Source organism: Schistocerca serialis, chromosome 4 (genome assembly GCF_023864345.2).
Source record: "Schistocerca serialis cubense isolate TAMUIC-IGC-003099 chromosome 4, iqSchSeri2.2, whole genome shotgun sequence".
Lineage (NCBI taxonomy): Eukaryota > Metazoa > Arthropoda > Insecta > Orthoptera > Acrididae > Schistocerca > Schistocerca serialis.
This window is the reverse complement of record NC_064641.1, coordinates 241,811,555-242,964,987: the sequence shown is the minus strand read 5'-3', so window position 1 is coordinate 242,964,987 and position 1,153,433 is coordinate 241,811,555. Positions and strand designations below refer to the sequence as shown.

Below are 1,153,433 nucleotides of genomic sequence, written 5' to 3'. Positions count from 1 at the left end.
GGTGCTGGGGTGGGTGGCCTGCTGTGGGGTTGTGAACCACTGAGGGCTACGGCGGGAGGAAGCCTCTCCATCGTTTCTAGGTCCCCGGTTTAGTACCCATTACACACACACATATTCTGTATTTTAAGCGTGAATGAACCGGAGCTTAAGGCGATCATGTCAACGCCATACTTCACCTTCTTGTTCTTAGAAATCTTAAGGCGTAGCTGTCTTTCATGATTACAAAATGTCATCTGCACTGAAGCAACACGTCCCTTTTTCTTTATTTTTGTCATCAGTCATCTGACTGGTTTGATGCGGGCCTCCATGAATTTCTCTCCTGTGACAACATTTTCATTTCAGGGTACAAATTTCAACCTACGTCCTCAATTATTTGCTGGAGGTATTCCAATCTCTGTCTTCCCCTATTGTTTTCAATCTCTACAGCCCCCTCTACTGTCATGAGAGTTATTCCCTGACGTCGTAACAGATTTCCTCCCATCCTGTCCCTTCTTCTTGTCAGCGTTTTCCATACATTCGTTTCCTCGCTGATTCTCCGGAAAACTTCCTCGTTCCTTACCTTACCAGTCCACCTAATTTTCAACATTCATCTGTTGCACAACACCTCAAGTACTTCAATTCTCTTCTGTTCCAGTTTTCCCACATAGATAAATTATTCGCAGATGGAAAAAGAAGTACGGTCAATAGTCTGCGCTTTCAAAAAAATTGATATTTTCCTTTATGGCGCCAAGTTCCACGCGATAACATAAAGTGCTAATACCTTAGTCATGCCCGTAATCGAGGCTGCTGGAAAAAACAGCACAGCAGCTGAAATGGTGGTCCTAACTTTGAGCAATTGAAAACACCGCGTTCGCTATAGGCCCACTGCACAGCACTCAAACTTCCATAATATGTCTCCCATGTCTGTTGGCTAGGGTAACGATTTTAATTGACAATAAACCACGTGCTTCTCAATCGATGACAGTATGCGCCAGGCACCGCAGTCGTTCCTAATTCCTCCCGACGAAGTTGCCTAGGTCACATTACATTTACTGGCCCAGAATCGCCACTGAGATTGAGTATACGGTCCACAAGTATCAGGCATTGGCACAAAGTGGCTTTGTCCCAACGTTTTTCTTTGCGGCCCAAACCTAAACGCCAATGGAAACACATAGATTTCGCTGGACAGTTCAAGGTAGGCCTGTTGATATCTTTAAAAATATCGAGAATTCGATACATCACTATTTTAAGAAATATCGAAGTCAGCCCAGCAGATATAACAAAAAAGTGTCGATACACCGATATTCTGAAGGTGGCAGGGGTAAAATATAGGGAGCGAAAGGCTATTTCCAATTTGTATAGAAACTAAATAGCAGTTATAAGAATTGAGGGGCATGAAAGGGAAGCAGTGGTTGGGAAGGGAGTGAGACAGGGTAGTAGCCTCTCCCCGATGTTATTCAGTCTGTATATTGAGCAAGCAGTAAAGGAAACAAAAGAAAAATTCGGAGTAGGTATTAAAATCCATGGAGAAGAAATAAAAACTTTGAGGTTGAAGATTAGATACTCATGAGGAGGTGTTGAATAGGATAGGGGAGAAGAGAATTTTGTGGCACAACTTGACTAGAAGAAGGGATCGGTTGGTAGGACATGTTCTGAGGCATCAAGGGATCACCAATTTAGTATTGGAGGGCAGCGTGGAGGGTAAAAATCGTAGATGGAGACCAAGAGATAAATACACCAAGCAGATACAGAAGGATGTAGGTTGCAATAGGTACTGGGAGATGAAGAAGCTTGCACAGGATAGAGTAGCATGGAGAGCTGCATCAAACCAGTCTCAGGACTGAAGACCATAACAACAACAAATACCGATATATTGATGCAAAAATATCGATGTACAAGCCTATAAAAATATCGGCCGTACATGGTGAATATACAGCCGAGTTTATAGCCGTATATTTAAGTATTGATTTTTTCATAGATATTCTGTCATCAACCAACTAACAGCGTGCTTATCTCCCTTAAAGCAAGAATTGAAAGGAAAACAATGAGTGTTCCCACTTGGCGATAACTACTTTGCTAAAAATGGTAACTGCATGTAGGTGGTACAGTGAAAGGTGTCCTATGGGTCCGTCCTTGGGTTTCATCACATATCGGATCTGTTCGAAACACCATGTCGGCTTGCAGAATGAGATTTTCACTCTGCAGCGGAGTGTGCGCTGATATGAAACTTCCTGGCAGATTAAAACTGTGTGCCGGACCGAGACTCGAACTCGGGACCTTTGTCTTTCGCGGGCAAGTGCTCTACCAACTTAGCTACCCAAGCACGACTCACGTCCCGTCCTCACAGCTTTACTTCTGTCAGTACCTCGTCTCCTACCTTCCAAACTTTACAGAAGCTATCCTGCGAACCTTGCAGAACTAGCACTCCTCACCATGTCGGCTTCCCTTTTTTTTTTCATTTCTGTAAGCGCCAGTGAGCAAGCAGCTGTAGTGTGAAAGTTGCATGGCGAAGATAAACTTTGCAGTTTCAGTTGTTAGCTCCGATTGCGTCAGAGTTTCCCCTAAAACGTCTGTGCCCACCGCAAAGACAAACCTTGTCATTTAGATTTTCGTTCATCATTTTGAAGATTGCAAATGTGAAGAAACAGCAAACTAGTTGCGTCAAAAATCCTTTTCAGCGTAACTGGTGTGCCATTCTTCACATTGGACATCTTGATATTCCAGTGACACCGTCACACCCCAGTGCAATCGGAATTTTTCTTTGTGCCACCTATAATTACTTCACACATTCAAAGAGAAAGACTGGACGTGATGAAAGCTCAAATGGTAGTGAGACTCCTTCACACAGTGAAAGTACAATTACGCTCTGTTACAATTTCAAAAGAACAGTTTCAAATATCTACCGAAAATTGAGAATAAAATATAAAAGAAAAATATCGAAACTCTATATTTCCATTTCGATATCGATATATCAGTAAAACTGAAATGGTACAGTACTTACCGCTCCATAAGCAGCAGGTTTCGTAGCTCGCTCACACAGGGAATACAAACTGAGGCGGCTTCGCTGTCAATTTATTTCACGACGCGGCCGGCCGCGGGTGCACCGGAACCTCATGTGAACGGATAGAGAGTGTGTTAGGCTTCATTATACATATTTATATATGTCGGCCATCATGTTTTATCTATACTTGAATGCAAATCATGCACGTGAACATTCCTAATCCTCCTCCCACCTTTCCTTAAAGCGTGGCCAAATACTAGTTGGGAAACAGCAAAAGTAAATCTTTTGTAGAGTAGTGCCAACCTTACTCCTGGGTAGGGGATCAGAGATACAGCACAGGCAGGTCGAAGTCAAAGACGTTCCAGTACCGTAAGATTTGGAGTGGAGAGGCTGGTCACGGCCAAGTGGCTCGACCATCTCTTCCACCGGGGCCCAGGAAGACCTCCGGGTGCCCGCCATATTCTAGGAGTTCTACAGAAGACGGGTAAGCGAGCAGACATGCCATCAGTGCGTCTGTCTCGATGTCCACAGGAATAAAGGTTTTTGAATATTTCAACTAATAATTTTTATTTCCAGCTTCAGGTTATGTAGGGAAATGAGTGTACATAATGATTACTTTCTCGTTTATTTCGGAAATTTTGTGTGGAAACAGAGTTGGCTCCTATCTTCGTACAAAGGCACATGGTGTCGTAAGCTACAAATTCTGATCAGTAGTTCCAATGTATGAATTCTATTGCGCAAATCGAGTGCAACGAAGTATATTCAAACGCGAGTGATTTATTTTGGTGGAAAAATTGAACTGTAAAATATGTTTCTTTGTGTGAAGGGGTCCTAGAACACGTGGTCTGCCCCATGGTAGTAATAGTGAACGTGGTTGGCCATTGGTTAGCCAAATTATAACATCGAATGGTCACATCGTAATTCGCCGCCACACGGCATAGTTAAATTACTTGTCGTTTCCACTCCCTTTGTAGTTAGATGTACTGTAGTTCCACGTGGTCGACCGTTCGTTCCGGTGGCCACGAGTTTCAAATAGCGACAAAACAGATATCACTCTGCTAAACTCCTTCGACCCCTGTGTCAATGTGTCTGATCCCCAGATTGTCCGTTATCCTCCTCTCATATAGCCGATGTTCTATGTAAAGTAATGGTAGGATTTGGTGGTACACATTTGGCCAAAGGCAGTTCCGTCTTGCCCCTAAAACAAAATTTGAGTGCAGATTAGCGTACAAGATAGCCAAGCTATACGTTGTAAAAACGTAATCTCTTCAAAGTGGAATTATTTCTGTAATTGCTGTAAAGTCGAATGATTATGTTTAAAATAAATAGGTTATGAATGATGATCAATCTTTAACATACCCTGAAATCACAATGAAGTCAATTTAAGAGAATTCATTTATAGAAGGAAAAGAGTTTTAAAAACAACAAAAAGGTATAAAACGCAGGGACCCACACATCAGCATGTGAGGCCTTCAGCCCCTTCCTCAGTAACGTGCAAAATAGGACACGCTCTGTTTTCTAGGTAACGCTCTCATGTACCCCTCTTCCAGTTATCCGTTGCGCCATTTCCATTCAGGGCTAGTTGCATTGACTACCTCTTTTATTAATGTCGATGTCAGGTGTCGGTTTCCACCGGTTGTGGCCCAGTATAGAAACAAGAAAATCAACAAAAATCACGAGGGCTGCTTAAAGCAGAAATACGAGCGTTGCCAGACGGTTTCATGAAAGCACAGGCAAAAGCATAGTTTTCTCTCCTCCACGATAAAACAGTTATCTTCCATCTGGGGTCCTCTGCTAGGTTTATTGTAAAATGTTTGTTGGATTCCCACAAAGCAGACGGTAGTCTTTTATCTGGCGTCCCTTTGCCACGATTCCCACAAAGCAGACGGTAACCTTTCAAAACATATCTACGACACGTATAAACTTTTTTAGGAATGTATAAAAACAGCCCGAGTTCAAGGGTCACGTAGCTTTCAGTTGTTGGCGCATTCTCAGATTTTCCACACGTGGCCCGGTCGAATGAATAAATACGATCCGGGCTTTTAGCGAACATGCTCGCCACCGAAAACAAAGAAAGTGAGTTACAGTACGCTTGTTCGCCCACTGCTTGAATACTGCTCAGCAGTGTGGGATCTGTACCAGATAGGGTTGATAGAAGAGATAGAGAAGATCCAACGGAGAGCAGCGCGCTTCGTTACAGGATCATTTAGTAATCGCGAAAGCGTTACGGAGATGATAGATAAACTCCAGTGGAAGACTCTGCAGGAGAGACGCTCAGTAGCTCGGTACGGGATTTTGTTGAAATTTCGAGAACATACCTTCACCGAGGAGTCAAGCTGTATATTGCTCCCTTCTACGTATATCTCGCGAAGAGACCATGAGGATAAAATCAGAGAGATTAGAGCCCACACAGAGGCACACCGACAATCCTTCTTTCCACGAACTTTACGAGACCGGAATAGAAGGAAGAACCGATAAAAGTACTCAAGGTACCCTCCGCCACACACCGTCAGGTGGCTTGCGGAGTATGGATGTAGATGTAGATGTAGACAGTGCACCACTGACACAGGCATCAGCTAATGCCCGTGCAATTCTCATCTGTCTTCCAGAATTGCTGCAGAGGGATTGGATTCACGAACCTGACCACTGCCCCTGTCGTCTGGCACCACACTCAGAGGCAGAGGAGGTGGTCAGGACATTCAAGCCGCAGATCAGGTTAAAAAAAATGGCTCTGAGCACTATGGGTCTTAACAGCTGAGGTCATCAGTCCCCTAGAACTTACAACTACTTAAACCTAACTAACCTAAGGACATCACACACATCCATGCCCGAGGCAGGATTCGAACCTGCGACCGTAGCAGTCGCGCGGTTCCAGACTGAAGCGCCCAGCCAACGGTATTAACTCTGCCGAAATCTTATACGGGTGCAGACCACGGACCTTCTTCGATCTGTTGCATCCGTCACTGCGAGCTCAGAAACCACGCGCAAAAGCGCGTTATCGCTCAGGCTCTCACGTCTGGCTCATCTCTTTCGCTAGACCCCAAGAGTGGACCCACTGTGTCGTTGTCGCTCATAGGCGGCGGAGATTGTTCGATGTCGCAACCATTGAGTAACAGGTGGTACGGCATCGTAATCTACTACGGCCGTGACACCTTAAAAGGCGCCCACTGTTTATTAACTATTGATAACATCAAGATATAACGAATAGGTTACTCAGCGGCAAGAAATTTTGCCATATAACTTCAACTTTCCGTAGGCCTGAGCTTCCTATCGGAAAAACAGTGTTTGTCATTCTCTAACTTTCTCTAAATGCCGTCTGAAGTCACATAACCATTAACTGAATTTAGCCCTGTGTTTTATCATCCAGAAGCAAAGCAATGAAATCTTACTAAAGGACTTTAGGACAACCAATCTGTGTTGGCGTGACGCCTAGTCAGTATTTGCGTTGTGAACCGACTGAAGGGGAAGTTATCTTGTACTGCCGCCACGTGGGACAATCGATACGGATGAAGTCTGCGAGATACGGTGATCTACACTACTGGCCATTAAAATTGCTACACCAAGAAGATATACAAATGATAAACGGGTATTCATTGGACAAATTATATTATACTATAACTGACATGTGATTACATTTTCACGCAGATTGGGTGCATAGATCCTGAGAAATCGGTACCCAGAACAACCACCTCTAGTCGTAATAACGGCCTTGATACGCCTGTGCATTGAGTCAAACAGAGCTTGGATGGCGTGTACAGGTACAGCAGCCCTTGCAGCTTCAACACGATACCACTGTTCATCAAGTGTAGTGACTGGCGTATTGTGACGAGCCTGTTGCTCGGACACCATTGACCAGACGTTTTCAATTGGTGAGAGATCTGGAGAATGTGCTGGCCAGGGCAGCAGTCGAACATTTTCTGTATCCAAAAAGGCCCGTACAGGCCTGCTGAAATGTAGAGTTTCTCAGGGACTGAATGAAGGATAGAGCCACGGGTCGTAACATATCTCAAATGTAACGTCCACTGTTCAAAGTGCCGTCATTGCGAACAAGAGGTGACCGAGACGTGTAACCAATGGCACCCCATACCATCACGCCGGGTGATACGCCAGTATGGCGATGACGAATACACGCTTCCAATGTGCGTTCACCGCGATGTCGCCAAACACGGATGCGAGGATCATGATGCTGTAAACAGAACCTGGATTCATCCGAAAAAATGACGTTTTGCCATTCGTGCACCCTGTCGTTGAGTACACCGTCGCAGGCGCTCCTGTCTGTGATGCAGCGTCAAGGGTAACCGCAGCCATGGTCTCCGAGCTGATAGTCCATGCTGCTGCAAATGTCGTCGAACTGTTCGTGCAGATGGTTGTCTTGCAAACGTCCCCATCTGTTGACTCAGGGATCGAGACGTGGCTGCACGATGCGTTACAGCCAAGCGGATAAGATGCCTGTCATCTCGACTGCTAGTGATACGAGGCCGTTGGGATCCAGCACGGCGTTCCGTATTATCCTCCTGAACCCACCAATTCCTTATTCTGCTAACAGTCATTGGATCTCGACCAAAGCGAGCAGCAGTGTCGCGATATGATAAACCGCAATCGCGATAGGCTACAATCCGACCTTTATCAAAGTCGGAAACGTGATGGTACGCATTTCTCCTCCTTACACGAGGCATCACAACAACGTTTCACCAGGCAACGGCGGTCAACTGCTGTTTGTGTACGAGAAATCGGTTGGAAACTTTCCTCATATCAGCACGTTGTAGGTGTCGCCATCGGCGCCAACCTTGTGTGAGTGCTCTGAAAAGCTAATCATTTGCATGTCACAGCACCTTCTTCCTGTCGGTTAAATTTCGCGTCCGTAACACGTCATCTTCGTGGTGTAGCAGTTTTACTGGCCAGTAGTACAAGCTGAGTGGTCGTTGCATAATACACTAACCTGCTGTTAGTACTCTGAATGGAGCTAATAGTTACGTGCCATGTCAGATCTGTTTCATCGACTCTTCTCTTGGTTTTCTTGTTGTGTACAATTGGAAATCTATGTCTAGCATACGACGAGCTCGGCTTATGATTCCGGCTCTTAGTGTGGTGGAGGTTCGAGTCCTCCCTTGGGAATGGGTGTGTATGTTTGTCCTTAGGATAATTTATATTAAGTAGTGTGTAAGCTTAGGGACTGATGACCTTAGCAGTTAAGTCTCATGAGATTTCACACACATTTGAACATTTTTTCTTTGTGTGGTGCTCTGGCAACTGTCTAATACGGTCCACCTACAGGGCTGGCGGTTATGTTGACAATGTTCGGAGGTTCAACGGCTCACAATCGTGAGTCCGAACTTTTAAGTGTGCAATCAAGTGTATTAGTAAACCACAATTATGGACCGATTTCCAAATGTATCCATTCTCTTCTTCCTGCCTCCTTTTGCTTTTCTTATTGTAAGTCTTGTAGTCGTATTAGAGTTGTTAGAGAAGAACCAAGCTAATTGAAATAGCGTTAATCCATTGCATGTATGTCTGCATATGTAGTAGAATGTAAGGTGTCCGATCCGATTAAAGAGATGTCACAAACACCTAAATCGATCCAGAAAATACCTGCCGAATCAATGACAAGGATAAAATGAATGAAAGGGCAGTTGAGAGGGAAAACTGCAATGAGTTTTGCTTTGAGGAGGTCTGTTTCAAATAATTATGTAGCGTGAATAATGTGTTATAGACAGTGTAACGATGTACAGTATATGAGTAAATGTGCATCATTTTTAGAAACGTTTTGAGTATTTTTTTTTCTCCGTGTAAGGAATTCATAAGGAGGCCCAACTGCGAGATACTCCAAACAACATAACAGCAAAGACAAATCCCGGCCACATTGGATGCAAACCGTCGTAAATATTTTCCTTCATCCGCCGTTATTGAAAGAACGGTCGTCTGGAAGAAACAAATATTGGAAGAGTCAAACACGTACCCTCGAAACCAGCGAAGGTGATAAAACGATTTCGGGTCTGCTGTTCAGCTTTGATTGCTCATGCATGAATGCACTATGTTCACCCAGTGGAACGCCTGAGAGATTCGAGTATTCCATGAATACAATAGCAATAAATAAATACGATCTGCGGATCTGCGTTGGGTGTCGCATAAACACCGTGTTTTCTTCCTCTCTGCCGGGCGCAGACAGACGACGGCAATATCTCTGGCGTCCGCTTTACGTCACAGGCTTGCGTAAGCGGCGTGTTAGCCGTAGTTTCATCCAATACGACACACGGCGATTGAGTAACGGGCGGGGCGATCTGGATTTCCGGAAAGCTCTGTTATTTGTCTTATATCCGGAAGGACCATTTATTGGAGGTACGTCTTCCTCCGTTTAATGAAGAAGAAGGCGTTTCAAATACGTCGTAGTCTCAAAGTTTACAAATTCTGGCTGTATGCGAGGTCGCTCAGTCTTTTTGAAACCATAATTGTTCCACATCCACATCCACCCAGCTCACCATGGTCCGTCCATCTGGAACTTTCCCATGACGTCTCAAGTTGAAATGATGCCGAAATAGACGCTGGGTAGCAATAACAGAGTCGTTATTCTTGAAATAACTTTCAATTCTTGAAATAACTTTCAACAGCAAAGGCACGATGCTGTGCGCACCACCGCTCCATATCACTGTCGCACTCGAAATGGCAGCTCATTACTATACGAATGCGGCACGAGATGGCGCGCATTCCTGCAGTACGTCTTTGTACTACGCAAGTCAAATTACGCTATGAACGCTAACGCACCCTATATAACGTAATAATTAAGTACGTTTTACGCACAGTGAAATAAAGGTGAGCTAAAAGTAATTCAAAGATGACTGGGTGGTTGCCCCTGATGAAATGTCTTCCAATATGAAATTATTGTCTCTGTATTGAATAACTACCGACAACTGGCTGTTGATATAGTAAAACGTAACATTCTGCATGTAACGGAAGATTAGTACGTAGTAGGTGAGATAGAGAACAAGGATCGGGATTAATTTAAGGAAAACACTTGAAAAGGTGGCCCACCTTTTTGCGTTCTTCATCATTCCCAAACATATTTTTATTTAATAAGACAATCATGAGTCAACTGACAATTACCCAGATTCTTACGAATGATTTTTCAGTCAAATTTACAATTCATAAGGATATTTGCATTAAACATAAAATTATAAATAGTATTCAAAAAACATCAACTCGCAACACAATGGTGGCCCGACTTCAAACAATTAATAAAATAAACCTACGGCGTCACTGTCTCCCTTCAACTACACTCCTGGAAATGGAAAAAAGAACACATTGACACCGGTGTGTCAGACCCACCATACTTGCTCCGGACACTGCGAGAGGGCTGTACAAGCAATGATCACAGGCACGGCACAGCGGACACACCAGGAACCGCGGTGTTGGCCGTCGAATGGCGCTAGCTGCGCAGCATTTGTGCACCGCCGCCGTCAGTGTCAGCCAGTTTGCCGTGGCATACGGAGCTCCATCGCAGTCTTTAACACTGGTAGCATGCCGCGACAGCGTGGACGTGAACCGTATGTGCAGTTGACGGACTTTGAGCGAGGGCGTATAGTGGGCATGCCGGAGGCCGGGTGGACGTACAGCCGAATTGCTCAACACTTGGGGCGTGAGGTCTCCACAGTACATCGATGTTGTCGCCAGTGGTCGGCGGAAGGTGCACGTGCCCGTCGACCTGGGACCGGACCGCAGCGACGCACGGATGCACGCCAAGACCGTAGGATCCTACGCAGTGCCGTAGGGGACCGCACCGCCACTTCCCAGCAAATTAGGGACACTGTTGCTCCTGGGATATCGGCGAGGACCATTCGCAACCGTCTCCATGAAGCTGGGCTACGGTCCCGCACACCGTTAGGCCGTCTTCCGCTCACGCCCCAACATCGTGCAGCCCGCCTCCAGTGGTGTCGCGACAGGCGTGAATGGAGGGACGAATGGAGATGTGTCGTCTTCAGCGATGAGAGTCGCTTCTGCCTTGGTGCCAATGATGGTCGTATGCGTGTTTGGCGCCGTGCAGGTGAGTGCCACAATCAGGACTGCATACGACCGAGGCACACAGGGCCAACACCCGGCATCATGGTGTGGGGAGCGATCTCCTACACTGGCCGTACACCACTGGTGATCGTCGAGGGGACACTGAATAGTGCACGGTACATCCAAACCGTCATCGAACCCATCGTTCTACCATTCCTAGACCGGCAAGGGAACTTGCTGTTCCAACAGGACAATGCACGTCCGCATGTATCCCGTGCCACCCAACGTGCTCTAGAAGGTGTAAGTCAACTACCCTGGCCAGCAAGATCTCCGGATCTGTTCCCCATTGAGCATGTTTGGGACTGGATGAAGCGTCGTCTCACGCGGTCTGCACGTCCAGCACGAACGCTGGTCCAACTGAGGCGCCAGGTGGAAATGGCATGGCAAGCCGTTCCACAGGACTACATCCAGCATCTCTACGATCCTCTCCATGGGAGAATAGCAGCCTGCATTGCTGCGAAAGGTGGATATACACTGTACTAGTGCCGACATTGTGCATGCTCTGTTGCCTGTGTCTATGTGCCTGTGGTTCTGTCAGTGTGATCATGTGATGTATCTGACCCCAGGAATGTGTCAATAAAGTTTCCCCTTCCTGGGACAATGAATTCACGGTGTTCTTATTTCAATTTCCAGGAGTGTAGATCACAACTGTGGGCTAATCTTACAGCAGGACTTGAATATAAGATCAACAAACATCAAATAAACAACATTAAAATGCATACATCTCGACTGGTTATTCTGCTCTCATATAGAGAAGATACGTCCAAGTCGCCCAAAGGCTTCCCACACATAAAACAGAAGCAACAGTAATTCTCCACTGACTGACCACAGGCCTGTTCCAAATAAATCATGTTAAGTACTTAAACTACCGGGCTTATAAAGCACAATTAAAATGATAAAGACAGTTAAACCATTAACTTTAAATCAAGAAACTCAGTGCTCACCCCGCAGTAGCACTCCACCAAAAGAATAACAACAAACTACACAACTTGAACGGGAGATCTGCAGAATCGTGTGTGACCTGCCAACACTTAGGCCTCTTACGATGACGGGGAAGCCGCCGAAGCAGAAGGAGAACACGTCCGTCCCCCGCGGCAGCAGATCGGCAACACGTCAGCCGCTGCCGATACATGGCTGTCAACATATACCAGACAACAAATAGCAAAATCTTCAGTATGGGAGCGGCCCGCTCATAACATTCCAAGTTAACCTTGCCAGCAACAACAAGAAACAGTGTACAAGGCTATTTTAAAGAATAACAACATAATAATTCAAACGAGATTTTAAAAATCGAGGTATACCTTTACTCAGGCCTCTCAGTGGCCAGTAGACACTGTAACTGAGATACGCACCTAATTGCAGATGGCCAGTTAAACTGTACACCTATACACCAAAGGGCTCCTCAGCACGGAGTAAAAGAACGTAGAAATGCGAGCACGCACATACACATGACCCAAACGTGTGTATCTTTAGGCTCAGCGCACACAACTTTAATTACGGGCCAAAACCAATAAGTTGCCCCAGGAAGGGCCATCATGTCTACAATAAACAGAAATTACAATCATTAATATCAAATACTAAATAATAACAAATCGTCATTGCAAGTACAAGATTAACATTGAAAAACAGTAGCCTGGCGCATACAGTAACCTCCAGATTGCGAAACACAGCTACAAATGGATCACCGAAAGGCATAAAGAAACTGTATTCCTGGCCAGCACTCACGGGACAGAATCAGCAATCTTTAAGTACAATACTTACTAAACAATCTCCAGAGATAATTTCAAACAAACTCCAAACAGGCCAATAGCTTCAGGACTCCAGCTAGGCACCAGATGATACTGCCCTGCTGATCGTGGCTACTAACAAGTAGTTGAGTACATGTCAACGTATTTAGCACACCACAGCTGACTGATGCACTTCACCCGCCAGGGCAGCCGAGAGCGCTAACGCGCTGCTTCCTGGACTCGGGTAGGCGCTCAGGCCCCGGATCGAATCCGCCGGCGGATTAACGACGAGGGCAGGTCTGCCGGCCAGCCTGGATGTGGTTTTTAGGCGGTTTTCCACATCCCGCTAGGTGAATACCGGGCAGTTACACTGCTCACAGACATCTGAAGACATTCGCACTATTTCATGGTTTACACTAGACACAGACAGCTGGGGTCCACTACTTACGTCCTGGGGGGTTCGGGGTGGCGGCAGGAAGGGCACCCGGCCACCCTCTCTAACTAACATCGCCAAGTCCGTAATAAGAAGGCCCTAAGAAAGAAAGAAGAGAAAAGTTGACTGATGCACTTCGTTATCAGGTTGCACGCGAAGAGGGCCGCTCCTTGCCCGATACACACGCCGGTAGCAACGGTCAACGCTGCAGGGAAACGCGGGCCCCCATAGCCCAACGTCGGAGTTACGAGCTACCAAATGACGCCATGTTCTGTGGTAACCAGACAGAGCAGGGACGACGGACAAACGAGGGAAAAGCAATTCGTCATATCTCACAAGCAAGCCGAAATGCTGGCCAAATAATGACATCTGACGGTCGATATCGTCCAACAAGTGGCGAATTGGCAGTGTCAAATCCATTTGTATCAAAATTATTTTTGCACTGTAACCTGGAGAAGAATTCCTTTCCTTGTAGTAAACTGTTTTTAAAGGCACAATTGCAGGATGGGCTCTGATATATAGCAAAATGTATACATAAGTTCAGAATATAAATAAAGAATTACTTAAAATATTAATTAGTATAAGCGGTTGTATCGATTGTGGCGCGAAACCGTTGAAACGTTAGGACAATTACGCAGATCAGTCGCCTTCCCGAGAAGACAGTACCTTTATTGAAGCGACCCAAATCGGACGCATTTCTGCCATCGCTGCCGATAATTACTTGGTACACCACCATTTTTCTATTTTAGGCGTACTCATTCTCATGAGGCGAACTCACAGTTACACACAGCAACAGATTTAATGTAAGTGCCTATGTAATTTAATTTAGTATAATATTTTTTGAATACAATAATATTATTTACTCTTGCGTTTCATTTATGTTGCAAGCTATTGTTCCAATTAAACGACGTCTTGGCATGACTAAAGGTTCCTGTTACAAATAGTATCAGTGGTCCAGTACGAACCCAACTTCGGAATTATTCAGTCTCAGAACTCCGATAAAGAAATATTTTCAGAAAAATCACTCACGGACAAACTAGCAATGAACGGACCTTACGCAAAAAGCCATTGTCAAGCGTCCAAAGTTTGTGTATACTGGTCAAAAAAATGGTTCAAATGGCTCTGAGCACTATGCGACTTAACTTCTGAGGTCATCAGTCGCCTAGAACTTAGAACTAATTAAACCTAACCAACCTAAGGACAGCACACACATCCATGCCCGAGGCAGGATTCGAACCTGCGACCGTAGCGGGCGCTCGGCTCCAGACTGCAGCGCCCAGAACCGCACGGCCACTCCGGCCTGCTATACTGGTCACATACTATTATAATTACCTATTATTATTTGTATGTTCTCTGATATGCTCAAACCAGACAGGAAAAGCCACCATAAATCAAATGTTCCATTTCCATCATTCAGCCACAGGATAAATTAAACACTTGTATACAGATGGCAACACATGGAGCTTATGAAATAGCCTTTTAGAATATTTAATATTCCTCACACCAATGCACTGAACCACAATTGGCTGGTTAGTTTTCAAATCTTGAAATATTCTTGTTGCATGTTAGTCTTCCATATAAATATAGGATGTTGGTATTAGTAATGGTAGAAACACGAGCCGTTAAATTTCAAGCAATACCCTACCATTGTTCACAAAATAGTCTTCTCCTGGATAGCTGTGAAACAGAAATTTTCTTTTTCGTCTTCTTGTACTATTCTTACCCTTTCCCGTAAATAAATCGATAGTGCCACGTTTGCGTGGCAAGTGATATCTGTCTTCAGGTGGGCAACAAGTATTCTTCTGACGATTTAAAATGTCTTCCTGTACAAACTCCTTGCCAAATAAAGGGAAGGAAATAAGAAATAATAATTGTATTAACATTAATTTAATCATAGCTAACACTTGGTTCAAGAATCATGAAAGAAGGCTGTAAACATGGAAGAAGCCTGGAGATTCTAGAAGGTATCAGATAGATTATATAATTGTAAGACAGAGATTCAGGAACCAGGTTTTAAATTGTAAAGTATTTCCAGGGGTAGGTGTGGACACTGACCACAATCAGTTGGTTATGAACTGTAGATTAAAATGGAAGAAACTGCAAAGAGGTGGGAATTTGAGGAGATGGGACCTGGATAAACTGAAAGAACCAGAGGTTGTAGAGAGTTTCAGGGAGAGCATTAGGGAATGATTGACAAGAATGGGGGAAAGAAATAAAGTAAAAGGAGAATGGGTAGCTTTGAGAGACGAAATAGTGAAGGTAGCAGAGGATCAAGTACGTAAAAAGACGAGGGCTAGTAGAAATCCTTAGGTAACATAAGAGATATTGAATTTAATTGATGAAAGGAGAAAATATAAAAATTAAGTAAAAGAAGCGGGAAAAAGGAATACAAACGTCTCAAAAATGAGATCGACACAAAGAGCAAAATGGCTAAGCAGAGATGGCTAGAGGACAAATGAATCTGTACATCGAGCAAGCAGTAAAGGAAACAAAAGAAAAATTCGGAGTAGGAATTAAAATCCATTAAGAAGAAATAAAAACTTTGAGGTTCGCTGATGACATTGTAATTCTGTCAGAGACAGCAAAGGACCAGGAAGAGCAGCTGAACGGAATGGACAATGTCTTGAAAGGAGGAAATAAGATGAACATCAACAAAAGCAAAACGAGACTAAGGGAATGTAGTCGCATTAAATTGGGTGATGCTGCCGGAATTTGATTAGGATATGAGACGCTTAAAGTAGTAAATGAGTTTTGCTATTTGGGGAGCAAAATAACTGATGATGGTCGAAGTAGAGAGGATATAAAGTGCAGACTGGCAATGGCAGGGAAAGCGTTTCTGAAGAAGAGAAATTTGTTAATATCGAGTATAGATTTAAGTGTTAGGAAGTCGTTTCTGAAAGTATTTGTATGGGGTGTAGCCATGTGTGGAAGTGAAACATGGACGATAAATAGTTTAGACAAGAAGAGAATAGAAGCTTTCGAAATGTGGTGCTACAGAAGAATGCTGAAGATTAGATGGGTAGATCACATAACTATTGAGGAGGTATTGAATAGAATGGGAGAGAAGAGAAATTTGTGGCACAACTTGACTAGAACAAGGGATCGGTTGGTAGGGCATATTCTGAGGCGTCAATTGATCTCCAATTTAGTATTGGAGGACAGCGTGGAGGGTAAAAATCGTAGAGGGAGACCAAGAGATGAATACACTAAACAGATTCAGAAGGTTGTAGGTTTCAGTAGGTACTGGGAGGTGAAGAAGCTTGCACAGGATAGAGAAGCATGGAGAGCTGCATGAAACCAGTCTCTTGACTGAAGACCACAGCAACAACAACAGGATAGTTCAAAAATGGCTCTGAGCACTATGGGACTTAACAGCGATGGTCATCAGTCCCCTAGAACTTAGAACTACTTAAACCTAACAAACCTAAGGACAGCACAAAACACCCAGCCATCACGAAGCAGAGAAAATCCCTGACCCCGCCGGGATTCGAACCCGGGAACCCGGGCGTGGGAAGCGAGAACGCTACCGCACGACCACGAGATGCGGGCAACAACAGGATAGTTCTGTAAGTTTTGCTGGTTCTCCATGTTCTAGTGATACATTGTTATGTGCAAAATAGTGTCTCAGATAAACTGATTCACATCTGCACCATAATTTTCATTATGTTACCATACATGTCAGCGTACTCTCTTTGTGCTCCTATATTTGCATCTACGTATTCCATATATGCACAGTGTTCTTCAAGTGTTACATGACGATGATAGATAATATAAACAGCTGTGTGACCTAAAATCCAAATGGCGGCATTTTGCTTCCTGCGGCGATATCGTATTTTTTCTTGTCTGGTTAACTGCATGATTTCGACGTGGTGCGGAACCGTGCGGTCAATCGCCAGTACAACAGGTGCCGTACAACAGGTGAACCTTTGTATTAAGGTGTCCACGTGACCGCATATCGTACAGCTGGGTGTGGGGCTCATGTGGATATTGTGGAGTTCCTCAGGCTCATGTGGATTATGTGGAGTTCCTCATTGATTGGATACGATGTAGGTAGAACTCGTGATAATAATACAGAGCTATGGATATTTCGCCATGTAATATTCCACTTCGCTTGCGGATGTCTTTGAATGACTTTGTTTTCTCTACCATCGTGTTTGTGAGAAAACTACAGTTTTTCGCATTGGTATGAGATGGTTGGATGTTGTCAGCTTGTCGTATGTAACTGAACTCGCAGTAGCGGAGTCCAATGTAGCCTAGGTAGTACATTCTACTCTCTATAGGTATTCTGACTCTGTACTCTTTGCAGGAGATCTAATTTCCTGTCATAATAAATGCATGCTGTATCTCTGATCTTGTGCAGCATGTCTGTCCAGTTTTTTTCGCTATCAAGTCCGGTACTGTACCCCAGTAGACTCCGAGAATTTTGTGTTGTGCCCTCGTTGCACGCCAATCGAGATGGGCAGCGTCACCAATGCCTCCTCCTACAAGGAGCACGTCGCCTTTCTCTTGTCTAGTTTCGCACCGGTGACCGTGTTGAAGTCGTTGACGAGATTTTCCACTACCGTCAAATTTGCTGGGAATCGTACTGCTAAGCTGACGTCGTCAGCATATGCAATACAAGCCACTTTCTTCGTTCTGATGTGGATTCCAAGTGATCGCCGGGTTATGCGTACAAGTAAGGGTTCTACCGCTCACAACGCCATTGATAGGGAGCAGCTTTGCCTGATAGATCTCCTAATGACAATTTTGTTCGATAGGTGGCCATTAATCAAGATAAGCGCTGCATTAGTTTGACGAAACGTTGGCCTAAGCCCATCTTCATCAGTACCTTAATCAGATAATCATGGTTTATGCGGTCATATGTTTTTTTCAAAGTCTAATAATAGTAACGCGCCGGGGTCTTTATTGTCCGCCAGATAACAGATGATATCCCGTAGATCGCAGGCAGCTGATATTACACTGCGTCCAGTTACCGCACCATATTGGTGTTTTTCTAGTATTTTGTGTAACACTGGTTTGCATTCGATGTTACACAGTCCGTGTTATGATTTTAACGTCTGACCTAAGTAAGGTAATAGCTCGTATTTTAGGTATCTTTTCTCTGTTTCCTTTTTTTTTAGGTAAAGGCAGAATGAAATGAAGCCTTCTTTGAGTTCCTCTGGTACAGATTCAAGCTGGCACAATTCATTATCAAGTTGAATTAATGTTGGGACGAAGATATTTCATTAATGTTGATAAAATTCCTCGCCGTGGCCGTCGGGTCCAGCAGATTTTCGTTTCGTGGCGCTGAACATCGCCTGTTTTACATCGTCTTCACAGAATGGAGCCTCAGACGTATCATTGTCGTCACGAGACAATACAGAAACTATTTCAGTGAGTACTTCGGTTCAAAGCGCGTCACTGATCTCCTGCCTGTCGTAAAGTTCTCTGTAGTAGTTATAGGCTTTCGCTATCACTTTGTGTTGTGACTACAGTCTCCGCCCCCATCAATAAGCTGTTCAATTAGCTACGCTTTCTGCCGCCGTAATGTTCGTAAAGAGTTGTTACAGTGAGGCTGTTCCTTCTAAACCGATGCCCTTTGCCTGGGATCGCGTTATCGTGCCTTCCGTTTGATTGTGATTCAGGTTCGTGATTTTCGCCTTGTACATCTTGACACGGTGGTAAGTGTCAGCTGTGATTTCGGTGACGTGCTGTAGTTCACGGAGACATGAGAAATTAGATTCTATTGTTTGTTTGACGCAATAGGACTTCTGGTAAGCGTAACTTTTTACTGTTGATCTAAGTTTCGGTTCTGTGCTGCCAACAATCAGTAACCGTTCTGTACTGGGTTTTGGAGCGCTTTATTTGCTCCCTTGCCCGTTGGATGTCTGCGTCCAGCTGCTTGCCTTGCAACAGGCTGCCATTCATTCTCAAGTAGCCTCTCTCGTGAAACACTTCTGGGCGTTGGAGGTTTATGTTGCATTGATGGGCACTGTGGTCAGAAAAGCCGACTGGAGCAATATCGCTGTTCACTACGTTATGGCTGACAGTGGAAGAGACGTATATGCTGTCTATCCGGATGGCTGAATTGCAGGCTATGTGTGTGAATGTGACGCTATTTCTCTCTATCTTTTCCGAGGTTCGAATGGTTCAAATGGCGCTGAGCACTATGGGACTTACCATCTGAGGTCGTCTGTCCCCTAGATATAGAACTACTTAAACCTAACTAACCTAAGGACATCACACACATATATGCCCGAGGCAGGATTCGAACCTGCGTCCGTAGCAGCAGCGCGGTTCCGGACTGAAGCGCCTAGAACCGCTCGGCCACAACGGCCTGCTTTTCCCAAGTGTCAAGCAGTTTCGGTCTAGAGATGAGGTGGTCGAGTTCTGTGCATTTATTTACGTTCGGTGTTTGGTCTTTTTCTGAGATAACGAAGTTAAAATCTTCTCCTACGGTACATTTTGAGGCATATTCATTAATTAAAAGAGGCATATCATTTTTATAAAAATTAGAACGTTCCTTTCGGCGGTTACTGCCGGATGGTGCGTATAAGTTGACAATCTGAATTTCACTGATTCGACAAGATATGCCCCGCCCATTTGTCAGCCTATGAGGGTACTGGTGTGTAGTATCTGTAAGTGGTTGTTCTTTGGAGGGCGACAATGCCCAGTGGCGCAGAGAGTCGCAGGCAGAGGCAGTTGTGGAGAGGCTGTGGAAGGTGTAGGCTGCGTGAGCCAAAGGCGGTTGCGTAGCGAAGGATTTATCTCTATGTTTAATAGTAGTGGCACACAGTTTGAATAATAGTTTGTTTATGTTTGTGCAGTGTGATAAAGGAAATAAATTAAATTTTACCAGTTCTTAATGCGTCTCCATCAGTTAGTACCACACCATTGCATTTAACAATGAATGAAGTCTCGATATACACGGTCAACTAAAACAAGAGGAATGTAACATAATAATAATAATTAGTTAACCCATATAATCTCCAAGGAGACAGAAGCTTATAAGCCGTATTATCTTCGACTGTCGAATACCATCTCGTAGTAGGATTGCCGTACTTGTGTGGTCCTCTTTGCTGACGTTCTTTATGGCTACAAATCCAGATATGTTCGGTTCTACGCAGTGTTCTTGTAAGAGCCCGACGTCTACATTATTGGTGTATAGGAAGGCTGTGTGCTCTCTGAATTTTACATCACTTTGAATTCTGTTAATGTTAATCGTTGTTATCTTGCACGTGAAAGTATCAGTCATTGAGAAGGAGATATACCCGAACCACTAAATGCCGTTATGCCAATACGCACACATTCATACACACATCCCAGTATAAAACTACGGTTGGCCCTCATTTTTGTCCGGTTCATCATCCATCCACCAATGACCACCCGGTGGTATGTTTCGATTCTCGTTGGAATCCACGGGTTCTAAGGTGGCAGTTGCAAAAGTTTTTGTTGTTTCAGGTTGGCTGTTTTCGAGTTTCGCAGCCACTTGTTCGGCTATCAGCCTTAATTGTTGTGCTGTCCGAAAGATCCCCCCTGGGTAAGAAGGAAAGGTACATTATTTAACAAGCTTCACCTGACTATGATCCACTCAGAAGGTCTTCCGAATGGCTGTCTCCTTGACTATGAAATTAACCTGCTTCAAACCCTTGGTAGCAGAACACAGGTCTAATTACCAACACCAGCACCATTCTGCGCTCGCCCCTTGAAGTTTCTAACAGAAGCCTTATCTCCCACCTTAACCGAAAAGTGTCGTGTACCACGGTTATAGCGCCTTTCCTGGACGCTCTCTCCTTTCAAAATGATTCAGATGGCTCCAAGCACTGTGGGATTTAACATCTGAGGTCATCAGTCCCCTAGACTTAAAACTACTTAAACCTAACTAACCTAAGGACACCAAACACATCCATGTCCGAGGCAGGATTCGAACCTGTGACCATAGCAGCAGCGCGGTTCCGGACTGAAGGGCCTAGAACAGCTTGGCCACAGCGTCTGGCGCTCTCTCCTCTACTTCGCAAATTCTTATGGGGAGCACCAAGTTGCGCTAAATCGGGAACAAATGTACGAAAATAATTAGCCATTCCTATAAACCTGGCCACATCCTTTTTACTCATAGGTGGAGAAGATTTCTTCAGGGACGTTGTTGATTCCTGGTCGATCCTAATGCCATCATCTGGCGCCTGACGAGGCTCATCTTTGTCGACTTCACTGATAACCCAGCAGAACGAAGTGTGGACAACACCTGACCAAGGTGAGAACGGTGATCCTCAAACGAACAGCTATAGACAGTCACATCATCACGGTAGTTACAAACACACACACACTGCAGACTCTGATGGCACTCTATTAAACTGGTACAGAGTCCAGCCCGTGTAAAAGGTAGTGACATGCTTAGATTCTTCGGTCAAGGAAATCTGGTGACAGGCTTGCTTCAAGTCGAGTACAGTACACTAGGTAGCTCCAGAATAAAAACAATTATGAAGATCAGGCAAGGGGAAAACTGTATTCCTGGCCACCTCACACCGACCAAAAGTAACCATCTTTGAGTACAGTACTTATTAAATAGTCTCCAAAGGTAATATCAAACAAATGCCAAAGGACACCTATAGCATCAGGACTCCAGGTAGGCACCAGATAATAGTGTCCTGCAGCTCATGGCATATTTAGCTCAGCACAACTGACTGATGCACTTCGTAACCTACTAACGCTGCAGAAAAACGCGGGCCACCATAGCCCAACGGTCGACGGTGTTAACTCGATGCAATCTCCAGCACCCCAAGTATTCAGGCGCATCCGTCCAGCTCCGTGTGTCCGAAACACCACTCGCCACCACACAGCCCCAGAGGGAACACATAACCAGTAAAGGTGATACGACGAGGGCCGACGTGCGCGCCCTCACGGAAGCCGCCAGGGCTCAGTAGCTTTTCCTACTAGAGTAACGGCTCACGACGACAATCTGGCATCCAATAAATATATCAGAGATGTGACAGTGTCGGGGGGTTATGAAGTGGAAAAAAATGGCTCTGAGCACTATGGGACTTAACATCTATGGTCATCAGTCCCCTAGAACTTAGAACTACTTAAACCTAACTAACCTAAGGACATCACACAACACCCAGCCATCACGAGGCAGAGAAAATCCCTGACCCCGCCGGGAATCGAACCCGGGAACCCGGGCGTGGGAAGCGAGAACGCTACCGCACGACCACGAGATGCGGGCTTATGAAGTGGAACAAACGCAGGAATATTAATGGGGCATACCGGGTACCATAATTTATCTACAAAGGAGAGAGCTTATGAACATTTGTACGGCCTATACTAGAGTCTACTAGTGTAAGAGTCCTAACACGGAAGGTCGCAGACTTGTGTGACATCCAGTAGAATGTAACGCAATATGCTAAGAAAGTCAAAGTTGACGTCCATCCTGATAAAATTAAAGGCATTCTTCGTACAGTTCCTCGTATCTAATGAAACGAAAATTTGTACATATGTATCTGCACACGTTTACGTGTTAATTTAAGGATGAAGGTAACTTCCGCATGATTTATCACAGCCAAGTAACATAGTCCGATGAAACCTGGACAGTAAATAGAAAGAACTGTTTCTGGGTGCATTACGTGTTCCCATTCCTCGCAATATCAGGGTGCGTCCAGAAGAGTCGAACATGATCATTTTCCTAGTCCAGGTATTACGATGTGGAGAGGCGAAACTGCTGCATGGGCGTACTGACCCTGAAATCATTGCCGGGGGTACAGGTAGGCAGTCGAGTGAAGTACTGTCTTGAGCAGCTAGTTCGGCAGCCCACATACAGTGGAAATATCTTAGACATTGTAGTTACAAACAGGCCGGAGCCTACCGACAGCGTCAGTACAGACACGGGGATTAGTGAGCATGATGTCGCTATAGCATCTATGGTTACGAAAGTTAATAAATCAGTTAAGAAGGCTATGAAAGTGTTCCTGCTAGAAAGAGCAGATAAACAGTTGTTAGTATCTCACTTAGACAGTGAACTGACATCACTTAATTCCAGTAAGATAGACGCAGAGGAATTATGGGCAAACTTTAAGGAATCGGGTCTGGAGAATTATGTGCCTAGTAACTGGACTGAGGACGAGAAAGATCCACCATGGTTTAATAACGAGATTCGGAAAATGATGAGGGAGCAGAGGCTGTTGCACTCTCGATTCAAAATAGAACGGGCAAATGACAATAAGCAAAGGTTAGCAGAGATTCGTGCGTCTGTGAAAAGATCTATGCAAGAAGCTTGCAACAATTACCACCGTCATGCCTTAGTAAAAGACCAGGCGGAGAACCAGAGAAAATTGTGATGCTATGTAAAATCGCTAAGTGGGTGTAAATCTTCCATCCAGTCACTTGTTGATCAGTCTAGGCAGGTGAAGATAGCAAAACGAAAGTCGAGGTTTTAACTTTCACATTTAAGGAATGGAGAATAATATAAATATACCGTCGTTTGGAACTTCAGAAATTTTCCCAGCGTATTTCTTCTTCTAATAACTTTCAGGTGTGAAGCCGGATCCCGTCGACATTCTGCCACTATATTTCGGTCCAGAGGCGTCCGGCCATCTTCAGGTGATCAGACAACTATTAAAGAGCCCAGGTGCATGCACAGTATTTATGCTTTATTCTTGACTACGTAACGCCAGAAAACCGTGGGGCCGGCCGTTGTGGCCGAGCCGTTCTAGGCGCTTCAGTCTGGAACCACGCGACCACTACGGTCGCAGGTTCGAATCCTGCCTTGGGCATGGATGTGTGTCATGTCCTTAGGTTAGTTAGGTTTAACTAATTCTAAATTCTAGGTGACTGATGACCTCAGATTTTAAGTCCCATAGTACTCAGAGCCATTGAACCAAAACCGTGGCACTGTGTTTCCTCCTCAAAGTACTCCATAAAAAAGATTAGCTACAACAGGGGACAAAAGTGGTCCCCATGGCGAAGCCGTATGTTTATTCAAAGAATTCGTTATTAAATAAGAATCAGGTTTAGACAAGAACTGGAAAAATTGTTTTGTGACTAAAACTCATTACACGAGAACATTAGGTTCATGACAGAATAAGAAAGATGGGACTTCACCCTGTCTAGACGTGCTAGTACGCCATTGGGGCACTCTGTGTACAGAAAACCCATGCACCCACATCTCTATCTCCAGGCCTCTAATTGCCATCAGCATGCACAAACCGCCGGTGTTATTAGTAGTTTAATGCATAGGGCGAACGTAATGTCGGACGACGAAAATCTCCACGCAGAATTAGAACACTTAGAGAAGGTTTTTAAGGAGAATATGTAGTTCACGTCAATAAGGAAGGTCCTGCACAGCTATAATAACAAGAAGCAACGCGCTGAGGGCACTGTTGATGACTATAAATCAACTGCATTCCTTCCATTTGGCGGGTATGTGTCTTCTCAAATAGGCAGAGTGCTTAGGAAAAATAAAATCACGGTTATCTTCCGTCCACCAGCGAAGAGCTTGGCCCTGATTGGATCCGTTAAAGACGACTTACAAATGAAAAAAACGGGCTTTTACAAAATTCCCTGTGAATGGGGTGCTGCAAGTATAGGTCAGACAACACGAACTGCCCAGGAGTGTTGTACACAACACGTACATCCGTCTTCGGTCATTGTTAAAATAAGCAGTAGTAGAACATTGTATTTCCGCGGGACACTCAATGGAATACAATAAAACAAAAATTTCAGCCCCAGTTTCTAATTTTTGGGATTCAGTAATTAACGAATCTGTCGAAGTACGTCTTGCCGATAATGTTATAAATCGTGACAACGGCTTTCAACTGGATAAAAAGTGGAATCCTATAATTAAAATTATTCAGTCAGAGCGGAATCGACGGGGGTCATATAATGCTCAGTGACTAGTTCATCTTTCGGTGGGGCTGGGTCGGTTGTCTGCATTCTCTCTTTCACTTATCGAAAGTCCACCTACCTCGATATGCTTTTTTCAAACGTCTCTTCACTCTGTAGTAGCAGATACGTGTTAGGCAGTGTAAAGCAGCGTTGATGAAACCTCTACCTAATACCTAATACACACAGGAGCCGCGTAACTCGAGTTGAAAGTCAGTTCCTGAAAGTTCATTTTTAAAAAATCGGGCTTTCGGAGGATGCAGTCTACTTGCAGAAAGCATTTAAAATTACACTGAATCTGCTTTTTATACATACAGAAACACATGAAATGGCTTTCAAGTCAGTATTTAATATGGTAATGTTCTATCATTCAAAGTTCACTGTCTGTACAACATAGTTTCACCCGAAAAGCAGCCAGAATTTTCGCAAGTTCGACCCAACTAATTTTCACGTTCTACCAGGTACCGACCCACAACTATTCGTGAGTTAAACATTCGGTCGTTTCAGTGGTCTTCTTCGAAAGAAGTGCTCGCCAAAGTATTCCGTACAGAGCACGAAAACACGCAACGCGAAATTATTACTACGACCAGGAAGTTCGCGCGCTCATAACTCTCAAACTATTTAATTTAGAAACACCAAACTTGAATTAAAATGTTCATAACTCTAGTCGCTTCAGTCACGAGATATTCGAACTGCAATTAACTTACTATTTCCTCATTTTCCAAAGTAATTTTATGGAGCTATCTAACATGGTGTTATCTGTAGGCTGGTTAGGAAGCGACTCTCTCGTTCTGCTCACTGCCCACTCCACTATATTCGCGGGGGAACAGCTTAATACTGATTGGATGTCGATCTAAACGACCAATAATTCTCGCGGCAAAACTTACCTTATCCAATCAATAAACTGATAGTAATTAACGTCATTAAAACTTCAGTTTCTAGTATATTGTTTAACCAAAATAAGCGAAGTACGAATTATTCTCCAAACTGATAAATAAACTTATTCCGTCTCTAACTTTCATTCTGGTTACTTTTATACAAAATCAAGCACACACCGACATACGTCACCTGAATCGTGGCTGCACCATAACCTTCCCACGGTCTATTTGTACAAGGTTTTACGAAAAATGACATATTAAGTTTTAACGTAAGTTCCACATAAACTCTCTCAATCATTCTCACGCACTTACCCAACAAAATATAATCAAATAATAATTTTGACTGATTTTTGTATTACATAATGTACAGTGACTCAAGTTTTAAAAAGAAAATTCTAATTAATTCATTTTTATGCACTGGTAACTTTGTAATGGCTTCAGATGATAATGCAAGTCAATCTGTCTTTGTTACTAAACTGGTTTTAAAAAACAAACATTGGTTTTAGGACTTTTAGGTAATTTTCTTTATCTCTGGCATTATAATAAATAAAAATCTGAAATTTTGACAGAATCATTCCATTAATAACAAAAGGCTGTGTACCAAACGTGAACAAAATCGGATAATAATTAATATGGATTATGTAGATTCGTACAGGGTATGAATCTTCGTATTCACTGATTGTTACGTTATGCAGTATTCAAGGCAGGCAGCGTCAGCTGCGCTGTGAGCAAAGCGACAAAAAAACATAGCCATCGGGTGCAGCCACCGTATCAAACGGTTGCGTGCCTTACTGCAACGAATGTCATCCCGTAATAACTTGCTACGTCACAATCTGCCACTTCCACCACCGAGAGCAGCACGAATCCCGGCTGTCCTACGAGAAAAAAATACCGTCGTTTGATCATGGACGACATAGTAATAAGCACCCCTGGCGTAGGGAAACAACTGAAAGAGTTGTAAACAAATAAGTCATCAGGTCCAGACGGAACCCCAATTCGGATTTTCAAAGAGTACTTACACCATTGTCCCCTTAAATGCACGCATTTATCGCGAGTCTCTCACCCAGCGCGAAGTCCCAAGCGACTGGAAAAAATCGCATGTGACTCCTGCACATACTCGTAAGAATGGCAAAAGAACGAATCCATACAATTACAGAATAATATCCCTAACATTGGTTTGCTGCAGAATCCTTCAACGTATTCTCAGTTCGAATAAAATAAGTATTCTTGCGATCGAGAATGTAATGGCCACCAATCAGCAAGGTCTTAGAAATTTTCGCTCGTGCGAACCCCAAATTGCCCTTTTCTCACGTAATACATTGTGAACTACGGATGAAGGGCAGCAGACAGACTATCTTTCAAAATTTCTGGAAAGCGTCTGGTATGGTATCCCAGTGCAGGCATATGGAATAGGTTCACAGATATGTGAGTGGTGAGTGGAATAGGACCTAGTATGATGTCCTCGACGACAAGTATTCATCAGAGACAAGAGTATAGTCTGGAGCGTCACAGGGAAGTGTGATAGGACAGTTATTATTCTCTATATACGTACACTACTAGCCATTAAAATTGCTGCACCACGAAGATGACGTGCAACAGAAGCGAAATTTAGCCGACAGGAAGAAGATGCTGTGACATGCAAATGATTAGCTTTCCAGAGCATTCACACAAGGTTGGCGACGGTGGCGAAACCTACAACGTACTGACATGAGGAAAGTATCCAACCGATTTCTCATACACAAACAGCAGTTGACCGGCGTTGCCTGGTGAAACTTGGTTGTGATGCCGCGTGTAAGGAGGAGAAATGCGTACCATCACGTTTCCGACTTTGATATAGGTCGGATTGTAGCCTATCGCGATTGCGGTTTATCGTATCGCGACATTGCTGCACGCTTTGGTCGAGATCCAATGACTGTTGGCAGAGTATGGAATTGGTGGGTTCAGGAGGGTAATAAGGAACTCCGAGCTGGATGCCAACGGCCTCGTATCACTAGCAGTCGAGATGACAGGCATCTTATCCGCATAGCTGTAACGGATCGTGCAGCCACGTCTCGATCCCTGAGTCAACAGATGGAGACGTTTGCAAGGCAACAACCATCTGCACGATCAGTTCGATGACGTTTGCAGCAGCATGGACTATCAGGTCGGAGACCATGGCTGCGATTACCCTTGACGCTGCATCACAGACAGAAACGCCTGCGATGGTGTACTCAACGACGAACCTGGGTGCACGAATGGCAAAAAGTAATTTTTTCGGATGAATCCAGGTTCTGTTTACAGCATCATGATGGTCGCATCCGTGTTTTGCGACATCGCGATGAACGCACATTGGAAGCGTGTATTCGTCATCGCCATACTGGCGTATCACCCGGCGTGATGGTATGGGGTGCCATTAGTTACACGTCTCGGTGACCTCTTGTTCACATTGACGGGACTTTGAACAGTGGACGTAACATTTCAGATGTGTTACGATCCGTGGCTCTACCCTTCATTCGATCCCTGCGAAACCCTACATTTCAGCAGGATAATGCACGACCGCTCGTTGCAGGTCCTGTACAGGCCTTTCTGGATACAGAAAATGTTCGACTGCTGCCCTGGCCAGCACATTCTCCTGATCTTTCACCAACTGGAAACGTCTGGTCAATGGTGGCCGAGCAACTGGCTCGTCACAATACGCCAGTCACTATTCTTGATGAACAGTGGTATCGTGTTGAAGCTGCATGGGTAGCTGTACCTGTACACGCCATCCAAGCTCTGTTTGACACAATGCCCAGGCATATCAAGGCAGTTATTACGGCCAGAGGTGGTTATTCTGGGTACTGATTTCTCAGGATCTATGCACCCACATCGCGTGAAAATGTAATCACATGTCAGTTCTAGTATAATACACTCCTGGAAATTGAAATAAGAACACCGTGAATTCATTGTCCCAGGAAGGGGAAACTTTATTGACACATTCCTGGGGTCAGATAGATCACATGATCACACTGACAGAACCACAGGCACATAGACACAGGCAACAGAGCATGCACAATGTCGGCACTAATACAGTGTATACCCACCTTTCGCAGCAATGCAGGCTGCTATTCTTCCATGGAGACGATCGTAGAGATGCTGGATGTAGTCCTGTGGAACGGCTTGCCATGCCATTTCCACCTGGCGCCTCAGTTGGACCAGCGTTCGTGCTGGACGTGCAGACCGCGTGAGACGACGCTTCATCCAGTCCCAAACATGCTCAATGGGGGACAGATCCGGAGATCTTGATGGCCAGGGTAGTTGACTTACACCTTCTAGAGCACGTTGGGTGGCACGGGATACATGCGGACGTGCATTGTCCTGTTGGAACAGCAAGTTCCCTTGCCGGTCTAGGAATGGTAGAACAATGGGTTTGATGACGGTTTGGATGTACCGTGCACTATTCAGTGTCCCCTCGACGATCACCAGTGGTGTACGGCCAGTGTAGGAGATCGGTCCCCACACCATGATGCCGGGTGTTGGCCCTGTGTGCCTCGGTCGTATGCAGTCCTGATTGTGGCGCTCACCTGCACGGCGCCAAACACGCATACGACCATCATTGGCACCAAGGCAGAAGCGACTCTCATCGCTGAAGACGACACGTCTCCATTCGTCCCTCCATTCACGCCTGTCGCGACACCACTGGAGGCGGGCTGCACGATGTTGGGGCGTGAGCGGAAGACGGCCTAACGGTGTGCGGGACCGTAGCCCAGCTTCATGGAGACGGTTGCGAATGGTCCTCGCCGATACCCCAGGAGCAACAGCGTCCCTAATTTGCTGGGAAGTGGCGGTGTGGTCCCCTACGGCACTGCGTAGGATCCTACGGTCTTGGCGTGCATCCGTGCGTCGCTGCGGTCCGGTCCCAGGTCGACGGGCACGTGCACCTTCCGCCGACCACTGGCGACAACATCGATGTACTGCGGAGACCTCACGCCCCACGTGTTGAACAATTCGGCGGTACGTCCACCCGGCCTCCCGCATGCCCACTATACGCCCTCGCTCAAAGTCCGTCAACTGCACATACGGTTCACGTCCACGCTGTCGCGGCATGCTACCAGTGTTAAAGACTGCGATGGAGCTCCGTATGCCACGGCAAACTGGCTGACACTGACGGCGGCGGTGCACAAATGCTGCGCAGCTAGCGCCATTCGACGGCCAACACCGCGGTTCCTGGCGTGTCCGCTGTGCCGTGCGTGTGATCATTGCTTGTACAGCCCTCTCGCAGTGTCCGGAGCAAGTATGGTGGGTCTGACACATCGGTGTCAATGTGTTCTTTTTTCCATTTCCAGGAGTGTATATTTGTCCAATGAATACCCGTTTATCATCTGCATTTCTTCTTGGTCTAGCAATTTTAATGGCCAGTAGTGTACGAAAGACGTTGACACAGGTGTGTTGGTTCGAGACGGAATGATACAGAAACTCAATCTACAAACATCGTCAGCGATTGGTCAATAAACTGATAATCTAAAGAAATTCCACAAAAAGAACTAACAAGCACCGCTTCTCTGTCCTAAGCCCTTGTTGAATGCAGATACGTGGATACGAATAAATTGAAAAAGGTAAAACTTTGACTTAAAGAAAGAAATTTGTTTTCCCCTTGCCACGATGTACTCAAATGTAGCTCATGCGTTCCACTCTGCTTATATTCTGGCGCAGAGGATAGCTTTTGTAGTGCCTGAGAATTCTAAATCCAGTACCAGTATCTGTAATCAGCTCTAAAGTGAGCCCGCATCTCGTGGTCGTGCGGTAGCGTCCTTGCTTCCCACGCCCGGGTTCCCGGGTTCGATTCTCGGCTGGGTCAGAGATTTTCTCTGCCTCGTGATGGCTGGGTGTTGTGTGCTGTCCGTAGGTTAGTTAGGTTTAAGTAGTTCTAAGTTCTAGGGGACTTATGGCCACAGCAGTTGAGTCCCATAGTGCTCAGAGCCATTTGAACCATTTTGAGCTCTAAAGTGAAGACACCTCTTTTCTCTCCCTGACGCCTTGGGAGGAATAACTCTACTGTTTCCGCCCTAAGACGAAGTGCTTTTCCCTACTCCTGTACTAAATATAGCTGGTTCTGCCAGGTCCATAATCTCGGTAGCCAGTTGCAGTATACATTCTGAATTCAGATAAACGAAAACTGTAGAACAATTGCAATAAGTTCCATACTCCTAACGAAACTACTGTTGTTAGTCAATCTTAATCAGTTCTCTCTTAGCGAGGGACAGAACACAGACATTCTCTCCCACTGTCTGTGTGCCTTCGCTTCCTGTTCAGTGGAAACGGCTGCATTTACGGAATCGCTAGTTCTCATCCCTGCTGCCAAGATAGTTATTATGAACTAATCAGGGGATTCCTTACAAAATTTATATATCTACAACTGTGACGTCTTTCGGCCTGCATTTACCGTCTTCCATGTTGAGTGTGTCGTATTTTTCTCCTGCAGCTGCAAACCTTATCTTTTCTGAAGGGTATTTTTCAGTGCCTTGCTTTCGAAGGTTTACAAGGTGCTGTGCACAGTTCTTCGGCACACGTGATTTGCAGTTATTTGGCGAATGCTTGGTGTATGTGCGTCCGTCGGAAAGACAGCGCTCTGTTCCCGGCCTTTAGTTGCCTGACTCCCGTCGTTCAGCAGAAACATTTTTATTGTCTGTGCGCTGTGCTATCCTTTAGTGCTCTTGTTCGTTCTCATGGACGACTGGCCATCCGAAACTGTCCTGTAACATATCTAGTAGTTCTCTCTACATGTTCTTCAAGTTTAATCAAGGTATGTTGGCCACACTAAAACACCCTCTTTGCATTGGTAAGACGTGCCCCAGCGTCTAATTGTAATAAGTAAATGTACACGAGAGTTCGCTGTTCGGGATGAGAAGATCTTTCACACCTCTCAATTTTTCTGAAATCCACTAACATTGCGTCTTCAGAATGTCCCTGCGCTGCAGCAGAAGCACTCAGTCTTGCTCTCGTAGAGAAGTGGCGACTGTAGTGCTGCAGTGGTGATATCTGAAGGAAATCCTTAGTAACTTGGTTTGTGTTAAGGAGGAAGCACTTTAACTTTTTAAGGAAATGCATGTAGTGTTTGCTAGGATTTTAATCACATCACCGTTCACTGTACACTTAATACGTTGCACACGTTATTTGCAGTGAGTACCATAATGCAACCGTGGGCAAATGACACTTTCATTACTTACAACACACATAATGGAATGTGCTATAGACTGACTTTCGACTAAGCAACCATAAAAAATATTTTTAAAGCTAAATTTCGACAAATGACAGTCTACTGTGGCCCTCTCTCAGTCTGACAACCAGTTACTCATTGCTTTTCTTTGACTTTTGCGTTATATAAATTATTTTCTCATCAACTTGGCAGAAACAAATTATATAGAACCACTTCAACAATTGTTAAGTATTCAATTTCTATAATTACAATTTTTGTATTATTTTAAAATATATTAACAACTGCATACCAATAAAATTGTAATAATAAGAAGTCTTTGCCATTAGATTAAGAAACATTTGATCCACCTTACATTTCAAGGTGGTGAATTACTCTGTACTGTTAATCAAATAAATAACAAAATATTGATATAAATACTACCAGCCCTGGCCTTCGAGTTCCTGCCAACATGAGGAAGCTTCTACGTCACTCGTTTAGGCCATTTATTTATTATTTATTTTCTGTCATTTACAAATGACCTGCCACCTTTTCACTAAGACAGGTCGTACTTTCACAAGACGAAATTGTACATACACAGAATATGAAATTTACTTGTTATTTCTTATTTTTAATAAGGATTAATAAATTGCAGATTCATTAATTACAGGCTTAAAGGTAATTAAGGAACGAAAATCTTACAATTAACGATTAAGGAATAGAAGGTAGGAATTTATGAAGGAAGAGACGAGGTTATAACACATTATAACTTTAAGACATATTATAAATTTGGAAAAAAATTATAAAGTAAACAAGATTCTGGTGTTTAATCAGCACAAAATATGGGAAATCAGAGCTCGTACGGAAAGACATAGGTGATCGTTCTTTCTACACGCAATACGAGATTGGAATAATAGAGAATTGTGAAGGTAGTTCGATGAATCCACTGCCAGGCACTTAAACATGACTTGCCGAGTATCCATGTAGATGTAGATGTAGATGGATAAATAAAAGATAATAAACATTTAAGAAATTGAGATAATTTTGCCGAAATATGAACCATAACCACATTTTTAGGAAGAATAAAAACAGAGGATAGTAAAGATGATGGTGTGTGTGACGGTGAGTGTCTTGGAATTATCGATTAAGCCGCCGACCGCCAATCACCGCTCTTCATCTAAATATAATATGTACTCTAGATTTCCTACTAACTAAACCTTACCACAAATAATCGCCTTTGCAATATATTGTCAGTATTTTGTTTTTCTGCTTGGATACAGAGTTGTTGCGATTAATATTTTTTAGGCTGTTGTGTTATTTATATAAGGTATTTGTTCATTTTCACTTACGGTAGTGTCGGGATCAGTATCTCACCTAATTCCATGTCGGATTCAGTGCCGTTTTCACACTGTGTATTCCTTCCTGTGTTTGCATATAGGATCGTTGTTTGTCTCAGACATACTCTCTATAGGCCGCTTTGGGTATGTCGCCAGTGAGTGTGTCATGGTGCAATGTCTTCGTCTCTGAGCATTGTGTGTATGGTGTCTTGAATATTGTTGATGTTTAAGTGTAATGCGTATCTGACGTTGGTATGTGGTCCGCAGAGAAACGGGATGCGTTCTGGAGAGCCTTCTTCCCTACATGTGTATGTTGGTGTCTGCTTCAGACTCACGCTGTTTAAGTGCGTGGGATAAGGACCATTTCGTGTTAAGAAGTGGACCATATCGCGGCCGTGATCGAGATGTCTGAGTTTTAGTCCCTCCATTACATCTAGAAGGAACTGGTGTAGCATGCCGCCCTTATCACTTGTGTCCCACTCACCTTGCCAGGTATCTGTCCTCCAGGTTTTTAAATGGTATTTCGTGTCTTTCGAACATGGTCGTGCCTTCCCGCCTTAAGCCAGTACATAGTCGCTCTATGTTTTGTCGTAAGACTAAGTAAGTCACTCTCTGTCCTCGTCTGATGAGGGTCCGGTTTCTTGAAAGACTGAACCTGTGAGCCAAAGTGCTGGCGGCGAAATTAAGTACTGACTCGAAGAGAACACAATGGCATGTTCGTGTAACTGACGAAGGGAATTTAAATTCTTCTGAATTTAATGTTCCTGATTTGTTTGTGACAATGCGCATGTGTTCATGGAAATTTTGCTTTTCGTCTATGTGTAGGCCAAGATAGCGTGTGGTGACTGCTCGTTTAGTATTTGTATCCGCTACTTTAACACAAGGCTTTCTCTGGAGAGACACTTTCAGTAAAGTGTAAGTTCTTTTGCTATCACCTATCTTGAGTTTGTTGTTGTGACACCACTGTGTTATTGTTTTGAGTGTTCCATGTACTCTTTCTTCTAGCTAGGACCTACGACCACAAGGTTGTCAGCGTATGCGGAAACTCTCTCTGTCGTTACTGTTCCCTCCAGTGGTTGCAGGAGGGCTTGAATAGTGATGTCACAGAAAATGGGGCCGCAGATCGACCCTTGCGGGCAGCCTTTTGTAATTCTTTTGAATATTTTCCAGCCGTCCATCTGCCATTCGACCATTCTGTTCTTGCAGTGGTCCAGCAGACTTGTATAGTGTTTCAGGTACTTCCCGTTGTCTGAGTCTTTTGAACATTGCGGGCCACCAGCGATTATCAAAGTCACCCGCAATGTCGATCGTAACTGACACTGCATACTTACACCTAGAGTTAGAAAATTGTAACACCTGGGTGATGGCATCATAAATCGACTTTGCCCCCTGAAGCGAATTGGTGTTGACTTAGGCCATGGAGAGCTCTGTGCCTCTGCAAGTGCCTGCACAGGAGCTTTCCCTAGGCCTTGGCAAATGTATTTATAGTACGGATAGGCCAATATGACTTGGGATCTGGTGGATCACTGTCACCTACTTTCCTTATTACGACTGGCTTGAAGACCTTCCAGACCGTAGGCACTAGACCCAGCCACAGAGCGTCGTTTAGCAGAGTTGTAAGAAATGGGGTGATCTGTGGTATTGTCTGCTTTGATACTTCTAAATGAATTCCGTCTGGTCCAGGTGCTATCTTGCTTTTGAACTCTGCGATCACTATTGCCACCTTTTCTTGGCAAAAGGATAGATGATTGTGGTAGTATTGTATGGTGCGTTCAGCTGCGAGGTGCCGGGGTTAGCAGTCCATTTAACACTAAATTCTTCTAGAATCTTCATAAGGAAATGATGCTCTAAGCCCCCCCCCCCCCACATTTCTAACTCCGACTTTTGCTGTTGCACATGGATTAAGAAGAAACGCGAACTGAGTGCAATCGACCCTGCAAGTGAAGTAGAAAAGAGTTTGGCTCCTGCAATAACTTAATTTGATAGAAATTAATTTGATAAAGGAAAGTTTCATTAACGTAGTGAGAAATGAAAGGGCTGCTCTATCGATCTACAGAATAAAAGTTGTGTCCAAAATAGCAATTTGATTTATTGTGACAAAACTCAGTATAATAAACAAGACACATGAAACTTTTTTTTTTTGCTCATCAGTCTACTGACTGGTTTGATGCGGCCCACCACGAGTTCCTTTCCTGTGCTAACCTCATCATCTCAGAGTAGCACTTGCAACCTATGTCCTCAATTATTTGCTTGACTTATTCCAATCTCTGTCTTCCTCTACAGTTTTTGCCCTCTACAGCTCCCTCTAGTACCATGGAAGTTATTCCCTCATGTCTTAACAGATGTCGTATCATCCTGTCCCTTCTCCTTATCAGTGTTTTCCACATATTCCTTTCCTCTCCGATTCTGCATAGAACCTCCTCATTCCTTACCTTATCAGTACACCTAATTTTCAACATTCGTCTATAGCACCACATCTCAAATGTTTCGATTCTCTTCTGTTCCGGTTTTCCCACAGTCCATGTTTCACTACCATACAATGCTGTACTCCAGACGTACATCCTCAGAAATTTCTTCCTCAAATTATGGCCGGTATTTGATATTAGTAGACTTCTCTTGGCCAGAAATGCCTTTTTTGCATAGCGAGTCTGCTTTTGATGTCCTCCTTGCTCCGTCCGTCATTGGTTATTTTACTGCCTAGGTAGCCGAATTCCTTAACTTCATTGACTTCGTGACCATCAATCCTGATATTATGTTTCTCGCTGTTCTCATTTCTACTACTTCTCATTACTTTCGTCTTTCTCCGATTTACTCTCAAACCATACTGTGTACTCATTAGACTGTTCATTCCGTTCAGCAGATCATTTAATTCTTCTTCACTTTCACTCAGGATAGCAATGTCATCAGCGAATCGTATCATTGATATCCTTTCCCCTTGCATTTTAATTCCACTCCTGAACCTTTCTTTTATTTCCATCATTGCTTCCTCGGTGTACGAATTGAAGAGTAGAGGCGAGAGGCTACCGCCTTGTCTTACACCCTTCTTAATACGAGCACTCCGATCTTGATCGTCCACTCTTATTATTCCCTCTTGGTTGTTGTACATATTGTATATGACCCGTCTCTCCCTATGGCTTACCCCTACTTTTTTCAGAATCTCGAACAGCTTGCACCATTTTATATTGTGGAACGCTTTTTCCAGGTCGACAAATGCTATGAAAGTGTCTTGATTTTGCTTTAGCCTTGCTTCCATTGTTAGCCGTAACGTCAGAATTGCCTCTCTCGTCCCTTTACTTTTCCTAAAGCCAAACTGATCGTCACCTAGCGCATTCTCAATTTTCTTTTCCATTCTTCTGTATATTATTCTTGTAAGCAGCTTCGATGCATGAGCTGTTAAGCATATTGTTCGATAATTCTCGCACTTGTCAGCTCTTGCCGTCTTCGGAATTGTGTGGATGATGCTTTTCCGAAAGTCAGATGGTATGTCGCCAGACTCATATATTCTACACACCAACGTGAATAGTCGTTTTGTTGCCACTTCCCCCAATGATTTTAGAAATTCTGATGGAATGTTATCTATCCCTTCTGCCTTATTTGACCGTAAGTCCTCCAAAGCTCTTTTAAATTCCGATTCTAATACTGGATCCCCTATCTCTTCTAAATCGACTCCTGTTTCTTCTTCTATCACACCAGACAAATCTTCACCCTCATAGAGGCTTTCAATGTATTCTTTCCACCTATCTGCTCTCTCCTCTGCATTTAACAGTGGAATTCCCGTTGCACTCTTAATGTTACCACCGTTGCTTTTAATGTCACCAAAGGCTGTTTTGACTTTCCTGTATGCTGAGACTGTCCTTCCGACAGTCATATCTTTTTCGATGTCTTCACATTTTTCCTGCAGCCATTTCGTCTTAGCTTCTCTGCACTTCCTATTTATTTCATTCCTCAGCGACTTGTATTTTTGTATTCCTGATTTTCCCGGAACATGTTTGTACTTCCTCCTTTCATCAATCAACTGAAGTATTTCTTCTGTTACCCATGGTTTCTTCGCAGCTACCTTCTTTGTACCTATGTTTTCCTTCCCAACTTCTGTGATGACCCTCTTTAGAGATGTCCATTCCTCTTTAACTGTATTGCCTACTGCGCTATTCCTTGTTGCTGTATCTATAGCGTTAGAGAACTTCAAACGTATCTCGTCAGTCTTTAGTACTTCTGTATCCAACTTCATTGCGTATTGATTCTTCCTGACCAATGTCTTGAACTTCAGCCTACTCTTCATCACTACTATATTGTGACCTGAGTCTATATCTGCTCCTGGGTACGCCTTACAGTCCAGTATCTGATTTCGGAATCTCTGTCTGACCATGATGTAATCTAATTGAAATCTTGCCGTATCTCCCGGCCTTTTCCAAGTATACCACCTCCTCTTGTGATTCTTGAACAGGGTATTCGCTATTACTAGCTGAAACTTGTTACGGAACTCAATTAGTCTTTCTCCTCTTTCATTCCTTGTCCCAGGCCCATATTCTCCTGTAACCTTTTCTTCTACTCCTTCCCTTACAACTGCATTCGAGTCGCCCATGACTATTAGATTTTCGTCCCCCTTTACATACTGCATTACCCATTCAATATCCTCATACACTTTCTCTATCTGTTCATCTTCAGCTTGCGACGTCGGCATGTATACCTGAACTATCGTTGTCGGTGTTGGTCTGCTGTCGATTCTGATTAGAGCAACCTGGTCACTGAACTGTTCACAGTAACACACCCTCTGCCCTACCTTCCTATTCATAACGAATCCTACACCTATTATACCATTTTCTGCTGCTGTTGATATTACCCGATACTCATCTGACCATAAATCCTTGTCTTCCTTCCACTTCACTTCACTGATGCCTACTATATCTAGATTGAGTCTTTGCATTTCCCTTTTCAGATTTTCTAGTTTCCTACCACGTTCAAGCTTCTGACATTCCATGCCCCGACTCGTCAAATTGGATATTCAGATAAATACTGTGAGCCGGCTGGGGTGGCCGAGCGGTTCTAGGCGCTACACTCTGGAACCGCACGACCGCTACGGTCGCAGGTTCGAATCCTGCCTCAGGCATGGATGTGTGTGATGTCCTTAGGTTAGTTAGGTTTAAGTAGTTCTAAGTTCTCGGGGACTGATGACCTCAGAAGTTAAGTCCCATAGTGCTTAGAGCCATTTGAACCAAATACTGTGAAGGTGAAGTTGTCCACAAAGTAGCTTGTGACATTTATGACTAAGTGGTATGTGGAGCCAATTCCTTGCAACTCAAATCTTAAGAAAAACACCCAACCAACCCAACATTAACTGTTGCTACAGTAGTGAGAACTCAGACAATGAACACCCAAGACTGAACCACGTTAGAAGAAATGGGATCAGGCGCACTCTGCTGAGCTCTATCACATAGGAAAATTCCCTAAACTGCCGGTGCTGTGGACATACATTACCAAGCTGTCTTCTTAACTGCAAGGACATGATCTGACGTACCGGAGGCGATGGCTGGTTGCTTCGACGTCCCATCGTGGTGAAGATAACGTCGCGAGTATAGCCCAAAACAAATTATCCTGGTCTGGTTTTTCCGGACAAAGGACTTCCTAGCAACACAAATCCGCCTCTGTGGGAGACGAAGAAGGCTCGCCACACAATCACTAACGGTACAGTGATTAATTTTAAGAAGTGAAGTCACACAGTTACCCATACAGTCAACTTTAGCCAAAACTGCTCAAGATGGACAACATAGGCCCCTTGTACGCAGAACGCTCAATTGTCAACTGTACTCGGAAAGTTACGTTGAAGTCGAAACTTCAGCAATTTCGTCAAATAGTTACAGTTAATGAAAGTATATTAGACAGCCAACGGAAGGCAAGCTGTCCAGAGCAGCGAGAGCTCAGTCTAGTAACCTACTCTGACCGAAAAGCGAGAGTCGACTCTACCGAGAGCACCTGTACAAGCAGAACACAGAACACTACCGTCCCCACCGCAGTGGCTGGGGTTAATCCTGTCAATCAGCGACTCGAAAACCGGTGGACAATTCCACTCTATAGCCGGAGCACTACTATTCCACCAATGGAGATACTTGCCGCTAATTTCTACGCCGATTTTGCTACGTCACGGAACTATCCCCTGGGCAAGCCAATCACAGTTACGATTTTGCATAAAACGAGGGACTTTGCCCTCCAAGACTTCCTGGGAACACATCTCATTCTCACGCCTCGCTGGTAACCCATCAGAAAGTGTTTTCACTAAGTTTCTGCGGAGTAACGTAATCTCTAACCCCAGCCGCTCCTTCAGGCCCGCGTGGGCGAGTCGGCCCCACTCTTATGACAATGTCGGCGTCTGGACAGCTTCCACTCGACTCCCTCACACCCATTGGCATAAACCTTTCAAGATCAGCAGAACCCGCCTGTCATCGGACCACCCGTGTGACGAGAGATGCTGCGTGGGAAATCTGCATGTGAAGGAATAGCAACTTTTCACCGCATGCAATTAGAGAGGAAAATATTAATATCTTCTGAGTTCTCAATACTAGCCTTGTAATGACCATACTCGGCTATACTTCCCCAAATCGAATTACTCAGAGTAAGATACAAACATGAGAGGGTGCAAGTCACTGTGTGCATCGTAAAGGCATGCCACCTCTCACAGTTACTCTCGCAGTGTTGCTTATTGGTGTGCATCAGTGTTGACGTTGTCATCAGGAGGAACTTGTGCAGCAGGAATTGTGCTGTTTGTTTCCACTCCTTTGTCATCAAGCCGTCATTCTGTCTTAGAGTTCCCAGAACAAGTGGGCTCTTTATTTTTTCAATAGCTATTTTGTATGCCCCCCCATATGTTTATCTGTGTTTGCGATGCCACATGACAGTCACAGTGTGGTTTACGTGTTTTAAACAATTCGTTTTTGTATTGGTCTTTTACGAGTCCAACCTCGCAAATTCTGTGTTACTGTATCTCTGGAGGCTTCGGTCAGCCAACAGCCAATAGAAAGCATCTGATGTGGGTGACTCCGTGAAATCAGGCTACATAACCAAGGTGCCACACTGTAACTGCTATGTCATTCTGACGCCATATTGCTCCTCTTTGCACAGTATTGCACAATCTTGTGAAGGTACCTATAAAATAAATATTATAACAGATCATGTGAAAGGTACTTTCATCCTTAATTTTTGTACACCTGTGAATGTATGTTTCACAAGCCACTGTACAATGCATGGCAGAGGGTACTTCATGCATCAGTATTCTGTTCTGTTCAGTTCAGGTGCTTTACAAGAGTTAAATGTATGTCTAAATGGATTGCTTAGTGTCCATCTTGACTGTTTCAGGTTTTTGAAATGGCCGATTCTGGTTCACCGAGAAGGAGCATTCCATAACACAGACTGGCCTGTCACAACATGATGGATACATGTGCAGTCTGTCAGTGAAACAAATGTTTTTTTTTCAAAATATTTGAATAACGTTTTTTTATCCTTGATGAAACAAAAGTTTAAGTATTTCCAAGAACAGTATTGCCAACATAAAACAATTATTATTTTTAATTCAATGTGTGTACACATTTTTCACTGATGTATAATAAATGTACCAGGTGCTACCTGTTGGCAGTTGTCTTGTGGGCTATATGAATAATGTGGATCCTACCAGATCACTACTTTCTCCTATGATGTGACACGGAACTTTTGTTGACAGGGATATTATGCCGATTTTTGCATCATTCTGTGTACACTATGTACACAAGCTGATTTCTCTCATCTTTTAGTCATGATACCTACTGTAGTGGCGACTTTCACCACCGAATGTATCAGGATGACGAAACATAGTGGGAAGTGGTAGAAGGCACCATATTAAGACTTGTCTGAGCTTTTCAAGTAATTTGTTTCCAACTACAGTGTCCTCATACACCTCAGTCTGCGTCACAGGGCCCCGCAATGCTGAGGATGCACACCAGCAGCCAGTGCAATGCAATGCTGTGTTAAACTGGCCTCGTACGCCAGTGGAGTTGCATCGTCATCAGGACGCCGGCAGTTGACTCGGCGGTCTGCGTCCCTGCCAACTCAGTGCTGGTCGGTGTGAGCTGCAGGTGGCCAAATGCGTCTTCCTCGCCAGTGTGGCTGAGATCACGGCGACAACGAGCGCTCGAGATCCGACGTCGGAATCTGTGACCCTCACCTCGGGATGCCTCTGGCGTGTGTTGGAAGCCAGGACGACTGCCCGTGGTAGCAAACTGAAGAGTGGCCCGCCACTGGCTGGCTGGCTACAGACCCTGCGTTGGCTTCCGAGGGTCAAACCAGCGACCAGCCGTGGACTGGAATGCTGGCGCCCCATCTGCTGCTGTGTGTAGCTGGTGGTGTGACACGCCCTGCTATCCAGGAGAGCTGCCACACTTGAATGACTCTTGTTAGAAAATGGCACCTATTTATACTTGGCTGTGTGCCCCTGTTTTGCTAACGCTGCTCCGAGTCATGTACTCACCACACCTAGGTTGCGCCAGTGGGCCCCTTCTGCCTGTAGCTAGCGCCATGCAAACCGCTGTGTTTACGCGTTTCAGTGGTTCGATGGCCCTGTGGCCTCCATTCTACATCGCAACCGTTGGTATGTGTAACTCACTGCAATTGGGACTGCACCTGGCTGTAACTTGTGCTCAGAATATTGCACAAAACTAACTTTCCCTATTCTAAACGGTCGTGTCGCTACACTACGTCAGGTAAACGATGTTGGCAACTGAATTTCCACACTGTCTTCTTCAAATTCAGATTATTTCATCTGACCCAAAAGGGTTTCGGTAAAACCATATCATTCTTCTTCCATGGACTCCAATGGAAATTCATCGAGAAAATCTATCACACATCCATATGGGCTATACCTACCAGTTGTGATTTTATCAGCACCTCTCTGAATTACTTCTATGTGTATTGTAACGGCTACTTGAAACCGAATCGAAACGTGGAAACAAGACTCTATCATTGGTCGCAATATCGCCTTGTATGTCATTTCCTTTGCAGATGTTCTGCACTTGCCTTGAACCCTACAAACACATCTAATTATTCTTTTCATGTAATACTCAATTAACGTGATCATTACATTTTGTATTCACTGTCAGTAGAAAAGTGAAGTCTGTAGTGCAAGCCAATAACCACGATCTTGACATGACTGAGGGTTAAGCGCAGCTGTTCTTCACATTTTGGTCCCTGGAAAAGTCTCCAGGGACTCATTTGATAGCAGAATGAGTGGATGTGGAGCCTCCTTGAAAGATTTGGGACGAGAAAATGACGGTGCCCCTATCCAGGATTGAATTCAGAACCGCCACGGTTTCAGTCTAGTGCCGCAATCACTGTTTTTATCTCGGCAGACGTCGCAAGACACCCCTTCAAGTTCTTTATAGAATACTTCATTCACTTACACACTGTGTTATTGTACCGACAGGCAATAAAGAACGAATGACCTCACATCGTTTTCGTCTTACACCTAAATATCCGATATGATAGACTCAAGATATATATCATTGAACTTGTAATAGGAAACTAGTGGGTTCTTTCTCCTTATTATGGGCATTATACTGTATTTATCGAGCAGATACAAGGTTCCATTATATGTACACACCACTACAGACTTAGTTGTAATTAACAAGAGTCTTCGATTTATGTCAGTGCATTTTCATCTAATTAGGGGAAGGACAGATTTATCAATTACAGCAAAGGATCCCAGATCGGGAAAGTCGAAAGTTACAAGGGAAATTTACCTATGGCCCACTTACGATGACAGAACTGCAAGTGGCTGCGTGTCAGTGACATTTTTATATATCTGTATAACTTTCGCAAGATGTTACATTCAATGATGAATCCTGCGGATGGCAGGTGAGTGCTGTTTGTTCATCCTCCCGTTAGAAAAAAAAGTCATCACAAACAAAATTCGTATCCGGCCCCGAAAAACAGACATACGAATTCACCATTAGTTTGAAGAAAACCACTAGTTGTAAATGATATTTAAAAGCATCATGTGTACCCAAGAGACATTTATTTTGCACTCTCGCAGCAATTTCCTATTTTGTAATTCAGCAGGAAACTAAAGTAAATAACGTACTGCCTCTGGAAGACAGATTTCTGAGAAGATGGCAGTTACTATCTGTAGCCTTCCTCCAACGTTGTCTCTAGTGATTTCTTTCATAGAAGATCGTTTGCTCATTTCGACTAGTGATATCAGTGAATGTTTGCTCTGGACAACGATTCACTTTGTCCACATTCTCATAAGAGGTGAAGTCACGATTTTTGCTGGAGGCAGACAGTTCCCAGGTTCATGTAGGGAGGCGTGTATGTGTTACCCGGGACGCAGGAGAAGAATCATGTGTCTGACGAGTTAATAACTTGCAGTCATCTTCAGTTTTCTCGTCGTCATATGTGGCTACATACATGCAGTATTTGTGAATACTCGATGTTTAGCTGGGATGACTATATCTATTTTCCATTTATCCCTTCACTACATAATTTCAAGTTGTTTTCCTGGATTATGTTGAAGCTAATTCATATTTCTTCGTGGTTATGTTAATTTCTTTGTTTTTCCGGTCTGTCTGGAGTGTTATTAGTATTGTGAATCAAGAAGACAGTTCTGTCTCATGGTTTGGTAGAATTTGTTGTGCTGCTGTCTCTTTAAATCTTATGCTGTATGTAAGACGGCATTAAGTACGGCTTCGCGATACATGCGCTATTTCATGTGGGTCAAAGGGTCCTTATTTATAAAACAGAGTAAATGTAAACGTATTTCTGAAAATGTTATTCCCCATGTTATCAGCTAGAATAAAAGGGGACCTGGACGTCATGAGGCCCAAGGATATAGATTTTTTTGACTTTAAATTATTATGCGGTTCTTCGTGATTCTAAAACTATGTACTTGATGTGTAATACCTCATCATTTTCGTGTTTAAATGCCTTTCTAAGGCTGATGCGGAGCGTGAATGCATAGCTGTCGAACTACTGTCAAACACAATACCTTTCCTACAGTGACTGGTTATGTAATTTTGGAGCTGTTATTTCCAAAGCAACTCGTCTGTGCAATATCCTTGAAGATCATACCGACTGTACCATGATTAGGAATTTATTGCGGTCGATCTTTCTGTCGGTACAAGTGGAATAAGTGAGTTTAAACATGTTGTTGTGACTGCGTATTTGAACTATTTTACGTTGTAAATTGATTGAAACGAAGGAGTGTAATTGCAGACGTAAATTTCATGGTAATCAACACTAGCTTGTTTTGGAAATCGTAAAGCCGCAGTGAAGTGATGTCAGGCCTAAAGTTCGCAAATTAGTGCTTCAAAACGCAAGTTGAAAATCTTACTGAAAATGAACAACGTGATGGTGTTTTAAATAGTGAAAATAAAAGTTACTTTTAGCTAATACTTGCAAGCTTCAGAACTGCTTTTGTCTGTTGCTAAATGCAAATTCTGTAATAGTGAAAAATTCTTTACGTTTAATAAGGACATATGTAAGAGAAGAAGCCCTTCCAACAAAATTGTAGCATAATGCTAAGTGTGTAAAGTAACGAAATGTACATTACATATCCTGTAAGATTCACAAAGTATAGTGAAGAGATTATTCGCCTTGTTTATGCCATGAGGTGTATTGGGAAGGGACGAAAAGTAGCCCATGTATCCTGTGCTATGATGTATCTCACACCGTCCCCAACCCCAATCTCCTCCTCCACTCTCCTCCCCTCTACAGACTATCACAGCCCAGTCTCTTAGAGACTGTTAAAATGAAGCAGCCAGTCACAATGTAGCTTCCAAATTTCGTAAGTTTGACATAAATTACGTAAAAATGGTGTCATATTAAAAATGTTTCCCAATACTGCAGTATTTCAGTGTTGAAAAAATGCGTAAGCTTCACTTTAATTGTGTAAAAATGACACAATGTTCAAAGATCTTTGCCAGTACTGCAGTATTTCTATTTCGAAAAATACTCAGTCCTCACTTGAATGGGCGTCATGTTCAAGAAAGGCATGGCCAAAGCTGCAGTACATCCCAAAATTGCGCAAGCTTCATTTGCTTTGCGTAAAAATGGCGTCATATTGAGAGACATTTGTCAATACGACAATATTTCCTGCCACATCCCTTTACACTAACAACCCTAATGCCCATGGCCATAACACTTTTGAACACTACCTTTCCCAATGCTCAATGGATTCCAAACCAAGAACCTTCCTAGTCTCCATGACTAACTATATTCTCAACCACAATTACTTCTCCTTTGAAAGGATTACCTACAAATAAATCTGGGGTATGCCTATGGGCACCAGCATGGTACCATCCGATGCCAATCTATTTATGTACCATCTAGACAAATCCTTCCTAAACACCCAGAATCGTACGTCCCTCACCTGGCTCATATTCACTGAGAGCTGGATCGAGGATGAGGACACCCTATCCACACTCTACCAGAACACCAACAGCTTCTCGCTGATTTGCTTCACCTGGTCCATACCAGATGCTGACCTCCACCTGAAAGATGGATACATCGGTTTCTCACTCCACATCACACTTACCAACTACCAGTGATACCTCCACCCATTCCATAGCAAGAAGTCCCTTCCATACACCCTAGCCACCTGTGGCCATCACATCTGCAGTGATGAGCACTCTCTATCGAAATACACTCCTGGAAATTGAAATAAGAACACTGTGAATTCATTGTCCCAGGAAGGGGAAACTTTATTGACACATTCCTGGGGTCAGATACATCACATGATCACACTGACAGAACCACAGGCACATAGACACAGGCAACAGAGCATGCACAATGTCGGCACTAGTACAGTGTATATCCACCTTTCGCAGCAATGCAGGCTGCTATTCTCCCATGGAGACGATCGTAGAGATGCTGGATGTAGTCCTGTGGAACGGCTTGCCATGCCATTTCCACCTGGCGCCTCAGTTGGACCAGCGTTCGTGCTGGACGTGCAGACTGCGTGAGACGACGCTTCATTCAGTCCCAAACATGCTCAATGGGGGACAGATTCGGAGATCTTGCTGGCCAGGGTAGTTGACTTACACCTTCTAGAGCACATTGGGTGGCACGGGATACATGCGGATGTGCATTGTCCTGTTGGAACAGAAAGTTCCCTTGCCGGTCTAGGAATGGTAGAACGATGGGTTCGATGATGGTTTGGATGTACCGTGCACTATTCAGTGTCCCCTCGACGATCACCAGTGGTGTACGGCCAGTGTAGGAGATCGTTCCCCACACCATGATGCCGGGTGTTGGCCCTGTGTGCCTCGGTCGTATGCAGTCCTGATTGTGGCGCTCACCTGCACGGCGCCAAACACGCATACGACCATCATTGGCACCGAGGCAGAAGCGACTCTCATCGCTGAAGACGACACGTCTCCATTCGTCCCTCCATTCACGCCTGTCGCGACACCACTGGAGGCGGGCTGCACGATGTTGGGGCGTGAGCGGAAGACGGCCTAACGGTGTGCGGGACCGTAGCCCAGCTTCATGGAGACGGTTGCGAATGGTCCTCGCCGATACCCCAGGAGCAACAGTGTCCCTAATTTGCTGGGAAGTGGCAGTGCGGTCCCCTACGGCACTGCGTAGGATCCTACGGTCTTGGCGTGCATCCGTGCGTCGCTGCGGTCCGGTCCCAGGACGACGGGCACGTGCACCTTCCGCCGACCACTGGCGACAACATCGATGTACTGTGGAGACCTCACGCCCCACGTGTTGAGCAATTCGGCGGTACGTCCACCCGGCCTCCCGCATGCCCACTATACGCCCTCGCTCAAAGTCCGTCAACTGCACATACGGTTCACGTCCACGCTGTCGCGGCATGCTACCAGTGTTAAAGACTGCGATGGAGCTCCGTATGCCACGGCAAACTGGCTGACACTGACGGCGGCGGTGCGCAAATGCTGTGCAGCTAGCGCCATTCGACGCCCAACACTGCGGTTCCTGGTGTGTCCGCTGTGCCGTGCGTGTGATCATTGCTTGTACAGCCCTCTCGCAGTGTCCGGAGCAAGTATGGTGGGTCTGACACACCGGTGTCAATGTGTTCTTTTTTCCATTTCCAGGAGTGTATATTGAGAGTCTCACTGAGGCCTTCACAGACTGCAATTCTCCTCCCAACCTTATAAAAAAACAAGCCTTTCATGCCTTATCCTTCCAGTCTCCTACAACCTGCTGAATTCTCACCAACTGGCCGCAAAGGATCATTACCCCCATAACTCAGTATCGCACAGGACTGGAGCAACTGAATTACATTCTCTGCCAGGGTTTCGACTACCACTTGTAGACCCCTGAAATGAGAAATGTTCTGCTCACTATCTGTCCAACCCCTCCCACATTGGTATTCTTCTGTCCACTGAACCTATACAATATTCTTGACCATACCTACACAACTCCTGCTCCCAAACCGTTACCTCATCGCTCATATCGCTGTGATATACCTAGATGGAAGACCTGTCCCATACATCCTCCCACCACAACGTACTCCAGTCTGGTCACAAACATCACCTATTCCATCAAAGGCAGGACTACTCGTGAAACCAGTCATGTCATCTACAAGCTAAACTGCAATCACTGTGCTGCATTCTATGTGGGCATGACATTCAACAAGCTGCCTGTCTGCACGAATGGCCACCGACAAATTGGGGCCAAGAAGCAAGTGGACCACCCTGTTGCTGAGCACACTGTCCAAAACGACATCCTTCATTTCACTGACTGCTTCACAGCCTGTGCCATATAGCTCCTTCCTACCAACACCAGCTTTTCTGAATTGCACAGGTGGGAACTCTCCCTAAAGTATATCCTGTGTTTCCGTAACCTTACTGGCCTCAAACTTCGTTAATCATTGTTCTCACTCATGCACCCCCTTCCCTGTTCCCATCCCAGTACTACACATCCCTCATTCCACCAACACAGACAACCTTTATTATACTTCTTTTCTGCTATCCCCCTCTCCCCAATCTCTCCTCTGACTGTCTAACCTCCCAATTGCACCTAGTTGTCCTACCCTCTCTCCACCTCGTTCTTGCGTGCTCCCTAGTAGCACTTCTTTGTCCCCCACCCCTATCTTGCTATCCCTCCCCCTCCCCACACCAACCTCCTTCTTACCCCCACCCAGTTGGCAAACTCATCATGCACTAATGCTAACTCACAGTGAGGCTTCAGCTGCCAGAGGCTGCAGTCATGTATGTGTGGGTTTCTTTTGCATGTGTGAGTGTGTGTGCCTGTTTCGACAAAGGCCTTGTTCACCGAAAGCTTACACTCTGACAGTCTTTTTGTTGTGCCTGTTTGCGACTCAGCATCTCCGCTATATGGTGAGTAGCAACTTTCTCTTTCATAATACTGTCACTTTTAAAAAATGGTTGTCTTGCACGGTGATCTTTAAAAATATAATGTCTCTCTTACAAAGAAATTCAAGATTTTTTTTATGAGAGTTTTGTTTCATTTTGTTTTACGATCTAATCCCGGTCGAGTCACACATTTCTGTATCCATATGATTACTGACGTGAGGGGGGTAACTTTCCTAGAAACAGGATTCAGACACCATGTTGTTAAAGATGTTAACAGAGTAGAACAACGTTAGAATGTGCTCAAGAATGCTGTGAAGAAAATTGTTCCTGGAGGCTTATTAAGACCATGAGTCGTCATAAAGTGTTTAAAGAAAAAGTGGACGAAGGAAATTAATATTGTATAAACCCGTTTTACTCCCGGAAACTTCAAAATCACACCTCTATTTGAGAAGTTTCCCAGGCCTATTTAAATTCTGATAACAATATTCTTTGATAACTGAAAACAGTTAAACACTCAGAAGCTAATTTGGTAAATACGGACAGAGTATACTGCAATTTTGCTTGCCAGTAACAGTTAAATCCAGATAAATTTGCATATAAACATGAAGGACTGGAAATATGACTTACGTGGCATGTAAACAAAGATCGCGTACTTTGACAGCTGTTAGATTCAAAGTTCCCTCTAATGGGCTAACTTGAAACAATGCAAGTAAGCTACTTCTTTGTAATTAGTCGGTGTAAATAACTTTATGGTGGATGCTTCAACTTACACGTCTCGCCATATTTCACAGTACAACAAATTATCCTGCCAAAACGACTATATATACACGTCGAAACACACCCTTCCAAAAGACACACACAGCGCATGAAACAACTAGTACAAATACACTGAACGGCAAAACAAATAAATGACGGCAATAACTACTGTTAATGGTGGGGTCAACAATCAATGAAGGTCAACAGTCTTTACAATATAAAACTGTACTTTTATTTACGGAGAGAAACTTCAAGAGATAGTCTGGTACAAAGCAAAAAGAAATTACACTGGTTACAATTGTGAATTTCTCGAAGAGAGATATGGTTTTGAGTCTTATCTGTTCTGGTTTGGCGTGATGTGGCGACGGCGGTAGAAGCAGTTTGAAGTTGCTGATATGAATCCTATAAGTTCATCCGGTAGTGTCCTTGGCATTAATTTATCCTCTTTCCTTATATCTTATGTCGACTGGCGGTGGTAATAAGTTGCGTAGCATCCATTTGCCGTAACCCGGAACAAAGAAACTGTTTATGCAGCGCTTGAGGGTCAGCTGCAACTTTCACACACGATAGTTTGGAACAGTCCACACGCCTTATTTAAATTAACATTCCATTTGCAATAATTTGCCAATTGCGAAGTTAAAAAGTCCATCTGCTGTTAATATTCACGGTTCATGATAACACTGTTTCCACGAAAACAGTCATTTACGTAGCACCACAGTTCACAGTTTACACATTGGCAGTTAATCTTTCAGCATACGTCATATTTCGTTGGCATTAAAAACAAGGAATATTTTATGTAATGCAGTTCACTTCTAAACCGACGACTATACTGTCTGTTTACGATTGCATTGTCACTGCCACAAGCCTCATTCTGCAAAAACCAACAACGCTCGCGTAACACAAAGTCAATTTAGAATGTCCAGAATAAAGTCAAATTTCAAACCGTGGCTAACACACGGAGGTCTGGTATTAACATCGAGTTAATCGCACACCATTACTACACACAACACTTGCTTTCGTACCGCCAAGCTCACGCACTATCCGCGACTGTCTGTCACATTCTGTTCGTCCTGACAACTATCGATATCTCTCTCACTCCACAGTTCTTTCAACACTTCTGCCTGTTGCATTCCGTTTCAGACAACACATTTAAGTAAACTATTTGAAAGACCATCAGAAAAAATCTATGACTGTACACAAGTAACTCATATAGAAAAGAGCACAGTAAACATGATCACACTTCATGTTCTACACTATATAACCAAATGAAAAATATTCTACGTCATCAGAAATATATCTATGAAGTACAAGGTAGTAACAAAAAGGAAAAAAAATGGCATCACAATGCACATAAAACTAAGGTTAGTTTCTTTCATCAGAATATTAAAGGCATAGGTAATAAGAGTAGATGACTTTTTTGTGTATTTGGGTGAAAGACATCCTGTGTCTATCTGAGCATCGCAGCCAAACAGAATGCTTAAGGAAGTACAGAAAAATAAAAGTTAGCTTATTTTCTCAGAATGTTAATTGATTAAGAAGGTAGAAAAGTTTCTTGTCTGTTTGGGAACTGCAGAAATCTCTGGAAAGGTAAACATCTTGTTCCTATGTGAATACAACATAACAATAGGGTTTACGAAGTTCAATAGTAAAGATCACATTATAGCGTATTCCACTTGTAGAACTAATATCGAGAGAGGAGGAGTTATGACATATAGTAAGGGAGAACACAAATTCAGGAACATTGAAACAAGCAGACATAGTAGTGTTCAGCATACACAAGTGTGTGCTTGTGAATTGTTGTTGTTGTGGTCATCAGTCCGAAGACTGGTTGGAAGCAACTCTCCATGCCACCCTACCCTCCGCAAGCTTTTCAATCTCCGAATAATTAGTGCAACATACTTCCTTTTGAACCTGGTTACTGTGTTCATCTCTTGGTCTTCCATTGTAATTTTTAGCCCCCACACTCCGAGCTCCAATACTAACGAAGATAGGTCCTTTCTCTATGAAGATAATGATCGACAAAATAGAATAAATAAAGCTCGAATCGTTTGTTCAGTGAACAATCCCACTCTAACTTTTCCAAAAACGGCCTCATTACACATAAATAATAAATTTAATACAGGAAATATGGTTTGAAATAAGATATGTCATCTGATCTTAAGAAAAACTAAACGTCATTAAGTAATCAATTCTCAGGTTATTATTATGTAGGTGATAGTACAAATAACTTACATGTTGTCTCTAAAACGCTCGGACAGAGCAAGATGAGTGATTAAGGACGTGACAAATGAAAAATAACTTTGACAAAGCACGATAGCGTGCATATACCTAACATCTCAGGCTTCTAAATTAAAGAAACACATTGGTATTCAAAGCCTTTACATTTACGTGTCGCACATAAAATAAATGGAATTAAGCTTCTGATTTGAGAAGAAGCGCTACATCACCCTATTGATTACTAGAAGTTTCTGATATCAACAGCACTCACTTCGGGCATTCAGTAGCATCTTATTTGGGGATTAGATTTAAATATTTTAGTATGATGGGATTTGGAAGGAATTACCTGTACAAGGACTAATATTCTTAGTTTTGCCTCCCCATTTGGGCGATGAAACCTAGCAAACCATGTTTAATAACCGGATCAAGGTCTTAAAATCCCATCTTCTGTCCCTTGCCAAATTAACTTGAACTGACTGGAATAACGACATAATAAATGAACATAGATGAACGTTTGGAAGTCGCACTACTTTTTACAAACTGTCTTTCGATGATTTTGCTTCATATGTGGTATTCAACATATTGATCAACAGATAAAAACTGAATGTGATTATGTCTTTAGTGTGTGATAAAAATGACTGATTTACAGCTTCAATAACAACATTCTCTAAAGAAAATATTAATGAAATTTCATTTTGTTGTTTCTTAGTTCGGGGCACACAGAGAGAGGTTCGGGGAGTATAGAGGGACCAGCCAGCGATGGAAAAGGACGTTCGTCGTCGGCCCCATAACTCAGGACGAATTGGTAGGAACACGGACGTCGCGACTGGTGGAACAGCTGACGGTTCCAGACATCAGTTCGGATTTGTAGGTCTTCTCAGCGAGTCGTTAGCAGCTCACGAACAGTAAACATGATACATTAAGAAGGCAGTATCAGAGTTACATAATAACAAAACCCTCGTGGAGTTTTCTGAAATAAATTCTTTGTTAAAATGGATGTAACACTTAAAATAATTGCTTATTTACAAATAATTTATGTTATGCACGCGTAATTGGGAACTTTGTCCAACTTTTATTTTTGGTTGGTAAGCTTGCTTATGGGCAAGAACCCAGTGTAATACCTAAAAAGTTAAACTGTCTTTCTCAGCTCGATAGATACTGTCCGCTTTCCTGGTATTAGTTTATTTATATATACACGCTCTGCAAGCTCTGAGTAAGCGTCTCTGTAGGGCGTTTTATCATGTTTTCTCACTGTTGTCAGTTGAAAACTTTAAAACTCTTAATAATTGCACACACAGAGTTACACGGGACGACAATGAGGTATACCGAACGGAACGTTATTGCGCAGCGACATAGTAGTCGCTGGGCCGTAACTGCAGTAAAAATCCCCTCACGTAAGTTTCGGAAATGCCGGTGCTCCACAAGTCGTACTGAATTTTCACCAGGCATGGATTAACTTCACGACAACACGACACTTACAGTGTGACTGAGATAAGTGTACTTACGATGTGGGCCATATTGTATTTTTAAAGATTTTTGTCAACCAGTTTGACTCTCTGAAATTACTCGCATGACCGTCCTACTTCATGATCTTATGTAAGCATGAGCATTTATTTAGCAACTTTAAGTTCACCTAAGCATTTATTTCGCACTTAGTTTTACTTAGAAGCATTCAACTTGCACTCATTTCCACATGTGTATTTACTTACTACTTGCCTTTACATGGAAGCGAACATTGTCACTTTTTGCCTGACGGAACGTAAATTTTTGTTTACAATAGGTTTCAGTACCATTAGTGACTTTCACAAAATTCATTACGCGCATGTCTTTTCCTAATTCTTATCACCATGGCCGTGTCGCAATACATATTGAATACATTTGCCTGATACAAACGAAATTACTCTTTTTTTCTCGATTAATCACATATATCGATGTTGATGACCTCTTTGTCTCGCCTAGGAGCCAAAACTCCAAGAATGTCCCCAACGTAAAAGGAACCTGAAAAAAAGCACCGCATATATACAGGAAAAGCAACTAAAGGCAAAAGAAAAAGCTGCCAGACATAACCCCTGTTAAACGTACATCAGATAATTCATGGCGCATTATTGAACACAGTACCACGACATTATAAAATAAAAGGAAAAGAGATAATCATTGGTAACTACGTAGATTGGAAACCATCAGCCTTAGATTATGCTAAATAGAGAACCGTAATCATAGGTACAACTACAAATAGTGCAGGTTTGTTCATTCTCTTCACACTAAAATGATGTGATTAAGCAGGAATATAGGACAACCAACCAGTTACAACAAATGGTGGTTTTCAAATAACCGTAACTACCGTATATCGATAATTTTTACTTTTTGAACCGTCTGTCTACAACTGAATGAAACACAATTTTCGTTCCATGCGCGTTTCCCCTTTATTCTTTGTAAGTTGTCATTAGTGGCCTGGAATATGTACATATTTTTACTATTTAGTTTACATTTTGGGGCAATGTACCTATAGGTTATAAACAGTTCTGCTGTCTGGTTTTTGCAATGATGCAGCAATATTTTAAATTTTACTTACAGTTTACGTAGACGATTTTCTGCATCTTATGTTTCTGTTCCATTTCTGGTGCCATTCCTCTTCTTGTAACAGAGACTTGGGTTTTTTTCCACATTTCACAGCACTAGGAGCTGAACACTTGTTTTGATGCAGTGGTTTGGTTTGTGTTGGTGACTGTCGGATGTTCTTGCAAAGATCGAATGTTACTGCCAACTTTCGAGGGTAATTTTTGAAGTATCTGTGATCTATTTGTGTATGCATGTGTGTGTGTGTGTTTGTGTGATGTGTGTGTATGTGTGTGTGTGTGTGTGTGTGTGTGTGTGTGTGTGTGTGTGTGTGTGCGTGTGTGTGTGTTTTAGTGTGAAATAATATTTATTTTGGTGAGCTTTTTTTTTGAGGTTGCTTGTGTGAGAGGAACGATTTTTTATCTTATCATTTCATTTATTAAGTGTAGTAGGGAGACTGTATTGATGTGTGTTTGCTCATTTATCACGCGTTTGTTTTCAGCGATGGCTTTCTGAATGTGGAAGCTTTCTTGCATTTGTATAAGGTTTTCGTCATCAGAGTCTATTCTCATTATTTCCATTTCTTGTTCCATGTTTGTAGGATGGTGGTTATGGTGTTTTAAAGGTTCTGCAAATGTGGAATTGTTTGTTTTGTAATTCCAACACATATGTTCATTGTACCATGTTTTAAAATTCCTGCATGTCATGCCTACGTATACTGAATCACAACTTTGACATTCAAGTTTGTATATTCCTCATCCCTGGAATTTACACCTCTTGGTAGTTAGTTCAGTTAGGTGTGATTAGAGGGTTTGCCCAGTCTTACATGATATGTGGAAGCCCTGTCTCTGTAGTATGTTGGCAACTCTGTGTGTTAAATTATGTATGTAAATCATAGTGTACCATCTGTTTCTATTCTGTGTGATGTTTTCAATGTGTGTGTTGGTTGAGTATGTTTGTAAGTTGGCAGCTTGTGAGTTATCTTGTATTCTGAAAGTGTTGTATTTGTTTTGTATTTGTGTTTTTATTTTTTGATTTAGAGTGTGTACTATATGTGTGTCATACCCATTGTTCCTAGCTATTTATATGGTTGTACTCATTTCTGTTTCATAGTTTCTCTTGTTGAGTGTGATCTTGTTTAACCTACGTAACACATGTATTAGTGCTGGAAGCTTCTTGTTGTGGGGATGATTAGATGTGGAATGTATTATTGTGTCTGTGGCTATTGGTTTTCTAAAGATGTTAACTGTATGTTTTTCATTTTCGTTTTTTATTGTTACGTCAAGGAAATTTACTTGACTTTCTTTTTTCTTTTTCAAGTGTAAATCTTATGTACTGGTGCACTTTGTTGATTTCTGAGTGGAGTTCAGCTATTTTTTTCATTTGGCTCATCTACCTGACGAATAATGTCATCCACGCATCTGTAGCAACATCTGATTTTAAAACTTTCATTAGTGGTTATTGTTTGAAATATCTGATTCTCTTGATGGATGAAAATGTTTGCTAATGTTCCTGATATTGGGGAACCCATGGACAGTCCATCACTTTCTAGGTAATATTCATTCTCAAAGTGAAAGTAGTTTTGTTTGATCGTCAGTCAGAGCATATTTGTTATTTCTTTTATTACTTATGTGGTGAGGATGCTGTAGGATGTCAGATTTTGTTCTATGATTGATATTGTTTCTGTGATAGTGATGAAGGTTGTAACATCCACAAGATAAATTTTAGCTACAGTGCGACGAGAGGAAAGTATGCCTCTTAAGAGTTATAAACATTATCCATCTGACATATAGAAAAACAGTGAAATAAAACAAAACGATGACAAATAGTAATTATTTATATAACATTTAATAATGTATTTGGACATATCGATATGTATCATACAAAGACAATGATAATTGTAAATTCCTTTTGTGATCTGCGTTTGTCTTCCTTTGTTTTTACCTTTTTTGGGTTGGCTTTTGTAGGTTGCGGACATAAGACGCATATTAAACTGAGGTCTGTTAAGAAATTGTAATTATTTGTTAATTATTACTTGAGAATAGAGTTCATTATTATTACAAATATTAGTGAATAATTATTTGTAACATTAATTCCTCTCTCAATAAGTATTATCTGTGTTAATTATTTCTTTCCGCTGCAAGGAGCGCAGCCATTGATGATAGCGATTCGTATCGCATTTGTATCAGTGCATCTTACGAAAGTATCAAAGGTTTGCTTGATGAAAATTAGTCTAAATAGTGCACAACATAAAAGTAAAATTTAATCTGCATTAATTCAGTTACTTACCCTGTTAAAAGGAAATTTGCTCTAAAAATAGAAAGTCTCTGTCAATTGTCTGCCGCTGAGGCGTAGCGCCGTATAACGGTCCTGCCTAGGAGGGGGTTAAGTGGGTGATTTGTCACAGAGCTGAATAGTGACAGATGGTGACGCGAGACTGGACACACATGTAGTTTATGTATCAGCCGATAGAGGACAATATTGGCTAGAGGGACTGTGATTTTAGTTTCGATTGTGCCCACTAGAGTGCACTAAAGTAATAGAATGTTTTTCATAAACTGTTGTAGTATTTTCATAAAGTGTTATTATTTCTTTTTGTGTATGTAAAATGTTATAAATATGTTTAGCAGTATGAATGACGCGTGAGTGTGGTTTAAAGTTAATATGAAGATAATTCTTTAATGAGTTATGTAGTAGGATTTAGTGTGGAAACATTTCGAAAAAGTATGGATATGGACAAAGGGGATTTTTGTAGAATAGTTTTGTAAAGTAAGTTTATGGTAAAGGGAAAGTTAATTCAGGTATAAATAACAATAGTAAATAACTTTATGCATAAGCAAAACTTCAGCATAGTAGATAATTACGTCGATAAAAAGTGCAGTCGATAGGTTTACTATTTTGCGATTGGTTATGGATGAAAAGCGTGGACTGACGAGGGAGAATGTTGTTTTGCGATTGGCTGTTGAGTAAACTGACCAATAGTAAAGCAGTATTCTTCTCGCACCTTTCTCTGTTGGTAGAGAAGACTTAGAGCATTCTAGAGAGGAATCGAAGCCTAGCCATGAAACAGATCGGAGGTGTGTGGTAGTAGTTCCGATGGAAATGATAAGTTGCCGGATCTAGCAGTGTTTCATACATCAAAAGTGTTGGTGACGGCATAATTATTCCGATGTGTGTGGAGAAATTTCGGAATTTTTAAGTGAATTTTGTGACGAGAAAAGACATATAGTCCGTGTGGCGTATTGAGCAGGTCGGTGGCTAAAAACTGTGACTGCATTTGGTACCGACAGACTTAATATATGGCGAGCATTATCAATCAAAAACAATCAGTATTTTTGTAGCTATTACGTTTTCGGGACATGCAACACCATAAACTTGCTAACGTGAGTGAAAGGGATTATCAGTGACTGTGTTAAGACTAGCACGGGCTTGGCAGTGATACTTGTTCACCTAAGTTTCAGAATATATTAATTGTGGACAAAATTTCCAATCTTTCATTTGTGTGAAAACTTTATCCCGAAACGTAGATTAGTGACTTAAATTGCAGCCTGGTTCACGTTGAAGTACAGTAGGTTTCACTCGGCTTTCCTACTGATGATCTGCTGAGACATTGTTCACAGGTAGGTGCAGGTTCGTCGTAAAGGGACGGAAACAACCGCGCCGCCGCACCGCCATCCTAACAATTATCTCAGTGGCAAATTCAAATTATACAACTCTGCAGACATAAATGCCGAAGATAATAAAAATGTGTAAAAATAAATGTGCACGGTGGTCCCGAACTCACTTTAATGAAAATAATTTGAACCAGATTGGATCTTTAAAAACTGTGCTCATAGCACGATCCATATAACAAACTTTTTCTTGCTGATGTATGGATCAAAAATTAATTACGCATGAGTTGCGAAGAATATTGTTTCAGGTAACATACGTCAGTGTTGTTTGCGGCTCATATTCGGTGGTTTTAATGATCGTTTTGCTGAAGATAACTGTTTCCATCATAATCAATAGTTGTATAGAATCTGTTGTATGAACGTACACAACTTACAGACAGCACTTTAACACAACATTAACTTGGATTTCTTTAGCAGCTTGATCGAATGTTTAGCCAGGAGGAAATATTATTTGGTAATTACTCACTGTAATGGAATAACATTATCATTTTCATTTACAAATTAGTTAAATACCAAACCACCGAATAACACAGCGAACGCCACAAGGTATACCGATTTTCTGTGTTGAATGACATTAGTGATGCTGTATGTTTTGGACGTGTTCTGTTAGATTTCCTGTGTTTATCATTGTTCTGTTTTTTCTGTGATTTATCGTTACGTAATTAACTTTTGGAGATGTTTGGCTATGTAATATTATAACATTAATGTGCCATGAAACACGCTAATGTTACCCTCTGAGTGGTTTTCGAAGTTAAAACGTGCATTTGACTAATGGAAAAAGAGTATCGGACTTTGATTTCGAATTTTGTGAAGTTAGCAGAAAAACCAAAGAGGCTTTATCCTTGGGAGTTAAAAAAGTGATAAAATCAAAAATGAATGAAAAATGAATGGTTGTCAGCCTAATTAGGCACATCAATTTGGAAATATATTATTAGAAAATTGGATATTAGTTATTGAAGTAACTATTGTTGAGATTTCACTTTCGATAGCAAACAGGATACAAACTGAAACAGTGCTATGTAGCAAGAGTTACCAACAACACACCCCAGTAAATTATGCGAAACAAAATTGCACTGAGCTCATACTAATGACAGCAACACTCAAGAGCATTACTTAATCAAATACTGAAACATCACTCCATGAAGTGCAAAACTAATTTCGGATATTAGGGACTTCTATCTCGGCAGACATAAATAACATAAATAAAATTGAATAACATCTTAAATACACTGTTTAAGCTCCACTACATATAGCAGTTTTCTCAGTAACAGAAACAGTTCAAGTTTTTCTTAATAGGCAGAGAATATGATGAGGATCCATGAAATGACAAGTTTAACTGGTCAAGGATAATTGATTACAGCAATAGTAAAAACTAACTGTAAAAACTAATCATTCACTTAAATTATTTTGAGAGGTAATGAAATACAACACTGATCTTAATTAACTTCAAAAGAACCATTCATGATGGCTACCAAAACTACACTATCTTTGAAAATGTGCATAACTTCACTTCTAACATCACTACTGTAAATCTGTTCATTAAAGATTTATATGTTGTGAAGCTATTGCTACTCTTTTTAATTTAGACAAAAAAATTACTTTTAAATACATGAATGCAGGAATTGTTCATTTAAATCAGAATATTCGGTTTTAGTAGCACGTAGGTGAGGATCCTGCATAGGCTCGTGATAAGGATTGAAGTTATGGTTTCGAACACGAATTGACGTTTTATGCGATTATTATTGAAACAACACACAAATTAACAGGTCCACACCCATGTACATTACTTAACTGAATGTATGAAGTCTATGAAGCAGTGGCGAAGATCGGTGGCAGGCGAAATGGCGGCTAAGTGTACTCATGGCTCTTGATGTGCGAATGCTCTATAAAATCTCTTCTTGGCGTTGGATTTTCAACACATAGATTATTCCGTGATTATCAAATAATAGCCAGATCTACATCTGAGGTAGCTCCCTTCTAATGCAGCTTCCAAATGTCTCTCTTAGCACCATCTAGACATGCTAAGGCTAGCCACACACTGTGTGCCGCTCACACAAACGAGCCGCTCAGTTCTCCCGCCAAACCCACCTTTTACATCACACCATGCCACTTTCGTTATGGAGGGACTTCACTACATCGTTTACATGTTACAAATACAAGTACCCTAAGCATGCACCAGTTTTTGACGAACATACTTTTTCATAAACATATTTATACTACAATAATTTAAAATTTTAATAGTTTATTTGGCTCTTTTCGTGTATACATTACAAAACTCTAATTTTTTTGCCATACATCAAGGATTTCAAACAACACAGAATGTGCACTTCATAAACAGAAGATACACAGTTACTTAAAGAAACCTACTCCTAATCGATATAACTGTTACAGTATGTTTGGGCTTTCCTGAAGTTAATAATGGTTTGCGATCTTTATGTATCTTTGGTTGGCTGCAGAGTGTTGGTGCTTGTGGGGTTTTCTGTGTTATGAAGTATTTCTGTTTGTCTTTGAGTGTGTGTTCAACGTTTTTTGAAGTATGTTACAGGTTTGCCTGGAATCGTGTAGCTGGATCTGACTTCAGTTTCTGTATGGTGTTGGTATTTATGTATTCCTTGGTTTTTGTGATGTAGTGCGCTTTCTCGATAAGTACTGTTATATTTCCGTTGTCTGCTTTTGTTATTAGTACGTTGCTATTTATTAACTTTTTTTTTACTGCTGTTGTGGTGGCTGCTTCTGTTTTGTTGTTCTTACTGTGTGTCAGCTGTGTCTGTATATTATGCCTTTTATTTCTTTTTTTTACTTGTTCTCTTGTCAGTGTCATGTTTATTTAACAATAACTTTTTGTTCTTCTTGACATATTTGGCAGTCCTCCTGATTATGCTGCAAGTATTCAATCAAGCCATTCCTTATTTGTGTCTTAGCCTGAAGTTTAGATTTAATTTGTAAGTCCAGTTAATTACACAGAATCTGAAACTTACAGACATGTATTAGTAGTCTCAGAACAGAAAAGTTTTCCACCATAACAACACTTTATAACATCATGAACAACAGTAAAATACTATTTAATTAATTCCATATACACTTTTTAATGTTACCCCTTACTAATCATTTCTGTAGACATAAGGTTTCAAATCTAGAGTTTTACAAACACCTAATGGCTTCTTTGACTTAGGGTACATAAGGTAATATGCGTCAATGTGCGGAGTTCCTTGCTCTTCAAAGGGACCATTATAAATATATCTGAACTTAGAAATTTCTTGGTTTATTTCACTTGATTTTTCGTGAGTTTTTGCGAGAAAACAAATCCCAAATTTTGAAGTTGGTCACTTTAAGGCCATTATCCTGCCTTTTAGATCTGGCCTCCGCTTTTTGTTTCATTCTTTTTCCTACTATATCTTTTTACTCCCTCAGATCTAGTTCTATACAGTGTGGAAATTATTATGTTTCTACAATTATAATTTTGCTCTTATGATTTAGTAGAACTTCCTTGGGTGTAAATCCTGTAGTTTCGTGGTGGAGGATATTCATTATAATTTCAAAGTCTGCAGTAAAACTGCCCTATGCGTTTTGATTGTGGTGGCAGTAAGTTTGACACAATCAATCTAGTTCATGCATGTAGAGCTCCACTGGATTGTTTGCAAGATGGTATGCTGAAATATATTTCATTTGAATGTCATTCTGTTCCGTCCCTACCTCCCACTTTTTTAAATGAATTGGGGTCGATGATCTGATAGGGAAATGGCAGCAAGTGAGGGGAAGAAAACCAATGTGCACTCCGTGTGCATACCGGGGGGGAGTCATTCCAGATGTGGAAAGGGTCCTTCCGGATGCCATGAAGGGTACAGGGTGCACCCATCTGCAGGTGGTCGCTCATGTCGGCACCAATGACGTGTGTCGCTATGGATCGGAGGAAATCCTCTCTGGCTTCCGGCGGCTATCTGATTTGGTGAAGACTGCCAGTCTCGCTAGCGGGATGAAGGCAGAGCTCACCATATGCAGCATCGTCGACAGGACTGACTGCGGACCTTTGGTACAGAGCCGAGTGGAGGGTCTGAATCAGAGGCTGAGACGGTTCTGCGACCGTGTGGGATGCAGATTCCTCGACTTGCGCCATAGGGTGGTGGGGTTTCGGGTTCCGCTGGATAGGTCAGGAGTCCACTACACGCAACAAGCGGCTACACGGGTAGCAGGGGTTGTGTGGCGTGGGCTGGGCGGTTTTTTAGGTTAGATGGCCTTGGGCAAGTACAGAAAGGGCAACAGCCTCAACGGGTGCGGGGCAAAGTCAGGACATGCGGGGACCAAGCAGCAATCGGAATTGTAATTGTCAACTGTCGAAGCTGCGTTGGTAAAGTACCAGAACTTCAAGCGCTGATAGAAAGCACCGAAGCTGAAATCGTTATAGGTACAGAAAGATGGCTTAAGCCAGTGATAAATTCTTCCGAAATTTTTACAAAGGTACAGACGGTGTTTAGAAAGGATAGATTGCATGCAACCGGTGGTGGAGTGTTCGTCACTGTTAGTAGTAGTTTATCCTGTAGTGAAGTAGAAGTGGATAGTTCCTGTGAATTATTATGGGTGGAGGCTACACTAAACAACCGAGCTAGGTTAATAATTGGCTCCTTTTACCGACCTCCCGACTCAGCAGCATTAGTGGCAGAACAACTGAGAGAAAATTTGGAATACATTTCACATAAATTTTCTCAGCATGTTATAGTCTTAGGTGGAGATTTCAATTTACCGGATATAGACTGGGACAATCAGATGTTTAGGACGGGTGGTAGGGACAGAGCATCGAGTGACATTATACTGAGCGCACTATCCGAAAATTACCTCTAGCAATTAAACAGAGAACCGACTCGTGGAGATAACATCTTGGACCTACTGATAACAAACAGACCCGAACTTTTCGACTCTTTAAGTGCAGAACAGGGAATCAGTGATCATAAGGCCGTTGCAGCATCCCTGAATATGGAAGTTAATAGGAATATAAAAAAAGGGAGGAAGGTTTATCTGTTTAGCAAGAGTAATAGAAGGCAGATTTCAGACTACCTAACAGATCAAAACGAAAATTTCTGTTCCGACACTGACAATGTTGAGTGTTTATGGAAAAAGTTCAAGGCAATCATAAAATGCGTTTTAGACAGGTACGTGCCGAGTAAAACTGTGAGGGACGGGAAAAACCCACCGTGGTACAACAACAAAGTTAGGAAACTACTGCGAAAGCAAAGAGAGCTTCACTCCAAGTTTAAACGCAGCCAAAACCTCTCAGACAAACAGAAGCTAAACGATGTCAAAGTTAGCGTAAGGAGGGCTATGCGTGAAGCGTTCAGTGAATTCGAAGGTAAAATTCTACGTACCGACTTGACAGAAAATCCTAGGAAGTTCTGGTCTTACGTTAAATCAGTAAGTGGCTCGAAACAGCATATCCAGACACTCCGGGATGATGATGGCATTGAAACAGAGGATGACACGCGTAAAGCTTAAATACTAAACACCTTTTTCCAAAGCTGTTTCACAGAGGAAGACCGCACTGCAATTCCTTCTCTAAATCCTCGCACAAACGAAAAATGGCTGACATCGAAATAAGTGTCCAAGGAATAGAAAAGCAACTGGAATCACTCAATAGAGGAAAGTCCACTGCACCTGACGGGATACCAATTCGATTCTACACAGAGTACGCGAAAGAACTTGCCCCCCTTCTAACAGCCGTGTACCGCAAGTCTCTAGAGGAACGGAGGGTTCCAAATGATTGGAAAAGAGCACAGGTAGTCCCAGTCTTCAAGAAGGGTCGTCGAGCAGATGCGCAAAACTATTGACCTATATCTCTGACGTCGATCTGTTGTAGAATTTTAGAACATGTCTCTTGCTCGAGTATCACGTCGTTTCTGGAAAAACAGAATCTACTATGTAGGAATCAACATGGATTCCGGAAACAGCGATCGTGTGAGACCCAACTCGCTTTATTTGTTCATGAGACCCAGAAAATATTAGATACAGGCTCCCAGGTAGATGCTATGTTTCTTGACTTCCGGAAGGCGTTCGATACGGTTCCGCACTGTCGCCTGATAAACAAAGTAAGAGCCTACGGAATATCAGACCAGCTGTGTGGCTGGATTGAAGAGTTTTTAGCAAACAGAACACAGCATGTTGTTATCAATGGAGAGACGTCTACAGACGTTAAAGTAACCTCTGGCGTGCCACAGGGGAGTGTTATGGGACCATTGCTTTTCACAATATATATAAATGACTTAGTAGATAGTGTCGGAAGTTCCATGCGGCTTTTCGCGGATGATGCTGTAGTATACAGAGAAGTTGCAGCATTAGAAAATTGTAGCGAAATGCAGGAAGATCTGCAGCGGATAGGCACTTGGTGCAGGGAGTGGCAACTGTCCCTTAACATAGACAAATGTAATGTATTGCGAATACATAGAAAGAAGGATCATTTATTGTATGATTATATGATAGCGGAACAAACACTGGTAGCAGTTACTTCTGTAAAATATCTGGGAGTATGCGTGCGGAACGATTTGAAGTGGAATGATCATATAAAATTAATTGTTGGTAAGGCGGGTACCAGGTTGAGATTCATTGGGAGAGTGCTTAGAAAATGTAGTCCATCAACAAAGGAGGTGGCTTACAAAACTCTCGTTCGACCTATACTTGAGTATTGCTCATCAGTGTGGGATCCGTACCAGATCGGTTTGACGGAGGAGATAGAGAAGATCCAAAGACGAGCGGCGCGTTTCGTCACAGGGTTATTTGGTAACCGTGATAGCGTTACGGAGATGTTTAATAAACTCAAGTGGCAGACTCTGCAAGAGAGGCGCTCTGCATCGCGGTGTAGATTGCTCGCCAGGTTTCGAGAGGGTGCGTTTCTGGATGAGGTATCGAATATATTGCTTCCCCCTACTTATACCTCCCGAGGAGATCACGAATGTAAAATTAGAGAGATTAGAGCGCGCACGGAGGCTTTCAGACAGTCGTTCTTCCCGCGAACCATACGCGACTGGAACAGGAAAGGGAGGTAATGACAGTGGCACGTAAAATGCACTCCGCCACACACCTTTGGGTGGCTTGCGGAGTATAAATGTAGATGTAGATGGTTTCCCTATCACATTGAAATATTCAGTCATTCTATCAAATAATGCTTTCACAGTAGTTTTCCTAATGCGAAAAAATTTGATAAACTTCGAAAATACTTCTAATACCACTAAAATGTAGGTACAATTTCCAGAAGTTTTTGGGAGAGGCCTGTAAAAATCCACTGTCAATAAGTTAAGAGTATCTTCCAGTACATTGTTTTGCATGTCACCTTGGTAACATGGCATATATCAAATGTCTTAATTCGATCTGTTACTCTCTTTGTTGCACTGATATTTATTGTTAGTAAGTCAGAAACTTTTTCGATACACATTTCCGGACCACAGTGTCCTAAGGCGAAGTGAAAATAGTCAATTACTTCAGTCTTACATTGCGATGACCAACAAACTTCCCACTCCTCTTTACTCACATCTTTGGTATTATTAAAATTTACTGTAATTGACTTCCAGACTTCGTCTTCATTTTGGTAGTACTGGATATTTCTGAATATCTGTTTCATTTCTGTTTCCCCTGTACCTCTTTAATGAGCCTCATATGGAAAGTGCTATCTTCGTTATTTTCCTTTGGCACACTGTCTATCCCTTTAGGTAGTGTTGACTGAGCATCTGCTACATGATTGTTCCTCCCTTTAAAGTAAAAAATTTCGTGGTCAAACTGCTGGAGGTACAGTGCCCAACGGCTTAATCTGCTGGTAAATAAGTGATAGTCTTTAAGAAACGTCAACCCTCTGCGATCAGTATGTGTAATTGTTTATGCCCCCACAAATTATTTCAGAACCTTTTGAAACCCCATAGGATGGCTATAGTTTCCTTTTCTGAAATGATGTGATTTCATTCGTACTTAGTCAGGGTTCTACTAGCAAAAGCTTTTGCTCTATGTTTTGATTCTACTGTGTCTATGCTTTCTTGGAAAATTTCTACGCTGATTCCGTATGCACTGATATCAGTACTCACATGAAATGGTTCACTCAAAACAGGGTGATGCAAGATACTGCCGGCCGGAGTGGCCGCGCGGTTAAAGGCGATTCAGTCTGGAACCGCACGACCGCTACGGTTGCAGGTTCGAATCCTGTCTCGGGCATGGATGTGTGTGATGTCCTTAGGTTAGTTAGGTTTAAGTAGTTCTAAGTTGTAGGGGACTTATGACCACAGCAGTTGAGTCCCATAGTGCTCAGAGCCATTTTTTGCAAGATACTGTTCCTTATTGATTCATTTTTAAAATTTTCGAAATCTTGTTGGCTTTCCTCTGTCCAGTTGACTGCTCTATTTTTCATAAGTAACCCATTTAAATGATTGTTAAATTCTTGCCCCTTCGCGAATTTGTGGGAAAATCTACAGAGACCAAGATATGATTTTAATTTCTGTCAGTTCTTAGGTGGTGGCCATTTTACAATGGCATTTAACTTCTCTGGCTCCTTTCCAATCCCAGAAGTGGTAATAACATGTCCCAAGAATTTTATTTCCCCTTTTTACGAATTCATATTTCTACAGTTTTAGTGTCATCCCTCCTGCTTGAAGAGTGGAAAATGTTTTGTCTAATAATTCGCAGTGTTCTTTCCAATTTTCCAGTGGCGATCAACAAGTCGTCCACGTATGTGGTCAATCTTGCACTTAGTTTCCTTCCTAACACGGAATCTAAAGCCCTGATAAAGACTGAGACGGAAGTATTAAGACCAAACGGAACAACTTTGTACTGATAACATTTTCCCACAAATAGAAATGAGGTGCACTTTCGAGGCTCTTTATGTAACGGAATATGCCAATACTCCACTGTGAGATCTAAGCTAGTCAAATACCGCTCATTGCGGAACTTTTGCAACAGTTCATTTAAATTATCTGCATGATTTACTTCTTTTTTTTTACAATCTTGTTTAGTGTCATTGCATCGACTACTAATCGAATGCCTCCATCTTTCTTGTTTGCAATAATGAGAGGGCTATTATACTCACTATTGCTCCTTTCAATAATTCCCCATTCAATCATTTTATCGACTTCTTTCTGCATGGCTTCTCTCTTAGCTAGAGGTACTGGATAATGTCCCACGAAAAAAGGTTGATGTTCTATTGCTTTAATATGGCATTCAAAGTTTCTTTACTAGTCCCGATTTCTCTGAAAACACATCCTGATTATTAGTCACAATGTTGAACAGATTGGCTTCCTGTTTTGACGTAAGTTACTGTATCTCTTTAACAAGTTTCTACCTTTGGGCCATCAATCATTACTTTCTTTACTTGGTATATTTCATATAAATTCGACAAACCATCATTCCCAGGGTGTAACTCTAATAGCAGTGAATCAACTTTGGTCTCCTGTGAAATTTCGTTCTCCTCCAATCGAACTTCCAAAATACCAGATTTATTATTAATTTTGATTGTCCTGCTACCGCAGTCAACGAATAATTCTTCCTTACGTAACCAATCGATATCTAAAATCATGTTAGTATTCAATTCAGGCACGACCAGAAGACGAGTTCAGATTTTCGCCCATTAATTTCAAATTCCACCAACACTTGTCTTCGAATAGGCTTGGTGTATTTGCCAGTTGCCCTAAAATTTTCACACCATTTACTGAAATCGTAACTAACCCAGGTATATTGGAAATGTGTTCAAAGAAAGATTGTGAAATTGCACTAATTTTGGATCCAGTGTCTAAAAGTACTTGCAATTTAATACTGTAGATTTCGACTGAGACGGTTGTTTGTTTGATCGTCCTATTTTCTGAATTTTCTTGTTCCTGCCGTAACAAATCTTGTTCCACCATCAGATCGCTCCAAGATACGTTATTTACTGGCAAATCACATGTCTGTGGGCTTCTTCTGTTTTCTGATTGCTACGCCTTTCACGACTCTAATCAAATCTTGCCCTGGTGTCGTATCGTCTGGTGGCTCTTTCTTTTTCGGTTCCGTATTTACTGCCGAATTTTGTTTGGATACCACTTCATTTTGCTTTTCAAATACATCTCCTGTTATATTTTTTTCCCTTTCCTTCATTTCTATATATTCCCCACCCGAACTATCATTTGTTTCATATTCACTGTCTGATTCTAACATGAACACTACTCTTAGACAACGAGGAAGCGCCTCTTTCGATCTTCCGTCAGTTTTCATATCGACTCTTTCCTAAAATTTCTATTTCATTTTCTGCCACAGGGTGTTCTTTGTCCAAACTATCTTCAAATATCATTTCTGATGACGTCAACTTTAACTTCATATTCAGTATAATCGTCATGGATTTCAATGGTTCGTCTATACTCATCTGAATCTACACTCCTGGAAATGGAAAAAAGAACACATTGACACCGGTGTGTGAGACCCACCATACTTGCTCCGGACACTGCGAGAGGGCTGTACAAGCAATGATCACACGCACGGCACAGCGGACACACCAGGAACCGCGGTGTTGGCCGTCGAATGGCGCTAGCTGCGCAGCATTTGTACACCGCCGCCGTCAGTGTCAGCCAGTTTGCCGTGGCATACGGAGCTCCATCGAAGTCTTTAACACTGGTAGCATGCCGCGACAGCGTGGACGTGAACCGTATGTGCAGTTGACGGACTTTGAGTGAGGGCGTATAGTGGGCATGCGGGAGGCCGGGTGGACGTACCGCCGAATTGCTCAACACGTGGGGCGTGAGGTCTCCACAGTACATCGATGTTGTCGCCAGTGGTCGGCGGAAGGTGCACGTGCCCGTCGACCTGGGACCGGACCGCAGCGACGCACGGATGCCCGCCAAGACCGTAGGATCCTACGCAGTGCCGTAGGGGACCGCACCGCCACTTCCTAGCAAATTAGGGACACTGTTGCTCCTGGGGTATCGGCGAGGACCATTCGCAACCGTCTCCATGAAGCTGGGCTACGGTCCCGCAGGCCGTCTTCCGCTCACGCCCCAACATCGTGCAGCCCGCCTCCAGTGGTGTCGCGACAGGCGTGAATGGAGGGACGAATGGAGACGTGTCGTCTTCAGCAATGAGAGTCGCTTCTGCCTCGGTGCCAATGATGGTCGTATGCGTGTTTGGCGCCGTGCAGGTGAGCGCCACAATCAGGACTGCATACGACCGAGGCACACAGGGCCAACACCCGGCATCATAGTGTGGGGAGCGATCTCCTACACTGGCCGTACACCACTGGTGATCGTCGAGGGGACATTGAATAGTGCACGGTACATCCAAACCGTCATCGAACCCATCGTTCTACCATTCCTAGACCGGCAAGGGAACTTGCTTTTCCAACAGGACAATGCACGTCCGCATGTATCCCGTGCCACCCAACGTGCTCTAGAAGGTGTAAGTCAACTACCCTGGCCAGCAAGATCTCCGGATCTGTCCCCCATTGAGCATGTTTGGGACTGGATGAAGCGTCGTCTCACGCGGTCTGCATGTCCAGCACGAACGCTGGTCCAACTGAGGCGCCAGGTGGAAATGGCATGGCAAGCCGTTCCACAGGACTACATCCAGCATATCTACGATCGTCTCCATGGGAGAATAGCAGCCTGCATTGCTGCGAAATGTGGATATACACTGTACTAGTGCCGACATTGTGCATGCTCTGTTGCCTGTGTCTATGTGCCTGTGGTTCTGTCAGTGTGATCATGTGATGTATCTGACCCCAGGAATGTGTCAATAAAGTTTCCCCTTCCTGGGACAATGAATTCACGGTGTTCTTATTTCAATTTCCAGGAGTGTATGTTCTGTTGACCATCAACAACAGCTAATTGTATGAGTCTTTCGTCAGCCAGGATCGCCTCTTCCGCAATATCGAGGATACCTCCAGATTCCTACTTATACCGACCATTTTTTTGTTTCTAGTATCGGTTCCTTTAACATTGGCAGCTCGCGTGTTTTATGTGGCACCTTCCTCTCCCTCACCAACCATCTGAAATCGCTGCTCACTCACCTTGCATGGCGGCTAACTACTCTCATATCCTTTTCATTTTTGGAAAAGGCGCTCTTTTCGACGTTTCCACTTTTGTTTCTCCCATTTATTAATTCCTTGATCATATAAATATTGTTTTACACTGTAAAACAAATCATGACGCTACTCTGCGATCCCTGAAGACTCCTTTTCGCACAAATTGTCTGTCTTTGTTGGTTGTCGATGCTTTGGTTCTTACTTAACAACATGTCCGATTACTTTCTCATTTTAGTGATATTTCTCACCGAAACAGGTCGACTGATTCCCTTGTGATGTCATCTCTCCCTACTGCCACTGTGCTGCTACTGCAGCTTTTCGCTCTGCCAAGTTCATTGCATGCGGTTGTTCAGTTTGCATGCTTGCCCCTGTAGCACAGCCTGTCGCCAGTGACTCACTCACGGCCGCATCTGTTGTTCTGTATGCACAGTCCTGTAGCACTGCCCTGGCACTTACTCATGTCTTAAATTCCTTTTGTTTTGGCCACTGTGATTTCTTTAGTTTGGGCTGGCAATATTCGTCCACGCAAGTCTGGCCTGTAAAACATGCAGGCTTTAGTTTTCCGCACCATTTTGGTTTTCATAGTTTTGCGGTACAAATCCTCTATCGCGAGATGACATGTTGCTGTGACCTCTGCCTCTACTTCTATGCCTCATATTCACGCGGTAACATTCATTCTCATTCTGTTCATTATTCTTGTGATTATCGTGATTCCGGTTGTTATTATTTTGAAGATAATCACGGTTCCCCCTCCAGTGTCCTCCTCTTCGACCCTTTCGAAAAATGACAACAAGCTTTTGTGGTTACTCCCCACATAACGTTTTGAATTCTCTGGGAGCTTTTTCCATAGCTCGCCCACTATTACGGATTCCGTTCATCTGTTTCTCATGTGTGTCAGTTTCCAATACCATATTTCACAAAACTCTTATATTGAGTTTCTGTCTCTGTTGTTGTGGTATCGATAGCAACGATGCCACAGCGTAAATACAAGCTCTAAATTTGGCACTACGACAGACACCGACGACAGCGCACTCTAGCTTGAGCGAGAGAGATCTACAAGCTCCATTCGTGATTCTGCCATTTGATGAAGAGCAGACGGCCAGGACACTTCGCTTCAGCTTTGCACCTCAGGGCAAAGTTATGTATTAATCTTGTTGATGAAGTAAAGGTTATTTTAATTCACACTGCTGTACTGAGAGATTTTCAACTTTTTCTGCTCCTACCCACGCGCCGCCTTCCAGGAGGGATACAGAAGTTGGCGACGAGGACTCCCCTTTCCCTTCCTACCATTTCCTTTTAAGCTCGGTACCGCTTTAGCTTTTTTGTGATACTCCCATGTGATTGAGTGATTGTATCTGCATGCTCCCACCTTTCGCTATGTAAGACTTTCATTTGTGTAAACCATGGCTTCGCCACAGGAACAGGCTCCGCGGTCCGATCTTGTACGTTTCCAGGTTCAGCAAATGACGCAGCTGCTTGCTGCCATAAATGGACTGGTCACACTACAGACTGCAGCTACTTCGGCGCCTCCTACGCCACCGCCTGTACCGACGCCGTCGCCGACGGCGCCGCCATTTCGTGCCTTCAATCCGGTCACTGAACGCTGGCCGAAATACATCGTCCAGCTCCAGGCACACTTTGCAGCATACAACATACCAGGTACAGGGCGGCTTGCATTTTTCATTGCCAACACGGGTGTTGTGTTATACCGTGTGCTCGTCAAGTTGTTTCCCACCACCCGCCCAGAAACTAAAACTTACGACGAAGTGACTGACGCTTTGAACTCCCACTTCTGTGACAGTTTAAATGTGATAGCTGCACGCTACAATTTCTTTCGCCTCCGGCGTGGCCCTTCTCAGTCGAAAAAATATTGGTTGGCGGACCTTCAGGGACTAACATCTGATTGTGACTTTAATTGCTCATGTGGACGCTCATATGCGGATATAATGATTAGAGACGGTATTGCGCAGAATGTGGCAGATCACCATATCCGCGAGTATATACTCAAATTTAAAATCCCCGTCTTTGCAGGAAGTAGTGGACTTGCTAGACGGACAAGATGCATTAGACATGGCTACTTCTGCGTTCGACGTGACCCCGTGTGTGTGTACTGTTAGGGCGGCACAACACGTGCCCTCCCGACCTCCAGCCCAGCCAGCCTGGCCCCAGCCACGCCGCGAGTCTCGCGCCCACGTAAACATGGTTAAAACTAGGCACCCTCTAAGAAACTGATATGTCCGAACTGTTTTCGTGCTCACCCCCGGGACAGATGCCCATCCCGTCAAGCACAGTGCTATTTTCGTAATAAGAAAGGATACGTGCAAGCTGTATGCGGTAAGAGAAACACTACTTCACAACTTCTCCTGTTCGCGTGACTCACGTGGGCGTCGCGGCATCGGCAACCGCCATGATCATGATTAACATCAGCCTATGGACGTTAATGCCACTTATTCAAAGCCTTCTGCTTCACGTGCTTCAACTGCTCGTCGTGTGCATCAAGTTTTGCCAGACACTTCCTCTCGCATTCAGCGCCATGCGAGGAAACTTTTTGTGACTTTGCACATTTGTGGACATTCTCTTCGCATGCAGTTGGACATTGGTGCGTCAGTTTCTTTACTGAACAAATCTACGTATGACTTGATTGGTTCGCCCCCGCTTCGTCGTTCGCATTCCACACTGACTGCATTTACTGGACAGGAAATCTCAGTGCTCAGCGTGTGCTAGCCACGTATGGTGCAACGACCTGTACAGTGTCTTTCCATGTGCTCCACTCTAGTGATGCTACGAACATTTTCGGAATGGACGCATTTGAACTTTTTGGCCTCGCAATTCAGAGCAATGTACTTTGAATCAGCGCTAGTGACCATAAAGGCAGTGTTGCCGCACTATGCAATGATTTTGCTGAACTCTTTTCTGATGATCTTGGTTGCGCCACAGACTTTTCAGCGCATGTAGTAGTCAAAGACAATGCCATGCCTATTTTCCGGCGCACACGCCCGGCACCTCACGCACTGCGCGGCGCCATAGTCGCTGAACTTAAGCATTTGCAAGACGGTGGTGTCTTTGAACCTGTTTCTGCTTCGCCATGGGCTTCACCTATAGTGTGTCTGAAGAAACCAAACGGTCGCCTCCATATTTGTGCTGACTTAAAGACTACCGTAAATCCCCAGACAGTGGTAGCTATATTTCCCTTACCGTGTCCTGAAGACATTTTTGATAAGCTTGGTGCGGGAAAATTCTTTTCCACAATTGACTTGCGGGACGCATACTTTGATTCCGCTCGACAAACAGTCGCAGCGCTATTTTGTGATGAACACCCTCCTTGGATTGTTCAAGTTTTGCAGCATTCCGTTCGATTGTGCTAAGGCTCCTGCTATTTTTCAGTCTTACTTGCAGCAGTTGTGTGCCACTGTACAGTCTTAGACAGTAAAACTGACCGCCGGCCGGCCGCCACAGAGACTAAGTCCAAGTCATTCACTTAAGGTGGCCAATAAAACTGACCGCCCCTGACAACTCTTAAGTCCGGCCATCTGCACAATCTGGCAACACTGGAAGATGCCGAAGTGTTAGGAGGAAGTGTTTTCTACTTCTGAGACGTTGTCAGTGTGAGCCCGTGATCTAGTAGTAATCTTCCTGCATTCCAAACTTATAGTCGCCTGTTCGCGTCCAACAGATTTTTTTTTTATTTTTTTACCACATTTCGGCCTAAAGTTATGAGTCTGACCGAACATCGAAGATAATTCGCTTAACATTCTACCCACCAGCAATAACAAGTGTTCCAGAAACAATTCCGCAGGATAGCTCGAGGCTGCGCCGCGATCATAACAGCTTACGCTCGAGCGTTTCCTCGCGCTGCAGCGGCTACCGGCCATCGGCCAGACGCCACCCGCCGTCTGAAATGCGGCGCCGTCCAGGTGAACGCGGCGCGACGCTGTCAGTGTGTGTCTCAACTGTCATTTTCTAATTTGAAGTTCTAGTTATCGTCTTACAGTTAAGCATTGGATTTTGCATGCTTGAAAATCATGAACTACAGTTAAGCATTGTAAAATTGAGTCGCAAGTGGAAAAATGTGTAACATCTGCAACACAACGTTTCTTTTTGGTATAACAGAGGGGTGGATGCAGAGGAGGCAGCTAGAAAGATTTGAATTGTGTGTGGAGTGAGTGCTTTTGGGAAAAATACGCCAAAAAAAGATAATCCTGTTTCAACAAAGATCGTTCTGGCATGAATGATTTTCCACATTGAGGAAGTCTCGACTACTGATATATGTGATAGATTACCATTGTACCATCATGCGACATTTTCATTCAACAGGCAAAGTTCAGAAGTCTGTTGTAGGAGTACTGCATGCTCCAATTCGAAACAACAAAAATCAACGGAGTGACTATTATTGAACTTCATCAGGTCGCTCATTGAGCATTCGTATGCAGTACTGTTGCTGGTGACGCGTTATGATGCCTTTATCCTAAGAAGAAATGAAAGGCTGAGCCCCACCAAAAGACATAAACTCCAGCAAAGAGTAGTTTTAACATGATATTTTACATCTGATAGTCCCAAAAGTGTGTTTTGGGCTACGAATTGTGCCCAAAGGCGTGTGCGCATCACAGCTGGAATTTCTTGGCAACAACTGAGACAATTTTCGGCCGCAGTGTAAGAAAATCGAGCATCACAACTGCGTCACCTGTTCTACTGCATGATAACGCACTGTGTTAATTTGAGAAACAAAACTATCCAGGAGATTGATAGGAAAGTCGTGTCTCAGGCACTTGCATTGATAGAGAAGTCCTCTCCCCAGCACTTGTCCCTCTCGTCATATATTCGTAAAATTTTACCTTTCCCACTCTTGATCCATCAACCGTCAACGCAATACATTTCTAGACGAAAATACTCCAGTTTTTTGTAGGTTAATTTATAGGGAATTGATTTGTGAAGACGATGTCTGGTAATATAATCATAAACGGTTCTAGTGTTGGCTTGTGCTGGTGGAAGTCTTATACAGATCCAATCGCCATAGTACTTTCGGACGTAATCTCGGCTGGCGTGCTACATTAACAGGAGCGTTCCTATCCCCGGGATCTAACGAAAGGAACAGAAGTTTCGTTATGCCTGTCTTAGTGGCATGTATTAGTTTAAAAGCATGTCTTTAATTCTAAGTCCTTTTTTCCTCTGCAAAGTCGCCGTGTCGAAGGATATTTTGATGATATTTTGTTTCCACACATACCAAGAGGCTACAGCTAATATTTTATGTGCAGTGACCTGCAGTATCGGTAAGACTGCTCCGACATAATATATTTTTCTAAGTATGTATGTATTTATAACCTGAACTTTGTGCAGTCGGTCTAACGATCGCGCGTCATGGTCCTTAAACAAGGATCTGATGACATTAAGTTTCCGCTCCCAATTGTTCGTGCCCATGCGCTTGGGATTCGCCCTTAACTACAATCCGAGTTGGAGTCTCTCTTCAGTTACATCTAACCAGTGCGCACCTATTGCACTATTGTAAGAACCCAGATGCAGTATTTTGGATTTAAAATTTTGTAAATTTGGGGTAAGAACTTATGAGACCAAGCCCCCCGCCCATTATTTCACTCGCTCGCAGCCACACTGTATTCCCCCGAGGGTTCGGACGATGACGTGCGCCTAGCACTGAAAATTTTCGATGACCCCTGGAGACCCAAATAATTATACAGGAATTTTCAGGAGGAATAGTAAATATTGTAGGAGGTGGTAGTATAGACAAATTGCTAAAATAATGACATATAACATGTGTCCAATATTTATTGAACATACATATAGCTGGGTTCAATGCATTTTCGTTTCGTATGTTGGCCCTTACAGCACCCAGTTGTCTACAAGTCCTTGAAAATGAGCTTCCAGCGTTATTGGAAGAGGTTCATTTGGCTACAAGAATGCGTATGTTCCTTCAGCATGACGGGGCTCCTGCACATTCTAGTTGTCAGGTGACACATTATCCAAACCTAACATTTCCCGGAAGATGGATCATTAGATATGGGCACTTTTCTTGGCCTTCAAGGTCCACGGACCTTACCTCTTTCGATTTTAGCCTGCGGGGATGGTTAAAGGCGAAGTCTACAAAGATAAAGTAAACCCAAGAGCCGATTTTATCGTTCCGATTATGAATAGTGCTGCCCTCGTAAAAGAACATTAGTTTCACACTCACGGGTTCTTTTGGCTATCGTAATACTCATATGGGAATTACCAAAGTGTAATTGCTAGAACGCTCAACTACCTTAATAACACCTCATTCTGGATTGAATACGACTCGTAAAGCGACGTTAATTTGACGTTTTCATTCATCTCCTGACGTCTTACTGAATGAAGTCTGAAGTGCACGCACAGTTGTGTTGCCTGCCGCAAGGATTCTGTGAAGTGTTGTGGTAGCTGGCAGTCATTGGTGAATACAGACATGTGCAAATATCGTCACTGATCTAGGGGAACTCGTCTTTGTTGCATATTTTCAATGCCGTAATTAGCACAATAACATAAGACTTGTTCTGCTGAAGAACTTGATGCCCACAAGTCCTTAAATAAGAATCTCCTAGCGGGAGTAATGCATGAAAGGAAACAGACTATTGGACAAAAGAATGGAAAGCTCCCTGCTTTTTGCGTTTCCGACAGCACCTACGATAAGAAGCTGGTGTCATATTATGCTTCAGAACCCTAAAATGTTTTTTACTTCATACTAAAACAAAAGTTGTGATATGAGAAGAGGAAATGACTTACATGCTTCACAGTAACTTTACTTTTTCGTGTTTATTTTCTCACTTCATACCAAAACAAGGGTGTTAATATGAGAAGAGGAAATGAAATATACGCTTCCAAGACATAATATTTCCTTGTGTGTTACTACTGCATACATGAAAGCCCTGCAGTTAATTTTTGTGTGTTGGAAATTTTGATATCACCTCACATTCCTTTGTGAGAAGGTTCCTATTTTCTTGGGTTTCAAATAGAGTGGACATTCCGTCACTGGCTAATATTCTGATGACTAATGACATGATACCCGTTGCAATTGCTCCATGGCACCTGTGAGTAGTGTGTCACTTTTGTTGCTAAAGAACACGCAGGCAGTGATATCCGCTCACTGCAATCAGAGCCAAGGTGATTTCTTTCTGTTTATGGCGAAGCGTCTGCTGCAGTGTCCACGCTCAGCCAACATAAACAAATCGGGGCGGCATTGGGCACTGCTAATCGCTGCACTTGTCGCGAGCCTCGACAATAAGAGCACACTGTCTGCTAACGATACTATGGAGTTAATACATCTTACTTAACGTAATATGCAGGACGTGGGTTGGGTAAAAATTCAGTTTGTAACTTCCCATCGCATTAAAATACTTTAGTCATATTTGGTGCAATATTTATTGTTGGTTGTCTCTCTAATGTTAATAGTATTGATTCAGATTGTACGTGAACACGAAAATAAACACACACACACACACAGTCATTGATCCGAGTGAGGGTGACAACTGCTGTGTGTTGAACAACACATGCACCAGTCAGTTCCTCAGTTGGTGTCGAGTGGATGAGATTTTTCATTGCATTGCAAGAATTGTAAGGAGCAGACTGAAAGTAAATGGACTTGTTGTATGCTAAGGAGCTGCGACAAAGCAAAGCTTGACCGATTATCAGATAATTGTCCACATGGGTTTTGTGGACGAGTATACGTTTAGTAACCAACCCACCCACGATCATTACGTAAGATTTGTCGAGAGCGTAGGGGGAATTGATTTCATTAAGTCGACAGTGTAGCGTGATGGTTTACTTCCCACCATACGTTTTCTGTATTCGTCCAAAGGTCGCTTGCATTTGTAGGTCCACATGGCAATGACCTTGTTACCTCTGCCCACATATTCTCTATCTGGTTGATCTTCGGTGATCGTGGAACAAACGGCAACAGCTTTATCCTCTCTTGGCTCTGAAACCAATCTCGCACTGCTCTGCTATGATGGATGGGGCTCTGCTCCTGTAAATAAACTGTTACTCGTTAGTTCATATATTTATATTTAAATAACGTATTTGTAATAAGCACATTGGATTATTATTTTGCACAGTGTTTAAGAATTCAGGCCCTGTCATAGATAGGTGATCTGGATTCAACAGTCCGATTAAGAATGTGGTTTACCCAGTCTATCATATGATGAGAGTCGTAGTCGGATATCCACATTAAGACTGACTGGGTGAATCCGATTAGAACGATCTGGTATCGAAATGAAATTACAGAAATCGGATAATTTGAACGTCTGTGTTGCAACAATGCTGCGCACATAAATTCCTATGATGGTGTAACAGGTAGCAACTGTCTAAGGAAAAGTGAGAAATATGTCTACTAGCAGCAATGCAATGTAATTATAAGCCATATTTATGTGATGGAAATACTGAATCGAACAATACACATCTATTTCAGTGGTGGGAAGATACACCACATCGGATTTGGTGGTTACATAATGACAATAATAATAATAATAATAATAAAAGTCCCGTGTGGCCGATAGGGGAAACCCTCCACCATATGGGTGGTACCGAGGAAATCAAATACTTGAGGTGAACCAAATACTAACACAATCCTGAACGCCTACTCACTCCGTTGAATCCAAAATCCAGACAGGTCTGAGTAAAAATCACCGCTACTCTGGTCACCGTCTGTTAGTTCAATGAGCTTGGCTGAAAATATTTGCTTCCAGAGGCTTCAACACCCTCTGGTCCTGTCCGGTCCTGGTATCACCCAGGCCAAACCAATGAAACACAAGAAAACATGAACTATGCAAGCAAAGGTAACTTTACACCAGGTGGTACACAACCTGACTACCGATAGGTGGCAGTTGGATTTTCGGACTCTGGGGAGTCTAGGTTAGCACGGCAGAGAATATCGAAGATCTCTGGGAAATTTCCCTACAAGCAGAAAACATTCATTTGAAAACTAAAAATCGATATATTGATCCAAAAAAGAAACCTAAATAATCTCACAACAGAAATCGACCGACAAAAAATTCTCATCCTTGCTCTTCTAAGAACCACGACTAATTTAAAATGAAACATTGCATTACGGAAACCATTGCCTCTTCAAGAGCAAAATACAACAAAATGTAGCGAAAGCTGTACCAATCTTCGGCATTGCATTTCTCGAACACAGATCTATCATCAAATCTGTTGAAGAAATCACACCCATCAACAATCGACTTACGACTATGCTCATTCAGAGCCCCAGTAAAAAACATACACTCATCAATGCACATGCCCCCACCAACATCGATAATAAGAAAAACACCGAAAATGTCGAAAAATTCTGGAACACACTCGAAAATACTATGAGCAAAATTCACCAAGATGACGTGAAAATACTAATGGGAGACTTCAAATCTCTATTTGGGACAGAAAAAACCTGTAGAAAAATCATTGGTACAAATTCAACACACCGAAACGCTTAGACCAACGGCATACGATTGACACATTTGCCAACAATTCAACCACAAAAGGACGTCTTCCCACTTTAGGGAAAATACCAGCTGCGAGGTAACATGCTTGGCTACCAGGTGCAAGCTGCTTTCGTTCGCCTTTCGAGACTCACTGACAGCCAGATTTTTAATTCAGGCAGATACAAACGCATAAGGGAATCATTAGACAACGCTCGAGCTAGTCTCAGTAACCCTTAGTGTCAGAGCGAAAACCTTACGGTACTGCCAAATTCATAATGACACTTTTGTTTTCTGCAGACATATTTATTGTTGTTGTGAATAAATAATATTATCTATGGAATGCCACATTTTAGTAATACTTGCGAATGATACAAAAAATGAAGTAAATACAGACCATTTCGAAGTCAAAAGTGGGTAATATCCTACTAATTCGTGTTAAAATAGGCTCAATCTTCTTACAGACACTTAATGCTTTTTTAAGATAGACTGCCCTCGTGATTCTGTAGTAAGCTGAATTTAATTAGTATTAGTAGAGTGAATATTTTAATTGCATTTTCCATTAGTTTAATAAACGCAACAATAATCATCAAACAGAAATATATCAGTAGCAGAATTTTCTTTCACCATATCTAAAACGATCTGACAATGCTAAAGTTTTTTACAAATTCTACGCCAGTAGAAACCTGCTGGTTCTAACGATATTATTATACCAGAGTAGTTTTAAGAGTATTTTCGTCTAGAAATGAATTGCCTTGACGGTTGACTGATCAAGAGCGGGAAAGGTAAAATTTTACGAATATATGACAAGAGGGACAAGTGCTTGAGAGAGGACTTCTCTATCGATACAAGTGCCTGAGACGACTTTCCTATCAATCTCCTGGATAGTTTTGTTTCTCAAATTAACACAGTGCGTTATCATACAGTAGCACAGGTACTCCTACACCAGACTTCTGAACTTTGCCTGTTGAATGAAAATGTCGCATGATGGTAAAATGGTAAACTATCACATATATCAGTAGTCGAGACTTCCTCAATGTGGAAAATCATTTATGCCAGAACGATCTTTGTTGAAACAAGATTATCTTTTTCTGGCGTATTTTTCCCAAAGGCACTCACTCCACACACAATTCAAATCTTTCTAGCTGCCTCCTCTGCATCCACCCCTCTGTTATACCAAAAGGAAACGTTGTATTGCAGATGACACATTTTTCCACTTGCGACTCAGTTTTACAATGCTTAACTGTAGTTCATGATTTTCAAGCATGCAAAATTCAATGCTTAACTGTAAGATGATAACTAGAACTTCAAATTCGAAAATGGTAGTTGATACACACACTGACAGCGTCGCGCCGCGTTCATCTGGGCTGCGTCGGATTTCAGGCGGCGGGTGGCGTCTGGCCGATGGCCGGTAGCCGCTGCAGCGTGAAGAAACGCTCGAGCGTAAGCTGTTATGATCGCGACGAAGCCACGAGCTGTCCTACTGAATTGTTTCTGGAACACTTGTTATTGCTGTTGGGTAGAATTTTAAGCGAATTATCTTCGATGTTCGGTCAGACTCTTAACTTTAGACCGAAATGTGGTTAAAAAAAAAAAAAAAAAAAAAAAAAAAAAAAAAACTGTTGGACGCGAACAGGCGACTATCAGTTTGGAATGCAGGACGATTACTACTACACCACGGCTCACACACTTCGACAACGTCTCAGATGTAGACAACACTTCCTCCTATCACTTCGGCATCTTCCAGTGTGCAGATGGCCGGACTTCAGAGTTGTCAGGGGCGGTCAGTTTTGTTGGCCACCTTAAGTGAATGACTTGTACTAAGTCTCTGTGGCGGCCGGCCGGCGGTCAGTTTTACTGTCTAAGACTGTACCTGGTTGTTCCAATTATCTGGACGATATAGTTGTATGAGGTCGCACCCCTGAGGAACATTTGCAGAATTTTTCGTGCCTTATTTACTGTACTTTTGCAGGCAGAACTAAAGTGTACAGACAAGTTCAAATTTTTTCATACTGAAATTCAGTATTTAGGAGCATCAATTTGCTCCCCGCCAGCGCTTCATTGCGTGGCCGACACCTACTGCGCCTTGGTAGCGTGTTCATATTGATTTCGCAGGTTCCTTCTGGGACACCCGCTGGTTGATAGTCATTGACGCATTCAGCAACTTTCCTTTTGTTGTACCTATGTCTTCTACTACATGTACCAGCACTATTCGGGCTTTGACATCTATTTTTTGTATAGAGGGCCTTCCTGAAGTTATTGTCTCCGACAGTGGCCCCCAATTCGGGTCCTCAGTTTGCAGCGTTCTGTGCTGCTAATGGCATTCGCCAACGGACCTCAGCCCCGTTCCACCACCAGTTGAACGATGAGGCTGATCGCTTTGTGCGTACATTTAAGTCGTAGATGAGCAAGTCGCGTGCCACACACTCTCGCGAGTGTGCGCTCTGGACTTTACTTGCGTCTTATCGCTCTCAGCTGCTCGGCTCCCGTTCCCCAGCGGAATTGCTACATGGCCGCGCCCATCGGTCGCTCCTGCAGCTATTGCACCCGCCACCGCGCGCTCCCGCTGCTTCGCCTCGTTCTGGCTTGGCACCGCATGATTTCGTGTTATATCGCGTTTTCTCTGGCAGGCAGCGCTGGGAGCAGGGGCGAATTCTTCGCCAGATTGGCCGCACCTTATTTGTCATTTCTGGTCCCTCCGGCACTGTCAAGCGACACCGGAATCAGATCCGTTTATGCCGTCCTCGGTTTTCTGCCGCTGGTTGTTTTCCTGCAGAATTGAAGGCTACGCGGCTTCCACCGCCTCAGACCACAACTCCACCGATGGGGCTTCCACCGCTCGCGCCTCCGCCGCGGGCGCGATTCCGCCGTCGCCGCTGCTGGTCCGGTCACCTGCACCAGACAGGCGCCTCTCGCCACCACCGCCGCCGCAACCGATAGACGCTGAGGCTGCTGTCACGCCGCCGCCGCCACCGCCACCGCCGCCGTCGCCCATGGAGATCGTTTCTCCGCCGCCGCCTCCTCCGCCACCTCCTCCGAGTTCACCCAGTGGCGGAGCGCGGGATGGGCAGGTGTTCCACGGGATACAAAAGTTGTCATATAACCTGGCCATGACAAATTCCTGCCATAGGCAGTCCTGTTTTTGCTCAGACCAGTAATCCTCTATGAATTTCCGCTTAAATTCGCCAAATGACATTTGTTCCATACCCAAATTTAAACTCCATCTTTTGGCATCGCCAGCTAATGCGCTAATGACCACATTGATATTTTATGGTCCATTATGTAATCAGGAAAATTCCTTTTACAGTTTTTAAAATATGTGACTAGTGCCATCCATTATGCCTTTTTGCCAGATCAAATTGTTCTTCGTCGTCTAGCTATTTGCTACACGTAATTCTGTCAGCGACATAATTAGATTTTTCTGTTATTTTCTGTTCAAGGTAGCTCACTTTGCTTCGAATTTGGGAAGTGTTCTGTTCACACTTTTCGCATGTTGTCACTTGTTTACTCATTTGTCTCAATTGAGAAATTTCCATTTGACATTTGTTTACTGTTTTGGTTTTGAGGCAGAAAACATCTTCATCAACTTTTGTTACAACCAGAGGTTCTACAATGTCTTAAATCCTCATTATTTCGGTATCGAACCTATCGTTGCTGTCATTAATCTGTCCCTGCATAGTGGCGACATTGTTATTGATAGTATCTGTTCCAGTTTTTAAGTCCTTGATAGCATTACTCACAACATCTACTTTTGAGTCCATCTTTTCGAACTGATAACTGATTTTAACACCTTGCTTTTGAATTACATCTGCCTGTGTTTTAAGCTGATTGTTAATATTATTACCTTGTGCTGCAATCTGTGCAAACAACATCTTTAATAAATCGTTTGTGCTCAGTGGGTTTTTGCTATCTTATTCTAAGGTGTCCTCGTACTCAGATTCTACTTCTCTCGTTTCGCTCGGCTCACTTTCGACTTTCGATGAGTTGAGCATATCCGTCGACTCGTTAACAAAGCCACTGCCTTCATTCGTGTCATCCTTCATACTTTGTTTTATTTGCAATGGGCTCATCATCTGAATTTGATAGTTGACATTCATGTGGTACTCAACGTAAGCCTGTTCCCATCCCATGACGTCATCTGTGCTCTCGTCTAGTGAAATACTGCCACCTAGTACACTAAGTACTTTTTCGTTTCGCTCGTACTGACCTACTGCCGTCTTAGTATCCATTTCAATTTTGTTAACACTTTATATTTTATCTTTTAAACAAATGTAAAGTTTCCTATTAATTATTTTGGCCAATATATTGAAAATTCGCGCCGCTGGACATTCAATGCTTGGCTTGCAATTATTTTACGTTCAATATTTGTTACAATCTGTATTTTACTTAGTAAAACTGATGGATGCCTTGTCACACAGCACTAAATGTAGCATTAATGCGCTGTGAAACTCGTTAATGTTTCTGAGAGGTTTTCGAAGTTCGACCATGCGAGTGTCTAATGCAAACAAGGTATCAGATTATAAATTCGAATTTTGTGAAGTTGACAGGAAAACCAAATGGGCTTTAACCTTCAGAGTTAACAGAAACGGTAAAAGCATAAATGAACGAAGAAAATGATGATTATCAGCTGAATTAATTTGGAGGTATATTTTTGAGAAAATTGGATATTAGTTATTGAAATTACTTTCGTTGAGATTTTCCTTTCAATAGCAAACAGGATACAAACTGACACAGTGCTCTCTATACTGTGTGCAGAAGCAGTTACCAACAGCACACACTGCAGTTCATTTATAGGAAGCTAAATTGAAGTGAGTTCATGCTAATGATAGCCACACTCTAGAGTATTTCTTAATCAGATACTGAAACATCACTCCATGAAGTGCAGAACTAATTTCGGATGTTAGGGTCATCTATCTCGGCTGACATAAATAACATAAATAAAATTGAATAACATCTTAAATACACTGTTTAAGCTCCACTACATATAGCAGTTTTCTTAGTAACAGTAACAGTTCAAGTTTTTATTAATAGGCAGAAAATATGATGGGGATCCATAAACTGCCAAGTTTAACTGGTCAGGGATCATTGATTACTGCAATAGTAAAAACTAACTGTAATAACTAATCATTCACTTAAATTACTTTGAAAGGTAATGAAATACAACACTGATCTTAATTAACTTCAAAAGATTCACTCATGATGGCTACCAAAACTACACTATCTTTGAAAATGTGCATAACTTCACTACTGCACTACTGTAAATCTGTTCATTAAAGATTTACGTGTACTTTTACTTTAATCACCTGTGAAGAAGGTATTCTTGGCAATAATATTTACACAAATTTGCACTGTAATCCTACAAAGCTACATTTTATAATACACTATGGATACTTCAAGAAGCCTATCCAACTTCAATTTTGTGATTTTAACTTTTAAGTAATTAAGGTTTTCACTTTCCTATTAATTGATCTGTGAATTTTTGTACGGAAACTTTCTTTCTTAATAATTTCACTTGAAGTAGTTCATTAGTAAAGAACCCAAATGTTACTCTTAATTTAACTTTTGCTACTCCGTTTACTTTAGACAAAAACACTTTTAAACACATGAATGCAAGAATTGTTCATTTAAATCAGGATACTCTGTTTTAGTAGGATTGAAGTCATGGTTTCGAGCACGAACTGACGTTTTATGCGATTATTATTGAAATAACACACAAATTAACTGGTCCATGCCCATTATACATTAGTTACCTGAATGTATGAAGTCTGTGAAGCAGGCCGAAGATTGGTGGCAGGCGAAATGGCGGCTAACTGTACTCATAGCTCTTGATGTGTGAATGCTCTATAAAATCTCTTCTTGGCGTTGGATTTTCAACCTATTAGAGCCATTAGATTATTCCATGAATTCCAAATAATAGCCAGATCCACATTCGAGACAAATCCCTCCCAATGCAGCTTCCAATTGCCTCTCTTAGCACCATTGAGGTGTACCACGGTAAGGATAGCCACACACTGTGTGCCGCTCACACAAACGAGCCGCTCAGTTCTCCCGCCAAACCCACCTTTTACATCACACCATGCCACTTTCGTTATGGAGGGACTTCACTACATCGTTTACATGTTACAAATACAAGTACCCTAAGCATGCACCAGCTTTTGACGAACATACTTTTTCATAAACATATTTATACTACAATAATTTAAAAATTTAATACATTATTTTGCTCTTTTCGTATATACATTACAAAACTCTAATTTTTTTGCCATTCATCAAGGAGTTCAAACAACACAGAATGTACGATCTTAAAGTGAAGATACAGTTACTTAAAAGTAACCAACTCCTAATCGATATAAGTGTTACAGTATGTTGGGGCTTTTCTGAAGTTAATAATGGCTCACCTTCTCTATGTATCTTTGGTTGGCTGCAGAATGTTGGCGCTTGTGAGTTTTTGTGTTATGAAGTATTTCTCTTTGTGAATGAGTGTGTTCAATGTTTTTCGATAGTCGTTTCAGGTTTGCCTTATTGTATGTCAGCTGTGTTTATTTTATTACTCCTTTTATTTTTTTTCTTACTAGTTCTCTTGTCAGTATTATGTTTATTTCACAATTATTTTATTGTTCTTCACTTGTAAGGATGTGTTCGTTTTCTACAATGGTATTTTCTGTGTGTTGGTTGTTTGCTTTGCTGTTCATACAATGTTTCAATCCTTTTTCCAAGAGCATTTTCCTATTTTGTGTATTTTGGTCTCTCTTAGATTAACTAAAGGTGGTTTGGATATGAGAATAAAGGTGATTCGCATATGGTACGAAAATTTTGTTCCATTCAGTTGTAGTCAGACGGTCCAAAAGTAAAAATTATCAATATACTGTAATATTACATGCAACTGAGGAGAATACGACTGCAAAAGTTGAACCTTAACCACGGTTTTGAAAGATTTAAACACATCTTCTTCAGCAGGACAAACCTACATACAATGCGATAACTCATAATGGAAACGCCATGGACCAGCATTTCGAGTCTAGCTGAAGCTACTCTCTGCAACGTGAGTAGCAATATCACAAGCAACATGGTGTATATCAAAACAGTACAAGTAGTACTTACAGACTTCAAATTAGCAAATCACTCAGTAAAAGCTGTCTCCACATGCCATCAGCAACAGTCCATATGTCTTTATGTAAAAATTAAAGCCCCTAGAATCAACGGCTTGTCATACTGGTAGAACCAACCACTTAAAGTAACAGACCATATTAGTAGCTACATGCCGACTGAGGAAGAGTGGAGATCGTGCATACCAGGAAAACAATTCCTGAGGTGCATGGCTGATAAACGTGTACATTTGGCGGTCTAAACAGCCAATAAGCGTAAGCACACTGAAATTACAAAGACAAGTACACCATCAAATCAACACGTATAGAATAAGATATTAAAAAAATACATAACATACATTAACATAGGACCCTTATAGGACTTCAATACATTAACATACAGATATATAGATGACTAAGCTAAGTACGTTATTACAAGTGTAATGACAGCAACAAAACTAATATCACCTACAGTACAGCAAAACTTGTAAGTAGGCTGTTTATGTGTTTGTATGTTGGCAGCGCAATGTAGTGGTTTACATTAATAACTCTGACAGCACTGTGTGCACTCTGTAAGAGACTCTGTGGCTGGTCGGACTAGCAGTTGGAAGTTAAGTCAGTGGTCATGGAAGTTGGAGGTGAATTACCAGCAGTGATGGAAGTTGGAGGTGAACAGCCAGCAGTGATGGATGTTAGGAGTGAGTAGTCAGCAGTAATAGAGGTTAGAGGTTAATAATTAGCAGTGTTGGAGGTTTGCAGTATAGCACGAGAGGACGGTCTGAATGTATATCCGTCATTGACATTTGTTACTGGTGATTATATAATTTTTTTGAACTCATTGTCCCTTGATTAAGGTAAAATTTAGTAAATACATTGTTTGCCCTGCAACAAAATCTTTTCTTTGCTAACCACATGCCTATTAGTAGTTAGAGCCTACAGTAGTTACAATCTTTTAACTAGCTGGCAGTATTGGTGCTTTTGGCATTACTGTAGTTTGGGTAATGAAGATTTTTGTGAGGTACACTTACCTTACTTATGAAATGCATAGGTTATTGATAGCATTTCCTCTAATACAGGGCCATTCTTTTGTATTAATTATTTGAAGTGAGGTTATCATTTTTGAGCAGTCAGATTGCGTTGCACTAGGATATTGTTGGTCAGTGTTGAGATGATAAAGAATAAGTAAAGAGGAAGGAGGTTCAGTACGTTAAGTTTCACTCAGCAGTCTCAGAATTAAGTAACATAGAAGTTTCACCTTCCCAGTTATTTCAGTCTAAGTAAAATTTTTTAGAAGTTTCAAACTGCTAGTGCATAAGCACATTATTAAACATAATGGCATAAAGAGCAAAAATTCGTAGATTTATAGGTCACTGAATAGTGGCAAACTTAAAAAAAGTGGGATGGCATCAGTATCCAAGTACAAATTAAACTGACAAACGAAATTAAATGCAAAAAAAGTTCTATAATAAAATTGTGTGGGAATGAATCACTCGCCAAGGCTACCGCCAGTCGTTTTTTCTTTTTTTTTTATATGGCTTAGAAACCTTCGAAAAATTGTCTGCAGGCAAGCTGCAGCTGGTCACTTGGTAAATTCCCATCATTGCCCTCAAGGTCTTTATAGATCTCTAATTCTTCCCAAAGGTCCATCTTGCTCCCATTGTGTTGGGATGGGTTGTTTGGGGGAAGAGACCAAACAGCAAGGTCATTAGTCGCATCGGATTAGGGAAGGATGGGGATGGAAGTTGGCCGTGCGCCTAAAGGAACCATCCTGGCATTTGTCTGGAGCGATTTGTGAAAATCACGGAAAACGTAAATCATGATGGCTCGACGCAGGATTGAACCGTCGTCCTCCTGAAAGCGAGTCCAGTGTGCTAACTACCGCGCCACCTCACTCGGTGGCTCCCATTGATTTCTCTATGAAGAATAACTGTGTCTTCCAAAATTTTTTGGAGTGTGTTTGGCAATGAGTAGATGTTCAGCAGATGTAGAGTTATGTATGTTAGCTCCTTTCTTTCCTAACAAATGTTCGACGGTAAAATGTATATTCAAACTTACGGTTTGGCTAGGCAGACTCCACTTGCTAGTATTGTATTCTGTAGTAAGCATTTATGCCTTTTTGTAAGCATCCAGTCGTAATCTGAAAATGCTAGGAGATATAATCAGTGTTTCCCATTGCTGAAAGATGAAAGAATTACGTTGCTGGCCAATATGTTTTGATTTCCTGCCGTCATTATTCAGTGACGCTCAGCCGTTAAAACTTAATATAATTCATATTCTAAAATAATGTTGGAATTAAGATAATCAGACTCCGATACTGAAGAAAGTAGGTCCTTTTGGCTGTCGAGGGAATAATTAACGGTAGAGCACAAAACAAAGTTAGTAAGTTACAGTACGCTCGTTCGCCCACTGCTTGAATATTGCTCAGCAGTGTGGGATCTGTACCAGATAGGGTTGATAGAAGAGATAGAGAAGATCCAACGGAGAGCAGCGCGCTTCGTTACAGGATCATTTAGTAATCGCGAAAGCGTTACGGAGATGATAGATAAACTCCAGTGGAAGACTCTGCAGGAGAGACGCTCAGTAGCTCGGTACGGGATTTTGTTGAAGTTTCGAGAACATACCTTCACCGAGGAGTCAAGCAGTATATTGCTCCCTCCTACGTATATCTCGCGAAGAGACCATGAGGATAAAATCAGAGAGATTAGAGCCCACACAGAGGCATACCGACAATCCTTCTTTCCACGAACAATACGAGAATGGAATAGAAGGGAGAACCGATAGAGGTACTCAAGGTACCCTCCGCCACACACCGTCAGGTGGCTTGCGGAGTATGGATGTAGATGTAGATGTAGATGTAGAATAGTTTTGTTAATGAACAGTCCGTCTCCAACCATTCGAAAACCGGCCTCTGTAAACAGAAACAAGATATTTAATAGAGGAAACATGATTTGAAGTCAGGTGTATCAGGTATATTCTACTCGGATACTGATGGTATCCACTTTTCTTATGTTTGCCACTATTCAGTGACCTATAAATTTTTGCTCTTTGTCATTATGTTTAATAGCGTTCTTATGCACAGGCAGTTTTACTTTCCATACGGTGATGTATTGGAGATGATATAAATTTCATTATGCTCGTAACAACGAACTTATGCTTAGACATCACTATTTCCGTACGATAATGTATTTACAGTCCTATAAGGGTCTTAACTTACGCCGATATATGTTATGTACTAGTCTTTTTGAACACCTTATTCTATATTCGTTGATATACATGGTGTATTTCTGTTAGTAATTTCAATGTGCTTACGCTTATTGGCTGTTTATACCGTCAAGCGTACACGTTTATCGGCGCATGCACCTCAGAAACTATTTTCCTGGTATTCACGCTCTCCACTTGGCTTCACTTGGGATGTAGCGACTAACATGGTCCGTTATTTTAAGTGATTAGGTTTACAGGTGTGACAAGCCGTTGATTCTACGGTCTTTAATTTTTACATATGGACATACACGGACATTTCCTGATAAATGTCATGTGGAGACAGCTTTTACTCAGTGAATTGCTAATTTGAAGTTTGTGAGTACAACTTATCCTGTATTGATATACATCACATTGTTTGTGATATTTCTATACTTTTTGTAGAGAGTAGCTTCTGCTAGACACTAATATTGGTCCATGGCATTTTCATTATAAGTTATCGCACTGTAGGTGCACAGGTTTGTTCTTCTGAAGAAGATGCTTTTAAATCCGTCGTAGCTGTGGTCATGGTCGGTTGAAGACCACCTTTTTTGCTACTGTTTCGCTGTCCTTTATTTCTGCTGTGTTGTAACCGTTGCTGTACTGCAGCCATGCTCAAAATATTCATATGGTTTATATTTTCTTTTGTTTTAATGGTCCCATCGTACATAACAAATTGTTTTGCAACAGTTCTTTTTCTGTGATCAGACGGTATAGTCCATTGTGTGCATTACAAAATGTTGCATTACGCACTGAATATAGCATACTGCACTAGGAATGTTTATCACTCTTTGACCTACATTATCATTTACACTTGTTTCTAGTGTACAACATTCAGTATTCTCTAGTTGTCAGTGTGACAAAGAATTATGTTGAGGTTTAGAACAAAGTCTATGTTTACACTTATTTACACACACACACACACACACACACACACACACACATATATATATATATATATATATATATATATATATATATATATATATATATATATACATAAAATTAATGAAGAAAAATAAAGTTATCATTGCCTTAGTATCACATATCAACTGGTATAAAAATTTTGACCATAGAAATGTGCAGAGGGTAAGGATTAAATCCTATTTACTTACTAACTACAAAACCAATACTCATCAGACTACAATGCAAAGACAGATGTATAGAAATCTTATACAGTGAATGAAATGTGATCTATTTTCTTGTCTTGATCACACAGATACTTTACTCCAAGAAACGGTTCCCACATTCCTACCTAAAGTAGCTCGTTTATTACATAAAAAACAACATAAATACTTAAATACATAGAAAATCAAAAACTGGTAACGAAAGTTAAAATTATATCCACGATCTTACTGCAATTGCATATAGCTATGTTTCTGATTATATAAGTCTTTTATTTTGTTAAAGTTTAATCTTTCGTTTCACCCAATCGCTCGTCCCCCAAAGGGTGGAGTAATTTGCATGGCAGAATATCTAGTGGGGCTCTACATCCATACGATACTGATAAGCTTTATTTATTCCTGGTTTGTCATTAAAAAACTGGTACATACTTGAACAATAATTTGGCTAGTTCAGCATGCTGTTCTTCATTCAGACATTCAGATTCCATAGTTATTCTGTAAATAGTAAACGAGTCACTATACATATCACCAGAGTAGTATGATATACGAACATGGGCGGACAAAGACAGGTAGTGAGTTGAAACCATTAAGTCTTTTCGTTTTTATTTTCACCCTTAGCAAAACTTTCCATAGGGAGCCTTAGTTTTCAGTAAATCTAAGGCAATATTTTCGTGTCATTTGTCAGATAGCACTTCCCATTAGGGAAGAATATTTTTGCCTTTCCCCCGCCCTCCCCCCTCGCAAAAAGTCCATCCCCAAAATACAGATCACAGACAAAACTTTTAACAAGACACTTGCAAGATATGGCACTGCTTCTAAAATCTACCTTAATTTGTGCCAGTGTCTTTCAGAAATTGCACAATTATGTACCAGTAGGTTGGGTACTTTAGACGTCTCTAGTATCCTCTTAAGATATTACATATTACTACATTAACCACTGCATCAGTTTTGATTACTAGTTTAGTAGGAACACTACACTAGTAGGAATTCCGTCAAGCTCTAATAGCTCCTGAACAATCTCTTCATCCCGTTCTTTACACAACTGAAAGTCACAGCAGAGGTTATCCCTCACGACAGTGCCGTCACTGTAATGTAACCTGTGTATTCTTTGGTTTGAGATACTGCTACATTACCATCCTGCAACCAGCACTAGGTGTGTGATGTGGTCGCAATTAGTTTATCTTGACTGTTTGAAGTGGACAGATATTTTAGCATCATCTAGATGATATGTACCACATGATTCTGTTGTTCTTGTTGGCATTTTGAAGATGGTACATGGTTTAATGTTTTGTATATGGCCTGGTCAGACTTATTTATGTTAGGTGGTGGAGGCTTGCTGCTGTGAAGGTTCCACTAATTCCTGAATTGAATTTAATGTGGACTATTTTGGGTCATATTATACCTCGAAATATTATTTCTTTGCCACCTACAAATATGTACCGAATTCTCTATATTTTGTTGTCTCCGGTGACTCACAGATCTGCCCTGAGGCACTGTACCATTTTCATGGCACCATTTTGTCTATGAATGTTGGCATGTCCACTGGAATGAGCAGATCTCATGCCACCGTTGCCAGCATTACTCTTAGAATCTTCCTGTATCAGGTCTTCAGAATTTACTATTGATAAGAAATTTGCTAGATTGGTTTCTGGGACATGAATTAACTATTCACTAATACTGAACGGTAATTTTGCTTAGAACATTCTCAGGACTATCCTATGTGCAACTGGTTCATTTCAGTATCGCGTTTTGTTTATGTCTTCTTGAAATACTTTCTCAAGCTACCTCGCTTGCTGTTGTATTGTTCAAGATAAAAAAATACATTTCGTAGTCGTTCCAGGACGCAAAGTGACCAATGTTTTCCCAAGAATGCATGTTCAGATTGTTCTTAGGTCGTACATTATTAAACAGTTTCTGTCTCTGCTGTGGTAAATTGAATTTTTTGGTGACCTGTCCAGGTTCTTGGCAAGTCTCCTTTAAATGCCTTAATAAATGAGATGGAATGTGTGGTTTTCCTCTCTGGAAAGTAAACCTGAAATTGGGTCCAGGTTTTCTTCCATTAACTTTCAAGAGAATATATATGCCGCCCCCAAAGTGTTTCCCAGTGTTTCCCATCGCTAAAAGAAGAAGAAATGATTACGTTACTAACCTATATGTTTTGGTTGTACAACGCCACTATTCAGTAGCTCTCAACCATGAAAATTTAATATAATTCTTACTGTAAAGCAATGTAGGAATTAAGATAATCAGATTCCGATACTGACGAAGGTAGGTCCTTTCTCTGTCAAGGGCATCATTAACGAAAGAGCACAAACAAAGCTCGAATCCTTTCGTCAATCAATAATCCGGCTCAAACCCTACGAAAACTGGCCTCTGTAAACACAAATAAAACATTTAATACAGGAAACATGATTTGAAATCAGGTATATCATCTGATCTTAATAAATAAAACGCCGTTAAGTAAGAGACAATACGAATAACTTACCTGTTGCCTCTGCAACGATCGGACAGAGGAAGATGAGTGAGTAAAGAAGTGAGAAATGAAAAATAATTTTGCTAAAACAAGATAACGCGTATAAATGTAGTCTCTTAGGCCTCTAAGCTAAAACTATACATTAGTATTCGAAGTTTTTACACTTATGCATTCTTGATGTAAAAAAAAAAGTATAAAATAAAAAAGAACCTATGGATTGTGTTAGCTTGTGATCTTAAAAAGAATTGCTATACCCTCAAATCCTAAATTATCACTTCAGGTATCAGAACGCGTCGTATCACAAGTCTAGTTGTGCCACAAATTCTTTTCTCCACAGTTCTGTTCAGTATCTCCTCATTAGTTACATGATCTACCATTCTATTATTTAGCATTCTGCTGTAACATCCCATGTCCAAAGCTTCTTTCTATTCTCGTCTGAACTGTTTATCATTAACATTTCACTCCCGCACAAGTGTACTCCCCTGACAAATACCTACAGAAAAGATATATTACATATATATTCAATATCAACGAATTTCTCTTCTTCAGATACTCTTTTTCCTTGCCAGCGCAAGTCTACATTTTATATCCTCTATGCTTCAGCATTAATGAGTTATTTTCCAGCCCAAATGGCGAAACTCATCTACTACTTTCATTGTCTCGTTTCCTAATCTAACTTCCCAGCATCGACTCACTTAACTTGTCAACATTTCATTAGACTTATTTTGCTTTTGTTGATGTTCATCTTACACCCTCCTTTTAAGATGATGTCCATTCCGTTCAACTACTTTTCCAAGTCCTTTGCCGTTTCTGACTAAATTACAATGTCATCGACAAATGTCAAGGTTTTTGGCACTTCTGAACTTCAATTCCTTTTACAAATTTTTGTTTTGTTTACTTCACTGCTTAGTCAATGAATAATATGAATAACATAGTTATAGGCTACAACTCTGCCTCAATTCTTTCTTAATCACTGCTTCCATTTCATGCCTGTCGAGTCTTATAACTTCTGTCTGATTTCGCTTGTGAATTAATAGTGAAAAACAGTACATTTTAATTTTAACTCAATATAGATCACCACTGGGAGCATTTTTTACTCTTAATGAGGCATATGAATTCCTACTATGTTGTCTGTCAGACAGTGATTTCAATGCACATTTCCTAAAGACACTGGTAGGAAAAATGATTTGGAAACATTTTTGGATTATACAATTTGATCTCAATAACTAATTTTCGAACACAGGAGGATAAAGACTTTAGGGCTCTAAATGACACCTTTATTTTGATGAAGCTCAAAGCAAGAAAATGGCTGTATAGCTAGTAAGAAAATCTCTCTCTGAACATGATGTGCAGTTATTTATGCTAAATAATGTACCTACTTTCGGTATAGATACTCTTCAGTGGAAACACATTAGAATAAACAATGACCCCAAGTCAAATATTTTTAAGAACAGCTCACAAGAGAACTGGAATAACGTTTATAATGAACGGAATTTTGATATAAATTTTAATCTGTACAATAATAAATTCAAATCACTATTTAAAAATAAGTTATGTTTAAGTTTATCAGAAATTACATTAAACAGCCATGTTTAAAAATCATGCATCACTGAAGGGATAAAAGTATATTGTGAAAGGGAAGAATGAGATAGCAGAAAATATAATCTGTTGGCATGAACAGTAAAGACCTTGCAGTAGTTGTACACTAGAAAAACTAATCAAAATTAACCCTAAAAATAATTAAATAATCAAAAAACGTGCACATTACATCATAAATCAGAAAATCCGACAATAGACGTAAGTCTAAAGGGCATGTAGTAAAACGAGAGACAGGATAACAGGGCATATAACGTGATAATACTATTGATGTAGATAGAAGGGCTACAAATGATTCGTCACAGGTAGCAGACACATAAAATAATCCTTTCGTAAATGCAGTAGAAAGCATAGGGACAAACAGTTCAAGTGGAATATCAAAGGAGTATTTTGAAAAGGAGGTAACATACAATCAAATCCAATGAAATTCTTAGCAACTATCCTTCTAAAATTAAGACTTACGTATTCTCCTAAAATAAAACCTCAACTAGATTTGTTGTTGTTTCCAACAGAGCACTGAAGACTTGTTCACACATAACAAATACTGTCTTTTTTGAAACATATAATGCAGACTTGCTCAGATAAGAATGCCATCTATACATTCACTCACCAAATTTTAGAAACACTATAAAGGAAATAGCACTAGCTAGTATTTTCTGTGATCTATCTCAGGCATTTGTCTGCGTCACTTACAACATTCCAAAGACAAAAGGAGGTTTCAATACATCAACGAATACTTGAATTCTTCACGAATCACTGAGAATTAAGTGACAAATGGTACATTTTACTGTGCTATAATTATATATTAAAGGTTCCTTCTCGTTCCATTCGCTGGTGGAGCGCTGGAAGAACGACTGTTTAGAAGCCTCTGTGAGAGTTTTTGTATAATTTTATCTGCGCTGTATCTGCGGGACAGACACTTAGTAGGTTGACAGATTTTGTTCTGAATGACGCTTCTCGGAGTTTTCTAATCTGGTTCTAGTGTGATCTGTTGCTTTTTTCTTTATGTGTCTGACAGTTAAGGTCTTCCAACATATGTTACAGTCTCGCCAAACAACCATGCATTTAAGTAAGTATCGTGAGAGCGTGTTGCACCAATCAGTTCTGTAATCAGAATGTTCTTTCCCAGTAACTGACTAATGAATCGTGGCATACAGTTTTCTTTGTCTACAGCTCAGTCATACCACTGCATATCAATAAGCACTGCTATTTCCACATATCAGCACAACGAGGCTGACAATATCTGTAAGGTTCAGAACTTAGGAATTCTGTACATTAAGAAATTGTGATACAACCGAAGACTACATTGTACCACTGTGGTTGTTGGGTTATAGCTTCACTTGTTAGAATATGCTGTACTATTCCTATCTTTAACATGACATTATCTTTGCCTGTTTCCTTATACTGCTTGACCTATTGTCGAATGTTAGATTGTTATTGACCTTCGATGTGAGTAAGCCATGTGGTGACAACTGTTGTTTACAGTAATTATATCGCTGACAATTTAGTTGAGTATGTTGGCCTGCAACAGCAAATTGTAGTCGTTAATGTAATGGTGTAACACTCTTGCAGTGTACATCATATATGTAACCTAACACTAACTTATCAAATAGAACAATCTCTAACGTGTCGTATTTCCTCGTTTAAGCTGAGCTTGAAAATAGTCTGTGACCGAAACTAGTAGCATTGTGCAAAAAAAGACTGCCAAAGGAATTCACCATGTATTTCAAAGAAGTGGACTCCCTGCAACCAGCAGCCGGGGAACTACCGTCCCATATGTAGACTGCAGTTGACCCCACTACACAAATGGAGGCATTTCGAGTATTGCTCTAACTGAGAAGCTTGGACTGCTGATAAATGGCACTGCATTTTCAGCGATGAATCATGTTTCTCCACTGCCCTGGATAGCCATGATCACCAAATATGGCGGCGACCTGGTGAGAAGTTCCACTCTTCCAATGTTTTGGACAGGCACGTATAGTGGATTTCTTATACTGTGATGGTGAGTCTAACTCCTCCAGTATTACTGCATTTGCCTGCGATGCTACTTCTGGTGTCATGTTGTGCAGAGCCATTGGGTTTGACTTCAGGTCGCAGATGGTGGCGACCGAAGGAACTCTCACGACAGAACGGTACGTCACGAACATCCATCGACCTCAGGCGGAAGTATCGCTGTGCCGTTTTCCAGCAGTAGAATCTCGGTCTAACAATTGGAACATTTCTATACGAAGTTTCTGTGCGATGTTGAGGCAGTCCCTGGCAAGCAACATACGCAGACCTGTTCTCGACAGTACGAGTGTGGCATCATCTAGGATGACCGTCTCGGTGCTAGTGTCCAGGATATAAAAGATTAAATACAACGGTTGTGCGCTAGCTTGCCTTAGGAGAGAATACGTCGATTTTATGACACGCTTCCCAACCGAATCAGAGCAAGCATCCAGACCAGAGAGTGTACAACATCATACTGATAAGTGGGTTCATACTGCCAAGTTCTTTGTAAATTCGACGCGACTCTATAATCACTCAGATAACGTCACATACGTTTTCCGTCTCTGGATATTTAACTGTTTTTGTCAGATAGTGTAGATTTGTACGGTAGATCGCTTTGACCTTTTTGCAATTGTGATATTATTGTCTTGGAAACGCATTAGACCATTATGTTTACGTTATCGTGTTTAAAAATAATTTTATGAAACACGTCTTCTCTGTGACTGTAGAATACATGGCCTACACAGCTGATGAATGTCTCTCCGGTTTTCAGACGAATGTCAGCTTAAAATACCTATTTCTTCTCTGTCACTATGAAGCTACTATTAATTTCTAACAATATTTTCCAGTCCCTACTATTAATCTCACCATTATTGTTCCCAAGATAAGTATCACTACAGCTATTATCGATATTCTTATTAAACTTACTTCCCTAATAATTCACTTATTAACATCGCCATTTCTCTTAGAAGTAAACACGTAAACTTATTTCGCAAACGGATCAACTTGGAAACTAGTCAACAGACATTGTGTACCGGATTTCTTGGGTACTGACTGGTTTGCCAGTGTCCCCGGTGTCGCAATGGATACTATGATTCACAGCAGCCTCAGTGGCACATATTCCTGGAAAACAGCCGTACCAATACGATGAACAGCTAGGACGTTGCTTCAGGGGTTACCGACGTAACATTCATTCTCGCCAACTGCACGGAGGCTTAAATGGCAGTGAAGGTAGCCTATTGTTAAGTGACTGAATCTCTTCCTGGCCTTTCTGGATACAAAGTCACAAGCAAAAATATCGTTTTTCTGCCTTTCATTTCGTATGGATACTAGCAGAATACACGGCGTTGTTCAAATTCTCTTAGTCCATCTTCTCCTTGCTCCATCTCTGTCAATCTCCTCCTTCCCCATCACCTTCTCCCCACGCTCTCTGTCTACTACAGCCCCTCTGTGTTCATCTCCTCCTATATCTCTTTTTGTTCATCTACTACTCTCCCCTCTATGACTGTCCCCTCCCTTCCCTCTCTCCGTCCATCTTATCCCTCTGTCCATTTCCTCCTGCTCCCTCTAAATCCATCTCGTCCTACCCTTCTACCCTTACCCCTCCCAAGTCAATCTTCTACTCCCACCTCTTTCTGTCCATCTCCACTTTCTCTGTACAGTTCCTCCATCAATGTCCAACACCTCCTCATCCCTTTTTCTGTCCATTTCCTTTTTCCCCTCTGTTGTCCATCTCCTCCTCTTTTATGCCTGTGTCCATCTCCTCCTTCCTTCTCTGTCTATCTCTTTCTCCCACATCCAAATTCTCTCTCAATGTTATCACCTGTACCTAAATATGATGTGGCTAGTTCTTACCCCCACAGCGCTTCTTTCCAAATAGTAATATGTGTGAAAAGATTGATTAAAATCTATCCAGGGACTCAGGAGAAGCTTTCTACCCCAAGTTTTACCCTTATACACATATGTCACCTAATTCTACACGTATTTAACATATTTCACACTTATTTCTACACATATTTTAATCGTATCTCTAGCGAATTTTGCACTGCAGTTTCGTTTCCGCGGAACTCAGTATTCATAACGTCATATCTTCTGAGCTTTGTGTTGCACGATGATGTGTTTTTGCTGGAACGATAAGTCTTACACATAAATGTTGCCTGCAAAGTGTGTTGTGAATATAGCTAGTAAAAGAGAAGTAATCAAGTAAAAGTTAATGGCTGATTGGTCTCGCCCGATGCTATACTTTTAGAGCACGAATGATGAAAGTGTAGTGAGCGATAAACTTTTTTCCTTGTATCGTTATATGGGGCGTGTGTGCAAGAGAAAGGTATGAAATTATGTGTAAATTTTGTTGCAAGTCACCAAGTGCGCACACTCTCAGATACTGCATGAATAAAGTCTGACTATTTCCGGATCGTGTGCTACGCTTCTTTTTCACCCCCAACACCACCCGTTTGAGAGATTGGTATCTCCAGACAGTAAGCGATCTGTGTACTGGGTTTGGTTGAAATCGATCCAGTTGTTTAGGAGGAGATGTGGAACATACACATACATATGTTCTAGCAGTTTTATGATGTGTGGTTACTGCATATGATTACTTTATGCACTGACGATGACAATCGAGACTCGAAACGGAAAGTTCTAACGTTTGTAACAACGGCAAAACGGCGACAGCTTTGACTTCCTGTTTGTAGACGACCAGGTAACAATGCCACTATAGTAAATCCTGTTTGAACTGAATAAAGTAATGGAATAACACAATCCGGAAACTTCAATGCAGGAAACAGAATCCATTGTAGTTTGCAGCCCATCTCGTGTACACTGCAATTTGGTTACCAATGGCAAATCCATTAAACAAGAAAGAAAATCTACTTTACTTCCTTTCATACCCACTTTTTGAAGATCTTGGTACAGGCAAAAACATTGAAAAATTTGACAGAATGTGTGGTACAATAAGTAGAACGCTAAGAAACGAAATAAGAAGGAAACACTGTTGAAGTTGTATAAGAGTGTGCCGGCACTAGCAGATTTACGCGGGGCCGAAGTTGGGGTCCTCACTAGCAAGGACTAGTAGCGTCCAAGTCAGTGAAGTTCCATTTAATAGATACTAAGTTGAGGTGAAGAAAAAAAGCAGATACTTAGTTGAAGAGAAGAGAGAGAGAGAGAGAGAGAGAGAGAGAGAGAGAGAGATGATGCCATACTGCTGGTACTCATAACCGACACCTTAAATGGCAAAATAGTTCATCAAAATTTGAAATATTAAACAGAATGGATGAGCGATGATCCTTTGCCAAAATCGATCTACAGGGAAACTGCATGTCTAGAGGATTTCGCTGAAATGGCGGACCATAGAAAAGATGGAAGATCATTTTCGAAGTCACAAACATGATGATAATGAAGCTGTAGGGTAGGGTCTTACAGTACCGGCCATCGGTAGTTCGCGTGTCTAGTAGTAGGTGGCAGCACATACAAGGGGTGAGCTGAAAACGCAGTGATCCAACTTATGATACGTCGGGCTTTCCGTCCAGCGTTCAGTTCTTTGTTAATTGTTAGCCTTTAAAGTTGGCTGTGTGAGAAGAGCGCTCAAGGAGTTAGTTTCAACATTGCGGTGCATGTTTATGAGGTAACTGTATTTATTTTTACATTTATTTTTACATTTATTTTAACTTTATTGCTTAAGGATATTGTAGCTATAAAACTTTAAAGACATCGTGTATTAAACAATACGCAACCGGCATCGTTTTTATTGCGTGATTGTAGTACAGTTCCGGCCAGTCAGAACATTTGGGGAAGAACAATAATATCTCTTTCTCTCCACACTTCAGAGTTAAATGGCTGAGAATAAGGGCACGATGAAAGGAAAATGGATTGAAGAGAATATGAGGATGGCAATAAACGCGGTAATATAGGGGTAAATGTCAGCCAGGCAGGCAGCTGAGACTTTTCATGTCCCGAGGAGCACTTTACATGATCGAATATAAGGCAATGAGCAGAGAAAAGGAAGTAAGAAAGAGACTTGAAGTCAGCTCAAGTGCGCAGTGGAGGAACGTCAGATGCATCTAACAGAGGCAAACACGTTAATAGTTCAAATACTGTTGCAGCAAATTGGAAGCGTCAAAATGAGCTGAAATTTAGTGGCGACACTCTAACTACGGACGAGGACACGATATATGTAATATGCTGTGAATTGATCGAAGGAAAAATGGGTCCAATGCACTAAAGTAAAGAATGAGCACATGTTAGTTGCGTGGACAAAAAGGTACATTGTGTTCTTTTCTGATCATTGCAATAAGCAAACTGTGGTTTCTTAATTAGTGAATTTTTTCATATCATAATGTGTTTAATGGTTTTCTTCACTTGTGTGATGCTACTTATCAATAAAGCCTGAAAATCTTCCTATACAGCCGGCCGAAGTGGCCGTGCGGTTAAAGGCGCTGCAGTCTGGAACCGCAAGACCAATACGGTCGCAGGTTCGAATCCTGCCTCGGGCATTGATGTTCGTGATGTCCTTAGGTTAGTTAGGTTTAACTAGTTCTAAGTTCTAGGGGACTAATGACCTCAGCAGTTGAGTCCCATAGTGCTCAGAGCCATTTGAACCATTTTCTTCCTATACAGACACTGGCCGATACTCGAAGACAATTTTTGTACTGACTGAAAAGCCATCTATTTGTATCCAGAATGAGATTTTCACTCTGCAGCGGAGTGTGCGCTGATATGAAACTTCCTGGCAGATTAAAACTGTGTGCCCGACCGAGACTCGAACTCGGGACCTTTGCCTTTCGCGGGCAAGTGCTCTACCATCTGAGCTACCGAAGTTTAATCTATTTGTACTTCTACGTCTAAGGCGCTGCAGTAATGGACTGTGCGGCTGGTCTCGGCGGAGGTTCGAGTCCTCCCTCGGGCATGGGTGTGTTTGTGTTTGTCCTTACGATAATTTAGGTTACGTAGTGTGTAAGCTTAGGGACTGATGACCTTAGCAGTTAAGTCCCATAAGATTTCACACACATTTGAACAATTTTTCTGTACTTCTACTAGACCTGTCACTTTTGTAAAATTTCAGGGAAATCGATCATGTTCATCGATAAGGCATTAGTTTAGATACCAGATTGATGTATTAAATACCTAAATTTTTAAATATTTCACATTTTACAATTATAAAGTTTCAGGTGGCCGGTAATGTAGGACTCTCCCCTCTATGAATAAAGCACAGCTGGGCAGTGAATCACTGCCCAACGGCTCTGTGTTTCTTTGATATTCTTCTGCCGTGCCGAAAGGTCCCAATCGTTTGCTCGCGTAAGACTCTGCGTTATTTTTGTCATACTGAGTGCAGTGTCAAGTGTCTTATGCACTCAAAATATAGTATCTTTCTCGCGTCTCTTTTCCTAATCTCCAGATCCACTTGTCTTGCCCTTAAAATAGCCAGAGCAGCGCGTCGGTCGCAGTATCAAAGAAAATGACTTGACATCAGCTGACACACATCGTTTCACTGTGGATAGTGAAACTAGCTACGTCATTTCATGCACTGTAAGCTAAATGAGAGACAACAGTTTGCATTAAAAGTAAGTCTGTCTGCGACATCTATAATTTTGTGCAGAATCTTTGTATCATCTCTCTCCGCCAAGTACGATGATCCACGGAAGGAGGTAGATAGCCTACGACCTGCTTCTCCGATAAATAGTTCAATGTTGCTCATCATTTTGGAATCTATGCCAGACGAGTTTAATAGAGAAAGCAAAGAAGATACAAAGAACAACTGTGTTTGTTACAGAGTCATTTAGTAAGTGCCAATAGAGACCCATACAAATTGGGTTTCGGACGCGGCAAAAGAATCGTTGTGCATCACGGTTGCTATTAAAATTCCGAGAACGCAATTTCCTAAGCAATATATTATTTCCTCCCACGCGTATCTCAGGAAAAGAGCATGAAGATAAACAGAGGGATCCGAGGTGATACAGAAGCTTATCGGCAATCAAACTTCCCGTGGACCATTGGCTACTGGAACAGGAAAGGTGGGAAGTGCACAAAGTAACCTCCACCACACACCAAAAGGTGGCTTCAAGAGTATAAATGTAGATGTAGAATTACCCTAAAGAAATTTTCTATCTATTCAGCTAAACGCCTTCACATACACTGACTGAAAAAAAGACTGCAGCACGCAGAAATCATGGTTGGATGGCAATGTAAGTGTGTACACGCAGACACCTTCGTCAGTTATGTACAATATCAGAGAAGCAATTACCTGCGACGCGTACAATGGCTATCAAAGTGCATTAGCGTTGTTCGTGTTCCGTATTGTTGACAGGTTTGGAAGGGTATATACGGAGGCGGAAACAGCGTTGGATATTCAGCGATCACTGAAAGGACATGAAGGTACCGTATACCCGTATGAGACTGTCTTATCGGCCCCTAAAAGAGTTTGAATGGGGCTTCACTGTGGATCTCCATTTGGCGGGCTGGTCGAATGGCGCAACATCCAGATTCGCAGGCATTCAGAAGCGACAGGGGCCCGATGTTGGTGTGCTTGGGAATGTGAGGGCAAGCACACTAAAGGTTCTGGTCGACGAGGTGTGACCACCGCAAGGAAGGATCACCGTTATTGTGCACCAAGCATATCGTAACACCCTTCACGTAATCATCTGCTTTTCCGAGAATAAGTAAAGGGCTGTCCGTTTTGCGTAAACCCGCGCGGTTAGTCGGACATTAGCAACAGCCGGACTAGAGAATTATCGTCCCACGGGTAGCTACAGCTACCAACAAAGCACAAACGGCTCCATTTGCAGTGGTGCTGTGACAGGGAAGTATGGAATGCTGATATATGGCGCAGCACCGTGTTCAGCGATGAATTGCGGTTCCACACCATCCCAGATGACCATAATCGCCCAGGACGGCGGCGACTAAGAGATATGATTCATTCTTCCAATGTTTCGGAGAATAACATCGGCGTCATTGTACGCGGAGCCATCAGGAATGGTTTCAAGTTGTGGCTGGTTGTGATTAAGGAACTCTGACGGGAAAACGGTACATCATGGATATCCTGCATCATCATTTGTTACCTCTTATGCGGCGGTATAGTCGTATCGTTGTGCCATTTTTCAGTAGTAAAATATTTGTCTACGCATGACACGTGCCTCTATGAACTGTCTGTCTCTTGATACCCCTGTGGTCAGCAATGTACGAAGATCTGTCCCCAATAGAACATGTGTGGGACCAGCTCTACATCTACATGGTCACTCTGCAATTCACACTTAAGTGCGTGGCAGAGGGGTCATCGAACCATTTTCATATTACTCCTCTACCATTTCACTCTCGAATGCCGCGTGGCAAAAAGGAACACCTAAATCTTTCCGTTCGTGCTCTGATTTCTCTTATTTTATTATGATGATCATTTCTCTCCACGTAGGTGGGTGTCAAAAAAATATTTTCGCATTCGGAAGAGAAAGTTAGTGATTGAAATTTCGTAAATAGATCTCGCCGCAAAGAAAACCGCCTTTGTTTCAGTGACTGCCACCCCAACTCGCGCATCATATCAGTGACACACTCACCCTTCTTGCGCAATAACACGAAACGAGCTGCCCTTCTTTGCACTTTTTCGATGTCCTCCGTCAATCCTACCTGGTAAGGATCCCACACCGCGCAGCAATATTCCAGCAGAGAACGGACAAGTGTAATGTGGGCTGTCTCTTTAGTGGGTTTATCGCATCTTCTAAGTGTTCTGCCAACAAAGCGCAGTCTTTGTTTCGCCTTCCCCACAATATTATCTATGTGGTCTTCCCAGTTTAAGTTGCTCGTAATTGTAATTCCTAGGTATTTAGCCAAGTTGACAGCCCTTAAATTTGTGCGATTTATCGTATACCCAAAATTTATCGGATTCCACCCATGTGGATGACCTCGCACTTTTCTTTGTTTAGTGCTAATGCCACTTTTCGCAGAATACAAAAATTCTCCCTAGATGATTATGTAATTGGAATTGATCGTCTGATGACTTTACTAGACGGTAAATTATAGCGTCATCTGCAAACAATCTATCACCTAGATCATTTATATAAATCAGGAACAGCAGAGGACCTATGACACTACCTTGCGGAACGCCAGATATCACTTCTGTTCTACTCGATGATTTGCCGTCTATCACTACGAACTATGACCTCTCTGAGAGGAAATCACGAATCCAGTCACACAACTGAGACGATACTCCATATGCACGCAATTTGATTAACATCGCTTGTGAGGAACGGTATCAAAAGCCTTCTGGAAATCTAGGAATATGTAATCGATCTGAGATCCCTTGCCGACAGCTCTCATTACTTCATAAGAAGCGTTGCACAAGAGCGATATTTTCAATGCTTGTTGGTTATGTATCAGTAAGTCATTTTCTTCAACGTGATTCATAATGTTCGAGTATGGTATATGCTCCAAAATCCTACTGCAAATTGAGGTCAGTGATATGGGTCTGTAATTCAGTGGTTTACTCCTATTTCCTTTGTTGAATATTAGTGTGACCTGTGCTACTTTCCAGTCTTTAGGAACAGACCTTTCGTCAAGTGAGAGGTTGTATATGATTGTCAAGAAACGCGCTATTCTGTCTGCATACTCCGAAAGAAACCTGATTGGTATACCATCTGGACCGGGAGACTTGCCTTTCTTAAGTAATTTGAGTTGTTTCGCAACACCTAAGATATCTACATTTGTCACTCATGCAAACAGCTGTTCTGGTTTCGAATTCTGGAATATTTACTTCGACTTCTTTCATGAAGGCATTGCGGAAAACTGTATTTAGTAACTCCGCTATAGTGGCACCATCATCGGTAACATTTCCATCGCTTTCGCGCAGTGACTTTATTGACTGTTTTTTGCCACTGGTGAACTTTACGTACGACCATAATCTCTTTGGGTTTTCTACCATATTTTGAGACAATATTTAATTGCGGAAATTATTAAAAGCATCTCGCAGTGACGTCCGCACTAATTTTCGAGCTTCCGTCAAACTTAGCCAGTCTCGGGGATTTTGCGTTCTTCTGAATTTGGCCTGCTTTTTTCGTTGCTTCTGCAACAGTGTTCTGACTTGTTTTGTGTACCATAATGGATCAGTCCCGTCTCTTATTATCTTATGCAGTATGAACCTATGTATTGCTGTCGATACTGTATCTTTGAATTTGAGCCATATCTGGTCAACACTTACATAATTGGCTTGGAAGGAATGGAGACTCTCTCTTAGGAAGGCATCAAGCGAATTTTTACCTGCTGTTATAAATAGATATATTTTGCGTTTATTTTTAGTGGTTTTGGTTGATATGCTTTTGAGCCTCGCTACAATGACCTTTTGTTCACTAATCCATGTGTCCGTCATGACGCTCCCTATTAGATCAGGATTATTTGTGGCTAAGAGGTCAAGTGTGTTTTCGCAACCATTTACAATTCATGTGGGCTCATGAACTAATTGTTCAAAGTAATTCTCAGAGAAAGCATTTAGTACAATTTCGGAAGATATTTTCTGTGTACCACCGGCTTTGAGCATGTATTTTCGCCAACAAATCGAGGGTAGATTGAAGTCTCCACCAATTATAACTGTATGAGTGGGGTACTTATTTGTAATGAGACTTAAGTTTTCTTTGAAACGTTCGCTTATTGTATCATCTGAGTCGGAGAGTCAGTAGAAGGAGCCAATTATTATTTTCTTGTGGCTTTTGAGTATAACCTCTACCCATAGTAATTCGCAGGAACTATCTATTTCAACTTCACTACAGGATAAACTACTACCAACAGGCACACACACCACTACCTACTCCACTTAATCTATCCTTTCTGAATACGGTTTGCGCCTCTGTAAAAATTTCGGCAGAATTTATCTCCGGCTTTAGCCAGCTTTCTGTTCCTATAACGATTTCAGCTTCAGTGCTTTCTATCAGCGCTTGAAGCTCTCGTACTTTTCGAACACAGCTACAACAACTTACAACTACAATACCGACTGTTGCTTGGTCGATTCTCGTCGTTTCTTTGCCCTGCAACGTTTAAGACTGGAGCTCTTTTTGATGTTTTTCCCAAAACCGCCCAGTCCACGCCACACACTCCCTGCTACCCGTGTAGCTGCCTCCTGTGTGTAGTGGACACCTGACCTATTTAGCGGAACCCGAAACCCACCATCCTATGGCGCAAGTCGAGGAATCTGCAGCCTACTCGGTCGCAGAACCGTCTGAGCCTCTGATTCAGACCCTCCACTGGGCTCTGTACCAGAGGTCGGCAATCGGTCCTGTCGACGATGCTGCAGATGGTGAGCTCTGCCTTCATCTCGCTAGCAAGACTGGCAGTCTTCACCAACTCAGATAGCCGCCAGAAACCAGAGAGAATCCGCGTCTCAGTGCTAGTATCAGAATGTCAGGGACCAGATACGACAGTTCTGTCACCCTGCCTCAGAAGAGGATGCAATGGCTTCGTGACACCCTTTCCCACCGACTCAGTGCATGCATCCTTGCCAGAATTGGTTTAGCATCAGATTGATAAGGCACTCATATTTCCATGTCCTTTGTAGATATGACTTGATATTGTAATCACTGAAATAAAGTCCTACACCTTCTCAAGTCGTGGTATTTCATTCCGCTTCCTCGTCCCCTTCTAGGTTCATCACCTTTTAGCTAAGTTTCATTATTACACACTCTGATTTTCTTGGGCATATTCTTTATAACATTACGTTTATGTGCAAAACTGCCCTAGCTAAAACAATTCTGCTCGTCTAAGGAAGTGTTTCACTTATTATCTGTACGCTTCCTACAGAATATTCCGATGTACATCTTAGATGCTGCACCTACTATACTTATACCTCTATCATTTTCGCATTCATTTTGATTTCCTTTCCGTAATCCTCCATTCATCTGGGATTTTCCTCTGCAAGTAGTTACAGAAACGTAGCACCCTAAGTTTCAGTAAAATGTCACCATATTTTGCAAGCTCTGAATTAATGTCACTTCCTTCTGTTCGGTTTTTTTGATTTGAAAAGGACTTCATCGAGTAAAGTGAATTTCCTGCGTAAGCTTCTTGAGAATCTCGCTATCTTTGGCTACAGGTTGTTTCTGAAGGCTTTCAAAAGACCACAGATTTTTGTTAGTGCCTTTTGTTATTGTATCTTTGGCTGCTACATATTTTTAATAGAAAAACTCTGAAGGATATTAATTATGATGGTGCAACTAGTCTCATTATGATTTTTGTGTTTCTGTTTCTGCCTCCATACCAAATTATGTTTGCTCTTGTACTGGAAATATTATCTAAAACTTCTTTTTAATTTCTTGAAGAAGTGTCCACACTGCCACTGGGAGATCGATACACACGCTAAATGAATAATTTATTGTTGTTATCAAGCTCTGTTAATTCAATACCTGATATTTCAAATTACAAGTATTACTGTCACTAAATTGTTCCATTTCTTATTTAAAACAAAAATTCTTACGAAAAACTCATTTGTGCGCTAATAATGAATGACATAGTGTGTGCCTATGCATTACTTCCAACCTGCCACAGTACGATATTTATACAAATAAACACTGCAATATAACTGGTTTTTCAAGATAGTGTAAGACTCGTAAATACCAAGGGGAAAATATGCATACTTATGTCTTTCCACAACATATCGCTATAAACAATTACAGTGGGTCAATATTATAACAAAATGCAACTATTTTCTGCAATACATTAACTAGTACGAAAATATATTCCTTGTCGTACTTTCTGTAAGCATACTGACGAAGATGTTATCCCTAAATTACTAGTAACAATTTAGAAGATTCTCGAAAGAAGCATTTGTAATGACAATTAACCTGTAACCAACGGGATTCAACTTGCAAAGAACACACGGACATTGACTACTGGCAAAAATAGTTCGCACTTACCTGATGAAAACCATCTCGTTTCGATTCCCACGACTATTTGTCACTCTAACGCATGCCACCTCTGATGTCGCGCACCGACAATGCCTCGTGCACAGAGTGCTAAAATCTCTTTGAGAAGAGTAACTTCTCTGTACTATGAACAAAATTGTGCCGTTTAACCAGGAAAGTAGCATTGCAGGAAGCCGGTACTTGATAATGCTGGTAATGTGTCATCTACCGAACATGCATGACAAGAAGCAGATGCTATATGAAGGTGACCTTACAAACGCTCTAAAATTATTTTTATTGCATGACTCTTGTATGTTTTTCAACACATTTGCAAGCTACTGGGTTTACCCACGCACTCTTATTAATAAAAAGTATGTTATTTGAATACCACGTGTACTCGATTCAATAAAATCATCAAGTGTTAAGTGTTGAACGTCACCACTAATCCCTCTCTGTCTCCTGCTTTTCACATTTCGTTAGAGCTGCGACAACGCCCTGTCTACGAGATTGTCACTGAAGACGCACAAATCAATCAATGTGGTAGTCACGTTCAGGGCCTGATGCTGCTGAGAGGAGAGGGCTGTATATAAGATTACTGAACCTTTTCTTTTACCTTTTCCTCAAAGGCGGTATATATGACAATTCATTTGAAAATGCATGTATTCCTTGCAAGTGATGATTGCCTCTTGTAGCTACCATTCTGCTGGGTAATTTATCTAGGAAACATACGTTTAAGGAAGGTTGAGCGATAATTATACCCCACATCTAATAATCCAACCTAGTATGGTCTCAGACTTACCAGCAAATCCCTCAATGTGGTTTATAAGGTTGGTGGTAACACTCTATAGCAACGAACCTTTTGTTCAGCAGAAATGCTGTAACATAATCCTTACTAAGTAGAAGAGTTTTTCCATATCAATTAATCTAGTGCTGAACTTCTTACCAGTAGAATCAATCAACATGCTAGTATTACATGAACTCAAATCGGACAACACTCTTTTCACAATAACACTATTGCCAACTGACATTAGTAGCCAACATACATTTCACCTAAGATAAGAGAAATTCGGACTCGTACAAATAGACGTTTTCCTCTCTAGCTCCGTTTTTTGTGAGTGGCACAAGGTACCATGAGGAGTGTGTGTGTGTGTGTGTGTGTGTGTGTGTGTGTGTGTGTGTGTGTTCTAAAAGAATTTAGGAACAGACCTCAGAATTTAGTGATCATCTTATAAGCAATAAGCGACCTAGAGTTCTAACATACATTTGAAAAAACGCGATGACTCTATGCGCAAGGATATGTCCAATATTTTTTTTTTTTGGAAATATACGCATGTAAGCACTAGACTGGCAGTAAAATAGACTTCTATGGAAGAGTTGTAATGTAGTCATCACAATAATTATAGCCGTCATCTATTAATCCAGACTGATAAGTGTCGCTGACTGACGAGCAAATACCATATTCTTTTCGAAAGAAGCACAAAAGTACTAAACATGCCATGTATACAGTAAATAATTGTAGATTCGATGATTAATTGTGGGCATTTGCTTATAACACCATACAAAGATTAGCACTGCATGGTAGATCCGTAACACATTTGGAAGGCTTAGTCTCTGAAAGCCGTAGTTGCAAGCGCATAATAAAACACGTTTCCCAGTCCTGGTTTCATAGGAAATATATGACGTCAGTAACGTGGCTAACGACTTCATCACATTAACACTGAATTCCACCATTAAGTCATCTACAAAGCAACTGTCAGTATCACTGATTGTGTAACCGATTTCCATTTTAAAATAATTAAAAATATAGCCACACTGTGCATAGTTTTATAACCCGTAATTGGTCCTGATTGTCTTTTTTTTTAAAGTAGAGTGCTGCGATATGTTATTTAATCCTACGATACCAAATATTATTGTGCTCCACAATTTCTAAACATCCACGTAAACTGTGTTCTAATTTTTGAGATGATAACAGGAAAAGTCGTCAACATATAAGCCCATATAACATACTATTAGACAAAACTGCAGAACGATATTAGGACTGCAAATACAACAATTATGATGGGGAATGGTCTAAGTCTGCATGACACAGTGCCTCCTTCATGTGTCAGGGAGGCATAATTTGATATATATATATATTTGCGAGAAAGGGAGTCAGGCCTCTTTTTCGCATTACAAGTATTACTGTCACGAAATTGTTCCATTTCTTTAGATTAGTAAAAAATTTACGGGGAGGTGATGCGTTTGAAGGCCATTGGTAACCGCAAATAACGAACACGAGTGTTAATTCTACAGCCTGAATCCGACCCAAGTAACTTGGCGTAGGAAACGGTTCGATAAATAGATAGCCACAGTCTTCTGTCGTCAACAAATATTCTGTAGAAACAGCATTCTTCTAATTCATATGCATATCGTACTGATTTCCTTACGACCAATGAATAGACAGTCATCCATAGTATTTCATCAAGAGACTATTCATAAAACGACTGCCAGTACCACTGCTTGCGTAAAGAATTTCCACATTAAATAATCAAAACTACAGATATACAGTACATAGTTTTATAATCCCTTACGGGACCTGATTGTCTTTCCGAAGTAAAATATTAAGGTATGTTATTGCATCCTGCCATTACCAAATATTGCATTAAAACAACAGTCTTCTACGACATGCACACATACAACTAAAAATACAAGCTCATGTATTCTAATTTTAGAAGTCATAACCAGAAAAAGACTTCATGATCACGGGATCAACAACATATACTTTCCGTCAGACAGACTGCAGAATAACTTTACGATAACTTTAATACATGACGGTCTAGGTGCGCTACAGTGTGGAACCGCGTGACCGCTACGGTCGCAGGTTCCAATCCTGCCTCGGGCATGGATGTGTGTGATGTCCTTAGGTTAGTTAGGTTTAAATAGTTCTAAGTTCTAGGAGACTGATAACGTCAGAAGTGAAGTCCCATAATGCTCAGAGCCATTTGAATCATTAAAACGGTCTAGGTCTGCTTGACACAAGCCACCTTTATCTACCAGGTAGATGTAACTTGTTCTATATCTTTGGTAGCAAGACAGTAGGACCACTGGCTACGTATAGCTGTTTTTTGCGTTCTCAGATTTACTGGAATAAGAATTTTCACATGGTTAACACTAGCAAAAGAACGTCATGGAAGCTGTTGTATCCCATACTAATTTCGAAATGTCATTTACTTACGACGAAAAGACTGTCATCCAGATGGAAAACATAGTACTGCCAAGATGCAGTCTACAGTGTAACTGTTAGCATCGCTGTTTGGTAGTCCATGCAATCGATTTCCAGGTTAAATAATTAAAACTATAGACTTACAGAGCATAGTTAACCATTCATCGGCCCCAATTACGTGGAATGTATGCAAATCCACAGGAGTAAACAATATTTAATTTACTTCTCTGGAAGATGCTGGTTTAGATCCCACGCCAGTCTACGTTAGTACCCGTAAATGTGTAACACAAATACTGAAATGTGGTACAGCAAAGGAATATGATCGGAATGTCCACCAACATCAAATACCTTTTTTATCGATGCTGATTAATCATACGAGTAGCAAAGACCTTCGGGTATAGCTCATGATGAAAACTCTTATAGTCACGTGATCTTCTGATTATACCTTCTAAATGTAACTGGACTTGCAGTCATTTCTGTGTACCACAACATGGAGATCTGAGGGCCTTGGAGTAGTACTGTGGGTCCAACAAAGACAAGTAATGTGCAGGTGCTTTGTTTGAAGGAAGGAAGGAAGATTGGGCTTAACGTCTCGTAGACACGGAGGTCATTAGAGACGGAGCGCTAGCTCGAATTGTGTTAACGATGGAGATAGAAATCGCTCGTGCCCTTTCAAAGGAACCATCCCGGCATTTGCCTGAATCGATTTAGAGAAATGACGGAAGATCAAAATCTAGATAGCAGGATGCAGGTTTGAATCGTCTTCCATCCGAAGGCAAGTCCAGTGTGCCAACCACAGTGCCAAGTCGCTGGGTGCTTTGTTTGTATACATAGTGCTACTCTGTACACAAAAAACGCATACTTAGCAGTGTGCATTTATTACTCACGTATCAGTCTCGATATCTACAAAAAATGTGAGATGCCAATCTCAGACCAGACAACCATACGGGAGGATGTGACAATGTTACCCAAGTATGGAGGGTTATCATAATGAATGGATGACTTTGATACCTTTTGAAGTACAACTAAGATGAGTATTTTGATAAAATAATACGCAAAATCTAGACTTAGGTGCCCAGTCCAGTGTTTATCCGCCCTGTGCACTAGTAAGTGTCTCTGTATACATTATTTCATATGAGCACAACAACAGCACGATTTTGCGTAATCGATATACACACTAAATAATTAAAATTTTGGACTGACACATAATATTTTCCTTTAGACCCCCACAGGTCAAAGTTTAGTTGATGATTTTTTTTTTTTTTTGTCTACTGACTGGTTTGATGCGGCCCGCCACGAATTCCTTTCCTGTGCTAATCTCTTCATCTCAGAGTAGCACTTGCAACCTACGTCCTCAATTATTTGCTTGACGTATTCCAATCTCTGTCTTCCTCTACAGTTTTTGCCCTCTACAGCTCCCTCTAGTACCATGGAAGTCGTTCCCTCATGTCTTAGCAGATGTCCTATCATCCTGTCCCTTCTCCTTATCAGTGTTTTCCACATATTCCTTTCCTCTCCGATTCTGCGTAGAACCTCCTCATTTCTTACCTTATCAGTACACCTAATTTTCAACATCCGTCTATAGCACCACATCTCTAATGCTTCGATTCTCTTCTGTTCCAGTTTTCCCACAGTCCATGTTTCACTACCATACAATGCTGTACTCCAGACGTACATCCTCAGAAATTTCTTCCTCAAATTAAGGCCGGTATTTGATATTAGTAGACTTCTCTTGGCCAGAAATGCCTTTTTTGCCATAGCGAGTCTGCTTTTGATGTCCCACTTGCTCCGTCCGTCATTGGTTATTTTACTGCCTAGGTAGCAGAATTCCTTAACTTCATTTACTTCGTGACCATCAATCCTGATGTTAAGTTTCTCGCTGTTCTCATTTCTACTACTCCTCATTACCTTCGTCTTTCTCCGATTTACTCTCAAACTATACTGTGTACTCATTAGACTGTTCATTCCGTTCAGCAGATCATTTAATTCTTCTTCACTTTCACTCAGGATAGCAATGTCATTAGCGAATCGTATCATGATATCCTTTCACCTTGTATTTTAATTCCACTCCTGAACCTTTCTTTTATTTCCATCATTGCTTCCTCGATGTACAGATTGAAGAGGAGGGGCGAAAGGCTACAGCCTTGTCTTACACCCTTCTTAATACGAGCACTTCGTTCTTGATCGTCCACTCTTATTATTCCCTGTTGGTTGTTGTACACATTGTATATGACGCGTCCCTCCCTATAGCTTACCCCAACTTTTTTCAGAATCTCGAACGGCTTGCACCATTTTATATTGTGGAACGCTTTTTCCTGGTCGACAAATCCTATGAAAGTGTCTTGATTTTTCCTTAGCCTTGCTTCCATTATTAGCCGTAACGTCAGAATTGCCTCTCTCGTCCCTTTACTTTTCCTAAAGCCAAACTGATCGTCACGTAGCGCATTCTCAATTTTCTTTTCCATTCTTCTGTATACTATTCTTGTAAGCAGCTTCGATGCATGAGATGTTAAGCTGATTGTGCGATAATTCTCGCACTTGTCAGCTCTTGCCGTATTCGGAATTGTGTGGATTATGCTTTTCCGAAAGTCAGATGGTATATCGCCAGACTCATATATTCTACACACCAAAGTGAATAGTCGCTTTGTTGCCAATTCCCCCAATGATTTTAGAAATTCTGATGTAATGTTATCCATCCCTTCTGCCTTATTTGACCGTAAGTCCTCCAAAGCTCTTTTAAATTCCGATTCTAATACTGGATCCCCTATCTCTTCTAAATCGACTCCTGTTTCTTCTTCCATCGCACCAGACAAATCTTCACCCTCATAGAGGCTTTCAATATATTCTTTCCACCTATCTGCTCTCTCCTCTGCATTTAACGGTGGAATTCCCGTTCCACTCTTAATCTTACCACCGTTGCTTTTAATGTCACCAAAGGTTGTTTTGAGTTTCCTGTATGCGGAGTCTGTCCTTCGGACAATCATATCTTTTTCGATGTCTGCACATTTTTCCTGCAGCCATTTCGTCTTAGCTTCCCTGCGGTTCCTATTTATTTCATTCCTCAGCGGCTTGTATTTCTGTATTCCTGATTCTCCCGGAACATGTTTGTACTTCCTCCTTTCATCAATCAATTGAAGTGTTTCTTCTGTTACCCATGGTTTCTTCGCATCTACCTTCTTTGTACCTACGTTTTCCTTCCCAACTTCTGTGATGGCCCTTTTTAGAGATGTCCATTCCTCTTTAACTGTACTGCCTACTGCGCTATTCCTTATTGCTGTATCTATAGCGTTAGAGAACTTCAAACGTATCTCGTCATTCTTTAGTACTTCCGTATCCCACTTCTTTTCGTATTGATTCTTCCTGACTAATGTCTTGAACTTCAGCCTACTCTTCATCACTACGGTATTGTGATCTGAGTCTATATCTGCTCCTGGGTACGCCTTACAGTCCAGTATCTGATTTCGGAATCTCTGTCTGACCATGATGTAATCCAATTGAAATCTTCCCGTATCTCCCGGCCTTTTCCAAGTATATCTGCTCCTCTTGTGATTCTTGCACAGGGTATTCGCTATTACTAGCTGAAACTTGTTACAGAACTCAATTAGTCTTTCTCCTCTTTCATTCCTTGTCTCAAGCCCATATTCTCCTGTAATCTTTTCTTCTACTCCTTCCCCCACAACTGCGTTCCAGTCGCCCATGACTATTAGATTTTCGTCTCCCTTTACATACTGCATTACCCTTTCAATATCGTCATACACTTTCTCTATCTATTCATCTTCAGCTTGCGACGTCAGCATGTATACCTGAACTATCGTTGTCGGTGTTGGTCTGCTGTCGATTCTGATTGGAACAACCCGGTCACTGAACTGTTCACAGTAACACACCCTCTGCCCTACCTTCCTATTCATAACGAATCCTACACCTGTTATACCATTTTCTGCTGCTGTTGATATTACCCGATACTCATCTGTCCAGAAATCCTTGTCTTCCTTCCACTTCACTTCACTGACCCCTACTATATCTAGATTGAGCCTTTGCATTTCCCTTTTCAGATTTTCTAGTTTCCCTACCACGTTCAAGCTTCTGACATTCCACGCCCCGACTCGTAGAATGTTATCCTTTCGTTGATTATTCAATCTTTTTCTCATGGTAGCCTCCACCTTGGCAGTCCCCTCCCGGAGATCCGAATGGGGGACTATTCGGGAATCTTTTGCCAATGGAGAGATCATCATGACACTTCTTTAATTACAGGTCACATGTCCTGTGGCTACACGTTACGTGTCTTTACTGCAGTGGTTTCCATTGCCTTCTGCATCCTCATGTCGTTGATCATTGCTGATTCTTCCGCCTTCAGGGGCAATTTCCCACCCCTAGGACAAGAGAGTGCCCTGAAACTCTATCCGCCCCTCCGCCCTCTTTGACAAGGCCGTTGGCAGACTGAAGCTGACTTTGTATGCCGGAAGTCTTCGGCCGCCATTGCTGATTATTTATCAAAATTTAGGCAGTGGCGGGAATTGAACCTGGGACCGAAGACGTTCTGATTATGAATCAAAGACGCTACCCCTACACCAAGGGTTATCAGCAACAAAACACATATTGGTAAAGACTCAAGTTATTAGTACTTTCGGTCATACCCTCTGAGCGTGGTTGTATTCACAAACTATTTTGTGTGTGTACACTGTGATGTGAATACCTCATGGCGAGGGGTATGTTGGATGTGATCTTTTTTTCTGTTTGCGTGGTGTTACTCAACACTCTAAAACACATACTAATTGAGGATAGTCACTCCAATGTCAACCAAGTCCACTTACAACAAGAATGTAATTTATTATTTTAAGAAAATAATAAGATGTGGCTATAAAATGTTACACATTAAAACCTTAGGATGGTGACAGGAGCTCACAGGCTGGCTGATGGAGCTATCAAGTGACCCTGATCAATCAGCATATTACCTTCCACACCGTTTCGGAGACATATTAGCATTATCTGTAGTGACTGCAGTCTTCGACCACCTCTCTCCGAGATACATTCACTCTACTCCAAAACACTCAATTGCATATGGGTCGCAAGCAGTAAACAGCCCACTACCGATACTGTCAGGGAAAACAATTGAAATAATGGTTAACTGTAGGATAAATCGTTTAAAAAATTAGACAGACACCGAGCAATAGTAGTAGATGAAACGCCTATTGCACACAGAGCCCCTTTTATCTTCTACCAGAAATATTTTATCGATTCATCTATAATATCGTCAGTATGTGATCCACGTATATCACTTTTCGGTTATGGAAAAATACCAGTTTAAATTGAATCCAAATATTTTTACGATTCCAGATCTGTGTACGTAAATTGAAACTTACATGTATTGGGAGAGAACACCACAACATTCAGAATAAAGTAACATTACCATTTCCTCACGCACACGGAACTAGGGCGAGTATGACAATAACGTCATGTCACCACGTCCGTCTACAACGCAACGTCTTTTCACTTGTCATACCCTCTCTCACACCTAGTCGTTACTGCCCATCGCTGCTGATTATTCCTATTGTATAACGCTTTTTCATTTCTAGGTGTATGTATGACATCATATCTCTGCCTCTATCCGTCTGTAGAAATAACAAACTTCTTATACCTTTTTTTCTAAGATGTCTGGAAGCTCCCTCTTAACGTTTAGCAAAGAACCCACAGACAGTTTGGGAACATATAGTGCTGTGTCACTAATAGTTCTCTTCCTTGGTACAAATTCGTATCTTTCTAGGAAGGTATCCAAGATATCACAAAAGTTTCGACTGGTTCATAGGGATAAATGCAGATATCCAGTATGAATATATCACATCCAGATTTACCGTTTGTTGACATTTTCAGCATTTATCCTAATTTTTTCCATTTTTCATTTATCCAGTATTCTTCAATGTACTGAATGTAAATGTGCAACTGCATACGTGCTCTTACTGGTTAAACTACCAGGTGTCAATTGCTTTTTCTGCTATCAAACTGCGATACAGAGTCTCAACTCAGCGAGAACATCTACCCACTATAGTTCTTCCTAATGTCAACACACATAACAAGTGCCAAACCCAACACTAAGACACGCACATGTGCATGGATTGCTGTGGAGGTTATGGGTTGGCGTTATGCTGTTGTAAAGACACGTTGCTAAGTTACACTAGTTTGTTTGTTGGCTTCCCACAGGGGCCCTCCACTCCCTCCACTCCATTGAGATTAAGATGCTGCAGGTGCCATCAGGGGCATGTGGAGGTGGCAGGGGACGATGGCAGAAGCATCATGGCGAGGGTTTGGAGTAGTATTCTAACCCTGAATGTAGTGCAAGCTGGACGCACCAGAATATTTCCAGATATAATGCAGGTGGATCGATATCTGGACACTACCTGTATCATACATCAGTGGATCTAATTCTGGATGCTAAACCAGATTATGCATGACTGCATCCAAAGTGAGTATTATTCCAGAATTTTTTGTGCATGTGGATGCCACCCCAAACATTATCAGAGAATCTGTTCAGATGGATCAACCCTAAACAATATCCTGGACTTTGCACAAGTCGATTGTCCATTAAACAGTAATCCTGCATGCAGCACATTGTGGATCCATATCAAACAATATTCCACTCTTAAAATGGACAGATCCACCTTCCACGAACTACTCTGAACCCACCGCAGAACACCATAGCACCTGCCCTGGTGGAACTGGGGGACTGGGGACAGGGTGGCATCAGTGACGATAGCATCCTGTGGTGGATTGAAAGTAATGTCTTGTTTCCAAATGTAGCATGTGCTGGATCCACCCAAATGATATTTCTAGATGCTGTGTGGGTGACCCATGACACTACATAGGATGGATCCACTTCCATATACTAATCCAGACCAGACATCGGTATATGGATTACCTCCACAGCTATCCACATACATGTGTGAAATTTTACAGTGGCTTTAGCACTTATTGTCGTGTTGACATTTAGAAGAACTATAGTTTGTAGCTGTCCTGGCTGGAATGAGACTCTGTATTATAGTTAGACTGCAAAAACTAGGAACCCACAACTGGTAATGTAAGCATAACATAGCATATACATTGAACATTTGCACATAGAACATGAAAATTATCGAAAAATAGAATAAGCAGAACAATGTGGAAAATGGTTTGAATATGTTAAACTCCAGGTATGAATTGTTCATGAGTGATATCTGTATTTATACATACATATGTACAGGAAAGCCTATTGAATGGCTGCCTCTGTCTGGATGCGCCAAGAACTTCTGTACAGATCTCGTGAAGGTGAAGCACTGGTAACTACTGTGACACGTTTGGTCCTTTCTTGATTTGAGGAGAGACATCAAAATTGCCTCTAGCAGTGACTTATAAAATTTTCCTGTCTGCCACATCGAATTAAAACATTAGAGAAGAATTTCGACTGAGGCTAATGCAAGTACTGGATCTGGTCGTGATTGGACGTTTTTGGGGAAACAGCAGCTGTAGGGCAGAACTGTAGGATCCGATGTCCCACTCGCTCATCTCCACTTTCGCAGAATACTGGCAGAATGCTGTATCCCTGTTGGCACTGTCTCCAGGCATTGTTTGCAGTCATCCCTAAACCAACATCGCTGCTATTATTAAATGAATGCACGTACCAGAAACCTTCTTGATGGTTTACCATACGTTTGTAGAACATGCGAAGCGGTTGAGAGTCCAGGATCTCGTGACATTACGTTTTCTTACTCTCTTTGATAATGCATCGAGCTTTGCCTATCAGGATACACATGGCTGCGCGATTTCCTGTTGTTGAACGGAAATTACATCATCACAGAACTCTCGCTGATCTGGACTGCTGAACTGCATGCATCAGTCCACCATGGTACAGGCTGCTTTCTAAGATCATCCCATTTTAGGAGGGATATGCCAGTGGCATGGTGGATGACACTTGCGATGTGGTCCATTCATTCATGCACGCTGTCCCAGCTTTCTCAGCCAGCTGGCCAGACGGCGTTTACTTTGGTCTGCTGATTTTCGATGGCTTTCTTTCAAGGATTGCTGCATATAGTGAATACGGAGTAGAAAATGGACACTGGAACGTAGGTCATCTGTTTCTTCCCACTGAGCAGAGGGTATGAGCGCAGGGAAGCAGAAAGAGGGTTCTACAGCTGAGGACGTCTTAGCAGCAGCAGGAAAATGAATGGTACTGTCCTTGTTGAGGATGCAAAGATCCTGAGATATTATAAGTCTCTCTCAAACTCGAACCCTAAGATAAGTAGAGCGTGAGACACATAATACAATACATATACTGAAGTGTGCCTGTAGGAGAAATGGTCGGGAGAGTTAGTCCTTGAGAAGTGCGAGAGCCTCAGAATCTATCGCTTCCTGTGGTGGTAAATACAAAGGGCATACAGAACTTACCACGGGTAGAGCAGAGGGGTGGTAAAGGTTATCGACAAACACAGCTAACCCTTTCTTGGCCCTTTCCCCAGTCAGGTTATCCTTGCAATGAATGGTAAAGCCCTGCAACTCAAGGGGGTCAGTAGATTTAATATGTTTCTTGTAGACAGAAGGACAGGGAACATTTCTGTGCTAGTAGTTGTCATTCCTTCACATGCTTCCTGAACCCACTCATGTTAAACTGTAGTGTGGCGGCCATTTAACGGTGAAGTATTCCACTCACTTCGTCTCTCCACCTTACAGTAAATCCTGCAGCAGATGGAGGCTTAGTTGGAGGGCTATATAGTTGCTTGAGGGGGCTACGGCTTCCATTGTCTCCAAAGCGAATCATTAGAACCGTCTAAATGAGGTCTACATGTCTCGAAGGTTTATAGCCTGTTTCATTCTGTAGATGATGCTTCCCATTTGGTTTGACTGCCAGAGGAGGCTTCGTAGCATTGGAAGAGGGAGCACTGACCTGTTTGCTGGAGTCTGCTCCTGAGGTGTCAGGAGTTCTATAATGTCGGCAGTTGTGGCCTTTTCTGATGTTCTGTGAAGAGCTCTGCACACGATCGTTTTTACGTAATGGTTTGAAGAGGCATAATGTTGCACGGGAGTACTGACCTCGAAATTTTTTAACACAGTACACTCAGTGGTGAACCTTTTTCAATACTGTTCTCCTTCCCCATGTACGTCTTTTCAAAAGCTCAGCCAGCCCTGACTACATTTTAATGTATGACAACGTTGATCGCATCGAATTGCACAAATGGGGGAGCTCTTAGACTGAGAGGATATTCGACGAATGAACTGGCCTAGCCTTTCTCCCAATCCAATGGACCACGAGTGAGAAGGATTGGGGAGATGAACTGCAGCACATACATGTGCACCAGCGACCATCCAGAAGTTCCCAGCTGTTCTAGTGGAAAAACGGAACGACCTACCGCAGTAACTCTGTATCAACCATGTGGCCGGCATGGGAGCACGTTGCTGATCATGCACTGCCCTCCTTGGTTATCACACACCCTGTTAAGAACAATGTCCCAACCTTTTTCATGTCAAGTGTCTTGGTGAATTCAGTATAATTATAGGCTTTGTATAAAAACGGCATTCCTGTTCTTGTCATTGTGTATTTCTTTCGCTTACCTTCTATACTACACAGTAGTATACCATACTACAGCAGTTCTTCCAAAGTGTGGTCCAAGTTTTATTGAGTTACGTTTCTTGGGAGTGACACATCATGAGAAAGTTACTTTCGTCCTTACGTTTTGCATACCAGTGTAGCTGCCACTGCTTAGACGCCACCTCTGCTAACTGCTGCAGGCTGCGTGTAGACCTGATGCTGCAGTGTGTCGAACTGGTGCCTTCCAGACGGGCCCCAACAATTGGTTGACTGCTGCGGATTCCAGGCCACCTCACCGGGAGTCCACCATTGGGTCGGACCACGTGCTTTGTCGCCGCCTACCTTCTGTGGACACACACTACTTCCGCTGCTCATCGCCGCTGCAATCCACCCTGGGGTCGCTGATTCAACTCTGCGTGCTCCCTGCACTGAGCCACGCCCCTCGCCACAAACTGGACCGGCTGCAGCAGACGACAACGTTGCGGCTAACTCTGCATTGCCCCACCTGCCCTATCGCTGACGCTGTGTGTCTGCCTCACCACGGCTTACTAGCCATTGTAATTTGTCCGAAAAGCCTGCTTGCCGTGTCCAGTGCCTTCTCCGCACCCCATAGCCGACGTGCGAACCTGGCAACTAATTGTGCCAACACAACTGCAGTATCTGATGCAATAAATAATGTAATGTTTCTCTAACTCTACTGTCTAATGGACGGGGTACCTGAGTTAACCGCGATCCCCCTTCCCACTACAAAAGTCTCCAATTTCTGTAAACTTCTTCTAGATTGTAACTATTTCTTCCCTTTTACCTTTGGACTGAAGTAGAGCAGCTTCAATAAATAGTGTTCTTCCAAGTAGGGAGCCGATGAACTCGAAGTAGGAAATACAAGATGAGCAAATATGTTTTCGATGCAAAGCCATATTTTTTTAAACACTCAGTACTTTATGCTGTCCGGAACCTAAGTCCACATATCATCTGGAAATGCCATTTTAATGAACTTCATATACTATGTACAATATTCGCAGCAGTTATTTTGGAAAGTAATTAGAGATTCATAAACCACTAATTGTTTGAACAGAAACAATGATCATTCAAATCAGAGGCATTTTGGAAGTTTTGTTTAGCTCCCCACTGACAAAAAAAATAAAATAAAAATAAAACTGCGGTCTAAATTTACAGCAATCATATTTATTATATAGTTGACTTTTACATTTATAATAAATACCCGTTTATAATTTTAATTGTTGCGTGTTATATACACAGAATGTAGACATTTCAGTTGATGCATCAGGCGATGTGATAGGTGGCAAGAAACGATTACAATAACAACAATATTTACACAAATTTTACAATATATTATAGATTTTGGACATTTATAGTTTTTACTTTTTGGAGAGAGAAATTGACCCGTAAGAGATACGCCGATTCTTTGAAGCTGAAAACCTGTGCTTCCTGAAATTTTGAAAACTAGGAAGCGACCTTGAAACTGCGCAGTCTAAAAGTCAAATATGTTTTTGCACGTTGCAGCTCCAAAGAATCCAGCTGAATTCTGGTAACAAGTAAAATATTTCTTCCTCTCTTCTTTTATAATGACTAAGAGCTTGAAAACGCATATTCATTCCGTCTGAGTACTCATCCCTTAAGCGCTATGACAATATACGCAGAGGCGACCAACGATGTTACTATTTCTCTTTTCACAGAAAGTTTATCTCACTATATACAGAAATGTTGTGACATTCACAGACTGAAGTGATAATTCCGGTTGTGCAGGCTATAACAACACGGAACACCGCCGGCAAGCTGAGAAGACTCACAACAGTTCACACAATCCAAACGGGAGTTAGATACACGATAAGACGTCTTGGGCCAATACGACGAGTTTCAGTTACTTTTCATAGGCTCATGCCTGATCTGGAATATTATTTATCTTGGACTGTAAAGAAAACTACCGAATTTCAGGAGCTTTTTTGTTGCATTTCTAAATGATGTCTCCACGGCGTATATTGGACTCGGCTTTTATCCAACAGTCGTTTTCTAGCTTCTGCAGTTTAAATTCAATATTGTGGCGAATTTTGTAAAGCTTCTAAACAGATGTGAAACTTTGGAGTACACAAACACGAATGAAGCCACATTATCCAATAGAATACACAATTGTAACATCACAATTACATAAATATTTGTCATTAATTATCCACAAAAATATTTCTTATTTGAAAAAACACATATATGCTGCAAGGGCTAACTACGATTACACACACTGTACAGAAGGTGAGACAGGTTGTTCTGTTTTTCACATATCACTGTAAAATTTTTGTTTTACACTCTACTTATTTAAGATTCACAATTCCTTGGTATAGTTGGTCAGTTTGTTTCTTCTTATTGGTCTGAAAAAAAAAGAAAATAGATAAATAAATTAGTCGTAAAAATGACAATGTGGTTGAATTTTTTGGTATTTTATAGTTTGTAAATGGGTGGTTATACATCTGTATCTTCGAAATTTTACAGAAGGAAATTTTAGACAGGCTATTCCAGACACAGTTACAAAATTTGGAGAGTTCTGCACAGTTTTGAAGACTGTTTGGTGTTGTGTATATAGTAGTATTAACTGAAAAATAATACAAATGACCAGGGTAACGGATGGGAGCAAACAGCTTTTCTTGTAATGACTTACTACATAGCGATGGAAGAAGAGTTAAGTGAAAACAGTTATTGAAATATAGGACGGCAATTGAGTATGAGTCACATCTTTCAATAAAAATCAAGCGATGATTAAGGTGGCAACCGCTGCTCCTTATTGAAACAACTGTATATTTACATATCAAAGCACAGGACTGTGATTATTCCACTGCAGTCTATTTAGAGTTTCGATGTTAATACCCGCACTGTATTACGACCGTTTTCACCACAACAGCAGCAATATTTAGATTATAACTTGGTTTAAGCTCACACGGAATCACATTACACTAAATTGATTACAAGTGTCAAAAACCTTGAATTATAGGAAAAAACAATTTTATTAAAACCTTGAATTATAGGAAAAAACAATTTTAGATTCGCGGAATAAAATATTACTATAGATTGGGTGTTCCAAGACTTTTTGTCACTGTGAACCACTTGACACTCTTCAGAAATTGAGGCGTACCACTACAGCGTGTTTATGTTTAACAGACCCTGGAGGTGGGAGAGGACAGGTGCAGGGATGAGAAACGATACGGGGGGAAAATTTTCACCATCTTCCTCAGTGCTAACAACGCACATATGGATTTTGCGTCATGCTGATCAGCTACTAAGCACGACAGAAATGTGACACATATAAGCAATTAGGTTTCGTGGAAGCACTTTTTACATTGTCGTTCATGTTCACAAGTGGCACTTACTTGTGGGAAATAATATGAAATTAAGCTTAGGAGGTTCTAACACAATATTCAACGTATAAGGGGCGATACATTTTAAAAAAATTATTAATTTTTTACATCATAAATAATATAAAGCAGCTGTCTAAGAACGTGAAGTATAGTAAATTAGAGTACGAAAAGAAAAATAATTCAGAATATAATATGACTTCAACATCAGTAATCAATTAATTTTCAAATTTAGATTCTGATGTAAGAACATCTACATGTTTTACTTCGCAGCATGTTTTACTTCGCAGCATGTTGCCGTTTGTAGTCAGAGCTTCATGGTCTGGCTCGATTGAGCTCAACTAAAATCCAGATTCTTCTTCAACGCTAAGTCTCTTTCTGTGTTTATTTTTAAATTACAACACATGTAAAAATTAATAAATGGTAACAAAAATCGGATTGCTTGTTTGAAAAGAGAATGAAATTCTGTTTTTGTTCCCATACAGAAAGAAACCAGAGTTTTCTTTTTAAAAGCATCTTCCATTGAACTGTCGCGAGTTATATCGATGGGAGTTTCTTTCGTGATGCTTCTTCCGGTACTTTTCCTGAAAATGAATTTCTTATCCAGCCATACAGTTTTTGTGTAGTCTTTGGGAAAGAGCTCTTCAAAACTTTCTTGAAGGACCCCTAAATGTAAAACAATGTCTCGAACTATATTTTTCGTGGGAACTAGTTCAATGTCTTACAAAAATTATGCAATAGTATGGAACGGAAAAAGATATTGTTCAGTACTTGTGAACTAAAAAGAGTCAACTTCCATTTGAAAGAAGATACTTTGTTACCTGCTAAGAATGGTGTTGTGCCTCGTACTTGTAGGCCCTTATTCAAAATTTGAAGTCTGTGAAGAATATCAGCTAATTAGGCGAATCACAGTAACCACTAAGCAGACAAAGAATTCTGCATGTCTTTATTCTTGTCACTGAGAAACATAAGAAAACGTAAAAACTTCGTACCTCAGTTTAAAGATTCGATTTAAAATCTTGCCATGAGAGAGTTATTTTACTTCAGTATGAAGCAAACTTTTAAATCTCCCATAGCTTCACACAACAGCGTGACTGACAGTGAGTTTAGAGCTCTTGCTTTGATGAAGATTATAACCTCTACAGCCTCTGCCAAAACAAAATGAGGAGTTTATAGCATTTTCTTAGAAGCCAATGTATTATAGAGTCTTAGAAGCCAATGCTTCTCCGTGTATTATAGAGTTTATGTGCTACTTTCTTCACTTTTGCTTCCAGCCCTATTAAGTACCACGAATTTCATTTGCCGCCGTCTGTAAAAATAGCAACACATTTCTATCAATAAATACCTACACTTAACAAATAAAGGCCGATCATACTGAAAATGTTTTCTTTTGACTAAAGTGGTCTCCAAAGAAAAAAAAACTCTTGTCTCATATCTTCATGACATCAAAATGTACAAGAACTAGTAGCTGCGTCATATTTGTGATTCTATACTCTCGTCTGTTTGAAGAGCGAAATAAATGCCCTTTTGCAGCTATAATAGCAACGTTTCTGCAATATTTGAAGACTGTCCTCAGTTCACCTTTTTACCGTGTTGTTGCATAACGGAGCTTTATTTCTTTATGGCCCTTTTTCCACCAAATCTGCTTACACCATTTCTCTAGCCGCTGGCGGTAAGAGAAACTCACAAATCTGTGAGTATTCCTTCCTTTGCAATTCCAAAACCAGTCACGTGTAACGTTGTTATCAAGTCAGTATCGGTGTTATAAAAATTTGCCAAGCATTGGGACTCATTTTTACCAATCGGAGATTTTCTTTGAAAAAAGTCAATAGGTTTACCAACTAACTCAAAGACAGAGAACCTTGACGATATTTCAAGAAAGAAGGCTTCATGCTTTGATCTGAAAGTGTTCTAAAGAAACTAACGCATTTGGGGATTGGGCTACCACTGATTTCTGTACTGGCCTTTACTGTAAGTCCAAAGCGTAAGTAGTTTTCGTCATACTGGCGGTTAGATGTTGGTTCAGGTTCTTTAAGTACTTCCTTGAAGGTAAGACGAACTTTCTGGGTTAAAAATAGCTTTATAGTTAACATAAAACACACTCACGAGTAAATCACGCAATAAAGTTAAACTACACATCAGAATCATAGTAGTCAAGAATGAGATGGCTGTAAAACGCATACTTCCAAAAGCAATGTTTCTTCGTATGATACCATTTGAGGCAACGGCGAACAGAGCGGCAGTAGCAACAACAAACCGTTCAGTGTGCAATGGCTGCAGCGGAAACATCGATTCGGCGCAAAAGATGGGGGCAGTTTCAAACCAACACAAAAATATTCGAATAACCACCGACAAGACCCGAATATATCGCCAAAGAAAAAAAAATGAAGGCTGGGATGGGAAGGGTATAATCCGACACACCTGCGTCCTGTATATAATCAAAAGCAAATATTCTGCGGTAAATCCATTTCAACATTATACAAACGTTAGTTTTATCGATCATTTTTTTCACTTTCATTTTACTTTAAAAGTAAAGTAACAAGGTATAATAATTTTACTTGTATCAGCATGTGTTTTGTTTACTTGCACGCGTGCCATCTGAAACGTCCTCACGTATCACCTTTGGTATGCGTGCCACCATCTGGGAGCCCCTGCTATAGATAATAATATTTGACTTAGAGGAGAAGTAAAGTTTCTCAGCTAGGAATCGAAACTGAAGTAAAATTAAAAAGAAGAAAATACATACAGACATAATCAACAAGGAAAATTATCATTTATCATTACGATGGGAAACGCAGGTTATGATTATTAGTCTAGCAGACACATACACAAAATTCCTCTGAAGTTACGAAAGAATTAAAATAATACATCATTGCAGGAAAGTATTTCTTTACTTTGTAATATGGAGGAGTCTCTGTTAACGCCATGAGACTGGCAAGAAAAAATGAGTGTGATACGCGAGTACAAGAACTCAGCAAGTGAATTACCTAAGGGTCTGTCACCTCCATTCTCCATTTTCATGCTCCTGTTAAGCCGAACAACTCAGCGGAGGGTTGGGTAACCAAACCAAGCGGGAAACAATCGGTGAACAGAGAGCATTTCGATTGCAACACGACTTGGGCGTGGAAAACTTTCCTTTCCACAGTAGCAAAAGAAATGACCGTTATATTCTTGGGCTTAGTGAGACTCACAGGAGCAGAAGTGGCCATTTCATGACCCAAGGAAGGAACGATGTGTACATTCCATGGACCAGTGACCAAAGCAGAAACGGTGCTGCAATAGTTGTTCCCCGAAAACTGAAAAGCTGTGTTATCGGCTATGAGCCCGTTGATGACAGGATAATGTCTATTAAATTGAAAGTTTCTCCTATTAACAAAATATCCTTCGGATCCCCTACAATCGCAGCATCGGATGAGGAGATAGACGAGTTCTAAGAACAACTGGAACAAGTCCTTAGTAAGATCCGTAATAAGCAACAGGTGACGGTTCAAGGAGACTTCAATCCTGAAATTGGAGATACAACCAAGACACCCACTTACAGTCTGTGATTGTATCTTATGATCTCGGCGAGATAAATGAACCAGGCAGGTACTTACTAGATTTCTGCGTAACGTCGTGACTGTCTGCAACATTATGTTACGATGTCACCCAAGACGACTGTGGACTTGGATGTCACCCGGGGATTGTATAAGAAACGAGACTGATATCATCCTAGTGCGAAGACTTTAATCTTAGACAGCAAGATCTTTCCTGGAGCTGACGGTGAAACTGATCACAATCTGTTGTCCATGAAAATGCGGATTAAGGTGAAATCCACCTAGAATAGCGCAGAAAGACAGCTAAGTCTAATAAACAAGGAAGCTCTTCGAGAATCTGGTGAGCTTGCAAGACCAGAACACAACATCAGTCTTGAGAAGGAAGCACCATAATCACAAACATGGGATCGAATGATGGACGTCGTTTCTTCGTCTCTTCAATATCAGAACGACCATTAAGTACTAAACATCCTCGGATATCGTAGTCCGCACTGCATTTAATTAAAGAGAGAACCAATCCGAAGAAAACTCGTATCTGCGCTATCCGGGATCAAGACATAAATAAGAGTCTGTGGAAAGAAATACAACTGCTCCAACTACAGAAATATTGCTTTTATATCCCACGCTACCAATATTTTGTTCTGCATCTTGAACCAGCGTTTAAAGCCGTACTGTAGAAAGGACAGGTTAAACTTCATTAACGGTTTCTGTGATGAGTTAGGTCATCATCATAATCAAAACCAAGTGTATGAGCTCTTCAAGAAACTCAACAGCATCACCGGTGAATTTAATCCTCGTGTGTCGGTGGTAGACGATGAGACTAGCAATCCTATCGTAGACAAGGAAGACACTGTTGCAAGGTGCAAACAATACTGTGTAAATATGGTTCTCGGCTGAGACGTCGGATGGTACTGTGTAAAGTTATAATCGGAAATTAAAAACAATACGGACAGTCAAGCAGAATTTACATTATAACTTAGTCTTACACAGAGAGATAGAGAAAGCCATTCATCATCTGAAGAACTATATGTCTCCTAGTCTAGACAGTATGTATGGGAAGATCATCAGAGAAATGGGGCAGGAAGGTGCTGACGTGTTGGGTTCATTGTGTACAAGAATATGGGAAACTGGGTGGTGGCCGTAAGATTGGTCGAAGTCTCTCTTCATCCCTCTACATAAGGTAGGGTCAATCTGGAACTGCTCCAACCACCGAACTATTACTTTCATTTCCCATGCCAGCAATATTTTGCTCTACATCTTGAACCAGCGTTTAAAGCCGTATATTCAGCCTCGCATATCGACAGAGCAAGCAGGTTTCCTTGAAGGAAAAGAAGTCGTGAACAGATTCTCAAGATACAACAAATAATCGAGAAATCGTGAGAGTTCTGTGTTCCTGTTTTCTTCTGCTTCCTTGACTACAGGAAAGCCTTTAACTGTGTTGCCAGGAAAAAGTTGTGGCAGGCGCTAACAGATTTCGGTGTCTCACCATACTTGGCAGCACTGATCAGAAATCTATACAATAATCACCTCTCGGCTTGTTTCATATCTTTAGTATATCAAAAGTTGTCAGGCAGGGTTGTGTTATGTCCCCTCAACTACGCAACTTCTATGCAGAACAATCACCAGAAATGCTCTTAATGGCTGGACTAAAAACATCTCAACTATTGGTAGAACTAGTAATAACCTCCGCTTTCCCTATGATATTGCGCTTTTAGCCAGAATAGAAGGTGAAATGGTTGAGCACCTAACAAAGAAAAAGGGCACTATCATGTGGATTAGACATCTGTCTAGGCAAGTCCTAACTCAGATTGATAAAAGGAAACTGAAGTTGTATATTCTTTCATCTATCTTGGGTCAACCATCGGGGACATGGGAAGGTGTGAAGATACAATGAGAAGACTCATCGCTCTAGGGGCACCAAGATCTGACAGGACAGAGCGATGGCGAACATCGCAAAGATCCGGCTTGTTGAATCACTTGTGTTTTCCGTTGTCTTTTACATTTGAGAAACATGGACCTAAAGGCCAGAGACAAGCAGTGTATTGATGCATTTGAGCTCTGATGCAGGCGCAGGATACTGTGCATAAAATGAACCGAAAGAACAAAAAATGTGTCAATTATTGAGGTACTTGATATCTCCGGGCGCCCTTTTTCTCCTTTCAACCAAAACATTCTCCAGTTCTTTGGCAATTTTGTGAGAAAAGATGCAGAAAATCTAAAGGAAATAATCGTGGAAGTAAAGATCGAGGGAAAGAGACTGAGGGGAACACCAGCGAGCAGGTGGACACATCAAATAATCTACGGTCTACCTCTTCAGCAGACTCTAAAAGTAGCTGGTAACCATCGAGAATGGAGACGTTTGGTTTGGTTCATGTGGTCACAACGTTCAACAGTGAGCATAAGATCTTGTGGTGATGACATAGTTATACATTCTCTGTTTCTCATTTGTTTTGTCACATAGCACCTATTGATATCGAAAATAACATGAGTATGTGTAGATGGTATGCATTAATATATCTAATTATTGGGATAGCAGTCAGAAAACGGTTGTAACTGAAGTCACACTAAAAATCGCATACTATACTGCAGACTAGCATTGTAATTGGGCGCTTTATAGTATTGTCACCTAATGGAGAAAATTAAGACTTTACAAGAAAGTAGAAAATAAAACAGGAACGACAAGAATCGAAGATGAGTTACGATGGTAGTGACGGACGATTGTGTTCGTTTCTGCACTGTGAGCACTGCTGACTTTTACCCAGGGAGCAGCTTGCTCCATCCCAGAAACAACTGCTTAAAAGTTAGGGGAAAAGGGCGAAAATTAAATTAGAAAATAAACCAACTTTACTCATTCATTTTATTCTCTTATAACCGAATCGTGATATTTATTTTCAAGTAAACAAATTTTATATGATAGTAACATTAGTTTCTAATAAAAAAACATTATTATTTGGGGTAGAGAGTGCGATTTCATACATTTTGAGCAACTAGATATGTTAGCAAATGGGTAATTGTATCGATAATATCAAATTAAATACGGTATAAGCTTATAAAGCAACAACTGTCAGGGTTGAAAATTTTTAGTGTGGCATGCTAACAGTAAGCAACGTAAATACTGCGTTGCAATGTGCCTTCAATCTATATAGGTCGACAAGCACAAGTAAGGTCGACACTAAAATATATATTAAAAATTCTTATCAAAAAATTGATCTGTAAATACATTAATTTCAGACGGTTTTCTAGTAGATACTGCAAAATAGGGAATGAATCATTAACTCCACAGACACAGGTGTTCGTGCCGTCATAAAGGTTTTGCACATTCCAACAATCGATTAACACCAATGAACGAAATAACTCTGCACTGGATATTTATGAGAGAAGCTAATATCCAAATCTGATTGCCGGGGACAATTGAGATATCCAGAATACTCAGAGTGCACAGTTAGAACAGAAGGAGACTGTATCACACAAGAACACGTGACAATTTTCAACACGATGCTGCTTAAAATGCAGTGAAATGCATAGGTGAATTCATGACAGTGTATCATGCACATTCGTGTAAGATATTGTGACAGAGGAATGAGGCTTTGATGATTCTAAAGAAAATTTACTTCCTTGTATGAAATTGGTTTATCCCAAATTCAATATTCTCTAGCGCATCATTCACACCAGCACAGAATTTTCAATGGAACTTGAGCTGAGGATGGACCTTCGTTGAAGATAAATCATTTTCCTTTCTTGTAGGAATTGACAAGATGGTACGAGCTAACGATTCATCAGAAGTGATCTATTTGTAGCTGATTGATGAGGAAGGTACTTCGAGATGGTGAGACAGAAATTTCCTCCAATTCTCTTTAAAATATGAAATGTTTGTAGCACTGTTGATTACGCTTCGCGAACATCCCCCAGCACGTCTGAGTAATGGAGCCGCCAACAGCCAGTAAAAGCATCGCTGTCTTCCGTTTGAATTAATGAGTCTATTGTCGTTTATTCATTAGAAACGAGTCTCCTAAGATTGTAATTGGTTTTTGAAATAAAGGTTTGTTTTGTACCTGTTAAGGAAACTAATGTTTACTGATCCACCAAAAATTGATTCTAGAAATCTGTTTCACGTGCTTAAGAAAGCTGTGCGTGAGAGGACAGACAATGAATACAGCTAATGAGTCCGTGTAGCGATGTAGGACGAGACGAAACGACTCCGTTTCAAATGTAACCGTATGCTCTGTTTTGTTCACTGTGTATAAGAAAAGCGAAAGATAGTTTTTTTACACCATGGGTAAGTTTCATTCAATGTGTCTCGCGCTTTTAAAGAGATGTGTACACTAACGACACCATTGCTTACCAAGAGTGCGGAAAAGCGTAAATATGGGACAAAGACGCCGTATGTTGTAACATAAGCCTGTAAAAATTCAAGAAGGGTGAAGTGAGTCAGTTGTGAAAACTGACGATGATTCTGCTACATACCGAATTTGTAGATACATTCATTTTTAGGGTCTCTTTGGCGGGTTGGGTCAGCTTCAAACTATGCATTCTCGCATAGCAAGTTCGTGAAATCAAGAAATTTGAAACTGAGTTTCAACATTAGCAGAATTTAAAAATTAGATTTGTGGTCTCCATGAACACACATATTATTTATTCTTAGGATCATTAAAACCGAGTTATGCCTCATGAAATTTCATTCAACAGTTTTATAGTTTGCTGTTAGAGTTATTATGTGCATTGAACTTAATATACAGACAAGTAATTAACTTCCATCAGAATACGTTGCATTGTAGCCAATGTTGACGGTGACAGGGAATCTATTTATTTGGACATATACTACGCACAGAGCAACCTCGTACAGACTACAGACTGATTACTGTCGGGGGCGCTCAGTACTTACTATTTTCACCACAAACCCCTTCTTCTTTATTTCAAACCATTTCTGGCAATGTACGAGTATTTCATAATTGTCTTAAGTCTTGCAGTAATTTTCCGTTAACACCTCTCACCTGTAATTGTGTACCTCCCCATCACTAACAACGAATAATACAAAGCGCATGTCCTATATGTCGATGGTCCGACAACTACTTTGCCAATTATCCTTAAGGTATATGTTCAGGTCAGGAAAAGAACTGCTTCTGGGAAGGACACTTTTAGTTTGAAAGCACGCTGTGGCACACTGTTTTAATCTATAAGAAATTTTATACAGTGCGTTCAAATGAATGACACATTCAAAGCGAAAAATAATCCTTAAGCTGCATGTAGCTTATCCTTCTCTCTGTACCTTCAGTCATAAAGAATAGTGACAAGGTTCCCGTTGGGTCACAATGGCAGGAGTGGCTGATTGATATTGTGAGGTTATTGATATGATTTTGCTAGCCCACACTACAAGCCGGCCTGAGTGGCCGTGCGGTTCTAGGCGCTACAGTCCGGAACCGCGCCACCGCGCCACCGCTACGGTCGCAGGTTCGAAACCTGCCTCCGGCATGGATGTGTGTGATGTCCTCAGGTTAGTTAGGTTTAAGTAGTTCTAAGTTCTAGGCGACTGATGACCTCAGAAGTTAAGTCGCATAATGCTCAGAGCCATTTGAACCAACCCACACTACAGAGAGAAGCGTAATGTTACTGATTAGATCACATACCAATATAATTTTCGCGAGTTTTGATTCTTTTAGAGCTAGTGCATCAGATTGTTAAATATCGAGTTGGCCTTGTTTAATCCTACAGTTAATTTTGGAACTAAGAAATAATAAACTTAATTGTTAATGCATCGACAAGACTAAGTTTTGGTATTTTTCTACATATACTATTCCCTTCTTCAATTTTGCCCACTGTAACTATTTGCTTGAATGTCCTGGTACCATTTAGAATGGAAATTTTATTTAAAAACTTATAAACTCTTTACATTATGATCATCAACAAGAATCCTTTATTAACCGTCTGTCCTCAGAGGCCCTTCGGTGGTGTTTGATATCTTCCCTGTTAGCACCAATACATTTTATTTTAATGAAATTATATTACTTTTCCTAATTTGTCAAGTTAGACATAATTTTGTGTAAAACTATAAAATTTTACCTGCAGCTTCGTGTTAAACTGTTGATGCACATTTTCTCCCGACACGGACCTCGCAGGCCCGTGCAGTTAGAAGCAATTTTTCAACAACTAGATGTCTACCTGTCCAGCGTCTGTTACGCCATTTGCCATTTTTGACTCGCACTGTTGTTCTTTCAGTGTCCAACGATCCTCTTTCCGATAAGCACGTGTCTACTTTGGTGTATTATTTCATAACAGTTGTTGTTGTGCAAACTGAAAATATAACGTAGAAAATGACTATCAGAGGAGGAGGTAAGGGAATTGTTGGAGCAGTCTTCTGATTCTGGAAACCCATCTACTGAATGTGAATCTTCTAGTGACAATGGTACTGAGGTACAGGTCGATGACAACTCAGAATTAGACGAAGATGATGGTCATGAAGAATCCCTTTACGGAGATGAGAAGAACGTTTTAGACCAAATTCTGTTGAGTGTTACTGTTTTCTCTTAACGGGAATGAAATATGGGCCACAGCTCCTCAAGTGGGAATTCCTAATAGGAGGAGTACAACGGGATGTATTGAAAGACGACCAGGGACCTACAAGATATTCGATCAGGGACTGTGATAATGAAGCAACTTGTTTTATATTGTTCTTTAGGGTAACACTCATTGTAAAAGTGTGTATGTGGACCATCAAGGAAAGTCAAATACTTTATGACGGGCTGGGTGGATATAGTTATATATAAAATGAGAAATTTTCTTGGTCTTCTGATCCTGACTGGCGCTTACTAGCCAAGCAATAAAGATATCAGTCTGCTTTGGAATGATGAGACTGGCCGACCACTGTTCAATGAAATTATGTCTCGCAGCAGCTTCCATGATATTCTGAGGACGTTGCGCTTTGATATTGCAGCAGCCCAGCCCGGCGTAAACAGAGTTCAAGTGACAAACTGGAACCAACCAGGGAAGTTTTTGAGATGTGGGACACTACCCTTAACGATGCCTACATTCCGGGATGGTGTGTGGCAGTGAATGAGCAGTTGGCCACACTTAGAGGTCGCCGACCATTTCGACAATACATCCCATCACAACCTAGTAGACGCGGAATAAAGTTCTGAGCAGTTTGTGACAACGGAACAACCTGCTGCTGGAAGAGTAAAGTGAATTTGGGGAAGTAGGAAGAAACTTGGGGAGAACGTTGTGAACTTCGAAAGTCTGGGCGTAGTATCAACTGTGATAATTTTCTTACATATCTTGAATTTTGATTTAGCTCATTATTTGTTGCTAGAAGATCTGACACTAGATTGTACTATCGGAAAAAACAAAGTTGAGATACCTGCCTATTTTATTACATCTAAAGGATGTGAAGTAAACTCTACACTATTTGGTTTTCAACCAGATGTGATGACAGACTCTTATCTTCCTAAGAAAAACTTGTTACCGTCCTTAGCTCTCTTCATATCCAACCAACGGTGTTATCATCACGAGTAAAGGAAACCGAAGATATTATGAGATTCAAAGCCAGAAAGGGTGGCGTTAACTCCATGGACCGGAAGAAGTGACGCTACAGTTTGAAGAGAAAAACAAGGCGTTGGCCGTTGGTGGTTTTCTTCAATATGATCGATAAGTTTAATGAATGCATATATAATTTGGATGATACTGGTTACCAATAAAAAAAGAGACCTCTGACTTCCATAACCAATTTGGGAAAGCAGCTAGCAGGGGTATAGAAGTTAATGAGTTCATTAATAGCACCGAATGAAGGAAGCGCAGTGAAACCACCAGCTAAGAAAAGGAGAAGATGTGCTTATTGTGTAGAGAAGAATAATAGAAAAAGTCAAGTTACCTGTTATAAATGCGCCAAACGTGTATGCTCAAAACAGTTTGTTATTGTCTGTTGCCCTGAGCACATTTTCAGTAAGAATAAAAGATACCAGCAAAAGTATAAAAAATGTGTTTAAAATGTAAACTTTAAATATACATACTCATTTTAACTTCAAATATACAAATTATTTGGGCCTAAAGAGTCATTCACCTCATAGGTAATCACAATAGTGTCAATTTATGTTACTTTAAACAACACGGGCCTGAGAAGCCAAACTGATAGGCAACACTATGTGGGTTTCCTGGTAAGCAGAGGGTTAAAGACCATATTTTCCAAAATAAATTTTGATTTTAGTCAGGCACAGGAAAAGATTATTCCAGTTCGTTGAATACATCGTCGAATATTTTCAAAATTCTGCCTCTGAAGCAGTTGATAAGTCACAGGGAATTACGAACTTTGTGGCTTTGTCACTGATATTAATCTGTAATATTTGTTGCCTCTACTCCTCATTCCTGTGTTACAAAATGTTCACCACATGACAAGAAAAGTGAAGCACTCAGAAGACATGGTCAGATATGCATGCATACCATTGGTGCGTATGCAGTTCTGTAAGACAGGTAGAGCGGCCACCAGAGTTCAAGAGTGTTGTTCGTGTTTAGTGTTGTTACCCATCCTGGTAACGTATATAAGGAACTTGAAGTTGTCGGACAGTCGTGAGAGACAGCATTATCGCCATGTGACTGTTTGGAAGGTGCCTAACCGTGGGCCTCCATTAAATCAACTCGTCTAATTGTGCAACATCCAGATTGGTAGGACATTCGGCTGAGGCAGTGGTCCAGTGTTGCACTGCATGTGAACGTGAGAGCAGTCATATTCGACATCATGTTTCCGGCTGAGCGTATATGACGTCCAGAAGGGACAATTGCAGTATTGTGCACCAAGCACATCGAAACTCCTTGTAACGTAGCAAATTACTGTGGGATAACATTCATTGCAGTAAGATACGCAGACTTGGAGCCAGTGGCTGAAAGGAGGCTGCAGAATTTTGTCTTAGCGATGATTCATAGCACTGTTTTTCACTATTAGAGTTACGCGGCCTCAGCAGGGTAGGTATTAGGTGGCATTTTTCTTCAACGCTGCTTTTTCGCTGCCTAGTAAGTACCTAAGATTGGAGAGTGAAGGGACGTCGAGCGGAAGCCGTACTGAGGTAGGTGGACATTTTAATAACAGCAGTACGAAAGACAAACCGACCCCGCCCCGCCGCAACCTCCACATGTGTGTTTTCCACATGAGGTGAGTAACGGGCGCTGTGCAATGTTCTGTGTCGTCCTGCACGACTGGTCAGGAACTAGCAGCAGGTGGACTAGGGAATGACCATCCTATGCTTAGGCTGTCATTAACACCACATGCTGCATTTTGCGTTGTACCATGACCAGGGAGTACGGACTACTGATGAATGACATCGCACCGTGTTCAGCAATGTACTGCGGTTCTACACTGTCCTGGATGGCCATCGTTGGCGACTACAATGGCGACCTCTGGAGAGGCACAACGGTGTTACTTCCGGCATCATGTTGGGGGCAGCCACCCGGTAAGACTTCAGATCGTTGCTGGTAGTGTCTGAGGTAACTCTGATTGCACAACAATACATAAAGCACACCTACATCAGCAGATGTTACCTTTCATGCTACAATAACGTGGTGCCATATTATGAAAGGGTAATACTTGTCCACAAACGTCTCTATGAACTGTCTGCCTGGTGATGAAGTACCCCAGTGGCCCGCACAATCCCCAGAAGGATCTCTGATAGGACATGTGTGGGACCAGCTCAGACGTCAACACCTCGCGCTGCCTGTATCCAACATATCAAGGATTATGTTGAGGTTGAACCTCATTCTTGTGTCCGAGTTGCTGACAAATAAATTTTTTCTTCTTCTTAACCAGACGTGTTTTGCTGAAGTTAAGCACCATTAGTACCAGTGTTTTTTTTTCACTTTCTTTCAATTAAATAACCGGAAAGTTTCTCTTTACTACGAGTATTTGTACCTATAGCTGTTTTCATATTTTAAGAAAAGTATTCAGCAATTTGGGGAACAGAAGATGAAATTTTCAACGCCATATCACTCATTACCAAGTAAGCTCAACAAAAAATTCTGAAACACTAGAGCAGAGCACCATAAAATTGTTCAAAAGACAAAGTACAACAGAATCTCTCGTTTACATTATGTAATACTCAAATTTATACAAGTAAATGTAAACAGCGTGTCAGCTGCTACCCATTTTATATCAAGCAAGAAAAGCTAAACTGGCTGGCTGAATCAGGAAATTAAATGTGTAGATCCCATGAAACAGGAACTCAATGTAGAACTACTCAAAATTCATACAGAACTAGAAAGTTGCATGAAAATCTCTGAAATATTTGATGAAATCATGAATACTGTCAAACAAACTACAGAAACACTAATAAAATTACAATGGGAAAAAGCAACAAGAAGAAGTAAACAAACTTTTGAAACAAAGTATTACCATAAATGTAGGAACAGAAGGCAGACAAACCACACATTCTACTGTATAAACGTTTGGTCGACCTTACTGGCACATAACTCACTATCGAAGAAACAAATCTGCTAAATAAAGCACCTAAATACGAAGTTCTCAGAAACATTACACACAAAACAATGGAGAATTTTATCACAGAAAGTGAATACATAATAAAACTACAAGAAAATAACCTGAAGTTCTTTGAGGATGCAGGAGAGTCAGTTGCAGAGTAAATTAGATGCATTATGAGGGAAAAAGAAACACTAACATTTGGTCAGGAACGAAAAAGATAAGGAGAAAAAAACATTCAGAAGAGTAATGAATAAACTTAGAAACAGTAAGGGTCTCATCACAAAAGCAGACAAAGGCAACACTATGGTCATAACGTAGCTGGAGGAATACAAAAACAAAACTGTAACATTTCTAGAAAACGACGATAAAGTAAAAATAACAAGTGATCCAACAGAAAGATACGAAAGAAATAAGAAGCAGCTTCTAAAAAATATCTGACACATACTGACAAAACAGAAAATGAATCGCTGAAACAAAAGAACTCCATGGTACCCACTCTAAACAGACCCCCAAAAACCCACGGGCACGAAAAATCGATACAACCAGTTGTAATTTCAGAAGAGGATGCTTAAAACACATACATACTTGCAGGAATATTAAGTATACACAAACAACAGAAGCAAGTAACACCTCAACATTCCCACAATAGCAACATTTACATCACTCAACGTCACATCCAGTTACACCGATATTCCCATAATAGGAACCATCAACATCATGAAATAACGATCAGAAGACTAGAAAGACTTTTGAATATATCACCTAAAAGAAATAATGAACACTCACAAAAAGGTGAACTCCCCTTGGGGTTACCACTCAGTGGATTTCTCGCTAACATCTTCCTTACAACATTGGGAACAAAGTATTTGAAAGCATAGTAAGCAACAACAACATAGTATAGTATCTTGACGTCACTATCAAGATGATATCAAAAGCCTTATAGATGATACACCCAGCTGCATCGAACAACTCTACAATGACGTAAACACAGACCATCCGACAGTAAAATTCAACTAGGGAAGAAAAACGAAAAGTTAAACTAACTTGACCTCGCAATCCACAGACACAACAACCAACCTCAATTTTCCTGATCAAGAAGGTCACCACCACCAGCACAGCCATGCACGAAAACTCAGGCCACTGAATTTTTACGTATTCCGAATAGGAAAAGACGTATCGGAGGTACAACGTAATTTGGGTGGACGTGATATCACTGCACAAATTATAACTGCTGATGTAAGTTACTTGTCCATAATAAAGTGAAAGATTGAGTACCAATAGCAGTTTTGTAATCGGCAGACGTCAAAATCGTCAAACACAGTAGTCGCTGAGAAGAGGGTGGTTGTAATTAAAATTTAGCTACTTGAACAGGTGTGGACGGAAAACAATTTACTGTATGGATACCCAACATGATAGGAAAGATGTTCAGACTGTACGCTGCAGGATTTGCATTGTTTATTAATGTCATGACTTGCCTTAGGCGCCGTTAGTAGTCCGGAGGCGTAGTGTTGAAACATAAGCGTCACTGTGAATTATAGATGCTGACGGTCCACATGGGTCTGGACAGGTTGAGCGGGCCTTTACTCGTAAAGCTATTTTATCAGAATAATAGCAATATCGATATTAGATTAATACGGAAACGTCCACTTTCCACACGAAGTTGTAGAATATGATTCGGAGATTCGAATTAACTGGCTATTTGGGAATTATTCTTGGGGAAGGCTGAAGGCCAATTGCGCGACCAATTGTTGATGATACTGTTGCCATGGCTGACAAGGGAACCTCCCCATCGCACCCTCCTCAGATTTAGTTATAAGTTGGCACGATGGATAGGCCTTGAAAAACTGAACACAGATCAATCGATAAAACAGGAAGAAGTTGTATGGAACAATGAAAAAAATAAGCAAAATATACAAACTGAGTAGTCCATGAGTAAGATAGGCAACATCAAGGAGAATATTAGCTCAGGAGCGCCGTGGTCTCGTGGTTAGCGTGAGCAGCTCCGGAACGAGAAGTCCGGTTCAAATCTTCCCTCGAGTGAAAAGTTTATTTTTTTATTTTCAGACAATTATCAAAGTTCAGGCACTCACACATAATCAACTTCGCTCTCCAAAATTCCAGGACATGTTAAAATTAGCTTGGACATATGCAGGATTTGGCGATTTACACACGGAAAAATTTGAAAACGTTAAAAACATACGTTTTTACAGAGCACAGGGATAACTGTGCGACTGTGAAACTGTTGCATTCATTTGTTGCAGTTTATGTGACAATCTCTTATGTTTTCATCACTTTTTTGGGAGTGATTATCACATCCACAAGAAAGCCTAAATCGGGCAAGGTAGAAGAATCTGTTTACCCATTCGCCAAGTGTACAGGTTAGGTGGGCCGACAACGTATTCCTGCCATGTGACGCACATGCCATCACCAGTGTCGTATAGAATATATCAGACCTGTTTTCCTGTGGACGAATCGGTTGACCTATGACCTTGCGATCAAATGTTTTCGGTTTTCATTGGAGAGGCGCGTCCTTACGTCTACTAATCGCACGGTTTTGCGGTGCGGTCGCAAAACACAGACACTCAACTTATTACAGTGAACAGAGACGTCAATGAACGAACGGACAGATCATAACTTTGCGAAAATAAAGAAAGTAAACTTTTCACTCGACGGCAGACTTGAACCAAGGACCTCTCGTTCCGCAGCTGCTCACGCTAACCACGGGACCACGGCGCTGCTGAGCTCACAGTCTCCTTGATGTTGCCTATGTTGCACATGGACTACACAGTTTGTATATTTTGCTAATTTTTTTCATAGTTCCACACAACTTATTCCTGTTTTCTCGATTGATCTGTGTACAGTTTTTCAAGGCCTATCCACTGTCCCAACTTATAACTAAATCTGAAGTGGGTGCGATGGGGAGGTTCCCTTGTGAGGATGATGGGCGCTATGTGCGATCTACAAGCAGTGCAGGAGATGTATCAGGACAACTAAACGTTCCATGGCTCACCATTCGAAAAGTGTTGCGAAAATTATGAAATGGTGTCTCTAATGCGGTTCCATGACGTTGCCAACTCAGATGGTCGTCACAGAGAGCAACGTTTTTAACTTGGGGTTCTAACCATGGTATCTAATTAACAAATGTGACCCTCTTATGTGGAACTTAAAATGTGTTTGTTTCAATGGTCTATTCGATTCTTTCTCGCCTGAATGTCTCTACAAATGTTTCCACGAAGTTTCAGTGTCCTAAGATCACTCGTTTTTCATGGTGGCCATCTCACGTAACGAAAGTTTAATTATAACCACCCTATCCATCACTAGCTGCCACCACTATGAAACCAGAATTCGAAACCTATACTTTCGAACATGAAGCATCACTATTTCCTTTTTCGTGAAACCACGAGTAGTCGCTACGTACCTGTTGTCGTAATGTACGCGACGTAGAGCTCATCTGGTAAGACAGTCCGCGCCACAATCGCACCATCTGAAACAGAAGAAACCCACAAAATTTGTTTCTGCAACAGCCAATATACATTTATGCGACAATGTTGCCTTATATAATTGCCAGAGTCAGTCGACATAAAAGTTTACTGGGTGTGGTACCACGTCATATTGTATAAAACTACTGCTGGAGAAAACCAACGTTTTGGCCACGGTTGCAGCGGCCTTCTTCTGGCACTACTGGTGCGTTCTAGATATGCAGTGTCCCTTATGTTTTGTTATTGCTGTTCACTGCGCATGCCATTACGTCATAATTTTAAAAACGTAGTTCATTTCATTGGTCACTTAAGAAAGAAGGAGAGGGAACTTTATTTTAATAGGTTACTGCGGTGGAGGGAGAGCGTAACCTCTTTTGTCTAATGGCTCTTGTATTATGTGCCATGCTTGATGGTCACCAGCAAATGAGGAGTTGGCTCCTGTTTACCAGGAGCTGGATGTCGGCATCGCAGTGGCAGTTTCTCGCCGGTAGTGCTCGCGCCTCCTGTTGACAGTGCGATCTGTTTGGTGGGCTCTGATTGCTGGCAGCCAAAATGGGGTCAGCCTCTCCATTCATGTTCTTAGGGTGTTTAAGTATTTCGATGGCCCCTCTGATTTTGCGTTTCGCCATAACCGACAGCTAGGCCAACACATAGGCTTCGCTGAATTATATTTCTTTTCCGCAGTCTTGCTGATGTTCTGCCACTGCAGAATTTTTGTGTTGCCCTAGACGAATATGTTCCCCAATGCGCATTGCTATTGGCCTGCCAGTCTCGCCGATGTATGGCGTCCGTGAATTTCTAAGGGACCAAACTGCTGAGTTCATCGGTCCCTAGTGTTAACACTACTTAAGCTAACTTAAACTAAGAACAACACACACAGCCATGCCCGAGGGAGAAGGAACCTCCGGCGGGAGGGCCCGTGCAATGCGTGACACGGTGCCTGTAACTGCGCGGCCACCCCGCGCGGCTCCACATTCGCATTCCACCTTGCACACGCCTGCAGTGTGCAATGCATCCACATTCTCCTTAGTGGAGCCTAGCACGTCCTGGGTTCTGCGACCACTAAAGAAGACAGGCTGCACCCCAACCCGACGAGGGCGTTTGCCTATTCGGTCCGTAACATTTTTCACATAAGGTAAGCGCACTGCTGCCTGCAGCTTGTCTATTTCTTGAATGAGATTTTCACTCTGCAGCGGAGTGTGCGCTGATATGAAACTTCCTGGCAGATTAAAACTGTGTGCCCGACCGAGACTCGAACTCGGGACCTTTGCCTTTCGTGGGCAAGCGCTCTACCAACTGAGCTACCGAAGCACGACTCACGCCCGGTACTCACAGCTTTACTTCTGCCAGTACCTCGTCTCTTACCTTCCAAACTTTACAGAAGCTCTCCTGCCAACCTTGCAGAACTAGCACTCCTGAAAGAAAGGATATTGCGGAGACATGGCTTAGCCACAGCCTGGGGGATGTTTCTAGAATGAGATTTTCACTCTGCAGCGGAGTGAGCGCTGATATGAAACTTCCTGGCAGATTAAAACTGTGTGCCCGACCGAGACTCGAACTCGGGACCTTTGCCTTCCGCGGGCAAGCGCTCTACCAACTGAGCTACCGAAGAACGACTCACGCCCGATACTCACAGCTTTACTTCTGCCAGTACCTCGTCTCCTACCTTCCAAACTTTACAGAAGCTCTCCTGCGAACCTTGCAGAACTAGCACTCCTGAAAGAAAGGATATTGCGGAGACATGGCTTAGCCACAGCCTGGGGGATGTTTCCAGAATGAGATTTTCACTCTGTAGCGGAGTGTGCGCTGATATGAAACTTCCTGACAGATTAAAACTGTGTGCCCGACCGAGACTCGAACTCGGGACCTTTGCCTTTCGCGGGCAAGCGCTCTACCAACTGAGCTACCGAAGCACGACTCACGCCCGGTACTCACAGCTTTACTTCTGCCAGTACCTCGTCTCCTACCTTCCAAACTTTACAGAAGCTCTCCTGCGAACCTTGCAGAACTAGCACTCCTGAAAGAAAGGATATTGCGGAGACATGGCTTAGCCACAGCCTGGGGGATGTTTCCAGAATGAGATTTTCACTCTGCAGCAGAGTGTGCGCTGATATGAAACTTCCTGGCAGCTCAGTTGGTAGAGCGCTTGCCCGCGAAAGGCAAAAGTCCCGAGTTCGAGTCTCGGTCGGGCACACAGTTTTAATCTGCCAGGAAGTTTCATGTCTATTTCTTGTTTGCAGAATAAAACTTCTTGCATAACTTGTTTACTTGTATTCGTCGACAAGGCTGTGTGGATCGAATTACGGCTATAGCCATTGGCTAGAAACGTTGTGCGTAACCTTTAAAGCTCAGATGTTATGTTTTGAGCATCACTTAGGCGCTGCGCACGGATTGCCAAAGAACGGATGACTAAGCTTTTCTGCGCTGCGTGGTGATAAGATTGAGCATGCAGATACCAATCTGTATGTGTAGGCTGCACGGGCAACACTTTCGCAATTACGGACGGCTATACTGGCGTCATGGCTCAGTGTTTCTGCGGGAGACTTCCAAATGGCTTCTTGAGTCCGTGCCACGCCGAGTTGTTGCACTAAGCAAGGCAAAACGAGGTCCGACGCAATATTAGGAGGAATCACCTCAGTGTATATTGTGCTGTTCAAAATTGTATGTTGAAACAAATGTTTCTGCTAAGGGAAGGTACACATTTCACATTTTATTTTCATATTTGTTTGTATTAATTATCAGGTATAAAATGTTCATTATACTATATAATTCTTCAGAGAAAAGTAAAACTATGTCCTCGTAAAGTTTATAAATAGTCTGAAGTGAATTGGTATATATACAAATTTGTTTACTGTTTCTTGTTAAAGAAACATAACATAACATAACACATGCATAACATCTTCTCAGATGCTAAACTTCCAAGTGGATTCGACCTATCACGCAAGACCTGGACTACTCTCAACAGAATCCGTACCAGCCATGGCCGATGCAGGGATGCTCTCTTTAAGTGGAAGAAGCTGGCTGATCCAGCCTGTGACAGCGGGGCTCCATACCAGACTGTCCACCACATTGTCAGTGAATGCAGGATTCGAGCCTATCACGGCGCCAAAGAGGACTTCCTGCTAGCAACTCCAGATGCAGTGCGCTGGATTGAAGAACTGGATATTCAGTTTTAAAGACAAACGTAAGTTTCTTGTGTGTCAATATGTACATATGTATATGTAATTTAATTTCATGATATGTCTGTATTTGCCATACGCTAAATAAATGTTTACTGTTTCAAAAAAGTCAAATAACACTGCATACGTCGAAATGATGGGTTGGTCCTTCTAGATAAACTATAATCCCCGGTTCTTCTATTGTATTGCAGTGGTTTAAATGTTGGACATTTCGTGACAGTTTTTCTTTTGTTTTAGGTCGCCTTCACGGTGTTCCAGTTTTAATGATAAATAGTGTAAGTAGGCGTACCGGACTCAGGAATCAAAATTGGCTCTGAGCACTATGCGACTTAACTTCTATCAGTCGCCTAGAGCTTAGAACTAATTAAACCTAACTAACCTAAGGACGTCACACACATCCATGCCCGAGGCAGGATTCGAACCTGCGACCGTAGCGGTCGCTCGGCTCCAGACTGTAGCGCCTAGAACCGCACGGCCACTCCGGCCGGCGACTCAGGAATCAACTGACCTTATGTTCTATCTTATTGTTCTATCTCCTCCTTAAACCTGGTCGGTGCAGGACGACGAGAAACTGTTTAGAGTGCCGGAATCGTTTTCTCCCTGCACAAAATTTCAGTTGGCCGCATTTCGGAGGTATATCTTTTTCTGTGTTTGATAAACCAGTCGTTTGGTATGTCTGTTTTGCACACATAACGAGAGCTCGACGGCCACCCACGAAAAAAGTGACAGATACGGGGCTCTGATCAATGACGTCGGCGGACGCAGTCCCGGAGCTAAATTGCCCCGCCATTTGGCCACGGACGCGGGCCTTGGGTCGCTGATTCATGGCTAATCCTATAAATAAGCCCTGAAAGGGAATCAGCGCGCAGATCTGGAGAAGGTCGTGGCCGGCACGAGACGGGCGGAAGGTATTTTTCGTTTCCCTAGATACATAACTTCTTCGAAATAACTTGTCTGTGATGGTTATGTGTCGTAGCATTCAGGGTTGCTCTAGTTCTCATTTCAGTTATAAACAAAGGCCACCATCAGTCATAAGCGCCTTCTTTATTAATAAAAAACGAAATGAAGTGCTACTGAGCAGGCGAAAAGCGTCAGCATACTCCGTAGTTTAAAAGAAAACACAATCTCTTTTGAAACAACTCTTAGTAGAATGTCGTAAAGTGAGAGTTGGTTATAATTACCGTCGCCACCTACAGGATCATCCTCACCTCAAGCATTAGGTCTTACCTTGTTTTGCGTGTCACTGTACTCGCCCGTAAGACGTGCGTACTAACACGACTGCATTTGGGACGTGGAGACAGGCTGGCCTCGGGTCGAATCGGCCCGGCGGTTCAAAGACGAGGTGTCGATGAGCCGGCCAACATAGATACTGTTTTGAGACAGTTTCCCATATTCTTTCTAGTCGTCAGTCTTCTGATTGGTTTTATGCGGCCCGCCACGAATTTCTCTCATGTGTCACCGCTTCATCTCAGAGTAACACTTGCAACTTACGTCTCCAATTATTTGTTGGATGTATTCCAATCTCTGTCTTTCTCTACAGTTTTTGTCCTCTACAGTTCTCTCTAGTACCATAGAAGTCATTCTCTGATGTCTTAGCAGATGTCCTACCATCCTGTCCCTTCTTCTTGTCAGTGTTTTCCACATATTTCTTTCCTCTCCGATTCTGGGCAGAACCTTTCCATTCCTTACCTTATCAGTCCACCTAATTTTCAACATTGGCCTGTAGCACCTGATCTCAAATGCTTCGATTCTCTTCTGTTCCGGTTTTCCCACAGATCATGTTCACTTGCTCCGTCCGTCATCGGTTTTTCTGCTGCCTAGGTAGCGGAATTCCTCAACTTCATCTTCTTCGTTCCCATCAATCCTGATGTTAAGTTTCTCGCTGTGCTCATTTCCGCTAGTTCTCATTACTTTCGTCTTTCTTCGATTTACTCTCAGTCCATAATCTGCCATCATTAGACTGTTCATTCCATTCAGAATTCTGTAATTCATCTTCACTGAGGATAGTAATGTCATCAGCTAATCGTATCATTGTTATCCATTCACCTTGAATTTTAATCCCCCTCCGAAACCTTTGTTTCATTTCCATCACTGTTTCTTCACTGTACAATTTGAACAGTAGGGGTGAAAGACTGCATCCCTGTCTTACACCCTTCTTAATCTGAGCACTTTATACTTAGTCTTCTGCTATTATTATTCCCTCCTGGCTCTTGTACACATTGTATATTATCCGTCTCTTCCTGTAGCTTCCCCTATTTTCCTCAGAATTATGAACACCTTGCACCATTTTAAATTGTCGAAAGCTTTTTCCAGATCGACTAATACTGTAAACGTGTCTTGATTTTTCTTTAGCTTTACTTCCATTGTCGACTGCAACGCCAGAATTGCCTCTCCAGTGCCTTTACTGTTCCTAAAGCCACACTGATCCTTATCTATCTTCAATTTTCTTTTCCATTCTTCTGTGCATTATTCTTGTCAGCAACTTGGATGCATGAGGTGTTAAGCTGATTGTGCCTTAGTTCTCGCACTTCTCAGCTCTTGCAGTCTTTGGGATTGTGTAGATAATATTTTTCCGAAAGTCAGATGTTATGTCGCCTGATTCATACAACCTACACACCAAACTGAATAGCTGTTTTTTCGCCACGTACCCCAATTATTTTAGAAATTCTGATGGAATGTTATGTATCCCCTCTGCCTTATTTCATCTCAAGTCCTCCAAAGGTCTTTGAAATTCTGATTCTAATACTGGATCCCCCATCTCTTCTAAATCGACTCCCGTTCCTTCTTCTGTCACATCACACAAACCTCCCCCTCATTGAGGCCATCAATGTACTGTTTCCACCTACTATCTGCTCTCTCCTCTGCATTTAACAGTACAATTCCCGTTGCACTCTTAATGTTACCACCCATGTTTTTAATTTCAAGGCCGGCCGAAGTGGCCGTGCGGTTAAAGGCGCTGCAGTCTGGAACCGCAAGACCGCTACGGTCGCAGGTTCGAATCCTGCCTCGGGCATGGATGTTTGTGATGTCCTTAGGTTAGTTAGGTTTAACTAGTTCTAAGTTCTAGGGGACTAATAACCTCAGCAGTTGAGTCCCATAGTGCTCAGAGCCATTTGAACCATTTTTTTTTTAATTTCAATGAAGGCTGTTTTGACATTTTTGTATGCAGAATCAGTTCTTCCGACAATTATTTCTTTTTCGATTTATTCACATTTTTCATGAAGCCATTAATCTTAGCTTCCCTGTTCTTCCTTTTTATTTCATTCCTTAGTGACTTGTATTTCTATATTCTTGAATTTCCCTGTACATTTTTGTACTTCCCTCATTCATCGATCAACTGAAGTATTTCTTCTGTTGCCCATGGTTTATTCACAGCTACCTTCTTTGTACCTATGTTTTCCTTTCCAACTTCTGTCTGTGATTTCCCTTTTTAGAGATGTCCATTCCTCTTCAAATGTTCTGCCTACTGAGCTATTCCTTATTGCTGTATCTATAGCCTCAGAGAACTTGAATCGTATCTCGTCATTCCTCAGTAGTACTGTATCCCACTTCTTTGGGCATTGATTCTTCCTGACTAACCTCTTAAACTACAGCCTCCTACGAGGAAAGAACGGGGATAGTTGCCGTGTCTCGCCTGAGATGCACGCTACAGAAAAGTTTAGACCACTTTCTCACTCTTACATACAGAATTTACTCTAGACGCAGATGATTGCATGCACTTCTTCTGTCTTGGGGGTGAATACGAGACTGAATGGCATAGCTATATAATCTCTTTAAATGCTTATTCAGCATCGGAGTCGACAGCCTGTTACGGCACCCATCGTTTCTTCGGTCTTCCTTGACTTCTTCTGACAGTTCACCAATGCTTCGAATCTAGGCAGGTAATATTTCGCTCCTCATTCTTTCGAAATGTTTATCCAGAGGCGTTATGTCTGGCGAACGAGGAAGCCACAACACATCTCCTCCGCGTCTAATCCAACGATTTGGGAATGATCTCTGCAACTCACTTCTAGCCATCAGCGAAAAATGTGATGAACACCCATCATGCCGATACCACATTCTGTTCCTTGTTCCTAAAGGTATTTCTTCCAATAACAGACCTAATGTTTCTTGCAGGAATGTGGTGTACTTCCTACCATTAAGATTTCATTCGATGGAATAATTCTGTCCTCCAGAATCCCACACCACACATTCCCCGACCACGGTTTATGGTGTGCAACTTGCTGCGGCCAACATGGATTTTCAGTTGGCCAATAACGCATGTTATGCAAATTAACATTTCCATGGTTCGTCATGTAGCCACATCAGTAAAGCAAATCAAATTAATAAATGTGTCATCGCTCTGAATCTGAAGTTGAGCCAATCGGCAGAATTCAATGCGACGCATACAATCCGTACCAGTTAATTCTTGGTGGAGACTGATATGGTAAGCACGATATTTATGGCGATGCAGAACACGAACAACACTACTCTGCCTCAAGCCAGATCCCCTTGCGATTCGACGCGAACTAACACAAGGATCTCGAACTGCAGTGGCAAGAGTACCAACTTCCGTCTCCTCGTTAGTGACTTTCCTTTGCCAGATATGTTTCCGGGGCGTGAAAGATCCAGTTGTTCTCAATTTATCGTACACATATTTAAATGGACGACGTGTACGGTCAGTTGGTTGAGGATATCTTCCAGCGTATAAGCCTCTAGCTCTCACTGAATTTCGTTGGCATTCTCCTTAAATGAGAAGCATATTGACTTGTTCTTTGAAGGAATACACCATTCACATTCGCTTGATTCGACGATATTAGTCTTATCGTTCCTATTAGTGTTGTACTGCGAAACCGTCGAATTTTATTTACATGTCAATGGCACGGTAGATGGATACGCAGTATTCGGGAAATATTTACTATTTGCACGATATAAGAGAGAGAATTGTCAGAGCATGTGCTTCGATAAGTGGCGAAGTGATAAAGAATATCACTCAAGCCATGATAAGAAGATTGCGGCACTGCATAGATACCAATGGTCATCACTTAGAAAACCTTCTGTAAATGGATGTTCATGCCACATTCTTGACCTTCGTTGACCTTCAAAGACCTTACTGTTACACATCATGGGATTCGTCTCGATAGCCGCTAGCAGAAAGTAAGTACCAAACTATAGCGTACAATTTAAAAAAAAAAAAAGTTGACCATATCTCTGACGCGACCCCACTTATCGACCGATGACCGTTGCTGTCTGGTCCCTTAAACCCACAAACCACAAACCAACAAACCGACCCCACTTATCAACAAAACACCAACGTCATAGACCGAGCGAAGTCGTCAAATGGTACTCTTCACAAATCTAATCTGACAAATGTGTGCTCCTTTTAGGTCATCTTCATTCCCGCCAGCAATGTGGCGTCGTCTGTAAATAAAAGGTAATTCAAGTGGTAATTTCTATTAATCTTAATTCCCTTGTTAAAAATCTCCTTCCATTTATGGATTGTGTCATCTAAATTAATGTTGAAAAGGGTGGGTGAAATGCTGCAACCTTCTCTAACGCCTTTGTCCGATATCTTGAATTTGCCAAAATACAATTACACATATTAATTCCAGAAACGGAGCTTCATTATTTAGGCATCTGTGATGTATTAAATTCATTTAAAAACACAGTTACTTCAAATCAAATATAAATTTTTCAAAGAATGCCGTTCATTTCATCGCCAAGGAGTTGGCCGCACGACGACTGTGATTTAACGACAGGCACTAAAAAATAGTTATTGTGCACATGTGGATCCAACCGGGAGGAGGGGGCATTTAGGGTCATGATTCCAATCGCAAAACAAATCCCTGAACATATTTGACTCGAAATTTTTAAGATTTTACGTGCATGAAGTCCCAGATTTCCCTGCTAACTTTGGGAGAGGAAAGTAGCATGAAAATGTTAAGCAATTTTTCAAACTACAAGCCATGTTTACAATAGCATACTTCATAGTCTTCAGACTTATTTCCATAGTCGTACTATTAAGTGAAGTAGTGATTGAGATGAGTGCACATTCCATTTTATATTGTGTAAATTATGACGTTGTCAGACTTGTGATAATTTCGTGCTATTACGGTTCTTAAAATAATTAAATGACTGGTGTTTTTGAAGTATTCTGATTCTCAGGACTGTAATATCTCGAACGTTTTTTAAAATGATGTTAAAGGGCGGATGTTACATTGTATTGCTATGTATATTAAGACATTCTATACTGTTCATATTTTATTGTTATTATTGTTGAATCTTACGCATATATAACACGTTAAAAGTGTGGGCGACTGCAAGTACTATTTGCAGTGAGGGTGGTTGGGGGGGCGGGGGTGGGGGGGGGGGGTGGGAAGAGGGTAGCAGAGAATTAAAATCTATTAGCTCTCTCGGAACCAAACCCGGACCTTGATCCATGAACGCTAATATGATGTGTCATAAAGAGCCTTAACTCATGTATCGATCGAAATTTTTATGCAACGTAAGATTTTTTAAAATGGAATGATGAACATTTTTAACGGCATTCGAAGGTGCTTGAGAAGATGGGTTCATTGATACAATGCTTCTTGATTCTGAGGCTGAAACTGTTCTCAAAATTTCATATGTGCCTTGCAGTTGATGGTAAACAATGCGAACACATGCTTAAGTGTAAAATTACGTTTCGTTAAGAAGAGTGGGTATTTTGTGGGAGACATGACGTCAGCCTTTCTGAATAAAATATTTAGTTTATTTGAAGTGTATTCCGTCTAATTACAATTTCGATTAGTATATATAGACTCATCTGTCCGACAGCAGGTGTTTTACTCTTAATAGGTATGCAGACGTCTTCATGCAAAGAGACGTCAGGTATTATTATTACTATTATTTTTAAGCCTCAGAAAGTTAATAAACTAGTTTCCTTTTTCTGTGAATAGGACCATTTATCACTATGAAATATAAACGAACCACGTCTCTATTTTGGCTGTGACAAGTTATCATCGACAGGGAGAGTTTAAAATGAAAACTGCCTGACGAAACTGTAGCTGCTACCGCCAAAATCTGGAAACGTAGACACATTTGAAACAGTTTTTCTAAGGTCCATGTGATGCGGCAGAAGCTAGTATATGCCGTAGATCCATATAGAAAAACTGCAACTGACCCTGTATCTATGTCGAACAGGAAATGAGATTTTAATTAAGTAGCATAGAAATGTCTTGCTGCATATAACGACGGAGTTCTGCTGGGTGGCGTTTACACCGCGATAAACAACTCTAGCCGCATTTCTTTCCAATTTCAGCATATACCTAGGGTTGTTTGGCGAAAGTTTCAGCCTCAAAATTAATAAGCGTTATATCATTGTACTCGCCTTTTCAAGCGCTTTCGGAGGCCATTAAAAGAAATGTATCATTCCACTTAAAAATCGTACTTGGTTGAATATCTCGCTCGATACAAGAGTTAGGCGTCTTTATTATAGACAAAAGTATTATCGAGTACCCCTTAGCGTATTACTATTTGCAGGAAATCTCATTTTGATCTCTGGAACCGTTCACGAAAGAAAAAGGGTGTTACGTTTTACGTGACTCATCCTGTACACCATGTATGAAGATGGCAGTAAATTTCCGAAACCAGTAATAACAGCGTTGTAGTAACTAGGCGATTATAGTGTAATGAATAATGCATATGTGACTGATTTACAAAATTATCCGTATTAAAAGGGATGTTTACTAGTGACACCATGATGTACAATTAATTGATACATTTTAAACCGGTTTATGACGTTCAGAGGGCAAACTTGAATGTATATGTGATGACGAAGCTGTCAGTCGATTAATCATATATTATTACGGAACAAATTGCCGAAAGCTTTAATGTGACCGTTGTAGTTATTAGGCGGTCCTGACATAATAAATTATATATAAACATTTATAAGGTCTCTTATTTCCATTTAAAATGTATCAATTATTCAGAAAATGTGTCACTTCTATTTGCATTTGGAAAGCTACAGAATGTGGAGCAGCTGATAACGAGGTGGTAAACAACCGCATTTTCTTGGGTAAGCAAGTCATGAAGCCGTGCCTCAAAATACTGACAAAGTTGTACAACGTCTCATTAGTAAACTGGGTAACATATAGGTGGAGGGGATTGTAAGAATGAAAGACATTCGAAAAAAGTAGATACCTTTACAAAGCTGCCTTCGAAACAGATGCAGTTGGTTCTTATAACCGTTAATTTTGTCACGTACATTATGAGCCAGGTGATTCTTTCCTTGCATTATCATATAGTGTTCAAAAGAATTAGAGCAGCACGTGTATCTACGTCCGATAGGTTACATCCGTTTTGATGCAGGCGATGCCTGTGGTCTTATTGCATGGCTTGCAAGCTTCGCTTTCAATTTAGGCAACGATTAAAATCATTTGCCATCTGTTGGCAATGTTATGCATTACAGTGTCAGGCCTCGGAAGAAAATGAGTACCGGTGTCCAATTGATTTTTACTGAGGTGCGCCGACGTCGGTTGTCACTTGTGGACGCTGTATCCATCCAAGCACAGGCAAAGCGACATCTTAATCCAATGCAACCTGCACGGGTGATTCGTTTAACCAAAAAAAGGATGGACCTTCGGTTGTGCTCCTAGATGCAAATGCCTCTCCATGCGTCACTTGAAGGTTGTAAACGCTCTACAGGTAGACACGTCAGTACACATGGCGGGTTAGACACAAACCCCACGTAAATACCGATATCTGGCCATTGTGCATTGCGGCGTCGTACGACTATCGCCAGCCCAATGCAAGAGGACGTCAGAAGGGTATTGGAGCTACTGTGTCCGAACATACTATAATGAACAGGTTACAGGAACGATATTACGACCCACATGTCCTGTTCGAATACAACGCCTGACACGACAACACCTTGCAGATCGCCTTCGGTTCTGCTTTTCCAGTGTCAACGGGCAACTTCGTCACTGGCAAAACGTGCTATTCGCAGACGAGTCCAGATAACTTCTGACGGAAGGTGATGGCCGTATCCGTGTACGGTGACCCATGGTTAGCGGTACCTGCCAAATTTTTTCTACAGATTTAAGAGGTTCTGTGATGTCACGGGAAGGCTTCAGTGTTGACACCATATGGACCGTATGGAACTTATCGATGTTCATGGTCACCGTAATGACAGGCAGTACATCAAACTGGTCCTGTTGGACCATGTGGTGACCGCTGGCTGCTGCATAGGGTGGTGTCCCTGAATTCCTTGTAATTCTAGGACTCATCTGGCGGGCGTCAGTAGGGATGGCTTGCGTAGTTACGATAATGAAGTAGTCGAATGGCCGGCGGTGGGTTCCGACCTGAATAACATTGCGCTTGTGTGGGACATGCTTCACAGGCGTGTTCGTGGTCGTAGTCCTCGGTCACAGACTCTACAAGAATTGTAACGGGCTCACATTGAAGAATGTGGACCTCCGCGTTCTTACTGGAGCATGCCACTTAGTCAGGCACAGAGGGCGTACATGTTATTGAAGCTCTCAAAGTCCAATGAAAAGCATCCAGGACGATGGGATGAATGATTGTTTCCACTTTGTTTTCGACACCCGTCAGACATTTCAGTTCTTTTTATGAAACAATCACGGATGTAATGGTGTATTATTGTGTACTGAATTTGTAAAATGTAAAGGAATTAAAATCCATGGAGAAGAAATAAAAACTCTGAGGTTCGCCGATGACATTGTAATTCGGTCAGAGACAGCAAAGGACCTGGAAGAGCAGCTGAACGGAATGAACAGTGTCTTGAAAGGAGGATATAAGATGAACGTCAACAGAAGCAAAACGAGGATAATGGAATGTAGTCGAATTAAGTCGGGTGATGTTGAGGGTATTAGATTAGGATATGAGATACTTAAAGTAGTAAAGGAGTTTTGCTATTTGGGGAGCAAAATAACTGACGATGGTCGAAGTAGAGAGGATATAAAATGTCGACTGGCAATGGCAAGGAAAGCGTTTCTGAAGAAGAGAAATTTGTTAACATCGAGTATAGATTTAAGTGTCAGGAAGCCGTTTCTGAAAGTATTTGTATGGAGTATAGCCATGTATGGAAGTGAAACGTGGACGATAAATAGTTTAGACAAGAAGAGAATAGAAGCTATCGAAATGTGGTGCTACAGAAGAAGGCTGCTGATTAGATGGGTAGATCTCATAACCAATGAGGAGGTATTGAATAGAATTGAGGAGAAGAGGAGTTTGTGGCACAACTTGACAAGAAGAAGGGACCGGTTGGTAGGACATGTTCTGAGATATCAAGGGATCACAAATTTAGTACTGGAGGGCAGCGTGGATGTTAAAAATCGTAGAGGGAGACCAAGAGATGATTGCACTAAACAGATTCACAGGGATGTAGGTTGCAGTAGGTACTGGGAGAAGAAGCACAGGATAGAGTAGTATGGAGAATTGCGTCAAACCAGTCTCTGGACTGAAGACCACAACAACAACAACAACAATAAAGGTGTAGTTGGGTAACGTAGCCAGTCCTCAATTATTGCTCAATGGAGTGTGGCAGATGATCAGAGTCATGTTTTTACAATGAATTGAACATCCTCAGCTGCTTACAGGCGTTGACATACGTCAACGGCGACAGGTGAAAATGTATGCCCCGACCGGTACTCGTACCCGGGATCTCCTGCTTACATGGCAGACGCTCCATCCATCTGATCCACCGAGTACGCAAAGGATGGCACGACTGTAGGGATTTATCTCTGGCACGCCTCCAGAGAAACCCACATTCTCAACGTATTGTCCCGCACTACATTCGTAGTGCCCCCGCCCATTATACTCATTACTCGCGGCGCGTTGTCGATTCCCGTAAGAGTTCGGGCACTGTTTGTGCATTCGCACAGAAGAAGATGATGGTCAAGTGGCCGGTGAGCCTTAACTATATATTTACTAAGGTGGTATCTGTTCTTTCGAACATGTCCGAAAGAACAGACACCATCTTAGTAAATATAGAGTCATGTTTCCTAATTCTTTTGAGCAGCGAATGTCAGTTACACGACTAGTTGTATCAGTGACAGAGACGTTGTGCGCACGTGACGGAACGAGGCCAGAACACGGTGCAATAGGACCACGTGGGAGTACTTTAACTTGCCCAGCGGGCGAGCTACGAGATCTCTCGGGTGCCGGTATCTGGTGGGCCCAGGTTAGTGAAATATTCACGGCACTGCGGAGAGCATTTGAGGTGTAATACGTGAGGCGGTACTCACAGCTGCGGCCGGACGCTGCGGCAGCGGACTGCGCTGTGGTCAGGCGGCGGCCGGCGTGGGGGCGACGGGGACGGCGGGGTCAGCGGGGGCGGGCCGGGGTCACCTCGAGTCGGAGCCCTCGTTGTTGGGGTCGCTGTCGTCCCCAGCGGCGCCCGCCACGGCGCCGGCACCTCTGCCGGACACCTGCCGGCCGCGGCTGCCCGAAGACCCCGACCTGGCCGCACAACAACAACACACTGCCACTGCCCGGTGTTCGGTATCGATATCCGTACCTGAAATAATTGTATCGATACTTCGACTATTCCGGGACAAAAGCGTCGATAGCGACAGTATCGCAAAATACTAACTGCACTTTAAAGTGGTTTTCCTTTTTTCTTTTTCTTTTTTTTTTTTAAAAGTGCTATCAAGATATTAGCAGTAAATTTTCAGAGTGTTCGGAATAAAGTTCCTGAATTTACTGCACTCCAGGAAGCGTGTCGTGCGCAATTTACTCTCGGGACTGAGACCTGGCTCAACCCTGAGATAGGAAGTTCTGAAATATTTAGTGAGGGTTGGAACGTGTATCGGAAAGACAGATTAGACACCGTAGGAGATGGTGTCTTCATTGCAGTTGACAAAAATATTGTGTCTACTGAGGTCGAAGTAGTGTGTGATTGTGAAGTTATCTGGACACGTTTAACAGGGCTAGGGGAAATAAAGTTAATTGTTGGGTGTTATTACTGGCCACTAGGTTCCACCGTGACAGTTCTAGAATCATTCAAAGGGACTGTATACTCTGTATCGCAGAAGTACCTGGATCATGCTATATTAGTCGGAGGCGACTTCAACCTACCTAGTATAGACTGGGATGTCTATGGATTCATTATAGGTGGTACAGACAAGCCGTCGTGTGAATTACTTTTGAACACATTATCCGAAAACTGTCTTGAGCAGCTGAATCGACAGCCATCACATGATGGAAATATTTTAGATCTGGTAGCCACGAACAGACCAGACCTCATCGACGGTGTGAGTGTTGAGACAGGGATTAGTGATCATGATGTCGTTACGACTATGGTTACGAAAGTTAAAAAGTCGGTGAAGATGGCTAGGAGAGTATTGTTACTAGAAAGAGCAGATAAGCAGTTGTCAGCATCCCACTTAGTAAATGAATCGACTTCATTTACTTCCGGTACGATGGACGTGGAAGAATTATGGGCAAATTTTAAACACATTGTAAATCACGCATTGGACAAGTATGTGCCGGGAAAGTGGGTTACGGACGGAAAAGACGCACTGTGGTTTAACAGCGCAATTCAGAGAATGCTCAGGAAGCAAAGACAGTGGCACTCGCGGTACAAGAAAGATCGGGAGAATGAGGACAGGCAAAAATTAGTAGAGATTTGTGCTGCTGTAAAAAGAGCGATGCGCGAAGCATAGAACCACTACCACCGTCATACCTTAGCAAAAGATCTTGCTGCAAACCCAAGGAAATTTTGGTCTTACGTAAAATCAGTAAGCAGGTCGAAGGCTTCCATCCAGTCACTCACTGATCAGTCTGGCCTGGCAACGCAAGACAGCAAAACGAAATCAGAAATTTTAAATTTAGCATTTGACAAATCTTACACGCAGGAGGATCGTACAAACATACCGCCGTTTGAGACTCGTACAGATTCCCGTGTGGAGGACATAGTAATAGACATCCCTGGGGTTGTGAAGCAGCTGAATGGGTTGAAAATAAATAAATCGCCAGGTCCTGTTGGGATTCCAATTCGGTTTTACAAAGAGTACTCTATTGCATTGGCTCCATACTTAGCTTGCATTTATCGCGAATCTCTTGCCCAACGTAAAGTCCCGAGCGACTGGAAAAAAGCACAGGTGACGCCTATATATAAGAAGGGTAGAAGGACGGATCCTCAAAATTACAGACCAATATCCTTAACATCGTTTGTTGCAGGATTCTCGAGCATATTCTCAGCTAGAATATAATGAATTTCCTTGAGACAGATTCGTTGCTGTCCATGCATCAGCACGGCTTTAGAAAGCATCGCTCCTGCGAAACGCAACTCGCCCTTTGTTCACATGATATCTTGCGAACCATGGATGAAGGGAAGGGTATGCCATATTCTTTGACTTCCGGAAAGTATTTGAATCGGTGCCCCACTGCAGACTCCTAACTAAGGTACGAGTTTATATGGGATTGGTTCCCAAATATGTGGCTCGAAGACTTCTCAAATAATAGAACCCAGTACGTTGTCCTCGATGGTGAGTGTTCATCAGAGGTGAGGGTATCATCTGGAGTGCCCCAGGGAAGTGTGGTAGGTCCGCTGTTGTTTTCTATCTACATAAATGATCTTTTGGATGCGGTGGATAGCAATGTGCGGCTGTTTGCTGATGATGCTGTGGTGTACGGGAAGGTGTCGTCGATGAGTGACTGTAGAAGGATACAAGATGATTTGGACAGGATTTGTGATTGGTGTAAAGAATGGCAGCTAACTCTAAATACAGATAAATGTAAATTAATGCAGATGAATAGGAAAAAGAATCCCGTAATGTTTGAATACTCCATTAGTAGTGTATCGCTTGACACAGTCACGTCGATTAAATATTTTGGCGTAACATTGCAGAGCGATATGAAGTCGGACAAGCATGTAATGGCAGTTTTGGGGAAGGCGGATAGTCTTCTTCGGTTCATTAGTAGAATTTTGGGAAGATGTGGTTCATCTTTCAAGGAGACCACTTATAAAACAGTAATACGACCTATTCTTGAGTACTGCTCGAGCGTTTGGGATCCCTATCAGGTCGGATTGAGTAAGGACATAGAAGCAATTCAGAGTCGGGCTGCTAGATTTGTTACTGGTAGGTTTGATCATCACGCGAGTGTTACGGAAATGCTTCAGGAACTCGGGTGGGAGTCTCTGGAGGAACGGAGGCATTCTTTTCGTGAATCGCTGCTGAGGAAATTTAGAGAACCAGCATTTCAGGCTGACTGCAGTACAATTTTACTGCCGCCAACTTATATTTCGCGGAGAGACCACAAAGATAAGATAAGAGAGATTAGGGCTCGTACAGAGGCATATAGGCAGTCATTTTTCCCTCGTTCTGTTTGGGAGTGGAACAGGGAGAGAAGATGCTAGTTGTGGTACGAGGTACCCTCCACCACGCACCGTATGGTGGATTGCGGAGTATGTATGTAGATGTAGATGTACCAAAGAACGATTTCCATCGAATACAGGCGAAATAAGCGAAATGTTGAAATAGTTCTATGATTTGATGAACGAATTTCACTATCGTAAACCGGGGTGACTTTTTGCCGCGCAGGTGACTTCGTGCCACCCGCACTTTCTTTCGAACCAGTGCATCCTAGTAGTTCGAGATGTCCCCATCATAAGAGTTGAAGTGCCTAAAACTTTGCTGGCTGGTGCTGTCATCTGCAGATGTATTCATTTATTACGTCCTACTTCGGATGGTCCCAGCAAACCGTCTGCAGCAGTCTGTGTATTCTGCGTTATGAGCCTGTTAATCGAGATCTTTCTATTGTGGATCACCAAAGAAAGAATATCAGCAAACTCTGGTTAGTATATAGTTTTTGCTACATTACTCATTAGTCTGATGCGACAACGTATTCATAAATTCTCTCACTGATGGTTTTGGCACGTGAGTGAGATTTGTTAAAATCTGGAAGATACAGGGATGACTTTGCACCACGTTTTCATTGAGGCTTTATGTGACTTTTCAATAACGTACGGTACAGGTATTCATAACATTAATTGGCTGTTGCAGAATATGCCACGGACATACAGAAACGTCGTAAATTATTGTTCCTACGCCAACTACACTGATGGAGAAGGCGCTTCAAGAAATTAATGAGAAGAAAATCTCAATTCGTTTAGCAGCTACCAAAAATGGCATTCGCCGAAACACCCTCATGAACAAATTTTATGGGAAACGTCATGCACTAGTGGGTCGAAAACTGTACTTGAAAAAGAAGAGCATATGTTTGTCGCACATGCTGTGACAATTTGTTATTATGGTTTCCAATTTTCGTTACTAGATTTGCAGTCCACTGCAAAGGCGTATCTCGAGCGATATGTTCGCATAGTGTCATCCTTCTTCTGTATTCCTGACTTTGAAAAAATATAGGACCAGTAAATCTGTAAACTACTGCAGAACTTGTAATAACATATTAAATACTCAATAAAACAAATTTATTTTAGAGTTTTTTTCCTCTTATTGTCACAAAGTTACCTTTTAGGTGGTTGGCTTTGGGCCGCTCACTGTTTATCATTTAAAAATCCAAGAACATGACTATGACACAAAGACCCCACCCCCGGCAATGACGTGACTTTGTGCCACGTTTCTGACAATATTTTGATAGAAATGTGTACTACAGAAAACCAGCACCAAGTTTATTTTGTGAGACATACGTTAAAGTTATATACACCTTCAGAATTTACGAAAACATTTTCTCTAGTAAGCAGTTTCTTGCAGAAAATCTTCAAAAGTGGCTCAAAGTCACCCCAGTTTATGGTATAAATCGTATATTAACATCGGCAGTAAGAGAGAAATGTTGGGGTAACCAAAAACAAAAGTTTACGCAAAGACATAAATTTCATCCCCCCTGCAGGTCCGGGGGTTAGAATAGGCCCGAGGTCTTCCTGCCTGTCGGAAGAGGCGACTAAAAGGAGTCCATCCCCCTCAAGGGGGTAGTTAGCGCCTGCGTCCGGAGATGGACGGTCCCACGACCTATATTTGTGGTCTTTTTGGTTTTTCACTTCTCGTTTCTTCCTTCTTTGGTTGGTTCCTTTCTTTGTTCTTCTCCATCTCACTGTCTTCCTTACTCTTTCCCTTGCGTTCTTCTCCTTGCGTTCTTCTCCTTGCGTTCTTCTCCTTGCCTTCTTCTCCTTCCCTTCTCTGGTCTCCGCTTCGGCGTTTCAGTCAGTCTGTCCTCTCTCTCTTCTTTTCCTCTTCTTCCTTCCTCCCTGTGCGCGCCTGAAGGCCGTCCCACGCGTTCGCACGCGTAGCCGGTGATGGGGTAACGCGTAATTCCCCGCCCTGGGTAGACATGTAAGGCACGCACGTACCCCCTGGTAAAGGCCAGGCCCGGGGAGGGGTGATTGCCTGAGTTGATACCTTCTGACCATGCCGATTGGTCCCTCCGTCTGTTTCTCGGGAGGTGTGACCTGAGGTGTAAACATTCACCTAAGGCGGGAGTGCCCTCTGAGAGGGTCCCCATAAGGAAGGAGCGCGCCATCGGAGACGCTGGCAATTATGGGGGATTCTTCCGCAATGGATTTCTCTTCTTCTCTCTTGACTTCTGCCCACAAACGGAAACATGACCAGCCTCCAGTGACAAAAGTACTACCGCCTACCCCACAGTTCCTAGTCATTTCTCGATCCGAGGAGGGAAAGGATTTTTCCTCTGTCAACCCTTTCGTTATCCAGAAGGGCGTAGATGCCATAGCCGGTACTGTTAAGTCTTGTACGAGGTTGCGTAATGGTGCCTTGTTACTAGAAACTGAGAGCGCCTTTCAGGCACAGAAACTGCTTCGAGCCACACTCCTGTACACATTCCCTGTCCGGGTGGAGGCTCACCGAACTTTGAATTCGTCTCTTGGTGTGGCCTATACTAGATCCCTCGACGGATTGACTGACGAGGAGATTCAGTCTTTCCTCGCTGAGCAGGGCGTGACGACTGTCCATAGGGTCATGAAAAAGGTCAACAATGACCTTGTACCGACCCGGACACTTTTATGACCTTTGATAGTGTTAAGCTGCCATCGCGCATCAAAGCTACGAGGTTATTTCAGTTCGCCCCTATGTCCCGACACCTACGCGCTGCTACCAGTGTCAGCGTTTCAATCACACTCGACAGTCTTGTTCCAATGCGGCTAAATGTGTCACTTGTGGCAGGGATGCCCATGAGGGTGACTGTCCACCTCCGTCTCCTCGTTGTGTGAACTGCCAGGGTGACCATGCAGCATCCTCCCGCGACTGTCCCGTCTATAAGGAAGAACGCTGTATCCAAGAAATTCGGGTCAAAGAGAAAGTGTCCACCTCGGCTGCTCGCAAGCTATTGGCTAGTAGGATGCCCACGCTGCTCCCAGCGGGGAAATACAGTACTGTCCTCGCCTCTCCTCGGACTACCAGGGAGGTGGCAACCCAGATATGCGATCTGATCTTCAGCACCACGGTCGTCCGTTCGGCCAGTGCTAAGATCGCGCGGTCGACGTCTCCTCTTCCTCCCATCACCCCACAGACACCAGCCCCTTCATCAGCTTCTGCTAAGACGAAGACCCAGAAGTCAGATGCACGGGCCTTCAAGAAGGAACCGTCCCGTGCAGACTTCCTACGTACCTCGACCTCCCAGCCATCGACCGGTACTTCCACCAAACGACCTTCCAAGAAGGCTCATAGGAAGCACAGTTCTCCTTCTCCGCCACGGCGCATTTCTTCTCCTGCGCCACCCAGCGGTTGCCGCCCCAGGCCGTCATCCGTTTCGCCTGGCCGCACCACTGGTAGCCGAACATCTGGCCGTTCACCGGCGGATGAAGCTCCCCCTCCCGGCCATCTTACCAAGATGGCCGATGAACCTATAGAACCAATGGACGATGACTGTCCGCCTACTGATAGCGGCGGCAGTGCTCGCTCGAAGCCAGGCCCTCAGTGGCCTTCGAGGTGACCCCTTCTTTCATCTTCCTTTTCTTCTTACGATGGCACTTATTCACTGGAATATTCGCAACATTCGCTCCAACCGAGAGGACTTGAAGTTGCTGCTCCGCTTGCACCGTCCGCTCGTCGTAGCCCTCCAGGAAACGAAGCTACGCCCATGCGATCAAATTGCCTTGGCACACTACACCTCTGTGCGTTTTGACCTACCCCCTGTGGTAGGTATCCCGGCTCATGGAGGGGTTATGTTGCTGGTCCGGGATGATATTTACTACGATCCCATCACGTTGCACACCGGCCTGCAGGCAGTTGCCATCCGAATTACTCTCCCCACTTTTACATTTTCCATTTGTACCGTTTACACTCCATCGTCGTCTGCCGTTACCAGGGCAGACATGATTCAACTTATTGCTCAGCTACCTGCACCATTTTTGTTAACTGGAGACTTCAATGCCCATCATCCCCTTTGGGGCTCTCCAGCATCTTGCCCGAGGGGCTCCCTGTTAGCAGACCTTTTCAACCAGCTCAAACTTGTCTGCCTCAATACTGGCGCCCCTACTTTTCTTTCGGACACATCTCACACCTATTCCCATTTAGACCTCTCTATATGCACTACCCAACTTGCACGCCGGTTTGAGTGGTATGCATTTTCTGATACATATTCGAGCGACCACTTCCCGTGTGTAATCCATCTCCTGCAGCATACCCCCTCTCCGTGCTCATCTAGTTGGACCATCTCCAAAGCAGACTGGGGGCTCTCCTCTTCCAGGGCGACCTTTCAGGATCAAACCTTCACAAGCTGCGATCGTCAGGTCGCACACCTCACGGAAGTCATTGTCACTGCTGCTGAATATTCCATCCTTCACCCTACTTCTTCTCCACGTCGCGTACCGGTCCCCGGGAGGACCGCAGCATGTAGAGACGCTTTACGTGCTCGTCGACGTGCTTTACGCACCTTTAAACGCCACCCTACAGTGGAGAATTGTATCAATTATAAACGATTACGTGCACAGTGTCGTCGTATTATTAAAGAAAGCAAGAAAGCCAGCTGGGCTGCTTTCACAAGCACCTTCAACAGTTTTACTCCTTCTTCTGTTGTGTGGGGTAGCCTGCGCCGGCTATCTGGCACTAAGGTCCACTAACCAGTTTCTGGCTTGACGGTCGCGAATGACATCCTTGTGGCCCCTGAGGATGTCTCCATTGCTTTTGGCCGCTTTTTCGCAGAGGTTTCGAGCTCCGCTCATTACCACCCTGCCTTCCTCCCCCGCAAACAGGCAGAGAAGGCTAGGCCACCTAACTCCCGCTCCTCGAATCGTGAAAGTTATAATGCCCCATTCACCATGCGGGAACTCGAAAACGCACTTGGCCGGTCACGGTCCTCCGCTCCAGGGCCTGATTCTGTTCATATTCAGATGCTGAAGAACCTTTCTCCTGCGGGTAAAGGTTTTCTTCTTCGTACTTACAATCGCATCTGGATTGAGGGACATGTTCCCGCATGCTGGCGCGAGTCTATTGTTGTCCCGATCCCTAAGCCGGGGAAGGACAAGCACTTGCCTTCCAGCTATCGACCCATCTCGCTTACCAGCTGTGTCTGTAAAGTGATGGAGCGAATGGTTCACTCTCGTTTGGTCTGGCTGCTCGAGTCTCGACGCCTACTTACCAATGTACAATGTGGATTTCGTAGGCGCCGCTCTGCTGTTGACCATCTGGTTACCTTGTCGACCTTCATTATGAATAACTTCTTGCGGAAGCGCCCGACCGCGGCTGTGTTCTTTGATTTGGAGAAGGCTTACGACACCTGTTGGAGGGCGGGCATTCTCCGCACCATGCATACATGGGGCCTTCGCGGTCGCCTCCCTCTTTTTATTCGTTCCTTTTTAATGGATCGACAGTTCAGGGTACGTGTGGGTTCTGTCCTGTCAGACACCTTTCGCCAGGAGAATGGGGTACCACAGGGCTCAGTTTGCAGCGTCGCTCTCTTCGCCATAGCGATCAATTCAATAATGGATTGCCTCCCAGCTGATGTATCAGGCTCACTTTTCGTGGACGATTTTACCATCTATTGCAGCGCGCAGCGTACATGTTTCCTGGAGCGCTGTCTTCAGCGTTCTCTTGACCCTCTTTACTCTTGGAGTGTCGCCAATGGCTTCCGTTTTTCTGCCGAGAAGACGGTCTGTATTAACTTGTGGCGCTACAAAGAGTTTCTCCCACCGTCCTTACGACTCGGTCCCGTTGCTCTCCCATTCGTGGAGACAACAAAATTTTTAGGTCTTACATTTGACAGGAAACTTAGCTGGTCTCCACATGTATCATATTTGGCTGCCCGTTGTACCCGTTCTCTAAATGTCCTCCGTGTTCTCAATGGTATGTCGTGGGGAGCGGATCGAACCGTCCTACTTCGTCTATATCGGTCGATCGTCCGCTCCAAGCTGGATTATGGGAGCTTCGTATACTCCTCTGCACGGCCATCCATCACGCCGCCTCAACTCCATACAACATCGGGGTTTACGACTTGCGATCGGAGCGTTTTATACTAGTCCCGTCGAGAGTCTTCATGCTGACGCTGGTGAATTGCCACTCACCTACCGGCGCGATATACGAGGTGTGGCTAGAAAAAAACCGGACTAGTACTGGTGAAACAATAAAACGAATGCAATAATGCTGAAAGTCGCGTGGCCTGTCACGTGACTCTCACTCCGCCTACTGCTCGAGTTTCATCTGCCTCCTGCACTCAGTCTGCCCGTGGCGTCTGTTTTAAGTAGTTGACGTTTTGTCTGTGCGTCGGAAAATGTTGAGTGTACAGAAAGAACAGCGTGTTAACATCAAATTTTGTTTCAAACTAGGAAAATCTGCAAGTGAAACGTTTGTAATGTTACAACAAGTGTACGGCGATGATTGTTTATCGCGAACACAAGTGTTTGAGTGGTTTAAACGATTTAAAGATAGCCGCGAAGACACCAGTGATGACACTCGCACTGGCAGACCATTGTCAGCAAAAACTGATGCAAACATGGAAAAAATCGGTAAACTTGTTCGACAAGATCGCCGTTTAACAATCAGAGCAGTGTCTGAGTTAACAGGAGTTGACAAGGAAAGTGTTAGGCAGATTCTTCATGAAAGTTTCAACATGAACAAAGTGTGTTCAAAAAAGGTTCCAAAGTGTCTCACAATTGAACAGAAGGAACACCGAAGAACGATTTGTTCTGACATCCTGGAAAACACTGAAAGTGATCCCACCTTCTTACAAAATGTTATTACTTGCGATGAATCGTGGTTTTTTACTTATGATCCCGAAACTAAACGCCAATCGATGCATTGGAAAACTCCTGTTTCTCCACGAATCTCAAAATCGAAATTCAAGGCAATGATGATTGTTTTTTTTTTTTGACATCAAAGGGATTGTGCACATTGATTGGGTACCAGAGGGACAAACAGTGAATCAGCATTACTACATTAGCGTCCTGGCTACCCTACGTGAGCGAGTACGGAGAAAACGGAACGATTTGTGGAGAAAAAAGTCATGGATCCTTCACAAAGACAATGCCCCAGCTCACAGTGCGTTGTCAGTGAAGACGTTTTTGGCAAAACGCAACATTCCCATCTTAGATCATCCACCCTACTCACCTGATTTGGCCCCCTGTGACTTTTTTCTTTTCCCTAAAGTCAAGTCAGCTTTGAAAGGAACTAGATTTGAGACTGTTGAAGCAGTAAAAGAAAAAGCGACGGAAGTAATGTATGGACTTACCGAAAATGATCTGCAGCATTGCTATGAACAGTGGAAAATTCGTATGGAGCGGTGTAGAGACCGAGGAGGAGACTACATTGAAGGAGATAACATGAAATTGTAAATAATTGTAAATAAATGTTTTTTCCAGCATCAGTCCGGTTTTTTTCTAGCCGCACCTCGTACTGCTATGTCGGTATGCCTGTCGGCTACTGTCAATGCCCGACCACCCGTCTTATCGTTCCTGTTTTGACGACTCTCTCGACCGTCAATACGGGTTGTATGTCTCTGCCCTGCTACCCCCTGGAGTTCGCTTTCGTCGCCTCCTTCAACACCTTAATTTTTCACTCCCTGCAACCTTTAGCGTGGGCGAGAGCCACACGCCACCTTGGCTCCAGGATCAGGTTCGCGTTCACCTTGACCTCAGCTCGCTCCCAAAGGAGGTTACCCCCGGTTCGGTCTACCACTCCCGTTTTGTCGAACTTCGTTCGAAGTTCATTAATATGACCTTCATTTATACAGATGGCTCTAAGACCAATGACGGGGTCGGGTGTTCTTTTACTGTCGGGGCACAAAGTTTCAAATACCGGCTCCATGGCCATTGTTCGGTCTTCACAGCTGAGCTCTTTGCCCTCTACCAGGCTGTTCTTTACATCTGCCGCCACCGACATTCTGCTTATGTCATCTGCTCCGATTCCCTGAGCGCCATCCAGAGCCTCAGTGATCCGTACCCACTTCACCCTTTCGTGCACCGGATCCAAAGCTCTCTTCAGCAGCTGGTGGACGTCGGTTCTCCGGTTAGCTTTATGTGGGTTCCTGGCCATGTCGGTATCCCTGGGAACGAAGCTGCAGATGCCGCGGCCAAGGCTGCGGTCCTCCAGCCTAGGACAGCTTCTTGTTGTGTCCCTTCGTGAGATTGGAGCAGGGTCATTTGTCGGCGCATTTTATCTCTGTGGCATGCCGATTGGGCTGCACTTAGAGACAACAAGCTTCGGGCCTTGAAACCTCTTCCCGCGGCTTCGACGTCCTCCTCACGCCCTTCTCGGCGGGAGGAAGTAGTTTTGGCCCGGTTACGAATTGGACACTGCCGGTTCAGCCATCGCCATCTGCTGACGGCTGCGCCGGCGCCGTTCTGCCCATGTGGGCAATTGCTGACGGGCCGCCACATTTTAACGTCCTGTCCGGATTTTAACACACAGCGTCTTGATCTTGGCCTGCCATGTACTCTCGATGCCATTTTAGCGGATGACCCACGAGCAGCTGCTCGCGTTCTTCGTTTTATCAACTTAACAACCCTCTCGAAGGACATTTGATTATGCTGTTTCTTTTTTTAATCCTATGCCTGTCAGTCTGTCTTTTATCGTGTTTTCCGTTTCGTTGCTGTTTTAAACTTGTGACTCGCGGTGCATTCCTAACGTAGTCTGGGCGCTAATGACCGTTGAAGTTGTGCGCCCTAAAACCAACAAAAAAAAAAAAAAACATTAATTTCATGCAACAACAGTGTAACGCAATCCAAGTCAGGTTTCTGGTTCATGCAACCAGCGGATTAAGAAGTTTAGATAAAGGTCTCCGAGCGAAGCCCTTATAATCATAAGAAAACATTTTAAACATGAAAAAAGCCGTACAGGAGTTTGAGCTGGGAAATATGAATTCGACAGTCATCTCCTGTTGCAATATCCTTCAAAAGAACAGTGATACACACCTAAGAATTCGATAAAATCCGAAAACAATCGTAAGAGCTCCCCAACAGCATCTCCCCCGAGTTGGTAACGAAGACAAAATTCCTTGGGTAAACCCCCATCCCCTAACTTTATTAAGTAGTCCTCACGTATTATAGTGTTTAGCTTCCGGCTACTTGTATGAGTTTCCTGCCCAAATGACATTTCTCCGGAATCTCTTCAGAAGACGTCCAATTAGGTAGCTATACGTTAATAGACTATAGTTAGATACGGGTACATTCTGCCGAAAAGCGAACATAAGCCCGTTGGAGTGTCCGTATGTGCCCCTTGCTTGTCAGTATTGTGGGCATACATCAGTCATTTCGATATATTGCCCTAACAGGTATAGACTAGGTTGTGGTACGTGATTAGTGGAGCACAAGGTTCCGATTGACTCTCTCCTTGAATGAGGGTTTCGGATAATAGAGAGTGTTGCGTCTCATTCCTAATGCACAACAAAACTGTTTAAAAGTTCTGGAAGTGAACCTGGTAGCATTATCCGATAGCACAATCTGCCGTGGACCAAAGATACAATACGAGCGATGTATAAGTAGGATCGTCCTTATATCGAATTCCATACCCGTCCAAATAAACTTATGAATCTGCCCATAGATGATTCACAGTATGCAAATGGCACAGGTACAGGGTGTCCAGAAAAGGACTCCCTGATTTCAAAATTAAATATCTCGAAAACAAAGATCGATAGAGGAATGCAGTAAACGGTATGTTTATTGTGAAAGCTGTAAGAAGTTTATACAGCAGTTTGAAATAATAGTTACAAAAGCTGCTAACAGATGGCGCTGTAATCACTATCATACGTAATGCCTAGTATAGTGATTCGAAGCCCAGAGCGATCAGTTCCACTATTGAAACGTGAAAGGAGGTTAGCGTACCGAAGGAAGAGATTAAAACCATGTACTCCATTGAACAACTCGTTTTTCTGGTGCTAGAGTACCACAGGTTAGAAGAGAGTCCTACGGCAACAGGGCGAAGTTTTCAAGCATGATTTAATGTTCCAAAAGGACCCGATGCGAAAACCATTCGTACGTTCTTCGCAAAATTTCAACGAACAGGCAGCGTAACTGATGATCTAGTGGGGCATGTTGGCCGCAAGCAAACCGCAGTTACGCCTGAAAATATCGTCACAGTTTCTGGAATTATTCAGCGAAATCCAATGTCATCCGTCCGTAGAATTGCATCTGAGACTGGTTTGAAGTGTTCCAGCACGCAGAAAATACTGAGAAAGAGCCTACACACGTTTCCATTCAAAATTCAAACGCACCAGGCCATACCCGTACGAGCTGTGCAACAAAGGGTTGCCTTTGGTAATCAGATGCTCACAATGATTGATAGTGAAGGATTTGATGTTGGCTGCATCTGGTTTACAGATGAAGCACGCTTCCACCTGAATGGATGCGTGAATAAGCAGAACTGGCGATTTTGGGGTTTCGAAAAGCCATTTGGTGTGAAGCGAAACCCCTGTATTCTCCTAAAGTTACTGTGTGGGCTGCAGTATGCAGCACAGGCATTATTGGCCCTTTCTTCATTCGAGAAACGGTCACTGGTGCACGTTACGTTGCAGTTTTGGAACAATTGGTCGCCACACAGCAAGCGTTAGAGGATCGACCAGGTACTGAATGGTTTATGCAAGATGGAGCCAGACCACATCGGACCGAACAAGTGTTTCGCTTTCTTGAGGAATACTTCGGGAATCGAGTTATTGCTTAGGAATTTTCCGAAATTTACTGGTGCAGGCATGGATTGGCCGCCATATACGCCGGATTTGACTCCTTGTGACTTTTTTTTGTGGGGCACAGTGAAAGACATGGTCTACCCGAAGCATCCTGCCACGCTGGACGAGCTTGAATCTGCGATCTCTGTGGCATGTGAATCCATTTCGGTTGAGACACTACGAAATGTGATGGCGAATTTCATTCTTCGTTTGCCTCTGTAGTGCCAATGGTGAACATTTTGGAAACATTGTGATGTGATTGTTTGCAAAGATTGTTTTCATACGATTATTTCACTTATGTATGCTGATATGAGCTGTACAGCGTACAGAGCCATCTGTTAGCAGCTTTTGTACCTATTATTTCAAACTGCTGTATAAACTTCTTACAGCTTTCACAATAAACATACCGTTTACTGCAGTCCTCTATCGATCTTTGTTTTCGAGATATTTAAATTTGAAATCAGCGAGCCCTTTTCTGGACACCCTGTATAAGCTTGACGGGAACTTCGACCTTAGGGCAATGAAAATCCCTGACTCTACAATAATTATCCTCTTCACCTCTCGCCAACTTGTCTCACTGTCTAGATTTTCAATCTCCTCCTGACAGCTAGTGCTCCACTTAAACTGCGCCGAAATCTTCCCTAAAATAGGATCAATTATCTGAGAATTCAGGAGCACTCCCCCATTTTTCTTATTCAAACTCCACCAAAATCACACTGAAACAATACATTGTCGGTACTCTTACAAGCTGAATTTCAAACTGGAATGCTGATGCAGTAGACAATCTCGCTGTCCTACGAGGCGTATTCGGATTTTGCGCGAAATGGAAACCACTGCGAAAGTCCTATGTAGCTTTGCATAGATGTGTTGCGCCGTGTCTTTAGTGTGCCTATCGATCGCTTTACGTCGCTCTTTTCAGTGCAGAGTGCAAAGTGATCACGTAGAAATTCCGAAAACAACGGTGTCTCCCGTCAAGTATATGGGTCTGGTGAGAGATTTCACCTATAGCTATGAAACCCACATAACACAAATTTCATGCGTTTCTTTCTTCAAGAGTGATGTTGGGGCGTATGGGCGCTCAACATCGAGGTCATCAGCTCTCTTCAAGAGAATTCTCAGCCGCATTCTGCCGGGGCAATGGAGACGCTCCTGCAGCGTTTTCGATGGGAAGTGTTTGATGACCCAAAATAAAGCTCTTAATTGGTTCCCTCCGATATCCATCTCTGATCACATGAACGGCTGACTACAAACACCACATATTGGTAAATACAACGAAAGGCACACCGCCATAGACAATTGGCGGAAAGCACAGGCGGCTGCTTTCTGTGACTGGGATACTAGAAAGTTCGTACATCGCTACGACGAATGTCTAAGCAGGAGTGGCTACTTTTTAGAGAGGTAGCTGGAAGTTGTGGCTAACTATTCCGAATAAAAAAATTTTTATTTTCATTGTGGTTTCCATTTCGCAACCGATCAGACCTTACCTTCCGAATACATGCACCAGTACGTCTAAGGTGCACCGAGACACATCTCAAGGTCTCATTATCAGTTTCGAGCTGGGCTGGCCCACGCTCCAAGTAAAAATGAAACTTATAAAACGAAAATGGACTATCGGAAGTTACTTTATAAATAGCCCTTGTATTTGGACAACTGGTTCAATCGTCTTTTTCAGCTCCTACGAGCTGTCTTACTGTTATGCGTACTCACTCCTAGGGCTCCAACTACACTGCGAAGTACAACTGATGTCACGCCGCGGTTGACACCCGAGTTCGACACCCGGTGCCGGCTATGCCGTTATAATGATGATAGGATGCTCATTTGTTTCTCAGGGACTGCAACGTCGTTCCACGAAATGCACATTTCGTTAGCGTTTTCCAGCTCAGACTGTTCACATATACTAAGAGATCTTGATAAATAGTATGCTGAATCCCGAGCCTAGCTTAAATGTCCCGATATCCAGAGAAATCCATAGACTCCTGCGGAAACGTGACATCCACTGTATTTCGCTCTCGTCAGCGAAGATGAAAGATCTGCTCTGTAATAATAAAGACTTTCTAGGTCTCCGAAAGTTGGGTGTGTGCCTCATTCTATTTGAATGTGGCAGGTGTTACGTGGTCCAGACTGCTGGAGCCGTCGAGAGGAACTGTCAGGGACAACAGCGACACATCTGATTAAAACATTCTAAGAAATAAGCTGTTGCCGAGCAGTCCCTCGACTGTAATCATGAAATAAAATACAACAAGACTAATAGCATCGCAGTGTTATTAAGGAGTCTATCGAAATAATAATCTCACAAAACCTAATAAATTGGGACGTAGAATTGAATTTACTCAAGGCTTGGGGTACGGCTCTCAATTTATTAACATCTCGCAAACAATCACTTCCTCCACAGTTGGGTAATGATCAGAGAATGGACACTAAACGTGACTGAGGGAGCGCTGCGCTCTCCGAGAGTCGAACTCAGGCATAAATAGCGGCGCGAGACTAACATTAGTTTACAGTACGATTAGTGTCCAAGCCTCAACGACGTATAACAACACACCTGGCAATACCTGAAGAAGCTGACTACGTTGGCAGTAGAAATGTGCAGAAAAGTGAAATCAACAATTCACATGAATCCCAGAAAGCATATCATTCCGCCGATTTTTTAAACTTTTCTCTTTATGTGTTTAGGCTAACTTATTAGAGCCTAGTATAGTTGAACACAATTTTAGAATGAATAACTACGGGATGCGCTGCTGTGAAACCGACCTTCTCAAAGCTGAATGTTAGCCAGTGTAGCCAGCGCCTGGAGATACACAGGCATGGAGATTTGTGAACACCGGAGATTTGCGGGCACAACCAATTAACGGTGCGCTGGCAGAAACACAAATTCCAGTACTTACTTTACTTCCGAAGCAAGGGGAGAACATGGTGGTATTCAGCGTGAAAAACGCAACGTGATTCAAATAATAGTCGGTGTTTCCTAGTCTACAAACATGCAAAAAATGTTGTTCGGCCTCAGAATATGCCTGAAATAGCAGTATATGCTTCCATTCATGACTTCGTACTACATATTTAAATCAACATAAAAATCTGCTTTCTCATGCTGAATTTTTTTAAATAGAAAATACAATTAAAATTTTTAGGTAGTTTAATTTTTTGCAATAATAATTACCGTTAACATTTTGAAAAGTGGTTTGCAAATGTCTCTCTGTGGCATTTCATTCATTTTAAATATTAAAACACATTTTTATCTTATCAAATTAGGTAACAGAATATTCCACATTGCAGTTGTGGAATACTGCTTCCATTTAGAACAGTATGTCGTATTTATATAGTCAATCAGTGTCACTAAATTATCACAAATTTTGATGGAATGTAGACACCTCACTGTAAGAATGCTTATTTAGGCACTGATCAAATTCAAAATCCCTATTCATTCAAGAATTTTGCCTGCATTCATTTATTTTTGTTCAATGGATCTTCATGCCATACGAAACAACAAGCACAAAACAAAAAAAGCGTCTTTACATTTTTTCCATTAACTAAATACATTACTACATCGGAGATATAACTGTATTTCAGGTTTTCATGACGTGATTGATGATATTAAAACAGTGAGCATCATCAAATGACGTTCTTCTCATTAGAAATTTTAGTTACTCCCAACCTTCTCCAACTGTAATTTCCTCTCTAATCAACACATTTTCTTTCTCTATAGCTTCCCATAACGTCTTTAATAATTTTTCTTAGGCCGCGGTATATGTTATGTTGTGACCCACACCATTACCCCGCCGCGTAGGCCTCCCCTCCATGGCAGCAGTGTCCGGCGTAGCATACATTAAGGTGAGGTCAGCAGCAGCGTGAGCTTAGTGGTTGTCCAAAGAGACCTTCCACGGTGGCCAGGCTTCATTGACACACCCTACTGGTCGCCAATTAGATGCAATGACGATATCATTCAACTTGGAGAACTAGCGGGCGAAAGGGGTGTCATGTGTTTACTACTAGAAATGATTATTTACTACTAGAAATGATTACGAGTTATGGACCCAGTGGTGCGTCTGTACAGATTAAATACGTTAAAACAGTAGGTTAAGGTATACAGCGTGACTGAACTACCCCCACCAATGTAGTTTTATGCAACCTCCAATATGGGAGTTTCAAAAATCACGAACGAGGTTTTCATATTCTCTCGCTCGCTAGGCGCAAACTATTAATGCCAGAGACATAATGAACTGACATTTTTCATTTTGTTTTGGGATACGTTTTACTTGAGGCCAGTTTTCGACTCATTCAAGAAAAAGTTATAAAAGTAGCCTCATCCCATACACACTTATGTGCATTACGAGCTGTGGATGGTAAAGCCCAGAAATAGCAATCCCATCACAAGTCTTAACTGCAATGGGCCAGTGCCCCATTCAGGAACTCAAAAGCGTACTTAAGAGAAAATGGGTTAATTAAGTTCGGAAATCTGCAACTAATGCGCTAGAAGAAGGAAAACTTGATGAATCGAAGAGTTTTCCAAAGAGTTAAAGTGATATTAAACAGATACAATAAAGATCAGACTTAATTTATGGAAGACCATAATGCTAGAAACGGAAATATACCAACTCCAAAAATAGTAGGTGCATTTGGAGAAAATTTGTTAATGAAAATGGCAAATACCATTATTAATTTAAAAATTATCAATAATTTCTTTAGAAAAGGAAACATACACAAATTTCCGTGGTCAGCAAGAGGATATTGATCTGTTATAGATTATATAATAATAAATGATGGATTGAGTTTATCGAGGAGTGGATATTGGATGAGATAACCAACCTCTAATTCGTGTCTATAATTCATATCTATGCAAAACGGAGAAAACCGAAGAAAACAATTAAGGATCAAAACGAAGAACAATTTCTTAAAGTTCATCCTTTAGAGGACTGTAGCATAAGAGATCTCTGCAAAGGCGGATGACAAAGGAGACTTGGAAGAAGAATGCAAAAACTTAAAAACAGCCATGTTTAAGATAGGTAAGAGTTTCTGGAGAAGAAAAGAAAATGCAGGAAACGTAGAGGAGTAACGGTTTGGACGCCAGAGATAGAAAAAGCAATTAATGAAAAACAATAAGCTTTCAAGATCTACTTAAAAAATCCCACTAATGAGAAATGTAATGAATATAAAGAGAAGAGAAATAATGCGAGGTATATAACTCGAAAATGGCACGTAGAATCATGGGGACTATTATTAGCAATATCTGCATGGCAGACAAACTGCCGTTCATAAAGTGATGAAATTACTCATCAGACAAGAAAATGATCGTATACGAGTTAATAATATAGTAGAGAAATTGTGGTATGATGGACATTACCTGAACTAAATGACCAAAAGGTCTGGACAATACTGATATGAGGGAACACTGAGCTCCAAAAGCTACAAAAATAGGGAAGCCACTGGTTTAGATGAAATTAATATGGAACTGCCCAAATATGGAGGGCTATGCCTGCTTTTCAGACTTCTTCACAAATTTAATCAATATTTGAGAAATAAGAAGACAACAAAAGATTGGCTTAGAGCCAAAGCAATATCTCTCTTTAAAAAATGCGATAAAATAAATGTAGTACCTTTACAGCCTCCTGGATTCAGCCTATAAATTATATGCCAAAATCCTGATTTCAAAACTTAAAGGTATCATGGAGAAGTTAATATCTGAAGAACAATCAGGTTTTAGAAAATGGCGATCAACTATAGACGATGTTTTTAGACTGCGACAAGTTATAGAATAGAGATGACATTTCAGTAAGGAAACCCATCTCGCTTTTTTGGATTTTGAGAAAGCTTTCGATAATGTTAGTAGAGAAAGCCTATGAAATATCATGACTGAACGAGGTCACTCTGATTACAGAGAATTTAGATGACCTTCAGATGGGAGTCTATAAGATGCAGCAGATAGCCTCAAATTACAACCCAACATTTTAGTTAGATAAAACGGAAGTACAATGACATTTCATGGCAGGCAATTAGTAAGATCTAAATTACTTTTGAATAATAAAATCTTGGAGCAAGTGAAACCTTTTAAACCTCCAAGATTTGTAAGTGCCCGACTACATCGGTAGCTTAATAAGGTAAGTCAATGAAGACAAAAATTGGTCGAATGTGGGAAATAATTCGCGCAATCACAAATTATGTTACAGTGGTAGGGGGCAGTGCCATGAACAACATACTATAAATCCATACCAGTGGGAGCTGAGTGTGGGAATAGGGGTGCGTTTGTAGGTAACTTCTGTACGTTTTTCTTGAATAACAATAAAACTATGGCCTTTAGTGAAAACATATCCCAGTCTTTCATTACATTTCCTACAGTAAGATCCTGTGCGTTTTTTTTCCGTAGGACTAATACACTCCTGGAAATTGAAATAAGAACACCGTGAATTCATTGTCCCAGGAAGGGGAAACTTTATTGACACATTCCTGGGGTCAGATAAATCACATGATCACACTGACAGAACCACAGGCACATAGACACAGGCAACAGAGCATGCACAATGTCGGCACTAGTACAGTGTATATCCACCTTTCGCAGCAATGCAGGCTGCTATTCTCCCATGGAGACGATCGTAGAGATGCTGGATGTAGTCCTGTGGAACGGCTTGCCATGCCATTTCCACCTGGCGCCTCAGTTGGACCAGCGTTCGTGCTGGACGTGCAGACCGCGTGAGACGACGCTTCATCAAGTCCCAAACATGCTCAATGGGGGACAGATCCGGAGATCTTGCTGGCCAGGGTAGTTGACTTACACCTTCTAGAGCACGTTGGGTGGCACGGGATACATGCGGACGTGCATTGTCCTGTTGGAACAGCAAGTTCCCTTGCCGGTCTAGGAATGGTAGAACGATGGGTTCGATGACGGTTTGGATGTACCGTGCACAGTTCAGTGTCCCCTCGACGATCACCAGTGGTGTACGGCCAGTGTAGGAGATCGCTCCCCACACCATGATGCCGGGTGTTGGCCCTGTGTGCCTCGGTCGTATGCAGTCCTGATTGTGGCGCTCACCTGCACGGCGCCAAACACGCATACGACCATCATTGGCACCAAGGCAGAAGCGACTCTCATCGCTGAAGACGACACGTCTCCATTCGTCCCTCCATTCACGCCTGTCGCGACACCACTGGAGGCGGGCTGCACGATGTTGGGGCGTGAGCGGAAGACGGCCTAACGGTGTGCGGGACCGTAGCCCAGCTTCATGGAGACGGTTGCGAATGGTCCTCGCCTATACCCCAGGAGCAACAGTGTCCCTAATTTGCTGGGAAGTGGCGGTGCGGTCCCCTACGGTACTGCGTAGGATCCTACGGTCTTGGTGTGCATCCGTGCGTCGCTGCGGTCCGGTCCCAGGTCGACGGGCACGTGCACCTTCCGCCGACCACTGGCGACAACATCGATGTACTGTGGAGACCTCACGCCCCACGTGTTGAGCAATTCGGCGGTACGTACACCCGGCCTCCCGCATGCCCACTATACGCCCTCGCTCAAAGTCCGTCAACTGCACATACGGTTCACGTCCACGCTGTCGCGGCATGCTACCAGTGTTAAATACTGCGATGGAGCTCCGTATGCCACGGCAAACTGGCTGACACTGACGGCGGCGGTGCACAAATGCTGCGCAGCTAGCGCCATTCGACGGCCAACACCGCGGTTCCTGGTGTGTCCGCTGTGCCGTGCGTGTGATCATTGCTTGTACAGCCCTCTCGCAGTGTCCGGAGCAAGTATGGTGGGTCTGACACACCGGTGTCAATGTGTTCTTTTTTCCATTTCCAGGAGTGTAGTTTGCGCTTAGCGAGTGAGGCAATTTGAAAATCTCGTGCCTGGTTTCTGAAGGCTAGATATAACAGTGCGGGTTTCATAAAATGGAATCGACAGGAGTAGGTAAATCACCCTGTGTGTTAGTTACAATAAGTAAGTGTTCTTTTATATGGACTAATTTTGTGTAGCTGGTACAGAACTCTTATACTGCCGCCGTCTCTGGAACCCAACCTTATCCGTGGTAGAAACTATGGAGTGAACATTTTACTACTTTGGTATTCTGTGTGCACATTAACTGCGTGTTAACAAAATAATGAAAAAGCTTAATCGGTTGACATCTTGACTTCTTAAAATCGTGTTTCCAAATGAAAATACAGACATAACTATCGATGGTGCCTTGAATACAGAGTGTTCGAAAATTCCTGCTACAGATTTCTAGGACTTGTAGAGAGGAGTGGGCACATAACATTTTGACCAGGAACCCGTGCTCGGGAATCACCGTTTCCGTGCTACAAGCGTTTGAACATATATTTGCTAGGTAGGTATGCAGCAAGGTAGTCATGGTGGGAGGTGCTTACGTTGGAACTATCCTACGTCTATGACGTGGTTCGATCCTCATTTATGTGTCTTCGAGTGCTTGAGCAACATGGTTGAGTACATGTTTGCAAAATACACCGACAAGATCCTTCTGAATGGTGAGCTACACGATAGTGAAAGACCTGCTCGTTGTCTTTATCAATATCTTTCTCCATAACATCCGACTTCATCGCATACCCTTTCCGCCACAAATGCGTAACGGCTTCGAGAAAGGTTACCTTCACCGTCAGCAGACGTGACTGCGGTACTCCAAGGAGAAGCCCCACATCCGAAATGGAAGAGGCTGCACTGCATCGCGTTGAAGACAAACCGTAAACGAGTGCAACACCCCTTTCTTTGGCTATAAGTGAGTGGAATTGTAAAATGAATAATATACTAGTTCATGCCTAATTAATTGCTTGCACAAGTGGTCGCGTTACCAACACGTTTTCAAATGGTTGTAGCGAGGAAACTGTACGTTTCCGAACATGGGTTCCAATTCAAAATACGGGGTAATCCAAAAGTCAATATAGATTTGAAAACTTAATAAACCACGGAATAATGTAGATAGATAGGTTAAAAATTGACACACATACTTGGAATGACATGGGGTTTTATTAGAAAAAAAAAAAAGAAACAGAGTTCACAAAATGTCCGACAGATGGCGTAGGACAGAAAAACTGCTACCGTGACGGGTGAGAGGTATGTTACAGAATCGCATCACCCCAGCCTGGCTGATAAACACCTGCTGGAACGTACGATGTTTATGCAGGAGGGCGCTCCACCCCATATTGCTAGACGCGTGAAAGATCTCCTGCGCGCGTCGTTTGCTGATGATCGTGTGCTCAGCTGCCACTTTCGTCATGCTTGGCCTCCCAGGTCCCCAGACCTCAGTCCGTGCGATTATTGGCTTTGGGGTTACCTGAAGTCGTAGGTGTATCGTGATCGACCGACATCTCCAGGGATGCTGAAAGACAGCATCCGATGCCAATGCCTCACCACAACTTCGGACACGCTTTACAGTGCTGTTCACAACATTATTCCTCAACTACCGCTATTGTTGACGAATGATGGTGGACATATTGAGCATTTCCTGTAAAGAACATCACCTTTGCTTTGTCTTAGTATGTTACGCTGATTATTGCTATTCTTATCAGATGAAGCGCCATCTGTCGGACATTTTTTGAACGTTTGTATTTTTTTTGTTCTAATAAAACGCCATGTCATTCCAAGCATGTGTGTCAATTTGTACCTCTCTATCTACATTGTTCCGTGATTGATTCAGTTTTCAAATTTATACTGACTTTTTGATCACCCGGTACTATCCGCTCACTCTCCTGCACAACACCTAGAAGATTGTAATGGGAATTGCCTAACACCTTGTGTATTGAAGGACTGACAGTACAGCATTTTTAATAAATACTGAAAGAGTGAAGGCCCCATATGTACTGGCCGTGTCAGGAAAGACAAGGGCTCGGTGACTTGAAAGCGGAGATTTCCGGACACCGTGAGCTCGAGGAAGGCCTACCTTCGTCCCTAGGGATGGGTATCCAAATTGCCCGGCAAAGGTGGTGTCCGCAAATCTTCGTGTCCCCATTTCTCAGTCACTCTCCTGCACCCGGTACACTCGCCTCGGCTGCTGGTGTTGCTCGTAGCAGCCTGTACAGCCCACACACACACACACACACGCACACACACCAAACCAGTGGCCCACCTGTGTCGCCTCTCGATGCGCGCTCCGGACCGCCGCAGACCTATGGTGGAGCCGTCGGAGCCCCGCCGCGCCGCCCACGCACCGCCGGGGCTCGCAGCGCGCCGCCCCCAGCCGCCGCGGCCGCCGGCGCAGCGGCAGAGGATGCGCGTGAAGGCGAACCTGTCGGACAAGCACCACCTGCTCCAGCAGACGCCACAACTGAAATTCTCCCCACCCTTCCTCCTCCATCATTACCGACCCCTTCGGCTGGGACACTGCCCGCAGCCATGAAGGTGGTGAATACAGATAATATTGAAAAAAAAAAAAACAACATGGATGAATATCTGTCAGAACCCAAAACTTATCAACCAATTTGTCTTCTAAATTCACTGTCTATGGTCGAGGAACGACTCCTTTACGATCGGCTTCAAGCGCCCACAGTGCTCAGGTACTTTAGCCAACATCAGTTCCGATGTATTTATTTAATTAAACCGATCACATTACGGCCTTAAGGTCCTCTCTTACATCTCACCATTGTTTCACACATACAGTATTTTATTCATCACACTTACCTAAGAAACAACAATAATTACAATAAGAAAACAGCAGCAAAGTAAATTGAGCATCTACGAACTTACAGCATGCTGCATGTGAACAGTAGATTCGCAATTTTTTTTTTTAAATTTCGTCATGATACCTACACTACTGGCAATTAAAATTGCTACACCAAGAAGAAATGCAGATGTTAAACGGGTATTCATTGGACAAATATATTATACAAGAACTGAATGTGGTTACATTTTCAATCCTCAGAAATCAGTACACAAAACAACCACCTCTGGCCGTAATAACGGCCTTGATACGCCTGCGCATTGAGTCAAACAGACCTTGGATGGCGTGTACAGGTACAGCTGCCTATTCAGCTTCAACACGATACCACAGTTCATCAGGAGTAGTGACTGGCATATTGTGACGAGCCAGTTGCTCGGCCACCGTTGACCAGACGTTATCAATTGGTGAGAGATCTGGAGAATGTGCTGCCCAGGGCAGCAGTTGAACATTTTCTGTATCCAGAAAGGCCCGTACAGGACCTGCACATGCGGTAGTGCATTATCCTGCTGAAATGTAGGGTTAAGCAGGGATCGAATGAAGAGTAGAGCCACGGTTCGTAACACATCTGAAATGTAACGTCCACTGTTTCAAAGTGCCGTCAATGCGAAAAAGAGGTATTCGAGACGTGTAACGAATGGCACCCCAGACCATCACGCCGGGTGATACGCCAGCATTGCGATGACGAATATACGCTTCCAATGGGCGTTCACCGCGATGTCGCCAAACACGGATGCGAGCATCATGATGCTGTGAACAGAACCTGGATTCATCCGAAAAAATGACGTTTTGCCATTCGTGCACCCTGTCGTTGAGTACACCATCGCAGGCGCTCCTGTCTGTGATGCAGCGTCAAGGGTAACCGCAGCCATGGTCTCCGAGCTGATAGTCCATGCTGCTGCAAACGTCGTCGAACTGTTCGTGCAGATGGTTGTTGTCTTGCAAACGTCCCCATATGTTGACTCAGGGATCGAGACGTGGCTGCACGATCCGTTACAGCCATGCGGATAAGATGTCTGTCATCTCGACTGCTAGTGATATGAGGCCGTTGGGATCCAGCACGGCGTTCTGTATTACCCTCCTCAACCCACCGATTCCATATTCTGTTATCAGTCGTTGTATCTCGATCAATGCGAGCAGCAATGTCGCAATACGATAACCCACAATCGCTAGAGGCTTCAATCCTACCTTTATCAAAGTCGGAAACGTGATGGTACGCATTTCTCCACCTTACACGAGGCATCACAACAACGTTTCACCAGGAAACGCCGGTCAACTGCTGTTTGTGTATGAGAAACCGTTTGGAAACTTTCCTCATGTCAGTACGTTGTAGGTGTCGCCACCGGCGCCAACCTTGTGTGAATGCTCTGAAAAGCTAACCATTTGCATATCACAGCATCTTTTTCCTGTCTGTTGAATTTCGCGTCTGTAGCACGTCATCTTCCTGGTGTAGCAATTTTAATGGGCAGTAGTGTAGTTTCGGACACCTATGTGTCCATTTTCAAACCATCCGTGTCGTAAGCATCACCTTCCTCTTACGATAAGAGTCGTTTGAAAATGGACACAGGTATTCGAAACTAGATACCATCAAGAGTAAAAAAAAGCTGTCACTAATAATACTAAGAAAAACAATAATAATACGAGGGGCGTTGCATAAGTAATTCTACAGTTTTCTTTCTCGCCCGATTTTGGTTAGAATATGTTGAACTTGTTATAGGACATCGTGCAATAGTCTCCCTTCAACCCCTATAGTTTCATGAAGTTCCTACAGGTAGCGGCGCTATACGTAGCTTTCAAAATGACGTCTGTAACAGAAGTGCATTCCAAGCAGAGAGCTGAGTTTCTCTTGAGTGCCCCTTGTAATAATAATAATGATAGTAATAATAATAATGATAGTTGAAGATGTAACAACAACTTATAGATATTTTCCGATATAGCGTATTTCCCAAGGACTACCACCTTAACGTTGGTGGAGAGGTTTGTATCAGTGATCCACTGATTTACACTGGCAGGAGCTATACTCCCGGTAGGGTCATCCATGCAAGACAGGTCAGTTGGTGAGATTACAAACAAAGAGTAGTCCCCCCAGGGGGGCTCCCGTCTTGCGATTATGTGGGTGGCAACCACATGGGGCCTTAGCTGTGTCTGACATTGCTTCCACTTACTTGTGAAAACAGAAGAAACCTTTCTTTCCTATCGGCCTCCCTTGGCCAACATACTCTTTCGTCCCCAATGGTATTAGGTTTCGAGGCCTGGGGGTGTATTTCATTTCTCTTTTCTATTTTCCAACAATCAAAGCTTTGCAAAGGACCCCAGAGTCTGCTCAGGCTGCCAGTTCCTGTTTGCAGGAACAAAACTGTGGGAAAGGTCCACTGAAATTTGGGAAATCAATCAGACCTAAGGATTTCAATGCAGCTCTGCCAACAAACCCTACTCCCACATCCTAGAAGGCACGAGTCGCGAGACCCCTAGACAATTTATGACACACAACAGATACAGGCTACAAAGATGGGAGGAGATGAAAGGCGAACTTATTTCCGGCGCCTTTAAATAACCGGAACATATCGGCTAAAGGAGATAAACCAGAAAGAAAATCCTGGTCTTCCTAGAAGGGAGTTGAGCAGATGGCTGGTAACCAACTCTCAGAAGACACAGACTACTTCCATTACCCAAAGGATCCTTGCAAACAAGAAGGTCTCTAAGGTAAATGACAAGGCTATGGAAAAGCACAAACGAAAATGGATAAATGGACACATCAAAGTAGCAATCTGGAATGCGAGAGGAATTTTCCAAAAGGAGGTAGAACTAGTAAATATACTAAGCGACATGAATATCGATGCTGTAGCACTCACAGAAACTAAAAAGAACTTAAGAGGAAATAAATATGTAGGGGTTTACATTATGTTCTGTAGTGGTGTTGAACAACATAAAAGAGGAAGCAAAGGTGTAGCACTAATCCTGCATAAAAAATGGGAAAAAACATTCAAGATTGTACATACATAAGTGAAAGAATACTTACAGTCATGTTGAAACTGATAAGGGGTAACGCAAACTTTATCAGTGTATACGCATCTGAAGAAGGGAAAAAAGACGAGTCTGAAAGCTTATACGAAGAACTGCAGAAGACTCTGAGTAAATACAGTGCTACTGGTCAGATTAATATGATGGATGATTTCAATGCAGAATAGGAAATATCCCAGTAACAAACGTTATAAGTCAGTTTGGAGAACCCATGTGTAATGAAAATGGAAAATTACTAAGAGATTTTGCCACTTAAAACAATTTAAAAATCACAAACTCACTTTTTAAGAAAAAGAATGTACACAAGTATACGTGGGCCAGCAGAGGTCTTAGATCAATAATAGACTACATCTTAGTAAATGATAAGCTAGCGGACCAAGTAAGGGATACGAGAGTTTATAGAAAACAAGAAATAGGATCAGATCATTTCTTACTAATCTCAAGAACAGATCATTTTACAAAATGGAAGAAAATAACCAAACAAATAACAAACCAACAAGATCATAGCGTTTATAAGGTATACTTGCTTGAAGAGGACAGTATCAGACACCTGTACCAAAGGAGATTTAATGAAGAACTAGCAAACTTAAAAACTAAAGACGATATAGAAGAAGAATGGCAAACTCTGAAGAATACTGTATGCGGAGTAGCAGGAGAAGCTCTCGGTAAAAAGAGAAGAATACGGAAAAGAAAAGGCCTAAAAATTTTGAATGAGGATATAATGAAAGCTGTCAAAGAAAAACAGGATGCATACATAAAATACTTAAGCAACCCCACTATTGAGAACAAACAATACTATATGGAGAAAAGAAATAAAGCTGAATGCGTAGCAAGGAAAGCACATCAGGATCACTGGAATAGGTTTATTTTTAATATCGAACATGATATCCACGGAAGACAACAAATGGCATACAAGGCTTTAAAAACCTTAAACACAACAGAAAGAGAGAAGATACAAATAAATAGTACTGAAGTAGAACAGTGGGTAAATCATTACAGAGAATTGTGGTATGATCATACAGCACAAGAAACTGAAATTGAATAACTAGACGAGAAAGGATTAGATGAAAGACAGTCTGACGAATAAACATCTGCACTAACATCACTTAAGAACAGAAAAGCAACAGGAATAGACAGCATTAATGCTGAATTATTAAAATATGGAGCAATTGTGCTACACCAACGACTGCTACATCTCTTAAACGAATGTTAGAAGAAGAGTATTCCCAAAGATTGGAAAACAGCTATAGTGATATCTATTTTTAAAAGAGGGGAGATAAAAATTTATGCTGTAATTACTGACGAATAAGTTTACTGGACTCAGCATACAAGGTGTATGCTAAGATTTTAAATACAAGACTTACAAATAGCAGAAGCAGTACTGCATGAGGAATTAATTGGTTTTAGGAAAGGACGCTCCGCAATAGATGCAGTTTTTATTCGATAGCAAATAATACAAAAACGGAGAGAGTATAATAAAGAAACACATATTGCTTTTATTGACTTTAAAAAAGCTCTTGACAACGTCAAAAGACAGAAACTTTGGGAAATAATTATGAATAGCGGCTATACAAAGCACCTAGTAAATGCGATAAAAAGTTTATATCAAGACACAAATACCGATAGAATAACTAAACAGATACCAAATAAGAAAAGGGTACGACAAGGCTGCTGCATTTGTCTAACTTTGTTCAACATCTGTATTAATGAAATAACACATACACGGAATTCAGAATTTCAGAAATGCATCTTCCTAGATAGAAACATTCTTTTAAATAATTTGCTATATGCTGATGATGAAGTGATCCTAGCAGATAAAGATGACCTTCAGAAAGGAATCTACTTGCTAAAACAAATAAGTCCAAAATTTAACATGGAAATTTCAAAAGAAAGAACTAAGGCAATGGGCTTCGTGGTGAAAGAACCAATCAGAACCAAAATAGTGACAGATCAGAAGATTTTAGGGCAAGTAAACCATTTCAATTACCTCGGACGTGAAATGACATATGGCTACAGCAGAGTTATTGAAATTAAGCTTAGTAAATCCAGCCGGATATGTGGAACAATTAACAGAAACTTAAAAAACAAAACCAGGAAAAACAGTCAAATTAAATCCTACAAAACTGTTGCAGATCCCACACCGCTCTATAGAAGTGAGACCTGGGTGATTACCAAGAAGTAAGAAATCTGGATTCAGGCACAACAAATTAAATTCCTTAGAGGTGCTAAAGGTTGCACAAGAGAAGACAGGCTAAGATATCAAGATATTAGAGGAGAACTGCAAATCTTTAGCCTGAATGATAAAATTCGAGATAACAGAAGAAAATGGAACGAACATCTACAAAGAATGGAGAGTGAGAGACTTCCCTTAAAGGCAAGAAATTATAAGTGCCTTGGGAGAAGAGAGACGGAGGAAGACCCCGACTGTAATGGGTACCGTAACAAGAAATTCCTGCCTAATACCTGAAGAGAAGATGAAGATGAAGCGTCGGTTTCGTTCTTCATCAACAAACCTAATCTGACATTATTAAGGATTTGATTTTTCAATGGATGATGGCGTAAGGACAGAGAAATTAAGGATCGAGGTAAAGTCAACACTTATCAATAAATAGCTGACAAACCCGGCATTGCCCGGGTATTCGTTTTGCCAAATTTCCTGTTAGAAATAAAAACAAAAAAATTAACTATGTTTATAGTGAAGTATCGAAACAAGTCCATTTTCATCTATTCCTTGAAACACCTTTGAAATTATGAAGCAGCAATACAAAAAAATACGAATAATGTACAAATGTAGAAGTACAGCATCCAGATTAAGAAATATGACCCTGGACAGTTACTGTACGCTGCTTCACGGCGTTTCCACCCAAAGCCGTTTGCACTTCGCAGTTAAAAGCTCTCAAAAGCGCTACAGGATGTCAGGGATTTCCTTAACCTGAGTCGCCAGTAGTAGTGTTTTATTAGTAAAGAGTAAATGTATTAACACTCCATGCATGATGTGGCATTTTACCATGTTTTCCAGTGTTGATGACACATCTCCTAATCTGTCAATACAATTTTTTAGATACATTCAGCGGCGTATGTGGATACTATCTGCAATATTTATTGAGAATGGGGTTGGTAGCAAAGGGGCCATAAATTTAAAAGTCATACATGATGTGGCAGTTTTTCACGCATCTCATTGTTTATGAAGTACCTGTGAACTATGTGTGGTATCTTAACGCACTTTTGTAGGTGCATTTAGCGACGTATGTGGATACTACCTTAGAAGTTTACTCAGAATACAGTTAGTAGCACAGAAGTAACTCATTTAAAGCGTCGTGTATGAGGCGGGTGTTTACCACGCATGTCATTATTTATGACGTCGTATCTCCTGATCTGTGATATACAGGTGGTTCTTACCTCCTCCTCTCCCCCCCCCCCCCCCCTTAGCGATTCTTGCCTGGCACTATAGGCTCTTCAGTCCCGACGTACACCTATGTGCACATCAGGTATTTGTAGTGCCATCCTGCCAAGTGTCGTTTTACCGAATTGACACCTGATGTGCACGACTGTGAACATCATGCGGTCTCTGTTTTTGCAACTAGGTCGCGCGCAAGTCAGTTTTGGCTGGTTTTCTCGCATCCTGAAACTTCCGATCTTAAGGATAGCGTCATCTGTGACACGCGAGAAAGGTAAATTTAGTTTCAATATTAGTTTTTTTTTAATTGAATTGCTGTTTTGAGCATGTCCTGCTCCAAACAAGACATCAAGGAAGTGATGTGTGCATTCAGTTAAAAAGATAATTTCGTAGTTTTACAAACATCGACTGTTGAATTTGAAGTACACATTTGTGTACATCAGGTCTTAGCTCACAGGATGTAGTGGTACTAACGCTAAGACTGATCTCACTGCCAACTCGTAATTTAAAACGTAATCTAAATTAAAATCTTAAAGTTTAGCTACTAATGCGGTAGAGTAGGGGGAAAGTGGTTGTGGGTATTACGGGTAGCATGATGGACATGTAATCTATAGGTCCTGGGTACTAGTCTCAGTAAAAGCTCTAAAATTTTTAATTTTGTTATTAGGTTCACTTTCATTTCTTTATCAATTACTTCAACAGTTACCTTCACTTTATTTAATTTTCACTTCTCAGCTCTGACAGACGATGAAATTATGAAACTACTTGAGACGAGCGACTTGAGTACCTTGGCAGATGAAGACGAGGATTCTGTTGATGAACTTCCAACTCCAACTGAACGTATTGGTGTGCCACTATGAATTCATGGATTATGTAGAAAAGGTGTTGTCAAAGAGAAGGGATGCCAAAACAAAAGTGGATGTCTTTCATTAACTTCAGAATTCACTTGGCCCACCACTTGATGAAGTCTTCAAAAGTTGTAGACTCACTGGAACTATCGAAAGAAATTTCTCCGAGTGTAACACAGGAGAATGTCAGCAGTTCTGATGAAGATGAGGGGCATCAAACCACACAAAACAAAGATGAATTGTGCCAAAGCCAACTAGAGAAACAAATGTGGCAGGGTCCTGAATATATTGAGAGTATTTCTGCCTCAAGGTGTCGGCTACCAGGGTGCAAGTCACGTTGTCGCATAATGTGTGAAAAGTGCAAAGTTTATCTGTGCATATTAAAAAACAATTGTTTTGCTAAATTCCATAAACATGAGAAGTAATGTGTTCATAAAATGTAATGTGAACATAAAAAGGAGAAGTAATGTGAACATTTTTCATTTTAAATAAAAATATGAAAATACTACGAGATCGGCATTTTTTTCTCTGTTAAGAACCAATATACACATATGTGTACATTCAATTATACAAACATTATTTAAAATAAAATTTCAAAATTAGCTTTCTGTGCTACTTTGAGATCAACACCACCAAAAAAGTGACTGAAATATCTTTTCCATTCTTTGTTTATGTTCGGGACTGAAGAAAATAGGTTTCGGGACTGAAGTGAATAGGTACAAAGTTTGCTTGAAATCGCTCTAGTGGTTTGGGAGGAAACGTGCAAAACATACACACCATTTTTGATGGTATGTATGGATTTCTCCTTCGGAGAATTGCTCCATTGACGGCGCACGCACCTGAAGTCTCTGGAGAAGAGCGCGTATATGCAGGGGTTGATGGCGGAGTTGCAGTAGCCGAGCCAGAAGAGCACGGAGAAGACCGGCGCCGGGATGCACTCGGCGTCGGTGCAGAAGGCGCGCACCACGTACATCGTGAAGAACGGCAGCCAGCACACGATGAAGCCGCCCACGATGATCCCCAGCGTCTTCGCTGCCTTCGTCTCCATGCGGAACCGCTTCACCTGCAACGACAGACGATATCACGTTTATAGACTAAAGTCTACACTAGGTTACGTTCCGTGTGGGCCCCAATTTGGGGTAATACTTGGAATATCTTGGAAATCTGTCGATATGTATATATATGTCATTCACAGAGAATGCGTAATTGAAAGCTTATGTTAGACCCAAAAAGTATCAGAAACGTTAACGGTAGAACCTGTAACGGTCGCTCATTCTAAGCTAACTTTATGCATACGAAGTCAGCAACCAAATAGTGCTCTGTGTCCTTTCCTAACATGGCTTAATTGCTTTACTTTTATGGACTATTAAAACTGTAACTGATGTGCATACGAAAAGGTCATATGTACTGTGACTGGCGTGTATACTCTCATTATTTAATTTCGATGTTTTTTTTATCTCGATGCAAATAATTTCCTTCAGAAACTGATATTCACGTACGGCGTCATAAATGCATCCAGGCTCTCTCAGTTGTGTCTTTACGACGTTAGCGACGTCACAGATGGAAAGTAATCAGACAAGAACCAGTTCTTGTGAATGGCCATTACTCAAGTGTCTTGTTTCGCAAAGTAACACCAGTGATTCGGTTATTTAGTATGTTGTTGATTACTTTAAGGATCTTTATGTGTTGCAGCACTTGAGATACATCATAAAGAAAAGCCTCGCTCCATACCGTGTCTTTCACATCATGGAACAGTCTTCGTTACGAACAGCCCGAGACCGGAGGAGAAATCCAGAGTGGATGGAGCTGATGAGTGAAGCGTCGGCAGGTGTAGTATTGCGAAGTGCTCATTTCAGGGGGACTAGGCTTCTAAGCCAGACGGTGGGCAGCATCAAGAGAATGAGGAGATTATTCACTCTCAAAGACGTAGCACAATCGCAAGCGCACAGGTAAACCCACAACATCCAAAGTGAAAAACCGGCTGGTGTGTGCATTCACTGTCGGCCATTAACATTGTAGCAGGGGATGAATGAACCACACTTCTACAGCTCACTCTCTAGTCAATTCTCGCCAAAAACCACAACAAGCGACCAATCGTAGCCACTGACATTATTTTGTTCCTTTCGAGTAGAACAACTCGCGTATTAGGTAGCAGTCGTATCCCCATAAGGAGAACAGTTACATAAGATTAAACTGGAATAATGATGCATGTAACATGGTTATTTCGAAGTTCCTATAAAACCTCTTTGCAGATCCAGTACGGATACGAAGGGCGGTCAAAACAGTCTAAAATGCTTGTAAGGGTGTTATAGGGTACACTGTACTGAGAAGAAACTATTAAGAAAAAATTCGGTAAGTTACGTCGCTTCCGAGTTAATTAGTATTGAAGTTAGCCAATCAGGCCGTAGAGAGAGCAAATTCAACCGGGGTGCCAGAGAAGGTATATCCAAACGTGTCCTTCGTTTGGTGTCCTAAAACCGAACAAGTGAGCGATACACAAACTGGACATGAGACGCTAGTAAGGATCGAACCCGAGCCAAAGGCTGAAATGTCCTACAGTGCTATCATCGCTATCACAGCAACTGACACTAATTATATCTGGCAGGCCGCTTGAACCTGTGAGCGCAACGGCGAGACGGGATAATTAACTCCGAAACGGCGCAACGTATAAAAATTTTTTCTCGAGAGTTATTTCTCAGCACAAGCTACTCTTACATGCTTTTAGACTGTTTCTAACTACCCTACACGTTCACCACTAGTACCTTACTGCAGCCTTGGACATCTAGAAAGGTTATTGATTGCTTACGACATTTCCCAACATTGTAGGAAGGGTTTGATGAAGCTCCAATGACATAATGGTTTAGTGTCCCTGATGTCGATTGACGTCGATCCTGCTGAACGCTCTCATATCACTTTAAGAAGGCTGTGTCCATGTTGAATCCTGATCAGACTGTAGGAGCTCTAGGTCAGATTTTAGTGGCATGAATAAGGACAGATCGTTAAAATTTATGATTTGTCATTCTTTTTATGCTATTTCTAGTCAACCTATCGGAACTACGCTACTACGCCACTATATATGAATTAGTAATACATTTGCTCTTCAGAGGAATGTTTGATGTATTGTGAAAGTTGTATAGGAAATTCTACAGGTTCGAGTGAAGTCATAACTACATTTAATGAAGAATTGTCGACCAGTATCTTTTCGACAGGGTCTAGTACAGTGGCAATCAGTTCGAGTCACAGGGAGGTCTGTCAACTGAACAGACTTGTTATCTAGACAGTAATATGACGGAATCAATAAATCAAAAGTTATTATCATTGGGAATCTTTTTTGATTTGGCTAAGGCTTTTTACTGCTTTAACCAAAATTTCCTGTGGAAAATTTTAAATACTATGGACAGTAGACTCAGTAGGTTCATAATTTTTGTGTCTGCTTGACGTCATAGACGTCGTATCAGATATAGTGTTCCGGAATGTCCTACTTTGGGTAGTCTATTATTTTTTATCAGGTAATGAAATATTTAGTGCTTTTTGTAAATACTAGTATGGTAATAAAAGGATGTACAGGTCCTCTTACTGAAAAAGGCAGCTAATGAAATATTTTGAAACAGCAAACAGAGAAATTAAATTTTTACAAGCCTCTGAATTGGCCATGATCTACAATTCAGTTATGGAGGGGTTGGGTGTACAGTTTGTTAGTGTCTGCCCCCCTCCCCTTTCACCACTCCATAATTAATTTATACTGTATAAAATCGAAATGTGCGCTCACCATAATTGGTACAATAATTGACTTATCTCTAATATTGTGGATTCAAGTCACTATGGCTATACGAACATGTAAACTGGAGGGGGGAAATGCGATATCTGCCTGTAGTTTCAACCTAAATTCAGGAACAATTAGTATTTCTGTTCTTTTTTTCTTCGTGGTGCTTTTTTCCTGCTGTGTAGCCCTTCCTCAACTTTGTTTTTTGCCAGGTGCACCGTGTCAGATGTATTACTGGCAGCGGGTGTGGTTAGCCTCTTCCTGGCTAGGATGATTGCTACATCATGTCATGCCGCAGACCATCCGCGTGGGCTAGCATTCAGGAACACTACTGAAGAGGTCCTGTGAAACAAAGCTTGTGCAAATGGTTCAAATGGCTCTAAGCACTATGGGACTTAACACCTGAAGTCACCAGTTCCCTAGACATAGAACTAATTAAACCTAACTAATCTAAGGACGTCACATACATCCATGCCCAAGGTAGGATTCGAACCTGCGACCGTAGCAGCAGCGCGGTTCCGGACTGAAGCATCTAGAACCGCTCGGCCACAGCAACCGGCACAAAGCTTGTAATTTTACAGAATTTACGAATTGCAGTGCCTGTGTTGTTAAGAAGAAACATTGGGTCGATCTTCTTAACAACTCTGACACTGTACTACCGTATTTATCCATCGATACGAGGCAGCGTCTTTCAATAAAAAATGTCTTCCCCTGTACGGGAATTACATTATGTGTGTACCACTATAGGTAGAGTCGCAAAACGCCGGCATACGCAAGTTTGGGTTTGGCCGGGAGTCGTGCGAGGACAGTCAAAGCGGTTAAGGCCACCACTCGCACAAACCAGGAGATCCGGGTTCGACTCCCAGTCCGGCACAAATTTCCGTTTCCGTCTTTCCCTTATGCAGCTGATGGTTATTCCTTTTCGCAACGGTGAATACATTTCATGTATTATTCAATTTATTGCCATTTTACGTAGATAATGTGTTTTCCGAAAGTGAGCTTGGAATTTGATATTAATGTATGTAAAATGTTGTTATTTAGGGGAGAGGAGGAGGAGGAGGAGGAGGAGGAAGAGGAGGAGGAGGAGGAGGAGGAGGAGGAGGGAGATTGGACGAAGCGATACTCCTCCCCTCCTTCCCCCCCCCCCCCCCCTCCGCCCCCCCACTTGTATCCGTTACTTTGCTCTGCATTTCTGATAGAAAGCCACAAGCACTAAAAACAGAAATACTCTATCTGTGGGATAGGAAAATGTTCGCAAGTGTAATTGATAAATCCATGTTCCAACACTAAAGGAGCGGCTTAACTCAGCTATTAATTCAGCTATTAATAAAGATACGTTAAAATGAAGGTAAATGTTACTCATCATAATGCCATTGACTAATGAGTTACTGAATCATATCTGGGCTCCAGCGGAAGCGACTAACATTGGTCAACTTTTGTACAACCATCGCGTACTGTCCCCTCTGTAACTTACAGGGATATATTTTCAGAATACAGAACCGTATCACAAGATTTGTATTTGCTGTTACATCCAGAACATCCTGCAAATACCGCTTCAAAGAACTTAGTGCTTTGATAGTTGCTTCCCACTTTAAATTCGGAATGGTTTTCTTTCCAGTCGTCAGTATTTGCCTTCTACAAAAAAATAGCGCAGTATGTGAATTTATGACCAGAATGGAAACCAAGCTTTACAAATACTTCAAGAAGATAACGTTGGTGTTGAAAAGAGTCCACTACATGGGCACAAATGTAATTTAATAACCTTCCAGAACATGTTAAATGTCTTGCAAGTAACGTAGCAGAGTTTACCATTAATACTGTTACTATGATAGAATCATATTTAAAACGTTAAGTCGTTTAATTTATTGCTCATAAATAAAATATAAATTTTGGATTTATTTCCGTACCCCATGGTCCGCGGAATACGACTACTGTAACATAAAACACTGAATTATCTCACTACATGAAATTCTGTATAATCTTCAGAATCAAGAACAGCTGCCAATATGAGTAACTTAGAAGCGGATATCGTCGATAGAGAAAAGCGTCTTAAATCAACTAAAAATGAAAGTTCTTTGGTCCAGATTGTATACCAATTAGATTCCTTTCAGAGTATCCTGATATACCAGCTCTGTACGTTATAATCATGTACAATCGCTCTCTCGGCGAAAGATCTGTACCTAAACAATGACAAGTTTAACAGGTCACACCACAAATGAAGGAAAAGGAGTAGAAGCAATCGCATGAATTATAGACCCATATCGCTGACGTTGATTTGCAGCAGTATTTTGAAATATATGCCTGCCGCTGTGGCCGAGCGGTTCTAGGCGCTTCAGTCTGCAACCGCGCGACTGCTACGGTCGCAGATCATGAATGTGTGTGATGTCCTTAGGTTAGTTAGGTTTAAGTAGTTCTAAGTTCTAGGGGACTGATGACCTCAGATGTTAAGTCCCATAGTGCTCAGAGCCATTTGAACCACTTTTTTTAAACACATGCTGTGTTCGAACGTTATGAATTACCTCGAGGAAAACGATCTACTGTCGCAGAAAATAACCTTCTTGTAAAACACAACTAGTTCTTTGCTCTCATGAAGTAATGAGTGCTATCGACAGGACATCTTAAATTTATCCCACAATTTAGATTTCTACAAGGCTTTTGATACCGTTCTTCCTAAACTGCTTCCAATCAAATTTTATGCGTATGGTGTATCGTCTCAGTTGCGCAACTGGCTTCGTGATATCATGTAGGAAAGATAATAGTCCGTACTAACAGACGAAAAGTCATCGAGTAAAACAGAAATCACATCAGCGTTGTAATAGACGAAAAGTCATCGAATAAAACAGAAGTGATACCTGTTGTTCCCCAAGGAAGTATTCTAGGCCCTCCGCTGTTCCTAATCTTTATAAAGGATGTAGGACATATTCTGAGCAGTCATCTTAATTTGTTTGCAGCCGATAGTGTCATTTATCGTCTAATAAAATCATCAGAAGATGAAACCCAATTGCGAAATGATTTAGACAGCATACAGTAGGCTGCGAAAAATGGCAATTGATCCCACATACAGGAAAGTGTGACATCATTCACATGAGCACTAAAAATAATCCGCTAAATTTCAGTTAAATGATAAATCGTACAAGCCTACAGGTTGTCAATTCAATTAAACACCTAGAATTATAATTACGAACAACTTAAATTGGAACTATCGCATAGACATTATTGTGAGGCAGGCAAACCAAAGACTGAGTTTTATTGTCATAATACTTAGGTTTAACAGTTCTGCTACCCCTGCTCAGCAGTATGGGATCCTTGCCATATTGGATAGGCTGATGACACCGAAAAAGTTCGAAGAAGGGCACCCTATTTTATATTATCACGAAATAGAGAAAAACTGTCATGGATATGATAGGCAAACTGTGGTGTCAATTTTTAAAACAAAGGCGCTTTTCCTTCCTGTGAGAGCTTTTCATGAAATTTCAATCTCCAACGTTCTTCTCTGAAAGCGCAAAATATTTAGTTGACATTCACTTACATAGGGAGAAATGATTTTTGTAATACAATAAGATAAATCAGAGTTCACACGGAAAAATTTAGTTGTCCGTTTTTCCCGTGCGCTGACAGAGAGTGGTACGGTAGAGAAATAGTTTGAAAGTAGTTCGATGAGCCCTCAGTCAGGCACTTAAGTGTTAATTGCAGAGTAGACATGTAGATGTAGATTATCGTATACTGTCTCTGCTCCATGACACATATTGCTACAACGTTAAAACGGTGAACGGTGAACCTTCAGGCCTGAAGATGGCAAGTAAGAAACGTTGCTGGAAAACAACACACTGAGTCGGCTGTCAACCCGAGAAGATTTTATCATCGAGATTCGCCGAGAAAGCCGGCATTCTCATACGATCACGTTATTCGTCATAGCTATGCCTGCTCGCTCACACATTACACTACAAGTCCGCCACATACTTGCATATTACCTCATCCTGTGATGCCCACATCAGCTCATGAGCCTTATTGAAACTCACATATTTATTAAGAGAGGTGAATAAAATAAGCGAATAGCGACATTGGCCGGGAGGCCCCTATTCGGGGAAGTTCGGCCGCCAAGTCTTATTTAATTCGACGACACATTAGTCGACTTGCGCGCAGGTGAGGAGGATGAAATGATGGTGACAACACAACACACAGTCCCGGAGCTGAGAAAATCTCCAACCCGGTCGAGAATCGAACCCGGGTCCACTTGCATGAGAGGCGAGCACGTTACCACCCAGCTAAGCCAGTGGACATTATGAGGGGTGTTTCTAACACACTAGCTACTCTCATTTGAAGTGTCTATCTATGTTACTGGTGCATTCACTGCGGTGTTCTTCTTCGTAAGTACAAGAATTCCTATGGCACAGATGTATCCTCACAAAATTCTCTGAAGTGCAAGCGTGTTTCTCAAATGACTGAAAGCAAAGAGCAATACGATTACGTACAATTGCCGCAGTAGCTTGTTGAATAACGAGGGAAGAACTGATGGAAAGTGTCTTTCGTTCCGAAACTGTACCAAAATGAAGGAAAAAAAACCTCATAACCAATTCTTAGAAAAACGATATCCGCCATTTGATACTGGTAACTAGGGGCAGCGGAGAGGAAGAATTCGCAGGACCTGTTTACAATAAGTGTGCCACATTATAAAGGAAGCAAACGCAGCATGTATGGAAAGCCAAAACGATTGTTCTTGGCTAGAGGAACCCATCAATGCCATAGAACGATTCTCAGTCATAAAAAACAGATAAAAAATAAGGAATTGCAAATGAACATAGTTTCACTGCTTATTCTATGGAACCACGTAGAACCCTGGGAGGCCGGCCGCGGTGGCCATGCGGTTCTAGGCGCCTCATCCCGGAACCACGCGACTGCTACGGTCGCAGGTTCGAATCCTGCCTCGGGCATGGATGTGTGTGATGTCCTTAGGTTAGTTAGGTTTCACTAGTTCTAAGTTCTAGGGGACTGATGACCTCAGATGTTAAGTCCCATAGTGCTCAGAGCCATTTAGAACCCTGGGAGCATTTAAACTGCACAAATTACAGTGTACAGAAAAATTAATTTTCATATACTAGTCCTTTATTTTCATTACACTACAACACATGTTACCATGGAAGTGAAAAACTCACAGTATATATCAGCTCGTCTGAAATCTCAAAGTAGAAAGGAAATAGATGTGATGCTACTGGAACAAATGATAGTGCTTTACGTGATTAGGCAGTCAATAGTCACTTTAAAAAAATGTTTTCAGGAAAACAAGTAGCTCTTGCGTGGTAGTCATTCGAGTAGAACAAAGTGATTTGAGTCTAGATGCACATACGGTTACCAAACCTCTTATGCTAGGAAAAGTCGTCACTTCCAGGAGTCTCTTGTAACCATTTTGATGTTTTTTTAAATGAACATATATGGAAAAAGGAAAATGTGTATCACACCGGAGCCTGAACTCTTAGTTTCCTTCGTTTGGTGAGAATTTGCCTTCACCATTGCTTTTCTTTTTTCACTTGCTTCGTTTTCTACTTTATTTTTATTCTTGTTATCTCTATCACAGTCTTCTTCGTTGTTTGCGATATTGCTCATTTTTATTTGTTTGTTTCTGATGGTGTTTCTGAGAATTAATCTTATTGCGTAGCTCATCGAATCAGTTAGTATAAGCAAGGGACGCATGTCATCTTTCCACGGTTTAAACATATTTCATCTCTCTTCGTAAATTGATTGTTGTTACTTGAATTTAATTCAACTGTTATTGTATATGTTTTGTTTAAAAAAGGGTCTCTCCAAAGCATGCAATTTCGATAACTTGGTGCAAATAAAATAGCTTCTCTTTTTGCTGTTTCTGCCACACAGAAACTATTCTTGTATCGTTTTGTAACTTAAGGTTTTACTTAAATGTCCATGACACACGTTTAGTGGGATGGCAACTCTGCCTGCTAAAGCAGGTAATCTCTGGATATGCGAACTGACACAATTTAACAGAACAAATGAACACGTTAGCCAATCCGTGACAGTTCGTTTTCGCGTTATTTAGAAATAGACATTCTATCAGTCTTGATACTATAGAATCAAGATTAATATTATGACGGGATTAGTGACAACATTTACTTGTGATCCAAAATTAATTTCACCTCTGGCAAAGAAGATTGCAGTATCGTCGGCGGAGTGACAGGATCTGAATAGCAAGTGAGAAAAGACCGTGAAATATAAGCACTTACGAATAAAAGAAAACAAGCAAAACCGAGAAAATAAACTGACATTTTTCAATGTTGGAGACCACTGCTAAGTTTGAGATATGTTGCGGTTTATGTATCAGAATTAAATTCGCGTCAGTGTTAGCAACAAATGAGTACATTACAAGGACGTTGTCACACCTAAAATGGCTCTGAGCACTATGGGACTTAACATCTATGGTCATCAGTCCCCTAGAACTTAGAACTACTGAAACCTAACTAACCTACGGACATCACACAACACCCAGCCATCACGAGGCAGAGAAAATCCCTGACCCCGCCGGGAATCGAACCCGGGAACCCGGGCGTGGGAAGCGAGAACGCTACCGCACGACCACGAGATGCGGGCAAGTGTCACACCTAAAACCTCCACGACTGTGTACACGATATAACCTGCCCTGTTTCTTTTAGACGTAAAAAATGGGACGAAAACGATATCCTGTTAGATGATATACGCAGATACTCTGGTCTGTATGCCCCATCAAAAGACTTTTATAAAGTTTACCATCTTCTAGCATACTACATTGGCCTTTAATGACCCTAAAGTTGAGCTGTCATACACGCCAGTCATTATTATCGTTGTAGTGTGATCTGCAAAATCCTAGTTTCACAGAAGAAGTCTTTACAATGTAGCATCTGCATTAATTTACATGTGATGGAAGGCGTCATTAGCTACAAATCAAAATGAATATTCTGTAGAAACGTTTTTCTGTAACTTACTTTTTGATAAGAGAATTTCTTTGGAATACACCACTTATCTGTCTTCGTTTATGATGTTCATATACAAATATATCGATTTCAGAGTTACATAACAACAGACCTAGACGTTAGGCGTCCATATAAACATGGACGTCTGGCAGAAATGAGTAACTGCGAGATAGATTGCGTAACGTAAATATGATCATAAATGAAGGCACCTTTGTACAACATTCGAGGTATATAGTTTTAGTAAATGCATCTTCACATCCAAGAGGACTATCTCGAAAGATGGATGACAGGAAAACTACTTCCTTGCTTGTTAGACACGGGAGCAGCATTACAGAAGTACTTCACGTTTCCCCTTCGGGCGAGGTCTGTACAGGATAATACAGGCTATAAGTGGGCTATTACGAGTATTTAAAGTGGTCGTGAAGAGTCCCAGCACGCTTTGCAAGGTAAAGGTGAAAGGAGAAAGACTGCCCCATTAAACAGGGATTATGCAAATCGGGTAAATTGCCTTCGGGGTACTCTTCCTTTATCACTTTATACTGCCGGCTAGCAGGGACACCTAATCCCAGAAGAAAGCTTTGGCAATTTAAGGACTTCATCCGTCTTCAACATTGAAGTGCTTGAGTAGGATGTGAGAGAAATTTTCGCGCTGACGAAGCTATCTTTCTTGCTCAGGTAACGAATTAACCTCTCAAAAAGTGAGTCAAAGATGAAAGAGATCAAGGCGTTTTATTCGCTCCTGTAACAGGAACGGCATCGAAGGAGTTGGTGCAGCGAGAAGCTGGACTGCGGAGGTCACACAGTCAAAACCCAATTTGGTTTTTCTATTTGAATTCTATCAGTTACTGCAAACAGGCGAAGTTAGTGATAAAATAAGGAACCGTTACGAAATAAAATGTTAATAATGTGTACTAATTAAGGACTTACAAGTTATATATTGTTATTATAGTCAGTGCCAAACAACCATTACTTTCATCATAACACTGGAGATGGCATTGCATATCTACATCTACATCTACATGATTACTCTGCAATTCACATTTAAGTGCTTGGCATCGAACCACAATCATACTATCTCTCTACCATTCCACTCCCGAATAGCGCGCGGGAAAAACGAACACCTAAACCTTTCTGTTCGAGCTCTGATTTCTCTTATTTTATTTTGATGATCATTCCTACCTATGTAGGTTGGGCTCAACAAAATATTTTCGCTTTCGGAAGAGAAAGTTGGTGACTGAAATTTCGTAACTAGATCTCACCGTGACGAAAAACGTCTTTGCTTTAATGACTTCCATCCCAATCATATCTGCCACACTCTCTCCCCTGTTATGTGATAATACAAAACGAGCTGCCCTTTTTTGCACCCTTTCGATGTCCTCCGTTAATCCCACCTGGTAAGGATCCCACACCGCGCAGCAATATTCTAACAGAGGACGAACGAGTGTAGTGTAAGCTGTCTCTTTCGTGGACTTGTTGCATCTTCTAAGTGTCCTGCCAATGAAACGCAACCTTTGGCTTGCCTTCCCCACAATATTATCTATGTGATCTTTCCAACTGAAGTTGTTCGTAATTTTAACACCCAGGTACTTAGTTGAATTGGCAGCCATGAGAATTGTACTATTTATCGAGTAATCGAATTCCAACGGATTTCTTTTGGACTCATGTGGATCACCTCACACTTTTCGTTATTTAGCGTCAACTATCACCTGCCACACCATACAGCAATCTTTTCTAAATCGCTTTGCAACTGATACTGGTCTTCGGGTGACCTTACTAGACGGTAAATTACAGCATCATCTGCGAACAACCTAAGAGAACTGCTCAGATTGTCACCCAGGTCATTTATATAGATCAGGAACAGCAGAGGTCCCAGGACGCTTCCCTGGGAAACACCTGATATCACTTCAGTTTTACTCAATGGTTTGCCGTCTATTACCACGAACGGCGACCTTCCTGACAGGAAATCATGAATCCACTCGCACAACTGAGACGATACCCCATAGGCCCGCAACTTGATTAGAAGTCGCTTGTGAGGAACAGTGTCAAAAGCTTTCCGAAAATCTAGAAATATGGAATCAACTTGAGATCCCCTGTCGATAGCGGCCATTACTTCGTGCGAATAAAGAGCTACCTGCGTTGCACAAGAACGATGTTTTCTGAAACCATGCTGATTACGTATCAATAGATCGTTCTCTTCGAGGTGATTCATAATGTTCGAATACAGTATATGCTCCAAAACCCTACTGCAAACCGACGTCAATTATATAGGTCTGTAGTTCGATGGATTGCTCCTACTACCCTTCTTAAACACTGGTGCGACCTGCGCAATTTTCCAATCTGTAGGTACAGATCTATCGGTGAGCAAGCGGTTGTATATGATTGCTAAGTAGGGTGCTATTGCATAAGCGTAATCTGAAAGGAACCTAATCGGTATACAATCTGGACCTGAAGACTTGCCCGTATCAAGCGATTTGAGTTGCTTCGCAACCCCTAAGGTATCTACTTCTAAGAAACTCATGCTAGCAGCTGTTCGTGTTTCAAATTCTGGAATATTCCATTCGTCTTCCCTGGTGAAGGAATTTCAGAAAACTGCTTTGAATAACTCCGCTTTAGAGGCACAGACGTCGGTAACAGTTCCATCGGCACTGCGCAGCGAAGGTATTGACTGCGTGTTGCCGTTTGTGTACTTTACATACGACCAGAATTTCTTCAGATTTTCTACCAAATTTCGAGACAATATTTCGTTGTGGAACCAATTAAAGGCATCTCACATTGAAGTCCATCCCAAATTTCGCGCGTCTGTAAATTTTAGCCAATCTTCGGGATTTCGCGTTCTTCTGAACTTCGCATGCTTTTTCCGTTGTCTATGCATATGTGGTTGGTTGTATTACAAAATTACACTGACACCTCAACACTCTCATTTCTAGTGAAGTATCAATGAAGGAAGGTCTAGATGGCACTGTGTTAATAGTTCTGAGATAATTACTAACATATAATATTCTCGTACAAAATTTTCATTTTCACGACTTTGTTATCTTTGGAAAACCGGTAACTCTGACTTCTGATAAAACTGAATTGCGACAGAATCGAGCCGTGGCGCCATTGAATTAGTAGGCTGTTCTGTCCGGCGTTCCTAGCTCAGGTGTAGTGTCGACTATCCCTCTTGTGGCTACATTGCCAACATCTATGAGGAAGTGTTGGCGTCTTTGCTTGCTGAGAAATGTACGGGGTTCGCTGCCCCGAGAAGGATGCACAAAGTTTGGGGATTGGTGCAGAGCGAACACACCGGAGTGAGCATCGACTGTAAGCAGCAGGCCGACCTTCCGTCGGTTGGCTCTGAGCACTATAGGACTTAACATCTGAGGTCATCAGTCCCCTAGAACTTAGAACTACTTAAACCTAACTAACCTAAAGACAGCACACACATCGATGCCCGAGGCTGGATTCGAACCTGCGACCGTAGCGGTCTCGCAGTTCCAGACTGCAGCGCCTAGAACCGCACGGCCACACCTGCCGGCACCGTCGGTTGGTTAGTAACATTCGTGTCGGACGACCGCTGGTGGCCTGGCTGCCCTCTTCTACCTGGCTTTCATCGGCGACGCACCGTGGATCAATGGAACTGCTTGCTGATAGAGGGGAGTAACATTTTGTAATCCTCGTGGTGATTTGTTTCATTGTCTACCTGCCCTCCTTATTATTTTCTGGTTTGTACCCGACCCTCAGAGATTTACTCGGTCGGACCTTTGGTCACAGATATAAGCAGTAGTGTTGTACTAAGACACTAGTTGTCGTTTGAAAATTTGTTCCGCTATTATATGACCTTTCCCTTCTGATTTCCCGATCACTAATGTTCTAATTAATCAGCTCCTGGTCGTAAACACAGCCGGAAAAACTGTACTAAGGCACAGATTGCCGTTAAACAAAAGAGGGACCTTGTGGTTAGATTTAGTTGTTAACCGGTACAATTCTTTGATTGTAATTTCATTTCTCATTCATTAGTTACAATCTGAACTACCTGTTGTACTAAGCTGTTAGTTTCCGTGTTTGAAAGACCCGGTCAAAAAATGGTTCAAATGGCTCTGAGCAATATGGGACTTAACTTCTGAGGTCATCAGTCCCCTAGAACTTAGAACTACTTAAACCTAACTAACCTAAGGACGTCACACACATCCATGCCAGAGGCAGGATTCGAAACTGCGACCGTAGCGATCGAACGGTTCCAAGGACCCGGTCATTATTGGTGTATTTTAGCTGGTTCTTGTGCATCCGTCGAGTGAGTTCTCTTTTAATAAGTGTTCATAAATGATATTTTAAAGACGGTCCTTCAGAGCGGTCTTAATAACTGGCAATAAGTTTAACCTTGAAAATATTAACAGCCAACTGTCATCTGGGCTTTAGTCAATTGTCAGAAAGGACGGGTTGGGATCTAGTCGCACGTCGGTTGCCGATTGAAATCAAGAGGTTGGTTGCTTTGAAGTAAGCCTTATCATTGTCATATTGTTTGCTAATCTGTGTAACCACTAAGCACTGATGCGCGTCTTATCCCCGAAACGTTCGACATACAGCTTTCAAATTAAAAGTTAAATCATTTGTTTTGAGTAATTGAATCGCTCTTGTCATCAGTGGTGCTTATATAGTTTTCATGTGTTGCAGAAGGGCATTTTATAAGACAGACTGTGTCTAGAGCGGTAGTAACCACCGCTGTTTCACCCGATAAAGGGTGGGTTGCAGGTCCGGCCGCATTGTAATCACTGCCATATTTTGCAATACAGCACTTCCCATTTCTTTTGCAAAGATTAAAAGCTTATTCAGCTTAAGGTTTAATGTCAAAAGAATTTTGCAAATTTGTTCATTTTGTTAAGGAAAATTTTATGGTTAAATGCTTCGATTATCTCTAAAACACAGTTTATATATTGTTAAATAAACAGGTTGTGTGAAGAGAAAGTTATATTGATGGTTCATCCCTTCCACGTTTTCCTTAATTCCAGTAAGTACCACGTATCAAGAATGAATAAAAGCAGCAAACGTATGTAGAAAGTGTACAGCAATGTGTAGTCACTATTTCAGGGATATTATGTATAAGTTACATGAATATCACTTTGAGAGAGTTAACCGACAGAAGTATGAAAGCAAACTCCCGTACGCTTCATTAATGTCAGTGGGCTGTTACGTTATGCGTTGTATTGTTATCGATATGTCTCAAGGTACTGGAAAGCCGATGCTTGGAAACACTTCCTTTCTTCATCCAGCTCGATAATGAGTGATTTCTCGTAATACACAAGCTCTTGCATGATTATGATGTGTTATTTGTTAGATGATCATTATATTTGACTAGTGTGTCTTACATGCATCATCTTTTCGGTATTGCACTTGAGAACGATTTAAAGCTTCAAAGAGGACGAACGCACGGATATTAAAATGGGATCTTAACATAAAAGATTTCTTGGTGTGGTGTTGGATCATTTTGTAATATACGTTTTCCTGTATAAAACGTACGTTTCGACGGAGGTTGCAGTGGCCTCTCGTGGGAAACGTTTTGTTAACTGACGGAAGTATACGGTCTTACAAATAAAGCAATATTTGGCAGATAAGGTAGAGCTAATCAGATATCTAAATCAAAAAATGTTTTGCATCACCCCGGTTGCGAGAACTCCTGAAGACAGACGTTGACTGTGGATATTGTATCACAGACACAGTCCGTTTGACTGTTCAGAGATGTCACCCAAAGGTGTAAACAACCTATGCATGAGCAGCGCCTATTAGACGGAGGGGGTCCGACAGCCGATCAGTTCCAGTCATTCCACCAGCAAGGAGATACGCGGCTCGTGTTTTCTGTTGTTCGACCATGCCTAGACGGTCAATACCACGGTTCGATCGCTTCCGCATTGTTATTTTGTTCCAGGATGAGCTTTCAACAAGGGAAGTGTCAAGCGTCTCGGAGTGAACCAAAACGATGTTGTTCGGACTTGGAGGAGATACAAAGAGACAGGAACTGTCGATGACGTGCCTCGCTCAGGCCTTCCAAGGGCTACTAATGTTGTGGATGACCGCTGCCTACAGCGGAGGAACCCTGACAGCAATGCCACCATGTTGAATAATGCTTTCCGTGCAGCCACAGGACGTCGTGTTACGACCAACTGTGCGCAATAGGTACATGATGCGCAACTTCACTCCCGACGTCCATGGCGAGATCCATCTTTGCAACCACGACACCACGCAGTGCGATACAGATGGGCCCAACAACGTGCCGAATGGACCGCTCAGGATTGGCATCAAGTTCTCTTCACCGATGAGTGTCGAATATGCCTGCAACCAGACAATCGTCTGTGAAGTTTTGGAAGCAACCCGATCAGACTGAACGCGTTAGACACACTGTCCAGCGAATGCAGCAAGGTGGAGGTTCCCTGCCATTTTCGGGTGGCATTATGTGGGGCCGACGTACACCGCTGGTGGTCATGGAAGGCGCTGTAACGGCTGTAGGATACGTGAATGCCATCCGCCGACCGATAGTGCAACCATGTCGGCAGCATATTGGCGAGGCATTCGTCTTCATGGCTGACAATTCACGCCCCCATCGTACACATCTTGTGAATGACTTCCTTCAGGATAACGACATCGCTCGACTAGAGTGGCCAGCATGTTCTCCAGACATTAACACTATCGAATATGCCGGGGTATTATGGACGACAAGACCCACCAAGCACTCTGAGGGATCTACGCCGAATCGTCATAGAGGAGTGGGACAATCTGGACCAAACGTGCCTTGGTGAACTTGTGGACAGTACGCCACGACGAATACAGTCACGCATCAATGCAAGAGGACGTGCTACTGGGTGGGTATCAGAGGTACCGGTGTGTACAGCAATCTGGACCACTACTTCTGGAGGTTCACTGTACGGTAAAACATCATGCAACGTGTGGTTTTCATGAGTAATAAGAAGGGCGGAAATGATGTTAATGTTGATCTCTATTCCAATTCTCTGTACAGGTTCCGGAACTCAAGGAACGGAGGTGATGCAGAACTTATTTTGATGTGTGTATTACCTGCGGAAAGTCTTCATGGTTGTAGTACTATTAGATGAATAAATTTACGTCCTGAGTGGTTTTGATGTAAAACCAAGAGCGCATGTAAACTGCAAAATGTGTCACAATGATGTGAGAAGCGGTCTGGGCATTAGGTAATTTGTGGGTTCCTGTATCATCTAGCCTCTATCGTACTGAAATAATCTGACGAGAGGCTGATCAGACATGTCGTCGAATCCTGACATGACTTACTCGCCACTACGTAGGTATTGTAATTTAGGATTCACAAGCTGCTTGAGCTGCTGATACACACCTAAAAATAGGGAAACTGGTGCTTATTGGCTTTTCGCCTGCAGCTAAGAGATGGATAGCTCTGGATATCGCTGGCTGTTATTACGGCGCGAGTAGCGAGCATGGTCGGACAATTCCGACCTTCTTGACGCCGCAGTCATTGAGGACGATTGTCACTTCAGGGCTTTGTTAAAACCAGAAGTTAAAGTCATTTATCTTTTTTTCAGAACTCTTTTTTAATTTCTGGAAAATACTTGGAATCACATCGTTCTAATCATAAACTGAACTCCAAAAAATCAGTTTCGCCACACAGATGACGGTTACGATTAGGAATGTTAAACTCGTCATCCTATGGATATATAATGTAACGCTAACTGATCCCACCTACAAAAAACTCGTGAAGGTTATGTTATGTAGGCAATGCTTGCATAACTTTTAGATGAACGTAACAGTGCAGATGTGTGGTTAGAAACAATTGAAGCACTTTACACTATGTGTTCAAGAATATCCTGACGCCTATTATTGGGCATTAATTTTGGCTGTGTCCACCCTTCGCCGTTATAGCAGCTTCACATCTTCTGCGGACATTTTCACTGAGGTATCTGAATGTCTGCAGAGAAGTGGCAACCCATTCTTCCTCAGGAACCGAAACCAGAGAAGACATCACTAGGATACAGAGCGCTGTCGCCGTTCTAACCGAGCCCAAAGGTATTCGATTGGGTCCAGGCCAGGACTTAGAGCAGGCCCGTCCATATCAGGGATTTTATTGTCCAAAAATCATTGCCTTACATGTGCTACTTTATGTAGGGGTGCATTGGCATGTGAATACAAACCATGGTCTCAGAACTGTTCCTCTACTGGACTTAGTACATAATTCTGTAAAATTTGTTCTTATCCTTCGAAATTTAGAGTTTTCTTAATCACAATGAGGACATAACACTGTAACCACGAAAAAGACCCTCAGATCGTAACACCATCTCCTCCGTACGTTTTTTCCTGTACATGATGGCTGTTAACATTTTCCATGCATTCGCCAAACCCAAACCCTCCCATCGGGTTGGCACAAGCTATAGCGTCATTCAGTCACCAACAGTCGGCTTGGGCAGCTTTAGATGGGTTTAAATGTCCGTGATTGATTTGATGCTCCAGTGAACCTCGTTCGAAGTCACCGATCTCCCGTGACCGATCCACTCTGTTTCTCTACTGACAATATAACACGCACTGCTTCCTTTTATTGTGGTGCGTCCGCCTCTCGTAATATTTAGTAGTCAATTCAACATTACATAGTTGTATCTGGATACCTTTGATCAGATACTGTAGACTGCAAAATGACTGGCTGCGTAGAAACTAGAGATATTTGTGTTCCTGAAGAATCTGAGGTTCGTAGTGACATATTTTATGAAAAATATTACCACCAAAAGATATCTTGCACGTACACTGCAGTCTAATCTTGAAAATGACATGCAGGCTAAAAGAAGGTTTCAGAATGAACCAACATAGTCTGACACAGCTACGCTGGTAACCTATTTGGATGGTTCATTGTTATGTATGATATTTGTTTGTCTTCAAGAATCGACTGCAAACTTTGTCCACGTGTCAAAAGATCGACGTTCGGTGCAGAAAGTCTACTGGTAGACACACGAAAGTCTGGCAAAATGGGAAAGAATAATTTTATGTTTTTCATACGTCAGTCTTTTCTTACATTTCGCAAAAACAATTGCTTCTTTTCCTAAGCTTTAGGTCAGATCATTAAGTTTCTGAATCATTATCATCCGCATTTCGATTTCGTACTGAAAAAACTGCACAGATGCTCCAGACTTCATGTGGTACGACGAATGAACTTCAACGCTAGACTGACAAATCTCCATCGGTGGAATGCATTTTACTGAAATTATTACGATCAGAGTCCAACAGTTTCCGGTCTACCACAGTGGGAATATTCTTAAGTTAGAATGATATTACACTATCCTTTCTTTCGTTTCGAAATCTGGTTGAATATGCGAAGCATTACTCAAAATATACCAATAATAATCGGGACTCATTCCTAACCAGGGTCTAATTTTCTGTAAAATTGTCCGAGTCGTTCTGCAATTCATAGGACTTTCCAATGTCGTCCATAATTTATGTTAATGTTGTAAAAAAATGTTTGGAACACTGTATAAGTATTTCTAAATTTTCAATAGTTAGAAGAAATGTTGGAAATTTGGTGTTTATGTACTCCATATTAGTTTAGAAATAATGTTACACGTAAAATGTAAGTTGCATATTCCTCCTCGAATATTTAGTTATCTATCTATCACTTACAATTAGAGAATCACCACTCGCATTGCAAAATAAAGGTTAGCTCTTACAACAGAGCGACGCACCACGTAGCAGGAGAATTTAGAGCTTGTTCGCCGTACAGTTTGAATAGTGTAACCCATGCGAAATATATTGCGTAGTTCTCTCTTAATGTCTTTGCATTGATATCAGTAACTAAAAATTTCTGAAGCTGACTTACAGTGGGGAAAATATCAGCACAGCTTTCGACATGACACTTCTTATCATTTCCTTATGAAGAGCGTCGTTCACCGAGATATGAAAACCTTGGACTCAGTCAATTTCTATGCTATGTGGACGGCAGTTGAGTGGTCGGGCATCGGCTCATCAAAGCGACCAGTGTTTTGTGCTGTCGATGTTAAGTCACATCGCTACCGTAAACAGGGCGAGAACGGGCGCTATACTCTGCAAGAATAAATGTAAAACAATGACCAAATTTAATGAAATCTCAGAATGCATTTATACGTAAATTAGAAGTACAAGTTTTACGCCTAGGAATCGGCAGGTATATGTTCTCTGGTGTCTCAGCAGATATCTGTTATTTCGTTTCAGTAATATGTAGGCGGACTCAACTCATCAGATCTTGCACCAGACACACAGCGTAACGAAAAACACTACTTTGTTTCTCGATAGCAAAAAGTATGTTTCAATGAAATTTTATATACCCAATCGATCGAGCAGTGAAAATTTTTACCAAAATATATGATGGATTGATAGATATTAGTAAACATTGGCCTAGCTATATATTAGACTTCATAATAGATGTCAACAGATGCAGAAAATCACGAAGAATAGCCAATAACCCAACAGCTGATGAGCAACAACACTACATAATGACAACATTACGTGCGCATGCGCACAAGACGGCCCAGGAAGACCTCAGGAACTCTGGTGAACCAGAACATTGTTACCACTGCCCATCGCGAGAGACAATGCATTCTGATGTCTCTGCAGGCACCCGATGTTTTAAGGTAAATGTGTAAGCGGAGCAGAAATGAATGGTAAATCATTCTAGCGACTGGGCCGCAAATGGGGAAATTCACTGACAGGCCTATAAGCGACATTCACAGGTCGTCATGACCCATTTGGGAAGGAACATCTCAGGAACGACGGAGTCAGTTGGCCGTTCGCGTGCTACAGTCGTGAGCATCTACGGAAAGTGGCTGAAGGACGGTCATATCACAAAAAGGTAAAAATCAGTTGGAATTCCACGTCAGTAATGAACTTGTGGACCGGAGGCTTACCCTCTCTGTAAACCAAGAGAGACGGCCATTTCTGGCAGGTCTGACGACACGGTACATTGCTGGTACAGTCAGAAAACTTGCGGAGCACTCCGTTCATCATACCTTTCTGGACATGGGGCTCCGCCGCCGACTACTACCTGATCCCTTTCCAATGACCTTATCAATTACGATTGCAGTGGGCACACAAGAACTGAAACTGGACCATGGATCAATGGAAACTCGTGGTATGGTCGACTGAATCACGTTCGTGACCGGATACGCGAACGTATGCTCGTAATAAGCACAGCGCCACGGAAGCACGTCGGTGTTGCAGTATTATGTTATGAGGAAGATTTACTTAGGTCTCCGTGGGGCCTGTGGAGGTAATCGAAGACTCTATGACAACTGTGGACTACTTGAACATCAGTGCCCACCATAAACCGTGATTGACGACTTCCCCGACGGCGATGGCATCTACCAGCGGGATAAAAGCCCGTGATACGAGGCCAGAATTGTGCCATAGCTGTTTGAGGCGCATATCACTGAACTAATGTTGAAGTCTTGGCCACCATAGTTGCCGATCCGAATGAGATTGAACATATCTGGGACTCTATCGGGCACCAGGCCTGTGCACACAAACTACCAGTTTATGGGGCTTGCTGGCATGTACGGAGACATTTGATGCCACCTACCTCCGGAAACCTACCGAGGACATGTCGAATCAATGTGGTTCAGAATCGCTGGTGTTCTGTGATCTAGAGGTGGACCAACTCAGTGTTAAGTAGTTGGTGATAATGATTTTTATCACTGGCGTAAACAGATCTTTTGGACTCAGACATTATTACCGATTTCATTTGAAACTCATGGAGATGATGCCGTGTAGGCTAAGTACTAATATACACCCATACAAACATGATCGTAGAATAGCGCTATGTTCCAGTTCTGATATGCACATTTGGTAGACTGCACAACTGGACTCTGAAACTAGGATCAATAGTTCTCCTTCATATAGCTCCTCACTTGTGCTCGTAAACAGATCTTGTTAAAGGTATTGCAGGGCCATATTTCGGCATGCCACACTCTTGAACGTTAATTTGGGTTCCATCTCTCCATGCTACAGTTCCTCAATTGTCTCCACCAGGCTGAGTGCAGTCCTTCCATCAAGTCTTTGGCAGGAAGGGGGGATCCATCCGGCGTTATCCATTTGGCAGCCTCTACGACTGCTCACCTACACACTTAACATCGACTATTACCTATTCCTTCCCACAAATATTTCGACCAGCGAGTGCAGAACAAGAGGCCTACAACACATACTCGGGCAGTCCGAGTGTCAGACTTCACACTCTGACAACTAGCTATACTGCCTAAAATGTCTGTGCTATATCCGCGAGTCACCAGATACCGGATCACACTTCACAGAACAGGCGAGGAACGATTACGACGGAAGGCGGGAAGACCGCCTACGGTCGGGACTCAAACGCCGGAGTCGAGCGAAGAGGCAGACGAACGGCGGACCTGACACAACAAGAGCAAGGCGATAGCAATCTAGGTGACAACCCTTAGGCCTTGTCCTACGTAAGCGACAGAAGCGACCGACAGCGCGCGACAGCTTCAGACGACGAAACACCACCGCAGGTATGGTTACAGGAGGGTCCTACATGGGCGACATCCTTGGCGCTGCCTGTTATCTGCTACAACTAACGACGTTTGAACTCAAACGTGTTTGAATCTTGTCGCTGCAGCACGCGCGGCAGTGGGAGCGATAGCAATGTGTCTTCTCGGCAAAGCAGTGGAGCGGACGAAACGGCAGCTATTAGTTACCATCCGAATAAAAAAAAAAAAACCTACTCAGTGAAAAAATTTGATTCTTCTCTATGTTATAGCTTGATATCTTTGCTTTATAAAGGCCTGAATTTATTTCCGTTATTCGTTATAGTTACTGTGCTGCACGAAACGGAGTACATGGCTGCACGAAATTTTTAAGAATTTCCAGAGGTAAAATCACATTGCATAGACTTTCCGTATAGTTCATCTAAAGCCGCACATTACTGCATATGAAATGTAATTAATATATCTAAATTGTATTTAAAATTGAGACCGGAATGATATCTCTTTTCATTCTTGAGATTTTGGTTGTTATTTCCGCGGAGGAGTCGCTCGCGGTGCGTCCGAATCCTTTCCTGCGCTTCGTCGTAAAAATCGTCGTATCTCATAAACAGTTTAAGACATAGAAAGAACGTTTTTTTGGAAATAACAGCACGCAGAAAGGACCATTTTTTTATCGTATGATTAACACTCGATACGTTTTTGTAAACGCGTGGGCAGAGCGGAAACAAGACTCCCTACAAATAACAACATGAGTTTTTGTCCGAATTTTCGTAGTCAAACAAAGAGAAAGAAACAGGCAAACTGGGTATCAAAGTGACCAACGAGACGCCTAGTTTTGCATGAGAAAATTTAACTGCTTCAAAGTAATCAGGGAAATTAAATAAAACTTAATTAATCAGTTGGGGAACTATAGAAGTATTTTACGAAAAGCTGCTGCCAAGTTACGTAAATGAAGTGTCAAAAAGTTCTTCTGTTCAAGGCGTAGCTATTTTGCACGTAATGAGATGCACTGGTGCGGTATTTAAATGTCAAAAATTCTTCCTTCGAATCAAGAACCAAAGTTAGGATTTTCGAGAACAGAAGACGTTAGGAAGGCAAATCATGTGTCAGTAAGATCATGTTTTCTGAATAAAACTTGAAAATAAAAGTTAAAAGGAATCGGTCAAATATTTTGCGAAATGATTTGTGTAAAAGAAATAAATAGACCACAGAAGCATTCTATGTATCTTTGAACGGTCTTCGAAATTATGAACAGAAAATGAGGTGCATCAAACTCTTCCCTAATATTTTATATTTCATACTATTAGAAAAATTATTTCATAAAAATGTTTGACTTTCTTTTTAAAAATTTTGTATCCTTTGCTTTTACAGACTATTCAGATTAATTGAAACGCTTGGCCTTATCCCTGGTTGGTGATCAGTTTCGCGTTGCTACATCAAAAATCTGGAAAATTTCCTGGTCGTTCATTGTAATTTATTAGTAATGTGTGTGATATACTGGGATAGGATCAAGTACTTTGGTAAGACCTTAAAATATACTTAGCGATGCAGTGTAAACAGTATACATAAAACTTAGTATACAGAATTGTAGCTCAGCCAGTTTTTAATAATAAGCATTTGGGGTGAGAACCCAGGACTCTCCTACATCCGTATTCAGTAACCGAGAACGCTACCGCTACACCAATCTCACTCTCGTTTTCGAGGGTTGATCCTTGTGTTCAGAGAAGTCAGTCATTCTTCCGCATTTATCAGCTGTTAAAAGTTCTTGATCATGTAAAAAAACATTCGTGTTTAATTTATTGATGAGACAATCGAATACTCCTCTACTCATTCACATGTATTCGAAGAATTGTCTGGTATCTTCGTAGTTGATGATATAAATTATGAAATTTTCGATGAAGATTCTCCCTTTGTAAATTCCATGCATCACATTCCGTTTCTCTTTATTTTTCTAAGCAAAGGTAATTTTGTAGCCTTACTCTCCAGCTATAGTATTCTACTTTTTAGGGGCGACATTTTATAGAAACAGCTGGTCGGCTCTAAGCAGCTATCTTGTAGCGCGAGATGGTCGTTTGCAAGCACGACACCCAAGCTTTCCGCGCGATGCTGCTGCTTATTGCTGGAGTGTCGCGCATCCAGACGTCGCTCACTGTCGGTCGCTTCTGATGCTTACGGCAGACACGGCCTGAGTGCTGGAGACTTTCGACACATTGCCCTCAACAGATCAAGTAGGGGCCACAATCCAAATTAAGGCCAGAGAGGGAAACCGATATCAAGCGAGGTCGTCGACGAATAGTCAGTAGTACGGTGGGGATAATAACGAACGCTATCGTATATTTTTGATGGCCTTGAGCTTTCTAATAGCTAATGACAAGATAAATTGAAACATTACTTTCTCATACTAACGTATTAGGGTAACTGAATTACTAGCGTTAAGAACCTCGGTAACAGGTAATTTCCCAGAGCTGTTTTGTATACTTACTTTACTTTACTTTTCCGTGTCCAGATAAAATTTTATTTTTCCAATAGTTAGCCACCGCTACGGCTTTGTCGTTGGCTTGTAGCAGGTCACTAAAACTGCAAGGCTCCGGCAATAGTCGGCACATGAGCAGATGTGCCTCGTCTTGTACCTCTCCGCATCCGCAAAGAACGTCGTCATCGTTAGTCAGCAGTCCCCACCTGCACAGATCAGTTTTGCATCTGGGTACACCAGCCCTCAGCCTATTTAGTGTTCTCCACACTGTACAAGGAAGTTTGTTTCTAGGTGCCATTTGCTCTTTTGGTATTATCTGCAGTGCGGTTTGTTCATTCTCCCATTTACGGACTCTATTATCTTCCTGTGAACCGTCAAGGATCTTGTTTCTTGCAATAAAGCTGTTTCTAGACTTAAGCCTCCGAGCCTGAGTAACGTGCCCCTTTCAGTGGGTGTCGAGAATCTGTTTCTTTCTTTGTTCTCTCAGCGTCTGCTGCCACCTACCTTCTGATCTTGGATGGGGCAATTCCAGCAAGTAGGCACAAATTACCCGTTGGTGTGGGTCTGAGACAGCCTGTAACAATTCGCATTGTCTCATTTACACTTACATCAACCTGTTTAGCATGTACAGATGCCTCCCATACTGGCCTGCATACTATTAACACTACATTAGCGTCAGTTCTATAGTAGCACGATATAACAGCTTTTTCCGTAACCCTTATGACGTGAAGATTATAATTACATCATGAGCAGCGGGCCAACAGATTTAGAGAAGTCACATTTCATACGCCCGATTAGATGTATGCGATTCACTTGCATGAATGTCACATAAATTTCTCAGTATGCTAACAAGCGACGAATCAACGTCTTCTTTCTTAAACTGTTATTGCAGGTTGTTGATTCAAAAGCTTCCTCACACACAACTTGGTGACTGATAGTTTCAAAATGCCTCTAAACACTATGGGACTTAACATCTGAGGTCATCAATCCCCTAGACTTAGAACTACTTAAAACTAATTAACCTAAGGACATCACGCACATCCATGCCCGAGACACGATTCGAACCTGCAACCGTAGCAGCAGCGCGGTTACGGACTGAAGCGCCTAGAACAGCTCTGCCACAGCGGCCGGCTATATAGTTTCACATATAAACGTCCATTGTGGATATCGACGCCTAAAGCAACCTTATTTATTTCTTTTATTGAAATACAATAGTGTTCCTATATGATAATCGTAGGGAATACCTCGTCCATTACGGACCGAGTATAATGACCTGTTACACCTACTTCTTTTATCATAGGCAGTTCTCCTGCAACCATTCATATCACATACCCACATCGTCTAATTGTGCTGTTTTGCATTGTTTCACACACTACATTCGAAACCAGTTTCCAGTACCCCGTCCTTAAACCCGTTCTGTCAGTTAATACCACCATAGCACTTTCTACCATTTTCATACTCATTACATTTCTTTAGGACATTACACCAACAGTAAGTTTAGCAGTCAAATTCACGGCCAGTTACCAAACGCAGTCATATTTCTTGTTCTTCGCCAATGGAAGTAAAAGGCGCTTCCATGCTGCTCCTGTAACTGTGTTTGCAACTTAACGAATTTTGACCCCGCGAGTCATTTTCGCATGCTTTACTTTCTGAGAATTCATGGATATTACTGCACAGGTACATACGAACACCGACAATTGTAAGTGCACGTGTGGAGTGATTTAGGAAATGGAGAGGAGGAGGCAAGTAACTAACTGGGCAACTTTAGCTGCTCAGATAGTGATGGTGAAAAGTCTTTAACTGTTGTATTCATCAAATGCACTTGGCGCCAAATATGTTAATGTGGCAGGTAGAGCACTTCTTATCATCGACTACTCACTGGTATGAGGTGACTTGCAGCTATACAGAATCGTCACAGGCTGACAGAGGGCTAAGCAACATCTATGTCAAAATCAAGATGGCATCACCGATAAGCAACAGTTTATAATGATTTATTAATAGAAGTGTTACAATACTTAACTGGAGTACGAGGATCGTGCGTTGCAATACAGATCAATGTTCAAAAAATGATGTAGCCCTAAATCCAGTGAATGATGACGAACGTCACTTGTACAGTATCCAGCAGGGTTCTCCTTCGCGTTGACTAGGTACACGCTGAGACACTCTCAGTGACTTGTAACTGTACTAACTTCAGGAGACTAACTATCTGCTAAGTCGAGCCATGTGTCTGCTTATACACACATTTGGTGATTAGATATCCACTTGGGAACTATTACCGTGACATACGGCGGAAATGTAACATAGCATTTGTCCATTTTGCGCTCTGTGCGAGTGTAACCTTAACTAGATTGAGCCTGAGTCATAAATAGCATGGCCGTGTCTCTTATCTTCTTGAGGACACAGTATCAACTCTATGTCAATTCCTCAAAAAAATAGGACATACACTACCGGTCAAATCCATGACAACTGTGTATTTCTGGTTAAAACAGGGATTTCGTTTTTAATATTATGTCATATCCCTTTTCTGATAACAGAACAAGTATAAACATGCAAAGATTAAAGCTTCTGTAGTGTATTTATCTGGTTGCTCGCATAGCGGGCCGCTCCTGAACATCCAAGCAACAACTGACGTGCCTTTACCTATGACGCTTCCATTCGAATAGATCTTATTCTTACATTTGTCTGTATGGCAAGCATTATTTTACAGTACACTGTGAGCATCTAGCAGTGTGTTCGTGTAGCTGACCAGGCTCAAACAATACTACCTGCCAAAGGGACGCATCACGAGACTGGAATCGAAAAACACGCTGTAGTCGTAGCTTTGACAAGGAAGGCTATTGAAGTGGAAGAATAGCAACAAAAGCTGGCGTAGCCCAGTCCACAGTGGTGTACACATTGCAGCGATCAAACACAATGGCGCCAACGCAAGTGATTCGCGATCTGAAAGACGTCAAGTAACATTATACAGAGTAAACGTCAGAGGACTCGTTATGCACCAGAAATTCGGGAGGAGGTAATCAGTATGCGAGCAGCTTCAATGTCTGTCTCAAAAGTGCAATGCCGTGAGCAAGGGTTAAAAGGGTCCATAGCAGACAGAAAAGATCTTATTATAGAAACAAAAATAAGGTGAAAAGATTGCAATGGGCACAGCAACATAAAAACTGCAGCGCGGAAGGGTGGCACAATTCGACGAATCTAAGTTTTGAGCTTTTGAAAGCCAACACCGAATGTTCGTTTGTCGACTTCATGGAGAACGTACGAAGATTCAGCGTGTGACACCAGTGGTGAAGAATTGTGGAAGGTCGGTCATGGAGTGGAGATGTTTTTCTGGTGACAAAGTCTGTGATCTAGTGAGAATTAATGGAACAGTAAAGAAGAAAAGATATCACAGGACACTGATCAATAACGCTGTCCCATCTGGCAACAGATTTATTGGTTGTGGGTTTGTCCTACAGCAGGGCAATGATCCCAAAAATGCTTCTAAGCCAGCCGGGGTGGCCAAGCCGTTCTAAGCGCTACAATCTGGAACCGCGCGACCACTACGGTCGCAGGTTCGAATCCTGCCTCGGGCATGGATGTGTGTGATGTCCTTAGGTTAGTTAGGTTTAAGTAGTTCTAAGTTCTGGGGGAGTGATGACCTCAGAAGTTGAGTCCCATAGTGCTCAGAGCCATTTGAACCATTTTTGCTTCTAAATTTTGCAGAGGGCATGTCAACAGAAAAGAGAGATGTGGGGAATAGAAGAATATGATTTAGCCAAGTCATTCAACCGTCTTAATTCTCATTGAACTCTTACGGGAGGTTAGAAAACTGTCATCCAATATCGAAGATCTATGGAACAATTTGCAGACTTGTTGCATTCAACCTTTGCAAAAACACTACAAAATTTTATCTCCAGAACGCCAATCGTTTGTGCAGCTCTTCTGAAGGCAAGTGATGGATACTATGAAGAGGCTAAAATCTACACGATATTCTACTGCACTTAATGACAAACATAAATAATTTTTTTTTTTTTTTTTGGTTCAAATGGCTCTGAGCACTATGGGACGTAATTGCTGTGGCCATCAGTCCACTAGAACTTAGAACTACTTAAACCTAACTAACCTAAGGACATCACACACATCCATGCCCGAGGCAGGGTTCGAACCTGCGACCGTAGCGGTCACGCGGTTCCAGACTGAATCGCCTAGAACCGCACGGCCACACCGGCCTGCTTTTTGTTGGTCTATTTAGTTTTTACGACGTTTTTGTATGTTGAAATAAAGTACACAGATTTTTCATGTGTGACCGGTAGTTTACGTACAGGGTGTCTCTCCTAAATGTCGCCAGGCGCATTTTTCTCCGGTGTTTCAGCAGATATTTGCAATGTACAGCAAATATCTGACGAGCCCAAACAGATACTGCTCAATACTTCTTTCATGCGCCTCTCAGAGTTGACAGAAGGAGTTGGTTCGTTTCCCTTTACAAATATACAGGGTGTTACAAAAAGGTACGGCCAAACTTTCAGGAAGCATTCCTCACACACAAATAAAGAAAAGATGTTATGTGGACATGTGTCCGGAAACGCTTAATTTCCATGTTAGAGCTCATTTTAGTTTCGTCAGTATGTTCTCCCACCTACGATCAATGGAGCACGTTATCATGATTTCAGACGGGATACTCTACTGTGCTGCTAGAACATGTGCCTTTACAAGTACGACACAACATGTGGTTCATGCACGATGGAGCTCCTGCACATTTGAATCGAAGTGTTCGTACGCATCTCAACAACAGATTCGGTGACCGATGGATTGGTAGAGGCGGACCAATTCCATGGCCTCCACGCTCTCCTGACCTCAACCCTCTTGACTTTCATTTATGGGGGCATTTGAAAGCTCTTGTCTACGCAACCCCGGTACCAAATGTAGAGAGTCTTCGTGCTCGTATTGTGGACGGCTGTGATACCATACGCCATTCTCCAGGGCTGCATCAGCGCATCAGGGATTCCATGCGATGGAGGGTGGATGCATGGCTCCTCGCTAACGGACGATATTTTGTACATTTCCTGTAACAAAGTGTTTGAAGTCACGCTGGTACGTTCTGCTGCTGTGTGTTTCGATTCCATGATTAATGTAATTTGAAGAGAAGTAATAAAATGAGCTCTAACATGGAAAGTAAGCGTTTCCGGACACATGTCCACATAACATATTTTCTTTGTGTGTGAGGAATGTTTCCTGAAAGTTTGGCCGTACCTTTTTGTAACACCCTGTATATATGAATAGCGAGTACTGCAGCAGCGACAGTAACGCCCTGGCTCGCTCTGACTGCTACCGGCATGCAGCCAACACTGCTCAGTGGCCGCTCGCTGGAGTACCCGCTATTCTTTCTGTTTTAGTTCAGGCTGTTCGTTAATACGTATCTATAAAAGCTGAATATTGAACTAGACTAATTTAAGACCGTTCTATAGAATGGACACGTAAAATCATCTTGTTTGCAACCGGAAACAAACCGACGCTCAATCATCGACAATTAACATCTCATGAAAGGCGTGTTGAGCAGTATTTGTTTCTGCTTGCTCCAGCTACACGTAGCGAAAGTCTGCAGAAACACCAGAAAAAATTCACCTTAAGACACTTAGGAGAGAGAGAGAAAGACACAAACTGTATACTGGATAAAGCGAGTAGAGATGACACATTTTTCAAAAACATTGCCTAAACCCTGTAAAAGCATAAATGCTTACCAAATGTTTGGCACATATTTCTCGTCTTTGACAAAAAGATCGTTTCTGTAAACAAGTCAATGAAACTAGAATTTTAAACAGTATCTAAAAAGACAGTATTTTGACATTCACCTCCTAGGGTAGGTCAGATGACGCACCGTGGTAGGCGAGATGTCACATGATTGTACTTTCCAAATGGTTCGTTTAATAATAAAGACAACTCTAGCACACTGGTTCACAACTGGTTAAAGAAGCTTTCATTACAAATTGAGGCCAATGGAAGCAATGACGGAGTGAGAATAACACTTATCTGTTATAAACGCATTTGTTCCCCGATACAAACGTAGAAACTGAATGAAATTATTTATAAATTGGTATCGAAACAAACAAAGAAGTTACAAGACAGCAAGTATTAGTATACTTTCCTTATAAGTCCAAGCCCCGCGGGGTAGCCACGCCTTGCCACGGTGCGCGCGGCTCACCCCGTCGGAGGATCGAGTCCTTCCTCGGGCATCGGCATGTGTGTTGTCCTTAGCGTAAGTTAGTTTAAGTTAGATGAAGTAGTACGTAAGCTTAGGGACTGATGACCTCAGCAGTTTGGTCCTATAAGACCTTTCCAAAATTATAAGTGTAATTTTTGATACTTTTCATTTCTCCCACGAAGGGCATACATGCTGTAAACTGAACGGTCTTCATGCAGCCATCGTTTGCACACTACGCATTGTAGGCAATCAGCTTTTGATCGAGTTTCATAGTAAAGTTCCAGACATACTACGCATCCAACGTCATTGAATTCCTCTGACTCGTCATCAGAGTGAAAAGCCATCATCTGATGATGACTCTAATTACAATCTTCTCAATGCCTTTTTGGAAGCTCCTGCACGTTTCTCTGATAACCTAGATTAACTTCTCTGGCGGTCATGACGGATATTTTCAGCAGACTGTTATTTTTTTCCTTCTTTCATTTTCTATATGGCAAATGAGCTGGATCCGTTAAGTTACAGCACTTTGCTTTCTTTTTGAATCAGATGGAGTAGGCCGCTTAGTCGACAGAGCCTTTGTTGGAGTTAATTGTACAAGCCGGTTGGCATTATGTGCAATGAAAGAAAATAAGGATTTATTTACTAAATAGTCACTGGCAGAAGTTGATTTGACCGTACCTTGCTGAAGAAAATGGGATAATGAAAATGAGATGAGGAACACACATAAGGAGAAGGTATTGAAGTTTTTTACCTTGTTGACGAGAAGTGGAAACAGAAAAATGAGATGACGAAAGAGCGGCTGGACAAGAATGATCATAACATATTAACAGAATAAAAATGCACTTCAGTCGCCAGTAATTAATTATTTATTGTTTCGAAGTCTAAGGCTTCATCTTCAGCTGCCATCAAACAATTACAAAAAGATAAATGTGTGGCCGTATGGCCAGTCAGTCACAAGGAGTCACACCCACAACAATGAAACGCAGTGGAGAAAAGGACCAGCAACCTCGGCGGCCGCTTCGACAGCACGACACGGAAGTATCTGTTCCACTCATTACGTACAGTTACTTTATTTCCTATATTGTAGTTGTTCCATTTTTTGTCGAGCTGTGTTACCTGGCAGTGTGGTGGTTCCCTGGACATTACAAAAGGCGGGCCGTCGTTCTCTACAGAGTGTGAGATCACTACGGACGGCAGTGTTACTCTGCAACGTCCGCTCATGCTGGCCATAATGTTTCTGCGTGCATTACGCATTCCCACATCTTGCCGTATGACAATACGTCCAGCATTATTGAATATGATCGTTTCAATAGCCCAAGTGTCATGGTGAGTGGAGTCATAATGTTACATGGCTGTACCGACTTCAGCATCTTTGAACATGGTACACGCACGAGTCAACGTTATTGTGAAACTATACTGCCTCCCATGTCCGTCTTTCCAGGGTACACACCAGTGTATATTCAGGCATTCGGTAAAAATACGGAAACACCCCGAGAAACTCATTTTCGAACATAAACGTAGATCCAGAATGAGATTTTCACTCTGCAGCGGAGTGTGCGCTGATACGAAACTTCCTGGCAGATTAAAACTGTGTGTCAGACAGAGACTCGAGACCTTTGCCTTTCGCGGGCAAGTGCTCTACTAAATGAGCTACCCAAGCACGACTCAGGCCCTGTCCTCACACCTTTATGTCCGGCACACAGTTTTAATCTGCCAGGAAGTTTCATATCAGTGCACACTCCGCTGCAGAGTGAAAATCTCATTTGGAAACATCCTCTAGGCTGTGGCTAAGCCATGTCTCCGCAATATCCTTTCTTCCAGGAGTGCTAGTTCTGCTAGGTATGCAGGAGAGCTTCTGCGAAGTTTGGAAGGTAGGAGTCGAGGTACTGGCGGAGTTAAAGCTGTGATAACGGGGCGTGAGTCGTGCATGGATAACTCAGTTGCTAGAGCACTTGCCCGCGAAAGGCAAAGGTTCCGAGTTCGAGTCTCGGTCCGGCACACAGTTTTAATCTGCCAGGAAGTTTCATAAACGTAGATGCCAGCCTAGTCTGCAGGATACCCTGTAGTAATTGACCACGAACTGCACCTGTGCAAGGTTCTCAGTCGTGGTTAGAATAGTTCAAATGGTTCAAATGATTCAGAGCACTATGGGACTTCTGTGGTCATCAGTCCCCTAGAACTTAGAACTACTTAAACCTAACTAACGTAAGGACATCACACACATCCATACCCGAGGCAGGATTCGAACCTGCGACCGTAGCGCCTAGAGCCGCTAGGCCACTCCGGCCGGCGGTTAGAATAGTGTTCTGTGTAATTGTGAGCGGGCTATGTCGGAACGTGGACAAATTGTTGGTTGACGTATGGTGGGTGCCTCTGTGACCAAGGGAGCCAAAGTATTTGAATGACGCTTCAAGAGACGCCCTATTGGAAGTTCATACAGGGAAAGCGGAGAAACGTCACCAGCTAAGTCACGCCGGCCGCGGTGGTCTAGCGGTTAAGGTGCTCAGTCCGGAACCGCGCGACTGCTATGGTCGCAGGTTCGAATCCTGCCTCGGGCATGGATGTGTGTGATGTCCTTAGGTTAGTTAGGTTTAAGTAGTCCTAAGTTCTAGGGACTGATGACCACGGATGTTAAGTCCCATAGTGCTCAGAGCCATTTGAACCATAGCTAGCTAAGTCACAACGCGGCCGAATTGATCGTGACGGACCGTCACGAGGAAAAATATGGGAACGACAGTGACTGCAGAACTGAATGACGCACCCGCGAGCCTTCTCACCGCCAAGTTTACACGAAGATAGGCCCACGAGCACGTAACTGCAGGACGAGCTGGAATTCGAAAAGCAACGTCAGTGATGTAAATGCCCGTCATAGAAAATGTGCTGCCGAAGCAACAAATCTTGGAGTATGAAGAAACGGAAGAAAATAATTTAGTCGGATGAAGCTCGTCTCACACTATTTCCATCTTGTGACCGAGTTTACGTCCCATAGGTGAAACTTAGCGGGGGTTCGCTGACGATTTCGGCGACCATATCGCGATATTGCACGGATCCCAAGGTTACTGCACAAGACTGCATTGTTGTCAAGGCTTATGTGACCATTTTGGCATATCAGGCCCGTCTCATGATACACTGTTTGTTTCCCAATAACGATGCTATGTTCCAAGACGACAGTGCCCCAGTTCAGGACTGATTTTGTGGGCACGAGGATGAATTCTCCTAACTCCACTGGCCACCACACTCCCTAGATCTCAATATTTCTGAATCTATCTGGTCCGCTTTGGTGACGAGGCTGCGTGAGAACTGTCCACCTCTCTCGTCGTACACTGACTTGCCACCATTTTGCTGGAATAATGGTACATGATTCCCTGGAAAACCGTACAGGACACGTATTTCGATTGAAAGCTGTATCCGCGATGGTAATGTGTTGTGTTTTCGGTGTTCGCCAATTTTTATCCAACCCCCGTGTGTGTGTGTGTGTGTGTGTGTGTGTGTGTGTGTGTGTGTGTGTCAGAGAGATCTGGAAAAGAATCTTGAATTTGGTTCCAATATTAAGTGTAAAAGTCCTCAATTAGTCATACGTAAATCTTCTATATGCAGCCGTGCGTAAATTTTAATCGCATGTGTGTTGGTGCTATATATATGATTGCTCGTTCCGCATCACGCTATCGTGTGCATTAGCTGTACGGCACGCTAATAACTAACGCCTGCGTCGCCCATCGCATCAGGTGGTTATTAATACGAACTGTCAGCACGAGTGCACACTGCTATGGTGAACGAGTGGGCTTGCGAAGGACGGGGACACGCCGGCGGCGTCTACGCCGGACAGCGCGCCGCCAGACGGTTTAAAAATACGTCTTTGACGGCTCGGCCGTGCAGGCAGCGTGGCGCGGTCGCGCGTGCGTGTGTCCACGTGACGCTGTGTGTGCATGAGTGCGCAGGCGCGCCGCTGTTTGGATCTCTGACGCGGAATAACGAGCAGCGCTCCCTGCCGTGATAAGTCGGCATCTCCAGCTGCCAGCGTTCAGGGCTGCCACCCGCCCGTGGGCCAGCAGAGAAGTCCGCCTCATTGGGACGCTTTAAACTACCAGGGTCCTCAAAGCTCTACACAGGCTCCACCTTTGATCACTGTATACACGTACGGGAGACGCAGTCAGATAGTATCTGACAAGGGTAGGCCACGACGTTTGGAACGCGGGTTTACTTCAAACTTCGTACACTCGTAGTACTCCATTAGGAGAACAAAATGTGTAAGCAGTAGCGCGTACTTCTCATGCGTTATTGAGAAAATCGCAAGATAATTTCGGTCGTCAAATATATACCTGTGCGTGGCCGTTTTTGCCATGAAGCGGCGGCAGCCGAGTGCGCCGGCACGGTAGCTCAGCGAGAGGTTTCTTTGTCTTTCTTACATCGGAGAATGGGAGTTTTGTGTTAAGATTTCTGCACACTTAGTGCTATGACCCAACAGGGGACATGAAAAAAGGGTTGGGAGGGGTTTGGGCCTCGACGCACTGGCACTGCCGTGAAGAGACCCCACTGCTAGTGCGACGTGTAGCACGCCCTGACCTTCCTATGAAAAAATTAAAGAACAATGGTAACGTGCTTGTCTCCCATGCAGCGGGCCCGGGTTCGATTCCCGACCGGGTTGCAGAATTACAAAAAAGAAAAAAAAAAGTGGTGTAATGGTTACCATTTCTGCCTAGCAAGCAAGAAGGCCCTGGTTCGAGTACCAGCGGGAGCACAAATTTTAATTCATTTCGTCTGGTTCGATCATTATCATAGATAATAAAAAGAGACTTAAATGTCTCAGGGAAACATTTAATTATAAGACATAAAAGATTGTAAAAACAAAACCAATCGTTTGCTCTTGACCACAATTTCTCGTCTACTAATTGTCATAAGATACTCATAACCATTGCACAATTACTCACCACGTGTCGCCAGGGATCCTCATATACATTCACGTTATTTCACGCCTATAGATTGATACCTTGATTATTTAACAAATATAAAATTTCATGAGGTTAAAAAAAAAGCGTGTTTGGTCAGAGGGCCGCGTGCTCTCTGTAATTAAAAAAAAAAAACTGAGTCAAAGACTCCACGATCAACTTAAACGGATGTCTTGTGACGTCCGCCCAGACCAAACGCAACGAATAATATCGAACAAAATGAATTTAAAAAAAAAAGTGCGTAGCGTTCAAGCCCCGTAATTGCTGGATCGCTGGATCGAGTCCCGTTCGTCACTTTTTTTATTATTTCCAACACAGTCATTTCCTTTACTATTTATATTACAATTGATATAATGGGAAAAATACGTCTAATCGGATGAACTTTTATTAAATTTACAATGCTATTTGACAGTCAACAAATTTTTATTATCACAAATAATATAATATTAATAATTATCGACTAGTAAACGATCAAACGCATAAAGTTATACTGAAAATGTATGCTTGTCCGCGTCTTCAAAATTGTTCGTATTTAATCGAAAAAGAACGAGAAATTGCTTCTCGTGAAGACGCTATTAAAATACACTCGATACTGCATCATCAATTAACAGCGCCGATATTTGAGGAAATGCTGCGTTATGCATGGTTTGCTTCCAAATTACCGGCTGAAAGAGAGGTTTTTGAAAATGTTAGTGAGGTTTGTTTTTCCACGGAAAACCTCAAAAGACATTACGTATGCGGAAATAGCATTTATTCAATGCAGCTGGTGCCGTTTAACTTTATGTTTTCCATGTTTTTACAAAAAATACCATCCTGCCATTGTACTCGTAACGTCGAAAGCGAAGATTAATTGTACATCTTTCGAAAGCCGTCTGTGCCGGTCAAAACTTGGAGGTAACAAGTAGTTTCAGGATCCTTTCAGGTATAAGGGATTTCTCAAATCACGGACAAGCATACATTTTCAGTATCACTTTATGCGTTTGGTCGTTTACTAGTCGATAGTTATGAATATTATATTATTTGTGATAAAAAATTTGTAGCTTGCCGAATAACATTGTAAATTTAATAAAAGTTCATCCGATTACACATATTTTTTCCCATTACATCAATTGCAATATAAATAGTAAAGAAAATGACTGTGTTAAAAATAAAAAAAAACCGAGGAACGGGACTGGATCCAGCGGCTTGAATGCTACCCACTTTTTTTTCTTTCTTCGGTATAGTTCGTTGTGTTTGGTCTGGGCGGACTTCACAAGACATCCGTTCAAGATGATAGTTGATTACTTGACTCAGTTTTTTGTTACAGAGAGCACACAGCCCTCTGACCGAATACGCTGAGCTACCGTGCCGGCCCCATTCGGCTGCCGCGGCTTCCTGGTATACGCGGCCACGCACAGGTATATATATCGGACGACCGAAATAATCTTCCGATATTTTCAGTAACGCTTCAGAAGTACGTGCTACTGCTTACACATTTTGTTCTCCTAATAGAGTACTACGACTGTACGAAGTTTGAAGTAAATCTGCGTTCCAAAGGTCGTGGCCTCCCCTTGCGAGAGTCAACCACAGCTTCCAGAAAGATGTAAATCATCAAACATGTACCGACTTTTCGTATGCCTCTGACAGTGAGTTTGATTCTGTAATTGGTCTACATCTGTCTCTCTGCCCAGACGGCGTTTTTCTCAGTTTTACTTTATAGAACAGGCGGCATCTCAGTAGTGCATTAAGACGCTAGATGATGTAAATGTCTCTCTCCCTGACGAACAGTGTGGTGGCCAAAGTCATGGGATAGCGGATAGCGATAAGCACATATGAAGATGGTGGTAGTATCGCGTACAGAAGGTATAAAAAGGGCACTGCATTGGTGGAGCTGTAATTTGTACTCAAGTGATTCATGTGAAAAGGTTTCCGACGTGATTCTGACCGCTCGATAGGAATTAAGTGACTTTGAGGAGTTGGATATTGCTTTTCGGAAACCGTTGGGGAATTCAGTATTCCGAGATCCACAGTGTCAAGAGTGTGCCGAGAATACCATATTTCAGGCGTTACCTCTCGCCACGCCCAACACAGTAGCTAACGACCCTCACTTAACGACCGACAGCAGTGGCGTTTGTAGAATTGTCAGTGCTAACAGACAAGTAACGATGCGTGAAATCAATGAGAGATGTTTGACGAATGTATCCGTTAGGACAGCGCGGTGAAATGTGTCGTTAATGGGCTATAGCAGCAGACGATTGACGCAAGTGCGTCTGCCAACAGCACGACATCGCCTGCAGCTCCTCTCCGGGGCTCGTGACCAACTTGGTTGGACCCTAGACGATTGGAAAACAATGGCCTGGTCGTATGAATCCAAATTTCAGTTGGTAAGAGTTAATAGTAGGGTTCGAGTGTCACACCCCTTGAAGCAATGGACCCAAGTTGTCAACAAGGTAGTGTGCAAGCTGATGGTGGCTCCATAATGGTGTGAGCTGCATTCACATGGAATGAACTAGGTCCTCTGGTCCATCTGAACCTATCATTGACTGGAAATGGTGATGTTCGGCTGCCTGAAAACCTTCCGCAGCCATTCATGGACTTCACGTGCCTAAACGACGGTGGAATTTTTATGGACGCCAATGCGCCATCTCATCGGGCCACTGTCGTTCGCGATTGGTTCGAAGAATATTCTGGACAATTCCAGCGAAAGATCCGGCCACTCATCGCTCTACATGTAACCTATCGAACATTTATGGGATATAATCGAGAGGTCAGTTCGTGTACAAAATCCTGCACTGGGACCCTTGCTGAGTTCATGCAAAGTCGAGTTACTGCACTATCCAGCAAAAAGGAGGTCTAACACGACATTAGGAGCTATCCTATGACTTTCGACACCACAGTCTTCTAGTACATAAGACAGATAAGAGATTTAAACCGCAAGGGACGCTGAAAATTTTAAAGGGAACCGAAACCCGCTGTCGCATTTCTTAGCCATCGGTGTAAGAAGTATCGACGGAAGATACCGTGGACATACGTTTAGCAGCTGTGTCACAAGTGGCAGTAACTACGAGATGCGACCGCCGGCCACACAAGACGGACGCCTGTCGAAGTACGAATGTGGCAACATAAAGTGGGTCCTAGTTATATAACAAACCTTCTGAAGGAAAAACAGTCGAATAAATAGAAACTGAAATTAGTACGAGATGGGAGAGGGGGAAACGTTTTCGATTATACTGAGAGAATAACGACGTGTAATTTATATTTCTTCCTTACAGGTGACAGGAAAGCTGACGATGTGAACACCAACAGATCGCATTTAGATAGTACCAATGTCAGGAGAGAGGAGCACTTCTATCAATGTCAACCAAATAGACCACCCTTAGGCCAGAGTTCATTGATGAAACTTCTTGGCGGTATAAGGCGCTGCAGTCATGGACTGTGCGGCTGGTCACGGCGGAGTTTTGAGTCCTCCCTCGAGCGTGGGTGTGTGTGTTTGTCCCTAGGATAATTTAGGTTAAGTAGTGTGTAAGCTTAGGGACTGATGACCTTAGCAGTTAAGTCCCATAAGATTTCACACACATTTTTTTTTTTTTTTTGAAACTTCTTGCACCGCTGGCGAACCGAAAACTGCAGGATCGAAATCAGCTTTTCTGACATCGTAGGAGACCAGACTGCAGTACTGACCACATCAAGCAGGAAGCTGGGATCAGTCGAGCATCAATAATGAGAATTGGTAATCTTAGGATGTGCCTGTATTACACCACCGTACCGAGGACGAAGCATCGTCGGTTTCAGTTTGCGAAATGGATGACAAGTAAGCTGGTCGAAATCCGTCGTTCCTCCTAACGCTCCAAGCGCAGCGGTGCTTGTGGCTGAGGGGTTAGGGGCGTGGAGGGACACGAAGGAGGCAGTGGGGTGACGCTAGAGTAAGTCAGTCGCCTTGTTAGTCGCCAAGCAGTTTGCTGACAATACCCTTTGTGGCAGTTTAGATTTACGTTCTGGATATCGAATATCATGGCGTCCACACAACTGTCTAAAAACGGGAAGGTGGAGAATACACATCTTCTAATGCCGAATGGAAACAGCTTAACCTTTCGTATCGTTTTCAGGCCATTCACACAGTTAGTATGTCATCGCACTATTAGGGACTGGAGAACACTTATTGAGACGTCATTACAACACTCGCCTCAAAGACGAAATGACGCATTTGTCTTCTGACGAACAGTGAATGTTGGCTGAACAGAAGATGACCATTAGGGAAAATACTAAGGGTAAGCAGAGAGGTGACAAAATCTTGCATGGTCGACATCACCTATTACTTGATTCCATAAAGTGTGTTCATGCAACGGAAGAATCATTTGGTAACATATTCCGGACAATATTGATGCTATCAAATTAAGATTAATCTTATGGAAAAATCAGCTGAAAATTCGTCACATTGTACATTTCCTGGAACTCAAGGCAGTCACTTGTGGACCAGACATGACTGATTATGTTTCAGTACCTGGAACATTTCACGATCAGTCTACAAAGATATTCTAACACAATGCACGACTGAAGACGGTTTTCGATGTATTTATCAGAACAATCTCGCATTTGGCTGCTGTTGTACCTCATTGCTTCCAACTTCAGCTTTCCGACGTGAAGAGTAGCATCCAGCTCAACAACCCGCCTGTCCATTCCAGGAATTTACAAGACCTTTATATTAAGTTACTGCGAGAGGAATATTCTCATCTGCACAGACAAGCCGCTAATGTTATTGCAGTCTTTGGTTAAACACATGTACGTGAGCGTTTTCTTCTCTGTTATGAAACTAAGAAAGTCCCACGAGTGTTCATGCTTAACACATTTTAATACATCTAACTCCATGTGTTTGACTGTATCACGAACCAGATATATTTTATATGTTCTGCTAGCAGAAACATACATATTACATACATACACTACTGGCCATTAAAATTCCTACATCACGAAGATACGTGCTACAGACGCGAATTTTAACCGACAGGAAGAAGATGCTGTGATATGCAAATGATTAGCTTTTCAGAGCATTCACACAAGGTTCGCACCGGTGGAGACACCTACAACGTGCTGACATGAGGAAAGTTTCCAATCGATTTCTCATACACAAACAGCAGTTGACCGGCGTTGCCTGGTGAAACGTTGTTGAGATGCCTCGTGTAAGGAGGAGGAATGCGTACCATCACGTTCCCGACTTTGATAAAGGTCGGATTGTAGCCTATCGCGATTGTGTTTAACGTATCGCGACATTGCTGCTCGCGTTGGTCGAGATCCAATGACTGTTGGCAGAATATGGAATCGGTGGGTTCAGGAGGTTAATACGGATCGCCGTGCTGGATCCCAACGGCCTCGTATCACTAGCAGTCGAGATTTCAGGCATCTTATCCGCATGGCTGTAACGGATCGTGCAGCCACTTCTCGATCCCTGAGTCAACAGATGAGGGCGTTTGCAAGACAACAACCATCTGCACGAGCAGTTCGACGACGTTTGCAGGAGTATGGACTATGAGCTCGGAGACCATGGTTGCGGTTACCCTTGACGTTGCATCACAGACAGGAGCGCCTGCGATGGTGTACTCGACGACGAACCTGGGTACACGAATGGCAAAACGTCAAGAATTTCGCATGAATCCAGGTTCTGTTTACAGCATCATGATGGTCGCATCCGTGTTTGGCGACATCGCGGTGAACGCACATTGGAAGCGTGTATTCGTCATCGCCATACTGGCGTATCACCCGGCGTGATGGTATGGGGTGCCACTGGTTACACATCTCGCATTGACGGCACATTGAACAGTGGACGTTACATTTCAGATGTGTTACAACCCGTGACTCTACCCTTCATTCGATCCCTGCGAAACCCTACATTTCTGCAGGATAATGCACGACCGCATGTTGCAGGTCCTGTACGGGCCTTTCTGGACACAGAAAATGTTCGGCTTCTGCCCTGGCCAGCACATTCTCCAGATCTCTCATCAATTGAAAATGTCTGGTCAATGGTGATCGAGCAACTGGATCGTCACAATACGTCAGTCAGTACTCTTGTTGAACTGTGGTATCGTGTTGTAGCTGCATGGGCAGCTGTACCTGTACACGCCATCCAAGCTCTGACTCAATGCGCAGGCGTATCAAGGCCGTTATTACGGCCAGTCATGGTTGTTCTGGGTACTGATTTCTCAGGATCTATGGACTCAAGTTGAGTGAAAATATATTCACATGTCAGTTCTAGTACAATATATTTGTCCAATGAATACCCGTTTCATCTGCATTTCTTTTTGGTGTAGCAGTTTTAATGGCCAGTAGTGTAGATACGACCATATTACTTTCGGCCAAAATTTGACCAATTCTAATGCACTTTCTGCTCCTTCATGAAGTTCATCTGCTGTGCAGCAGGCTGGACACAGTTGTCATTGAAGCATAAGATGAACAATCTGTTTTTTTCCACAATCAAACTGAATATTATTTTGATCAGTGTAGCCCCGTCTTGCCAAATTAACATTTGATGTGGCAACTCCAGATCTCTGTCTATTCAGGGACTTCCAAGTCCTCCATTTCTCAGGTTTGGTTCCTAAAATTCTGTTCCATGCGGGGGAAAGTTAGGCCGTAGTCCTGCATAGTTGCAACCTAGCTTTATCAGCAGTGATTCCAAGTGTCATCGAGATTCTTAGGGGACTCCGCCGAGACTTCAGTCGTTGCTGATGCTGTTCGTGCCCATACAAAAGAAGTGTTCTCTCCTGCTCCATATACTTTCTTGCCTCATTCACGACTATTTCTGTTCGATGCTATTCCTGCGATGTGCTAAAGCCATTCGAGTGGAGTGGACCTTAAGCAAACTGTTATGGTTCTGCGGCTAACACTGAATCCTATCTCCACATGTTTGGTATGTGCTCAGTTACACAAACAGGCCATGCATACTCTGTCTCAAAATAGGATAAAGCCATTGCAGAGGGTCGTAGAGTTTCAAGTTGACTACCCCACTGTGATCCGGCCAGTTTTAATGGAACTAATGCTTCTTGAAAGTAAGAGACCTATCAAGTGTCACTTCTAGACATTTTGGGGTTTTATAATGTTCCAGTTCGTACTATCATTCGTTTGCGACTAGCTTCCTTGTTTCTAAAATCTAAATGCATCTAAATTTATAAACATCACGACTTAATGTTAAATGCTTTCATGTAAAGCTGTTTGCATTTGTGCTCACCATATTAGCACTGTACTGTGTACTGTATAATGTACTAATTTAGCTCAATCATGAAAGTTATTGCTTTGGCGAAAAAGAAAAAAATTTGAATATAAACGCAAGTGATAACATCCTACTTATAAAAGTATGCTGCGATACTCGACTCTTAGAAGTTTCCCATGTGTGCTACCTTAGGCATATAGCCGTCTAATTCACACAACTACTGGGAAGATCTCAGTGATGGGGGAATCCGGACACTGAGCAAATTCGGCTGCTCTCGCGGAGCGTGAGCAACTCCAGGAACGGGCCTGATTCATCGTGTGCCAGCTGGAAAGACAGAGTCCACCTAAGACGTGATTCTTGAACAGCAATCTGGTCGCCGGTGGTAGCAAACGTACACCAAAGAGCCTGTAAGAAATACCTGTTATGACATGGTACTGCTATACACGTGCAAACCGGCAGAAAGATCTCCAGCCAAGGACGTCACTGCATGCCATTTTGAAATGCAAATCTACAAACGTTTCTGATGTACAGCATTCACTAATGTCTACTATACTGTAATGCACATTGTTTGATCACTAAGGTTGGCAGATGGCGGAGACGAAACTTCAGCAGCCCAGCATCTTGTGACTAAACGCAACTGACGTTAACCTCACGCTATTACTTCTCCTGTTCTGGAGCTCTATAGTGACAGCAAACATAAGAGATGGAGTAAAGAGACCAATGAGATTTTAAAGAAGAAACCAGTATATGATAATAAAGTCACTGAACCTACAACATTAAGGTTGAGAGTTAGAAGTAACAACTGAACTCATCAAAAAACTCTTATATTTCTCAAAGACAAATAAAATGAAAATATGCTTGATCAGGCGGCCAGGGTGGCCGAGCGGTTCTAGGCGTTACAGTCTGGAACCGCGTGACCGCTTCGGTCGCAGGCTCGAATCCTGCCTCGGGCATGGATGTGTGTGATGTCCTTAGGTTGGTTAGGTTTAAGTAGTTCTAAGTTCTAGGGAACTGATGACCTCAGAAGTTAGGTCCTATAGTGCCAATAACCATTTGAACCATTTTTTTAAATGTTTGATCACTATAAGTAAACCTTTACAATTAACCGAATTTTAGTTAATTCCAGAACGGTAAGCAGTTAAAAATAATGATTTTGTATATCCCACAGTAAGCACACAAATCTCTGTTATCTTATTATCCATTATCACTGCTTCAGATATACGAAAATGGCAGCATAATGTTGTATACTTTTCGACGAATACCGATTCCCTAAATTCATTCAACAAGGTTTGCAAGAAATTCATCTTTGTCCAAGGATCCACACTAAAGTTCACCGAGCATTTCTGTTATGATTTCAATGTGTACTAAATCATCATAGTACGCTGGTACCAAGCTCCCCTGAATTCATTCAATGTGTGTGGACGTGTCTGCTTCTACTTCTACACGATTGCTCTGCAATTTACACTTGAATGTTTGGCAGAAGAGTCACGACCACGTTAAGACTATTTCTTGACCTTTTCACTCTCGAGTAGCACGTGGGAAAAAGGAATACCTAAATCTTTCCGTGCGACGTTCTGATTTCGCTTATTTTGTTACGAAGGTCATTTCTCCCTGTGTTGGGCTATGTAATCACGAAAATGTATAGTAGTTAAGAGCAGAAAGTAGATGTACATCTACATACATTCTCCGCAAGCTGTCGTACAGTGCGTGCACTCGCAAATAGACGGAGTGAAAAACGACTGTCTATCTGTCTCTGCACGAGACCTAATCCTCTTACATTCGTGAGAAATGTACAGTCTTAGACATAAAAACTGACCGTCGGCCGGCCGCCACAGCGACTAAGTCCGAGTCGTTCACTTAAGGTGGTCAATAAAACTGACCGCCCCTGACACCTCAAAGTCCGGCCTTCTGCACAATCTGGAAACACTGTAATATGCGGAAGTGTTAGGAGGAAGTGTTGTCTACTTCCGAGATATTCCCGAGTTGTGTGAGCACGTGGTCTAGCGGGAGTGCGGCTCTCGCAGCCGAGCGAAGCAGACGTGCGGTGTGTGCTCTCCGCTGTCAGAGAGAGCCCGCGCGCCTTGTTTACTTTCTTCGGCCGACACTAACGTGACGCCGTAGCGCTACAAGACCATGGCAAACCAATACAGAAGATCAACCTTGAAATTCACATTTCGGAACGACTTTACCCGACCAAAGACGCTCGAAGTCGAACGCTTTCTAAAAGAGGAAGCCAAGATCCCGGCTGCCGACATTGTCGACATTCACTTTTCGATCGTCAGTAGCACGGTCTATGTAAAGCTCATAAACGAAACTACATGCGACAAGGTGCTTCGTGAGATGAAACAAGAACTCCGCTTCTGCCACGCAGATGGCAATGTTGGCAACGTCGAGGTCGGCCATGCCGCAATGGAACTGCGGACTATCCGCATATTCGAACTTCCATTTGAACTCCCGGCGGCAGAAGTTGTAGCGGCGCTCCGCCCCTACGGTACGGTACACGAACACGTGGCTGAAAAATGGACCCAGTTTAAGACGTATCCAGTACTCAATGGAGTACGCCAAGTGCGCATAGATCTCCAACGACACGTGCCATCCTATCTACAGATAGGAGGATGCCGGGCCATAGTTATTTATGACGGCCAGCCGAAGACGTGTGACGGATGCGGCAAAGAAGGACACCTTCGTTCCGAGTGCCTCCAGCGTCGGATCACACAACTCCCACCGAAGGACGTTGCACCACCAGCGGCGAAGACTATTCTACCCGTGACTTACGCGGCGGCGCTCACGACGTTCTCCACACAACAGACACGGCCGACCGCTTCAGCGGTACAAGAATCACTTTCCACGGACAAAAACCTGGATGATCCGCCGACCTGGCCAGTGGTGGAAAATAGTACTACGACTCTGGAGCTACCGACTGCGACAGACATTGACGCCGGCAAGATGGCAATTGATTCCCTTATTGTACCGACCGAAGCGTTTGTTCCGGCGGAGCGTGAGTCAGTGCCGTCTTCTGACAACGAAGACCATGTACGGAAACAGCGATCAGAAACGCCGAAAGCGCCGTCGTCGGACCGTGTCGGAACAGAGTGGTTCGCATTCGCCCGGGGAAGAACAACTGACCACTCAAGAAGCCAGCCGCGAAGCTGAGGCTGTTTCCACTGACTCCAACCTTGCAGAACAGACAGAAAAACATGCAGCTTTCGAACATCAGCCCATTGACAGACACAGTGAGCAGCGGGAAGGTACCAGTGCAGGCAGCGAAGTCGCCCGGTCCCTTCCTACCAAACATTTCAGGCTATGGAACATGAACAGACATCCGCGCCCGCTTCGTGGGCCGAGGACGTCGAGACACAAGATCCCGACCCGCGGCCAGCTGAGGCGTCGCCGGACCATGCAGCATAAGCAGCACAAGGAGGACCGCGTTTGGCGGGGGGTGACATCACTTCCGATGTTCGCTTCTCTCCAACTTCAACATGGATAACCTCGCCCAAACAACGCGTTGCCCGGCTTACCGCCTGGCGACAATGAATATCAACATGATCAGTTCTCCTGTCAAGATCCAACTTTTGAAAGAAACCATACGAGCCATGGGAGTTGACTTTGCTTTCCTACAAAAAGTGAAAACGACTACACTCCCGCACTTTTACGGTTATGCCACACATGTGACGCCCGGTAGCCCTGCAGACACCTGAGTGGCAATATTAGTGCGAGAAGGTATTGAAGTTACCGACGTCACGTTTCTTCCCTCCGCGCGAGGAATAGCATTTACGGCACTCAACACCCGATTCATTAATGTTTACGCGCCGTCGGGTACCACAAGACATCACGACCGCGCCAGATTCTACTCAACAGATGTCGCTCCCCTTTTCCTTGGACGATACGACCACAGCGTCTTCGCCGGCGATTTTAATTGCGTACTTCACCCCAAGGACCAAATCCCACATTACATGCCTTGTCCGGAACTGGGTGCGATGATCCAAGAACTTCACTTGTGCGACACGTGGGAAAAAGTCCACGGTAACCGCTCTGGCCACATTCATCTTACCAGTCATTCGGCCAGCGGACTTGACCGCATATATGTGTCACAAGATCTCACACAAGGTGTGGTGGACGCCGAATTATGGCCTGAAACCTATTCCGATCACAGTGCCTATATCTGCACTATACACCTACGCCCCCAACAAGTCTGGCGCAGCAATGGCTTTTGGAAGCTCAACATAACTCATCTCCAGGACCTGGATTGCCGTCGGCAAGTTGCAGCAACGTGGACTGACTGTGAACGCCGCCACCCACGATACACCTCGACCCTGGAGTGGTGGCTCCTCTGTGCCAAACCAGCAATCCGTAGGACACTTATGCGATATGGCAAGGACGTGACTGCGTGGCATCGACAGACCCTCGATTTTTACTACGCGGCACTCAGGGACCTCGACGCCTTACCCCATTCCCCGGAGAGACAACATGACCAAAGCAGAATCAAGGCTCACATACTATCATTGACGAAGTGTCGACTAGAAGGTGCAGTAGTCCGCTCGCGACGGCACGACCGAACGGTTGCAGAGGAACCCACTATGTACCTCGTTGTGGCGGATAAGCGCCGACAACGCCAACATTTAATCACACAACTCAGGACACACGAAGGTCGCTTATGTACGACCCAAGCAACCATAGTAAAGGCGGTGGAGGATCATTTTCGTCATCTTTACAAGGAAAGAACCGTCAATGACGAGGCCACTACTGAAGTGTTACAGCAGGTAACACGTACTATCGACGAGGCTACCGTGAATGCACTAACAGAGGAAATCTCACTCGAAGAAGTCGAAGAAGCCGTGGACAAAGGTGCGGCCAATAAATCTCCTGGACCTGATGGATTGCCCATCGAATTCTACATCAACAAGTCGGCGGCGTTGGACATTGGGCGTGGTCTCGGACCGGAAGCCCTCGCTCCCCTCCCACCAGTTTCTGATCTGCGATATTTGGGAATCACGTTCAAGAAAGATGTACGTAAAACAGCTGCAGCAAACTACCGACGGTTATTCCAGATCATACGCGCAATGGTGCGACAGAACCTGATCCGCGACTTGAATCAGCTACAACGTGTTGAATACCAGAACCTCTACGTAGCATCAAAACTCCACCACGTGGCACAGGTCCTCCCACTACCGCTGCAGATTGGTCGCAGGTTTCAGACGGCCTTCAGTTACTACGTTTCCGCAGATCATATCTTTAAACTACGATACGACACTCTTACCCTCCCAGTGCACAAAGGAGGGCTGGGATTGGTCAACGTCAGGGCGAGAGCAGCTGCCCTTTACATGAGCAACATGAGGAAACGATTGAACAGTCAATATACCTCTCTCACGGGTCGTTTACTACAGGTTCTGATGCCAGCCTCTAACGTCCCGCCGGTGTCGGTTGCGCACGTCGCACCACAGCTCTCCCATGTGTCGACCTTCATTCTTGATTACAGCTATGTCAGCTCGAACCTCTCCGCCACACGTCCACCAAAGGCGAAAGATTTTTATACCAACCTTCTGCGGGCTGTTCGCCATAACGTGGTGGAAAACAAGTACCCTACGGTTCACTGGCCAAGAGTGTGGAAAACGATACACCACCACTTTCTGTCATCCACGGTGCGTTCGAAGTGGTATCAGATCGCCAACAAAAAATATGCCACACACCAGCGACTTCACACTATTGGACTGGCAGACTCCCCTTATTGCCCAGATTGTCACCTTTTGGACACCGATGAACATCGTTTTACTTGCACATCATCGTCCGGAGTTTGGAGACTAACACAGAAGATATTGGCTTGTTACCTCCGGGTCACACCTGATATGATTGACCCGCAGACCCTATTCTGTCCCGATGAAACTTACTTTCCGGCTGCAAAATATCATGCGCTTACGTGGTTCAAAGGACTTACCGTCGCCTACATCTTTAGCGACGGAGAGAAAGAGCAGCTTGATTACTGGTGGTTCCTACAAAATGCTCACAATGCCCTCGAAAGCACACCGAAATACCGTACGCTCTTCGCAAATTATTTACGCAGCGTTTTCGTTAACCCCCCCACTCAGCTGGGGAGTGCCAGGCTGTGGTTAATGTGCTGTGCCGCATCACACTAACGGCCCAACGTTCTGCCTTGTCAGCCATGACCAAAGGAAGAGACAAGCTGCTGCAAGGATACTGTTTTCCTTGAGGCACTAGCGAAGCAGAATGCCTCCGTTGCAGATGCCCTTCAAAGGCGCTATTGGAGATTTCAGATAACGATGGCGAGGCTCCAAGTGGAACGGTTACATTATTGAAGAACCTTTTAGTTAGAATTACATCAGTGGTTTATATTTTTATTTTTTGATTACTCTTTTATGCCACCTTTGTTGTTGTAACACTTACTTGTAACACTTAGTTACTAGAATTCTCATTTGTACACGCTCCCTAAATGTAATCATATGACAAGTGGCGGTGGAAAAAAAAAAAAAAAAGCGGTAATCGTCGTGAATTCTGAACTTATAGTCGCGTGTTCGCGTCCAACTGTATTATTATTATTTTTTTACCACATTTCGGTCTAAGGTTATGAGTCTGATTGAACATCGAAGATAATTCGCTTAACATTCTGCCCACCAGCAATAACAAGTGTTCCAGAAACAAATCTGTAGGACAGCTCGTGGCTGCGTCGCGATCACAACAGCTCACGCTCGAGCGTTTCCTCGCGCTGCAGCGGCTACTGGCCACCGGCCAGACGCCACCCGCCGCCTGAAATCCGGCGCCGCCCATGTGAACGCGGCCAAACGCTGTCAGTGTATGTATCAATTGTCATTTTCGAATTTGAAGTTCTAGTTATCATATATCAAGATATTCTTGTTTCAACAAAGATCGTTCTGGCGTGAATGATTTTCCATATCAAGGAAGTCTCGACTACTGGTATATGTGGCCCGCATCTCGTGGTCGTGCGGTAGCGTTCTCGCTTCCCCCGCCCGGGTTCCCGGGTTCGATTCCCGGCGGGGTCAGGGATTTTCTCTGCCTCGTGATGGCTGGGTGTTGTGTGCTGTCCTTAGGTTAGTTAGGTTTAAGTAGTTCTAAGTTCTAGGGGACTTATGACCACAGCAGTTGAGTCCCATAGTGCTCAGAGCCATTTCAACCATTATTTTGATATATGTGATAGATTACCATTTTACCATCATGCAACATTTGCATTCAACAGGCAAAGTTCAGAAGTCTCGTGTAGGAGTACTGCATGCACTAATTCGAAACAACAAAAATCAACGGAGTGACTATTGAAAAATGGTTCAAATGGCTCTGAGCACTATGGGACTTAACATCTATGGTCATCAGTCCCCTAGAACTTAGAACTACTTAAACCTAACTAACCTAAGGACATCACACAACACCCAGTCATCACGAGGCAGGGAAAATCCCTGACCCCGCCGGGAATCGAACCCCGGGAGTGATTATTATTGAACGTCATCAGGTCGCTCATTGAGCATTCCTATGCAGTACTGTTACTGGTGACGTGTTATGATGCCCTTATCGTTAACTTCCTTAGAAGAAATGATAGGCTGAGCCCCACCAAAAGACGTAAACTCGAGCAAAGAGTAGTGTGAACATAATATTTTACATCTGATAGCTCCAAAAGTGTGTTTTGGGCTACGAATTCTGCCCCACGGGGTGTGTGCAACACAGCTGGAATTTGTTGCCAACAACAGAGACACCTTTCGGTCGCAGGGTAAGAAAATCGAGCAACAAAACTACATCACCTGTGCTACTGTATGATAACGCACTCTGTTGATTTGAGAAACAAAACTATCCAGGAGATTGATAGGAAAGTCGTCTCTCAGGCGCCTGTATTGATAGGGAAGTCCTCTCTCAGGCACTTGTCCCTCTCGTCACATATTCGTAAAAATTACCTTTGCCGCTCTTGATCGGTCAACCGTCAAGGCAATTCATTTATAGACGAAAATACTCTTAAAACTACTCTGGTTTAAGACAACGTTAGAACCGGTAGATTTCTGCTGGCGTAGAATTTGTAAACAACTTTAGCATTGTCAGATCGCTTTAGATATCGTGAAAGAAAATTCTGCTGCTGATTAATTTCTCTTTGATGATTACTGTTGCGTTTAGTAAACTAGTGGAAACTGCAATTAAAATATTCACTGTACTAATACAAATTAAATTCAGCTTACTACGGAAACATCACGACGGCAGCCTATCTTAATGAATTAAAATTGAGCCCATTTTAACACGAATTAGGAGGATATTACCGACTTTTGACTTCGAAACGATCTGTTTTTACTTCATTTCCTGTATCATTCGCAAGTATTATGAAAATGTAGTATTTCATGGATTAAATTATGTACTCACAACAAAAAGTATGTCGGCAGAAAACAAACGTGGCATTATGAAATTGGCAGTACCGTAAGGTTTTCGCTCTGACACTAAGGGTTACTGTAAGTAGCAAGACGAATTTTGCTCGAGCGTTGTCTTACGATTCTCTTATTGAGTTTGTATCTGCCTGCTTGCAGCTCTGCTACAAAAGAGTTAAAAATCTTGTTTTTAAGCGAGTCAGGAAAGGCGAACGAAAGCAGCTTGCAACTGGTAGCTAAGCATGTATGTTACCTAGGAACTGGTTTTTTCCTAAAGTGGGAAGACATCCTTTTGTGGTTGAATTGTTGGCAAATGTTAGTCACACGTATGCCGTTGATCTAATCGTTTCGGTGTGTTGAATTTGTATCATTGATTTTTCTACAGGTTTTTTCTGTCCCAAATAGAGAGCTGAAGTCTCTTATTAGTATTTTCACGTCATCTTGGTGAATTTTGCTAATAGTATTTTCGAGCGTGTTCCAGAATTTTCGGACATTTTCGATGTTTTCCTTATTTTCGATGTTGGTGTGGGCATGTGCATTGATGAGTGTATATTTTTTACTGGGGCTCTGGATGAGCATAGTCATAAGTCGATTGTTGATGGGCGTGTCGTCGCTCTTCTCTTGACTGCCCATTTTCCCATACTCAAATCTAACACCATCCGACTGCGTGTACTCCGTACGCCATTTACACATACGAGAAAAATATGGTCTACTAAGCATCGGGCGACGGCGGCGTATCCATCGCCTCATTCGTGCACGGAGATACCGGGTCCTCATCTTCGTCCGACGAAACATATATGGCTTCCGCCTCCTCGTCCATGTCCGAATTGTCCGACGCCATCTCCTGTTTCACATTCAAACAATGAAGAATATGACAATCGGCGTGAACAACGCGAAGACGGGATATTAATGCTTCGTCTCCAATATTGAACTCATTAGACACGAATATTACAAGTCCACGATGTGTTATAGTTAGACCAGCTTTATTCTTCACATTTACAGTCACTGGCCTACCTTCCACAATACGTTTCAAAATGGCGGCAAACGGACGCCATCGCAACCAGTCAAACTCCTCAAAAAGAATAACATTATGTATGCGCGAATCATACCCGCCAAATCCGAATTCGGAACAATATGGCATATACACGTGTTGCTTACGGGAAATAACTTTCTCCACTAACGTAGACTTGCCAATATTGGTATCGCCATACAAATACAATTGCTTCTTTCTTACCGCCTTGGACCGAAAGGCCGCATTATACCATTGGACAACGCGGCCCGCCCAGCCATTATACTTCAAGTGGCACTCAGTAAATCCGCGAACCACGCACTTCTTTGCCTGAAAGGATTCAAAGTACTTTTCTATAAATCGTACTCGCGACCAATTATTAACTAAAAAAGGGTCTGTATAATCAATGGCATGTGTACGTTCGGCCCACCTACGCAACCGAACATTAAATGAGAGAGCGGATTCGTTAACATTACAAATAGGGTCAGAATCCGATTTAGTAATATATGCCAATGCCGTCTTCCTACTACGACACTTTTGCACAGTTCATGTTTGTTTGTGTTTCATTGGTTTGGCCAGGGTGAAGCCTTTGGAAGCAAATATTTTCAGCCGAGCCCATTGATCTAAGAGACGGTGACGAGAGTAGCGGTGATTTTCACTCAGACGTGTCTGGATTTTGGGTTCAGAGGATTGAGAAGCCGTTCAGGATTGTGTTAGTATTTGGTTCACCTCTAGTATTTGATTTCCTCGGTACCGCCCATATGGGGAAGGGTTTCCCCTATCGGCCACACGGGATTTTTATTAGTATTATTGTATTATGTCATCAGCAAATCCGATATGGTGTATCTTCCCACCACTGAAATAGATGTGAATTGTTCGATTCAGTATTTCCATCACATAAATATGGATTATAATTACGTTACATTGCTCCTAGTGGACATATTTCTCACTTTTTCTTAGACAGTTGCTACCTGTTACTGCATCATAGGAACTTACGTGTGCAGCATTGTTGCAATACAGACGTTCAAATTATCCGATTTCTGTAATTTAATTTCGATACCAGATCGTTATAATTGGATTCAGCCAGTCAGTCTTAATGTGGATATCCGACTACGACTCTCATCATATGATAGACTTGCTAAATCACATTCTTAATCGGACTGTTGAATCTAGGTCACTTATCTATGACAGGGCCTGAATTTTTAACATTGTGGAAAATAATAATCCAATGTGCTTATTACAAATACGTTATTTAAATATAAATATAGGAACTAACGAGGTAACAGTTTATTTACAAGAGCAGAGCCCCATCCATCATAGCAGAGCAGTGCGATATTGGTTTCAGGGCCAAGAGAGGATAAAGCTGTTGCCGTTTGTTCCACCATCACCGAACATCAACCAGATAGAGAATATGTGGGCAGAGGTAACAAGGTCATTGCCATGTGGACCTACAAATGCAAGCGACCTTAGGAGGAATATAGAAAACGTATGGTGGGAAGCAAACCATCACGCTACACTGTCGACGACTTAATGAAATCAATGCCCCTACGCCTTCGAGAAATCTTACGTAATCATCGTAGGTGGGTTGGTTACTAAAAGTATACTCGTCCACAAAACCCATGTGGACAATTATCTGATATCGGTCAAGCTTTGCTTTGTCGCAGCTCCTTAGCATACAACAAGTCCATTTACTTTCAGTCTCCTCCTTACAATTCTTGCAATGCAATGAAAAATCTCATCCACTCGACGCCAACTGAGGAGCTGACTGGTGCATGTGTTGTTCAACATACAGCAGTTGTCACCATCACTGGAATCAACGACTGTGTGAGTGTGTGTGTGTGTTTTCGTGTTCACACACAATTTGAATGAATACTATTAACATTAGAGATCCAACCAACAATAAATATTGCATCACATATGGCTGTAAAGTATTTGAATGCGATGGGAAGTTACAAACTGAATTTTTACCCAACCCACGTCCTGCATATTACGTTAAGTAAGATGTATTAACTCCATAGTATGGTTAGCAGAGACACTGCGCTCTTGTTGTCGAGGCTCGCGACAAGTGCAGCGATTAGCGCTGCCCACTGCCGCCGCGATTAGTTTATGTTGGCTGAGGGTGGACACTGCAGCAGACGCTTCGCCATAAACAGAAGAAATCACCTTGGCTCTGACTGCAGTGAGCGGATATCACTGCCTGCGTGTTCTTATAGTAACCAACGCGAAACTCTATTCACAGGTGCCATGGAGCAATTGCAACGGGTATCATGTCATTAGTCATCAGAATATTAACCAGTGATGAAATAGCCACTCTATTTGAATCCCAAGAAAATAGGAACCTTCTCACAAAGGAATGGGAGGCGATATCAAAATTTTTCCAACATACAAAAATTAACTGCAGGGCTTTCATGTACGCAGTAGTAGCATACAAGGAAATATTATGTCTTGGAAGCGTATATTAACGCCCTTGTTTTAGTATGAAGTGAGAAAATAAACACGAAAAACTAAAGTTCCTGAGAAGCATATAAGTCATTTCCTCTTCTCATATCATATCTTTTGTTTTAGTATGAAGTAAAAAAATAAACAGTTTAGGGTTGTGAAGCATAATATGACACCAGATTCTTACCGTAGGCGCTATCGGAAACGCAAAAAGCAGGGAGCTGTCCATTGTTTTGTCCAACAGTCTGTTTCCTTTCATGCATTACTCCCGCTAGGAGATTCTTATTTAAGGACTTGTGGGCATCAAGTTCTTCAGTAGAAAAGCCTTATGTTATTGTGCTAATTGCGGTGTGGAAAAAATGCAACAAAGACGAGTTCTCCTAGAGCAGTGCGGATATTTGCATATGTCTGTATTCAGCAATGACTGCCAGCTGATACAACACTTCACAGAATCATTGCGGCAGGCAACACAACTGTGCGTGCACTTCAGACTTCATTCAGTAAGACGTCAGGAGATGGATGGAAACGTCAAATTAACGTCGCTTTCCGAGTCGTATTCAATCCAGAATGCGGTCTTATTAAGGGAGTTGAGCGTACCAGCAATTACACTTTTATAATTCCCATATGAGTATTCCGATAGCCAAAAGAACCCGTTAGTGTGAAACCATCGGAAACTGCATTAATTTCAAACTCCAAGAACTTGAGACAATACATGGACTCTTCTCTTCACTGGGTGACCTTTTACTGTTATTTAGTATTCTCTCTGTCCTACGCGTAATGCAATAGGAACTTCAGAGGCGCTTTCCGCTATTCTTGAGAAACATCAGCAACTTGCAATCACTGCGAGTCACAACTGCGTGATGATAATGGTTCAGGTTGTCAGTAGTTGTGGTGGTGTTATGCTGTCAAACTGCTTACAGTAACGTTAATGGTGGCGCACATAATTTATCGCTGACTACCTACTTAAGTAAAGACAGTGTTGTGGCGTCGTCGCTTGTCTGTATTTCGCCTTATCTTGAGTAATCCGATTTAACGATCTTAGTACTCCATTCGCGGGCTGCTAATGATACAGTATGACTACAGAGATCATCGTGCGAGTATTACATTAATTCTGCAATGAATTGCTTAACAAATATTACCCTCAGCTATGCAGCTGGAATAACTCATTACACAGGTACTCTATGTTGCACTTGGTTAAGTGAGCACTTCGCTGCAATCCTGCTTCTACTGATCGTAAATTCTGGTTCAAATGGCTCTGAGCTCTATGGCACTTAACTTCTGACGTCATCTGTCTGCTAGGACTTAGAACTACTTAAACCTAATTAACCTAAGGACATCAGACACATCCATGCCCGAGACCTTATCTATTTGGATTTTTGCCTGCGGGGATGGTTAAACACGAAGTCTACAAAGAAAAAGTAAACCCAAGAGCGATTTGATCGTTCGGATTATGAATAGTGCAGCCCACATAAAAGAACGCAAAGACGACCTGAGAAGAGCTACACGTGGTGTTATTAAGAGAAGTCAAATGTGCACTGAAGTTGGTGAGGGAATTTTTGAAAATCAACTTTGAACGTCCTCATTTGCCTTTGCTTTGAGTTTGTTAAGGTTACGTACTAACAGTTGTATCTAACAGTTGTATCTCTGTATTCAATAAAAAGTGGACGCATTTATATGGAATTTTTTTGTGCAATTCGTCTGTACTACTACTTGCTAAAATATCTACTATTCCTCCTTAAACACCCTCTATATGGACATATGTGTGGTGTCTGTTCTTTCGGACATGTCTGAAGGAAAAACACTACGAATCTGGGTTCGAACCTGGTCAGGCACAAATTTTCATCTGACGCCGTTGTTCTGTTTTAATGCCCATGACAGCATGTACATCTGTCCTTCAATCTTTAATTAATTAACGCGGCTCTCTATTTCAAGTCGTAGTGTCTTTTCTTTCGGAAATGTCCTAAGAAACTCACACACACACACACACACACACACACACACACACACACACACATTTTTGTCTTAAGTGCTATTCTGAAAACGTTTGGCAACTCAGTGATAGTGCCGGACTGGAGTTGCATCAACCTACTCATTTCACTAGATATAGTTGTAATTTTCTGAACAATTCCTGTTTAATAAGTAACAGCGACAGTGTCTCTCATCGTTTACTTTGACGGAAACCTGCTTCTTTCTGCCCTAGCCTTTACTATAGCAATGAGTGATTGCTCACATTCTTGATACCTCACTGGACGTGCTACTGCAACTGTAGCCAAAGACTCAACTCACGCTGGAAAAGTGTGTTTCAAGTCAGATGGTTTTGCTCCTACCCTACAGTCATTGAAAACGGTCACAACGAAATTAAGTATAGGTATCTTATGAGACCCTTGAGTGCATACTGGGGTGCTGTGAAGAAGAAAAAAGTAGTTTTTGACAATTGTCAGATGACAGGTGGAATTTGACAGATTCCACGAACAATTGGGAGAGCAAACTTAATGTCATCGGAACCTTGTTGAAGGACCATGACATGCGATCGTTAGACCGACTGCAGAAAGTTCAGTTTATAAATACATACATACTTAGCAAAGTATATCATGTCGCAGCAGTCTTACCGATACCGCAGGTCACTGCACATAAATTATTAGCGGTAGCTTCTTGGTACGTGTGGAAACAAAATATCTTCAAAGTATCCTTCCACACGGTGACTTTCCAGAGGCAAAACGGAGGACTTGGAATTAAAGACGTGCTTTTAAACTAATACATGGCACTAAGAGAGGCGTCACGAAACTTCTGTTCCTCTCGTTAGATCCTGGGGATAGGAACGCTCCTGTTAATGTAGCACGCCAACCTAGATTACGTCCGAAAGTACTACAGCGATTGGAGATGTATAAGACTTCCCCCAGCACAAATAAACACTAGAACCATCTATGATTATATTACCAGACATCGTCTTCACAAACCAATTCCGCTAAATTAACCTACAAAAAACTGGAGGAACGTCTGGAAAAATATCAACAATAAAATTATACCAACTAGAGTCAGTGCCGTATGGTGCGACGTTGTAAACGAAACCATACCCACAGCGGAACGATTATGGAAAATCAAATTGAGACCATCTCCATACTGCGACAAATGTCGGCTTGTAGAAACTGTAGCGCACACCTTCTTATGCGAAAATTGAATCATAATTTGGATCTGGACTAGGAAGAAATTAGCATTATCAACAAAACCGCAGAAAGTCATACACCGATAACTGAAGCTTTACAACCCGACTGGAAATGTTACCCATCCGCAAAGAATAACAGTTGTTCGTGGCTTCTGGGACAGTTTGTGTTTTACGTCGTAACAAGAAAAACTTAGAAGAGTACATGTTCTATACTGCAGAAGAACATTTTAAGCTGAAGAAGAATAACAAATATAAGGAATGGTTTAAAATTTTTTATCTATTGCTGTATGTGGGCTACAAAGAGTTGGACAGTTTCATTGATTAGAACCAGAATACTATTCTTTCACTTTTTTTATTCCTGGAATATTCTTTTACGTTGGCTCTAAAATCAGAACTGTTCTAATTTGGCAAAACCCCTCCGGCTCCGAAATTTCTTTCGGAGCAGGAAATTTCTTTCATTTGTTGAAAAATATATGGCTCCCTTACAGACCTCATGTGCATCCAGTGCACAATAACTTAAATTGTGCATATACTTCTGAATGAATATTTGTTATGTATTTTCCCGTCGTCCTTTTCACTGTTATAAGTTATGTTCTACAAGGAACGCACGCCATTGGAGGCGGAAATGTGTAATTTATTTTACCTTAATTACTACTTCAATTTTGTTCTACAATTTAAAGGAATATACGGGTGCAAACATACATGGAAATAATGCAGCTGCTCAGTGACAGGTATGGGGGCGACATTGTGGCCAGCCCTCGGATCTTCGATCCCTGCCCTCTTTGCCTCCGCCTACCTGGTGCTGAAAGTCTTCTCAGACTTAAAAAAGAATAATAGTGCAGTGATCAGCACGTCTGTCTAGTAAGCAGAAGGTCTAAGTTCGAAGCCCACTCGGTCACAAATTTTCATCTGCCGTCGTTGCTGTATCTCAACGCGCTGTGACAGTGTGGACGTCAGTCCTCCGATATTTAAGACGCAATTGTTTTTTGAGGCAATAGAGGTGATTTGCAAACATTTGTCTTGCCATCAATGTAACGGGACTTCAACGGCATCGAACCCTTAGTCATTGCTTTGTGGCGGCGCTAACCCATGTCATATACATGGGAATTAGACTGTAGTTCATATTTAGTCAAATAACGAATGGTCCGTATACAAGTATGCCGGCCGGGGTGGCTGAACGGTTCTAGGCGCTACAGTCTGGAATCGCGTGACCGCTACGGTCAAAGGTTCGAATCCTGGCTCGGGCATGGATGTGTCTGATGTCCTTAGGTTAATTAGGTTTAAGTAGTTCTAAGTCCTAGCAGACAGATGACGTCAGAAGTTAAGTGCCATAGAGCTCAGAGCCATTTGAACCAGAATTTACGATCAGTAGAAGCAGGATTGCAGCGAAGTGCTCACTTAACCAAGTGCAACATAGAGTACCTGTGTAATGAGTCATTCCAGCTGCATAGCTGAGGGTAATATTTGTTAAGCAATTCATTGCAGAATTAATGTAATACTCGCAGGATGATCTCTGTAGTCATACTGTATCATTAGCAGCCCGCGAATGGAGTACTAAGATCGTTAAATCGGATTACTCAAGATAAGGCGAAATACAGACAAGCGACGACGCCACAACACTGTCTTTACTTAAGTAGGTAGTCAGCGATAAATTATGTGCGCCACCATTAACGTTACTGTAAGCAGTTTGACAGCATAACACCACCACAACTACTGACAACCTGAACCATTATCATCACGCAGTTGTGACTCGCAGTGATTGCAAGTTGCTGATGTTTCTCAAGAATAGCGGAAAGCGCCTCTGAAGTTCCTATTGCATTACGCCTAGGACGGAGAGAATACTAAATAACAGTAAAAGGTCACCCAGCGAAGAGAAGAGTCCACGTATTGTCTCAAGTTCTTGGAGTTTGAAATTAATGTAGTTTCCGATGGTTTCACACTAACGGGTTCTTTTGGCTATCGGAATACTCATATGGGAATTATAAAAGTGTAATTGCTGGTACGCTCAACTCCCTTAATAAGACCGCATTCTGGATTGAATACGACTCGGAAAGCGACGTTAATTTGACGTTTCCATCCATCTCCTGACGTCTTACTGAATGAAGTCTGAAGTGCACGCACAGTTGTGTTGCCTGCCGCAATGATTCTGTGAAGTGTTGTATCAGCTGGCAGTTATTGCTGAATACAGACATATGCAAATATCCGCACTGCTCTAGGAGAACTCGTCTTTGTTGCATTTTTTCCACACCGCAATTAGCACAATAACATAAGGCTTGTTCTTCTGAAGTACTTGATGCCCACAAGTCCTTAAATAAGAATCTCCTAGCGGGAGTAATGCATGAAAGGAAACAGACTGTTGGACAAAACAATGGACAGCTCCCTGCTTTTTTCGTTTCCGATAGCGCCTAGGATAAGAATCTGGTGTCATATTATGCTTCACAACCCTAAACTGTTTATTTTTTTACTTCATACTAAAACAAAAGTTATGATATTAGAAGAGGAAATGACTTATATGCTTCTCAGCAACTTTAGTTTTTCGTGTTTATTTTCTCGCTTCATACTAAAACAAGGGCGTTAATATACGCTTCCAAGACATAATATTTCCTTGTGTGCTACTACTGCGTACATGAAAGCCCTGCAGTTAATTTTTGTATGTTGGAAAAATTTTGATATCGCCTCACATTTCTTTGTGCGATTGTTCCCATTTTCTTGGGATTCAAATAGAGTGGCTATTTCATCACTGGTTAATATTCTGATGGCTAATGACATGATACCCGTTGCAATTGCTCCATGGTACCTGTGAATAGAGTTTCGCGTTCGTTACTATAAGAACACGCAGGCAGTGATATCCGCTCACTGCAGTCAGAGCCAAGGTGATTTCTTCTGTTTATGGCGAAGCGTCTGCTGCATTGTCCACCCTCAGCCAACATAAACTAATCGCGGCGGCAGTGGGCACCGCTAATCGCTGCACTTGTCGCGAGCCTCGACAACAAGAGCGCAGTGTCTCTGCTAACGATACTATGGAGTTAATACATCGTACTTAACGTAATATGCAGGACGTAGGTTCGGTAAAAATTCAGTTTGTAACTTCCCATCGCATTCAAATACTTTACAGCCATATTTGATACAATATTTATTGTTGGTTGTCTCTCTAATGTTAATAGTATTGATTCAAATTGTGTGTGAACACGAAAACACACACACACACACACTCACACAGTCGTTGATTCCAGTGATGGTGACAACTGCTGTTTGTTGAACAACACATGCACCAGTCAGCTCCTCAGTTGGCGTCGAGTGGATGAGATTTTTAATTGCATTGCAAGAATTGTAAGGAGGAGACTGAAAGTAAATGGACTTGTTGTATAGTAAGGATCTGCGACAAAGCAAAGCTTGACCGATATCAGATAATTGTCCACATGGGTTTTGTGGACGAGTATACTTTTAGTGACCAATCCACCTACGATCATTACGTAAGATTTCTCGAAGGTGTAGGGGCATTGATTTCATTAAGTCGTCGGCAGTGTAGCGTGATGGTTTGCTTCCCACCATACGTTTTCTACATTCCTCCAAAGGTCGCTTGCATTTGTAAGTCCACATGGCAATGACCTTGTTACCTCTGCCCACATATTCTCTATCTGGTTGATGTTCGGTGATCGTGGAACAAACGGCAACAGCTTTATCCTCTCTTGGCCCTGAAACCAATATCGCACTGCTCTGCTATGATGGATGGGGCTCTGCTCTTGTAAACAAATTGTTACCTCGTTAGTTCATATACTTAAATAACGTATTTGTAATAAGCACATTGGATTATTATTTTCCACAGTGTTAAAAATTCAGGCCCTGTCATAGATAAGTGACCTAGATTCAACAGTCCGATTAAGAATGTGATTTAGCAAGTCTCTCATATGATGAGAGTCGTAGTCGGATATCCACATTAAGACTGACTGGCTGAATCCAATTATAACGATCTGGTATCGAAATGAAATTACAGAAATCGGATAATTTGAACGTCTGTATTGCAAAAATGCTGCACACATAAGTTCCTATGATGCAGTAACAGGTAGCAACTGTGTAAGAAAAAGTGAGAAATATGTCCACTAGGAGCAATGTAACGTAATTATAATCCATATTTATGTGATGGAAATACTGAATCGAACAATTCACATCTATTTCAGTGGTGGGAAGATACACCATATCGGATTTGCTGATGACATAATACAATAATACTAATAAAAATCCCGCGTGGCCGATAGGGGAAACCCTTCCCCATATGGGCGGTACCGAGGAAATCAAATACTAGAGGTGAACCAAATACTAACACAATCCTGAACGGCTTCTCAATCCTCTGAACCCAAAATCCAGACACGTCTGAGTGAAAATCACCGCTACTCTCGTCACCGTCTCTTAGATCAATGGGCTCGGCTGAAAATATTTGCTTCCAAAGGCTTCACCCTGGCCAAACCAATGAAACACAAAGAAACATGAACTGTGCAAGCAAAGTCAACCTTACCCCCGGTTAGCACGGCAGATAATATCGAAGATAATTTCCCTACAAGCAGAAAACATGCATTTGAAAACTAAACATCAATACATTGATCCAAACACGAAAACTAAATAATCTCACAAAAGAAATCGACGCCAAACATTTCTCATCCTTGCTCTTCAAGAACCATGACTAATTGGCAATGAAACCTTCCATTACGGAAACCATTGCATCTTCAAGAGCAAAATACAACAAAAGGTAGCGAAAGGCGTACCAATCTTCGGCATCGCGTTTCTCGAACACAGATCAACTCTGTCAAAGAAATCACGCCCATCAACGATCGACTTATGACTATGCTCATCCAGAGCCCCAGTAAAAAATATACACTCATCAATGCACATGCCCCCACCAACATCGAAAATAAGAAAAACATCGAAAATGTCCAAAAATTCTGGAACACACTCGAAAATACTATTAGCAAAATCCACCAAGATGACGTGAGAATACTAATGGGAGACTTCAGCTCTCTATTAGGGACAGAAAAAAACTGTAGAAAAATCATTGGTACAAATTCAACATACCGAAACGATTAGATCAACGGCATACGTCTGACTGACATTTGCCAACAGTTCAACCACAAAAGGATGTCTTCCCACTTTAGGAAAAAACCAGGTCCTAGGTAACAAACATGCTTAGCTACCAGGTGCAAGCTGCTTCCGTTCGCCTTTCCTGACTCGCTGAAAGCCATATTTTTAACTCTTTTGTAGCAGAGCTGCAAGCAGGCAGATACAAACTCAATAAGGGAATCGTAAGACAACGCTCGAGCAAAATTCGTCTTGCTACCTACAGTAACCCTTAGTGTCAGAGCGAAAACCTTACGGTACTGCCAATTTCATAATGCCACTTTTGTTTTCTGCCGACATACTTTTTGTTGTTGTGAATACATAATTTTATCCATGAAATGCTACATTTTCATAATGCTTGCGAATGATACAGGAAATGAAGTAAAAACAGATCTTTTCGAAGTCAAAAGTCGGTAATATCCTCCTAATTCGTGTTAAAATGGGCTCAATCGTCTTACAGACACTAAATGCTTCATTAAGATAGAATGCCGTCGTGATGTTTCTGTAGTAAGCTGAATTTAATTTATATTCGTACAGTGAATATTTTAATTGCAGTTTCCACTAGTGTACTAAACGCAACAGTAATCATCAAAGAAAAATTAATCAGCAGCAGAATTTTATTCACGATATCTAAAGCGATCTGACAATGCTAAAGTTGTTTACAAATTCTACGCCAGCAGAAACCTACTGGTTCTAACGATGTCTTAAAGCAGAGTAGTTTTAAGAGTATTTTCGTCTATAAATGAATTGCCTTGACGGTTGATCGATCAAGAGCGGCAAAGGTAATTTTTACGAATATATGACGAGAGGGACACGTGCCTGAGAGAGGACTTCCCTATCAATACAGGCGCCTGAGAGACGACTTTCCTATCAATCTCCTGGATAGTTTTGTTTCTCAAATCAACAGAGTGCGTTATCATACAGAAGCTCAGGTGATGTAGTTTTGTTGCTCGATTTTCTTACACTGCGACCGAAAGGTGTCTCTGTCGTTGGCAACAAATTCCAGCTATGTTGCACACACCCCTTTGGGCAGAATTCGTAGCCCAGAACACACTTTTGGAGCTATCAGATGTAAAATATTATATTCACACTACTCTTTGCTCGAGTTCACGTCTTTTGGTGGGCCTCAGCCTATCATTTCTTCTTAGGAAGTTAACGATAAAGGCATCATAACACGTCACCAGTAACAGTACTGCATAGGAATGCTCAATGAGCGACCTGATGACGTTCAATAATAGTCACTCCGTTGATTTTTGCTGTCTTGAATTAGAGCATGCAGTACTCCTACACCAGACTTCTGAACTTTGCCTGTTGAATGCAAATGTTGCATGACGGTAAAATGGTAATCTATCACATATATCAGTAGTCGAGACTTCCTTAACGTGGAAAATCATTCATGCCAGAACGATCTTCGTTGAAACAAGAATATCTTTTTCTGGCGTATTTTATCCAAAAGAACTCGGTCCACACACATTTCAGATCTTTCTAGCTGCCTCCTCTGCATTCACCTCTCTGTCATACCAAAAGTAAACGTTGTGTTGCAGATGTTGCACCTTTTTCCACTTGCGACTCAATTTTACGTTGTTTAACTGTAGTTCATGATTTTCAAGTATGCAAAATCTAATGCTTAACTGCAAGATGATAACTAGAACTTCAAATTCGAAAATGACAATTGATACATACACTGACAGCGTTTGGCCACGTTCACATGGGCGGCGCCGGATTTCAGGCGGCGGGTGGCGTCTGGCCGGTGGCCGGTAGCCGCTGCACTGCGAGGAAACCCTCCAGCGTGAGCTGTTGTGATCGCGACGCAGCCACGAGCTGTCCTGCGGAATTGTTTCTGGAATACGTGTTATTGCTGGTGGGCAGAATGTTAAGCGAATTATCTTCGATGTTCAATCAGACTCATAACCTTAGACCGAAATGTGGTAAAAAAATAATAATAATACAGTTGGACGCGAACACGCGACTGTAAGTCCAGAATTCATGACGATTACCGCTAGACCACGGGCTCACACAACTCGGGAACATCTCGGAAGTAGATAAAACTTCCTCCTAACACTTCCGCATAATACAGTGTTGCCAGATTGTGCGGATGGCCGGACTTTGAGGTGTCAGGGGCGGTCAGTTTTATTGACCACCTTACGTGAACGACTTGGACTTAGTCGCTGTGGCGGCCGGCCGGCGGTCAGTTATTATGTCTAAGACTGTACGTTGATGGCACTGTAGTCGGCTTCAAATGCCACTTCTCTAAATATCCTCAACAATTTTTTGCGAAAAGAACATAGCCTTCCCTAGAGTGATTTCCATTTGAGTTCAGGAACCGTCTCTGTGATACCTGCGTGTTGATCAAATCTACTGGTAACAAATCTAACGACACGTCTCTGAGTTGCACTGATGACTGTCTTTAGTCCGATCTGATGGGTATCCTAAACACCATAGCAGTACTGAAGAGTAGGTCGCATTTGCGTTCTATACACGGTCCCCTTTATAGATGGGCTACACCTTAGAATCCTCGCAATAAAGGAAGTCAACTATTCTACTTCCTGCTACCGTCCTTAGGCGCTCGTTCAGTTTCATATCACATTGAAACATTGTGCCTTGATAAGTGCGTGATGAAATTTCGTGGGAAGATACAGTCTCAACGCAAAACTTCTTTGTTTTAATGTCTGCGACCCCAACTGGCTGATCACATCCTTGTCAGAATTTCCCCTATTTCCCGATTACACTAGACCACCTGCCATTGTCTGTACTTTTTCAATGTCCTCTGTCAACAGCATCTGGTAAGTGTTCCATATCGGGCAGCAGCGCTGAAGAACACAGAGGACTAGCGCAATACAAACAGTCTAGTAGATTTGTTGCGGCCTCCAAGTGCTCTACCAATAAAATTTAGTCTGTGGTTGGCCTTCAGCACGACATTTTCCAAACGATGGTTTCAGTATGAGATGTTTGTAATTACGCTCGCTTGGTATTCCACTGGATCTGCAACCTTTAAATCTGTATTACTTATTTGTAGACCAAATTTAAAAGACTTTTCTTAGTGCTTATATAGAGGACATTAGACATTTTTAATATTTAGGGTCAATTGCCTCTTTTCACGCCATGTAGATATATTGTCTATATCATATTGGAATAGGTTTTGATCTTCGGAAGATTTTACTGGACGGCAAACGATAACAACATCTGTAAATAATTTAAGAGTGCTACTCAGATAGAGTCGGAAATCGATTATACAGGGTGGTAAGAAACAGCCTGAAAAGCTTATAGGCCTGTCGTAGTGTAGGTAGTCCTGAGAAGTAATTGTCAAGAAAATCTTTGCTCAATTTTCGAGTTAGTTAGCATTGAAGTTAGTCAACCAGGCTATTGCTTGAGAAAATCTAGATACAATAAGTGTCACTTGCTCTCATACCATTGATGGAAATTTGGAAACTTGTGGTAAGTCCTTTGGGGCCAAACCGCTGAGTTCAACGGTCCCTACGCCTACACACTACTTAAACTAACTTACGCTAAGGACAACACACAAAGGTGGCCGTTGTGGCCGAGAGGTTCTAGGCGCTTCAGTCTGGAACCGCGCTGCTGCTACAGTCGCAGGTTCGAATCCTGCCTCGGGCATGGATATGTGTGATGTCCTCAGGTTAGTTAGGTTTAAGTAGTTCTAAGTTATAGGGGACTCATTACCTCAGATGTTAAGTCCCATAGTGCTCAGAGCCATTTGAACCATTTGACAACGCACACACCCATGCCCGAGGGATGACTCGAACCTCCGACTGGGAAACCCGCGCTGACCGTGACAAGGCGCCCCTAGACCGCGCGGCTACCCCGCGTCGCATACCGTAGATGATAGCGCACGGGACTGCTCAAGCTTTGGATTCTTACTACACTGCTATGTCTGATTTATGTTTAGTTCTCCTGTTTTGATTAAGGGGGAAAAAACGAAGAACATGTTTGACGCAGTCTTCTCTCATGGGTCGGACCGTTGTCACCGAGCGGTTCTAGGCGCTTTAGTCCGGAACCGCGTTGCTGCTACGGTCTCAAGTTCGTATCCTGCGTCGGGCATGGATGTGTGTGATGTCCTTAGGTTAGTTAGGTTTAAGTAGTTCCAAGTCTAGGGGACTGATGACCCCAGATGTTAAGTCCTATAGTGCTTAGAGTCATTTGAAGAATTTTTTGAATTTTCGTGCGCAACAGGCTGACTGCCTAACTTCAATGTTAATTAACTCGGAATCGGTGCAACGTATCGATTTTTTTCTTAACAACTATTTCTCTGTACGACCTACCTTGCAACATCCTTACAAGCTATTCAGACTGTTTCTGATCCTTCTGTGTAGTTTAGGACTGACGAAACATCAGTGAAACATCTTTGGGGGATGCCAGATAAGACTTACGTTTCACTCGACGACTACACATTAATTTATAATGTCGTCTTTCTGACAGAAAATCAGTAATTCAATCGTACGAATATGACGATATTTCAGAGACACGAAACATTATTAAAACCCGCTTGCTGGAAGTGGTGTCGAAAGCATTCTAGAAATGTAGTACTATGGAATCAAATAAATATCCCACGTGGACAGTACTTGACACTAATACTTGTTAAGGACTCCAAACGCTTGAAAGGTACTCTTGAATGATCGCATTATTATTTTTAGGATACTTCTTTACAGATGACATATTACAGTGTTTCCGTTTCTTTATGTAAAACGCTGGACTGCTAAGTGCATATCTGCTTCCGCTAGTCCTGCACCGTCCCCGAGTTTCCCGACTCGACGGCGGCGATAAAAACTGTGGAGTGTGGCGCGTTATTCTCGTGCTGAACAGTCGGGCGGGCAGGTGTATAATTCCCGTGTTCAGCCGTCGGCGGCTGCGGCTGCGGGCGAGGCATTTGGCGCGCCAGTCACAATAGTGGCGGCGGTGAATGGGAGCAGTTTGCGGGCCATTCTGCCGTGATGAGCTTGTTGGCGCACGCCGCTTAATGACGCGCCAGCCAGACAAAAGTGCCGCTGGCGGCATTGTGCGGCCCTGCCGAGGAACTGGCCCACAACAACAGCTGCCCGCCTGCCGCCCGCACTCGTATTGCGCCGGCTCGCTCTGCCGCTGCTGCTGCTTGCTCCACCTTCTGCCTCGCAACGGACTCGACTCCAGGTGCAGTTGCTCTTCCGAGGTTTCCTTGCGACATTTGGCTGTTTTAACCATTAACTCCCATATTGCTGATTTCAGCATTTGGCTTTGTAACAGGAATTTTGTAATTGTACTTATGTTGACAGAAGAACTGTAAAACCACTGTAGGCTGAAACTTCCTAACAGATTATAACTGTGTGCTGGACCGAGACTTGAACTCGGGACCTTTGCCTTTGGCGAGCAAGTGTTCTAGAGTTTAGGTGTGTTGCATATCTATCGTGCGTTACCTCACCACATTCGCTTACTTTACGTATGCGACCAGTGTCTTACTAGAGTCCAATAAAAATCGAAAGTGGTGAACCTTTTAGAAACTAAGTGGGGATGTACACTACTCGCCATTAAAATTGCTACACCACGAGGATGACGTGCTATAGACGCGAAATTTAACCGACAGGAAGATGATGCTGTGGTATGCAAAAGATTAGCTTTTCAGAACATTCACACAATGTTGGTACGGTGGAGACACCTACAACGTACTGACATGAGGAAAGTTTCCAACCGATTTCTCATACACAAACAGCGGTTGACCGGTGTTGCCTGCTGAAACGTTGTTGTGATGCCTCGTGTAAGGAGGAGAAATGGCTACCATCACGTTTCCGACTTTGATAAAGGTCGGATTGTAGCCCATCGCGATTGCGGTTTATCGTATCGCGACATTACTGCTCGCGTTGGTCGAGATCCAATGACTGTTAGCAGAATATGGAATCGGTGGGTTCAGGAGGGTAATACGGAACGCCGTGCTGGATCCCAACGGCGCCGTATCACTAGCTGCCGAGATGACAGCATCTTATCCGCATGGCTGTAACGGATCGTGCAGCCTCGTCTCGATCCCTGAGTCAACAGATGGGGACGTTTGCAAGACAACAACCATCTGCACCAACAGTTCGACGACGTTTGCAGCAGCATGGACTATCAGCTTGGAGACTATGGCTGCGGTTACCCTTGACGCTGCATCACAGACAGGAGCGCCTGCGATGGTGTACTCAACGACGGACCTGGCTGCACGAATGGCAAAACGTCATTTTTTTCGGATGAATCCAGATTCTGTTTACAGCATCATAATGATGGCATCCGTGTTTGGCGACATCGCGGTGAACGCACATTGGAAGCGTGTATTCGTCATCGCAGTACTGGCGTATCACCCGGCGTGATGGTATGGGGTGCCATTGGTTACACGTCTAGGTCACCTCTTGTGCGCATTGACGGCACATTGAACAGTGGACGTTACATTTCATATGTGTTACGAGCCGCGACTCTACCCTTCATTCGATCCCTGCGAAACCCTACATTTCAGCTGGATAATGCACGACAGCATGTTGCAGGTCCTGTACGGGCCTTTCTGGATACAGAAAATGTTTGACTGCTGCCCTGGCCAGCACATTCTCCAGAACTCTCACCAATTGAAAACGTCTGGTCAAGTGTGACCGAGCAACTGGCTCGTCACAATACACCAGTCACTACTCTTGTTGAACTGTGGTATAGTGTTGAAGCTGCATGGGCAGCTGTACTTGTACACCCCATCCAAGCTCTGTTTGACTCAATGCCCAGGCGTATCAAGGCCGTTATTACGGCGAGACGTGGTTGTTCTGGGTAGTGATTTCTCAGGATCTATGCACCCAAATTACGTGAAAATGTAATCACATGTCAGTTCTAGTATAATATGTTTGTCCAATGAATACCCGTTTATCATCTGCATTTCTTCTTGGTGTTGCAATTTTCATGGCCAGTAGTGTATAAAGGGCCAGGTAACTCATGGAATATTTTAGTGTTACATAGTTATTCTCCTGCCTGTTACTTGAAAATAGACAGTTTACAATGTTTTTGTTTAGGAAACTGTTTTTTGTAGCATATCGGCATCCGGTGACGCCTATACAAACACCGTCAGAACAGGTCTTGAGGTCCAAACGGTACTAACCGGCCTCCGTGTCATCCTCAGCCCTTAGGCGTCACCGGATGCAGATACGGGGGTGCGTGTGCTCGTAATTCAGGTTTTATTCGGAAATTGTCTATTTTTAACGTGAAACAGAGAGATCTTGCAGTAAAAATAAAAGAAACATTATAGATATATGAAACAGCGCTACAAAAAGCAATTTCCTAAACAAAAACGTAAAATGAAAAAACTGCAAAACAAAAACATATCAAACATCGCTTCAGTACTTCGTCGAACTTATATAAAAACAATTTCCCGTTATTCATAAGCATCTGTGGCGTTTATCAATAATAACAGGAAACTCTTGCCTTAAATCATGATGAAGAACATTATATTGAGTTAAAAACAACAGCAGTTATCATATTTAAGTGTTATTTTTGTGCATGTAAATTGTACTTTCATCAGAAGTAACTGATTTGGTTACGTAAGAACGCAGAAGTTACACGATCAACTTATTTTTTGTACTTATAAAATGCCATTTACATTCTGTAAGGATATAAAACACACAATGGACTAACACCGAATGATATGCGGTTCTCGTTATGTGAAAAAGAAAGAAAGATTAGTCGTCTTCTCCCAGTTTCTCTCTTACACATTAATTTATGTTTCCTTCCCTACCAATACTACAGGTAACCCCACTATTTACTATGTCATTTATGAAGCGTATCAAAACCACTGAACTGTAGTTTTGGTACAGCACAACTATAGGGCATCCGCATGCAACTAAAGCTAGGCCTACGCTGCAGGCTTTGTCGCCAGTTACGGCAGTGGTGTCACGCTCCTGTCTCGAAATCTGCCAGAAAACACACAGAGATTTTGGTTGTTTGTATAAAGTTCACCACCGCAGACGCACATCAATACCTCCAATGTGCGGTAGCAATGGTAATGTTACCTATGACGCCGCCGCTAAAGCAGAGGTACTAAACACAGTTTTCGAAATTCTTTCTCCAAAGAAGAGGCAGTAAATACTCCTGCATTCAAGTCGAAACCAGCTGCCAACTTAAGTTATTTAAAAATAGGTGTCATCGGTGTAGAGATTCAACGTAAGTCACTTAATAATGGCAAATTTTTCGGTAACGATTGCACACCAATATCTTTTTCGAAGTATGGTAATCTAGTAGCTCATTATTTAACAGTTTGGATTCCGGACAAATGCAGCAAGACTCGAGACAATAATGACCCTACAGCTTCTGCTAGAAGATAGGTTAAGGAAGGAAAGATAAATCTACATTTATAGCGTTTGTAGACTTAGAGTAAGCTTTTGACTGGAATACTCTCTCTGAAATTCTGAAGGTAGCAGGGGTAAAATACAGAGAGCCGAAGGCATTTACAACTTCTACAGCAGCTATAAGACCCGACGGCCATGAAAGGGAAGCAGTGGTTCAGAAGGGAGTGAGACAGAGTTGTAGCCCGTCCCTTATGTTATTCATTCTGTACATTGAGAAAGCAGTAAAGGAAACCAAAGAAAACTTTGCATTAGTCCAGGGAGAAGAAAAACTATGGGGTTTGATGATGACATCGTAATTATGTCAGAGACAACAAAGGACTTGGAAGAGCAGTTGAATGGAATGGTCAGTTTCTTGGAAGGACGGTATAAGATGAATATCAACAAAAGAAAAACAAGGATACAAAATGCAGCGGAATTAAATGACGTTTTACTGATGAAATTAGATTAAGAAACGAAATACTTAAGGTAGTAGGTGAGATTTGCTATTTAGGCAGCTAAATAACTGATGATGCCCAAAGTAAAAATGATATTAAATGTGGAATGACAATGGCAAGAAAATCATTTTTGAAGAAGAGAAATTTGCTGACATCGAGTATAGATTCAAGTGTCAGGACGTCTTTTCTGAAAGTATTTGTATGGATAGTAGCCGTGCATGGAAGTGAAAGATGAACAATAAACATTTTAGACAAGAAGAGAAGAGAGGCTTTTGAAATGTGGTGCTACACAGGAAAGGTGAAGATTGGATGGATAGATTACGTAACTGAGGAGGAGGTAATGAATAGAACTGATGAGAATAAACAGTTGTGGCACTGCCTGATACGAAGAGGGTATCGGTTGATAGGACACATTCTGAGACGTCAGTTGATCACCAGTTCAGTACTGGAGGAAAGTGTGGGAGGTAAAAATCATAGAAGGAGCCAAGAGATGAATACAGTATGCAGATTCAAAATGGTTCAAATGGCTCTTAGCACTGTGCGAATTAACTTCTGAGATCATTAGTCTGCTAGAACTAATTAAACCTAACTTACCTAAGGACATCACACTCATCCATGCCCGATGCAGGATTCGAACCTGCGACCGTAGTGGTCGCTCGGCTCCAGACTGTAGCGCCTAGAACCGCACGGCCACTCCGGCCGGCTTATGCAGATTAAAATGAACGTAGGTTGCAGTAGTTATCTGGAGATGAGGAGGCTTGTACAGCATAGAGCAGCATGGAGAGCTGCATCAAACAGGTCTTCGAACTGAAGATCACAACAACAAGAAGTCGTTATAGAAACAGTCGTAAGTGTAGTACTCAGCATTTTAACCTACTGAGAACTAACATTGTGAATTGTAAGGAATCTCAGAATAACTATCAACCATGATGAAACAACTAACTCCTTCATTTAAATGCAATTCAGGAGCTGTATAGCGCCCACAAATAATGTGGCGAAGCACTTTACAATACTGATGTAACATGTGATCTCAGTACTGAATACATCGTCAAAGATGTTATACTGGTAGGAGAAGACACAACACAGAACCAAAGTGCGAGCTGTAATTTTAGGTTTCACGCACTCATGCAGGCAAAATAGAACGGAGTTGTCATTATGTCACAAACTTGTAGCCAAAGTCTGTCATCTTATAGAGTCCAGAACAGCAGGTTCACTGCATTTACACCACCAGGTTTCACCGCAGTGATACCTGCCTGAGATGTCACTTCGACTTGAACGTACCCAGTTTCGACCAGCGTGGATATCAATCGGCTACTGTGATCCTATAGAAAGTAGCTACTAGTGCATTGATTGTGTAGTTGTTTTACCAGAAATGACAGCTTGCGTCGTTAGCGGAGGTACTAATCGATCCGATTGTCAATCTAAAACTAAAAGGAATTACATTTTTTTCGTAAGTGAAGAAGTTCAAGCAATATTTTATTTTATTGCGCTGTTATCTTTTCTTCTTTCCTGTTTTGCATTGCCTTCCAAACTGCAAACACTCCGACACCGAGCCACACTCTATCCGGTCTCGTCACCGCACAACACACGGCTACGTGACTGTCATAATTGTTGGTGCAGCATCTCATGCCTCAAAGTCCTGCCGCCGATAATTATTCATTGTTCACATTTCCTCCATCTTTGAAAAAGATTCTGGCTAGAACAGCCGGAAACAGCGGTCACCTGCGTGTGGGTTTTGTGTGTATGATTCCATGAATGTCATTTTATGCTTTGCTTGCTTTGTGAAAAAGGTCGAAAACTATTATGAACTCTCTTCTCCTCGTGCCTGTCTGCTGCTCGACGTGTGAATAGAAATCTAGCCGCTTCAAAGTACAGTCATTCCCTCCATTATTTTGTTGTAAATAGTCCACTGCATTTCAACATGAATAATTATATACATAATTACAATACTAGAAGAAGAAATGACATTCATTATGTCGCATTTCGGTTATCTGGAAGTACAAACAGGGATTCACAGTGCTGCAACAAAGAGTTTTGATCGCTTACCCACCGATCTAGTAAAATTTAAAACTAACCTGAAAACGTTTCTCTTTAACGAGTACTCCTACTCCGCAGAAGACTACTACGAATAGTACCAATCGCTTAGTAATAGCGGAAGGTAGTAAAGAGTCTGAATCAGATCGTATTAATGATAAACGAAGATGTGATCTGCGGAAAGCTCTTGTTGTTGTTGTGGTCTACAGTCCTGAGACTGGTTTGATGCAGCTCTCCATGCTACTCTATCCTGTGCAAGCTTTTTCATCTCCCAGTACCTACTGCAACCTACATCCTTCTGAATCTGCTTAGTGTATTCATCTCTTGGTCTCCCTCTACGATTTTTACCCTCCACGCTGCCTCCAATACTAAATTGGTGATCCCTTGATGCCTCAGAACATGTCCTACCAACCGATCCCTTCTTCTGGTCAAGTTGTGCCACAAACTTCTCTTCTCCCCAATCCTTTTCAATACTTCCTCATTAGTTATGTGATCTACCCATCTAATCTTCAGCATTCTTCTGTAGCACCACATTTCGAAAGCTTCTATTCTCTTCTTGTCCAAACTATTTATCGTCCATGTTTCACTTCCATACATGGCTACACTCCATACGAATACTTTCAGAAATGACTTCCTGACACTTAAATCAATACTGGATGTTAACAAATTTCTCTTCTTCAGAAACGCTTTCCTTGCCATTGCCAGCCTACATTTTATATCCTCTCTACTTCGACCATCATCAGTTATTTTGCTCCCGAAGTAGCAAAACTCCTTTACTACTTTAAGTGCCTCATTTCCTAATCTAATTCCCTCAGCATCACCCGACTTAATTAGACTACATTCCATTATCCTCGTTTTGCTTTTGTTGATGTTCATCTTATATCCTCCTTTCAAGACACTGTCCATTCCATTCAACTGCTCTTCCAAGTCCTTTGCTGTCTCTGACAGAATTACAATGTCATCGGCGAACCTCAAAGTTTTTATTTCTTCTCCCTGAATTTTAATACCTACTCCGAATTTTTCTTTTGGTTCCATTACTGCTTGCTCAATATACACATTGAACAACATCGGGGAGAGGCTACAACCCTGTCTTACTCCCTTCCCAATCACTGCTTCCCTTTCATGTCCCTCGACTCTTATAACTGCCATCTGGTTTCTGTACAAATTGTAAATAGCCTTTCGCTCCCTGTATTTTACCCCTGCCACCTTTAGAATTTGAAAGAGAGTATTCCAGTCAACATTGTCAAAAGCTTTCTCTAAGTCTACAAATGCTAGAAACGTAGGTTTGCCTTTCCTTAATCTTTCTTCTAAGATAAGTCGTAAGGTCAGTATTGCCTCACGTGTTCCAGTGTTTCTACGGAATCCAAACTGATCTTCCCCGAGGTTGGCTTCTACTGGTTTTTCCATTCGTCTGTAAAGAATTCGTGTTAGTATTTTGCAGCTGTGACTTATTAAGCTGATAGTTCGGTAATTTTCACATCTGTCAACACCTGCTTTCTTTGGGATTGGAATTATTATATTCTTCTTGAAGTCTGAGGGTATTTCGCCTGTTTCATATATCTTGCTCACCAGATGGTAGAGTTTTGTCAGGACTGGCTCTCCCACGGCCGTCAGTAGTTCCAATGGAATATTGTCTACTCCGGGGGCCTTGTTTCGACTCAGGTCTTTCAGTGCTCTGTGAAACTCTTCACGCAGTATCATATCTCCCATTTCATCTTCATCTACATCCTCTTCCATTTCCATAATATTGTCCTCAAGTACATCGCCCTTGTATAGACCCTCTATATACTCCTTCCACCTTTCTGCTTTCCCTTCTTTGCTTAGAACTGGGTATCCATCTGAGCTCTTTATATTCATACAAGTGGTTCTCTTTTCTCCAAAGGTCTCTTTAATTTTCCTGTAGGCGGTATCTATCTTACCCCTAGTGAGATAGGCCTCTACATCCTTACATTTGTCCTCTAGCCATCCCTGCTTAGCCATTTTGCACTTCCTGTCGATCTCATTTTTGAGACGTTTGTACTCCTTTTTGCCTGTTTCACTTACTGCATTTTTATATTTTCTCCTTTCATCAATTAAATTCAATATTTCTTCTGTTACCCAAGGATTTCTACTAGCCCTCGTCTTTTTACCTACTTGATCCTCTGCTGCCTTCACTACTTCATCCCTCAAAGCTACCCATTCTTCTTCTACTGTATTTATTTCCCCCATTCTTGTCAATTGCTCCCTTATGCTCTCCCTGAATCTCTGTACAATCTCTGGTTCTTTCAGTTTATCCAGGTCCCATCTCCTTAAATTCCCACCTTTTTGCAGTTTCTTCAGTTTTAATCTACAGGTCATAACCAATAGATTGTGGTCAGAGTCCACATCTGCCCCTGGAAATGTCTTACAATTTAAAACCTGGTTCCTAAATCTTTGTCTTATCATTATATAATCTATCTGATACTTTTAGTATCTCCAGGGCTCTTCCATGTATACAACCTTCTTTCATGATTCTTAAACCAAGTGTTAGTTATGATTATGTTGTGCTCTGTGCAAAATTCTACCAGGCGGCTTCCTCTTTCATTTCTGTCCCCCAATCCATATTCACCTACTATGTTTCCTTCTCTCCCTTTTCCTACACTCGAATTCTAGTCACCCATGACTATTAAATTTTCGTCTCCCTTCACAATCTGAATAATTTCTTTTATTTCATCATACATTTCTTCAATTTCTTCGTCATCTGCAGAGCTAGTTGGCATATAAACTTGTACTACTGTAGTAGGTGTGGGCTTCGTATCTATCTTGGCCACAATAATGCGTTCACTATGCTGTTTGTAGTAGCTTACCCGCATTCCTATTTTCCTATTCATTATTAAACCTACTCCTGCATTACCCCTATTTGATTTTGTGTTTATAACCCTGTAGTCACCTGACCAGAAGTCTTGTTCCTCTTGCCACCGAACTTCACTAATTCCCACTATATCTAACTTCAACCTATCCATTTCCCTTTTTAAATTTTCTAACCTACCTGCCCGATTAAGGGATCTGACATTCCACGCTCCGATCCGTAGAACGCCAGTTTTCTTTCTCCTGATAACGACATCCTCTTGAGTAGTCCCCGCCCGGAGATCCGAATGGGGGACTATTTTACCTCCGGAATATTTTACCCAAGAGGACGCCATCATCATGTAATCATACAGTAGAGCTGCATGCCCTCGGGAAAAATTACGGCTGTAGTTTCCCCTTGCTTTCAGCCGTTCGCAGTACCAGCACAGCAAGGCTGTTTTGGTTATTGTTACAAGGCCAGATCAGTCAATCATCCAGACTGTTGCCCTTGCAACTACTGAAAAGGCTGCTGCCCCTCTTCAGGAACCACACGTTTGTCTGGCCTCTTAACAGATACCCCTCCGTTGTGGTTGCACCTACGGTACGGCTATCTGTATCGCTGAGGCACGCAAGCCTCCCCACCAACGGCAAGGTCCATGGTTCATGGGGGGGGGGGGGGGGGGCGGAAAGCTCTTACCGACTATATAAATGTTTTGGAAGAGAAACATGAGAATCAATTGTTATGAATTTGAAGTTGATGCTGTGTTTCATAAACCATTTAATCTTCCCTTGCACAAAATGACCAGCTGATTCAAAAAAACTACTTGTAAACTACTTGCTGTAGTGGAAAATAATGAGCCATCAAAAGTCCTTACGCCAGCCCAATACTTGTGTGGCGTTTATGCCGCATCGCTGCCCACATTTATTACATTTTGTTGCTATGCTTTAACGCACAGTATATTACGATTTTGCAAAGAAATGGTTCAAATGGCTCTGAGCACTATGGGAATTAACATCTATGGTCATCAGTCGCCTAGAACGTAGAACTACTTAAACGTAACTAACCTAAGAACATCACACAACATCCAGTCATCACGAGGCAGAGAAAATCCCTGACCCCGCCAGGAATCGAACCCGGGAACCCGGGCGCGGGAAGCGAGAACGCTACCGCACGACCAACGATTTTGCAACTGGGGGGGCTAGCGAGTAGGTATGAGCACAAAGCAGACTCTTCGAAAGACGCGCCAGGTGGCCACATAGCGTGAGAGCGGCCGGGCGAACAAAAATCGAATCATACTGGACCATTGAGAGACAGTGGGGAGTCACCTACCACTTTTGGCGCCAAGAAGCGATTCTTTTATTATTTATATTTACGGTTTAAGTGTTAATATATTGCTCCAACCATGCTCACGATGTTATTTCCACTGAGAAATTGTTAATAATAATTTCCCCATCACTCAATTCGTCTCTAATGATAATTACAAATTTTAGTTACTGTCAGTGCTTATTGATGGAAAGGAGGGAACAATCAGAAGCACGTCCCGAGAGGACAGGCGCAATACTGCTAAGATAGCTCAATAATAGTCCAAGATCGGGTTCCGAGAAGGTAATTCATGATGATAGATTCGAATTACTGACTAACTTATGTCTGTTTTTAATTCAAAAAACAAGAAAATGACCGGCATGGTAATACAAAAATTGATTATAATGTAAAAGACTCATTCACCTCATTACGATTTATGGTGCGGATGATACATGGAACATGAAACTCACTAGCTAAATAACTAACTGTTGGTATATCACAAAGGCTGGTATAGGTTTATATACTTTGAAAACCTCAAAATGAAATGAAAAAGTAAAATCAAGCAGATGATCGAAGTGCACGTACATTCAAAATGTGATGTGTTTGGTTATTCCTGAAAAAATGACTGAGCAATTGGCGAGGAACATTCCGGGAGAAGAAACAAGTAGGCTACTGTTGGAAACGTAGACCTACATGTTACACAGATTAGGCTATCATTACTATAAATGTTTTACATACATATTGAAGCAAAATATTAATTTTCGGGGTCCAAGCGTTTGAGTTCATTCCATTAATCATATTTATAGCACTGCACAATGCTGGAACATATTTAAAAATTATACCTCTTTTTATCATGTAAATTGTTATTATTAGCCGCACAACGAATGACGCATCATAGGTAAGTCTTCAGAGTCGGAAGACATGTACTCTACATTGAGACCAATGCAGTGACAATCTATTCTGCACTGAAATATAACTCTGTGCAGGTTTTATTTATTTATTTATTTTTTCATTCGGTAATCGTTCTATTCGTCGACATGAACAAGATACGATTCCATGTTTTTCTTCTTTCCTCATTACACACATTTAGGCGCTAGCAAAGAACACTTAGATACATTTTTTACAAACATTATAAACGTTGTGCACACGAACTGAAAGCTGAAAATATGACGAACAAGAAGCAGTACCAATTAGCAAACAAGCATTGGTTTTGGAGATACAGCTTCCCTTACTATCGATACAAATACTGTAAAAGTGGAATTAAATCGATTGCAACAACATCTTTTTCACATCATATCCTTCTCCTGGATGATATTTTTACTCTGCAGCGGAGTGTGCGCTGCTAGGAAGTTTCATGTTCTTCTCTTCTTGGTTATTCGAAATATATCAACAAAATAACAACTTATATTAACGAGTCCAAAAGCGCCGTCCTATTAGAGTAAATACACTTTCAAGAACAGAAAAACGATCAAAATTGCCTTCCTGACTCTTATTGATGTAAGCACTGTAATTTTTAGAATTCAAAATAGACGTGGACGTGGCAGAAATAATTACCAAAAAACAATCGTAAACAGTAGTCTGCTAATGTCTTTGGCTATTTAATCTGACGGCAGGCCCCGCCCACTCTGGCTTCAAAACAACGTGCAGCGTAAGTCTATAGCATCATGGCTCTGAGCACTATGGGACTTAACATCTATGGTCATCAGTCCCCTAGAACTTACAACTACTTAAACCTAACTAACCTAAGGACATCACACAACACCCAGTCATCACGAGGCAGAGAAAATCCCTGACCCCGCCGGGAATCGAACCCGGGAACCCGGGCGTGGGAAGCGAGAACGCTACCGCACGACCACGAGCTGCGGACTATAGCATCATCTCTCGTCTTTTGTTACCTCTGTGTCTACACCAATTGATATGGAGAGCGTTAATAACGTTGAATCATTGACAAAATAAAGAGGAAACATTAGAGCTAACCATGTTTCGTATGACACATGGTCATAGTAGAATACAAAATTACATAAAATGAATTGTTAATGAAAAATGAACACACCGTCTAAACCATCAACTAACAACATTATGTAAACAGCTTACAAAGCTTGATGGGATCTTACATCGTAATACATATACATATTTTTCATTGACTCTTGGCATTAAAATTTTATAACCGTCAACCTCAATAAGTATTAAAGGAAAAGTGCTTAAAGATGGACAAGAACCCAATAAACGAAATCAGGAAAATAACTATGGAGAATTGTCAAATGGCGACAATGCAAAAGACTTACACGCTTACAGTTCTACAAGTTGTGGGCATGAACACTTGTTTCATTAGCGATTAATTAATTTTACTGTTTTTAATGTGTGTACAATTCTATGCACTAATATGTCTGCAAATTTTTATTACATAGAATTGTTGAATCCAGAGAAATTTATAAGAGAGAAAAAACCTGATGGAGACTGAAAATTATCACACCACGACCACCGCTGGATCTAAAACATGGTATAATTTTTTTTCGATCAATGGCTCTGAGCGCTATGGGACTTTACTTCTGAGGTCATCAGTCCCCTAGAACTTAGAACTACATAAACCTAACTAACCTAAGGACATCACACACATCCATGCCCGAGGCAGGATTCGAACCTTCGACCGTAGCGGTCGCGCGGTTCCAGACTGTAGCGCCTAGAACCGCTCGGCCACCCCGCCCGGCTTTTTTCGATCATTACAGTAGCAAATTATCGATGAAAATTTAGTGACAGAAATTTCCGCTTTAACAATCAGGAACTGTGGAATAAAAAGGTGCGGAATTTATTTAATTATAATAGTAGATGTTAATGGAAATAATGTCTGTAACAACAGAACACTCAGAATTCATGTTTCACTGTTCTACCTAGTGCTCCGAAATTGATTCATTCAGTGCGATCGGCTGTCCTACACCTTGGCTAATAATTACTACAAAGACTTCTTACATTTATCTCAAAGACGAATTCTACCTAAAGAAGTAATCACTTCAACAGTAAACCTATTTTGTAACTTGAAACTTATTAATATGGATCTACGTTGCAAAACTGAGGTTATGGACTCGTGAAGTCGAAATCGGACAAGGAGATGTTACTGTACAAATTCTGAAACATACAATTACAGGCATTCTATCCAAGTTATAATCTATTGCAGTTGTGTACACTCATTGTCTCCGAACATAGAAACAATAGAGATCATCGCTGCAGAACAAAAATCCGTTGCTCAAAAAATGGAAAACAGTACAGAAAACTGCTGCAGAAGAAAACCACTTAACATTCACAAATACATCAAAGCATCATAGTGTATCGTATTCTGTGGACTACATCGCAAGAAAGTTGGAAAAACTCGTAGACGGACAGAAATGACCAACTGGTTGGCACAAAAAACAGTCAGGATCGCACGAAAGCAATACACGATAAATTCTCGCTTGAGAAAGGTCACAGAGCTAACAAATTTCTAAAGCGCACCAAGGCGAAGTCCGCCTGCGCAGATGAGTGGTCAGCGTGGCTGCCTACCTTGATGGGGTCCCAGGTTCGTTTGGCGGTCCTGCCAAGGACTTTTCCTTGATGGGACGATTGTTACTGGTGCACTCGGCATCGTGAGACCACACGAGGAGCTACTCGACCGATTACTAGCAGTTCCAAAAGCCCATCCAAATTGCCAGTCATGGCAAGAACATGGAAGTTTACTTTGTTTACTACCATACCCAAACCCAACAAAACCGTACAGCAGTCGGAATCTCGCTTAGAAATTATTTAAAGGTCACTGAAGCATATGTTACCAAGGTGTTGACCAAGCTACTGAATAAAATTCAGATCACGTGTGACGATGGTCGTGGAAAAGAAACGCATACCATGTGTGAGATGGTAAATATAGGTATGGAAATGGTACACCACAAAATATCAGAACTGAATAATAATTTGAAACAGCTAGATACAGGGGCATCTGTTATGGTCGAAGACAGCGTAAACGGTAAAAATAATTAGAATAACAATGATCATCAAAATGACGCTCACTTTTGTACTAATGCCAGAACGCATGAAGTTGGCTGCATCTTGGAGGCATTTTTCTTTCTTTTTTCCACTTCTCATTCCACACTCCAAGGGGCAGAGCGGGATGTTTACGATACAGCCCATTAAACAGTCGTAGTTCTTTTCAGTCAAGTGGCCCAGCAGGCTGTGACTGGAGCGCAGAGAATCTCAACTGGGAATATTTGGAAGGGGACATGCAGTTCGAGCATTCACCTGCTAACCAAGGGAAACCTCCCAAAAACCTTGATTAGAACAGAGGGATTGTCGCTATTTTTGGGACAATGTTATCATTTGTCCCAAGAAAAATGAAATCTGCTGCGACATTTGCAGCACGAAAAACTGTAAATACCAAATGGCACTGCTGGCTGGCATATCTCCTGGGATGATTTCAGCCGCTTGTCGGACAGGGTGTCCTTCCTCCGTGCAGAATGGTCCCTTCCCTTGCGGAGAGTTGTGTCATATGTGTGTTTGTAGTGAGTGTGATGGATGTGTTCATAGTATGGTGCTTTATTCGATATATATAATAATGGGTGAAGAGGGTGGACGAAACCGGCTGAAGGCAGGCAGCCTACTCCTCTCAAATGGCACCAAGAGGGCCGCCCAACTTAAAGAGCCCATTTGACAGACGAACAGTCAACAGTGTCACATGTCCTCACATCACTAGACACGTCTGATAGATTTAAAGTTTAATGCAGTACTTTGATGGAACGACTGGAATCAATAACTTTAGGCTGTCGTCGCATCTCCCTTTACCGTTAAAAATACTGGCAGTGAAAAATTTCATCCTCCAGGGTCCGAACCGGCTTACCTACGAGTCGGGTGCTTCGCACTGACGTACTTTAGCGATTTCAGCTATGCATTTCTCTCAAAAACACTGGTCGAAGGCAGATTACAAAATGAAGTATTCAGTCCAGCGATGTATAATAGCAAGGTAGAATGAGATTTTCATTCTGCAGCGTAGTGTGCGCTGATATGAAACTTCCTGGCAGATTAAAACTGTGTGCCGGACCGAGACTCGAACTCGGGACCTTTGCCTTTCGCGGGCAAGTGCTCTACCAACCTTCTTTTTTTTAAGAAAACAAATAAAAACCTCTTGTGTATGAAAATAAAAGACGACATTCTTCATAAAATAACACAATATCCTTTGAAAATGTAAAACATAAAGGGTAGCTATATTTCCGCAACGGCCTTCTTTTTTTATTCTTTTTTATTTTTATTTTTTTTGTTAACATAGATGAGTATACAGTCTCACCATCAGCAGCATTTTTTTTTAAAACTTAGAAGAGGAGGAGAAAAGAGAAGTGAAATAAAATAGGAATACTTTCCGCGCCATGCTCCACTTTGGCGCGCCATGAGAACAAAATGCATTCTATCATTGACCATTGAAGGGGGACGCGGGATCGTCCAGTCTTGGCTGGCACGGTTCGTTGAGATTCCAGCTTTGAGGCGGGTTGGTGCAAATACTCTGTAAATAGTTCGCGAAAGTGGCCCGATAGTGTCGATGCCGGCGAAGGGTGTGGTGATGTACTTGGAGGCGTGTCCAAAAGTCCGCCGGATCGACGATGTCGTCCCGGAAGAGGTAGTTGACAGCCACGCCACTGATCCATGTGATGGCGTGCCACTTAGCCGATGGAAAGTAGGTAGTGTCGGGATATATCATCATGGTGGGAGAAACGTGATGTGGTGGTACTCGGAGGTAGAAAGCCACAATCTCCTGTACGGGGGTCCAGACAGCTGCTGCTGGCCCACACTCAAAACGATGTAAATCTGTATCTTCGGCATTGCACTTGAGGCACAGGGGTGAGTCCACCAGTGCGATGCGATGCAATTTCTGTCTTGTGGTATACTTGCCGTTGACGAGAAGGTACCACATAGAGGTGATGTCAGTGGTGTGATATGGTTGGTGGATCGTTTTCCAAACTGTAGGCCAAGAAATCTGGGGGTGACGTGATTCGACGGGGTTGCGGGGTGGAGACTTTCGGAGAAGGCGGCAGATGTCGCGGGTGGTCGTCTTCCTGGTCCTGGGGAGCTCGGTGCTTATGCAGCTGTACTCCAAAAAGAAACGGCTGATATGTGACTTCGGAGGTGGGACGTGTGCCAAAGACGTCGGAGGGCGTCTCGAAACAGGTGCGAGCTCGGTGGTCAACATTCCAGTAAAACTAGCATTTTGGCTTTTCCATAACCGGAGCATAGTATTGGCGTAAAGTGCCGTAGTCCTGGCTCTCACATTAACCAGATCGAGGCCACCATCCCGCTTCGGTAAGGTGAGAGCTTCATACTGGACTTTGAAGATGTGTCCAGAAGAAATGAAATAGCCGAAAACCGCCTGTAATCTGGCCGCCATTGTCGCAGTGATGGGCAGAATCTGCGCTATATGGGGTATCCGGGCTGCCAGATGGGTATTGACGAAGGTGACTCTCTGGCACATATTCAGCGGGCGTAGTATGTGATTTTGCATGTTGGCCCGGATGCGTTGTAGCAGCGCCCGAAAATTAATCGCCGAGGTGCGGCGATACCCAAGCACGACTCACGCCCCGTCCTCACAGCTTTACTTCTGCCAGTACCTCGTCTCCTACCTTCCAAACTTTACAGAAGCTCTCCTGCGAACCTTGCAGAACTAGCACTCCTGAAAGAAAGGAATTGCGGAGACATGGCTTAGCCACAGCCTGGGGGATGTTTCCAGTATGAGATATCTGCGAACCTTGCAGAACTAGCACTGCTGAAGAATGGAACTGCGGAGACATGGCTTAGCCACAGCCTGGGGGATGTTTTCAGAATGAGATTTTCACTCTGCAGCAGAGTGTGCGCTGATATGAAACTTCCTGGCAGATTAAAACTGTGTGCCGGACCGAGACTCGAACTCGGGACCTTTGCCTTTGGCGGAATTAAAGGTGTGAGGACGGGGCGTGAGTCGTGCTTGGGTAGCTCAGTTGGTAGAGCACTTGCCCGAGAAAGGCAAAGGTACCGAGTTCGAGTCTCGGCCCAGCACACAGTTTTAATCTGCCAGGAAGTTTCAATAGCAAGGTAGCTTGCATATAAGATAAAATATTGAGACCAGTAGATGTCACCGACGTGAGTACTAAAAATCTTTAGAGGAACTCCCAATATACACCAGGGAAAAGTTATTAGACATCCCTGTTCACGACGTGGACGATCTGACATCCCTCTTCACGACGAGGACGAATTTTTCTCCACAATCATTACTATTGACCTCGTGGAAGAGGAGAAGCAACCTGCTGAAAACAGTACTCTTGTATCACACAACACTTCCCACCAATCCAAGAGAAAGCAAAACATTCGCGTGAAAAGTCACGCCGTAGCCAAGGAGCACAGATATAGCACAACACGCATGGTGAGTGGCATGGTAATTCAAACAGCTGTGAACACTATACAGGAAAGTCTAACAATGAATGATGGAAATAGCGAAAGAATGATCGATACTAGCCAGATCATAAAAATCGAATCCACCATCAAAACAGTGGCCAAGATGAGTCCTCATATAGCGGCAGGGCGGAAAACTTTCCTCGGGCATAGAAAAGAGATGAAACGTGAGTATTTTATGACGTGTTTTCGCTACACTACAATGAAGACGTAAATGTGTGAGACTAACTACAAAGTAATCATGACAAATGTCCGCTGTTAGAACAACGTAAGAAGCGATCCACAATAATAACTGAAATAGAATCAGTAACTATTGCAAATTCTGGGGTTGAGATGACACTCATCCGTATTGCTTTGTTCAGAAACGTTTCTGAATGTAAAAATGTATGAAGCCTGTCTTTTAGCTCTTGCAGAACTCTGGGTGCCATGGAATAGAAAGAAAGGCTGTTAAGCTGCTGGCCCGACTAGAGGTAAAGTTTAAGGAAGAGGCAGAGCGTTACAGATTGCTTGCCGCAAACAACCTTGAGGTAAATGCTGGATTTCAAATTTCTAGACGAGAAAAGCTCACAGGTTTTTCTGTAGGCAAATATATTTTACGTTGAGGAGGCCGTAGCATAGGTGTACATTTTTTGGTTGTAGCTGAAAGCCCCAGCAAACTCTGTCTACAGCTACGAATAAGAATGGTGAGGGCCAAACTGTGACACCAAGATCTAAGCACTTCTAACACGAATAGTACCAATCGTTTAATAATAGCAGTAGGTAGTAAAGAGTCTGAATCAGATCGTACTAATGATAAACGAAGATGTGATCTGCGGAAAGCTCTTACCGATTATATAAATGTTTCTGAAGAGAAACATGAGAGATCAGTTGTTATGAATTTGAAGTTGATGCTGTGCTTCATAAACCGTTTAATCTTCCCTTGCACAAAATGACCAGCCGACTCAAAAGAAACTACTTGTAAACTACTTGCTGTAGTGGAAAATAATGAGCCATGAAAAGTCCTTCCGCTAACCCAATACTTGTGTGGCGTTTATGCCGTATAGCTGCACACATTTATTAGATTTTGTTGCTATGCTTTAATGCACAGTATATTACGATTTTGCAACGGGGGGCTAGCGAGTAGGCACGGGCACATAGCAGACTCTTCAAAAGACGCGCCAGATGGCCACGTAGCGTGAGACCGGCCGGGCGAACAAAAATCGAATCGTACTGGACCACTGAGAGACAGTGGGGAGTCACCTACCACTTTGGCGCGAAGAAGCGAATCTTTTATAATTTATATTTACTGTTTCAGTGTTAATATGTAGCTCCAACCATGCTCATGATGTTATTTCCACTGAGAACTTGTTGATAATAATTTCATCATCATTCAATTCGTCTGGAAATGATAATTACAAATTTTAGTTACTGTCAGTGCGTATTGATGGAAAGGAGGGGACGATCACAAGCACGTCGCGAGAGGACAGGCGCCATACTGCTAAGATAACTCACTAAGGTAGGGTTCCGAGAAGGTAATTCATGATCTCAATCGAAGACGGACCAGTTTGGTGAAAAATTGCCTTTTCGAGGTGGCAACACGCGAACTAGTGTATGAAGTGCAACTCCGTATAAGGACGGAAATAATTGTTGAAGTTGCCTCGGAAAACATATTTGAGCGATCTCATGTTGATTCTAAGATCGTGGAAGCATATGTGTGACTTTTGCGTTGTTCGGGAACTAATGATTAATGACCGGGAATAATGTTAAGAATATTGACTATAGACTGGATCTAGCAATCGTTTTACTAATCTTGCGATTACTGAAATAAAACGAAATTAACTGTCATCCTAACATTGTACGATTCTTATTATTCTTAGCATTTGAAGCTAGCCATTTGTCACATTATTAGGCACTGTGTATGGCACAAGTGCTAGAGCACGCGACCAACGGTGAAGAAACAAAACGGGACTACGGCTACGCGACATCTTTAGAAGATGTGCTAGGCAAAGTGACCTCCGACATTTCTTTAAGAAATCCACCGTTTTTCTTAACCCCGGCACATTTTTAAGGCGGGATGTTCTGTTTACTGTAACCCCTGTGTAATTTTGGGTGTAATATCTGTGTTTAATGTGAGACTACGTTTTACCATCGACTCGAATATTCATTACACTTGCAATGACAAAGCCAGGTAAAAAAATACGATTACTGCTCGAGGCCAGAGGGGTAAACGAAACGATCATACCCGAAAAACCTAGAAGAGTATTTACAGAAATTTCATGGCATAAAGTTCTCCAGCAGTATCAACCTAAACTTGTAACTGGAAAATTCCATCCAAAAGGAATCCCAGAAGGTTCATGTTTGCCGATCGTAGCTATTAATTTAAAGTGTTATCCTTTTGTTTATCTGTCAACTGTAACATACTTACTGCAGCTCTATATAAAGTCCTTGGAACTTCACTCCTGGAAATGTTGATTTGTTGATTGCCTTTGCCACCTGACAATAACGTACATTGTCGATCCAAAACATTATGACCACTACCCATTGCGAGGAGGCATATGAAATAACTGATACAAAGATGAATAAGCACTAAAAGGAAAGAAGATAAAAAACCATTCACTGTGGCGAAAATTATGTGATTTATATTTTTTAGTTTATGTCCACAGACAGCCCTTGTCTTGGAAGTGAATACTGAGTCTGACTATGTATTAAAACGAAGTATTTATTAAAGAAAGACAAGAGAACTAAAAACTGTTTAAGGAAAAGCACGTAGGAGCGTTGTAAGGCAGTCACCGGCAACCTCATTAACTGACCCTTACAACTGCCGACAAGGTAAGCTTTTAGTTTCCATGCTTTTAATTTACCTCCGGTTTCTTTCTTCATTCATATAAAAGATATAGTCTTGTGAAATCGAATAAAACATTCTGTAATATGTATAGCTATTCAAATAATATGTAAAAGGACACTTTGCTCCATCTATTCCTGATGTGTCGACAGAAGTGCCGACACAGTGTGGTTTGAGGAGACCGAAATGCACGCTATAAGCTCACGCAGGATGGCGTGAGGTCTGAAACAGGATACGTAATGAATACTATAAAGAAAAGTACGTAGCTTCTGGAATACTTAACTTTAATCCATCATTTGTATACATCGTTCTTGATGAGACATGCTTCATACGATAACTATCACTTGCTATGGCGCCTTGCTAGGTCGTAGCCATTGACTTAGCTGAAGGCTGTTCCAACTATCTTCTCTGCAAATAAACGAGGCTTCGTCAGTGTTGCATCGCTAGCTAAGTCGTCCGTACAACTGGGGCGAGTGCTAGTCCGTCTCTCGAGACCTGCCGTGTGGTGGCGCTCGGTCTGCGATCACTGACAGTGGCGACACGTGGGTCCGACATGTACTAATGGACCGCGGCCGATTTAAAGCTACCACCTAGCAAGTGTGGTGGCTGGCGGTGAGACCACTATTCCCGTAAATTTTCATTACGTAAATGCCATCCTTACAGGAACATTTTTTGTATGAGACGTTTTGTTTAATGCTTAGCAACAACGGCAGATTTTTTCTGACCATATATATTTTAAGCTGTTCTTCATTAGCACTTTTTCAAAAAGTCAACTTCTTGACAGTTTTCAAACACAGTGTAAAATGGTTTTGTGTGTTGAACTGAAGCTTCTTTCATAAACGCCACTCTTGTAGCGCAAGCCCACATATCACGTGATTATAATAGTCAGATCTGACAGTCTTTTAAATACGCTTGACGAAAATTTTGCTATTAGTTGATTTGAAAAAGGCAATTCTTGTACTTTATTTTTATATCAGTACTTCGAGTATTGCCTTAACATAACTTCAAAGAAATTGTAATTCACATAAGACATTATCTGAAACGCACTTGCTCGAAAATTTGAGAAAAACACATATCATGCAACTGTTTTAAGAACTATAAAAGAATCATACTTACACAGCTTTGACAACCACATGGTGTACAGGATATTCAACTAAAGTGTTCACTGCCCATAGTACAATATGTATCTCTCTTCGCACTACGATCGTGACAACAGATCCGCCAACTGTGGCGATGGGGAATATAAATGGGAGACTGCCATTCCTTTCGGTCGTTTCTACTGACGTTCGGTACATGTAACTTTTCCTTTTCTTCTTAATTCTTATTGGAAGGTCTTTCCTTTCTGTCTGAATTTACTCAAGTATGGTTGCCGGTTCTACCTGTGGTCTCGGAAATAACGTCGGAATAATGTTGTCAATAGGTACGGTCATCGTGTGGAAGGTCTTTTGCTTTCTGCTTGGGGTCAGGTAGCAAGGCTATCCGCGAGGGCTATCTCTCACGCCGGCAACTGAAAAATACCCTGTGTGTTAAACATAGCTCCCAATTTTGTAGAGTTTCTCGCCATTTTCGACGCCTATTTACATGTTATTTCATTCTCCGATTTAGAAATACAATAGAATAACAGTAAGTTGTTCTTAGACGGGAAGTCGTGACACCCATTAAATCCTCCTCCTGCCCTCGTCCTCTCCTTTCCATTGTATTCGCAACGTATTTGGACCTCCAAATCAGTTGAAGAAATTACCTGAGTCGCCATCTGATAATTGCAACATATTCTTTTTAAAGAGCATGAGCTGTTCTTTTTTCTTGCTAGTTTTGGTATATGCGTTAGATCGTGCTGGAGAAAAAGTAAACGAAAGTATGGAAGGAGGACAGGGGAAGAGGTCCCTATAATTAGGCTTCGCTAACCAGTAAACTCATCATAATTACTGAATACGGTACTAAAGAACATTTAACAATTTACTACTGCTTCTATGTGAAAGTACAAACAGGCGTAAAACTGTCACGCTATTTATGAAGTTAGATACGATCTTGCAAGATACGCTGGAAAACGTCGTACGAACTGAGTTTCAACAATAATACAGTTAAGTTGCCTATGTCGGCTACAGAGGAATTAAACGAAATGAAAAAAAGGGGTTCCAATGATGAAATGCACCAGCATTGACGTAGGTATCCTCCGTGTTTAATTCCATTAAAATACTGCAATCAATGAACAAAACATTGCGAGTCCAGCACGATACATCTGAACAGCAGTAGTAGTATAATATATTTCATTGACCTCTTCATTACGACAGGAATTTCCCCTTCGATATTTTCGATGTCCCTTATTACGGTGGCTCATTGCTATTATCACTTTCTCTTTAGCTGTTTCAAAGAGCTAATTTCACTAACCGATGTGGGGCACTCCCAGTTCAAAGTGAAAATGGCGTGTGTAGGCGACGATGTATTGGTGCAACGCTGATATAATTCTTGGAACGAAATATGAATGCTTTGAACTGCTAATGACAGAAAGCCGGGACTGCTAGTGGTGGAACGGTGGTGAAAATGCAAAAGGCGCTCCATAATGTCAGACAATTGAGTGTGTTAGCTGCTTTTACTGCCAGAATGTTACTTTTCTCGCCACACCATCGATGACGGCCACATTTCAACGGGTATTCGAGGAACCCAAGCGTGAGTAATATTCTGTATCAGTAATTTCACGGTCGCTGAACACTCTGGCTAACGCAAGATGAATACTATTTGTCTGAAGATTAATGTACGTAAGGTAACTGAATACAATAGTATCTTAGTTGATATAATCGAAAAGAACGCAGATTAATAGTGAAATATAAATGATGACAGTGATTATTTTTTCTTACGATGGTAGAAGTTTGGAAGAGATAATTGAAATACTCGTTCTCAGTAGAATTAATATTGTGGGACCACACATATTGATCAGAAAAATTTATTATTTATCCCGTGATTTGTAATTTAAAGAAATTTAGGTAATAGAAGTCCAGGGAGTAGTTTAATAAAAGATTTACTTAGTTCATATATACAATAATTAAACTGATTAACCGTTTTATATAACACTCATTCAGAATGAGGGCATTTTTGGTTAATTTTCATCTCAGTAACACTTTAGTTTCTTCATACAATCCATGCTGTAATTTGAAAAAGATTTCGACAGCTGAATTTCAGTTTTCTTGGTAGAGAATTCCAGTACTTGTAGTGTAAAGGTAAGGTATAGGAAAGATACACTGCATAGGAGTAAAGATACAGAAAATATTTTAGATGAGAAGAAAGCTGCTTGTAATAAATTGTTATCTACGAAAAACGCTCAAGGCAGATTAAACTGTAAGAACAAAAGGAGAAAGATAGAGAAAGAAGTAACATAGGCAATTATTTCATCTAGTGTTATTAAAGAAAACAGACACAATTGTGCAAATTGTAGACGAATAAGTGTTATTAATACAATAAGCCGATTGTACACAAAGTAATAAAGCGTAAAACAGAAGCACAAATAACAGAGTCGGAGAAGCAAAATGGGTTTTCTAGCGGAGCATCTCATGTACAGATGCCATTTTACTCTTAAACACCTCACTGAAAAGAGACTATAAAGGGGAGTGGCGGTTCATAACATTCGTTGATTTACAGCAGGATTGTGAAACAGTCCCACTAAGTAAGCTGTGGATAGCAATGCAAAATTTTGGTATCAATGATAACTGTGTCCAGGCAATAAGAAATATATGAGGGTTTCAACAGTGTAGTTAAATTAGGTAACAAAATTTCTCAACAATTCTCCGTAAGTAAGTGTCTAAGACAAAGGTGTTCATTAAAACGGACTGTATTTGAAAAATACTTAGAAGAATTTTTGCAAAATTGGACTAGAAAGTGTCGCGGAATGGGAATCAACGTAGGATAAGAAATACTATATACTTTACTCTTCACCAGGTCCTTATAGCGGGAGACAACGACGACTCCATCTACATGTTCAGGAAACTGCGCGAAGAACAATTGAAATAGGACCTGACAATAAACACAAAAAAGAGAGTACAGGATAGTGTGTGAAGGTGACCAACATTATTTGGATGTAGAATTCTGCAGGATTAAAATGGCAGTACACTCAAATACTCGGGAGTCACATTTACAACAAACAAGACGTTGTAGAACTGGGCATGTAAAAGAGTACTTAGCCAACTGAAACCCTTGTAATATTACAAAGAGAACAAAGGTCTCGCTATACAAGTCGGAGAACATCATAACATATGGCACTGAAATGTGGGAGCCAAAGAAAAAGGCCAAAAATAAGTTCCTGTATCTTGAGATCTACCCCTATGAACCATGGACCTTGCCGTTGGTGGGGAGGCTTGCGTGCTTCAACGATACAGATAGCCGTACCGTAGGTGCAACCACAACGGAGGGGTATCTATTGAGAGGCCAGACAAACGTGTGGTTCCTGAAGAGGGGCTGCACCTTTTCAGTAGTTGCAGGGGCAACAGTCTGGATGATTGACTGACCTGGCCTTGTAACACTAACCAAAACGGCCTTGCTGTGCTGGTACTGCGAACGGCTGAAAGCAAGGGGAAACTACAGCTGTAATTTTCCCGAGGGCATGCAGCTTTACTGTATGATTAATTGATGATGGCGTCCTCTTGGGTAAAATATTCCGTAGGTAAAATAGTCCCCAATTCGACGGGGACTACTCAAGAGGACGTCGTTATCAGGAGAAAGAAAACTGGCGATCTGTGGATCGGAGCGTGGAATGTCAGATCCCTTAATCGGGCAGGTAGGCTAGAAAATTTAAAAAGGGAAATGAATAGGTTGAAGTTACATATAGTGGGAATTAGTGAAGTTCGGTGGCAGGAGGAACAAGACTTTTGGTCAGGTGGATACAGGGTTATAAATACAAAACAAATAGGGGTAATGCAGGAGTAGGTTTAATAATGAATAGAAAAAATAGGAGTGCTGGTAAGCTACTACAAACAGCATAGTGAACGCGTCATTAAGGCCAAGATAGACAAGAAACCCACGCCTACTACAGTAGTACAAGTTTATATGCCAATTTCCTCTGCAGATGATGAAGACATTGATTAAATGTATGATGAGGTAAAAGAAATTATTCAGGTAGTGAAGGAAGCCGAAAATTTAATAGTCATAGGTGACTGGAATTTGACAGTAGGGAAAGGAAGAGAAGGAAACGTAGTAGGTGAATATGGATTAGGGCTAAGAAATGAAAGAGGAAGCCGCCTGGTAGAATTTTGCACAGAGCATAACTTAATCATAGCTAACACTTGGTTCAAGAATCATGAAAGAAGGTTGTATGCATGGAAGAACCCTGGAGATACTAAAAGGTTTCAGATAGATTATATAATGGTAAGACAGAGCTTTAGGAACCAGATTTTAAATTGTAAGACATTTCCAGGGACAGATGTGAACTCTGTCCACGGTCTATTGTTTATGAACTGTAGGTTAAAACTGAAGAAACTGCAAAAAGGTGGGATTTTAAGGAGATGCGACCTGGATAAACTGAAGAACCAGAGGTTGTGCAGAGTTTCAGGGAGAGCGTAAGGGAACAATTGACAGGAATGGGGGAAAGAAATACAGTAGAAGAAGAATGGATAGCTTTGAGGGATGAAATAGTGAAGGTAGCAGAAGATCAAGTACGTAAAGAGACGAGGGCTAGTAGAAATCCTTGGGTAACAGAAGAGATACTGAATTTAATTGATGAAAGGCGAAAGAACAAAAATGCAGTAAATGAAGCAGGCAAAAAGGAATACAAACGTCTCAAAAATGACATCGACAGGAAGTGCAAAATAGCTAAGCAGGGATGGCTAAAGGACAAATGTAAGGATGTAGAGGCTTGTCTCACTAGGGGTAAGATAGATACTGCCTACAGGAAAATTAAAGAGACCTTTGGAGAGAAGAGAACCACTTGTATGAATATCAAGAGCTCAGGTGGAAACCCAGTTCTAAGCAAAGAGGGGAAAGCAGAAAGGTGGAAGGAGTATATGGAGGGTCTTTACAAGGGCGATGTACTTGAGGACAATATAATGAAATTGGAAGAGGATGTAGATGTAGATGAAGATGAAATGGGAGATATGATACTGCGTGAAGAGTTTGACAGAGCACTGAAAGATCTGAGTCGAAATAAGGCCCTGGGAATAGACGACATTCCATCAGAACTACTGACGGCCTTGGGAGAGCCAGTCCTGACAAAACTCTACCATCTGGTGAGCAAGATGTATGAGACAGGCGAAATTCCCTCAGACTTCAAGAAGGATATAATAATTCCAATCCCAAAGAAAGCAGGTGTTGACAGATGTGAAAATTACCGAACTATCAGTTTAATAAGTCTCAGCTGCAAAATACTAACGAGAATTCTTTACAGACGAATGGAAAAACTGGTAAGCCGATCTCGGGGAAGATCAGTTTGGATTCCGCAGAAATGTTGGAACACGTGAGGCAATACTGATCCTACGACTTATCTTAGAAAGTCGATTAAGGAAAGGCAAACCTACGTTTCTAGTATTTGTAGACTTAGAGAAAGCTTTTGACAATGTTGACTAGAATACTCTCTTTCAAATTCTGAAGGTGGCAGTGGTAAAATACAGGGTGTGAAAGGCTATTTACAATTTGTATAGAAAGCAGATGGCAGTTATAAGAGTCGAGGGACATGAAAGGGAAGCAGTGGTTGGGAAGGGAGTGAGACAGGGTTGTAGCCTCTCTCTGATGCTATTCGATCTGTATATTGAGCAAGCAGTGAAGGAAACAAAAGAAAAGTTCGGAGTAGGCATTAATATCCATGAAGAAGAAATAAAAACTTTGAGGTTCGCCGATGACACTGTAATTCTGTCAGAGACAGCAAAGGACTTGGAAGAGCAGTTGAACGGTATGGACAGTGTCTTGAAAGGAGGGTATAAGATGAACATCAACAAAAGCAAAACGAGGATAATGGAATGTAGTCGAATTAAGTCGGGTGATGCTGAGGGAATTAGATTAGGAAAAGAGACACTTAAAGTAGTGAAGGAGTTTTGCTATTTGGGGAGCAAAATAACTGATGATGGTCGACGTAGAGAGGATATAAAATGTAGACTGGCTATAGCAAGGAAAGCGTTTCTGAAGAAGAGAAATTTGTTAACATCGAGTATTGTTTTATGTGTCAGGAAGTCGTCTCTGAAAGTATTTGTATGGAATGCAGCCATGTATGGATGTGAAACATGGACGATAAATACACTCCTGGAAATGGAAAAACGTACACATTGACACCGGTCTGTCAGACCCACCATACTTGCTCCGGACACTGCGAGAGGGCTGTACAAGCAATGATCACACGCACGGCACAGCGGACACACCAAGAACCACGGTGTTGGCCGTCGAATGGCGCTAGCTGCGCAGCATTTGTGCACCGCCGCCGTCAGTGTCAGCCAGTTTGCCGTGGCATACGGAGCTCCATCGCAGTCTTTAACACTGGTAGCATGCCGCGACAGCGTGGACGTGAACCGTATGTGCAGTTGACGGACTTTGAGCGAGGGCGTATAGTGGGCATGCGGGATCCTACGCTGTGCCGTAGGGGACCGCACCGCCACTTCCCAGCAAATTAGGGACACTGTTGCTCCTGGGGTATCGGCGAGGACCATTCGCAACCGTCTCCATGAAGCTGGGCTACGGTCCCGTACACCGTTAGGCCGTCTTCCGCTCACGCCCCAACATCGTGCAGCCCGCCTCCAGTGGTGTCGCGACAGGCGTGAATGGAGGGACGAATGGAGACGTGTCGTCTTCAGCGATGAGAGTCGCTTCTGCCTTGGTGCCAATGATGGTCGTATGCGTGTTTGGCGCCGTGCAGATGAGCGTCACAATCAGGACTGCATACGACCGAGGCACACAGGGCCAACACCCGGCATCGTGGTGTGGAGAGCGATCTCCTACACAGGCCGTACACCACTGGTGATCGTCGAGGGGACACTGAATAGTGCACGGTACATCCAAACCGTCATCGATCCCATCGTTCTACCATTCCTAGACCGGCAAGGGAACTTGCTGTTCCAACAGGACAATGCACGTCCGCATGTATCCCGTGCCACCCAACGTGCTCTAGAAGGTGTAAGTCAACTACCCTGGCCAGCAAGATCTCCGGATCTGTCCCCCATTGAGCATGTTTGGGACTGGATGAAGCGTCGTCTCACGCGGTCTGCACGTCCAGCACGATCGCTGGTCCAACTGAGGCGCCAGGTGGAAATGGCATGGCAAGCCGTTCCACAGGACTACATCCAGCATCTCTACGATGGTCTCCATGGGAGAATAGCAGCCTGCATTGCTGCGAAAGGTAGATATACACTGTACTAGTGCCGACATTGTGCATGCTCTGTTGCCTGTGGTTCTGTCAGTGTGATCATGTGATGTATCTGACCCCAGGAATGTGTCAATAAAGTTTCCCCTTCCTGGGACAATGAATTCACGGTGTTCTTATTTCAATTTCCAGGAGTGTAGTTTAGACAAGAAGGGAATAGAAGCTTTCGAAATGTGGTGCCACAGAAGGATGCTGAAGATTAGATGGGTAGATCACATAACTAATGAGGAGGTGTTTAATAGAATTGGGTAGAAGATGAGTTTGTGGCACAACTTGACTAGAGGAAGGGATCGGTTGGTAGGACATGTTCTGAGGCATCAAGGGATCACAAATTAAGTATTGGAGGGCAGCGTGGAGGTTAAAAATCGTAGAGGGAGACCAAGAGACGAATGCACTAAACAGATTCACAAGGATGTAGGTTGCAGTAGGTACTGGGAGAAGAAGAAGCTTGCACAGGATAAAGTAGCATGGAGAGCTTCATCAAACCAGTCTCAGGACTGAAGACCACAACAACAATATCCTGAGATGGATTTTTTGACGAAGAAGTCGTCGCATTTCCAGACTAGAAGACATCATAAATGATAAATTTGGGAAATTATAGGAGAAAAAGGCACTGTTCTCTTTGTCATAGATAGCAAAATATGATTGGTATTGACAACTATAACTAACAGATAGTGACCGACGGCCAAAAATAATCTATGATATGGCATCAGTTGAGCGAAGAGAACGTGGACACCACCAAGAAGATGGATGTTAAATAAGCGATGAAAGCAAGGGAACCTTCAGAAAGAAGACTGGACTGACGTTGGGAAATTCAGAAGCAGAAGACAACGACCGTCTTAAGAAAGCGTTATCAATGTGTAATACCTTTTTTGATCTTTCGATTACTATAGATTTAAAAGCAACTTTCCTGAAAATGAGATTTTTTACAAATCAAATACAGCGATTGTTGTGTCTTTTCACGTGTTGTGATGACGACTGGAATCAAAATAACACTGCAGTCTCCTAGTCATTCCTTTTCGGTTCTATGAAACTATAAATATGCCAATTGCGTGTATTTTAACAGAGTACTTTATATTACATTGACCCTACGGTGATTGCGTGTTGCAGATTTATTGTCATTTTTATTTGCCCTCCTTTCTTTTTCTGTATTTTGTTGATAGTGATAGTTTTGTAAATATGATTATTCTTTGTTCACTCATTAATTATATATCTAATCACTGCTAACATATGCACCACATTAGTAGGCAAAGAACTTACTAGGATGAACCGATAACCACGAAATGACAAAGTAATTTTATAATTAAATTTTCCTCGAGTCTCATCTTCATCTACGATAATGAATGAAAATTTGTGCCACAGCCAAGACTCGAACGTGGGTCTACTTGCTTATTAGGCAGAAATGATAGCCATTACACCAACGGAGCTAACATAGCTGCAGGGACTACCTAACTCCAGTGCCCTCCACCAACACACACTACATTCACATCTTCAGTTTATTTTCCCCTTCATAGATCGTCACTGTTTTCGAGGCTCTCTGCCACTGCAATAGCACCCCAGCATTTGACATGATGGAGAAATCATGTACCTCAGTTGTAGGTGACCTATAGATCTCATAATTAAATATTCCTCGAGATATTTGAGTTTCATCTTTAGCTACGATAATGATGGAAGCTGAAGAAATGAATTAAAATTTGTGCTACGAACGGGACTGCTGGTCATCATCTCAATTATTGGCAAAAGCCTTTCTTGAAGCTAGTTACAAACAGGTCCGTTTTCATAACAGAGTTGCTATCCAGAGGATATTGATCATAATAAACAATTGCAGTGATTAGGACAAAGTCGTCACTCATATGCACAGAATTCAACGAACTTTTTATGCGGTGTTGAGCCCTGGGACTGAATATAACGATCAGATGGACGTCTGTGTTCTTGTTGGATGCTTGCCGGAAGATATTTAGTTGTATTTATTGGCACCAAAGAGAGATGGTGGACATAGAGCAAAGATCTATGACCATGTTTCGACGTTTTCTCTCTTTAAATTAGTTTCAGTCGATGGAAACATGATCACAGGTCTGTATCAAATATTTCAGACACTGACATGCAAGTGGTTCATGGTGTGGGTTCCTGTTGTCATGTCCTAGTTCATGAACCACGGGCAACGTATGAGTGGCCAAGTAAGTGGTCCTGACAGTCGGGATACCAGTTACTTTGGAATAAAGCTGGGCATCTCGGACATATTCTGAGTCTTGGTCACCTTTGTGCTCAGACGGCAAAGACTACAAAATCCACCGGCCAGTCCCTCAACCGTTAGGGGTAAAACTCAATGGAACCCGGGGCAAGTAAGGCTAGCAACCTGCTTCCTGGGTACGTTAAATATGATGCTGGCAACAATCAGAGCAAAATGCCTCGGACCTTTGGAGGTTCAAAATGGCTCTGAGCACTATGGGACTTAACATCTATGGTCATCAGTCCCCTAGAACTTAGAACGACATAAACCTAATTAACCTAAGGACATCACACAACACCCAGTCATCACGAGGCAGAGAAAATCGCTGACCCCGCCGGGAACCCGGGCGCGTGAAGTCAGAACGCTACTGCACGACCACGAGCTGCCCTTTGGAGGTGACGGAGTCCCACCTCTAATTGACAAACCAGGGACTCCTAAGATACGACTCGGCAAACGAATGGTAACGAGATGGGGAGCTATTAATATTAATATTAATGGGGGCTACTCTGGGAAGAAGGTAGAGCCGGAAGAGGCTGCAAGTAAGATGGGGTTGGACGTTTTAGCTGTTAATGACATTCGGGTAAGGGGTGAGAAAGAAGAGGAAGTGGGAGAATATTAGGTCTACCTGTCAGGAGTCAAAGCAGGAATAGCACAATGAGGTGTAGGGCTTTACATCAGGAAAGAAATGGAACCCAGCGTATGTTGCAGTAAGGTATGTAAACGAACGACTGATGTGGAGAGATTTGACAGTGTCTAGCAAGAAAATTAGGATTGTGTCCGTATATTCGCATTGTGAAGGGACAGATCAAGATAAGATGGATAGTTTCTACGGCGCACTCAGTGATGTAGTTGTTAGAGTAAAGGGCAGTGTTCTGCTCATGGTTGATTTTAATGCCAGGATTGGAAATCAAAAACAAGGGTATGAAAAGGTTATGGGTAAATTTGGAGAAGATGTGGAGGCCAATCGGAACTGGAAACAACTCTTGGATATCTTTGCCAGTATGGGCTTAGTAATCACAAACTCCTTTTTTAAACATAAGAACATTCACCGGTATACTTCGGAAGGCAGGGGAACCAGATCTTTCATTGACTATATAACAACAGATCAGGAATTCAGGAAGGCTGTGAGGGACACACGTGTATTCAGGGTATTCTTTGATGACACTGATCACTATTTAATCTGCAGTAAAATTGGTATTGAGAGGCCGAAAGTGCAGGAGGTCAGGTCCATATGTAGGAAGGTAAGAGTGGAGAAGCTTCAGGATAGGGAAATCAGGCACAAGTACATAACAGAGATCTCAGAAAGGTACCAGTTACTTGAAAGTAGTCAATTACAGTTATTGGAAAAGGAATGGACAAGGTACAGGGACACAGTACTAGAAGTGGCTAAAGAATGTCTTGGAACAGTAGTGTGTAAAGGTAGGATGAAGCAAACAGCTTGGTGGAATGACACAGTCAAGGCAGCCTGTAAAAGGAAAAAGAAGGCGTATCAAAAATGGCTACATACTAGAACTCAGGTAGACAGAGAAAGTTATATTGAAGAAAGAAACAAAGCCAAACAGATAATTGCAGCATCCAAGAAGAAATCTTGGGAAGACTTTGGAAACAGTTTGGAGACTTTGGCTTAAGCTGCTGGCTGGCTCTGAGCACTATGGGATTTAACTTCTGAGGTCATCAGTCCCCTAAAACTTAGAACTACTTAAACCTAACTAACCTAAGGGCATCACACACATCCATGCCCAAGGCAGGATTCGAACCTGCAACCGTAGTAGTCGCTCGGTTCCAGACTGTAGCGCCTAGAACCGCTCGGCCACTCCGGCCGGCCAAGCTGCTGGAAAACCATTCTGGAGTGTAATTAGCAGTCTTCGAAAGGGAGGTAAGAAGAAAATGACAAGTATTTTGGATAGGTCACGAAAACTGCTGGTGAATCCTGTTGATGCCTTGGGCAGATGGAGGGAATATTGTGAAGAGTTGCTCAATGTAGGTGAAAGTACGACCAGTAATGTTTCAGATTTCGATGTACAATGGGATAGGAAAGATGATGGAAATACGATCACATTTGAGGAAGTGGAGAAAATGGTCAACAAAAAATGGTTCAAATGGCTCTGAGCACTATGGGACTCAACTGCTGAGGTCATTAGTCCCCTAGAACTTAGAACTAGTTAAACCTAACTAACCTAAGGACATCACAAACATCCATGCCCGAGGCAGGATTCGAACCTGCGACCGTAGCGGTCTTGCGGTTCCAGACTGCAGCGCCTTTAACCGCACGGCCACTTCGGCCGGCAAAATGGTCAACAGATTGCAGTGCAATAAAGCGGCTGGGGTGGTTGAAATTAAATCGGAACTCATCAAATACAGTGGAATGTCAGGTCTTAAATGGCTACACAGGATAATTGAAATGGCGTGACAGTCGGGACGGGTTCCATCAGACTGGACGAAAGCAGTAATCACACCAATCTTTAAACATGGAAACAGGAAAGATTGTAACAACTACAGAGGTATCTCTTTAATCAGCGTTGTGAGTAAAATCTTCTAAGGTACTGTTGAAACGAAAGTGCGAGTATTAGTAGAGGACAAATTGGATGAAAATCAGTGTGGGTTTCGGCCTCTTAGAGGTTGTCAGGACCAGATCTTTAGCTTACGGCAAATAATGGAGAAGTGTTACGAGTGGAACAGGGAATTGTATCTGTGCTTTATAGATCTAGAAAAGGCATATGACCGGGTTCCTAGGAGGAAGTTATTGTCTGTTCTACGAGATTATGGAATAGGAGGCAAACTTTTGCAGGCTATTAATGGTCTTTAGAAAGCTAGTCAGGCAGCAGTTGGAGTTGACGGTAAATTGAGTTCATGGTTCAGAGTAGTTTCAGGGGTAAGACAAGGCTACAACCTATCTCCACTGTTGTTCATATTATTTATAGATCATATGTTGAAAACAATAGACTGGCTGGGTGAGATTTAGATATGTGAACACAAAATAAGCAGTCTCGCATATGCGGATGACTTAGTTGTGATGGCAGATTCGATTGAAAGTTTGCAAAGTAATATTTCAGTGCTAGATCAGGAATGTAAGGACTATGGTATGAAGATTAGCATCTCCAAAACTAAAGTAATATCAATGGTAAAGAGATATAAACTGATTGAGTGCCAAATAGGAGGAACAAAGTTAGAACAGGTGGACAGTTTCAAGTACTTAGGGTGCATATTCTCACAGGATGGCAACACAGTGAAAGAACTGGAAGCAAGGTGTAGCAAAGCTAATGCAGTGAGCGCTCTGCTACGATCTACTCTCTTCTGCAAGAAGAAAGTCACTACCAAGACTAAGTTATCTGTGCACCGTTCAATCTCTCGACCAACGAAAGCTGGGTGGATTTAGGTTACCTTATCAATAAGGTTGAGGTTACGGATATGAAAGTAGCTAGGATTATTGCAGGTACTAGCAGATGGGAACAATGGCAGGAGGGTGTCCACAATGAGGAAATCAAAGAAAAACTGTAGCAGTCAGGGCGAACAGGCTTACATGGTGGGGTCATGTTACACGCATGGAAGAAGCGAGGTTACCCAAAAGACTCATGGGTTCAACAGTGGAGGGTAGGAGGAGTCGGGGTAGACCAAGGAGGAGATACCTGGATTCGGTTAAGAATGATTTTGAAGCAATAGGCTTAACACCAGAAGAGGCATCAATGTTAGCACTGAATAGGGGATCATGGAGGAATTTTATAAGGGGGACTATGCTCCAGAATGAACGCTGAAAGGCATAATCAGTCTTAAATGATGATGATGATGACTGACATGCAAGGGTATGCTAGAAAGAAAATAATTCTACATTTTTATTCTTCATGAATAATTTTCTGTTTCTCAGCACACACACTCTGGTGACGAACACGTTTCACACAATAGAGACCAGTCTGTTGATACCGTCATTATAAAATGTTTGATTTTGTTGATGGAGCCACAATCTCACCTCTGCTTCACCCTTCATCTCTATCGATGTGATATCCTCAAAGGTGTTCTGTAAGTCTTGGAAATAGGTTACAATTGACCGGTGCCAAGTCGGAACGGTATGGAGGATGATGTACGACAATGAACCCATGGCGTCAGATTGCTGCAGATGTCGCTGAGCTTGTCTATGGCATGGTGGCACTCTCATGTTGAAGGAGAGGATGCTCCATGCGTGCACGAACGTTTTCTGCGGACAGAAACTGAAACTCGATTACAACGCGCTGTTTCTCTCGCTCTCACATTATTGTGTTACACACCTCCGTTTTGCACGCTACAATTCGGAGCCCTCTAGCGGCACAAGGCAGCAAATACGAGGGCATGAAGAATAAAGACACAGAATGTTAATAATGTGCTTTAAAAAAAAGCCTTAGGTACTTTCACATTAAAAATTCGGAGGCATGCCCTCTTGTCTTTAGGCTGTGATGACAAATTGAAATGGATAGTTCCTGTATTACTATGATAATGAGAGAAACCACGAAGCAGTCACTTATTAAGATCGTGATTGTAAGATGGGAATGGCCTTCTGAAAGCCACGACCTGAACCATATCGAGCAAAATAGTATGATAAAATGAGGCATCAACTGGTTCCACATGAATCTCACAAGAATTCGGTTACAATGAATCATATTTAAGTAATAACGGAACAAACACCAGCTTATTAGAGACTTTTCGCTGAGGACTATACGCTATGATCATTATACACGAAGTTTCTGCAGGTTGTTTCTACATGTTATCAGTTACGTGAATGTAGGGGAAGGAAATACTCGCACGTGTTTGTTTACTGGCTTCGTATGCCTGTGTGGATAAATTTAGTATTGTAGTGTAAATACGGCTACACTTAACTCTTGTAAATGCTCAGATCACTGAGAAATTATGTTATTTCTGGAACTCAGATGACATGTTCCACTTCAAATCAGTAATTGGCTACATGATTTTATGGATATGCTATCAACAAAATTAACTTGTTTGACCAAATTTGCCAACCTTTGGACTCATGTAATTGACATAGTGCCAAACACACATCATACCACATCAACGGTGGGGTTCACCGGATATCAGGCGTCGTTGTAACCACATTTTGTGAAATCAAAACAGAATAAAATAAATAAGCATCTGTAACAAAATAATTATTATTACCAAAAACAGCAGTTACTTTCCAGCAGTTATTGGGTATTCCTGCAGTCAACGAGGATAATTTTCTTATACCATCTTCCGCTTCTTAGAGAGCAAGCTTTGTTCTCGGAAACAGAATCCCGTGGCCGCCACACCTTAATGAAGAAATTGCGAGCGCTTATTGTTATGAGAATCTCATTTATTTCATCAGCTGCCACTTCTCGTGCAGCTGAGGCTCTTAATGCGACAGGCCAGCATCGTTTGAAGTGTTCAGTACTTCTGTCGGTACTGCAAATGTAATAACACAACCTTAGAACATCTTTCTTTCAAAATTCATTACTCTTAAAGACAAACAATGAAGAATCCTGCGTCCATCTAACCATTTTTTGTGACATTAGAAAGCAAGCGATCTCTTTATTTACACTGAATGTTCAACAAGTGACGAAGGTTGAATGAAATAACAGGGTGATTGTAAGTATTGTCGTTTTTCTAAATTAGATTCAAACAGATAAGTTGTTAACAACTTTTTATTTTTAATCAATGACGTAATCAACCTCGTTATATCGCTACCAGCAACCTTTCGCCATCTAGTATGAAAATTTTCGATGCTGTATCGATAAAAATGAATTAGTTTTTAAGCAAAAATCTGGAGATGGCATTTTGGACATAATCCATATTTCCAGTTTATTTTACACTTAGAAAATGTTGTACTGATGGGAATAAACGGAAATCTGATGGCGCAATATTGGACGAGTGTGGATGAGCCTATACCTCCCACCACAGTTCATTAGTTTTTTCCAGGGTTCGTCTTTTGCGAGTGCGAGCTTGCATTATCGTATTGTAGAATAACGCCTTTTCTGTTGACAATCGCCGGGCATTTTCCAATTAAAGATTGATTTATTCGACTCAGTTATTCACAGTAAGTGTCTGAATTCACAGTTTGTTCAGATTTCAGCACTTCAAATGGCCACCCTGCGAATATGGCACCAAAAACACAAAAGCGCGTATTTTGGGTGTAAACCTGGTTTAGCTATACTTCGTGGGGATTTATTTGGAGAGATCCACTGCCTCTTGCGTTTTTGTTTGTCGTAGAGGACCCATTTCTCGTTTCCTGTGGTCAAGCGATCGAGGAACGCTTTTGTATTTTGCTGATGATACAATAAGTTGCATGTCTTGGATCGGTTGGTTCTGTTTGTCTTTACTAATCTGCTGTAAATGTCCTTGTATGATCAATAAAGATTGCTTAACAGTTTTTGACAGTTTCTCGGTTGCCTGACACGGATCTGCTTCCACTCCCGCCATTAAAACGTCGTTGTCTGAAGTTGTTGGGCCTTCTTGATCGATACGGAAAGATCAAAATTACCGGATCTGAACTAAGAAAACCACCTTTGGCCTTTATATACGTATAATGCATCTAGATAAAGATCGCACATGTTTTTGGTAACGACTGTTGGGTTACTACCGGCCACGCGGGATTAGCCGAGCGGTCAGTGGCGCTGCAGTCATGGACTGTGCGGCTGGTCCCGGCGGAGGTTCGAGTCCTCCCTCGGGCATGGGTGTGTGTGTTTGTCCTTAGGATAATTTAGGTTAAGTAGTGTGTAAGCGTAGGGACTGATGACCTTCGCAGTTAAGTCCCATACGATTTCACACACAGTTTTTGGTTACTACCGTTGAGAAACTCGAAAAGCGTACGATACCGGAAATGTACGTCTTTTGGAATTTCGCTGGCCATTTCATCATAAATTTAAAAAAGAAAATTTAAATATTTGCTAACAAACAAGTAACTCTAACCTTAAAATGTCTTTCACACCACTTTGAAGTTCGCAGTGGGCTAATAAGTGACAAAAAACAGATATCGACATGAGCAGAAACAACATTACTTTTCGGTTCTCGCATTACTAACATGTAGGTAACTACTCGTTTGCAGATAACCGCAGGTGTAAAAGGTGATGTTTTGCTCTTGAAGCTTTGTTTTTTTTGTCTAGTTACCTAACTGTAAAACCACTGCAAAATTTGGCAATGATTGAAAGAGCCGGGAGCTGACGTACATTTATAAATTATAGTGTATAGTGACAGGTTACCAATGTTCAGGCCATGGCCGAAAACTTAGCGAGAAGGATGACGGAGAATCTAGCGATGCCCTCTTCTGAATCAACGAGGTGATTGGTGGAAATAGACTGGTTACGATTTAACTATTAAAATGCTGCACCAGTTACGTTGTTTTGTGCGCAGCCAGACGTGTGTCGAGAATTTATTCCCACTTTCAAGTGCTGTGGGAGCTCGCGTTAATACTGTTTGTGACGTCTGCGTGTCTATTGCTGCGCTTCTCTTCCGCCACAGTAGTCTTTCTTGGGGTTTATTGCCATCGGAAAATTGGAAAACAGAAATCTTGCAATTGACAGATGCTAATGTTAGAAAATAGCATTTTTTATGTATCTGTTTGCAGCTATTGTGCATCCTTCATTAGGCAGAAAATCACATACAGACAAGGCATCAATCACAATTGCTACAAATATATTGCGAGACTAGTGTCTCATTATTGGTTTGAATACAGTCAAAGACGTTTTATTTTACTGGATTCCATCTGTGTTGGTACTAAATTGTCACTTACAACTGCTGTCACAAAAGACAATGACTATTCAAATTAACAATATTATTTCACATTCCATTTTTAAACTATTTTATTGCAAATATCGGGAAATTTGTACGTATGATTTAACATATTTGCGAATGTTAATGTAATTACAGGCGTTCACGATCAGTATGTCATTATTTGCTACGTGTCTCGGCTTCACGCTCTGAACCCCATTTCATCTGGGCCTTTCGCGTGAAACCATAGAATCTATTGCAAGAGAGAGACTCCAAGTGGTACACTGGGGTGCTCCTGTGGATGTTGTGCACTGCAGGAGGCGCTTACGGCATCCAAAGCAATAGTCGTCGGGGAGTGTCTGCTACGGGATTGTAGGATTTTTGTATCTTCAGATTTTTGGTACATAGTTTACTTGCATAGATAGCAGTTACTGTAACGTGAAGTTGAGTTTCGACAGGAAACTAATGGGCCCGTATGCACTATTATTATTAATTTTGTATTTGAATGTAAATTTGTTTAATTATAGGCCATTTTTCTGTTTGCTATTTAGGGTTGTAGTTTGTTGGCATTATGTGGTACGGAAGTTTAGAGACGTCACCATGACACAAACGTCCGTCTCGTAGCAGAAGAAATTCCGAGTGATTTGGAGTCAGAGACATTTGAGGCCGAAAGGGACCTGGGGATGCTCCTGTGACTGTTCACCATCAGGCAAGTATATAAGGAACTTCAGCTTATTTCCAAGGTCCTGAAGTGTACATTAAATGCAGTTCATAATATTGTTGATGACGACAGTGAAGAAGAGCTTGCCATGATAAACTCACAAATACCGTTTTTACAAAGTACAAAGTAGCAACTGTACATGACTTCTCTTAAGAGGTCGGACCAGATGTTGATGTACGCTGCGAATCTCCTATGGAGGTTTCTGAGCTTGTTTCCGCAGGAAATTATAAGAGGTTCATAAGTTTATGTCCCGTGGTTCCAACGTGAAACCACTTCCGTATAACAAACGGTTGTTTACTTTTTGACGCTTTCTTGCTTTACTCGTTGCTTCCGATGACAAGAATCACATTAAAAGGAGTCGGTAGACGCTAATTCGTCAGAACTCTCATGTGCAACCACACCATGGACAATAAACTTGTATAATTTAAAATATAAATTAGCCAAGAGGGAATATTTCTTAACTAGTAACATGATAATCATGGATTCGTATTGTGATTTTATATCATTAACTGACAATGTGTAACATTCAAGGGTGCAGGTAATCTGTCTGAAAACTATATACAAAGTCCTAGCTGTTACCCGTTTGTTAAGATGAGTGACGGTGACTAAGTATGCTGTTAGATACGAATCACATTCAAGTGCAGCCACACTAAAAGCCCACTTTCTACTTGTAAAGACACGACGTCTCTCTGGTTCTCGCACAGCATTTAAATAACGCCGTTATTGTGAGGCTTCAAGCGTCTCAGACGCTATATAAGACGAGTGTGACTAAGCGTTTAAAATGGGTCAGATTTGTGACTGTGCGAATGTCTCTCTAGCTCTTCTGGCAGCATAAAGTTCTGCATTTGAGTTCGTTGAGTTCGAGTAACTTTCGGAGCTCTCTTAGAACGATGCAATGAATCAGATTTGCTTTTGTGAGACACATAAAATAAACATAAATAATATTTTTCTTAAGGCTTTCCTGACGTTATGGTTGTACTTACGGTTCTAGGGCTTACTGTCGGATTTTGTACTGAAATGCAGGAGGATCTGCAACGAATTGACGCATGGTGCAGGAAATGGCAATTGAATCTCAATGTACGAAAGTGTAATGTGCTGGTAATACATAGAACGAAAGATCCTTTATTATTTAGCTGCAATATAGCAGGTCAGCAACTGGAAGCAGTTAATTCCATAAATTATCTGGGAGTAGGCATTAGGAGTGAATTAAAATGGAATGATCATATAAAATTAAACGTCGGTAAAGCAGATGCCAGACTGAGATTCATTGGAAAAATCTTAAGGAAATGCAAATCGAAAACAAAGGAAGTAGGTTACAGTACACTTGTTCGCCCACTGCTTGAATACTGCTCACCGGTGTGGGATCCGTACCAGATAGGGTTGATAGAAGAAATAGAGAAGATCCAACGGAGAGCAGCGCGCTTCGTTACAGGATCATTTAGTAATCGCGAAAGCGTTACAGTGATGTTAGATAAACTGCAGTGGAAAACTCTGCAAGAGAGACGCTCAGTAGCTCAGTACGGGCTTTTGTTGAAGTATCGAGAACATACCTTCACCGAGGAATCAAGCAGTATATTGCTCCCTCCAACGTATGTCTCGCGAAGAGACCATGAGGATGAAATCAGAGAGATTAGAGCCCACACAGAGGCATACCGACAATCTTTCTTTCCACGAACAATACGAGACTGGAATAGAAGGGAGAACCGATAGAGGTACTCAAAGTACCGTCCGCCACACACCGTCAGGTGGCTTGCGAAGTATGGATGTAGATGTAGATGTAGATGCATATGTTGCTGTATCTCCACCTCCGTCATGCGGTGTAGCAGTTGTGTTTAAAATATCAGAAACCGCTCATCTAATGTAAACATTAGATTCACAGTCCCACGGAATAATCTATAGACACTCAAAGTCACTAACTTCAGGCCAGCGTCGTGTGAATCCCACTCACTTGTACCATATTCAAAAATATTATTACTACTCAAAACATAATACAACTTTTTAAAGAAGCTTATGTCCTTCCTCAGGATTCATGCTATCTCCACATCAAATTCCATCACAATCGGTTAAGCGGTTTAAGCGTGAAAACGTAACAGAGCTACATTCGCATTTAAAATATTAGTATGGATATTGTTGATGGAAATAAATTTCACCGTACTTCTGCTAAATCAAAGTTTCATTAAAACATCATTTACTACTTTCACCGCTGGTGATTTTTTGTTTGAATTGACAACAATGCTTGTAGCACCTGCGAAAAGGAAAATTCTGTATGCTGATTAACATAAGTGGTGTAAAATTAACAAAAAGCATGAACGGTGACGGGCAAGAGGTCGAACACCGTGGGTCTCCAAATGTAAATCGTTACATAAATGCTATGAAAGCCGCAGGACATGGACTGGGACTGCGGATAGGTGGCACTGGGTGGCAGTGAGAATCGGCTGGGAAGCGTCCAAAGATATTCCATGCATTTGCGATAAACACCGTGTCCGGGTGGCGTAGTGGTTAACGCATCTATCTAGAAAGCAGGAAGCAGGTTCGGGTCGCGGCCCGGTACACATTTTCACTCGTCGCCGCAGACTCCGCATAATGCAAGTGGTAATATTAGTTTCTTCCCTTTCCTTTTCTTTCTCCCCCCCCCCCCCCTTCACAATCATCAGTCACACAAGATGTAATTTATTCCCCTTCAGACCATTCAAACGATGTGTCGTCCTTTTTTCTATTACACGAACAGCCTGGATTAACTTTATGCATTCTGTTTCTTGAACAAGAACTTAACCAGCCACGTGCTGACTATATATTCCATAATATAAGGGGCGATCAAAAACTTTCCATCCAGAATCGGTATGCCAGTCAAACAAAACCACACTGAGTACTGAGACAATCATCCCAAAGACGCAGCAGGTTGAACATACTACACTACTGGCCATTAAAATTGCTACAACAAGAAGAAATGCAGATGATAAACGGGTATTCATTGGACAAAGATATTACACTACAACTGACATGTAATTACATTTTCACGCAATTTGGGTGCATAGATCCTGAGAAATCAGTACCCACAGTAACCACCCCTGGCCGTAAAAAACGGCCTTGATACGCCTGGGAATTGAGTCAAACAGAGCTTGGATGGCGTGTACAGGTACAGCTGCCCATCCAGTTTCAACACGATACCACAGTTCATCAAGAGTAGTGACTGGCGTATTGTGACGAGCCAGTTGCTCGGCCACCATTGACCAGACGTTTTCAGTTGGTGAGAAATTTGGAAAATGTGCTGGTCAGGGCAGCAGTCGAACATTTTCTGTATCCAGAAAGGCCCGTACAAGACCTGCAACATGCGGTAGTGCATTATCCAGCTGAAATGTAGGGTATTGCAGGGATCCAATGAAGGGTAGAGCCACGGATCGTAACACATCTGAAATGTAACGTCCAGTGTTCAATGTGCCGTCAATGCGAAAAAGAGGTGACCGAGACGTGCAACCAATGGCACGTCATACCATCACGCCGGGTGATACGCCAGTATGGCGATGACGAATGCACGCTTCCAATGTGCGTTCACGGCAATGTCGCCAAACACGGATGCGAACATCATGATGCTGTAAACAGAACCTGCATTCATCCGAAATAATGACGTTTTGCCATTCGTGCACCCAGGTTCGTCGTTGAGTACACCTGTCTGTGATGCAGCGTCAAGGGTAACCGCAGCCATGGTCTCCGAGCTGATAGTCCATGCAGCTGCAAACGTCTTCGAACTGTTCATGCAGATGGTTGTTGTCTTGCAAACGTCCCCATCTGTTGACTCAGGGATCGAGACGTGGCTGCACGATCCGTTACAGCCATGCGGATAAGATGCTTGTCATCTCGACTGTTAGTGATACGGCATTCCGTATTACCCTCCTGAACCCACCGATTCCATATTCTGCTAACAGTCATTGGATTTCGACCAATACGATAAACCGCAATCGCGAAAGGCTACAATCCGACCTTTATCAAAGTCGGAAACATGATGGTACGCATATCTCCTCCTTACACGAGGCACCAGGGTACGCCGGTCAAGTGCTGTTTGTGTTTGAGAAATCGGTTGGAAACTTTTCTCGTGTAAGCACGTTGTAGATGTCACCAGCGGCGCCAACCTTATGTGAATGCTGTGAAAAGTTAATCTTTTGCGTATCACAGCATCTTCTTCCTGTCGGTTAATTTTCGCGTCTGTAGCAATCATCTTCGTGGTGTAGCAATTTTAATGACCAGTAGTGTAGTTTGGTAAAACACCGAGTTCTGCTGAGTGAATAAGTTCTTTACCGCCTGCTGCATATCCTTTGTCCGGCAAGAATCTTCGACCATTCAAGGCCGTTTTTAAGGGACCGAGAGCAAGATTGTAGGGCTGATGCTTGATTGTTTCCAACCTGGGTTGGCGCAACTTAAGAAAAGTATTAATTCCACATTAATCCCTTGCCTACGCGTCGGTGGCTATATACCGACATCATAATCGCGCTGAGATGCATATGCGCTGCACCAACACCCTCAAACAGAAACTTTTCGGTAGCTCCATATAACTTAACTTCTCTAATAGAATATTACGACTTATAAAACAACTACTTATGATAAGTCACAGAAGATATTTCGTTGAAATATTTTACTAAGTGCTCAACAGCCCAAATGTACAAGTAGCTGTGTTAGTGGAGTGGCCTTCTGAAGTCCAAGAAATGCTGTCGTCTTCTACAGCGTCTTTCCCTGTCTCTCTTTTAATGGTGTTGGATGACACAGAAAGTTACAGAGAGCCCATTACTTGCCCTCGGTTGGCAGACGCAGATTTCAAGCAGCTATGTTGACCTTCGTGCACAATATGGGGATCATTCCATGTGGTGGTCTGACGTAGTCGACCAGAAGCTTGCCAAAGAGTATGCCTGCCCCGACGTTCCCATGCAATACAACATCGGGACTTCGTCATATCTGAATGACCCATAAATCTGGTTATTGCACGATTCGACCCACCAAATGGAGACCCACAGTGAGACACCTTTCAAACTCCACGAGATGCTGATAAAGCTATCTCATACGATTACACAGCATCTCCGTGTCCTTCACAGTGATCATTCACCATCTGACTGCATTCAGCCCCTTACATGCCTTACCAAAGCTGCTAAGAACACTAAACAAGAACAACACTAATGCAGTCAATAAAAATCTTCTGGGTTTGAGGCCACATTGCCATCTGCAAAATTCCGACGTTTCGGCGACTGTTGCAGGGCGCCTTCCTCAGGGTGTATTGGTATTGCTATTGTATAGCAATAAACCCTGAAGAAGGCGCCTTGCAACAGTCACCGTAGCGTCGGAATTTTACGGATGACAATGTGGCCTCAAACCCAGAAGTCTTTTATTGGCTGTGACAACGGCCGCGGGAGCCTGCGTTTACAACACTAACGCACTCTGGTGGTCGTTTTACTTGTTGCAGAGAATCACAAAATCTGAATGATTAGTTATTTACATATTCGTCGATGGTACGTGCGTGTACGAAGTTACGAGGGCGTGCTGAAAAGTGATGCCTCCGAAATTTTATTCTGCTCTCAAAACCGTTTGAGGTATAACATCTCACTCGCATTACTCGATAGACTTCCCCGCTCCGCTGACCCAAGTTGCAAATCTCTACGTTTAAAAGGGCTCAAAACTGTAGCGTGTAACATGGCGGTGTGTAACGTAGCTATTTCGGTGCGTGAATAACAACGTGTGTAATCAAGTTTCGAATTCGAACAGGTTGTCCACGCATGAAGCACCCCTCCTTCAGCATGACAATGCTGGACAACACATGAGTGCTGCGACGTATGTAAACACTCAATGCCTTGGGTTCATTGTCATCGGTCATCCTCCATAAGGTCCCAACTAGGCCCCATCCGGTTTTCGTATGTTTACAAAACTCCGAGAAGTTCACTTTGATGATGATGAGGCGGTGGAACCAAAGGTAAGATTGTGAGTCCGTCAAAAAATCGAACATTCTACAGTAACGGTATCAAGATATTGGTATCACGTTGCAGAAATGTTGTCGTTGCCAAGGTATACGTTGAGAAATCAATATACAGATATGAAGACTAACGATGTACAATATTAATAACGTTTGTTCTGGGGTTTTTACATATAAAATTCCGAGACAATACCTTTTAGCACGCCTTCGTACTTCGACATATGGCCGTCTCATATGGGTAACCATATGAAACTAGTTTCTCATCAGACCGTGACTCTCAGGTGCTGCATTCTTTTTTCACATGGAGTGTACTACACTACTGGCCATTAAAATTGCTACACCAACAAGAAATGCAGATGATAAACGGGTATTCATTGGACAAAGATATTGTACTAGAACTGACATGTGATTACATTTTCACGCAATTTGGGTCCATAGATCCTGAGAAATCAGTACCCAGAACAACCACCTCTGGCCGTAATAACGGCCTTGATACGCCTGGTTATTGAGTCACACAGAGCTTGGATGGCGTGTACAGGTACAGCAGCCCATGCAGCTTCAACACGATACCACAGTTCTTCAAGAGTAGTGACTGGCGTATTGCGACGAGAAGTTGCTCGGCCACCATTGACCGGACGTTTTCAATTGGTGAGATATCTGGAGAACGTGCTGGCCAGGGCAGCAGTCGAACATTTTCTGTAATCTGAAAAGCCCGTACAGGACCTGCAACATGCTGTCGTGCATTATCCAGCTGAAATGTAGGGTTTCGCAGGGATCGAATGAAGGGTAGAGCCACGGGTCGTAACACATCTGAAATGTAACGCCCACTGTTCAACGTGCCGTCAATGCGAACAAGAGGTGATTGAGACGTGTAACCAATGGCACCCCATACCATCACGCCGGGTGGTACGCCAGTATGGCGATGACGAATACACGTTTCCAATGTGTGTTCACCGCGATGTCGCCAAACATGGATGCGACCATCATGATGCTGCAAACAGAACCTGGATTCATCCGAAATTCTTGACGTTTTGCAATTCGTGCACCCAGGTTCGTCGTTGAGTACACCATCGCAGGCGCCCCTGTCTGTGATGCAGCGTCAAGGGTAACCGCAGCCATGGTCTTCGAGCTGATAGTCCATTCTGCTGCAAACGTCGTCGAGCTGTTCGTGCAGATGGTTGTTGTCTTGCTAACGTCCCCATCTGTTGACTCAGGGATCGAGACGTGGCTGCACGATCCGTTACAGCCATGCGAATAAGATGCCTGTCATCTCGACAGCTAGTGATACGAGGCCGTTGGGATCCAGCACGGCGTTCCGTAATACCCTTCTGAACCCACCGATTCCATATGCTGCTAACAGTCATTGGATCTCGACCAACGCGAGCAGCAATGTCACGATACGATAAACCGCAATCGCGATAGGCTACAATCCGACCTTTATCAAAGTCGGAAACATGATGGTACGCATTTCTCCTCCTTACAGGAGGCATCACAACAACGTTTCACCAGGCAACACCGGTCAACTGCTGTGTGAGTATGAGAAATCGGTTGGAAACTTTCCTTATGTCAGCACGTTGTAGGTGTCACTAGAGGTGCCAACCTTGTGTGAATGCTCTGAAAAGCTGATCATTTGGATATCACAGCACCTTCTTCCTTTCGGTTAAATTTCGCTTCTGTAGCACGTCATCTTCGTGGTGTAGCAATTTTAATGGCCAATGGTGTACTTTTGTACACCTGATGTTAAGCAATTACTTCTTTGTAGATGGACAGTAACTCCTATTTAGTGTTGTCCTTGGTTACGTTCGGTGTTAAGGTCTTTCCCATACATTCCGACTTTGGTGGATCTTTTTATGCCACCACATACAGCTGATTTTTTCATACATTGAGAACATAAGAAGTCAGTGTTAAGTAGAGAGTCGTTTAGACAGAGTGCTGCGCGGCAATCAATGAATGATAAACCTTAAATTAATTCTGGATAGGTTATAACACTGACATAATTACCTTTCAGAAGGTACAACAACTATTATTATTCTTTTGTAGCCAACATTCTAAAGTATAAAATATGAACCGCTGAACCGTCAATTAATTATGCCACCCCCAGGCAATAATAGATCGGCATAGATGCGTAGCATGTAACACAGTAAATCACATGACACACGTCCAGCTGCCTGGCGAATACACTTGGTAAACAGATGTGCAGTCGTGGGTCAGGCAGCCGTCTGTAGTGGTTTCTGCGGTAGTGGCTTCTGCGGTGCGACAAGCGGAGCCTGCAAACAGGTCATGCCTGCCTGTAAACATCGCTTTGACACAGTGCCACTAGCTCCCACCACACGCCACTGCTTTAATACAGGGTGTACAGCATACGCGATCCCATTTACTGTCTCGCTTTAATAGTCAGTCACGAGACTATGTCAACGGTTCTTTGAAATATCTAAGGAAGCATATATATTGATAGAAAGTGTTGCACGAGGATAGTAAAGTTCACAGATTTCATAGTTTCATCGTATAAAAATTTTTTACTATTGTTTTCTGGTGAATGAAGATTTTACTGTGCAGCCTGTCTATACGCACATGTACAAGGCTACGGAACGCCGGTTACAGTGCAGTAAACTCGTCCACGGTAATGTTTACTGTGAAACCTATGAGGTACCTGGAATAGTTATGGAACCGCATCGGTTCTGAGAACTGCGAGGCTATTTGGAGAGGCAGACAGAAGTGCAGTCTTCGCAGCGAAGTCTTATTTACCTTTCGAAAAACAATATTCACGGTTTCCAGACGACAGCTATATCGGAAATTCACCTGGGGGGGAGGGAGGGGGGGGGCGTAGCACGGCAGCGGATTGAAGGGAGCCTCCTTTTCACGGAAATTTGTGAGACAATGGATGGAAAGAGTAAAAAGGCGAAGATTATGTCACGGTACTGTAGCACGTGTGGAACACGGGTGGATGACGTCTACCTGGTGTTGACGACACGGATTTGTTGGGGTTTGGAGACTGTGGCCACATGAAAAAGTATGTTACAAGGCGTGGTGGTTGACATATGGCTCCCATGGCAGCACATTTTTCTAATGAAGGTATATTGGAAAACGCTTCGTGTGTGTGGTAGCGTCTCTGAAATGAGGAGGAGGTCATAGTTTTGAACGTAAAGCTAGACAAACAGTAAAGCTCAATATAAATTGCAATCGCTCTGAGACTGTTCACGCGCTGTGGCCTCCGAAACGGGAATCTAAATAAACAGACCAACACAGGCAAGGAGCAGAGGGCATACTGTGTGTGCTGTGAGGTCGGGATGTTTGCGGTGTCACTTCAGTTTGTTACATGACAAACAAACACAAATAGGAGCACAGCATCGTCTTCTTTTCCGTAGTTTCGTACTGTACTTAGTTTTCTACCATTCGAGTGGATATCGTAGAGCGGGAATCAACAAAGCCGGCCGCGTTCACATTTTTTCGGGAAGGCCTGTGGAACGGAGTCCTGTAAGACGATGCAGTAACAAAACAGGCCCACTCAACTGACAGTCTATCATACCACACTACACTTTTACAGATCAGCGTTCTTGAGAGGTGTCTCAGCAAAAGCATGTGACTATTCGTCGGACCACCGATGTGAGTTAGGAGTGTTGTACCATCACAAGGGCTACAGGCTTCATCAGTAAACAGAAGGAAGGAACATCACACTAGCAGTATCGAGTTTCTTTCCTATGCCATACACACATTCAATTACATGGGGAGGCCGCCAATTGTGAAATTCAGATTCGATTCATACTGCGCATAATAAAAGCTCATGGCCAGAGGTGTAATGTGGCAAATCACCAAGATGCAAATCTCAGCCGTTATCGAGAAAATCGACAGTTAAAAGAAACCGTTCCGGTGAAATACTCTCTACGATTATTGGTTTTCTACAGCGTCGTGGCGCAGCGGTAAGCGCTCGGGTTCGTAATCCGAAGGTCGCTGGATTGAATCTCGTGCCATGCAATTTTTTTATTATTAGTTTTTTTTGTAATTCAAATATATATATATATATATATATATATATATATATATATATATATATATATATAAACTATTAATGAATTGCTTATGCATGTTGGTGAAGGCGGATCGCTCTCCAATTGTACCGCCTCCATTTTTCCGTTTGTTTAACAGGGTGTACCAAAGCTGTCCCGTCCGCACTGATTTTCGACGATGTTATAAGTTGCGCTAGGGACCGCATCTACCTTCTTTCGAAGCTAGGAGGCAACTACGCTGTTATGCGGCGGCTCGTTTCGGCCCATTCAACATCTGTCCTTCAAGTGTAACGAGCCAGTAACGGAGTTTATATTTCATACCTGCCACAGCGAATTTGTGTTCGTGGGGTCTCTATTCTAATTCGAACGTTTGACTTACGCTATACGTATTCGTTTCCGAATATCGTTTCTACGTCTTCTGTTAACCATACGTGGTTAACATTATGAAGACAATTAATGACATTTGTGAAATACAACTTTGATTGTGGAAAACATAATGATGTTCGAAGTCGCCAGTTTTTCCACGACAAACGACTTTCAACAACTTATTATATGCATAATTGTTGGAACTGATTGCCGGGAATTATATATATATATATATATATATATATATATATATATATATATATATATATATATATTTGAATTACAAAAAACAAAAACTAAAAAAAAAGAAAAGTTGCGTGGTGTGAGATTCGATCTGCCGACCTTCGGATTACAAACCCGAGCGCTTACCGCTGCGCCACGACGCTGTGAAGAGTCATCAATCGTAGAGAGTAATTAATCATAGAGAGTATTTCACAGCAACGGTTTCTTTTAACTGTCGATTTTCTCGTCAACGGCTGAGAAGTGCATCTTGCTGCTTTGCCACATTACACGTCTGGGCATGAGCTTTTATTATGTGCAGTATGAATCGAATCTGAATTTCACAATTGGTGGCCTTCCCTTGTTAGAGGAAAACGACTACATGCCTTTGCACGAGTGCTAATTTCTCCTTGTATCATGACCGCTGCTTGAGAAACACGGAGGTGGCAGTGTGGTGGTTCCACAGTTTTCTTCTAATAGACGGACTCTTAAATTTACCAAACATGTTTTAGCGAGAGCTAGCTCCTCTAACTTCTTAGGATTCCCATTCAAATTCTCCGAGGACTACATCTACTTGGCACGGCAGATCTTTAACGAGTCATCACGAAGAAAGACACTCCGTGAAATAGAGAGAAGAAAAACTATTCTCTAGGCAAACAATAATTTATTAACTAACGAAATCTATACTGTGGTCAATGAAGATGACCATGTTAGGTCAAATTTTTTTATTTGAATTCTACGCAACAAAAACATCAGTTTTAATGCCTTATAATACTCCTTTATAGCACAGAAACATCTTAGTTTGCCATATTTGATATTAGGATACAGGAAAAAATCGCACACAGACGAATTTAAGAAACTATTTTGGAGCACAACTCATATATATCTGCCTTCACAGAGTTTTACATAGGACTCATGATCGAATCCGCTTGAGTACACTGTGTCAATTGCTGATAATATTGCGTAATAATACACATTGATTTTTTTTGCCATTTTCCAATATTCAGTCAATATGATTTTACTTTCTGCAACTCCCTTTTCTGATTGCAGAAATGTTATGGAGATGTAATGGTGGACGCATGCTTTGTCAGTGGAGTAGACTTAAACATTTTCAGCGATCATTTTACATCGGTACTCTAATATTCTTTGTTCGGAGTCAATGCATGCGTGCCAGTTCGAACATCCAGTTTCTTCTTATACATTCAGGATATTACATCTACATCCACGTGATTACTCTGCTATTCACAATAAAGTGCCTGCCAGAGGGTTCAATGAACCACCTTCAAACTGTCTCTCTATCGATCCACTCTCGAACGGGGCGCGGGAAAAAGGAGCACTTAAAGATTTCCGTGCGAGCCCTAATCTCTCTTATTTTATCGTGATGATCATTTCTATCTATGTAGGTGGGTGCCAACAGAATGTTTTCGCAATCGGAGGAGAAAACTGCTGATTGAAATTTCATGACAAGATTCCGTCGCAACAAAAAACGCCTTTGTTTTAATGATTCCCATTCCAATTCACGTATCATGTCTATGGCACCATTTCCCCTATTTCGTGATAATACAAAACGAGTTGCCCTTCTTTGAACTTCTTCGATGTCATCCGTCGGTCCCACTTGATGCGGATCCCACACGGCACAGCAATACACCAGAATAAGGCGGACAAGCGTGCTGTAAGCAGTCTCCTTAATAGACCTGTTGCACCTTCTAAGTGTTCTGCCAATGAATCGCAGTCTTTGGTGTGCTCTACCCACAACAATATCTATCAGATCGTTGCAATTTAGGTTATTTGTAAATGTAATCCCAAAGTATTTAGTTGAATTTACAGCCTTCAGATTTGTGTGACTTAACGTGTAATCAAAATTTAACTGATTTCTTTTAGTACTCATGTGAATAGCTTCACACTTTTCCTTATTCAGGGTCCATTGCCTCTTTTCGCACCATACAGATATCGTATCTAAATGATTTTGCAATTCGGTTTGGTCATCTGATCACTTTACAAGACGGTAAATGACAGCATCGTCTGCAAATAATCTAAGAGGGCTACCAGAACTGTCTCCTATGTCGTTAATATACACTCCTGGAAATTGAAATAAGAACACCGTGAATTCATTGTCCCAGGAAGGGGAAACTTTATTGACACATTCCTGGGGTCAGATACATCACATGATCACACTGACAGAACCACAGGCACATAGACACAGGCAACAGAGCATGCACAATGTCGGCACTAGTACAGTGTATATCCACCTTTCGCAGCAATGCAGGCTGCTATTCTCCCATGGAGACCATCGTAGAGATGCTGGATGTAGTCCTGTGGAACGGCTTGCCATGCCATTTCCACCTGGCGCCTCAGTTGGACCAGCGTTCGTGCTGGACGTGCAGACCGCGTGAGACGACGCTTCATCCAGTCCCAAACATGCTCAATGGGGGACAGATCCGGAGATCTTGCTGGCCAGGGTACTTGACTTACACCTTCTAGAGCACGCTGGGTGGCACGGGATACATGCGGACGTGCATTGTCCTGTTGGAACAGCAAGTTCCCTTGCCGGTCTAGGAATGGTAGAACGATGGGTTCGATGACGGTTTGGATGTACCGTGCACTATTCAGTGTCCCCTCGACGATCACCAGTGGTGTACGGCCAGTGTAGGAGATCGCTCTCCACACCATGATGCCGGGTGTTGGCCCTGTGTGCCTCGGTCGTATGCAGTCCTGATTGTGGCGCTCACCTGCACGGCGCCAAACACGCATACGACCATCATTGGCACCAAGGCAGAAGCGACTCTCATCGCTGAAGACGACATGTCTCCATTCGTCCCTCCATTCACGCCTGTCGCGACACCACTGGAGGCGGGCTGCACGATGTTGGGGCGTGAGCGGAAGACGGCCTAACGGTGTGCGGGACCGTAGCCCAGCTTCATGGAGACGGTTGCGAATGGTCCTCGCCGATACCCCAGGAACAACAGTGTCCCTAATTTGCTGGGAAGTGGCGGTGCGGTCCCCTACGGCACTGCGTAGGATCCTACGGTCTTGGCGTGCATCCGTGCGTCGCTGCGGTCCGGTCCCAGGTCGACGGGCACGTGCACCTTCCGCCGACCACTGGCGACAACATCGATGTACTGTGGAGACCTCACGCCCCACGTGTTGAGCAATTCGGCGGTACGTCCACCCGGCCTCCCGCATGCCCACTATACGCCCTCGCTCAAAGTCCGTCAACTGCACATACGGTTCACGTCCACGCTGTCGCGGCATGCTACCAGTGTTAAAGACTGCGATGGAGCTCCGTATGCCACGGCAAACTGGCTGACACTGACGGCGGCGGTGCACAAATGCTGCGCAGCTAGCGCCATTCGACGGCCAACACCGCGGTTCCTGGTGTGTCCGCTGTGCCATGCGTGTGATCATTGCTTGTACAGCCCTCTCGCAGTGTCCGGAGCAAGTATGGTGGGTCTGACACACCGGTGTCAATGTGTTCTTTTTTCCATTTCCAGGAGTGTAGATCAGAAAACAATAGAGGGCTTATAACACTTCCTTGGGGAACGCCGGATATTACTTCTCCTTTTCTCAATGACTTTCCGTCAATTACTACGAACTGTGACCTTTCTGACAGGAAATCACGAATCCAGTCGTACAACTGAGGTGATATTCCATAGGCACGCAGTTTGGTTAGACGACGCTTGAGAGGAACGGTGTCGAAAGCCTTCTGGAAATCTAAAAATATGGAATCAATTTGACATGCCTGTCGATAACACTCATTACTTCATGAGCATAAAGAACAAGTTGTGTTTCACAGGAGAATATTTTCTGTATCCGTGCTGACTATGTGTCAATACATCGTTTTCTTCGAGGTAATTCATAATGTTCGAATACCGTATACGTTCCAAACCCACACTGCACGTCGACGTTAGTGAATAGGCCTGTAATTCATTGGATTACTCCTATTTCCCTTTTCGGGTATTTGTGTGACTTGAGCATTTTTCCAGTTTTTAGGTGCGGATCTTTCTGTGAGCGAGCGTTTGTATATAATTGCTAAATATGGGGCTATTGTATCAGCATATTCTGAAAGGAACCTGGCTGGTATACAATCTGGACCGTAAGCTTTACCTTTATTACGTGATTTAAGCTGCTTTGCTACACCGAGGATTTGTACTTCTATCTGGCTCATCATGGCAGCTACTCTTGATTAGAATTCAGGACTATTTACTTCGTCTTCTTTGGTGAAGTACCTTTGGGTAACCCTGTTTAATAAATATGCTTCTGTGGCACTGTCTTCAGTGACTTCACCGTTGTTATCGCGCAGTGAAGGTATTGATTGCGTCTTGCCACTGGTTTGCTTTACGTATGACCAGAAGCTCTTCGGTTTTTCTGCTAGGTTCAGAGACAGAGTTTCGTTGTGGATATTATTATAAGAATCTCGCATTGAAGTACGTACTGTCTTTGGAATTTCTGCAAAACTTTGCCAATCTTGGGTATTTTGCGTTCTATTAAATTTGGCATGGATTTTTCGTTGCTTCTGCGACTGCGATCTGACCGTTTTGTGTACAATGGGGGATCAGTACCATCACTTAATAATTTATGAGGTATATATCTTTGAACTGCCGTTGATACTGTCTCTTCTAAATCATTCCACATCTTTTCTACGCTTGCATGATCAGAGCGGAAGGAGTGGAGACTGTCGCTTAAAAAGGGGTCAAGAGCATTTTTATCATTTTTTTTATATGGTGTACTTTGCGTTTCTTTTTAATGGGTGAAGGTGTTACTCAGCCTAACAGCAACTGCCTTGTGGTCGCTAATCCCTGTAACCGTCATGATACTCTCTATTTGTATAGGTTTATTTGTAGCTTAGAGGTGAAGTATGCTTTCGCAACCATTGTTCAAAATAATTTTCTGGAAATTGGATGATGTTTTAGGCTTGCCGCCGTGTTTAAAAGTATAATTTTTCCACCATATCGAGGGTACATTGAAGTCACCACCGACTATAATTGTGTGATTGGGGTACCTGTTTGTAATGAGACTCAAGCTTTCTTTGAATTGTTCACCAACCATACCTTCTGAGTCGGATGGTCGATAAAACATCCAATTAATAGTTTAGTTCGATTGTCAAGTATAACCTCTACCCATACTATTTCGAAGGAACTATCCACTTCACTTTCACTACAAGGTAAACTACTTCTGTCACCAATACATAGTGCTCCACCAAATGTATTTAATCCGTCCTTTCTAATCACTGTTAAATCGTTTGAAAGTATTTCGGCTGAACGTATTTCAAGCTTCAGCCAGCTTTCCATACCTATGACTATTTGAGCTTCAGTGCGTTCTATTAGGATATGAGCTCTGGTTTCTTCCCAGTAAATCTACGACAATTCACAGCTACAATACCGATCGTTCTCACAATTACCTTACTGCGTTCTACCTGCCCCCTCTTAGACGGACGCCCTTTTGTGGTTTCCCGAGACGCTCTACGCTAAAAACCGCCCAGTCCATTCCACACAGTCCCCGCTTCCCGTGTAGACGCCTCCTGTGTATAGTGGACTCCAGACCTATTATGCGCAACCTGGAAACCCACCACCCGATGGCACAAGTCAAGGAATCTGCCGTCAAAGAACCGCATGAGCCTTTGATTCAGACCCTCCACTCGTTTCTGGACCAAAGGACCACAGTCGGTTCTATCGACTATTCTGCAGATGTTGAGCTCTACCTTAATCTCGCAAGCAAAAGTGGCAGTCTTTACCATTTCCGCTAGTCGCCCAACACCAGACATGGGCCACCACCTGCAGTTAGCTGCACCCTGTACTCATCATGGCATCCAGAAGCACCCTTTCCACACCCAAAATGACTCCCCCCAGTATGCACACGGTGCATACTGGCTTCCTTCCCCTCCTTCGCAGCCATCGTCCTAAGGAACCCCATTACGCGCCTAACACTGGATCTCCCAACTACCGGCAAACTCACCCTCTGTGAATGCCCAGATCTTGCTGGCCGAGAAGATTCCTCTGGAACAGGGTGGATGAATGCATCCGGCTCAAGAGACTTCCTCAGCCACAAATAACGTCCGAAATCTGTTCGTCAAAGTAACTGGGGAGGCCCTACAATTGGCCCCTCGGAAAGTCTTTCGCTGCCTGCCAGCCTTTCGAATGTCCTCCCACTCGACCATGTGTGAGGGGCCAACCTCAGTGAAGGCAGCGGTCACAGCAGTGCACCGATCGGGGGACGCATCCCTGGCGTCCATCTCCCTACAGTCATGTCTCTTGACAGCAGCCTCAAGCTGGGTGATGGAAGCCAACACTGCCTGGAGCTGTGATCGAGTGGCTGCCAACTCAGCTCGCATCTGCTCACAGTAATCACAGTTCCTATCCATTACTGAAGTCACTCCTGTTTGAAGCTCACAGTAACAAATAAACGAAAGATGTACTCAGCTTATTAACAGCGGGAACTTGAGGTGCTCTGTCGCTGAGGGTCGATACAAGGGTCGATGGTCCCGGCGGAGGTTCGAGTCCTCCCTCGAGCATGTGTGTTTGTCCTTAGAATAATTTAGGTTAAGTAGTGTGTAAGCTTAGGGACTGGTGACCTTAGTAGTTAAGTCCCATAAGATTTCCCACACATCTGAACATTTGAACAAGGGTCGATAACAATGGTGGCACTGTATGCTACCCTGTTATTAAAGTAAATGGTTGTGCCTAGTAACCACTGAAATGCGCAGGAAATTACAAAAATAAACTAGGAACTACATAGATAACTGAAAATAAGTCGCTCCTAGTTGAAGCTCATAATAAGATACTACAAACGAACGGTGTACTCGCGTTATGTTTCATTTTGTATGATGTATCTACCAAATCAACGATATTATGACTTTTGTATCAGAATGCTAAGAATTTTATGCTACATTTATTCCGAAGAAATCTGAAGCAGTCTTCTGTAGCCTTCTTTCCTATGTTGTCGTGTGACCACGTTTAATTTCATACATTTATTAAAAAAATGGTTCAGATGGCTCTGAGCACTATCGGACTTAACATCTGAGGTCGTCAGTCCCCTAGACTTTGAGGTACTTGAACCTAACTTACATAAGGACAGCACACAGATCCATTCCCGAGGCAGGATTCGAACCTGCAACCGTAACAGCAGCGCGGTTCCGGACTGAAGAACCTAGAACTGCTCGGCCACAACGGCCGGCCCGTTCATTTATTGAATAATAAACAGTCTAGTGTGCTGGTGGAAGTCATCTCAAGCCAGTTTATATTCTTTCTCTTTTAAATGCTCCTAATGCCACTTATCTTTAATTTTACACATGTGTGGTACTGATTGCTTGCCCGCCCGGACAGCGACGCACGTTTACACGCCACTTCCAGGATGCGGAGAGCCCCGGGTCGAATCCACCTGGCGGATTAACGACGAGAGTCGGTGTGCCGGTCTGGCTGCATGTGACATTTAGGCTGTTTTTCACAACCGCCTAGGAGAATAGCACCACCTGAGTTACACGATTCGGTAACGTTTGAAAACGTTCTCATACTTTTCATGCGATAACAGTAGATGCAGACAGATGGGGTACACAAATCCGTCCCTGAAGGGAACCGGTGGGGGGGGAAGTAAGTGTGAGGGGGCAGGAGTGACAGCGAGGCTACCTGGCCACCTTCTACCACAAACATTGTGAAATTCATATGACATTCCGATTCCATGAAGACAAGGAATATGCCAGGAAAAAGAAATAAGAAGTGTTCTACTGATTACTTACGGGAAACGTCAAATAAACTGTGCGTTGTATTTGTTTGCAAGTCGGAACACGACCGTTACGAGAATCCCACCAACAGTCGTTCCTCTTTACGAAAGATCCTACTGTGTTACAGAAATTTGCTAGACTTCCCACACAGAACGACTGCAGCAGATAGCCATGTTAAAGCGGGTAGCGGAGTTTACTGTCGAGATTGTTGAATTGTCTAAGCCGTAATGAGGTGTTCTATGGTAAATGACGAAGAAACTGGGGCAAGGTAGAAAGAAATAAACGGAAAAGAACTGAGTTACAATTAAATGAATACCCCTAGCTGCATAAAGGCGTTGATATAAGTCAACGGGGACAGTTGAAAATGTGTGCCCCAACTGGAACTCGCACCCGTGATCTACTGCTTACATGGCAGACTCTCTATCCATCTGAGCCACCTAGGACGTTCGATTCACCCGGATCGATTGTTTCCCTCTGGCGTTGCTTATCTTTACCTCGTTGGCCGGTGGTGGTGCTGGTGGGCTGGCGGGCAGACAGGATTTTGGCTTCGGAACGGCCGGTACGTGTCGCTGCTCAGAGAGTGAAACTTGTGTTTGCGTGGAGTTAGCTGGATTTGACCGGTGTATGTGGCTCGGAGTTATTGCAAGTTCTTGAGGCGTGACTGGGCCGTAGTCTTCTACACAGGACGCTGAGCAATGTGTTATTCATTTTGGCTAGTGGAGTTGAACTATGTACCATGCAGTTGTCTATTGAAGAAGTAGACATTCAAGCTTTCTAGATTGGCGCTCGGGCCTACCCGTATTATCACTAGCTTCTACCTTTTCTTATGAGTGTCAATATTGTATCGAAACTGCGACGTACTGGTGTAATAATATTATGCTTTGTCTTATCGTTGCCTTTTTAAAACTAGTCTGTTACTGCTGGGGCAATTTTACATATTTTGAAATTTGAGGTCTACAGTTAATTCTTTTAACCATTTTTAATTTGCCTTTGTCTTGATGTGATCTATTTTTGCATAATTTTATCTTACTATATTCTGGGGCTGTTAACATTGTTTCCTTTGGCTGTGGCTGTGTGTTTGTGCTTTTCTGTTGCAGCACTGCAGCGGGCACCTAGTCCGCGTCTAAATCGATGTCCGGAGTGCGGCGCCTTGGCCGACCAGTACCAGAGGGAACGGGAGGTTCTTTTGGCCGGGGGAAGATGGCAACTGGTAGGGTGGCCACTGAGTTCGGGTTGCAGTGAGTGGGCATCTTGCATTAAGTCAATTTTTCTCTGCATTGAAACGCCAAGGCGTCTGTTTTGTTTGCTATACTGCTTATACATTTACCGTCAAAACCATAAAGGAAGGAGACTAGTGTTCTGAATTGTACCTTACGTGCAGCGGGAGTTGAATTTATGTACATATTAAAGAGATATATTTGATGGGAAACGGAAATTGGAAATTATGTGAATTGTCTTATTGCGCTTGCCCAAGTGACCTATTTAAAAGAAACTTATTTCACCTTTATTATTCAAGTGCCTTTGTTAAATGAAACTGATTTTACCTTTTATTATTGAAGTGCTTACAGTAAGTATAGAAGTTATAAGAAGTTCTTGTTTGCAAGTAATTCAATCAGAAAGGTTTTGTGTAATGTATTTTTCTGACTTGTGTATCCGGTTCAAAAGAAACTTATTTCACCTTTATTACTCAAGTGCCCTTTTTAAATGAAACTGACTTTACCTTTTATTATTGACGTGCTTACAGTTAGTATAGAAGTTATAAGAAGTTCTTGTTTGCACCATTCAATTAGAAAGGTATTGTGTAATGTATTTTTCTGACTTGTGAATAAGAGACACTTGTAGAAAATTTTTGGTAAATACGTGACCTTTGAGTTAAACTGTTGATGAGTAATAAATTAGTTATATCTTGCAAGTCCTCTGTACTTGTTATTATTTCAATTGTCACCGGTTTGCACGTAAACGCCTAGTTGCAACTGTCTTTCGAAAAATCACGCTTAGACACTTACACTTTTAGAGTGGAAAAGTTACATCTGAGTACCAGCATAGAAAAACTTACATTTGGAAAACATACACACAGAAAATTTACGCTAATTGTTAGTCTTTGTAAGAAAATGAAATATGTCAAAAGATATGAAAAGAAACGACATATATGTATTACTCGTACACTTTTTCCAATTTAGCCACTACTTTGTCTGTAATGGCTCTGATCTCAGTACGGGTTAAATCACACAAAAAGTGGGTAGGTTAGAGCACCGTCGACATGGAGGTCATTGGAGATGCGGAATCAGCGGCACGGACAGGAAATTGGCCACGCAGCTCAGCGCAGTGGATTTAGAGAAAATGTAAATCAGCATTGGCGGAACGCTCTGAAAGTCTGCGCCATCCCAAACACAGTCGACGTTTTAATCACTGTCCCACTTCGCTGCGTTAGTGGCACTTAGGCATTAAACACACCTGAAGTACTTATGCCGACCAGTATTCGTCTTCCAAAGCATTCTTCCCTGTTGGGTGATTAAACGGTTCGTCAGTAAGGTGCGTGGTTTTTCACAACTGATAATAAACCGCAGTTTTGCCTCAAGACACACGTAAAACTAAGAGAATTTTAGGAAAGTGTGTTTCCTCTGTAAGTGAGAGCGCTTATAGAACACTATATTTTGTTCATCGTAAGAATAAACCCGATGCAAACATTGCTTTATATATTTTTTCCGCATTTGCTGGAATCTCACTGGATTTCGTTTCATGTGGAGTGGAAGCCATGCTGTCTCGTGTATAATCATTTACAGTGATAAGTTTTATGCTGCTCCTTATGCGCACGTCGACTGAGCGAGAATACGGGACAGCAGCTTTACCGACACCTTTAACTTGGGCCAGCCAGCTGGTCCAGCTAAGCAGTACCGACGCAGCTCGCTCGCAGAGGCGACAGTGGTCACACGGGCTCGGCGATCGTTCTTCCTTGCGACGCCTATGTTCAGCTTCTAGTGTATGTGCATAACAGCTTTGCGTTCAGTACTGTTGTCTGTAACGTACTTCAGCACCTTACGTTACTTTCTGTGACGACAAACCCCGCCTTGTATGGTTATCTACATCTACATTTATACTCCGCAAGCCACCCAACGGTGTGTGGCAGAGGGCACTTTACGTCCCACTGTCATTACCTCCCTTTCCTGTTCCAGTCGCGTATGGTTCGCGGGAAGAACGAGTGTCTGAAAGACTCCGTGCGCGCTCGAATCTCTCTAATTTTACATTAGTGATCTCCTCAGGAGGTATAAGTGGGGGGAAGCAATATATTCGATACCTCATCCACAAACGCACCCTCTCGCAACCTGGACTGCAAGCTACACCGCGATGCAGAGCGCTTCTCTTGCAGAGTCTGCCACTTGAGTTTGCTAAACATCTCCGTAACGATATCACGCTTACCAAATAACCCTGTGACGAAACGCACCGCTCTTCTTTGGATCTTCTCTATCTCCTCCGTCAACCCGACTAGGTACGGATCCCACACTGATGAGCAATACTCAACGAGTGTTTTGTAAGCCACCTCCTTTGTTGATGGACTACAGTTTCTAAGTACTCTCCCAATGAATCTCAACCTGGCACAGGCCTTACCAACAATTAATTTTATATTATCATTCCACTTCAAATCGTTCCGTAGGCATAATCCCAGATATTTTACAGAAGTAACTGCTACCAGTGTTTGTTCCGCTATCATATAATCATACAATAAAGGATCCTTCTTTCTATGCATTCGCAATACATTACATTTGTCTATGTTAAGGGGCAGTTGCCACTCCCTTCACCAAGTGCCTATCGGCTGCAGATCTTCCTGCATTTCGCTGCAATTTTCTAATGCTGCAACTTCTCTGTATACTACAGCATCATCCGCGAAAAGTCGCATGGAATTTCCGACACTATCTACTAGGTCATTTATATATATTGTGAAAAGCAATGGTCCCATAACACTCCCCTGTGGCACGCCAGAGGTTACTTTAACGTCTGCAGACGTCTCTCCATTGAGAACAACATGCTGTGTTCTGTTTGCTAAACACTCTTCAATTCAGCCACACAGCTGGTCTGATATTCCGTAGGCTCTTTGTTTATCAGGCGACAGCGCGGAACTATATCGAAAGCCTTCCGGAAGTCAAGGAAAATGACATCTACCTGGGAGTCTCTATCTAATATTTTCTGGGTCTCATGAACAAATAAAGCGAGTTGTCCAGAAATGACATGATATGCGAGCAAAAAACAGGTTCTAAAATTCTGCAACAGATCGATGTCAGAGATATAGGCCTATAGTTTTGCGCATCTGCTCGACGTCCCTTCTTGAAAACTGGAACTACCTGTGCTCTTTTCCAATCATTTGGAACCTACCGTTCCTCTAGAGACTTGCGGTACACGGCTGTTAGAAGGGTGGGCAAGTTATTTCGCGTACTCTGTGTAGAATCGAAGTGGTATCCGTTCAGGTCCAGTGGACTTTCCTCGAATGATTTCAGTTGCTTTTCTATTCCTTGGACACTTTTTTCGATGTCAGCCTTTGTTCGTTCATGCGAGGATTTAGAGAAGGAACTGCAGTGCGGTCTTCCTCTGTGAAACAGCTTTGGAAAAAGGTATTTAGTATTTCAGTTTTACGCGTGTCATCCTCTGTTTCAATGCCATTATCATCCCAGAGTGTCTGGATATGTTGTTTCGATCCACATACTGATTTACCGTAAGACCAGAACTTCCTAGGATTTTCTGTCAAGTCGGTACATGGAATTTTACTTTCGAATTCACTGAAAGCTTCACGCATAGCCCTCCTTACGATAACTTTGACATCGATTAGCTTCTGTTTGTGTGAGAGGTTTTGGCTGCGTTTAAATTTGCGGTGAAGCTCTAAGCTCAGTGGGGTATATGATTGGTGATTTCGTCAGTCCCGCGGGACAGCATCAACAATAACGTGTTGCCCTGCAGCTATATTCAGATGCAGCTCCCTTACCAGGTCCTTCAGGATCTACATTGGACAAACGGCGGTAGTTATCAGCCACTCGCCAGCTGTTGTTCGGCGCGCCTCTATAATACACCGGGCAGAAGAGCAGATGGAGTCGTCGGAACAGGAATCCTCCACCTTCTCCGCCACGACAAACAAGCGACAAAGTGAAGTTAATCTGGATTTAAGGAATGTGTACCGGACACCAATCACCAATCACAACTCATCTGAAAATATTTCAAATGTAGCTGATCTCCCTTTAACAACTACTTCTTGTCTCATTCCTAACAACCATACAGTTCTTAACGCTCCTCCTGTGGGATCTGTACCTACGCAACTGTCCCTCAACTTTTACAAATGTACAGATAGTGGGCGGTACGTTGTTTGGATGGAAATTTTGGAGAAAAATTTAGGCCGTTTGCACCCTATGGCTCTCGGAAAACTCTTGCATCTCTCCGTGCCAGAAATGAAAAATGCTTTAGTAAATGTCTCTTCAGCAGGAAAAATCGAATTTAAAGAGAAGAGTAATTTCTAAGTTACCAGTGCGGTATTTCAGTCGAAAAATATAGAAGCTTACTCTCCTTTTCTTGCTGTCCACAGATTGGAAGTAATCAGAAAAGAAGGCATAAACCTGTTACAGGCGTTCGGAGGCCTGTGAAGCGATATGGTAAGGACCAAAGTGTCAACCTACCGACCTCCTGGCTAACCTTTGATCCTCAATCACCACCGGAAGCTGTGTCTATCGATGGCACAAGACGTCCTGTAAATATTTGTGTGCCAACTGTCAGGCAGTGCTTTAATTCCTTCGTATTGGGAACGTCAGTAAACAATTCCAATCCCAGATGAGATGTGCGAAATGTAGTGGGCCGTATTTTGTCGAATCCTGTGCCTCTCTTATCACTATTTGCGCTCACTGCTAGTGACAACCCGGATCGGTCCTGGACTGAATACCACATACTGCGACTAGCTCAAGAATTAGCTACCTTCAACAATATTGACTTCACGGATGCGCTGTCTCTCGCTCGTATGCCAACCTATGCATCAGTCACCCGGTGTCAACAACATTTCTTTCCAGTACCGATCATTGCTGCTCCAACAAACTTAAGCGCTCCGGACTTTCAAAACTCACAACTCTTCCCACCGCTGCCCGCCGCGAACATGCAGAGTCAACAACGCGGAAGTGGGGACGGAACGGAACGTGTGAATGTGTCCCGGGAGACTACCATCATTTATCGACCTCGCCAGCGGCAGGCGGAAGAAAACAAACATAATAACAAATGTTGATGGTGTTGAGTCAGCAACCAGCCACAAATTTATTTTAACTTCCTTTATTGAAAAGGTACCGTTACCGGTTTCGAATCATTACGATTCACCGTCAGACGGCTTTCATGCTTTCATTACATGTGCTGCGTTTTTTACTGATTAATTATCGTGAAATGTAGGTTTGGAGTACTTGTTTTCATAGTTTTCGTGCAGCAGACAACGTTTGTAGTTTTCACCACATTCACATCATTGTACACATAAACTTGCATAATTGAGCGCTTCAGATTTCTCAGAATGGTTCAAATGTCTCTAAGCATTGTGGGACTTAACATCTGAGGTCATCAGTCCTCTAGACTTAGAACTACTAAAAGCTAACTAACCTAAGGACATCACACACATCCATGCCCAAGGCAGGATTGGAACCTGCGACCGTAGTATCTGCGCTAGTCCAGACTAAAGCGCCTAGAACCATTCGGCCACAGCGGACGCCTCAGATTTCTCACCGAATGCATTCGATATGTACGTAGCGTATCTATTAAAACATGTGGTGCATGTAAGAACTCTGTTCTGTGACTAAGAAGAAGTGCTCAGTGATACAAATTTAGGTGTGCACTGCCTTGCTAGAGGAATTTATAGGTACACTTGCTCCTCCCATGGCCCCATTCTTGAATCATCCGTCTTCAGTTGAAGATGGTCGGCAACATGTTCTCTTCCGTACTTTCTCCAAAGAAGAACTCAACGAAGCTATTAAATCATCGAGTGACAGTTGTCCTGGTATCGATTTTATTCATCATTCTGTGCTTCCGAATCTGCCGCCGGAAGCGAAATATTTGCTCTTATACATTTTTAATCGGTATTGGTTGCGAAGGACCTCTTAGAACTTGGAAGACGGAAGTAATAATTCCATTGCTGAAAAGTGGTAAAGAACCCAATGTAGCGTCTAATTATCGACGGATTCCTTTGTCGTCATGCGTTGCCAAAAAGATGGAACGAATGGATAAAAGGAGATTGGAATGGTGGCTTGACAATCGTAATTTGATGCCTCGGAGACAATACGGCTTCAGGAAAGGCAAAGGGGCTATAGACAGTCTGTATCTGATTGCTATGGATATTACGATCGCCTTTCAAATGAAACGAACAGTGGTCGCTGCCTTTCTGGACGTTAAGGTAGCGTATGTTCACGTTCATATACCAATTTTCTTGGACAAACTGGCAGGGTTTGGAATTCCTCCACGGATGATTTATGGCATCAGTACCCCGATCGCTCAAAGAACCATCTACACTACTGGCCATTAAAATTGCTACACGAAGAAGAAATGCAGACGATAAATGGGTATTCATTGGACAAATATATTATACTAAAACTGACACGAGATTACATTTACACGCAATTTGGGTGCATAGATCCTGAGAAATCAGTACCCAGAACAACCACCTCTGACCGTAATAACGGCCTTGATATGCCTGGGCATTGAGTTAAGCAGAGCTTGGATGGCGTGTACAGGTACAGCTGCCCACGAAGCTTCAACATGAGACCACGTTTTGCCATTCGTGCACCCAGGTTCGTCGTTGAGTACACCATCGCAGGTGCTCCTGTCTGTGATGCAGCGTCAAGGGTAACCGCAGCCACGGTCTCCGAGCTGATAGTCCATGCTGCTGCAAACGTCACCGAACTGTTCGTGCAGATGGTTGTTGTCTTGCAAACGTCCCCATCTGTTGACGCAGGGATCGAGACGTGTCTGCACGATCCGTTACAGCCATGCGGACAAGATGGCTGTCATCTCGGCAGCTAGTGATACGAGGCCGTTGGGATCCAGCACGGCGTTCCGTAATACCCTCCAGAACCCACCGATTCCATATTCTGCTAACAGTCATTGGATCTCGACCAACGCGAGGAGCAATGTCACGATACGATAAACCACAATCGCGATAGGCTACAATCCAACCTTTATCAAAGTCGGAAACGTGATGGTACGCATTTCTCCTCCTTACACGAGGCATCACAACACCGTTTCAGCAGGCAAGGCCGGTCTAGTGCTGTTTGTGTACGAGAAATCGGTTGGAAACTTTCCTCATGTCAGCACGTTGTAGGTATCGCCATCGGCGCCAACCTTGTGTGAATGCTCTGAAAAGCTAATCATTTTCATATCACAGCATCTTCTTGCTGTCGGTTAAAGTTCATGTCTGTAGCACGTCATCTTCGTGGTGTAGCTATTTTAATGGCCAGTAGTGTATGTCCGTTACAAAGGAAATATGATCGCACGTTTATCGTCTCCCAGGGCTTTCCTCAGGATGCAATTTGAAGCCACCTCCTGTATACCCTGTATATATAAGACTTCGAACGTATAATCACTCTCCCCACAAAAAAATTGCAGTATGCAGACGATGTCTGCTCTGCCGCTTCGTATCTTCAGGCCAAAACGGGATTCCTCGCAGTGATTGCTTTCTTTGATGAGTGGCAATTTACTAATAGGCAAGAGATTTCGGCTGAGAAAGCAGTAATTGTCACCTTTTACAAGTCAACATCGGCTCGCAATGATGGTCACACTACGTGTGGAAAATAAACACAAGCTCGATATTTAGGGGTGATTTGTGTCTCTCAGTTAATCTGGGCTCCTCAGGCCCGATCTGTGTTACCAAGTGTAAAGAAGGCTTAAATGTAATTCGATTACTCTCTCGTGCGTGGTGGGGAGCGCACTACAGTACTTTACTCACCATATTCCGGGGGATTATTCGACTTCAGATAGACCATGGCTGTTAACTGTACCATGATGCGCCAAAGATTCATCTCACCAAACTAGATAATCTTCAATAAAGAGCCATTCGTAAGTGTCTTAAACCACCCGATCGACGCTCACTGACGCTTTTCTAGCGGAAGCAGAGGAGATGCCCTTGAGCATTAGACACCAAATGTTATCGGATAAATTCTACATTCAAGGCAAAGCAGGGACTGCATTTACCGACTATGGACTGCCTCCTACAGAAGGAATAAACCTCTGGCCGTTAGTATCAACTTTGACACTTGGTCACCTCTCATAGATTCTACGCGATGTTCATCGCATTTTCCTCTTTTTCTCTACGATCTTCACACTCATGTTTCAGTCTACTATCTCAATATAAACTTTTTCGAAAGTGCGAATATCAATAGTGGATTCAGTCATCTCATTGCAGCTGAATGGCATACGCCGATAGATCCAAAATTCCACAGAAAGAGTATACTGGGCGTGCATTTCTCTACCCTCAGATTCAGATCCGGAAAAACGTTCAAACTGCCCCCAAGCGCTTCTATATTTACGGTGGAGACAGTGGCACTTCTGGAAGCTCGTAAGTCTGTCTCTTCCACTTCCATCCCCAAGATATTGTGTCCGACTCTCAAATCGTCCTTCAAAGTATTCAACGACGGAGATGGAACAAAACAACTAACCGCTATATCTTGGATTTGTTTTCGGAATATATTCTCAGCACACGTATGGGGCGGACAATCCATTTGCTGTTGGTACCTCCCCATGCAGGTATCTTATATAGTGGGGAAGTTGATGCATTAGCCGAGCAAGCGATATTTTTAGGGGCTGTACTGTATCTGAAATTACTTACCTGACGTCAAAAGTCACGCAAACCCACAATGGCAAGAGATATGGAACGTTTCCCAGCAAACGTTAGGCTGTTATTACGCAGTGCTTCAACCTCGGATTCCTTCATAGCCGTGGTTCATGAGGACATATTTGGACCAATCCACGATTTCTACTTTCGCACGACTTTAATCGCGTCTCTTTTCCTCAACATCTACACGGATCAACGTCTACGCTTCGCTAGTATGTGAGTGTGATCCTGAGCAAGAAGCTGATCTCAACCACATCTTGTTTATGTGTCCCAAATTCGGCTGCGAACGGCTGGACTTTCTGAAGACCTTGCTGCGTATGGGTTACGATCTTCCTCAATCAGCTATTTCTCTTTTATTTACCAAAGACATTCGCCGTTATAAAGTAACTGTTAAGTTCCTTAAGAGCACTGGGCACAATGTATAGGTTTCAGTGCCGTAAATATTCTATTTTTCTGTCTTGCTTCTGTAGATGTTTCAGAAATTGTGTGAACTGTATCTCAACAATATTGTAACACTATCTGTTAATTTAACTGTTGCAAAAATATAGTGGACATATCTGTGACGGTTTGAGCTTTCTCTTCTTGTAAATACGCCTTTCCGTATTCTTTTATTCAATTCCATGTTCACTTTAACCACATGTCACCCCCTTAGGGGTTCAACGTGCAAAAAGACGACAATACGTGGTGCTTTTTTTCTCTCTTTTTCCCTCTTTTTTTTTTTTTTTTTTTTTTTTTTTTTACTGAGAAGTCAGATACCACTGTTCATAGATGTAGCTTTAAAAATTCTTTACTATTTCTTTAGTAATGATATATTTTCAAGAAAAACTTTCACCCATTGTTTCACTCCCAAAGGGTTGAATTTCCAAAAATGCTGAAACACGTATTTTTGGCCGTAAAACTAAATACCAACTTTCGTACATCTAGCTTCAATATAAATATATGTTATACATGTAAATGTATAAAAGGCAGTGTCCTGACTGACTGACTGACCGACTCATCAACGCCCAGCCCAAACTGCTAAGACAGAAACTTGAAATTTGGAAAAGATGTGGATCTTATACTGCAGGCGACGACTTTTCAAAATTCAGACGCTAATGTGGTGAAATAGGGGATGGTGGGTTTTTGTAAAATGTCGCTATTAAGGTAATTATTTTACCAAAACGAAATATTTCCTTAAAAATTTTCGTCCTCTATTGCACTCCTTCATGGGCTGAATTTTCAGAAATACATAAAATTTATTTCTAACGGGGAAGTCAAATATCAGTTGTTTCAGGTGTAGCCTTAAAAATCCTTAGTATTTCTTTAGTACCTATTTCTTTTCAAAACAACACTCTTCCACTATTTTACCCTTCATTAGTTGAATTTCCAAATAAGTTGAAACACGTATTTTTTATTTTCTGACTGAGGCACCAAATACCAGTTTTCAAAAAGCCTTTCATCCCATATTTCATCCCCTTAGGAGTGGAATTTCGGACAATCCCTTCTTAGGCGATGCGTACAGTATCAGATCCACATCAGCCGCGCGGGATTAGCCGAGCGGTCTCGGCGGAGGTTCGAGTCCTCCATCGGGCATGGGCGTGTGTGTGTGTGTGTGTGTGTCCTTAGGATAATTTAGGTTAAGTAGTGTGTAAGCTTAGGGACTGATGACCTTAGCAGTTAAGTCCCATAAGATTTAACACGCATTTGAACATAGAAGATCCACACCCTCTCCAAACCTCTAGTTTCTATCCTTAGCGATTTGGGCTGGGCGATGATGAGTCAGTGAATCAGTCTGATCCTGTTTCACCCCATTAGTGGCAGTGAAACACGTAATGTTTCTTGTCGAGCCGTGAACCCAAAGACGAATTTTCAAAGACTTAGTTTTGAAAATCCTTACGCAATGAAATATTTTCGTGAAATATTTCACCCCCATTAGGGGTTGAATTTCCAAAAACAGTGACATCCGTATGTTTTATTTCTAACAGAGCAAAAAAATACAAATTTTCGTAAATTTAGTTTCAAAAATGCTTGCACAATGAAATATGTTCATAAAAATTTTAATCTCCCGTTTCATCCTCAAAGGGGCTGAATTTCCAAAAACAGTAAAACACGTACTTTTTGATAGATTTAGCTTTAAAAATGTTTTGGTAATAAAATATTTTCACGAAAAGTGTCATCCCGTATTTCATTCCCTTACGGTTTCAATTTTTAAAAACACTGAAGCACGTGTTTTTTTTTTTATTTTTTTATCCGTAACCGAGGAGTCAAATATGAGTATTCATAGATATAGCTTTAAAAATACTTTAGTGCTTCTTTAATAATGATACATTTTTAAAAAAAACTTTCGCCCACTAATTCGCTCCCTTAGGATTACATTTCCAAAAATGCTGAAAGACGTATTTCTTCATTTCTGACCGAGGGACCAAATACCAATTTACGTAGGTCTAGCGTCAAAATTTCTTTAATAGTGACATTTTTTTAAAAAAAGAAAGAGCCTTTATCACCTAAATCATCCTCTTACGATTGGAATTTCAAAAATCCCTTCTTAATCGATGTTTTAACAGCATAAGACCCATAACTTCTCCAAATTTCAAGTTTCTATTCTTAGCGCTTTGTGCTGGACGTTTATTCAGGACACTGCGTTTTATATATAGAGATTGAGGCTACTGAACGTATTATTTGTTGCAGTCGCCTGGTAATCTCTGAACTCCTTCCATACCCAAATCCGAGAAATACATTTTAGTTCTGGAGCTACGCTGATAATGAGTTGATCAAGAACAGAATTCACTAACCATCCAAGTGCCACATTTTCTCCACTTATTTCAATACGTGCCGTTCTGTATCCCGTCATTGCTCAGCAGTGACGCGTGACGGGAATTTTGTGCATTAGGTGCAGTACGTCTGACATCTTAAATGCCTTGGTATTCCTCGAGACAGATCCCTTAACTTGGCTCCAGATCAACTGTGTTCTGTTGAGTTCACACTGCAATGGTACAGTAATTTCGCATGCAATACTTTATTAGAAACTAGAGGACGTGTATTTTTCATTAACATGATTATTAGTTATGTGTTAATTGGCATATACTTATCGAATTTTATATTTATAAGATTTAGATATTCCATACTGAACAAAAAAAAAGGAAGACCAAGGGGACATTTGTATCATCGAACCATGAACTATACCAAACTGTATTTTTACGTCGCTATCTATTCAGCTATACATCCGACTTTCATAGCCCCCTTCATTCAGTAAATATACTTATTCAGAAAACCTCAGAGTTGATTCATTCTGTAAAGATGTGAAAAACATTCAGATCAATCCGTTTCTCGTCACTTTTTAACGGTGTTCCACGCGAGTGTTTGACTACGGAGGAGGAAGCAGAGTCAGCACTTTCCAAAGTACGGCAATCAGAGCACAACTGCATAGGAATTGCGATTGTAGATGATTTTTGAAGTAAAAACTACATAGCTACAGTATGATTAATAAAAACCTTGATGGCTGGTAGCACATTAGATTGTCTTAAGGTTTGATTTATTGCAACATCGTAATAAGACGTCTAAGTCGTAAGTAGGACCTATTTCCAAAAGCTTAACAACACGTACGTGTGCTACGGCTGATCTTCAATCAGCGTGCTTGTATTTCCTTACATCATGTTTACTATCATGATGAACAAAGTATAATGCTGTACATTCTTGAGTACTGCTTGAGTATTTGGGAAACTCATCAGTTGCGAGTGGAACAGGAAATGAAATAACTAACGGAAATAGTCATACGGTAGCTTACGGTGTATATTTGCACATGTAGGTATATGGGAGGGAGGTCGTGTGCGTCACATATCTGTGAATAGTGTATCGTTCTGTGTATTATCGTATATTCTGTGTAGTATTCCCTGAAGCGGAATTTGGGAACCGGCCCAGCATTTGCCTAAACGAATGTGAGAGACCGCCTAAAACACCACCCTGAGGCTGGTCATTTTAACAGCCCGTTATTAATAATCCGATTCGCGAATTCCGTCAATGTCTGGCACGCCTCCTTGCCCAGCAAGTTACAGCGCTGTGCGTTACTTTGTATGAGCATGTACAACGAACGTCCTTCCAGTACCTTAGCAAGGGCAATAATACTGTAATTTACTTTTGAATTGTCTCTTAGCATCAGGAGATCCGTTACGTAAGAAAAGCCACACTACAATGTTCACAGTCCAAAACAGATTATGTGAGTCTGTGAATACTGTTGCAAATTTCAAACTATTCTGTGTACTCAGGACCTACAGCCTCACTTTCAAATACGCATCCTACACTCGCGAAATCGACATGAAAGTAAAATGCGGTTTTTCCAATTTAACTGTTAATCCATAAAACTTTTCTGTACTTTCTTGCTAGTATGTTAATTGATGTTACACACTGTACTATTGTTTGATATATGGCAACCATAATGAATACAACGCAACAGCTCGCTTTCTCGTGTTTGAATAATGGTGTGCTTTCAGACATCATGGAGTGTTACGGAAGGTCTCAGTTAGTGAAAGCAAGAAGAGTAAAGCACACAGGACCAATGTGGTTCGTCTTACGAGGGGCGAACTATTGTGCCGTGCAGGCACATTTAGATATCGATAATCCCCGCTCGTTATTAGCCTCTCTAGCCGCAACAGCTTCTCTGGCGGTTTGTCGACTGCAGATGGCCAGGATTTAAGCGTTTTCGCGGCCAGGAATCGCTCTCGAAGTAGCGGGCGGTTGAGCCGTGTGTTTGACAGCGACTGGAGTAAACGCTGCGGCGTCGTGGCCACCAGTATCCTTGGACCGCTGCTAAAAGTTATGTTTTTGGTCACTGCGGATTTGGTGGCAGTGAGTGTCGGCTGGGGACGTGAAGACTGCTCGTTGAAACAGCTATCTCTGCCCGGTTTCTTCTCGGAATCTGAATTTGCAAGAAGTCTGAGTCCGCTGTGGTGTCGCATTGAATTCCTGTCTGCCAGGTTCAAGAATCTGGTGCAGGGGCCTCTGGTGAGTAGCGTCCGTTGGCTCCTGATTCTTAGCAAACTCGTTATAACACCTAGTTCATGGCACCTTGATGGAGCGGTTTTCAACTTATGCTCCGATCTGCAAGAAATTATGGTGAGTCTCAGTGTACCGTGGGTATGATTATGTTGTGTCGTGCAGTGTCTATTCTAACTCCTCATCCTAGTTGTCCATCGTGACACGTAAACATCTCATTCACAAATACCTCAAATGTTCTCATACGTTTCTGTTGCCGTATGTGACTAAACTAGTGGTGCTCGAGCCGTTAGACTAAGCTCGCCCTCGCCTATAATTAAAATTTGTTGTTCATTTTGGAATCAGTGCTTCATACGCAACGTTCACCTTTTTTAAGTGTCTTCACAGTGTCTAATTGTGTTGTAAATGCAGTTGTCAATAAGTGATTTGTATGTTACAGGATAGCTTGGTGTACATGTTGTTCATGTTGTGGGTCCAGCTATTGAGGCTTGGGTACTGTAAACGTGTTGACTGTGAGTGTCAGTCTCTCTAATGGCCATCCTCTCTCAAGTGAAGAAAAAGAAATTGCTCGGCTCTGTAGCTCCCACTTGTATCATATTTTGAATTTAATGTTTCAGGTTATTCTGCTTTCTTCGAACCAGTGGTTTTCCTTCTAATCACCTGCAAACAGTTATGTGATAGTGGATGGGTGATGTTAATGACCTGTGATCAAATTTCAATATGTTATTGAAATTTGTAATGTGGAATATGCGGGTTAATTTTATAGACTTGTGACCAGATTAGACCTCCGTGCTAAGTGTCAATTTTTTTTAACTTAAAATTGTTCTCAAAAAAAAATATTTTTTTTAACTTCATTCAGTGATTTCTCAAAGTTGTGTAATGTATACCAACAGTTGTGTTGCTGGAAATAAATTTAATTTATTCCGGAAGGGTAGCGGCTCATATTGTCTTAAAAATCATGTTTCGTGTTTGAATACATTCGTTTGTGTTTTTAACAAATATGTTAGTAAAGCTGGACCCAGTATCTTTCCACTCAGCACCAGCTCCCTACCACATTTCATTAATAAAACAGCTGTGATGAAATGTAAAGAACATCAGTGACTCAAGTGACTAATACGACCGAGCAAATCAGCTGTCGCTAAGTACTGCCTCGAGTATAACGATAAGCACTGTCTGGAATATAACCATGAAATGACATATAAAGAAGCCGTTGTCCTGGTGACAAGGCAACGTAACTGATCGGTCTACCGAAATAATTACGTCGGAAAAACAAATAAACAATGATGGAAGTATCAATTTAAACAAAGCTCGGGGTCCGAAATTCATTTTATTAAGACCTTGCCGGCCGTCTCTTTCATCAAAGCTTGAAAACTCTGAATGAGTATGCGCTTCAGGGAGAAACAGCGCGGGCTGTGGAAAACAAATAAACGCCAAAGGGGGCATCGTGGCAGCGTGCGCCAGGAGTGAGCTGTAAATAGTAGCGCAACATCAACAATACTTCACACACTGTACTCACAGGCAGTAGCTACGCATAATAGTACACTACACAGCACCTGAAGAAGACGACAGCGTCGGTTGTCGGAATATTGATCACAAACGGGAATCAGTAACTCGATTATACAAGCGAAAGCAAAATATAAATTATCCCTAGAAAACCTGAGATATCACTCCTCATCGCTGCGTTTGATAATTCATAAAAAAAGACCTAGTGTAAGCCCCTGAATAATACTTGTACGAATATTCTCTCCGCACTAGCACAGGCGTCGTATGCAGAGTTGAAGCAGACCTGATCAAGTCTATTGGTACGCTATGGTATGCTACATCATAAGGCCCAGGGATGATTCTTTCACCCCGCACTTTTAAAACTGTATTCTCATTTGAGTGCCTATATTCTTATTTGAGTGTATACAGAAACTACGGCCACGAGCAAATATGAGCAAATATCCTTATGGCGACGACGCCGTATAGCGCGGACTCCACGAGAAGTTACCTAAAGCTTAGAAAAGACATCTTGAAACATGTTTGATTGACGATGCCCTAAATCTGTTCAATAGTAACTGACGTGAAGTGTCCTGTTTCAGGATTGTTCTCAGTTTTACCTGATTAGTGATCGATTGGTTGCTACATAGTCATACTAAAGGTATTGTCACTTAAGGAACATTGTAAACAAGCGGACGGTTGTACATGATTGGACAGTACATGTCTTGATAGTTTACAGGTCAAAGGTGCCAGGCAAACCAAAGATTCCATTTCATACCGTGTAAACATCCTCCATGCGACATTACCACAACCACCTACAGTAACAGTGATTTTTGTGTCCTGCCGTTAGCTTGTATATTTACCGCAACTCCTCCATGCGACATTACCACAACCACCTACAGTAACAGTGATTTTTGTGTCCTGCCGTTAGCTTGTATATTTACCGCAACTCTTGTGAACTTTCTGCTAACTTTTAAAGTAGTTCATGGGCACAGGCCATCTGTCCTATGTACCCTGTAATGTTCACTAAGAAGAGGTATGGCTCTGAAGCGGTACCTCCTGGATCCCGCAGTAAGAAGGTGATCTGGATGTTAAGTTGATCACTGGTTCTTGTTGACCAACATATAATTCCCAAGTACACTCCTGGAAATGGAAAAAAGAACACATTGACACCGGTGTGTCAGGCCCACCATACTTGCTCCAGACACTGCGAGAGGTCTGTACAAGCAATGATCACACTCACGGCACAGCGGACACACCGCGGTGTTGGCCGTCGAATGGCGCTAGCTGCGCAGCATTTGTGCGCCGCCGCCGTCAGTGTCAGCCAGTTTGCCGTGGCATACGGAGCTCCATCGCAGTCTTTAACACTGGTAGCATGCCGCGACAGCGTGGACGTGAACTGTATGTGCAGTTGACGGACTTTGAGCGAGGGCGTATAGTGGGTATGTGGGAGGCCGGGTGGACGTACCGCCGAATTGCTTAACACGTGGGGCTTGAGGTCTCCACAGTACATCGATGTTGTCGCCAGTGGTCGGCGGAAGGTGCACGTGCCCGTCGACCTGGGACCGGACCGCAGCAACGCACGGATGCACGCCAAGACCGTAGGATCCTACGCAGTGCCGTAGGGGACCGCACCGCCACTTCCCAGCAAATTAGGGACACTGTTGCTCCTGGGGTATCGGCGAGGACCATTCGCAACCGTCTCCATGAAGCTGGGCTACGGTCCCGCACACCGTTAGGCCGTCTTCCGCTCATGCCCCAACATTGTGCAGCCCGCCTCCAGTGGTGTCGCGACAGGCGTGAATGGAGGGACGAATGGAGACGTGTCGTCTTCAGCGATGAGAGTCGCTTCTGCCTTGGTGCCAATGATGGTCGTATGCGTGTTTGGCGCCGTGCAGGTGAGCGCCACAATCAGGACTGCATACGACCGAGGCACACAGGGCCAACACCCGGCATCATGGTGTGGGGAGCGATCTCCTACACTGGCCGTACACCACTGGTGATCGTCGAGGGGACACTGAATAGTGCACGGTACATCCAAACCGTCATCGAGCCCATCGTTCTACCATTCCTAGACCGGCAAGGGAACTTGCTGTTCCAACAGGACAATGCACGTCCGCATGTATCCCGTGCCACCCAATGTGCACTAGAAGGTGTACGTCAACTACCCTGGCCAGCAAGATCTCCGGATCTGTCCCCCATTGAGCATGTTTGGGACTGGATGAAGCGTCGTCTCACGCGGTATGCACGTCCAGCACGAACGCTGGTCCAACTGAGGCGCCAGGTGGAAATGGCATGGCAAGCCGTTCCACAGGACTACATCCAGCATCTCTACGATCGTCTCCATGGGAGAATAACAGCCTGCATTGCTGCGAAAGGTGGATATATACTGTACTAGTGCCGACATTGTGCATGCTCTGTTGCCTGTGTCTATGTGCCTGTGGTTCTGTCAGTGTGATCATGTGATGTATCTGACCCCAGGAATGTGTCAATAAAGTTTCCCCTTCCTGGGACAATGAATTCACGGTGTTCTTATTTCAATTTCCAGGAGTGTATATTACTGAAATATTCCTTCTTCATCAATGGGTACAATCGACGACGTTACATAGGAAACCCTATCATAATGATATCTATGTCTACAGCACAGCTCACCCGTCTTCTTGAGATAGCGTCTTTGAGTAGAAATCAAAGCGCCTAACAAACTCAGTTCGAATACAGACACTGCTCAATTTTGAATAATTTAATGGCGCCCGAAGAAGAAAACAACCGAATTCTACCAACAGTCTTGTCAAAGAGGGTGTAGGGGTGGACTGTGCTTCAGAGCACCCTCTATCTGTTGCGGTGGGAAACTGCCCCTGAGAGGTAGAAGCATCAGCAATGATATTCGGACTGAAGATGAAGAACACAATGGAAACCTCTGCCCTAAAGACACATGTGCACCTACAGCACATGTGGTCAGTAATTTTAAAAGTGTCATGATCACCTCGCCTTTGGGAAAAGATTCCTCATTAGTCCCCCATTCGGATCTCCGGTAAGGTACTGCTGGGAGGGAGACGCCCTGAAAAGAAAACAACTGAATAACCAGAAAGAGTAACATACTGAGAGTCGGAATATGTAATGTCAGAAGTCTGAATATGGCAGAGAAAGAAAAGCCGAAAAGGGAAACGCAAAATATCAGACTAGATATAATGCGTGTCAATGAAGCGAAATGCAAATAAGATAATGATTTCTGGTCGGGCAACTAGAGAGTAATAAAAGTAGCAGCATAAAATGATAAATCTACATCTACATCTACATTTATACTCCGCAAGCCACCCAACGGTGTGTGGCGGAGGGTAATTTACGTGCCACTGCATTACCTCCCTTTCCTGTTCCAGTTGCGTATGGGTCGCGGGAAGAGCGACTGCCGGAAAGCCTCCATGCGGGCTCGAATCTCTCCGGGTTAGGAACCGTTATGAATGAAAAGGTAGGACAGAGCGTGAGTTCCATTTCAGTGATAGTTTTGTTCTCATTATAATCGACTCCAAATAGCTCAGCTATACTTTCAGACGTCACAAGCTGACGATGAAGAAATAAAGAAAGAATGTGAGTAACCTGAGTGGGCATTTCAGTAAGTAAAGAGACATGAAAATCTAATAAAAATGCAGGACTCGAACGCAGTAGAAGTGGAAGTAAAAGGAGAAAAAGTTACAGAAAAATAGGGATACAGTGGTAAGAACGAGAGAGAGTTGAAAGAGTAATTGATTTCTGAATCGATTTCAGCTAGTAATACTGAATACACTGTTCAAATTTCACAAAAGGAGGCGATGTACTTGAAAAAGGCATAAAAGAATGGGAAGATTCCAATTGGATTACCTCACGGCCAGATAGAGATCCCGATATCAGATACTGGATTGTAAGGACTACTCCGGAACAGGTGCAGACTCTGATTGCAATGTTGTAACGATGGAAACTTAAGTTTAAGAAAATCGTCCCACCGAATAAACGTAGAAAGAAGTAGGATATTAAAATACTGAGGATTCATGAGATGCATTTGAAGTTATGTAAGACTGTAGATGATAACGAACAGCACAGCTAATAGCTCAGTTGAAGAGGAATACAAATCTCTAAAAATGGTAATAGCAAATGTCGGGCAGACAAACATAGGAACTGCGAAGAACGACTGGGGAAAAGGAGAAACGTTTCTGTTGATCGCCGAAAGAACAAAGTACAGAACTGTTCAATTAAAGACAGGAATACAGCATTATAAGTCACTTAGCAATGAAAGAAATAGAAACTGCAGGGATGCCAAGGCGAGAGGAGTGCAACAAAAAAGGGAATAAATCGGAATGATTGACGAAAGGACTGATACAGTATCCAGTCCACATTCTGCACTCATTAGACAATTCATTCTATTCAGAAGATTATGTAATTCTTCTTCACTTTCACTCAGGAAAGCAATGTCATCATCGAATCGTATCACTGATACCATTTTACCTTGAATTTTAATTCCACTCCTGAACCTTTCTTTCATTTACATCATTGCTTCTTCGATGAACAGATTCAACAGTGAAGCGAAAGATTACACTCCTTTAATCCCAGCGATTCGATTTAGGTTGTCCACTGTTATTATTCCCTCTTGGCTCCTGTACGTACTGTATACTAGCCGTCTCTCCGTACAGCTTACCTCTATTTTTCTCAGAACTGGAGTATCTTGCACCATTTTACACTGTTAAACACTGTTTCCAGGTCGATAAATCTTAGGAATGTGTTTTGCTTTTTCTTTAGTCTGGCTTGTATTATCAAGCTCAACGTCAGAATTGGCTGTCTGGCGCCTTTACCTTTTCTAAAGCCAAACCGATCGTAATCTAGCACGTTCAAAATTTTCTTTTCCATTCATCTGTATAGTATTCTTGTCAGCAACTTGAATGCACGAACTGTTAAGCCGATTGTGTGATAATCCTCGCACTTGTCAGCTCCTGCATCCTTCGGAATTGCGTGGATGATATTTTTCCGAAATTCAGATGGTATGGCGTAAACTCATACATTCTACATACCAGCTGAGTAGTTGTTTTGTTTGCTACATACCCCAAATGATTTTAGAAATTCGGATGGGGTGTTATCCGTCCCTTCTGCCTTATTTGATCGTAAGTCCTCCAAAGCCCTTTTAAATTATCATTCTAATATTGGATACCCTATCTCTTCTAAATCGATTCCTGTTTCTTCTTTTATCACATCAGACAAATCTTCCATCTCATAGAGGTCATCAATGTATCAATGTACTTTTTCCACCTATCCTCCTTTGCATGTAACAGTGGAATTCCCGTTGCACTTTGAATGCTACCACCTTTGCTTTTAATGTTACGGAAGATTGTTTTCACTTTCATATATGCTGACTCCCCCCCCCATGAACCATGGACCTTGCCGTTGGTTGGGAGGCTTGCGTGCCCCAGCGATACAGATGGCCGTACCGTAGGTGCAACCACAATGGAGGGGTATCTGTTGAGAGGCCAGACAAACATGTGGTTCCTGAAGAGGGGCAGCAGCGTTTTCAGTAGTTGCAAGGGCAACAGTCTGGATGATTGGCTGATCTGGCATTGTAACATTAACCAAAACGGCCTTGCTGTGCTGGTACTGCGAACGGCTGAAAGCAAGGGGAAACTACAGCCGTAATTTTTCCCGAGGACATGCAGCTTTACTGTATGATTAAATGATGATGGCGTCCTCTTGGGTAAAATATTCCGGAGGTAAAATAGTCCCCCATTCGGATCTCCGGGCGGGGACTACTCAGGAGGACGTCGTTATCAGGAGAAAGAAAACTGGCGTTCTACGCATCGGAGCGTGGAATGTCAGATCCCTTAATCGGGCAGGTAGGTTAGAAAATTTAAAAAGGGAAATGGATAGGTTAAAGTTAGATATAGTGGGAATTAGTGAAGTTCGGTGGCAGGAGGAACAAGACTTTTGGTCAGGTGATTACAGGGTTATAAATACAAAATCAAATAGGGGTAATGCAGGAGTAGGTTTAATAATGAATAAAAAAAATAGGAGTGCGGGTTAGCTACTACAAACAGCATAGTGAACGCATTATTGTGGCCAAGATAGACACAAAGCCCATGCCTATTACAGTAGTACAATTTATATGCCAACTAGCTCTGCAGATGATGAAGAAGTAGATGAAATGTATGACAAGATAAAAGAAATTATTCAGATAGTGAAGGGAGACGAAAATGTAATAGTCATGGGTGACTGGAATTCGTCAGTAGGAAAAGGGAGAGAAGGAAACATAGTAGGTGAATATGGATTGGGGGGAAGGAATGAAAGAGGAAGCCGCCTTGTAGAATTTCGCACAGAGCATAACTTAATCATAGCTAACACTTAGTTCAAGAATCATAAAAGAAGGTTGTATACCTGGAAGAATCCTGGAGATACTAAAAGGTATCAGATAGATTATATAATGGTAAGACAGAGATTTAGGAACCAGGTTTTAAATTGTAAGACATTTCCTGGGGCAGATGTGGATTCTGACCACAATCTGTTGGTTATGAACTGCAGATTGAAACTGAAGAAACTGCAAAAAGGTGGGAATTTAAGGAGATGGGACCTGGATAAACTGAAAGAACCAGAGGTTGTACAGAGTTTCAGGGACAGCATAAGGGAACAATTGACAGGAATGGGGGAAAGAAATACAGTAGAAGAAGAATGGGTAGCTCTAAGGGATGAAGTAGTGAAGGCAGCAGACGATCAAGTAGGTAAAAAGACGAGGGCAAATAGAAATCCTTGGGTAACAGAAGAAATATTTAATTTAATTGATGAAAGGAGAAAATATAAAAATGCAGTAAATGAAGCAGGCAAAAAGGAATACAAACGTCTCAAAAATGACATCGACAGGAAGTGCAAAATAGCTAAGCAGGGATGGCTAAAGGACAAATGTAAGGATGTAGAGGCTTGTCTCACTAGGGGTAAGATAGATACTGCCTACAGGAAAATTAAAGAGACCTTTGGAGAGAAGAGAACCACTTGTATGAATATCAAGAGCTCAGATGGCAACCCAGTTCTAAGCAAAGAAGGGAAGGCAGAAAGGTGGAAGGAGTATATAGAGGGTTTATACAAGGGCGATGTACTTGAGGACAATATTATGGAAATGGAAGAGGATGTAGATGAAGACGAAATGGGAGAGAAGATACTGCGTGAAGAGTTTGACAGAGCACTGAAAGACCTGAGTCGAAATAAGGCCCCGGGAGTAGACAACATTCCATTAGAACTTCTGATGGCCTCGGGAGAGCCAGTCATGACAATACCATCTGGTGAGCACGATGTATGAGACAGGCGAAATACCCTCAGACTTCAAGAAGAATATAATAATTCCAATCCCAAAGAAAGCAGGTGTTGACAGATGTGAAAATTACCGAACTATCAGTTTAATAAGTCACAGCTGCAAAATACTAACGCGAATTCTTTACAGACGAATGGAAAAACTGGTAGAAGCCGACCTCGGGGAAGATCAGTTTGGATTCCGTCGAAATGTTGGAACACGTGAGGCAATACTGACCTTACGACTTATCTTAGAAGAAAGATTAAGAAAAGGCAAACCTACGTTTCTAGCATTTGTAAACTTAGAGAAAGCTTTTGACAATGTTAACTGGAATACTCTCTTTCAAATTCTGAAGGTGGCAGGGGTAAAATACAGGGAGCGAAAGGCTATTTACAATTTGTACAGGAACCAGATGGCAGATATAAGAGTCGAGGGGCATGAAAGGGAAGCAGTGGTTGGGAAAGGAGTGAGACAGGGTTGTAGCCTCTCCCCGATGTCATTCAGTCTGTATATTGAGCAAGCAGTAAAGGAAACAAAAGAAAAATTCGGAGCAGGTATTAAAATTCATGGAAAAGAAGTAAAAACTTTGAGGTTCGCCGATGACATTGTAATTCTGTCAGAGACAGCAAAGGACTTGGAAGAGCAGTTGAACGGAATGGACAGTGTCTTGAAAGGAGGATATAAGATGAACATCAACAAAAGCAAAACGAGGATAATGGAATGTAGTCAAATTAAGTCGGTTGATGCTGAGGGAATTAGATTAGGAAATGAGACACTTAAAGTAGTAAAGGAGTTTTGCTATTTAGGGAGTAAAATAACTGATGATGGTCGAAGTAGAGAGGATATAAAATGTAGACTGGCAATGGCAAGGAAAGCGTTTCTCAAGAAGAGAAATTTGTTAACATCGAGTATAGATTTAAGTGTCAGGAAGTCGTTTCTGAAAGTATTTGTATGGAGTGTAGCCATGTATGGAAGTGAAACATGGACGATAACTAGTAGGGACAAGAAGAGAATAGAAGCTTTCGAAATGTGGTGCTACAGAAGAATGCTGAAGATAAGGTGGGTAGATCACGTAACTAATGAGGAGGTACTGAATAGGATTGGGGAGAAGAGAAGTTTGTGGCACAACGTGACTAGAAGAAGGGATCGGTTGGTAGGACATGTTTTGAGGCATCAAGGGATCACAAATTTAGCATTGGAGGGCACCGTGGAGGGTAAAAATCGTAGAGGGAGACCAAGAGATGAATACACTAAGCAGATTCAGAAGGATGTAAGTTGCAGTAGGTACTGGGAGATGAAGAAGCTTGCACAGGATAGAGTAGCATGGAGAGCTGCATCAAACCAGTCTCAGGGCTGAAGACCACAACAACAACAACATATGCTGACTCAGTCCTTCCGAGAATCTTTTTTTTTCGATTTCTTCACATTTTTCATGCAGCCATATAGTTTAAGATTCCCTGCACTTCCTTTTTATTTTATTCCTCAGCGACTTGTGTTCCTGTGTTCCAGAATTTCCCTGCCCGGCTTTGTAGTTCATTCTTTCAACGATCAACTGAAGTATTTCTTCTGTTACTCAAGGCTTCTTCGCTTTTACGTTTTTTGTATCTACGTTTTTCTTGCCAACTTCTGTGATTGCCCTTTCTAGAGATGTCCATTCCTCTTCAACAGTACTGCGTATTGAATTATTCTTTATTGCTGTATCTATTGCCTTAGAGAACTTCAAGCGTGTCTCGTCATCCCTTAGTACTTCTGTATCCCTTTTCTTTGCGTATTGAATCTTCCTGTCTAATCTCTTGAACTTCAGCCAACTCTTTATCACTATTACATTGTGATCTGAGTCTATGTCTGCTCCTGGGTACACCTTACAACCCAGTATCTGATTTCGGAATCCCTGTGTGACTATGATGTAATCCAATTGTAATCTTCCCGTATCACCCGGTCTCTTCCAAGTACAGCTCACCCTCTTGTGATTCTTGAACAGAGTAATCTCTGTTACTAGCTGCAATTTATTACAGAACTCAATTAGTCTTTCACCTCTCTCATTTCTTGTCCCAATTCCATGTCCTCCTACAACCTTTTCTTTCACTCCTTCCCCTACAACTGCATTGCAGTCCCCCATGATTATTAGATTTTCTTCTCACTTTACGTATTGTATTACCCTTTTAATATCCTCATATACTTTATCTCTTCATCTTCGGCCTACGACGTCGGCATGTGTACCTGAACTACCGTTATCGTTGTTGGATTGCTATAGATTCTGACAAGAGCAAGGCTATCAGTAAATTGTTCACTGTAACACTCTCTTTGCCCTACCTTTCTATTCATAACAAATTCTACTCCCGTTATATCATTTTCCGCTACTGCTGATATTACCCCAAACTCATCTGTCCAAAAGTCCTTTTACTCTTTCTATTTTACTTCACTGACTGCTACTACATTTTCTCGCTTCCCTACCATATTCAAGCTTCTGACAACCCATGTCCCGACTTGTAGAACGTTATCCTCTCGCTGATTATTCAATCCTTTTCTCATGGTCACCTCCCCTTTGGCAGTCCCATCCCGGACATCTAAATGGGGGACTATTCCGAAATCGTTTGCCAATGGGGAAAACATCATGACACTTTTCCAATTACAGGCCACAGGTCCTGTGGGTATACATTATGTGTCTTTGATGTTGTGGTTTCCAGTGTCTTCGGTACCCTCATGCCGTTCATCATTGCTGATCCTTCCACCTGTAGGGGCACTTTCCCACCCCAAGGACAAGTGAGTGCCCTGAACTTCTGTCCTACTCCGCCCTCTTTGACAGGGCCGTTGGCAGTTTGAGAGTGAGTTCTTATGCCGGAAGTTTTCGGCCGCCAGTGCTGATTATTAATCAAAATTTGAGCGGTGGCGGGTTATGAACCCGGGACCGAAAGCGTTTTGATAATTAATCAAAGACACCCCTAGCCCATGTGTGCACTCGCTACCGATACAGCAAAAAACCAGTGACAGACGGAGCAAAGAAGACGTCAGAAGCAAGCACTGGCGAAAAGCGGATTCTTGACCAAGAGAAGTTTACTAGTATCAAACATAATCCTTAATTTGAGGAAGAAATTTCTGAGATTGTACTTGTGCAGCGGCATTATATTGCAGTGAAACATGGGCCATGGGAAAACCAGAACTGAACAGAATTGAAGTGTTTGAGATGTGGTGTCGCAAAAATGTTGAAAATCAGTTAGACTGACAAGTTAATAAATAAGGAGGTTCTGCACAGAGTCGGACAAGAAACTAATATGTGGAAAACACTGACAAGAAGAAGGGTCACGATGATGGTATATCAGTTAACATACCAGGGAATAACTTCAATAGTACTAGAGGGACCTGTAGAGGACAAAACCCGTAGAGGAAGACAGAGACTGGAATATATCCAGAAAACAACTGAGGACGTATTCTTTGATGAAGAGGTTGGCACAGGAGAGGAATTCGTGGCGGGCCGCATCAAACCAGTCCTGTAATCCTGACCCTACTTCTTCTCAAGGTTCCGACATATTTATTTTCTCTCCAATTCCGTGGGAAACATCATTTCTTACTTTAATACTCCAATTATTTTTCAACATCATTCTATATCACTGTATTTCAGACTCTTCGATTCTCTTCTTTTTCAGTTTTCCATCAGTCCATATTTCATTAGCATACATTGCTATGCTCCAAATGTACGTCTTAGATTTTTCTTCCTCAATTTTAGGCCTGTATTTGACAGTAGTAGACTTCTTTTCTGCAGGAACGCCTTACTTGCCCGCGCTAATATGCTATTTTATGCCTTCCTTGCTCCATCATGTATTATATTGCTTCAAAGGAATTACTTAACTTCGTCAAGTGCGTGGTCACGAGTTTTGATGTTAAGTTTATCGTTGGCCTCATTTCTGCTGCTTCTCATTACTTTCGCCTTTCTCCAGTTTATCCTCAGTCCATATGTTATGCTCGTTGTACAGTTCGTTTCATTTAACGGGTTCTGCAGTTCCTTAAGTTCTTCATTTGTGTGGCCATATCGTCCGTGGATTCTTTGTAATTATTGTAGGTGCACTTGCAATTCATCTTCACTTTCTCTTAGTTTAGCAATGTCATCAGCAGATCTTTCCTTTAAACAACATTTTTACGTCTATATGTTACATTTGGTGCCCAAACATAAGTTATTCAACACTGTGTGATATTAAAAATTGCAAATTACTTTCGGAATCCCGAAATGTTGTACGTCATAACCTCCATGCGTTAAGTGCCATCTGGTGGATATCTTTGTTTAACGCTTTCGTGAGTACATTCCGATCAGTTTGCGCTTGTATTTCACGGCTTTAAGACCGACGACGACCTGTGTTAGAATGTTTGACTGACTCATTTTTGCTATTTGTTGGTTCATAATCCCCCCCTCCGATGGACTTTGCCGTCGGTAAGGTGGCTTGCGTGCCTTAGTGATAGAGAGAGCCGTACCGTAGGCTCAACCACAACGGAGAGTATCTGTTGGGATTCCAGAGAAGCGTGCAGCTCCTGAAGAAGGGCAGCAGGCATTTCAGTAGGTGGAGGGACAACAGTCTGGATGATTGACTTACCTGATCCCGTAACATCAACCAAAACCGTCTTGCTATGCTAGTATTGCGAACGGCTGAAAGCAAGGGGAAACTGTAGCCCTAATTTTTCCCGATGGCATGGAGCTCTACTATATGGGGAAATGATGATGGAATCCTCTTGGGTATTAATATTCCGGAGGTAAAATAGCCCCCATTCGGATATCCAGGCAGGTACAACTCAGAAGGATGTCGATATCAGGAGAAACAAAACTCGAGTTCTACGGATCGGTGTGCGGAATGTTAGAGACTTTACTCCTACAGGTAGCATAGAAACTTTAAAAAGAAAAATAGATGGGCTGGAGTTAGATACAGCGGTAATATGTGAAGTTCGGTGACAGGAGCAGGAATTCTGGCCGGCTGAAAACAGAGCTATAAATACAAAATCAAACTGGGATAATGCGGGAGTCGGTTTAATAAAGAAAAAGAAAATAGGAACGCCGGTAAGCTATTATGAACAGCACAGTGAACTCATTCTTGTAGTCAAAATAGACACAAAGCCTACACCTGAGACAGAAGTAAAAATTTATGTGTTAACTAGCTCCGCAGATGTAAAGACTGAAGAAGTGTTTTAAAAGATGAAATAAATTATTTTGACAGTTAAGGGAGACGAAAATTTAATTGTGATTGGACCTGCAATTCGATAGCAAGAAAAGGAAGAGAAAAATACTGGGTGAATATGGAGTGGGGGAAGGAATAGAAAAGAAATCCGCCTGGTAGAATTTAGCAGAGAGCATAATTTAATCATCGCAAACACTTGGTTTAAGAATCATTAAAGAATGTTGTTAACGTGGAAGAGACCTGGAGACACCGGAAAGTACAATAATGATTATACGACGGTAAGACAGAGATTTCGGAACCAGAGTTTAAATTGTAAGACTTTTCAGGGGCAGATGTGGACTCTGACCACAATGTACTGGTTACGAACTGTAGATTAAAATTGCAAAAAGGTAGACACTTGAGATGAGACCTGGATAATTTGAAAGAGCCAGAGGTTGTTGACAGTTTCAGTGTGAGCATTAGGCAACGGCTGACTAGAACAAGTGAAAGGAACACAGTAGAAGAATAATGGGTAGCTTTAAGAGATGAAATAATGAAGCTGGCATGGGATCAACTAGGTAAAAAGACCAGGTCTAGTAGAAATCCTTGGATGATACAGGAGACATTGAATTTAACTGATGAAAAGAGAAAATTAAAAAATGCAGGAAATAAAGCAGATGAAAGGAATAGAAACGCGTAAATAATGCGACTGACAGGAAGTGCCAAGTGACTATGCAGGAATGACTAGGCGCTTCAGTCTGGAACCGTTCGCTACTGTCGCAGGTTCGAATCCTGCCTTGGACATGGATGTTGTGATGTCCTTAGGTTAGTTAGATTTAAGTAGTTCTATGTTCTATGGGACTGATGACCTCAGGTGTTAAGTCCCATAGCGCTCAGCGCCATTTGAACCGTTTTTGAATGGCTAGACGACAAATTTAAGGATTTAGAAGCATATTTCACTGGGGGAATGATAGATACCGCCTACAGGAAAATAAAAGAGGCCTTTGGAGGAAATAGCAGCAGCTGTGTGAATATCAACGGCTCAGATAGAAAACCAGATCTGACGAAAGAAGGTGCAAAATGGTTCAAATGGCTCTGAGCACTATGGGACTCAACTGCTGTGGTCATCAGTCCCCTAGAACTTAGAACTACTTAAACCTAACTAAACTAAGAACATCACACACACCCATGCCCGAGGCAGGATTCGAACCTGCGACCGAAGCAGCAGCGCGGCTACGGACTGGAGCGCCTAGAACCGCACGGCCACTGCGGCCGGCACGAAAGAAGGGAAAGCTGATAGGCAGAAGGAGTATATACAGAGTCTGTATGAAGGAGATGAACCTGAGAGTAATACTGTAGAAAGGGCTAAGGACGTAGCGAGGATGAGGTGGGAGATATGATACTTCGTGAAGAATCTGAAAGAGCACTGAAGAGGCTAATTCAAAAGACAGCCCTGGGAATAGAAGACATTCCGTCAGAACTACTGACAGACTTCGGAGCACCAGGCGTGACATAATTGTTCCATCTTGTGTGAAAGATGTATGAGACAGGTAAAATACCCTCAAACTTCAAGAAGAATGTAATAATTGCAATTCCAAAGAAGGTGCTGACAGGTGTGTAAATTACCAAATCACTATTAAACTAAGTCATCGTTGCCGACGGCCTTGCCGCCGTGATAACACCGGTTCCCTTCAGATTACCGAAGTTTTCGGGCTGGGCTAGCACTTGGGTAGGTGACCACCCGGTCTGCCGAGCGCTGTTTGGCAAGTGGGCTGCACTCAGCCCCTGTGAGGCAAACTGAGGAGCTACCTGACTGAGAAGTAGCGGCTCCGGTCTCGTAAACTGACATACGGAGGAGAGCGGTGTGCTGAGCACATGCCCCTCCATATCCGCATCCAGTGACGCCTGTGATCTGAGTGAGTATGACACGGCGGCCGGTCGGTACCGTTGGGCCTTCAAAGGCCTGTTCGGACGGAGAGAAGTCGTGGTAGCAAAATACTGACACCAATTCCTTACAGAATAATGGGAAAACTGGTAGAAGCCGATCTCGGGGAAGCTCAGTTTGGATATTGGAGAAATGTAGGAACACGTGAAGCGATACTAAACCTACGACTTACTTTAGAGGTTAGGTTAAGGAAAGGTAAACCTACATTTGTAGTACTTGTAGACTTAGAGAAAGCTTTTGACAATGTTGAGTGGAATACTCTCTTTGAAAGTCGGAAGATAGGAGAGGTAAAATACAGGGAGTGAAATGCTATTTACAACTTGTACAAAAACCAGGTGACAGTTACAAGAGTCGAGAGACATGAAGGGGAAGCCTTGGTTCAGAATTGACTGCTCTCATGTGCGCCCGTATTACTTTAGATCCTTTGTAAATGGCCTAACGCCGCCACACATAATGTGCAACAAAGTCAATGTAAACTACGGTCACGGCAAATGTTTTATTATAGTGCAACTAAACGACCGTGACATATGAAAGATCATCTATGTAACGTATCACTGAAATCCCCGAAATCCTTTGGCCCTGAATTTTAAACTCATTCCTGAAATAATCTCTTATGTCCGTCGTCATGTGTTCTATATACAGATTGAACAGTTATAACAGTCATAACGGAGGAAGGGGGCGAAGTCTGAATCCCTAACTGACATCCTTTTTAATACGAATGCTTTGTTTCAGTCTCCTGTTTTTATTTTTCTGTTCTTGTTTCTTGTAGATTGTTAACCATCTTTCCATGTAGCGTATACATATTTTTCCTAACATCAAACATGTTGCAATGTTTCCCATTGTTGAACATTTTACATGGTAGACAAATCCTGTGAAGGAGCTTCGTTTTTCTTAATTCTTGCTTCTGTTATCAAAGGCATCTGCAGCTCGTGTGCCTTTATCTTTCGTAAAGCAAAACTGTTTGCGATCTAAAGGATCCTCAGTCTTCTTCTCCATTACTCTTGTCAGCAATTCGGACGCATAAACATTAAAGCTCATTGTGAAATAATTCTGGCATTTATATGGCTTGCTATCTCCGGGGTTTTGTGGATATTTTTTCCCCAAAACTCTGCTGGTATGTCTCCATAAACGCCCCATGACCGCTTAATTTCGTCGCTGGGGCGACTACACCAGATTCGCGAACTTGGTCGGCGCGCACCTTTGACCTACGCAGGCGGGGGGGTACTCGTTTTGACGATGAAAGGGGTTAAAAATACTGCACCGCCTTCCGCGGCAGGTTTCAAGCCTTTCTTGGCGGAGTGGCCACTCGACAAAGGGGCCCCGGCCGTGAAAGGCCTCTGCCTGCACCCTAAGTGGGCCCGGATACTGATACGCCGGGCTAGCAGCGCTCCCTCTCTCTCTCTCTCTCTCTCCCTGTCCTTTTCTTCCCCCCTCTCTCCCTCACTGTATCTCTCTGTGGGCCTCTCTCACCGTAGAACCTCAACGTCCGGGATACGTGTCACGCCGAGCTAAGCGAAATTACCACACCAGGCAAGAGGGGTAAGCCATTTAGCAGCTCAGGTTTGAAGAGCGGTGATAATGAAATGGAAAATCTTGTCGTTGTTCCAGGGATAGGGGAGGATCCCGCAAGTCTTCTGTTGAAAGACTGTATGGAAGGTGCATTTGGGCAGTTCACAGTTAATACAAACTATCGTCAGTCTTCCAATCGCCGTTTTTATTATATCAAACTGATAGGTTTCGGATAGTGTCGAACAACTTTAGATCTGATGAAAATGTAACAACAAATGACTCCTGGGTTCTAAACCCGTTTTTGCCATATAATAGATCAGGAACATCTTTCCCTCTAATTACAATACTATCGTTATATGTCATACTATTTCTCGTAATTACAGAGTAAAAAGTCTTGACGGAACACTATCAGTTTCACTGCGATACACGACAGCCAAAATGTAGGCAGTCGCTTTACATTGAAATGTACATGTGCTTGCCACAATCCTACGATCTTCAAAAAATGTCGAACCACTGGTAGGAGAGAAACGGGATTACCTTAACGGCAGATCGCACAGCCATTTGGCGGTATTGCAATGACTGCGAAACGAGTTATGACAACATGGACCGAGGTCAACAGTGGGGCGAGAATAGTGAGCACAGCTCCTTCCACGCCGATTATACAACGACAAGATTATACGATTGCTCGACAGGCTCTGACAACCACTAAAATCCGAGCAGAGGTGAGAGATAGTGTCCCAGATTATTGGAATTTGTGATCAGATATCCAGTTCCCATCCATCTTGTATTGCTGACACTGAAGAGACCAGAGAATTGCGTGCTGTAGAGCCAGAATCAACTGGAACATAGAAAGGTACACGGATGTGACAGGTCATGGGATAGTGATATGAACATACACAGAAGGCGGTAGTGTCGCGTACGCAAAGTATAAAAGGGCAGTGCATTGGTGGAGGTACCATTTCTACCCAGGTGATTCATGCGAAGAGGCTTCCGACGTTATTGTTGTTGCACGACGGGAATTAACAGACTTTGAACGCAGAATGGTAGTTGAAGCTAGAAGCATGGGACATTCGTTTTCGGAAATCGTTAGGGAATTCAGTATTCCGAGATCCACGGTGTCAAGAGTTTGCGAAGAGCACACATTACCTCTCGGAACGGACAATGCAGTGGCCGATTGCCTTCACTTAATGACTGAGAGCAGTAGCTTTTGTGTACAGCTGCAAGTGCTAACAGACAAGCAACACTGAGTGAAACAACAGCAGAAATCAATTTGGAACATTCGACGAACATATCCATTAGGATAGTGCGACAAAATTTGGCATTAATGGGCTATGGCAGCATCGACTGAAGCTCCTTTCCGGGATTGTGACCATATTGGCTGGACCCTAGGCTGGAAAATCATGCCCTGGTCAGATGACTCCCTATGTCAGTTGGTAAGAGCTGATGGTAGGGTTCAAATGTGGTGCAGAGCCTACCAAGCCATGGACCTAGGTTGTCAACAAAGCGCTGTACAAGGTGGTGGTGGCTCCATACGGTGTGAGCTGCGTTTAAAAAGAATGTAATGCGTCCTTTGGTCCAACTGAACCGATCCTTGACTGGAAATGATTATGTTCAACTACCTGCAGATCATTTGCAGCTGTTCACGGACATCACGTTCTCAAACAACGATGGAATATAATAGATAACATTGTCTCTGAGCCACAGTTGTTCGCGATTGGTTTGAAGTACATTCTGGATAATTCGAGCCAATGATTTTGCCACCCAAACCGTTGGACACGAGTCCCATCGACCAAAATCCTGCCCAGGCAACATATGCGCAACAGAGACAACATGGCTCAGTATTTCTGCAGGGCACATCCAATGACTTTTTAGAGTCCACGGCACATCGAGCTTCAGCACTACACCAGGCTAAAGGAGATCCGACAGGATATTATAAGGTATCCCGTGGCTTTTGTCACTTCAGTTTATTCTCTGGTGTTAGCGTCAAGTCCTGTTTCTGTTTGTGGCGGTCAGTTCCTTGCCAACGTGTCCGTACACGACATGGTGAGAGACCACAGGCGGTAACGACTCTTGAGACCCAGACCCCTCCAGCTTCTTGAGTGATGTAATTGGGAACTACTGTATATGACAACAGGACTGTTATGATAATTGTTGAAGGTAGGCTAAATGGTCACCACTACGTGGAAAGAATAATAAACACGATTAACACACCCTTCAAGAGGAAGGCCCAAATAGTTTCTTCTAGCATGATAACGCAAGATCTCACATTGCATTTCAGATTAAAAACGCTCTGAGTATTGTACGAACCCTAGAGCAGTGCTGGTATGCGATGGAAGGAAATATGCTTTCATACCAACCTCTAACCAGTAATCTTGATGAAGTGATACAGCATTTCTTTCAGGCATTTCTTAAGGTGACACTTGGAGGCAATTTGCTTTCACGCGACACCGAATAAAGGTGTGTATTACTGCCCGTGGGAATCAGATTTCATACTGATGTTGATAATCAGTCAGAATGGAATACCATTTTAATCAATTAATGCCTGTTACGTGAAGAATATCTAAACAGAGTCTGATATATGTCGGACGTTTCCTTCTTCAGTTCTTTCCATTTCCATCAGCGTAATGTGCAGAATGCCCCCTTGTATACTCTTGCTCATAAATTAAGGATAATGCTGATACATAGTGAAACAAAGCTCTGGTGGGCGGTTTGCGGGTTTAAATCACCTCGGTGTATACCATGCGGTGTATTTGACCTGCGGTCGTCAAGTGTGGAGACGTTTTAAGACGTGCTTGTGGAGACTGTGTGCTGAAAATGGCTCAAACAACACATATTGATGCCGTTATGAGGGGTAGAACACTAGGGTGAATGGAGGCTGGTCAAACACAGCAGGTCGTAGCACGGGCCCTCCGTGTGCCACAAAGTGTGATCTCAAGATTATGGCAACGATACCAGCAGACAGGAAACGTGTCCAGGCGCTACAGTACGGGAGGTCCACAATGTACAATACCACAAGAAGATCGATATCTCACCATCAGTTCCCGCAGACGGCCACGGAGTACTACAGGTAGCCTTGCTCAGGACCTTACAGCACCCACTGGAACAGTTGTCTCTAGACACACAGTCTACAGATGACTGAACGAACATGGTTTATTCGCCCGGAGACCTGGAAGGTGCATTCCACTGACCCTGGTCGCAGGAGATCCCGTAAAGCCTGGTGTCAAGAACACAGTACATGGTCATTGGAAGAGTAGTCCCAGGTTATGTTCACGGACGGGTCCAAGTATAGTCTGAACAGTGATTCTCTTCGGGTTTTCATTTGACGTGAACCAGGAACCAGATAGCAACCCCTTAATGTCCTTGAAAGGGACCTGTATGGAGGTCGTGGTTTGGTGATGTGGGATAGGATTTTGATTGGTGCACGAACACCCCTGCATGTCTTTGACAGAGGAACTGTAACATGTCAGGGGTATCGGGACGTCATTTTGCATCAGTATGTCCGCCTTTCCAGGGGTGCAGTGGGTCCCACCTTCCTCCTGATGGATGATAACGCACGGTCCCACCTAGCTGCCATCGTGGAGGAGTACCTGGAAACAGAAGATATCAGGGGAACGGAGTAGCCTGCCTGTTCCCCAGATCTAAACCCATCGGCAGCGTCTGGAATGCTCTCGGACGACGTATCGCTGCACGTCTTCAAACCCGTACGACACTTCAGGGGCTCCGACAGGCACTGGTGCAAGAATGGGAGGCTACACCCCAGCAGCTGCTCGACCACCTGATCCAGAGTATGCCAACCCATTGTGCGGCTTGTGTACGTGTGCATTGTGATCATATCCCATATTGTTGTCGGGGTAATTGCGCAGCAAAAAGTGGCATTTTGTTGCACATGTGTTTTGGGACGGTTTCCTCAAATTATCGACAATACTGCGGACTTACAGATCTTTGTCGTGTGTGTTCCCTATGTGCCTATGCTATTAGCGGCAGTTTTGTGTAGCGCCACATTGTGTGGTACCACATTCTGCAATTATCCTGAATTTATGAGCACGAGTGTAGCTTCTGCCACTGAAGTTGGATGGGAATGTTCGCGACGTCTTCGTTGGATCTTTTTTATTTGAACTATGAATCCTGCTTCTCAATGGTACAAGAATGATGAGCAGCTCTGACGTGGAATGGGGGTTTTGTATGCCACCTCACCCACAGATGGATTATATTTCTTGATGAATATTCTGTGAAGATTTTGATAACTGGAATAGATATATTATTTTTCTTTACCTTCTATTGCTTCCTTTTACTCTGTACGTATATCTTTGGCGGTATAAAATAGTTTTTTTGGTTTGTTCTACACTGCTGAATGTGCCTATGTTTCGTTTTATTTAAGTTATTACATTACCAGGGTGGCTTTCTCCCCAATAGATCTGTACAGAACAAATTTTGAATCTAAAGACCATGCAAAAATACAAAGCAGTCAGTAACAGCCCAATAATTTACACATTTGTTGACTTTAAAAAGGCATACGACTCAGTTAACCGACAAGCACTTTCAGATATCCTTGAAGAACAAGCGTTAGATCCAAAAATACTTAACCTCATCAAAGAAACGTGGACCGATACTATCTCCAAGGTAAAATTCGTGGGTGAATTATCCGAGACCTTTCGATCAGAACTGGCGTCCTAAAATTTGATGGTCTTTCACCTCTCCTATTCAGTATTGTGTTGGACAAGGTCATCAGCGAATGGGAAAGGAATTGAAGAATAAAAACTGTTGGGAACTTATACAGTTGAGGGAGTCAGGGATGACACAAGAATTTAATGGTTAGCTTTTGTTGACCACTTAGCCTTACTAGCGGATGATGAGATAACAGAAATTGAACAGGTAGAAACCCTTGAAGAAAGTGTAAAGAAAGTTGATCTGCAAATACCTTTCCTAAAGTCTGAGTTCACCGCCACAAAAACTGACACGCAAAACGTGTCTACAAAATACGATCATGTCAATAGAGTCCCTTGTTTTAAATAGGTGAAGTACTTGAACTTACGCGGCGAGAGAAAATTGCACAAAGCATTCGCCTCCAAAAACTAGAGGCTATGGAAGAACCTACACGGGGTACAATAAAAAATGCTTGTCCAAATACCCTAAAATTAGGCACTGTAGTACAGTATTAAAACCTGAAGTCCTGTTTGCCAGTGAAACCCTGACAATTCATATAAAAGATGACCTAGAAATCTTATTAATGAAGAATGTAAAATCATCAGAAAGATACCAGGGCCAAAGAAAACAAAAGAGGGCTATAGACTATAATCTCGACAAACAACTGAGAAACTGTCCAACCTTGCAGCAGACATTAGAAAAAGGCGATTAAAATTTTATGGGAACGTCTCTAGACTTCCCAAACAAGACTTACCCACAAAATTCTCAAATACATAGAAGAACTTAAAACTATACCCTGGATACAAAAGGTCAGAAAGGACGTACCAGAAGCTCAGATTAATTATTCAGATATTTTGGACAGAAAGGTATTTAAGCAGAAAGTTGACAGATGGAAAGTTAAGTCAGAGAACGAAGCTCCGAAGAAAGCAGAAACAAAATGGACAGAGGAAAGGAAAAGAGCCCATGGACAAAAAATGAAAGCATGTGGAAAAAAAGAAAAAAATCAAGAAGCTTTGGATGGTCCAACAGGGTCTAATTCCAACAGGGTCTAATCGCACATAATAATAATAAATTGCTACATGAGTCTCTTAGTAATTGAATATACAAAACTTCAAATTATGTTTGATCTTCTTTGCTTTTGTTGAATGCACAGTGTGACACCAAATGTAATATGCAGAACTGTTGTATAAACTGTGAGGCGACAACAATATCGGCCGGCCAGGGTGGCCGAGCGGTTCTAGGCGCTACAGTCTGGAACCGCGTGACCGCTACGGTCGCAGGTTGGAATCCTGCCTCGGGCATGGATGTGTGTGATGTCCTTAGGTTAGTTAGGTTTAAGTAGTTCTAAGTTCTAGGGGACTGATGACCTCAGCAGTTAAGTGCCATAGTGCTCAAGCCATTTGAACCATTTTTTTTTTAAGTGACAACAATATCGATCGCTGCAATTGACAAGCGACAGTCAGTGGGTGTGCAGTGGCATAACATGTACGCGCGTGTGTTGTGCTATTGCCGAGTGGGATAAAAACACAGGCAGCTATATTTTTTTCTGTTTTTGAACCGGTTTGAACTAAAATTGGATGTGAACATTACGAAAATATTGCTAGCTTCGCGGAGTGTTATGAATGGCAGCGGCAGTACACATGTGGACGAGCAGTGATTGTTGTTATTTGAACCAAACTGTCTGGATCTGAGTTGAACAAACTAATGTAGTTTAAAATTTCTTATTTTATTTGTAACTTAATTAACGGTCCAGCGGGGAACTGCTGACCTCATAATTTAAGTCCCATAGTACTCAGAGCCATTGTAACGGTCTAGTGTGTTAAAACATGAGTTAAGGTGAATGTTGCACCGTTTTGAAACTGTGTACGCATCGTTGATAACAGAATCACGAGTGGAAGAAAACTTCAAGAGGAGATTAGATAGGACTCATAGGCTTTTACCCAATAAAGTAACGTTCGTGGCTGCCGTCACATCACCTTTTGGAGCACATATTCATAGTTTTGTTGTTAGTTGCAAAGCTAAAAAATGTGAAAAAAAGACTTAGTTGTGGTGACGCATTGACCTGCAGCTTTAACCACCGAGGTGAACGTTAGGTTGGTAGGTGACAGATAGGTTGTAAGTAGGTGAATCCACCGAATGTAAAATGTAAACAAACTTCTTAAATAAACTTGTTTATGGTGACAGACTGATCTCTAGGTCTGCCCGCGGTCTAGGTTAAGTTGGAAGGTGAGAGATTGGTTGTCATCTTGCGAAGCCAACGAATGTGATATTTAAAAAATCTGACTGTGGTGACAGAGTGATCAGCGCCTTAGCCTGTTCAAAAAAACTTAGCCAAAAACTTAACGTAACAGTTGCTAAACGGTTTACGGTGTATGTAGCATGTTTTCTAAGTCACTGGTCAAAGCCGACATTCCTGTATATCCGAAACAGCAACAATTACGTTCGACCAATATGCTATCAAAGGAACGCAATGGAGCATGATATTACTATCTGGAGAATCATGTACCAAACAAGAGGGCACATCTGCTCCAATTTCACAACTGATGGAGCCACTTTAATTACGCCGCTACCGTGACGAGCTGCCGTAGACGTCAGATCGCACCGATTACGACCAGGTAAACTACGACACAAAGCTGTTGCTAAGTCAAGACTTTAAAATACGAGTATTCCGACAGTTACAGTTACAGTTTTTCTTTTCGTCTATAATGTATCTTTAGCCATCACTGCTTTCCCATAAATAAATGTAATTTCTGTGAAGAGTGTTTGCAATCAGTGTTGATGTTATATGCGTCGTAGTTATTCCTGTGTCATTACCGTTTGATAATTCTATCTCTCTTTTTTAATTTATTTTGTTTGTTATTGCATGTATTTTTACGTACCTTTTGCGAAGGCTCATGTTTTTATATAGGCCTATGTGTGCAGTGTTTCCAATAGACGTTTTGTTGTAATACATCGCAATTTGCGTAAGCTGTGGCGTCCGCCATTATATTCCGAGCGCCGACCAATCATAGCAGTGCTATTCGTTCGCTATTGGTGCAAGACATACAGTCGGTGGGAACTTTAAATCTGGCAGCCGTCCAACAACAAGAACTGTGCTTACATTCAGAGAACATCATACTGCTGCATACTCATGACGAGGCGCGAGTTTAATTGGCTTTCGCAGGTATACCCGAGTAAAATTACGGGCTGTTCCGCCACTATCTATGAAATAAATGACGCTATTTTTGGTCTTCTTTTGGGGTACATTAAAAATTTCTGAAATGGTTTCTTTCATAAACTTCGGAAGTAGTTCTTTAAGTCTATATCAGCAAGGTCTAGTTCATCACGATCTTTCGTGTCATATTATTATATAAATGCACGGTCAAATCTACGCAGAGAAGATCTCTTAAAACTGTTTCCTTCCAATGAATCACAGTTGTCATTTGCGTTCAAGATTAGTTTTATGTCGTCGTTCAAATTTAATTGATGCGTACGGGACTCCGAGATATTTAACAGAAATGACTGCTTCCATTGAGTGTCTGGCAATCGCGTAATGGAACGATAATGGACATTTCACCTTACATTTGTTTGTGTTGAGGGTCCACTCCGAATCCTTGCATCAGATGCCTTTCACCTGCAGTCTTCCCACATTTCAGTGCAATTTCTTAACTCTTTGGCCTTATACACAATATAATCATGTGCAAATATCATTGTGGAGCTTTCTAAATTCTTGAAACAGTCATTTGACGTACGCCCGAAGAGCCTTTTACGCCTGAATATTCCACTGTGTTATGAATGACTATGATAAACATCTAGAATGTAGTATATTCTTCCTTCCAGCGTGCCTACCGCGCAATTTATTTCATGAAAATTAAGTCGCCGTTGTTCCAATACTCTGCTGACCAGCTTGTAGATGTTCCTGTCTATGGTAGTTGTTTCTTTTTAGCTCATACGAGAACTCAAATATTTGATTCCTGCAGGTCATTTATTAGCTATAGAAAATAGAGTAGCGGATTCCTCATAAGGTTCACATCATCACCTTCAGTCCTGTATGGCGATGAACAGTCCACGATAAATGATTTTATGACGGAATGGTTTTTAACTGTATTCTTTAAAATTTTGTACATGGCTGGAGCAATAACTTGTTTAGGTTGTCAACATTTCTTTCTGAAGAAGAAGTTCATATGGTAGAGAAGTTTTAATAAACCTCCCATTTTGCAGCTGATTGGCAGTTTATTATTTCTACAAGGAGATTAACTGTAAAAGACAGCTATTGTGAAAAAAAAGATTTACTCACTTCATTGCCCAACACACATGAAAATCACACAAACAAAATTTCATGAGCAGCAACGCTATCTATGGTAAATCTAGAACCTGCCAACGTTTGCACGCGTAACGAAACTATTACCAACTGCTGAACACAGGGTGACTTAACCAGGGTATGGGAGCAGCTACGGGTGCAATGTGCACCGCGTACTTGTGAGAGGCAAAAAATAAGAAAAGGGAAATGTAAAAGGACGAACAAGAAAAAGGAGAAGAAGAAGGAATAAAGAATAATGAAAAGGACTAGGCGACACTAAAATGAGAAGGAGGCTGAGATGTATGAGAGGGAATCAAGAGAAGGCTCTAATTAAAATGTGTTGAACAACAGTTCTATGTCCTACCTTTTTCCTTGTGGAGACACTGTTGTTTCTTCTTTCCAGATATCAGATTGAATCACTCTAGTTACGCAGAATGATCCAACAGAACTTCAGTTTTATTTTGCACTTGTGTTTTTGTTAAGCTTTGAAGTGATTGGAAAAGAAAGACTGAAAACGGAATTCAGCTATTGTCGCAAGTAATACGACCTTGGATAGTGTTCTGTGCCTTGTCTTGAATCGTATACGAAAAAGAAATAATGAAGCGTACAACTTTTACTCCAATGTAGACTGATGTTTTACTCAATAAATGAATAAACACCATAAGTGCCGATGCAGCCTAACTCTTCATCGGGCGCACCGATTTTCGTGACACGAAAGGGCGCGCGGCGTGCTTTATGCACATGCAAAGAACAGCTGTCTTCATCCGACCGACGTAAACATATACGAGCCAAATCATAATTTAACCTTAGTTTAATTAAGCAACGATAAAATAAATCTATATTATATGAGCCAAATCACTCTTTAATTACACAATAATAAAATAAACTTCCTTCTGTTGCGGCGTACAAGCGTTACCACACAGTTCAGGTGCATCAGATCCCCACCAAAAATGTATTTCATCACTAATAATCTCGTAGGAAGCTGCTTCATCAGGGGACTGTGCTGTCAGCTCGCAGTCTGGGTCATTTTCTAGCACTGATCGTAAATTTTTTCTCGCCTGGCTCGCTGTTTATTTAATTGCTGCTCATTTGGACGTATAACAACACAGCTTATTACTGTGTTAGCTGAAGCTCTAATGAAGAAACAGAAGTGGGAACTACAATGGAACGGTACGAAACAATGTTATTTGTGGTTGATGCGCCGTCTACATAGGCGTCCCCGCTCGAGGGCTAAACTAAAAAACGGGCAGTGTTGGCAAAAGGCGAAGGATACCAATGTTAGCCCTGGGCGCCAGTACGCGCGACATAACGTTCGTAGTGCTGCATGAGTACAAGCCTTTGTTACGAACCACGCGGGGTAGCCGCGCGATCTGTCCGTCTTGTCACGGTCCGTGCGGTTCCCCCCGTCGGAGGTTCTAGTCCTCCCTCGGGCATGGGTGTGTGTGTGTTGTCCTTAGCGTAAGTCAGTAAGTCAGTTTAAGTTAGATTAAGTAGTGTGTAAGCTTAGGGACCGATGACCTCACAAGTTTGGTCCCATAAGATCTTATCACAAAATCCCAAAATTTTTGGTCCCAAGCGGGTGGCTACCTTGTATCTTTGCGCCTGCTGAACCGTGCGCTTAATTTGTTTGAAGCAGCCACCTCAGTTGTTTTGCACTGACTTCCTTATTCGGTCAGAGACTACTGACTTATTGCATTATTGCCCTTACTGGCATGACGTGTGTTTATACGATCGTTTTCAGACTCGATAGCTGTAGGTTAGAAATTCTACTTATGAGGAGCCTTTCGCCGAGCTGTTGAAATGCACTTCCCCTATCACATGAGGGCGCCTCAGCAGCTGAACTTCCACCACTATCATTGTATTCTCTCTCTCTTGGTACGGCCCAAGGTATTTTGTGCGCCCTATGAGTACGGGACAAGATATTTCGTGCATACTGTACCGTAATTACATCATACCGTGAAACTCACGTAAAGCATCCACAATGCTGGTTGCCTTCAGCTTGGCAATGTTACATTTCAAACTCTATGGAAGATTTAAACTGTATGCCGGAATGGGATTCAATCTGTAACCTTTGCCTTTCACTGGCAAATGCTATACGATCTGAGCTATGCAGGCACGACTCCCGACTGGTTCTAACAGCTTTAATTTCCCCAGAGTATCTCTCTAAACTTATCAAACTTCTCATAAGTTCTCCTAGGTACCTTTCGGGATTAGCATTCTTGGAAGAAAGAATGTTACGGAAAAATGGCTTAGAAACAGCCTAGGCGATTATTTACGGAACACATTTAGAATTACAGCAGAGCTTTTGAGGATAGCTAGGTCGTTGAAGCAATTGCCCGTGTACGGCGTAAGTTCCGTGTTCGAGTCTGGGTGCAGCAGACAGTTTTAATCTGCCAGAAAGTTTCAAATCATCGCATACTCTTCGACGGAGAGAAAACTCATTCTGTAAATGTTATACTTCCAGTGCTAATTCAGTACGAACAGCTATGCGAGTAGCATTACACTAGTTCCTGACTCATCAACAGGTGAGGCGGAGAACAGCTGGAGCTAACAGCCGCCTACCTGGGACTTGATGTTGCGCTTGCCCATGCGCGAGATGAGCTTGGGCCGGCCGCTGCCGCCCCCAGTTCCACAGGAAGCGCCGCCCCCGGAGGCTGCAGCACCGCCGCCGTTGTCTTCGTACGTGGGCGACGGAGACTTGTCTCCGCCGCCGCCGCCACCGCCGCCTCCACCGCCTCCACTGCCCCCCGCGGACTCTCCGCCCCCACCAGACACAGTTCCTGGACCCAGCATCGCCGTGCCGCTCCCGCTGTCGCTGCTGCTGCGCCGCCGAATCCTCCTGGAGCCACAGAAACACAAGGCGTATCCTAAGGTGCAAATCCCATCTCTGATTGTGTTACACAACTGTAAACAGTGACGACAAAGGTTACACCAGTTAATGCCCACAATAATTTTGTTTTGCGTTTATACCGCTTTCGACGTTTGAGTCAATATCAGGACCCTTGTACGACAAGATACTGTGTTCGCAAACACACATGTGAACACTAATTTGACAAACTAAGTAAACATTTAACTCTACGGAAGTTAAAAGGGGTACCGTAACATCTCTTGACCGATCGCTACGTCAGAGTACTGAAAGGGTCTCTCGCGTAAGAGATCGCCTGCTCTTCTAAACTGTAGTCAAGATTTTTGTGTCTTATTGATGAAAAACAAAGCAAGAGGCACAGATTCGAATTGGAAATGGATCACACCTCTCACGTTTTAGTAGATGCGAACCACGTCGCTTCCTGTCGAATGGAATTTGGAGTCATCTCAGCTTTTGATTAATATTATGTATTGTGAAATCATGTTTGTAAGCGTCCAGCTTTCTGAGCCGTACAGTACTATGGGGCAGATAATAGTGTTGTATATCTTCATCTTTGTGGTGATTGACAAAGCTTTACTTTTGAGTGGGTTGACTTGTGAGTACAGATATCTTGACCCTGAGGCGATTCTTTTATTTATATGCATTGTTATGATATTTTTACTGTTGAAACGTGATCCAAGGTATTTAAACTGGAGAACTTTTCTGAATTCGGAATGTTGGTCAATTTCAAAGTAAGGATTTGGGTTTATGACTCGACCTATTTCCATATATTCAGTTTTCTCTTGGTTAATCAAAAGCCCGATTTTGCTGGCACTGTGCCTGAGAGATCAGTTCATGTCTTTCAATTCTTCTTCAGTTCTTCTTCAGTTTCTTCTTCAGTTTCACTCAGCAACACTATATCATCTGCATAAGCCAGGAGTTTTACTTCACTGTGTTCGAATCGGAGACCATTGTATAGATGAATGAAAGAAAAAACTGAATGTTTTTGAAAGAAAAGGAATGAGAAAAATCTGGGGGCCTGTGTTGGAGAATGGCGTATGGAGAATTCGAAAGAACAATGAAATTTATCAGTTAATGAAGCAACCCACTATCATCCAGAAATTAAAAAGTAGGAGACTACAATGGTCTGGACATGGGGCCAAAATCTAAAACAACAGAATCACCAAGAAAGCATTTGAAGGAACTCTCCACGCAACAAGACCATTGGGTCGACCTCGTACAAGGTGGAAAGATGACATAGAGAAGGACATCGCAGCATTAGGAATTTCCGCAGGGTGGAGAGTCTGCGAGAGATAGAAGGCGGTGGAAGCAGATAGTTGATGCAGCGCGTGGTCTACAGGGCCTGTGATCGCTGAGAAGAGAGAGAATGAAATCATCTGTGTTTTGAAAGCAACATATGAAGACTTTCCTACTGGCTTGCTAGGCCAAACGCAAGAAAGGATTTTCTGTTGGGGGATGATAATGGTTTTTATAGATATAGAAAAGGCATATGACTCAGTTAACAGGGAAAGACTCTGGGAAGAAATGAAGAAGATAGATATAGAAGATGGATACATTAATGTAACAAAGACATTGTACAGAGGACACAAATGTAGAATTATAACACCATTGCGGAACTCTGAGTACTTCGAAATAAGACAAAGAATTAAACATGGAAGTATTCTATCTCCTGCACTTTTTACTGTTGTGATGGAGGGAATGAATAGGCAGTTAAAGATATAGTAAAAGAAAAAGACAAAAAGATGATTTTAGCAGATGATATGGTGATACAGGGTGATAAAGAGGTAGATGTACAGTTACAACTTGATGCGTGGAAGGAAATAATGAAATGGTATGGATTAAAAAGAAATAAAGATAAGAGTGAAGTAATGGTATTTGGGAGAGACAAAGGGATCAACGGAAATGTTACTTTGAATGGAGAACCCCTCAAAGTGGTAGACAGTTTCACTTATTTAGGTAGTGAAATATCTAGTGATGGAAGAATAACCAACGAAATTAATAGGAGCGAGGAAGGAAATTTCTGCCAAACAATATAACACCTGATTTGCAATAAGGAAGTTTCAGAAAGAGCAAAACTCCTTATGTATAAGAGTTATTACTTCCGTACTGTCAGCTATGGAGGAGAAACAAGGACAATGACAGAATGGGACTGGAGCAGACTGCAAGCAGGGGAAATGAAATTTCTCAGAGCATTTAAGGGGAAAACAAAGATGGACAGAGTAAGGAATGTAGATATTAGAAATAACAAGAAAGCATGTGAGAAGAAATTGAAAAAAGAGATTAAGATCGTGCGGGCATGTTAAGAGGATGCGTGGGCAGAGACTCCCCAAAATTATGGAAGAACTAAAGATGGATGGAAAAAGACCTAGAGGGCGCCCATGAACACGGTGGAAAACGGGAATGAGAATATCTGTGGAAAGGAGAGGTGTGACCTGGCAGCGAGTGGGGGAAGAAAAGTGGTGGGAGGACCGAACCAAATGGAGAGGACTCGTCAGCACCCAGACCCGGCAGAGCGGCATTCGGATATAGATAGATAGATTGGGAAATCATTTTATTAGAATACGGTAGTGCAGCGCAATGTTTCTGTGGGAGTGGGGTTTGTCTGTGGGTTGTGCAAGTGCAGACCCTTAACAAAATGCTGTTTAATATTATGATAACATGAACCATTCAATTAGCAGGGCACACGTATAATAAAAAACAAACCAGAACCTCGTGCTTGGATTTTCAAATGACTTAACATCTCACACAATAACGAGAATTTTGGGAAAATAAGCTTTTGCCCCACAATATTAATAAAGCCTTTAGGATAGCTCACTGAATTCATAATCAGACAATCGTAACCTAATATACATATATCATCGGATATAAATACATTGCCCCACTGAAATTAATGTAACAAAAGGGGCACCTACAACAACACACATTAATCAAAAAGATAGGAAAAGGTCACCCAGTACGACCAACACTTCAAGCAAACACGGACAGACAAGATAGACGACATCCACAACATGTAGTGACCCAATAAACAAATGTGCATCAATTATCAAAGCACATTGAATCACTAAAATCTTATCACTACGATAGATTTCTTGAGGTAATGCACTGCTCTACAGTATTCAGGTACCAAATGCCTTAAATGTGTTTCATCAAAATACATTGCATTACACGGTCCTCAAATTGCAGGTGCAGTGGTGCCAACTCCATGCTTTATCAGATTAAAACATCGGCAATACACATACGCCCCCACAGGCTCAAATGACAGTGGAACAGAATGGCACGAGCCACTGTTATGCTCAGCGTTCCACTCATTTTAACATAAATTTTTCTTGCGCGAGCGCTTCCTGGCTCCAAGCTGCCGTATTCTCTGCACGTACAGAGCCAGTACAGAGGCAGACACCGACTGCTGCTCCAACCAAACGATGCCTCATGTTAACGGCAGGTCACTCACGATGTTGATTGTCTGCAACCTCACTGTCTCGCTGATTCCACACTGCCTGCTACGATGCCAGGTGTCGCTGTTGAGGCTCCTGCGGGATATTTTCAATTTTGCTTGTGGACTGCATCTCCACTGCTCCACTGCGACTGCCTCATCTGATGGTGACAGCAGCCCCACGTCCTCTGCCTACCCATAATGGCAGCAGCGACTTTGGTCAGCCATACTTGTACTATGAAAGGTCCACCGTGACGCCATGCCTCCCCCCCCCTCCCCCTCTGCCGCACGAATCACTTTTCTGCCGCAGCCTATGGGCTGACTCACAGATCCTGTTGATGAAGTCGGTTCTGTCCTGCTCTTTAGACTGACCACAACTGAACTGCACCACAACAGCTAACCACAGCGTGGCGTTCTGTCCACTGAAATCGCCTGTAAGTGCAGCCCAAGTGGCGGCAGAGACAGAAGAACCACGCTGTCACCGCCATTAGGCAGGGAGGGGAAAACAACTGTGCTGTGAATTACAAATTCGCAGCACACTATTTGTTGCTGCAAAAAATTGTACGACGTGTTTGATATTAGAGTTCTTACCGAGTAGTTCTGTGTTGATCGGTGTGCTCCTTGTGTGTCGCGTTTTCAATACCAGTTCTAAATATTCTGGAGAGAAGTAGTGTGGTAATTCCGACACGTTAGCGCGTCACTAGGCACCTCCAACTTCGGCGGTGGATCCTCCCGTTGAGGCGACCGCCGTTCGTCGGGCCGACGTCGTACGCACGGTTGACGCTTGGTCGTTCAAACAGTATCGCACTTTTTCCGCCTTCCGCCTCACCACGCTACGTAATCAAGTCTCGTACGCCGGCCCTTGGCGTCCGTTACAGAACTGACCTTTAAGAACAGCAGCTGCTTCCCTGCAACGAGTCTGCAACACAGATGCACATGCCGGTGCTCACAGCGCGCCAACTTGCACGCATTTGAACTACGTATCCTTAACGCCCCCGCAAACAATCAAACGTGTCTGACAACATCGCTCTTATCCAGCTACAGCTTTTCCAACGAAGCCCGTACACGTTCAAACACTGTTTGTTAATTTAACCTCAATTGAAACAGACGCCATTCTTATTCGAGTGTATTTTGGGAATTAAGAGTAGCGAGAACGGCCATAAATGCAGACACAGCAGTCCTAGCATCGACTTTGGCTCTGTGTTTAAAGAACAAGAAGAAAAAGAGCAAGACTCGGGCTTAAGACAAGAGATTTACCCATGAAAGTATGCTAAAGGAAATATTACTCTCAGAACCCGATGATTACATCTACTTCCTGCGTGTGGACAGTGAAGCATTTAACAACTTGTTTAGCTATACTTCACTCTAACGTTGAGAAAGAAGACACAAATATGCGAAAATTTATTCTGTTCTACTTGGTCCTCTAATCACAGTTTATTACAACACCGTAATGTGGGCCCATATAGCCCACATCGACCTTGGCAGTACCGGAGAACTTCGATTTCTTTTATTTCATTCCCCTCCACTGCATGCGTAAAATATTGTTCTTGTTCGTAACCTCTTCATGCGTAATGTATGGCTGCGAAAGATGTGGTACCTCTACCATTTTGGTAACTGTGACTGCTGTTTTGTTTTTATACTAGACTGTTGTTTTCATAGTAGCGGAAACTCACGACACAGTGAGACAAAGCATAATAAAATAATTTTTCACTAAACATATGCGATGAAACGTCGACACAAACAATGTCCGCCATCTTGTCAAACGATCCACGATTGACAAACACGTCAAACTGCACCGTACACGGTCAAATATTCCAAGCACAGCTAAGTATGACAACATGTTTGATAGAATGAGATTTTCACTCTGCAGCGGAGTGTGCGCTGATATGAAACTTCCTGGCAGATTAAAACTGTATGCCCGACCGAGACTCGAACTCGGGACCTTTGCCTTTCCCGGGCAAGTGCTCTACCAACCTTCTTTCTTTTTTTTCCAGAATGGTGTAACAATAACAAACATAAACTGCTTCTAGCATTTTTTCTTTAAATATATAAGATGATGACTTTATAAAATAAAATTTTTCAGGGAAGCGTAAATAAGTGGACTTTTTTTTTTACATAATAGTGAAAAAAAATATCCTGCTTCTGTCAGTACAAAACAAAAACTGTCTACGCTCCTCTTTTAGGCGCGTACGTCGGTAATCCCGTCATACCTCGCGTTGGTGTCGGGTACGTTTACACGTGTGTTTGTGGATCCTCTCCACTGTCCTGGTCCTTTCTAGTTCTGATACTTACAGACAATAATTACATTCTCCTACCCGGGACACCCCAACTGGGTGGGGGATCAAGCAAGGCACTCCATAAAAAATTTGCGTAATATGTTCCATATCTCAGATGTTTCATAAGCTGTGAGTGATGTTCCTGTAGTAAGGCCCAAAAGTCAAGCACATTGTTACTGCCGTCTCGGAAAAAGATAACGCACAGTCAAACCCCGAATCCAAGTCACTGCGTTTGTCTTCGTTCAGGGATAATATGTCCTATCTGGGAGAAGTAGTGTGCGTGGTTCTATTGTTTGCGGCCCCACTCGAAGGAGGAAGGCGATCATTTTTTTGACCAAACACCATACGTCCGCCGCAGGACCACATATCAGGCGATGCTCCTCAGTGTCTATAACATTGCACTGCGGACACAGAGGCTCGTTCGTCATATGAATTGTATGCAACCTGGAACGTGTCACGTATTTCCCATTTACCACCTGATACCACAGTGCGCGCGTTCCCGTATCAAGGTGTGGGTGGTGCACTGTACGCCATACCACTGACCACGTAACTGTTGGTTGGCGGCGCTCTACGGCATTATTCGGCCATCGTCGAGTCAAGATGTGATATATATCACGTGCCGTTGCCGTCCTGGTAGTCGGTAGTTCCATATGTACATAACTGTGTTCCACAAAGAAGGTTCGCATATGGGCAAGCGATGGTGAGATGTGAGCCACCGCTACCGGAGCCGAACGAGAAGGTGGAGCGAGTTCGTCTATCAAGGTGCCCGTCAGACTTGTCTGATGTCGTGTCCACATCTTTGTCATTGTGGTTACATAAATAGCCACAGCTCGGTCGCGTACGTGGACTAGTCCAAGACCTCCACGACTACGAGGAAGGGTGAGGGTATCGTATCCTACCTTAAAAAGCAGACCTGTGCTCACAAAATATCCTAGTGCCGCCAGGATTCGGCGGGCTAACGCCACCGGCATAGGAAGAACTTGCGCCAGGTGGGGGATGCGAGAGGCTAGATAAGTGTTGGCAAAGGTGACCCGTTGTATCATATCCAGTGTCCTTAACTTGTGACTTCGAACACTCGCACGAATTGTTTGCAGATGTCTGTAACTCAGTGCCGCCGTGCGTCGAATGTCTGTAGTGAAGATAATTCCTAGGCATTTCATCTTGTTGGTCGGCTGTAATGGTGCTACACTTCCTGTCGGGAGTCCTCTCCCGATGTTCATTGCTCTCGACTTTGCCATGTTCAGGCGACTTCCCGTAGCCATACAATACAAATTAATCCAATGCAAGGCCGCTCTTGCCTCGTCGCCTGACCGTGCTAAAAACACTAGGTCATCTGCGTATGTTCGGCATATAAACTTGTGCCTTCCTGGCAGATTAAAACTGTGTGCCCGACCGAGACTCGAACTCGGGACCTTTGCCTTTCGCAGGCAAGTACTCTACCAAATTTTTTTTTTAATTCAACAAACGGAGAGTACATATATATATATATATATATATATATATATATATATATATATATATATATATATATATATACAAAGCAACAGTTCTTCAAGGCACCAGTTAAACACATACAAATGAGTGGTACGTAAACAAATGATTAGAATAACATTAAATACAACAAAATATAACACATCCTGTTTTCTTTGTTTTTTTTAATAATTTGTATTAAAACAAACTAAAAGTACATATATATTCACTGTGCAAGAGTTCTTCAAGGTACCATTTAAACATATACAAATGACTGCTAGTTAAACAAAAAAATATTAAAAAGAAAAATATTAAATACAACAAAATATAACATATTCTGCATGAGAACGTGGATAAGGGTGTTGCATCATGTGACAGGTAGGCATGGTACACCCCAACTTTGAGGGGGGTCAAGGAAGACGCTGCGGAGATAACCGGCAAAAGTTTGTCGGTAAGATGGTTTTCGGGTGAGGGTGCTATGCGCGGTCACAACTTTGTACCAGAACTCAAGGACTGTATGCGGACCACTCTGAAAGAGGTATTCTAAAGCCTGTCCTCGAAACCAGATGAAAGCATGGTGTTTAGCAAGAGGGTAGTGAAATGTCTGGGGCAACAACAGGAAATCCGGGGTTACCGTCGTTGGCGGGGCACGGAGGTAAAAGCCCACGATTCGTTGGATGAGGAGCCATACGTTTTGTTTCAAGGGGCACGTAAGACGGTGCTCGTCGGTGTCTTCGAGCTGACAGTCAGGGCAGAGTGGGGAGGTGGCCAGTCCTATGCGATAAAGTCGACTATTAGTCGGGAATTTTCCATAGACTAAAATATACCAGAGTGCAGACACAGACGACGGTAAAAAGGGTGCATGCACACACCCCCAAACCGTGCGCCAGTGAATGTCAGGATGCTGTAGCACCATGGGGTCGCAAGGGTTGGACAGCATAAACAAACGATAATAATCTTTTGTACGGGGAGGACGGGTGACTGGAAGATCGGCCGGAACGTAGCTGAGTTCTATGAAACAATTGGCGACGTGGAACAATAATGTAGAAATAGGTGCCACATTGATCGGTGGATCGAGAGAAGCTGGTCGGAGGGTATCTAAGAGACTGCGTGTTAAGGACGGGACCGGCCCCTGCCAGTGTCGCAACAGAGTGTGGACAAAGAGTGCAGAACATCGTGCCCGCCCGAGGCCACCTTTTGCAGGAGGCAGTGTTAGAGTGTTGTAGCGGACTTTGAAAAGTGCCCCTGCTGACACGAAATATCCAAAGGCTGATTGGATGCCGCGGCCAAGGAGTAACGGCATTGGGAGGATCTGGGCGACGTGTACCAGTTTAGGGGCGACATACATGTTGACATAGGACACACGTTGGAGTTGGTTTAAGTTACGGTGCACTTGACCGCGGACATGGTGCCGAATCGACTGCAAAAGCCGCCGGTAAGCCAGGGCCACTGTGCGGTGTGTGGAGCTCGTAAATTCGATACCCAATTAACGAAGGGTGGCACTGACTGGGAGTGGGGTCGGCACCATAGCCGGGAGGCCGCGCCCAATGTGCATCATAGTCGATTTACGGACATTAAGAATGCTACCAGAAAGACGTCCATACTGGTGGATCCATTGGATGGCGTCATTGAGGTCCGTGGAGGAGCAGGTGAGAAAGAGGAGATCGTCCGCATAAGCCCTACAGAGAAAGGTGTAGTCACGCAAAGTGAGGTCCTGCAGTCTAGAGGTAAGTCCAGTGATGAGGGGCTCAAGTGCAATGGCATATAGTAGAGTAGACATAGGGCATCCTTGACGCACAGAGCGGCGTATAGGAATCGGTCCTACAAGCCTCCCATTGACTTGTACCATCGAGACCGCGGGAAGTAGTAACCGGCGAATGTCATCGACAAAAAATAATGGGAGGTGATGGAGGGAGTGCATCGAGCTCACGGAGGACGGCGTAGTGAAAATTTGTGGTGTCTCGATGCCATGCTGCTGCTTCCTTGCTACATTGTGTGAAGGCCTTTCTGATTGCAGGTTTGGCACATTTGAGCCACCAATGGAACGTGGATGTGTACTGCTTAAGGCGTCTTTCGCAAGACGCCCATGTAGTGGCAATACATTGTCGGCTGTGTGGATCATTAAGGAGGGAGGTATTAAGCTTCCAGTAATCTCTGCTGCGCCACACTGACTGAGGTGGCAGAGCCAGGGAGCAAATGACGGCGCAGTGGTCCGAAAATGCAAGGGGCCATCGTTTAGCTTGGGCGACTTCATTGCCAAGGTGGGCAGAGACATAAAACCGGTCCAGTCTGCTCGCAGAATGTGCTGTATAATGGGTAAAACCGGGGATATTGCCATGAATTTTCTCCCAAACGTCCGCTAGATGAAAATCTTCGATTAAGGTGAGCAGCGCCGGGCATGGCGAATAACCAGGCATTTGGTCCTGCGGATGGAGGACACAGTTGAAATCGCCTCCCATGATAAGGCGATCATAGCGTCCAGAAAACGGGGCGCCACGTCATGTCCGAAGAAAGTGGACCGCTGCCGACGGTTCGTGGAGCCAGACGGAGCGTAGATATTGATGACGCGCGTGTCGAAGATGGTAACAGCCATGCCTCTTCCACAGGGAAGGATTGTCGTGTCCTTGAGTGGGATTCCTTCGCGTATGTAGAAAGCCGCTCCACGCCCTGATTGATCACATGTGGACGTGTGTGAGTCGTAGCCGTAGACTGGTGGTAGTGTGGCAACGCGTATTTCCTGAAGAAGGGCGACATCGACGTCAGAGGCCCGAAGCATGTCACATAGGAGTTGCAGCTTGGGTGCAGTGCCGATCATGTTGATGTTCAGTGTGGCAAACCGGTACGTTTGTTTCAGTGGTGGTGGACGCGCATCTGCCATCACCAAAGGAAGTAATAGGAGGGCACCGACAGGAAGTCCCGTCCCATCAGCTGCAGCGCCTCGCTTTTGATGTTAACAGGCAGCCTTGTCCGGCGGAGGCAACTCATCCGGAGGAGGGGGGCGTATCTTCGTCAATGTCGTCGGCCCATGCTTCTGTGCCGTGGGTCTGTCCAATGTCCATGGGAATTGCGTCGTGGTGAGAGAGATCTGGAGTTGTCGGCGGGGAGACAGGTGTCTCAACCGGCGCACCGATCGTTACATTGTGCGTGGCGACCACCATAGTGGTCCCGTCCTGCGAAACGTCTTGTTCATCGTGAAAGTTGTCCGCCGACCTCTGTGTGGAAATGTCGGCTGGTTGGGTGTCGTCTTCGTCGTCGCGGGTGGCGACGCTTTGAGAGCCCGTGGGTGAACGGCGACGGCGTTTGCGCCTACGTGGCGAGCGTTGTTTGCGCACGTGTTCCTCAGTGTCGGACGACGGCAAGGAGGAGCGTCGACCTGGTTCGAAGGCGTCGGTGGGTACAATGAAATTGTCAAACAGGTGTTATGAAGAAGTACTGTTCTCCTCAGCGTCCGGTGCGGGAGCCTGTTCGGCGGCAAGGTTGTCAGGTGGGACGTCCGCACCGTACATAGGTGACTGGGACGGTGGGACGTGCCGATCGGAAGGACCGGGCGACGGACTGGACGAAACTGTAGACGTGGCAAGAGCCGCTGCGTAAGTGACCGGTAGGGCGGTCATCGTGGGTGTGACGGAGGCTTCCGACAATGGGAGCTGCGCGACACGTCGTTGAATGCATTCAGACCGTAGGTGACCTTTCCTGCAACCGGAACAGGTCCGAGGTTGGCCGTCGTACATTATAATGGCACGGAAGCCTCCGATACGGAGATAGGAAGGCACGTGTTTCTGCAACTCGATGAGGACCTGTCGAACACCGTTTAAAACGGAATAGGTTTGAAATTGTACCCATCGTTCGGCAACATGTTCCAGAACGTTGCCATAGGGACGGAGCGCCTCGATGACGACGTCTGCAGGTAGTTCGAACGGCAGTTCGAAGATCCTTATCGTCTGTGTGCCGAGACCCGCGTGATCGACGGTAACGGGCCCGACGTTGCCATCGGAATGACAGAAGCGCAGTCCACGTTTTGCCTCTTGAAGCACCTTGTCGCACGCCGCATCGTTGATCATTTTGACGTAGACGGTACTGCTAACTATGGACAAGTGGATACCAATTAGATCCGTTGGTGGTATTTTAACTTCATCGCGAATAAATCGTTCTACCTCCAGGACCTTGGGTCGGACGAAGTCGGAACAAGAGTTGAAACGTAATGTCTTCTTCCGATAGTTGTGCGCCATGGTGGTCTAGAAGGGAAAACGGCACTTACAGCGGCCGAAGTAAACACAAACACGCCGTGCGCGCCTCGCCCGCAGCGCTCTGGCGCGTGACCGCCTCGCAGCACTGCCGGCGGCAGACTGTAAATTCAGGCAGTGGCGGGGATCGAACCCGGGACCGAAGGCGTTTTGATTATGAATGAAAGACGCTACCCCTAGACCACTGGTGTGATTTGACTGAGCTACCGAAGCAGGACTCACGCCCGGCCCTCACAGCCTTACTTCTGCCAGTATCTCGTCTCCTACCTGCCAAACTTTACAGAAGCTCTCCTGCAGGAGAGCTTCTGTAAAGTTTGGAAGGTAGGAGACAAGGTACTGGCAGAAGTGAAGCTGTGAGGACGGGGCGTGAGTCGTGCTTGGCTAGCTCAGATGGTAGAGCACTTGCCCGCGAAAGGCAAAGGTCCCGAGTTCGAGTCTCGGTCGGGCACACAGTTTTAATCTGCCAGGAAGTAACATGTTTGACAGTTTACGGGGGCCTTTACTTAGGCCACGGACCGAGCTCCACACTTTACTTCGCTGCGTGCTCCGTAGCTATCACGTTCTGGTTTTTCGTGATATGACTGTCTTGGATCTACTACTGGACTTCGTTTGGATTACTCTCTTTGGATCATTGTTGATGCTTGTACTTACGGAGTCAATAGAAAAGTATTCAGTTTGTTTCACTGTGTAGTAGTCTCTACAAGTAACCACAGCAGCAGATTTCATGAACCTCAAAGTGTTCTGGAGGTGTTACAATTTTCCAGTAAATGTATATACATGCTGTTTGCATTTGTTGTCTCGAGTCATTTTTTAAAATCGTTCTATGGTGAATTAATTACAGTATATGTTGTATTGTATTGAGCTGGAGAAATATAAACGACGGAGACGCTTCGTCCCCGCCGTAGCCTTCAGTGGTTCACAACGCCACAACAGGCTACAGCAGTCTGCTCACCCTACCGCCGCCCCACACCGAATCTAGGGTTATTGTGCGGTTACGCCCCCAGTGGAACCCCCGGGAACGACTTACACCAGACCAGTGTAACCCCAAATGCTTGCGTGGTAGAGTAATTATGGTGTACGGTTATGTGCAGACAGTGTTTTCCCAGGAATCGCCGGCACAGTGTAACTGAGGCAGAATAAGGCGAACGAGCCCACACTCGCCGTGGCATATGGAAAACCGCCTTAAAAACCATCCACAGACTTGGCGGCACACCGGACCCCGACACTAATCCGCCGGGCGGATTCGTGCCTGGAACTGGCACGCCTTCCCGCTCGGAAAGCAGTGCGTTAGACCGCGCGGCTAAACGGGCGGGCCACTATATATATTAGTAAGACCTTGACAATCCCGTTTATCATTCAGTCAAGACAGTGTGTTAGGCGTCAAGAGCCATCTTCAAGGCTCGTGCTATAGGCCTTTCACTCGCTAGCCCTAGTAGGAGCCTAGAGAATATGTTCACTCCAACCACACTCTGACACGGCCATCGGCCAAGAAAAATTATGGTACCACATTGAATTTATGAAGTGTAGTTAGGTGTTTATTTTGTTTCTTAATGTTATGTGGAGATGCATTATCGTATAATATTTTCATTTTACAGAGCTGTAGAGAATGACTGAAAAATCGAAACCGGAATAGATAATAAATAAAAATTGTGTTCATTGACTGATGTAAGCTTTATGGCAAAAGTTAATGAGTTCACGGACGCTATTGGTCAACAACACAGCGAATATTAACGTTTTATATTCATTAGACACGTCATAGGTCCACGTTGAATCACACTGGGTGTGCGTCTGTATAAACTGACCCCCACACTGGCATCTGAAAGAAAAGAGTGCAATAATAATCGCATCGGATAAAATCCCTCCCGCTGCATCGCCGGCGGATTTATATTACGTGACGCAGTGCTTTTTCCCGTCGCGCCGCCAGTTCGATGGATGCCCGATTTTCAACACCTCGCCACAGAATAGCGTCTAACTGTGCGCAGAATAGCATAATATCCTAGATAACAACATAAATACATTACTATATAAATATTTGCTATCGATGTAAGTGAAAGACTACTTTTTCACTTAAAAATTTATTTGGCTGCAATAAAGTTTATTGATAAACGGAATGTCGCCAATGTTGCACTTCGACAGTAACATGGGACATATGAGCGTTCCGTCTCTTCGAGTTATTGTCTTCTTAATTATGCATTTTTTCCTCGTTAAACGACATTTTAATTCTTTACTCAACCAATCCTTCTCATCTTCAAAAGTCTTCCACATCCTCGTATTTCAGAGGCTTCTAATCGCTTCAGTTCTACTTCCTGTTTCTTCCACGTTCCCCATTCTAACTTTATCCATAATTCACGAATTTTTGAATGTTCTCAAAGATTGCTTTATGGACATTATCAGCGGATTTTTTTTCCACAGAAAGCTCATATGCTATGTTGCATACTAGCCTTCGTTTCATCTTCACTCTTTATGTACTCTACTTTTGATGTAGCAATATTCATTAATCTCCGAAATAAGCTTAAATTTAGCTGTCCAGAATGTCCACCTGACGCATACGCCAATACCTTCGTTTCCTTTGCGTTTAAGTGCATCAGTTAGCACTCGTTCCAGTTCATTAAGCGTACGACTCAATTCCTATTCACTGTGAACAGCATCGCAGTGATTCTCCGTCAGTGATAGGCAAACTTGTTCCACAAAATATCGGGAGGACTGCCGGATATTTGTAACTCCCTGCCACAATATTGCGACGCAGAGTCTTCTGGCCAGTTCAGGTGATACTGGCGAAAACGCACTAAGCTCTGGTATTTAAGGCCCCGCCGGCACATGCGTGGTGGATTCACTTAGTGTTGCGCGTACGCTACTTGAGCGCGTTCGATCCTGCTGCGCCGCGCGCCAGTATCACCTGAAGATGGCCAGAAGACTCTGGACCGAAATATTGTGGCAGGAAGTTACAAACATCCGGCAGTCCTCCCGAAATTTTGTGGAACAATATATAATCCGGGAAAGTCTTAAATCCCACATCAAGCATCTCTACAGGGAGCAACTGATGCAGTGTATTCGAAGATTCGATAGGTTACGGGAAAAAAGAGCATGACTACTGATCTCTCTGACATTTTTATTAAGTTGCAGAGACAAGAATATTATCCCAAAGTTTGCAAAAATTGTGCAATTTATGAATAGCGCCGCTGCAGGTAACATCAAACGTAAAGCAAGTATGGCATTAGTCAGAGAAAGGATTCGTTTCAGTAGGCGTGAACTGGATTCCGTATCGAAGGACATGTACTTTCTTCATTTAGAATAGGCAGCAAGACTGTGTACGTTGTTTGGGACTGGGTGGATGGTGTGACATGGGCCTAAGCAAACTGGAGTCACGACAAGGCTGCGTAGAGGCAAATGGCCAAGTTCGATCGACTTTCGACACAGATGCTGGACGAAGTCCCTACTCGACGATCCGTTATTAATTTGGCGTGGAAATCTATATATGACTCGACTACTTCTGTGTTAGCAAGAGGTCTCAATTTTGCGCCTACAACTGTTTCACTCCCACTACTGGACTTCGTGAGTTCCATCGAAGAAGCTGTGCACCGTCTTGCTACAGATGAAGCTGAGGAAGTGCACCGGGAGACTTGTTGTGTGTTGACAAGAGCTACACCGCCGACGAGCAACATCTCGCCTATGGAGAGGACAGCCCTCCGGAACTTGCGAGCAGACCCGGATACAGTGGTACTTAAACAGGACAAAGGTAATGCTACTGCTTTAATGCTACGGGAGGACTATATTAATGAGATAATTTTTTATTAAGTGACTCAACATATCGCAAAATGGGAAAGGATCCTACTACCCAAGTGGCTCAAATGGCTCTAAGCACTATGGGACTTAACATCCGAGGTCATCCTAGACTTAGAACTACGTAATAACTAACCTAAGGACATCACACACATCCATGGCCAAGGCAGGATTCGAACCGGCGACAGTAGCAGCCGCGTGGCTCCGGACTGAAGCGCCTAGAACCACTCGGCCACAGCAGACGTCCTACCCGAGTGGTGCAGAAAACAGCAGAACTTCTGACTAATAGTTGCTTACCGAAGGAGATAATTAAGAAACTGAAACCAAGTTCAGTTCCATCTAGGCTGTATGGATTGCCGAAGATCCACAAGGATAACGTGCCATTACGTCCATTTGTGAGTAATACTGGAGCAGCCACCTACGACTTAGCAAAGTATTTGTCGTCTTTGCTCAAACCTATGGTAGGAAAGTGTCCACATCACATAAAGAATTATAGTGATTTCATCAGCAGACTTAAGTTACTGCATCTGCAAAGTTACGACTTGTTGGTCAGTTTTGATGTAGTTTCACATTCTACAAAAGTACCTCTTGTGGACTCACTACATCTCATTGGCAATAGGTTGGAGCTGAAATTACAGCGCTGTTTGAACACACCCTCTCCTCTACATATTTTTTATTTAGCAACAAGTTTTATGAGCAATCAGACGGTCTCGCCGTGGGGAGTTCTTTGTCTCCCCTGGTGGCCAATCCTTTATGGAAGATTTTGAGCAGCGAGCACTCGCCACAGTCACTTTTAAACCAACAGTATTTTGGCAATATGTTGATGATATCTTTATAGTTTGGCTTCGTGGTTGGGGTCGTTTGCGAAAGTTCCTACAACGTCTGAACTCTATACACGAAAACATAAAATTTACTATGGTGTTGGAGAAGGAGGGTTGCCTGCCGTTTTTACACGTCCTGGTGCGACTTAAGAGCAATTGCACACTTGGTCATTCAGTATATAGAAAGCCCACTCACACAGACCTTTACTTGCAAGCAGCTAGTTGTCACCATCCGGCACAAACGATGGGTGTTTTGAAGACATTGATTCACCGAGACCACGCCATCTCAGACTGTATTTGGTATTCGTTCCAGCAAGTGGAGAGAGTGCTGCAGACCTGTAAACTACGGAGCTAAGAAGAGGAAGAGGCCTTTAAAACGACTGTCGGTTTACCATATACTGATAATATTTCAGCGCAAATAGGAAGAATACTAAGAAAATAAAAAGTGAAAGCAACCTTTCGACCTCCTGCAAAAATAACATCGCCGTTGGGATCTGTCAAAGACGACCTAGAGATGGCAAGGCAGGTGTTTACAGGATTCCGTGCAATTGCGGGAAATCTTATATAGGGCAAATAACATGTACTGTGCAGGATCGCATTGTAGAACATCAGCGGCCTACCCGCCTTCTTCAGCCATGGAAGTCTGTCATCGCTGAACACTGTATTTCCACTGGTCGTGTCATGAATTACAGTGAGACGAAAATTGTGGCCCATATGTCTAACTTTTGGAGTTCTATTATTAATGAATCCGTGGAAAAACGACCGTCTGACAGTGAGTCTCTTATTTATCGAGACGCCGCTTTTCAATTGAATTCAGCATGCATTCCAATCGTTGAAAAATTTGTGTCCTCCGCAACCGGCGTAGTTCTGTGATGGAACTGCGACAAGATAATCGAATTGATATCGATGCGGAGAGTTTTCACCACGGAGGGAGCGCGGAGCAGGAGAATGGAACGTGCTCAAGTAGCGCACGCGTAACGCCAAGTGAATCCACCACGCACGTGCCGGCCGGGCCTTAATACCAGAGCTCAGTGCGTTTTCGAAAGTATCACCTAAAGATGGCCAGAAGACTCTGCGCCGAAATATTGTGGCAAGAAGTTACAAACATCCTGCAGTCCTACCGAAATTTTGTAGAATGATATGTACGCCGCGAAAGTTTTCAGTCTCAAGTAGGCAAACTTGTTAGGGAGAGAAATTAGTTGATGGTAAAACCATTAAATTGTTGCGCCACGTCATATATCACTTCAAACTTCTTCAAAGCTCGACGTTTCAGTCCCGTGATGGGATAATCTTTAGGATTGGACTGGTGTGCCTGGTTTGTTGAACACTGTCGAAAGACAGTGTCGTATTCACCTACAAAATAATACTTCCTTGCTGTTTACGGGAGAAGTGGAGTTACTGGGTGAAAATCTCCAGACTGCTTATAGTGGTCCATCGTCTTGGGCAAATACTGAAAGGTGGTATGGATACAGAGGGGTAACACAAAATATTATTGTGTTGTGCAGGCTGTTGTTGTATCGGCAAAACCCTTCGGAATAATGCTATGTATTTTCAGCCAAGACAAGCCAACGGGCTCCTTCCAACCTGCAACAATCATGCCTAATTGCCTCCATACTGCAGTGTTCTATTCAGTGATGAATGGGTGTGGCAAAGTATATATAATGGAAACTAGGAGAACTGCAAAAGAACCTACTGAAGAACGCCTCACATTGTAAGACAAGATGCACTATCAGCGGTAACAAAGGGTCAAGAAGAATGCGACCAGGTAATGAATGTTAAGAATATACAAGTGCTAACCACAGAAAATAGCATTTATAGAAACAAAGGCCGGTAAGCAATTCACATATAAAAGAATGAATGCAGTTTGAATAGAGACTTTTATAGGATTCCAACTTTGTAGCCACTTACTGTCAAGGAAGGAAACATCCAGCCACGGCGAGGGAGGAACATAATTACCAGTAAATCACCGAGTTAGTACAACAGCCATAATATTTAGGCTCCCCTCCCCCTCTTTCCACAAATTTTCTTTCAGTATTTAGTCATGATGGTGACTCATCATTGGCAGCCTGGAAACGTTTAGCCAGAAATTCCACTTCTACCGGAAAAGCGAACGAGAACAGCTTTTAACAAGGGAATACTGTCTTTCACAGTGTTCTGTCATTCAGAGACACCTGAGGAATCCTGAAGAAGATCCCAGTGCAAAGATCGGAACGTAGAGCATAGAAGAAGCTTGAAGACGAATTTGACACTAAGTAATGACCCAGAAGCTTTTACCATAGATACAGAAAAACTTGCAGACTTAGAGAGGAATTCGTTCTTTTCCAAAGAGACTGGGAAAATAATTTGAATAAATACCTTAGTATTTCACATTATCTCACACAGCTATGAGCCGTGATGCATTCCAAATCAGGACTGCTTCCTTATATCGACAGGAGCCATTCACGACGAATGTCTCTGACCACTTCTGGATTACCGAAGGATGCCTTCCCACCAGTAGGCAAGTTGGTGGAGCAGAGAGGAAATACGTGGACGTGTGCGCCATACTCGACGAGTCTTGTCGAAAGAACTGTGTGTAGCTCACGAATCCGCTGCTGGCGCGGACATCCGCGTGGGCTGGACAACTCGTGAATTTGGCAGTCTGGCTTAGGGTGTGTGTTGTTGACGCTGGGACGCCAGCTATCAGCCTCTAAGCCATTTAGAGGAAGCAAACTTGTCTTGGGAATACTTCTCTCCTTAGGAGTATGGAATTTCATGGTGCGCGCCCAATTCAAACCACGGATAGCAATTTTGAACTCGTTAAACAGATGTTGTAACATAGGGCGTACTGATTTTCTTTTTAGTTTGCAAGTAATTTTCCTGTGACTGCGTTGACCGGCTCCAGATAGAATAATGGAACTAGTCGATTTCCCGCCAAGGAAACGACAACGGCATAGAGCCCTCGTAGCAGATATGCTACGTAACATTTGTGTGGCAGGAGAGAAGCGCAAGACGGGTGCAGATACCAAAGCAAATGAGCAAGAATTTACTATTGGCAAACGAGTGTTGGTAAAACCCACCGTTTGTCCAATAAACAAAAGACGCTATGCCACAAATTCTTCCCTGCCTATGACGGACCTGTACGGATTAGGCGATTAGCACACGCGGGAAGTCACTTGGCTTACATCACGTAAGCCATATCAAAAACTTTGTGGAGTAAAAACAAGGGACGGTAAACCAGTAAATGGAGAATGGGATATCCATTGTATAAATTATTTATAAGTTTAGAGATTAAGTAGATGTAGTAATCTGGTATGAAATGTTTAGAATTAAGCTGTGGTAGAAAGAGCAATAGTTAAATTGATAACGAGCAAGTACAAAACCATTTAGTGATTCCATATTACCTGTGCCTGGAAAAGACAGAACAATCCCATTGAGTTTATTTAATAAAAGCTATCTCTCTTTAAATATGTTCATAGTGATATGAGTGCGTAATAAAATGGTTACCTGTACAAATGTGATGTCAGTTTTCGGAACGACAAACTGTGAAGAAATATTTAACTTGCGTGAGTACAGGATGTCACCAGTGAGTAATTCGATAGGCATTATTTATGGAGACAAATGTGTATGCCTCCCGTGTTATTTAGAAGTGTTGATGTTAATTTAATTTGGCGGCCTGCTCAGCGTGAAGTACCTAAGAGCGCACCGTGAAAATGTAGAGTTAAATTCTTAATTGTGTTTATTGAGACGAGAAATTAATAATGGTGGCCTGATCTGCGTGATGGCGTATGAACCCACTAGAATCTAAAAGTTTGTGGGAACTTGACATCAAAATGTTTAGTTACTTGATCACGTAAGATTAAATACAGATTGCTAACAAGACAACTATAGGCACAAGAAGCTCCGAAAATTGTCGCTTGGGAGAATGTACTAATAATAATATATTGAGTAGTAATCACAATATCACGCAAAAGATTCATCTGTCTGCAGGTACCAAACAAAGACAGAGTTAAGGGCGATTGCAAGAAGAAAGATCTGATTACCAACAAAGAAAATATGACTAACCGTAATCTATACGCCGTGGCGTATTCTGTTCTTATGTTGACAGGGAAACCCACACAACTTTCACAACCAGGGATCCACGGCGCGGAAGATTGCTTCTGAGATCATAGAAAAAAAGGGAGGTTAGTAGAATAAGAGTAGAGTAGACACGCTGGCCAGTGTATTTTGTTTTCTTTGTGTTAGTTGTTTGTTTAATTTTAACGAGTAGCGTAGACAGATATTTGCCGTATGTCATGGACCTTGGTGTTGGAGTACACTGTATATCCGAATGAAACTATTTCTCCCACATAAAACAGGTCCGGTGGAAAGGACAGCTACATAAAGTACCATGTACTTTTAAATTAAAACTAGATTAATAATGTAAATAAGAACATCTGCCTTGAAAGTCACTGTCGTCCATTCTCATTAGACAGTCAGTGTGATGTACGATGATTATGTATGTGTTAAAATCCGTACACAGGTATCGATGATTTAGACTGTGTGCGTTAGTGGGTGCAGGTATTCAGATGACCGGTACTAATATGACGAGCTGTTCGAGGTAACACTGGACGAGAGGAGCCAGCTGCTGGGGTGGCCGAACTGCTGGTGTGGACGCAGACGATGAAACGGTTCCTGGGCGAGCGCAATTCAGACGAAAGGATACGGGACAGCGGACACATGCCTTCGCATTCCCCGGCATCAACTGGGCCCGCGCAGCTGGCTAATGATCTACAGAGTGGTGGCATGTTCAACAAGGCTTCGACAGCAGATGAAATGGCAGATAAACTGATAGGTTCACAGTCGCTTCAGGCAGGCCTTACAAAGATGAGGTTTGTGTACTGCAAAAGAACCATTATCGCTACCTTGTAGCACCATCAAAGCTTAAAGAGTGACTCTTACGTCACCAACCCAATAGTTTCGTTTCTTCTGACACCATCCAACGGGAAACGAGGCAACTACAAAAGCTCGCGTTTCCAAGAAAAACCTAAACCAATCCTAACAGTAAAATTAACTTACAACGACCTATGTTTCTTACCTAATTTCAATCGTTTACAAGAGACAGAAGAACACGAAGCAAGAAGATTAGGAACACTAAAATTAATGGATGAAGCTGAAATACATGAAGAGTGAAATAGGGACAGCTGCACATACTCTTACAAGGGAACTTCCCCATCGCACCCCCTCTCAGATTTAGTTATACGTTGGCACAGTGGATAGGCTATGAAAAACTGAACACGGATCAATCGAGAAAACAGGAAGAAGTTGTGTGGAACTATGAAAAAAATAAGCAAAATATACAAACTGAGTAGTGAATGTGCAAGATAGGCAACATCAAGGAAAGTGTGAGCTCAGGAGCGCCGTGGTCCCGTGGTCAGCGAGAGCAGCTGCGGACCGAAAGGTCCTTGGTTTAAGTCTTCCTTCGAGTGAAAAGCTTACTTTTTTTATTTTCGCAAAGTTATGATCAATCCGATCGTTCATTGACGTCTCTGTTCACTGTTATAAGTTTAGTGTCTGTGTTTTGCGACCGCACCGCAAAACCGTGCGATTAGTAGACGAAAGGTCGTGCCTCTCCAATGGGAACCGAAAACATTTGATCGCAAGGTCAAAGGTCAAGCGATTGCCCCACAGGAAAACACATCTGACATATTCTATACGACACCGGTGACGGCATGTGCGTCACAGGAGTATGTTGTCGTCCCACCTAACTTGTACATTTGGCGAATGGGTAAAAAGATTCTTCTACCTTGCCCGATTTAGGTTTTCTTGTGGATGTGATAATCACTCCCAAAACAGTGATGAAAACATAACAGTTCGTCACATAAACTGCAACAAATGAATGCAACTGTTTCACAGTCGGCGCAGTTACCTCGCATCGGACGGACGGACGGACAGATAATAATTTTCTGAAAATAAGAAATTAAACTTTTCACTCGAGGGAAGATTTTAACCAAGTACCTCTCGTAACGCAGCTGCTCACGCTAACCACGAGACCGCGGCGCTCCTGAGTTCACACTCTCCTTGATGTTGCGTATCTTGCGCATGGACTACTCAGTTTGTATATTTTGCTTATTTTTTTCATAGTTCCATACAACTTCTTCCTGTTTTCATGGCTTATCCACTGTGCCAACTTATAACTAAATCTGAGGGGGGTGCGATGGGGAGGTTCCCTTGTTAGTCAACGCAGAAGAAATATACTTTTCCTAATATCCACTGCCAGCACCACATAAAATCTTTGTACTTTCCTATTAAACAATTATTTGTCTCAGCGATGAAAACCAGATGAGAGAGCCCATCAATGCAACACTCTACCTCGCTGCACACCTTGTGAACAGATATGCCATACACCGACGTCACTGTACCTCGGCGACCAGTTCCCATCGACGAGAAAGCTGAGGGCCCATAGATCTTATTGCAAACGCACTAGAGTTAATTCACACCTGAGACGCGCGTCAGTTCACACCACATACCACCACACAAAGATTACAGTGTACTCCTGTAAATAAACTATCATCATTAGTGTCAGTGAAGTGTCAATCAGTGAACAGTGTTAGGATCATGCAACCAGTAGTGCCACATCTGATAGACTCTTGTCAACACCCGCAAACAAAATTCATGGCGGCTTTCTGAAACATTTTTTGTAAACTATATCAATTTAAAATGTATTATACTAATCTTGTTTCTGCATGTTTCTTGTAAGCGAACACACTGAATATTTGTGCATTGCCCTTTGTTACTCTAACATTGAAAGGTCGCTCCGAAAACAAACATTTGTAATTTTCTTTTAAACGCAGATCGTCAAAGTAAACAATATCGTTACAACCATGCCTCTATTGAATATACAGGATGTACAATAAAAGAGAGCACTGGACTTACACACACCGTTTCTAAATTATGTGAAGCTAAGTGACTCATTCACCAGGGACAGAAACACTTCCAGACACAATTACACAAGAGAATTGTTATTTGTAATGAATATTAATTTGTTGAAATGATAAAATGACAAAGTCCTCTTCTAATATAAGAAATTTTAATTTTAATATGCATCAAATATGTTTTTAATATGTTGTATTACTACAAATTCAGTTAGGGAAGGATGAAAGATTGCATGAAAGGAGTTTAAATTAAATAGAGTGACTACCGTTTGTCATAATTAACTAGATAAATTATATTGTTACTTTACATTTTTGTTTGGCTGAAATGCGTTATTTTGCACCTGAACATTGTAACAGTCGTGCTACAAACCAAAATTAATTCAGACTATAAGGCACCGACGAACAAAGAACTAAATAATGATGAATGGATAAAGGCATATTGATGTTTATCAGTCCCTCTACTCTCGATAGATTTGATAAATTAATAGGGGGATAAAAAAATTTTTACTGCATCAGACGACACTGTAAGAGTCATCTGATATTATTACAAAATTGCTGGGAACGGGAAGGAGCTGTAAGGTGGCGTTACTTTACAGCTTACAAACCGCGTTTACATCCAATACAACAGTAAGCCCATTCAATGGTAGAATAGGCATGATAAATATGTATATTGTCTGCATGTTGGGTGACTGGGGAACAAACAGAGCTGTGAAATTCGTGGTAGAACGGAAGGACACAGGATACATTCCTTCGGACAATGGGACGCCACAGCCACTTCTGGCGCTAGCCCCCGGGACCCGCCTGTGAACTGGACCACCTGCTAAACGGTAACACGTTGCCTACATGCAGGCGTGAGAAAACGACCTGGTCAGGCAGAAACACGTGGCAGCAGGTATTCGCGTACTTTCCTACGAACAGAGAAAGAACTTCCAGATACTTCGATTTGGATTCTAAACTGCGAATGGTCGGCATTCAGAAACGAGTGCATTCCGGTAAGATGATTTGCCACCCAAATTGAAGACGGAGAAAAGACTTTGAGCAGCGAAAAGACGAGAGAAGTAAACAGGGAGTCGTTGCGGGGTCGTGGAGCAGGGTCTTGGAGGTCCACGGCTGTAATTTTGGTGAAGCACAATTTTGTTACTGCCTCGATGAGGCCGAGAAGTTCTGCGGTTATAGCTTCTGATCATTCCGGTGATCTTGCTTATGCACCGAAGTGTAGGTAAGTGAATTTACATTGGTGAATCACGTGTTGCACTCCGTTCTGCACTGAGGTTTCACACAGCTCATTGGGACAGTAGTTCCTTCCTGCTGTTTAGCCAGACAGTTTAAGCGTCAGTATTAATACAGGGAGAACCTGAGATTTGTAATCTTTATTTATTTCCTTTAAATTGTTTTCATGATGAATAAATGTGTTAAAACCACGGCATTTGTCCTTTAATAGATAGTATTTTCTTGTACCAATTAATCTTGTCCCTTGTGTACATTTTATAACCTATTCGTTAAGAGGGAGACTGGATTTTGTCGGCTTATCCTGACATTCTATCGTATCCACAGGATAAGATTAGGAAACAGGTAGGTTATCACATAACAATTTACATAATTAATGAGAATAACGTTCTCCTACTGGGGGACGTATAAGTGTGAGGGCGACTTCAGTAGCGTTAAAATATGCATTACGCAAATTATCATATGTACGTACTCATGGCAAGTCTCCGCCATCAATAGTCAGTAGAAAAAGTGGAGGTACGTTAGACTAGGTTTAATGCAGTTTGTAATTTTCGTTTGATAGTTATGAAATTAAGAAAGAGGAATTCATACAGCTTTAGATATGTCTGCGTCGTGGAAAAAGTATTGGAAAATGACCTAGAATGTATTGCTCTATAATATGTGAGAACAATGGCTAAATTTCGAAAAGGAAAGAGGAATTCATACAGGTACAGATATGTCTCCACCACACAAAAAGTAGTGAAAAATGACTTAGAAGTTATTGCTCCAGAGTCTGTGAGGGTAAAATTGTTTTTAAATTAAATGAAAATAACGTTCGTCTTACTCATCAGTGTGATGCTACAAGGAATTCCACATTCGTCATGTTGATACTGGGGTGGGGTGTATCAAAGAGGAATCTGTTTTTTGGAAAGTATCAAAGATCTACCTTGTGTTCAACGTTCCTGTTGATGCATTAGGAAAAAAAGGAGACAGTGATTCTCTTTTGTGTATCTCTTACTTTTGTATTAGTGTCAGTGTCATTTCTTACCCAACACTGGTTGACTTTATGGTTTAAAAAAGTGGAAAAATAAATAAATAAATTTCAGAAGTTCACTCTGACAAATGTTTCATGCCATAAATAACCTAGAAATACCCCTACAGAAAAATCAGAGTTATGCATACGTAACTCTGTCTCATTTTTAAGATCTCAACCTTATAGCTTTTGTGCACATAACAAAACATTTGTATCATACTTTGGACCATCGCTATCATATTTAAGAATTTCAGTCCAAAAAATAATAAGCAGTTTTTGTTTTTGTAGTTTAGATTTGTAGCTTTGAAACATAAAATACAATGTCACTTTGAAGCAGCCTATGCTCTCTAAAATTAAAAAAAAAATTTCACAGGTACTCTTTTTTCTTTCAAAAATGGAGACAAATTTTGTGATTTTGTATCATATTTAGGCCACTTCAATCTAAGAGAATTATTCATCCGTACGATAATCAAACAAGTGTTGTATACCTTAAGTCACTTGAGAGGCACTTATTATTTTGGAAGAAGCAGCCGCTTGCTGAAGCAAACCATGCGACATTGAATGAAGATGATTCCTCGTAATTGTTTCGTAGCCATTGCTAGCAGCTCCTAGTTACCCTACAATCGCTGATATAGTTGGAAACAGCCGAACCCATTACAGGACCTCCACAAAGGAGACAGGGTAACTGAAAAAAATAACGTCACTTGGATGCCTAAAACATCAATCATGTGGAAAACGTCACACGTTTGTAAATGAGGTCCTCATTGCAGTGGATGAAGAGAATGAAGTTTATTCGTTGTTTCTAGATTGTAGAAAGGTTTTCGACACCTTCTGAAACAAATAAGTTCTGGAGAGAGGTATCTCAAGAGGTTTTGCGATGACACTGAAAATTTCCTGTCCGGCATTCGTTGTATTGCGATAAGTGAAGTTGTTGAGGATACGACAAAAGACTGAGAGACATTAATAGGAACACTCATGTCATATAAACATTTGAGTGTGACAGCAACGCCACGAGTCGTCTAGCACAATGACAACTGGGTAGAAACGTGAACATCATTGCGGACCATCTACATCCCTTCGTGTTTGATGTCTTCCCCTACGGTGATATCATCTTTCAGCTGTATTACTGGCCGTATCACGAGGCCAGAAGAGCGCTACAGAGATGTCTTCTTCAACGGATATTAATTATTTGAAACGTATAGAACACGTCAGGCGTGGTATCGGCCGCCAGATCAGTCCCGCAAACAGACAGGCCTTCATTTACTCGAGCCGAGTGAACTGTGCATCAACATTTGTTGCCACACACCCTTGTAAACATACCAAGGACTTGTCGAACACGTGCCAAGCAGAACTTTTACTCTGTTCGGTTCAATGGTAAACCAACAACCTACTAAGTAAGCCACATAGAACTACACTAATGGCCATTAAAATTGCTACACCATGAAGAAATGCAGATGATAAATGGGTATTCATTGGACAAATTTATTATACTAGAACTGACATGTGATTACATTTACACGCAGTTTGGGTGCGTATATCCTGAGAAATCAGTACCCAGAATAACCACCTCTCCCCGTAATAACGGCCTTGATACGCCTGGGCATTGAGTCAAACAGAGCTTGGATGGCGTGTACAGGTACAGCTGCCCATGCAGCTTCAACACGATACCACAGTTCATCAAGAGTAGTGACTGGCGTATTGTGACGAGCCAGTTGCTCGGCCACCATTGACCAGACGTTTTCAATTGGTGAGAGATCTAGAGAATGTGCTGGCCATGGCAGCAGTCGAACATTTTCTGTATCCAGAAAGACCCGTACAGAACCTGCAACATGCGGTCGTGCATTATCCTGCTGAAATGTAGGGTTTCGCAGGGATCGAATGAAGGGTAGAGCCGCGAGTAGTAACACATCATAAATGTAACGTCCACTATTCAAAGTGCCGTCAATGCGAACAAGAGGTGACCGAGACGTGTAACCAATGGCACCCCATACCATCACACCGGGTGATACGCCAGTATGGCGATGACGAATACACGCTTCCCATGTTCGTTCACCGCGATGTCGCCAAACACGGATGCGACCATCATGATGCTGTAAACAGAACCTAGATTCATCCGAAAAAATGACGTTTTGCCATTCGTGCACCCAGGTTCGTCTTTGGGTACACCACCGCAGGTGCAGGCGCTGATAGCCCATGCTGCTGCAAACGTCGTCGAACTGTTCGTGCAGATGGTTGTTGTCTCACAAACGTGCCCATCTGTTGACTCAGGGATCGAGACGTGGCCGCACGATCCGTTACAGCCACGCGGATAAGATGCCTGTCATCTCGACTGCTAGTGATACGAGGGCGTTGGGATCCAGCACGGCGTTCCGTATTACCCTCCTGAACCCACCGATTCCATATTCTCCTAACAGTCATTGGATTTCGACCAACGCGGGCAGCAACGTCGCGATACGATAAACCGCAATCGCGATAGGCTACATTCCGACCTTTATCAAAGTGGTAAACGTGATGGTATGCATTTCACCTCCATACACGAGGTATCACAACAACGTTTCACCAGGCAACGCCGGTCAACTGCTGTTTGTGTATGAGGAATCGGTTGGAAACTTTCCCCATGTCAGCACGTTGTAGATGGCGCCACCGGCGCCAGCCTTGTGTGAATTCTCTGGAAAGCTAATCATCTGCATATCACAGCATCTTCTTCCTGTCGGTTAAATTTCGGGTCTGTAGCACGTCATCTTCGTTGTGTAGCAATTTTAATAGCCAGTAGTGTATATTTACTCCATCAAAGAGTTTTTCTTGCCGAGAAATGTTTATTTTTGTCGCAGATGCTGCATGAAAATGAGGCTTAATAATCTGCATTTACATCTTTTGGACCGAAAGAAGGTAGAAAATATGGTTATTGTGAATGAATCACATGACTTTAATGTTCTTTTTTTATTAAATATTGGCCCCTCTGTTCGAGGTTACTGTGAAGTTACCTGTCAGCAAGATAGTGCCCGACAACATGTTGCTGATGGCCTGTTCCATACGTTACCCTGATATCTCACCCAGCAAAACCTCTAGTCGTGAGTTTACGACGAGACCGACACACCACCACACGCTATCCATTACGATTCATGGACCCTGGTATGAAGCTGAAGCGGCAGGGAACGACGTACCTGTATGTGTTATCTAATCTCAGTACTGTATGACTCTACTTGTAGGTGATGTGAGCGTATGAAGACTGCGCAAAGCTGCCACCTATGACAGCAATAATGACTTTCAGTGGGTCAGCCATCGAGTCGAAATGTCCTTCAATTGGAAATCTTGGTATGTCGTTCTACGCTACTTCAACCTTTTAAGTGTCTTTGGTAAAATTGTATCTATATATAGCATTGGAAGTATCTTATATAAATCTTTTCTCTTGATTCGTTAGTACGAATATTTACAACCCCATAACTCATAATAGACTTTGAAATTAACAATACACGTACCAGTCACATAAATGAGACCACATCCAGTGTTCAGCGTCACCGAGCAATAACCACTCACGGAAGGTAGGTGGCAGCAGTAGCTGTGGCGGATATATAAAGCGTGTCGGTGAGGGGGAGGGGGGGGGGACATGAGCGATCGCGGAAAGCAGTGCAGTGGTTGTCCTAATGCTGAAACGGAGCGATTTATCTGACGTCCAAAAGGGCATGATCATTGGCTTTCGGGACGTACCTGGAAGGAATTCTGAAACGGCAAAGTCTGGGACTGTCCACGGCAAAATGGCACTATACGAAGTCAGCACCGAGGCCGCTGTGATGCACCACGGGTCATGGATAACAGGGGTGAACGACGGCTGTGAAGATGTATACGGGCGAACAGACGCGCAACTGTTGAACAACTGTCTTGTGACAGCCAGAGCGAGAGCACCAGCAGCAGCGAGTACTGTTTGTATAAAGCGTTTATTTTGCATTTTGTTTACGACCTTCCACTAAGGAAGGGATTCTATTTGTGTTTATCTGCTCTGCATAGTAACTAACAGTTCTTGATAAAACTTTACGTAGTTTTCGTGTTAGATTTCTTAGTGTTTTCTTGATCATTTAGAACAGAAAGCGCCCTAAAACCGTCTTTTGTTTGTTTCGCGGCCGTTAGCCACTAGTCACTTGAATCAGCAGTTGTCTTGTGACAGCCAGAGCGAGAGCACCAGCAGCAGCGAGTACTGTTTGTATAAAGCGTTTTTGTACTTATTTGTTGCGCTTAGCTTTTAAATAGTTTTTCTGGGAAAACCTAGCGTAGTTTTCGCGTCTCGTATTTCAGTGAGTGTTTCTTGATTATCAGAGTAGCTCATCAGAAGATTATCTTGGGAATTTGTCACCGTATAGAGTAGGGTAAACATAGTCATGTGTAGGGACTGTGGTTGTTGTGAGCGGACGCAAGGAGAATTGGCCACTCTTCGGGGGCAGGTGGAGGCTTTGTCTGTTAGGCTCATCGAGCTCGAGGCGCAGGCGTCGGCTCGTAGTGGCATTGGGGCAACTGTGGTGAGACCTATGCCTACTTCGGTGGCCTTGGAATCACATGGAACCCCTGATGTCGCTGCGTCTTCCGGCAGTGAGCATCTTACCGGTCAGCCATCACTCCAGGGTGAATGGCGGACAGTGGTGGGCTCGCGCGTGCCTGGCCGAAAGGCGAAGGTGGGATCTGGCCGCGTGGCAGCTGCCTTACCCCTTTCCAACAGGTACGGGGTGCTTCCTAGTGGTGATGACATCGTTTCCGAGCCACCACAGGATGCCTCGCCTGTTGGGCCAGTGGCCGATTCTCCGGCAAGGTCCCGACAGTCACAGAGGGCGGGCCTATTAGTTATAGGGAGCTCCAACGTTAGGCGGGTTATGGAGCCCCTCAGGAAAATAGCGGGTAGGTCGGGGAAGAATGCCAGTGTGCACTCGGTGTGCTTGCCGGGGGGTCTCGTCCGTAATGTGGAGGAGGCCCTTCCGGCAGCTATTGAACGCACTGGGTGTGACCGGCTGCAGATAGTAGCACATGTCGGAACGAATGACGCCTGCCGCTTGGGTTCTGAGGCCATCCTTGGTTCCTTCCGGCGGCTGGCTGATTTGGTGAAGACAACCAGCATCGCACGCGGAGTGCAAGCTGAGCTTAATATCTGCAGCATAGTGCCCAGAGTCGATCGCGGTCCTCTGGTTTGGAGCCGTGTGGAGGGTCTAAACCAGAGGCTCAGACGACTCTGCGACTATAATGGTTGCAAATTCATCGACCTCCGTTATTGGGTGGAGAACTGTAGGGCCCCCCTAGACAGGTCAGGCGTGCACTACACACCGGAAGCAGCTACTAGGGTAGCAGAGTACGTGTGGCGTGCACACGGGGGTTTTTTAGGTTAGAGGGACCCCCCCTTGGGCGAAACGATAAAATACCTGACGGCTTACCAGAGAGGACATTATCATCGTTGATAAAGAACGTCCGTCCTCAGAGACCAAAAACAGGAAAAGTTAACGTAATATTGGTAAACTGCAGGAGTATCCAGGGCAAGGTTCCTGAATTAGTATCTCTTATTGAAGGAAATAGTGCGCATATAGTATTAGGAACGGAAAGTTGGTTAAAACCGGAAGTGAACAGTAACGAAATCCTAGACACAGAATGGAATATATACCGCAAGGATAGGATAAACGCCAATGGTGGAGGAGTATTTATAGCAGTAAAGAATTCAATAATATCCAGTGAAGTTATTAGCGAATGCGAATGTGAAATAATCTGGGTTAAGTTAAGTATCAAAGGTGGGTCAGATATGATAGTCGGATGCTTCTATAGACCACCTGCATCAGCAACCGTAGTAGTTGAGCGCCTCAGAGAGAACCTGCAGAACGTCGTGAAGAAGTTTCGTGATCATACTATTGTAATAGGGGGAGACTTCAATCTACCAGGTATAGAATGGGATAGTCACACAATCAGAACTGGAGCCAGGGACAGAGACTCTTGTGACATTATCCTGACTGCCTTGTCCGAGAATTACTTCGAGCAGATAGTTAGAGAACCAACTCGTGAAGCTAACATTTTAGACCTCATAGCAACAAATAGACCGGAACTTTTCGATTCCGTGAATGTAGAAGAGGGTATCAGTGATCATAAGTCAGTAGTTGCATCAATGACTACAAGTGTAATAAGAAATGCCAAGAAAGGAAGGAAAATATATTTGCTTAACAAGAGTGATAGGGCACAAATCGCAGAATATCTGAGTGACCACCATCAAACGTTCATTTCTGAGGAAGAGGATGTGGAACAAAAATGGAAAAAATTCAGAAACATCGTCCAGTACGCCTTAGATAAGTTCGTACCGACTAAGGTCCAAAGCGAGGGGAAAGATCCACCGTGGTATAACAATCATGTACGAAAGGTACCACGGAAACAAAGAAAGCTTCATCATAAGTTTAAGAGTAGTCGAATCATAGCTGATAAGGAAAAGCTGAACGAAGCGAAAAAGAGCGTAAAGAGAGCAATGAGAGAAGCATTCAACGAATTCGAACATAAAACATTGGCAAACAATCTAAACAAGAACCCTAAAAAGTTTTGGTCATATGTAAAATCGGTAAGCGGATCTAAATCCCCTATTCAGTCACTCGTTGACCACGATGGCACCGAAACAGAGGACGACCGAAGAAAGGCAGAAATACTGAATTCAGTGTTCCGAAACTGTTTCACTGCGGAAAATCGTAACACGGTCCCTGACTTCAGCCGTCGCACGGACGCCAAAATGGAAAATATTGAAATAAACGATATCGGAATTGAAAAACAACTGCTATCACTTAGTAGCGGAAAAGCATCCGGACCAGACGAGATACCCTTAAGATTCTACAGTGATTATGCTAAAGAACTTGCCCCCTTTCTATCAGCAATTTATCGTAGATCGCTGGAAGAACGTAAAGTACCTAGCGACTGGAAGAAAGCGCAGGTCGTTCCCATTTTCAAGAAGGGTCATAAATCAGATGCGAATAATTATAGGCCTATTTCGCTTACGTCAATCTGTTGTAGAATAATGGAACATGTTTTGTGTTCTCGTATTATGACGTTCTTAGATAATACAAATCTCCTTCATCATAACCAACATGGATTCCGCAAACAAAGATAATGTGAAACTCAGCTCGCCCTATTTTCCCAAGAAATTCACAGTGCCGTAGACACTGGCGAGCAGATTGATGCCGTATTCCTGGACTTCAGGAAGGCATTTGATACGGTTCCGCACTTACGTTTAGTGAAAAAAAATACGAGCTTACGGAATATCGGACCAGGTTTGTGATTGGATTCAGGATTTCCTAGAAGAAAGAACACAACATGTCATTCTTAACGGTTCAAAATCTGCAGATGTAGAGGTAATTTCGGGAGTACCGCAGGGAAGCGTGATAGGACCTTTATTGTTTACAATATACATAAATGACTTAGTTGACAACATCGGTAGCTCCGTGAGGCTATTTGCAGATGACACGGTTGTCTACAAGAAAGTAGCAACATCAGAAGACTCGTACGTACTCCAAGAGGACCTGCAGAGGATTAATGCATGGTGCGACAGCTGGCAGCTTTCCCTAAACGTAGATAAATGTAATATAATGCGCATACATAGGGGCAGAAATCCATTCCAGTACGATTATGCCATAGGTGGTAAATCATTGGAAGTGGTAACGACCGTAAAATACTTAGGAGTTACTATCCGGAGCGATCTGAAGTGGAATGATCACATAAAACAAATAGTGGGAAAAGCAGGCGCCAGGTTGAGATTCATAGGAAGAATTCTAAGAAAATGTGACTCATCGACGAAAGAAGTAGCTTACAAAACGCTTGTTCGTCCGATTCTTGAGTATTGCTCATCAGTATGGGACCCTTACCAGGTTGGATTAATAGAAGAGATAGACATGATCCAGCGAAAAGCAGCGCGATTCGTCATGGGGACATTTAGTCAGCGCGAGAGCGTTACGGAGATGCTGAACAAGCTCCAGTGGCGGACACTTCAAGAAAGGCGTTACGCAATACGGAGAGGTTTATTATCGAAATTACGAGAGAGCACATTCCGGGAAGAGATGGGCAACATATTACTACCGCCCACATATATCTCGCGTAATGATCACAACGAAAAGATCCGAGAAATTAGAGCAAATACGGAGACTTACAAGCAGTCGTTCTTCCCACGCACAATTCGTGAATGGAACAGGGAAGGGGGGATCAGATAGTAGTACAATAAGTACCCTCCGCCACACACCGTAAGGTGGCTCGCGGAGTATAGATGTAGATAGATGTAGATGAACAGATGAAATAAGGAGCTACCAACAGTGTCTCCTCAACGACCCTCCAGGGAACATAGTTACTGATGAGCCTCCGCAATAGGCGCCTGGTTCATGCACACAATATTGTTATAGGATGTCAAATCAAACACCTTTCAGTCGTCTAGTTTCCAAACTTATTTTATTCGGCTAGCAGTTTCGGTTATTTACTATTCAATCTTCAGGCCCCAGAACCAACTACACGTCGGCCAGCGGCCTGAAGATCGCGCAGTAAATCGCCGAAACTGGTAGCCGAATAAAATAAGCTTTGAAACTAGACTGCTGAAAGGTATTTGATGTGACATCCTGTATCGAACAGCCGAGTCCTGCAACCATCTCTGAAAAGATGGACATACAGAGACAATATAGTTTCAACTTTAAGCGGTGTCCATTGTCGTTCATGGCCTTTCGACAAAGAATTGACACAAAAGTTTCGTTTGCCTGGGACCAGAATAGCGACTATTGCGGCCGCGCTCTGCGGACGCCCTTTGGAGCTTCAGGCACGGTGCTACTCTGCTTGGATGTCGCACAATTTGTATTGAGACTGTGTTGGTAAAGTCTTTTAGTTCACTTGTTTTCGCCTGCTGTGAACTACTGAAAAGGCCACCATGTTTCCCAAGAAGCTGACTCTAAGATTTGGATTTGACAAAGTAACTCATAATGTTCCGCCAAGTTCACTGGTGATCCACACACGGATTGTTGATGTTATTGGAATTACTTCGGATCAGACGAACACTGTTTGTTACGACTTGGAGCAATATCGTTTTTTGTGAAACTTCTTTCCCCGTTGGTGCTAGAAGAGATTCTACAGAAATTTGAGGGCAAGCTGAAATCCAGCCATCGCGACAATTCGGTGAGTACAGCGTCTATTTCAAATGCTGATGTTAATTATAAACAAATTATAGTATTTAATTTGTCCCCTGAGAGAGGAAACTGCTGCTTAAAAGACGTATTATATAAGTACTGAGACATCACGCCAAATCGTAGTGAAAGATTGTAGCGCCAGCATAGATTGCAATGCCTTAATAGTGTTCGGTATGTCGATATGGGCCGGCCGGAGTGGCCGAGCGGTTCTAGGCGCTACAGTCTGGACCCACGCGACCTCTACGGTCGCGGGTTCGAATCCTGCCTCGGGCATGGATGTCTGTGATGTCCTTAGTTAGGATTAAGTAGTTCTAAGTTCTAGGGGACTGATGACCTCAGAAGTTAAGTCCCATAGTGCTCAGAGCCATTTTCTGTCGATATGCGTGTCAAACAAAATATTCCAACTCAAGTTTCGGTTTGTGGTTACAAGGCGCACGTTATTTACAAAGGATAGACATTGACTTGCCACATACCTAATGAAAGTGGGTATCATTGGAAAAACTGTACAATAAAGGTGCTTGTAGTGCAGAAAAATTTGCAACAGCATTAACAAAAATGGTTCAAATGGCTTGAGCACTATGGCACTTAACTGCTGAGGTCATCAGTCCCCTAGAACTTAGAACTACTTAAACCTAACTAACCTAAGGACATCACACACATCCATGCCCGAGGCAGGATTCGAACCTGCGACCGGAGTGGTCACGCGGTTCCGGACTGAATCGCCTAGAACCGCTCGGCCACACTGGCCGGCTAGGATTAACACTGGCTGATCTTGTGACCGAAAATCAGATGACGGTTGGTGAAGGTTCCAGCACTACGCCGCGCGGGATTAGCCGAGCGGTCTAGGCACTGCAGTCATGTACTATGTGGCTTCTCCCGGCGGAGGTTCGAGTCCTCTCTCGGGCAAGGGTGTGTGTGTTTGTTCTTAGGATAATTTAGGCTAAGTAGTGTCTAAGCTTAGAGACTAATGACTTTAGCAGTTAAGTCCCATAAGATTTCACACACATTTGAACATTTTTCCAGCGTTACAGGAAATGTACAGAGACCACAAAATACTCTTAAAGTATTTCCACCTTTACTTAGGAGAGACACTGTAGACAATGCGGTTGCGAAAAGTAGTACCGTCACTAACAAGAGACGTCGAACTTATGACGGCAGTAGTACAGATGAAATCAACCTGTCGCTGAATGCTGTTGTTAACACCCAGGAGACAAAACTATAATATCAGACAATGTTGTTAGCATAGATTCAAATTCTGAGTTAAGTGTATCAGTGGACAAATTGAGTAGGCTACCGTCAACCGAACAGGTAGGAGTGACGTCACAACCTCATTCTGCAGTCCAGTACCTGACAGTAGCGGGCAATGCGCGTGCCCGTTTGAAGCCACAACCCTGCGCTGCAGTAAGGGCGTGTCGGGAAATGCAAACAGACTCACCCGCGGATGCTGCTGTAAGCAAACATGACGAGGTATCGAGCGATTGTCAACAACAGGCGACGTCACTGCCCAACCCACCAACCCCCCCCCCCAGCCAACAAGCGGAGTTTTACAGCGATAACAAACAAACAGCAAACGAGTGTGACTGCAGAAGTGACCGGACATGGGAAGAGCAGACATTAGGTGAAGGCCAGTGTCACTGCAATATGCAAGGAAAGTAAAAAAGAACGGTTCAAATGCAAACCCGTCAGATTCCCAGGAAGGATCCCACATGAAATGATGACTAAAAAAAAAAAATCACTCTCTAGTGTTACAGTCATATACGATTACCACGTTGAACATTAACAGGATACAGTCCGATGTAAAAATAGCTGCTCTGAAACATTTTCTATATAAGTCAGGACCGACGTTGCTCTACTACAGAAAGTGGTGTCCCCGCAACTAAATATTTCCAGTTATGTTGGTTCTCACAATATATCCATTGAATGAAGCGTTGGGACGCTCATTTTAGATAGAGAAGGCATACCCGCACATAACGTTGATAAATTAGAATCGGGGCGAAGTACTGGAATAAATATGGCAGTAGTTGCTATTGTCAGTTTACATGCACCTTCTGGTAGCACTAAAAGAGGTGCAAAAGCTACATTCTTTAAAGAAAGCGTAATTTATTTACTGAGAAAAAACCCTCTACAACATATAATAGGGAAATATTTTAACTGTATATTGAACCGAAAGGATAAAATTCTCATCTTCAGTTACTCAACTGACTTGAGAGGCCTTGTTGCCGACTTAAAACTAAGAGATGTGTGGGAAATAAAATATCCAACAAATGTGAACTTCACTCATTTTGGGCCGGCCGGTGTGGCCGTGCGGTTCTAGGCGCTTCAGTCTGGAACCGCGTGACCGCTACGGTCGCAGGTTCGAATCCTGCCTCGGGCATAGATGTGTGTGATGTCCTTGGGTTAGTAAGGTTTAAGTAGTTCTAAGTTCTGGGGGACTGATGACCACAGATGTTAAGTCCCTTAGTGCTCGACAGATGTTAAGTCCCATAGTGCTCAGAGCCATTTGAACCATTTTTTTCACTCATGTTGTTGCGAACTCCTGTAGTAGGATTGACAGTATTTACGTATCGGAAAACTTAGCAGGCAAAGTGTTGAAAACAGAAACTGTTCCTGTTGGTTTTTCCGGTCACAGTGCGTTGTTAACCGGCGTAAATTTAACATCACAACTTACCGAAGTGTAAGAAGCCATTGAAATCTAACTATCTAACTAACTGCCCTTTCAAATCTATAAATGATATTGGACACTAACAGGAGACACATTCGGATTATGAGAAGAAGATTTAGAAGATGACCTAAACAGAGCTTGGGAAATGTGTCTCCGTTCGCTGAACAACTTTCCATGTGTGCTAGAATGGTGGACCCGGCTGGCGGGACCGATGTTTAATATTCTTTAGTATAGATAAGGCCAGAAAAAGGAAATAGACTGTAGAATTCTATTGTAGTGTGCTAATGGACTTCTATGATCAGACAGATGTAGTTCCTACAAGAATAAAAGACATCAAGAAAATAAAAGCAAAGATAATAAGTTTGAAACGTAAGGAACTGGAGGGACTTAAGATTAAATCCAAAGCAAAGTCGGTCATTGAAGATGAGACTGCTGTCTAGTACCAGCCCGTCAGACACAACAAGCATAGAAGAATTTTAATGGATGAACTTCAACTCGATGATGGTACCATAATCACGATCCAAAAGGGAATAATTAAAGAGATATCCATGTACTATGGAAGCATGTATGCACTGGGAAAAACAAACGAAGATGAAAATGATGAGCTCTTTGGCACACATCTTCCACGAATATCGCGAGATGACGATGAGAACATTTATTCGGACATCACGAAGCAGGATATATTGGAAATCTTGCGCAGCTCGTCCGCTAGGAAATCTGCAGGACCTGACGGACTGCCGTTTGAATTGTAGAAATGATTCTGGTCCCTAATAGGAGACAAATTCGGATTATAAAATTATAGCACGAGCAATTCATAATCGCTTTATACCATGCACCGCTGACATAATAGGCCAGCAGTAGACCTATGTTTTTAGAAGAATGATTTTAGAAACTACAGCTTTCAGCCGCGGTATCATTGTGCTAACACAGACAAGTAACATAAAATGTGGACTGGTTTTCATAGTCTTTCATAAGCATGTGATCAAATTAACCACAAATACCTGATAGAGACAATGTGCCGCATAGACTTCTGCCAAAACTATCGACATCATCGAGAACATAGAAATAGATGTAACTGCGCAAATATCTATTAACTATCAACTGACAAAATAAACTGAAATAAAAGAGGCTTTACCCAAGGAAGCCCCTTATCAATTCTTCTGTTCATTTTATCGCTGTAACCTTTCCTGAGACAGCTACAGCATAGAGTGGCAGGCATTGCCTTTCGAGGAATAAAGACCGTGGTAGGTCCTATGTGGACGATGCAGGCGTAATCATCAAAGACCACGCTGATGTGTTACAACTAGAGATGACACATGAAAAATATTGTTCAGCATCAGGTTTGAGGGTAAATGAAAACAAAATTAAATTTCTGAGTTTGCTAACTTGCTCATTTTGCTAGTGAACCATGTTACTGAACACGAGACTCTAGGAATAGCATTGACAATTTCTCTTTTAAAAATGATTGCAATAAATTGTCAGGAGGAGGCAAGAAAAATCAAGGGAGCTTTGACTGAAATTTGTCAACGTAGCATAGACCATTTCCAAAGAGTACTGCTTGTCAACACGTATATTTTGTCCAAGGTTTACTACGTAGCACAGGTTCTCCCCACCCCATCATTGTTGGCGAAAACGATCATGTCAACCTTAGCAATGTTCTTATGGAGAGGGAAACTGTTTCGAGTGCCTGTTAAGACGGCAATGTTGGATCCAAGCAATGGAGGAATGGGACTAACTGACATCTAGTCTAAGGCGATGGCGTTGTATGTCAAACTAACATTGAGCATAAAGTGTAACAATCCAGGATACATTATAGTAAAACTATAAGAGTTTGTCAGGCGGAGAAGTGCACAATCGCCGCCCAATAAACGAAAAACAAGTTTTATACTAAAAAATATTACGGAGTTTTATGCTGAACGAAGCTACCTCAGCAAAAAGCTTGTAAAGTCTAAAAACATTACAGCAAAGACGAACTTAGCAGAAAGAATGAACCACGAAAGGAAAACTAACATAGAAACTAAATATGCTGGAATAGCGTAGATTGAAGTCTGGAAAAACATCAGCAGTGATGTTCTTTCATCTGACGTGCGAACAGCTTGTTACGAGATAGTCAATAACATCATCAGCAGTAATTAGCGTCTCTTTGCCATCGGTTTAAATGACACTAACCCCTTGCAGTAAATGCAACGTTCTCGATACTGTGTCTCATCGGTAAACGTGTCGAGTTCAAATTTTCAACTGGAGGTGGATCAAGGAGAAAGTGGCTCAAATAACAAGAACTTCAGCAAACAATGTACCGACTAACGTTTTCTAGAGGCCAGAAGAAAGAAGAAAAATAACACAGTGTTTTGGTTAATGGGGAACTACATTTTTGACAGTATTGGGAATGATGGACGTTTTGAATGCAAAGTGCATATCGAAACTGAATTCGAAAAAGCATTTTCGTATCCGAACCACAATAAGAAATATGGTAACATATTCCAAATCGTCTTCAAGAGAATGAGTATAGATTAGGGACACGTGGATTCCTCGTTAGAAGGGGTTGAGTTGGGCCACGAAGATCTAGCAGTGCCGCAGACATGCCCGACTACTTCTGCGGCGGATTCCCGGCCCCAAGCTCCCTGACAAGTTACACGCGACAAGTAAATCAATAGTATAGCAGATACAAGAATATGACGGCTGACGTCTTGTATCTGTTACAAAAGAAGATCTTGAACTCCCTAAGGATACTGTTAGAGGATTGAAACTCGCAAAATTGTTAAGTCAGTAAAGGACTTCAGGATTCTGCTGTTTGGTACTGATCTTCTATCCACATAATTTACCCTGGAGGAGACTTAGGGGCATACATCAAGGATATATGATTGAGTCTCGGAATTGATGAAGAGGAACCTTAGGCTGCAGAAAAATGTACTGTGGATTCTGAACGCCCAATAGTTGAAGGTGACAGTGAAGATGCCTCTCGAATGGAGGACGTTGCTAAATTTGTGCTACTGTTAAAGAATTAGTATCGTTCCTCATTCTATGAACGCTGCAACTAATGACTGCAATAGCTGTCACCTTATTTATGTCATTTCATTGTGAGCTAGTCATTTCCGTTACTGTTTTAGTGGAATAATAATTTAAAAAATGCTGACTGGTGTTTCATCAGCGACGAAGGCTGGAATTAGCACGTCAGTGCTGCAACTGGAATTCCACGGAGTGGCGAAAGGTGGCCTCTTTAGATGAATCACGTTTCATGCTCCATCGGTCGTGAAACTTCTGAAAGCAAACAGCCTGAACACTCGTCGGAAGGGTCCAGGCCAGAAAAGGGAGCCCTATGATTTGGGGAATGTTCCAGTAGCATTTTCTGGATGTTCTCGTCTTTCTGCAAGACACGCTGGATCAACACAAGTATGCTTCTGTTCCTAGGGACCATGTCCCCCCCTACATGCAGTTTGTTTCTCCTCGGCACGAAGGCATCTACCAGCAGGATAATGCAACGTGTCACACAGCTCGCAGTTTACGTGCGTGGCTCGAAGTGTGTCAGGGTGAGTTTACCGTACTCCATTAACCACCAAACTCCCCGGAATTAAATTCAGTCGTGACTTTGTGGGACCATCTCGATCGGGCAGCTCCTCAAACGTGAAACCTAGCCCTTCCGGCCACTGCACTGGGGTTGACATGGCTCCATATGCCTGTCGCTACCTTTCAGAATCTCACTGACTTCCTTCCTGCACGCCCCGAAGCGGTCCGTGCTCCAAGATGTGGTTATTCAGGTTTTTTACAGGTGGTCAAATTAATATGACTGTATGGAGTAAATCGAGATTTGTACGTTACTATTTCCAAAGAGTGCATACTGACACGTATTTCATTGTCATATTTTTTAAGAAATTCACTTTAAGGACTCTATGACAGCGTTCAGTCGTAGTGCCCGCCAAGTGATGGCATGCCAGTCTCGCGGCAACACACCACCAAATGTTTTCTGTGAGTTGCAGATTTGGAGAACGTGCTGGTCAAGGCAGTAGCCAAACAGTCTCTGTAGGGAAGCAGTCCAGCATAGCATGGGCAACATGCGATCTTTTTTTATCTTGTTGAACGATACATCGCGGAAACCTGATACACACTATATGTGTAACGCCTGCTGTCCACACCACTGTCTATGCAATTCAGAGGTGGTCGCCATATGCTGGACTTTCATGATGATAAGAAATTCAATATGGCCACGATCGTTCTCCTCGGACCTTTCGTACACAAGCATGTCCACCGTAAAGCCATAAGCAAATCGGGCCTCGTCTGACAAGTCGCCGTGCTGTCGTTCGTGTGTTCAGTGTGTTCTTTGGTGGTGCCGCATCTAGGGAACTGGCATCAATGATGCCATGCTGAGCCCGTCTTACTCCAGATGCCGTGAAGCTGTTCGTGTAAATATTTGTCTCCTTGTAAGGATGACACTTTCCTGCCTCAAGGTATGTGACGTGGCAGCAAGGGCACTCACAGCCGAGTGAGCGGTATACCTAAATTCTTGGGCGTTAGTGTTTTGTAACCAATGAGATACTGCATGACGTATGATCCTCCCGCACACGTCGATCCTAGATTAGCTTTACAATAGTAAGATACCAACCAATGTGAGCGGAAGTATCACAAAATTGTAAAGGGCAGTCTTGATAGGCTGTAATCATGCCGCTGTCGAATTCAGGTATGTTGATAGACCTTTTTCATTATCACACAAGGCTTCTAATCAACAACCAACAGTCGAATGCGGTTTCAGAATGAGAAATATGCTGTATAATATATCTTTACGTACATAATGCGGGCTACTCCTATCCACTTTGTGTAGTGACGGTGAGATGTTAATCATTTTCATATGGAAGAAGGTAGTACGCTTCGTGCCATCTTCGTGGTCTTGCACTTGCGACCATGTTCGTATTGATACAGCCCCCCAAAGTCTTTAGAAATGGTCTGAATCGTCTGGGTGTGTCAGCAGCGTCGGGCGGTATCATTGGCGCCCTTTACGCCCCCGTTTTCTGTCGATTCTGAGCCTGCGGTGTGTGTGAAATCTTTTTCTCGGTTAACCATAAGAAAACCGCGTGATGTCAAACCTGGGTGTCACCATTCTGACCTCCATCACAGAGACGTCTAAAGAATGCGTGAAATGTAGGTAAGAGGGAATGTGAAACGTCCACGATGGCATTGAGCAGATTTGTAATGAATTCTTACGACAACGTGACATCTTTAACCAGCCTTACAGTTCACTTCAGCTTCCCAGCTGTGGTCTTTCTTCGCATTTGTCGACGTATTGCTGTTTGAAGCATTTTCGAACTAGACAGCGACGTCGCAGGCGCCACACCATTGCACAATTACAGAGGAAAGTTACCTTTGAGGCAAATTTCAAACCTGTACATCATAATGGGACTCAATTACGGAGTTTCGAGAAAGTGGTTCTGCAGTGGTGTTTTACAATGTAGTTTCTGAAGCAGGAGTTGTACTGAAAGAGGCCCCTTACTTAGATAAGTGAAAAATAATTGAAATGAATTCTGTACGTTTATAATAAGTAAAGTAAGTAACAGAATTTTTTAACCATGTGACGTACAAAGGTTTACCAGGGAAAGATGTAAATTTCTGATTGACAGAACGTAATAATAATATTAAAAAGGAAGAGGATTTCCAATGTTCTACAAAATTATATTTATTTGGTCATGAGCCGCCTTTCGGGTTCTTAGGATGTCGGCTGAAGATGAGCTAACAAGCCGAAAGCCGGTTCGTGACCAAATAAATATTATTTTGCATAACATTTCCTTTTCAATATTATTTAATTTCACTGAAAAAGTACTGTACCATGTGTCGTCAAATCCAAAATTGGAGATTGATACTCACCATGATGGTATCATTTGCTGTCAATACTGTGCCACCAAAACCTGTTACCTTATCTTTTCTTTTTGTTTTTCTGTACATCAATCAATATGCCTGTAACAACAGTCCCATGACTCTCACTCATTTCTTCACTGTCACACACTATTGCAGCGGAAGATAGGCTTTCATATTCAAATACAAACACTGAGAGACCCCAGAAAACATATTCCTGTTGATGATGGTCACTGAGTGCGAAGCTCTCAGATACTGCGAACAATTCGGAGAAAGTGGCGTGCTTCAGTGAAAGCTTAGCATAAAGGATGCATTGGTCCTACGCACTCCGCGACTTGGTATCCTTTGCATGAGGCTACGCAGCCGAGTGAGAAAGCCACATTTGCGGCTGTGCCTTTTAACAGAAGTAGTCTCGCTCACCTTCTGCTACTTTGGCCAATGTATTCGAAGTTTTTTTGGCCGTCCGGTCGCCCGCAGATAAGTGAACACCAAGTGCATAGGCCACTAGCCTGCAGACAAGTACATGTTTTTGTTGAAGGTGGAAAAATCCCCAGATCAGCACAGTTATGAAAACCAGTGGGTAGTTGCAGAGGTAGAGGAAGACATCATAACACTTGCATACAAACTTTTGCAATCGGTCTTCAGTGCATAGATAAAAATTGCGACCAGACAACGTGACAGCTTGTGGAGTTTGCTGGAGGAAACATGATCCCAAATGTGCTACTTAGCATTGGATGGACTGTCTACCTCTTCAGTTCGAAAACTGTTGTAATGCATCTGTCCACAGGGGACTATCCTTTGCAAGCCTCTTCATTTTGCAGCGCTGTTATTTGGAGCTTACTGTGGAAACTGGCAGCTCAGAAACTGTTTTCATGAGCTTTCATTTGAAGAAGCCGTAAGCAGCCAGTGGCCGCAACATTACTGGTATGCCTGCTGCCGCAACAGAGCTGTTTATTCATTACGAGGCGAGCCAGGCGGGGCGCTGTAATCCTGAAGACGCAGCAGATAGGTTGGGCGGTTTCTAAGCCATCGAGAAATGGACCTGTGATTTTGTACATGTCTGGGCGTAGCACATTGGAACATAAAATGACCTAATAACCAGTATAAATACCCGTCAGTTCCATCATTTCCACAGTACTTACTACGACGAGAGTACTATGCAAGGTGCTGGAAAGATTTGGGTCAATAAGCAGTCACCATCAGTTTGAGAAACGGACACCATCCGAGCATACCCTAGAACTAGGTCCTTCTCCTTGGACTTAGCACCTTTACAATGGAGATCAGGCATTAGGCTCACTTCAGCAACAGACAGGTTCCTGCCTTCGGAGAGGGGAGCTGGGAGGGGGCAGCAGATGCAGACTGGAGTGGTACAGCGTCTTGCCCTTCTACGCAGATGCGGACATCCTGGCGCCACGTACCTCTTTTCACAGGAGTGAATGCCATCCCCAGAGGCTTTCAACCCCTGCGAGAATTCCAGCATGCCGCTGGTGCTTACCACAAGCAACCACACTTTGCCTGACAGAGGTAACTGTTGCTGAGTGGGCTTTTAAGTGTCACCGTTCCTGGGTGCCGACGTCACTGCTGGTCTTCTGGCTGATAACTGGCCACATCAGTTCTCCACGGGTCGTCCGCATCAACGGCTAAAGGAGGCTTGGCCGCCAGATCACAGCATTATGAGTGTAGCAGCATGAATCTCAATGAAGTGTTCGACTTTCTGATACTGTTTCCTTGAGCTATTAATGACCTGGACCAACGCCACGACCTACCATCTGCTCTTCATCCTCGGCCACTACAGCATGTGGCAGAAGAATCAATCTACAAACAGCGCGCTGTCACAACCACAGCTCGCAGTCTTATTGCAGAGTGGGGTGAGTTAACGAACTGTTTGTTTCTACTACCGTGTGCAGAGGATATTGGATCAAGGCGAACTGTTGTCGAAATTTAAAGGTCACAGCAGTGGAGTCGTTAGAGTCGGTTGATGTACCACAATTTTGTAACTATCTGTAAGAGGTTTCCAATGTAACTTCCTGGGCTCAGTGCACCATGTCCTGAGCCAGTGGCATTAGTGTGTCACTGATTGGGCCATATGGCTAGGCAGGGCACTGAGACAAGATGGCCCATGATGAGACAAAGGATTTAAGTTAATGTAATTATGGCAATGTGAGCTGTGACTGATACCGTGCTATACTTAACTGTGCACTAGTGATAATGAGTGAGTCTGGTACACAGAGTAATTCCCAGCAGAAGTCGTTGTAGTCTTCAAATGATACTGTAGCGCAGTCGTGAGTGGATAATACGGAATCACGTGCACAACTTGCGTGGTAAAGATAAACAGTTAGCATTAATCGAACAGCGTAGTCCTCAGATAGACCCAGCCATTAACAATTTAATCAGTATCTTCCCAGGCAAGTCTACTGAGGATGTAATGTCTTTCTTGGATGACCTGAAATCGTCGCTGGAGATTGGAGTTTGGTCAGATGATCAGTTATTGCAACTAGCAACATTAGGGTTGTTAGGGGAGGCGAAAACGTTTGTCAGGTGTATGAAGGGGTTGAGAAACATGCAGATATTTAATCATTTGAAATGGGCCGCCCGATACGATGTAAGAAACCAAATACGGCGAGATTTTTCCACGAACAGTTAAGTGGCTTAAGAAAGAAGTACAGTATAACAGTAGGAAGTTTTGTGGGTAGAATACAGAAAAATAATGTGCAAATGTACGAGATGAGACACTTTTCTGAGGGGTTCTTCACCTGAAGAATTCAGACAGGTATCCTGAAAGATTTGTACGCTCCTGTTAGTTTTTCTATAAAGACAGAAAAGATCGACATCTAGCGACAAGGGTTCATAATAAGCAGCGGATGTTTTCCACCAACGTAAGACGCTTCAGGTCTGGACCGTTGGGGTATGTTCAGAGGCAGTGGTGGCTGTCTCAGAGGGGTAAATCTGATGTGGCTGGACACGAACCATGAGACTGTAAAAGTAGTGGTAAAAATAGACAAGTGTGAAGCAGACTGGCACTGAACGCCAAAGGGTAGCCCAGGTCCATCGGCGGCATTCCCATTAAATTTTGATATTGCAGATCTGTACACAGAGGTGGAATGTGGTATAGAGGAAAATGAAGGAGACATAAAGTGCAAGCTCTTTTTCATGTAGCGGCACATATGTCAGTTTGGTCTGCGTGAAAAAGTAATCACGGATCAAAAGGACACGTTTCATGTCAAATTTGGTGAAACAACTATGTTGTTTGCTAAGGGTTTGGAAATTAAGAAACAGTTTGCTGCATCCACAAACTAATGATAAACCAGAGCAAGAGTGCGTCGTTCTATTGGTAGGAAACTGAGGTACCAAGTGAACTCTGGTCGCAGTGATTGGTATTTGTATTTGTCAATTCGTCATTTGTTATAGCAGGATGGAACTCGAGGTTTCCACTAGTATTGGGCCATCCCCTTACGAGGTGATGTATGGGAGGAAGAGGCCTTTGCCGTTTGATACGGTCAGACTCGACATTAGAAAGAATGGTAAGTCAGTTCGAAATTCTACCAAGAGAAATTTCGCAAGAAGTATGGAGACGAGTGGAAGGAGCAAACACCAAGGCCCCAGAACGCCAAGAGATACTAGGAGAATTGACATAGAAATTATTGCAATACAGGATAGGACAATGGGTGATTGGGTGATGCTCTGAAGCCCGTATACCCCAAAGGGTAAAACGAGAAAAGTTTATTACGAGGTAACAGGTGCTGCACCAAGTAACGGAGAAAATATCATCAGCTAATGTCAAGCTTCAGGTGCTATCTAGATTGTTAATGTTGGATGCCTACAACGATTTCAAGGCCTTCCAGACATCCACCACATAGAAGAAAATGAAATGATGTGAGGAAAATGGTGCTATGTGGCTGTCGGAAGGCAGCATTTTGTTGTAAAATGTGTAGGGAATAAGTTCTTCTGTGTGCCACAGTTGTTATAGTTTCATGTCGAGGTTTTATTATCAACGCGCTTTAGAAAGTTATGTCAGGCGACAAAAGACCCTTCCGAAACAGGAAGAGAGAGTAATTGCAGCTCCCTGTTCCCAGTTTACCGTGTGTCAGGAATGAGGATGAAGGGAATCCTAGTCGTAGCAGTGATTCACCTCTTCATCGAGAGTGGATCACAAATCGTTTACGGGTACAAAGAGGGGTAGTGGTAAGCAAAAGCTCCTTGTGTGTGCGAATACTGCAAAACAGATAGCAATTATTGATATGTTTTCTATTATTTAAGATGCTGTAAAATAGAAATGAAAAGGTGTGGGGCCCATAAGTGATTTTTGAGAGGTGATTAACAACACAAGGTGAGGTGCCTTTGGAATGTGACCTTCGAGAGGCAGTGAGCTGTTGTATATTATGTTAAATGATTTCAAAAGAAACTAATTTACTATTAATTAGTGGAAACGGAATGTAATATCTCTATTACTCGTAAATGAAGAATTCGGAACAGATATTGAGCATAGATGAAGTAGGAGCCACAGGGCTAAAGCTGTAGCGTATATTCGCTGCCTCTGAAACTTGTGATAGAAGCTGCCTAGTAATTACAAAGAAAACCCTAAATACTGTTTATTGTTGTCCAAGGATGCTGAGTATTTTTGCAGAGCCGTCTAGGGTAGAGAGCTCGGGAAGGAGGGGTCCCCCGAAAGAGGGAGGCGTTATGTGTAATCACTATTTTTTGGGCTTCACTATGATAAATGGCAGCCACGGTAATTGAAAACATCGTAAGCACCATGTGGGTGCCAAGGCGTCGAAGTGACTAATGCAGCAATAGTGCTGTTTACACAACGCGAGGCGAGCCAGATCGAGCACTGGAATCACAATGATGCAGAGGAAAGATTGGGCTCTTGAAAAACAAACCAGGTGGTCTCTTCATTTCTGCCCAGGGATATGTTATTCTATAAATCCTAGAAGCAGTACATCGGCACAACAAAAGAGCTTCTTACCAGTTCAAATTCGTGTCAATTCTAGGAAAGGTCTTCGCAGTCTGCCAGCATCAACTACGAGAGAACTACACCACAGTGGTGTGGGCCAGCAAGTTCCACTACGAGTTTGAGTCTTCTGGCAGTGTGTCTTCCTCCCTGGGCTCCGCGCCTTTCTACCAGTGACCCAAATCCAGCCACACTTCAGCAGCCAGACTTCTGTACTGGCAGTAGCAGATAGTGACTGTGGTGGCACATCCGATCGCCCTCCTAACACTGGGGCGGATGTCCTGGTCCCACACGCCTTTGCTCGCAGGGGGGAGTTTCATTCTTACAGGATATTATCCCCTGCAAGAATTACAGCAGGGTTCCGCGGCTGTGGCACCAACCACGCCATCCTGTGTCTAACTGGGGTGAACGCCACTGGCCACTGAACACGCTCCTGGGCGTCAGCATTCCTTGGTGCCGCTGTCAAAGGCGGCCTTCTGCTGAACAGCTGGACACAGAAAGCACCCCACAGGCCGTTCATGTCAGACGCTAAAGGTGGCGTGGCCGCCGCTTTGCAGACCTACGAGTGTAGCAGCATGAACCTCAATGAAGTGTTTGACTTTCTGATTTTGTTTTCATGAGTTACCGAACGCCCTGCACCCTCACCACGACCCTCCGCAGCACATAAGGTCACTACATTTTCTATACACCGACGGCAAAATTCTTGAACTTTGTAGTCAAGCCTCAGACTTCCTAGGCAACTTTTTCAATCACCTTCATACACTGCTACGAATTAGCGATTCCTTGATCCCACAAAATGTGTCCTGTCAACCATACTCTACTTACACTCAAGTGTTTCTGTAAATTTCTTTGTTCCTGAATTTTATTCACTAGCTATTCAAAGGTTATGTTAACAACACATTTCAACTTCAGAATTCTCCTGCCAGCACCACTGCTTCCTTTCTCATTTTGTCTGAGCAGGTTATTATCCACCTTTCATCCACACCTAAATTTGTATTCGATGTTAGAATATCTCTCGTTGTTATTGCCAGTGTACATTTTACGTCCTCTCCACTTTGACTATAGTACACTACTGGCCATTAAAATTGCTACACCACGAAGATGACGTGCTACACACGCGAAATTTAACCGACAGGAAGAAGATGCTGTGATATGCAAATGATTAGCTTTTTCGACCATTCACACAAGGTTGGCGCCGGTGGTGACACCTACAACGTGCTGACATGATGAAAGTTTCCAACCGATTACTCATACACAAACAGCAGTTGACCAGCGTTGCCTGCTGAAACGTTGTTGTGATGCCTCGTCTAAGGAGGAGATCGGACTGTAGCCTAACGCGATTGCGGTTTATCGTAATCGCGACATTGCTGCTCGAGTTCGTCGAAATCCAATGACTGTTAGCGGAATATGGAATCGGTGGGTTCAGGAGGGTAATAAGGAACGCCGAGCTGGATCCCAACGGCCTCGTATCACTAGCAGTCGAAATGACAGGCATCTTATCCGCATGGTTGTAACGGTTCGTGCAACCACGTCTCGATCCCCGAGTAAACAGATGGGGACGTTTGCAAGACAACAACCATCTGCACCAACAGTTCGACGACGTTTGCAGCAGCATGGACTATCAGCTCGGAGACCGTGGCTGCGGTTACCATTCACGCTGCATCACAGACAGGAGAGCCTCCGATGGTGTACTCAACGACGAACCTGGGTGCACGAATTGCAAAACGCCATTTTTTCGGATGAATCCAGGTTCTGTTTATAGCATCATGATGGTAGCATCTGTGTTTGATGACATCGCGGTGAACGCACATTGGAAGCGTGTATTCGTCATCGCCATACTGGCGTATCACCCGGCGTGATGGTATGGGGTGCCATAAGTTAGAATTCTCGGTCACCTCTTGTTCGCATTGACGACACTCTAAACAGTGGACGCTACATTTCAGATGTGCTACGACCCGTGGCCCTACCCTTCATTCGATCCCTGCGAAACTCTACATTTCAGCAGGATAATCCACGACCGCATGTTGCAGGTTCTGTACGGGCCTTTCTGGATACAGAAATTGTTCGACTGCTGCTATGGCCAGCACATCCTCCAGATCTCTCACCAATTGAAAACGTTTGGTCAACGGTGGCCGAGCAACTGGCTCGTCACAATAGGCCAGTCACTACTCTTGATGAACTGTGGTATCGTGTTGAAGCTGCATGGGCAGTTGAACCTGTACACGATATCCAGGCTCTGTTTGACCCAATGCCCAGGCGCATCAATACCGTTAGTACGGCCAGATGTGGTTGTTCTGGGTAGTGATTTCTCAGGATCTATGCACACAAATTGCGTGAAAATATAATCACATGTCAGTCCTAGTATAATATATTTGTCCAATGAATACCCGTTTATCATGTGCATTTCTTCTTGGTGTAGCAATTTTCATGGCCAGTAGTGCATGTTAGTTTGGTGCTCACAGAAGAACTCATTTGATACTTTTAGAGTTTAGTGTTAATTCTAATACCTTCAGCACCAACTGATTTAAACGGACTAAATTTCATAGCTACGTTTTTACTTTTGTCAATGAAATAATCAACTCATTTCAAGACCACTGTACATTCCCTTGAACTGCTGTTCCAAGTCTTTTGCTGTGTGAAATAATTGCAATTTCACTGGAAAAATCACAACGTTTTAATTACTTCTCACGACTTAAATTATGGTCTTTCCGAATTTCTCCTCTACTTCGAAGACTGTTCAGTTGAAATAATTGAATAGCAATGGCGATAGTCTACAACCCCGTCTCGGCCACTCGTCAACTGCTCCCACCTTTCCATGCCCTACGACTCTTAAATCTGCAGTCTGGTTTCTGAAAAAGTTGTGAATAACCTTTCATTCCGAATGTTTTATTACTGTTACCGTCAGAATGTCAAAGAGAGTATTGCTGTTACGTTGCGGTATAGACTCCATATTTGGCATGGGGCCGTAGTGATATGACAACAAGACTTCTGAGTGCGCGGTGCACACAGACAGCTTTGTGTGCATTATATTTAGTTTTTGGCTAGCGCTTGTAGCTGAGAGAGGCAGAAGACTACATACACGCTGCTGTTGCGGCGGAAGGCGGCGAGGCGCGCCCCGGTGACCCTGAGGTGCTGCTGCTGTTGCTGCTGGCCACTGGAGGCGGCGTACAGCCGCGCCATGGAGCCGGGCGGCGACGCGGAGAAGGACGACGACTTGATGGTGCTGGCCGTGCTGCTGTTGTTGCCCGGGGAGCCGGGGGGCGGCGGGGACCCGCATGGGGACGCTGGCTGGGGGCAGGCCACCCCCACACCGCCGCCGGCGCCGCCCCCGCCGCAGATGGCGTCGCTGCTCGGGTAGCTGCAGGCGTGCGTGCGTCAACCACAGGACAAGCTAATGCGAGGCCGCGGATCGGGCGGTTGGGGCTCGGGTAACAGGACATGCTGAAGAGCGTGTATGCGCTACTACATTTTGTAGAGGGGGGAGGGGGGTGGGGGAGGGCTGTGATGGTGGCTGCTAGAAAGAAGCAGAGGAGGCGTCATTCCTGCAAGCGTAATCATTCCTTCTAATGGAGACACATTAGTTTGTCTTGTAGAACAGTGGGATGTCACAGACACATTGCAACTTTATGATGTTTTATCCTCTTTCCAGGCTCACAAACACTTAAGTTACAACTATTTATTACAGGAAAATACCTATCATGCAGTTGGTTGGAATTCTCAATGTGTTCAACTCACATTGTCAGCCCAACAACGATGTAATATACAGGGTGAGTCACCTAACGTTACCGCTGGATATATTTCGTAAACCACATCAAATACTGACAAACCCATTCCACAGACCGAACGTGAGGAGAGGGGCTAGTGTAATTATTTAATACAAACCATATAAAAATGCACGGAAGTATGTTTTTTAACACAAACCTACGTTTTTTTTCAAAATGGAACCACGTTAGTTTTGCTAGCACATCTGAACATATAAACAAATACGTAATCAGTGCCGTTTGTTGCATTGTAAAATGTTAATTACATCCGGAGATATTGTAACCTAAAGTTGACGCGTGAGTACCACTCCTCCGCTGTTCGATCGTGTGTATCGGAGAGAACTGCAACATACATCGCGTTTCTACAGAATGATCTGCCAACGTTGCTCGAAAATGTCCCACTGGAAACGCGTCGACGTATGTGGTATCAGCATGATGGTGTACCTGCACATTCCGCAATTAAAACTAGGCTGACCCTTGACAGGATGTTCGACGGGCGTTTCGTAGGACGTGGAGGACGCGTAAATTGGCCAGCCCGTTCTCCTGATCTTACACCTCTGGACTTCTTTCTGTGGGGTACGTTAAAGGAGAATGTGTACCGTGATGTGCCTACAACCCCAGAGGATATGAAACAATGCATTGTGGCAGCCTGCGGCGACATTACACCAGATGTACTGCGGCGTGTACGACATTCATTACGACAGAGATTGCAATTGTGTGCAGCAAATGATGTCCACCACATTGAACATCTATTGTCCTGACATGTCGGGACACACTCTATTCCACTCCGTAATTGAAAACGGAAACCACGTGTGTACGTGTATCTCACCCCTCATGGTAATGTACACGTGCGTCTGTGAAAAAGACCAGTAAAAAGGTGTTAGCATGTGGACGTAATGTGCTGTTCCAGTCTCTTCTGTACCTATGGTCCATCACCGTTCCCTTTGGATCCCTACGTAATTCGGTGCTCTCCGATGCACACGATCGAACAGTGGTGGAGTGGTACTCAAGCGTCAACTTTAGGTTACAGTATCTCCGGATGTAATTACATTTTACAGTGCAACAAACGGCACTGATTACATATTTGTTTATACGTTCAGATGTGCTAACAAAACTAACGGGGTTCCATTTAAAAAAACATAGGTTTGTGTTAAAAAACATACTTCCGTGCATTTTTGTATGGTTTGTATTAAACAATTACACTAGCCCCTCTCCTCACGTTCGGTCTGTGGAATCGGTTCGTCAGTATTTCATGTGGTTTACGAAATATATCCAGCGGTAACGTTAGGTGACTCACCCTGTATAATAAGCCGTGAAACCGCAATATTACGTTTTGCATGCCTAAGACTGTAATGTAGAATCTGTCATGGTGTCGGTGTGGTTGGAAAATGCATACTCATGTATTGGTCTGAAGTTTAGGAAACGGGGAAGAGAAAAGACAAGCAGTTACTAACCATAGTCTTGTATCAAGACATCACTTGTGTCACTAAAGATACTGACGTTGTCGAGTCAAAATGTTTGCGGACCATGCCAACTCAAGATAGGTGGCACATCTCGCGACTCACCTGGTCTCTCCACATAGACGTCACAACGTCTTTATAAGCAGCAGCCAGATGTTTCGCTGACACGTCGTTCACCCAGTGAGGATTGCTTACGTCATCGTCGTGATGCGCTTCCAGAACCGAGGTGCTCTGTACTGGATCGAACCACGGGTTGCTACACTTGCTATTGATTGCTCTGCTGATAGTGGATTTGCGAGGAGGTGCGCACTTACTGGCATCATTGTTCTAAGAAATTAAGTGCTGCAGTTGTAGGTTAGAAGGCCTCAGGGAGCCACAGAAAGGGCGTCTGTCTAGAAGGGGGCAGACAAAACGCAGTAAGTTAGTCATAGAAACGATCGGTATTGTAGTTGTAAATTGTCATAGACGTGTTAGGAAAGAACCAGAGCTCCAAGCACTAATAAAAAGCACTGAAGCTCAAATAGTTTTAGTTACAGAAAGCTGACTAAAGCCGGAAATAACTTCAGCAGAAAATTTTCTGACGATCTAGCAGTGTTCAGAAACCATAGACTAAATACAATTGGTGGTGGAGTATTAATTGCTGTCGGAAGCAGTGTGCCTTGTACTGAAATTGAAGTAGGTAGTTCCTGTGGCATATTGTAGGCAGAGGTTACACTTGACAATCAGACTGGACTATTAATTGGGTCGTTTTACCGACCCCCCGATTCAGAAGATATTGTTGCTGAACATTTCTAAGGAGACTTGAGTCTCAATTCAAATACGTACTCCACTCATACCATTATTGTCGGTGGTGACTTTAATCTACCCTCGATATGCTGGAAAAAATATACGATTAAAGCAGGCGGCAGGCATAAAACGTCATCCGAAATTGTACTGAATGCTTTATCAGAAAATTATTTTGAACAAATAGCTCATGAGCCCACTCGAAGCGTAAATGGCTGCGAAAGCATACTTGACCTCTTAGCAACAAACAATCGTGGACAAATAGTGAGCATCGTGACGAATACAGGGTTTAGCGACCACAAGGCAGTTGCTGTTAGGCTGGTTGCCGTAACACCCTCACCCATTAACAAGGAAACGCAAAGTATATATATTTAAAAAAGCTGACAAAATGTTCTTAACGACTTTTTAAGAAACGGTCATCGCTCCTTCGGATCTCATCATCTAAACGTAGAAGAGATGTGGAATGATTTCAAAGAGACCGCATCGACGTCAGTTGAGAGATATATATAACATAAATTAATAAGTGACAGTACTGACCCCTATGCTATACAAAATGGGTCAGATAGCTGCAGAAGCAGCGAAAAAGGCATGCCAAATACAAACAGCGCAAAATCCCCAAGACTAGCAAAGTTTTACAGAAGCTCGTAACATGCGAGATGCTTTCAATAATTTCCACAACGAAAGCCTGTCTCGAAATCTGGCAGCAAACCCAAAGAGATTCTGGTCGTACATAAAGCACACCAGTGGTAAGACGCAATCAGTAACTTCAAAGCGCCATAACAACAGTGAAGTCACTGATGACAGTGCCACTAAAGCAAAGATATTAAACACCATTTTCCAAAACTCCTTTACCAAATAAGACGAAGTAAATATTCCTGAATTCCAATTAAGAACAACTGCCAATATGAGAAACATAGAAACAGATATCCTCGGAGTCGCAAAAGAGCTTAAATCACTTAGTAAAAGCAAGGCTTCCGGTCCAGATTGTATTCAAGTCAGGTTCCTTTCAGAGTGTGCTGATACAATAGCTTCATACACTACTGGCCATTAAAATTGCTACACCAAGAAGAAATGCAGATGATAAACGGGTATTCATTGGACAAATATATTATACTAGAACTGACATGTGATTACATTTTCATGCAGTTTGGGTGCATAGATCCTGAGAAATCAGTACCCAGAACAACCACCTCTGGCCGTAATAACGCCCTTGATACGCCTGGGCACTGAGTCAGCCAGAGCTTGGATGGCGTGTACAGGTACAGTTGCTCATTCAGCTTCAACACGATACCACAGTTCATGGAGAGTAGTGACTGGCGTATTGTGACGAGCCAGTTGCTCGGCCACCATTGACCAGACGTTTTCATTTGGTGAAGATCTGAAGAATGTGCTGACCGGGACAGCAGTCGAACGTTTTCTGTATCAAGAAAGGCCCGTACAGGACTTGCAATATGCGGTCGTGCATTATCCTGCTGAAATGTAGGCTTTCACAGGGATCGAATGAAGGGTGGAGCCAGGGGTCGTAACACATCTGAAATGTAACGTCCAGTGTTCAAAGTGCCGTCAATGCGAACAAGAGGTGACCGAGACGTGTAACCAATGGCACACCATACCATTACACCGAGTGATACGCCAGTATGACGATGACGAATACACGCTTCCAATGTGCGTTCACCGCGATGGCGCCAAACACGGATGCGACCATCATGATGCTGTAAACAGAACCTGGATTCATCCGAAAAAATGACGTTTTGCCATTCCAGGTTCGTCGTTGAGTACACCATCGCAGGCGCTCCTGTCTGTGATGCGGCGTCAAGGGTAACCGCAGCCATGGTCTCCGAGCTGATAGTCCATGCTGCTGCAAACGTCGTCGAACTGTTGGTGCAGATGGTTGTTGTCTTGCAAACGTCCACATCTGTTGACTCAGGGATCAAGACGTGGCTGTACGATCCGTAACAGCCATGCGGATAAGATGCCTGTCATCTCGATTGCTAGTGATACGAGGTCGTTAGGATACAGCACGGCGTTCGGTATTACTCTACTGAACCCATCGATTGCATATTCTGCTAACGGTCATTGGATCTCGACCAACGCAAGTAGCAATGTCGCGATACGATAAATCGCAATCGCGATAGGCTACAATCCGACGTTTATCAAAGTCGGAAACGTGATGGTACGCATTTCTCCGCCTTACACGAGGCATCACAACAATATTTCAGCAGGCAACGCCGGTCAACTGCTGTTTGTGTATGAGAAATCGGTTGGAAACTTTCCTCATGTCAGCGCGTTGTAGGTGTCGCCACCGGCGCCAACCTTGTGTGAACGGTCGAAAAAGCTAATCATTTGCATATCACAGCATCTTCTTCCTGTCGGTTAAATTTCGCGTCTGTTGCAGGTCATCTTCGTGGTGTAGCAATTTTAATGGCCAGTTGTGTATGTTAATGATGTGTCCAGCTGCAGATACCTCCTATACGCTGATGACCTTCAGTTATATCTCAGTTCAAGCCCAGAAAACATGCACACAGCCATCGATCATGTAAATGCTGACTTACTTGCTTTATCAGAATGGTCGCAGAACATAGGTCTGATACTGAACCCTTCCAAAACGCAAGCAATCTTAGTCGCCCACAAAAGACTTATTACAACATAGCACAGAGAATCTCTTCCATGCTTGATTATAAATGGCACCGAAACAAACTTTTCTCCTTCTGCAGAGAACTTGGGGATAATCCTGGACAACCACTTAGATTGGATTGAACACACTACTGCAGTCTGCAAGAAAGTTTCTGCATCCCTTCATTGTCTACAGAAATATAAAAATTTCCATTAGAGTTTAAGAAGATGCTCGTAGAATCTCTAACACTCCCTATTCTCGACTATGGGGATGCTATTGTCCAAGGACTTTCGTACGCAAACTCTCGCATGTTTGAACTGGCGATGAATGCTTGCGTCCGATATATTTGTGACGTTCATATCACTCCAGCCTATGAACAATTATCGTGGCTACGTGCTGATAAACGTAGGGACTACCAAAATTTATGGTTACTCCATCGTCTTCTCAATCATAAGAGTCCCTCTTACTTATCCTCAGCCATACATTACTATCTAAACAGTACAGCAGAAATATTCGATCTCAACAAAGTAAGATCCTCTCAGTACCAACACACAACACCGTCATGTTTCCTAAATCATTTTCTGTATCCGGAACCCGACTTTGGAACAATCTTCCTTGAAATATCAGAGAAATTAAATCACGTCCAGGCTTCAAAAAGCAGCTAATGGCTCACCTTCTCTCGCAATAGCTATCTCTCCCACATACTGGTCTCCAGCCCACACTCTTCAATCCCCCCTCCCCCTTCAACATTTCCCTTCTCCTCGCTTACAGAGTTACTTACTTAAATCAAGTCCTCTCCTAACAGCCACTATTACTGTTATTCAAATTTTCTTATTCTTCATCCTTTCTTTTTCTGACAATACTAAACATCATTTAAGTTGTTCTAGACTATATATTATTTTTAATGTACGTTGTTTTATTATTACTGTTATTATTGCCATTTATCCTTACGTTCATTATTGTGAACTATAATAATAACAATAATAATAATAATAATAATAATAATTATTATTATTATTATTATTATTAGCTTATTATCATCTCTAAGATTGTTTATCATTTTCATTAATGTTTTGCTAATATATCTGTATGTGTTGTTCCTGGTCAGATGTAATCTGGTCAGGCTAAATAAGCAAATAAATAAATAATATTTGTGTAGCTTCTTTCAAACAGTGTTTTATTGTAAATGTCCGAATTATTTGCGAAAAGTCTGAAGTTACAAGTAATATTGTCTCCTAGAGACATTGTTGTCATCAGTGAAAGTGGGGAAAGATTACCGGACCTTTTGAATGAAATAAACACTCTAATGAGCACATAATGTAAAGTGAATGTAAACCAAGAAAAGGCCAGAGTATTGAGGAACAGAAACAACGAGATCAGCAATGAACTTGACGTCGGTATGCGGTGACGTTGTAGACGAAGTAAAAGGGCTTTACATGACGAATGAAGTAAGGAGGGTGCAGAAGTCTACTAGAATCAAATATGGGGCTTCATTTGAGGAAGAAATTTCTAGAAGTTTATGAGAACGTACATCTGGAGCACTGCGTTCTGTGGAAATGAACTGGAAAACAGGAGAACATGACATTCTAAATGTTCGAGTTGTATTTTACAGGTATGTTTAGAACTCAGAAGAGAGATAAGAAATCACAGGATCGGCGCTGAAAGGAATATATTCGAAGATGAGAAGAGGAAAGTACGGGATGACAGGATGCAAGGCAACGGTGAATAAATTCCATGATACTTGAGGGAGTTATAGGAGGATAGAAACTGTGGGGGAAGACAGAGAGTGGAAAACAACTGACGACTGGTCGAGGACGTTTGATATACGTGCTGCTCTAAGAAGAAGGGTTTCGCACAGGAAAGCAAATCACTGCGTTGAAAAACAGGAAATGAATATACTTCGTAGCGTTAGCAAGATGTTTGCTCCACTGACGTATGATGTAGCATTTAACAAAATTAGTTACACTTGGAAAATACTGGAATCACTCAATAGGTCTAAAAGAATATGTGAACAATAGTGATTCAGACACTATGCGAGATTTATTTTGTCTTACTTTAACCATGTACGCCCTGCCATACCGTTCTAACGCCCGCACCGCAACATTGGAGATGTAACTCTTTTTCAGCGGCTGCTATGACATTCTTAGAGTGTACATTCTATGAGTACTGTTAAATTACAGGATGCTGTAGTATTTACTGCTTTCTTTTTAGCAATTTGAGTCTTTAATTTTACAATTCTTGCTCTTAAAATTACTCGCTATGCACTGACGAACATCGTGAAAGCAGGCAATAGACGACAAAAGTTGCAACTTAGAAGTACTCTTTATAGCCCTATTCGTATGCATATTGAAGCTATTAGAGACTTACATTATCCACGAATAATGAGTCTTTTACTATGCGTGATCACATAAAGAGCCATTCGCTGCGTGCCTCGGTTCACGTAAACGCCAATCGTAAACTTGAGTGAAACAAAATGTGTTAGCAAATTACATCAACGAAGTAATCTTCATGCCATGTAATTCCATCGTATAAACGTCTCATTCAGCGACGCTTATGAAGTTCATTCCATGTACGCTTCTCTGAATATAAATCTGATTATGAAAATGCCTTTGAGGATCAAAAACTCGAAATTTGCTGGTGATTTCAATAACAGTTTTCGAGATACTATCAAAATATTTCTATCCAACGCAGAGCCTTTGGCAGAGTCTGTGAATTTCAAAATCTACATCTACATCTACATCTACATCGATACTCTGCAAGCCACCTGACGATGTGTGGCGGAGGGTACCCTGAGTACCTCTATCGGTTCTCCCTTCTATTCGTCTCGTATTGTTCGTGGAAAGAAGGATTGTCGGTATGCTTCTGTGTGGGCTCTAATCTCTCTGATTTTATCCTCATGGTCTCTTCGCGAGATATACGTAGGAGGGAGCAATATACTGCTTGACTCTTCGGTGAAGGTATGTTCTCGAAACTTTAACAAAAGCCCGTAACGAGCTACTGAGCGTCTCTCCTGCAGAGTCTTCCACTGGAGTTAATCTATCATCTCCGTAACGCTTTCGCGATTACTAAATGATCCTGTAACGAAGCGCGCTGCTCTCCGTTGGATCTTCTCTATCTCTTCTATCAACCCTGTCTGGTACGGATCCCACACTACTGAACAGTATTCAAGCAGTGGGCGAACAAGCGTACTGTAACCTACTTCCTTTGTTTTCGGATTGCATTTCCTTAGGATTGTTCCAATGAATCTCAGTCTGGCATCTGCTTTACCGACGATCAACTTTATATGATCATTCCATTTTAAATCACTCATAATGCGTACTCCCAGATAATTTATGGAATTAACTGCTTCCAGTTGCTGACCTGCTATTTTGTAGCTAAATGATAAGGGATCTATCTTTCTATGTATTCGCAGCACATTACACTTGTCTACATTGAGATTCAATTGCCATTCCCTGCACTATGCGTCAATTCGCTGCAGATCCTCCTGCATTTCAGTACAATTTCCCATTGTTGCAACCTCTCGATACACCACAGCATCATCTGCAAAAAGCCTCAGTGAACTTCCGATGTCATCCAGCAATCAAGCAACGTCTTGCAGTGATCGTTTATTCCACACGATTAGGGTCTCGTGAACTATATTTTAGTACGCTCTTCTCTTTAGTGAATTAACTCATAAGCTAACGACATATCGGACGAGAATATAAATCTCCTGAAAGAGCCAGCTAACATTTTCAGTCAAGACTGAAACCTATCGCTAACATATTTTCACTCTGGAACCAGATTGGAGTTTCCTATATTCGTTTTGGTACTCCGCCATTTTTAAGGTGTGAAAAAAATGAACAAAATATCTACAAATTTTTTTGCGAATATGGTAAAGTGTTATACCACACAGACATGTTAAAACGAATATCAGTCCTGACGAACTGTGGGTAAATATAGCAAGTGTTGACATGTGACACACTTATCAGAGGGCCATGTAAGTAGCTGGATGCAACTGCGTTTCAACAATCACAGAATCATCAGCACTGACAGTGAAGATGTGGCCACAGCCTTGGGCTCATGCTGAACGCATTTTGTTCGTGAAACGTGCGACAGTAAAATTTATTCCATTATTTTTTAATGTAGACAAACAGCAGTGTCGAGTTAACATCGCTTTGAAGTAAATTATCGTGAAATTCACGACTTCTCAGAAGTGTACAAACTACATATAACTGATGGTGAGACATGTTTCTGTGTGTATGACGTACAAACTATTGCCGATTCGCTCCAACAGAACTTTCTTGAAGAGGCATGACCCGAAAAAGCTTATCAGGTTCGATCGACTTTGACAGCGTCATTTCTTGCTACGATATCGTTCAATGAATATGGAATACTTGACAGATCTATGCCATCTGCGCGAAGGTCTCGGAGAAAAATTACGTCTTGTTTGTGGCAAAACAGCAATAAAGCATCCGGTCACACATCACTGCCTGTTTGTGAATATTTGACAAATCCGATGTTATATTGGGGCCTCAGCTTCCGAATACGCAAACGACGGCCCTTTTCGATTTTTTCTTGCTCTGTACTACGAAATAGTAAACAAAATACAGAAGACAGTGTTTCACCAGTACCTAATAAGGAAGGAACGCAGAGTAGAATATCCATCTAGAATAAGATCGTTACAGACAGAGCATAAGCTTACATTGAGTAGACAGAGGGAAGGAAATCGGCCGTATCCTTTTCTAAGGAGCCATTCCAGCACCTATCTTAAGCAATACAGGAATGTAAAAAAAAGTGTCTGAACAGTCTGACCGGAATTTGAACAGCGGTCCTCTTAAATGCTACCACCGAAGAGAAACGTTGAAGGAGCTATGCGCTATGCCAAAAACCGTCTTCAAGAAATCCTTAAAGAATCGGGAAAAGAGTTGACACAAACGTACAGTGTTCTGAGGAGTACTTGGAAGGAACAAAAGCAGTACAAAATAAAATACAACAAACAGTTATTGGCTGCCGTAGGAGGAAATTACCTTGTTTAATAAAATGTATCGACGAATAAAGAAACTGCTTGACAACGTGAAAATTTTTCACTTTACGGGAAACTTCATTGCAGAATTAAAAGGTTCCCGCAATCATTGACGGGAACTGTGCTTTCATTTAAACTGGCAACATTGATGAACAAGCATCTGAATGATGTGAATTAGTGTGCAGTTACAGCCGCCTAAGTAACTGTCACTGCAGTGCAGACTATGTTTGTGCACCAACAAAAAAATGGTTCAAATGGCTCTGAGCACTATGGGACTTAGGTCATCAGTCCCCTAGAACTTAGAACTACTTAAACCTAACTAACCTAAGGACGTCACACAACACCCAATCATCACGAGGCAGAGAATGTGCGCCAACAGATTTTTGAAATAACATCTCCCTAATAGCGTGTGAATATCAGATTGTTTGCATGGCTACGTTAATATCCATTCGAGGATCTGCATATTTTGATGGAGGACTGTGTTCGAGTGTCTTACACGGTTTCGTAAGAGACATGAAAGTACTGGGCGCTTCCACTGCAGGAGTAATCAAGACGTCCTTTGCTGTATCATCCGAACAGGAATGCGAAAAACGAATGACAACTTTGTCCCTCAATTTGGATTAGCAGGTGTAACATGAGTACTGAATTTTATATGCTGTTTCCAAAAATGCATCAAGTTTTGCTCATTCAAGGTTCCAAAAATTCTTTCCCACGAATAGCAATAAGCTTGGGGTGTCGATGGTCAGCGCTCTGCTTTCATTGGGAGATACAGATGCCATCGTTCTGAATACCGTCGTGACTGATATTGGAATATAGTGAAACACCAGGGAAATAAGCCATGAGTCAAATTAAAGATAATAGCACCTCATATGGAACCGCAATTTAGCATCGACGAAGGCAAACGGAATGATGAAAGAGGTCGTTTTCGATTACACAGCTGCAGTTCTCTGCAGATGACCAGACTGCGATAACTAACTTTATCTGGGTGTCGATTAACACATACAGAAGAGAGCACACAGTGAGCAGGGAAAAACACCTTTGCAAACAGCCGATGATGCGTAGAAATTATCTCGCCAAGAAAAATGTTGCTATAACGAAACACTTCGGTTTATAAACTTCCATGTTTTACTTGAGATGAAATTCGCACTGGAGGGATACGTTGAGAGAAAGAAGAAAATTCGCAGGGGTAGAAAAAGACAGTTTGTCATTAAACGTCTATAAGTGATCTGAAGAACTGTTTAAATCATGGCACACATAAGGAAGGGAACGTAGTACGCAAGAACGTAGAAGGAATCACTGTTCAAAATAATGCACACACTACACATATTTACTTCCAGCAATTGTTTAAGTGTACCCTACCCAACAGTCCCATATTTCTCTCAAGTATTAGAACGATATCCTGTAAATTGGTATTCAGTAATAAGTCCGTGACGGATTTTCTATTAGTTTGTAAGCTGAAAGCGAACTGTACTGTATGTTTTCGCCTGAAACAGGTCCTCTGCTGTGAATATGTGTTTTTCAGACATTACTTCTACTATAAGAAATGCAAATTTTCGCGGCGTGAAACTTCAACAAAATCTTTTGTGGTTTCTTGCCTCACCATTTCGCAGTGTATCCTGTCTTCTAAAACGCATGTGCTCCAGAACGTTGCGGACATACTACGAATTGACGCAGCAAGAAACTGAAGAAGGTTTTATTACAATGTTCTACTTGCCTTCTGTAAAATAGTAAAGAAACAAAAGCTCTTAGGGTTGACATCTCAGCTCAGTTTACTTCTGTGTGTAGTCTTGTCGGAGTTTTGCTTCAACATCTTACGTCTACAACGCAAATACATTAGTTTACAACTACTGGACTGAAGATTAAAGTTCGTGCAAAGTAGCAGTTACTTCTGTAAAATATCTGGGAGTATGCGTGCGGAACGATTTGAAGTGGAATGATCATATAAAATTAATTGTTGGTAAGGCGGGTACCAGGTTGAGATTCATTGGGAGAGTGCTTAGAAAATGAAGTCCGTCAACAAAGGAGGTGGCTTACAAAACGCTCGTTCGACCTATACTTGAGTATTGCTCATCAGTGTGGGATCCGTACCAGATCGGTCTGACGGAGGAGATAGAGAAGATCCAAAGAAGAGCGGCGCGTTTCGTCACAGGGTTATTTGGTAACCGTGATAGCGTTACGGAGATGTTTAATAAACTCAAGTGGCAGACTCTGCAAGAGAGGCGCTCTGCATCGCGGTGTAGCTTGCTCGCCAGGTTTCGAGAGGGTGCGTTTCTGGATGAGGTATCGAATATATTGCTTCCCCCTACTTATACCTCCCGAGGAGATCACGAATGTAAAATTAGAGAGATTAGAGCGCGCACGGAGGCTTCCAGACAGTCGCTCTTCCCGCGAACCATACGCGACTGGAACAGGAAAGGGAGGTAATAACAGTGGCACGTAAAGTGCCCTCCGCCACACACCGTTGGGTGGCTTGCGGAGTATAAATGTGGATGTAGATGTAGATGTAGATTCCGCCGGATCATCGAGTCGTTTTACGTGCACTGTCTCCCCCGTGCTTCACGCTGCTGATTGAGGATCAGTTCGAAGCGGGACTCATCATTAAATATAATTCTACTCCAGTCAACGGGATTCTAAGCTAAAACGGTGGAATACCAACATAACTGTCGCCCACCATACAGTCCGACAACCAGGAGTGACGGTCTAGGGTGACATCACATTTCATAGCAGAACCCATCTGGTTGCCATGCGTGACAGCCTTAGTGCGCAGTGGTACGTCTACGTTGTTCTACGTCCACTTTTGATGGCCGTCATGGAAAATAATCCTGGGCTTAAATTTCACCAACAAAATTCCCGCCCGAACATGGCGAAAGCTTCTACTGTTTGTCTTCGTGTTTGCCAAATCGTATCATGGCCAGTAACATCGTCAGATCTCTCTCCAGTTGAGAAAAATCGGAGCATTATGGTAGGGCACTCGAGCCAGCTCGGATTTTCACAATCTACATGGCAATTCTGTAGAATTCGGCACGATATCAGTCAGGAGGCCATACAACACCTCTGTCAAAGCAAACCCGAATAACCGCTTGCGTAAGGGCCAGAGTCGGATCACGGCGTTACAGACTTGCTCAGTTTGTGAATCTCTTTCTCTTGAATACATCATCCAATTTATCTGAATGTGTAATCACTTTTTGTCTATACATATACATCACATCTACCGATTCCCGTCCCATTGGGATAATTCCTTCCTGGTGCGACTTCTTTTTGCCTTAGAATGTATTTATCAATCATTCGAGGCCAACAAAATTACGGTTGTGTCAATTATAAAACGCAATTTTACGTGTCGCAAGCTTCCATATTTCGTTAGCTTCGTAACTTAAGGCGTTTCGGCTTAACCAATCATCAGACACATCTTCAAGAGACAGAATATGTCATAAATAATTTGATAGTACGACCGAAGGTGGGCTAATGCAATAATACATTATAAGGTTGTACATTCGACTTGCTGAAGAGATGCTGTGTGTCAATGTCCGTTTAATATTATTAGGATGAAGGCTTAAGCTAATAAATGTATACTTGTACAGTTAATACAAATGGAAATGAGCGTATGGCATTAGTGACCGGGATTTTCTACACGGGAAGTTCAGCCGCCAGTCGCCACATTGGGCGACTTGCTCGTCGACAATGAGGATGAGATGATGATGAGGACAGCACAACACCCAGTCCCTACTGGAGAGAAAATGTCCCACCCCAGCCACGAATCGAACCCGGGCCCCTGTGCGTGGCAATCCAACGCACTGACGGTTTTTTTTTTTTTTTTTTTAAATCTCATTTTGTTCTATATTACTCGTTGACTTTGGTCGAGGCGGAAGTCCGATGACATTCGTTCAGGTTGTTCGTTGATCCGTTCACTCAGTTTTTTATTACAAAGGGTAGCTAAACCCTGTGACTGAACACGCTGAGCTACCGTGCCGGCGGCCGTTCAGCTATTGGGCGGACTATAACTTGTAAAAGAACAGAGCGATAAAGGGTAAATAGATTATTTCAGTTATGCTTCCGGCCTCATGCAGCGCTTTCACATTATTTGTTGACAAAATACGAAACAATTAATCTCCACTTTCCTCAGTCCCCAAGTTCAGAAGATCTCTGGGAGCTATTCCTCATCAGACAGGTGAATGATTTTCACATTTGTTCACAAAACGCTTTACGCTCTCCATCGCTTCATTGTGCCCATAAATACAACAGAAAGTAGGATGTCTAGGATGGCCATTTCCTTGCATTCAGCACTTCAGACTGATCTTTCTTCTGGGGAATACTGAAGACTAAGCAGCAGGCCGTCTGAATACCCGAGGCCAGAGGAAATAAAAATCTCGCGTGCGCCCGGCTTTTCCATCGGCCAGTGTGGAGTTCGCGTGCCACAGGGCCATTTCGCATCGAGGGCAGTTAGCGCAAGTGACTGGGGGCGGACCGCAGCGGGCATTCAAGCGTGACCGCGGGCCCGCCAGAGCACCGACTTCGGCGGCACGAATCGCCGCTTCTGCACGTTCAGAGCTTTCTTTTATTATATCCCGCGTCCCTGACCTCTAGCAGGAGCCAGCGCAAATCCTGTGCAAGAGATCTGTCAGGAACACGCCAGGAGCACGAAAATCAAAGGGCGGGTAACTGTGTTACACTGTCGTCAGTCAGGTTTTATCATCATCTCAATCAGTTCAGATTAACTTCCAATGCTTACCGATAACTCTAGAGCCAATTGTCGGCTGGCGATGCGCCAGTTCGCAGAAATTATCGCATCCGCGCGATTCAGGATGTCGGAAGCAGGTCCCGAACGTGGCCGATCTTGGACCTCAGTTTCTGTTCTTCCTGACATTTTAGCTTCCTTTACTCGTTGCCCTATAGCACTGCTATCAACTGACTTTCGCACCTATTGAAAAACTGCCTGCCGTAAAACACCAGCAAGGGGAATCAAATGATTTTACCTTGAAACTTCCTGGCAGATTAAAACTGTGTGCCGGACCAAGACTCGAACTTGGGACCTTTGCCTTTCGTGGGCTTTCTCGGTTCGGTAAACAGTTTTAATCTGCCAGGAAGTTTAATATCAGCGCACACTCCGCTGCAAAGTGAAAATCTCATTCTGGAAACATCCCCTAGGCTGTGGCTAAGCCATGTCTCCGCAATATCCTTTCTTTCAGGAGTGCTAGTTCTGCAAGGTTCGCAGGAGAGCTTCTGTTAAGTCTGGAAGGTAGGAGACGACGTACTGGCAGAAGTAAAGATGTGAGGACGAGGCGTGAGTCGTGCTTGGGTAGTTCAGTTGGTAGAGCACCTCTCAGCCGTCCGCAGCTCGCGGTCGTGCGGTAGCGTTCTCGCTTCCCGCGCCCGGGTTCCCGGGTTCGATTCCCGGCGGGGTCAGGGATTTTCTCTGCCTCGTGATGACTGGGTGTTGTGTGATGTCCTTAGGTTAGTTAGGTTTAAGTAGTTCTAAGTTCTAGGGGACTCATGACCACAGATGTTAAGTCCCATAGTGCTCAGAGCCGTTTGAACCAGTCACTTCTCAGCGAAAGGCAAAGGTCCCGAGTTCGAGTCTCGGTCCGGCACACAGTTTTCATCTGCCAGGAAGTTTCATATCAGCGCACACTCTACTGCAGAGTGAAAATCTCATTCTGGAGGCATTTAACCTGACCTGTCACAACCTGTTCCTTGTACCTTCAGTTGTTGCACGTATTTTCACTTTTATAACACTACGCAGCAGTGATTTGGTACTGGGTGAAAATAACACGATTTTTCAATCATAAATGTTGTACGACGTCTGGATTTAAAGTTATAACTGAAAGTGATATGATATTAAAAGCCTGTACATTGGCTAACACGTGGCTGCATCAACGAGTCGTGTCTGACGTACGATTGTGTGAATGTGTATTCATGTGTGTGTATTCTCAAGATTACTCTGCTTTATGTGACTGTGGAAAGATAAGTGTGTAGTAGTAAAAAGAAACAGGCAGACTTGGACAAGATGCAACTACTTCACGACGATTTCTATATTGTCTGCGAACAAAAGCATACAGGGAGGTTTAAAAATGTTTTATAAAATTTGTTCCCGTGCATTTTTTCCTGATCGTCCAACAATTTGATTCGGAGTTGACTAGAGAATAGTTCGTGCTAGTGTGGTTCTGCGTTTTATCAATCAACAGTCGCAGCAATATGCATTTAACTGATTTCCTATAAGACGACTCGGTAAATCGGTCTATCGTTATTCAGAAAACGAAAGGTGAATATGTGCAGCTGTGTGAATTGTCTGGACTGCTTTTCTATATTTGTGGCTGGTATAAGACGTCCGACTAGCGCAAGAACATGACCAGAAAGTTAAGTATAGGTTACAAACATTACTTCGGATTTGAAATCGGAGATTAAACAAAATCTTGGGCTCCTCATCTCTGTTGCACCGTCTGTTATTCTGGCCAAAACCAGTGGTTAAACGGTAAGGGAAATCGAATGACTTTTGCTGTTCCCATGATTTGCCAGGAGGAGAAAGACCACCACTCGGCTTGCTATTTCTGCTTGACCATCATATCCGGGTACAACAAGAAGAACAAGTCAAAAATCGTGTATCTGGATTGTGAGTCTGCTCTACTGCCTGTAGCACATAGTACAGATTATCCAGTACTAATTCTTCCTTCAACCGATGCAATGAACGACGTATAAAGTGATGCTGAAAGTACTGGTAGTGACTCTGGAGCTATGGAATACATGAATAATCCCGACAATGACATTATAAAGGCACAGTTGATAAGCCAAGCCGAACAGGACGACCTAGTTCGCGAATTGTCCCTGTCGAAAGAAAAGCCTGAGCTGTTGGGTTCCAGACTGAAGGACTGGAACTTACTAAAGAGAGGTGCTACAGTTACGAATTTTCGAGATCACGACATGAAATTCGCAGCGTACTATGCTGTTGAACGTGATGCTTGCTACTGTCATGACGTGACAGGACTCATTAAGGAACTACATAACAAATACTCAGCAGAAAAGTGGACATTTTTGTTGACTCTACGTCAAGCAGTCTCAGAGCTTCACTGCTACACAATAGGAACCAGGAATCATCAATTCCTATTGCTCGTGCCGTGGGAATGAAGGAAACCTACGAAACAATGAACACTTTCTTGATCCTCATTATGTGCTCTAAGCATAATTTGAATGTTTGCGGGGGATTTGATGGTTGCACCCTTCCGTTAGGAAAACAGACTGGGTATACAAAGCACATGTGATTTCTTTGCCTGTGGAATAGTCGCGATGACAAGAATCACTACATAGTGAAAAACTGGACACCCAGAAATTCAGCTGCAGACAGACAGCCAGTTCAACATGTACATCTTGCGGAACGTAATGAGATTTAGCTACCTCCATATCAAACTGGGTCTTACGAAACAGTTTGTTGTAGAGACAGTTAAAACAAATTGTGATCTTCAGTACCTAAAAGGCAAGTTTGGATGGATGAAAACTGACGGAAAACTGAAATCAGGAGTCTTCGTTGGACCAGAAACACGAAAATTGATTCAAGGTCCACAATTCAGATTTGAGCTCACGGAACGAGAGCAAGCAGCTTGGGACGCATTTTCGCTTGTCGAGCACAACTTTCTTTGGAACCACAGAGCAGACAACTATGCAGAAACTGTGGACAATTGCTAACAGCCTTCCAGAGCCTCAGTTGCCGAATGTCACTAAAGATGCATTTCTTGCATTCGCATCTCAGCTTGGTGAAAGATTCCACGAGGAGATGTTCACCATGCAAGCAAGATGTCATGCCGCTTCAGTACCAACATGATGGGGGATTACTGTCGGTTTTTGCAGAGAACAGCAGAAGCTCTACACACTTTTAAACCAAGACTTTGTGAGCCTTAGTGTAACTAAGGGTCCCTGACATTGGCAATTCAATTTAGTTAATAGCATTATTCTTGATAACGTTTATACGCGCATAACCTTTTTTCCTGACGTGCCAGAGCATATCCGACTGCAGCTCTGTATTCAGCGCATATGAATTACTATGAGGAACATATTTTCAGCCAAGCAGCAGTGAAAAAAATTATTTTATTGCGTAATGTAATTTATTGTTTTACAATTTTTATGGTTTTATTCTTCCATTGTTTTTTTAAAGATACTATTTAATCACACTTCATACAGTTCTATGTCCTCTACATACCCAACTTGCATAATTTTGCGATTTTGATGTCTTTCACAATTTATCCATCCATCCTTCTAGGTGCTGAGATTTTTTGTAAAATTTTATTTTATACTTTCAAAGTTCCACATTTTTGTTATCTTAAGGTACTAATTAATTTTCGTTACCTTATTCCAACTTTTATAATCTACTGCTTTATCCCTTCTTACACTTTTACACTTCCATTCTGGTATTTTGACAGAAGAACGTATAAATGTTGTTTTTACTATATTAGCCCATCTCTTGTTAAACACATAGTAACGTCGCCACTATCACTCCTTCCCCCTCCTTTGCCACTCTACCTCCCTCCCCCTCCCTTGCCTTCTTTTCCTGCTCTCAATCTCCCACGCTCCACTTTATAATTTTATTATTTTATGCCATGTACATTTTACATCTTCACTGTCTAGGACTATTAGTATTTTAGTGAGAAGTTTTAGATAATTATACTTTCTATATTTTTAGAAAGACGTTTTTTGTTGAACTCATGACATCCCCAACACCCCGTCCCTGTTTCCTTTATCCTCCCTCAATCAGCTCCATTCCATTAACCCTTACCCCCTCCTCCCCTCCCCCTACCTATTTAAAACACTGACCGCAAATGCAAAACACAGTAGTCTGATATGTGGCTCTGAGTAGAAAAAACGGGTTGTTGATGCAAATACTTACGTAAATTCTACATTTAAGTACAATTTTATCTACTTCTTTCAGAATATTTGATTGTATGTATTTAGTTTTACTTTGTTTTAGATCTGAAGATGGTCCTGAGTGATCTCAATATTTAATCTAATTTAAATGAGCAACTCAGATGGAACAATAAATGAGATTTATTTTGACTGTCAACTGTTGTTTCTCGCGCGATGAATATTTCGGCTAGAGGGAAAATTTCAATTACTGCACATTCCTTGTAAAGAGTGTCTTACATTATTTTGATGGTTCACTACTGCTGGGTCATCTGTCGAAATTATTCAAAACATTGCACACTTGCAAAATAAGCATCGCATTTCAAGCACCTGAAAGGATCTTTTCCTACACTTCTTAATTACTGTAAAAAAACTGGGGAATTATTTATTGAACGAGGCTTTAACATGTTGGTGTTTTACCCGATGTGTTCAACTTTAGTTTTCTACCGACAGAATAGTTATGTACTACCTACAAAACTCGAACATTTTAACTAGGGATAGAAATATTGACGAAATTACTTTCAAGCAGCTTTGGAATGTCTTATTGATTCATTAGGGGTCTGTGCAGACCAGATAAGACAATTTTTTTTTTCTAGCAATGTCAGTATTTGGTTAACTAAGGAGCCGCATTTGCACAATAATTCCACTATATAAGTCTTACTTTCGGAGTGAAAAATATCTTGTGATTTGATGAGACTGCATGCAGAGATGGATTTTAATACAATTTCGTATTTAAAACTGTAGCGATTATAATCAACCATGTTTAAAGGAGCATCGAACGTGCTAATTTTCTGGATGGGGGATGACACAGATCGTTAATGTGAAATGTTTTAAATGAAGGGCAAAAAAGCGATATCAATGAGAATTAAAATAATATAATTTGAAGGTTGGGGCAGTTATGCAAGTAAAAATTTTTTTTCTTATTGGGGGATAAAAGGTCGTTAAATGCAAAGATACATATGACTATACGGACACTGACAGCAGACATGGTAAATGCTTCAGGGGTGGAGCAAGACATTATACATTAGGTTTCCTGGCACTCATTACTTTTAGGTAGTGGAGGAGATTTAACATTGAATCCAAGGCATAGGGAAATCCAAATCAGAGTACTTACACGAAAACAAGTCCTTCCGACCTTCTTCCTCTAAAGGCAGAATAAAAATTACAAAGATTAGTTACGCCAAAAGCATTAGTGCTTTTCAGATATAATAACAAAAATAAAATTATATGGACACGTTACTGCTATAAAATGCTGCAGTTACTCTATTAATGCTACATTAGAATAACAATCGTCGTCATGAATATTGAAGCTCTTATTTTCAAGTGTTTTCGAGATATAAATAAAAGCCATAGTACGAGAGGCAAATTGTATGAAGTGCAGGTAAAACATCATTTCAACACAACAGATTTTTCAGATTCCTTATATTAAAGAGGATTTATAGGTCACAATTCACGTAACAGAAATTCCACTATCAGATAACACAAATTATTTATAGTTACAAATCTAGTCAACATATAATCAATTTTTATTTAACATAATGGAAATTTCAATTTACCTAAATCAGCGACAGTAAAAAAAATCAGCCGATGAAAGATGAAAACTTAAAAATACATCAGGATATAAATTACATTACTTAAACACTAACTGTGTTATAACTAAAAGCAATGTTCTAGAAAAATTATCTGTGCCAGAATGAATAAAACTAAAAGATTGCGCTGCAGAATTTGGAATTGACACATACATTATTTCACAACAAAATGCATCTCAAAACTAAGTATCAAAAAGATTATAGACATTAAAAATTGAGTGGTTGTTTTATCTTTATGAGAATACAAAGCGTGCAAGCGAGTTAAGCCAAAGCGAGGTAGCCATAACTGGAAGTCATTTTGCGGTACAGAATAAAAACGGCTGAACGCTTCAATCATCTGCATTTTATTTTGAGGTTCCATTCGTCTTGTATACCCATTTGAATCCCATCGACAAACTATAAGCAGAATACTCCAATACCTTCAGTACTTATTACAATGTTTGTAATGCTTTTTAGATCATTCCGTTTCATGTGTCCTTCGCTATAAAACTAACACATATTCCGTCGGTCTCTCTCTCTCTCTCTCTCTCTCTCTGTCTTTCTCCTATGATGCTTAATTCCCATATTTCTCATTTTTTATGGCTGGTAACGCTGTGTTTCTACCTTCACATGTTCACGTATTTTTCAGTATCACACTGTAGCATCACCATCGAAATGTATCTAACTTCTTGGTTTCTGTGTTTTCCACTGGGCTAGTTTTACTTTCAGGCAGTGAATTGTCTATAAATGGCTTTCTTGAACCACTACCTATGTTCCAGCTTAGTAAATTTCTTCGCTAGAGGAGAGTTGTTCTCACCCGTGACAAACAGCTTTATACGACTGAACTGCTCCTTACATTTTCCTTTCCCCTTGTAACGTCACACTGATAATTGTTAGCTTTTTCTGCGTGTAATTCTTCATTCGTTTCCTATTTACTTTATTTGTAGTTGCCGCATTTTTCACTATACACCCTCTCAATTCAACTTAGTAGCCCACAATGTTTCCTTATCCTCTGTGGAAAAAAGCTGTATAATACGGATGTAGAAGCATTTTGACTCGTACACCATAGCCTTTGGCAATTCTTCGACTCAATTTGTTCTTATTAAATATAAAATATAAGCAGTAATAGTGATAAACTGGAAGTTTCGGTTTCGTGTAGTTTCAATGTTAAAATGATATAAGCTTCTAGATTTTTCACTATTTCCTTTCCCAGATTCCGCGTGAAAGTATTACATAAAGAGTAATTCAGTTTCCTTATCTTGGAGATGTTATACAGACCTAATAAAATGTGAACATTTTCTCTTGATCTCTTTTTCAGAAATGTCGGGAGTAGGCAGAATAAAATTTTGCAGCTGACGTTAGCTGTCCTAAATCCAGTTGCCGTAATCACTTGTAGCTGAAACCTATTTGTTGTGACTCAAGGCGAAAATAGTGAAATAATGGTGCAAAGGAAATGATAATAAACTTTTTTTGAAGTTAGCAGTGCTCTAATTTTCAGGCTACCAGCATGTTTAGAATGACGTGCAGTGACAACTAACGTATCTGCTGCTAATTACAGCTTTGTAAATAGACGTCTAGTGTCATATACGTCTGACCATGAACGAACGAATAACAGACCACGTTCCACGGCCGATCAACAGCAGCTCTGTTGAGTCTATTAAATGAGTGAGTATGATATCCTAGCCAAAATTACGATGTTATTGTTCACTGAAGCTTTCCACTGCCAGCTTAGCTTGTCCATGTGTAAAGTAGGCGCAATGTGGTGGCATTGGAAGGAAAAGATTACCACAGAGAGAGATGGAAGCAGAATTCATTTCAGTGCTAGCTCGCGCATTCCCTCGGGAGTCATAACTTTGGCTGTCTCCGCCTCCATGAATAACTCCCGCAGTCTGTCTCGGAGACTCTCTGCCATAAAAAACGTGGGCAATGACAGAGCGTCGTCCTGGTACGCTGCACGTACTAAGCGAGTCCTCAGCTTTAGTGTGTGTACACATACACACATACACTAAATATGGTTGACATCGTTCAAGTGTGGGATCGATCTAGAGTAATATGAAATATAGAGGCAAAAAGCTTCAACAGCCAAGGTCGCTAATTATAATACTATTTTTCGTCACTGGTTTCGGCAAATCTAAGTAGCTATCATCGGATCTGTAAAGCATAAATATTGCAAATTACACTCATATTCATGTCAGATGCATTAAGGTGCATATTTTTTATTTTTTTTAGTTTTTAATTTTTTTAAATCAAACTTCTTATGTAATTATAAAAGAACATATGTTATATCAGCACCAATACCTATTGCTCATACAGTCACAATAATTATAAGGCACGTATAATGTGAAAAATATATAGCCGCTGAACAAGCTTACAGAAGACCACTCGAAGTCTAGGTGAGTGAAACAATGCAAAAAGTACATTCATAACATGCAGGTAACAAAGGGGAACCACTAAAGTATTGCATTCTTAAAATAAACACGTTCCTCATCATTACGAAGTGTCGTATTCATGATCTATGGAACAAGTACTAATCTAATCTAATCTAGACTAATATAAAAAACAAATCACAATATTTTTTACAAACTTTTTTAAAAATAAATAAAAGGAATTTTGTGAATTCAATGTACTCTGATATTATGTCAAACTAACACACTGGAATGCTGTACATATTATCGGTGTACTTCAGATTACTGACAGCCTTCCTTGTGCTAATAACTGTATACAGTTCACACCTAGACCTCGAGCTACCTTGATCTTTTATGGTTTTTGTAATATTTATATATACTTTAATCACAAATATTTTGATATTATACTTACATCAGTAAGTTGCAAATGTGAACCTATCCACTCAGTGTACAAGAAAACAGATAACACAAATTCGAACAACGACAGAGAGATCTCCTTCTACAAGTTACCTACAAAATTTTCTCAGTGTTATTATTCCAGAGAACACAAGATAGTTAGAGCACAATTGGTGGATACCAGGCGGGCTTCCGCCTCGGTCGTACATGCATAGAGCAAATCTTCAACCTGAAAACAATTCTAAAATACAAGGCTATCAAGAGCATATTCAACATCGTAGAAGAACGTGGACTCTACCTAAAAACGCTACGGCTAATCAAACAGAGATTGGCTGGCACAACATCCAGATTTAAATTAGTGGGCAGAATCTCTGAATCCCTCATGATCAAAACTGGAGTAGGCCAGGGCGACGGATTATCCCCAATGTTGTTCAACGTAGTCCTGGACCGAGTAATGACGGAATGAGAAAAAGAACTGAAAATCCCAGGATACTTGCAACCAATACGTCTAGAACGATCCCAAGACAAAACAGAAATCTCAAGCATAGCTTTTGCAGACGACCTGGCCACACTCTCAGGTAAAGAAGCAACAGCAGCCAAGCAAATAGAAATACTGAAAGAATGGGCAGAAAAAGTTGGCATGCAAATCCCCTACCAGAAGTCTGAATTATTATGCTCAAAATTAAACATTCAAAAAGTAGACACATAATACGGCAAAGACAAACAGAGTTACATATTTCAAACGTCTCTTTGAAATCTTCGAAGCTGCAGGAGGAGAAAAGATCTCTCAGAAGACTCGTCTACAAAACGGCATATATAACAAGAAATCCATATCCATTCAAACAAAGATAGGGGATAATCAAGCCTGTAATATTTTATGCAAGTGGGACACTTACACTCCATACGAAAAGCGACATGGAAAGTATACTGAAGGAAGAATGCAACCTCACGAGACAGCTTATAGAAGAGGGATACAGATTATACTTTAGGAAAACCACACAGAAGGTGTCAAATCCATCAGAAAAAGAAGGTTTAAGTTTCCAGAATGGGATTTTCACTCTGCAGCAGAGTGTGCGCTGATATGAAACTTCCTGGCAGATTAAAACTGTGTGCCGGACCGAGACTCGAACTCGGGACCTTTGCCTTTCGCGGGCAAGTGCTCTACCAACTGAGCTACACTGTGGGATGTTTCCATTTTGTAAACATCCCCCAGGCTGGGGCTAAGCCATGTCTCCGCAATATCCTTTCTTTCAGGAGTGCTAGTTCTGCAAGGTTCGCAGGAGAGCTTCTGTAAAGTTTGGAAGGTAGGAGACGAGGTACTGGAAGAAGTAAAGCTCTGAGGACGGGGTGTGAGTCGTGCTTGGGTAACTCAGTTGGTAGAGCACTTGCCCGCGAAAGGCAAAGGTCCAGAGTTCGAGTCTCGGTCCGGCACACAGTTTTAATCTGCTAGGAAGTTTCAAGGCTAAAGTTCTATGGGCACATCAACAGGTTACTATCAACAACAGTCACCAACAGAATTATGACATACATACAAGGCATCAAATCAACAATGCCATGGATCACACAAGTGAAACTTGACCTAGAAAAAGCACAAATCAATCAAATAGAAATTCAAGACTGAAACATGTACATGGAATATTGCGTCAGTGAATGAAGTCCCAAAGAAACCTGGACGAAGAGCACTGAGGTCAGAAAGAAAATCCAAGGAGGAAAAATGAAAGAATCGTGGAAGTTCGGAAAGAATGCTCAACTGAGGAAGAATTCTTTGCGTGATCCTACAGAGTCTCGATGCAAATAATAATAATAAAAAAATGTATATAGGCCGACTGCATTCTTTTGTCGATTCCTTGGACGTAACTTCTTCCTTATGCTTTATAATTTACGACCGTATTTCTATACGTTTACTACTACAGAGCCACCTGCTGGTAGTTCGTAATACCGTTGCTTTCACTTGGGATCTTCAGTCTCCTTTCATATGTCGTGTGAACATGAGCCAGTGCAGACGGTGCAATATGTATGTTATTTTATGTAGATCTTGTTTTGTTACTGACATGTCAGTCAATCACTCTCTGTAGGTTCCTTGAGTGACTTGTCACGACTTGACGCGATATATTGTACATATGACAGAGATGTATTGAGATTTATGTTGTGTACATCAATTTTTTGCCTGTCTTGGTTATGAGTCTAATTCGCGGTATATATACATCACAGATGCGATGATAGCAACATAGATATACCGAAACCAGTCATCAAAAATAACGTTACCAGAATGAAAAATGCTCTTATCGTAGCACAAAAAAGGCAAGTATGTCCCGGGAAGCGTTAGGGTAGCATTTCGACTTAACTGGCACCTTCAGAGGCATTTCAATAAAAATTATTGACATATACGCGTTTTTTTACTTGTTAATATTGAAAGGGTACAGTACCGCCGGCACTGAAAATAGGTACAACATACTTCATTATTTTTGTCAGAACAACACATTTTTTTGTAAAATAACTCAATTTCAATTAATACAGCGAAGCCGGATACCAGAGTGGGAAAGAATGACAATTTATTTATTTAATTGATCACATGTGCACTCCCAGAAAATAAATCCCTACATCCAGTTTGGTGAGATCTGTGAAATGAATGAATGTATGGTCTGCTAACCGCAGATAGTGAATGTGAATTTATGATCCTCTTTGAGACGATCCTTTGGCCACTTTTGGTGGGACCAAAGAGATGAAATTTACCTGAGCTTTGAGTGCCTGAAATGTGGCTGACCAATACGGTAGCATGGTCTTCCCCCACCTCGACAGAGGTGCGAGATGACCTGAGGAACGGCCATGTTTCGGCACTCTGCCGCTGGATCTTGTGCTGTTAAGACCTGTTTCAGTTGTGCTCCATAAAGACAAAAGAGTAGAGACATGGTATGCATGTGGAATATTTAAGAGTAGTTTAAAATAATAATTTCTCTATTTCAGGAACTTTTGTGGGGCGAATTAAATGTCAGGGAGGTAATATTAATGGGACTGTAGTAATCTACGGAAGTGACCAACGGTCACAATGAAACCACTTGTAGCAATAAGTTGAAATACTTCCGTGTGCTTAAGTTAAGCTGAATTACTAGCGTGTGTACAATAAGTTGTAATATTTAAGAAATAGCGTGTGTACCACAAGTTGAAATATTTAAGAAATGGCGTGTGCAGGACTTGAAATTAGAGACGAGTACTTCCACGTGGTGAGTACTGTGTGAGTCTCAATCTGTGTATGAGACAAAGGATAAAGAGAAGTACTCGTCCATGGTATCAGTTGAGGACTCGCGTGTGTGATGAATATGTTCTTAATATTACTTTGCGTGATATGATTCCGTGTGACGCTAGATTCAAACTCTGAGAGAGAAGCAAGGTGAGTCGGCCGTCTATCCAGCAACGCCACTTGGCTTGCATTGCACAGGAAGACGTGCATATATCTCCAAAGTTCATTGTAGGAAAGTAGAATTACAAATTGGGGCAGTGTCGTGTGAAACTGGGATAAATACTAATTGAAGTGGGAAAGCTGAAAGTGATAGTGTTGTGACTATTTAGTGTATTGTATTCCATGTTGTAGTGTGATGTATGTCACGTAATTTGGGTATGTGTGGTTTGCATGGGAGAGTAGCAAGGTAGTTTCAAAAGATTAGTGGGTTATGCTTGTTCCTTCTGTACAGCTCAATCTGGAGGAAAGTTTCGTGATGATGATCGAGAGAGTCGAAGTGTGAGATATAACAAAAGATCCACCATCCTATCCAGAAAGTGCACTGTAGCGTTAAATAATTTCGAGACCATAAGGTAGAGAATCACCAATGTAAAGCCATGCCCACTGGGCGGAATTTCTCATGTGTTATTGTTGTAGGTTGTAGAATTTGTGTGTTAGGTTATAGAATTTATCGGAATAAATAAGGTAGTGAAAAGAAAAAGATTGGTGGACTTTTCCTTCGAATTGCATGTTGTCATGATGTCCCGAATTTATAATGTGTGCGCCATTCATATTCAGTGCGGTGGCCACGTGTTGATAAAAGCCGTTAAATAAAAGACAAAAAAAGAAAATGTGGTATTGCCAGTGCGTAGTGAACAGTCAGAGTTCTGTAAATCACTGATGGTCAGATGTGCGTTTCCGTTGCGTATTATTCATACAGGAGGATAACTTGTAACTTAAGTTTGAGTACGAGAGTTCATGTTACTCGATAAATAAGAATGAATCCACTCGCTTGGCAGACCACTCATCTTGCAGGCTTGAGTGCTTGATGCCACAGTATGAGCAAGGCATGTGGGTGCCTCTGAATATTACTAACCAAGTCACACAATACAATGTCTCGTGTCAAGTAAAGTAACAAGTCGTGTAATATGACACATGCCATCACTGCGCTATGGAAGTAGGGTTAACTCGCAAAACAGCGCGAATATATCAATAGGTTTTGATTTAAATGCCTTTGAGGCTGTGAGGTAAGTCGAAAAGCTAGTTCCCTTTTTTTTGCATGCCTCACTCTGCCCAGGATCTATTCGCCTTTTTTGTGCGACCATAGAAGAGTTTTTTATTCTAGTTCCCATCTTTTACTCTACCATAATTTTTGAATTAGATCGCCATACCTTGGCACCCAATGAAGATTGTTATTTTTACGAACAACGTTGTCTACATCTTGGCAATGGGTAACGCCTTCGCAAAACAACATGACAACCGTTAATCAGCTGTATTGTGCACCTTCTCACAAAAATGGAACCGATTCGCCTAAATGTGAAACACAGAAGTTGCGTGCGTACAAAAACTAAGAAAAACGTGATTTTTTCACTTAAAAACTGAATGAAGCTAGATTTTTGGAAGATAGTTTTCAATTTTATCGTAAGAATGCACTTTATATTTATTTGATTCACTTTAAACCATTTCCATGCATTCACTTCAGGTAGGAACGAATTTTACGTGCTACATTTAGCTCTATTTTAAACCATCAGAGATAGACAACTGATAAAATTATTGGATAAAAGAATGCGTTTTGGCTTGATGCATTTATCTACCTTTGTGAAAAATTTGGAAAGATTCATACAAGTGTAAAGCATACAAGTGGCGGCCTTGGAAAACCTCGCAGAAAAACGTGTCTTTTACACGTAAAAGCCGAAAGAAGCAAAGGTTTGGAAACGGTTGAAACTTACTGTAGGAAGAAGGTCCGATACATCGGTGAATCAAATCTGAACCATCAGTCTCGCACCAGGCCGGAGTTATTTAAGAGTGACTGTTTTTGCAAGTGAAACCCGAACGGTGCGCGTACAAATTTTTTCCTTATCTGAGAATTAAAATCTTTTACAAAAGAAATTAATCGTTTCTCACAGTTTGCGTTGGAGTTAAATCCGGCTTCTAGTTCAAACGTTGCTTAATAAACTGTAAAAGCAAGACAGATGTTCAAATGTTTATACACACAGACGCTGGTCTGGGCTAAACCAAAATCATTTCACCCCATGTTTCTAGCTGAAACAGAAACCGCCCTACAACCCCACCCCCTCCCCCCCAAACCACGATTCCTCGCAAAGCCTTTTCATATATAATTAGCTGTCTTGGCTGTTGAAGTTTTACTTCTATATTTTAAAATAAACTACCATCCCATGTGTTACTGGTACTTACTGTTGCAGAATTAAAGTAGAAATAGTACCCGCTCCCCTGTTGTTAGCAAAGTTTCCGGGAGGCTTTCGTCGGGTTTGCAAGTCAAATGCTGGAACTGGAAATCCACTCCAGAATATTCCCCAGTGGGACTGCTTGCGCCCCACTACCGGCTCGCCTGGTTTTCGGCTGAAAAGTTTCTCACTTCCCATTGCGTCATTATTGGAACAGCTAGGACAGGGAACCGAAAGTCATCATCGTCTCATCATCTGACCATCTTCATTTCCAGGGATTAGGATAACTGACTGTTCCGTCTTCTAGGATTCATGTTGAGTCCTTCTCATTTTGAGGTTACCAGGTTTTCTTCTATTTCTCGGCCGGTATCCCGACAGTTTTTCATCAGTCTTTCTTCTGGTATTCCGCTCACAAGCTCTTTCCACCCGTTTTTAGATTTCTCTGCTTCCTTTGCTTGTCCGCCTCGGAACCATAGCAATACATCCAGCACTCTTACAAGCTGATTGGGTGGTTAAAAAAGTCATTGGGATTGGTCTGGCACAGCGGTAACATTTTCGCTGTTGCTTCGGTTCGGCAGACTTTTTGAATTTTTGTAGGCAGGTTTCCTACGAGATGGTGAAAACTGATCCAGGACTGATTTCCACTTTTCCCATTAACGCTTCGATGGTGATACGCTGTTCATTCGACCACCAGGGCCTTCGTTTGCGATTCCCGGCTCTTCTTGAGAAGACGGTCTGCCACATCGTTCATCGTCATTCAGACTTACCTGACATCATTGCTAGCGTCTGTTCCACCTAACCACTCTATCGTATGTTGGTACTTTTTTGCCACACATCTACTAACTCAGCATCGCTTGTTGTAGCGTTGATCTCACTTACCTTTGATTAACTATCAGCTGATTAAGAAAGGTATTTTGTCCTAAAATTCATGCTAGACATGTTATACACGTTGTACCTTTTCACATGGCAGCTAACAAAATGAGTAATCTTACGTTTTCTTTAGCAGTTGCCTCTGAGTGTACGATGTCACAGGGACAAAAGCAGGAAGATCAGGAAGATGTGAGTATGTAATTTCTGATTTCTCTTTATTTTATTCGCTATCGTTCTTTTTGTTTCACATGGTTTGTTAGCATTTGTGCTAACAAGGGAAATTTAATATGATGCCATTATCTGTTTTACATGATGAACAATCGGAAAATTTTAACTTCGGATCGGTCTATGACGCATTTTCGGACAGCTCAAATGATGACACATTTCCCACCGTTAGCAACGGTAGCCCGATTCATAGAGAATTACGAATTATTATAATAGTGTCAAAATGATGCGGTTTAATATTTTTAGTTCTACTTTACTTCTACTTTTACTTTTACTTTTTCGTAGATATATATTTCAGCCGTCAATGAATTCTTTTACGTAGGGACACAAAAAAAGTATTATACTCCAACAGTACTAATAAAAACGAGAAAAAAGTCGTGTAAACATATGTCCCGAAGCAAATATTTGTTGAGATATGGATGACACTGTCCTATGATACCCATCCACGTACTTACGCTATAAGAGGTGTTCAATGTGGCTACCACTTATTCTTGTACATCCAAAAGCCCTCATTCCGTAACAAACACGATTCCTTGGGAACTTACTTGGGGATCCTCTGATTGGATGATCCCCACGCTCCTGTAAAGTGTGCGCGTCGTCGCTGCGTATGGAACACAAGATCTACGTATTTCCCATGGTCAGAAGTCTAAAGACGTAAAAGTCAGGTGAAAATCGAGGTCATCCTTAGGATCTCCTAAATCACCACTAATTCAACATCTGACTCCCGTCGTACGATAATAGAGTGCTGCCCTGTCGACAACAAACCACGTTCGTTGTCTTTCTGATAGGTTCTCCAAAAGTGCACAAAATTTGTCGTGGAGAAATTGGTGATAAACAGCATTTGTTAATTTGTCCAGTACAGTACAAGGTGATTCTAATTAAATTCAAACTTTCAAAACGCTATAGAAATAACACCACTAGTCAGAATGACGTCAAATTTCAACGGAATATTATCGGAGGAGGGGGAAATCGTATGGCAGAAGAAAAAAAATTGTGTGAAAATTGATCAATAGATGGCGCTGTATGTGTCCGAATACGTAAATAAAAATACCTATCATTCGCACGACCCAATGGTGTTAGTATAAACACGCCAAGTACACGGCTTTTCCTTCTTTAGCGTCTGCGACGTTCGCCGTGACTGTCTCAATGCAGTATCACGCTCTGCTTGTAAAGCTGTACTGCAAGAATGATGACTGTCCACCCGTCGCTCTGCAGAAGTTCCGGACACTGAAGGGTTTGAAAAAAGGTATTGATCCAATGACTACTGTGGGTCTGGAGAAAATTATTCAGAAATTCGAAAAGACGGATTCTTTTGGTGTGCAATCTGTTAGAGGGAGAAAACGAACTGATTCGACGTCAGAGGAAGCAGTGGCTACAGTAATGCAGAAGGAGACGAGTAGCGCTGTGCAAACATGTAGTGCACGTAGAATTGCTCGAACATTGGACATACCCGTGAGCCCGGGGCCTAAAATCCTACGAAACATCCTTCTTTGTATCCACTCAAAATTACCCATGTGCACGAGTTGCTTCCTGTTGATTTGCCAGCAAGAGAGACCTTCGCTTTAGAATTTCTCGCTCACATGGAAGTGGGCGATTATTGGCCCGGTCGGAGTGGCCGAGCGGTTCTAGGCGCTACAGTCTGGAACCGATCGACCGCTACGGTCGCAGGTACGAATCCTACCTCCGGCATAGATGTATGTGATGTCCTTAAGTTAGTTAGGTTTATTTATTTCTAAGTTCTAGGCGACTGATGACCTCAGAAGTTAAGTCGCATACTGCTCAGAGCCAATTATTGGCCGTGGAAGATTTAGTGGAAGCCCACTTCCATCTGACAGGATATGTCAATACACAGAATTGTCGAATATGGGCAACGGAACATCCACACGCAAATCAACCAGCACCACTTCATCCTGAAAAGGTCACTGTGTGGTGCAGGTTTGCGGCATCAATTATCACAGGGCCGTATTTTTTCGAAGAGACAGGTGCTTCCAGTCCTGTTACCTGTACCGTCACTGGTAAGCGCTATGAGTGTCTTTTGCGCAACCACGTCATTCCAGCTCTCCAACAGCGTGGATGTGTGGACGGAATCATTTTTATGCAAGATGGCACACCCCTGCACACTGCAAATCCAGTTAAGCAGCTGTTGAAAAGCCATTTCGGAAATTCTAGAATTAACAGCCGCCATTTCGCTACAGCCTGGCCGTCCCGATTACCTGATCTAAATCCGTGTGACTTCCGGCTGTGGGGGCTATCTGAAAGATGTTGTGTTCAGTATTTCGATTACAAACCTAGCTGCATTGAAGGCACGCATTGCTCAATACATTCTGAACGTGACCCCGGAAGCACTTCGATCACCTGTGGTACATGCTGTTTCTCGATTTAAACTTGTTGCAGAAAACGGTGGACAGTATATAGAACATGTTTTGCGCCAGTCACACGGAAATTAATAATCCGATTTGACTTTCATTGATGCTTTTTATGCGGTTTTTGGACTCAGGACAATTAAAAACCGATGTGATTGACACTTTTTATGCGGTTTTTGGCCTCAGGACAATTAAAAACCGATTTTTTCCACCGATGCGGTATGATCTAGCATGGTGGCTGGTTTACGTAACTAACAATATCACATCTATACACCCATGCACACCGAGTAGTACAGTTTGTTTAACGTCAAACGTACATCTTAGGCATTGTTGTATTATTCATTTGCAGTCGACCACTATTAAATTATGACTTATTGCTATATATTTTTCTTCTGCCATACGTTTTCCCCCTTCTCCGATAATATTCTGTTGCAATTTTCCATCATTCTGAGCAGTGGTGTTATTTCTACAACGGTTTGAAAGTTTAAATTTAATTATATGTCCCATTAAAGTAATACTCAGTCTTGAGTGTTGGGACATCTAGATCTCTTGTCTGTCTAGCATTAGAACGTACGGAGATGCTTTCGGAACTTGGGAGAAAAATACGGGATGGATACCCAGAAGATTTTGAGATGGCAAATGGGGTGGCGTGTGTTTGTCTGTGTCACAGAGCGTCTGTTTCATGAATATCAGATCAAATCATCTTCTCCATTCGAAAAATGTCTGAAGTAGCTGTGTTTTCTTATACGTCATTGCTTTCAAATATTACTAACCACCTAAGCAATTCAGCTGAGTTGTACATAATTTGTACGTAGTGGGACGTATATGCCCCAAAATACTTCAGAGAACGTGGGTGGTACATCAAAGCCAACTGGTACATCAAAGCCATCGTCAAATGTTTTGTTGTAAACTTGTGTGTGATATTTCAAGTTTTTCACTATCAGGAGAATAAATGCATTTTAGTACTCATTTGTTAAATTTTTTCCTTAATTGTCATTCCTATAAAATCATTTTACAATTAAAAATTTCTATCTGAAATTCTTATGTTCAAATGAAAATATTGATAGATAGGCTGGTGGGACACATCTGACGCAGTTCATCGACTTCTGAAATAGGTCAGCTTAAAATTTTTTTGGTAGTACGAGCGTATTACTTGTCACAAAGGGTGACAGTTTTTGACTTTTTATTTTTCAAGTACATGAAAAATAAATTTTAATCACGAAAGAGTTAATACCAAAGCGAACTTGATAGCTTACATACATGATCGCTGGAAGATTTATGTCTGCTCACATGCGTTTCCTGTGCTAAGTTATTATCCCATTCTGGGTGAAAGCCACATCATCCGCAAATAAAATGTAGACTATGAAATGAGGACCTTCAGAGCTGCATCACAGAAACTGCTGACAGAATTGTAACTTCGGTCTTGCGGCGTTATAGCCTGCACATGTTCTAAGTGATGAGGATAAAGTAACTGCCGCTTCATAATTAAGCAGGAAAGAGCCTGTTTTATGCCTGCAGAAGCTAACCCCGTTTCTTTCTTGATAGTCTTCTACTCGTCGTAACACTCTTTTTCTATATTTGGCATGAGACATGGATAAGATCGGCCAGCGAACCAGTACCTTTTTTCCTATGGAATACGTCGTTGAAAATGTCGTTTGCGTACTTGATCGGTGCCGGTCGATTAACGCCGTTGAATAAATCATAGCAGACTGCTTGTATAAGTTCTTTGACTTCCATGGCGAATGTCGTTTTGAATACAGTTGTTTTGGGTTTTATGCAGCGTCAGTGTAAAACACTAACGCAACTAAATTGCCAATGTTTCGACCTACTTGCTGCGGTCCTCTTGAGTTAACTGGCCAGAAGAGAACCGCAGCAAGTCTGTCGAATCGCCGGCACTTTAGTTGTTTCAGTGTTTTACAATGACGCGATCTAACACCGTAAATAATTCTATTGAAAATAACAATGCTATTTCTGTCATTTTCCACATGGAATGAGAGGGCACCCTGTTCAAGTTTTTCACACTTCAAGGGTATAACTTTTCCTTTTCCAACGCCAACAAGACTTCAGACACCGGCCACTTCTGCTTCTCTCATAACGCTCACGATCGGCAGGCAGTCCGTCTCCAGGCGCTCCTCCATCGGAGACAGTACGGAACGTGCGATGTAAGCGCTGCGTGGCTCTACCTACAACAGGCGTGTCCGTCGATCTAACAGCCTGAGTTGGCTCGCTACGGCCGGCTCACGGCGACTATTAGTGGCAAAAGTGAGAGTGAAAGGGAAGTGAGGGAATAGAGGGGAGGCAGGCGAGCTTTGCAACAAGTCTAATTCTACGGCCGATATTATCACGTTACACGGAGATGGATCGCTTCATTGTGCCTCGTTAATGCGCTTCCTGGCAAATTAATTTTCTAAAACTGTTGTGCTAATGATAAACGACAAATAAATCAAATTTACATCTAACTTAATATTTTGGTCAAGCGAAAACATGTGGCAGCTAAACACGAAACATGACATTCCCTACAACTGGTACACCATCTCTATGAATCCCGTTTCGGGACGAAATTTAAATTGATATAAAGCAGTATTTAATGACTATTTGTTAAACATAAAGATATAGGACGTCCTTGAATATTACTTATTTTGCTTATCATTGAAACCTAAATATCAGGTACCACTTTTTGGGCACTGCTTAATTTGAAGACAAACTTTGAAAAGGAACTCTGTCAGCGAGCTCCTGTGTCTGGATTTCGTCCTCTTCATTGCGTAAGAAAGCTGCATGCAGACTTATGTAGATTCAAACATCGACATGATCGTAGTTGCAGACTTGTGAAGTTATGAACGTTTATGTTGCGGGACTATTTTTTTATGAAATTTATGATGCAACTACCTGTCATACTTTAGGTTTTGTAAGTAGGCTGTTTATGTTTTCTCTATGTAAGTAGGCTGTTTATGTTTTCTTATTGGCAACGTTACGTAGCGCTCAATATGAAAATCACTGGCTGTGCTGTGTGCAGTCTGTCGCTAGTTTGCATTGTTGTCTGCCATTGTAGTGTTGGGCAGCGGCAGCTGGATGTGAACAGCGCGTAGCGTTGCGCAGTTGGAGGTGAGCCGCCAGCAGTGGTGGATGTGGGGAGAGAGATGGCGGAGTTTTGTAATTTTTCATAAACTGATATATTTATATATGATGATATTAAGGTAAATACATTGTTTGTTCTCTATTAATATCTTTCATTTGCTAACTATCCCTATCAGTAGTTAGTGCCTTCAGTAGTTTGAATCTTTTATTTAGCTGGGAGTAGTGGCGCTTGCTGTATTGCAGTAGTGGGAGCAGCGAAGATTTTTGTGAGGTAAGTGATTTGTGAAAGGTATAGTTTAATGTTAGTCAGGGCCATTCTTTTGTAGGGAATTTTGAAAGTCAGATTGCGTTGCGCTAACAAAATATTGTGTGTCAGGTTAAGCACAGTCGTGTATAAATGTTTAAAGGGGACGTTTCAGTTTATTAGCTCAGTTTCCACATTGTCAACGTCAGCTGAAAAGGAAAGTGAAATGACACTAAAATGTTCACTTAACTTTTCAGATTCCTTGAAACGAATCTCAACTTCGTGGAGGAACTCAATGAGTATACTAGCATTTTGATTTTGTTCAAAATTCCGCTCAATTCCCGTGTTTATAGATGATAGCATGGAGAAATGAGCAGTGTACCCATTTCCTTGCTGAACATTCTGCAAAGAGAATATCATTTTAAAGCTCTGAATGCTCACACATCTTTGAGATTATCATTCTTTTTCCTTGCAGTGCAAAATTCAGAACATTCATATGGTTGGTAATGTCACAGAGGAGTGCCACTTTTGCTATCCATCTTTCGATTTTCAGTTCTGCATCAGGGTTACCACTCGCTTACCACTCATGTCCATTAATACATCTGTTTCATTCCGAAGTTGAAGAGCTCTATCAAGGAATTTGTCTTGACTCATTCAGTATATTCCACTGTGATTGCTCACATCACACTAACTGATTTCCAATTCTTCCAAAAACGCTCTGAACTGGCGATGTTTGAGAGCATGGTAGTGGATGAAATATATTGTACTCATCGCTTCCCTCATATTACACTCTTAGCACATAAATTCTATTGGTGGAGAAGAATGTATTGCAAAAATCTCCCGTAGACCGCGTAACAATTTTACCGTCTCTTGAAGAACTGCTACGAAACCGATATTTCGGCCAACCACAGCACCTGCGCCGTCTGTAGCCACAGAAGCGAGATACTTCAATTGCTGGCCCATATTGTCAACACTCCCTAGCCTTCTTCGGAACAAATTCGTGGATAGACTAGCACTCCGCAAATGTCATTCGGCAAATGAGAAGAATCAGACACCTTATCTGAAACTTTAGTGGATATTTCTTGAATTCTGCTTCGAGCGTTTGAACGAGGGGGACTAACCGCCTGAAACTCTTTAGATCTCTCAGAAGATACAAACTCAGCTGCAGAAAGTATACATGTCTCTATAAACTCGCTCTTTGCCTTGCAGGCGTCCATAACATTTTGCGTGTAAAGTATTGTAATGCAGTTCTAAATTGAATTTTTTCATGCGTTCAGTGCTTTGAAGCACTCTGACAATCTCAAGCAGCATCGCACACCACAAATATTTAAGTATTCTTCGTTGACGTGTGGTAAATTGATGTTAGCGTATCTGACCTTCGGTTTCATGTTTCCTCCAACCATCATGCTACTCTGATAGAATTGAAGAGAGCCACTCTCCACTTTAGGCACTGAGCAGTAGATATTTAAGGCTACTCCAAACCTGACTATGGTCATAACTCCGAAGGCAGTACATTGTTTGCACTTCTTCTGCGCTACCTAATGACGTCTGACCGATCCACACAACGCGAACGGTCTCTACCTATGCTGCGAGCCAGCGTAGGCGCTCTTGCTCGCCGAACTACCTCCTGAACAGGCCTGGTCTGCAGTACAGCCAACAAACAGAAGCACGCATGTTGACAAGGCAGCCTCCAGCAGGAGCCGAGGCGCTTATCCCCCCCACAAACAACGTGCTTAACGACGACAACGACACTGCAGTCGTGGCACTGTCCTCCATCCTTGATCCACCTGCTCAAAAAATGCCGTTAGCATATTCTTCCGCCGGTGCCTATTTAAGACGCTTCTCGACTGCAAGCAGTCACGAGAAGCTCACTCTCCGGACTAACATCGGCAGCGCGTAGCGCCACATTAGTCGGAGCTCACGGCAGCCGCGCCTCACCGAATCGCCAGCCGTCACCCTCGGAGTCTTCACCTCCTGGGACGCTGGCCTCCCTCGGAGTCGGTTCCTCAATGGCCATCCATGAAAGGTACACAACAGTGTCTGCACCGATCTGCCAGCCATCACCCTTGCAATCTTCGGCTCGTCTGATGCTGTCCTGCCCTAGATTCGGTGTCCCCTGAACTGGTATTCTTCCATGTGAACCTTTAACTGTCTACGTCACGACGGACTATTGTCACGAACTACGTCAAGAAATCGTCATGACCCAGGAACGACAAACTCTTGATATCACCACATTCGTACCAGATCAGGAGGAACCATTTCAGTTGTATCTATCAGATTGTAAGTTACATGGAACCTCCTTCTTCGTATGCAATGTTACTTACATTTCATTCGCATGCTACTCGGAAATTCATCATTTATTGTGCGTACAGCCTACCACTCAAATATTATCTTTTTCATTTATGACGTCCTTTAGGCTACTGCCATAACACGAACAAACTTAGTATTTGTAAAACAACACAGTGCCAGTGTCAATAAATCCTGTGTTCTCCTATGATATACGTTTTATTAAAAGTGACATAGAATGTTTTTTTTTTCGAAGTACTAAGGTTGAATCTGATGATGGCTGTAGCCGAAACGATGTTGTAAATAAAGAAATGTATGAGAAATCACGAAGGCTTTATTCACAAAATACACACAATGACCGCAGACTCAGTCACAATAGATTCGGAATGTAAACTTTTAAATTGAAATCCCAACTAACTGGCTCGAATTTGACGCAAACCTACATGCTGTTAACGAGTTACATGCTGTTCACAAGTTAGAGAGTCGGTAAGGTTTCTCATTGGGCATGTGGTTATGAATATTTGTTGAACGTCTTTATTGGCCCACATATTCCTACAAGGACTTCATGGCGGTGAGGATTTCCGGGACTGCTTATGGATAACCCACTTGTGTAATGTTGGAGAACGTCGTACATGCGTGACGGGGAACAGTCACAAGTTGCTGTTGATGTAACACAACATGTAAGACACTAATGTGGTCCGAGGTGGATAGGTTGAACAGGGCCTGTATTTTGACCTCTACTGATCATCTGACGTCAGCCCTCTGAGTTTGTCTGTTCAGGGTAATTTGATAAGTGAAGTGCATAGCCATCCCGTCGAAATGTTTGAAGAACTGGAGCAGCGAACTAAACAGTCTTGTCAAGATTTGTGAGGTAACACGGGGTTGTATAAAAAAATTGCAACTCACAGTAGAGACGACTGTAGTTTTGAATTTAAGTGAGAGGGCAACAGTCGAAACACCTCCCTTAAGAGGTATAAGTGTAGAATGCTTTGTAACATGTAACGTGTGGAAGTAGTATCGTGTTTCTTGTTAAGGTACGTGATACGCAAAATATACTTCCAATTAGATAGGGACCAAATCTAAAAGTTGCACGTTTCATATCCATTTGTACTACTAACCGTTTTGAGTTCACGTGTCCACACTACAATACCTGACCTGCAGCTCAGGACAAAATAAGTACTAATGTTTTGTTCTTGCCACGTGTAGTTGGAGGTGCTAACCAACCTAGAAACGTGCGACTTGTAATAACTGTAATTATTAGTCTGTAGACGACATAAATACTGATGTAATGTCGTTCAGTGCACCGTTCACCAGTCACCAGTATCAATATCTGCACCTGTAGCGGTTACAACCTGTCTATTCGCAATTATTTTGTAAATGGACAGTTTGTGAACCCATGTTTACCAGGCTGTTTCTGTCTTAATCATGACTTACATTATGGATTTTATAAAATCTGTCAATTGACTATGTATGTAATGATAGAAGAAAGAAATGAAGTTATACTAATGTGCATATCTTGCAAGCAGTGACGTTAGCTTCCCGTCGCGTTGTCAACTTAGATCTTGTATGTAGAGTTCAAATGTTTTGGTCTAAGTACAATTTTTTTTGTCCGCAGCTCGTGGTCTTGCGGTAGCGTTCTCGCTTTCCGCGATTCCCGGCGGGGTCAGGGACTTTCCCTGCCTCGAGATGACTGGATGTTGTTGTGTCGTCTTCATCCTCATCAATCATCCCCATTACGGACGGAGGAAGGCAATGCCAAAACCACCTCCGCAAGGACCTTGCCTAGTCGGCGGTGCGGGTCTCCCGCATCGCCCCCTATGCTCCTCGGAGTATGGGACCTCATCATCATCGTCATCATCATCATCATCATCATCACAATATTTTTAGACAAAGAGAAGGTTACACTCCATGCATAAAACCTTGATATCTTCCTGTTTTATCGTTAGATACATAGTTACTGCGCAGATTTTACTGAATCTATAGTGAAAATTTTTCGGAACGCAGGATTTCTCGGCGAATTTCATTGATCATCAGAGTCGTGGAGTCGTGTCGTTGCAACGTTTCGACAAGTTTCCTACTCGTCATTTTCAGGTGACATAATTCTTGCTGTTTCCTCTTCTTCGCCTTTTTTATCTACAAAAAAGAGCGATGGTGATCACATTCTGAACTGATTACTTTCGCAAGAAAATAAAGAAATATTTTTTTTTACTCACAAAATTTCCACTGACAATAAGGTATATATTCCCAAATAGCATCACTATTAATAGAGTAAATACAAACACAACCAATACGAAATGAGCAATGAAAACCAACAGAAAGACCCTTCTCGGTAGAATTAAAATTTATTTATATTATTTATGGTTTGGTATAAACACTTGGGCATGTAGAAGTAAACAGTTATATGTTTCTGGACATATGTTTACGACACTTTTATTCCCAGTTTTGACTAGTTCTGCCTCCTGTAAGAGTTTGGAACTGGCAAGACATACACCGAAGCGCCAAAGAAACTGGTATAGGCATGCGTATTCAAATATAGGGATATGAAAAGAGGCGGAATACGGGGCTGCTGTCGGCAACGCCTATATAAGACAACAAGTGTCAGGCGCAATTGCTAGATCGGTTACTGCTGCTACAGTGGCCGGTTATCAACATTTAAGTGAGTTTGAACGTGGTGTTGTTGTCGGCGCATGAGCGATGGGACACAGCATCTCCGAGGTAGCAGTGAAGTGGGGATTTTCCCGCACCACCATTTCACTAGTGTACTGTGAATACCAGGAATCCGGTAAAACATCAAATCTCTGACATCGCTGCGGCCTGCAAGAACGGGACCAACGACGACGGAATAGAATCGTTCAATGTGACAGAAGTGCCTTTGGTGCAGAGTTCAGTGCGGGGCCATCAACAAGTGTCAGCGTGCGAACCAATTAACGAAACATAATCGATACGGGCTTTCGGAGGCGAAGGCCCACTCGTGTACCCTTGATGACTGCATGATACAAAGCTTTACGCCTCACCTGGGCCCGTCAACACCGACATTGGACTGTTGATGACTGTAAATATGTTGCCTGGTCGGACCAGTCTCGTTTCAAGTTTATCGAGCGGACAGACGTTTACGGGTATGGAGACAGCCTCATGAATCCATGGACCCTGCATGTCAGCACAGGACTGTTCAAGCTGATGGAGGCTCTGTAATGGTGCGGGGCGTGTGCAGTTGGAGACTGCCTCATAAACCCATGGACAATGCATGTCAGCAGAGGACTGTTCAAGCTGATGAAGGCTCTGTAATGGCGTGGGCGTGTACAGTTGGAGTGACGTGGGACCCCTGATACGTCTAGATACGACACTGACAGGTGACACGTACTTAAGCATCCTGTCTGATCACCTCCATCCTTTCATGTCCATTGTGCAATTAGACGGCAATTCCAGCAGGACAATGCGACACCCCACACGTCCAGAATTGCTACAGATTGGCTCCAGAAACACTCTTCTGCGTTTAAACACTTCCGCTGGCCAGCGAACGCCCCAGACATGAACATTATTTAGCATAACTGGGATGCCCAGCGATGTGCTGTTCATAAGAGATTTCCGCCCCCTCGTACTCTTACGGATTTATGGACAGCCTGCAGGATTCAAGTGTCAGTTCCCTCCAGCACTACTTCAGAAATTAGTCGAATCCATGATACGTCGTGTTGCGGTACTTCCGCGTGCTCGCGGGGTCCCTATAGGATATTAGGCAGGTCTACTAGTTTCTTTGGCTCTTCAGTATATAAGAGGCACGTCCACAAGATGGTTTTGTTGAATAATTTCAGCACCGTTTCGACGTTTTTCATACTCGTCATCTCCAGCGACTTGCGAATGATGAGCAGGAAAGACAATGAAACGGTTCATCAGGGCGAATTTGTAAACGACATTATAGACCACAAAAGAATAGAATTTTCACCCGGGAGAGAATTATACATCCCCACTTTTTGTAAAGAGACACAAAGTCGTTTAACTCGCTTAGGTGAATTAGACATTAATATCAGGTGTTAGTCGTATTCGTACAACGAACATCTAGTCAACTGTCGACGACTAGCTTCTGTTGTCTACACCACTGTTTCGGAGCTGTAGTTGGTATTGTATCGTTTCAACAAAGTGTAGTCCATTATTGTCGCAAACGGTCAAACATTAACGTATTGTTTAGTAATATATTCTATATATTGTTCAAGGTATGTTGACTATCGATTTAGGCTACAGTTTAAAGAAGGCAAATTCAGTCCAATAACAAATAAGTAATGCTATGTACCCAACTGTGATTCGGACAAAACAAGTTACAAAACAAACTCATGCTTCAATGTTTAATCGTTTAAACTCTAAGGCATGGGAAATACCTTACAATATGGGATGTTTAGCAACAGTAACTGCCATTATCTGGGTGTTTCAGCCTAAGATTCGCCTGCGAAAAGCTAGGCCCCTAGTTGGAATACCGATCTGGCACATAGTTTTAATCCGGCCGAACGCGTCAGCGTAAGAGTAAGCTATCTGAACAAAAATATCCAGACACCTCTGCTAATGCGGAATGGACCAGCAGGTGTCACTAGAGGCAGACCGGCCAACGCAAATGAAGGCAAAGACTACTGTGTTGTCAGATTTGATCGGTAAGGAGAGCTCATTGGCTTTGAACGACGACTATCATTTGGATCTCAACTACATAACACATCCATCAGGGACACTTCTGGCCTTTTAAGGCTGCCTGAATAGACTATTGGTTATGTCACTGCAAAGTGGAAAAGCTAAGAGATTCTACAGGTAAACGAAGACCTGCAAAAGATAGCATGAAATCAGTTAGTGGAATCACTAGTGAAAGGAGTAGGATGGAACGATCAAGCAACTCGTCGTGAGTCACATATTCCTGTAGTCAGTGCTAAGCCGTGCTTGAGGTGGCGTAAAGAGCGACGGCAATGGGAAATTGATGGTGAAAGCGAGTGATTCGGAGTGGCGAGTCACGCGGCATCCTGTATCAGTAAGATGGAAGGGTTTGACTTAGCGAAAGCCTGTAGAACGGTACCAGCACTGAAGTACGGATGTGATGGTGTTACGCTACAGGCGTATCTAAGGCAGTTAAGGTGTACACCCCCTACTGAACATAGGAAAAGGCTAGATGCGGAAGAACACGAACACATTTTACAACACTCTTTAATGCGTGAAGCACAGGAACAGTTTGCAGACGATGACTCCTTAAATCAATATAATAATGCACCTTATCACAGAGCATTATCTGTGAGGCAATGCTCTCCGAAAGATAACATTCCAGAAATGGACTGGCGTTCCCATAGTCCCAATCCGAACCCAATGGAACACCTTAGAAGGAAGGCTTTGCTCCAGATCCCAACCTCCTACATCACTAACTTCCCTGGCTTCGGCTCTTGAGGAAGACACGTCGCTGAAATGCAATGGGATGCAATATATATAGGACAGACGCAGCGTTACATCTCACAGCGCCGCAGTGAACACATTAGGCATGTACGCTTGGGTCAGACCAACATAGTGGCCGAACATAGTATTGACGGGAAGCACACCTTCGATTTCGAGGACACAAAGAAAATATGCAGTACAAACGGATTTTGGGACTCAATAATCAAAGAGTCCATAGAAATACAGTTACACGACAACCTAATCAACCGCGACAGTGGCTAACATCTCAGCACAGCCTGGGAGCCTGTAATCAGGAAAATCAGAGAAGAACGTTCCGTTCCACCAAGGGCCGCGGACGGAGCAGACAGAGACAGCCGGGACTCGAACCCCGCGCACGCGATCCCCCCACCACCGGCCGATCCAGGCGCATCGGGCGATACCGCGGGCGTGTGATTGGCCGGCCGCGGGAAGCGGAGAGCAGTCCAACAGAGATATAAGCCCACAACCGACGATATCCCGACAAAGCCAAACACCCTGGCTGGAATTCTAGAGTAACCTCCAGAGCAGGCGCCAAGCTGCAACAACTAGCGCGCACCCACCACTTCGAAACATGGGGTTCAGTCGAGCCCACACATTTTCCCAAAAACGGAAGCAGGCCCGATGTGTTAGACATAGCTCTCACTAGGAGGATCGCAGGATTTGTGGCCGCAAGGACAATCAACAGAATGTCCTCCGACCACAACCCAGTGATTCTAGAGGTCGATGTGGGAGAATGGGTAGCACTCCCACGGTACCAGACGTCTTACAAACGTACAGACTGGGAGCGATACCAGGAAACCGTCGCCTCTGATATCGCTCGCGCTCCGCCACCTACTGCCGAAACAGTAGAACAAGCGCTACAAGACTTAACAGGCACCATTTTGCAGGCAGCGGAAGAGGCCACCCCTCCATAAAGGGATGGCCCTCCACCGCAAATACAGCTCCCGGAACACTTGATAGCTCAAATGAGACATAAGAACAGAGTGGCAAAAGAGTGGAAGATCACCAAAAATCAGGCCACCAGGAGGCTGCTCAATCGTCTACAGAGAGAACTGAAGGCAGCGCTCAATGAGCACAGAAACCAGCAATGGCAAAACCGCCTCACGGCTCCCAAAGTAGACGATTATACACTATGGCAAGCAACCAAACAGTTTACAAAAAGACGCGCTAGGATGCCGCCACTGCACGGCGAGCGGGGACTGGTCTACAGCCATGCTGGGAAGGCCAACGCCCTCGCCGACTCCTTTGAGAAGCAGTTTCAAACGGCAGAACCCCAGGATGAAGAGCACGAAGATTTAGTCAGATGTCAACTGACTGTCTTCCTCAATGCTGAGGAGGACCCAGAGGACGAACCCATACTTTTTGCCCCCGAGGACGTGGCAATAGTAATCAAGTCCCTCCCTACAAAAAAGGCGCCAGGACACGATAGTGTCATAAACCAGTTAGTCAAAAAACTTCCACCCACAGCGATCACACATCTCGCGAACGTCCTCAACGAGATTACTCGTTCCCGCGAGTTCCCAGCTTGCTGGAAACATGCGGAAGTGGTCGCGATACACAAACCAGGGAAAGACCCTCTATTCTCGCAGCACTACAGGCCGATTAGCCTCTTGCCAACTCTCAGCAAGATCTATGAGCGCCTCCTGCTAAGACCCATACAAGAACACATTGCCAGAGAGCAAATTCTGCCAGATTTCCAATTTGATTTCCGGCAGAACCATTCTGCCCCACAACAGGTCATGAGAATGGTTGCAGCAGTCACAGAGGGCTTCAACCACAGAGGCTACTGCGGGATAGTGCTACTAGACGTAGCCAAAGCCTTCGATTCAGTATGGCATAGAGGGCTACTCTACAAGTTGTACACACAAGGGTTTCCCGGGAGCATAGTTCAGCTGATCAAGAGCTATCTCATGGACTTTCTCCGTCAAAGTAGAAACTGCCACCTCCACCAGAAGGCGTATTCGTGCTGGGCTGCCACAGGAATCGGTCCGGGGGCCAGTATTGTACAGTCTGTACACTGCGGACACCCCAACGGCCCCCCTGGTGCGCACTGCGCAGTACACTGACGATACAGCCTTCTACACGAGAAACGCGAACAAGGACCTGGTCATCCGTAGGCTACAAAAGGTTCTAGATGACACAGAAACTTGGGCCGGTCGCTGGCGCATCACCATCAACTCTGAGAAGACGCAGGCAATGCTGATTATCCGTAGGCTCGGAAGGCGCGAACCTCCTCAACGTCCCCCCCTCCATCCCCACCTAAATGGAACCCAACTCCCCTGGCGCAGAACCGCCAAGTACCTTGGCGTAACCTTGGACTCTCGTCTTACGTGGAAACCCCACATAGACGAGGTCCACAGGAAGGTCTGCGCCAGAATGTCCATCCTATACCCTATCCTGAACACAACCAGCTTACTTCCCTGCCCAGTAGCAGTAAATGTATACCGGGCCCTGATCCGGCCAGTAATGGAATATGCGTGCCCTGTCTGGGGATACGCGGCAAAGCAGCACCTGGACAAACTCCAGAGGCTGCAGAACCGCGCCCTCAGGAGGGCACTGCATCTGCCTCTTGGATTCCCCACAGACGACCTGCACGCCGCGGCTGAAATCCCACTCCTGAGAGAGCGTTTCCAAGATCTGACAAGAGCCTTCTATGAGGGTTCTTCCAGATCCGGAAACGCACTCATCCACTCCCTAGGTCGGTATGACATGTCCCGCGATAAACACAAGCGCCGCATGACGATCTTCGACGATTAAGTCGAAGAGAAAATCCCAATAACCAATCCCTAATCCTGTTCCTCCCCACATAACAATAATCATCTCGCCTACCACAAGGCAAGTACCAGACACATTCACAACAATTCATCACATATCACAGACACCAAAAAACTATAGAAAAATCACACACACACGTACACAGGGGAGTAAAAGCCTAAAGGCTACAAACTCCCCCTCACACTTCCGCAAAGAGGGGAAAGTAATAGATGAGAGCAGCAGATATCCCGACACTTCGCCTGAAGATGAAGGAGACGCATTCCATCGAAACGTTGCTACGAGACGACGATGCTACTGGGCTGACAACCCGTGAAGACTTCATATACGTCGCTGAAAGTGTCATCAGCAGAGATCAACCCGTCATAAGGGCGGAGGGTGGACATATGCCTTATTAACGTCCACTAATAGGTGCCGGATACTTGTTGATCAGATAGAGTACTAGCGGACGGCGCACGCGGGGTGCGGCTCGGCCTACCTGACACTGATCTTGACTCGCCGCGCCGACGGTGACCGGCCGGCCACCGAGGAGGGGCTGGGCGAAGGCTGGCCGCTGCCGGAGCCGCCGCCGCCGCCGTCGTGGTTGCTGTTGAGCGAGCCGCGGCCGCGGTGGATGCGCAGCGTCAGCCGCTGGTCGTCGAAGCGCGAGTGAACGCCGCGCGTCGTGCGGAAGCCCTGGTTGATGGCGTGCGTGGTGCGCACCGCTGCCCGGTAGATGCGCCAGTAGAAGAACAGCATCACCAGCATCGGCAGGTAGAACGAGCCCAGCGCCGAGTACAGCACGTACCTGCGGGAGCGCAACGCCAGTTGTCAACGCAGTGCCGTACGGCTGGGATCGTGCCATTTGCGCCACTACTCTAGCTGTGACTGCAAACAGGAGATCGGCATTAGCTGCAGCTGGTACAGTGGACAATAAAATTGTAACCCTTAGGAGACTTCGTGCTAACATCTCGTAACACCGTCTCTGAGCCTGAAAATGGCCTGAAGTCGTCGTGGAGGAGACACCACAAGTATTTTCAGGAATGCCGAAGCCCTCATGGATGATAAGCTCTCGCAGAGCTATCAAATTGCTACATATCACCCGTTTCTCCAAGCAATCCCAAAAATGTTCTAAAGCCGTCGGCACATGGACCATGCATCCGAACGTTGAGCGTTGAGCGTGCTGAGTTTCTGACGTCATAGCGTGGAATACCACGTTCAGGAGTCTTTCCGAACGTGCAGAGCAATATCTGGCATGTCAGATATTCTGAGCGTGCGTCAGAGCGTTGACGAATGAGATAGCACAACGCCACCTACGTCACACGTACGCCGTCTCGCTTCAGTACAGAGTTGTGAGGCGCCATATTGGCATTAATTTCAAGCCTATATGTACATATGCCGTTTCTGAGCACCAGCAAATTGCGAATCACTTGAAAACCCGTTGTTAGTTGTGTTATTCGTTCCAATAAAATAATGAGAAACATCACATTCGTGGCAAAAGAATTATTGTAACTTGCGTATTATGAGAGTATGCTCTTTCAAGGCAGCGACACACTGAAGATCCATCCAAAACGCATTGTTCTTGGTGCAATTTGTTATAATTAAATTTCAATTAGTAACATAATTATCTACGGTTAACGATTTTTTTAAGAAGGTAACACAATATCACTCAGACTAAGGGGCAGGTTGGCGGTTTAGCTTAGTGAGTCGCGTGTCTGTCCAGTAATGGGGTTTCGTCTAGGCGGTGGTTCGCGCCTTAACCCTTCTAATTTTTTTTCGTAACATTCGCGTTTTTATTAGGTTCCGATACTTTATTATTAGTTTTATATAAGTATATGTTATAATATTTGATGTTATGTAAATATAAGCACACCTTTTTTTTGAGTGGTGACATTGTTCGATTGGCTTAATCTACAGGACAGCTTGCGCTACTTGTATAAAGATATTTTGCTCCTTTTTCTTTTACGCTTCGTAATTCACATGTTGCAAAGATTCTGCTACTGGGTAGGAACAGTGATCAAGTAAGACTGACCTTGGGGTTTTATTAAAATGTGGGAATAATGAAATAATGTTTATCTTATGCGGAGAAGTATTCCAAATTTGTACCGCAATGTTTGTAATGGAACTTTTATAAGCCTGTATCCTTATTGAGTGGACATGGTACTTTCCTTTTCGTGGACGATGAAGGAAATGTGCATTTTTATCCTTATTGACTGGAAATGGTACTTTCCTTTACTTATTGACTGGACATGGTACTTTCCTTTTCGTGGACGATGAAGGAAATGTGCATTTTAATAGAGCTAACGTGGGAATTTTACGCGTGCCCGTTGAGTAAACAGTGTGATTTACGAACTAGAAACATTCCTCAACTGCCGCTGGAGTGCGTTGCGATCGCGTATACGACGTTGGGGCCCACGTACCGTATGCACAAGTTGCATCATTTCTGAGCGCTCAGCAGCACATTGAACTTGGCACGCTCAACGTTGACGTTCGACAGCACGGTCCGTGTGCCGACGGCTTAAGGGATTAACACCGGGTAATTTAGCTGGCGTGTAGAGGTGTAATAGGGTGGCTGACTTTTTTGTCAAACCAAGAACATATAAGCTTAGCCCTGTCTCTACAGCTGTTGTTGATGAGGGTGTGGGGTGTCACTTGTGCTGTTTTGCATTCCCCCCCCCCCCCCCCCTCCCCATGATGTTAATGTCCGATGAAAGCGAAAGAAAACACCCCATATGGTCATGAAAGTTAATTAAAGAAAAATTAATGTCACGCAACTGAAACGTCTTACCGGAAGGAAATTAATAGGCCTGGCCCAACCAGACATGACAATAGGGGTACCACAGCATGCACATAGACGTTTTAATGATAGTTATAGTGACTGTTCGTTTCTATTATAGTGAAAAAACATGGGTAGAAAATTACAGGAAGAATAGAGAAAAATAGGATCGAATACAGTGAGAGCGCCAAAGCGGATACTGAAAGCAAACCAGCTAGCTCCGAAGTATTAAAAATCGCAACAACTGGCTCCTGAAGGGAGATGCCGATTGCAACGACGGCGCACCTTACGATACTCACAACGTAAAGCGGAAGGCAGCGGCAGTAGCGGCTGGCTAATCAGAGTCCAGGTCTCTTTCTGCCCTCACTAGTCGAGTGCAACCATCCTTCTGTGCAGCCGCAAAGCTCGGCTCATCTGGCGCCCTCCAGCAAGTCTTTAATCCACAATCTCCTAACATAAAGTGTACTCTCTGGTCCCCTAGCGTGAAGTGTCTTCTTGTGGACGCTCTGTAACTTGGCTGCTTTCCTCCAGGTTAGGAATTCGCAATTATTGCGAGTTTCGTCCAGTCAAATTCACGGAAACATGTTAAACAATATCCTGTTCTTGCGGATTTTTGATATTTTCAACCAATAGTGCACCGAGGTGGTGAGGAAGGCAGAAAATCTCTCCCACTACATTGACAATTTTGGAACAGACGAATAAGATTGTAGACACGTAGACACAGCCAAGAAGCTGCGTCCTCTACGAAAAAAATTACGGTAAGAACCAGCAGCACAAGTAGATTAAACCGAACGTTATTTCGTGTCGTCGTAACGAAGATCCACACGATCCTCTGGGACGAGAGGCTTGGCTAGAGATCTGTTATCTTGCCGAAATGTTTCAGTGAAGAATACAATGTTTTTCCGACAGAATGCGACCGTCCCCAATCCTAGGCGGACAGGGTGGAGGGAGGGAACTGATTGCTTGTTCGTCTACCTGTAGCTGTAGCTTCGCCTCGGCACTGAAACATTTTAATAGTGACCAACTCCTCTTAAAAGTATTGTTATCTATCGCTAGTCAGATTTTAGGCTTCCAGCTGAGCAGTTCCGGCACTGTATTAAAATAGAGAAGTGAACAGAATGCAGGGAGTACTGAATCTGAGCAATAATTATCATATTCTCCGTCAGTAATCGATTATTTGACTAAAGGAAATGAATATTGAATATTCTAAAATATGTTGGGAGCATGTTTCCGAGAAGACAGAACGCGTAAAAGGGGAGTGCCCACAGCAGACTAATCACGAAGATGTGGAACAAAGAGCAACGCTGACCACCGAGAATATGGAAATATGGTTAATGTTCACCGTAAACTAATGAGTGTGCCTAAGCCATGGTACGAAAAATAGACCCACAACACTACAGGATCACCCGTGGCCCAAAATATACCCTCCACACACTGCGATAAACGCATCAGTGGGCCGTCGGTGCTCTAGACGCCTTGCATTATTTGAAAAGAGGTAAATTTTCGACTCTTTGGACCACAAATTTGCGACTCGTTGGACCATCCCCACTCCTCCTGTCAGATACTGCCCTGTGTCTGTGTTGTTTGGTCCATTGAAGATTTGTAGTTGTATGTGCCTCTGTGGACGTTGGCATTCTGCAATTTACCCGACTCCAGTTGTCAACTGCGTGCAGTTCCATTCTCAGTGTTCGCAAGGAAAGTGGTTGAGAAGGATCTGCATTCACTGATAGTGACAAATCCTGTCTGGTTCGAAGCCGATTTTCATAGCCAATGCCTGACACTCGTCTCCCATTCCTGTTGGCCACGATTATTTTACGACCGCTGTTCTTACACTGTCTTGCATAGCTGCGACCAATACACCATTCCTTGTAGACAGGTTCATCATTCTCAACAAACTGAGGAACTACTTTCACGATGTTGTCGTGGGAACACCTAAACTAAACACGATAGCTCCTTTTTGTCATTGTTATACGTCTCCACGCCGACCCATCTTAATGCGCTGATTCCCACAGCCGTCTGGCAAATGCATATCACCTCTTTGCCTTAGCTTGCGTCAGCGGCGGGGGCTCATATTACCGCTTGGAATCAGTTATACACAATCTGCGGCACTCCAAAGGACCAGTGTGCTTACATATGTGTTTTTTTTGTATACTCGTAATGCACTATTATCAGTTTATTTTTATCATCCTCAGCGTCAAATGTCTCGTCTTCTATCTCACTTGCTGTTCGTCATAAAAGATGTTTTTAAATGCAAAAGTCAATCGGATTATCGTGAAAAATAACTTTTATCGTCAAACAGACGGAGTGTCGTTGTCTTTGACTGACGAAAGGATGAAGCTGATCAAGGAAGAGTTGAGAATTTTATTTGCCAGAGAATGAATAATATTAATTGAAATGGGCAGTAACCGTCGGTAAAAAATTTAGATTAGGGTGAGACAGGAAGATAACAGATATTTTAATACGGGAGCAAGATTACAATAAGACCAAGGCAACAAAGATTCAGAAGTAGAATGGCAGTGAGGAAGATTATGCTCTTCAGTAAAAGAGATCTAGTGATATTAGACATTGATACAGGAGCAGAGTGCCTTAAAGTTCTTTTGACAACTTGTCTACTTTATTGTTAACTAAAGAAAAGCCACCCCTGTTGTTAATAAGAATTTTATTAAGTTCATGTCCGGTTTGTACCTTCATCTGGTGTTGGTTCTCTACACCGAAGTTCCCAGATCTGCTTGAGAATAACCTTATGTAAGCCGGTCTTGGACTTCACAAAGTTCTTATAGCAACTGACGTAGCTTTCCGTCAGCTGTAGAGTTGGGAAATCAGCATGCTGTGAACTTGGACATATTAATAATTATTCTGAATTGTTAACTATCTGTTATTATTCTTCAAGAACGCGCCTGTGAAGTTCATTTACAATAATCATCTGATTTATGCCACATGCCGTTGATACAACGATAGTCACCTCACTTTGCAGACGTAAAACATTGATGTAAAGAAATTTTACTTCGATATGAGTCTGCAAAACGAGGATGTACAGGTTTATACAACTTGGTGGTTAGGAACTACAAGATTCCACGCCAAAGACATGGAAAACTTTGATCCTGTTTTCAAGTTCATAGCCTTCATTGGATTGAAACTTTTCTGTTACGAAAGTATTAAATTTTCCTTACTTTCAATTACTTGCCGCAACTTAATAGTTACAACGATGGATGGTTTTAGAGGGATGACATTCACTCAATTCAATCACCTGAAGAAGGCTCACGCTTTTCTAGGAAATCCTGGGAGACAAATATTCAAGCTTTTGAATACATTTTTAACAGTTAATAAACACTTTAAGAAAAACAAGTAACCGACATGCTATATGTTTGTAGGAAGATGATCAACTTAATGGATTACGTTTTTTTTTCTTTAAAGAAAGAAACTAAATCAATTTCTTAATATGGGTACGACAGACGCATAATTGTCAGATGACACACTGAAGTATTCCACCATGGATGCTTATGACAATCGTTCGCTTTATTATGTTTTGCACGACTGACTAATTTTGGCTTTACACGCCATTTTCGAAAGCTGTCTACAAAGAAACAGATTAAGTTTGGCTTACTGAAATTCAAAGATAATATTTCACAACGGAAAGCCTAAAATAGTAATTAATAGGTGTCAGTGTGTTATAGGAATATCCTGTTATTAAACGGCGGATGAGGTTTATCAGATAGCAACCACATCACGTGCAAGCGTTACAGTTAAACCCAGAAGGCATACTGCCTGAAGTAAAAGTCATTTTCATAACCAACACGACGTTATATGAGCTCCCTTCCTTTGTACACCAAACGTCACTTCTTTCCACTCGGGGAAAAGTTACAGCAAAGATAGAGTAATTTGAAGCAGTGCCCATAAATCGATTATAAGTCACAGACGTAACGTAATGTATGCTGTTATATGCATATATTCAAAGGTAAAAGGTCAAATTCAGAACGAAATGTATGCCAAGGCATCAAATGCGTTTGCAGAGTGCAGTGAAATCCCGGGAAAGGGTGGTGGTGGGGGGGGGGGGGGGGGGTGGGGGGAGTACATGTAAGTCTGTATTATATTTTGGACGTCGAATAATCGGAAATATGACTCTGCCGGAGGGCGCATTAGTAGAAATATAAGTTGTGTCTACGTAACTCCATACATATGACAAATAATTTTTAGCTAGAAAGCGACTTTTATGACGGTACATAGCGTACGTTCAGAGTGTGAATAGTTATTGTAATATATGGCTCGCGAAATGTCTGCCGGAAGAGTAGCAGACATATTTATAAATGAGCTGAACAGGAGCATGAAACAGAAAGTGTTTGCCAGAAACAGTATGGTGCGGAAACTGACACGTACGATATGGGGAGCTCATCCACGCGCCATGAGAACTAGAGCGCTAGTGCTGTGTTATTCCAGTGCTTAATATGTATGTTCGGCATGGCTCAATTCCAACCATACCAGAAACACAGATGTGGCGCTTAATGAGACCTGTGGCATTGTCACGGGTTGTTTAAGACCTACACCCGTAGAAAAACTCGATTGTCTTCTTGAAATTAGACGCGAGACAGCTGCTAGATACGAGGAAAGCAAGGCTATGACTACGGGAGCCCACCCTTTATATGGTCGACAGCCAGCACATCCTCAGCTTAAATCAAGAAAGAGCTTACTGTCAACTACTGAGCCGCGTGGGATTAGCCGAGCGGTCTCAGGCGCTGCAGTCATGGACTGTGCGGCTGGTCCCGGCGGAGGTTCGAGTCCTCGATCGGGCATGGGTGTGTGTGTTTGTCCTTAGGATAATTTAGGGTAAGTAGTGTGTAAGCTTAGGGACTGATGACCTTAGCAGATAAGTCCCATAAGATTTCACACACATTTGAACATTATTATGTCAACTACTGAAGCTGTTACGGCAATGCCACAGCAAACAGGGATATCAAAGCGGCAGGGGAAATGTCAACATTTGGCAAGTGGATGCCCCCGAAGGAAGAGCTCTCCTGGTCATTCAGTGGGTAACATGGAAGTCCCTCAACAGACTACGCTCTAGTACAACGAGGTGCTAGATAAGCGTTTAGAAGTGAAGCGTTCCAGTGGAGTCAGTGTTTTGCAAGTGTGATGCTGTGCGGACTAACAACTATCTAATACACTGTTCATTTCCAGCAATTTGACGAGAGTGACATCGAACTCTAGTAAAATGTTCACAGCACTCCTTCCTCCGTAATGTACCAAAATTTACGACTATACGACTTATTTCCCGCGTTCGAACTCCTATGGTATTCATTGACGAGCCTTATTACGCCACCGGCTTAGTCGAGCATATACAAATTGCAAAATTAACGTTTGTGTAAATTTTACCTAATACTTTTTGAATTTTAACCATATAAAACGAATAATTACATCGTTGCATTCGTGAAGCCTTCTGATTACGAAACTATTGTGCTTATAAGGGTTACATTTCGATCGAAATATCAACATAATTAGTTACAGCGTAACGTTTGTGAATGTCGTTTTTCTTTCATTACCCTCAAAGCCACATTTAGATTAATAATGTTAACGAAATAACAAACTACGCTCGTGGCGTAATAGCCCCGACAATAGAGACCAAAAACAGTCCAATAGGCTTATCGAGGATGGTTTCTGTAGTCGGAAATTTTTGTCCATTGGCAGCAGGGATTGCTACTAGAAATCCTGACTGGTGAGGGATGAGAGTAGCGATGGAGGTGCGTTTGAAGGTCGCTTTCGAACGTTTTTCTTTAACTACTCGAAAACCGTGGCCTCCAACTGGAACGCATCCCAGTGCAAGGTTTAACTACATTAAATTTCCTATAAAAAATTCTGTTCATTTTTTCTGTAGGAGAATAGTGTGAGCATAGCAAGGGAGGGAATATGAAAATCTCGCGGAGTTTGAAGACCAGTTATAACATTGCGGGTTGCATAAAACGACATCGGTAAGGACAGCTGGGTCACCCTGTATAATAAGGAACGGAAAGATCGGTGAGCAATAACCATAAGTTTTTATTATTCATGAAAATGCGCACAATGCAAAATACAGAACAAACAAAATTACCAAGCTGAGTTACAATAATCTAGTCCTAGATTTATTAATGACATTGTTATTCTTTTGCCGTTTTTTGCATGATATCTTTCACAGCGCTCATTGCACGGTTCAAACATGTAATCTTCATTCGGCTGCTGGAAAATCTTGTTTTGTAACAACTTGTGGCCGTATGCATGTGTTGTGTATCGTGCTACCACTTTTCGGTGTTCGTAATTCGTCTGATTCCACTATTCTGTCATAATGGCATCGGTTGAGTAGAAGTCGTTTTAGCTAAAGTTGTGGTTTTCTATGAGTGTTTGCCGTGTGCTTTCTTAGGCGTTGGCGGTGGACAGGACATGTGCATTCTAATGTCTTCTATGAAGAAGGTTTCTTTCAATAAGACGTACACCAGTCTTAAAGGTTCTGTCTTCCCGACGTCAATGATCTGTTTCATATAAACGGATTTGTGTTTCTCTAATGTTACGGTGTCACTGACTTCTATAATTTATTAGGTTTACTGGTTGTTGAGCTCCGTGGCTGCGGATTAAATTATATTAAGAAATACATCAACCAGTCTTTTTATGTGTTTTCAATTTAAGCTAATATGCGTTTCGGGCTTTCACGCTTCTTTAGTTAGCGTAATTCATATTTGAATCTTCAGACAGTAGATCGTTACAACGTCGGCAGCAAATTGGATGCTGCAGCTGCCTTGTGCAAAATAACAATTTTTTTTTAGTTTCTAAACTTCACGAGCTGTATATTTACTGTATATTGCTGTTTAGCTGTACTTGCTTTCTACTTTGCTTGTTGTTATTCATATTTTTGCATTTATATATGTGGCACGAACACTTTCCTACTTCTATCTTGCACAGTAACAGCACAGTATTAGCCGTGTTGACTGCTGACATCTTTGTTTGCATCCGAAAATTATATCTATGGCCAAAGTTATATTTTGCCTACAGGTTCTACTATGGCCACAGTTTTATTTTGCTTACAGGCTCTGTATGACTAAAATGAACTGAAACTGCTTAACATGAATGTGCTGAGAATTCTGTATGGCCATTAGGCAAGTGATTTAGTGACTTTAATCAGATTAAATGAAATAATACAAAAATTAAAATGTTACGCATTTTATATAAAAAAATTAATATTCTGTATTTCACTCATAGTAGGAATGGCCTCTGTAAACGATGAAGAAAGAACGACGGATTTACATTCCGTAGCACTGCTAGATTTATGCATTGTAGGGGCTCATCCTGGATAGGCTCACAATGGAATACGCTTTTCCATGGCTGTACTTAGCGCGTGACTGTATGAGAAAATTATGGAAATTCACTGGAGAAATTTTGTTGGATAGCTCTGTTTTGTCATTTAGGATGTCATCTGGGAATGCACTTTTGTGAAAATAAATTGCACTTTCTTCAAGTGAGGTCATTCCACACTCTAGACACATTCGTGACATGTTTAAGGTGTAATGTGTGAAAAACAGTAAGAACATGTTAAACACGAAATCTGTTTTGATACCTGCGAGTGCGTTGCGGAAGGTAGGCGGAAAGAGGTATAGAATACTGTCCTCCAAATGGAACGTACTGCGTGTCCTCACACGATGGAAGTAAAGTCGCCAACTCTTTATTTACTCAATGGACCAATGCGACAAGTGAACTGCCACGAACTCAGACGTAGCGAGGAGGGTTGAAACATTGCCATGAAACATGACTGCTAAGAACTCTGTACCGACGCTTTTATTTAGTTGCCGGTCTCTTAGTTAAACGCTTACCAAAATTGAGATCGGAAAGAAAGAATATTCGATCCACGGTCACATCATAACCGCAGTAGACCTCAGCAAATCTGTCAATTTACAGAAATATGGTCTCTCCGAAGTTGAATTCGTCTACTAAAAGACACAGAAACATTAATAGGACGCAGGATAAACTTACGAATGTGTTCATCCACCTAAGCGGATTTAATTTGTTCATCTGCAAATGAGGTCCTCTTTTGTGCAAACGCAGATGCGATTTGACGAAATTAAATTTGTGGTCCTCTTTAATTCAAGAATTGAAATTTGATGCTCGCTTCAAACGAATTATATTTGGTACGTGGAAATAAATTAAACCGCCTGAATGCGGTATGCTTAAAATAGCGTATGAGCTTACCGTTTTCTATTGATAATTAAATTACTGTTTAATACCAAACATTTAACCAACGCGAGCGGAATACTATTTACGTCGATGAATTTGTCAATTTTTTTTTTACTCCTGCTCTTTTGTAACGAGGACATAGCAGAACTATGACCGAAAAATTGCAAGCAAGAACAAGACAACTCCAAAGCAGCACCAATGTCGAATCTGAGAAAAGCTAACAGGGAATTTATTACATCATCTGCGAAAATGGCATGAAGTTCTAAACAACAAAGAAATATCGAACTTAGTAATTTCGCATTGTGCACTGTACAACAATATTACTCGACCATTCGGATCAAATTAAGTAATGAAAAACAGCTTACGCATATATCATTACCGTAATTATTGTACGTTAATGACGTAACTGGGTATGGTAATACCTCGTTTGCTCACAGCTATTTCGATGTAACAAGACCATTGCAAATTAATAAAGTCACCCAGGATAGCAAATTATATTTACAGTAACTTTTTTGGTGAGATAAATTTTGTGTAAAAAATACTGAGCAATCTCCTTTTATTTCATGTGTAAACATAAATAATGCAAATAAGGCTGTACTGAGGTGAAATCTGTTGGCGCTGAATAATACGTTTCGTGCTCTTGTCTAACTCGCGCCTGAACAGTTGAATACGACAGGTGTAACTGTTAACGTCAGAGGCGACATACTGTTCAAATAGCTTTGAGCGCTATGGGACTTAACAAAAATCGTTCAAATGGCTCTGAGCACTATGGGACTCAACTGCTGTGGTCATCAGTCCCCTAGAACTTAGAACTAGTTAAACCTAACTAACCGAAGGACATCACAAACATCCATGCCCGAGGCAGGATTCGAACCTGCAACCGTAGCGGTCTTGCGGTTCCAGACTGCAGCGCCTTTAACCGCACGGCCACTTTTTTTTTTTTTTTTTTAATGGAACTAAAAAAAACAAGTGCCACCGCCACTTTTCATCCTAAAAAAAAAAAAAAATCTGGGCCACTTCAGACGTTGGCTCCTGACTAAACCTACCCCAGAGAGCTGCCTATATACCAGGGGAAACATGGGAAATCAAGGTTAGGGCTATCCTTAAAAACAAAACGAAATCTTCCTTTTTCTGAATTTTATTTTAATTTTTTTTTGTTTTATATTTATTAATTTATTGTATTTTATTTTATTTTTTTTTTTTTTTTTGGTGTAATTGATCAGAGGCTTTCTGCGCCCCGCTGGTAATATGTTGAGTCACGTCTTCTCGAAATTGATGTGTTCCGTTCAATTGTTCAGAGATGTTCATTGGGTCAAACAGGAAACCTTCTTCTCTCTTGGCTTAACACATTCCAGCTGCGAGGCGGCTCGTGGAAAGCGCTCCCAAGGAAGTTCGAGAAAAATTGTCTGTATTTTGGGTGACGGACAACGACATAATGACGGTCATTGAGGTATGTCCAAAAATCGAGTACAGAGTCTACAGTTTGTCCAAATAAGTAGTGAATGGCATGTCCGCGAATCCAATTCACAGCATTGGTCTTTGTCCGAGGAAAATAGTCACGTTCTGGAAATAATAATGAAAGGGGAGTAATCCGATCCGGAATGTCCCGCGTTAGAAAAGCCACAATACGTCGAACCAAGTGCCAAACCTCCGCCGCCGGTCCGCAAACAAACCGATGTTCATCATTGTCTGGCACTCCACACGTGGAACATAGAGGTGATTGGGCGAGGTGGATACGATGAAGGCGAAATTGGTTGATTTGCTTACCATTGACAGTTATGTACCAGACAGATTGAACATTCGTGTCGAGGTAACAGGCGAACACCGCGCGCCATACATGACGCCAGTCAACCTGGGGGAACTTTAGTTCAATCGGGTTAGGTGGACGACCTAATTGGAGGACATTGTATACTGCCTTTGTCTTGAGTAAAAGCTGTCTCGGTAAGGTGAGGTGTAGATAACTGAGTTCCAGAAAGAAGTACCGTATATAATGGAACTGGGCCGGAACATCCGAGATTATCACTGGGGCTGACAGTGAGACCGGCGAGTATGCCGACAGGAGGAGACCAGTGAGACTCGTTGGGCAACGTGTCCATACCGTCATCTGGGAGCTGACAAATAGGGTGCGAGCTCTATCCGGCACGTGAAACAGACCTATCCCACCTCGTTCACGGGGAAGAGTAAGGGTCGCATAGTTAACTTTGAACAACATCCCAGAGCTGACGAAAGATGCCATCGCTGCCAACATGCGACGTGCCACAGTAAGTGGGAAAGGTAGAACTTGCGCTACATGGGGAACTCGGGATGCGATATATGTATTGACATATCGAGCTCGTTGGAGAATATCTAGGGATCGAAGGCGATGGTCCATAAGACCTGCTCTGATCATTAAAAGGAGGCGTCGGCAGTTGATGGTGGCTGAACGCCGGAGATCAGATGAAAAATCTATTCCCAAACAACGAATGGTATCAACGGTGGTGAGAGGTGTAACGCACTCCACGGGAAGTCCCGTGCCAATGAACATAACTTGTGACTTACGTACGTTTAAAGAGCTACCCGACGCCTCACCATAAGTCGCTACCCACGTCAAAACAGCTCGAACTTCGTCGGCATTACGTAAACAGATGACGACATCGTCAGCATAGGCCGTGCAACAGAATCGGTAGCGATCTATGGACAACCCTACCAAACGTTGTCTTAGTCCACATAGCAAGGATTCCAAGGAAAAGGCGTACAAAATTGCTGATAGAGGGCAACCTTGACGTACGGATCGACCTATTATTATCGGTGGAGTGAGTCTGCCATTGTACATAATCCTGGATGAGGCACCCCGCAGAAGGCGCATCACTACCGTGATAACGGCGACCGGGAAACCCATATGGTGGAGAACGGCCGTAAGGAACGAATGGTCAACCCTATCAAAAGCTTGACTAAAGTCCAAAGACGCAAGTGCCCCAGAGAGGCGTTGTGCCTGGGTAACGGCGATCATATCCCTGTAGCGGCATAAAGCCGTGCGAATATTGTTGTCGCCTCCCAAAGATGCTTGGTCTGGCGACACAACATTGCGGGCAACGTTTTTAAGTCGTGCTGCCAAAAGGCGAGTGAAGATTTTCATATCACTGTTAAGGAGGGTGAGGGGCCGATAATCACTGATATTGTTGCCACCGTGCGGTTTATGTACAGGAATAATAATTCCTTCCATGAAAGCGTCCGGCACAGGTACTTCCGGAGACATCGGTTCCCGACAGATGGAGGTGAAGGTGGACTCTAACAAATCACGGAAGGTGCGATAAAATTCGAGGGGAAGACCGTTGGGGCCCGGGGAGCGATTGATGGTTCCTGCCCGGATCGCATCGCGGACTTCCTCATCAGTCACCTCCGACATCAAGTCAATCGCCGCATCTCCTGGGATACCTCCGAAGTTGAGCTGTGAGACTTCCTCGATCAACTCTGGGGAATGTGGAACTGCGGCGTAGAGCTGCCGGTAGTGGGCGTGAAGCACATTCCCTATGGCAGATTGGGTTACGTAGTGACGCCCTTCTTGATCCGTTAGGACGTGAATCAATTTTCGGCGTCGATTTTGTCGTTCTTGGATGATATGATACATCGACGGATGTTCAAGAGGCATGCGATCAGCAGTACGAGATCGTACTATCGCCCCTTCCAATTGCCGTCGCATGAGAGTGGAGATTTGGGCCTTAGCTTGGTTCATCCTTGTATGGCGCTCAGGGGAGGCTGGCATCGTGGAGCATTCTCGTAGGATCCTGTAGTAAAAGTCCATAGTGCTCTTCCTCCAGGCGACAACATCTTTGCCATACCGGATTAAAGTTTTTCGAAGAGCAGGTTTTGCACACTGGATCCACCAGGATATGGTAGACGGATACGTGGGTCGGCGTCTATTACATGTGATCCAAGTGTCTTCTATTAGAAGTCGACAGTCAGGTGAATTAAGAAGTGCCGTGTTCAGTTTCCATAAACCACGTCCGTGCCATACTGCCTGTCTTGTGAGAACAACATCACAGAAGTAAGCCTCATGGTCTGAGAAAGCAACAGGCCAGATTTCAGCCTGTCGAGTGTGTTGAATTAGGGATCGCGAGGTGTAAATGCGATCCAGTCGGCTAGAGGAGTGCGCAGTGTGGTACGTAAAGCCCAAAAGATCCCCGTGAACATGTCTCCACGTGTCGACAAATTGTAGCCGCGTGACGACTGTTTCCAGAGCTGCGCATGGTGAGTGACGCGGCAATTGATCCTGAGGTCGCTGGGTGCAGTTGAAGTCTCCACCCATGATCCAGTCATCGTGTGGTCCCATAAAAAGGGGTGTGACTTCATTCGCGAAGAAGGCATTGCGTTCACGACGGTAGCTGGAGCCCGACGGCGCATAAATATTGATGATGCGTACACCAAAGAGAGTAAGGGCCATACCTCTGCCACTGGGGAGGTATAGGACATCTTCGGCAGGAAGACCTTCGCGTAAGATAATGGCAACACCACTACCGGTGTCCGAAGCGGGAGAAAGATGCACCGTGAAGCCATGTGGTGGTGAAAAATCGGCGACATGCACTTCCTGAAAAAGCGCAATATCTATGTCCGCATCATAAATCATATCGCGGAGCAGCGCTAGTTTGTGGGGCGCACGAATGGTCGCGAGGTTAATCGTTGCGACACGATAATGCTGGTGTTGGAGTCCCACAGGCACAGGCGGGTCTTCTTCTTCAGGAGCGAGAGGTCGTCGACCTTGCCGGTCAGCTGAAGAGGCTGCTATTGTGGAGAGTTTGCGGGCGCGGGCGCGGGCGCAACCGATGGGGGTGTCCCATCATCAGCAGCATCCACCCCAGTCCCTTCGATCTCCACGTCGTCTGCCCAGGAGACTGATACTGCGGTAGGGCATCGGCTGTGCACATCATCCACGTGGAGAGGAGACGTAGTTTTCGTCTCATCGGTTAGGCTCTCTTCAACGTCGACCTGTGGGGGCGACGGCGTCAGTAAGGAGGGGTGTTCGTTGCCAGTGGTCGCCTGTGGCGGGTCTTTCGCATCATCCTTTCGGTCATCAAAGGTCGGTTTGTCGTTCATCTTCGGGTCTGCATCCCCGGTATCCATCCGTAGAATGGATTCATCAGGGGGTGTACGGCTACGTTTCTTTCTCTTTCGTGTCGACCCTTGTTTTCGAACAACTCGTTCAGAGTCCGATTGCGGGTGGCTTTCGTCTGACTCCGGACCAGTCTGAAGGAAAGCAGAAGTAGGTACCACTCCCGGATCAACTTCCATCTCAGTAGCATTTTCAATCACAGTGCTGCGATGATTCGGCAGGTTAGGATCTGGCGTCTGGGGCACCTCAGAAGGAATCTCAGGAGCGGTTGCATCTACCTGATCAGACGACGTCAACGGAGCAGGAAGACTCTGTGTAGACGTGCTACCTTCCTGGGCAACCTTGGCGTATGTGACAGGGATCTGAGTCATCACCGCTGGGGACGCTTCCTCGCCGACCGGCGTCTGGATCAGGCGGCGTCGCATGCAGGCGGATCTGACGTGGCCTTCTTGTCCACAACCCGCACATGTTCGGGGTTGGCCGTCGTACATGACAATGGCTCGCACCCCGCCAATGGTCAGGTATGATGGAATATGTTTTTTTCAGTTCAATTTTGACCTGACGCACACCATTAAGGACATGGTAGGTCGTGAAGGTTTGCCATTTTTCCTCTACGTAACCGATGACGTTACCGTATGGTTGTAACGCAGAGACAACTTCGTCCTTCGGCACTTCAAAAGGTAGTTCAAACACCCTAATCGTGCGTTGACCGTACTCTGCGAGTTCAAGTGTTACAGCTCCGACGTGACCATCAGAGTATTTGAACTTAAGTCCATTGGCATGGCGGCGAATAACATCTTCAAACACCTCGGTGTTTGTCATTTTAATATGAACGACACTACTCGTGATCGAAAAATGGATTCCGATAACGTGGTTAGGATCTAAACGAAATTCTTCACGTATGAACGTTTCAACTTCATGTGCACGAGGTCGCGCATGTTCACCTGGGAAGGAAACTTTAAGGGTCGCACGGAGGTAAGCGCTCGACATGTTGTTCACGGTGGACGGACACAAGCCTTAAAGCTACGACGCGTAAGTAAACAACGCCTGCAGCGGAGCACTGGCCGGCGCGCGGGGCCGTCCGCACGCTGCCACGGCTGAGAGCCGACTGTACTTCGGCCGGCTGGGACTTAACATCTTAGGTCATCAGTCCCCCAGAACTTAGAACTACTTAAACCTAACTAACCTAAGGACGTCACGCACATCCATGCCCGAGGCAGGATTCGAACCTGCGACCGTAGCAGTCCCGCGGTTCCGGACTGCAGGGCCTAGAACCGCAAGACCACCGCGGCCGGCCGACATACTGTACTTAATCAGAGGCCGCTCGGTGAAGTGCTGTCGCTGAATTCTTCATTACTCTTAGTTTTTATGTATTTGCTAGGTGTAATAAGAGTTAGAAGAAGTGACTCTGGCTTCAATCGTACATGAAGGCAGACGTGTTCTACACTGGTGTTCTTCTTCTTAATTGTTGTTCGCTTGTCTTAGGCACATAAGAAGAACTTAATGTTCGAAGTTGAGTGGGAATGAAAATATGACGTCAAATGTGTGGAGAGTGCTGTAACAACCTCAGTATATATATATGAAATTAACGTGCCCCTTCAAAATTAATTTTAGATTTACCGAGAACTATTGTTATTGAGTGATTGCTACCATATACAGGGTGAGTCACCTAACGTTACCGCTGGATATATTTCGTAAACCACATCAAATACTGACGAACCGATTTCACAGACCGAACGTGAGGACAGGGGCTAGTGTAATTGCTTAATACACACCATACAAAAATGCTCGTAATTATGTTTTTAACACAAACCTACGTTTTTTAGAATGGAACCACGGTAGTTTTGTTAGCACATCTTAACATATAAACAAATACGTACTCAGTGCCGTTTGTTGCATTGTAAAATGTTAATTACATCCGAAGATATTGTAACCTAAAGTTGACGCTTGAAACCTCCGACGTTCAGTTGCGTGTTGTAACAAACACGGGCCACGGTCGGCGAGCAGCATCTGCAGGGACATGTTTACGATGACGACCGTGTTTACGAGTGTGGCTATAGTGCACTGTTGTGGTTTGGTCTAGCTGTCGCAGTGTCCGAATGTAGCGCTTGCTGCTACTGTTATTGTGCATTCGTCTCCGCACGCAGACCAACTGTAGTACACCGTGTTACCAGACGTCTGTGATAGTGTAGTGTTGTAGGAACTGTGACCATGGTGTATTCGAACTCTGAAAAGGCGGAGATGATACTCGTCTATGGCGAGTGTCGACGAAATGCAGCTGAAGCCTGCAGGGTGTATACAGAACGGTACCAGGACAGAGAGCATCCAACGTGCCCCACATTGCAAAACATCTACCGCCAACTGTATGCAACAGGTAAGGTCGTAGCACGCAAACGGGTCCGTAACAGGCCCGTCACAGGAGAAGCGGGTGCAGTTGGTGTGTTAGCTGCTGTTGCCATGAACCCACACATGAGTACACGGGACATTGCGAGAGTCGGTGGACTGAGTCAAAGTAGTGTCATGCGCATACTGCATCGTCACCGCTTTCACCCGTTTCATGTGTCGCTACATCAGCAATTACATGGTTATGACTTTAATCATCGAGTGCAATTCTGTCAATGGGCATTAACAGAGAATGCGTTGCAGTTCTACCTGTTTACCGATGAAGCGGGTTTCACAAACCACGGGGTAGTGAATCTACGGAACATGCATTACTGGTCCGTTCCGTGGACAATCCTCGCTGGCTCAGACAGGTAGAGCGACAGCGACCGTGGACTGTGAATGTATGGTGCGGAATCATTGGCGACCATCTCATTGGTCCTCACGTCATTGCAGGGGCCCAAACAGCTGCAACATATATCGCGTTTCTACAGAATGATCTGCCAACGTTGCTCCAAAATGTCCCGCTGGAAACGCGTCGACGTATGTGGTATCAGCATGATGGTGCACCTGCACATTCCGCAATTAACACTAGGCTGAACCTTGACAGGATGTTCGACGGGCGTTTCATAGGACGTGCAGGACGCATAAATTGGCCAGCCCGTGCTCCTGATCTTACACCTCTGGACTTCTTTCTGTGGGGTACGTTAAAGGAGAATGTGTACCGTGATGTGCCTACAGCCCCAGAGGATATGAAACACCGTATTGTGGCAGCCTGCGGCGACATTACACCAGAAGTACTGCGGCGTGTACGACACTCATTACGCCAGAGATTGCAATTGTGTGCAGCAAATGATGTCCACCACATTGAACATCTATTGGCCTGACATGTCGGGACACACTATTCCACTCCGTAATTGAAAACGGAAATCACGTGTGTACGTGTACCTCACCCCTCATGGTAATGTACATGTGCGTCAGTGAAAAAGACCAATAAAAAGGTGTTAGCATGTGGACGTAATGTGCTGTTCCAGTCTCTTCTGTACCTAAGGTCCATCACCGTTCCCTTTGGATCCCTACGTAATTCGGTGCTCTCCGATACACACGATCGAACAGCGGAGGACTGGTACTCAAGGGTCAACTTTAAGTTACAATATCTCCGGATGTAATTAACATTTTACAATGCAACAAACGGCACTGATTACGTATTTGTTTATATGTTCAGATGTGCTAACAAAACTAACGGGATTCCATTTTTAAAAAAACGTCGGTTTGTGTTAAAAAACATACTTCCGTGCATTTTTTTGTGGTTTGTATTAACCAATTACACTAGCCCCACAGACCGAACGTGTCTGTGGAATCGATTCGTCAGTATTTGATGTGGTTTACGAAATATATCCAGTGGTAACGTTAGGTGACTCACCCTGTATATTGGAATTGCGTAACGAGAAATATCCGGAAAGTAAGTTCCGATCGGTCAAGAAATGGAAACCACTGTGAAAATCTAATAAAACATTGCAGACATGTCTTCTACAGTGTCACTAGTATGCCTGTGGGTTACATCACTTTGCTCTTTTCGGTTCTGAACGCATGGTGAGCACATAAAGATGCGCAGAAAAGTGTGTCTCCAGCCAAGTGTGAGGTCCTGGCGAGAGATTTCGCCTGAAGTTATGCAGTCCACATTACAGAACTGTCATACGGTTCCCACTTTGTGACAATTCTCGGTTACAAGCAGCAGGGGCAATGAAAATGCTCCTGCAGCGGTTTCGATGGGAAGTGTTTGATCACCTGCACTACAACCCGTAAATGTTTCCCTCTATTTTTCATCTCTGCTCACATTAACTACTGGCTATGAAGACAACATTGTCGCACAGACAACGAGCTATAGATGAGCGTAGAGAATTGGCGGGAAGCACAGGTGGCTGCCTTCTATTACGAGGGTATTGTAAAGTTCGTACAACGCTACGACAAATGTCTAAGTCGGAGTGTTGACTATGTTGAGCAGTGACTGCAAGCTGTAGCTAACTGTTACAGATAAAATATTTCTGATTTTCAAAGTGGTTTCCATTTCCGGATATCCCTCGTAATTCGATTGCGTGGAAGAATCAGCAATTCTTAACAATCGTAGTATTCATCTTGCCATCATTGAACAATCAAACTTCCAAAAGCCATTCACTCCGCTCCACGAACTGCGAATTTGTATGTGATAATTCATCATTGCATCCAGGTGAGCTAGTGATCCTTCAGCACAGCGTAGAAAATTTTTTCTGTGGTCGTCGTGCTAAAGGTTTTCAGAGGTGGCAGTAGTTTCTTGAGATCAACGTGAAATGAGACTGAACTTCATCAAGTATGTGTGTGGTGTGAGTGATCAACAGTTAAACTATATCGACGGATTATGCAGTTAATTATTTCGCTCAGAATTAAAAATCGATATCTGCATCTTCATATCAACTCAGAGTCTTATCTTTGGACATACAGTATAATTAATCGTGATTCGCGACAATGACTGCTATCACTTAAAAAGTCGAGTTTATACTCAAGAATTACTTCATAGTTCAAACCTGTTAACTGTCAGTACCAGTTAATGAACTGTTTATTCAAGCCTTGAAATATCCAGCTAATTCGAACTTCATAATTTTCTCGGCGTTCAATGGTGTGGTCTATTTGAGTGTGATCAAACAAAACCACGTAGCCATAAGCACCAAATGCACTCTGTTATAGATACAAACGGATCAGTTGCTTAATAACGTTGCTTAATAACAAACTAACAAATAAACAAACACATCCATCCACACATTTTTCGTTAGAGATACTTTACTTATATACAGTACTTTACTTCTGTATGAGTGCCTGATGTCTATTCTTTCGGGAACATGCGAAAGACCAGACACCACATGGAATCTGCTGCTGTGATACATATTATGTAAACTGATGGTGGAGGGACGTAGATAGGAAAGGAAATGGAAGGAACTAATGATACCAGCTGCGGAATCAGTGCCGACGCACTCATATACAACTGATCCGCCTCGGTCCATCACCTCCAGTGCAGTGCGGATGCACATTTACACTCGACCTTTAGCGCGAGTGGAGGGCGCGGACGGAGACTGTAGACGGATGGCGCTAAGTGGAAATGTGAGCGAGCTAGGGAACATGCCGAGGTAGTCGGCGCATTTGCCACAAACACTTTGTCCAGGTGGCGCAGTGACTAATGCAGTTGCCTGGCATGCAGGAGATTCTGGGTTCAGATGCCGACCTGGCGCACATTGACCCTCGCCGCCGCTGATTCTGCGTGGAGTCCCGACGCAGCTGATATCCTTGGTTCATATCCTTTCCTCCCTCCTCCTCCTCCTCCAAATTCAGTTTACATAGTAATACTTCGCTTTTGTTTAAGATTAGAAGAAGCTCAGACTCCTAGACGAAAAAGTGTCAGCAGAGGAACTAATTATTAAACTCAGTGTAAAAGCAAATGTGTAGATTTAATAGTTAACTGTATTATCAACAGTGGGTTCAGTAACCTGTTGACCTTACAGGGACAATGCTCATCAGAGGATAACTATTCAAGAAAGGCATGGGGTTTAGTAGAACTGAGGCAGTTCATAGAACCTTCTTAAAACACGAAGATAAACGTTATCCATTTAAAGTAAAAACAAGCTGCCGCAATCACCACGGTGGAATGGCAGCATTCAACTGCGGGACCGTAGAACGCATTCCTAGCTTGAGTGTTATGATGTTCTAGACGGAAAAGTGGCTTCATTCAAACAATCAGCAAGGAACATAGGCCTACTATTTATATGAAATGAAGCACACTTAATTCACCCGCCACGTTATTTTGTAAACTGTAGATGAAATGAAGTAGATTCCGTCTTTCCGGATACCCGAAGCCGTTCGATACTATAAAGCACTATCGACTTATGATATATGATCATGCAGAGAATCGTTACGCATGCATTTCGGATAGCCCTTGGGCTAGGGACCATTTGTATTCATACACCCAACAAAAGAATCAGCTTACGTAGCAATATTACAGTACTGGGTCAAAGTTTGATTACCCACTTCCTCCATTTTAGGCAAATATAGCAAATCGGTTGGTTCTTTGAGCTTTGGTGCAAAGCACCATTTAGTTCATGATCGGTTCCTGAGAAAACCTTGAAGAGCTAGGCTTTTGCATCTTCCGTTTCCAAAAATATGTATCCGTTATCGAGAAGCACCCCTAAAACATGGCTAATGGGAATCAAAACCGACCCGCAGATGGCTGTAATTTTTAAGATATATTGCTAAGAAGCTGATCTCGCAGAAAATAGAAAATTTTCCGGATATCTTCCCCCATTTCCAGATGCAAAGGTTCAAAGTTACCCTACTTGTCCAAGTAAAATCCGGTGTTAGGCGAAAATGTAGTTTATAAAGCAACGTAGCACGGAGAAATATGCTTTAAAGTGTCTCGGTTATCATTAGAAGGCTTCTGGGAACTCCATATTGTAATACTGAACCACATTCAAAATATTTCTGTACGTAAAATCCGGTCTGAGGTGTAAAATTAGTTTTGCATTATTTCAGTTTCAAGTAACTGAACAGGCAAAGTTTTATTGACCCACAAAACATGAGACGCCCTTCAGTATCACGGAAAAGAAGGAAATCAGCGCAAAAGACTAATATGCTCCTGTTGCTTCAGGCTTTCCCGACGGACATGTTGTATATATGGTTCTCGGGCGAGACGTCGGATGTCATAGTGAAAACTCCACAATATTTCGTCAGCGCAACTGGCCGACGTCTTCAGGTGCGACGAACACACTGCTAAGGCAGGTTTTTTTTTTTTTCTTTATTGTGATTTTAACACCTGATACAAAGGCGGGCTGGCAGCAGCACAATACGCCGCTCTTCAGCCTTGAGTGTTACAACAAGTAGTACATAAAGGTGGCACAGAGTAGACAGTAAAAACGGTGGGCAAAAAATGAAGACACTAAAAATCGATAAAACATGTAGCCGTTCACGCTAGACGAGAAACATCACTAACACTGGGCGACACGATGCACAGAACATGGATGATGGCGACGGCACGTGAACGATGGGGGCGTGACGGCGAACAACGCTACACACAAACGAAGGCACACACACGAAACACTGACGGCGATGATCCCCGGCGCGCGAATGTTCACTGAGCGTGTACGAGTCCGGGGACCTGCCAAGAGAGGAGGTGGAGGAGGAGGAATGGGAAGGGGAATGGGAGAGGGGGGAGCAGAGATGCCTTGGGCAAAGGAGAGAGGGGGAGGGAGGAAGGGGGAGGGAAGCCCGGTGGAGAGGGGAGGAGGGAGGGGGAAAGGAAAGAGGAGGGAAGGGAAGGGAGGGAGGGAGGGCTAAGGCAGGACCAGGGCTCCCCATTTATGCCAGTTTTAGGCAGGAAGTGCGCATGCGTGAAGGCGCCAAATTCGATGGCCAATAGAGACGATATCAACTGATAGCTGGAAGGACAGTAACGCCACCTACAGGATGAAGAACCAAATACTTCGGCGCACGCGTGGAGGCTGCCGCCGCTGCTCTGCGCTGCCATCGGCAGCCCCAGCGACCTCTGTCGGAAGCCGCAAGCAGTACAGCGCTTCCACGTAGGCGCCTTGATTACCCTCCCGTTGTCAACAGAATATTTATGTTGCTGGCGAATCGTCGTCCGTCTTATGACCAAAAGTATTCCTCTCTGCTCGAAGCGACTTCAATATGGCCAGTGCTGGATCCCATGCTGAACTAAGCTGAAAGCCCGTGTCTCTGTTTACAAGATTCGTCGAGCTACGTATTTTCACTGCTTCCTTAATAACACTGTCCCAGTACGAACTCGTTGATGCGAGAATTTTTGTATGTAGGTAATTCATAGAATGGCCTGTACTGAGACAATGCTCGGCCACTGCAGACTTTTCTGGTTGCTCCAGACGAGTGTAGCGTCGATGTTCAGTGCATCTCTCTTCTACAGTGCGACAAGTCTGTCCGATGTACGACATGCCGCAGCTACAAGGAATCTCGCACCGGGTCTTCGTAGGCCAAGGCTGTCCTTAGATGAGCCCAAGAGAGCTCTGCGAGCTCGGCGAGAACTGGACTTCGTATCCAGAGAGCTCATGGAACTTCATTTGAAGATATCGTCAAGACTGTCAGCTGATTCTTGGACGTGGGTTGACAGCGCTACTTGGGCGTTCTCAGACTGGAAACGACAACAAGACGCAGCACGTCAAATTGATAAGTTTTATCCCTTCAGGGACCGTTTACCACAAGAAGAGAACAACGGGGTTCGTAGACGAACTGTATACAATCTAGCGGACAAACCTTTGCCTGCCGCGACGGTATCGTTCCTGGAGAAAGGATTGAACTTCGCACCCACTCCGAGGACACCACCTGTTCTGGACATCATTAGCTCCGTCGAACAAAGTATTCCTAAAACTTCCCAGGGAATCTGCCGAGGAGATCCGGCGGGAGACTTGCCGTGCTCTGACACGGGCTCAAGTGCCTAAGAACAATCTGACAGCTGCAGAGAGGTCAGTGGTTCGATCCCTATGAGAAGATCCTGATATTGTGATTTTGCCGGCGGATAAGGGAAATGCGACTGTTATCCTCTCCACGTCGATGTATCTGAGCAAGATGCACCAGCTTCTGGACGACTCTGCATATCGCACACTAAATAAGGACCCCACAGCAAAAATTCAGCGGAAAACTTTGGAGCTCCTCAAAAACAGCACGATCTCCGATGTGGTTGCTAAGAGACTACGTACACAGGCGCCCGTACCTCCCAGGCTATACGGATTGCCAAAAATTCACAAGGATAATGTGCCACTGCGGCCTATTGTGAGTAATGTCGGGGCACCAAGGTATAATCTCGCGAAACATCTGGCAGCGCAATTGAGCCCTTTAGTAGGAAAGTGTAAGCATCATATACGTAACTCACAAGACTTTATTCGTCGGCTCAAGAACTTACGACTCGCACCATCAGATATACTCGTGAGTTTTGACGTAGCCTCACTTTTTACTCGTGTACCATTGCAGGAATCGTTGTTGCTCATTAGAGAGAAGCTGGATGGGGAACTTTTAGAGTTATTCCAACATGTGCTTACCTCGACATATTTTTTATTTAATGGACAATACTTTGAACAGTCTGATGGCGTCGCAATGGGTAGTCCCCTGTCACCCATTGTGGCTAATCTTTTCATGGAAGACTTCGAGGAGAGAGCGCTCCAGACGTCGGCTTTGAAACCTACGTGTTTTTGGCGATATGTGGACGACACCTTTGTTATCTGGCCTCACGGCATTGCGTCGCTGAATGTTTTTCTTGAGCATCTTAACTCGCTTCATCCCAACATCAAGTTCACGATGGAGATGGAGAAAAACGGCGAACATCCATTCCTGGACGTGTTGGTACGGAGAAAAGAAGATGGCACGTTAGGTCACTCAGTGTACCGTAAACCAACACACAAGGACTTATACTTACAGGCCACCAGCTGTCACCATCCTTCGCAACGAAGTGGCGTACTGAGGACGTTGGTCCACAGAGCACGAGCCATATCAGACTCAGACAGCTTATCCAATGAGCTACTCCATCTGCGTACCATTTTCCAACGAAACGGATACTCCGAACGAGAGATTCGCCGTGCCTTACAACCAAAGCGGGTTACCCAACGTGAGGAAGTGGAAGAAGGCGAAGAACAAAGGGGAATGGTCATTTTGCCATACATCGGCGGTGTCTCTTCAAAAATAGGAAGACTATTGAAGAGGCATAAAGTTAAATGTGTTTTTCGTCCGCCGGCAAAACTCAGAGCTCTCTTGGGCTCATCTAAGGACAGCCTTGGCCTAAGAACACCCGGTGTTTACGAGATTCCTTGTAGCTGCGGCATGTCGTACATCGGACAAACTTGTCGCACTGTAGAAGAGAGATGCACTGAACATCGACGCTACACTCGTCTGGAGCAACCAGAAAAGTCTGCAGTGGCCGAGCATTGTCTCAGTACAGGCCATTCTATGAATTACCTACATACAAAAATTCTCGCATCAACGAGTTCGTACTGGGACAGTGTTATTAAGGAAGCAGTGGAAATACGTAGCTCGACGAATCTTGTAAACAGAGACACGGGCTTTCAGCTTAGTTCAGCATGGGATCCAGCACTGGCCATATTGAAGTCGCTTCGAGCAGAGAGGAATACTTTTGGTCATAAGACGGACGACGATTCGACAGCAACATAAATATTCTGTTGACAACGGGAGGATAATCGAGGCGCCTACGTGGACGCGCTGTACTGCTTGCGGCTTCCGACAGAGGTCGCTGGGTCTGCCGATGGCAGCGCAGAGCAGCGGCGGCAGCCTCCACGCGTGCGCCGAAGTATTTGGTTCTTCATCCTGTAGGTGGCGTTACTGTCCTTCCAGCTATCAGTTGATATCGTCGCTTTTGGCCATCGAATTTGGCGCCTCCACGCATGCGCACTTCCTGCCTAAAACTGGCATAAATGGGGAGCCCTGGTCCTGCCTTAGCATCAGAGGGTTGGATCCCCTCAGTCGACGACGTCAGGTTGCAAAGCCTGGGCTACTCTCAGGTTGTAATCTCCGTCTTCGGCGGTTGTGTCTGTCTGCCTGTCTGTCTGTCTGCCTGCCCGTCGCTTCCTGCTGTCGCTGTTCGTCCGTCTGTCCGCCTGCCTGCTCGCTGTCCGCCGCCGCCGCTGCTGCCTGCTGTCCGTCCGTCCGTCCGTCTGCCTGTTCGCCGCCGTCTGCTGTCCGTCCGTCCGTCTGTTCGTCACCGCCGCCGCCGCCGCCACCTGGTCGCCGCCGTCCTGACCCTGGTCTACGGCCGTCTTCGTCTTCATCCGTCTTCGTCTTTGTCTGTCCCCAGTTTCTGTCCTTTCCTCTTCGTTCTGTTCGTTATTGTTTCTCTCTACCGTCATGTCCGCCCCCACCACCACTGCCACCGCTACCACCACCGCCATAGTTTATACTTCCCCTTCCGCCGCCTCCACCACTATAACTTGGTGTGCCCAGTCCCACCCCCCTCCTTCCATCCCACCTCTCCTCACTCTCCCTTCACCCTCTATCTTTGTCGCCCCCTCTCCCGCTTCTTCCTCTCGCTCCGCTTGTTCTGATCCTATCCCCCCACTCCCCCAGCCTGTCACTGCAGCTCCGGCTCGGGTGGTGGCCCGTCGGGCCACTGTCCACGCCCAGCTATCCCCGTCACCTTCGCCATCACCGCCGCAACTGCCACCATCATCGTCATCGTCGCTGTCGCCTTCGCCTTCACCGTCACCATCACCATCTCCGGCGCCGACTCCGGCCCCGGGACCTGCCCCTACCCGCCACATTCCCGTTGTTCCCATCCCCCACACCTCCTCCACCGCCGTCAAGCGCCCCAGTGGCACCCCTGCCTCCTCTGCTTCCCAAAAGGCTCCGCCTCGTCCTCCTTCCCCCACCCATGATGCCATGGATGTCTCCCTGCCTGTCCCTGCCCCCTCATCCTCCTCCTCTACCCCCTCCTCCTACCGCTACCTCCTCTCCCGTCCTGATCCCTCTCTCCTTGAAGCCCGGAACCTCACCCTCTTCCATTGCCAGCATTGTCCTGGTGCCCCCATCTCCCTCCTCACTCCTCGCCATGATTCGGTCCTCATCTCCTCCCCCAGCCCAACCCTCCACACATACCTCCTTTCCCGCATCCCTGTCACCAGCTTTGGCCCTCATGCCTCTCTCACCCCTGCTCCTTCACCACCTCCCTCCCGCCAACCCCAACCTCCGTGTCGCCCGCCAACTCTCACCGCCGTGATCACTCGGCTTAGTCCAGTGATCACGGAACAGGAGGTGTTGGCGGAGCTCAAGGTGCATCCCCATCTGGAGGTGCGTGCGGTTCGCCGCATACATAACGCTACCGGCCCCACCCGCCTTATGCGGGTTTTTTCTGAGCACGCCCCCTCTATTGACCGTCTCCTGAAGGAGGGTGCCCTCCTTTTTAACCACTGGTACAAGGTCGACCCCTCCCGTTCCCCTCCTCAATCCCTGCGCTGCCAGAGGTGTCTGCGCTATAACGCGCACCCCACTGCTGAGTGCCGCGAGGCCCCCACCTGCCCGCATTGTCGGCAAGCGCACTTCCTCAGGCAGTGCCCTAACCTCCAATCCCCTCCTTCCTGCAATACCTGCAATCTCCCCCATCCCACCTATTCCCAAAAGTGTAAAGCCCGACCCCCTCCAACCACTCCTGAACTCATCGTCCCTGTCCGTCCCCTGGACGCCCCCACCCCTCCTGGCAATTCCCTTCGTCCCCCCCCCCCCCTACTGCTGAAGACATCATAAGGTTCCTTACCATCGTCCTCCAGAATGTTCATCCCTTTCAGCGCCCCCACCCCCTCCAGCAGATCTCCCTTGCCGCCCATTCCATATTCCAACTCAAGATGTACGCCACCTACTCCAACAACCAGGCCCATTTCACCTTCTCCCGCCGTGACACCCTCGTCTAAATCCCTATCATGGCGCGACAGCAACGTATCCTTTTCAACAACATCCGCTCCCTACCCGCCAACAGGAACCTCTTCCTGCACACCCTTGCCACCCACCGTGTGGATGCCTTCCTCCTTAATGAAGCCTTCCTCCAACCCCACCACACCATTCACAGTTCGCCCTACCTCCTCCACCGCTCCGATAATCCCCTCCCAATTGCGCGTGGCGGAGTTGCCATTGGTCATCACCGCCAGATCCCTGTACGGCTCCAACCTCTCCTTCCCGACCCCACCGAACACCTGATCCTTAGTCTCTTCTTCCCCGGCCTTACCGTTACCTGCGCCACCATCTATGTCCGCCCCAACGCTCCTATTCCCTTCGCCTTCCTCTCCCACATCGATCGTACCTTTTCCTCCTACGTGATCGCCGCCGACCTCAACATCCATAGTCGTTCCGCTGCCCAGTTACGGCGGTGGCATCGGTTCCTCTCCACCCTTCAAGGCGACCTGGTCCCCATCCCCCAGCATACCCGTCCCGAATCCAACTCCACTCCTGATGTTATCCTCTCCTCCCCCAACCTCCTTGGCCGCATAACGGTGGATGTCCTGGAGCCTATTGGTAGCGACCATCTCCCTGTCCTCCTCACTGTTTCAGACGGTCGTCGCCCTCACCCCGACCCTCGTACTGACCCTCCCCCTAAGTTTGTCCACGACTATTCCCGTGCCGACTGGAATGCCTACCGGGATACCCTTTCCACCCAGGTCGATAGCCACCCCTTCCCCTACCACCACCCTGACGATGTCACCCATGCCGCCTCCTTTCTCCAGCAGACCTTGTCTGAGGCCGTGGGGGCCCACGTCCCTACTGTCGCCATCCACCCCCACCGTCCTACCTTACCCCCACAGGCTGTTCTCCTCCTCCGTGAATCCCGTCGTCTCTACCGTGCCTTCCTCCGCACGCGTGACCCGGACACACTACGACGCCACCGGCAACTCCAGCGACACATTTGTAATTTGCTCGCGGCTAAGAAACGCCGGGACTGGCGACAGACATGCACCCGTTTAAATGCTACCCTGCCAATCAACTCGTCCAAGTTCTGGTCGGCCTTCCGTCGCCTTACCGGAACTAAACCTTCCCCCTATTATCCTCTTCTCCATGATGATCACCCTTTCCCTGACACCCATAGTAAGGCCAATCACTTTGCCTCCTACCTCTCCGATGTCTTTTCCATCCCCGATGATCCCCAGTTCGATTACTCCCTCTTCCCGGATGTCCGCGATCGAACTGACACCTCCGTCCCTCCCCTCACCCCGGGTTTCCAGTACTCGGACAATATTGCACACACAGAACTCAATGCCCCTATCACTACACAGGATCTCATTGCTACACTCCGCACAAAACGCAACACCGCTCCTGGTCACGATCGTGTCACCTACCGTCACCTTCGTGAAGCTCCTGTCTCTTTCCTCTCCACCCTGGCCAGGCTCTACACTGTAGTCCTGTCCACCGGTTACTACCCCAACCTGTGGAAAACCTCCCGTATCCTCATGTTCCTAAAACCTGGCAAACCGCCGTCTGCCGTCTCCTCCTACCGTCCCATCTGCCTTACCTCGGTCTTCAGCAAGGTACTGGAATCAATCCTCACCTGACGCATCCACCAGCATCTCCGCCAGCACCGCCTCCTTCCCGTTACCCAGTGTGGCTTTCGAACGTCCTTCTCTTCTGACGACCTTCTCCTTCACCTCACTCATCTCCTTTCTGAACAGCTTAATTCCCGTCGCTCCGCAATCTTCCTCTCCCTGGACCTCGAACGTGCATATGACCGCGTATGGCATTCCGGTCTCCTCTTCAAGCTCCAAACCTTCGCCCTTCCCATTAACTACGTCCGTCTGATCGGCTCCTTTCTCTCCCGCCGTCCTTCCTATGTCACCATCCATAACACGGATTCCTACACCTTTTTCCCCTCCGCCGGTGTGCCCCAAGGCTCCGTCCTCTCCCCCCTCCTGTATCTTTTGTACACGGCGGACATGCCGCCGCCGTCACCCCCCGTCCACCTTCTCCAGTTTGCCGATGACACCGCCTTCCTTGCCCTTGCCCCCACCCTGCAACGCTCCCAATGCCTTCTCCAATCCCATCTTGACCGATTCACCGCTTGGTGTAACCAGTGGTTGCTCAAGGTCAATCCTTCGAAAACTCAGGCGATCATTGTAGGCAAAACCACCCCTTCCTTCCGTCCCCTTGATTTCTATCTCACCGTCTATGGCCGTCCCATCGCCCTCACTCCCACCCTTAAGTACCTTGGCATCACCCTCGACCGTCGCCTCTCCTGGACTCCCCATCTCCGTACAATCCAAGCCAAGGCACGTTCCCGACTCCGTCTCCTCAAGCTCCTTTCCGGCCGTATGTGGGGTCTGGACCCTTCCACAATCCTCCACACCTATAAATCCCTCATCCGCCCTATCCTTTGTTATGCCCATCCAGCCTGGATCTCCGCCCCCCCCTACCTTTTATAAATCCCTCCAAATGCTTGAACGCCATGCTCTCCGCCTCGCCTATCGCATCCGTCTCCCCTCCCCCACGTGGATCCTGTATGATCTCATCCCCTTCCCCCACCTCCTCCTTTTCCTTGAAAGGATACGGATCCTGTACACCTCCCGTAAACTTGATCCTCCTCACCCGCTCGTATCCCCGATCCTCTCCCATCCCCGCCCGCTGCCGAGCCTGTATTCCCACGTCCCGCCCGGTTTCCATCTCTCCACCCTCCTTACTCTCTCCCAAGGTGGCTTCCGCCAGCTCCCCCTCCCTGATGATGTCCTCCTCCCCTCCATCTACCCCTCCTATCAACTTTGACCCTGCCCCACCCCCCACTTCCGGTGTCCTTTCCTTTAGGCACCCTCCCTCCCTCCCTTCTCTTCCCTTCCCTCCCTTTCTCTTTCCTCTTCCCCCGTCCCCTCCCTCCACCCCTCTTCCCCCCGGGCTTCCCCTCGCCCTTCCTCCCTCCCCCCTTTCTCCCCTGCCCGTGGCATCTCTGCTCTCCCCTCTCCCTCTCCCACTCCCCTTCCTCCTCCTCCTCTCTTGGCAGGTCCCCGGACTCGCACACGCATAGTGAACATTCGCGCGCCGGAGATCATCGCCCTCGGTTTAGTGTCTGTGCCGTCGTGTTTGTGCATCAGTGTTTTTCGCCGTCCGCGCTCCTTCGTTCACATGTGTCGTCTAACTCGTCAGTGTTTGTGCATAGTGCCGACAGTTTTCTTGTTTGTTTCGTCGAGTGTGAACGGCTTCATGTTTTTTTAATTATTGTATCTACTGTTTTTTAAGCCGCCAGTCTGTTACTTTTCTGTCTCCATTTCACTTTTATTGTACTACTTATGGCTGAAGAGCGGAGTACACTTTTCCGCTGCCAGCCCACCTTGTATGGGGTGTTCAAATTACAATAAAGAAAAAAAAAAAAAAACCTGCCTTAGCAGTGTGTTCGTCGCACCTGAAGATGTCGGCCAGTTGCGCTGACGAAATATTGTGGAGTTTTCACTAAGACATCCAAGGTCTCGCCCGAGAACCGTATATACTATAATATGCTCCTGTTTTAAAAGACTTTTGACTGAAAAGTGAGGAACCAGCTGCCACATTCTACGTTAATCAGCATATTTATACCTTTTCACAAAATTTTGACATGGGATCATGTGGGCCCTTTGTTTTGCTTAGAGAGAAGGGGACATTGGCTGTAGGAAAGAGAAAGAAAAGTAATAAATATAGGAAGATGGTAGACAGTGTTTATGGTACTGAAAGAGCAAAGCAGAACATGGCATTGTGAGAGAAAGAGGGCCGCAGTGGTATAGAATATAGTTGACAGTGAAAGAACAGTGATAGGAAAAGAGTGAAGGAGACAGCGACAGTGGGAAAGGAATAAAGAGGAGAAAGTGGTAGTCGTGAGAGCCACTGATAATAGACAGAGTCTATGACGATCACAACGAGGAAAAGTGATAAAGTGACAGTGAGAAGTGACAGCAGCAGTGAGAAGGAATGAATGAGATAGAAGCAGTCAGTGAGAGCTGGAGGGAGACAGTAACAGTGAGAGGACAATGTACGATACTGTTGTCAACGGGGAAGTATTGCCGATGGATATTCGAAAGGAAATCTAAAGCGACTTGAGGACAATCTTTCCAATTATCTTAAAGGATTGTAGTTCTGTTCATGTGGGACAAGCCAAATAACAAAACCAAAGAACCGTATAGCACACGTTACAAGACAGGCGAAAAATTCTGGAGCCCCTCAGGTAGTCTAAGTATTTAGGAGTAGCGATATAGATAGGGCCGAACGCGTAAAATCAGAATAGAGAGGATTGATGGAAGACGTAGATTTCTTCCTGATTCTGTCTGTGAACACAGGGAGACACTTTTACGAACAATTGTAGTTGACACTCCAGCATTTGTAGTACTTATCAGGTAGGCGTCATATGAGAAGTCGAACTATTCGTAACATGTTAACACAGCGAAACTGTGCAAGAGATCCTGAAGGAAGTGAAATGGGAATCCTTGGATGGAAGGTAACGGTCCCGCGGGAACCTGATGGTATTCGAGAATGACTGTGCGACAGCCATGCTGCTTCCGTCGTACACAAAGAGCAGGTATCATGGGAAAAATAGAAACGCTAGGCCTCATACCGAGACACATACACTGTCGTTTTGCCCTCTCTGCGAGTGAACTGGTGATATCGTACTCGCTACCACGCACTGAATCGTGACTTGCTTGCTGTATACACAGCTGCAGATTAAGATAACCCCGGAGATCTTTAAAGTAGAATAACCTTATGAATCTTGTTCTGAACAAAGCAAAAGACAGAGAGATTCAAAAGAAGAAGAATAAATAAGTAACTCAAATACGATCGTGGCCTCTTGCGAAAGTCTCGCTGGGCCGACTTACGCGTAATAACGATCAATGCTGGTTCCCTACCGCGTGGAATTCATGAGGCCGACACTGACAATTTTAAGAAAAATCTGCGTATATTCTCTTGGATTATCTAACCATTTCTAGAGCCTCTCATTGTCAGTCGTTGTCGGAAAAGGGTTGCCTTTGTCTTAAGAATTCGAGATCACATCTGACAACTCAAGACACAACGTACTACTCGTACTTAATAATCTGCATACGCTGGTGAGCCGTGGTGGCTCCATTTCATCATTTCTTCCCCCTGCAGTTGCAGCGCCCCGTTAGGTGGCGTGAGTTGTCTTCAGTTTACTGTGTGTTATCGCTGGCGCGGAGTCCTGTAAACAAGCCAGAGCGTTTGCTGTGGAGATTGTCCGGCTACGTGGCGAGAGGACAGTGTACCGTTAGTGTTCAAAATGTCAAATGTGAGGTCATCGGATCCTAGTCCGCCCCCGGTAGCTGAGTGGTCAGCGCGACAGAATGTCAATCCTAAGGGCCCGGGTTCCATTCCCGGCTGGGTCGGAGGTTCTATCCGCTCAGGGATTGGTTGTCGTGTTGTCCTAATCATCATCATTTCATACCCATCGACGTGCAAGTCACCGAAGTGGCGTCAAATCGAAAGACTTGCACTCGGCGAACGGTCTATCCGATGAGAGACCCTAGTCACAAGAAATCTCCATTTATCGGTCCCTAGACTTACACACTACCTAAACTAACTTATACTAAGAACAACACACACACCCATGCCCGAGGGAGGACTCGAACCTCCGGCGGGAGGCGCCTACCGGTAGTGACTGTATCGCAGTTTTCATCACGCCCTTCGGTGTGCTTCAGCTGAATTTTCTTCCCTCAAGTCTATGCTGTGTGTCTTTGAATGCCCGCGTTTTGCATTGAGCTGAAATTATGAAATAACGACTTCTTGGTGTAGCAATGCTCTTAGGTTTATGAGTTGTGGATCCCTTGTTCGGGGCGACGCCTGAACGTGGGGACCTGTTGCTGTTACACACCGGCACAGTATTTTTCTGGATTGTTTGTGGCTGCCCCACATACCTTAGTGGTGCTGTTCGTGTTGGTTTATTTACCTTACGCTCTTATTTACAAATTCTTATGTTAAACTTTTCCGCCAAATATTTTACATCTTTCCTAAAATGGATAATATTTCTCTATTTGTGATTAACTTTCAGTTTTTCTATATCACATTATTTAAGCCTGTACTTATTGTGCTAATATTTGCAAACTTTGAGCTTACCTTCTCCAGTGGTCAATATTTGAGATGTTTTTCTAATTATTTTGCCATCACTTCCGTATTGTATTCATTTCATGCATGCAAATGAAAATCTTGCTGGATCGTAACTGTTGGCACTTAACTTGCATGGTTGGTCTGTTCTGAAAATTGAATGTTTGGACTTGTGACTTGTAATTAATAATCACAGCTGCAGATGTTCCTTTCAAAGGATAATCTGACTAATACTTAAAGTCATTTTATTTTTTAAACGATTTTAATAGACGTAAGTGGTGATTTGTTCTGAAAGTTTCGGCAGAGTAATTCTTTTAGTTATTCTAAGGCAAAAGTGCTTCATTATCTTGCAAGTTTGTATTCATTGCCGGCCGCGGTGGCCGTGCGGTTCTAGGCTCTTCAGTACGGAACCACGTGACTGCTACGGTCGCAGGTTCGAATCCTCCCTCGGGCATGGATGTGTGTGTAGTCCTTAGCTTAGTTAGGTTTCAATAGTTCTAAGTTCTAGGGGTCTGATGACATCAGATGTTAAGTCCCATAGTGCTCAGAGCCATTTGCACCTTTTTTGTATTCATTACTAGTTCCTTAGTTGTGGCTGGGGGCCTTTGATCAGCTGCTTAAACCGTTTTTCTTTGCATTGTTAATATTGTAGTGTATTCTGTAAATAAATGTGAATTGACAAAGGAAAAGTGATGCGAATATCGTGGGTCCGCTCTTCCATGTGACCTTTTCCTTTCGCATGTTATGTAAGGGGATTTCAGTAGGTGTGGATGTTCCATGAGGCTTTTGGCTGTTATGATAATTCTAAATTTCATATTTCAGACACTGTTTACTAGCTATTTGATAGCACATTGTTGTAATGATTTCTCGTGTTGTAATGAAGTATATAATTCCCACATCTATCTTTGACTCTGCAACTTGCACGTACATTCCCTACTAGCTATGCAATGGAACACACAAGTGGTATCAGGAATCTACACTGCTGGCCACTATATTTACAAAGCCACTAACGGTGAGAAATAACGAAATTTTGCTTATAGTACATTTACAGAATAGAAGTGACAATACATAATTAAATTTGCAGGTGATGTGGGAATATGCAGGACGCGAAATTTACAAATTTCGCAGGAACAATCATTCTAATCCGGTTGAACGTCTCCTTAAACTCCGGATGGTTGACAGCATATGGGAACGTCATTCCCGCCGCTCCAGTTCTATGCCAGAGTTCATCAGAAGTAGTCGCCCGTGACTGATGACGTGTCTATCTGTCGATAACTAATGAGCAGATGTTTTCAATGCTTGAGAGGTAATGGAGGCCAGGACAGGCCAGGGCAGTAACTGAACCATCTCTCTATGGAGATAGTTCAGGACAGCATGGGCATAATGATGTCTTGTGGTATCTTGTTGGAGTAAGCAGTCGGAGGCCCCGAACAAGACCTCCAAAATAGGGCACATCTTACAGCTTTACCGCTTCAGAAATGTAGTCTCTCCTGTCCATATAACCGTGTAGCGTCTCCTGGCCAGTCGTCATAAAAAGCGTGCGATAGAATTTTTTCCGTGTGTGTAAGACCAGTTGACATGTATCGATATAGCGCCACGCACACGGCGAAAGAGAAATAATTTAAACAAGAATAAACACGACCAAGTGAGACAATAAAGCAAGACTGAGTAAAAATTTCACGAATGTACTATGTGTGTATGTAGAACATTCATAATTATTTGACGTTTTATGCATTTTTTTAACTTTGAATCCATGACATATTATTATCTTTGAAAATTTTGTTAAATGAATTAGTGATTATGGTCTGTGCCTCCGATAAAATGGACAATTCAGTACATGTACAAACAGTAAAAATCATTGTAATAATCTCTTTGTTTTCTTTGGGGTTCGTTACGAGTAACACTCGCGTGTTAAACAAACGTATATGCTAGCCGTGGGTCTTTAGTTCATGAAGCTTGAGATCCACCATTAGGCGAGTTGTTGTGAAAAGGTGTGTAAATTTAAGGCATTTTTGTTTGAGTATATAGAGTTTTAGCAAATATGTTTTTAAAATAATTTGCAAAGTTGCCAGCCATTCGTCCCGTAAATAATTTAGACATTTTCAGCATTTAATTTAGCGGAATCTGCGAGGGCAACGGCCACAGACGCGGCACATTTAAAAAATATTTATTTCAGACATCGCAGTCAACTCGCCCGTAAAGCGAGGTTACATAATAATATTTAACATTTTCTTACAGCTTCCAGCAGTACCGGCAGACTATATCATATTATCCAGTGCATTTCTCACTTAGATTTGGTAGGTGCTGTGCGGCACGTTCTATGCGGCAAAAAATATAACGAATAACTGTTTTATGACTTTATCATTTACACATTTTGTGGCAAGGTCTGCTCTGTGAAACTAAAGCAATATTTTACATTTTTTCCCTGAGATTAAGAGAACGTGGGCTAGCCGCGCGCCTGTTCTAATTAACAGTATTCAAAAATCCACTGCATAACGTAACCAACATTCAGTGCTGTAACGATCCTATGAATTTCATTACTGACTTTTCTGAATACGATGAAAAGTAGTGAGTTCAGATACAATTGTCTTTCTTTCTTGATTACGTTACAGTAGCAAGTGAATGTTCCCCACATGATTATCCAGAGCAGATGTGGAAAAGCAATAATTTGATCCACGGTGTGCCACATTTATGAAAAAAGTGTTTATTCCCTCTCCCACTCCATAACCACAACCCAAATAAAATTAACTCCAGTAGTAAAAAAGTGAAAGGTGGAGTAGGGAGACGGAATAACCGGGATGCAATGTTGATGGTGTTTTGGACCTAACTGCATACTATGTAGCCAGGTGAGATACTGAGACCCTAGGCAGATTAACGAAACCTGGCAATTCGCATTTCTCTGAACTTTTAGACATCAATACCGCTATCGTGATGGTGTCAACAAAAACTAACCGTCTGAAAAGACGAGGAGGCGCCATTCCTGTACCGATTGTTGCCGTTTTGGGGAACCGCTGGCGCAGCAGCTCCCTCTCTGCAGTCGCGTCGCAGTAATGGTCGCGATGCTGGCAGTCCGTAATGCTCCAACCGCCGCCGCACTAACCGTGTGGACACGTTTCTTCCGGCAAATAGTGCCAATTTCTGACTTAAGATACGTGAAGCGTATGCAGTATCTTACAGTAGCGAGCAAGCTATATCTCTGGCCTCTCAGCTACCAGTCGCGTGTGAAGGCTGAGATCCAGCACGGCGTTGAGTATGTCCCGTTGGAACCCATCAACAGTTGTAACTTGATACCCTGATAAATGTATCTATTTGGCGTGTGCTGTTGGGAAGGTATTATTAGCTGTGTTCCAAGTTGTAAAAATTGGGCACCACAGACGACTGCTAGACAAGGTGGGTTGGAGTCCACAGCATCCTTCGAACAGCACCGATGCAGTTACCGGTGCTGAACTAGCAGCTTACCATCTGTGCCCATTGATCTTCGGTGACGGCCACACTGGTACAGTTGTAACTATAACTGAACGATGGAAGTAGCATTGGGGTTTAACGTCCCTATGTATTGTTTCTGAAGTTATTTTTGACACTTCTGTAACAGAATTTCTCCAAACTTTATTCTGATCAAGTGGAAATTTCTGACATCGTTAGCATAAAACACAATGCTTGAGTCTGGGAGGTTATGGGGTGGCAAGTAATAATTACAGTATGACTGCTTGGTCTCTAATTTATTAAGTTGAAATGTTTAATAGTTCTCTGTGATTCTTAGATACCGCATGCTTTTCCAAGAGCCTGAAAAATCAGCTCATCTAAATTGAAATAAACGTTATAACTCTCTAAAAGTATGCAAAGGTATCAGGAGCCACGATGATAAATGAGTCTACTGACTGGGTGTTGTGTGATGTCATTAGGTTAGTTAGGTTTAAGTGGTTCTAAATTCTAGGGGACTGATGACCATAGATGTTAAGTCCCATAGTGCTCAGAGCCATTTGAACCATTTTTTGAGTCTACTGTCGTTTGATGAAACAGAATATTATGATCAACTTTCACACGCACGAGAACAAGAATAAAATTCATTAAAGCTTTCTCAGCACTCGAAGCAGCTCTGAGATTATTTCTAGTCCGTGTTCCCATTTACAAAATGTTAACTGCTCGCCGTAAAAGTGGAGAATAATCTCGGACAATTTCCACGCGGTTTTCTATAATATAGCGGGCGGCACACAAAACAGAACATGGAGAACGATACACGGGCTCTCCATATAAATTCATAATCCAAGTGGAATCACTTTTACATAGTTTCACCAATTATACGCAATATATCATTCAAGCAGAACACAACAATGTCAGCCATTATTAACGCCATCCGAGGCATAAGCGGACGCACACTTTACAGTGTAACGTAGCTCATTCCCTTATGACTGACAACGATCGAGTACCCTTCTCAAATGCAGATACCTCGTCACTTATGTATGTTCTTTGCGGATGCCGAAGGAAACGCTTACTACAAAACTGCTTCTAGCATTGGCAACAGTGCCCAGCCAGCACTCTTAATGACTACAAAGTTATTTATATTGTTGTTAGTTGAAGACTAACTACATCCCAATTTTTCTACAAGTGTCTCCGTACTTTATTTATGTTCTATTAAATCCTTAGCCCAACAGCTCTTAAAATTTGAATTACGGAATTTTCCAAATGGAACCCATAATAGATGGTGGACCTACAATAGATGGTGGCAACTGAACTGTCTCTGATTTGTCTACTGCACCTTACGGATTTACAGTATGGTCTCGACACTTGGTACAGATTCATTGTTACATGTACCGAATATAAGTGATGCCGTCTTGGATTTCTAGCTTAATAACAAAGATTAGTTAACAAAACTCGTCTTACAAAATTATGTTTCATAATAAACTGAAACTAATTTCAGAAACTGAACTCCGTTACTTTAATATCATGTGCTTCTAATATTACGAAAAAAGTGGAATAATTCAAAAAGTAAAACATCTATCATGTATTTTTATGATAAACTGCATCTAATTCTAAAAGTAAAACTTTCTAGAATTAGAGTTAATATTTCTCTTCTCTTCGTGGTTTAAAAAAAGTAGATAATTAGCGAAACATATTGAGATTCACAACATTATACTTTTCATAGTCTTACATAATGTAATCACGATTCTAAACAACATTTAAACACTCAATTTTATATAACTACATGGTACAATCTCTATGTTAACGTCTCATAGTCTACATCAGGTGCTCTGTAGGACTGGCCTTCACTGAGCGACTGGGAAAAATGAATACTTTACTCATATCATTAGCGACGGCTTGCTTCCTCACAATGTGAACCACATCAGGATTGAATAAGTTTGGACAACGACTGTTGGTCTGGTAGACAGGCCACCCTCAATGTCGTTTTTAGGCAGTTTTCTACTCTCGTTTAAGCAGACATTGGGCTGGTCCTCAATTCTACCCAGAAAATACGGTGTGCAAACAAAACAAATGAAAATCTTATAATAGACTCCATCTGCTATCTCTTCATTTACATCAGTGCATTGGTATTACCAAGAATAGCAACTACGGCTGCCATAAAACACAGAATCTAGTATAGACGACTCATAGACAGCTTGCACAAACGACTTCCCAACCTTAGTTTAACAGACGATTGAGGCGTCAGGAAGAGCATCTGGTCAAGAACATTGAAATAAAATTAAAATGTATTTAGACACAGTCCAATTACAGACATTAGCAGCAAATGACCATTGAAGGAAATATCAATGGTGAAGTTGAAAATTTGTGCTAGTCTGGGATTCGAGCGCTGGTCTCCTGCTTACTAGGCCCATATATATATGTATATATATATGTGTGTGGGGGGTCTCTTCTTGGGACATGTCCGAAAAAACAGACAGTAAATTTGCCTAAGCGTGGAAATAGAGGACCATTTAGGACAGAGTAAGCTCTAGGTTAGAGAAAAGTGGGCACTTTTCTCAAAGACAGTCGCTCAAACTCAGCCAGACTCACCACAATTACCAATGAATGAATAACAGGCCGACTCAATGTTGAGAGAACCGTAATTGTATCTCTGCAGAATATACAATATAGACAGACAATCATTGAAAGACATCGAGTCTGTTGTGTGCACACTTTTTGCGTTTGATCAAAACTCCATTCACTGGCCTAGTTAGGCATACACACTCTATAACACTTTTAGATAGTCGTGAGAGTGAGAGTGAGAGTGAGAGAGAGAGAGAGAGAGAGAGAGAGAGAGGGAGGGAAGAGAGAGAGGGAAAAAGAGAGAGAGAGAGACAGAGACAGAGACAGACAGACAGGGAGAGAATAGATGCGAAAATGGTGTGCACAGAGACTGTGAGAGAAAGAATATATTGTCAACTCACTTTTAGTTATGACTCAACTATATTTTATGACACAATCATAATCGGTTTCGGACTTCGTTTATCATCTTCAGACGCTACGACAGGAAACAAGAGAAAATGCGATATTAACTCATATTTATGCACGCATATTTCGGAATTACTCTTAAATCTAAATATTTATTGTTAAAGTCAGTTTTATCCTTGTTCTTAAGTTCTTTTAATAGGAAGACCCCTGGTATCTTGGCCCTGCATTCTCCTGAACTCTAGGGGACCCAGGTGTTAATACTGGTTGAGACTTTTACTATGATGTAACTGGCTGTACACGTCACCCTCTCCACTTGTTATTTACCAATTCTTCATTATGTGTTTCGTAAATGGAAAAAGTTTTTACATTGGGCTACTAGTTCGTTATTTCTAGACCCCCATTGGCCGGTAGGCCTTTTAAACTATATGTATTATTGAATAGTATGGTTCAATGATAATGTTTATGATTAACAACCAGCTAACAAACTACTTAACTGCTAACAACCTACTAGACAAACAAACAGGGTTCTGAATAAATAAAGATAACAGATGACCTGAAGCTTGCCGTGGATGGACAAGAGGCGATTATTATTCGCTTGTTCGATTTCAGCAAAGCCTTTCACACTGTTAACTTCTATATATTATTTGCGAAACTTAGCAGCCTAAATATACCACCAAGTGCAGTGCAGCGGTTTTGCTCATGCGTCATAAAGTCATAAAGGAGGTAAGAAGTATCGGAAGTCCTCCAGACTCGGTATCAGCTCCTATACTTTTTCGTTGTATGTCAATGACATATCATCAGTTTTGTCCTACTGAAATTACCACACGTATGCTGATGACATCAAATTTTATCTAAGTGAAAAACCAATGAACATAAGACAGTTATTGAGAATTTACTTACTGATCTGCGAGCACGATCAAAATGGGCACAGAGTATAGCGTTAAACCCCAACCCATCCAAAACTCAAGTGACAATGGCTGGTGCTTCTAGGCTCATTATCCGGAAATATCGGGAATTCCTACCGTCTTTAATTTTAAATGGAACAAATATCAACTTCCCTCCCTCAGCAGAGTGTCTAGGAGTAAATAATAAATGAAAGTATAATTCGGACTGTGCTCAAAAACCTCTTCCGTCTCGATGTGAAAAAGAAGCATGTACAAACACTTATACTTTGTTACTGATTACAGCGATGGTATCGTGCAAAGTGTTTCTCATGGAAGCTCACAGCACCTGCATCTGGTTATGAACACTTGTATCCATTTATCTGTGACGATCGACTCTTTGATCATATTTCACCATCATATGCATAGCTATCCGGGCTGCGTGCAGACAAGCACAGAGATTTCCGCACCCTCTTCTGTACTGTCGTAACAAGTTACACTATCCCTTAACGCTCTTGTCTGAACAACATGGCAGAAACACCCATCCCCATCAGAGCAAAATGCTTTCTGCCCTTTCTATTGCTCAGTCATATTCACGAAATTCTTTTCAGTAGCAGAAGCCGACTCATGACTAACCGCCCTCATTCTATCAGAGAATGAATAACGTTTCCAGTTTCGAAAGATAGTTAATGAGATATCTACATCTACATCCATACTCCCCAAGCCACCTGACGGTGTGTGGCGGAGGGTACTTCGAGTACCTGGAGCGGTTCTCCCTTCTGTTCCAGTCTCGTAGTGTTCGTGGAAAGAAAGATTGTCGATATGCCTCTGTGTGGGCTCTAATCTCTCTGATTTTATTCTCATGGTCTCTTCGCGAGGTATACGTGGGAGGGAGCAATATGCTGCTTGACTCCTCGGTGAAGTTATGTTCTCGAAGCTTCAACAAAAGTCCGTACCGAGCTACTGAGCGTCTCTCTTGCAGAGTCTTCCACTGGAGTTTATCTATCATCTCCGTAACACTTTCGCGATTACTAAATGATCCTGTAACGAAGCGCGCTGCTCTCCGTCGGATCTTCTCTATCTCTTCTATCAACCCTATCTGGTACGGATCCCACACCGGCGAACAGTACTCAAGGAGTGGGCGAACAAGTGTACTGTAACCTACTTCCTTTGTTTTCTGATTGCATTTCCTTAGGATTCTTCCAATGAATCTCAGTCTGGCATCTGCTTTTCCGACGATTAATTTTATATGGTTAATCTATTTTAAATCACTCCTAATGCCTACTCCCAGATAATTTATGGATTTAACTGCTTCCAATTGCTGACCTGCTGTATTGTAGGTAAAGGATAAAGGATATTTCTTTCTATGTAATCGCAGCACATTACACTTATCTACATTGAGATTCAATTGCCATTCTGTGCACCATGCGTTAATTCGTTGCAGATCCTCCTGCATTTCAGTACAATTTTCCATTGTTACAACCTCTCGATATACTACAGCATCATCCGCAAAAAGCCTCAGTGAACTTCCGATGTTATCCACAAGGTCATTTATGTGTATTGTGAATAGCAACGGTCCTACGACACTCCCCTGCGGCACACCTGAAATTACTCTTACTTCGGAAGACTTCTCTCCATTGAGAAGGACATGCTGCGCTCTGTTAGCTAGGAACTCTTCAATCCAATCACACAATTGGTCTGATAGTCCATATGCTCTTACTTTATTCATTAAACGACTGTGGGGAACTGTATCAAACGCCTAGCAGTAGACAATAAACATGGCATCTACCTGGGAACCCGTGTCCATGGCCCTCTGAGTCTCGTAGACGAATAGCGCGAGCTCGAAGTAGCAATGAAGACTACGATTGTCCCTGTATGCACCGATTACCACCAAGCTGTCTGCGTGTTAGACACATTTGGCCTATATCGGGAGTTATGGTCTGGGGCGCGAATTTGTCTGACACCAGAAGCCCTCTGATGGATATCCCACGCACCCTGACTGCAAATTTGTACATCAATCTGGTGATTCGACCTGTTGTGCTGCTATTCATGAACAGCATTTCAGTGAGCGTTTTCCAACAAAATAACGCTCGCCCACAAACCGCTTTTATAACTCAAGATCCTTTAGCGAATCTCGACATGCTGGATTGACATACTCAATCACCAGATCCATCTCCAATCGAACACAAATGGGATACCGTTGGACGACTACTCCAGTCATCCACAGCAATCTTTAATCGTCCCTATATTGACGGACGAAGTGCAACAGGCATGGGTCTCAGGTCCACAAACTGAGATCCGACACATGTACAACACAATGCATACACTTTTGCATGCTTGCATTCAACATTCAGGCGGTTACGTCTATCATTAATGTGCCAGCATTTCGCATTTACAATAGCTTATACTGTGCTTATATAAACCTTTGATCTTGCAATGTTAATCTCATACGTAAGTCACCATGAGAAACATATTCCGGAAATTTCATTGCTGTACATTAATTATTTTTAGATGTTGCGATTTTTTCCGTCAGTGCATCTATTTTAAACGCATATAAAGTCTTTTTATATCTTCCACTGTCATTATTGACTTTATTATTATTAGCGTTATTTTATTATTATTATTATTATTATTATTATTATTATTTCCTTCACTTTCTCAGACGTTAAGTCCGGTTAAAAATGGAGTGACGCGGACCCTGATCAAGCGTCACTTCCTTTTAACTGTACGGTATGTGTTATATTGCATTTAGGAACTTTCGGGTAATTGAACATGTATCAATAATTACGGATTTCTGTAGTTGTATATATATGTTTGGATGTAGCTGTATTGCATTGATGTACTGGTGGATATTGTGTGGTATGACTCCTGTAGTTGATAGTATAATTGGTATGATGTCAACTTTATCCTGATGCCACATGTCTTTGACTTCCTCAGCCAGTTGGATGTATTTTTCAATATTTTCTCCTGTTTTCTTTTGTATATTTGTTGTATTGGGTATGGATATTTCGATTAGTTGTGTTAATTTCTTCTTTTTATTGGTGAGTATGATGTCAGGTTTGTTATGTGGCGTTGTTTTATCTGTTATAATGGTTCTGTTCCAGTATAATTTGTATTCATCATTCTCCAGTACATTTTGTGGTGTATACTTGTATGTAGGAACGTGTTGTTTTAAAAGTTTATGTTGTAAGGCAAGCTGTTGATGTATTATTTTTGTGACATTGTCATGTCTTCTGGGGTATTCTATATTTGCTAGTATTTTACATCCACTTGTGATGTGATCTACTGTTTCTATTTGTTGTTTACAAAGTCTGCATTTATCCGTTGTGGTATTGGGATCTTTAATAATATGCTTGCTGTAATACCTGGTGTTTATTGTTTGATCCTGTATTGCAATCATGAATCCTTCTGTCTCACTGTATATATTGCCTTTTCTTAGCCATGTGTTGGATGCGTCTTGATCGATGTGTGGCTGTGTTAGATGATACGGGTGCTTGCCATGAAGTGTTTTCTTTTTCCAATTTACTTTCTTCGTATCTGTTGATGTCATGTGATCTAAAGGGTTGTAGAAGTGGTTATGAAATTGCAGTGGTGTAGCCGATGTATTTATATGAGCGATTGCCTTGTGTATTTTGCTAGTTTCTGCTCGTTCTAGAAAGAATTTTCTTAAATTGTCTACCTGTCCCTAATGTAGGTTTTTTATGTCGATAAATCCCCTTCCTCCTTCCTTTCTGCTTAATGTGAATCTTTCTGTTGCTGAATGTATGTGATGTATTCTATATTTGTGGCATTGTGATCGTGTAAGTGTATTGAGTGCTTCTAGGCCTGTGTTACTCCATTTCACTACTCCAAATGAGTAGGTCAATATTGGTATGGCATAAGTATTTATAGCTTTTGTCTTGTTTCTTGCTGTCAATTCTGTTTTCAGTATTTTTGTTAGTCTTTCTCTATATTTTTCTTTTAGTTCTTCTTTAATATTTGTATTATCTATTCCTATTTTTTGTCTGTATCCTAGATATTTATAGGCATCCGTTTTTTCCATCGCTTCTATGAAGTCGCAGTGGTTATCCAATATGTAATCTTCTTGTTTAGTGTGTTTTCCCTTGACTATGCTATTTTTCTTACATTTGTCTGTTCCAAAAGCCATACTTATATCATTGCTGAATCCTTCTGTTATCTTTAGTAATTGGTTGAGTTGTTGATTTGTTGCTGCCAGTAGTTTAGGATCATCCATGTATAGCAAATGTGTGATTTTGTGTGGGTATGTTCCAGTAATATTGTATCCATAATTTGTATTATTTAGCATGTTGGATAGTGGGTTCAGAGCAAGGCAGAACCAGAAAGGACTTAATGAGTCTCCTTGGTATATTCCACGCTTAATCTGTATTGGCTGTGATGTGATATTATTTGAATTTGTTTGGATATTAAGTGTGGTTTTCCAATTTTTCATTACTATGTTTAGGAACTGTATCAATTTAGGATCTAGTTTGTATATTTCCAATATTTGTAGTAACCATGAGTGGGGTACACTATCAAAAGCTTTTTGGTAATCAATGTATGCGTAGTGTAGCGACCTTTGTTTAGTTTTAGCTTGATATGTCACCTCTGCATCTATTATCAGTTGCTCTTTACATCCTCGTGCTCCTTTGCAACAGCCTTTTTGTTCTTTATTTATAATTTTTTCTGTGTTGTATGTGTCATTAATTTCTGTTTAATGATTGAAGTTAATATTTTGTATATTGTTGGTAGGCATGTTATGGGGCGATATTTAGCTGGGTTCGCTGTGTCTGCTTGATCTTTAGGTTTCAGATATGTTATTCCGTGTGTAAGTGTATCAGGGAATGTGTACGGGATAGCAATGTAACTGTTAAATAATTCAGTTAGATGTGAATGTGTTGAGGTGAACTTCTTTAACCAGAAATTTGCTATTTTATCATTTCCAGGGGCTTTCCAATTGTGAGTAGAATTAATTGCTTGGGTGACTTCATGTTGCAAAATTATCATTTCAGGCATTTGTGGTATCATCTTGTATGTGTCTGTTTCTGCTTGTATCCACTGTGCATGCCTGTTATGTTGTACCGGGTTTGACCATATGTTGCTCCAGAAGTGTTCCATGTCTGTTATGTTTGGTGGATTGTTTATTTTAATGTGTGTGTTATCTATTGTCTGGTAAAATTTCTTTTGGTTTGTGTTGAATGTTTGGTTTTATTTCCTTCTATTTTCACTTTTTTTGTATCTTCTGAGTCGTTTGGCTAATGCTTGTAATTTCTGCTTCTTTTCGTCTAATTGCTCTGTCGCTTCTTGTTGTGAGATTTTACCTAACCTTTTTCGTTTTTTTCCGAGATTTCATTTCTTATAAATTGTGTTAGCTGTCCGATGTATTTTCTCAGTTTTTCTATTTTGATCTGTAGCCTGTGTTGCCATGCTGGTTTTGTGGGTTTCTTCTGTGTGTTGGTTGGTTCTGATCTCTGCCTAGTGTGTATATTTAGTGTAGTGAGTGCTCCTATATAAACCAGTAGTTGTAACTCTTCCATAGTTGTGTTTTCATTTATTTTGTTGTGTATGATTGTGTTGATAGTTTTTATTGTTGTTTCGACTTGTGGGTTATTTGGTGGTCTATGCAAGAATGGTCTAATGTCTGTATTTGTGTCTTTGTATTCTATATATGTTAGCTGAAATTTTTCTTCTATATCTAACATCTGTGTCACTTCGTGTTTTATTTGTGCTTGTTCTGGTGGCTGTCTTAAGATTTCGTTATCCTCTGATTGTTTAATTGGTGCGTGTTGTTCTTTGTTTGTTCGCTCTAGGATGTTTGAGTCCATTACTGTATTTTCCTCTTCTTCTGATTGCACATTATTTTGTTCCAGTATTTGTTGTACTTGTTTTTTGATGTTTTCTAATTCTGACTGGGGTATCCTGTTATTTTTTATTATTACACGGATCTGATCAGCTAGTCGTTGTTCTGTTAAAAATTTTAATTCTGGGTATCTGGTAATAAATGTTGTGTATACTTGTGATCTGTATCCAGTTGTGTTGGTTCCTAGGTTTGTTGCTTGGTAATAACAGAACATGAGGTGTCGATTAACTTCATCTGACCATCTCATCCTCTGTCTTTGTTTTCCTTCTAGGGTGGTTGCAGGAAGCATATCCTGCAAAACACCTCTATTTGGATTTAAATCATTTTCCAGTTGGCTAGCAGTGTCGTTACCATTGTGGGCGGGCATAGGGTTCAAGCGTCGTCCCCGACCATGACGGCGCTTGTCCGAGGCTTCTATAGTTCTGTCCTGAACCAACTAATCACACTAAAAGGGGGGTTAGCCCTATTAGTGGTTTGTTCTTTTCGTCGCCTTTTACGACTGGCAGAACATACCGGAGGCCTATTCTTTTCCCGGGCCTCCACGGGAATTATTATTATTATTATTAATATTATTATTATGAGTGGCAGGAGAAGAGCAATAGTAGAAATACTGCTAGCACCAACATTATTAATTCTTAGTATGTACTATTTCTTAACATTTTCTGTACAGGCACGCAAACCATTTTATTACTATCTGTCATGTCAAAATTATTGTAATTTTTAGGTGACTATCATGTGAAAAACGTATTGTATGTGTGAAGTCCTGGTTCGATGTAAGAGAGAGGCTAAAAGCTTAATGTGCTCGGTTAGACAAATAAAAATAAAACGTTTCATTAAGATGTTGTGTTAAAATTCAGTCTCTTAACGAAATGTAGACGTAGTCACGTATACGAAACCTACTTCTGTTTCTTAAAGTAGAACCCTTACTTTTCAGGTTTACAGCCTGCGTGTACTAGCACACAGTCGTATTCTTTTGAAATTCTCTTACTGATTTCTAGGGTGTAATGGAGAAGATTGATCAATGAAAGTGGAATCAGACTGATATTGCTAATGATATTGAAGCGCTTAAGAAAAATATGGGTTCCAAGAAGGCTACTGACAGCTTCATATTCCAAAAACACTTATGAGATTGTCCAACATGAAGTGCGTTACACCTAAGGAAGCAGAAAAAATAAAAACAGGCCAAGCTGCAATGTTGCGTAAAGATCATGTAGAAGAACTGGTTTCCTATCGTCTTTCTAAGAAAGTTGCTTTCTTTGAGCTTACTCGAAACGAAAGTGTCTGAAATAAAGCCTTCGGAAGCATCATATAACAGGTCTCTTCGGTTCAGCAAGGAAATTCGGGAAGATGTTACATTATATCTAAGTTAAAAGTAGATGATATTCTATTTCATTGAATAGCTTCTTTAAATTTTGTATAGTGTTATTTTGATCATTTTTGCAATTTATTCGATCTAGGCGACTATTTTTCAAACCCACTGAGTGTAAGGATTTTGAAAATACTTTTTATTCAAAATAACTTCTAACTACATGTTTAACACTGAAGTTGATGGTGTATAGCATTATAAAGTAAATATCAGATGCTTTTAGAACATAACTTTTTATTTTTTCCTATTTTTTTAAAATCGAGAACAATATAGGGGTCACGTTCTGGGCAGCCCTCTCTATCATCATCAAAAAATCCCTAAGTTTCCTACAAGCCTGTCTAGGCAAATTTTTGCAAAAACCAGACACAGTATCGGAGGAGATCCGTGACTCACGTATGGTGCACGTCCTTGTATTTCTGACACAATCATATTTTATGTCTAGATTTCTGGATGACCCCTAAATGTCGTTGAATAAAGATATATTAACATAGGCTTTTCACATTTTTCCTGTTATAGTAGCTGAAGATCGCCAATGTAGGCCGAAAGCAGTTACAGTTGTGTCAGAAATGTGATTGCTTCAAAGATAAAAGGAAGGTCACAGTGCATCGATCACGCATCTCGGACGGGATTTAGTTTCTCCCAAAGACTGTATTTTCAGATGAAATCGGTGTTAGTGCTATTTTTACTTTTAATTATTCAGTCTGCCATAAAAGTTAATAAAATGCTGACTAATACAGTAAAAGATTTACACTCATTCATCGACTAAATTAGAATGACGCATTTCGGAAGCGCTCTGCAATCTTCATGAGCCATAATTTTTGCCTTCGATTAATGATTCACTGATCCTTTTCTCTTTGAAGCAAATAACAAATAGATAGTTCAGCGAGGTGACAACAATTTCTATCTGTTGCAGATTCTAAATGCTAGTTGAGGAACTTAAAAGAATGTACGTCGAATACTGTTATGCTGTTATACTTGTGAGGCATTAATATAGTGCCGATCGGTTCTAGAGAACTTAATTAGTAAATGATGACGCAAACAGAAGAGTGTTTCTGTAACACGCCATCTTCTCAACATACAACCTTGGTGTTCACCATGGTGCAAGAATAGCGAATATTACTTTTAACTGAGCATTCATTACAACATGTTGTCCCATCCACAGTCCACAAATGAAAAGGGAAGAGTGTGTAAATCTTATATTGGTAAGCTATGAACGTTCCAGTGCACAACGTACAGGAAATTGCGGAGTGCAGATGTAGTACAGAATATTGATGAACTTAATATTTCTCTAGCAGCGGAAATATCGTTGGTAGATCTTTTTCAGTACAGTAGAAAGAATTACCTTTTCGCCCCAGGAAGTGAACCACAGCTCCTCTGTCATGACCTCCGTTTGTGCGCGCTTCAGTGGTTGGCCCATACAAAAATGCATTCAATCTTATTACGGCTTCATAACGAAAAAGCAGCTGGATGTTATCCGTGTACACAGCTAAAAAATGTTTGCGGCAGTCATCCGTGTGACAGAGGAAAGTTCCAGGACCCGCAAATCCCGGGATGGAATCCAGTGCGGCAGCAATATTGCCAGTCGACGGGGCGCTGCGAACAATAAAAGCGGGTGTGGTGCTGTGATGGTATCGTGTTTGCCCTCTGCGGTCGACCCCGACAAACGCCCGCCACAGCACTACTACGCTTTCGGCGTTCCGGGCTTCAGCCTCTGACGTCCCGAAACTCTTTGTGCTGCTGCGCACACCGTCGTTGCAGAAATACATTGTCGCTTTGAGCATAGACATTCCCCAATAACCCGCCTCTCCAGCGATGTGAATAGCCTTCTACAGGAAATAAGCTCACTGTAAAAATGTTAGTTACCCCGCTAAAAGGACACACTGGTCTCTGGAGCACTGTAAATGGTGCGAAACGTACCTGGCAGTCATGTCACGCACTACACTGACGTAAATCATGGCTGTGAAATAGCGTGTAAGCACCAATCAGTTGTATGTAATCAGATGTAAGATGGGTCAGTGTACTGATGTGACAAAATTGTAGAAATGAGCTAATGTGTTTGGACGTTCCCATGACCGCGCAGTGAATGAAGTTGCCCTATTTGTTGCTGTATCAACGCGTACTATCCGACGTGTCTTCAAATAATGGTGTAGCTCTAGGATCCATGTAGCACTGCATAAGAACAGTACTATTAAAGAGAGCGATGTACTCTTCTCAATGACAACCGGTTTCAAGTCTCGCAGGAACTGGCGCTGTCAGTGAATACAATTACATCTCAAGTATTTTAAGAGTGAACACATGACCTGACATTTGTAACCGCGAACACCGTAGGAGGCCACTGCTCAATGCGGCACATGAAACTGCATGTCATCAATAGGCCAGAAAACACGTAAGTGGACAGTGGCTCACTGGAGGTGTATAGTGTCATCCGATGAGTTGTGCTTCGCCTCGTTTCGAATGAAGCAGTGAGTCTTTTTCGTGCACTTACGTGGGCCTACTCATTCACGTTTCCGTGAACATGAGCCGGGATGGTTTTTACAGCACTAGCTGAGTACCCGGCGTTGTCCGGCAACGTATTTATTCCAGTCTCCTGTTACTCCGTCTCCGCCTTTCCCCTTTTTCTGTCCATGTGCTCCTTCCTCCTCCGTCCATCTCTTCATTCCTCCTGTTCGCCCGTCAGCTTGTCCCCTCTCCTCTTTCCACGCTATCACTCTCACCCCAACAGGAGGCTGAGGGTCTTACCTCACAATATTTCTTTCCAGATCATAACTGGAAAGTGTACACAAATTGGCTGAAATACTTGCATGGGTTTAGAATGAACTTTTTACTCGTGTCCTGGACCGCGTACGCACATGTCAAATATATTTTACTTACATTTAACAAATATAACCTGTATTTGCACGCATATTTCACCTGACTCTCTAGCAAATTTCGCACTGCAGTTTCATTTTCACACATCTCTTTGTTTATGACGTTGTATCTCCTGAACTCCGTGCTGTACAATATATGTATAATTTTGCAGCCACGTCCAGTGGTACATGTGGCTATTGTCTGTGAAACTTGCTGTTAATAGGAAAGAAGTAATAAATTAATACGTCATGCGTGAAGCGGTAGTTTCTCACGTGATATCTCCTGAACTAGGTCTCGTATACTGATATATTTTTCTACGTTCATTTAGAGGCATATGTGGGTACTGTTTGCGAATAGAATTAGTAATAAAGAAGTAATAAATTAAAATGTCATACATGAATTTGGAGTTTTCACGCGTATTAGTATTTGACGTGGTATCTCCTGAGCTCTGTGTCGTACAATGATAGATTTTTCTAGGCACATTCAGCGGCATATGTGTATACTCTCGGCGAAAAGTGTTTCGAATGGAGTTAGTAGTGACGAAGTAATAAATTTAAACACCTTTCATGATGCGGCAGTTTTTCACGCGTCCCAGTGCATATGACGTCATATCTCCTGGACAATGTGTCGTACAATGATATAATTTTGCTGGATCATTCAGTGGTATATGTGAATACAGTCTGCAAAATTCGTCGCGAATACGGTTCGCAATAAGGAAGTAATAAAGTGTCATGATTCAAGCAGAAGTTTGACTGCATATTCAGTGAAAATGTAGTAAGCGATAAACATTTCTCTTTTCATTATTTTATGATGTTTGTCAACGAGGAAAAAAATCGTAAAGGTCTTAAATTATGCTTCAAGTTCGTTGCAAAGTCAGAAAGAGTTCTCATTCTCAAATAACGAAAGAGTAAGGAATGGGTATTCGCTCCTTGGTCTACGCTGTGTTTTCACCTCCATCCCCATCCATTTAACACACAGCACACATGATTCTTATGTCCATTGCCATTCTTCATAGACAAAAGTGGTACGTGTACCAAGTTGCCTCAAATGGGTCCAATTGTTGAGGATCGGATCTGGGAGATACACACATACACACGCAAATAAGAACATCCATTTTTATAATATGTGTTGATTAACCGGCCAAGAATTGTTCTTTATTCCACATCCTCATGATGAGGAAGATGTGAACACTCCCACCGTCCAAAATGACAACAGTGCAGTTCTAAGGCCTGCACGCATATGTGCTTGTTTGACGAACACTCAGCCATTCTGTCGCAATTTCCTTGGTCACTTAAATCATCCAGTCTTGACGTCGTATCGGTGACTCCCTGATTCAGCTGCTGACATCCCCGCCATTAGGTAATTTTATCTAAGAGCTGCACACGACCTTAGCTGTAAATGGTATTCCCGAAGAAACCATGAAGCTGAGGCCGTTACGAAAAATAGAGGGGATCATTAATTTTTTGTCCAGTATCCTTAAGTAAGGGAGAAGCCGCATGGGGTAGCCACGTGGTCTTGGGCGCCTTGCCACGGTTCGCGCGGCTGCCTCCGTCGGAGATGCAAGTCCTCCCTCGGGCTTGGGTGTATGTGTTGTATTTAGAGTAAGTTAGTTTAAGTTAGATTAAGTACTGCGTAAACCTAGATACCAATGACCTCAACACTTTGGTCCCATACGAACTTACAAAAAATTTCCAAAATTTTTAAGTAAGGTAGAGCTAGGAAAAGTTGCCTTGGCGGACAAAGTGGCCATGTCAGGAAAAGTGACTGCTGGTGTCCTGGGAGCTATGAGGTACCTGTATCGCGCCAGCACTGCTTCAACTTATTTTCCCTTGGCGGCCCTCTCACGCCATGAAGTGCTGTTCCTAAGAGTCGCATAATTTTTGTGGATTTTAGTTATGCTGATGTAAGGTAAGTGGTCATTTTGGTCAGCGTTTAATAACCACTCACAGACAGAAGGTGGTAGTACTAGCGGTGGAGCTTGCAAGAGGCATGGGGAAAACCGCACACTCGTTGTCGTAATGCGAAAACGGACGGATTTATCTGACTTCCAAGAGGCATGATCACTGGCTTTCGGGACAAGGGCGGAAGCATTTACCAAATGGCTAAATCTATAAACTATCGGCGTGTATCCGTCGTTAAGTATACCGTGCATGACAATATGGCGCTATCCAGAACTGCAGCTGTGGGGCAGAATGGACCATAGGTGAGAGGGGTGAACGGCTGCTGCGACGATGTGCATGGGCGAACAGACATGCAACTGTTGAGCAGCTGACCCAGATGAATTAAGAGGCTATCAGCAGTGTCTTCTGAATGACCACTCAGGAACCTTTGCTGCGTTCCTATTAGTCACGTTCAATCAGGTGCTTGAAGGTTTCTTTGGGAATGGCAGCCCAGTCTTCACGGAGTGCTGCACTGAGAAGAAGTATCGATGTCGGTTGGTGAGGCCTCGCACGAAGTCGGCGTTCCAAACCATTCCGTAGGTGTTCTATAGGATTCAGGTCAGGACTCTGTACAGACCAGCCCATTAAAGGGATGTTATTGTTGTGCAATCACTCCGCCACTGGCAGTGCATTAAGAACAGGTGCTCGATCGTGTCGAAAGATGCAGTCGCTATCCTCGAGTTGCTGTTCAACAGTCTGAAGCAAGAAGGCGCTTAAAACATCAATGTGGGCCTGTGCTGTGATAGTGCCACGCAAAACAACAAGGTATGCTAGCCTCCTCCATGAAAAACACGATCACACCATAACACCACCGTCTCCGTATGTTGCTGTTGCCACTACACACGCTGGCAGATGACGTTCGCCTTGCATCCGCCATACCCGTCGCATCGCCACATCGTGACCGTGATTCGTCACTCCACACAACGTTTTTCCACTGTTCAATCGTCCAATGTTTACGCTCCTTACAACAAGCGAGGCGTCGTTTGGCATTACCGGCATAATGTGTGGCTTATGAGCAGCCGCTCGACCATGAAAACCAAGTTTTCTCACTTCCCGCCTAACCATCACAGTACTTTCAGTGGATCCTGATGCAGTTTGGAATTCCTGTGTGATGGTCTAGATAGATGTCTGCCTATTACACATTACGACCCTCTTCAACTGTCGGCGGTCTCTGTCAGTCAACAAACAAGGTCGGCCTTTACGCTTTTGTGCTGTATGTGTCCCTTCACGTTTCCACTTCACTATCACATAGTCAACAGTGGACCTAGAGTTGTTTAGGAGTGTGGAAATCTCACGTACAGACGTATAGAACAAGTGACCCCCAGTCACCTGACCACGTTCGAAGTCCTTGAGTTCCGCGGACCGCTTCATTTTGCTCTCACGATGTGTAATGACTACTGAGGTCGCTGATATGGAGTCCCTGGCAGTAGGTAGCAGCACAAAGCACCTAATAGGAAAAACGTATGTTTTTGGGGATGTCCGGATACTTTTGATCACATAGTGTAAGTATAGAATATATGTATGTATATACGTGTATCTGTAGCAATGGACAGATTTTAACCAAAATTGGCAAACATATCTCTTATTGTGCGGAAATCATCGCTGTGGGGTAATAAATACCTGCCGCTCAAAGAGGTGGGGGTGAAACGATAGTGTAGCTCATTCCGCAAGAATATCCATACTCTCTTCATCCAGTATTTGAGAAAGAAAGCACTTGGTGACCTGCACACTGTCGGAATAAAATCGCAACACTAAAAAAAATAATTAAGGTACAACAATGACATTTCGGGAACACATTTGTCTAAGTAATATATTTAAGTGATTAACATTGTTAAGATCACGGGATTACGTAAGCTCGAGATAAGCCACTGCAATTGTGAAACGCCGGTACATTAATAATCAGCGTAACCGCCAGAATGTTGAATGATAGCATAGAGACATGTATGCGTTGTGTTCGGTTGTTACATTTGACTGATACTCTGGACAGTGCTGCCCTCTCTGGAGGTATTTGTACATGAGGGACAGGGGTTAGTGGGGCACCGCTCCAAGGGCACCGCGGCGAGGGAGAGATTTGGCAGTGGCGAATGGGCTGTTGGTCGGGCGGCTGTTCTTAGCTCGTGGCCGCGCGAGCCATGTTAAAGCCAAAGATGTATATTTTGGTTTTTAACTTACGTATGAATAGGCCTAATAAGTGATTATGTCAACTCTCTGAATGGATTCGAACCATTATACAGTCCTCTTCAATTCATGGTCCTCCAGTACATTTACGTTTTCGTCTGCGGACGCTAACATTTTGGGCCTCCGGGCCGGATTGGGATGGATTCGACGAAGTAACGTGCAGCGACAGCCATCCAAGGGCGGAACGGGAGCGCCGAGTGTCGACGGGCCAACACGGTGACGCAGCTTGCAGCGTCGAGACGACGTAGCTCGAAGTTAAGTACCTGGTCTGGCTATTCTGCTTCCTGTAATTCCCACTTACTGTTACTGCTGCTTCTGCTGCTGTCTGCCACTGCTGGCTTCCCATGATGGACGAAGTATTAAGAAAGAAATTTGTAACCAAACACACGTTGGCGAAAGCAAGCCTCTCACGGTTGCTAAAGTTTGCAAACTAATACGATGTAACAGGCAAATCTAACACTTTGGACATTAGTGTCAGGCTAGAAGTATGAGGATGCGCTAGAAGTATGAAGATGCGCAGTCACCGTTCGAATTGTTTGAAGATGTAGAGTGCCACGCTGAGGACAGAGAAACTATCGAAAATATGGTCCTCGAGGTTTCTAAAAAAATGAGAGCGATTCAGGTTAATCAAACAAACGCAATTGACAAGGTTTCGTCAGATGCTGGATCTGCCTTGAGTGTATCAAAACTTAGCATCAAGCCGCCCACCATAAAAATGCTATCATTTACCGGTGATGTAACGCAATTCCGGCATTTTCACCGCACATTTGTGAGTCTCGTCGTAAACAATGAGGAACTAAAAGACTTTGCTAAGTACCATCATTTGCTGAGTTCATTAACAGGTGAAGCTTACAATGTAATTGCCCGTCTCCCTGTGACTAACTTTAAGGTAGCCCTTGATTTGGTCTATAAAATAATTCTCGACTGATTCCATGAGCACACTTAAAGAAACTGCTAACGCTACCGGCAATGACAAAGCCATGTTCAACTGAACTTTCTGCAGTAAATAAATATTGTGTGACTAGGGCCTCCCGTCGGGTAGACCGTTCGCAGGTTGCAATTCTTTCGATTTGACGCCACTTCGGCGACTTGAGCGTCGATGGGGGTGAAATGATGATGATTAGCACAACACAACACCCAGTCCCTGAGCATAGAAAAATCTCAGACTTAGCCGGGAAATGAACCGGGGCCTTAGGATTGACATCCTCTGAAGCTGATCACTCAGCTACCGGGGACAGACAACTGCCTGCACTACTAAAAGAAGCTTTAAGTATTGTGTATGTGCTGATGGCATTACAGCTAGATGTCTCTTTGCAAGACATAATTACATCGTAGCTCCTTATAGAAAGTGTTTAACATTCTATAAGAACCGAGTTTGAAGCCAATCTGAGTTAGAGTAGCTTTCCAACATTTAAAGGAACTTCTGTCTTTCTCGAGAATAAATGTAAACCGGTAGAAATAGCCAAGACTATACCACCACAACGTCACTGTGCAACTGTTAATAAACATCAGACTGCGCCCAAAACCAAACAGCTTGGGCATTCGAAACAGACATACGTTGCTACAGGCACTGCATGTGTCATGTGCTATCTGCTTCACGCTCTGCACAAGTGCAGCAAATTCAAACAATCCACGTGTAGTGAACGCAAGGCTGTTGTGATGTGCAACAACTTCTACTACAACTGTCTGAAGAATGATCACAGGGCTTCTCAGTGCAACTCCATTATCTGTCGTACCTTTGGTAAACGACACCACACGTTATTACGTGCGAATCACAATGCACACAAAATGCACCAAGGAAGGAGTGTACAGGTGACGTGCAACACGGACACAATGGCAAACAGCAGTCAACTACATCAAACTATTGTTCACTGTGGCTCAGTCAACGCAAAAGAGTAATAAGGTTGCAAGATATCAAAGGAAAATGGCAGACTTGTCATGCTCTATTAGATTCTGTGTCGTAGTCATGCTTCATATCGGAAACATGTGCACAACGCCTGAGACTTCAAAGGTGGCACAGCAGAGTACCGATTCAATTAACAGTTGCAACTCGCTCAGAAACAAAACACCATGTCTCTATACTCGTGGGCTCCTGTGTAAGCGGCCTTATGTCATGTGTCGAATGCTTACTTTTGCCAAAGATAACAGACACCTTGCCTGAAAAAATAATTGATCCCAATACGTGTCTATTCGCCCGTACAGGTCTCCACAGGCGTGGCTCACCATTGTCAACTGTCGCCTGTGGTGCAGCACAGTTACCACGGTACCAATTTTGGATAGCGCTATTTTGCCATGCACGGTATACTTTAACCACGGCGTCACGAAAACTATTTACAGTCTTAGCTATTCCCGAAATGCTTCCACACTTGGCCCAAACGCCATTTATCCTGCCCTTTTGGACATCAGATAAATCATTCAGTTTCCGCATTACGTCAACGGCTCGACCAGCTTTATATGCCCTCCACTCCCAGTGCCGCCACCTGTCGTCTGTGAGTTGGTATTGCAATTTCACGACTAACATAGGCGATGGTAAGATTAATGTGACTGGATGGTGTATTTTACCTAGTGACTCTTTTTTAAAAATATAAAATACTGTTATCAAAACTCTGTTTAAAGTATAGCACTGTCACGTACTTTTAGTAATTATCACACGTATTTGGATAAGCACCATGGGTAAAGCACTGGTTTTACAATAGCTATGGTTCAAATGGCTCTGAGCACTATGGGACTTAACATCTGAGGTCATCAGTCCCCTAGAACTGAGATCTACTTAAACCTAACTAACCTAAGGACATCACACACATCCATGCCCGCGGCAGGATTCGAACCTGCGACCATAGCAGCAGCGCGGTTCCAGACTGAAGTGCCTACAAACGCACGGCCACACCGGGCGGCTACAATAGCTATGACAGACGAAAAATATTTTGGGAACATTTGCTAAAGAATATTTTTTGGCCGGCGCGAGTGGCCGGGCGGTTCTAGGCACTTCAGTCTGGAACCGCGCTACTGCTACGGTCGCAGGTTCGAATCCTGTCTCGGGCATGGATGTGTGTCATGTCCTTAGGTTAGTTAGGTTTAAGTAGTACTAAGTTCTAGGGGACTGATGACCTCAGATGTTAAGTCCTATAGTTCTCAGAGCCATTTGAACCATTTTGAATATTTTTTGATATTTTTTCTTAGGATGACATGATGATGACATGATGATGACTAGGTACCTGTCTGATACCAACAATCACTAGACAAAATGAGAGTGCAATTTTAGACCAAAGCAATTTTTTTTAATTTCAGACTGTCTCGATATTATGTCCCTAATAGCACTGGTGTAAACTAGACATTAACATCTTAGCCTAGTAACATTCAACCTCATTCTCCTACATTTAGTTCTTAACTCTTCCGACGCTCTTGTATACCTTATACGCCCTCATTTGCTGATCATACTTCACTTTTACACACTAGTACACGATATAACAAAACTGAACTACCGTGAGAACTATCTTTTTCTACGTAATTTAAAATAGTTTCTTCCTCAAGCCGAGTACTGATATCACAAAGTTCCCAAAAATAACTTTGCCTTTTCCCCCTTCCCAACACTTGGAAGACGCAGCCCAGCCCAGGGTGAGCTTCAGAGAGCGTCCTCTCGCCCGCACTCCCGTGGGAACGGAAGCCGGCAGCTGTCTGCTTTGACGCCCACCATCGCCGCCGCCTCCCAGCTCCTGCCGGCGCTCTGTGGACGTGATTAAAGGAAGCGTAAAACGCGCCTCGCACGCCGCTCACTTCGTCCCACCCCTCAGGCACACCGAAATTTTCGTGCGGGCTCAGGGGCGCCGGCGGCGTGCGCCTGCTAGCACCAGCGCTTCTGCCGAGCTCCAAACACAGTGCAGTGCCAATTGCCGTGTGCAGCCTAGAGGAGACAACGCCTATGGCTGGCTCCGAATCGTTCTCCTTTTTAGCTTCGTTAGCCAAAAATTGCAATAGCCAACATACACACAATCACTAGAGTACCATTTGCTGTTGCCGAGGATTCTGAGTTTGAATTTAGCGGGAAATAAATACACTACTGGCCATTAAAATTGCTACACCAAGAAGAAATGCAGATGATAAACGGGTATTCATTGGGCAATTATATAATACTAGAACTGACATGTGATTACATTTTCACGCAATTTGGGTGCATAGGTCCAGAGAAATCAATACCCAGAACAACCACCTCCGGCCGTGACAACGGCCTTGATACGCCTGGGCATTGCGTCAGAGCTTGGACGGCGTGCACAGGTACTGCTGCCCATGCAGCTTCAACACGATACCACAGTTCATCAAGGGTAGTGACTGGCGTATTGTGACGAGCCAGTTGCTCGGCCACCATTGACCAGACGTTTTCAGTTGGTGAGAGATCTGGAGAATGTGCTGGCCAGGGCAGCAGTCGAACATTTTCTGTATCCAGAAAGACCCGTACAGAACCTGCAACATGCGGTCGTGCATTATCCTGCTGAAATGTAGGGTTTCGCAGGGATCGTATGAAGGGTAGAGCCACGGGTCGTAACACATCTGAAATGTAACGTCCACTGTTCAAAGTGCCGTCAATGCGAACAAGAGGTGACCGAAACGTGTAACCAATGGCACCGCATACCATCACGCCGGGTGATACGCCAGTATGGCGATGACGAACACACGCTTCCAATGTGCGTTCACTCCGATGTCGCCAAACACGGGTGCGACCATCATGATGCTGTAAACAGCACCTGTATTCATCCGAAAAAATGACGTTTTGCATTCGTGCACCGAGGTTCGTCGTCGAGTACACCATAGCAGGCGCTCCTGTCAGTGATGCAGCGTCAAGGGTAACCGCAGTCATGTTCTCCAAGCTGATGGTCCATGCTGCTGCAAACGTCGTCGAACTGTTCGTGCAGGTGGTTGTTGTCTTGCAAACGTCCCCATCTGTTGCCTCAGGGATCGAGACGTGGCTGCACGATCTGTTACAGCCATGCGGATAAGGTGCCTACACGAGGCATCACAACAACGTTTCAGCAGGCAACGCCTGTCAACTGCTGTTTGTGTATGAGAAATCGGTAGGAAATTTTCCTCATGTCAGCACGTTGTCGTTGTTGCCACCGGCGCCAACCTTGTGTGAATGCCCTGAAAAGCTAGTCATTTGCATATCACAGCATCTTCTTCCTGGCGGTTAAATTTCGCGTTTGTTGCACGTCATCTTCGTGGTGTAGCAATTTTAATGGCCAGTAGTGTAGTTCCTTGTAATGTGATGTTACTGAAGCATCATGCAAAGAAACACATTGTTGGCAACTGCAAAATTACGACATGCAACAAACTTCAGTGTCTAGTAGGCTCACAAATTATAGGTGGAAGCTCTAGCAGTGGAGGGTATGCACAGCGTTTCAGGGGATGCGGGAAACAGTGCAGTTGTCGTCGTAATACAGATACGGAGCGATTTGTCTGACATGCAAATGGGGGTAATCACTGGCTTTCGGACCAACGGTGAAAGCGTTTACAAAACGACGAAGCCGTAAACTGATCGCTTGCTGCCGTGGTTAAAGTATACGTGCATGATAAAAAAATAGTGCGACCCATAGATGACAAGGATGGCGGCTGTAGAGAATGTTAGGACGAACAGACGTGCAACTGTTGAGCAACTGATCGCTCTGACGGAAAAAAAAGGAAAAGAGACTACGAACAATGTCTCATCAACGAATATTCAACTGCTTAAGGGCTTCCCCAGGCGATGAAGGCTCTACATTTCACGTCAGTATCGTAAGTGGACATCCTCTGAGTGGCGCCAGGTGACCTTTCCCGATGATTCGTGTTTTATGCTCCATAGAACAGATGGTCGTTGGCTGTGTACGGCTTGAAACTTCTGAAAGCAAACACCCTGCAACAATCGCTGGAAAAGTCAAGGCTCAAGGAGGAAGCGTTATGATCTGGGGAATTCCCTGTTGGTCTATTGATTCTGAAATACACACTGGATCAAAACAAGTATGCTTCTATTCTTGGGGACCACATCAGCTCCTACATACAGTTCGTTTTTCCTCAGCATGGTGACATCTACCAACAGAACAATGCAATGTATCACATAGCTCGCAGTGTAGCACGTGGTTTGAAGAGAACCATACTTCCCCTCCCCGAGACTCCCCGGATTTATACCCAACAGAGAATCTGTGGAGCCACTTCAGTCATGCTATTCACATCATCGATCCTCAACCGAGAAACCTAGTGCAGCTGGCCAAAGCACTGGATTCAGAATTCCTTCATATCTGTATCAGTAACTTGTAGAACCTCACTGACGCTCTTCCATCACGTCTGCGCTGCTAAAAGTGGTTGTTTAGTCTCTTGACATGTAGTCACATTAATGTGACTGGTTCGTATATATGTAAGGAAAGATTAAACCGTGGGCATATGATTAAAAAATCGCATTTCAATGTTTCCCTCCGAGAAGACCGTAGTATTTCTCATGTGAAAAGTACAAACCTGTACCAGCAAATGCCATAATATCACTGCATTAGGATCATGGCCTACTGAGACTTCAGTTTACTGTTCACATTGGTTGTTGCGTCAATACGCAGCCCATGGAAACAGAAGGTCCATACTGAATGCCACGCTGGATCCCAAGAGCCCAGACCAACTAGTACCTGAGAGGAGCAACATATTGATAATCCTGCCATTTCGATTTGTATAGTCACGTCATATATCTCGAACTTGGTAATGAGATTCTTTAGAGCAAGAAAAGTAGGCCTATTGACAAGAACGGCGCAACGAGGTCTGGAGCACCCAGGACTGCCAACACGGCTAACACTGTTACACCATCCCTTGATGCAAGCAGAGAGAGGCGCGCTGAAAATGGTGAGACCAAACACAATAGTGGATCATGCAGTCTTTTCAGACATCATAGTTCGGTACACAGCATCGTAATGGACGCATCCGTGTCGATTCGATAGGATCGAAAGTTTCCAGATTGCATTTGTCGTCACAATATGAGACGCTTTATGGTGTGGGGTGCCATTTGGTTTACAATATGACGACTTTAATCATTAGGCGTTACATTTCCGAAGTGTTAAAAATGGTCGCTGTATCCTGTCTTTGAAATCTCCATGGCATTATCTGCCAACGAGATGATGCAAGATTGCATTTGTCGGTACTGTAGTGGTCTTCCCCGATACAGAAAGTGTTCAGCACTTTCTGCAGATCACTCACACACTGAAAACATTTGGCCGCAGATTGCTGGGAGAGTGGCAAGCAGCCACTCGCCAGGCAATACAATTGATGATTTGTGGCGTATGGTTGAAGCAGTATCGCATATCAGCCTAGCTCAGTCCAGTTCGAGGCCCAAACGCGTTAGAGCCGATTTTGATGCCGAAGGTGGTCGATCGTGTACTACGTTTCCCACCGTGTATATCCCCATAGCATCTACAAAATTCCAATCAGGTATTCTTCCAACCATACTTTATATGCACAACAAGTACAGTTTCATTACCTACTATTCTTCATGGTGCTGCAATATTTTGTTACCCAGCTATGGAGAGTGGCATATGACGAAAAGAAATATATTCATAGTACCGGTCAGGAAATGAAATATAATTTCTCACCATGGCAGAGAATTTGGCCTTGCATCCATTCATATAAAATATGAGCTCTCTCAAGACTGCATCTGCATCCAAAAGAATGCAAACCACAGTGAAGTGCATGTCAGAGGGCACTCCTTATTCTATCATGTATTAGGGTCTCTATCAGTTTCAGTCGCATTAAGAGCGAGATAAGAACAACGTCTTAAATGCTGGTTCCACTGTATTTATTTCAGTCTTACATTGGGATTTATACACCACCAATTTGTAGCGTTTGCTGTGTATTCCTAGTTACTCATTTAGGGCAGAGGTATACACAAACGTATATTTAGAACGCAAGAATTCGATATTTTCTGTTATTGAGTAAACACACAACAGACAGATACATTCGCCAAGATGTGATCCTCATCATTTCGTGGCAGCTCTGAGTCGCTTGACATATACACGTCAGTGACAAGTTACACGTATCTGAGCATGTTGCAGACCGAACTGTGCTATTCTACATGTAAGACGGTGGGCACTTTGGCATCTTCATACGATTATTAAGGGCCCTAAAACGAGCCTATCTTGCATTTCTAAAATCTGAATTTGCATACATCCAAATTAACGTCATTTCGCTATGGTGCTGCACTATCATGCAAAGTAGGTAATCGGATTCTGCATACCAATATATACACAATGGGGAGTGGGATGCTTGCATATTGCAATCCTGTTCATTGCAGGTAGGAGGCCAGTGAGAACTTTTGGACAGTTTAGGGCTGTGAGGAGGGCATCCACTCACAGTAGCAGGAAGTTGGACACAACTGGTTACTGGGAATTGTGGACAGAGTCCTGATCCCTGGCTGGTGGCTTTCTCTTTTCATGTCGAACCTCAGTGAGCAGAGCAAAGGACACTCGCTATTTTTACAGTGGTTGGGGCAGTTTTCTCATGAAAGCCCCATGTTTTGGGCAGGAACGCAAAGCTCGGCGTCATAGCTGTGCTACAACCTGGGACGATTCGCCATAAGTGGTGAAAGTTTTTGCTATTCACAGTGATTGGGGAGGTGGTTACTGATCGCTGCAGGAGTTGGTCGCATAGTTGCCAGCCTTGCTGGAGAGTAGTTTCTTGCACAGTTCCTTTTGCCCAGCCAACCGGACAAACACTTAGTTTATTTCATGCTCGCACTTTGATTGGTCTCCAATGCAGAGCCCATCTCCATGCAGCAGCAGTCCACGAAAAGCAGCCATCATCAACAAGCAGCCTTGCATTGTACTGTCAACAACATACGCAGCTCCGGTCTGTAGAGTTTCATTTGATTTTTTTCAGCCGTCCGAAATTTCATCTGAGGTTTCTCAAGGTTGGCATCTGTAGAACAACTCTGCCTCCTTAGGTGACACTGTGGTACAGCATCCGATTACCGACTTGTTTGTCAATATTATACATTTCAACTCTTCGCTTCTCTTTCTCGTGGCAGAGAAGCACACTAGATTCCATGCAGTGTTGTTCATGCTAGGTTCTGCCAACGTAACTATCAAATGAGGACTGTTTACATGTTTTGTTTATGTTAATATACATGATTGTTCAAAATGGTTCAAATGGCTCTGAGCACTGTGGGACTTAACATCTGAGGTCATCAGTCCCCTAGAACTTAGAACTACTTAAACCTAACTAACCTAAGGACATCACACACATCCACGCCCGAGGCAGGATTCGAACCAGCGACCGTAGCAGTCGTGCGGCTCTGGACTGAAGCACCTAGAACCGCTCAGCCACCGCGGCCGGCATACATGATTGTTCGTTGTAGAAATTCACGATCAATGTTGTTTTCTATTTAAAGGAAATGAATGTAATTTTAAATTGTTAGGATGGCGTTTACCTGTTAGACAGACACACTCGCCAGAATCTTTTCCCATTATCATTTTGTAGGAGAATTGTGATACATCAATTTAAAGAAAATTATATGAGAGGCTAGCCACCCCATATAAGAGTTACATCAGGGCTATTATAAGACTGTATTACACACTTTGTGCAGATTCAATATAATCCCACTTCGGGGTGATTTACATAACATCGTGATTCTGCCCCCTGTCCTGCATGTCAGTTAAGGATCCCACGATAGCAAACAAGTAGCTAGTTTCAATATTGGCGAACCTGCCAGGATTCGAACCTAGAATCTTCTGTTACAGACTAGTTTCATTTCTCTCCCTCATCAGTTACCTGATTTTTTTAAATTTTTATTTCGATCCAGGGTACATTTCAGTTGGTGGCGCTTCTATGCTATCCTTATGCTTCATTTATCTTTTATTTAGCGAGTTACGTTCCATTGTGACTCAAGGTTCTGTGGTTTCTGCATTGCATTCATGATGATTTTCATAAATCAGTGTTGTGAACAGTGTCGTTAACTTGTGTAAAATTTCTTTGTGGGTATGTGTTATTCTTGGAGAGGGAAAGTTACTTTGATTATTTCCCTGAGAAAGGAATTGTAGATTATTAAATACATTCTTCCTTGAATTGGTGCCACTGTTGTACTGTTATTCAGTTTTGAATGCTGACAACGAGTAAGGTGTGGTTGTTAATGGAAGGAAATGTACAAATTCTAATTACATAATGGAGCAATTCGACAGCAGGGACTGGCAATGATATGGTGTACGGAAATATAGAGCAGATTGGTCTAGATGCCAGTATTTTTCACTGTTCTGAGATTGATCATGATCTGGGAACACACTGCATTCAAGATAATATGGATTCCATTGAGCTACGCTGTAGGGAACCTACTGAATCCATTTTAACAATCCAGAACCCGTGACAAACAAACAGCAGGTCAGCTAGTCGGTGCCAGCGTAATAGTGCACGAGAATCCAGAGTTGCAACCCCTGTTATCAGTATGGCATATGAACTACTGAAGGAGCCAATTTTAGATTTCCTTAGAGAGGCGGAAAGAAAAAGAGAGGAAATACATAAAAGAAGGGACAAAGCAGAAGCAAGGGGGAAGAGAAGGCCGAAAAATTTCCTAAGGAAATTCTCCAAGTATAGAAAAAAGGGAATTAGGCATAGGAAGGAGGGAGGAGGCTGGAAAGTCGCAAGATGCAAATTTTAAAGTACCTGCAAAGCGATTTTCAACTGAATTTAGTGAACTCAGGGAAGAGATGCTAGGAATTGTAAAAACATGTTCAGAATCAAAAGAAACTGCAATTGGCACAAAAAGAGACGTGCGTTTAGCTAAATTAGAAGTGGGAGGACCACGAAGGTAGCTATCACTGCAGCTCGGAGAGCTAGGCATATGAATCAAACAGTGGATCAGAACAAATAGGCCTTTGCCAATCGACTACGAAAGGTAAGGTAGTGGTCAAGCGCATCTCGAATAAAGTCACAAAAATAGATGATTGAGTGGCTCTCCTTGAGCAAATGTTCAAAACAGGCATAATAAGGGACCATGTGCCGAAGCCTGTACGGCTATGTGGGTCACTGTCGGTTCAGTCTTTACTGACAGGTTCCTTTTTAAGTGGCGGCCCACACAGTTCGAGCAGAGTTATGATTAATGCGCACCCAAAGATCCATTGTGGATGGAGAAGTAGTTATCGGAGTCCATGAGATATTCAAGCGCGGAAGGAACTCCCACACACTCTATCGCAAGCATATCTCGCCCGTCCTGAAATTTCATAACTTCAAAGAGATAGGGAGTACTTTACATCCCGAAATCTGGCTGGGACTATTTAGCAAGTCACTCTCCTCTTTGTGGCCACTTAATTCAAAGCTGAAATTTGTTTCTGCTCACATGGATGACGTCACTGCGAAAAAAATGAGAGACATTGCAGCATGCTGCAGTTCTTTTGACGAATTTAGAGACCCGGTTCTCGCCACACGCTGGCTGCGATAAATGCAAGACCACGTTGAACAAGAATTAATGATGTGGCCAGAGCTAGAAGCGTCCGGATACGAAAGCTTCCTCAAAATGTTCGACGCATTGCTTGGAAAAATATCAGTTCTTAGACTCCTTATCGAGCGTGTCTCAGATAATTCGGTTTTTCTTCAGCAACGCTACTATCTACTATCAGCAAGAACTAGTTCGAAGATGTGGTGACAACACTAAAACATTTAAATATTTGCTGTCCGAACTGACACTTGTGTTCGATAAAGAAAACGGAAGTGAAAGAAGAAGGGCAGACAAAGGAAATAATGAGAAACCCAGAAAGAATAACGAAAGTACGAATGAGCGAAGTGCACCGCAAGGTGTGCGACAGGTAACAGTAGCACAGCTGAACTGTAGTAATTAAGCAGAGCATGATTATAGAGCTGCCCATAGGTTTGATAGCAACCGGCGCAAATAAAACTATAGCCAGCAGGGAGACAACCTATGGGATAGACAGAACCTTAATAATAACAACTGGAACAGAATCGAAATTATGGGTTCGAACCCATCCCGCTACGTTCGCAGGTTCGAATCCTGCCTCGGGCATGGATGTGTGTGATGTCCTTAGGTTATTTAGGTTTAAATAGTTCTTTCTAGGCGACTGATGATCTCAGAAGTTAAGTCGCATAGTGCTCAGAGCCATTTGAACCATTTGAACCCATCCAGTGAACAATAACAGTGAAGTGACAATCATAACTGATAACAGATGTCAAGCCATTTGTAGAAAAGGAACCTTGTCATTCGTTGTTTTCTTTTTTTTTTTGTTAGTATTGGGTTTGAACTTCTCATTTTTGTGAAGTTTTTTTATGCACTACTATGTGTAGAATAGAGTCCACCTATTATATCTCAAGATTATCTCTGTTTTTTTATTTCATTGTGTGTTTATCTAGGTCTCATTCTGTCTGTTTCGTGTAAATAACAGTTGTGCGTCAGGCATCGTCTCTGGATATAGCCATGGATTTGTGAGTATAGGTTCTCGAAGTCATGATTTTCTGTTGTTGGTAAATATCTCGACGTGTTATTTGTCTGCTCTGCAAGGATCGACACCTTTCCGTTTTTCGGGGGATGTCGTGTTTTTAGTCGAACTGTCTGGTTTGGTCAGAAGTTTTGGTTCAGTGCTGAGTAGAAATGGACGAGAGATCGTCGCGCACACAGGTAGCGTGACGCCCTTCTATTTTTGTTTCGGATGTTCGTATGAATACTGAGGCACATTAGTGCATAAGTCCGTTCCCAGAATATTTGTTACGTGGTTAGGATGTGAAGGCGGCTAGACTGCCCACTGTCACGACAAATAGGCAGGTTCGTTGGGATTTGGTTTAGGCAGGAGCGTGAGGCGTCGCCAGTTTTTAGAGCGGTAAGTTCTATAGTCGGATGCGTAAGGTGTTATAGAGACCACAGAGCCCCACCCTCGCAGTAGCTGCGAAGGGTCACCCCATAGTTTTGCGATTGTCACGACGTCACAACGCCCTTCGACGCGTGCACAATTTGCCGTGACCGATAGTGACGTGTCACTACCCCATTCTGATACCAAAACTATGAATCGATCAACTCGCACCTTCTTTACTAACTTGTAGATTTCTCACATTTCATATGCACTGGATCTGTAATGGTTTCTGGTAGGTCTTTACGACTAACAATATCTTATGAGTTCCAAAGAAATCAGATCATTCTGATCGGCAGCATGCAGCTCACAGGTTAATTCACAGGTCGCAGGTACCAAACAGGAGATTCACCATCTCATGAGGAAGTTCCGCATTAACACGGCAGCACAATGGGGGCATTAGGCTGCTCAGTAACATGCAATGAGAAGTATATGATCTGCGCATGTCAATCAAATATGCGTATTTGTTTATAATTTCAGCCATGTCGATGAAAGTGGCGGCTGATGTCCCCTGTCCACAGGTTCTTTACTCACAGCAGGGAAGTGAAGAATAAAGCAGAATTTACTTTACACAAACACACACACACACACACACACACACACACACACACACAAAAGGAGAAGGAAATTATTCATAATCTACTAAAAAAGTAGAATTATTTATAAAAAGCATATATATAATCTAAGTTAGAGTAATTTCTTATTAGGTGCACTACTATAATTACAAGAGCATGTTTAATTTAATTACCTGCATGTCGATTCTTCATGCACGGTAATTCATAGGAGTAGTTTTAGAAGTAGATGGTGATGGTTCAAATGGCTCTGAGCACTATGGGACTTAACATCTATGGTCATCGGTCCCCTAGAACTTAGAACTACTTAAACCTAACTAACCTAAGGACATCACACAACACCCAGTCATCAAGATGGTGATGGGTAGCGTTGAATGTCTGATAACGTTAATGATAAACATTACTTTTTGTTAACCCTAAAAGCCCCCCACCCTCCAACCACTCAGTTCTTTATTTTCACAAGTTAGAAACTAAAACAATAGTTATAGCATACCCTAGGATTACGTTGCATATCATGTTCACTGTTAGATATCTACGAGTTTAAAAATTAGGTTATCCTTGTTTCATGATTCTTTTAGCATGTCACAAGAGTGAGAAATACTGAGAGCCACAGTATGTGTGGTTCTTTGCTTCCACCAAATTGTTCAACAATGTTGAACATAATTGTAATGGTAGTGAGACTGCTCCAAAAACAGAACACATTAGTGTTGTGCAATGATCCACAATGGAGCTTGAGATGCGACGTTGCACAGCCTTGTACCCGAACGGTCGACAGAGGGGCGAGATCGAGGGAGAGAATATTTGAGTGGGCAACCAATGAGCAACGCAAGAGGCCAGATGACATAATCCCGAGTCACAACAACTCCCGTTGTTGCCGAGAAAGCGTGGTGAACACAGGTGCCAAACTCGTTCACAGTCAAGGGTCACGACAGACACAACTGCTCCATGGCCCACTATGGTGGAGTTGGGGGGGGGGGGGCGCTGTCGCGTGCCGGCACCGTTGCACTCCTGGTCTCTCCAGGAGAAGTAGACAAGAAGGGTCGACACAACACACTATTGTGTGCCTGAAGCACACGCCTCGTGCGCCCATTAACACACTGGCCTTATGGCGGGGTGGGAGGTGCAACCATGCACCTGTCGGCGTCTTGCTAAAAGAAGAAGACTGAATTGACAAAATGCAGAGCCGGCGAAGGCACGCCTCGCTACCCAATTCGTGTTTATGGCTCATAGCGCACCACACGGCATTTGCATACTTCATCATGCGGTGCAAACGACAGTAATCAACAAAGTAGTGGGCCATCTATTCCACAATGTATCGCCATAAAAGAGCCTCCCTATGACCACATGACAAGAGTTTGCGTAGTTGACACCTACATTGTACAGAATCGTCTACAGCACATGATACATGTGACTGGGCACCATCTTCAACCACCTGTCCCTCTCTTGCTACATCCTTGTCACGAACCTGCAAATCGCATAACACTCAACATACTGTGTGTGACAAATGTTTTGTGTTGAGGTATGTTTGCGGAAATTTCCTTACATTACACAGTCATTGCAGTAGGTATTTGATTGGCGTCAAGATTAAAACATTACCCAGTCTCAACTCATTGGCATTTACACACATTTGTACAACCTATAATGGCACATTTTTATTGTATTATGTTTTCTAGTATGTTTTTCACTATCAGCTCAATCCTTTTCTCATTGCAACAAGATACCCTACCTCGGCATTTTCTTCCTTTATCTCTTTCTTTTTGTGTATAATGAATATGTTTGTAGGATATATGTCATAGGGGTACATTAAACTCACTACTTTTAACTGATAAACACTTTGGTTAATTTTGCTAGGTAAATACAATTCTAAATTGGACATCTTTATCTCATTCATACTAGTACTCGTAATTTGCTTTCAACTACAGACAGCTTACACGTTAGTTAACGAACACCGGAGTTCGGTCGTTTTCGCCTTGTAAACTCTGCGTTGTTTTATTCACATATCATTTAAATGTATTTTATTTGCGCATATTCTCCATGAAATACATTAATATGCAGTGTTTTTATCAATATGATCACCTTCGCTACTATTATTATATGATCTTATAGATGTGAACTCCATCACAATAGATACATCACAATAGATATTCATTTTGGTGATAATCTACATGTCTATGTACATCATTCTCCATTCACTTCGAGTTAGGTTGCGTTCAATATTATTACGTTACGTTGTTATACTTTTACGATTCATATGTATGAGATCTTACTATTGCACTACACGTGTTTTTCGAATGACTGAAAATGACTGCACATTAGATCAACTTTAATTAATTATATACTGAACATTTGTTATTGTGAGACACTTGTTTGTGTGTGGTACTTTTTTTAGTCAGAGATACAATCGGACTCTCTAGTCCCTAGCGAATGAGAAAGGAACTGAAATTGACGGTAGCTAAGCAAAAGCTGAAATGTCCAACTCCATAAGCACAGAGGCATCCAAACAATCGTCTTTCCGTACTCCATTCGTGAATGGAACGCGAAGAAAACCTAATACCTGGTACAGTGGGACGTACCCTCTGCCATTCATCTCACGGTCGTTTGCAGAATATAGAGGTACAAGTACATGCAGATGTAGATGTAGACTGTATGTTGGCCACCATTTTTTTCTTTGTGTACGTATGGTTCAAATGGCTCTGAGCACTATGCGACTCAACTGCTGAGGTCATCAGTCGCCTAGAACTTAGAACTAATTAAACGTAACTAACCTAAGGACATCACACACATCCATGCGCGAGGCAGGATTCGAACCTGCGACCATAGCGGTTGCTCGGTTCACGACTTGTAGTGTTTCCTTAATTGCACAAGTAGACGTTTTGATTATTATACTTAGTTATTTGTGTGCATTAATTGCAAGGACGTCGGACCAATTTGGCACACTCACTTCAAATATCTTGGGCCGTAGCCGAGTGTTCAGTTCTCCGCATGTGTGTGATAAACTGAGTGAGTAAGTTTGGCGTCCCAGGGGATGTCTCCGTATAGTCTGTCCTAATTGTGATAAATGGCTAAAGAGTTGGGAGTTCTCATCTTCTGTTTCGTTATTGTGCCCACTGGTTCCTTCGGGCATGTTCTGAAACGTTCGAATCAGATGTGATTTTTACCTTGGTGTTTTGCCATGCTACCTCCATTTCTGTAGTGAGGCACACATGCTGCTTAAAAATCTAATGTGAGTGAGGGGTTAATGCAAGATGGCAGGCCATCTGGCCTCTTCGTAAATTATTATGGGCTATCAGACCAGCCTCTCTTGCACTTTTAAAATCTGAATTTACATATATGCAAATCAATGTCATTTTGCTACCGTATTAAACTGCCATGAAAAGTTGGTAAATGGATGCTGTGTACCAGCATATACAGGGTGGTCCATTGATAGTGACTGGGTCAGATATCTCACGAAATAAACATCAAACGAAACAACTGCAAAGAGCGAAGCGAAACGCGTCTAGCTTGAAGGGGGAAACCAGATAGTGCTATGGTTGATCCGCTAGATGGAACTGCAATAGGTCAAAAGGATATCATCTCTACTATTTTTAGACAGAAACCCCCATTTATTACTACGTATTCGTGTAGTACGTAAAGAAATATGAATGTTTTAGTTGTACCACTTTTTTCGCTTTGTGATAGATGGCACTGTAATAGTCACAAACGTATAAGTACGTGGTGTCACGTAGCATTCCGCCAGTGCGGACGGTATTTGCTTCGTGATACATTACCCGTGTTAAAATGGACCGTTTACCAATTCCGAAAAAGGTAGATATCGTATTGATGTATGGCTATTGTGATCAAAACGCCCAACGGGCGTCTGCTATGTATGCTGCTCGGTATCCTGGACGACATCATCCAAGTGTCCGGACCGTTCGCGGGATAGTTACATTATTTAAGGAAACAGGAAGTGTTCAGCCACATGTGATACGTCAACCACGACCTGCAACAAATGATGATGCCAAAGTATGTGTTTTAGCTGCTGTCGCAGCTAATCCGCACATCAGTAGCAGACAAATTTCGCGAGAATCAGGAGTCTCAAAAACGTCGGTGTTGAGAATGCTACATCAACATCGATTGCACCCGTATCATATTTCTATGCACCAGGAATTGCATGGCGACGACTTTGAACGTCGTGTACACTTCTGCCACTGGGCGCAACAGAAATTACGGCGCGAACAGATTTTTTGCATGCATTCTATTTAGGGACAAAGCGTCATTCACCAACAGTGGTAACGTAAACCGGCAGAATATGCACTAACGGGCAACGGAAAATCCACGATGGTTGCGACAAGTGGAACATCAGCGACCTTGGCGGGTTAATATATGGTGCGGCGTTATGGGAGGAAGGATAATTTGCTCCCATTTCATCGATGACAGTCTAAATGGTACAATGTATGCTGATTTCCTACGTCATGTTCTACCGATGTTACTACAAGATGTTTCACTGCATGACAGAATGGCGATGTACTCCCAACATGTTGGATGTCCGGCACATAGCTCGCGTGCGGTTGAAGCGGTATTGAACAGCATATTTCATGACAAGTCGACTGGTCGTCGAAGCACCACACCATGGCCCGCACGTTCACCGGATCTGACGCCCCCGGATTTCTTCCTGTGGGGAAATTTGAAGGATATTTGCTATCGTGATCCACCGACAACGCCTGACAACATGCGTCAGCGCAATGTCAATGCATGTGCGAACATTACGGAAGGCGAAATACTCGCTGTTGAGAGGAATGTCGTTACACGTATTGCCAAATACATTGAGGTTGACGGACATAATTTTGAGCATTTATTGCATTAATGTGTTATTTACAGGTAATCACGCTGTAACAGCACGCGTTCTCAGAAATGATAAGTTCACAAATGTACATGTATCACATTGGAACAACCGGAATAAAATGTTCAAACGTACCTACGTTCTGTATTTTAATTTAAAAAACCTACTGTTACCAACTGTTCGTCTAAAATTGCGAGTCATATGTTTGTGACTGTTACAGCGCCATCTATCACAAAGCGAAAAAAGTGGTCCAACTAAAACATTCACATTTCTTTATTTACTACACGAATATGTAATAAGAAATGGGGGTTCCTTTTTAAAAATGCAGTTGATATCCGTTTGACTTATGGCAGCGCCATCTAGCGGGCCAACCATAGCGCCATCTGGTTCCCCCCTTCAAGCTAGACGAGTTTCGTTCTTTGTAGTTTTTTCGTTTGACGCTTATTTCGTGAGATTTTTGGCCTGGCCACGATCAATGGACCCCCCCTGTACATGATCGGGAGTAGGATGCATGCGTGTCTTAATTCATTTCATGTAGGAGACAAGGGGGAACTTTCGGGCTGTGAGGAGGCCAACCGCTCACAATTGAAGTAGGTGGAGGGACATCCGGTCACTGGGAATTGTGGATGAGTCCCGACCCATGGCTGGCGGTTTTCTCTTTTGATGTTGGGTCTCAGGGCCTAGAGCGACGAATTACCGCTATTTTTACAATGTCTGGTGGCAGTTTTCTTGCGAAAGTCTCTTATTTTGGACAGCAACGCGCCAGCTCAGCGTCACGACTGTGCTGTTGTCCAGGACGTACCGCGGAAATGGTCACCGAGCTCCATGGGATAGCCGGCAGAACGGCGCCACACATCGGACCCCAATTATAATATGCTGATGCTTGTCGCCAGAAATATACCCTCGCTAAGTCCTGACGGAGCCTACGATAGGTTGCTCAGCTTTTAATACAAAGTCCAATGGCTTTTGACGTCAAAAAATACTGTATCTACTTGATTACCTTAATCCATGGCTTTCCTGACATATGAGAAACGCACAGTTTGGTATTCGCATTGCCAAAGTTTTCGGAATTCATGTAGTTGACACGGCGAAGCTACTTCTTGAGAAACTTCGTTACCTTCGAGCTCAGAAAATGTTCTAAAATTGTGCAAGAGGTGGATGTCAGTAACATTAGACAATAGATTTTAGCAGTAATCACCATGCTGTCTGGTTGTCGAACTCCAGACGTCTGAACGTGCTGGCCAAAGAAGCTCGTATTTCTTTTCTTGCTTAATTACAATATGTCTGCCAAGAAGTGTCACGAGAATCCACAATGAAAATACTTTTTTTATTGTGCTCCCACATCAGCCTATTCATCGCATATTGACATAAAGATAAAAGCAAGAAATAAGAAAAAAATTCCTTACCACGTACAGCCGGATGCAGATTATTTTGCCTGGTTACAGCATGGCGTACTATGCAGATGACAAGAATCTGTAGGCACGTCGAACTTCCCTTCTCTTAGATTGAACATCCAGGTATTATAGAGATCACTGATTTTATGGATGACTTCCATTGCCCTTATTGTTTATCGATATGAACTGTGCTTCGTTTTTAACCACTTGAGACCTTTGCCGCGGAATCTACGATACGGTCGTGAGAGAGGCTGCAAAGTCCGTATACAACCTGCCAGAAATTCCAACGGACCCTTGTGTCGCGTTCCCAAAATACATTGAGAAAAATGTGCGGTGAGTCTGATGTCAGTAGCGCCCAGAAAAGATTCGGGCTCTAACCGGCTCTTGATGTAGTTGTAGATCCGACTATGATAGCAAGATTCTGTCCGAAGCGATCATTCCGAAATAAAACGAAAAGACCAACCGATCTTGGTTGCAGAAGAATTTCCTATTGACCAATGACAGATCGCTCTCGATAAATATGTCCCACATTAAGTCGTAACGCTTCTTGCTCTAACTTATCTTTTCCCCCCTGAGTGAACACTCAAGGTTGCTACTTTACTCACCTCAAAACAATGGGCCATACACCCTATTCACTACAAGATACATTGCCCATACAAAATGGCTCAAATTTAACGTACGTTATTACGCACCCCTCACAACTCTGAGTTTATTTGCCGCAATTCACATATGAAAACAGAATTAAAGACCTGGTAGAAGATTAGCTGATTCGCAATAATTCTTCAAAAGAATACAGGCCACTCTCATGGGCTGCTACTGGTCAGGCAGCCCTTTATTTCTCCATCCTGGACGTGGATGCAGTGGTGGGGTGGAAAGATATCCAGTCACAGAAACAGTAATTTCACGCGCAGTATCCCTTTATTTCAGAGTATGTTCGTCGAGCTAGCGCTAGGTGCCAACCAGTGCTGCCCGAGGCGCAGGTTGGTCTCGGTCGGAGAAGCATTCTTACATCAGCAAGAACGGCCACGGCAGCTGTCACGGCCACGAGCGGCGTCGCCCCAGGTGGCAGTCAGTGGCCAAGTCTAGGCTACGCGGCCATCACTCCAGCAATGTACAGGCCCCAATGAGAACAGCATGCGGTGGCCGCAGGAGCAAGCTGCGTCGACGTACTGATTCACAGCTCAGTGCGGGACGCACCAGAGTGGACAAAACCAAACTGCAGCTCATGGCAGTGACGTTCACGGACGTAGGGTGGCGCGTGGCAGCAATATTTGATCACACAAGGTGGCCCCTCAGTGGATGAAAGACAGCCAATAGGTGGCCAGGTGGCCTGAAGGCACAAAGTCAGCAGCATTCAGACTTAGGCAGATTCGCAACCAGCGAAGGCAGCACGATTCATCCTGAGACGTTGTCCGGCATCGACTTCTCCTATAACTGGTTCCAGGTGACTGTTCCAGTCTGTCTAGAATGAGCAGTATATATGGGAAGTTAGCCCGTTATTGTTCCTGAAATGGTAGCACTTCTCTTCACTAAATCACAACAGAACCGAGGCGACTTCAGTGGTCTCAATATAATCTGCAAACGTAAAGACACAGAGGCTGTCACTGAGCCATCTTACACAACCCTGACTTGACGTCACCAGTTGTCGAACATGAGATTCTTCTGCAAGCCAGGTGGGACTGTGGTACAACACATTACACCTTTGCCGGCCGAAGTGGCCGTGCGGTTAAAGGCGCTGCAGTCTGGAACCGCAAGACCGCTACGGTCGCAGGTTCGAATCCTGCCTCGGGCATGGATGTTTGTGATGTCCTTAGGTTAGTTAGGTTTAACTAGTTCTAAGTTCTAGGGGACTAATGACCTCAGCAGTTGAGTCCCATAGTGCTCAGAGCCATTTTTTGAACATTACACCTTTACGAATTTTCGCTACAAGCAAATGTGAGATCTGTTTATAATTTGTTGGTTTTTCTGTTTGATTGCCCATGATTCGATGTCATAGATTGGGGAAATTACCTGACTTTTTGCATTTTCACAAAAATGATGTCAATGAATTACACTGATGCGCCGAAGAAACTGATGTAGACACGCGTATTCAAATACAGAGATATGTAAAAAGGCCGAATACGGCGCTGCAGTCGGCAGTTCCTACATAAGACAAGTGTATGGGTGCTGCGACAGTGGCAGGTTAGCCGGCCGGGGTGGCCGAGCTGTTCTAGGCGCTATAGTCTGGAGCCGCGCGACCGCTACAGTCGCAGGTTCGAATCCTGCCTCTGCAGGATGTCCGTAGGTTAGTTAGGTTTAATTAGTTCTACGTTCAAGGAGACTGATGACCTTAGCAGTGCTCAGAGGCATTTGAACCATTTGAGCAGTGGTAGGTTATCAAGATTTAAGTGAGTTCGAACGTAGTGTTACAGTCGGCGCACAAGGGATGGGACACAGAGTCTCCGAGGTAGCGATGAGGTGGAGATTTTCCCGTATGACCATTTCACGAGTGTACCACGAATATCAGGAATCTGGTGAAACATCGAATCCCAAACATCGCTGCGACCAGAAAAAGACCCTGCAAGGACGGGGCCAACGACGACTGATTAGAATCGTTCAATGTGACAGAAGCGCGACCCTTGCGCAGATTGCTGCAGATTTCAGTGTTGGGCCATCGACAAGTGCCAGCGTGCGAACCATTCAACAAAACATCAGCGATATGGGCTTTCGGAGCTGAAGACCCAATCGTGCACCACACAAAGCTTTACGCCTCGCCTGGGTCCATCAGCATTCACATTGGACTGTTGATGGCTGGAAATATGTTGCCTGGTCGGACGAGTCTCGTCTGAAATTGTATCGAGCGGATGGACGTGTGCGGGTGTGGAGACAACCTCGTGGATCCATGGACCCTCCATGTCAGCAGGGGACTGTTCAAGCTGGTGGAGGCTCTGTAATGGTCTGGGGCATGTGCAGTTGGAATGATACGGGACCCCTGATACGTCTAGATACGATTCTGACAGGTGACACGAACGTAAGCATACTGTATGATCATCTGCATCCATTCATGTCCACTGTGCGTTCCGACCGACTTGAGCAATTGCAGCGGGACAATGCTACAACCCAGACGTCCAGAATTGCTACAGAGTGGCTCCGTGAACATCCTTCTGGGTTCAGACACTTACACTGGCCGCCAATCTCCCCAGACACGAACATTATTGAGCATATCTGCTATGCCTTGCAACGTGATGCGTGATGTTCAGAAGAGACCTCCAACTCCCCCCCCCCCCCCCCCCCTCGTATTCCTAAGGATTTATGGACAGCCCTGCAGCATTCGTGGTGCCTATTCCGTCCAGCACTACTGTTCATGTCAGCATGACATTATTCGACTCCATGCCACGTCGTGCTACGGACCTTCTGCGTGTTCGCGGGGGGCCCTATACGATGTTAGACAGATGTGCCAGTTTTTTTAGCTCTTCAGTGTAGAATTAGACTTGTTTCATGATGAGAATATGGGACATTAAAAATTAAAAATATCAGAACAGTAAGTCGTTTTTAACATAGCTAATTACATTTTAAGCCGCACGGAGTGGCCGGGCGGTTTGAGGCGCCATGTCACGGATTGCGCGGCGTCTCCCGCCGGAGGTTCTAGTCCTCCCTCGGCCATGGGTGTGTGTTTGTTGTTCTTAGCATAAGTTAGTTTAAATAGCGTGTAAGTCTAGGGACCGATGACCTCAGCAGCTTGGTCCCTTAGGAATGGAATTCATACACACACACACACACACACACACACACACAGATTAAGACAATTTTTAGAGTGATATGCTTCATCTTACTGTTCCCAACGCTGGAACACATTCCAAATGTGAACACAAACATAAAATAAAATAGAATAATAATATCAATACTGTTATGCCCAAAAGTCAATTGTCCAAATGTTTAGGATGTTTCATTAGCTCATCTTACAATTGATGAGGGAAAGTGTTTTTTTCAAATCTGTCTCCGTAACGTACCATTGCTGTATTGTTAAAGACAGCGACATTTTCTCCTAATGAGCTATTAGGAATAGGAAAATGCCTTCCCGTTATCTTGATGCTGAATTTTCCCCTCAATAGACCATCGACATCTGCTTTCATTATCTTCTCGATCCAAATTGTTTTCTTTGAACAGTCCAGCTGCTTAGCTGAATAGTAACGAGTTTGCGTACTATGCAGCGTGTCCGGGTTCTATTCCCGGTCGGGTTGGAGATTTTCTTCGCTCGTGGATTGGATGTTGTGTTATCACCACCAATGTGGCGTCACCTGAAAGAATACTTGCACCAGGCGGTCGGAGTACACCGCATGGGGCCTCCCGGTCATCAATTCCACACGACCACTTAATTTTTGTTTCCTTGAAACTGGCATTATGACAATATTCCTTGAAGAATGAAAGACGATTTTAGTATGTTTGTCTGTGAGACTCATCCCTTGTCCGGAGTTGACCACAAAAGTTGTATCTGATAATAGGACCAGCACGATAGGTTAAAAATCTTTGTATTTTTAAAATGTAGGTAAGTTTCCTTAAAAAAAGAATGCTATCTCATTTTTGATTCGTGTACATTTTGTAATTATTTCGTTAAATTTAGCAGGAGGGGGTCCAAAATCCATTTGAAGATGATCTGTACAGCTGCAGTAGCAACGGCCATTCGTTTAGCATCGGGTTTATCAGCACTGACAAGACAAAAGTGAATGAGAAACAAAACAGGCGTGATCTTCTACAACTGAAGAACAGTCAGCTTCTACCTCCTGGCATGAGAAAGCTGTCCAGCACTGGAACCATCTAAACTTCAGACAAAATATTTGGCGAAAATTTTACTTAATTTTGTCGACAATGTACATTCAACTCGGTTGTCGAAGTAATAAATCAAATCTAGACTTTTTTCTGTTAAATTCTTCGGGCGTGTAATAGTCAGCAACATGTTTCAGCAGCTTTTGTTAGCTTAAAGAGCTAAGATCAAAGTTTATAATAACGATTTTGCTACAAAGGTTAAGCGGTATGGTCATTGCAACAGAATTTATGTTTGGCATTCAAACTTTCCTGGCGAACGAGACGACAAATGTTAATGCACGGATGTTTCAGTTTTTGATCCCCCACGCCAAGTGCGCTGTAGCCTCGTCTACGCCTCGTGCGAGGCGCAGGCTCCAGCGTCGCAGCATTACTCAGCGCACAGTGGCGTGCTGGAGGGAGGTGACGTGCCGCCCACCGTCCGCGCTGGTGCTTGGGGCCGGGATTTACGGCGCCGCTTTCGCGTCTGCTCGGGCGTGAAATGGCGGAGCTCCAGTCAGTCCTGGGAAGCGCTGTCCCACACATTTCCGATTTCGTTTCGTTGAAAAGGAAATACACTCACTCGCCGTCCTCTACCAATAACGCCGCCGTTACGACACTGAGCCTCCGGGAAGAGCAAAATAAAACCAGGGGCGAGAAGTGAGGTAAGGTGGCGCAAGGCAAGCCGCATTGCGCCCGGCTGCCACGTCAGCGCTTCGGATAACAAGTGCCTCACAACAGAGTGCTTATATATACAAGTTCTGCAGCGTGTCGCATGTGATGTGAACAACTACAGCATACAGGTAAAAGTGCAGATAGTTTTATGGCTGACACCTTAATATGTAGACACATCAGTGTGTCGGTGGTTTTTTCTCCGTATCTCACAGTTTTCCCGCAAATACGTCCCGTAATTTATTAGCGGATGTTTTCTGCACGGTCGTAACTACACTACTGGCCATTAAAATTGCTACACCAAGAAGAAATGCAGATGATAAACGGATATTCATTGGACAAATATATTATACTACAACTGACATGTGATTACATTTTCACGCAGTTTGGGTGCATAGGTCCTGAGAAATCAGTACACAGAACAGCCACCTCTGCCGTAATAACGGCCTTGAAACGCCTGGGCATTGAGTCAAACAGAGCGTGAATGGTGCGTACAGGTACAGCTGCCCATGCAGTTTCAACACGATACCACAGTTCATCAAGGGTAGTGACTGGCGTATTCTGACGAGCCAGTTGCTCGGCCACCATCGACCAAACATTTTCAATTGGTGAGATATCTGGAGAATGTGCTGGGCAGGACAGCAGGCGAACATTTTCTGTATCGAGAAAGGCCCGTAGAGGACCTGCAACATGCGGTCGTGCATTATCCTGCTGAAATGTAGCGCTTCGCAGGGATCGAATTAAGGGTAGAGTCACGGGTCGTAGCACATCTGCAATGCAATGTCCACTGTTCAAAGTGTCGTCAATGCGAACAAGAGGTGACCGAGACTTGTAACCAATGGCACCCCATACCATCACGCCTGGTGATACGCCAATATGGCGATGATGAATACACGCTTCCAACGCACGTTCACCGCGATTTCGCCAAACACGGATGCGACCATCATGATGCTGTAAACGGAACCTGGATTCATCCGAAAAAATGACGTTTTGCCATTCGTGCACCCAGGTTCGTCGTTGAGTACACCATCGCAGGCGGTCCTGTCTGTGATGCAGCGTCAATGGCAACCGCAGCCATGGTCTCCGAACTGATAGTCCATGCTGCTGCAAATGTCGTACTGTTCGTGCAGATGGTTGTTGTTTTGCAAACGTCCCCTTGTGTTGACTCAGGGATCAAGACGTGGCTGCACGATCCGTTATAGCCATGCGGATAAGATGCCTCTCATCTCGGCTGCTAGTGATACGATGCCGTTGGGATCGAGCACGGCTTTCCGTATTACTTTCCTGAACCCACCGATTCCATATTCTGCTAACGGTCATTGGATCTCGACCAACGCGAGCAGCAATGTAGCGATACGATAAAGCGCAATCGTGATAGGTTACAATCCGACCTTTATCAAAGTCGGAAACGTGATAGTACGCATTTCTCCTCCTTACACGAGGCACCACAACAACGTTTCACCAGGCAACGCCGGTGAACTGCTGTTTGCGTATGAGAAATCGGTTGGAAACTTTCCTCATGTCACCAAGTTGTAGGTGTCGCCACCGGCGCCAACCATGTGTGAATGCCCTGAAAAGCTAATCATTTGCATATCACAGCATCTTCTTCAGTGTCGGTTGAATTTCACGTATATAGCACGTCATCTTAGTGGTGTAGCAATTTTAATGGCCAGTAGTGTAAATCACTAAGTTCACTACCCGTGTCAGTATAGACAAACCACTTTGCATCCGTGTGCCCACAATTCAAAACCTACCTGCACTGCAGGGGGAAATGAACGTTGATGACTTGCTCTTGCCACATGAACTTGGAGGTACTATCCAAACTAAAAACACACGCCTTTTAATTGCTATAATTATTAGTCTGCAAACGACGTAAACACTGATGTAATGTTGTTCAGTACTCTGTCCTCAATCAAAAATAGAGATATCTGTGGTTATATCCGCTACACATAGTATAGGAAACGGTTCGAGATATCGAAAAAGGGCTTACTGTTATAGGGAACGTGTACTTTGGCAGAGTGATTCACTACATAACAGATATCAATAATAGCAGCGAAAACCTTCGACGAAATACCTGAATAGCGTGAAACACGCAAGAACGAATTTTTCTAAGTATAGTGAAATAAGGCATATATGTACAAGGTGGAATTGCGATTTTATTGTCATGAAACTTGATAACGTATTAGCACTCCTGTTGCGTGACAGAAGTATAAAGAACGACGTACTGCGAGGGATGTCTGTTGCTCGTAGTTCCGAGTTCCTAAGAGAGTATAACGATTTCACAGAAAAAAATACAGTGGACCCTTCGTTTATCTGGAGTAGGTGAAACTGTGTCATCCTTATAATCTAACATCTGGAAGCCCTGAAAATCTGAATAAATTGAATGACATGGCTTAAATGTTACAAATTGCGAACTTCTGCGGCCGTAAATGTCACAGTTATTAAAATATTCCAGACTAGCAAGCCGTGGACGAATGAATTTTTTGTAGAAAACCAACGGCGATGAGTAGCGAGCCAGGGTGTGCATCGGACGTTTAAAAACGCTACAACCACCCTTGATGATATTCTCTACAGATGGAGACGAAACGTAAGCTTTCAGTACATAAGCCTTTGGACCACAGCATAAAGGCGTGGAATATTTTATTAAGTGTGAGTGCTACAAATACGAGTACACACATTACACCAGTTTTCACGTAAAGACACATATTTTACGTTTTTTCCACACAAAAGTCCACTAGATGTGAAAAAAATGGTGAGTTGTACAGCCTGAAATATTCATCCTCTTTTCGATCCAGATTCACAAGTCGTGTATGTGCAGCATGATCACGCATCCATTTCACCAGGAGTAGTTTCGCCGGAGCTGCTGCCGGCTGGCGTTCCAAGTAAATTTTATTTGGTCTAGCTGCGTTGCTGACACTGCTTGTCTCGTAATATTTTCATAGAATGAAATCCATCATCAGAATTGTCATTGCGTTCAGACTATCAAGCTGTGAAATTTCATCATCAGTAATCATTCCCTCCCCAAGCGCTTCTAGGCACTTCCGTCTGGAACCGCGCGACCGCTACGGTCACAGGTTCGAATCCTGCCTCGGGGATGGATGTGTGTGATGTCCTTAGGTAAATACTGCTCAATTGTAATAACTGAAGTGTTGCTACACTGTAGCAGAAAAGCTTTACAGTGGCAATTATACAGGATATAGCTGCGTCATTACTCTGCAGTATTTTGTTTTCTAGGCTTCATCATCCCTCAAAGTATGCAGGAGAATGGTGAAGTTTGGGAGGTTGGAGATAAGTAGTATGTGAATTTAAACTGTACAGGTCATTCCCGAGTCGAGCTTGGATATCTCAGTCGTTAAGGGCACTTTCCGCAAAAGGTAAGGTGCTGAGTTCGAGTTCCGGTCCGGCACACAGTTTTCATCCGTCTGGAAGTTTCAGAAAATCGTACTCTCCACCGCCGAGAGAAATATTAATTCTGGTATTACAGTACCGTTGGATTAGCGAGAGAATTCACAAAATTAGTGAAATTAGTAGAAAGGAAACCGCAAAAATGAGGCGACACAACCACTATACCTGTTTATATCAAGTGGAATAGGGAATTGCTTTCAGGTAAATAATTACAATTGCTACTGCCTACAACTGGCGACCGCCCCCCCCCCCCCCCCTCGACTGGTGTCGTAGAGCGAGAGCTACAGTAAGTCGCTCAGCTCGTACCTTGCAGCTGTTCTTAGGCTGCAGAAGCACGGCAGCTTCGCGTATCTTTCCTGGCTTTCTTCGCGTTTATTGTATTTTTGTAGCGAGATGCTAAGACAGGTAGGTAAATGTTTCCTCTTTTCCCTGCTACAAATAGCACTATTCGAATCACAAAAAGAAGAAAATCTGTATATTTAGTACTGTCAGCAGCAAAGTCGTAGTAGAGGTTTGTCAAAAGTTCGCGCTGACTGCCTGCATCTCTATTTTATTAGCTGTGGCACCCAAGATTAACTCTCTGTGAATGCCGTATAAAGGCGAAAAGACTTTTGTATTTAATGGCTTTCGGTTTACATGAGTAAACAACATACCGTTCAGAGTTTTCCAAGTACATCTTGAACTTCCTCTGATCTTCATAACACATATCAATTATTTATAAAGGCCGTCTCAGTAGTTCCACCGTCATTCGTACCGGGATCCCATTGGGCCAGAAATGTCAGTAGGAGTTGGTTCATCAGAAACAAAAACTATACAATATTATTGCCATGATAAAACGTAAAAAGCTCTGAGGTTTGAGACTTCTGAGAGTGTTACGAAAAGTCTGTTACAAATAGAGAAAGAGCAGGTGGCCTATTTCACGAGGTTGATGATGATGAAGGCTGTTTGAATAGTAAATTATCGATAAACCAAAGGAAACAGACTACTAATAAAGAAATAATTTTCCAAAACAGTCCTCGCTCATGTGGACTTTTGCGGATTAAGCTGTCTGGTTATTATTAAAATTTGGCTACTGCCATCATTCTATCAGAAACGCTTAACTGGAAAATGAAAATTGCGTGTCATTTGTAAGAAAAAATATGAGTGGACGCCACGCTTAGAAAAGGTTTTATTACAATTTATATTCACCTTTAATTTCCGAATTTACGGTTTTGATCTGATGATGGCAGCAGCCTAAACGTCGTAATAATAAATGTTAATATATAAAGCGATCCATGCGGGTCTCTTCGCTGAAAACAAAATCAATACTTCAAATACCATGAAGTGATTAAATAAGATATGCACAATTCATTATCGATTTGCACAGTCCCAATGAGAGGGTCAGAAAAATATTCAAAATACAATAAAGGAAGAATTCTCATGAATGAAGAGACATTGTATCGATGAGTGACAAATTTATAATCTTTCGTATCTGTATGTATTTCCACATTCAGATTTACTGTTAGAACTAACGCTGATATCAATGTTTCATTTTTACTATTTGGTATTAGATGTAGAACAAATTAATATCCGAATTTTCCATTCCTGAACAGCATCTGTTCCTCTCTCCTGTATTTACCAAATGACCACACAGCATGCATCTAAATCGTAACACGTTTGTGAAACAGATTCGGAGGGTTGGTGAAATCGCCACTTAAAAGCCACTACGACAGATCGAACTTAAGAAAGTCGTTACATGGTAAAAAATATCCCTGTTTTTCTATACACGAAATTTTAATTCCTGTTACTGGTAAATTCTGGAATTTTCTCGGTTCCTGTTTGCATCCTTTTAACATTTTCGTTTGATGATTCTGCGTCAGAATTCAGCGCATTTTCCGTTTTTATTTTTAATTATGAAGGAAAATTAGACCACCCCGAAAATGACGAGACGTTTTTGAAGAAAATCTGAATTTTTTTTATCCTCCCCGTGGCTCTTGTAGTCGTCTCCACTCTTGCCATAAATCTAATAGAGTTTGGGATTTTTATAATTACTACCAATAAATCACAATTTCCCGCACACGTAGAGTAGCGGTTTGACTCACAGTTATTACAGACGCGCAAATTTTAAAGGAAAGTCACTACCCTTTCTTTGACGGTTCATGTTTGCTTCCAGTTATTTCAAGAGAGTAATTTCCGAAAAAAAATTTTTTTAGTTTACCTGATAACTTTCCTCTGGGGCGATAATGTTGCATCGTAAAATGAAATGGCTTCGTCATTTCTCTGCATCAACTTACCTGTCACGTCACCCAAACCAATTAGATCTGTGATTTGAGTAGGTATTCAGCTATGTACACAGAAGTAGGCAATCAGTCTGCATTACACAATTCCTTAATTCCTCACGTAGAAATTATACATTGCAAAAGAAGTTTTTCCTTGATTTTCCAGTTTTGAACTCGCAGTCTACAGGCCTCAAATTTCACACTTCAAAAGGAACCATATTAGGAGAGTTGGACGGGTGGGGAGGAACACAAAAAAAAATCAGAAATTAAAAAGACGTAAGGCGCTGCGGTCATGGACTGTGCGGCTGGTCCCGGCGGAGGTCAGAGTCCTCCCTCGGGCATGGGTGTGTGTGTTTGTCCTTAGGATAATTTAGGTTATGTAGTGTGTAAGCTTGGGGACTGATGACATTAGCAGTTAAGTCTCATAAGATTTCACACACATTTTTTTAAAATGATGGCAACGCTCAGTTAGATACATTATTCTATGTAAAATCAAAAGTCTTTAAATGACTCATGGACTATGTTTCCTTATTCGTATTTATGTAAGTCAGATACCGGGCCAAATTGTTAAACAAATTAACATTTAATGAATCGAAACAAATTGCTACCTTATATTTACATACTTTACAATGCCCGGTAAGAGACCTTCCTTAATTAGTATTAAGGAGTGAAATGTTATAACACTTGTACACTTTTTTACACACTGTTAGTCAGTGAGAAAGAGCATTGATACTCTACGTATTCTGCACATTTCATATGTCGACATTTCAATGTGAGATGTGAGCAAACAAACGTAAAGCAGAATACTATGAACTACAGAATTAGGTAAATTTAGCTTAATTACAGAGAAAGACGGATCAGAAAGGAGAGAAGATTGAGAGGTGTAAGGAGGCGCGGCTAGTTGCTTCGGCGGTCCTTTCCAAGATTTACCGAGCAGAAAGCGTACCTAACTCGCTCCAACAGTTACCCTACGCTCGGACAATAACGTTGAATTGCTGTCTGTTAACAGACAGTATCGACCACACAAGCTCTAATCTGACCCATAACAGTACCTTTTTCTCAAACTCCGCAATTAATAGAAATAGTGTCTATCACTCACTTACTTTTATATTAAAACACCACGAAATATTTCGGGCTCGCGACTGCCTTTTTCTGCATCTGCAAGTTTCTGCAAATGGTAACACAATAACCCGAAATTGGTACAGCTGATAAGGTTTCATCAGACACGGAGATACTACAAAAGAGTTCCGTAATTTCTTCCCGCGAATGAAACAATGTCTAGTATTAGCCTACATCTATGTCGGAAGTCCACGTCGTCACCTGTACTGCGGCACAAGGAGCCGAGCTCCGCTCTGATAGCAGAAGCATGAAAAATGGCGACCCCCTAACGTGGAACACGAACAGTGGTAAGGAGACAGAGTAGAAATGGACATACATAAGGCTTGAGACTTCATCCTAAGAGGAACTCACATCCAGCACATCTGCAAAACAAATCATGCACTTGTTTTTCGTACAGAGTCCGTAAAGAGAACTGGTCACACAATATGTTGATCAGCGCAAGGGGCTATCGACTATGCACTTCGTGGTTGCTGAAAAAATGTGCAAGGGAATGGATCCATTTTATAAGTGACAAATCCTTAACTGATAATAACTATGTATCTGAAGGCACGGAACCTTTAAAGTGACGCAATGTTAATCCGTGATTTGAAGTTGGTCGCTTGGTAAAACTTGTTGTTCGTAACTAAATACGCATTAGAGCTGATTTTGTGTTTTCGTGACAGCCTTGTTTAAGTGATTGTGTTTCGTTTCGATGCAGCATTGCTGTTTCTACTATGCTAAAGCCACGCACCAAGAAATCGAATGAAACCACAAGGGAAAGGACTGACGCGTAAGGCAGGATGATGAGATGGTAGTTTCATCGCTGTATGACTTCAGTGACTAGGGAACTTGTAGCCAACTAAATTGCAACACCAGGAAGGATAGGAAATTTCTTTAGAAAACCATCCATTAGAAAACTTATGTCCAATAATTTACGTAAGTTATTGTTAGTCATTGCTGGGGTCCAAAGAGACGCTGTGCACGGTTTTCGTCTGCTAGGGATACCACAGTCTTTGGGTAATCAGCGAATGTATATCTAGATGATGTACTTTGGAATAGTAGCTGTCTGACCAACTCGGTGTCAGCATGGTAGAACTTCGTGCAGCACACACGCGTAGGCTACAAGACAAAATAACATTTATCTTTATCGGATCGTTGCATCTACAGGACACCAACCGCTCTGATTCGATAATCGTCTTATGTTTCGTTTTGATGGCCATTTCTGTGCTGCAGTATACAGAAATAAATGGTATGATCTTTGGTTGCAAGCATACATCGGCGTCATATTTTGTTTTCAGTTTTATAGGTGTCAGTTACTTGTTATTAAGGTTAAATCTGTTGTTCGAAGCAAAAGGCTTTGTTCCATGTTCAAGGCTCAATGTTGGTGTGTCCTTGAATACGGGCCGTGGTCTACGACACCATTCCATTTATCGAATATTACTGTGGGAATTTAAAACTATATGAGATTCCTATTAATTCAAACACTTTTTGAAATTTTACTCCACTCGGTCTGTTAGAGGACAAATGCTACAACAATTTATCACCTATTTATCGAGTAATAACACGAAGTTATTCTAAATTAAACTTTAATTATTTCGATCCCGCAGCCATTTCTGAAAATTATTACTCTTTCCTCTGATGGTCCCATGTTCTCACGCATTTTACTTACTATACACATTCTTCCTTCAGCAGATCCGTTTTCCTAGTAAGCTGCCGTTAGAGAAATCTTTTCAATTCTTTGCATGCATTTTACAGCAAGTATAAGGTAGTTTTGGTAGCTGAGGACTTCGAGAACTCCTGCTGATCTTGAACATGTTCGGAGTAGGTACTGCGATTCACGTTTATTGTGATTGGGTGTCTAGACCGTACAAAGTGAGGCATTACATCCTTATTGAACGTATGCATACATATTATAAAATGTGTGTGTGTGTGTGTGTGTGTGTGTGTGTGTGTGTGTGTGTGTGTGTCTTCCACATCTCCTCCTAAACCACTGAACCGATTTCAACTAACTTCGTACACAGATACCTTACTGCAAAGTAACAATCGCTGTGGGGGTAAGAACTACCTGTCTATCAAAGGTTTGGGGGTGAAAGAGGATCGGAGCCCACGACTCATTAATTCTTCTACTTTATTCATTTAGTACTTGAGAATGAGAGCTCTTAGGGACTTGGGAAAATCTTTACATATAATTTCTAATTTTTTGCGCTGACAACCCCTACAGAATGATTAAAGGAAAAATGCTTATCGCCTACTCCTTTTCTGCTGTTCCTACAGAAAAATTCTCGCATGTAGCATAGCGTAATTTATTACTTCTTTACTACTAACTGTATTCGCCACACTTTTTACTGACAGTATGCACATATGCCACTCAATGTAAATGCAAAATTATATCATTGTAAGACAACATAGGACAGGAGATATGATGTCATAAGCAGTGAGATACGTGAAAAACTGCCGCATCGTGCTTGATATTTATATTTATTGTTTCTTTGCTACTAAATCCATTCGCAACATATTTTGAGATAGTACTGACACGTCCCTCTTAATGTACCTTCAAAATTATATCGATGAACGATACATAGCTCAGGACGTGGCTTGCGATAAATACAGGCCTAAGCGCACGGCTGTGTGACGTCAGCAATGTAGCGTTCGTGGCCAACTGTAAATACTTATCAAAGCCCACAGACATACGTACTCTTTCTCAAAGTCCTTTGATCAAACCTTTGAAAGTGTGGTATGGAAACTTTTAGCAACGATCTTAGATAAAAGTTAGAGTGAGGCCATTGTTTACATGTCAGTTCGCCTGATTTAGTGCATGTAAGTTATAAAATGGTGTATATTCGGTGCGTGGCTACCACCACAGTGATGACTGCATGAAAAAGCACGGTGACTACTAAAACCGTAGTAAGCAGTTGAAACCTTGCAAAGAAACAGCTGCATTCGAATTTGCTGCACTGTGGATGATGTTAAGCTTACATATAAAAAGAAAGGATGCGAAAGCAGACTGGGATTTGAAAATCCAAGTGAGTTCAAAGTATACGTAAGTGAAATAAATGTCTTTATAAGTAATCCAAATAACCTAGCATAACCTCTGTTAATGCCTCATTGAGTGATTTATACATTGGTTCACATGTTTCTGGAATAATAATGCAAAACGGTATATTGTTGGGTTCGAGTGATATATTGAAACCTGGAATAGCGTTCGGCTGTTGCTAAAAACCTTAAATTAGCTGTGAGACCATCTTTAGCGGAGATAGCATCCATGATTTAAAGAATGAAACACTGCACCAGTTACGTATTTTTTCAAGATTTGCGCAATGCTTTGAGAGAATTTTTTCTTATGATCAAGTAAAAATATTTACATAGGTATTTTATGTAATGTTTCGAAGAATCGCCCAAAAGAAATGTCTGACTGTAGTTGAAGATAAATACATAATTATAGGGCAAGAAAGGTAAACAACACATATACAAAATATCTATGTTAATATTTCTTTTTTATTATGAGAATAAATTCTCGAAAAACATGACGTTAATCGTGAAAAAATGCATTCCTAATGAAGTGTTTCATTTTTGAAATCATGACTGAGAATGACACAGTTCCAGGCTTTCCAAAAACGTCGATTATGATGAAAGAAATTAAGAGATGGTATTTCTTAAATGAGTATCGTGTATGCAAATATGAGGGGTCACTTCCATGAGGGCAATCTGAAATCTTTATTCTCTCATTCTCAAATAATTTTCATTGTTCTTCATGTCCTCGCACTGTAGTTCATGAAGCAAAAATCTGGTGAAGCCTCCGAGCTTCTCCACTCGCTTTCCATGGTTTCATCCACAATCGTTTCCATTTTCTGTTTTCCAGTAATGCGCTCTCCAACAACATAAGCTGCAGTTAACTGTTCGGCACCCACTCCCAAACAACTATGACGAAAGATTTTACAATTGTGTAATAGCTGCAGTGAAGTTGTTTGGTCAAAGAAGTTTCACGAAAACTTTGACAAAGCGTTTGTGTCAGCCGGCTGTTAACACTACATTGCTGACGTCACACAGACGTGCGCTTAAGCCACGGTTCAGGAGATATGACGTCATAAACATTAAGCACAAGGCCAGACGCTGCGTGTAACGCAGGTGGACGCACAGCTATAAATAAATCTCTGGGTAACACAGGGTTTCTCCGCTAGCACTGCATATCCGAAACGATACAAATACGCCAGAATGAGATTTTCACTATGCAGCGGAGTGTGCGCTGATATGAAACTTACTGGCAGATTAAAACTGTGTGCCCGACCGAGACTCAAACTCGGGACCTTTGCCTTTCGCGAGCACTCCTGAAAGAAAGGATACGGCGGAGACATGGCTTAGCCACAGCCTGGGGGATGTTTGCAGAATGAGATTTTCACTCTGCAGCGGAGTGTGCGCTGATATGAAACTTCAGGAGTGCTAGTTCTGCATGGTTCGCAGGAGAGCTTCTGTAAAGTTTGGAAGGTAGGAGACGAGGTACTGGCAGAAGTAAAGCTGTGAGTACCGGGCGTGAGTCGTGCTTCGGTAGCTCAGATGGTAGAGCACATGCCCGCGAAAGGCAAAGGTCCCGAGTTCGAGTCTCGGTCGGGCACACAGTTTTAATATCCCAGAAAGTTTCATATCAGCGCACACTCCGCTGCAGAGTGAAAATCTCATTCTGGAAACATCCCCCAGGTTGTGGCTAAGCCATGTCTCCGCAGTATCCTTTCTTTCAGGAGTGCTAGTTCTGCATGGTTCGCAGGAGAGCTTCTGTAAAGTTTGGAAGGTAGGAGACGAGGTACTGGCAGAAGTAAAGCTGTGAGTACCGGGCGTGAGTCGTGCTTCGGTAGCTCAGATGGTAGAGCACTTGCCCGCGAAAGGCAACGGTCCCGAGTTCGAGTCTCGGTCGGGCACACAGTTTTAATCTGCCAGGAAGTTTCGATACAAATACGTTTTCAGATCGTGTCAGGAGATTAGAGTATGTTGATCGCAATGTAGCATTCACTTAAATAGATGTTCAAGTTTCCCTTATATTTCTACTTGCGCAAAAAAAGTCTTTCTTACACCGAAGTATATCAACCAAAGAGCAGTTGATCACGTTAATTTTCATTCAGGAACCAAAATTCCGTACAAAAAGTCATTTGCACAGAAATCATACCACTTAGGAATTCAGCTCAAACTTTTCTTTAAGTTCAGTAAGTGATCACAAACAAACTGTAGCCAGACAACCGATATCGGTCTACAATGACCATCTACCAATCTGTTGGAAAATGGGAAATCAAATATGATGCAAGACTATATACGTCTCCTAAACAACAAACTACAAAACAATTAAAGTTTCGTGTAATTAGATAATTTCGTGTAAATAGAAAACACGAGCTTAAAAACGTGACGAGACACACCTAAAACACAAGACGCCGCTTTGTACACCAATATTATTAAGCCAAACTGGCGTTGTCATAAGAGGTAATAAAAGTTAGCCTGGCATCGTCGAATAGATAAACAATATAATGCAGGCCATGCCACAGTGCCGGGAGAATCATTATGTGAATGACGCTGCGTAACAAACTTGGGTGCAGTTACGACATTACAAATGTTTTTGTGATATCAGCTCGACAGGTATACATTTTTGACAGATACGTACGTACAGTTATGCAAGAAACTTACAATTAACTGCAAACTATTCTGGAACTGAAACGTGTTAAAAGTAGTTAGAGTAATTAAATGAAACACGTGAAAAATAGGTAATGAAACTAATGCTTTTCAAGAAGTATGTGGGAGAGTGGAAATACTTGGCACCGAAAACTGCATATAACTGTGTTAATATACCTATGTAACAGGTTTATGGAGCTAACAAAATTACACTAAAATGACAAAAAATAATAAAATAAACTGTGGTGTCACCGCCAGACACCACACTTGCTAGGTGGTAGCTTAAATCGGCCGCGGTCCATTTAGTACATGTCGGACCCGCGTGTCGCCACTGTGTGATCGCAGACCTAGCGCCACCACAAGGCAGGTCTCGATATACGATAGAGCACTCGCCCCAGTTGTACGACGACATTGCTAGCGACAATACGTACGAAGCCTTCCTCTCATTTGCCGAGAGACAGCTAGAATAGCCTTCTGCTAAGTCCATGGCTACGACCTAGCAAGGCGCCATTAGCCTTACCTACTTTGAGAGTTATAGTATAAATGTCTCAAGAAGAACGCTGTATTCACCAAAGAATAAAAGTTAAGCATAAAGCAGCTACGTACTTTTCTTGCTACCATTCAATAGTTATCCTGTTCCATACTTGACGCCAGTCGGCGTGTGTGTACGCGTGCCTTTCTTTCGGCTCCCTTCCCAGTGTGGCGTAGCAAGCTTGTTACGCCACAACAAATTGGCGACGAGAGAAGTGTTCTTTCTGATTGCTTACATTTACTTGTGTCATGGCTTCGCCAGATGTACTGTCCGAATTTTATCGCTTGCAGAATCAGCAGACGCAGGCGTTATTGGATGCCCTTGGACATCTCGTCCAGGGCCAACGTGCCATTCAAACCGATGCGGCAGCCGCCGCTTCACCGCTACTGCAGCCACAACATGCAGCTGCACCGCAGTTTCGCCAGTTTGACCAAACCCACGAGACTTGGACGGAATGGTCCCGCCAGTTTGCATTTCATCTAGCCGCCTACAGAATTCAAGGTAATGAGCGGCAGCCGTTTTTGCTTTCTTGTGTCGGTGTGTCCACCTACCGTGTGATAGTCAAATTGTTTCCCCGACGCGACGTAGCAACTCTGTCCTACGAAGAAATTTTGTCTGCTTTAGATGCCTATTTCAAAGAAACAGTTAATGTGGTTGCAAAACGGTATACGTTTTTTCGTACAAAATGTACGGCCGGTCAAACTAATAGGGAGTGGGTAGCAACATTGCAAGGACTTACTAGGGACTGTGCCTTTGAATGTGGCTGTGGCCTTTCTTATTCAGATACAATGGTTCGTGATGCAATTGCATAGAACGTTTCTGATGTTCGCATACGGGAGCAAATTTTGAAACTAGTTAATCCCTCCCTTCAACAAGTGATAGACATATTGGATAGACAAGACACACTAGACTGTGCTCAGGAATCTTTTGAAACTTCGCCAGCAGTGTGTAACATTAACCGGCCCGCAAGACGAGCTGCGCGGCCCGGTAACCGGCCCTCGCGCACTTCGACGCAGCTGCCGCCGCGCTCTAAACCAGGTGTGCCGCGCCAGCCCACAAATGCAGTGAAATCATGCCCACAGTGTGCTACTAGACATTCGCGTGAACATTGCCCGTCACGCCAAGCTATTTGCTTTTTCTGTCATAAGAAAGGACATGTTCAAAGTGTTTGCCAGAAAAAGCTCAGATCAGACAATCACAACCATTCCAGGCCCTTTGCTTCGCGCTGGAATCGAACCAAGGACACTCAGGCTCGTGGACCTTCACCTATGGACATTCATGTAGTTACTTCCACCCCGTCCAGTGCCACTTTTTCTAACAGTGACTGTGTTCGTCCCACAAATACTGTGCGTCGACGTCGCCGGAAATCACGTAAATTAGCAAGTGATTCTGTACAAGTGTCTGTTCAAATTGCACAAAACAGTCGCTTTTGTCGTCAGCAGGACAATAAACTTTTTGTAGATTTGGACTTTAATGGCAAGGTCATACCATTCCAGCTCGATACCGGAGCTGCAGTTTCATTGCTCAATCACGGCACGTACAAACAACTGGGCGCACCTCCGTTGCGTGTCGCAAATGTGAAGTTACATAGTTATTCAGGACAGCCGATTCCTGTGTTAGGACGGTGCACCCTTCTTGCAACATACGAGGGACAAACAAAACTTGTGTCATTTTACGTTCTTCGTTCTTCTACTGCAGTGAACTTGTTTGGTTTAGATTTATTTCAATTGTTTAACATGTCTATAGTAAATCAGGTCCTATCAGTGAATCAGACTGTGCCTTCAGACAGTGTTGCTCGGTTATGTGAAGAATTTGCAGACATTTTTGCACCGGGCCTTGGCTGCGCTAAGAACTATGAAGCACACTTGGAACTGAAAGTAAACGCGCAACCGAAATTTTTCAGAGCGCGCAATGTTCCTCACGCATTGCATGTTGAGGTCGCAAGAACATTACACGATTTAGCATCACAAGGTGTGAGTGAATGTGCGCAATGCCTTTTCGATTTCAGCTCCGCTTCATCGCTTACGCAGTACAGGTGTTCCGTTCGTCTGGACGACGGAATGCGAACGCGCCTTTCGCCGGTTGAAATCGGCGTTGCTTTCTAATACTTGCCTTACGCCATTCGATCCCCAGAAACCCCTTTTGTTGATGGTAGATGCATCGGATTTCGGGATCGGTGCTGTGCTTCCGCACAAAGTTGGCTCGCATGATCGCCCTATTGCCTTTGCGTCAAAATTGCTTTCGTCTGCGCAAAGAAATTATTCCCAGATAGAGAAAAAAGCTTTGGCTCTCGTGTTTGGTGTTACTAAGTTCCATGATTTCTTGTATGGTCGTCACTTTACCATCATCACAGACCACAAACCTTTGACATCGCTTTTTCATCCGAACAAGCCTGTACCTCCACGTACAGCGCAGAAATTCATTCGCTGGTCTATTTTCCTCTCGCAGTACCGCTACGATATCTTGTATCGGTCCACTGCTAAGCACGGCAACGCTGATGCATTGTCCCGTTTGCCTGTTGCTGAGGATAAAGCATTCGATTCTTCTGAACTTGCTTGCATGTTCATTGATTCGGAAACCGATGAAGTGGTCGAATCGTTTCCGATTGATTTTCGTCGTGTAGCTACAGCCACCGCTGCTGACCCTGTCCTTGCTACCGTCTTGCGTTTTGTTGCTACGCAATGGCCCTTGTCAAAGTCACGGATCGAGGATCCGTTGGTTCGCCGATTTTTTGCTCACAAGGAGAGACTTTTTGTTCGACGTGGTGTTTTGTTGTTGCGTTCTCATAATGATCAGTCCCGAGTCGTGGTCCCACGTTCGTTACAGTCCTCTGTCTTACGGCTTCTTCACCAAGGACATTGGGGTATAGTGCGAACGAAACAACTTGCTCGTCAGCACTGTACTTGGTTCGAAATCGATGCTGCGATTTCGAATATGTGTTCTTCTTGCATGACGTGTGCCGAACAACAATCCGCGCCGCCGCGGCAAGTCTTTGCGTGGCCAAAGGCCACTTCTCCTTGGCAACGCTTGCACATCGATTTTGCTGGTCCATTCTGGAATGCTCGATGGTTGGTTCTGGTTGATGCCTTCAGTAATTTTCCTTTTGTTGTCCGGATGTCTTCCACGACGTCCTCCGCCACCATCCAAGCGTTGTCTGCTATTTTTTGCATTGAAGGTCTTCCGCAGACTATTGTTTCCGACAATGGCCCACAATTCATGTCCGCAGAATTTCAGTCATTCTGCCAGGCCAATGGTATTCAACATCATCCGCGCCGTTTTCGCCTCAGTCAAACGGTGCCGCTGAACGATTGGTCCGGACTTTCAAGTCACAGATGTTGAAGTTGAAAGAGTCGCATTCTCGGGAGGACGCATTGTTGCTCTTTTTGTCTTCGTATCGCTCTCAGCCCCGAGATGGTCGCTCGCCGGCTGAGTTGCTCCACGGTCGTCCTCATCGCACCTTGATGTCTTTGCTGCATCCGCCGCATCAGGTTCCTGTGCAGCGGCAGACTCCTGCTTTTGCTCCAGGCGACGTTGTATTTTATCGCAACTATCGAGGTTCACGGCGTTGGCTCGCAGGGCGCATTCTTCGCTGCCTCGGCCGCGCGATGTATTTGGTTTTGGGGGCCTCTGGTGAGGTGCGTCGGCATCTCAATCAGCTGCGCCTCTGTCGTCGCACGGGTTCTGCCGCTCCCCGTCTGCTTTCAGCGACGGTGCCGTCCGGTCAGCGCCCTGGGGACCCATCTACTGGCTCGCCTCATCCCCAGGTGTTACCGACGATGCCTTCCATTTTGCCCCATGGCGACGCGCCGCCGCAGCAGCCACCGCCGCCGCCGCCTGTTCTCCCGCCGGCGCCGCCCGCATTCGACGCTTCGCTGCAGCCGCCAAGCGCCTCCTTGGGTCACGCGCCGCCGATCGCTTCCCGTGACCAGCCGTCCTCCGCCATGGACCTCTTGCCCGCTCCGGACCACATGACGTCATCGCGCGTCGGGTACCCCGACGCAATGGAGGTCGACCCTTCGGCCCCTCCTGTTTCATTACGGGCGCATACACCGCATGTTGACGTGCACCCTGGACTAGGTTTTCAGGCGTTTCCTAGATCCCCTCGGACCGAATGGCCGGGTGCGGGTGGCACAGCCTCGCCTGTTGTTAGGCTCCCCACCTCATCGCATACGTCAACATGGGGTCCTCCCCACGGCGGGCGGAAGCCTTATCACACGACCGTTCGCCGATTTGCGGGGGAGGAATGTGGTGTCACCGCCAGACACCACACTTGCTAGGTGGTAGCTTAAATCGGCCGCGGTCCATTTAGTACATGTCGGACCCGCGTGTCGCCACTGTGTGATCGCAGACCTAGCGCCACCACAAGGCAGGTCTCGATATACGATAGAGCACTCGCCCCAGTTGTACGACGACATTGCTAGCGACAATACGTACGAAGCCTTCCTCTCATTTGCCGAGAGACAGAATAGCCTTCTGCTATGTCCATGGCTACGACCTAGCAAGGCGCCATTAGCCTTACCTACTTTGAGAGTTATAGTATAAATGTCTCAAGAAGAACGTTGTATTCATCAAAGAATAGAAGTTAAGTATAAAGCAGCTACGTACTTTTCTTGCTACCATTCAATAGTTATCCTGTTCCAGACTTGACGCCAGTCGGCGTGTGTGTACGCGTGCCTTTCTTTCGGCTCCCTTCCCAGTGTGGCGTAGCAAGCTTGTTACGCCACAACATAAACCATACGAACAAAACCTAAGACTGCAGCAAGTAATCGCCGACTTTTGTTAGTATACCCGTTGGAAAGGGCTCAAGTAAATACTACGCAAGCGCCATACATTACGCACTTGGCTGTAATCGGAGACATGCGATGCTGAAGCAAATACCACGCAACCACAATATATTAAGCCCTTGGCCGTTATGGAAGTCATGTGATGACGTTGCAGTATACAAGCACAGTAATTGCTACAGAAAACTCATCGCACTGTCAATGTTGTCAGGTTACTTACGCATGGATCAATTCCGATTACACATTAAATCACGATAAGCCGACCGAAGCTCCCTCAGTCACAGATGCAGAAATATTGTGGTCGACTAATACTTGCAGGAGTGCCCTTTCACCACGATAAAAAAATAGCAAAATTTTTATTGTAAATATACTTCATAGTAGAAAGAACGCATGGTCATACTTGTTAGTTATTTGGGTTTATACTGAATGTGAAATTTAGCACACATGGGGGTCACCTGTGACAGCGACAACGGTCCTGAAACGGCCGAGATTCGAGCCAAACCGAGCTTAGATGAAGGATCCTGGTACGTCATTCCATGCTGCTTCAACTCTGGACCAGCGATGATCAATTGTAATGGCTAGCGAATGGTGGCGTACTTTCTCTTTCGTGGCAGCCCAGGATCATATGTTTTCAGTAGTGAGAGATTCAGAAATGCGCTGGTCAGGGAAACAGTGTACCACCGTCTGTATCGAGGCCTGTAGAGAATGTGCGGGCAATATGAAGTCTTGCATCTGCTGTTGAACGATAATGTCGCGGAGACATCGAACATACGGCTTAGCCAGTGGCATTACACGTCACTAACGTTGTGGGTGCTAACGGTCGAAGCGTGCCCTCTTCACAGAGTTGTAGTTTTAATGGGCAGAAATATACATAATACGTGAGCGAGCAAATGAACACTATAAGAAATACGAAAGGGAAAACGAGTAATGCAAAGTGCGGAAAATGTCTTTTTACGTGCCTCTGAATCATTTGGCAGCAGTGTGTCCCGCGAGTCTATATGAGGGCAGAGACAACCTATCCAGAAGAGAAACCGCAGAAGCGTCGGGTGAATGGCGCACCGCCAATGCATCGCTCCGCTCTTCCACCGCGGCTTTGTGGCTCTCGGACAATGCACGGAGCACAATGGATATGCGTCATAGAGCAGACACGAGCGGTCGGCTCCCGGCGCCTTGAAACTGGGGCACGTCAGCTAGCGGAAGGATACCCCTGCGGGCGAATTACCAGCGACGGCCTAGACTCGCCTAGGAAGGAAGCACATCCCAGGGCGGTAGCCCGGACAAGGAGCTCACGTAGTCTGTAGGCAGTCTGAATATTGCCTCGCCATACCACCATCATACAATAGCTATTCACAAAAAACCAAATTCTAGTAATGAACTTGGAAGAGTAACAAAGACGATTTCTTCTTCATTATCAGCCATTCGATTGGTTGGCGTTTCTCCATTCGCCTCTATTAGAAGTCACTACTTTCATTGTTACATAATTATAGACTCCTACTTTACGTTTCGCTTGTTTTAGAATGCCAGTTTCAATCTCCTTCGGCCTGTATTTCCTTACAATGCTCTAGGACACTAAGGAACTGTTTGTGTCGCATTTTGTGACCACTCCACTCGTGCTTTTTTCAGTTTACTGATATCTTTCACTAGTGTCTTACAGGACTTTCTGGTTGATAGTTTCATGTGTCCTTTTTGCTTTAAAGACGTCTCCAGCACTATTGCGCAAATGTTTCAAGAGATTTCAGTTCATTTTTCCCTACTGTCCATGTTTTACTACCATAATGTGGTATTCTCCAAATGCAGTTATTAACCACCTCACTCGTAATTTATTTATTTACGTTGTTTGAACAAAATCATTTCTTTTGTTCTTGAACTTTGTTTCTGCTTTTCTGATTCTACGGTTGTGTTTTCTTCACTTCATCCGTCTTCAGTTATCTTTTTAGGATCCTGAATGTTTTATTTTGCTTCGCCTAGTTTTAATGTTTACTTCTTCTGAGTCCTTGGACCACACGTGTATTTCTGTCTTTTTTGTGTTAATTTCCATTTTGTATTCATCCCATGACACCGTATCAATACTTATAAGACAATTCAGATATTTCTTTCATCTGGAACTATCATAGCTATGTCATCCGCAAACCTAAGCTTCAGTTTTCTTTCACCATTCATTATTATGTCTGTACAGTGTTCTTTGCAACTATTTTTGCGTGTTATTCCCAGATATTGAACAGGACTGAAGACAGATCGCATGATTGTCCAACATCTGTGAGATTCCTAGCCTCTTTTTATGTATTTTTCATTTTTACTATCGCTAATTGTTCTTTGTATAGTTCTTTAATTATTCTTGTGTCCCTAGAGTCCGTCCGCAGCTCGTGGCCTCCCTTCCCGAGCACGGGGTCCCAGGTTAGATTCCCGGCAGGGTCAGGGATTTTCACCTGCCTCGAGATGACTGGGTGTTGTTGTGTTGTCTTCATCATCATCATTCATCCCCATTACGGTTGTAGGAAGGCAATGGCAAACCACCTCCACTAGGACCTTGCCTAGTACGGCGGTGCGGGTCTCCCGCACCGTCCCCTACGCCCTGTCAAGGAGTGTGGTTCAAATGGCTCTGAGCACTATGGGACTCAACATCTAAGGTCATCAGTCCCCTAGAACTTAGAACTACTTAAACCTAACTAACCTGAGGACATCACACACATCCATGCCCGAGGCAGGATTCGAACCTGCGACCGTAGCGGTCACGCGGTTCCACGCTGAAGCGCCTAGAACCGCTCGGCCACATCGGCCGGCCCAAGGAGTATGAGACTTCATAATCATCATCTCTAGAGTCTAACTAAATCATTTTTAGGATTTACATTGTGTGTTAAAAATGTGTGACTCTGTGTTGTAGATTCCCTCCAGTACTGTTTAGTTTCTATAGGGTAATCCACCGACATACTTTCAGTGGTTGTTGTGTGGTCCAAAACAAGAAAAACATGCAAACCGGGAATCTAAAATGCAAACCTAACGACCTGTGAGAAACTGAAGATACAGGAGTACTAGTTTAGTAGAAGTGATTCATCGTAGCGACGATGAATTAGTAGGTATGCACCATACAGCCCGTGTTTACCGGACATATTTTTCTTGTTTTGGTCCATGCTACCACCTGCCAAAATGATAAAGCAACAGATTCCAGTAGAAGGAGCGTGTGTCACAGTATCGAAGATTAGTTAAGTGCTCGTAGTCGTTAAGGGTACACTCTAGAGTCCACGTTTACTATTTTCCCCCATACGACTACTACTGAAAGTTTGTCGGTGAAGTTACAGTTCATCTGTACATCGAATCAGCAATGATAGAAGGGATTTAAAATTATTGAACGAGACTGTACCAGAGATATGGTTCGTTGGGACACAGAGGGCTTGGCTGAAATCAGAAAAGTACTTTTGACTGTACATTTTTGTGTAGCCTCAATAACGCCGCTAGAATCTTTACTGTTCTATAGTTAGTTTCGACAATACATCGCCGTGTGACAGACGTTTGACATAGTATACGGCACGTCTATAATTTTAAACTATGTTATACGTCCAATTAGGAATGTGAAAATTAGGGGGCTTGTAGTACAGTACGACAACATCTAACGAAAACCACAACACAACACATTTTGCGATTCCGACAGAATCCAGTACATTGTGGTAGACGGTGAATGTTCAGTGTTAACGAAACACCGGTTGCGTCCGAAGAATTCGTGGAACTTGTAATGTCTTCAGTATACATAAATGACATATAAGGTACGATTAGAAGCACTGTTTCATTTTTCGATGGCACATTTGTCTACAAGTTCACTGAGTAACCGTAAGGAAACGCGGAAAGAACTAGACAGTATTTGCACCTATGTAATGAATAGCTTTTGTATTTGTATGTGGAAAATCTCATGTATAAAGCCTGATACAAAGAGAACCGGCAGTGCTCTATTGTATGTTTATTAGTAAACTTCTGGAGCCCATCGTTGAATCTTTTAAGGTTTATGTTTAGAGGCGACAGATATGTACACTCGTGATCATAAATTAAGGATAATTGCAGAATGTGGTGCCACACAACGTGGCACTACACAAAACTGGCGCTAATAGCATGGGCACATAAGGAACACACAAGACACAGATTTGTTAGACCACGGTATGGGTGATAAGTTGAGAAAACCATCCCGAAACACATGCTACAAAACACCAATGTTTCCTGCGCATGTACCCCGACATCAATATGAGATATGATCACCAGGCCGCACGACGGGTTGGCATACTCTCGATCAGGTGGTCGAGCAGCTGCTGGGGTATGGCTTCCGATTCTTGCAGCAGTGCCTGTCGGAGCTCCGGAAGTGTCCTAGGGGTTTGAGAACGTGCAGCGATACGTCTACCGAGAGAATACTAGACGTGCTCGATGTGGTTTAGGTCTGGAGAACAGGCATGCCACTCCATTCGCCTGATATCTTCTGTTTCAAGATACCCCTCCACGATGGTAATACGGTAGAGCCGTGCGTTATCATCTAGAAGGAGGTAGGTGCGACCCACTGCACCCCTGAAAGGTGGACATACTGCTCCAAAATGACGTCCCGATGCACCTGACCAGTTACGGTTTCTCTGTCAGAGACATGCAGGGACGTACGTGCACCAATCATAATCGTACCCCACACCATCAAACCACGACCTCCATACAGGTCCCTTTCAAGGACTTTAAGGTGATGGTATCTGGTTCCTGGTTCACGCCAGATGAAAACTCGGTGAGAATCACTGTTCAGACTGTACCTGGACGCGTCCATGAACATAACCAGGGACCACTGTTCCAATGACCATGTACTGTGTTCTTGACACCAGGCTTCACGTGCTCTCTTGTGACCAGGGGTCAGTGGAATGCACTTTGCAGGTCTCCGGGCTAATAAACCATGTCTGTTCAGTCATCTGTAGACTGTGTGTCTGGAGACAACTGTTCCAGTGCCTGCGGTAAGGTCCCGAGCAAGGCTACCTGCAGTACTCCGTGGCCGTCTGCGGGCACTGATGGTGAGATGTCGGTCTTCTTGTGGTGTTGTACACTGTGGACGTCCCGTACTGTAGCGCCTGGGCACGTTTCCTATCTGCTGGAATCCTTGCCATAATCTTGAGATCACAGTTTGTGGCACACGGAGGGCATGTACTACGACCAGCCTCCAGTCGCCCTAGTATTCTACCTCTCATAACGTCATCGATATGTATTATTTCAGCCATTTTCAACACACAGTCACCATTAGCACGTCTGAAAACGTCAGCACACTTGCTGCACCGTACTCTGACATGCACCAACACACTTTTGCGTGTGTGGACTGCTGCCAGCGCCACCGTGCGACGACCGCAGGTGAAATGCACCACATGGTCATACCCCGGGGTGTCTTAAGCCCGCAAACGGTCCACCAGAACGTTGTTTCACCGTGTATCATCATTATCCTTAATTTATGAGTATGAGTGTAGAAATGCCTCTAGGAAAGAGCTTTGTATCTGTAAAGGAAATTGTCTAGAGCAATTCTGCGTTTAGAGTCCTCATAAAGTAATAATGAGGGCAGTATCAAACGAATTAAGAGATGCCCTACAAGGATCGGAATAGGTAGGTAAAACCCATGTGAAAATGTGACAGAGATGGTCAAAAAACTTCAACAGGTATTTCTGCAAGGTAGTCGACGCTGTTTTGACGAAAATATGTTTGCTAATTTTAAATATCCAATATTCGAGGAAGACCGAGTGACAATATTGTTACCTACTACGTCAATTTCCCGCTGAAATTATAAGCGTAAGATCAGACGGTGAGAGGGATTTTACAAGAGTTGTATGTAACCCAGTCGACAGTTGGCAATGCTGTGGTGGAAACTTCAATCAGAATCATTTTTTTTTTTTTTTTTTTTTTTTTTTTGAGTCACCAGTTTTCTGATTCGTTTGATGAGACCCACCACGAATTCTGTACCAACAACTCAGAGTAGCACTTGCGACCTACGTCCTCAGTTATTTATTGTATGTATTCCTGTCTCTGTCTTTCCCTACAATTCTTATCTTCTACAGCTCCTTGATGTGTTAGTTGATGTTCTACCATCCTTTCCTTACTTAGTCAGTGTTTTCCACATATTCCTTGCCTCATCGATTCTGCAGAGAACCTCCTCTTTCCTTGCTTTATCAGTCTACCCAATTTTCAACATTCTTCTGTAGCACCACACCTCAAATACTTCCAGTCTCTTCTGTTCCGGTTTTCTCACAGTCCATGTTTCACTACCGTACAATGCTGTGCTCCAGGTGTACATTCTCAGATATTTTTTCTCAAATTAAGAACTACGTTTGACACTAGAAGACCTCCTTTGGGCAGGAATGCCCTTTTGGCCAGTGCTAGTCTGCTATTTATCCCCCCTTTCTCCGCCTATCATCGGTTATTCTGCTCCCTGGGTATTAGAATTCCTTAACTTTATCTACTTCGTGGTCACCAATCCTGATGTTAAGTTTCTCGTTGTTCCATTTTTCTGCTACTAGAAATAATTACTTTCAACTTTCTTCGATTTACCCTTATTCCGTATTGTGTAGTCATTAGACTGTTCACTCCATTCAGCACGTCCTGTAATTCTTCTTCACTTTCACTGAGGATAGCAATGTCTTCAGTGAATCTTTCACCCTGAATTTTAATTCCACTCTTGAACCTTTCTTTTTCTATCATCATTGCTTCTTCGATGTATATACTGAACAGTAGGCGAGAAAGACTACTTCCCTGTCTCACACCATTTTTCATCTGATTACTTCATACCTATAGGTTACCTGCATTTTTCTCAGAATTTCGAACATCTTGCTCTATTTTACATTGTCGAGCGCTTATTCTAAGTCGACAAATCGTATGAACGTGTCTTGATTTCTCTTGTCTTCCTTCCGTTATCAACAGCAACGTCAAAATTGTCTCTCTGGAACCTTTACCTTTCCTAAAGCCAAACTGGTCGTCATCTAACACATCCTCAATTTCTTTTCCATTCTTCTGTATATGATTCTTGTCATCAACTTCGATACATGAGCTGTGAAGTTGACTGTGTGATAATTCCCGCACTTGTCGGCTCTTGCAATCGTCGAGACTGGGGGAATGATGTTTTATGAAAGTCAAATGGTGCATCGCTACACTCGTAAACTCTACACATCAACATGAATAGTCGTTTTGTTAACACTTCTCCTAATTATTTTAGAAATTCTGATGGAATGTTATCTATCCCTCTCCCTTAGTTGACTTCAAGTCTTCCAGAGATCTTTTAAATTCTGATTCTAATACTGGATCCCCTATCTCATCTATATCGGCTCCTGCTTCTTCTTCTATCACGCCATCAGACAAGTCCTTCCCCTTATAGAGGCCTCAATGTATTCTTTTCACCTTTGCGCTCTCTCCTATGCATTTAACTGTGGAATTCCCATTGCGCTCTTATTTTACCACCCTTGCTTTTAATTTCACCGAAGGTCGTTTCGACTTTCCTACATGCTGAGCCAGTTATTCCGACGACCATTTCTTTTCCGTTTTCTTCACATTTTTCATGCAGCTGTTTCGTCTTAGCTTCCCTGGACTTCCTATTTATTTCATTCCTGAGTGATTCGTATTTCTGTATCCCTGAATTTCCTTGAACATTTTTGTACTTCCTTCTTTCATTGATCAACTGAAATGTTTCTTCTGGTACCCATGGTTCCTTCTCAGTTATCTTCTTTGTACCGATGGTTTTCTTTCCAACTTCTGCGATTGCCCTTCTTAGATATGCACATTCCTTTTCAATTGGACTGCCAGCTAAGCCCTTCATTCTCGCAGTATACGTCAAGTGTAGTTCTTCATTCCTTAGTACTTCCGTATCGAAATTCTTTTCGTATTGATTCTTCCTGATTAAACTTCAACCTACCCTTCGTCACTACTACATCGTGATCTGAGTCTATATCTGCTCCTGGGTACGCCTTACAACCCAGTACCTGATTTCGGAATTTGTGTGACCATGACGTAATTTAACTTATACCTTCCCGACGCACTATATAGTGTTTTTAATGTGATAGACACTGGCCGCGGGAACCTACGCCTTTAAACTTAAAATCTGTTTTTGAATGCCTGAGAAAGTACGAGTAAGTAGCATGGCTCGCGGAATTCTAAAACGTATTAGTGAAACCAATCGTCGTCAGTCTTTCGAACTGATACCACAATACTTACGTTGAGGTTCGCAGCTACGAAACTCATAACAAAATGATGCCTGAAGAGACCTGTCACATGATCAGTTTGCATTTAGTGAAGCTAAACACACCACAGAGGCAGTTGTGGTATTGCCCTTGATAATGGAAACACGGCTTTAAAAAAACCAACGCAGTTTCACTGGATAAGTCGACCAGCATAAATGCTCTCGGTATTGTAAAATTGCAAAGAGATGTACTAAATACTTGAAATAATAGGTATCGGTGCCGGTGATATACAATACGTACAAGAATCAAGACAGAAAGATACGAATAGAAAATAGAGGAAGAAGTGTTCGTATTAAGAACGGTGAAAGATGGGTATGCAGCCTCACTCTTTTACCTGCACACCGTAGAAGCAACGACGGAAGCAAACGATTTCCTCACCTATAACAATGTCATCACCTCGTCGTGGCACCTACAACAGACACCTGGCCCAATGGCTCTCCGTGCTTTTGTTCACTGTCAGTTCTCCGTAGACATTCTGCAAGCGCCTGTGACTATCTGCGATGCTCAATGGCGCCTGTGAATATCTGTGATGCTCAATGGCAGCTCTCTGCTTGGAACACACCTCCGTTACAGACGCCATTTTGAACGTTACATACAGTGCCGCCACCTTTAAGAACTTCAAGAAACTATAGAGCGCTGGAGAAGAAATAGTCCACGATGTACCACAGAAAATTCAGCATTTTTTAAACGAAACTGGCCGGGAAAAAGTAGTGTGCCGCATTACTTATTGAACAACCCTTGTATAATAGCCAAAGAAATAACGAAGAAATTAGGTCACAAGTTCCGACTGATATTATGACCTAAAAAGAAAATTTTGTTTTGGATGTAAATTCGGAAGTGAAAATAATGTGGAACGACAATGGATTATTTGCGAAAACTGCTGCAGAATTGATGATTCTGAATTTTTGCTGAAGAAGATGTGAGTTGAAAGTCAGATCGATATCTTCGAATAAAGACGAATTGAGGAGATAGCACACTGATATCCCCTCTGCATATGTGGTAAGTATTTTCCTTATCGACACGACGGCAAATCGTCGAAAACCAAATATGGTTTCTGATGAGATGTTTCACAAAAAGAATTGTTTGGAAAACTAATTTAAAAGTAACAAAAAGTCCTTTCGTTTAATAAAGGACAAAGAATTGTAACAATAAACGCCAGTGGATTTCAAATTTAAGGGCATCGCGCATGCCCACGCTGCAAATTGCGACCAATGTGCAAGTGAGTGCGAGCGCGTGGCAGTGAAAAAGCGAGCACTTGGCTGCGCCAGCGGCGTGGCCGTCTCAAGCGCTCACTCGGTTGCCAATAGGCGAGGCATCATCGTTAAATTTAGGCAACTTTAGCGAAGTATGTTCGCGTTCTCTGTCACACACCGTAGCAGTGTGAACGCCAGATGGATTGGTCACGCTACTGCAATGCTCTTCTACGCACCCCGTGTCGTTGGTGAGCTCGCAGGTCCAGGGGCAGGGCTCCGGGCGGGGCTGCGCCGTGTGCGAGTCCTTCCAGCCGACGAGCGGCGGGAAGCAGATGACGAAGCTGAGCACCCAGACGCCCGCGATGAGCATCTTGGCGCGCCGCGGCGACATGATGCTGGGGTAGGTGACGGGCCGCGTCACCGCCACGTAGCGGTCCAGCGAGATGGCGCACAGGTTCAGGATGGACGCCGTGCACATCCACACGTCCACCGCCAGCCACACCGCGCACCACACGTCGCCGAAGATCCACACCTACCGGCACATCCCAAAAAAACACTCCATTACAAACAACTCCGAATTTACTAAAAGAAAGATCAAACCAATGCATTAATATATGATAAAATACACGAGCTTGAAAAATAAACACAGACAAATACAAATGCTAAAGTAAAACTTTTCTACATCTACATCTACATAGTTACTCTGCTATTCACACATAAGTGCCTGGCAGAGGCTTAATCTAACCATTTTCATACTGCTTCTCTGCCATTCCACTCTCGAATGGCGCGTGGGAAAAAGGAACGCCTAAACCTTTCCGTTCGAGCTCTGATTTCTCTTATTTTATTATGATGGTCATTCCTCCCTAAGTAGGTGGATGTCAACAAAATATTTTCGCATTCGGAAGAGAAAGTTGGTGATTGAAATTACGTAAATAGATGTCACCGCAAAGAAAGCCGCCTTTGTTTCAGTGACTGCCACCCCAACTCGCGTATCGCATCAGTGGCACTCTCTCCCCTATTGCGCGAAAACACGAAACGGGCTGCCCTTCTTTGCACTTTTTCGTGTCCTCCGTCAATCGTATCTGGCAAGGGTCCCACACCGCGCAGCAATGTTCCCGCGAAGACGGACAAATGTAATGTAGACTGCCTCTTTAATGGGTTTGTGGCATCTTCTAAGTTTTCGGCCAAAAAAACGCAGTCTTTGTTTCGCCTTCCCCACAATATTATCTATGTGGTATTTCCAATCTAAGTTGCTCGTAATTGTAATTCTTAGGTATTTAGTCGAACTGACAGCCCTTAGATTTGTGCGATTTATCGTATACACAAAATTCATCGGATTTCTTTTACTACCCATGTGGATGACCTCGCACTTTCCTTTGTTTAGTGCTTATCGCCACTTTTCGCACCATACGGAAATTCTCTCTAGATCATTTTGTAATTGGAATTGATCGTCTGATGATTTTACTAGACGGCAAATTACAGCGTCATCTGCAAACAATCTAAGGGGGCTGATCATTTATATAAATCAGGAACAGCAGAGGGCCTATGACACTACCTTGCGGTACGCCAGATATCACTTCTGTTCTACTCGATGATTTACCGTCTATCACTACGTACTCTGACGATTCTCCATTTGCAGGCAATTTGATTAATAGGCGCTTGTCAGGAACGGTATCAAAAGCCTTCTGGAAATCTAGGAATATGGAATCGATCTGAGATACCTTGTCGACAGCACTTATTACTTCATGGGAATAAAGAGCTACCTGTGTTGTGCAAGAACGATATTTTCTGAATCCGTGTTGGCTATGTATAAGTTATTTTCTTCAAAGTGATTCATAATGTTCGAGTGCAGTATACACTCCAAAATCCTGCTGCAAATTGAGGTCAGTGATATGGGTCTGTAATTCAATGGGTTGCTCCTATTTCCTTTCTTGAATATTGGTGTGACCTGTGCTACTTTCCAGTCTTTAGGAACAGACCTTTAGTCAAGTGGGCGGTTGTATATGATTGCTAAGAAAGGCGCTATTGTGTCTGCACACTCTGACAGGAACCTGATTGGTATACCATCTGGACCGGAAGACCTGCCTTTCTTAACTGATTTGAGTTGTCTCGCAACACCTAAGATATCTACTTTTATGTCACTCGTGCTAACAGCTATTCTGGTTTGGAATTCTGGAATATTTACTTCGTCTTCTTTCGTGAAGGAATTACGGAAAACTGTGTTTAGTAATTCCGCTTTAGTGGCACCATAATCGGCAACATTTCCATCGCTATCGCGCAGTGACGGTATTGACTGTTTTTTGCCACTGGTGTACTGTACATGCGACCAGAATCTCTTTGGGTTTTCTACCATATTTTTACGCTATAGTAAAACGATTTATCAGATTGTTTGCTAGTGATGCTGTCGTCAAAAGGAAATTATCGTCGTTGGGCACTTGTAAGAAAATGCAGAATAACTTGAACAAAAATTCCACTTGCTGTAATGAATCGTACCTCTCTTAAAACACCGATATATGCTCTAAGACAAAAAAAGAAAAACATATTGATGGAAAATGCGACGTTCTAAACTTTGGCGGCTAATGGATGAATGTGTGCTGCTGCAGCGGCAATTTCACGGCGTTGCTGGCAAGGGGACATGTCGAAACGAGGACATAAAGTCTTTGCGAATATCATTCCATGTACTGTCCGCCCCGATAGCTGAGTGGTCAGCTTGACGGGTTGCCGTCCTACGGTCCAGGTTCGATTCCAGGCTGGGTCGGGGATTTTCTCCGCTCAGAGCCTGTGTGTTGTGCTGTCGTCGTCTTTTCATCCCCATCCGGCGCGCAGGTCGCCCAACGCGGAGTCGAATGTAATGAGACCTGGACCAAGGCGACCGGACCTGCTCCTCAAGTGGCCTCCCGGCCAATGACACCAAACGCTCATTTCCATTTTTTTCATTCCATGTACTCAGCTGGACAGTAACTATGCCTCGCCGACAGGCGCGTGAAAAATGTAGGTAGATGTCAACATTTCAGAGATGCCATGTTGTTGGGCTCAAAGAAGGAAGTTGTAATAACCGGCGAATCGCTCGACATTTGAATAGGAGTGTCGCCACTATTACACAATGTTGGTGGGAATGCGTGAACCATTGCCGAACACAGCGTCAAGAAGGAAGCGGTCGACCAAGAGAGACGACAGAATGTGAGGACCGAGCAATCGTCAGAGAGACACTCAGAGTCCTGCATTAATCATTATCATCGATCCGATATGCAAATAGCGCTTCGATGACCACAAAGACCATTATTAATAGGCGGCTCAATTAAGGGGGCCGGTCGCGATGGCCGAGCGGTTCTAGGCACTTCAGTCCAGAACCGCGCGACTGCTACGGTCGCAGATTCGAATCCTGCCTCGGGCATGGATGTGTGTGATGTCCTTAGGTTAGTTAGGTTTAAGTAGTTCTAAGTTATAGGTGACTGATGACCTCAGATGTTAAGTCCCTTAGTGCTCAGAGCCACTTTTTCAATTAAGGGGACTGAGCTTACGTCTCCCCCTTGCGCTGACTACCATTGACTTCCGTACACCAACGAGCCCGATTGAATTCGGGCTGCAATATCACTGACTTCAGTGATGAGTTCAGCTTCGTGCCAAGTACCATGACCAATGAAAACATGTCTGAGACGCCCCGGACTGTTGTGTGATAACGACCTGACTATTGCCCGCCATACGGTCCGACACCCAGGAGTGGTGGCCAGGGGTGCCATTTGATAGCAGGACTCCTTTGGTTGTTATCCGTGGCACCCTTACAGTACAGGTGTTCGTCAACGATATTATACGCCCCGTTTGTTTGTCCATCATGGAAATTCATCCAGGGTCTACATTTCAGCAAGATAAAGCCCGTCCGCACACGGCACAAGTTCCTACTGCTTGTGTTCGTACTTGCGAAATCCTACCTTGGTTAGCAAGATCTCTGGACTTCTCCCCAGTTAAGTACATTTGCAGCATTAGGGAGGGATTCTCCAAGCAGCTCGGAAGTTTGAGGATCTAACGAGCTAGATGGGCAGAACACGGCACGATATCCCTTAGGAGGGCATCCACATGGGCGCAGCCCCGAATGCTCCCGAAACCAGGTAGGTAAGCAGGTAACAGGACCGAATCCTCCCAAACTGACACATTGTATCTTGTATTATAGACAATAATATAATTATCTCTGCCATGTTCCTTATCTCCTTCCCCTGCCACGTTTTAAACAAAAAATATCGATTCACTTAAAAGCACGTTTTGCGCGTGGCCTTGAGCGGGACTTAGTCGCTGACGCTGGGTTGGCTGGAATTTATCTCAATAAGATAAAAGATAAAACTTTTTTAAACATTCATGCGAAAAATTTTTACATCTTTTACTGTAACTTCATATGCATTCCTTTTCCTGCTTGGAGTACTCATAGCGTTTAGAAACGGGAGGATTCGGTCCCATCGTTTTTCAGATCCTTGCGGGGTTGGGAGGATTCGGTACCATTTTTCTGGCCTGTGCTCATCCAAGAACTCTGTCAATGAATGCCAAGCCGAATAACTGCTAGAATACCAACACGTTACTCACTTGCTTAGTTTCTGAAGCTCTTTCTCTTGAATAAATCATCCAATCTTTTAGTTTTATTTATTTAAAGATTGTATGTAAAACTACCATGTCTCCACTAGCCGCGGTACAGAACAGAAGCATTTGAGAGTGCTACATATGAGGCAGTTTAACCGTGGCAACAGAAATACAGAGTGTGCAAATCTTAAGGGCGTAAGAAGTTTTCGCTTCATGTGTCACATCCAAGTAACGTACCTCGATGAAACTTACACCACATACATAGAAAGAACTGCTACAGTATAGCACCGAAGGTCACTCAAAGAAACACGCAGTGAGCCGAACACAAAGGAGACTTTTAATCAAAGACAACCACTAAACTGGTCAACGCGATTCATGAATTTTCACTGGAAATTAAAAACGGCGGGACGCCGATCTTAATATAAAATGTAATGACCTCGGACGGTTGTACATGTTGTACATCGTACTCTCGTGCTGGCCACAACGTTGGTATGTGGTTCTCGTCATTCTTGTCATTCACCGAGTATGCACTAATTCCAAGAGCTTCTCCATCTGCGGTATTCGATGATTTCGCGCGTTGTCTTCTATTAAAATGAAGTCAGTGCCGAATGCACCGCTGAAAAGAGGTACATGGAACATGAGACAGTGCCTCAATAACGAAAGTGTGGAAAGAGTGGAGAGTGTACAGTGTTCCATGATTTGGAGGACAGTACGCCCAAGCAACATCATGCCTCCCCACAGCATAACACCTGGATCACCAAAACGATCATGTCTGCCAGTGCTGGACGTAGACTCATATAGCGACAGACGGTAGCACGTCATGCAGCAACGAACGTTGTTGGAGCTTATCGTTTTGTTTGGTAAGGTGTTATTTTTCGGGGCGGTCATAATGTTGCATGGCCGTACTGATACCTAAACAATATGATACACTCTCCGCTCAGTGTTATTGAGGCACTATACTCCTTTCCACTGTATGTCTCTTCTGGGGGTCATTCGACCATGGCTTCATGCTAATAGATGAAAATGCGCGACCGTATCGAACAGCGCAGGTGGAAAAACTCTTGGAATGAGTGGATAGTCGGTGAGCGGACTAGCCTGCCCGTGTTCCCGACTTAAATCCCGTCTGACTCCTGTGGGATGCGTCGAGGAGGCTTTCTGCAGCATGTCCACCTGCACCAACGATCATCGAGCAACTTTTATCAGCACTGATAGAGGAATGGAACGCCCAACCACTATAACTCCTTACTAAACTCGTGGCCGGTATTGGACACGTTGCAGAGCATGCCTTGCCGTCGGTGATGACCCAATAAGGACTCTGTACCGCTTTTTGTAGTCTACAGGGAATCATCATTACTCGCGGTGATGCTTCAGTGTAATTTTTATCTGTGAATAAAATTGCCATTTCCTTTTGTCTCATTGCGTGTTTCTTTCAGTTACTTTATGCGCTAAACTACAGCAGTTTTTATATATATATATTACCTAATGCGCTAAACTACAGCAAATTATTATAGAGTTTAATCGAGCTGTTTTTCTTGGCAGCGAAACAATTCCGTGTTTAAGTTTTGAACGTCATCTAGAAATGTCAGATGCCACCTAGATGGCTGTCTGACCAAAAACTATTTCATCCTGCCGTACAAAACATTCAGTTAGGCCATGGAGCCACCAATATTTATGTCTGCCAACACAGGGAGCACTATATACGGAACTGTTAACTGCAGCTCTCCAGTTCAAAAATGGCTCTGAGCACTATGGGACTTAACTTCTGAGGTCATCAGTCCCCTAGAAGTTAGAACTACTTACACCTAACTAACCTAAAGACATCACACACGTCCATTCCGGAGGCAGAATTCGAGCCTGCGACCGTAGTGGTCGCACGGTACCGGACTGTAGCGCCTAGAACCGCTCGGCCACCCCGGCCGGCAGCTCCCCAGTTGTTCACAGGACAATACTTACTTGCCAAGTGCACGACATAAGCGGTCGCACGCCGAGGGTCGGCCAGTTCTGGGCAGTTCTCAACAATTATCACTAGACAACAGTGGAAATGTAACCGGGGTGAAATAAATATTTGTGAACTATGTCGACTACGCTGATAGCGACAACGACAATGAATAACTCGGATTAGCTTTCTTTTCCAACTTAAATTGAGTGCATTTAATTATATTTTATTAGCATTCATTGACAATTCATTCCGATATATGTTTCGAAATCCCGCTGATGGTAGACAGAATGCTGCAATTTCAGGCAACAATAGCTGCGTGTTTTGTCGCTACTTTTAGCTCTGGCGCGTTGCAAGAACGGGTAGGGGAAGAGGAACGGAGGAGTCGAACATGTTTCCTTTATGAGAAGTTTTACTCTGTTACAGTGTTCTGTTCGTGTGTTGGAAGAACGTGCTACTGTAATGAGTGTGTGTGGTCATCGTAATTTCTGTGATTCAAAATGCCTCTCAGATGGATAAACAGTGCCCACAAATTTTGCTGCATTGCGGACAGGCTACATTGGAAGTGCTACCTATTAGGAAGGTGTACAGACTGTACTTTGGCTGTAATATCGGGGACCAGGACAAGTTCTGGAATCGTCATGTGACTTGCATACCTTGTGACTTAATTGTGAAAGATCTTCCATGGGCTTTGATATACCCATGACTGACGAGATATATCAAATGGTGTAAATGATTATCACTTTTGTATGACAACTCTATTAACACAAGGTATTCGCAAGAAAAAAAGTCTTCCTTGACACAGTCTACCATGCCGTCGGCCTTGCGACCAGTGCCTCACGAACGTTGACTGCCTGTCCCAACCCACTTGACTGCGATAGTGACGAGAGCGGTACTGAAACTAGTGATGCGCAGTTACCTTCAAAACTCAGGTCTTCGAAAGATCCTGATTTTGTATGTAACGACGAATGTACACAGTTTCACAAAATAACACAGTGTGAACTTAATGACTGAACTTAATGACCTAACGAGAGATCTGGAACAGCCGGAAGGTAAAGCTCAGTTGTTGGTGTCAAGACAACAAAAGAGGAACTGCCTTGATAAGACGGTAAGCGTGACTCTGTAACCGCCATATGCTATTCCTTCCATTTTTCGAAAGTGAAAAGAATCTCTTACTTTGTAATGATGTACAGGGACTATTGGCAGCAACAAACACTGACCATAAGAGTCAGTGTTTGTTCATCTTCTCCTCCAAATTAAGTCTCAAGTGCATGCAACTGCATAATGATAATGTGTTACCACTGTTATTGAACTATGACAAATTTAAATGCCAGGTTTCCGGGAATCTGGAAGTCTTCGGCATATTGGCTACTCCAAATTTCGTAGCTTCCTGTGCGTCTGAGATAGCCGTGCCAAAGTATTTCATTATAAAAGAAAGACTGGCCTAAGCCTCAATCACGTGAATCAGTATCTCACAACGTTATGCACAAAGCACTTGTGAAATCCAACAATATAATTCTCCTGCTCTTCATATCAAACTGGACTTAATCAAAAACGTCGTTAAGGCCATGAAAAAACGTAGGGAAGCATGTCTCTATTTGCTTGTGAAATTTCCACGTCTTAGGGAGGCTGGATTTTCGTGGATCACCAGATACGCAAACTATACAAAGATGAGCACTTCAACGTTATCCTGAAAAGTGATGAAATGTTAGCTTGGGATGTCTTGGTTCAAGCGTTAACACACTACCTTGGAAATAAGAGGGCAGAAAACTATAATGATCTTGTGGCAAACCTTCTGCACTGCTATAATAAACTGGGGCTCCACACGTCGTTAAAATTACATTTCCTAGATTAGCAAATTACCACTCGGACTCCTTTCTTACAACTGTAGTACTGTGAAATACAAGCACGAAGTACGCTTCCACCAATAAATTTCGGACATGGAAATGAGATACCGGGAAAGTGAATGAATCAATGTTAGCCCATTATCGCTGGGTATTAATCAGGGAGTTTGCAACAGAAAACTACAAAGGCCACGCAAAGCGGCTGCGCCTTCAGTGACCTTCTTGTGAGGGATAACACTAAGGTAATTTATCACAACTTCAAAACGAGAGATAATCTTACATTAATATCTTCATTATCGGAACATCTGAAAAAATAAATATTAGCTGTTTTAATGCCAGTTACAGAAAAAAAGTAAATTTATATTGATTAGTGTTACCACCCACTTGCATGCCAGTTATCGACCAGTTACAGCTATTATCGCCCGGTGTTGGCAGTTCTTCGGTTCTAAAGTTGCCTGTAAGTTATCTATAGTGTCGACCAAAAAAATCGTCCGATAGGTAAAAGTGATAGTTCATATAATGAGAGACAGAACTTCTTTAAATACTGAACATGAATTAGATAAGCCAGTAATCATCTACTGTTAGTTTAGATGCAGAATCTTACGTCAGTGCCATGCTTCCTCTGCAAGCCAAGACGAGTAACTTATTACAATATTATTTTTATATAGAAATTTTGCCCTGTGAATCTGGGTAGCAGGTAAGCCACTTCCATTTAGTTACTGATATCTGTGTCAGGGATTCACTTTCTAACTACAATCTTGTTGAGCACCTACTTTTGGTAAACGCAACAAAAACATACCTATTATAAAGAGGAAGAACGGTATAGTCTCTGATGAAAAGATTAGTGTTGAACATCTTGCACAAGTCTCATCGTACATGTCTTTAATGGTAATACGAAGAAGCCCTATGAAGTGGGACGACCACTTAAAATGAGTATTAGGGAAGGTGAATGATATGTTGAAAAATTACTGGGAAAGTGCGGACGATTTGTAAACGAAATCGTACACAAGACGCTAGTGCGAACAATTTTAGAACGTTGTTTTGTCTGAATACTTGAAAACATTCTCGGTACGCAAGCTCTGTAATTTCTTCTACATCTTTATTATGCTGTGGTCTCTGCTTCTTGACATAATTCGCGCTCACAGAGTTGCACACATACGTTCCCCGTCTGAAACTCATTCAAGCACCTTATTGTATGTACATCAAGTGGCTAAATTCTCGTCCATGCACTATTTCACTAAACTTTACTACTCACTGTATAATTTACCGAAAGCTGATTATATTAATTTAGTTTAAACGACAACATTTCATGTAAAGAAATATTCATAATTTACGATAAGTCAAAATGCACCAAGCAAAAATTTTTTAATATATGTTAAGGATAAATTATTAGAAATCTCTGAGTCTCCTCTTTCAAGCAGACGTTTAGGTTTCCTGAAAACTAAATATATCAAAGTTATTCACAGTTAAAATTTCGTGCTCCGGTATAAAACTGTAGTTCTTTCCAAAGCCCGGGTTTCTGTTTCGAAAATAACCTTTTAGTATGTTAACTATTCCAATTAGAAAATTTCACTCTCTAGAAAGTTATTAGAGAAATTTGAAAATCCCGTTACACATTAAAATTTTTCTCTCAAGACTAAGTACCTGTTATTTTTATCACTTTTTAAGTATACAGATTTTGGTGAAAGATGGCATCACTACGTGTGGCATGTTTGTATCTTCCATTTTTTGTCTTTTCATATCTAACATACAATAGTCTTGTATTTTACCATGTCTAAATTCCTGTTACACGCTCATCTGTAAATAAGCGTCGCACCCAAAGTCTGAGTCATTCGTACGGAGTCGTGGAAAAGCTTTCAAACACTACAGTTGCAATAATCGTGCTGCAATTTTGAATGACAAGCTATAATGGATTATCATTTAGTACGCTAACTGGTCCCACAGTTATTACGTTGAGCATTGTCACCTGTGGACGTCGTCTAGAAGGTGAAGCATAACGGTTTGTCGTACAATATTGTTGCTTCTACATTATAAACATCTGATTATCGAAATTCAACCTAGTGGCAATGAATGCGAAGGTAATTAAAGACAAATTCTGCAGCTTTGCGTACGTTATTTAATAAGAGTTCACCACATTCAGTAACGTTTTATTATAATTCCAGTCTCAGATCGCAATATTTACTTGTAATCAGGTTATTAATTTAGGTTGATATTGGCCATCTTCAGACCTACAAAAATATAAGCTCTCCTAACTATAAGAATTTGAAGCAGAAAACACTATAAACCAACTATACAACATTTCTGTAACTCAACAGAAACGTGTTGCAGTGTACATATCACGCCATTACATGTGATGGTGCAGTCAAAATCATTCGCTACTTCAGCATTGTCAAACAAACAAAAATGTCATATCTAAAGAGAACCACTGAAGCGAACGCACTGCCGTGGACCGGCAAGAAATTTGCCACCATTCAAGCCCACTACATCTCGCCGCTGGACGTCAGTTCATATGATTTCAGAGAAGTATATTCCTTGTACTCCAGTATAGGGAATGTATATAAAAACTTAGTTCACGTTTTATAAAAGGAAACGTAGAAGGCACAACGGAAATGCTCTTGCTTTTACGTCATATAACAAAATGTAACGGGACAGTATACTATATTTAAACAAACACCTGTGTTAGAAGATTACATGGTCTCTCTACACAGTTGAAATTTGATTACAGGAAGAATTATACCTCACTAGTGAAAAAAATTGGAGCTCGCAATAAACTAAAGGCACAACGGTAAAATTAATTAAAAATTTCATTGGATGCCGCAGAGTCACTGTCACACGATATCAACAAAATAGCCAAATTATCAATGTGTTAAAATAGGTATTATGTAAACATAAAAACTGAGAATATAGTAACTGGTATATCGCACCAGGAATCGCAAGCCACTGGCTAGTGGGCAGGCTACGCTCGTGCATTCCACTCGCCTATCAGTAGTGGTTAAAATGGCCCACAGAAAAGTGATGGGTCGACGTATTATTTGTGATGAAATTTTCACTTGGCAGGGGAGTGTGCGTTGATATGAATCCTTCCGTCAGATTAAAACTGTGCGCCGAACCGAGACTCGAACTCGGGGCTTTTGCCTTTCTCGGAATAGTGTTCTATCGACTGAGTTGTCCAAGTAGGACTGACGTCACCTCCTCACAGATATACTTCCGCCAGTATCTCGTCTCCTACATTCCAAACTTCACAGAAGTTTTCCTGCCAAACTTGCAAGACTTCTGGAAGAGAAGATATTGTAGAGACATGGCATAGCCGCAACCTGTAAGATGTTTCCATATTGAAATTTTCACTCTACAGAGGAGTGTGCGCTGATATGAAATTTCATGGCATATTAAGACTGTGTGCTGGACAGAGACCCAACTCGGGACCTTTGCCTTTCGCGGGCAAATTGGTAGCTCAGTCGGTAGAGCGCTTATCCGCGAAAGGCGAAGTCCCCTATTTCGAATCTCGATCCAGCACAGAGTTTTAATCTGCCAAGAAGTTTCATATAAGTGCACACTCACTCAGCAAGGGGCGTTACGCATTTGTTGTGTGTTTACTTCCAGTTTGAGCGGAATTTTAGTGGCATTGTCTATATTTTATATCCTAAATCAATTTAAGGAATTTTGAAGTAAAAAAATAAAAAAATAATATTGGTGTTGTCAACTGTGAATACTGTTCCTTGTTGTTTGGTCCAGCTCTACCACGTAACAGCGTATCCGGCTGGTTAAAATTTGTAAAAGACCACAGCAATGGGTATGAGTGGTTGTTAGGGCAGCTTGTGGGAGTCAGAGGAGAGCTGCATGCTAAAAAGAGCGCGAAAACGTTCACATGCCAAAATTCTTGTCGAGGTCTTTTAATAGACCGGATCATATTCTGGTTTTTGTACTCCTATAAGAGAATTTTTACGTTGCTGCCACAATACCTCTCTGTCGTTAATCTGGGAGTTGATACGAAAGCATACACGTAAGTTGGTTTGTGGGGCTGAAGGGACCAGGCTACAAAGGCCATCGGTCCACGGGTAGGTTACGGTGAATCACGACATATGATACCGGTTTACTGCTGGAACTGTGTTCCCCGCACTGGGCAACGTCGCAGTGCCGGAAGCTACAGAGGCGGTCGGTCGCCAGCAGGACTTGCGACGCGGCCGACCGGAAGGTTATCGGCACGTCTCGCGCTGCCAGTGGGACCCCGTCTGGCGCAACCGCAGGCGCCGACGCGCCGCTGCAGCCGCAGCCGCAGCCGGCAAATATCGCCTGTTGCCGCCAGCCCGCCCCCGTTTGGTCCCTCACGGCTCTGCAGCGCCGCCAAATCAATAACTCCAGCTCCACTGTCCTCGACTGGATCTCACATAAATACTGACACCATCGGGCACAAAAGCCTGTGCGGTAGAAGAACGGGTTCGCACACCCGTCTTCACTAATTGTTGTTGAGATCTGCTCTTTCAGAGAAATTTCAGTATTTCTGTTAAGCATATGGGAATTAATATTTATTGAAAATTAAATACTGTATGAAAAATTTTAAGAAATATATTACACAAAGTAGGTTTAGGTGTTTAAAAAAGTGCCCCACATTCTCACTGTAGTTAGCTACTTGCTAGATACACTACTGGCGATTAAAATTGCTACACCAAGAAGAAATGCAGATGATAAACAAATATTCATTGGGCAAATATATTATATTAGAACTCACATGTGATTACATTTTCACGCAATTTTGGTGCACAGATCCTGAGAATTCAATACCCAGAACAACCACCTCTGGCCGTAATAAAAGCCTTGGTACGCCTGGGCATTGAGTCAAACAGAGTTTGGATGACTACTCTTCAAGAGTAGTGGCTGGCGTATTCTGACGAGTCAGTTGCTCGGCCACCATTGACCAGACGTTTTCAATTGGTGAGATATCTGGAGAATGTGCTGGCCAGGGCAGCAGTCGAACATTTTCTGTATCCAGAAAGGCCAGTACTGGACCTGCAACAGACGGTCGTTCATTATCCTGCAAAAATGTAGGGTTTCGCAGGGATCGAATGAAGGGTAGAGCCACGGATCGTAACACATCTGAAATGTAACGTCCACTGTTCAAAGTGCTGTCAATGCGAACAAGAGGTGACCGAGACGTGTAACCAATGGCACACCATACCATCACGCCGGGTGATACGCCAGTATGGCGATGACGAATACACGCTTCCAATGTGCGTTCACCGCGATGTCGCCAAACACGGATGCGACCATCATGATGCTGTAAACAGAACCTGGATTCATCCGAAACAAATGACGTTTTGCCATTCGTGCACCCAGGTTCGTCGTTGAGTACACCATCGCAAGCGCTCCTCCTGTCTGTGATGCAGCGTCAAGGTTAACCGCAGCCATGGTCTCCGAGCTGATAGTCCATGCTACTGCAGACGTCATCGAACTGTTCCAGCAGATGGTTGTTTCCTTGCAAACGTCCCCATCTGTTGACTCGAGGATCGAGACGTGGCTGCACGATCCGTTACAGCCATGCGGATAAGATGCCTGTCATCTCGACTGCTAGGCCGTTGGGATCCAGCACGCCGTTCCGTATTACCCACCTGAACCCACCGATTCCATATTTTGCTAACAGTTGTTGGATCTCGACCAGCGCGAGCAACAATGTCACGATACGGTAAACCTCAATCGCGATAGGCTACAATTCGACCTTTATCAAAGTCGGATACGTGATGGTACGCATTTCTCCTCCTTACACGAGGCACCACAACAACGTTTCACCAGGCAACGCCGTTCAACTGCTGTTTGCGTATGAGAAATCGGTTGCAAACTTTCCTCATGTCGGCACGTTATAGGTGTCGCCACCAGCGCCAATCTTGTGTGAATGCTCTGAAAAGCCATTCATTTGCATATCACAGTATCTTCTTCCTGCTGGTTAAATTTCGCATCTGTAGCACGTCATCTTCGTGGTGTAGCAATTTTAATGGCCAGTAGTGTACATTATCTGAACGATTTTCTTATTATATTATGTGGGATGAGTCATCATGCTGGATATGTATAGACGAATGGCTTCAGCGGATGGCTACATGTTGTCCATTTACGCATTCTTAGAATGCACTCTGGCCTATATTTAGCATTAATGAAGATATTATTTTTCAGAAAGGGAGATCAGGGCGAAGTTGTCGTGGGGGACAAGTGTTAGTTGGGTTCCTGTGGGACCTAGTCACCCCATGAAGGCTAACCTGTTTGCTGTGCCACTCCTATATATAATAATGTTCGTGGATTGTAGTTTTCCTGCTGTCAGAAAGTGGTCAGTTGGCGAATATGTTGTAGAGAGGCAAGTGACTTATCTCTTTTTAATGAAATTGTGTTGAGAGTGACATATGTTAGCTCCGTAATCATACTTTAGCTACTGAAATTTCGGTCATGCTGTTAGAGGGTGTATTGCTTTTGGGCAATGGCGTCAGTGTGGGCTAAGTGGCCATATCAGCTCCGGTTTTGACCTGTTTGCGTAGAGAAAAGACGTAAAAGCAGTTGCCGAAACAAGGACGATACTTGCAGCAAGTTTTTATAATACTGACCAGAAGCAGCAAATATAGAAAGAGAAGTAAGTGGAAAGAAGAATAAACGGAAAGCACCAGAAGAGAAGAAAGGAAGTAAAAAGAAGAGTACGAAGAGCAGGAACCCCAGTCCTAGAAGATCTCTTTTTGACGACAACAATGAAGACGAAGTGCATGAACTGAGAAAAACAAACTTTCAATTAATAATAAGTATTAAAGGTCATATTTTCTTGTACTGTTACAAATACAGTATGTTATTCTCAAATTGTCTTGAATTTTAAATAACGAATATCATTAGTGAATGTACTGTATATACAGTGAATGTGGACTTAAAAGTGTCATAACTCTTTGAGGAGCTTCCCGCAACATTTCACATATTGCTGTTATTGCCCACTTTTGTGTAATCAGTACATTTTTCGTGACGTGTTGCACTGAAAAATTACTCCTAATGCATTACTGAGTGGAAATATGCAGACTAGTGATTATTCTAGAAGCAAAAATAACTGAACTTAATCTTTCGAGCAATTTAGTAATATATGTCTTCCAGTTCAAGTTATCAACAGTATGTAGACCGGGAAGTTTCGAAGATTCTGTCTCGTTTATTGACTCTTCTTCCCGTGCTACATCAGATGTTTTTATGATTCCATTTGTTGAACAAAAGTGGATTAGTGGATTTTCTCAGAATTAAGGGAGAGTTAATTTTCAGATTACCATCTAGAAAGTGGAGATAGTGCAGTTGAAACTTAGAAAAGACTTCTGTAAATAAAAATATGTTGAGATGTGTGCCATTTTACTTGCGCTAAAAGGGTCAATCCACAACAGTGTCTGCTGTCGTCCTGCTGATGTTCATTGCCCATTTTATATTGATTTTGTTATCTCTCTAACAGGTTCGACCGAAAGGTAACGTAACAACTCCTATGCGAGAAAACGTTTATTCATAAAATGTAAGACATACCGAAGCCACTTGAGCACCAGTACAAATTAAACTTTCACAAAGTAGGTTTGTTCCTTCGGTCAACAAATACGTCGAAAGCGACGTTATCGGGGTCCAGGTGTATGAGCAAGTTATCAATAGCCTCCTGAACTTCGGACATGGACTTTAAGGGGCAACTAGCCAGGTGCTTCTTCAACTGTTCGAAGAGATAAACACTGCTCGGTGTGAGACTGGGCAGCGCCGAGGATGTAACGACGAGCTACGTGTAACCGAGACCATAAGCGCTATAGTTATGTTGTGCACGACATGTTTCAAAAACAGTTCCAGTACTTTCCTCCGTATCATCTTATGTAACCGTTAGAGCGTGGGACAATAAATGGCAGCATTCACAGTACCCCATAAGGGAAGAAATTGCCCGTTAGTACACTTTCCTTATCCGCGAAGACTATGTCGGACGCCGTTGTTTTTTATTTTTAAGGTTTTTATGGAAAGAAGGGTGGTGGGTGTGTGCGCGCCATCTGCATCACGCTCACCTCTATTCATTTCTGATGTTAGGGGTTGCTCCCATGATTCACAACCTGTGTTGATATGGCGCTGGAATGGAACTACCTCCGCCTGATAACGCATTAAGTAGTGCTGTAGAGATAGCCGTATTCCTTTCAATTTATTCTTTTCTAAGAGCTGCCACAATTGCGAGGACACGTGTTCCGTAGTCAGTCGTGAAGTACATGATACCTGCTACTTTGACATGGAGACGCTGAATGCATGTTCAGTCTGCCTTACATAAACGCTACAATAGCCTTGAATTAATCCTTCGACAGGGCACGCCTTTTCATCTGATGTGGATGAGCCTGACTATCCAGACATTTGCTTAAATCAAATGATGCTGAGAGGATTCGGTCCATAGATGAAATACCAAAAGACGAGTTTTATTATTTGAGCAGTAAAATAACTGGCGACGAATGGAATAACACTATGTGATCAAAAGTATCCGGACACCTGGTTGAATATGACTTAAAAGTTCGTGGCGCCCTCCATCGGTAATGCTTTAATTCAATATGGTGTTAGCCCACACTTGTCCTTGATGACAGCTTCGACTCTCGCATGCATATGTTCAATCAGGTGCTGGAAGGTTTATTGGGGAAAGGCATGTCGGTCGGTGAGGCCTGGCACAAGGACTTTCTGCAGGCCAGTCCATTACAGGGATGTTTTTGTCGTGTAACCACTCCGCCACAGGCTGCGCATTATGAACAGGTGCTCGATCGTGTTGGAAGATGCAATCGCTGTCCCCGAATTGCTCTTCTTCAGTGGGAAGCAAGAAGGTGCTTAAAACATTAATGTAGGCCTGTGCTGTGATAGTGCCACGCAAAACAACTGGGGGTGCGTGCCCCCTCCATGAAAAGAACGACCCCACAATAACAGACTGACTGTTTTGAGACTGTAGAAGGTACGCTATCAAAATCTTTGGAAGTATTCACTGTTTACTGTCATGGGAATTACTTGAAACGTAATCCTGCCAAGACTCAGGCCTGCGCTTTCCACCTGAAGAATAAACTGGCAAATAGATCCTTAAATATGTCCTGGGGAGGCATCGCACTCGAACATAATCCTACTCCAAAATATCTTAAGGTAACTCTGGATCGCGCGCTAACATATAAAAAGCATTGCCTAGACACCAAACAGAAAGTGGAAGAAAGAAATAACATATTGCGAAAATTGACAGGTACATCATGAAGCGCGCTTGCTCTGTGTTATTCCACTGCTGAATATGCATGTATGGTACAAGTCCAGTCATGCCAGGAACATAGATGTGGCTCTAAATGAGTCTTGCCGGATTATCACGGTTACTTAAGACCTGTGGACAGACTCCATTGCCTCGCTGGCATAGCTCCTCCTGAAATCAGACGTGAGGTATCTGTGAGATATGAGAAAAGTAAGGCCACAACGAAGGAAGCCCATCCACTATATGGTCGTCAGCCCGCACATCCTAGGCTGAAATCAAGAAAGAGCTTCTTGACAACTACTGAGGCTCTCATCGAGAGCCCACATACGGCAAGGATCTCGCGATGGCGGGAGAAATGTCGGTATTTGGGAGAATGGATAACTCCAAAGGAAGAACTTCCCCTGGACATACGGAGAAGTGGTCAATATGGAGGTCTCTCAAAAGGTTACGATTAAACACAACGAGATGCAAGACCAATCTGAGGTCTTGGTGTTCTCTATGGACTCAGTTGTTTGCCAGTGTGGCGCTGAGCAGACTAACAGCCATTTCCTTCTGTGTTCCTCATCACCAACCACCTGCACCATGGAAGACCTTATGAGAGCTACACCAAATGCACTTGAAGTGTCCAATTTTTGATCTTCTTTTGTGTAAAATCATGTCAACACACATATATTTTTTTTATTTCTGTACTTTTGACACAATAATAAATAAATGAATAACACAATCTCCACCGAATTTTACTGTTGGCACTACACAGGCTGGCAGACGATGTTCACCGGGCATTCGCCATTCCCACGCCATGCTATCGGATCACCACATTGTGTACCGTGATTAGTCACTCCACACAACGTTTTTCCAGTGTTCAGTCGTCCAATGTTTACCCTCCTTACACCAAGCGAGTCGTCGTTTGGCATTTACCGGCGTGTTGTGTGGCTTATTGAGCGGCCATGAAATCCAAGTTTTCTCGCCTCCCGCCTGTCATAGTACTTGCAGTGGATCCTGATGCAGTCTGGAATTCCTGTGTGATGGTCTTGATAGGTCTGCCTATTACACACTAAGACCCTCTTCAACTGTCGGCGGTCTCTGTCAGTCAACAGACGAGGTCGGCCTGTACGCTTTTGCGCTGGACGTGTCCCTACATGTTTCCACTTCGTTATCACATCGGAAACAGTGAACTGACGGATGGTTAGGACTGTGGAAATATCGCGTACAGACGTATAACACAAGCGACACCCAATCGCCTGACCACGTTTGAGGTCCTTGAGTTCCGCGGTGCGGCCCATTCTGCTCTCTCACAATGTCTAATGACTACTGAGGTCGCTGATATGGAGTACCTGGCAGTAGGTGGCAGCAAAGTGCACCTAATATTGAAAACGTATGTTTTGAGGGTGTTCGGATGCTTTTGATCACATAGTGTATGAGGATATATCCTGCAGACTGGCCACAGTAAGTAATCATTAGCTCAAAAAGAAAAATTAAAGTATAATGTAATTTTAGGTGCCAGGAAAATTTTCGTGGAAGTTTGGAAAAAGCATATTCCTGCTATCAGCTGCACAATTTTATGGTTATTGTCTACCGGTTACGGCGGCCGGTGTGGCCAAGCGGTTCAAGACGCTACAGTCTGGAACCGCGCTGCCGCTACGGCCGCAGGTTCGAATCCTACCTCAGGCATGGATGTGAGTGATGTCCTTAGGTTAGTTAGGTTTAAGTAGTTCTAAGTTCTAGGGGACTGATGACCTCAGAAGTTAAGTCCCATAGTGCTCAGAGCCATTTAAACCACTTTTTTCTACCGGTTTAGATTGTTACAATCAAGGAGAAAAAAACTGTGCATCAATGGATCAAACATACATTTACGTCATACACGGGCTATAGAAATCTGGAACTATATAATTGTCATAATTGTCTTCACTCAATCCATATAAACACACTGTTGCTTAGCACAGTTGCAGTAGTCAAGTGATGGGGGACATAGGGGAGCTGTGTAAAGGATTTTGATAAAGAGGGTCAGTGATCATATCAGGCGCAGTAGCGAGGACTCTGATCGAAGATCGAAACTGCAACATTAAGGGAGACCTGGGTGGAATAGGAGTAGCAACTGAACACACAACGGCGATATTTAGGAAATCCTGCAGCGTCATAGCTACTCCGGTGAGCCATGCGAACATGGAGTTGACTAAAATGAAATCTCACGTGAGTGCAGTGCTTGTTCCTACACCGAAAGATGCAGGTAAACTGAGCTTACACTGAATGAGAGAGGGAAAGACATGTTGGCTGTGCTTTGCTGATAAGTGGCCACTGTCGCGCAAAGTAAGCCCTCTATATGGGTACTGCTTTATTAGGTTAGTCAGAACTCAGGTATCATGTTGTGAAATAAGTTACAATAACAGAGCCCAACAAAATTCTTAAGAATGTGTAGAAAAGTAAGATTAGCTTAGCTCATCAGAATATAGGAGTCTTGAATAGTAATGTGAGAGAACTTGTCGTCTGTTTGCAAGATTTACGGAGCTCTGAAAAGATAGACATTCTACTTCTATATCAGTCAGTTATATTACTCGTGTGGAACTAGTGTGGGAAACTGAGTACCTACATACGGAATGGTCAGAAACAGTTTGAAAACGCTTTTAAGGGCGTTGCACGGTAGGTAGTGCTGAGAAATAATTGCTAAGAAAAAAGTTCGATACGTTGTGCCGTTTCCTGGTTAATTAGCACAGAAGTTAACCTCGCTGGCTGCCGCGGGCACAAATTCAAGCGGCCCACCAGTTACAGTGGGTGTCAGTTGTTCCCATAAAGCAGACTTTGGCTCGGGTTCGACCCCTACTACCGTTTTCGCATACCAGTGTTGTTCGGTGTTGGAAAACCAAGCGGAAGACAGCGTGGATGACACCGTCTCTTGCGCGACGCTTGAATTACGCGTGTAACTGCCTGATGGGTAATTTCAATGCTAATTAATTCGGGAACGGGGAAACGTATCGAATTTTCTTCTTAACAGTTTTTTTCAGTATTTTATCCATCATCAGCAATTTTAGTCGTATATAAAGAATTAATAAGCAATTATTTCTTAATAATTATTTCTCAGCACTACCTACCCTGCAACGTCCTTAAAAGTATTTCCACGTTGTTTCTGACCATCCTGTATGTGGCTACTCAGGTTTCTTACGAGTTCTTCGTGAACAATATGCTATGTTTAAGCTTTATAACGCCTTTGGTTAGATAGAAACAGTATGTCTATGTCTATCTTTTCAACAGACAACAAGCTCTCCCACATTGTACTCAGTCCCCTTATGTTCTGATGAAATATACTAATCTTACTTTTCTGTACATTCTTAACAAAAATGTGGGGCACATCTGTTATTTTAATTTAATTCACAACTGGGTGCCTGAATTCTGACTCTAACCTAATACACCTACACCTATATAGGGTCTTACTTCTGCACTTCCGTGAGATTTCATTTTAGTTACCTCCATGTTCGCGTGGCTCACCGGACTAATCTTGGTGCTGCAGGACTTCCCAAATCTGCCCCCTGTGTGTGCAGTTGCTACTCCTATTCCGTCCATATCTCTCTTCAAAAAATGGTTCAAATGGCTCTGAGCAGTATGGGACTTAACTGCTGAGGTCGTCAGTCCCCTAGAATTTAGAACTACTTAAACCTAACTAACCTAAGGACATCACACACATCCATGCCCGAGGCAGGATTCGAACCTGCGACCGCAGTGTTCGCGCGGTTCCAGACTGTAGCGCCTACAACCGCTCGGCCACTTCAGCCGGCTCATATCTCTCTTAATGCTGCAGTTTCAGTCTTTAATCGGGATGTTTCCTGTGTCGCCCACGATGACCACTCGTCCTCGTCGGTCGTCAGGATCCTTAAACAAATTCTTTGTGTCGTCTGGCTGAGGTTTGCACTTGGCTAATTATTCACGACAATAAATTTGCTGCTTGAGTCTGCGGTCATTGGGGACACTTGGTGGATAAAACCGTATAGTAAACTTGATTAGGCTTTCTGGGTCAGAGACAGTTATCGTGAAACTTTTCTGGATATGGCACCGCGTGACCAGCGGACCCAGAGAAGCCACTGAATCGTGGTCGAAATACTGGTTTCATTAGACGTAGTTACTTACAATATTTCGCGGTATCTTAAACAGAAAGTCGACTAGGTCGCTTAATATACTACTCTATTTGCTGCGTCGTTTGGGCTACTGCCATCATCAAATATAAACTTAGATCTTGTAAAAATAGCGTTCATTGTGAGTGTCAGTAAAACTTATTCTTAAATGGGGCCTCAACGCTCGTATTGATAGTGATACTGGCCGCTTCTTTACAAGGTCTAAGTTTCTACCTGATGATGGCAGTAGCTGAAACCATTTGTTAAAGAAACGCATTAAGCGATCTAGACTGTTTTATTCAGACAGCAATTAGCTTCACAATATTTGCGACTTGATGCCCTGCTGGTAATTTGTACTGTACCGTCTCGACACACACCTTCCGAGGCTACCACATAGCAGCAGGAATCTTTTCTTCTTAATCTCATCAGGATACGGACACCCAGCACCTTGATGTCGTGCGCACAGGTGACTCCGTCATCATCAGAACGTGAAACTTGCATGGCTGCACCCTGTTGATCAATTTGAGATTTTCTCCCACGCTGTGTGAAGCGTTATCGCTTGCCAGCGGATTTGAGGAGCCCGCGGTCCATCTTTGGCGGAGCTGATGAAGACCCCCGCCAGCAAATGGGGAATGCTCGCCAGCACTAAATCCAGCAGTGGTCGGGGAAGACGGCTGCCAAAAGGAGCGTCCGCGCCCCCAATTGTGCGCGGACAGCGTGAATTCATTAGGCAGCTAATAGCGCGGACCGCCCTCTGAATGGCAATGAGTGTAGTCCAGGGGCCGACCACAGCGCCGCGATGGCGCTGGCAGCGCCGAGACGGAGAGATCCACGGCTGCGAAATAGAACAACGGCGCTGAGGCAGAGAATGCCCAGGGGGAGCTGCTCCTGTATCTTCCTTTGTTACCGAGTCTAGAACCTTCAGCAGCTGCTCCGCCACTTTAATAAACGCCTAACGGATTTCCAGAAACACCGTATGATCATCTTCCACAAATTGTCGTTGATGTGAGTGGTTTTTCTATGTACTTGATACACAAAGTACTGCCGAATCATAAATGAAAATATGCGACAGGAAAAAAGAGCCATATATATTCTCATTTAAAGTGGAGCAGGCCGTGTCAAGAGGACCCGACGCTCTGATTATAAATAATGCGTTTGTTACGGTATATTGATAATTTTTACTTTTTGGACCGTCTGACTACAACTGAATGAAGTTTTCGTCCCATACGTGTTTCGTTTTTATTCTGTGCAAGGTATCTTCAATGGCCTGGAATATTTTACTATTTAGTTTACATTTTGGGCAATGTTTCTATAGGTTATAAACAGTTCTGGTGGTTGGTTTTTCCTATTATGTAGTAATAGTTTGAACTGTACTTACAGTTTCGTTATTGATGACTGCTACATCAGTGTCAGTATGCAGAAAGGTACCTGAGGACCCAGCTACGCCAGTTAAGTAAGCTGTTTCCCGTTTTGATTTTTAATGAATACAAATTGCTAATAATATAATTATCTATTTTTATGTCTTATTTAAGATGATTAAGTTTTGTAAATAATATGATTATATATTCTAATGCCTTTTATTAAAATATTTTAGGGTACAAAGGCCAGATTGAGGAACACTGAGAAAGTGGCTGTGAATGAGCCCTGTTTGCCTGATTTTCCAGCTAACACTTTACAGGAATTAGCAAGTGATACTGATGCTAGTGAACGTGAATTAGCAACTGAAAGTGAACTCGAATCAGATAGTGATCATGACACAGGCAATAGTAACGTAGCAATGACTTCCAGGTTAGGTGTGAGTATTTCTGATGCGGGAGATGAGAAATTAAATAGTGGGAGACGTTACTATGGCAAAATAGATTTATATGGTCAAAGATAGAAAGAAATATGTGAAAAAGTTTCAGTACACATCATATGTATTTTAAACATTTTTGAAATGAACGGTTTTTGTCTTTGATAATTCACATCTATTCTAAAGACTTATAATCCACTTTTAAATAAAATGCTTTCAATTTATTCCATATAACTGTTATAATGAAAAAAATTAAACACTGGGACCCATATGCTATAATTATGTACGAGTTTTCGACGGTTAATATTAAAAGTTAAGGCTGAATTTATGTAGACAAACGACCTCAGTTCGCTGCACACTGTAAGAGCACAATCACTTAAGAATTAAAGAATTTGGATGTATCAAGAGCGCTGATCCGGAACCATCTATGTGGCCTTGAGAGCAGATTATAATGAGAGATATCAAAAGGAAATTTGAAAATCACTATGTGTGTTAATCATATTTTCTCCAGACTGTTTGTTGACTGATGTTGTTGACCTTCTTTCGCGTCGAATGTTTTAAATCAGATCAACATTCATATTTGTTTACCGCTGCATCGCTTTCCATGGAAATGATAATGACATTTAGTAAATGCAGTAATAAAGTTCACTACTTACCACAAGCACGTTTCGTGTGTGAGACCTAGCAAGGTCAGTGTTGTCCTACGACACGAATGATACATAAACTTGGCCGGCCGTGGTGGTCTAGCGGTTCTGGCGCTGCAGTCCGGAACCGCGGTACTGCTACGGTCGCAGGTTCGAATCCTGCCTCGGGCATGGGTGTGTGTGGTGTCCTTAGGTTAGTTAGGTTTAAGTAGTTCTAAGTTCTAGGGGACTTATGTTGAGTCCCATAGTGCTCAGAGCCATTTGATACATAAACTTCCAAGAATTCAGTTAAGCATAGTGTAAGTAGGCTGTTTATGTTTTCTTATTGGCAACGTTACGTAGCGCTCAATATGAAAATCACTGGCTGTGCTGTGTGCAGTCTGTGGCTAGTTTGCATTGTTGTCTGCCATTGTAGTGTTGGGCAGCGGCAGCTGGCTGTGAACAGCGCGTAGCGTTGCGCAGTTGGAGGTGAGCCGCCAGCAGTGGTGGATGTGGGGAGAGAGATGGCGGCTATGATATCTATACGCAAAGCATTTCACTTTTGTTTATCATGAGGTAAGTACATTGACTTCTGCAGAACTTAGCTTTCGGAGGACGATAACTACGACACTTCCACAGAGATTATGTTACAAGACGCACAGTTTAGCGCTACAGTACACGTATTTGAGTGATCAATTTTACACTGAAAACATTTGTTTTTAAAGATTTTTGAATTACAAAGAAAGTTTTCCGTGATACATTTCATTCCATTGCTGTAATCTGTAACACCTGAGGGTATAATTACATTAATCCTCAGGGGGGTACACGCTTACTTTGTGTACCATGTGTGTGGCAACCACAAGGAACCCTAGCTGATATGGTATTTGCTTATACAACTTTACACATCGGTACCATATTTCTCTAACACAGAATTACACAGCTATCTGATCATTTAACTGAGAGATAAACTTTTTTTACTACATCAGTGACACATGTTTACGCAATTTCACAGTTGGGTAACTTCACAGTTATGAAATTGTATTTTGTCTGTACTGTGTGAACTGTTCATATTTTTTCGGAACCATTGTGATACTATGAGAGCTTTGAATGATGTATTTGGTAAAGGGATTATGATTTTTAAAGTACGTTTGAGGCAGATGACACTTTTGACATGAGCAGAGAATTTTTTTTAATTATTGGAGGAAGCTACGACGATTTTGAGATTTGACTGAGGTGTTATGATGTTATTTTTACGACGACGATGTGTATTATGCTGCTGAGGTATGTTTACGATTAATAGTCTGAGGCTATATGAGTTATTTGATTATGCTTGATATTTATAATGACGAAATATTGACGAGTGTCGATGGATACGTATATGTGTAATAAGGTAAGGAGTAATGAATAGTGGGTAGGGACTCTTGACTTGTGAAAAAGGATGTTGGAAACCAAGAATCGTACTTTAAGAATTATGACATGTGTGAATCATGTGTGAATGTATCACAGTGCCACTGAACATTTTTTGGACACTGTTATATTCATAGGATTTTGTTTCTACAGATTTGCAACGCTAATTCTTGACCTGTGAAATATTTTTATGTGAGGCTGTCACTGTAGCGGTAAATATTTCCGTAAGAAAGTTAAGTGACCACCTGCACGTAATGCGTCGCGGGCACCCAGCTGTGTCAGACGCCTGGAGAAAAAGCCATTATTGCGAGCCCTTTTCAGCGGCACAGGTAGAAAAGAAAAGGGGACGTGGGACGTGTCAAACACCTGGAGAACAAGCCATTAGGGTGAGCCTTTCATCGCTAATGCGACACCCTCGTTACTTGAAAACATATGATTACTCGCACTTTGTGCTAATTACTGAAATGCTTATGAATTGATGGGAAATATTCGTACATCTGCAAACCCGATAATGACAAGTGTCTTTCTATGAGAGTTGAGAGCTACTAACTTATGAAATGTCACATGACTACTGAATGATATTTTTATGCTTTGCTTTTCATAGTTGCTTATTTCATTTGATATCTGGTTTCCAGCTGTGTTGCAGCATTGCTTTTATAAAATGAAATGCATTTGCTAATGTGAACACTTTCTGTCAACAGATCTATTAAATAATTATTTTATGATCCACATTCTTTAAAAAAGGAGCTCTTGGAATGGAGAGAACAATAAGAAGGGACTAATACCAGTAACTGCATCTTTGATGACCCACCATGCCATTATTTCTACAAGCACTGCAGTGGGTCTGTACCTCTGGTGGCCCACCAATACCGTAATCTCTACAAGGACTACAGTGGGTCTGCACCTCCGGTGGCCCACCAATACCGTAATCTCTACCAGGACTACAGTGGGTCTGCTCTGTGATGACCTACCTACCAATATTCTTCAAAACTTCGACTGACTCTGCAGTGGGTTTGCTCCATGGTGGCCCATTACCTGTCAGCATGTCAAGAGTCAGCACTGTCTTTCCGTTGGAAGGACAACACTACTTCTTCAAGACTGCATGGAAATCCACTACTTCTGTGTGCATTTTCTTTTACTGCTCAGACTTTGAGAAAAACTCTGCATTTTTTACTGTGATGAACAATGTGGACTATCTTTATGGACTGTGAGAAAATTTTTGCTTTTGACCAACATTGTATCAATAAGTGTGTGCATTTGACATGTTTGTTATTGTAATTATGAAAAATTTTATCAAATCATTAATGGCCACTGCCCAAAAAATATTTTGTAAAATTTTTGTGGGGAGCATGGGGGCTATGTAAGTAGGCTGTTTATGTTTTCTTATTGGCAACGTTACGTAGCGCTCAATATGAAAATCACTGGCTGTGCTGTGTGCAGTCTGTGGCTAGTTTGCATTGTTGTCTGCCATTGTAGTGTTGGGCAGCGGCAGCTGCGCAGTTGCGCAGTTGGAGGTGAGCCGCCAGCAGTGGTGGATGTGGGGAGAGAGATGGCGGAGGTTTCTAATTTGTCATGAACTGATATATATATTATGACTTGTGATGATATTAAGGTAAATACATTGTTTGCTCTCTATTAATATCTTTCATTTGCTAACTATCCCTATCAGTAGTTAGTGCCTTCAGTAGTTTGAATCTTCTATTTAGCTGGCAGTAGTGGCGCTCGCTGTACTGCAGTAGCTTGAGCAGCGAAGATTTTTGTGAGGTAAGTGATTTGTGAAAGGTATAGTTTAATGTTTGTCAGGGCCATTCTTTTGTAGGGAATTTTGAAAGTCAGATTGCGTTGCGCTAACAAAATATTGTGTGTCAGGTTAAGCACAGTCTTGTATAATTGTTCAAAGGGGACGTTTCAATAGCATTATTTGTAACTGTAGTGGCACTTAATGATACTTTCTCACACCTTCATAATACGTAACCAAAGCAAACATATTTCTGTATTTCATACTGACATGTAACGTTTAACATTATGGTATATAATGTTATGAATAAAAAATTAAATGCTAATGCTCTTGTTTGTTGTTGTGGTCTTCAATCTATAGAGTGATTTCCTGGAGCTCTCCACATTAGTCTATACCGTGCAAGTCTCTGCCTCCTAAATTTAGAACAAGTCTCGACCTATGTGAGAAGTTGCCCGCCTTAGCATAGGCCACCTAACGTCATATGAATGCGGCGAGGAAGGAGAGATAGCATTGGGGCGGTTCTCATACGAGACTTATGATGAGTTCTCACCTGAACGTGTCTTATTTCTGATTTTGCATAAATGTGAGCTGCGTGTATATCGGGTTGCTGTCAGATGCGGGTAGCGGTGAAGTAGCGCACTGCAAAGACTTGTCGGGTATTTAACAGTTATCTATGCGGTAAATTCTCCAGGGTGAACTGCGTGGGATACTGCAGAAACTTACGGATGCGGACCAAATGCAAATTTTTTGGGGGATTTTGGACAAAATTACTCTAATCCAAACTATGAGTTCCGTGTACAGGAAGACTGCCACGGAACCAACGATGTGGTTGTGAACAATACATTTGCTGACACGACGTGCATGCGCATCGGCAGTATCTGCAAGCATGCCATATTTTGCCGGCCGCTGTGGCCGCGTGATTCTTGGCGCTTCGATCCGGAACCGCACTGTTACTGCGATCGCAGGTTAGAATCCTGCTTCAGGCATGGATGTGTGTGATGTCCTTAGCTTAGTTAGATTTAAGTATTTCTAAGTCTAGGGGACTGATGACTTCAGATTTTAAGTCCCATTGTGCTTAGAGCCATTTGAACCATTTGAACCATGCCATATTTTGCCCAGTCAACATAAATGTATGTATGCTTTTGCTGACATGTTGAGACGTACGCAATCTTCAGACTTGTCGTATTTCACCGAGTAAACATAAATGCACGTGCCACAAGCCTATGCTCCTATAAGCCGCATAAGAAATACGTTCCGAACAAGTAGCGAAATTCTGACTCTTTTGATATTTCCGTAACTTTAGGTTTTGTTCGTTACAATCCAAAATGGTTTACAGCGTTATTAAAAAATAGATTGACTTTAAAGCAAAAACTACTGGTTTCACACAAAAACTAACTCTACCAGTCAATTTTATGCTGTGGCACACTCTAATTACATGGAAAAGAAAGAATAGGAAAGCACACGTTCCAAATATGTGTGGGAATTGGATATACGTCCTAATCTCCTTCCCTCCCTTGTCTCTGTACATCTCTCCAGCATCTTTTTTTGTCGACCTCCTTCTCCTCCCCCCTCTCTCTGTACATCACCTCCTTCCCCCTTTCCACTTCCTCCTTCCCCCTCTCTCTCTTCCTCTGTCCATCACCTCCCCTCCCTATCTCTGTCCACCTTCTCCTGCCCCCTCTCCCTCCATCCCCCCCCCCCCTGACCGCTCTATACGTCCATCACCTCCTTCCCGTTTTCTAAATCGTGCCCTCCCACCTCTGTCCATCACCGCCCCCCCTCCCTCCCCAAACGTTGATTACTGTTACTAGAAATTCTGATTCTGTAGTAGTAGTAGTAGTATTCAAATCATATACCAATAAGCCATGAATACAAGTTTCCTGTTTGCTAACAACGTTTCAAATGTACACAAAACTAAAACAGTTTTCTATCACCCTGGTTCCCAGAACTCCTGAAGATAGACGTTGACTGTGGATATTGTATCACAGACACAGTCCTTTTGACTGTTCAGAAATGTCACTAACCCACCCAAAGCTGTAAACAACCATGCATGAGCAGTGCCGATTAGACGGAGGGGTTCCGACAGCCGATCAGTTCCAGTCATTCCACCAGAAAGGAGGTACACGGCTCGTATTGTCTTTAGTTCAACCATGCCCTGACGATCAATACCGCGGTTAGATCGCGTCCGCACTGTTACTTTGTCCCAGGAAGGGCTCTCAACAAGGGAAGTGTCCAGGCGTCTCGGAGTTTACCAAAGCGATGTTGTTCGGACATGGAGGAGGTACAGAGAGACAGAAACTGTCGATGACATGCCTCGCTCATGCCGCCTAAGGGCTACTGCTGCTGTGGATGACTGCTACCTACGGATTATGGCTCGGACCCTGACAGCAACCCCACAGGACGTCGTGTTACGACTCAAACTGTGCGCAACAGGTTGCACGATGCGTAACTTAACTCCCGACGGCCATGGCGAGGTCTATCTTTGCAACCGCGACACCATGCTGCGCTGTACAGTTGGGCACAACAACACGCCGAATGGAATGCTGAGGATTTGTATCACGTCCTCTTCGCCGATGAATGTCGCACACGCCTTCCACCAGACAATAGTCGGAGGCATGTTTGGAGACAACCCGGTCAGGCTGAACGCCTTAGACACACTGTCCAGGGAGTGCAGCAAGGTGGAGGTTCCCTGCTGTTTTGGGGTCGCATTATGTGTGGCCGACGTACGCCGCTGGTGATCAGAAGGCGCCGTAACGGCTGTACGATACGTGAACGCTATCCTCCGACCGATAGTGCAACCATATCTGCAGCGTGTTGGCGAGGCATTTGTCTTCATGGTCGACAATTTGCGCACCCATCGTACACATTTTGTGAATTACTTCCTTCAGGATAACGACATCGTTCGATTAGAGTGGCCAGCATGTTCTCCAGACATGAACCCTATGGAACATGCCTGGGATAGATTGGAAAGGGGTGTTTATGGACGACGTGGCTCACCTACGACTCTGATGGATCTACTCCGAATCGCCGTTGAGGAATGTGACAATCAGGACCAACAGTGCCTTGATGAATTTGTGGCTAGTATTCCACGACGATTATAGGCCTGCATCAATGCAAGACGACGTGCTCCTGGGTATTAGAGCTACCGGTGTGTACAGGTCTCGCTGTATAGTGGCACAACATGCAATGTGTAGTTGTCATGAGCAACAGAAAGAGCGGAAATGATGTTTATGTTGATCTCTGTTCCAATTTTCTGTACAGGTTCCGGAACACTAGGAACCGTGGTGTTGCAAACTTTTATTGATGTTTGTATATAGTTTATATGTTTCAGTAACGAGTAAAAATTTGAAGTAGATCGGAAAGGTACATTTTCTGATATTTGGTAATAATGCTTTCCCTTTACACACACACACACACACACACACACACACACACACACACATATATATATACACTCCTGGAAATGGAAAAAAGAACACATTGACACCGGTGTGTCAGACCCACCATACTTGCTCCGGACACTGCAAGAGGGCTGTACAAGCAATGATCACACGCACGGCACAGTGGACACACCAGGAACCGCGGTGTTGGCCGTCGAATGGCGCTAGCTGCGCAGCATTTGTGCACCGCCGCCATCAGTGTCAGCCAGTTTGCCGTGGCATACGGAGCTCCATCGCAGTCTTTAACACTGGTAGCATGCCGCGACAGCGTGGACGTGAACCGTATGTGCAGTTGACGGACTTTGAGCGAGGGCGTATAGTGGGCATGCGGGAGGCCGGGTGGACGTACCGCCGAATTGCTCAACACGTGGGGCGTGAGGTCTCCACAGTACATCGATGTTGTCGCCAGTGGTCGGCGGAAGGTGCACGTGCCCGTCGACCTGGGATCGGACCGCAGCGACGCACGGATGCACGCCAAGACCGTAGGATCCTACGCAGTGCCGTAGGGGACCGCACCGCCACTTCCCAGCAAATTAGGGACACTGTTGCTCCTGGGGTATCGGCGAGGACCATACGCAACCATCACCATGAAGCTGGGCTACGGTCCCGCACACCGTTAGGCCGTCTTCCGCTCACGCCCCAACATCGTGCAGCCCGCCTCCAGTGGTGTCGCGACAGGCGTGAATGGAGGGACGAATGGAGACGTGTCGTCTTCAGCGATGAGAGTCGCTTCTGCCTTGGTGCCAATGATGGTCGTATGCGTGTTTGGCGCCGTGCAAGTGAGCACCACAATCAGGACTGCATACGACCGAGGCACACAGGGCCAACACCCAGCATCATGGTGTGGGGAGCGATCTCCTACACTGGCCGTACACCACTGGTGATCGTCGAGGGGACACTGAATAGTGCACGGTACATCCAAACCGTCATCGAACCCATCGTTCTACCATTCCTAGACCGGCAAGGGAACTTGCTGTTCCAACAGGACAATGCACGTCCGCATGTATGCCGTGCCACCCAACGTGCTCTAGAAGGTGTAAGTCAACTACCCTGGCCAGCAAGATCTCCGGATCTGTCCCCCATTGAGCATGTTTGGGACTGGATGAAGCGTCGTCTCACGCGGTCTGCATGTCCAGCACGAACGCTGGTCCAACTGAGGCGCCAGGTGGAAATGGCATGGCAAGCCGTTCCACAGGACTACATCCAGCATCTCTACGATCGTCTCCATGGGAGAATAGCAGCCTGCATTGCTGCGAAAGGTGGATATACACTGTACTAGTGCCGACATTGTGCATGCTCTGTTGCCTGTGTCTATGTGCCTGTGGTTCTGTCAGTGTGATCATGTGATGTATCTGACCCCAGGAATGTGTCAATAAAGTTTCCCCTTCCTGGGACAATGAATTCACGGTGTTCTTATTTCAATTTCCAGGAGTATATATATATATATATATATATATATATATATATATATATATATATATATATATATATACAGGGTGTTATAAAAAGGTACGGCCAAACTTTCAGGAAACATTCCTCACACACAAATAAAGAATTAGCACGGGCCAATAGCCATGGCGTGGTACGTTTCTATCGAGACACAGTTCCAGAACGAAGGTTTCCCAACAGGAAGACGTTCGAAGCAATTGATCGGCGTCTTAGGGAGCACGGAACATTTCAAGCTATGACTCGCGACTGGGGAAGACCTAGAACGACGAGGACACCTGCCCTTAGGCGGCATGAGCGAGGCATGTCATCTTCGTGCAGTTGACGATAGCCCTAATGTCAGCGTCAGAGAAGTTGCTGCTGTACAATGTAACGTTGACCACGTCACTGTACGGAGAGTGCTACGGGGAACCAGTTGTTTCCGTACCATGTACAGCGTGTGCAGGCACTATCAGCAGGTGATTGGCCTCCACGGGTACACTTCTGCGAATGGTTCGTCCAACAAAGTGTCAGTCCTCATTTCAGTGCAAATATTCTCTTTACGGATGAGGCTTCATTCCAACGTGATCAAATTGTAAATTTTCACAATCAACACAGATTTTCTGTGAACGTTTGGACAGGCATTGTTGGTGATGTCTTGATTGGGCCCCATGTTCTTCCACCTACGCTCAATGGAGCACGTTATCATGAGTTCATACGGGATACTCTACCTGTGCTACTAGAACATGTGCCTTTACAAGTATGACACAACATGTGGTTCATGCACGATGGAGCTCCTGCACATTTCAGTCGAAGTGCTCGTACGCTTCTCAACAACAGATTCGGTGACCGATGGATTGGTAGAGGCAGACCAATTCCATGGCCTCCACGCTCTCCTGACTTCAACCCTCTTGACTTTCATTTGTGGGGGCATTTGAAAGCTCTTGTCTACGCAACCCCTATACCAAATGTAGAGACTCTTCGCGCTCGTATTGTGGACGGCTGTGATACAATATGACATTATCCAGGGCTGCATCAGCGCATCAGGGTTTCCATGCGACGGAGGGTGGATGCATGTATCCTCGCTAACGGAGGACATTTTGAACATTTCCTGTAACAAAGTGTTTGAAGTCACGCTGGTGCGTTCTGTTGCTGTGTGTTTCCATTCCGTGATTAATGTGATTTGAAGAGCAGTAATAAAATGAGCTCTGACATGGAAAGTAAGCGTTTCCAGACACATGTCCACATAACATATTTTCTTTCTTTGTGTGTGAGGAATGTTTCCTGAAAGTTTGGCCGTACCTTTTTGTAACACTCTAAAATGCACTTGTATTAAACCATTAGGTTGATAAAAATACACCTCTATTAGAATTCAACGTCGAGTCTAAATTTCAAAGCAGTTGGTCAAGTTCTTCAGGAGATTAAACGTTTTGAACATTCACACCTTTATAAAGTTTCTACTTTTATTACATATATATTACATACACACCAGATGAGGTTCCAGTTGATACATAAAAGCATTTGAATATTCGAATGCAACATTGTGTCAAAACTGCACAGTAATCGAGGAAGAACTTTCGGAGGTTTGAGATTTTGAAGAAATGAACATTTAAGTTTGTACTTATATAGAAAAGAAGGATGGTCCTAACCACGAGTCTAAAAAATTTTTGAATGATTGCTTTGAAATTTCGACACAATATTCCATTGGTATACATGCGTGTTCCTATTTACCATTTTTAGACACATGTAATATATAAATTTATATAAATTTAACAATAACAAAGTGTTACAAAAAATCTCAAAAAGTTACACGTGCATATATTATGCATCATATCCTAAAGAATTAGATACCTAAAACGCATCCATATTGGAACTGAACATTGTGTCGGGATTTCGAAGCAATCTTTCAAGTACTCTCGGAGGTTAGTGATTTTGAACAAATCAACATTTACATTTTTGTGACGTTTCCCATTTTTGTATGTATATATTACATTTAAATCAGATGACGTACTAGCAGGTATATAAAAGCAAGCGAGTATTCGACTGCAACGTTCTGTCAAAATTTCAAAGTAATATATGATGAATTTTCGGAGATTTGAGATTTTGTAAAAACGATCATTTACGTTTGTACTGATATAGATACAGATTACCTTTTCACGTCTGATACACGGGCAAAACTGAAAGCTGCACGTAATGCTGACACTATAATAGTAAAACATGAATAGGACAACACTAATTTCAAGTTGCCTGTGTTTATAGAGCACGTTCGAAATATACGTAATGCGACTGACAACCACTACATACAGTTGGCGAACACAGGCTGAGCTAGTGTGATTGGTGATTGATGAGTGGCTGATACCTTGGAGGTGATGTAAAAATTATAGTTTCCGTTTACTTAAGCCCCTTGCTGAATAGGAAACATAATACTGTGATCTTGTAATACTGCATTAGTGGTGCACTGCTTGACCAGTTGCATCGCTTAAATATCCAGCAATAACGTTACAAAATGACATGAAACGGAATAAGCACGTAAATTCAGTTGTAGGCCGTTCGAATGGCAAAACTCTGTTTATTGGCAGAATTACAGGAAAGCATAGGCGATCTACAATTAAGCCGCTGAGCACCAAAGTGATCGAAGTCAAAAAATTTTACTTTTTGTGTTATACCACTCACTTTACTCATAATGCACGGAAATTTGTTGTGGAGAAGTTACATACCGATAACTCCAACTCTCCCGCCAGAGTGTAGTGCGTTCGCGGTAATAGTGGTATAAGCCAAGCGGCAAAGTCATGTGGTCCTGTTATTCTGTGTTATTTTGCGTGTTTATTTACGCTCTAAAATCAAAAATGCATTGTAAAGGTGGTAGTAAGTATTAGCAGGGTTTTATTTCTTTATATTTGTGATATCCAGATGTTATTGAAGCAGAAATATGTCCATGCAGCCCATGTTGACGTCAATTTAAAAAAAATAGCTCTGAGCACTATGGGACTTACCTTCTGAGGTCATGAGTTCCCTAGAACTTAGAACTACTTAAACCTAACTAACCTAAGGACATCACACACATCCGTGCCCGAGACAGGATTCAAACCTGCGACCGTAGAGGCCACGCGGTTCCAGACAGTAGCGCCTAGAACCGCTCGGCCATCGCGGCCGGCGCAAAAAGGAAAGACACGATAAAACCTCAGCTGTACATCCCTCCAGTGCACCATGCTTTCTTCAGCCAACTGACAACTGCAAGTTCGGCTCAGGAATCTGAACCTGGGTATGTTGACCATTTGGCAGAGGAGGATGACGTGGGCGGTGAAATCGAGTAAGCAGACGTGCTCCAATACAAAGCCTCTTGAAATATCAGCATTGCAAGAGTTAGATTTTAAGAAATTTTGACGTTTGGAAACAGCAATGTATTTACAATCCGTAGATGAACGTACTGCTGGACTATTTGACAAACCCAGTAGGTAGCGTTCTAGTAATTAACAAAAATAATACTATTATTTTAACTCAATTTGGGAGAGGAAAGTGCATAATGGGAGCGATAACTGCAGGCCCGCGTTTCCTGTATCACATTATATTTATGTTTTATAAATAAATTGCATTTATGGAGACTGAAGGACAGTGTATTCCTTATAAGGTACTCAACTTCACCAAAACGTTTTTAAGAAGAGTCGTACAACTGTTGATTTATTTTATGAGTAAATTTCTGAGAAAGAAAGTGGTACTCCAACTTTTAGGGACTATTAAAAGAAATTTAAAGTACAAATGACAAAAATGTCTGTAGTAAGCGTAATTATGGTACTTCATCTGCACATTTTATCAAATGAATCACAAATTACTGTAAAGCATGAATTATCATTAAACGAAATGCGAAACGTTTCATTTCTCAGAAGGGGAAAAATTGAGTTATTCCATTTTGGCTCTCAGCTGCTCAAATGAGACCGTGAGTCCTTAGGATCTCCATCAGGTAAGACATCGCAGCAGTTCGGAGACGTGCAGCTAGTTTTGTTACTGGTAGGTACGACTTAGGCGCGAGTGGTGGGAAAAAAAGTTCAATTCACAAAATACAGCTGAGCCCACAGGACGATTCTACTACCTGCAAAGTTGATCTTGAGTAACAGTCGCGAAGATAAGAGAAATTAGAACACGTACGGAAGCATATGTAGGATGTTGCATGATTACCTTTTTTGTATCTTGGTTCGTTGCGTAGATGTGGACAGTAGTACTGTGGGAAATCCGCTTCCTCCCCTCAAAAAAACGTATCACAGTGTACCATTCACAGCCGAGTGGTTCTAGGCGCTACAGTCAGGAACCGCATGACCACTACGGTCGCAGGTTCGTATCCTGCCTCGGGCATGGATGTGTGTGATGTCCTTAGGTTAGTTAGGTTTAAGTAGTTCTAAGTTCTAGGGGACCGATGACCTTAGAAGTTAAGTCCCATAGTGCTCAGAGCCATTTCAAACATTTTTTGTACCATTCACGTAAACAAGACAATGCTAAAAACATAGCTGCTGTGCTAGCAGACAGTACAGGTCCCTTCCGGTATCTCGGCGACGGCAGTGAATGCATGGTGAGAAGGCTGCGGGCAGTAGGGGATACGCGGCAAGCGGCGTGGCTTTTGATCTCTAAGCGCAGGACTCGTGTGTCACCGCTGCACAGAGTACGCGAGCGTGCCCGCATGTCAGCACAGCTGAAAACGGACGTCATTTCACAGTATGGGAAACTCTTTCTACACAACACAAACTTTGTCAGACGTACCCTATGATCTACATAAATAAAAATTCAAATGTCAGTTTGTTCCAAATCGTGTATCTACAAAAGTTCTTAACTAATTGATTTGAAATTTCGGTACCACGTTGTATTCTAATTCACGCGTGCTTGTAGGTGCTTATCCTTTATATACACTCCTGGAAATTGAAATAAGAACACCGTGAATTCATTGTCCCAGGAAGGGGAAACTTTATTGACACATTCCTGTGGTCAGATACATCACATGATCACACTGACAGAACCACAGGCACATAGACACAGGCAACAGAGCATGCACAATGTCGGCACTAGTATAGTGTATATCCACCTTTCGCAGCAATGCAGGCTGCTATTCTCCCATGGAGACGATCGTAGAGATGCTGGATGTAGTCCTGTGGAACGGCTTGCCATGCCATTTCCACCTGGCGCCTCAGTTGGACCAGCGTTCGTGCTGGACGTGCAGACCGCGTGAGACGACGCTTCATCCAGTCCCAAACATGCTCAATGGGGGACAGATCCGGAGATCTTGCTGGCCAGGGTAGTTGACTTACACCTTCTAGAGCACGTTGGGTGGCACGGGATACATGCGGACGTGCATTGTCCTGTTGGAACAGCAAGTTCCCTTGCCGGTCTGGGAATGGTAGAATGATGGGTTCGATGACGGTTTGGATGTACCGTGCACTATTCAGTGTCCCCTCGACGATCACCAGTGGTGTACGGCCAGTGTAGGAGATCTCTCCCCACACCATGATGCCGGGTGTTGGCGCTGTGTGCCTCGGTCGTATGCAGTCCTGATTGTGGCGCTCACCTGCACGGCGCCAAACACGCATACGACCATCATTGGCACCAAGGCAGAAGCGACTCTCATCGCTGAAGACGACACGTCTCCATTCGTCCCTCCATTCACGCCTGTCGCGACACCACTGGAGGCGGGCTGCACGATGTTGGGGCGTGAGCGGAAGACGGCCTAACGGTGTGCGGGACCGTAGCCCAGCTTCATGGAGACGGTTGCGAATGGTCCTCACCGATACCCCAGGAGCAACAGTGTCCCTAATTTGCTGGGAAGTGGCGGTGCGGCCCCCTATGGCACTGCGTAGGATCCTACGGTCTTGGCGTGCATCCGTGCGTCGCTGCGATCCGGTCCCAGGTCGACGGGCACGTGCACCTTCCGCCGACCACTGGCGACAACATCGATGTACTGTGGAGACCTCACGCCCCACGTGTTGAGCTATTCGACGGTACGTCCACCCGGCCTCCGGCATGCCCACTATACACCCTCGCTCAAAGTCCGTCAACTGCACATACGGTTCACGTCCACGCTGTCGCGGCATGCTACCAGTGTTAAAGACTGCGATGGAGCTCCGTATGCCACGGCAAACTGGCTGACACTGACGGCGGCGGTGCACAAATGCTGCGCAGCTAGCGCCATTCAATGGCCAACACCGCGGTTCCTGGTGTGTCCGCTGTGCCGTGCGTGTGATCATTGCTTGTACAGCCCTCTCGCAGTGTCCGGAGCAAGTATGGTCGGTCTGACACACTGGTGTCAATGTGTTCTTTTTTCCATTTCCAGGAGTGTATGTGTATGTAACATTTTGAGATTTTTATAACAATTTTCCCTGTTATTAAATTTATAAAAACTTATACATCACATATATTAAACAGCACGGATATAAGCATACACGCATGTTCCAAAGCAACATAGTTTCAAAAATTTCAAAGCATTCGATCAAAAACTTACGGAGAGTTGTGATTGTATCTTTTATACGAGTTGCCTATTTACACTACTGGCCATTAAAATTGCTACAACACGAAGATGACGTGCTACACACGCGAAATTTAACCGACAGGAAGAAGATGCTGTGATATGCAAATGATTAGCTTTTCAGAGCATTCATACAAGGTTGGCGCCGGTGGCAACACCTACAACGTGCTGACATGAGGAAACTTTCCAGCCGATTTCTCATACATAAACAGCAGTTGACCGGCGTTGCCTGGTGAAACGTTGTTGTGATGCCTCGTGTAAGGAGGAGAAATGCGTACCATCACGTTTCCGACTTTGATAAGGGTCAGATTGTAGCCTATCGCGATTGCGGTTTATCGTATCGCGACATTGCTGTTCGCGTTCGTCGAGATCCAATGACTGTTAGCAGAATATGGAATCGGTGGGTTCAGGAGGGTAATACGGAACGCCGTGCTGGATCCCAACGGCCTCGTATGACTAGCAGTCGAGATGATAATGGCAGGCATCTGATCCGAATGGCTGTAACGGATCGTGCAGCCACATTTCGATCCCTTAGTCAACAGTCGGGGACGTTTGCAAGACAAAAACCGTCTGCACCAAAAGTTCGACGACGTTTGCAGCAGCATGGACTATGAGCTCGGAGACCATGGCTGCGGTTACCCTTGACGCTGCATCACAGACAGGAGCGCCTGCGATGGTGTACTCAACGACGAACCTGGGTGTACGAATGACAAAACGTCATTTTTTCGGATGATTCCAGGTTCTGTTTACAGCAACATGATGGTCGCATCCGTGTTTGGCGACATCTGAGAGAACGCACATTGCAAGCATGTATTCGTCATCGCCATACTGGCGTATCACCCGGCGTGATGGTATGCGGTGCCATTGGTTACACGTCTCGGTCACCTCTTGTTGGCATTGACAGCACTTTGAACAGTGGACGTTACATTTCAGAAGCGTTACGACCCGTGGCTCTACCCTTCATTCGATCGCTGCGAAACGCTACATTTCAGCAGGGTAATGCACGACCGCATGTTGCAGGTCCTGTGCGGGTCTCTCTGGATACAGAAAATGTTTGACTGCTGCCCTGGCCAGCATATTCTCGAGATCTCTCACCAATTGAAAATCTTCGGTCAATGGTGGCCGAGCAACTGGCTCGTCACAATACGCCAGTCATTACTCTTGATGAACTGTGGAATCGTGTTGAGGCAGCATGGGCAGCTGTATCTGCATACGCCATCCAAGCTCTGTTTGACTCAATGCACAGGCGTATCAAGGCCGTTATTACGGCCAGAGCTGATTGTTCTGGGTACTGATTTCTCAGGATCTATGCACACAAATTGCGTGAAAATGTAATAACATGTCAGGTATAGTATAATATATTTGTCTAATGAATACCCGTTTATCATCTGCATTTCTTCTTGGTGTAGCAATTTTAATGGGCAGTAGTGTAATATCTATTACTGAGGGTCTAATTTAACATGAGGGACGTTGTCAAGCAATTATATCATGGTAAATCATATCCCATTTGTCGAGATTACTTAGATCATTACCATTGCTTATACTTCCAAATTTGACAAAACTAAACAGGTTGAACATCAAACATTTTTTTAACAAAATATCGAAATACGAAATGAAGCTACAACCTTTCGGTGAGGCAGCCAAGGTTAATACAGATATGTCTATATAGGTAATGTTCACAATAGCTGTATCGAAAATAGAAAATCTAGCAAAGAGACAGACTCCAGATTTTTGCAGATAGTGTGCACAATCATCAGATTTTGACGGGTGAGTGATAAAAAAAAAGTTTAATATTCAGGTACTTTAAACAAAACTAGTGCTACAAAACAATGTTCTCACTAGGATGACATATAAAGTTGCCAAATCACGTAATAATGAAATTGGCATTTCGATCATAAGTTATTGCCGTTTGTTAAAACTAAAGCGGACAAGCAAAACAGTATTACTAACAATGCTGCTCAATTAACTGTTAACTCCATGAAGAAAGTGTATTGAAGCGAAGATCATTGCTATGAAAACAGATAAAGGGAACAGAGTTGCCGTTGTTAGGGAGCAGCAATACATTTTGAAGACATTGGTGCTTTCGGCTGAAGGCGACATTAGTAAAATCCCAATGGATATAACATCGGATTTCAAATCTAAACTAAATAATATTTTATAACTTACAGATTTCCAGCAACTGGACTCCAAAGAAGAAGTATTAATTATGAACCCAACCTATACTCAGATGACAGATGAAAATACGTTACGCTAACCACTCGATTCGACCGATGGTGAACTGCAGAAACGGCCCAGCCTTTTAGATAACTAGATTGTTTGACCATACTCCTATAAAAGCATACCTCTTTGATAACAACTATTCAGTCCATAATAACAGGGTTTTGATTAATGAAATTCGGGAGATACCAGTCACTGACTCTTTCTATTTGGTTTCACTGGATGTTAAGAATTTGTACTTCTATGTTTTAGTTAAAGAAACGATCAATATATTTGGATCGAATTTCCTTAAATGTGTTTAAAGTTCAAGGAAAGATGTCACCAGATTCGTAGAACTTTTACAGATGACTCCATGCTTTATCCATTTCATATTTAGTCATAAGTTTTATATTAAAAACAATAGTTTAGCTGTGGGATACAGCATTACAGGCTCTATGGCTGACATTTTAATCAGAAACCTAACAGTTCAAATGGCTCTGAGCACTATGGGACTTAACTTCTGAGGTCATCAGTCCCCTAGAACTTAGAATACTTAAACCTAACTAACCTAAGAACATCACACACATCCATGTCCGAGGCAGGATTCGAACCGGCGACCGTAGCGGTCGCGCGGTTCCAGACTGTAGCGCCTAGAACCGCTCGGCCACCCCGGCCGGCTCAGAAACCTAGAAAATACACGAAATATATTCACAGTTGCGAATACAGACTACTGTGAGCTGTATAATGGAATGTCGACAGTGAAAATATGTGCCAAACTGGGACTTGATCCCAGATTATCCGCCTTATGAGTTTACGTGCTTTGAGTGTCTGTGCACGACTCACAGCCAGCACCAAAATTCCGTATGTTGTCGTTCATGCGTGGCAACCTGTATTTGTACACTTGATGTAAATCACGTACGGGGGGGAGGAGACGTTTCAGTTGAAAGTCACTGCCTGGTATCGGCGAGTAAATACGATAATGCAGTGCCTGTGTTTTTAAGAAGTGCGATGCAATTTTCCATTAGACAAGCATGGTGCATGCCTGAAGGGACATCGCATCGTATTTTTTAACAACATAGGCACTTCAATATTGTAGCTAGGAAATAATATTGTAAAACCTGACCAAGCGAATATGGGTGAGAATGATTATTATAAAGATTACTTTGATGATACATTATTGCTTGTTGATGGCTCTAAGGAAGGCTTGGAAGAAATAGTGAAAAAAGGTTAATGGTGCCCCATAGATTAACTAAGTGTAGCGAGGGGTACGAAATTGACAGCAGTTTACAATTCGTTGATTTGAGCATTGAAAGGCAGGGCAATAAACATGCGTTTACGATGTGCATGAAGCTAACAATTAACGTTATAGTTTCTGATGATTAATATCATCCACTGGCTTATAAAGAGGCTGCTTTTCATAGCTTAACACACAGGGCAATGAGCAGGAAGAATGAAGAAACAGAACTAAACATCATTAAGAAGACAGCGGTAAACAAAGATTGCAAAGTAGATATTACTAATGTAATGTGTCAAAGTTAAAAAAACAGAAAGGAGGCACTTAACGAAGAAAAAGTGAAAGTGTTCACTACGCCGTACTATGGAACAATCTCATCATGCCAAGAGAGCGTTCCAGAGAAGCAAGTTAGATAGGTGTAGCCTAAACTTTGATGTTGATATAAGCCTTATCCGTGTGAGTTCCTGTATTTTTGCATCCTTTTTAAGAACACACCATTAATAGTCACACTTCTTGTATATTTCTATGGACAAATCCGTCACTCGTCAGAGCCATATTGGTAGTCACACCTGACACATCTGCACAAAAACTTCGTCACTTTTGGTACTGGTTTTGATCCGAAGCTCGATTGTTGACTACTGGCTTGCTAGGCCTACCGCAGCTTCACAGGAGCGCCGTTAGCCGTCACTTTTCAAGGCTCCTGTAGGACCTTCACAGATACCTTAGTGGTCTCGGGGAAAACACAGCCCACACTGTAATTCGCCTCTACTTCGTGCCGTTGCCCGTCTCCCACGACATGGACCAGGAATTGGACTTTACGGAGACCATTCAGACAGAGTAACTGCGACATATCAGCTATTTCGAAGCACGAGTACGAAACAGGACATCAGGTTAAAGGAAGGGAAGACAGGAAGCTTGCCCATAGAAAAGAAGGGTTGAAAACTCGACTTGTTGGAAGAATCTGATATTGCCATTGACGAAAATACACACTCATGCTCAGAAATTAAGGATAATGCTGATACATGGTGAAACTACGCTCTGGTGGGCGGTTTGCGGGTTTAAATCACCTTGAGGTATGACCATGCGGTGCATTTCACAAGTGGTCGTCGCACGGTGCCGCAGGCAGCAGTCCACATACGCAGAGGTGTGTTGGTGCATGTCAAGAGTATGGTGCAGGGAGTAAGTGTGCAGACGTTTTCAGACGTGCTAATGGTGACTGTGTGGTGAAAATAGCTCAAAGAACACGTACTGATGACGTTATGAGGGGTAGAATTCTAGGGCTACAGGAGGCTGGTCAAACACAGCAGGCCGGGCACTCCGTGTGCCACAAAGTGTGATCTCAAGATTATGGCAACGATTCCAGCAGACTGGAAACGTGTCCAGGTGCTACAGTACGGGACGGCCACAGTGTACAACACCACAAGAAGACCGATATCTCACCATCAGTGCCCGCAGACGGCCACGGAGTACTGCAGGTAGCCTTGCTTGGTACCTTACCACAGCCACTGGAACAATAGTCTCCAGACACACAGTCTACAGACGACTGATCAGACATGGTTCGTTCGCCCAAAGACCTGCAAGGTGCATTCCACTGATTCCTGGTCACAGGAGAGTCCGTAAAGCCTGGCGTCAAGAACACAGTACATGGTCATTGGAACAGTGGTCCCAGGCTATGTCCACGGACGAGTCCGGGTATAGTCTGAACAGTGATTCTCGCCGGGTTTTCATCTGGCGTGAACCAGGAACCTTATACCAACCCCTTAATGTCCTTGAAAGGGACCTGTATGGAGATCGTGGTTTGATGGTGTGGGCTGAGATTATAATTAGTGCACGTGCATCCCTGCATGTCTTTGACAAAGTAACTGTAACAGGTCAGGTATATCGGGACGTCATTTTGCACCAGTATGTCCGCCTATTCAGGGGTGCAGTGGGTCCCACCGTCCTCCTAATGGATGATAACGCACGGCCCCACCGACCTGCCATCGTGGAGGAGTACCTTGAAACAGAAGATATCAGGTGAATGGCCTGCTTGTTCCCCAGACATAAACCCCATCAAGGACGTCTGCGATGCTCTTGGTCGACGTATCGCTGCACGTCTTCAAACCCATAGGACACTTCAGGAGTGCCGACAGGCACTGGTGCAAGAGTGGGAGGCTATACCCCAGCAGCTGCTCGTCCACCTGATCCAGAGAATGCCAACCCGTTGTGCGACTTGTGTACGTGTGGATGGTGATCATATCACATACCGATGTCGGGGTACATGCTCAGGAAACAGTGGCGTTTTGTAGCACATGTGTTTCGGGACGGTTTTCTCAACTTATCATCAATACCGTGGACTTACAGAGCTATGTCTTGTGTGTTCCCTATGTGTCTATGCTATTAGCGCCTGTTTTGTGTAGTGCCACGTTGTGTGGCTCCACATTCTGCAATTATTCTTAATTTATGAACAGATAACAATATTTTTAATGCTCAAGTGAAACACAACAGAAGGATCATTCTTAACGGCTTGTTAGAACTATTTTAAAGTAAACAGTCGTAAACTTGCAATAGTTCTTTGACGAAAATCGTAGAGACACGCAAACAGCATCTTTGAAAATGAAGAGAAATATGGGACCAGTGGAATCGCATTATGTTTGAGGCAATAGCTTCGCCTACATGTTAATACCGTGGGCATGTCAGCTCACAACAAAGCCTGGACATCTGGATAAGCATCAACGTGACACACTTACAGCCCATAACAGACCAAGAGGACGCAACGTGGTACGGTGGCTGGCGTGAGGTGGAACGGCAATGGAAGACGAGGATCCGCCGTCAAATATCTTTTTATTCTATTACATTTTATGAATACCGCAACTGTGTTGGTAGACGTTTTAATGTTTTAACCACGTGAGGTAAGCTAGATAAATAGATGATGAGAGCATTGTCTCTCGAAACGAGTCGTTAAGTCGTCTGTAAGACAGAAAACGGTTGTCATTCTACCTGTTACACAGTTATAATAGAACAACCACTACATCCTTGAAATGAATAATATTGCATTCAGTGTATCGGTTTTAGCAGAACTAAAATGGGTTAGGAAAGAGCTTGAAAAAATGTTGCGGCACATAGCACTTATGCAAGATATTGAATTACGTTGATAAATCGACAGTCCAGAATATAATTCAGTCGAAGTTATATACAGTTTCTACTATGAGGGGTTACATTGATGCTCTCGACATTCTGCATTTATCGACAGAAAAGTCACTGGAAGAGTCTAAAACTGGCTTTATAACTTCATTTAAAGGACATTCGTTTCTAAAAGTGGTAAAACTAAAGTTCTATGCTCAGATTTCGATAGAGTTCGGGTAGGAAGCGTTTATGAGTACCTGCGAAGAAACAGCGACGTTGTCGTGTTAAGTAGTCATGTACGAGAAGGCAGGTTTGTGTACGGTTGTTCTTCTACAGGTATAATATTGACTGTGTGGAAGCAAATGACATTGTAGCTATATGTGATGTTAATATAATGCACATATATGGCAAACTACTTGTTAAGGATGTAGAAAATATAACACAGTGATTGTACACGCAATATAAAAAAATAATTGCAACCAATTGGTTGTGTATGAATTATGACAGTGCTACTTCAGACGTGGAAATGACGTTCTAGCATTTAATTTTACTGTTCACTGGGTTACTCGACAAGTGCCGCACAACCTGTAATATACACCAATTACGTAATACAGAAGTGTTTTACATTTGGAAATAACACTGCTATATTTTGGTCGTCAGATGCCTCATACCCTGTAAGTTACATCAGTTGCGTCAATATCTTTACGCATTTTTGCTCGCTGTTACATACCGTTTAGACGTGGGAATAGCATCGTGATAATTTGAGAGGTTCATTATGGCTTTTTCTAAGTCGGGTACAAACATCGAACTATATTTGTTGCCAAGACGGATACAGAGAGCAACATGTTCTGCTCTGGAATAGATAATGATGGGTAGTTTCGTTTTAATAGCCTGTAAAACACTGGGCTGTGACTATTTCATTTCAATGGCTGGTAAAATAATGCGCTGGAATATCGAACTACAGTGGTTACCAAGTAGGACACAGAGAAGAAGATGTTCTGCTCTGTGATACATGCTGACTAGCTGTTTCGTTTTAATGACCGGTAAATTACTAGGCTCTGATTGGCAATTACGTTTCGACGCCTAGTGAAATAATGGGCTGGGAATGGATGAGAGGGGAGGGTACAGAATGGGTGAGAGGTAGGTCATGGGGAGGGGAGTGGGAGATTCGCGGGGCATTATGACATCACGCATCCAAGGTCAACCCAATGGTCAAAGGTGATTATCCCTACCTCCAGATGTAGCAAACCTAAAGGTCAAATGTCCATAAAGTTGGTAGATCTGCTATTTTAGTAGAATCATCTTCGCAAAACTCAGGTTCTTCCAGATGCAAGCAGGTGAATTAGCGTTTGCATAGAGAATTCTGTGGATGAGATGTTCTTGCAGAATAGTGCACAGAAACGGCCTGTCATTTCAGAAATGCTGCCCAAACTTCAGGGCAGCAATTTTAGAACTGAAATGCAGAAAACCCTCAAGGAAACCTCGATAGACAGAAACCGACACTTGAGCTCACCACAAATCTTCTCCTGAACTAGTCTGGGTTGTTGTTGTTGTTACTGTTGTGGTTTTCATTCCAAAGGCTGAGCTGAGACATCTCTCCATTCTAGTCTGTCCTGAATACTGTCTTTATCCCCTGAGACGACCGAACACGGGTTTTTGCCGGCCGAAGTGGCCGTGCGGTTAAAGGCGCTGCAGTCTGGAACCGCAAGACCGCTACGGTCGCAGGTTCGAATCCTGCCTCGGGCATGGATGTTGGTGATGTCCTTAGGTTAGTTAGGTTTAACTAGTTCTAAGTTCTAGGGGACTAATGACCTCAGCAGTTGAGTCCCATAGTGCTCAGAGCCATTTGAACACGGGTTTGAACCATCGTCCTACCGAACGTGAATCCGGTGAGCTAACCACTGTGCCACCTCGGTCGATGCACTCCATTCAATTCATCTGCTCTTGCAAGTCCTTTCCGTCTCTGGCAAAATTACAGTGTCTCGACAAATCCGAAAATTATAATTTCGTCTCCCTGAACTTTTATCCCCTTGCCAAATCTCTTATTGAATTTCTTCACTGCTTGCTCAGCACACAGACTGAATGACATTGGGGATGGGCTATAGCCGTATGTCTCTCCTTTCTCAACTGTGGTTTGCTTTTCAGGTCCTTCGACCCTTATAACTACATTCTGGTTTCTGTACATGTTATAAATAACCTTCCTGGTCGTTGTATTTTGTCTCTATTACCTTCAAAATTTCATAGAATGTAATCCAGTCCACATTGTCAAAAGCTTTTCCAAGTCTACAAATGCTACAAGCGTATGCTTACCTTTCTTCAACCTAACATCTAGCAAAAGTCCCGGGGTCAGTATTGCCTCGTGTGTCCCAGCGATATCTGAGAGCTTACCGTCTGAACCAGGGCCATCTTTCCACATAGGTCTTGCAGTGTTTTATCAAATTCTTCTCATAGTATCTTATGTCCTGTCTTTCTATAATATTCCTCTCAAGTTTTTCCCCTTACATAAATATGCTATACACTCATCCCACCTTTCTGCTTTCCCTTCTTTGCTTGGTACTGGCTTGGCATCTGAGCTCTTGATATTCACACAGCTGCTCCTCTTTTCTCCAAAGGCCTGTTTAATTTTCTTATAGGCGGCGTCCATCTTTACCAAATATAAGCTTGCTTCTACAGCCTTACATTTGTCCTCTAGCCATTCCTACTTTGCCATTTAGCACTTTCTGTCACTCTAGTATGTTTAAATGTCTATATTCGCTTTTGTCTGCTTCCTTTTCTGCATTTTTGTGTTTTCTTTTTGGATCAATTAAACTTAAGTCCTCCTGAGTTGTTCAGAGATTTCTACTAGGCCTTGTCTTTTTGCTTATGCGGTCATCTGTTTCTTTTCCTGTTTCATCTCTCAAAGTTTCCCGTTCGTCTTTTATTGTATTCTTACCTCTTATTTCAGTGTAACGTTGCCTAACGTTCCCTCAGACTCCTTGTATTTATCCAAGTCCTATCTCCTTAATTTTCTACCTTTTTGCTATTTATTCAGTTTATTCAGTCTACAGGGAATTCATCGTACGCTTCACAATATTTACTGGGGACACCATAGGATGTCCAATATTGTCATAACTGAAAATCACGATGGAACTTTTTCTGCATCATTTACAATTGTTATTTACCAACAGCACGTTTAACGGAAGCTAACAAGAGTCATGTAATCTCATATGCATCACTGATCACAGTTGCTGTTTTTCCGAACTTAAACCATCTAAGAATGGATTAAAGCAGAAATTGCAGTTATGGGGTTTGCAACAAATTTAAGCCATCCATGGCGAAAATGTTGTCTTTCAACAAGATGGCGAACGCAAAGGAAAAGACATTTTCCTGCACACAAGATACAGCGTTCGTAGTCTGCGTCTTGATGTTCATCCGCGGGATTCGGCTGCGTATTGGTATAGGAAGTCAATAGCACAGAGAAACGAGAGAATGCTGGCACCGCTATCTCCGATTTCCTTTCTACGCCCACGCACAATTCGACACCGCGATCCATGAGCGGCTTGCACGGAGCGGTCGCCTAGAGAGTTTCCACTTTCTTACCACCTTGATGTTCTCTGGTGAGCTTCTCACCGTCAGCATATTCCCACGATTTCCTTTACAGGGCTGTTACATAAATATCGTTAGAGGCCATGATCGATTTAATACGAACTCTACAACGGATCTGTTCAAACAGGTGGGTTCTGATCCTGATGTTGGAACAGATATTAAATGACAGAATTTTCCCTTTAAGAAAAGGAAAGATCGTAGTTCCTTGTCAACAAATTTGGAGTCAGCGAATGAACTAATTTCCAACCTCTACAAACCAATTTATAAAGAGGAAGTACGTGACACCGTTGATGTTAAAAGTATCTGTTAGATTAAACTGTGTACCTCACTGAGACTTGACCTCTCAACTTTTTCGGTTGGTACAGACAGCTCATAGCATATATTTTGTCGAAATTTCGCCAATCTTAGTGAAGACAACTCAATAAAATGCTTAAAATACTCATGAGCACTACTGGAAACAGTAATTTTTTAGTTTTGTCTTAGCTTTGCAAAACTCGTAGGTACACAATGCCACTTTGTAATATACCTATGTACTCTGAACAAGACCAGCAGTAAAGCAAGTTCCAAAAATATGAAATACTAATCAAGCACATGAAGATTAGCCGACAGGGCTAGATATGCATGGTTTATTGAAGTAAAAATCGCAGTTAGTGAATGGAGGCGTTTTGTTGCCCTATTTTACGGAAGTGGAATTTTTGCTATTCATTTTTGGCATCATTTTATGGTTAATTTTGTTTAGAGTCTACTAGCTATATTTGCTAGTAGGATGGCTTTGCGTTTTTCTTGCTGGAATGTGATTCATTATTAGGGTAAAGGCGCCCATACAGGTTGTAATGTAACAGCTTAAATTTTATTAAAAAGTTAAATTATATATATGCAGAAATAAAAGTCGATGTAGAAGTATCGACTTTACTAACAAAATTCAATGAAGATATGTAAAAACCTATTTGTTAATAACTATAAGGTGATTACCGCCCGTGTAACAAATATGACTGTAACTTTCTTAGGGTCAAATTACAATGGAATCCAGACCTTTAGCTGCTTACAAGCGTTCATAATTATCAACGGGGACAGGTAAAAATGTGTTCCCCGACCGGGACTCGAATCCGGAATCTCCTGCTTACATGGCAGTCGCTCTATCCGTCTGAGCCACCGAGGACACAGAGCATAGTGCGACTGCAGGGACTCATCTCTGGCACGCTCCCCGTGAGACCCACATTTTCAACTTATTGTCCACGCACTACATTTGCAGCGCCCCTGCCCACTCTCACAGGGAGCGTGCCAGAGATAATATCCTCCAGTCGCACTCTCCTCTGTGTCCTCGGTGGCTCCGACGGATAGAGCGTCTGCCATGTAAGCAGATCCCGGGGTCCAGTCCCTGTCGGGGCACACAATTTCAACTGTTCCCGTTGATATTTATCAACGCCTGTAAGCAGCTAAAGGTCTGGATTTCATTGTAACTTCATTCTTCGTCTTCATATAGATAAGGTCTGTATTTCATTGTAACTTCATTCTTCATCTTCATATAGATAAGGCTTGCCGTCCAATGATCTTCTTCAGTGTGGATGCATTCACATTGACCGAACTCTTACGGGAATCGGTAGATTGACTGCGCGAGTAATCAGTATAGTGGGCAGGAGCACAACAAATGTAGCGTGTGGACAGTAAGTTGAAACTGTGGGTTTCATTGGGAGCGTGCCACTGACAAGTCCTTGCAGTCGCACGATCCTCTCTGTCCTCGGTGGCTCAGACGGATAGAGCGTCTGATATGTAAGCAGGCGATTTCGGGGTCGCGTCCCGGTCGGGGCACACATTTTCAAATGTCCCCGTTGATATTTATCAACGCCTGTAAGCAGATAAAGATCTATATTTCACTTTAATTTCATTCTTCGAAAGCTGCAAGATCACCACTGTAATCTGTTGTCTGGGACATGTCCGAAAGAACAGATATCATTTTCATTTCTTACAGTCAATCAATACGAATTACTCTCAACATTTTGAAATGAAACGTGCCCCAGCCAGAGAGTCACTAAGTTTTGCATCACTTAGTCTGCATGAACTTGGAGAACAGTGTGAGGAGCAGGCATAGAAAAAGTGGTGGGGTTCAGCAATGTGTGCGGATGTAGAACTGTGTCGTGTCCAAATAGGTGGAAATAGTAGTTCCAGTATTGTGTTGAACGAAGTCAGATTTGTTGCGACTGTGTTACTTTTAGTGGAAGGTTGCCTTTCAATATTATGGGCCGTGGAATATAAGATTTCCCAGCCATAATCTGTGAAATTTTGTGCCATGGCTAGTTCAAGAACAATTAATTGTTCTTAGAACTGTGCAAGAATATTGCAGTGACTTTTTTTTTGCAACTTATGAGTATAAACAGATGTCCAAAAGGCATCTGAAATTCATTCTTTAATTGCTACTTACTGAATCCTGTTTCCTGATCATAAATTTCACGTAAGTTTGTTTTTGAAAATTTGTAAGATCAAGCATCGTATTTCAATGAAATCTTTACGACAAAGCATGTCTGTAGTAAGTTGTAGATGACTGTGTAACAGCTTAAAGAGCTGTTATTATTGTTTCAATTAAACATAGTGGTCGCATTGATAAACTGCTGATGACTGAATTTGCTTTAATGTAACTTCACATTTTTCTACATCTACATCTAAATCTACATTTATACTCCGCAAGCCACCCAACGGTGTGTGGCAGAGGCCACCTTACGTGCCACTGTCATTACCTCCCTTTCCTGTTCCAGTCGCGTATGGTTCGCGGGAAGAACGACTGTCTGAAAGCCTCCGTGCGCGCTCGAATCTCTCTAATTTTACATTCGTGATCTCCTCGGGAGGTATAAGTAGGGGGAAGCAATATATTCGATACCTCATCCAGAAACGCACCCTCTCGAAACCTGGACAGCAAGCTACACCGTGATGCAGAGCGCCTCTCTTGCAGAGTCTGTCACTTGACTTTGCTAAACATCTCCGTAACGCTATCACGGTTACCAAATAACCCTGCGATGAAACGCGCCGCTCTTCTTTGGATCTTCTCTATCTCCTCCGTCAACCCGACCTGGTACGGATCCCACACTGATGAGCAATACTCAAGTATAGGTCGAACGAGTGTTTTGTAAGACACCTCCTTTGTTGATGTACTACATTTTCTAAGGACTCTCCCAATGAATCTCAACCTGGTACCCGCCTTACCAACAATTAATTTTATATGATCATTCCACTTCAAATCGTTCCGCACGCATACTCCCAGATATTTTACAGAAGTAACTGCTACCAGTGTTTGTTCCAATAAGTAATTAACTTCAATAATTAAACAATATAAAAGTTTAAAGATGGTAGCCACTGCTCTAAGTGATATTTTCACAGTCTGCATCCATCTTGCTCTAAGTAAATGTCCGTTTGACAAAAGATGATTAATTTCATTTCAGCAGTGTAAAATTCATCTCTTCAGAGCTAGCAACCAAAATTTTTATTGAGTAACTTTTCTTACAGACGGATTGCCATGCAGTAAGGTAGTACAAGTTTTCGTGTGTCTTCAAATTACTTGTTGCTACGTTGAGGACAAAACGAAGCTGTAAGGAAAACAACTCGGATAGACAGTACTGTGAAATGTCATTTACATACGTGTACCAAAATTATAATCGGACCCCTTTCCCTCATTGCACTTTGGAAAGAAATTAGTGATAGTTTTTGATTGCGGTAGCAATAAGGTAAATTCCTGTTAGGTTATATTTGGACAATAGGAACTAAAACACACACACAAACTTACATCAACACAAATATAGCAAAAAAACACTTGAAAGCAAAAAGTGAGGGAGCTGGAACACTTATAGACTAGAATGGCGCTCTCAACGCAGAAACCAGCAGATACAATGCTGTGTTTCAAAAATAGCACACCATAAGGAAAATTACGGGTTCCAACCAGTTTTTCACATGAGAGAAAGCTTTTAGGCTTACAAATAATCAGTTTGATCTGTAAGCATCTTTCGTTGTTTTATAAAAACTTCAATGAATTGTTTTAAAAATATAGTGCAAATGGAAACGTATATGTACAAACGAAAAAATCGTGTATTATTTCAGGACACGCGCTGAAGATGCCTAATAAATAAGGAAAAACACGACTGGATGCACAAGTTTAATAAGAAACATATTGTGCAGATGCAAAAGGCCTCTTTCTTTTAATTTATATGCAGCTGCTACAAAGCTGACTACCACAAGAAACTTGCTGTAGCTAAAAGTAGTTGAAGTACATCCAATGAAGTGTTCGTTAAGCGCAGAACAAGCACCAGTACTAAGTGAGGAAAACTTTTAGCGTTCCGGGAAACAGGTTGTCATGAGAGGCAGTTTTATATGACCGCACTGCCGCAGATAAGTCACGTGCTGCTCCGCCGGCTGGAAACTGTGATTTCCAGACGCTTATAGTCGGATTCTCTGCAGTATTTAAACTCTGGTGCAAGTAAAAGCAGTTAACACAAATCAACTCATATTTGTTACTTTCGTAATGAAACTGATTAACCAACTACACTACGAAAAATTTATAGGTTCGATTCCGTGTAATCAGTATCGTAAAACATTAGCGGACAGGTCACTTGGGAAATCGGCAGGGTCATTTATAAAGTGGGCAGTTTACACGGGAATGATCCAGTTGCGTACTTCGCGGTTTTGTCGGCAGAGCCATCATCTCTCCTACACTGAGCAAAAAAAATGGCTCAAATGGCTCTGAGCACTATGGGACTTAACTTCTGAGGTCATCAGTCCCATAGAACTTAGAACTACTTAAACCTAACTAACCTAAGTACATCACACACACCCATGCACGAGGCAGGATTCGAACCTGCGACCATAGCGGTCGCGTGGTTCCAGACTGTAGCGCCAACAACCGTTCGGCCACCTCGGCCGGCTACACTGAGCAGAAGGCACAGCGCTATAACTGCCATCCCCAGAAAGTAACTGAGCACGAGTTTTCGTCTATTCTGTTGGGATGGCAATGGACAAGACACAGACGTGCCGCCCTGCCGGGGAGGGAAGCTGTGTTGCTTTCGCTCAAAAATCTGGTGTAAACAATCGGAATGAATGGTTCCACCACTATGTCTGGCGCGAAAAAGCCAACAATTCGATGAGTCACTGCTCCTTCCCAGTATCAATCTCGCATTTGTTAAAGAGCTTTTTTTACGCCAAGTGTGGGAAGTTTGTGAAATGTTCTCTTGTTTTTTCGTGAAATAAGCGAAATTTTCGTCTGTCACATTATCAGTAGCAATGAGTCATCCCCTTCGTATAATATTTCTGAAAATTTGGCGGTTGAGAGGTGTGAACTAACATCTGGCCAGTCTGTTCTAGGCTGCTGTTCTGTGGTCATTCGAGAGCCACCCTCCGAGATACTCACCCGTCTCCGGGATGCTGATGGACGCCCTGTTTGCTCCTCTGGGGACATGTGTCACAATTGTGATAGCGCGAGCCGTGCTCTGGGTAGCTCGTTACGTGCTTACTTTGCCACACAGGTTGTGTTGCTTAATTTTACCATCGTATGTGGCATTTTGTTGTATCATTAACGTTCATTTCGCGAACTCACGAGTTGATGAGCAGATCTTGTAGTTCTTTCGGCCAGCCGCTGTGGCCGAGCGGTTCTAGGCGCTTCAGTCCGGAACCACGCGGCTGCTACGGTCGCAGGTTCGAACCCTGCCTCGGGCATGGATGTGTGTGATGTCCTTAGGTTAGTTAGGTTTAAGTAGTTCTAAGTCTAGGGGACTGATGACCTCAGATGTCAAGTCCCATAATGCTTAGAGCCATTTGAACCATTTGAAGCTCTTTCTCACATTGTTTGATATCTCCCTACAGTATTATTGTTATTTTGTAATTTAATTTCAACTACAGGGAACCGAGACTCGAACTCTGAACCTTTGCCTTTTGCGGGGAAGTGCTCTACCATGTGCGCTACTCAAGCACGACTCACGTTCCGCCCTCGAGGCATCGCTTCCTTCAGTACTTCACCTCCTACCTTCCGAACTCCGCAAGAGTTGCCATGCGAAACTTTCGGGACGAGCTCTCCTGGAAGAAAGGATATTACGGAGATATGGCTTAGCCACAGCTTGGATGATTATTTCTTGAATTAGTTTTCACTCTGCAGTGGAGTATGCTCCGATATGAAACTCCCTGGCAGATTAAAACTCTGTAAAGGGCCGAGACTCGAACTCGGGACCTTTGCTTTTCGCAAGATACACAGGAGAACTAATATGAAATTTGGAAGATGGGGGATGATATTCTGGCGGCAGTGTAGCTATGAGGAAGGGTCGTGAGTCGTACTCGGGCAACTTAGTTGGTAGAGTACTTTCCCGTAAAAGACAAAGTTCCTCAAATGTCCTCTGTTGGAGTCCCGGTCCGACACACAGTTCTAATCTGCTAGGAGGTTTCATATCAGGGCAAATGTCGATGCAGAGTGAAAATTCATTTTGCAAACTTTTTATATACTTACACTCTCTCTCTTCCTCTGAAATCTCTATAGGAGATTTTAAATGTAATATTTCTGGATAAAGTGTAATTCACGGTATCGTTTTTACATCGTTATATTTTATCTCATTAAGTTGTATCGCCCTTAATGTTTTCCATATCACATAGAACCATCTCTGTGACGCGTTTGGAATGTGATTCAAATAATTTCATTTAATGTAAATACACTGTGGCTGTATTTTTCTTACTTACAAGTAACCAAGCGATTCCATTCAAGAGCTTCCATATTTCTCAAACAAAAGGACTATTCCATCAGCGCCACTGATTGCTATTGTCCGCTATAGAGGGACTCCGAGTGGGCTTTCTCTGAGCCGCCTCCCTGGCGCGCCTTGTTAAGGTACAAACATCGAGCGGCATCTCGCCAGAACGTTCCTTAAGACTTGTGTTGAGGGCTTTCATGTAGCTAATTACGGAACCCCGGTAATTAATAGCGCACAGCGATGCCCTTCTCAAGTTCTGGTACGGTCGATGTGAATGGCTTCAGCGTAGCTGAGGGGCCCGACTTCTGTTCTTGACGCGTATCGGCATAATGTTACGAGGTATGTGTTAAATGGAAGCAAATAAGAGATTGTGCGGCATTCAAAATGCGGCTACGCCATCCGTCGATATTTTTACGCCCCGGTCATACTGCGCCATGTGTTCTTTTAATTGTCCCAGTGCGGGGCTTTTTGTGTGCGCTATTTTTTTACGTTTTTTATCTCCATTTTACAGTCGCCCCTTTTTTTGTCTAATGTCTTCCATGATGTTCCCCCTTTTTTATATCTATGTTCACCATGTTTTGTCCTTTGTTATTTTTAAATGTCCTCTACTGTTTGTCCTATGTCTTTCGGATGAAGAGCAGCGCATATGCTGCTGCCAGCCCGCCCCGATGGGGAACTGACATACAATAAAGGAAAAAAAATGAAAATGCGGTGGACGTAAACTTAATAATAATGAACATGTAACAGTCATATGCCACTTTAAGATTAATGAAAATCAGTAAAGCTTCTTAGCACAAATAAAGTTATACGGAAAGTGGCTTGTCACTTTATTCCTTTAACTAATTTAATCTAGAGCCATGCAGATCAACCGCTAGTATAATAGATAACTTAATATTAAGCAAAATTGTTAATGCTGATACCTGCAATGTACTTAATTAGGAGAATATAATTTGTATGAGAATTACTTTCCTGTTAGATAGCTGACTTCTATATACATGTTGAAATGTGGTTTTGCTGTTTGAGCATCTAGAGCTTAGGTACATAGTAGAAATATTATAATTTTTTTTATAAAAACTTTTCAAGTCTTCTAAATCATCGCGAAGCCGGTCGTGTGTGATACTGTAATAAAGGAACTGAAGCTAATGCGAGTACCAGACGTTTTTAAGAAGATTTTAATAGTTTTTTTCGCTTTTAAAATACACTGGTGTAAAAAAATTTGTGCACTCTTTTGGAAGTTTCCAACTCACTCAAGAATCATTGTTGCAACAGCGCATACGGAGTACGTGCAATAATTACATTCAGAGATCAATAGTACATGCGGTTTTAAGGTACCAGCTGTTGACCCATCCTGTAAGACCCATATGAGGACGTGGTTTACCCTGCATGGGCGGTAATTCAGGCACTGACTCTGGCTCAAATGGTTCAAATGGCTCTGAGGACTATGGGACTTAACTTCTGAGGTCATCAGTCCTCTAGAACGTAGAACTACTTAAACCTAACTAACATAAGGACATCACACACATCCATGCCCGAGGCACGATTCGAACCTGCGACCGTAGCTGTTGCGCGGTTCCAGACTGTAGCGCGTAGAACCGCTCGGCCACCCCGCCCGGCGCATTGACTCTGGCATCCACTAGATCGTACAAGTGGAGTGCGACATTCAAAATGCGGTGGACATAAGCTTGATAGTATTGAACACGTAACAGTTATAAAACAGTTTAAGACAGACGAAAATCTGGAAGGCGTGTTAGCATAAATAAACTTAATCAACAAGTGGCTGGTTGTCGTATTCCTTCAACTAATTTAATACAGAGTCACGGAAATCAACCGCAAGTATAACGGATAAATCAATGTGAGCAAAATTGCTAGTTCTACTACCTATAATGTACATAACTAGGAGAATATAATTTGTATGAGAACTACTATCCTGTCAGACAGCTGACCTTCAGATACGTGTAAAAATAAGGTTTTACGGTTTGAGCATCCAGAGCTTAGGTACATAAAAGAAATTTTTTAATTTTTTAAAATAAAAACTATTAAATTCTTCTAAGTCACCGCGAAGCCAGTCGTGTGCGATATTATAATAAAGGAACTAAAGGTAATGCGGTTACCAGAAGTTTTTCTGGAGATTTTAATCGTTTTTAAGTTTTAAAATACACTGGTGGAAAAAATTAATACACTCTTTTAGAGGTTTCCAACTGTCTCAGTTTTTATTGTTGCAACAGTACATATGGAGTACAGGTAATGATTAAATTAACAGATCAAAAGCACAAGCGGTTTTGGGGGTACTAGCTACTGACCTATGCTGAAAGACCCATATTAGAACGTGGTTGAGCGTCCATGGGCAGTAATGCAGGCGCTCACTCTTACTCTATCGTGCAAGTGGCGAATACTTTCCTGGGATACGTTATTAAAAGACTGCTCGACCTGTTCACGTAGTCTTTAAGGGTGGCTGCTTGACGAGTCGGACGATTCACTTCTCCTCCCATCACAAGCGTGCTGGCCAGGGAAGTTGCTTCAGGTCTTGCAGAGCACGTTGAGTTTCACGGGCAGTGTGTGGGCGAGCATTAGCCTGTTGGAACAGCGCATCACCTTCATGTTGCAAGAACGGCTCTAACAACATTCTGCACATACCGAGTGCTGATTAGTGTCCACTCTAACAACACCAAAGGAGAATGACAGTTGTAGGTTATCGCTTCCCAGACTATAACGCCTGGGTTATGGCCAGTGTGTCTTGGACGAAAGCCCCCTACGTCGTACGTGCAAATGACCATCACTTGAGTGCAGGTAGAATGTACACTCCTGGAAATTGAAATAAGAACACCGTGAATTCATTGTCCCAGGAAGGGGAAACTTTATTGACACATTCCTGGGGTCAGATACATCACATGATCACACTGACAGAACCACAGGCACATAGACAAAGGCAACAGAGCATGCACAATGTCGGCACTAGTACAGTGTATATCCGCCTTTCGCAGCAATGCAGGCTGCTATTCTCCCATGGAGACGATCGTAGAGATGCTGGATGTAGTCCTGTGGAACGGCTTGCCATGCCATTTCCACCTGGCGCCTCAGTTGGACCAGCGTTCGTGCTGGACATGCAGACCGCGTGAGACGACGCTTCATCCAGTCCCAAACATGCTCAATGGGGGACAGATCCGGAGATCTTGTTGGCCAGGGTAGTTGACTTACACCTTCTAGAGCACGTTGGGTGGCACGGGATACATGCGGACGTGCATTGTCCTGTTGGAACAGCAAGTTCCCTTGCCGGTCTAGGAATGGTAGAACGATGGGTTCGATGACGGTTTGGATGTACCGTGCACTATTCAGTGTCCCCTCGACGATCACCAGTGGTGTACGGCCAGTGTAGGAGATCGCTCCCCACACCATGATGCCGGGTGTTGGCCCTGTGTGCCTCGGTCGTATGCAGTCCTGATTGTGGCGCTCACCTGCACGGCGCCAAACACGCATACGACCATCATTGGCACCAAGGCAAAAGCGACTCTCATCGCTGAAGACGACACGTCTCCATTCGTCCCTCCATTCACGCCTGTCGCGACACCACTGGAGGCGGGCTGCACGATGTTGGGGCGTGAGCGGAAGACGGCCTAACGGTGTGCGGGACCGTAGCCCAGCTTCATGGAGACGGTTGCGAATGGTCCTCGCCGATACCAAAGGAGCAACAGTGTCCCTAATTTGCTGGGAAGTGGCGGTGCGGTCCCCTACGGCACTGCGTAGGATCCTACGGTCTTGGCGTGCATCCGTGCGTCGCTGCGGTCCGGTCCCAGGTCGACGGGCACGTGCACCTTCCGCCGACCACTGGCGACAACATCGATGTACTGTGGAGACCTCACGCCCCACGTGTTGAGCAATTCGGCGGTACGTCCACCCGGCCTCCCGCATGCCCACTATACGCCCTCGCTCAAAGTCCGTCAACTGCACATACGGTTCACGTCCACGCTGTCGCGGCATGCTACCAGTGTTAAAGACTGCGATGGAGCTCCGTATGCCACGGCAAACTGGCTGGCACTGACGGCGGCGGTGCACAAATGCTGCGCAGCTAGCGCCATTCGACGGCCAACACCGCGGTTCCTGGTGTGTCCGCTGTGCCGTGCGTGTGATCATTGCTTGTACAGCCCTCTCGCAGTGTCCGGAGCAAGAATGGTGGGTCTGACACACCGGTGTCAATGTGTTCTTTTTTCCATATCCAGGAGTGTATTTTCATCTCTGAAGACTATGGCACGCCATTCCATCTTCCAAGTGATCCTTTGACGACAGCAGTCGAGCCATGCACGTTGGTGATACACTGTGCGTGGAAAATGGACTTGAAGTGTGCTTGCCCGTAGTCCCATTGCTGATAACTGGTTCGCAACAGTTCATGTTGACCCATCTGGGCTCACAAGCCCTCTTACCTGTACTGTGGTAGCTGTACGATCTGCCATTGCTGCCCTTAAAATGTGACGACCCTGGTTGACGCCTGTGAAACATGGAGGTCTAGAACCTTGTCTATCGGTGTGAGAATGTTCACGTGATCACTGATACAAGCATCGTTGCACAACTGACGCAATACGTCGAACTTCGTTGACAGTTCTCCGAAAGGACAATCCCGCCACGCGGAAGGCCACAGTTTGACCGCTTTCTAACTCGCTCATTTGGCTGTAGGAAGTATGAGTGTGTGTCTGAGGTGCGGCAGTCTGCTTGGTCCACAAGTTTGAACCACACTGGGCCTTGTGGCTGTGAGCATCCCCTACTTTAGAGTAGACACAGATTGCGTTCCCGTAGCTCTGCCACTACGCTATCTATTGGTGGACGACGTTGAAACTATTATCAGTGCATCTACTATCCCCCAAGGTGGTATATACCGTCATCGGATCAAAATCAGACGTTGTCTTTCCAGGTGCACTATTTTTTTCCACCAATGATTTCTATTGCTTGTAAATACATTTTACATTCACATTTTTAGTAGTTTTGTGAGACATGTTGTTTATACGAGGAAAGAAGTCACGAACTGAAGCTCCATTGTTAACTGGAATCTTCTAGAATTCAGAACTGCTTACAATTTTCAGTTGCAAGGAGAACAGAAGCGAAGGAATAAATAGTTTTTTTGATTTCACGACCAGCGACCCTGGATGCACTTGTTACAGTGAGCATACATGAAGTTGATTCAGATGAAAATATACGACAGCATAATAAAATGCGTTCCAGTAAGCAAGGGCGTGGAGGAGAACAGCGGATGATAACAGTGGATGGGTGGCCACAAGCCGCTACTGACTGCTGTATGACGTATTGTTATACTTAGCAGAAATGAACTCTATGAATGCAACCTTTTTAATGAGGTCCTCATCTAGTTGGGCTAAATTTTAACCTATGAGCTATTGAATGAGAAGTACTGCACCTGTTCAGCAGATTACAAGCTACAATTTAGTGTGCAGTTGTTCATATTAAAAGAGGTGTTCCGCATGTTGTCCTCACATTTGGCCCCAGTACTGCTCTCTCTACGTGAATTACGAATTCTTTCAAACACCCCGCATGATCTGGTAATCTTGAAAAAACCGTGAAATATTTTCTGCTTCAGTTCTTTAGCTATATCAACGAGATTCGTGTACCCTTCTCTCTTGAGATGGCTCCAGACAGAAATCTCCACAGGAGATGAAACGATCTGGCACCCAGACAAGATACCAGCGTTGACAGATCCATCACGAACCACACTGTCGCGTTATTTGTCGTCCTGTATCGGCCGTCGTGAACAATACAGTCCAGCCACGTTAATGTGCCCACCGGCTATATTCGATGTCAACGTATAATAACGACACACAGACAGTAGATGACAGCACTAGCTATGTAGTGTATATAAAGCGTGTCGAGGGGACGCGGAAAGCAGTGCGGTCGTCCTCGCAAAGCGGAAACGGAGAATGTTCAAATGGTTCAAATGGCTCTGAGCACTATGGGACTCAACATCTATGGTCATCAGTCCCCTAACTAACCTAAGGATATGACACACATCCATGCCCGAGGCAGGATTCGAACCTGCGACCGTAGCAGTCGCGCGGTTCCGGACTGAGCGCCTAGAACCGCTAGACCACCGCGGCCGGCGGAAACGGAGAGATATACCTGACGCCCAAACAGGCATGATCATTGGCTTTCGGATCAAAGGTGGAAACATTTCCGAAATGGCTAAGTTTGTTCGCGTGCTTCCGTGCTTAAAGTATACCATGCATGGCAGAATGGCGCTATTCAGAACCGACGCCGAGACAACTGCGTTGCACCACCGGCCATAGATGAAAAGGATGAACGACGGCTGTGGGGATGCTTAGGGCTAACAGGCCTGCTACTGTTGAACAACTGACCGCCCAGATGATTCAAAGGGCTACCAACAATGCATGTTAAACGACCGTTCAGCGAACGTTACTCCGTATGAGCATCCACAGTAGGCACCGTGTTCATGCACCCATGGCGACTGTTGTTGATCGGCGACGAAGGCTTGCTCACAATACCACAACTGGACGTCCACTTAGTGCGACATGTGGCTTTTTCAGATGAATCAAGTTTTATGCTTAATTGGACAGATGGCCGTTGTCGTGGTGAGAAGGAACCGAAAGGAAACAACCTGCAACAATAGTCAGAAGGGGAATTTTTCCGTGGTATTCTCTATGTGATCTTGTTATTCTGGAAAGCACAATCGATCGACACAAGTTGGTTCAAATGGCTCTGAGCACTATGGGACTTAACATCTCTGGTCATCAGTCCCCTAGAACGTAGAACTACTTAAGCCTAACTAACCTAAGGACATCACACACATCCATGCCCGAGGCAGGATTCGAACCTGCGACCGTAGCGATCAACACAAGTACCTATATATAATCCCTGGGTACCACGTCCACACCTACATTCAGTTTGTTTTTACTTGGCACGATGGCATCTACCATCAGGACAGTGTAACTTGGAACACGGTTTGCCCTGTACGTGCATGGTTTGAGGAGCACCAGACTGAGTGTACCGTACACTCCTAGCCACCTGGCTCCCCGGATTTAAACCCAGTCGAAAATCTCTGAGACCACCTCGATCGGATTGTTTGCGCCGTGGATGGTCAACCTAGAAACGTAGGGCAGCTGGCCATGGAACTGGAGTCTCCTTGGCTCCACATACCCGTCAATATCTGGCAGAAAAAAATGGCTCTAAGCACTATGGGACTTAACATCTGAGGTCACCAGTCCCCTAGACTTAGAACAACTTAAATCTAACTAACCTAAGGACATCACACACACCCATGGCAGAGGCAGGATTCGAACATGCGACCGTAGCAGTAGGGCGGTTCCGGAATGAAGCGCCTAGAACCGCTCGGTCACCGCGGCCGGCTATCTGGCAGAACGTGGTTGGCTCAGTTATTGCACGTTTCACAGTGGTACCTGCTGCAAAAGATTGTTCTGCCAGGTGGTCACATTAAGATAAATGGGCAAAGTATTATGCATGTTCCATATTTCCCAAACGTGTACCGTGAGCGAAATTACAGTTCCATTTTCTACATGTGTTAACCTGCCATTTGCATTAAACACGACGGTCAGTATTGTTGTAACCATGAGTACGTAGGGGTCATATATTTTTACTGTTTGGACAAGTTACCCAGTGTGCTATTGTTGTATATATATTTCGCTTTACTATTGATTTCAAATACAGCACGCATAGTATGTCCCACTAGGAATATTATACTACTTTGAATAATCATATTACTTTTATGGGCTGTTTACTAAAAGCGTACATTTGTGACTTGTTTTTTTTTTCCTTTTTATAGGCAAATCTCTGCTTGCAGTTACTGACTGTAACAATAATAATTAAAAGAGCGCTTGAACGTATATGACTTCACAGATAGCGTGGTACCTTCAACGAAGTAGGCTTATCTCTAAATAATTATTTATTTTCTTATTTGTTTGTCAGTACATAATATATGCCCTTACCTTCCTTTTAGGCTGTGCGTGGCACATTTTACCTGAAGATTTAAAATAATATAAAATAAGAATGTTAAGAGCGATGCAATGATCTTGAACACTGTGAGTGCATTCATAATACTACATATCGTATGTTAATTCCCAGTAAAATTTTTAAAAGTAAGCCAATAGCAATTATTACAGAATTTGGTTGCTTAAGGCAGTTTTTCTTTTGGTTTGTCTGTTCTCAGATCTGTAGATGGTAATCAAGCTACTGAAACTGATCATCACTTTGTAGAGAAAAGTGTTTAATATTAAATTCGATTAACACAATATACTGAACATTTTGAAAGTGTTAAAATGTTTATAGAAAGTTTTTAAAATTTTTGTGGTTTTATATTTTGATTAAGAATACCAGGATTCATTGCTACCTTCAGTCTAGACACATTGTTACCCGTATGGCCTTTAACATGTCCCTACAGTCGATAGCTCAGTTCTCATCAAACAAGCCTACTCGACTTGGAGGTGAATTGTGGTAGGTTTCATTCACGAATGAATTAAATGCATTGTGAAAGTGAGACGACAGCTCTTCCGTGTACTAGGTGTCATTGAACTCCGTTTATAAAACACTGTATAACTTCGCCGCAATCGGCTTTCTTCGTGACACTGTTAAACATTTAATGGTTTTTTTTATTTAGGCTGTAACGTAGCTACAAACGCGTATACGTACAACGTTGTCTAATCCTGTTAACTATGCACTAAATAAATCTTTTGCTTATGCTGCTGTATAGTGTATATTACCCCTGCTATTACTCCTACCAGCGTAGATTCTGCAAAGAGCTTTATCCCTACGTGAGATACAGAACACTGTGCGCGTCGGCGCCCGGGTTGATGCCGTGTTCCTCGACTTCAGGAAGGCAAGTTGCGCGTTGTCCATCAATGGACGAAGTACAAGCTTACCGAGTATCAGATTAGATTTGTGACTGGATTCAGGACTTCCTTAATGGCAGAACTCAATATGTCGCAAGTGGACCGAATCGACAGATGTAAAGGTAATTTCGGGCGTACCCGAGGGAGTGTGACGGGACAGTTACTGTTAAAAATATACCGGTATCTCAGTGATCTAGTGATTCAACTTGGAAGCTACAGGAGTCTGTTAGCAGATGGTGCGGCTGCCTACAGAGTGATTTTTTCCAACGGATACAAACTCTTGGTACTGATCGATGAGAGGATACGGAACTAAAAAGGTGTAATGAACTTACGTCGGAAATGCATGGTTTCCAAGCTAGAGACCATTTATACAATCACACAATGTTACATAGACTGCGGTTTAATATGCGCCGTACCATGCAGCCACAGTTACACTATGTGCTGAAAATAGTTTCCATGGTCCTCTATGCAAGCGTATGTGCGCCGCAGCATGTTCTGTGTCACACGTTCACATCGGCCAGGCTATTTCCGAACAGTATCAAAAGCAGCATGAGTACGCTGCTCCAGTGTCTCCACATCTGGAATGGGCTCTGCATACACGATACTTTTGACATGGCCCCATAACCAGACATAGCACGGATTAAGATCCGGTGAACGAGCGGGCCATGCAACTGGACCTCTTCGTTAGATCCATCGACCAGGGAAGACACGGTTAAGATGTGTCCGGACGTTAACGGCGAAGTGGGCTGGAGCACCATGATGCAGCAGCCACGTAACCTTTCGAATCATCAATGGCACTACTTTCAGCAGAGGAGGCAAAGCCACCCGTAAGAAACTCCGATAGTTCCGGTCTCTTAAGCGGCGTGTAAGGAAGACTGGTCAGAAAATACGGTCGCCGTTCCGGCTGCACCTTTGCTGATGATTCACGTCTCCATACTATGGGGCTTCTGCATACTATCCCACAGATAACTGTTCTGAAAGTTGAAGGTACCACTCCGCGTAGAGTAGCTCCATCTGTGAACAGGATGGATGACACGAATTCCGGATTAGTGGTTGCCTGGTGAAGAAACCAGTGGCAAAACTGCTCCCATTGTCGAAAGTCTGTCGCTAGTAAGTTCTACACACGTTGACAGTTATAAGAGTAGTAACAATTGTCATGGAGAATTTTCCACAAGGTCCTCCGGCTTACAGTGTAATGTCGGGCCAACTGCCTGGTACTGACACGGCGGTCTCCTCTCACAGTCTCAATCACATTTTCCTCCAGGTCTGGTGTCCCAATATTTCGGGTAAGTCCTTCAAGATTCGCTGCTTCCTGTAACGACCCCGTCTCAGAGAAACGGCGAGAAACAGTCGCAGATATTCAATGCACTGATTGTTGTCGGCGGGGATAGGTCTCCTGATACAAGCTTGCTGCCAGCCACCCATTGCCATTTGCCTTTCCGTAAGTAAACACTATGACGACAGGCTCTCAATTCGAATAGAGAGAACTGTGTACAACGCTGTATCACATCCGGTGAGTCAGCGAGAGAAGTGAATCGGACACATTACCAATTACTATGGCAGGAGAGGGCTTAGGGCATGATTTATGAGGGACAGTACCACCCTCCAAGAGGAAACCATTCATACTGTAACTATGGATTCATGGTACAGCTCTAATTAAATGGCAATCTCTGCAACAATGTATGTTTGAATAAATGGTCTGTAGCATGGAAACAATGCATTTCTGGCCATAAGTTCTGTTCTTTAGACCTTTTTTGTTCCATATCTCATCGATCAACCCCTAGAGTTTGTACACCGTGGAAAAAATCACCTTGTATAAGAAGGACTGATAGGGATGGCGCAGTGGCTACCACACTGGCTTCGCATTCGCGAGGGCAACGGTTCAGATTCCCGTTCGGCCATTCAGATATAGGTTTTCCGTGATTTTCTTAAATCGCTCCTCTCAAAAGCCTTGACGGTTCCTCGGAAAAGGACAAACGCCGATGGCCTTCCGTATCCTTCCCTAATCCGAACTTGTGCTCTATCTTTAATGATCGCACTGTCGACCGGACGTTAAACTCTGATCTTCCTCCGTTCTATAAGACGATAGCAGCGCCAGAAAACTGTATCGAACTGCAGCAAGATTTTTGGAGGATCGATGATGATTTAATATATCACAAAAAATTATTTAAATCTGTTTGATGTTATCTGTTATCTGAAATTTAACTGCAACATCAAATATAATGTCTTTTGTATTTATTATTTATTATATGTTGCAGCGCTCTTATTAAGTGGCACTCCTCTCTGGTATCGGGTTCTGCAGGTCGGCGAATTTAGTCTTCTGGTGCTCGACGTCTCACTGCTACGTTCGCCGTGAGCTACAATTCAGAATTCAATTAGACCACTCGTAGTAGACAGTTCGGAAGTTGTCACAGCAATGACACGTTTCTATATTGGAGGTTGGTAAGTATTATTCGTCCTACAAAAACCTCAAATGAAGGAAAACACTTTAGGGGTGAATAAACATTCTCTCGGAAACATTCGGACCATGCACAGCCTCCAGGATTGTTATCAAAATCCATCCGACCGAACGACAATTTCGATGTGTAACACATCGGGATTCATATAAGCTGCAACACTTGAAATAAATAAAATGTAGTTACCTTTTCATACTAAACAATGGTGTGTTCTCGTATATTCTTCACATACGGTCACGATTACCGTTCGTATGTAAGTTATTACGACTTATCAAATGACCAAACGTCTGGAATTCCGAGTTTTACAAGCTGGCTGACTTTCAACAACATATTAAATTAGCTTGGGGCAAATATTTAATACGCGTCTACTCAATCGGAGAATTAACACCAGTGTGTCCTTTTACAGTTCATTAATTGCTTATCCGCGAAGTCAAAGAAGCGCTGCGAGCCACAGAGAGCATAGCTTCTCTCTCGCAGTAACAAATTAGAGATTTTTCGTCATTACATAGAATTTATCCGCTTTGGGTGCAGGTCTGAAACTCATATGACGATTAAAATGACATTCGTCGTTCAAAGAATGATGACAATGACAATAAAACCACCTGAATTTAAGTAACCAATATGCTGATTGGATTGTCATCCGACGTGAGGTCAAAGACTTATGACTGTTGGAACAGTTTAATTTTACAACTGAAAGAAAATGACAAGCACTTGAATTTAAGCAACCAATATGCTGATTGGATTGTCATCCGACGTGAGGTCAAGGACTTATGACCGTTGGAACAGTTGAATTTTACAACTGATAGATACTTGAGGAGAATATGAGAGTATATTTACATTGGGTGCAGTGAGTGGCAGTAGACCCTCACCGTATATGAATATAACGAAGTGGGCGGAAACAGACGAAGAAATCTATACTGTTGGCAACAAATCACTATATCAAATATCTAGCAGTAACCGTGTGGAGCGACGTAAAGTGGAATGATCACATTAAATAAACCGTAAGAAAATCAAGTGCCAGGCTAACATTCTTTGGAAGGATCTTAAGGAAATGTAAGTCATCTACGGAAAAATTATCCTACAAAATATTTTTAGGACCGTCTCGTAAGTATCTGTCATCAGTGTGGGACCATTGCTGAGTTGTATTAATAGAAAAGATACGAAAGATCCAGCGAAAAGTGGCGTACTTCGTCTTGGGACAGCTTAGTCGGCGGGAAAGCATTAAGAAAATGTCCAACAAACTCCAGTGGCAGGCGCTGCAACACCTAGAGATTTGCAACTGAAATGCCGAGTACTTACCGGGAAGAGATAGGCAACACATGACTTCCTCTCACGAATGTCTCGCGATGTGACCACAACGAGGAAACGTGAGAAACTGGAACTAATTCGGAGGCATATCGACACAGTTCTTCCCACGTTCCCTTCGCGAATGGAACAGGAACGGACATAAAAATACTGCTCCAAGAAGTATCGTCCGCTACATACATACAACAATGTGGCTTGCAGAGTGTTGATATAGATGTAGATATTTATTACATGTGGTTGTGGGCCGTGAAAGAATTCTTGTCGAAAGGGTATAATTAAATCTCTACAGAAGCTGATTTATACCAGAGGGAAAAATACTATTACATTCTGAATGTTGTCTTCTACCACGAGGAGGGGAAAGGGCGAGCGCTTTTGGCGAGTTGAGCCTTACCGCGAGCCGGGACACAACATTCGGTCTCCGTTTAGCCCTCGTCGACGTCATCCGCTTGAAACGGGCGCTGTGGTGCACAGCAGTGAAAACCTGGCTACTAACATTAGATTGCCTGGGATGGAAGAATATACAGGCCAGCAAGCAACACTGAAGTTCGCTCCACGGTCTGCTGTTGGCAGGCCAAATACGGTGGGAATTCTACGAGTTACAAAACACAGAATAGTTGTGTTGAGTTTGGTTATGGCGTGCTTTGGACGATGTAAAAAGGCTGCAGTTTCCTTACTGGAAGTCACATGGTAATTTTCGTATGAAAAATCTTAAGATTTTCATCTTTTTTCTTCATTTTTGTTAAGGCAGATCAGCTTTCTTTCATTCGCATGCGTATTTGTAAAGGAATGTAGACGTGCTTGTTACATTCTTATTAGTGTATTTGTCATAATTTTAAACGCTGTATACATTTGTGATAATTTTAAACTCTATATAAAATCCTTCCATTTTTTTACGTTTCGTTTTTCTGAGTGTTCTGGATAAGAAAAGCGTTATTTCAGGGATTCATTTTCAAAACCTCTGTCAGTGTTTTTACGGCAATTTTATGCTAGGACTTCCGCGATTTTACTGTGGCAGTTGAGTCTATACTCATTCATATATGGTTCATACTGAACTACAACAGCCACAAATTTAAATAACATAATTTTGAATGCTTTTATAGAAGGAATGCTGCTATCAGTTGCTACTTCACACAGAATTTGTTTGCAAACTACGAAATGATTTCCTCAGTCTAGCAAACTACAGAATAAAAGCGAAGTTTTCTGATGGCGAAAGATTTATTATACTGATGTGAAGATAAGAAGCTGCTAATGTGAAGTTTTGTATTATACTGATGTGAAGATAGAAAGCTGCTAATGTGATGCGGCCCGCCAAGAACCCCTCTACTGTGCCAGCATCTTCGTTGCAGAGTATCACGTGCACACAAGGTTGTCAATTATTTGTTGGATGCGTTTCCATCCCAGTCTTCCCCTCTAGAGCTCCCTCAAATACATGGAAGTATTCCTTGCTATCTTTAAGGCCAGAAGTACCTTCAAAATGATAAAATACGAAATTTCTTTTTATTGGTGATTATTATGGTGTGAAGCCTGCTTCATGTGATTATAAAAGCAATTTGGACCAAATCCTTATTTAAAAGTCCCAAACGTCAATTTAAATGGCAGCTTGCAGCGTCAGACACGCCCACATGATGCTCTGTGACGTCTCTTCTGTGAATATATAAGCCTAGAGACATTTCTTTCATTGATTTGAGCTTTCAGTTTGTTGTGTCATATTCAGTTGTTTCCTACAGTAATAATACAAAACTTGTTTTTTTGTTTCTGAAGAAAGAAATGCAGGGGGCAACCACAAAAATTTCCAAGAAAAGGTCGGGAGGACCTTGAAGAAAGAAAAGAGTGGATATATAGAAAACAGTATTTGGTTTGTGCATGGCATGTGTGCTATTACAAAGGAGTTAACAACGGGGAAAATGTTATTTGTCAGTATGAGCTTACAAAACTCACCTTCAAGAATTTCTGAAATATAATTATTTACTGCATGCTGCTGGAAAATCAGTGGGAGAGTAATCTGCGACAGATGCAGCGAAAGAAGCTATGAATTTAACTGCTGAGTACGTAAAAGGAATGTATTAAGGGCACTGTAATTACAGCAACATTTGAAACTCAATTTTCCGTGAATTTTGCTTTTTCTAGCCTATTACATCTTTTCTCTGAATCCATTTATCGGAGAACGAGGAAAGTCTAACAGCGAATTGTCTTAGTACAAGTACATGAAGTGACCTTTTTTCGCTTTCTATCCATATTATAAAGAAAACTATGGCATTATTTATTTTACAAATTTGCTCGAATAAAATATTTTTAAAAATTAAAATTTTATATGCTATCTTTAAAAAATGTCGGGTTGTTAGCAAATAGTCTAAATCTTTGTGAAATAAATGTAGTGTTCTACTTTTAATACTTCTGGGAAAAAGTACAACGAAAACGGTCAGCTTAACATGGTACCTTCCCTCTTCTCTCCTCAACACGCATCCACTCATCTTCCACGAATTGTTTTTCATATGGTTCTCTTCTCACTGATTCTGCGGGGAACCTCTTAATCTATTATGGGCCTCAAAATTTTCAACATCCTTCCAAACCCGCACATCTCAAACGCTTCGATTAAATTCTTTTCCTGTTTCTTTCCCACAGTCCATCTTTCACTTTCGTACAGCGCTGTGCTCCAAACGTACATTTTCAGAAATTTCTTCCTCAAACTAAGGATGATGTTTGACAGTAGTAGACATCCTTTAGCTAGGAACGATACCGTTTCCTGTGCTAGCCTGCTTTTTATGCCTCCTTATTTCGTCCGGCTTGTGTTATTTTGCTTCCCAGGTAGCAAAATATCTTCAATTCATCTACTGCGAGATCCCCGACTTTCATAAATTTACATATTATTTTTTTCTGATACTCTTCAGTTTACTCTCAATCCATAGTGTGTGGTCATTAAACTATTCACTTCATTCAACTGATCCTGCAATTCTCCCTCATTTTCATTGAGAAAAGGGAACATCGTCTGTGAATCTTATCATTCATACCTTTTCACCTTGTATTTTAATGCAACTGCTGAACCTTTCCTTTATTATCAACATTGTTAGTTGTGTATTTATAGTGAAACGTAGGGGCGAATAACTACATTCCTTGCCTTACACCATTCCCAATCCAGCCACTTCGCTTTTGATCTTCCATTTTTATTTTTCCCCATTGGTACTTGTACACATTGTACGTCTTTTTGTAGCTTACACATGTTTACGTGAGAATTTTGGACATCTTCCGTAATTTTAACTGTAGAAATTATTTTATAGGTCGAAATATCGTAGGAAGGTGTCTTTTTTTCATTTTTTAAACTTTTGCTTCGAAACTGACGTCATCGAACAGATCCTCAACTATCTTTTTCATTCTTCTGCATAATTTTATTGTCGTTAATTTGGATGCATGAAATGTTAAGCTGATTATCCGACAGTTCTTGCACTTTTATGCACTTACAATCTTTGGGATTACGTGAATCATCGTTTTCCGAAAGTTTAGTAGTAGACTCATGGGTTCTACAGCCTAACCTGAATAGTCGTTTGATCGGCATTTCCATTAATGATTTCACAAAATCGTAAGAAATGTTATCTTTGCTTTCCGCTTTAAATGGTCGCAAGTATTCCAGAGTTTCAGTTGATACTACGCCGAAAAACAATTAGAAACAAAGTTGTCTCGCGAAACATCATGTGCCCTGGCCCTCAAATATGCTGCCACCAGTCGGTTTCTCCATAGGCGCGTCATTTCTAGATGGACGCTCCAGTTATATCTGCCTGGCTGCTGGCTAAGAGAACAGTCCTTTGCGATGACTACAAGCATCTCGGGGCGGTATATGTAACTGCACAAAACAGTGCACTTTCTTCGCTCTTAATGTGTTCCCTTTACTCTTAACTAAATTAAATAGGAAATGACGTAAGTGACCACGACTACTGTTTCGTATAGTTTCATGGATGCCACATGGCAGCTTAATTTCGAAACACGGCCAGCAAGTTTGTGCTTCATGCAGTCCACTAAAATATGTATCACTTTTGACTCTGGGAGCCACAGCATTCTGTCCCAAGCCTCATATTGTCCACTAGAGTAGTCTCCTTAAGACGAGCTCTTGAAGTAAAGGCACGGTTTTTTTTTAGTGCACGGACACTTTTCATATGTATAGAATATAACGTTGTATCGCTACTCGTATAAAGTACAAAAATTGCACTTCACGTGAGTTATCATACGAATGTTTGAAATTCATGAATAATTTATGCAGCAATTGAATCGTTTCATCGGTGTTTTGCTCAGTGCCGGTTTACTTATTCGGTATTTGATTCTTCGGAATAATGTTAATTAATATCTCAATGATGACAAATGGCTTCCTGTTTCTGTACATTCAAAACTATATGTTACTAAAGTGCTAGGAAAAAGACATATAAATAAAATATTTGATAAGCGAGTTTTTGACTGTGCCAGATATGTACGGCAGACTCCTTAGACTGACTCATTTTGCAAAATAATTATTACTTGTATTTACAAAGTGAAATACTTGTTTTAAAATTTTATTTCGTTATTGAATTTTTGCAACTGGCAAATGTCTGCAGCCCTATTATACGTTGAAATCCCTGTACACTGCACAGCAGCAGGCCACTAGAGCAGTCGAACTGCCTTGGCACAGCCCCTTGGTAATATGGAATGAATACCATTCGGTAATTCGTTTTCAGCAACAACATCAATATTGCAGCAATGTCATACTAATACGAATGGCTATAGATATCACCGGCATTTTCTTCACATAGCTGTAACATTTCAGCTGTTGCCGAATTACCGCACGATATATATTTCACGTCGTTAACTGTCTCTGTAGTTTTGTTTTTGTAGAATGCGTACTGTAAGACCTTCGGTACACACACCATCAGATTATTTGACTTGTCGCTCTAATGAAGTAGGCGAGTGTCAGCAATATGTCTCTTGGTCTTATCGTGGCGTGTTTATCTTCTGCCGTTAGGTCAGACGATAGAAATGCCACTTGCACGCTTAGAGTAGCAGATTGACGGTGACCAACTTTAAACAGAACTTGATTAATTTTCACACACATTTATTAAAATAATAAAAAGAATAGACATTATGTAACTTGATTCTGGATGCTGTTTACAGTTGACAATCTGAAGTTCCTTTGGTCTTGGTACGTTAAACTTATTCTCACATATCTCTGATACTTGACAATGTGTCTATTCATTTATCTTCATGGCTATGTACAGGAATATGGTAATCTTATTAGGTGCAGACTGAAACTTGACTATAGACTGGCACAGACTAATGCAGACTGGTACAGACTAATGCAAACTGACTAATCGGAGGTCTGTACACTCGTTATAATACCTCGCATGTTCAGATATCACTGCGCGAGTGTGATCCGTGAGAAGAAAATGTTCTACGTTAGCAGCAATCTCTTTGGCTGCATTACATATTAACACGCGGATCGGCGGAAGCAGAATTTGGTCCGTCTCTAAGGCAGCGCCATCTCGTAGTGCGGAGACGGACGAGCGCTGCGCCTGCACTGTTGTGCTTAGCGGGGCACGCTCTAGTGGGAACGTTGTGTATGCGCTGACTACGCGGAACTATGTACACAACATTTTTATATTAGTGGTGTCTGCTCTTTCGGACATCGTTAAGAGCCTGCAGCCACTAAGAATCAAGACACAAAGTAATTAAAGACATTAGCTGCCAGTGGGCATTGATTTATATCTATGACACAAGATGAAAATTTGTAACAGACCGGGATTCGAACCCAATTCTACTGCTTATTAAGAGGATGCAGTGACCACCACGCCATTCCAACTCACTGCTCACCACAAACGCATGGACGACCCGTTACACCAAGATTCTCAACTTGAACGACAAGCTACTGATTTAAATGTATGAAAGAAAAGATACCACACAATAATTAGTTAGGGTGACGACAGTAAATGAGCCCTTCAGTGCAGATGCACGCCGAGGCCGAACACTTACAGGAATTGGCAAGACGCCGCCATTAATGAAGCTAATGAGCAGCGGCACTACTACATAGGTAGTGTTGAGAATTTGCATCTGACAGAGGGCGTGCTAGGGTTGTCCGCGGAATTGTGATGACCACTGTGTTCAGATGCCGTAGTTGTCAGCGCATCTGCATGGTAAGCAGCAGACTCAGGTTCGAATCTGGGTCCGGCACGAATTTTCAACTGGTTCCATTGATATACACTGCTGCCCATTAAAATTGTTATGCCAAGAAGAAATGCAGATGATAAACGGGTATTCATTGGACAAATATATTATACTAGAACTCACATGTGATTACGTTTTCACCCAATTTGGGTGCATAGATCCTGAGAAATCAGTACCCACAGCAACCACCTCAGGCGGTAATAACGGCCTTGATACACCTGGGCATTGAGTCAAACAAAGCTTTGATGGAGTGTACAGGTACAGCTGCCCATGCAGCTTCAATACGATACCACAATTCATCAACAGTAGTGACTGGCGTATTGTGACAAGCCAGTTGCTCGGCCTCCATTGACCAGACGTCTTCAATTGGTGAGAAATCTGAGGAATGTGCTGGCTAGGGCAGCAGTCAAACATTTCCTGTATGCAAAAAGGCCCGTACAGGACCTGCAACATCCGGTCGTGCATTATCCCGTTGAAATGAAGGGTTTCGCAGGGATCGAATGAAGGGTAGAGGCACGGGTCGTAACACATCTTAAATGTAACGTCCACTGTTCAAAGTGCCGTCAATGCGAACAAGAGGTGACCGAGACGCGTAAGCAACGGCACCCCATACCACCACACCGGGTGATACGCCAGTATGGCGATGACGAATACACGCTTCCAATGTGCGTTCACCGCGATGTCGCACAAACACGGATGCGACCATCATGATGCTGTAAGCAGAACCTGGATTCATCCGAAAAAATGACGTTTTGCCATTCGTGAACCCAGGTTCGTCGTTGAGTACACCATCGCAGGCGCTCCTGTCTGTGATGCAGCGTCAAGGGTAACCGCAGCCATGGTCTTCGAGCTGATAGTCCATGCTGCTGCAAACGTCGTCGAACTGTTCGTGGAGATGGTTGTTGTCTTGGAAACGTCCTCATCTGTTGACTGAGGGATCGAGACGTGACTGCACTATCCGTTGCAGCCAAGCGCATAAGATGCCTGTCATCTCGACTGCTGACGATAAGAGACCTTTGGGATCCAGCATGGCGTTCCGCATTACCCCCCTGAACCCACCGATTCCATATTCTGCTAACAGTCATTGGATCTCGACCAACGCAAACAGCAATGTCACGATACGATAAACCGCGATAGGCTACAATCCGACCATTATCAAAGTCGGAAACGTGATGGTACGCATTTCTCCTCCTTACACGTGGCATCACAACAACGTTTCACCAGACAACGCCGGTCAACTTCTGTTTGTGTATGAGAGATAGGATGGAAACTTTCCTCATGTCAGCACGTTGTAGGTGTGCCACCGACGCCAACCTTGTGTGAATCCTCTGAAAAGCTAATCATTTGCATATCACAGCATCTTATTCCTTCCGGTTAAATTTCGCGTCTGTTGCACGTTATCTTCGTGGTGTAGCAATTTTAATGGCCAGTAGTGCAAATCAATACCACAAGCAGGTAATGCCTAATTCCTTTGTGGCTAAATCTAGTTTCTGTTCATCAAGTGGCATACTACGATACTGTGGTGGGGAGGTCTCAAAGGGTATCACGACTCCAAACTTGTACCTCTACGCAAACAAAAACCTAATAAGAAATTTTACTTATATCGTGTTAGACACTTCTGACTACCGGCGTCACGGTTGAAAAGTAACTTGTATATCAGTTAATTCAAATTATAGTAGCAGCAGGACATTTCTGTGACTTGTCTTTATAACAGTTTGGTTGTCAGCCGTCATCTGGTGAGTTTTATTTGGGACTGAAAGGTCCATAAATAGAAAATACTGTGAAGAACCACAGTGAGCGCAAGGTGGAGTCAGATCGCGTCAGTATAATGTCCGTGTGCCCACTATTTCGCTTTGTGGCTTGCTCACGTGCAGCTGCTCTCTGTCTAGTCTACTGGAGCTGGTCCGTTTGGTCTGAATTCCTGGGAGGGCGATAGCCTTGCGAGGACGCTGCGTATCGCTGCGTCCATCGCCTTCCGTCGCTCGCGCTTAGTTCCGCGTGGACGGACAGGCAACCACCAACCGGTCTGGCTCGCGGCGCGGAGCAGCGCAACTGTGTGCGTGAGAAGGGATGCCTACAAGCCAGGCGCCCAGCGCCATTCTCGCTTCCTCCTGCGCTCCAGCGCTGCTGTAGTTCGACTTACCAACGATGATGGTCGAGTTTAGGCTTGTTCTGAGCAACTAAGTCCCGCGTGATCGTACAGAGGCATTTAATGAATTTTAATTCCATTTGTTGCAAGATGTCATGGCTGATGGCGGCGGCAATTCACAAATTCTACACAGCCGAGCGAGTGACATAATTTGCGGCCGCTTTCATCAAGCTCACAGCACGTGTATGCACGTACCGCAGCTGTCACTTGGAACTGGCAACAATGCAATCCCTGTCCTTATCTCGAACTGCGCTAACCGCCATCACTCCTGGATCGAACTGTGGTCGAGTGACTTATTTTACATGATAATTTTTCGAATATTTCTGGTTTTGTTCTAATTCCTTCAACTTTACTTTGCTTGCTAGACATCAATGAGAGCTACAGAAGTAACTTGCGATGCTTCATGTTCCATAACTAAAGATCGTAAATTTGCACACCAATACTCAAGAAGGGAAATAGAGGTAATCCACTGACTTACAGAACCATATCATGACTGTTGGTCTGCAGTAGGCTTTTGGAACATATACGGTATTCGGTCATTATGAATTACGTCTAACAAAACGATTTATTGAGAAATAGCACGGATTCAGGAAATATCGTTCTTGTGAAACACAGCTAGCTCTTTACTCACCCGAAATAACGAGTGGGATCAATACACATTTTTAGATTTCCAGAACGCTTTTGATGTCATTCCGATCAAAAGATTTCTTATCAATTTGCATGTCTAAGGAGTATCCCCTCAGCTGTCCCACTGGATTCGTGATTTCCTGTCGGAATGGCCTAAGTGCATAGAACTTGACGGAAAGCCATCAAGTAAAACGGAAGTGATGTCTGGCGTTCCCCAGGGAAGAGTTATAGGACCCCTTCTGTGCGAATGATTTAGAACAGAATCCGAGAAGTCCTCAGACTGGCTGCAGATGATGCTGTCATTTACGGTCTTGTAAAGTGATCAGATAGTCAAAACGAACTGAAAAATGGTGCGAAATATGTAATAGATCATAAATAATGAAAACTGTCAAGTCATCAACATGCATACTAAAAGGAATCCACTAAATTGCGGTTTCATGATAAGACACAAATCTAAAGGCTGTGATTTCAACTAAATACTTTTTACAATTATGAATAACTTAAACTGGAACAACCACTTAGATAATGTGAGAAAACCTAACTACAGACTGCTTTTTATTGCCAGAACACTGGGAAGATGCAACAAGTCTACGGAAGAAACTGCCTACGCTGTGTATGCCTGTCTCCTGGAGTATTACAACGCGGTGTGTGATCCACGTCAGAGGGATTGTCGGAGATCATCGAAAAATTTCAAAGAAGTCCAGCACGTTTTGTACTATCGAGAAATAAGGGAGAGAGTTTCAAGGATATGACACGCTAATTTGGGTGACAATAATTAAAACAAAGGCGTTTTTACATGTGGTAAGAACTCATAACATTTAAATTACCAAAGTGTTCCTCCGAATGCGAAATTGTTTTGTTGGCGCCCAGTTACGTGGAAAGAAATGGTCATTGTAATAGATTAAGAGAAATCAGAGCTCGCACGGAAAATTTAAGTGTTCGTTCTCCCACTGGAACGATAGAGAAATAGCTTGGAGGTGGTTCGATGGAGCCTCTGCTTGACAATTAACTGTGAATTACAGAGTAGTCAAGTAGATGTAAATGTCTTTGTAAATCTCTTTTCTCTCTCAACAGGACAATGATCATCTATATATGCCCATAGGTCAGTACAACCTCTTTCTAGTTCATGAAGTCATTAATTATATCTTACTGCAAAATTCTCCTACAGGTGTTATTCGCAGCTTAAACAACATACCTATTAACGAATATATTTTTTTTCGGTACCTTATGTTCCCTGATTTAAAAAACGGCCTCACGAAACCATCAACCGATTTTTTTTTTTTTAGATCAACCAGTTTCGATCAAGCGACAATGTTAAGGATTTTGAAACAAAACAAAATTTACTGACTTTTTTCCGCATTAATTCTTAATGCCTGGTTATTTTCAGCACTCTATCGCCAGAGGACTTCGAATTCTAACGTGTAATGTGTAACGTAACTATGTCGCTGTATGAGAAACAACGTGGTGTAGTCGAGTTTAGAATTCGAAACTTGCGTCTTGGCATGAGCAGCCTCTTCTTCAGCCCGACAATGCCAGACCACACACGAGCGCTGCGACACCTGCAACAATCAGACGCCTAGTGTTCACCGTTATCGATCATCCTTTTCACGGCCCCGAAATTACTCCATCCGATTTTCGTGTGTTTCCAGAACTTAAAGAATACCATCGAGGACATCGCTTTGATGTTGACGAAGCGGGCGAGGTTTTGTGAAGGTGACAAACCCCTAAACCCAATTACACTTTTACTCTGTAACGAGCCACCGGAGGCCGCGGCTCCCTCAAATCAAAGTACTCAAGAGGTATCAATTAACAACCTGTGCGTCCTATTACAATTTTATGTTGACAACAGCCTCTACCTGTGGACATTTACTAGCGAGCATTCAATCTGAAGTACGTTAAATGTAATCTGGTTGCTATCTAAAGCCATGGCTTGAGATAATTCTTGTTTTATCAATTTTATATATGACAAGTACCGATCGGCTTCAGCTAATTTAATGTACCATCATGTGATGTAACAAGGCCCACTCCTTCTGAAGTAGATATTTTTAGAAATATTGAAACTTATATCAAAGGCTAATAAACCTTTGTTTTGCAGCTGGTTGGCTGATTTTTTTCATCCTCTTAATCTTTGAAAGTCTGTCGGCTGATTTCTGGTTTATTCCGTATATTTATAAAAACGAATATATGTGTTTACGTGCGTTTCACACACCCTCAACGACCGATTTCAGCCCAGCTTGGTACACATATAACTATCTTGAAAGACGCACTTTGGGGTTAAGAACTATGTACCTCCCACAGGAACTGTGGTAGAGATGAAAAGGGGTAACATAAGTGCGTAACTCAAGAATAATTCCAGTCAAATTTTGTATGAAATAATGTCTGAAGAAATTTCGAACAAATTTTGTGTACACTGACGAAAAAAAAATATCAACATCAAGAAGGAGTTGTGCGACATAAACTAAAGTTGGTAGGCTTGTTTCTACATCCGAAAGATGATGCCTATTAAAATTCCACGCCGTCTCTTAATAGTGGCGCCAATAGTGCCATTATGAGGATACAAATCACCTTTGCTTAAATACAGACTGTAGCGATCGTGGACGTTAGTTATCTTTGTGACTGGACCTGGTGAGTTGATGTTAGTAAAGATTGCCTTTTAGGCGACAAAGCCGCCACTCTCAACACCTCAATGAGTGTGAATGATGTCGTGTAACAGGGCTAAAAGATGCTGGAAGTTCTTTCTGCGATACTGCAAAAAGACTTTGCAGGAATACAGCCATTGTATCGCTCTCTCAACACACGCAACCACTGTCAGACTCCCTCAATAGCCTCTCACATCAGAAGCCAATCAGAAGCCACAGAAAGCAGAGCTTCCTTATCAGTACATGAACAGGACAGCAAATAGAACAGGAGAAAACTATTTTTACTAACGTCATGTGTTTAACCACGCAAAAAATGCGTGATCATGGCTCATTAGGTGTCACAGGCTAATTCACTGGTATAACATTACAACACCTCAATCATCTCAAGTGTGTTGTTCAGAGGCAAGGTAAAATATAGAGAAAATACCTTTCACAGTGTGAGAGAGCAACTATTTCTTTGACAGGAAACCCTACTCGACACTACAGGAGAACCTGTACAACAATATTTATTGTGCCTGCTAATTAATGAATAGAGAACAGGCGAAGTTGACAGTAGTCTCTCAAATTGTATCATTAGGCTGTGTTGCAAAACTGTGTTAGACCGAAATGTAATGCAGCGGTGTAATAAATTCCCAGCTTGTTACATTCGAAAAAAATTACCATGCGACTGCCATCGTTCCTGCCTTTGTCCAATAAAAATGGGATTTTACAACAAAAAACAAAACAAAAAAACTGTGAAAACAGGTATGTAGAGTTAGCTCGCCTATCAGGAGACGAGTTAAGACTCCGAAATGGAGTGCCTCTCACCTCATCAGCTTGCCATCTAACAACCCGTATCATAACGGAATTGATGTAATTTTGCTATGTGTAAATAGTAAATTTTAATATTGCATGTAATTTAGAATTTCGTTGAATAGAAGTCATTAAGAGACATCCATAGGTTAGGAATGTGTATGAGGTGAGTGTGGTGTCACCGCCAGACATCACACTTGCTAGGTGGTAGCTTTAAATCGGCCGCGGTCCATTTAGTACATGTCGGACTCGCGTGTCGCCACTGTGTGATCGCAGACCGAGCGCCACCACAAGGCAGGTCTCGAGATACGGAATAGCACTCGCCCCAGTTGTACGGACGACATTGCTAGCGACTACACTGACGAAGCATCGCTCATTAGCCGAGCAGATAGTTAGAATAGCCTTCAGCTAAGTCAAAGTCTACGACCTAGCAAGGCGCCATTAGCCCTACATAGCCATTGATAGTTTGATAGTTATCGTATGAAATGTCTCATCAAGAACGCTGTATACAAATGGTGGATTAAAGTTAAGTATTCCAGCAGCTACGTACTTTTCTTTATAGCATTTATGCAGTATCCTGTTTCAGACCATCAAGTCCGCCTGCTTGCTTAATGGCCGCCTCCCTTAAATAATGTGCGTAGTGTTGGCAATCTGACAACACTACAGTGAGCATCGGATACACACAATAGAAGTTTTGTGGTCAATATACACTACATCTATAGTCACCTGACTAATGCATTGTGTAAGGTTTATCAGTAAACGCCCTGCAGATTCCGTTCAAAAGGAACATGGATTTAGTACACGTGAAACAGGTAACTATTCACACTCGATATCTGAAATAAACTTCGCTTAAGGCTTTGAAGAGATAAATGCAAGGGCATTTCGCTTATTTGTGTTAAGTGACATAGCAAGGATGTCACTGTTATTTTGTATAAGAAAAGAAGGATAACCATCCCAGGTTTTCAGGTTTTGTACTAAACATAATCGTTTTTCCGAGTCTCCGTTCTAATGGGTTATGTTCCGGCGCATTTTCGCAAGAGATGCCTAGTAAGACAAAGCCTCCCGAAAAACTTCGAATTTGGAGCTATGACATGCAGGAAATTAATTAGTTTTCACAAATTATTTTTAGACACGAAATTCCTCCGTCATTACTTCGCAGTATAAATAATTTAATCTTTGTTTGTTTTTAGGGAAACTAAAACGTGTCACACATAATCATTTTTGATTTTGTAGGTATCACGCTCCGTCCTGAAATTATTAGTACAAAAATTGTAGTTAAACCTTTGGGGTACTTACTTACGAAAAGCAATTGTTCTTCCTTAGGCGTATTTTCATTTGCAGTCATTGCATCAACAATTATTCATCACTGCTGTTATCAAAAAATAAGTATGAAAACTGGGCAGATACTTGTGATATTTAGATTTCCGGTACGTAGACTATCAGCGTTGCACGTAAATCTCGTGATGGTCCTGGTTTGATGTTGCCGCCGTGTAAAATACATTATGCTCACTCCACAGATATTTCTGCTCTAGAGCTACGCCCAAGGTAAGTAACTTGTAACCTCTTACATCTGAAATGGATCAGGAACAAAATCAGAGATAATGTAAGTCGAAGATATCAGAGAGACAGATGCAGTCACGTGTTAAAAAGCCAACAACGGCCACCCAGTTGTCTTACGATTATTAGCGTAGTTTGTAACAACGGTAAACAGTTGAAACTGAACGACGTTGTTTAAGAAAGTAACAAATGATAGAAGTACGTAGCAATGTGTAATTGTTTAAACAAGTAACAATTGACAGAAAAACGAAACCAACTGTTCTTTGTAGTGGAAATCAGTGCTGGGCTAAAAATGTAAATATTGTGCAATGGAAGAAAAATAATTGTTTCTGCCTGTGAGGAAGAAGCGATGAGTAACTGTTATTGTATAACTGTTGTGAGCTGTGATTTCGAAATTTAGACAGTCTTTTGCTAAATAAGTTTACGTACACAAGTACATATTAAAATTCAATACGCGTGGCAATTACCAGAAACCAGCAATCCATAGGTCTTTCGGATCTACAATGCAATGTTCCCCTGACCATCTCGACCTGTCATTCTGTGAAATTGTTTTTCAGTTATACCAAACCACCTAAAATTATTGTGTAAATGTGTGCACACAGTAGATGAAAAGAAGTAATAACTTGTACTTTTCGCCTATTGGAGTTAGAAATTCCAAATAACATTGTCAGCGAACCGCCAATCACAATAATTATAAGCAGATAGCCGCTGAGCGAGGAAAGGGTTTACCAGAGAAGTCCAAGCAAAACTGCCACACCAGCAGTACTTCACAAACAACGGAGTCGTAGCAACGCGAAAATGAGCAGTAATTAATGATCTAAACGTTTACTTGCGAAGAATACTTACGAAAAGTAAAAAGAAAAAAAAGCATGTAAATACTATTTGATGTTTAGAATGTAATCTGCCACTATTTAATTTAATGTAACAGTAATTCTCATAGCTGCAATTTCATGTTCAGTTTCCATGAGGGACGACAGTTTTTCTGAGGTGTAATATTTCCAAATTGAATCAAATTTGTACAGTTGTATTACAATAATTATTGTAATTGAAGAAGTGTCACGATGATCTCTCCATTGGCAAAAGATTCCGCAATAGTCTCCCATTCGGATCTCCGGGAGAGGACTACATCTACATCTACATCTACATTGATACTCCGCAAGCCACCCAACGGTGTGTGGCGGAGGGCACTTTACGTGCCACTGTCATTACCTCCCTTTCCTGTTCCAGTCGCGTATGGTTCGCGGGAAGAACGACTGTCTGAAAGCCTCCGTGCGCGCTCTAATCTCTCTAATTTTACATTCGTGATCTCCTCGGGATGTATAAGTAGGGGGAAGCAATATATTCGATACCTCATCCAGAAACGCACCCTCTCGAAACCTGGCGAGCAAGCTACACCGCGATGCAGAGCGCCTCTCTTGCGGAGTCTGCCACTTGAGTTTATTAAACATCACCGTAACGCTATCACGGTTACCAAATAACCCGGTGACGAAACGCGCCGCTCTTCTTTGGATCTTCTCTATCTCCTCCGTCAACCCGACCTGGTACGGATCCCACACTGATGAGCAATACTCAAGTATAGGTCGAACGAGTGTTTTGTAAGCCACCTCCTTTGTTGATGGACTACATTTTCTAAGCACTCTCCCAATGAATCTCAACCTGGTACCCGCCTTACCAACAATTAATTTTATATGATCATTCCACTTCAAATCGTTCCGTACGCATACTCCCAGATATTTTACAGAAGTAACTGCTACCAGTGTTTGTTCCGCTATCATATAATCATACAATAAAGAATCCTTCTTTCTATGTATTCGCAATACATTACATTTGTCTATGTTAAGGGTCAGTTGCCACTCCCTGCACCAAGTGCCTATCCGCTGCAGATCTTCCTGTATTTCGCTACAATTTTCTAATGCAGCAACTTCTCTGTATACTACAGCATCATCCGCGAAAAGCCGCATGGAACTTCCGACACTATCTACTAAGTCATTTATATATATTGTGAAAAGCAATGGTCCCATAACACTCCCCTGTGGCACGCCAGAGGTTACTTTAACGTCTGTAGACGTCTCTCCATTGATAACAACATGCTGTGTTCTGTTTGCTAAAAACTCTTCAATCCAGCCACACAGCTGGTCTGATATTCCGTAGGCTCTTACTTTGTTTATCAGGCGACAGTGCGGAACTGTATCGAACGCCTTCCGGAAGTTAAGAAAAATAGCATCTACCTGGGAGCCTGTATCTAATATTTTCTGGGTCTCATGAACAAATAAGGCGAGTTGGGTCTCACACGATCGCTGTTTCCGGAATCCATGTTGATTCCTACATAGTAGATTCTGGGTTTCCAGAAATGACATGATACGCGAGCAAAAAACATGTTCTAAAATTCTACACGAGATCGACGTAAGAGATAGAGGTCTATAGTTTTGCGCATCTGCTCGACGACCCTTCTTGAAGACTGGGACTATCTGTGCTCTTTTCCAATCATTTGGAACCCTCCGTTCCTCTAGAGACTTGCGGTACACGGCTGTTAGAAGGGGGGCAAGTTCTTTCGCGTACTCTGTGTAGAATCGAATTGGTATCCCATCAGGTCCAGTGGACTTTCCTCTATTGAGTGATTCCAGTTGCTTTTCTATTCCTTGGACACTTATTTCGATGTCAGCCATTTTTTCGTTTGTGCGAGGATTTAGAGAAGGAACTGCAGTGCGGTCTTCCTCTGTGAAACAGCTTTGGAAAAAGGTGTTTAGAACTTCAGCTTTACGCGTGTCATCCTCTGTTTCAATGCCATCATCATCCCGTAGTGTCTGGATATGCTGTTTCGAGCCACTTACTGATTTAACGTAAGACCAGAACTTCCTAGGATTTTCTGTCAAGTCGGTACATAGAATTTTACTTTCGAATTCAATGAACGCTTCACGCATAGCCCTCCTTACGCTAACTTTGACATCGTTTAGCTTCTGTTTGTCTGAGAGGTTTTGGCTGCGTTTAAACTTGGAGTGGAGCTCTCTTAGCTTTCGCAGTATTTTCCTAACTTTGTTGTTGTACCACGGTGGGTTTTTCCCGTCCCTCACAGTTTTACTCGGCACGTACCTGTCTAAAACGCATTTTACGATTGCCTTGAACTTTTTCCATAAACACTCAACATTGTCAGTGTCGGAACAGAAATTTTCGTTTTGATCTGTTAGGTAGTCTGAAATCTGCCTTCTATTACTCTTGCTAAACAGATAAACCTTCCTCCCTTTTTTTATATTCCTATTAACTTCCATATTCAGGGATGCTGCAACGGCCTTATGATCACTGATTCCCTGTTCTGTACATACAGAGTCGAGAAGTTCGGGTCTGTTTGTTATCAGTAGGTCCAATATGTTATCTCCACGAGTCGGTTCTCTGTTTAATTGCCCGAGGTAATTTTCGGATAGTGCACTCAGTATAATGTCACTCGATGCTCTGTCCCTACCACCCGTCCTAAACATCTGAGTGTCCCAGTCTATATCTGGTAAATTGAAATCTCCACCTAAGACTATAACATGCTGAGAAAATTTATGTGAAATGTATTCCAAATTTTCTCTCAGTTGTTCTGCCACTAATGCTGCTGAGTCGGGAGGTCGGAAAAGGAGCCAATTATTAACCTAGTTCGGTTGTTGAGTGTAACCTCCACCCATAATAATTCACAGGAACTATCCACTTCTACTTCACTACAGGATAAACTACTACTAACAGCGATGCCAAGGGGGAGGTTACCATGAGAAAAAGATTGAATAATCTACGAAGGGATAGCGTTCTACGAGTCGGGGCGTGGAATGTCAGAAGCTTGAACGTGGTAGGGAAACTAGAAAATTTGAAAAGGGAAATGCAAAGGCTCAATCTAGATATAGTAGGGGTCAGTGAAGTGAAGTGGAAGGAAGACAAGGATTTCTGGTTAGATGAGTATCGGGTAATATCAACAGCAGCAGAAAATGGTATAACAGGTGTAGGATTCGTTATGAATAGGAAGGTAGGGCAGAGGGTGTGTTACTGTGAACAGTTCAGTGACCGGGTTGTTCTAATCAGAATCGACAGCAGACCAACACCGACAACGATAGTTCAGGTATACATGCCGACGTCGCAAGCTGAAGATGAACAGATAGAGAAAGTGTATGAGGATATTGAAAGGGTAATGCAGTATGTAAAGGGGGACGAAAATCTAATAGTCATGGGCGACTGGAATGCAGTTGTAGGGGAAGGAGTAGAAGAAAAGGTTACAGGAGAATATGGGCTTGGGACAAGGAATGAAAGAGGAGAAAGACTAATTGAGTTCTGTAACAAGTTTCAGTTATTAATAGCGAATACCCTGTTCAAGAATCACAAGTGGAGGAGGTATACTTGGAAAAGGTCGGGAGATACGGGAAGACTTCAATTAGATTACATCATGGTCAGACAGAGATTCCGAAATCAGATACTGGATTGTAAGGCGTACCCAGGAGCAGATATAGACTCAGATCACAATACAGTAGTGATGAAGAGTAGGCTGAAGTTCAAGACATTAGTCAGGAAGAATCAATACGCAAAGAAGTGGGATACGGAAGTACTAAGGAATGACGAGATACGTTTGAAGTTCTCTAACACTATAGATACAGCAATAAGGAATAGCGCAGTAGGCAGTACAGTTGAAGAGGAATGGACATCTCTAAAAAGGGCCATCACAGAAGTTGGGAAGGAAAACATAGATACAAAGAAGGTAGCTGCGAAGAAACCATGGGTAACAGAAGAAATACTTCAGTTGATTGATGAAAGGAGGAAGTACAAACATGTTCCGGGAAAATCAGGAATAAAGAAATACAAGTCGCTGAGGAATGAAATAAATAGGAAGTGCAGGGAAGCTAAGACGAAATGGCTGCAGGAAAAATGTGAAGACATCGATAAAGATCTGATTTTCGGAAGGACAGGCTCAGCATACAGGAAAGTCAAAACAACGTTTGGTGACATTAAAAGCAATGGTGGTAACATTAAGAGTGCAACGGGAATTCCACTGTTAAATGCAGAGGAGAGAGCAGATAGGTGGAAAGAATACATTGAAAACCTCTATGAGGGTGAAGATTTGTCTGATGTAATAGAAGAAGAAACAGGAGTCGATTTAGAAGAGATAGGGGATCCAGTATTAGAATCGGAATTTAAAAGAGCTTTGGAGGACTTACGGTCAAATAAGGCAGAAGGGATAGATAACATTCCATCAGAATTTCTAAAATCATTGGGGGAAGTGGCAACAAAACGACTATTCACGTTGGTGTGTAGAATATATGAGTCTGGCGATATACCATCTGACTTTCGGAAAAGCCTCATCCACACAATTCCGAAGACGGCAAGGGCTGACAAGTGCGAGAATTATCGCACAATCAGCTTAACAGCTCATGCATCGAAGCTTCTTACAAGAATAATATACAGAAGAATGGAAAAGAAAATTGAGAATACGCTAGGTGACGATCAGTTTGGCTTTAGGAAAAGTAAAGGGACGAGAGAGGCAATTCTGACGTTACGGCTAATAATGGAAGCAAGGCTAAAGAAAAATCAAGACACTTTCATAGGATTTGTCGACCTGGAAAAAGCGTTCGACAATATAAAATGGTGCAACCTGTTCGAGATTCTGAAAAAAGTAAGGGTAAGCTACAGGGAGAGACGGGTCATATACAATATGTACAACAACCAAGAGGGAATAATAGGAGTGGACGATCAAGAATGAAGTGCTCGTATTAAGAAGGGTGTAAGACATGGCTGTAGCCTTTCGCCCCTACTCTTCAATCTGTACATCGAGGAAGCAATGATGGAAATAAAAGAAAGGTTCAGGAGTGGAATTAAAATACAAGGTGAAAGGATATCAATGATACGATTCGCTGATGACATTGCTATCCTGAGTGAAAGTGAAGAAGAATTAAATGATCTGCTGAACGGAATGAACAGTCTAATGACTACACAGTATGGTTTGAGAGTAAATCGGAGAAAGACGAAGGTAATGAGTAGTAGAAATGAGAACAGCGAGAAACTTAACATCAGGATTCATGGTCACGAAGTCAATGAAGTTAAGGTATTCTGCTACCTAGGCAGTAAAATAACCAATGACGGACGGAGCAAGGAGGACATCAAAAGCAGACTCGCTATGGCAAGAAAGGCATTTCTGGCCAAGAGAAGTCTACTAATATCAAATACCGGCCTTAATTTGAGGAAGAAATTTCTGAGGATGTACGTCTGGAGTACAGCATTGTATGGTAGTGAAACATGGACTGTGGGAAAACCGGAACAGAAGAGAATCGAAGCATTTGAGATGTGGTGCTATAGAGGAATGTTGAAAATTAGGTGGACTGATAAGGTAAGGAATGAGGAGGTTCTACGCAGAATCGGAGAGGAAAGGAATATGTGGAAAACACTGATAAGGAGAAGGGACATGATGATAGGACATCTGCTAAGACATGAGGGAATACCTTCCATGGTACTAGAGGGAGCTGTAGAGGGCAAAAACTGTAGAGGAAGACAGAGATTGGAATACGTCAAGCAAATAATTGAGGAAGTAGGTTGCAAGTGCTAAAAAAACAGTTGTATTTAACTATTCATCTGCAAGTATCTTGATAGCAAACTACAAAATATCTTTTATTGGATATGTTGATGATAAATGAAACTCAGAATGCAACAATGAACTCGGAGTACATTGTACGCAGAGAAATGAGCACGTGCAACAATAAGACTTCAATGTAATGCTTTTATTTTGTCTGTAATATTTACAAGACTAGTTAAATATTTATAGTACTGTGATATTTTCACATGGTTTAAACCTCATAGTAATGGCGTTGCAGTGTCATGGACAGTAGTCACCCACCAGTAGACATCACGCTACACGCTAATATCGTATAACATCGCTTCTAACTTTTATAATGACCTAGTTTCGGAGGCAAAGAGAGCCTACAGATTTCTTCAGCATGAGATTTCCTGCTGAAGCATCTCATTGATGATAGATCGCGTAGAGACACGAATTTCCGGTGATGTTCTCTACGTTTCAACTGTTGTTCCAAATAGTTCCAGAAATTTCTATCAGATGATTTAGCGGGCCACTCGACGCGAGACAAGGAGTCTGAATGCTTGTCAAACGAAGAACGTATAAGCCCAGCCCTGGGAAGACGGAAGTTGTCATCTTGGTAAAGTAGAGAGTCTACAGCATACTGATTATCGAGTTGTAGAATAAAAGGAAACACTTAGTCAACGAGAACATTGCAATAAACATCGTGGTTCATATCCACCGCAACTTGAATGTGTGTGCCCAGGTCACGGTGCAAAAAACACTTCCAAAACTTCACAGAAGCACCTATGGCCTCAGATATACCCTCCATTCAGTGCTGGATAAACGCCTCATTGGGTCTTCGGTGCATTCGACACGTTGTAGTATCATTTGAAAAGAGGCAAAACTGAATCGTTGGACGAAACTATACGCCTTTAGTGAGTTATAGTTTCTTTGTTTTATGGGTCAAGGAAGACTTGTAACTTTTCATGCGCCGCAGTGAGAAATAGCCTTCTGCGAGGTACCACACTCCAAATATCCGTTGCATTAAATTCCCTTCGGAGTGTTGCCCTGAAACTGTTTGCATTTATTGGCAGCAACAATTCCTGTCTGTAGAAAGCTGTTACGGCCTCGTGGCCACTTGTTGACAAATTGTATGTTGGCTTCTGTCTCGGATTCTTCGCCCAGAAAGTCCGCAACTAGTAATGAAGGACCAAGCTTTGAGAACGCCAGTCACTAGTGCTGGCAAATCGTCAGAAAGTGATCAAACAAACGTCGGCCGGAGAACCCGCGACAGAAGCCAACAGGTAATGAGCCAAACTATCTGGTTTGAAATCGACCGTCATCAGACACCCGCTGATACACTAGTAAATCAGGCAACATCTTTCAGTGTGTAGTCATGGGCACGTCCCCACGTCGATCCATCTTACTCCACTGATTTCATACAGTTAAAAGGTACATACATGCCACCTAACTGGCACGAGTTACGTCAGTGCTACAAAGTCGCATTACCGCCCGGTAATTCTGCACCATCCAAAGTCACCAATGTCTATTTTAAGGTAGTGACAAATATTCTGTTTGGTGCACTTATTCGAGATCGATTTTCTGGTAACAATGTGAGTAAAACTAGTGAACTGTAGTTTTCCCATCCAAGTTCTGCCCCGGCAGCACAGCGATCACAGTTGGGGGACGGTAGCCAAAGTGGGAGTGAACAAGGCACTGGCAGTCACGGAGAAAAACGGCAGATCGGTAGGACAGTGAACACGAGCCCCTGGAGTGTTGATCTGGTTTCAGTGACTTGTACGCTGCTCATGTTTGTGTACTAACCCTTTTAAGTGAGAAAGAGGCCTATCCAGCTTAACAACGAAACATGTCAGTATTTGCTCTTTTGGGAATAATAATCAGTAAACCTGCTCAATTTATTATGTACTTCCAAGTCCACCATGAGTTACGGTGTGGTAATTGTTCATGCAAATGAATTTAAAAACACTATATCATGTATGGTAGTTTCACTGGTAAGTCTGCAAAAATCTGCAGGAAATGTCACTTTCTGTTAGTAAACATGTACCATCAGGAGGAAACGTATCTCAAAGGACTGGGGTTCACAACCAAATTTAGAACACATTTGCAGCCACTTCAGTACAAGTCAGTTTCGTTATCTTCGCAAAATGCTTCTTCAAGTACAATCAAACAGTCTACGATACCTGCTCGAATCTCTACTAAACATTTCACCCTAAGGTCCATTGACACAGTGTTATCCAGAACACTATCAGTTACTGTAGTAGTGTTTGAAACGATAGAGATGATGGCTACATCTTGTGCATCAGAGGCTCCTTCAAGCTTCTTTTGCGTGCCCTTCTCTAACCTCTTCCCTGCAGTTTATTACGCAACCAGCCAGAACTTCATCTGCCATGCAACAATGCCGCCTCCATGACGTCATTCTTATGTATACGAAATAAATATTCTCGAATGTCAGTTTGAGCTCTGTAACTACAAAAACCAACAAATGCCTATTACTTTCAGGTATGCGCATAAACTGTTGTCGTCATAGAATGAGATTTTCACTCTGCAGCGGAGTGTGCGCTGATATGAAACTTCCTGGCAGATTAAAACTGTGCGCCCGACCGAGACTCGAACTCGGGACCTTTGCCTTTCGCGGGCAAGTGCTCTACCAACTGTGCTTCGGTAGCTCAGTTGGTAGAGCACTTGCCCGCGAAAGGCAAAGGTCCCGAGTTCGAGTCTCGGTCGGGCACACAGTTTTAATCTGCCAGGAAGTTTTGTTGTCGTCATGTTACAAATTTTCGGTATCCACCCTACGTATGCACTGTCTGCGGGAATAATTTATATTATCTCAGCGGCTAACATTTTCGAAATAATTTGTGAAACAGTATTATCTGCAATGTTTATTCGTCGCCAGAAGCAGCATTTAACAGCATGTAATTACTACAGTTGGATGTAACTAGGAACTGAATTCACGACAGTCTGTCAGAAAATATCAGAAGAGTAGATCTACGAGTGTCAAATGCTAGATGAACAGAAAAACAGCTATGAAGACGACTGCCTCGAAGACCATCGCTAAGTATTCATACTGCTACTCACTTGTTCGGTGTCATCTGAAGTCTACCAATATCGGACCGTACAAATGGTATTCAGACTTATTGGAGAAATTAAGTGGATGTACTGTTACTAACAAAATCGTCTGAGGCACCAGGGGTCCAGGCGCTCAACGTGTTCGGTCAAAGGGTTAGCCGCCATATGTAATAAAATAAATAAATAAATAAAAAATACTGAGTTTATGGATCAACGATTAACTTGAAAAAGTGTCATAGGACGTCCGCCACGAACAAATACAACGATCTATTACGAACAAAATGAGATAAAAAAGGGGGTAGCGTCTTTCATTAGTAAGCATAGCGTTATCAATCACGGATTCTAAACACGCCACCACTTGAAGTTTTATTAATAATTAGCATTGGTGGCTGACGACTTCTGGCACAAGAAGTCACCCTCATTCTGCCAACGGCCTTGTCAAACAGGGCGGAGAAGAGGACAGCGGTCCTGGACACTCTCTTGTCCTTGGTGTGAGAAACTGCCCCTAAGGGGGGGGAGAATTACCAATGATCAACGGCATGAGGATGGAGGAGGCGGTGGAAACCACTGCATTAAAGACACATAACGTTACGAATATGAAGGTGGGGCCGAGAGTGTGTTACTGCGAACAGTTCAGTGATAGGGTTGTTCTTATCAGAATCGACAGCAAACCAACACCGTCAACGATAATTCTAGTACACATACCGACGTCGCAAGCTGAAGAGCAAGAGATAGAGAAAGTATGTGAGGATATTGAAAGGGTAATTTAGTACGTAAAAGAGAGATAGAGAAAGTATGTGAGGATATTGAAAGGCTAATACAGTATATAAAAAGAGATGAAAATCTCTGGAATGCAGTTGTAGGAGAAGGAGTAGGAGAAAAGGTTACAGGGCAATATGGGCTTGGGACAAGGAATGAGAAAGGAGAAAGACTAATTGAGTTCTGCAATAAATTTCAACTAGTGATAGAGAAAATTCTTTACAAGAAACACAAGAGGAGGAGCTATATTTGGAGAAGGACGGGTAATGCGGATAGATATCAGTTAGATCACGTCATGGTCATACAGAGATTCCCAGATCAGATTTTGGATTGTAAGTCGTACCCAAGGGCAGATGTAGACTCTGATCACAATGCAGTAGTGATAGAGAAAATTCTGTAAAAGAATCACAAGAGGAGGAGGTATATTTGGAGAAGGGCGGGTAATGCGGATAGATTTCAGTTATATCACGTCATGGTCATACAGACATTGTAAGTAGGCTGTTCAGGTTTTTATATTGGTAACGCCACGTAGCGCTCTGTATGAAAATCACTGGCTGTGCTCTGTGCAGTCTGTGGCTGGTTTGCATTGTTGTTGGCTATTGTAGTGTTGGGCAGCTGGATGTTAACAGCGCGTAGCGTTGCGCAGTTGCAGGTGAGCCACCAGCAGTGGTGGATGTGGGGAGAGAAACGGCGGAGTTTTGAAATTTGTAAGACTGGATGTCATGAACTGCTATGTATATTATGACTTTTGAACACTATTGAGGTAAATACATTATTTGTTCTCTATCAAAATCTATCATTTGCTAACTATGCCTATTAGTAGTTAGTGCCTTCAGTATTTTGAATCTTTTATTTAGCTGGCAGTAGTGGCGCTCGCTGTATTACAGTAGTTCTAATAACGAAGATTTTTGGTGAGGTAAGTGATTTGTGAAAGGTATAGGTTAATGTTAGTCAGGGCCATTCTTTTGTAGGGATTTTAGAAAGTCAGATTGCGTTGTGCTGATAATATTGTGTGTCAGTTTAAACACAGTCATGTATAATTGTTCAAAGGGGACGTTTCATATGTCGACCCTTAACCTAGGATACCTCAGTGGAATCTTCTAATTTTTTTCTTGTAGTTTGTGCAATTAGTGCAGCCTTTGTTTATTGCTAGCGCGTAATTGTAGACAGAATTTCCTTTGTATTTGTAGTTTTTCATTCTTGTACAGTAAAACAGCTGTGGCATGCATGTAGATTTGCACCAAGTATTTCGCAGCTGCGCTTGCAATTAACGAGATATTATTTTCAATACTATGTTAATGTGTTTTCTTATTTTGCTCTTCACATTGTGCTTTTCTGTGTTGTCGTGTGAAATATTGTGACAATAATGGCGTGTGAAAAACGTAATACTAGGCTGCAAAGTAAACTGAGTAATGACAGTGAAGACGAAAGCAGTGTGTTAGCGCCACCGTGTAAAGAATTATCTAATGTTCAAAGTAGTAATTTGGTAATTGTGCATGGGAAATGGAGCGGGCTGCAGTGAAACAATTAGTGAACAGGGAAGCATTATCGATCGATCGGTCGGCAACAGCTTGCCTCAGGAATCCGAAATGACAGGACACAATCCTGCAAATACTGTAGATTCAGGTTTTGCGTCCTCGCCGTTTTCTCAAATAAGTCAAGACATATTTCCTGGTTTTGAAAATGCGAATATTGCCGGTTCAAATGCATTGCCGAATAGCACTGAGGAACATGTTTCAGACACCAGTGCATTGTTATTACAATTAATGCAACAAATGGGACAAAGGCTTCAAAAGTTAGACACAATGGAACAAAATCTTCACAAGTTAGACACAATTGAACAACACCAGAGACAAACACAGCAACAGTTAGACACAATGGAACAAAATCTTCAAAAGTTAGACACAATGGAACAAAATCAGAGACAGACACAGCAAAAGCTCCAAAAGTTAGACACAATGGAACAAAATCTTCGGAAGTTAGACACCACACTTGAACAAACACGTGAATATTTAACTACTGAGTTACATAACATTGAATCGAAATGTCAAAAAGTCTGTAATGACGTAAAAACACAAATTTGTGAACATTTTCAACCTATTTTTTCGCGGCATGAAAATGCATTCCAGAATCAAGGAAGCAGCCATAAAAGAACTGCAAACCATTGTTCATGAAAATCATGAGACCTTGTGGGCTAAAATTGACTCAGTTGCATCTACCGATTTGGTTACGCAACTTGCAAAAACTCAGGAAAACTTAAAGGACACAGTAGATTCGATTTCAACACAAATGGACATTCTTAAACTTAGTTCAGAAAAACACACTGACGAAATGTGTTCACTATAGGACAAAGTAGCCGAACTTTCGGATCAGTTCACTAACTTATCTACGAAGGTAGATGATAATCCGAATGACACAAAACCGGTAGTTTTTAATGACACAGAAGAGTGCGAACAAATTAGGAAATTCAAACAAAATCAGAATCAAATTCATACGCAACACCAAAGAAAAATCCGGGAAGTACAAGATCAGCTGACTCAGGTAACACAGGAATTACATATTTTAGAGGCCACTCGTGCTCCAATACGGGAAGAGGGACGTAGAAATACGGAACAGCCACAAAATAATAACACAGTGCATTTCGGAAATTATGAAAGAAATTGGCAAGGTGCACCGAATTTTGAAATGGAACCGCCGAAACGACGTAACAATGACCGATATGCGACTAGCCGACATGATGATTTTGACTATAAGCTGTTTATTACTACACGTAAATTAAAAACATTTAAGAATTCTGGCAATGACATTCATCCACAAGCGTGGCTCCATCAATTCTCTCACTGTTTTCCTCCCAACTGGTCATTAGAGCACAGATTAGAATTTATGTGTGGCTATTTAGAGAATGAACCAGCTGTAAGAATGCGATTGGTCATGCACGATTGTCACAGTGAAGGAGAGTTTTACCATGCCTTCCTCTCAGCATATTGGTCTCAAGCTATACAAGACCGAGTAAAACATAGCATCATGATGATGAAACACTTTGAACAATATGAATTTTCCAGTCTTGTCAAATATTTTGAAGACATGTTGCACAAGAATCAGTATCTTTCAAACCCATACAGCCCCTCAGAACTCATCCGTATTTGCTTAATCAAATTACCTCAACATTTACGACATATCATTTTGGCAGGACGTTGCAAAGACGACATTGAAGCTTTTCAGGGACTCTTACAAGAATTAGAAATTGACACAGACAGTCGCAGGATGCGAAAACAGGAAAACAATCACTACAGGTCACATCCGTCACAATTCCGTGACGACAGAAACAATAACTGGACACGGCAAGTCTATTCTTACAACGCAAATCGTGACCAAAACAGACACCACCCATATGACAACCACTGGCAGAGTAATAATAGTCACAGAGGAAGATCGCATTTCCGTAGTAATGAATATGACAGAGATTACCAAAGAAACAGACAATATGGGAACAAAAACAATTATTATCAAGGGAGACAGAATAACTTCAGACGCAACAGTTCAGCGCGCAGTTATGATTCAGGGGGAAATTCTCCACCACGTGACCGACAAGAAAGAAATTATGGAATCTACCGACATGACGACATACGAAATAATCATAACGACAGACCTGATTTTTATCAGAACTGGCGGGATTCAAACAGAGCAGGGCACTCTCGGCAAGGAGAATTTGTAGAAGTTAGGTCTCCTAATCCCAATAACGACGCGCGCCAACAAAGACAATGACTCGCACCGCAGGCAGCCACGTGCGCCGGCTGGCTCAGCGAAAAATAACATAGACGCTAACCTTGAGAAAAATTCCAGTATTCTTTACCGACGTGTACGACATGATAATTGTGTTGAAGTTGAAACTCTGTGTACTAGGAAGAGTAAAGGTTTACACCACATTTCACATGTAAAACCGTTTATTGAAAGATAATCTGTTTTTTTAACTTAGTCTTTGCTATAAAATTTTTCACTTTACATTACTAGTATGCTTTGTGAGACTTAGAATCTGTTAACATGCAACAATGTTTGAAGTTAAATATCCAGTGAACCAAGAGAACTTATTTAAACAGAAAATACCACTGCATTGTGATAGTGAACAGAGGACACAGTGTTGTTATTTGTACATTCTTGCTTGTTAGTTGCACGATTATGTAACGACTATAAGGCTTACATACTTAGAACAAATACTGCTAATGAGATTTTAATGCAACATTTTGGTTTACTTGAAAAGATACTCTTTATTTGAAGTACATTTGGTGAGATTAAAGGTGACTTGGTATTTGGTTTCTTTGATAGCAACACGATTATATCACGACGCTACTAATATGTGACACACTTTTGCATTGTTGCGTTTGCGGTGTACCTGTTTTATATCTGCACAGTTTTCTGAATTTTTCTGGAATGTAAAACATGTTTTAGTAGTAACTTTTGTGGTAGAAATACAATGAGACAGCCTTTTTTGTAGCACAACAATACGTTACACTGTAGTACTTTCTTGATCACGGTACTGTACGTAATAACTACGATATCTATATGCATAGCATTTCACTTTTGTTTATTACGAGGTAAGTACATTGACTTGTACAAACTTTGCTTATGGACGATGATAATTACGACACTTGGCATATTTTTACCCTTCAGTAATGACAAAGATTATCCTACAACAACACGCACAGTTTAGTGCTACAGGACACGCATTTGAGTGATTAATTTTGTACTTTAAACATTTATTTTTAAAGATTTTTGAATTGCAAAGAAAGTTTTCCGTGATACATTTCATTCCATTGCTGTAATCTGTAACACCTGAGGGTATAATTACATTAATCCTCAGGGGGGTACACACTTACTTTGTGTACCGTGTGTCTGGCAATATGGCATTTGCTTATACAACTTTACACATCAGTGCCATATTTCTCCAACACAGAATTACTCAGCTATCTGATTATTCAACAGAGAAACAAAAATTTTTTTTATATCAGTGACACATGTTTACGCAATTACACAGTTGGATAATTTCACACTCATGAAATTGTATTTTGTCTGTACTTTGTGAACTGTTCATATTTTTTCGGAACCATTGTGATAATATGAGAGCTTAGAATGATGTATTTGGTAAGGGATCATGATTTTTGAAGTATGTTTGAGGTAGATGACTTTATTGAAGTTCTTGAAATTATTGAAAGAAGCTGCGACGATTCTGAGATGTGATTGATGTGTTATGATGTTATTATTGCTATGACAATGTGTATTATGCTATTGAGGTACGTTTATAATCAATAAGCTGAGAATCGTACTTTAAAGAGTTATGAAATGTGTGTACATGCGTGAATGTATCACAATGCCACCGAAAAATTTTTTCGACTCTGTTATATTGATAAGATTTTGTTTCTACACATTTGTAACGCAAATTCTCGAACTGTGAAATTTTTATATGAGACTGTCACTGCTGTTGTAAATATTTTGGTAAGAAAGTTAAGTGACCGCCTTCACGTAATGCGTCGTGGGCACCCATCTGCGTGACAATCGGCTGGAAAAAAGCCATTAGTGTGTGCCTTTCAGAGGCACAGGCGGAGAAAAAAAATAGGGGGCCATTATCCTCACTATTGACATTCCTTTGTAGAAAGCATTGTAAATACGACACTCTCAAACTTGAAAACATGATTACACTGTAGAGTTCTTAATTTATGATATTTACTGAAATGAAATGATGAGAAACATTTCATGTCTATTGTCTTGCTAGTTGGAAGATTGTTTACTGCATTATGAAATGCCTTATGTCTAGCGAATGACGTTTCACACCTTGCTTTGCCTATTTTGTTTAATATCTAGTTTCTAGCTGCACTGCAGCATTGGTTAAAATAAAATTTAATAGATGTACTAATATAGTTATTTTATGACTACAGATCCAGTAAAAAGAAATTGTGATCTACTTCCAAGAAAACGAGGGAACATAAATAGATATTTCCCTTCACAGGAACTGCATAAATAATTTTTTTTACAATTTGGTAACTTGTCTGCCAGAGTAAGTTCTCGTGATGCATCACCATAGTGTTAAGATGTGACATAGGTATTAATCATGGCCATTTTTACTGTAATATTTTTTCTGCTTCAGCTTTGTCATGTTTAGATATAAGTTATTGCATTTGGTGCTGCTGTTTGCCAGGCATAGTGTTACTGAATTTGACTTTGTATTACTTTGTTAAGCCAGTTTTACTAGGGATTTATTTTTCTTGTTTGCTGCACAGTGCTTTATATTAGTTGTAATATTGCAATTGCTTTGCACAATTTCCATTTTTTTGTCATTGCTGTTTGTGTTAATTGTTTTGCCCTGCTGCATTACCTCGTCCCTTAGTTTAGCATCTGAACTCAGTAGATTTAAGTTAGCTTAAGAGGGGGTAGACTATATGAGAACGAGTTGTGATGAATTGGATGAAATGCATTGAGAAGCTATAAGAAAATGGTTTGGCCAAAAAAGGATTTTGAAAGAGGATATGAACAAAAATTAAGGTTTTGGGACAACAGGTTTAGGTAGGATTTTCTTGGAAATAAATGATGAGGTAAGATAATGGAAAATAAATAATGAGGTAAGAAATATGTGAACATATAAATACAGAAAGTGTGCTTGGATAGGATTTTTTTTGGTGGAAACAAATGTTGAGATAAGACGAAAGATCTATGGAATGACGTTTTGGGTTGGACTGCAGTACCAAATGTTACACTGAAAACAAACCCTGCCCTTTCCTGTTGTGTTATTCTACTATGTGTTTGTGTACTCTTGTATATTTGTGTTTTTCCTGTCTTTACGTGTTTATCTGATGAGAGTTACATTGTAGAATTTTCCTGATAATATGTTATTTACTTTCAAAAGATGTTTAGACATTATTTATTCTGTTTTGTTCCACATATGTGAAGGTGATGTTTTAAAAGTTATTCTGATCTTTTGTATGTACTCATGTCATAATTCCTGTAACACTGATGTATCTGTTTATTTCTACTCTTTTGTAAAGCCTGTACTACTACAGAGTTATCTGTATTGTTATGTTCTTTAATGATGTATTTTGTACCTTTGTAATTGTATTCTTATGTTATAAAATTGTAATTGACACCAGTTCATCATATTATTAATTTGTAAGTTCCATTTCACTGCACACGTTTCTGTTGGTCATAGTATATGGACAATATATGAGAAGTAGGGACTGTTAGCGTTTGCACGTGTGTTAATAATTCAGCAAGGGACTGGATAACAGCATTGCTGGTTCTAAGGACAATTCCAAAAACTTTGTGAGTGCACAAGTGGTGGTTATGGACTTGCTATATTCTCCGCAAGACTCTTTGATGGTGATTGTGCACCTGCACAGTTGCAATAGATGGCTGCTGGCTGTCTCTACAAGTACTACAGTGGGTGTGCACCTTTGATGACCCACCAATACCATTATTTCTACAAGGACTGCAGTGGGTCTGCACTTTTGATGACCCACCAATACCATTATTTGTACAAGGACTGCAGTGGGTCTGCACCTCTGGTGGTGCACCAATACCATACTCTCTACCAGGACTACAGTGGCTCTACTCTGTGATGACCTACCTACCAATATTCTTGAACTTGGACTGACTCTGCTGTGGGTTTGCTCTGTTGTGGCCCATTACCTGTCTGCATGTCGAGAGTCAGCACTGTCTTTCCGCAGGAAGGACAACACTACTTCTTCGAGACTGCATGGAAATCCACTACTTCCGTGTGCATTTTCCTTTACTGCTCAGACTTTGAGAAAAACACTGCAATTTTACTGTGATGAATGATCAGGACTGTCTTAATGGAATGTGAGAAAATTTTAGTTTTTGACCAACATTGTATGAATAAGTGTGTGCATTTGATATCTTTGTTATTGTAATTATGAAAAATTTTATCAAATCATTATTGGCCACTGCCCAAAACAATTTGTAAATTTTTTTGTGGGGAGCGTGGGGGCTATGTAAGTAAGCTGTTCAGGTTTTTTATATTGGTAACGCCACGTAGCGCTCTGTATGAAAATCACTGGCTGTGCTGTGTGCAGTCTGTGGCTGGTTTGTATTGTTGTTGGCTATTGTAGTGTTGGGCAGCTGGATGTTAACAACGCGTAGTGTTGCGCAGTTGGAGGTGAGCCACCAGCAGTGGTGGATGTGGGGAGAGAAACGGCGGAGTTTTGAAATTTGTAAGACTGGATGTCATGAACTGCTATGTATATTATGACTTTTGAACACTATTGAGGTAAATACATTATTTGTTCTCTATCAAAATCTATCATTTGCTAACTATGCCTATTAGTAGTTAGTGCCTTCAGTATTTTGAATCTTTTATTTAGCTGGCAGTAGTGGCGCTCGCTGTATTACAGTAGTTCTAATAACGAAGATTTTTGGTGAGGTAAGTGATTTGTGAAAGGTATAGGTTAATGTTAGTCAGGGCCATTCTTTTGTAGGGATTTTAGAAAGTCAGATTGCGTTGCGCTGATAATATTGTGTGTCAGTTTAAACACAGTCATGTATAATTGTTCAAAGGGGACGTTTCATATGTCGACCCTTAACCTAGGATACCTCAGTGGAATCTTCTAATTTTTTTCTTGTAGTTTGTGCAATTAGTGCAGCCTTTGTTTATTGCTAGCGCGTAATTGTAGACAGAATTTCCTTTGTATTTGTAGTTTTTCATTCTTGTACAGTAAAACAGCTGTGGCATGCATGTAGATTTGCACCAAGTATTTCGCAGCTGCGCTTGCAATTAACGAGATATTATTTTCAATACTATGTTAATGTGTTTTCTTATTTTGCTCTTCACATTGTGCTTTTCTGTGTTGTCGTGTGAAATATTGTGACAATAATGGCGTGTGAAAAACGTAATACTAGGCTGCAAAGTAAACTGAGTAATGACAGTGAAGACGAAAGCAGTGTGTTAGCGCCACCGTGTAAAGAATTATCTAATGTTCAAAGTAGTAATTTGGTAATTGTGCATGGGAAATGGAGCGGGCTGCAGTGAAACAATTAGTGAACAGGGAAGCATTATCGATCGATCGGTCGGCAACAGCTTGCCTCAGGAATCCGAAATGACAGGACACAATCCTGCAAATACTGTAGATTCAGGTTTTGCGTCCTCGCCGTTTTCTCAAATAAGTCAAGACATATTTCCTGGTTTTGAAAATGCGAATATTGCCGGTTCAAATGCATTGCCGAATAGCACTGAGGAACATGTTTCAGACACCAGTGCATTGTTATTACAATTAATGCAACAAATGGGACAAAGGCTTCAAAAGTTAGACACAATGGAACAAAATCTTCACAAGTTAGACACAATTGAACAACACCAGAGACAAACACAGCAACAGTTAGACACAATGGAACAAAATCTTCAAAAGTTAGACACAATGGAACAAAATCAGAGACAGACACAGCAAAAGCTCCAAAAGTTAGACACAATGGAACAAAATCTTCGGAAGTTAGACACCACACTTGAACAAACACGTGAATATTTAACTACTGAGTTACATAACATTGAATCGAAATGTCAAAAAGTCTGTAATGACGTAAAAACACAAATTTGTGAACATTTTCAACCTATTTTTTCGCGGCATGAAAATGCATTCCAGAATCACGAAGCAGCCATAAAAGAACTGCAAACCATTGTTCATGAAAATCATGAGACCTTGTGGGCTAAAATTGACTCAGTTGCATCTACCGATTTGGTTACGCAACTTGCAAAAACTCAGGAAAACTTAAAGGACACAGTATATTCGATTTCAACACAAATGGACATTCTTAAACTTAGTTCAGAAAAACACACTGACGAAATGTGTTCACTATAGGACAAAGTAGCCGAACTTTCGGATCAGTTTACTAACTTATCTACGAAGGTAGATGATAATCCGAATGACACAAAACCGGTAGTTTTTAATGACACAGAAGAGTGCGAACAAATTAGGAAATTCAAACAAAATCAGAATCAAATTCATACGCAACACCAAAGAAAAATCCGGGAAGTACAAGATCAGCTGACTCAGGTAACACAGGAATTACATATTTTAGAGGCCACTCGTGCTCCAATACGGGAAGAGGGACGTAGAAATACGGAACAAACACAAAATAATAACACAGTGCATTTCGGAAATTATGAAAGAAATTGGCAAGGTGCACCGAATTTTGAAATGGAACCGCCGAAACGACGTAACAATGACCGATATGCGACTAGCCGACATGATGATTTTGACTATAAGCTGTTTATTACTACACGTAAATTAAAAACATTTAAGAATTCTGGCAATGACATTCATCCACAAGCGTGGCTCCATCAATTCTTTCATTGTTTTCCTCCCAACTGGTCATTAGAGCACAGATTAGAATTTATGTGTGGCTATTTAGAGAATGAACCAGCTGTAAGAATGCGATTGGTCATGCACGATTGTCACAGTGAAGGAGAGTTTTACCATGCCTTCCTCTCAGCATATTGGTCTCAAGCTATACAAGACCGAGTAAAACATAGCATCATGATGATGAAACACTTTGAACAATATGAATTTTCCAGTCTTGTCAAATATTTTGAAGACATGTTGCACAAGAATCAGTATCTTTCAAACCCATACAGCCCCTCAGAACTCATCCGTATTTGCTTAATCAAATTACCTCAACATTTACGACATATCATTTTGGCAGGACGTTGCAAAGACGACATTGAAGCTTTTCAGGGACTCTTACAAGAATTAGAAATTGACACAGACAGTCGCAGGATGCGAAAACAGGAAAACAATCACTACAGGTCACATCCGTCACAATTCCGTGACGACAGAAACAATAACTGGACACGGCAAGTCTGTTCTTACAACGCAAATCGTGACCAAAACAGACACCACCCATATGACAACCACTGGCAGAGTAATAATAGTCACAGAGAAAGATCGCATTTCCGTAGTAATGAATATGACAGAGATTACCAAAGAAACAGACAATATGGGAACAAAAACAATTATTATCAAGGGAGACAGAATAACTTCAGACGCAACAGTTCAGTGCGCAGTTATGATTCAGGGAGAAATTCTCCACCACGTGACCGACAAGAAAGAAATTATGGAATCTACCGACATGACGACATACGAAATAATCATAACGACAGACCTGATTTTTATCAGAACTGGCGGGATTCAAACAGAGCAGGGCACTCTCGGCAAGGAGAATTTGTAGAAGTTAGGTCTCCTAATCCCAATAACGACGCGCGCCAACAAAGACAATGACTCGCACCGCAGGCAGCCACGTGCGCCGGCTGGCTCAGCGAAAAATAACATAGACGCTAACCTTGAGAAAAATTCCAGTATTCTTTACCGACGTGTACGACATGATAATTGTGTTGAAGTTGAAACTCTGTGTACTAGGAAGAGTAAAGGTTTACACCACATTTCACATGTAAAACCGTTTATTGAAAGATAATCTGTTTTTTTAACTTAGTCTTTGCTATAAAATTTTTCACTTTACATTACTAGTATGCTTTGTGAGACTTAGAATCTGTTAACATGCAACAATGTTTGAAGTTAAATATCCAGTGAACCAAGAGAACTTATTTAAACAGAAATTACCACTGCATTGTGATAGTGAACAGAGGACACAGTGTTGTTATTTGTACATTCTTGCTTGTTAGTTGCACGATTATGTAACGACTATAAGGCTTACATACTTAGAACAAATACTGCTAATGAGATTTTAATGCAACATTTTGGTTTACTTGAAAAGATACTCTTTATTTGAAGTACATTTGGTGAGATTAAAGGTGACTTGGTATTTGGTTTCTTTGATAGCAACACGATTATATCACGACGCTACTAATATGTGACACACTTTTGCATTGTTGCGTTTGCGGTGTACGTGTTTTATATCTGCACAGTTTTCTGAATTTTTCTGGAATGTAAAACATGTTTTAGTAGTAACTTTTGTGGTAGAAATACAATGAGACAGCCTTTTTTGTAGCACAACAATACGTTACACTGTAGTGCTTTCTTGATCACGGTACTGTACGTAATAACTACGATATCTATATGCATAGCATTTCACTTTTGTTTATTACGAGGTAAGTACATTGACTTGTACAAACTTTGCTTATGGACGATGATAATTACGACACTTGGCATATTTTTACCCTTCAGTAATGACAAAGATTATCCTACAACAACACGCACAGTTTAGTGCTACAGGACACGCATTTGAGTGATTAATTTTGTACTTTAAACATTTATTTTTAAAGATTTTTGAATTGCAAAGAAAGTTTTCCGTGATACATTTCATTCCATTGCTGTAATCTGTAACACCTGAGGGTATAATTACATTAATCCTCAGGGGGGTACACACTTACTTTGTGTACCGTGTGTCTGGCAATATGGTATTTGCTTATACAACTTTACACATCGGTGCCATATTTCTCCAACACAGAATTACCCAGCTATCTGATTATTCAACAGAGAAACAAAAATTTTTTTTATATCAGTGACACATGTTTACGCAATTACACAGTTGGATACTTTTACACTCATGAAATTGTATTTTGTCTGTACTTTGTGAACTGTTCATATGTTTTCGGAACCATTGTGATAATATGAGAGCTTAGAATGATGTATTTGGTAAGGGATCATGATTTTTGAAGTATGTCTGAGGTAGATGACTTTATTGAAGTTCTTGAAATTATTGAAAGAAGCTGCGACGATTCTGAGATGTGATTGATGTGTTATGATGTTATTATTGCTATGACAATGTGTATTATGCTATTGAGGTACGTTTATAATCAATAAGCTGAGAATCGTACTTTAAAGAGTTATGAAATGTGTGTACATGCGTGAATGTGTCACAATGCCACCGAAAAATTTTTTCGACTCTGTTATATTGATAAGATTTTGTTTCTACACATTTGTAACGCAAATTCTCGAACTGTGAAATTTTTATATGAGACTGTCACTGCTGTCGTAAATATTTTGGTAAGAAAGTTAAGTGACCGCCTTCACGTAATGCGTCGTGGGCACCCATCTGCGTGACAAACGGCTGGAAAAAAGCCATTAGTGTGTGCCTTTCAGAGGCACAGGCGGAGAAAAAAAATAGGGGGCCATTATCCTCACTATTGACATTCCTTTGTAGAAAGCATTGTAAATACGACACTCTCAAACTTGAAAACATGATTACACTGTAGAGTTCTTAATTTATGATATTTACTGAAATGAAATGATGAGAAACATTTCATGTCTATTGTCTTGCTAGTTGGAAGATTGTTTACTGCATTATGAAATGCCTTATGTCTAGCGAATGACGTTTCACACCTTGCTTTGCCTATTTTGTTTAATATCTAGTTTCTAGCTGCACTGCAGCATTGGTTAAAATAAAATTTAATAGATGTACTAATATAGTTATTTTATGACTACAGATCCAGTAAAAAGAAATTGTGATCTACTTCCAAGAAAACGAGGGAACATAAATAGATATTTCCCTTCACAGGAACTGCATAAATAATTTTTTTTACAATTTGGTAACTTGTCTGCCAGAGTAAGTTCTCGTGATGCATCACCATAGTGTTAAGATGTGACATAGGTATTAATCATGGCCATTTTTACTGTAACATTTTTTCTGCTTCAGCTTTGTCATGTTTAGATATAAGTTATTGCATTTGGTGCTGCTGTTTGCCAGGCATAGTGTTACTGAATTTGACTTTGTATTACTTTGTTAAGCCAGTTTTACTAGGGATTTATTTTTCTTGTTTGCTGCACAGTGCTTTATATTAGTTGTAATATTGCAATTGCTTTGCCAATTTCCATTTTTTTGTCATTGCTGTTTGTGTTAATTGTTTTGCGCTGCTGCATTACCTCGTCCCTTAGTTTAGCATCTGAACTCAGTAGATTTAAGTTAGCTTAAGAGGGGGTAGACTATATGAGAACGAGTTGTGATGAATTGGATGAAATGCATTGAGAAGCTATAAGAAAATGGTTTGGCCAAAAAAGGATTTTGAAAGAGGATATGAACAAAAATTAAGGTTTTGGGACAACAGGTTTAGGTAGGATTTTCTTGGAAATAAATGATGAGGTAAGATAATGGAAAATAAATAATGAGGTAAGAAATATGTGAACATATAAATACAGAAAGTGTGCTTGGATAGGATTTTTTTTGGTGGAAACAAATGTTGAGATAAGACGAAAGATCTATGGAATGACGTTTTGGGTTGGACTGCAGTACCAAATGTTACACTGAAAACAAACCCTGCCCTTTCCTGTTGTGTTATTCTACTATGTGTTTGTGTACTCTTGTATATTTGTGTTTTTCCTGTCTTTACGTGTTTATCTGATGAGAGTTACATTGTAGAATTTTCCTGATAATATGTTATTTACTTTCAAAAGATGTTTAGACATTATTTATTCTGTTTTGTTCCACATATGTGAAGGTGATGTTTTAAAAGTTATTCTGATCTTTTGTATGTACTCATGTCATAATTCCTGTAACACTGATGTATCTGTTTATTTCTACTCTTTTGTAAAGCCTGTACTACTACAGAGTTATCTGTATTGTTATGTTCTTTAATGATGTATTTTGTACCTTTGTAATTGTATTCTTATGTTATAAAATTGTAATTGACACCAGTTCATCATATTATTAATTTGTAAGTTCCATTTCACTGCACACATTTCTGTTGGTCATAGTATATGGACAATATATGAGAAGTAGGGACTGTTAGCGTTTGCACGTGTGTTAATAATTCAGCAAGGGACTGGATAACAGCATTGCTGGTTCTAAGGACAATTCCAAAAACTTTGTGAGTGCACAAGTGGTGGTTATGGACTTGCTATATTCTCCGCAAGACTCTTTGATGGTGATTGTGCACCTGCACAGTTGCAATAGATGGCTGCTGGCTGTCTCTACAAGTACTACAGTGGGTGTGCACCTTTGATGACCCACCAATACCATTATTTCTACAAGGACTGCAGTGGGTCTGCACTTTTGATGACCCACCAATACCATTATTTATACAAGGACTGCAGTGGGTCTGCACCTCTACCAGGACTACAGTGGCTCTACTCTGTGATGACCTACCTACCAATATTCTTGAACTTGGACTGACTCTGCTGTGGGTTTGCTCTGTTGTGGCCCATTACCTGTCTGCATGTCGAGAGTCAGCACTGTCTTTCCGCAGGAAGGACAACACTACTTCTTCGAGACTGCATGGAAATCCACTACTTCCGTGTGCATTTTCCTTTACTGCTCAGACTTTGAGAAAAACACTGCAATTTTACTGTGATGAATGATCAGGACTGTCTTAATGGAATGTGAGAAAATTTTAGTTTTTGACCAACATTGTATGAATAAGTGTGTGCATTTGATATCTTTGTTATTGTAATTATGAAAAATTTTATCAAATCATTATTGGCCACTGCCCAAAACAATTTGTAAATTTTTTTGTGGGGAGCGTGGGGGCTATGTAAGTAAGCTGTTCAGGTTTTTTATATTGGTAACGCCACGTAGCGCTCTGTATGAAAATCACTGGCTGTGCTGTGTGCAGTCTGTGGCTGGTTTGTATTGTTGTTGGCTATTGTAGTGTTGGGCAGCTGGATGTTAACAACGCGTAGTGTTGCGCAGTTGGATGTGAGCCACCAGCAGTGGTGGATGTGGGGAGAGAAACGGCGGAGTTTTGAAATTTGTAAGACTGGATGTCATGAACTGCTATGTATATTATGACTTTTGAACACTATTGAGGTAAATACATTATTTGTTCTCTATCAAAATCTATCATTTGCTAACTATGCCTATTAGTAGTTAGTGCCTTCAGTATTTTGAATCTTTTATTTAGCTGGCAGTAGTGGCGCTCGCTGTATTGCAGTAGTTCTAATAACGAAGATTTTTGGTGAGGTAAGTGATTTGTGAAAGGTATAGGTTAATGTTAGTCAGGGCCATTCTTTTGCAGGGATTTTAGAAAGTCAGATTGCGTTGCGCCGAAAATATTGTGTGTCAGTTTAAACACAGTCATGTATAATTGTTCAAAGGGGACGTTTCAACATTCCCAGAACAGATTCTGGATTGTAAGTCGTACCCAAGGGTAGATATAGACGCTGATCACAATGCAGTAGAGATGAAGAGTTGGCTGAAGTTTAAGAGCTTAGTCACGAAGAATCAATACCCAATGAAGTGGGATACTGTAGTACCAAGGAACGTCGAGCTACGCTTGAAGTTCTCTAAAGCTATAGATACAACAGTAACAAATACCTCAGTAGACAGTACAGTTGAAGAGGAATGGAAATCTCTAAAAAGGGCAATCACAGATGTTGGAAAGAAAAACATAGGTATAAACAAGGTAACTGCGAAGAAATCATGGGTAATGGAAGAAATATTTCAGCTGATCGATGAAAGAAGGAAATACAAAAATGTTCAGGGAAATTCAGAAATACAGAAAACGAGTCATTCAGGAATGAAATAAATCGAAAGTGTAGGGAAGCTAAGATAAATGGCTGCGTGAAGAATGTGAAGGAATAGAAAAAGAAATGGTTAGCGGAAGAACTGACACAGTAAACAGGAAAGTCAAAATAGCCTTCTGTGAAATTAAAAGCAAGGGGGAATTCCGCTGTTAAATACAGAGGAGAGAGCGGATAGGTGGAAAGAGTAAGGAAAGAGGCCTATATAAGGGAGCAGATTTGTCTGATGTGATAGAAAAAGAAACAGAAGTCGATTTAGAAGAGATAGAGGATCCAGTATAAGAATCAGAATTTAAGAGAGTTTACGAGGACTTACGATAAAATAAGACAGAAGGGATGGACAACATTCCATCAGAATTTCGAAAATCATTGCGGGAAGTGATGACAAAATGACTATTCGCGTTGGTGTGCAGAATGTATGAGTCTGGTGACATAATATCTGACTGTCGGACGAATATCGTCCTCACAATTCCGACGACTGCAAGAGCTGAGAAGTGCGAGAATTATGGCACAATCGTATACCGATCATGCATCCAAGTTGCTGATAAGGAAATACACAGACGAATGGAAAAGACAATTGAGGATGTGTTAGATGGCGATCAGTTTGGCTTTACGAAAGATTGAGGCACCTGAGAGGCAATTCTGACGTTACGGTTGATAATGGAAACAAGACTAAGTAAAAATCAACACACCTTCGTAAGACTTGTGGACCTAGAAAAAGCGTTCGACAATGTAAAATGGTGAAAGATGTTCGAAATTCTGAGAAAACCAGAGGTAAGTTATAGGAAGAGACGGGTAATAAAAATGTGTACAAGAACCAAAAGGTAGTAATAAGAGTTTACGACCGGAAACGAAATGCTCGAATTAAAAGTGTTTAAGACAGGGATGTAGTCTTTCGCCCCTACTGTTCAATCTGTACACTCAAGAAGCAATGATGGAAGTAATAAGGCTCTGAGCACTATGGGACTTAACAGCTGTGGTCATCAGTCCCCTAGAACTTAGAACTACTTAAACCTAACTAACCTAAGGACATCACACACATCCATGCCCGAGGCAGGATTCGAACCTGCGACCGTAGCAGTCGCACGGTTCCGGACTGCGCGCCTAGAACCGCGAGACCACCGCGGCCGGCATGGAAGTAAAAGAAAGGTTCTGGAGTGGAATTATAATTTAAGTGAAAGGTTATCAATGATATGATTCGCTGATGACATTGCTATCCCGAGTGAAATCGAAGAAGAATTACATGATCTGCTTAATGGAATGAACAGACTCATGACTATAGTATATGGACTGAAAGTAAATCGAAGAATGACGAAAGTAACGAGAAGTAGCAGGAATGAGAACAGCAAGAAACTTAACATCAGGATTGACGGTCATGAAGTAGATGAAGTTAAGATATTCTACTACCTAGGCAGGAAAATAACCAATGACCAACATAACAAGGAGGGCATCAAAAGCAGACTAGGACTGGCGAAAAGGGCATTTCTGCCCAAGAAAAGTCTGCTTGCATCAAACACAGACTTTAATTTGAGGAAGAAGTTTCTGGGAATGTACGTTTGGAGCCCAACTTTGTATGGTAGTGACTGTGGGAAAACCAGAACAGAAGAGAATCTAAGCATTTGATATGTGGTGCTACAGACAAATGTTGAAAATTAGGTGGACTGATAGGGTAAGGAATGAGGAGATTCTGCGCAGAATCGGAGAGGAAAGGAATATTTAGAAAACACTGATAAGGAGAAGGGACAGGATGATAGGACATATGTTAAGACATCAGGGAATAACTTCCACGGTACTAGAGGGAATTGTAAAGGAAGACGATTAGAATACATCCAGCAAATAATTGAGGACGTAGGTTGCAACAGCTCAACTGCTACTCTGAGATGAAAAGGTTGGCACACGAGAGGAATTCGTGGTAGGCCGCATCAAACCAGTCAGAAGAACGATGAAAAAAAAAAACCACTGTGTGTTGTAAATAAAGTAACAGCTTTTAACACAGGTAGTATATAGTCACTTTACGGGTTAACTGCAGCTTCGCTGTTCTCAGGCCTGGTGATTCATACTAACTTTAAGGTGACTAGAGCCAAATGCACCGTTGTTTTCAAGATCGGAAGCTTGTAGTTGCTTCTGTGTATGATTAACATAGAATACCTTCAGCGCCATGATTAACATAACTCCCAAAACACTTTCCAGCTTCTGGCTTAAATTTTAGTGAAAAAGACGGGGCATTTTACCAATCACTCAACGGATGGGTGAAATACAAGATACTAGACAATTTTTCAAAGAACCACTGCAGACGGTATAAGTACTTGCTTGTAATTTATTTTCTGCCCACTCATAATATTGTAGAGAAGTTTAATACCCCACAAGCCACCTGATGGTGTGTGCTGGTGGGGACTTCTGGTATCACTAACTGACCCAGCTTCCTTTTTCCTCTGGGTTGGCTCTAATTTCAAGAATTTTCTTCTTGTCCTTGTCTAGCTTATCGAAACTGTTACTTGCGATCATTATTGTCAAAGAATCTTGAAATGGTCAAACAGAGGTTTGCGATGCATTAGAAATACACTTTTTATTCACAAACTAGCTGACCCGGCGAACTCTATTCCGCCTTAAAGACAATAAATAATCAGATTTTGGATGTTAAGTTCAATTTTTTATTAGGAAATACAAATAAAAATTAAGTATTTTAATGATTCTTTATTCTTTATGTTGTTTGGTGCATAGCTTCCACTCTTCAATTAAGTACCATGTGACACACGACATTTTTTGTTTTATTATCAGGCACAAGAACTAACAACGCAGATGGTCTTCCGACCCGTGAACATGCCACATATAATCGACCATGTGCAAAACATGGATATTCCAGATTTAAACCACAAACACAACGCAATTGCTGCATTGATCTCTTAACGTCGATCAAGTTGTTCTTCCATGTTGCCCATGAAGTACATTTGTAAAAATTTATGCTGTGCATCTTCGAGAGGTAGTAATGGTCCAATTCGATGGTGAATCTGTCCTTGTATCTACAAAATAAATTATTACTGATTTTGAAACACTTTTGTTGAATTAGCAAACATAATACGTACGAATAAGTATAGTAAGTTATTCTTCTACTATATTGTGTGTAAGTACAAAAATAAATAAATAAATACCTTGAATATCGGAGTAAATCCTCGTTCTTCGATAGTGTCTGCCCCAAGCGAGGTCATTTGAAACAACTATTGTATTTTTGGGTGTTTGCAAGAAAATGACGTGGTTCGGGTGTTTCGCCACAAAGCAATGAATGCAATGGCTCGGGTGGCGGAGCCGATAATGGCAATTTCACTTTCCCACTAAGGCAGCACAATCTGTGCGTTTCTCCGGAAAACTTCAATGCGCAACAACACTCGCAAAAACAACGTCCATCGGCCCACTGCAAACGCAAGGATGCTAGCAGTAATCAGTGCTGCAATCGTATCTAAACGCAGCTCGATTAACATCATCACGTGATAAATCTCTTCTTGTGCGTCGAAAATTATCTACATGTTGATCTCTGTAGTTGCTCGACGATTTCGCATTGCTAACCGAGCCGTTTCACGGGCTGCCTCACTTTGCTCTTGTGACTGAGAAGCACGAAGTCGAGCCATACTAACGCGGCGCTCTTCACGGGCAATTTGTTGTTCTTCTTCGGTCCTTTCATTCGCAATGTTTTGTATCCTTCTTGCATTACGGCTTTGTCGAGAAATATTCGATCGTTTTGGTCGCGGCATTGTTAAAGATGGTTCAAAGAAAATATAAATTATTTCTTTAAATTTTTATTAATGATATATACTGATACCGGGGAGGAAGTGTTTGGGTTAACATCTGGGAGAGGGGTGCCAAAAGATAAGGAAGCCCAATAAAAGACCAATAAAAAGGTGTTAGCATGTGGACGTAATGTGCTGTTCCAGTCTCTTCTGTACCTAAGGTCCATCAGCGTTCCCTTTGGATCCCTACGTAATTCGGTGTTCGATACACACGATCGAACAGCGGAGGAGTGGTACTCAAGCGTCAACTTTAGATTACAATATCTCCGGATATAATTAACATTTTACAATGCAACAAACGGCACTGATTACGTATTCGTTTATATGTTCAGATGTGCTAACAAAACTAACGGGGTTCCATTTAAGAAAACATAGGTCTGTATTAAAAAACATACTTCCGTGCATTTTTTTATGGTTTGTATTAACAAATTACACTAGCCCCTCTCCTCACGTTCGGTCTGTGGAATGGATTCGTCAGTATTTGAGGTGGTTTACGAAATATATCCAGCGGTAATGTTAGGTGACTCACTATATATATATATATATATATATATATATGTGTGTGTGTGTGTGTGTGTGTGTGCGTGTGTGCGTGTGTGTGTGAATTCCTAAGGGACCAAACTGCAGAGGTCATCGGTCTCTAGTCTTACACGGTCGTGCGGTAGCGTTCTCGCGTTCGATTCCCGGCGGGGTCAGGGATTTTCTCTGCCTCGTGATGGCTGGTTGTTGTGAGCTGTCCTAAGGTTAGTTAGGTTTAAGTAGTTCTAAATTCTAGGGGACTGATGACCATAGCTGTTAAATCCCATAGTGCTCAGAGCCTAGTCTTCCACAATACTTAAACTAACTTATGCTAAAAGCAACACACACACCCATGCTCAAGAAAGGACCCGAACCTCCGGTGGGAGGGTGTCAATAAGTATTCAGACAGTCTCGACCCCCATTAATCCAACAGGAATTTTTTTCTCCAGCAAGTGTTGATGCGGAAGTGAAATGAGAACTCCGTTCGTTTTACATAAACTTTACTGTGAGAAATATAAATTTTCAGTCTGCTACCTTGTGCACTTGAGCCTTTTGAACCGTCAAAAGAGGAGATAATCTCTGTCAGAGTTTGCCTCTGTGTACTCATAGCACTGTAAAAGTGGTTGGCCTCCTTTCAGATAGCGAGTGGTGGCGATCAGACAGCGGTGCCGATACGCGAGGAAAATGCAGGGCTGGTCTTTGTTGCGATCCTTTACGGCCGACTTCACAGGCCGTTGCCAGGGGCAGCGTGGTCCTGCCTGCTATCGTTATCTCAAGGGAAAGAATTCGACGGGGTGAAGGGGCCAGACCGCAATAAAGTATACTGTTTACGGCAAACCCTTTGTGCGCGCTGCGAATTTTTCGCAGCGCCGGATAAGGCACACAGACAATTAGTACGATCCAAAAAAGAAAGACAGGGCTGGGAAGGAATGAAAACAGCTCTCTTTCGTGCAGCCTTCTCGTCGTAACCAACTACACAGCTAAAGAGAAAGGTCCATAGGGCGAGGTACAAAGCTGCAACACAAATGAAAGGAAACAAGATTTCTGCAGTGTTTTCATTACACCAACGTCGCATAGTCGATTGTAAAACGCTCCATTGTGCAGGAGAAATTACTTCGTTTTCCGTGTCAAATGAAAGGTAACTTCCGTAAAACAAATAAAGTCACTAAGTCTCTTCCGCAGTGTGAATGCAGCATGATGCTTGAATAAACTAACCTGGTTCCTGGAGGTATCTCGCCTTTTCATGACGTGGCGTCAGCTTTAGTTCAAAGGGAATCTGTCGTAAGGTACTGTCGTGAGCGGCTGAATCTTTTTGTGCCTAACTCTATCATCTTATAGCCTGTCTTCATTGATTTTGCCTGCTGTGGACTACGAAAATATCCATGTTCGTATTTTGTTGGACACTGAATTTCTTGCGACCACATACACATAATACTTCAAAGGCTTTTCTTAATTATTTTCTTTACCTACGAAGTTTCATAGAAATATTTAGATAAAGTAATAAACTTCCTTTACTTTACGTCTACATTCACAAACTTTTTGTCGTGTATATGTAAGGCAGTAGCACTTTTCACTATAGTAAATTTTATTTTTTGAAGCTGTAGACAATCTGCTAGTGTATTTACGATTTTCCCATATTTTGCTGCATATCTGAAGATGGTCATTATAGACCGAAACCGGTAATCTGTAGATTAAAAGTTTGTGACCATACACGTAAAGTAAAAGAAATTTAATATCACAACTGTGAAATGGATAAATCCATTAACAGTCCAAGTGGAACGTGTTATCGTTTCTGGAATATTGTAAGACTGTGGACGCAACAAAGCACAAAGTAGAAGTCAGAAACGAATTAATCGTACAATTAGTGCGCTCGCCAAAGGACTGAGGAATTCCGCCTTATGCAAGACACATTTTTTCCTGTTTTGTTTCACCCAGACATGTTTCAGCACTTTTTGTGCTATCTTCAGTGGGTTATTTATTATTTTCTAATCGTAAAATTGTTGTTACATATTAACATTTAGTGAAATTTTTGGTACATAATATTTACAATTGTGAATGAATAATTGTTGTAAAATATCATACATCGCTTGTTCATAGTTCACGGTTGAGATATGTATTATCGATCTGATGGACTGTTTGTTGTTTACAACAGTATGACAAAGTTATATTTATAGCTTGTTGTAGAATTAATTTCCGACTTTTTAACTCGACCATTATCTACCACTCCTTTCACAGAGCATAAAACAAGATTAATTTAGGAATTTGAAGAGTCAGAAAATAGAAAATTAACGAAATTATTAACAGAAGTTGAATTAGGTGATAAGAAGCCAACTCAACTCTTACGTGAGATGCGAACTTTAGCTGGTACGCAAGTTGAGGACGATTTTTTGAAAACCATATTTATGCAGCGGCTTCCTGTCACCGCATTTTCTATACAAACTACAAGTAGAGATGATCTTGACGTCACAGCCACTATGGCTGACGAAACTGTCGAATTTTCACAAACGGGGTCGAATATATGAGCTCAGACCTTGCACGGGTCATCCACTATTGCAGTCAGTAAAGTAGATGATACCAATAGCGATAGAATCTCAAAACTAAAAACATAGATTGCTGAATTAACGTTGACAAACAATTAATTGAAAACATTGTCACGTTCAAGAGGCAGCTCACGTTCGTCTCGCTCCTCACCAAGTATATCACGAGACAGGTCACGGTCAGCCCAGCGTTTTAATCCCAATGGAGCACTACGTCGGTATCACTTTAAATATCACCACAGGGCAAAGAAATGTCGGAGACCATGCTCGTAACGACTATTTTCCACCCAAAATTCCAACAAACAGTCACACTCAAACGCACCACACTGGCGGATGCAGGTGATGGGAGCCATCTTTCACGCCGTCTATTTCTCACAGACAGAAGCAGCGGAGGTCGTTACCTAATTGACACCGGGGCTGACATTTCTTTGATTCCGTCTTCGAACAGTGATCGCCGAAAGAAAACAGATCGTAAACTTTATTCTGCAAATGGCACTGGTATTAATATTTACGGAGGGCGGGTATTATCACCCAGTTTGGGTTTACGGCGAAACTTCACATGGAATTTCGTAATAGCAGATGTGCAATCGCCGATTATGGAGCCGACTTCATTCACCATTAGAATCTTTTAGTAGACCTCAAGAACAGACGACTCATTGACCCGGTAACGTCAGCTGCAACATCAGGCACATTGATTACAGTTCATGTAATGCCAACAGATCAAAAATATGCTGCAGTTCTAAAGAAACTTCCCAACTTAGTCCAAGAAAACGTCCATTTTGACATCCCGCATACCATTGTATTTCATACGATTGTCACAGGAGGACATGCTGTATCAGCAAAGGCACGACGATTTTCGCCAGATAATCTTAAAGCAGCTAAAGCAGGGTTCCAACAGCCTGGGAAAACCTTCTCCATTTAGTTCCCAAGAAAGACGGATCCTGGAGGCCTTGCTGAAACTACCGTGCTCCCAACAAACTCACCAAGCCTGACAGGTATCCCATTCCCAACCTTCAAGATTTTAACAGCCACCTGCATGGAAAACAAATATTTTCAAAGATAGATCTGGTCAGAGCTTATCATCACATCCCTGTACGTCCAGACGATGTACCTAAGACCGCAGTGATAACTCTGTTTTGCTCCTGTGAGTTTTCGCGACTTCCGTTTGGACTCCGAAACGCAGCATATACTTTTCAAAGGTGTATCGACAATATAATGAGACACCTCAGTTTCATGTATTGTTATATACATGACATTCTAGTGGCATCACAAGATGAAGAAGGGCACAAGAAGCATCTTCAATTGCTTTTCGAATGCCTCAGTAAATTCAACATCAGAATCAATCTGAACAATTGCATTTTCGGTTCAATAGAAGTACCTTTCCTGGGATATGTAGTAACTGCAGAGGGAATAAGACCACTACCAGATCGAGTACAAACCACTGTTGACTATTCGCTACCTAAAACAATAAAAGAACTGCCACGATTTTTTGGCCCATTAATTTTTACCGAAGAGCACTACCAAATTCAGCCTGCAAACAAGCAGAGCTGCAGTGTTCCCATGCTAGAGACCATTTACTCAATCATACATTATTACAGACACTGCAGTCCAACAGGCGCTGCACTATGCAGCCACAGTTATAGTATGTGCTGGAAATGGTTTTCATGTGTCTCAACGCAAGTGTGTACGCGCCGTAGCATGTTGTCACACATTCACATCGACCAGGCTACATCCGAGCACTGTCAAAGGCAGCATGAATACGCTACTGCAGTGTCTCCACATCTGGAATGGGCTCTGCATACACGATACTTCTGACATGGCCGCATAACCATAAATCGCACGGGTTGAGATCCGATAAACGAGCAGGTCACGCAACTGGACCCCCTCGTCCGATCCATCGACCAGGCAAGACGCGATTGATATGCATGCGGACGTTAACGACGAAGTAGGCTGGAGCACCATCATGTAGCCGCCACATAACCCTTCGAATCGTCAATGTCACTTCTTCCAGCAGGGTAGGCAAAGTCACCCTCAAGAAAACAGAAGGAGATTTTCACTCTGCAGTGGAGTGTGCGCTGATATGAAAGCAGGAGAGCTTCTGTAAAGTTTGGAAGGTAGGAGACGAGGTACTGGCAGAAGTAAAGCTGTGAGGACGGGGCGTGAGTCATGCTTGGGTAGCTCAGATGGTAGAGTAATTGCCCGCGAAAGGCAAAGATCTCGAGTTCGAGTCTCGGTCCGGCACACAGTTTTAATCTGCCAGGAAGTTTCACCCTCAAGAAACGCCGATTAGTTGCGGCCTGTTAGGCGACGTAGAAGGGAGACTGTCCCAAAATAGGTCGCCAATTATTCCGGCCCACACATTCCGGCTGCATCGATGCTGATGATTGGCTGTCACCATATCATATCATGCGGGTTCTGTACACTATCCCAATATGACTGTTATGAAAGTTGAAGCTACAACTTCGCGTAAAGGTACCCTCATCTGTGAATAGGACGGAGGACACAAATCCCGGAATCGTCGTTTCCTGGTGAAGAAACCAGTGAGAAAACTGCCCCCGATGTGGAAAGTATGTCGTCGGTAAGCCCTGCACACGCTGTAAGCGATAACAGTAGTAACAACTATTATGGAGAATTTTCCTCAGAGTCTTCTGGCTTATTTTGCACTGACAGGCCAACTGATTGGTAATGACATGGCAGTCGCCTTCCACGGTGTTAATCACATTTTCCTCCAGGAGTGGTGTCCGAAATTTCAGGTACGTCGTTCATGATTTCCTACTTTCTGAAACGTTCCGCCGGCCGAAGTGGCCGAGCGGTTAAAGGCGCTACAGTCTGGAACCGCACGACCGCTACGGTCGCAGGTTCGAATCCTGCCTCGGGCATGGATGTGTGTGATGTCCTTAGGTTAGTTAGGTTTAAGTAGTTCTAAGTTCTAGGGGACTTATGACCACAGCAGTTGAGTCCCATAGTGCTCAGAGCCATTTGAACCATTTGAAACGTTCCAGTCTCAGTCAAACGGCGAAACATTGTTGCTGACGAGGAATGCTGTGGTTGTTGTCACCGGGGATACGTTCCCTGATACAACCTTGCTGCCTGCCGCCCGTTGCCATTTGCCTCTGTAAGTAAACACCACGTCGGCAAGCTCTCCATTGGAAATTGGAACATTGTGTACAACGCTGCATCACATCCACTACGAGAAGAGCCAACAAGAGAAGTGAATCGGAAACGACGTTACCAGTTACACTGGCAGGAGAGGGAACTAGGGCATGACGTATGAATAACATTACCACCTTCTAGGAGGAAACAATGCATGCTGTAACTATGGCTACATGGTGCAGCGCGTATTAGACCACAATCTCTGTAACAATGTATGATTGAATAAATGCCCTCTAGCAGGGGAACCATGCATTTCCGGACATAAGTTCATTAGATCTTTTTTGTTCCGTATCTTCTCATCTATCAATCCCTAGAGTTTCTACACGGTGGAAAAAATAGCCTTGTATATCAAATCAGGGCAGGCCACGAGGTGCCAAATTACGCGCGTGCAGAGTGCCTACCACTCGCTTTGCTCGGTTCTTCTAGGAAGTACCCGGAACAACGCGACATTTCATTTAGAATTGCGGTGCGGCATTCTGTAGCCGGCACAACTCTGTGAGTTCGGCAGAATCGTTGTGTCAGCGCTGTTTACCCTTAGCTACTTCTTTGTGATATGAAGAACGTTCACAGGTCCAGTGGCTGTTTGCACAAGAAGAGGCAGTCAAGCGATCTACTGTTACAATCCTTTAAAATGAATGGGAAGGATAGAAGAGACGGGTGAGAATTCTCAATTCCCACAAGCCTTGGGTATTGCTTATTTGCTACGAGACGACATTATAGTACCATGCAGAAATAATTTAAAATTTTAGATGACAATGAAAGAGCAAGAAATTACGGCCATCGACAGACGGTAATCATTGTTCTGCATACCAACAAGCATTTTGTGCTGAATTTGCAGGGATGGAGCACTTGAAAGAAGTGGTGCTATGAATGGTAAAATTTCTGAAGTCGCACCCATTATTCTATTGTCAGTTGCAACAGCTTTCAATGGAAATGAATGAGGAGTATGGAGATTTCATACGTTACTGAGAAGTACGTTGGTTACGCCAAGGGGCATGTCCGCAACGATTTTTCGATTTAAGTCTCGCTATTGTGGAATTTATGTAGGACAAAGGACTGCTGGACCGAAAGTTAGAACGTCTGAAATGGACTGCAGACTTCGCATTTTAAGTGAACTTGACTGCACACTCCCCACAACAAGATGTTACTAGGTAACTTCTTCTGATTTGATTGGGGTGCATTTAAAAAGAAAATCGCGTTGTAAAAGGGACATAATCTAAAAAACAATCGCGTTCCGTAAACTCACTGTCGTAAAGAAAGTGCGATGGTTGAAGAACTTGTTGTGGTCCTGTAAGAACTACAACTAAAACACATCTGTTTTCGAGACCGTCAAAGTTTAAAGCGGCCCTCTGCATGTACGGATGTGACTGGTTGACCTGCAACGTAATTCCAGTTTCAATGACAAATCTATGTACGTTAAAACCGTCCAGAGCGTCTACATTGCTTTTCTCAGTTAAGATTTACAAGTCTCCATAATGAAGTTGCAAAAGTGCAACAATATTTCTGACGTCATATTTGTGTGGAAGACCTTTCTCCGATTATGGAACCAAATAGGTCACGATTACGTGGCAACCTGAATGCGAAGCTGTGAACCTGTCTGTGTCCGTCCGTACTCCAATATTTTTTACCATATAAAATTTCAGTATATTATGCCTGCAGAGCGCCAAAAATAAATAATTAATACTGAAAACTTATTTTATTTGCGATCTATGTTGTTGAGAATTGTGAAATATAAAACTAAATTATACGCACTGCGACTCTACTGTCATTTAAATACGGCGCGTTTGCTTTTTCCCCTCTTTCCCCTCCACGCACTCAGACAGTGCAACATGGTGGTGGGGGAAATGGGAAGCGACGCTGACTGCTTTGGCACTCGGGCCCCAGTGTGGCGAGCCAGCCGAAATCTTGGCCTCCTGGTACTAAATACTGTGGGTGATAAGCTGCACTGTTGTTGGACTCTATGTTTTATTGGTATGTCTTCCGACATAGCGTGCTTAGTATTTATTTTTATTTTCATGTCCCTATACGATTCCTATTACCCTTATTATTTGCTGAGGATCTCTCTCCTTGGCTTCCTCTAAGTCTGTAAATACTCTGTGTGTTTTCCAATTGAACTCCCTTTGTGCCCATATAACTTGTTGAAGTATGAAAGCGTTTCCTGTACGGGCCCCCGGATTTATGAAACTTTTTTTTTGCATTATAGATTTTCAGCAATAATATTTTGATTTATTATCTTGGCGTGAATCTTATACTCCAGGTCCACTAATGTTATACAATGGTAATTACTGAATTCACTTCTTTTTCCTTTTGTAAACACTGCCATGACATTTGGGTCTGTCCATGGTTTTGGGATTTGGAGTCTCTCTCTTTCCTAGCTTTTAACTTGTCTGAAAAGCGAAATGTAGAGTCTCGATGAAGATATGGTGAGAGTCAGTGAAGTGAAATTGATAGAATACAAGATTTCTGGTCATATGATAATGGGGTTGTACTAACAGCACCAGTAAATGGTATAACTGGAGTAGGATTCGTTATGAATAGGAAGGTGGGGCGGAGAGTGAGTTACTGTGAACAGTCAAGCGATAGGGTTGTTCTTATCAGAATCGACTGCATACGAACACTGACAACGATAGGTGAAGTATACATGCCGACGTAGCTAGCAGAAGACGAAGGGATAGAGAAAGTATATGAGGATATTGAACGGGTAATTTAGTATGTAAAGGGAGATGAAAATCTAATACTCATTAGGGATTTGAATGCGGGTGTAGAGGAGGGAGCAGAAGAAAAGGGTGACGGGGGAATGTGGACTTGGTAGTAAGAACGACAGAGACTACTTGTGTTCTGCAATAAATTTCAGCTAGTAATAGAGTCTACACTGCTCAAGAATCACAAGGGGAGGAGGTACACTTGGAAAAGGCAGGGAGATACGGGAAGATTTCAGTTAGATTACATCAGGGTCAAGCAGAGAATCCGAAATCAGATATTGGACTGTAAGGCTCACCGAAGAGCAGATACAGACTCAGATTACAATTTAGTAATGAGGAAGAGTAGGCTGAATTTTGAGAGGCTAGTCAGGAATAATCAACGCGCGAGGAAGTGGGATACGGGAGTACTAAGAAATGAAGAAACACGCCTGAAGTTCTCTGAGGCTATAGAGATGCGATAATGAATAGCTCAGTAAGCAGTTCAGCTGAAGAGGAATGAACGTCTCTAAAAAGGGATGCCACAGAAATGGGAAAGAAAACCGTAGGTACAAGGAAAACAACTGTGAAGACACCTTGGATAGCAAAAGAAACACTTCAGCTTATCGACGGAAGAAGGAAGTACAAAAATGTTCACGGAAATGCAGAAACACAGAAATACAACTCAATTAGGAACGAAATAAATAGTTAATAGCTAAGTCAAAATGGCCGCATGAAAAATGTAAAGAAATTTACAAATTATTGTCGGAAGTACTGACTCAGCATACAGAAAAGTCAACTCAACCTTCGGTGAACTCAAAATCAAGGGCTGTAACATAAAGTGTGCAATGGTAGTGCCACTGTTAAATTCAGAGGAGAGGGCGGATAGTGGAAAGAGTACGCTGAAGACTTATACAAGAGGGAGGGCTTGTCTGATGATGTGATAGAGGAAGAAACAGGAGTCGAAATAGAAGCGATAGGGGATCTAGTATTATAACCAGAATTTAAAACAGCTATCTAAGACTTAAGATCGAATAAGGCAGAAGGGACAGATAACATTCCATCAGAATTCCTAAAATCATTTTGGAAAATGGCAACAAAACGACTTTTCATGTCGGTATGTTGATTGTAAGAGCCTGGCGACATACCATAGTACTTTCGACAAAACATCATCCTCACAATTCCGATGACTGCAAGAGCAAGAGCCAACATGTGCGAGTATTATCACACAATCAGCTTAACAGCTGATGCATGCAAGTTGCTGATGCAATATACAGAAGAACGGAAAAGAAAATTGAGGATGTCTTAGATGACGATCAGTTTGTCTTTAGGAACGGTAAAGGCACGAGAGACGAAGTTCTGACGATGATAGAGGCAAGACTGATGAAAAGTCAAGACACTTTCAAAGGATTTGTCGACCTGGAAAAATCATTCGACAGTGTAAAATGGTTTAAAAATATTCGAACTCCTGAGAAAAATAGGGGTAAGCTACAGGGAAAAACTGGTAATATACTATTTGTACAAGAACCAAGAGGGAATAATAGGAGTGGATGACCAAGAACGAAGTGTTCGAGTTAGAAAGAATGTAAAATAGGGGTATAGTTTTCGCCCCTATTCTTCAATCTATACGTCTAAGAAGCAATGACAAAAATAAAAGAATGGTTTAGAAGTGGAATTAAAATGCAAGGTGAAAGGATGTCAATAATAAGTTTCGCTGATGACTTTGCTATTCTGAGTGCAAGTGAAGAAGAATTACATGATCTGCTAAATGGAATGAACATCTAATCAGTGCACATTGTGGATTCAGAGTAAATCGAAGAAAAACGAAATAATGAGAAATATCAGAAATGAAAACAGCGGTAAATTTAACATCAGGGTCGGTGGGTTGGTTACCACAAAATAGATAAAGTTAAGGAATTCTGCTAGCTAGGCAAAAAAAAAAACCCCTCACGGACGGAATGAGGAGGACATCAAACGCAGACTAGTAGTGGCAAAAATGGCTTTTCTGGCCAAGAGAAGTCTACTAGTATCTAACATAGGGCTTCATTTGAGGATGAAATTTATGAGAATGTACGTTTCGAGCATGGCATTGGATGATTGTGAAGCATGAACCGCTGGAATACCTAACAGAAGAGAACCGAAGCATTTGAGATGTGGTGCAACAGAAGAATGTTGAAAGGTAGACTCATAACGTAATGAATGAGGACGCTCTCCATAGAATCGGGGACGAAAGGAATATATGGGAAATACTGACAAGAAGAAGGAACGGGATGGTAGGACATCTGTTAAGACATCACTCAATAACTTACGTGGTACTAGAGGGAGCTATAGAGAGTAAAAACTGAAAAGACGAAGACGGAGATTGGAATACAACCAGCAAATAACTCAAGACGCAAGTTGCAAGTAGTCCCCTCAGTTGAGGAGACTGGCACAGGAGAAGAATTGGTGGCGGTCCGCCGCATCAAGCCACGGAAGACCGATGACTTAAAAAAAAGAAAAAAATGCGGTGTCCGCATTTCCGGTGAGTAAATAGCTTATAGGCACAAACTTCTTTGTGGTCGACCCTTGCAGAGAAGCCAGCAGGAACCAGCCACTTTTAATACTGCTCTTGAACCACATAAATAGCACCGTTAGGTTCATCATCATATGGCTGTTCGCTTTAGGATTCAGATTATTTGTTGTTTGCATTAGTTTTCACTTTTTATTCAGGCTTGTGATGAAAATTCCCAGGGGTAGTGGTGTTGTGCAATCGAAACATGACTTGACAAACGTCTATTTATCTATAATTGTACTTAATAGCAATTGAAAACCGTGTAAATACATCGCTGAAATGAAAATATTTTAGTTTTAGGTTACCTGCGTTGAAAACCACACGTCATTACGTTGCAGTTATATAAGAGAGAGAGGAACGGACGATTAAGAGTGGCGGTTGAATATTGTCCTTTTCACTTACCCCTTGTCAGCTGACATTGCTGCAACATTAGATAGAAATACTTCCTTACAAAGTCGCAGCAAAGCACTTTCACTGTTTCATGCAAAGTACGCCAGCCAGTAGAATACACTCCAGGTGAATTTTGTATTTTGGGCGCTAGACTGGAACCCAAAACATATTTATGTGCGTATCGTTTCGTCTCCTAATGATGGGAGATGTCATGAGATGCTCTAAAGATTCAGATGGTAGTTTCAAACAAACATAGTCAGCGAACCTATTTATTTATATGTATCCATGCAACGGTCGGCCCCAACCGCTGCCTAAGATTGTGAAGTGGCGATGATGTGTGTTACGGAGCTTCTACTGGGGAAGAGTTTGCGCTGTTTGCTTTATTTAAGACTAAGGCACACAACTTGCTTAATTTCATTCTTTCTTCTTTTCTTTTAAAGTCGATTTTATGATTCTGAATAACTATGGTCTCTCTGTACACCCTAGCAGAATAATGAGTCGATCTTGATACTATGCTAGTGTTGGAGAAAAGAATTTGCTGTCTCCCTGGTTCCAGTTCCGCCTTTGCTACTGCTTATTTATCCATGTTTTCAGACGACAATTTCATGTATCCTTGCAAACAGTTTAGTCTGCTAAGATTCTGTGAGTGTGAAATTGCTGTCTTTGTAACCACCGATGATGCCGCCAGCGTTAGCAGACTAAATGATAGGATCAGAAGTACGCCTTGGAATACAGCCTAATGTCCGTAAAACAAAACTCACTAAAGCGCAGATACTGATCGTGAAATTCTGCATTTTCTGATCACTGAAATACAGCATTTTGCATGCTTGTTGATGCATCCCGAAAGCAACAGTTTTTCAGTCAGGTACTCCTATCAAAGGTTCAAATGGCTCTGAGCACTATGGGACTTAACATCTGAGGTCATCAGTCCCCTAGAACTCAGAACTACTTAAACCTAACTAAGGACATCACACACATCCATGCCCGAGGCAGGATTCGAACCTGCGACCGTAGCGGACGCCCGATTCCAGACTGTAGTGGCTAGAACCGCCCGGTCACACCGGCCGGCCCCTACCAAAGGGTTAGGTTCCACAAGCCCACACAAAGAGTGGTGGAAGTTTGCAAAATTCAGTGTAATTAAATATAACTTCATTGCATCGTTCACATGAACAGTAAATAAAGCCATTTACCACCGAAAAAAGAAGAAAACATACAGACTAAATCTTACGCAGCACCACTGGTCTACATTATGTCCTCCGTGTGTCGCCACAGTGAAATCCTCTACGCCCACAGCTACGCTCGGAATTATTGAAATTAACAACAGCAGAATAATTAATCAGGAATGTGCGTGAACGTCATACTGCCTCCAAAATGAAATTCTCTCTGTGTATCGAACCGATAACTGTTACTGAGAGCGTTTGCGTGACGCAAACCGAATGTGAACTTTTGCCTATCTGGAGAAACGATACAGTAAATGCACTACCCGAGCTAGCGTAAAATCCCGTCTTAGTTTCGGTCCAGTTCCGTACACTTGCTATGAGTCGGTCGATAACATACACATTCCTTAATTTTTGGGTATTAGACTGAATTTCCCGGCAACCAAGTGTCTCCCAATTCGGATTTATCGGCATCCCCATCACTCTCTTCCATTAGTCATACAAACCTGTGAGCATTCGCACTGCCACCTCTGCACATGATCAGCATCCTGCGTTACTCGCATAAGCGTTTTGCAAGCAAATTTCTTTTTAAATATAGCATTTTCCCAGTTTTCTGCCAACGAACTTCTTGTAAATCTGTTTTACAATCAAAATATGGAAATATGTCTGGAACGTGATTCTTTGAATGACCACATTAACCTTGCAGAGTGAAGAGTGCAAAACCATACAGAACTACATATGTGAATAGTTCATGTTACTTCATAACCAAATTGAGTGCGAACGAAATAACGTGGCTAATACCCGCACAGGTGATGACCTAGGAGAGGGGCGATGGGAGTCGATAAGCTACACCTAACATTTCTGGAAACCACCAATTAACAAGTTATGTTACCACGACCAATAATTGACAAATATAGACATTTAAAGTCAATAGTGTCTCATTAGAGTTCAGAAAATAAATAGTCGCATAAAGAAAAGACCAACCAAAGGAAAACAAGTTGACCATACACTGCCGGAAGGGAAACTCAAAAAACAAACGAAGACTAAATGTGTAGCTTAGCAGACAATGTCAATTGCTTCGATACTGAATGCGTAAAATAAAGAACACGTATCGTGTGGAAAGTGTGTATCACTCCTGAGACTGCCCGTTCGTTAATTTTCCTTCCTCCACGTATTTACGAATTAGTCAAGCCTTGGGCAGTACACATGTCTATTTTTTCCAGTTCTCGAAATCCTCTCAAGCACAGTTTCTAATAAGATTTTTGCTTCCTTGTTTAGCCTTCCGGTCAAAAATTTAGCCACGCGGAGTAGCCGCGCGGTCTAGGGCGCCTTGTCAAGGTCCTTGCGTCTCCTCCCGTTCCCTCGTTGGAGGTTCGAATCCTCCCTCGGGCATGGATGTGTGTGTTGTCCATAGCGTAAGTTAGTTTATGTTAGATTAAGTAGTGTGTAGGCTTAGGGACCGATGACCTAAGTAGTTTGTCCCATAAGACCATACCACAAATTTTAAAATTTTTTCAAAAATTTAGTTACACTGTTCATAATCACACGTGCCTGTTTATATATAACTCACTCTGCTTTAATGATGCGCGAAGGATGCGGTACATGCTATGTAGTGACGTGATTCCAAATTTTGGGAAGTAGCAGACGAAGCACCGGCAAAAGTAAAGTTCTGACGAGGGTTCGTGTGTCGTGCTTGGTTAGATGAGTCTGCAGAGCACTCTGAAACTGTACCGAATAATATGACATTGTTTGTTACTGACCGAAATAACAGCTTAGCTTAAATTTTGATGTGGCCGTGACTTAATAGAGAAGTACTAATCGGATTTAGCTTCTTCGGGAGTCGTTTCTAATTAGGATGCGACTGCTCAACAAAATGATAAACGTTCATGCAATAACAACTGGCAGATGTTTTTACACTGCTTGATTTACATAGAAACTTCCTGGCAGATTAAAACTGTATGCTGCACCGAGACTCAAACTCGGGACCTCCCCCTTTCGCGGGCAGTTTCTGTACCTATTGAGTTATCCAAGCACGACTCAGGATCCCTCCTCATGGCTGTACTTCCCCTAGTACCTCGTCTCCTACCTCCCTAACTTCACAGAAGTTCTGCTAAACTTGCAGGTCTAGAACTTCTGTAAGAAAGGATATTGAAAAGACATGGCTTTGCCACAGCCTGTGGGATAATTCCAGAATGTAATATACATTGTGATTAAACACAATTTTGAGGCAGACACAGGTCAGAATTCCTAGTACTGTGTCACAGAGTGTGAAAACGGTTACCATACACAATCCTCAATACAGTCTACAGCCGGTACGGTTGACACGAACTTGAAAATCTCCGCCTAGACGTGACGGAGCCCAAAATCTAACTCCTCCCAGATTCGACTGACTGACGCTTCACTCGCTTAGCGCTAGCGGCACTTGATAATTTTTTGCCTACTATCGACCTGTGTAAGGCAAAAATTGTGTTCATCTTTGGGTAAGATATCGCGGATCCCTTAAAACTTGCTCGCGAAAGGAAACGGTCCCGAGTTAGTCTCAGTCCGGCATACTGTTTTAATCAGGCAGGAAGTGTCGTATCAAAGCACACTCCGCTGCAGAATGAAAATTTCATTCTAGCCACAGTTTGGTTTTGAGTCTCTTTACTTTAAAAGCACTGTTAACTGTTTCCAGTTTACAAATGTATCTTAAGGTGGCCCATGCTTTTTGTGCACTGAGTGAAGATACTTGTGAATTAGCACCCTGGACTTGCATTCCGAAGGACGTCGCTTCCAACCCTGTCTGGCGAAGCAGGTTTATATTTGAGACACATCGCATCTAGAGCCTTCTTGGCAGAATAACCTATGTGCCGGGGTGGGACATGAACCAGGATCCATGTCCTTTCTTCCAAGATTCTAGTGCCGTAAGGCATGCAGGAGAACTTCCGCGATCCATCGAAACTAGAAGAGAGGTATTGACCAAAATTAAGCTCTGAGGGGGTGTTGTGAGTCGAGATTCCACAACGGAGTTAGTAAGAGCATTCGACGCTAAGGGCAAGTTCGAGTCCCAGGCCCTAGCACAGTATTAATCTGCCAATAAGTTTTAAAACCTCATCAGCTCTCCATTATGAGATAAAGATACATTATCAAAACGCAATAAGCTGTTTTGTAGGTACTCTTCCGTTAGATTACCGCCTGCATGATTTTTCAATATGTCTTGCTAGCTAATAACATTTTCGTTTCTTATGTATGCATAGCCAAAAATATGGTAATCATTATTTTCTACATCTGTTGCACAAAAACAATATGACGTGTCATAAGGGCCACTACATAAAATTGCTTGAAATTAATTGTCCCTTCACATATCAGCTTTTTTCGTGTTGCTCAAGTTTTCGTATTTGGTTTCTCTTTTGGAAATTATCCCCAGCCTTACTAACATGTGTTGGAAAGTCAGAACTACTAGGAGCGGCATAGTAGGTTATATGGGGGATAGCTCTCAGGAAACAGCCGTACGATGCTTGATATATGAGCACTGCGTATCTTAACTTTGATCCTCTTTTTAGAAAAGCCTTTTCAAGCAATCGACGTATTTCAGCGGAACCATGAGGTCGAAATACTTCGATACCGAAAACTAGTTCTACTTATAAGACGATGTTTTCTTACTGTTAATAAGTAAGAACATCGATAAAGATAGGTTGACAACTCTCCTAATATTTTGCTTACACGAAATTTAATTTCAGTTTCGTAATCCTCTGATCCAACGGAAATGTTTGGTACAAATTAGAAAAACAGTTCCTATGAAATCTTCCCGATTTTCAAGCCGCGTCAATTCCAATAAAATTCTCGAGCTTTTGATGGCTAGCTCCGTCACGACCGCTCCGGTCGCAGGTACGAATCCTGCCTCGGGCATGGATGTGTGTGATGTCCTTAGGTTAGTTAGGTTTAAGTAGGTCTGAGTCTAGGGGACTGATGACCTCAAGTGTTAAGTCCCAAGGTGCTTATAGCCTTTCGAACCATTTGTAACTCTTTCTCACATTGTTTGATATCTCCCTACAGTATTATTGTTATTTTGTAATTTAATTTCAACTACAGAGAACCGAGACTCGAACTCTGGACCTTTGCCTTTTACGGGAAAGTGCGCTACTCAAGTACGACTCACGTTCCGCCTTCAAAGTCCCATAGTGTTCAGAGCCATTTGAACCATTTTATAGCTCCGTCATCGTCGTCGGGAGAGCTGCCACTATTTCCCGCTTATACCCGTATGTCTACGATTACGGCTACTGGCACCAGAGAGCGCCGAAACGACGCATACACGGAAGGGGAGTTGGGCAGCTCATAGCAGCTCCGGCCCGCCGCGGAACGAGGCCGACGAGAAAGACAGGCCGCAGCCGGTACATCACGAAGGTAGACCTGAGCTCGCACGCTCAGCCCAGCAGACAAAATACATTTCTACACCTAACTCGTAACTAAGTGTGTACGTACAAACGATAATTGCGTCATCTACTGGAATCCGCTTTTATGGAGTTCTACAATGATGGTAAGTCATTAGACCTACTTACAATTTGTTACGGGTGTAGCACTGTGAATCAAGTAGAAGATGCAATTTCGTTAGTACGTACACACCCAGCTGCTAGTAAACAGACTCAGAAACGCATTTTGTCTGCTTAGTTGAGTGTGCGAGCGAGTTCAGGCCTACCTTCGTGAACGTGCGCACAGCGGCCTGCCTTTCTCGTGGGCCGCACCGTGGGACCGAGTGACGTCAGGTGGGGCAAAGGGCCGGCGCCACGTTTGAAACTCTCTCTCCCGCCTCCCTACAAGCGTGAAGCATCTGACGTTGCTTCCTTTCCACATCCAAAGCTCGCCCCCACGTCCTACTCAGTGTGTATCTCTGGTCTCTGTTGCGATTGTTGCTGTTCATTCCAAAATGGTTCAAATGGCTCTGAGCACTATGCGACTTAACTTGTAAGGTCATCAGTCGCCTAGAACTTAGAACTAATTAGACCTAACTAACATAACGACATCACACACATCCATGCCCGAGACAGGATTCGAACCTGCGACCGTAGCGGTCGCTCGGGTCGAGACTGTAGTGCCTAGAACTGCACGGCCACACCGGCTGGCTGTTCATTCCAATTTCAGCCGCCCCTTTTATAACTATGTTGACACATGAGCTAAGACTCTTGCGTTATGAAACTGTATTTTGTGTCCGTTTTAGAGACAATGCTCAGCTATGGCCGATTTTTCGAGCTCCCTTTGCTTAATATGTCTCTTGTGATCGGTACAACGCTCCGCAACTGTGAGAATTTGACCGATATAGATGTTGCTGCACTCGCAAGGGATACCATACACACCGGGCACAATAAGGGTTGTGTCGTCTTTAGCAAGGCGCAACATATCTCGTATCTTGGGGCGGACCGGAACACTGGTCTCAGTCCGTGTCCTGCAGTACACGTCCACACACGTTTGCTGCTCGTTGGCCCACAGTACGACAAGAAACCCGCCAGCTTGGCTTCTTCTGCCTATTCACAAGGCGTTCTTCTTCGTTGACACTTGAAAGCGTTTGAAATTTCTCTTTCTTGCTGTAGCCATTCTTCCTCAACACGTTCCTTAAGTGCTGTAATTCAGACTGTAGGTGGTCGTCTCTGAAAGAACCTTGGCTCTATGTATTAGCGTGTCGAGGACCGCTGATTTACCGTTCTTAGATGTTTTAGCTGAGCGGAAGCCAGGAGGAGGGCTTGGTAATTCAGCGTACGGGAAACCGACGCACACTGATCGATATTTGAACGCCGGTAGGTTTCGCAAACTCGCATACAAGAAAGCGGACCTGAACACGTTAAATACACAGAGCAAAAATTAATTCCGACGACGACCACCTACAGTATGCATTGCAGCACTTGAGGAACGTGTTCAGGTAGAATGGCTAAAGCAAAAAAGAAATTGCAAAAGCTTTCAGGTGTCACCGAAGAATTGTGAATCGGCAGAAGAAGCCAAGCCGGCCACTTTCCTACCATACTGTGGGGCAACGAGCAGCAAATTAGCAAGTCTACTACATTGAAACCAGTGTTACGGCCGTCCCCAAAATACGAAATATGTTGAGCGCTGTTAAAGACGACGTAGCTCTTTTTGTGTGCCCGGTATGTGTGGTGTCCCTTGCGAGTGCGGCAGCATCTACACACATCAAAAAAAGTTTTACATCACCTCGGTTCCGAGAGTTCCAGAATCCGTACAGGAAATTGGAATAGGGACCAACGTAAACATCATTTCCGACCTTTTTATTGCTCGTGAAAACCACACGTTGCATGTTGCGCGTCCATACAGCGAGACCTTCAGAGGTGGTGGTCCAGATTGCTGTAAACACCGGTACCTCTGATACCCAGTAACGCCTTCTATTGCATTGATGCATGTCTGTAGTAGTCGTGGCATACTATCCACAAGTTCACCAAGGCACTTTTGGTCCAGATTGTCCCACTCATCAACGGCGATTCGGCGTAGATCCCTCAGAGTGGTTAGTGGGTCACGCCGTCCATAAACAGTCCTTATCAATCTATCCCAGGCATGTTTGATAGGGTTCATGTCTGGAGAACATGCTGGCCATAGTCGAGCGATGCCGTTATCCTGAAGGAAGTCATTCACACAATGTGCACGATGGGGGCTCGAAGTGTCGTCCATGAAGACGAATGCCTCGCCAATATGCTCCCGATATGGTTGCACTGTCGGTCGGATTCTGTCATTCATGTATCGTACAGCCGTTACGGCGCCTTCCATGACCACCAGCGGCGTATGTCGGCCTCACATAGTGCCACCCGAAAACAGCAGGGAAGCTCCACCTTGCTGCACTTGCTAGACAGTGTGTCTAAGGCGTTCAGCATGACCAACTTGCCTCCAAACACGTCTCCTACAATTATCTGGTTGAAGGGATATGCGACACTCATCGGTGAAGAGAACATGATGCCAATCCTGAGCGGTCCATTCGGCATGTTGTTGGGCGCATCTGAACCGCGCTGCATGGTGTCGTGTTTGAAAGATGGACCTCGCAATGGACGTCGGGAGTGAAGTTGCACATCATGCAGCCTACTGCGTACAGTTTTAGTTGTAACACTACGTCCTGTGGCGGCACGAATAGCATTATTCAACATGGTGGCGGTTGCTGTCAGGGTTCCTCCGAGCCATAATCCGTATGTAGCAGTCATCCACTGCAGTAGTACCCCATGGGCAGCCTGAGCGAGGAATGTCATCCACTGTTCCTGTCTCTCGGTATCTGTTCCATGTCCGAACAATGTCGCTTTGGTTCATTCCGAGACGCCTGCACACTTCCCTTGTTGAGAGGCCTTCCTGGCACAAAGTAACAATGCGGACGCGATCCAACCGCGGTATTGGCCGTCTACGCATGGGCTGAACTACAGACAACACGAGCTGTGGAACTAATAGGGTGTCGGACCCCCTCCGTCTAATAGACGCTGCTCATGCATGGTTATACACATCTCTGAACAGTGAAAGGGACTGTGTCTGTGATACAATATCCACAGTCAACGTCTATCTTCAGGAGTTCTGGGAACCGGGGTGATGCACAACTTTTTTTCATGTAGATATATATGCCGGTCATTTCACACAGTTGCAGAGCACAAATGACATATTAAGCAAAGGGAGCTCGACAAGTCGGCCATAGCCGCGCTTTGCTTCGAAAACGAGCAAAAAATACAGTTTGAAAACGTAAGAGTCTTTGCTCATGCGCCAACATACTGGGACTACGTTATAAAAGAGGCGGCTGGGATTAGAACGAACAGCAACAGTTTTAACAGAGACCAGGGCTACACAAGGAGTAGAGCGTGGAAGCGGGCTCTGCATGTCGAAAGGAAGCAACGGCGGGTGCTTGACTCTTATAGGGTGGCGGGTGCGGCAGCTTCAAACGTGGCGGCGGCCTCTCGCGCAATCTGATGTCACTGGGTCCCGCGGTGGGCCGGAGCTGCTATAAGCTGCCGAACTAGCCTTCCGTCCACGCCTCGTTTCGGCCCTCTTTGTTTGGCGCCAGCGGCCGTAATCGTAGGTAAGCAGGTACAAATAGGAAATAGTGGCAGTCCCGGCAGTGTGTAGTTTTACTCTTGACGACGATGGCGGGGCTAGCCATCGAAAGCTCGAGAATTTTATTGGAACTGACGCGGCTTGAAAATCGAGAAGGTTTTATCCGAATTGTTTTTCTACTTTGTACCAAACAATTCAGTTGGATCAGAGGATTACGACACTGAAATTAGATTTCGTCTAAGCAAAATATTAGGAGAGTTGTCAACCTATCTTTATCGATGTTCTTATTTATTAACAGTGCGTAAAACATCGTCTTATAAGTGAAACTAGTTTTCAGTATTGAAGTATTTCGACCTCATGGTTTCGCTGTACACGTAGATTGCTTCAAAACGCTTTTCTAAAAAGAGAATCAAAGATACGCAGTGCTCATATATCAAGCTTTGTACGGCTATCCCCCATATAACCTACTATACCGCTGCATGTAGGAGATGGTCTAACTTCCAACACCTGTTAGTAAGGCTGAGGATAATTTCCAAAACAGAAACCAAATACGAAAACTTGAACCACGCGAGCAATGCTGATATGAAAAGGGACAATTAATTTCAAGCAATTTTATGTAGTGGCCCTTATGTCACGTCATACTGTTTTTGTTGAATAAATGTGGAAAATTGCTAGCCATCGAAAGTTCGAGAATTTTAGTGGAACTGACGCGGTTTGGAAATCCAGATTTTATCCAGTCATGCCACCACGAAAGACTCCGAGGACACAGAAAAACAATTCGTTTGATTTAATGATTAATGTGCGTGAAAACTTATGGTACTTAACTGCCAAGGTCATCAGTCCCTAAGCTTACACGCTACTTAACCTAAATTATTCTAAGGACAAACACACACACCCAGGCCCGAGGGAGGACTCGAACCTCCGCCGGGATCAGCCACACAGTCCACGACTGCAGCGCCTAAGACCACTTGGGTAATCCCGCGCGCCTCGTTTGATTTATATTTTGGCATTTTTCTAGTGATATTTCCGTTGTATGTTTTTAGAAACCTTTCACCACCATTAAGTTAGTGTATTACAAACAAAAGTTGCGAGTCTATCTTCTAATTCGTGAGCCAAATGTCACTTAGACGCAACTAATTGATCATCAGCCCAGCATAACTTACAATTAAATGAAAATTAATTTTATTCATAAGACACGTAGTAGTTGTAATGTAGTTCTCGACTGAAGCCGTGGGGACGGCATCACAGGCCACCAGTTCAAAAGAAGGGGTCTCAGCTGAAGGATGGGAGGGGGGAACAGTGATTGTGTTGTGAGTTGTGTACAATGTCGACGGGTTTACCAAGTAGGCACTAAGACAGCTACAGCTGCACATATTTTCAAGACAGCGCTGTAATGTTTTTGTCTAGAGTGAAGGTGGCAACGCCGATGCAGGGAGCTCGTAGTTAAGTATATCTCACTGGTATTGTTGTTTAACTCTGGAAGCCAAATAAACAAATATCACGTAAAGATATTTTATTATACATAAATTTAAAAACAACACACACACATCAAAGGCAACGAAGACGTGGAATTGCAACCCTGGACAACGATAAGTACACTATCTGACAAAAGTAACCGGGCACCTATTCGTGGACACTGAAGTGGGTGTGTGCACCCTCCGCCTGTATCACTGCTTATACTTTGCTGAGAACATCTTCAATGAGGTGTCTGAACGTCTTGTTACTCAAGAGACGAAAACCAGAATAGTTAGTAATGTTGGGCGCTAGTGTGTGGAGCGTGGTTGATGTTATAACTCAGTCGGCGAGGTGTTCCATTTGGCTCACTTCGGGACTCTGAACAAGTCACTCCATTTCAGAAATGTTATTGTCCGCGTTGCCTCACATACGCTGGTTTACCATAGGCCGCATTTTCAAAACGGTATAATCGTTGTCTCCCAACTGTTATACTACTATACACAGTACACAATGCTGTGGAATGTCTTCACCGCTTTCTGCGTTTCCTTAGGCGGAATATAGGTACCACTCCATAACCCCGGGAAACACGTCTATACTGTAACCTCGTCTTCTCTGCACTTGACTGCTGGCGCGGCACGTAACAGTGGGTAATGTTCTAGAGGTATTCAGACAATTCAAACACTTCCATTTTATTGCCACAGGATATAGCGTGACTAAAGTCAGAAGTGTTTAGTCATCCAGTGTCTATTGGCATCGGTCTTTACACAACCTCATGCGTCACAGAAATGTGTGGGAGCTGCCCGACCATTGAACCCTATTCTTTTTAACTCCCTACGCATAATAATACCACTTGATGGGTTGCTGTTAGTACTATCTGGATCAACACCGCCTTCGCAGTCGTCTTCAAAAAGGAAGCACGTAGTCTTGTTGCATTCTCCTTAGGTTACCTTATCATCCGTGCAGTCGAAGCCGTTACTCAGCCCGCGTTCCGTTATTTGCGGTCGCTCCCAAGAGCCATCGCACTGTCAGCTTGGGCTGTGCGAATAGTTCGAGAGATAATTTGTAAGAAACATCTAGCATTTGCTGTGATTTATCACATATGACCTACACGAGGCAAGTCGTTTTGAAACTACAAATTACTCTAAATAGTCTCACTTTATTATGATTACGCCCGCCGGTGTGGCCGAGCGGTTCTAGGCGCTTCAGTCTGGAACCGCGCGACGGCTACGGACTCAGGTTCGAATCCGGCCTCGGGCATGGATGTGTGTGATGTTCTTAGGTTCGTTAGGTTTAAGTAGTTTTAAGTTCTAGGAGACTGATGAGACCTAAGATGTTAAGACCCGTAGTGCTCAGAGTCATTTGAATCATTTTTTATTTTGATTACGTCTAGGCGTTTCGGATCCTTAAACCAGTGGGTGGCCTTAACTCAATTAATAAGACATCTAAGTGTTGTATATGTGCCTTTTGGTAACCCGTGACACCGACTGGTTTCAGAAGACAAAAATAAATCACTATTTAACACCAGATTAAAACCTAAATTCGGTTACTACTACATTCTATATGTCCATAGATTTCACGCTTGTCTTTAAATACAATTATTTTCGATCGTTATGACATTTGCATAGTTTAGGTATTTTTTCTTCTTGTTTCTTAACAAAACAGCAAACCTCATGTTTCAGTACCTGAAGAGGATGAGAACTAAGCGCGTGTCGGACTTTATCGAACTGGCCTCGTAAGCACTGTATTAGCCATGAAAAAGCCACTCACAGACACAGTACAGGAGTAGCAGTACATGTAGGAACAGTGCAAGAAAAAGAACGTAACTATTTATCAGTTGGGTCGTTAATGTCTTCCACAGTTCGCGGTTCTCCTACATGTCCTCCAATTCTCATAGACAGGACAACTAGTAAATGCTGAACATCGATTTTCATTAGCGGCCGACTTTTACGGACGGAGGCTCCCATATGTGCTGTGAAACATGGTCTGAAGTACTGCTAAAACTGAGTAGTTTCGACCATATATTCGCAGTAATTGCTGCAGTTTCGCCCAATCAACGAGCAGCCGCTCATTCGCTTAATGCAGGAAAAACCATCTGACGCGTCACTCGGCTATATTGGTGCCCTGAATAACTGCCATTACCGTTTAAGTAATTGCCGCAAGTTGAGTAATGGGATGCTCGATTGCTGAAGGAAGCGGTGAAAGAATAGTGAGAACAAATTATTCATGCTTCCGGCAAATTACAGTTTATTCCTACTACATTTTTCTGAAGGAGTTTGCTTTATCAGTTACTTTAATTTGCCGTGACACCAGTAAACATCAAAAAGTAGATAAATTACTAGCTTACTTTCCTCTTTTCCTCTGTTATTAAACTAGCAGTGTTGACCCGGACGAATGATATTCTAAGTATCGACATACCATCTTATTTTATAGATCCGAATATTTTTTCAACGTCTTTCACCTTTCTCTTCGCAGTATTGGCATTGGAGAATTGGCGGTAAATGAAAATGTCTAAACAGCGTACTGTGATCCTGGTAGAACGAATGCCAGGTAGTATCGAAGCTGGCTTGGGTGGAAAGACGGTTGTTGTTCTACATATTCAATCCGATTAAATGCAAATTATTAACTATTTCGGCACTGCTGTAATTTACCGACCTGCTTCATATGCTTCTTAAATTATGTAGAATTTCTTCTTCGTCTTACTTCTTCTACATATTTATTATAAACTTAAAATGGTTGTACTCAACCCAGGTGAGATTAACTATCGTTTCATATTCATAAACACTTTTGATGATCAGCTTCTGTGCTGTGAAATATTTCAGTTCAACACCACAAATCTGTGAACTACGTAGGCTATCTTCAACAGAAGTTTACAAATTCATTTCTGGATGCAGATTGACTGACACGGAACATTGTATTATGATTAGCGAACATCGACTGAGTAACAACATTCTCTCAGCGTTAGATCAGTAATAATCACCAAGAGACTCCTGTTTTGTGGTTCAAATGGTTCAAATGGCTCTGAGCACTATGGGACTTAACATCTGTGGTCATCAGTCCCCTAGAACTTAGAACTACTTAAACCTAACTAACCTAAGGACATCACACACATCCATGCCCAAGGCAGGATTCGAACCTGCGACCGTAGCGGTCGCGCGGTTCTAGACTGAAGCGCCTAGAACCGCACGGCCACAGCGGCCGGCCCTGTTTTTGCACCAGGACATCTGAAGATGGGCGTTGGACACAAATTACAAAATGCAAAAACATAAAGCTTTTATGTGATGTTTCTTTTTTTTTAAATTACCGCTACCAATCACAAACTTAGTCAACTATTGTATTACTTACAATAAGGGCATACTGATGTTACATAGTATTTTCGTAAATATTGTGGTCATCCTGTGGAAGAAGAGAAAACTTGGTAATAGGCGATGTCACTTTGGAAGCTGAACTGATGTTTGCACGAAAATGTTTTCTAATGGTCACTCACTTTGTTCTTGTGGTGTGGCAATCTGGTTGTGTTGCGTTGCTGTGTTTTCATTTCCGTGACTCTCTCCGTCACTGTTCACAAATCGTCACTAAAATAGCAGCAACTTGGAAGCACAATCATAAACAGACCGCCACCTTGTCCACTGCACTACAGAACTGTTTGTGATCGCGTTTCCTAGATACTGCTGTGTTAGTGACAATTTGTGGACAGTGGCCAAGAGAGCCACGGAAATAAAAACACAGCAACGCATCAAAACCAGACTACCATACCACAAAAACAAAGTGAGTGACCATTACAAAACATTTTCGTGCAAACATCAGTCCAGCTTCCAAAGTGACATCGCCTATTACTAAGTTTTCTCTTCTTTCACAGGGTGACCACAATATTTACTAAAAGACTATGTAACATCAGTATGACCTTATTGTAAAGTTGTTTTTGTAATACCATTTAGCATGAAGATGAGGTTTAAGCCTCAAATAAATAAGTAATACAATATTGACAAGATTTGTGACTGGCAGCGGTAATTAAAAAAAAAAAAAAGACTTTTACGTATTTCTTGAGACAGTCACGGTCGAAAAATAGTCCAAATGGCTTCAAAAAAATAAAGCTTTTACCTTTTAGATTTTAACATAAAATACAACAAAAGTAAAATTCACAAAAACCAGTTTGGCTAGTGAATTTATCTTAGTTAACCATAATCCATACAAATTATAAAAATGAATTTACATATGTACTCGTATGTATGTATGTATGTATGTTGTACATCTCCTACTAAACAACTGGACAGATTTCAACCAAATGCGGTACACATATCCTTTACTGTCTGGAAAGATTAACTGTGAGGTTAAGTACCACCGAGCTATCAGAGGGGTGGGAGTGAAAAAACAGTCTAACCCACGGTGCGAGAATACCCATATTTTAGCCAGCCATTATTTGAGAACGAAAACACTTAAAGACTTGCAACAAACTTTGCACATAATTTCAAACCATTACTATTATTCGTTTCGCTGTCAACCCCTCCAACCCTCCCCACCCTCAACCAAATGATGAAAGGAAGGAATTTTGTCGCTTACTACGTTAAACTGCAACATGAATCATGACATTTTAATTTATTATTTCTTTATTACTAATTGCATCCGCGTCACATTTTGCAGACACAATTCACATATGCAACTGAAAGTACCAGAAAAATTTCATTTCATACCGTATAGTTAAGAAGATACCACCTCATAAGCAATGAGATGCATGAAAAACTACCACAGATGTTTTAATTTATTGTTTGTTTCGCAACGCTTTTTGCAGACAGTATCCACATTTACCGCTGAATGTATCTACAAAAGCATATCATTGTACGACCCATAATACAGCATATATGACGTCAAATACTGAAATGCGTCAAAATCTGGCGCATCGTGCTGGACGCTTCAATTCATTACTTCTTTACTACTAACTCTATTCACAACACATTTCGCAGACGGTAGTCTCACGTACCACTGGATGTAGCTGCAAAATTATATCATAGTACAGCAGTAGTTCAGGAAATACGACGTCATAAAAGTTAAGCAATGAAAATGAAACTGCAGGTCAGCATTTCCTAGATATACTGGTGAATACGCTTGAAACATGTTAAATATGTGTGAAATGAATTTGAGATGTGCTGGCAAATCCACAGGTGAAAAGCTCACCCTAAACCCCAGAACGATTTCCGTTACATTTGGTACACATATTATCTACAATCTGGAAAGAAATACTGTAGGGGCAAGGACCGGCAGCCTCCTACTGGAGTGAGTGTGACAATATGAAGATAGAAGGGAGGACGAGGATGTGGACAGACAGTGAGGGTAAAGGAGGAGAGAGGCACCAATAGGAGGAGAAGGAGATGGACAGAGATAGAGGATGGGGAAATGGATAGAGAGGGGGAAAGACAGGCAGAGAAAGGGAAGAGTAGGAGATGGAAATAGAAGGAAAAGGGTAGGAGATGAACAAAGGGAGGTGGGAGGAGCAGAGGGACAGGGAGAAGGGGAGGAGGAAATGGGAAGAGAGAGAGTGGAGGAGGAGATGAACAGAGAGAAGGACGGAAGGAGATGGGTAGTGGAGAGGGGTGGAGGTGCACAGGGAGGGAGAGGAAGTGGCGAACAAAGTGAAGGAGGAGATGGACTAATAGAATACAAATTTATTATAAAAATGCATATATGGATGTATTTGCGTGCTTATGCTCCACATCTCCTTCTAAACCACTTGAATGATTTCAACCAAACTTGTTATTCAAATCACTTAGTGCCCGGACTGATCGCCGTGGGGGTAGGAACCACCTACCTACGAAAGGTGTTGGGGTGCGGCTGACGAAGTAGCAAAGTTCTTGAATTGCCAATATCCAGACTATACTCATCCAGTATTGCAAAATGAGAGCACTTAGTGACTTGCAGCAAACTTTACACATAATTTTAGACCTTTACGAAACTTTTTGTCATTGATAAGTCTGAAAAAACGACAAAAGAAAAGAAGTTTATCACTTAATACCTTTCCGCTCTTTATCTAGTTAAGCTTCTGTATCAGGTACGCCGCTTCAATTTATTATTTCTTTACTAACAAAGACACATTTCGTCGACGGCATCGACATATACAACTGAATATACCAGCAAAATTATATCATTGTGTGGCATATAGTTCAGGGGATATGATCATAAACGCTGAGAAGCGTGGAAAACAGCCACAGAGGAGGAGATGGACATAGAGAGGGGGAAAGAGGAGATGGAGACAGAACTAAAAAGGAGACGAATGGTATGAGAGTGGAGGAAGGGGTGGATAGGGAGAGAGGAGAGAAGGAAATGGACAGATAGGTGGACAAAGAGCGATGTGGTAATGAGTTGGAGAAAGGGGAGGAGGGGATGGTTTTAGAAGGGGAGGAGAGATGAACAGAGGGGGAAGGAACAGATGGACAGAGAGAGGGGGAGGGAATGATGGACAGAGAGATGTGCAGGAGGATATGGATAGAGAATGGGGCAGGATGAGTGGCGGGTGGGAAAGGTGGACTGGGAGAGTGGGTGGACGAGATGGACAGAGAGGGGATGGGGAGAAGTAGGAGACGGACAGGAAGAGGGGAGAAGATTGGAACAAATACGTACCAGGGCAACCCTGGGTGCTTAGCTAATCTGTGAAAATATTAATGGAAAAACAGCGATCTGTATTAAATTTAAAGAAAATTTTAAAGCAGTTTGGTCGCACAAACTGTCATTTAAAATGTTAAGCGGTTCAAATCAGCTACAATCGTATTCGGAACAATCTCAGAAACTTAGATACTATTAAAACTTAGACGGACACAGAAGCAATGAAAGCAGACCAGTCTCAGACGTACTGTTACAAATTAGAGGGGCAAAGAAACGGTATAAGTTAAAAACTAACACCAACAGAGTAAAACCAAATTGACAATAAGATGTAAACAGGTGATGACCGGAGGCGGCGGTGAACGGAGCACGAACTACATGTGGGAAGGAACAAACGTTGACTGCTGAATAACATGAATACTCTGTGGGTCAGTAGGAGCCAATAAAACAAAACAAGAGTTAAAAACGTGTCTAAAACGTTCAACGAAGTGAATCGATAGCGTACGTCCGCAGTAAGCACACGATGAACACAAGGTGTAGTGGCGACAGGAGGACGCTGTCTCTCGCTATTGAAACGACGTTTCGGTGAACCACTGATACGTCGGAAAGAGGACACCGTCGGTCGCCATGGAAATGTGCACTTCTGATGAGCTACCAGGAACCGATGAGAGATAAAGTCGGATGGGATGCATTTGCGGTAATGCAGAAGTCACACCAGTATTGTAGTGGTGGCAAATAGCAGGAACAGATGGGAGATAAAGTTGTCTTGGGTGCATCTGTTGTAATGCAGACGTTGCACCAGTATTGCAGTGGTGGCATATAGACGAGAGGTTTGAGATGATCGGTGAACAAACCAAAGTATGCAGCCTTAAAAAGTATTTGGCCTGGAACTTGAACATAGAAAAAAATACCAGTGACCTCAATATGCTGCTTAAAAATAGTTGCCCTGCGAAGTGAGCATAGAAAGAAATTCAAACTGGCACAGTAAAATGCTTAAAGATAGTTGTCTTGGAACTTGAGTGTAGAAAAAAATACATAAACCGCCAAAATAGATCAAAATGCCCTATAGCTGGAAAACATGTATAATTTGAGCCAGTATATAAAAACTGTGGATCATATAATCCAAGAAGAAAATGAGATTAAAATCCGTAAGTAAAACAAAAATTTAAAAGCGTAAGCTACGTCACTAAGAGAATATAGGATGAAAAGGAGAAGAAAGCAGGAATGTTCTACAACAAGTCATTGGAAGGTTAACAGAAATGTTTTTCTCTGAAGTCCAAAGGCTCATTTATTTTTCTTAAAAAATGGCTGTTTTTTGTAATGCAAATAGGTGTCAGTTTCCTCAAGAGAATTTAGCAAATTCCCTTTAGGGGCACAACGCAGAGTTTTTAACTTTTTTGCCTATGGTGATGGTGATGATTATGTACAGCATGTTTTGTGAAACGGGTATGGATATGTTCGAGATTGGTCTGATGATGATCATAATCGATTACCTCGATAATAAATATAAGCAAGTCTAACTTAATTTCTTTTACGAATCATAAAAATGACAACCGAAGGTACAATTTTGATGATGAAATTTATCAATGCTTTTTGATTTCTAAAACCATCCAGGAATTTAGTGCAAACTTAATTTTTTTATTGGAATATTTTACGAACTAACATGTTGCTTCAGGAGAATTAAACATTTGTGTAAACTGAAAACTAGGTCTATAAAACTGTAGGATTAAATTTTTTCCAGGAATACATTTTAAAAATTGACCATTCTATAATAACATCGTTTTAACAGATATAACTTATTTACGTTTTTGGAAAAAACAAGATTTTCATTGCAAAATGGATAATGCGATTTTTCAGTTAAGGTACGTCAATGATAAAACAGAGTTATTAGCGGTGTCGCACTTTGAAGAGTAGATGATTTTTATGAATCGTAAAATACATCATCAAAGACAATGTTTCTGCTCGAACTAGTTACACTATTGTTGTCAGCTCTCTGTACTCTATACCGTGAATAACAAAGTTCTGCAAGATATAGCGTGAATAAGAAATTAGTAATTTTATACAATCTGGTGTATGTATACCGAATGAAAAGAGGTCAATAAAAATTAAAGAAATGTAGTTTCTATCAGTAATAGTAGTAGTAGTAGGAGGAGGAGGAGGAGGATAGATCGACCTACATCTACATCTACATCTACATGATTACTCTGCAATTCACATTTAAGTGCTTGGCAGAGGGTTCATCGAACCACAATCATACTATCTCTCTACCATTCCACTCCCGAACAGCGCGCGGGAAAAACTAACACCTAAACCTTTCTGTTCGAGCTCTGATTTCTCTTATTTTATTTTGATGATCATTCCTATCTATGTAAGTTGGGCTCAAGAATATATTTTCGCATTCGGAAGAGAAAGTTAGTGACTGAAATTTCGTAAATAGATCTCGCCGCGACGAAAAAGTCTTTGCTTTAATGACTTCCATCCCAACTCGCGTATCATATCTGCCACACTCTCTCCCCTATTACATGATAATACAAAACGAGCAGCCCTCTTTTGCACCCTTTCAATGTCCTCCGTCAATCCCACCTGGTAAGGATCCCACACCACGCAGCAATATTCTAACAGAGGACGAACGAGTGTAGTGTAAGCTGTCTCTTTAGTGGACTTGATGCATCTTCTAAGTGTCCTGGCAATGAAACGCAACCTTTGGCTCGTCTTCCCCACAATATTATCTATGTTGTGTTTCCAACTGAAGTTGTTCGTAATTTTAACACCCAGGTACTTAGTTGAATTGACAGCCTTGAGAATTGTACTATTTATCGAGTAATCGAATTCCAACGGATTTCTTTTGGAACTCATGTGCATCACCTCACACTTGTCGTTATTTAGCGTCAACTGCCACCTGCCACACCATACAGCAATCTTTTCTAAATCGCTTTGCAACTGATACTGGTCTTCGGATAACCTTACTAGACGGTAAATTACGGCATCATCTGCGAACAACCTAAGAGAACTGCTCAGATTGTCACCCAGGTCATTTATATAGATCAGGAACAGCAGAGGTCCCAGGACGCTTCCCTGGGGGACACCTGATATCACTTCAGTTTTACTCGATGATTTGCCTTCTATTACTACGAACTGCGACCTTCCTGACAGGAAATCACGAATCCAGTCGCACAACTGAGACGATACCCCATAGGCCCGCAGCTTGATCAGAAGTCGCTTGTGAGGAACGGTGTCAAAAGCTTTCCGGAAATCTAGAAACACGGAATCAACTTGAGATCCCCTGTCGATAGCGGCCATTACTTCGTGCGAATAAAGAACTAGCTGCGTTGCACAAGAACGCTGTTTTCTGAAACCATGCTGATTACGTATCAATAGATCGTTCCCTTCGAGGTGATTCATAATGTTTGAATACAGTATATGCTCCAAAACCCTACTGCAAACCGACGTCAATGATATAGGTCTGTAGTTCTATGGATTACTCCTAATACCCTTCTTAAACACTGGTGCGACCTGCGCAATTTTCCAATCTGTAGGTACAGATCTATCGGTGAGCGAGCGGTTGTATATGATTGCTAAATAGGGAGCTATTGTATCAGCGTAATCTGAAAGGAACCTAATCGGTATACAATCTGGACCTGAAGACTAGCCCGTATCAAGCGACCTGAGTTGCTTCGCAACCCTTAAGGTATCTACTTCTAAGAAACTCATGCTACGAACTGTTCGTGTTTCAAATTCTGGGATATTCCATTCGTCTTCCCTGGTGAAGGAATTTCAGAAAACTGCGTTCAATAACTCGGCTTTAGCGGCACAGTCGTCGGTAACAGTACCATCGGCACTGCGCAGCGAAGGTATTGACTGCGTCTTGCCGCTTGTGTACTTTACATACGACCAGAATTTCTTCAGATTTTCTACCAAATTTCGAGACAATGTTTTGTTGTGGAACCTATTAAAGGCATCTCGCATTGAAGTCTGTGCCACATTTCGCGCGTCTGTAAATTTTAGGCAATCTTCGGGATTTCGCGTTCTTCTGAACTTCGCATGCTTTTTCCGTTCCCTCTGCAACAGCGTTCGGACCTGTTTTGTGTACCATTGGGGATCAGTTCCATCTCTTACCAATTTATGAGGTATGAATCTCTCAATTGCCGTTGCTGCTATATCTTTGAATTTGAGCCACATCTCGTCTACATTTGCATAGTCAGTTCGGAAGGAATGGAGATTGTCTCGTAGGAAGGCTTCTAGTGACACTGGAAACATCCCCCAGGCTGTGGCTAAGCCATGTCTCCGCAATATCCTTTCTTTCGGGAGCGCTAGTTCTGCAAGGTTCGCAGGAGAGCTTCTGTAAAGTTTGGAAGGCAGGAGACAAGGTACTGGCAGAAGTAAAGCTGTGAGGACGGGGCGTGAGTCGTGCATGGGTAGCTCAGTTGGTAGAGCACTTGCCCGCGAAAGGCAAAGGTCCAGAGTTCGAGTGTCGGTCCGGCACACAGTTTTAATCTGCCAGGAAGTTTCATATTTTGCGTTTGTTTCTGGTGGATTTGGAAGAAACGGCATTGAGCCTAGCTACTACGACCTTGTGATCACTAATCACTGTATCAGTCTTGATGCTCTCTATTAGCTCTGGATTGTTTGTGGCTAAGAGGTCAAGTGTGTTTTCGCAACCATTTACAATTCGCTTGGGTTCGTGGACTAACTGCTCGAAATAATTTTCCGAAAAAGCGTTTAGGACACTCTCGGGAGATGTTTTGTGCCTACCACTGGTTTTGAACAAGTATTTTTGCCAACATATCGAGGGAAGGTTGAAGTCCCCACCAACTATAACCGTATGAGTGGGGTATTTATTTGTTACGAGACTCAAATTATCTTTGAACTGTTCAGCAACTATATCATCAGAGTGTGGGGGTCGGTAGAAGGAGTCAATTGTTAACTTAGTTCGGCTGTTAAGTATAACCTCCACCCATACCAATTCGACTTCACTACAAGATAAACCACTACTGACAGACACAAACACTCCACCACCAATTCTGCCTAATCTATCTTTCCTGAATACCGTCTGAGACTTCGTAAAAATTTCTGCAGAACTTATTTCAGGCTTTAGCCAGCTTTCTGTACCTATAACGATTTCAACTTCTGTGCTTTCTATTAGCGCTTGAAGCTCAGGGACTTTCCCAGCGAAACTACATCAATTTAAAACTGCAATTCCGACTGTTCCTTGATCCAAGAACGTCCTGTATTTGCCATGAACCCTTTGAGACTGCAGCCCACCCCGTACTTTCCCGAGGCCTTCTAACCTAAAAAAAACGCCCAGTCCACGCCCCAGCCTCCGCTACCCGTGTAGCCTCCAGCTGAGTGTAGTGAACTTCTGACCTATTCAGCGGAACCCGAAACCCCACCACCCTATGGCGCAAGTCAAGGAATCTGCAGCCAACACGGTCGCAAAACCGTCTGAGCCTCTGATTCAGACCCTCCACCCGATTCTGCACCAAAGGTCCGCAGTCGGTTCTGTCAACGATGCTGCAGATCTCTGTCTTCATCTCGTAAGCAAGACCGGCAGCCTACACCAAATCAGATAGCCGCTGGAATCCAGAGAGAATTTCCTCAGATCCAAAGCGACACACGTCATTAGTGCCGACATGTGCCACCACCTGCAGCTGGCTGCACCCTGTGCTCTTCATGGCATTCGGAAGGACCCTTTCCACATCAGGAATGACTCCACCCAGAACACATACGGAGTGCACACTGGATTTCTTCCCCTCCTTAGCCGCCATATCCCTAAGGGGCCCCATTACGCGCCTAACATTGGAGCTCCCAACTACCAATAAGCCCACCCTCTGCGATTGCCGGGACCGTGAAGGCTGAGAATCATACTCTGAAACAGGGCAGGTAGCTGCATCTGGCTCAGCCAGAGACCGTACCTGAAAGCTGTTTGTCAGACGCACTGGGGAGGCTTTCTGATCAGCCTCCGGGGACGTCTTTTGCTGCCTGCCACGCCTTGGAACGACGTCCCAATCAACCACAGGCGAGGGCTCAGCCCCACTGCGGGCAGCAGCCGGAGCAAGCACAGCGGCAGACCGATCTGGGGACAGATGGGACGAGGTTGACGTCCCCGTGATACCCAAGTCCGGCTCCCCACAGTGGCCATTGGCAACAGCCTCAAACTGCGTGACCGAAGTCAGCGCCGCGTGCAGCTGTGAGCGAAGGGATGCCAACTCAGCCCTCATCCGAACACAGCAATCACAGTCCCTGTCCATTCTAATTGATGTTGAACAACAGTTACTGAAACACGAGTCCGTGCCTAGATAACGCAAGGGAAACACGCAAAGAATGTATGAACTAACCTGTACAAATGCCTAATGACTGCGCTACAATCTGCCTGAATTTACGATTACAGAAACTAAAACTCGAAATTACACCTCTTATACGAAACTCACACGCAATTTAAGTAAGAATTTACGAAGTAAACACAGAAAAGAAGCTATATACGTAACTTTCTGCGCTGTCGATGTGCACCAACTGGGAGCTCAGGCCACACTGGTCTCTGAGAGCCGACCTTGCTCTGTACACTGCTTTCTGTCAACATGTGTTCCCACAATTTCACGTAAGTACCTCAAATGTGCAATTTTTAATGTGTGATGTTCAAAGGAGTCCGTTATTATAATGTGTGGATTTTCTATCCTATATTATAATGAAAACCCGCGTCTTGTGGGAACAGTATTGGTCGCCCATTACCAACCAAAGATATTTTAGTGCGATATCGGTCCAGCATGTTCTCGAAGGCAGCATGAAGTTTCATTGCTCCCTCAAGGTGTCCTTCTGGTATTCCACTGCATATCCTTTGAATTTTGAGCATTTCATTGGTAGAATCCCCCGACATGGTAGCCAAGGTCACTAAAGCACGATTACGTGGTGGTATCGACTCAGAGGCATGTTGGTTACATCCCTGGTGCGGAAAATTTTCATTGTCAGTATTTGGTCGGAAATGGGAGGAGAGGTATCGGCGTAAAATACGTTATAATGAGTCTTTGCTCCAATCTCCTTAAATAAGTTCCAAACTCCTCTGTAGTGTCTCATGTGACACTGTTGATGGTGATCCATCCATCGGATGGGAAAGTTAAGCCTGGCGGCCCCCATATTGCTATTTGAGAGTGATAGGCTATGCGCGTCAGCGAATTTGACCCTCTCTCTTCTCTTTATTTATAACAACACAACCCAACACCACACTCTACAAGCACTCATTACAGTCATTCACACGACACAGTACGAAAATTGGACACGATAAAACCTTTACAATCTAGATCGCAACAATTAACCTTTATTGTTGACGACAGGTTTCGACTGTTGAAACTGTCTTCATCTAACCTTAATTTTTTTTTGCTATAAACCATGTTCCATTAAGAGTTTATCACTTACGCTATGTCGTCATTATGGTGGAGAATATACAGCAGAGCAATATATAGCACATTATACATGGGTTCGTCAAGGTAAAACCGTATACGTATAAAAAGCACCTTGTGCAACTGTCGAAACATGGCGTCAATAACAAATATTAATTAATTCGATTTTGGTTATAAAAAGTTGCACAAAGTGTTTTTTATCTGTGTATGGTTTTAGTTAACTTTTCACAAACCTATGTATAATTTGCTATATATTCTCCACCATAAAGACGTCATGGAATGAGTGACACACTAATAACTGAATAATATTTATAACCAAAACCTTTCTGAAGATCAGAAAATGACAGTTTCAACTATCGAAACCGGTGGTCAGTAATAAATATTAATAATGTGATCTTGCCTAAAAAAGTATTGTCGAGTTAATTATAGATCGCTTCTTCCATTTTCTCAATACGAAAAACTTCAAACACACTGGACATTTCATAATGTCGGAGAAAGTCAATGGCAAAGCACCTTCCCTTCATTGGACCTTACGTAGAACAGCGATACAAGATTCCTGTGTCCGCTCCCTGGACCTCGTTTCTCACTTGTCCTAGAGTGCTGACAAGTAAGCCTATGTTGTCGACTGAGTATCCTCAGCTTTGGAGTAAGAAATGTAGTCCTCGGCATCCTTCATATCGACATACTTAAAAATAATTTTCTCGTTGCCATGCCCAAGGAACGGCATAAAATAAATTTAGAAAAGACTAGCATTTTTGTCCGTACGCCATCATATTGGGGTACCAGGAGAAAGAGGCGGCAGGGACTAGATTTTAAAAATTTTAACGGAGATCAAGGGCACCCACTGTTCGGGGCATGAGGGGTTGCTTTGAACGCCAAGCACAACTAAAGAGGAATGCTAGGTGCTTATAGGGGGCCGGGGGTCGCTGTATAAAATGCAGTGTCGGCCACCTGACTTCGAGAGCTACCTTGACAGACCATAGCTGACAGAAGACGCCCAGTTCGCCTTCCTGCGCATGAACCACTTCACCATTTGTTTGAAAGTATGTACACGTGACTGCATCAGCTATTCAGTTTTCTGAGTATTTTGGAATGAGTGATCCATCGTCTCTCGTAGCTCATTACAGAGAAATAATGTAATTATGGCTTGTTCCGTTTGTTATTGCAATTTTCTTTGTTTCTGTGGAAATACCTTCACAAAAATTGAAAGGCCTGTAGTACGCTGTCACCAAAACGTATATCACAAAACACAGACTAGACTGCTATCTAGAGATGCAAAAGTTTTACGATGTGATGCCCACTTTGTGCAAACACCTGGTCACAGCGTCGTTATCTCACTCTTATGTTACATTTAGTTAATCTATACGCAAAATACGTGTGAGCCAACTCTACATCAGTAAACTTGCCTATCCTGATAAGCATCACAGTTAATGTACAACTAATACTGCCGAAGTGAGCAGTTCTGAATGCAAGCTTGAGAGCGGAGAGAAAAGTAGGCAATTTGCTTTACAAACAAGGCACGCAAGATATGATATTGGCATTTGCATTGTTGTGAAGATATTTCCAATAAAATGGAAATACAAAGATAGATGGGTAAGAGGTCAAACGAAATGCAGTTACTTTGTAATGAGCCGTTAGAGACCACTGGCCTCTAACAGGAAAATAAAAAGCCTGAACAACCTACGGAATTTTGTCAGTTCAGGTTCAGCCTTTATAATCAGAACACAGAACCAATAGTAACAGTCAGTAGTTTACTGCTAAAGACAGTGGTGGGTACAGCTGTCGTAATCTTGAGGATTGTAAACGTAATGACGTGGTTCGAACTTAGACAGGATTTCTTCGAAGATGAACAATCTGTAGCGTTGTCTAGTAAGCAGAATGACTGGATGGGTGTTCACACATGAGAGAACCAATCATTGCAACAAATCATTTATGTATGTAACCTCCAGTACAGACTGTTTGCAAACGTTCTGAGCAGTTATGCCATGTGCAGATAATATCTTACGGAGGCTGTACGAGGATTTTTATGTACGCGCTATGCTCGCTTGGGATTTCACCACATCACCAAGGTATGAAGATGGTATCTGTTCTTTCGGATATGTACCATCGGTAACCATGCAGCTCTCTTGAATGAAATGATAATTATATGAAGATCCTAAGTTGTCGACAGGCGTTGATATACATAAAAGGTGACATTTGAAAATGTGTGTCCCGACAGCTTAGGGTCTTTATATAATTATCATTTCATTCTAGAGATGGTCACCGATGGTATCTGTTCTTTCGGTCGAACAGATACCATCTTCATATAGTTAAGGCTAACCGGCCATTGACCTTCTTCATCTGTGCCGGATGCACACGCATCGGCCGAACTCTTACGGGACTCGGTAAGATTGTCTGCCGCGAGTAATGAGTGTAATGGACAGGAGCACCATGAATGTAGTGCGCGGACATTATGTTGAGAATGTGGGTCTTACGGCGAGCGTGCAAGGGATAAATCCCAGCAGACGCACTCTTCTCTGTGCCCTCGGTGGCTCAGATGGTTAGAGCGTCTGCCACGTAAGCAGGAGATCCCGGGTTCGGGTGCCGGTTGGGGCACATATTTTCAACTGTCCCCGTTGATGTACATAACGCCTATCGACAGCTTAGGTTATTGATATAATTATCATTTCATATCACCAAGGGACTAGCACGGTGAGCCGGCAGGACATTTCAGGGAAATTTGGGCAGTAGTTTAAACTGCCGATAAGATCTCGTGGAAGACGTGGAGCGCTACATCCCGCATTAAGACCACTCCGGAATCTTACCAGTGCCATCGACCCCAGCTTTTGACGCAGGACGGCGCGGAATAAGCCGAGCGGTCTGAGGCGCTGCAGTCATGGACTGTGCGGTTGGTCCCGCTGGAGGTTCGTCCTCCCTCAGGCATGTGTGTGTGTGTGTTTGTCCTTAGGATAATTTAGGTTAAGTAGTGTGTAAGCTTAGGGACTGATGACCTTAGCAGTAAGTCCCATAAGATTTCACACACATTTGAACCTTTTGACGTAGGCAATAGAGAAGTCGTTTATTGGATAAGGTCTTAAAAATTAACCAGATTGGGGGAACTGTGTCGACTTTCGAAGGGGCGGAAGCGCAACTTCTCTCACATTGCCCAGGGCTTCCACAGTTTTCCAGTGTGGGGATGTAGCAACCAAATTGTTAATTTGTTTCAACTGAAAATTAAGAGATTATAAAAACATTTGGAAGAGGTAGGGAAATCTTAGCTACGCAGTCTCTCATTGGTGGCGTTTCTAACATTCTGTCTGATGCAACAAGCAGTAATATTTGACAGTCTTTCCGCAGAGAGCTTAGAAGAGCGTCGTTTTTACTCTTCATCGGGATGCGTAGCTAAATAGTACTCTTTGGCGGGGCACGGAAGAGAGGAGTACTCTCCGTCAGCAAGTGAAGCAGAGGCCTCTCAGTTATGGCGTGAAGCAAAGTGGTACTTTTGGTCGGGTCCGACTTGTGACAGTATTCTTCGTATGACGGTGACCGCAGCGAGAGTTTCAACTTCTGATAGTCGATCGCTTAAGCATGACTCATTTATTTTGGTTCTTGTACGTATTTTCCTAATCAATCCAATATTCAATTCCGATGTGTAACCGTGTACTTAATTTACTTGTATGACTCTATAAGTTAGCTAACAGACTATTTTCTTCCCTTCCCCATGAACTTTGCATCACAGTATCTGGAAGATGTTTAATTATACGGATTACCTTTTATGATTTCTACGCATCTCCAATGTGTGACAGCCTGCAGAATCGGACTGAAGTTTGTACTGATTTCTATATCAGTGATAGCTCCGTTTGCGTAGTGAGTTTAGCAATGAGCACAGTGTGGCAATGAAGTCGTCTAGTCGCGTATAACAGGTGTAGCTGAAACCAATTTAATTGTTCGATGTTTCTACCGGCCACACGATTCCGCTCTGACATTTCTAGTCATTCAAAGAATGTCTATGGACAGTAGCGCGAGGTGCCCAGATCATGCAATACTACTTGGAGGCGACTTTGGGTACCGAGTATAGACTGCGATGTCTCTGAATTGTTTGCTCGGGGTGCAGGCAGACCGTCATGCGAAATACTTTTGAACCCGTTTTCTGAAAACTGTGTTAGCAGATAACTCGGGAGCCCACACGCAATGGAAATGTATTCAACCCCATAGCTACAACTAGGTCGTACCTTATCGACAATGTCAGTACAAAAACGGGGATTAGCGATCATGATGTCATTATAGCAACTATGATTATAAAAGTTAATAAATCTGTCAAGAAGGCTAGGACAGTGTTTCTGCTAGACAAAGCAGGCATGCATTTGTTCGCATCTCACTTAGACATTGAATTCGTATCACTTAGTTCCAGTAGGATGGCTCGAGAGTAAATATGGACGAAGTTTAAGCAAATTGTAAATCGTCGTCTGGAGAGTCATGGGCCTAGTAAGTGGATAAAGGATGAAAAGATATGATTTGATACCGGAATTCGAAGGATGCTGAGGAAGCGAAGGCTGTTGCACTCTCGGTTCAAAAGAGAACGCAAAAATGACAAGCGAAGGCTAGTAGAGATTCGTGCGTCTGTGAAAAGACCTATGCGCGAAGCATACAACAACTACCACCGTCAAACCTTAGCAACAAATCTGGCATAGAACTCGAGAAAATTCTGGTCTTATATAAAATCACTAATCGGGTCCAAGACTTCCATTCAGTCCCTTGTTGACCTCCGCGCGGGATAGCCGAGCGGTCTTTGGCATCTTTTCACGGTCCGCGCGGCTTCCCCCGTCGGAGGTTCGAGTCCTCCCTCGAGCATGTGTGTGTGTGTGTGTGTGTGTGTGTGTGTGTGTGTGTGTGTGTGTGTCGTCCTTAGCGTAAGTTAGTTTAAGTTAGATTAAGTATTGTGTAAGCTTAGGGACCGATGATCTCAGAAGTTTGGTCCCATAAGATCTTACCACACATTTCCAAATTTCCTTGTTGACCAGTCTGGTTTGGCATTGAAACTAGCGAAACGAAAGCCAAAGTTTTATATTTCACGTTCAAGAAATCGTTCACACAGGAGATTCGTACAAACATTGTCATTTCACCATCCGACTGACTCCCGTATTGACGACATAGTAATAAGCGTACCTGGCGTGTGGAAACAAATGAAAGATTTGAAAGGAAATAAATCGTCAGGTCGTATGGGACCCCAATTTGGTTTTACAAAGAGTACTCTACGACATTGGCTCATTACCCAACCTGCATTTATCGTGAATCTCTCGCCCAGCACAAAGTCCCTAGTGACTGGAAAAAAGCGCAGGTGACTCCAGTATAGAAGAAGGGTAAAAGATCGGACCCACAAAATCACAGACCAATGTTCGCAACTTCGGTTTGCTGCAGAATCCTTGAACATATTCTCAGTTAGAACATACTAATTTCCTTGAAACTGAGAATCGTGCGTCCACGAATCAGCATGGTTTGTGAAAGCATCGCTCTCGCGAAACTCAGCTTGCCTTTATCTCACATGATACACTGCGAACTGTGGATGAAGGGCAACTGGCAGATTTCTAGATTTCCCGAAAGCATTTGACACGGTGGCCCATTGCAGACTGTTAACGAAGGTACGAGCAGATGGAATAAATTCACAGATATGCGAGTGGCTCGAAGACTACTTAAGTATTAGAACCCATGTTGTCCACGACAGCGAGTGTTCATCAGAGACAATGGTATCGTCAGGAAAAAACCCAGAGACGTGTGATAGGACCGCTTTTAGTTCTCTATACACATAAACGATTTGAAGGTTAGGATTGGCAGCAATCCGTGGTTGTTTGTTGATGATCCTGTGGTGTACGGTAAGTTGTCGAATTTGTTTGATTGTAGGAAGATACAAGACGACATAGCCAAAATTTCTAGCTGGTGTGATGAATGGCTGCTAGCTCTAAATGTGGAAAAATGTAAGTTAATGCGGATGAGCAGGAAGAACAGACCTGTTAGTTCGGATACAGTATTACTACTGTGCTGCTTGACACAGTCAAGTAGTTTTTATACCTGGGCGCAACGTTCCAAAGCGATTGTGAATTGGGAAGAGCATGTGAGAACTCCGGCAGGGAAGGCGCATGGTCGACTTAGGATTATTGGGAGAATTGTAGGAAAGATTAGTTCACCTGTAAAGGAAACCGCATATGGGATGCCGGTGCGACCCATTCTTGAGTACTGCTCGAGTGTTTCGGATACGTACCAAGTCGGACTGAAGGTAGACATCGAAGCAATCCACGGACACGCTGCTATATTTGTTACGGGTAGGTTCGAACAACATTTAAGTTTTACGGAGATACCGCGCGGGATTAGCCGAGCGGTCTAGGCGCTGCAGTCATGGACTGTGCGGCTGATCCCGGCGGAGGTTCGAGTCCTCCCTCGGGCGTGGGTGTGTGTGTTTGTCCTTAGGAGAATTTAGTGTGTAAGCTTAGGGACTGATGACCTTAGCAGTTAAGTCCCATAAGATTTCACACACATTTGAACGCTAGAGGGAAGGCGACATTCTTTTTGAGAAACATTACTGAGAAAATTTATGAGACCCGGCATTAGAAGCTGACTGCCACGCCATTCAAAATGGTTCAAATGGCTCTGAGCACAATGGGACTTAACATCTATGGTCATCAGTCCCCTAGAACTTAGAACTTCTTAAACTTAACTAACCTACGGACATCACATAACACCCAGTCATCACGAGGCAGAGAAAATCCCTGACCCCGCCGGGAATCTAACCCGGGAACCCGCGCGCGGGAAGCGAGAACGCTACCGCATGACCACGAGCTGCGGACTGCCACGTCATTCTACTGCTGTCAACATACATTGCACGTATGGACCGCGAAGGTATGATACTAGTATTTAGGGTCATACGAATGCATATAGAGTCGTTTTTCCTTCGCTCTGTTTGCGAGCGTAACAGAAAAGTAAATGTCTAGTAGTGGTGCAGACACCGTGCAGTGACTTGCGGAGTGTCTGTGTAGATACAAAACATGGGATGAAATCTGCACGTTATTCAATAGAAAATGTTTAGTGACCCACGCTTGTTTTAATGTTTAGAGGCTTAAGCCACCATAATTGAAAGTAGTGGGTTAAATTGTCACTCAGTCGGTTGTATCTCTGTTTGCATTTTCCGAAGGCGTCGGGTGTATGAGAGACATGTCCAAGCGGGGACTGAGTTTGGCTATGAACTTTAAGTAAATCTGCTGGCTGGATCTTATAACATTTTCTTAATCTTGTTGTTTGTGTTTCTTAAATTACTTTTGATTGCACGCTCGTATCTAATTTAAGTTGTTGGTCTGGATGGGACAGTGTCTGGTTTGGCACCATTACTGTCAGCTGCTGAAAAGACTTGTCTCAATCTTGTTGGCTTAGTACGCGTACTAGCACCAGTCTAGTTAAGTGTATGTTGGTTTTGATTACTGGTTCCTTTGAGTTCTGTTGTGTGTTTTGGCATTATGTGTTGAGCAGTTTCTATGGAACAATGTGTGATAATAGCGCCGGTTCAACCGATTTGCTCACTGTGTGTCTTGAGCTATTAGTGAAATCTCACATCGAGAGTTGTTCCAATCCTGTCATTGATAGTCCAGATTTACTGCACTGACTACTGGCAAGGCAACCGTCATATGAGTTCGTACTACGGGTTGATCACAACAATGCCTATTTAATTACATAGGGGTAACTCCTCGCTTTAAATTGGAAACCTCTGCTAAGTTACAGCTAGTGCAGTTTAGCATGGGTGAGATGTCATATACTTGATACCATAGGACAAATGAGGACTATCTCTGTTGTGACTGACGTTGTTGTTATAAAATCAACAAAATCGAGTACTCTCTAGGCTAAGAGTATGTTGCGTGTTGCCTAGTAAGAGACCGCTAGTATGTGTAGTAACTCGTAGTAAACATGAGTGCTAAATGGATGCATGGTAATTCAGTTATGTAGGTAACTAACTCTACTATGGATGTGGTTTGCTTCTACATCTACATCTACATTTATACTCCGCAAGCCACCCAACGGTATGTGGCGGAGGGCACCTTACGTGCCACTGTCATTACCTCCCTTTTCTGTTCCAGTCGCGTATGGTTCGCGGGAAGAACGACTGTCGGAAAGCCTCCGTGCGCGCTCTAATCTCTCTAATTTTACATTCGTGATCTCCTCGGGAGGTATAAGTAGGGGGAAGCAATATATTCGATACCTCATCCAGAAACGCACCCTCTCGAAACCTGGACAGCAAGCTACACCGCGATGCAGAGCGCCTCTCTTGCAGAATCTGTCACTTGACTTTGCTAAACATCTCCGTAACGCTATCACGCTTACCAAATAACCCTGTGATGAAACGCGCCGCTCTTCTTTGGATCTTCTCTATCTCCTCCGTCAACCCGATCTGGTACGGATCCCACACTGATGAGCAATACTCAAGTATAGGTCGAACGAGTGTTTTGTAAGACACCTCCTTTGTTGATGGACTACATTTTCTAAGGAGCCTCCCAGTGAATCTCAACCTGGTACCCGCCTTACCAACAATTAATTTTATATGATCATTCCACTTCAAATCGTTCCGTACGCGTACTCCCAGATATTTTACAGAAGTAACTGCTACCAGTGTTTGTTCCGCTATCATATAATCATACAATAAAGGATCCTTCTTTCTATGTATTCGCAATACATTACATTTGTCTACGTTAAGGGTCAGTTGTCACTCCCTGCACCAAGTGCCTATCTGGTGCAGATCTTCCTGCATTTCCCTACAATTTTTTAATGCTGCAATTTCTCTGTATACTACAGCATCATCCGCGAAAAGCCGCTTGGAACTGCCGACACCATCTACTAGGTCATTTATATATATTGTGAAAAGCAATGGTTCCATAACACTCCCCTGTGGCACGCCAGAGGTTACTTTAACGTCTGTAGACGTCTCAATTGTTACTGTAATAATGCTTACTGTAATAATGTGAAGCGCGTCGTTCCCTTAACAATGAAAGTTTCTGGAAGTCATAATTCAATTCCACTGCTGAGTTTAGTTAAGTGTCATCTGTCAGGGTATTGTTGACCAAATTCTTACTCAGCGTTAATATCATGTTTTGGTTTGGTGTTTCAAAGGAACAGCTGGTCAGCGAAGGCTGCTGCTAGTGGGAGGCAGAAATATTTAAAAGCCTTCAGTAGACCGTATTGGTTATTCACATCTGTTCCAAAACAAGAACACTTCCTAATTCGTATAGTGTGCCACCCTCAGCAATTCCGAGTGTCACAAGTTGTGACATGGTCAAGGATTAAAGCAGTGATCCGGGAAGTGTAGAACGAATTTCTTATATTTCCACCAATGATTACAGCCTTTTGCTTCTCAGACTGCCGGTTTCGGTCAGCAATGACCACCTTCAGATCTGCAGCAAAATATGGGAAATAAAATAGAAATAGTGAACAGATTACGTCTTAGAACAATAAAACATACCACAACGAAAAATTATTACTTTCACGTGTGTGAAAATATGCGCTTAAGTTACGGCGGAGCATACCCGTTTTATAACATATCCTAACATAATAAAGCAGTAGCTTAGCATCGTCGCACATATGTAAAGTATGGTGTAAACTAGGCCACAGTCAACTAGGCCACAGTTCTGGCAGTCATATTATCCCTTTCTATATTGTTCCTAACAAACTGCAGTACAGTAGCCACAACATATGTTTGTACAGTAAACTCGTTATTGATTCCGCTACTGTAAATCTACACATATTCGTCAGTACAGTATGCAATAAATGAAGAGTACAACAGGTGAAATCTACAGTGGGCTTGCCAAATAATTACTTATTACAGTGATAAAGCGTAATAATTAAAAATACTAATAAAATTAAACTTTAAATTGTTCAAAGGAAATGGTTAAGTGATAATATGATTCTGAGACGCTCTTGTTGCTATTTTAGATAAAAATAATAACATATTCAAGAACAAGCTTATGGAGTAATAAAGTTGATAGAATAAATAGGGAAAGAAGCGAAAAGGGATGAAAACAAAAGACTAAAGCAATCAGCGACACCTGTTGGTGTAGGCGCCACAATAATTATATTAGCATTGCACAATGACAGAAATATTTAATTTTTAAAGTTTTTTTAGCGTATACTTGTTAACCTTCAATGGCCAAATATATTATCAAAAACATGGTCTTCGATGGGTCACAGCTTGGCATACACCTTAGCAATTATTTTTCTGAATGACTTAGAATGTAAATATTTTACCAAGTTTTCACAGCTAAGAGAAAAAAACTGTTTAAAAATGGTTCAAATGGCTCTGAGCACGATGGGACTTAACTGCTGAGGTCATCAGTCCCCTACAACTTAGAACTACTTAAACCTAACTGACCTAAGGACATCACACACATCCATGCCCGAGGCAGGATTCGAACCTGCGACCATAGCGGTCGGGCAGTTCCAGACTGTAGCGCCTAGAACCGGTAAAAACTGTTTACTATAATCGTTACGTCGACGATATTTTATAAGTGTTAGAGGGTGACGCCAATGAAATTAACGCATTTGCTTAAGCAATAAGCAACATGCGCATAAAAATAACTTCTTCTACGAAGCAGAAGAACAGAACTCCATTAATTACCTAGACATCGCTATTAAGAAAGTTAACAACCATAAATTTTCTGTTTTCAGGACACTCACATCCACAGATATTATCATAAGTGCCAGTTCATGCCCTCTCCCTAAAAAAGCATTAGTTCCTCAATGATTAGCCAGCTCTTTCGTTTAACTTTGAACAACAATGAAATACGTAAGGAACTCTGTATTATAAAGCAGATTGCTATAACCAATGGTTTTTCTGTAAATTATGTGTGCCCCCGTACAATAGGCTAAAGAAACGAAAAGCAAATAGTAGGCAAACACACAATCAACCAGAAAACAGTGCTAATAAAGAAGGAAAGAAAACTTGACGGCGTTGCGGGGACTTGACACGATAAAAAAAAGTATGTAATGAGAGCAGATACGAATAGGGAATCATTAAAGCGGTGATTTGGGTCGCAAGAGGGAAAATCCACCAGCATAATAAGAGGCTTTGACTTATGCCAGATTACTTGGCTCGGCTCGTGGGAAAGATTATCCCATAAACGACGAACCTGATCGTCTGTTCCTGTACTGCTTCCGGGAGCATCAGTGGAAAGTGGTAGGACGAAGAAACTGCGGATAGGAGACAAGATGTTCGACCTGTACGCCCTATCGCAGAAAACAGATGTCTTAGGCACGCCTTCTCTGTAAATGATAGCCGGGGCTTTGTAGCCGATCGGACGAAACTGTTCAGTGCAAGTGCAGGAAAAAGTGCTTCGGAGCATACCATTTAGACAACATATTTGATACGGAGCCATGACCCCTGCGTGTGTCCATGTTGCCTCAACGAATCGTCAGTTGCTACGGCAGTGGGCACAGGATTATTGCGGTTGGACAGTGGATCAATGAAAACGAGTTTCCTGGTCGGATGAATCACATTTGACCAGGTCGACAGATGTGTACGGATACGTCGTTGTCCAGTCGTACAGCTGCTCGAAAGATACAAAGCGTCGCCAGCGCAGGCCGGAGGAGGCCGTGTTATGCTATGAGGGATGTTCACCTTGGCTTCCTGGGGCCTGTTATAATTAATCGAATGTGCGATGACTACTGTGGACTACAGGAACATTACTGAGGACCACTTGCATCCCATCATGCCCTGACAGTTATAGCATCTTCCAGCGGGACAACTGTTCACGCCACAAGGTCAGAATAGTGCTACAGTGGTTCAAGACAAAGCACGGTGATAACTTGGCCACAAAATTCGCCTGCTGAGCACATCTTCGACGGTTCCAGCGTCAGCTCCGTGTTCACAAACCACTGCCCGTGACCTCCGGTGACCGTCACCTGCGCGCAGACATATCTTGCCGCATACCTCCAGAAACCTACCAAGGACTTATCGAATCCATGCCACGAGTACGGAGAAGTGCCATAGTGTATTATCGGGCGCCTCTCCAAATTTGAGATTCACAGTAAATTAGCAGTCTTTAAATTATGGAAAATGTGCTACAGTATCACTGGGAAATATTTAAATACTAACATTGGAAAAAATCTTCCGAATATTTTCTCATTCTGTAATAACAGGACAAAGAATAAAATTGTGTATTTTTTACCTCCGGAAAATTGGTTCCTAATTACAGGTTTCCTAAATACGGGGTGTATGTAAATACTACAGTTTGATGAATTAGTAATATTTCCTTTATCCGCACAAATGGTTTGAGAAGTAAAGAGTGGTGCATAATTGTCGATTACTCTGCAGACGTTTCAGCCATAACAAAACAAATCTTCAGTCTTTGTTCCTTTTGATGTAGATGTTACATTTAAAATCTTTCCAAGTATCATTGTCGAGATCTGCACAATGCTCATAACACCAGTGAAAGCAACCGGTGAACTTAACTCAGGTCTCTTTAAAAGTATCATTTGGCCGCAGTAAATGCACTCCTCGTCCTCTTTATATTCAGATAATGAGTCGTCCAACATGATTTCGTTAGCGCGTGAATCGTGGTCTTCCTCACCTCGATCCCGCTTCTTCGTAACTCTCTGGCTCTTTCTTACGAAGAACTTTCTTTTGACAGCCCCAGAATTTGAAGGTCTGTTAGACGTATCACATAAAGCTCCTGGAACATGTTTCGCTGAACGTGGTGTCTTTCCTGTAATCTTGATTCTTGTTTCCTTTTTCTCTTAAGGCACAACTACACCAAAGCCTTATTAAAACGAGATGGAATCAACACTGCTCCTTTACCTGCTCTTGGTGTCGAGATTGAGGCAGGAACCAGAAGTGAGGTGATTCCAAAAGAAGAAACCGCTCTTCCTTCCGTACAGGAATTACAGTAGACAGTGGCCCTGCTATAGTTTGAGGTCTTATCAACATATGCTGCAGATTACTGAAAAACCAATGGTTCACAAGGATAGACCGAACACTTTTTTTACAGCCAATTCTAGAGTATCACCTCTACAGTATGCGCAATCTACCAGTGGCTCTTGTCCGCATCTCGTGGTCGTGCGGTAGCGTTCTCGCTTCCCCCGCCCGGGTTCGATTCCCGGCGGGGTCAGGGAGTTTCTCTGCCTCGTGATGACTGGGTGTTGTGTGATGTCCTTAGGTTGGTTAGGTTTAAGTAGTTCTAAGTTCTAGGGGACTGATGACCATAGATGTTAAGTCCCATAGTGCTCAGAGCCATTTTTTGAACCAGTGGCTCAACGTCTTTGTCTCTTATACACAGGGAAAGTGACGTCTGGAATAATATTCATAACACCTGTTTGTGTAAACTCACGCCTAATCGCGAGTACCCAAAATTGTGCAACCCTTTACTCCCAAGTATTAGGAACCACTCCTTACTTCTATTCAGGCACAACCTAACCCTTAAACGAGCGAAGAACGGCATTTTTATTAATTAGATAAGATAAGGCAGGTTTCACACTACTGTCTCATACGAATTACTTTTAAAGTTTACTTGGCTTGGGGGAGAATTTCCAATTGAACTCTACAGAAAATGTTTATATCGACAACAGTGCAAAGATAGTTGTGGAGAACGAAAAGTTAACAGCGCAGTCACCAAATTCACAAAGGCGTATCAGAATGACCTTCGCTACTGCTTGTCTGAGCGAGCTACCAAGTGCGGTATCTAGCAGGCGAGATATCCATCTAAGCGGAATTAGGAATCCACCCAAAATATGGTCATGTTTCCCTATCGCTGCTGTATTGTGTTCCAAATCTCGTCCAATGCACTACGAAGCAGGCGGTCATCATGATTTCGCTCATGGATGTATATGCTCCTTTTCTCTACTTAACAGAGATGTCACGTCTACACTATTATTTCTGTTATCTCCTTCTCGGCTCCTGTGTCCATTTCCGTGATCTATTATGGCTTATCCTCTTTGAAATCGATTACGTTGTTCTCTCGGTGTTACAGAACATTTTTGAGTTCCTTCTATTCAGTGTATACTTTTCATGGGTGCAATTTGTGTTTGGGTGTGGAACATTTAAATAAAATCCTCCTAACAAGCAGCAAAGCGATGAGAGTCGTGCCTAGTCGACATCCAGAGTACATATTAACAGGCGTCAGGAAACAACGAAGTCGGCCGTGGTGGCCGAGCGGTTCTAGGCGCTTCAGTCTGGAACCGTGTGACCGCTACGGTCGCAGGCTCGAATCCTACCTCCGGCATGGATGTGTGTAATGACCTTAGGTTAGTTAGGTTTAAGTAGTTCTAAGTCTACGGGCCTGATGACCTCAGATGTTAAGTTCAAAAATGGTTCAAATGGCTCTGAGCACTATGGGACTTAACTTCTGAGGTCATCAGTCCCCTAGAACTTAGAACTACTTAAACCTAGCTAACCTAAGGACATCAAACACATCCATGCTAGAGGCAGGATTCGGTCCTGCGACCGTAGCGGTCGCGCGGTTCCAGACTGACGTGCCTAGAACCGCTCGGCCATCCCGGCCGGCAGATGTTAAGTACCATAGTGCTTGGAGCCATTTGAAAAGTAAAGCTAGATTATTTCACTAAAATTTTTTGGACTGCGTTCGAATTCTCAAAGACGCCAGATGCCTGTTAGCCTAAAAAAAAGCGAGGGAGAGATTGGGTTGTAGAAGAATTAGTGGCAACTAGTGGCTTCGAGTGAGTTCTTGAGGAGTTCTCAAATAGTAGAGTTGCTAGTGGACTGGTCGCCATAAGCATGGATTCGATTTCGAGTTCCTGTCCAGTAAACAGTTTAACTTGTCACAAATTGCCGTCGCCGAGTACTGCAAGCTAAAGGGTGTGGAATGTCACAAGCCATCTGGCTTGCCATCTTCCATTTGTACTAAATTCATCTGCCCCGTATCACGACTGGCGATAGGCAGGCCATTTTAGTTGCACGTGTTTAGTCTGATTACGTTGATTTATTATGGGGAAATGTATTTTATAAACTTTTAGTGGTCGTCGTGAAAGGGTTAATAGTTCCAGTCTGTGACTAGGTAAGAAATGCGCAGCCCGCACAGAATGCGGCAGGTGTGTCGTGGGCACTCAAAGCCCTGTGCTGGCCTCCGCGTGTCAAGTGAGCTACCAGTCCACTTCTCTAAATCGGTGGCACGACTCGCCTCTTGAGATGGATGATGGCAACAATATCAAGTGCTTACTGAGACACCACAACTTCAGCGAAAATGTAAAAGTCTTGGAATGTTGGGCAAACTACGGTGAGAACAGGGACCTCAGGAAATTCAGGAATGTTGAGCAACGCTCTGACTCACTGATCGCCGGTTGACGTCAGCCGGGAATTTCTGGGAGAAACTAGCGAGGAAGATGTGCTCTGATGATTTACAACGTTCTGGGTTGGAATTTGTAAAACTGTAAGGCCGGCCGGGGTAGCTGAGCGGTTCTAGGCGCTATAGTCTGGAACCGCGTGACCGCTACGGTCGCAGGTTCGAATCCTGCCTCGGGCATGGATGTGTGTGATGTCCTTAGGTCAGTTAGGTTTAAGTAGTTCTAAGTTCTAGTGGACTGATGTTCCAGCGTTAAGTCCCGTAGTGCTCAGAGCCATTTGAACCATTTTTTTTTTTTTTTTTTTTTTGTAGAACAGTAACCTTTTACCTGATTGGCCTTTGCAGCCAAATTGGCGCAAATTTCCGAGTCGGGAGTTATTGGGAGAAAAAAAGGACACGTTTGGTTTGACTGTGGATGGATACAGGTCTCTCGTTTGAGACGCCGTGGCGCTTGGAGATGTGAGAGTGCTGACGAGAGCGATTCTGATTCCTCACTACGACCACGATCCTCCGACATAGCACCACAACAGCTGGGTCAGCGTATGCAGAAGCACGGCCCTCTAGGTGGGCGCTAATGTTTAAATCGGAAGCGTACCGTTGCCACAGTTCCGTTAAACCCGATTTCAACCTTAGTATTGTTTGATGTCATACTGAATAGACCACTGGAGCTTCTAACTTAGCCCGCCGGTGTGGCCGTGCGGTTCTAGGCGCCTCAGTCTGGAACCGCGTGACCGCTACGGTCGCAGGTTCGAATCCTGCCTCAGGCATGGATGTGTATGGTGTCCTTAGGTTAGTTAGGTTTAAGTAGTTCTAAGTTCTAGAGGACTGATGACCACAGATGTTAAGTCCGATGGTGCTCAAAACCATTTGAACCATTTCTTTCTTCTAACTTAACCGTTGGGTTTGTAGTGGATTAATGATTTAATATGCATCTAGGATACGGTATCCATCCCTCTGTTTGCCTATCTTTTTAGTTATCGTCTGCAGTTAACTTTGTTTTTTCATAAAATGTGGATGCAAATACTTTTTAATTGGTTAATATAATAAATCGGTTTATGTTTCATTTTTATTTGAATGGGCACGTGGTTCCCTTCAGTTCACTGATTTATTCTACTGACTGAATGTCTTATTTTCTGCTGGCTTGTGGCAATTTCTCACCTTATGATTGTGTTAGGACATTTCAAGACAGTGATTCCGTTGCGTAATTTACAGTTAACATGTAAACAGGAGCGTGACAGAGTCTCGGTAGGTCCATTGCTTTGATAGGTTTCGTACTCTCACAAGTTCAGACTCTCACAAGTAAAACTACGCTATCTTCAAATGAAAAATCCTGTACACATATAGGATGTCCCAGAAATGTTGCGATAGTCTTGAGGAAAATTCGAGAATAGGAGCCCCCGTCTGGAAACGTCATACAACGATGCTACAAAGCGTCGAAATTACAGGTGGCGGCTCCTGCCTCACCTTCGACAGCAAACGTGACGTTCTACGCTGAAGGACCGTAGGCGGAACGATCTGCCTCTTTGTTTGTTTTTTACCACGATTGACATTGGAGAAGATGCAGCTGGCTGCTGCGTAGAATGGCCTTGTCTCCTATGAATGTGATGCTGTGTTGCTTCCGTGGATGAGGTTTCAGACATGGGTTTCAATTCACAGTTTATGATTCTCCTGGAACTGTCTAAAATCTCCAATGTTTTTCGGAATACAGGAGAAAAATGAACTGCAGATCGGAACTCTTATCCGAAACCGTCGTCTTCATAGGAGAGAAAGGCGTGTCTTTGCAGCAGGTACTTCCATCTTCTCCACTGACTATCGTGGCAATCAGTCGCGATCACTGAATAAGAAAAAACATTTCGAGACAGTCCGCCTACAGTCCGTCAGCGTACAAAGTCACGTTTGCTGCCAAAGTGTTGGCCTAGTAGCAGGCGCCAGCGCCTATAAATTCTACGCTCTGTAGCAGCATTGGATGACGTTTCTAGACATGGACTCCTAGTATCGATTTGTTCCTCAAGATACCCTGTAGAACACCACAAAATTTGTTGCAGCATTGCTGGGACATTCGCTATAGGAAGTAATTGTAGACCCATTAATGACCCCTATGGAACCCATTCAGGATTTATCCCTATCTAGGGAGAACTCGCACTTCAAATTTTACTGAATTGAGGAAGATATAAATATTTTATTAGACGTAAATATTTTATTAGCGCCATGCAACATGCTGTCCGAGATCATGACTTCGATAACACTAGTCAACAGCCATTTTGCACCTGGGATATGATACATCAACTAGAATGTATTTTGGTGTATAGAATACGAATATACCATCCAAAATGTTCTAGCACATACCATTTCTGAGTTTTTACAGATTTTCTATTTTTCGTATTCAGTGTTTCTTTTTTTGATGTTCTTCTCTTTGATTGGTTTGATTTGCAGAGGAGAACTAGGCACTCCGTCTTCAGACCACAAGTGGCCCATCGGAGGATGCAGGTAGGAGGCGCATGTGGTCAGCACACCGCTCTCTCGGTCGTTATGATGGTTTTCCTTGACTGGAGCTGCTACCATTCTGTCGATTAGCTCCCCAATTACCATCTCGAGGCTGAGTGTACCCCGAAAAATGGCAACAGTGCATGGTGGCCCGAACGGTCATCCATCCAAATGTCGGCCACATCCAACAGCGCTTAACTTCTTTGATCCGAAGGGAACGGCTGTATCCACTGCGGCAACAGGAGAGCTAGGGGCCTACAAATCGTCAGTAAATGGGTGGTGTGGTGATCCAGTGGTGTGAAAGCGATCCTCAGTGAGCGTTTCCTGCGAAAGATAGTGGAAACGTGTTCAAAATTTAACGCTAAGAAACGTGGCAACAAGTAAATCTCGTTGCTGTCTAAACCACCCCGACAAGTATTGCTATCTGTGTGGGAAATTCATTCCAAAAGCCCAAAGAAAACCAATCATTGATTTGGTTAAGAAGGCACATGAATTGTATTTTGATTGTCATGTTGGTGATCAAGATAAAAATTTTGGACCTCATATTACCTGCATAACCTGTAGTACAACCTTAACTGAGTGGCTGAAACGAAAATACCGAGCCATGCCATTCGCTGTTCCGATGTTGTGGTGTGAGCCTGAAGACCATTATTCAGACTGTTACTTCTGTCTTACAAATATTTCGGGACATTCAAGTGAAACTAAACATAAAATAAGTATCCAAATGTATCCTCAGTGCATTTTCCTGTGCCCCATGATGAGGGGTTGCTGTTCCTGTCTGTAACTTGAAAGCCACGGAACCAGCCACCATGCCAAGTAAATCAGAAAGTATTGAACATGTGAAGAGTACTGCCCTTAATATCATTACACTTCGCCTCAGCTCTTTAATCAAAAGAAACTGAACGATTTGGTTCGCAGTCTAAAACTTTCGAAACAGAAATCTGAGCTCTTGGGGTCGAGACTGTAACAACGGAACCTTCTGGCTCCAGGAACAAAAACTTCCTCTTACAGGTCAAGAGGAGCTTCCTACGCTCAAAATTTCGATATGCAGAATTCAATGTGTGTATTTAGAGAAGTCAATGGTCTGATGATGCAGCTAGGTGTACAACACAATCCACAGGATTGGGGACTATTTATTGACTCCAGTAAAACCAGCTTGAAAGCAGTACTACTGCGTAATGGCAATGCATTTACATCGGTACCTTTGACTTACGCAGTAGACATGGAAGAATTTTATGAAACCATGCTTTGCTGCTACAGGCTATCAAATACAAGGATCATGAATGGCAGCTTTGCTGTGAATTAAAAGTCGTTGCACTCCTTACAGGTTTACAGACTGGATTCACGAAATACAGCTGCTTTTTGTGCCTTTGGGAGAACCGTGACACCAAGAACCAATAGACAGTCAAGGAATGGCCTATAAGGAAGTCATATGTCCCTGAAAACGTAAATGTGAACAATACCCCATTGGTTGAGTCAGATAAAATCATTTTGCCTCCCCTTCATATAAAGTTCGGCCTTATCAAGAGCCGGCTTTGGTGGCCGAGCGGTTCTAGGCGCTACAGTCTGGAACCGCGCGACCGCTACGGTCGCAGGTTCGAATCCTGCCTCGGGCATGGATGTGTGTGATGTCCTTAGGTTAGTTAGGTTTAAGTAGTTCTATGTTCTACGGGACTGATGACCTCAGAAGTTAAGTCCCATAGTGCTCAGAGCCATTTGAACCATTTGAACCTTATCAAGAACTTTGTAAAAGCTCTGGATAAACGTGAGGCCTCCAACCACTTAAGATAAAAGTTTCCCGAATTAAGTGAGACAAAGCTGAAATAGGGTATATTTATTGGACCACAAATAAGAAAATTGCTGAAAGATCCAACCTTTGATACGAAACTGACAGATACCCAACTAACTGCTTTGTCTCCTTTAAAAGCAGTTGTGAAGGGCTTTTTGGGTAACAGAAAAGACAAAAACAATGTTATCATTGTGAATGATCTGTTGGACAACTATAAGAACATGGGGTGTAGAATGTCACTTAAAATTCGCTTGTTACATTCTCCCTTCATTTCTTCCCGGAAAATTTGGGAGCTGTAAGCGATGAGAAAGGTGAAAGCTTTCACCAAGACATTCTTACCATGTAACACCGATACCAAGGCCATTGGAACACTTCGATGATGGTGACTACTTCTGGGGGTCTTGTTAGGGAGAGTGATGAAACGGCAAACGGAAGAAGAGATCCGTCGTCGCACTTTACAAAAATCAAATACGATTGAAGGTGAAAATATCTTCTGAAATAATCTGGACCTTTTATTGGCCTCATGCCCATATATACATACAAAACAGTATTGATTTCAAATGTTCTGTATGTGTATTTTTGTTTGTCTTAATTGTGACAATTTTCGCTATTTCCATTTTTTATTCTAGGAAATGTGACGTCATAGAGAAAAACTGATTTTACCGGTGTATTCAGCACCCGAAAATTAGGCAAATCGTCCGCAGCTCGTGGTCGTGCGGTAGCGTTCTCGCTTCCCGCTCCCGGGTTCCCGGGTTCGATTCCCGGCGGGGTCAAGGATTTTCTCTGCCTCGTGATGACTGGGTTTTGTGTGATGTCCTTAGGTTAGTTACGTTTAAGTAGTTCTAAGTTCTCTAAGTTCTAGGGGACTGATGACCATTGATGTTAAGTCCCATAGTGCTGCCGGCCGCGGTGGTCTAGCGGTTCTAGGCGTGCAGTCCGGAACCGCGCGACTGCTGCGGTCGCAGGTTCGAATCCTGCCTCGGGCATGGATGTGTGTGATGTCCTTAGGTTAGTTAGGTTTAAGTAGTTATATGTTCTACGGTACTGATGACCTCAGAAGTTAAGTCCCATAGTGCTCAGAATCATTTGAACCATTTGAACCCATAGTGCTCAGAGCCATTTGAAGGCAAATCGACCCATTTACAAACCAGATGCAGAAAAAAGTTTAAATTTGTTAACTACTGTAACCAGGGGAGTTTTACTCATGTTAGTAAGGAATATGCAGCGACAGTTATAATTAATTGCAATGAAATGGACACCCTTAACTGCTTACAGGCGTTGACATACGTCAATGGGGACAGATGAAAATGTGTGCCCCGACCGGGACTCGAACCAGGGATCTCCTGCTTACATGCCAGACGCTCTATCCATAAGGGTGTTCATTTCATATCATTGTAATTTCATTCTAACGAGCTGCATGGTCATCGATGGTACCGGGTGATCAAAAAGTCAGTATAAATTTGAAAAGTGAAGAAATCACGGAATAATGTAGATAGACAGGTACAAATTGACACACATGCTTGGAATGACATGGGGTTTTATTAGAACTAAAAAAAATACAAAAGTTGAAAAAACGTCCGACAGATGGCGCTTCATCTGATCAGAATAGCAATAATTAGCATAACAAAGTAATACAAAGCAAAGATGATGTTCTTTACAGGAAATGCTCAATATGTCCACCATCATTCCTCAACAATTGCTGTAGTCGAGGAATAATGTTGTGCACAGCACTGTAAAGCATGTCCAGAGTTATGGTGAGGCATTGGCGTCGGATGTTACCTTTCAGCATCCCTAGAGATGTCGGTCGATCACGATACACTGCGACTTCAGGTAACCCCAAAGCCAATAACCGCACGTACTGAGGTCTGGGGACCTGGGAGGCCAAGCATGACGAAAGTGGCGGCTGAGCACACGATCATCACCAAACGACGCGCGCAAGAGATCTTTCACGCGTCTAGCAATATGGGGTGGTTCTAATAAAACCCCATGTCATTCCAAGCATATGTGTCAATTTGTACCTCTCTATGTACATTATTCCGTGGTTTATTAAGTTTTCAACTTTATAGTGACTTTTTGATCACCCGGTATATAACTTCATTTGTTCCTTAAAAGCTGTCGCTGGTGGAAGCAAAGGGCGCCTAGACTATACAGTCTCATCTTGCAACACGATGCACAAAACACTGTTTGCAAATGGTGTAAGTAGACTGCTTAGGTTTTTATGTTGGTAATGCCACGTAGCGCTCTGTATGAAAATCACTGGCTATGCTGTGTGCAGCCTGTGGCTGGTTTGCATTGTTGTTTGTTACTGTAGTGTTGGGCAGTTGGCTGTTAACAGCGCGCAGCGTTGCGCAGTTGGAGGTGAGCCGCCAGCAGTGGTGGATGTGGGGAGGGAGATGGCAAAATTTTGAGAGCGGACGATCTGGACGTGTGTCCATCAGAAAGAGTAAATTTGTAATATTGGATATCATGATATATATATATATATATATATATATATATATATATATATATATATATATATATATACATGATGAATTCTGAATATTATTAAGGTAAATACATTGATTGTTCTTTATCAAAATCTTTCATTTGCTAACTATGCCTATCAGTAGTTAGTGCCTTCAGTAGTTAGAATCTTTTATTCAGCTGGCAGTATTGGCGCACGCTATATTGCAGTAGTTTGAGTAATGAGGATTTTTGTGTGGTAAGTGATTCATGAAAGGTATAGGTTATTGTTAGTCAGGGCCATTCTTTTGTAGGGATTATTGAAAGTCAGATTGCGTTGCGCTAAAAAGATATTGTGTGTCAGTTTAGTGATGATCAGAATAAGTAAAGAGAGAAATGTCAACGTTCAGTTTTGCTCAGCTGTTTGAAAATCAAATAACGTAAGAGGTTTATCAGCACAGTAATTCATTAAATTTTCTAAGTTTTCTAAGGTGATGTTTCAATGGGACTCTATGAATTTCTACACTTCTGGCACGATCTGAAACGCAGAAGCTACGCAGGTCGCATCCCTTTAAAACGGTTCCGACGTTAGGGTCCGAAGTACGCCGAGAGGGCGCGCCTGCACCTGCGTGACGGCTGGCGCCAGATCGCCCGCCAGTAATTACGACAGCGCCGGCGGGCGGAAGGGCGGCGGTCGCCGCTGTAGACATTAGCTGCTGCCCCACACTCGCTCCTGCCGCCCACCCCCACCCCGCCTCCACGTAATGGTCCCGCCGGAAAGCGCCGCGCCAGCCGCACTGCACTATGCTGCGCTTCTTCTGAGCGCCACCGCTCGGTACGCCGTGCTCCCGTGAAGCATGCGAACGTATCTGAGAAGCCTCCAAAAAAGTGGGCGAGCACGACGGCGTATCGGAAATTCATCACAGCTGCCTGCTCCTGCCGTCAGTTCTTACTTAAACCGCTCCACCGACACGCATCAGGCGAGAAGTTGGAACCGGTGTTTCCTTGAGGGAGTTTGTCGGTACCTCTTGCTGCCCCAATTTGCTCTTTGGTGACGGCCTTACATCTGATCCAGAGCGGAGGCAAAAATGTTGAATTCTGCTGGATAGTGGGACACGTCAGGATATGGAGATATTCTGCAGTCAGGAAATTGTGTAGAGGAGGCTCTGTGTTTCGGTGCACCGTCTCCCTGCACGCATTCAGAATGATCTTGCTTCAGTGGGGATACAAGCAATTGAAGGTGGTATACAACAAAATTACATCCAGGCCTCACCGGTTAATGCAACTGATCTTCATCAGCTTACCGTAACATGACCTTGTGGATGACATCGGAAGTTCACTGAGGCTTTCTGCGGATGATGCTGTGGTATATCGAGAGGTTGTAACAATAGAAAATTGTACTGAAATGCTGGAGGATCTGCAGCGAATTGACGCATGGTGCAGGGAATGGCAATTGGATCTCAATGTAGACAAGTGTAATGTGCTGCGAATACATAGAAAGATAGTTCCCTTATCATTTAGCTACAAAATAGCAGGTCAGCAACTGGAAGCAGTTAAATCCATAAATTATCTGGGAGTACGCATTAGAAGTGATATAAAATGGAATGATCATATAAAGTTGATCGTTGGTAAGGCAGATGCCAGACTGAGTTTCATTGGAAGAATCCTAAGGAAATGCAATGCGAAAACAAAGGAAGTAGGTTACAGTACGCTTGTTCGCCCACTGCTTGAATACCGCTCAGCAGTGTGGGATCCGTACCAGATAGGGTTGATGGAAGAGAGAGAGAGGATCCAACGGAGAGCAGCGCGCTTCGTTACAGGATCATTTAGTAATCGCGAAAACGTTACGGAGATGATAGATAAACTCCAATGGAAGACTCTGCACGAGAGACGCATAGTAGCTCGGTACGGGCTTTTGTTGAAGTTTCGAGAACATACATTCACCGAGGAGTCAAGCAGTATATTGCTCCCTCCTACGTATATATCGCGAAGAGACCATGAGGATAAATTCAGAGAGATTAGAGCCCACACAGAGCCATACCGACAATCCTTCTTTCCACAAACAATACGAGACTGGAATAGAAGCGAGAACCGATAGAGGTGCTCAAGGTATCCTCCGCCACACACCGTCAGGTGTAGATGTAGATGTAGACATATTCCGTTGACACAGGGTTCCATTCGCTGGCGGCATGATCCACCAGCATTTCAAGCTTGGGTAATGCCACTTAGAGCACAATATATTGTAGCTACACGTGTTTCATATTCTGATATGAGGGCTAGCCTTGTGCTTGATTGGAATCATCCCTAACATCCTCCTCGAAAACAGTCACACTTTAACACACATCTAAGAACTTTTTATTTGTCAGGTCTCCTATATACAGCTTTGGGAGAGGAAGTCCCCGTGCTCTATCTGTATGGTTGTGTTACTGTTATTTAAGTGCTCAGCCATTTAGACAGCAGGCACTGTGTGATGGCCCTCTTTTTCCGATAGCTGGAGGATTTAAATACATGTGAACCACAGATTTACGTCGACTTATCCAGACATTCTGAAGAAATCTACAATTATGTGTCCTTAGGACGCTTCTGAGATGCGTAATACGTTTCAAAATCTTTCCAACAAACCTCTAGAAGTGAACCATGGCGTCATTGGGAACAGCTTTTTTATTAGACATAAAATATTCCTTGGCGCTTCCCAGTTATGCTGGACGTCCTTTAGTAGCCGTCGACAACGGGCCAACGAGATTTCGCCGAACTAGCAGGGTTTCATAATCAGGTGTGCAAGTGCTGCCGCAGGAAATTGACAGTGATCTGCAATAAGAAAACCATAAGAATAAGTGTCTCTAGCCGGAGAAACACATCTTATAAGCGAATCAGTAACTTCAATTTTGCTGGGCCTACCACCTTTCACGTAAAGTAGATGAGTAGGTAAGTGGTACACATGGCATACGAACGCCGCCTCTCAGGGGCATAACCAGTCATCATATTCATCAATATTTGTCAGATTCTTCGCAACTGATAGCGACTCCTTTCTAAGTCGTTTTCGTAACTCATCAATGATTTATATAAAATTATCATGAGGTAATTACATAGTTACAAACAGTATAGAAATGTGAAGAAATTTTCCGAAGAAAAGTGCAGAGGGCTGTAGCTGACCTAATTCTTCACATATGTAATGAGGATGTACGAGGGCTGTAGAAAGATTTAGTGACAGGAAAAAAAAGAAAAACTGGAACTTGGCACTCATGACATAGAAACCGAGTAAGGAAGCGATGAAATGAATTTTCTGTGTCGGAGCAGAATTACTGAGAGTAATCGAAGTGTGAGAGATTTCGGAAATACACCCATAAGCATTTGATACCTACCTAGTGGCTTACAGCACACCCTTACACGTTGGCGGTGACATACGTGGCATATAGTCCAGGAGACTGGGAAAGCATTAGGTATCCATTCCATTCTAAGATCACAACTCTGGTGATGTTGGCCGGAAATTTGTCGGAGGCTCGCACATTTCGCTCGATCTAATCCCGGATGTGCTGAGCGGAATTGTCACCTCATTATTTGCTACTCTTTAGGGAAGATTTGAGATTGGAAGGTAAGTTATTAATTATCATCCGTTTTCATGGGTAGGATACGGAAGAACATAGAAGGAAACGGATCATGATCTTTACACAGGGACTATCACAGAATTAGTGATAAGCGATTAAAGGAAACTGTGGAGCACCTCAGTGTGGATAGCTGGAGCTCAAATTCTTCCAAAAGATTTGGCAATACCTCAATCGCAGTACCATACTAATCGTTCTTCAATTTATGGAGGTGGTCTAAGAAAGACGGTACATGGATATTGTACATTCGTGTTAATACGGCTTGTAAATGAACAATAAAGTCATCGAACGTATTGCATTAACCCCTGCAGCTAATACAAAAATGTTTAATACCCCTGCTACACATTGTTACTCATAAATGAACCAATGAAACGTACAAGGTGCTTTTGAACTGGGATGAATTTGAAAATACAGCTCTTCTCGTTTGAATATCATTGCTGAAAACTTCACCTAGGAGTAAAACTTCAACTATGAACTACATTAAATAGTTTCTTGAACTGTACTGAAATTTCGCCTAAAATAGTTAATTTGCTATACTGTGCCCGTTTTCCGTAACTAAAATACGAAGTAGATGACAAACTTGGCGAAACATTGCCCTTTAAGATGTACATTTTTCCGTCAAAACTCCAACTGTTTCTTACTGATTCACGTTACAAATGTCATGTTTCATATGGTGCTAAAAGTCCACAACAGTTTAAGATTATCTAAAGTTTCGACCAGTACTGTAAGTAATAATCATGATGTACGTAAGTGAAATTTTCTCCTCTCTGTACCCCGGCTGTAAAAACAATAGGGTTGCCAGCCTGGTCAGGTCTTCAGTTAACTTTGGCGAGTACCCTCATATGTTACCGCCATGAAGAAGATTTTCAGTTACAATGTAGAATTGTCGGACCGTTTAAAAGCAAGCCACAATCACACACACAGAACAATTTGCCGAAACGGGCTTGTAAGGATTTGTTCAAATGGTTCAAATGGCTCTGAGAACTATGGGACCTAACTTCTGAGGTCATCAGTCCCCTAGAACTTAGAACTACTTAAACCTAACTAACCTAAGGACATCACACACATCCATGCCCGAGGCAGGATTCGAACCTGCGACCGTAGCGGTCGCGCTGTTCCAGACTGTAGCGCCTAGAACCGCTCGGCCACCCCGCCCGGCTGTAAGGATTTGTGTCTGCTGTCAATTTGGCATTTTATCTTTCCATATTATTTCAGTATCTTGTTTAGTTTTCTTCGTGATGTGTCGTGGGTGGTTTTAATTGCTTGCTGTCGTGATGTGAACCGAAACGTGGACGCCGCACACTGCGTATCCTCCTACAGACTGATTCCCAACGCCGTTAAACAAAGAAACCAAAAACGTTATTAACAGTCACTTTCATATGGCAGAGTTAAAGAGCAGTAATATGGTTTCCGTGACTGATTTAAGCAAACTAACCATGTTTTACTGAAGGTAAAACGCAGGCGTGGATACAAATCACGAACGGGAGGTGGGAGATCATGAGGCTCATGGACGCACCTCTCCCCCTTTCCTCCCCAGCCTAAAGAACATTTTACTAAATGCGTTTATATGTGTACGTCCTCAGTTTAAGTTTCTTAGGCTATTTTCGTAAAGTAAAATAGCATTAAAACGCCTAAAACTTGGAAGGAATTATATAAAATTACGACTTACGCCTAACGCATGACACGTTTCAGTGGCTCGCTGGAGGGCTAGCTATTGTGGATGGGTTTGCGACTTGAAGGCTGCGGAGAGAGCATTCCAGCTACTCGCAGTCTGACCGAAGCAGCTGCCAGCTACAAATCCGACACAGTTCGCGGGCTGATATTCATAACCAGAAAATCAATGGAAGTTGAGTATGGAGGGAGAGAGAGAGAGAGAGAGAGAGAGAGAGAGAGAGAGAGAGAGAGAAACAAAGGAAAATGCTGTCTACTGAGGGAAAAATATCATTTTCCAGACTATACGCGGGAAACACTAAAGGAACTAGCATTCCTGCCATTTACACACTCGCACAGCCTTACTCTGCAGACCTGTGTCCACATCCACAGTGCTAAGTGAAATACTCGTAACGGCGAGTACAGTTTTAGTTTTGTGTTCTGTAGATTATTATTCTCGCAAGTTATTGTTAGGTGATTTGCTTTGCAATAACGTTTGCAAATTATTATTGTTGTTGTTGCCTTCAGTCCAGAGACTGGTTTGATGCAGCTCTCTATGCTACTCTTCATTTCAAAGTAACTGCTGCACCCTACATCCTTCTGAATCTGCTTAGTGTATTCATCTCTTGGTCTCCCTCCACGATTTTTACCCTCCACACAGCCTTCCAATACTAAATTGGTGATTCCTTGATGCCTCAGAAGATGTCCTACCAACCGATCCCTTCTTCTAGTTAATTTGTGCTACAAATTGCGCTTCTCCCCAGTTTTATTCAGTACTACAGTAATTATTATAATATTAAAATCCCTAGGAAATCATGGTAAGCTAAAGATAGGAGTGACAGACAATTATACTGTGGAGGGGGGGGGGGGGGGGGAGGGAGCAAGGGAGACAAAGTAAGGAACCGGGACCCTAGAACCCCGAAACGCAATCCCGTAAATCTGTGCCAGATGAGCCTGTCACTTCTGACAGAATTATTCGAAACTCCAATTTAGATTGCTTCGTTCATTAAACTGTCACAGGAATTGACGCTGGTATCTTCGTGTTTCATGACGTGCTCCCAGATGAAGCGGCGTTCGTAGACTCTTGATTTACTTAGCTGCCTTACTCGGGGATAGCGTTGTGTAATTTTCATATTTGTTCCGCAGTTCATACAGCCTATGTAATAAATGTCTCATGCAACTGGTTTTCAAACAAGTTAACAGACCAGACACTGCAGCGGAATGTGCGCTGGTATGAAACTTCATGGCAGATTAAAACTGTGTGCCGGACCGACACTCGAAATCAGGACTTTTTGCACAGGAGAGCTTCTGTAAAGTTTGGAAGGTAGGAGACGAGGTACTGGCAGAAGTAAAGCTGTGAGGACGGGGCGTGAGTCGTGCTTGGGTAGCTCAGATCGTAGAGCACTTGCCCGCGAAAGGCTAAGGTCTTGATTTCGGGTCTCGGTCCGGCACACAGTTTTAATCTGCGAGGAAGTTTCAACTTAACAGACCTTAGAGAAATCCATTTACGCACTCGCTGTATCCTCTGGACCTTCCCGGAAACGATGCAAGCGTATTGCACGTGTGTGTTTCCAAGCGATTACTCAAACTTGCTGGCCGCAGAAATCTATGCACATACGCTGAAGAGTGAAAACATTATGACCACCTGCTTATAAGCGTGTTGATCGGCTTGTGTAACGCAGTAGAGCGGAGATTCTGCGTGCTATCATTCGACAAGTCCTTGGTAGGCTCACGGAGGCTTTTTGTCCTAGAACTCTACACACACCGCACGCAATGCCAGTGCATTACTGCTGGCGGTTTGCTGGTGCGGATCGGCGACAGATACTGTCCTAACGTTGTTCCAGCGGGTTCATATCAGCGGAATTTTGTGGTTAAAATATCAGTGCGAGTTCACTGTCATATCGCTCATACAAGTGTTGCACGATTCTGGCCTTGTGGCACGAACAGTTATGCTGCTGGTGTCCTGGCCGTCGAGGAAGATATTAAACTTTGTGTTATGCCTTACGGCAGGTCTTGTAATGAGGGAAACCTCGTCAGAGAAGGCCACCGCATGTCTAGGAAAGTGATTCCAGTGGTGGTTTCCCGTTGCCTCCCACTGACGATGATGAACTGATAATGAGGACAACACAACACCCAGTCCCTCCCTGAGCGGAGAAAATCTCCGACCCAGCCGCGAATCGAACCCGGACCCCTTGGCGTGGCAGGCCACCGCGCAGACCACTCAGCTATCGGGGCGGACTAGGAAGACATTAAGCATGACGCATGATATGATGCGGGTGGTCTGTGAAAATGTTAAAGAACACACACATACGGTACTGCCTTCGGTTACCATTAGAGGTCCAATCGAAGGCCAGGTGAATATCCCTGTAGAATACTGGTGCCACCGACAGCTTGCATCTATGGCGCGGTGCATGTTTCGAACTGCCATTCGCCTGGGTTATGGCGTTACTGGCATATGGCCACCGAGATGGGGTGGCAAGAAACGTACTTCATCAGACTAGGCGACGTGTTTCCTTTGATGCACCATCGACCATCACGTAGCCACTGCAACTGCGACAATGTTGTTGCGTCAGTTTGGGAACACAATACGATTGGCAAGATGACCAGGCTGCGGAAGCCACGTAATATAAAATGTGACACAACGGACTGTTACAGATTGGTTACTTCGAGGACAGCTCCGGACCAGACGCTCCTTAGCGTGCATTCCACTGACGCCAGTACACCGCCACTTGCGACTTCAGTGGTGTCAAACGAGAGCTCGTTGGAGGGCGCGGTGGAGGTCTGTTGTGTTTTCTGGTGAAAGCTAGTTGTGCCTGTCTGCGTACTAGACTCAATGGACCTACACCTGGAATTGTGGTCAGGGGAGCGATTTAGTATGACAGCAAGAGTACTCTCGTGGCTGTTCCACGCAGCCTGACAGAAAATTTATACGTCAGTCCGCCGATGTGACCTATTGTGCTGCTAGCATTCCAAGGGGCGTTGTCGAAGAGGATAACGCTCGCACACTTACTGCTGTTACAACCCTGGTACTCTACAAGATGATGAGGTCCCATATTCCGAGGTGCGTAGGGGATGATGCGGGAGACCCGCACCGCCGTGCTAGGCAACGTCCTAGTGGAGGTGTTTTTCATTGCCTTCCTCCGACCGTAGTGGGGATGAATGATGATGATGAAGACGACACAACGACACCCAGTCATCTCGAGGGAGGAAAAATCCCTGAACCCGCGGGGAGTCGTACCTGGGGCCCCGTGCGCGGGAAGCGAGAACGCTACCGCAAGACCACGAGCTGCGGACGTGCTCTACAAGATGCCGACATTAACCTGTTCTGTATTGACGACCAAGTGCAAAAGGCATGGAACTCCATTCCATAAACTAACATCCGGCAGTTGTGCAACATAACGCATGCATGTTTGCATGGTTGCATTCAACATTCTGGCAGTTACACCGGTTATTGTGCTAGCGTTTGAAACACGTATGTAACATAGCAGCGATGGCGAGGCATTCTAGCATCTGTGACCAGAGAGTATGCGCTTGACCGCGCGAGTGTTGCGAGCGGTTCTCAGTCTGTCGGTGAGTCGTTGCGAGTCTGTAGCTCTGTTTAGTTGCAGAGCAGTACGCTAATAGTCGTCATGCAGAGCGGTCGGTCAGTAGTAGCAGCCCAGTGCGGTTGTGTGATGTAGGCGGTCGGCAACACTGGTCAAGATGCTGAATGAGGTATACTGTTAATTAATATAATCATTAGACAATGTAAAACTTATTTATTGTAATCAATCTCCAACAAGTCCCCCAATAATAATTTTGATTTCAAAAGCATTTTTCAAAAAATTTTATTTTTTATTGAACTAAAGATTTCGTTGCACTTCCCATTTCATTCCACTTCTTTTGAAGAAAAATTTCAGTAAATTCACAGAAAAAAGGAATATTATTATTTGCAATGCAGTTCCTCCAAGCCGTGCGCAGAGATAAGAGCAGAAATTTGACATCCAGTTATTCTGAGGTAAGACTTTAATTCTGATTGTTTTACACAGGGCCAAAGACCGATATTTCGGTTTAATTGAATTTTCTTATCACTGAATGGACTTTAATTTTTTTGTGAAGAATTTATATTTGAGTCAGATTGCGAATTTCACATTTTTGTTGCCATTGTCAGTACATTTCATTGTGGGCAGGTTACGCTTAGCGCAATGTCCATTAGCATTCATAATTAAATATTGTCATATTTCTTTCTTTCAAATTTTTGTGGGGAGGTTACACTCGGCTCCCATTTGTATTAAGTATTGTCCTTATTTCTTTTAAAATTACGGTGGGGAGGTTACACTTGGCGACACCCAGTCCAGGATCGTATTTCGTTGAGAGTCTTTTGAACAACAGTCAGATATCTGCTCTTATTTGCTTAGATATAATTAGGATTTGGCGCAACGCTTTTATTAACTTGTAACTTTCTTTCTACAGGTCAACGGCAATTCGTTGCTCTATTGTATTTGTGTGTTGTTTTTGCATTGTGCTTATTTATTTTTTGAAAAACTGTGACTATTGTAAAAATGCCGCGAAAGACTGTGAATAGTGTATCGCGAGGTATTTTGAATGAAATTACCGACTTAAACAGCGTGACCGATAGTAATTGTGACACGCAGTGTAATGATGACAATCCTGCGTTCACTAACAATCAGTGCATTCCAACCACTAGTGATGACCTTTACCCTGATAATGAACAAACGAATTCAATTGTCTCGTCTGTTAATTTGACGACAATTGATGACGCAGAACGGTCTATTGTAATGAGTGCTGCCGAGCTTAACACACCCGATTTAGAAAATTCACGTGACGAACAGACAAATATTTTTAATGAAAATGAACAGGATACCCAAAGTAGGACGGATTTATATAATTCCGAAATAGTGTCAGACACTGTACATCCGACTGACAAACCTTTTTGTAAATTACAGAATGACCAAATGGTCACACAGAACGTGATAATGGCAGATACACCGTCAAACAGTACAGAGAATAGAGCAGGTAATGCTACTGAAGCTCAAATTATAGCATTTTTGCAACAAATGTTTAAACAACTTAATGAAAAACTTGATAAGCAGAACAAACGACTGGAAGAAGAGATCAAACAATTTAGAGAACGGAACAAACAATTTTCTGAAGGTATTAAACAGCCGAGGGAAAAACACGATAACCTTAATGAACAGAACAAACAAGCTAGCGAACAGATTACAGCTGTTACCATACAATGTCAGGACACTAAAGTACAATTACGTGTGAATACTAAGACTTGTGCTAATAACAGTGATGAAAAAGTTGGCACTGTTGCACAAAAATTAAATAGTACACATGTAAGCACAACAGAATTACATAAAGACGAAGTTAATGCAGTCACTGAACAATGTTCAGCAAACGCAACACAGATACACGAAATTAATGCAGTCACCGAACAATGCCCTAAAAACGCAGTACAGATTCGCGACGAAGTTAATTTAGAGTCAGTGGAAGTTTTACACACTGTTAATACGGAAGTTGTTAATAAAAGTGAACGACACAACAACCAAATTGACGAAAGTATTAAAGTAACAGAATTAACAATTATTTCAGTCACCAATACGTCACAGAATCCGCCACGTTACGAACATTTGTCAGAGTCACGCAGCGCGTATCATGTGAACAATTTACAGAGAATACGCGAATTAGAATCCGAAAAGACACGCGACTTAAAATCTGAAAAGCTACGTAACTTGAAGTACGAAATGACACAGACAAACAAATTCTCACGCAAACCCGAACGTGTTCTCAAATTCAGTGACGAGAACGTTGATAATAAGCAGTTTGCATTTGTAAGGAAGTGTAAGGAATTTAATAATGGCAGAACACAGATACACGATTTGCGCTGTATACGACAATTTGTTTTTATGCTTTCACCGCTATTGCCTGTAATGCAGAAGCTAGCTTTGAACCAGATGCGACAATTTATTTTTGTATTTACAACAGCATTGCCTGCAATGAAGAAATTTGAATTAGCACGGATACAACAATTTGCCTTTGAAATTTTACCGCTATTGCCTGTAACACAAAAGCTAAAATTTATTTGCAGTGCGTAAATGACCTCAGGGGATTCATTACGCTTTAATGAATATGTGCCGTAGCGAGCATAGGGCCCCGAGCTGTAGTAGTGCTATTTCATCTTTAGTTTTCTGCACTGCTGCCTCTTCTTCTACTATCCTTTATATCTATCCAAACTGCTCTTTAACTATTGCTCTACCTAGTATTAAGAAACGAGTAATGAAAACCGGATATGAGAAATATTTTTACCGAATGTGACAATTTTCAGTAGGCACTCCAGAATCACGAGAACTTAAATAACAGATAAAAATCGTAATCATCAGTATGTGTAAAATTAACAGCAAACGCATTTTTTTGGTAACAATAGACCTTTTCACCACAACTGCATGAAAGTCAGCCGCTTAGCATACGTAACCAACAATGCAGTCTACAAGGTCAACCAAACTTTAATGTTTCGCCGCGTGCACGTATAGTCCCAGGTACAACAAATAGTAACGCACGGCAGCAAAGAAATAACTACGTACAGACAACACACCATTTCAATTCCTATCGCAATGCGCCGTGTAGAAATTACTATCATGACAGACGTAAAAATAATGAGCACAATTTTCAGCGTACATTTAATAACAGTCGATCTTATGAGCAGCAACAACATCAGCAACAACAAATAATCATGAATGAAACAGACAATAGGTGTCATCCATAGCGTAACGCGTCAGTAAGAAATAACAGAACAGTTCATATAGTGGATATGCCACAACATTCTCCTGTAAATAATAACATGTACGATAAATTTTAACCAGATAGAGCACAGATTGCATATTACAGTAACGCAAACATTACTTTTGACACGCAGAATTTTGCTCACGAGAATGTTATTTGAAACATGCTCTGTTGAATGCTCCACTTTTATCGCACCCAGATCTTACCAGAAATTTTTCCATTGCCACTGACAGTTCCAACACCGCTTTAGGCGTACACATTTTCCAGGAAATTGAAGAAGATGGGTCTACAGTAATTAAAAACATCGCATTTGCAAGCCGTATTCTGTCACCTGCTGGACGAAATTATTCTGTTACAGAACTTGAAACATTATGTGTTGTATGGGCTTTTACGAGATTTCGGCACTTTCTTTATGGCAGACATACCACCGTTTACACAGACCACAGAGCGATACAATTTTTGCTTTCAGCTAAATTTACTCACGACAGATTAAGCAGATGGAAACTTTATTTACAAGAATTTAATTGTACAATAGTTCACATTCCCGACACACAAAATGTTATAGCAGACGCACTATCGCGTTCTCTGAGCAACAATCAGCAAGACGTAGCAACCAAGTTCTGCAAAACAAATTTCAGTGTCATGTACATTTAGCAAGTTGCATTTGAAAATTTTATTTCATCGTCATTACAGGACATAGCACAAGAACAAAATAAAGACAATATGTGGAAAGAAATTAAACACCTTTGGCAAGATAGAAAAAATGTTACGATTAGAAACCATTACACTGTACGCAATGACGTTCTGTTTCGCCGCTCTCATCCTGACAGCAACAATTGGTTATTATGCATTCCTGACGAACTGGTCAACAAATTAATTTGGTACACTCATTTAAGCTACGCACATTACGGAGCACGAAAATGTTTTCTTATACTGAGACAGAACTGTTATTTTACTAACATGGAAAAACGTATACGACGAGTTTTAGCGTCTTGTAAAATTTGCCAGAAAGCTAAATCAGACACCACTTCACATATTCCTCCTTTATATCCCATTATACCTGTTAAATTAAGACATATGGCCGCAGTAGATATTTTTGGTCCGATTCCGAGAACTAACAGAGGTTTTTGCTACATTTTTGTCGCTGTTGAGCTCACTTCAAAATTTGTTACTTTCACTCCGTTACGCAAAGCTACTGCTAAAACTGTTTCGAAAGCATTTGTAAAACATTTTCTATCTCATGTAGGGCATGTAATGAAAGTAATTTCTGACAATGGATCACAATTTCGTAGTAGCGTATGGACACGCATGTTACGAGCTAGAAACATTTCTCCGATCTATATATCCAAGTACCACGCTTCTTCGAACCCCTGTGAAAGATTAATGAAGGAAATTGGTAAACTGTGTAGAATATACTGCCACAAAAGACATATTGATTGGGATACACACATACTCTCATTCCAAGATGTAATTAATTCCATTCCAAATGAATCCACTATGCTATCTCCGTCTGTTGTACTAAAAAACGTTGAACCACCAAACAAAATTAAAGAATTAGTAAAATTACCCAAATGTAGGCGACTAAGACACCACGAAATAATTTACATTGCGCTGAAGAACATCAAACGTGCCGCAGAGCGCCGGAGAAGACAGCAAAAACAGGTTTGTACACGCCGCGACTTTCACGTTGGACGGAAGATATTAGTACGTACACACTATTTATCCAGCAAATTAAAAGGTAAGTGCAGTAAATTTGAACTTCTATACGCAGGTCCGTATCGGATTCGCAGCATCCCTCACCCCAATGTTGTACACGTCGAAACTTTGAGAACTAGAAAATCGAAAGGCAATCACCATATCTCAAACATTAAACCGTTTATTGAGTGAAACCACTGTATGATTCAACACACTATGATGCCATTTACTAATGCAATTATTTCACGTGACTAATTACTGATGATTATCGTATTTTTTCTTCGCAAGTGCCCGGCAAGGTAAGGTTAGCAGGTCGCTTTTCTTGTCGTTACACATCAGACCGTGCATATTTTTCCAAATGAACTTACGTATTTTATGAATAATTATGCAATTCTATGTAATGACGTATTAATTTTATCAAATTCTCTCTCCATTAAAGTCTTTAATTCTCGCCTCGATTAACTACACTACATACAAGCTGAACACAACGAACGTCACATTTTGTCTTTTTATGTTCGATTGTATTCCAGTTTTGTTTATATGCATTGTGAAATAGTTAAGATATAACACACACCAGTCGACTTTGACATTTTTTTTTGCCTTATGACATCTCAACATTGTGACTGTTTTACTTTTTTTTTGCTACTGCATTGTATTATTCTGTGTACATTTTTGCATCTGAACACTGTCAACGTCTTTAACATATTACGTTTTCTGTCATGTTATGCTGTATGGTTAATTGTGTCACCATAAACCAGTCATTATTTAGTGGGTATATGATTTAAATGCAAGACATTAATCTCTGTTCATCAATTTCAGAAAGAAATGATGTATGTAAGAAATAAATTCAACAGAAATGGGAATTTCACCTACAGAATAAACGAAAGGAGATGCGATAACTTTATGAGGAAGAGTAAATGGATCAGGATTAACAAACATTAACAAGAATATACTATACTCATCACAGAATAGCAGTCTTAACTAATTTTTTCTTTCAGAATACAAGGTGATTGATGCAGGCTGTCTGAGAGAACTACACATCTTAGTTTTAGTGATGACATATGCTAGAGATAAGGAATAGTTGTATAATGAGTAATGAAGTAATTTTTTGCAGATGATAATGAATACTGATGAATAATGATGAAGGATATGGTATTATGAATAATGAAGTTTTCCTTTACAGGTGATGATAATAATGAAGTTATGATAATGTGGATAATGAAGTGATTGATAATGAAGTTTTTTCTTTACAGATGAGGATAATGTTGGAGTTTTATATTTATGCTATGTAGTTATTTAAGTATTTGTTGCAGTTTGCTTTGACAGCAGGTGTTATATTGCATAGTAGGATGACGGAAAGTTTTGGAAAGGACAGCTATGGAACATATTTTATACACATTTCACTACCTGTTAATTCGAAGTTCACTACTTTTCAGCATAGTGTGCGTTTCTTCTTTCAGGTCAATAATCCATTTTGTATTTTTTCCAGGAGAAGCTTTTCATGATACTTGCTAAACCTGTTACTTATTATACCTGTTCTAGTACTTGCATTTTTTTTTGAATTTTACCCATTTGTGTTTATCATTTATAAATGTGATCACATGTACTGCCTTGTTACATAATCTTGCGACAGCTGACTCATGACGAATGACGTTACCTATCCTCATTTGCAGCAATAGGTCAAAAGCAAATAGTGTTATGCCTCACCAATTAATTATCGATCCCAACGCAATGCATTGCTAAAAGAGGTATTACCAGTCCCACATAATGTCACTAGTTTATGATAATTCTGAATAATACTGATTAGCTCTGAATAGTATGTCGCTTCAGTAATGACTTCTTAATGAGACAAAAAAAAATATATATATATATATATAAAATAATGCTTTGTCACTAGCTAATAACTGCCACTGTTTATTGTAATGAGACTACTTATAATGCCTGTGATTATTAATGATTTGACTGTAATTAACTGATTTTAATAATGACTTCGTAATGATCTGAATACTACTGAATGAGGAACAATGTTTTATTGTAATGAGACTACCTATAATGCCCATGATTATTAATGCTTTGATTGTAACTAGCTGATTTTTAATAATGACTTTGTAATGATCGGAATATTACTGAATGAGGAACACTGTTTATTGTAATGAGTACTTGTAATGCCCATGATTATTAATGCTATGTCTGTAATTAACGGATTTTTAATAATGACTTCGTAATAATCTGAATAATACTGAATGATGATTCTATTCAATACTTGCTGGCCACTGAGTGCCAATAATTAATGTCACTCCACGAATTGTTATTAATTATGCCATTGATTAGCTCTTGTTTCCAATGTTGATACTTTGTAACCAGAAAAGAATGTGACTGTTTAATAATGCTTTGTAATTAGGAAAAGGCTAATGATTATTATTGGAACGACAAATGATTAATTAACTGTAATTAGACAAATGATTAATTAACGACAAATGATTAATTAACTGTAATTAGACAGATGATTAATTAACTGTAATTAGACAAATGATTAATTAACTGTAATTAGGAGAAGGTTAATGATTCTTAATTATACTCTGTAACTGAAAAGAATGCGATTATTTCATAATACTTTGTAACCAGGAAAAGAAGGCTACTGATTCTATGTAAAACAATTAATGAACATTTTTCTGTAATACTGCATACTTGGTACAGAAATGTTCAATAACTGGGCTATGAATGCCGCAAACTACTAATGAAGACTGTAATTGTCAATGGTATGTGACATAATGTCCTTATCCTCATAAGCTAACTACCCTGAATTACTGCAATGTCCATTTGTCCTGTTTATCCTAGTGATCATGGAGCACTATATTTGGTTTTGCGATAATTCTACGTTGGTGTGCCTTGTAAGAGCGTGGTGTTGACACGACATGCTGTCCACCACCGTGAGCGATGAAGACATTATTATGGTCCCACTGTTTGGTGTACCTAATGTACTGCCAAAATGAAAACATGGAACATTACTACGACAGTTCAGTGTCTTGGCTACACTGATAAATTCTGATGGGAAAAGAACTTCAAGTTGTGTCACTTGGTGTTGTACTTCTGTGGAAAGATATGGACTTTCAGAACAGCTGTGTGCAATCTAAAGTGCTACAACCATGATGCAATCCTTCCCTTTCCTATCCTAATTCTTGTCACATAATGAAAATCATTTTTTGGTAACATCATTTATGTTCATAGGTTATACATTTTTCGATTCGCTGAACTCCAGTGCGAGTACACTTATGTCACTGGTCGACATGATGTTTGCCATTATGTTTATTTGTTGTGAAAATGCTAAAGACATTTTTCAGTGCATGTGCACTTTGGACATGATTTTCTTGCCATTATGTTTATTTATTGCGAAAATGCTAAAGACATTTTTCGATTTGTTCTGAAGTACAGTATATGTACACTCTTGTCTTTTATATTGTATATACATTTTTTTTATTTTCTGAACTACAGTGCTTGTGCACTCATGTCACTTGTCAACATAATATTTTTTTGCCAGTCTGTTTATTTGTTCTGAATATGCTAAAGAATTTTTTTCAGTGCCTGTGCACTTTGTTATCTGTCAAATACTTTGTATATACATTTTTCTGATTTGCTACTATGTTTTGTACTCACATTTTGTCTTTGTCTGATATATTTTGTACTTAGTGCGTGTGCACAACATTTAAATATTCTGTAAGTTGTAGGATTTTGTTAATTAAAGAAAAATTTTGCCGCGCTTGGCAAGTCCAAATGACTCACCATCGCTGCCAAATTTTTGCCCCCCCAGTGGAGGGTTATGAAACACGTATGTAACATAGCAGCGATGGCGAGGCATTGTAGCATCTGTGACCAGAGAGTATGCGCTTGACCGCGCGAGTGTTGCGAGCGGTTCTCAGTCTGTCGGTGAGTCGTTGCGAGTCTGTAGCTCTGTTTAGTTGCAGAGCAGTACGCTAATAGTCGTCATGCAGAGCGGTCGGTCAGTAGTAGCAGCCCAGTGCGGTTGTGTGATGTAGGCGGTCGGCAACACTGGTCAAGATGCTGAATGAGGTATACTGTTAATTAATATAATCATTAGACAATGTAAAACTTATTTATTGTAATCAATCTCCAACAAGTCCCCCAATAATAATTTTGATTTTAAAAGCATTTTTCAAAAAATTTTATTTTTTATTGAACTAAAGATTTCGTTGCACTTCCCATTTCATTCCACTTCTTTTGAAGAAAAATTTCAGTAAATTCACAGAAAAAAGGAATATTATTATTTGCAATGCAGTTCCTCCAAGCCGTGCGCAGAGATAAGAGCAGAAATTTGACATCCAGTTATTCTGAGGTAAGACTTTAATTCTGATTGTTTTACACAGGGCCAAAGACCGATATTTCGGTTTAATTGAATTTTCTTATCACTGAATGGACTTTAATTTTTTTGTGAAGAATTTATATTTGAGTCAGATTGCGAATTTCACATTTTTGTTGCCATTGTCAGTACATTTCATTGTGGGCAGGTTACGCTTAGCGCAATGTCCATTAGCATTCATAATTAAATATTGTCATATTTCTTTCTTTCAAATTTTTGTGGGGAGGTTACACTCGGCTCCCATTTGTATTAAGTATTGTCCTTATTTCTTTTAAAATTACGGTGGGGAGGTTACACGTTTCACATCTGCAATAGCTTATCTCGCGCTTTTATTAACCTGTGATCTTACAATGTTTGTAACATAAATGTGTTTCCTAGAGAAATTTAGTCGCAAAATTTCAATACTCTGCATTAATTATTTCTTGGTGGTGAGAATTTTTTCTCCTTCATTGTATGTGCGCTCACATTGCGATCGGGCTGCGGACAGCCATGTGGCCTTCCCGCACCATGATCATACTGTGCCGTCAGACCTGCTACAAATCGCCGTCTTCTCTTCATCACTGATCGAGAAAGTGTCGAAGTGAGGAGGCGCGTAACTGTAACAAAATGGTTCAAATGGCTCTGAGCACTATGCGACTTAACTTCTGAGGTCATCAGTCGCCTAGAACTTAGATCTAATTAAACCTAACTAACCTAAGGACATCACACACATCCATGCCCGAGGCAGGATTCGAACCTGCGACCGTAGCGGTCACCCGGCTCCAGACTGTAGCGCCCAGAACCGCACGGCCACTCCGGCCGGCTTACTGCAACACTCTGTCTCGTACTCGTGGTTTCACCGTCATTCAACCACGATCGTGACAGTAGCTCACTGAAGCTATCAGTGACGCTGTTGCTGAAATGCTCGTTGCTAGGCGCCGGCCCATAACAATGTCCCCTTTGTCAAAGTGGCTTACGTTAGTGTATTTACCCGTTTGCAGAATGATTCCTCACTGTTATTTGCTTAGTTTGTACACTTGTCTTATTGCTTCACGTGCTCGCAATGCCACCAGGCGGCTTTCAGTGTTGCATTGCACTGTGGTCTCATAATGTTTCACCTCGTTAGCATGCGTGTGACTCGTGTTTGTTCTCATTCGTTAAGACGTCTAACAATCGACGCCAGAGCGTCCCTCATCTTTGATGCTGATGAGAACCAGACAGACCGGCAACCAACGGCGTGGAGGCGGCTCTCGAGGAAGAGCACCTGCTCTGAATTCCGTTCCTCACCTCACACCGTTTCATCGTCTGTCCACCTCCTCTTCCCCCACCCCCTTACCCCACAGTAGCGCAAATTGAATCGCAGACGGAGATGCTGCACCAGAATAATTTATGCAGCAATTCTCACTAACTTTTTTTTGAAATCAGCTTCCTCTGTGTGGGGAAAGGCAAGAGTGGAGCGGTGAGGTGCGCGTGCTTTATTCGAGAACGCCTCTCCCACCGAGGTTCGAGGGAGAGGGGCAGAGATGGTGTGAGGAGAATGGAGGATATGAGGGGGTGGGGGTGGGAGCGGGAGCGTGGGCGGCAGGGGAGGCGGTCACGGATGCGAGGGCCGGAGCCCAACTTGCTCGCCAACTTGGGCGCACACAGAGCTCAGATACGGCTGCGTATCCTTCCGCCCTTGCGTCCTTCCAGCAACTCGGCCTGCTGTCAGGCCAGCAGCAGTGCAACCGGTCAAGTCTGCGTGTACATGCACGTGCATACTCTGCAGTGCACTTTGAAGAGCATGGCAAAAGGTGCTCAGCGTTTAGCCATGTGTTAGTGTCTTTTCCTGTTCCAGTCGCGTTTGGTACGAGGGGAAAATGTCTGCCTGAACCACTGGTGCACTTTTCCACTGGAGTGGAAAGCCGTTAATGTCGCATCTTCGGTATTTTGGGTCAGTCCTGAGGCTGCAAATGCACGTAGCCCACTCTAGTGGACGTGCCCTACTGGTTCTTTGCCCTGCGTGCATTTGCAGCCTCAGGACTGATTGAAATCTCCAAAGAAGCGATCATTCACAGCTGTGCACTGCAGTGGACATGTGACCACAGGGTTTAGTACCTCTGTAGGCAATAAAATTAGCCAAATTTTGTCTTCGCGGTCTATATGGGAACTACACGTAGAACATTGAGAAATATCCCTATTCTTCATTTAACCCTAGGACGCCCAAGTCTTTTTATCTAACTTGGGTGCCTAAGGAGGGGGGGGGGGCTTTCGGCGAGCCCACAGGTATTAAATAAGTGTACTGACGAAAAAGTACAACTTTCAAAATGGTTTATGTATTTTAACTAAGGCATCGGTTTATAAATGTTGTTAATTGTTATAAATATTGAATTGAGTGCATAAAAAATTGACGTATTACAATACAATACACAGATGTGTTCATATACAATACTACTGAGTCCTCAACTTCAAGGCAAGAAACACACTTCACAATTTTTTCTGAATGTGTTACACACATGTTTGTGACACTGTCCACAATACCGTTTTGGTTAACTTAGATTGTTGTACTTCTGCTTCTTTGTTTTAGCTTCTCTTACACAAATATGGCACCGACCTTTCCCTGCAGGAGGCTTACGTGCTTCTGTTGTCACTTCTTTGATTTTCTTTTGTAGAATAGTCTCCATTGATTGAACAATTTGGTTAGATAACCCGCTTGCATTGGCACTTCTTTCTTCTACCTGCAATTTCACTAGTTCCATCCCAGCTTGCAGAAGATAAAGTTTCCGTTTGTTGTGTTTCTTTTCATTCCATCTTGAATGGTGCTGGATGAATATGGTGGTTGCATTGATAGCACAAATGTCGATGAGAGAGTAAAATACAGATAGAGGTCATCTCTTTCTTCCCCTCTTGCAGGTGTACATACACGCCATTTGATGAATGGTATCAATTCCACCTTTTGTGGAATTATAATATGCATTTATCTCGGTTTTATTCTTCTCTCCTCCAACAGTGCTTTTATCTTGGTGCATTGTTGACAACATCAGTAAGTTTTTACTTGGTTTCGTTTTTGCAGTGTAGGACACCAAAGTTACTGGAGGCCTACGTGTTGGGAACTGCACTAACTCACTGCAAGTTTACAAGACAAATAACAGCTGACTGACATCAACAATAACTTCCTCTGAAAGTAAACCGATTGTTGTGAATATCAAGAATACCAACCAACAAGAAACTAACTTACATTGTTGTAGAGATGAGAAATACGAAATCCTACTAAGGGAAATTTTCTACAGCATGGAAGCCTAAGGGGGGGGGGGGGGGGGGGGGAATTGTTCGACCCATAATAACTTTATTTATATTTTCTTTCAAAGCAGGAATTTTCTATAAAATATATTGCCACTAACGTTTCATAAAATAGCCAACAAACAATAACTCAAAAGGAATATGTAGTATGAAAGTTACTTGGGGAAAGCATGGGACATAAAAAAAATAGTGGGTTCAACGAACCCCCCCCCCCCCCCCCCCCTTAGGCGTCCTAGGGTTAATACTGGTTCTTGAAACTGTGTAAATAAGCTTTCGCTCCACAGTTGTCTATATTGAAGCGTCTTCAAGTTGTCTAGGGTTTCCCTGAACCCCTCCGTAACTCAAACAGCTCACCATTCATGCTGTCTTTCTCTGTATACGTTCTGTGATGTCGTTAGTCATACGACCACACCGCCGCCCGGGAGATCGATCCTCCAGATGCGATTCTTTCTGTAGACGGAACAGAAGAACGGCTGTGTTAGCCAAAGAGTAGACCACCAGTCGCAGTACTTATGCTCGCCGCGAGGCGCCGCTAGGCACTTCATGTGCAGCAGGAGTGTCGTGCAGTTGTGCCAGTCTACAGTTCGTAGCCGCGCTCATTGACCAGCCAGCGCCGATGATAGTCATCGTCTGCAGCTCAGTCATTGCTGCCATCAAGTCTCGGTAGCTTCATTCCAAGGAAGTCTTCAAATTCACCGGATTCTACATTCAAGATTACGAGAGATTAATTCGTCACTGCAAGATTTGTGACTTGTAAATTATGTCATTCTACAGACGCTTAGTCTAGTCGCGTCTTCTATATAATTGTCAACCAACTGATCATGGACTACAGCAAAGTTAAGTAATAAATACTTTATTTTGTACTCCTGCTAATAAATTGTGTTTTCCTGTTGTAGCTACCAAGCAGTCTTGGCATAGTAGAACCCACGTTTCCACCTCCTTGGCTACCTCATATTTGCCACCTCATGTTGATGGACTCGATTATAGTGGAAGATCGAGAGCCATCACGTTCAATATTGCCTTCTAGTCCTATGTGCTATGGATCCACACATTTGAGCAATATTCTGGTATCTGTCGCACGAGCGTTTTATAAGCAATGTCTTTTGTAGACTCACTGCAGTTTACCAATATCCTACCAATTAAGCGTTTGTGTCTACGTGGAAATTCCATTACAAACTATTACAACCAGGTACTTGTATGGGTTGACCGGTTGCAATTGTGAATCATTGATGTAATCACAGGATATTGCTTTCCCGTATTTTGTGAACTAAACAGAGTTATACGGTTTTGAATATTTAAAGCAAGTTCCTAAATTTTCACCACTTGGAAACCTTGCCAAGGTCTGACTGAATATCTGTGTAGCTTAAAGCTTTGAACACGGCTGCGTTGTCAGCGGCCGTTTACAAAGTAAAATTAAAGCAATAACAGCTCTCGGTTACAAAAATGAAGTCTTTTGACCTGGGTTTCGGCAACTACTAAGAGTGCATGTGACGTACAAAATAAATAACAAGCGATAAAGCTTTAGCCACAAAATTTTAAAATAGAAAACAAATAAGGCAAGCCACTACGGGCTGCTCACATACGTCGCGCCGCAGTAGCTTCAGATGCTACCGCAGCCCGCCATGTTGTTTCACATCAACTGACTTCGTCCATGTCGATCCATTCATTTTATGTCAATGCATTTAATTGATTTCTCACATATCCTTTGTGGCAGGATAAGGCAGTGTATTCCCGTGATTCCCTTCTGCTAGTATATATCGTGGAATTTCTGGCACTACTTTCTCACCCTGAACAAATAAAGTTCCATAAGCAATTTTTTTGTTTATTTGCAGACACACGTCTGGAGTTCTGGTACGCACTGAAGATCATGCGCGTCCTTAGTTTCTGATTTACTACGTAACGTATTCAAACACATTTTTATGTATAGAAATTAATTTGATCTATGCTTCAGTCTCCTAGTATTTTACAAACAACACATCTCATGATAATTCGAAACCATTTGTCTGTCTTGAGTATGAAATACATAACAAAAAAGTATTTATAAGACGGTAAAAATTTCTCTACGGTGGAATTCCTGGCATGCGTAAATTGAAAGAAGAGCAGATAATGTTTTCTGATCTATAAACACACGGAAAGCACTGCGTCGCCTCAGAATATGCCTCAAATGTCAGTTTATACGTCAGTGTATATCTTCGTACTACACATTTCAAACAAACCAGAAACCTAGATCCACAAACTGAATATATTGAATAGTATTTTATGTTAAAATACTTATGTAGCATAAATTTATGCAGTAATAATCACTCCAAAATATGATTTATAAATGATTTTCTGGAACGTTGTTTACTTTTTAAATATTAAAATACAGTTTTAGCTTGTCGAGTTAAAGCACACCAATATTCCACATTGCATTGTTGAAAATTGCTTCCATTTCGAACATTTACACAGCAATTTGTCGTACATAAAATGCACGCCAGTCTCAAGAAATTATTACAGACGATTAAGGGATCTGGAAATGCAGCAATACTCACTCATGTGTTGATCATAATAAAATTCTGTATATATTTAAGATTCTGTTTGTTTATATTTTAATATTACTTTAAATTACTCATCTCCATACCATACGAAATAATATAAAAAAACAAAATATTGTTTCTTTACTTTCCTTTTACTAAGAACATTATGGCAAGACAGGCATAATCGCATAGCAGCTTTTCATGACAGTTTTCCTGAAGGCGTTCACTGGTATTACAGCACAAGGTATTACTCAAATAACCTTCCTGTAGCAAGAAATTTCAGTTGCTCGTAATCTTTTTTTAGTTGCAATTTCCTCTCTAATTAGCATGTTTTCTTTTCCGTTCTGTGCTGCGACATCCCTAATACTTTTTTGTAAGGCGAAACAGATGTCTCAACCAATCACATATCGATTTTTTCCAGTCATGCTTAATAAATTAGCAACAAACACTTGCTTCCTGAACTCGTGTCTCCAAACGAAAATACTGACATAATTGATGGCGTTCTGGTGGCTACAGCATATTGAGGGACTGAAAATATAGTATTGTTAATAAATATGAATGTACACAACCCCCCTACGTACAGGTGGTGTCGGGAAACATGCGGACACGTTGGCTCGAAAACGGAGATTCGCGGACTCTGCCAACTCTAGGAAGGTCCACTTTCGCTCCAATCGATGGGTGTCTAAACTACGTGCCAAAAGTTTTGTCCTAAAATCTTCGGCAAACCCTGCTGTCCGCAAATCTTCGTGTCCGACTTCCCGTTTTCTCTTCACAGCTGAAATCTTGAAAGGAGTACGTGTATATTTTCTGAGGAACTCTTCTTATTTTGGGTGTCTGAAATCATTCTCGTAAGTTTTGAGTTGCTTAGACATGCGCGAGCACCCTTGACAGAGATGCTGCGCCGCACAGAGATGAGTCAGAGGTGATCTTTGCTCTGCGAAGACGCGCGACAGATTTATCTGTTGTTAGCGAGGAGAAGAGAGGAGATAATTAATGTAGTTTTGATGCAAAATGTGAACAGTCTAGGTTTTGTTTAGTAAAAGTGGTTCAAATGGCTCTGAGCACTATGCGACTTAACTTTTGAGGTCATCAGTCGCCTAGAACCTAGAACTAATTAAACCTAACTAACCTAAGGACATCACACACACATCCATGACCGAGGCAGGATTCGAACCTGCGAACGTAGCGGTCACTCGGCTCGAGACTGTAGCGCCTAGAACCGCACGGCCACTCCGACCGGCTTTGTTTAGTAGCAGCAAGGGGAAAAAATTGGAGATTTCTGGAATTTTGAGTCAGTGCAACACTTATTCTGGAGGGTAAAAAAATGATTTTTAGATTGGTGCTATTAAATTTGCGAAGAATGGATTACAGGTAATGATTACGTTTGTTTTATTTGATGAAGGGGTTTGATAATGCAGCATTCTTGGTTCGTCAGACATCCAGGTCGGGAATCTTTCCGCTTTTGAGTTTTTGGTAGGATTTATCGATCACTGACCGAAGATATTTCGAAAAATTAGATTTTGGAATTTTGTTTAACGAGACGTTATACATGTAAAGTTTAATTTCAGTAACTCTTGGATTATTGTGGCGTGATTTCAGAGATAGCTTAACTGTTTTTTAAATTCATTAAATGTTGTTAAGTCAAAGGAAATGAACTCGGAATTGACTTCATTTAAACCAGAATGATTATCCACATCCAAAAAGTCAATTAATTTTCACTTTATTTAAAAATTCTTATCAAAAATTATGTATTAAAAAGATAGCAATGCTTTTAGAGAACGCACTGCACCTCCGCGTACCCCTGTAGTTAGATTTTGCAGCTCTGTTATTGTGACACGCTGTAGCTATTAAAGCAGTTTACACCCAGGCAAGATAAACTGTGTAGAGGGCAGATTCTTCCTTTAGTTAAATTTCACAGGGAGCAACTCTATTTATTAAAGTTTATAGACAGATTTTGCTATTACATTACGTTGAAGACAGGGCATTATTTTCTTAAGAATCTCGCAAATATGTTTATCTCTGCATTGTCTCAGCTGATTTTTTTTTGTCACCAACAGAGTTACAGTACCTACAAATTCAGATTCACTTTTAGTTCAACATTCACTGTTACACACAAAAACAAATCGAAACAGATAAATTTCAAGCTCACAAGAATGTTACTAGGTGTCAGATACATACTTCTGCTGAACAGTGAGTAAGCAGATCCGTAGCTTCCGTGCTAACATAGGAGATGATGGAGGATGAGACAGTAATTTGTGAAAGAAAGCGGAAAGTGTGTTTTGTAATATATCTTGCGTGCCACACAGAGAAGCACGTACGTCGAAATTTACATACATTAGCGGATTCGTCTTGAGGAAGTAACTTATCTTGGAACATTACTACATTTCTTTTACTTGTCAAAACGAACAGGGGGCGTGTGCTCCTCATTTGAAGGTGGGAAGGACCAAGAAAGTAAAGCTCTATGTAACTTATAACAGCGGGGTAACTCATCTAAAACTTGCACCGCAAATATTGCGGAAATGCCAAGTGCTGTTGATATGCTGATGTCACAGAATGGATTAGTAGTCAGAGGCTCGTATTGTTAGCCACTAAATTGATTGTAGTAATTCTGGGAAAGTATTTTTTGTGCAAACATTTTTGATACTGAACATTGCCTGTTAACAATAACAAGCTAAAAGTAGGGGAATTCATAATGCCAGGGGTTTTTGTTGCAGGATTCAAGTGCGAGTCTTTTAGGAGATGTATTTTAAAAAGTTTCGACACCGACACTTGTTTGTACCATTCAACCTGCATTGTTGCTGGACGCAGAGAACCTGTACTTTGGCCGGTCCATTCGCCGGATTTGACACCTGTAGACATATTTTTCGATGCAGAAAACGGAAAGACGCTGTCCACAATGACATACCAACTACATCCGATGATACGCAGCGAAGTACTACTTCAGTGGTCGCGCGGAGTGGCCACGCTGTAGGAGGCGCCATGTCACGAATTGCGTGGCCCCTCCCGCCGGAGGTTCGAGTCCTCCCTCGGGGACGAGGGACCCCGTTATCCAGAGGCAGCAACTTCAGCCACTAGACCACGAGCTGCGGACGCACAATCTATGATGGTCAATTGTCTCGTTACGAGTCAGAATTGTATGACTACTGTATGCACTTGTGTTGTTCTTTAGTGTGCGCTACGACAGGTGTTGTACAAGTGTCGGCGTAGAAACTTTTCCAAGTACGGTATCTGATCAACAACGTGCACTAGACTCTGCAACAAACACCACTGACATAGTAATTTACCCTACTTTTAGTCTGTTAATATCAATATGCATAGTTTCATTAAAAAATGAATGTCTGCACAAAATTTGCACATTCCAAGTACTACTACAATCGGTTGATTGGCTAACAATATGAGCTCCTTACTACCAATTTATCCTATCTGTGAAAACCGTACATCAATAGCACTGTCCGCCTCCGTAGCGTAGCGGTAGCGTTACCGCATACCACGCAAGGAGGCCCGGGTTCGATTCCAGGCAGGGGACTGGGTGTTGTGTGTCCTTCATTATCATTTTCATTATCATTGACACGCAAGTCGCCGAAGTGGCGTCGACTAAAAAAAAGACTTGCAATACAGCCGCCGAACCCCGAAGGTGATATCCCCCCCAATAAATGACATACGATCATTTCATTTCATCAATAGCACTTTCCATTTCTGCAATAATTGCGGTGAAGTTCTGGATGACCCACCCTGTATATACACGACCCTCCCTGGTTTTGTACGGTTAGCAAGGGTAGAATACACACCTTCTGGAATTTCATGCTACTCCCGATAAGAGATACTCGATTATTCGTGTATTAGTCTTCTGGAAATTTGAATGAAATAGAGTAGAATTAACGTCCTGCAGCTATTTGAAATTCCCAGAGCTGCTTGGAGTCGATGTAAATTAAGCGTATTCGGACATACGCCAAAGCTATAATTTATACTGGTCATAAAATATTTAGTGTCGTATAGTTATCATTTCGAAAACTAAAATGACTTTTACGAATGGAGAATTAGCTTAAACATATTTACTAACATACTGAGGTCAATGTAGAACTACTATTCTAGAACGAAATAGCCACAAAATATTATTAAAATGTGTTTTTAACGTCTTGTTGGCTAACGAGGCCATGATAATACGCTGTTCGTTATTTTATACGGTTAAAGCCACTATTCGTCAAAGAAAAATACATTGTGGAAATTATTAGGTTTCAAAAGTGTATGTAAAGTGGATATATGCGTCACGGAACTTCAACGCAGCCACTTGGATGGAAGCCCGAGAGGATTTCGTCAGATACATTTCCCTACATCTGAAATTCGAGGAAGCAACACTTCTTCGATACCACGGCGGCCAACTGTTTGAAATTCCCAACGTTACTGGAAGGCTCCAAATGAAATGACGCGATACCTCCTTCGCTGGGAAACCCGCTCTAGCGTCTTCCAAGAAGATTAGTCTTTTCCTTGTTTCGTTTTGCCATCGGTTTTCTGACTGGTTTGATGTAACCCAAACCGGCAAACAGCCCTGGACCAACCTCTACATTTCGGAATAGCACTAACATCCAGCCCCCTGAATTCGAATCTATGTCTTTCCTTAAACTTTGTGCCCTCTACGCCTTCCTCTAGTACCTTGGATGTTATTCGCTGATGTCCTATAATCCTGCCCCTCCTTCTAATCAATGTTTTCAATGTGTTTTCGCCGATTCTGTGGAGGAACTCCTCAAATATTCATCAGTCAAGTTCATTTCCATCACCCTTCTGCGACAGAACATCTCAAGTGCTTCAATTTTCTTTTCTGGGTTTCCACAGTTACCTGATCCAGACGTACTTTCGCAAGTATTTGTTCCTCGAATAAAGACTTATATATGACATAGTAGACTTCTCCTTGCGAGGAACGCTCTCCACCCTGAACAATCTCCTTCTTCTGCGATACAGACGGGATAGCGTTGATCAACAGATATTTCGTACCGACGTGGCAGGTCAGTGGGCGAAGAGAGTGGTAAAATACTGATACAAACAAACAAACAAACAAACTATTAACAACACACCGACAAAAGTTTTATTTAAACAATTTCCTAATATTTTTAAAATTCTCATTTGTATAACCTTTTCATTGGTGTAAACAATTTTTGTAAAACAAATAAAAGATTTGTTCAAATAAAACTCTAATCATACTATACACAGACCATTGGTCTAAATCCATCAAAGATTACTGTGCACAAATATTCCAAAACAACGATGGACACTTGTGTCCCTTAAATAAAATGGGCATTTACTCTAACAGCATCAAAGACCTTAAACCAAATGTGCGTCTACTTTAACAAAATAAAAGTACAAAATGGTTCAAACGGCTCTAAGCACTACGGGACTTAACATCTGAGGTCATCAGTTCCCTAAACTTAGAAGAACTTAAACCTAACTAACCTAAGGACATCACACACATCCATGCCCGAGGCAAGATTCGAACCTGTGACCGTAGCAGCAGAGCGGTTCCCGGACTGAAGCGCCCAGAACCTCTCACCCGCAGCAGCCCGGCATCAAAGAACATTTTATCAAAACGTGACGTATGTTACCTTGTAGAAAGACAGGATTTTACTTAAACTGAATTAAAGATGCAAAACAGTCATAGGTGATATATGTTACCCGTAAGGAACACGAATTGCTTAAACAGAACCAAGGGAGACAACGTTGCTAAGCGTGACGCATGTCACTTTGAAGACAACAGAAATCCTTATAGTATAGGTTATATGTGACGTACATCATGCCAGGGTTTAAAGAAACAAAACAGCTTTAATTTTAGATTAAATGGCCGTGAGGTGCGGCGCCATTATATGGAGTATGTTTATTCTTATGTAAACAATTTATACCCGTATCAAGCGTGGAAAATAATGAAACTCCTCTCGCGCCTCAGATAGGATAGAACCTTTAACAGCCAAGTCTATTTGTGAGACACGCAACGCCAAATGTCAGATGCAGGGCAAACGTCAAAACACTCTATTAGAATTGAGGAATTATCACCATTCCACACCGTAGCCTTAGCAATGAAGGCTTAACGCCAATAACATCCGTGGCGTAATCAAATATCAGAACAGATTCTGATTAAGTCACAAGTTTTGACGCAAGTGCTACAACGCCTACTGCTGAAATTATGTTAGTTAGACTTAAGAGAATCAATCCTCAGAATAATGTTATTCAAGGGACTCACCTGGTCAGTTGGACCCGAGCCTCAACAAGCCTATACACTAGCACCTTAAATACACCCATTAGTAACAGCGGCAAGAGAACACGTCGGACTGCAAGGCGGAATGGCGTCGACGACACACAAATTTGACAGAGCCAAGGGCCAAAGGTCGACTGGGCTATACTGACACTTGTTAACTTACACAACTGTACCTTCGCACGTAAGCAGGAATACACACCAAATTACAGTAACTGAATAAAATATAAAGAACAGAATACAATCACCTTAGCACGAAGTATTGCTATCAATGGACAAAGCTCCGCGCTAATACAGACCGTGCAAGTGCGCCTGAACATCAACAAACTTCGTGTGAACAACAGGTTCATAAATGTATTACAGACAAGTGACTCGTGCGCTTTTGGATCAAATTAGACAAACATAACCTGAAACATACGTAGTGACAGACACAGCCACAAAATATTTTAACACTGAACAGCAATAACGAAACGCCTCTGAATGCAAAATCCAATACAGAATTTTTAGATCCTGGAAATGACTGCTGCTATGCACAAGCTAAGACTGCACTCATCTAAGTGTATGAGCACTACTTGCACTTAATCATGTTTCAGAATATCTGATCATATATACTCAATCAAAAACGTACAGTAACCACACTGGTAGCACTTACACTAGGCAGTCCAAACTACTGTGACACAGGTAGTGAACACGTAGGCGAGCGAGACCCACCAGCTTGACACTCGCGTATTTACAAAAGTCATGTTTTCATAAGGCTTGTAATTACACAAGGGCAGTAGTAAACAGCAAAATTTTATAATAGACCTACACTTTCGGATAACTGAAATAATTGATGACATGTGCTCCTAATGTTCCTGTTGTCTGGGAGAAAGTATCGGTTCCGAAGAAGAAATTAAATACAAAAAAGATGTAGCAGCAGTTGTAACGGGACCGTTATTGCGCGACTACTTCTACGCAATAACAATCGAAAGAATTTTGAAAAATTATAAAAACTACATAGTTAGTGCAAAATTCAGATGATGAAGTTAAATATTTGCAATAATTACAGAAAAAGGTCGCCAGCTCATCATGAAAGCGAAAAATATTGTACAGTTGTTAATCAATTTGTCAAAGTATTCACATAATAATTAATGCAAGACAATGAGGTCGAAATAGGTACAATAACACTGACTCGAGCTCAGATTCAAAATCGTACAGCAACACGAAATAAATCTAATTGCGAAATCAGTAAAGCAAATTGCGCTAAACATATGCACTTGACTGCTCATTGTTTGGCACTCAGCCTGCGTAATAAATAACTTCGCGCAGCTTACCACAATGCCTACTGTTAATATTTCTACTATCGTAATTATTCTTAAACAACCATATTCTGTTAAAAGAAATAGATCTTGTTAGTGCGTAACTTTCATTGATTAACGTTTGCATAACACTGTTACGTATTTTGGAAATTAGAGCCGAAGTTATTGTTCACACAAAGAAATTAAACATTCTGATCTATACTAACCACTAAAAATCACTGAAATTACTTTATCACAATCACCGAATATTAATACTGGTTCTTCAGTGAAGATTTCGCTGAGCAACATAGTCCATTATCTCTTTAACGATTAGTCTCAATTCTTTATTAAAGTTTTGATAATTTACACTTTTTAAAAGAGATTATCAGAACGAAATTATCTCAGCAATTTTACTCTTCTTTTAATCAACAGTGATGCTGGGTTTTAATTCATAATCTCAGGAGAGGAACCTACTTGGTAATTGCTCAGGTTTAAGCACTTGTAACACAGCGTTAACCTTAAGTTGGTAGTTGTTCACAAAATGAAAGTACTACGCCAGTTAGCTTTCAAAAGATAGAGCGCAGCAATCAGTCGTCCTTCTCTTGCAAGTTTTATTCAGCTAGTGCCTAAACATTACCAATCCACCACTTCATAGTATCAATGCATGTTCTAGTTTGTCAGTCCCCTGTTGTTCGGGCATCTGTCACAGTTATTTCAAGACTACTACGCTGTTTAGTCTTGATACGATTCTAAATATTAAACTTGGTCTGGTGTTTCTTCAATGAGTGGCTGCTGGTACTGCGTAAGGTAATAATCACCGATAAGCATGGCAATAGGCTCTTCTTAGCGTCTCTTTGCAATGAACAATTTTGGGTCCACAGTACGTCTCCTTCATATTAATTCCTCTTGATGCTATTCGGATTGTGTACAAGATATCGCGCAGACCCGACTGCACTGTGCGCTTCGCGCCAAGTGACAATGTTCCCTACATCTTAATATACTCTTTGTTCGCAATACCAAGTCGCCCTGACTAGACCAGCGCTGGCCGCAGTGGCCGAGCGGTTCTAGGCGCTACAGTCTGGAACCGCGCGACCGCTACGGTCGCAGGTTCGAATCCGGCCTCGGGCATGGATGTGTGTGCTGTCCTTAGGTTCGCTAAGTTTAAATAGTTCTGAGTTCTAGGGGACTGATGACCTCAGATGTTAAGTCCCATAGTGCTCAGAGCCATTTGAACCATTTTTGACTAGCCCAGCGTGTACACTACTAGTAATCACATAATTCTTTTGTAGACACTGCGTTTAAATTACATAATGATATTCATAAGAAAATATTATTCCATTACCCCAAATTACATTAATATTGGGAAAATTTAGTGTGTTTGATTCTTTGTTGTTGTGTTACAACTTGCCCCGGGTTCTGTCAATACTAACAGAGCAGTGCGAGCCTCCACTCCATGTCGTCCAAACATCGGCTGCCGCCGCCAGCACTCATCAGCCCAGTTGATTCAAACAGCCCCAGCGGTACTACCCGACACCTCTTTGCGCCACATTCTAGCTCTCCTCAAAACCCTTCTGCCCTCAGTTCGGCATTAAACGCGACCACTGTGCAGTCATGGACTCTGCGGCTTGTTCCGGCGGCGGTTCGAGTCCTCCCTCGGGCATGGGTGTGTGTGTGTTTGTCCTTAGGATAATTTAGGTTACGTACTGTGTAAGCTTAGGGACTGATGACCTTAGCAGTTAAGTCAAAATGGTTCAAATGGCTCTGAGCACTATGGGACTCAACTTCTGAGGTCATTAGTCCCCTAGGACTTAGAACTAGTTAAACCTAACTAACCTAAGGACATCACACACATCCATGCCCGAGGCAGGATCCGAACCTGCGACCGTAGCGGTCTCACGGTTCCAGACTGCAGCGCCGAGAACCGCGCGGCCACTTCGGCCGGCCAGCAGTTAAGTCCCATAAGATTTCACACATATTTGAACATTCGAGCAACCAGTGTATCGACATCCAAGAATATACCCGACGCACGGTACAGGTACCTCTTACGTCATATGTCTACTACACCGATGGAAAACGTTGGTATTTATTTATTTTCTTTTTCTACGCATAATTTTGGTAAATAACTACAACATGAGGACAGGTATGTCATCACAGTTTACTAGTAAAACAATTTGTGGTCATAGTACTCGAGGAGTAATTGCACGTCTTGTTACAAGACTTGCCAAGCAACTGTGAAGAACGACGTTTTGCCGCAGTATGTGAGAGAGTAGAACGGCCAGAACGAATAAAAGAGTGCCCGAGAGGCGTGCGGAGAGCTGGGACAGCCACGCGGCCTGTCCTGTGCTGTGCTCCCACGTAAGCCCGCCCGTCGGAGCTGCCGGCTTAGCCGTCCAATACCGGCGCCTAATCTCGCAGCGGCTGCCGGCTGCTCCGGTCCCCTCTCGCCGCACCGCGTCGCGCCGCGCCGCGCGCGATCAGGGCTGCAGAGCGCAGTTTGGCCGCACGCAGCCTGCCGGCCTCGTCGGGCGCTCCCTCAGCCAATATCGCGCTCCGCGGACCAGGTGGGATCCCGGTGCACATACCTGCTTTCTTTCCTCAATGTTGCACCAACCGCTTTTCGTGAGAGCGCAGCCTCGCGACTTTTCACAATAACTTCACGTTTTCTTTATTTCAGCACAAGCTGAGTAGGCGACGTTGCCCGGATGTATATTTATTTCAGTCTTTTATTAGTCCACCTCCTCCTTCCGTCTGCCTCTGCCCATCTCCTCCTTCACCCCCCCCCCTCTCTACCCATCCCTACCAAACCCTCTCCCTACAGAAATCCTCCTCACCACTCCCAAAAGGGAAATGGTTCATATGGCTCTGAGCACAATGGGACTTAACATCTGAGGTCATCAGACCCCTAGAACTAAGAACTACTTAAACCTAACTAACTTAAGGACATCACACACATCCATGCCCGAGGTAGGATTCGAACCTGCGACCGTAGCGGTCACGCGGTTCCAGACTGAAGCGCCTAGAACCGCTGGGCCACAGGGGCCGGCTCACCCCTCCCCTCCTGCTCTTCGTACGGCTCCTCCCAGCCTTTGTCCATCTGTTACGTCCACCGCCATCTTCTCCTCCCCCTCTCTCTATCCATCTGCTCCCACCCTCTCTCTGTCCAAACAACTCTCTCTGTCCATTTTCCTCTCCGCCTCTCTATGTCCATTTTCCTCTGCTCCTCTCCTCTGTCTGTACTCATCTCCTCCTTCCTTCTCGCTGATGTCGATCTCCTCCTCCCACTTCTTTCTCGACGTTATCATTCTCACATCAATAGGAGGCTGGTGGTTCTTAGCTCCCTACCATATTTATTTCCAGATTGTAATAAGTGTACCAAATTTGGTTCAAAACTTTCCATGGATTTCATATTACCTTCCTATTTGTGGCCTTGCTCACTAACTCATATGTGAAATACATTTCAAATATATTTAACATACACTACTGGCCATTAAAATTGCTACACCAAGAAGAAATGTAGATGATAAACAGTTATTCATTGGAAAAATATATTGTAATAGAACTGACAAGTGACTACATTTTCACGCAATTTGGGTGCATAGATCCCGAGGAATCAGTACCCAGAGCAACCACCTCTGGCCGTAATAACGGCCTTGATACGCCTGGGCATTGAGCCACACAGAGCTTGGATGGCGTGTACAGGTAAAGCTGCCCATGCAGCTTCAACACGATACCACAGTTCATCAAGAGTAGTGACTGGCGTATTGTGAAGAGCCAGTTGCTCGGCCACCATTGACCAGACGTTTCCAATTGGTGAGAGATCTGGAGAATGTGCTGGCCACGGCAGCAGTCGAACATTTTCTGTATCCAGAAAGGCCCCGGCAGGACCTGCAACATGCGGTCGTGATTTATCCTGCTGAAATGTAGGGTTTCGCAAGGATCGAATGAAGGTTAGAGCCACGGGTCGTAACACATCAGAAATCTAACGTCCACTGTTCAAAGTGCCGTCAATGCGAAGAAGAGCCGACCGAGACGGGTAACCAATTGCACCCCATAGCATCACGCCGGGTGATACGCCAGTATGGCGATGACGAATACACGCTTCCAATCGCGATGTCGCCAAACACGGATGACACCATCATGATGCTGCAAACAGAACCTGGATTCATCGGAAAAAATGACCTTTTGCCATTCGTGCACCCAGGTTCGTCGTTGAGTACACCATCGCAGGCGCTCCTGTCTGTGATGCAGCGTCAAGCGTAACCGCAGCCATGGTCTCCGAACTGATAGTCCATGCTGCTGCAAACGTCGTCGAACTGTTCGTGCAGATGGTTGATGTATGCAAACGTCCCCAGCTGTTGACTCAGGGATCGAGACGAGGCTGCACGATCCGTTACAGCCATGCGGATAAGATACCTGTCATCTCAACTGCTAGTGATACGAGGCCTGGGATCCAGCATGGTGTTCTGTATTACCCTCTTGAACCCACTGATTCCATATTCTGCTAACAGTCATTGGATCTCGACCAACCCGAGCAGCAGTGTCGCGATACGATAAACCGCAATCGCGATAGGCTACAATCCGACCCTTATCAAAGTCAGAAACGTGATGGTACGCATTTCTCCTCCTTACACGAGGCATCACAACAGCGTTTCACCAGGCAACGCCGGTCAACTGCTGTTTGTGTATGAGAAATCGGTTGGAAACTTTCCTCATGTCAGCACGTTGTAGGTGTCGTCACCGGCGCCAAACGTGTGTGAATGGTCTGAAAAGCTAAATCATTTGCATATCACAGCATCTTCTTCTTGTCGGTTAAATTTTGCGTCTGTAGTACGTCATCTTCGTGGTGTAGCAATTTTAATGGCCAGTAGTGTATTTCATAAATATTTCCACAAATATATCACCTGTATCTCTAGCGAATTTCGCCCTGGAGTTTCATTTTCACACATCTCAATGTTTATGACGTCGTATCTCATGAGCTGTGTGCTGTCAACGATATAATTTTGCAGGTACACTTTCAGTGGCATATGTGAATACTGTCTGCTAAAATTGTCATGAATATAGCTAGTAGAAAAAAAGTAGTAATAATTTATAACATGTGCCGGATGCGTTAGTTTTACAGCATGAGTAGCGAAAATGTAGTAAGCGATAAACTTTTTCTTCTCTCATAATACTTTGGAGGGTTGTCAGCGATAAAAAGTTTCAAACAGGTTTGAAATTGTGTGTAACATTTCGTACAAGTTAGTAAGTTCTGTCATTCTGAACTACTTAATCAATAAGGTTTGCGAATTCGCGGGTCGTGCTTTACACCACTTTTTCACCCCCACATAGTTTGGTTGAAATCAGCCCACTGGCTTACGAAGAGATTTGGAAGACACACACACACACGCACACACACACACGCGCTCGCACGCACGCACGCACGCACGTGCGCGCGCGGTATGGAAGTTCGTAGCGTTTTTATTTTGCTTATTACTATTCAGGTTGCTATGTATTTGTTTAGCGATTGTCATTTTTTATTTGTTTTTCACCGTTGCTGTTTGCGCTGTTGATGCGTCGCAGCTTCGAATTCTACCTCGGGCACGAGCATGGATGTGTGTGATGTCCTTAGGCTGGTTAGGTTTAAGTACGGGGGTTATTCCAAAAGTAAGGTCCGATTCGCCGTAACTATTGAAATTTGGCGCCAATGAAAAAAAAGCATGCGCGCCGACTCCCGGCAAGCCTTGCGCGTCAAACGCCGCCATTCGCTTTGTTACTGTTGCTGAGTGTAGTTCACAGTGTCACTTTACAATGTTTAAGACAATTGATCAGCCCGCCGATTGTGAAGTAAGGGCAGTGATACGGTTTTTGTCTGCAAGAAACAATTCAGCGGCGGAAATCCATCGGCAGATTACTGAAGTGTACGGTCCTAACATAATGAGCGCCTGTAAAGTGCGCAAGTGGGTGCGAGCTTTTAATGAAGGACGGGATAATGTGCACGATGAACCACGGTGTGGCCGACCATCAGTGATTTCAGACGATTTGGTCAATGCGGTTGACAAAAAAATTCGTGAAAATCGCCGATTCACTATTACAGACGTAGACATGCATTTTCCGAATGCGAGTAGAACAACTTTGTACAGAATTGTGTCTGAACATTTGAAGTTTCACAAATTGTGTGCCCGTTGGGTTCCCAGGCTGCTTACTGAGCCCCAACGAATGAAAAGAATGGCTTTTGCTCTTGATTTTTTGGAGCGATATCATAAGGAAGGTGACAGTCTTTTAGACAATGTTGTCACAGGGGATGAGACATGGGTTTCTCACATCACTCCAGAGTCTAAACGTCAGTCAATGCAATGGCGTCACACGTCATCGCCAGTCAAGGTCAAGGCAAAGCAGACAATCTCAACACGTAAGGTTATGGCGACTGTGTTCTGGGATAGACGTGGAGTATTGTTAGTCGACTTTATGGAGAGAGGAACAACGATTAATAAAGCCGCCTACTGCGCTACCCTGACTAAACTTCGACGTGCAATCCAGAATAAGCGACGTGGTCTTTTGTCTTCTGGAATCTTGTTGTTGCATGACAATGCCAGACCCCACACTGCAAATGAAACGCAAGCTCTGATCAAGAAATTTGGATGGGAACAGATGGACCATCCTCCTTACAGTCCGGACCTGGCGCCAAGTGATTTCCACCTGTCCCGTTACTTAAAGGAGTTTCTCGGCGGCAAGCGCTTCGACACAGATGATGAAGTGAAAGAAGCAGTTAAGGACTGGTTATCGTCACAGGCGGCCGATTTCTATAACATGGGCATTCAAAAGCTTGTTGAACGATGTGAAAAATGTTTAAATAAGTATGGAAGTTATGTAGAAAAATAGATAAAGATGTAAGGAATGTAAATAAAACAATTGTTTTGAAAAAACATTTTAGTTTTGATTTTTTTTTTATAACCGGACCTTACTTTTGGAATAACCCTCGTAGTTCTAAGTCTAAGGGACTGCCGACCTCAGATGTTAAGTCCCACAGTGCTTAGAGCCATTTGAACCACTTGAACTGTTGCTGTTTGATTTTATATAGTGTCATTTCGTCGTACGCAGATAGTGACTGGAGCTGTGGACGCTAGAATATTGAGTATCAAGTGTACAAATCAGGATATTTCGACATTGAGTTCAATAGAGTGGTGACAGCAGCAGAGGCAGCCAGAAACAATTGCGCCGTATATGAGGATAATGCCACTGGAGAGAACAAAGCAAGGAAATGGTTTTGTCATTTTAAGGACTATCGTTTTGGCTTCACTGTAAGTGTAAATGCATGAGTAGGAATAAAATATTAATGTGTTCATTAATGTTAGCACTATTCACACATTCATATCCTGTAAACAGTCTCGTTCCACATCATTTCGATAAAAGAACCATTGGCCGGCCGGAGTGGCCGCGCGGTTAAAGGCACTTCAGTCTGGAACCGCACGACCGCTACGGTCGCAGGTTCGAATCCTGCCTCGGGCATGGATATGTGTGATGTCCTTAGGTTAGTTAGGTTTAAGTAGTTCTAAGTTCTAGGGGACTTATGACCACAGCAGTTGGGTCCCATAGTGCTCAGAGCCATTTGAACCATTCTTTAAAAGAACCATTAAAATGATTATTCTACCATACTGCGACATCTGCGTGCAATGGAGGTCAAAAATCGGGTACATAGATACCGCATGCTCTCAGTCAAAACCGCAAAAATCAGCGGGTGGTCATATGTGCTTCTCTGCCTCTCCGTCATCATTTGGCTTGTGCGCAACACCGATCATTCCTATCCTGTACCGTTACTGGTGATGAGAAATGATGTCTTTGTGATAACGTAAGGAAAAGAGAGGAATGGTTAAGCCGAACAAAGCAGCAACTCCCCGTACAAAGAGCTGTGCGCATCCACAAGAGATGTTATGCATATGGTGGAACAGCGACACTGTGGTGACTTCGAATTGCTTCCCTGAGGTGTAACCATCATTTCTGACATTTACTATCAACAACTGAGCCCATAGCATTGATACCACATTCGCTTCCCTGTTCCTAAAGGTATTTCTTCCAATAACAGACCTAATATTTCTTGCAGGAATGTGGTGTACTTCCTATCATTAAGATTTCCTTCGATGAAGTAGGGGCCTGTAATTCTGTCCTCCAGAATCCCACACCATACATTCACCGACCACGGTTTTTGTTGTGCAACTTGCCACAGACAACATGGATTTTCAGTTGCCCAATAATGCATGTTAAGCAAATTAACATTTCCATTGTTCGTGAATGGAGCCTCGCCAGTAAATAATATCAAATTAATAAATGTGTCATCCCTCTGAATCTGAAATTGAACCCATCGGCAGAATTCAATACAACGCATACAATCCGTACCACTTAACTCTTGGTGGAGACTGATATGGTAAGGATGATATTTATGGAGATGCAGAACACGCCAGATTCCCATGCGATTTGACCTGAAGTAACACAAGGATCTCGAATTACAGTGGCAATAGTACCAATTTCCATTTCCTCGTTAGTAACTTTCCTTTGCCGGATATGTTTCCGAGGCGTGAAAGATCCAGGTGTTCTCAAATTATCATACACGTAATTAAATGTACGACATGTAGGGCGAGTACATTGAGAATGTCTTTCAGCGTATAAGCCTCTAGCTCTCACTGAATTTCGTTGGCATTCTCCTTAAATGAGAATCATATTGACTTGTTCTTCGAAGGAATACATCATTCGCATTCACTTGACTCGACGATATTAGTCTTACCGATCCTATTAGTGTTGTGCTGCGAAACCGTCGAATGGTGTTTACATGTTAACGGCACGTTAGATGGATACGCCGTATTCGGCGAATATTTACCATTTGCACGATATACGAGAGAGAACTGTCAGAGCATGTCCTTCGATATGTGCCGATGTCATAAGGAATACCACTCAGTCCATGACAAGAATATGGCAGCACTGCATCGATACCAATGGTCATCACTTCAAACACATTCTGTAAATGGAAGTTCATGGCACCTGATTGACCTTCGTTGAGCTTCAAAGACCTTACTTTTACACATCATTGGATTTGCCTCGATAGTCGCTATCAGAAAGTAAGTACCAAACTATAGCACCCCATTTAAAAATACAAAGTTGACCTTCATATCTCTGACGCAACCCCAACTATCAACAAAAAACCGCCGTCATATTAAGGCCCCCGTAGTTCCATGCAACTTCTGTCCCACAAACTTTTCAGCTACTGTTATACTTTAGGAGTGGCAATAGTCAGTGAATTGCCCTGAATATGTACGTAGTTGCATTGATTTTGCCAAAAAACAGTATAAACTGGTGATAGTAAAGTAGAAAATATGCAAAGAATTCAGAAAGTAGACAATTGCACCATGCATAACGGTAGCCAAATATGTTCGTTTTTTTCCAACTTAACGGATTTAGACACACATCAGCAATGGGCGCGACCAGTGCTGGCAGCAGTACAGCCCTGACAGCGATGAGGCATGCTGTAAATAATGTCATCAATCTCAAGGTGAGGCAATAATCCCTCACATCCTGCAGAGCTGCTGGCAAATCTTGGAGAGTGGTCGGTGGATGCTGATGTGATTCAACCTTTGTCTCTAGTGTATCCTAGACTTGCTCTACGGGATTCAGATTGGGATAGCGACCAGGCTTCCGTTTACAAGAATCACCCGTTCTTTATGATGTCGAGCAGTATCGTCTATCAGTGCGAAGCCTGAGTAGCACTTTGCAACCTACGTCCTCAATTATTTGCTTGACTTATTCCAATCTATGTCTTCCTCTACAGTTTTTGCCCTCTACAGCTCCCTCTAGTACCATGGAAGTCATTCCCTCATGTCTTAGCAGATGTCCTATCATCCTGTCCCTTCTCCTTATCAGTGTTTTCCACATATTCCTTTCCTCTCCGATTCTGCGTTGAACCTCCTCATTCCTTACTTATCAGTCCACCTAATTTTCAACATTCGTCTATAGCACCACATCTCAAATGCTTCGATTCTCTTCTGTTCCGGTTTTCCCACAGTCCATGTTTCACTACCATACAATGCTGTACTCCAGACGTACATCCTCAGAAATTTCTTCCTCAAATTAAGGCCGGTATTTGATATTAGTAGACTTCTCTTGGCCAGAAATACCTTTTTTGCCATAGCGAGTCTGCTTTTGATGTCCTCCTTGCTCCGTCCGTCATTAGTTATTTTACTGCCTAGGTAGCAGAATTCCTTAACTTCAGTGACTTCGTGAACATCAATCCTGATGTTAAGTTTCTCGCTGTTCTCATTTCTACTACTTCTCATTACCTTCGTCTTTCTCCGATTTACTCTCAAACCATACTGGGTACTCATTAGATTGTTCATTCCGTTCAACAGATCATTTAATTCTTCTTCACTTTCACTCAGGATAGCAATGTCATCAGCGAATCTTATCATTGATATCCTTTCACCTTGTATTTTAATTCCACTCCTGAACCATTCTTTTATTTCCATCATTGCTTCCTCGATGTACAGATTGAAGAGTAGGGGCGAAAGGCTACAGCCTTGTCTTACACCCTTCTTAATACGAGCACTTCGTTCTTGATAGTCCACTCTTATTATTCCCTCTTGGTTGTTGTGCATATTGTATATGACCCGTCTCTCCCTATAGCTTACCCCTACTTTTTTCAGAATCTCGAACAGCTTGCCCCATTTTATATTGTGGAACGCTTTTTCCAGGTCGACAAATCCTATGACAGTGACTTGATTTTTCTTTAGCCTTGCTTCCGTTAATAGCCGTAACGTCAGAATTGCCTCTCTCGTCCCTTTACTTTTCCTAAAGCCAAACTGATCGTCACCTAGCGCATTCTCAATTTTCTTTTCCATTCATCCGTATATTATTGTAACGTCTATTAGCAAAAGACATATTATGTAGTAAAGAGAAAACATTGTGTATCATGTTTTGGTCTTGTATGGAATTATGTATTTTTTTTATTATTTATTTTAGATAATATCTGTGTCGGCGAGTACTGAAACCGCCACAGACGATAAATATCAAACAAAGATGAGAATGTGTGACTAGTATAAATAATACAGAACGAACATTAATGTCTCTGTCTTCTTCTGGGAGTTACGAGAGTAGAATAGCCTGTGACGTTGTATTGTACGCTAGCGTAGCATTCTTTTGTCGAGACTGAGAGATGTACGCCATTACGTACTCATTTTAAAGGTGTGTAATAATTAACATATTTAAATGTTTTGAATAGAGTTATTTAATGAAACCTTGCATTATTATTTGTAATAGCTTGCTAGGCATATTATCCCATCCCTTTAAGACATTTTCAGTTCTTTAAATATTATCCGTGGTGCAGAGCTGCGCTACGAACGAACGAGCCGCTGCCGCGGCGCATTCAAACTGCATTAAATGAAATCTATCATATCGCAAAGAAGCGGGAAGGTAATAGTGAAATAAAAGTATTTCTTTCAGCTTCCGGACTTGCAGAGCAGAGCAGCAGATTTTATGATGTGTTTTGCAGGTTGACGCGGGCTGCTCAGGATGTATTACTAACAGTACAAAAAAGATAATTTACCTTCGTAACATAAGAGGAATCTTGCTGTGCTTAGTTCTGGTCTGGCAAACCTTATAGTAAAAACGTAATTTTTCTCCGATAATAGTCTCATGTTCTTGTGCTAGTCGTGGTAATTATTGGTGTTTTACTCTTAAGAAAAATCCACTGCAAATTATGATGTTAAACAATCATTGCGAACTGTAACATCAGTATTCATAACAAAGTAATTTTCATTTTCAATAACTATAAGTAGGGAAGATATGTTGACTTTTATCGTGAGTTACAGTAAACGAAAAATGTTCCTTTAATAAAAAGCCAGATACAGAACAATAACAATACGATACACTCTGTTTTGTTGAAAATTAATGATTATAAAGAAATTCACGGCACAGCAATAATAAAAGGTATTTCGCGGCTCTTTTCGTATATGAGTTGTTACGCAAGTAATAATAATAATAATAATAAAGCAAAGCAAATAAGAGAAAAGAGATACGAAGCGAAACTGTCGCCCAAAAACGCGGGGCCCGAATTTGCAGTGGCCACGAAAATAATTGTTTTATGTATTTTCTTTCAGTGTCTATTGTTATATATATGTATGTATTTAGTGATAAATGTATGTATGTGTATCATGATTAATGCCATGTATTAATGAATGTACAAACATTCTTTCATGAAAAAACGCACCACTGCAAGCGAGTCAGAGGAAACGATCCTGATAGTACTGAGAAACTGTAACGACTACATAACCCGGGGGCAGCCGAACCCCGAAATCAGATAAACTAAAGGTAAGACTACAGTGTAGTTGTCCTGTTTGTAGAAGCTAAACTCCAGTGAAGTGATCTCATATCGCTAGTGGTGTGCGTAGTTTGAAGTTAGTGTATGACAGGGCAAAGTTGATCGTAGATAGTAATTTTTAGTGTGCAGTGTATTGTAGATAAATTAACATATTTTGTGTGCAAGGAAAAACTGGCAGACCTTGTGTTCGAGTAGGTAATTTATGAATATGGTTAAATTGCGTAGTCAACGTCCGAGCAATATGGACACTGAGGAACAGCCATTAATTAGTGCAGGAAATGTAGAAACGGGTGCATTAAGCAGTACAAGTACTCTCTTTGAGGATATACCATGCGAAAATGTGGGGGCAGGGGCACAGGAAGTGATGCCACCGCCCACCAGTGCTCAAGGAGAGGTAGATAAAGAAATTGCACCACCTCCAGAAAAGCAGGAACCAGAGAGTGGTAATCTGCCTGGTGGGTATTCACTTCAGGCGATATTAGAGCGCGTGCTGGATTACCAGGCAAAATTTGCGCAACAACAAGCTGAAAAGGACGAAAAAATGGAGATCTTTCTCGCACAGCAAGCTGAGCGAGATCGCCAGCAAGCTGAGCGAGATCGCCAGTTAGCAGAAAAATTTCTTGCCCAGCAGGCTGAGCGGGATCGCCAGCAAGCTGAGCGGGACCAGCAACTTGTGCAATCGTTAGAAAATATGAAAAAAGAGATTGCCTGTATGAAACAGAATTATGAGTCGATACCCAAGGCCGTGCAGGAGTTGACTGTACAGGTCAACAACCTGCAAGTAGCAAACACTAACAGGGTAGACGAGATAGGTGTCTTAGCCAACCGATTAGAAAAGCTAGAAATAGATTCCACACAGCTTGTAGAGCAGAAGTGGAACGAACAAGCGACTAAAATTGAAACCGAATTCAACTCATGGCTAGAAGTGAAGGAGAGTGAGATCGACAAAAATATTAATTCTAAGGTACAAGCAGCCATGGCAGATAGAAATTCCGAATCGTTCAGTACCGCAGTAAATAGTCAGGTACAGAACGACGTGCAAACCATCAAACAAATACTCAGTGAGGATATTCCGCAGTGGCAAGTGAATATGAGCAAACGGATATCCGACTTGGAAAAGGGTTTAGCACAGAGCAGCAAACATCTTGAACATGAAACTATGTCGCCAACAGCCAATGTTTTTGGCAACGCACAAACTTATACGCGACGCAACAATGGTGAATCTTTAGGCGATAATGCGAAGAGCTGTAGCTTCGGTTCGAAGCACACAGCCTATGTCCCAGGAGAAAACTAGTATAGTCCAAAAATATTAGTTCAAGAAAGTTTAATCAAAAATAGGCAGTTTCAAACGTTTACTACTGAACGGTAGTCCGTACACCCAGTAGTATTCATAAAAAGCTTTAAAAATATCTTGCCTAGTGTGTGGAACGAAGCACAGAAAATTCAATACGTAATGTCATACATTCAAGGTGATGCAGCGTTGTGGGTTACGGAAGTAGCGGACAGCTGCATGACGTATGAACAGTTCGAAAGGGCGTTTCTGTCGAAATACTGGTCGCCTTGTATACAAGAGCGGCTAAGAAAAGAAGTATACAATCCCGAACCGTACTCACCCCGTCTTAGGAATCTGAGACGGTATTTCGAGAAATATATAAACAAACCCCGCTACTGGGACGAGCCTATCTCACCAAGAGACATAATAAGACTCCTAAAATCACATTTACCCATTCATATCAAAGAAAAATTAATACACGTACCAGAGAGCGACATGGAACATTTCCTGTCTGTTCTAGATTCAATAGACTTAATCCAGGAAGACGCAAAAGCAGCGTGTGATCACTCGCGGAATAATGGATCAGGGTGTAAACATGATAGAAATAATAGTGCACAAAACCACAACCATGGAAATGGTGGGGGTGGTAACAAGAGGCAAGAGCATTCGCAAAATGGTAATAATGGGAGAAGTCAGAACGGGTATAGTCAACCGTCCCATAATAAAAAGCGTCGATTTGACGACCGGTACGATTCCGGACTGCCAGGAACCAACCGCTGGAAAAATGCGCAAGGTCAATGGCATAGCAATTACAGCGACAGTAATCGCAATTGGAATCAGAATCAGCGACCAAGCCCAGAGCGGCAGGGTAATGACCGGTACGATAACAACAGACCACCACTGCAAAACGCGCCTATGGCGCAGTCGTGGCGGCCTACAAATCAAACGTACACATAGTAGAGGTCGCGGACAATAGCCGTCCAAGTACCTCGCAAACAAGCCATCCAACAAACTAGAATCGGCCTCGATATGCTCTCCATCGCTGGCCGAGGGGTGGAGTGAGAGCAACACGAATGACAATAATATCCCTGGAATACATATGCTGCGATACAATGACGGTATCAGTATGGATAAAGATCTACTGACCGAACCGCATGAATGTAAGAAAGATAGCAACGAAAATGTGCAAGCCATAATAGAAGCGAAAATCAATGATGTTGCAGTGAATATAATCATCGACACAGGTGCCTCGGTGAGTGTAATGAGTACAGAGTTGTGTAAAGCGCTGGGGAAGGGACGTAGCATACCGACTTTCTCGGTTAATAATTGCAAGGTGTCTGGAGCTATAAGTGCACAGAGCCAATTAGTTAAGTACCAGGTGAAGGTGGAGATTTATAAGGAGGGCGAAGCCATAGTGAGCTCGTTCCTCATTGTTAAAGGGTTAAAGGTGGCCTGCATTCTGGGAGTAGACTTTCTCCGTGGGAGGGACGCAGTGATCGACCTCTCTCCTCGGGAAAACTAAGCATAGTTAATAGAGGTAGGAGGATTGAGTTGTCTATGATGAAATCGAAGGAGGTACTTGTGCCATGTTGCAATCGAATTAACATCAAATGTAGGAACCCCTGGGTACTACACCTGAATGATTATTCACCTGTGACGGATCTCTATTATCCTAGTATAGAAGATCGAAATTTTGAAACAAATGTTGCTGAATTTCAAACCAAAGTACAGGAATCTGAAGGTTTAAGCAACATACAAAAGCAACAGTTGACGCAGCTGCTATCGGAATATATCATGGTATTTACCGACCGACCAGGAATAGTCAAGGGGTACCACTATCACATAGAGGTGATGCCCCACAAAACATACTGTCGCGCATCTTACTCCATCCCTTGGTCGAGGAGGGAAGTAGTGGCTAAAGAGATTCGGAAGATGTTAGAGTGGGATATAATTGAGCACACTCTCTCTCTCCCCTTACAGTAGTCCTCTTGTAGCAGTGGCGAAAGCCAACGGAAAAATCCGGCTAGTGTTAGATGCACGGGACATTAACAAAATTATTATACCTGTCAGAACTCGTCCAGAAAATTTAGATGAGCAGATACAAAAATTCCACGGAGTGCAGTACTTGACCTCGGTCGATCTTAAAAGTTCGTACTGGCAAATCCCACTTACACCAGAATCAAGGAAGTACACAGCCTTCATATTCGGAGGGCGAAGTTACCAATTCAAGGTACTTCCCTTCGGATTGAATGTAAGTGCTGGAGTATTTATTACTGCTCTAGACACGGTACTGGGTCCAGACTTGTTAGAAAAAATCACAGTATATGTTGAGGAACTTGTAATCGCTACTGCTACTTGGGACGAACATATGGAATTGCTGCATAATTAGAGAAATTTAAGCAAGCAGGTGTGACAGCAAATTTAGAAAAGTCAAAATTCGGACGCAATAAAATTAAATTTCTAGGCCACCTTATCACGCCGCTTGGTATCAGCCCAGACAACAAAAAACTAGAGGCGATCCGAGAATTTCCGAGCCCCCGAACTAAGAGACAATTGAAAGCGTTCATTGAACTTACGTCTTTTTTCAGAAGGTTCGTACCTAATCAGTTGTTAAATGACGCGTCATTGTTAAATCTACTGCGAAAACATGTGCAGTCGGTTTGAACTGACAAATGTCAGCAAGCTTTCGAAGCAATTAAAACCGCCCTGCTGAATGCAAATATTTTGCAGCACCCGGACCTATCAAAAAATTTTTGTCTTGCGACGGACTCGTGTTACTATGGCTTGGGAGCGTGCCTGTTCCAGTGGGAGGAAGGCAGCGACCCGGCAACAATAAAGATTATCGGCTTTGCCAGTAGGACTCTAACTAGCTGCGAGAGAGCCTACTCGGCAACCGAACTGGAAGCGCTCGCCGTAGTCTGGGCTGTAAAAAAGTTTAATTACTATCTATATGGGAAGGAGATTAAAGTGTATAGTGACCACCAGGCGTTAAGTTTTTTGATGTCATGCAAGCTATTCCATACCCGACTAAGGAGGTGGATGCTTACCTTACAAGAATACCGAACAAAGATTTGTACATAAAAGGCCAAGATAACATAGTAGCGGATGCTTTGTCGCGACTGCCGGTAGGATTACCGGAGTTAGCAGAAATGCTAGAACAATCCACCGAGTATAAAGTGCTTTTAGTACGAGACAATGCTTACAGGAAGGATTTTCTATATATATGTAAAAATATGTCTGAACTACAGAGATCAGATCCGATGTGGGCAAAAATCATTAACAATATTGAAAATAACGCCAACAATAGAGATGAGCAAGGTTTTAAAATTGTGGACAATATTTTGTATCATAAACTTAGCACGAAAGAAGACTGCTGGGCAGTATGCATACCTAACCAGTCCGTCAGAATCATAATATGGCACACGCACTTGGCATGGAGCCATGCAGGGATAGGGAAGTGCGCAGAAATCATGGCGAGATACTGCTACTTTCCCCGCATGAAACACCAAATTCAGGTAACAGTTAGGACTTGCGCTATATGCCAGAAAGCAAAACACTATAATAGGTCCACAAAATTTGAACTTCATCCCATAGTTCCACTCCGGCCGCTTCAATTAGTATCTGTGGATGTAGCAGGTCCCTATCCCATGGCCAGAGGAGGTATGAAATATATACTGGCCATGTACGATATTTTTTCCAAATACTTGGCAATTTATCGTATAAAATCAGCTACTGCAAAACCATAGTCAGACGGATCAATCAAGAATACTTGCCTCAAGTGGGGAAACCTGAAGCCATAACGACTGACAATGCCACTTATTTCACGGGTCGCACTTGGAAAAATTACCTACTGCAACAAGGTATACAGCATATTCTGGTATCCCGGTTCCATCCAGAAGCAAGTTTAGTCGAAAGAACATTCAGAGAATTGAATAAGTTCCTTAGAATTTACATAGGGAACCGACACACAAAATGGCCTGAGTTGGTACCTAAATTTGTAGAAATACACAATTTAACACCCCACTCAAGTACAGGATACCCACCGGTAGAGACATTGAAAGGGGTTAACGAGACACAGAATGAATGGCTCACGCCTTTACCGAGACTACCAGCCAGGGCAGAAACAAGAGAGGAAAAGATAAAAAAAGATATGGGACAACCTAACCAGCTGTGCCGCAAAGAGGAAAAAGAAGTACGACCGAGGTGTAACTAACAAACAGAAATACAATGTAGGGGACATGGTGCTTATTCGTAACCACCCCAAATCCTCAGCCACCCTAAAGCAAAATAGTAAGTGGCAATTGGTATATTCAGGGCCATTTGAAGTAATAAAGGTGCCACACGAATGCAGCTATTTGTTAGCACATCCCCAGACGGGGAAAATAAAAGGACTGTATCCACGTAAAGATGTAAAATTATTTATTCAGTGACGTGTCACATGTAAATAGTAGTAGTTATGAGAAGATTTCAACTGTGTTTTAGAGTATAAGTATGTTAGTTTTAAGAAAGAATTTGTGTATAGTTAAAATTTTGAAGAAGTAAAACATAAATAAGTAAGCATAGCATATAAATAGAATCAGTAAACTGAGCAATAACAGGCAAATGGAAGACTTTGTTTACAGACAATTGGTGTCGTTAAAATACTACATGCTCATCAAGCAAGGAATAATCTTTTTGTTGATAAAATGATGATTAATTTCTTGAATCATTTTTCATTTGTAGTAAGTAAGTACAATTAATGATGAAATCTCATATAGTAATGTAACAGATGTAATTGTGTTAGAATTAAGGAACCCTGAGAGAGAGTCTCTACTAGCCAAAAATTGACTTTGTAGTACGAAATAATTATGTGATGTAACGTTTACTGCCAGTAGTGATCTGAGAACGACACTGGGGCAGAATTTAATCAAAAACAAACCCGTTCCGTGTAACCTACGCTTTGTATGTATCGATGCTTCAATTGAAGCTTGTGTACTTGGTACACGCCCTTGAATATTAATTACGCGGTACGCGAATCAAGTCACGCGGAAACTACACTGTAGCACAGATTATTAAAAATAATACTAGTACTAAATGAAGTATTTATTGAGCAATATGCCCAAGTCAAGCTGTCATGCACATGGTAAAATCTGTTTGCTAGATGGGTGATAACCTGGCAAGCTACACTGAAAAAGGAAAAGAAAGCTATGTACCAAAAATCACACACCTTTAAATAATTATAAAAAAGCCATATATGCCTAGTAATAGTATTAAAAGTGTGTAATGACAAGGTAAAAACAATGGACTCAATGTAGATGAGAGTGATTATGCTAAGAACAGTTGATATGCATTAAAAATAAACTGTGTGCATAAACAATCTAGAAAAGGACGGAATATTGTGTGTAGTAAGGACAGAAAATGACTGTTGTATCTGCACCAATATATACGTCGGTATAAGTCAAGTGTTGAGTGACTAACTGTCATAGTGCAGTGCTCAACGAACAATACACTGTGTGTAAAAACGGTAGTTAGTGATCCGTTCTGAGTCCATTCAAACAAACATCGCTCGACGGAACCATTTAGTGTGTGTGAACCGAAACATTTTCGCGTGTTACGAGACGCTCTGGCAGCGTATCGACCGTGAGAATAAGTGAGTGTGTAGTACAACGTGTGTGTGACGAACCCTGAATACTAGTGTCACAAGAAACCTGTTATCACGCCAAAACATCCTGTGCATACCAGCGAAGCGACGGCTTACTGAACAATAAACGCTTTTAACCAAGTTGCATTTTCTCCCACAGCTAATAATCTGTATCCTTAAAGACAGTACACCGTTGTGGAATATTTGTTTCATGCGTTACGACGGGGAGCCATGCGGAGAAGCAGAGACGGGTGCCGTGCCGCCAGCCAGCCGGTCGCAGGAAACCACTGCAACACGCCGACAATGGTGAATGGTTCGGCGCGGTTCGCGACTGCTCGGGCGCCACCCCAACATGCCGTCGCTGTTACTGCGAACAGGTCGTCGACCCCAGCGGCCGTTGGCACGCCGCGTTCCAGACGACGCTACGCAACAATTGCTTCGCGCCGCCCGCTCCATACGACATTGTTGACATTCAACCGAACATTACCAACTACGTTGTTAATGTACTAATATGAAAATGATTTATTGGACACGAAATTACGTGACAAACACTTTTTTTCTTTAGTTACTGTGTATAGGCTCAAAATATTCATTGGTTCAGTGATATATGTTATATGTTTTCGTCACATTAGTGAAGCAAACTGACACGAGTGCCATACCATGGTAGAACATTTGTCGTTAGTAAGTGTAGAGACAATCCATTACACTACTGTAAAACTGTTTAATGATTGACTTTCAGTGTGACACAGAACACAAATGTGAAAGAGTGTAGAAGGTACATTTTTAACAAGGAGACTAAGAGTTTAACATTTTGTCATAAATAACCTTTGTTATCTGTGAACACTGGATAAAGTCCAACCTTTTTTGATGAACAATCGAACTGTGTTTTAATACAAACCAGGCGAGATGACCATGGCTCCGGCGCAGTTTTCCCAGGTTTTCTGACCGCACGTAGCCCAAATGGGGGAGCCAGAAAACTGTAATGACCCTGGGACTAGGTTTACGGTCACCTCGCAAAGTGTGAGAAAACTATAAAGAGTGTAATTAAAACTATAGTGCAAAAGAGCAAAGAAGTAAACAGTGAATATTCCAAATAAAGCGACAGACAATGACAAAACGGACGTTAGTGGCAGCATATTGCCGAACATTCTTAACGTTAGTCAATTGCTGCCAGGGGGCATTGTAACGTCTATTAGCAAAAGACATATTGTGTAGTAAAGAGAAAACATTGTGTATCATGTTTTGGTCTTGTATGGAATTATGTATTTTTTTTTTTATTATTTATTTTAGATAATATCTGTGTCGGCGAGTACTGAAACCGCCACAGACGATAAATATCAAACAAAGATGAGAATGTGTGACTAGTATAAATAATACAGAACGAGCATTAATGTCTCTGTCTTCTTCTGGGAGTTACGAGAGTAGGATAGCCTGTGACGTTGTATTGTACGCTAGCGTAGCATTCTTTTGTCGAGACTGAGAGATGTACGCCATTACGTACTCATTTTAAAGGTGTGTAATAATTAACATATTTAAATGTTTTGAATAGAGTTATTTAATGAAACCTTGCATTATTATTTGTAATAGCTTGCTAGGCATATTATCCCATCCCTTTAAGACATTTTCAGTTCTTTAAATACTATCCGTGGTGCAGAGCTGCGCTACGAACGAATGAGCCGCTGCCGCGGCGCATTCAAACTGCATTAAATGAAATCTATCATACCGCAAAGAAGCGGGAAGGTAATAGTGAAATAAAAGTATTTCTTTCAGCTTCCGGACTTGCAGAGCAGAGCAGCAGATTTTATGATGTGTTTTGCAGGTTGACGCGGGCTGCTCAGGATGTATTACTAACAGTACAAAAAAGATAATTTACCTTCGTAACATAAGAGGAATCTTGCTGTGCTTAGTTCTGGTCTGGCAAACCTTATAGTAAAAACGTAATTTTTCTCCGATAATAGTCTCATGTTCTTGTGCTAGTCGTGGTAATTATTGGTGTTTTACTCTTAAGAAAAATCCACCGCAAATTATGATGTTGAACAATCATTGCGAACTGTAACATCAGTATTCATAACAAAGTAATTTTCATTTTCAATAACTATAAGTAGGGAAGATATGTTGACTTTTATCGTGAGTTACAGTAAACGAAAAATGTTCCTTTAATAGAAAGCCAGATACAGAACAATAACAATACGATACACTCTGTTTTGTTGAAAATTAATGATTATAAAGAAATTCACGGCACAGCATTAATAAAAGGTATTTCGCGGCTCTTTTCGTATATGCGTTGTTACGCAAGTAATAATAGTAATAATAAAACAAAGCAATAAGAGAAAAGAGATGTGACTTGATTTTTCTTTAGCCTTGCTTCCATTATTAGCCGTAACGTCAGAATTGCCTCTCTCGTCCCTTTACTTTTCCTAAAGCCAAACTGATCGTCACCTAGCGCATTCTCAATTTTCTTTTCCATTCATCCGTATATTATTCTTGTAAGCAGCTTCGATGCATGAGCTGTTAAGTTGATTGTGCGATAATTCTCGCACTTGTCAGGTCTTGCTGTCTTCGGAATTGTGTGGATGATGCTTTTCCGAAAGTCAGATGGTATATCGCCAGACTCATATTCTACACACCAACGTGAATAGTCGTTTTGTTGCCACTTCCCCCAATGATTTTAGAAATTCTGATGGAATTTTATCTATCCCTTCTGCCTTATTTGACCGTAAGTCCTCTAAAGCTCTTTTAAATTCCGATTCTAATACTGGATCCGCTCTCTTCTAAATCGACTCCTGTTTCTTCTTCTATCACATCAGACAAATCTTCACCCTCATAGAGGCTTTCAATGTATTCTTTCCACCTATCTGCTCTCTGCTCTGCATTTAACAGTGGAATTCCCGCTGCACTCTTAATGTTACCACCGTTGCTTTTAATGTCACCAAAGGTTGTTTTGACTTTCCTGTATGCTGAGTCTGTCCTTCCGACAATCATATCATTTTCGATGTCTTCACATTTTTCCTGCAGCCATTTCGTCTTACCTTCCCTGCACTTCCTATGTATTTCATTCCTCAGCGACTTGTATTTCTGTACTCCTGATTTTCCCGGAACATGTTTGTACTTCCCCCTTTCATCAATCAACTGAAGTATTTCTTCTGTTACCCATGGTTTCTTCGCAGCTACCTTCTTTGTACCTATGTTTTCCTTCCCAACTTCTGTGATGGCCCTTTTTAGAGATGTCCATTCCTCTTCAACTGTACTGCCTACTGCGCTATTCTTATTGCTGTATCTATAGCGTTAGAGAACTTCAAACGTATCTCGTCATTCCTTAATACTTTCGTATCCCACTTCTTTGCGTATTGATTCATCCTGACTAATGTGTTGAACTCCAGCCTACTCTTCATCACTACTATATTGTGATCTGAGTCTATATCTGTTCCTGGGTACGCCAAACAATTCAGTATCTGATTTCGGAATCTCTGTCTCACCATGATGTAATCTAATTGAAATCTTCCCGTATCTCCCGGCCTTTTCCAAGTATACCTCCTCCTCTTGTGATTCTTGAACAGGGTATTCGCTACTACTAGCTGATACTTGTTACAGAACTCAATTAGTCTTTCTCCTCTTTCATTCCTTGTCCCAAGCCCATGTTCTCCTGTAACCTTTTCTTCCACTCCTTCCCCTACAACTGCATTCCAGTCGCCCATGACTATTAGATTTTCGTCCCCCTTTACATACTGCATTACCCTTTCAATATCCTCATACACTTTCTCTATCTGTTCATCTTCAGCTTGCGACGTCGGCATGTATACCTGAACTATCGTTGTCGGTGTTGGTCTGCTGTCAATTCTGATTAGAACAACCTGGTCACTGAACTGTTCACAGTAACACACCCTCTGCCCTACCTTTCCATTCATAACGAATCCTACACCTGTTATACCATTTTCTGCTGCTGTTGATATTACCCGATACTCATCTGACCAGAAATCCTTGTCTTCCTTTCACTTTACTCCACTGACCCCTACTATATCTAGATTGAGCCTTTGCATTTCCCTTTTCAGATTTTCTAGTTTCCCTACCACGTTCAAGCTTCTGACATTCCACGCCCCGACTCGTAGAACGTTATCCTTTCGTTATTATTCAATCTCTTTCTCATGGATACCTGAAAGCAGTTAAACGTTGCCGATTCAACTGTACAACTTCATGAAGAGGTGTTCGAGTGGTCGACGCAATCCCTGCTCACATCATTAGGGACCCTCCCAGAGGTCGGTCTCTTTCCACAATATTTGGGTCCCGAAATCTTATTCCACGTTCCCTACAGATGAGAACCTGCCGAGAATCACTTTACAGACAAATTCAGTACTCATCTGTGGAAAGAACGTTGGCCCACTGTTGTGCCGTCCAAGTGGCATGTTGACGAATCCACTCTAGACGTTCCCTTCTGTGAAGACGTGTCAGAAGTACACATACAGCAGGTCTCCGGCAATAAAGGCCATCCAGCAGATGCCCTCCGTACACCGTTTGTCTCGATACAACACTTCCAGTGGCTGCTGCGAGATGAGATGCCAGCTGCCGTGGAGTACTAAGCACGTCGACAGGACACCAACTAAATGGTTAAGTCTGAGCAGTCGAAACGTGCTCATAGCTGCTGTTGCGCTCTCTGCTACTTTGATAGAAGGAGAATTAACAAGGAATGTTCATGCCGTTAGCAATCTCAACATTGCGAAACTGTCGTGATTATTGTTTTAAGGCACGGGCTTAATCTGTCGCATTTTGCACTCGCAGCATGGTCGCAGGGAGACAAGGGCGGCGGAAAGTCGACTCCGTGAAGGGGTCATCAGTAGCGTTGTTCAGTGGACATGCCCATCACCCGAGAAGAGTAAAGGCGACGATCGTAGGCCTGTTCTTCTTCTGTACGTCCAGTGCAGAGTCATACTATGGGCAGAGCTGTACGACAAGATGGTCGACTGCTGGGAGCTCGGATTCGGCACCGAGACTTTTGACTCGGACGCCATGATCGAGTCACAGGCAGAGAGCATGGCCGACTTCAAGGGACTCAAAGACGTTGGTGCTATCCATGTACCAGCAGCGCCCGAGAAGGAGAAGACGCCATAAAAGATATCCAAGGAGCTCCTTGGTGGGTGGGGGACGGGGGGTGGGGGTGGGGGTGGCTGCCTTCGATTTGTGATGAGAAAGAAGTTGAGAGAGGGCACTACGTTCGGGTTTCGCAAATGTAACAATCAAGCGGCACAACCGGACCAATAACAAGAGGCCGCCACTTTTTAATTGTCCCCGCGCAAGCGGCAGGCTACTCCAGCGACCACTTTGAGATGCGGAAGATTCTGGACTTACGGTCAAAGTGGAAGCTCTCACCCCTCCCCCTCCCCCCCACCCCCAGGGGTAGACCCCAAACCCCAGTGTTTCAGGTGTCAGGGAGAACGTTACTGCCGCGACGTCCTGATATGAGCCAAGTGCTTAGTCGAGAAGGACAGCCGCGCTGTAACGGAAGAAGAGGCATCGAAATACGCTCGGTATAATGAGCCACATATCGCCAACTGACGAGGCTGTCAGGTCTTCTCTGGTCACAGCCGTATCTCAAGAAGGAATTCCGCCGAATGGAAAAGCTCCTGTAGCCAGCGGACCCCTAGACGGCGCATTTGAGAGGCAAGCCGCCTAACGGTCTCCGCCGACCGCGAGCGGCCGAACTGTCCCACCAGCGGTAGCTGTTGTGTGTGTGTGTGTGTGTGTGTGTGTGTGTGCAATGGCGGGGAGTGAAGTGAGAAGGGTGGGGGGAGTGGCGTATGTCCGCGAGCGGAAAAGCGACAGGCGCTACTCATGCCTTAAAAGACATGTGTAAGAGGAAACAGGCGAAATGTAGCTTTCATTCTGTGTCGTTCACGTGTATCTAGCGCTGGTTAGTCTGTGTTGTTCACGTGTTCTGATTAGCCATTCACAAACTAAGAGATACTAGGTATTCTACTTCTTTGTGGAGAATACAGAAGGAATCCAAAAAGAACAGCTTAGTTGTACGCCCAGAGGTATTGTGACAGATTGTCTCCAACGAGAATTATCGCGGCGAATGTGATAAAAAAGGAAAGAAAAAAGTATTGCGGGGGAAATGTAGTATTTGGCAGAGAGTAAGGGTCAAGCCGGCAACGAGCAGAGCCATGAAGTAGATGTTCTGACAGCTGACGCTCGTAATCCACATGCGGAACTGTTGAGTGCCTCTGGAATACGTTGGCACACCATTGTTCGCATTTTGCGCGCATAAGGCATCCACCCGTACCATGTGTCACTTCATCAGCACACTAACCAATGGCGACGCAGAATAGGCATGAAATTCTGTTGTACGGTTACGATGCGACCCAAGAAGGAATTATCTTTACCGAAAAAGCTACCTATACAAAATATGGAAAGCTGAGTGGAAGAAATACGCGTTATTGGACAACAAAGAACCTACACTGGTTGAGGCATGCTGAACACCAAAGGCAGTAGAGAGTGGACGTCTGTAGTCGGATTAGCTACTCCGTTAAGAAACTTTAATTGTAAAAGACACGCACAATTTTTACTGAAATCCTACTGGCTCTCCCGGTGGAAGTATCGTTAGAAATACGTAGATGTTGTTTCAGCGGTATAAGTGTGTCTCACCACTTGCTTGTGACTACGAAAGCTCTTCTCCAGTCCTTTGCTAGTCACTGGGTAAGGAGTGAAGACGTTTTCATTTGGCCAGCACGTTCACCTAATTTGACGCCACTGGACTTTTTTTCCCCGCAGTAAACTTAAATATGAAATCCATCCGTAAGTTAAGACAACCTACGGCTACTTACATGTGCGAGAAAAATAAGGGCATTTCATCAATCTATCCAGGCATCACTGCAACAGCGTCTGCAATCGTGTATTGCACTAGACGGTGGGCATTTTCAACACTTCATGACGTTGCTGATGAAGCTTTGCAGTGTAAGTGTGTATTGAAATTAAAATTACGATGTGAAGTTATTGTTTAACATTTTCTTTACTTGAATTCCCTGTACAGAAACAAGAGCAGAAGTGTTACCGTAGTTAACTGATGAATCGTCCTTAGATCCCAAATGCAGCACCTTCCAGTTAGTATGTCGGTCCTGTCACAAATACCCAAGTGTGGTAAGTATCAGTTTTAATTTGAACTTATGCGAGTTCACATAGTCGGTGTAGTCCTGACATTCTCGTCCTCAGCTATTCCGCGGGGACATCCTCATTATCAGTTCAGTTAGTTTTCAACATCATTCTGCAGAACCACGTCTCATAGGCTTTCGTCCTTCTCTTTTTCTGCTTTCCCACAGTCCGCGACTTTTTTCCACACAACCCTGTAGTCCAAGACATTCTCAGCAATCTATTTCTCAAGGTAAAGCCTACAGTAGTAGAGGTCTTTCGGTAAGGAATGCTCTCTTCACATGTGTCGGTTTTCTTTTCATATATTGCTCGTCTCGCCTGTCATTCCTTATTTTACTTACAAAGGCAGCGTAATTCCTTCCATTCGTCCATTACGAAGTACTCAGTTTTGGTGTTAAATTTATCGCTCATCTCACTTGGGCACCGGCCGGAGTGGCCGTGCGGTTCTAGGCGCTACAGTCTGGAGCCGAGCGACCGCTACGATCGCAGGTTCGAATTCTGCCTCGGGCATGGATGTGTGTGATGTCCTTAGGTTAGTTAGGTTTAATTAGTTCTAAGTTCTAGGCGACTGATGACCTCAGAAGTTAAGTCGCATAGTGCTCAGAGCCATTTCACTTGGGCACCTATTTAATTTACCCTCAGTCCACATTGTGCACTCAGTAGACTATTCATTCTGTCCAACAGGTCCTGTAGTAGAAGCACTACGTCGTTGAACAAACAACACCCCGTAACTGACTGTGCCTCAAAAGCACAAAAGCGTTCTGAGCACAGAACATGTTTGTGCTTCCTATCTCTTCATGTCAGAAAGCAGTTCTTGGGTGAAGGCTCATCTGTTTGAAATAGAGAACGTTTCGGAAGACGATCTTTACATGGAGAAAGAAATCGTTCCTTCCTTGAAATTAGGGTTGGAAGGTGGTAGTTTGTTTTAGAGAGTGATTGACTTCTGCCAGCCAGTGCGCCAATAACCGATGTCGTGTAGGCCTTCCTGCGTTTCGTTACCTTCTCACTTTGCTACATACATATGGACAGTGGAAGAACAGGAGAACGTGAACAAATTTTTGAATTTCCCAATGCCTCAATTAGGCGGCATTTCTTTCCATTATACACGTTACACTCATATTTATCTCACCATCGTCTACGGCCGACCGCTATGACCGAGCGGTTCTACGCGCTTCAGTCCGGAACCGCACTGCTACTACGGTCGCAGGTTCGAATCCTGTCTCGGGCGTGGATGTGTGTGATGCCCTTAGGTTAGTTAGGTATAAGTAGTATTAAGTCTAGGAGAATGATGACCTCAGATGTTAAGTCCTATTGTGCTTAGAGCCATTTGACCCATCAGCTACGTTCGACATCAACGTGCTCTAATCGTTCACAGACGGAAAGTGGCAACACTAGCAGTGGAGGGTATGTAAAGCGTATCGGGCGGACGTTGGAAACAGTACAGTCGTCGTAATACCGAAACGAAGCGATTTAACTGACTTTGCGCATGGCAACAATGCACTATCCAAAACTGGCGTCAAGGCGACTGCGATGCACCACGAGCCATGGATGACAGGGGTTGGTTGGTTGGTTGGTTGGTTTGGGGGATTAAAGGGACCAGACTGCCATGGTCATCGGTCCCTTTTTCCAAAGACAAAGAACACCCACAGAGAATAAAAACGAGGAACAGAAGAGATCACAGACGATACAGAACAGGAGAGACTGAGACAAAGACAAGACAAAACGAACGAAAACCACATAGAGAATGACGGTGGTTGGCCGACCATAGAAATAAAAAAGGAAAAACCAACCACTTAGAAACACATTAAAAAACCAGTGGAAAATCATAGGCCAAAGGCCAGAGTCAACACAAAACAATAAAATAAAACAGAAACACTCAGAGTAAATGATAAAATCCCCCTGCCCGAAGAAAACGTAAAACTAAGTCAGCCATAGTGGAGTCGTCTGTTAAAAGGGCAGGGAGCGTAGCAGGCAGCGCAAATGTCTGCCTGACCACTGCTAAAAGGGGGCAGGCCAGCAAAATGTGGGCCACTGTCAAAGCTGCCCCACAGCGACAGAGAGGAGGGTCCTCCCGGCGCAGTAAATAACTGTGTGTCAGCCGGGAGTGGCCAATGCGGAGCCGGCAAAGAACTACTGAGTCCCTGCGAGTGGCTCGCAGGGATGACCGCCACACAGCCGTCGTCTCCTTGACAGCACGGAGTTTATTGCGCATTGGCAGTTCGCGCCATTCATCGTCCCATAGCGCCAAGATTTTGCGGCGGAAGACTGCCCGCAAATCAGTCTCTGGGAGGCCAACGTCCAGAGATGGCTGACTGGTGGCCTCTTTCGCCAGGCGGTCAACATGTTCGTTACCCGGGATACCGACATGACCGGGGGTCCACACAAAGACCACAGAGCGGCCGCAACAGGCGAGAGTATGCAGAGACTCGTGGATAGCCATTACCAAACGAGAACGAGGGAAACACTGGTCGAGAGCTCGTAAACCGCTCAGGGAATCGCTACAGATAACGAAGGACTCGCCTGAGCAGGAGCGGATATACTCTAGGGCACGAAAGATGGCGACCAGTTCAGCAGTGTAAACGCTGCAGCCATCCGGCAAGGAACGTTGTTGGGAAAGGTCCCCTAGAGTGAGCGCATATCCGACACGACCAGCAACCATCGAACCGTCAGTGTAAACAACACCAGAGCCCTGATACGTGGCCAGGATAGAATAAAAGCGGCGGCGGAAGGCCTCTGGAGGGACTGAGTCCTTAGGGCCCTGTGCCAAGTCGAGCCGAAGGCTAGGGCGACGAACACACCATGGGGGTGTATGCAAAGTAGCCCAGAAAGGAGGTGGAACAGTGAAACCCTGGAGCCCAGAGAGAAGCTCCTTGACGCGGACTGCTATTGTACAACCAGACCGGGGCCGACGTTCTGGCATACGGACGACCGACCGCGGGAACAGGAGACGATAGTTTGGATGCCCGGGCGAGCTTAGAACATGGGCAGCATAAGCGGCCAGCAAACGTTGGCGTCGGAACCGCAGCGGAGGTACACCTGCCTCCACTAGTACGCTGTCCACAGGGCTGGTGCGGAAAGCACCAGTGGCAAGGCGTATCCCGCTGTGGAGAATCGGGTCCAGCACCCGTAACGCAGATGGGGATGCTGAGCCATAAGCCAGGCTCCCATAATCCAGACGGGACTGGATTAACGCCTGGTAGAGCCGCAACAGTGTAGAGCGGTCGGCGCCCCAGTGGGTGTTGCTCAAGCATCGCAGAGCGTTTAGATGCCGCCAACACGTCTGTTTGAGCTGCCGGATATGAGGCAGCCAAGTCAACCGGGCATCGAAAACCACCCCCAAAAACCTGTGGGTCTCCACCACAGCAAGGAGTTCGTCGGCAAGATAAAGCCGCGGCTCAGGATGGACTGTTCGGCACCGGCAGAAATGCATAACGCAGGTCTTGGCTGCCGAAAACTGAAACCCATGCGCTACAGCCCAAGACTGCGCCTTACGGATAGCGCCCTGTAGCTGACGTTCAACAGCTGCAATGCCAGTAGAGCTGTAATAAAGGCAGAAGTCGTCAGCATACAGGGAAGCGGAGACAGAATTTCCCACGGCCGCAGCAAGCCCGTTAATGGCTATTAAAAACAGACAGACACTTAAAACAGAGCCCTGTGGCACACCGTTCTCCTGGACGTGGGAGGAACTATACGAGGCCGCGACTTGCACGCGGAAGGTACGACACGACAGAAAATTGCGGATAAAAATCGGCAGAGGACCCCGAAGACCCCATCCATGGAGCGTAGAAAGAATGTGATGACGCCACGTCGTATCGTACGCCTTCCGCATGTCGAAAAAGACAGCGACCAGGTGCTGACGGCGGGAAAAGGCAGTACGGATGGCCGACTCCAGGCTCACCAGATTGTCGGCGGCGGAGCGGCCTTTACGGAACCCACCCTGAGATGGAGCCAGAAGGCCTCGAGACTCCAGTACCCAATGCAAGCGCCGGCTCACCATCCGTTCAAGCAACTTGCAAAGAACGTTGGTGAGGCTAATGGGACGGTAGCTGTCCACCTCCAGAGGGTGCTTTCCAGGTTTCAAAATGGGGATGACAATGCCTTCCCGCCATTGCGACGGAAACTCCCCCTCGACCCAAAGACGGTTGTAAAGATCGAGAAGGCGCCGCTGGCAGTCCACTGAAAGGTGTTTCAGCATCTGACAGTGGATGCCATCTGGCCCAGGAGCGGTATCAGGGCAAGCAGCGAGGGCACTGCGAAATTCCCACTCACTAAATGGAGCATTGTAAGATTCTGGGTGGTTGGTGCGAAACGAAAGGCTCCGACGTTCCATCCGCTCTTTAATGGAGCGGAAGGCCTGGGGGTAATTCGCAGAAGCGGAACTCATAGCAAAATGCTCTGCTAAGCGATTGGCAATGACGTCGGAGTCAGTACAAACTGCTCCATTCAGTGAGAGCGCAGGGACGCTGGCAGGTGGCCGATAGCCGTAGACGCGTCGAATCTTGGCCCAGACCTGCGAGGGAGTGACATGGAGGCCAATGGTGGACACATACCGCTCCCAGCACTCCTTCTTGCCTTGGCGGATAAGGAGGCGGGCCCGCGCACGCAGCCGTTTGAAGGCGATAAGGTGGTCGAGGGAGGGGTGTCGCTTGTGACGCTGGAGCGCCCGCCGGCGATCTTTAATCGCTGCAGCGATCTCAGGCGACCACCAAGGCACAGCCTTCCGCCGAGGAGACCCACAGGAATGGGGAATGGCAGATTCGGCGACAGTAACGATGCCGGTGGTGACCGATTGAACCACCGCATCAATGTCATCGGTAGAGAGAGGCTCAAAAGCGGCAGTGGAGGAGAACAAGTCCCAGTCAGCCTTATTCATAGCCCATCTGCTAGGGCGCCCAGAAGAGTGGCGCTGTGGTAGTGACAAAAAGATCGGAAAATGGTCACTACCACACAGGTCGTCATGCACACTCCATTGGACAGACGGTAAGAGGCTATGGCTACAGATTGAAAGGTCAATGGCGGAGTAGGTGCCATGCGCCACACTGAAGTGTGTGAAGGCACCATCATTTAACAGCGAGAGATCGAGCTGCGACAATAAATGCTCAATGATGGCGCCTCGACCTGTTGCCACTGACCCACCCCACAGAGGGTTATGAGCGTTGAAGTCGCCCAATAGCAAGAAAGGTGGCGGCAATTGGGCGACCAGTGCAGCCAGGACATGCTGCGAGACATCACCATCCGGTGGAATGTAAAGACTGCAGACGGTAACAGCCTGTGGCGTCCACACGCATACAGCGACAGCCTCTAAAGGCGTCTGGAGAGGGACAGACTCGCTGTGCAGAGTGTGAAGGACATAAATGCAGACGCCACCAGACACCCTTTCATAAGCTGCTCGGTTCTTGTAATAACCCCGATAGCCACGGAGGGCGGGGGTTCGCATCGCCGGAAACCAAGTTTCCTGGAGAGCAATGCAGAAGAAAGGGCGAAGGCTGAGAAGTTGGCGGAGCTCAGCTAAATGGTGGAAAAAACCGCCGCAGTTCCACTGGAGGATGGTATTGTCCATGGCTGAGAAAGGCGTGAAAGGACTGGGAAGGCAATTTACGCCGCTTGTTCACTCACTGCCACCGATTCAGTACCCGGACGAGAGGCATCCATGGCGTCTGAGGGACCAGCGAGATCAAGGTCCTCAGCGGACGCTAGAATCTCGACTTCATCCTCAGACGCAGAGCGCGAAAGGTGCGGTGGGGTTGGTGCCACCGCAAGTTCTTTAGCCTTAGAGGTCTTTCTCTTGGACTTCTCTCGCTGAACCTTGGGTTTCACCGGCTGGGAAGGCTTCACCGATTCAGTCTCTGGGACAGAGGAGGATCGTGAAGCCCTACGCCCGGCTGCTGGTGAGGACTTATGCACTGGTGGCCGTCATCCTTCCCGCTGGGGGAACCCTGGGAAGGGAGCGTCCCAAGGGAACTCTTACGGGCGAGAGTAGCCGAAGAAGTTAGGCGCTTCTCCGGCTGAGAAGCGGGGATGGACGTCCCCGACGGGTGGGAGGAGGTTGCTCCTGAGGTAGGTGGTGCAGGAGCAACCGGTTGGGGAGAGCCCCCCACGGGCAAGGGGGCAGAAGGAGTCGTACTGCTTATCGAGCTGGCTGGAAGTCTCGCAACTGATGGAGCTAGCACAGTTGTTGTAGCAGCTGCATACGAAGATGTCATTCTCACAGGATGGAGTCTGTCATATTTCCGTTTGGCCTCAGTATAGGTCAGCCGGTCCAGGGTCTTATATTCCATGATTTTGCGCTCTTTCTGAAAGACTGTGCAGTCAGGCGAGCAAGGTGAATGGTGCTCCCCGCAGTTGACGCAGATGGGAGGCGGGGCACATGGAGTATCGGGATGAGACGGGCGTCCGCAATCTCGACATGTGAGGCTGGAAGTGCAGCGGGAAGACATATGGCCGAACTTCCAGCACTTGAAGCACCGCATCGGGGGAGGGATATAGGGTTTGACGTCACATCGGTAGACCATCACCTTGACCTTTTCCGGTAACGTATCACCCTCGAAGGCCAAGATGAAGGCACCGGTAGCAACCTGATTGTCCCTCGGACCCCGATGAACGCGCCGGACGAAATGAACACCTCGACGGTCTAAGTTGGCGCGCAGCTCGTCATCAGACTGCAAAAGGAGATCCCTATGGAAAATAACACCCTGGACCATATTTAAACTCTTATGTGGCGTAATAGAAACGTTAACATCCCCCAACTTGTCACAAGCAAGTAACCTGCGGGACTGGGCGGAGGATGCCGTTTGTATCAGTACTGACCCAGAGCGCATTTTAGACAAGCCCTCCACCTCCCCAAACTTGTCCTCTAAATGCTCTACAAAGAACTGAGGCTTCACGGACATAAAAGATTCCCCGTCAGCTCTGGTACAGACGAGATACCGGGGCGAGTATCTTTCGCTCTCATTCATAGCCCTTCGTCCCTCCCATGGTGTGGCCAGGGAGGGGAACGATTTGGGGTCATACACATTAGCCTTGAATTGAGCCTTGGAACGCTTAGAGACTGCTGACGGCTGGCCGCCAGCGAGAGATGATGTACCACGCTTCATTGCGGGTCATCCGCCCTGATGCCACCTACTCCGACCAAGGGCCCTCCCCACGGGCGCCACCCAGCCACAGCAAAGGCCACCTGGCAGGATGGCCATTGCCGGGAGTCCCGATGCCCCAGGGAGATGGGCATCTACTCCTTGGCATACGTGGGGAGTGAACGGCGCAGGCATCAGTAGAGCGATCCCTGTGTTGTCAGGGGGCTACAACCAAGAGGGTACATGGCGACCCCACCACAACGGACTGGCTACCGTGCTGGATCTTAGGTGCAAAAATGGCCAAGGTCGTCGTCACAGTTAAAAGAAACACTGCAGAGTGCAGCGTGGTAATCGCCCATGAGATCGAAAACGAGCGGGACACCATCGCAACGACGAGAAAGACGGCAATAGGTCGAATTGCACGAAGGATACAGTGCACCATGTAAGGTGCCCTTCCCCAATTGGCTCGCTCTTCGGAATAATTTGGATAGATGGAGGTCAAACCCGAGAGGGGACCATCACATAAGGCCGAAACGTTTGAGACTCCTTTTAGTCGCCTCTTACGACAGGCAGGAATACCGCGGGCCTATTCTAACCCCCGAACCCGCAGGGTGATGGATGACAGGGGTGAACGGCGGCTGCGGAGGTGTGTAAGGGTGAACAGACGAGCAATTGTTGAGCAATTGATCATCCAGATGGATCAAAGGCCTACCAACAGTGTTTCCTTAACGACAGTTCAGTGAACGTAGCTGCGTATGGTCCTCCACAGCAGGCACCTGTTTCGTGCTGCCATCATCGGCGACGAAAGCTGGAACTCGCACGCCAGTACCATAACTGGACGTCCATTGAGTGTTGACAGGCGGCCTTGTCAGATGGATCACGTTTTATACCTCAGCTGACAGATGGCCATTGGTATGTAGAGCGTGGAACGTATGAAAGCAAAGCGTTATAGTCTGGGGAGTGTTTTCGTGGCAATCTCTGAGTGATCTCGTCATTCTGGAAGGAACAATGGATCAACACATGTGTGCATCTATCCGTGGGGTCCATGCCCACCCCAAAATGCAGTTTGTTTCTCCTCGACAGGGTGGCATCTGCCAACAGGTCAACGCAAGGTGTCATATAGGCTCCAATACAAGTGCGTGCTTCGAAGAGCACCTGAATGAGTTTACCGTACTCCTGTGGCCACCAAACACCACGGATTTAAACTCAATCGAGAATCTGTGGGACAACCTCGACTGGGCTGTTCGCGCCATGAATCCTCGGCCGAGAAACCTTGTGCAGCTGGCCGCGGCACTGGAATCAGCATGGCTCCATATCCTTCTCGATAACTTCCAGAACTTCACTGATTCTCTTCCTGCACGTCTTGGAGCTGTCCGCGCTCCAAAAGGTGGTTATTCAGGCTTTTGACAGGTGGTCACGTTAATGTAACTTGGCAGTGTAGTTAACCAGATGTCAGTCTTCTTTTACCTTGTTTGATTTCACGACATTCTTTCTGGCTGATTTTCATAGTGAAGAGTTGAAAATTCGTCGTTCCCGCAGTTACAGCATGTGTTGGTGCACTTTGCTTGCCCTCCATGTTAACAAGTTAAAGAAGGTGATATCGTAACGTATGGCCTTGGGTAACCACTCTGAATCAAGTTGTCAATTTGAACACTAATCAAGCAGAGTTTTTCATGGGGATGTAGGAGGACAGAATGAACCTTACTGCAATCATAGCAATGAGAGGAGCCCATTTATGACGTATTGAAAGGGATATATCTTGGATACCACCAAAAATTGCTATCTGAAAGCCTTTATCTTCGATAAGGATAGAGACTGAAGGAATGAACTGCAATCTGTGCCAAGACCAGGGCTTGAACCTCGGTCTCCTGCTTACTAAGGTGTATCCTAGCACTAAGTCGAACACAGTTGCACGGATTACCCTAGTCCAATGCCCACTCTAACAACAATTCACACCTCAGCCCATCTTGATTTTATCGTTTTTAAGGTGACCACACCGTGGTTCAGGTCGAAAGAAATCGATTTTTGGTTTTCATCATATTTTGATAGAATAAGGTTTTATTTAAGTACTCTGAAAAGGATTTCGCTGAAAAATTTTTTTCAGTTCGAGTCTCGGTCGGGCACACAGTTTTAATCTGCCAGGAAGTTTCTCTGTGAAATCTTCCCGAAAAGAATAGCTGAGGGCTATTTTGATGATTACACCACATGCTTCACGTGGTCAACTTGGTTTACACAAAGAGTGTAACTCCAAAATAATTTTGATAATTAAAATAAATTGGATCGAAAAACAGTTTACAAAAGAAAAACCTCAAACTGGTTACTATCGTCTTACTATTAACCTGATGGGTCAAACAATTGTATAAGCACGTGGTACTGGCCTCATAAAGTACGCCCCACAAGGGTTGAACATAAAGAAAAGTTGCCATATTGAAAAATATTGTCAAGACGAGACGTTATAATCTCACGCACATTCGCATTTAAGATTGATGATCTCAGTTAGAGTTACTGATCAATACGTGGTTCCACTTTACTCACAAAGTAGTGACAAAGCAACTAGCGGAAGATATTCTGAACTTCACACTCGAAATACACTGCGTTGCAATTTAAGATAACATTAGATATTTTAGAGCTAAACCTGAAATAAAGGTGTTTAAATTTTCAGTTAGGCTGAACTTAAGAAATCCATTGTCCTATGGACTTAGCAGACACGCGCTTAGCTGGAGATCTTACCACTTCAGACGCTCGCCGCGGGCAGACTGACCTGGGCTCCTACCGAGCATGCTTAACAGATACAAACGGAAGTGACCAGAGAGGCAGCTTCCTATACCAACATGACAAGGGACCATACTAAGAATAGAAACCTCTCTGCTTTTAGAAAGCGTAGCTACCTGTTCCGACGTTGGTCCTACTGTTCTCTAGCAGACAGGCTTGTCTGCTACCATCAAGCATGCAACTACAAATTCATTTGCTCATTGATCTTCTCACACAGAAGGGAAGGGGGATGACAGTATCTTATCATATACAGTACATAAAAGAAAGCGGATGTAGGTTCCGTATGAGACTGTGCGACATGAATTACATATAAACTGTGTTTTAAAATGTAGTAGTGTGACAGATCGTTCTTGTTTATGTGTAAAAGTAACACGTTTCACTGCTCAGTCTCCTCCCAGATAGTCAGAAACACCACAGTAAATTTAGAAGAGGAATTTATGCCGTGAATGACAACAGATTTAAGAAATTAACATGAAAGGAATCCAACAGAGACCTTTCGATGCCTAAATATTGCAAATGTTGTTAAGTCAATGAATATAAAGAACACAACTGTGTTGCTAGAAGAACAAGTGGTGGTATGGAAGTTTATGGAGTACAACAAATATTTCATCACTCCATAGAAACAAGAGGTGTATGGTACACCAAATACTTGGGTGATGGTGACAGTAAGGCCTACAACAATGTGGTGAGCTCTAAGCCATATGGAGATGCCATTATTAGCAAAATATAATGTGTAGGCCATGTTCGAAAACGTTTGGGAACAAGGCTGAGAAAACTGTTGATACGAGAGGAAAAAAATTAGAAGATGGAAAATTGTTGACCAGACAGGGTCGGTTAACTAAAACTGAAATAGTAAACTTACAGGTATACTATGGGCAGGCAATTAGGAGAAGCAAAGAAAATATGGAGGCAATGAAGAGAGATGTTTGGCCCATATTCTTCCATAAGTCCTCTACTGATGATAAGCCATGTCATGGATTGTGTCCATCAGGAGAAAATTCGTGGTGCAAATACAATAGGGCTCAGGCAACTGGAGAATCTTATTCTCACCAGCATTCTCTTCCTGCTGCTGTTATTACAGCAATTAAACCTATTTTCAGAGACTTGGCACATCCAGATCTTCTAAGGAAATGTCTACATGGACAGACACAGAACCCAAATGAATGTTTCAACAGCATAATTTGGAACCACCTTCCTAAAACTGTATTTGTATGCATGCATACAATGAAACTAGGAGATCATGATGCTGTTATTACATTCAATTGTGGTAATATTAGAAAGTGTTGGGTACTGAAAAAGCTGGGAAGTAATCCTGGTGAAAATATGGTCACTGGGCTGCAACATTGCGATAAAATGAGGATAGCCGATGCAGACATGTCTGCATCTAATATGGCCAAGAAAGCAAGACAAACATCCAGGGAGGTGAAATGAAGCTGGAAGATCTGTTAGAGGCCAAAGAAGGGCCATAAATTTCAGCAGGGCAGTTTTAATTAACTGTAAGTAACAAATTTTAAAAGTGTTTTCTTTAAAGTCAATTTCCCGCAAACTAAAATTTTCAGTGCATATGCCCCATTATATCAGAAACTATCATAGATAAATGAATGAACTTTTCAGAGACTCTGCATAACATAAATAGCCACCTCCAGTACTACATTAATTAATATTCCCCCTTTGGGAAGTTCACAAAAAATATTTTCTGCAGAAAAAACTTAATATTTTTTGTTAATTAGTTTAAAAAGTATTTCTTAAAAACTATAAAATGGAGAAAGTACATTTTAGTACAGTTGACTCTATTATCATCATGTAATAAACAGCAAAATATTAAGGTCGTGCATCAAATAGTTTTTTTCAGAAATAGGTCAGATACTTGCCTACATTAACATGGGTTAGATAGGCAGGGTGTGGTCCCCTTAAATCGTCAGTATTGCCGAGACTCTCCGATACTGGAAAAGCACCCCAGCTTTGTATCTAATGGGGAAAGCCTCCATGTACCTCAGGCGTGGGTGATCCACTGATGTGATGCACATCCGAAGGAACAGACACTGTGGGGACTACAGCCATTACGGAAAATCATGAAATGTACTGACAGTTGCTAATATGGACTACCATCAGCTACACAATGGAATCACGACAGTGAAAATTGGTGCTGCATCAGGACTGGAACACAGATTTTCCGCTTATCAAGAGCGGTCGACTTACCGTTTAGCTAGCTGAACACGACTCACGGCCGGACCCAAACTTCCATATGTTGTCAACCATGTGTCTACAACCAGCACTCGTACATTCATGATGTATATTCCCGTACAGGGGAGACATTTTAATGGAAAGTCCCTTGCCTAGCCCTAGTGAATAATACGATATAGCAGTGGCTGTGTTGTTCAGAATTAGATGCACTGTTACTTCTGACATGCATGCATGGAGGCAAAGACAGCGACACACAGAGAAATAATGACAATGGGTTAGGCAGAACGAGCGAGTGAGAAAGGCCAACTGGGAGTGTATGGTTATGAGCGATGGACTACTGGGTCCGAGTTAGTTACAGTTAGGGCACGTTGTGGGAATTAGCACCATAAAAAAAAGTCAGCATACCAAAATTTTTGGGAAAACTTGTAAAGGTGCTGAGGAAGGTAGAACGAGGCAGTCTTTTAAATAAATATGAAAATATTCGAGTTTTTTGTCCTCCGATAAGGGCATTTGTCCATTGGTAACTTACTTCACGAAGAAAGCAAAGGAGACGAGCTGAGTCAAGTATTTCCAAGTCACTCAATGTTGGAAAAACGGAAAAGTGAGTTACGTGGTATTGTTTGTTCAACGACGCTCTGGTAACAGTTCTCTCTATGCGTGTGTGTATGGCTGGGTGGGTGGCTGGAGGGGTCGGGTCCCCGAGTGTACTTACTCCATGTGGGGGCAGTTGCGACGTCGTTACGCTGCGCCCGCTTTCCCGCTGGCTGCACGCCGGGACACGCCTGCGTCGCAGGGCGGACGTCACCACCGGCAGTGCACCGGCCCCTAATTGCTGCCGCAGGCGCGCGTGGCTGCGCATCGGCTGCGACAGCCGAGCGAAAAGAGAACGTCTCCCAGCACGTGCCGCGCCGTGCCCTGCGGCCTCGCGGCGAACGCGCCGCGTGCGCTTCCATGGCGCTGTCAGCGCAGAGATGGTGGCCCCACGGATGACATGCGCCGCGTTCGAACAGCGATTGCCGAATACTTTTTTGGAGCAGTAAAACTCTAAAACCTGTCAATTGCCAAATGTATCGTAGGGTGACAGCACAATACGGTGATTCGAGAGTATCCCTGCAGCAACTGTACGAATACGCATATACGAGTACGTGGCGTCTGTGCTTTCCGACATATCTAAGCGAACAGACACTACCCACCCTCTCACCCGCACACACACACACACACACACACACACACACTAGCTCTTAGGGGGATTTCATGGTTAGGTCACATTACGTCAGTAGTGTGTAACAAGCGGAAATTTGACTCGAAAGGGAAGCTTGCTCCGATGGCCGATGTGGTTAAGGCGACAGTCCAGTTAAATGGGAAATCCGGGTTTGAGTTCCGGTCCGGCACAAATTTTCACTTGTGACAATTGATTCATTTCAACGGCCAAATGCCACTACCCTGAATGATAGTTCTGAATAACTGAGTGTGACGGCGAGTTCAAAGGATACATAATTTTTGTACAAGGCGCAGCGCTTAGTAACGACCGAAAACTCCGCTAGAGTGGACGAGTTTGTAACGGAAAACTGGCATACTACAGTACTACGAACGAAACAGTCACTATTTTGGATATTAGAGTTGTTTCAGAGCACAATATTGTCCGTCATGTGCCGTGATTCCTCCAGTATCCCCAAGACAGGTGCCACGTAAATCGACTGCTGAATTAAGACATCGTCTCGTCGATGCCTGTGACGAACTTCTGCGTCGTTTCCAGTTATAAGGTAATGGAGCTCTTGGCAGAACTGTTACGGAGATGAAACCTTGATGCATGATATGCGAGGTGCCGGAGTGGAGAAGAGTTTATACCTCTTGAATTCAGACGAATTTTGCATGAGAACGAGACATGCACTCGACCCCCTCCTCATCTACCATCTAATTAATTATGCGCACAACGATAACGGAAGGAAATGATGGTGGACCCTGCTAGTTGGTGAAATAAGGAGTGCACACACACAATAATTTAATAAAAATCGTAATCTACTCAAAAAAAGATAACTTTATCATAATAAACAACAGAAAATGGGATTCTGCCTATATCTACGAAATGATATGCGGATTAAATATTACAATGAGATTTATTACACATCAGAACATAAATGCACATGATTGTCGACACACACAATAAGTTAAAGGATAGGGTATACTGAAATATTATGAGAATAAGAGTTGGCTCGAAAACAAGGGGCTCCTACTTTCTGTGATGCAATAGATTGACGATAATGACTGGAGGTCATAATGAATCAAATATTAATCTCACAACTATATACGAGTATCGCAATTAGTAGTGAGAGCTCAAATGGGATCACATGGAGAAACAAGCAAGGTGGACTTGTAGCAAAGCGAGCGCGCGTGCTGCTGAGGGATTCAGTATAAAATTGATAAGGTCCTACAATGCCGGAGCCACAAAATACTGTACCAGTACTGAAATCTGCAGCACGTCGTCGGTAGGCAGCGTCCTGATGATGTAGGCGCCGACTCCTGCCGTGCAGACTCTGTGTCAACCCCTGGTCTCGAAGGCTGTCCGAGAATTCAAAGTTCTTCCGAAAAAGAGCGACCAAGTCGCAAGACTGTCCGACTCCGACGAAGATCATATCCTGAATTTTTCCTCAGTGAAGCGATGCAATGGCGAAGCCAGCATTGCTCAACTAACTACTCTCCTCGAAAACCACGAATCAGCATTCAGTACTGATTCCAAAATTCCCCCACACTGTCTCGGAACATCATTCGCGCCAATATCGACAGTTTCCTTCAATTTCGAGCAGGGTTTTATGGCGTCAACTAACCTCAGTTTAAATTGACCAATCATGCCTCTACTATGCAGCTGAGGGCACTGAACTTGCCGTTTGACTGGCTACGAAAACAACCTGCCTAGACCACCGGCCATCCAGCGCCAGTCGCACCCATCAGGGCACAGTCCACATGTATTCTCAGAATCAAGAGGACAATGCAGTCAGTTGGTGCCAGGAATCTTCGTTCCGGACGCGCCGGAATGGTAAACACATAAACTGTGGCGACACTCAGACGTCTCGCAGGTCGTTTCGCCCTGCATACAATAGGCGAAACTCGAGCGACGTCAGTCGTTCCGCCAGGCGCTTAAGCCTATTGTTCGAACCCCTCAGAATTCAGGGAATTGCAGCCCCCAACCGAAAACGCAGTGTGCCGCGTCCTCCGATGCTCGCCTTGCACAGGCCACCCAGCGAAGTAAAACAACATGTTTAGGAATCAAGTTAAAAGGATTTTTTTTTGAGCTCTCAGTACAAACACTCTCATTACAATAACCTTATTCGGTCTGTTACTACCATGCAATGACACAGAACATTAATAAAATTGATGAAATTGAGGGGCGACATGCAAAACAGGGCATGGAATCTCTCAGATACTCAGTCGCGATCGAAAAGATCGAGCAAGACAAAAAAATCCGTAGTCAACCATCGGCAGAAGTAGTCATGATCACCCTCTTCCGGGATGCAAATGTGAAAATTTTGCAGCATTACACTGAAAGGGGATCAACAGTGACCAGCAATTCATACTGAGATCTGTTACGAAATCAGATTCACCCCGCGTTCGGATGTAAGGACGATGACTTCTCACTGCGGATGTTATGTTTCAACATGAAAGTGGTCGTCATGAGACTGCCCGTACAGCCGTACCAACAACACAGGATATGAAATCAGAAAGTCTCGAACACTCACCGTACTCATCAGACCTTGCCACGACTGATCTTCATGTATTCGAGCGACTCAAACAAGTGCTGGGAATCAAGAATTTAAGAAGCAGTGAAGAGCTGACGCCGCGGTGAACGAGTAGCGTATTCACAACCAAAATAATGCTCCCCACGAGGTATCAATACACTTCCGAAGCGGTGGAAACCATTCGTTACACGTCATGGGCACTACGTCGAAAAACGATGGTAGTTTTTCTAGTTTTCTATATGACCTCATTTACATAGTAATAAATCATTAACGTTTTCATTTCAATTCCTTTCACATCACACAATCACACCTTTTCAGCGTCCTTATACTTCCAGTACCGCTACGGTCGCAGTTTCGAATCCTGCCTCGGGCATGGATGTGTGTGATGTCCTTAGGTTGGTTAGGTTTAAGTAGTTCTAAGTTGTAGGGGACTGATGACCTCACATGTTAAGTCCCATAGTACTCAGAGCCGTTTGAACCATTTCTTTTTAAATTTGTGACGTTCACGCCAAAACGGCAGTGTGGGGGCAGTCCACAGCTCTCCTCTCGCTGCGGCAATGGAAAATCGCTTTACAGTCTCTATATGCCTTCATCTGTAATCAACAACGATGATGTGTGTCTGGTTCTACTCCCAGTCGTCACAGAGCTTTCCGAGACGTTATTTCTAGTTCAAACATGCGAAAATCTCGCTACTACTGCAGTAAACCGGTATTTACAGTCTGTTTATCGCTGGGACAGAAGTTCCAAGTTCGAATCCTGTAAGGGAATTTTTTATATTATTTCATCATGATAGTTTCCCTCATCTCTCTACTGATGAAAAAAGCGGTATGTAACATCAACATCTAATTTCGCTCAGTTAACAAACCGATTAGGTGCTGTGTTTGAATCGTTATCTAACATAAAACTTTACGTCTGTTCATTTCAGTATTAAAAATGTGCAATCTTTGATACTTGTAGACTGAAACATAGAAGAGGTTGCAAGCGGTTGCCAGGACAATTCAAGGTCACCTAACCACGCTAGTGTCATGAGGCTCCGACCCTCTCTGTCAAGGTCACAAAGCGTTGACTGGTGAGTATAGCGTGTTCAAATATTTCGAGATCGATACACCCAGTCTACATTATGCCTCCCCATTTCATAACGCCTGCACCACCAAAACGATCATGTTCGACAATGTTTCCCGGTGCAGTATGTGTTCCTGTCTTTCGTTATACGAGAGCTCATCCAACATTGCACGGGCGTACTGACCTCCAAATCTTTGAACGAGGTACACTCACAAGTTACATTCCTTCCTCACGTGCCTATTTTCAAGAGTACATTCGGCTCTGACTTCATTTTTATGGATGGTAAGTCGCGACCGTATCGCGCTGCGCGGGCGAAGGAGCTCTTGCAACTAGAGGATATTCGGGGAGCCGACTGGCCTGTCTGTCTCCCTGACTGGAATCCCATCGAGCAAGTGGGGAACTCGTTGGAGAGACGTACTGCGGCACGTCCACATGTACCACCCAGCAACTGTTGACCATTCTGGTGGAGGAATGGAACGCTCTACGCCAAGAACTCTTTACAAACCTTGTAGCCATCACGGGAGTACATTGCTGTGCTTGGTGATCTCAAAATCTATTAGCAAATATGTCCCGCCTTTCGTAATGTCCAGGGGACCATCATAATTCGTGGTAACTTTAGTGTAATTATTATCTTTCAATAAGAGTGTCATTCCTGTTCGTCTTAATGTCTATTTATTTCAGCTACCTCCTGTACTTTCCATGTACGGTCGAAGTTTCAGCAAGCAACGTTACTTGGCAGTGACACCTGATGCTAAACTTACTTTTATCCTCAAGCTGCGCGCGCACACTATAGGTAACCTTAGCAGTAGTTTCCATTAGTGCCTGCGACTTCCTTTGACATCGGACGAGAACATTCGCTAACTCTCTTCGATCGGTCCATACTGACAGTGTGGAATTAACTCACCTAGCCATATGGTAAAATTATATCGTACACTGTCTACGGCAAGCTACACTACTAGCCATTAAAATAGCTACACCAAGAAGAAATGCAGATGATAAACGGGTATTCATTGGACAAATATGTTATACTAGAACTGACATGTGATTACATTTTCACGCAAGTTGGGTGCATAGATCCTGAGAAATCAGTACCCAGAACAACCACCTCTGGTCGTAATAACGGCCTTGATACGCCTGGCATTGAGTCAAACAGAGCTTGAATGGCGTGTGCAGGTACATCTGCCCATGCAGCTTCAACACGATACCACAGTTCATCAAGAGTAGTGACTGGCGTATTGTGACGAGCCAGTTGCTCGCCCACCATTGACCAGACGTTTTCAATTAGTGAGAGATCTGGAGAATGTGCTGGCCAGGGGAGCAGTCGAACATCTTCTGCATCCAGAAAGGCCTGTACAGGACATGCAACATGCGGTCGTGCATTATCCTGCTGAAATGTAGGGTTTCGCACGGATCGAATGAAGAATAGAGCCACGGGTCGTAACACATCTGAAATGTAGCGTCCACTGTTCAAAGTGCCGTCAATGCGAACAAGAAGTGACCGAGACGTGTAACGAATGGCACCCCATACCATCACGCCGGGTGATACACCAGTATGGTGATGACGAATACACCCTTCCAATGTGCGTTCACCGTGCTGTCGCCAAACACGGATGCGACCATCATGACACTGTAAACAGAACCTGGATTCATCCGAAAAAATGTCGTTTCGCCATTCGTGCACCCAGGTTCGTCGCAGGCGCTCGTGTCTGTGATGAAGCGTCAAGGCTAACCGCAGCCATGGTCTCCGAGCTGATAGTCCATGCTGCTGCAAACGTCGTCGAACTGTTCGTGCAGATGGTTGTTGTCTTGCAAACGTCCCCATCTGTTGACTCAGGGATCGAGACGTGGCTGCACGATCCGTTACAGCCATGCGGATAAGATGTCTGTCATCTCGACTGCTAGTCGTGCCTCGTGTGAATGTTCTGAAAAGGTAATCATTTGCATATCACAGCATCTTCTTCCTGTCGGTTAAATTTCGCGTCTGTAGCACGTCATCTCCGTTGTGTAGTAAATTTAATGGCCGATAGTGTATTTGTCCAGACGCAACTGAGTTGCGAAATACAAAGGCTTCTACCAGGTAGCGTCGGAATAGCTCGGACAAGTTACTGTACTCAGTCTGTTTAGTAGATGCACTGCATCATCAAACTTTGCCAACAAAACGCAAACTGAACTTAACTGAAATCCATAGGTACTCGTCAAGCAACAATAATGCCGCCTCAAAGATCTGAATCGCCACGCCACGGACACGCGCGCTGTAGCCATATATGAGTCGAGTGACACCATAGACTAGGTACTACTAAATAAACAAAACCATATCTTATGTATTTCACATCACTGCGATAACAGAGGTGGACTAATAAACATGTCCTCCCAGCAAGAGGGAAACAGCAGCCGACTCCTTCAGTGCACTCGCACGTCTGAAAGACTTCATTTTCTAAAATATCTGGGCACAGCAACACTTAAACACACAATCATGGTAATATTAATTAAGTTCCTGTGAATAACCTCGCTTTCAGCCTGAGCTGATTGTCAGCTGAGCTGTTAACGCTTCAACAGACCAGGAATTCAGAAAAGAGTTATGTCGTGTTCTGGTCTGCAATTGTACTTTGGTGTCGAACTCTGTGTGTAGTGGACGCAGAAATTTCCACGTACCTTTTTACGCCTTGCACACTAACCGAACACCAAATCACCCACTCAAGAATGTGACTACGTTCCTCACACAACGTTTATACTGAAGACTGAAGTATGAATGCGTCACAGAGGACAACAGCTTTTTTTATTGGATGAAATATGGCAAAAGAAAAACGAGCAACGCGCTAGAAAGCCAGATGGAGAAATGAATTAGGTGTGGGTCGAACCCCGGCAACGGGTTAATCGTGGTTGGTCTGGTACACGAACCAGTCTGAGTGTGGGTTTTAGACAATTTCCCGCGCTCATTTACGTACTTGCTGAACCGGAGAACGAATTACGATAACTTACAGGAAATGTAACACACAGACAGATGGCGCACGTGAATTTCCATACTTAAGACACGAATAAAGGTAAAAAATGCTTTTGTTGAACAGTGAAAATCGTGGTCGCCGTAAAACGAAATACATGGTAGAAAAGAGTGGGCAATTCTTTCAGTACATGCCAGTACATCAAATGTGATCGTACATGTGACACTTACAACGACTGTGTGGTCCAAATAGGCCGATTGTAGCTATTAAACTTTTTACCTAAAGAACAAACAGCCTCAGTGAAACCACAACTTCTCTTAATAATAGGGGTTTGATAGCTGTGGACCTAAGCACATTGGAAATAGCTCAAATCAATAAACCCAGCTGCAGCGTTACCTGCGCTTGCGGTCGGCAAAAAATGGCAATCCCCATTCAGTATACCAGAACTACTCCATAAATCAAGCTTGTGGATTTCATGAATATAATGGAAAAGGTCTGATGGTTGTATTCGATGTCATGTCACTGGTCCTTTGAGCACTAGTGCTATAAGTATTGATAAATAAAGCGGTCTCCAAATAAATCGCAGAAGTTGATCGAGAATAACATCGGACATATTTTTACATTCCTGCCAACCTACATTTACATAAATTTTGGCATTCGCAATAATTAAAAGCGGTTTTAGTCTATTTGACCTACTGTAACATTGACTTACTCTCCGGTGATGCTTGACTTGAACCCGAAAAGGTATCTGAAGACATCCGTGTCCCCACTAGTTAAGGGATGACATGTACCCGAAAAGTATAAAAATGTTTTTAATAACAGAATTCAGCTACCTGAAGAATGTATTTAATAACACAATTACGCTAGATGAAGGCTGTCTCTATATTCATTTATATTGCTATTAACTTAGTTTTTCTGTTGCATTTTGAATTGAGTGAAATATGTTCTAACACCTGTGTCCACTACTATATCATCAAACATGTCTTCCATATTTGCAAAATAAAAGTGATTTTTTCTTTTAACGAAATTTCGTAAGACTGTGGGTTTATGTATAGAATGTCTCAACCTAAATTTTGTGGTGAGCCCAATGCTAATTGTTCGTGATTCCAGTCCGTAATATTTCCAAATGGCTCTGAGCACTACGGGACTTAACTTCTGAGGTCATCAGTCCCCTAGAACTTAGAACTACTTAAACCTAACCAACCTAAGGACATCACACACATCCACGCCCGAGGCAGGATTCGAACCTGCGACCGTAGCGATCGCGCGGCTCCAGATTAATATTTCCAAATAACACATATTTTGAAATTCCGATTTATAATTTAACAACATAAGTTCAGCTGATGCATTTGGTCTACGGCTGTTTGTGTAAGTTATGATCCTTTGTTTTCCAGCATCTTATCAATAAACGTTAATTTTCAAAACAGTCATTTAATTGAATCTGAATATTACACGACACCTCCCTTTGTTCATATATGATACAGTTTTGGAATAGGCGAAATGAGTTGCTCCCCCCCCCCCCCCTCCCCAAACTCATTAACCTGTTACGGTCTTAAGTTGCTATCAATACTCAATTCACGGTAGCAATTTATGGGGTGATGAATTAAAATGCTATCAACCTTAGAAATAAAGATTTCTGACAGGAATCCCAAAATGCAGTTCTGAGAGGATTGCACTGTGTAAATGGAATCAGAGAGCAGTCAGCATTAGTGTACTGTTGTCACAGATATGTCTTATGTATAGTTAGCTTCGCAACTGACTTTGCTGCTATAATGGATTACAAAATTATATCACACTAAAACTCATTCTTTGTGGCTTCTGCTGGTAATCTCCACAAAGACAAAAAGGATTATTAACGTTAATGAATCTTCGCCAAGTCCTCGCCTTCAATCAACAACTGTTTCATAAGGCTACACGATTTGTTACGAGGTCTCTTCCTAACGATAACAGGAGCACTCACCAAACAGCAATACTTTCCTACAAAAGCCACACAAACTGATCTAGACTCTACGCCTGTATAGTAGAATACACTGATTCTGGTAGGTTTCCGTATCTGAAAAGTAGCTTTGTTGATCCTAATGGATTACTGACTTCCGAAAACGAACCAGTAGCTCTACCGAAATAGCACTTCTGCTCTAGATACCCGCATCTCGCGTTCTGAATCCAGCAAGCCTGATTATAGACTTCCCGATTTCGCGAGCCTCCAGTCATAAATTGCTTAAACCTAAAGCCGTTGTAACCAATCAGGTTTGGTGCGCAGAATGATGGGCAGTCTCAATGGTCAGTCCCTTCTTCCGCTAGCAGCACTTTCCTGGACAGTGCTACCTCATACCATGATACCTGGACACTTTACTTAAAACCCTAATGGAATCCTAAAGTGAGCCTAGTAATCATGGGTCTCATCATTCACTACACTCCGTAGGTATCCTCCATAATTCATTTTAAGCAGGTTAGGGGAAACCAACCCTACTTTAAAATGAGTTCTTATAGTCCTCAGGACTAGTAGTAACTCTGCCGACCGACGATTCTTGCATCACTGACAGCTAAGGTTACATTTCCAAGGTGTACTCATCTTTCGAGTGAATCTCAGATCTACTTAGTGACCACCAATCATGATTTTAAGTTTCTCACTGTTCTCATTTCTGCTTCCTTTCATTAGTTTCGTATTTCTTTGATTTGCTCTGAGTCCACATTCCGTACTCTCTTTACTTTTCGTTCCATTCAACAGATCTTGCAATTCTTCTTCACTTTCACTAAAGACAGCCATGCCATCAGCGAATCGTGTAATCGAAGTCCTTTCACTCCGAATTTTAATTCCACTCTTAAACTTTGCTTTTATTTCAGTCATTGCTTCTTCGATGTGTTGACTGAACATAAGTGATGACAGATTAGATTCCTGTGTTACACTCTTTCCAATTCGAGCACAATGTTCTTTCCAGAATGAGATTTTCACTCTGCAGCAGAGTGTGTCTTGATATGAAACTTCCTGGCAGATTAAAACTGTTTGGCCAACCGAGACTCGAACTCGGGACCTTTGCCTTTCGCGGGCAAGTGCTCTACCATCTGAGCTACCGAAGCACGACTCAGGCCCGGTCCTCACAGCCCGCGAAAGGCAAAGGTCCCGAGTTCGAGTCTAGGTCGGGCACACAGTTTTAATCTGCCAGGAAGTTTCATATCAGCGCACACTCCACTGCAGAGTGAAAATCTCATTCTGGAAACATCCCCCAGGCTGTGACGAAGCCATGTCTCCGCAATATCCTTTCTTTCAGGAGTGCTAGTCCTGCAAGGTTCGCAGGAGAGCTTCTGTAAAGTTTGGAAGGTAGGAGACGAGATACTGGCAGAAGTAAAGCTGTGAGGAGCTGGCGTGAGTCGTTCTTCGATAGCTCAGATGGGAAGAGATCCCAGACGCGACGAGTGTGAATGGGGAAGCGGACGGGTTATCTGAAATTACGTGTGAAGAGCTGGAGGAAGCGATTACACGAGGTGCTTGCAACAAGTCCCCAGGTCCAGACGGATTCCCGTTGGAATTTTACCGTGCCTTTGTGACCATTATGACACCGATGTGGCTATGTATGTTTAATGAGCTTCTGCAGCAAGAAGTACCGGTTCACATTCAATTCACGGAAGGGCTCATGATACCAATACCGAAGCCCCGTGGTGGCAAACGGCCTTGTGATTATCGCCCCTTGACCCTCCTTAATAGTGACTACAACATCTTCATGCGCATCCTGGGAAGTCGTATCAAAAAGTCGCTGGAGAATCGAATACATGCCGATCAGACTTGTCTTGGCGGCATCAGTAATATCCACACAGCCTTGGGAGACTATCGTGACGTCGTCGCCCTCGCGGCTGCATGCCGCCTCCGGGGGCGATGGTTGCAGTAGATTTCGATCATGCTTTTGATCGCGTGGATCATGTGTACCTCGCGGCGGTGATGAATAGGATGGGTGTCTCGCCATTATTGACCAATGCTGTGATGCGTTTGTTGCACGGCGCCAGATCAGCGATGGTGGTCAACCGAGGGAGAACTGAGTATTTTAAGATCTTAAGATCAGTGAGACAGGGTTGCCCCTCATCGATCCTCCTTTATGCAATCGCCTTAGAACCGTGCCTCGCAGGCCTTCGCCGCCGTCTTAGCGGGATCTCCCTACGGCAATTATCATTCAAATGCAGATCATACGCGGATGATATTGTGTTCCTCGTACGGAATGAGAGGGAGACTCAAACAGCACTGGATTGGCTACAGACGTATGGGATGGCAGCTGGAAGTGTGGTCAACTACCGAAAATCACAATTCATGCATGTGGGGCGTGGACTAGAACCAGGAACGGAAGGACCCTTACCTGCGGTGGAAACCCTCCGCTGTTTGGGTATCACCTTTCATAAAGAGACAGCGAGAACGGCTGCGGACAACTACCGGAGATTGTTACTCAGAGTCCGCACGGCAGTACGACTAAACGTCCTACGGTCGATGGATATGCTGCAGCGAGTGTTACTCGTCAACCTTTATCTCGCGCCCATGATGTGCCACCTGACGCACCTTCTTCCCTTGACGCGCACGATGGCTATGAGGATTCAGGCGGCTTTTGGGTACTATGTGTGCCTGGGACAACTCTTTAAGGTACAGTACAACACGCTTACCCTCCCAGCGCGAGAGGGGGGCGTTGGCTTAGTGAACGTGCACGAGAAGGCGCGTGCCATGTATATTAATACTATGCTCAAACGGTGGCGCAACAGGAATCACTCGCTTACGGGGACGATCATCGAAGAACTCGTACCCACATCGCATCTTCCTCCAGTCAGTGTCGGCCATATATCGCCCCCTTTAACGTATGTGCGCACGTTCATCGTGGAACACAGTTACGTGAGAGAGCGTTTACCGACGACCCGACAGTCGACATCGAAGGACGTGTACCATCTGCTTCTTTGACAGATCGCCCGGAATAGGGTGGAACGCAAACATCCAGCTGTTAATTGGCACGTGGTGTGGCGCACGGTCCACCACCCCCACCTACCTACATCTGTCAGGTCAACATGGTACATTGTCGTCAACAGAAAATACCCTACAAATGATAAAAAGTAGGCAATACATTTGGCGGATTCGCCCTTGTGTCAGCAATGCGGCGTGCTGGATACGGACGACCATCGGCTGGTCTGCGGCGAGGCATTGGCTGTCTGGACTCTCGCAAGAAAGATAATAGCGTTCATGCGGCGTACTATCTATACAGCAGTCTGTTCTGACATAGTATTTTTTCCAGAGGAAACGTATTTTCCGCGTCATAAGACGAACGCAGTGGCGTGGATCACAGGTATGACGGTCCATTACATCTATAGAGACACACGTACGAGCTTACTGAACGTCCTGGATTACTGGCAATACTTGCAAGATGGACACACGAAACTATTACGGCTACAAAAGTACAAGGATTGGTATGTCAATTTCCTGGTAACGGTATTTGCGGACCCGCCATGTACTTGGGGTGTGCCGGGTGCGCAAAGATGAGCGGCGGTGCTTTCGTTGTGAAACCGACCAAGTAATGTGATCGACTAAGAACACTATGCGAGTATGCGACCTACGAAAAACTCGCGCTTGAACAGTTAGCAATTGGATGTACTTCAAATTTTGTTTTCATATCCATAAATACTTTTCTTTAGGGTGCCGGAAGTGGTCCCATTTTGATTTTGTTGTTATTTCATGCCGCGTGATAGGACGGCAGCGAGGTTCCTTCCAGGACAGTTATCATGTGTCAGGACGTACTATGTTTATTTTGTGAATAATAAAGGTTTCTGTTTCTCCTTTCTCTTACCTTCCTTCATATATATATATATATATATATAAAGTAGAAGCTTCTAAGTTGTTGCAGTCACCAAGGCAGGAACTTGTTAAAAAAAAAAAAAAAAAAAAAAAAAAAAGAAAAAAAAAAAAAGATGGTAGAGCACTTGCCCGCGAAAGGCAAAGGTCCCGAGTTCGAGTCTCGGTCGGGCACACCGTTTTAATCTGCCAGGAAGTTTCACCATGTTCTTTATCTTCCACTCTTATTGTTCCCTTTTGGCTGCTGTACATATTATTTATTACCCGTATTTTCCTATTGACTTCCCCCTATTTTTCTCAGAATTTCGAAGATCATTCGCCATTTGACGCTGTCGAAAGCTTTTCCAGGTCGACAAGTCCTATGAACTTGTTTTGATTTTTCTTTAGTCTTGCTTCCATCATTGCCTCTCTGGCGTCTTTACCTTTCCTGAGGCAAAATTGGGCGTAATGTAACAGGTCCTCAATTTTCTTTTCCATTCTTCTTTATATTATACTTATCATCAACTTGGATGCATGACCTTTTAAGCTGATTGTGCGATAATTCTCGCACTTACCGGCTCCTGCAATCTTGCCAGTTGTGTACACTCTACACATCAATGTGAATAATCGTTTTCTTTCCACTACCCCAATGATTTCAGATTTTACGATGGAATGTTGTCTATCCCTTCTGCCTTATTTGATTTCGAGTCTTCCAAAGATCTTCTAAATCCTGATTCTAATACCGGATCCCCTATTTCTTCCCTATTGACCCTTGTTTCTTCTCCTGTTACGTCATCAGATAAGTTCTTGCCCTTATAGAGGCCCTCATTGTATTCTTTTCACCTATTCACTCTCTTCTCTGCATTGAACAGCTGAATTTCCATTTCTCTTAGTGTTATCTCCCCTGTATTTAACTTCACCGAAGATTGTTTAGGCTTTTCTATATGCTGAGTCAGTCCTTCCGACAATCATTTCTGTTTAGATTTCTTCACGTTTTTCACGCAGACAATTCGCCTTATCTTCCCTGCGATTCCCGTTTATTTCGTTCCTAAGAGACTTATAATTATGTATTCCTGGATTTCCCTGAACATTTTTTTTACTTCCTTCGATCAACTGAAGTATTTCTTCTGTTCTTCATTTGCGTGGCCGTATTCTACGTAGTTTCTTTACAATTCCTGAGGGTACATTTGTGCCGTCGTTACAACTACAAGAAAATGCTTGTTTTTCTCACCAGACACGTTTCGTTTTATTGGGGTAAAAATCATCAGAGCTCTGTAATTAAACATATTTACAATTTGATTCGTTCTTAATCTCAAAAAATAGTTCATGAACAATTTGTTTGTTTTCACTTACGGTAATTTCTGCTTGGTTTCTCACCTACATCAGGAACTGCCGTCTGCTGGCACGTCTTCCGTTTCTTTCTTCATTAGACACTAATACTTGAAGCCTCATTTTACGCTGATTTGCATAAATATGCTTTTTTAATGTTTTATAGCACACTTCTACTTCCACGTTTCTTTGCTGTTTATTTGTGTACTTCCGAGTATGTATTAGTTTGTGGGAGAAGTATGAGAGGAAGAAGGAGATACAAGATGATAGACGACATAAAGGGAAGAGGAAATTATGCAGACCTAAAGAGGATTGCAGAAGACCGGACAGCCTGAGGAACTACCATGTGAAAACCTGCCTTTTGGCAGAACACTGATGATGATGATGATGATGAAGTATGTATTGTGGTTTGGAATGTGCCAAAATTGCCACTAGTTTGTCTTTGATGTACCACATGAAAAAAGAACCTTTTCCTCCTTCACCCGCTCCCTCCCTCCCCCCGATGCCCCCCTCCCCCCTGCCCCCCCTCCACAATTTCATCTCACGTCCTGTTGTTCATATTTTCCTCCCACTCAATCTCCGTCACACTCCACGACTATTCCTTCATTACTCTTACACAATATATAAATGCACAGTAATATAATAAAACAGAATAACGCACATAGATAAACAGTAAACAGCGATGTACGAAAAAGTGTGTTGTGAAAAATGTAAAAAGTGCATAGTTCTGCAAAGCAGTGAAAAATTAGACTACAAGTGTGAATGTCTAATGTAGAAAGAAACCAAAGGCGTGCTAGCAGACGGCAGTTCCTGATGTGGGAGAGAAACCAAGCAGAAATCACTGTAAGTAAGAACCAACAAATTGCTAACGAACTGTTTTCCAATCTTAAGAACAAATCAAATTGTAAATATGTTTAATTACAGACCACTGATGTCGCTTTACCCCAATAAAGCGTAAAGCGTCTGGCGAGAAAAAGAGATATTTTCTTGTAGTTGTAACAACTAAACGAAACACCGATATGAATTTCTTCTGTTACAAATTGTTTTTTCGCAGTAACCTACCTTGTACCTACGCTTCTCTCTCCAACTTCTGTGATTGCCCTTTTTAGATATACCGACTCCTCTTCAACTGAACTGCCTGCTGAACTATTCATTATCGCAGTATCAACAGTCTCGGAGAACTTCAACCGTATCTCTTCATTCCATAGTACTTATATATTCCACTTCTTTGCACGTTATTCTCCATGACTAGTCTCTTAAACTTCAGCCTACTCATCATCATTATCAAATTGTGATCTTAGTCTATATCTGTTCCTGGGTACGCTTATCTGATTTCGGAATCTCTTCCTGACCATGATGTAATCTAGCTGACATATTTTTTTTATTTACGTATTTACAATTCTCATAGCGTTCTACAAATTGCTTACTGTTTTCCAATAACGCATGTCGTGCAACAATTTTTATAAAATGCATTCATATAAACTGAACAGCAATTAATAGTTGTGACAATGTTTACAGAGTATATTGACTGCAGGAATACGCAGCTGCACAAATTTTGCTTTATATATTAATTAAAACTGATCCGTATTAAACTGAATGCAAACAGATTATTGTCCTAAATTAAGTACTCATGCCATTATCCAACACGCTTTTAATCTCCATCTAAATCCGTACGCCACAAGAGAGCAAACAGTATACGGTGGAGAGTACTGGTGTACAATATAGAGTAATTTGTTTCTCTTCCTACTCAATTACTGAATAGCGCACATAACGCACGATTGCCTGTATGCCATTGTACAGGACGGACGAGAGTTTAATATATTTCCTCTTTTCGATAAACGTAATCCAGAAAAAAGAAACTGTGGAATGTGATTTGAACCTCTAATCTGTTAGTATGGGGCTGTGGTTCGTCCTGCTGGGTAGGATTAGGAAGAGCTATACGAACTGCTGACGCCGAGATCATTAGAGGTCAAGCACAAGCCAGAACAGGATACCATTGAGACAGGAAATCGGACATGGTCTTATTGAAGGAGGTATCTAGCGTTCAAGCCGATGGATCGCTGGATCGAGTTCCGTTCTTCATTTTTTTCTTATTTTCAACACCGTCAATTTCTTTACTATTTATATTACAATTGATATAATGGGAAAAATACGTGTAATCGGATGAACTTTTATTAAATTTACAATGTTATTTGGCAGTCTACTAATTTTTATTATCACAAATAATATTATATTCATAACTGTCGACTAGTAAACGACCAAACGCATAAAGTGATACTGAGAATGTATGTTTGTCCGTGTCTTCAAAACTGTTCGCATTTAATCGAAAGAGAACGGGGAATTGCTTATCGGAAGACGCTATTAAAATACACTCGATACTGCATAACCAATTATCAGCGCCGATTTTTAAGGAAATACTGCGTTATGCATGGTTTTGCTTCCAAACTATCGTCTGAAAGGGGGGTTTTTGAAAATGTTAACGAGGTTTGTTTTTCCACGCTTAACGTCAAAAGACCTTGCGTATGCTGAAACATAGCATTTATTGACTGCAGCTGGTGCCGTTTAACTTTATGTTTTCCATGTTTCTACGAAAAATACCATCCTGCAACTGTAAGTAGGCTGTTTAGGTTTTTTATTGGTAACGCCACCTCTGTATGAAAATCACTGGCTGTGCTGTGGGCAGTCTGTGGCTGCTTTGCATTGTTGTAATACTCGCCATTGTAGTGTTAGGCAGCTGGCTGTGAACAGCGCGTAGCGTTGCGCAGTTGGAGGTGAGCCGCCAGCAGTGGTGGATGTGGGGAGAGAGATGGCGGAGTTTTGAAATTTGTCATGAACTGCTATATTTATATATGATGATATCAAGGTAAATACATTGTTTGTTCTCTATTAATATCTTTCATTTGCTAACTATCCCTATCAGTAGTTAGTGCCTTCCATAGTTTGAATCTTTTATTTAGCTGGCAGTAGTGGCGGTCGCTGTATTGCAGTAGCTTGAGCAGCGAAGATTTTTGTGAGGTAAGTGATTTGTGAAAGGTATAGTTTAATGTTAGTCAGGGCCATTCTTTTGTAGGGAATTTTGAAAGTCAGATTGCGTTGCGCTAACAAAATATTGTGTGTCAGTTTAAGCACAGTTTTGTATAATTATTCAAAGGGGACGTTTCACAACTTGTACTCGTAATGTCGAAAGCAGCGACGATTAATTGTACATCTTTCGAAAGCCGTCTGTGCCGGTCAAAACTTGGAGTTAACAAGTCGTTTTGGGCTCCTTCCAGGTATAAGGGATTTCTCAAATCACGGACAAGCATACATTTTCAGTGTCACTATATGCGTTTGGTCGTTTACTAGTCGATAGTTATGAATATTACATTGTTTGTGATAATAAAAATTAGTAGACTGCCAAATAACATTGTAAATTTAATAAAGGTCCATCCGATTACACCTATTTTCCCCATTATATCAATTGAAATATAAATAGTAAAGAAAATGACGGTGTTGAAAATAAAAAAAAAACTGACGAACGGAACTCGATCCAGCGATCCAGTGGCTTGAACGCCAACCACTTAAAAAGTATCATTTTGTTCTACATTGTTCGCTGAATTTGTTCAGGGCGGATGTCCGATGACACCAGTTCAGTTTGTTCGTGCTCTGACCGAACACGCTGAGCTACCGTGCCTGCACCACTCGGCTGCAGCCGCTTCATGGTTGAAATGGCCACGCACAGATATACATATATTCGACGACCGAAATTATCTTGCGATTTTCTCTGTAACGCTTGAGAAGTACGCGCTACTGCTTAAGCATTTTGTTGTCCTCATGAAGTACTAAGAGTGTACGAAGTTTACTGTAAATCCGCGTTGCAAACGTCGTGGGCTCCCCTTGTTAGTATGCTGCTGGGAGAGTACTTCTTGTCGGCGGCTTCCTGCTGCGTGGGCCTGGCTTAGTTGGGGCCGTGTGCACGGCTCTCGAGCATTTCCTACCGCGGCTGTCTATGCTCAAAAATGTTCAAATGTATGTGAAATCTTATGGGACTTAACTACTAAGGTCATCAGTCCCTAAGCTTACAACTTAACCTAAATTATCCTAAGGACAAACACACACACCCATGCCCGAAGGAGGACTCGAACCTCCGACGGGACCAGCCGCACAGTCCATGGCTGCAGCGCCCTAAGCCGCTCGGCTAATCCCGTGCGGCTGTCTGTGCACAAGCTGAGTATCTTACGTTATCTGATTTGGCACTGTAAACGAAAACCTCTTGTTGGCCTTGAGGCCTTTTATTAACTGGCGTCACATAAGGAGTTTCACCTTTAATGTTTATTAAATATTGTGTTCTTGTTCTAAGTTTTATTGTAAGTTTTTAGAGTAAACCTTTCGGGCGTCTGCTTAATGTCTTGTAGAAATTTACGAGAACTGTTTTAATTATTTTAAGTGACTGGTTTAATGAAAATTGTTTAATTTAAATTTTGTTAAGAAGATAGTATTGTTAAGGGCTTATTTCTTAAATTTGTTTCTTCTTCTTCTGCTTATTATTATTATTATTATTATTATTATTAGTCGTAAAGCTCCCAACATGGAAGACGCTAAGTAAAGATGGTTCACTTCTGGGGCTTCTTATTCTTCTTGTTTGCCCACCAGGTCTTCATTCTTTGCGAGAATTCAGCTTTTCTTTCTTCGCTCCATTTTGTTCCAGTTCTCAGCGCTTTTGTCTCTGGTTTGACCTCCCATTTGTCAACTTTAAGTTTGAAATTGTTTCTTTTGTTCATGTCTTCAGTAGTAATGTTGGCTAATTCCAGATCTTTCTTTACATTTTTTATCCATTCTCCTCCATTACCAAGGGATGCTACGTATCTTACTATTTTTTTTGTAAGTCTGTGATCGGGAAGTCTCATTATGTGGCCATAGAATTTTAGACGCCTCTTCCACATGTATATCTCTATGTTAGAATATTCTTCAATTTTAGAATTTTTCTGTAATCTATACCCCTCTTTGGTCCATCTTGGTCCCAGAATTTTCCTAATGATTTTCCTTTCCTCTTTCTTCAGGTTTTCCATATCTGTTTTCCTTTTAAGTGTCAAGGTTTCGCTGGCATATAGCATTATTGGTTTAATTACCGACTTGTAATGTTTAATTTTTGTATTTATAGATAGACATTTTTTATTGTAAATGTTTGGACCAGCCCTAGAACCCTACGAGCTTTTAATAATCTTTCTTGTTGTGAGTATTTTTCAGAAATTATCTCTCCTAAATATTTAAAGTATGGTACCATCTTAATTTCTCCATATTTGGTTTGTAACTTAGAAATTTCTAGATTTGTTGTTGTAAACACCGTTTTCTCAAAAGATATTTGTAGGCCAACTTTTCCTGCACACTCTTTTAAGGTTTCTATCTGTTTGACTGCCATTTCACTAGAATCTGCCATTATTGCAAGATCGTCTGCGTAGGCTAAGTAGGGGATTTGTAGGTCATCTTTTTTGGTTCCCAGTGATATTGGTTTCCAGTACTTTTCTTTTTTGAGTTCTTTTTCCCATTCTGCCATGACTCTATCCAGAACTAAGTTCAATAACAGAGGTTATTATTATTATTATTATTATTATTATTATTATTATTGCAATTCAACGACTGTCTCATTACTATACTGAACGCCTTCATCTTCGTAATGGCAAATTAAGTACTATTTTCTTACCTGTTTTTCAAAGGAAACGTTTTGTTACTCCCAAAGAACATATATAAAAATAAATGTTGTTGTCCTAGAACAAATGATGTTAGTTAGCCTAGTCCTTCCCTGATTCTGATGATTAGCAATTTCAGTGACGCCATTTTCCAATAGGACAATTATCGCTCAGACATGGCATGAATCTATGAACTGGCCGTGTGATGTTGAAGTACTGCCACGACCAGGAAGATCCTCCTATCTGTTGCCGATGGGACATATGAGGGATCCAGTACCCGGATATGAAGCACCAATTACAACAGTTGTGGGCCAGCGTGCACCACGGGACGATACAAAGACTTTAAGACACCCATTCCGCCCGAACTGATTGCACATGCCTCAGGGTGAGAGGAGGTGCAACGATATACTGGTAAGCAGGGACATAATGCCAAGTTCTTTGCAAGTTTTACTCGATTTTGCAAACGCTCAAATAACATTCTTTCAACCCGTGAAGCTATATTTCGTTTCCTCCTACCCTTCTGGATGGTTAACGCTTTTGTCTGGCTGTGTATATTCTCCGTAACACACAGTACAGTGTATGTTAGAAGCTATTTCGCGCCACTATTAGCGATTCCCTGTTCTATTCCTTTCGTGAACCGAAGAAAAAGAAATGGCTGTCTATATACGTCTCCTCGCCCCCTAAACTCACTTTTTTGTCATGGTCACTGCCTGGGATACAGGATAATGGCAGGAGAGTGGTAGTACAGTACTCCTCCAATATAGTTTTTCGTAATTTACCAACAGTGTCTCGCAAGAACGATGTTACCTTACACTTGGGTACAAATAGACTGCCTCTGAGTCGAATGTAAATGCACCACAGCGCATAAACAATTTCGACTGCTAAGACGCATGCAAACACTAGAGAAAAACGGCGTCCTGCGGAAAACAGTTCAGCACTGCAGATACATGGCTGAAACTGTGATAGTTGTCAAACAGGTAGACTGCTTCGCATTTCCTCCACTAGTGTCTAGATAACTGTAAAGAGAAAGAGGTGAAACTCTTCAGTCTGTTAAATGAAGATAGTCAAAAATTAATTTTAATACCTTTCTTTTGTTTTAGGTATTGACTCCAGCACTACATACCACTGTGACTGACATATGTATAGATAATAGCCTGACAGGATTACTAATAAATACTGTTTCTTCCTTCCTCATCGGTAATTATTGTATGCGGTCTCTGCTGCGAGGCAGGGCCATGGCTTCCTCCAAAATTCGTTGGTAACCAATGTTGACACTCCTGATGATACTGGTATAATCTCCGAAACACATAGTTGAACAGTAAATTAAAGTGGATAGCTACAGTCTTTCCTTAACTGCAATCGATATTCACAACATTCGCAGTTAGACAAAATCGAAAATATTAGCATTGAAACTATGCCTTGCACTAGATTTTTCTCAACAACATAACTGAAAACCACCCAGATACTTGTTAATGTCTGAATTACAGTTTAGATACCATAATATATCCGTGACGTCTGAATAGATTCCCATAACCATATTTAGGTAATAAACATAGTTGACTACACATAACTATGATAAAAATTTAAAAGGGCTGAAGGAAACAAAATTAATTATATAAAAATTACAGCAATTTAACACTGTTGTTAAATGAGGAAAAGTTTTGATTTTTAATTATTAGCTTTTTTAAATGATGAAAATAATTACGAATATTGGTTGCTAATAATTGCTTTTGTGCTAAAACGCACGAGAAGCTTCCATACGCTGTTATTTTAGGACTTTTCCTTTGCTTTCAGATTTAAGATAGGGTTTAAGGCATTTACTACAAGCAATCACATACACAAATTTGGCAGTACATGATTCACGTCGTTCAAAACGGTGACCAACTATTATGCCATTGACGTTCGTGTTGTTTGCCCCCGTTTGTTTTTCACGCCTTGAAGCCCGTCCTGTCATATTTCTACAAATGCTGTAGTACATAAACACTAATTCATTTAACAATGTGCCACTGAATATGGGTTTGTGGTACAATAACGGTTCGATGTGATGAAATAAAAGTAAATCGTGAATCCTATGCAGCTGTTTACCTTTGGGACTATTTTGACTGCTTTGAATGATAGATTCGAACCAAAGATATTTATTTATCCTGGGAAAAATATAGCAAATGAACGCGAAAATACCAGCTATATCAGTTCAACAGACAGTTCTAATATGCCCCAGCGATGTCCCCTACGTTATAAAGTCAAGTATGATGCAGGAAACCACACTGAGTTACACTATGCCTCGATGCTTCTCTCATCCGTGGACGTCCAACGAGGAGGTAAACAGAAATATCTGAGTTTGGAAGACTGAACAAGACCGTCCAATGGCCGATTTGGTGAGTGTGAACGGATTATTTGGTACAATAACATACCGCCAGGTTGTTACGACAGAAGTAGAAAAGCCAACAGGTTGATTCCGTGGACGATGTAGCACAAAAGTGTTCCATAGCGGCTGCTAAATGTTCTGGGCGGATCAAGTACAATTCCACGAAGTGGATATCCCACTCCTTTCTCTGTGGACTGTAATGATCTGCAATGCAGCCAATACGTTAGCCTATCTGCCTGTTCGAGGTTACTGCAAAAAGTTTCATATGCACAAAAGCACAGCAACCATGTGGATAAAGTTTCCATTGTAAGAATTGATTTACTTCGTTTTTCAACATAAGCGAAGTTTTTGTGGATAAGCTCACAATGATCTGCATTTTTGGATTGTCCTATAACCTGTTTTATACACTGCGGTGGTACTTAGAACGAAGATTACTAAACTCCCGGCTTCTAGTTGATGAAATACCTTCAACGGCAGACAGGCTGTTGTGTCCACCCCGTCAAATCGAATGGATACAAAGATGCGTCCTTTACGTTGTTATTTTGATGGTAGAGATTTTGCTGTCTCTGTATTTTTTTTCTTTTTGAGCCAACTGTCTTGCCGCGATGGTAACACGAGCTCCCATCGGATCATCGAAGTTAAGCGTTGTCGGGCTTGGCTAGCATCTGGAGGGGTTACTGTCCCGGTTTGCCGAGCGATATTAGTAATAGGAGCTCACTCAAACCCTGTGAGGTCAACTGAGGAGCTAACCGACTGAAAAGTAGCTGTCACGAAAATTGGCAACGGCCTGGAGAGCAGTGTCCTGACCACATGCCCCTCCATATCTGAATCCATTCACGCTTATCGGCTGAGGAGGGCATGGCTGGCGGACCTTAGCGTTGGACCGTCCGAGACATGTTGGACCGGAGTTTAGTATTTTGTGGATGACGGTTTCCCTCTAGTCGTAGGCCTCTTTCGCATAGGCATACCTGAGTCATGTAGGAAAGTCTCTGTTCACTGTGTTATTACCATCTTCCATCCAAATACTGGCTTGATACAGCTATCGACACTATATCCTTAGAAAGCCACTTCAGCTCTACATACCTGCTGCGAAGCGCATACTTTCCGAACCACTTACTATAGTCAACATTGACGTCCCTTTACAATTTAAATTCCCCAAACTTTCCTCCACTAACAAATTAACGATTCCTTCATGCCTCCGGATGTGTCGTAGCAACTAATCGCTTCTTTTAGTGAAGTTATGCGTTAAATTTTATACATCCACAATTCGATTCAGTATTTCTTCCTTAGTTATCCATCTGTTCATCTACTGTTCAGTATTCTCTTGTAGCACCACATTTCAGAAGCTTCTAATCTCTTCTTGTCTTAGCTCTGTTAGCTATAGAAAGTTCGCTCAGGAAACTGCTTTCAATACTTGTACATGATGTGCGTTAAGTCGATCTTTCGAAATTAGTTCGTGTAGGTAAATAAATTTCAATCATCGTGGGTTGTTCTACATTAACTCTGTGGGACCCCAGGAGCGTGTTCCGCACACTTAACCACAGGTTTCATAAGTCCGCGAGATACCTTTTTGCGATGCCGCCGACGTGATTGGAGCTCTGGCACTTCAATGGAAAAGTTTCATGCCGGCATCACTGCCTGCGTCGTAGTAACCAGAGCTAGCCATGTCCGATGATAAGCAGCAGTTCCGATATGGCCAATAAGTAGACAGAGCTTTCTGCGGAAGAAGGTCCCAGCATTGTGTACCTGCATTCGAGTGCGTGCGTCTGAGAGATTGCTGACGAACATCGACCTTCAGTCCGGAAACGCGCTGCTGCTGCGGTCGCAGGTTCGAATCCTGCCTCGGGCATGGATGTGTGTGATGTCCTTAGGTTAGCTACGTTTAAGTAGTTCTAAGTCTAGGGGACGGATGACCTCAGATGGAGTACCATAGTGCTCAGAGCCATTTGAACCATTTTGAACAAACATCGGCGGCAATGTTGATACCCTCGTTAAGTGCAGCACTGTCGATGCACATGATGCCAGCTGATCAGAAACTTCGCCTCCACGTCGTTGATTCGTTATGTACAAGCAAGTCGGCGAAGTGGCGTCCAATCGACGATCTTGCATTCGATCATTGAGCCACACGAAACTGTTATCAAGGGCAACAGGAAATAGTCTGTTTAATGCATCCTCTGCCGTTGAGAAAGCATGAGACGCGGTTTCACAGTACGCAGCTTCAGTTATAACGTTTTTCGCTCTCCACTGTGAATGTATTTGTGATCTGGCGTTGTAGATCTAACTGCTATGGATCAAGGTACGGAAATCTGTCGCTCCTAATCTGTCATAACTTGTACTAGTTTTTACTTTGTGATGTTCTGATCAGCATTGAACGTCGTAGTCGGCCACAGTTTCTTCGAATTATCAATTCATTCAACCGGTAACTGATATCGAAACCCAAGTACGTCCACATGCATGCCTGTATCTCTCATATAGTTTATTATTTTTCCTGCATCTCGAACAAATAACGAAATTATTATGCAAAAGGCAAAATTGATTCTTCCTTTCAAACAGTAAAGGCAATACGTAATTTGCTACAGCTATGCGTGCCACCGTCTGAAAAGGCATTGGCTGCGAAACTAATAACAACTAAACACATCGCTCATTCAATTACATTGTGACTGGTTGCCGTGCTCTCTTATTGTTATACACTGACGGAAAAAACACCAAGAAGGAGGTGTTTATACATCTGAAAGATTATGTCTATTCAAATTCGGCGCCAATCACTTAAGAGTGGCGCTGGTAGCGCAACTATGAGGATGCAGATCAGATTTTCCTTCAGTACACGCTGTAACGGTCGTGATACCTTTGAAATTGATGTTAGCCAAGAATGCCTTTAAGGCGACAAAGTCTTCATTATTTACAATTGAATTTGAACGAGGTCGTATAATATGGCTACTAGAGACTGCATGTTCATCCTACGAAATTGGAGAAAGACTTGGCATGAATATGGTCACTACAAGACTGCTGTCAGCGATGGTCGCGAGAACATACGGTCGTAAGAAGACTGGGTTCTGGGCAGTGAAGTGGCACTACCGAGAGGGAACACCATTGCTTCGGCGGATAGCTCTGGTGCTTGCTACTGCATCTGAAACAGCAGTTGGCACCCAAGTGACACAATCGATTTTTACAGATCGATTACTAAAAGGACAACTCCTACCAGACACCCTGCAGCATGCTTTCCGCACACCCCAAACTATCGTAATTTGCGTCTTCAGTGGTATCAAGCAAGAGCTCGTTGGATAGCAGGGTGGAAGTCTTGTGGTGTATTGTGATGAAACCTGCCCCTGTCCCGGTGCCAGTGATGAACGTGTGTTTATTAAAAGGAGGCCAGCTGAGGCGTGCAACCAACCTGTCCCCATCCTAGATACACTGGACCTCCACCCGGCATTAAGGTCTGGGCTTCGATTTCCTACGACGCTAGGAGCACTCTCGTGGTTATCCCAAGCACCCTGACTGCAAATCTGTAGGTCAATTGGTGATTCAAGTAGTTGCGCTACCACTCACGAACAGCATTCCAGGGGTTGTTTCCCAACAGGATAACGCTCGCCCACATACAGCTGTTGTAAATCAACATGCTCTACAGTGTGTCAACATGTTGCCTTGGTCTGCTCGATCACCAGATCTGTCTCCAATCGAGCACACATGAGACATCACCGGATGGCAGCTCCAGTGTCATTCGCAACCAGCATTAACCGTCCCTCTATTGACCGACTTAGTGCAGGTATGGAACTCTATCCCAAAAACTGACATCTGGCACCTGCACAACACATCGCATGCACGTTTTCATGCTTGCGTTCAATATTCTGGCGGTCACACCTGCCATTAATGTTACGCCATTTTACAATGGCTTATCCCGTGCTTTCATTCAACTGTAATCTTGCAATGTTACCTACACAAATGTATTCCCGAAATTTCATTACGCTACGGTAATTATTTCTTGGTCTTGCGATCTAACTCCGCCCGTGTAGTTCGAAACTGACAGTAAATAGCATCCAAGACGATAATGCGACCAATTCTAGAGCATTGTTCCAGTATTTTTGATCCTTAACAACTATGCTAAATAATACACACTGAACAAATTCAGATGCATTGCCGAGTTCATAAAAGGCTAATACAGCCATATGAAAGTAACTTATGACAGGAATGTTCGATGGGATTCAATGGAAATTCCTTGAAGAAGGACGAAACACTGCTTGCAAAAGTATGTCGTATCAGGATAGAGACCCTGTCTTCGTAGAGGACTGTATTGTTGTCAGCAGCTCGTCGTCTCGTGGTTAGAGCTGCTGACTCTCGATCACGAGGTCCCGGGTCCGATACTCGGCATGTCGGGGATTTTCTGCGCTCGACACTGTGTGTGTGTGTGTGTGTGTGTGTGTGTGTGTGTGTGTGTGTGTGTTGTTCTGATTATCATCGACGAGAAAGTCGCTGAAGTGAGGTGAAATCAAAAGACTTGCACATGGGCCTGAACAACCCGGAAGGGATCTCCCTGCCAAAAATGCCATACGCACATTTCATCATTTTGTGTCGTTGTTATGCTGCCAGCAAAGTGTATCTCGCATAAGGCTCATGGTAATAAGTAAGAGGAAATAGGATGAATACGAAGGAATACAGTCGCTTCTCCCTCACTAAGCAGGTGAAAAAATGGTTTAAATGGCTCTAAGCACTATGTACTGCAGAGTGGCTTGAGGAGTAAATACACAGACTAGCCAAAAAATTATGACCATAGCCTATACCGAAGAAGAATGCCACCTAGAGTAATGCGGTCACGTGACACTGTCAGGAAAAGAATACAAATGGAGCAGAGACGATATGGACCGCTAATGAGGAATGTCAGAAGCTTGAACGTGGTAGGGAAACTAGAAAATCTGAAAAGGGAAATGCAAAGGCTCAATCTAGATATAGTAGGGGTCAGTGAAGTAAAGTGAAAGGAAGACAAGGATTTCTGGTCAGATGAGTATCGGGTAATATCAACAGCAGCAGAAAATGGTATAACAGGTGTAGGATTCGTTATGAATAGGAAGGTAGGGCAGAGGGTGTGTTACTGTGAACAGTTCAGTGACCGGGTTGTTCTGATCAGAGTCGACAGCAGACCAACACCGACAACGATAGTTCAGGTATACATGCCGACGTCGCAAGCTGAAGATGAACAGATAGAGAAAGTGTATGAGGATATTGAAAGGGTAATGCAGTATGTAAAGGGGGACGAAAATCTAATAGTCATGGGCGACTGGAATGCAGTTGTAGGGGAAGGAGTAGAAGAAAAGGTTACAGGAGAATATGGGCTTGGGACAAGGAATGAAAGAGGAGAAAGACTAATTGAGTCCTGTAACAAGTTTCAGCTAGTAATAGCGAATACCCTGTTCAAGAATCACAAGAGGAAGAGGTATACTTGGAAAAGGCCGGGAGATACGGGAAGATTTCAATTAGATTACATCATGGTCAGACAGAGATTTCGAGATCAGATACTGGATTGTAAGGCGTACCCAGGAGCAGATATAGACTCAGATCACAATATAGTAGTGACGAAGTTCAAGACATTAGTCAGGAAAAATCAATACGCAAAGATGTGGGATACGAAAGTACTAGGGAATGACGAGATACGTTTGAAGTTCTCTAACGCTATAGATACAGCAATAAGGAATAGCCCAGTAGGCAGTACAGTTGAAGAGGGATGGACATCTCTAAAAAGGGCCATCACAGAAGTGGTAGCTGCGAAGAAACCATGGGTAACAGAAGAAATACTTCAGTTGATTGATGAAAGGAGGAAGTACAAAAGTGTTCCGGGAAAATCAGGAATACAGAAATACAAGTCGCTGAGGAATGAAATAAATAGGAAGTGCAGGGAAGCTAAGACGAAATGGCTGCAGGAAAAATGTGAAGACATCGAAAAAGATATGATTGTCGGAAGGACAGATCAGCATACAGGAAAGTCAAAACAACCTTTGGTGACATTAAAAGCAACGGTGGTAACATTAAGAGTGCAACGGGAATTCCACTGTTAAATGCAGAGGAGAGAGCAGATAGGTGGAAATAATACATTGAAAGCCTCTATGAGGGTGAAGATTTGTCTGATGTGATAGAAGAAGAAACAGGAGTTGATTTAGAAGAGATAGGGGATCCAGTATTAGAATCGGTCAAATAAGACAGAAGGGATAGATAACATTCCATCAGAATTTCTAAAATCATTGGGGGAAGTGGCAACAAAACGACTATACACGTTGGTGTGTAGAATATATGAGTCTGGCGACATACCATCTGACTTTCGGAAAAGCATCATCCACACAATTCCGAAGACGGCAAGAGCTGACAAGTGCGAGAATTATCGCACAATCAGCTTAACAGCTCATGCATCAAAGCTGCTTACAAGAATAATATACAGAAGATTGGAAAAGAAAATTGATAATGCGCTAGGTGACGATCAGTTTGGCTTTAGGAAAAGTAAAGGGACGAGAGAGGCTATTCTGACGTTACGGCTAATAATGGAAGCAAGGCTAAAGAAAAATCAAGACACTTTCATAGGATTTGTCGACCTGGAAAAAGCGTTCGACAATATAATATGGTGCAAACTGTTCGAGATTCTGAAAAAAGTAGGGGTAAGCTATAGGGAGAGACGGGTCATATACAATATGTAGAACAACCAAGAGGGAATAATAAGAGTGGACGATCAAGAATGAAGTGCTCGTATTAAGAAATGTTAAAGACATGGCTGTAGCCTTTCGCCCCTACTCTTCAATCTGTACATCGAAGAAGCAATGATGGAAATAAAAGAAAGGTTCAGGAGTGGATTTAAAATACAAGGAGAAAGGATATCAACGATACGATTCGCTGATGACATTGCTATCCTGAGTGAAAGTGAAGAAGAATTAAATGATCTGTTGAACGGAATGAACAGTCTAATGAGTACACAGTATGGTTTGAGAGTAAATCGGAGAAAGACGAAGGTAATGAGTAGTAGAAATGAGAACAGCGAGAAACTTAACATCAGGATTGATAGTCACGAAGTCAGTGAAATTAAGGAATTCTGCTACCTAGGCAGTAAAATAACCAATGACAGACGGAGCAAGGAGGACATCAAAAGCAGACTCGCTATGGCAAAAAAGGCATTTCTGGCCAAGAGAAGTCTACTAATATCAAATACCGGCCTTAATTTGAGGAAGAGATTTCTGAGAATGTACGTCTGAAGTACAGCATTGTATGGTAGTGAAACATGGACTGTGGAAAAACCGGAACAGAAGAGAATCGAAGCATTTGAGGTGTGGTGCTATAGGCGAATGTTGTAAATTAGGTGGACTGATAAGTAAGGAATGAGGAGGTTCTATGCAGAATCGGAGAGGAAAGGAATATGTGGAAAACACTGATAAGGAGAAGGGACAGGATGATAGGACATCTGCTAAGACATGAGGGAATGACTTCCATGTACTAGAGAGAGCTGTAGAGGGCAAAAACTGTAGAGGAAGACAGAGATTGGAATGCGTCAAGCAAATAATTGAGGACGTAGGTTGCAAGTACTACTCTGAGATGAAGAGGTTAGCACAGGAAAGGAATTCGTGGCGGGCCGCATCAAACCACTCAGCAGGCTGATGATAAAAAAAAAATGATGAAATGCACTGACATCACCGATTTTGATGAAGGGCAGATGGTCTTAGCCTGGCTCCTGGGGACGAGCAGGGCTGGACGGCTGTTCTCGTTTCACCGTCGTCAACATCTATGGATACTGGTTGAAGAACGATGAAGCCAGGAGCAGGCGAAAAGGCGGTAGACGTCCAATGCTATCACAAAGGGTAGAGGTCTCAGGTTTGTCCTTTCTGTAAAACAATGTAGGCGGCAATCTGAGGTTGACCTGACAAAAGCGTTTGGGAGTTCGCCGTTCAGCACACACCATTGAACATTAGGCTCCCTATGTGTTCCTTTGCTGAACCAACAACATCGTCAGTTACGGTAGGAGTGACTGATGGGTCGTGGAATCGTAGGGAGTGGTCTGCGGATCAATGGAAACTTGTTGCTGGTCAGATGAATCACGTTTCCTGTCACACTATACCGATGGTAGCGTCTGGAAACGCCGTCATCCAGGCGAACAGTTGCTCCAAACATGCACTCCACCTAGGACGCAGGCCAGTTGGAGCAGCATTATGCTGCAGAAAACATTCATGTTGACTTCCATGGGACCTACGTTAGTAATCGCAGGCACCATGGCAGTGTGGAGATAAGTGAACATCGTTGGGGGCCACCTGCATCCATTCATGTGTGACGACTTTCCGGACGGCAATGGCATCTTACAGCAGGATAACTATCCGTGTCAGAGGGCCAGAATCGTGCCATAGCATTATAGTAGAATCACGCTGATGTCTTGGTCGCTTAATTTGCCAGATCGGAAACAGAATTAGTGCTATCGAGCGCCAGCTCCGCATCACAAACCACCCACCCGAAATGTACGGGAATTACATGACCTGTGCATAGATATCTCACGCCATATAGCTCTGTCAGCTTACCAAACGCTTGTTTCAATCCGTGACACGCAGAATCGCTGCTTTACTGCGTTCCAAAGGTGGGACCAGAGCGTTACAAAGCAGGTTGTCATAATGTTTGGACTCGTCAGTGTATGTTGCTGTAAATGCTGCGGACCTCCTAAGGAAAAGTCAGCCTTCCAGGTGTAGTAATGCTGCTATAATCCGTACATCAATCAGTCTTGAATTATTGTCTAAATTTAGTGCGTATGAATTAGAGTTAAAACTCTTTAGCAGTCTCAGTCAGTTTCCTGGAAACATTCCAGAATATCACATAAGAGAAATAAGTAAAAGAGACATGCACATTTCGAGACGAAAGCATGATGTGTCGTGTTCCTGGCTCATATGAAGTCTAATCGCCAGTGTTGTACTTCTACTCAGTTACTGTCGTATATAATAACACTTACTCTCTAGAGGGTTGTAGGGAACGCGATCCTTCCTGTTCCGTTGCAGAGACGACCACGGGCGGCCGCGGACGGCTTCCCGGGGGTTTCCCGGGGTCGTCCCGGCCACCCTCGCAGCTGTCGCCCCGGATCGAACAATGTCGGTGCATTTGGCTAATTAAACCAAGTTGTTCGGCGCGGGTCCCGACCGGAATGACGACATTGTGAAATTTAATTACATAGTGCGACGTTCCCGCCGATTGCAAACCGACACCGGCCGCCTAAAGAATGACTGACGGAACGGCATCAAGCTCTGTTTCAGTCCTAATTCACTTCAAAACCTTTTCTAGTTTCCGAGCATCAAAAATTATTAAATACCTTCATATCTTGGAGAGTTATTTAACTAACTATTAACAGGGTCAACTTAGCATTTCTTTCCCGTTCTTCAAACTGGCAGATTATCTGATACGTACTAATTTGCCATATTAAACCATTTTCCTTGATTTCGACTTTCACAGTTTGTGGTAAAATGACATTTTAAGGGCATATATACAAGGTGGTCCATTGATAGTGACCGGGCCAAATATCTCACGAAATAAGCATCAAACGAAAAAACTACAAAGAACGAAACTCGTCTAGCTTGAAGAGGGGAAACCAGATGGCGCTATGGTTGGCCCGCTAGATAGCGCTGCCATAGGTCAAACGGATATCAACTGCGTTTTTTAAAATAGGAACCCCCATTTTTATTACACATTCGTGTAGTACGTAAAGAAATATTTATGTTTTAGTTGGACCACTTTTTTCGCTTTGTGATATATGGCGCTGTAATAGTCACAAACGTATAACTACGTAGAATCACGTAACATTCCGCCAGTGCGGACGGTATTTGCTTCGTGATACATTAGCCATGTTAAAATGGACCGTTTACGAATTGCGGAAAAGGTCGATATCGTGTTTATGTATGGCTATTGTGATCAAAATGCTCAACGGGTGTGTGCTATGTATGCTGCTCGGTATCCTGGACGACATCATCCAAGTGTCCGGACCATTCGCCGGATAGTTACGTTGTTTAAGGAAACAGGAAGTGTTCAGCCACATGTGAAACGTCAACCACGACCTGTACCAAATGATGACGCTAAGTAGGTGTTTTATCTGCTCTCGCGGCTAATCCGCACGTCAGTAGCAAACAAATTGCCCGATAATCGGAAATCTCAAAAACGTCGGTATTGAGAATGCTACGAGTACATCAACATCGATTGCACCCGTACCATATTTCTATTCACCAGGAATTGCATGGCGACGACTTTGAACGTCTTGTACAGTTGTGCCACTGGGCACAAGAGAAATTTCGGGACGATGACAGGTTTTTTGCATGCGTTCTATTTAGCGACGAAGCGTCATTCACCAACAGCGGTAACATAAACCGGCATAATATGCACTATTGGGCAGCGGAAAATCCACGATGGCTGCGACAAGTGTAACTTCAGTGACCTTGGCGGGTTAATGTATGGTGCGGCATTATGGGAGGAAGAATAATTGGCCCACATTTTATCATGGCTACCTAAATGGTGCAATCTATATCTACATCTACAACTACATTTATACTCCGCAAGCCACCCAACGGTGTGTGGTGGAGGGCACTTTACGTGCCACTGTCATTACCTCCCTTTCCTGTTCCAGTCGCGTATGGTTCGCGGGAAGAACGACTGTCTGAAAGCCTCCGTGCGCGCTCTAATCTTTCTAATTTTACATTCGTGATCTCCTCGGGAGGTATAAGTAGGGGGAAGCAATATATTCGATACCTCATCCAGAAAGGCACCCTCTCGAAACCTGGCGAGCAAGCTACACCGCGATGCAGAGCGCCTCTCTTGCAGAGTCTGCCACTTGAGTTTGTTAAACATCTCCGTAACGCTATCACGGTTACCAAATAACCCTGTGACGAAACGCACCGCTCTTCTCTGGCTCTTCTCTATCTCCTCCGTCAACCCGATCTGGTACGGATCCCACACTGATGAGCAATACTCAAGTATAGGTCGAACGAGTGTTTTGTAAGACACCTCCTTTGTTGATGGACTACATTTTCTAAGGACTCTCCCAATGAATCTCAACCTGGTACCCGCCTTACCAACAATTAATTTTATATGATCATTCCACTTCAAATCGTTCCGCACGCGTACTCCCAGATATTTTACAGAAGTAACTGCTACCAGTGTTTGTTCCGCTATCATATAATCATACAATAAAAGATCCTTCTTTCTATGTATTCGCAATACATTACATTTGTCTATGTTAAGGGTCAGTTGCCACTCCCTGCACCAAGTGCCTATCCGCTGCAGATCTTCCTGCATTTCGCTACAATTTTCTAATGCTGCTACAGCATCATCCGCGAAAAGCCGCATTGGACTTCCGACACTATCTACTAGGTCATTTATATATATTGTGAAAAGCAATGGTCCCATAACACTCCCCTGTGGCACGCCAGAGGTTACTTTAACGTCTGTAGACGTCTCTCCATTGATAACAACATGCTGTGTTCTGTTTGCTAAAAACTCTTCAATCCAGCCACACAGCTGGTCTGATATTCCGTAGGCTCTTACTTTGTTTATCAGGCGACAGTGCGGAACTGTATCGAACGCCTTTCGGAAGTCAAGAAAAATAGCATCTACCTGGGAGCCTGTATCTAATATTTTCTGGGTCTCATGAACAAATAAAGCGAGTTGGGTCTCACACGATCGCTGTTCCGGAATCCATGTTGATTCCTACATAGTAGATTCTGGGTGTCCAAAAACGAAATGATACTCGAGCAAAAAACATGTTCTAAAATTCTACAACAGATCGACGTCAGAGATATAGGTCTATAGTTTTGCGCATCTGCTCGACGACCCTTCTTGAAGACTGTGACTACCTGTGCTCTTTTCCAATCATTTGGAACCTTCCGTTCCTCTAGAGACTTGCGGTACACGGCTGTTAGTAGGGGGGCAAGTTCTTTCGCGTACTCTGTGTAGAATCGAATTGGTATCCCGCAGGACCAGTGGACTTTCCTCTGTTGAGTGATTCCAGTTGCTTTTCTATTCCTTGGACACTTATTTCGATGTCAGCCATTTTTTCGTTTGTGCGAGGATTTAGAGAAGGAACTGCAGTGCGTTGTTCCTCTGTGAAACAGCTTTGGAAAAAGATGTTTAGTATTTCAGCTTTACGCGTGTCATCCTCTGTTTCAATGCCATCATCATCCCGGAGTGTCTGGATATGCTGTTTCGAGCCACTTACTGATTTAACGTAAGACCAGAACTTCCTAGGATTTTCTGTCAAGTCGGTACATAGAATTTTACTTTCGAATTCACTGAACGCTTCACGCATAGCCCTCCTTACGCTAACTTTGACATCGTTTAGCTTCTGTTTGTCTGAGAGGTTTTGGCTGCGTTTAAACTTGGAGTGAAGCTCTCTTTGCTTTCGCAGTAGTTTCCTAACTTTGTTGTTGTACCACGGTGGGTTTTTCCCGTCCCTCACACTTTTACTCGGCACGTACCTGTCTAAAACGCATTTTACGATTGCCTTGAACTTTTTCCATAAACACTCAACATTGTCAGTGTCGGAACAGAAATTTTCGTTTTGATCTGTTAGGTAGTCTGAAATCTGCCTTCTATTACTCTTGCTAAACAGATAAACCTTCCTCCCTTTTTTTTATATTCCTACTAACTTCCATATTCAGGGATGCTGCAACGGCCTTATGATCACTGATTCCCTGTTCTGTACATACAGAGTCGAAAAGTTCGGGTCTGTTTGTTATCAGTAGGTCCAAGATGTTATCTACACGAGTCGGTTCTCTGTTTAATTGCTCGAGGTAATTTTCGGATGTATGCCGATTTCCTACGTCATGTTCTACCGATGTCACTACAAGATGTTTCACTGCATGACAGAATGGCGACGTACTTCCAACATGATGGATGTCCGGCACATAGCTCGCGCGCAGTTGAAGCGGTATTGAATAGTATATTTCATGACAGGTGGATTGGTCGTCGAAGCACCCTACCATGGCCCGCACGTTCACCGGATCTGACGTCCCCGGATTTCTTTCTGTGGGGAAAGTTGAAGGATATTTGCAATCGGGATCCACCGACAACGCCTGACAACATGCGTCAGCGCATTGTCAATGCATGTGCGAACATTACGGAAGGCGGATACTCGCTGTTGAGAGGAATGTCGTTACACGTATTGCCAAATGCATTGAGGTTGATGGACATCATTTTGAGCATTTATTGCATTAATGTGGTATTTACAGGTAATCACGCTGTAACAGGATGCGTTCTCATAAATGATAAGTTCACAAAGGTACATGTATCACATTGGAACAACCGAAATAAAATGTTCAAACGTACCTACGTTCCGTATTTTAATTTAAAAAACCTACCTGTTACCAACTGTTCGTCTAAAATTGTGAGTCATATGTTTCTGACTATTACAGCGTCATCTGTCACAAAGCGAAAATCGGGGTCCAGCTAAAACATTCATATTTCTTTACGTACTACACCAATATGTAATAAAAATGGGGGTTCCTATCTAAAAAAAACGCAATTGATATCCGTTTCACCAATGGCAGTACCATCTAGAGGGCCAACCAAAGCGCCATCTGGTTTTCCCCTTCAAGCTAGACAAGTTTCGTTCTGTGTAGTTTCTTCGTATGACGCTTATTTCATGAGGTCTCGACCAATGGGCCACCCTGTACGTACGTTCAAAAAACTGCTGATGAAGATTCCTCAAAAATGGCGGAATTTCGCCAATTACGTTGAAAGAGATGGAAATTACCAAAAATTACGAGACAGGGCACTACCTAATTCATGAAATTTTCTTCCTTGGAAAGATACGTACATATAAATACTCAGGCATTAAATTAGAAAGCCTTAGACTTCAAAGTAAATTTCCAATTTTAATCAGAAAATGCAAATTCTACATCTATATATACATGGATACTCTGCAAAATCTACTTATGTGCCTGGCAGAGGGTTCATCGAACCACCTTCAAAATAATTCTCAGTTTCACCACTCTCGAATAGCGCGTGGAGGAACGAACACATACATCTTTCCCTGCGAGCTCTGATTTTACTTACTTTATTATGATGATCGTTTTTCCTATGTAGGTCGGTGCCAACGACATATTTTCGCAGGAGAAAGTCAGTGATTGAAATTTCGTGAGAAGGTCCCTCAGCAACGAAAAACGCCTTTGTTTTAATTATCTCCACCCCAAAACCTGTGTCACGCCCATGGCACTGTCTCCCCTATTTCTCGATAATCTAAAACGTGCTGTCTTTCTTTTAACTTTGTCAATGTACTCAGTCACTCCAACCTAGTGAGGATCCCACACGGCGCAGCAATGCTCCAAAAGAAGATGGACACGCGCAGCAGTCTCTTTAGTAGATCTGTTGCATCTTCTAAGTGTTCCGTCAATAAAAATAAACCTTTGGTTCGCCTTCTCACAACATTTCTTTACGTGTTCTTTCCAATTTAAGTTTTCCGTAGCTCAGTATTTTAAACATAGCTGCACAACAGCAACGGTTCCACGTAATAAAATTATAAACAGCCGACCAGTTGCAAAGGATAAAGAATTCTTTACCTAGGTTTCAACAAATTTAAATTTGTCTTCTTCAGAAGGATGTTGCAGAGCTCACAACCGACTCATTTACTAATTTACGTGACAAACCCTATTTTTAGGGCTATATTTTAATTTTGACAAATGGATCTATGCAGACATTTGAAAAAACGGCGATGATACATCAGTCCACACTAATGTAAAATTGCAACCTTCTGAAGAAGACAAATTTAAATTTGTTGAAACCTAGGTAAAGAATTCTTTATCCTTTGCAACTGGTCGGCTGTTTATAATTTTATTTTCCGTGGTTGTAATTTCTAGGTATTTAGTTGAAATCACGGCCTTTAGGTTTGACTGGTTTATTTTTCCCAGATTTCGTTGCAAGGACGATCAGTTATGTACCGTATATTTTCCACAATGAGTACAGGTTCATCAGGTAGGTTTGGAAGGTATAAACACGTCCCTGCGTGAGATATCGGAAGATATGAAACCTAGGAAACTTAGTCTCCACAGAACCAATATGGACAGAGTGAGTCTCCCTCCTTCCTTACCCTTTCTCAATGTTGGCTGGAGCCCTGATGTGTCTATGTGGTGATACTTTGCTTTCAACGGTCCTAAATGGTATATTAAACCATTGATGCATCGCAAAATCAGATTAACAGCGCATGTATCCAAGTGTCTGACGGGAATAATACACACAAGAACGAGAAGAAAAATTTTCGATCTATTGCATGACGAGCAGATTGGTTATAGGGAAGGTAAATACACCTGAGAGGCAGTCATGACGCAGAGTTTAATAATGGAGACACGTGAAGTTAGTAATGTGAAACACGTTTATAGCATTGTCGATCTAGAAAAATGATTCGATGGTGTAAATTGATAATGGATGAATAACCTACAGGGAAAGGGGAGTAAGACAGAGCCAGAGAAAAAATACTCCTGTCGGATCACAAAAAAGGCGAATACCTTACTCTTTACACGAATACGACAGGAAAATGGGGAACCAGTTGCCTCAATCCTCATTTCACCTTCCATATGTCCGCCCCCGGTAGCTGAGTGGTCAGCGTGACAGAATGTCAATCCTAACGGTCCGGATTCGATTCCCGGCTGGGTTGGAGATTTTCTCCACTCAGGGACTGGGTGTTGTGTTGTCCTAATCATCATCATTTCATACCCATCGACGTGCAAGTCGCAGTAGTGGTGTCAAATTGAAAGACTTGCACCCGGCGAACGATCTACCCGACCCGAGGCCCTAGTCACACGACCTTCCCTACAAAAAAATTTGGCATGCGAGCATATTAAACACAAGATTCTAAATCCGTTGACCCAGCCTACGCTTGTAGTTAAGCCGTGAACCTCAGCATCTCTTCCACTGGCTCCTGTTCCTCCCATTAATTTACGGGATATCCCACTACCATTGTTTGCTCTCTCACTTACACTGTTTCCTTCTGTATTTCTTTCCCTCTGCCACTGACTACACCACACAGCACCTCAAAAATTCTGCGGCCAAACTTATTTTATACCTGTATCCATACGTTTAAAAATTCGATCCGAAATGCGCTCTCACGTAACATACGTGTTACAAAGTTCACATCACCCGTCTGGGAGGGTATCGACCCCCCCCCCCCCCCCCCCCCAAAGCCTATATATTCGGCTCCACTTTTCAGTATTTTTCATTACCACTGTCACCTCTCTCGTTTTCTCCAACCCCAACTATACCCTTCTACCCCGGTTTCTCTTTTACTGCCACTATCTTTCACTAACCATCAATATCTCCTGTCTTTTTTTTGGCTCCAACTACTATTGTCAACCATCCACCGCTCTCTCTCTTTCACAGACATATTCTCTCCCACCATCAACGTCTCCTCTCTCTTTCTCAACCACCGGCGCTGTCTCCTCTCTCTTCCACCGTCAGTCTCTCTCTGCTACTCTTCTCGAGAACTAAAAATCGAAAATATTTTATCGCTGCAAAATCTCTGTTTAGCAGAGTGGAATGAGGGACTGAAGGAGCTAGTTCTACATATGTCAGTGAGAGTCTTTTAAAGAGAAGCATATTCGCTTATTTTTTTATTTTTTATTTTTTTTTTTGCTCTCCAACAGGAGTATAGGAGTATTTTCCGCTGTTTCCCTTTGGTGCGATACTACAGCACTGTGTGCCGGTTATATAAAATGCATTCTATAAGTCAGTAAATTTTTGAGAGCTTACTGATATACTTTGACACATTTATATACACTGACGCATATAAACAAAAAGTCCGCAAAATGTAAGGTTACCACAAAATCGTTTTCTTTACTTTTTGTCTGGATACTTTGCTTATCGATGGCAATTAATCGAAAATGCCCGGCTTATGATTTGTATCTTAAAAATGGTTCAAACGGCTCTGAGCACTATGGGATTTAACATCTGAGGTCGTCAGTCCCCTAGCACTTAGAACTACTTAAACCTAACTAACCTAAGGACATCACACACATCCATGCCCGTTGCAGGATTCGAACCTGCGACCGTAGCAGTCGCGCGGTTCCGGACTGAAGCGCCTAGAACCGCTCGGCCACAGCGGCCGGCATTTAAATCTTGATAAAGTAAGAATTTTATTGGAAATATTTTACTGAATTTGCAATCTTTGCAGCTTTACATAATATTTGACACACATTTTAAATTATTTTCAGGCATGTTAAGGCATTTTTGGCTATTTTTCTGTCGTTGCAGTATCACTTTGGGCATATTTGTATGGGAAAAATATGCCTATTACAGGGGCAGCAGGTCATAAAGTTTTATTTGTGGAAAAATGGTGACAATAAACGCAGGTTGGTGACTTCAGAACCAATGCGGTAATCCTAGTATCCTAGCCTTGTGTTCACCATATCAGTTAAAGCTATATTTACGCATCAGACAGAATTTTACGTGCATATTTTACGAGCTTAAGTACGCTAAAGTTGAACCTTTAGATCTCGCTGAAGGGTAATGATGGAAAAAAAAGTTTCAAGGTTCTCCGAGAACATCATCTTAAGAATGTATACTAAGAATTTTGACAATTGGCCATGAATATAAATTGTAGAACTGATCATCTCTCTAGATGATACTTTACATACCCAAAAATCCTGGGGTTGCAGGTGTATCTTTATAACGGATACAGATTTTCAAAAACTGGAAAATAGTGTTTCTAGACGAATTTGTAAAGAATGTACAGTTACTGTTGGTGCCATTTTCTACGGTTAGTTATTAGATAATTGCAACATCCTGTGCAGATATGGCCAAACGCCAGTTTTTGTTGTTTTCTGCAGATGTACGGTAGATTTGAACCTCTGGATCTCGAAAACGGTTGATGATATCGAAAATATTTTAGAATTTCCCCGGGAATGTCATCTTCAATAGAAACTATATATCTGGCCATTCTCATAAGTGGTATTTTTTCGCATCTAAAAATGATGGTATTGCCAATGAGCAAACGGTGTTTGTACAGACTGCCTTAGGTCCACCTTAGACCACACCTAATGCGAAAGAAGAAACCGACTGGCTCTTTGCCTCGGCTGGAGGGAGTATGTACTGTTTAAATTTTGACCCTGTACGGTAGGGTAGGTACAGTATGACTGTCCGATAGGTGGAGGGCTGTCCAAAAGACTTGATCCCATATATCTGTGATCAGTAGATCCCGAGATATGACCCCTGAAAAATCTCACTTTAAAGTGCGGGTTTTTTGAACATATTGGTACAAGAACAGAGAAGCATTAATAATAACGAATTCTCTGATTACTTAGAATGAAATTGAGATGTACTTTTTCTTCCCTACTGTTCAAACTGTACATAGGTAAAGCAATGATATAAACATAAGGAATGTTCAGGGGTGGGATAAAAGTCAGGGTGAAATGATGAGGGTTTGCTGATGGTGTCGCTATTCTCAGTGAAGGTGAGTGAGAACTATGGGACCTTTTGAACAGAATGGGCAGTAATGAGAACCGAATATGGATGAAAATAAATCACAGAAGGTTGAGAGGTATGAGATTGGTGATCGACTTAACATCAGAACTGGGGGACACATAACAGACGAAGTTTAGGATTTCTGATACCATGGAACCAAAACAACTCATGAAGGCTAAAGCAAGGAGCAGACAAGGACAGGCAGTAATTTCTCAGTAAGAGAATCCTACCCTTACAACAAGGAGGAGAACGGTCGTCTGGACACAGTATTCTATGAAAAGAAATTATGAACAATGTGAAACGCTAAAAAGAAGGGAAACGAAGCGTTTGAGGTGTGGCGTTACGGAAGGATGCTGAAAATTATGTGTCCTGATATGACAAGAAATGAAATTTTTTGCAGAATTGTGAAGGTAAGGATTATGTGTTAAACAGTGGATAGAAGAAGGAACAGAATGTTTTCACATATGTTAAGACTATGGGGAATTACTTCCTTGGTACTAGAGGGAGTTGCAGAGGGGAAAGAATGAGGCCGAATACAAACACTGGAATGTATCACCAAAATAATCTAGGATGTTGTGTGAAAATGCGACTTTATTGAACAAAAGCACCACCACAGCTGTATCTTGAAAATGTCTCTATTGTCTCACGCGTCCGCAGTTCGTGGTCGTGCGGTAGCGTTCTCGCTTCCCACGACCGGGTTCCCGGGTTCGATTCCCGGCGGGGTCAAGGATTTTCTCTACCTCGTGATGACTGGGTGTTGTGTGATGTCCTTAGGTTATTTAGGTTTAAGTAGTTCTAAGTTCTAGGGGACTGATGACCATAGCTGTTCTCCCATAGTGCTCAGAGCCTATTGTGTCACGTGACTAGTTTCGTCGGCACATTACCGCCATCCTTTGGGCCCACCACCACCCAAAAGGTATTAGAATTCCTTGGCGCATTTATTGTGAAGTCCTTGTTACTAGTACACGTCGACTAACTTTCCTTAGGAGTCTTTGCCCGACACTGTGTTGTCTCCACTGTGGAAACTGGACTCCATTATAAACGTGCCAAGGAATTATAGCGCTCTTTTGGCAGTGGTGGGGCCTGAAGACATCGGTAATGTGCCGTCGAAACTAGTCGTGTGAGACAATAAAGACATTTTCAAGATAGAGCCGAGGTGGTACTCTTTTCTCATATATATCATCATCTGAAGTCCTTCGTCCAAGCAATAGTATGGACATCTATAAATTGGCTAATTATTTAATGAAAGGTCATTGTGTTTAATGATTGAAGTCAGGAACAACATGCCATAAACGTATGGGCGAATAATAATGCCACCATTAATCCATCGTCTTAAAAGAATAATGTTAAATGGTTGCTCGGTTCCAATCCTGCCGGTGTTAAGACATTTTCCTTCCTAGTAGTTGATAGGCAAGAGATGGTGAGCTAAAAGCGTATACTTCACGATCACGAAGTTATGCACATATACCTTGGGTCAATTCCCCCGTGCATGAGAAACTGCTCATGGTGATTGTCTGATAGACTGACACAATACCCCATGTCTTTGGTGCCATTCGAACTATATTACTGGTCTTACTTTTGACTCGCTCCCTCCTCCCTCATCGCCATCAGCTTTACGTTAGACTCTCAGCACATTTTTACTATATTAAATAAGACAGTGTGCAATAAAGAGAATGCACATAACAATGAACAGGAGCAATTACTGATAGCAATAGAATATCGAATACGAGCATAGAGTGTAACACAACTCAATAATGGTCCAAATAGAATAAATCGTTCATAAATGTGGTTGTGGTGATACACTTGGCCTACACACCACTTCCTCTATGAAATAGAAACCAAAGAGGGAGATGGCGTACGTTCTGCCCTTGGAAGCATCTTGAAACGAATCTTTTAATACAAAACTGTACTAAATTTCATTTATTACCTATGTTATGATGAAATGATCATGCTATGTGACAGCTATGTCCTAAAAGGCATAGGACGGTAGACATAATTCACGGATTGTGTATAGATAAAACCAGCCGAGATTATATCCAAACGTTATTCAAATGGTTCAAATGGCTCTGAGCACTATGGGACTTAACATCTGAGGTCATCAGTCCCATAGAATTTAGAACTACTTAAACCTAACTAACCTAAGGACATCACACACATCCATGCCCAGGGCAGGATTCGAACCTGCGACCGTAGCAGTCGCTCGGTTCTGCACTGAAGCGCCTAGCACCGCTCGGCCACTGCGGCCGGCTAAACGTTTTTCACTTTTTAAAAGAAAAGTAGGGAAACGAAGTCTTCCTCTTCTGATGTTCATTTCATTCTTCCTGAGTCTCCTGAGTGAACAGATGTAGGCTTATGTAATTTAACAATGTGACTGCAGTCATTTACAGAATCATTTATGATTGCATTGGCTTTTCTGGTTTATGACTTTTAGCATTTCTGGTCTGTGACCAGGAATGTGTACACATCACGTGGAAGCAAAACGGCCGATAGCTTATCGCGTCGTGTCGTTTCGCCATTATGTTCATAAAAGTCGAACCCTTCTATTTCTTTTCATACTTTCTGCCACCCTGTGCGTGGAAGTTAATGTAAAATGTTTTCACGGTCACTGCATTCAAACTACACTATTGGCCATTAAAATTGCTACAACACGAAGATTACGTGCTACAGACGCGAAATTTAACCGACTGGAAGAAGATGCTGTGATGTGCCAATGATTAGCTTTTCAGAGCATTCACACAAGGTTGGCGCCGGTGGCGACACCTCCAACGTGCTGACATGAGGAAAGTTTCCAACCGATATCTTATACACAAACAGCAGTTGATCGGCGTTGCCTGGTGAAACGCTGTTGTGATGCCTCGTGTAAGGAGGAGAAATGCTTACCATCACGTTTCCGACTTTGATAAAGGTCGGATTGTTGGCTATCGCGATTGCGGTTTAATGTATCGCGACATTGTTCCTCGCGTTGGTCGAGATCCAATGACTGTCAGTAGGATATGGAATCGGTGGGTTCAGGAGGGTAATACGGAACGCCGTGCTGGTTCCCAACGGCCTCGTATCACTACCAGTCGAGATGACAGATATCTTATCTGCATGGCTGTAACGGATCGTGCAGCCACGTCTCGATCCCTGAGTGAACAGATGGGGACGTCTGCAAGACAGCAACCAACTGCACTAACAGTTCGAAGACGTTTGCAGCAGCATGGACTATCAGCTCGGAGACCATGGCTGCGGTTACCCTTGACGCTGCATCATAGACAGGAGCGCCAGCGATGGTGTATTCAACGAACCTGGGTGCACGAATGGCAAAACGTCCTTTTTTCTGATGAACCCAGGTTCTGTTTACAGCATCATGATGGTCGCATCCGTGTTTGGCGACATCGCGGTGAACGCACATTGGAAGGGTGCTCAAATGGTTCAAATGGCTCTGAGCACTATGCGACTTAACTTCTGAGGTCATCAGTGGCCTAGAAAGAACTATTTAAACCTAACTAACCTAAGGACATCAAACACATCCATGCCCGAGGCAGGATTCGAACCTGCGACCGTAGCGGTCGCTCGGTGCCAAACTGTAGCGCGTAGAACCGCAAGGCCACTCCGGCCGGCTGGAAGGGTGTATTCGTCATCGCCATACTGGCGTATCACCCGGCGTGATGGAATGGGATGCCATTGGTTACACGTGTCGGTCACCTCTTGTTCGCATGGACAACACTTTGAACAGTGGACGTTACATTTCCGATGTGTTACGACCCGTGGCACTTCCCTCCATTCGATCCCTGCGAAACCCTACATTTCAGCAGGATAATGCACGACCGCATGTTGCAGGTCCTGTACGGGCCTTGGATACAGAAAATGTTCGACTGCTGGCCTGGCCACCACATGCTCCATATCTCTCACCAATTGAACACCTTTAGTCAATGGCGGCCGAACAGCTGGCTCGTCACAGTACGCCAGTCACTGCTCTTGATGAACCGTGGTATCGTGTTGAAGCTGCATGGGCAGCTGTACCTGTACACGCCATCCAAGCTCTGTTTGACTCAATGCCCAGGCGTATCAAGGCCGTTATTATGGCCAGAGGTGGTTGTTCTGGGTACTGATTTCTCAGGATACATGCACCCAAATTGCGTGAAAATGTAATCACATGTCAGTTGTAGAATAATACATTTGTCCAATGAATACCCGTTTATCATCTGCATTTCTTCTTGGTGTAGCAATTTTAACGGCCAGCAGTGTAATACGATGTTCGACAGCCATCAGTGCCTGATACACAGAGAGGACACCAAAGTCGCAATGGCGTACGTAAGATACTACAGCTAATGAGCACTCACCAAATAATTCGAAATTTTGTGATACGTGTTAAACTGGTAACCGCATCGCGCTATCCCATTTGTGGTGTGTCTTTCCCGAGACAAATGTTGCTTAAGAGCATTGAATATTTTTATAACAGCTGAATATTCAATATATTTTCGATAAATGGCAGGATTGCTTGTTAATATTGAGATCCTTGATTTTACAGATCTCAGAGCTCACTATACATTGAATCGGTAACTGTTAAGGTTATAAGACAGGCTATTCTTTAAATTTAAAAATTATTGTATGCGGTAAGAGTGGAGTAATCAGCACAGTACATGTTACATCTCATAGAAAATGTTGTAATATTATGATACGGGCCTAAAAGGTTCGAATAATTTGCACTGATCATAGCCTGACAGTGACGGAAGTCGATCTGAAAAGTAAAGGATTTCAGTATTTACGACCGATGCTGCCATTTATCCAAAATATGTTGAAATTAATACGGTCTTAGTGCACACAGTTCGCAATGGAATTAGACATGAAACTAAATATATTTTCCAAATTTTATTCCACCAGTAAGAAAAGTAAGCTACAATCTGATTCGATGCAACTTACAGACGTGAATCAAGCACTAAATTTTGACACTGACAAATCAAAGCTTTTCATGGGGTTGTACGTGAACAGGAATACTCGCATACCAGCCATAACATTGGGAAGAGCCCAAATTTGACTCATCATTTGAAATGATGAGTCAAACGCACTGAAATCGAGAGGAAAGAGTGCACTAGTATCTAGGTCAAGATGAGATCATCAACTAAAAATTAAAAATTGTGTCAAGGAAATCAATGCAGGGTTGAGATGGAAGATGAAGAGAGAGAACTACTAGCAGTGGAGCATGGTGGCTGTAGGCTACAGCATCCTGCCATGTTATGCAGATGGTGGCCGATGGATTGAATCATATAGATCAGTTGCCTCTCGCGAATAGTAAACTTCATACATGATTTTCAAACTCAGCAAGTGCATGAGGCCTCAGAGCCAGACTTCAGCCAGCGTGACGCCTACCACCAGGTCCTCTGTGTGGGACATTGACTTGTCTGGGACACTAACAAAAGTGAGGCTGACTCAGAAAAAAAGGAAAGAAAGCCCGCCGTACGAGCATGTTCTCTGGGAACTCTACAGATCTGTTAGGTTGCCAGTATCTGGCTGGTCCTAACGGCCAACTACCTCCCAATAAAGTAGCCCTAGGCTCTTTGGATCCTTCTTCAATCGCAGAGCCTCTCTACCAAGACACTGTTATCTTGATGACCACTAACACAAGTAGTTTCAGTCTGAAAAGCGTTGCATAAAAATTAATCTGGCCTGAAAGTGCTCTTATACAAAAGGTATAATAATAGGTAATTTCGTCTAATAATTAAAGTATCACTTAGTTATTACAGAAAGACGACAGTACTTGCATGGAAAACCAACAAGGTAGTTGAAACTAACAATGCGTGATAAGTCGGCCATTATGTGCAAGCTGCTTAGAGGAACGCTTTCTCTTTGCGGCCTGACCGAATCATTGGTGTCTCCATGTAACAGAAGTATCAGAAACAAAACCCGACGCTACAATCTACGAGTACACGAAAGAGTCACAATTACTTGCTTTAAGACGGGTTCACTATGGTGGCTGATATACTAGTCATCGTACTGAATATAACTGGAGAGCTCTACAAGATCGTCTGTCACACAAAATAATAATAATGAGCTGTTCAAAAGTTCATTCACTTGGTGAGACCTACTTTGTTTGTAAGATTTTCCAAAGGACCAAATGGAATGCCTATGCGTTTTCGCTCGTTTTTATGTGCGGTGTGGTTCCACACTTCGATCGACCTGCCCCGCAGCACATCCCACGTGTTCCCCGATCGGTCCATTACTCGAACCGCCCCGGTACTGCCTGCACTTAGGTTGGCCGCTCAACCGTGGTGGAGTGGGAAGTCGTTCCAAGGTGTGGCATGCAGCGAAGGGCCGATAGAAGGGCTTCATAGGTTCGTATGACGAACAGGTATCAGTCGTTATCGGTGGCTGACAACGTCCTTGAGCTACATACAGTGGCTCATCCTGTTCCAGGGAAAGGCTGTTGCCCCCTAAGATCTGGGAATTCACAGAGGCTGGGTTCACTGGTAATTAGGAGTTTCAGTGTTAGAGTGTTAGGCACATAATGACACCTCTTAGAGATATGGCTGTGCACTCTGTGTCCATACCAGAAGGAGTAATCCCAGGTTTGGAAAGGGTACTTATGGATGCTATGAAGAGCACAGGATGCAGCCAATTGCTGGTAGTGTCTCATATCGGTACCAATGATGTGTGTCGCTTTTTAACGGAAGATATTCTCTCTGAATCCGATGTGATAAAGACTGCTAGTCTCGCTGGTGAAACGAAGGCGGAGCTCACCATCTGTAGCATCGGCGACAGAACCGACTCTGGTCGTTCCCTACAGAGACTAGTGCAGGCACTGAATCAAGGGCTCAGACGGTTCTGCGACCATATAGGCTGCAGGTCCTTCGACTTGCGACCGAGGGCGATGATTTTTCAGGTTCCACTACCGACAGGAATCGGCTACGCAAGTAGCGGGAGCTGTGTGGATGGAAGTGGATTTTTTTGAGTTGAAAGGTCTCGGGAAACTACAGAAAGGACGTCAGTCCAAAAGTGTGTAGGACAAACCTAGGAACAATGGGTATTGCAGCTGTAAAATGTAGTTATTCTGTTGGAACAGAACCATATTTTCAAGCGCTAATAGAAAGCAATGAAGCTCAAATCGTTATAGGTATGCAAAGCTGGCTAAGGCCGGAAATAAGTTCAGCAGAATTTTTCACAAAAGACCTAATCTCTTTCAGAAAGGGTAGACTAAATACAGTTGGTGGTGGAGTGTTTATTGCTGGCTGAAGTAGTTTACCTTGTAGTGAAACCGAAGTTGATAGTTCCTGTGAGTTAAGTTTTTAGAAGTTATGTTTGGCAACCGAATAAATTAAGAACTAATTCCTTTTACCGACCCTCTCCGTCAGACGATACAGTTGCCGAACAGTTCAAAGAAAACTTGAGTCTTATTTCATATAGGTACTCCACCGATACAGATATAGTTGGTGGTGATTTCAATCTACTCTCGACGTATTGGCAAAAATACATGTTTAATTCCGACAGTAGGCATAAAACGTCGTCCGAAATTGTACTGAATGCCTCCTCAAAAAATTATTTTGAACAATTAGCTCAGGAGCCCACTAAAAATAAACGCAAAGTAAATCTATTTAAAAAATCAGATAAAAACACACATAACGTCTTCGTAAGAGACATCCTCCAGTCCTTCCAATCTGACTAGATCGTAGATCAGATGTGGTTTGAATTCAAAGAAACAGTAGCGAGGGTAGTTGAGAGATGTATATCAAATAAATTAATAAGCTAGTACTGATACCCCATGGTACACAAAACGGGTCAGAACATGGTTGCAGAAGCAACGAAAACAGCATACCAACTTTAAAAGAACGCAAAACCCACAAGGTTGTCGAAGTTTTACTTAAGCTGGAAATTTAGTGTGAACTTCAGTGCGAGATGCCTTTAATTGTTTCCAGAACGAAACTCTGTCTCGAAATCTTGGAGAAAACCCACACAGATACTAGTCATACGTAAAGTATATTAGCGGAAATATGCAATCGAAATCTTCACTGTGCAATAACAATGGTGAAGCCACTGATGACAGTGCCATCAAAGCAGGGTTACTAAACACGGTTTTCCGAAACTTCATCACCAAAGAAGACTAAGTAAATATTCAAGAATTCGAATCTAGAGCAATTTTCAGGGGTGATTAACTTAGAATAGACACGCTTGGTGTAGCGAAGCAGCTTAAATCACTTAATAAAGGGAAGGCCTCCGGTTCAGAATGTATACCAGTCACGTTCCTTTCAGAGTATGCTGGTGCAATGGCTCCTACTTAGCAACCGCAGACAGCCGCTCGATTGTCGAAAGGTCTATACCTAAAGATTGGAAAGTTGCATATGTCATACGAATACCCAAGAAATGAAATAGGAGAAATCCGCTGAATTACACTTCCGTATCACTAACGACGAATTTGGAACATATACTGTGTTCGAACATTATGAACTACCTCGAAGAAAACGATTCAGAAAATATCGTTCTTATCAAACACAACTAGTTTTTGTACATTCAACATTGCAGCCCAGCCAGCAATCGTGATAATCTAATATATAAGAAACTATTAGCCTCGATTGCGGTAATGAAACCAACCTTCGCCTAGGTTTCAGCCCAAATAATTGAGCCTTCTTCAGAAGATATACCTGAATCTATAATTTGTGTAAGAGGGCTTGGTCTACAAATAAAATATGCAGTGCGTGAGCTCCCGAGGCCCACCGCACGGCGTCCATGGAGACGAGGCGCACGCCAGAGCTTAAGTCAAGTCTTGGTGTTGACTTAGTACTTATGTACCGCATTTTTAAAATGTGACTACGCCTATTCAGGCTGTTTTAGTTTTATTTCTAGACCATGCCCCATTAGACAAATTATAGATTCAGGTATATCTTCTGAAGAAGGCTCAATTATTTGGACTGAAACCTAGGTAAAGAGTGGTTTCATTACCGCAATCGAGGCTGATACTTTCTTTAATATTAAACACAACTAGTTCTTTATTCTCATGAAGTAATGAGGGCTGTCGACAGAGGATGTCCAATTTTGTACAAATTTTTAGATTTTCAGAAGGCTTTTGGTACTGTTCCTCACAAGCAAGCTCTAATCTAATTGCGTGCCTATGGAGTACCGTCCAAGCTGTGTAATTGGATAAGTCAGTTCCCGTCAGAAAGGTCACTGTTTGTAGTAAAACAGAAGTAATATCTACCGTTACCCAGGAGGAGTTGTAGGCCCTTTGCCGTTCCTGACTGCATAACGACATAGGAGACAATCTGAGCACCATCTTAGATATTTTGCAGATGGTGTTGCGAGTTACCCTCTTGTAAAGTCATCAGATAATCAAAACCAAATGCAAAATTGTTTAGACAAGATATCAGTACCCTGCGAACTGTGAAATTTGACTCTAAATAATGAAAAATTTGAAGTTATCCACATGAGTAATAGAAGAAGTGAGCTAAATTTTGGCTACGCGATAAATCATATAAGTACTTATAAAGGCTGTAAACTCAAGTAAATACTTAGGGATTACAATCACGATTACGTTAAATTGTAACGATCACATAGGTAATGTTGTTAGGAAAGGAAACCAAAGACTGCGATTTATTGGCAGAACACTCGGAAAGTGAAATAGGTCTACGAAGGAGACTGTTTAGAATACGCTTGTCCGCCCTCTTCTGGTGTACAGCTGTGAGGCATGGGATCCGCATCAGATGGGACTGATGGAAGATAGCGAAAAATTCCGCAGAAGGCCAGTTCGTTTTGTATTATCTTGAAATAGGGCAGAGAGTGCGACGGACGTCATGCGTGAATTGAGGCGGCAATAATGAAAACAAAGGCTTTTTCGTAACGGCAGAATCTTCATGTGGAGTTTAAATCACGAACTTCCTCCTGCGATTTTTAAAAAAAATATTCTGTTAGCGACATCCTACATAGGGAGCAAAGATCATCATAATAGAAATCAGAGTTAGCACAGAACTAGATAAGTGCTCAATTTTCCCGTTCGCCGTTCGAGAGTGGAACGGTATAGGTAGAGCTTGAAGGTGGTCCGAGGAACACTCTGGCAGGAACTTAATTGTGAATTGCTGAATAATTATGTAGATGTAGAGGAGGCAGCCCTGCTGAATCCAACTTTTTTATACAGCTCTCTTCTTCTTCTTCTTCTTCGTCTTTTCTCTGCACATGTTTTGTGTCTCATTGAGTGCTACGGCCACGATTTTCCATTAGTATGTCGAGGTCGCTTAAGATAAGTTGCTGTCTGGAATATCTTACCGTGTTGTCAAGGTGTGACCGTGGTCTATTTTTAGGACCACCAGAACTGAATTATTTGCCTAATTTTGTGCTCACGTAGATATGTCCACGAATTTGTTGAAGAAATCTGCGAATAAAGGGTTATTATTATACTAATTACATAATTTCCAGGTTTGTCATTTTTTCGAATATAATGCCTTCCTATTTCTATTCGGTGATTGTTGTTGATAATGTACGTGCTTCGTTATGTGTCCAGTTGCCAATTTGGGTTATGATTATACTAAAAACTTATAATGAAGAGTAAATGTGATCTTTCATTACCATGTTGCGTATTTCCACATGCAAATGCCACCCAATTAATTACGTCATGTTGATGTCGCCATGTCATGTTAATGGCGTTGTTGTACACATGAGATGCGTGCAACACAGTTGCGTGCACATCGATTTAGCCAATCGAGACACGTATCGACGAAACGATGACAAAGGCCAACTACTAAAATATTTTCACACAGAAGGTAACTGAGTTAATTTCTTTGTATCTCTGATACAGTGATAATTAATTATTTTTGAGTCAGTCTTAGTTAGAGGGAGAGCTTGAAACATGTAGACACAGAGCAACCATTGTACTCTACCGAACTTGCTTCTTTTCCTGATCTTATCCCATATCTTCACGGACTCTTCATGTTAATCCGTACTTAGTAGAGGGTGGCCGGATTACCTTCCTGTCGCCACCACACGTTCTCCCTAGGGAACCATTTTTTGCAGATCACATGTCCGCATCTACTGCTGTCCCATGTGAAAGTGTATGTAAGTTTTCTGTATGTTTACGAATCGTGTAACAGAGGCGGGACGTGGGTTCCAGCTAGGCAATCACGTGGTCAAATATGGTAAACCGCCTAAAAACCAAATCCAGGAGGCGCACACAACATCTCTTGTCGTTTATACGCCGGGCGGATTCGATTCGGAGCCGGCGTTTCTCCCTGAACCCGAAAACGTCGCGAAAACACGCTCCGCTATCCATGGGGCCGTTCTAGTTCTGTGCTAACTGTGATTTCTCTTGTGATGATAATTGCTCCCTATTTAGGATGGCGCTAACAGAATATATTTTGAAATCGTAGGTGAAAGTTCGTGATTTAAACTCCACGCGAAGATTCTGCCACAACGAAAAATGCCTTTGATTTAATTATTGCCGCCCCAATTCAAGTATCACGTCCGTGACACTCTCGGCCCCATTTCGCAGCCATTCAACGATTGCTTGGATTGACAAATTTCAGCTGCATAGAGTATATTTGCTGGAGGGCTCCGGACTGCAGCGTGTGACAAAGGTGTGTGTAACTTAAGTAAGTCGGTGCCCGAGAAACAGTGTGCTGTAGTCGACTTCCTCACCGCAGCAAACATCCACCCTCTTCTTGCACAAGACGAAGTCAGGTCACAGGCGAACGCTGCGACTTCTGCAACAGTCTAACTCCTTGGGTTGACTGTCACCGGTAATCCTTCATTCGCATCCTATCCGATATCCATCTGTTTGCAGATATTACAGAATACTTGCGAGGACTTCACTTTGACAACGATGAAGCGGTGGAAGGAGAGGTCAGGTTGTGGCTCCGTCAACAAAGTCAACATTCTACAGCGGCCGTATCAACAAACTCGTCTCTCATTGGGAAAAATGTGTTCATCGCCAGGATAATTTTGTTGAGAAAGAAAGAAGTAGAATGTTAATAACGTTTGTTTTCTGTAAAACTCTTTAAGAGTTTTCACTAAAATTTTCGGAGGCACTACTTTTCAGAGTGCTCTCGTAAATAAAAAAGAGATAAAATATAGTATACTGCTGTATGCCTCCAACTGCTACGATGTCGAGGTGACTGCGACTTTGTTCTTTCAAGTCAAGTATCATATAGCGCTGTCACACTAGCGAACGGAAGGCATTAGATTTCTAAACATGGCTGCGTGGTCAACGACCGTTTACAAATTAAAATTAATGCAATTACAGGCCACGGTCACAAAAATTAAGTCTTTTGACCTGGTTTCGGCACTTCTATGAGTGCCTTCATCAGAAATTGTACATGTAAACAGTCCTATAACGTAAGTACAAAAATTATAGATTTTTTTTATAAGAGAGTAAGTACTGACTAATAGTACAAGAAAGAATCAATACTTACATGTCACGTATAAAATAAATATCAAGCGATAAAGCTTTAGTCACAAAAATTTTTAATAAAAGAATACGTGGAACGCAAGCCACTATGGGCTGCTCACACATGTCAAGCCACAGGTAGCAACAGACTGAGGCGCCCGCGTTAGCAACTGCGGGCAGGTAAATATTCCACCAAGAGTGCCATCTAGTAGCTTATAAAAAATGTTCCCATAATTTTTGTACTTTTGTTGTAGGCCAGATTAAATGTTTAATTTCTGATGAAGGCACTCATAAAGTGCCGAAACCACGTCAAATGACTAAATTTTTGCGACCGAGTGCAGTAATTGCTTTAATTTTAATTTGAACGGAAAGGAGTTAGGGGTACACATACTAACGTGGACTTTGGCGATTACTATCTTTTACAATAAAACGTTTCCGTGTTTATAATCTGGTCGTCGTGTTTATAAAACTTACGTTTCTGCCGCTGCTTTAAGTACCTTTCACCAGAGTGATGCATTTATTGCTGGACCAGTGCCGTGTTCAGCTCTTCCATTCTGTGATTTCATCCTGCTCTCAGATAAAGTTTGTCTGGAACAGAATTGAGCTCTATCTCGGTTTGATGGCACAGAAATTGAGAGGCAGGGAGCAACACTCTTCATTGATATTGTTTGTTTTATCTCCCAGTGGTTTGCATCGGACTCGCCCTGGTAGCCGCACGGGTTAACACCATCACTTCCTGGACAAGAAGGTAAGTCGATCCCGCTTTTGGATCGAATTAACGACAATGGTTCGATGTGTCTTCCAGCCCGGATACGGCTTTACGGGAGTTTTCCACCCGGTGAATATCGGGTTGGTTCCCGTGTTCTGCCACAGATGCACGGGACGCAAACATTTAGAACACTTCCCGACACCTGCATACTGAACTTATTCTGCACGCATACAGTTTGAGTACACTACTATCCTGGAAGCTGAATAGGAGACTCGTGACCTTAGCTGTTGGGTACCCTCCATCAGCAGCTTGCATCGGCGGATTCCGGGCATGCCAAGGCAGTGACGCAGTATTTGCTCGAGCAGTGCAGGCTGCATGCTGAAACAATTCGGTACTGTATGTGCCTTCAGCTGCTGCATGTGACGCCGCGAATGGTGGGACAGGCTCACGAACCCCAACTATAAAACGTTAGTCTATGGTGCTTTATAGTTTTGTGGTACCCGCAGTCTAGAGGTAGCGTCTTTGATTGATAATTAAAACGTCCACAGTCTCTGATTGAACATCACCAATGCCTTTATTTTTTATTAGTTGAAAACAGTCTTAGTTGCAATTTCATTTTTTTATTTATCTACTACGCGTTTCATCTTATTTAGGCATCTTCTGGCTGATCTTAATTTGGTATTTCTTAGGACGATCCTTTAAACAATGTAGCTAAATGCTGACTACACTGTTTAAAGGATCGTCCTAAGAAATACCAAATTAAGATCAGCCTGAAGATGCCTAAATAAGCTGAAACGCGTAGTTGATAAATAAACAACTGAAATTGCAACCAAGACTGTTTTCAAATAATGATACTAAACATTGGTTTGCTCGTTCATGCCACAGATGGATTGGAGGAACTGCTTTGATTTTTAAAAGATCTCTGGAAGACCTGAGATCGAATAAGACAGAAGGGATAGATAACATTCCATCTAAATTCCTAAAATCATTCAGGGAAAGTGGCAACCAAACGGCTATTCAAATTGGTAAGTAGAATATATGAGACTGGCGACGTACCGTCTGCCGGGAAAATATAATCCACACAATTTCGAAGACAGCAATGGTCAATAATTGCGAAAACTATCACACTTTCAGCTTAAGAGCTCATGCATCCAGGCCGCTAACAAGAATAACATACAGTGGAGAAAATAAGTACTCTGTTACTTATAGATGAAGATCATTTTGGCTTTAGGAACAGTAATGGCTGTTCTGAGGTTGCGTTTGATAACGGAAGCAAGACTGAAGATAACTCAAGACACACTCACAGAATTTGTCGGCCTGCAAACGCGTTCGATAAATCAAAATGGAGCATGATGTTTGAAATTCTGAGAAAAACAGGTGTAACTTATACGGAAACACGAGTAATATACAGTATGCAGAAGAACCAAGAAGGAACATTACGACTGGCTGATCAAAAATGAGGTGCTCGGATAAAAAAGCATAAAGGCAGGGATGGAGCCTTTCTCCTCTATTTTTCAGTCTATACATCGAAGAAGCAACGATGGTAATAAAAGGAAGGTTCTAGGATGGCATTAAACTCTAGGCTGGAAGGATATCAATGATAAGATTCGCTGTTGATATAGCTATCCTCAATGACAGTGAAGAAGAGTTATAGGATCTGTTCAGTGGAATGAGCAGTCTAATGAGTGCAGAACATGGATGGGGAGTAAACCGGCAAAAGACCAAGGTACTGAAAAGCAGCAGAAATGAGAGTAGTGAGAAACGCAGCAACAAAATTGGTGATTACGAATCAGTTGAAGTTAAGGAAATCTGCTACCTTGAACCAAAAGAACCCATGACGGACGGAGCAGGAAGGACATGAAAAGCAGACCAGCAATGGCAAAAATGCAATCCTGGCAGAGAAAAGTCTACTGGTGTCAAATATGGGCCTTAATTTGAGGCAGAATTTTCTGAGAATATACGTTTCGAATACAGAATTGTATGGTAGTGAGTCATGGACTGTCGTAAAAAAGAAGACAGTCGAAGCGTTTGAGATGTGGTGCTACAGAAGAATGGTGAAAATTAGGTGTACTGATAAGATAAGGAATGAGGGTGTTCTCCGCAGAATCGGTGACGAAAAAAACGTATGGAAAACACTGATTACAAGGAGGGATAAAATGGTAATACATCTGTTAAGACATCACGGAGTGACTCCCATGGTACTAGAGCGAAATGTATAAGGTAAAAACTGCAGGGGAAGGCAGAAATTGGAATATACCCGACAAATAACTTAGGTCGTGGGGTGCAAGTTCTACTCTCATACAAAAATGTTGGTACAGGAAAGTAATTCGTGGCGAGAGACGCATCAAGGTAGTCAGAAGACTAAAAGAAAAAAATGTTCTGTCGCACTCATTAATGTTCCGCCTCTGATGACCGGCTGTGTTGGAGTTGTAAAACCGTTTTGTGTTCCGTTACGTGTGTGGTAATAGGACACACCGTCTCAGTAATGTTTAGTATTCCGCACTCGCAGCTGATTTCTCAAAGCTCAGGTGTGTGTAGCTTGTAGATAGCATCTTTCATTGATTCCGCTACATTTGAAAGTGTTGCTGCTTCCGATGATCGGTTTGATACCGATGGACGAAAACACTTTCTATCCGTTCCCTGACTCATCGCGCGTGTGGTAGTAGGCCGATGAGCTTTGTTCTTTCTGATCTCATCTCTTTGTGACGGCATAATGCAACGTATTGTTCTTTTGTCTTAGTCATAGTTTCTGAAAGGGGGTTACCATGTCTGCAGTTCTTCCTTTAAGTGTGTTCAGGCGGAATTATTCCGATTTGAATTATGGTGGGAGATGACGTGACGTTGTTTGTGAGAAGTGATGTGTTTCTGTAAATGGGTCACTGAGTGTTCAGGCATTCTAAACACTTTTACCTTGGGTTCTCGATATGTTTTGGGTGTCTTCGGAGTTTTTGCCCGTGCCGGATTCTATTCTGGATTATCTTCTCCGTTCCGTTTAAGTATGCTTGCTGTGTTTGTTAGGTACACAAATTAGCTTACCTTCTAATTCTCATAGTCAATGATATAATTCGCCAATCTACCTTATGGTGAAAACTCAGAACCTATGGCATCTTGTGGGCTACACTGGAACGTATTTCAGGACTTTCTTCGCTTAGCTGCATTTCTAACAGACTCATTTATCTCGTCTAATGACCTAAGGGTTAGTTTTGCCTCTAAATACTTATTCATAAATATTCCACTGACGTAAAGTGTCGACGTTCTGGATGAATGTGAGGTATGTCAAAGCACCTGGCTTTGCAACATCTTGGATCATTGTTACACGGCCACCTACTTCAGGTGGAAGGGGAAGTTTTACGAACAGGTAGGTGATGCAGCTTGGGGATCCAGTTGTAGATATCTTTATGCTGGCATTGGAAGAATCATTACTCTGCATCGTGGCGTCCCAAAAGCTTGCTTTGTTACATAGAAGAAATCTTTAACCCTAATCACACGGTGAAGGAGAACTGAATAATTACACCATCAGCTCAGTCAGCAGCGTACGAATACACATTTCAGACAGAATCTTGAAGAGAACGGCGAGCCTCCCTTCCTCGATGTGGAAACGTACGGGAAGGCTGACTGCTCACGGCCACAGAGTATATAGGGAACCTGCAGGTACTGTTTCCTGCACATTACTTGCCCCATCGAGCAAACAGAAGAACTCTGCCCAGCATACATTAACTAAGAGGACAGACCGAATTAGTGATGCATGACAACTGAGGAACTTCACCCATTTTTAGGGTAAATGTCTTCGACAACTGAACAAATGTAGCATTGTACTGTCATAATGAAACTAAAAGAGAGGAAGAGACGGAGCAAAATTATTACACATTTCCATTGTATATTGCGGTTGTCAGTGAAAGAATGGAAAAAATTATTCACCGAGCAGAAGATCTACAAAGGCAGTAAAAAATTTTAGTGGTCTTAGGTTCCACGAAAGAAGCTATCGATAAGCTCAAATCAAAGAAATTCGCTGAAAATGCAGATTAGTAGACACTGGTGAGTCGGTATGTTTTGTTGGCACGCTCCTAATGGAACGCGGGAGGTCCTGGATGACAAATCAGCAGATCATCGCCATGAGTGAGGCAAAACCAATTTCAGGAAGGTAGCATGGCTTGTAGCCAGCCATTTAACTTTAGAGAAAAGTACGAGACTCGTGAAGTAGCTTTCCAACACGTGACGACAGATAAGACCTCTCAACATCTTCCCTGCCTGCAGTTGCTGGCAGCATTCCCGATTCAGCGGCGGCACACACTGATATGTCTACGTTGCTAACAGCTGCGAGGAGGCGTAAATACGCCTCTCTGTCATGTAATGGCAACGGCCTTGCCGCAGTGGATACACCGGTTCCCATCAGATTACAGAAGTTAAGGGCTGTCGGACGTGGCCGGCACTTTGATGGGTGACCATCCGGGCCGCCAAGTGCTGTTGCCATTTTTCGGGGTGCACTCAGCCTGGTGATGCCAATTGATGAGCTACTCGACCGAATAGTAGCGCCTCCGGTCAAAGAAAACCATCGTAACGATCGGGAGAGCGATGGCTGACCACACACACCTCCTATCCGCATCCTTAGCTGAGGATGACACGGCGGTCGGATGGTCCCGATGGGCCACTTGTGGCCTGAAGACGGAGTGCTTTGCTTTGTCCTGTACTGCCACTCATTCGCCTATAGCTATCAACAGATACTTAAAAAAAAACACTGTCAGTAATTGTTTCAGGCTCTTCTTCTCCAGTTTGGTCGTCTAATCAAACATAGAGTTTTCTGATGTTTCAGGCTGACCGTAAACGCAGGACACCAGTGTATATCATCTCTTGAACCTGCTCGAACATTTTTTCAAATCGTATACACCCCACCAACCCGAATAAAGTAACGCAATTGTCTATCCGATCGTCTCCAATCCAGGGATGCAGCTGCGGGTACACCCAACTGTCCCACCCTCCCTACACGACCACACCCACCTCATCCATTTTTAACAGACCCTCTTTTCCTGGCCCTCCCACGATCCCATATCCAACCTAAGATCGAGGCTCCGTTACTTCTGTCAGCCTTCCGACCCAGTCTCGCTCCTTCCTGCTCCGATCGCTATTTATGCACACCACTTCTCACATCATCAGCACACCCCCACTCTGAGATACAGCGACACCTTTAACCCGTTATTATTATATTGTCTCTCCACCCTCTACCCTTCTTTCATTCCTAATGGCACAGTCTGTTAGGAGCTTGCCATATGCGCCTTCATCACCGTCATCGTCATCGTCTTCGTCGTCACAAAATCACCATTTAAATGTTACAGTAAATCATCATCGAAATAACAGTGTACTATTTCAATTATTTTCTTCTTTTTATTGTAAAGAAAACCACTGTACGTATATTTCGTTTTGGAAGACTGAGATAATTTCCATTCTGGGAGAGACATAATCCTCTGGGCTGTAATTTGAAAGTGCTACGTTTTTCATTTTATTTTTTCTATGTTTAGAGATCGGATGCCTAGTACTTAAAATACAAGGCGTCAATTTTGCAATTTCTTCATGTGATAACATAAAGTTCAAAAAAATGGCTCTGAGCACTATGGGACTTAACATCTGTGGTCATCAGTCCCCTAGAACTTAGAACTACTTAAACCTAACTAACCTAAGGACATCACACACATCCATGCCCGAGGCATGCGACCGCAGCAGCCGTGCGGTTCAGGTGCCGCTAGACCACCGCGGCCGGCTTAACATAAAGTGTTCGCCACTCCAAGCAAGTATTGTTTCTACCAACAAAAATTCGAAGTTATAGTAACAAAAATCGGAGTATTCTAATAATGACGCTTTACTCAGCACTAATAGTTTTGAGCATGGCCTTTTACATATATAACTGAAGTTAATACATCGTCTTCCTCTCGACACATAAAAGTCGCTTGCCTTAGGTAACTGTTCTTAGCCCGATCTTCAAAGTGCGTGATTTTTAAAGTGGAACCCGGTGAAATGAGGTCATTCTTCAGATCTATTGATGCTGTGGTGTCTATCCAGAAGAAAATGATATTTTCATACTAATGTCCCTCTCAGTTATGTTTGTTGTTTAATTGCAATCGATTTCGAAGCCTTTTGTGCTTTTATATTCAGCCACTCAAGCACAGATTTTCGAAATGTAATACACAAACATGCAGGGGAATTTTGCCATATGAAAAAAAATTGCAAGGAAAGATTTATGAGAGGACAAGGAAGGTCATATCGATGTAAAGCCGGAAATACATTCCAAGGAAGGTTCACCCATTTGAAGATGGGTATAAAACACCTTTAGGTTTCAGTCACTGAAAGCAGACAAGATAATACATCCCGCACAGTCTGTGCGAGTGTTTAAGCTACACACCCAAGAGGGTAGTGAGTCGGAGCACCATCGTGTAGTAGCCACGTTATCCTACGTATCACGGATGCCACGTGTCAGCAGAGAATACAGGGCCCCGCTGTTCAGATATGCCTTGCCAGAGAGGTGTCGTGGAAGGATGACTGGCTTCCTCATCCACACATCGAGGCTGAACCGGTTCAGATGGATCGCTGCCACGATGCTGTTGAAATTCTCCGTAACCCACAAGCGAGTGTTTTGAAGGCTCATTGAATCCCAGCACAGTGGTGGGTTGTGCGACATCCCAGCGACAAAACGGTCGCCGAGGAGGCGGGTTGGCAGGTAGCAACGTAAGTGGTATGGATAGAGGAAGTAGGGGAGAATGTTCCGTAAGATTGTCTGCTAATCGCATACTGCCGAGACACCTACCCGGTGCTAATGCCGCGGTTACTGTCAAAAGTATTTTATCTCCACGATGAAGTGGGTGCGGTTTTCTTGGAATGCTTTTCCAGCTGTGTGTCCAAAATATCTGTTTTGCCCTTATTCTATCCTCATGGATCGTTCACTGCAGTAATTTTGCAAAATCACTCTATACATTGCTCATATACCACAGCATCCTCTAGTGGTCAGAGTATAAGACTGACAAGGTAATCTAATCCGCCAAAAGTACATTTGTATTAATGAATGACCCAAAAGTTCGTTAACATTTGAAAATGCACGGAGTAATACAGGTAGAGAGGTACAAACTGAGACACATGGCTGAAATGACATAGGATTTTATTGAAGCCAAAAAAGTGCTGAAAATGACGAACAGACGGAGTTTCATGTGATACAAAGGTAATAATTTGCGTAACTATTTTTAGCAAAGACGTTGTTCTTTATAACAAATGCTCAATATGGCGGTCGTCATCTATTAACGATACCTGTGATGATGGAGGGACGACGTTGTGAACAGCACAGTACAGAATATCAGTAGGTATGGGAGGAACTGTCTTCGGATGCTGTCTTTTAGCGTCCCTAATGAAGTCGGATGATCACGGTAGACTTGCAATTTCAGGTAATCCCACAACCAATAATCACACGGATTGAGGTCTGCGGATCTGGGAGGCCAAGCATGACGGAAGTGGTGACTCAGAACATGATCAACACCAAACGATGTACACAGGAGAGCTTTCACACATATGGGATGGAGCGCCATCTTGCATAAAAGTTGTACCTTACAACATGTGTTCATCAACCGGACAAGGGATGATGCTACAGGCGTACGTCGGCTCATTCTGTGAAAACCAGCACAACCTGGCCAGCGCCATCTGTTTGCCGGTTTTTGCACTCGTTTTTAGTTTCAATAAAGCCCCATGTCTTTTCAGGAACGTGGGTAAAGTCTGACCCCCCCTGTCTACATTATTCCTTGAATTAGGGCATTTTCAAATGTTAACGGGCTTTTGGGTCACACTATATTTTATCACCTTTTGGCTAAAATCAACAGTGCAGCTATGTCCCTGCTGTCAGCCTCTCACCATGTGGGATGATTGAAATGATTAATAACGAAAAAACTAGGCCGTTACGTACTAAATACAGTACCCTGATGATGGCCATTTGCAACGGTGACCGATACGCTGATTTTATAAACAACGTGACGACGCTTTCAGGTGTCACAGGAGACGACAGGTGCTTCTCTGTGCGCACCTGTGGCGAGAAATTCCGCCAAAATAAATTGCTGCAGGGCTCTCTCCGACTCAGCGCCCACCCCTGCGATAGCCGCCACTGTTGATTCAGCGCGCTGGATCTGCGCAATTTGTGGCTCGAACAGTTGGAGCCTCCCGTCCTTTGTTATCGCCAATTGGTTCAGGGACACAGCGTTTGTCTCGTCCCGTTACCACCAACAGCTACATTACACGCTATCCCAGACACATGCACAAGAAAATTACATTGTCTATGCCGTGCTTCTACCAGACAAGGAAAACATCAGACGAGGACAGGTACGTAGCCAGATATATAATTACACGTAGAGTCGCTTGAAGAGAAGGGTCGTAGGAGGTGCTGCGAGGGGATGAATCACTTTGTGACCGCTCTCATTGTAAGAAACTCTATTTCGTAGTGTACTTAAACGTACATAAAATATCCATTAATCGGTAGTATCCGCACTGTCGATATTACCGGCAGAGTACGTTAGCTATTGCTAATCATATCGTTTAATATGATTGCCGGCCGGAGTGACCGAGCGGTTAAAGGCGCTACAGTCTGGAACCGCACGACCGCTACGGTCGCAGGTTCGAATCCTGCCTCGGGCATGGATGTGAGTGATGTCCTTAGGTTAGTTAGGTTTAAGTAGTTCTAAGTTCTAGGGGACTTATGAACACAGCAGTTGAGTCCCATAGTGCTCAGAGCCATTTGAACCATTCGTTTAATATGATTCCCCTTTAATGGGCACGCGAAAAGTTGTCTACTTCCGTGGCATGCTGGGTACAGCGCGAAAGAAGATAGGAAAGCAAAATTAAATGAACATCAAATATGGGGGCTTCTTAGACAATCAGTGGTGGTTTATACACTGCGGGGGAGGGAGCGTGAGAGAGGAAATTTTCTTGTTTGTTTTCCTGTGATATCAGCAACCGGCTGTGCGGATATACCGATGAACCACTATGATAAAACTTTCACATGTAAATAACATGGATTCATGAATGCGCATTATACACATGACCGTTTTCAAATGTGTAAGCCTACTTATTTGTAGCTAGGAGTACAAATGTAAATATAGCTTTTATAATACAACGCAATTAGTAGAGGCAAATATGACATTCCAACGATTCGTTCAGCGTTTGTGATTGTGATTATACGAGATATTTCTGCAAAGTTGTCAGACTTGGGAAGCACTCTAGCAACTAATGAAGCATGAAGTGTTCCAGATTGCTTGATTAAACCAGCCAATGAAAGACTGAAACCATTTAGTACACGGACTGTTAATATGCTTGCGACATTATTAAACTCTAGGTTTCAGGACTTTTCAAGAGGCCGACAGCGCTGCGTAACTCCTTCTGAAACAGTACGCAGCTGTCATCGGGTCGACTCATCGACACCAAGAATAACACAGGAAACAGAAGGATTCGTGACCGCGCGACCGCTACGGTCGCAGGTTCGAATCATGCCTCGGTCATGGATGTGTGTGATGTCCTTAGGTTAGTTAGGTTCACGTAGTGCTATGTTCTAGGGGACTGATGACCTCACAAGTTAAGTCCCATAGTGCTGAGGGCCACTTGAACCATTTTTTTTGCAGAGAGGGTTCCCTCCGAGGTAGGAGAAATAATTAACAAAAAACGGAAAAGGCAAAAGAAAAATAATTTAAATATCTCCCTTTTCATAAAACAAACTTTGCATTTCCTGTACTGGTACTTACTATTTTATCCAATAAAAATTATTATAAATTTATTTTTCATCGATATACCTGCCAAAACAATTGATAGTTTATCGACATATCGATGGTTTAAAGATTATCGAAACTAACGGATATTTAAACTATGGAAATGTGAGTAACACTGGTCTTTCCCTCTAAATACTCTTTGAGCCTTCAAGAAACATAGGAATCGCATGTCTACGATCTCGGCTTCCTCATCAACATCACTCGCTATGACTGGGCACGACACTGCGTATTGTCAAAATACTGACAGAATTTCGCGGAGGATCTGTGTGCAATTTAGACTCTTTGTCCACAAAAATAATGCTTTCCCGCTTAGTTCAGCTTTGGTGCACGTTTCTATTTTCCGAGCCATTTTACTTGTATACGGTAAAGCCACCGTCATCCGTATCTCAGGAGAGCTGTGTCTGCAGGAAACCCGGAACGTGAACACTCTTCCGACAATGCATCACTCTAGTTGAGCAATGGTGTTGACGCGGGACAGCTTGCGTGACCCACATACTGAAGTTCCAGTGTATTACAGTGAGGCTAATATCTGGGGTGCACTCCCGAACTGCACATGGGTACCTTGAATTTCGTATGGACACCTCTAACTGCATGTTGCCAACTATTCAAGAAGTTGGCCACATTAACAATGATCTCATAAATCATTTACTGTCTTTTGAAGTTTGTTGCAGCATCTACACTGCGCAAAATATTAAAGTATCACTTTTTCGAAACATCGTAATTGTCTCCCTCTACGACGAATAAGTTTGAAATTTAGCCCAGAGCTGCCTACAACGTTCCTCTGTAATGGTGCAAAAGCTTGGCGTCCTGCGACGTCACCCTATGGCTCAGTGGCGCTTCAAACAGCATGCTATTGAAGTCACAATTCAGAGGTTCAGGCGAGCAGTAAGGTGGGTTACTAATGTCACATTGGCACCAAATTTCACCACAATTTTCCTTCATATACCATCATGGATGAGTCACATGATGAGAAAGTGGTCACATCCCCGTTACACACGTTTCACCCCTTCTTTTGACGCCTCTGCGATGGAAGTAAGAACTGCGACACCCAGCATTGAAATCACTGACCGAGGAAAACGTTTTCAAACACATCACCGGTCAGAAACGGCACGAAAAGCACTTAGGATATGGCTTAATCGGCCTCAATGAAACCACTTTTTGGCTTCCCTTCCCTTTGCTGTTTAATTCATGCACATGCGAATGATGCGTTCCCCTTCACACCCCCCACTCACCCACCCACAGTGCATAGCAATAGGTACAAAAGTAGCCCCCACAATCGACAACCTTTCTCTTGCGCCACAAAGGTTCAAAATATGCAGCCATAGAAGTATCTGAACATCTTCCTTATGAACACAGGAACAGAGTTTTTCTCCTTCGTCAGGATGCTCGATCTCTCAATTTTTGTAACAATAATTTCAAGTATGTGAACAAGCGACACGGTTCTGCTTCGCTCGTGTAGCATTAAGTACGGCTAGTCGATTTTACCACCGTAATTGCGTTTACTGACACTGCGTACACATACGATTAAAATTCAGAGAACTGAAGATTAACTCAAAATTCTATCATAGCTTAAACGATTTCATCAGGGCACGCCAGGGAAATCCTCAGGAGGCACGAATTAACTGACGGACTTCATCATTCAGTCAGTTTTCAAAATAATTACAAATCATATTTATAAACCTTCCTTGTATATCAAGATATCTATTAAGAAAAACGATAACAATATTGATAACTTGAATACAACGTCTTAACGTTGTGGACCGTTAATACGTTGCATTCAGGTTACTGATATGTCTATGTTCCTCCAAGAACCGATGTAATGTTTCATAAATAATAATATCCCTACAGTAGTTCCAGAAATTAGCCTCACATACAGAGTGGCATAATGTGGTGGAGGACGTTAAATTAATAACATGTAGTATTTCGTGATAGAAGCATAGGATGGTCAAGTATTTTATTGTAAGGACATGCTTTGGCCTTTGGCGTAGGCATTCCTGTGAAGATTGACTCAGACCATGCTCCAAGGTATGCAACGACTTCGTTTAAGAGGCAATCCGAACCATATTGCTCCAGATAAGAATCATGAAAAATAGACCTTGGAAAACATACCAGACATTAAGCACTTATGCAAGCGAATGGCAGCAGTTTAATTCAGTAAGGTACAAATAAACTTAGGAGAGTTACGTGTGACAAAATCTTTGAACGCAAAGTCTGTAAAAACATGTCATAAAGGGGAACGTGTTACGTGTGCGAACTCTGCGAACAGTACAAGAAGGAAAATACAAGAAGTTCGGGGAAAATAGTTTATTACGAACGTGAGATAATAGGTTTGCACTAACATTATAGTACCGATCATTGAAACAGTACTTTCCTTGTTTGGGGTTACGTGTAGGTTCAAATCGCTCTGAGCACTATGGGACTTAACATCTGCGGTCATCAGTCCCCTAGAACTTAGAACTACTTAAACCTAACTAACCTATGGACATCACACACATCCATGCCCGAGGCAGGATTCGAACCTGCGACCGTAGCGGTGGCGCGGTTTCAGACTGTAGCGCCTTTAACCGCTTGGCCACCACGGCCGGCGTTACGTGTAGGAGTAAGGTAAACATCCTTGAGACATTTCCCGGATGTATGGCTAGCAAATTACGAAAATTATGCAAAACGTGAAGTGGCGACTGCCAGTTACATGAAAAATGCATCGTCTATGCAAACGAGTGTCTTTCTGACAGCATGGTATCTTCCGTGTCGTGCGGCTAAGTGGACGAGTGTAAGATACTGTTGTCTGACGGGCTGCTTACCCTTGATGGTTACATTGCGCAGGTACCTAGAAAGTAAGAGCCAGTAATGTCTTGAACTTACCGTATTCTTCGAAGATCCTTTCAGACAGGAAATACGAGTTGCGCAGAAACCTTTTTGTGTATGGATGTTGCTTGAAAACTTTCCACACGACCATGTCTCACCTGAAACAAGAATACAAAAAAATTAGCTACTAACTGAAAAAATTGTTAATTAAATGTCTTCTAATATTTAGTTATGTAATAACTTTAATCGATATAAAACTACTATTGCGACAACGAGGATTCAGTTTTGTTATTAAGCGACTCTATCATAGAACACATAACACACGAGCCATTAACAAAATGAAGAAAAGGGAATACGACGACTCACATCATGGCTTGGACAGGACTGTCTGCTGCAGGCGCTTGTTCTGTGGTAGTATGAGCTGGTTGTCAAGAAAGTTCATACCACAACCCGCTAAAGTGCGCTTAGTACTACCCTAACTTGCTCAACTCTTCTTGAAGGTTGATAAGTGTTTCATTTGCTTTGGGGATGTACTCATTTTGCAACTGCAGTTATTAATATATACTCCTGTCTGCCAAATGTCAGGAAAATTTCCAATTTTGCAAATGTTTGTTTCATTTTGCTGCGTTTTACTGCGCAGAATGCTAGGGATCGGTACCACCTCAAACGGCCGCTGTGGTCGAGCGGTTCTAGGCGCTACAGTCCGGAACTGCGCTGCTGCTAAGGTCGCAGGTTTGAATCCTGCCTCGGGCATGGATGTTTGTGATGTCATTAGGTTAATTCGGTTTAAGTAGTCCTAAGTCTTGGGGACTGATGACATCCGATGTTAAGTCCCATAGTGCTGAGAGCCAGTTGAACAATTTTTTAGGTACTACTTCAAGTTTCACTGTTGATATTTTGTGAACCTATTTACGATACCTTTGGGGTATTAACTGTGATGCTGCAAACACACTTTCATCACTTTAGCGAATTCATTCAAAGGCTGAACAATGACAAAAATAAGTGTAAAAGTGAAAATTTATAATCTGTGAGCATTTCAGAAACAAGATTATCTTCTATACTTCACAGCTAGCCATCTGCCAGATTGTTTGCATATGATGCAAGATATATGGCCTTGCCTGACCGTGTCAGATTATAGCTAGACAGGCGAGTTCCAAACTTCGGTTTACATTCAATCGCTGACAGAACTTCGTTGTCCTTTCGAACGAGTGTTCAACAGTAACGTCAGATGACGAGCAGGGAAACGCTGTAGGACTACCAGTGAAAACGAACTACTTGTTAGATAAAATTAGCGAATACTGTTCGATTATTCGTTATGCTGTTTTCCTCTTAAAAAGAGAACTGATCCCTTAGCATCACTTTATCAGCAATGCCGCAAACCGTCTGCAGTTTGTTTCATCATGACTGAATTGTTCATATGACACCGAACAAAATTTCCTACCTAGTTGAAAGATGGATTACGTTGTTCTCGTTAAAAGAGGCCGCTTAAATTTTGGAAACACTGTTCAGGATAACGCATGCAGGAATACCCCTACAGTTAATTTCCTCTCAGTTTATAAGCGACTGCAACAGAACAAGGAATGCCTAATATTAGTACGAAGTACTCTCCACGAAACATTGTTGCGTGGCTACTTAGCGTAGCCCATTTATAGACGAAAAATAATGGAAAGCAGATGCTCTGGCGTCACGTGTTAGTGTGAGTAATTTATAGTAACGAAATCGAATTGTAACTTACGAAGAACTGTCAGCACTAAGAGAGATCTGTTAGATACTTCTCATATCTTTCTACTTTTCTAAACTGTTCATTGCTTTTTTCCACTAGCTAAATGATTGCACTCGGAAAGAATCGTGTTATTTTTTTCTTTAGGTTTGTATGTTTCATAAATGATTATCTCTTTCACTCCTAACTCCTTTTCTAGTCCAGCTTAAGACGAAAACCCAATCCGACATAGGATGACAAATAGGTAGATTAACGAAAGAAACATGTGGAAATGCTGGCGTTCATCTTAGCACTTGCACTTTGAACAAGACGTCCAACTGCTGTGGCTAAAAGTCAGTTCAGATGTTCTCCCAACGGTAATTTCAGTGTGAACGAAAGCAGAACAGAAGGAAGTGCAGTCACTGTCGTAATTAGCTCCTTTAATGAAATCTAGATAGATATTTCAGTACCGCTCTTTGAAGGGCAAGAAATGAGTAAATCAGATTGTACTGAAATAATAGTATTTTCGTCTGATGTACCGAGTTGTTGTTACTTGCGAGCTTTCAGAAATAAATGAAATGATGTGATGTGGTGGTGTGATGGCTCTCAACTATGTACCCTCAAACTCAGAGTTGAATTATTAAAAGTTTTAGCTGGTTTCATAGTCTAGGGGCTGGGCCGCATTAGAAGCCAAATACTGCTGAGTCTACAGTATACAGTATGAATATACACGTGAATCGAAGGTTCCTATCACTCGGCAATAGCGAATTTTTAATGCAACATACTAATTTATAAATGAAGGATTGCAATTAAATTGCAGATACTATCTTAACAAAATTAAGTAATGAGTACGATAGCAGAAGTACCTTTTAGAATGCCGTTTATTACTGAAAAACACTTTCTGGTGTCGATGGCCCAGCAATAAATTATAAGCTGAATAATAGGGAAACAACAGATTCCTATTTCATGTAGTTAGTTATGAACAACAACATAGCTTGCGAGATATTCACTTCTAAATGCGTACTACATCTTCCCTGCAGAAGCCACGGAAATCTCACAAGTACACAAGTCGGCACTACGAAATATTTCTATCTCTCGCGACCACGCGCAAACTGCTCCATTCTCCAAGTCTTTCCCGCGACCGTGCGTCTATCGCGCCGTACTGTCCAGGACGCTCTGTGTCCTCTCCTGTACTGTCCCTCGCGCTGCACTGTCCAGAACTGCCCCCTCCCACACTTTCATGCAGTCTCTTCACGTATCCTTTTTGGAAACGATCGCTGGATTGGCTAGAGCGCTCCCGCCCTGTCTCCAGGCCCAGGTACACTCACTAACATAACGAAACTCTTCGAAATACTAGATTTACATTTAAATAAGTTGAAATTTAGTAACTATTCCTACAGCTGGACCATAAACACGCTATAACACACATTATTAAACACATAAACGAATTTAATAAACATATATCAAAGGAATTAGAACAGACATAAACCAGTAGTCTAATGTCTCTGTGCTTTCTAAAACACAGTAAATAATTGACCAATTTCTTCATAAATAGTATATATTGGATATAAAGAAGACATAAATGAATAAATATATTTATAAGCACGCTGCTACCGTTTTTTTCGTGTAACTGTGGAGTACTTGTGGACTGACGTGATCAATAGTAATCGGCCACTTTGCCCTTCAATAACTCGTGTACTATTCAAGTTACATGTCTGTAATTTATAACAATTTAGGTTTATACTAATAGCTTTCTAAAGACATGTCGATCGACAAAATCGGATGAATCAAGTGATTTCGGAAATTCGTTGCTGGGAGTTACTTGTATAATTTACAATCAGATACTAAACTTTAAACTAATAAAGATATTGAAAATCTGATTACACCATCAGAATCGTCATGCAAATAATGGTTATGGACCTGTTTCTTCTTGAGGTATCATGATTCATCTGGCTACTATTAATTTCTATATGAACTGTGAAATTCCTGCCATTAAATTTTCACAAAGTCCGCCAGTTTTGGCACTCCCGGCGGGTCTCCTTCATCGACACAGCACCGCCATGGAATTCCCTGCCACGCGTCTGCTGGACCATGCGCTGGGGCTACCCCTCTTGCTCAGCTAATGTTCGGCACCATGTGGTCGCTGACGAGCCCAGGCTTACCGAGCGGCCCGTGCGGCCACGCCAACTCAGAAGTTAGAATATTTTCAGGACTCCACAACTCGCCCGTCACCTCACATACTCCAGTTTAGTGTTTCAAAGGGGAGAGCGGTCTTATTGTGTCCCTCAGACAACGCAGAATCTCATGAAAAGTATACAGACGAGGCTCGCATTTGAACTCTCCAGGGGTCCGTCACTCCAGGATTCTGGTGGAATGTGCTGTGGAGGACTGCTTTCTGATTAACGATGTAGTTACGCCTCCTGCAGTCATGTCGGCTTCAGCAGCAAGGAGATAGTTCTCAAACAATCAGTCGTTTATGCACACATGCGACATGACGGAGCTAGTCGAGGGCTGACAGTCTGCTGGCTATGTAGGAATTTAGGCCCTTGCAGGACTCAGCGACGCCAGTGGTATTTACAAGATATGCGAAAGCTTTCGTGGTTTAGCTAAAACATTTTCAAAAATAGTCTGATTGGCAGGGGAAGATGCAAGCATTTGCCCATGCCTTACAGGCTAATAACAAAACAAGAGCTCTCACTGGTCGCCGATAAGTGGCACTGATCTTTCTGAGAGGCTCTTGAGGCGAGAGGACAGCAGTCTTTCGATAGGTCAACAAATACTCAAGAGTCGTGATTGGCTGACGCTGGTTTTGAGCTGCATTATTTTTGGTGAAACGCCAGAGTTAGAGAAACAAAAAATTGAGAAGGCTTTCGGTGTTGGAGAGAGCACTCTGTTCAGTAGGACGGTGTAGAGATAGGGAGAGAGCAGCAGAGATCCTAGACGCAGCCAGAATGAAAAGTTTCTTACTGCGGTGTTAGGATTTAACTGAGATTGCCATCGTGAGAAGTTTAGGAACATTGAGATCAAGTTACATTCGTTTCGCAGCTGCAGTCATGATTTTTAATTTTATCGTTTCATTTCTTTCGAGATTCTTAACTCATCTTTTGTTGCAGTGAGTCCTGAGTTATCTTGACATGCTTATTAACTTTCCCAGCTCACGTATTAGTTCTGGTGCATGTCTAAGCTCTCCTAAGATACATTGAGTATCACAGCAGCTGAGAGGGCTGCTTTACGTTCACTTAGAGTTAGTTCGGATATTGCTATTTTACCTACGGTCAGGGGCAATGCTACCGTTGTTGTGGACAAGCAGGATTACGTTCAAAAGATGCAGTGTTTATTGTCTCACGCAGCATATCGCAGGGTCGGAGCTGATCTCACACAAAGTTTTGAGAGAAAGACTAACAGCTTGTAGCAAAAAATGATCTTTCGCAGGAAACTATCAAGAGTCTTACTGTGCTGTTCCGCCTAGGTTGTATGACTTCCCTCAGGTCCACAAGGAAGGGGTTCCTCTTCGTCCGACTGCGAGTAATGTTGGGGCTCCGACATATCGTGTAGTGAAACACATTGATATTCTGTTAAGCCCTACAGTAGGTCGGTGTGAGCACCACATTAAGAACTCGGCGGAATTCGTAAATCGATTAGAGGGGATGCGTTTTAATGACTCTGATATCGTTGTAATTTACTATGTGGTCTCTCTTTTCATTCGTGTTCCTCTGATTAGTTATGGATGACTGAGATCTGATTCCGAGTTAACGAAACTGATTCCACTTGCACTGACTTCCACTTACTTTTTATTCAGTGACCAGTACTACGAACAGACAGATGGGGTTGCGAGGGGAAGCCCGTTACCACCTGTTATTTCCAATCTGTTTATGGAAGACTTCGTGGAACGTGCGCCTTGGAGTCGGTGGCTTTGAAACCGTATTTTTTTAAATGTGTAGACGATACATCTGTTGTTTGGCCTCATGGCAGTGAGAATTTTAACTGCTTCTTAGAATGTCTGAATTTAATCCACCTTCATGTTTCACGTTGAAGGTGGAGAAGAATGACTGTCTTCCCTTCCTTGATGTGTTGGTCAGGCGGAAGATGGATGGTATGCTGGGACATGTCATTCGTAGGAAGTCTGCTCACACTGACTTGTATCTGCAGGCTGATAGTTGTCACCATCCGGATCAACGTCATCTCGGATCCTGAGAGTTTGTCAACTGAGTTGGCCCATCTCGAAGTCACCTTTCGTCAGAATGGTTGTAGTGAAATTCACATCAAACGTGCGTTGCACTATTAACCAACTGTGTACCGGGTGAGTGAAGATGACACCTATGTGGCACCAAAGTCTACTCCATTTTTTCCTTACGCAGCGAGGATTTCTAAGAATACTGGTCGCATTTTGCGGAAATATGATGTATACAATCTAAGATCAGGTTCCATTTGGGTTCGGTAAAGGATGATCTTGATTCATGTAAGGAGGGTGTATTCCTTGCGAATGTGGCATTTCATATATTGGACAGACTATCAGGACTGTGGAAGAGTGGTGTGCTGAGCATAAGCGACACACACGCTTACAACAGCCGTGCAGATCAGACATTGCAGAACATTGTCTCGGCACCTGACATCCTGTGGAACATGAAATCACTGAGATTCAGGCATGCATTTCCAGCTGTTGGGATAGCGTTACTAAGGAATGTGATGAAATTAAATTAGCAAATAACCTTACGAATATAGATGGTCGTTTTTGTTTAAATTCTGCATGGAATCCTGCTCTCTCCCTTCTCAGAAAACAGAGCGACAGAGTTAATGCTACCTCAGCCGTTGATTATTAATTTCAGTGTCGATAACTTCTGTCGACGACGTCATACGTAAGTTATCTAAACAGCATTATATCTACTGAAAGACCTCAACACTGATGCAGACGGGTTGGATGTCTTAGTTATGGTGCATAAGAGAACTCGCCGCTGACAGGTGAACGCGTCGTAAGGTAAACGAAGGAGACGGTGTTGGTGGCTCGCTACGATAGCTCGGGTAGCCCAATCACTAGAGCACATACCCACGAAAGATGAAAGAAAAAGTTCCCTAGTTCGAGTCCCTGCGCAGAAAATGGTTTAAACCCTCCAGGTTGTTTGAAATCACCGCGCACTCCACTACAGAGTAATCTACTGATTGGTTTGTTGCAACCCGCCACGAGCTCTCTTCCTCTCAGAAAAGCAATTGCACCCTATGTCCTCAACTGTAAAATGTACTCACACCCTCGTGTTCCCTTGTAGCTTTTAGCCTCAGCAGCCCCTTCTAGTAACACAGAAATTATGTCTATCATACAATCCCTTCTTCTTGTCTGGCTTTCTATGTGTTACTTTCTTCGCCAATCCTGCGGATAACGTCCTCATTCCTTATTTTGTCAGTGCACCTAATTTTCAATATCGTTCTGTGACACCGCATCTCAAACCCTTCAAGTCTCTTATCTTCCTGTCTCTCACAGTCTCCCACTATTCAATGCAAAGACCAAACGTACATTCGCAGAAATTGCTTCCTTGAATTAAGGCCGATGTTTGATACTAGCTAATTTCTTTTGACCACAAATACCCTACTAGCCTTAGCTAGTATACTTTTCCTGTCCTTCCGGCTTCGTCCATCATGTGGTATTATGCTTCCAAAGTAGCCAAATTACTTACTTTGATGTTAAATCTATCGCTAATTTCATTTCTGTTACTTCTCATTGCATTCATTTTCCATCGATTTACTCTCAATAGATATTCTATACCAGCTGCACTCTTAATTCCATTCAATTGGTCCTATAATTCTTATTCTCATCAAGAAAAGATACCAGTGTTAACAGTGAATCTTATTGTGGATATCACGTCAACTCCTATTTTAATCTCCCTCTGACGCCTTTGTTAACTCCATTGCTTCTTCGCTCTGTAGACTGAACAACAGGGGTGAAGGACTGCATCCTTGTCTCAACCAAAGCACATGGTTCTTCACCTTCCATTCTTACTTTTTCCTCTTGGATCTTCTACATACTGCACTTTACCTGAATTTCCTTAAGCCTACTCATATTCTTCCTCAGAATTTCTAGCATATTTTAGCAAATAACATTGTCGAGCGCTTTTCCTAGATCAGCAAATCCTGTGAAGGTGTCTATCGTTCATAAGGCATTCTACCATTGTCAGCCGCAACGTCAGAGCTACTTCTCTGGTGGTTTTAACTTTCCAAAGCGAAAATGAGCGTCATCTAACAGATCCTCACTTTGGTTTTCCACTCTTATGTGTGTTATTCTTGTCAGAAATTTGGATGTTTGAGTTGTTAGGATGATGGTACCCACATTTATCTACCCCTGCTGTCTTCGGGAATGATATTTCCATGAAACTCTGATGGCAGGTTTCCATTCTCATAGATTCTACACGTCAGTTTGAATAATCGTTTTGACAACACTGATACCAATGATTATAGAAATTCCGATGGAACGTTATCTATCCCTTCTGCCTTATTTTACAAGTCCTCACCCTCTGCCGAGAAGTAAGGTTACAAAAAAATGGTTCAAATGGCTCTGAGCACTATGGGACTTAACAGTTGTGGTCATCAATCCCCTAGAACTTAGAACTACTTAAACCTAACTAACCTAAGGACATCACACACATCCATGCCCGAGGCAGGATTCGAACCTGCGACCGTAGCAGTTGCGCGGTTCCGGACTGCGCGCCTAGAACCGCGAGACCACTGCGGCCGGCAGTAAGGTTACACCTTCAGCTTCCCGCGCAAAGTATATCACCCAGGGAGGATTTTGAAGTTGTGACGAAAATCCGTTAGAAGATTTCCTGACCGAAGAGGACGACATAGTTGAAAGTTTACACGAAGAGGCCTACAGTGTACTCTTCCCATCTACCCGCTCTCATTCCTCCGTGTTTAACAGTGAAATTTGCATTGTACTCTTAATCCTGACGCCAGATTCGAGACGCGGTCCAGCACGTATTTTTAATTTGCCACTAAGTTGTTGTACTTCTGCCTTCATCAATGAATTGTAGTAGTCCTTCAGTTTCACAAGTTTCTTCGCAGTCATTTTCCTTGTACCTATGATTATCTGTCCAATTTCTGTGAGTGCCCTTTTTAGTGTTGTCCATTCTTTGCAAATGAACTGCCTACAGTGGTATTCACTACAGCTGTATCTACAACCTTGAAGTACTCCAAACGTATCTCATCATTCCTCATTACCTCTGTATCTCACTGCTTTACCTGTTAAGTCTTTCGGACAGTTTTCTTAACCTTCAATGTACTCTTTATTATTACAATATTGTGAAACTATTACAATATAGTATGTGATACAGGATCAATGCATGCTGATATTTTGTTTAAATCATATTGTAATTCGGTTTGATCTTCGTGTGACTTTATTAGACAGCAAACGACAGAAAAATATGCAAACAATTGGAGGGAGCTGCTGAGAGTTGTCTCCTTCATCGTTTGTATAGACTAAGAACAGCATATGGCTTATAACACTTCCCTGGGTAACTCCAAATATAATTTCGGTTTCACTTGACAACTTCCTGACATTTCTGTTACAAATACCGATGATCCAGATGCGCAGTACTCCAAGCAATTTGTTAAGAAGCAGCTTGTGAGGAACTTCGTCAAAATCCTTCTGAAAATCTGGAAAAGTGGAATCGGGATTCTTTGTCGACAGCACTCAGTACCTCGGACGAATAAGGATCCAAATGTGTTTCATATGGACAGTATTTTCTGAATCGTACTGGTTTTAAAATCCTGTTACTTATCGATGTTTGTAATATGGGTTGATAATTCAGCGGATTTATTGTATTTGTGTGATTTGTGTAACTTCCAACGCATGAGCGGTACTGTTCCCTACTTTTGTAAGTAGGCTGTTTATGTTTTCTTATTGGCAACGTTACGTAGCGCAATGTATGAAAATCACTGGCTGTGCTGTGTGCAGTCTGTGGCTAGTTTGCATTGTTGTCTTCCATAGCAGTGTTGGGCAGCTGGATGTTAACAGCGCGTAGCGTTGCGCAGTTGGAGGTGAGCCGCCAGCAGTGGTGGATGTGGGGAGAGAGATGGCGGAGTTTTGAAATTTGTAAGACTGGATGTCATGAACTGCTATATATATATTATGACTATTAAGGTAAATACATTGTTCGTTCTCTATTAAAATCTTTCATTTGCTAACTATACCTATCAGTAGTTAGTGCCTTCCGTAGTTTGAATCTTTTATTTAGCTGGCAGTAGTGGCGCTCGCTGTATTGCAGTAGTTCGAGTAACGAAGATTTTTGTGAGGTAAGTGATTTGTGAAAGGTATAGGTTAATGTTAGTCAGGGCCATTCTTTAGTAGGGATTATTGAAAGATTGCGTTGCGCTAAAAAATATTGTGTGTCAGTTTAAGCACAGTCATGTATAATTGTTCTAAGGGGACGTTTAATTTTCGAATTTCGTGTTACCGTTTGAAGCATATCAAACTACCGGCCTGTCTTTCACATTCTATTTCGTTCTATAGCCATACACGTCTTAAACGGGCTTCTCACCAGACGTGCGGTGTCAGCCATCTGACGGGTATTGTGAACACTGAGACGTTACCTGGTAGAACTCACAACACACGTGTGTCAACGTGACCGACTGAAGGACACTCCAGAGGTTGCGTGCAAATCAAACTCGAATATTCCGAAAATGGATACTTGTATAATAACAGCCTTCACTTCATCAGCGATATTTGAAAATAAGGTTTGTTAATCGATATGGAGTCATGGAATTTTCGTTCTAAATTAGAGATGATACAGAACCTTACCGACAGTTATTGTTCCTACGTGCTACTCACGAATGGAACAGGGAAGGGGAATCCAGTTTCTGGTACAGAAGTACCCTCCTCCACAGACCGTTATGTGCCTTGTGGTGTATGATTGCAGGTGTAGAAGAAGATATTGCTTTAGTAGTAGTGCACCTTTATGGTGCAACAAAATTATAAAGCATCATTTTGGAAAGAATTACGTTCTTGAAATTTTGAGTAGTTATGCATTTGCAACTCTAGGTTTTCGAAGAAAGTAAAACGTTCGTTTAGAAGAGGAGTTTGGACGAGGGCTTTAAAATAAGATATGTCAATCTTGAAACGAGTAATTTTTAGCAGGGTCGAATTTTTATGTGCACGTGGATTTAGTGAACCGTAAATTTAGAATATTTTTCTAAGCGAGATTCTTCTAGCTGATCTAAATTGTTGCTATCAGCGAACTGTGAATAATACACCGAATAATAAAGTTCAGAAAAAAATCAGCTGAAGTAAGAATTAGGGGACTTAATATACTCAAAGTACATTTTTATGTATGGAACAGAAAACAAAAAAGAAGACTATAGCGCAGTTTTTATCAAATAGAATGTTCATCAGGTTACCATCGATTCAGAATTGAATAAAGTATCCAATGAACTGTGGATGAAGCCTCACCAACAGACATTACATGCATTGATCAAAAGTGATAGTGCACTGAGAATGGCTAGTTTCTAGCTGAAATCTAGATCTGGCAATAAAATTTAAAAAGGACGATTGATAGCTGAAATCCATTATTTACAATTAAATACAATGTTGTTGAATTTGATGTTCACACTCGGATGTAGTCTGCAGCATGTAAAGATTTATTGATAATTAACTCTGTGGTTTCACAAGAGGACTGCGTGATATGTACAAGTCACAAAGAAAAATGACACATGTACCAGTGGACAGACAATCTCTCCAAATTTCTATTCGTAATACGAGCCACGGGATACTTGTGTTAGAGGGCAGGTGTATCAGAAGATGTAGGTAAATCTTCTGCTCTGTATAGTTACAGCGCATTAGTTCGCTCCTGTAGATAAGCAAACTGATGAACAGATTTACAAAGCTGCTCCTGTCGCATGTGCTTGGGCAATTCATGTCGGCTATTTCAATTACTTACACGCACGCATGAACACACTATGACGTTGTAAACAGGTCGCGAAGTGAATGCACGTTCGCGTTCCTGCGCTCACACAGGCTCGGGCCCACCGGAGACTTAGACAAAATGGAACTCGCTCGGGATGGGGGTACGCAGGCTGAAGCATCGCCGTGGACCGTGCCATATCTCGTTTGGCCGCTCCTGCCCTCGGATCCCGGTATTTATAACCGCCCGAAAGGAAGTGTCGGCAAGTGCCCTGGGCACCGTGGCGTAGCGCCAGACACCCAAGAAGGCGGTGGGCGGAAAAGCTTCCGACCCGGATACACCGTGTCCTGCACCTTCTACCGGCGAATCGTTGCTGCTTTCTTTTCTAGCCTATGTCACCCCACAGCTGAGGAGAAAACTCCACCATTTCGTACCATTCGCTCCTGATATTCATTAACGGTGCGTTATTGTATCTTGGTCTGTATAAATACACAGCGTTGTTTACACCAAGAAGAAAAACTGTTTTTTATGTTGAGAAGAAGTCTTTGGCGACGGCGCTTTTTCATAAAACATTCTTCAACTTCTTATCGCGTAAGTTCAGCATAAAATTTCGAGATTTCGACGATTGGTTCAAATGGCTCTGAGCATTATGCGACTTAATTTCTGAGGTCATCAGTCGCCTAGAACTTAGAATTAATTAAACCTAACTAACCTAAGGACATCAAATACAACCATGCCCGAGGCAGGATTCGAACCTGCGACCGTAGCGGTCGCTCGGTTCCAGAATGTAGCGCCTAGAACCACAGGGCCACTCCGGCCGGCTTTCTACGATTACCTCCATCGTCTTCGTCGGAAGCAAGTGACTGTTTAAGCTGCTGATAGCCCACAGACAGCTTGTGACCGGTCAGTAATTACGTAATGCTGTCGCATATGGTGTCAACGTCTGCGCTGGTGACGTAGTGGCGTAAACATTGCGACGAATCTTTCTCCTATTACTACAAAACTTTTTTGTGAAACAGTGTTTTGTGTTTGTATGTGAGGATGTGCTCAGCAACTGCATATTTCTCCAGTTCTCGATTTTTAATATGCCATTGATGTTCAGCACAGCAGCCTGAAACGGTCCAGATGGACTGACCGATATACCGGGTAATCAAAAAGTCAGTACAAATTTGAAAACTGAATAAATCACGGAATAATGTAGATAGAGAGGTACAAATTGACACACATGCTTGGAATGACATGGGGATTTATTAGAACCGAAAAAATACAAAAGTTCAAAAACTGTCTGACAGATGGCGCTTCATCTGATCAAAATAGCAACAATTAGCATAACAAAGTAAGACAAAGCAAAGATGATGTTCTTTACAGGAAATGCTCAATATGTCCACCATCATTCCTCAACAATTGCTGTAGTCGAGGAATAATGTTCAGCAGTGTAAAGCATGTCCAGAGTTATGGTGAGGCATTGGCGTCGGGATATTGTCTTTCAGCATCCCTAGAGATGTCGGTCGATCACGATACACTTGCGACTTCAAATAACCCCAAAGCCAATAACCGCACGTACTGAGGTCTGGGGACCTGGGAGGCCAAGCATGACGAAAGTGGCGGCTGAGCACACGATCATCACCAAACGACGCGCGGAAGAGGTCTTTCACGCGTCTAGCAATATGGGGTGGCTCTAATAAAACCCCATCTCATTCCAAGCATGTGTGTCAATTTTTATGTCAATTTTTACCTCTCTATCTGCATTATACCGTGGTTTATTATGTTTGCAAATTTATAATGACTTTTTGATCACCCGGTACTTCTTTTCGCACTCGGCAGGGATGTTATAAATATTTTAATACTTAAATACTTGCACCGTGCATGCACAGTGGAATGTATGCAGGCTGCAATGTTGACCTGTACTTTCCTGCGACCAGTGATTGTTAATGAAGTCGACATGAATGCTGTGTGATGCACGAACATTGTTTCTGTTAATACCAACCCTCTCAGACTATTCTCGTAGGACATGACGTGTGTTAGCAAAACAGTGTGGTGACTACCTAGCGATGAACTCGGTGCAGCGGGCTTCGTTCTTGCGGGGTACCTTCGTTGTCCCGTAAATCACAGCCATGAGATCGAGCCCCATCTCGAAATCCAACCTCGGTTTCGGTCAACATAGGGGCCAGCATTCAAAGACCGGTCAGGGAAAGTCCGAGTTGAAAGTTATGAGCGGAAATCGTTCAGATAATAGAGTTTTCTTCTGCTGCTGGAACAAAAGAAAACAAAACGCAGTAAACATGGACTCTAAAGCGCATAAAAATTTTCAGTAATTACGAGCTCAGAACTGCATTACTTAAGAGCGATGAGCTTGTCTATGGTACTCTGAAACACATCTCGTCTACTGGAAAAGTGGTCATAACTCCTAACGTATGCGTTTTAGAGCCCACGTTGACCAGACAATTTTTCCTTGCTTTGGTCCATACTACTTCCTCCCAAAATAAGGAGAGCAAAGAGCTTCCGAAAGAAGAGGTCCACTGTCAAAGATATCAAAATTATTTTCGCTTACAACTTTCGACTCAGTCGCTTCCGGACCAGAGTCCCTGAACTGAAATTGACACATTTACCCTTCTCCATCATCCCTGAAATTTTGTAACATCATCATGGAATTACCCTGTATAATCACTCTCAACCTCAAATATATCTCTACTACAAGTTGCCGGCCGCAGTGGCCGAGCGGTTGTAGGCACTTCAGTTCGGAACCGCGTGACTGCTACGGTCGCAGGTTCGAATCCTGCCTCGGGCATGGATGTGTGTGATGTCGTTAGGTTTAAGTAGTTCTAAGTTCTAGGGGACTGATGGCCTCAGTTGTTAAGTCCCATAGTGTTCAGAGCCATTTGAACCATTTTCTACTACAAGTTGATCTTCCTATTGTGACTCCTTTAAAATAGTCACGATGGCTTGGAAAGCTGTGAAAAGCAGAGGAAATAACTGAGACTGCCATGTATAACCGTTATCGTCAGAGGAACAGTGTTCAAAATATGTGCACATTTAACGGACTTACTGACACTTCTCTCCGTGTTTAACTAAGACTCTCTTGTAAATAATTGTCTACACTATTCTATTCTATCGCTTGCGCCTTGTCCCGCGGCTACGCAGGGTCGGCCATGGTTAACCGGATTTGGCATGTTAATTTTAAGGGGTAGCCGGATGCTCTTCCTGAACATTTTCATTAAATTACGACATTAATTCTATATTACACTGTCTTGCTGTACTAACTGTGAATAGATCTTTGTGGTATTTACCCATGAAAACTGACTATTCCTCCTGTAATGTATTTCCAATTACATCCATAACAATTATTCACCATTGACATTATTAGACGTAGCGTACTAAACGAGAAATGAAGGAATATTTTTCCCGGCAGACCTCTACAGTAGTGCCAGTGGTCAACAGTATTGAGTGTTCACTAATTAGTCATCGAAGGACGTACAAACGTTGAGGATTTCGCATAATCACGAACACGAGAAGAATGTCACAGCTACAAAATGGGCGCGTTGATAATCATCCCAATCTCGACTGATTCATTACTTTCCACTGTTGACATAGATACTAAAGGTCAGTGTCAGTTCGAGTGAAATCTATTTGGGTCTTAGTCCGCACTATTTTGTAAAAATAAACCACCAAAAACTGATGTTTCAGAGAGAAGAGACTGCTCACCGGGAAGAACACCGCTGCAAACACCTCATTATTGGTTTCCCTGATATCACAACTTATTTTATTCAGTTGATGAGACAGACTGTACAAGTTACACTTCAGTGCACGATGCTGAAACTTACGTCCAAACTGCCGTTGCATTCTTGTTACAGCTGGTCATAAAATTAAGGCTGGTTTACAGCCCCTTTCTGTTTGACACAGTAACATCAGAAACAAAAATATAAGCAATATTCTGAGACATACCTGTTTTGCAACATTTAAATATATCGTGGGGCACCCACAACTGTTGTTAAATTTTTTCATGACAAATAAATCTGCCTCAGTTGTACTTTATTTGCATAAAATCGTACACACAACTCGAGTTTTAGGACGTAAATCTCATCTTCAATCGCTACTAAAAACTAGGAGAACTACGAGGGATTCTTAATCAAATTAAATAACACTGGAAGCGCACATACAAATGTGCACATCAGGTTATATCTTGATTGCGTACGAGAAAGTCGTACCAGTCATGTTAAAAAAGAAATCCAGGAAATTTACCAAGTAGCATGCTAGAACCCGTGCTGATGAGGCATGAGTCAACCAGTAGGCTACCACACCGGGTAAGCAGGGTCCAACCGAGACAACATGAATGTAATAGTAACTAAGCACACACTGCCAGCCTTATGTAACGAATGAACCAACTGCGAACGACTCGACATGTTGACATGCGCTTAAGAAATTAAAATGAAGGCATAAAAGCTGTAGAATGCCAATTTGTAAAACTCAAAAGTAGATTGCCATGTAAGTACCCAGACCGCCCCATATCGTGGAAACTCAGCAAAAGCCGTCAACAGATTGCCGCGCGGAGCGTAATGAGACCTCTGTGTACACACATAGATGAGGGAGTGGTCGCCACCGGAACTAACGCCGAGGGTGAGAGGAACCATTGAAGAAATTACAGCTAACAACACGGCCGCACCACACGTTTCCTTCCAAATGCTAACCGATATCAATATTGCTAAATCCACCTTACTTCTGTATGGCATCAGCTAACACAGGCCTAGTGTAGAGCAAACAATAGAGACAAAACATGCAACGTGTAATGCGGTTGTCAAGAAATAAAAATATTAAAAACAGTTTAATAAAATTTTCAAGATATAAAACTAATAAAACCATAGTACAAAATATAAAATTAATATAACCATAGAATAAAATAAAAAAGGGCCAACCGAAATACCACAAATTAAAATGGAAGGTATGTCAATATACAGAGTACGTCATATTAAAAATTCGACCCTGTGAATGCAGACAGAACGAAGTGAACAGGGTAGCCTACATAATCAGAGTCCATAAAATCTACAGAAACTGAAAAGCCAGCGTGACTAGCAAACTCCAAAATATACTAAACATATACATAGCCGCAGAGTTACACACTAGGCACTAATATTACGTACAGCCATTAAAAGAAAACTTGAATCTAGTTTTGAAAAGCCGAGCGGGGTAGCCGAGCGGTCTAGGGCGTCTTGTCACGGTCCGCGCGGCTTCCCCCGTCGGAAGTTCGAGTCCTCCCTCGGGCATGGCTGTTTGTACGTGTTGTCCTTAGCGTAAGTTAGATGAAGTGGTGTGTAAGCTTAGGGACCGATGACCTCAGCAGTTTGGTCCCATAAGACCTTACTACAAATTTCCAGTTTTCTAGTTTTGAAAACATTATGTGACACTTTTAGCAAGAGCAGGTATGCCTGCAGGTGGAGCGACTGTTAAAACTAGGTTTTTGAAAACAGCCACTAGTCAAACTTAGTATTTTTTTCTGACTGGTTTCCGTCTTCAAATTAACAAAAGCATCATCAGAATATAACGATTTAAGTAGGCTGACAGCACTAAAGATTGCATTTAAATTTGGCTGACAGCACTAAAGATTAAACTGGATGTTGACTTACGGTTAAAATATGTGTAAACTAAGTAGTAAATGATGACACTGACAGATTATCATCGGCGCTGTCAATGTCACCGTTTACTACTTTTCTTCAAACGTACTGCAAGTTCTATAGTATACCCAGTTTACTATTTAGTGCTGTCAGCCAACTTTACACCATATATTCTGATTAAGATCCCGTTCATTTGAAGAGCGAAACCGGCAAATAAAAAACACTAAACTTGACTTGTGGCTCTTTTCAAAAACTTATTATGCGAAACTACACAGTTGACATGACACGGAACATCCACTATCAGGGAACGAGATATCATAGATACAGCTTGCGCGGAGATGATAAAATACGACAACCTACTGCAGTGGAGACCGCCGTAGCCATTGAAAATAGTTGCGGAACATCAATTTCAGTTTAAGTTCGGTTTGCTCATTGAGACTACTGTGAGGACTCATTTGCACTTCATGATTTTTAGCTCTTCTAAAATGTTAAAAACCTGGCGCTTTGTTTTTATAGGCAAGATTTCTAAGTCATCTTCAGTGTTACGTGATCTGTGCACATTGCATGCCAAATGCGCTACTGAAGCTGACTTAAGATTACGAGTGGTACCATGTCCTCCAACTCTAGTTTGAAATCCTCTCTCCGTCTGCCCGATATATCTACACTCACACTGTGGGCATTTGATACCGTAAATACCAGCATTACATTACGGACAAACTGCACGCCCTTTATTTTAGGTACAGAAAGGGTGGAGTGACACCTACAGATCCTAAACATCTTCCTAGTTTATCGGATATGGGACCAAAGTAAGAGGTTCTGCAATAGCTCTTCTTGGCCGCCTCATCCTCTTATCTGAGGAACGTACTACTCTGTTTCCCTTTTGGTTTAATTTTTCAACATATCGTCCACAACCATAGCTGAGTAACCGTTCTGTTTTGACATATTCTCAATAGTCCGTAAATCTTTTTCCGCACCACTAGGACTCAAAGGGATTTGTAAGATCCGATGGAGCAGTGACCCCGAGTTATGAATCAGTGTATCAGTTGTTGAGAGTTTACGGTATATATCAGTGTTTGTGTCCTGGCATGCCTACAAACAAATCACGCGGGCATTTCTAAGCTCCCAGTAAAATGTGATACTATCAGAAAAGGACACTCGAAAGATTAAACATGGATGTATATTCTGTATTCGATGTACACAGATTATACACACATAATGGTCAATTTTGAAGCCGCAACTATAATTACCTTTCAGTGAACAACGCTCACACAACGTGCTTACTAATCGGTTACGTATCGTTAAGAGCAAGCTCCTTCGCCGCTTCGCGATTTGCAGCACGAAGGTCACGTTGCATCATTCGTTGTTCACTCTCCTGTCCCGTCGGAAACGACTGCTGTTAAATGATGTCGGCTGCCAGTGGAATTTATTTTCGAGCCACAACAAACATTATGGTGAGAGGCCCATCTTTCACACAGATTGTCGTTCTAGAAATGGACTCGCGTGCGTCTGGCGTTTGTCAAGGACAAGAGGGAAGTGAAGAGGTGGCAGAAAGGCGAAGCATTTTATTCTGGCGCTCAATAGCACGTAACCTAAATGGAAATGGCGTGATGTACATCACTTTGCTAGGACTCCGGCATTCTGATTGCTTGAGGACGGGGTATGGCACGAACCAGTCATTCCCATTTCAAAGATGTTCCGTCGAAGCGTACAGGGGGAAAAGAGGACGAGATGTTATAAGAATGCTCTAGAATTGCACAGATGATGGGTTTTTCTGTTCTGATATGTGGCATCACGCAGCAGAAGGACGGGTTTATAGCTTTATTATCCGAAGTAGACAGCGCTGAATGCCTCATCGAGAAGCGATCCCAGCCTCGTCGGAGACGCATTGGATCTTGACTTAGCGAATTCGCGTATCGGAACTATTGATTTTGTTCATCAACCATCAATCTCTTACGACATAAAATAACGGACACACACTCTTATGCAAAAATCACGATAAGACCTCGGAAGATACAGTGGAACAAATTGGGAAGGCGTTACGAAAAGCACTACTTCATGCCCGCACTAATACGAATACAAATATCGAAGTCACGTATTATATGCAAGATTACAGGCTTCAGATCTGCAACTTTTTCTGAGCATGTAACTGTTTATTTAGATGGCCAAAGTTTCACAGATTTCTTTTTACGAGTATTTGTAATAGTAATCATTACCAGCCTGCAGTTAGACTTACTATTCCAAATCATAAACTTGTAGTAAACGTTATTCACTGTGTTCATCCATAAGGGAAATGATTAAATTCTAGGAATTCTCTAATAAAGAACTCATAATTCTGGTAACAGCACATTTATATGGTTGTAAACGGTTGTCACTACCAACTCGGCAGATTTTGAAGAGTAGAGTGCCAGTGTAACTCATGGAATAGAAATACAGAGGATGGATAAAAATATGGAAACACCAAAAGCAAACACAGTACCTTGCCTAATACGATGTAAGAAACCTGTTGGCATTCAAAACAGCTTCTAGTCGTCTCGGAATGCATAAATACAGGTCACGTATGGTTTAAAGGGAATCTTTATGTAACATAGTGTCAAGTTCAGGTAACAGCGATGAATGCAGACAGCGATACACATTCTCCTCTCCAAAGTGGACCACAAACGCTCAATAACACGAAGATCAGATGACTGTGATGGCCAGGGAAGACGCTACAGTTCATTATCATGGAACGCAGCATCACCACTGGGGAACACACATTGTACTATGCTCCAAGGGATTTAAATATGCTGTATCTCACGTTAGTAAATTGTCGAAGTGTCTGTAGCAAGATCCCCGAGCTACTCTCCGAAATAAACAGTAGCAATGCCAATATTGTATAAGGTACCGAAAGCTGGTTGAAACCAGATATAAATAGCAGCTAAATTTTGAACTCGGATTGAACAATGTTTAGGAAGGATAGGACTGATGCTATGGGAGGTGGTGTCTTCATTGCAGTTAAAAGCTGTTTAAACGCAGTTGAGATCGATGCTGGGTCCGACTGTGAAATAATTTGAATAAAGCTGTCAATCAGAGAAGGGTTGACCATTGTATTAGGATGTTTTTATAGACCACCAGCATTCCCAACAAACGTCGCAGAACGTTTCAGGGAAAGTCTCCAGTACATTGGAAACAGATATCCAAATTACCCATTAGTTATAGGTGGAGACTTTTATCTGGCATCCACTGACTGGGAAAATTACTCGTTCATCACAGGGGGCAGAAGCAAAGACTCGTGTGAAGTCATTCTAGGAGCGCTCTCAACATACAATGTTGAGCAATTGGTTAGAAACCCAACTGTAGATGGGAAAATATTAGATATCTTGGTGAAAAACACACCTGATATTTTAGAGGAAGTTGATCTGGAAGAAGGTATTAGCGACCATAATGTCGTTGTAGCTTCTATGTCAGTGGAAGTTGCAAAAAAACCAAAGAAACAGCGTAGGGTTTTCTTGTTTGGGAAAGCAAATAAAAGTGTCATTAATTATCATCTTCATAGTCAGCTCCAAGCTTTCACCGCGGGACCCAAAGATATTGAGCATATTTGGTCGGAATTTAAAGGTATTGTCCACCACGTGCTAGAGAAGTATGTCCCCAGGAAAATTATAGGGGAGGGAAATGATCCACCTTGGTACAACAAACATATTAGGAAGTTGCTGAGAAAGCAGAGAATTTATCACAGTCGTTTTAAACGTAGTCACTGGCCCGCTGACAAATAGAAATTATGCGAAATGAAAGCAGCTGTCAAAAGGCCAATGAGAGATTCTTTTAACGAATTTGAAAGCAATATTTTATCTGCAGATTCTAAAAATAACCCCAAAAAATTTTGGTCGTACGTAAAATCTATTGAAAGCAATATTTTATCTGCAGATTCTAAAAATAACCCCAAAAAATTTTGGTCGTACGTAAAATCTATGAACGCTACAAATAATTCAATACCTTCTCTTACTGAAAGTGCGGGTAATTTAACGGATTATGATAAACAGAAGGCCGAAACTCTAAACGTACCTTTCAAAAACTCGTTTACAGTAGAGGACTGCAGCACAATTCCCCCATTCAGTTATCGAACAAACGCTAGGATGGCTGACATAGTGTTTAGTGTATCTGGGATTGTAAAACAGTTAAAATCCATAGGCGCCAGAAAGGCATCTGGCCCAGACGGTATCACCGTAAGATTTTATGTTGACTATGCTACAAATACAGCACCATTCTTATCCATAATCTATCAGAGATCATTGGAACAGCGGGAAGTTCCACGGGACTGGAAGAAGGCCCAGGTCATAGCAATCTATAAAAAGGGTAGAAAATTTGATGCACATACTTACCGGCCAATTTCACTGACATCGATTTGTTGTAGAATCATGGAACATATTTTGTGTTCAGACATAGTGGCCTTTCTACACTCTGAGAAGCTCATCTGCAGAAACCAGCACGGCTTTAGGAAACAGCGGTCATGCGAGACACAACTGGTCCTGTTTGTGCATTATATACAACAGGCTCTAGATACCGGCTCCCAGGTTGATGCCATACTTCTCGACTTTCGAAAGACGTTAGACTCAGTTCCGCACTGTCGCTTTCTCCAAAAGGTGCGCGCTTACGGTCTATCCGATGACATATGCGGTTGGATAGAAAGTTTTCTAACAGACAGAGAGCAGTGTGTCGTCCTGAACGGGGTGACTTCAACAGAAACAAGCGTAACTTCAGTTGTGCCCCAAGGCAGTGTAATAGGCCCACTGCTTTTTTTTACGATTTACATATACGATCTGGTTGATGGTATTGACAGCGGAATTAGACTGTTTGCCGAGGATGCTGTAGTCTACAGGAAAGTAGTATCACACGAAAGTTGTGAACAAATCAAAGAGGTGTAATGACTGGCAGGTATCTCTCAATATTAGTAAGTGTAACCAACTGCGTATAACAAAGCGAAAATCCCCATTAATGTACGATTACAAAATAAATGATCAGTCCTTGGAAGCATCCGTCAAGTATCTGGGTGCGACTATTCGTAATGATCTCGAATGGAATGATCAGATTACACAAGTAACGGGCAAGGCGAACTCTAGATTGCGGTTTATTGGTAGAATCCTGAATCGGTGCAGTCCTTCAACAAAGTAAATTGCTTACAATACGTTAGTTTGTCCAGTCTTAAGAGTATTGTACGTCTGTATGGGACCCTTACCAGTTGGGTCAGATTCAAGAGATTGAGAAGGTCCAAAGGAGAGCGGTAAGATTCGTGACTGGTACATTTAGCCATCGCGAGAGCGTTACAAATCACACTGAGAGTTTGAAGTGGGACATACTTGCAGGTAGACGACGTGCTAAACGGAAGGGGCTGCTCTCTAAATTCCGAAATCCGATCTTCGTCGAGGATGTAGAGCATATAATATTACCACCAACTTTCAGATCGCGCAATGATCACCATTCAAAGGTAAGGGAAATTAGAGCTCGTACTGAGGCATTCAGACAGTCGTTTTTCCCAGGCGCGAATTGTGCCCTACGCCACTCACGGCTTGGTGGCTAGCGGAGTATATATGTAGATGTACATGGGATGGACCGTAGCTTACGAGAAATACGGACATCGCACCGAAGTTGTGACGTCACACTAGTCACCCTTCCCGACATACATCGTGAACACTTCATTACGTCCGGGGTCAGGCAGGAGATTAGTATGTGAATTGTAAGGTCCCCACTTAAGTCCTAAACTTTGTCACATGTTGCAGAGAGCCTGACTGTACTTAAACGCGCAGTTACGAAGCATTAAACTGGTGTGAAATGGTACCTCGTTCTCTATCACAGACTGTTGCTGCAGTGTCACGTGCTGTGAGGCACGCTAGGGGCTCGTATACGTTTTTGACGCTGAAAGGGCCTGATCAGCCAAAATGGTAATATAATCCTTGACAGTAATGCGATCTTTCAGAGTAACCATGGGGCCTACGGAATAAGACCTGTAGAGTCACGTGCTGTGCGCACATCATACGGGTCAATACCTTTTTGGTCCCAGATGGTGCTGATCAGCCAAAATGGTCACATAACCGTTGGCAGTAATGCGTCCTTGCAGAGTAACCATGGGGCTCACGGAATACCACTATATGGCTGCCCAAATCATCATCGAACTCCCTCCATGTTTCACTCTTGGGACGTACACTCGTCTAGAGGCTGTAAAGAGAATGGATCAAAACTCCTCTGACGAAACGGTTTTCTTCCATTGTTAGAATCCAGGCTCTATACATTCGGTACCACGGGTATTTGTATCACTCATGAGTGGTATTGGAATTCCAGCTCGCATTGAAATTCTCAGCTTATGGAGCTCCCTTCGTGTTGTTTTGATGCTGACAGGGTTCGCGAGTGCGAAATTCAGTTCTGCAGTAACTTTTGCAGCTGTCGTCCTCTTGGTTTTAATTACATTTCTCTTCAGTTACCATCTGACAAAATCACTCAACACACTCTATCGTTAGCGTTGTCTTAGTGGATGATATTTGTCCGCTTTTTCTGTATACGGTACAAATCTTCAGTGCGGCACTTAACTGAAAAATCAAATGCTCTCGCTTTCTTTGTTGCGGAAACACCAACAATTTGCCCACTTTCGAATTCAGTTTTCTCCGACGTAATGCACTCGCAACTACACAGAACACCGTTCTGACCACGTATGACAGTTGCAACGTATTTATAACATCACACACGTGCTTTTTGTGATCGTATACATTAGCGCAATCTGCAGGCTTCTCTTGGATTATGCCCAAGCACGCATTTCTATAGCTTACCCCTATTTTTCTCAGAATTGGGAACCTGTGTAAAATGGTGCAAGTTGTTCGAATTTCTGAGAAAAAATGGGGATAAACTGTAGGGTAATATACAGGGCGTTTCAAAAAGAAAGAGCAGATTTCAAACATTTATTTCTCAAAAACTACAAATGATAGAAACACAATTCCAACGTTTCTTGTCAGAGAAAGGTTCAAAGTTTTTCAATGGTCCGCGCAGAAGTTCCATGCAAATCCGCAGTGGCGCTGGCGTTTGTTTGTAGGAAAATGGCGACGACACCACAGGAACGATCATTTTGTGTGCTGCAATTTGCAAAGTTAGAGTCCATTGTTGGTGTGCAACGTGCATTCCGCCGTCAATTCAACAAACAGCCGCCTCGTCATAAGCAAATTTATGAGTGGCATCACAGATTCGTAGAAGATGGTTGCATCTGCAAGCGAAAAAGCACGGGTCGTCCACGCACATCGGATGAAAATGTCGAGCGTGTCCGTGCAGCTTACGAAAGGAGCCCTAGAAAATCCACGGCACGGGCAAGTCACGAACTAAACATGTCTAAAACAACGGTATGGCGCGTTCTGAGTAACCGTCTGCACATGAAGCCGTACAAACTGCAGTTATTGCAAGCATTGCGTCCTGACGACCACAACAAAAGGTTCGAATTTTCAACTGCAATTCTACAGGACATGGAAGAGGACAATTTTGCCGAACGATTGATTTTTTCAGATGAATCAACGTTTCACATTTCTGGTAAAGTTAATCGGCATAACGTACGAATTTGGGCGAGTGAAACTCCGAGGGACGTTATTCAACATGAAAGAGACTCACCAAAGGTTAACGTCTTTTGTGCAATTTCGGTAAACAAAGTTTATGGACCTTTCTTTTTCATGGAGAAAACTATCACAGGAACCATTTCCCTGGACATGTTAGAAAACTGGCTATTTCCTCAACTTCAGGAAGATTCAAATCACTTCATCTTCATGCAAGATGGCGCCCCACCACACTTCTCTGAACCTGTACGACGGTACCTAAATAACACCATTCCAGGACGGTGGATTGGAAGAGCAGGAGCACAAGATCAATGTCATCGTCTGTGGCCTCCCAGGTCACCAGACCTTACTCCCTGCGATTTTTATTTGTGGGGGTACATAAAGGACTGTGTTTATGTCCCACCTATGCCCGCTACTCTTCAAGAGGTACGACATCGAATTGTTGCGGCCGTGAATTCGGTAACTAAAGACCAGTTGCGTCGTGTGTGGCAAGAAATGAGATACCGGTTTGATATTTGTCGTGTAACAAATGGTGCTCATATTGAGGTACAGTTTTGATATTTGTTGTGTAACATTTGGTACTCATATTGAGTGAAGGACCGTTGGAATTGTGTTTCTATCATTTGTAGTTTTTGAGAAATAAATGTTTGAAATCTGCTCTTTCTTTTTGAAACGCCCTGTACGATATGTACAAGAACCAAGAGGAAAAAATAAGAGCGGTAGACGCAGAAAGAAGCGCTCGAATAAAAAAGGATGTAAGACAGGGATGTAGTCTTTCGCCCCTACGATTCACATAGTACATCGAAGAACCAATTACGGAAATAAAAGAAAGGTTCAAGAGTGGAATTAAAATTCAAGGTGAAAGGATATCAATGATTAAATTCGCTGATGACATTTCTATCCTCGGTGAAAGGGAAGAATTACGGGATATGCTGAATGTAATGAACAGTCTAAAGAGTACAGAATAAGGACTAAGAGTAAATCGAAGAAAGACTAAAGTAATGGGAAGTAGCAGAAATGAGAGTAACGAGAAACTTAACATCAGGGTGGGTGACCACGAGGTAGAAAAAGTTAAGGGATTTTGCTAGCCGGCCGAAGTGGCCGTGCGGTTAAAGGCGCTGCAGTCTGGAACCGCAAGACCGCTACGGTCGCAGGTTCGAATCCTACCTCGGGCATGGATGTTTGTGATGTCCTTAGGATAGTTAGGTTTAACTAGTTCTAAGTTCTGGGGGACTAATGACCTTAGCAGTTGAGTCCCATAGTGCTCAGAGCCATTTGGATTTTGCTACCTAGGCATCGAAGTAACTCTTGATGGTCGGAATTAGGACATCCAAAGAAAACTATCGCTGGCAAAAAGGGCTTTCCTCCCAAGAGAGGTCTACCACCATCCTACATAAGCTTAATCTAAGGAAGAAATTTTGTAGAATGTACGTTTGGAGCACAGCACTGTATGGTAGTAAGACATCGAAAGTTGGAAAACTAGAAAATAAAAGAATCGAAGCATTTGAGATGAGGCGTTACAGAAGAATTGGGTGGACTGAAATTGTAAGGAATGAGGAGGTTCTCCCGAAAATCGGCGAGGAAAGGAATACATGGGAATCGCTGACAAGAAGAAAGGACAAGATGGTAGGACATTTGTTAAGACATCACGGAATAACTTCCATAGTAACAGAGGGAGCTGCAGAAGGTGAAAGTTGTAGAGTAAGATACTGACCAGAATACATCCAGCAAATAAGTAAGGACGTAGGTTGCAAGGGCTTCTGGCACTGCAGAGGGCCGCACCCAACCAGTCAGAAGATTGGTAAAAAAAGGAAAAAAAATGCATTTTTGATACTGTTTCTATACTTTCATTGCATCTTCCCGTACGTCCTCTCTTCGCTACTTGTGATGGCTCTCCGACCAAAGAATAAAAAATTTGTTTGCAGTGACTCCTCTCATTAACTAAAATTCTTAACACTCAGTTCGAACACCATACAAACTTCCAAAGAATTATTTAAGGTATTCATTCGTGCTTAGTATCACCTGCTGGGCAAAGCAAATTTCGAATAAGTAATATTGTGTTGTGTGTGTGTGTGTGTGTGTGTGTGTGTGTGCTTGTGTGTTTGTGTGTTTGTGTTTGTATGTGTGTGTTTGTGTGATATTTAAAGTAATCAGTGTGAAACATGCTAGATATACTGTGTCCAGGACGAATTTTCACTCTGGAGCGGAGCGTGTGTATGAACCGCTAGTTTACAACCAGGAGCGATTAAATAGCTCTGCTCCGCTGCTTCGCTCGCGTGGATTGCATGGCTTACAGAGAGTTTTTTGTCTTTATTTAACCGAAATTTTACGTTGTTCACAAATTGCAACACCTTCTAAGCTTTTCACGCTAACTAAGGCCATATAACCAAGGTCTTTTCTGAATGTACTGTACTTCTGACCAAAAAGCAATTGTGGTAGCTGGAGCCCAAATTTTTGTTAATCAAGGCATTCGCGTTCATGTGGAGATATTACAATAACAACTTTCATCCCATAACCAAAATGTCTTCATATCTAATCGAGAAGTGAAATACAAATTTTCAAAAATCAAGCTTTAAATTTTTTAATGTAACGGAAATTTTCTTAACAATTTTTTTCTCCAAGTGCACTCCCTTTGGGTTGTATTTCCAGAAAAATTCAAATATCTATTTTCTTACTGCTAACAGAGAAGTCAAATATCAGTTTTCATAGATGCAATCTTAAAAATCATTTACCAGTTATTTATTTCTGACGGAGAAACCAAATACCAGTTTTCGTAGGTCTGACTTCAAAATTGACTTAATAGCGACATTTTTCAAGAAAAACGCTTCATCTCCTATTTCACCCCCTTAGGCTTGAAATTTCGTAAAGTCTCTTCTTAAACGACGTCTACAGTATAAGATCGACACCTTCTCCAAATTTTAAGTATCTATCCTCAGCGATTTGGTCTAGGCGATAAAGAGTCGTCAGCCAGTGAGGACACTGCGTTTTGAATATAGAGATTTTAAGAGATACCCAAGTTACCGGCAATTACGAGATCCACGGGCAGAAATTGTATCATTGCGCAACTGAATCACGAGTATTGAGTGATGTAAATATGGGTGCTCGATCTCACCTGTTTCATATGTACTAATTTCTTCTTTCATTCCTTCAGTTGTAGAGATCCGAAATAAAATTCATGTACAGCATATTCGTATACGCTCAATTACATAATTCATGATGCCTGGTTGAACGAGCCAATTTATTATTCAGCATCTTTGATTTCCTGGAAGAGCTAGGCCGGCCGTTGTGGCCGAGCGGTTCTAGGCCCCTCAGTCTGGAAGCGTGACCGCTACGGTCGCCGGTTCGAATCCTGCCTCGGGCGTGGATTTGTGTGATGTCCTTAGGTTAGTTAGGTTTAAGTAGCTCTAAGTTCTAGGGGACTGATGACCACAGATGTTAAGTCCCATAGTGCTCAGAGCCATTTCTGGAAGAGCTAAACTCGCAGAGCGCCGGCTTTCAAGATAAGGAAGTGAGTGAGACGTGGATCGAATCCACGCGAATGGGTTAACTAACGTTTTTGTCTAGTAAACTGGAGAGCCTGAGTGTCGTACGCAGGCGGTTTTCAATGTTGGTGGGGAAATTCTGGGCTGGAACTCAATCTCCGCCTCGGAAAATAATGTACACAACGTCTCAAAATACGACAACACATAAACAAAATTTACACTTTACACAGAAAGGGCACGTGACTTCCCTCCCTTAGGTTAACTGCCGGCTATAGCAACAAGAAGGAGAAGAAGAAGAAGAAAAAAAGATGTCAAATGATACGAAGGCAACAGACCCCGTACGGCGAGGTAAATGATACGAGAGATATATCTTTATTTGTTAATCAGTACATTTGAGGAAATGTAGGTACGTATACTAAAATTAAAGTTAGATAAGTTACTTAACGTTATGACATTGAAAAACCAATAAAGTTTGTTTGGATTTAAACATAAACATCTATATCTACATTTACATTTAAATACCAACTTTACAATCCACCGTATGGTGCCTGGCGGAGGGTATCTTGTACCGCTGTTACTCATTCCCTTTGCTTTTTCACCCCCGAATGAGGGGAGAAGGGAAACGAATGTCTGTATGCTTCCGTATAAGCCCTGATTTCTCTTCGCGATCCTTAAGCGATATGTGTGTTTGTAGCTACAGGATCGCTCTGCAGTCGGTCGCATATGCGGGTTTCTCTAGACTTCTCCAATATTGTTTCTCGAAATTAACGTCTTCTTCCCTCCACGGATTCGATTCGAGTTCACATAGCATTTCCGTAATAATGGCGTATCCATTAATCCTATCAATCACAAATCTGTGGGTACGCCTTTGAATTGTTTCGATTAATACCTTTAATCTGACGTGACGGTGCCAAATACTCGACCAGTACTCAATAACGGGTCACGGAAGTGTTCTGTACGCGGTCTCTATTACAGATGTCTCGTCGAACTCCCCCATTAAACCGAAGTCAACCATTCGACGTCGCTGCAACCTCCCTCACGTGCTCGTTCTATTCTATTTACAATTTTAAATGTACATATTTAACCGACGTTAACTTTTTTCCTGCTCACCTTCGTTAATTTACATTTTTCGACATTTAGAGGAAGCTGTCATTCCATTAAACCAAACTAAATTCTGTCCATCTTGTATTGTCCTGCAATCACTTGAAGACAATACTGTCCTTCACATTACAGCTTCACTAGCCAACCAGTTGCAGATTGCTGCTCAGTATATCCGTCAGATGGTTCACGTATGTAGAGAACGAGAGTGGTCCTTTCACAAGTCCCTCGGCCACTGCTGACATAATACTTGGGTATTCAGTGCCTCTGATGAACGATTTTTGCCCCGACAACGCTCTGGATTCTACTTACTTAAAAAAGATTTTGAGCTACTCACATACCTCAGAACCTATTCTCTGTTCTCGGACCTTGGCAAGGAAATGGTAAACTGAATTTCGTGTGGACAATAATTTCTAAATTTGTGTTGATTTGTGGATAGAAGTTATTCTGTCTGTGGGAGAATTCTTACACTGGAAATTAAAATATGCTCAATAATTCTGCAGCAAATCGATGTTAAAGATATTGGTCTGTACTTTTGCTGGTCCGTCCTTTTCAGTCTTCTTATATGCGGGAGTCATCTGCGGTTTATTCCAGCTGACTGCGGCTGTCTTATGTGAAAGAGATTCGTCTTAAGCAAAGCAAATATAGTGAAAACATTGTTCGCAGCAAACAGGTCGATCAAAAGGCTTGTATTCTTGAAGCCACTACTATTACAAAAGCTTTGTTAACGTACTCGTACTTTTGCACTATCGTAATTCCCCATGTTAATTAGTTGGCCTTTGTTTCCACTTTTGGCCTTTACACATGCAGGAAGATTCAGCCGGGGCTCAACGCGCACATAATTGCCTCTGACAAGGCTGACTGCTGATACACAGTGTGTTATCGCAAGTCACTTCTAAGAATGCGGTATCATTTGACACACAACAAAGAGGACAGAATAAATTATGTCGTTGGTGTTAGGCCAAGAGCAATATCTAATAAACTGTTTTGAAATTGACTGTAGTGGACTTAAGTCACAGATTCAGCTAATGACAATAAGCGATATATTAGTATACTTTTCAGGTTTGTTATTTTCTCTGAGTCTCTGTGTTCTCTTTTCAGTGTAATTTGGAAGTAAAATTTTCCTGACAACTTTTCGTTCTCTCTTTTTGAATTTCGTCAATCTGTCTTTCCGTTCAAATCGTGTATTTCAGCCCTATAAATACTCACTGTTTCGATTAATGTGTTACAGCGCTTTAGTTTTGCTGTTTAAGGTGTACTATTTGTTACAGACATCTTTTGTTAACTGTGAACACTCTTTCCTTTCTGTGGCGACGAATTTCAAAGTCATTATTTGCAAACTTGTCCCCTATAAGATTTCCAAAAAAATTTTGAACTGTGACACTCACTTTCCCCACATTGATTTTTTAGAATTTTTGGTGGTAGTTTTTTGCCAGACATATGTTTTGGTTTTCCACATGGTGCTTGGAGATATACCCTTTCGGCTGCTTTAAGAATACCTCTTTGTTTTTGTGATTTACAAATGTCGTGATATACAACCACCAGGTTATCTGCAAAAGCTGAAAAGTATATAGTAAAATTCGTTCTTCGTAATGTGAATACCCATACGGAAAATAAAATGATTTGTTCTTACTCCACTTACGTTTACTTCACATTTTGCATCACTTAGTGTTTCGATAATAATCACAGTCATTTTGAGATTCAAATATATTTCTTTTAGAATCAGTATAGCAGAGTACACTATGATTGAGAGCTGATTTCTCAGGATGGGGCAGCATAAGGTTACGATTGTGGATTGGGCCGTAATCAGTTACTCTCGGTTGCACAACAAATATGAAAATTTTATTTAAAGAAGTTAAAATTTTAAAACAATCTCTTTAAAAAACACAATTGACTGTATGACGGCTGAAGGCATTATCACAAAAAAATTCCACAATTTATGGCCGAAGGCCACCAGCAATAACCTCAAACAACAAACGACTGAAGGCCTGAATTAGAAGTCAGGGAAACAATTCCAAATAGCACACATCTCAACAAATACTTTGCTTTCAAAATAAGTTTGCTTTACAAAACTTATTGTAATACGGTTGAAGGCCTTATTACGAAAGAGGTGAAATTATTGCTCGGCTGAAGACCACACACAATTTCAAATCACAAACGGCTGAAGGCCTGGATTAGAAATCAGAAGAACAATTCCAAATAGCACATATTAAGATAAATACTTCGTTTTAAAACAAACTGTAACACGGCTGCAGGCCTTATTATAACACAAGTGAAATTAGTACGCGGATGAAGGCCACAAACAATTTCAAATAACAAAAGGCTGAAGGCCTGAATTAGAAGTCAGGAAAACAATTCCAAATAGCAGTTTTAAAATAAATCCCTGGCTTTTAAAACAAGTTTGCTTTTAAAAAAACTTACTGTAACACGGCTGACGGCATTATCACCAAAGAAGTGAAACTACTGCTCGGCTGAAGGCCACAACAACAATAATTAGAAATATAACAAATATCCTTGAAACATACATCACAATCTAAGGAGTCAGGACAAGCGGTTCTCAGCAAGTGTTCCAAGGGTCGGCCTGGGAACGTAACTCAAACATAAGGTAAGGTGAGACAGGCGGCCAAGAGTTGTACTTACGTAACAGGATGGCAACTCAAACTAGGTGCAGCTTAATCGCCGACCGACCGACTAACCAATCCGCCTAACGTCTGATCACTGGTACAACAAGGGTATATTTTTAAACAAAGGCGAAGAGACAGACAACACTACGTCTTCAGAAAACACCCAAGGCCAAAGGAAACACTAGAACCAAGGTAGACCTCCCCAAAAAATGTTGTTGTTGTGGTCTTCAGTCCTGAGACTGGTTTGATGCAGCTCTCCACGCTACTCTATCCTGTGCAAGCTTCTTTATCTCCCAGTACGTACTGCAGCCTATATCCCTCTGAGTCTGCTTAGTGTATTCATCTCCTGGTCTCCCTCTGCGATTTTTAACCTCCACGCTGCCCTCCAATACTAAATAGGTGATCCCTTGATGCCTCAGAGCATATCCTACCAACCGATTCCTTCTTCTAGTCAAGTTGTGTCACAAACTCCTCCCCAATCCTATTCAGTACCTCCTCATTAGTTGTGATCTACCCATCTAATCTTCAGCATTCTTCTGTAGCACCACATTTCGAAAGCTTCTATTCTCTTCTTGTCCAAACTAGTTATCGTCCATGTTTCACTTCCATACATGGCTAAACTCCATACATATAGTTTCAGAAACGATTTCCTGACACTTAAATCTATACCCGATGTTACCAAATTTCTCTTCTTCAGAAACGCTTTCCTCGCCATTGCCAGTCTACAGTTTATGTCTTCTCTACTTCGACCATCATCAGTTATTTTGCTCCCCAAATAGCAAAACTCCTTTACTACTTTAAGTGTCTCATTTTCTAATCTAATTCTGTCAGCATCACACGACTTAATCCGACTACATTCCATTATCCTCGTTTTGCTATTGTTGATGTTCATCTTATATCCTCCTTTCAAGACACTGTGCATTCCGTTCAGCTGCTCTTCCAAGTCCTTTGCTGTCTTTAACAGAATTACAATGTCATCGGCGAACCTCAAAGTTTTTATTTCTTCTCCATGGATTTTAATACATACTCCGAATTTTTCTTTTGTTTCCTTTACTGCTTGCTCACTATACAGATTGAACAACATCGGGGAGAGTCTACAACCCTGTCTCACTTCCTTCCCAACTACTACTTCCCTTTCATGTCCCTCGACTCTTATAACTGCCATCTGGTTTCTGTACAAATTGTAAATAGCCTTTCGCTCCCTGTATTTTACCCCTGCCACCTTCAGAATTTGAAAGAGAGTATTCCAGTCAACATTGTCAAAAGCTTTCTCTAAGTCTACAAATGCTAGAAACGTAGGTCTGCCTTTTCTTAATCTAGTTTCTAAAATACGTCGTAGGGTCAGTATTGCCTCACGTGTTCCCATATTTCTACGGAATCCAAACTGATCTTCCCCGAGGTCCGCTTCTACTAGTTTTTCCATTCGTCTGTAAAGAATTCGCGTTAGTATTTTGCAGCTGTGACTTATTAAACTGATAGTTCGGTAATTTTCACATCTGTCAACACCTGCTTTCTTTGGGATTGGAATTATTATATTCTTCTTGAAGTCTGTGGGTATTTCCCCTGTCTCATACATCTTGCTCACCATATGGTAGAGTTTTGTCATGACTGGCTCTCCCAAGGCCATCAGTAGTTCTAATGGAATGTTGTCTACTCCCGGGGCCTTGTTTCGACTCAGGTCTTTCAGTGCTCTGTCATACTCTTCACGCAGTATCTTATCTCCCATTTCATCTTCATCTACATCCTCTTCCATTTCCATAATATTGTCCTCAAGTACATCGCCCTTGTATAAACCCTCTATATACTCCTTCCACCTTTCTGCCCTCCCTTCTTTGCTTAGAGCTGGGTTGTCATCTGAGGTCTTGATATTCATACAAGTGGTTCTCTTCTCTCCAAAGGTGTCTTTAATTTTCCTGTAGGCAGTATCTGTCTTACACCTACTGAGATAAGCCTCCACATCCTTACGTTTGTCCTCTAGCCATGCCTACTTAGCCATTTTGCACTTCCTTCGATCTCATTTTTGAGACGTTTGTATTCCTTTTTGCGTGCTTCATTTACTGCATTTTTATATTTTCTCCTTTAGTCAATTAAATTCAATATTCCATCTGTTACCCAAGAATTTCTATTAGCCCTCGTCATTTTACCTACTTGATCCTCTTCTGCCTCCACTACTTCATCCCTCAAAGCTACCCATTCTTCCTGTACTGTATTTCTTTCCCCCATTCTTGTCAGTTGTTCCCTTATGCTCTCCCTGAAACTCTGTACAACCTCTGGTTCTTTCAGTTTATCCAGGTCCCATCTCCTTAAATTCCCACCTTTTTGCTGTTTCTTCAGTTTTAATCTACAGTTCATAACCAATAGATTGTGGTCAGAGTCCCATCTGCCCCTGGAAATGTCTTACAATTTAAAACCTGGTTCCTAAATCTCTGTCTTACCATTATATAATCTATCTGATACCTTTTACGATCTCCAGGCTTCTTCCATGTATACAACCTTCTTTTATGACTCTTGAACCAAGTGTTACCTATGATTAAGTTATGCTCTGTGCAAAATTCCACCAGGCGGCTTCCTGTTTCATTTCTTACCCCCCACCCATATTCACCTACTACGTTTCCTTCTCTCCCTTTTCCTACTACCGAATTCCAGTCATCCATGACTATTAAATGTTCGTCTCCCTTCACTATCTGAATAATTTCTTTTATTTCATCATACATTTCTTCAATTTCTTCGTCATCTGCAGAGCTAGTTGACATATAGACTTGTACTACTGTCGTAGGCGTGGGCTTCGTGTCTATCTTGGCCATAACAATGCGTTGACTGTGCTGTTTGTAGTACCTTACCCGCATTCCTATAGTTTTATTCACTATTAAACCAACTCTTGCATTACCCCTATTTGTTTTTGTATTTATATCCCTGTATTCACCTGACCAAAAGTCTTGTTCCTCCTGCCACCGAACTTCACTAATTCCTACTATATCCAACTTTAACCTATCCATTTCCGTTTTTAAATTTTCTAACCTACCTGCCCGATTAAGGGATCTGACATTCCACGCTCTGATCAGTAGAACGCCAGTTTTTTTCTCCTGATAACGACGTCCTCCTGAGTAGTCCCCTCCCGGAGATCCGAATGGGGGACTATTTTACCTCCGGAATATTTTACCCAAGAGGACGCCATCATCATATATCCAAACAGTAGAGCTGCATGCCCTCGGGAAAAATTACGGCCGTAGTTTCCCCCTTGCTTTCAGCCGTTCGCAGTAACAGCACAGCAAGGCCGTTTTGGTTAGTGTTACAAGGCCAGATCTGTCAATCATCCAGACTGTTGCCCCTGCAACTACTGAAAAGGCTGCTGCCCCTCTTCAGGAACCATACGCTTGTCTGGCCTCTCAACATATACCCCCTCCGTTGTGGCTGCACCTACGGTACGGCTATCTGTATCGCTGAGGCACGCAAGCCTCCCCACCAACGACAAGGTCTATGGTTCATGGGGGGAAGCCCCAAAAAATATTCACAGTAAAATACAAAAGGCTGTCGAACTACACGCCGTGTCGGACAGCATCAACACGACGAGGAAAGGTACATTGCCAGACAGGTACGCTAACCTCCAGGGCAGGTAACTGGGGCGTTAGCGACCACAAGGCAGAAAATCGATGGTTGCACTTCACTAACAAGAATAATACTAAATTCAATGATGAATAACAAATAGAGAAATGCGGCTGCAATATTTCACCACCTCGAAACACTTCACTCGTTGCCACCAGGCTCAGTGGCCCTGGGAGCAGCAATCCACAGACCAAAGGCGAGATCTACATCTACATCATCATCTACATAGATACTCTGCAAATCACATTTAAGTGCCTGGCAGAGGGTTCATCAAACCACCTTCACAATTCTCTATTATTCCAGTCTCGTATAGCGCGCGGGAAGAATGGACATCTATATCTTTCCGTACGAGATCTAGTTTCCCGTATATTATATTTGGTGATCGTTCCTCCCTATAAGTCGGTGTCAACAAAATATTTTCGCATTCGGAGGAGAAAGTTTGTAATTGGAATTTCGTGAGAAGATTCGGTCGCAACGAAAAACGCTTTTCTTTTAATGATGCCCATCCCAAATCCTGTATCATTTCTGAGACACTCTCTACCATATTTCGCGATAACACAAAACGTGCTGCCTTTCTTTGAACTTTTTCGATGTACTCAGTGAGTCCTATCTGGTAAGGATCCCACACCGCGCAACAGTATTCTAAAATTGGATTGACAAGCGTAGTATAGGCAGTCTCCTCAGTAGGTCTGTTACATTTTCTAAGTGTCCTGCCAATAAAACGCAATCTTTGGTTAGCCTTCCCCACAACATTTTCTGTGTGTTCCTTTCAATTTCAATTGTTCGTAATTGTAATACCTAGGTATTTAGTTGAATTTACGGCTTTAAGATTAGACTGATCTATCGTGTAACCGAAGTTTAACGCGTTCCTTTTAGCACCCATATGGATGAACTCACACTTTTCGTTATTTAAGGTCAACTGCCACTTTTCGCAACATTCCGACATTTCTTCTAAATCGTTTTGCAGTTTGATTTGATCTTCTGATGACTTTATTAGTCGATGACGACAGCATCATCTGCAAACAACCGAAGACGGCTGCTCAGATTGTCTCCCAAATCGTTTATATAGATAAGAAACAGCAAAGGGCCTATAACACTACCTTGGGGAACGCCATAAATCACTTCTGTTTTACTCGATGACCTTCTGTCAATTGCAACGAACTGTGACCTCTCTGACAGGAAATCACAGATCCAGTCACATAACTGAGACGATATTCCATAAGCACGCAATTTCACTACGAGCCGCTTGTGTGATACAGTGTCAAAAGCCTTCTGGAAATCCAGAAATACGGAATCGATCTGAAATCCCTTGTCAGTAGTACTCAACACTTCATGAGAATAAAGAGCTAGTTGTGTTTCACAGGAACGGTGTTTTCTAAACCTATGTTGACTGTGTGTCAATAGACCGTTTTCTTCGAGGTAATTCATTATGTTCAAACACAATATATGTTCTAAAATCCTGCTGCATATCGCCGTTAACGATATGGGCCTGTCATTTAGTGGATTACTTCTACTACCTTTCTTGAACATTGGTGTGACCTTTGCAACTTTCTAGTCTTTGGGTACGGATCTTTCGTCGAGCGAACGGTTATATATGATTGTTAAGTGTGGCTAATGCATCAGCATACTCCGAAAGGAACCTAATTGGTATACAGTCTGGACCAGAAGCCTTGCTTTTATTAAGTGATTTAAGTTGCTTCACTACTTCGAGGATATTTACTTCTATGTTACTCATGTTGGCAGCTGTTCTCGATTCGAATTTTGGAATATTTACTTCGTCTTCTTTTGCGAAGGCATTTCGGAAGGCTGTGTTTAGTAACTCTGCTTTGGCAGCACTGTTTTAGATGGTATCTTCATTGCTATCGTGCAGAGAAGGCATTGATTGTTTCTTGCCGCTAACATACTTCACATACGACCAGAATCGCTTTGGATTTTCTGCAGGTTTCAAGACAAAATTTCGTTGTGGAAACTGTTATAAGCATCTCGCATTGAATTCCGCGCTAAATTTCGAGCTTCTGTAAAAGATCGCCAATCTCGGGGATTTTGCGTCTGTTTAAATTTGGCATGTTTGTTCCGTTGTTTCTGCAACAGTGTTCTAACCCGTTTGTGTACCAAGGAGGATCAGCTCCGTGGTTTGTTAATTTATTTGGTATAAATCTCTCAATTGCTGCCGATACTATTTCTTTGAATTTAAGCCACATCTGGTCTACATTTATATTATTAATTTGGACTGAGTGGAGATTGTCTCTTAGGAAGGTGTAAAGTGAATTTTTATCTGCTTTTTTGAATAGGTATATTTTTCGCTTATTTTTCGAGGATTATGGGATTACAATATTCAGTCTTGCTACGACAACCTTCCTTGTGTTCACGAATCCCTGCATCGGTTTTGATGTTCGTTATTAACTCAGGATTATTTTTTGTTAAGAGGTCAAGCGTGTTTTCACAACCGTTTACTATTCGCGTGGGTTCATGAACTAATTGCTCGAGATAATTTTCCGAGAATGCGTTTAGCACAATTTCGGATGATATTTTATGAGTACCTCCGGAATTAAACATGTATTTTCGCCAACATATCGAAGGTAAATTAAAGTCACCACCAACTATTATCGTATGATTCGGGTATGTGTTTGAAATCAAACTCAAGTTTTCTTTGAACCTTTCAGCAACTGTAACATCTGAATTGGGAGGTCAGTAAAAGGATCCAATTTTTTTTTTATTCCGGTTGCCCACAATGACCTCTGCCCATTCTAACTCACAAGAATTATCTACTTCAGTTTCACGACAAGTTAAACTACTTCTGACAGCAACAAAAACGCCAACCGTGTTTAGTCTATCCTTTCGGAACACCGTTAGGTTCTACGCAAAAATTTCGGCTGAGCTTATTTCCGGCTTTAGCCAGCTTTCAGTGCCTGTAACGATTTGAGCATCAGTGCTTTCTATTAGCGCTTGGAGCTCTGGTATGGTACTTCCCCAACACAGCTACTACAATTTACTACTGTTATACCAATGGTTCCTGTATCTACGTTTTTCCCGTGTTTAGCGTGCACCCTTTGTGGCTGAAGCCCTTCTTGTGTTTCCCCGAGACCCTCTAACCTACAAAACCGCCCGCTAGCCTATTCAGCGGAACCCGAAACCCAACCACCCTTTGGCGCAAGTCGAGGAATCTGTAGCCTACACGGTCGCAGGTCCGTCTGAGCCTCTGATTCAGATCCTCCACTCGGCTCTGTACCAGATGTCCGCAATCGGTCCTGTCGACCATGCTGCAAATGCTCAGCTCTGCTTTCATCTTGCAAGCAAGACTGGCAGCCTTTACCACTTCTGTTAGCCGCTCGAAACCAGAGAGAATCTCTTCTGATCCAAAGTGACACACATCATTGGTACCGACGTGAGCAACCACCTGCAGTTGGCTGCACCCTGTGCTCTTCATGGCATAATGGAGGATCCTTTCCTCATCTGGAATGACTCCACCCGGTATGCACACGGAGTGCACATTGGACGTCTTAGCTTTCTTGTCAGCCAAGTCCCTAAGGGGCCCCATAACGCGCCTAACGTTGGAGCTCCCAACTACCAATAATCCCACCCTCTACGATTGCCCAGATCTTGCAGGCTGAGTGGTTTCCTCTGAAACAGGACAGGCGACAGTGTCAGAATAGTCGAGATTGCATTAGCAGTTAACTCTTCAGCAAATGTAAACGTCCAGGGTTCGGTGTGCAACGAAGTCGTCGCTCTCGCAGCTACCCCTCCTCGATCCAGGAGTGGCAGCTCGCCGCCAGTGGCCCGGCTTGCCCACGTGCTGCACGGACCTGCTCGCTGTTGCGCACCCCACTGACCTCATCTCCGTTCGCAACCCCCACTCCACTCAACGCGACCTAGAAATACTAGCGGTCGCTCCAAAGATAGTACCACAGTACTCGTATCGTTAAGCGCTGCTGCTGCCACTCACGGGCAGGAAAGCCAGTTACTTACAAGTGTAATGTGCTGCCAATACATAGAAAGAAAGATCCTTTATCATTTAGCTACAATATAGCAGGTCAGCAACTGGAAGCAGGTTGTTGTTGTTGTGGTCTTCAGTCCTGAGACTGGTTTGATGCAGTTCTCCATGCTACTCTATCCTGTGCAAGCTTCTTCATCTCCCAGTACCTACTGCAACCTACATCCTTCTGAATCTGCTTAGTGTATTCACCTCTTGGTCTCCCTCTACGATTTTTACCCTCCACGCTGCTCTCCAATGCTAAATTTGTGATCCCTTGATGCCTCAGAACATGTCCTACCAACCGATCCCTTCTTCTAGTCAAGTAGTGCCGCAAATTTCTCTTCTCCCCAATCCTATTCAAAACCTCCTCATTAGTTACGTGATCTACCCACCTTATCTTCAGCATTCTTCTGTAGCACCACATTTCGAAAGCTTCTATTCTCTTCTTGTCCAAACTGGTTATCGTCCATGTTTCACTTCCATACATGGCTACACTCCATACAAATACTTTCAGAAACGACTTCCTGACACTTAAATCGATACTCGATGTTAACAAATTTCTCTTCTTCGGAAACGATTTCCTTGCCATTGCCAGTCTACATTTTATATCCTCTCTACTTCGACCATCATCAGTAATTTTACCCCCTAAATAGCAAAACTCCTTTACTATTTTAAGTGTCTCATTTCCTAATCTAATTCCCTCAGCATCACCCGATTTATTTTGACTCCATTCCATTATCCTCGTTTTGCTTTTGTTGATGTTCATCTTATATCCTCCTTTCAAGACACTGTCCATTCCGTTCAACTGCTCTTCCAAGTCCTTTGCTGTCTCTGACAGAATTACAATGTCATCGGCGAACCTCAACGTTTTTACTTCTTCTCCATGAATTTTAATACCTACTCCGAATTTTCCTTTTGTTTCCTTTACTGCTTGCTCAATATACAGATTGAATAACATCGGGGAGAGGCTACAACCCTGTCTCACTCCTTTCCCAACCACTGCTACTCTTTCATGCCCCTCGACTCTTATAACTACCATCTGGTTTCTGTACAAATTGTAAATAGCCTTTCGCTCCCTGTATTTTACCCCTGCCACCTTCAGAATCTGAAAGAGAGTATTCCAGTTAACGTTGTCAAAAGCTTTCTCTAAGTCTACAAATGCTAGAAACGTAGGTTTACCTTTTCTTAATCTTTCTTCTAAGATAAGTCGTAAGGTTAGTATTGCCTCACGTGTTCCAACATTTCTACGGAATCCAAACTGATCTTCCCCGAGGTCCGCTTCTACTAGTTTTTCCATTCGTCTGTAAAGAATTCGCGTTAGTATTTTGCAGCTGTGACTTATTAAACTGATAGTTCGGTAATTTTCACATCTGTCAACACCTGCTTTCTTTGGGATTGGAATTATTATATTCTTCTTGAAGTCTGTGGGTATTTCCCCTGTCTCATACATCTTGCTCACCATATGGTAGAGTTTTGTCATGACTGGCTCTCCCAAGGCCATCAGTAGTTCTAATGGAATGTTGTCTACTCCCGGGGCCTTGTTTCGACTCAGGTCTTTCAGTGCTCTGTCATACTCTTCACGCAGTATCTTATCTCCCATTTCATCTTCATCTACATCCTCTTCCATTTCCATAATATTGTCCTCAAGTACATCGCCCTTGTATAAACCCTCTATATACTCCTTCCACCTTTCTGCCCTCCCTTCTTTGCTTAGAGCTGGGTTGTCATCTGAGGTCTTGATATTCATACAAGTGGTTCTCTTCTCTCCAAAGGTGTCTTTAATTTTCCTGTAGGCAGTATTTATCTTACCCCTAGTGAGACAAGCCTCTACATCCTTACATTTGTCCTCTAGCCATCCCTGCTTAGCCATTTTGCACTTCCTGTCGATCTCATTTTTGAGACGTTTGTATTCCTTTTTGCCTGCTTCATTTACTGCATTTTTATATTTTCTCCTTTCATCTATTAAATTCAGTATTTCATCTGTTACCCAAGGATTTCTATTAGCCCTCGGCTTTTTACCTACTTGATCCTCTGCTGCCTTCACTACTTCATCCCTCAGAGCTACCCATTCTTCCTGTACTGTATTTCTTTCCCCCATTCCTCTCAATTGTTCCCTTATGCTCTTCCTGAAACTCTCTACAACCTCTGGTTCTTTCAGTTTATCCAGGTCCCATCTCCTTAAATTCCCACCTTTTCACAGTTTCTTCAGTTTCAATCTGCAGTTCATAACCAATAGATTGTGGTCAGAATCCACATCTGCCCCTGGAAATGTCTTACAATGTAAAACCTTGTTCCTAAATCTCTGTGTTACCATTATATTATCTATCTGATACCTTTTAGTATCTCCAGGATTCTTCCAGGTATACAACCTTCTTTTATGATTCTTGAACCAAGTGTTAGCTATGATTAAGTTATGCTCTGTGCAAAATTCTACAAGGCGGCTTCCTCTTTCATTTCTTCCCCCCAATCCATATTCACCTACTATGTTTCTTTCTCTCCCTTTTCCTACTGACGAATTCCAGTCACCCATGACTATTTAATTTTCGTCTCCCTTCACTACCTGAATAATTTCTTTTATCTCGTCATACATTTCATCAATTTCTTCATCATCTGCAGAGCTAGTTGGCATATAAACTTGTACTACTGTAGTAGGCATGGGCTTTGTGTCTGTCTTGGCCACAATAATGCGTTCACTATGCTGTTTGTAGTAGCTAACCCGCACTCCTATTTTTTTATTCATTATTAAACCTATTCCTGCGTTACCCGTATTTGATTTTGTATTTATAACCCTGTAATCACCTGACCAAAAGACTTGTTCCTCCTGCCACCGAACTTCACTAATTCCCACTATATCTAACTTTAACCTATCCATTTCCCTTTTTAAATTTTCTAACCTACCTGCCCGATTAAGGGATCTGACATTCCACGCTCCGATCCGTAGAATGCCAGTTTTCTTTCTCCTGATAACGACGTCCTCTTGAGTAGTCCCCGCCCGGAGATCCGAATGGGGGACTATTTTACCTCCGGAATATTTTACCCAAGAGGACGCCATCATCGTTTAATCATACAGTAAAGCTGCATGTCCTCGGGAAGCAGGTAATTCCATAAATTATCTGGGAGTAGGCATTAGGAGTGATTTAAAATGGAATGATCATATAAAGTTGATCGTCGGTAAAGCAGATGCCAGACTGAGATTCATTTGAAGAATCCTAAGGAAATGCAATCCGAAAACAAAGGAAATAGGTTACAGTACACTTGTTCGCCCACTGCTTGAATATTGCTCACCAGTGTGGGATCCTTACCAGGTGGGGTTGATAGAGGAGATAGAGAAGATCCAACAGAGAGCAGCGTGCTTCGTTACAGGATCATTTAGCAATCGCGAAAGCATTACGCAGATGATAGATAAACTCCAGTGGAAGACTCTGCAGGAGAGATGCTTAGTAGCTCGGTATGGGCTTTTGTTAAAGTTTCGAGAACATACCTTCACCGAGGAGTCAAGCAGTATATTGCTCTCTCCTACGTATATCTCCCGAAGAGACCGTGAGGATAAAATCTGAGAGATTAGAGCCCACACAGAGGCATACCGACAATCTTTCTTTCCATGAACAATACGAGACTGGAATGGACGGGAGAACCGATAGAGGTACTCAAGGTACCCTCCGCCACACACTGTCAGGTGGTTTGTGGAGTATGGATGTAGATGTAGATGTAGATGTAGATGTAGAACTTAGTGACGCCAGTAAACCGAATAAGAAACGAAATGACATATTCGCAATGACAAGATACCAAGCAATAATCGGCATGAACACGAGCTGCACACGGCTCAATGACTACTAGTATGTACTATAGTGAACAAGACCAATTCAGCCGTATGATAAACCTTTATTTATGATGCGAAATACTATGGAAACGCACATGAACTCCTAATTAATTCAGTGTGGTGTGACCAACTTCATTCGCGTCGTCACGAAACCGAATCTCTGCTCCGTCAATAATAACGTCGTTATCGACGGGAGGTTAAACTCTAACCATTCTAGCCTTGCTCCCGTCGTTTTCATTGGAGTTAGAATCAAGTTGCCGTCGAAGAGCCGAATCGAACGAGTTTCCGACCGAGTGTAATACATACACACTCGATACGCGACTTGGTAGAACAGTATGCAGTACAGGGAGACATTGAAATTGCTGAATTAATGTAACTACCTCGGCGTCGTCAACCATCCTGCATCCTCCATGCACAACAAGTAACTTGAACATTAGTAGAAGATCACAATTTGTGTCTCACTAGCTTAGCGCCCACTCCTTAGTTCGCATCGTCTGTGTGGTGAGCACAGACTTTTTTTGTTTGTTTCTCTTTACTAAGTTTTTATGTTTCTCACTCATTGTGACACCTTCCTAACTTTTCACGCTAATTAAGACTATATAGGTATGATCTTTTCCGAATGTATTTCTGACCAAAAATCGGTTCTGGCATCTGGAATCCATAGTTTTTGTCATTCGTGCATGTGTGTTCTTGTGGTGATATTTCCATAATACGTTCATTCCCTAGCACATATTTCTTTATATCGAATCGATGAATGAAATACCAATTTCCAAAGATTTAGCTTTAAAATTTTTTAAAGATTTTCATCCCTTATCTCACCCCCTTCAGGACTGAATTTCCAAAAATAGTGAAACTCTTGTTTTCAAAATTCTGACTGAGAAAATAAATACACATTTTCGTAGTTCTAGCTTCAAAATTGGCTTATTAGCGGCATATTTTGGAAACGCCTGTCATACCCTATTTTACCCTATTAGGAGTGGAATGTCGAGCAATTGCTTCTGATACGATGCCTACAGAACACCCTCCAGATATTTCAAGTTACTATCCTTAGCACTTTGGACTGGGCGATGATGAGGCAGTGAGTGAGTGAGTGAGTCAGGACACTGCCTTTTATGTACAGATATTGTGCGTGAATTTAACTGAAAGTAGAAGTAATTAGAATAGTACATGGACAGACACTGTTCTAGAATCCACGTTAAAATAGTATACATCATTTTTAAGTAGTACCATAAATGAGAACATCATTTTAAGTTTAACTACATGAAAATTCTATAAAGTAAGTTAGCGCTAATTCAGTGTCAGTATACAACAGAAGCAGATCATAGATATTAGGCAATATATACAAAATTATCTGGGTTACCCGGCTTCACTCAGGGAGTCGTGAGATTGCATGGTAATTACAATATAAGGATAAACTTTATAAAGTATAGAAGCACAGCACGGAGACGCTGGAGTTGGTTAGTACCAAGTCCCCTTCCGAGTTGATACTGGTGAAGAGGCATCTCTGTCTACTCCTCCTTGTCTTCTTTCTGTTCTCTTTCTAAAATATGTCATAAATTTATAATTTCCAGATTCATAATTCGTGTATTTTTTTCTTTAAAAGGTAAGAATAATTGCTGTAAGTAAACAAGATCCGAGTAATATCAAAGAGCAGACAAATGAGCATCATACAGCCCCACCTCCATGTGGTGCTGCATGGGCCTCAGCTGCGTAGCATAGTTCTGCTGCTCGGTGGTGGCCGTGGGTGCTGGCTAAGCCGTCTGTGTGGAGCACTACAGCTTGCATAAGGGAATGAGATGGAAAGTCCTAGTAGTCAAAATACAGATTGAAAAAAAATGCAGCTTGTCAGATTACTGTTAATCAGTGCGTCTTAACTATGGTGTCGTATTTGTGCTGAAACGTAGTCCTGAAACGTAGACTCTGGTGTCAACGCAAGTCTAGACCGCATAGATAGCAACAATAATCACCATCAACAGTCTCACATGCTCTCATTGTGTGACTACGTGTGAAGAGATCTGAGATGTAATGGGAGATATTGGCGCATAGTGATCAAGAATTTCACGTCACTACTGCTCGCTTTCCTGGCCGACTGCTGAAATCAAACAGGCTGCCTTTTAATCTATTCCGATGAAATGTCCTGGGCTAGCAGTATCACCTATGTATGGGAATGGAAGTGTTGGCCAATGGATTACGGTAGCAGCTCTGACATGTAGCGGGGGATCATTCCGGTGTTCGCCTGCAGTGTTGAGGGAAATCAATGCGACACCTGAATCAGTAAGATAGGTTTAACCGAATATGAATTCACAAGACGAAAGGAGAAGAAGGGCGCACGTAAAGGAACGTCAGTGCGCCGGCAGTATGAGAATCGAAGATAGAGGCTCTTATGGTATGTTAACGGATAAATATCAAAGATCTGGTTCCAGTGACAGACAAAAGAAGGACGAGAAGAACTGAGTATAACAGTCAGGAAAATGCAGATATTATGTGAGATATTTTTGAGGACGTGAGTTTTCCTAACAAAAATCCGTAGTAATAAAATATGCTAAATTTATGGAGACCATAACAAAAAAGCTAGGACTGGCGAATGAACACAAGATAAATTCATTTAAGAGCAACATCGGTAGTACCACTTTATCCTGTGATAGGGTGAGAAGTTTTGTTGTAAGTCATCATTATTTGCGATATAGAGTATTACTGCAGCAGCATACTCCTTGTTTACTAACCAAAGCCTAATTTTTCAACGTATTCATTTCATAAATCTACACTCCTTCATTATAATTCCATTTTTCCATTTTAGCTGTGCCTCTGTTCTAAACTAACAAGTGTAGTTTCTTCTATTACTTTCTCTTATGACAAATTATGTTTAAATGATGATTAACTGAAACCCTCAGCTGCCGACAGGTGTTGTTGGTATACCTCGATGGGGACAGCTGAAAATGTATGCCCCGACCGGGACTTCAACCCGGAATCTCCTGCTTACATGGCAGACGCTCTATCCATCTGAGCCACCGAGGACACAGATGAACAGCGCGACTGCAGGGACTTTTCCCATTCACGCTTCCCGTGAGACGCACGTTCCCAACTGTCCACAATCTATATACATGTAAGCAGGAGATCCCATGTTCGAGTCCCAGTCAGGGCACACATTTTCAGCTGTCCCCATCGAGGTATATCAACAACACCTGTCGGTAGCTGAGGGTTTCAATTAATCATCATTTATTCTGGCGAAGCTGCACGGTTATCAATGGTATCTGTTCTTTCGAGAACCGTTACTATCTTCATGTATAAAATTATGTTTAATTTAGCTATTGTGTTCTGACAGAGCATTACATTATCTTTTATATTTGTGTTGGTTGCGTTATTATGTCGAAATGTTGGCAATTTTTCGGAGTCTTCCTGTTCGAAACAAAGTGAACACCAAAAGAAAAATGCACCCATCGGAGCACAAAACAGGCAAATTTGCTCCTGTTTTTTGTTTATTGAAGGACTCTGATTGAAAATTCGGGTACTAGCTGCCTCACTCTATCTTCCTCAACACCTTTAAAAATTTTGGCACGCGAAAATATTTGCGCTCTTTTTAACAAGAAATCCACCTATCATTCTGACAAGCTCTCCTAACCGTACGTCGCTCACAACCATTAGTCCATCGCTGTAAGTCACCCATACCGATCCACTCTCACTTAACCATTCTCACTCACTCATTCAGCCCAACTCATTGTCATTGCGTCTGTCTAATAGTCACAGCCCCTACCTCACAGCCATATTCTCTTTGTTGTGTCCTCCTAACACTGTCTCCTCAATGCCACTGTCTCCCGCTTGCTCTCTTACTGCTAGTATCTCATTCGTTACTTCCCACTGCTGGTGTCTTTTCTTATTGTCACTATCTCTCTCAGCCTCGTTCTCATCGTCGTAGACTATGTCTATCAGCAACGCTGGCTCTCATCCACTTTCACTTTCTCCTTATGTTTGTTCCTCTCCCACTGGCGCTGTTTTCTTCGCACTTTTCATAGCACTGTTCTGTCACTGGCAACTATTGTCCACTGCACTGTGTCCCTCTCTTTCTCTCACACTATCATTGTCGCCTTCGCTCTTTCTATATCTCAGCCACTGTCTACTATCTTGCAGTAGTTATTACTTTCCCGTCTCTTCCCCACTGACATTGCCTCCTTCCCTCTCCGCATTAAAAAGTGTGAGTATGTTCGCATGTCAAAATTTTTGGGGAAATTTTTGAAGGTGCCGAGCAAGGTAGTACGAGGCAGCTGGCACACCACTTTTACGTCAGAGTCTTTTAATAAACAGGAACATATTCGCCTTTTTTGTTCTCCGATAGAAGCATTTTTCGCTGGTTCCTTTCTTTTCCCTGCTACTGCAGGATACGGCCCTCATATGAAAAAAACTTTATGGGTAAGTAAAATTTTGATATTTTACTTACATGAGACTGTATTAACGGAACATTATATAATTTTACACCTGCAGTACTTCAACAAAATGGGGTTTCCAGAACACTTCTGATGATAACAGCGACACTTTACCGCATATTTATCGGTGCTCCATCACTTGTGAAACCACGTCGCATTTTACACGCGTATTTTGCGTTTATAAGTGGCGTAACTTTGAACCGCTGTAATTATAATCTATAAAGACATAAAGAAAATTTTCAAGCTTGATCGAGATCGGGGTCTCAGTAATATATTGTAAAAATTTGAGCCATCTGCTGTGAATAGCCGCTCTGGAATCTGTGATTCGGTTTAGGTACCAAAAAAAATTTTCTTCGCGTTTTCTCAGGAAACGCCCTTGAAATAAATGGTGCCTCCACAAGCCCCTAGCGGCGCACAGTAGAACACATTTCATGCAAAAAGAACCAACCGATCTGCTCCATTTGGCTAAGGAAGTGTGTAACATTCAAAGTCCCCCCTGTAATGTAGGATACTTAGAGTAAGCCGATCCTTCTGCTGTGTATACAAATGGCCCCTAGCTCAAGGTCTATCCAGAACATTTCACTATACCTTTCTCTCACCAACGGAACCTGCGGTATGAGCCCCGAAAAAGTCCCATTTTTATGCGCAGTGTTCTGTATCGCATAACCTAGTGCTTGTTGTCGCATGCGTACCGATGTTTAGAAAAAATGTTCAAGCAAACATGCATCCGTAAACCAGCCATTCTCCAGATGTGTTTGATTACAAGCGAACGTTTGATTACGAGCCAATGTTTGATCACGAGTAGCCATTGAAATCAGTATGAAGTACAAACGAATTTGAAAACTTAACTAAGTTTAATCCCTCAACTGAGGTCAAATTTCGCCCATTGACTGTCCTAACAAGAAACTGAATACTGATAGGACCAAAAACACGTTACGTGTACAATCCTACCTGTTAACGGACGAATTTCACTTGTCGTTCTTGCATTTGACTCGCCTCTTCGGTGAGATGAATGCTTGCAGACATATCAGGATCACCTTGTCAGTCTAGACAGAACTATACAACTCGCTCCTCCAGTTCTTCAACTTTATCAACAGGAGTACTATACATTTCACTTGAGATGACCAGAGGTAGAAACATCCAGAGGATGAGGTCGGGTGATGTTGGAGGCCTTCTGCACCCATTCATGAGTGGAGAGTTAGGTGACATCTTACATCAGCAGAAAATGCGCTAGAGCCCCATTATGCACTTAGTACATTCTCCAACTGTGAGCAATGGGTACAACTTGACCGAAGTTAGATGAGTACTTAACCAAGAAGCTTACATTTCAAGTACATTAGTAGCACTAACATATTGAAGTCATTGGTGGCTCACAACGACACATTCGCTTTTATCTCCCAGTCCTAAAATTTGCTGACTGATGCTTACTGGAAAGTTATTGCTTCTGTAATAATATACTTTTGCCTGTGTCACTGTAATTAGGCTGTTTAGGTTTTTATGTTGGTAACGCCATGTAGCGCTCTATATGAAAATCACTGACTGTGCTGTGTGCAGTCTGTGGCTGGTTTGCATTGTTGTTTGCTATCGTAGTGTTGGGCAACTGGATGTTAACAGCGCGTAGCGCTGCTCAGTTGGAGGTGAGCCGCCAGCAGTGGTGGATGTGGGGAGAGAGATGGCGGAATTTTGAGAGCGGACGATCTGGACGTGTGTGTTCGCCAGAGAGAGTAAATTTGTAACACTGGATGTCATGAAGTGATATATATATATATATATATATATATATATATATATATATTATGACTTTTGAACACTATTAAGGTAAATACATTATTTGTTCTATATCAAAATCCTTCATTTGCTAACTATTCCTATCAGTAGTTAATGACTTCAGTAGTTAGAATCTTTTATTTAGCTGGCAGTATTGGCGCTCGCTGTATTGCAGTAGTTCGAAAAACGAAGATTTTTGTGAGGTAAGTGATTCATGAAAGGTATAGGTTATTGTCAGTCAGGGTCATTCGTTTGTGGGGATTATTAAAAGTCAGATTGCGTTGCGCTAAAAATATTGTGTGTCAGTTTAGTGTTGATCAGAATAAGTAAAGAGAATAATGTCTGAGTACGTTCAGTTTTGCTCAGCTGTTTGAAAAGCAAATAATGTAAAAGGTTTATCAGCACAGTCATTCATAAATTTTTCTAAGGGGACGTCCCATCATTTTTCGCTGTTACGTCAGGTACACACCGCGTACAGCATAGAGTAAAAGTACATTAGGCAGAAAAAGCAGGAAGTTGACCGCAACGATAACTTGAGGAAATATAAAATGCATTTGCAAATTGCCTGTACGTTTGTACAATGACTACACGATTTACTAGAATCATATGAAAATTTGTGCCACACTGGATCTCGAACCCGGACTTCTCGCTTTAGGCGGCCGGTCGCCTTAATCGCCTTATATTGTTGTTGTTCAAAATGGCTCTGAGCACTATGGGACTCAACTGCTGAGGTCATTAGTCCCCTAGAACTTAGAACTAGTTCAACCTAACTAACCTAAGGACATCACAAACATCCATGCCCGAGGCAGGATTCGAACCTGCGACCGTAGCGGTCTTGCGGTTCCAGACTGCAGCGCCTTTAACCGCACGGCCACTTCGGCCGGCTGTTGTTGTTGTTGTTGATATTTTGTTCGTTGCATGTGTTAGCTGAGCTACCATGCCTGCGACTCGTCCATCCGAGCGAGTCTACAGGATAGGCTCACACTTCCATATGTCATCTTGTGTCTATTACCCTTTGTGATAGCATTCAACTTGTATGATTCCCGCACAGGAATCTCATCAGATTGCATGAAATACAGTGGGAAAGTGTTTGTATTTTACAGTGTCTGAAGAGTTCAACGTAATGTTCCTTTAGACTTGCAAGCATGAGGAACATTGCATCGAACTATACACACACTGCGCTACTGTAACTTTAGAAAAGTACATCTACACGACTGCGAGGTAGAGTGAGGTGGAATGTTTACGTACGGGTGGAACTTAAAATCTCCTGCACGTTAAACTCAACGACGCGGCCGAAGGTAACAGTTACGTCGCTACCAGAGGCAGTAAACGAGACTTGAGAGTCCCTAATGAAGTCGTTAGCCGGCGTCACATGTGAGTTCAAGCCCGGCTAACTGCCTCGCAGAAACTAACGGTAAACACTGTGTACATAAGAGTTAACGGTGATTACTTGTTACCTTCCCGTACGTTTCTGTTATGTTCTAGCAATTTATGCGATTGCTTCGGACAATAATTACTACCAGATGCTGCAAATAAATAAACGAAAAAAGGGATTAAGTTTTTATAATGCTCTTCTCTTTTTCTTTTTCGTTATTAGGATTCCATCAGCGGATGACGTTCAAATACACATAGCACGCGAGGTAGCGAAAGCAGACTTTTTAAAGACAATCGTGAAATTTTAGATGATTACCATATGGCTCCTTATTTATACAGGGAAAATCATTGCTCCTGTCTTTTTTTACAATAACAAAACGTCATGCTGGTCGTTTAAGAATTTTCAAGAATATTCTAGAACAAACCGTTGACTAATATCAAGAATTACCATTTAATTCAAGCGGAACAGTCTCCTCAAACGTACAAGCGATGTCGCCTGATTTTAGTTGTAACGGAAGTTACTTCGTGTGGAGGTGCCATCGAAACCCTTGCGTCATTTTATAGTACTGTTGCCTTAGTAATAAGCAAGATTTTACACGTGCCTGATCTTTGAAGAAAAAGATAGCTTAGAGCACCACATCCGGAACTAAATACACACATCAAAAGAGATTTAAAATCACCACGGTTCCGTGAACTCCTGAAGATAGACGTTGATTGTCCTTTTGACTGTTCAGAGATGTCACTAAACCCGCCCAAAGGTAAAAATAACCATGCATAAGCAGCGCCTATTAGACGGAAGGGATCCAGTCATTCGACAAGGAAGGAGGTACACGGCTCGTGTTGTCTGTAGTTCAACCATGCCTAGACGGTCAACACCGCGGTTCGATCGCGTCTGCATTGTTACTTTGTGCAAGGAAGGGCTCTCAACAAGGGAAGTGTGCAGGTGTCTCGGAGGGAATCAAAGCGATGTTGTTCGGACATGGAGATACAGAGAGACAGGAACTGTCGATGACATGTCTCGCTCACGCCACCCAAGGGCTACATTAATGCTGTGGATGACTGCTACCTACGGATTATGGCTCGGAGGAACCCTGACAGCAACGCCACCATGTTGAATAATGCTTTTCGTGCAGCCACAGGACGTCGTGTTACGACTCAAACCGTGCGGAATAGGCTGCATAATGCGTAACTTCAATCATGACATCCATGGCGAGGTCCATCTTTGCAACCACGACGCCATTCAGCGCGGTACAGATGGGCCCAACAACATGCCGAATGGGCTTCTAAGGGTTGGCATCACGTTCTCTTCACCGATGAGGCCGGCCGAAGTGGCCGTGCGGTTAAAGGCGCTGCAGTCTGGAACCGCAAGACCGCTACGGTCGCAGGTTCGAATCCTGCCTCGGGCATGGATGTTTGTGATGTCCTTAGGTTAGTTAGGTTTAACTAGTTCTAAGTTCTAGGGGACTAATGACCACAGCAGTTGAGTCCCATAGTGCTCAGAGCCAGCCATTCACCGATGAGTGTCGCATATGCCTTCAACCAGACAATCCTCGGAGACGTGTTTGGAGCAACCCGGTCAGGTTGAATACCTTAGACTCACTGTCCAGTGAGTGCACAAAGTGGAGGTTCTCTGCTGTTTTGTGGTGGCATTATGTGGGACCGACGTTCGCCGCTGGTGGTCATGGAAGGCTCCATAACGGCTGCACGATTCGTGATGCCATCATCCGACCGATAGTGCAACTATATCAGCAGCGTATTGGCGAGACATTCGTCTTCATGGACGAAAAATTGCGCTTCCATCATGCACATCTTGTGAATGACTTCCTTCGGGATAACGACATCGCTCGACTAGAGTGGCCAGCATGTTCTCCAGACATGAACCCTAACCAACATGCCTGGGATAGATTGAGAAGGGCTGCTTATGGACGACGTGACCAACCAACCACTCTGAGGGATCTACACCGAATCGCTGTTAAGGAGTGGGACAAACTGGACCAACAGTGGCTTGATGAACTAATGGATAGTATGCCACGACGAATATAGGCATGCATCAATGCAAGAGGACGTGCTGTGTACAGCAATCTGGACCACCACCTCTGAAGGTGTCGCTATATGGTGGTACAAAATGCAATATGTAGTTTTCATGAGCAATAAAAAGGACGGAAATGATGGTGATATCTATTCCAATTTTCTGTACAGGTTCCGGAATGCTCGGAACCGGGGTGATGCAAAACTACTTTTGATGTGTGTATTTTGCCACAAGAGTGATTACACAGAAATACGGCTATTTACCAACGCGAAGTAGCGCCCAAGAATTTGTCTGTCAGAGAGTTTGTAAGATACACTGCTGTGTCGTCCGAACAAGACACAGCAATGTCAAAAGCACCAAGGCTCAAAGATGCGAGCTGGTGTCAGTGGCATAGAGACTCGCCACTTGCGCGAGTTCCATCAGCGCCAAAAGCGGCGCTGAGGATGATGATATTGACTTCTCCTCGGCCAGTTGCCGGCCGAGTACAATCCGCCAATGACCGGAAGGCAACTGAGAGAAATCTACTCTGAAGATAGAAGAGCAGCTCTCACCCACTTGGTTACAGCTCATCAAGGTTGACTTAGACGGGGAACGTCGTTTAGTGAACTCATACAAGTGAACAAACGGTTCTTGTAAATTGAGTTTGTAATGTACTGTGACGTTTACCTACGATTATTTGCACTTAGCCAATGAGGGCCTTGTTTGTTTTATATCACATGCAGTGTTGTAGACGTCATTATTCGACAAGTCATTATTCTACAAGTCACAAAGATAAGTAAATCTTTCAATTGATTTGTCTGACTTTGTCACTAATTTGTTGGAGTGTTGTTGAACCTCTGTTCTCCTATTCTGTTACCTGACCCTGGGGCGTAGCTTTGTAATAGTGGCAGGCAGAAATTGTCTTAGCGCTGTACTGCACCAGAAGCCGTTTCAGGATCTCACAATCTCGGGCTACCGTAACAACAGTGGCAACTCTGCCCCACGGCAGTAGCGACGAGACCTTTACAAAACAGGCGTCGAGGGATTACAAGATATACGTGCAAATGCTGAGATAAAACGTTATGAATACTACCCACCGCAATACTGAGTGCCTCTTGGCGCCGCTGCAAACTCGTGAGGCGGTAAGAAAGTATACAGGGGATGGGGCGGGAAACACTTTGAAACTTAACGCTGGTACGTTCTGTTGCTGTGTGTTTCCATTCCATGATTAATGTGATTTGAAGAGAAGTAATAAAATGAGCTCTAACATGGAAAGTAAGCGTTTCCGGACACATGTCCACATAACATATTTTCTTTCTTTGTGTGTGAGGAATGTTTCCTGAAAGTTTGGCCGTACCTTTTTGTAACATCCTGTATAGTGTGTGTGACATGCGTATGCGGGCGCAGTCTCGGGGAAGAACTTAGTTCACAAAAAAAAAAAAAAAAAAAAAAAAAAAATCGTTGTCTTTCAATTACTCTGTACATGTTAACGTGTCTGCTTTGCATATGTGTACCTGCGTAGAAAGGAAAGGAGCGATTGGAACGCATGACGGGCACAGATAATCCGTGTATAGAACATCTGTGTTTTCGTGGCGATGAATGGTAGACGTGCGGCCAGTGACCTACTTAGCTTGCGGTCGCCGTACTACTTGCGTAAGCGGCTGCGCGCTGCGGACTCAGAACTGCGTGATGCAACGGCCGACACCGCTAGGGGGGATGGGGGACGCGCGGGGACAGTGGCGACGACAGCAGGGCGCAGCGGGGGCGCCGCACCGCCGTCGTGGAGCGTCAGACTTAGGTTGATAATCATTTTGAATATTTAGCAGCACTGTACCCATTGGTGTTAAACTCGTTTTCAACCAATGATTCCCACAGCTACAGGAAAACTACTTGTGATACCTCATAGACAAAACACATACGCAGTGCTATCAGACGAAAAGATCAACCTGACACAAACTGTGGGAAGTTTGTTTTGAAACCTTCGTACATGGATAATGAGATTTTTCCTATTTGAGATGTCTGTGAACGTTACTGCTTGAGACGATTTAAGACGAAACTAAATTCCTTCAGCTACGACAATGTTTAAAGAAATCGTCTTAACGACACTAAATCGTGGTTTGTGAATCGTTTACCGGCCGTACTCTGCCGCATTTCGCTGGCTGGAAGGCAAAAGCTTACTGTCAAATTTCACGGAAGGAAAAGAGGGACGAAATGTCTCCCACTGGAAGGTCATGTTGTTTCATTTAAATGATTACAAAATCAGGTAAAACGAACAGTCAGGTTGTCAGTATAAGCAGATTACTATTGTCAGTATGATGTTGCACTGCCCAGGACCTGTGACGATAAAGGGCCCGTTTAGGTCAGGCATATTGTATAAATAAGTGGAAGAGAGCGCACCACCAAATTCTAATCCGTATTCATTGCATACACACAGAAATTACTGTTACATTGTACTTATGGAGCCCAATGAGAGAATTGCGTATATTCCGATGAGAAAGAGCACTAGCAAACAGTCTTCGCTACGTAAGGTTACTTAATCTGGTGTCACTCAGAGCTAGAGTTTATAGTCAGCGACTAAGTGTAAGGTCAATGAGTCGGATGCGAGTTTTGCAATTGTGAAATACTTTCCTACATTACAGATGTGAATATTAAATGTGAACTAATATTGAGAAAATATAATACTTAGATAGCTTAGAATGAAAATCTGCCTGTTTATTGCAAAGGAAAACAACTGATTTTCTAAAACATTGTCTGTCAAACACAACTTGAAACAGGTCATGTCGACCAAATCATATGGAAGAACTGACACCGACGTATATCGGAAGGCAGTAAGATTTCTTGCCTTTTGGTTTGGCAGTACTCGACAGCCATTTCTAGGCGCAAGTAAATGAAAAAAAGGCAGCGTGTCTTTGTTATCAGGTAACGACTTCATCAATTACTTTAGTTTTAGTGTAAACTACGAGTAATTGCTGATGTTTGATATCAACATGAAAAGGACTCCGTAGACAGGGAAAGAACCATGTTGGGTTCATATCTCTGTCACAGAACTCCACATCATGCACTTCATCTTTAAATGCATGCACACTTTGTTACTTCAGAATAGAGGTATATCACACATCTTTCGTGGGTAATTAACAGGGACGGGAGGGTCTTGACAGAAGTCCCGGTTTATTGTTTGGCAGTACTCGACAGCCATTTCTAGGCGCAAGTAAATGAAAAAAAGGCAGCGTGTCTTTGTTATCAGGTAACGACTTCATCAATTACTTTAGTTTTAGTGTAAACTACGAGTAATTGCTGATGTTTGATATCAACATGAAAAGGACTCCGTAGACAGGGAAAGAACCATGTTGGGTTCGTATCTCTGTCACAGAACTCCACATCATGCACTTCATCTTTAAATGCATGCACACTTTGTTACTTCAGAATAGAGGTATATCACACATCTTTCGTGGGTAATTAACAGGGACGGGAGGGTCTTGACAAAAGTCCCGGTTTATTGTTTGGCAGTACTCGACAGCCATTTCTAGGCGCAAGTAAATGAAAAAAAGGCAGCGTGTCTTTGTTATCAGGTAACGACTTCATCAATTACTTTAGTTTTAGTGTAAACTACGAGTAATTGCTGATGTTTGATATCAACATGAAAAGGACTCCGTAGACAGGGAAAGAACCATGTTGGGTTCATATCTCTGTCACAGAACTCCACATCATGCACTTCATCTTTAAATGCATGCACACTTTGTTACTTCAGAATAGAGGTATATCACACATCTTTCGTGGGTAATTAACAGGGACAGGAGGGTCTTGACAGAAGTCCCGGTTTATTACAAAAATTGTCGTCTTTTATTTTCAAGTTTAGATTGAGTTACTGGTATTGGAAAAAACTTCGGTAATTCATAACTCTTCATGGCTAGTCATCAATATGATATGATTACATTAGATTAATTCTTCTTTCATACATCATGAATACGATATTTCATAATGATGTGGAACATGCCATTATAATGAATGATTTCTTTACATACCATGATTCAGTTTCTCCCTCTCCCTCTCCCTGTGTCTCTGACACACACACAAACACACACTTTCGTTTTTTTTATTTGTTTGTTGTGCTCGACTAGCTGCGAGACACGAAAACGTCTGTGAATGAGTTTCTTAGTTTTGAGTACACTTACGAAAGACATATAAAAACAACTGTGAGAGTTACTGATTTATGATGCTTCGTTTGCAGTCAGTTATGAGTATTATTAGTAACTACGCTCCATTCCCTAAACCTAGTTACAGAAATGCGAATCAGACGCATTACGTATTACAGGGCGTAGCAGCCGCGACTTGGAGACACCAGCTATGGTTATTTTCCAGCCTGCTATAAGATCACATCGGTTAGTCTTCTTCCTGCTGGTATTGTAACTGAGATTTGGCAACAAGGCAATGTATGTTTGGCAACTCTGTGATCGACGAGTTACTTCCTGGTGTGCACGGAATGAAGCCTCAAAGTTGACTTGATTTTACCTGTCATTTCCATTGAATAAAAAAATGGCTCTGAGCACTATGGGACTTAACATCTGTGGTCATCAGTCCCCTAGAACTTAGAACTACTTAAACCTAACTAACCTAAGGACATCACACACATCCTTGCCCGAGGCAGGATTCGAACCTGCGACCGTAGCAGTCGCGCGGTTCCGGACTGCGCGCCTAGAACCGCTAGACCACCGCGGCCGGCTTTCCATTGAATAATATGAGTTATTATCGCTTGAGGTGTAACAAAAAAGATTGTAAATTTACGGTTTTCAGCCCAGAAAAGTCGTTGCACGTGGAAATCGCAAATAATCTGGTCCTTCAAATAGCGGTTTACGAGTTCTAGCCACTATTCGTCTCGTAAGAGGAAGCTCAGACACGTACTTCTCCGCCTGCTCTATGGTAACGTGCTGTCCTGTGAAAAAGCGTCTGTTATGGTTCGCAGTTCCAGTCTCAATGAGTGTAGTGATTTTATCCCTTCTGTGAAAGAGCTACAAACAGTCAGATCAAACATCGATAGTGAAATCGCAAGAAAATACTTTCGGCTCATAGTGCAATGGTGAAAAACTTACAATGCTGCAAAACAGGTAACGCCTCTTTCCGCTGTTGAAAAGCAAATTTTGGGTTTCTAGGAATTCATAACTTTATTTATGAAATGCCACACATGCATACCTCTTGAGTATGACACAGTATACCAATTAAACACAGACAAAATCAAAATCTAAGTGAGTCGTATTTTACCAATTCGTGACGATAGAGGCACGCTTGTGTACCGATACTCAGTTTTATTAAAACAGACTTTCGTCGTAAGGTTATTGTGAGTAGTTTTATTACGTTTCTTATAATACAGCTCACAATTTTCGTAAGGTTTCCTTTAGCGTTGTTAAAACAGTAGTAAACATGAGAGAGAAATTAATCATCAACGATATATGCGAATTCTCTGATGTTATCTGTAACAGTCTGAAAATGCACATGCAGTTTATTGATAACATATATGTAGAACACTTGTTCTGAGTTAAAGCTGTCAAACAAGGTTTGAAGAAGAATAAAATGCCACTACCAGACGACAGCTAATGTAGAAAATACTTTTCTGACGTATTACGGCACGATGCGCTCTCCCCATACATAATACTAAAGCTCCGAGATGCGTCTGCTGCCTGGTTGTCCATTAAACCTAAAAAGAATAAAATGTCGCAGAAGTTAGCCCTTTTCCCACATGCGACTATTTTGGGTTGAGAAGTGAAGAGAATTATATTACAAGTTCCATTAGATTGATAACGTTAGCAGACAGTGGAATTGCGTTTTCAAAAATATAGCAGTGAATGTACTCGAGCTCGAGACATCTTATCTACCGCGCGAGATACGTAGCATTACGCTACTAGCTGACACGTAGCTATAACAGCTCCAGAAGTAAACAAGAATTCTCCAGAACTTCTGCATTCCACAGCGCTGTGGGATAATGCATATGGCCAGGTCATTACTTATGAGGGACAAACAGTTGTAACTTCCCCACCGTAATTTTAAAAGAAATAAATGACAATACTTAATACAAATGGGAGCCGAGTGTAACCTCCCCACAAAAATTTGAAAGAAAGAAACACGACAATATTTAATTATGAATTCTAATGGACATTGCGCTAATTGTAACCTCGCCCACAATGAGAGGTATTGAAAATGGCAACAAAAATGTGAAATTCGCAATCTGACTCAAATATAAATTCTTCACAAAATTTAAAGTCCGTTCAGTGACAAGAAAATACAATTAAACCGAAATATCGGTCTTTGGCCCTGTGTAAAACAATCAGAATTAAAGTCTTACCTCAGAATAAATGGATGTCACATATCTGCTCTTGTTGTTGCGCACCGCTTGGAGGAACTGCATTGCAAATAATAATATTCTCTTTTTTTTGTGATTCTAGTGAAATTTTTCTTCAAAAGAAGTGGAATGAAATGGGAAGTGCAACGAGATCTTTAGTTCAATAAAAAATTAAATTTTTGAAAAAATGCTTTTGAAATAAAAATTATTATTGGGGAACTTGTTGGAGAATAATTACAATAAATAAATTTTTACATTATCTAATGATTATATTAATTAATGGTATACCTTATTCACCACCTTGACCAGTGTTGCCGACCGCCTACATCACACAACCGCACTGGGCTGCTACTACTGACCGACCGCTCTGCATGACGACTATTAGCGTACTGCACGCGACGACTACTGACAGAGTACTGCCCTCCACTAGACAGAGCTACAGACTCGCAACGACTGACTGACAGACTCGCAACGACTGACTGACCGACTGAGAACCGCTCGCAACACTCGCGCGGTCAAGCGCAAACTCTCTGGTCACAGATGCTACAATGCCTCGCCATCGCTGCTATGTTACATACGTGTTTCATAACCCTCCACTGGGGGGGGCAAAAATTTGGCAGCGATGGTGAGTCATTTGGACTTGCCAAGCGCGGCAAAATTTTTCTTTTATTAACAAAATTCTACAACTTACAGAATATTTAAATGTTGTGCACACACACTAAGTACAAAATATATCAGACAAAGACAAAATGTGAATACAAAACATAGTAGCAAATCAGAAAAATGTATATACAATATAAAAGACAAGAGTGTACATACGTATACTGTACTTCAGAACAAATCGAAAAATGTCTTTAGCATTTTCGCAATAAATAAACATAATGGCAAAAAAAATCATGTCCAAAGTGCACACGCACTGAAAAATGTCTTTAGCATTTTCACAACAAATAAACATAATGGCAAACATCATGTCGACCAGTGACATAAGTGTACTCGCACTGGAGTTTAGCGAATCGAAAAATGTATAACCTATGAACATAAATGATGTTACCAAAAAATTTTTTCTTTATGTGACAAGAATCAGGATAGGAAAGGGAAGGATTGCATCATGGTTGTAGCACTTTAGATTGCACACAGCTGCTCTGAAAGTCCATATCTTTCCACAGAAGTACAACACCAAGTGACACAACTTGAAGTTCTTTTCCCATCAGAATTTATCAGTGTAGCCAAGACACTGAACTGTCGTAGTAATGTTCCATGTTTTCATTTTGGCAGTACATTACGTACACCAAACAGTGGGACCATAATAATGTCTTCATCGCTCATGGTGGTGGACAGCATGTCGTGTCAACACCACACTCTTACAAGGCACACCAACGTAGAATTAGTGCAAAACCAAATATAGTGCTCCATGATCACTGGGATAAACAGGACAAATGGACATTGCAGTAATTCAGGGTAGTCAGCTTATGAGGTGAAGGACATCAAGTCACATAATATTGACAATTACAGACTTAATTAGTAGTTTGTGTCATTCATAGCCCAGTTATTGAACATTTCTGTACCAAGTATGTAGTATTACAGAAAAATGTTCATTAATTGTTGTACATAGAATCAGTAGCCTTCTTTTCCTGGTTACAAAGCATTATGAAATAATCGCATTCTTTTCAGTTACAGAGTATAATCAAGAATCATTAACCTTCTCCTAATTACAGTTAATTAATCATTTGTCATTCCAATAATCATTAGCCTTTTCCTAATTACAGTTAATTAATCATTTGTCGTTAATTAATCATTTGTCTAATTACAGTTAATTAATCATTTGTCTAATTACAGTTAATTAATCATATTAATCATTTGTCTAATTACAGTTAATTAATCATTTGTCGTTAATTAATCATTTGTCTAATTACAGTTAATTAATTGATCATTTGTCATTTCAATATAGTAAGAATTATTAGCCTTAATTAATTACAAAGCATTATTAAACAGTACCATAGTTAATTAATTATGTGTCATTACAATCTATTAAGAATCACTAGCTGGCATCATGGGTAATCGTATTACAATAAACAGTGGCGGTCCTTGGCCAGTTACAAAGTATATTTAGTAAGACAGAATAATGTTCATCAGAAGCCTTAATTGAAAAGGAGAGTCAATTATTGCCCTAGCATTAACATAATACATTGAGTGATACAAATTATTGGCACTCATTGGCCATTAACCAAAACATGAAAACTCAACATGGGAAAAAAAAGGGCTAATTAATGGCATAATTAATAACAATTCTTCAAGTGACATTAATTATTGGCACTCAGTGGCCAGCAAGTATTGAATAGAATCATCATTCAGTATTATTCAGATTATTACGAAGTCATTATTAAAAATCAGTTAATTACAGTCAAATCATTAATAATCACAGGCATTATAAGTAGTATCATTACAATAAACAGTGTTCCTCCTTCAGTAGTATTCAGATCATTACAAAGTCATTATTAAAATCAGTTAATTACAGTCAAATCATTAGTAATCACAGGCATTATAAGTAGTATCATTACAATAAACAGTGGCAGTTATTAGCTAGTGACAAAGCATTATTTTGAATATAGTCTCATTAAGAGGTCATTACTCAAGTGACATGCTATTCAGAGTTGATCAGTATTATCCAGAATTATCATAAACTAGTGACATTATGTGGGACTGGTAATACATTTTTTTTGGTAGCAATGCATTGCGTTGTGATCGATAATTAATTGCTGAGGCATAACACTTTTTGCTTTTGACCTATTGCTGCAAATGAGGATAGGTAACGTCATTCGTCATGAGTCAGCTGTAGCAAGATTATGTAACAAGGCAGTATGTGTGATCACATTTATAAATGATAAACACAAATGGGTAAAATACAAAAAAAAATGCAAGTACTAGAACAGGTATAATAAGTAACAGGTTTAGTAAGTATCATGGAAAACTTCTCCTGGAAAAATTACAAAATGGATTATTGACCTGAAAGAAGAAACGCACACTATGCTGAAAAGTAGTGAACTTCGAATTAACAGGTAGTGAAATGTGTATAAAATATGTTCCATAGCTGTCCTTTCCAAAACTTTCCGTCATCCTACTATGCAATATAACACCTGCTGTCAAAGCAAACTGCAACAAATACTTAAATAACTACGTAGCATAAATACATAACTTCAACATTATCCTCATCTGTAAAGAAAACTTCATTATCCATAATACCATATCCTTCATCCTTATTCATCAGTATTCATTATCATCTGCAAAAAATCACTTCATTACTCATTATACAACTATTCCTTATCTCTAGCATATTTCATCACTAAAACTAAGATGTGTAGTTCAGTCTGACAGCCTGCATCCATCACCTTGTATTCTGAAAGAAAAAATTAGTTAAGACTGCTATTCTGTGATGAGTATAGTATATTCTTGTTAATGTTTGTTAATCCTGATCCATTTACTCTTCCTCATAAAGTTATTGCATCTCCTTTCGTTTATCCCGTAGGTGAAATTCCCATTTCTGTTGAATTTATTTCTTACATGCATCATTTCTTTCTGAAATTGATGAGCAGAGATTAATGTCTTGCATTTAAATCATATACCCACTAAATAATGACTGGTTTATGGTGACACAATTAACCATACAGCATAACATGACAGAAAACGTAATATGTTAAAGACGTTGACAGTGTTCAGATGCAAAAATGTACACAGAATAATACAATGCAGTAGCAAAAAAAAAAAATGTTAAACAGTCACGATCTTGAGGTGTCATATGGCAACAAAAAATGTCAAAGTCAACTGGTGTGTGTTATATCTTAACTATTTCACAGTACATACAAACAAAACTGGAGTACAATCATATACACAAAAAAAATGGAAAATGTGCACGGTCTGATGTGTAACGACAAGAAAAGCGACCTGCTAACCTTACCTTGCCGGGCACTTGCCAAGAAAAAATACGATAATCATCAGTAATTAGTCAGGTGAATTAATTGCATTAGTAAATGACATCATAGTGTGTTGAATCATAAAGTGTCTTCATTCAATAAACGGTTTAATGTTTGAGATATGGTGATTGCCTTTCGATTTTCTGGTTCTCAAAGTTTCGACGTGTACAACATTGGGGTGAGGGATGCTGCGAATCCGATACGGACCTGCGTATAGAAGTTCAAATTTACTGCACTTACCTTTTAATTTACTGGATAAATAGTGTGTACGTACTAGTATCTTCTGTCCAACGTGAAAGTCACGGCGTGTACAAACCTGTTTTTGCTGTCTTCTCCGGCGCTCTGCGGCACGTTTGATGTTGTTCAGCGCAATGTCAATTATTTCGTGGTGTCGTAATCGACGAGATGTAGGAAATGTTATTAATTCTTTAATTTTGTTAGGTGGTTCAGCATTTTTCAGTATAACAGACGGAGATAGCATAGTGGATTCATTTGGTATGGAATTAATTACATCTTGGAATGAGAATATGTGTGTGTCCCAATCAATATGTCTTTTGTGGCAGTATATTCGGCACAGTTTACCAATTTCTTTCATTAATCGTTCACAGGGGTTCGAAGAAGCGTGGTACTTGGATATATAGATCGGAGAAATGTTTCTGGCTCGTAACATGCGTGTCCATACGCTACTACGAAATTGTGATCCATTGTCAGAAATTACTTTCATTACATGCCCTACATGAGATAGAAAATGTTTTACAAATGCTTTCGAAACAGTTTTAGCAGTAGCTTTGCGTAATGGAGTGAAAGTAACAAATTTTGAAGTGAGCTCAACAGCGACAAAGATGTAGCAAAAACCTCTGTTAGTTCTGGGAATCGGACCAAAAATATCTACTGCGGCCATGTGTCTTAATTTAACAGGTATAATGGGATATAAAGGAGGAATATGTGAAGTGGTGTCTGATTTAGCTTTCTGGCAAATTTTACAAGACGCTAAAACTCGTCGTATACGTTTTTCCATGTTAGTAAAATAACAGTTCTGTCTCAGTATAAGAAAACATTTTCGTGCTCCGTAATGTGCGTAGCTTAAATGAGTGTACCAAATTAATTTGTTGACCAGTTCGTCAGGAATGCATAATAACCAATTGTTGCTGTCAGGATGAGAGCGGCGAAACAGAATGTCATTGCGCACAGTGTAATGGTTCCTAATCGTAACATTATTCTTATCTTGCCAAAGCTGTTTAATTTCTTTCCACACATTGTCTTTATTTTGCTCCTTTGCTATGTCCTGTAATGACGATGAAATAAAGTTTTCAAATGCAACTTGCTGAATGTACATGACACTGAAATTTGTTTTGCAGAAGTTGGTTGCTACGTCTTGCTGATTGTTGCCGAGAGAACGCGATAGTGCGTCTGCTATAACATTTTGCGTGCCGGGAATGTGAACTATTGTAAAATTAAATTCCTGTAAATATAGTTTCCATCTGCTTAACCTGTCGTGAGTGAATTTAGCCGAAAGTAAAAATTGTATCGCTCTGTGATCCGTGTAAACGGTGGTATGTCTGCCATAAAGAAAGTGCCTAAATCTCGTAAAAGCCCATACAACACATAATGTTTCTAATTCTGTAACTGAATAATTTCGTTCAGCAGGTGACAAAATGCGACTTGCAAATGCGATGTTTTTAATTACTGTTGAACCATCTTCTTCTATTTCCTGGAAAATATGTACACCTACAGCGGTGTTGGAACTGTCGGTAGCAATGGAAAAATTTCTAGTAAGGTCTGGGTGCGATAAAAGTGGTGCATTCAACAGAGCATTTTTCAGGTTCATAAATTCAGAGTGTGCTTGCTTATCCCAAGACCAAATAGTGTTTTTCCCTGTTAATTGGCATAGTCTAGGCGTGTCTAAAGCAGAGTGATGAATAAATTTGCGAAAAAAGTTAATTAAGCCTAAAAAACTGCGTAGTTGCTTTTTTGTCGTAGGAACAGTAATGTCACGTAGAGCTTGAAGTTTTTCTGGATCAGGCGCAATGCCTTCTGCTGAAATTACGTGTCCAAGAAATTTTATGGAAGTTTTGCCAAAGTGCGATTTACTGAGGTTAACTGTAAGTCCTTGTGCATGGAAAGTTTGTAACAGTTGTTCAAGAATCAGATTGTGTTCCGACCAGTTAGCTTCTGCGATAAGAATGTCGTCTACGTACGTCGTAATTCTGTCTTTAAGTTCTGTCGGAAGTATTGTGTTCAAACCGCGAATAAAAGCTGCAGAAGAAATAGTTAAGCCGAATGGTAATTTGCAAAATTGATAACAGTCGCCAAAACAGAGAAAAGCTGTATATTTTCTACAATTCGGATGAAGTTGAATTTGCCAAAATCCCGATTTCAAATCTAGTGTAGAATAAATAGCTGTACCGTGAAATTTCTGTAGAAGTTCCTCTAATGTCTGTGGTCGGTCTGTTTCATTAATAATAATGTCATTAATGTGACGTGAATCAAGCACAAGGCGAAGTGAGCCATCTTTTTTCTTAACAATATGTAGCGGGTTTATGTACGGACTAACTGCTGGTTCTATAATTCCTTGGTCGAGCATATCCTGCAATTCTTTTTTAACCTGTTCTCTGTGAATATATGGAATGGGATAATGCTTTGCTTTAAATGTATCGTGCTGTTTGACTTGAAATTCATACATAAATCCGGACATAGTACCAGGAACGTTGTCAAAAACTGGAGCTTGCTGTAAAAGAATCTTGTGTAACTGCGTTCGTTCGTCGTCTGTACTTGCACTGCTCTCTTTAACCTTATCAGAAATCAATTGCATTACGTCGTAGTCAGCTTCGTCTGGAGTATTATAGTTGTGTACGTACGTATCCGTGAACAATGTGGGATTACAGTCTATGTTACGTGTTGCGGAAATGACCTCTGTGCGGTTAATTGTTTGTTCTTCCGTAGATAAAGAGTGCTGAAATTCTAAAGCAAGTTGTACATTTTCATCCTTTAACATTAAATAAGAATTCTGAAAATCAATAACTGCGTCGTGTTGTACCAGAAAATTCGTACCTAAAATAACGTCTGTTGTCAATAAAGGCACAATCCAAAAATTAGAGTGAAAAGTATGACCTCCAATACAAAATGATAAATGCGTCTGTAATTTAACGTCTACACCTTTACTCGATACTGCTCCTTTCACTTTTGTTTTGCCTAAAGGTAACGTCGGATAAGTATTCTCTTTGTTGCACTCGTTGAAAGTCTCCTAATTAATTACTGATATAGGTGATCCGGAATCGATTACTGCTGAAAATTTCGATGAACCAATTTTAATTTCGATAACAGGATGTGAAATGGTTTTCTGAATAACTGGTCTTTCCTGTAAAAGAGTGTCTCTGATGTCGTCAAAAGTAATTACATTTTCGTGAACAACATTTTGCGTGTCTAAGGTAGTGCTTGTGTTATTAGAAGATGCGTCCTGTGCAGTATTTAGTCAGATTCTATCTGACGTGTTATTATTATTAGGAGGATTCTGTGGCATTTCTACTATTTGAACTGTCCTATTACTTCTTCCAGACGTGTTACGCTCTGGATGGTACCTACTGTCGGGTTCGTTCACGAGAATAGGTTCTTGCGGATAATTCTGCTGTTGGTATGACCGACTGTTGTTAGATGTACGCTGATAATTGTGCTCATCGTTTTTACGTCTGTCGTGAAAGTCATTCCTATACGGTGCATTACGATAGGAATTGAAATACTGTCTTCTTTGTACGTAGTTGTTTCCTTGCTGACGTACGTTATTATTTGTGGTATCATGGACTATACGTGCTCGCGGCGGAACATTAAAGCCCGGTTGACCTTGTGCATTACATTGTTGGTTACGTATGCTAACCGGTTGACTTTCATGCTGTTGTGGTGGAAAACGTCTATTGTTACCAAAATGTGCTTCCTGTTGCTGAAAATTTTGACGGTATTGATAATTAGAATTTTGCCTGTTATTAAAGTTTTGGTAGTTGTCGTTCCTAAAGCGTCTGTTATCTTTCCTATTAAAATTACGTGTCTGATCATAATTGCTGTGCTTTTGTTGACCTTGGTTATTATAAGAATAGTTTTTGTTTACAAAAGAATAATCAGATTGCTGTACTTCCAAGAGCTGTAAAAGATCTCTGAACGCTGAAATATTTTCTTTTTGCTGACCTGTTAGAAGCGACACTCGTAATGACCGTGGTAATTTGGAAATGCATAATTGTATAAGTGCAGATTCACTGTACGGTTCACTTAGGTATTGATTTTGTTGGACCATATGCTCAAAAAATTGCGTTACACTGGGAAAATTTGAGTTTTCATAGTTTGGCAAACTAATTAGTTGGTCTTTAATTCCGCGCTGTGTCGTCTTCGACCAGTACGCTGACAGAAAAGCATTCTGAAATTCCTCTACTGAATAGCATTGCCTTGCGATCGGTCTCATGCGAGTTGCCGGTTCGCCTTCCAAAAAACTGCAAATAAATTCAAGTTTGTGTGTTACAGGCCAATTCGGTGGAAGAGCAAAGCTAAATTGTTGAATCCAATCCAGTGGGTGAATCTGCGTTCTATCGTTTTTAAAAACTTTAAACTTTCTCACTGACAGAAAATGTTTGTAGTCGAAATTATCATCTCTGTGTGATGGAACAGGTTCAGGATCGTAAGAGAATCTATTGAACTGTGGTTGATCAGAATCTAAGTCCCGTACTCTCTGTAGATTACCCAAATTATACGCGCTGCGTGAGTTTGACACATGTTCATAAAGTGGCGTCTGTTGCGGTATGTTATTAACTGAAATGTTTTTCATCTCTGTTACTTCTTGTTGTAAATTTGACAACTTCCTACGTAACGTATTGTGAGATGAATCGATCTCATTAATTGTCTGCTGTAAATTTTGAAATTCAGGTGTTTGGATAAATGAAACCGGTGCAGTATCGTCTGATTTATTGTCATTAGCATTTTCGATAACATCAATACGACTGGCCAATTCATCACATCTTTCAGTCAATATTTTAACCTGATCATCGGTTTTAGAATCAGACGCATTAATCTGTTTTTGCAACTTGCGCGTAGTTTCGCTCAGTTTTTTAACATCAGCTTTGATAACATCACAATCCTGTGTTAGATCTAATTGTTCGAATCTATCTGTCACTGTTTGAATATTTACTGTGTGTGTATCTGTTTTTGATTTAAGGTCAGAAATTTCATCCCGTAATTCCGCGTTCAATTGTTCTATGGTATTAATTTTGTCGGACACTGTAGTAATATTATTGTCTACATACGTCTTCGCTTTCGCGAATATTTTACGTTTGTCCTCTTGTCTTTGTGCAGTGATTGTTTCCATGACTTGTCGTTTTACTTTGTTTTGATCCTGAATAAATCTGCGAAACGCGTATCACTGTTCTGTATGTGCTTATTAAAGCGCTCGTTAATCTGAGTGTTCTGCTGTTCGAATTTCGCGTCTATCTTTGCGTCCATAGTGCGCGAAAGTTCTACCGTCATTGCTCTAAACTCGTCCCGTAATTGTGTAGCTTTTTCAGAGCACTGTTTGGCGACTCCGCTAATTTCGTCTCTGAGTGTATCTGTCGCGGCTGTTTGCATTTCCCTTAATTCTTGCGCAACCGACTTTATTTCTTCGCTATTTTTTTGTGAACAAGCCTCAATTTCCACGCGCAACTGTTCCTTAGTGTCATGGCACTGCGCGGCAACGTCTCTAATTTGTTCACTAAGTTTGTCTTGTTTTTTGTCATTATTGTCAAGTTTTTCGTTCTGTTGTTTGAAATTTTCATCAATTTTATTAAATTTTTCATTAAACTGTTTGAAATTTTGCCGCAAAAATGCCATAATTGGATCCGATTCAAAATTAGCATTTCTATTCTCTGTGCTGTTCAATGGTCGATCTGGAATTGTCTCGTTTTGCGTGACCATTTGGTCATTCTGTAATTTACAAAAAGGTTTGCCAGTTAAACATACACTGTCAGACCCTATTTCGGAATTAAATAAATCCGTCGTACTTTCACTACACTGACCATTTTCATTCGAAAAATTTGTTTGTATGTTACTTGAATTTTCCAAATCGGGTGTGTTAAGCTGGGCAGCGCTCATTACAATAGAGCGTCCCGCGTCATCAATTGTCGTCAAATTAACAGACGAGACAATTGAGTTCGTTTGTTCATCATTAAGGTGAAAGTCATCATTAGTGGTTGGAATGCACTGATTGTTAGTGGACGCAGGATTGTCATCATCACACTGCGTGTCACATGTCCTATCGGTAAAGTTGTTTAAATCGGTAGTTTCGTTCGTAATACCTCGCGATACACTATTCACAGTCTTTCGCGGCATTTTACAGTAGTCACAATTATTCACAAAATAAATAAGCACAATGCAAAAGCAACACACAAATACAACAAAGCAACGAATTGCCGTTGACCTGTAGAAAGAAAGTCACAAGTTAATAAAAGCGTAGCGCCAAATCCTAATTATATCTAAGCAAATAAGAGCAGATATCTGACTGTTGCTCAAAAGACTCTCAACGAAATTCGATCGTGGACTGGGTGTCGCCAAGTGTAACCTCCCCACCGAAATTTAAAAGGAAAATGACAATACTTAATACAAATGGGAGCCGAGTGTAACCTCCCCACAAAAATTTGAAAGAAAGAAACACGACAATATTTAATTATGAATGCTAATGGACATTGCGCTAATTGTAACCTCACCCACAATGAGAGGTATTGAAAATGGCAACAAAAATGTGAAATTCGCAATCTGACTCAAATATAAATTCTTCACAAAATTTAAAGTCCGTTCAGTGACAAGAAAATACAATTAAACCGAAATATCGGTCTTTGGCCCTGTGTAAAACAATCAGAATTAAAGTCTTACCTCAGAATAAATGGATGTCACATATCTGCTCTTGTTGTTGCGCACCGCTTGGAGGAACTGCATTGCAAATAATAATATTCTCTTTTTTTTGTGATTCTAGTGAAATTTTTCTTCAAAAGAAGTGGAATGAAATGGGAAGTGCAACGAGATCTTTAGTTCAATAAAAAATTAAATTTTTGAAAAAATGCTTTTGAAATAAAAATTATTATTGGGGAACTTGTTGGAGAATAATTACAATAAATAAATTTTTACATTATCTAATGATTATATTAATTAATGGTATACCTTATTCACCACCTTGACCAGTGTTGCCGACCGCCTACATCACACAACCGCACTGGGCTGCTACTACTGACCGACCGCTCTGCATGACGACTATTAGCGTACTGCACGCGACGACTACTGACAGAGTACTGCCCTCCACTAGACAGAGCTACAGACTCGCAACGACTGACTGACCGACTGAGAACCGCTCGCAACACTCGCGCGGTCAAGCGCAAACTCTCTGGTCACAGATGCTACAATGCCTCGCCATCGCTGCTATGTTACATACGTGTTTCACAGTTATACCTTTTCTTTTGCACTGCACGACGTTTTCAACAAACAGATAGCGCAACAGAGTACCTCAAGTGGAAAGGAACACTTCCTATTTAAATTTCTGCATCCTACACTGTTGGCAGTTCTGTGTAGGTGGCAGTTACGTGATTTCATTTGGGTGATTACAAAATAAAGTTGAATGTATGCACTGGGTAGCCGAGGCATCTAGTTCATGGTGATTCGGTCAACCAAGTAAATGAATTTACTGAACGTGCTGCAAATTGATACAGGCACCCTGTGTGTCCGAATTCTCAGCCAGTGTGGCACGAAGGCGTTATGATAGAAAAATGAGCCAGTGAGGAGAGGATTTGGTAGTCTGTTGGGGTGGTGATAGGTTCATATATGTATGGTCTGGGTTCGATTCCAACTACGGTCAGTGATTTTAGATAGGGAGATACAGATTCCATTCTCTTCTGGAAAATATAACGGCATTGTGGTCTGAAATTCACTTTAAAAATGATATTCCTTCTCTACCAAGTAGACGTTAGGTTGAGCCACAATAAAGTCTGGAGTGGCGACATTTAGAAACTCTATCACCACTAACCTTCCTTATACTAGTTATTTACTTCTAGTGACGAAACAAACGCTATGTAGGCTCACAGGACACTTATTCCATCTTTTATCTGAGCTTCTGTATGTCGATAAAATTGTTTCTGAACTGGGAATGCAACTCAGACTGCCCTTAACGCGAAATTTGATCCCTTCGTAACAATACAGCTCGGCTACAATTTGTTGTTTGTTCAAAACTGCAGATTCCTCAACATCTCCACATATTGCGCGTAAATGGGTTCGAATTCTGGCCCGGCACTAAGGATTTCATTAAGTATTATGAAGCTCTACCATGAGAATACCTATCTGCTGGTGGATAATAATTTCGATGTTGAATGTATTTTCATTCGTTTTCAACAGTAACAATATTTGACGTTTTTGACTGCCAATGAGACACAGAACTATTTGCGAGATCACTGTAAGTTCAAGATGTTATTCCGAGCCGGCCACGGTGGCCGAGCGGTTCTAGGCGCTTCAGTCCGGAACTTCGCGACTGCTACGGTCGCAGGTTCGAATCCTGCCTCGGGCATGGATGTGTGTGATGTCCTTAGGTTAGTTAGGTTTAAGTAGTTCTAAGTTCTAGGGGACTGATGACCTCAGATGTTAAGTCCCATAGTGCTCAGAGCCATTTGAACCATTTGTTATTCCGAGCTACTGGTGGAGAAAAATTCGGTAGCTGACGCGTCTTTGTGTGTAGTCAACAACGATATGTGTGGAGCTCTATTCCCAATCAGTACTGAACTCTTAGTCATATTATTTCTAGTTCAAACATGCTCACATGTCGCTGCTGGTGCAACAAACCCATATTTAACGTTCGTTTTCTCTAGAATATAACAGCGATAGGTGCTGGGTTGGGGTCCTGGGAAGGAAACAATTAATGTTTGGTATCGTCATTTCAGTTACAACATCTAGGCACTGCCGAGAAAATGCGATATGTCACAGTTGATTGTGCTTCGATATCTATCCGATTAGGTTCTGGGTTCGAATCCCTGTCCAACACAAAGGTTTACCTCACGGCATTTCAAGTAAGTTACTTGTAAAGAATCAATATTTAACATCTCTCGTAGTTCGTTAACAGGGACAATAGGTGCTCTGTAGGAATTTGCGTCCGTTAAAAATGTTTGCGTTATGTAATTTAAAGTTGGTATTTGCTAATTGATACTGTCTAAAATCGAGGTATATCACTCTCTGTATGCCTAATCAGAAATGACTTTTAGTTTACGTCAGTCACGAAATCTTTGCTTAGTTTGCATGACCTAGGTTTGAATCTGTGGTGTCACCGCCAGACACTACACTTGCTAGGTGGTAGCCTTTAAATCGGCCGCAGTCCGTTAGTATACGGCGGACCCGCGTGTCACCACTGTCAGTGATAGCAGACCGAGCGCCACCACACGGCAGGTCTAGAGAGCCTTCCTAGCACTCGCCCCAGTTGTACAGCCGACGTTCATAGCAATGGTTCACTGACAAATACGCTCTCATTTGCCGAGACGATAGTTAGCATAGCCTTCAGCTACATTTGCTACAACCTAGCAAGGCGCCGTATTCAATTGATATTTATTATATGAAGCATGTATCATCAAGAGCGATGTTCTACAATTGTGGATTAAAGTTAAGTATTATATCAACTACTTACTTTATTTGCAATTCTCAAGATATTGTCCTGTTCCAGACCTCACGCCAGTCAGCGTGTAATTAAACGCGTGCATTTCGGCCTCCTCTAGCAAACAGTGTTGGCGCTTCTGCCAACACTACAGAATCCATATGCAGAACGAGACGGTTCGTCGTGTCATTTGAAGTTCATACATATTCTCAACTAGCTGCTCGTGAATAACTTAAATTTTTAATGTCATTTTGTGTTAAATAATAAGTACGGTATGTTACTTTGAAGAGGAGGTCATGAATACGACGAACTTACTACGTGTATTACCTATCTGACGTAACATTTCAGGTATGTCATTTATTGTAGTAAATGTGAGCTTACATGCCTTAAGGACAGTCTTACCTGTGGTAAGGTGTTCCCTGATATTTGTAATATCGTGGCATTACTTTACATCTTGAGTTATTGCGATACATAGTAGTGTTTTCTAGTGGTTACTTGTTGGAACCATTTTCAATAGTCAAACGACTGTACCGAGGAGCGATTAGAGGACCTGCTAGACAGCTGCGTTATGTGGGTTGCATGAGAATCAAGCGAAATGCAATTCAGGTCGTTCGGATACTTCTGAGCATGACTGTACGTCGCCCTTGTACATCTTAATTTCAGTGTATGTTTAAAGTGTGCTAGCGTTGTTCGTTGGTATTTTTTATCAACTCTAGTCTCATATCTGAGCGAACGATTTCAACTTTGTTGAACACTGATGTTCATTAGTTTGTGACGCTTCTTTGTACATGCTATATGAAGATAGCGCTGTTTCGCATTACAGGTTAATCACACTACACGAAAATGACATCAAAAAAAAAAAAAAAAAGAAAAGAAAAACCTGACATAGCTGATAGCTACCAGTATGTGTTTAAAGCTTGCTTTATGTATGTGCTTCTTTCAAGTATATATCTGGATTCTTCCACTAGCAAATACAAATTTCTTCCTTAACAATCACAAACGTTTCAGAGAGTTTTCACCATACACCGTGCCTTCATTTTTAGCCTGCCTCGGGTATGGATGTGTGTGCTGTCGTTAGGTTGGTTAGGTTTAAGTAGTTCTAAGTTCTAGGGGACTGATGACCTCAGATGTTAAGTCCCGTAGTGCTCAGAGCCATTTGAACCATTTTACCTCTCATTCGGGTTAAAATACAATGCTTGATCCAGAAAGTGACCTATCCACAAGGCATGGCCGTACTTCAATGTAACTTTGCAGACATACACACCATTAGAGGGTATGCAAACGATGTGAGTTGCAATCTTCTGGGACAGGTAAAACGGTCACCACGGTGGATTATTGTTGTTCATGTTGTTTGTTTACTGCATATTTAGCTGACCAGATTAGGGCCGTATGGCCGCCTCTTACATCTGACCAGTGTATGTAGTGTTGTTATCAGGCCTGGTAGGGAATAAAGGTGGCGTGAACAGTGTCAGAGGTTACGTTACTACTGTGAGGGGCAGGGAAAAGGCGCACGCTCGCGTGAGACAGGGTCATCAGCACTCTACAGAGTTTGAAGGGGGCCTCATTGGAGGCTTTATTAAGCAACGTCCAAATCTGTGGGGCATTCTGATGTGACAGTGGCCCGATGTTGGACTGGAGTGGAATATGGGGCAGCCTCAAGTGTCGTAGATGTTCCGATCCGTCACCTCTGACCAACACAGTGAAGGATCGCAGTACTGTCCACCAAGAACGTGGTGACCCCTTATTGCCTCCGTCTGCCTTCTCAGAACAAGTAGTGGTCGTCCTGCAACATTCTGTTTCAGCCCACATCACTAGTCTGGGACTATCAGTAGCCGGACTAGGGAGTTAACGCCCAATGCATGGACTGTCGATATCACAGCAAGACAAACGGCCGTGTTTGAAGTGACGCCGTGACGCACGGACTGTTGATGCATGGCGTCGCGTTGTGTTCAGCGATGCACTGCCACGTATAACCATAGTCGGCGAACGTGGCAGCGACTTGTGGAGAGCCGCAGCGGCGTTACTCCTGGTTTGGGGATTCATCGGGTATGGCATCATATCATGGATGGTATTTTCACGCCATGGATTGGTCGTCAAAGCACCATACCATGGCCCGCACGTTCACCGGATCCGACGTACCCGGATTTCTTTCTGTGAGGAGAGTTGAAGGATATTTGCCATCGTGATCCACCGACAACGCCTGACAACATGCGTCAGCGCATTGTCAATGCATGTGCGAACATTACAGAAGGTGAACTACTCGCTGTTGAGAGGAATGTCGTTACACGTATTGCCAAATGCACTGAGGTTGACGGACATAATTTTGAGCATTTATTGCAGTAATGTAGTATTTACAGGTAATCACGCTGTAACAGCATGCGTTCTCAGAAATGATAAGTTCACAAAGGTGCATGTATCACATTGGATCAACCGACATAAAATGTTCAAACGTACCTACGTTCCGTATTTTAATTAAAAAAACCTACCTGTTACCAACTGTACGTCTAAGATTGTAAGTCATATGTTTGTGACTATTACAGCGCCATTATCTCAAAGTAAAAAAAGTTGTCCAACTAAAACATTCATATTTGTTTACGTACTGTACGAATATGTAATAAAAATGGGGGTTCCTATTTAAAACAACTGACCTGTGGCAGTGCCATCTAGCGGGCCAACCATAGCGCCATCTAGTTTCCCCCTTCAAGTTAGACAAGTTTCGTTCTTTGTAGCTTTTTCGTTTGACGCTTATTTCGTGAGATATTTGGCCCGGCCTCGATTAATGGACCACCCTGTATGCATGTGAAAATGCAGCTAAGCGGCGCTCACATCGCGGAAAATGATAATTGAGAAGCTATATCCATACAAAAATGTACTTCTGTTTGACCGGTGTATTCATTACAATATGGAAAATAAAAAAAAGTATTACTTAAAAGTGTGAACAGTTTGTATATTCGCAAATGGAAAAGAAAAGTGAAGACATGTTAGACGACGATTCGTTGAGCTTTAGGGAAGGTAAAGGCACCAGAAAGACAGTTTTGCCTATGCGGTTGTTAACGGAAGTAAAACCACAGGAAAATCGAGACACTTTCATATTATTTGTACCCCTGGAAAAAGATTTCGGCAACATCAAACGGTACAAGATGTTCGAAATTCTGAGAAAAATGGGGGTACGCTATAGGGAAAGACGGGTAATAATATGTGTGAGACCCAAGAGGGAACAATGAGACTGGAAGACCAATAATGAAGTTCTCGAATTAAAAAGGGAGTAAGACAGGGGTGTAGTCTTTCACTCATACTGTTCCATCTATACAGCGAAGAAGCAATTACGGAAGGAAGGTTCACGAGAGGGATTAAAATTCAAGGTAGGGGGATATCAATGATAAGATTGGCCGATGGCACAACTGTCCTCTTTGAAGGTGAAGAAGAATTACAGGATCTGTTGACTAATGGGTACAGCATATGGATTCAGAGGAAATCGAAGAAGGACGAAAGTAATGAGAAACAACAGAAATGAAAACAGAGAGAGACTTGACATAAGAATCGGTGATCACGAAGTGGACAAAGTTAAGCAATTCTGCCGCCTAGGCAACAAAATAACCCATGACCGACTGAGCAAAGACGACATAAAAAGCAGACTAGCACGAGCAAAAAGGGCATTCCTGGCCAAGAGAAGTCTACTAGTATCAAACATACGCCTTGATTTGAGGAAGAAACTTCTGAGAATGTACGTTTGGAACACAGCATTGTATGATAATGAAATATGGACTGTGGGAAAACCGGAACGTTTGAGAACTGGTGCTGCAGAAGAATATTGGAAGTTAGGTGGGCTGATAACTTACGGAATGAGAAAGTTCTCCACAGAATCGTCGAGGAAAGGAGTATATGGAAAGCACTGACAAGAAGAATGGACGATAGGACGTCAATTAAGACATTACGGAATAACTGCCATGGTACTAGAGGGAGCTGCAGAGAGGGTAAAAACCCAGGAGGAAGACAGAGATTGGCACAAATCAGCAAATAGTTGAGGAAGTACGAGTAGCTCTGAGATGAAAGGATTGGCATAGAAGAAGAATTTTTGGCGGGCCGCATCAAACCAGTCGGAAGACCGATGACTCAAAAAATGAATATATATTTGCAAAACCAATTACAATTCTTGCCCTTAGTATAGTATGTAGAGTCAACTACAGCTTTCAAGTTATTAAAGGGCTAACTGAAGTCCCGACGTGGCCCGAGTATGTATTTATTCCAGTCAGCTGTTAGCCCATCTTCTCCTCTCTCCTCTCTCTTCTCATTTCCTCCCACCCTCTCTCCGGCCAACTCCTCCTCCCCCTGTCTGTGTCCTCCCCCTCTTTTCCTTTTCTCTCTCCAAAATATGGCCCACGCCCAGTAGGAGCCCAACTGCTCTTCCCTCTAACAGTATTTCTTTCCAGATCGTAACTAATGTGTGTGCCCAATTTGAGTGAAGTGGTTCCAGGGGTTTAGAATGAGCTTGTTACACGTGGCTTTTCCCTCATACGTGCACGGCAAAATATTTAAAATAGTGCACTCGTATTTGTACACGTAGGTTGGTTGCAATTCTGACGAAAGTCACACTGACGTTTCATTTTCACGCAGCTGAATGTTTATAACGTCGTACCTGCATAACTGTGCATCGAATCGAACAAATATATATTTTTGTCGCTACACTCAGCGGCATACGCAAATAGTTAATTGTAAAGAAAGAATTAATTAATATGTCATGCATGATATGACAGTCTTACACGCATCTCAGTATTTCACGTCATATGTCCTGAAAAATGTGTCGTACAATGATATATTTTTGTAGGTTCATTCAGCGATGTATGTGGATACCGTCTGCAAAATGTGTTGCGAATACAATTAGTGCTAAAGAATTGATAAATTAAAACGTCACGCTTCGTGCGGCAGTTTTACTGCATGAACGCCGAAAATGTAGTGAGTGATAGACCTGTTTTCTTTCATCATTTTCTGGATGTTGTCAGCGAGAGAAAGTTTAACTATTGTTTGAAATTATATGTAAAGTTAGTTGCAGTTGCCTAAATGCTCTCATTCTTTAGTTGTGGATGAATAAAATATGGATATCTGCGCGTCGTGGTCTACACTGCTTTTTTAACTCTACCCCAAGCGCCAGCTCTACCCCTTTCATAGTTACGTGGTACTTACCTACAGTGATTCTTTTCTGGCAGTAAGACAGTAAGTAACTGTGTACCATGTCTGGTTGAAAACGGTGCCATGGTTCAGGGAGAGATGTGGAACATACATAAATACGAGGGCAGTTCAATAAGTAATGCAACACATTTTTTTCTGAAACAGGGGTTGTTTTATTCAGCATTGAAATACACCAGGTTATTCCCCAATCTTTTAGCTACACAACACTATTTTTCAACGTAATCTCCATTCAATGCTACGGCCTTACGCCACCTTGAAATGAGGGCCTGTATGCCTGCACGGTACCATTCCACTGGTCGATGTCGGAGCCAACGTCGTACTGCATCAATAACTTCTTCATCATCCGCGCAGTGCCTCCCACGGATTGCGTCCTTCATTGGGCCAAACATATGGAAATCCGACAGTGCGAGATCGGGGCTGTAGGGTGCATGAGGAAGAACAGTCCACTGAAGTTTTGTGAGCTCCTCTTGGGTGCGAAGACTTGTGTGAGGTCTTGTGTTGTCATGAAGAAGGAGAAGTTCGTTCAGATTTTTGTGCCTACGAACACGCTGAAGTCGTTTCTTCAATTTCTGAAGAGTGGCACAATACACTTCAGAGTTGATCGTTTGACCATGGGGAAGGACATCGAACAGAATAACCCCTTCAGCGTCCCAGAAGACTGTAACCATGACTTTACCGGCTGAGGGTATGGCTTTAAACTTTTTCTTGGTAGGGGAGTGGGTGTGGCGCCACTCCATTGATTGCCGTTTTGTTTCAGGTTCGAAGTGATGAACCCATGTTTCATCGCCTGTAACAATCTTTGACAAGAAATTGTCACCCTCAGCCACATGACGAGCAAGCAATTCCGCACAGATGGTTCTCCTTTGCTCTTTATGGTGTTCGGTTAGACAACGAGGGACCCAGCGGGAACAAACCTTTGAATATCCCAACTGGTGAACAATTGTGACAGCACTACCAACAGAGATGTCAAGTTGAGCACTGAGTGGTTTGATGGTGATCCGTCGATAATATCGAACGAGTGTGTTCGAACGCTCCGCCATTGCAGGAGTCACAGCTGTGCACGGCCGGCCCGCACGCGGGAGATCAGACAGTCTTGCTTGACCTTGCGGCGATGATGACACACGTTTTGCCCAACGACTCACCGTGCTTTTGTCCATTGCCAGATCACCGTAGACATTCTGTAAAGCGCCTATGAATATCTGAGATGCCCTGGTTTTCCGCCAAAAGAACCTCGATCACTGCCCGTTGTTTGCAACGCACATCCGTTACAGACGCCATTTTAACAGCTCCGTACAGCGCTGCCACCTGTCGGAAGTCAATGAAACTATACGAGACGAAGCGGGAATGTTTGAAAATATTCCACAAGAAATTTCCGGTTTTTTCAACCAAAATTGGCCGAGAAAAAAAATGTGTTGCATTACTTATTGAACTGCCCTCGTACCTACGTAAATATATTTATTTTATAATATGTGTGGATCAATTTCAGTAACGATTCCAAGGTCATAAAATAAAATAAAATAAACTTAATTATGAAAATATTAAGACTGCATTAAATTCATAATTTCTACGCTTCGCAAATTTAATTCTTGATTACGCCCCTTACACCGAAGAGCCAAAGAAACTGGTACACATGCCTAATATCGTGTAGGGCCCCCACGAGCACGCAAAAGGGCCGCAACACGACGGGGGTTGGACTCGACTTATGTTTGAAATGGTACTGGCGGTAATTGACATCATCAATCCAGCTGGGCTGTCCAAAAATGAGCAAGAGTACGAAGGGGTTGGAGATCTGTTCTTAACAGCACATTGCAAGGCATTCCACGTATGCTCAATAATGTTAATGTCTGGGAGGTTTGGTGGCCAGCGGAGGTGTTGAACTCAGAAGAGTGTTCCTGGAGCCACTCTGTAGCAATTCTGGACATGTGTGGTGTCGCATTGTGCTGCTGGAATTGTCCTAGTCCGTCGGAATGCACAATGGACATGAATGGATGCAGATGATCATAAAAGATGCTTACGTACGTGTCACCTGTCAGAGTCGTATCTAGACGTATCAGAGGTCCCATATCACTCGAACTACACACTCCCCAACCATTACAGAGGCTCCCCAGTTTGAACAGTCCCCTGATAACATGCATGTTCAATGGATTTATGAGGTTTTCTCCATACCCGTACACGTCCATCCACTCGATACAATTTGAAACGAAACTCATCCGAACAGACAACCTGTTTCCAGTCATTAACAGTCCAATGTCGGTATTGACGGGTCCAAGCGAGGCTTAAAGCTTTGTATTGTGCAGTCATCAAAGGTACACGATTGAGCCTTCGTCTCCGAAAGCCCATATAGATGAAGTTTCGTTGAACGGTTCGCACGCTGACACTTGTTGATGGCCCTGCATTGAAACCTGCAGCAATTTGCGGAAGGGTTTGACTTCTGTCATGGTGAACGATTCTCTTCAGCCGTCGTTGGTCCCGTTCTTGCAGGATTTTTTTCCGGCCGCAGCGAAGTCGGAGGTTTGATGTATTACCGGTTCAAATGGTTCAAATGGCTCTGAGCACTATGGGACTTAACATCTGTGGTCATCAGTCCCCTAGAACTTAGAACTACTTAAACCTAACTAACCTAAGGACATCACACACATCCATGCCCGAGGCAGGATTCGAACTTGCGACCGTAGCATGTATTACCGGATTCATGATATTTACGCTAAACTCGTGAAACGGCCGTAAGGGAAAATCCCCACTTCATCGCTACCTCGGAGATGCTGTGTCCCATCGCCCATGTGCCGGTTGTAACATCACGTTCAAACTCACTTAAATATTGATAACCAGCCATTGTAGCAGCAGTAACCGAACGAACAACTGCAGCAGACACTTGTTGTCTTACATAGCCGTTGCCGACCACTGGTCGTATTGTGCGTGTTATATTTTAGAATGCGCATGCCTATACCAGTTTCTTTAGCACTTCAGTGTGATATTGTGTATTATTCAATACAGTTTTATTATAAAGTACTGGCATAAAACATCGACATTTAAATATAAGAAGAAGATGTTAACTACAGTTATTTAATTCAGGCTGTTTGTAGCTGGAGTAAGTTGTCCTTTCCAGTTAAAGTGTTCTCTACCTGAAATCTTGGCTGTCCGATCATAGTTCTGTTGCATATTTCAGCGTTAATGATTCATCTGTTCCTTTTTCTGACCTCGATTCCTTCTTCTCCCGATGGACTTATTATGGACACTAATGGTATTGGGATACGTAGTAATTTACATCGACTGCAAAGAGATCAGCTGTCTTAAGTGATGTGTAATCAAATGTTTTTAGGTCCGTCCGCTCAGTGGTGCTAACACACCCGCGCTAGCTGCAGGAATTATTGTTTATAGCATAAAGGGAATACGTCCAGAACATGCACCCTTTCTGCAGTAACTGAAAATTATACATGTTGCCAGACACGTTCTATTAACTGTGGGAAAGTCAAGCATCGGCAGTAAAAGATGCGCCTACCACTTCCTTTGATGCAATAACACGAATTTTGAAAACTTTGGACATGTTTCCTTTCTGCAGTTAGCGAGTCAGTTGCCTTAGACACACGTCCTATTTACTTGAGAGTTATCGTCTACCATGATCAAATACTGTGGATACACACACACTTACGCAGTCACAGTTACTTCTTGAAATGGATTCATGTTTGTACATTCACTTACAAATATTTCTCCCCCCACACACAAAAAAGTTCCAATTGACTATTTGTTTCATGAGTATTTTTCTCTCTAAAGTGTATCAATACTTACTTCTTTCAAGAAAGTGTCCGAATTGAGTCTCCAAATAGGTTTCCTTTATTTCCATACGACTAGTTTGGGGCCAGTTGTCCGTCTTCAGACCATTTGTTATAGTTACCGAGTAACTCGTCGATTACGGAGCTGATGACAGCAAACTTTCAGCTTCACGTTCAACAGGTTACTCTGTAACTGTAACAAATGACCTGAAGATGGGCAACTGGCCCGAAACTGGTCATATGGAAATAAAAGAGAGCGATCTGTAGACTGAATTTGGGCAGCGTTTTGTAAGAAACGGTCGCGGTAACTCCATGAAGATTTGATTTCTTTCATTCTTCAAACTTGGTTGTTCTGAGATACGAAGAGATAAACCTCCACTGATCTACACTGTAGTGTACATCACGATTTGATCATTGCAAATACTCTTGCCAGTGGCGACTGGTAAGCAGAACGAACGTGGTTGGTCTGCTCGCATACATAACACCCTCGTGATTCATCCTGCGGGGTATATGCAATGACAACATTCTTTAATTAGCTCCGTGACAGTAGCGCATAGTGTGAGTGGAAGTCTGTAAGTTATTGCAATTGGAAACCCTCCAACGACTTGTTTGAATCTTTAGGATACATGTGTAAACGAATCGTCGACAGTTTTGTCCCGTCAGTTTTTATTATTGTCACATATTGTAACGTAAGTTTTGATTACCTGAAGTTCACGAAAGCGAACATGTATCTACCATTTTTTTTTTCAGTAACATGTGCAATTCCACAACATCCAGTCTGTACCTGGAAAGTAGGCACTGGACCGTAATGGAGCCACAACTAATTAATGTCAAGTGAGATGTCTGGATTCGTAATGAGTGTACTTCAGCGGTGTATCTGTCATCACAATGAGCTATGTTAAGTTCTACAGTCTACTCTTGCTGATTTGAACCTCGATAAATCAAACTTTACGGTAAATCGATCTAGTAGTCCGATTTCTTGAAAAAATTCACATAAATCGAAAAAGTCCTACGTATTTTGGCACACTCAATCGAAGCGACTATCACGGCAAACATATCCACAATTATTCTATAACTGGAAAGTTGTCGATTAACTAAAATTCTGTAATTCAAAATTTTCGAGGTTGTTTCGGTAATGGTTTCGATTTTCGACTTTTCGAAACACTCCTTTGCGCACACGACAACATATAATCTACTACAATAGGTAAATTAGTGTTGAGATGACTTCAAAGACGCACAAGAGTTTTACTGTGGCAGGATTATCTCGTTATATAAGGAGAAAATGTTACATTTGTTGATTTCTTACATTATGGCGATCATGTGGCATTCTGCGGTGGCCTGAGTGAAGGTGAATTTTAGACTTTTAGGAATGACGAAATCGAAGGCGATGAAAAAGGAAAGGAAGAAGCAATCATTTCCATGTGGGACTCCAAAAAATTCCACGTCGTCATTGCAAATGTTGCTCATGTGAACGCTTATGTGTGTAGTTGATGATGTTGTACTTTCGGTTTTGGAAACAGTACGGAATGCGATTAATGAAACATGCTGAAGGTAGTTGCAGCACAAAAAAATCGTTAACTCGTCTTTAAAAAGAAATTTAAGTTTTGTAACGCACTTTTGGAAGTTTATTTGTATCTTGGCTTGAAAATTTAAAATAAATACAAATAAAAACATGTAAAAATAATTTTCTTTTAATTTGAGTTATTATTTTCCGTTTCCCTGTGGCGTAAGATACTGCAGTTACTGAAATTACAGTACTATATTTTTAACTTTACGTTTGCAGAGGATACCCTTGTTTTGAATTTTATCTAATTTTACCTCTATTAGTAAAACCCTGAGTTATTAGAACTTTTGTGAGGTCCCTTGAACTTCGCTTAATCGCGACGCGATTGTAGTGGACTATTCAGGCACACAAGAGGAGTTGCACTGGGCTATGTAGAGTGCCTCTAGCGAGAGCAATCTCTCTCTACCGCAGGAACGTCCAGTTAATTCAAAACGCTCGTGCTCAGATATAATGGACATAGTTTCGGAGTGCTATGTGAATTTGGTGAAAATTACGCAGGCCAGAGAGTTCGCTATATGCTCGAATGCTGTTCTAAGCGTAAACGTCATATCGAGTTCAGATACCAGCAAATGGCAGCGACAGTGTAACACAGCCTTATGGAAGAACATAAAACAACCATAGAAAAACACGAAAGACTTATCACACGTTTTGGTTTAATTTGAGCTAGAAATAATATAAAGTGGTAGAAATTCTGCTGTGCCTATTAAAATAAAGGCCAATAGTGCTACAAATGTAATGCCGGGAAATAAAAATGGACAGATTACAAAGACTAAACTTGATTTCTAAGGAAAGTACTCTAGGAACTATGACAGAGTTTTCTCCGTTCCCTTCACGTCAGTCATGTAGATACATGTTCGCTGGACCTTCCGGGGGGGGGGGGAGATGAACTTAATGTAATCGAACATTACATTGAACGACGATAGTCCAATTCGACGAGGGAAAACACGTGGCTAGATCAATCACAATTTTTTTTTTTTTTTTTTTTTTTTTTTTTTTTTTTTTTTTTTTTTTTTTTGATGTCGTCGACATTTCCCTCATCCGCACCTTATTTACTGTGGATCTTACTTGTCAGCGGGTTACTTGTCTCATGGTACCAAACGTCTTCTTCACACGTGGACAGTCGTCGTAATCAAACACATGTGCCGCGCAGGGTAACCGCGTGGTTTAGGGTACCTTGCCACGGTTCGCGCGGTTCTCCTTGCCGAAGGATCGAGTTCGCCCTCGATCATGGTTGTGTCTTTTGTCCTTAGCGGAAGTTAGTTTAAGTTCGATTAAGTAGTGTGTAGGCCTGGGGACCGATGACCTCAGCACTTTGGTCCCATAGGAACTTACCAAAAATTGCCAAAAAATTTCAAACACCTGTGATTTTTTTGTACTTTGTGCATAGTCATGGAAGACGCCTTGGAGGACATACTGTTGGTATATTTATGACACAACGCTCCAAGTAATATTTTACTACCGAACAAAGTTAATAAATGCACCTTCACAATTGACTCGAACCATCAGTCACTCCTTGTTTGACATACGCAATTCGCGCCACATAGTTACAGTAACATATACATTAAGGGAGCATGCGGCGTTCTAGTAATTTAAGCACTTTCCAGGATGTGGTAGTTCCATTCAATTATTTTCGAAGAATTTCTTTCCAAGCAGGCAAATAAGTTACGAAAACTATAACTGAAGATATAATAATTCTGGCAGTGAACGTTTCACAATCGTATTGTCGAAAGTAATACGCCACTAAGCACGTGCCTTTTCCGCTTACACAACTTAAGGTGCCAAACGTTTCACTTCATTTAACCTTACTTAAAATAAACCACTTTGTATCGTCAGTTGCATTTGAAGGCTAGTGGTGTTTCAATACAAGTAAGTACCTCTCTTCAAAGAAAGAATTAAGTAACAGGACACAAATGTAAATGACGACATTTAGAGCATTCACGTTGTAGATTTTATCTAGTATTTCCCCGTAAAAATGATAATAGGGAATTAACAAAGCGTCATGTATCAGTTTCCTTTACTTGTTAGCTATGTCTGAGAATTCTTAACAATAGCAAGAGCTTGAACAACTAGTTGAACATATGCGGGTTGTTATCTTGCAAAAGCAGCACCACTCCTTTTCAGAATTTCCTTAAACAGTTACCAGGAAGATACTAATTTCACGAAGGTGCAATTAGTTACTGGCTTTCTTATCACCTGTTACATCCATTACTTGCGTGGTTTCACTACAAGGTTCAGATACTTGACTTCGGTGTCTGCGACTTCGTAACAGGTACTGCTTAGTTGTTCCGGATGCTTTTCTTCATGCGACTACTGAAGCAGGAAAATGAAGTTTGTAGGCTACATGTTTGTAATTAAATATAGACTGTAAAATCAGAGAAGCAATAACCTTGGTGCCTCGATGATCTGATTTATTACTATGATGAACAACGTGTGAGATCTCCCAAACACACACATACACACTCGATGAAGCTGCGCAGCTTCTAGGTTTCGATTCTGACCTGTGCAGGGAGCATACGTACAGTGTAACATTTATCTACGGTCGCAGTGTGATGTGTGTTCTGCCAATTTCAGAAACTTGTCTCTAATATCGGACACTTTAAATGTAGCCTCAGTAAGTCAGGTTTGAGAATGAACCAGTCGGTTCGGAAACAGCCTCAAAATATATATACTGCAACTGTGACAGACATCGTGACAACAGAACACCGTGATCACTAATAAAGAACATTCATTATACAACAAGATCACAAACACAAATTACCTGTTTTAGTTTATTTAACAAACTATTTAATTAAACATCCATGTGGAAAATGTAAAACGAAAGCATCATTAGAAAATATGTTGAAACTCACATAGAAATACAGTAAAATTATCGAAATATATGCCAGATCATACCTTCCTCTACTACAGCGTGAGATTGTGACAAAATGCACATGTCAGACAGTTGTGATACTTCCAGCGTAGACTGTTTAAACAGGCGTAGGTACATTGCCTCCTGGCGTTGAGAGCGTATTAGTGCGTCGTAGAAGTAGCTTGTCTGATACGTTCGCATCGACGGTAAGATCTGTCCTCGACTAGATTTATGTAATATTTCCAAATTCTGGTCGCCGTGAAGATATTTTATTGGCGTACATGAATTACTTAAATGAGTTTTATTTTGTACTCACATACGCTCATCAAAGAGAAATTGTATCCATCTAACTGTTCATCATATCATTTCTCGCAGTTATTGCACAGAACTATACATCTCTGAATGAATAAATTCATTTTTTGTAGAGAAAGTATGACAAAGCATGTCTTAAGTTATTAAAGACGTTGAATCAAGTTTTATATCAGTTTCTTACATTCAACGCCAACGACATTGCCGTAGTGATCACACCGGTTCCCGTCAGATCACCGTAGTTACGGAGGGTAGGACGTCAAACTGGCCGACTTGGTGGAGGAGAGGCACCACAGCACATTTTAATTTCCACTGTCTATACTTTTACAAATAAATTCATAAAACTTTGTCAGCATGACCAGGAATGGTTCAGGATTCACGCTCATGGCAGTGGAAGTTCAAAAATATAACAAAATATACTTTTTTTTCCATGTGAAATGTCATCATTTTTTCACTTACTATTGGCTGCATTCGTTGTTATAGGTATACTTTTCTTCACAAGTAAGGGAGATTCTTCGATGAATTTTGCACAGCATACAAATTATACTTACAGGTGTATGAAACTCTAGAATTTTCCAAATCTATTAAAAACTGTGCTAAAAATTGAGATAATTAACCATAAAATTTGAGTTTTTTCTAAACATGAAGTTTAAAATGTAACAGCTCATTCATTTTTTCATTAATTAAATAAATTCTAGAGTTTCATACACCTGAAAGTATGGTTTGTATGCAGTGCAATATTCATGGAAGAATCTCTCTTACTTGTGAAGAAAAGTGTACCTATAGCAACAAATGCAGCCAATAGTAAGTGAAAAAATGAAATTTCACACGTAAAAAAAATTATTTTGTTATACTTTTGAACTTACATTGTTATGAGTTTGTATACTGAATCCTTCCTTGTTGTGCTGACAAAATTTTATGAATTTGTTTGTAAAAGTATAGACAGTGGCAATTAAAATGTCGTGTGGCGCCTCTCCTGCTCCAAGTCGGCCCGTTTGACGTCCTACCCCCCTTAAGCCCTGTCTGGCTGGGCTAGCACATGGATGGGTGACCTTCCGGTCTGCCGAGCGCTGTTGGCAAGCGGGGTGCTCTCAGCCCTTGTGACGCAAACTGAGGAGCTACTTGACTGAGAAGTAGCGGCTCCGGTCTCGTAAACTGATATACGGCTGGGAGAGCGCTGTGCTGAGCACATGCCCTTCCATATCCGCATCCAGTGATGCCTTTGCACTGAGGATGACGCGGCAACCGGTCGGTACCGTTGGGCCTTCATGGCCTGTTCGGACGGAGTTTGTTAGTTAGTTCTCACATGCGATGTCAGCTTTATCACAGTTCCATTATACGCCATGTTAACACAACATCATACAGACTTTTACTTTCCATCGAGTTCTTTCGTTTGTTGTATGACTGTGCCACAAACGATACCTGCATCCATTCGGTACTGTTCCTTGCTTTAGAAAGCCCTTTCTTTTCTTCTTTTCGCTCTCTTGGTTCTGTAAAAACGATCTCAAAATTCTGTGTATCAACATATTACAATACGCCTGCATGCATTGCTGTGGATGACAAGATTGTAGATTAATAAGATTCTGTATTCATATCTTCCTGGAGATATCGAATTTAAGTGTACCCCTGAATTTAAAATATCTGATATTTTACACCAAAACGCTTCTGGCACAACCAGTAAACAACACGAGGCAAGGGAAGCCACGTGAACTGCTGGTCGCACTCCAATAACTCCGATTCTTTCCACTTTCTTAAATTTTTGTTTATAATTTAACTGCAAATAAATGAACTTTTACATTATGTATTTTAAATATATAAAATTATTCCTTGTTTGCTTAGGTCTATGCGCTTACGCTTACTAGATCTGCTGATTTGAGTGCTTTACGGTACGCTCTGAAGCCAGGACACAATGTGCCATCGGAAATTTTCAATAGGCTTCGCACCCTACGTCTTAACAGTCTGATATTTCAGGACATATGAGGTCTTCTGTAGACGTACCGGTGGGGTAGAGATAGGTATGATCATTTAAACGATTTACTGTCTATCTCTGAGGTGTAGCACATTTCACCACATAGATATGAAGATGATTCGTTAAACAGACTGAAGCCGGTAATTTGTACTTATGATACAGACAAATAATAACTATTCTGTTTTCAAATCGACTGTGGTTATGTTTATCTTACGGCCCCGCCATTCACAACAAGAGACTGAGGTTCAAAATGGCTCTTAGCACTATGGGACTCAACTTCTGAGGTCATTAGTCCCCTAGAACTTAGAACCAGTTAAACCTAAATAACCTAAGGACATCACAAACATCCATGCCCGAGGCAGGATTCGAACCTGCGACCGTAGCGGTCTCGCGGTTTCAGACTGCAGCTCCTAGAACCGCACGGCCACTTCGGCCGGCCAAGAGATTGAGGAATATCACTGAAATCGTAAATGAGAAAGTCAGGGTGGGGAACTGAAAGAAGGTCCTTAGAGCCCAGTATCGCATCCAGTGTCGCTCCTATTTCGATGACAGCGACTAAGTGCCCGTGCCGAAGTTGCATCACCTCTTTAGTTCTCTCACTCTCTGCGGGAAGTCATTTTCACCATCTGCCATTATCAAATCCCACACAACATTCATCTACTGATATGAATTGTGTGTAGATTATTAAGATTTTGTTAAAGCATTATAACTGCACTCAGCCATATACTGAATACTTCAAAAAGTTCATAAAAGGGAAAGGAGACTTGGGAGTAAGACACCGGGTGGTATCGTTTCTGCATTATACAACACAAGTAGCGTTCATATTTTTTACACCAACGTTTCTGGTTAGAGAATATAACTTGTCGTTAAAGTGTGGAAATTCTGTCATCTATTTGAGAATATTTCCACAAAGCAACGAATATCAGCTTACAATGGTCAGATTTCTAACGCCAAGCTATATCTATGGTTCAAATGGCTCTGAGCGCTGTGGGACTTAACTTCTGAGGTCATCAGTCCCCTAGAACTTAGAACTACTTAAACCTAACTAACCTAAGGACATCACACACATCCATGCCCGAGGCAGGATTCGAAGCTGCGACCGCAGCGGTCGCGCGGTTCCAGACTGAAGCGCCTAGAACCGCTCGGTCACACCGGCCGGCGCTATATCTATATCAGTGTCTACACTAATAATAAAACTGTAAAATCGTCGCAGGTTAACTTGAGTGTAGCTTGTGTGGCAATGGACACAGTTACTCCGTCACAATCAGGTCACGGAAAATAGGTTTCGTAATACACTCCTGGAAATGGAAAAAAGAACACATTGCCTCCGGTGTGTCAGACCCACCATACTTGCTCCGGACACTGCGAGAGGGCTGTACAAGCAATGATCACACGCACGGCACAGCGGACACACCAGGAACCGCGGTGTTGGCCGTCGAATGGCGCTAGCTGCGCAGCATTTGTGCACCGCCGCCGTCAGTGTCAGCCAGTTTGCCGTGGCATACGGAGCTCCATCGCAGTCTTTAACACTGGTAGCATGCCGCAACAGCGTTGGCGTGAACCGTATGTGCAGTTGACGGACTTTGAGCGAGGGCGTATAGTGGGCATGCGGGAGGCCGGGTGGACGTACCGCCGAATTGCTCAACACGTGGGGCGTGAGGTCTCCACAGTACATCGATGTTGTCGCCAGTGGTCGGCGGAAGGTGCACGTGCCCGTCGACCTGGGACCGGACCGCAGCGACGCACGGATGCACGCCAAGACCGTAGGATCCTACGCAGTGCCGTAGGGGACCGCACCGCCACTTCCCAGCAAATTAGGGACACTGTTGCTCCTGGGGTATCGGCGAGGACCATTCGCAACCGTCTCCATGAAGCTGGGCTACGGTCCCGCACACCGTTAGACCGTCTTCCGCTCACGCCCCAACATCGTGCAGCCCGCCTCCAGTGGTGTCGCGACAGGCGTGAATGGAGGGACGAATGGAGACGTGTCGTCTTCAACGATGAGAGTCGCTTCTGCCTTGGTGCCAATGATGGTCGTACGCGTGTTTGGCGCCGTGCAGGTGAGCGCCACAATCAGGACTGCATACGACCGAGGCACACAGGGCCAACACCCGGCATCGTGGTGTGGGGAGCGATCTCCTACACTGGCCGTACACCACTGGTGATCGTCGAGGGGACACTGAATAGTGCACGGTACATCCAAACCGTCATCGAACCCATCGTTCTACCATTCCTAGACCGGCAAGGGAACTTGCTGTTCCAACAGGACAATGCACGTCCGCATGTATCCCGTGCCACCCAACGTGCTCTAGAAGGTGTAAGTCAACTACCCTGGCCAGCAAGATCTCCGGATCTGTCCCCCATTGAGCATGTTTGGGACTGGATGAAGCGTCGTCTCACGCGGTCTGCACGTCCAGCACGAACGCTGGTCCAACTGAGGCGCCAGGTGGAAATGGCATGGCAAGCCGTCCCACAGGACTACATCCAGCATCTCTACGATCGTCTCCATGGGAGAATAGCAGCCTGCATTGCTGCGAAAGGTGGATATACACTGTACTAGTGCCGACATTGTGCATGCTCTGTTGCCTGTGTCTATGTTCCTGTGGTTCTGTCAGTGTGATCATGTGATGTATCTGACCCCAGGAATGTGTCAATAAAGTTTCCCCTTCCTGGGACAATGAATTCACGGTGTTCTTATTTCAATTTCCAGGAGTGTATAAACTTTTATCTAAAACTATCGTGCATGTCTGTTTGCCTACTTGAACGCGCTAATCTGCAAAACTATCTGTCGAATTTTAATGGAATTTGTCAGCTAAGCTGAGCATAGCTGGGGGGCTATATATAAGATTTATTTCATCAAAATCGGAAGACGAAAGAAAAAGATACCGATAATTAAAGTTTGATCTAAAATCGTCTGCTCAGCTTAGTAAAAAAATGCTTCAAGTGGCTCTGAGCACTATGGGACTTAACTTCTGATGTCATCAGTCCCCTAGAACTTAGAACTACTTAAACCTAACTAACCTAAGGACATCACACACATCCATGCCCGAGGCAGGATTCGAACCTGCGACCGTAGCGGTCCTGCGGTTCCAGCCTGTAGCGCCTAGACCCGCACGGCCACCCCGGCCGCCTCAGCTTACTAATTCGGATGTTTAATCATTGCGGCATTGAACACCTAAGAACCAGCAGACAGTACGTTTACGTCAGTGACAGAATTAAGAGCTACAGTCATGTCTTCAGGAATAAAAAAATAACAGCAAATTTACTTGGCTCAGACATATGGTTAACTACATTGCTTTGTTCCTTTCGACAGGTATTATTTATATCCTTTGCTACGGAAAACGAATTTATTAAGTTTGCTTTGTGATTTTTTTGAATCTATCCATCACATATATATTTCTTTTTGTTTAGAAATTAAAAGTCTAGAAAACGATCGAGTATTTCTGAATACATCAGAATGGCTAAAAGTCAGACTGTGCTGTCTCAAGAAACCAATGAAGACTGTGATGCGACATTCGCTGTAGCTCGCGAATATTAGACTTTCTCGCTCATTTGAAAACTACTTCTGAAAGCGAGGTGCGATGTAACCCTGGCCGATATCGTCATGTATTATCTCGCTTCCCAGAAACCTTTCCCTCATAGAGGCTTAAAGGTACTTCTCTCCAGCATAACATCATAGAAGCGGAAATTCTGACGAGCAGTGGCGTAGGCGAGTGAATTTTTATATACCGAAACCTGGTTATTCCTAACAGTTTACCATTTCGATTTAAACGCTTACAATTCCCAGTGAGATTAATAACAAAGTAAAAGATCAGAGGCTGTTTTTTTCAGTCATGGATCTTAGTGTCAACTGCTTTTCACACAGCAAGATTTTTGTGATTCTCTTCCGTGTTAATGAAGCAAATAAGCTCTTCATTGATGTCCCCGGTCATACTAATTCAAAGATTATATACAAAGAAGGTTTATAAGTCAAACAGAAGGCCAATACTTACAAAGTCTCAGGCACAGCTAAATCAATACACAAGCAGTGCCAGGTTTTGTCAGCTGGTATAATACAAATTTTAAATGCATGCCATTGTAGCTTCTGGAATCAATGGGCAAATACTGCACTTCCTTCTTTACTTTGAGCTCAGTGTGTGTCTGTGTTCGTTTTCATCGGAACAGGTTAATCACCAGTACTTGTAAACAATTACTCTTTATTTGTCTGGACACATCTCATGTTTTCATCGGCTGGATTTGGAAATGAAGAATAAAAACATAAATGCTGAGAAAGGTTTCACTAATTGATTCTGAAAATTTAACAATATTCAAATGGAAGACAGTATCAGTATTGCTTTTGAAGAACCATTCTGTTACCAAAACGACGCCAGTAACGATTTGAATCCTGCAGTACATGGATCACAATGGGCATCCTGTGGAAACGCTCCTGCAGTGACATTAAAGTGAATGTTGCGAAAACCACGATCGTCTGCTTCGTGCCGCAATCAAAGCCAAACGACGCGGAAAGCTGTCACGACCTGTTGTGCTTGCACGGCAATTGCACATTGTGGCACTAACCGCTAGGGTTCTCCACTCGCTTGATTTTCCCACCTTCTGGAAACCACCTTTCACGGAGTCCGATCGACTGCTTGATTCCTAAATTAAGGGCAAACGTGCTAAACTGTGATGAAGAAGCAAGTTTGTTACATAAGTTACACAGGGCATGATATCTACATGGAATTGCAGGGTTAAAAATTATACGTCGTTCAACTAAAGACGACTAAGGCGAAAAGTTCTGAACGGATGTAGATCAACGCAGGAGAGTACTGTACATCGTTCGCAATGAACGTTGGTCGTCGGTTTCACTTTAAATTACGCCGAGATACAATACATACCGTCTGCACGTTCTTAGAAACTCCGTTCCTTGAAAGACGCACAAATATTTACCATCAGAAGTTTTCAATAATTTCGTTATTCTTAGGTGCACCCCACACGCACACAGGACAGAAATGGTGGATCTGGATGAAGTGTAGCACAGGTGTTCATCACCGATGCAAAGTTGTCACTTGTTTCGGGTTTCATCGCGATTTTCAATAGTTTATGAAGATACCTATATGGCAGCTCGAGTGTGTCGTAAGTTGTAATGAGTGTAACTACGAAATATGAAAGATCTGGAATCAAAGATATTCAAGTGACCATAGGTATGCGAGTGCCAAACGTTCCAGATTTGGGGACTGAGGACCAAATGCCGACTCGTTCCCTCAATTGTCAGGCCAATTTTATCTCATACACCTGTACAATAAATAAGCTTTCTTCTCAAAGCAATCAAGATTTCAATTTCTTTCAATACTCTTTTGGTATGAAAGGAATAGCTGAATACTAACAGAATTCACATTTCTATTTCATAATATTTATTTCATCGTTTCATTATATGCAATAACAAATCTAAACATATCATACCAAACCTAAACCGCGTTACTCAGTAACAGTACTGTAGTATTTTAACTTTTATCTTCTGGAGTTCTCAAGCGTTCTGGTCAAACCAATGGCACAATCTGCATCAACACGAGATTTAACTACACCAATTGCAGTTCAGAAATTACACGACCTCAAAATTACATCACCTAACGGCCAGTTATTCCTTATCAAATTAATAAAACTATAATACTAAAAATGTTGATTATTGTGTCGGCAAGTATATTTTACCCAAGGAAAAGCTATCGTCAGAACTGGAGCACCAGTTCAGTCGGCCATGTCGCTTACCTGAATCTGCTGCTTCTGAGAAAAGTACGAACGATATTTTGTCTTCCGTATTTCTTTAAGTGAAAGTAGCAGAATTCTGATACGTATAAAGCTTAAGAGGAATGGCAAAACGTATTTATCTGTACAATTTCAATATGTCGACACATATAACAAAGAACCATACGCAAATCTTGGCAGATGATGAGGAACCTTGTGGATTTGTGTAGGTAAATTGTTACTGTAGACCATTACAATTACTATAGTTTTCGTCACTTGCACTTCAACCACTACTACCAAGGGCCTCTTTAACCGTTTCTTAATCATAATTCGCACTCAATATGCCCAAATATGACCATAGGAATAAGAAGGAAAAATACACTGAAAGATGATTCAGTGTCAGAAAAAAGTAATTATTCTGAATTCTTCAAATAAGATTTGAAATCAACTTCTGAAAAGTAATAGGAGAATGGTCAATGTAAAGAAATTGTTGTAACAGAAATATGAACGATCAGGAGTCAAAGGTATTCAAGTGACAGTTAACTTAAATGGAAGACGAAATCATGAACCGGGTGAAATGTGCTCTGCCTGGAAAAAAAAAAAAAAAAAGAAATAAAAAAATTAAACAATCCGCCACTGTGTAGGGGCTGGTTGGATTTCTCCCTCTCCCGCACTCAATCACATATACACACACACACACACACACACACACACACACACGAAATAAAAAAATTAAACAATCCGCCACTGTGTAGGGGCTGGTTGGATTTCTCCCTCTCCCGCACTCAATCACACACACACACACACATACATACACGCACACACGAGGGCACAGCCGTCCCTCCTCTCCCTAAACATAAAATGTACTTCAACTATTATCTACAAAATGAAGCAGGATCACGTTAAATTCAAAATTATTCCACGGAAGATACCATTCAACCACTACCTTTTTTGTAAACAGGATCTTTACGTTCCGTCCATGTCAATATAATTTATTGTGACTACGCGAATTTCGTTTGTAGCCGGTCGGAGTAGCCTAGCGGTTCTAGGCGCTACAGTCTGGATCCACGCGACCGCTACGGTCGCCGGTTCGAATCCTGCCTCGGGCATGGATGTGTGTGATGTCCTTAGTTTAGTTAGGTTTAAGTAGTTCTAAGTTCTAGGGGACTGATGACCACAGCAGATAAGTCCCATAGTGCTCAGAGCCATTTGAACCATTTCGTTTGTAACAGAATTATTTAAAGTAATCAGTATCAGTAGCACTTACGAGTTTCCAGAAAAGTTATCAGTCGTATAAAGATTCCAAAATAGCCGTAACCGAAAAACTATTGAAATGAATTACAAGAACGATGAAAGTAGCACTCATAACTTTTCTTCTCCATTTAATTATTTTCTTTGTGGGCCAAAAGAAAAATATGCCTAACTCATACCTTTGGTTCTAGATAAATCAGTAATCTGCAATTGGTGTCCCTTTCGACAATATGAAGAAGTAAATGATCTTCCTGTTTTGCACTCCATACAAATAACAAAGATACATCTTTAGGTCATTGTAGATAGTCTGATGCCAAAATAAAATTTTGTACTTAATAAATACAATTACCAGGAGTAGCAATTGCAATCCAGAGCTATCTTCAACTTTCAGATGTCAGAGGCCACTAATTTAATGTCGCTTGCGAGTATGCGTATGTAAGACATTTTCTGCAAGTCGGACAAAGGCCATACAGGCTTTGACTGTATAATCCGTTCAGTATATTATTTCATTTAGGTGGACAGCATTAAGGCGAGAATTAAATTCATTGCTCCCTCAACAACACGCATGAACCGTAACAGTAAGTTCTACCGAACAGAACGGACAGTTCCACATGCTGAGTGTCGCAGAGAGAATTCACCAACTAATATCGATAATACAGGATGGTTTCAAAACGATTCATTCGATTTCACAAGGCTATGTCACCTGCATCAGTCAAGGTAACAAATGTGGCGTGGATTTTAACTTACGCATCGAAATTGAAACTTTATCCTAATGACAGTTGTGCAGCTAGCTCACCCGCCCTCTCACCTACTGATTCATTATCCAATGTGCATCGCGTTGAAAAGACAATAATACAGCAACAACAGGTGTTTTGAGTTCCTCGTTTCAACAGGTGCAGTTCAGCAACTGTGCGTCGTGATTTTCGTTGAGAGTAGGACACTCCAGTTCTAAATACACTCCTGGAAATGGAAAAAAGAACACATTGACACCGGTGTGTCAGACCCACCATACTTGCTCCGGACACTGCGAGAGGGCTGTACAAGCAATGATCACACGCACGGCACAGCGGACACACCAGGAACCGCGGTGTTGGCCGTCGAATGGCGCTAGCTGCGCAGCATTTGTGCACCGCCGCCGTCAGTGTCAGCCAGTTTGCCGTGGCATACGGAGCTCCATCGCAGTCTTTAACACTGGTAGCATGCCGCAACAGCGTGGACGTGAACCGTATGTGCAGTTGACGGACTTTGAGCGAGGGCGTATAGTGGGCATGCGGGAGGCCGGGTGGACGTACCGCCGAATTGCTGAACACGTGGGGCGTGAGGTCTCCACAGTACATCGATGTTGTCGCCAGTGGTCGGCGGAAGGTGCACGTGCCCGTCGACCTGGGACCGGACCGCAGCGACGCACGGATGCACGCCAAGACCGTAGGATCCTACGCAGTGCCGTAGGGGACCGCACCGCCACTTCCCAGCAAATTAGGGACACTGTTGCTCCTGGGGTATCGGCGAGGACCATTCGCAACCGTCTCCATGAAGCTGGGCTACGGTCCCGCACACCGTTAGGCCGTCTTCCGCTCACGCCCCAACATCGTGCAGCCCGCCTCCAGTGGTGTCGCGACAGGCGTGAATGGAGGGACGAATGGAGACGTGTCGTCTTCAGCGATGAGAGTCGCTTCTGCCTTGGTGCCAATGATGGTCGCATGCGTGTTTGGCGCCGTGCAGGTGAGCGCCACAATCAGGACTGCATACGACCGAGGCACACAGGGCCAACACCCGGCATCATGGTGTGGGGAGCGATCTCCTACACTGGCCGTACACCACTGGTGATCGTCGAGGGGACACTGAATAGTGCACGGTACATCCAAACCGTCATCGAACCCATCGTTCTACCATTCCTAGACCGGCAAGGGAACTTGCTGTTCCAAAAGGACAATGCACGTCCGCATGTATCCCGTGCCACCCAACGTGCTCTAGAAGGTGTAAGTCAACTACCCTGGCCAGCAAGATCTCCGGATCGACAGCATGTTTGGGACTGGATGAAGCGTCGTCTCACGCGGTCTGCACGTCCAGCACGAACGCTGGCCCAACTGAGGCGCCAGGTGGAAATGGCATGGCAAGCCGTTCCACAGGACTACATCCAGCATCTCTACGATCGTCTCCATGGGAGAATAGCAGCCTGCATTGCTGCGAAAGGTGGATATACACTGTACTAGTGCCGACATTGTGCATGCTCTGTTGCCTGTGTCTATGTGCCTGTGGTTCTGTCAGTGTGATCATGTGATGTATCTGACCCCAGGAACGTGTCAATAAAGTTTCCCCTTCCTGGGACAATGAATTCACGGTGTTCTCATTTCAATTTCCAGGAGTGTATTTGATGCGGCACCAACGTTTCCAAGGTACTGTTTACATCCACAGGTCGCCCACGTGAGGTCGATTAACACGATGAGCGCATTCAGCAAAGTTTGGCACTTAGTCCACAGAGCTACAATCGTCACGCGAGCAGAGAGTTATCCATTTTCCGTGATACTGTCTGGCGTCTTTTGAGGCGACGTTAGCGTTTCAAACCACACAGGGATCTACTATTACATGACCTTCACGATGATTATAAACAATAACATGTAAATTCAGTACGTGCGTGGAGATAGAAAATAATATCCTTTCACGATTAGTGTTCAGTGATGAATCTGTCAAGGGGAAGGTCTAAAACATGGTCAAACCGATCCGGCTCATATTTCGCAAGTCGACTGTGTACAATCTAAAATGAAAATACACCTAAATTCATTACGCGCAATCGACTAAGACTCGACGAGATCCATAGATAATTGAAAACTGAGCATTTTTCGTCACATAAATGGCGTCTGTAAAAGCATATTTTCCTAGAAATCGAGGAAAGAAACTTTTTCGATTTCCGCGTGTACTTATACCGCACGAGCTGTTAATCAGAAGCGCCGCTGGTGCAGTGACCAATGCATCTCGCTCGGAAGCAGAGAACCTGTATTAGATTCACACTTTGATTCTGCACTCTCTGTTTTCTTTCATTTCTACGAGGGCTATACAGAAAGTAGGGAACGTTTTGGCATTACAAAAAAACTACGTGCAAGAAATACAATTTATTATATACATCTGAAAGAGCGACTGACATACTACTTTTCAACATAGTCACCAGAAACATTGACGCATTTATCATAGCGGTGGACAAGCTTTCAAAGACCTTCGTCGTAAAATTCTGCCGCCTGAGACTTCACCCAGTGAGTAACGTCCGCCTAGAGTTTCCAGTCGTCATCAAAGCGCTGCGTTGCATGCCAGTTCTTCATCGTGGGAAACAAGTGGAAGTCGCTTGGTGCAAGATCGGGGCTGTAGTAAGCGTGAGGGAAAATTTCCCATTTGAATGAATGAAGGAGTTCTTTAGTGCGGTTTGCAGTGTGAGGTTGGGCACAGTCGTGCAAAAACAAAATTTTGGACTTCAGCTTTCCTCGGCGTTTGTTTTGAACTGCTCTTCTAAGGCTGTGCATAGTTTGACAGTACCGGGCAGAATTGAAGGTTGCTCCACGTTCGAGGAAATCAATAAGAGGCACACCTTGCCTATCGCAAAACAGTGTCGCCATCAACTTCCTTGCTGACAAGGTTTGCAAACATTTGCCGGCCGGAGTGGCCGTGCGGTTCTAGGTGCTACAGTCTGGAGTCGAGCGACCGCTACGGTCGCAGGTTCGAATCCTGCCTCGGGCATGGATGTGTGTGATGTTCTTACGTTAAGTTAGGTTTAATTAGTTCTAAGTTCTAGGCGACTGATGACCTCAGACGTTAAGTCGCATAGTGCTCAGAGACATTTGAACCATTTTGCAAACATTTTCTTGGCTTTCGTGGGGTCCTTGTGTGCCCCCACTCCAAGGACTGTAATTTTGTCTCGCAATTGACGAGTTTCACCCAAGTCTCGTTACCGATTACGATTCGATCCAGTAATGAATCACCATGTTTGTTGTAAGCCTCTAGGAATGTCAACGTTGCCTCCATTCGCTGTTCTTTATGGTGCTCTGTAAGCATTTTGGGCACCCATCGTGCACAAAATGTGTGGTAGCCTAGTTTTTCAGTGACAATTTCAAACAGCAAAGTCAGCGAAACTTGTGAAAAAGAAAGCGAAAGCTCCGTTATTGTGAAGCGACGGTTTTCACGAATCATTTCAACTTTAGCCACAAAATCGTCTGTCACAATGCTCTGGCGTTCACTCTTCTCTTCATCATGAACGTTGGTTCGGCCATTTTTAAACCGAATGCACCATTTACGGACGAAACATTCAGTCATTAAGTTGTTTCCGTACAATTCGCACAGTTCACGATAAATTTCTATAGGTTTTAGGTTTTTTGTCAACAACAACCGTATCACAGACCGCACCTTACAACTGGTGGGATTTTCGATTGCAGCGCACATTTCAAACATCGGAAACACCAGACGCGCTGCCACGGATGGATGCCGTCTGAGCCGCCGAGCTCGCACATACCAAAATACACGCGTTCTGCGCGCGCCTAGCGACGTCAGACGGAAACGTTCCCTACTTTCTGAATAGCCCTCGTATTTTTTGCCTCATCGAAACTATTATGAATACGAGGATCAATAAGATGAATAAATCTATGAGAAATAATAACAAAGTAGGCGAGTAAACGACTTGGATTAGTAGAGAATTGAAATTTCAAGCTTCGTAGTAGGAAAAGAAATCCGTGTGAGATTGCTGCGGAAACGAACATTCAGCGTACGTTATCGCATAGAGAACAAAAACTGTAGTTTACGTAAGTAACGCATTCTAAAACTGCACAATGTCTGGGATATTGTTGTCGCTGAGCTTATAAGAAACTAATGATTATTTTGATCCTCGGTGTATAGAAGAGGTTAATCTTTTAACTGGGCCGTTAAAAAAAATTTACTTACCTTGCTCGAAATCCATGAAAAGAAGTTTACAAAACATTCCTTGAGAACGTTTTAAATCCATATGTTGTTGATAACAATTTTTGTGTAATATTATGATGGACAAATTAACGCCATCATATGATATGACGGCATGTTTACAGACGACGGGGGTCAGCCGCCTTGTATGGTAGAAGCAATACCGCCAAACCGCCCACTTGCATGCCAGCCATCTGATTTTTATTTTTATTGCCATGTTCAAAAGTTTATTTCTAGGCTTACAATTTACAGTCTGTTTCTGGAAACCGAGCGGAATTGCACAACGAAGCGTATGCAATAACGGTTCACTGCATAATTCATGATTAACTTGGAGCACAGATTTTTAAAGAGAATGTTATCGTATGCATGGTATGCATCAAAATTACTTCTCGAAAAGCAAGTATTTTTAAATGTAGACCAAGTTTCTTTTCTTCGAAATCTTCGGAAGGAACAACGTAGTTATGCGAAGATTGCATTGGTCAGACTTCCTTGGTCTCACGAGTACATTTGAGTCGAATATTTATATGACAAGTATCATCCATCAAGTTCTTCGTAGGAAACTGAAGATATGTAACAGAGTGACTGAAAGAGTCACTGTAAAGGGACCAGGATTAAATTTTTAATTCTTCCCTAATTCAAGTCGTTTGAGAAATTTATTTCACTACTTTGTCATTATTCCCTATTGCTTTACTTAGCATATTAAATCTAAAATCTTCAAATGTGTGTGAAATCTTATGGGACTTAACTGCTAAGTTCATCAGTCCCTAAACTTACACACTACTTAACCTAAATTATCCTAAGGACAAACACACACACCCACGTCCGAGGGAGGACTCGAACCTCCGCCGGGGCCAGCCGCACAGTCCATGACTGCAGCGGCTAGACCGCTCGGCTAATCCCGCGCGGCCGTTTAAATCTCCTATGCCTAAAAACGTCGAAGCGGAGAAAACAGAAGTAAAAAACCCGTAAAATGCAACTGGGAATCGAACACAGGTTCACCTCTCCGCAGCCATGTGCCTTGGTCGCAACACCTGTGATGCTCCCTTTTGGGTACATTAGCGCGAGTCGAAAAAGTTTCTTTTCTCGATTTCTCGGAAACTTACGGTTTATATCGACAGCTTAACTGTTGCACATATAACTGTTACACATGAGGAAAGAGAATCAAGGCAGTGAATAATGTTACATTACAGACGATTTCCATCAATCTGGACATTAATTTGTATACTTTTATTTTATATCAGTTTCGGTAGCATAATTCTTATGGTAATTTTTGAACAATGAAATTTTTGAAAATAGTCTTCACGAGTTTGCCGCCGGATCACGTTGTGCAAATTCCACAGTATTTCCTCGGAGCAGCTGTCCGACATCTTCAGGTGGTTCAGCCTTATTGGTGGCTAGGTACGACTGACGGTATCCGCACGTCGACGCCCCGTTTCTAGAACACGCGCACGAAGAATGCACAGGCGCGCAAATCGCGCATGCGCAATGATTTGGAGATACGTGGTGCCATATTCGAACTTCCTCTGCCGAAAATCGCAGAGCGGCTCTCCTGCGCGTGCGCTGTGTGCCGTGTTTGCCAACACTGCGGCCAGACGTCACTTACCAACGGCCGTACAAGACCAATGTTATGGCCGGTCTGTTGTCGAAGAATCTTGATTTTTGCGTCGTGATTTAATAGCAGCCAATGCAGGGTTGGAATCCTGCCTCGGGCATGGATGTGTGTGACGTCCTTAGGTTAGTTATGTTTAAGAAGTTCTAAGGTCTAGGGGACTCATGACCTCAGAAGTTAAGTCCCATTGTGCTCAGAGCCATTTGAACCATTTGAACATTGACAAGGAATTTTGTACACACCACATTTCCTCGGGCCAAGGTCGTCCTTAACCGAACCAAACAGGTTTCTCAGTTTTGCTGATGGTTGAAAACACACACTTAATTCCATTTCTTCGGGGGACTCTTCCGTTTCCTGATGAAATGGCACCAAAACGCAGCAAAAAGGACAAAGTGGTTGGTGTCTTCATATCTTCATTCTGCTCCATAGACTGAAATCTTCTGGCCCTGAATGCATTACGTATCTGTCTCTCAGAATAACCGTTTAGTTGGAACACTGTCTTCAAATGTTGTATTTCACTCTACAGGCTTTCAGGATGGGCTCTATGAACTAACGTACGTAATGCACTACTGCATTGTACAGGATGATGGCAGATTGTGGCCTGCAGATATAGATCTGTATGCTTTGGCTTTCAGTAGACGCTGTGTCCCAAGGTTCCATCTGCTTTCCTTCGTACCAAAACATCAAGAAAAGCTAAAGTAGCATCTTTTTCCACTTCCATCGTGAATTTTATATTCGGATGGCGCGAATTAAAATACTGAAATAACGTAGGTAAAGTATCAAGTCCATGTGGCCACACCACAAATGTATCATCCACATACCGCAGGGTTTGAGAGTGGCTGACTGTAGTGCTTTTTCTTCAAAGTCATCTATAAAGTAATTGGCCACCACAGGAGACAGAGGGCTTCCCATTACAACACCGTCCACTTGTTCAAATATTGGTCATGAAATAAGAAATATGTTGAAGTAAGCACGTGTCTAAATAATGCTACTGTGTCCTCCTCAAACTTGTTGCTAATGAGCTCCAAAGAGTCCTACAAGGGCACTTTTCTAAATAAAGACACAACATCCGATCCGGTGATTGCAGTGTAAGAGTTTTCAGGCGACCTATGAAATCTGCAGAGTTTCGAATGTGATGGTCGCACTTGCCTACGAGAGGTCTCAATAGTGATGTCAGGTATTTGACAACGAAATAAGTAGGTGTTCCTATGTTACTTACAATGGGACAGAGAGGCACAAACTCACATGGGAAGTATTTTATTTTATTTTTTAAATATAACTTACACCATTTGTTAAAATTTGTAAGTGCATTACTTCAAGATCAAATAAAATCGGTAATTTTTTATGTAGAAGATAAAGTTAAATTACGTGTTTGTATTGGTAACACTCGAAAACAGTATCGTATCGTTTCATAGTATAAACGCGCTTTGTATGTCGAAGTGATACGTTTTCCGAGGAAAAGTGACGAATGGATTGGTAAATTTCTCAAAAAGTAGTGTATGACGCCAAAACGAAGTGATTTTAAGAAATGTGTTTTTCATGGTGATAGATTTTCGAATAAAGGGAAACATAGTGTTCAAAATGTGGCGTGTGAAGTTACAGACAATGAAATACAGGCAAACTCGTCATAATCTAGAGAAACCCCCATTAGTGCTTCAAAGATTAAAATAAAACGTTGTGATACACAGATTCCTCAAAACGAAAGTGATGTAAATTGTAGGTTGGGTTATATTCTGATAGATTTACACATCCTAACAAGGGTGTTAGGTGGACGTGTGTGTTGTAAAATATGTGGATAGCCAGTTAGTTTACATGAAGACAGTGAGGTTTCAAATGGACTAACCAGGAAACTTATCATTAATTGTGGCAGTTGTAAAATTCTGGTAAGTGTAAAGACAACAATTTTGAAGTAACTGTTAGGTGGTTTTATGGATTGAGTGCTAATGGTAAAGGTCGCACTGCCGCAGAAACAATGTGTGCCATGATGAATATGCCACGCCCACCTTGTAAAATCGACACGTATGCAGGATTTATTGGAGCTCCTGTGGAATCTGTTGCATGTGAGTCAATAAAGGATGCTGCAAACGAAGCTGCTGAAATAAATGATTACATGACTGACATACCAGTAGCTTTTCATGGCATTTGGCAGAAGTGCAGCTACAGTTCTTAGAATTCTGTTGCTACAGTGACCAGTGTGGATACTGGAAAGGTAATAGATTTCCAGATTTTAGCCAAACATTGTTATAAGTGTAAATCAGGGAATGAAAACGGGCATATCTGTGACAGAAACTATGAAGGAACTAGTGGTGGTATGGAGGCCTCTGCAGCTATTGAAATTTTTAGTCGATCTGTTAAAGAAAGGGGAGTGTGTTACACGAAGTTCTTAGTTAATGGAGACTCAAAAGCATATAACAGTGGTTAGAAGATTATCACAAAACTGGAATGTGTTGGTCATGTCCAGAAGAGGACGGGCACCAGGTTGAGGAAATTGAAACAAAGTTTGGGAGACAAGAAACTTTCTGATGGTAAAACCTTAAGAGGCTGGTTGACAGACAAAATGACTGATGAATTACAGTGTTATGGGACGGCCATTAGAAATAATACTGAGGACTTGTTGAAAATGAAGCAGGCAGTATGGGCTACCGTCTTCCAGTGATGAAAAATCTGTACACCACCTTTGCCCTCCTGGACCTGATTCACGCCCGCATCTCGTGGTCGTGCGGTAGCGTTCTCGCTTCCCACGCCCGGGTTCCCGGGTTTGATTCCCGGCGGGGTCAGGGATTTTCTCTGCCTCGTGATGGCTGGGTGTTGTGTGCTGTCAGTTAGGTTTAAGTAGTTCTAAGTTCTAGGGGACTGATGACCATAGATGTTAAGTCCCATAGTGCTCAGAGCCATTTTGAACCTGATTCACGGTGCAATGCCCAGTACTCAAACGGTTCACACAGCCATAAACATTCCATCCCACTAGCAGTCATGGATATCATAAAATCTATTTACAGAGACCTGGCAAACCCTGAACTACTGAAGAAGTGTCTGCATGGTCAGACTCAAAATCCCAATGAGTCGTTTAATAATCTTATCTGGACTCGCTTACCAAAAAATGTTTTTGTTCGAATGGTGACACTAAAGGGGGGTCAGTGATGCTGTTATTGCTTTTAATTATGGCAACATTGGTAGGGTTAATGTGCTGCAGCATATGGAAATTGGTCCTGGAGCTAACAACATCAGAGAACTTGAACAGATGGACTAGGTTCGCATTGATAAAACAGAGTATGCAGCACAGTTGCCCACTAAGGAGTCCAGAAAGAAAAAAAGGAGAAAAAACTTGGAAAAAGATCAAGAGGATGATATACAGTATGGTGCAGTGTGCTTCTGAGTGATTAAAAATAAAAAATTAAGCATATATTAAGTTACAGTCTTTTGAAACTTTAGTAGCCGTTACTGGAAAGTTACATTTTCTGTTGCGTCTTACCCTAATTCTGAGAAACCACTTCGAGTAGAGTATTCAAATTTTCAGGGAGTAATAACACACATATCCTGAGTCTACTGAACTAAAAGAAGAACATAATGTTAAGTATAATTAAAATTATTTAGGATAACGTACAAAGAAGGTACACAAAATTCTAACTGTGTAATTAAAAAATGGCAAGGAAAGCGTTTCTGAATAAGAGAAATTTGTTAACATCGAGTGCAGATTTAAATGTCAGGAAGTCGTTTCTGAAAGTGTTTGTGTGGAGTGTAGCCATGTATGGAAGTGAAACATGGAAGATAAATAGTTCGGACAAGAGGAGAATAGAAGATTTCGAAATGTGGTGCTACAGAAGAATGCTGAAGATTAGATGGGTAGATCACATAACTGATGAGGAGGTATTGAATAGAACTGGGGAGAAGAGAAATTTGTGGCACAACTTTACTAGAAGTAGGGATCGGTTGGTAGGACATGTTCTGAGGCCTCAAGAGACCATCAATTTAGAATTGGAGGGCAGCGTGGAGGGTAAAAATCGAAGAGGGAGACCAAGAGATGAATACACCAAGCAGATTCAGAAGGATATAAGTTGCAGTAGGTTCTGGGAGATGAAGAAGCTTACAGGGGATAGAGTAGCATGGAGAGCTGCATCGAACATCGAACCCGACTCTGGACTGAAGACCGTAACAACAACATGTAAAATATTGTATTTCCAAAAGCAGTGGCTGAAATGCTATTACTGTAGGCTCAGAACATACAGTTTAATGTCCTGTAAAGGTTTCATGTCAATGGCTACAGTGATTCCTGAAATACAGGTAAGCCAAGTCACTAAATTTAACATTGTCGGGATAGGGCGTTCCAACTCCCCGTAAGTCACGAGCGGATGCTTCCTTACATGAAATTAAAATTCAAAAAATCAGGACAATAAGAGCAAATGATACCATCGTGTAAATTCCTATGACCGTAGTCTCACTGCTACATCTGCTGTGACAGAACAAGTTGGTTAGAAAAAGTTGAAACATTCGAGACAATATTATACAACTTGGGCATTATTGTCCTTCGCAGTACTGAAGACGAAGGAGTTCGATGCATCCAGCCGTAATACAAATGTCAACAGTATTAGATACTAGCAAGAATACACATATATATAAAGTATTTCACCGTTCTTCAATTTTTATCAGCAGTCAGTCAAAAACTTCCTGCCTGAAGAGTCGTCTAACAAAGTAAAACCAATTTTATGCTTCTAGAATCTACACATGAAAATTGCTTCGTTGCCATCACTATGAAAGGTCACCTACGCTCGTAATTTACACCAATTTATCTGACGTCACATATACCATGTCAGTAGGGAAGCATTAACATAATATAATTAATATAATATAAAATTAACATCAATATATACCAACACACAGCTGGTGTATATTAAGCACACTTTTGTAAGTAAGTCGAAAGGGATTGTTGCTACGATTACATACTTAAGTGAACGTACGATTTGCAATATAGTAAATCATCTAAAGGAGCTTGGGACTCATAAGAAACTCAGCAGGCAACATTTCCTCTTGCTCTAATATCATGTTGTACAACGCCACGAGTTACAACACCAAGGTAATATATCCCTGAAGGAAGTCAACTATTAAAGATTAACGCTATCACTACAGTCCAAATCTTTCTCTACAATAATTAAAATTGCTATACCAAGAAGATTTGCAAATGATAAACGGATATTCATTGCACAAATATATATTACTAGAACTGACATGTGATTACATTTTCACGCAATTTGGGTGCATAGATCCTGAGAAATCAGTACCCAGAACAACAACCTCTGGCCGTAATAACGGTCTTGATACGCCTGGGCATTGAGTCAAACACAGCTTGGATGGCGTGTACAGGTACAGCTGCCATGCGGCTCGTATTGTGACGAGCCAGTTGCTCGGCCACCATTGACTAGACGTTTTCAGTTGGTGAGAGATCTGGAGAATGTGCTGGCCAGGGCAGCAGTCGAACATTTTCTGTATCCAGAAAGGCCCGTACAGGACCTACAACAAGCGGTCGTGCATTATCCTGCTGAAATGTAGGGTTTCGCAGGGATCGAATGAAGGGTAGAGCCACGGGTCGTAACACATCTGAAATGTGACGTCCACTGTTCAAAGCACCGTCAATGCGAACAAGAGGTGACCGAGACGTGTAACCAATGGCACCCCATACCATCACGCCGGGTGATACGCCAATATGGCGATGACGAATACAAGCTTCCAGTGTGTGTTCACCACCATGTCGCCAAACACGGATGCGACCATCATGATGCTGTAAACAGAACCTGGGTTCATCCGAAAAAATGACGTTTTGCCATTCGTGCACCCAGGTTCGTCGTTGAGTTCATCATCGCAGGCGCGCCTGTGTGTGCTGCAGCGCCAAGGGTAACCGCAGCCATGGTCTCCGAGCTGTTGCAAACGTCGTCGAACTGTTCGTGCAGATGGTTGTTGTCTTGCAAACGTCCCCATGTGTTGACTCAGGGACCGAGACGTGACTGCACGATCCGTTACAACCATGTGGATAAGATGCCTGCCATCTCGACTGCTAATGATACGAGGCCGTTGGGATCCAGCAAGGCATTCCGTATTACCCTCCTGAACCCACCGATTCCACATCCTGCTAACGGTCATTCGAGCTCGACCAACGCGAGCAGCAATGTCGTAATACGATAAAACGCAATCGCTATAGGCTACAATCCGACCTTTATCAAAGTCGGAAACCTGATGGTACGCATTTCTCCTCCTTACACAACAACGTTTCACCAGGCAATGCCGGTCAGCTGCTGTTTGTGTATGAGAAATCGGTTGGAAACTTTCCTCATGTCAGCACGTTGTAGGTGTCGCCACCGGCGCCAACCTTGTGTGAATGCTCTGAAAGGCTAATCATATGAATATCATAGCATCTTCTTCCTGTCGGTTAAATTTCGCGTCTGTAGCACGTCATCTTCGTGGTGTAGCAATTTTAATGGCCAGTAGTGTACATTCTCTACATGTTTGATTACACCCCAATTGTTTGCCTGAGGACGGGAAGATATTGTCATAGCGTAATAATTATCACACAGAGCTGGTACTGTGATTTTTTCTTCTAAGTGCACAACGCAATTAATAGCGAGAAACCTGCGTCAATAGAAAATTACTACGTAAAATACCTTGTTCGTCTCGTCGCTGTTGTAACAGTATAGCCCTTAGCAAAATGGTTCAAATGGCTCTGAGCACTATGGGGCTTAAATGGTTCAAATGGCTCTGAGCACTATGGGACTTAACATCTGTGGTCATCAGTCCCCTAGAACTTAGAACTACTTAAACCTAACTAACACATCCATGCCCGAGGCAGGATTCGAACCTGCGACCGTAGCGGTCCCGCGGTTCCAGACTGAAGCGCCTAGAACCGCTCGGCCACCAGCGGCCGGCAGGCCTTAGCAGTTGTTGTTTCATGGGACTACTAACAAATCGAATGAAATCTAATTTTTTATCCTGTTTCAAACATATAACATTGTACCTTGAGCTTGTATAGGTGTTTCGCAATTTTCCCGACCGAAAGTGTAATTTTAGGCGAGTTAGTAAGGCATCCGGAAATTATTTTGGTGGAATATTCATTTCAGCTATGTGATGGCGAAAGAATATTCAAATTTATCCACTGGCGCCATGCTATATCACTCTGTGACGCACAGTAGACTTTGCATAATAGTGAGGCGTTAAAAAAGGCACTTCAGCAGCGGCCGAATGATGTGTGTAGTCCTGTTTCCAAGACAGCACAAACAGTTCCTCATAACAGCGTTAAAGAATGATACGCTATAGCTTCTCGGTGTTATATGGCCAGAGAGTCATACGGGCTAAACAGGTTTGTGGTTAGCCTGCTAGTTTGACCTTGGGCGTTCACAGACGCTGATGTCATGTTACTCGTCAGATTAGCGGGTGCCGTATGGTAATGTCTTTGACAACGATTTCTATAAACGAGCTGTAGTTTGGTGCCTTCTCTCAGCATACTGAGCCGTAGGACATGCTTTTTACGTCGACACTACGTGACCCCGTCCTCCCTAACGCTGAGTATAGATACTGTTTTAAAGAAGTAAATATGTGAGTTTTTGTTGATTAATACAGTATTCCATTTTCTTCTAACGGGATTCCTATTATTGTATTATTGTTGATCGTGTCAACGCTAATGCAATCATTTTTTTGCAGTTTTCTTTATATAACGAATTTTTATATACAGCTCCTTGTAGTAGGTAGTTTAGTAGTTATCTTCCCAAAAACAGCGCCGTCTTTCAGCAGTACGGATAGATCTTTCATCAGTTTGCACTGAACATGTAATTTATATTATTTAAACGTTTACATACGTTACTCGTGTATCATAATGATAACTGAGTACAACTTCACAAGCCAAAACCGCTAAAAAAGCAGTTTATTGGATGACGGTTTCGACAGAGTTCCGCTGTCATCATCAGATCTGCAACAAGTCGAACAGAAACTGATAGGAAAAATCTTTTACAATGATGATAAATTGTCTTGTAACATAACGTGTGGAGTTATAACATACCTTGTGCTTTGAAATATTACATTGTATTGTCCATTGGCGTTGCACGTCGTTTTCCCGCTCTCATGAAGATCACTACAAAATCGGCATGTCAAATGTTAATATTACTACGTACAAACATAAACATAACGGTATTGCGCCGCTCACCAGCTGGCGACTTACAGAGAAATTCTGTAACCACAACGATATTGAAGTGAACAGTGACTTAGTTAACTCAGTAAAAACGTGTTCTAGTATATAGACTATAACACGTCCTGCAGTGTTCAAACGAAGTCAGTAGAAGATACGGTATGCTGTTGAAAATCGGCCTTGGCGAAATCTTTCAACGATTAATCTACCAGATTTACAGTTTCTCAGACAAATGAAGAATATTTTTAAGGAAATATTTTATAATTTTATCTGCGTCGTGCTGGGGTCAGTTAGAGCCCAGAGACGCCGCATAACGAAATGCCAGCAGAGGTGGTGAGGCGCGAAATGAGCATGCGTTACGTAATAAGCAGGAAGTTAGCACTATCTAGGAACGCCTGCCAACTTAACGCCAAACCGAGCAGCCGGTTGACGAATAACATACCTGTACAGTGCAGAACTGTGAAGTTCTCGACACTAAATGATTGTGACTGTGATATTTTCCGATATTCTCATTCAGATTTGAATCCGGTATTTCTTTACACACACATACTTGTCTGTGGAAGACGCGTGGAGAGGAAATCATACACTTGATATAGTGTACAAGTCAAAAGGAGAGAGAGAGGTGGATATAAAGGGTGACATACACGTGATACACACGATGAGGGGAAAAGCCTCCTGTCACCTATTCTCTTTCTTGCCAAAGTCACCTATTCTGTTTTTGACAAAGACGCTAAACGTGAACAGAGCTTGCGTGACTTATTGTTATTAGTACAGCGTTCATGCATCACGTATTTTTGCTAAATTCTGATGCATTTATCATGGAATCTGCTAAGAAGAGTCCCAATCTGCTAAAAGCAGTTTTTGGTGGTTTTCTTGGAGAAATGATCCCACAGGCAACTGACGCTTCATCCAAAACGTTTATTTGGGATCAGGCCTGGGACTGAGCAGGCTTGTCTTTTAAATATCACTTATTTTTGTAAACAATGCAGGGATCATAGTGTTGTGGGAAGCAGTATTATAGTACCATTGCAGAAAACGCTCAGTCCTAAGCAGTCAAAATGTATGATGCATGCCGTTGTCGAAAACATAAATACCCGACAGCGAAAAACACCAACGAAGAGTTTGCCCTACTGAAAAGAAGATACAAAGTGGTGGCACAAGGGAAAGAATGGTAGGGGCATACAACGCCACAATAGTGTCAATTACTTCCTTTTCCTCAGATGCAAGGCAAACATAGTCAAATTTAGCTTTTTCCGCGTATATTCAATGAAGCGCACTTAATAAAAATGTTTCAATGCTTATGACAGTGACAACTCACTCGCTTGCAATAGAGCTGACATGGAATTATTAGCACTTGGACTGCGAATATCGTCAATCGACGGGAAGCCAAGATTTCAGTATACTACGGATCCCGTCATGTGACTGGGATAGGATTTCATCCGCTTTTAAACACGAAGGCTCGATAGGTGTTCAGCGCAGGCTAGTCTTGGTCATTTATATGGTCGGCATTCTAAGAAACGTTAAGGTTTACGTGTCTGGCAGGCAAAGTGTTAATGATTCAATAGATTAAAGTTGGTACTGGTCTTCGAGCAAAATAAATTTGCACAGGCTGAATAATTCAGTTTCTTGAAAATATTTTAATCATTGAGATATGAAAGAGCAAATGGAGTAGTAAATATTAGGAATGGCCGCCCGGCTAGCCGCGCGGTCCAACGCGCTGCTTTCCGAACGGGAAGGCGTGCCTGTCTCCGGGACGAATCCGGCCGGCTGATTAGTGTAGAGGTCCGGTGTGCCGGCCAGCCTGTAGATGGGTTTTAAGGCGGTTTTCCATCTGCATCGGTGAATGCGGGCTCTTTCCCCTTATTCCACCTCAGTTACACCATGTCGGCGATTGATGCGCAAACACTTTCTCCACGCACGCGTAAACCATAATTACTCTACCAAGCAATAACGTGGGTTCGGTGTGGGGCGGCGGTGGGGTGGGTGGACTGCTGTGGCATGTTGCAGGGGTGTGAACCACTGAGGGCTATGGTGGGACGAAGCCTCTTCGTCGTTTCTAGGTCCCCAGTTCAATACACAATACACACACAATACACAAATGTTGCGCCTGTTGGTTGTAGCGAGAATTCGGTCGTGGCACGCGTTGAGCCACGACGTGGGCTTGTAAATGGCGCTCGCGAGCATTTGCGAGGCATGATTTAGCAGTATGTTGTTTTTCTTAACCGTGACAGTCATGGAGTGGAGTCAGCAGAGAAGGTAATTTGGGCAACAGTTTCTGTCATGCACAGAATTAAAGAGGTGTTGCAAACTAAAAGCACGGGGCAGTTCTAGAGCACTGTTGCGTCGACCAACCTCACCATGAGATTACGACATTCGATTGTCATCGTAAATCCCATTAACTCTTTTGAAAACAGTAATTTACCAACAAATAGTGTTTTATTATTGCCAAGAATTGGATCCTGATTGCTAGATACCTGTTGACATGAACCAGTACCATAAATATGTAACAGAATGTAATAGAATTTTATCAGATATTACACCTTTAAATACCTCATAATTAATTTGTAAATTAACCGTCACTTCCATAGTAAAAGGCCTTTAGGCTAATTATTATTCTATATGAAAGCAATTACGCTATTTCAGTTGAGTGCTGGTACTAAATAGGTTAAAAATTCAAAGAAATTTGCATTTGTATCTTTATTGTTGTGCGTTCATTGTTTAGTGTTTAGTATTTGAGTGTTGTTTGTTTGATGTTTTAAAGAGTTTCAATAGTTTGAAAGTGATACTTTTCTTCTCTGATAAATACATCTAAAAATAAAATTGCGAAGCAAAGTGTCAGCGTGCTGAGACTATTCCTGTTCAAGGTCATTTCTGTTGTAGCAATTACAGTATGATTTATCGTATTGGTCTGTGAAGATGATTGGGCTCAGCGATTCAGGCATGCTATTTCCAGTAATCACACACAATATTTTCATCAGTAGACATGATAAAAAATTACGTAATCGAAATGTACAATATTGAAGGTTGTCCAATTGGACGATTGACATTATCATTTAAAAATTATCCAAGTATATTTTAAGAAAGATCAGCACCAACTTTAATCCATTAATTCATTAACACTTTGCCTGCCGGACACGTAAACCTTGACGTTTCTTAAAGAGCCGGCAAGACTAGCCAACAATGAAGACCTATCGGCCCCCTCAATATACGTGATTTCGTATTTAAAAACTGAAGAAATCGTACTCCAGCCACATGGTGGGATCGGTAGTCTACTGAAATGTTAGTGGCCCGTCGATTGACGTGATTCGCAGTAAAAGTGTTCGTAATTCCATATCAAATATATTGAAAGTGAGTGAGTTGTTGTTGCCATTCCTAGTAGTGTTGTGTATGTTTCTCCATTTCCATTTGGCAGTATTCATGACCGACAGACTGCTTCCGAAATCCGTAGATACACACAGTTACGTAACCACAAGGTTCAGTGGTTTAATCGATCGCTGTATGGGGACGTTACAAGCTGACAAAGATGTGATTACATAAGACAGCCGTTCGATGTTACAGAGAGCAGGATTGAGTCTACATCAAACCGCCCTTGGGATTGATGACCGCCGGCCGGAGTGGCCGAGCGGTTCTAGGCGCTACAGTCTGGAACCGCGCGACCGCTACGGTCGCCGGTTCGAATCCTGCCTCGGGCATGGATGTGTGTGATGTCCTTAGGTTAGTTAGGTATAAGCAGTTCTAAGTTCTAGGGGACTGATGACCTCATAAGTTAAGTCCCATAGTGCTCAGAGCCATTTCAACCATTTGATTGATGACCGAAACAGCAACTTACAAACTATGTACCAGAAATTCCTGGAATCGACAAAAACTATAGGGTTCGGTTTCTGTACATTGAACTATAACATGTTGATAACGCTTATCATTGAGACACATGGCATTGTAACAATCGTAGAAGGGGCCGCAGAGACGCAATAATATGAGGAACTTTCTATGCATGTGGGTCTATATCTACTCCTGGATACTCCTTACAATCCAATATCCGATATCGGAATCTATGTTACCATGATGAAGTGTAGTTGGGATCTTACATTGTCTGCAGTCCTTTTCAAAGTACACCTTTTCTGGCAAAGAAGATATGGTGTTAAAGTAGAATGCTAAAAAATAAGTGGGCTAAGAAGACAAAAAAACGAAGACATTGGAAAATGGAAAAATTTGTAGCAGTATACACCAATGGAAAAAAGAATCCGAAGGCCGGGTTTTGTATCCCTTAGATATTAACATATTCATAAACGAAACAAAAGATTGGGCGAGAAACCGATTAGGCAGGTCACCGACCATAGTATTCGGAGAACAAGTACCTAGGTATTACCGTTTGGTGACGATAAAACCACAAACGAATGGTCAGTAACAGATTTCAGCTTGTCATCAACAGTGCGAGGCCAGTGTTTCAACAACACAGCATCTGAATCCTCCTATAAACAGCAAAAGGTGAAATTTACGATCGTAACCTCTTGGAGTAACTTTTGGAAGCAGAGTTATTTGACATTTATAGGTGTCGACAAACCATGTGCCGCAACAGGTAAAAGAAAATCGCTGTGAGCGAGAACTGAGACACTGCTCAGGCTCTTCTGAGTTCGAAGGAAGCAAGAAGGTTTAAGATCTAATGTCCCACCGATATCGAGGTAATTAGAGATGGATCACATACTCGAATTGTTTGAAGGATGGGGAAGGAAGTTGGCCGTGCTATTTCATAGGAAACATCAGGGCATTTGCCTGGCGTGATTTAGGGATATCATGGAAGACCTACATCTGGATGGCTGGACGCGAATTTCAACCGCTGTCCTCCTGAATGCGAGTCCAGTCTGCTAACCACCTTGCTGGGTACTGAGGTCAAAGTTCGAACTGGGAAACAGTCAATGGTCTTTCCATCACGAAACCACAGACTCGCAATGTAACTTCTACAAATTCAGAGGAGCGTAACCACAAAGCAGTGTTTCCCAGAGTCTTCATCGTGGGCTCGACCTCTGTGGTATTAGGTCGATTCGTCTGGGACCCGTGACCCCTGCGGTATCGCAGTTGATGCGACGGTCCGTTTGACGTTAACGGCAGTTACGGTTCTTCCCTGCTATCGTGCGCTCTGTTGGTATTTTCCTTTCTCTGATGATTACAGAAACTTGTTTTCCTTATCGCCGCTAGCGGGCGCGCCGTGCCTTCGCGTTAGTCAGTGTCACGCGTACGGCAGAGTGTATAAGTTGAGAGCCAAACATGCTTCTAGCTTCCGTGTGCAGTTGAGGTGTCAGTGAAGATACGTTCAGCTCTTGCAAGCACACGGGGAAGTACTGTATGCATGACTGTTTGACGTCTCTGTTCCATCAACGAATAGGTGAGTTACTCGTATACACGGAATACCATTTAACGTAGATACTCCTGAAATATTCTGCATGCTCCGAAATATCGAACAAATTATTTTAACAAAAGTTAGTGTGTGAAGATACAAGTATTTCGTTATATTAATTAGGCTCAAAAGTTCTTTCTGTCTCAAAATACGGATATAGTTAGATTTTTGTTAATGGAACGTTGTCAACTGACATATTACCTTGTATGGAGAAAATCTGCCGTTAATGATGCTATAATAATTTTCTTTATCACTTTAAGACTCTGTTATGTTCTGATTCGATCGGATCATCATCAGACCTTAGCATGTTGGCTACAAGAGTATACTGCTCCATGAAGTAGCACGTAAACGTGGTTATAGAATTTAACGGGATATTCTGGTTATAGAATTTAACGGGCTATTCTTATAGCCGACGTACTAAGATCTGACGAAAACATAACCGTCACTCCTTTAGGAGTAGGTCCAGTGTAGACGGGTCAACAAAGTTTGAATATTCAAATAGCTGCGTCCTAAATGTTTGTTTTTCAGTGAAGCTAATCGCTGATACAGATGGAAAGTTTTGATCTCAATCATCACACAAAAGTCGCGTAAAATTACTCGGAGCATGTCCAGTCGGTTTTTGCGGAAAGCTATACTGCAAGTGTTGACAAGAATTGTACTGATTGCAAACGCTTTTAAATGTCGTTAAATACAGCACATTTGGCATTTAAATGTCGTAAGTGCTGCTCTATCTCAACTAAAGTAATAGCTCCGATTATTAACTACACAGCTGAACATTCACCCTTTCGCACTGTATTATTTACTGGAAACTGTTTTGTCAGCTTAAGTCGCAAATCAAAAGTATTAGGCAGGATCACTTGGTATGTGGCCAATGATCAGTGTCGCACTAGATAATAATTCCGATACACAAGTAACGTTTCATTTCGTGTGTTCACCTAACAACACGATTGTTTATTGTTCAGGAAATTCATGACATTTGGCTACATGATAACAATTTATTCTTCCCTTGATTGTTCTTCGCCAAAAGATGGAAGGAGATAAATTGCTTCCAAAAATGTTGCTAACGTAGCGATTCTTGATGTGCGTTGTAACATGAGAAGATATTTCTCCGCGATTGTTTGTGCTTTTCTGTTCAGTATCAGTGCTGAAGGCAATAACAAAACACTGATTCCGTCACAGTGTTAAAATATATCCCTGTATAAATGCTTCAGATGCCGGAGTTTACTTTTTTTTTACTACATGTTTTGGTTCGTTGCATTTTTATTTTTAATACCAATTTAATAATGGTTCAGCACAATTCTTCATGTCAGTACTGGGTAATAGATCTATGCCGAATACAACTGATGTCAAGGAATTCGCAGCCAGCGAGTAAACTTAGAAGCAAAACATAATAATTCTGGATCGAGCCATCGTTGACCATGGATGTCTTGTACCAAAATACTCAGAAAATATCACTGAACAACATACGAAACTTTTATAAACTCCCTTCTGGTTGTACTGTCTTCTAAAACTCTAAAACAAGCCGACGTTTTGGTTGTGCTACAGCGGCCTTCCTCACGACAAAGACTGCCGCGGCAGCCGGCAATACACTCGAAAGGGTTCTAATGACCCTGAAGCCGGCCGCGCAAACCATTGTACACCGAATTTCTATCATCGGGGGTTCGGGTTCACCATGTACATAAAGCCAAACCACTTTTTAATGTAACAGATAGTAGTCAGTTCAGTTCCGCTTGTACAGCTGGTAAAGTGTAGCTGTTAGCAACTGAATTCTCGGTTTATGCTTCCTAGGGCCACTTTCAAAATGTCCTTTAATTAGGGAAACATCGTGATGCAAGGGCAGAGTTTAAATGAAAGCTTTTGAAAATTAATAGATATATGTACTAATATATACACGAAGCATGGGAAGAAACTGCCGCTAGAACATCATCTAGAACTAAAAATGAGAACACTACAAACAGAAAGTGAACTGGAAAATAGCATCTAAAACATTTCCTAGTAAAGAGTGGCAAAGAGGTACTATAGACAGCTACTGTGGTATTAAAAGCGCTCATTGATCTTGTAGACTGTGACGTCACGAGTGCAGGAGACAAGCCCCGACCTACAACTTGGCTAGTGTGACGAGAGATGCGGTGAGGAGAGATGGAGCCTTTAAGATCACTTGTATAAACTCTACTCTGGAATAACTGAGTTAATAACAGCAATAAAAACTTACTAAATTCCAGTTTGATCTAGTTTGCGTTCACTTTCCTCATACCTTGAGAAGAAATTAGGGGAAATGATACATAATATGTATACTGAAATTAACGTCAATAAAAGGTTTCTTCTGCGTGTCACATGTTGATTGTCATCAGCAGTCATTGGTAAAGTCGTCTATTTGTAGATTCCTTGCTGCAAAAAGGATATCAAGATTCTAAGTATTTCCACACCCGTTACTAAATTAAATTTCTCAGGTTATTTTATTTGATCCACACTCCTTAACAACGTCACAGTAATTAATTAACACATCGATGCACTGCAAAAGCTCATGCTGCCAATAGGCTTTTCACCAAATAGCTTACAATAAAGTTATTCCAGTAGTCTCTGCATCAACACTGTAACAGAAACAAAAGAATATCACTTACCTTACATATTTTGTGATATATTTATAAATGCTTCAATACTCTATAGTGACAGTTGCAAGTGTTTTGTAATGAAAGAAATCTCCGAAAGAATGAAATACAAGTGGAAATGTAATCCAAATGTTGTTGAATTACCACTAATTGCGTACAGGTAAAATATCACAAAAATACTCCATTTTGATATGTATGAGAATTTAATATAAATAACAAAACACAGAGCGAATAAATTGTAAGTCCTGTACTGATGTATCGTATGGTTTACTAAATTAGTGTATCATGTTATTACTAAAAAAAGAAAAGGAGATTGAGTCATTGTCCAATTTCATTGAAAGCCCCGACTTCCTCTGGCAGTGCAATTACCGTACATTTGCTCTGTGAAAGCAACACTTAGGGCTGAGAAATGCTTGAACATGCAACATAATCGAAATTGGAACTGGAAGTACGTTGCTTTGAAATTTTCGGACATATTTATAGCTCATCTCCATGAAAGAAACGTCGAATTCAATAATGACCAGCATAATACCGCAGAATACAGTATTTTTTCACATCTAATTTGACAAATTACTGGGCACAAAACACTACCAATCATCAAAATCTTCTGATTTCTGACGATTTGGAACAATGAACTTTAGATCTCAAGGTAAATGGAGGAAATAATACAGTAAATCAAATGTGAACTGTGTAAGTAACTGAAATAATTTTTTGAGAAGGAAGTCGTCTCTATAGCTTAATATATTTTCATTTCTTACAACGATTTAGCAACTTCCGTAACGTATGCAGTCGTGTTCACAGTGAATAAAATATATGTATTTCTTGGAAATCTTCTGGGGAAACATATTACGATTACAGAGCAGACATGAGTAAGTGTATGATGTGTCCTACTGTTCTTCAGCTCTGCTGGAACATTTGCGAAACAGACTCCTTGAGTAAATAGTTCTACTGAAAACATATATAAGCATTATGGATATAAATGAAGATAATTTATGTCACGTATTGGTCACACAAGCCAATTCCACGCGCAGCTGTAAGTGTAAAATGATCAACTAACAACAGTCAGTTTTATCCTGATTTGCAGAGTACATGTGTTGCCGCTGATAAGAAATACATAGTCAGAAGCTGTTAGGAACTCTTCAGGGACATATGTTACCCCTGTGAATAGTACTACTTACTGAAAATATATGTAAAACTAAATTTGTTCCTCAGGCCGACAGAGGTATTTTACCTTATTCTCTGCTAAAAATGAATTATTCTCATCTAGCCATACAGCGTTTACTATTAGAGACATCGCCAAAATTTTAAGCTACATTGCTGTTAATAATTTTTTCAGGCGCTACTTGAAACGATGTATGAGGTCTTATTGGGAGGCGCATTATTTATGTAATTTAGATATCAGTTTACGAAACTCGTCATACCCGTAAATCGACGAGTGCGTTTCCCTACAAACTGTAGACAATGGGCCGCTATTGCGCTCCTCACGTTTTGTTAAAAAAATGTTCAAATATGTGTGAAATCTTATGGGACTTAACTGCTAAGGTCACCAGTCCCTAAGCTTACACACTACCTAACCTAAATTAGCCTTAGGACAAACACACACACACAAGCCCGAGGGAGGACTTCAACCTCCGCCGGGATCAGCCGCACAGTCTATGACTGCAGCGCCTAAGACCGCTCGGCTAATCTCGCGCGGCTCACGTTTTCTGTTCGTGACGCAACTTCCAGGCAAATAATGCGCAAGAACAGAACGAAGCTACACCTTCGAGTCCACAAGTTCTGCTATCTCTGAACGCATTATTCCTGGCCTCAAATATTCATTTCTACAGTAGATAAAATATTCTTAAAAAATAAGCCGATAGAGCTGCATTACTGGTGGAAGGGTGAGATTAATGCCCCATCTGCTACGACATCCCGCAATAATTTGACGCTTTAAGGAACAGTATTGGGTAAAAATGAGATTATTAGCACAGTCAATGAAGACAAAAAAAAAAGGCCGAATAGATGAAACAGTCGTGTAGTCTCAAAATTTTGTACAATGCAGCCAATGACTCATAAGGTGCACTATGGAAGGAACGGCATAACGCTGTGTGTTACTTTTTGTGAGGTAGTGGGGTAGAGAGATTGGGGAATCGCCTGCTCACTCTGTGGTGTGCAGATCTACGAAAGTGTCTGACCACAGTCCGGTGAAATGCCTTCATTTGTGCGTCTACCCTCCACCCCCAAACTGCTCTCCAGCCTGACACACGCCCCAGAACACGCTCCATCCTTTAATATGGTTCTACTGCACTCATATGTGGCATAAATGTAATATTTGTCCCTAACGCACTTCATTTAACAACAAACATGAATTTTATGCATTGAAAACCCTATTTTTAATCATTTGAGATTTTTTCATCCCCTGCAATGTAAAACCCTTAAGCCTAGCCCCGCACCCACCACGCACACATCACACTGGCTAGGATTTGTAGTACGGTATGTTGCTCAGGGTACTTCCTCCTACAACTGTACAAAATTTTCTGACCACAGGAAATTTTTCCCCATATTTTCCTTCGTTTATATATGTATCATGCATGTTGTTGTTGTTGTTGTTGTCTTCAGTTCTGAGACTGGTTAGATGCAGCTCTCCATGCTACTCATCCTGTGCAAGCTTCTTCATCTCCCAGTACCTACTGCAACCTACATCCTTCTGAATCTGCTAAGCGTATTCATCTCTTGGTCTCCCTCTACGATTTTTACCCTCCACGCTGCCCTCCAATACTAAATTGGTGATCCATCGCTGTCTCAGAACATGTCCTACCAACTGATCCCTTCTTCTGGTCAAGGTGTGCCACAAATTCATCTTCTCCCCAATTCTATTCAGTACCTCCACATTAGTTGTGTGATCTACCCACCTAATCTTCAGCATTCTTTTGTAGCACCACATTTCGAAAGCTTCTATTCTCTTCTTGTCCAAAATATTTATCGTCCATGTTTCACTTCCATACACAGCTACACTCCATACAAATAATTTCAGAAACGACTGCCTGAAACTTAAATCTATACCCGATGTTAACAAATTTCTCTTCTTTAGAAACGCTTTCCTTCCCGTTACCAGTATACATTTTATATCCTCTCTATATCGACCATCATCAGTTATTTTGCTCCCCAAATAGAAAAACTCAATTACTACTTTAAGCGTCTTATTTCCTAATCTAATACCCTCAGCATCACCCGATTTAATTTGACTAAATTCCTTATTCTCGAGTTGCCCTTGTTAATGTTCATCTTATATCCTCCTTTCAAGACACAGTCCATTCCGTTCAGCTGCTCTTTCAGGTCCTTTGCTGTCTCTGACAGAATTACAATGTCATCGGCGAACCTCAAGTATTTATTTCTTCTCCATGGATTTTAATTCCTACTCCAAATTTTTCTTTTGTTTCCATTACTGCTTGCTCAAAATACAGATTCAATAACATCGGGGATAGGCTACAACCCTGTCTCACTCCCTTCCCAACCACTGCTTCCCATTCATGCCCCTCTACTTTTATAACTGCCCTCTGGTTTCTGTACAAATTGTAAATAACACTTCGCTCCCAGTATTTGACCCCCGTCACCTTCAGAATTTGAAAGAGAGTAAGAGAGTATTCCAGTCAACATTGGCAAAAGCTTTCTCTAAGTCCACAAATAATAGGGACGTAGGTTTGCCTTTCCTTAATCTATCTTCTAAGATAAGTCATAGGGTCAGTATTGCCTCACGTGTTCTAACATTTCTACAGTATCCAAACTGGTCTTCCCCGAGGTCGGCTTCTACCAGTTTTTCCATTCGGCTGTAAAGAATTCGCGTTAGTATTTTGCAGCCGTGACATATTAAACTGATAGTTTGGTAATTTTCACATCTGACAACACATCCTTTCTTTCGAATTGCAATTATTATATTCTTCTTGAAGGCTGAGGCTATTTCGCCTGTCTCATAGATCTTGGTCACCAGATGGTAGAGTTCTGTCAGGACTGGCTCTCCCAAGGCTATCAGTAGTTCTAATGGAATGTTGTCTACTCCCAGGGCCTTGTTTCGGCTTAGGTCTTTCAGTGCTCTGTCAAACTCCTCACGAGTATCACTGAAACGTCCCCTAAGAAAAATTATCAATGACTGTGGTTAAACTGACAGACAATATTTTCAGTGCAACGCAATCTGACTTTCAATAATCCCTACAAAAGAATGGCCCTGACTAACATTAACCTATACCTTTCACAAATCACTTACCTCACAAAAATCTTCGTTACTCGAACTACTGCAGTACAGCGAGCGCCACTACTGCCAGCTGAATAAAAGATTCAAACTACTTAAGGCACTAACTACTGAAAGGCATAGTTTGCAAATGAAAGATTTTGATAGAGAACAAACAATGTACTTACCTCAATAGTGTTGAAAAGTCATAATATACATAGCAGTTCATGACATCCAGTCTTACAAATTTACTGTCTCTGATGGACACACGTCCAGATCATCCGCTCTCAAAACTCCGCCATCTCTCTCCCCGCATCCACCACTGCTGGCGGCTCACCTCCAACTGCAGAGCGCTACACGCTGTTAACCTCCAACTGCCCATCACTACAATAGCGAATATTCCAACAATGCCACCCAGCCACAGACTGCCCACAGCACAGCCAGTGATTTTCATACAGAGCGCTACGTGGCGTTACCAATTCAAAAACGTAAAGAGCCTACTTACATCATATCTCCCATTTCATCTTCATCTATATCCTCTTCCATTTCCATAATATTGTCCTCGAGAGCATCACCCTTGTACAGACCCTCTATATACTCCTTCCACCTTTCTGCTTTCTCTTTTTTAGTTAGAACTTGTTTCCCATCTGTGCTCTTGGTAATCATACGAGTGGTTCTCTTTACTCCAAACGTCTCTTTAATTCTCCTGTAGGCAGTATCTATCTTACCCCTAGTGAGGAAAGCCTCTACATTCTTACATATGTCCTCTAGGCATCCCTGCTTAGCCATTTTGCACTTCCTGTCGATCTCATTTTTGAGACGTTTGTATTGCTTTTTGTCTGCTTCATTTACTGGATTTTTATATTGTCTCCTTTCATCAATTAAATTCAATATTTCTTCTGTTACCCAAAGATTTCTACTAGCCCTCGTCATTTTACCTACTTGATTCTCTGCTGCCTTCGCTATTTCATCCCTCAAAGCTACCCATTCTTCTTCTGCTGTATTTCTTTCCCCCATACCTGTCGATCGTTCCCTAATGTTCTCCCTGAAACTCTGTACAACATCTGGTTTAGTCAATTTATCCAGATCCCATCTCCTTAAATTCCCACCTTTTTGAAGTTTCTTCAGTTTGAATCTACAGTTCATAGCCAATAGATTGTGGTCAGAGTCCACATCTGCCCCTGGAGATGTCTTACAATTTAAAACCTGGTTCCTAGATCTCTGTCTTATCATTATATAATCTATCTGAAACCTTCGAGTATTTCCAGGCCTCTTCCATGTATAATCTTCTATTATGATTCTTGAACCAAGTGTTAGCTCTGATTAAGTTGTGCTCTGTGCAAAATTCCACCAGGCGGCTTCCTGTTTCATTTCTTACCCCCAATCCATATTCACCTACTACGTTTCCTTCTCTCCCTTTTCCTACTACCGAATTCCAGTCACCCATGACTATTAAATTTTCGTCTCCCTTCACTATCTGAATAATTTCTTTTATTTCATCATAAATTTCTAACTGCTGCCTGACTAACCATGTAAAGGCCTTCAATTGCTTGCAGAAGTTTGCCTCCTATTCCATAATCTCGTAGAACAGACAATAACTTCCTCCTAGGAACCCGGTCATATGCCTTTTCTAGATCTATAAAGCATAGATACAATTCCCTGTCCACTCATAACACTTCTCCATTATTTGCCGTAAGCTAAAGATCTGGGCCCGACAACCTCTAAGAGGCCTAAACCGGCACTGATTTTCATCCAATTGGTCCTCAACTAATGCTCGCACTTTCCTTTCAACAATACCTGAGAAGATTTTACCCACAACGCTGATTAAAGAGATACCTCTGTAGTTGTTACAATCTTTTCTGTTTCCATGTTTAAAGATTGGTGTGATTACTGCTTTTGTCCAGTCTGATGAAACCTGTGCCGACTCCCAGGCCATTTCAATTATGCTGTGTAGCCATTTAAGACCTGACATTCCACTGTATTTGATGAGTTCCGACTTAATTTCATCCATCCCAGCTGCTTTATTGCACTGCAATCTATTGACCATTTTCTCCACTTCCTCAAATGTGATGCTATTTCTATCATCATTCCTATCCCATTCTACCTCGAAATCTGAAACATTACTGATAGAACTTTCACATACATTGAGGAACTCTTCAAAATATTCCCTTCATCTGCCCAAGGCATCCACAGGATTAACCAGCAGTTTCCCTGACCTGTCCAAAATACTAGTCATTTCCTTCTTACCTCCCTTTCGAAGACTGCTAATTACACTCCAGAATGGTTTTCCAGCAGCTTGACGCATAGCCTCCACCCTGTTTCCAAAGTCTTCCCAAGATTTCTTCTTGGTTGCTGCAATTATCTGTTTGGCTTTGTTTCTTTCTTCAACATAACTTCTGTCTACCCGAGTTCTAGTATGTAGCCATTTTTGATACGCCTTCTTTTTCCTTTTACAGGCTGCCTTGACTGTGTCATTCCACCAAGCTGTTCGCTTCATCCTACTTTTACACACTACTGTTCCAAGACATTCTTTAACCACTTCTAGTACTGTGTCCCTGTACCTTGTCCATTCCTTTTCCAATGACTGTAATTGACTACATTCAACAAACTGGTACCTTTCTGAGATTGCTGTTATGTACTTGTGCCTGATTTCCGGGGCAGACCAAGGAGAAGGTACCTGGATTCGGTTAAGAATGATTTTGAAGTAATAGGTTAAACATCAGTAGAGTCACCAATGTTAACACTGAATAGGGGATCATGGAGAAATTTTATAAGGGGGCTATGCTCCAGACTGAACGCTGAAAGGCATAATCAGTCTTAAATGATGATGATGATGGGGAACAAGACTATTGGTCAGGTGAATACTGGGCAATAAATACAAAATCAAATAGTGGTAATGCAGGAGTAGCTTTAATAATGAAAATATAAAAGTGCAGGTAAGCTACCACAAAGAGCATAGTGAACGCATTGCTGTGGACAAGGGAACAATTGACATTAATGGGGGAAAGAAATACGTTAGAAGAAGAAGAAGAATGAAATAGTGAAGGCAGCAGAGGATCAAGTAGGTAAAAAGACGAGGGCTAGAAGAAACCCTTGGGTAAAAGAAGAAATATTGAATTTAATTGATGAAAGGAGAAAATATAAAAATGCAGTAAATGAAGCAGGCAAACAGGAATACAAACGTCTCAAAAATGAGATCGACAGGAAGTGCAAAATGGCTAAGCAGGGATGGCTAGAGGACAAATGTAAGGATGTAGAGGCTTATCTCACTAGGGTGTAAGATAGATACTGCCTACAGAAAAATGAAAGAGATCATTGGAGAAAAGAGAACCACTTGTATGAATATCAAGAGCTCAGATGGAAACCCAGTTCTAAGCAAAGAATGGAAAGCAGAAAGGTGGAAGGAGTATATAGGTGGTCTATACAAGGGCGATGTACTTGAGGACAATATTATGGAAATGGAAGAAGATGTAGATGAAGATGAAATGGGAGATACGATACTGCGTTAAGAGTTTGACAGAGCACTGAAAGACCAGAGCAAAACAAGGTCCCGGGAGTAGACAACATTCCATTAGAACTACTGACGGCCTTGGAAGAGCCAGTCCTGACAAAACTCTACCTTCTGGTGAGCAAGATGTACGAGAGAGGTAAAATACCCTTAGACTTCAAGAAGTATATAATAATTCCAATCCCAAAGAAAGCAGGTGTTGACAGATGTGAAAATTACCGAACTATTAGTTTAATATGTCACGGCTGCAAAAAACTAACGCGAATTCTTTACAGACAAATGGAAAAACTGGTAGAAGCCGACCTCGAGGAAGATCAGTTTGGATTCAGCAGAAATATTGGAACTCATGAGGAATTACTGACCCTATGAATTACCTTAGAAGACAGATTAAGGAAAGGCAAACCTACGTTTCTAGGATTTGTAGACTTAGAGAAAGCTTTTGGCAATGTTGACTGGAATACTCTCTTTCATCTTCTGAAGGTGGCCGGGATAAAATACAGGGAGCGAAAGGCTATTTACAATTTGTACAGAAACCAGGTGGCAGTTATAAGGGTCAGGGGCATGTAAGGGAAGCAGTGACTGGGAAGGGAGTGAGGCAGGGTTGTAGCCTTGTAACCTCCCCCTCTCACTTATCGACCTTAATGACAGTGAAAAATTAAACTGCGTGCACCTAATGGAAATTTGGGAAAAGCAATCGTCACCGAAGTTAATTTGTCGGTAAAGAGGGAGGAAAGGATTACATCTAAATGAAAGGAAAAATGCAAATGAAATTGGTGGAAATTAATTTTGGAAAGGGGAAAAGTTAAAAAAGAAAGTAAATGTGCGGTCGTTAAGTTAACAATTAATTGGCGTTAATTAGATATTTGAAAATTACGGTCGCCAGTCCTATGGACAACTATTATAATAACTGAAAAGGAAAGGTTATTGCACACATAATTAGCACTAAAAGCGTGGCAACTGAAGGTTGACACGTATTGTGTGAAAACTGAATGTTTGTCAGAAGTAATAAATTTCGCTACACTCTGACTTAATTTAGCAAAATAATTAATAAAACCGGAAAATTGAAAGTTAATTCAGTGACTGAAATTAATAGTAAGCTTTGTTTCTGAAGCACTACGAAATTCAGGAAAATAAGGTTAGTCTTGGGCTACCTCAACGATCACTTCAAAAGCTACTTGAAGCTACGCAATTTAGAAATAAGAGATTTAACTTTGAACCTGAATTAAATGGTTCTGAACAGTTAAAAATAGTAAAATTTAGCACATACCAAGCTGAGATGCAGCCACAGGTAAGCTAAAATATGGTAACAAAACTCGCACTCTTAATTTGTGCTTGTGTAATCTGAATATTGTAGCCAGCTATGAATACTTTAACTGAACTTTGAAATTAAGACAGTAAAAGGGAATGATATTACTTTAATGCTGGCGTTTGAATTTCAACGACACTCGGGTTCATTCCGGAAAAGGATGGGACCTTGCTTGGTAATGCAATTGGGACAATAGGCAACAAATGTTCATGCCAAGTTGCTGTAATTTTAGGTATGAAAATCGCCTCTTCCATGTATACAATCTCCTATTATGATTCTTGAACCAAGGTGTATTCGAACTCTGAAAAGGCGGAGATGATACTCATCTATGGCGAGTGTCGACGAAATGCAGCTGAAGTCTGCAGGGTGTATGCAGAACGGTACCCGGACAGAGAGCATCCAACGTGCCGCACATTGCAAAACATCTACCGCCAACTGTATGCAACACGTACGGTCGTAGCACGCAAACGGGTTAGTAACAGGCCCGTCACAGGAGAAGCGGGTGCAGTTGGTGTGTTAGCTGCTGTTGCCATGAACCCACACATGAATACACGGGACATTGCGAGAGCCGGTGGACTGAGTCAAAGTAGTGTCATGCACATACTGCATCGTCACCGCTTTCCCCCGTTTCATGTGTCGCTACATCAGCAATTACGTGGTGATTTTAATCATCGAGTGCAATTCTGTCAATGGGCATTAACAGAGAATGTGTTGCAGTTCTACCTGTTTACCGATGAAGCGGGTTTCACAAACCACGGGGCAGTGAATCTACGGAACATGCATTACTGGTCCGTGGACAACCCTTGCTGGCTCAGACAGGTAGAGCGACAGCGACCGTGGACTGTAAATGTATGGTGCGGAATCATTGGCGACCGCCTCATTGGTCCTCACTTCATTGCAGGGGCCCAAACAGCTGCAACATACATCGCGTTTCTACAGAATGATCTGCCAACGTTGCTCGAAATTGACCCACTGGAAACGCGTCGACGTATGTGGTATCAGCATGATGGTGCACCTGCACATTCCGCAGTTAACACTAGGCTGACCATTGACAGGATGTTCGACGGGCGTTTCATAGGACGTGGAGGACGCATAAATTGGCCAGCCCGTTCTCCTGATCATACACCTCTGAACTTCTTTCGGTGGGGTACGTTAAAGGAGAATGTGTACCGTGATGTGCCTACAACCCCAGAGGATATGAAACAACGTATTGTGGCAGCCTGCGGCGACATCACACCAGATGTACTGCGGCGTGTACGACATTCATTACGACAGAGATTGCAATTGCGTGCAGCAAAAGATGGCCACCATATTGAACATCTATTGGCCTGTCATGTCGGGACACACTCTATTCCACTCCGTAATTGAAAACTGAAACCACGTGTGTACGTGTACCTCACCCCTCATGGTAATGTATATGTGCGTCAGTGAAAAAGACCAATAAAAAGGTGTTAGCATGTGGACGTAATGTGCTGTTCCAGTCTCTTCTGTACCTAAGGTCCATCACCATTCCCTTTGGATCCCTACATAATTTGGTGCTCTCCGATACAGACGATCGAACAGCGGAGGAATGGTGCTCAAGCGTCAACTTTAGGTTACAATATCTCCGGATGTAATTAACATTTTACAATGCAACAAATGGCACTGATTACGTATTTGCTTATATGTTCAGATGTGCTAACAAAACTAACGGGGTTCCATTTAAAAAAACGTAGGTTTGTGTTAAAAAGCATACTTCCGTGCATTTTTTTATGGTTTGTATTAACCAATTACACTAGCCCCTCTCCTCACGTTCGGTCTGTGGAATCGATTCGTCAGTATTTGATGTGGTTTACGAAATACATCCAGCGGTAACGTTAGGTGACTACTATATATATATATATATATGTATGTATGTATATAGTAAAACAATTACAATATATAAAGACACAGAAACGTCATATCTTCAGGTAACAAAATAAGGAAAAAAAACTGTAGTACAATAGATGGAAATAGGAGGATATGCATTTCAGGCGTTACACATGCCCCACATTGTCTGAGGATGTTCGTGTAACCTAAACAGACTCGGAAAATGTCCCAAAAAGGAAAAGAAACAGCGGAAATGAATATGCTCAAAATATCAAGAAAATATAGCATTAGGCAAATTAACCATAAACCAATTTTTAGACCATAATAATTGAGTGGAGACGCTCCTTACCTTATTCCAGTCTGTCATATTACACAAAAGAAAACAGGTTGACAACATATTAGAATTCATAGAAAACATAGAAAATGGTTTAGCTATTCCAAATCAGCAAAATTCCTGACAGTATGAAGAACTGGAATACTATTTACAAAATTAACCAGAGTACATGGTCATAAAAAACAGGTATATCAAAATACGCAAATTAATAATTAATTACATAGAATACACATTTTTATATAACCTTTTCATAATTAATATTCTCGTCATGAGGGTCCACTTAACGCTAAACAAGAAAATAATATACAGCAGATCGAAAAAAAATATTGACAGCAGAATTCTTTCACATCAGCTGTCCGGGAAGAAAAACAACTCCGCCTTCCTTACCCGCAAGTACAAACAATGTCGACAGCGGCACAAGAGCCGTCAGCGCCTCCGCCTCGCCAGTACTGTTGCGCCCGCTTGTGCGGCACGCTTGATGTCACTGGCCTGTGTAAGGGCATTTGCTGAACGTCCGTTTCACTGAATTCTTTGGGAAAAATTCACTCTCGAGTAATCTCAAGGAGTCCGTTAACACTATCACAGTGGATAACTCAACACTGTCCATCATCACACGCATGTACTAGCCTGAAACTTAAAACAACGTCTAAGTACATCGGCAATGACTAGTAAATCACATATTTATGAAATCTTACAGCTAGTTACAAAATCATATTTACATTCCTTAATCTACTGTGACTCAGCTGAAAACTTAAAGTAGCAGCTTGGATTTTTCAACTGATTAATAATCAGTTAGTCTTAAATCATTTAGTCAAATTTAATTACTTATTAATTACAACTTCTTTAATGTCCTCTTGGTCAGGCAAAAGCATGGCAATCTAGCAAATCCTTAAATCTTACACTCTATATTTACATACTGTACAAATTACCCATTCTGTGATGTTAATCAATCCTTGGTTGGTACAATTTCAAGTCAGCAATGTTCCGTATACCTAATGGTTTTCCAGAGCTTGGATACTCTAAGCAATAAGCATTTGTGTGAGGTATACCAATTACTTTATATGGTCCATTACAAACAAACTTAAATTTAGAGATTTCATTGTCTATCTCGCTCGATTTCTCATGAGCTTCTACAAGTACAAAGTCTCCGATAGCAAACTTAGCAAAACGCGATTTATCGTCATGGCGATTTATGCGAGCATCGGCTTTTAGCTTCATTATTTCTCGCAAACAATCCTTTTTCACACCAATACTAATGTCAATACGTGGATTCCTCATGTAACAGTAGTTCAAATTCATGCCTACGTCAATGGCGTCCAGCCAGTTAACAATGTGTATAGGCTGGTATTGCCTATGCACACCGTCTCCTGCCTCGTCAAAACTAGCTACTATTGTTTTATCTTGTGACGTACATGTCAAAGTTTTGCTTTCGCAATTAATCACTGCGCGGTACTTTAATAGCCACTCTAACCCGATAATTACTTCCGTAGTTAAGTCTGGCACGACGACAAACTCTTGGTTCAAATGGCTCTGAGCACTATGGGACTCAACTGCTGTGGTCATTAGTCCCCTAGAACTTAGAACTACTTAAACCTAACTAACCTAAGGACATCACACACACCCATGCCCGAGGCAGGATTCGAACCTGCGACCGTAGCAGCAGCGCGGCTCCGGACTGGAGCGCCTAGAACCGCAAGGCCACCGCGGCCGGCGACAAACTCTTGTTCAAATCGTGCCCCACATATCTCGAAGTTGACAAAAATCTGTTTTGTGACCGGTTTACTGGCCTTCCCAGTATCACCGATAATTTTCACTCCTGTTACTGGCATAACTACGATACCAGGTCTGTCTTTCAGTAACTCAAATATTTTCCCAGATGCAGCACTCAGTTCCGCACCGGTGTCAATCAACACGTTTAGTTGTAGGTCGTGCACATTAACAGACACTACTATCTGTCTACACTTGTCCTCGACTGTTTCTTTATTTTCCCACAATAAATCCTCGTCTATATCCAGGTCATTCCAGAAAAAAACATTCGGCTTTGATCCTAAATCCGGCTATCTGGTGGCTTTTTCAGCCTCTGTTCACATACAGTTTTAATTTCAACACGTTTGTCCTGAGGCTTAGTATGTAGCTTCGCCTCCAATACCGAAACCTTTTCCTGTAACTCGTCAAATAGTGAGTGTTGCTTTGCTATCAGTTCACTAATTGTCACCTTCGTTGATTCCTCTTTGGCCAGACTGATCTCATCTGCCAACCTACCTGGAGGAATGTGACAAGTAATACCTGCAATTACTACCTCTGGATCTGCGCAACCCGCACTGCTAACCGTCCGACCGTATAACGTCAGCTCTAACCTCATACACGCTGTAATCTATGTGCTTTTCTACCAGTCGTGTCCGGCTATCACTAAAATTCTCGTAATCTTTCTCCTTAATACTTTCGCAATGTTTAAACGAGTTTTGCGTCGGATGGGTCGGCCATTTCCACCACTATAACTTTAGGTAAAGTCTGCCGGTCAGGGCCAGAACTTTCCGTTACTACTTCAGCATCCAACTCCTGCGGGACGAAACACGACGAATCTTGCTCGTGCTCCCCATTAACATCACCTATTTCTTGTAAAGTCTGCCGGTTAGGGCCAGAACTTTCTATCACTTCACAAACGCTATCTTCCTGCGGGACGAGACGCGGCAAATCCTGCACACGCTCCCCATAAACACTTCTCCCATACAGGCCCCTATAATCTCTTAGTTCGTCGTATAAGCGACCGAACTGCCTTAACCAGACCTCATCTCTCTCTGCATCCCCTCGCTCGATGACAGACGTGTTATCCGACATCTGATCTTCTCTCAACAATTGCGAATCATTCTTAAACTCAATCTCCAGTTCCGCTGTGGGTGTTACAGCTGCCACTTTATAATCGATTTCCGTAACACTACTTAAATTGTTCTCACTGACAGTAAATGTATTTTCTACTGCCGTGTCTACAGCTGATCTACTACTTGTGGGCGCACTCCTTTCTCCTAACACTGGCACACTCTCCCGCCGTTGATTATTCCATACGGAATTTTCATAACGACGACACCTAGGTTTTCTCCTGTTATTGGGCCGCCAAAATTGCTCCACGCACGGTCGGCCCCTCACCGGCGCGGCTAATGGTTTCCCTGTCTCATCCAAGCAGATCCGCTCCCCGGATGCTGCTGAGGCGGCTTATCACACCCTCTGGGGTTATTACTATTCTGTGAAGCCCGTATCACGTTAGTATGATACTGGTTTCCGTCATTCCTGTTATTGTACCTATTGTTATTGCGGTCCGAATCATTATTGTTATTGCTGCCTTGTTTGTGGTACCGGTATGCATTATACCCATGGTTATCGTTGTTGTGGTTGTTGTGGTACCCGTTGTTGTTACCACGGCCTTTACCATTATCGCGATTATTGCGCCAATTGTCCTCGTCCTCAACTCTTTCCAGGAAATCATTGATTGTCCTGTAATTGCTTCCTACGTAGCGTTTTGTATCATCTGGAAGCTACTTGTAGAGTTCCCAGACTATTTCGGATTCCGTGCGGCGATCACGCAAATATTCCAACTTGCGGATCCAGCCCTCACTAAACTCCTTCATCGAGCCGCGCGAAATCGCATCGAAATGCCTGTTCTAGACAGCAGCAGTCTTCGCAACCAATACCTTTACCTAGATGGAAACACAAAACACGTTTACAGTACCCATTCTTCTTACATCATTGGACAAAAAATTACGCACCCCTAAAGTTATCATTACAAGCAGCGTTTAATACCGTGTAACTCCGCTGCTGAATTCGGTAACAGCCTGGATTCGGTTACGAAGTGAGTCCACAAGGTTGTGCAGATACGTCGCGTCCAGGATGCCACTCGCTGTAGATCTGGGCACGCAATTTCATTAAATTACGGGGATGCTAATTTCGGCGTTTTATCCACTGTTCCAACAAGTTCCACTAGTTTTGTATCGGGTTCAAGTCGTGATTTTTCAGGCCAATTAAGATGTAGTAGAGTGGGGAAGTGTTCAGTAAACCATGTTCTTCCAGCCCAGTGAACTGTGTTGTGGTCGGGTTTATGCGCCTCTGCGAGAAGTGGCTTCTTGCAACGCGTACCAACTGCATAACTATGTTCAATGCATGTAGCTGCCGTTCCAGTGTTCTCTCTCACATGTTGTGATGGACCGTCATTAACTGCCTGCAACAATTACTGTCGGGTTTGGAATCGATTTTGATTCATAAGCCATGAAACGTGTCTTCTTCTTCTTTTCCCGATCAGAACTCTGACGTGTTTAGTGGCTACTTGCGTTACACGACTGCTTGTAAGCACAATGACCAGTCCGCCACACCAACTCAACACCGACAAATTCAATAACTTCACACACCTTATAGCCATGGACACGGCCAAACACGATTGACCCTTTTTTGTCACTCTTTCAAATCCTTACCTTTTACCCTTGTTGACGTACAATGTTCGCTTGAAACATAAATGCTTCACTGATCGCTACTGCCTAAGCTCCCTTAGTCAGAGCACGAGCATTTGAACACATGATCCGATCGCTGCGCCAACTATCATCGCTTAACGCTTCATCTGCGCGTGCGCAAAGCTTAACTATGTTTTTGTACGGTGATCTCATGTGGACGGTCCACAACACTCGTAAATTGGTCGATGAAAGTCGATCTCATTCACACATAAACCGGGTAATTGTGCTTTTTACAGGTGAAGCACTTCATGCAAAACTGACGCTCAAGTAAGTTCAGATTATTTTTCTTGACGACATGATTTCGCATGTCGGCACGTTAAGTCAGCCTTGAGATCCTGCCCAAATGTCAGTGTACCATAAAAGTTTTGCAGTCATACACTGAGTAATTGTGAGGCTTCGGCGAATGTCATAATATACATGTAGAAAAAAAGGAAGGAGATTAGGTCGTGTTGATGACCAGCACACTCGCCGATTTGACGTGGAAGGGCAAGCAAGCTGTTAGAGTGTTTTACAAAGGAACTGCTCTAATATTAGCCGTAAACGATTTCAGAAACACTGAAATCTGGATACCTGGATGGGGTTTTGAACACTGTTCCTTCTGGATAGGAATCTTGTGCCCAACGCCTCACAATGCGCTGGGTTTCACTTACGGTTACTTGATCCATCATGCAGTTTACTGGTGATAAACACATCTGTTTGTCTTCACAAAGATCTAACAACATTTAGCTGTGGGCAGTATTTCCTGGTTGCGCTATACAGCGTGTTTAACCCTGCACATTATAAAACAACATTTCATTGCTTCTGTTATCAAAAAAATGGTTCTAATGGCTCTGAGCACTATGGGACTCAACTGCTGTGGTCATCAGTCCCCTACAACGTAGAACTACTTAAACTTAACTAACCTAAGGACATCACACACATCCATGCCCGAGGCAGGATTCGAACCTGCGACCGTAGCAGTCGCACGGTTCCGGACTGCGCGCCTAGAACCGCGAGACCACCGCGGCCGGCCTTTTGTTATCAATTTATGCTTTGAATAAGAGGTGCAAAGTTATCGAACAAATTTCGTTAACTTATGTAACTAGTGTCTGTCAATAATGAGAAGTCATCAGACCGATCACCTAAGCATTAAATTAGTCGGCAGGGTTTATAAGACATTTATGTTACACGGTCAGGGTTCGACAACGTGAGGACTTCCTACATCTCCCGAAATACGCCATCAGTATGCTGACAACGAACGATATCCTAAAACTCTACTGTTCTGATTAATCGCTTCCGACCATTTTCGCCACAATTAGCTCGATTTATCTAACTGAGAAAATTAATAAAATGGGAGTCCAAATTCGTAACTGCGTTTTCTGTTGTGCAGCCCAAGGCGGCTGACTGAAGACTGACTATAACGGCTGCAATCACTGGCGAAACGTGAGGCGACGGCATCTGTATCGACTGCCAGTAACCCTGAATAATATGTTGAGTATCTACGAGTGCTGACTAACAGATGTTAGATTGCAATTTATTTACCCGATAATTGCAGATATTTACCACCCCTCGCACAGATGACATGTCTAAAGCTTTTGTTTTGGCAATACAGAAGTAGTAACATATCATTCGCGAGCAGCAACTGCAGTGGTTGTCAAAGATTAGGTGTCAGGGCCGTTGATGACAAACTCCCCTCATTACATAAGGGACTTGTGACTACGTCAAAGGAAAGAAGAGACATAACACACATTCCTAAACAGGTAGTCATGGTCAAAACTCATATTATAATATCTCTGGGAACAAATACCTGTTACGATATAGGCCTATTAGTGATGTAATCTGCCTCTCCTACGCAGGAGTAGACACCTTAGGCAGTACTGCAAGTGACTACCATGCATCCTTACTCATCTTTCACCCCTTATTTACAGTGAATCACGCACTCTTTCAAGTACACCTGGCTCCATTCGAATTCATTCGCGTGCAGTGTACACTGGATGCACAACGTCTGCACGTTGTCGACGGGTTGGGAATACAATAATAAATTTAAATGTTGCCTAAGCCAGAAATCCAGCCGATGCTACGGGACCTCATCAACCAACCGATGGCCCCTGTAACGTTCTTGTGCGATACTGAGGAAATAGGGTGATGCCCCGTCGTGTATAAACCATAATCGTTATCCTTGTGCAAAGGTAACGTTCTCCAATAACGCCGTTAATTCATCTTACAGAGAATCCGTAATACAAAGCATATTGCAGTCTGTTTGGTAAAGTGTATGGCCCTAGAAGTCTGCCACAGACGATTTCAGTCCATATACTGATACTGAAGCGCTTCTGACGCCTCACCTCCATGAGTACTCGAGCATTTGCACTGCTTACACGTGTATATTATGGTAATTTACTATGCTGCAACAGAAAGACTGCCAGCACCACCGAGTACTGAACATTACTCGTCACAAAAAAAACGGTCCGTATGTCAAGAGGTATTGGTTTGCGGACATATACAGGAACTTTCTTCTAGTACTGGCCAATTTACCATCAGTAGGAACGTGCGAGAGTCATTTTTTTAAAGCCCTGTGTATTGTTCTTTCCTTCCGGGCGTTTCTTACATTTCACCCATATTTATCGACGATCTGACATTTATCAGTTTACAGATGGTGCAGCGATGGAGTGACTTGTACAGCCGCACGTGCACTGCCTCTGCGGGAGTGTAGGGCAGTAGCGATAAGCGAGACTTTTATGTTTGAGGCGGACAGTGTATGTAGACGTGATTAAATGTGATGACGTGTCAGGGTGACAAAAACAGGCAGTCGTGTTTGGGCGTGCTCGCAGCCATACGGTGTGTGAAGTTGCTGGATTTGCTTTCTACGTTTCAGCCAGAAGTGGTGTAATACAGTGGCCACGAAACGCAACGAGAGAATTGTTGTCGGAGGAAGATACTGACTGGAGAGACCAGGCACACCTTTGCAGCATTGTGAATCGGAATCGCTTCCCAAACCGACAGAAATTGCTACAGGTCTATCCCAAGCTGTCAGCGACGGAACATTGCGACGGGAACTGCATACAACGAACGTTTTGATTCGCTCACCTAACAGAGCCCTTTGCTCACACAACAAATAAAGACAACAATAACAATTATTGGTTGGAGGAAAATGTGACTGGTTTCCTGACCACTTGCCCACTCAATTACATCTCCATTCGTCTGCAGGATCATCTGTCTTGAACCCCATAAAAATGTGTAAGATATTTTGCAACAGCGTTCCACCCGCTGTTGCCGACGACAGCATCCCCGCAATTTGGCGAAACTGCACGATCAAATCATGAGTGGGTTGAACTCGATGCGACGTAACTCCATAACCTTGTGAACTCACTTCCTAACCGAAACCAGTGGGATATCATGTCCAGGGTCTTATTTACACGGTATTAAGTGGTATTTGTAATGCTTTCTGTAAGTGTGACTTATTTTTAGTCCGGTGATCTTACTTTCTAGCCGAGATTGATTTATTCAACATCATACGGCATTTTACGTATGCTCAAAAAACGGATTTTAAAAAAGTACAGAATTCTTTCGATCACATTAGCAGAAAGATGATGGAACATGTGACAACATCTGCATCAAATTCATTCTCCCGTGGATCAAGGTCGCTCGGAAAACTGAAAATGGCGACCGTAGACTTACAGGAAAAGTCAGGAAGTGGCGATTCTCTTAATTGCCGAGCTCTAAGCTTTAAGATGGTCAAATGGCTCTAAGCTCTATGGGACTTATCATCTGATCATCAGTCCCCTAGACTTAGAACTACTTAAACCTAACTAACCTAAGGACATCACACACACATATGCTAGAGGCACGATTCGAACCTGCGACCAGAGCAGCATCGCCGTTGCAGACTGAAGCGCCAGAAGCGCTCGGCCACAGCGGCCGGCTCTAAGCTTTAAGGGTCCATGCATAAGGAACTGAATAAGATACACCTTCTCTGAATGGTGTCGCAGACGTACTCAGTACGATTGACATCAGATAAACCTGAAGCAAGATAACTGCACTCTCGTTTCGTGATACCATCGTAACACAATATACGGGAGAAACAGGGTGGTGCACTGTCCTGCTGAAATCACTGGTGGTTTGCAGAGTACAGTTGACAGACAAATAAATGTGTATGATCAAACACTAAGTTCCGCCACAGATTCTCAATGAGAGACGATGGTGGAAATGTTAGGTGTCCCACTTCATCCCATGCAAATATCCTCGGACCAAGCACATCTTTATCATCTGTCAGAATTGTGTTCTGTTGTAACACCAAACAGACTAATTTATACGTAGTAAATTATGTTTTATTTTTTCGAATTCGTTCTTCAACTAAATGTACGTATATTTTTATTTTATTGTAAATTATTAATTGAAATATATGAAATAATATTCTTGCAAACTACTGAAAACAGTTCTGTAAAGATTGTAGCGGTCACTCTACTAATGTCAGATCTTTGTATTGTATAATAACCAAAGTTGTTGTTGTTGTTGTTCTTGTGGTCTTCAGTCCAGAGACTAGTTTGATACAGCTCTCCATGTTACTCTATCCTGTGCAAGCTTCTTCATTTCCCAGTACTTACTGCAACCTACATCCTTCGGAATCTGCTTAGTGTATCCATCTCTTGGTCTCCCTCTACGATTTTTACCCTCCACGCTGCCCTCCAATGCTAAATTAATGATCCATTGATGCCCCAGAACATGTCCTACCAAGTGGTCCTTTCTTCTTGTCAAGTTGTGCCACAAACTCCTCTCCTCCCCAATTCTATTCAATATCTCCTCATAAGTTATGTGATCTACCCATCTAATCTTCAGCATTCTGGTGTAGCACCACATTTCGAAAGCTTCTATTCTCTTCTTGTCCAAAATATTGATCGTCCATGTTTCAGTTCCATACATGGCTACACGCCATACAAATACTTTTAGAAACGACTGCCTGACACTTAAATCTACACTCGATGTTAACAAATTTCTCTTCTTCAGAAACGCTTTCCTTGCCATTGCCAGTCTACATTTTATAGTCTCTCTACTTCGACCATCATCAGTTATTTTGCTCCCCAAATAGCAAAACTCATTTTCTACTTTAAGTGTCTCATTTCCTAATCTAATTCCCTCAGCATCATCCGACTTAATTCGACTACATTCCATTATCCTCGTTTTGCTTTTGTTGATGTTCATCTTATATCCTCCTTTCAAGACACTGTCCATTCCGTTCAACTGCTCTTCCCAGTCTTTTGCTGTCTCTGACAGAATTACAATGTCATCGGCGGACCTCAAAGTTTATATTTCTTCTCCATGGATTCTAATTCCTACTCCTAACTTTTTGTTTGTTTCCTTTACTGCTTGCTCAATATACAGATTGAATAACATCGGGGAGAGAGAGATTGTCTGAATAGTACCAGCTTGTATGGCAAGCGAGCGTGCGGGTGAGGTGTCGCAAGGTGTAGTAAATGAGGTCGGACGAGAAGTAGCTATAAGAGTAAGGAAAGTAAGTGCATAAATGGCGTGGTGACGAAACGTATAATATGGATACAATAAGCAGGCAGTCGTATGAGACATAGAACGATGTTTATTCGAGGAGAAGTCTTAATAGGATTATGAAATGAAGAGTACTGTTTGGTCAAATGGATTAAAATTAGCTCATAACTAGAAGAAGGGCCTTTTGCCTGATAACTGTTACACCAAACCACTGCGTCGCGCCAACAGCTGCTCCATCTGAAAGTAACATTGTGCCATTTCAGACATTTAGAAATGTACCAAACTTTCCAGTTCGTAAAAGCAGTTTATCGAATAACACGGTGTTTCTGTGAACATTAATAATTTTCCTGTGTTAATGATTTTCCCGCTTCATTATTACGTACAGAAGGATCCTATTCATATCATTGCAATAAACGAGTGTCAAAATTAATGAAAGAAACTTGCGTATTAAACTCATGAACCAGCCAGAAAGTAGAATTTAAATTTTGCTGTTGCAATGCAACGATGAAGTTAACAAGTGAACTGAAGATATTATTTCAGTTCTGTATGTTAACTGCTTTAATTATATTTTTGAGCATAAACTTTATTAGTAATGAAAAACTGTTGTTCTTGCAAGGTAGGAGTTAATGCTGTGATTTAAAAGTGGAATGATACGAGCACCGACCCCTTTAAGGACAGAAGTTAGGAAACTGACTACGTTGGGCTGAAATTAAGTTAACATAACAATTACTGATACTAAAACGTAGACTTTCAGGGCCGTAAATGTCATGTCCATTATAATTATCCGGGCCATTATGTCGTGGTCGCTTGATGAATTCTGTGTCAATTCTAGCCGGTTCCACAAACATCTGAACAGTATAAACTCGAGAATTCAGTTTACAATGGAGGAGGAGGTAGACGGCAAATTACATTTCCCTGATGTGCTTGTTTTTAGAAACGAAAATGATAGTTTGGTCCACTCAGTATACCTGAAACTCACCCACACGGACCGTTATTTGCACCGGGATTCGAACCACCACCCACAACAGAAGCGGGGTGTTATGAAGACGTTAGGGGACAGAACTAGAAATATTTGTGAACCTGAGTTGCTCGACTCTGAGATGGAACATCTCCACAATGCACTAATGAAGAACGGATATTCGTCCGCCGAAATAAAACGTGCGTTGAGACAGCCACGCAGAAACCATAGTGAAGTACAGGCTACTGCAAAATGTAAGGTTTTCCTGCCGTTTGTTAAAATGTAACGGAAAGAATGAGGATCTTGACGAAGCGGAATATTACCGTAATTTACAAGCCCACCAGGAAGATACAGGAATACCTTAAGCCTGCCAAGGACGCTCGCAAACCATTGGAAAAAGCTGGAGTGTACAGCTGTGGAGATGTTTATGTGGGTACCACTAAAAGAACTGTTTCAAAACGTTTGGAAGAGCACAAGGGCAATTGTAGAAGAGGAGAAACGGAATGATCAGCTGTTCCGGAGCATGCTTTCCAGCCAGGTAACCACCATATTCGTTTCGAGGAGACGCAAGTACTAGCGGCCACAAGCGAATATTTCGAAAGGCTCTACAGGGAGGCAATCGAAATCGCCAAACACCCTAATAATTTCAAACGAAAGGAGGAGGGCGTGAAATTAAACGGTATATGGATGCCGGTGTTGAAGAAGATATGTTCCACCCGTCCACCACCGGGTGATGGCAACGGCGATCGACGACAGCGGACAGCGGCCAATTGCACTGGAGTTTACAAAACACGTGACGTCACGCCTCGGCGCGGGAGCGCGCGGACACGGAGTTTAGCGGCGGTCAGTAGCGAGCCAGAGGGTGTGTTGGACCTTCCATCGAGCTACAGACCCCCTTGAAGGTGTCCCGGGCAGACGGGGACGAAACGTTGGGAATTGACACAGAATTCATCAACCGACCACGGTATAACAGCCCGAATAATTATAATGGACATAACAATTACTACACGTTAGTGGGCGACAACGGTCAATGCACAAGCGGGAGCTCAGTTGAAATTGCCGGAGGTTATAAAATCTTTGAAAGTGGATTATCATAGTATTGAACAGAAGTAATCTCACCTGCAAGATGTAACGCGGTAACGCTTGAGAAACGTTACTCAATATAATGTTCGCTGGCAATAGGTTATATTAACTTCTTTCGCTACCGGAAAATACAACAATTAAATGAGCCTACGCCGAAAATATGGAAGCTATGACCTCATAGCAGATCTTAGCTTCGGTATTTTGCCTTCTTATCAAGAACTGACGGCTGAATGTTTCTTCCACTTTCTTCAGTTTTAGTTCGTCGAGTTTCGTAGATAATTTATGGAAAAGTGAGATGCTTAATTTCTAAGAATTTAAGCATCTCATTTTTCCACATAATACCTTTACTTAATGAGTTGCTCGCCATAAAGATCTAACTAAAAAAATTTACATTTGCTCAGAATATGTAGCCAGTTCTTCCAGTGGATCAAGATCTTATTAACAGGATGTGCAGCATTTTGCTGTGTAAGGAGCGAATGGTTCAGAGCTGCCTTGGTAAATTATGATGTTCCGGATTTTATTTGCATTCCATCTTAATGGATTATCAGATATTAGCTGTAATAAAGGTAATAGAAAAAGGTAAAGTCTGTGGGTCAGCGCACGTCAGCGGTCTACTGGCCTGATTGTAGGTGGAGTGCAGACTTTCTTCGATCCAGGAGCAGGAAGGGGAGGGTGGCAAACCCATTGCCCGGCCGTCTTTTATCTCTCGGAAGGATCCCCAGTATTGATTTGATAGCACGCTGAGTGGACCTGGGCAGTTGTGGAAGGACGGGAAGTAGAAACAATCCGCACCCATATCCGGGATCGAATCTGGGACAACGAGGGTACCCTACTCGCTAACCCATGATGGCCACATTAGTCGCAGTACTGCCGAAATGTGTGGGATGCCTATGTGGTTGGCCTAATAAGGAGAATTAATCTTATAAAAGAAAACGGAATGTGAAATATTTTAGGACTGATTGACTCGCAGAATAGTAAAAGAGACTTTCAGATGGCATACACACGAAGAAACATATCTCATGTATTTTGTGTAAACCTCCACACAAACATCCAAAGAGTGATTTTAACGGTGGAATCTGAGAATATTGTGAAACCCTTAACCTTGCAAATCTTACGTTGGACTGAGAAGGGGGGAGGTACACAGCAATCGTCCATTTCACGCTTAAAATGTGAACATAACATAAAGCGGTTATCATGGATGACATAATGGAATCGGTGAAAAAGGGCCATGTACAATTTTTTCAGGTTACATTTACCGGATATAACTGATCTTTGTATCTGTTCGCAGTGTTTGCGGTAACAAGGGCTCATATCACATCAGTATACATGCTCATTAGATGGATGATGAGTTAGAGAAGTAGCCATGTCCAGAGATGACTCCACAGAAGTCCAGATAAACAACTACTTTGATGCGTCCGTCGTGTAGCTTCATAAACGCGAAGACAGAAGATACTCTGAACTTCAAGACCTGGTGGCCTGACTGCTACAAAAGCGATGCTACCTGAGAGTGCTTTTATGGTAGCGAAACCAAAATGAAGTTTCAGATGTCTGCGTACGGCCTCTTCATTTTCCGTAGCAATTCTCCTAGAATTATTGAAGCCGAACCATTCATTCCTGGACTCACTGCCTTCTAGTTTCCGCTGTTCAGAGGATGATGTAAGACAGGTCTTCCAAAGAAACAACCAAATAGTGGACCTGTTCCAATAAAAAGTAAGAAACTAGACGATGTAGAAATGTTCTGTACTACATACTTGACGAAAAGAAACCATTTTATAACATTATGAATAAACCTTTATGCTCGTAACACACTCTGTTACTGCTGTTATGAATATGAATAATATAAAGTTGCATAACACAATCCTTCCGCTCCAAACAGAACGCTAGTTGCCTCTTCAACATCATCAAGTTCGAAAAAGGGTCACCTCCAGTTCTTTCATACTGGATTATTGTCCACACTCGATGGCTAAATTATGGTGTATATTGTTTCACCTACATAGCATCTTCAAGACACGATGCTTAAACCCATTGTGCAGTAACACAAATTTTTTATGTCTACTGAAAAATTTGTTTTTTGGGACGTAACCCCATTTTCAACTCAATTCAATTCAGTTACCCCCTTAAATACATTTTATACTCAAATGAGAAGTATAGCAGTCTACGTACATTCGGATCATGAAGTGCATAGTAGCTTACGTACATTCGGCTCATGAAGGCGTTGACTGTGAAATGACACCCGCATTTTCTTGTCACTATAATTTCGTTCCATATCCGAGATTTTAGAAAATTTCCACTGGGTGGTTCACTTACAGAGAGGAAAACTCACAGTTCAGAAAGTAATAATATGAAAATTTTTAAGAGTGCGTATGCAGAGCACAAATGAAGTACAATGTTATTTCTGGTTCAGTGCCAAAATCTGAAGCCGGAATTCGGATTGATGTGAAAATATCAATCTGAATCGTTTCACCCGGATTTTTCTTTTTGTTTAGTTCGTCGAGTGAGGCACAGCAGAATAAAGCTTTTCACTGTGTTTTTATGCAGGATGGAATGGTCCACATAACACTTGTAAGAGGAATAACGAGAATTAATTTAGGTAGGTACGGCCAAGCCGCACACCGATACTGCTGCAGACAATATAGTATTAATTCAAGTTAACAACTCGTTGGGGACTCTTTATTTTGCTTAGGAAAACACGGCTCACGCTGAACAAACGCGGTTTTACGACGTTTCTCTGGAAGGTCAGAGTTTGCTCTGAAAACACCTGTCTGCGCCCTTGTGGCGTGTACTCTCCCCTACATTAACAACTCTCTTCGCTGCTGTGCAAGCTGACGCAGCTGATAACAGCAATTAATTAGCATGCGTGGAAACTTCTCGATCCAGAAAGCATAGTTTCGTTAAGAACTCCACGTGGATACGAAAACAGTTTATTTTGTTTTGTACCATTAATCTCACCAACAGAGCAAACCCATAGTCTCTAACAACAATAAAATACTGTAATAAATTTTAGTTAAATAGATTCAATGCAAATCATTCTTCATAGTGATAAAAATAGATCGTCATTTCTTTGCTTGTATTTGTTCTCTTAGAATAATCATGAATTTTAATCGCAATTTTTGTTTCCAGGATGTGCATTATAATCTAATCAGTATTTCCATTATGATAGGGATGAGGATAAAATACGCTGCATTACACGTCGTGCATCTATTGATGTCACAATGTTACATACACTTACTGCAGTACATAAACTTCTTCATAATGTGTGGATAATATCGCTCCCATAGCTGCATAAAAAAATTAAACACTGTGTCAAAACTTCAAAGTAAGTGGTGAAGGACTCCTGTGCATATATATATATATATATATATATATATATATATATATATAAACCATTTGTAGTTTCATTTGTGTAGATGTAAATATTCGTTTGTTGCAGAATCTAAAATCTCCAAAACTTCTTCAATGATTGTTTTGAAATTTTGACGTGACATTGTATTTGAAAGTACATACAAATGTTCTTCACAGTTGCTTTGACATTTTAACAAGACATTGGACTGGACTGTGGCCCTGTTACTATACCTGCTGGAGTGACACATATATATGTGGCACTGTACAATAATATAATAATTATAGGTGAACTTTATACACGAATTTAATGTTTGTTTCATCAAAATCTGAAGTCTCCAAAATGTAAATATAATATGTCTTTCAAATATAAAACTGTTTTTATATACATATATAATATATGTAATATATAAATAAATTGTAATATGTAAAGTGGAAAACTCTATTATCAAAAATTTCGAAAAGCTGTTGACCAATTTACTTCAAAGTGTTACTCTAACAAACGTTTGGACACATAGGTAATACCTGTAATATGTAAGTATGTATTTTTCAGGATAAAACTCAGTTGTCAGTTGCAAACATATTTTTATAACGCTTTGCCAGATTCAGCACAATAATCTGTCGTCTTCAGAAGCCTACAAAATTAGCGGTATTATAAATATTTAGAGCTTGGCTATACATTTATGTGAAGTATAAAAAGTTTTTTGTACAGAAACTAAGTTAGTATTGATTTGATATCAGTATGCCTTACAGATGCATAATATCATGATATGTCAAGAAATTTACATGTTGCGTGTGATTATTGTAAACAAAAACTGACAGTTTACAGTAACTGAATAGTATGTTCACTGAGCTGTTGTGTTAGTAGCAATGAACATATATAAAAGCATCTTAAAAGTATACAAAGGTATACAAATCTGTTTTACATAATGCACAGGAAAAAACATGGCAAACAGTTCTACCATATAAAAGTAATTGGTTAATTTTCACATTTTATAAGAAATTATATGCAATCAAAACTGTGTTTCATAGTGTAAGTTGATCATTCAACAAATCTTTCGAATTATGGGGCTTACATGAATTATGGGACTTACATGAATTATCGCCATCTCTGTTGAGCAAATGCTACGGAATGTGGGACCAAATAGCCTCCCTGTCTGTCTTCTATAAAAAATTTGGACATATTACAATGTATTTTATACACTCCAGATTTGAGAAATTTGTCAGCCGGGAGTTTCTCATTATGTATACAGAGCAACTTGGCAGCATCATTACAGGTGAAGCACAGATTTCGAATCTTACAAATACATTAGATATACAGTATGAAATGTCACCTATAAATGGGATTGTAGTGCATTTCTTAACAGTAACGCCATTTTTATTGAGTGTAGTGCAGTTTATATTCTTACTGGTTTTGTTATTATAAAGTTTTCGTTCAAAGGATGCTTGATAGCCGCGCGGAATTAGCCGAGCGGTCTAAGGCGCTGCAGTCATGGACTGTGCGGCTGATTCTGGATGAGATTCGAGTCCTCCCTCGGGCATGGGTGTGTGTGTTTGTCCTTAGGATAATTTAGGTTAAGTAGTGTGTAAGCTTAGGGACTGATGACTTTTGCAATTAAGTCACATAAGATTTCACACACATTTGAACATTTTTTTAATACTTGATATCCGTGTTTGAACTCCATATACTTTAAGTTATTAAGTGCAATAGCAGGAGAGGTTAGTGGCACCCCAGTAATAAGGTCGATCATAGCTTGTAAGAATCTCACTTTGTGCTTAAAGGTGTGAAAAGGTGAGGCATGAATGATGTTATGTGTTGTAATCGGTTTCCTGAACTATCGGAGTTGAGTTTGCCACCTACTAAACATGATATGTCAAGAAATTTACATGTTGTGTGTGATTATTTTAAACAAAGACTGACAGTTTACAGTAACTGAATTATATGTTCATTGAGCTGTTGTGTTAGTAGCAATGAACATGTGTAAAGGCATCTTAAAAGTATATATTACAGAAAACTATATATATGCAATGTCATTCTCTGTGAGAAACAGAAGAGAGATGATTAACTCTCTAAAATATGTCACTTTCCCTCCTGGCCACATACTCACATCTTTTGATATTACAAATCTCTACACTAACATTCCTACATACAAAACTATCCATATAATTGAAAACAATATCACTAAGTACAAGAAACTGAATTCAAATGAAATTAAAGAATTTATAAGATTTTTGAGAGTAATTCTAAAGCACAACTACTTCGTTTCAATGGTCACCTACATCAACAAGATGAAGTCCTTGCTATTTTGAACTGTCTTGCTGGGCTTTGTACCTTACATTTCCATTAATAATTTTGAAATAAGCTTTTTTAGTTCCTATCCCATTCTAGCCAATAGCATTACATTTTACATTCGATATGTCGACGGTACTATCACTGTTTTAAAAGAAGATGTGAAGGATATCAAATTAGTTATTGACTCACTGAAGTGCGTCCATCCTTAAACTAAATTTACATATGAAATACAAAATCAACATAATGAACTGAGTTTTATGGATGTGAGACTATTTGTAGTAGATGGTACTATTAACTTTGATATTTAGAGGAAACCCACCACAAAAGGTAACATTAGTCATGTCTCTTCTTGTCACGACTTGAAGCATTCTTTCTCGCGACGATCTACCATATTACTGAGCTGCTGCTAACTGTATGGCATTCTTCCACACGATAATCGACTACATTACTGATCTGACGCTAACCCCATCAGCTATTGCTGCAGAACTTAATAACTAAAAGTATAAAGCGGTGAAAAACGGATATCAAGCATACCTTGTACAAAAAATTTATGATACTAAAATAAACAAGAACGAACATTTCTATATGCTCAATAAAAGTGGCCTTACAATTAAAGAATATGCTACAATCCTAATTTTAGATGACATCTCATATCGTATAATTAATTTATTTAAAGAATATGACGTTACTATGACCTTTACCACCAATAATGCCAGCGAGTTGCTCTTTACGAGGGGCGTGAGAAAAGTAATGAGACAGGCAGCACTGTGTGCATTCTGACAACGTTGTGATGTTCTGCGTGTGTAGACCGGTGTGTTCATCCCTTGCAGACGTTCAGTCTGAGTTCCACCCCCGCACAGCCATCACGTGGTATCTGATAGCGCCATCACAGATGTTTTTGTTGTGTGTTACGAAAATGGAAAGCGGAATTTAGAGCAAATTCATGCCACCAAAGTTTATGTTAAACTTGTGGAATTCGCCAGTGTGATTTTCGAAAATCGGAAACAGGCTTAAGTGGAAAACACCTTTTCAAGTGCACAAAGATCAGACCGACGTTTAACAATAAATATAATGGATGACTTATTAAACTTGAACACTTTCACTGTACATAAATTTTTTCCCGAAGTTTGGCAAATACGAAATGTTTGTACGAAAATGGTGCCGTAAAACGTCACAACTGAGCAAAAAGACATTCGAAGAAACGTGTGCGTTGATCTTAAGGCGATTGCCAATGACCACGAATGGTTCAGTCGTATGATCAGAGGTGATGAATCCTGACTCCTTGATTTTTTAGTACGATACTGCGACAAAGTGGCAAAGAGAAGAGTGGCACACGAAGACATCTCTTCGACTGAAGAAAGTCTAATGAGCAAATCAAGGATCAGAACAACGCTGATTTGCCTTTCTGACAATAGGGGTACTGTGCATAAAGAATTTGTTCCCCAAGGACAAACTGTTAACCAAGTGTCTTACAAAGATGGGCTTCAATGGCTCAGGAAAAACGTGAATCGAGTGAGACCGGACATTGCTGACAAGTGTATGACGCATCAAGACAACGCCTCATGTCACACAGCAACTTCCATCACCATATTCTTGGTCTCGAAAGGATTTCTTGTGTTCCACAGCTCCGTATTCATCTGATATGAATCCTTGTTCTTTCTTCTTATCCTGAAATTGAAAAAGTCTTAAAAGGACGCCATTTTTGAACTCTGGAGATCATTCAAAAGAATGTGACCGACATGTTAAAAGCCTTACCACCTGAAGCCCTTCTACCAAGACTGAGAACATCGACTCCACCGGTGTATATCTACCAAAGAGAACTACTTTCAAGAGGACAATATTGTTGTCTGAAAAAAAAATAAAACTTAGGTAGATAAAAAGGCAGTTTCATTACTTTTCTCATGCATGTCCTGTACATAATACCTCCAAATGACAAATTTCTCGAATCTGGACTATACAGGGTGATTCACGAAGATATGCAAATATTTTAATATGTTATTCTACAAGTAGAACTAAAGAAAAAAGTTCATATAAACGTAGGTCTGCAAATGTTTAGTTACGAAATTATTGCTAATAAAAGGTTTTGTCTGAAGCTTAGCAACTTTGCTAATATGAAGCCATCGCAAAGCTGTATGAGGTTAAAGTGAAGCACGATTCTCATTTATTTTGTTGTTATTGATCTACTGAATCTAATAAAACATGTCCCAGACGTGTATCTTCAGTAGTTTTCCAGAACATCCAGAGAAGCAAAGACGCAATTTCGTAAAATTTTTTATTTGTTAACGACTTGGCCTAGTTTGTTTTTATAAATTCCAAACAACTGCACAAAGTTCTTAACATAAGTTCTAGAGAATTTAATTTTGGGAAAATGATGGTAATAGCGTTAACTGAAACTGTATGAATGTCAGATAATTTGCTTTTATTAATACCATAGCACACCTGAATTCATGTTAAACCGGAAAAAACTCAGTGTTAAGGAAATTGCACAGTCTACAAACAGTTTCACAATACATTCACAATAAATGTTCAAAAATGTCTCCACCGAGTTTAATGCATTTAGCAGCACGTGTATGAAAAGATTTTGCTGCTCGTTTCAGTTTCACAGGGTTCCTCTTATTTCGTTTATTGCATTCACAATGCGAGCAAGCAATGCTTCACGTTTATTAACTGTGTCCTCATAAAACTGTCTTTCATCCATCCCCATACGCAAACATTCAGTGTTGTTAAATCGGGCGATCTGGATGGCCACGGACGTGTAGCACCACGACCAATCAATTTCTGGGGAAATTGTTCCTTTAAATGTGTAGTAACGGCGTTGGTGAAATGTGGAGGCGCGGCATCAACTTGAAAATACATTTTCAATCGCATAGTAAGTAGAACATCTCCGAGGAAGCGGGACATTTCTTCTTGAAGGAATCGTAAGTACGTTCGTCGGTTAGACGTCCTTGGAAAATGAATGGTCCAATCAAGTGTGCGTTGATTATACCACACCACACATTATACTAAATCGCTGTTGGGAAATTGCGTTGCACTGTTGCATGTGAGTTTACTTCAGACCATACGTGCTCGTTATGTAAATTGTTTATACCATCTCGAGTAAACTGTGCCTCATCAGTAAATAAAACGTATCTGTGTAACTGCTGATTAGTATTTAACCAATTGCACAAGTCCAAGTGAAGGGCACGATCTCCCGGTTGTAAATGATCCAATTTTTGTTTATGGTAAGGATACAGATTATTGTACTTCAGTGTACGCCGTACCTTATATTGTGAAATGTCTAATCGTTGAGAGATACGTAGTGTACTGGTAATCCGGCAACGTAGAACAGCATCCGTAATATCCTCACCATCATCTTCGCGTATCGAGCTCTCGTACTAATTACGAACGCTAGGCAGAGAGTCTATCTCCCGTAACATTCGAAACACTGAGCTAATGCTTCGTGCATTCGGAATCCTCTGATTAGGATAACGTATGCGATATTCGTTAACCGCAGCCGTAGCATACCATCACATTTGCCATAAAAAAACATCATATCGGCGCACTCCTCTGTCGTAAATTTGAAAGGCATCCTTATTTCATAAATAATCTACAAACTGCAACAGTTACTATGTGGTTTCTCTTACACTGTTGTTGTTATGTTCCTTCACTGAACAATACAGAAAACTAACTCGTTTCAAAGTTACGAAACGACTGAAACAACTCACTAACGGTTGCCAACAATGACAAAAACGTTTCTACATTCTCAATGGAAAGTAAACGAATTTACTTGCATAATAATCTTTGCTTCTCTGGATGTTATGGAACCGACCGGAGTGGCCGTGCGGTTCTAGGCGCCACAGTCTGGAGCCGAGCGACCGCTACGGTCGCAGGTTCGAATCCTGCCTCGGGCATGGATGTGTGTGATGTCCTTAGGTTAGTTAGGTTTAATTAGTCCTAAGTTCTAGGCGACTGATGACCTCAGAAGTTAAGTCGCATAGTGTTCAGAGCCATTTCAACCATTTTTGATGTTCTGGAAAACTACTGTAGATACACGTCTGGGACATGTTTTATTGGATTCACCACACCAATAACAAGAAAATAAATGGAAATCGTGCCTGACTTTAACCTCATACATTTTTGTGCTGGCTTAAAATTAGCAAAGTTGCTTAATTTCAAACAAAATCTGTTATTAGCCGTAACTCCATAACTAAACATTTGCGGACCTATGTTTACATGACCTTTTTTCTTTAGTTTTACTTGTAGAAAAACATATGAAAATATTTGCATATCTTTGTGAATCACCCTGTATAAAATACAATGTAATATTTTTCCGTGTTTTTATATAGTACAGGACAGACAGACATGGCATTTGAGACCCACTTTTGTGAGGACTTGCTCAACAAAGACGGTAAGAATTCATAAAAGTCAACTTTTACAAACATCACAAAATACAGAAACACACCTTTCTCCTCAGTCCTTGCTTAACATAGAAATTTTGCATATAGTTCACAAGTGCAACATAATAACCTTTTAGAAGAACTTGAAATATATAAACATTCCCATGCAAATTCAAAAGATTTGTTGAAAATATAAACTAAAGTTACTGATTGTATCGTTTCAAATGACACTGAAGAGCGAGTTTTATTTACAACAAATTTGTCTAATTTCCGATTACATCAGGAAGTGTCATCTGGCTACACATTCTCCAAATATTCCTGTGTTTGGCACTGGCTGTTTGCCCCTTACTTTATTTTGGCCAGCAGCAATGTAAATTTCTCGTGATAAAACAAGTCAAATTGTAGCACCACTAATATTTATTTACGTGCTTCTGGCTAAACGTATGTCTGTGTGTTTTGTGTGTACAGTTTCAGTTAAGCCGTCTGGCTGCACGATGGCAAGCAGCAACGGTGCCTCCCGCCACTGCAGTCTGTCAATCATAGTCATTTCGAGGTACAAAGAGACCTCCACGTCCGCGGGTTGTCAGAGACTTAATTATTTTCCTTGCATTCCATTCAATAACAAATTTCGTTGAAGGCGTAACGTAATATTGAAAAGTTTTCGCTTAAATGTAGTTTACACATCGCTCATTTTCATCCAATATCGAGTTGTAATCCAAGTCTGTTCATCCTCTCTAAAGATCTCGCTGTCGAAGGGACTCAATCTCCCATTATTATTCACTTTCGCTGTAGACGATCAATGGCCGTGGCTTGTGGTGTTTCATTGAGCACTGGCGGCAGACTGGCCAGAGTAGTGTTCTGGTAGTCCACAAAAGCAGCAAAGTACAATTTCGGTCTCTATATTCATGTAGTACGTTAACACTGACACTTCTCAACCTGGCCCCTAAGGTACAGTGTGGTGGAAATTGATAGCGTGGACATTTGGAGTAGAGCTGCACATTCTTCAGTCCTGTGAAGAAGGCTGTCCCGTTACTGTTGACGCAAACAATGGGCTGCCGAAGACTAGAAACAATTTACATAAGGTCATTGTTGCTGTCTATACGAGAATGATTAGCTGAGCCTTGTCCGTGAAACAGTTGAGGAAATCTTGCTGTAGCATGCTAAATGTGGTGCAAAATTTAGCAGGTGTTTCAGTGTTCTGGAAATGATTCAGTTACACAGAAATGGATCCTTTGGCTAAGATGCAGCTGAAAGCTAATCGGCTATTGTCCTTGGTCCGTTATCCTAATGACGACTGTGACGTTATGTGTACTAGTAATTTCAGTAAAGATGATAATTTTCAGGCAGCGCACTGAAACTGTGTCTCAGCATCCGACGAAGGAAAGTGAAGTAACTATGGACAGGATGAAGCTCGAAGTTGATCCGTGATGCATTTTTGGATGGCGTAACTGGTAGTGCACTGTCCGCGAAAGGGAGGAATTCATTTCCAAAGTCCAGGCCGGCACACAGACTTTATCTGTTACATACTTTCATCACAGCAAACACTGCTTTGAACACAACAGTAATAAGAGAAGTTGTCAGTGAATCCTGCTTGTGGTATTCTGATTGGAATAGTTAGATAATGACTTGTTACGTACGAGAGGCAATCAAAAAGTTTCCGTTCGAGGGCACTGTTGCAGTGGATATGCAACGTAGCTCAATACAAGCGCGGACATGTAGGCAAGAGAGTAGTGGCGCATTAGTGTCTTTCCAACATGAGGGCGGTAAATGCAAAAATGTGAAGTATGGCGACGTTATTACCATATGCGTTCTAACAGGATCAGCGTACTGTTATTCTTTTCTTGACCGCCGAAGAACCAACATCGGTAGGCAATCATTGGCGAATGAGGAATGTGTGTGGTGCAGCACGTCTGAAGAAAATCACCATTGTGGAATGGTGCGCCAAGTTCAGTCCTGGTGGCGGTTCGAGTCGCCGGTCGATCTGGGAAGCCAGCCTCATCCATTACGGACAAGTGGAAGACACTCGAGCACCCGCCATATAGTTCTGATCTCTCCCCATGCGGTTGTCACACTTCTGCTCCGTTAAAAAAGGCCTTGAACGATCGGCGATCCCTGTCGGACATGGACGTGCAGTAGGCAGTTACATATTTCTTCAAGCATCAGGACACGGTGTTTTGGCGAAAGGGCATATTTAACCTGGTGGGTCGGTGGGATGGTTGACTCAATGCTCAAGGCAATTTTGCGTAATTCGCATTCCGAATCTAGGCTGTACAGGCTTCGAAGGAAACGTTTTGATCGCCTCTTGTACATCTATATCCACTTCTACATCCACACCTACTACTTCAACATGTATATCTGTATTCTTCCAACCAAGTGGATGGTCGAGGGTAAAAGCCAATCTACATCTCAATAGCGCTTCTTCCATTTCCATCTACATGCGGAGCGTGGGAAGAATGACAGCTTCAGTGCTTCTGTGCGCGCTGTAAGTAGTCCAGTCCTGTCTTTGTAGTCCCTACAGGAGCGATGCTTAGGCAGTTGTGTACACCCCAAATTCCTCCGTTGATTCCGATTCTTCAAACATGCAAAGTAGATAGTTGGCAGCTACTAGTCTAGGTTTTGCTGCACCTACTTGTCGCTCCCCCATGTAACTGATATAGAGGTGGGGATACGTGCAACCGTTCCTAGTATACATTAAATATCCCCAAATGTTCTTAATGCTGCTCCCACATATTTGAACAATACTCTTGGATGAGTGGCAAGAATGTTTTGCAAGCAGTCTCCTCTGCAGACTGGTTGCATTTTGTCAGTATCCTGTGAATGAACCAAAGTCTTATCCAAACAACATTTCTGTCACACTGCCACCATCGTATCCTTTAATGACGAGTCTTGTAACTCTTTTATTTCCAGAGAGAGACACGTGATGGCAGTAGCGTCACAAAGAGGAGCCAGACCATTGGCTAACGCCGTGCCTCTTGCACTCCTGGTGCTGGCAGTGGCGACGTCTGCATGTGGTAAGCAGCAGCACCAACAACAGCGGCAGCAGCAGCAGAAAGAAGGCAGCTCCGATGACTGGGACTTCTATTCGCCCGTGTGGCCAGGTGTGGGCGGGCTCTCAGATGTGGCGCGGTGGCACACACTCACGTTCGATTTCGGAGGCAACCAGACGAAGGAGCAGGAGTACCGAAACTCAGGACGCTACGACCCGCCCTCCATCCTTCTCATAGACTCCGAGAGTAAGTACCGTCTTGAAATTCCAGCTACGATCCATGATAAAGACCACGCAACGCGCTCTATTAATAAGGGCAAATTTCAGAGAATTATCATAGAATTTGTTACAAATAACGCAGCTGCAACACCAGATCTGATTTTCGTTGGTGTTCTTTGTTGTTATAGTGTTTAATACGAATACTGGTTTCATGCACTCATGCACATTAGTCTATTGCATATAGTCTCCATTTCTGCTTAACCGAGAAAACCTAAATCCATCTCAACCTGCACATTGTAGTCAAGCCTTGCTCTCCCTCTACAGTTTTTACCAACCACACACATAAACTGACGATTCGATGATGGCTCAGGATGTGTGTGCTTTCAGCCGACCCCTTCTTATTCCACTTGTACTATCTATTTAACTTGTTTTCAGTTTGATTCAGTAATTCTTCATTAGCTACTCGATCTAGACATCTAACCTTGAGCGTTCTGCTGTTGCAACAAATTTCAAAAGTTTCAATTCTTTTCTTGTCTAGCTTTTTATCGCCAACCTTACACTTCCTTACAACGCTACAATCCAGACCTATGCCAAAAGGAAAGACTTTCTAACACTTAAAATGTTTCTCTTTCTGTTGTCAGTCACCGTCTCACATGCTGTCCGCTTCGGCCATCATCAGCTACTTAGCTGCCCAAACAGCAAGACATCTATGAATTTTAGTATCTCATTCCATTATCCGATCCCCACACCGTTGCGCTGTTTAATTCTGTTTTATTCCATTACCTTTGTTTTGATTTTGTTGACATTCGTCTTGTGATGGTTCAAAAAGGGTTCAAATATCTCTGAGCACAATGGGACTTAATCTCTGAGGTCATCAGTCCCCTAGAACTTAGAACTACTTAAACCTAACTAACCTAAGGACATCACACACATCCATGCCCAAGGCAAGATTCGAAAATGCGACCGTAGCAGTCGCGCGGTTCCGGACTGAGCGCCTTAACCGCGAGACCACCGCGGCCGGCGGTTAACTCAACTGCCTAACAAGCAGGAGGTACTGGGCTAGAGTCCCCGTCTTTCACACATTTTCACTCGTCAACTATCGATTCCGCACAAAGTCCAAGTGCACCTGGTATCTTCAGTTCCTTCCCTTTCCTTTCTCCCCCCCCCCCCCCCCCCCCGCCTTAATATAAAGCAATTACCTACGCATCACTCTGTTTAATTCCACCACACTTAGTTTACGTGTTTCACTTTTGTTTGTGTTTTTTTTTTTTAATTTCTTTATTCAAATTATTTCATACATTGTAACCCACCACCTAATATATTAGTGGGTCTTAGATCTACATTACATTTAATTGATATTAGCAGCATTGTTAACCTCTATTACTAGTGTTAGTGAACTTACTTGCTACAGGAAATGAGGAGTTAGTTTCTTATTGGGTAAGATCTAGTTCCACTCTTAGTTAACTGATCTAAGGGCTACTTCCTGCAGCGTTACAGGCGTGCCAGTTGTTAAATATAAACCTACTGTGTGGCCGTGCCCACTGAGCTAACCCCAGTGAGCATGCCCCTGGCACTGGGCTGGCCTTAAAGAAAGTCGCTGCAGGTTCTGTTAGGGGTCTTCTATCTCCTATCTACTAAGTGGGTAATTAGTTCTAAGTCACAGTCGGTGCGCAGTTGCCAATTTCGGATATTGGCGCTCCCTCCCCCTCGTTCCAGGGCGTGGCGGATTCCTACCGTCACGGCGATTGGCCAGTCCACGCCCTGGCGGAATGGGATGGGTCGCCTTCAGTTCAGTCCACGCCCCGGCGGAATGGGATGGGTCGCCTTCAGTTATGTCATGTCTGGTGGCTCATATATTTTACCTGGGGTATTCTTGCAGGACTTTTGCTGACACCTCGCTGGCAAGGCGGTTTAATATGGTGAATGTAGTAGGGTCTCTAATTAACTGGTACGTGTTGTTGTGAGGCAGCTGGTTTCTTAAGTCACCGGCTACGTCATCAAAGACCGGGCACTCATAGATCACGTGATCCGGAGTGCCCCATTCAGTTCCACAATCACACGAGGGGGTAGCCCTTTTCCCGAATTGGCAAAGATATGCCGGATACGGTCCATGCCCTGTGAGGAAGTGCACCAGTCCCTTGCTTGGTTGAAAATGCGAGAGTTGGAGGCGTTCTTTGATGTTTGGGAGCAGCTGGTAAGTCCTGCGGCCTGTTGTTTCTGCGTCCCAGAGTTCTTGCCATAGCTCTTCTCCTCTCCTCTTAATTGCAAACTTGTCCCCCACCCGCACTCCCAAGATGCTCTCGGTCTTTTCTATATATCCCCTTTTCACCCAGTACCAGGCTGCCTGTTCCCGGATTTTGATGTCCAGGGGACACACCCCCATGAGTGTTAGTAGTGCCCCTCCTGGAGATGTTCTGTACGCTCCGATGGAGCGCAGAAGCATGTTACGTTGCACTCTCCTCACAGACATAGCGGGCACGACCCTCGTGAGCCTGTGTGCCCACACTCTGGATCCGTAACCCACGATGGAAACGAGAATGGTGTTGTGATACAATTTTATGAGTTCTGGTGGAAGGTGAAACCTACTGTGTCCTATCATGATCAAATTGTTTAGAGCTTCTAGTGATCTTTGTGTGACTGTTTCGATGTGTTTGGCAAAGTTCCACCTTTCATCAATTGTTACTCCAAGGTACCGGGACTCTCGACGCCGAATCACCGGTGAGCCCTCGATTCTTACCGTTGGATTCCTGGCCAATTGGCCTTTCAATAACAAGTATGTTGACTTGCTAGGCGCAATAGTCATTTTCGTGTTTTGGCACCACTGTGTAAGAATTGCTAGTGTCCTATTAATTTTAGGTTCGAGGTCTTCGCGACTTCGGCCGCCAACCAGCAGAAGGAGGTCGTCAGCGTAAGCTATCGCCTCTAGCACATCCACACTATTTTCCAAGCTCTCCAGGAGAGGCTCCATATTGATATCCCAAAAGAGTGGCCCCAGGACAGAGCCCTGTGGACACAAAAAAAAAATGGTTCTAAGCACTATGGGACTTAACATCTGAGGTCATTAGTCCCCTAGACTTAGAACTAATTAAACCTAACTAACCTAAGGACGTCACACACATCCACGCCCGAGGCAGGATTCGAACCTGCGACCGTAGCGGTCGCGCGGTTCCAGACTGTAGCGCCTAGAACCGCTCGACCACTCCGGCCGGCATCCTGTGGACACCCTTTCGTGATTTTCTTGCCAATTCGCTCGCTAGGGGACGATAGCCAGACCTCTCTTTCCATACAATAGCTCCTAAGACAGCCGTATAGCGGCCCTGGACACTCCTTCTCCCGCAAGCAAGAGAAGAGCGAAGGCCACCACAGGTTATCAAAGGCGCCACTGATGTCCACCATGATGCCAACTATGTACTTGTGCGGAGACGACCCACAGACCTCGGATGCGAGGGCAATTGCGTCACACGCACATCGCCCCTGCCGAAAACCGAATTATCTGTCGCTCATCCCGCACAACATCCGGTGTGCTGTCAGTCCATCAGCTAGTAACCTCTCCAGCAATTTGCCTAACAGGTCCAACAGACAGATAGATCTGTAAGATTTTGCTTCTTTAGGGTCTTTGTCCCGCCCTTTTTTGATAATTACAACATTGGCCTGTTTCCAGATTTTGGGGAATGTTCTGAGGCGCAGGGCCTCGTTGTAAATTCTTGCTAAAGGTGTCACCAGTTGAGGAGCGAGGTATTGCACCACCTCCGCGATGATGCCGTCTGGTCCTGGGGCCTTTCCTTTCTTTAGTAATTTTATGTGGGCTGCCACTTCCTCTTCTGAGAAAGGGTACACCATGGTGTTATTCTCGTAGTCTGCCTGCATAGCCTGCCTAATTAGGCATTGTTCTTCTGTGTCCTCTTCCTCTTTATCATCAGGGAGGAGAGAGTGGAGGAGGACCTCAGCAGTTTCCTGCCAAGATCCAGTCATCCGGTTCCCGTCCCTGATAGTGGAGAGCACCATTGGCGACCTGATTTTCTCTCTTACTATTTTGTAAGGAGTGCCCCAGGGGTCCATAGCCAATTGGCTGTGCACATATTTCTTCCAGATTTCCAGCCTGACTGTTCGCAGTTCCTTCTGGAACTGCTCTTTGGCTTCCCTGTATATTCGTAGCCATGTTTGTTTTTCTTCCCAGACGACACTTCGCTGGCAATACCTCCTCGCCCTCCTGACAGACTGACGCATCTGCCCCAGTTCCGCTGACCATGGTGATGGAGAAGCCGCAACGGCTCTCCTCCTGGTTGGTACGGTAGCCTTGACTGCCCTGGTAAGAGCGCCCACCAGATCTTCGGCGTGTTTGTCGATATCTTCGTCATCATCTGGCCATGTCGGAGTGTCAAACTCTCTTGCAAGGCGCTCCCAATTGGTCTTGTTATAGTTTAGTTGTACTTCCCACCCTATATCCCAGTGGCACTCCCGATCTGAAATTGTAAATGTGATCAAGTTGTGATCGCTGGTTGTTTCTCCATCAGTCACAATCCAGTTTTGTATATTGGCAGCTGTTGGTGGTCATCAACGTGATGTCGATATTAGTTCCATCTCCTCCCCCTCCTGTGTAGGTGGGGGGGTTTCCTGGTCTATTGGCAATGAGGAGTTGTAGAGACATGATAGTCTCTTCCAGCTTGCCTCCTCTTTCATCTCGGGTGCCACTGTGCCACAGAGGGGATTTGGCGTTCACGTCCGCCACCACAACTGCCTTTCTGCCCCTCAGCACCGTTGCCACCTGCGTGAGTTGGTCAAGGTAAACGTCAATGTCTGTACCGTATTGAAAATACATGTTTATTAAGTATATCACGCCAATTGGTGACTGAAGTTCGATGACATTGCAGTGATCGTCCGAAAGATGTGAGAGCACCGTTACCCGCAGTGCCTTGTTGGTTATTATGATGGTGGCTTTCGGGTCATCTCCGAAGCTTACCACTTGCCAGCTCATGGCAGCAAAGGCTACATTCCCCGCAAGAGAGTATGGCTCCTGCAAACAGAGCACATCAAGGCTCCTCTCCTCCACCACTCTTCGAAGCTCCTGCATGACCAGCCTACTATTATGTGCATTTAGCTGCCCTATCTTTATTTCTGTAATTATGGGAAATATGTGTGTACATATGATGCTGGGAAGGTTTTCGTCCAGTCGTAGGCTATTCTCCCATTGGATAGGACAGACTGATTGTATATTTCATCTAAGTTGAAGGTTTCGTTCCTTCTCTCAAACACCTTCTTTACTAGGTCACGCAGGGCGCCAAAGTCGGTGGGGAGATTCATAGTCTTTAGTTGTACCCTGTCAACAGCCTCCATGACCGAGAAGGTGACCTTACGCCCGTACCTATGTCCTACTCGCACTAGATGTCGCAGTGCAGTGGTCAGGACAGCCGGCTCCTCCAGGCGGGATAATTGTAAAGAATGTTCAAGATTAGGGTATATTCTGATCGGATCAACCACTGTTCTCACAGCTGTTGGTTGTCTCGAGTCAGTACTAGCGTTAGTGTTATTTGTTGTATGTGTATTTGTACTTGTAATTGTGTTGACCTGCACCGGCAATTCCAGTACAGGACTCCCTTGAACGAATGCTGGTCGGCCCACCGCTACAGGACGCCTGTCTTGAGTTGCCTGATTTCCTGGCGTTCGTGATCCCCAGCAGTAGGGAGAGGGAGCTGCCGCTTGTTCTTGTGGATCCGTTTGGACACACGCATCCTTCATTCTCTTCCTGCCATCTCTTCCTTCTGCGAGTGTTGCAAGGAACTGTTTGAACTGGGCTGCTCTTGCCGCGTCCCTTCTCCTCTTGCATGTTTGTTTGTGTTTGTGTTTATCTTATAAACTTTCAGGTCACTATCTGTTCCGTTAAATAGCTCTTGAACGTTATTTCCAGTCTGTGAGAGAATTGCAGTCATCGCAAAAATGAAGTTTTTTATTTGGTTTCCGTGAACCTTAATTAGCTGTCCAAATTTCTCCTTGATTTACTTCACAGCTTACTCCACGTACAGACTGAATAAAATAGGGGGTGGGGGGTGGGGGTGGTGGTAGGTTGCCATCATATGTCAATCCATTGTCAACTACTGGTTCCCTTTCGCGTCCTTCGCCTTATAATTGCAGTCTTATTTATGCACCTTTTGCACTTAATCTTTCGTTCCATGTATTTTTATTTCTGCTAACTCCAGAATTCCAAAGAGTGTATTTCAGTCAAACTCTCATACGCAGTTCTGAAAATTAAACAATTGGTTCTTCAATCTTTGTTCCAAATACTGAGAATACCCTAACAACCGCTTTTTGGCCGCTAATACTGAGAAGCCGCTTGATGTTGAAGACTTTTTATTAATGCGTTTACAGCATGGCCCGTCAACAGAATGTCTGCCAAAAAATTCACTAATGTCATGAAAGCACAAAAAACAGATGACGTTTTAAGAGCGAACATAACTAAATTTATCGACAAACAAGTTTACATAACAAAGAAAAGAATTGTACACAGAGTGTTGCTAAGTGGTAACAATCGTAACATGATTTTCAAATGACCGTGTGTTGACATTGTAAAAACCGGCTATGATAAAATGCCGCCGGGTGGAATAGTTCTGCCGGCCGGAGTTGCCGAGCGATTCTAGGCGCTACAGTCTGGAACCGCGCGACCGCTACGGTCGCAGGTTCGAATCCTGCCTCGGGCATGGATGTGTGTGATGTCCTTAGGTTAGTTAGGTTTAAGTAGTTCTAAGTTCTAGGGGACTGATGACCTCAGAAGTTTAGTCCCATAGTGCTCAGAGCCATTTGAACCCTTTTGAAACATCTGATACGAGCAACGGGTGATGGGAAAGCGAGCCGACATGGTGGAATGAATAAATCTTAGCTCACACAGGTTACAGCCAACGAAGTACAGCGTTGGCAAACCTATTACTTATATACAGTGGAGAGACCCACTGTAAGTCTGTCAGTTATCGGGCTACTACATAATTAAGATAAAGGAGAAATTTCTTTTACGACCGAAAGAAGGGGTGGGCGAATATGCACCGGAACGGGGATATGGAGAGTGTAGGGGTATAGGGAAAGGGGAGACACTCTTTACTGACGTACAGTTGCAAAACACAGATCAAGTCACATAATAAAAGTATCTTAACATTTGTAAATTACAAGCAAACAATGAAGAAAAGCGATAATGTTCAACAGGCCTTACGAGAGAGCGCCCACTCCAGATGAGATAAATAAGATGAAATGGAATGCACTTACAAATACCGTGGAGCAAATGCTAACATTTTAAACAAGGACATGTTTGACAGCATAGGCACGTAATATTTCAGTAAAAATCCAGGAAACTGGAAAAAGTAAAAACAGGTATTCATTAACTTATATAACACAAGGGGAAACAATATTTAAGCCAGGGACGAATGACATCATTTGCAGCGAATGTTACGACAGATATCACTTGATGCGATAATTTGTATTACGTTCTTTTCTCTGGCGTGTAAACTTTAAGAACATTTGCTCTTAATACCACCTATAAGTTGTGCCTGCATGATAGTTGTGACGATTTGGCACATGTTCCGATGATGGGTCATGCTAGAAGCGCAAAAAAGTGTCGTAGACTTTTGCTTTTAGTGGACCAAAACTTAGGATCAGGACGTGTTCAGCATTAGTACACTATCTAATCAAAAGTACCAGGATACCCCTATGTAACGCGGAATTTACCTCTAGATGTCACTAGAGGCTGAACCACCAGTATAAGAGGTGGCGAGGTCCATGTCGACTGTTGATTATGTGACTAAAGGCGAAAGAACAACCGGAGCTAATCTAAGACCAGGCAGACCGCACGTACCAATGGACAGGGGCCGTCGAGGAATGTGGAGGGCGGCTGTAAAAAGTCGCATGAAATCAGCGGAAGGAATCGCTCGTGAGTTCCAAAGTGGTACCGGCAGTCCACCTAGCCCAATGACAGTGCATAGAGAGTTAAAAATTATGGCGCACAGTGCTCGAGTAGCTCCTCTTTAGCCACACATTTCTGTAGCCATTGCTTACCGACGCTTGAGGTGGTGTGAAGAGCGACACAGCTGGACAGTGAATGAGTGGGAACGAGCGACTTGGAGTGACGAATGACGCTATACCCTCTGGCAGTCCGATGGAAGGGCTTGAGCTCTGCGAATGCCTGGAGAGCATTACCTGCCATTATGTGTAGGGCCAACAGTGAAGTGTGGAGGAGTTGATATTACGATGTACGGGTGCTTTTTCGTATTTTGGTGTGATTGCTAAATGCCGGAGGATATGAACCCAATTTGTAGCATTGTGTACCTGATTGCAGTAGAGGAACTGTTCGGAGACGATGATTATTTGGATTAGCAATGTAATGAACGCGACAATAGAGCATAACCTTGAGGCAGTGGTTTGTGGGCTTGACATTCCTGAAATAGTCTGGTCTGGCTGGTGTTCCGAACTGAATCTAGTGGAACACCTTTGGGATGAGTCGACTTCGATCCAGAACCCGGAGTCCAAAATTACTACCACTCGTCCACAGATATTCAGGTATCCCACTGACCCCAGCAGAGACCACGTCGTCATAAAGGTGAAGGGTGGACATATGCCATATAAATGGCCAGTAACAGGTGCCCAGATACTTCTGATCAGAGTTTAACGCTCGCAGCCCTCCCTCGCGACTTTATGTCGCAAGATAAACTAATTGTCTTCTGTGCAGTGTAGTCGGTATTTCCTCGCGAGTTCCTACATATCTCCGGAACCGAGATTAATTTCCATGAAGTATGCTTCTACTAGTTCTTTCATTCTTCCGTAAATAAGCTTGTGTTATATCCTCTTGCAAAAGTTAATATTGGTCCCAGTGAAATGTCTTTAAAGAACGATATTCATGAACCACCAAAAGCTGTTTCAATATTTATTTCCATGTAAGTGGTTTCGATCACGCGACTATCTTCAAGTCACGAATTAACACAATATCAAGTTTAAGGTTGGTTCATTGACGTCAAACACAATATTTTTAATTGCAGTAGCTGTCATATTGATGTGGATCTAATCTCATATATTTGATAGCAGGCACAAAGTGCAGTAATGAACAGTCTGAAACTGCACTCGCTGACTGCTGAAAAGAAATTTAATATGCGCTGGCAGGTTTTTAACGCCTTTCTGTTTTCTAAAAGTATTATCTCTGTACGTTTACTCAAAAAATGGTTGCTTAGCACATTAGTGAATGAAAGCATGCAGCATAAACTATTTTCTTAATTTGGAAGAAAACTTATAACAATGATTTTGTAAATGTAGCTTAACTAAGGCGTTTCGTTAATTCTATGCAGCTGGATTTTTAATCAAAGTTGTGCTCTATTTCTAGTACCGAATACTTAACACATTCTACAGCTTGTATTACGTCGTTTCAGAACATTATTTTTGTACTTTGGCAATTACATGAGAAATATTAAATTATATTTACTTACTCTCCTCTAAATTTAGTAATGCCTCTAGTGTTTTGAATCATATGATAATGTTACCTAATATTTCATTTGCTGCCTTTTCAGTAAAGGGATCGGCACTGCTTTTTGTTCCTATACTTGACCATCTGCAGAAACGACAACATTAGCATATTCCGAAATGGAAAGTGAAAGATCATATACGCAAATGAAAAACGGCAGGGTCCAAAATAAAACACTGTCTTGTGAAACATCAAAACTTCTCACGGAAGAGTCATTGAACGACGAGGATGGTGATGTTTGGTTTGTGAGGCGCCCAACTGCGCGGTCATCAGCGTCCGTACAAAGTCCCAGTTTTTACACAGTCCAAAGTTTTTTCAGAATCCAATGTAGCCACTGCCTCGAATGATGATAATGATGAAATGATGAGGACAACAGAAACACTCAGTCCCCGGGCAGAGGTAATCCCCAATCCGACCGGGAAGAGAACCCGGGACCCCGTGATCCAGAGGCAGCAACTCTAGACACTAGACCACGAGGCGTGCGGACACGGAATGACGTGGAAAGAGCAAGTGCACGTGTGCAACTTCAGAGGCAGCAGTACGAGCATGCGAGTGAGTTCTAAAGCGGTAGACTTGTCAGTCTCTGTTAGCGCACTCGATATACCGTACCAGTTCATCTACGAAATGAAACGCATGGGGATGCAGCGACACATGGCAAGAGGACAAGGTATTGTTACCACCGCATGAGATGAAAACCAACTTGTTCAGATAGCCACAGTTTTGTTCACAATGCTGTGTTGTCGCAGGAATTCCACATCGGATGTTGAGCTGTCTGTTCTATGACGCCGTTTGATCATTTCTTTGTCTTGGATGTAAAAGTCATCTTTTGTGTCCGTTTATTCTAAGTTCTTTATATCAAGAATAATTTAAGAATGTGATGTATTCTGCATACATGTTTGACCATCTATGTAAATAAATAACATATGTCGCATAAAGAGACCAAAAAAAATTCCTCTTGGCTAACGCTATTGGTGAAAAATCGCTTGAAATAGTATGATCTGTAAAATGTATGGGGCTAACCGACAGGAACCGTCTGATGTGAAGCGTACACGATAGACAAATCGTAGAAACGTCAGACCCCACAGGAAAGTGGAGTGCAAAGCACTCATTCAGTATTGTTATTCACTCGGCAGTCTTCAGCGGGTACAGTTAATAAAGAAGGTGGAGAAGATGCAAAGCAGAGAGGTGTGTTTCGTCATGAGTGCTTTGGTATGCGTGACAGCAGTGTAGACATTTTTGTTAAACTAAAGAGGCGTTGTGCATCGTGTTTTAGTGTAAAAAATCCGACAGTTCCATCTAAGAAGATTAAGGCCACGTACTGTTTGCGCCCCATACTTCTCGACAAATGATCACGACGAGAATATCAGAGACATAAAAAAGCTCATCCGGACAATTATGGTCAGTTGTTCTTCCGCGAACTGAACAGCAGGACAAGTCTGGTGAGTGGGGGGATGGGAGGGGGGGGGGTTAATCACGAACCGTGCAATTAGTCACTACTGACCACATACAAGCGTACAGTCTGATATATATTAAAGACATGTTGAAATTGACTACTGAGAAATACGACTGACACAATAAATTTATGATCGATTGGTTATCTGGTTATATTAGTACTAATCTTACGGTTCACCTCGAAATTTCAAGTTCACGATCCCAAGAAAAATCCAAGGAATCGGTTCTCATTATGAATATCAAAGTTTCTTGTGTTTCAACTTTCCCTTTATTACATTTTCCATTTTTCCTGTGCCTCTGCTTTATACATCTCTACACAAAACCATGTACTTCAAGAATTTCTCCATTTCACCTGATTGTTTCTATCATCTAACCATGAACCTCACACAAGTGTTTTTACAATAAGCTCCACCTTAGAATCACTAGCCATTACCTTACACTTAGAACAGTTGCTTCAGACAAATTATCCCCCAAACAGAAGGAAAGTGAATGAGAATATATGGTTTGCCATAACATTAATTAATGCAATTGACAGACTGTCACTGTAATCGCTCATTTGACTTAAAACACCTATTTTTCCGTTCACAAAGGTAATTTAATACTGTGTTTTGTGCGTGTTTTAATTTGAATAACCTCGTAGTTTTAATGGCTCACATGTGTTCAAAATTTCTATGTCGTACTTACAAAACTTGTAGTTAAAATTTTGAAGTCGCATAACAGATTAACCCATTTCTATTGATTAAAAAATAAGAAAATGAGTTTCCTCTCTTATTCTCCATCATAAAATTTTATTTTATCTGTGAAAGAAGGATTCGTCTAAACTTCTACACACAGTTTATCAATTTTCTGGTTCAAAAATGGCTCTGAGCACTATGCGACTTAACTTCTGAGGTCATCAGTCGCCTAGAACGTAGAACTAATTAAACCTAACTAACCTAAGGACATCACACACATCCTTTCCCGAGGCAGGATTCAAACCTGCGACCGTAGCGGTTGCTCGGCTACAGACTGCAGCGCCTAGAACCGCACGGCCACTCCGGCCGGCTATCAATTTTCTACAAAGTATAACCGAAGTGCGATATAGGACCCAAGTCACAATTTCACTGTTGTAAACTTCGAAATCCATGGTCTAGGGTAGCGTCTAATGACTAATTACCAAATTGTCCTGGGTCCCGGGTTCGAATAAATCATCAGCGATGGCCACCGAATATTCCCAGTTCAATGTGTCACCCTCGTTCTACCAACGGCCTTATCTAAGATAGCGGAGGAGCGGACAGATGTTCACGGCACCCTATTGTCCTTAATAAAGGGAAATGCTAGTAAAAGGCGTAATAACTATACTCAAAGGCATGAGGATGCAGAACGCAATGGAGATCAATGCATTACTCGTTTCAAAAAAGGAGGAGGTATATTTGGAAAAGGCCTATGGATTGGGATGTTTGTAGCTGTATTACATCATCGTCAGACAGAGATTCCGAAATCAGGTATTGAATTATAAGACATACTGTCAGGTCAAATTTATTAATGATGAAGAACAGGGTGAAGTGGAAAAAACAAAGCTCAAAGAAATGTACACAGGTACAAAGAAGGTAACTGCGAAAAAACCATGGATAACACAAGAAATATTTTATTGATCTACGAAAGAATGGAGCTCAGAGAGCTCTTGGAAATTCCGGAATACAGCAATGCAAATCACTTAGGAATGAAATAAATAAGAAGTGTATGAAAGTATAGCGAAACTATTCAGGAATTTGTGAAGAGAGCGAGAAAAGGAATGTCATTGGAAGAACTAATTCAGGAGATTGAAAACTCAAAACAACCTTCGGCGAAATTTATAGCAAGGGCATCAACATTAAGAATGCAACGGGAATTTCATTGTTAAGCGCAAAGGAGAGGTCGGGAAAATGGAATCACTACATCGAAGGCCTCTATGAGGGGGAGCACTTTTCTCATGACGTGGCTGAGGATGAAACGTAAATCGACACCATGAGACTTTCGGAAAAATATCGTCTAAGCAATACCGTAAACAGCAGTGACAGGTAATTCAAGAATTATCGCACAATCAGCTCAACGGCTCAAGCATCCAAGTAGCTGACTGGTATAATATACATCAGAATGAACAACGAAACTGCATATGTGCTGGCTGCCGATTAGTTTGGCTTTTGGTAAGGTAAGGGCACTAGACAGGCAGTTCTGGCAAGACACCCTTACAGCATTCGTTGACCTGGAGAAAGCGATTGACAGCGTAAAACGGTGCAAGATGTTTTAAATTCTGTGAAAGATATGTGTAAGCTATACGGTATGTACAAGAACCAGAGGAAACAATATCAATGCCTCCACTATTCAGTCTATGCAGCGAAGAATCTATGATGCAAATAAAAAAATTTTTCAACAGTGGGGTTAAATTTCTATGTAAATTTTAATTCAGAAGTAAAGTAGCACATGAGGGACGAAGCAAGGACGACATAAAAAGTAGTTTCTCAACATGGAACAGTGGAAATGTGGAATAAATTTCTTATATTTCACGCCTGTGGTCACAAACTTGTAGGTCCTCAGCCTACCGGTTTCAGTCAGCAGTGACCATCTTTAGATCTCTTTTACAGAAAAACATGTCCTAATATACGTTTTTTTTTGTTGTTGTTTTTTTTTTAAAGCACATCTGAAGATGGTCATTGCTGACCGAAACCGGTAGTCTGAGGACCTACAAGTTTGTGACAACAGACGTGAAATATAAGAAATTTACTCGGAACCGCGCGGCTGCTACGGTCGCAGGTTCGAATCCTGCCTCGGTCATGGATGTGTGTGATGTCCTTGGGTTAGTTAGGTTTAAGTAGTTCTAAGTTCTAGGGGACTGTTAAGTCCCATAGTGCTCAGAGCCATTTGAACCATTTTTTAAGAAATTTACTCTACAAGAGATGTTTGTTAGGCCTCAATCTGAGGCAGAAACTTCAGAGAATCTATGTTTGGAACATAGAATTATATCATAATGATTCATGAAGTATGGGAAAACGGGAATGAAAGGGATCGAAGCTTTTGAGATGTGATGGTATAGAAGGATTTTGAAAATCAGGTAGAGTGATAAGAAATGAGAATGTTCCCAGCACAAGCGAGGAAGAAAGTGGCATAAGGAAAACAATGACAAGAAGGGGAGCAGGATGACACGAGATGCTTTAAGACATCATAGAACAACTTTTGTGGTACTAGAGGGAATTATAGAGGGTAAAAAATGTGTGGGAATACAGACATTGGAACACATCCAGCAGATAATTGAGGGTATAGGGGCAAGTGCTACTCCGAGCCGGCCGTTGTGACCGAGCAGTTCTTGGCGCTTCAGTTTGGAACCGCGCGACTGCTACCGTCGCAGGTTCGAATCCTGTGTCGGGCATGGATGTGTGTGATGTCCTTAGGTTAGTTAGGTTTAAGTAGTTCTAAGTTCTAGGCGTCTGATGACCTCAGAGCCATTTTGAGCTACTCCGAGATGAAGAGGTTGACAGCAAAGAGGATCTCGTGACAGGCTGCATCAAACTAGCTAGATGACTCGAAAAAAAACTTTCCATATACAGGGTGTTTCACAGTTCCTATTACAGGCTTGTAGACGTTGCAGAGGGGCGTTAGTAGACAAATTTTACACGAGGAACCCATGTCCGGAATAAGTCTGAATGTCGTATCGCTTCACGCTACCCATGCAGACTGGGAAGAGGGCACTGTCGTCAGTCCCAGTTATAACACACCGAGCGAGGTGGCGCAGTGGTTAGCACACAGGACTCGCATTCGGAAGGACGACGGTTCAATCCCGCGTCCGGCCATCCTGATTTAGGTTTTCCGTGATTTCACTGAATCGCTCCAGGCAAATGCCGGGATGGTTCCTTTCAAAGGGCACGGCCGACTTCCTTCCCCATCCTTCCCTAATCCTATGAGACCGATAACCTCGCTGTTTGGTCTCTTCCCCCAAACACCAACCAACCCAGTTATAACTGTAGCATCACATACGATTATCAGCCGCAACAGCTGCCAGAAATTGCTGCGTCTGCAGCTAAGAGGTTGAATGCTGCTCCACTGACGCGCCGCACTCTCGACTTTGAAGAGGATGTCCATTGTCACGTAGAAAAGAACCAGGTGACGAGAACTCGAAACAATGCCCTTGCCATAGTGTCCTGTAGAGCAAACACTGTATAAGGTTTGCCACTCCATGTTGTGGGAAACCAGAAAGTACAATGTGAAGGAGAAAAGTCTTAGTTGCGAGGTTAAAATCACTAATAATTCATCAATCATGAGCGTTTCGCGTAATACAGGGTATCTTCAGATTAGCCGATAAATTGTGATAAGCAAGTTCTGGATATCGATGATGAAACACCCGCAAAAAAACTGCACTCGTCATGTCCATGAAAAATAATTGAGGAAGACATATGTTCCCGCCATGTAATAAATGCGTAACATCCGATAACTTTGCTGGGACGCGTAATGTGGTCCAATGAATGCAAGACAGGATCAGGCGTGTAAATATGTCAAATGGTAAACATGCTGGAAGCGTCGTTCTGTGTCCTACGACCACATACACAGTACTTCAGTACTGACTTAATATGACGTTTTACTTTTAACACATGACGAGAGCATATGTTTGCTTCGACTATTTTTCTTGCACGTGACGAGGGCAATTTATTTTTGGGAATGTTTTGTCATCGATATCCATAACTTGCTTATAACCATTTAACAGCCAGTCCGAATATGACTTGAATTAGATGAAACAAGCGTCGTTGATGTATAAATAAACAGTAATTTCAACATCGAAATCAAGACCATTTTTCTCCTCAGAGCGCATTCTCTGCTGTGTGGGTACCGTGAAGCGGGACTATAGAAAGTGATCCGATCTTCAGTCTTACTTTACACCCAAGCGATACAGTTCCGGACTGGTTGCTCTATCGGAACTTCATCTACTGATTCCCCTCTGCTCACCTTTAAAGCCATGAATTGTGTAGCATCGTGTATGTTGACAGAACATTGACCCCTCCTTTACTGAATTATACGATTCGGTAGTCCTCAATACATATGGCATACAGCCAACTGAATTCTGTTACAATAATTCTACGCACGCTGCACACTGCCAGCTTATTATACACTGAACTTCCGAATTTAATTCAATAATTTCTATGCACTCTGCCACTGTCGAGTTTTCCTTGGGTGTCGTACCCTACTGGCCATTAAAATTGCTACACCAAGAAGAAATGCAGATGATAAACGGGTATTCATTCGACAAACATATTATACTAGAATTGATTTGTGATTTATGTGATTACATTTTCAAGCAATTTGGGTACATAGATCCTGAGAAATCAGTACGCAGAACAACCACCTCTGGCCGTAATAACAGCCTTGATACGCCCGGGCATTGAGTCAAACAGAGCTTGGATGGTGTGTACAAGTACAGTTGCCCATGCAGCTTCAACACGATACCACACTTCATCAAGAGTAGTGATTGGCGTATTGTGACTAGCCAGTTGCTCGGCCGCCCTTGACCAGACGTTTTCAATTAGTGAGAGGTCTGGAGAATGTGCTGGTCAGGGCAGCAGTCGAACATTTTCTGTATCCAGAAAGGCCCGTAAAGGACCCGCAACATGTGGTCGTGCACTATCCTGCTGAATGTAGGGTTTCGCAGGGATCGAATGAAAAGCAGAGCCACGGGTCGTAACACATCATAAATGTAACGTCCACTGTTGGAAGTGCCGTCAATGCGAACAAGAGGTGACCGAGACGTGTAACCAATGGCACCCCATACCATAACGCCGGGTGATACGCCAATATGGCGATGACGAATACACGCTTCCAATACGTGTTCACCGCGATGTCGCCAAACACGGATGCGACCATCATGATGCTGTACACTGAACCTGGATTCATCCGAATAAATGACGTTTTGCCATTCGTGCACCCAGGTTCGTCGTTGAGTACACCATCGCAGGCGCTCCTGTCCGTGATGCAGCGTCAAGGGTAACCGCAGCCATGGTCTCCGAGCTGATAGTCTCTGCTGCTGCAAACGTCGTCGAACTGTTCGTGCAGATGGTTGTTGTCTTGCAGACGTCCCCATCTGTTGACTCAGGTATCGAGACGTGGCTGCACTATCCGTTACAGCCATGCAGATAAGATGCCTGTCATCTCGACGGCTAGTGATACGAAGCCGTTGGGATCCAGCATGGCGTTCCGTATTACCCTCCTGAACCCACCGATTCCATGTTCTGCTAATAGTCATTGAAGCTAGACCAACGCGAGCAGCAATGTCGCGAAACGATAAACCGCAATCGCGATAGGCTACAATCCGACCTTTATCAAAGCCGGAAACGTTGATGGTACGCATTTCTCCTCCTTACACGAGGCGTCACAACAACGTTTCACCAGGCAACGCCGGCCAACTGCTGTTTGTGTATGAGAAATCGGTTGGAAACTTTCCTCATGTCAGCACGTTGTAGGTGTCGCCACCGGCGCCAACCTTGTGTGAATGCTCTGAAAAGCTAATCATTTGCATATCACAGCATCTTCTTCCTGTCGGTTATATTTCGCGTCTGTAGTACGTCATCTTCGTGATGTAGCGTTTTTAATGGCCAGTAGTGTACTTCCGTACCTGTTACACAGGGCAGAAATGATGAGGTTGGTTCATCTGAGCTGCCGTGTTCTCCGACTGTTAAGTGACACACACAAGCGTGAGTGCCATCCTGGTCTGTTAACGCTGTTGGCAGTTGTCGGCGACCACGTCTACGTGACGACGCCGCTGTTCAAGACGGGAGCGCCGGCCTCGTTCAGCGTGGTGAGCGGCTCGCGGACGCTGGACCCGCCCCTGAGGCCGTTCCCCAGCTGGGAGGCGCACGCGACCAGCGCGCAGGCGCTCACCGACTGCTCCACGCAGATGGTCTCCGTCTTCAGGTCGACCGTGAGTCGCGCTCTTTTCCGGCCCTTTCGTGTCCTTCTTCTTCCTAGCGTTGTGCTGTAGTCCCTGGGTTCGATTTGTGGTTCAAAATTACTCACATGTTTCGACCCAATGTGTCTTCTAGGCTTACGTGTTACTAAGCTACTGTCCATTATTGAACACTCTTGTCCAATAGCTGTGGGCAATATGTGGTCTGCAACAAAAATTTATCCGACTCTTTTTCTTAGCATTCGCCGCATACCGAGAGCTTGAAATATTAATGTTTAAAAGTTGCTGAAATAGATGTTGTTGTTGTGGTCTTCAGTCCTGAGACTGGTTTTATGCAGCTCTCCATGCTACTCTATCCTGTGCAAGCTTCTTCATCTCCCAGTACGTACTGCAACCTACATCCTTCTGAATCTGTTTAGTGTATTATCTCTTCGTCTCCCTCTACGATTTTCACCCTCCACACTGCCCTCAAATACTAAATTGGTGATCCCTTGATGCCTCAGAACATGTCCTACCAACCGATCCCTTCTTCTAGTCAAGTTGTGCCACAAACTCCTCTTCTCCCCAATTCCATTCAATACCTCCTCATTAGTTATGTGATCTACCCTTCTGATCTTCAGCATTCTTCTGTAGCACCACATTTCCAAAGCTTCTATTCTCTTCTTGTCCAAACTATTTATCGTCCACGTTTCACTTCCCTACATGGCTACACTCCATGCAAATACTTTCAGAAGCGATTTCCTGACACTTAAATCCATACTCGATGTCAACAAATTTCTCTTCTTCAGAAACGCTTCCCTTGCCATTGACGGTCTGCATTTTATATCCTCTCTACTTCGACCATCATCAATTACTTTGCTCCCCAAATAGCAAAACTCCTTTACTACAGTAAGTGTCTCATTTCCTAATGTGATTCCCTCAGCATCACCCGACTTCATTCGACTACATTCCGTTATCCTCGTTTTGCTTTTGTTGATGTTCATCTTATGCACTCCTTTCTAGACACTGTCCATTCCGTTCAACTGCTCTTCTAAGTCCTTTGCTGTCTCTTTTTATTCCTTCTCCATGGATTTTAATACCTACTCCGAATTGTTCTTTTGTTTCCTTTACTGCTTGCTCAATATACAGATTGAATAACGTCGGGGACAGGATACAACCCTGTCTCACTCACTTGCCAACCACTGCTTCCCTTTCATATCCCTCGACTCTTATAACTCTTTCCCAGAGAAACTTATTGTTACAGCACTGAAAACGCAATAAGAGTTCACGATCATTTACGTAAATTTAATTCAATGGCAGAATATTCTGTGCTCGAAACTAGCAGCGTAATCGCCGCTGATAACAAACAGCACAACGTGACACAGTGACCCAACTAATTTCCCCGCATTTTCTTCGCTACGTTCTCATAGGCCATTTGACGCCTTCCAACTACGACTCCACTGCTAATTGATCCATCTCACGGAATGTTAGTAAATAAATAATAATTTTATGAAATTTATCTATAAACATGTGATGTCACCAGCAGGCGCGTGCTGTATTGTGAAAGAAACTCTGAAATTTGATGAAGTGCAGTATGAAACTAATAAATTGTGCTTCCTTTCGTATAGTAAAATAAATTCTGACGTCTGGGTTGTAACACTTGTCGCAGAGAAGCGAAATGCCTTCGCATTTACCTCTACAAAAACTTTAAGCCAAGTGCATTTCAGAAATCGAATGCTGATTTCTAAGATGCCTATGAAATGAATGTGCAGAGTACATCAGGATCTATATCCGTCTGTACTAAGACGTAATGACATACAAAATTTACAGTGCACGTACGTAGCACCTTTCATGTGTCTTTAGAGGATATGTATGTTGGCGCCAGAAACTGTGTTGTGCAGATCTGAACCCTAACTCCAAAGATATTCTTAATCTATGGATGAGGTACGTTAGCTGTTGTGTGTGTGGAGGGGTGGGGGTGGGAGAGAGGGGTGGTATAGAGGGTAGAGGCGGAGGGGGGACTGGTGGGAGGAAGGCACCTGCTTTTCTGATGTTGTCGGCACGTGTACGAACATTATCGTGTTGCGGCAATACCTGACGCAGCCTTTCCGCTTGCTTCAATGGAACTGCAGGTCAAAACGTTTGAGGTGATGGTAATAAACGTCAACTACGAAGCAACTTTTCTAGGAAGCAGTTACTGGAACATGACACCACACACAGTCGAGCATATTATGAATACTGTGTTCTGTGCGGCAACAGCTCTCGCCAAGCAGCTGTTTCCTCTGATACAACCACAAAATTACCTCATTGTCAGTAAAGGTAATCAATTATTTTCAGATTCTTTCGCGACAACACGACTAATTACAAGTCTCTCGGTGTTCAAGCAATTTATTTTATAATCCCTCTGTTTTCTTCAGGACTTCTACAAATGATAAGAAGCTAAGTAAGTCGGCCATAGTGAAACATGCCAAAAAAATGGAAACAAAATACAATCTGCAAATACGAGAATTTTGGCTTTTGCGTCACATTACTATGCTTCAGTTATAAAAGACTCAGCGCCTTATTACAGAGCGTAAGGTAGATTATGACCTCGATTGTTGGAAGGCGGGAATAGAGATTCGAATTAGACGCCGGAACCCCGCACAACCGAAAGTCAGGAGACGGCATTTTGCGCACGCTGATAATATCGACTTCATACGAGTTCATAAATCCGGTACTCCTCCTGGAAGAGTCTGGAATTTGTTGTCTTGCTTGTGTGAAGTGCCTTGCCCTAATTTGTATTTACTAATTTAAAAGATTGCGATGACTGACGTCGGACGCTGAAAAATTGTTAGTTTGGTGAGTAAGTTCCTTAGTGATATTGTTTTGCATGTTGGTGTTCCTGTAGCCGTAGGTTTATCTAGCGCGCGACTTTTTGATGTGTACTTCACTGCTGCAATTTTTGTTTTCACGCTGACATTTTGTCATTTGGAGATACTGAGCGGAGCTGTGGACGCTGCAAAATAGAGTGCCAAGTGGAGAAACTGGAACACTTCCGACATACTTGAGTTCAATAGGGGAGAGAAATCAGGTGAGGCAGCCAGAAACATTTGCTCCGTCTATGGTGATAATGGTCAGAGCACGGCAAGAAAATCGTTTTCTCGTTTCAAGAAGAATCATTCTGAGAATAGAGACTCGCCAAGTCCAGGAAGACCTTCGTGGTTTGAAGAAGAACGTTTAAACGCTTTAATAGACAATGATCCACTTCATTGCACTCTAGAATTGGCAAATGTGATAAACTGTGATCATTCCACCACCGTAAGACATTCGCATGCGTTCGGCAAGGTTCAAAAATCGAGTGTATTGTTACCGCTTCCTGTAAGCCGAAACCACAAAAATAAGTGGGTGGGCATTTGTACACCTCTGTTTTCTCGTCATCAATTGGCTAGTGAACAACACCGACCATTCCTTTCCTGTATCGTTACTGTTGACGAGAAATGATATCTTTATGCTGACAGAAGGAAAAGAAAGGAATGGTTCAACCCAAACAAACCCAAAACTGCCTCTACATAGACCTGCGCGCCCACAAGAGATTATGTTACGCATTTGTTGGAACAGTGACTGTATGGTATACTACGAGTGGCGAGATGTAACCATCACCACTGACATTCATTGTCAACAACTGAGACGTCTTACAGAGCAATCCGAGAACAAAGATCAGAAAGATGCTACTCCGCGATAATGCCTGTCCGCATTCTGCTAGACTGACAAAAAACGCCTACCTTATTCACCTGATATTGCGACCTTAGATTTTCCCCCCTTCCTCCCCCTATCGAAACAACCTTCAAAGAATTTCCTTTCAGGATGAAAATGCGCTCCGAAATTGGCTTGACGATTTTCTCACCTCAAACGCACGTGATTTTTCCGGTCGTGGAATTGAAAAATTCCGCCTATGTTGGCAGACTGTTGTAAACAGTGAAGGTGAATATATTATTGATGACTAAAGTATCTGTTATTTGCGTCTGTTGTGTTTATTAATCTTACGGAAAACGCAACGAACTTATGCACCAAAACTTATGCACCAACCCAATAAAGTTCAAAATATGAGGCTCCCAAATAGAGATAATTTCATTCATGATGAGTTTTATTTAAGAGGTATTCATCACAGGCCATTAAGGAAATATTGCTGCACTGCCCATTTTCGGTCAAATCCTGCGGTAACAACACATTTCATTTTAAAATCCTTCCAAAGAATTTCTAACCATTTATTACGTTAACGATATTTATGATGACTGATGATGATTTTTTGAAGTCCCATACTTCTTGACAGAGCGTAGGGGAACGATGCAGGAGGCCCGCACCGCCGTACTAGGCAAGGTCCTAATGAAGGTGGTTTGCCATTGCCTTGCTCCGAGCGTTATGGGGATGAATGATGATGATGATGATGAAGACGACACAACAACACCCAGTCATCTTGAGGCAGGTGAAAATCACTGAACCCGCCGGGAATCGAACCCGGTACCCCATGCTTGGGAAGCGAGAACGCTACCGCGAGACCACGAGCTGCGGACAGTTATGACTGAACAATGTAAAATTAAGAATGTAGGGATGTAGCTAAGGAATAACATTTAATTTGATAATATTTGTTACCCATATTGTTTCTACAAAATGTAGAAATGTCTAGTACTTAAAGTTGCACTGATAAGGAGAATTAATTTTAAGTTATTTAATTTTGAAATGACAGCTTACAAAACATACTTTGCATTGTAGTAAGAGCAACACACACACGTTTTATTTGTTTTTTCTTCTGCTTGTATGTAATGAAATGACTTTTCCAGAGAGTTCCATCTGACCACAATACCGTGTACCTGATAGACTCTGGGGTCGTGGACATAGCGTCAACGTTCCAGAAACTGTGTCCTCCAAAAATTGTGACGCTCGACGTGCCGTCTGCAACAATCCTCAATACGACAAAGATCGACAAGGAGGCCTGCAATTCCCTGTACATCGCCATCGAGGTAAGACGACGATTAATTACTGAACTGGTGGTATCGTAGTGGTAACCTTGTGCGTCCGTAGAATATATTTTACACGAAATATATTCGAAGTTGCCAACACGGACAACTATCAGCTGCATAATGGAATTGAAAATTTACACCAGATCGGGACCAGATCCCGGAAATCCCGCTTTATGCCTTAGCAGCAGTGGATATCTGTGCACGACTCACAGGTAGACCCAAATTACCAAATGTCGTTCATGTGTCACATCCTGCACTCGTACACATTACGTAATTCCCGTACGGGAAAGGGGGGGGGGAACATTTTAATTGAAAGCGGTTGCCTGGTATCGGCGGTTAAATACGATATTACAGTGCCTGTTGTTAAGATGTACGACAATGTTCCTTCAGACATGCATGCATGCATGCAGGCTGTATCGCATGAACGACGACGTATGGATATTTGGGTCTGGTCGTGAGTCGTCCACGGATAGCCAAATCCATTAAGGCGACCGCTCCCGTAAAGTGGGAAATGCAGTCTCGAGTCCATATCCGGAACAGTTTTCATTGTTGTCATTCCATAAAACAGCTGATGGTGGTGCGTATTCGCAACTGCGAATACATTTTATGTATTTCATGATGGCTGCAGTCGCTGCAGTGCCCGTTCCTTTGGACATGCATTGTACTTCTTAATAACACAGCCACTGCAGTGTAGTATATCATTTGTCTTATATCTTTTGTGTTCTTCTTGCAGAAGACAGTCTTGTGTTCACAACAATATAGACACTTTCTCTGTAGAATTCATGCCAGCAGTGCGCTTACTGTTCGTATTTCGCAAATTCAGGCTGTGCTATGCTGTGTTTGCGATTTTTTAAGTTGTTTTCATTCGATCTTCTCTTATTGGTTTCAGGCAAAGGCCACTTCCCCACGTACAATTATGTCAAACAATGATGCAGACATATTTCATGATTCATTGAAAAATATAATAATAAGTCTACAAATTTCGTTATTCTAACTGCACCATTACAATAGAAAACAACAGTTTCAGCATAATATATAATTGTATACAAAAATAATGAAACATAAGGAAAACACCTCAAGTTTCCGTTTATAAAGGTGGAAAAAATGGCAACTGCATTTAGCTATCCACGGAATTACGTGGTACTCTAAGAGAACTTGAGTTTTGGAGCATTACACAGTATTACCGTTCCTGGATGATTGTATTTATCACGTTTTGTCACTATATGCATAATGTCCTCTTCAGTAAGCCAGGAATCACAAATCAGATGGTTTATTAATTTTGATAAAAATCTCATGTTATTAGCATCCATGTGATCTAAGTTTGTTAATATTATCAGTTTCTTTTCTTACAGGCGCCGAGTTCAAAAACCAAGGGTGGGTTGGAATCTATTGCCGAATCTGCCAATGTCATGTGCCTTGGATGTTACGGGTCATGTTCACGTGCTATGAAAATCGCTGTCGCGCTAAATTATCACCATTGCTGTGTCTGCCTGTTTGTTAACTGGCTTTAACAAAACTTTGCAGTGGTGTAAAACGTTACATTTCGTCAATATTACATTTCGTCAGTCAATAAGCTAGGGTTCAAGTAATGGAACAGCACATAGTTCATCACAGCATTGTTTGCGACAAAACGATGATTTCTTCCGCTTATTTTCTTTCTGCAGGCGACGAACTTTACCAGAGTGCGGCTTATTTTTCGAGAACGTTCAACTATGCTTAAAAAGTGCCTTTGGTCGTAGTCGCAAGGCATTCTCGTTTACCGGTGAGCGGTCACCTTCTTTTGTTGTTTCTTGATGATATTTCTCTAGAATTTCACGAATACGAGACAAATGGAATTCTGACACATGTTCTAGTTTATTACATATATTTCCTGACGAATAGTGCCAGGACACCAATATGTTATGCGGAACTCACCACTAGATGTCGCGAGGCAGACCCGCCAGTGTGAAAGCATACTGTGTTGTCGTTAGAGAGAAGCAGTAAGAACAAACAGGGCCGCCAGGAGAGCTCAGTAACTTTTCGAGCGTGGACTAACCATTGGATGTCACCTAAAAATCCATCAGTGACCTATGAACCCCTCTACAGCTGCCCAAATAGACAACTGTGATTGTGCTTCAGAAACACAAAGGGACAACTACAGCTGAAACAAGACCAAAAGAACCTCGTGTACTGATGGATTGGGACCGTCGAACATTGCGGAGGAGGGTGGTTGAAAACAAATTGCATGTAATCACAGTAAGGAATCACTCGACTTCCACAGTACTACCAACAGTCCAGCTTGAACGGCAATTGTGCGTAGCAAGTTAAAAAGGAAGGGGTACAGTGGTCGAGTAGCTCCTTATAAGCGACACGTTTCTGAAATCAGAGCTGAGCGGCGCTCGAAGTGGTGTAAAAGCATTTATAGGAAAAACATAGCTACGATTTCGGTAATCTCTGCAAACACCCAGCATCCACACAGCCACAAACATGCAGCTTTCCATTCGATATTGCATCGCCTCATATCTGTTCAGTAATCTGAATCAGCCTTTCAAACAGAACTACAGACCATCAGGCTCATCGGTTACAGCAATTGCTATATCTCTTCTCTGACTGATAATATACTACAAAAAAAAGGCGTAAAACTACAAAGCTTCTGTGCACTGGTCTACAGCAGTCAGTCAGTAGCTATAAAGCCTGTTGCAGAATTCCATATATTGGCAACATTCCAGATAACCTTAGAAAAATCATCACAACTGCAGACCCGCATTTTTAATACCAACAGCATACTTAAGTTTTATTTAATAGTAAAGACAAAACTAAATCTTTGCCACAAAGGATATGTATAAATCACATGCAAGCAGTGTGAAAAAGTATGTATATATTGAGAGAACTGTGGCACTTAAATTATCTGAACATGGAAGAAGATGGAGATTAAGGAAGAAAGATTCAATCTTTTCTGATCGTCTTTTGACAGAAGACTATTCACCTGATGCAGACTACTAAAAATATCTAAATAATTTCTTATCACGTACGGACTGGTGGAATTTCTTTTGCCTAATTACAACATGGCGACTATGCAGAATCTGCAGACATGTCGAAGTTGTATGCTCCGAGGTCAAAGAGCTACATCCAGGTAGGATAGAGATCAGTGTTCGCCTTCAAGGCCCGAAATCGATTATGAGGTACAGAACTGTATCTTTGCATTAGACATGCGTGACCTAATACGCGAAATAACTGAGTCAGGCAGCAGTAGCCGACCGCGACAGACGCAGCAGCAGATAAGTAAACGCTTTTGTGTCATTTACGAGTTCCTAACCAGGATCGAATTTTATTGTATCATCTGTGTGCTTTAATAGTTTAGATTCTTGTGTTTCTATGTGTAAATTTAACATCTAATAGCCACAGTTCTCGCGTTTTCGTTTGCGTCAGAAAGTAACCCGATTTTGTGACATAATAAAAGTTCCTAATCAGGGGCAAATTATTTAATTTCACTTCAGTGCTTCGGTAGCTAGGTTTTTGAATATCTGCGTATTATTACACACAGCTCGTGCGTTTTCGTCAGGGTCCGTTTATCTGAATAGTTTAGTTTTCCACAGACTTTAGTATGGACAGGGACTGCGATTGTTGTGTGCGGATGCGAGCCGAGTTGGTGACATTTCGCTCTCAGCTTCAGGCTGTGATGGCTTCAATTACACAGCTTGAAGCTGCAGTGGATGGTCGCCACTGTCGTGGGCCAGCCGTGGGGATCCAACGGACGTCCAGCACGTCAGAGTCCTCCGATCGGTCCTCATCGGTGGCAAACCCAGTTGCTGCTCCCACTGAGGCCGACCCCTCACCTGTGGTAGAGTGGGAGATCGCCCCAGGGTGAATATGGCGGCGAAAGACTTCCTAGGCGGCCAAACGTAGGGCCTCTCCGGTTTGCCTGACAGGTTCCAGGTGCCGTCTGTGGCTAACACTGTCGCTGAGCCAGATGCTATCGCCCATCCTGTTACAGAAGAAACCTCTCAACCTGCGAGATCCGGGCAAACGCAGAGGGTGGGATTATTGGTAGTTGGGAGCTCCAACGTTAGGCGCGTTATGGGGCCCCTTAGGGACTTGGCTGACTAGGAGGGTAAGAAAACCAATGTGCACTCCGTATGCATAAAGGGTGGAGACATTCCAGATGTGGAAAGGGTCCTCTCGGATGCCATGAAGAGCACAGGGTGCTGTCAACTGCAGGTGGTTGCTCAAGTCGGTACCAATGATGTGTGTCACTTGGGATCAGAAGAAATTCTCTCTGGTTTCGAGCGGCAGAAGTGGTAAAGGCTGCCAGTCTTGCTTGCAAGATGAAAGCAGAGCTGACTATTTGCAGCATAGTCGACAGGACCGATTGCGGACCTCTGGTACAGAGTCGAGTGGAGGGTCTGAATCGGAGGCTCAGACGGTTCTGCGACAGTGTAGGCTGCACATTCCTCGACTTGCGCGAAATGGGTGGTTGGGTTTCGGGTTCCGCTGAATAGGTCTGGTGTCCACTATACGCAGGAGGCGGCTACACGGGTAACAGGGGCTGTGTGGCGTGGACTGGCGGTTTTTTAGGTTAGAGGGTCTCGGGAAAACACAAGAAGGGCTTCAGTCACGAAGGCTGCAGGCTGAACACAGGAAGAAAGTAGATACAGGAACCATTGGTATAACTGTCGTAGCTGTGTTGGGAAAGTACCAAAGCTCGAAGCGCTAATAGAAAGCACGGATGCTCAAATCGTTATAGGCACTGAAAGCTGGCTAAAGCCGGATATAAGCTCAGCCGAAATTTTTGCAAAGAACCTAACCGTGTTCCGAAAAGATAGGCTAAACACGGTTGGCGGTGGCGTGTTTGTTGCTACCACAAGTAGCTCAACTTGTCGCAAAATTGAAGTAAATACTTCCTGTTAGTATGGGCAGAGGTCATTGTTGGCAACCGGAATAAAATAATAATTGGATCCTTCTACCGACCTCCCAGTTCAGATGATACAGTTGCTGAAAGGTTCAAAGAAAACTTGAGTTTGATTTCAAACACATACCCGACTCATACGATAATAGTCGGTGGTGACTTTAATTTACCCTCGATATGTTGGCGAAAATACATGTTTAATTCCGGAGGTACGCATAAAATATCATCCGAAATTGTGCTAAACGTTTTCTCTGAAAATTATTTCGAGCAGTTAGTTCATGAGCCCACGCGAATAGTAAACAGTTGTGAAAACATACTTGACCTTTTAGCATCAAATAATCCTGAGTTAATAACGAGCATCAAAATCGATATAGGGATTAGTGAACACAGGGTTGTCGTAGCGAGATTGAATATTGTAATCCCCAAATCCTCGAAAAATATACCTGTTCAAAAAAGCAGATAAAAATTCACTTGACGCCTTGCTGAGAGACAGTCTCCACTCATTCCAAATTAATAATATAATTTTAGACCAGACGTGGTAAAAAGCTATGAATTCGTAATTTATGTGTTTCCTCAAATATCTGTAATTACGATTTAAAAACTAATAGCTACATGTATACAAACAGTAAAGAACACTCTTTATATTTAACAGATGAAAAATAAAAGCCCACTGAATATGCTGCTACTGCAGTGGAACATGTTTGGGCTAAAAACCAAAACTGTGTTTTGCTAAAGGCGGACCCTCTCCAAAAACATAAGTGTTAAGAAATATTTTGTTGAAGAGCGAACAATATATTCAGAAAAATTTACCTCATTCATGTGACATCCAGTTCCAAAAATTATAAAGTTGTCAATAGTTCCACAGCTCAAACATTGCCAACCATACATCAATCCTCATACATTTCCTTGTGTATCTTCTTATAAACACATCATGTTACCTTAATTTACAATGCATATCCTGCCAACACACAGTCTCCACTAAGAATATCATGTCCATACACTTCCCTATCCACTCACTAACTGCTAGTACGTCCAACCACAGAATCTCTTGCCAAGGTCACAGAGCGCTATCAGCGATGTTAACACAGTCTATAGCGCTGCCAACATACAAACAGGCTACTTACATAGCCCCCCCCTGCCCCCCTCAAAAAATTTTAAGAAGTGTTTTGGGCAGTGGTCAAGACTAAGTTTTTAAGTTTTTATATTAAAATACCAAATAGAGCAGATTCACACAAAGGTAAAGTAATATGCTATTGGTGAATAAAGTAAAAATTCTCCTCACAGTTCCTAAGGCAGTCCTAATAATTCGTCAGAAGAGAAGTCTATGCCAGTTTTACGCACATAGGCTGAGCAGTATATGAAAATGCACAAGTATGTAGTGCACAACCATGTGGTCTTGAAGAAGTAGTGTTGTCCTCAGCATTGAAAGACAGTGCTTACTCGTGACATGAAGTTTTGGAATGGTATCGTAAGATTGGTAATGGGCCACCACCGAGCAGACCCACAGCAGTATCACTCTAGGTCTTGAAGAATATTAGTAGTACTGGTGGATCACCACAGAGCAAACCCACTATAGTCCTTCCACTGCAACTATGTGGGTGCACATTCACAATTGAAGAGGCTTGAGGATAATATAGCAAGTCCATGAGTTACCATTGTGTAGTCAGTACCGATGCATATTACAAGTCCCTGAGCCACCACTTGTGCACTTACAATTTTTTTTTAATTTCCTTTTTTTTATTTGTAATGTCCTTACAACCAGCAATGCTTTTAACCAGTCCGTTGCTGAGTTATCAACACATGTGCAAGCACTAACACAGTCATATAATTTCTGAGATTTGATACATATAGTATGACCAACAGACAAATGTGTGCAGTAAAAAGAATCCCTACTATTTACCTCACTTGGAGAACTTGTATATACAGAATTACAATTTTACAGCTTAAGAATACAATTACAAATGTAAAGAAAACATAGCTGTAGTACAGAACATGATAATACAATTAACATTTGTAGTAATACAGGCTTTACAAAAAGAACAGAAATAAGCGTATACATGAGTATTACAGGAATTATGACATAAGTAAATAAAAGGAAAATGAGAATGTCAGTAGAAACATTAACTTGACACATGAATATTAAAAGAAAACATAACACAATAAATAATGTCTGAACATCTTCGTAAAGCAAAGAATATGGTACAAAAACAGATTAGGTTTGAAGGTAACAGTATTCGTCATCGTAGTGGATGCAGCCTAATATTAGAAAAAAAAAAATCTACCAAATTTATCTTTTCACATAAACATACAGGAATAACACAGAAGGAAAGGACAGGATCTGTCTTCAAGTGCAAATGTGCCAAAGTGTAAGTGTAACACTTGACATTGCAGTACTTCTGGTGCGCATTTTATACCTCGTTTTAATTTTATTCTTTTAAATAATATACTTCATGCTCATACCTCCTTTACTTTCAGCCAAAACTACTTCCTTTCCAACCAAAACTTCACTTAACTCTCGCAGACTTCTCTTACTTCAACATTTCTTTCCACAAAAATCCTACCTAAGCATGCTATCTGTGTTTATACTATCAACCATTGCTCATATTTCCATATTTTTCTTACCTCATTATTCGTTTACAAGAAGATCCTACCTAAACCTGTTGTCACTATATCCTACTTATATCTGTTCATTTACTCTTTCAAAGTAATTGTTCCTCATTATACAATACTCTTTGGTCAGACCTTTTCCTTATAACTTCTCAATGCATTTCTTCCCAACTCATCACAAATCATTCTCTTATAGAGCATACCCCCTCTTACGCCAACTTAAATCTACTGAGCTAAGATACATAAACTAGAAAACGAGACAATGCAGCAGCACAAAAAATTAACACTAACAACAATTACAAAAATGTAAATTGGCAAAGTAAGAAGCAGCATATCTAAATTAGCAAAGCTAATGCAACATTACAAATAATATAAGGTAATATGCAGCAAACAAAAATAATACAGTGGTAAAACTGGCTTAGTGTAGTAATACAAAGTAAAATTCGGTAGAATGCTGCCTGACAAATTGCAGGAGCAAATGCAATGACTTATACATAAACATGACAAAGCACAAGCAGAAAAAATACTACAGTAAAGACACCAATGCAGATAAGGGAAATATATGTGTAAGCTTACAATAGCATATGTGCATCTGTGTTCATCACAACCAAACAAAGTGCCAGCAGAAGGAACAAGATCTATACTATCTCTCATGTGAAATGCAATGGTTCTATATCACATCTTTACACCAAAAAGTGGTACACCACAACAACTTATTCTACAAAAAAAAAATTACTTTAGTAGTCCCTTCTCCTCCTTATTGTTGTTTCCTTCCTAGTGCTCTTTCTCAAGAATGTGGGTCATAAAATTATTATTTAATGGATCTGTTGACAGAAAGTGTTCACATCAGCATATGTATTAAATTTTATTTTATAAAACCAATGCTGCAGTGCAGCTAGAAACCAGATATCAAATAAAATAAGCACACTTGTACAAAGCGAAGCATAAAAACATCATTCAGTAGCCATGTGGCACTTCAAAAGTCAGTAGAAATTCTCTCAACTCTCGTATAGAGATACTTGACACAATCAGGTGTGTAAACTTAAGAATATTTCTCATCAATCCATAAGCATTTAAGTAAGTAGCTCAAACACCAACGTGTAATCATATGTTTACAAGTAGTAGTGTAAGTTATGTTTGTGGTGTGGTCTGCAAAGAAATGTCAATTCCGAGGTCAATGGCCTTCTTTCCTACAGCTATGCGAGCGCTTGCAGGAGTGCGACGAGCTTAAAAGAGGCTCAAGCAGCACCAGTAAAGTTCAAAGGCAACACATCAATGGGTGTATTTCAAGGCAGCTAGCGCACAGCCCAGCACAGCAGAGTATTACGTCAAGGTCACATACACACTTTACCAAAATATTTATGACAGCAGTTGCAGCTACAATGACAGCTGCATATAAAAAAAAATCGCAGGTTGAAAATTACAGAAGTGTGTAGAAACGAAAATTTCATCAATAACAGTGTCCAAAAATTTCCGTCAGCATTCTGGTACTCACATTCACATAATATAAAAATATACATGAACAGTTCACAAAATGCAGACAAAGTACAATTTCATAAATGCAAAGTGATCCAACTGCTCAATTATGAAGACATGTGTCGGTGACGTAGTTAAAATGCTCGTATTGAGTATATATTATATACTCAATTTTCGTAACTCTTAAACTACAATTCTTGGTTTCCAACATTCTTTTCCACAAACCAGAGTCTCAAACCCCTACTCATTATTCATTGCCTCATTACATATATACATATTCGTTGATACTTCTTCAATATTTCATCATAATAAACATGTAGCATAGCCATGGTGCTCATATTGCATCACCTTATTGATCATAGGCATATCACAACATCATAATACAAATCGTCGGCGTAATAATATCATCATAACACATCAATCAAATCTAAAAATCGTCGTAGCTTCCTTCAATAATCTCAAAACCTCTTAAAATGCTCTCTGCTTGTTTCATTTGTGTCACCTACCTCAAACGTACTTCAAAAATCATGATCCCTTACAATATACATTACTCAAAGATCTCTCAGTATTACAATGGTTCCGACAGACATGTGTCAGTGACGTAGTTAAAATGCTCGTTTCTCTCTGTTCAGTGACCAGATAGCTGTGTAATTCTACGTTAGAGAAATATAGTACCGATATGTAAAACTGTATAAGAAAATACCATATTAGCTAGGGCTCCTCGAGCTTGCCATATGCAGGGTACAGAAAGTTGGCATACCCCCATGAAGGATAGTGTAATGATACCTCAGATATTATAGATTAAAACTGCGGAATGAAATGTATCACCGAAAACCTTCTTTGTATCATTGTAGTTCAAAAATATTTCTGATAATGTTTCAGTTACAAATAGCAATCACCCAAATACGTCTCACGTAGCGCTAAACTGTACTTCCTGCTGTAAGAAAATTTCTGTCATCGCTTAGCGGTAAAAATGTGCCAAGTTTCGTAGTTATCGTCGTTCGTAGATAATGTTCTCCAGAAATCATACATACACAAAAGTAAAGTGCTTTGCATATGAATGTCGTAGTTATTACGTTCATTGCTGTGACCTTGAAAGTACTGTACTGTAACACAGTGTTGTGTTACGAAAATAACTGTCTCATTGTAACTATGCCACAAAAGCCATTACCAAAACGTATTTTACTTTCCAGAAGAACGTAGAAAGTCAGTCATAGATTGTATTTCCGTTCTAAAACGGTCCCTATAATGTGCCAGAATTACTTATGGTCTGACGCAAAATTTTGTACGGTCACGAACACGAAATGTCTACTTAAATCCTTTAATTGGTCCTGTTTTGTGAGTAAATATTTTGGAATGTGATTCTAAAATGTCAAAATGGTTCTGCCTATCAGTGTCATTAAGTTCTCAAATGTTTGAAAATTTTCCTGACTTAAAACGTTAGTATCCCATACGTCATCTACGCCATCCTTGTCAGTACTTTCATAGTGATCATTAGAGTCAAATTTCGTCGAAACTTCCAAACTGTGATTTGACAAAAGGTAAAGCCGATTGATTTCCTCGTCATGGTTTGAAAGCCCGTCTTCAAATTTCAAAGTTATTGACTTACTTTCTTTCTCTGAACTTATTTCAGCATCGTGAAAGTTCAAAATTGCTTTGTACTCATTCAAATAGTTTACACCTAATATAATCTCCGTCGACAATAATGGAACAATAAGAAAATTCATCATAAATCTGTGGCTTTGAGAAAATAATTCTAATTTAGTTTGTTCGCGTAAACCAACACTTTTTCCAAAAAATACACCTTGTAATTTAATTTTACGTAAAGGAAGTGTGGGGGCAATCGTTCGATTTGTTGCATTTACTGAAACCTGTTTCACTAATTACCGAAATAGGATTGCCAGAGTCAAGTAATGAGCGTAAATTTTATGTCGTTTGTTGTGATGTGAGTTACAGGATATGCAGTATAGTTTTGTTTCATGCCATGTTGCTGGAGTAAAATGTCCCTAATGTCTTCCATTTTCACACAACTGACAGTCATAGCATCTACGTCGTCAGCCTCATAAGTACGTTATGTCACTACCTGCGATGCGAGTTTTTATTTAAAATCTCTTTGTTGTCGCTCGTCGTAACTGGGATTTGGCGGTCTAATTTCTACAATTTCAACTTGTCGTGAGGGCCCTGCCCTATTTGAATCACGCCAGTTCTGATTAAATTCAGGTCTGTTGTCATGACTTTAGCGTCTGTTGTCATGTTGGTAATTACTGTAGTTTCTTCCTAGTCGTTTAAGTGGTGGAGAATTTCTCCCGGAATCGTAATTACGGGGTGGAGTCTTGTGTCTGAAGTTATTTTGTTTCCCTTGATAATAATTATTCAGGTTCCCATATTGTCTACTTCTATGGTTGTCTCTGTCATAGTCATTACCACGGAAATGTGATCTATCTGTGTAATTGTTATCCTGCCAATGGTTGACATAAGGGGTAGTGTCTGTTTTGGTCACGATTTGCTTTATAACGGTAGACTTGTCGTGTACGGTTATTGTTTTTGTCGTCACGAAATTGTGTTGGATGTGACCTATACTTGTTGTTGTTTTCCTGTTTTCGCATCATGCAATTGTCCGTGTCGATTTCCAGTTCTTGCAAAAGTTCCTGAAAAGCTTCCATATCATCTTGACAACGTCCACCCAAAATAATATATCTTATGTGTTCAGGAAATTTAACTACGCAAACACGAGTAAATTCCGAGGGGGTGTCGGGGTTTGGCAAATACTGATTCTTGTGTAATATATCTTCAAAATGTTTTACAGAGCTGGAAAATTAAGACAGTTCGAAACGCTTAATCATTATACTAATGTATTTTGCTCAGTCTTGTGTAGCCTGAGACAAATATGCTGAAAGGAATGCATGAAAAAAATCTCCTTCACTGTGACAGTCGCGAATAACCGATCGCTTTCTTACAGCTGGTTCATTTTCTAAATAGCCACACAGAAATTCTAATCTATGCTTTAATGACCAATTAGGAGGAAAACAATGAGAAAATTGATAAAGCCAAGCTTGTCGATGTGTGTCATTACTAGCATTCCTGAATGTTTTTAAATTTACGCGTTTTGATGGAGAACTTACAGTCAAAGTCATCATGTCGGCGAGTCGCAAATCGGCCATTGTTTCATCGTGTCGGCGGTTCCATCTCAAGACTCGGTGCACCCTGCCGACTCCATTCAAGATCTCCGAAATACCATGTATTATTATCGTGTGACTTTCGTATTTCTAAATCCCTCTTCCCGTGTCGAAGTGCGAGTATCCTCTGAAATATGTAATTCTTGTATCACCTGTGCCAACTGATCTTGTACATCCCGTATTTCTCTTTTGTGTTGGTTATTAATTTGTTTCTGACTCTGTTTAAATTTTTTAATTTCCTTGTACTCCTCTGTGTCAGTAAACGCTACAGGTCTTGCATTATTCAAATCATCTACCTCCGTAGATAAATTTGTTAAGTGATCCGACAGTTCGGCTACTTTTTCCGATAATGTGCTGATTTCCTCCTTATGTTTTCCTGAGACAAGTTTTAGAGTGTCTGTGTCACAATCGTATCTACTGTGTCCTTTTAAATTTTCCTGATTTTTTACAAGTTGCGCAACCGTATCGGTAGATGCAACAGAGTCAACTTTAGCCTGCAAGGTGTCGTGATTTTCGTGTTCAGTGATCTGCAGTTCTTTTATTGCTGCTTCAGATCGCGGAAAAAATAGGCTGAAAATACTCAAAAATTTGTATTTTTAAGTCTTCAGAAATGTTTTGATATTTCGATTCGATTTTGTGTATTTCAGCGGTTAAATATTCACGTCCTTGTTTAATTTCGTCAATTGTGACTAACTTTTGAAGTTGTTGCTATGTTTGTTTCTGATTTTGTTCCATTGTGTCTACCTTTTGAAATTATTGCTGTTTGTTTCTAATTTATTGCCATGTGTCTAACTTTTGAAGCGTTTGGCTTATTTGATCAAATTTTTGAATTAATTACAATAACAATGCTTTAGTCACTGAAACATGTTCCTTTATGTTTTCTGTCAGTGCTTTTGCAACGGCGGTATTCGTATTTTGAAAAGCAGAGAGTGTGTCTTAATTCCGAAAAGTGTATTGATAAAAAACCGGAATCTACGGTATTTGCAAGATTTTGTTCTGTTACTTCGCATTCCTGAGGCTAACTTTTACTGACCGATCGATCGTCAATAGTTCCCTGTTGACTGATTGTTTCTATTACTACCCCGTTATTTACTGTCTGGTCAATGTCCCTATGCACTAGTACCAAATAATTGTCTTGAACATTTGTCAGTTCGTTACTAGGTGGTGCTGACGAGCTACGCCCGTCGTCACTGTCATTTCTCAATTCGCTTTGCGGCCTAGCGTTACGCTTTTCACATGCCATAATTATCACATCATTTTACACGGTAACACACACAAAGCAATTTGAGAAGCAAAAATAAGATGAAACACTAAAATAGCACTGAAAATAATAAATATGTAAATAGTTGCAAAAGCGGCTGCGCGATACTTAGTGCAAACCCATATGCATGCCACATCTACTTTGCTCATGACAATACAGTACAAAAATTAGAACCTTCAACTACAAAGGAAATTCCATACATACAATTACGCACTAGCAGTAATCAATAAACTAATTTCTAATCATGCACAAATTATTCAAACTGCACGAAAATCAGAAGATTACAGTTAAGTATCCTCGCCCGAAGGGTCGACAGGTGAAACTTTCGTATTTTTTTTTTTTTTAACACCGACCGACAGAACTTTCTCTGACAAAGACAACTCAAACTTTATATTCATTTATTACCCACAATGTACAAGCCCAACGCAATCTGATTGCTTTACATTGACGACATGACTTACAATAATTAACACGAATGATTGACCGTGAATTGCAAGAAATCCTAACAATAATACAAATCCAAAAAAATATGAACTCAAGGGAATATTAAACTACCTCCAACTCTGTTAATTGCCTAAACTCATTCCAATCACGAATCCCAATAGTGCAAACCGAAGCTTTTTGTAAGTCACTTACCTCACAGAAAATCTTCGTAAGACGAACTACAGCAGTTACAGCAAGTAACAACAACGGCCAGCTAAATACAAAGGTTCTAGCTAGTGTAGACTCTAACTACTAGGAGACATGTGGTTAGCAAAAAGAAAGATTTTGTTGAAGAGCAAGCTGTATATTTAGAAAATTTTACCTTATTCATGTGACATCCAGTTCCAAAACTTACAAATTTGTCAATAATTCCACAGCTCAAACCTTATCAACCATACATCGATCCTCATACATTTCCTTGCATAAACACATCATTTCACCTCACTTTACAATGCATGTCCTGCCAACACAGAGTCTCCACTAAGAATATAATGTCCATACACTTCCATATCCACTCGCTAACTGCTAGTCCGTCCAGCCACAGAATCTCCTGCCGAGGGCGCCGAGCGCTGTCAGCGATATTAACACAATCTATAACGCTGCCAACATACAAACAGGCTACTTACAACATGTCGAACTTTAGGGGGGCCGTGCCTCCACCGTCTCGCTTATTGCCTCCCCGACATCAGTTTGATATAGACTACACTCCTTGTGATAGAGAAGTGAATCCCAATCATATCTTGTTGTTAAATTTTAATTGCTTCGCATATAAATACCTTCGAGCGTGCAAATTCATTATTAAAGATAATTCTGATGGTAGGCTGTTGGTAGGAATGTGCCATTCTGGTTCGAAAGGGCAAGCACTAACGAAGGCTAACATGAAATGAATAACCGCTTGCGTGCGGAGCACCGCGGCATGGACGTAAACAAACGTCGGAGCCGCACGACTGCGGAAAGCAGACTGTACTATTTTGTTAACCGTGCACGACTCACGGCTCGACCCAAACTTTCATATGTCGTCAACCAAGCGCCAACAACATCCATTATGTATATTCCCGTACAGCTGAGACATTTTACTAGTTTCACGTCGCTTGCCCGGTGTCGGTGGATAAATACGATATTGCAGTGGCTGTGTTATCCCGAATTACGATGCAAAGTTGCTTTGCACATGTATGTATGTGCAAAGCAATTTACAGATATTGCTGTCAATGGAAGAGCAAAAGATTACAGCAATCGAAAGATAGGATTCATTGCTCTGCACATCAAGAAGCACTTTGTCCTAAATTTGCAGCCATGGAGCTCGCGAAGAAACTGATGGTACGAAGTCGCACGTGTTATTTTATAGTCAGCTGCTACTGTTCTAGGTGGAACTGAACCAACAGTGTATAGACTTTATGTATTACTACAAGGTACGATGGTTCAGTCAAAGTGCACACGTGGAACAATGTTTCAATTTAAAATTCCCTATAGTTGACTTTGTAACGGAAAGTGCAGTGGAGAAAAAAACTTAGAACATCCGGAACGGATTACAGGCATGGCATTTTAAGTGGACTTGACTGCACGATGCCCAATGAACACAGTAGGGCATTGCAAGTTCAGAAACAACTTCTTTCTGGTTTGGTGGGTACGCGTTTAAAAAGAAAATCACGTTGTAGAAAGGACTCATTGTGACGGGCAGTCCAGTTCCCTAAGCTCACTGGTATTAACGAAACTGTGAGGTTTAAGGTGTTCATTGTTGCCTTGAATAACTTACAACAATAGTTTCCTAAACGTTTCCAAGACACTGCCAGTCTTACGTCTGTTTCGAAGATGTTTCCGAGGCCGTATGCAGTTTCAGTTGAATGTACCTCTGCGCATATCCAGATGTAACTGATTGATTAGCAACGTAGTTGCCGTTTTAAAGACAAATTCCGTTGACTTTGGAAATGCCCTGAACATTTCTTTCTTCAGGTAGAGTTTCCAGGTCTCCTTAATGAGGTTGCAAAAGTGCAACATTATTTCGACCAACAAATGCGTGGAAGATGTTTTTTTCGATTGTGAAGCTAAATAAACCATGGTTACGTAGCAACCTGAGTACGAGAATCTGTGCAAGTGTCTGAGTGTGTCTATATGCTGACAGTTTGTACCGGATAAAATATTACATCATTAGCGCTCCAGGAATAATCAAATAATACTGAAAATTTGTTTTGTTTGTGAAACCAAGTCGTATGCAGTGCGACTGCATTCCCATTTAAATGCGGCGCGTCCGCCGTGTCCCCTTTTTCACCCTCCTCGTGCTCAGAGAGCGTTGTGTAGCGGCGGGGGAAATGTGAAGCGAGGCTGAGCACTATGGTACTCGTTCCAGGGCACGGCTCGCGAGGTGAAATTCCTTGCCACACCTGACCTACAGAACCTGAATAATTTGCGACTCGCTTCTCCGTCAGAGAGCGTGTTATGGCTTTTGCGGCAATAAAGATGGACATTTTCTGCCATCTGTTGATCGTTGTAGTTCTTTGGTCTTTTGTTGTCAACTATATCTCTAAATTCTTTCGTATGGTGTTGTGATGTCGTTCCGCAGCACATTTACTTTACTTGTAGAATATGTGACTGCATTATACACTCATCAAAAAAAGTTTTGCGTCACCTGGGTTCCGAGAGTTCCGGAACCTGTATGGAAAATTGGAATACAGATCAACATAAACAACATTTTCCCCCTTTTTATTGCTCATGGAAACCACACATTGCATGTTGTACCAGCATACAGCAAGACCTTCACAGGTGGTGGTACAGCTTGCTGTACACGCCGGTACCTCTAATACCCAGTAGCAAGCCCTCTTGCATTGATGCTTGCGTGTATTTGTCGTGGCATACGATCTACAAGTCCACTAAGGCACTGTTGGTCCAGATTGTCCCACTTCTCAACGGCGATTCGGCGTAGATCCCACAGAGTGGTTGGTGGGCCACGTCGTCCATAAACAGCTCATTTCAATCTATCCCGGGCATGTTCGATAGGGTTCGTGTCAGGAGAATATGTTGGCCACTCTAGTCCAGCGATGTCGTTATCCTGAAGATGTGCACGATGAGCGAGCGAATTGTCGTCCATGAAGACGAGTGCCTAACCAATATGCGGCCGATATGGCTGCACTATTGGTCGGAGGATGGCATTCACGTATCGTACAGCCATTACGGCGCCTTCCATGACCATCAGCGGCGTACGTCAGCCCCACATAATGACACTCCAAAACATCAGGGAACCTCCACCTTGCTGCACTCGTTTGACAGCGTGAATAAGGCGTTCAGCCTGACCGGGTTGCCTCCAAACACGACTCCGACCATTGTCTGGTTGAAGGCATATGCGACACTCACCGGCGAAGAGATCGTGATGCCAATCCAGAGCGGTCCGTTCAGCGTGTTGCTGGGCCCATCTGTACCGCGCTGTATGGTGTCGTGGTTGCAAAGATGGACCTCGCCATGGACGTCGGGAGTGAAGTTGCGCATCATGCAGCCTATTTCGCACAGTTTGAGTCGTAACACGACGTCCTGTGGCTGCACGAAAAGCGTTATTTAACATGATGGCCTTACTGTCAGGGTTCCTCCGAGCCATAATCCGTAGGTAGCGGTCATGCACTACAGTAGTAGCTTTTGGGGGGCTTGAGCGGGGCATGTCATCGACAGTTCCTGTCTCTCTGTACCTCCTCCGTGTCCAGACAACATCGCCTTGCTTCACTCCCTTGTTGAGAGCCCTTCCTGCGGATGCGATCGAACCGCCGTATTGACCGTCTAGGCATGGTTGAACTACAGACAACACGGACCGTGGTGGAATGTCGGACCCCCTCCGTCTAATAGGCGCTGCTCATGCATGGCTGTTTACATCTTTGGGCGGGTTTAGTAACAAGTCTGAACTGTCAAAGGGACTGTGTATGTGATACAATATCCACAGTCAACGTCGATCTTCAGGAGTTCTGGGAGCGGGGTGATGCAAAACGTTTTTCATGTGCGTAGGTAGTGAGAATTCTCGTCCATCCCTTCTGCCACTACCGGTCAGTTTTAAAGAACTGTGACAATAGATCACTTGACTGCGTCTTTTTGTGCAATCAGCTACTAGAGGTGCGAACGACCTCACATCTACATCTACATTTATACTCCGCAAGCGACCGAACGGTGTGTGGCGGAGGGCACTTTACGTGCCACTGTCATTACCTCCCTTTCCTGTTCCAGTCGCGTTTAGTTCGCGGGAAGAACGATTGTCGGAAAGCCTCGGTGCGCACTCGAATCTCTCTAATTTTACATTCGTGATCTCCTCGAGAGGTATAAGTAGGGTGAAGCAATATATTCGATAACTCATCCAGAAACGCACCCTCTCGAAGCCTGGGCAGCAAGCTACACCGCAATGCAGAGCGCCTGTCTTTCAGAGTCTGCCACTCGAGTTTGATAAACATCTCCGTAACGCTATCACGCTTACCAGATAACCCTGTGACGAAACGTGCCGCTCTTCTTTGGATCTTCTTTATCTCCTCTGTCAACCCGAGCTGGTGCGGATCTCACATTGATGAGCAATAGTCAAGTAGAGGTCGAACGAGTGTTTTGTAATCCACCTCCTTTGTTGATGGACTACATTTTCTAAGGACTCTCCCAATGAATCTCAACCTGGCACCCGCCTTACCAACAATTAATTTTATATTATCATTCCCCTTCAAATCGTTCCACTCGCATACTCCCAGATATTTTACAGAAGTAAGGGCTACCAGTGTTTGTTCCGCTATCATATAATCATACAATAAAGGATCCTTCTTTCTATGTATTCGCAATACACTACATTTGTCTATGTTAAGGGTCAGTTGCCACACCCTGCACCAAGTGCCTATCCGCTGCAGATCTTCCTGCATTTCGCTGCAATTTTCTAACCAGCGAACGATATGCAGCGCTGATAGCACGATTCTGCCGAACTGAAGAGACTTGAGAAAACCGTAAAATGCGATACCGCGGTATTCAATAAAATGTTCGCTGTTCCGGGTACTTCCGAGGAGGACGAAGCAAAGCGGAGACAGACCGGCTCTTGAGCAGCACGCGGCCCGCACACGCTGCACACTGGAAGTTTGGCACGCCGTGGCCGCCCTTGCTTTCTGTGGTATGTTGATTTACTCTAGTAGACGGCAGTTCTTTCTCTGATACGCAGACCTAGAGGCAGGTCCACAAACATTACTTAAATAACATCAGCGGATGTGGCAAATTCACTCGCGTCAAGAAGTAGAAATGCACGCTGCACAAGCTCCTCGAACAATTTCTGTGTATGTGTATGTAATTAAAAAAAAAATCTCATGTTTTATTATTCCAACTATAATTTCTTATGAGAAACACCGGTCTTGACGAGCATTCAGCCGTTTCGGTAATGTGCTTGACAGGTGGAGGTGCTGAGGGGCGGAAGGCGAGTAGCCTACTCGGCCGACGTGACGGGTTTCGCCCTCGCGGTGACGGACCTGGACAGCGGGCGGACGCACCGCGTCTACAGCCAGTACTACTACCCCACTCCCGGCCTGGGCGTCACCACCATCGGCGGCGTGCGCTCCTACCTCATGGACGGCTTGTTCGCCTTGGCAGTCGCCGACGGCAACTTCTACTCCTGGGCGTTCGCCAGCAACACCCTCAACAAGGTTGCCACCCGCGTGCTGAGGAACGCCACAGACGAGCAGATACTGGACCTCACCGTTGAGGTATCTTCACCCTCTGAGTTGACATTGTTGTGGAGCTAAAGCCACATGCAGTAACACTCCTCCTTGCCTCTGTGTACTCCACAAGTTTCGAAACCTAACTACACACATATCATAAACGTCTGAAATCACTCGTTCTGCTGAGCCTCCACTATAAGGATGTAACACTACACGGAACAACTAACGAAAACCCCAGGCAGTCAGAAGTACTCACGAATATTTGCGTGCGACACATCTGACGTATACCATCTGTGTCGCGTGTCCAGTTAAGATGGTTGACTCACATTTTCTTTGTCTAATTCATCAGAAATTCAGTACGCATACACGCCACTATGTCGCATTAGAGGTATCTGTAATCGCACCGTAATAGCAACCAAGTTATTACTTGAGTTGTATCTCAATTATATACTTACTTCCGCGCGGGATTAGCCGAGCGGTCTGAGGCGCTGCGGTCATGGAATGTGCGGCTGATCCTCGCGGAGGTTCGAGTCCTCCCTCGGGCATGGGTGTGTGTGTTTGTCCTTAGGATTATTTAGGTTAAGTAGTGTGTAAGCTTAGGGACTGATGACCTTAGCAGTTAAGTCCCATAAGATTTCACACACATTTTTTATTTACTTACTTCCTTCTTTCAGGCTTAGCCTATTAGTCTGCTCCGACCACACTTTTCCTGCAATCTTCATGAGTCGAACAATATCTCTTCTTCGCGTAAGATGATATCAAGGGTAAACTTTGCAGTTCTTATGTTCTCCATTCTAAATATGAGGCTTCATCAGTTCCCTTGTTTTGGAATATTCCATCATTCAACAAAGACATATTGAACTACCGCCTTACCCTTTCCTTGTCATAGTCTGCCCCGATCCCGCTAAAGAAAGGAGGAGGAGCAACACCTTGTTAAAGTAAAATAAAGCCTTTGTTGACCCAATCCGGGTGATGGTAGCTCCTGAGGACCTCTCGCTAGCGATACCGTGAAGACTTCAAGGGCAAAGAAGGCGGGGATGATGGCCGTCGGAACTGACACGTGAAGCATGATGGAGCACTGCTTTACCTGGCAGTACAAAACTGATGGAGCAGAGATGTCTAGGTATAGCGAAGGCAACTCTCCTATGTGAAGTTTACCCTGGCAGAAAAGTCCGTAGTCCTCCAGGTTGGGGGTTGAGCGAAGGGCAGGTATTCATTCTACGTAAAATGAATTTCCCTGATAAACCTCAGGTCCAGCACAATGAGGTGACGAAAGTCATGAGATAGCGATATGCACATATACTTATGGCGGTAGAACAGCGCACACAAAGTATCAAACGGCAACGCATTGGCAAACCTGTCATTTGCGCTCGGGTAATTCGTGTGAATAGTTTTCCGAAGTGATTATACCGGCACGACTAGCTTTAACAGATTTTGAACGCAGAATGGTAGTTGGAGCCAGACGCATAGGACATTCCATGTCACAAATCGTCAGGCAATTCAGTCAGGGTCAAGAGTGTGTCGAGATTGTCAGATTTCAAGCTTAACCTCTTCCCAGGGACTACGCAGTGACCATCGGCCTTCATTTAACAACCGAGAGCAGTGGTGTTTACATAGAGCTGTCAGTGCAAACAAACGAACAACATTGCGGAAAATAACCGCAGAAATCAACGTGGGACGTACGACGAACGCATCAGTTTGGACAGTAAGGCAATGTTTGACATTAATGTGCTACGTCAGCAGTCGACCGGCGCGAGTGCCTTTGCTAAGAGCACGACATCATCTGCTGCGGCTTTCCTCGGCTCTTGGTCATATTGTTTGGACCCTAGACTACTAGAAAACTGTGGCCTGGACAGACCAGTCGCGATTTCAGTTGATAAAAGCTGATGATAAGAGTATGGGGCAGACCCCACAGAGCCATAGATTCAAGTTTTCAACAAGGCACTGTACAAGGTGTTGGTGGCTCCATAATGGTGTATGCTGTCGTCGCATGGAATGGAGTGGTCCTCTTGTCCAATTGAACCGATCATTGACTGGAAATGGTTATGTTCAGCTACTTGGAGACCACTTGTGGCCGGCCGGGGTGGCCAAGCGGTTAAAGGCGCTACAGTCTGGAGCCGCGCGACCGCTACGGTCGCAGGTTCGAATCCTGCCACGGGCAAGGATGTGTGTGATGTCCTTAGGTTAGTTAGGTTTAAGTAGTTCTAAGTTATAGGGGACTGATGATATTAGAAGTTAAGTCCCATAGTGCTCAGAGCCATTTGAACCATTTTGAACCACTTGTGACAACTGATGGATTTCATCTTACCAAACAAAGACGTAATTTTTACTGCTAACAATGCGCAGTGTCGCAACATTCTGGAGAGTTCGAGCGACTGATTTGGCTAAACAGCTCGTCCGACATTAATCACATAGAACATTTATGGGACAAAAACAAGAGGTCAGTTCGGGAACAAAATCCTGCACCGACAACACTTTCGCATTTATGGACAGGTTTAGAGGCATCGAAATTCAGTTTCTCTGCAGGGGACTTACAACAACTTGTTGAGTCCACCCCACGTCGAGTTGCTGCACTGCACCGGAAAAAATGAGGTCCGACATGATATTACTGTGTATCTCATTACTTCTGTCATCTCAGTGAAGGACTTCATTAGTGTCACATTATGTAACCCTACGGACACACTGACAACATCATTACACATTTTCAGTCCGTTAGATTTATGTACAAGGGTAATTAAAAAAAGTAGAGGCATTCTATAAAAAGAAAGCTTTTAACACAAAGTATCTATGCAAGTAAAATGATTTCTCCTCAGACTCTTCCTAAACTTGTGTTCAGTTCGTCCATATTTTTTACAGGGTTCCCAAGTCCATCCTGGAAGGATCTGCAGCTTACAACTTGCTAATTAGATGTAAACCTGATTGACGCAGGTGCTCCCCTATCACCAAAAAGGTGAAAATAGCTAGAAACTAGATGAGGACTCACGGCGGGTGCTCCATCAGCTCAAAACCCAGGGGTTGAATACGGGGGATCATTTTCTCAGCTTTATGGGGGCGGTCATCACCCCGGGGCGAAATCTCACCTCCTGGAAGCTTCCCTCTCATATCTTTTTTTATTTTGGGTTTCACATATCACAGTAGCTTACAGCAACTGTCATTATTCACTGTTGACCTCTGTGCAGTGCACGTTTAATATCTAAAACCGCTTTCTTCATCAACATTCCTGCACAAGTTTGGCCTTTTTAGCATCTTTGCTGCAGGCGAAACTGGATGTTTACACACCATGCTCTAACAATCTGTGTTTCGCGGTAACGGACCTATGTGGCCTCGACGGTTACTATGCGAATGAGAAAGTGTTTACCCTCCTCCACAAAGGGCTTCAAATGTAAGTTCGACATTTCGAAACCTATCGTGTTTGTGGAATGAATTATAACTCTATAGCCGAGTATGCCAGCAATTTTTTTTTTCGTAATCGCGTGGCGGTCGACGTACATAAAAAGCCACAAACTTTTGCGTTGGTTTAGAGATTAATGGGATAGTGCAGGTGCTGAACAGTGGCTAATGTGCAGTTAATAACCACTGTTATCATTTCTGGCAAGGCGGTCATCACGAACCATAGCTCACTTGTTTCGACGTTCCTGTCCGTTGTGGAAGTGGGTAACCTGTTCGGCATTTCTTCATTGGCAGAAATGCGTCCACTTGCAAAAACGATTTACCCATTTGTAAAATTTCATTAACTGGGACAAGCTGCATTCTACGAATGCTCTCTGTAGTGTTAGTCCCTTCAGAGTTTAGAAAACGAATCACTCCCAACATATGTTCCGTGACGCATACATATGACGCAGCATTCGTAGTAAAATGTACCGAAATCACTGCGAACAGAGCTGTTTACTGAACCAACAGAGCTAATACACAAGATCAACAGTGACACGGTTGTGTCAGTGCTGTGAACTTATGGAGCATAAGTAAGGTGGCATTACTTATTTACTTGCCTTTTCACGTACAAGATGCAACGTTTGCCTTCGTCTGCGTGTTGGACAGACGCTGGTGCCAGGGCAGAGGGCGGGCCCAGCGGGTGCGTTGGCCATCGACGCCTCCGGGAGGCGGATGTTCTTCGGCATCGCGGAGCAGGAGGCACTCTACTGCTGGGACACCAGGAAGCCCTACATGCAGGTCTTCTTCCGCCAGCTCGCCCAGAACACCGAGCGCCTCCAGTTCTTCAGCAGCGTCAAGGTGCTGCACTCCGACGACAAGTTGCTTGTCGTCACCGACCGCTACAACAAGTTCGGCCAGGGCATTGTCGACCAGCAATCGGTCAATTACCGTGTGATGTCCCTGAACATCAGCCATCTAAACTGCTAGGTAAACTACGCTGTCGACAACGGACCTCTTCTTCTGCCGCTTCTGAACAATCGTCGCAGTATTTCCAATTAAAATGATGCCAGAATAAACACATTTTGTCAATGTTTCAGTATGTCTCTCAAAAAAGAAATATTAATCAGATGCTACGAGAGGTTATATATGTATAATGAATTCCACATAAAATGCGTAATTGCAGTGCAGTAATTTGACGGTCTATATTTCAATACAAAGATCTCGGCCTGGTTTGTTGACCTGTCATGGAGTTCACGGGCTCCTAAACGCAAGATGAGTAAAATTGTTTTCTCGTCTGAGAACAATCAATTTTGCGCTGTCTGTTGTTATAAAAGAGAGAGAGAGAGGGGGGGGGGGGGAGGAATGGAACATGGAAACAATCAAGAACGAAAGGAAACCATTATTATTTATGATCAAAACAGGACATAGGTTTACTTTGCGTGTTCCTGTATTGTGAAATGTATTCAAAATATCTATCTGCTTCATTAAAAAAGTAACATCTATAGATGCACTGTAATTTTTTTTTCCAAAGGTGACAGTTAATTTTTCATTTTCAACATATTAGGAAAATATTTCACTAGACTTTTCTACGTTGATAGCTTCCCTGGAATATGTTGCACCCTATAGACAACGAATCTGATGTCAGTATACTGTACAGAATGCAAGCCATGTTTGGCGGTAAACAAATTTACACGCGAGATCGATACCATATATAAAGAAATTACGATAGCGTGACAATGATTGTATTGTAAGAAAAATGTCAGAAGTAAAACATAATCCATTGTGTCGATTTTACTGCTTTCAACTTTGATGTTAACAGTCACACTTGAACAAAGCAAATCGTATTCCACTAGAGGCGATACCCAAACTTTAGTCAATAGAGAAGCCTTGAGTTTAATTGTGACTAGTGGTACATGAGCTCACTGTTAAGTTCAGTGGACAGCATCTAAACTGGAAGACACAGCTATGGAACAGGTGAAACACTTACAGACTATGTTGTTAAATTACGAGTAACGAAAAGGAGACAAAATTACAGAGGATCAGTGAACAACCTATGCAAGCAGGCTGTGTCAGATTGATGTTGAGAAAGTGGAGAAATTTATGGGAGTTAAAAGATAATTATTAAATATATAACTCTGGAGTACTTAAAATTTTAATCTTACGACAGGACTCTATACGAGAAGTAAGCATTACATGGGACAAGGAATGAACGAAATATTAAACATAGTGGAACTGCAATGACATTAGCCAAAGAAGAAAATTGTCCCAAAACGAACGAAATTTTTGTATCCGGTAATAACATAAGAATTTACAGAAAACACTTAATTGCTAATATCTTGTTGTAAGGAACCCAGTTTATGATCAACCACAAAATATCATTTAGCACTCGAATGTCCGTCACACAGTTTATTGTCGCAGTATCGTTATGTTCATTATTTCTATGGCGCCTTTAAATAATACCGGCGTTTCTTAAGAGTGACTCAGTTTCGCCGTGAAAGCCACCAGTTGTATTTCATTGGAAAGTACGCGTGCTTCATACTTCACAAATTCTCCCTAAAAAGAAGCCATGTGATCACACAAAATGAATTGCAGATAACGGAAACTACAGGATTTTCGTTACATTTGGAGGACTCAGTATACTGTAGTTGGAAAAGCCACTGCTGATAGGTATTTGTAAGAACTGTATCATAATACATCTCAAATATGTGGGATGTATACCTGTCGATACCAAATGCGGCCGATCATTGAACGTTTCACCTTGTTGAAGAGTTGAACAATGAGCAATCATCAGGGGACATAGAAAAAACGTGATTAATGTTTCTTCATATCAGTTAGAAAGTTCCAAAAACCATTTACCACCAGAGATTTTGCGAGCATCATTAGCCCCTTTGCGTAGCTATCATGGCTACTGTACGGATAAAACTCACCTAATCATTGGCAGAGATGTATACAAATAATAATTCTTTTCGTGCTTCATCAGCGAATTACGCGGAAGATTAAATCTTAATACATGGTGTAACGTAAGTGCCATACTCGTTATCTCTATATGTGATACAGGTAAAGATGTAGACGTCAATGCAGATCATAAAATATTCTAGGAGATTTATAACGGGCGTTTCGAGAAACCAGCCAGCTAGGTAATTATGTCGATATTTATCACGCTACGCATCAGGTTGCGTCATCCTGTTGAAAAACATCTTCAGAAGTCACATTACGAAAATGAGGCCTCGAAACTCTGTTTACATATAGTGGCGCTGTTCTCCGTTCACTGGCATCGCATTCTGGGCTTCGTTTTCAAAGCCGTGTGATGTAGTATTCATCAGCGTGGCAACGCCTTCTGCGTGGAGGAAGTCATGAATTTTACAATATTAGTAAAAACCTAATTTACGTCTCACCAAAGGTGATTTTCATGATGAAACAGTTCCACTTTCTCTGAGTTTCAAGTACACAGTTCAAAAATTATAGGCACTTATTGTAATCTACCTGGTTGACGTCTTTAGTCAACCGCTTCTTACAGGCAACAAGCTATTTATGTTACAAAATATATTGGAGAAATATTTTCTCCCGTAAATCCCAATTGAAGATATCGTTTCGGAAGTTGAACATATCGAAATGAATACATAATAAATATTTTACAAGCGATCTAACATAGTCGACAGAAGATAACGAAGTGGTCCTCAACAGTGTGGAACGAGTAAAAAGTTAATCTTCATTTTCATCGACTATACAGTTACAAATTTATATAATGTCCCAGTAATCGTCACAGCCACTCACGAAATTACTTCAGGCAAGTTACCACATATCAGTTGTCTGTAAGAAGTATGAGGGTTAGAACTTGAATAGTGGCAACTATTTATTCACAACCGATACAAAAGAGTTACATGTTTGCACCTGTTACTGTCCTTCAAAGTAGTACCAGCGTTGTGTAGAATCCATTGCCAGCGATGTGGAAGGCGAAGTATACCGTTAGCAGAGCCTGTTCTGTTAATGGTGCGAATGTCGAATCTCTGGAACAGTTCTGAAGCGAATGCCACAAAGTGGCTCCTTCACCTTCGGAATCAAATCAAAGTCACTAGGACTTAAGTCGGGGGAGTATGGTGGATGGTACTGTACTTCCCCGTCCCGTCGACCGAACAGAGCAGCCACAGCTTGCGCTGTATGCGGCCGCGCATTGTCGTGCCACTGTTCTGTACGGCAATGCCGATTCCCCGCACGCCTCTTGAAGACCTTGATGACACTGTCCTGCAGTACGACCTCTGGCACATTCAATCTTGATGCAACTCCGTTGTTTCTGGTTCGAAAACATAGTGACACCGTTATGTTAGACCGCTCACTCACAAGTGACAGTGTTTCCCTCGATTGCTCGGAGGTTAGGTAGGTACGTCAAGAACGTGTGCTATCAGCGACAATAGCAGATTCCATTGCATAGTGTCTCCACAGCAGTGTTGCCACTATTTAAGTTCCAACCTACGTATATTTGAACGAGGTGCTAGGGAGATCGAACGTTACCGCCAAGTCGTAAGTGGAGTAGAAGTAGCAATCAGTCAGCCCGAAAGGCTGTTTACGTGGTGAAAAAATACAGTTTGTGGTGGCACGAGAAATTATTTAAAATGGGAAATTTTTGAGGATCAAAGTAACTGCGCTTAAGTCTTGCGTGAACGGTTCTGATTCATAGCACCTGTTTTGTGAGCCGATTGGTCGTATAAGTAAAGGGATGTATTATCTAATACAAATTTTAGTAATAAATGAAGATTCTCCGAAGTAGTACGTAGTATAGATATTATTTGGATTTGTATAGGCCATTCTTCAATTCACACAACACATAATTCGTATTTTAAACTTTTGGTCTGGGAAAACAATGAAATAGGTTGAGGATATCCCAAAATATAGCAGCATATGACATTATGGAATGGAAAAAGCGAAGTATGCCAACAGTTCTTTTCGACTATTACATTCGCCTTGCAAATAATAATTCATTAAGGCGTGTCAGCAGTTATGTGTTATGTTCACCTCATTTTAATATGCTATAATGCTAAAATTCTAAAATGAGGTCATTAGCATCCCTCATCCTTAGTTCCTCGTTATATTTATTAGTATAGAGATTTCTCCCAGCTTTCTGAATGACGTACAGGATATTTCTTCAAAATGTGATGAGAATGAATCAATTATAAACCTAGTATTAAAACCCCCGTCAATTTCAGTGGCAGCTCTTTGTAAAGCTACACTCGAATTGCTATGTATTGTAACATTTGAATTATTCAAAAATAAAACAAAATGAACATATGGCAATGTATCTCAATAAAGATCGTTAATGTAAACATGAATAATAATATAAAATTAAAACTACCTTCAGCTATCGAAATTTTGAATGTAAATTATTTATTTAGGCGACCAGTTTCGGCGTTTCACTATGCAACTTCATGCCCTTGTGCAAAGACAACAACAATAACGTGTTAGCTACATAATGAATACAATAATAAAATGGGCGCTGTAGAATTTAAGAAATCAATTTACACAGTAGTAACACGTAGTAAACATTTAACAAAAACCAAACTGCACAGGGTGTGAAGTCAAAGTCAGTGATAAATTGAAGAATAAAGCGAGAGGAACGTTGCACACTGTACGAATATAAATTAGGAAATAATATATATATGCCACTTATTAGTAACGTGAACCTATTAATCGGATGTCATTCATAGGTAAATATAGTGTCACATATCGACAAACAACTAGAAGTAATGCTGTATATTGATATAGAAACAAAAATTTAACGTTACGTCAAAACAAGTATCAATCACAGTTTCGTATGGTTCTACCTATTCAATAAAAACATTTTTTATGAAACAAACTGTAAAGTTAACGTAATACACCTTAACGAATTCCCACGTTGTATGAAGTATTAAGAGGTCATAATCAGCATTGCTAAGAAACGGGAAGTCTGCTGGTAGGCAGGAGTGTGGCTAGGTGATATATCGAAATGTTAACTATGAAGTAAGTTTAAAGAAATGACATGGAATTTATACTCAGTAAATCAGAAAAATATTCCATTCAATCAGAAAACCAAAGACACCTATGAGACATGTAGCCCTTATACAGGGTAAAACAGAGGATAGTGTGACCTATGACCAGTAAAACAGATGGCAAAGTGGATCAAAGATTTTAAAAAAACTCCATTTGTCGCGGGCAGTGGAAGAGGGGGGGGGGGGGGGGGCAGGGTGACCTCAAGACGATAATGAGGGCAAAAGCTATGGCGTGATTATCCACAGATGTGCTACAGAACATGCAATTATCTATGCCTTAATTTAGCCAAAACATGTATGCAAAACTTCAAAAAATGTTAGTGATGGTGGGCAACCGCCTGTATATGATAGATGTAAAAATATATATAAATTCATACAACTACTTCATATAAAATAAAGAATTATGTAGAAACGTCTGTATGTCATGCAGTGAAACAGAATGCAAGGGAACAGTCAAGGCGGTAATGAGGGCAACCAATGCATCATATGTTTCCCAAATATGTCAAACAATCAGTTCTAAGACAAAAACCGTGTCAGGGTATAGTACGAAATGTGTAACAACCCAGTCGGTAGCAGGCCGCGGTGGTCTCGCGGTTCTAGGCGCGCAGTCCGGAACAGCGCGACTGCTACGGTCGCAGGTTCGAATCCTGCCTCGGGCATGGATGTGTGTGATGTCCTTAGGTTAGTTAGGTTTAAGTAGTTCTAAGTTCTAGGGGACTAATGACCACAGCTGTTAAGTCCCATAGTGCTCAGAGCCATTTGAACCATTTTTTGAACCCAGTCGGTAGCTTCAAGAGCTGGTGGTTAAATGGGAATGTGGGTGTCAAGGAATATACCAGAAGCACTATTCGAGTAGTACAAGGCATAATAAGTACAGGTGCGTAGTCGAAAACAACATACCCACATAACTTAATAAAGGAGGAGACGCGTGGAAACAAACACACGTCGTATATTACGAAGTCAGCCTAAGGAGGAAACAGCGCACTACATCAGTACCATACGGCAACAAATGTAGTGTAGCAGCTACCATGGTTACACGTCAAAGAATGAAAGTAAGCGAGTAAGTAGGTAAAGACAGAGTTAACTTACGTCATAAGAGACTTCTGAAAATCGGAAAGGTACTAAAAGGAAATATAAGACATTTGTGGTACACCCTCAATAGTAAAACGGCGCGGTTGTAGTGCACCTTAGAAAAATGAAGTCAGTAATCAAGAAATAAATCTGTGTGAAGAAATATTCCTGTGTGTACTGACGACGAGTAAAACAATATCAAGTGTAGTTACACACCCTGCGTAGTAAGTGAAATTTCTAGAAAAAAATATAACACTCACAACCTACAGTTATCTATCGCTCGTAAATTTGTTCACGTATATTCAGTCCACATGAAAGCACTGCATAATATCAGTGTTAAGTCATAACCAAGAAACAGTGTTAACGTATTCTGATATACAGACAAACAGGGATGCAATGTAGAACCTCACTGTAATTATAAATTAATTAAACTATTAGATATTTAAAAGTTTTTAAATATGTTGTACTTTAGTCTGTAAACCACAAATGGGAATCTAAGTCTCTGTACTTTATGCAGACCAGAGACTTTGAAACTTCTTTATTTAAATGTGTGTGTCTGTACTTAAATTTCTGAATGACTGAGAAGGTGAAACTACTACGTTATTTGATACTGAAACAGCTGAGTAAAACTGAACGTACTGAGACTACTTTCTCTTTACTTTTTCTTGTCATCTCAACACCGACCCACAATATTCTAGCGCAACGCAACCCGACTGCCCAAAAAAAAATTACAACCTGACTTCAAATAATTAATTCAAAAGAATGGCCCTGACTAAATAGAAATCTTAAAAATAACCTATCATTTCATTAAGCATTTACCTCACAAAAATCTTCATTACGCGAACTAATGCAATACAGCGAGCGTCAATACTGCCAGCTAAATAAAAGATTCTTACTACTTAAGTCACTAACTGCGAATAGGCACGTGGTTAACAAAGGAAAGATTTTGTTGCAAACCAAATAATGTATTTCTTACCCTAATAATGTGACATCCAGTTCAAGCATGAATATAAATCGTCATTGACATACAGTGCAAAGATATATATCACGAATAATTTTCAATCTCCAAGTCGGATACTTCCAGATCGTTAGCCTACACTAACACTTCAGACCTCTACCCTCCATCAGTGCTAACTTTTCCCATTTAACATCGATCACTGCTGGCTGTTCACCACCGACTGCCCAACAGTACTTCCATCCCTGCTGGCGACTAACTTCCAACGCCGGCTGGGGTGGCCCAGCGGTTCTAGGCGCTACAGTCTGGAACTGGGCGACCGCTACGGTCGCAGATTCGAATCCTGCCTCGGGTATGGATGTGTGTGATGTCCTTAGGTTAGTTAGGTTTAAATAGTTCTAAGTTATAGGGGACTGATGGCCTCAGAAGTTAAGTCCCATAGTGCTCAGAGCCATTTGAACCCTTTAACTTCCAACAACGAGTACAACCAGCCACACCGTCTCTTACAAAGAAAGCGCAGTTAGGGTTCCAATGCCAAGCGCTACACAGCGCTGCCAACACAGAAGCAGCCCACTTACACCTTGAACAGGAACGATCTTGTAATGGAGGGATCCCATGAATGTTATAGTCTAATCTGATGACGACTGACAATTCAGAGGTCTTTCGTTTTAACATCTGTGGTTACTGTTAGGGAGAAATGCCTTGAACTATCTGATACCAATGCCTGTAATTCTATAATAATTCGCTTATAAGGGTATAGTGTTTACAAGAGTAAATTATATTTCACAAGTTTACAGGAAATAAAAGTACGCAGTAATTTACATAACGAATAAAACATGGATGGTCATAAAGTCTAAGTTTAGATGCGCATTTATATAAAATGCACGAATGTTTATGATCAATCTATGTACACTTTTTCACCACACTTGAACATGGCCTTCGTCCAGTTTGAACCATAGTTTCCATCATTGAAGAACAGACCTGAATACATTGTGGGACATATCTTGTGAAATAGCCGATGCTGCAACACAGATTCGGGCTCTCGAATCCTGGAGCTCCCTTTTCTTTGTTTTGTACGCCCAAGCGAAGATAAACAGGCGATGGCCACAGTCTTGTTGAACCTTTGCCTATCCATCTTCAAAATGGTTCAAATGGCTCTGAGCACTATGGGACTTAACTGCACTGGCCATCAGTCCCCTAGAACTTAGAACTAGTTAAACCTAACTAACCTAAGGACATCACACACATCCATGCCCGAGGCAGCATTCGAACTTGTGACCGTAGCGGTCGCGCGGTTCCAGACTGTAGCGCCTAGAACCGCTCGGTCACTCTGGCCTTCGCCTATCCATCTGTCTCGATTCTTCTTCTGAGTTACTGCCTTACTAGCTTTTCCAAGGCCGTAGCGTCTACAATCGATATGAAAATCAGGTTAAATCGCCGTGAGCATTGAGGCACCGACGCACCAGGTTGAAGACCCCCGTCTGGTAAGACATCATGTTCTGCTGCATGAAGACGTCCGTAACTGCCTTCTGCACATCCTCATCCGACGGTAATCAACGACCCGTCAATGCTTTTTTCAAGGGGCTTCTGGAGTGATGATCGGATGCGAGAGATCAAGACTATAGGGTGGGTGCTCGACTGTCTCCCAGTTGAGTTCTCGTAACTTTTGCGTTGCGACATTTGCGATATGGGATCGTGAGTTATTACGAAGCAGCAGCAACCCTGGTCTTACCAATCCACAACGGTGGTTTTCGTCTGCCATACTGGTCCAAATACATTCTTCATTCTCCGGTGGATGTCTTCCGGTGTTTGTCGTTCCCCAGCCAAGAAACGAATAACAGCTCTTGTCTTGTTTAGACGCGTTTGATAGTAATGTCGCCACATTTCATGTTTCCGCATATACTGCGTACTCGCCAGAAAGACTTGAATACCACACTGATGCCTTGCCTATAAGTCGGTGCCTATATACCCACATTGGACTCACGCTACGTCTATACACGCTGCAGCAACGCCCTCAAATGGAAACTTTTCGATCGTCTCTCATAAAATGAGGGGTATTCCATCATGTTAGAGCACAACAGTGTCAGCAATGCCTTCTTGCTAAAGCTGTGGTTCGAGGTATCGCTCCAGTATATGAAGGTTAACGTTTCCTGTAATCGTCTCCTCTAAGAAAAATGGACTATAAATTGTAGTCTTTGTGAAACCAAGCCACACGTTCTCTTGTGCTGTATCTCTTTGCCACTCAGCAGCAGGGTGAGGTGCTTCGTTACCATTGAGGCGGCAGTTACTTTTGTTAATATTCCGCAGATGTGGACTGTGGCCTCGTCAGTTAACAAAATATGACCCGTGAGGTGTTTGTTGTGTGCACCGTCCATCAAATCGTAAAACGCAGTTCGGCGAGCCGCATAATCTTTGTAGACTAATTTGCGAAGCATCTGCGTCGCTTTTTTCTTTAGAGTAATTGTACAGTTTTCGAAATCGTTCCTTCCGGCACGTCTAGTTTTCGAAATCGTTCCTTTCGGCACGTCTATCTCGTTGCTTAATGACGAGTGAAAGCATTTGGACATCTTTCGATTACTTGCCTGATTCGCTGAACAGTCTCTTGTTGTACACGAGGTCTCCCAGAGATTTGATTCACCGCCAATGTTTCCAGTTCTTTGGAACTTACTGAGAAGTTATTGTATGTTCGTCCTTGTTGGTACTCGCTTGTGAAATATTCGAGTGAACTCCTATTGCATCTCCAGATCCGATAAACCACGCAATAGTTCACAAATAACGATCACATGTTCTTTTGTGGTAATAATTTTTCTTTATTGTGGTGGAAAGAACACAACAGGCCCAAGTTATCATAGAAATATATAATTGCAATCTTGCTGTACGTTTAAAAAACGACCTCACTATCTTCACGTCTATGGTCAAAAATTTTGTGTAATCAGACTGCCGGTTTCGGTCTATAACGACTATCTTCAGATCTGTTTTGTAGAAACATGTCCTAATATACTGGAGCCATCGTGGCATCGTCAAATGACAAACACAAAATCAACGCCAGCATCGTCAAATATATATATAAATAATAGTATATACAAGAGTCATCTTGCCAGCAGCAATACTGTTCAAAACAACTGTCTGACTCGCCACAGTTTACACGAAACATTACTGCGAAACCTCTCAAACATACATACACTGATGGTACAAAATCGCAACATCAAAAAGTAATTAATGTAGAGGGAATATACAGAATCCGCCAGAAAAATGTATACGTTCAGTATCAGGCTGGAGCCCGACATTCGAGCAACGAAATGTGTTGTGAAGTGGTTTTTCAAGTTTAATTATCCCGCTGAAGTGCAACATCAGTGGAGGTGAGAGTTTAAAACAGAAACACCAATCCGCCTAACAATTAAACGTATCGTTGACAAGTTTGAATTGCATGGAACGATTTGTCATATTCACAAAGGAAGATCAGGAAGACAGCGAACAGCTACAAGTCCTGCTTCGTCGGCTCTCGTGTTGGAAACATTTGTTAGTTCTCCACAGAAGTCTGCTACGCTATGTGCACGTGAAGTGGTTGTTAGTAGTAAAAGTGTACGAAGGATTCTGGAAGCTGCAAAGTGGAAAATCTACACTCCACGATTACTGCAAGCGATTAATAATGCCGATCCAGATCACCGAATGAAATTTTCCGAATGGTATCAGCAAATGGTAAATGCTGATGAACAATTTGTGACGGAGTTAGTGTGGAGTGAAAGCGCGTAATTTAAACATAATGGAACCTTGAATCGGCATAACAGTGTGTAAAGGACACCGGAAAATCAGGATGTTTATGTGAATAAAGCGGTCAATCTACCAGGGGTTAATGTGTGGTGTGGACTATCATCTAGGGGCTTAGTAGGACCCTTTTTCTTTGATGCTACTGTCACTGGAGACGTGTACCTGGAAATGTTACGGACATCAACTTTGACAGGTATACGTGTGCTTTATGGAGCTGATGAAGAGTTCTTCTACCAACAGGACGGGACGCCACCACACTACCTCGTAGCCGTACGAGCTTTCCTGGATGACCATTTTCCAGGGCATTGGAGAGGACTAAGAGGGCCAATTGGGTTCCCTCCACGGTCACCAGATCTAACACCTATGGACTTTTACTTGTGAGGAACTGTGAAATGACGTCTATCGACGTAAGCCACGCACGCTGGATGAGGTTTGCCAGGAGATTACAGCGACATGTGCAGCGATCTCCACTGTAACATTGCCTAACGTAGCTGCGACGACCTCTCGTCTTTCTGTTAAGTGTATAGCCGCCAACGGTGAACATTTTGAATATTTGAAGTAACCATGTGCTAAACTGAAGACTGTACAACATGTGTGATCAATTATTAAATGTAAAATGAACACATATGTAATACTATTCGTTCCTTAAAGTCTGTATACATTGTTCTGGCGGACTCTGTATTTGTCTAGGTAACTTATTTAACATCACAGGTTAATATAAGTGCGAGACGCGCTATTGGAAACGTGAAATGCTGGTACAATAATAACCGGTATAACTGCCATAATATTGAATGCAAGCATGCAAACATGCAAACAGTTAATACTGGCAGGCGATGATGTTGGGGTTGTGGAACGATGATGTCCCATATTTGCTTGGCTGGAGACAGATCTGGTGATCGATTGGGTCAAGGCAACATGTCGACACTTTTTAGATCATATTGGGTTCAAACAGCTGTACGTAGGCGAGCGTTATCCTATCGGCAGCCGGCCGGTGTGACCGAGCGGTTCTAGGCGCTTCAGCCGGGAACCGCGCGACCACTACGGTCGCAGGTTCGAATCCTGCCTCAGGCATGGACGTGTATGATGTCCATAGGTTTGTTAGGTTTAAGTAGTTCTAAGTTCTAGGGGACTGATGATCTCAGATGTTAACTCCCATAGTGCTCAGATCCATTTGAACCATCCTGTCGACAAACACCCCCTAGAATGCTGTTCTTGAATGATAGCACAACAGACCGAATCACCAGACCGATGTACAGATTTGCGGTAAGGATGCGTAGGATAATTACGAAAGGAATCCTCCTCTCATACGAAATCGCGCTCCAGATCGTAATTCCAAGTGTAGGCCCAGTGTGTCTGCCTCGCACAGGTTGGTTGCAAGATCTCAACTATCCTCCATCTAACCAACTCGCGGCCATCACTGGGACCCAAGGAGAAACAGCTTTCATCAGAAAACAAAACAGATCTTCACCCTGCCCTCCACCGAGCTTTCGCTTGACGCTACTGAAGTCGCAAATGGTAGTTTGGGTTCAGTGGAATGTACGCTACAGGGTGTCTGCCTCGCCTCTGTCCTTGAAGTAAGCGATTTGTAACAGTTAATATGTGACTGTGGTGCCAATAGCTGCCGAAATTGCTGCTGCAGATACCGTACGAAGCACCAGAGCCACACGCTGAAAACAATGATCCTTCCTCTCGGTACTGCCACTTCACTGTCCAGAGCCCAGTCTTCTTGCGACCGTACATTCTCGCGACCACAGCTGACAGCAGTCGCGTACAGTGGCTATATTCCTGCCAATTTGAAAATTTGTGGTAAGGTCTTATGGGACCAAACTGCTGCTCTCATCGGTCCCAAAGCTTACACACAACTTAATTTAACTTAAACTTACACTAAGGACGACACACACACACACCCATGCCCGAAAGAGGACTCGACCCTCCGACGGGGGCAGTCGCCGCGCGGACCATGACAAGACGATGGACCGCGCGGCTACCCCGCGCGGCTATATTCCTGCGAAGTGTATCTCCAATATAGCAGAAGGCACATCCAGCTTCTCGTAACCCTAAAACACGACCTCGTTCAAATTCTGTTGGATGTTGATAATGATGACTTTGTCGATTTAAAGGCATTCTTGACTAACATCAGCTCACCACTTCCAGTTTCAAACGTCTCTATCCATTACGACCGTTACAACGCGTATTTAAAACAAACCTGATTTGCATCCTCATAGCGGTGCTACCAGCGCCACTCTTATATGGGACTGGTGCGAAATTTGAACAGACGTCATGTTTCACATGTAAAAACACGCCTACTAAATCTCGTAATCTCGTTTACGTCGCCAAATTCCTTCTTGGTGTTGCGATGTCTTCCGTCACTGTATTTAAAATGTCCGAAATGTTCCAGTTTTTGGTGGTAAGAACTGCATTAAGAGTTTTTGCAGTAATAATGTATAACAATATAAAATTAAATTTTGCTAACACCTTACTACAGCACGTAAATAAAGTTAGCGATCACCTTGATATCTTTACCATCACCCTGCCACGAAAATTCACTTAAACTTTGGTAGGGCTCACAACTTAGCATTGTTTCCTTGATTAAAGAAATTTATCTGATTGGTAACACTTTTGAAGAAAATTTGCGGCCAGGAACATATTCAGGAACTTAATCCATGTCGTAGTTTCGACATCATCCTCAGATTCGTGCAAATAGTCCCTTAATGGCATTTAGTTACGACGAATACTGCAAGCTTTGCTAGTACTGGCAGCCATGTTTCTTTCACTTACCGATGTTCACATGCAGACTTCCTCACAAAACTGCCACTAGGGAGAACCTAAAATTAGTGGCAGAGCTTCCGCATCCCGGTCTATTGTTGATATACCAACTAACACAAATAAAGCACATCATGTAGCATATTTTACATGCAATAACTCTGTCTCTCTTCGACTGTCGCTTATCACTGTTATCCAATTCCTTAGCGGATAATTCTAGTTGCATTCTGTGACGTTCCTCAGATGAAGTGAAACGTTATCTCAGAAATACTGTGCACTTATTCAATCATCTGTAGGCCAGGTTTCACCCATACTATAAATACCGCCATCTAGCTCCACTTTTTTATCTGCGCTCAACTTCACATTTACAACGGTGACAGAATTCGCCTGCAACAACTCCTACTTCGGAACTACCAAGTACCGCGTCACAAGCGATATACCATCTTACTGTCACGAAAGTGACCAACAAATACGCTGTTGCTCAAGGCATCATTGAGGTAATTCAATGAAGTAGAATTAAAGGAGTATGTTTTATTTTCAAAAGTCCGTCTTGAGTACACAGATTTCTTTGTGTAAAGAAATCGGTGTGAACGAGTCGGACTTGTGAAAATTAAAGTGCCAACAATAAAATGATTGCGGAGTCATTTACGGACTTCATGTCTTCAGTTGATAAAAGAGCATGATTCCTGTAAAACTATTTAACAATTTTCAAATGCATCGTTTCCACACACTCGTTCCTCAACTTATCACAGGCTATAGCTTCCGACGTCGAGCTAGGTGGCACAGTGGTTAAGATTACGTATGCGTTCGAGACGACTGCAGTCCAAATCCCTATTCGGTCATCCAGGTTTCGGAATTCCGTTTCATCGCTAAATCGTTTAAGGCAAATGCCACGGTGGTCTCTCCGAAACAAGGACATGGCGTATTTTATTCCCCTCACCCTCACCCTCTTATCTCTCATTACAAGCTTGAACTTCATTTAATGACATCGCAGTGAACGAGGCGATAAACCCTAAGCTTCTTTCTTATTCCTCCTATAAGCTTTAGATAAGTATGCCACGAAATATGCATAAAGCTATATTAGATTCGTTTCAACAAAAATTGTTGTTAAAATGTATTCACAATCACTTCTGTAGCATTATACTCAGTGTCCCTTTCCTAGCAGCTGGGATGATTGTTCACCACTTTTAACAAAGACCCCGGTGGTAATACCGTTTCCAAATAAATTAACTTTCACAGGAAAGTTACGACGTCTTTTCTTTCCTCTTTTGTATTTTACTTAAATAGTTTTGCTATAATATTGTTAATTATCTGACATCCAGGATTTTAATAAATTGTGGGATTTTGCAGTCTAATAATGATTCTCATTTTTTAAATAAATCATCATCAATATATAGATACATACGAGGGCATGCTGAAAAGTAATACTTCCGAATTTTTGATATGAAAATTCTTAAAACTTTTTATGTCAACATTAATCATCCGTAGTCTTCATGTCTACAAATTTATTGCTGAACATACTTGCCTTGGCAACAAATAAACCTCTCCCAACGAGAGACTAGATTGTCCACACCGCCACTTGGACTTTGTTGACAGAGCCATAACCTCACTGCTGCTTGCACCACTTAGTCACTATCAAATTGAAATTCTCGAAGGAGTTGTTTAAGTTTTGAAAACAAATGAAAATCGGCGGGGGCTAAGTTGGGACTGTATGGAGGATGAACGACGGCAGTAAACCCCAAGGCATCGGATTGTTGCAGATGGCACAGAGCTCATAGTGGTCTGGCATTGTCATGTGTGCTCCATGTGTGGACGATTCTCGAAACTCGATTGCAGACCGATGTTTCTCACGTGCCGACGTAGTTATGCTACACACTGCCATGTTACACGCTAACAATTTAGAGTCCTCTACTGGCAGAGGGCTGCAAATACGTAGACATGAAGAATGGAGACGTACAATATTAATAATATTTGTTCCATTTAAAAAAGATTTGATAGTTTTCGCACAATAAATTCGGAAGCGTTACTTTTCTGCACGCCCTCGTAAGTTAACTATAAATATTCTTGTGTGCTTTCTTAGTTTCTGCATTTTGCACATTGATTCACTTGTCTGGCCTGAGACATAATCAGTTTCTAACAAGTTTTATGCACCGTTTACATTGATACTGCTTCTGCTTATGTATTTTTGTAGCAAAGACAAAGAGTATCCTAAGAAGATTGTGCTCTTTATTAGTATGCTAGAGAGAATGCGTTCATTCATTGCATGTGGGACGAAAATAAAGAAACACATTGATTGTATGAATTCCAAATTTACACAGTTGACATACAGATGTCGTACGGTAATTAATACAATATTTTAATAAAGGAACGTCGTTCAGGGAAAAGGGTAAAGAAAGAGTGACACAAAATTGCTACACACATAGACCTGTATATGAAGCCTCTTCACTAAATTTAATGTTTTCATTCTTTGTTGATAAGATCTTATCCTTCATTTGAAAGACGTTTGCGGTCGCGACCTTGGAGAAAACATTTGGGTTTCACATATGCGTTCTGGTCGCGTTCACAACACGTGGAATATACTTTTGCTTGTCGTTTTGTTTCTTCGAAAGCGAATGTAATTTATTGTAAGTAGCACTGTAGCTAAACGTCGTACAACCGAGAAGCACTTTAACGTCAATTTGTGCACTTCTCTTTCAACCGGATAGTGGGCTTTTACTTCTATAACCATAGTCGAAGGTAACAAAAGAAATGCCGTCTCTTTGGCTACAAGGGCAGACTTAAGATACGTTGCTTCGTTGCGAAATTGTAGAAGAATGAATGATGCTTTTACGTTGAGCTTTGTACATCCATAAAACGTCGTACCAGAGAGTACGGCTTTTTTATGCCAGAACCTCTTTTCTCCAGAGAAAAGTGAAGAGTCTACCGTACTTTTTTGTGTATGTCTCTGGATGTGCGATCCTCACGTCTCATTAAAAGCTTCATTCTGCGGAGTGTGTGGAGCTTTTCATACACGTGCTCGTTACATTGTAGTTGACGGGAAGGAGACATGGCCGTTGATGAAACACGAGTGTGCCTGCTGCAGTTTTAAAAGTGCGTATTCATTTCGCTTCCTCGTTTCCAGCAGAGGAAACTCATTACACTCCACGGCACTGCAGTTTACTGTGTCTTAGTCTGACAGTGAATGTACTGAGTCGCTATTTCGTAAAGTACTTGCCTCCCTGTCTCATTGAATAACGGCTTTGAATTATATATAATTACAGTCAGATTATTTTTATATATTCACTGCGTGGTTGGATTTTTCTTACTTATGGCATAGCAATATAATTTTCAATATAATTTTTGCGTAATAGTAGCCAAACTATATGAACATTACCCAATAACAAAAGATCGAATGTAATTTATGGAGCCGCGCGGGATTAGCCGAGCGGTCTATGGCGCTGCAGTCATGGACTGTGCGGTTGGTCCCGGCGGAGGTTTGAGTCCTCCCTCGGGCATGGGTGTGTGTGTATTTGTCCTTAGGATAATTTAGATTAAGTAGTGTATACGCTTAGGGACTGATGACCTTAGCAGTTAAGTCCCATAAGATTTCACACACATTTGAACATTTTTAAATTTCTGGACCTGTCTTATTTCGTGAAAATTGTAATGTAGCTTTGCGATGCTGTATATGTCGAATGCCTCCAATAGGACTTTTATAGGGAAGAAGCAATAATGGAATTTAAAGAAGGGTTCAAAAGTGGAAAGATTCAGGATGTATCTGTGACGAATGAATGATCGTGTTGCACAGTTGGCCGGGAGGCCCCCTCCGGGGAAGTTCGGCCTCCGAGTGGAAGTCTTATTTCAGTCGACGCAACACTGGGCGACTTGCGTGCCGGTGATGAGTACAACAGCAACACCAACCCAGCCGGGAATCGAATCCTGACCCGCCGCGTGGGGGGCAAGCACGTTACCACTCAACTACGCAGGCGGATAAGACTTACTAATGACTTCTTTTTATGATCAGTGAATGTGATGAAGGTTAAAAATATCCACGAATGGAATAAAGAGTTACCGAGTATGGACTGAGAAGATGGAAAAGAAAAGTAGCGAGAAGCAACAGAAATAAGATTAGCGAAAATAAGGTGTCGAATCTGGGGACTGCGTAGCATACAAAATGAAGGAATTCCATTTCTTGGAAAAAAAACTAGCTTATGTCGGACGAAGAAAACTCCTCTATGAACGAAGTCTTCTATATTAGACATCAGTCAGCAAACTAACCCATGTCGGACGAAGACGATCTTCGTACACCCATATTTAAATTAGATGATGGTGGGACATCAGCTGGTATGATTTTTAATAAAAGCAAAAAATAAAAACACTTAAATCGAAGTGTTCTACATTAAACAGCGGCTAGCAAAGTAACCCATATCGGAAGAAGAAAATCCCTCCTAATACAAAATCTTCAACATCAAATATTGGCCTTAATTATGTGAGGGAAGGAAGGAAGACAAGGATTTAATGTCCCACTGGCATCGAGGTAATTAGAGACGGAACACAAGCTTAAGTTACAAAAGGATGTGGCAAGAATTGCGCCATGTCATTTGAAAGGGACCGTCCTGCCATTCTCTGGGGCATTTTAGGGAAAAAAACTGAAAAAGTAAATCGGGATGGTTGGGTATGGATTTGAACCATCATCCTACGGATCCCAAATCCAGTATGTTAAAAACTGCTCCACCTCGCTTAGTTGTTTCGAGGAATGTATGTCTGGTATATAGAATTTTATAGGAATGAATCATTGATACTAGAAAAAGCTGGCACGAAAAGGATTGAAAGGTTTGAGGTGTTACAGAAGGATGCTCAAAAGTAAATTATACGATAAAGTAAGAAATGCAATTCGAGTATAGTTGGAATATCAAGTGGGCTGAGGCATGAATGGGAATTATGACTGAGGAGTGAGACGTGCTAGGATACTCCATTCAGTGGCGCTAAGCCACCGTGCCAGGGTGACGTAGTGGTTAGCATACCTGCTTAATGAATGGGAGACCCGGGTTCGAATACTGACCTTGTTACTTATTTTCATCTGTCACTTCAGTCTGCATACATACATCACAGAAGTTTGATATTTGAAAAGGTCTTTGGGACCATACAGTTCCATTGATTAAAGAAACAAATAGGGTATTTCGCACACTCAATGAGAAAATGAATATGTGGAAAAGACTGCTTTACAGGAAAAATATAAAGACACCTGGGAATGGACGAATATATTATACTAGAACTGACATGTCATTCCATTTTCACGCAATTTGAGTGCATAGATCCTGAGAAATCAATACCCAGGACAACCACCTCTGGCCGTAATAACGGCCTTGATACGCCCGGGCATTGAGTCAAACAGAGCTTGGATGGCGTGTATAGGTACAGCTGCCCATCCAACTTCAACACGATACCACAGTTCATCAAGAGTAGTGACTGGTGTATTGTGACGAGCCAGTTGCTCGGCCACTATTGACCAGACGTTTTCAATTGGTGAGATATCTGGAGAATGTGCTGGCCAGGGCAGCAGTCGAACATTTTCTGTATCCAGAAAGGCCCGTACACGAACTCCAACACGCGGTCGTGCATTATCCTGCTGAAATGTAGGGTTTCGCAGGGATCGAATGAAGAGCAGAGCCACGGGTCGTAACACATCTGAAATGTAACGTCCACTGTTCAAAGTGCCGTCAGTGCGAAGAGGTGGCCGAGACGTGTAACAAATGGCACCCCATACCATCACGCCGGGTGGTACGCCAGTATGGCGATGACGAATACATGCTTCCAGTGTGCGTTCACCGAGATGTCGCCAAACACGGATGCGACCATCGTGATGCTGTAAACAGAACCTGGATTCATCCGAAAGAATTACGTTTTTCCATTCGTACACCCAGGTTCGTCGTTGAGTACACCATCGCAAGCGCTCGTGTCTGTGATGCAGCGTCAAGGGTAACCGCAGCCATGGTCTCCGAGCTCATAGTCCATGCTGCTGCAAACGTCGTCAAACTGTTCGTGCAGATGGTTGTTGTCTTGCAAACGTCCCCATTTGTTGACTCAGGGATCGAGACGTGGCTGCACGGTCCGTTACAGCCATGCGGATAAGATGCCTGTCATCTCGACTGCTAGTGATACGAGGCCGTTGGGATCCAGCACGGCGTTCCGTATTACCTTCCTGAACCCACCGATTCCATATTCTGCTAACAGTCACTGAATCTCGACCAACGCGAACAGCAATGTCGCGATACTATAAACCTCAATCGCGACAGGCTACAATCCTACCTTTATCAAATTCGGAAACGTGATGGTACGCATTTCTCCTCCTTAAACGAGGCATAACAACAACGTTTTACCAGGCAACGCCATTCAGCTGCTGTTTGTGTATGAGAAATCGCTTGGAAACTTTCCTCATGTCAGCACGTTGTAGATGTCGCCACCGGCGCCAACCTTGTGTGAATACTCTGAAAAGCTAATCATTTGCATATCACAGCATCTTCTTCCTGTTGGTTACATTTCGCGTCTGTAGCACGTCATCTTCGTGTTGTAGCAATTTTAATGGCCAGTAGTGTACATGGGAAGACAGAGATTGGAATATACAGGGTGGACAACTAAGACAGACGACCATAAATATGTCCAGAATGAATAAATAGAACGCTGTTACAAGTTACTGAAGCGACTTCATACATTTGTCGGCGCTGTTTTGTTTGAAATGTTGTGACACACATAGAAACACCATTTTTTTTTTTTTTTACATTTTACAAGTGCTCCATATGTGCTCACTCTTAATTCTGCAGCTATCAAGACAATAATCGAGTTTTTCCACGTTTGTTGCAGCATGTCATTATCAATCTCTTCAAAAACTCCGTTGATGCGAGCTGACAGTTCTAGTAGGTTTGTGAATAGAGGAAGTGTAAACATTCTTTCATATAAGCTCACACACAAAAATGCATGGGATTAGGTCGGGAGAGTGTGGAAGTCATGACATGAGTTGCTAGTAATCAACCCCACCATGTCCAATCCACTGGTTTACTAATTTCCTATTTAAGAATTCACTAACGTCATGTTGGAAGTGGTGTGGAGCGCCATGCTGTTAGCAGAGGAAGCCCACACTGTCAGTCCCCAGTTGTGGCATGAGTCAATTTTCCAGCATGTGCAGATATACGTGTCCTGTAAAGGTCTTTTCACAGATGAAAAAGGGATGATTAACCTGAAACAATGAGACTGTACAGAACACATTAACTTTTAATAAATCTCGAATGTGCTACAAGATATCATGGAGATTCTCTGTCTCCCAGATTCGCACGTTGTGTTTGTTCACTGTGACATTCACAATAGATGTTGTTCCATCGCTGAAGATGTATTTCAAAAAAAAACATCGTCTTCACCATGCTGTTACAAATGTGCTGAAAATTCAAAGCATCTGACTGTCATCGGCTGTCAGGGCTTTTAACAAAAGGAAGCGGTGACGATTCAACTTCAGTCGTCTGCTTAAGACCTTCCAAACGGTCGGCTGTGATATGTTCAGCTCTCTGCTTGTTCTGTTCGTCGTTTTCCGTGGGTGACTTGTGAAACTCGCCCTCACTAGGTCAACCGCTTCTTCACTCACTGCAGGCCGACCCGTTGATTTCCCCTTGCAGAGGCATCCTAAAGGTTTAAACTGCGCGCACCACGCCAAATGGAATTGGCAGTTGGTGGATCCTTGTTGAACTTCGTTTTGGAGTGTCGTTGCACTGTTACACAAGACTGTTGTGAATGTATTTCAAGCACAACCCACGTATACTCACCCCCTGACGTCATCTAACCTAACTGCTCACTGCTGCACTATCGTGGCAGAAATATGAACATCGGCTCAAGCAGAACGAAACTTTTTGAGTTCTTCTACGTGAGTGTTGAGTTTTGTAACAATATGTCATTTAATTTAGCTGCAGTGAATTTATGAAACAGCTTAAGTCACCTGTAGTAACCTTGTACACGAGATGCGGTTTTCGCTAACTTATACCGGACAACATGGGGAAATTCCTGACTTTCGCAAGTAAATTTTGTCGTTACTAGTCGCCGAATTACGACACCGACTGTTTTTTTTTTCTAATAGAACAACGTATTTTTTTCTGTGACAGTTGAAAGAAGCTTCTAAGAGAACTTCAGCGACATAACATGTGTGGCACTTGATGAAATAACATCAAAGTAACAGCGCCTCAAACCACTGGCCACCCGTCGGAGTTTCTACAAACGTCTACCCTATTATACCAAATGCACATCTACATCTACATACGTACTCTGCAAAGGAACTGTACGGTGCCTGACGGAGGGCACCATGTACCTACCACTACTAGTCGTTTCTATCCTGTTTCATTCGCAGAGAAAGATAGAGAAAAATGACAGTTTATATATCTCCATGTTCAAATGTGTGTAGATTAGTAAGGGACCAAACTGCTCAGGTCATCGGTCCCTGGACTTACACACTACTTGAACTAACTTCTGCTAAGAACAACACACACACCCATGACCGGAGGAGGACTCGAACTTCCGAGGAGAGGCGGAGGGGGGGGGCACAATCCCTAAGAATATTTATCTCCATATGAGCCCTAATTTATCGTATCTTATCTTTGTGGACCTTACGTGAAAGGTCTGTTGGCGGTAACAGGATCGGCCCCCGTCAGCTTAAAATGCGGGTTCTCTAAATTTTCTCAATAATGTTCTTGGCTAAAAACGTCGCCTTCCCTCCAGGTATTCCCATTTAAGTTCCCGAAGCACGTCTGTAATACTTGCCTGATGACTGAACCTACTGCTAACAAATATAGCAGTCCGCTTATAAATTGCTTCGATGTCTTCCTTTAATTCAACCTGGTCGGACCAAACGGTCGAGCAGTACTCAACAATAGGTCGCACTAGTGTCCTATATGCGGTCTCCTTTAGAGATGAGCACCACTTTCCTATAAATTCTCCCAATAAACTGAAGTTGATCATTTACCTTTCCTACTACAATCCTCGTTTCATTTCGTATAGCTTTGCAACGTTACGACCTGATATTTAAACGACACGACTGTGTCCAGCAGGACACTTCTAACGCCGTATGCAGACGTTACGTATTGGTTTTTCCTACTCAGCCCCATTAACTTACATTTTTCTACATTTAGAGCTAGCTGCCACTCGTCACACTAACTAGAAGTTTCGACTAAGTCGTCTAGTGTCCTCCTACAGTCATTCGTCTTTAACGCCTTCCCATAGACCAGAGCTTCAGCAGCAAAGAGCCTCAGATTGCTGCTCAGCCTGTCCTCCAGATTATTTATATATGCAGAAAAACAAAAGTAATCCTTGACACTTCTCTGTAGCATTGCTGGTGGCGCCCTTGTCTCTAGTGAACACTCGCCGTGAGAACAACATACCGGGTTCTATATTACCTAAGAAGTCTGAGAGCCACTCTCATATTTGAGAACCTATTCCGTTTGCTTGCACCTTCATTAAAAGTTTGCAGTGGGGTGCTGTGTCAAATGCTTTCCGGAAATTTAGGTATACAGAATCCGCCTGTGACCCTTCCTCTATAGTTCGCACTATAGAAAAGCGAAAGTTAGGTTACACACAAGCCATAAGCGATGCTCCCAAAAATCATCCTGATTTGTGGACGTAAGTTTTTTGGTCTCTAGGATTTTTTTTTTATTTTTTTTTATTCCAAATCTGAATGCGTTCTAGAATTCCGCAGCAAACCGGTGTTAAGGATATTGGTCTGTAATACTGAGGGTCCATTCTTTCACTCTTATTATATACGGAGCTGCTTCCGCTTTTCTTCCAGTCTCTTGGGGCTTTGCAGTGAGCGACAGATTCGCGATAAATGGAAGCTAAGTGGGAATCAGGTCCCAAAGTACAGTGTTCTTTGTAAAATCGAATTGGGATTCCTCCATAGCATAGCGACCTATTTGTTTTCAACTCTTTCGTTGTTTATTTACGCCAGGGATGTTTATTACTATAGTGTATTTAGATGCAACCCAAACTGGGAATGAGTGAGTGGATGTAACCTGATTAACGATTTCACATAGGACCAGAATTTTCTCGGGTTTCGGTCAGATCTGGTCAGGTACGACGATGGTAGTTTTGTATGCTTCGCGCATTATCTGTCCACAGACGCACGATTCTCTATTGAGCTTTGTCTCTACTCACTTTCCCGGCATGCAACAACGTTTGCCCTCTCAACATTTTCCGAATGTCGTTGCAAAACGCCGTTGGGTCTTTTTCGTCCTTACTCTACTTACTAGGCACATACTTGTCCAGAGCACTTTTTACAATCTGTGCAAACTTCATCCATAATTTCTCTACGTCCGTCATACTGGAACTAAATAATAGCAATTCATTGTCTAAGTGAGAGGCTAACAATTACATACCTGGTGTTTCTAGCAGCACGAAACTCCGGGATGGTTCGTGTGTTTATTATCACGACTGTTATGACAAGTGTTCAAAATGTTGGCTTTTAGCATTTGCTACTCACTATAATGTGATCCTGGAGAAACAATACCCCACGTTGAATTTCGTCTGGAGTTAACAGCAGCACAAGATCTTGACATAAGGCATTTCGTCATGCCTTTGGGGGTCGTCGGCGTTTTCTAATAGACCCCTCGTTTTAATTTCCGCTGTAGGCAGAAGTGTGGTGGTGTTAAGTTTAGTAAGCATGCGCACCAATTTCCGTTTCCTGAACGGCCGCTCCAGTGCTTTCCAAATGTTCTCTTAACAGTGTCTGCGGAATGGTACCTCCTTCGTGCTGGAAGCACACTGATTGTCTTACGAGCGTATGTCCGGTGGGGTGTCTTCCGATAACTGCGATAGCAGCATATTACAGGAACTCGAGATACTTGACCGTATTTAGATTCCTGTCACTAAAACAGAGACCAGTGATGCGACTCTTGAAAAGCACGCACCAGACGTTGATAGATCAACAGCGTTCTCTGAGCCATCGTGGGTTTTCGACTGATGATTAGTGCGTATTGTGAAGATTGACCTGCCCATTCTTTGTAAACGATACTTCTACTTTAAACAAAATTTTACACTAATATGCCGCATCACTTTACACTTTTCGTAGATAACACTCGGAGAACTCCAACGAATTTTGCAATTCATTGCCACGAACTTCTAACGCAGCGAGATGTGGCATTTGGAATGTAATGTTCGCAGAACACTCGTTTGGTCGATCCCTGTAGGTCTTCCGAGATGCCTCTTAGTGGCATTTGCATTGTGTATTACTACTGCTAAAATGTTAACTTTATTTCTTTCATCAATTTCTCTTGTTTTTTCTCTATTGTTTTGTTCTCCACACTTCCACTTCCTAGACAGATCGCAAGTGCTTGGTACCGTCTGGATATTCTTCAGTATACAATCGCACCGCTGCTCCAATAGTTTGGCAACATTCGCCGTAAATTATATTCACGTTTTCGACTGTCGTATTCATCGTGAATGTCTCAGTAGCTATACGAGAAAGTTACCTTATTGCTTCGACACCAGAGTCCGGCCCGATAGCTGAGTGGTGCCGGCTCGGTGGCTCAGCGTGTTCGGTCAGAGTGCTGCGTGCTCTCTGTAATAAAAAAGCTGATTCAAAGAATCAACTTCAACGGATGTCTTTTGACGTCCGCCAAGACCAAACGCAACGAACTATATCGAACAAAATGAAAAGCCAAAAAAAAGTGGTCAGCGTGACGGGTTGCCGTCCTCCGGGCCCGGGTTCGATTCCCGGCTGGGTCGGGAATTTTTATCCGGTCAGGGACTGAACGTTGTGTTGTTTCCATCATCATTTCATCCCCATCCGGTGCGCAGGTCGCCCAATGTGGCGTCGAATGTCATAAGACCTGCACCAAGCCTGCCAGACCTGCAGTGCAGGGAGCCTCCCGCCCAGCGACGCCAAACGCTCATTTCCATTTTTTCAACAGCAGCGCACGGACTGATGGTCTTCAAGTGCACAGGTCAACACAAGAACCATGCCTGAGTTACGTGTTTCATTGAGTGTGGAATAACGGGACAGACGTATGTAGAACCTCTTCTCCTGACAATGGGACACTGCTTTACGGCGCTGTTATCTTGATACTATTCGAACGAGTCCCATAAAAAAGATATTGCAGTGCCTGTGTTATTCTTATTACGATGCAATGCATACGTGTCCAACGGAACTTTGCATCGTAATCAGGGTAACATAGGCACTGCAGTATGGCATTTATCTGCCGATGCCGAGTAAGCGACTTTCAAGTACGGGAATGTACGTAACTGATGTACGATTACAGATCGCAGACGCATGGTTGACGACGTATGAAGTTCGGGTGTGGCCGTGAGCCGAGCACGGGTAGCCAAATGCTAAAGCGACCGCTCGCGATAAGCGGGAATTCCGGGTTCGGGGGTCCGGCACACATTGCCATCGTCGACATTCCATTCTACAACTGATGGTTGTCTTATTCGCAACTGCGAATTTATTTAATGAAGTCCCATACATGTTATGTCGTTGAAGTTCTCTTAGCAGCCTCTTTCAAATGCCACAGGAAAAAGTGTATACTTCCATTATAAAAAACAAAGTCGGTGTCGTAATGATAAAAATTACTTTAGAACGTCAAGAAATTCGCCGTATTGTCCGCTATTAGTTGGCGGAAACAGCACCTCCATGTAGTTACTCATCCTGAATGTTTTTGGGTGGCCTTTCGTCCTGTTGGCTGCCTCACCTTGCCTACAACTAATAATCGAGGACGTTGTGTGTAAGTGCTACTCCGAGATGAAGAGGCTGGCACAGAAGAGGAAGTCGTGATGGAAGTATCAAACCAGACGGAAAATAAAGAAAAAGATTAAAAAAAAATAAGAACCATGTATCTATTGTACCAACCAATATGACCGAGCAACGTGCGGACATTCATCCAGGATGACAGCTGTTCAAATCCTCTTCCTGCCAGCAGGATTTAGGTTTATTGTGGTTTCCCTAAATCCCTTAATGCAAAAAGCGGTGAGCATACTCGTTCATGTTGGTTGTATGGGCGTTAGGCCATGGTTTGAAGACGATATAGCCGGTTTCCATCCTCACCATCCCCTAACCCGAATGTGTTCCGTCTTTAATGATCTCATGGTCGACGGGCCGTCAGAATCTAGTCTCCTTAGCTCACCACCGTTTACGCTCTGTCCGAGCAAAGCCGCTCCAAGTCAATGGTACGAGCCCCGAAAGTTTCTGCAGTGATGGTGCGTGACCTGATTTGTGGGATCCAGTTTCTGCTTTCCGTTTCAACTGACAGTTGTGTATCTACTGTCCCTGATCAGCCGGTGGATTCTTCTACCCTCTACAAACACAGATCAGAAAAAAAGAAGCACTGACCACACCGTCAGTTACGGAAACATTGCTTGCAAGATGTCTGCCCATGGGGAATTCAGGCATATCTGGCTTACAATCGCATCTCAGTTCAATGCCTATTATTTATAAAGACTTTTACTGAATTTTTGGGGAACAGATCATAAATGAAGTTCCGTGTGATTTACTGTATATGTGTTTATGATGTACTGTTTTTTGCCGGTGTCGTCTGAAAAATGAAAAAGTTGAATGCCTGCAGAATCCAGCCGACGTTTACATATAAATATCGAAATGCATGGTAATGCGTACTGTTAAGTGTGGAACAGATAAATTTACTCAAAAGCCATTTAGTACACTTTTCAAAGAAAACACTCCAGTTACTCGTTTTATGATAATTGATAATAATTGTATTCTTATATATTTAGATTATCACAGTTCTTTTAAAAGAAATTAACATAAGTTGGTTTCAACATTAGGAACCATAGAGCTTTCCTTTTGCGTCTTCGTTTACCGAAGATATGTTACGCTTCCTATTGTCAACAGAAGATAAACAGCAACCGCGGAAAATAGTCACTGCAATGGACTATCTTCGAAAGATTCTCATGATATTTTTCACTGTGATTGTTGTATTACTACACCATTTGGGTATTTATGAATTATACTAAGTGTTCAACTTTTATTATTCATCTCTTTGCACACAGATGAGTATTAAAGAGGCTCACTACAAAAAGGCGGAGAGGAACCTTTCGTCGCTGCAGTTTATTTATTTATTTAACTTCATTGTTGTTATTACAATTTTTGTCTCCAGGACAGTGATTAACTTGAATGTTATTAATTTTTCTTGCTTCACTCTTCTTTTTCTCTTCCCAAAACCTCTTAATTATTTGGTTACGTTATTTTCTCCTTTCCTCTGCCCATACTTTGCCTGTTTTCTTCCTTTCTTCTACTTCAAATTTCGTGTTTATAATTTTGCTTCTGAATTTGTCTCTTTCATTTATCATTTCAATACTGATACTTGCTTGTTTATCTTCAGCTATTTCTTTAAGCAAATTGTTTATTTAATTGAACTGTTTATTACATCAAAAATCGTCTTTGTGAATCTGTTGTTGTTCATTCTATGTATGTGTCCATTGAATGTTAGTCGGCGTTTCCTGATCATGTCTGTGAGTCTGTGTGTGTGTTAATATAATTCTTTGGTTGGTCTTTTCATCCATATATCATCTCTGTGTACTGCACGGAAAACTTTTCTGAGGATTTAATGTTCTATTTCTTTGTGTCTCTGTGATGCATGATTCTCCGATTGTGGTCGTTTCTGACGCATAGAGTGCTTCAGGTAGTAGAACTGTACTGTAGTGCCTGAGTTTAGCATGTCTTGAAATATTTCTTTCATTTTAATGCGTCCATATCAGTTTGTATTCTTTCTGAAGTTTTTCAGTTCTTTGTATGTTGGATGCCTTATTTGATACTCCTGTTTGTGTATGTTCCCCAAGGTATTCGAATTTTTCCATTACGTTAACCTTTCTGTATTTCGTGTACATGGTTTGGTTGTTTTTGTTGTTGTTCTCTCTTTACATGTATTGCGTATTCTCAAACAGTATCTGTAGACCTGTTTTCCCAGAGAATTCATTTAAGTATTCCAGTGCTTCCTGTGTTTCTTGTCTATTGTTGGTGAGTATTGCCAAGTCATCTGCAAATGCCTGACATTTTGTAGTCTCGTCTGCACACGTTCTTCCTAACTGAATTAGTTTAGGTTTTCTTCCACTTTCTTGATAATCTTGTCCAAGACTATGTTGAATACAAGCGACGAGCTACCAAGCGTTCGTAGTTTACAAATTTATTCAGTACAGGATCTTCCTTTTCTGAACCTCACTTTGTATTCACCTATCTCTGTACCAGCTTTTGGTTCTAATCTGTTGAGTAATTTTCTAGAGAAAATTCTGTAGGTGACCTGTAATAATGAGATACCTCTGTAGTCATTAGGGTCTGGCTTGTCATTCTTTTTGTGGACTGGGTGGATCAACGCACATTTACATTCCTGTGAAATTTTCTCTTTATTCCACATTTTTATAAGAATTTCATGGATTTTCTTTGTGATGGTTTGGAATTTGAGTTTCCAGATCTCGGAGATAATGCCGTCTTCTCCTGAGGCTCTGTTGTGCTTTAGTTGTTTTGTCTCTTCTACCTCTGTCATTGAAGGCGACTTGGAATCTGGGTCTAGTGCTGATTTCCTGAAGAGTAATTTTTCTTTAGGCTTATCGCAGTTGAGGATTTTATCAAAATAATTTTTAAGTATTTTACAGCTTTCTTTAGTATTTGTCTCCAGAGATCCGTCCGTTCTTTTGAGGCATATATCTGGAGGCTGATAACCTTTTATGTTTTCTCTGAAAATTCTGTAGACGTTTCTCCTGTTACTTCTTTTGAAGTATTCCTCGATTTCATTTAGTCTGTTTCTGTCGTATGTCCTTTTCACTCTTCTAATATATTCGAGGACTGTTGCTATACTTTCTGTATATCTTGACATGTTTCTTTTGTTATGCTGCTGCTAAACTTCCTTCAGGCCTGGATTCTATGTGCAATGGCCTTATCACAAGTTGGCTTCTACCATCTATCTTTTCGTTTTCTAGGAGGCTGATCCCAACGCACTGCATTCTGTATTGTATCCGTGAGGTCTACCCAATTTTCTGTTGAACTTCGGTTAACTTTTTAAACAATTTTGTTTTAGTTTAAGGTATTCCGGTTTCGACCTCATAATTTTTCATGTTTTGTCTTTCTGTATATTGGGACTGGCCTAATTTTTACTTGTAGCAAGTGATCGTCGGACTCAAAGAATCCATTGCGTGTTTTCACGTTCAGAATTTCGCTTTTATTTTTGCTTGTAATGGCAACGTGATCTATTTCAAATTCTCCCCATAAGTTTATGGTCGTTTTCGATGTTGTAGGTTGTCGTTTTGGCTTTTGAAATTGCGTTCACACAATGTTTAAGCGAAGATTTTGACTGTAAAGCATGTTCCCCAACCTTGTTGGTGCGTTTGAGTGCTGTGTATGGGACTGTGATTTGCTAGTACTTCTTCTTCCGGCCTAGTCGTGCACTGACGTCTCCTAATACAATTTTAAGTAGTGTTTCTCGTATTTTATTTGTTATATCCTCCATGTCTTCCCAAAAGTCTTCGACTTCTTGTGGTTTCTTTCTGTTGCAATCGTTTTCCGATGCATGAGCATTGATGACTGTACATTTTGTTTCCCGATTTGAAGGTTATTGTAGAGACTCTCTCTGGTACTGAACTGAAACCTAGGATGTTGTCTATGACCGATTTGTAAACCACAAACCCTGTATTATCACATGTTAAAATATTTTTTCTTACTTTTCCCTAATTTACTGCAACAAGGGTGAAAAGCCGGCCTGGGTGACCGAGCGGTTCTAGCCGCTATAGTCCGGAACCGCTCGACCGCTACGGTCGCAGGTTCGAATCCTGCCTCGGGCATTGATGTGTGTGATGTCCTTAGGTTAGTTAGGTTTAAGTAGTTCTAAGTTCTAGGTAACTGATGACCTCAGAAGTTAAGTCCCATAGTTCTCAGAGCAATTTGAACCACTTTTTGAAGGGTGAAAAGACATCGCATTTTAACTGTATGAAAATCAGATTCTTATTGATTAGACGTTGTAAACCGAAATCATTCACCAGTAACAAGAACAATAAAGTCAAAATAAAAAGATCAAAACTGTGAAACGTATGTTGGAACAGGAATAATACATCAACTACTTGCAAAGCGAGATCACTCTACCGAAGCGAAGAGGCGTAAACAGCCGAGTGGCATCTGTGAAGTACATCATCGGACATAATGTAATATCAGTAATGGCCTATAACTGAAGGACTTGGTAAATTTGGGCTTACGGTGCTAGGAGCTGTTTGAGATCATTAACCGTGGCAATACCAACACATTTTCCTAACACGAATTACCCAGTGGGTGTGGGGTACCTCATGCCAACCCTAAAAGCATCTAAAAAAGCCTAATTTGTTAATTTTGTAGACTTATATTAACAACATACTTTTTAAAGGGGTACTGATGTGTACATAGAGTCTGTAACTTGAAAATATCGTTTACCACACTCTTAGCATTTTCGACGCATTTTCAACAACGTATATAGTCCGCCACATAACATTTTAAATGTAAATTTCGTTAATTGTTGTTGCCTTTACTCACAATCTACTTTGATTTGTAAGTAGGGTCCTGAAGGTGAGAGTGCCGTATTCGATATGTTCCCTGGGAAAGTGACAAGTAAGGCTCAGTTTTTGCGTGAAGTTTAACTGACAATTTTAAAACATTTCTCGATTCTGGTAGAAGAATTCATTAAAAATATTAAATGTTTTCTTAAAATTAGCAGATCAAGTAACTGACTAGATTACAATATGTTGGAAAGGTTGGTACGAAGTAACCCTTATCCCCCTTCTCCACCCACTTGGTATGTGATGGTTGAGTATTTACCAGGAAAAGCATGTCTAATGTGAAATTAATTTCCTCTTATTCATATCATCGATTACATTTGTTTCAGGAACAAAAATAAATGCATATTCTTTGAATTCCGCTGGTATGTCTCGTACATGCAGCGCTTTATTTGACGATGTTGATAAGCTCCCCTTTCATCATTTGCAAATAACATTTGTAGAATTCAACTGCGATATTATCTGGACGTGGTGATTTGTTTATAGGCTGGAATTTAGTATGTTGTAAGTCTCTTCTTCTTCCGTTTCCTTCTGTATTTCTTTTCCTTAGTTCTTGATTAATGGCTGGGGAAGTAGCGGTTCGTCTATTTGTAGTCGTATACAGAATAACCTAATTTCATTATATATTTATGTGATAATTTGTGTTTGATTTTAATTTTTGTATTATTTGCGGTTTTTAATTATTTCCGCTCTTCCCCTTTTTAGGGTTCTGTACCTCAGTCAATAAAAACGGGACCCTTACAGTATCACTTTGATGCCCGTCTGTTAAGACACCTTTTTCTCAGGAACGGGACGATGAATCGAATTGAAAGCTATGTCAAATACTGACTCCTATGGTCTCTTGGCGTTGTCGAAAACGGCAGCTTCTAAATCAATGGGATCATAAGATACGGTCATTTATGTCCCATAGGTAGATGCTCGCAAACTCACTCGCACTTGCCACGTTGTTTTTTCCTTCAGTGAGATAGTAAAGCGAAGATATTTGCGCTGGTATTGCTGTTTTCACTTATGAACCTTCTCTGATGCCTTCAATTTCCTTTGTTTTTACTAAAAGAATTTTCGCTCTTATTTCTTTCAGTCTTCTATAAACTACCAAAGACGTCAAACGTTCTCTACCTGAATTTCTATTCAGCTTCACTGTTAGTATTCCCAAACATGCTTTCTGATAACTATAGTGTCTTATTTTGTTATTTTTTACTTGACCAACTATATCCACCACTGCCGTAGGGCCGGGTGTTTATTTTGTTGGCAGCATAATCCTTCCAGCGTTCTCCAAACCTCTTGCCTTAGTTCCTCGTCTCTGAAACGCCAGATAAGAACACGCATGATATTCTCAGGTTCAAATGGCTCTGAGCACTGAGACTCAACATCTATGGTCAGCAGTCCCCTAGAACTTAGAACTACTTAAACCTAACTAACCTAAGGACAGCACACAACACCCAGCCATCACGAGGCAGAGAAAATCCTTGACCCCGCCGGGAATCGAACCCGGGAGCCCGGGCGTGGGAAGCGAGAACGCTACCGCACGACCACGAGATGCGGGCATGATATTCTCAGGTGGCATAATGTCCGAGCTTAGGTTTTCACGGATTGTGGTAATGTTAAAGCGCTCTCGGGTGTTTATTTTTCAGCATGATACATCGTCCAATATTGGAGGATGTTGGGTAATCTCGCGGCACCAGTTTATGTTTTCTTCTTCTTTTTCGGGGATGAAGAAGGTGGAGGACGACGTTTTACCTTAAATAATGAGCTGCAGCGCGAAGTGATCTTAATAGAAAGGCAGTAGTTTTGTTTCCAAAGGGGGATAAAAAATTTGATTTAGCTTTGCTACAGAATAACGATTTCATCAGAATGGTTTTTTTCTGTTGAAAGGAAGTTAATGCTCTTATGCAGTATTTACACAAAATTCCTTCCTGATAGTCACATTTTTTCCTTCAGATTATCGGAGTTCGTACAAAATAACTGTCATATAATAAACGGACTGTTTTACAGGATTAGTTTCAGTTTACATTTAATGTTACTGAAAGGTTTCTGCAGTATTTGATTTTTGTATGTAATATTTGCGTACGACTGCATTTCACAGCGACTGCTAAAAGCAACGTGACAGCTCGGCAGTGAGAGAGAGAAACTAAACTAATCTGTGCCAGTGCTTAATTACACGATTCGACGGTAAACGAATTTATGGAAACGCCGTTAACGTTACATTGATGTTACTTTTAAGTGAGAAATAAATCAAGCAAAATAGTGGTACGAAGTTATCATGATAATGTAATTACACTACGACTGACGTTCCATCCTTTCTCTACATATTGCTCATACGTAAATTCAATTATTCGCGAATATAATGAACATTTTTCGTCTGCTTTGCGCTCTTCAGAGTTGAAATCTGTGAAAAATGAGTACAGGATTGGAAATTGTAGTATGGAGTAAATTTTGCGGTCTTAAAATTCCTCCTGCTAGTTCACGGCGACACTAGTGATGATACAGGAAGAACGACAGCAGTTGACAAGGATACAATATTCGAAAACTTGTAGAGTAAGGAACATTAAAATGAACTTTGTTATCACGTGGCAGTGGTTTCAGAAAAAATGCTTGTTTGAGAGAAGAGAGCGAGACATTCTGGAATTTGGGCCAAGTCCTTTGTATTTTCATGCTTTTATACGTTTTTTTTTAAAAAAAACTAATGATGTAATCATTAAATTAACATTTTGATCCCTTACCGTAAGTAACATCATTGATTTCTAGTGCAATTTATATTGTAACCTGGTCACGTAAAAGCGATGTTCTGGAAAAAGATCGAGTTCCTATGATAGTTATTTGTTCACTAGTTTCCCCTTAACGGCCTAGAACAGACATATTTTTTTCTAATTTTAGAAGGGTAGTGCCTTAAGTTTCGAATTTTCCTGGAATGTGATACTGCAATTGGAGATCGTCGTTGATTTGCGTACTAATGCAGACGGTATCTGTACAATTCGTATCCGTGTATCTACAGCTTACCCCAGTGTTGTAAAAAGTACGGTGAATTCTGAGGTAGGGTGTACCTTTATTACACGTAAAGTTTATTCCCAGTCCTACAAGATGTCTCTGTTTAAATAGTCCTTTGTCCGGCTTATCCTTAACTTCTAATAAGCCAGCTACCGAAAGTCCCTTTATTTCTGATACAACAGCGGCTCGTGAAATTTTCTTTGAAACTTTTACTAGATACTCGACGTCTGTGGGTGACAGTCTGCTTGTACAGTCTTTCATTATTTTTGAATACATTATGTGAGTGACAGTGATCAATGTGTTACAAATATTTACTATTAAAACAGTCTTGATCACAATTTATTTGTTACGGTGACCGGCTTCGACCACTACTGTGGTCATCTTCAGACCAATCAGTAAGAACATCCTTCTGCTGTGATTCTCCAGTAGAAGAAGGTTCTTACTCATTGGTCTGAAGATGACCACAGTAGTGGTCGAAACCGGTCACCGTAATAAATAAATTGTGACCAAGACTGTTTTTGATACTAAAAATCTTTCATTATTCCTTCTACTGTCGCGTTTGAGTGAAACGATCACCCATGTCTTTTTTTTTTTTTTTTTTTTTTTGAATATGTACTAAATATCAGTTGCCATTGCAGATTTATGTGAATTTCAGGCACTCGAGAAATAGCTATGAGGCAGTCAATCCGATTTTTAGGTGGTCTTTTAACGTCAGCAATATACCATTCTTAGCCCCGAGTAAAGAACAATTATTGAACAATCTTATCTGTCATCTTGAATGAATAGGAGAATTACTGTGACCCGCTGAGAATGAAAGCAGTACATGTTTTATATAGACAACAAACATGGTCACCCATGTTGTTTAGTGTTTGAATCAGACCGGCCACTACGTCACTTTTCTCCACCGTAGTTCCTAAGTCAAATGTATCCACCCATATGCTTCAGATAGTAATTTTACTTTGTGGGTCATAGCTTCTGATGATGACAGTTCTTGTTGGTAAGTCCAATATTCGAGCAATTAGAAACAACGGAGACCTCTAGCTATCTCAACTGTACATGATAATTCCTGATGGTTTGTTGTATTCACAGTTATTCAAACGGTTGCGTTACGACTCTCTGCTCATGGCAGGGGGTATGTGAGTTTAAATAGTACAAACATCTGCGACAAACTGAGGGTCTCGTGCAGGATGAGAGACAAATCTAAATCGTTTCAGAATTTCGGTCACACTCTTCACCAGAAAGGTTTTAAACATTGAAGCGTAGTTGCTATTTCGCCTCGTTTTAGTACTTAGCGAAATTTTCAGGGTTGCGTACATGGGTCAATCGATGGGACCATCTTTCAGTTGACACACTGCAGGATGAGAGTGAACAATCCGGGATAGTTCCAAAGGACCGGTTTTTTCCGGCTCTTGTGGACGAATTGCTGTGCTAGCTGGATGTAGGTCTAGGTGAAACCGCATGTTGCATAAGTTAGATGCTCTTGCACGTACGATAAACACAGATATTACAGGGTGTTTCAAAAATGACTAGTATATTTGAAACGGCAATAAAAACTAAACGAGCAGCGATAGAAATACACCGTTTGTTGCAATATGCTTGGGACAACAGTACATTTTCAGGCAGACAAACTTTCGAAATTACAGTAGTTACAATTTTCAACAACAGATGGCGCTGCGGTCTGGGAAACTCTATAGTACGATATTTTCCACATATCCACCATGCGTAGCAATAATATGGCGTAGTCTGAATGAAATTACCCGAAACCTTTGACAACGTGTCTGGCGGAATGGCTTCACATGCAGATGAGATGTACTGCTTCAGCTGTTCAATTGTTTCTGGATTCTGGCGGTACACCTGGTGTTTCAAGTGTCCCCACAGAAAGAAGTCACAGGGGTTCATGTCTGGCGAATAGGGAGGCCAATCCACGCCGCCTCCTGTATGTTTCGGATAGCCCAAAGCAACCACACGATCGTCGAAATATTCATTCAGGAAATTAAAGACGTCGGCCGTGCGATGTGGCCGGGCACCATCTTGCATAAACCACGAGGTCTTCGCAGTGTCGTCTAAGGCAGTTTGTACCGCCACAAATTCACGAAGAATGTCCAGATAGCGTGATGCAGTAATCGTTTCGGATCTGAAAAATGGGCCAATGATTCCTTTGAACGAAATGGCGGCCCAGACCAGTACTTTTTGAGGATGCAGGGACGATGGGACTGCAACATGGGGCTTTTCGGTTCCCCAAATGCGCCAGTTCTGTTTATTGACAAATCCGTCCAGGTAAAAATAAGCTTCGTCAGTAAACCAAATGCTGCCCACATGCATATCGCCGTCATCAATCTTGTGCACTATATCGTTAGCGAATGTCTCTCGTGCAGCAATGGTAGCGGCGCTGAGGGGTTGCTGCGTTTGAATTTTGTATGGATAGAGGTGTAAACTCTGGCGCATGAGACGATACGTGGACGTTGGCGTCATTTGGACCGCAGCTGCAACACGGCGAATGGAAACCCGAGGCCGCTGTTGGATCACCTGCTGCACTAGCTGCGTGTTGCCCTCTGTGGTTGCCGTACACAGTCGCCCTACCTTTCCAGCACGTTCATCCGTCACGTTCCCAGTCCGTTGAAATTTTTCAAACAGACCCTTTATTGTATCGCTTTTCGGTCGTTTGGTTACATTAAACCTCCGTTGAAAACTTCGTCTTGTTGCAACAACACTGTGTTCTAGGCGGTGGAATTCCAACACCAGAAAAAACCTCTGTTCTAAGGAATAAACCATGTTGTCTACAGCACACTTGCACGTTGTGAACAGCACACGCTTACAGCAGAAAGACGACGTACAGAATGGCGCACCCACAGACTGCGTTGTCTTCTATATCTTTCACATCACTTGCAGCGCCATCTGTTGTTGAAAATTGTAACTACTGTAATTTCGAAAGTTTGTCCGCCTGAAAATGTACTGTTGTCCCAAGCATATTGCAACAAACGGTGTATTTCTATCGCTGCTCGTTTAGTTTTTATTGCCGTTTCAAATATACCGGTCATTTTTGAAACACCCTGTACATTTTTCTGCAAGAAGTAATTCTGTTTCTGACGTTGGTTTCATACATGACAGAGACATTCATTCACCGAGCGTCGGGAGAACCGGAACTCAGTGATTTGGAAATGAATTCTAGACTTACGACCTTGTTCATACGTAACATGTATTTGACCTGTTTCCGTTGATAGCAAGTCAGTTAATTAGTTTGGAATGTATGTGTCGTGCATTGCCTTCGAGTGTCGTAAAATGTGTTTTAATAGTTTCCGTTCTTTGAGCAACTGAAGATTATGTGTGTAGATAGCGAGTATAATAATTTCTTTACCACTTGCATCGATGTTTCATCAGTTTCATATGCTGTCACCTCCTAACGTCTCCATTACTAATGCGCTTTGGCTTTCTTTGTGGATTACAGCCAGGTCCCTTTACACGCCAGCTTTGTTTTCTAAACACAGGGAACCAAAACCAGCCCGTGCTCAGGTGTATGATTTCGCCCAAGGTATTCCTCATTAATTCTCACCATCTATTCATGACCGTCACAAGCTTGCAACACACGGTGCACATCACCCTATTTAGCTGTACTTTTTTCTCCAGTTGCGTTGCACTACTAGCAGCGTAGCTAATTCGTTTAAACAGCTTTAATGTTCAGTGTCAGAAGGTAGCTCGATAAATAATGCATTCAATGCCCTGTGCAGTACAATTGTTTGAATTAGTGTTAACTTACTCTTACTTGGCGTATCCTTTCTTTTGTTTGTTTTTCAGTACTTTATGTGTGCTGATTCTATAATTTTATCTGGGTGATAATTACACTGCCTTTCCTATAAGGGAACATTCAGTTACACTAAAGTTTTCAGTTGTGTGTTATACACTTTCTGGACCTAACCGTTCGTATATGCATTTAACTGACATTAGCTTTATCTATCACAACATACGGTGGCTCTATGAAAAATGCTTTCAGTGGTCCCTCCCTTTGTGAAAGTTGGTGGTCAAGAATTAAGCCACGTAGAAGGATTAGCAAACGTAAAATGAGCTTAAAATTCGAAGGTTTCAGGTTAATGAGAACTACAGCTGCCTTACAACTTTTGCCACAAAAAGGTGCCAGTAAGCTGAAGGAATGTGAATGACATACTGTACAAAATCCTTGAAGTACTGAATAATTCAGGTCCGTTCTGCTTGTCACTTGACTTGTTCGACAAGCTGCCAAGTGGTGGAAAAATGCCATCTGTCAACTTCCCAGAGAGGTAGGACGAGTATCTCAATAGAGACATAAATGGTAATTATAAGTGGTTTCTAAAATGAACTATTCATTTGTCAAGAGGCTGGCCAGGAAGTTGCATGAGACATGAATTAAGTACTTTGAGTCATGGTAATTAAAAGACAAACAAAATGATCTAAGATGAACGACTGCATCGTATCTGTGAAATACAGAAATAAACAGGATGTTCCGCTATTTAGACTAGCTGATAAATCGCAGTAACTCGAAAGTGATAAACAAATTTACTCCTTCAGCATCCACGAGAGACTCTAACTGTTAGTCAATTGGGATTTAGTTTCATGTCGCTAGTCATTTGATGATGTAGCACTTGCGACAAAACCTTGTATTTCTCCGGAACTCTAACTTGAATCCACGTCTTTCTCGGACATTGCTGAACTGCGGCATTCGAGAAAGCTTCACCCGTATAGACACCATCTAACCATCAGGTCTTCTCCACGCTTTTGAAGTCGGAACGTGAAGAACGTTATGATAGTAGGTTTACATAATCGTCTCGGTTTTGTAGGGCTACATTGAATTAACTTAGCACAAATTTTGTCACAGCCCACACACTGCTAAAGAGAAAAACTATCATCTCAATTATTGAAATTCAGGACGCCTCGTTGAGAAACCGGTTACCTAAATCCGCTATTACTTCTAGACAAGTATAAAGATTTCTCCCCCAGCTACAGTAAATACTGAAACCTGCAGTTCTTTTTCACATCATAAATAGCAGTATTTTCTGAGAATTGATGTTTCAGCTTTGAGCACCCCGTGGGCACACAATTGAACGATTTCACTCTATGTGTAAGAAATGCAGTTACGTAGACAACTTCCGAAACTGATGTGCAAGATACATCATATGAAGCAAAATGTGATGGAGAAAGAATAAACAAGTTTGGGACGCTCATCCCTACCAATGAGATGGTATGCATTGTAACAGCTGGATTAACGCAGAGAACGGGCACGTGACAGGACAATCTCTCCTGCGTCAACTTCAGCGTAGCGGAGGATATTGTTTTCAGGTCACGCGACAACATTTCATATCACTGAATATCTTAGCTAACAATAATAACATACCAAAAATTTAATCGTGCAACATACTTAGAAATGTAATGAAATTTTGGACGAGGAGTATTTTCGCTTTCCAGGTACTCTTCTCCCCGTATATGTTTACACTATCAAATTTTTATCTCGACGAGAAAAACATTTAAATTTTTTGACGTGTTCCAGCCAAGGCCAGCTCCAAAATGACGTGAAATAAATCGAAATAAAATGTCTCGTCAGTTGTCGATACAAATCTTAAGTGAAAAAGTGAGTTTTTTATCAGTCTGTTTTATGTCTGCTGGCCGAAATATGCGTGAAAAACAAAATATTGGCAAATACGTCATACTTGCAATTTCACCTATAGAGCACCAAGTGTACAAGACAATAAAAACTTTTTCATCCTGACAAATACACAATTAAATTATGTAAGTGCAACTACGATCGTTGAATTTTATTTTATGTTGTTTCTATATGCATATTACTAATTTTTTTTGTAAAGTTTGGGGTAGCAGATACATATCATCAAAGTTACAGATGCCAAAATAAATTCGATGGACTTTGGTGAAGTTTGGCTGCGGAGGCACGATGCACTAAAATCGTTGACAGACGGTTTCGTTGGGTGATATCTGTGTAGATTACAATAAGCGAATGTGAAGCATGTAATGTCAACGCAGAATGAATATACTGTAGTTCCGACTGCAAATGCAGAGAATTCCAAAATAACAAGGGTCGTAATATTGTTTGCGATAAGGCACGTAGCTACAGGTTTCATACACGAACTTTTCCAGTAAGTTTGACTCTAAACCCGTGTCCAAAATCACATCTTGCGGTACGAAAAGAAAGCAATAAAACACGACATCCTATTTTCTGTATGTACTATAGACAAAAAATTCAAGGGAATATCAAGTTGTGTGATTCCTCTCATTCACTTCAATTTCAGTGTCACACTCCGAGTATGACTGCTGATTTTTGCAACAAACAAATATGATAGAATTGTCTTACGTCATTTTTTCTCATTCGTTAATACCTAGAAACCCTCAACTCTAAGGAATAAAATATAAATTGCGTGCAATCGTGCAAAAATGAGAATACGTTGGGGAAATCAAAAAAAATATTATCAAAGCATGCTAATTTGGCCTTAAGATACTTGTCCCATTACAAGTTATGTTTTATGGAACACTGAGAACTAGAAATAAGAGAAGGAAAAGAAGAAAAGTAGTGGTAGTAAAAATACACAATATTTACGATATATTTGTAATGTCACACAGGAAAGAGGAAGCTGCGCTGCTATCTATTGAAGAATATTTCAAAAACTCAGATAAACTGAAATTATGGAATTGTTGAAGTTTTCGTGGCCTCTTCGTCTTCTCTGGATCTTCGATTGTGGTTTTTCTAGCGTTTTGCCAAGCGCAAACGGCTATCATTGTCATTCATCCTCAATTCCTGCCGACGGACTGGATTCGAATCCGCCGACGGAGGTCATATGAACTTGCAGCATAAATTTGTGATGTCTTTTCTCTAACCATTACCGCTGCGGTTATAATCCTGTTACCTGGAACGGTCGTTCTCGGCCATGAAGGAATCTATGCGATGTATTAGGCTTGCCTGTTTTTTGATGAAACTACTGTCCTGATTTGAGAATTTCGACGGCTTCCCTGAACAAACGATCGTCGTATTTATTCTCCAATGTGGGAATCTGTGTGCTGACGAAATTTATTACGTGACCGGTCGGTGTCACACGGTGGTACTCCGCCACGGTCGGTTCTTCCACCTGCCCTGCAATGCAATGCCGTTTATATTCTGAAAGCTTGGTATTGGTGTACACCTCTTCATTCCAACATGGAGTTTTTTCCTGCTAGCTGGCATGTTCTTCATGACAAATACCTTTTGGTGAAGCTATAGTTCCTGCATGATTATATGAGCGCACAGGACTTAGTCTTACACTGAAGATTATTACTCTGTGATTGAAATTTGTATGTAATAATTTTAAAAAAGTTTCAAATTCATACGACCAATGCTGGACTTTCCTTTGGTTATAATTCTTTAACCAATTACCCAGAAACTAACACTGCTGAATCTGCTCTGTTTTGATTTATTTATTTTGGTGCACTTAACTGTAGGTGGGTCTCACCGTTGCTAAATCTTTCCTCTTAGAAACCCGGTCAACAGCCCTTACCTGCTACATTCCTTGGGCGTAAGGCAGCGTGTCAGCAGAGTTTCCACTATAACAAACGATTCCACGACACATTGTTACGTCTTAGAATACACAGTTCTGTGATCACTTGCACCAACTCAGTGTACATTCGTGAGAAGCCATTTCATTCAGTGGTCACCGACCTCAATTTTCTTCCCTCCATGTGTTCTACACATTTTGCCTGGCCGGGATGGGAACATTCTGACCTGTGGCTGAACGCCTCATCTAGTCTTCCTTGGCGGCTGCAGTAACGTCCAAGATGCGCAAGGACGGCTCTGTGCTCAGTGCTGCTTTGAGGTCCAACATCCTTAATGGCTGACGTTCTTTACAGAGGACACGGTCCCACAGTCTGTGTTGTGGGATGCCCACACCGCCACTGCCGCAACTACCGTTCATCTGTCGTTTCATTTTGTATAGGTATATAGCATACCTGCCATGACCGGCCATATGATGCATCAGTCCACTCGACGACTTAAGGAATCTCATCTTTAGTCACACATGTGACAGTACTGAAGGATCAACGACACACGTATCATCACATATTACTGTTATGTCGAGGCAGTTTACAAGCAGTACCGGCCACTGCAGACACTTTGAGCGCCCCCTCCCCCCTCTTCGCGCCGATGCCTGGATAAATTATTCTGAGACATTTCAAATTCCAAGGTGAGTCGAACATTTTACGACATTGTTCTGTTCATCCGGGAAGCATTTAAACAAGAGAGGGCGTCATAAACATCTACAAAAGATATGTATGGGAGCATATAACTCACATTATGACTCATCCATTTCAAACAAATGCTTAGCAGAACGCTTGAGCGGTATTATTGGTGGGGTACTTATATGACAGGATCGTGGGACAGAGTGGTTTGTAATTGTCAAATGGCGAGAATAATTTGTATGTCGGTCCGCTCGAAGAGCACGCATCAGCCTTGAAAGACAGGCATGCTTTCGCGTCCCCGCTACAGCGTACGTTTCAGTGTATACTCTTCAACTACACAACTTAAAAAAAAAAGAGACTTGCATTCCACCACAAATTATGATCCTAGTTCTTCTTCTGACAGACTTTAAAATTTAAAATGATTTATATTGCCTGTTTATTGTTTTAAAATATGTTACATAATTACAGCACTAAATGTGTAATGTATTTTAAAATGAAGGACATTTTAAATTCTGAAGTCTGCCAGATAACGACACAAATTGTAGGCACTAACAGCAACATAAAGTCTGTAGCAGTTTTATGCTGGTATACATAGAAATGTCTTTGTAAGTTGTAGAAAATGCACATCACAAAGTGTATTTCACATATGAAGAGGAAGAATGAGTCATTTGAAAGTGAAATCGCTAAAATATGCGTCTTTGATGGATACAGACATAGTATATTAAAACTGAGTCTATGAAATAAATTAATGTTGAGGCATCTGCAGCCATCGGAGTTGCTAGGCTCTCGAGTAATTTTATTATCTGGTAAATATAAGCTTCATCTAACATTGGAAAACGAATACCACTTTATTCGTATGTTGTGAGGTCTTATTTTGTAATAACCATTACAACCCCCTCCCCCCTCCAAATCCCACTTCCGATATCTTTAAGATTCGTTAGAATTCCTATGTATAGAACAACTTCAAAAATTTCGTTACTTTACATATGAGTTAATATGATAAACATTTCAGGCTAAGTACGCAAAATTTTTATGGTTGAAGAAGCAAAACAGTAATTACGTTGGCCCTATTAGTTTACCATTATTCACCCATAAGCTAATGAAAAATCCATAACGAAAACATTGAATCACCTTCCCTGATTTCTACGTCACATAAACCTCGAACCCTTGAGGTTGCTGCATAAAGTTGACCATTATCGAAAACAATTCTGGCAGCAATATTCACACTGTGTCCAGTGTTTGACCTTGTAACTAGTTTACAGTCGTGGCAAAAGCAGCCTTAACGGGAAATTGCCGACGCTTAAGACGAAGGGTAACTCAATGTTGGAAATTGTTGAGTCCATCCTCTGAATTAAAGTAATTTCTGCTGTATGAGAGCCAGTAATAATTTCTGCCTCAAATGTGTTACTTTTCATAGATTTGAAAATCATTTATGTACCGTTGCATAGTCCCATTTATGAGTTAAGATCTATTAGTAGCAGGAATATGTTTCTAACTTTAAAATATAGTTCATACTGTCGTGTGAAATCTTTCACATAAAATTATAGCTATTCATGAGGGGATTGTGATGGCATTTCTAAGTTTTAAATTCGGTCAATGACTATATAAAATATTGAAAGTGAAGTTTTTTCTGCCCATGGAAGCCGTTAGGTAAGCAACTTGCAGTCGGGTCGTGCGGCCTTTTTAACAGTTTAGAACATACATAGTGAACTAAAACTCCATCGCCAAACTTTTAGAGATGGTGGTAGGATCCGAAAACGAAAAAAATGTGCAGTAAACAAGAGGTCTATTCGGGCACAGCTTAAGAAGTAAGACTGCTTGTTCATCTTCACTACTGTGAATCACATCTTTTCTACTGAACAACTACTCATAGCTCTTGAGGTGTTAATAGAGTCCATGTTTGCTGGCCTTCTTTTGTTTTTGTTTTGATTCACAGTACCTCGTAGCAAAATAAGGAAATCAAAGAGCTTGCAATAGAAGAAATATGTTTCACAGTAGCGAAAATGAACAAGCGATAATAGCTCTTTAGGTGTACACTTTAGACCCCATGTTTACTAAACTTTTTTCTTGTTTCAGCCCATACTTCCAACTCTGGAAGATTGTGGGTGGAGTTCTGGTTCAGCCTGTATATCTACGCATGCCATATTCGATAGAGCTTAGCGTCTGCAATTTCCGAGGAGCATCCTGTGAACAATTTCGGCAATGATATCGGTGTACCGCTGAATGGTTGGCTGACACTAAAGGAGAATTTGCTCAGTCATTCGACAATGCTGAAGGTACGGGAGGCTCACTCACACAAAGGATGTGAATTTACACTGACGATGATATCGGTTCCAAACAAAATCACTAAGTGCACTTCAGAGGCAGAAAAGCGAAGGAATTTTACCATTGCGTTCATTATCGCTAAAAGAAAATGTTTAAAAACGTGAGAACACTGGAGTATGGTTTCTCGGTCCTCAGAGACAGAGCAAAAACTCGATTTATTAAAGGTCTAGTTTAGTGCTCGCAGCTTCCTTCGGGCGCACTGTGTGATTTGCACAGATGTTTTCTTTTTCTTTAATCAAATTTCTATGTTGTTCACAAACTGTAACATCTAAACTTCTCACTCTTTATAAGGTCTTTTCTGAATACACTTCTGACCAAAATGCGATTCTTGTGGCTGGAGGTTTCTGTTAATCCTGCTTGTTGATTTCATGTGGTGGTGTTTCCATAGAAACACTTTCCAAAACATTCCAACACATTTATCTTTTTCATAAATTTCCATTTTTATATTTCTCAAAGATTACAAATATAATGCCATTGAATAAACATGAAACACAAACAAGAATGCATTCAATTCGAAAAATGACATCCATCTGGCTGGCATTCTTGTCCACGCCTTGTTGCAGGCGAGTGGAACTACCACCACACCTTTTCAAACATATGAACAGAAATTTCTCGTATTTATCGAGTAATTACTTCTGAAAGAGCTTCAAGAGGTCTTGGTTTTTCAATGTAAACCCGAGATTTCAGGTATCCCAACAAGCAATAATCGCACAGAGAAAGATCTGTAGACCGAGAAGGCCACTCCACATCCCCGTGCTAAGAAATGAGGCTCCTTTAGAAGAGGGTTCTGGCACAACAATTTTTCGCATCATCGAGAGGTAAGGCTTTCAAAAATGGCTCTGAGCGCTATGGGACTCAACTTATGAGGTCATCAGTCCCCTAGAACTTAGAACTACTTAAACCTAACTAACCTAAGGACATCACACACATCCATGCCCGAGGCAGGATTCGAACGTACGAGCGTAGCGGTCGCGCGGTTCCAGACTGTAGCGCCTAGAACCGCTCGGCCACTCCGGCCGGCGTAACGCTGTGAGTTGACAGGCACAGTGCGTCAGTTTCCTCAGAAGAAGTAGGTTCCAATAATACCAAATCGGGCTAATCCACGCCACACATTTTGCTTCTTGCTATGTGGGGTCTCTCGTGTAGTTCCCATGGATTATTTACGGACCAGTGCCGGTGCCGAACACAGTCGTTTGCTCCAGTTGTTGAACAATCATACTTTTCAAAGGGTAAAAGTGAAGGTCAAACTGCAAAATGCGGCGAACTGACCTGCTTGACATACGAAAAGCACGGGCATGTCGTACCTAGAACGCCGAGGGCTGGCCTCCATAGTTTGTCGAACTCTTTTCGGTGTTTTGCTGTTCTAACTGTCGAAACACCTCTCCGAGTTGTTCCAGGTCGCACCGTTCGTCTCGTTCTCAACTTGTTGAAGTACATTATTATTGTAGGACGAGATGAGACAGCAACGTGTGGACCAACAGCGAACTGATTGCGAAATCTTCACTGTGTCTGTACTACCGAATGACCGGCTGCAACAAAGGAGCGCCGGCCAGTGTGGCCGAGCGGTTCTAGGCGCTTCAGTTTGGAACCGCGCGACCGCTCCGGTCGCAGGTTCGAATCCTGCCTCGGGCATGGATGTGTGTGATGTCCTTAAGATAGTTAGGTTTAAGTAGTTCTAAGTTCTAGGGGACTGATGACCTCAGTCCCATAGTGCTCAGAACCATTCGATCAAAGGAACCATAAACAAAGATGCATTGTTGAGTTGAACAAGGCTCTACGTCTGCTGAAATAACTAGTAACGAATATACAGCAACAATTGCGCATGCGCTAGTTTCCCCACCACTTAAGTTACGACGGACTCCTAAACGTAACACCTCTCTGCAGGACGTATTTTTTTATTTCTGGTTGAGAAACCAAGTACCAATTTTGGTAATTCTAGCTTCAAAATATCGACATACTTTCAAAAAAAATTTTTCAACTCCTTAGGGGTGAAATGTTGAAAAATGCCTTCTTAAACGATGCCTATAGAATAGGATCAAAACCCTCCACAATTTTGAATTTCCTGTCCTTAGCAGTTACGGCAAGGCAATGATAGTCAGTCAGGACATTTGCTTTTATTTTATACACTGACGGAAAAAAATCGCAGCACCAAAAAATAATTATTGTAGAGTAATGACTTTCGAGATTAAATTTGTCTCGGTAACGTATTTAAGTGATTAACATTGCAAGATGACAAGTTAATGTAAGCGCGAGGTAAGCCATTGCAAATTAGAAATGCTGGCACACTAATAACCGGTGTACCCGCCAGAATGTTGAATGCAAGCATGCAAATGTACTTCCATTGTGTTGCACAGGTGGTGGACGTCAGTCTGTAGGACAGAGTTCCACGACTGTTGCACTTGGTCGGTCAATGCAGCGACAGTTAATGCTGATGTGGATGACGCTGGAGTTTTCATCCTATGATGATCCAAAATGTGCTTGATTGGAGACAGATCTGGTGATGGAGCAGATTTGTTGATCCAGAAAATCAAGGAAACGTGTGGAGACTCTATAGAACATGTTGGATTACAGTAGCGGTACGTGGCGAGCGTTATCCAGTTGGAAAACACCCCTTGGAATGGTATTCATGAAAGGCAGTACAACAGGTCGACTCAGCAGACTGACGTACAAATGTGCGGTCAGGATGTGTGGCATAACCAGGATAGTGCTCCTACGCTCACATGAAATCGCACCCCAGACTATAACACCTGGTGTAGGACCTGTATGTTTAGCATTTTGACAGGTTGGTAGTAGGTCCTCAATTGGCTTCCTTCTAACAGATAGACGACCATAACTACAGCGGAGGTAGCAGAATCACCTTTCATCAGAAAAAAACAACAGATCTCCACCCTGCCTTCCAATGAGCTCTCTCACCTGCCTCGAGGTGACTGGGTGTTTGTGTTGTCCTCATCATTCCATCATCATTCCTGAAAGTGGCGAGATTGGACTGAGCAAAGTTTGGGAATTTGTATGGGCGCTGATAACCAAGTAGTTGAGCGCCCCACAAACCAAACATCATCATCATCATCATCATCATCATCACCATCCAATGAGCTCTCACTTGATACCGCTGAAGTCCCAAATGGCGGTGGATTGGAGTCAGTGGAATGAACGCTATAGGGCGTCTGGCTCGAAGCTGTCCTTGAAGTAACCGATCTGTAACAGTTCTTTGTGTCATTGTGGTGCCAGCTGCTTCGAAGATTGCTACTGCAGACGAAGTACGACGCGCCAGCGCCATACACCAAAGTTGATGGTTTCCCTCTCGATAGCGCCACGCGGTCGTTCTAAGCCCAGTCTTGTGAGCGTACATTCCCGTGACCACACCTGTCACTAGTCATGTATAGTGGCTAAATTCCTGCCAAGTCTTTCTGCAGTATCCCAGAAGGAACATTCAACTTCTCGTAGGCCTATTACACGACCTCGTTCAGACTCAGTGAGCTGTTGATAGTGGCGTCTTTGTAGCCTTAAACTCATTCTTGACTAAAATCAACTCACCACGTCCAGTCTCAAACGCTCACGACCGTCACAGCGTGTATTTAAAGCAAACCTGATTAGCATTCTCATTGTGACACTACTAGTGCCACTCTTACGCCACTGGCTCGAAATTTTCATAGACACCATGTTTCAGCTGAAGAAACACGACTGCCAACTTTCGTTTATGTCGCACAACTTCTTCCTCGTGTTGCAATTTTTTTCCATCAGCCTATATAGAGATGGGGTTGGATATAGCCCACGGCGGCTTCACGGAAATCATTCCGACGTTCACCTTACGTGGTTTAGTGAAATCACAGACGACCTAAAACAAGATTGCAAGATAACAGTTTAAGATTGAAGAGCAACGTCTTGGCCTTGCACGGTGAGTAATATGCAGTCAACCGCTGACGTACTCGTGACTAGCATGATGCACGTCTATAAAAGGTAGTACAGGAATATCCACTATTACATATTGTCAATATTTCTGCATTATTATGACAAAAATCGTTGCGATTCATTGAGACTACAAGTAACTTTCGCTGCAAATACTAGCATTATTTTTTACATATTTACTAGTTGCCAATTTTCTGTTAGCAACAAAAACAAGAAATGCACAGTGTTTGTAGTGAAATATCGGAAAAAATTCATTTCTGTGTATTCGTGAAGTTGAAATTATGACAAAGTTGTGCATAGAAATACGTATATGTACAAATGTAGAACTATAAGGGGCGTTCAAAAAGAAACGAGCCGGAGGCATAATTACAGAAACCAGTACGTATATGTTGGAAGTATTGACTGTGGAGACGTTTGTCCCACTGTGACACAAGGCGGTGAATGGCTGTCTCATAAAATTCCAGGGACAGCGATGTGAACCAGTTTGTCACGTACGACTGGACGTCGTCGCCAACCGAGGAAAGGAAAGGTAATGCTGACATTGTTCTTTGACCAAGATGGCCCCCTTCTGATTCACTTCCTGCAGCAGGGGACAATCGTGAATGCCCAGCGTTACTCGTAAACCTTGAGAATCCTTCGCCAAGTGATCAAATCAAAACGACCAGGCTATCTCACCCGCGGGGTCATTCTGCTCCACGACAATGCAAAGCCTCATTCGGCCAACACAGTCGCGGCACTCCTTCAGAAATTCAAATGGGAGGTTTTCGGCCACCCGCCATACCGTCCGGACCTCCCTCCCGGTGACTACGCCATTTTTAAATCCCCTTAAAAAGGCTCTGAGGGGCAAATGATTCACCTCGGACGACGACGTCTAGCTGTACGTGCGGAACTGGTTAACGTCACAGTCCCGGGAATTTTATGACACAGCCATTCACTGCCTTGTGTGACAGTGGGACAAGTGTCTCAACAGCTAGCATCAATATTTCTAACATACAGGTAATAGTTTTTTGTTATTATGCTTCTGGCTCGTTTCTTTTTTAACGCCCCTTATACAATATCCCGGATAGTTTCTGTGTGCTGGGCGCAGCTATTTCGCGAGTCTAAAACGCGATTTTATAAACATCTCTAAGGCAATGTCTCTTCACAGCTCTATAGTCGGCTATTGTTTTCGCTTACAGCCGTTTGCCCTTCACAGCTGAAAGCTGTCAAAGTGCTGACAGGTGTCAAGGGATTGCCTTAAGCTGACTCGACTACAGGAGTGTCTCAATAGTGAAGAATAAATGTATTACGTCATGCATAACACGCCATTTTTTACGACGTTATGTCACTTGAACTATGGGTCGTAGAATGAGATAACATTGTAGGTACATTCAGCAGCGTAAGTGGACGCATCACATTGTTTATGATGGAGTATCTCCTGAATTATGATAGATAGATGGTTCTTGCCCCCAATAGCGATTGGTGCCGGCAGTATGGGATATTTCTACCACGTCAGGTTGACATTGGTCCAGTGGTTTAGGAGGAGATGTGGAGCATACACACATACGCACACTCATGCTCTGAGGGGCAAATGTCGTGGGATATATCCTAATTCATGTCTGATTTCCATTTGGCCACCGTTGTGCAGCATGTCGACGTGGAATGGACTCAAAATATCGTTGGAAGTCTCCTGCAGAAATAATGAACCACGCTGCTTTTATAGTCGACCGTAACTGCGGAGGTGTTGCCGGTGCAGGATTTTGTGCACGAACTGATCTCTCTAATGTGCCCCATAAAAGTTCGATGGGATTCTTTTCGGGCGATCTGGGTAGCCAATTCATTCGCTCGAATTGTTCAGAAAGATCTTCAAACCAATCGCGAACAGCTGTACCCTACTGAGATGGCGCATAATAAACCATAACAATTCCATCGTTGTTTGGGAACATGAAGTTCATGAATGGCTGCAAATAGTCTCCAATTATCCGAACATAGCCGTTTCCAGTCGATTATCGATTCAGTTGGACCAGAAGACCCAGTCGAATCCATGTGAAAACTGTCAACACCATTATGTAGCCACCACCGGCCTGTATGATGCTGTGTTGACAACTTAGGTCGATGACTTCGTGGGTTCTGCGCCACACTGGAAACCTACCATCCGCCCTTAACAACCGTAATCGGGACTGACCTGACCGGGCCACGGTTTTCCACTCCTCTAGGGTCCAACCGATATGGTCACTAGCTCAGGAGAGTCGCTGCAGGTGATGTGCAGTTAGCAGAGGCACTTGAGTCAGTCTTCTGCTACCACAGACCATTAGCGTCAGATTTCACCACTCTATCCAAACGGATGCGTTCGCCATATCTCCTATATTAGTTTCTGCGGTTATTTCACGCAGTGTTGCTTGTCTGTTAGCACTGACTTCTCTATCCAAACGCCGCTTCTCTCGGTCAAGTGAAGGGCGTAGTCCACTGTGTTGTCAGTGGTGAGAGGTAACGCCTGAAATTCGGTACTCTCAGCACACACGTGACTCTGTGGATCACAGAATATCGAGTTTCCTAAGGATTTCCGAAATGAAAAGTCCCATGCGTCCAGCTCCAACTGTCATTCAACCTTCAAAATCTGTTTATTTCCGTCGTGAGGCCATAATCACGTCGAAAACCTTCTCACACGAGTCACCTGAGTACAAATGACAGCTCCCCAATGCACTGACTTTCTATACTTTGTGTACATGGAATTACCGGAATCTATACGAGTGCATATCGCTACCCCGTGACTTTTGTCATCTCAGTGTACGTACATCCACGTCAGTAATGTTCATATGTATGAATACACACTTTCGCTATTATTCATGCAGTTCAATTTCACGTATATCTCAAACTTACACACAAAAAGACTGTGGACACAAAGTGTTTTATGATGATGTACCTCACATTCCAGCCACGTAAACTGAATTGTTTTCCATCATAAACACTGCGATATGTTTCCAAACGGCAGCAATTGACATTAATTTTCGTAGAAATATTTTCAGCATCACGTCGAAAAAAAATGAAATAAATAAGAAATAAAGCATGTTAATATGCATTATTCACAATTGATAGGTGGTTGATGCTAAATTTAGAAGGAACAGTGTCAGTGTTACGAAATATTCCTTTTCAGAGACAAACACGAAGCATTTCAGCTTTTGGAATAGTTTCGACAGTAACTTCAGTTCTTTCCTGAGTAATTCAGGATGTGCAAAATCACAACAGGTTTAGAGGGGGAGAGAAAAGAGCTGGGGATTGGGGATGGTAATGTACTCGATGAATTCTGAAGAGAAGCAGGGGTCGTAGTTGAGGATGATCGCAGAAAGGAAGTCGTTGTCTTTGGAATGTCCGTTCTGTTCCCAGAGATTAACTAGTTCTGAATAAGTTAGCAAGGCATGGACGTGGAACAGGAACTCGAGTAGAAGTGATTTATAACCGCGATAGACCAATGGAGATATTGTGCCTATTAGTCCGCAGAGGAAGTGTCAAGGAAAGGAAACGAGCCCGAGCAGTAGTTGATAAGATATTCATCGTGGATTGACGAATGTGAAGGAATTTGTCGAATGAATGTCGAGTTAGTTATCTCTATGATATATTAATCACCAGCATCAAATCTAGAATTAGTATTATAAATAACAACTAATTAAAAATGATTAACGTCTTGCTCACTAAAAACTAAAAGATAAACGAGTGCAAATCGAACTTTTCTTTCTTAGGTATCATTCAAACACGCTTCATTATTCCGGAACCTCCATTACCAATGAACTTGGGGAAAATAATAAAACAGAAAACATGAAAACTTCAAATACCACTTTTTTCAGTAAATGAAGTACACAGCCAACAGGTTTATTGAAAAAACTTTGACCAAATTTCAATATCTCGAAGGGTATCTTCTTCAGAAGAAAGTCACGTAAATTGCACGACGTCAAACACGACGTTAAAATTGGAAACATACATGAAGAGTTAAGAACCTCAAGTCAACCAGCAGTAAATATGGAATTTAGTCATCCCCTGGAACAGTAAAAATGAAGGACTATATTCGTTATTTTCTGCTGTTTCACTTAAGCTTCTCAGCTAATCATGCACGTTTACAATTTTGAAGTCATTTAATATATGTGACTTCCTTTCTGGAGAAGTTACCCTTAGTGGTATTGAAACGTGGTCAAGGTTCTTTTCGATAACCTTATGCTACCCGTTGACTGTATACATTAATCATTGAAAATTTATGTACGGATGCTGCTGTCAGGAATGTTTAAAATTGCTTCTAATATCAGTTATTCATTCCTCACATGAACACCGTACTTACGCAAATCATGAAATATACTGTTTATGAATTAGTTACAGAGAAGTAAACTTTAATCACTAAAAAGGTAAATAAGTTAAAGAAATGTTTGATATAGCACTGAAACTAGTATATTTATTCCCGCCTGACACTGATAATTCCCGACGTTTCCGATAGGTGGCATGTACGAAAGAGTTATTTCAATCAAGGTATTGTATAATGGTGCAGCCGGTTTCGGTGAAATGATTGTACCAATTAATAACAGTTTGTCTTTGTGGTGGTGGCTTGCGATATTTAGGCCTGAATTGTCCGGAATTGCAGAAAATGATCTGGTTTCATAAAACCATAAGCAACACTGCGCACACTCTTCGCCGTTATAGGATGCAGTGAAGACTGTTAGAATAACTCAATCGCACATGCCACCTGACGGGTATGTCGGGAACTAACGGTGTTAGGTGGGAATGAAACTGAAACCCACATTCATTGCTCTATCAAACGATTCTGTAAGTTATTAACTCTTTTTACACGTAAAGGGTACAGATTTTTGGGGCTTTCAGATGTGACAGTGGCTCTATCTTGGATTGCATTGGAACGTGAAAGAAGGTAAACTTGTCAGCAAGATTCCGCTCGACCGCGTGTGACCCACAAGTGAGTATTGCCATATTGTACGCCACTCACACTGCAACCACTTGCGCCATCATCCGAGGACATTTCATCCCGCACAATTGCTTGGAGACCAACAGCATCCGAACTAGATGTTACCGTCCACCAGACAGTGCTGATGAACGGCGATGCACTGTGTTCAGCGCCAAATCGTGGTTCTGCACTGCCCTGGAAGACACGTTAGCGAGTACATCGGTTACTGGTGAGAATCTCATTCTTCCAGTAATTTGGAGAGGCACAGCGTAGTTACTGTTGGCGTCATGGTGTGGGGCGCCATCACACATGGCTTAGGCCATGGCTGGTACTGATTCAGAAACATCAAACGGTATAACAAGGACGTCCTGCTACCTTATGTGTTACTTCTCATGCATAAGATGGTTCAAATGGCTCTGATTCACTATGGGACTTAACAGCTGTGGTCATCAGTCCCCTAGAACTTAGAACTACTTAAACCTAACTAACCGAAGAACATCACACACATCCATGCCCGAGGCAGGATTCGAACCTGCGACCGTAGCAGTCGCGCGGTTCCGGACTGCGCGCCTAGAACCGCGAGACCACCGCTCTCATGCATAAGAGTCAGTGGAACAATACAAAGGTCTTGCACACATGGCAGATGTCCCTATGAATGTCTGCGTTATACTGAGGTACTCTTGCGGCCAGAAAGATCTTCAGATCTGTCCCCAATAGAACATGTGAGAGACGAGCACAGATGTCGACTTCAACTTTGCGCCAATATCAGGATATCGAGGACCAGCTACAGTTGTGAATCAACTTGCCTCAGGAGAGGATACGAGGATACAACGGCTTCATGACACCCTTCCAATCGAATCAAAAAATGGTTCAAATGGCTCTGATCACTATGCGACTTAACTTCTTAGGTCATCAGTCGCCTAGAACTTAAAACTAATTCAACCTAACTAACCTAAGGACATCATACACATGCATGCCCGAGGAAGGATTCGAATCTGCGACCGTAACGGTCATTCGGTTCCAGACTGTAGCGCCTAGAACCGCACGGCCACTCCGGACGGCCCAATCGAATCAGTGGATACATCCCGGCCTGAGAGGGTGCAACGTTATACCGAAAAGCTTCCAGGCACATGTAGAAATCGTCTGCAAGATAGGCATAAAAATTCTAAAGGAAATAGCAAAAACTGGCCAAAGAAGTTTTCGGTCGCTAGGAAGTACAGTCAGAGCGTACCACAACGCAGTCCCACTCGCTGCTGTGGGCTACAGATCTGGCGTCTCGGCTGATGGAACGAGATATGTATGGTTCACACAGGCTCTACAGTGAGCACAGAGATGTGTACTCCTGCACCGGACAGGCGCATATGAAACAACAGCGACTGAGACACTTCTGGTGATACTATGCTTGCTACCTCTAAACCTAGCACTAAGGAAGAGAGGTGCACAATACTGGATGAAAAACGGCGAATTTGGTAATGCAAAGGCGATACTGGGTGCAAGAGCTGTACCGAATAAGGAAATAAAGGCACGCATTGATAGATAATGGCAAGAGATCAGGGCAGAAACAGGGATGAGAACCTACAAGTTCCCTCCTAAAACAAAAGAAAGAAGCAGAATATCATACTTTCTTCCGGCCGAGGGAGCTATACCCTGCCTGTCGGGATATGGGCCATATCCCAGCTACTCGCTAAAAATACAGCAAAGCACTACAAACACTTCTGAGTGTGGAGCAATCGGCACCCCGATCACATCGTCTCGGAATGTCAGAAGACGTTGCAGACCAGGGCAGAAACGACGGTTTACAACATAATAAGGAATTGAGATACTGTGACATAAACTGAACTCGCCAACAGCTAAAATATCAGCTAGTGAACTGCAAGCCTACATGGTTAAGAAACAACGAAGAAGAGGCCATGTTGACAAGGGGACGCACCATGGCAGAACATCCGCCTACAACAACCTTCAGGAAGCAGTGAGGAGACGAGCCTCGGAGAGGACCAGAAAGGATTTTCTGAGATCCTGACTGCACCTCGCAATCTCTACATCTTGGTTGGCACAGCAGCACAGCCCTTGGGAATTCTCAGTTGCTCCTCAGCGAGCCAGAAGCCAATGAAGTAGACAAATTAGAATTTCACCTTGGTTCTGATACAAAGTACAGTTGGGTAGTATTGTATTGTGTAGTGCTGTGTGGTGCACTGTTGTATAGCAGTGTGGTCCAGAATTATAAATTGCAAAACTTGTGGTCTACCAATGCTACATGGTTTAGTAGACAAGTAGTGTGTGCCCCCTTGGATTCTGGAAGATCATATATTTCTGCGCCAGATAGCCAAATGGTAATATGTAGAGATTTATTTTTTACTACTCAGTTTAATTATTATTATTATTTGATGTATATATTCTATGTAGATTCTTTTCCTTAAACACCACAGTGCTTAGTTATACTAACACATCTGAAATTATGTTAAAATATTTTGTTCGATATACGCGCTGATTCATGTGCCCATTCGGTCTGTTGTTGAATATAGGTAACAGATTAAAAAATCTGCATGTAAATAAACAATAATAATGCACTGATTATTGGGAGCATAATGCCAAGTTCTTTGTACGTCTGAATATAAATTTCTTAATCACTGAAATAACGTCACATACACTCTCAAGCCATGAAGTCTCGGTTTGTTTCCTCCTTCACTTCTGGTTGGTTCACTTTTTTTGTCAGGCAGTATATCTATCGAATTTCAGGACTGGATTTGTCAATCTGCCCTGGATTTGACTAATGCACAACTTCGAGACAGAGCCTCTCCATGATGTGAACTCAGCGTTTCCAGTACATTCACGTATTATTCGCTCAAACACTAAGTTAGAGCAAAGATAGAAATAGAAAGTTGACTTGTCAACATTAAGTTGCACACTGTCTGTACGCTAGTTTCGAGTACATAGCAAGCCAATTTAGAAAGCTGTTGATCTGTCGTTGTTCCTGGAGACTTCAAGTTTAACAGTATCCTTCCAGGGCTAAGTTTTAGTTGTTGCTGATACTCTTTCACATACTTAAAAAAGTGTAATGACTGGTACTTTTCGCGTAACGGAGACCTATAGCAGACGCTAAGCGAGACGTCAGGAGTAATACACAACATGTAAATGCAGTGGAGAGCATACAAGTGAACAACCGTGTAACCAGTCGCTACAACTGCTGGGGCGAAAGTCTGCCACTGCACATTCAGGCCCGACGACCTTCTACGTACAGCAATCTGTCGTGAGCGCATAACTGCCACAATACGACTACGACAGACTGACATGCAGGACGGACTGCCAAAGAAGCAAACCTCGATTTCCGCTCTCCTGGTAAAGTTGAAAAGTGGAAGCCATGTTCAGAAAACAAGATTAAAAGGAAAACTAATAACATCTTGAATTATACACATGTTATCTGATGAAATCTATTTAATTTACACATGGAGAATAAAATATGGTAAACAATGACATTTAAGGTATTCACAGAAGTTAAAGAAACTTGAGAGGATGGAAAGGCAGGTACAGAAATGGAATAATGCATACCTCACCAGCAGATAGCGTGTATTTTCAGACGAAAGTGTATCAGCTTTGAAGAAATGCAATGCAAAATTATGCTAACGATATACGAACCAAAACTGGTCTCGGTGTTGGTAGACAGTGTTTCTTTCGCTAAGACCGTACCTGTAAAAAGATAAAATATGTCAGATAAGTCCAAGCAGTAAAAGCAACTGTCCATATTTAACTATGAAACAAACTAATACGGCAACAATTTATATATCATCGAGCACGCTGCAGCGATTAATCATGAGTCGGTGGTACGCAGGTCTCATACAGAGTGTTTCAAAAATGACCGGTATATCTGAAACGGCAATAAAAACTAAACGAGCAGCGATAGAAATAGACCGTTTGTTGCAATATGCTTGGGACAACAGTACATTTTCAGGCAGACAAACTTCCGAAATTACAGTAGTTACAATTTTCAACAACAGATGGCGCTGCGGTCTGTGAAACTCTATAGTACGATATTTTCCACATATCCACCATGCGTAGCAATAATATGGCGTAGTCTCTGGATGAAATTACCCGAAACCTTTGACAACGTGTCTGGCGGAATGGCTTCACATGCAGATGAGATGTACTGCTTCAGCTGTTCAATTGTTTCTGGATTCTGGCGGTACACCTGGTCTTTCAAGTGTCCCCACAGAAAGAAGTCACAGGGGTTCATGTCTGGCGAATAGGGAGGCCAATCCACGCCGCCTCCTGTATGTTTCGGATAGCCCAAAGCAATCACATGATCGTCGAAATATTCATTCAGGAAATTAAAGACGTCGCCCGTGCGATGTGGCCGGGCACCATCTTGCATAAACCATGAGGTGTTCGCAGTGTCGTCTAAGGCAGTTTGTACCGCCACAAATTCACGAAGAATGTCCAGATAGCGTGATGCAGTAATCGTTTCGGATCTGAAAAATGGGCCAATGATTCCTTTGGACGAAATGGCGGCCCAGACCAGTACTTTTTGAGGATGCAGGGACGATGGGACTGCAACATGGGGCTTTTCGGTTCCCCATATGCGCCAGTTCTGTTTATTGACGAAGCTGTCCAGGTAAAAATAAGCTTCGTCAGTAAACCAAATGCTGCCCACATGCATATCGCCGTCATCAATCCTGTGCACTATATCGTTAGCGAATGTCTCTTGTGCAGCAATGGTAGCGGCGCTGAGGAGTTGCCGCGTTTGAATTTTGTGTGGATAGAGGTGTAAACTCTGGCGCATGAGACGATACGTGGACGTTGGCGTCATTCGGACCGCAGCTGCAACACGGCGAACGGAAACCCAAGGCCGCTGTTGGATCACCTGCTGCACTAGCTGCGCGTTGCCCTCTGTGGTTGCCGTTCGTGGTCGCCGTACCTTTCCAGCACGTTCATCCGTCACGTTCCCAGTCCGTTGAAATTTTTCAAACAGATCCTTTATTGTATCGCTTTTCGGTCCTTTGGTTACATTAAACCTCCGTTGAAAACTTCATCTTGTTGCAACAACACTATGTTCTAGGCGGTGGAATTCCAACACCAGAAAAATCCTCTGTTCTAGGGAATAAACCATGTTGCCTACAGCACACTTGCACGTTGTGAACAGCACACGCTTACAGCAGAAAGACGACGTACAGAATGGCGCACCCACAGACTGCGTTGTCTTCTATATCTTTAACATCACTTGCAGCGCCATCTGTTGTTGAAAATTGTAACTACTGTAATTTCGAAAGTTTGTCCGCCTGAAAATGTACTGTTGTCCCAAGCATATTGCAACAAACGGTGTATTTCTATCGCTGCTCGTTTAGTTTTTATTGCCGTTTCAAATATACCAGTCATTTTTGAAACACCCTGTATTTATTATCCATATTCTGCCAATAATCGTAATTTATTATTGACATAACTATCGTTTGGTTCTAAGAAATCAGTGTTTGAGAAATATTTCGACTCAATGTGTTCTTTATATAGAGTCCATGAAATAAACCTTATTTCAAAGTTGTACGTTGGCGTTCATCGACGACCCAGTTCTCGAATTTGGAGGATGACTGTGCAATTCCATTTCAGCTCTGAAGAAAGAAAAGTAAATTTACGTACGATCACAGTCACATATTTCTGTAAGACGGGACCAAAAGAGCAAATCACACGGCAACAGTTAAGGAACATTGTTCTGTCATTCGATGGCGAAACGCGGCTGCGGAGCAAACTGTAGTAGAAATGTTGCCGTATTAAAATTTTTGTTCATAGGATTCCAATTTCTGGAAACTAATTGTGTACCGTGTGTCCTGTAACACTGTCATCTCTAGCGTCCGATTTACATTACTACGCCGGGAACAAGATGGCTGCAAATGATACTGCGCATATACTTGCCTGTAACGATTTGTGATAATCATCTCAACTACCAAAACTTTGAACAATTGTATTTTCTATCTTTTCTGGAAAGGATGATAGTACATTTCTGCAATACATGCTAATGTTTATAGCAAGTTCATAGTAAAACTCTTTTTTTTTCGTATACTACTGGCAAGATTGTTAAATTCGTCTCAGGATAGTCGACACAGCTAAGTTTCGATCCGGTTATGCGATACTGACAAAACAATAGAGTGAAAATTGCTTTGGTGCCAGTCTTGATCTTCACTGTTGGCAACTAGCTCGCTCCATTTTCGACAAGTTCTACTACAGAAAGTGACCATTGTTATATCACTTAACTATTGTCAAGAAGTAACGAATTTCATTAAAATATTTTATTTTTAAAGAATATATTAGTATATTAACACAGTATTCTTTAAGTATCAACCATACAACAGAAAAGTCTCACATTGAAACACTATCAGCTACTGGAAAAGTGTCTATATCTTGCATATGTTTTAAACGACAAATTTCCTGAAATTTAATACCGTTGTTTTGAGGGGAACCAATGCCAACACTTATATGTGAATTACTTGTTCGAAACGAGAAATAGCATTACCGCTGCTTTGACAGATTTGATAAGAGTACAGTTCGTCGCCATCGTTAAGAAATTATCTCGATATTAAGGTAAAGATTTGGGGAAACCTTTCTTGGCGACAGGAATACTTTGTTGTTTCAAACAGGTCCTAGGTGTTTATCACTAATTGCACATGGTGCTGTAGGAAATTATCTATAAAAGTTAGCAGAATATGCTAATTTCGTTCAGAACATCTTTTTCAGCCTTGCTTCTATTTAAATTATGATTGAATTCATACTTTTTTCCACATCAACAAAATTGCACATTTTCACTCGGTTTACGATGTGAACTTCCGCAGAGAAAGGATAATTAGAAAGAAGTCGGAAGACCAGTCCAGTTCTATCGGATTTTAACTTCGCCATTGTATTGAAATTTGCTATCATGTATTGTTCCGGTTCTGCTTGATCTCAACACATTTTAACGAAAATACTTGATACATGATGTTGTTCACCAATAACTTGGACGTTTTCTCTGCAAGTTCTGATAACAGTAACAGTATCTCTAGGTAATTGTTAATCATAGTGAGTTTCCCTAGCAATAAGTGTTGTATACAGTTAGCATAACTTGTGCACACTACACAACGTTTGCCATAAGGCGAACTAGGAACTAAAACAGTAATCGCGTGTAACTGCTCCGAATCCCAGAAGGTGCAGTTACAGTGGCGTACGCAAGTTAGTGAAATGCTGCTGCGTTTTAAAAACTTCCCCAGAATCCTTCCAGCAGATATGCCTCTCATCCGCCTACACTACAACTGATTTCACGTGTGCGTCCTTGTGCATATTTCTTCCTAATATTAACCCAGATACTGAGGCTACATTTACTGTCGTTGATTATTTCTAACTCACAGGAAGCTAAAACAGTACGATTTCCAGCATTCGCTTAAACAAGAAAGTTCCAGCTGCAACAACAGTGCTCTGTGGGCTCTGAACTTTACGGATCTGATATACCACGGAGATGTCCGTGAACATCTGGAGACAATGGCATCACAATACTTGATTAAGGTAATTTTGGAATAGTTCACTTCAACTCTTAAGGAAACCGTATAGAAGATTCAGCTACAAAATGAGAATTAATACTACAATATTCTTATCAAGTACAAATAAAGACATCGACGAAATCCGAAGATGTTCCGCTAACACTGCCAGATGTGTGTGGCTCATACCAAAGACTGACGCCGGCCGAAGTGGCCGTGCGGTTAAAGGCGCTGCAGTCTGGAACCGCAAGACCGCTACGGTCGCGGGTTCGAATCCTGCCTCGGGCATGGATGTTTGTGATGTCCTTAGGTTAGTTAGGTTTAACTAGTTCTAAGTTATAGGGGACTAATGACCTCAGCAGTTGAGTCCCATAGTACTCAGAGCCATTTGAACCATTTTTTGAAAAACTGACGGACACACTCGGGAAATTTAAATTTATTGCGTTAGAAGGAATGCGACGTTGTATCCGCCATAAAATGTTGCGTAAACTATGGGAACTGCTACAATATCCACAGTTTTTCTTACGCAGGAACTGATAGATTACAAGAAATTACAGAAGGAACTGAGACCAAAAGACGAATTATCATCTTGTACGTACTGCACAGAGATGTACTTACTGTGTGTATGCTCTTGCTAATAGAACAATAGTTACGACAGCGTGCTGAAAAGTAATGCCTCGGAAATTTTTATGTGAAAACTCTTCGAGATTTTAGACTAAAAAAACGTTATTAACATTCTATACCTTTATTCTTCGTGTCTACGTTTTACCAGCCCTCTGACGCTAGAGCGCTCTTAATTCTAGCATATAACATGGCGGTATGTAACCTACCAACGTAGGTGCGCAAGAGACATCGCGCTGTAATCGAATTTCGAATGCGTAAAGTTAATCCACATATGGAGCATCCTCTCTTTCAGTATGACAATGACAGATCACACACGAGCTTTGCGACAGCTGCAATTATCTGATGCCTTCGGTTCACCGTCATCGATCGTCCTCCATACTGTCATGACTAGGCCGCATCCGATTTTCCTCTGTTTTCAAAGCTTAAAGAACACCTTCAAGGACTTTACATTGCTAGTGATGAAATGGTATAAACGGTGGTGAGGTTTACCTTCGTCAACAATATCTAACATTCTACAGTAACGGTATCAACAAACAGGTTTCTCGTTGTTTCAAATGGCTCCAAGCACTTTGGGATTTAACTTCTGAGGTCATCATTCCCCTAGACTTAGAACTACATAATCCTAATTAACCTAAGGACATCACACACATCCATGCCCGAGGCCGGATTCGAGCCTGCGACGGTAGCATCAGCGTGGTTCCGGACTGATGGGCCTAGAACCGCTCGGCCACAGCGGCCGGCTTTCTCGTTGGGAAACATATGTTGATATGATATGTGACTAAGTTGAGAAATGAATATGTGGACATGAAGGCAAAGATTTAGAATAATAATAACGTATGTTTTATTTAAAAAGCTCCAAGAGCTTTCACACAAATTCAGAGGCTTCACTTTGCAGATCACCCACGTACTTTTTGCAAAGTGCAAAATCTGTGTACAGGAAAAAATTAAAATCAGTAAAACCCAAATTCGTAGGCTTATTAATAAAGGAAATAAATTTCCCTTATGAGTCGGCAATCATTGCGGTTTTTTTGCAAATAAAGATGTGTAGGTCATTAATGTCATATTCTGATATTTATTAAGAATAAAGGAACGAGAGAATGATATGTGTTAACTACACATAAGTAGGCGACACAAGGAAAAGAATTAAGAAGTTACTTTTTCACGGAAGCACAGAACTTCTAAGTTTAAGCGAGTGAATATTGGCTTTTCAATTTTCCAGTATTTTGTCATCTGTTAATTTATAATTAACCTGTCTCATTATGATGCTCATTTGACCAGCCAGGTTAGACGAGAGCGCTAATGCGCTGCTTTCTGGACTCGGGTAGGCGCGCCGGCTTCGTATCGAATCTGCCAGGCGGATTGGGTCGACGTGCCGGCCGGCGTGGGTGCGGTCTTAATGCGGTTTTCCACATCCCACTACGTGAATAACGGGCTGGTCCCCATGTTCCGCCTCAGTTATACGACTCGCAGACATTTGAAACCTATTTGCACTCTTTCATGATATACACTGGGTGCAGTGTCCAGTCCTGGATGTCCTGGGAGGGAGGGGGGTATCGGGTGGCAGCAGGAAGGGCATCCAGCTACCCCTTAAAATTAACCGTGCCAAATATGTCCTTAACCCTGTGCACGATATGGGAGTAGCAAAAGAAGACTTCTGATGCTCCTTTAATATTAATCGAGGAGATGAAAAATGGGCAGTAGCCGAAACACTATCGAAAATAAAGAAATAGTTAGGGATCTAGACTGCTCCATTCATAAAAGTTTATATGTTTTTGCTACCGTTCTCAATAAGATTCAAAGCTTTTACTCTATGGAGATACGCCAATAAAAGCACATCGCTTGACAACTCACCACTGTTGTTGCCTTCCAGTGAAGGATGTTCCAAAATGAGCCGAAAGTTGGACAGGGAGATTTTACCCGTGATAACGAGCACTAAAGGTGCAGACGTCAAAGACAAAGTCAGACCTCTTCTGACACATCCTTTCATTATCTATTTCTTGAATCGCGGTGAACCGTCTCTCATTCATCAGTTTTGGGGTACCGACAACTTCAACGCGAATTTTTCTGGACATGTTACATAATAAACGATCATTCGGAACTATTTACAGTAGCACTAAATTATTAGTAAACTATGTTTCCCATACGAAAAATATATAATTGCGTGTTGCATGATTTATGTACGCTTGGCAGTAGTTGCCTGTCCAACTACTTACATAGAAAATGGTTTCAAATAGATTCAACAGAGTTGCACCCAGAGTTTTCGTACAGCTTTGCCACTTTACTGGAGGAATACTTCTTAGAATTTCAGAAGAAGTTGTGTTTCAGCTCACCTAGTCACCTGAAATCTCATTAGTTACTTCAACAAGGCCACTGCGACGTGTTGATTTAAAAATGCTACGTAATCTTTAGTTTATCCGTCAGTTTTTTCAACAATACCGTGTACATTCACACTTCAGTTAATGAAGTCTCTTACCACTGTGCGAACTGGAAGTCATGTGAGATAGACCATGGCAGTATTGCAGTGTAACGTGCGCATAGATTTGGAAGCAACTTATTCTGAAAATAAAAAGCTGCTTCTTAGTATCCTCACAAGGAAATGAACACCGATATTCTATTTACGTAAAATTAAACTTTTCCTTGTAATTCATATCTCTGATCATTGTTACTTCCATGCAGTAATGCTCTGTGTTTCACTTTTTATCCATCAGCTTCCGAAACACACCTCTTCACTTTTGCTGTTTATGGCTCAAATGGCTCTGACCACTATAGGACGTAACATCTGAGGTCATTCGTCCCCTAGACTTAGAACTACTTAAACCTAACTAAACTAAGGACATCACACACATCCATGCCCGAGGCAGGATTCGGACCTGCGACCGTAGCAGCAGCACGGTTCCAGACTGGAGCGCCTAGAACCGTTTGGCCACAGCGGACGGCTTTGCGGTTTATACTTCATTCTTGATACACTTTACAGGAGGCAGAATTAATCATTTAGGTAGAAATGATTTCAATGCTTTTATTGAAGCACATATTAAGGTTTTTTTCTTGTTTCATCGGAGGAACGGAGTACAGGAAGTATACTCCGCAGCACAATTAATGGGTCACGAAATCCTGTAATTTTCTCCCATGGAGACGCAGAAGTTTGAAATTTGGTTCCTAGGTGCCTGAGCCTTGTCGGCTCGTTCTATATCGTTACGACTTTGCCAGTTGGCCCTATCTGTCTATGTCTCGTCCCCGGGGGGCGCTTCGCTCGCCTGCTAGTTGAATGTTTGGTTGTTGGGCAAATAGTCGCTCGCAGTTAGGGAGAGAGAGAGAGAGAGAGAGAGAGAGAGAGAGAGAGAGAAGGGGCACGCGTGACGTACGGCGAGCTGGTCACGGAGCCTAGGGGCGTACCGTTGTCTAAGCGGTCAGTGGTGGGTAGAGCTGTGTTGGTCGGCAGTACTCGGGCCTATGTCCACGGAGCTGGTTTATCCTTGATTCGGGAGGCATAGTTGCTCAAAAATGGCTCTGAGCACTATGGGACTTAACATCTATGGTCATCAGTCCCCTAGAACTTAGAACTACTTATACCTAACTAACCTAAGGACATCACACAACACCCAGCCATCGCGAGGCAGAGAAAATCCCTGACCCCGCCGGGAATCGAACCCGGGAACCCGGGCGCGGGAAGCGAGAACGCTACCGCACGACCACGAGATGCGGGCGGCATAGTTGCTGATGTGGGTGTTAACGTGCTGTTCATTTTCTGGTGCCGTCTATTCTGCCCTTGGGGGATAAAGTATTCGTTACTTGATTCACTTATGTGCTCCCGTGTCGAAGTTGCTCCTGCTTCGCTCGACTGTCTGTGGTTCTGTGTCACTCTACTTCAAGTATTAAATTTACCCTTTGTGCATCTGTTTAGGATTATCTGAGTGCCATATTTGATATGTTTTACAATTTCTTTTAGTTGCAAATTGTTTAGTGTCTTTTTATCTTGTCTTTTGAGCCTGAAATTAATTGTCATATGTTCTATGCCCCCACGTGAATTGGTGACCACTGAGGTCGAAATTGAGTCTAATTTGTATTGGAAATTTGTAGCTGAGTGGTCAGCACTACAGAATGTCAGTGGTAAGGGCCCGGGATCGATTTCCGGCTGGGTCGGAGATTTTCTTCGCTCAGGGACTGGGTGTTGTGTTGTCCTTATAATCATCATTTCATCCCCATCGACGCGCAAGTCGCCGAAGTGGCGTCAAATCGAAAGACTTGCACTCGGCAAACCGTCTACCCGACGGGAGGCCCTAGTCAGGCGACATTTTTTTTATTGGAAATTGTTGCTTTCCTGACTAATGAAATGACTATAAAATAGCCTACGGACGTGGTAAGCAAACGCTTGCGGTCTAGTGAATCTTGGCTCATTTCGCTAATTAAGTTGCTTAACTCTGGTGAGATTTTTCCCCTCACAAAAAATTTATTACTGATTGTACTAAGTACAATTACTATTGTAAATGTTTGAGCTGAGAACACGGTGATTTCTTAGTTATCATATTAACTTGTTATATTTTATTGTAAGATTAAGCGGTTAATCCTCTTAGTAGTTATAACTGCAATATTCTTGTTGTAATAGGAGGGTTTTGTTGGGGCTTGGGGTGACATTCACATTGAGTTTCTTCTCGTGGTCTGAGCATTTTCTTATGTTCTATGATTATTATAATGAAATGAAATGTCGTGTGACGAGGGCCTCCCGTCGGGTAGACCGTTCGCCTGGTGCAAGTCTTTCGATTTGACGCCACTTCGGCGACCTGCGCGTCGATGGGGATGAAATGATGATGAGTAGGACACCACAACACCCAGTCCCTGAGCGGAGAAAATCTCCGACCCGGCCGGGAATCGAACCCGGGCCCTTTGGATTGACAGTCTGTCGCGTTGACCACTCAGCTACCGGGGGCGGACTATGATTGTTATGCATGAATTATATGTCTGCTTGTTTGCTCTCTGCTTTTCGAGCTGTTCGAAGAGTTTGGATGCGCTGACCCGGAGTGTTACTTGTTACCCACCGGTTCATCGGGCGTAGTCTGCCCGCGTCGGCTGTGTATGTGCGTGGGCGGCGCGCCGCTTCCTCTCTCACCGTAGCCTCTGAGGCGTTGCGGCCTCATGGCTTGCTACGGCATCCTCATTACTTGAGTTTCTATCTCGTAGCAATCTGGCGCTAACTGAACCAGAAGAGCACGTTATTCTGAATCATCATGTAATGTTTCCCCAAGTGTTAGCGAATTTCGTGACTGTGTGTTTACGCGCATTAGCTCTGAGACGATTTTATCGCTGACAATTGACAGTGCGATTACATTGAAATTAATATATCTGTAATTGGATTATCTGTGTAATTTAAGCGAACAAGGACTCGCAGCTTTTTTGTTCTCTCTCTTCCTTTTCAGCCATTGCCTGGTACGGTGATAACATATTTTGTTTGGTCTATGCTACATAGAGATTTTGTTATTTGTTCTCATTTTGCATAATTATAACTATTTAATTTCATTGTGTTTGTCATTACGACTGATCATATCTTTTTTCCTCAGGTTTTTTTTAATGAATTTGATAATTAAATGTGGCTTACTTTGTGTGGGGAGTCTTAGTGAATGATCACGAATTAATGGCACCAATCAGTATAATATGTTTGGTTTGCTATCAGAATAGAATCTGCATCTAAAATTTCACTTTTCACAAAACGAAATCCGGTAACTTTTAGGCGTAAATCACGTCCCAAAATTGTACTCGCCAACAGACAATACCGGTAGAGGTGCCTAGCTAAAACATCTGGAGGTAATATCTGGCAAATTGCATTCAAATTTCAATATTTAAAAGTATTTTTACATAATTTTTCAAGTACGTAATTTTTTCGCTTTAATTGACGACTCATTTAGCCAAAGATAATTTTAAATCGATTCAGACTTGCATTTGAGTTCAAACCTTTTTAAAGCCAGAATAATATAAAATTAAATACTAATTTCAAAACCCAATAATAATAAAGAATACTAAAATGGCGATCGTGACAGGAGCTATTCATGTTTGCACATATGTATGTATATGTATCATTGTAATTTTGGTACCTAAGAAATGTGTATTTTTCTGATACTTGAAAAACCACTATAAAGAGATACGAGACAATTTCAACAAGCTGGGTAATACGAGACGTGGAGTACGGTCCTTAAAAGAAAAGAGCACAATTCGAGATGTTGCTGAAGCGCACTAAGAAAGGAGGTAAGGACATTACGGTTTTCCTTTGCCTTGGTGTGCATAAGTCAGTTAGGGAGCGTTAAATTCCAAAAAACGTTGCTCACAATAGCTTGCAAACTTTTTGGTGAATTTTGCTATACGAAATGTCTGCAAGATGTCCATTTTCTAGAACGACTGAGAATCGTCGCTAAACTATTTTGTCGTCAATTGCTATCCATTAACAGTAATTATTATTAAATAAAATTTGCCGTGTGTAACTTGAGTGGAAATAACGGCCCATGTTATTAAATCCAGTGAAGTGTATTTCTTAAAATTCAGGGTAAAGTTGGTAGAAACATTAAAATGGTTACATCACCCGGAGTAGAGTCAGACACGAGCAGTGACGAGCAAGATATGGCAAGTCACGAAACCCAAAATAATGAATTATCGGGGAGTGAGAATGAACCTACGGCCGAACACACTGAAGAACCCTCCCACAGTGAATCAGTACCTATTAATTCTAAGGAACAGTTCACATTTTCCATAGAACCAAGCAAGGTTTACATCGCGCTGTTAATAAACAAAATGCACACTTTGAAAGACCACAAAATGTAACAGACAAAATGGCTCTGACCACTATGCGACTTAACTTCTGAGGTCATCAGTCGCCTAGAACTTAGAACTACTTAAACCTAACTAACCTAAGGACATCACACACATCCATGCCCGAGGCAGGATTCGAACCTGCGACCGTAGCGTCGCTCGGTTCCAGACTGTAGCGCCTAGAACCGCACGGCCTGTAACAGACAGTTTAGGTGCAAAACTAAAAGATTTAACAGACTATCAAGACGCAAAACTAAAAGATTTAACAGACAGTTTACATCTACAATTACATCAACATCTACATGGTTACTTTGAAATTCACACTTCAGTTCCTGGCACAGGGATCTTCGAACCATTTTCATACTACTTCTCTACCTTTCCACTCTCGAATGGGGCATGGGAGAAAGGACCACCTAAATCTTTCCGTTCGAGCTCTGATTTCTCTTAGATGCAAAACTAAAAGATTTAACAGACAGTTTAGATGCAAAACTACGAGATTTAACAGACAGTTTAGATGAAAAACTACAGAATGTAACTGACAATTCAGATGCAAACCTGCAATCTGCAGCCACTGAAATCCAAACTAATATGACTGGTAGTTCAGACGCAAAACTTCCAAATCTGACTGACGGTTTGAATAGAAAACTTCAAACTACGGACACTGAAATTCAGAATAATATAACCACATTAGGAAATGAAAATTTGAACGCCATAGCCCATCAGATACAAGAAAATGTTGCCACACAAATGCGTGACGACCTTGATAGAAAATTCAGTAAAACTGAAACAAACTTCAAAAATATTAGTGATGAAATTGACGAAATGTGAAAAACATACAAGCACTTGCCCGAAGCTGTCAATGTTGTAACCAAGCAGATCGCGCAAGTTAATGTCGCACAAAGTACAGTAGAAAATTCTGTGCAGCAAATAACTACACAGGTAAAGACACTCACTGTCGAACAGGAGAAAGCTCTAGAAGCGAAGCTTGTTGAGAAGGGCAACCAGTTCACTCTTTGACTCTGTAAAATGGTTGAACATGGGAGACAACCAATTTCAAGAATGTTCACGGAACGAAAAGCCTGTAACCGTAAAGAACGCGACAAACGAAGCTCTGTCCGCAGCAAAAATGTTAGCTGAAAACACCGAACACGTTTCTGAATGGAAACACACTTACACAAGAAGTAGACACGTTAAAAAAGGAGCTTGCAACGATACAAAACACAGCAGGCGAGTCTGATTTACGTGTCAGTAATTTGCCAGAGACGCAGACTGTGACATCTCGAGCAGCGATATCAATCAGCTGTATGGCTTCTGCCTTACTTTCTTTACTTACAACTGCATAGCAAAAGAAATGGAATAATTGCATCCATGAAAAGGCAACAATGCCCGGTCCGCAACCCGTTCACGTAGCTTGTGAACATAGGGCGGCCAGTTTTCTTTCTAACACCCTTGTGGAAGAGAGTTTAGTAAAATACAGACAATTCCAAAGTTTTACACCGGATCGCAAAATACCACACCCTGTCATTGTTATCAAAAGCTTCCGTGGTATACTACCAAAATCATGGATTGATAAACAGAAAATGCAGTTTGTCACTACACATACTCAAGGTGATGGAGCCTTATGAGCAAGTGAAGTAATAGATTATTGCCATACTTATAAGGAATTTGAGAAAATAGTAATGGTAACAAAAATGGGAATACTTTGCCTCATTCTTACAGGGGTAGTAACAACCTACGACAAAGGGATGGAAAAAATTCTCCTCCTTTTATAAGAGGCGTAGGAAAGACAACAGATATCATCCACCGTACAGTAATTACAATACTAATAACAATAATCAGCCGAACCGATGGCAACCACTGCCACAGCATTCAAACAGTAATTGGCATCCTAATACAGGAACCAATACACAATCAGCTGGAGCCTCTGCACCACCGAATAGTGACGCTGAACAATAGTTCTGGACAAACGTGAAGGCAACAGCCACCAGTAATAATTATAGAAGTGGTGGGAAACACTACGCCCAGCACTTCAGAGGCGTTAAACTATATGCGACCTCTCGCAGCCCTCATATGGCGGTCACGGAAGAAGCAGCGAGCAAGTATCGTAAGAGCGTGTATTTATTAAGATATAATCAGGGCAAAAATCTGAGTGATGAACTTCGTGAAGAAAAGCATTTGTCTAAACTAACGGAAAGGAAACAATCCAAGCTGCATTTCAAGCAGTAGTGGGTGTAATACCAACCACAGTTACTGTTGACACGGGCGCGGCTACAAATTGTATGGCTTTACAATTATATAATAAGATCTGTGAACTTCAGACACCACATACGTCGCTGGTACACAATTGTAGGATAATTGGTGCGTCTGGAAATAAGTCAAAGGGAGTACGTATGCAGACTCACGTATTAGTTGAGGCAGTAATGGAGCAATAGAGAACAAATTCCTGCTTTGTGAAGGTTTATCAGCGAGCTGCATTTGGGGAGTAGATTTCTTACAAGAAAGAGATACAGTAATTGACATTTCTTGTGGCACATACGTATTAAAAGTGAATGGGAAGGGAATAGACCTACCACTCATTAAAAGCAAGCCGGTACACAGTAAGTTATGTCAAGGAGTCAGGATCAAATATATCAAAAACAGAAGTAGTTTTATGTGACAATCAATTTCCTATGTTGCCACATCGAACACAGCCCAGTCAACAGCAATTTTATGTACAGTCTTGCAGACAAGAAATACGAAGCAAAGTTTATGAATCAGTTTATTCAAACACCGTACAACAAAACGAACTGATTGACCTTAAACAATATATATATATATCGGTTTTTGATGACAATCGCGGTATAATTAAAGGATATGTGTATACAATGAAAGTAAAGCCTCACGAAACATTTTGCCACTCTACCAATTCTGTCCGGTGGTGATTAGCCGAGCGGTCTACGGCGCTGCAGTCATGGGCTCTGCGGCTGGTCCCGGCGGAGGTTCGAGTCCTTCCTCGGGCATGTGTGTGTGTGTTTGTCCTTAGGATAATTTAGGTTAAGTAGTGTGTAAGCTTAGGGACTGACAACCTTAGCACTTAAGTCCCATTAGATTTCACACATATTTTTTTCTGTCCCGTGGGCCAACAGAGAAGCTGAGTCAGATGAAATCCGTCGCATGTTAGAATGGAATAGCATAGAACCATCTATGTCACCATATAGTCGACCACTACTTGTAGTGGCTAAACAAGGATGTAAAGAAATATTTTGCTGAGTAAACATTTCCTAGAGTGGATGTACCTATGTGAATATTATGCGAATTTGTAAATTTATTAGTATGTAAGACGTTTCACAGTGTACATGGTAGTCTTAGGAACAAATTTATTTTCTTCGTGTGCATAAGTAGATCTTAAATAAACCTTTTGCTGAACAATAAACTTTCACTTTAATAGAAGTTCAGGAATAAACTTTTAAGTAAAGTCATTTCATTAATATTATGAAAAGTAAACAAGGAACTTGTTTCGATTTAATCTTAATAACATTTTTCATGGATGCAATTATTCAATTTCTTTTGCTATGCAGTTGTAAGTAAAGAAAGTAAGGCAGAAGCCATACAGATGATGAAGTTTTTCTATCAGTAGATTTTAAGTTTTGTACAATGCATTGATTTGTAGTGTAAAATATTTTTTTCTGTTTATGCCTATCATGTTGGTTGTAAACATAAACAGCAAGCTACTGCGGATCTTGTTTTTAAAGCGAAGTAATAAAACTATTGAGAGTAGCGAAATGGCAACACTGTGCCATAAACAGACATGTATTCTGCACTAATTCTCGTGACTAATTTCAACGGCACACACCAGTTTGTGTGAGGTAAAAACAGTCAGTGATGTTCTTAGCTCCAGTAGTAATGAGTAAACTCGCATTACATGCCGAAAAATCCTGTAAAGCTAGGCTTCACTGTCGTAAACAGCCACACAATGAAATTAATGTCGCGAAGAATTTAACAGGGAATAGTTAAAAAGTTAAAGAACATAAACACTATGCGAATCATAGTTAGTACTTAATATAGAGTACATAAGCTATGGGATTTTTCTTTGAGCATATTTATAAGTAACAAGAGACGTACCGACAGAGGCTGAGTAATAAGTTGTCAATGGAAAACAGAACTGTCAGTGGTGACGTAGTGCACGTAAATTTGCATTTCATGGAAGGGCTCTTTATAAAACAGCAAAGAGAAATATGTGTTATCAAGAGAAATTATACGCATAGTAATACAATTTCGTCTGGTGAAATAAATACACTTTGCACTAATTTGGTATATGGACGGCACTCTTAGTGGCAAGTGAACTTATTTTGTGTACTCACTCGTGATGTGGTGATATGCTGAAGTGAAACACAGTGAATTGTTGTTGCTTTAAAATGAAACTCAGGTATCGTGTATCGCGCAATAAACTGTGCAACAGACTGTAAGGCTGAACTTTGTGGATATGACGTCACGTCTGATTATTACACGCCGACGCGAAGCTAAAGGCTTAAGGAACGAAAAGTTTGATAAACACTTTGCGAACATGTGTAATATACGGTATTCTGAAGACACTAATGAATGTGCGGAAACAGAAACTAACATGAACGCGTCTGTGCAGTAACGATATCGATTTCAACTGACAGAAAAAGTGCATGAACAAAAAGCATACAATAGACTTTTCGTACCACAACGCAAACCTGTATACTACGTAAACCAAAGCTTTCACCGAACTAATTGATGTAAACTAGTGTTGCACGTGATTACAAGTATGTACTAATCAAAAGTCATATAGGGAATGTATATTAAAAAGCCAATATTGTGTTACTGACACCAATCTACGAATGTTTCATGTAATCCCTCTATCCTTGGCTAATAGGATACCGTGGAGCACAACCTATCAAGAACTCCGCAATCTTCTTGCTCCACTGCAGACAACGCAGACCGTCGAGGCTCACACGTATGCAGATTTTGTCAACATCACGAGCACGCCGCCGTGACCGCTCCGCACAACAGCAATGGCGAATTCTGCAGCACAACTGACTTCTCCTACAATGTGTCGCCTTTACAACCGTCGAGCAAGAATGAATAATGTTCGACTGAGTGATTATTGTAAACTGTTTCAAAAACCACACGTACGTCTGTACAGAACAATGAATCCCGCGCGCTAATATTTGATATTCTTGCTTTTTCACAGTCAAGTGATTTCTGTGTCTTTTCGGTTCGTCTTGCAATATTCGCGCGGTCGTTTTCTGAAAGTCGAGAGGTATTATCAATAACCCTTACATTGCAAATATCCTCTAAGAAGTCCTACTGGGCGATATCCTATCAAAATCTGCCCAATTGGCGCATTAGATCATAGCGCTGGTTGAAGGGCCGTGCCGATATGGCTCCAAATGTTCTCGATTGGGAAGAGATCCGGCGACCTTGCTGGCCGAGGTAGGGGTTCGGCAAGCACGAAGAGAAGCAGTAGAAACTCTCGCCGTGTACGTGCGGGTATTATCGTGCTGAAATTTAAGCTCTGGATGGCTTGCCACGAAGGGAAACAAAGCCGGCTGTAGAACATCGTCGACGTACTGAGGGGTTAAGAAGATGACAACCAAACTGGTCCCACTATGAAAAGAAATGGCAACTCCTGGTTGTCGAGCCGTATAGCGAGTAACAGTCGGGTTGATAATCGTTCTCACAAGGGAACCTCCCCATCGCACCCCCTTCAGATTTAGTTATAAGTTGGCACAGTGGATAGGCCTTGAAAACCTGAACACACATCAATCTAGAAAACAGGAAGAAGTTGTGTGGAACTATGAAAAAATGAGCGAAATATATAAACTGAGTAGTCCATGTGCAAGATAAGCAACATCAAGGATAAGACAAACACAGCAGCGTCGTGGTCCCGCGGTTTGTGTGAGTAGCTGCGGAACGAGAGGTTCTTGGTTCAAGTCTTCCCTCGAGTGAAAAGTTTAACTTTTTATTTTCAGTTTATGTGACAAACTATTATGTTTTCATCAGTGTTTTGGGAGTGATTATCACATCCACAAGCAAACCTAAATCGGGCAAAGTAGAAGAATCTTTTTACCCTCTCGCCAAGTGTACAAGTTGGGTGGGTCGACAACAAATTCCTGTCATGTGACACACATGCCGTCACCAGTGTCGTATAAAATATATCAGCTGTGTTTTTCTGTGGAGGAATCGGTTGATCTATGACCTTGCGATCAAATGTTTTCGGTTCCCATTGGAGAGGCACGTCCTTTCGTCTACTAATCGCGCGGTTTTGCGGTGCGGTCGCAAAACACAGACACTAAACTAATTACAGTGAACAGTGACGCCAATGAACGAACGGACAGATCAGAACTTTGCGAAAATAAAGAAATAAAATTTTGCACTCGAGGGAAAACTTGAACCGAGGGCCTCCCGTTCCGAAGCTGCTCACGCTAACCACGAGACCACGGCACTACTGTGCCTACGCTCTCCTTAATGTTGCCTATATTGCACATGGACTATTCTTTTTGAACATTTTGCTTATTTTTTCATAGTTCCTGTTTTCTCGATTGATGTGTGTTCAGTATTTCAAGGCCTATCCACTGTGCCAACTTATAACTAAATCTGAGGGGGGTGCGATGGGGAGGTTCCCTTGTCAGTGATGGGTCCCGCTTCGAAGTCCTGATGACCAGTGAAGACGATTCTGAAGCCCCTCCAGACAGAGGTAGGATACAGGTCTGACTGTCACCCGCCATACGGTCGGACAATCTGGAGTGATGGTATGGGGTGCTATTTCGTTTCATAGCAAGACCCATTTGTTTATAATTTGCGCAACCTTACAGCACAGCGGTACGTCGATGATATCCTACGCCCGTTTTGTTGCCCGTCAAGGGAAGCCATCTTGGGCTTACGTTTCAGCAAGCTATAACCTGCACGCCCACGGCGAGAGTTGCCAACGCTTGTCTTCGCGCTTGCCAAACCGTACCTTGGCCAGCAACGTCGCCCGATCTCTCCGCGACTGAGAGAGTTTGGAGCATTATGGGCAGGGTCCCCCAACCAGATCGGGATTTTGACGATGTAACTAGCCAATAGGACGTAATCTGACACCATATCCATTAGGGGGACGTCCAGCTACTCTGTCACTCAATACCAAGATGAATAACTGATTGCAGAAGGGCCAGAAGTGGGCCAAAACGTTATTGGTTTTCTCAATTTGTGAGCTCTCTCTGTTGAATAAATCATATAGATTTTCTAAAACTATAATCATTTGTTTGACTGTACATGTACAACACATCAACCGGTTTCCGTTATATTCTGATAATTCCTTCGAATTTTTTAGTGTGTATAACCACGAAGTCTTCCCTGTACGCTCTGTTGTAGAAACTGTTTTCGGTGCATTAGTCACTTGTTGTGGTGAAATATTACTTGCAACGTTTTGTTTTTCCATCACAACGCACGACATACTCCTATCGTATGTAACAAAATTTTAAAAAATCGCTTTGTTTTCATACCACTTACAGTTTCACATTAACAAAAGATATATTTAATGAAATCTGGAAAGGACATCTTCATCTGTAATACGATAAATATGACTGCTTAATTGTACACAACAGCGCGAAGCGTTGTTTCACGTGCGTCAGCACAGATCTACCTCCGTATCAAACCAAATATTGTTCTACTTGGAAACTGAGTATCGTGATATGAATCAAAGGACTCAAAATATCCTGTTTGAGTTTAAATGAGAGATGTTACACATTCGATTTCTATGGCAAGGACATTCTGAATACAAACTACTTATTTGTAGCTGGGATAAATAATGCTTCTGAAAATTACCTTGACATCATACCAGTTAATCAATTCTGATGTGTTTAGCCAAATCATATTTCACTTCTTAAGAGAGCCGTTTGAGAGGTTGTCTCTCACAAGCAATACGATTGTCAAGTGTGAGGATTTCAATCAATTTGACGACTTTAACTGCACTTTTTAATATCGCATCCAGACGTCTGAAAATCTCCTTAGCCACTAAGCATCTCGATGTATCCCACGATGAACTGCCATTGTAGGACTACTGCTTACAGTTTCAGCTTCAACATGAAATCCAGCAGTATTTTTGCTGTCATTGCCGCTCCGCCGTCGGTATATTTTCATCATAAAAAAGATTCACTTTTTCGAAAGATGCCCCATTGACGGCCGAAAAAGTAGTAAATCTTTCCGCACATTCTCAGAATAACTGTATCTGACATGCACCAAAGTTCTGCCCGAAATTCATTCACCTGAATTGAAAGTCAGTACTGAGATATACTTAGAATATAGAACTAACATTTGTATTGTTTTCGCGAGGACGTTCTTTTTTTCCGCTCTTGCGTTTTTTTTTACATGTATTATCGAGGGTATTATTAGTGGGTTTAATTTTCATCACAACTCCATATAACTCTCATATACTTCCCGGATGTAATTTCGTTTTCTGTGACTTTGCTATGGTCCAGATTTCACTATTAATAGAGAGTCGGATGTCATATTTCTCTTTCGCCTATCACATCTGAATCGCACTGTCGACCAAATCATTTGAAACGGTCACAGATGCGTCCCCTAAAACCTCATCTGAAATGAAAACGCGTAAATCTTCATTTCAGCGCCGCATACGTACCATCTTTTGTCAGAGTACAATCCGTTCTCGATCTGAAAGCGTGTACTATAAAGGAAATAGAAAACCGAACCCTGATGAGAGAACGCAATTCACGGCGCTATTCAACAACGCTTCAATCGGAACTCCACTTCTAGATCCCACTTGCCTTTAGCACTTCTTCAATTTCTTCGAACGCTTTATCGAAATTCGAACAGGGCAGTAAAGCAAAGAACTGAAGCTTTGATCCTGTATGGGAGGTAAACTTGGCTGCACACAGGAACGATTGATGGTGGCACAACGGAAATTCACATTCGTTATCGGATGCGGCATACACCCGCAGTTTAGCACCTCTACGCGTCTGTGCTGCTTCATTTACACTATGCTTTGTCTCACTGAAACATAACCTAAGTAGCGATTCGGAGATGAAAGTAAGTGAAGAGCACAAGAAATGAAAATCACAGTTGTGACACTGATCTGTCAATTATCATTGATTAAATACACTCTAAAATAAACAAAGGCACACGTCAAGCGTGTTATGCAAATTGGTCACAAACTTATATTCATATACGTAGGTATCGACGGGAAATAGAAAATTATGAACTTTGGCGACCGATGGATGACTGTGTGACGCTGCAGCCTAGTTTCATCGTGTAGCCGACAAGAATAGTAAACATGGGCGTGTCAATAACAGGGCATAAAGTCTCTGCGAATTTCGTTCGGTATATTCAGTTGGACAGTACCTAAACGTCGCAGAAAAGCTTGTAGGTAATATACGCAGAAGCCAGATTTTGAGAGAGGACGTATAGTTGAGCAGGTTGTAGTAATCGGTGAATCGCTCAACAATTGAATGGGAACTATGCCATTATTCGACGAAGATGGTAGGAGTGGGTGAACCTTGGCTGAACACAGCATCAAGAAAGAAGGGATCGACTCAGAGAGACGACGGAATGAGAGTTCAGAGACAACGTCAGAGAGGCACTCAGAGCCCCGGATTCATCATCATCATTGGTCCGTCGTGGAACTTGCGCTTCAGTAACCGCAAGGATCATAGATAGACGGATCACAGAAAGAGGTGCAACGCTTACGGCACCCCTTGCGTCGACTACCACTGACATCGGTACACAAACGAGCCCTTTTGCAGTAGTGTCGGGCACATTCGGCCAGGAATCTCATTGACTGTAGCAGAATCGTCTTCATTGATGAGTCCTGCTTAGAATGTAGCCCCGATGACTTGCGGGCACGTGTCTGGAAACGCCCCGGACAGTGGTGGGATACCGGCCTGAGTATTGACCACCACACGGTCCGACAATAAGGAGTGATGGTCCGTGGTACCACTTCATTTCATAGCAGGACCGCTTTGGGTATCATATGTTGCACCCTTACAGCCAGCGGTACGTCTACGGGTTACTACGCCCTGTTTTGTTGCCCTTCATGACAAGGCTCCCAGGACTTACATTTCAGCAAGATAATGCCCGCCCGCACACGGCGAGAGTTTCTACCATCTGTCCTCGTGCTTGCCAAACCCTATCTTGCCAGGAACGTCGCCGGATCTCGGGCCAGTTGAGGGCGTTTGGAACATAATGGGCAGCCCCCCACCCCAACCATCTCGGCTTTTTGACGATGTAAAGTGTCAACTGGTCAGAATTCTACACGATATCCCTCAGGAGGACATCCAACAAATCTGTCAATCAATGCGAAGCGGAATAACTGCTTGCGTAAGGGCCGGAGGTCAACAAACGCGTTATTAAGCTGCTGAATTTGTAACACTCTTCTTCTTGAATAAATTATAAAGTTTTTCTGAATTCATAATCATTTAATCGTCTGTACATGTACATCACATCTACAGATTTCTTCCGTCCCTTTCTGGTAATTCCTTCGCGGTGTTTCCTTTCTTTTGTTAACATTCATTGTTCCTTGCGATACGACTGCTTGTTTGCCCGTACTAGGTGTTGCCGTTATCATCGACGCATTGTAGTGAAGCTGCTGATATGACGTTTAACGTTGATTAAATACCCGTGATCAGCACTGTTTGTTACGATACGATTGTTTGCCTGTACTAGATCATGTTGCGACATCGTTCCATTCACTACACACCGAATCAGTTTGCAACATTTCGTAGAAATTTCAGCTGGCGTTGGTTGTTTATCCATAGATCTTTCGGTTGAGCCTACAGCACGAATTGGTAATGAGCTTTCTTCTAATTGTGCACAGAAGGGTTGGAAGTTTGGGTGCTGCTGCACATCAACGCCTTACGCTAGTAGACTCACTTGATGACATATTGGTCATCCCTTTACAATAATAGCATCTTGGTCGCTTTGTAGTGCTGTTTGTGGTGTAGAACTAGTACCAGGTAGTCACATGACGCTTCATCTCTGACGTAGGTCATATCATCATGGCAGTGAAGTGATTTGTCTGCGGCCGGCCGAAGTGACCTAGCGGTTCTAGG

At 42.6% G+C, this 1,153,433-nt stretch overlaps 2 protein-coding genes, 1 long non-coding RNA gene and 2 other non-coding genes across 5 annotated transcripts; 1 reads left to right on the top strand and 4 right to left on the bottom strand.

Moving 5' to 3' along the window:
* Positions 1 to 122,663: 122,663 nt before the first annotated feature.
* On the bottom strand, positions 122,664 to 156,783 carry LOC126474971 (uncharacterized). Its single transcript, XR_007586615.1, has 3 exons — positions 156,694 to 156,783; positions 142,229 to 142,294; positions 122,664 to 123,843 (listed from the first exon to the last, which is right to left on the bottom strand). It is a non-coding gene; the product is annotated as an uncharacterized LOC126474971 (long non-coding RNA).
* Positions 143,527 to 143,601, bottom strand: Trnas-cga (transfer RNA serine (anticodon CGA)). The gene has a single exon. It is a non-coding gene; the product is annotated as a tRNA-Ser (tRNA).
* Positions 144,129 to 144,203, bottom strand: Trnas-cga (transfer RNA serine (anticodon CGA)). The gene has a single exon. It is a non-coding gene; the product is annotated as a tRNA-Ser (tRNA).
* A 31,738-nt stretch (positions 156,784 to 188,521) lies between the features above and the next one.
* LOC126474381 (octopamine receptor Oamb-like) lies at positions 188,522 to 713,476 on the bottom strand. Its single transcript, XM_050101849.1, has 9 exons — positions 713,336 to 713,476; positions 565,225 to 565,520; positions 456,916 to 457,115; positions 447,760 to 447,937; positions 409,649 to 409,927; positions 402,039 to 402,127; positions 358,510 to 358,673; positions 189,267 to 189,490; positions 188,522 to 188,573 (listed from the first exon to the last, which is right to left on the bottom strand). Exons 1-9 carry the CDS (start codon positions 713,474 to 713,476, stop codon positions 188,522 to 188,524), a joined length of 1,623 nt encoding a protein of 540 aa, XP_049957806.1.
* Positions 713,477 to 988,146: 274,670 nt separating this feature from the next.
* On the top strand, positions 988,147 to 1,074,574 carry LOC126473822 (major royal jelly protein 1-like). The gene is made up of 6 exons (XM_050101139.1): positions 988,147 to 988,297; positions 1,027,049 to 1,027,374; positions 1,045,014 to 1,045,204; positions 1,049,986 to 1,050,165; positions 1,069,435 to 1,069,743; positions 1,073,737 to 1,074,574. The coding sequence occupies exons 2-6, from the start codon at positions 1,027,062 to 1,027,064 to the stop codon at positions 1,074,055 to 1,074,057; spliced, it is 1,314 nt and encodes a 437-aa protein (XP_049957096.1). The 5' UTR covers positions 988,147 to 988,297; positions 1,027,049 to 1,027,061; the 3' UTR covers positions 1,074,058 to 1,074,574.
* The last annotated feature ends 78,859 nt before the right edge of the window (positions 1,074,575 to 1,153,433 follow it).

Coding starts and splice junctions, on each gene's coding strand:
- LOC126474381 (XM_050101849.1), bottom strand. CDS start 713,476: ATGTCGGGGGATTCTACCAATGAAATGCTCAAAATTCAAAGGATATGC. Junction 447,938..456,915: donor CGGCCGCGGCTCGCTCAACA/GCAACCACGACG, acceptor CACCGAATCTAG/GGCAGGACAGCATCAGACGA. Junction 189,491..358,509: donor AGCGCAACATCAAGTCCCAG/GTAGGCGGCTGT, acceptor CTGTCGTTGCAG/GTGAAGCGGTTCCGCATGGA.
- LOC126473822 (XM_050101139.1), top strand. CDS start 1,027,062: ATGGCAGTAGCGTCACAAAGAGGAGCCAGACCATTGGCTAACGCCGTG. Junction 1,027,375..1,045,013: donor CCTTCTCATAGACTCCGAGA/GTAAGTACCGTC, acceptor CGCTGTTGGCAG/TTGTCGGCGACCACGTCTAC. Junction 1,069,744..1,073,736: donor TACTGGACCTCACCGTTGAG/GTATCTTCACCC, acceptor CGTGTTGGACAG/ACGCTGGTGCCAGGGCAGAG.